Raw genomic sequence first — 1,153,433 nt, 5'->3', positions numbered from 1 at the left:
AATAAGTCTTTCCCTATTAGTAATTACTTTAAATGTAAATGAATTGAACTCATTAATCAAAAGATATAGAGATGTTAAATGAACAAAATGCATGATTAAGTTATAACTTTCTACAAAAGATTCATTTTAGATTTAAGGACACACATAGGCCAAAAGTGAAAGCATAGAAAAAGACATTCCTTGCAAATAGTAACAAAAGTGAGCAGGAACAGTCTAATCTATAACAGACAAAATAGGCTTTAAGTCAAAAAGTTTCACAAAATTTCACAAGAGACAAAGAAGTACATTGTGTAATTAGAAAGGGTCAATTCAACGTAAAGATACAACAATTATAAATATATATCTACCAACATCAGAGTAGGCAAGAATATGAAGGAAACCCTGAGAAAACTGAAGGTTAGAAATAGACAGCAACACAATAATTATAGGTTTTGATATCCCACTTTCAATAGTGGATATAACATACAGACAGAAAGTAAAAAGCTGTCTTATACTACATTTAGATAAAATGAACCTAACAGATATATACAGAACATTCCACCTAACAGAGGCAGAATATACATTCTTCTCAAGTGCACACAGGACATTCTCCAGGATAGATCACATGATAGGTAATAAAATTGACAAATTGACAAAGAATTGACAAATTCTTGGCTAGACTAAGAGAAAATGAGAAAGGACTCAAATAAAACCAGAAAAGAAAGAGGAGAAATGCCAACTGGTACCACAGAAATAAAAAAGAAAAGTTTTAAGAGACTACTGTGAACAATTATATGCCAATAAATTGTATGACCTAGTAAAAAATTGATAAATTCCTAGAATCATACTACCTGCCTAGACTGAATCAAGAAGAAATAAAACATCTGAATAGATCTATAACTCATAAGAAGATTGGGTCACTAATCAGGGATAAAGATCAGCTTTCACTTAAGTATTCTATCAATATTTAAAGAATGAATACCAATGTTTTTCAAAATCTTACAAAAATTGAGGAAAGAACACTTGTAACTCATTTTATCAGGCCAACATTGCGCTGACACAAGTGACACAGACACAAGAAGAACACTATACATTAATATCCCTTATGAACAGAAATATAAAATTCCTCAACAAAACAACAGTGAACTGAATCAACAGCACATTAAAAAGATCATGTCGTGAGTAAGTGGGATTTATCCCTGGAATGCAAGGACGATTCCACATAGGAAAATCAGTGTGATACACCACATTAACAGAATGAAGGGTAAAAATCACCTGAGGATCTCAATAGATTCAGAAGAAACATTTGACAAAGTTGAACACCCTTTCATGATAAAAACACTCAACAAACAGGAATAGAAGGGTATTATCTCAATATAATAAAGTTCATATAAGAAAGCCCACAACTAACATCATACTCAATGGTAAACTAAAATCTTTTCTTCTGAGATCAAGAGCAACACAAGGAAGATAACAAAGGTACCATAAAGGAGGGAAAAGAAGACGACAGAGTAGGAAGATCCTGAGCTTACCCCTTCCCATGGACACGCCAAGGCAATAACTATATATTATTTTAGCTCACTCTGAAAACCATCTGAGATTGGCAAAGCAGATCTTCCACAGCTAAATTCATAAAGAATGCTGCACCAAAAAGGGTAGGAGGGGAAGGAACAGTTGGGAACCAAACCTCTGTCACTGCTATCTACAAGCAAGCAGGAGATCATAAGCATGGAGGAGTGAAGGGATCAAGCCCCACACTGGGCACCTCTGGTTCTGGGGTCCCAAACTAGGAAGGCAAGTCCTCATAATGTCTGCCTTTGAAAATCAGGGGTGCTTAACTGGGAGCTTTAAAAAGCAGTGGGGCTTAATTCTAGGAGAGCCAGAGGGCCATAGGAAATGAGGATTTACACTTAAAGAACCAGCACACTTTTTCACTAGGCCTGAAGCCCAGCACAGAAGTACTAATTTGAAAAGAAACTAGGTAGTACATGATGATTTATTGATTTAGGGCATGTGCTGGAGGGGCAGGTACCTGCAGGGACTTTTCCTGGAAATGGAAGTGTTGGTAGGCACCATTTCTTCTTGCATATTTTTTCCGTCTAGTTAGCCAGATGCTTGCAAGAGCCAGTTTTGAAACTTTCCATCTACCTTGCTAGCACCACTTTCCCTGCCTTAGAATTTCCCTGCAGACCCATCCCACTCAACCCACCCACCCAGCAAGTGTCCCTTCAAAGTGTTTTCTACCCTTCCACATATGGTAGCAATCTCTGTCAGGACTAACATCCCCCACAAGGTATCTACCATCCCATGACATCTGATGGGCAGTCCCAGCTGTGACAGGTATCCTTCCAAAGTGACTCCTGTGGAAGGGAGGAGCAAACCCTACACATTAGCATGCTTGTAGCAGTCACAGAAGGTCATTGTAGACAGCTGGGCTGAAGGCTGGATATACCCACCAGCAAAACAACAGTGGCTACAGCAAGGCTCAGCCAGCTATGCAAGGGACAAGCCCTTCCCACAAGTGCCACCACAGCAGGTGAGGCAGGTCACTGAAGCCATCTTGGCTGAGGGTCAACATCCCCCCACTAGCCTGCCCACATTAGTTCCTGCTCAAGAATACAGAGAAAGAAATCCAAGTATATCACTAAAGAAAGCCAACAAACTATGAAAGAGAGAAAGAGGAGAAAGGATCAAGAAAATTTATGGAAGCAATCACAAAAACCAGTTAACAAAATGGCCATAGATACATATCTATCAATAATTACTTTGAATGTAAATGGACTAAATGCTCTAATCAAAAGACACAAAGTGATAGAATGCATAAAAAAGGAAGACCCACCTATATGCTGCCTACAAAAGACTCAATTTCAAACCTGAAAACACCTGCAGATTAAAAGTGAGGAGACAGACAAACGTTTATTATGCAAATAGATGTCAAAAGAAAGCTGGTAGAGCAATACTTGTATCAGATGAAGTAGGCTTTAAAACAAAGACTGGGGTGCCTGGGTGGCTCAGTTTGTTAAGTGTCTGACTTCAGCTCAGGTCATGACCTTGTAGTTTGAGCCCCATGTCAGGCTCTGTGCTAACAGCTCAGAGCCTGGAGCCTGCTTTGGATTCTGTTTCTCCCTCTCTCTCTGCCTCTCCCCCACTCATGCTCTGTCTCTGTCTGTCTCTCTCTCAAAAATAAACAAACATTAAAAAATAAAATAAAATAAAATAAAATAAAATAAAATAAAATAAAATAAAATAAGATAAAATAAAATAAAACAAAGACTATAAAAAAAGACAAAGAAAGACACTATGTAATAATAAAGGGGACAAACCAACAAGAGGATATGAAAATTGTAAATATTTATGCACCCAACTTGAGAGCACTGAAATACATAAAACAGTTAATAACAAACAAAAAAAACCCAATAGTAATACAATAATAGTAGAGGACTTTAACATCCCACTTAAATTGATGGACAAATCATCCAAATAGAAAACCAACAAAGAAATGGTGACTTGAATCACATACCAGATGGATTTAACAGATATATTCATAACATTCCATCCTAAAACGCAGAATATATATTCTTTTCAAGTGCACATGAAACATTTTGCAGAACAGATCATATATTATACCACAAACCAAGTCTCAACAAATTTTAAAAAATTGAAGTCATACCATGCATCTTTCTGACCACAATGCTATGAAACTAGAAATTAACCACAAGAAAAATTCTGGAGGGAGCACAAATACATGGAGTTAAATAACATGCTATTACATAATGAATGGGTCAGCCAATAAATCAAAGAAGAAATAAAAAATTACATGAAAACAAATTAAAATTCCCACCAACAGTGCAAGAAGCATAAGAGACTCTTAAAAACTGAGAACAAACTGAGGGTTGATGGGGGGTGGGAGGGGGGGGAGGGTGGGTGATGGGTATTGAGGAGGGCACCTTTTGGGATGAGCACTGGGTGTTGTATGGAACCAATTTGACAATAAACTTCATATATTGGGAAAAAAAAGAAAACAAATGAAAATAAAAACATAATGGTCCAAAATCTTTGATATGCAGCAAAAGTAGGTCTAAGGCAAGTTTATAGCAATATAAGCCTACCTCAAAAGCAAGAAAAATCTCAAATAAGCAACCTAACCTTACACTTAAAGGAATTAGAAAAAGACCAACAAAAAAATCCAAAGCCAGCAAAAGGAAGGAAATAATAAAGATTAGAGCAGAAATAAATAATATAGAAACCAAAAAAATAAAATAAAAATAAAAACCCACAATATAACAGATCCATGAAACCAAGAGCTAATTCTTTGAAAAGATCAATGAAATGGATAAACCTTTAGCAAGACTCAAAGAAAAAGAAAGAAAGAAGGAGAGAGAAAGAGAGAGAGAGAAAGGGGACACAAACAAAATTACTAATGAAAGAGGAGAAATAACAACCAACCCCACAGAAATGCAAACAATTGTTATGCAATGTTATGAAAACCTAGATTCCAACAAATTGGACAACTTAAAAGAAACAAATAAATTCCTAGAATCATATAAGTTACCAAAAGTAAAGCAGGAAGAAATAGAAAATTTGAACAGACCAATCACCAGCAATGAAATTGAATCAGTAATAATAAAAAAAAAAAAAAACTTTCAAAAAACAAAAGCCCAGGGTCATATGGCTTCACAGGCAAATTCTACCAAACATTTAAAGAAGAGTTAATACTCATTCTTCTTAAACTATCCCCAAAAATAAAAGAGGAAAGAAACATCCAAATTCTTTCTATGATGCCAGTATCAACCTGATACCAAAACCAGATAAAGACACCACAAAAGAGAACTACAGGCCAATCTCTCATGAATATAGGTGCGAAATTCCTCAAAACAATACTAGCAAATTGAAAGTAGTAAGAGAAAGTATAAAAATCATATGTATAAAAAAGTAAGAGAAAGTATAAAAATCATATGATCATTTCAATAGATGCAGAAAAAGCATTTGACAAAGTACAACATCCATTCAAGATGAAAATCCTCTGGAAAATGGATCTAGAGGGAACATATCTCAATATAATAAAGACCTTACATGAAAAACCCACTGCAAACATCATACACAATGGTGAGAAACTGAGAGCATTTCCCCTAAAATCAGGAAAAAGACAAGTATGTCTACACTCACCACTTTTATTTAACATAATACTGGGAGTCCTAGCCACAGCAATTAGACAACATAAATAAAATATAAGACAGAAGTAAAATTCTCACTACTTGCAGATAACGTAATACTATATATAGAAAACCCTAAAGATATCACCAAATACAAAAAAACCTGCTAGATCTGATAAATAAATTCAGTAAAGTTGTAGTATACAAAATCAATGTACAGAGATCTGTTGCATTCTTAAACATCATTAATGAAGCAGCAGAAAGATAAATTAAGAAAAATAATACCATTTACAATTGCACCAAACCAATAAAATACCTAGGACTAAACATAACTAAAGAGGTAAAAATCTTGTACTCTGAAAATTATAAAATACTGATAAAAGAAATTGAAGATGACAAAGAAATGGAAAGACATTCCATGCTCTTGGATCAGAAGAACAATATTATTAAAATGTCTACAATGCCCAAAGCAATCTAAAGATTTAATGCAATCCCTATCAAAATACCAAACATTTTTTATAGAATTATAACGATCCTTAATTTTGTGTGGAACCACAAAAGACCTTGAATAGCCAAAGCAATCTTGAAAAGGCAAAACAAAACTGGAGGTATCACAATTCCATAGTTCAGGTTCTGTTATGAAGCAGTAGTAATTAAAAGAGTATGGACTGGCATAAAAATAGACACATAGGTCAATGGAATAGAGGCGAAACCCAGAAATAAACCCACAGTTATATGGCAAATTAATCATTGACAAAGGAGGAATGAATATACAATTGGAAAAAGTCTCTTCAACAAATGGTGTTGGGAAATGTGGACAGCTACATGCAGAACAATGAAATCGGACCACTTTCTCACACCATACACAAAATTAAACTTAAAATGGATTAAAGACCTAGATGTGAGACATGAAACAATGAAAATCTTCAAAGATAACACAGACAATATTGTCTGTGATGTTGGCATAGAAACATTTTTCTAGACATGCCTCCTGAGGCAAGGGAAATAAAAGCAAAAATAAACCACTGGCACTACATCAAAATAAAAAGTTTCTGCACAGCAATGGAAATAGTCAAAAAAACTAAAAGGCAACCTGTTGAATGGAAGAAGATACTTTCAAATGACATATCCAAAAAAGTGTTACTATCTAAAATATATAATATATAACTGATAAAACTCAATATCCAAAACACAAAACATCCAATTAAAAAATGGGCAGAAGACATGAACAGATATTTCTCCAAAGAAGACATACAGATGGCCAACAGACCCATGAAAAAATGTTCAACATCACTCATGATCAGTGAAATGCAAATCAAATATGAGATATCATCTCACACCTGTCAGGATGACTAAAATCAACAACACAGGAAACAACAGGTGTTAGGAAGGATGTAGAGAGAAAGGAACACTCCTGCACTATTGGTGGGAATGCAAATTGGTTCAGCTATTGGGGAAAAGAGTATGGAGGTTTCTTAAAAAATTAAATTAGAACTATCCCACAATCCAGTAATTGCACAACTGGGAATTTAGCCAAAAAACACAAAAACACTAATTTAAAGGGATACAGGAACCCCAATGTTTATTACAGCATTACTTCCAATAGCCAAATTATGGAAACAGCCTGTGTCCATTGATAGATGAATGGATAAAAAAGATGTGGCATATATACATATTGAAATATTATTCAGCAATAGAGAAGAATGAAATCTTCCCATTTGCAACAACATGAATAGAGCTAGAGAGTATAATGCTAAGTGAAATAAGTCAGTCATAAAAAGACAAATATCATATGATTTCATTCACATGTAGAATTTAAGAAACAAAACAAATGAGCAAAGGGAAATAAAGGGAGACAAACCAAGAAACAGACTCTTAACTATAGAGAACAAATTGTTGGTTACCAGAGGGGAGGTTGGGGGTGGAAATGGGAGAAATAGGCGATAGGGATTAAAGAGTATACTTATCATTATGAAAAAATAAAATAAAATATAAGTACATACTCATCAATAATTACTTTAAATAACTACTAATGCTCCAATTAAAAGACAAAGGGTAACTAAAGGATAAAAAATCAACATCCATCTATATGCTTCTTTCGGTGGACTCACTTCAGACTTAAAGATATACAGACAGAGATTGAAGGGATAGAAAAAGATATCCCATGCAATTAAAAGCCACAATAAAGTATTGAGGTAGCAATACTTGTACCTGACAAAATAGATTTTAAACCAAAGACTGTAAGCAGTAGGCAAAGAGGGCATTACATAATGATAATGAGATCAATCCAACAAGAGGATATAATAATTGTAAATATATATATGAACTCAACAAAGAAGCACCTAAATATATAAAGCAAATATTAATAGACATAAAGGGAGAAATTGACAATAATACAGTGATATGAGGGGACAATACTTACTTATCCAGACAGAAAATCAGTAAAGAAAGGTGTCTTTGAATGACACAGTAGACCAAATGGATTTCATGATATATACAGTACATTCCAACTGAAAACAGCAGAATAGCATTCTTTTCAAGTCTAAATGGAACTACCTATAGGACAGATTGCATATTAGACCACAAAAAAAATCCCAATAAATGTAAGACTGGAAGCCTATCTCACATCTTTTCTTTTGTCTTTTTGTTTTCTTTTTCTCTTTTAAAATAGTGAGTTAACATACAGTGCAATATTGGTTTCAGAGGTAGAATTCAGTGATTCATCACTTGCATACAACACCCTGTGCTCATCACAAGTACCCTCCTTAATGTCCATCATCCATCGAGCCCATCTCCCATCCACCTCCCTCCATCAACCCTCAGTTTGTTCTCTATCATTAAGACTTTTGTGGTTTGTTTATCTTTCTGTTCTCCCTACTCCTTCCCATACATTTATCTGTTTTGTTTCTTAAATTACACATATAAGTGAAATTGTATGATATTTTCTTCCTTTGATTGACTTATTTTGCTTAGCATAATACATTCTAGCTCCATCCATGTCATTGCAAATGGCAAGATTTCATTGTTTTGATGGCTGGATAATATTCCATTGTGTATATATACCACATCCTCTTTATCCATTCATCAGTTGATGAACATTTGGGCTCTCTCCACAGTTTAGCTATTGTTGATAATTCTATTATAAACATTGGGGTGAATGTACTCCTTTGAATCTGTATTTTTTATCCTTTGGATAAAGGCCTAATTGTGCAGTTTCTGGATCATGGGATAGTTCTATTTTTCGTTTTTTGAGGAACCTCTGTACTGTTTTCCAGAGTGGCTGCACCAGTTCATATTCCCACCAGCAGTGGAAGAGTGTTGCCCTTTCTCTACATCCTACCAAAACCTGTTGTTTTTGTGTTGTTAATTTTAGCCATTCTGACAGGTGTGAGATGGTATCTCATAATGGTTTTGATTTGTAGTTCCCTGATAATGAGTGATGTTGAGAATCTTTTCATGTGTCTGTTAGCCATCTGGATGTCTTTTTTAGAAAGGTGTCTATTCATGTCTTCTTCCAATTTCTTAGCAGGGTTATTTGTTTTTTGGGTGTTCAGTTTGTTAAGTTCTTTATAGATTTTGGATACTAACTCTTTATGAGATGTCATTTGCAAATTTTCTTTTTAATGTTTATTTATTTATTCTGAGAGAGAGAGAAAGAGGGTGAGCAAGAGACAGAAGAGAGAGAGGGAGAGAGAGAGAGAATCCCAAGCAGGATCCGTGCTCAGCATAGAGCCCAATGTGGGGCTCAATCTCACAACTGTGACATCATGACCTGAGACAAACTCAAGTGTTAGATACTTAATCAACTGAGCCACCCAGGTACCCCTCTAGCATCTTTTCTAACCACAATTGTATAAAGCTACAAATAGACTCCCACCAACCATCCCCCCAAATTGGAAGAAACAAGAACACATGGAGGCTAAACAATATGGTACTAAACAACCAATGGGCAAACAAATAACCAAAGATTACATCAAAGAATACCTGGAGAGAAATAAAAATGGAAGGACTACAGTTCAAAATCTTTGGGGTGAAGCAAAAGTAATTCTAAGAAGAAAGTTTATAGCATTACGGACCTGTCTCAACAAACAAGAAAAATCTCAAATAAACAATCTAAATGAACTAAAAGAAAGTTTTAAAGTTAGAAGTCCCAAAATAATAAAGATATGAAAGGAAATAAATGAAGCAAAGACTAAAAAAATTTGAAAAGATCAAGGAAACTAAGAGCTGGCTCTTTGAAAAGATAAACAAAACTGATGTGTTTAACCAGACTAGTCAAGAAAAAAAAAAAGCTCAAACAAATAAATCAGAAGTTAAAGAAAAGTTACAACTGATACCACAGAAATATAAAAAACTATGGGATTACAAACAAATTGGACAGCCTAAAGAAAATAGATAAATTCTTAGAAACACACAATCTTCCAAAACTGAATCAGGAAGACATAGAAAATCTGAACACACCAATTACCAGTAACAAAATTGAACTGGTATTCAAAATAGTCCACAAAGCACAAATGCCCAGGACCAGATAGCTTGACAGGGAAATTCTACCAAACTTAAAAGTTAATAACTATTCGTCTCAAACTATTCCAAAAAACAGAAAAGAAAGTAGTGTTTCCAAATTCATTCTATGAGACCAACATTACTTGATACCAAAGCCTGACAAAGACATTACAAAAAAAAAAAGAATATTACAGACCAATATCCTTGATGAAGATAGGTGCAGAAATGTCCAACAAAATACTAGCAAACCAAATTCAAAAAGACATTAAAAGGATCATTCACCATCCTAAATTGAAATTTATTTAAGGGACATAAGGATGGTTCAAAATATGCAAACCAATCGACATGACACCCCACATTAACAAAACAAAGAATAAAAATCATATGATCCTCTCAATAGCTGCACAAGTAGCATTTCACAAAAATAAGCATGTTATGATAAAAACTCTCAACCAAGTGGGTATAGAAGGAACATACCTCAACAAAATAAAGGCCATATATGACTAACCCATAGCTAATGTCAGACTCAAAAGTGAAAAACTGAGAGCTTTTCTCTCTAAGAATAGGAACAAGGACACCCACTCTCACCACTTTTATTCAACATTGTACTAGAAGTCCTAGATGCAGCAATCAGACAAGAAATTAAAGGCATCCAAATTGGTAAGGGAGAAGTAAAACTGTCAATATTTGTAGATGAATTCATACTATATAGAAAATTCTAAAGACTCCACACACACACACACACACACTATATATATATATATATATATATATATATATACATATATATATATATATATATATATATAAAATCCAGATCCAGGATGCAGAGAGCCCCCCAAAAAATCAACCAAAGCAGGTCCACACCAAGACACATAGAAATTAAAATGGCAAAAAGTAGTGACAAAGGAAAAAAAAACAGTGAGAGAAAAGAGACAGTGACAGACAAGAGAACCCACATAAAGCTGTAAGTAAATTTTTCAGCAGAAACTTTGTAAGCCAGAAGGGAGTGGCTTGACATATTTAAAAAATATGAGAACAGAAGAATCTGCAGCCAAGAGTACTCTGTCCAGCAAGGCTATCATTCAGAATACCAGGCAAGATAAAGAGTTTTCTCAGACAAAAACTAAACAATTTCATGACCACTAAACTAGCCCTACAAGAAATATTCTATATTCTATTCTTTGAGTAGAAGGAAAGACCATACGTGACAGTATGAAAGTAGGAAACACGAGAGCAGCAAAAATGAATATTTTGGTAAAAATCAGTTAAGGGATTCATAAAATTAGATGTAAAATATGATATCATACACCTAAAATGTGGGCAGGACAGGAGTAAAGAATGGGATAAAACTTAATTGACCATCAACTTAATATAGACTGCTATATGTAAAAGATATATACAAACCTAATGGTAATCACATTTCAAAAACCGCTAATAGATATGCAAAGAATACAAAGAAAGGAATCCAAATATATCACCAAGAAAAGCACTAAACCATGAAAGAGAGAAAGAGAAAGGATTAGAAAAAAAAAATAGAAAACCAACCACAATACAAGTAACAAAAAGGCAGAAGGCAATAAATACATGTCTATCAATAATTATTTTGAGAATAAATGGACTAAATGCTACAAAAAAAAGGTACAGGGTGAGAGAGTAGATAAAAAAACAAGTCTCATCTATATGTTGCCTACAAGAGACTCATTTCAGGCTTAAAACACCTGAAGATTGAAGGTGAGGGGATGGACAAACATTTATCATGCAAATGGATGTCAAAAGAAAGCTGTAATAGCAATATAAATGCTATTTAGCTTATATTGCTAAATAACAATATAAATGGAATGCTTATATCAGACAAAATAGACCTTAAAACAAAGACTGTAAAAAGAGACAAAGACACTGTATATTAATAAAGGGAACAATTCAGTAAAAGGATATCACAGTTGTAAATATTTATGCACCCAATATGAAAGCACCCAAATACATATAACAGGTAATAACAAACATAAAGGAATTAATCAATAATAATAGAATAATAGAAGGAAACTTTAACACTCCATCAATGGACAAATCATCCAAACAGAAAACCAACAAATAATCAGTGGCCTTGAATGACATATTGGATAAGATGGATTTAACGGATATATTAAAACATTCCATTCTAAAACAGAATATACTTTCTTTTCAAGTGTACATGGAACATTCTCTAGAATAGATCACATACAGGCCACAAAACAAGCCTCAGGACATTAAAAAGTATCAAAGTGATATCATGCTTCTTTTCTGACCAAAACACTATGGAACTAAAGATCAACCACTAGAAAAAAAAATCTAGAAAGAGCACAAATACATGGAGGTTAAATAACATGCTACTAAACAATAAATGGATCAACCAAGAAATGAAAGAAATAAAAAAATTACATGGAAACAAATGAAAATGCAAACACAATGGTCCAAAATGTTTAGGATGCAGCAAAAGCAGTTCCAAGAGGCAAGTTTATAGCAATATAAGTCTAAATGAAAAGCAAGAAAAATCTCAAATAAGCAACCTAATCTTACACCTGAAGGAGCTAGAAAAAGTACAATAATCAAAATCCAAAACCAGCAAAATAAATGAAATATAAAGATTAGAGCAGGAATAAATGATACAGAAACAATAAAACAGGTTAATGAAACCAGGAAATGTTTCTTTGAAAAGATCAACAATTTGGATAAACCTCTAACCAGACTCATCGAGAGAGAGAGAGAGAGAGAGAGAGAGAGAGAGAGAGAAAGGACTCAAACTCAGAAATGAAAGAGAAGAAATAACAACCAATACCACAGAAATGCAAACAATCTAAAAGAATAACATGAAAAACTATATGCCAACAAATTATACTACCAAATAGAAATGGATAAATTCCTAGAAACATATAACCTAACCAAACAGGACAAAATAGAAAACAAGACAAAAGAGAAAATTTGAACAGACTGGTTACCAGCAAGGAGATTGAATCAGTATTCAAAAAATCCCAACTAATAAAAGTCCGGGACCAGGTGGCTTCACAGGCAAATTCTACCAAACATTTAAAGAAGCACTAATACACATTCTCTCAAACTATTCCAAAACATATGAGGAAAAAATTCCAAATTTATTGTATGAGGCCAGTAATACCTAATACCAAAACCAGGTAAAGACACGACAAAAAAAGAGAACAAAGGCCAATATCTCTGATGAATAGATGCAAAAATCATCAACAAAATATTAGCAAACTGAATCCAACAATACATTTAAAATATCATTAATCACAACTAAGTGGGGCTTATTCCTGGGATGTAATGGTAGTTTAATCTTCACAAATCAATCAGCATGTTACATCACATCAACAAGAGAAAGGATAAAAACCATATGATCATTTCAATAGATGTGGAAAAAGTATTTGACAAAGTGCAACATCCATTCATGATAAAAACCCTTAATAAAGTAGGTTTAGAGGGAACATACCTCAACATAATAAAGGCCATATATGAAAACCCACAGCTAACATAACACTCAATGGTGAAAAGCTAAGAGCATTTCCCCTAAGATCAGGAAAAGACAAGGATGTCCACTTTCACCACTTTTATTCAACATAATACTGGGAGTCCTAGCCACAGCAGTCAGTGAAGAAATAAAATGCATCCAAATTGGTAAGAAGTAACACTGTCATTATTTGCTGATGACATGATACTATATATAGAAAACCCTAGAAACACCACTAGAAAACTACTAGAACTGATAAAAATTCAGTATTGTTGCAGAAGAAAAAATCAATATACATCAATCTGTTGCATTTTTATACACTAATAATGAAGTAGCAGAAAGAGAAATAAAGAAAATAGTCCCATTTATAATTATACCAAAAAGTACAAAATACCTAAAAATAAAGTTAACAAAGGAGGTTAAAGACCTTTACTCTGAAAACTGTAAAACATAGATGAAAGAAATTGAAGATGACACAAAAATAGAAGGATATTCCCTGCTCAGGGATCAGAAGAACGAGTAGCATTAAAATATCCATACTACCTAAAGGAATCTACAGATTTAATGCAATCTCCATAAAAATACAAAAAGCAGTGTTTACAGAGCTAGAACAAACAATCCTAAAATGTATGTGGAACCGCTAAAGACTTTGAATAGCCAAAGCAACCTTGGAAAAGAAAAATAAAACTGGAGGTATCACAACCCAGATTTCAAGATATACTACAAAGTTGTAGTAATTAAGATAGCATGGTACAGGCACAAAAAGACACACATAGTTCAACAGAACAGTATGAAAACCCAAAAATAAACTCAGAATTATGTGGTTAATTAATTAACCTTTGTCAAAGGAGGAATGAATATGCAATGGGAAAAAGATGGTCTCTTCAACAAATGGTGTCGTGAAAACTGGACAGCTACATGAAAAAGAATGAAATTGGACCACTTTCTTACACCATACACAAATAAAAACTCAAATAGATTAAGGACCTATGTAAGACTTGAAACTATCAAACTCCTGCACAGGAAGCTGTCTCTGACAGTGACCATAGCAATATTTTTCTAGGTATGTCTCCAGAGACAATAGAAACAAAAGCAAAAATAAACTATTGGGACTACATAAAAATAAAAGGTTTCTGAGCAGCAAAGGAAACAATCCATAAAACTAAAAGACAGCCTACTGAATGGGAGAAGATATTTGAAAATGACATATCCAATAAAGTGTTAGTATCCAAAATATATAAAGGACTGACAAAACTCAACACACATTAACAGATATTTCTCCAAAAAAAGACATATAGATGGCCAAGAGACACGTGAAAATCTGCTAAATATCACTAAGCATCAGGGAAATGCAAATCAAAATCAATGAGATACCTCCTCACACCTGTCAGAATGTCTAAAATCACAAACACAAGAAAACGAGTGTTGGCAAGAATGTGGAATGTTGGTGGGAATGCAGACTGGTGCAGTCTTTGTAGAAAATAGTATAGAGATTTTTCAAAAAATTAAAAATAGAACTACTATATGATCCAATAATTCCACTATCGGGTATTTTCCCAAAGAATACAAAAACACTAATTCAAAAAGATATATGCACCTCTATGTTTACTGCAGCATTATTTACAATAGCCAAGATATGGTAGCAACCAAAATATTCATCTATCAATGAATGGACAAAGGAGACACACACACACACACACACACACACACACACACACACACACACACACAGTAAAACCTTGGTTTGCGAGCATAATTCGTTCCAGAAACATGCTTGTAATCCAAAGCACTTGTATATCAAAGTGAATTTCCCCTTAAGAAATAATGGAAACTCAGATTATTTGCTCCACAACCCAAAAATATTCATATAAAAATGATTACAATACTGTAATATATTACAAAATAATAAAGAAAATACAAAATATAAAGAAAAATAAACAAATTAACCTGCACTTACTTTGAAAACCTTTGTGACTGGTGTGAAGGAGGTGAGAGAGGAGGGTTATTGTGTAGGACAACTTTCACTATCACTAATGGAATCACTGCTATCTATTGGCTCACTGGAATTTTTTTCGTGCAACTTTAACAAGGAACCTATCCAATGACCTTGCTTTTGCCTCTTTTGAGGATTTTGCAGAAATGTGACATTGCATTGTTTTTAAACAGATTCATTGCTCACAGTGCTATAGCCTTATGTGAGTGGTGCTTTTCTACAAAATTTTGCACTGTTCCCCACAGTTTACAAATTTTCCTAATTTCATTTGAAGTGAGGGATTCCTTCGCCTTTTTCTCCTTCTCTTCTGTAGACGACATCTCCTCCATAACCTCTTGCTGTTGCTCATGATGCAGATCCATCAGTTTGTCAGTGGGCATCCTCCTGCCCTTGTTTCTCCACCAGCTCTTGAATGTCATCCTCATTCACCTCCAGTCCTGTGGTCTTCCCCAAGGACACAATTTCATGGACAACTGGCGGCTTCTGTTCATGAGCAAGCCCCTCGAGTCATGTCTAAGAACACAATCAGGCCACAGCTTTCTCCAAGCAGAATTGAGGGTTCTTTTGGTGACCCCATCCCAGGCTTTATTGATGGTGTTGAGGCAGTTCACGATGTGGAAATAATTTTCCAAGACTCTCAGAGGATAAGGTTTGTTCCTTAGGTCACTCGAGGCATCACTGAAATAGTACTTTGGCGTAAAGCTTTTTGAAGTTTGAAATGACCTGCTGATCTATGGGCTGGAAGATTGAAGTGTTGGGAGGAAGGAACTTGACCTTAGTGAACTCAAATTCCTCCAGTAAGTTTTCCTCAAAGCCTGAAGGATGAGTAGGAGCATTATCCATAACCAGCAAGGCTTTGAGTAGCAGATTCTTTACTAAAAGGTATTTCTTCACTGGAGGACTAAAGACCTTGCTGATCCACTCAATGAGCAAGATACAAGTGTCCCAAGCCTTGCGGTTGGACTTCCACCTAACATTTATCTGGCTCTTCTGCACCTTGCATTTCTTGAAGGCTTGTGGATTCTTGGAATGATACATGAGCACCAGGCTTGACTTTGAAATCCCCATTTGCATTAGCACAAAACAAGAGGGTGAGATGGTCTTTAATGGGCTTGTGATTGGGCACTGCATTCTCTTCTTCTGTAATGTAGGTCCTCTTTGGCATCCTTTTCCAAAAAAGCCCCGTCTAAGTTGAAAACTTGCTCCAGAAGGTAACACTCAAAAACCATGACCTTGTGGAACTCAGTAACAAATGCCTCAGCTGCCTTAGCATCTGAACTTGCAGCCTCTCCATGACTCACAATAATATTGATGCCACTTCTCCTCTTTAAGTTATCAAACCATCCCCTGCTTTCCTTGAAGCCTTCTTTGTTTTCTTCTGATATATCTGGCAGTTTACTTATGAGGTTGGTGTACAAGGCCTTTGCCTTCCTGCAGATAAAGTTCTTGGTCACAGTATCACCTACCAGTTGCTTCTCATTTAACCAAGCTAGAAGCAACTTTTCTACATCTTCCATAATACTCAACCATTGCTTTGATATTCTCATGACTACTTTTGCTGCATGTAGCCCCCTTATTTTGTCTTTCTTCTTTAATATTGTGCAAATGGTCAATGTAGACTTCTTATAAAATCTTGCAATATCAGCCACTTGCACACCTCATTTGTACGTTTTGATGATTTCCTCTTTACCTTTCACCATAATTGTCTCCTTCTTACTGACTTTCTTTTCAACCTTTTTCTGCATGGGGGGGTCATTGTATATGCTCTCCAGATGTTGACTATAGTACGGTATTAATAAACTCTTGTCATACACTGTATTTAATGTAACTGGCAATAAGGCAGCAGCAGAAAGGGTCTGTATCTGCAGGCAGCCTGACCTAGAATGAAGCAAAGCATTCCTAAGCTTACTCTTGTATGGAAAAGCAAAGGACTGTCCATAGGTGCTTTGAAGTGACAAAAAAAAAAAAAAATACACTGGTGTCAGTTGTGGGCACATTTCAACATCCTGAAAAATCATGGATTTATGTCAAAAACCATGTTCTGAGATTGAGAATCTGAGCATGGGAGACAATCACCCCACCCACAATCCTGCAGCGAGAGAAGAACCATTGGCTCAGTTGTGATCATGTGATGTTTGGCATCATGTACTACTTGTATTGCAAAACATTACTCATTTATCAAGTTAAAATTTATTAGAAATGTTTGCCTGTCTTGCAGAACACTCACAGAACAAGTTACCTGCAACCCAAGGTTTTATACACACACACACACACACACACACACACACACACACACACACACACACGTAATGGAATATTACTCAACCATAAAAAAGAATGCCATCTTGTATTTTCAACAATGTGGATGGATCTAGATAGTATAATGCCAAGTGAAATAAGTCATTCAGAGAAAGACAAATACCATGTGATTTCACTCATAATTGGAATTTAAGAAACAAAATAAATGAACAAATTAAAAAGGAGTTAAGCCAAAAAGACTTAACTATAGTGGAAAAACTAATGGTTACTAGAGGGATGGTGAATTGGGGGATTGGTGAAATAGGTGAATGAGATTTAAGATGACACTTATGATGAGTACTGAATAATATTAAATCTATTCAATCACTCTATTGTACACATGAAACTAATGTAACACTGTATGTTGACTATACTGGAATAAAAATTTTAAAAAAGAATAAACACGTTAAACCCTTTAAAAATGGATTAAAGGCCTAAATGGGAGACCTGAAACCATAAAACTCTTTAAAGTCCAAGATCTTTTGGATGTGTTTTCTGGACATGTTTTGTCAGGCATAGGAAACAAAAGCAAAAATAGACAATCAGGACTACATCAAACTAATCAGCTTTTTTAAAACAAAGGAAACCATCAACAAAGAGTGGGAGAAGCTATTTGCAAATGATATGTACCATAAGGGCTTAATATCCAATATGTATAAAGAACTTATACATTTTAATCCCCAAAAAATCCCACTCTGATTGAAAAAGGATAGAGGAGTACCAATTCATAGGGGCACATGTACTCTAATGTTTATAGCCGAGCTTTCAACAATAACCAAATTATGGAAAGAGCCCAAATGTCCATCAACTGATGAATGGATAAAGAAGATGTGGTTTATATATATAGTGGAATACTACTAGGCAATGAGAAAGAATGAAATCTTGTCATTTGCAACAATGTGGATGGAAATGGAGGGTATTATGCAACGTGAAATAAGGCAGTCAGAGAAAGACAAATATCACATGTTTTCATTCATATATGGAATTTGAGAAACTTAACAGAAGACCATGGGGGGAGGGAAGGGGAAAAATAGTGTCAAACAGAGAGGGAGGCAAACCATAAGAAACTCTCAAATACAGAGAACAAACTGAGGGTTGATGGTGAGGGCAGGGGAAAGGGGAAAATGGGTGATGGGCACTGAGGAGGGCCCTTGTTGGGATGAGCACTGGGTGTTGTATGTAAGCGATGAATCATGGGAATCTACTCCTGAATCCAAGAGCACACTGTATACACTATGTTAGCTAAGCTGACAATAAATTATATTTAAAAAGAAGAAAAAAATGGTTTGAAGACCTGAATAGACATTTTACCAAAGAAGACAAACAGCCAACAGATACATGAAAAGATGCTCAACATCATTAATTATCAGGGAAATGCAAATCAAAACCACAATGAGATATCATTCATATCAGTCAGAATAGCTAGTATCAAAAAAGACCAGAAGTAACAAGTATTGGTGAGAAGGTGGAGAAAAAAGAACATTTGTGCTCTTTTGCTGAGAATGTAAATTGGTGCAAATACTGAAAAACAGTATGGAGGATTCTCAAAAATTAAGAATAAAAATGCCATGTACTCTGGTAATTCTAATACTGGGTATTTACTCATAATAAAGGAAAACTAATTCAAAAAGAGATATGAACCCCAAATTGTAGCATTATTTACAATAGCCAAGATATGGAATCAACCCAAAGTGTCTATTAATAGATGAATAGATAAGATCTGGTGTGTGTGTTTATATATATCCACATGCAAAGGAATGAAATTGGGCCCTTATCTCACATTACGCACAAAAATCAACTCAAAATGGATTAAATGCTTAAATACAAGACTTAAAACTGTGAAACTTGAGGAAAACATAATGGGAAAGCTTTGTGACATGGGACTTGACAATGATTTTTAGATATAATACAAAAGCACAGGCAACAAGTCAAAAAACAAGTAAGTGGGACTGTATCAAACTGAAAAGCTTCAACTGAAAAGAAACAATCAACAGAGTTGAAAGCAGTATGTGAAATGGGAAATATATTTGCAAACCATATATATGATAAGAGGTTAATATCCAAAATATATAAGAAACTCCTACAAATCAATAGCTTAAAAAAAAGTAACCCGATTTAAAAATGGGCAAAGCACTCGGATAGACTTCTCCTAAAGACATACAAATAGCCAATAGGGACATGAAAAGATACTCAACACTACTAATCATCAGGGAAATGCAAATCAAAACCACAGTGAGATATTCTCTCACACTTGTCAGAATGGTTACCATCAAAGAGACAAGAAATAAATATGTGTGAGGAGCAGGGAAAAGGGAGCCCTTGTGTACTGTTGGTGGAAATGTAAATTGGTGCAGTCACTATGGAAAAGAGTATGGAGGTTCCTCAAAAAATTAAAAATAGGACTACAATGTGATTCAGCAATTTCACTTCAGTATATATATATCAATATATATATTGATCTCTTGATTTGACATTCCCATATTGATTGCAGCATTATTCACAATAGTCAAGAAGTAGAAACAACATGAATGCTCATTGATACATAAAGAAAATGTAATATAAACATACAATTAATTGCGTTCTTTCCATTTCTTCATTTAATCATTATTATTTAGCTTTTAAAAAAGGAGGAAATTTCCTCATATGCTACAACATTGATGAATCTTGAGGACATTATTTTAAGCAAAAGAATTCAGTTATAGAAAGACAAATACTGCATGATTCCATTTATATGAGATATCTAGAGTAGTCATACTTGTAAATCAGAGTGGAATGTGGTTTGCCAGGTACTGGGAGGAAAGAGAAATGGGGAGTTGCTATGCAATGGACTTAAAGTTTCAGTTCCGCAGGATGAGAAAGTTCTAGGGATGTGTTGTACAATGCAGTGAACACTGTGCTACACACTTACAAAAGCGTTGATGGGATAGATTTCAGGTTATATTATTAATACAATAAAAAATATTGCTATACTTGAATCTTGTTGGGTTTTTTAATAGTTTTAATGTGTATGCAGTGCTCTATAGGAATGTTTTATGAATGTTTGAGAACTTATATTTATTATTTAGAAAAATCTTATTACCTAATAAAACCTATTAATTATATTATTTGAACATGTAAGCCACAATTCTGGCAACTGTATCTTCCACGGATTGACAATGACTTGTGAAGTTCTACAATTATACCTCTGTCAATTTCTCCTAAAATTTTCAAAAAAACTTTTCTTTTTATGTCTTTATATATCTATTCAATTTAATGCTTTTTCACTTCACCTTCTCTTTTGTTTCATAGTTATACTGTACCATCTTCTTTCCTCCTCCTATCCTTCCTTTCTATTTTTCAGTCTTTTGATAAATGTATTTTTTCTTCAATAATGTGGCAACTACACATTCTGTTCTAAATTCTACCTCTGGCTGCTTATAGTTTATCAAATACATAATTCCTATTTCTCCATTAATATCAAGAATTAAGCAGAGATGATATTGCTGATGTGCTGAGGAATTTATCATCATTCTTTTTCTCCTCCCTAGTGAGATCTTTGAAGGCCACAGGATATAGAAGTATTGTGCGTGTGTCCATATAAATATTGTAAATGCATTTGCAGCAGTTGTACTAATTAGTTTTAATGCAACTTTCCATTCTTGATCTCTTGATTTTGAGTATCTCATAGCAAGCAAGAACATCTTTAAGTATTTTTTTTTCTAGAGAGATTTGTAAGTGGCATAATTTGAGAATGTCATTCTGCCTCATTGTCTTCAGGTGTTTAACATTGTAAGAAAAGTTGGAAGTTATGATTATTGTTCTGAGTCAGAAGCTGTGATATTTGTAGGGTTTTTTTCATTATCTTATAATTAGTTTTAATAACCTGCATATAGCCTGGTGTCTACCTTTTTATTAAACACAACTAGAATATAGTGAGCTCTTTCAATTTACACCCCACAGGTTTTCTTTTATACTTCAGGAAAATTCTCTTAAAACACATCTTTGACTATTGTGTTTAATGATGGTGATGGTATTAAGTTATTCATTGGGTGTTTAAACTGCTGATATTAAACAAATGCCATGCATTATCTAATTTAATCCTAGCAATAGCTAGTGTTATCCTCATGTTAAAGATAAGCAAACTGAAGCTCAGGGATGTTCATCAACTTTCCCAAGCCCTCACAATTAGTAAATAGGAGGAAATTTGAGCCCCAAATACCTCATTCTAAATTCTACACCCTCAGCCACTAATCCACACTGCCTCCTCAAGGGTTTTAAGTTTCAAATTTCTTTTCTTCAGGTCATTCACATGAATTAGCTTGCATCTCAGTGCTTTATCCTATATCTTTATTATATTCACTCTTTTTGTATTCTAGGAGAGCATTATAAGTTGGACCAGGTCATCAAAGATTTAATTTTATGCAATGTCAACTTTGTTTTTTATTGCCTAATTTAAAAATTTTGAATTACATTTTAGGACTCATTAAAACCCTTTCTCCTTTTATTCACTATTATTTTTGTCTTTATTTCACTGTATTTACATTATGCTTTTGTCATCTATGTCATGAGAGCCTTGTTGTCTTGCATCTATTTGAGAGCACTAAATAGATGCTTTTCTAAAATAGTCTGTTTTCTGCATGCCTTTTTATGAGTTTTCAACATATTCCTTTCTCAGGCATTGCTTTTTGTCATCTGCTCTTTCTTGGAGGGGAGGAAAGCTCTCTAGGTCTCATGTTTGTCTGTAGACATGGGAAATAGGTTTCCTAAAACCCTCTCTGTCTAGCAGTTGTTGGGAAATTCCACCTCTCAGATTTAGGTCCAACAGGTAAAGTGATTATATATATTATATATTATATAATCAAAGTGATATATATATATAATATATATCATTATACATACATTATATAATCAAAGTGATATATATATAATATATATCATTATACATACATTATATAATCAAAGTGATATATATATATAATATATATCATTATACATACATTATATAATCAAAGTGATATATATAATATATATCATATGTATTATATAATCAAAGTGATATATATATATCATTATATATATTATATAATCAAAGTGATATATATATATCATTATATATATTATATAATCAAAGTGATATATATCATTATATATATTATATAATCAAAGTGATATATATATATCATTATACATATTATATAATCAAAGTGATTATATATATAAAAAAATTTATATATATAAAATATATATATATAATATATAAATATATATATATATAGTCCCTACATTCAGTTTCTAGCAACTGTGTCATCCAGGATGGGTCTGGTTGGCCAAGATGGATATTTTTCTGTAGTCAGGCTCTCTGCCCATGCTTGTGATTCAAAGTAATCCATAGTAATTCTTAGCACAAGTTTAGAATGAGGAAGACTGCTTTCTACCAGCATGTACTTCTCCCATCCCACTTCATGTCCCATCACTGTAAATAAGTATTTTTTTTCAGGCACTTATGCATCCTAAGATGCTGTACACAATTCAGTGTACTCATCTCTTTCTGGTGATATTTATTGCCTTTTGCAGTTTCTGAATATGGAGACAGAGACGTGTGTAAGGAAGCAGGAAGAAAAGCATTATTTTGGTCAGTTGTTTTTGGGAAGATTGTGTATCCCACAACAAAGGGCAAAGTGTGTTCTACTTCTTCTTATAGTGGTTTTGGTCTTCTGTTTTACTCTTGGTTGGCCCACAGTATATATTTAAACTAAGAACATGTTTATTAATGCATAAATTTCAGTGATAGATTTAGTAGAAAAAATCCCCAGACTTTAATATATGTTCTCTTAGAAGTTTTGTTTAATTCTTCTTTTGCTAGTTTTTGACTCCTCCTCTCCCCTGGGATTTTTTAAAACATTTTTTTAAATGTTTATTTTTGAGATGGGGGGTGAGGGGCAGAGAGAGAGAGCGGGACAGAGGATACAAAACAGGCTCAGTGCTGACAGCAGGAAGCCTGATGTGGAGCTTGAACACATGAACAGTGAGATCATGACATGAGCTGAAATTGGATGTTTCACTGACTGAGCCAGGCATCCCCATCATGGGATATTTTAACTGCAGTTTGCAAAAATGCAATTTTCAACTGGGTTCCCTGGAATGAGCAGCCTGGGACTTATGATTCATCTGAAATGTGACTCCAGGGAGCAGAGTCTGAAGCAAGGAAGCAGAGAATGCCATTCTGATGATGTGGTATGGAGTTAGTCTCCACTCTGGGGAACTCGTTGATCAATCTTGTCAGACATCTGAGAAACAACTTGAAATGTGTCTCAGTACCTAATGTTAGTGATAGTATCCATTAGTTCCTGTCTCTCCTTACTCAAAGGTTTCACCCATGGGCGGATTGACCCTCAAATTATACATGTGTCTGTACTAAACAAGTTCTTACAATTGACCCAGGAACCCCAGAGTAGGAGGCCAGGACTGAAGCCAGGTGCTATTGAAATGTTTCTCCTTAAAGCTGATTGGGGTCCATGTAGAGCCAATTCCTGAGACACTGATGGAGAAATGTACAAATGAGGCTGAGAGATTCTGGAGTGTTGGGTAAGAGGGTCCTACCAGGGACATACTAGGCTCTTAGTAAATATATGAAGAAGCTTCACATGCAATAATCTAGATAGAATATAATTGTTTTCAACTACACGTAGCATTACCCTAAATTCTAATAAAATTGTAATAGCTAACATTACTCAGAAGTGTACTAATGTTCTAAGATTTTTCATTTCCAGATATTGTGAGAATTAGAGAATCAACATCACATCTCTTAACTCCCCTGGTGTGAGCCCATATACCTCACCCCTCCAACGACTGACTAGAGGCCCCCATCTTATTTTCAATGTGAAATACATTTTGTCTTCATGAAATCTATTAAATGAATAGAGATGACCCAGAAACTCTATTCAAGGACATTTAAATGTAACTTAAGCAAAAGTCTGGCAGGTAGGAAGTGAGGACACTGGGCTCTTGGGAAAGAGAAGCAGAAAGACTGAAGATCCCTGGAGGCCCCCTTCAAATGTCTATACCACCCTGTTGCCTGCATTTTCACAACAATAAATTAATCCCAACGATAAGAGAGCTGTTTTACATCTGGTTTTCAGAGATATGTGAGGAGACAGATAGGTTAGTGACAATGAAATATTGAAATATATTTGTGTACTGTTTGCTGCTTAACCATCAACATTCAGCTATTTCTCATTGGCTCTGATACTTGAAAGTGTCAATATATCCCAGATATAATTTTATGGTTGTCACTATTGTGTGAAGTAGACCAAAGGATTGGTAAGATTCTACACTATTGTAAACCCATACTCATAATGTGTTATAAAAGTGATTTAAAAAATTTTTCATATTGAATTTATTTTAGATTTATAAAAAAACTTGCAGAGATAGTACAGAGAGTACCTGTATATCCCTTGCCTCTCTTCCCTTAATGTTAATACCTCAAGTAACCATTGTCCAATTATCAAAGGCAGGAAACTGTCATGGTTTAATACTAGTACCTAAACTCCATACCGTATTTTATACTATATACTGTATTTTAACTTCACACAATTTTCCCAATAATATCATTATTCTGTTCAAGGATCCCACATTGTACTTCGTTGCACTGTTTCCTTAGTCCCCACCAGTCTGTGGCAGTTCCTCAGTCTTTCTTCCATGACTTTGACACTTTTAAAGAGTACTGATCCGTTATTTTGTACAATGTCTCTCAGTATGTGTTCATCTGATGTTTTCTCATCTCTGGAATAAATTTATGCCTTTTGACAATACCAAAGAAGTGATATTGTGTCCTTTTGAATGCATAAAGGTGACCTGTAATCATCCCTATGTCTAGCTACAATTCATAAAGTTGAGTTCTTATTTACAGAAGTATTCAAACTGGGAATAGACGGTCAATGCTCAGAGATGTTGAATGTAGGATTCTTGGCTTTGGATGTGAAATTGAGGTAGATGACTTCTAAGATCCTTATTTATCATATTCTCTGATTCCACTTCATCTAGCTGGCCAGTAAATATTTATTAAGAACCTACTATGTGCCAGGCATTGGAATATAGAAAAATACTTGTAATTCAAAAAATAATTCAATATTCTAGGAATATACCTAAATGGATACATATATAGCAAAATAAGTCTATTAATAGAGGGATGACTAAATTTCATGGGAAACTCAGAAGAGTTTGGGATTAAGAAAATAAAGATGAGAAATTATAGTGTGTTTTTTTCCATACCACCAAATAATCCTCCTATACCAGCTAGGTGTCTTATAATTCATCTCAATTCTGATATTAACTGGAGTTAGTGCCACAGAATAGGGATTCAGTCCTACTTCTCCTTCAGATGCCAGCTGCAATTCCAGGTTGTTATCTCTGCTTCTGATTTACCAACTGGCTATGGATAGGTTCCCAGGATCCCCTTCTTCAGTTTAATTTGCTAGAGCAGCTCACAGACTCGAACATTTGCTTATGTTTACAAGCTTATTGTAAGAAGATGTAACTTAGCAGCACCTGGGTGAAAGAGATGGATAGGACAAAGTATGTGGGAAGGAAGCACTACTCTCCCCAAACCTCCACATGCTCACCAACATAGAAGCTCTATGAACCCTGTCCTTTGGGGGCTTTTTAATGGAGGCTCATTCCATAGGCATGAATGATTAAATCTTTGGCCATTGGTGACCGAACTGAATCCCCAGCCATGCTCTGCTCTCAGGAAGTCAGGGGTAAGACTGAAAGTCCCAACCCTCTAATCACATGGTTGGTTCCTCTGGCAACCAGCCCCCTTCCCTAGGTTACCTAGAGGCTTTCCAAAAGTCACTTTATCAATTTAACAAAAGACACATTTACAGGTCTAATCCAGAAGATTCCAAGGGTTTTAGGAGCCTTGACTATGAATGGATTCAAAGATCAAATAATAAATTTCTTATTATAAATAACAGTATCACGGGAATATAAGGGGAGACAATTCTTCTTTTCCTAATTTCCATCTTTACCTATGCAGGAAGGAATGACCTCTCATACTTAAGGGCTCTTGAAGAAGTTGTGGGGACAGAGTTTCTTCCTTCTTCTCCACCTTAACTCTTGGTAAGAGTTAGCTCTTGGTGAGATTGATAAGAGCCTGACATTCACTAGGTCTCACTTTCTATTAGTGATTATTTATTATCAATTATTTATTATTGATTAGGCATTTATTAGGCATTGCTCCTTTTGTTCATATATGATCCACCTGATTTCCAGGACAGTTGTCTTTGGAAGCAACAGGTTTTGTTTTCAGTTTTCATAAGATCAGTCTCTCACTGGACAGAGTTCTGAGCAAGGATGAGGGAGTTCACTTCTCTATTTATTAGTGACTGGTGTGTATACTTAAGTGTGTTTTTGTAGGGGGTAGTTGTAAGAGACAATGTTGAATTTTCCAAATGAGTTTTACTACTAACAACTCGGATACTTTTGTTTTTATTTTGACTCAATTTGTCTAAAATATTTTGTTTTTAATCCAAAGGCAGAAAGGTAAGTACATAACACTACTAAACTCTAATGCCTTTGATTGACAGGACAGGCTTTACAGAAGTGGAGATATTTGAACTAGGTGTTGAAGGTAAGACAGGGAATGTCAAGGATGGAAGACAGGTACACATTTGCACACAAGTGTTGGAGCATTTGGAAAAATGGCCAATCACTGCATCTCTGTTCTCTGTCTTGGGTTTGGAACAAATTGTCAAATAAGACAATGGAGTAGCAGATGGAGAACCAAATATCATTTTTACTACTGATATATGCCAAGTTGGAGAATATAGCTTAGTGTATACCTGCTGAGTGTGAAATAATTTTCATCTAAAATGGAACTGGATAACATGAAATGGAAAATATCACACATGCATGGTCTGAAAACAGAACTTAACTGAAAGACTGATTTCTCATAAATGCCTGATATACAGAAGGCTGAGACTTATCTCCCGACCAATAAACATATGCCAAAATCCTCCTGATCCTCAAGCCAATGAACTTATTGCTTGGACTCTGGCTAGATATTCCCCTTTGTACTCCCTTCCCATAAATACAGCCCACCCCAAACCCTCAATGGACTTGCCTATATCTTACTATAGGTTGGATTTTCCAAATTGCAATTCCTCTGCTATTCCTGAATAAACTGGTAACTTGAACTTGCCTCCATTTACCTTTTTCATTAGGTTTATAAGAACAATCCCCAGAATTACCCTGATTTACCCCCATAGTAAGGGGCAGTGTTGAACTGGGACAAGTATCCTGACCAGGGTGTATGCATGTCAACAGTGGTGTGTGTGTGTGTGTGTGTGTGTGTGTGTGTGTGTGTACTGGGATGGTAGAAAGTAATAAAACATGAGGCTGGAAAGAAAAATTGGAATACATTTAGTACTTTGTTAAAGGGATGTAGTTTGTATCATATTAGATCATCATTCTAGTTACAGTATAAAAGATGTATTCACAGGAGTGATGAGAGAAGGCAGGCATCAAGATCAGCTCCCCATTTATTGAACTAATCTAGGAGTGAAATAATTAGCTTATAAACCAAGACAATGGAAGTGAGGGTAGAGTAAACAAGATAGATTCAAGACAGGGATGCCTGGGTGTCTCAGTCAGCTAACTTCGGCTCAGATCATGATCTTGTGGTTCATGTGTTTGAGCCCCACATTAGGCTCTGTGCTGACAGCTCAGAGCCTGGAGCCTGCTTCAGATTCTGTGTCTGCCTCTCTCTCTCTCTCTCTCTCTCTCTCTCTCTCTCTCTCTCTCTCTGTCCCAACCCTCCTCACACTCTGTCTCTCCATCTCAAAAATAAATAAACTTTTAAAAAAAGATAGATTCAAGACAAATCAGTACAGTATAATAAACCACTTGGTGAACAGTTAGATGTAGAAATGAGGGAGAAGAAGACCTGAAAGTCAACCAAGTCTTTGGTTTGAGGGTCTGGAGTAGAGAATGAGGGCAGCAGCATCAGATACTTATAGAGAAAGTACATTGATGCTTTTTGAGCTCCTCATGTGTGCCAGAATGTTTTGGGCACTTTCCATACTGGTGGGGTTTAGTAAGCCAAGAAATAGCATTCTTATTTCTCTTCCAAATTTGGATAATTGTAGATATTTACCACAGGCTGGGAACAGATGAAGAACTCTTTCTAAAGGGAGAGGTTCTAAAAGACAACCTAGAAGTCACAGACCTGAGTAGCTTCAAGTCCTTCCGAATTCACCAGAGTGGTTCTTCTCCTGTTTTGGAGAAGGCATAAGTGAAAGGTGGAGAAATGGAGGAAGTGGGCCTCATTTTTATTTTTCTTTCTAGGAAGAGACACTGGAATTACACACATATATGGAAATGAGAGTAGAAAGTAAACATTAGCCCTAGTACTTATAGAGCTCTTTTAAATACTTTCAATGGTACTTTAAAATAGGTATTTTTATCTCCATTGTATAGAAAACAAACCTGAGGCACAGAGAAGTTAAATAACTCGATAAATTTACACAGCTATTGAGTGGTAGGGGTGAGATTTAAATCTAGGTTTGCTTGAATTAAAATACTGCATCTTTTGGTACTTTCATATCATGTTTCTTAGGGGCTGAGTTAGGAAATGTTGAATTTTTGATGCTGACAAAGTCATCCAGGTGGAGAGGTACAGTGGAAACACATATCTGGGGTCCAAAAAGGATCTTGGGCTGGAGTTACAAATTTAGCAGGCAGAAGAAAATATATGGAAGTTGAGACTTTTGAATAAGATAAAATTACATCAAAAGCATTATTTAGTAAGGAGGAATCTGTGAAGAAGAACATTATGGAAAAGAGAATGCTTAAAATAATCAACAGTATTAGGAGTTGGTGGCAATGCACATGCACACACACAATATACATACATACACACTGAAATTTTACTTGAATATTTTTCCTTAAAATCTATGACATATTTTCAAGGAAAGATATTTTTTTTCATAATTATGTTGATCAGCCTTCTAGCATAGGAGACAATTGTGTTCTGTGATTGCTATACCTTCTCTGCTTAACAGCAGTATTGATCTTGGAATTGGAATGATAAACTCAGAAGACACCATAGGTTTCACCTAGCATTTTTAGGTTTAGGAAAGGCTACTGGATATAATAACAGCAGAGATGAATCAGGAGGATAAAGGTCCCATGACTCCCAGGAACAGCTTCTGAGGTTCTGCTCATTCTGCATTTGGAATGAGTAGGTGTAAACAATTTCAGCTTGGGGAAGCCATTGGTTCTGAGTCTTTCTAGCTTTTATGACTAACTAGTTACTTAGACTCCTCAGACTTATAATTCTGGTATATAGAAGCATACTCCTAAAATTTCTTCCACTAGTGTTATAGGAGGACTTGCAGGATCATGTCACCAAATGTCTCTGAGACTAGATAAAAGGCCACAGAACCATTTCACTCCAGTAATAAAGAGATAAAAACCAAGGGAAGTCTATAAATACTTACTATAGCAACTATGTAACCTACTTATAAAATAATTGTTAGTGCATTCAAATGATCAATGATGAATTACAAGTGAACAACAACAAACCCCAAAACTTCAAGCTGATTTAAATAAATAGAAACAGTTGAATAAAAATCTAAAACCAGGATATATCTTCTGATACATGTTGATCCAGAATCTTAGCATCTCTCATTTTAAAAAATGTTTAAATGTTTATTTGTTATTTTGAGAGAGAGACAGAGCATGAGCAGGGGAGGGGCAGAAAGATAGGGAGGCACAGAATCTGAAGCAGGCTCCAGGCTCTGAGCTGTCAGAACAGAGCCCAACATGGGGTTCAAACTCACAGACTCATGACCTGAGCCGAAGTTGGACACTTAACTGACTGAGCCACCGAGGTGCCTCTAGGGTCTTAGGATCTCAAATGAGACATTAGTATTCTCTCTCTCTCTCTCTCTCTCTCTCTCTCTCACCATTTATTCACTCTACTTTCGGACTTACTGGCTTAATAATTAGACCTACCATGGTAGTCCCTGTAAACTCAATGCTCCCTTCCTCCCATGTTCATATCCAGTAAAGAATAGGTTGTGTCTTGTTTTCAAAATTCTCATTCTGCCTCATTGGCTTTGATTGGGGCACATTCTCATTCTTGAACCAATCACTGTGGTTCAAAGGAATTTGATGCTCTAGGTGGACACGCCTGTGGCTGTAGTTGGAGTCCTACCTGAAACACCATGACTAAAAAATGGAAACAGGGTGTTTTCCCAGGTAAATTTGAGCTAGCGTTATTGAAAAAAGGGTGAGTGGATGCTGGAAAAGCTATCTATATTTAGGATTCTTTATCTCTTTCAACTAATAGGAACCTAGCTCAAAATACCTTAAGGATAAAAGAACATTCACTGGCTCACATCCATGGGAAGTCCAGAGAGGTTAACTGACTTCGTTCGAGCCAGTGGCCAGGAGCCTAAATGATGTTGGCATGACTCTCTTGCATTCTCTTTCTATTTGGTGTTATTTTAGTAATTAGACCTTTGCACAAGGTGGGCAAAGTGGCAACTGGAAGTTTCATACTTGCTGTGAAGCTGGAAACACTGACTACTTCAGCATATCTAGTGGATAACATTTGTTTCTCCTGTTAGCTCCAGAACATTTGGAACAGAATTTCTGGTCTTGATTGAGTCAGGTTCCTATCCCTATGTTAATGATTAGACTCCAAGGCTCATGAGTACTTTGGCAAGGTTTAGACCCCTGTTGACCAGGTGAGGGCAGGTCACTGGGATTAATAACCCCAAGTGGGATTAGAAAACATTAATTCACAAAGGAAAGTGGGTATATACCAGAAGAAGCAGACAAAAGCATAGACCTTGCAGTCTACTATGGCTAGTTAGTGGCCTCTAAGGGATTTTAATATTGTACCCATATTAATATTGTTCATATACTGCGTCACCCCTCTAAAAGAAAATCACCATGCAGAAACGTTTTAAAAATGAAAAAGAGAAAGATCACATATGATTTCCTCTTTAGCAGAACATAAAACCTCAAATCTACTCATTGAAATTCATAGTCTTGCAACCAGATTTGGAAGAAGTTCAGGAAGGGATCATGAGATTCCTTGTAATAGACCTGCTATTTTCCTCTGTAGAGTTACATTCATCAACTCAAAGGAAATAAACCTACTGCAATCACTGAAAGGAGTTTAATGGTGAGTTTTGTTTGGTTATTGCTAATATTATTTATTAAGTTAACTATCAGAATAACAATAAAGATCTCTCCTTTGCACTTTGACAGTGACTTTGGCAAAATTCTTATAGTTGTAATTCTCTTACATGTAAATCCTTTGGAGATTAGCTTTCAGAAGGGGAGATCAATTGGTGGGTTTCTTCTAAATTTATACAACTTTATGATTAGGCCCCAGACTAAGTGGGGTGTCTTTAGTGAGGTAGATTAGAGGTAATTCGCTTTATTTGTTCACTGTGTACTACACATTTCTCTATGTGTGAGCAAAGCTTTCTTCACTTTTATCTCTAGAAATGAGTCCACCCAAGCTGATTAACTCACACCAAGGGTTTAAATGGAATGGAATAAGATGGCTTATTTAAATCACACGCTTTTTGAGGATCATTAGAACTCTGTGTCCTATGAATAAGGACGATTAAAATTCAGCAGAGTTTTGTGTATTCTTAATATGCATTTAGTTTACACCACAACATCTTTTTTAACATACCATTATGCGGTATGCTGTGACTGCTATTCATAATGGCACACACTTGGTAATATGCATGATGATACAGAATAAGTTTAAGTGTCTTTACATTATTCTTAATATAATAATGGTTCCTAGGGCTGTATGCAGCTGTGAGTGCATATTAACAGGGGTAGCCCACTGTGAATTATGAATCTATAACACAAAATTTTCAGAAAAAGTACTTACTATGTATGTAAAATAGCTGCCTTTTAAAGCCTGAAACTTGGGCTGGTTAAAATTGCTCCTAGTAATATTTTTAAAAGAAAATATTCCAGAGGTAATAAGTGAACTGAATGGATTTATGAGTGATTGCTGTAAAGTCTTCTTTTTAAGGTAATAACTCACAAAACTGCAAAAAGAATAGAAAAGTATCTTTTTATGCATGTGTAATATGAAATAAATTCAAATGAATTTCAGTGACAAATGTCCTTGATGTTTTTGCCAGCTTAATGGATCTCACTATTTATCTTTTATTCTTGTTGACTGAATGATATGGAGACATAGAGGATCCTATTTCTTTGTTAATATGAACTAAATGTCTATAGAGGTAGACATTTTAAAGAATTTTTAAATTGCCATTTTGACCTTATTTTGGTAATATCCCCATAGCAACTCCTCCCTAAATCCCTCTCATCTTTATGAACTAGTCCAAAAGCTAGCCTCATACATGGAACTCTGAACTATCCACTACACTCTTCCAGCCTCATCTTCCTTTTACCTCCCACCCCCTCAGACAGTATACATCAGCATTTTGCAAACATTCATTATTTCTTTGCTTCATACACACTCTTGCTTCATCCTAGAATGTTTGCATTGCCCCTCTGGATACTTTTCAGTTTCAAGGGATAGATAAACCTCATTATCTCTGTAACATAGCCCTTGACCCTTGTGTTGTACGTTTTTGCCCAGCCCCTCCAATGATACACTTAGTTATGTCCTCTACAGTGCTATTGCTGAACTTGTGTAGACTGACTTCCATTAGTATACTCACTGGGCAACATGATAGAATAGGCAAAATATTACTGATCTCATAGGATTGACATAAGCCTGAAAATATATCTAACTCACAGCATCTAGGACACAGTATATACAGTATATATCAGCTATATTCTCATTGTTTAATAAACTGAATTTTAATTGTTTTTAACTAGGGGTCTGTCTTACTAACCTATACACTCTATGAGGGCAGCAATTATGTCTTATTCTCAGGACCAAGAAAATATTAAGCATAAATGAAGTGACTAATGAATGCATGTTGTAAAATGGGTCGGATATTTCATTAAAGCACTCATGAAGTGTAAGATTATTTTACATGTGAATTATTGTTATGGTATTTCATTAATTCTAAGATTCACATTCTTTGCACAATTTAGCACCTCTGAAATTGGGAAGGGTTTTCATAGTTGATTGGCAGTCTTCATTCTTTCTTAATAGAACAAAATAATGAGGCGTCTTACATTCGATGATGTTTTACATTCAAAGAAATATAGCATTAGTACTTCTAGCCAGAGTTAGTAAAATCAGTTAAAAAAATATCTAATATGTATGTTGGTTAGGGTAGGCTGAGGGCCATAATAAATAACCACAAAACTCAGTTCTTATCAAAGTTTAGTCTTTACTCATATTCCAGTCTAATGTGGGTCAGAGAAGGGATGAGAGAAGCCTGTTGTCTCGTCTTTCAAGGGCCTAAGCTTGTTTCATTTGGTGGCTTCCACATCCACTGGGTTAGTACCTTTGCTGACTTTCTAAATGAAGGGAAGAGTGAGAGCACAGAGGACCTGCTTGAGGCTTAGAAAGCTGTTCTAGAAGTGGTATACATCACTTGCATTCACATTCTACCAACAAAACTCAGTCACAATGCCCAATGTAACTATAATGAAAACGAGAACATAGTTTAAATATATGCTAGGAGGGAGGAAAAATGAGGTTTGATAGGCACATAAAAATCTCTGTCATCTATCTAATGTTGCACAAGGCAATGTTGAAAGCACACACACAAGTTTTCACAACTCCTATGTACAAGGAGGTTGCAATTCAACTTTTGTTTATTTAGCCAATAAATGTTTATTGAATATTTACTACAAACCACACCATATGTTAAACAGTGTGAGGCACACAGGATCAATGAGATTTGGATCCTTATGTTGAGGACTTTATTATTTAAGAGAGGAGATAAAATAGACCCAAAAATAGCTGTAACATAAAGAATGCAAAGTACCAGAAAATAGGGGATTGTATTTAGAAAGGCTTTGTGAGACAGAATAATCAAAGAAGGGTTTTAGAAGACTAAAACAAGGAAGACTTTGGGCATGGATATGGGCAGAAAGGATTCCAGGAAGAGGGACAGACAAACTCAAACTGTGGAAGAGGAATAGGGTACAGGCTTGATGTGAGTGCTCCAGAAATTAGCCTGGAACACATATATGGTCCTAAAGACCAGAAGAAAATCCTACTGAATAGAAACAGCTAGAAAGGGGTTTTAGCAATTTTGTTAGGTAATCCTCAGGGAGGAGAGAGTGCAAAGAGAAATGCACAGTGGCAAAGTCTCCGTATTGCCTTTGGCTTTATCATTTCAGTAGCTGTATGAGTACATCTTCCCTTCTGTCTCCCCACCTCCCAAGCTAAATAATATGTGGTAGGTCATGTTCCATGGGTGAGCTGCAAAGTGCTCAAGGTCCTTTCTGTCTGGATGTCCTCAGTGCAGAAAGGGTTATTCCTAATAATCCTGTGGCTTTGGTACCCAGTGCCATATCCTTACAACCACCTCTGATTTCAGTCACAGTCAGCATAGATGGTTTCATGGGACCTCGGACCCTCCTTACTCTGGCAGCTTCCCTCCCATCTCAATGGCACTGTGCAGAGCCTGTCAGTCTTGAAGTGGGGGAGTAACTAGTACCTTTGAGGGCAACCTCAACTCAATGAGGGAGGGTATTTAGTGAATAAATGCTTATATTTCTACTCAGATGTTTAAAAAACCTTTGAAAAAATCACAAATTTTACTTGTTGATTGCTAGCAAAGGGAGAGTGATATTGAAAGTGTTCCAAGAACTAAGGAAATATCCTCCGGGATCATGGGTTAAGAAACTCGTTTTCATAGAACTTGTATCCTTCTGGAGCTTTAGAAAGGTCACATATCTTCTAGAGAGTGTCACATTTCATTTTTCATTAGGTTAGTGTTCTTTAATAAATTCTGTCTCTGTAAGTCTCCTTTTAAATATAAGAGATATCCCCTCTTTGTCTATTATAAAAGCTTATCAACACCTTAGTAACCTTTATAGGTTTATTTCTATTTAAACCACTTAATCTGATTTACATTAGTCATTAGAAAAGAAGCAATATTTTCTTGCAATGGACACTCTTTGAAATTGATATGGTTTATTTTTTAAATGATTATTTATTTATTTTGAGAGAGAGAAAGGGAGAGAGATAGGGACACAGAGAGAGAGAGAGAGAGAGAGAGAGAGAGGGAGAGGGGCAGAGAGAGAGGGAGACAGAGATCTCACCAATTGTGAGATCAGGACCTGAGCCAAAATCAAGAGTCAGACACTTAACTGCTGAGCCACCCAGGCACCCCTGAAATTGATATGGTTCAAATATTTCCACACAGACGTCTCTGAGCAGGGACTTACTGTTTTCCTTAGTTGCCAACAGACTGAAAAGATACCAATAAAAACAAAAGAAAACACAGGGTTCCCTGCCTCTAAGTCACCTTAAAATCTCATAACTCTGAGTGGCTAAAATAAGAAAATATGGTAGGGAGACCATGTAGGTTTTTTTTATAGAAGTTAACTACATAAAAAAATTCCTTAGATGTATTCACCTCTATATTGACTTCTGCTTAGAGGTGTCCTCATAGCTTTCATGCTGGGTGATAGAATTCAGTTCATAACATCTTTATAGTTCTAGAATTCTTTCAAATGCCACATTTGAAATGGATAACAGGAACAGAATGACAGCAAGAATGCCAACAAGTGATAAACATTCAATAGATGTTCTATCTACTCTGAAGTGTAATATATACTTTATATGTAATTCATTTATTCTTCAAATCAACCCAATGAGATAGGTACTATTATTCTAATTTTGCAAATGCAAAATTAAAACTCAGAAAGGTTAAGAAATTTTCCTCAAAGTTACACACTATTAAATGCATACCCCATTCAAGGCAGCCTTATTTGACTTAGACCATATTGATCTCACTTGGTTGAAATGAAGTGGGTACTTTCTCTCCCTCCTTATTTATCCTTCCTTCTGTCTATCAACTCATAGTATTTCACTTATTCTTTGTGAAGACTCATATTGAATACCTTTTATGTACTAGATTCTGGCTTACAGGCTTTCATAGGGTCATAAAATGCAGCTATTGGATAAGCCACAGAGTTTCAATGAAACTAAAAAGTTATCTAAGTAGTTCAGCTTTCCTCCAGATATAAGAGGGGGAAAAGCTGTAACATTTCAAACAGTTTTAGTCCCACTTGAAAACTTTCTGGGATCAGGAATTTACATTTTTTCAAAGCAACCCATTCTTCAAATCTTCAGCTTTAATCCTTTTTTTAAGTGTCTGTTGTAACTAGACTTTATCAGGCCTGCTCTGCTAGAGTTGCTTCCAGGGGGAAAGCCAACTTTTCTCTAAAGAGTTGATTTGGCTCCTGCCCAAGTGGATAGAATGGGTTGGGAAAGGTCAGTTCTGGTTGCCTTGATCAATTTCCAAATACAGACAGTTTGTGCCTCCTTTTTCAAATTGAGAACTGTTATTTAAAAATTCTAATCTTCTAATAGATTTCCCAAATCAGTTGGAAAGATATTTCTCCCTCCCTCTCTCTTTCTTTTCCTTACCTCCTCCCTCATTTTCTCTTAATTATTATCAGAAACCAACATAAATTTCCTATCCAACTTTTGCCTCTCTATTTTATCTACTGTTCCTTTTAGAGATTTTTTATCTGATAATTCCTTTGTTAGTTGCTCTTAGAGCCCATACTTCAGCACCACCTCCACTAAAGAGAACTCTGTGCATTCTGATTTATTCAAATCCAATCAGCAAGAGTTAATGAATTCCTAAGGGCAGGAGATCAATCATGTTCTATTTATATTTAATTAATTTCATGTTGCCTCACTTGTCTCTTATAACTACTTGAAAGCATATTTGTGATACATTCATATCTCAGAATTTTGTGTGTATTTTACTACACTAAATCATAAAATCTTAGTTTCCTCAGGACTTTTAGTATATCCACAGGAAGATTTTTATTAGCAAAACAAGTTTCTTCACAGATTTTGTTCCTCACACATTTCCTCATTTCCTTAAGGTAGACTTGATCCCATACTCTTTTTTCTTCCCAAATGAAACCCAATTGTAATAGTCTATCACATGTTTATAGTTTAAAAATTTTTTAATGTTTCTCTTTTTTTGAGAGAGAGAGACAGAGAGACAGTGTGAGCAGGGGAGGGGCAGAGAGAGAGAGAGAGAGACAGAATCTAAAGCAGGCCCTAGGCTCTGCGCTGTCAGCACGGAGCCTGATGTGGGGGGCTCAACCTTGGAAACCGTGAGATCATGACCTGAGCCCAAGTTGGACGCTTAACCGACTGAGCCACACAGGTGCCCCTATTGTTTATAGTTTATCACCTGTTTGCCTCTTTTTTTGGTCTTCTTTCTGTCTGTGCTCCTTTGTCTCCCTGTGCTTGCCAGTATACGTGGTGCACACAGTAGATGCTGCAGAAACATGTTGTACTGTTTGAAAGAATGGATGAATGAGTGAATTTAAGAAGCTGTGACACTAGAGAAATACAGTAAGTGTAAGACATATCAGAGGGAGACTGGCTAGCTGCACATGAAGCAAAGGTATGTGGCAGATGAAAGATGTTAGAGCACAATGCAATTACATGTTGAATAAAAGGAAAGCATGATATAATGTATCCAACTGGACATAAGATTTTGGTATGGAGGAAAAAAGGAGATGGTTGGAGGAAGAAAAAGAGTTTGGCAGGGAAGTAGGTATGCACTTATAGAGAGGGAAGGTTGGGAAACCAGAAATAGGGCAGGTTAGACCCATAACTTTCAGAAGCTGGTATAAAATGAACATAAGTTCTTCTATGGAAGACACTCAGACCTCCCTTTGGTGGCTAGGTCAGTTACTAATTTTTCTCCTCAACAAAGTAGGGAAACCATCTAGTGTGGGGTCAGTAGACTTTTTCCATAAAGAACTATATAGTCATTATTTTCAGCTTTGCAGGCCATACAGTCTCTGTAGAAAATTCTCAACTCTGCTGCTGTGAAAACAGCCATAGACTATATGTAAATGACACAATTAAACTTTATATACAAAATCAGACATTGGGCTCCCTTTGACCAGCAAGCATGATTTTGACTCCTGATCTAGGGTATCCAGTTCATAGTCTGTGCCTTCTTTGTCCTCCCTCTATCATGCTTTCATGGTTTATCCAATAAATTGGTCTAATGTGACATTAAGGGCTTCCCGCCCTGAATGAACAAACAACAGCTTTATTTGCTTACTAACTAAAATTCCTTAAAAGAATACAAAATCTTTGATCTTCCATTAGCTACAAACTGTTCACTATTCAAGTTAACATAATGTCTGAATGCACTCATTAAAATATGCCTCATCAATTGGTCAAAAGGTTCAAATTACTGATCCTAAACCTATTCCAGTTTTCCAAGGGGAAGAGACAAAGAGAAGATAATAGCTTAGAATATCTGAGCTGGGGAATAGTGGACATGGAAGTGGTAGGTGAAGAAAAGTGGCATAAAAACAAATTGGATGAAAAGAAAATGAATTTTTCTATCTTTATCATTCAAATTAAAGTTGGCCTACTTTGTCTTAAGCTAGACATTGACAAATTATGATTCAGTGGGAGATATTTTTGGTAGCAATGACTCTTAACACTCTATAGTTTGCAAGATTTCTGAAAAATATTTCGTGTAAACATGGTTGGCCACACACACAAAAAGGAATTAATTCTCTGAGGATTCTAATTGTGGTGCCACTCCCATTTCTTGGAATAAAAGTTCAGATTACTAGACAGGTAGTATGCTGACCAAAATTGGGTTGTAAGCTTTTATATAAAACTACCTCTCTGGGGATGTCTGCGTGGCTCAAATGGTTAAGAGTCTGACTTTGGCTCAGGTCATGATCTCACAGTTTGTGAGTTCAAGCTCCATGTCAGGTTCTGTGCTGACAGCTCAGAGCCTAGAGCCTGCTTAGATTCTGTGTCTCCCTCTCTCTCTACCCCTCACCCGCTTATGCTCTGTCTCTCTCTCCCTCAAACATAAATAAACATTAAAAAATTAAAAAATAAAACTATCTTCTACCAACTATAAAAATATAGCAATAATATCTATAAGTTATATTTATAGAGTAATTGTTGAACTGGAAAAAAAGATAAACATCTCTTATGAACCAACAACTGATAAGAAACAAACAGCAATGAGCTGGAGATTGACTATACCACAAGATGAAAACACAAAGAAATAACTAAGAGCTCAATCTCTTTGGGAAATGGGACCTAAGCTTTCCATATTCAAGTCAGGAGCTAAAGTAGGGAAAAAACTTAAAAATCCAAAATCATTGTTGGTGGTCATAACCTATAGTGTACTGCTGGGTAGCATGGCAGGAAGAAGCAGGAACAGCTGGATATAGTTCAAGTCATATACTGTCTTGGATACTTGATTGGTTGTAATTCTCAGAATGGTCATTCTGAACTGCCAAAACAAGACCTGTTTCTGACTGAGGACTTGGATAACTAAAGAGGCAACTATTAAAAAAGAAATGGAGCAGTGAGTAGAATAGAAAGGAAAATGGCACAATAAATACAAGAAAAATTTCATTTGATCTTGCAACTAAAATTTCATAAATGAAAACTAAATTCATAATATGTGACAAATTCAATAAGTGATAAAAATTTATTACCAAGAGTATAAACTTCTGAATGAGACATTAAAAGATATATGGTCAAAATTCTCAAAGGAATAGAGAAAAAAATACATCCATAAAGCAAGAACAAGATAACATGAACAAAAATAGATAAGTATAAGTCAAGGAAAGAGATGATTTTTTTTTAATATAGAGATTTAGGAAATAAAACATGTAATAACTAAAATAAACTCAGCAGATTGAGCTCAGCCAAGAAGGAATTAGTGAACTTGAGAAAAGCTCTGAGACACAGAATTTGACACAGAATTCAGGACAGATAAAGAGATGGAATATGTAAAAGTTAAGAGACACAGAGGACATGAGAAGCTCAATCTTCTATCTAATATAGGAGCTCCAAAAGTAGAAAAGAAAAAGAATAGTAGAAAGGTAATATTTTAAGAGATTCTGGCTTAGTGTTTTTTTCTGAATTGAAGATAAAAATTCACCATAAAAGGCCCAGAAACTGAAACACAAGAATAAAAATAAATCCACAGTTACACAAAAATAAAAATAAAGAAAATTAAAAAAATTGGAAAGGAAAAAAGGACATATTACCTACAAAGTGGTGAAAATTAAGTTCATAGCAAACTTAGAAGCAATTATATCATAAGTTGACAGAAAGAGAAAATAAATTTTAACATGGAACTCTATTACTAGATAAACTATCATTCATAGTAAAGGTAAAATACCATTTTGAAGTTCTAGAATTGAGTTAGTTTATCCCATATATAATTGCTTAATGAAGAACCAATGGACTTGTGAACTTGCAAATCTCAGGAAAGATATATGAAATATAAAAGCAATCTAATTAACTATGAGCTCTAAAATTAATATTAATAATCACTATCTTAAAAATAGCAGAAATAACAATGCCCTAAACAAATAAAGGGGCAGTGTTTGGAGACTAAATCACACTGATATTGTAGGAGTAAGAGAGAGATACTGATAATTTCAGGCTTTGTTAGAAAAGTATAAAATTAAGTCAGATTTACACTTATTTACACATATTTACACTTAAGGAATAGAAATACAAGCTATAATATCTAAGTTAGGAGTGAGGGGGGCAGGAAAGAGAAAAATAAAGAGAGAGATAGACAGAAAGAGAGAGAGAACGCAAATAAATGTTGTCAATGAAACCACAGGCTACCAAAGGGGGAAAAAAAGGACAAAGGGACAAATATGGAAAAGAGAAAACACAAAAGAAGGTAACACAAATAAATATATATAACATCAGTAATCACAATAAGTTTAAGTAGACTAAATACGCCAATTAAACAGATAATCTAACTGCATATTAAAAATATGTGAAAAGCCATGGTTGAAAAGAACAACTAGAATATAAATGATCCACCTCTGGAACTCTGCCAAATGATAGGTTGCTGCTAGAATTCTCTCCAGGTCAGAAGAGCTGGTGAATGCTATAGTTTATGTTCCCCCTCCACCTTCATAGGGTAGCCAGGAGCACTGGATGCCCTAGCCAACCTACCACCTCAGTGAGCTCTGGGTCCCTAGGCTACACCAGCCTCAGCTATCCCACCTAGGCAAACAATAGGACACACCTGGTCCATGCTTAAGCTGTCTACTCAGCTGGTCTACAGTACATACTGTCTCACCAAGATGACACAGGCACAAAGCACCCCCCAGGTCTGTAACACTGGCTGCAGATGATTTGGCAGGTCATCTCTGGTGCAGAGTACTCTGAAACTTCTTGGTTCACAGCCATTTTGACTGCAGCAGCTCTCCCAGGAGTCCCCTGCATGGATTACCCTGAAACATACCAGCTTCTCCCCACTTCAGCTTCAGCTGTTCTGCCACAGTACCCTCTGTGTGAAAAGATCTGGGACTGCTCCTACTTATGATGACTTCAGCTCCACCATCCCATCAGAGAGTCTCCGGCGTGGGACCCCCAGGCCATGCAAGTGACAGCTTCAGCCAGTCAGCCAAAGCCACCATGCACATAGAGTCAACACAGGGAACAACCATGCACAAAACCATTTCTTCAAATTTAGAAGTAGTTGTTCCATCTAATTTATAGGAACACAGAAAATCAAACAAAATGAGAGAGGAATAGGCTCCAAATGAAAGAACAAGACAAAACTTCAGGAAACAAAAGAGAACTAAATAATGGATATAAGCAATCAGTCTGATAAAGATTTCAAAGCAATGGTCATAAAAATGCTCACTGGAGTAGAGAGAAGGGTAGTAAGAACTTCAACAAAGAGATATAAAAGATAAAAAAAGAACCATTCAGAGTTAAATAATACAATAACTGAAATTAAAAATACACTAGAGGAAATGAACAGTAGATTAGAGGATGCGGACAAATGGATCAGCAATCGAGAAGACAGGATAATAATGGAAAGAAACTAAGCTGGACAGAAAAAAAAATTAATGAGGATAGGTGAAGGAAGCTTTTAAACTTCAAGCTAACAAACATTCATATTGTGAGTTCCTAGAAGAAGGAGAGAGAGAGAGAGAAAGGTGCAAAAAACTATTTGAAGAATTAATAACTGAAAAATTTCCTAATCTGGGGAAAGAAACAGACATCCAGTTTCAGGAAGCACTGAAAGATCCAAACAAGATGAACCCAAGGAGGTCCACATCACAACACATAATAATTAAAATGCCAAAGATTAAAAATGAAGAGAATTTTTAAAGCAGAAACAGAGAAGTAACTAGTTACAAGGGAAACCCCATAAGGCTAGCTGATTTTTTAGCAGAAACTGCAGACCACAAGGGAATGACATGATATATTCAGGTGCTGAAAGAGAAAAGCCTACAACCAAGAATGCTCTATGTGACAAGTTATTCAGAATTAAAAGAGAGATAAAAGTTCCCCAGACCAAAAAACAAAACAAAACAAAAAACAACAACAAAAAAACCAACTGTTAAATGAGTTCAACAGCACTAAACTGGCATTATAAGAAATGTTGAAGAAACTTCTCATAGTGGAAAAGGCCATAATTAGAATATTAGGAAGGGGAAAAATTCATGAGTAAAAAAAACCTATATAGTAAAATTATTAGAAACATCACCTCTAAAGCTAGTGTGAAGGCTAGGAGACAAAAGTAGTAAATTCAATTATATCCAAAGCATTAGTTAAGAGGACTCACAAAATAAAAACATCTAAAACATGAAAACATACACAAAACATGGCAGGGGCAGTAAAAATGAAGTTCTCTTACAATGTGTTCAAACTTAAGTGATCATCAACTGAACGTAAACTGCTCTACACTTATGATGTTATATATGAACCTCATGGTAGCCACAACGTAAAAAACCTATAATAAATGTACAAAAATAAATAAATAAAAAGAAAGCCAAGAACAACACTAAAGAAAATCATCAATCACAAGGAAAGAGAGCAAGAGAAGAAGAAAGGAACAGAGAAGACCTACAAAAATCAATCAGGTAACAGTGAACAAAATGGCAGTAAGTCCACATTTATTATTAATTTAAATGTAAATGGTCTAAGTTCTCCAATCAAAAACAGAGTGACTGAATGGATAAAAAAAATGAGAACTATCTATATGATGCCTACAGAAGACTCGCTTCAGATTGAAAGACACATGCAGACTGAAAGTAAAGTGATGGAAAAAGATATTGCATGCAAATGGTAGTGAAAAAAACCAGGAAAGCAATACTTTACCAGACAAAATAGCTTTAAAACAGAGAATGTAACAGGAGACAAAAAAGGGCATTGCATAGTGATAAAGGGATCAATCCAACAAGAGAGAATAACAACTGCAAATATCTATGCACCCAGCGTAGGAATACCTAAGCACATAAAGCAAATTTTAAAGACATAAAGGGAGAAATAGACAGTAATACATAAAAGTAGGGGACCTTCACATGGAAGTGGTAGGTGAAGAAAAGTGGCATAAAAAACTAATTGGATGAAAAAAATGAATTTTTCTATCTTTATCATTCGAATTAAAGTTGGCCTACTTTGTCTTAAGCTAGACATTGACAAATTATGATTCAGTGGGAGATATTTTTGGTAGCAATGACTCTTAACACTCTATAGTTTTAAAGTAATACATAAAAGTAGGGGACCTTAACACCTCACTTAAATCAATGGATAGATCATCCAAGCAGATAACCAATAAGGAAACAGCATCTTGGAATGACACATCACACCAGATGGACTTATACACACAACACTCCATCCTAAAACAGAATACAGATTATCTTCAAATGTACATAGAACATTCTCCAGAATATATCACGTTAGTCCATAAAGCAAGTCTCAAAAATTTAGAGCACCTTTTCTGAGCATCATGCATCTTTTCTGAGCACAAGTGTTTAAAACTAGAAATCAATTTCAAGGCAAAAAACCTGGAGAATCACAAACACATGGAGACTAAACAATACACTACTAAACAACCAATGGATCAATGAAGAAAAAAAGACACATGGAGACAATTGAAAATGAAAACACAATGGTCCAAAGTCTTTGGGATGCAACAAAAGCAGTTCTAAGAGAGAAGTTCTAAGAGGCAATACAGGCCTATCTCAAGAAACAAGAATAATTTCAAATAAACAACCAAACTGTACACCTAAAGGAACTAGAAAAAGAAGAACAAAATCCAAAGTTAGTAGAAGGAAGGAAATAATAAAATTTGAGCAGAAATAAATGGAGGCTTAAAAAAAAATAGATAAGATCAATGAAACCAAGAGGTAGTTCTTTCACAAAATAGACAAAATGATACTTTTAGCCAGACTCATAAAAAAAGAGAGAGAGAGGACTCAAATAAATAAAATCAGAAGTTAAAGAAGAGAAGCAATAGACAACAACACAGAGATATAAAGGATGATAAGATACTACGATGAAAAATTATATGCTGGGGCTCCTGGCTGGCTCAGTCAGTAGAGCATTTGACTCTTGATCTTGGGGTCGTGACTTCAAGCCTCACATTAGTTGTAGAGATTATAAGAAAAGAAAGAAAAAAGAAAAGAAAAGGAAAAGAAATTATATGACAATTAGTTGGACAACTTAGAAGAAATAGATTCCTACATCTGAATCAGTAAGAAATAGAAAATATGAACAGACTGGATTTTAATAACAAAATTGAACTGGTAATCAAATCTCCCAACAAACAAAAGTCTAGGACACAGGTGAATCCTACAAAACATTTAAAGAAGAGTTCAAGTGTTGGCGAGGATGTGGAGAAAAATAAACACTCGTGCAGTGTTCTTGGGAATGCAAACTGGTGCATCCACTGTGGAAAACAGTATAGAGGTTCCTCAAAAAATTAAAAATAGTATTATCTTCCGATCCAGTAATCACATTACTGGATATTTACACAAAAAATACAAGAACACTAATTCATAGGGATACATGTATCCCCATGTTTATAGCAGCACTATTTACAATAGCTAAACTATGGAAGCAGCCCAAGTGTCCATCGACAAATGAATGAATAAAGATGTAGTATATACATGCAATGGAATATTATTCAGCCATAAAGAAGGATTAAGTCTTGCTATTTGCAATGACATGGATGGAGCTAGAGAGTATTATGCTAAGTGAAATAAGTCAGTCAGAGAAAGACAAATACCATATGATTTCACTCATATGTGGAATTTAAGAAACAAAACAAATGAGCAAAGAAAAGGAGAAAGAGAGAGAGGGAGAAACCAAGAAACAGACTCTTAACTGTAGAGAACAAACTAAGCTGATGGTTACCAGAGGGAAGGTGGGTGGGAGGGATGGGTGAAATAGGTGTTGGGGATTAAAGAGTACACTTCACATAATGAAAAAGAAAAGAAAAAAAATGAAAAAGCATATGCCAACAAATAGGACAACCTAGAAGAAAGGATAAATTTCTAGAAATATATAAACTCCCCAAACTGAATCAGGAAGAAATAGAAAATATGAACAGACTGATCACCAGCAATGAAATCAAATCAGCAATCAAAAACTCCCAACAAACAAAAGTTCAGGACCAGTCAGCTTCACATATAGAGTTTATCAAACATTTAAAGAAAACGTAACACCTATTATTCTCAAACTATTCCAAAAAAATAGAAGAGGAAAGAAAATTTACAAATTAATTATATGAGGCTAGTATTACCCTGATACCAAAACCAGATAAAGACATGACAAAAGAGAAAGAAAGTGAGAGAGGGAGAGAAATAGAGAAAACTATAGGTCAATACATCTGATAAACAAGATGCAAGAGAGAGAGAGAGAGAGAGAGAGAGAGAGAACTATAGGTCATTATCTTTGATGAACAAGATGCAAAAATCCTCGACAAAATACTGATGAACTGAATCCAACAATACACTTAAAAAATCATTCACCATGATCAAGTGGGATTAATTCCCAGGATGCAAGGGTGGTTCAATATTTACAAGTCAATCAATTTGATATATCACATCAACAACAGAAAGGATGAAAACCATATGATAATTTCAATAGATGCAGAAAAAGCATTTGACGAAGTACAATATCCATTTATGTTAAAAAAAAACCTCAACAAAGTAGGTTTAGAAAGAACATACCTCAACTTTATAAAGGCTATATATGAAAACCCACAGCTAACATCATACTCAGTGAGGAAAAATTAAAAGGTTTTTCTCTAAGATCAGGAACATGTCCACTCTCACCACTTTTATGCAACTTAGTACTGGAAGTCCTAGGCATAACAATCAGAAGAATAAATAAAATGAAGGGTGAACTAAATGATGGAGATTAAGATACACTTATCATGATGAGCACTGAACAATGTATAGAATTTTTGAATCACTGTATTGCACACCTGAAACTAATATAACACTGTATGTTAACTATACTGGAATTAAAATTAAAAACTTAAAAAAAATTTTAGCAAGAATCTGAAGTGGTAAACAAGAAGTAAAACTTTTACTATTTGCAAAATTATATGATACTCTATGTGGAAAACCCTAAAGACTACTAAAAAACTACTTGAACTGAAAAATAAATTCAGTAAGGTCACAGGACACAAAGTCAGTATACAGAAATCAGTTGAATTTCTGTACACTAATAAGGAAAGAGAAGAAAGAGAAATTAAAAGATAGTATGATTTACAATTACACAAAAGGTAATAATATACCCAAGGAAATAAAAGGCCTGTACTCTGAAAACTAAAACATTGATGAAAGAAATTGAAGATGACACAAATGGAAAGATATTCCATGCTTATGTTGAATCTAATGGGAGTTCTCTGTGCTTCTTGGATTTTGATGTCTGTGTTCTTCCTCAGATTAGGAAAGTTTTAGCTATAATTTGCTCACATAAAACTTCTGCCCCTTTTTCTCTGTCTTCACCTTCTGGGACTTCTATGATACAAGTGTTATTCCTCTTTAATAAGTCGCTGAGTTCTCTAAGTCTTGTCACATGATATTTTGCCTTTGTTTCCTTCTTTTTTCCTGCTTCACTATTTTCCATAATTTTATCTTCTATATCATTGATTTGCTGCTCTGCTTTGTCCATCCTTGCCTTCACAGCATCCATTCAAAATTGCATCTCGGTTATAGCATTTTTAATTTAGGCCTAACTAGATTTTAGTTCTTTTATCTCTACAGAAAGGGATTCTGGTATCTTCTACGCTTTTTTCAACCTCAGCCAGTATTCTTATAATCATGGTTTTAAATTCTATTTCAGACATCTTAGTTACAAATATTAAAATGTCCATACTACTCAAAGTAATCTACAGATCTAGTGCAATCCTTATCAAAATACCAACAGTATTTTTCACAGATATAGAACAAGCAATCCTAAAATTTGTATAGAACCTCAAATACAAAACAATGAAATTGGACCACTTTCTTAGACCACACACAAATAAATTCAAAGTGGAATAAACACCCAAATGTGAGATACAAAATCATCAAACTCATAGAATCAAAGGTGGGCAGTAATTTCTTTGAAATTGGCTTTAGCAACAGATTTATGGATGGGTGTCCTCAGACAAGGGAAACAAAAGCAAAAGTAAACTATTAGGACTGTGGCCAAATACAAAGCTTTTGCACAGTCAAGGAAACCATTAACAACAACAAAAAAGGCAACCTATTGAATAGGAGAAGATACTTGCAAATGATACATTTGGAAAGGGGTTAATATCCAAAATATAAAAAGATCTTATACAACTCACCAGCAAAAAGAAAACAAACAAACAAACCAAAGAATCCAATTAAATGAGCAGAGAACCTGAATATACATTTTCCCAAAGAAGACATACAGATGGCCAACAGACACGTGAAAATGTGCTCAACCTTACTATCATCAGGGAAATGCAAATGAAACCCACAATGATATGTCACTTTACACCTGTCAAAACTGCCAAACTCAAAAGACAAATAACAAACAAAGATGTAGAGAAAAAGGAACCCTCATATACTGTTGGTAGGGATGTAAATTGGTGTGGCCCTCTGGGAAACAGTATGTAGGTTCCTCAAAATATTAAAGATAGAAATACCATATTATCCAGTGACTAAAATGAAAACACTAATTCAAAAGGATATATGCACCCCTATAAACATTATGTACAAGAGCTAAGATATGGAAGCAATCTAAGTCCATTCAATAGATAAATGGATCAAGAAATGTAGTATATGTATACACACAATGGAATATTACTCAGCCATAGTAAAGAATGAGATCTTGTCATTTGGACAACGTGGATGGACCTAGAGGGTATTATGTTAAGTGAAACAAAGACAAAACCATAAGATGTCACTTATATGTGGAATCTAAAAAAATACAGACAAACAAAAAAACCAAGACTCTTAAATATAGAGAACAAATTGGTGGTTGCCAGAGGGAAGGCATTTGGGGTGAATGGGCAAAATAAGTCAATGTGAGTGGGAGGTACGGACTTCCATTTATGGAATGAATTAGTCACAGGGATGAAATGTACAGCATAGGAAATATAATCAATGATATTGTAACGGCATTGTATGATGACAGATGGTAGCTACATTTGTGCTGAGCATAGCATAACGTTTAGAAAAGTTGAAACACTATGTTGTACACTAGAAACTAATGTAACATAGTGTGTCAACTATACTTCAGTAAAAAAATATATGCAAAATCTAGAATTATCAATGTATCATTAGAGAGTGTGATTTGGAGGAAGGCAAGCAAAGTAGATATGTAATATTGGTGTCATTTTTGTCATTTGGAATTTACAAGACTTCAATATGAGTTACAAACCAGAAATAATAAAAGCAGTTAATACTACTGAATTTGTCAGCACATTCCAACCCTGCTTTTCATGGAATTTGGAATGAGAGACCCTTAAGTTTATATCCTGATTGTGACACTTGACTTGGTACCCAGGACAAGTTATCCAAGACTTTTGAGACTGTTTTCTCATCTCTAACACAGTTTACAGAATATACCTCATAGGGCTATGGGTAGGAATAAATTAGATTATGAATTTAAAGGGTTTATTAAGGTTCAATGTGTGTTAGTGTCTCTCTTTTCCTTTCCCCTTTATTCTTTAATGTGATCTATTTTGGGGTAAGATAAAACTAAACATTTGGCTTGATTTGTATCTATGAAGTAAACTTAGATGAAGCAAATGTTCATTTACTCTCAGTCTGCATATGTATGTAGATGGTGTTGGGTTTGGAAGCTCTACAGGAAATGAAGAGGATGCCCAAGAAAGGAAGTTTTCTAGCTCACATTTGCTGTAAATCATAAATTGAGGAGAGACCTTCGTGACTAGTCAGTCTATTTCATTTACCAAGGAAAATGTAACACAGAAAGAATTAGTGTGCTGAAATTATATGGAACAATTCCTCTCACACTTTGATGTATACATGCATATGTGGGGATCTAGTTAAAATGCAGATTCTGATTGATTCTGTTGATCTGGGTGGAACCTGCAATTTTGCATTTCTCACAAGCTTTCATGTGAGGTCAATACTGCTGCTCTGTGGACCACACTGGGAGTTCCAAGGACATAAATGCTGGTGGCAAAACAAACTCTAGAACCTGAATTTCTACTAGATATTAAATGTGTTTTCTATGCCACACATTAGGTAGCTTTGCATGGAAGCAAACAAGAGGTTGTTTCTGGAATAAAATAAGGCATGCAATGATGTGGTTTATGGTGCAGAGAAGAATATAATTTATATCGATGTATATTACTATTAGTTTGTTATTAGAAGTCAGATGGCAACTCTATCTATATAAATCCAAATTAAATTCATCAAAACACTCATTAGTGGGGAGAGGATTCTGAATTACACTACCTCAAAGTTCCCCCTTTGTGCCTTTCTGCCAACCTCACTGCCAAACTTGGAAATTTATCTCTAAATGTTTCAATTGAAAAAATAATGGGTTTCAAAGCACCTTCCTCTTACTATGACTATCACTGGGATTTAGAACACATTTATAGGAGGCAAAATCCAAACCAAAAACCCCTGAAAATAAGGCATTCATTTGTTAGGTTTGGCTTCAGAGATTTTAGTCAATTTTATTAGACAATATTCTTTTCCCAAATACTTCTTGCTTCTGGGATTTGAATAAGGCTCTTACACCCTTGGGCTCAATTGCCCTGTCTCTTCTCACACTAATTATTTAAAAAATAAACACTTAAAATTGTTCTTTAAGTGCTAAATTCTTAGATTTATGGATTCAATAAAAAACAGTGCCTCTTCAATTTTTCAGGACTTGTGCTGATTTATATGGGCTTGCTGGCACAAAAATTAGATTAAAATTTTTTATTGAATCTTGTCTGAAATGTTTAAACTTGAAGGGAGACTTCAAGAGAGAATTCATTCTCCCAATTCTCTCATTGGATTTGGTTTTAGCAACAAAATATGTAAGCATCGACAAGGCCACTGGTTTATCTTTGGATGTACCCCAGTCTACCCAGCCCATTAGGGGAAGAGATTTCTTATTCCATACATAATCTCACTAGAATTGAGTGTTCTGTTTGGTGTTTCAAGATGTTGCAGCCTGATTACCATCTATGAAGACAGGGGGTTAATTCTCCAGGATCCTACTGATTGAGCCAAACTCTTTCTGACTTAGTCATCAATAAAAGAATTATTGGCTCAATATCAAAAACTGCCACAAACAATCCAATTAAAAATGAGCAGAGGACCAGATAGGCATTTTTCCAACAAAGACAAACAGATGGTCAATAGACACATGAAAAAAATGCTCAGCATCACAAATCATCAGGGAAATGCAAATCAAAACCACAATGAGATATCACCTTAGACCTGTCAGAATGGCTAAAATTAAAAAGACAACTAACAAGTGTTGGTGAAGATGTGGAGAAAAAGGGACTCCTGTGCACTGTTGGTAGGAGTGTGAATTAGTACAGCCACTGTGGAAAACAAGACAGAGTTTCTTCAAAAAATTAAAATTAAAAATACCATATGATCCAATAACTCCACTACTGAGTATTTACCCAAAGAAAACAAAAACACCAATTCAAAAAGATATATGAACTTTTATGTTAATTGCATTATTTACAATAGCCAAGAAATTGAAGCAAATTATATCCATTGATAGACAAATGGATAAGGAAGATGTGATACACACACACACACACACACACACACACAAACACACACAGGAATATTATGTAGTCATAAAAAAGGATGAGATCTTGCCACTGGAAACAACATAGATAGATCTAGAGGATATTATGCTAAGTGAAATAAGTCAGACTGAGAAAGACAAATACCTTATTATATCACTCATATATAGAATCTAAAAACAAAACAAAACAAATGAATAAACAAGCAAACAAAAAGCAGAATCAGACCTATAAATACAGAGAACTGGTGGTCGTCAAAGAGGAGGGGGTGGAGGATGAATGGGCAAAATGAGTGAAGGGGAGTGAGAGATACAGACTTCAAGTTTTGGAATGAATAAATCATGGGAATAAAAAACAGCCTGGGGAATATAGTCATTGATGCTATAATAGTGTTACATGGTGACAGATGGTAGCTACACTTGTGGTGAGCACAGCATAATGTATAGAGCAGTTGAATCACTATGTTGTACACCTGCAACTAATATAATATTACATGTCAACTATACTCAAAAATTTTAAAAAGAGTCACTGAGAGGCTTCTTTAGTGGATTTGGAATAACTTGTTTGTCAAAGTTTAAAATTCAAATTTCTGGGTTGCAGCTTCCTGCAGCTTTAATCATATCCTTTATCTTTTTGGCCATGATTTTCTTCAGTTGAGCTCAGTTTGGTCTCCAGAAGTCCAGTAGTGTTTCATGCACCTGGATGAACATTGAATCAGGAGGACAATTAAATAGCTGAGAACAACGAAGTCAAGGAACTCTGCCTTTCTTCTTTGTTTCAATTCAGGAATTCTTCTAGGCTTTACTTTCAGGATGATCAAACCCTTTGGTTTTTACCCCCCAGTTGCAGGCTACCAGCAAAGTGTGGAATTGGTTTCATTACCTTGTGAGATTGCTGGTGATGGTGACTCATGCAGGGATAGTTATTTGCTTCCTGTGATTTTCCTGCCATGCAGGTGGTTGGTTATATATAAAAAAAATTTTTTTAAGAAGTTATTTTCAGATCTGTCTTGAAATAATATCACCTCTGTTGGGTTGCCTAAGGTAATAGGACACTGAAGGATGAGGAGCAGGGGGCTTGGTCTTGCATCAGTGGCAGTAAAAAGGTGTTAAAATGACAGTGTGTATGTTAGAAGAGCTATGTATAGAATATAACACTATGATTGCTTATGGCTAAAAAATTTAAACACTGAAATAGCATAATTATCTAGTTGGGTGAATTGATAGATGGTAGTGGTTTTATTAATGTGATTTTGAATAATATTTTAACAGTAAAGAAATGTTTACCACAAAAATTAAGCAGAAATATTGATACCTATTCCACACACCCTCACTTCCAGTCTTCTCTCATCCATTAGAGTGAAGACTAGATTTCTGGAAAACTTATTTTTTACAGGTAAATTGTACATAGTACTTTTGAGGTATAGGTGTTGAATGGATTTTGAATATTAAAACATTGCCAGAACACTTGTTGTATCCATACTACTAGGGAGTCAGAAGTTTTTTTAAATCCACTCCCACTTGTCAAATGCATAGGTTTTTCATCCTGGCACAAGTTAAATGCCTCATTTCCTAATTTCTGAACTTGTTAATTTAGGAAATGCACACTGAGCTCAGTTGTCCCTGTAAATTTAATCAATCAACAAATGATCCCTTTGAGTCACGCTTCCTTAAAATTACCAGTGAGGCAATGTGGGGATGCTAGCTTCTGGAGAGGACAAGCTCTTTAGATCTTGTTCTGCTAGCATCTCTCTCTCCACCCAACCTTGAAGCATTGGCAGCTACTGGGGTTCGATGTGAAGGACTGAGATGCCATTAAGAATCAGGCAACATCTTCTTCATTGGCATGGTCCTGGAGATCTTCTGAGGAACAACAAGGCAAGGACGGTGCCTGCTTCAACAGCCTGTCTGCTGCCCTGAACTTGCTGCTTTTCCTTTCAAATTCATTTTTATGCTTAGATTTGTTCCCATGTAAAAACTACAACTATCAGAAGAAGCACACATTTACTCTGAGAGGATATTACTGAGTTAATCTCATGAGATATTACAACTCCGGTACACTTATTTTTCAGCTGTTATCAATTGGATATTTCATACCAAGGAGGATAGGACTGTGCTGGAGATCCAATTGGTGCTGTTGTCAGTATTTCCTACATATGATTCTATTATCTTTTTTAATTTGATGGTAGGAATGACTCGGAATAAGATGTAGGAAGAAGGGACATGATCTATATTCTTAATTTAATAACCTGGTTCTAATGGTCAATATCTGCATCAAAGGTGTAGTTTTATTCTTTCACTTTAAATATAGATCTGGCAGCATTTCTAAGTCGCAATCTTTTCCATTAAGTATTTAATTGTGCTTTTTATTTAAAGCTTGAAACGAATGACCTATTAGTTTATAGAAGAAAATACACATTTTTGACTAAATTTGAAAGCTGTTGGGAGGTGGCAGCACATTGAGAGCTAAAGTTTGTATGCTTCAGTGGATTTTAGGTAAATGATAAGGTATACAAGGTCTTTTAAATAACTGATGGATTAGATCTCCAAAGAACATCTTACCTATAATGAGATGATTATTTCACGATGGTAAAAACAGGGAAGGGAGTTTTAGCACTCAGTGAAAGTTGCAAATCTATGCTCATTTGGGGGACATATAAGACCCACCCTACAGACTGAGTTAAGACAAATGATTTATGTTCATTTTTTCCGTATGAATTTGAAGAAGGTTGCTACCCACCATATAGATGATAAAAAAATTTAAAGGAGAAACAAGAAGGATGCCTTTATTAATTCCCCAATTAACATTTATTAAGCACTCTCTACACCCCAGGCACTGTACTAAGTGAATATGCTGTAGCTCATTTTATTTACTGTCCAATACCATCTAACATTATCCTAACCTTTCTCTTCACTGCTGTTCTATAGGCTGTGGGCCCCTGAAAAAGTTCTCTTGGACTAGTTCATATTTCCTCGTTTTGACCATTGATGAGATTTTTGTTTGCACTGGCCCTCAGCCTTCCTATTCCTCTTTCTAGTTGACTATCCATGGAACCTGAATATTACCTGCATAAATGGTACTGGTAATGCATGTGCCTATTCCTTTTGGGAAGATTTTATACATTTCTGGTGTGACTGTTGTACTGCCACAGAAAAAAAAATGGGACCTATGATTCACTGGAACTATCATCATAATCAACTAACAATGGATTGTCTCTAGACCTCTATACATGTTAAACAAAGTAAGTTTTTTTCTGAAACAAGTACTCTGTACTTGTTAAATGACACTTTTAGTCTCATTGAACTGTCTAAATGAAATGGACTATGGATGAAGGCTTACTTCATTGCATTTATTAGCAGATGGAAGGTGTTTCTTTTGAAGCCACTTTCTTTTCAGCGTTGCCAGTGAATATCTGTCTTGGACAACGCTAAGTAAAAGTGGGCACCTAGCAGGAAAAAATTATCTAAGATTTTCTTGTATGTTCCTAATTTGTTTGACTATTTGTGCTTAGAGCATAATGAGCTCTCTAAATTGTCAAAATGATTTTTTTCTTTTTAACATTTTTTTGAGGATTCCTGGAACTTCTTATGTCTTTGGTTAGATTAACAGACAAGACTATAACTCAAGACGTTTTCAAGTATTCATGATGATCTGTGAATATTGAAGAGAATTTGAAAAGTATAATCTCTCAGTTATTTGTATCTGATGATAGCCTGAGTTCAGAAGAAAAAGAGCTCTTGGCAACTGTGAAGCTGGGGAGATCCTGGCAGTGTGGAGGACATCATATCTCATTGTCCTCCTACCCTTTTACCTTTCTCCAAAGCCCCTCAATAAAATGGTTTGAGCCCACCCCCACCAAAAAAAAAAAAAAAGAAAAGAAAAGAAAGAAAAAGAAAAAGAAAAAAAAATAATTGCCATACTCTAGTAAGCTAACAGCTTGTGTGTTACAGAAAGAATTTAAAACAAGATCTTCCAGCCCAGAAAAAGTTCCCCATAAAAGGTAATAATGAAAGAAAATAATTTTATTATTAGAAGCACTAAACTACAATGTGATGAATATCACAATCTGATTAAGAGATTGCAAAGATAAAGAAATCGTGTCCCCTTACATAGCCAAGCAGAAATACATAATGGGTTATATGTTTCAAGATAAATAATAACTATCGTAAGTAAAAGACCCCACTATTTGTCATACACAGTTCATCTTCACTTTACCCGGTTGTTGGAGTGACTATATATGTTAGCTAATTGGTTTAATCTGGAGAATAAACTCATTTCTTTATGACAAGTTAGTTTTCACTTGGAACAGTTACCCACTGAAGTTAGACTCCCGCTCTAACACTGGATAGGAAGATAGGGGTGTTACATTCCTTGGTGTTTATATTTCAAAGAGATGACTCCCAGTTTCTTCAGAAAGCTATTCCTAAATCAGAAGGCTGACAACAGACCAGCTGACCAAAGGGCTGTCTAGTACTCAAATGGATTATATACATTTCAAAAGAGATGAGAAAGTACTAACAAGGATGAATTTTCTAAAGTAAATACACTAAGAAAAGGGAGGGGAGGAAAATTTCTTATTTTCAACATGGAGAATTAAACCTCTTATTTTTAATTTGATTTTGCTTGTACATGAGCAACTCTGCAGAAAAAAATCATTTGGTTTCACAATTATCTGCTAATATGACCTCCTGTGTAAATGTTTATCTCTGGGTATTGAGAGTATGTGCAATATTATATAACTTTAACTCTGATGAACGTATCCTATGGGTTGAGTTCCCTGGAAAGTTGTGATCCCTCCTGTAGCAGTCTTCCTCTGCATGCTGTAAGGGAATAAAGTTGCTTGGGAGACAAGGGATCTGGCTTATATATTTATGTAGGTGCTATGGCCTTTGGTTATAACTCAGTGGCATGCCCAAATTTTGGTACCTTTAATTAAGTTATATAGTTAATAACTTTTCCTTTGGCCTTCCTCTCAATTTAGTTACTATTAATGTCAATATTTTCACAGTCCCCATAAAACTCTTCTTGCTTTTATCTACAACACTGGCTTTAGCACAAGCTACATATTATACTCACCCATGGATCTTTTATAAAGAAATAGTGTCCGAGAATCCATCTTCAGATATACCAATTCAGTTGGTCTGTGGTGGGACTCAGGCATCAACATTTTTAAAATTCTCTATTGTGCAGCTGGGATTTAGAGCCACTGATCCATGAACAATGAGGAGTCTAATAAGCCAACCACCAACAATAATAATTACCTTCTGTCTGCAATTTGGCCCCATGCTCATCTATTTAAAATGGTAGAGACTTCCACTCTATTGGACCCTTCATATAATGGAGGAACACCTTTTCTGAGTAAACCATGTTATCACTTTCACCATCATCACCATCACCAGTGACCGTCAGCTACACTTTTGAATCCTTGGTACCTTGCACAGAACCTGGCATGCACTAGCATTTGATAAATCTTTACTGCACGAATGGAAAATACCTATTATTGAGCAGTATGCTAGGCTCAAAGAGGCAGAACATGCAGTTATTCCATGTAGAGAAAGGTTTTTTTCTCAAATTCCAATTCCAACTCCAGGGACATAGGATCATAGTAATATTCAAGTACATGATTATTTGCTGTTGAGAATAATTAAGGTGTGATCATACTAAGCTTTTAGGCTTTAGGAAAGGGGGAAAAACTCAAAGCCAAAAGAAACTTGAGTGGTAATTAATTCCTGGATTTTTCAAACATTTTAGTTATGAGATATCAACAAAACCTTTTCTGCTATAGCCTATTCATCTCTCCACTGAGGGGGGAAAAAAAACACCCAGATGCTCTGAATTATCACAATTTCTCAACTGGGTAGGAGGATAATAGAGAGGAAAATAGATAAAGTAGAAAAATTGAGGAAAGATCATGTCTTTAGGGGTGAGGAGGAGAAAGGAAAAGCAAGTGTAGGAGGACAGAAGGAAATTGATTGAGTGAGCTTTTCCCCTCCAGACAAGGAGAGTTAGAATAGGAATTGTTTCTTTATATACAAGCATGATATTGTGTTATCTTAAAAGACATTTAACAATAATTTTGGAGCTTACTATCCTCTTTGACATATATCTTTTGCCTTTGGTAAATGTGCTTCCTGGGGTTCCCCTCCCTGCAGCCTAGAGAAGCCCAACCTTCTATAAACAGCAATCTTTTTTACTTTGGAGGACAGACATTTAACTACAAGTTTACCTAAGGATGATCCAAAGAATTATAGTTTTCAAAATATTCCACATTCAAAAAAGACCTTATGATCAGGTAAGCCTAAAATGCTGTGTACTATAGCCCCATGCATATTAGCATATTAAATACCCTAATTAATCTGTAGTAAGGAGATCTGTTGAAACTTAACTTAGCATTCTCCAAATTTATGAAAGCAAGGAATGCTTTACATTAACTTACTAACAGCCCGATGAGCTACAGATCAGTATTATATGTTTTAGGTAATACTGTGCTAACTTACTTTACATGCATTGCATTTCCCATGCTGTTATTTTAGTTTAATTACCATAGACCTTTATTCATTTGTGTTACTGAAGACCTGAGAAGGAGAGGTAAGAAGGTGAATTCAGGTAAATAGGTGGGAAAAAGAAGGTGAGGCTTGTAAGGGTCAAGAGAGATCTGGAACCAAGATGGTGTTAAAGCAGAAATGCAACTAAGTACATTATAGCTGGTCAGGGACTTTTCACATACCTCATCTCATTCAGAGAAAAGGAGGAACATAATGGAGTAGGAAGATCCTGAGCTCACTTCATCCCACAGGCACACCAAGATAACAGTATCTATGCAACTAACTCTGAAAATGACATGAACACTGACAGAACAGACCTTCCATGGTGAATTGTGGAGAGAAGCCCACAGTGGAAAGAAGGCCACACTGAAAAGGGTAGGAGGGGCAGAGATGCAGTTAGGAACCAATGCCCTGGCAAAAACTAACCACAAATGGGGTTGGGGGTGGGATACCACAAACATGGAGAAGTGAAAGGATTAGACTCCACTCCAGGCACCACTGGCACTGGGGATCCACACTGGGAGAATGAGTCCCTAGAACATCTGGTTTTGAAAATCAGTGGGGCTTAACTCCAGAGTGATAGGAAACTGAGTCCCCACCCTGAAAGAGCCAGCATATGTATAATACATAACTTGGCCTGAGTTACACAGCACAGAAGCAGAAGTTTGAAAAATACCTGGGGTGTATGTGAAGATTTATTGACTAATCTTAGAACATGTGCTTCAGGGGAAGGGATCTCTAGGAAATTTCACCAGGAACAAAAGTGTTGTCAGGTGCCATTTCTCTTCCCCTCCTCCAGCCAACATAGCTGGACCCTTGTGGAAGCTAATACTAATACTCTCCATCTACTGCAAGCCCCACCTTGGCATTCCCCTACAGACCAGCCCCATCCAACTCACTCACTTTGGCAAGCATCCTCTAAAGCTGCTCCTGTTTCTCCACACCTTGCAAGAAAACTTGACATGGGCTGGTGGCACTCCAAAGGGACTCCTGCCCTGGGGAGCGTGGGGAAATTAACCCCACACACCAGAGTGCCTGCAGTTCCAGCAATCTGGCTGCTTAGCTGGCTACTCAAGGGAACAAGCCCTGCCCTCTGGTGAACCCACAACTATGGAAGAGAGGCTATTTGCAAACAGCTAGGCTGACTGCCTGCATACCTACTAAAAAGCCCATGGCAGCTTCAGACAGACCTCTCAACAGTGCAGGGCCACAAACCCTGCACAGTGTACTCACAGCAGGCAAAGTGGGTCACTGTAGGGAGATGGGCTGAAGGCTATCATGCTTTAGTTACAACAGTGAGGTGCATGCAGCCCACACAAGGGATACCCCTGGAGTGCCTGGTTCTGGTGACTAGGGGAGATGATGCCACAGGGCAACACAGGACTTCTTCTATACAAGGCCACTACTTTTAAGACCAGGAGACACAGTGGATCTACCCAATACATAGAAACAAAGAGACAGAAAGAGGATATGGAGGAATATGTCTCAAATGAAAGAACAAGACAAAAACCAGAAAAAGACCTAGATGTAACAAGAATAAACAATATGTCTGAAAAAGATTTTAAAGGACTTGTCATAAAGATACTCACTGGACTTGAGAAAAGAGTGGGTGACCATAGTCAGAGAGAACTTCACAAAGAGATAGAAAATATAAAGAACACGTCAAAGCCAAGGAATTCAATAACTGAAATGCAATATACACTAGAGGGAATCAACTGTAGATTAGAGTATGCAGAAGAATAGATTAGCAATCTGGAAGACAGTAATGGAAAGCAACCAAGCTGAATAGCAAAAATAATAAAATATTAGAGTAGATTAAGAGAACTCATCAACATCATCAAACATAACATTGACATTTTAGGGATCCCAGAAGGAGAAGAGGGATGGGGGTAGAAAACTTATTTGAAGAAATAATAGTTGAGAACTTTCTAATCTGGGAAAGGAAACAGACCTCCAGGTACAGGAAGCACACAGAGCTCCAAACAAGATGAATCTAAGGAGGTCCATACCACAATATATAATAATAGTAATGGCAGTAATAATAATAGAGAATTTAAAGAGCAGCAAAAGAAAACAACTACATACAAGTGAAACTCTAGAAGGCTGTCAGCTGATTTTTCAGCAGAAACTTCGAAGGCCAGAAGGGAATGGCATGACTTTCCTTTCAAAGTGCTGAAAGGGAAAAAAAAATCCTAAAACAAAGAGTACTCTACCCAGCAAGATTATCATTCACAATAGAAGGAAAGATAAAGACTGTCACAGACTAACAGGAGTTAAAAGAGTTCATCCCTACTAGACCAGGTTTATAGAAATGTTAAAGGGCATTCTTTAGGTGGAAAGAAAAGGACATAAGTAGAAGAAAAGTGTGAAAGGAAAATATTTCAAGTAAAAGCAAACATAATGAAAAGGTAGTAGATTAATATCTTTTAAAGCCAGTATGGAGGTTAACACACAAAAGTAGTAAAGTCAATTATATCAACAAAAATTAGTCAAGGGATATACAAAATAAAAAGATGTAAAATATGACATGCTATACCTAAAAAACAGAGGAGGGAGTAAAAATTTAATGCTTTTAGAATGTGTTCAAACTTAGCAACCATCAATTTAATATAGAAAGCTATACACATAAGATGTTATATATGGGCCCAATGGTAACCACACATGCATATACAAGACCCAGTTGTGATAACACTCACACTAAAATATAAAACATAAAACAAAAAATATAATAGATACACAAAAAATAAAAAAGAATCCAAGCAGAGCACTAAAGAAAACCATTAAAACAGAAGAGAAGATAGCAAGAGAAGAAGTAAGGAATAGAGAACAACTACAAAAACAACCAAAAAACAATGAACAAAATGGTAATAAATACATAATTGCCAATAATTACTTTCAGTGTATATTGACTAAATGCTCCAATCAAAAGGCATAGTGAAAGAATGTATATTAAAAAAAAAAAGCAAGACCCATTTATATGCTGCCTACACGATAGTCACTACAGATTTAAAGACACATACAAACTGAAAGTAAAGGGATAGAAAACATACCATGTAAATGGAAGTGGGGTGGGTGTGGCAGTGGGGGAAGCCAAGGTAGCAATACTTATATCAGATAAAATAGACTTTAAAACAAACATTGTAATAAGAGACAAAGAAGGTATTACATCATGATAAAGGGATCTATACACTTAAAGCAACAAAAACAAAGCAAATATTAACAGATACAGAGTAAGAAACGGACAATAATATAATAGTAAGGGATTTTATCACCCCACTTACATTAGTGGATAAATCATCCAGACAGGAAGTCAGCAAGGAAGCAGTGGCTTTGAGGACATAGCAGACCAGTGGACCTAACAGATATATACACAACAGTCCATCCAAAACAGCAGAATACAAATTCTTTAAGGGCACATGGAACATTCCTCAGGACAGATTACATGTTAGCAAGCAAAACATCTCAATAAATTTAACAAGATTGAAATCCTATCAAGCATCTTTCCACCTACAATAATATGAAACTAGAAATCAATTACAATAAAAAATCTATAAATAACACAAACACACGGAAGCTAAACAACCTGTTACTAAACAATGAATGTGTCAACAAAGAAATGAAAGAGGAAATAGTAAAAATACATGGGGACAAATGAGAATGAAAACATAACAATCCAAAATTTTTGCAACACAGCAAAAGCAATTTTAAGAGGGAAATTCATAGCAATACAGGTCTACCTCAAGAAACAAGACAAATATCAAATAAACAACTTAAACTTACACTTACAGGAGCTACAAAAAGAACAAAATTCAAAGCTAGAGGAAGGGAATAATAAAGATTACAACAAAAATAAATAAAATAGAGACAAAAGAAGTAGGAATAAAACTTCAATGAAACAAAGAGCTAGTTCTTTGAAAAGAGAAACAAAATTAATAAACCTTTAGGCAGACTATTAAAAAACTCAAAATCAGAAATGGAGGAGAAATAACAGCCAACGCCAGAAATACAAAGGATTATAAAAGAATATTATGAAATATATGCCAACAAATTAATTTAGAATAAAGGGATAATTCCAAGAAACATACAGTCTTCCAAAACTGAATCAGAACAAACAGATCTTCTGAATAGACTGATTACTAGTATTAAACTGGAATCATTAATCAAAAAACTTCAGACAACACAAGTTGAGGACCAGATAGCTTCACAGGTGCATTGTACCAAACTTTTTTTTTAAATTTTTTTTTAACGTTTATTTTTGAGACAGAGAGAGACAGAGCATGAACGGGGGAGGGTCAGAGAGAGGGAGACACAGAATCTGAAACAGGCTCCAGGCTCTGAGCTGTCAGCACAGAGCCTGACGCGGGGCTCGAACTCACGGACCGTGAGATCATGACCTGAGCCAAAGTTGGCCGCTTAACCGACTGAGCCACCCAGGTGCCCCAAGTACCAAACTTTTAAAGTTAATGCATATTGTCAAACTATCCCAAGAAGTAGAAGGAAACCTTTCAAATTCATTCCATGAAGTCAGCATTACCCTACTGCCAAAACCAGATAGAGACACTACAAAAAACAGAAACTGTATCTTTGATAAACATGGATGCAAAAGTCCTCAACAATATACTGGCAAACTGAATTCATTAATACATTTTAAAAAATCATTCACCACAATCAAATGGGATTTATTCCAGGGATGCAAATGTGGTTCAATATTTGCAAGTCAATGAGATACATTACATTAACAAAAGAAAGGATAAAAACTACATGATCAGCTCAATAAGTGCAGAAAAAGCATTGAAAAAGTTCAACATCCATTCATCATAAAAATTCAACAACATGGGTTTAGAGGAAACATACCTCAACATAATAAAGGCCATAGATGAAAAAAGCAAAACAAATCAAAACAAAAAAACCTCACAGGTATCTTCATAGCCAACGGTGTAAAACTGAAAGCTCTTCCTACCAGAATAAAAACAGGATAAGAATGTCCATGCTCACCACTTTTAGTCAACATAGTACTGGAAGTCCTAGTCACAGCAATCACACAAGAAAAAGAAAAGGCATCTAAATTGGTAAGGAAGAAGTGCAGATGACATGACACTATATACAGAAAACCAGAAAAACAACCAAAAAACTATTAGAATTGATAAATTCAGCAAAGTTGCAAGATAAAAAACCAATATCCAGAAATTTGTCACATTTGTATGCACTAAAAAGTAGCATAAAGGAAAATTAAGGAAACAATCCTATTTATAATTGCACTAAAGAGAATAAAATTCCTAGGAATATATTTAACCAAGGAGATGAAAGACCTATACTCTGAAAATTGTTTGAAAGACACCGCTGAAAGAAATTGATGACGCAAAAATGAGAAAGATATACCTTGTTCGTGAATTAAAAGAATATTGTTAAAATGTCCATACCACCCAAAGCAATCTTCAAATTTAGTGCAAGGCTTATTAAGATACCAATAGAATTTTTCAAAGAATTAGAACAAATAATCCTAAGATTTACATGGACCCACAAAGATCCTGAATAGCCAAAGCAATCCCGAGAAAGAGGAACAAAGCTTAAGGTATCATAATCCCAGATTTCATGATATATTACAAAGTTATAGTAATCAAAATACTATGCTACTAGCACAAAAACAGATGCATAGATCAATAGAACAGAATAGAGAGTCCAGAAATAAACCTATACCTGTATGGTAAATTAATCCATGACAAAGGAGGCAATAATATGCAATGAAGAAAAGACCGTATTTTCAAATAAATTTTGTTGAGAAAACTGGACAGCTACATAGAAAAAAATAGCACTGGGCCACTTTTTTCTATCATACACAAACTCAAAATGGATTAAAGACCTAAATATGAAAACTGAAACCATAGCACTCCTAAAACATAGGCAATAATACCTTGGACATCAACCTTAGCAATAGTTTTCTAAATATGTCTCTTCAGGCAGGGGAAACAAAGCAAAATTAAACTATTAGGACTATATCAAAATAAAAAGCTTTTGTACAGCAAAGAAAACCAACAAAATTAAAAGGCAACCTACTGAATTGGAGAAGATATTTTTAAATGATATAACTGATAAGGGATTAATATGCAAAATACATAAAGAACTTGTACAACTCAATACAAAACGATTCCTAAATAATTCAATTAAAAAACAGTCGTATGTCCCGAATAGATGTTTTTCAAAAGAAGACAAGTAGTTGGCCACATGAAAAGATGCTCAACATCACTCATCATCAGGGAAATGCAAAACAAAACTACAAGGAGCTATCACTTCACACCAGTCAGAATGGCTAGTATTAAAAATACAAGATAGGAGGAAGAAGTGGGGGGTGGATATGGAGGTTATGGGGCAGAGGCAGAGGGGCACCCTCACCCACAGTTGGTGGGAATGTAAATTGGTGAAGCCACTGTGCAAAAACACTACAGAGGCTTCTCAAAAAATTAAAAAAAGAAATACCGTATGCTCCCGTAATTCCACTATTGGGTATTTACCCAAAGAAAACAAAAACACCATTTTGAAAAGATCTATGCATCCCTGTTTATTGCAGCATTATCTACAACAGCTAAGATATGGAAGCAACCTAAGTGTCCACCAGTATATGGATAATGACGATGTGGTACACACACACACACACACACACACACACACACTAGAATATTAGCCATAAAAAGGAATAAGATCTTGCCATTTGAGACCACATGGATGGACCTAGAGCGTGTAATGCTAAATGAAACAAGTCAGAGAAAGACAAATACCATAGGATTTCACTTGAACAAAACAAATGAACAAACAAAAACCCAAACAGATTCTTAAATACAGAGAACAAACTAGTGGTTGCCAAATGGGAGGGGGGGGGGAATGGGTGAAACAGACAAAGGGGGGATTAAGAAGTACAAACTTTCAGTCATAAAATAAATACGTTATAGAGATAAAAAGTATAGCATAAAGAATATAGTCAATAGTATTGTTGGGAATGCAAGCTGGTGCAGTCACTCTGGAAAACAGTATGGAGGTTCCTCAAAAAACTAAAATAGAACTACCTTATGACCCAGTAATTGCACTACTAGGCATTTATCCAAGGGATACAGGTGTGCTGTTTCGAAGGGACACATGCACCCCCATGTTTATAGCAGCACTATCAGCAATAGCCAAAGTATAGAAAGAGCCCAAATGTCCATCGATGGATGAAAGGATAAAGATATATATATTATATACATATATAATATATATGTGTGGATATATGTGTGGATATATGTGTGGATATATGTGTGGATATATGTGTGGATATATGTGTGGATATATGTGTGGATATATGTGTGGATATATGTGTGGATATATGTATATATAATGGAATATATATATATATATATATATATATATATATATATATATAATTGAATATTACATTCAATCAAAAAGAATGAAATCTTGCCATTTGCAACTACGTGGATGGAACTGGAGGGTATTATGCTAAGTGAAATTAGTCAGTCAGCGAAAGACAAAAATCATATGACTTCACTCATATGAGGACTTTAAAAGACAAAACAGATGAACATAAGGGAAGGGAAACAAAAATAATATAAAAACAAGGAGGGGGACAAAACAGAAGAGACTCATAAATATGGAGAACAAACTGAGGGTTACTGGAGGGGTTGTGGGAGGGGGGATGGGCTAAATGGGTAAGGGGCACTAAGGAATCTACTCCTGAAATCATTGTTGCACTATATACTAATCTGGACTTAAACTTAAAAAAATGAAAAATAAAATTAAAAAAAAAAACAAAGTGAACATATGCACACATGTATTTATAAATATCTGGATACTTCTAGAACATTCATTTTTTTCTAAAATTAGTAAATTTGATGAAGTAATGACTTAATGGCCTAAGAATTTTCTTCTCTGTAAAGAAACAAAGGAAATAGCATTAACAATTGGTAGTTTGAAAATATTACTGTAAGCAAAGAAAAATTGGTCACTAACACTGAAGAACCAGGAGATATTGACCAGCTTTTGTACTAGTTATCATAGTTATCAAATTAAGTTCTTCACATTGGATAGTCTAAGGAAGTGATGATGATAACAACTTACAACAAAACATCTTGAGAGGAAAGAAGAAGATCCCGCCAATGTCAATAAAATATTCAAGGTGATTCAAAGTTGTAATAAATCAAAAACAACACAATTTATTACAATCGATCATCAAAAAAGGAATGAAAATCATTTTCTAAAAGAAAGAAAGAAAATAATCGGTATCTAATCTCTAAACATTCAGAGATCTTGGATTGGCAAGAATCTGTAAAATAAGATGAGGCTTTGAGCTTCAGCTACCCAGAATATAAACGGTCTCCAATACTTTCTGAATGTCTAAAAGTTAAATTTGTTGTAGTGTCCCGGGAGTATAGAGCCTAGGTGTCAGTCTTAAGCGTCACAATACATTGAGGCAAGTAGACAATTCAACTGCAGTAATTTATACAGAGTCTTGTTAAGCATTATTTTCAGAGACCAAATTTGTTTTTAAAAAAAACTGAAATCACAACACAAGATATAGCTTGTTTTTGAGAAATGGTAAAACATTTGGTATATTTATTATGGATAAAAGATGATTAATGGGAATAATTATAGATTCTTAATGGTTTAAATTCAAAAAAATAGTATTGTAATAATGTTATATGGTGACAGAGACTACACTTACTATGGTAAGCATTGATTAACACAGAATTGTCAAATCAACATGTGTACAACTGAAACTAATATAAATTATATGTTAATTATACTTTCATCAAAAAATTAAAAAATAAAGTAATTTAGGGAGAATGAAAGGCTGCCAGGATCACTGTGAGTTTCTGATTTCAGGTTCTTATTCTGTACATGACCAGCTGCAATCTAGTCTTTAGATAAAAGAATTGGGATGAATGTGAGTTGAGCTTGATAGAAGAAGTTTTCAAGAAGATTTAGTACAGAAAAAGAAATGTCAAGTTCTTTATGACAATTTTAGAAAATTGTTCTGATTCCTCTCTAGAACATGGCTATGACCCACATTTCATTTTTTAAATTCCTGTTTGGATATTATTGTTATCTTTCTCAGCTTCCTTCAGCTAATGAGATCTCTCTGGTTTTCATCACTTTCATGTGATGAAAACCAGAGAGATCTCATTTCATCACTGAAGTAGTGATGAAATATCAACAAAAGAAGTGGATGGGGAGGATTTATGAGACATACAATAATTCCAGTAGCATGAATATGATTTCCAAAGTGTTTTCATATTGATTAACAATCTAATTTGGTACAGTTTGGGTAACTATAATTATCTTAGTTTCCAGATAAAGGAAGTTAAATGATTTGCCCAAGATCACACTGCTAGGAGAACATGAAGTTTATCTCAATTTTTCTGACTCCAAATTGTATCTTTATTCCAATCCATGTTCAGCTTACTTTACTAGTACTTTGACTTCTAAAATTAAATTCATATTTAAAATTTATAGAAAAATAATCAGCTAACATCTAACATCTGATGATTATTGAGAATGAATGGTGTTGCAGGCCTTGTTTTAAGTCTTCATACAAACTGTCTCATTCCATCCTCACAATAGTCCTATGGAGAAAACACTATTGTTATCCTTATTTTAGGATGAGGAACCAAGGTTTGGAGAAATTGGCAGGTCTGGAATTGGGATTTGGATCTATTTTTTCCTGGAAGCATGTATGGCCACAAAACCACTTATATTAAGTTTCTATCACTCCTGTAACAAATACCACAATTTCAGTGGCTTAAAACAACACAAATATCTTTTAAATTTTATTTTTGAAAGAGAACAAGCAGGAGTGGGGTAGGGGCAGAGAGAGAGAGAGAGAGAGAGCACGCAAGTAGGAGAATCCCAAGCAGTCTCCACTCTCAGAGCCAAGCCTGAGGAGGGACTCAATCTTACGACCTGAGCTGATATCAAGAGTTGGACACTTAAATGACTGAGCCACCAAAGCACCCCAAAACAACACAAATTTTTATCTTACCGTTCTAATGGTCAGAAGTCCAACATGAGTATCAGTGAGCTGAAATTAAGGTGTCGGCAGAGTTGTGTTCCTTCTGAAGGGTCTAGGGGAGAATCTACTCTTTTGCCTTTTTCAGCTTTGAGAGTCTGATCACATTTATTGGATCATGGTTGCCTTCCATCTTCAAAGCCTGCAACATTCTCTAGTTCTCACATTCCTCTCTCTGCTGGGTTTCTCCAGCTTCCTCTTTTAAGGAGGCTTGTAATTACATTGAGAACACCTGGATAACCTAGAGACTCACCTTGTTTTAAAGGTCTGTTAATTAACAATATTAACTCCATCTGCAACCTTAATTTCTCTTTACCTTGTAACTTAACATATTCACTGGTTGCAGGAATTAGGATGTGGACATCTTTGGAGGACATTAATCTTCTTGCCACTGTGTCTGTTTATGAAATGGAAGATTCAGTGAGATTTAGAATTCAGTCCTACATTTACTTAGGTAGAAACTGTTACTGGAATGTTTTAGAAAGACTTTCAAAAAATAAATGTACAAACAAAAATAACTTGGTTAACCATGAAGAAACCAGGAAATATGATTTTAATAGAACAACTGGATTTTCACTGTGCTGTGCACTTTGCAAAGTATTTCCACACATCTGGTTCTCACTGACCAGCTGTGAGGTAACTAAGTCCTGACAGTTAATTAACCCTCCTCCTGCCCTACTTTTCTTGCTTTCTTTCATTTTTTTATCTTCCCTTGTTTCACAAATGTTTTTCCTAAAATAAATCATACTGTGTAGGCCTACTAAAAATTATAATTTTAACCTAAAATAAGTACATTAAAATTTTCCACAGCTTCCTATTACTTTTTAGTTTAGTTTTCAAGGAACTCTGACTGTGGAGGATTCTGAGTGTCATTTGCAGATGGCAGGCCTTGAGGAGGTTTATGTCAACAATAAGAAGAAAATGAGAAGGTAGATATTGTTAGGAGAAGTAATAGTAAAGTTGGCAGAAAGTAGGCATTTATTAATTGAAAATACATATTGAACACTTATATGCCAAACACTGTTCTAGGCTTTAGGCATACAGCAATGAATAAAACAGTCAAGAATTCCTGTTTAGGGAGCTCAGATATCAATTTCTAAAAAAAGATGTAGATAATGGATAAATTAATATGTACAATTATAATATTTGGAAAAGATTAAGTGCTGGGAAGTTTGGGTAAAACGGAGTAGCAGTTGCTATTTTCTATGGGGTGGCTAAGGAAGAGCTCTCTGAAAAGGTGCCATGTGAACAGAAACCTACAGGAAGTAAGAGACAGAGCCATATGAATATATGGGTAACAGTGTTTCAGACAGAAGGAGTAGCAAGTCCAAAGACCATGAAGTGGAAATTTTCTTGGCATGTTGGAAGAAGAGCAAATAAATTATTCTAATTTTTCCAGATTTATTGAGATATAATTGACATCTAACACTGTATATATAAGTTTAAGTAAGGTGTTTAAGGTACATAGTGTGTTGATTTGACATACTTACTATATTGAAAAAGGATCACCACCATAGCGTTAGCTAATGCCTGAATCATGTCATATAATTACTATTTCTTTTTTGTTGTGGGAACATTAAGGTTTACTCCCATAGCAGCTTTCAAGTATATAATATAGACTTATTAATTATAATCGCCAAGCTGTATATTAGACCTCAAGAACTTACTCATCTTCTAACCAGAGGTTTGTACCCTTTAACCAACATCTCTCCCTTTCTCTCACTTCTCAGCCCCTCGTAACCAGCATTCTAGTCTGTTTCTATGAATTTGGAATTTCTCTTTCTCTTAATATTTGTCTTTCTCTGACTTCTTTCACTTAGCATAATTCCCTCATGATCCATCCATGCTATCACAAATGGTAAAATGCCCTTCTTTCTCATGAAAGAATAATATTTTATTGTATATATATATAACACATCTTCTTTGTCCATTCATCCATTGATAAACACTTAAGTTGTCTCCATGTCTTGGCCATTTTGAATAATGATGCAATGAACATGGGAGTGCAAATATTTCTTCAATATCATGTTTTTATTTCCTTTGGATATATACCCAGAAGTAGAATTGCTGGGAGGAATTATTCTAAATGGAGCAGAGGGAGGAAACTGGAGATAAAGGAAAATAAATTCAGAGAGATGGTGTGGACCAAACTAGTCTAGAAAGGTTCATTCTGGCTTATGGGGATGAGAAAGGGAATAAGGGAGGGGGAAGACAGATCAGTCAGGATGCTATGAAAATCATTGTAATGAGAGATGATGACAGCAGAAGAGGTGGGGAAGGGGCCAGATTGTGAATATTTTTTTAGGGTAAATCTGTGGAGATTGCTGATGAAGGGAGATGTAGTGTGAGAGAAAGGGAGGAGTCAGAGATAACACCAAGTATTTTAGCGTTTATTTATTTTTGAGACAGAGAGAGACAAAGCATGAACGGGGGAGGGTCAGAGAGAGGGAGACACAGAATCTGAAACAGGCTCCAGGCTCTTAGCACAGAGCCCGACGCGGGGCTCAAACTCACGGACCGCGAGATCACGACCTGGGCCAAAGTCGGCGGCTTAACCGACTGAGCCACCCAGGCGCCCCGACACCAAGTATTTTAATCTGAGCAACTAAAAGAATGGAATTTATATTTATCTAGATGAATAAATCCAGGGACAGAGTAGGTTTGGAGAAGAGAACAAGGATTGTAGTTTTGTACATGATGAGATTTAATTGTCTATAGGATACTCAAGTGGCAATATTAAATAGGCAGTTAGATATGCCAATATGGACTCCAAAGCTGGAAATGCAAGTTGGCAGTCATCATAATTCTGGTTCCTGTTATGTGTCAATGTTTAAAAGATGGAGAAAGGAGGAAAGAAATCAGTAAAAGAGACTGAGGGGAGGCCAGTGAGATAGGAAGAGAATCAGAAGAGAATAATGAGCTGTGAGTCAAGTGAAGAAAGTATTTCCAGAAGGAGACAGTGGAGCGGCAGCTTATGGGGAAAACATAAGACTGCAAATTGATCATTTGATTTAGCAATGTAGAGAATTCTATGATGATGACAAGAATTTGTACAGTGAAATAGGATAAAACTGGTTGGAGTGAACTCAAGAATGATAGGGGTCAAGGAATAGAGACAGCAAGTATAAACACCATATAAAAATGGTATCTATAAAAACATAGACCATATTCTTTGACATAAGCAATAGAAACCATTTTCTAGATATGTCTCCTCAGACAAGGGAAACAAAAACAAAATTAAACTATTGGGACTATACCAAAATAAAAAAAGCTTTTGTACAGCAAAGGAAATTATCAAAAAAACTAAAGGGTAACCTATTGAATGAGAGAATATATTTGCAAATTATATATATGATAAGGGGTTAATATCCAAAATATATAAAGAACTTATATAGCTCAACAGCAAAAAAAAAAAAAAAAAAAAAATCCAATTTAAAAATGGGCAGAGGACCTGAATAGACATTTTCCCAAAGAAGACATGCCAGTGGCCAACAGACACATTCATTAACATCAGGGTAAGCATGCCACTTAACTGCTCTGGAATAAGGGAAAAATAGGAAGAAGGAAAGGTTTAAGGGGGTAGGATGGTTGTAAATCTTCTTGGTTACTGTTCTGTGGTTGTCTTTTAAAGCTATGATTTATTTCCTGGTGTTTTCACCAGAGCAAATGGTAAGCATCACAAAGATTCCCAAATTTTCTCTTTGTAGTTCTTTGGCCCATTTTTAGGATACTAAATTTAAACACCTTTGGAAAATAAGAGCATAGTGGTGTCCTCATAATGCAAGATGCTAACTCTAGTAATCCCTTCCATTTAATAAAGACAAGGGAGATGTCTTTCTCTCTCTTAAGTGGCAGAGCTAACCTTATAATCTGTCATAAGTCTGATAAAGCAAGAAAATACTGTGAAAAATTTTCTGACACATTTTTCTAGACTTCTGGAAAAGCAGTATATAAAGAATCAAGAGAGCCTGACATAAAACGAAGACAGCTTACTCTTCTTTTTTCTTAATTGGAAATGCTGTTTTATAAGAAGCTCTGTTTTATTTTCACATACTTCAAATATTAGGTTAGTTCAATTCAACTAGAAAAACCTTCATTTGTGCTTTAACATTATTGTTTTATTTCAGAGCCCATGGTGTGGAAGTAGAGGTCCAAAGAGAGGCTGAGGCCCTTGATAGTGCTTTCTGATCCAGGTTACAAAGAGAATTTTGAATTCTAAGTGGATTGTCCCCAAACAGAAACACAAAGATAAATAGCAGAAAAAAGAATGTAATACCCAAGTGCCATTTACTTTTATTTTTCATTTGCAATTAATTGGTTTTTCATCACTAAGAATCGTTGTCTAGTTTGTTACTTAGTCATCTACCTACCCTATTAGGCAAACATCTATTAAGTATCTACATGGCACTGACTTCATGCTAGGTGGTGAGAATATAGAAATTAGTCAGTGATGGTCTTTGACCTCCTGTAGCACATAATCTAATCTTCCAGCCTAGTCCACAGTACTGGGGTGAATAGAGTCCCACCTTCAAGTGTGGCTTACTAAACCTCAGAGTGTGACCTTATTTGGAAATAGGGTTTTGTAAATGTAATTAAGTCAAGATAAGAGCACACTACATTAGGGTGGACCTAATCCAATGACTGGTGTCCTTATAAAAGAGGGGTCGGGGGAGGGAGGTATTTGAACACAGACACACATAAGGGAAGACAGCCATGTGAATACAGAGGCATCAGTTGAAATTTTTTATCGTTCCACAAACTGAGGAATGCCAAGGATTACTAACAACCACCAGAAACTAGGAGGACGTAAGGAAGGATAATCTCCTAGAGCTTTCAGAGAGCATGGCCCTGCCCATACCTTGATTTCAGCCTTCTAGTTTCCTGAACTTTAGGACAATAAATTTCTGTTATTTTAACCTACCTGGTTTGCAGTAATTTGTTAATCTCAGCCCTTGCAAACCAATACAGATAGTTACCCATTTTAATAGATCTACACTAACCCCAAGTAATTCTCTCCTTCTCTCTTTTGTTTTGTAAAACCATAATGTTTAAATTTAAAAAAAAAGCCCTTTCAAATGGATGATTTGGTATGAGTTGATCTATGTAGACCAATTTTTTTTTTTTTCACTTCTCAAGTGCTTTTATCTTCACTCAGGGTTGATGTTTTCTTTCTAAAATACCTCTATGAGACAATTTGTTTTCACAGTGAAAGTATTTTGTGGTGTAAATAAAGGCTACTAGTAGAGTATTAGAAGCAGAAGGCTTTTATACCAAACTGTAGCTGATTGGTTTATAATTCCTTCCTGAATTTCAGATACTTTTTGTAGGAAGCAAAGATGGAAGGAAAATTATATCAGGTCTTCTTAAAGTTAAATGAAATTTCTACTTGGCCACGTCTTGATAAACAGAAGCCAGCTAAGCCATATTTCTTTTATCTTCACAAAATGAATGGCATTTCAATCAATAGATCCAACAGCAAAGAGCAAGCCGTGGTAGTACAGCTGCCAATGTCAAATATAGTAAGTACTCAAGAATACATTGGCAGGGACAAGTTTTGTGCAAATGTTGTTTCATGAAAAGCAAATTCTCATGGTAATTGTTGGTGACCATGGAGATCATGTTCTAAATTAACATTGTACGATTATTGATTTGGAGGTAGGAAATGCATTTATTCTGAAAGCTCATTACCTAGCAACCACTGAGGCACAATCACCCAATCAGAAATAGCCTCTTTCATGGAACTATGGAGGTCAAATTACATCTACTGTTTTGTGTTGTTAGGGTTTTTTTTTTTTGTATGCAAAAATAGGTCTGCATAAAATAGAATATTCATAGCTATTACTTTTCAAACCTGTTCAAACTAGTTTCTTTTATAAATGATAGGATAGAGCATAAAAAGACCTCTTAGGGTACTTAAGAAATAGAAAAACATCTGAATTACTTGCATAAGTTATTTTTTCTTCAGGGTAGACTTCTTCCTTACTTCCCTACATTCTCTCTCATTCTCTCTCTTGCTTTCTCTCAGGACTAACCATGTATAAAATCTCAGGATGTATATATACAGAACTATCCAACCAACACAACCTACTCTTATTTGGCATTTATTATAAAATATTTTTTTCTGAAATATTTTCCTAAGGTAATTATGATCAAGATAATCAGAATCCCAACTTAGATGTGAAACAAGATGTAACTGGTCTCCCTTTGGGTGAATAGTCTCTTGAGAGACCACTGTTCTGAGATGCCAGTCTAAGTGTACTTGTTCAATTCATGGAGTTACATAGTAATTCACAGGGAGATAATGTTTTTCAACGACAATAAATTTTGTGCATCTACTTTTAGATTTCACTACTTTTATCTCACCTTTTTTATTACACTTTTACAAAGGAAGAAATTTTTTGGAGGTAGTAATGACACATATCTTTGAAAACTTGTTATAATAGCCTATTATAAGCAAACCCTGGTCAGTTTTTCTGAATATATGCTACAATGTAAGAATAAACTGAACTTTCACATTAAAATTAGAAGCGTAAAATAATCAAAGATCCTGACCTTCTTTACATAGTATGCCTATATAATTCTTGATAATGTTGAACTAGTTTTTGACTGCATTTCAGAGGAGGAAGTGATTACTCACTAGAAAAACACAAGTCTACCCTAATGCTTTGCAGGGAATATTTATGTGAGTGACATATGTAACTATATCCCAAATTCGTAGAAAATGGTCATAAATCTCTTAAAAAGTTTAATTTTTAATCTGGGTAGATTTGCTTCATACAGCTTTTATCGTGCTTAAAGTTAAAATCTCCTAAGTACCTGTTGAGTGCCTGTATGAAGTGCTTAGAGATTTTGCCATGACAATTTTAGCCATTAGGTATTAGGCTGGTAAAATTCATTTATAACCAAGTAACCAATGAATGAATGCTGTACTTAACAGTTCCTATCTCTTGTCTGTTAGGCACACCACAGTATAAGAGACTCTGCTGAGCTGAATTGTAAATAATATATCTATACATAACTAGAAACATGATGATGTATATAACTGAGGTTAAGATTCTAAGCTGGCACTAGCAATGTGTTCCATGACTCATTCATTAAAAAATATTTATCGAGGGGCTCCTGGGTGGCTCAGTCGGTTTGGCGTCTGACTTCAGCTCAGGTCACAATCTCGCGGTCCGTGAGTTCGAGCCCCACGTCGGGCTCTGGGCTGATGGCTCAGAGCCTGGAGCCTGCTTCAGATTCTGTGTCTCCCTCTCTCTCTGCCCCTCCCCCGTTCATGCTCTGTCTCTCCCTGTCTCAAAAATAAATAAACGTTAAAAAAAAAAAAATTTATCGAATACCTACTAAGGGTCAGGCTTTGGCGATTTAGCAGTAAACAAAACAAACAAAATTCTTCCCTTTGTGGGGGCATTAATTCTATGATGACTTTAATTATGTTATGAATTAAATATTTAATGAAAATTATGCATAAAATTGAACAATATAACTAGATTTTTTATTGAAGTAAAATTTATATACCATGTAATGTATAGTTAGGAAGTGAACAATTTAATGAATTTTGATAATTATACCTGGGTAGTCACAACTGTAGTCAAAGTATAGAATATTTATATGACCCAGATAGTTCCTTTATGCTCTTTTCTAATGAGTCCATACCTCGCATAAGGAATCACTGTTCTGATTTCTACAGATTATTTTTTCTTGTTCTTAAAGTTTACATAAATGGAATTGTAGAGTAGGCATTCTTGTGTCGTGCTTCTTTCACTCAGCATAAGGGTTTTGAGATTTATTCATGTTGTTTGTTATACCAGAGGTACATTCTTTTTTGTTGCTGAGTATGATTTCATTGCACGAACATACCATGATTTGTCTATCTGTTCAAAAGTTGGTGGACATTTGGGTTGTTTCCAGTTTTAGGTTCTTCTGAATAAAGATACTGAAATCAGATATAATCCCTTTCTATATAAGTCTGTTGTCAGATATATATTTTGTGAATATTTTCTACCAGACTGTAGCTTGCATTTTTTATTTTTAACCATATCTTTTGGTAAGCAGAATTTTTAAATTTTGATGGATCAATGTGTCAATTTTTTTTTCTTTTATGATCAGTGCTTTTGGTCTCATTGTTACAAAAGTTTTGCCTCCTCCAGACTCACAAAGATCTTCTATGTTTTCCTCAAGAAGCTTTAAAGTTTTAGTTTTTGGTTTTAGGTCTATGACCCATTTCAGGTTACTTTTTCTACAAGGTAGAGGCTGAGTTTTATTTATTCTTCCTGTATATATCTAGTAATTACTATATCATTTTCTTTTTTGAAAAGACTGTTCTTCTCCCATTGAGTTGCTTTGGGGCATTTGTCAAAAATCCATTAACTGTATGTTTCTGGACTATTTCTGGATTCCCTATTATGTTCCAATGATCTATTTTTTAAATCTTTACATAATATCATTTTATTTTAGTAAATTTTGAAGTCAAACAGTGTGAGTCCAAATTGTTTTCTACTTTTGTCAAGGTGGCTTTAGCTATCTTAAGCTCTTTCCGTGTATATTGCTCAGGATTCTCTCTCTCCCACTCTCTTTGCCACTCCTCCATTTGCATACTCTCTCTTTCTCTTTCAAAATAAATAAATAAAACAAAAATAAAAACTTTAAAAGTTTACTGGGGTTTTGTTGAACTTGTGTTGAATCAATTTTGCACAATTGAATTGTGTGATCAACTTAAGGAGAATTGCTGTCTTTATAACATACAGTCTTCCAATCCATAAACATGGTATGTTCCCCCATTTATTTAGGTTCTGTATCTCTCAGAAATGATGTGTAGTCTTGCACATTTTTTGCTAAAATTTTCTCCAAGTATTTTATATTACTTGATGCTATTTCATGTAGAATCATTTTAAATTTCATTTTTATTTATTTGCTGTTGATATATGAAAATGTAATTGAATTTGGATAATGACTTTTTATCCTGAGAAATTGCTCACCTGCTCGTGTGTGCTCTCTCTCCCCCCTCCACCTTTTAAAATAAATAAATAAATAAACATTTTAAAAAATAAAATAAAAACTGTGAGGTATTTTATAGTCTTATTTTTGGCACTCAGTCTTTAAAATCCAGTGTGTATTTTGTGCAGATAGCACATCTCAGTTTGGATTAGCTACACTTCAAGTGCTCAAAAGTCACATGAGATTGATAGCTTTCATACTGAATAGTGCAAATCTAGAAAATAAAAAGTATATAAATAAGTAACTTGTAGCTGAATAATATATTTTGTCCTACAAAGACATGGAAACAAATATCACGTTGAAAATGTATTTTTTAATGCACATACTGCAATATCTAGCACACTTTTCATTACAAGTAATATTTTAGGAAGGCAACCACAAATGTTAAGAGCCCAAACTCTGATTCTGGACTGCCTGCTTTCCTAATCTTGCCTCCATCACTTACTGTGTGACCTTGGACAGAATCCTTATTATTTGTCTTAGTTGCTTCATCTGTAAAATAAGGACAATAATATTTCCTATCACATGGGATTGTTGAATGTTAAGTAAGATAAAACTTAGAAGGGTAAGTTAATAGGGCTCTAGACAGCAAAATACATAGAATGAGATCAAACAGTGCCAGGCACATTGTACACACTTAAAAAATGTTAGCTATCAGTATTTCATTCTGTGTATGTGTGTGTGTTTGGAAAACCCTTATGTATGACCAAGGTAAAAATGGACCAGTAGTAAGTTGGGCTCATTTATGTCTCTCTTAATTGGTCTTATGGTAAAAACTGAGCCACATATATCAGTTGATATATTAAAGTGGAATAATTTGGAAGCGTGACACTAAAGAAGAAAAATTATGAGGAAAGTGTCTGTGGAACTAACCAAAGATACAGCTGTGTAGCCTGGTCAGCCAAGAGAGAGTCCACATAGGGATCTCAAAATCACTCTGTATTTGGAGATGAATGGATTTTTCAGACATTTTCTATAGATATATTTGCTCTAATTTCTATTTCTGGTCCCAAGCTGCCAGTAACCTCTGCTGGCTCTGTTGACATCTGGCAGCTCTCTGGCTCAGTAACTTAAGTCAAATTACCTTTTTCTCTTTGTTTTAATAACTATTCTCTTCTATTCTTCTCCCTGGAAGCCAGAGAAAGGACAGAAGAAAAAGAAGAATCCCCTCTGAGGCAAAGTCTTAGATTTTTGAAAGAATCTATTTTGGACTCACTTTAAAATCCATTCATTTTGATGAATATAATCTAGTGTGTGTCTGGAGCCAGCCCAGTAAATTTGTGAAGATTCTCGGCTTCATCTCAGTACTCTCAGAGAGACAATAATTCTGTACTTCGGCAGCATAATGAGATTTATTTGCACAACTTCCATGAGTGTATCTATAGAATGTGTTTGTGGGGGAGAAGGGCTATTCAAGTGCTATCATCCGACTTTCTGCTTTCAGTAAATGTTTGCTATTTGAGATATTTTTCTATGTATGTGTCTCTTAGAGTTTCTTTGCTTTGTGATGTGTTCTTCTCTTGGGAGGCTGGCAGTGTAAGTGGTTGGCAAAAAAAAAGCTAATAAATCTGAGGTTAATAGGGCTCTAGACAGCAAAGTACATAGAATAAGGAGTCTCACTAGCTGCAGAGTATTGTTGAAGAAGGAACTGTCAACAGAAAGTCTGATTATTGCAAAGGGCAGGACAAAGCTCAGAAAAATTCCAGATCTGTTTTCAATTCATTGAAGTAATATCTCACATCAGCATATACCTCTCCCCTGGGATTTGAAGATGCAGAGAAAGGAATCAAGGAAGGATACAACTTAGTTTGGATTTGAAGGTAGTTCAGGTAGAATACTTTGGTGGGGGTGGCAAAGGGTATAGGAATGGAGACTCATATACATAATGCACCTGAAATATTTGCATCTGACATAGGGATACAATTATCAAATAAACTAAATGCTCTCTGATTTATAACACAGACAAAGGTTTCTCTCAAAATCAAGTGAACCACCACTTAAAATGTATACACTTCTTAAATTGAAGAAAGAAAAAATCCCATTTAAAAATAATTTGCCAGGAATTAGAATAAACTGAGGTTCCCATATAAATTGTAAGTCTCTCAATATTTATTGAGTAGGCAATTTGTGCCAAGTTCATTTCTAGGTATAAAGGGTGGTCTGAACAACTAAGGGTCAAATCTTTTAGCAATCCCATCCAGTGGCAACTCATTGACTCCTACTAGATGCTCAGTTTTATAATTTTTTTAAATGTTTATTTATTTCTGAGACAGAGAGAGACAAAGCATGAGTGAGGGAAGGGCGGAGAGAGAGTGGGAGACACAGAATCAGAAGCAGGGTCTAGGCTCTGAGCTTTCAGCACAGAGCCCGACGCAGGGCTCCAACTCACAAACCATGAGATCGTGACCTGAGCCGAAGTCGGTTGCTCAACCGATTGAGCCACCCAGGCACCCCTAGATGTTCAGTTTTATATGAGGCACTGGTCCATGTGGGTAGGAACCAGCAGAGGGAAAGGTATTATAGAATCCTTGGAGGTATCTGCCAAATCCACATTCACCTTCTCTTGAGACAACCATGTAACCCTGAGCAAGAGAGAGAAAGGGAGAGTATCACTGAGAAAGTACGTAAACACTCTAGCTCCTGATGGCTCTACCCTCTCTTGTAACCTGTCAGGGGCTTCTTGCCCTAGAGTTCATTAGAATACAACTGTTTTCTTAGAATCAATTTCCTTTCCTGGCTTATAGTAGTTTGAATGAATATGTGCTATTTTTGAGGGAGGGCAGACATACTTATAAACAAAGGAAAATTAATAAGTATTAAAGTAGAAATAATCCTTCCTATTCTAATTTCTATCTTTCTGCCTTGTAAGTGTATGTTTTTCTTGATACTCATTTTTCTTTCTGAGCTGTTCAATGTACCCCTTCTCTTCTCTCTATTCTCTTCTTTGCAATTTTATCTGATTTCCTGGTTCTTATGATAATGTCAGTATAAATGAGTCCCAATCTTTTCTCTGATTTCGACCTTTTATGCACATTATGCTCTGATAAAATTGAACTCTATACTATATGACAGAAATCTATTCCCCACATGGTTAGTGTAGTAGTTATTTCGGAAATAAAACAGTGTTTTCCATATGAACCATAGTCTTTTCTATCTCAATCTCTATATGGCCAAGTCCTACCCATCTGAGTTTATTTAAATGTTTCATCTTTCTGATTCCCCTTGTTCACATCATCCTTCTTATCCTCTTTCCTTTTAAACCTACCCACCATGGAGAGTAAAGTCTTCTTGAACTTCTCACACTATTCTAAGTACTTTACATATGTTAACTCATTCAATAATAACCATCATTACCCTATGATGTATATCACTCTATAATCACCACTATTTTACAGATGAGGGAATTAAGGCATAGCAATCACATGGCTTTCTTAAATTCATGCTCCTAATAGGTAACAGATTCAGGATTCAAACCTAGACAGTCTCGTTCTAGATTCCATGTTTTTAACCCTTATTCTATAATGCCTAAACATCATTGATGCTTTATATCTAGTGTTAAAGATGTTAATGAAGCCTTCCTTTTGTGCTATACTCTAATCTTCTTGAGCGTTCTTCAAGCAGCTGTTTGACTTTCTTTGGCTCCTGTACAATTGCATAGCAGGGTGTCTCATACATTCCAGAAACTCAATGAATACTGGGTGAAGGATTGATTCTCTTATTTTGTTACTACATCACTTTCTGTGGTTTGGTTGTTCCTAAATTTAACCAAACAACATATTAGTTGATGGTCAATATGTTGATTTATCAAAAGCCTTATTAAGAACAGAGTAAGCCTTTACATCTTTCATGCCACCTCTTACCTCCTCCTGGCTGAAGAAGAAAGTGGAATTGGTTTGACATGACAAATTTTGTGGGCTGCTTTTAAACAACTTAATAACCTCCAGGATTTCACAAATTGATCCTTTTCTTAATGAATTGCCCCAGAAACTTTCAAGTTTGAGAGTCAGACCAACTGCTCCATAATTCATGAGTTAGTCCTTGTGTTCTTCTTGTAGTGCAGGATGAACTGATTAATTTTTTGGACAGTTTGGCAAATCTGATCTGGATGACTAAGTCCCTGACCTGTTTTAAATCCTGTTTCTTAAGTCCTCTGGTAGGAATTGTATTATGTTTCTGACAATAGTAGCCTTTGTAATGAGAACTGAAACAAAACAGGCATTAAACATGCCTATGTTAACCAACCATTATTCATTTCTCTTCTTACTGCAATGAGTGTCTACCCTTTGTTTGGACTACATTTGAAATATGTTTCTTTGTTGCTAAATGTTACATCCCTCCTGCTAAGTTGATTTTGTGTATCAGAAGTGTATGCTTAGTTTGAGGCTCTGGGTAATACAATTTGGATTCATTTAGTTTTTGAAGGCTAAAGTTTGAGGGTTATTTATTACAGCAGCACACCCCATGCAAGCATGACCTTTACCTTACTCATGAAGAAGGGCTGGCCACACAGACAACAATCTACTTAATCTTGCTGTATTATGTCAGGCAAGTGCCTAGGAAAAATTCTGAAGCTCATGATGTAGTCAAAATAAACTAATCTGTAATAGTTGAAGATGTTTCTCCTTTGCTTGAAGATTGTAGTTCCAACTTTAAAGTGAGATATTTTATTTCTTATTTATTTTCTTGTTTATATCTTGTTTCTTCTAATTTTTGAAGAAAATATTTATTGACATTCTATCGTGTTCCTGGCCAGGTACTAGGTCAGGAGAAACAATATAAAGATGAATAACTGATCCCTGCCCTGCAGGAGTTCATCTGGTGGGAGGACATAGTCAAGTCATGTATCAACAAAAATATTGAATGTTTACAGAGGGAAGAGTGACTAACTTCCCAGAAGGGCTTAGCAAAGGTGAATTCTGAACCAGATCTGGATGGCTAAAAAGGAGTATACAAAACAGAGAGGAGGGAAAGGGGAAAAGATTGGGTATGAAAGAGAGATAGAGGGTGAAGATGAAAAGGAGAGGTGGGCTCTGATGGGGAAGGGCATGGTGTGATTTTCTAAAAGGATCTGATTATATTCAGAATGTTATAAAGTATGAAGGTTTTGAAACATGAGAATGACATGTTTGTGTTTTTGTAGAAAGATCACCTTGGTGTCAGTGAGGGATAATTTGGAGGGAAAATAATAAGTAGCTGCCTATAAATACTGAATAATATTGTTTAGAAGATATCTACATAAAAAACTCAACTCTAGTGAAGAGAAGTATTTTGTTGTTAATGATCATGTACTGATGATTGTTAATGATTTATTTGCCCTATAACAAAATAATTAACTATGGCATTCCTTTGCTGCTCTCTGAGTACAGAATCACTGCCATTTCCCCAACCCACTACCCATATCTGAAATTCAACCAAACTCTTGACATTTAAGGAGTTCATGCCCATTTGTGCACTATTTGTGCAGCAGGACTTGAACAAACCTGTAATGCACATTTGGCAGGAAAATGGCCTTAAAATTAATGTGGAGCCCACACTTTCTCTGCTGATTAATTCTAGAATCAATCACTTATTTAATTGATGGTGATGACGATGATTGTGATGCAGTAATGCAAACGACAGTTGGAACAATTAGCTCTCTTGTCCTTGTCCATGGAAACAAATGTCTTCTCTAATTATGAAGAATTATATTGTTTTATACAAGGGGTCTAACATCCTATATCCATAAAAGGAGAATCTTGCCATTCAGGGTATATTTGAATAGCCTACTGGGTTCATGTGACAACTGGGATATATTATGGGGTGAGGAAAATAATAAAATGTACTGAAGAAAAAGTAGACATGGAATCCACCATTAAGGTCTTTTGTACTAATAAGCATTTTAAAATGTAAAACAATATAATGATCTAGTGCAGCAGAAACACAAATGTGTCCACAGTGAATTACAACTTTAGAAACATATCATGATGTCATGATATTTGGCTTGATCAGACTCAGCTCAGGTGGAAGTGAAAAGAATTTTGCAAATAGAAGCTAATGATCATTTTGATGTCAAGGGGTCACGGTGGAAGTAATGACAAGTCAAGGCCAGAGCTACCACTGATGTGACAAAGCATAAGTCCATCTTCTGTTTCATATCCAAAGTCCTAAGTTCAAGACCTGGCCCTGCTGCATATTGGCTCTGGGACTGTGGGGAGTTCGTTGAAGCAATAAGTGCCTTTTTTTAAAATCTGTAAAATGAACAAATTCAATTATATGCCCTCTGAGATGCTTCCTACTTCTAACATTCTTTAACTCCGTGACCTGACAAGACTGACCAAGACTCTTGATGGGTTGCTGGGGCTGTGGTGCTAAGCAGCACTGCAGATGAAGCAGTGTGGGGAGGACTTTCTCTGTGTTCCCTTTTGGATGGAGCTGATCTCCATCTGTGCCTTAGTTTCCACAAACGAATTATGAGTTTGGAGTTTCTGAAGCAAGTCTATAGCTACTCATAGGACTGAATCTACCAAAAGTAAAGGAAAAAGAAAAGGAAACGGATTGGATACTCTGGCATTTCTTTGCCATAAGGGCAATGTAGTGTGGTGGTTAAAACATTGACCAGCTCCGTGATTTAGGTAAATTAGTCAGTCTCTCCAGGACACATTTTCTCATTGGTAAAATTGGGCTAAGGTTAGCATCTATCTCATAGTGTAGCCTTGATTCTCTTGGATTCAGAGGAATAATTTAAAAAATAGTATTTATTGAAGGGCATCAAAGCCAGGCACTTTGTGTGAGCTTTAACCTTTTGGTCTTGTTTATTTCTCAAAAGAAGTAACAGGATATAGAGTAGAAAGTCTAGGGTGGCAGACAGGGAGGAAAGAGGGACGCCAGAAACAACATTTTTGAAGTTTTGTAGCTTTGCCTGGGGCTGGACTCATCCCACATACTTGCTTTGGTTTTCTCATAATTCATAAGCATACTGCTATTGTAGGCATGACTTTTGAATTTCCAGAAAAACAATAAAGAAGAAGAGAAAGTTAGTGAAAGTGGATTAGTAGCTAAACATAAATGTGGCTTTTGCATTTTATGTTCACACCAGCGTATTCTACTTTAAATTTCTCTAATTTTGTTTTTCCCACATTTCAACTTGGTGGAAACCGTTTGCTATCCTTATGTTCAGTTAGTGGATTTCTTTTGTGGGGAAAAGAGCTTTAAAAAATCTACTGTAATGACCACAGCACAAGTGAATCCTTTCTATAAATTCACTTGGATTTTTCCCTTGAATATTGTAAATGAACTGTAAGACTATAGTTAACATCCCCGAGAGAAGCAATGGGTTCCTCTTCTATTACTTTTAGGTCTACACCTAAAATTAATTTGTTTTTGCTTTCCATAGAGGGCAGTCTAAGACAAACTGCATTTAAAGTAAAACAGGAATGATTTGGAAGACATAGGGAAGAACTGGCTACGATGAAGAATTTTCAAACACTGTGGTATATTATCCAGAACGACTGTGAAAATGTCTTCCCTTGAGAACTTGCTAAGTAGACTGGCTTCCTCCCTGTTTATATTATTTTCAGTGCAGTGGTAGCTGATTGTGTGTGTGTGTGTGTGTGTGTGTGTGTGTGTGTAAGTGATGTATTCAAAGCCCCTTCCAGTCCAATCTTTCAGAGCCTAATACCAAAGGGAAAGGAACCTTCACAAAGAGCCTTTATCATTAGAGCCAACTTAATGACAAAGAGCAATTAAGCATTTCTATGGCGGGTAGTATTCTGTGTCTGTTAGCTATTATTAAACTTATTGAGTTTTTGAAGGGATTTATCTCTTGTTGCCTCTCTTTGCCTTTGGCTCAATAGGGCAATGAAATCAGAATTGCATGCCTGTGACAACATGGGGCGTTGCCACAGGATGAAAGATGTTACCAATTTAGCCTGCCGACCACTTCAAAATCAAGAGGAGGAGCAGATGGGCTGGCGCTGGAAAATTCTCCTACTTGCTAAACGGAAATAACTCATAAAATACTAAAGATGGAAAAATGATTTAAAAATTAAGCAAATACAATTCTTTTGTTTGTTTTTTTTTTCTGTTGGTTTGTTTCCTAGACAATGAAGTCATGTCTGATCTAGGATCAATCAGAAAGGATTTGTGGGGGCATACTATCTATCTTGTTATGAACTGTGGAGTACAAATTAATGATTCTTTAAAGATATGGACTGCTTCTAAGGAGAGTACATGTGAATACCAGAACAAGCTGCACACACACGCGTGTGTGTGTATGTGTGTGTGTGTGGCTATTTATATCTATCTGTGGAATTATATTAGCAGCAAATCTTGCATTAGTATTATATGCATATCACATATAGATAACACTAAATGTTAAATTGCTAGATACTGGCTGTGAAGAACCGTAAATTATGCAATATACAATACATATACTGTAAAGGAGAATTTTTAAAGGAGATGAATATGAATGGAGGCATCAGGGTTGACTTGATTTGGACATTCAAGTGCATAGATAGATAGGAGAAACAAGACAATCAGTTTTGACAAATAGTTCAAGCCAAGGTAGAGGCTAGAGTCAGAGAGGCAATAATAAAAAGGCCGCCTAATGGGGGTTAATTATTTCTTGATTTGGAATTATAGGAGATAAAACAAGGTAGGCAAATAGGCTAAGAGACCTAGCCAGAGTTGGAATTCATGTGGTACCCATTATAGGATCCTAAATTGGAGATGGAGAAGGATGAGTAAAATTTAGCTGGGAATCGGACAAGAGTGCTTCAAGTATGCAAAGGCAAAAAGGAGGAAGGGCACTCCCCTGAAGAGCTGAATGGAGCTGAATTTGGGTACAAAGCAGCCTGGACCAGGAGAAACACAAGAATGTGGAATAAGATGCAATAGTGCACCAGTGTATTATGCAGACCACATTATTCAAGCTTGGTGGACTACGTTAGAGGTTTGGGATTTTAACCCCAGTGCAAGGTAGCTACCAAAGGATTTTAGCCTGTGGTTGCCAATTTGTGATGATGGAAACTCCAGAGAGCAAAATATGTAATGATAATAGCTATAGTAGCATTTATTAAATGCTTCCTTGGCATCAGAGGCTTTATATGTTGTTATTTAATCTTCCCAACACCTGGCGAGGTAATAATTGCTACTCTTTATTGGGCGCCGACAATATTCCAGGCACCATATCAAACACTTTACAAATATGTCTGTAATCTCACAACAAATTTGTCAGGAGGTATTATTATCTCCTTATTTTAAATAGTAGAATACAGGCAGAGAATGCATGCTCAGAATGATTAACTGATGATTAAGGTAAGTGGCAAGAGCTGCTGTGCAAGCGTAAAGTGATATAATCCCAGCATTCTGCAGTCTCAGGCATGCAGTGTACGTAAATGGAGAAACAACTGAAATGTGTCAACAGTACCCAAAGCAAGATAAACAAAGAAGAAGTCAAGGAAGGCCTTTAAACACTCCAGAACCTCCCATTTTGACTGACTTTAGGACAAATCCACACAATCTGTTTGTCACTGTACCTAATTCACCAGCAACCCATTAAGTCATCTGGTGTTCATGCTATACGTATTAACTTCCTAGGGTTTCCATAACAAATAACCACAAACCCAGTGGCTTAAAAGAGTAGACATTTATTAAGTTCAGACCACAAGTCTGAAATCAAGATGTTGGCTGGACTATGTCCCCTCTGGAGGTTCCAGGGGGACTCCTTCCTTGCCTCTCCCTTTGGTGGTTCCAGGCATTCTGTGGTTTGTGTCTATATAGCTCCAATCTCTGCTTCTGTCTTCACATGGCCTTCTCCTTTCCCTTGTGTGTAGCTTTGCAGTGTGTCTCCTATAGGATACTTGTCATTGTATTTGGCCCACCTGGATAATCTATGATGATCTCATCTTGAGTTCAATTTAATTACGTCTACAAATTCCTTTTTCCAAATAAGTTCATATTCACCAGTTCCAGAACATGGACACTATCTTTCTCCCATTTTACCATGTATTCCATTTCAAGAAGCTCCCCCTATGAACACATCCAGAAAAACAAAGAAACAAAAACAGGTTATTACCAATCTGGTTGTGATCTCTGCTCCTAGAGCAAAGACTTCTTTCCTCTAGGTTCAGTTCTCTTCCTGTGATTAAGGCTTCTGATCAAGTAAGGACAAACTGAAGGTCCACAGCAGCCTGTGGATTTTTTTCCATTCTGTAATTGGAGGTTCTGTGATATTGCACATTTGACCAAAATCATACAATTTCCCCTTTCTTCTTTGGTAGGGAGATACACAACTGTTCCTATTTGTACATATGGCATTAGACTGTGTATTGTTATTGTACCTAAGAAGAAAAAAGTCTGTCTGGGATATAAATAATAGTTAAGACTTGAAGATCATTTCTTCCTTCTTTTTTAATTTGTCAGTGTTAGTCCAACAAACCAAAGTGAAAAAGATCTTCACATGGCCCTGAGTTAACATACTCTGCTCTACTCATTTGTACATCCAGACATAAATGATAAGGCATAGTATGTGTTTGGAATGGGGCCCTGGAATCTGACCTGCAGATCAAAAAAGTGCTAATAAGTGGCAATCAATCCATCAGCCAACAAATGGTTTTATTTTCACTCAGTGAGGGTTTCACGCTTAAAGGGGAGATGGATAATTAAGACTTCATGTTTCAAAATATTAAATATTGATTTGTAGACATTTAGCAGCAGGCATAAAGCTCTCCTGAGGGATGACAACAACTGTCTAAAAGATTATAAAAGATTTTATTTCTCTTGGTAGAATTTAGCATTTATTTCTTATTTAAAAGATGTGAAATGAGAGTTAGTAAAATATGATATCAAGGAGATAGCTCGGAGCTCTGCAAATGGATGTCATGTCGGTGGTGTGGGGCTAGCCAGAGTTAAAATAAAACCGTTTTGCTAGTTTCATATCGGCTTTTGGTTTATTGAAGTGTCAGAAGGTTTATAAGCTCTTCAACTCAAGTTTTGATTGTTTTATCCAACTACTGTCACTTCTTATCAGTATTAAAGGCAGAAATCAAAGAAAAGGCCCAGGGGAGGAGGACTTCCAAATGTTGCTTTTTGCTGTCACAGTTTTAACGCTGAGACGCTCTTGACAGGCCCTTTTTCTTGCCACCACGGAGTAATTAGGGGGATTTTTATAATAGGCTTCACCAATTAGTTAATACAATTTCTGATTAAACACTCCTTTGTCTCAGCCTTGGAGAAACTGCCTAAATGAGTGGGAGCTAGAGATGGGACCTATAGGGGCTAGAAGGGAGATGCCATAGTGAGGGCAAAGGGTCACCAGAGCTTTGATTTTCCCAAGACCTTGATTCAGGAATACTTGTCAGTACAGGCAACTGGGATAACATTAGGGCCAGACATAATATGAAGACCTCATAGAATAATTTGCAATCAATAGCTCCTATATAATGCGTGGTTTTCTAGCACTTCAACAAAATTTAGTGTCTTTCAAAAGGTTTTCTCTACCAATAAGTTTGTTTGGTTGAGGGACTGTGCAAGGTACAGAAAAAGACATCAAGTTGAATGGGTGTGGGGAGACCCACAAAACACTCTAATGGTTCTGGAAATATACAACATGTAAGATTTATAAAAATTGCAAAATTCCCCAGGCTTGCCACAGAATTCTCATAGATGCAATTGGAGTTGCATCTTTATTTATACTACTTAATATGCTTCAATACAACAAGCATGCTATCAAAAATCAAAAGCAAGGTTTATTGAAGCAAGTTCTTAGTTGATAAAAGTAAAAACTGCAGTTCCAAGTCAGAATTCTTTTAGCAATGTAATGCTTGAGGTTTTCAGGTGGTGTGGAGGGCTGGTGGATCTTGGGGTCTGCTCTTCCCCTGGGGTGGAGGGTCGAGTTTACAACCCTTGAAATGCCCAGGGTGGGTGTACCTGGAGGGATTTTGGTTCTGTGGTCTCTTCTGCCCTTCCCCTATTTAGCTCAAAGAATGGCTACCTATTTCTAAGCAGCTTCTCAAATTTCCTCCTTTTGCAGCATTCACCCTGGGTTTTGTTTTTTATTTCTCGTTTTAGTACTGGGGAAAAGTGACAGCTGTTGGATTTTATTTTATTTTATTTTATTTATTTTTTTAAATTTTTTTAACGTTTATTTATTTTTGAGACAGAGAGAGACAGAGCATGAACGGGGGAGGGTCAGAGAGAGAGGGAGACACAGACTCTGAAACAGGCTCCAGGCTCTGAGCAGTCAGCACAGAGCCCAATGCGGGGCTCGAACTCATAGGCCGCGAGATCATGATCTGAGCTGAAGTCGGACGCTTAACCGACTCAGCCACCCAGGCCCCCCAGCTGTTGGATTTTAAAAATCAGAATTTGGATTGAAGTTCTCATACACTTTCTTCCCACTGAAGATAATATAGCATTTAGGCATTTGCTTTTGGCAGCTCCTGTAACTTTTAAGGATTGAGGTAGGTAACACACACTCTAGGCATAAACTGTGAAGAGAAATGAGCAAGACCCCAAGGCTCCCAAATGTAGCCGTGATTCCCCAATGGATGATCTTGAATGTCCACACCTGGTGATCTGCTTCCTATTGACTTTTTTTTAATCAATTGCACCAAGGGGCTTTAGAATTACTCATTAAGGAGATTGAAAAAGAAACAAATTTGGTTCAAGATTTTGTACTGAAAATTTGCACTTTCTGAATCTGAAGTGCCCAGCATTAGGGCTGTGTAGCTCTTACCTCATGCTTTGATGGCTCCATTGCACATGTTCCATGGCAAAGTGGAAAAGATTTAATGAATTGCCTTGTGGTATAGGAAATTGATTTCTTTAGCAAATATTAGTTTGGGAGTTCCGTATGTGAAACTGACATGCAGTGTCACACCTCATTTTATTTTGTTTATTGTACAGGTATATTCAATTTTAGAATAAAAATATTTTTGTGCTTCCCATTGAAGTTCATGTGATTTATTTCAGAGCTATCTTTTGCTTATAATGGAACACATAGAATTAAAAATGCATACTTTTAAAGGCATATCCTTTTGTTATCAGGCATCTGAATGCATCACACCGTTTTATCAGCAGTAGTAAGTACAGACTAGAATAGGGAAGTGACAGAAAATCCATTTGACAGAGAAAATAGGCTCTCCTCCTATGGGTATGTGATTGCATGTGTGTAAGTAACATTATGGCAATCGTAATATGAGGACAGACATCTTTTGGCATCATAATGGCAAATCATAAGATAAAATACAATTTTTAAAGTGTGGTCTGTTTTGGTCACTTGATTATTTCATACTTGCAGCAAATAGAAAATAGACTATGACAAGAGAATCTACTACATGAGACTCAAAATTAAGTCCTAGGTTATATCTCTTTTATAAGTGAAAGGAAATTTACAAGGCAGGTCATCTATTTGGAAAAAAAGGAGGAGACACTATAGTTAGAAATAAACACTCGTATTTTGTTTTAAACATATATTTTATAAAACAAAGAAGCAGCTGTGGTTTCCATAAGAGAATCATTGGGAGTGCATTAAATGGAGTATTTAAAGCTGTGATGTGGAAGTGGGAATTCATACCAATTATCATTGCTTCTAATAATTTAGATAGTATTTCCTAGTGTGCAAGAAAATCTCTAAAGTATATGCTCATGTTCATATCTATATTTAGGTTTGGAAACACAAAACAAAACAAAGAAAAAAAATTTTTTCTTTCTGAGGCCTTCCAGGAAAGTCTTATTAGACATGCAAATCCTTTCCGATTATCAGGTGATCAAGGAAGTATTTGCCATTTCTAAAATACTGAACATTAGATTCTGAAGAGAATGCACCCCGAAGAGGGGAAACCTGGTGCATTTAATAATGTATACTTCATTTACAGTTCCGAGTAGGGTTTGTTCTTCTGGCTACGACATTTCCCCCAGTCATAGTTCTGATGTATGCAGATCTCTAAGTACATTTTAAATAGAACAACAGCTGAACGATACACTCAACAGAATTCATGAAGAGGAAATAGACATATTTCGGCATGGGAGAATATTTATGCATTATTTAACAGCAATAATGTTTGAATTCATACATTATGCAAATGCAGTTATAATCAGGAAAATGAAAGAACTTGGACTGTGCAACATCCTTAAACCCACCATTAGGTACCTATTTGTGCATAGCATTTAATACTGCACAATGCCTTACAATGCTACAGTGTGTCACTCGAAGAGAAAAGTTATCAGAGACTAACTGGGTATAAAATGAAAAGTTGATGAACCCCTGATTGCTACCTTGATATTGACTTTTATAAATTTATCCTCAAACAAGTGTAAGCATGTTAATGATAATTAAAATGATATTGGAATAAAATGCGCTTCGCTCAGTTGTTGCCCCCCATTAAAGCTTTTTCATACCGAGTCAGATATGGATAACTTCATCCTCTCTACCTAGAGAGCCCCACCTCTGTGCAGGCACTGTTCTCAGCACTTTACAAGACTTACCTCATTTAATCTTTTAGCAATTATCGCATAACAATGCCTTGAGGTAGACACTATTGTTATTCCTATATTACAGATGAGGAAACTGAACCCCAGAGAGGATGAGTAGCTTGCCCAAGGTCACTCAGTATTAAGTGGTAGAACCTTGGCTTTGAAAACTAGAAGTCTGAATCCAAGGTCCATGCTCTTACCCACTATGTCGTATTATTTATGTTACCATGAGAGTTACTCATATTCTATTTCCTTCTTTCAGACATAAACTGACTGCATTAAAAATGATAACAATTGAGCATTTGTTATATCCCAGGCACCATGCCAGCATCAGTGGATGCAAAGCTAAGTAGGCATAGGCTATGATCTCCAGAGGCTCACAGTCTAGCAGGGGAGGTAACCATGAAACCACACTGCTTTATAGGAGGTTCAGAGATGTGCGTGTAGAGAAGGAATTAGACAAGCAATTGGAAGGGCATCTAACCCATCTTGAGGAATAGGAGTAGGAAAGTGAAGGAAATCAAGGGAAGAGATATCTGTTATTGGAGCTATATCCTACTCACTTTGTCCTTTCCTTACCTCTAGCTCCTGGCATGGGATTCTGCACAGAAAGAATAAGTAGATCAATTCAATGTTTAATTGGTTGAAGTAGGTTCCTCATTCCCAATACCGGGGACCCAGTGACTTTCATGCTTGCGATTCTGGGTGCCACAGTGTCTGGGCGAAGCTTAGAGAAGACATGTTCCCTGAGTTAACTGAAAGCAGTGCTTGGTGACTTATAGAGAATATTATAAGATCCATGACCTTTGCCCTAGGGGAAACAGTACACCACCTATGTGAAGTTCTGTGAAATGTCAAGGTGAATTCTAAAACCCCCTCTGGACCCCAGGATAGGGATCACTGATCTAAAGCTGGGTAAGTAATAAGCCTACCAGTATATAATGGCAATGAGTAAGTATTGATCAGCTGTTCTCTAACTTTCTGGTCTCAGGACCTCTTTACACTTTTAAAACTTATTGAGGAACCCTCCCCTCCCCCACCGAGTTTTTTGTTTATGTGGATTATATTAATTTTCATTTTTCATATTCGAAATTAAAACTGAGTAATTAAAGAACATTGCCTATTAATTTAAAAAATATAATAACAAGCCCCATTACATGCTAACATAAAAGTTGTTACAAAGCATAAGTATATTTTTAAAGCAAAAAATAAACATGAATGGCATTATATATGCTTTTGTAAATTTCTTTAATGTCTGGTTCAATAGAAGACAGCTGGACTCTCAGGTCTGTTTCTGTTTTTAATCTGTTGGGATATGTTATCTTGGTTGAAGCATATAAAGAGAATCTGTTCTCACATAGACATGTAGTAGAAAAGGGAGAAAGACTTTAATACAGTCTCTTAAGATCATTGTGGACATTCTTCTCTGATACCACACCCAAACTTGGCAAGTAGTTGTTTCCTAAAGGTTACTTGAAATGGCAAACCTGAAACCGTATAATGAGCTTTTTGTACTCTGTTACATGAAATCCATTGGCTTTCTTTGCATTTGGGTGGATCTTTTGTCCTTGCATGATTTTTATAAAACATTGCAATGGTCTTTTGGAAATATAAGTTCACTGAGTTACGCAGATCTTCCAAATGTTGACGTACTTCATTACATGGTATTAAAAAATTGCATTCATTAATAGCATCATCAGTCCCATCCAAAAGTCTTTAAGCATTAGGGAGCTGTCGAGCTTATCATTGTGGATACAACTTTTCCCAAATTCCAATTTTCACATGAAATCTTTAGTTTTTCAATGGCAACAAACATTGCCAGTTGTTTTCTCTGAAATGTTCACTTCATATGATTTTGAGAAAATGTCCTCCAAATACACAAGATGGAGTAATCACAGTCAGTCATTCTTTCAATTAAAAACAGTGTTGTACAAAGTGGCTTGTTCAGCTCACAACCCAAACAATTGCAAAAGTTCTTCCTCTTGAGATAAAACGTGTACTTCTATATGCAGCCAAAGTGCCTTGTATCTTCTTCCCATTTTATTATCTGGATTATTAAAAACTATGTTCAAGAGTCAAGTGCCAATGGAGTTAATTTTTACTGTTTCATAACAGGCATTACTAATGAACCTGGCAGTTTTTACAGAACTGTGACTGTGTGACAGTTGAATAACATGATTATATTTTACTGTTGAATGTTATCGCCTCGATTTTGCTAAGGCACCAGAAGTCTTTCCCACCATTGCTTTTGCACCATTATTGCAACCCGTCAACACAATAAAAAAATCAAATATCTTAAGTATGATTATGGAGGTAGTCTTTACCTTGCAGATGCCCCCCAAAACTCTTAAGGATCCTAGTGTTCTGCATTCCACACTTTGAGAGCCACTGGTGTAGAGGACACAAAGAAAAAAAATCTATGGAGGAAGGTTGAAAAGAGTTTTGAGGAAAGCTGAAAGGTTCGGAGTAAAGAACTTTTCAGGAAGAGGAGTTAACTAATAAAAGTAATAATATATGCCTACAAGCGTTTACAGTAGGCTGCACACTTCGTGGATGTACAACATATCAATTTTAACATTGGATTATTCCGGATAAGAATGTGAGCCTTTTGAAAAGGCCTACAACTGCAATTTTTGACCTTAGCGTCTTAAACACACTAATATGTATTTCTCTGGGTAGAATTTAAAGAAGTGAATGGGAATGGTAGAAGGGAATTGCACTCATCTGGCTGAAAATAGAAATTAAAAAAAAAAATCTCACAAAACAAAGGCTTTCTAGAGTGAACTTAAATTGTGAACACGTGAGCTTCAAAGAGTCCAGGTTCCGGGTGGAGTGTTGACAGAGGCAGGACTGGAGAAGCAGGAGAAGGCTGTTCCGTAGTAATTAAAACCAAACTGAAGAAGCCGGAAGATGCTTGTTATTCTGTGTTTTCTTAGCAGTGTGTTCAAGCTGCCACGGAGGAGGCTCCATTAGCATTTACTTTACAAATCTCATTTCTTCAGAGGTCATAGCTCAAGCTGAAAATTCACTTCTGGTAGAAATTCCTTACCTTTCCTTTGGCCCATGTCACAAATGCAATGCTTCCTAAGTTTGTTTTAGTTGTCTAAATATTGTAGGGTAGCCTGGTAATAAATCAACTTTATGCAATATTTTTCTACTCTTTATCTCTAGTCATCTTGAAACACTAAGGGTTTCTTGCATTAGGGTAGAATCCTGTACAATACATAGATCACTGATAAAAAGATAATTTTGTGTTGTGAAACAGGTTAATAAGAAAGAATATTACTAGCCATTCATCTTTCTGCCTCCAAGGCAAAGAATATCTTCCAGAGAGATAGCAGTCGATGTCTTTTTAAAAATACAGTGATAATTTTGCCACCAAGATTACTGCCATATGGATGGAAACTTGAGGTAGAAAGTTATCCTAAGCTTCAAATTTCATTCATACTTTGTGATTTCCTTGACATCACCGTTTCTTTAAGCACAGTTAAGGTATATCATGTAGAATCTTTCATATAGTCCAATATGCAGTTATTTCTGGGACTAGGTTGGCATTTGGTGGTGTTTCCTGCCAAGGTATTTTGCAAAGGAAATCACTGTGCTTTGGTATTCCATGCATGATGTAATCTGCTGGGACATTGAGTACCTACCACACACACACACACACACACACACACAAAAAAAAAAACAAAAACCAAAAACCTAGAATAAACAAAATCTACACTGGTCTTCTGACCTTTGTGGGTCATAGTCACCCCAAAAAGAGGACTAGTAAGTTCACAGCTTTGGAGATAAAAGTAAATGAGATCAGGTGGTAGTCTTCTGTTTCTACCCAGTTGGAAGAAAATGCTTTTTTGGTCTGGAATGTTCTAACATCCATACTTGGCTTTGTAACTAATGTAGTGATTGAACACATGTAAGTAATTCTAGACTAGGCATAGATGGTAGATGAATGGAAGAACTTTCTGTTTGTGCAATCTGTTACACTACGCAAATGGGCTTTCAAAGATCTTTTTGGGAGGTATCTTTTTTGGAAGTTTACATAAGAATCACAGATTTCAAAAAAATCATAGCGATAAAGGAGACTTTGGAGATGGTCTATTACTAACCATTCATTTTTTAGGTAAAATATATTTCCAGCTCTTTAGGGTCATATCAAACGAGGGTCAACCTCTAGATGGGAAATAGGCCAGACAACGCCTTGAATTCCTTTCAAAACCTAAGTTTTCATGATTTAAAGACAGATATGAAAATACTTGCATTGAAATAAAAGCCCTCCACACATTCTAGCTATTATTATTATCCTAACTATTGGTTAGGTCCTGAAGAGTAAAACAGTAACAATAAATCCAGGTCTGAGAAAAAGGCTGCGTCTCTACAGAGCCTTTCAGGGGAAGTGAAAGCAGCGTTAGCCTGCTGAATGGTCTTAATGGGGAGCAGTTGAAAAGAGCTTAGAATTTCCCAATCGACGGAAAAATGGCACAGGCGTCATTTCAATCTCATAGAACCCTAAAACAACAACAACTAAAAACTTTGTTCCCTTTGTGAGTCAGAATAAATATGGTCTAAAAAGAGGCCACTGGAAGGAAGGATGGTGTTTGTTTATTCCCAATGAATACTGTAACTGTGATATATTTATAATATGGATGCTTTTGTTTTTTAAGGTAGAATACACCTCCCCCACTGCACATACACGTTCTGAGCTGAAATGTGGCACCAGGAGCTTTATCCTGCACAGTTTCATCATTAATAGTGTTATCATTAATGCAAATGTTGACACATTATCTACACAACCATTTTCTAGTAAGGAAATCCACAAATAATACTTGACATCTTGTTTGCATAGCAGCTACACAGTGTATTTTTCACTGTTCTTTATATCTTTACTGCATCTTGGAGCTCCACATCATTTTGGCCTAGTTCAAATTTTTTAATATTCAAACCTGAGTCAACATCAAAATACAAATCAGTTTCAAAATGATTTTCCACGCTAACACTCTTATGGATCTCTACAAATATTATCACGTTGATTACTAAACAGTTTTAAGATTCAATGATTTCATGCTAATTTTTTTTGCCCACTAATATGATTTGTGGACCTTCATAGTACCCTTTTTTGGGTATGATTTTTTATTTCTCATTTTCTTTTTAGAAATACATTCTTCATTAAATGTGTAATTTTTAATACTGCTCAAGGTTTTCTAGGATCCTTGATGTAATGATACTTCAATTATTTTAAACTATTGTTTGCAATGCAGTTAAGCAAGATACTGTGAATCTTGAGCACTAGAATTTCATCTGTGTGACTAGAACCATTACATAACTATTGCATACTTGCTATCAATTCTGTAGGATTTAAATCAGAAACAATCTTTTAAGGGCTGTACTTCATCATAGGATGCAAACATCTCAGCTCCTAAGAAAAACATTGTAGAGAGGGTTTGCTAATTGATTTTTCCTTAAGAACAATCTGTTTCTCTTCCAGTTTATTATAGAAAACACTGGCATGTGTCATTTTTCCAATATTTGGAGCTCGCTGCCCTAATAAATGCACATATCAGATGATGCTCTCTCCCTGTCTGATGGGAGGATGGTGTTGGGCAGAAGAAGGTCACAATGATGTTAAATTTGCTGCTGAGCAAAGGATCAAAGTGTAAATGGAATCTTGAAGCTGGGAAATGTGAGTGTGCCAGTGTAAATAATCTATTAATTATTGACAGCTAAGGGACTGAAAATTCCTATTTAGTCATGACATCTTCATTTTCACACTGACTGAACCATTTCCGGCATTTTTAAAATTAAAGTTTTCTTTTACTATAGACATAAAATACTTCAATTTGTACTAAGTCTCTGCTGGTGCTTTCTTATTTTGACATTTTTCTCTGATTTCTGAATATTAAAGCAATATCAGATATGACAAAAAGCAAGAAAGGAGCCAAGTATGAGAACAATGGTATTAGGATTGCCCACACATTACACATTTAAAAGATTCTGTCCCTACACAAAGGAAAACAAACCCCGGGGAAAAATGTAAGTGATGTTTGAGAAGCTTCAGGCATGTTAGCTATTTATAGAAGCCACATGGCATTGAAGGTGCTGACACTTAGGAGACCATTTAGCAGATATGGCAGGACTGTAGGTCATTTTCAAACGTTTTGAAATGTATCCAAAAAAAGTACAATGCAAATATAAAACATTTTAGTGTCTTTGCTCTATGTTTTTAACATTATTATTAAAAAGTGGGCAACGACATGATACCTTGATATGTTCAGTTTCCATATTTCTATGCATCATCAGGATTTATTTCCAGCATTAGCTATTTAGTTAACTGAAGTAACTGATACTCTGTTCATCGCATTTTCACCCGAGAGAGTGAGAATGTAGCCTAACGAAAAGGTTGGCACCGTACGAGAACATCCTGGGACATCTGAGGCACAGTGGGTTGGTGCCCCTGCCATGTGGGGGAATAGCTTTTATTAATAGCGCACTTCCATTGATGAGGTAATGTGCAGACCTTTGATGACTATAAAGACCACCTCTTCTGGGTTTCTTAACAAAATAAAAGGTTGAATCAGGTTCCCTGAAGTTTATGAACCCCTTTTTTGTACATTTGGGTCAAGTTTGAAGCCCAAATGGGCCAATTTATGTTTTCAGGTTAGTTTTGCTTTGAGTGGAGGAGATACATTTGAACCTTCCATTCAACAATCCAGCTCAGGGGATGTGAATAACAGCAACTGTTCACACGAGCCCTGGCGCCCCTCCACCGCTGGGTTTCCTACTGCTGGACTGCTGGTCCGAACTGGCTTTAAAGGAATTGACACCAGGAGGAGGTCTTTCATGTCTCTCTAACTTTGATTTCACACTCCCTGTTACTGATCATTTATGATAAACTGGAGCCTTTTGAGGTGAGCAATGTCATAGTACTGTCTACATTTGAAATGACACAATTTTGATGCATTTTACAACCAATATATATGTAAAATATATGATTAAAATTTTTTTATTACATTTATTTATTTTTGAGAGACAGAGAGAGACAAAGCACAAGTGGGGGAGGGGCAGAGAGAGAAGGAGACACAGAATCCGAAGCAGGCTCCAGGCTCTGAGCTGTCAGCACAGAGCCAGTCGCGGGGCTTGAACCCACACACCGTGAGATCATGACCTGAACCGAAGTCATTCGACTGACTGGGCCACCAAGGCACCCCTAAAATGTATGATTTTTAAAGAAATGTTTTAGATAATATGCCAGATAGGGAAAGAAAGCAAGAGGGAAAGTTACCATGCGACACATTTAAGAGTAAGGAATTTAATGATATCATTTGTTTAAAAGAAGAAAGAAGGTAGGAGGGTCAGTAGAGAAGAAATCAATCAGAAGTTAAGCCATTATTCCTATTAGAAACACATAGTAGGGGTGAGTCTCTGTATCCTGTCTTCAGTTTGGAAAGATATTTTTCTTTCTTGCGGCGATGCTATGCATCATGTGTTCCAAACATCAACAGCGTCTGAAATGGAAGAAATATGGATCCAACCTTATTACTTAAGACAAGGGAGATACTAGCTCAGCCATAGCCCGGGTGGTACACGAAATGCTCATTCTTCCCAGCAGAGGGCGCTAGTAACCAGTGCACACCAGCAACACATGATGGTATTTCCCCTAAGACAAATAACCATATTTCCAATACATCACAAGCCACAGTAATGAGAAGCACCAGTTGTTAGTTTTGTTGTTGTATCATGACATAATATCTTTTATTTATCCCAGCGAACATTTCCAATCCCTATAGCTTCAATGGAAATATCAATATGGCGTTCAAAGCCCTCTCTGTGTCCGGAATGGGTCTATTAAAACAAATCCACACAGGTGCTTTCACACTTCTGAATAAAAGGAACTTTTCTGACTTTCTCACACTAACACTTCTGCTCACTTAAGCAGGATTTCAAAACAAGACAGCAGCAATCATAAACACCTGAAATCTTTGAATGGCTAAAATGGTGTTTTTAAGAAGTGTGGGTCTGCTGCCCCTGTAGGAACTTTTTACTCAGGAAACACAAAGTTGAGCAAATATTGATTGCACAGATATACTCCAAAAATTCTAAGTAGCAATCTCCTTACATATTTAGATGTTATTTATGAAACCATCTTTTTACATATTTAAATATTAACGTTAACTTGGCAGCCTGCTGTTACTGAAGTTTAATTCCTTACACAGTGACAAGTGTTTCAAACATAATTTCTCGGAAAGTGACAAATATTTCAACCATATTACCAAAATGTTATTCTCAAACTTTAACTAAAGAACTTTGGTCCTTTTTAGCACCTTGTACCTGAAGTACAAAAGGGAGAAGCAATGGAACTTTATATATCTTGACTATTCTTCAATAAAGTTACCTATAAAAACCAATAGTAAACATCTCTAAGTCACTGACAAGAAAGAGTTCCTTGGAATGTTTCCATATAGTAGCAATCTGAAAACATTATTATTGAGTGATGGTTATCTAAATATAAATTCTAAGTATGTTCTTATTGAAAAGACATTTTATGGAACGTTTTTTAATAATTTTTTTAATGTTTATTTTGAAAGAGAGAGAGTGCACACGTGCAAGTGTGGGGAGGGGCAGGGAGTGGGAGAGGGAGAGAGAATCCCAAGCAGGCTCCACACTGTCAGTGCAGAGCTCCATGCAGGGCATCTCACGAACCTTGAGATCATGATCTAAGCCAAAATCAAGAGTCTGACGCTTAACCAGCTGAGCCACCCAGGTGCCCCTAGAGCATTTTAAATTAAATTAATGTGTTTTAAACTTCCCATGTATCTGTATATACACATGTGCTTAACTTTGGATCTTTGTGAATCTCATTTGGGGACCCACACTATACGAAAATATTTGGCAATAAAAACTATGAATGTACATTGTGCATCATTGAAACGACACATTTTACTCTTTATGGCTTTCACTGAAAATATAGACTAAAACACTGGTCAATCGGAGTTTTGAATTTTGCTCCTCATATTTTCTTATCATTGGCTTATAGATAGCATCTGTCCTGCTTTCCATCACAGTCATGCCCACATGAGTGTAGAAAGAATTATATTCTGGAATATGGTAAGATTTATGCCATTTTGAATGGATTATATCAGGTTGCCTGAATTTTTAATACCCCTTTCTTGTCACGGAATAGAGAACTTGGTTATTTTTGGCTTTCATTAGAGTTCTCACTTCAGAGTTGGTTAGTATGAGTTTCTGCTTTCAAAGCTGACATCTCTTTTCTTTTTAGCATCTGTTACATAAACAGGGTGAATAGCTACAGGGCTCCAAAATTGTGAAGGAAGCAGCCAGCCCGCTTATTCTTCGCTAGCCGGTGTAACTGACAGCACTTAGCTCTCTCCATCCTGCTGGCTCAGTTCTGCAGGGAAGCACTGTTGTGCTGCCTTCCTGACACCGAGGTGCTGACAACACACAGATCCGAGGCAAAGAGTGTTGTTGGGAGGAGAGCAGAGGAAGGAAGTCTGGTGGTGAGAATGAAGATAATAAAGGAAATTGTTAGTACTTCTGTAGTGGTATTTTGCATATGCATCTCACCAATTGCCATACCATCCTTCTGAGCAATCTATAATTATTATGACATCTTCTTTTAAAAAAATCTATATACATATTTGTATGTATACATATATAATTGTATATATATACATATATATGTATATATATAATTTTTAAGTGAAAAGGAAGATTCATAATCTAGATAGAAAAATTTATTTTCTTTTCTGTTCTCTAAACTAATGTTAAGGCAGGGACTGGGCAAATCAAAATGCCTGAAACAGCAAAGGAAATACCTCGCACAACAAGAAGCTTCAGTGTAGAGTGGCTTCAGGGCAGAACGATGGCCTCAAGGACTGAACATTTGCCATGGACTTTCTGCTCTGCTGTTCTCTGAGCACACCAGATTCATGATCGGCTTGTGTGTTCATGGTCATGAGGTGGCTGCCACAGCCCCAGGAGTCATAGTTCACATTGTCAAACAACACAGGGGTCTTAAAGAGAGCAAAGTCTGGTGCCTCAAATTGTAACATTTCACCTTGGAGCTCCAATGATGGCTTAATTCTCAAGCTCCATGGGAAAGCAAAATGGCTCCATTTGGTGGCCCTGCCTCTTAGATTCAAGTACATCACAAAAACCAAAACAAAAACCTTAAGATCAGAGAATTTAAATAATTTGTTGCAGGATCTTGAGGCACCTACAGAACATGGTGCCCATTGCTCTAAGTCCAGTGCTCCGCCCTGAAAGGTGTTTGGGTTTAGAGAAGACAGCCATCGCACACATCGATTTATTTTTGTGTACTTCTTTGTACATGGTGGGCACTCAATCAGCATCAGTTGATTTGATTTTAGGTTTAAAAATAAAATTAAGATGAAGCTTCCTTTGGCTCTTTGACTATGCTCTCTTTCTGGCATTTCCCTGTGTTAAGTTTAATTGAATTTGAACCCCATCAACTGTGAGAAATGTCCAGAACCCAGCTATCTTTTCTTTGTGTTTACTTTGTGCCAATATCAGCATATATGGGGATCATCGGAATTAGTGAGCTCATTCTGCAGCGTTAGGATCCTAGTCCCACTCTCAATCAGTGATCAGCCCATTAATCAACAGCAGTTTTTGAACACCTCCACTAGTACTCCATTCTAACTGCTCTGAAATATGTAAGATGTAGTGCTTTTGGCAAGAAGCTTGGAATATATTTGGAGGGACATATCAAGTCCATGTAAAAGCCTGGCTAATGATTTTAAGGTGTTTTGTATGCATCAAATAAATAAGCTCTCTGGGTATCCAGTACACAGGTAAGAATAAGATGTGATCTGGCCCTTGGCAGGTGAACTGGCCTCAAGGGAACAGAATAATAACTCTGATGGAGAAGCTCTGCTTGAATTTTATGAACATGAGTTTTCTCAGATATCTGCAGTTGTACCACCTGGTGAGGTTAGAACTTAACATGTCTCAGAGGCGTAAGCAGGACCTGGAAAACTGGGGCAATTGCTTAGGGCTGTGAACTCTGTGCAGTGAAAACAGTGATTCAGAGAGTCAGCCTTTGGGGGGCAAAGGAGGATGTTTTTGTTTAGGTAGCTTTAATTAAGATGCAGAGTTTGATCTATCCAAGCAAAGAATCAGCCAATATATGTGCCCATCATCCCCAACACAGAGTCCACCAATCCACACATCCCCTTTTATGACTTATTTAATATAGTTTTCATTTAAACCTAATTTCACTAACATTATCAAGAGTATGTGCTCAGCAGACTTGATAGCAAGAGTTCTCTGATTGGTTGCTTCTTTCCACAGAGCCTCTGAAGCTTGGATCAAGAATAGAGGTGCAGATTTGGAAGCCAACAATAGGAGACGATTTTTGACACTGGGAGGGAGGATGAGCTATCTAGTAAAAAATTGCACAAAGGAAAGCCAGAAAAGGGTCTCGAGGATTGCTCATAAAGTCAATCCTAACCCCAATTGCCTCTGGGCTTTGATGCCTCTTTTGTAAAAGGAAAAAAAAAAAAAGGATCATAATAGCATCCACCCCAGAGGGTTTTGTGAAGTTTTAGTGAGTTAACAGATGCAAAGCACTGAAAGTTTCTTGGTAGATGAAGTGTTCTCTACTGTTATCAAGACTAGTCACCTCATGCCCCCTTTCTCATTCTTCTCCCTCTACACATCTCTCCTGCCATTGCTAAGCTGCCCCAGGGTCCGCACACCCTCCCTGGGTGTTTGCCACCCTCTGCCAAGCCTCTCTTGAGGGATATGTGGACCTCCAGACCTTGCTACTTGCCACAGTCAAAACTTAACTGTTCCATTTTAAGCCCCACTAACTCCACCACGGGCGTTTGCATTTTAACCAGACAATGCCTTAATGTGAATGAATGTCTCTACTACTGAGATCCCAGACGGGGACAGTGATTTCCGGATACAGGGCTCTCTCTGTGCCCTCCTCACAACACATTTGTAAGCAGCATCCTACTCACGTGATAACTTGAAAGCAGGAGAGATGGCAAAATGGTGGTGAAGAAATAGGGACAGCCAAATGAGCAGTGATGAAAGCCATCAAGTTATTGCCACAGAAACCGAGAACCGATTAAAAGAGAGAAGTGAACAAATTTGTTGTCATTTAAAGCCTGAAGACACATTTAATAACATTTCTTAATTTCTTTAAGTTTCTGTCTTTTTCCCACTATGGAAGAAATCTGCCCGATATAACATAAACCACTAATATTGTGCTCTAGGCAGAACATGGCTCTGTGAGCCAATGCAGGCTGGTTTCAGGGAAACTAACAACATTATTGATTTTAGTCAAGCTCATTAGAATCAGTGTTACATGCCCTCTTCCTCTACCAGATTGTATTTGGACTTCATTATGAAATCTCATTACATTAAAAGGAGGCAGCAGCAAGTTCTGTAAATAAAAAATTTCCAAAGATGGATTTGTTAAAATTAGTATATCTGTGAAACCTGCTTTGGGTATCAATCTGTCAAGAAACAGAATCATATATTTTCTGATTCTACCATGCTTTTTTTTTTTTTTTTTTTTGTATTGGGAATATTCACCAAATCTAGCAGCATACAGAATCTCCACTTGTTTTCCTGTTAGCAACCTCTGTGCAACATATTGTTATACAACCTGGGTAAGACATCACATCACATAATGACTACAGACAGCTTGAAGGGATGAACATGCATTTTTTTCCCTTTCCATACAGCTTGGTTACACAATAGACTCGTGAATCCCAAACAAGAGCTATGGAAATGGAGTTCAGTCTACAGCCGGCCTGGCCTGGGTTTTTGGAGTGCAGGGATATGGAGGACTTGAGTTACTTGAAGTAACTCCCATTTCTGCTTCAATATGTGGCATATCATTTGGGTGAGGCGGTTTAAGTGAATTGATAAAATTGATGGAAATGAACCGATAGAGGAAATTACTTTTCCGAAACAAACAGTTACAATATGTACTTTTCTCCCAGACACTTGCTCCCGTGTCTGTTTATTCAGCACCAGCAAGCACAGTCTTGTAAAAACTGGAGAAAATGATGAACACCATGTATCCAGAAATCTCAGTATCAGTACTCTTTCACCCAAAATTATAATTATAAACTCAACAGCAAACCACAAGCGTGGCTTCAGTTGGCACCGAGGAGCAATCCTGGGGTTGCCATTGGGGAAGTCGGGATGGGTTAGCAGTCAGATGGGTAAGCAGTCAGATGAAGAAGCAATCTGTAGAGGTTCCTGTAGTAAACTGCTTGCCTGCATTTCTCTATCTGCATTACACCCAGCCACCCAATGTAAACTTGCCCTCCCTTTGTCCCAGGATGCTGCCCTCCTTCCCACTCAGCTGACATTTAGGATCTCTATAGTTCTGGGCATTGATCTAATCTCTTGTGTTAATTCTGACATGGGGAGAAAGATGTAAATACCAAGATATTGAAGATACTGAACAGAACGTGACCATGTAGGGAAAGCCATGCAAAGAAGTTAAGAGCAGAACTCCCAGGACTCAAGTCTCCTGGAAAAGGCTGACAGTTGAAGTCACAGGCTGGTTTCTCCCATCTCTTTGGACATGGTTTGCCCCATTCACCATACCCTATAGATTAGTAGTGGGGTCACAGATTTACTCAAACCACAAACAAGAAAAAGTAGCGGCTTTATATTCCATAATTGATCTAAGTCTTCTTTATGAAGACTCTCCTCTCCCCTGGACACTTTGAGTTGCCGACTAACAGGATATCTGTCTCCTCTGCTTTGAATGTTCACATTTTGGCCATTGGTTCATCCAGCTGGCCTCCTCCCAGGACTGCCTGTGTGTCATTGCTCCTGTACCATGGGCACTTGGCTTGGTCCCAAACGCTGGGGATGTCCTAGAGATCTGAGGGCTGGAACGCTGCTCCCAGTGCTCCTGAGTTCCCCTATAACTGTATGTATTTTATTAACACCTCCTCTTGGGATATGACTCCATGATGGGGGCCAGAGGTGACAGGAGGAGGAGGCGGATTATATGCATATCTAAATGCATATTCTTCCCTTTACATCTGCTTCTTTTCTTCCTGCCATTCCTCGGGGCTGGCAAGATTCTGTTTTACTTCCTTTTCCTATCTAATCAGGACTTGTGCATCCTACATTCTCTTTGCAAATCCCAGTGTTATTAACTCATTCCCATTCATCATTGAAGTTTACAGAAAGAAACCAATTCACCAAAAAAGGATTACAATTCAGAAAGTGTTTCAAAAACATTATACTCATCACCCACTGTTATATTGGTGGAGGTAAAATTTGAGTGGAATTATAAAATATTGGGATTTTCTCTCTCCCATACAATCTTTTTTCACAGTGTCCGTTTTCAGAGACAAAACCAGAGATGTGTATTTTCCTAGCTTCATGTTCAGCTAGATACCTTAGCATCGTTAGAATCACCTAAAATTATTTAAAGCACATAGGTATTTACTTTCTTTTTAGTCACCACAGGATACTTGGAAAAGTTGTGTGGAACTGGTAGCATAAACTATGAAGGGTTGTGTATCAGTCTGGTTATTATCTGCCTGCAGTTATATTTACAAAATCCCCTTGCAATGACTTCATTATAGCCCTTCAAACCAAAGAGTCTCTCACTCCTAGTTTGTAGCATTGTGTATACAGAGGCATTAGGTTATGAAATTAGTTTTCTAAGCCTCAGCAGAGGGGGGAAATGATCTCATTGTAGTCAACATTAGTCAGTAGTTCCCTGGGAGTATATTATGCAACTCTGGATAGAAGATATCACAAAGTTACAGTACATTTCTTGGGAGGCAACTGGGACTCAATCATTTAATATATATTTATTCAGCAGTATCTCTCGGACTGTACATGCCAGCTCATGTTTTTAGGTGCTGGAGACAAAATGGTAAAGTGTTAAATAGGGTTGATAAAGTCTCTTTCCTGAAGGAGCTTGCGTGCCAGCAAATAAAATAAGAGAGAGGGATATAGGCAAGTATGAAGAATATCTCAGTACCTTCAAGAGTGTATCCATCAGAAGCAGCGAAACCTTAGGGAAGGGAGGTGATGCGATTTGTTGACTATAAATAGTAGAAGGACTGAATTTTAGAAAAAGGAGGAACTTGCATTTCTGTTGGGTGTTGTTCCATAGAACAGGACTAGGATCAATGGGAAGAATTGGTGGGGTGGGTCTCGCTCAGTATAAGAAAGAATTTGCTAGCAATTGGAATTTTACTACATGTGTCTCTATACAACCTCTATGCACTGCTGATTGAAATCTAAATGGTGAGGCTGCTATGGAAAACAGTCTAGCAGTTCTTCAAATGATTAAATGTACATTTACCATATGACCCAACAATTCCACTACTAGGTATATATATAAGAGAAATGAAAAGAGAAATGTAACATGCCAATACAAAAAGTTGTACGTGAATGTTTACAGCATTATTATTCAAAATAGAGAAAAGGGGGAGACAGTCCAAATGTCCAATAAAAGATAATGCAATATTAACTGGTTGTAAAAAAGAATGAAGCACTGATACATGCTACCACATAGATGAACCTTGAAAACATTATTCTAAGTGAAAGAAGCCAGTCACAGAAGACCACACTGTTATGTGACTCCGTTCATGTTAAAGTACAGAATAGGAGATATCTGTAGAGACAAAAATTATATTAATGATTGTTTAGGGCTTGGAGTAAGAGGGATTAGAATAAGAGCTGAAAGGGATTCAGTTTCTTTTTAAGGTGATAAAAATGTTCTGAAATTGACAGAGATGATAGGTGCACATATCTGAGACTATACTAACATTGTATGCTTTAAGCAAACTGTATGGCATATGAGCTATAGCTCAATAAAGCTGTTAAAAAAGAAGTAATATTTGAATCTGTGATTTGAAAATGGTCTCAAATGTAACACTTGACCTCTCTAATCAGATTATAGACACCCCAAATTATAGCTTCTACACAAAGGAAAAGAGAGGGTCTATTTCAGACTCCATTTGAGCCTTTAAATTCGTTATTTTAGCAGGTATGCAAATCATAAATTCAGTCTTTGATGATTTGAAAGATAATCCCTTCCTTTTTTAGGGCTTTCTGTGTCTTTTGTTCTAGGTCCTCATTCCTAGAGGAGGTGCAAAAAACTATGAGGTGCAGAAGACTGAGGACCTGGGAGAAATCCTCCAACCAGCTGCCACTCTCCATCTCCCAGTGAATACTTATCAAAAAGGGTAATTATAAAAATGAATATATAATGAAAGGGGGATATTCTGTTCATTGAAATATTCTTAAAATGGATAATAAGGAAAAATATTAAATAATTTCAAAGTTTTATTATCTCGTTATATGACATGATGCAAATTTTGCTTATTGCCACATATGAAGTATGTGCCTCAGTAATAGTCCTATTTAGAGTTAAAGAAACAAAGTTCAGACAGACTGTAACTTGCCTCAAATCACATCATTTTTGGCTAGTGGCAGAGGCAGTATTTGAATCTGTGTCTTTCCCATCAGAGTCTGTTGGTACAAAAGTTGCCTCTGAAAAACGTGGACCGAGACTGTAGCTTGGGTCTTTTAACTGCTAAGGAGTACAAAACAACACAGGTGTAAAAGGGAAATCTGGGTCCCTCGGCAAAGTGACGATGAGTGAGACCACCTCCACAAGTGAGTTCTCCCACTATTTCTTAACTGCTCAAGGTCCTCAAAATCAAAATTTCCTTATTTCATGACTACTGTATTTGCATGATCACATCCTGTCTCCCTTGTCTTTTTCTCTTACTTTCACCCCACACAAATTACTAGCCGTTGAGCTGCCAACAAACCAGAGCTCGCCCGGTGCTTCTCACACATCTCCAGGAACGATGTCAGACCGGCTCGGCTCATGTTCATATTCTCCTTGGCTGATGAAATATTTAAACGGTGCTGATAGCCTCAGATGACATTTTAGATGCTGAATACACCACCCTGTGGGTCTCCTTCCAGAGGAATGGTGGGCTGCAGTGCCCTGCCTCCATTTCTTTCCCGTCTTTATGCTAAAAGTGACACTTCCCCTTCATGCTTTTTAATCAAAAGCAGCTCATCACCAGCATTAAAAAAAAAAAGCCGTTTCTAGTAGGCTTGACTGGCCAAGTGCACACAATTAGTAAGACCTTTTGGAGGAAGAATTTACAGAAAATGCTCCATTCGTTGACTTTCAATTAAAATGATAAGAGCAACAGATCAAGTGATAGGAAACCTGTTGCCTTTCTGTCAACCCTGTGGCTGGTGCGTGGTGGGAGAGTGAGGTTCTCTTTGCAAGCACAGGTGAGCAGGTCATTTCGAGTGCAGCTTTTACACCCAAGCTAATTGATGAAGACATTTTCATTTTGACCTGATCCCATAGAAAACAGACAAACAAACCCAAAACACTTGTCAAAGAGCTCTGCTAACACAGGTAAGGTTAATAGGTGTGAGGGACTAGACTTTCCTTAATATTAATCAAAAATAATTTGAGCCTTAACACGATGGCCTTGCTCCTTAATTTTGATGGTAAAAATCAGAACATTTCCCTTCAATGCTGTTAATGGGGTCAGTCTCTGAGTCTGAGCTGGTTGCCATGCCGTCAGTCCTGTGGAATCCTAAAAACCATCATCATTTGTTTCTAAACAGATCAAGAGCTATTTACCATCTCAGTGTTTTGTGCACAGCTGGGTGTCTGGCAAATGTCCAATATCCATTAACATTTAAAAATTAGTCCCATAATGCATCTTTTCTAGAGCTTGAGAAGTACACACAGTGACACATGTTGGGAACCAATTACACTTGCGCTACCATTAGTCTGGCTGCATTCAACTTCCCAGTAAATGCAGGCTAATTTAGTTTCCAGAATAGTGTGTCTAAATTCATACAATGACCTTAGAGAAGGCTGAGTATCTAAAGATTTAAAGTGGAACAAACCGCTTAGCAAGAATATTACTTCCCATAGTGAAACATGAGAATACATTATGTGACGATTCGCTAAATTTCTGCAAGTTTCCTTTTAATTCATCCTTTTTAAAACTTCCAGGCAGAATGAGTCAGGAGGACACAGACCACCAGATTTCAATAACCATTTCTATTCCCTTGGTCTGCAAAGCTAATGTCACTTTGTATGTTAGCAAATAATTTGAAATGTGTCTATTCTTTCTCACTTCTGGGGATATAACTGGGTTACTTTATTCTATTTGTTTAATGAATGAACAAATTTTGTCTTCAGAGTAGAACACTTCAAATTCTATTTGAGAGTCATATTACCTGATTGCTTAAGATGAGTGTAGCAAACTCTATAATTGGTGTGTTAGTAAAAGGTTGACAACAGAGGAGTTCAGAAATAAATACTTTCTGAAAAGTGTTCTTTAAACTTACACTGTCTAGAAAAATTCCTCTAATAATATCCAAGGTGAAATAGGGAGTGGAATCTATCTGGGGAGCAGCCAGTAGAATCTCCCTGCTCCGTCTCAGGTGTCCATTCAGCTTTCTGTAATCAGGATGGAAAATGATTGGCTTCTCTGGCTGACGATTCTGGGGCATGTATTGTACCAAGCTTATCTTAGCTCACTTAGTCTATGTCATGCTGTTTAATAAAGCTAAATTGCTCACATAAACAGAATACTGTGCCATGGGCTTTTAGGATTCAGAGGTGGTTTAAAAATATAATTTTTCACTAACATTCAACAGAACAATTTAGCAATAGCTTACAGAAAATTGCAGGAAAGCAGTAATTTTCCAAATGTGCACAAACTGATTCAGCAATTTACAAATTAGAGACTTTGGGGGTGGTTAGGGATGTGCAGTGAGCTAGCAGAGTTGTCTTCTTCTAGGGGAGATTTCCCATGCCTCAGGCCATGCTGAGGAACATTGTTCCATTATTTCCCAAGCATCTTGAAATATTGCCTGGCAAAGCTCCTTTTGGAGGTTATAATTGTTAAGTTAAAAATTACATTGGCTGAATTGATTTAAATTGCATTGATTTTTCTAGGAAATGCCATGGCCTCTGTAATTTAACAGTAATTTTAGTGATTTGGAAGCATATATTAGGATCTCCTTTGGTATGCTCTTATTTTGAAAAGACTATATTATTATAATGTTTTGGGTTGAGGTTCTTTTAAACATCATAGGAAACACAACTGTCTCATCAGGGCTGATTTGTACTCTCAACTGAATTAGGAGTTTGGGGTTAGAATTTTTTCTATTGTTTGGGGAGTGTGAGTCATAGTTACTGCTGAAAATTTATAGAATAAGCAGATTGGCATACTAGATTAAAATAATAAAGAATAAGTGTGCCAGTTGGGGAAAACATTCAAACCTATCATTTTACAAAGCTGTCTACATTGTATGTTTCCAGGTCATTCTTTTAGTGTAGAGATTCACCCAATGGGTGTAGAAGAATTTGATTTATTGGATGAAGAGAGGTTGAGAATACTTCATTTTAACAACCTCAAAGGTAAAGATTTTATCTATAACAGTAATTTGAATGTGTGTCCTGCGTAAAATAACAAGTTTAAAACAGGCTGGGGGAAAAGGTGCATTTATCTTTTGTATAAAAGGCATGCAGGGTTATAATCTCATCACACGTACAAAAAAAAATCCCCTTTACCATTGGAATCGTGAACAAGAAATGTATTTCCTTCAACTTAATTATTTAGTTTCCTACTAAGAAGTTGCTCTGCAGAGGTCAATTATCCTTCAGGGATATCCTGGAAGAAATGAACAATTAGCTTGATTTTCTGTTGAATTTGGAGCTTGAGACTCAGTATGTGATCTATTAAAAACAGGAGATAATTCCTCTTAAACCATGTCCTAATCTACATGGGAGTCTTACACTGCAGGTAAGAAATCAGCAAAGTAATCCAATCCACCACCATGGGGCCGAGACTGAGTATCTTGATACACAACAATCATGGCTTCAAAACATTAAAAGAAAAATCTCTCATGGGGAGCAATGAAGGATAACAGAATTCACTCTTCTTATGAAGTGAAAAAACCTTATGAAAGAGAAATGCCATTTGATTTTTTTTTAACTAAACAGAATTGCTCAAATCTGATTAAAGGGAGTAGTGGCAAACATTGTAATTTGGGGTAATCAGAAGAGTGTACGATTTTACGAAGAGACGAAAGGCAAGAGTAAGACTTTCATAAGCTTCAGACTATCCAGGAGGCTATTACCTAGCTCTGCTCTAAAAAAAGCTTTCTTGCCCCAAGAAACAGAATTTAAAGTGGAGACTAAATTGAGTTAAAAAGCATCCTGCACAAAGCTTTTCAGAAAAGCACTGAATTCACTTATGTGATGAATCTAGGAAAAAAATTATTTCCTCTCTGGAAATGTCATTCTCTTTTTGAGTTATTTTAACATGGGAGTTGTAAATACAACATTCTCTGTCTCTGTCTCTGTCTCTGACTCTGTCTCTGTCCTCTCCTTCTCTTAATTTGAGAATGCTAGTTTCAGCTGGCTCTATTTCCTTAAAAGTCAGGGCTATGCTTTAAGCTTAATAATATTGGATGCCCCTCAAGACCTTTAAATCACCTTTACGTCACTGATTTAACACTTCCCCTGAGGACACATTCATTTGTTCGCAGACCTAAGGATATGGCTTTTAAACACACACACACACACACGAGATATGAGAATATGCAGAGAGTTCAAAGAAGAACTCAAAAGTATATTATGGAGTGGGAACTTGCTGGAATTGTGTCGTTTCAACTATAAGCCCAAGAAAATAGTTTTATAGTCAGTTGCTGGTTTTCTTCACAAGAGAAAGAGCAGTTTTATCAAAAACCACAGAGTGGGTAGCAGAAATAAGTCTCTGCATGGAGAGAGAGTAGAGCTGTCTTGAATAGCTGCTACTTAGGATACCAATGATAATTTGTAATAATACATAAAGAGAGACCTGGAATTCATTTAACCCGTTTCAATGAGATTTAGGCATTTTCGACACATTTTCATTTACTTTTACAGCATTCAGGTGAGGCAGACTGGGCAGATCTTATTTCTTCCTCTGCAGTTAAGAGATGGCTGTGAGAATATGTGGGGCAGCATCTGGTGATACAAGATTAGGTGTTTCCTGTTGAACTCCTTTAAAGTTATTTTTTTCCGGTATGTTTCCCTTTCGATATTTTTCAGTGCCCAGTTTCACACTGCTTCCAGTCTGGACTGTGGGGAGGAGGAAGGTCCTAGGACTTTGAACCAATTGGAAAAATGTGTTTTTTTTTTTATTTTAGTCCTACTTTTCCCTTAGACTCTATTTCTTCTGACAGCTTCAGTGTGACCTAGTAACTTTGAGCCATCAGACTGGCATCAGGGGCCTGATGAGGAAATGTGTGGTCCACCTACTCCATCTAGACCTGTATCTCCAAAACCAAGCCCTAGCCTCATTGGCAGCTTGATGTGTCCTGAAGGATCGGGCAGAGGCAGCCCTCATAGCTTTTGGTGTCAAGAAGTACCTGGGTTTAAGCCCTCACTCTGATATTTAGTCCGACTCTTCACTGTCATCTGTAAAATGAACGTAATATTGATAACCACCTCACAGGATTATTTTTTTATTGATTGATAAGAATGAATGAGACAATGTGAGCAAACATAGCTATGATGAGTAGCATGCTGTCATTACAAATCCATCCTGAAGCAGGCAGCACGTATCTCCATGATGTATTTTAGCCTTGGACTCAGAATTTTCTTGTGCTTTCTTGGTGAAAGCCCCCAAAGCCAGATTTCTCTGTTATGTTCATGTTGGAACCATACAAAAAACTTTTCTGAGTGTACTTTTTATATTAAAAATGTATTACAGAACTCTTGACATAAGAAAATTTGCTTGGTCTATATTGCTTCTGAGGTTTTCTGCCCAATTGCCCTCTAGAATGTAGGGGTTGAATTAGATCAAGATGACTGAGGAACATCACAAGGAAACAAACTTTTAACTATGTGCAGTGATGGACATTAAATAGATTACTGCGGGGATCATTTTGCAATATACACATATTTCAAATAAATCATGTTGTACACCTGAAATTAACATAGTGCTCTGTGTCAATTATAGCTCAAAATAACCTAATACATTAAAAAAACAAAAACAACAACAACAAGCGTGACTGAGGAATCCATAAACTAACCTGAGTTCTAATGAGTAGTAAATTTTGTCATAAGAAGGCCTCACATCTCCTAAAATTCCCTCTATAGGAAGTTTCCAGGTGCATTTCTGTGCTTTGCTACCAGAATGAAAGAATCAGACACTGTTTCGTCCAATAGTACCCTGGAGAGCACCACACTCACTGCTTGGCCCAATCTGCAGATGAGAAAATTGACACATAAAATGGTCACATAGCTCTTCAGTTTCCAAGGAGCATAAGAATCCCGGACTCCTTACTCCTAGTATAGTGCCTTTCACGTATCACAGAATAAAACATAATCTTTAATAAATATCTGTGAATACAAGTTTGAAGGCAATGGCTTGCCTGTTCATAAAACAACTGATCTGGCAAAACAACTTTGGGCCAACTTACTGTGTAGGCCAGTTACTTACCCAACTAATTCCTTGGCAGGTGAAGGGAGGGTGTGTTGCTGATGGGGAAGGGACCCCTAAATTGGCTGTTTGGCTAATAGTTTGATGAAGCCACCCTCAGTTTGGTCTAATGAAGCCAATAGGCTTCTAGATAAAAATCAGATCAGGAAAAAAAAAGGGACAGCCCTTTCACTGCTGTGCTGAATGAATGAGAGGCGATGGTTATAGCAATAGGATATTCAGCTGCACAGAAAGAGATGGCTTCCATTCCTGGGGATTTACAGGATGCATAACTATGGCTAGTTGTCAATGTTGTCTTATTCAAAAGGAGGTTAGTTCTAGGTGAGCCATCACACATTTTTTTCCATCTACGTTGATTTATTTCCTCTATGCATTTTCCTTCAATGGTGCATTTATTTTACACAAGGCCTAACAAAAGATGGACACCAAACTCAAGTACAGAATTAAATCATTCAGAAGCCTTTCTCTGGGAATTAAGGGGATGTTTGAGCAACCACCAGATAACAGGTGAAATCCACACAAGGCAGTTTTAGTGTTTTCTTTTCCTATTTGCTCTTAGAATTATGCATTTTGCTTAATGAAGAGTTGGTGAGACTTCTTCTCTAATAGTGAGTTTTAAAATACCCAGCAACACGAGATGGATTTGACTCTCATCTCTGATTTCATCCCTGCATTTTCCAGACTATTTTATTCTCATACATCTCTGAGAGTTAGAAAACATTTTAAAGGCTATGGCATCTGTTCCATACATATTAGTTGTCCCCAAAAGAGCTCTGTAGAACCACCTTCACTAAGTAGAGCCAGCACAGAGCTCTGCCTAGGCACCACACATCTGGATGCCTAACTACTGTGTAATCTGAAGACCTAGGTCTTATAAATGATGGGACATAAGCATTACTATCTGAACTTCACCAGCTCAGAGCCCCTACTTTCTCACTTTGGAATTCTAGTCCCTCTCCCACTGGACTCACTAATTATGCATGCAGGCTCACCCTGGCGGACATTCACTTAGGATTAAAAGTCTCCCATGCTCTTTGCAAGGTGTTTCACCAGCCTTGGCAGAGTCCTTAGAATGAAGGCTCAGCTTGGCACAGCAGTTGTCTAGTAGCAGCCCCATGAGGCTTTAGGGGGATTAAGCTACACTATAATGGTGGTTGTTGTGGGATCAAGACCCACCAGAGGGACTAAAAAAGGCCTTCTCCCCAGCTCTGTGCTGTACTTTGTGGCCTGGATTCCGAAGTAGAATAACTTGGACCCAAAATTTTACATCTTCTATAAATTCAGCTCTATATGCCCTAACCCCTCCCTTCCTTTGTATCGTAGACTACTTCCTATCAGATTGGTGATGGGGAGGAAAGTGGTCGGGTAAACGGAGGACAGCATGCCGCACCCTCCATTCTCTCCTTCCACCTCAGCACTCTTATATACGAGCAGAGCAACACTGCTAACCCCCAAAATATCTCCTTCGGTTAAAACCCAAGCCTCTTTGAAAATTAACTCATGGGAATGGATGTACATGTGTGTTGTGGGTAGGAAGGAGAGGGAGTTAGACAGGAAAGTTCTTACCCCGAAACCTCTGAACTGAGCAGTGTGGGCATGCTGCAGACACTCGGGTGGCAATCCCTTTCCTCTCACGTTGTGAGTGCGTCCAGCTGCATCTGGCCAAGCAGCCAGATTGTTCCTTCAGCAAGGTGGTTGTCAGAGACAGATCCTCCTCTCCATGTGGGAGCTCACAGTGTGGCTGACTGTAATGTCTGTTTCAGCTGGCTTCCAGGAGAACAGATTATGTTGATGAATGTTTTCAGCAGCTTTTACTGAAGAGTTCATATATTGGCCCTCAAGCTACAGAGGCAGGGGATAAGGGTGGGGAATTGCATAACACATAGGAGCAAGGCCTCCGTATTACCTTGGCCTTGAGAGCGTTCCAAGTGAGTGCTCTCTTGTTGACTAATTTTCCCTATTCTTTCCTCTCGTCCCTTTGAAGCCCTTTCTCATGTGTGTTCCCAGTACCATTGCTATTCCCTTAACACTCCCACTAACGCTCCCAGAAATTCAACACTCTAGTCAGAACAACAGAGTCCCCATATTCCTCTTGTGTCAGGAAAATTCCTCAATGTGGGGCCTTAGGTATCTTATACATGCCATGGTTTTTTCCTTCTATCTGTGTGTTTGTTTGTTTGTTTTCTTTTTTTCTGGCCCACCAGAGGGCTCTCACTTAGAGCTTACTGGCTGTGGGGAAAACATGCTCTCTCGTCACCCTCCTTCAAGGATGCTTTCCTTTGGAAGACATGGTGCCTAATTTTTGGTACAGGTTCATATTTATTTTTATTAACATACTTTTGAGCTTGTTTCTTGAGAATAATCCTGACCCATAAGTTAAAGACACACCTGATCCCTTACGTTACATTCCTTACATTAATTGGTTTGAATGGCACCAAATCTAAACTTCCTCTTTCTCATCCCCAAATTCTCCCTGTTCACAGACATTTGAGTATAGGTACGGATGTGAGGCCTAACAGGCCAGTCTTCCACTGTACGCCAGCACAGACTGCATCACAGGGTGGGGCATGCCTTATGAGTGCCCAGTTTTCATATAAATTCTTCAGTCTTTGGGGCGTCTGGGTGGCTCAGTCAGTTGAGCTTCTGACTTCGGCTCACGTCATGATCTCACACTCCGTGAGTTCGAGCCCCGCATCGGGCTCCTTGCGGACAGCTCGGAGCCTGGAGCCTGCTTCGGATTCTGTGTCTTCCTCTCTCTCTGACCCTCCCCTGTTCATGCTCTGTCTCTCTCTGTCTCAAAAATAAATAAACATTAAAAAATTAAAAAAAAATAAATTCTTTAGTCTTTGTCTTAGATTGGGTCCCCCAGAAACAGACCCTGAGACAAAGATTTTTAAGTATAATTACAGATACCATATGTTTTCACTCTTATTTGGATCCTGAGAAACTTAACAGGAACCCATGGGGGAGGGGAAGGAAAAAAAAAAAGAGAGATTAGAGTGGGAGAGAGCCAAAGCATAAGAGACTCTTAAAAACTGAGAACAAACTGAGGGTTGATGGGGGGTGGGAGGGAGGGGAGGGTGGGTGATGGGTATTGAGGAGGGCACCTTTTGGGATGAGCACTGGGTGTTGTATGGAAACCAGTTTGACAATAAATTTCATATATTTAAAAAAAAAGATTATGGAAGAACACCAACAGTGGAGTGAGACAGGAAAGGGAATGAAGGAAGCTAATAATATGTGTGCAGTAGACTCCCAGAGCTCACTCCCCTCCCAACCTCTGAAAGACTGAAGAACTGACCTCAGCAGTGTTCCTCCCAAGGGATGGGAAAGATGGGCATTTATTCTCCTTTATTATTAATGAATGCTATTACAGGAGGGATTAACTCCCCCAGCATTTCGGGTGGGCCCTGCCCTCTGTTAGAAAGTAGAGAGCCCTCTACAGATTCATAGAGGCTTGCAGTTAGAAACCAATAATAGATGGTGGTGGGACAGTTAGATTCAAGGGGAATGAGCAAGCCACTCACTTATCCATCCACTACTGCTCTGTTCAAAGACAAGAGTAGAAACACTTTTACACTTTACTGGTCTGTGACCCAGAATTGAAGAGACTCCACCTTTCCCTTGGTCAGAAACTACTCCATGAAGTCTGCTAGTAGAGTTTTTGAAATGAAAGCCCTCCCTGTCTCCCACTGCACACAGAAGGATCTGGCAAGGAGGAGGGAAGTCTGACTCAGATGTTAAGCTATCTACAGATAATCATTGGTCTTTATTTTGGCAGCATATAAAAAAGTGACTAGTATCTATTTAATGAAAGTAAATAGATTTTATTAAGTAGAAGAATAAATATTTAAAAATTGGAATTTGAATCAAGAACACCTGATCTTAAGAATTGTGTTCTTTTCATTTTGTTCAGTCTTTACTTCATCAGGGAGCCCCTGAGCTGAGAGGAAACAGTAGCTGCCGCCAATGGTGGCAATGAAAGGGTTCCCTCATTGGGAATTCTCTGCCCTGGCTGATAATGGCTTTTGTGTGTCTAGACCAGGACCTGTAAATTGGCCTGCCAACCTAGCCAGAATGCAAAAACCCCACTCCATTAAGGGCCATTCAAATCAGCCAAAATGTCAACACTCTTAAAAACAGATCTATTAATAATTCAAATGCTTTAGTAACAATACAAGCATTTTCTCACATTATATTAGAAAATTTGACAATGTTTTCCCATATTTATAATTGTGATGGCTTTATTTTTCAGAAATAGTATGATTGTTAAGCACTGATGCATTTGTTTCTGCACTGAATAGCCTGGCTTGATGAAAATTTGTTTAGGAAAACTGACAGGAAAAAGAAAGCTATATTTAGCATAGGACTAGTGATATTGAAGTGTTTTTGTTTCTTCTAATTCTTTGATAATTGGGTATGGATGGTAACTTTCTAGTCAGGACTCATTCTGTTCCACCAGTTGTAACAGGTGATAACAGAGGTTCTGTAACATAAATCTGCACATACATTATGTACACATGTACTTGCATTTACACATTTACTATATTCATTCATCCATGGAAAATAGTTATTTGTTGATCAATGAATTTGTCATGACACATATAAACTTATTTGAAGTTTAGAATATGTATAAAGTTATTTGAAGTTTTGAACTGCCCTGTTAAGAACATAGACTTTGTCTTAAGACCTAGTTCAAATCCTACTAGCTACCTAGCATTGAGCAAGTGACTTAAACCCTCCAAGTTTCAGTTTCTAAATGTGTCAGATTGTGATAAATAATACTTATCTCATGATTGATGAGGGTTAAATTAGATAAGACATGTGAGTAAATTAATATTTAATTCTATGGATGACTCTATGAGGTTGCTATTACTATGCACATTTTTGTAGAGGAGAGGCAATCAGATTCTTCCAAATATGATTTCCCTCAGTTGCACAGAATGGCATCTAAGGAACTATCTCATGAGGACACATTCTGATTTATATACCTGACATCTCACTCTAAAGTTTTCAGGGTTTTACAGAAGTAGAAAGAAGCTTCCTCTTATCTCAGGTGACACTACAATTGTTCTTATCAGGTAAGAGACATAGAATCTGTTTTTTATCAATTAGATACTCATTAAGGTTAGCAAACTTTTATTGATTGGTAAAGGAGTGAGCAGCTAGTCAAAGGAGTAGTAGCAACTTAACTGCAAAGTCGAGGATTCCTGACAACTCCCTTGCAAGTATTTTCATTAACTTCCATTGGGTTTTATTAAACATCCAGTATCACCCCTTAGGAAGGCTGTTTAAATATTTGAGGGGGAATTGATTGTGTATTTTAACATAGTTGTGCTTTTGCAGAAGTATCAATGATCATATGGATTGGTTGTCCATTTGATGAACTTCTTGCATGAGTGGTGTTGACAGTCAGACTATTCATCCAAGTGCATGTTTGGCTTCAGCATCATTTTGTAATATATTGGGGCAAATATTTTTCTTTTGTGTGTGTGGGAACACATTTTTAAAATCACAAAGGATGGCAGAGTGAATATATGATTTTCATATACAAATATTTATTTTATAGACAAGTTTTCAGGAACATTTAGCACATAAAGCCAAGTGAATCCATATATCGATTAGGCTGGCTGGTTTCCAAGGTAGGAGAACTTGATTCATCTCTCTCGTAAATTCACTATTCTCTTTACAGTTTCAGGATTTTCCCGGGCAGCATTTCTCCCAGGGTTATATAAGGCCTTTGCCACCTACTTGGGCATGGGCAAAGAAGAAAAAAAACAATAAGGGAAGGCAGAAGCATGTACAGAATATCTTGAAGATAAAATTACAAAGCATAAAAATGTTTATCTTTGATATCTTTTTTATAAGAAACTGAGAAAAGCCTAGAAATCATCTTTACATTTTTTTCTTCAAACTTTTGACCTACTTTTGGCAAAGACGGAGGATGAGGCAATAATGAAATGGGGTTTGGGGTCTGGCCCACCTGGGCTCTCCTCTACCCTTTACTGTGTGGCTTTGTAGGAAGTCCCCTGAAGTCCTGAGTCTCAGGTTTCCCACCTCAAGAATAAGTACAATTATAAACACCATGTAGGGTTGTCATTAAGATGAAAAAAGATGTATGCTAAGTACTCAGAAAACAGTAAGTAATTAATAATTGTCAGCTATTTTTATTTTTAACAAGGTTATTATAGCCCCCAGGAAAGCAGAATATCTAGCAGTTAGAATATAGTGTTTGAAGTGGGCAAGGTGCTAAATTCTCTTTTTAGCTTTACTATTGACTCACTGTGTACTTGGCATTAGTAATGTACCTACTTATTTGTGCCATTTAATTTTAAATTACATGGAAAATATGATGTTGGAGTTTGATGATAATAACAGAGCCTTGAAGTGTTTTCAGAAAAGAATTAGAGATAATGGGGGAGGGAACAATCATGCAGAGACTTCTTGACCATTGTGAGGAGTTTGCCTTCGACTTTTACTACTTCAGGGTTTTAAGTAGAGGCATACAATTACCTGAATTATGCTTTTACTTGACTGCTGTGGTTGCTGTGCTGACAGTAGTCTATAGGGTGGGGCTTATGGGGAAAGGTAAGGAAGGAAGCAGAAAGACCTACTGGGTGGATATTGCAGTAAAAATCCAGATAGGAGTTAATGGTGTCTCTAATTAGGATGGTTGCAGTGGAACTTTTGAGAAGTAATCATATTATTCATGTATAACATGAAGACAACAACATTGTAGATGGATTGGATGTAGACTGCAAGAGAAAGAGAGGGATTAAGAGTCACTTCAAAGTTTTTGGTCTGCATAACTGGAAGGGTACAGTTGCCATCAACTGGAATGAGGACAACTGAAGCAGAGCAGGTTTGGGGGGGGGCAGTCAGGAATTTGTCTTGGGACATGCTGCATGTTAACATGTTGATTTAATTCTAGGCAGAGATGTCAACTATGCAGTTAGACATATCAAGCCAGAGCTAGAAATATGAATCTGGGGATCAGCCTGGAGATATAAATTTGGAGATCATTTGCATAGAGATGGTGTTTAAAGCCATAGACTGAATGAGATCACCAAAGAAATAAGTGTAATAGAGAGAACCAAGGGCTGAGTCCTGGATGGTTTACTTCACTAAATGATGTCTCCCCAAAATTAAAGGAAGAGCAGCATTATTCAAAAGAGCCCTGGGGTGCCTGGGTGGCTCAGTCAGTTGAGCATCCGACTTCAGCTCCGGTCATGATCTCACGGTTCGTGAGTTCAAGCCCCGCGTCGGGCTCTGTGCTGACAGCTCGGAGCCTGAAGCCTGCTTCAGATTCTGTGTCTCCCTCTCTCTGCCGCTTCCCTGCTCATTCTCTGTCTCTCTCTGTCTCTCAAAAATGAATAAACGTTAAAAAAAATTTTCTAAAAAAGAGCCCATATTTACATTTGATTACTTTCATGACTTATAACTGCAAAAAAGTGTAAGTCCTCCTGCTTTTACTAGGCTTCTGCCAAAGAGAAGCCATAGTAAACACCAGGTGAAATTTGATCTTTTTGAAGGTATTTGCATCTAGGATATATAAAGATTGTTGAAAATTCAATAATAAGTAAACCGACTCTCAACTAAAATATGGGCAAAATATTTGAACTAAAACTTTACCAAAGAAGATATAAAAATGGCAATAACCACATGAAAAGGTGCAAATTATCACTAGTCTTTATGGAAATGCAAGTTACAATCACAATGAGATATCACCAACTAAAATGGCTAAAAAAACAAAAAGGAAGAAACAATAAACTGATAGCACCAAGTGCAAAGGGGATACAGAGCAACTAGGACTCAAACATTACTGGCTGGGAAAGCAAAATGGTGCAGCCACTTTGGAAGACAGTTTCTTATAAAATTAAACGCATATTCACCATATACCCAGCAATCCATATTCACCCAGAAGAAATAAAAACCTATGGTCACACAAAAACCTGTACAAGAATGTTTATAGTGGATTTATTCATAATTGCCAAAAACTGGCAATGACCCAACGGTCCTTCAACAGGTGAGTGGGTAAACTTTGGCACATCTTTATAATGGGATACTCTTCTGAAATAAAGAGGAACAAAATTCTGATACACACCAGCATGGCTGAATCTCAAATACAATATGGTAAGTTTAAAAAGCCATATTCAGAATATTACATATTACTTAAATCTATACAGATGATCTATAAAGGTAAAGAATGGCCCAGTGGTTGTGATGGACTGGAGTTGTAGAGAGGGATCGCTGACAAGGAGCACCTAGAAATATTTTGAGAGGAGGGAACAGCTCTGTGTCTCAGCTGTGGTGATGGTCACGATATTGTATCCATTTATCAAAACTCATTGAACTGTCCACCAAAAAGGGTGAATTCTACTGTATGTAAATTATATCTCAATCGCCCAGATTATTAAAAAACAATAGTGTTTGGGGTGTCTGGGTGGCTCAGTCAGTTAAGAGACCGACTCTTGGTTTTGGCTCAGGTCATGATCTCATGGTTCGTGAGACTGATCCTTGCATGCAGGCTCCTGCATCAGACTCCATGTTGTCAGCATGCCGACAACATGGAGACTGCTTGGGATTCTCTCTCTCTCTCTCTCTCTCTCTCTCTCTCTCTCCCTCTGTGTGCCCCTCCCCCACTCGTGTTTTCTCTCTTTCCCCCCTCTCAAAATAAATAAATGAACTTTAAAAAACAGTGTTCCTTTATACTAACAATCAGCAGCTAGAAAAAAAAATCAGAACAAACAAAAAGCCACATGGCTTCAGTGTTTTTGAACTATTGGGTAACTACCTCAGAAGTCAAGAGAAAGCCAGTTACCATACTGAAGCCTTTCCCAAGGGCTAGGCAGGAGGTGGAGAGTCGATGAGGTCCCCTTTGATTTGCTGCATCCAGAAGCACTTTGAACAAAGCCAGTGATACGCTTGGTGTAGTCTGTTGGACAGCACATTCGCCTCAGTGAAAGATGACCCAGCCTAATGTACTATAAAGTGTCAGCATACAACAAGCTTGTTGTATTTTCAGATCCCAGGCTCCGAGACACCATGTATGGTATTTTCACCCGGGGTGAGGTTGACCTAAAACACCACAGGCAGATTCTCTGGAGTAAAAGATTTTTTAACTACATGTCAGCAATGATTAGTTACAAAGGAAAAGAGAACTTGCCCATTTGACACTAAATGACAGAACAATGTGACAAAGCTAAAAACAGAAAAAAAAATCAGTCTTTAAGACAAGAGGCTGATCCCCAGTAGTGTTAGGGACAAGTCTTTGATTACATCTTTTGTCCCACGAATAATAAATCCCTACCCTCCAAAGGCTTTCTAGGCTGGTCTCCTAGATTTTGGCCTGATGACCTCCAAAGTACAATTTGCAGAGTTGAAGGAATCTGACCTGCATTTAATATTTAGTCTCTATCTATCTCTGTAAAGTGAATTCTGGAGAGGAAGCCATAGAATCTTGTTATCCCCTGATAAATCAGGCATAGCATGGACAACATGTTCCTATAGCTTTTTGAAGACCTGAGTAATGGGTTAAAACCCTGATTAGTAAAGATGCTCTTTTAAACCTCTTGACTTAGGCTTCTAGCCAGACTATTAATTGTAGTGTTGTATTTCTGTGAAACTTCAACCACAGTAACGATGTGCTGTGCAAGGCTTTGCTGCAGCTAAGATGTGGAGACACCAGACAGGGTCCCTGCCGTAAGGGCTGTCATTAGGGTAGAAGAAACAATAATGATAAAATAATGGCGATGCTGCTGCTGCTGGCAATTCAAAGTGGCATATGCTAAATCACGAGTGTGTAGAACAAAGAGTAAACACAAGTAGAGAAGCAGCATAGTATAAATAGAGGCTTGAGAATCCAACACTTGTGCCTTTTAGTCCAAATTCGATCCCTTGGCAATTGTGAAACACTGGGCAACACATGTAATCTCTATAAGTCTCAGTTTCTTTATCCATAAAAAAAGGAGATAATTGCAGATTCTACTGCTTAGACTCGTTAGACTAAAGGGGATCGGGCCTATAAATGTTTAAGTACCGTACGTAGCACAGAAAGCATTCAATAGATGTTAGGTATTGGCGGTAGAGGTGGTGGAAATAGTAGCAGGATTGGAAAAAAGCAGCTCTTTCTGCAACCTTTCGTCAAATGTGCTCTCAGAGGGAGGTCCTTGCTGGAGCTATAAATTTGGGAGTATAAATAGTACTTAAAATCATGGGGGTGGAGTGCAATTAGCCAAGGAGAGAACATAGATAGGAAAGAGGCCTCTCTTGGAGTCTTCTAGCACTCCAAAGTTTAGAAGTTGGATGGAGAAGGGGCTAATAGGATTGGAATTGTTTTTTTCTTTTTCTTTTTCTTTCTCTCTTCTTCTTCTTTTTTTTTTTTTTTTTTTTTTTTTTTGCTTTTCATTCATTTTAGGATTAACCCTTATAACATCTTACACATTCCCCACAAACATCACAGAGATGGAATTAGGCCTCTACATATCCTGACAAGTATCTCCATTTACATTAATTTCTGTCATTCTTAATGGAATGTTTAAAAAAACAGTTAAATAAACTTCTGATGGCTTACATAATTTTAACCCAGGTCTCCATTGTCAAAGTAAAGGGTTGAAGGAATTATCTGGATAATTCACGCAGAACCTACCAGGCCCTTGGGACCCCTCTCTCCTTCTGCTACTTTTGCCTAAGTAACCAGGGAATCACTTCAATTCTTTCCCTGCTCATGTAATTCTGGCCTTAGTATGTCTTTAACCACTGGACCCTGTCACCAAAATAAATATGTCATATTGGAAACAAATGCCAGTGAGGGAAGGCAATTTTCATTTCACATGTGGATATATTTTGTTTCCATATGGACAATGCTGAGAACCAGTGAAAAGGCAGATCCAAAGTGTAAAGGATGAATGAAGGCAGACAGTCAGGAACTGAGTCCTTGTCAGTTGGAAAGGAAATCAAGCTCACTATAGGTGAAGGAGCTGAATTTTCCCGGCAAGAGCCTGTATTATCATTTATTGTTATTTATGGCTCATTGGGAGAGCAGCGAGAAAACTAAAAGAACATTTTGACCCATGTCACGAAACACCATATGAATTTATAGCCTCCTCATTAGAGATATTTTTCTAATCAAGAAGCAGCATTTTAGCCTCATGAAAAGGGGTATGAAGGGGATGAGATGTTTTTGGCTTAAAAAAAAAAAAGCCCTGGAAAATGTTACTTGCTTAAATGTCCAGGTTAGGATAAATAACAGCAGAGGCAATGAAAACCTCACCAGCAAAGGACACCCTCCCTTTTGTGTGACTGAATATAAGTCCATGGAACTTGCAGTTGTGCCCAAATAAAGAGAAGCCACCAGCTCTAACTCAGCATTGACCGAGGCTGTCAGATCTTATCTTAATGAGGCACAGATCCTAGGACAGGAGAGGAACAAAACGAAGCAGTGTGATAAGGTACACAGTGCGGTAATTGGATCAAGCTGAGGCAGTGGTGGTCCTTAACAGCAGCTGTGGATACAAATGAAAGGGCTGTCACTTGCGAATAATTTGCTATGTTTCAGTTTTCACTTTTGTCCATACAGTTGTGTGTCAGAAGAAAAGTCTAAAAGCATAAATTTTCCTTCTACATTTGCCTCCCAGAATATTCATCTCTAACCACACTGCAGCAAATTTAACATGGCAAGTCTTAGGATGTTTGAAATCCTTTATTTACACGAACATAATATACTTTCTCACATCTTACGGCGTTATTCTATATCCAACATATTTCCTATGTTGTCAGCATAGTGTTGCAATTTGCACTGCATTTTTCATGATTTTCCAGTGTTCCCAAGAAATGCTAGGTAAATAATGACATTGAATGCTGTGAAATAAGGCCTACAGAATAAACTGAGGTCTTGTTACAATTTAAAAAGCACGAGGTCCCGGGGATCCACCACAAGGTTGTAACAGTTCTTTGGATATTGTTAGGTAATCTATTGCTTTGTAACAAAATACTCCGAAACTTAGTGGCTTAAGACAATTTATCTTCTCTCTTCATTTGGGTTGGGCTCAGTAATGTGGTTCTTCTGCTCCACCTGGTGTCTGTTTGGGCTGGAGATTGGGAGATGTCTTCTTTATTCACATGCCTGGGCCTCCTCTAGGATATCTGGACTGGCTGGGAGCTGGTCTGGCATCTCTCTCCACATGGCCTCTTCATGTGGTAAGCTTGAGCCTCCTAGTGACATCATGGTCTCAGAGAAGTCTGATGTCTTACCTGGTAACTGGCTTCCAAGAAACAGGCAGAGGCTTACGGTCTTCTTAAGACCAAGACTTGTCCCATACCATCACTCCTGCTGCATTGTACTGATTAAAGCAAATGACAAGGCCAGCCCAGATTCAAGGGAAATAGTTTCACCTCCTAGGAAATGAACAAGAACCATGTGTATACAAGAGGGAAGGATTTGATGGTGGACATCTTTAGGGGCCTTAGAAATGCTTCCTGACTGCTCTGGTGGGGACCGAGGACCATTGTACGTTGGATTCATTGCTTGTAGATGGTTTATTTCTAGTTTAGAGCATATTATTTCAGAGAAATGAGGAACCTTAGATATCATTTATTTTTTAGACATCATTTAAAATAGTGTTTCTCAAACAATTTTACAGTTATCCATAGTAGAAAACATCTTATATCATGGTCCATTATACAAAACTAAAGTTACATAAATATGTATATATACACACAAATATATATAAATATCTAAGTATATATTTATATATATCTCTATTTAAACATATACATAACAATCATTTCATGAAACAATGTTGATCTTTAATATGTGCACTGAACTGTGCTATTTTTTTATTTTGCTTCATCTTAAGGAAAGTTGGTCTTGACCCATGAAATTGATTTCATGACCCACCAATGGTCAACCTAGCATTGTGATTTGAAAAATAGCCATCTAATCCTATCTACTCATTTCATAGATGATCTTGCTGAGGATTCACTGGGCTACATGTTAGGCAGACGCAGAACTAGAATGCAGGTCGCCTGACTCAGAAGCTAACGATGTTCTACCGCTTGCCACACTGCGGTTACACATACAGAATAGCGGTGATCTAACGTGAGTTATTAATTTTGCTTAGTTTATACTTTCACATTCAGGTCTCTACAAAGGTGCAAATGGGAGATTTTTTTAAAAACACTTTCTCATTTTTCTACAATGTAACCATGCTTAATATAGCTATTTAAGTGTGAGCATTAACTCACAGCACTTTCAAGCAAGCACATAAAGCATAACCTAATCTCTGCCCTCAGACATTTTTTTCTTTTGGTATTTCGCCTCCTTCACAGGTCTAGGACATGTAAAGAAATAAATAAAAACCATAAACTCATCATATTTACTTATTTATACAAAGAGGAAACATCTCTCAACTTTAATGCTGCAAAGAGCCAGGGCAGTTTCCTAAGGGAGGTAGTGGAGATGTCCACAGGAGATTTTGAGGAATAGGGCTGCCTTCCAGGAAGAGTGTTAGTGTATTTCTGCCTGGAATCATAGATTGACTAGATGACCTATCAATCCAAATCATTCTTCACCTTGGTTTAGTGGTGTTATGGGGCTGCCTTAACTTATAGCCCAATTAGCTCTCCAACAGTAAAACTGCTTATTAAGTGAACTGAACTATCTCTAAACACTGCAATTGATAGTGCAGAGCTGGAGAGATGTTCCTTTGGTTCTCCCCGTAGCTTGATGCTCTACTGTAGCACTGTCCAACAGAAATAGGATGTGAGCCACGTAGGTGGCACTCTTCAATTTTCTAGAAGTCACATTGAAAAAGTAGAAAGAAACAGATAGCAACTAATTTTTAGACTTTATATTTTGAAATGGATTTAGACTTATAAACAGTAACAAAAACATTGCATCATTCCATACCTCTTTTACTCAGCTTCTCTTAATGTTATCATCCTGCATAAATCATGGTAATGTTATCAAAACTGAGAAATTCACATTGGTGCAATACTAGTAACTAAATTCCAACTTCATTTAGATGGTTGAAATTAATGAGCTCAACATATCCAAAATATTATTGTTTTGACGTATAATCAATATAAGAGCTCTTTAACAAGATATTTTATATTCTCTGTTTTGTACTAAACCTTCGAAATCTGATGTGGATTTTTACCCTTACAGCGCATCTCAGTTGGGACCAGCCACACTTCAAGGACTCGGTCGCCATGTGGCTGCTGGCTACCATGGTGAACAGTAACAACAACTCAGAAAAGAGCTGTCGTCAACCATCGGCTTTATCTTGTGTGAATTATATGTAGAGTGCTTGAGTCCATGAAGCACTGATGGGAAAGGCCAAATAGCCTGCTGTTAAGAGTAGTGACTTAGGGGTCAGGCAGAATGGAGTTCCAAGTCTGCAACTTATTATTAGCTGTGTGACCTTGACATACAACTCAAATTTTCTGGGCCTTTTTTTCTTCATCTGTGAAAAAAAATGAAGAGAAAAACAACTCATGGGGTTATCAGATGTATCGAATGAGAGAACACGTGTTAAATGCTACCACGGTGCCTTACCTGTAATTGTTACACAGCAAATGTAAGCTTTCAGCGGTCATCTGTGTCACTACCCAAGACCAAACGAATGTGTGCTTTCTTCAGGGTTGAGTGATAGCAAAAGTCAGGTTAAAGCCCTAGGTCAATATTTTAAAGAAGCTCAACAAGTCTTTAAAAAAATTTTTTTAATGTTTATTATTTGAGAGAGAGAGACAGAGAGCAAGCAGGGGAGGGGAAGAGAGACAGAGAGGGAGCCACAGAATTGGAAGCACGCTCCAGGCTCTGAGCTGCCAGCACAGAGCCCGACGTGGGGCTCGAACCCACAGACCGTGAGATCATGACCTGAGCTGAAGTTGGCCACCCAACAGACTGAAACACCCAGGCACCCCTTCAACAAGTCTTCATTGCATACCTAATATTTTTCAGGCATTGTGCTGAGTGCTAGGGGTAGAAAGATGCTTAAAGGCCCTTATGGAGTTTACTATTTACTAAGAGACAGATAGCATTTAAATAAGAAGACTGCATTTTCTGTGTTTATGTGTGTTGCTTGTGTGTCTGTGGCAGAGGTGGAGAGAGAAATTGTTGTGGCTATTTATTTTTTAAATGCCAAAATAATTATCTTTTAATGTTATGGAAAGTAACCTAAAAATTGATCATTAGCAACATTCCTATCATCCACACAATAAACTCTCTCTCTCTGCCTCTCTTTTGGTATTTATTTTAGGGTTCTGTCATTTGCTTGGTTTTGTGTATTTGTAATCATAGTGAAAGTACAATCTCTTGACTTATTCCTTATTGTTAAGTATTTGCTATAGAATCTGAAAGACTATGTGAAAGGTATATCTACCTAAGGTGTTTTTTAAATCAATGGATCAGGCTGAATTTATTAGTTGGAATACAATTTACTTATGCCTTGTTATATGATGAGGTGGCAAGCTAATGAAGATGGTTAGATGTATTAAAAATTATCAGTGGTAATAATAGCAACAAGAGCTAACACTTCCTGAGCACTTATGCACAATCATTGTGTGAACACAGCAATATGACTCCAGAGCTCTGTCTTAACTAACACTTGACTTCTGTCTCTCGTGAAGCTTTTTGTTTTTTAAATCTCTGAGTGTAGTGTGAGTCAATTCTTAAAATCCTGACATGTACAGAAATCAGGAAATCACAATAGTGACTCTACCAAACTTGTAATTGTCTTAGGGAAGCTGTACTATGGACGACCCTCCCATGCTCCCTTCCTTCCTTCCTCTTGTCTTACTTTCTCGTATTTGCACTTACCTTGTATCAGGTGATCATTTTGTTCAAATTATCTAATTTTTGTTGTTATTAGAGGGATGCACTACCTTGAACTTTCAAAATGAAGACTAATAGCCCATTGGTGCATTAAAAAATATTCTATTCTTAGTGCAGTGGTCAAAAGACAGACTGAATTTTGGCTCCTACATTTTCTAGATACTTTCCTTTTGGGCAATTCAAACTCTTTGAGTCCCAGTTTCCTTGTTTGTAAAATGAGATAAGAAAAATGCCTTCCTTCCAGCATTATTTTGAGAATTAAAAAAGATGAGATATATATAAAGCTGGTACCACAGCACATCCTTTATGCACACTGACTTCAGAATAAGTGTTCAATACATGGTTCACAGTCGGTCCAAGATGTCAGCCTTCTTGGGACTGGGTTGGGCTGAGAAATAAGGACTAGTATAGCAAGAATGAAAAAAGAAATAGCACTTTAGCCTTTAATTAGTTAAATGTGATCTTTATGTTAAGATGATAATTTTGAAATCCAGACTTAAGAAAATTTTTTTTTTAATGTTTATTTATTTTTGAGAGAGAGAGAGCGCGAGCGTGAATGGAGAAGGGATAGAGAAAGAGGGCGACAGAATCTGAAGCAGGCTGCAGGCTCCGAGCTATCGGCACAGAACCTGATGCGGGGCTCGAACTCACGAACCGCAAGATCATGACCTGAGCTGAAGTTGGATGCTTAACTGACTGAGCCACCCAGGTGCCCCTGAAATCCAGACTTTTTAAGCAAGATACAGCTTTTCCCCATTCTTTAATCTCTCATTTAACTTTTCAAGAACCAAATCTAGAAGATTTAAAACTTGGTATTTCTTTTATTATATTAAGAGGACTGTCCTCCTACCTCTGCTGACTAGGCCATGAGACTTGCTGCCCTGGCATAGAAGAAGGCCATGGGGAAGAGGAAATGAGAAGCCAGAAGTTGATCCCTTCTGTTCCAGGAGGATTTGTTGAAGGGTAGGTTGAGGTACAGTGAGAAGGTCTTCCTGCCCCTTGGTTGGGTCCACATCTCGTTGGCACAGGGGTGCTCAAGAATCATCCAAATAGTTTTGAGATCTTGAGAGTGTGAGTGATAATGGTGTGATGTTGGGCGGGGTCTGCAGGCTCTTATAATGATCCTAACCTTTACAATGGATCTCTACCCACCTTGGTCTAGAAGTGATGGTGCCATCACTCTTGGGGATGAGGCTAGAAGAGCATCACTAGCTCCCCTGGGCCATTGTAAAGTTTAGAGACGTTTTCCTGTGTGGGCATGTGGAGCACTGAGAGGCCAGAAGACTGTTGAGGTAAGGGTGAAGGGCAGGAGACTCCAACATGGGCAGGAGGGGAACAGATCTAAATGGTTCAACCACGGACTCTGGCAAAGAATACCAGAATGTCATTTTCTAAAAGATGTGAGATGGAAGCCTTATACCTCTGTAGCTTGAGTTAATGGAGCAGAACCTACCATTCATAGAAGAGGACAATGGGTCATGTATAGATTCTCTCCCTAGCACCAGCACTAGGTCACACTGGCTACATTCGTCCATATACTCTGACAATACTTCTACAAGTCACAGGTGGAGGATAAAATAGTTTGAGATACGAAAAGGGACTGTTAGACCAGAAGAGACTGAGTATTCCTAAGGGAATAATTAATCTTTTAGATCTAAATTCACCAGATTAAAATTTACTTTCTCCTCTATTAACTCTTGGTGTGAAGGTACATGTTTGCGTGTGTTGAGAAGAATGGGAGTTGCCTTTCAAAGAGATGGGTAAGATTGGGGGAAGAGTACATTTTTGGAGCAGAAGATCAAAAGTTCCATTTTGGAGATACTAAATTTGAGATGCCTGTTAGACATCTCAACGGAAAGGATGAGAAAGATTGTACTGTACTTAGCAGCGTACAAAATTCTTAGACATATGCGTGGTTGCCCATAAGGAAGGGAGCAAGGCAAACCTTCCATGCTCCCTATAAGCTTAATGGGAGAAATAGTGAGGCTATTATTTGCATGTCATCTGGGTCAATATTTTGAAAAGGCAAGTCCTATCCTCTTGTGGCCTTCTGGCTTAATACAAAGGCGGAAGATGGGAAGACAGAAGCTCCTCTATCTCTGATCATGAACAGAAGCCACTTGCCTCCCACTGTTTCTACCTCTTTACCTTCTTCCTTTTTTAAAAAACATTTATTTATTTTTGAGAGACAGACAGAGAGAGAGAGCCAAGCAGGGGAGGGGCAGAAAGAAAGGGAGACACAGAATCTGAAGCAGGCTCCAGGCTCTGAGCCGTCAGCATAGAGCCCGATGCAGGGCTCGAACCCACGAATGGTGAGATCATGAACTGGGCTGCAGTCGGACGCTTAACCAACTGAGCCACCCAGGCTCCCTACCTCTTTACTTTCTTAAAATAACGCCTGCGAGAGGTGGGGCTGAATGTCCATCTATCTATGGGGGTTTCCACCACCCTTGTGTCACATTCATGCTTTATCAAGAGGAGACATGCAAGGCATGTAACTCACATTCCCTCCCTTCCATTTGTACTCACCTCGCCTCCACACATCCATCTTCCCCGAGTGTGTTCAGACATGACAGTGGAAGTAAATGCTCTATTTCACGACACTGGAGATGGATGCCATCTTCCCAAGTGGATGCATGTGAAGCAATCTTCTCTGCATCGCTGACATAATATAAAACTCCCACTCTGCTGAGGTGTCGGCAGGTCCATTATCATACCTGACTTGTTTTCAGTTGCTGATGCTGCAGAGTCTATCTTGTTCTGGAATCAAATGTAGTCTCCTTTTCTGAGAAGCCCAAGCAAACTCTGGGAGAAAGGTTAATAAGAGTAGTGGTAGTGACGATATTAAATATGCTAATATTTAATTTAAATGATAGCTATCATTTATTCAACAATTTCTGATGTGCAAAGGCACTCTGTTAATTTCTTTGCCTGCATTATCTCAGACACATGGGAAGTGGGGTTTGGGAAGCCAGATATAGTGGTTAGGGCCCAAGATCTGAGGTCAACCTGTCTGGGTTGAAATTTTGACAGCATCGCTCATCACTGTGTGTCATCTGGGACTTTTGCCTTGAATTTTTTCATCTGAAAATAATGATAATAATAATAATGAGAATAAGAGTACCTACTGTATGCTTCACAGACTAAATTTCATAATGTAAAGAAACTAATTTTAACATACAAGGAATTAGAAAAATACTTGGCACATGCTAAGTGATCCATAAATATCAGCTTTATAAATATCAGTATAACATGTGCCTTCCTGCCAAAAATGAGAAAAAGAAATCAAACAGAAGGAACCTACGCTGCACCATGATAGGTAGAAAGTCTGGACTTAAGGTCAGTTTGGCTTAAGACTATATACCTCATCCAGTGTCCAGCGGCCAAAATAGCCCCCTAAAACATTTCTGACATTTGTATGTAACTAGAATTTCATTCTAATATAAGAGGTCGTGGTAAAGACATTGTGTGCTGTATCACACGAGTACATGTTACATCACTCTCAAGAGAAGGCCACCGTATTCCCATTTCACTGGATTTTTGTGAGAGTTCAGATCCATGTGCAAACAAAAGCAACCACAATAAAAACCCCAGCAGCTGTGTGAGAAGGTCAGTACACCTGACCACAACCACATTGCACCTGGGTGGCAGAATCCTGACTTCACGCCGATCCTATATATGTAAAAGTACTTTGTAAATTTTAAAGCTCTAACCATTATTATCCTGGGATGCCTGTTGTGTGAGTACCAATACCTAGGAATATTTGTGCCATCTGGGTAGAAATAAAAAGTCCCAAAAGTTGATGCTGTAACTCTCAATGCATTTTTCCTCTCGATTTTTCTTGTTTCTAATGTTGACAACCGCCCACATGGTATTCGCTGGTTCTCAGTGTAGCCCACAGAAATGCCAGCTGGCCGCGTGCCAGTGTCAGGAGGACGAGATTGTTGAGAGCTTCCTCACAGCAAAACCTTGTCAATGACAAGCATTGTTTCTGAATCTGAAATCTATTTCTTTTTCCGTCCCTTTGGTTTTTCTTCCCACCTGGGAATGGGACCCGGAATGGGTTACTAATTATATTGTGGTAGCTGTGATTCCTAACAACACCAGTGCTCATATTTATGCAGCATCACTCACTTAGCTGTAGCAGCTAATATGTGGAGATGGGATGGGGCTGTCAGCATGCACACACAGCATCGCGGGAAGTCTGCTGTGCCACCTCGTTGTTCCACGCTGGCTTTTTAAAATATGATTTGTTTTCTCCAAACCTGTCCAAGGCATAACATCCAGAGAGAAACATGATAAAAACGCAAAATCTGCACCCTGCCTATTTTTGACAATTATAACGATCTTTGTTTCGAGTTAATAGAAATGCCAAATTTTCCTGCTGGAGAATCAAATCAGTGACCACCAAAATTCAAACGTAAGCATTTCAAAACCCAGGACCTTTCTTCTGTCCTAATAACAACTTCCAAGGTAGCAACACTGACTCTAGAGAATATTCTCTAGTTTGAAATCTGGTCTTATGTACATTGGATTGCTGATTAGAGCAATAAGTGAAGGGAGCTTGCAGAGTGCACAGTTACTTCCTAGACTGGATAAAAACATGTTATCTTTTACTCAACAGGCATAATTCTTTCAAACCGATCCTCCCTGGCCTGAGTGCCTATTTTGGCCTCCAGAATCTCGCAGCCAAAATCTAAGGGATTCTAACTGAATGCTTTTGCAGAATAAAAATACACAGTGAACCTTCAACCTATGTGTGAGGTGTGCATGCCACTACGGTATCTTATGCGTTACTATGCTTATATTCATCTGCCAAGGATAAGAGCAGTTCACTGACTGAAGATTTCTTTAGAGAACGATAGAGTTAGGATTCCTAGGCTTGTTATTCAAGATGTTTTGGCTCATATTACGTGCTGTGATTGCTCAGAATACTGTACAAGCACATGTGGATCAGAGTCTCCTACCAAGGTTCCCAGAGGTTTCCAGGAAGGAACCCCAGTTCCTCTGGATCTGGGCCCAACAATAGAAGAGAGAGATTGGTTGGTTCCCCCTCTTCTACCCTAGACTTGAGGTTTCCCTGTGTCTGCAACTCCTGACCAAGGGCTATCCAGTCATTATTTACAATGCAGCTGTGGTTTGGAATACATTAGTAGCTCTCACTCTGGACATATTGTGAATTTCTTAGTAAAAAAAAAAAAAGGTGGGTTATTATTTACTTAGTATTATGTTCTAAGAATGGTTTAAGGGCTTTTCATATGTTAGTCCACTTAATCATCCAAAAGTCCCATGAGGTGGCATTACTATTGTCCCAGTTTTCAGATGAGGACACTAAAACACAGCAAGGTTAAGTGATTTTCCTGCGGTCACACAGTTAGTAGTAGAGGGAAAATAGGCCCAAGACTTCACACACCAGGCAGAGCGCTATTAACCACAATGGCCACAGGTTTTGAGAGACAGCTTTTTTTGTGGAAGGAGCAGTAAGGGAACTTTCCAATATCAGGTTAATCCAGAGGACAAGCAAGGAACCTCTGATTTATAGCACATAACTTCCTGGTTTTTTAGGCTACTTCGTCCTGTTAGCAACAGCCTCTTGATTCTTTAATTTGGGGAAAATTCTAAATCTCGTGTAGCCACACATTTTCTCCTTTGCAACAAAAATATTCTGAATGTATAACATACTGTGAGCACATGAAGAAATTCCAAATAGTAAAAAGTATGAGTGTAAAGATTCCTTCAACACTTGTGGTGGTAATAGAATATAGGTGTTTATAAAATTTGTAACCATCCCCAATTTTAAGCCTTACCTAAGAAAGGGTTTCACTTCAGAGACACATAGTTTTTTCTAGAGTCAAATCATTTGGCAGTGAACGTAGGTTAAGGAACACTGCTGTGCCGTCCAACCAGAGGGAGTTTGGGCATCAAATTTGTTGGCTTCATACACAATTATAGGACATCCGTAAATGCACGGTGTGGTGCGTTTGATGAAGGACTACATGTTTCCCAATACCTTTGGGTAGAATATTTTGCTATGTTCTTATTAGACCTACCCCAGCCTCACAGTGATGTAATGAATCTTGGGTCGCCTGCGTTCTGAGCTGTGGCAGGCAGTTAAGGTATTAGTGAGTGATTGTGATGCCCAAGGAACCTAAGAAATGAGGGCCAATTCAAACTCTACCTTTGGAGATGTGCATATAGGCCCGACCTTGGATAGGACTAAGAGGGAGATGAGCCATTGGTTCATTTATTTCAATCCATTCCATATAGTTCTATATCACCCAACCTGTATCACTCTGGAGGAATGTCAATAGCATTTGCTTCATGGCCTCACCCAGACAGTGAGTCCTTTAGTCGTCCTTTGTTACAACCTGATTATTTTCATTGTTGCTCCACAAAAACACTTGTTAGCAGCACTTGCACGTGATTTGGTTGTGTCTCCTGCTTGTTCTTCTACATTCAGAATCCTAGAGCAGCTCTGCAAATGAAAGAGGGTGTCCACGTAAAGACTCTACATGTTAGGATAATTCACTAACCAGTGGTTGCACTGCTAATTTGATTTTGCTGCTGATCAGAGATAGGAAGAGAATTGTAATTGAAATGCATTGCAACCAATTTGTAAATGTTAGTACACATTATCAATCATTGTTATGCTATTATGCTATTAACATAAATTATCACATAGAGGTAATTTAAAACTGTTAACTGACACAGGTATATCTTATTCTTGGTGACAATTACACATAAAAAGGAGGTCAGGGTAAATGTTGCATGGTGATACTGCTTGGACTATTGATGGACAGCAGTGATTAAGTGATGTTACCATTGAAGAATTACTTTGTTCCTACTATTTTTTTTAAAAAAAATTTCTGTTATACATGACTTTAAGATATCATATTCATATTCTTTTTAAAAATTATTTTTAATGTTTATTTTTTTGAGAAAGAGAGACAAAACGTGAACAGGGGAGGGGCAGAGAAAGAGGGAGACACAGAATCTGAAGCAGACTCCAGGCTCTGAGCTGTCAGCACAGAGCCCGACATGCAGCCTGACATGGGGCCCAACATGGAGCCCAAGCTCATAAACTGCGAGATCATGACCTGAGCCAAATTCGGAGACTTAACCAACTGAGCCCTCCGGGCACCCCATCATATTCATATTCTTAAGAACACACTTTTGGGGCTATCCTCTCAAAACTCACTATACGTCTTCATACTAATTTAATATCGATTTCTAATGAGTTTTTTTCATTTTTTTAGCTTCATACTCAGTGTTAGGATATTATCTTTAAAAGGTTAGAAAACACTAACTCATTAGTACGGAATTCTTGGTTGATTGTACATGAATTTCCAATTCATTTGTATATTGATGAATTATGTTTTTTATTTTTAAGCAAATTAAGGTCAAAAAATAATAAGTTTATGTTTCAGGAGGTGAGTATTCACTTGGAATAAGGGACCTGGATATGTGAGCAGATTCAGTGTTGAGGCTACAATATGGTGAATATGTTGTTTTTCTGTGGAGTTTATCAGATTACGTATTGCATGTGGCCTTTGGGGTATAATAATGATAGGTAAACTAAGATACATTATACGATGAAAGATAAAGCCAGATGACAAACGTTGGATTTCGTAGGTTTAAGCTTTGAAAATCTTAAATACTTGAAGCTTCGAAGCCAGAGGTTATGTTGTCAATGGATATCACAATGAAAATACTGGACAAGTCTCACGCCTGGAAATGTTATATGATATCTTACTGCAACTGGATGTCAAGGACAACATGTAAAATGACAAATGGGCCCTTAAGAGAATAATATGCTATCACTTCATTTCATCCCAAAGAGTTCCATCAATTCTAAGACTGTTGAGTCTATGAAGGTCATATGTTACAAGTATTTATGAGATGGAGATGATACAGCATATGTGACATTCTGAAGCTATGAATTGGGATGGCTAGACTGATCCCTTGGTGCTCAGGTCAGAAAATAATTACACATAAACATATAGAGAACATGCTATAATAATTCTTTGTTATTTTTAAATGTGGAGTGCTACATGCCAAGTCAGGCCATAGTGAAGCTGTTTCTAAGTGATAAGTTCAAATAATCATGAGGGATGAAAGATGCTGGATATCATCAAAATTACTCTGGAAAATCTCGGGAAGTTGCTATATGAAAGACAGAGACACTCTCAATGAATCTAGCATTAGCCCGAGGCATGGGTAGTAGATACCTTCTATTTTGGGCCATAATGCAAGAGAAGTACATTATTTATAAACATCAGAATCCAAGTCAATGTAACATGGAAATTCGTATGAGGGGCATGTAAGAACTGGGACTGGTTGAGGAACAGAGTTTCATACTCTCGTATTGCATCCACAATCCTCCTTGGGATATACATGCACTGACTGAACTGCTAAAATTGTTAGCTTAATTGCATTATTTAAATGGTAATCTTTCACATTCTTACTCTCTTTTCTCTTCCTCTTTCCTTTCCTTCCCTTCTTTCCCTCCCCTCTTCTACTAACTCTCAACAGTTAGCATTATTTATATCACCCTGTCTCTTTCAGGTGGTATAGATACATTAAGACTTTTTTTTTAAAGAAAAACTTCTATATGACCTATTGTCATCTCCAAGATCTCCAATTTTTCAAATTTCCATATCTTACTTTCTGTAGGCAGAGATTCTTAAATTTTGTGTAAGTTAGCCCTTTTGAGTAGATAATGAAAGCTAAGGACAATTCTCCAGAAAAATCCATTAGATACCTTTAAAATCAAGGTAAAAAAAAAATCAAGATCTATGCATGGTTCTATAATTCTCAACTGACATTCTCTAGGCAACCACTGATTTCTCCTTCAACCAGCAGGTGGTCCACATTCTTATGGTCTAACATTCTATTGTGTATCATCACTTTAGAGGGGGACTGTAGTGACCGTAATGACAGTACTGATGATGAAGAGCTAACATTCATTAAGTGTTTAAATCTATATAGACACTTATCTAAGTTCACCTATTTACCATCTGGCACAACCTGAAGGCAAATGTGCTGTTACCCTCACTTGACAATGGTCCTTTCTAATCAGGAGTGCTCTCCTCCTTAGAAGATAGGAAGTGCTGCCTGCTTTTAGGGTTTGAAGCTGGCTGTTGATATACAGCGACACCTGGCTAGTCTTCCCATCAATCTTTTTGGTAAGCATTTGAATTGATTTCTAGCAATTTTATAATTTGATTCTGGATTTTTAAAAGGGGTATCCCTACCTTCCAGAACAGTTTAATTTTATATTACTATTTGTTTTAAAATCAAAATATAATTTCAAAGAGTATTCAATTTTAAAATGGTATTATTTAGGACTTTTGGTGGCAACTATCAGGAATCTAATTTGAAGTAATCTAAGGAAAAAAGAAATATTTATTGGATCATGATCTACAAAGAACTAGTGAACAGTGGAAGTCATGGAAGGAGCAGAGAGGCCATGGGCCTCAGGAAAAACTCAGGCAGAGAAGCTAATGCTGATGGATATATCTGGTTTTCATCTGCTTCTCTCTTTATTCAATTGGCTTTCTTCAAATGGCAGGAAACATGAGCCACCATAGCTTACAAGTTTTATATTTTATATCTTATCATAAGGAGACTGTTTTATCATTTTCTTAATGTCAAGTTCAATAATCTCAGACAATATATTTTATTGACTCAACATGGGCTAATTTGTCACCCTTGGAACAAATCAAATGTTACTTGGAGTAGAGGGATTGGATTATGTGAAAATATACCAGTGCCATAGAGGTATGTGGATAGAATAGGAAGGAAGATATTCCCAGGAAAAAGGACAGAGTAATAAGCACACAATACTTACTGGTTCACTACAAAAGAAAACTCAATTTATTTGTTTGAGGTTTAAATTACAGATGACCATTGGACACGGGGTTTGAACACTTACTTCTTGCTTTACAAAATTAGATTAATACATTGGGAAAAAATGGTGTGCAAATTAAATTTGTGTTAATTCAATAAATAGGTGACTAATTGGAAAAAAATTTATAATAAATATTTCCCCAGAGGGGATGTTATTAAAGTAAATAATATTATCCTTAATGTAGGTTTTTACATCAGTTTATAGTGAGATAAACTTATAATGAGAATCCAGTGGGAATAAAAGAAGAAAAGCTGTCACTTTTTGCTGAATGCCTTCTGGATGAGTCTGGGACTGTGATTAAGAGGACTTTAAGGAGTAGCTCAGTTGGTTAAGCATCCAACTCTTAGTTTTGGCTCAGATCATGATCTCACAGTTCATGAGTTCAAGCCCCACATTGGGATCTGTGCTGACAATGCAAAGCCTGTTTGGGATTCTCTCTCTCTGCCCCTCCCCTGCTCGCTGTCTCTTAAAATAAATAAACAAACAAACAAACAAACACTTTTTAAAAAGAGAGAACTTTAAGCTAAGCATGAAAGTAAACATGCAAAGTTTACTGGTTTACTTGTTAAAGTTTTCTGATAGTGTAACTGCCACCTGGTGCTTCTAATGAAATAAGGAAAATAGAATTAGCAAGCACAGTGCTTTGAATAACATGATTCTGAGACATGGACCCGGACCAACTTTTAGGAGAATCTAAAGTTTGCGACAGGGAAATTTCACCTCCATGTATTCTGTCACTATGCTGAGTAAAAAGTGGTTCTGGACAAGAGTGTACTTAGAAATTATGTCAGTAAAAAAAGTGTGCATCTTGTGGAGGTTGCATTTTCAGCATTGAACCAGAATCAGGACGTGAAAGACAAATTTCTTTCTCATTTTTTCTCATACCATTAAGTGGGAAAAAAATTACATGTGGAACTTTATGTATTGAAAATACATGTGGTAGTCAGATTGAAGCTTTTCTCCTTGGTCAACTCAAGCAACTTTGAGAAATAGAATGGGTGATGGATGGGGACATGAAGCTCTGAATGCCATCATTTGGAAAAACGAATATCAAAATTTTAGCTTTAATACTTTTTTAAAAGGTGCTTTATATTTATATTTATAATTGATATTCAAAAATCTCTTTTATCTACCATTAACTCTTGAGAACATGATGATTTGGGAATGTCAATTTGTAGCAAAGTTTTTATGCCTGGGAATAAATGTGCATTTGGGCAAGAAATTCAAAAGACAATTTAAGATTGAACAAATATAACCCCTAGTTTATGGTTGAAGGTGAAGTAGCTTCAAAGGACAAGCTGTTAGAAACTCATGGGGGAGGGGAAAGAAAAAAAAAAAAAGGTTAGACTGGGAAAGAGCCAAAGCATAAGGAGACTCTTAAAAACTGAGAACAAACTGAGGGTTGATGGGGGGGGGGGTGGTGGAAGGGTGGGGAGGGTAGGTGATGGGTATTGAAGAGGACATCTTTTGGGATGAGCACTGGGTGTTGTATTGAAACCAACTTGACAATAAATTTCATATATTAAAAAAAAAACAAAAACAGAAACAAAGGACAAGCTATTAGCTGGTGTATATGAAGGAAAGAGGGAACAGAGGGATGAGATATGGTGGGGAGAATGCAAAACGGGTATAAAACTGGTAAGACACAAAGTGTGTTTAGAAAGACTGTCATTGTACCTAAATTATAACTATTGATTCCAGGGGAAATAGAAAATAAGATACTAGAAAGATAACTCGTAAGAAAGAAAATCCACCATGATTTTTGGTCATTTAGAATTATGAATCATTAACCATTATGCTATTAGAAGGCCTTATACAGTTGGTCAAGAGTGTGGGCTCTAAAACCTGAGTACAAAACCTTTCTTATTGGTTGTGTGACTTTGAACAACTTAATCTCTTAGATTTCAGATCTCCCATCTTCAGAATGTAGACAATAATAAAACTTACTTGAGAAGGTTGTTGTTTGATTGAATGAGCAAATCCATATAATGTTATCACCACAGTGTCTGCTATAGAGCAAATGCCTTAATGAAGTTTTCTAATATTTATGGCTCAATCTTAAAAGTTAACCATCAATACCTATAGACAGAAAAATCTGTCCCGTTATGCAACATGCCACATCCTAGTCATATTCCTGACTTCAGTACTCTATGGAATGTTCTTAACATTGCCTGGTTATGGATAACTCCGATCAGGAAACAGTAACAGACTACTCAAGACAGAAGGGACAAAATCTTAATTGCCATGCTTACTGATGAGGAAGCTGATTTAAAGAATACATAAGTGTCCTTTACAAGGCTACCCAAGTAACTGGTGATAGATTAATGATTTTGTCCACTAACTTAAGCTTTTCCCATTACATCATTTGTTCTTAAGATTCTTTGGGAGCCACAAACCTCTTTGAGCATCTGAGAAAAGCCACAGGCTTTATTCTTACCCAATGTATGTCTGCGGCACACATAAAAAAACTTTCTGCATACAATATCAGGAATCCCTTCTGCCTCATGCCTAGTGGGGTCTTGGTTATGGACCTTAGCTGTCAACACCATCCTGATGCTGCCGCCTTGAAAAAAGAACTTTTGGTGCTTTTTGCATCTTTATTCCCCAAGTCCTTCATGCAGCCTTTCATTCTTCCCTCTCTCTGTTCTCTAGACCAGAAAGATAGGAGCAGGAGATCTAGAAGCAATGACTTCTATGTTATAGTTTAGAACTGGTTTGAACCTGAAGTCTTGCCCCATGCATCTTTCGCAAATGTTTCAAGAAATACACAACCAGCTCCAAGAAAAACACTTTTCTGCCAAATCCCTCAGGAATGGGGCAAAGAATAAACTTTAGGAAAAATATAAATGTAAAAGTATGTCCTTACATGTGACAGTTCTAATTTTTATTATATCAAGACCATATGAAATGAGATAGTACCTCCAGATTGTGCTCACAGCACAGAGAAAAATTGCCAAAACTCATTGCTTCCTTTACCTCCTGCAAATGATGACTTGTGATTCAGCTGGAAACATATATCCAAACTAAAATGTTCTCATCAATTGTGGAATGAGTGTGTGTGTGTGTGAAAAGTTGCAAACTCTCTGGATGCAAAAAAGTGCACAGTGGTAGATATAAGAGGATGAAAGATAAGGAGCATTGGATCTTCAAAATAACAAACCGTTATTAGAATATTAGTGAAGGGGTAAGAGGAGGAGGCAAAGGGTCAGAGTGGAGTAAGGAGAGAGAGGAGAGAGAAGCATATGGAGATCAGATGGTCTGCTGTTCATCCACCCCCTGCAATTCTGTCGGTGGCCCAGAGAGGAGGCCTACTGTCCCCTCCAACCTAGCCTAAAGCCTCCAGATAAAACAGCAGGTGTACTGTTATGCTAGGAATGTCATAACAAAATACCACAGACAGGGTGGCTTAAACAACTGAAATTTATTTTCTCACAGTTCTGGAGGTTGGGAAATCCCAGATTAATGTGTCAGCCAGGTTGGCCTCTGCTGAGGCTTCTTTCCATGGCTTCCAGATGGCCACTTTCTTGCTGTGTCTTCACATGGTCTTTCCTCTGTGTGCACACATCCTTGGTGTCACTTTTGTGTGTCCAACTTTCCTCTTACAAGGACACCAGGCAGACTGGATTTAGGACCCACCTCAACATAGCCTCATTTTAACTTAGGTACCTCTATAAAGGCCCTATTTCCAAATGTAGTCACTTAGATACTGGGGATTAGGGCTTCTACACATGATTTGGGGGAGACACAATTCAGCCCACAACAGCAGCATAGCTTATTATCCCACCAGACTCATAAATGGCATTTACAAAGGTGAGCAGAAGTTTTTGTGGTTTTTATTGGCATAATATTTCTGTAAGGTGAGTCATACAAGGTATGCTCGCCACTTGCCTTTTCAGCTATCAGGACTTGGAAGGTGTAAGATGCACAGTGACTAAATTGGCTCTTTGACCAAGATAGGTACCAAATCTTGCACCAGCTCTCTCTACAAAAAAAAAAAAAAAAAAAAAAAAAGAAAGAAAGAAAAAAGAAAAAACAAAGCAAAACAAAACAAAAACCAAAAACAACAAAAACAAAACAAAACAAAAAAACCCTGAAGCGTTTGGGACAAAAGGTTTTCTGTAAACCTGAGAATGGATTTCCAAGAAAGCTGCCAACACTAATATAAAGGCTTTGCTACCATCCAGCTCTCATTGCTGTGTTTACTCACCATGGTGGAACATTTCCAATCCTGTCAGCTTGTCTTTGATTTTACATTTTTTATAGTAACTTTCTAGCCAAATATCAATGCTGCTCACTATCTTTTAGATGTGCAAAATCAAAAGTTGCACAGTGGTTATGTTTTTATTTTATTTAAGGATTATTTCTATTTTTGGCAATCTTTGACAGCTCTTTTCAGCATGGGGGCTGCAATAAACCCATCGAAACGTTGGCTTTTATGGAGAGCAAAACAAGCCGGAGAATTATTTCACCCAACTAACTTGGGAGATAGATTCTTGTTCCCTTCAGCCTCTATAAATGCTATGTATCTCCATTACAGGGTTACCTCAGGAATGGAATTTTGTGTCTGGCTTGCATTTTATAAATTTTGTCTCTAGTATTTCACATAAAACAGAGAAGTATTTTTCATATCTTTTATTTAAAGTCAGGACATCTTCTGGGCCAAAGAGGTGGCTTTTAGAAATGGGGCTGGAACATGATAGTCTGCCCAAAATGGGAGACAAATCTAAAGTGTGCTGAGCTAAGAAACCAGACAGGTTTCAAAAACCTCTTACCATATTTATTTTTATATGTATACTTCATTTTGTGTCCGTTCCCATATGATCTGCCATCAATTACACAGCGGTAATGAAAACCTCCATGTGTTTTACAAGACAGAGGCACAATACAAGCAACTGGGGCCAGTGAAGCTGCCACTTTAGCTTTTTTTTCTTATTGCCTGCCCCTGCACACCACTGACTCCTTCCTCTGCCCTGCATTTAAAATGCTTCCATTTGTATATCTCCTCCTTTTCATCTTTTAAAGTTTGCTGGAGAAATGATAGTGTTACGTTTCAAAGTACTTTGGAATCAGACCAGGAATTGAAACCCTGGCTCTGTACTTGGTATGAACTTTCTTGCCTTTTCTCTGCATTAGTTTCCTCAACTTTCAATGAGTGCTAATATGAAGAAAAATGAGTGTATATTTATAAAACAGTTGGTCTAGCGCATGGCTACATCGTATAAGCACTCCATAATTGAAAGCTATTTTTATCTTTCTTATTCTCTCTCTTTTTATTGTTCTTCTTAATTTTGGTTCCCCCTCCTCACCACTGCCTCATCTCCTTTCTGGTCTTTATTACCTAGCCCTCTCTTTCCTCCCCAGTGAGGCAGTTAGTGTATGTATGCCTTTGCCTGTGACCTAATCCAGTGAGTGTCAAACAAGGGGCTGTATTGAGAAGGATTTTTAACTATTCAACTAGTTTACTCAAAAACCGGAAGGAAGCCTTACATTGATCTGTAATAACACTTCCTTGTTTCTTTTCTTTCGGCTCCAATTAAGTCAACTCAGTATAAAGACACTGATTCATGCTTATCAGAAGCTCTAATGAGGAGTTATAAATGTCTTACATTACAAACAGAGAGAACGAGGGGCACCTGGGTGGCTCCGTCGGTTAAGTGTCCGACTCTTGGTTTCTGCTCAGGTCATGATCTCACGGTTCATGAGTTCAAACCCTGCATCTGGCTCTGCACTGGCAGCGCAGAGCCTTCTTGGGATTCCCTCTGTTTCCCTCTCTCACTGCCTCTCCACTGCTCATGCTGTCTTTGTCTCTCTCAAAATAAATAAACTTAACAAAATTTTTTTTTTAAAAAAAGAATGATTAACTTACAAATACACATTTTCTGGGAGTAACATCTTTCAACGTGTAGAGTCCATGTGGATTGGGGGAGAGAATAAATAAATTAAAGGCTTTGTATTTCTCTATTCTCTAACACCAAAGAGGTGGGCTAGATACTTTCACCTGTTCTAAATAATAGTGATATGGACCATGTTAGCATAACTCTTTAATTGAAAGATGCTTTGGTGTTGAGGCTCTCAGCCCTTTCATTGAGGGATACTATAAGAAATCGGCCTATGAATCACATAATTGTATTAATTGTTCAGGAATATTATTGAGGACATTATCTAGTATGTTGTTCAGTATGGCTTCTGTATGAAACCCATTTTACTATTTCATATTAAGATCTAAAAAACTTACAGTCAAATTCAAGTGTCAATTCTATGCACTGAAGTAGTCTTTATAGGCTTGCTAACCATATTATCCATAATCCTGGGGTTTAAAAAGTATTCATATTTTTCTATTTTATAATATTTACCTTAAATCCTCTCTAGAAAAACTAAGAGAATACATTAATAAATAATTCTCATCTCTTCCACTGACTTTTCTAACTTCTTAGCACTCACAGATACCATTTCCTTCAGATGCCATTTCATTCACACACCTTCCTAGGCTCTGTTTATCTCTTGTGTGAGATCAATGACAATAATTTGGGGACATGTATAAAAGTATGGGAGCTTGTTCTTTCTTCTCTCCTGAGCCCTAGCATTTTGCTTGGCTTGCAGATGTTACTCAATGTTATTTGGTAAGAGGAAATCTATAGTAGTAACTGGTACCCTCTATATCATACATGACTTTCCCTTGTGATCTTAACTTTGCTAGTGGGGACCCTATTTTTTTCTCTTTTCTATATTTCTATTTCATTTTTTAAGGAATATGGCATATTTTATTTTGGAATAAATGTTGTATGTCACCTTGAGAACATGGACTCCAGACAAAATTCATCCTGAATTGCTTAGTTTGTACCCTACCTGAAAACAGCTGATTATTGTAAGCCAAATTATGCGCAGAATGTAGTTGGCTTATGCCACTTCTTAGTTTAGTAATTTACTGTAGGTTATTGAAGCTATGTGGTATTTTAATTTTGCAAATTGCTTCAAGGGGATTTTGGTCATTTACCCCTAGCCTTTATTAGGTAAGATGCACATGTAACATCATTTTGCAAAGGAGAGTTAAGATATTGATAAAAGATAGCATGTGGCTTAGCACACTTTGAAGGTCACGGATCTGGGATAGGACTTCTTGGGTTTGAACTCTAAATTCTTTACTTGTTTGTCACGTGATTTTGAACAAGTAACTTAGTTTTTCGGTACTTTGTTGTTTTTGTTTTTTAGTCTGCATAGTGGGCTTAATAATGGCATTTTTAGTTTAGTTCAGAGCCTGGTGCATAAACAGTATTATTTTGTTGGTGATTTTTAATTTTCAGGATAAAACTGTCAAAACTGGTCTGCCATGAACTGAAACATAATTATACTTAATTGCCCAATTTCCATGTCTCAGGGCCCTTTGTTATCGGGTTCCTCTTTTCCAGAGAAATCTGTCCTTTACTCCAGTATTATACTTGGACATTGGGCAATAAGAAGAAATAGTATATGTATAAAACGAACCTGAAAAAGAAGTTGATGATTTAAATAAATGAGCATTGTTTCTTATAAAACCCAGGAAAGATAAAGAGCCCCACTCAGTTCATTAACCAGTTACTAAATGGTGTTTGTGTTATCCCCATGAATACTAAATGAATTCATTATGATATGTGCTATTACAGTGAATAGCAAATGAATTCATAACGATGGGCTCCATAAAAATATTCCTAATGGGGAAGTTATGCATTATCAAGCTGGTTTCTAGAGTAACTGAGGCTTACATTTAAATGGGGGACATAAATAATACCAGGCACAACATTGGTTAGTTGGAGTTATTTGAGTAGGTTCTACAGAACCGAAAACACAGTTCATGTCTTGGTGATGTGTCCATAGCCTCACATGACTCTCAGTTTTTGGTTTCTGTCCTTTATTACTGGTGGCTGATGCCTAATTTTGTCTTGGATTCAAAGAGAAGGATGCGATTATATGCAGCTGGTCAACAGTAAACCTAAGTTTTGTGATGACACAGATCAGGTGAGAAAGTTTTACAGGGTTTTCAACCTTTCCTGCCCAGAGGCTATCTGAAGGAATGGCTGCCAGACTTGACCAATCTGCAGCTCAGTTGCTGGCCGTAAACTCCAGTGAACCCCCTCATCTGCCCACTTTTTCTCAGCAGAAGAATAAAATAAATTTTAGAATTAATGGCATGAATGGTGTACCCTTGAAGTAATATTTGAATTTTATTGACCATCGTAAATAGATTATGAAGTCATAGCAGCAACAAAAGCACAGATGGTGTCTTATTATAAACCTGCAAACTACGAGCGATGAGCCTGAAGACCACTCAGAGGGCACTTGTGGGCCATCAGTGGTCTAGAAATCATACGATAGCCTCTCATCTAAAGGTATAATTAATTTCTTAGGAAAAAAATGACACAGCTTCTTGGTTCATAATAAAATTAAAATACTTCCAGGGCTTAATTTTCAAGAACCAGCAGTTTTACATGTCACCCTAATTTATGATTACATTTGAGCTTATGAGAGTAAAAATTTAGCAAGAAGTGTAAAAAGTAGAAGAAATAGAAAGTAGAACTTTTCTAATGTAAGCAGTTTAACAATTCAATTAAGTAACATTACTTGCAGCCTACAGTGTGCAAAGCATTGTGTGAGATACATAAATAAGACATTGTTGGTCTTCAAGAAAGTTTCCATATAGTCCATCATGTACACATTTTGGGGCACGGAGATAAACATTTTAATCTAATGCTAGCACAGAGTACTGTATGAGGAGCACTCCCAGCTCCAAGAGTTCCCCTCCAGATTATAAGGAAATTCTTAAAAATAACTGGATTTGCTAGTGCCTGGGCCCCCTGCCCATGCGAGGGAGAGGAAATGGAGTGAGCACAGCACGTGTGTTCTCACTCAGAAATCGATACAATTCTGAGCACAGCTCTTGTAATCCACCAGCTCCTCAGGTTGAAACTACAAGCCAATCTCCTTCTCTTCACTCTCCACAGAATCACTGCCTTGGATAATGTTTCTGCCAACTTGGATGAAGATGTCCTCATGGATGGTCCCAGTCTTGGAGTCCTCAGGGGTGGTCTCCCTGAAGCTCGCTGGACCTGTCTTCACCACTCCCAGAGCATGGCAACCACAGGTCCTGATTGCACGTACTTCACCAGGCTGGCAAAGAGTGGATGGTCTTTCAGATCAATGTATTGTTCCTTGAGAAGGTCTTGAATTAATTTCAGAAGTCTGAATTAATTTCATAGCAATGAAGCAGGATCCCTTTTGCTCAAAACACTTGATGACCTCTCTCCCATGAGGCTGCGCTGGACCCCATCAGGCTTGATGGCAATGAAGGTGTGTTCACTGTTGGCCATGGTGCTGGGGATAGAAAGCCCTCCATCTGCTTGGGTTGCAACTCCATCTGGGGCCACCCCATCAGGTACATATTGAAGGATGATACAAGTTAGACTAGGATAAGACTTAGAACCAACACACATTCATTATGGAACATGAATAGTAGCAAAACGACAGCAAACATTTCTATAGAACTTGCTAGGTGCCATGAACTTTTCTAAACACTTCACATAAATTAACCCATTAGGCCTTGTAACAAGCCTGTGATGTAGGCACTATTGTTATCCCCAATTTAAATGTGAGGAAACTGAGCCACAGATGGTTAAGTAACTCAGAGATACCTAACTGACCAAGACCTTTTCTTGCTTTCCTTCCATGATAGAGGGTTGTTGCTGAGAAGCAACTGCTCCCTGTGGAGAATTTAGAGGTTGTAGTAGAGCATGGAGCCCCAAGATGGAACATGGATTCCTGATACCATGAGAAAGATCAGACTTTACAAAAAAAGAGTGTGGTGTCAAATGCAGAGAGATATAAAATAGAACAATTGGTGAGAAAAACACAGAAAGATACTTGATAATTAGAACACCAATGGTATTCTTAAGTAAGTGGTTCATTGAAGCAGTAACACATGGAAGTGTTTTCCAAATTATACCCAATTAAAGAAAGAATAGGACACCAAAAGCTGCTCTGCTCCTCTGAGGAGTTTGGCATTGATGGCCTGGTGAGTGAGGGTAAGATTAATTGTAGGGTATATTTTAAAAGGAAAGCATGACAAAATAAGCATGGAGTAAGGTGAAGACTGATTGTTGGAGAGGAAGAGTCAATGGAGACAGTCTGAAGATGCAATCACCTTTACATGATATACTTTGTACACTGTTAGCAGCATAGGAGATTGGTCAAAAATGCAGCTTTTTTGTTAGCTATAGTGATTGGACACCACTGTGTGAGGAAACATGGCTTCATAGTGATCTCCACTCTCTATTTTTTGTTTAATTTTCTTGTAATTAATTAGTTTTTATTTATTTAATTCAATTTATTTATTTAATTCTTTAAGTATCTTCGTTCTTCATTGAAAGTCCAGGGGAAAATGCCAAGAATTTCATCAGGAGACTCTGAAGTGACATTGAAATGGGCCAAACATTGAAAAATTTAAACACTTTCTCCTGGCCTCCCTGAAGGGACTCTCTGGGTTCACTTCCGTCTGTGTCCTGGTCGTGAGTTCATTTCCTTCCCTCTTTGGATCACAATCACAAATGAAGTAGATCCCTTGGTTAATGAAGAGCTTGAGCTAATTGTTCAATCTTTGACCCATTTCAATATCACTTCAGGGTCTCCCGATGAAATTTTTGGCAATCTTTTAGGCTCTGTGCCTTCTGTGTAGAAAGTATTAAAACACACACGCACACATGCACACACTCCTCCAGTCAATATAATTATAATACACAAAAGTCACAGTTTTGAGCAATTTCCCTTATTACCTTTATATATAATATATATTATGGTTCAAGTAACTTTGGTTATCTCAACTTTATTAAAACAATGGCATTAGTGCTTGACTCGCTTGTTATTGGCACGTACACTTTCAGAAATGAGAGTACTTCTCACATAGCACCAGCAAAATGTTAAATGAATTAGATGTAATTAAACATGAGTTTCAACCTACCTCATCTCATTCATGTGAAACAGGTATTATTATGCTGTTTTACAGTTGAAGAAACATGTTAAGTGACTTACCTGAGGTCACATGGCATGGAGAGGAAAACAAGGTCTTTAATGGACTCCAGATGTCTGACTAGGGCTTCCCCCTGCCTTATATTTGTTTCATTTGTACTTGAAAATTTGAAAGTAGAAGGCAAGTATAAACTTAAACTCCACTATGCTATTCAAAAATAATGTTTTTCAGGGGCGTCTGGGTGGCTCAGTCTGTTAAGCATCTGACTTTGGCTCAGGTCATGATCTCACAGCTCGTGAGTTCGAGCCCTGCATCAGGCTCTGTGCTGACAGCTCAGAGCCTGGAGCCTGCTTTGTATTCTGTATCTCCCTCTCTCTCTACCCCTCCTTGGCTCACTCTCTGTCTTTCTCTGTCTCTCAAAAGTAAATAAATGTTAAAAAAAATTTTAAATAAAAAAATAATAACGTTTTTTAGTGTAATGACTCCTAAAAACTGTTCACAATCTTGTAATGTGGCTTATGCCTCAGCAGAAATAGCTCTTGGCACTTTGAAGGAGGGACCATTTTATACAGCCTAAAAATGCCCCGAAATAAGGCTACTTAGTAACAACTTTATTGATAACTTCTTGAATATAAAATACAAACAGAGTCTAAATGGGAAGGAATAATTTTGTGGGGGGAGAATGGTATTATTAGCATCCTTAGAGTCAACATGTACTTAGCATGAAAAAGCAATGTTCCTGAAGAAAAATGATGTGGATTTATTGATATTGGTCTCTAGAACCCACTGGAGGTAATTGATAACCAATTGCTTAACTGTCCTCAATATCTTTTCTATATCTACCATAACAACTATAATAATAGCACAAATGAAATAATGCAATCATTTATTCCTTCAAGCAACTGTTTTTAAGTAATTATTTGGTGCCAGGTCCTGGGATTAGCATTTTGGATACAAAGGTGAATGGAGTGTTTAATCTATTCCCTTGGGGCTCTTGTTCTCTAGTGTGTGTGTTTTGGGTACTTATTTATATGTACATATGTATGTGGTATAATACACAGGAACTTTAAAATGCATTGTAAAAGAAATCATATTAAAGATAACCTGGCATCATGCTCCAAACTAACAGTTGTCCCACATGACTCCAATTCTAAACTTTTCCAGGGTGGGGCGTCTGGGTGGCACAGTTGGTTAAGCATCAGACTTTGGCTCCAGAGCCTGGAGCCTGCTTTGGACTATGTGTCTCCCTCACTCTCTACCCCTCCCTGACTCGTGTTCTGTTCTCTCTCTCTCTCTCTCTCTCTCAAAAATAAATAAACATTAAAAAAAATTAAACTTTTCTAGGGAAGAAGCAGCCTTATGTAGCACTTTTCTCACCACGCTTCCACCTCTCTTCCCTACCAGCTGGTTCAATGCCTTGGGCTAGTGAGTGGCCAAAAATTACTAATTCAATGATTTCTTGATTGGCTTATGGTGATCTTTATTTTTGAAGATACATATTTAGCATTTTTCTGGATGGCAATAATGATTTTTAATGATTGGTTAGCTTTTTTCTTTCATCAAACATTGATGAATGCAACTAGATGTCCTGGGTAGTTTGTGGATAGTTGTCATTGAGTTCAATTTACATCTAAACAAGATCTTGATTCTCCAGGATTGCTAAAGATGATTTGGTGTGCTGTCAAAATTATTTCCTAAGGTCAGTAAATCAGGCAGTGTCAACATAATACCAGCACCAGTAAGTGATCTAACTTTTAAATCCACAGGGTGCTTTACGTTTGCCGGTCCAAAGAAGGAGAAAAAGCTTGAAGAACCCCAAACTTGCTTGGGCCTCGATGGCAAATCACTCAGTCACTTGTCTTACCTCTCTAGGAAGCTCTGCCTGAAAAACAAATCAAGCATATCTAACGCTGATAAAGCTTCAAATGCAAAACAAAGCCCAGAACCTGATAAATCCCTTTGCTTAAAAACAAAACCGAAGGAAGTTAAGTGACTTTAAGAGAAAAGCTTTTGTTTAGCAGCCACGGATATGCATGCCGTGTAGTCTTTTGGGAGATTGGGGATGAGAATTTAGCTTGCATAAATGATCCTACTGTTTTAATGAATGATTATGAAATGACCAGAAAAAAGCATATTGTTGTTTCATTTCGATCAGGGATTAAGGTAATACAGTGGAACAAGTTTGATAATTAAACAGCTCCAAGAAAACTGATGTTTACTTAAAGAAATTTAAAACTAAGCCATTCTTTGCATCATATAATCTAGGAAACAACATTTTTTGTTTGTTTATTGTCATGAAAGCCACTTTGTTCTTAATCAGCTAGGGCTCACTCTTTCCTGAGAGGTTGAAATTACGTGCCCCAAAGTTGATGACGTACAATGCAATGCAATAAAATTGTCTTGAAGAGGTCAAGGTCCTTTCATAAGTAATTAGATTTTGAATTAGCTCTCCTTTGGAGGATACTCTATGGTAAATTTCACCATATTTGGTGTTCGTGTGTGTGTGTGTGTGTGTGTGTGTGTGTGTGTCCGTCCTTTCTGAAATATTTAGCGCTGTGGACCCCTCCTTACTTTTTTAAATACTGTCTACTTACTGTTGGATGCCATGATAGCTAACTCTCTGAATATTTTCCCCCATCCTTTTACTTCTTAGTCTCATTTCTGGGAGGTTTTCTCCTTTACCCCATCCTTTTAAAATGAATCCTTCTCAGCTTTCTGCCCAGGTTCCTTCTGTATCACGCTCCACCTGCTTCTTGAGTGATCTGGGTAATGACTCCAGATCTTCTGTTCAAATCCTTCTCTTAAGCTCTCTTTAACCGCCTTTATGGACTTCTCTACTTTGCTATTTCCCAGACACCTAAATTTCAGTGTGTTAAAAACTAAAGTTGTTATTTCCTCTTCACACTTGTCTCCTTTTCTTTGTTCACTATTATTGTTAAATACTAGCTTCCCAAATATCATCAGCCTAGCACAACCTGTTGAGATAAAATTTAGTTGATTATGTTAAATTAATTAAACAAGAAGGTCATTAGACTGAAGTGGCTTTAATGACTTAGTAACCTATGTAAGCAAACCAGAAACTTGAACTTGTAAGTGCCTCAAGGTCAAGAAACCAAGACCTAAGGACAACCAATCACAAACAGCCAACTAGGCTTTCCCAAATAATGCAAGGACTTAAGGTGTAGCCTATCACGTAATTTCCTTGCTTTGTTTCTACCCCTTCTCTATAAAGTCTTGCCCCTAGCTCCTGTTGGTGGAGTATTTCTAGTCACTAATCACTTCTGGTTTGATCACCGTCTGATTTGAATCGATTTTTGCTCAAATAAACTTAAAAATTTTAATATGATTCCATTTATCTTTATTACTTCTTTACTAGGGTAAGAGAGAACATACCTTCTCAGTAGAACTTTGATAGTGTTCAGGGATGGACACAGGGACAGAAAGCCAGGTTTGAATTTATTTAGAGTTGAAACTTTTGTTTAAGATGTGTTTCAATGTGGGGACTTGATAGGATTAAGTAAGGATCCCCATGCAACCATTCAGGATTGGTGGAAATAGCAAGGTGAGAATTTTTTGAAGGAAGGAATTGAAAGACTCTTAAGGCACAAACTACTGATGCTTTCTAAGGAAAATTTGGTATGTGTTTCCAGAAGTTTCTATAATGAAAAATCAAGCTATTTGCCTGAGGTAGAGTCTTCAGGAAGGGTAAAGTTTTACTAATGAAGAAAATAGAAGAGTAAGTCAACAATAAATTACACGTGTGTGCAAGGAATGGGTAGTTTCCATCCTCAGTATCCAATCTGTGTTCAGAGGTGGGTGGGCTGGTTCTCATTATACACAAACCTGTTTGGGACAACTGGGCAGCTGATGGCAATGAGAACATACAGCTGCTTCACATATTCATATAGATCTCTCTCACACTTTCTCTGAAAAATCTATTCACAAATGATCATTGCTAATAAAAATTCCTTTTAATACATATTTAATTTGATAGCTTGCACATCTAAGAGAATGAATTTTAGCCCCATTCGTGATCACTCTGGACAGTTCTTTAGTCCCCAGTATATATCAGGTACATAACTCTGTTATACTGCCCATGACACCAGGGCACTTTGTAACCTAATTTTGCATGTATGCTTTCCCGATTCATTGAAAAACCTTTGAAGGCAGTTTCCTAGAGCAATACCTTAAGAAACAGATAATAGGAGTTCAGTAAATACATGTTAAAAGAATCCAGTTTGGTGGTTGTGTGGTTATTCTTCAAACGAGATCTTTTTTTTTTTTTTTTTTTTTGGTAAAAAACATGGGGAGTGAGCTGTTTCATTAATATTAGTTGCTTATGTGTTTCAAAGTCATGAACTCCTCATGTCATATTATGGAATTCTAATTTAGATAACTGTCTGAAGGCCTGAAGGCATTGTAACATATGGTGAAGCACGTAAGGCTTTGTGTCAGCCTGATTTGGGACCCTCAATAACGACGGGATTTTGAGACAGTGTTTCGGATTTCTAGGCCTCCTTTTTCCTCTGTAATATGCCAAGACAGTTTGCATCTGACGGTATTTGGTTCCTGGGACTGCCATTACAAACTGAGTGCATTAAAATAACAAATTTATTATCTCATGGTTTGGGGAGCCAGAAGTATGAAATGCTCTTTCCAAAACCTGTGGGTCTCTAGTATGACCTCATTTTAAATTAACTAATCACATCTGCAATGACCCTATTTCCAAATAAATTCACATGCTGAGTCACTGGAGGTCAGGACTTTAATATATCTCTTTGGGGGAAACAATTTCAATCCATAACACTGATGTATGGAATTCTTTGAACTGGAATGAGAAAGCAGTTGGTTGGCATCTGGGAGGTGCCACAAAATTAGATTCTTTTCCTTCCTCCCTTCGTGCTGGGTTATAATTACAATGACTGTTCGTGACTGATTTTCATCTGTCCTGATGCCCTTATGCTTGTCAGAAAATGTGCACCACATCTGGGGAAAGTTGGGTCATCATGGTGATTCCTGTTGATCCTCATCCTCATGCTGTTTTCTGAGGACATGGGCCAATTCATGTTATTTGGTGTTTTTGTTTAAAGAATCATTTACTTGCCTTCATTCAGTGTTCATCCATCGTTGGCTTCTTTCTTGTCATTTTGTTCGGTCTTGTTGCTGTTCCCTTCCACACCACAATATGTTTTTGTGCAGGAATTCAGCTCACTCCAGGGAGAGGGTTGGTGCACGCCACCCCCCCACCCCCTACCCTGACCAGGGGACCCTTCCAGCACCAGCTCTCACAGGAGAGGCAAGATGGCTCTGGGAGATGCAAACTGTCCTAAGTCACGGCTGCTCATAGAAGGGTGGTTGGTTTTAAATTGTAATACTTTACTTTTGGCTATGCTTACCTCCTGCCAGATTTCTAATTCTCTTAACATTTAAGATTGCCAAATCAGGCCATCTGTAAACATGAAAAGTTGTAAAACTGGGGTCTCTCACCAAAACGATAGTTTTAATATTTTGAGTAGAAGAAAGGTTGATTTTCCCAGCCCTGAAAGTCCTGGACTGTATAGTTTGGAGTGGGTATAGTATCTCCATTCTTCACCCTCAGCACTTCCTAGGGACTTCTGGGTGTGGGTGGAATTTGGTTTGATGAGCATCTTTTAAAATTTTCCCTTTTTTTTCTGTCAAGAATGTGCCTTGGCAACCGTTGTGGAGAAGCCCAGCACAGCCTTTCATGAGCCAGAAAGGTTAAAACTGGGCCGACAGGACAACCCCAGTCTCTGCTGTTGGTGAGTTATTCTGTTTATTCTACATATGTTTCCTTTTAATTAAAATGTCATTTTTAATTAAAAATGAAATGTCAGGAAGGAAAAAAATTGGCAAAGTCTGGACTATTGCAATGAATGCAAGTGGAAAAAGTCGGTAGAGAGAAAAAAACTTTGAAAGGATGAGAACAGTATCTTATTCACCATTTTGGTAGGAAAAAGAATCCAGAAGAGGTTTGGAGAGGTTAGAATGCCCTTTGTTGTTCATGGCACATGTGCACATCTTTATAGCATGTTCCCATAATTAAAAAATATATATTTGATGTGTGGGCACATGCTTTAAGTTAATGAGTGATGCTGATAGGTGCCACATTTTTCATGAGTGACAGAGCCACTAATGAGATGTAGCACTGACTGCAGAGGGCACCAATAAATTGTGTAAAACACCCCTGCTGGCCGTTTATTTAATTTATTTTACAGAAGTATAATGCCTTATAGTTTAATATGGAGCTTTTATTTTGTTATAAAGACCCAAGTCTACGATGGGCTTTTCAAGAATTATGCACCATTTATGCCTCCTATTTCAGCATTGCCCTGATAGAGAATGTTCCACATTATGATTAAATCCTCAAAGGGATGCTTCCATAGGCAAGTAAATTCCATAAAAACAACTGCACTGGAGTATACATCCCCTTTACTGGTGAGCAAGAGCTGACAAGTGGCTAGGAAGGTGGTGGGCATATGGAAATATGCTGTGGAGGAATGATAAGCATAGTGCTGGTACTGAAAAGGGAGAGACCAAGGGGAGTCAGTCTCTCCCCAGCAGGTAGTACCTCAGTATGACCTTTCATCACTTTTTTTTTTTTTGATGCCTTGTTTGTTCTTTTGATTGGGCTCAGAAACTTCCCCTCCTTCTCCATATTTTTCCACTTTGCCTTTATTTTCTTCCTTCTGTGGTGCCATGCTTTTCCCTGACTTAGGTCTTTGCATATCCCCTTCCACCCTGCCTGAAATACAACTTTCCCTCAATACTGTCCCCTAATTCCCCATCTGGCTACTCTTTCTCATCCTTTGGATCTCAGTTTATAAAATCAATTCTCAGGGGGCTCCTGGGTGTCTCAGTTGATTAACCATCTGACTCTTGATTCTAGCTCAGATCACGATCTCATGGTTTGTGAGTTCAAGCCCTGCATTGGGCTCTGCTCTGGCAGTGCAGAGCCTGCTTGGGACTCTCTCTGCCCCTCCTCTGCTCATGTTCACTCTGTCTAAACAAACAAACAAACAAACTTAAAAAAAATAAAGTCAATTCTCAATATCAACCCAATCTATCCTGTAACCATTTTCTGCTACTGTTAACAGGTTCTGAGATCACCCTTGACCCCAACCGTTATGTTCTTCCCTAACACCCTGGACTTCTTTGTAGCACTTATAGAAACAATAATTAAATGTTTCACTGCCAACTTAACAGCTTACATTTTCTAGAGTGTAAGCTCCAGGAGGGCAGGAACTGTGCCTACCCTGTTTGAGGCTATGTCTCCAGCACCTGGCACAGTGTCCAGCACATAGTAAATGTTAGACAAATATTTGTGGCCAAATGAAGTTTACTCTCAGTAGAGTAAGACTCTGTAAGTATTTGGTTAGTACGGTGTGCTAAGGAGCAAGTTAAAAGTAGTTACAGGTTTATATAGATTATGAAAGGGCTTTGCAAACAGTCGAGCTGCTTAGCTTGAGCTCTGTCTCTAGTTCTGCCGTGATCTAGGGAAATTAAGAGCGCTTTGAGTTTGATTCTCTAATGGAACAGAAAAAAAAATTCAATTTATGGAGTCATAATTCAGTAAACCTACGCTGAGATCCTACTGTGTGCCAGGCAGTGTGCGTGCCGTCTGCCATCCCTACATTTTAGGAGCTCTCAATTTAATAAAATTTGTTGAGCAAATGAGGCTAAAAGCACATCTTTATGTTGGCTGTCTTTTTTATCCCTCTCCTACCTTCCCCAAGTCAATGTGATCTAGAGGAAAAGGCAAGTCCGGTGTTTGTCGAATTCTTAACTGGGTTTGTAAGGAAATATGCTTGTTTGTATTTATAAAACTAAACCTGATGGACATTGAAATGCTGTTCCTTGTTTACTATTAGCTGATTAACTAGTATGAAATGACTACTTCTGTTTAAAAACAAATAAAATGGTGGAAATAGTGTTAGGTTTATATTAATTTCCCTGTCTGGTCCTCAATTTTATTAATATAAGTAATAAAAGTAAAGACATCTCCTATCCATTTCGCTGGCTGTTTTTTGACAGTTATCTTTGAAAAATTATTGAAAAGGTTTCCCCAATTTTTCTTTATCACCATGATAGTCAAGAAGTTCTGCCTTGTGTCCAATTGAAATCTCTCCTGCTATATTAAACCAATTTCTGCTTGTTTGCTTCTCTGTATCCATGGAGAACAACTGATCAGCATCCTTCATATAAAAACCCTTTATATTCTTGGAGACAGTAATTTCCTGTGAAATATTTAGTTGAAAGTTCCATAAACTTTAAGAGAAAAAAAGGGGGACTGTGGTTAGTTTATACTCATGAAAATATTATTGCAAAGCTTTGGACATAAAGATGGTTACATTTACCTTTCTGTGTGACAAATTGACTTTAGCCCTGTTTTTAAATAGCATTCTGAATGCCATCATAATACATTTAAATCATGTATTTCCTGTCAAGCGTGGTTAATTATTTTGAAAGTGTGTGCATTATAGCAACTTTTTTGGGGGGGTTTCTCTTAATTTCTTGGTAAATCTTTTCAACTGTGTTCTATAATTTAAATTTATAATTGCCCCAATATGAATTATTACTCACTTCGAATTGATTTTGGCAATTTGATTCTAAAACCTTAAAATCTGATTAGGGATAACCAATAAAAAAAATCCATGTGAGATATAAGAAAAAAAATACCCTCTTTTAAGGTTGAGCAATTTGATTTCAGGAGCAATTTGATTTCATTGATTTTTTTTAAAAAATACCTTATCCCTAGCATTATTTTCAGAAGTTTATACTTGTCCACCGCAGTTTAAGAAATTCAAACATTTATGTAACAATAAAGAAAAATTTCACTGAAGCCGCAAACATTTGTATGGTGATCTAGATGGGCAGATGTCTTCTGGGATTGACAGCGCATGTTATTAACTATCTCATAACTTCTTCATTCTTTGCACTACAGGCCCCTTCCCCTTGGAAGTTCTAGGATTGGAAGGGTCTCTATACAAATTAACAAAATGTCCTGCCCAAGTGTTTCCTTGGTTTTGGTGAAAGGCTGCCCTCTTGTGCAGAGATGAGAAGCGACTATTAAAAACCTCATTTACCTTATTAGCTGATGCAATTTCTGTTGGATTCTGAAATGGATGTTAACACTATGCTCAGGATCCACAAAAGTCATCATTTAGAAATACCAAGAATTCACTCTTAACCTTCCTTTGGATTCCTTGTATTTTAGAAAAGGATTATGATTTTCATGGTTCTTTATACAACTCGGACAAAAGATAAACTCTGCTGTTCATTCCATATAAGAAAATAGCCCACCAATAGGAGAAACCCACAGGGTTTCCCTTTCAGAAAATAAGTTATGTGCTTATTTCTAATTTCAAAACCTTCTGAGCTTTTAATGAACAGAAGCATATAACTAAATGAAAAAGAAGTCAGAGCCACTCTCTTTGGTCTGTTAAAGGTTAGGTCTTGACTTTGTCAGCAGTGGGAGAGAAGGAAGTTAGACAATCCTTCTCAAGATCAGCACTTAAAAGTGAAAAATAGGCACACACGCTCTTCCCTCCTTTTCCTTCTCCTTTTTTCTCTTCTTCTTCTTCTTCTTCTTCTTCTTCTTCTTCTCCCTCTCCCTCTCCTCCTCCTCCTCCTCCTTCTTCTTCTTCTTCTTCTTCTTCTTCTTCTTCTTCTTCTTGTCTTACATTCCCAAGTATTTAGTTCCATTGAAAAAGTAGTGTTTCCAAAATGCATATTTGATAAGAAGATAAGACATACAGATTATTACTATCTGAGAATTTAATAATAAATTTTATTTTATGCAAATGTTTTCATGTGTTTTTTAAATTTAGTGTTTTAAATAACTTAGCAAATAATCATTGTCACTTGGAAAAGAATCAGTTGACTATCTTTGTGAAAGTTATGAGTGGCTAAGAATCCTGACTAATGTTATCTGAACTAATTACTCTGTCTCTAATCTATAACTCATAGAAAGTAGAAGTAAAGCATTGATATGGATTATAGTTTAGAATTCCGTGAGGTCTTTAGTCATCAGAAGATGTTTGAATTCCATCTTTCTGAAAGATAAGAATGACTTAAAAGCAAATAAAGCCTCAAAAAAAAAAAAAAAGAAAACGTACATCCACACAAAAAAAGTACACAAATATTCACAGCAGTATCATTCATAATCGCCACAATAGCAGAAAGGTGGAAACAACCCAATGTTCATCAGTGGACAAAATGTGGTTTATCCATACTATGGAATATTATTCGGCTATAAAAAGAAACCAAGTACTGATACCTGTTATAACATGGATGAACCTTGAAAACATTATGTTGAGTGAAAGAAGTCAGACACAAAAAGCTTCATAATATATGATTCCAATTCTATAAAATGCTCAGAATAGGCAAATATTTAAAGATAAAAGTATGTTAGTGGTTTCCTAGGGCTAAGGGTGATGGGGGAAAGGGAGGGGTGGAGGAAAAAGGGAGTGACTGTTAGTGGGTACAATGTTTCCTTGGTGTTGCACAGATTGGTGGACATGTTAAAAATTATTGAATTGTACATTTTAGATGAATTTTATAGTATTGGAATTATAGCTCAATAAAGCTGTGATATAAAAAAGGGGAAATTCAAGAAAGTTTTAAAAAAACGAAAAAAATCATTGTGTTCTGTAAGAATTTTTTTCTTTATTACAGTGGCTGCTATTCAGCATTCAAGACTCTTCGTATGTGTGCAGTTAGTCTCACAGAACCTTCCTTGGTTTTTAAAGATTTTATGTCACTGGTTCAAATCTGCCTTCTTGTTTTATGAGCTTAATTATTACGAATAATATTCCTTCAGACTCTTTTCCCTCTTCCAGGACAAAATGCCTTGGAGGGAAGGTAAATATTTTAAGTGTTGTTACAATATTTATATGAGCAGAAATGAAGAGCTAAGGGCGTCACTTTGCCCTAATGGATACTAGTACAGGCTTGGAGGTCCCACAGATTAAGATTCAAATCTTAGGAGCTGTAAAGTTTTACACAAGTTTTCTTTGAGTCTCAGTTTCCATAGCTATGAAATGGGGATAGTGGTACCTTCTTCACACAGCTGTTGGCTCATGTTATTTATTAGATGAGCTAACGCATTTTAAACACTTTGCAAAGTGGCTTAATGAATAGTAGATGTTTAAAAAAGGTAGAAATTAATAACAGTAATCGTTCTGGAGGAAGTAATTCTACTTATTTAACTAAGGTGAATGAATAGAAAACAGAGTTAACGGCTTCCTCAAGCTGCTTTAATGTTAATTAGGGAGTTTCTGTGCTGGTCTTTAAAAATAGGAATATTTGCAAAAAGTTCAATATTAGGACACATTTTTTTTTTCCTTTAAAAGAAAAGGTAGATGGAAACATATAAGGAATCATCATACCTTTAGGGGTAATGGTCAGAGTTATTCTCTTCAGGTCTTATTTTCAAAATGATGGATTTTACTTGTTTTAGGAAAATTTTTCCTGCCTTTTCATCACAATTGCAATCAGCACACGACCTGCTTTTAGCAGCAACAGAAACAGCTGGATCACCCATTCTGATGAGGGATTACTCCTCAGTATTTATAGTAACACCCATTTCACCAAGTGGAGTCCAAAAGAAGGAAAAAACAAACAAGTGACTTTCCTTATAACAGGTAACTGTTTTCTTTTGTATTAAATTTCCTTTCCCATTGCTTTCACTGGCTTCAGATTCTGAAGCTTGTTTCACCACTCAGGGGACATTTGAAAGCAGCCAAACCAATGTAGCCAATAGAAATTTAAGTCTAAAAATATAAAGCTCTGCTTTAAATATCCTGTAGAAGCATTAAGCAAAATATTGGAGGATAAAAGCAAGCATGTAAACACGTCAAAGACCTTGAGATCTGAACAGAGACTACGTTCCAAGTCAGACATGCATAAATGTGTCTTTTCTCAGGGATATTAATGAAATGGTTAATTCTGTTGTCATGGCAACAAAGAACAGCTGTGATAAAAAAGCTAAAGGTCTATACATAATGCCCAATACAAGGTCTCTCTAGTTCTAAAGCTGATTTTCTTAGCTACAATAGAAGTGAGGTGTTTTCAATATCATCCTAAGCTTTCACATCAAATCCGTCTAGTTAATCCAATAAATAGACCAGTAGCATAAAAAGGAATATATGTTTGCACATTATAAACCTTATGAAAGAAGTTTACCTGTGCTCAATCTTAAGAGGGGATCTGGAAAGTAAATATACGTTCCTGAAAAAAAAAAAAACCCATACTGAGTAGAAATTGTAAAAATAAAATATGTTCAAATGGGATATCAGAGTAATTATCAAACACATTATTACCTAGCCAGTCAGTAGGAATGTATCATATTTGAGATAACAGTATCACCGTGCACAACCACAGCAATGCAACAACAGAAAATAATTCAATTTTTAAAACTCACCAGAACATAGTAATATAAGTGAAAGGGCTTGTTTTTCAGGCCCATCAGTGTTGCCTGTATCCAAGTGAGTTCACCACAATTTGCTGAATGTATCATACCAATGAATCCACCCCAGATTGTAGATGGATTTCAGAGTCTGAAAAAGACCCCTATAATATTTTGTCTTTCTTGATAAACCTCTTCTCTCCACCTTCTGGTTCCTGGGAGATGTCCTAGATGACCAAGAATTTCTTGGTCTTCCTTACCCCATCTCCTCCTATGTCTCCATGAGAACTATCCTCTTCGCAGCCCTTCATGGTACCTGTGGTTTCTCCCCTGAATTGCTGTAATAATTGAATGAGTCACCAATTTACCCTCCACCCAGATGTCAAAGTGAACTTTCTAAAACACAAATCAAATTGTGTCACTTGTCTGAAAATCGGATATTCTCCCTTTACTTTTGGAGAAATCAAAACTTCTTTCTTTTTTTTATTATTTATTATTTATTTTTTTAAGTTTCTTTCTTCAAATTCAAGTTAGTTAACTTACTGTGTAGTATTGGTTTCAGGAGTAGAACCCAGTGATTCATCACTTACATATAACACCCAGTGCTCATCCCAACAAGTGCCCTCCTCCCTGCCCATGACCCATTTAGCCCATCTCCCCACGCAACACCCCTCCAGCAACCCTCAGTTTATTCTCTGTATTTAAGAGTCTCTTATGGTTTGCCTCCCTCTCTGGTTTTTATCTTATCCTTCCTTCCCTTCCCCTATGTTCATCTGTTAAGTTTCTCAAATTCCACGTATGAGTGAAATCATGTGATATCTGTCTTTCTCTGACTGACTTTTTTCGCTTAGCCTAGTATTTCCCTTAGTATTCCATATTCCACATCTTCTTTATCCAGTCATCAGTCAATGTACACTTGGGCTCTTTCCATAGTTTGGCTATCGTTGATAGTGCTGCTATAAACATGGGGGTTCATGTGCCCCTTCGGATCAGCATTTTTGTATCCTTTGGACAACTATCTAGCAGTGCAATTGCTGCGTTGTGGGGTAGTTCTATTTTCAAAGTACCTTATTTTAAAAAAACTCATCTATTTTTAATTTAAAAACGAAAACTATATATATTTGAGATGTACAACATGATGTCTTGGTGTACATACATATAGTGAAATGATTACTACAGTCAAGCTAATTAACATATCCATCTCCACACATAGTTACCATCTTATTTTTGTAGTGAGAGCACCTGAAATCTACTCCTAGCAAATTTTCTGTATATAATACAGTATTATTAACTATAGCCATTCTGTACATTAGATTCCTACACTTATTCATCCCACAAAACTGCAACTCTCTATCTTTTGACCAACATCTCCCTGTTTCTCCCAGCTCCTGTCCCTGGTAAAACACCGTCTTATTCTCTGCTTCTATGTATTCCACTTTTTTTTAATGTTTATTTATTTTTGACTGAGAGAGAGAGAGAGACAGAGCATGAGCGGGGGAGGGGCAGAGGGAGAGGGAGACACAGAATCTGAAACAGGCTCCAGGCTCTGAGCTGTCAGCACAGAGCCGGACGCGGGGCTCCAACTCACAGACTGCGAGATCATGACCTGAGCCAAAGTCGGACGTTCAACTCACTGAGCCACCCAGGGGCCCCTATGTATTCCACTTTTTAAGATTCAACATATAAGTAAGATCATGAAGTATTTTTCTGTCTGACTTATTTTGCTTAGTACAATGTCCTCTGGGTTCATCCATGTTGTTGCAAATGGCAATATCTCCTTCTTAGAAGGCACTTCATGATCTGAATCTTAGCAACTTCACCCTCATCACCTTTGATTGCCTGCATCTTACACTCTCTGGTCAAAAAGACCTTTTGAAGCTCTCCAAGTGGGCAGTGTTCTCAGTGTCTGTGGTCATTTTATGACTGTTTCTTCCTTTGATTGGGAGGCCTCATTTTGTTTCACTATCTAATGCTCCTCAATTTGTAACTTAAAATTTAACACTTACTTTGAAAGATGAACAACATAGTGTTACATGTAATGGTAAAAAAAAAAAAAAATGGTTAAAATACAATTGCCCTACAGTTAAATCATTTAATTAAATAAATTGTGGCATAGCCACCATATGGAATATTTTGAAGCCATCATAAACCATGGCAGAGATATCCATGTGTTGATACAGAAGGTAGTTGTTGCTATCTTTTTTAGGTTACTATCAGGTGAAAAAGCAGTATGCTCAATGCTATTCAATTTTTTAAAATTCACTTTATTGACATATAATCTATATAACATCAAATGGACACAATTGAGGTGTACAGTGTGATTTTTTTAAATATATACTACCATGTAACCATCTTCAGAGTCAAGATATAGAACATTCCATCACCATCGATTTCCCTTGCTCCTTTTTCTAGTCAATGCCACTGTCAGCACTGGTTTCAGGTAACTACTGATTTGCCTCCAATCCCTATATATTAGCTTTTTTTTTCCCTAGAGTACCATATGAATGAAGCCATACAGCATGCAATTTTTGGGTCTGGCTTTTCTGCAGCACAGTGATTTTGAGATTCCCCTATATTGTATAGATAGTCATTTTTACTGCTGAGTCATACTCTACTTTGATAGTCAGTACTTTCTCTATCCAGGTGTTGCTGGACATTTGGGTGATTTCCAGTTTTTGCAGGTTGTGAATAAAGCTGCTGTGAACATTCAAATATAAGTCTTTGCATGAGTTTTCATTTCTCTTGGGTAAACCTCTAGGAGTAGAATTGCTCAGTGTATCACTAAGTATACATTTAACTTCACAGGAAGCTGCCAAATTGTTTCCCAAATTTGTTGAACAATTTTACATATCCATCAGCGATGCATGAGAATTCTGATTGCTCTATACTCTTACGAGTTTAATATTACCACTCTTTTTAATTTTGGCCATTCTAAGGTGGGGTGTAGTGATGCCTCACTGTGGTTTTAATTCATATTTACCTGTTGGTTGATGACATTGAGCCTCTTTTCATGTGCTTGTTGGCCATGTGTATATCTTTTTGGTGAATGTCCATTCAAATCTTTTGCTTATTTTTTAATTCGCCTTTTCTTGAGTTGTAAGAATTTTTAAATTTTTTTCTGGAAACAAGTTCTCTGTTTTATATGAATATTATACATAAAATATATGTACATTACATAATAATACATAATGCTTTCTATAACATTTACATAATGTTACATAATATTTTCTCCCTGTCTGTGGCTTGACTTTTCATTTTCTTAATGGTTTCTTTGAAAGAGTAGAAGACTTTATGTGATTACATTTGGTAAAAATAAAACATATAAACACATCTATCAAGCGCAGAAAAGAACATGGAAAAATATACACCAAAATGTTCACAGTTAGTTCCTGTGGTGGATAGAATTATTAATGATTTTTCTTTTCTTCTTTTTTTCTTCTAACTTTTCCATAATAAATATGAGTTACTTTTATAACTCAAAAAATTATATAAATAAGAAAACTAACTTATCCCAGTTATCATGTTTCCCCTTGGAGATCTTCACAGACACTTTTCTAGCTCCTGGGTGAGCTTAGGTGACACTTTCTTCCTGTTAAACTGTTGATTGTGTCTTTTATCCTTACATTCCTAGAGCGTGGATCAGTGTCTGGCCTAGTCAGTGCACAATAAAATTTGACTGAATTCACTCAGCAAAGATTTATTGAGCACCCAGTATGTGTCAGGCAGGAACTGTGCCTGGCACTGGGAATCCACATTGTGTATGAAATACAGATCTTGCAAATAAGTAGCTTATAGTTGAATAAACAAAAGAAGAAATACTGGATGTGGATAAATCTCTATATTGCCTGTGACTAGCATGATTCTCTGCACTTACCAGGTACTTGAAATAAGTGTGTTGATGAAGTGATAACTATGGGGCCTATGTTTTTTAGTACCATTGTTTCAGATATACTATCCATTTATTTGACAGCGTTTTGTTTGTTCTACTTTTTTAATAGGTAGCAGTGCAGACAATTCAAAAAAAATTAGGATTTGCTAAAAGACTGAGAAAAGCCGGTAGCTCAGAGTTTTGTTTGGAGTGACCAAACTAACTTGAATTTTACTCTGGGGCCTCTGCTAAGCCAGTGACTTATAAAAGGAGAGCTGTACGGAGAGATCAAGCAAATAAAACTTTTTTATTCTTTATTTTTTTCCTAAGAGAGTTCGTCTTTAAATAAAGATGGAGCCCCAGACATCTGCCTAGAACTGTCTCCTTTTATTCTTTATTAGAAGTGGTAAGATCAGATCTCAAGTCAGTTAATATTGCCTTAATTATTAACAAGAAGGACTGTGATCATTCTTTACAAAGATGTTGTCTATGTATTCTCAGTCATTAGAACCAGGGCACCAATGTCATTATCTGTATAATCAAATTGGATGATTTCATCCTCAGGCCCTCTAATCTGCATGGTACTACTAACTCATTTCCTGTGAAACATTAACTCCCAGATATTAGATATATCATCATTGGTTACTATGTGTGAACCTTTTTCTAATAAGGGCAAATAGAAATGGTGATTGCAAGAAGTCTCAAGAACATATGAATAAAGAAAATGCTCTCTCAGCAAATGTAAATTCTAGTGACCTAGTCATAGGTACATAGAAAAGACAATTGAAGTGTGTGCGTTTGGGGAAGGGAAGGGGTCTGGGAAAACTGAACATTGACTACTACTTTAGTGTGGATGTATTTTTTTCTCTTTAAGGTAATATTTGGCAAGCAGGTTTTTTGAGGGTCAGACATTTAGGACTGGCAGTTAAAGCACTGTTGTTTTACTTTTATGGTAGCATTCCACAGAACGGGAGTTTTTACAAAACATTTAGTTGTACTGTGAATTTTGCTTCTGACCCCTGCTTTGAAGGTGAATCACTACCTGTAAATCACTATCATTAATTTGGTAATGCTTTGGAGACAGAAAAATAAAACTTTTTTGAGAGAAAATAATAGAGAAAATATGCACGTCTTATAATCTTTAGCTTTTCCAGACAGGAACACATTTCTAGGGAACACAAGGCGATTGTCTAATTATTGGTGAATTCTGAACTAACTTGTTAAATTAAACTGGGATCATCCCTCACTCTGGCCAGTGCATTTCCCTATTGCATTTACTAAACCTTACTGGCTGGCTCAGATCACTCCCATAGTCCTTTTACAGGAAAACTGATATAGAGTTCTTTAAGCAGCAAGACTTACTTCAAGGTTTCTGATTTCTACTAGTAGTTGATAGGAATTACAATAGAAAGTTTTGGAGGCAGCAGTGGACTTGGTCTGGTTTAGATTGTGTGTGAGAAAACTTGGAAAGGGAGAGCAACATTTTTCACAGTCAGAAAGCCCTGGAAGAAATCAATTATCCACTTGGGGGGAAAAGTGGCTTCTACTCTTCTGTCATAATTGTCTCTAAAATCCTAATGATTGAAGAAGAGGGTTCTTGGAGGGAAGAAGGAATGATGTACAATCTATCCACAATTAAAAACCAACATACTGAGACCCAGAATCTAACTCAGTTGTAATATTACCATATCATCAATAAAGTTAGGAATTTTTTAAGTTTGCAAATTAACCTATCACTGCATCAGTAACCTTATCTATAAAATGTAGATAATCCAGGTACCTATGTTATTGACTTACTTTGAAGTTAAATCAAATAATTTAAACAAGCCATTAGGGTAATGGATAAGACATAGTAAGGGCTCAGTAAATACTAACAATTATTATTACTGTTAGTACTATTGTTAATGCTATTATTTTCCACTACTCCTCTCTGTTCTCTGTAATGTTTAGCAGTAAAGAGTGTAAAATGAGAAATGCTGAACATTCATCTTTGGGAGTGATCAGGAAGTGACATTGCCCTTCTGGAGAGAAGCATCTTCCAACATTAGAGATCTGTGTGTCCCACATGACAAACGGAAGGAAGCAAGCAGTCTCAGCCTTTCAGGCCTACAGCCAGCAGGGAAAGAATGCCAAGAGAGACTGCCTGAGCCTGAGCCTGAGCCAGGGTCCTGGGGCATGACATTGTTTCCCATTGTGCTGAGATAACACTAAAGATAAGTCAAGAGTTGGTGGTAATCAATTCATAGTTTTATTTGGCTCTACAGGTCCATGATCTTTTTCCCACAACTGTGCCATCTAAAAAGCTTCAAAAACCAAGAAGGTTTTGTTGTGGTGGTTTTATTGTTGTTGTTTGTTTGTTTCTTGTTTTGTTTTGGTAACATCATTTGTCAGCAAAACTGACTTGACCTGACTCATTTGGGGGCGAAATCTGAACTGCTGATGATGTGAGTCTATTGCAGCATTTTCATTGCCCTTAGAGTGAATACAGCGATCCGGAAACATTAATGATTTTGTATATGGAGTGTTGCCTTGACTTTTGGGAAAGTACATGATATACAGGATATGCATATGCAGTTTTTTCCTAATGTGTAAAAATCCTGAAATATGAACCATGTGTGGCAATGAGGTTTGTGGATAAGGGATTAAGAAACTATACTCACAGATTCACTTTGATCTAGTAAGTGAAGCGACCTGGTGTAACCCATCATTTCCTGACTGCACTCCACCTCCTCCTTGGGAGGTTGTCTCTCATTTTCACATGTCCCTGGCAGGCTCCCAGAAAGAAGGGACGGCATTAGGATTGAGGTCACAGCCATGGCCGACTGTGCTGGATTCTTGCCTTAGAGAAAACAGCTCTTCCCCACTTTTTTGAAACCAAGAATCAAAATTTAGGGACTAATTGGATAATCCGAATTCAATCTGAGGAGTGACTGCCTCAGTAAGATTCGAGTATGGCCTTGAGGGCCTAACATTTCTGGTTCCTAACATTTCTGTTCCAACAACATTCTGGTTCTGTGTATATTGGAGATTTGAGTTCTTACTGACTTTTGGCATTCAGGTTGGTGTTGGCAACCTACAGTACCCACCTTCAGTCATGCAGCTGGTACTTGGGACAACTCTGGGGTGATGCCTTCCCTTTTCTCTCCACTCATCTTGAGAATAAGACACTACCTCTGAGATTCAGGCTGAAAGACCAATATGTAATACTGAATCAAGGCCCTGTTAAAGAGGCCTTAGGCTCCCACCCCTGGGCAAGACATGGATGCTAGTACTGATATATTTTAGAAAAGAAATATGTAGATTGGAAGGGTGTTTGTTTAGTAATGAAATATTAGAAATAATACCACAGACAGAAATCACTGAGGCACCGTGGAAGGAAGGGGACTGAGGCCAGTGGAGGTGGCTGACCAGCCCAGGTACTCTGGACTACTAAAAAGGGATGTCAGCGAATGTTCCAGCCATCTAACCAGCTTTTTTTTTCTCCCTATGCTTTCCTTACCTGGAGAGAAAAAAATAATATTCCAACCCCAAGGCTGGAGAGGCCATGCTCCTTGGTTGTTCTAGTTCTGGGTGCACATTCTGTTTTATATAACTTATATAATTATATAACATGAAGTGAGGTAATAGGAACTTGCCCCCAGACATGGAGCTAGGCGCTTTTGTGTACGAACAAACCCTCAAAACCCAGCCACAGAGGCCACCACCCTAGGAGCACTTCTTGCAGGGGGGCGTGGGCAGCACCCTCTCTTGAGACCCCCTCCCACTCCCACTCCCACCCCCCCACCCTCCGGCCTGGTGTGCGGAGAGCAGCCAGGTGATTAGATGAAGTTGGCACAGGTAACTTTTCTAGTTGTCAGATGGGAAATGTGCATCTTCCCCTCCAGGTTTTTTTCTTGAAGCAAAACATCTATTTTAGTATTCTTTATTCTTTTGTAAGGTTAGGGTACCTCAGGTTGACAATTAGTCAAATAAAAATATTAACTAAGCATCTCCTGTTTTATCCACGTACTGTCAAGCCTTAGGGGCATGCAAAAGAAATGAAAATATGTTCCTGCCCTGCGGAGACAAAACTAACAAACTTGCAACAGGAAGGATACATTTCTGCAACTAACCCAGGGCAAGTTAATGTGGCTGGTTTGATTGACAACGGCAGAAGCGAGTACTGACTTGGTTAAAGGAAAGGGAGAGGTATGAGCCCATGTGGTGAGAGGTTCTAAAACCCCATAAACAGGGAAGAAATTTGCATGTTTGCAGGGGTCAGGTGGGCAATGTGAGGGATGAAGCCCGGGTGTCTGTCCACCGGGAGAGCCCTGCCTTAAAGGGCGGTTGCTTTGAATTTTAGCTCAGGGGTCAGCAAACTTTCCCTGTAAAGCGCCACATAATAAATATTATAGGCTTCACGGGCCACACTGTCTGTGACAACTTGACTATGAAACTCTGTTGCAGCTCCGCTATGCAACTCTTACCCATGAAAGCAGCTCTAGACAATTTGGTCAGTGACTGGGGGTGGCTTTGTTCTGGTAACACTTCCTTTACAAAAACACACACTGTCTCAGCATGGCCACTTGAAGTATACCATCTCCTCTAGAACTGATGGTTGCTGGGTTGGTGGATTTCAAAGGGATTTAGAAATCAGGAGTGTAATGCGAAATCTTTGTATTTAAAATGTTGACTTAAAAAAATGTAATGCCATCTTATCCAAGCAAAACCATTTCTTATGACCCCATTGCGATAATTTGCACACTCTCAGTAAGATTTGATGTAGGTTTTAAGGATACATGGGATTTGATAACTGAAGAGGAGAAAGGAGGGCTTTCTAATAAGAAGAATAGCTGGAAAAGGATGATTATTGGATGAAAGGTGCGTGAGGTGGGCGCAGGGTGGGGTGGTTAGGAGTCCAGATCCTGGAGCCAGACTGGTGGGATTAGAACCCGGCTCTGCCATGTAGTAGCCATGAGAACTTGGACAAATGACCTTACCTCTCAGGCCCTGGTGTCCCCATATTTGCACTATAAAGGTTAAATGAGTTATTATTCACAAAACACTTAGTTCCTAGCAAAGAGAAATTACCAATTGCCTGTCCGGTTAATAATAAGAAAAAAAAAGACCTGTTAGGAGGAGAGGTAAATAACAAGATAGATGTTTATGCCAGCTTATTATTAGGAATAAGTGCCAATTATGTCACTCACTGTACATTTCCCATCAATATATGTGTTTTATCATTTGTAGCACAGATTGATGAATACTGGACCCCCCAAACAACTACCATTTGGTCCAGAGTCAAACTCCACTCCTGACTGGTCATTCACCCTGCATATGTGTCTCTTGGTCTTAAGGGGGACCAGATAGACTGGGAAAAGACATATAAACACCAACTGGGGAGAAAGAAGAGAGAAAGAACATATAAGAAAGTCAATTACATGCTAATTGCTTCCTGAGTTATCACAGTTCTTACCACAATCCTGTGAAGTAAATATTACAGCCTTACTTAATCTTGAGTCCAGTAGGTCACTGCTCCTCAGTGGTAGAAACTCAGACCAGATCTAATGTCGGGGCCCAAGTTCTTTCTTCTTCTATATTTGGGGTTTCAAAATGTGTCCCTTGAAACTCTAGGGTTTGGAAAAGTGACTGTAAACTCCTTGCGAGGAGAGATTTTGTCTATCTTTGTATTAAAATAACCAAGCCTAGAACACATGCTGGGTAGTTGTTAAATGAATGCATGAATACATGAGAGAGAAGGAAGGAAGGAAGGAGGGAAAGAAAGGAGGAAGAAGGGAAGGAAGGCAGGCACATAGGACTTCCACTCTTGGCCCCCTTCAACCACAGAAATTCCACTTTCATCTGTTTCATCCTTTAAGACCATGGAGAGAACCTCATGTGAGACCAAAAAAAAAAAAAAAAAGGAAGCTACTGCTGTGCGTATCACTGCCTCCCAACCAATGCACATTTCTGACAGCAGTCATTATCTTGAATGTTACATTTGCAGCAAAGCTCGGCAAATGATTAAGCACCATTGCTCTGTTACTGTGAAAGGGTGTCCCCTCTAGGCTGAGATTAGAATCTTGTAGGAAGGAGAGATCCTTGAAACTGTGATTCAGAAACACAGAATTTCCAGCAGCTCAACAGCACTTCTAAGGCTTGTGCAGGCCTGTTCACAGGCCATCTTCCTAAAGGTGGACCCCACCATGCGATATGCCCACTCCTAGGCAGAGGGGCAAGCTCTTTGGAGGAAGGGAAGTTTCTTTTTTCTCCCCTGACCTGAACATTTGTGCTGAGGTGCCTATAGGTATGCGTCAGAGGCCACTTACAGAGGGCCAGAGGCGGTCAGAGAGAAAGGTTTGGTTGGGGCTAGGGGCCTTCCATTTATACTTTTGCCCCAGACTCCATAAATATTAGGATCACTTTATTGGACCCTTTTAACAGAAAGCGATACACGGAGTTTGGGCAGCTTTTATTCTTTTTACCCCAAAGCAGTGCTGATGTAGCACTAAGAGGATTAAAAGACTTGGTGGCTCTGTGTACTGGCACAATGTGAACAAGGTGTGGTATAAAGTGAATCCAGGTTTCCAGTGGTAGTGCACTGGTGTCCCCAGGCCCCATGCTGGCACACAGCCCCTTGGAGACTTCTGCTAATCCTTTCCTTGTTGTTGGAAGTTGGGGGAGGGGTGTGCTCTCTCACAAAATGACTGACACAGGTAGGCTTGCAGGTAAGGGTTAATTAAGCATTGACATCTATTTCATGATATTAATGTGACCTCTTTGGTCCACACAGGCTAGTGAGGCCTGAGGATATCCAAATTAGGTTGGCATTGATCCCAGCCCGGTTTGATTAGCCCAGCACCTATAGTTGAGCATGTCTGCCCATCAGAGCGGACATCGCCAAAATTCAGTCCCCTTTGAGTACTTTTGTGATTCTTTGGATGAGGTTTTCTAAGAATCTATTCTATTAAGGAGCCCCAAATCTGTAATTTCCTTCTAACGAGACCCGTTAATTTGATGACAGCATTATCAAATATAAACACCTCCCTCCTTCGGTCTGTGGGGCATTTCATAATGAGATGGATGCAGGGGACAGAGAGCTGCCGGACATATTAAAGAAGTTAGTGTCCCAGAGAGAGAAAGAACTTATTAATGATTTTAGTCCCAAAAGGAAGAGACGCACAGAAATTCTTCAGATTGAAAGAAATGGCGACGGTGAAATCAAAGCAACCCAGATGGCCTATGAACAGGCTAATTATGTGGAAGACCCAGAAGCAACACTGAAGTTTCTTCCCCAGCTGCTTATGGGGTCTGCCAGATAGCCAGGTGCTGGCAGGGTCAACACAGCTTCCACGGGTCGTCAGCAAAGTGATGTTACACATTGAAGCAAATGGTAGTAGCCCCTTAGGATGGTTCTTTATTTAACAAAAGAATATTTTACATCTTTATGGGTAAAATTCTGTGTTTATAAACCTCCATGCTAATCAATGAATACTAATTATTTTTTTCATATTTATTTATTTTTGAGAGAGAGAGAGGAGACAGAGCGTGAGTAGGGGAGAGGCAGAGAGAGAGGGAGACACAGAATCCAAAGCAGCCCCCAGGCTCTGAGCTGTCAGCACAGAGCCCGATGTGGGGTTTGAACTCACGAACCGCGAGATTATGACCTGAGCCGAAGTTGGACACTTAACTGACTGAGCCAACAGGCCCATGAATACCAATTATTACACAGATTGCTTCTGTTACTGGAAAGGCATAGTTACAGAACACAGCATATTTGTACTTGTGCACATCCATAAACATAGTGTCAGATTAAGGGAAGAAAATAATTCTACGTGCATTATTAGCTTATTGTAATTGAGAGATAAATGGCAAAATGTTGACGAATGCTGTCATTTCATGTCAAAGTTTTCTTCACCATCTTAGAAATACCAAGTCCAAAGTTTGGCTCAAACTCTGAAATAGGAGGCTGTGATTGAAAAGCCTGCTCAATCTCCAGACCTTCACCGCAGCCTTTGTGACACCCCCGGACAGACATCCAAGGGCAGGTACTGCAGCCCTTCTGGCTAATTGAGTTTGGTGATTTCAGCCATATCTGCAGAGAAGCCAGGCGCCCAGATTCAGAATGAAAAACAAGACAGAAGGCAGGGAAAGGCAATGTGGTGACTCTCTGTTTAAAACTAATGGGCTGATTTAACCCAGGCCAGGACGGTGTCCCTAAAGGCAATGGGAGCTGTTCTCTAGGGGAGACCTGCCTTAGATCCTTGGGTATTTTTATCCTACTTAAGATTTTCTTTTTTAAAAAACTGAGGAATATCCACCTTTTTTCTGGGCTTTTATTCCTGGTGATTACTAATTGCTGGGAAATGCATATGCGTGGAAAGACTAGTTAGTACCTTCCAGAAATTCAGGAATTATGCAGGTGCCACTTTTTTTTTTTAAATTAAGTTTATTTATTTATTTTAAGAGAGGCAGAGACAGTGTAAGTAGAGGAGGGGCAGGGAGAGAGAGAGACAGAGAGAGAGAGAGAGAGAGAGAGAGAGAGAGAGAGAGAGATTGAGAATCCCAAGTAGGCTTTACACCATCAGTGCAGGGACAAGTTTCACTTTTAACTATATCTCATAGGAAGAGAGAACTGTTGCTTGTGGTAACTCTATGTTCAATATCAGGGCTCAGTCCAGACACCTAGGAGAAGAAGAGATTCCTAGCTAAGTCTTGTACTTTTCTAGGCTCACACGTTGTTATGTTGCACTGTGATTTTTCTGGTGTACCTACCAGTCTCCATCGTCAGACTATGAGATCCCTGAAGCAGGAGCCAGGTAGGATGCCATTTAAGTAAAAAATGTTATTACAGGGTAAAGAACGGTCTTTTCAAGAAACAGCTCCGGGATTAAAGGACATCCACGTGAAACAGAATGAAGCTGGAACCCTGCTTTACATTATTCTAAAAAATTTAACTTGGATGGCTAAAAAACCTAGATGTAAAAGCCAAAAATATAAAAATCTTAGAAGAAAACATAGGTGTAAGTTTTGTCACCTTGCATTACATAGTTTCTTAGATATTACACAAAAAGTATAAGAAACAAAATTAAAAAGTAGATAAGTTGGACATCAGCCAAATTTTAAAAATTTTGTGTTTCAGAGGACACTATAAAGAAAGTAAAAAGGCACATAGAGAATGGGAAGAAACTATATATCTAATAAGGGACTTGTATTAGGATATATAAAGACCTTTTACAACTCAATTTAAATAAGACAACCTAATTAAAAATAAGCAAAACATGAATAGATACTTCTCCAAAGAAGATATAAACATAACAAATAAACACATGAAAAGATGTGCAACTTCATAAGCTATCAGCAAAATGCAAGTCAAAACCATAATGAGATACCATCTTCACATTGTTGGGATAGCTATCTGATCAGAATAATAGGATAGATATTAACAGATGTTGGTGAGGATGTGAAGAAATTGCCCTTCGATACATTGCTGGTGGGAGTGTGAAATGGTGCAGCCACTTTGGAAAAACAATCTGGTAGTTCCTTGAGGTTAAGCATAGTTCCCATGTGACCTAGCAATTCCACTCTTGGACATATACCCAGGAGAAATGAAAACATGTCCACGTCGTATATGAGTGTTTGTAGAAGGTTTATGAATAACAGCCAAAAAAGTGAAAGCAGTCTAAAAATTCATCGACTGATGAATGGGTAAACACTGATATATTATGCAGCCATAAAAAGAAATGAAGCATTGGTACGTGTTACAACATGGATGAACCTTGAAAACATTATGTTAAATGAGAAAAGGCAGTCACAGAGGATCACATATTATGTGGTTCCATTATGAAATATCCAGAATAGGCAAATCCATAGGCAGTAAGTAGATTAATATTTTCCCAGTGGGGGATGGGGGGAAAGGAATGCGGAGTGACTGCTGGTGGGTATGAAGTTTCTTTCTGAAAGTGAAGAAATTAATTGTGACGATTGATGGTTGCATAACTCAGTGAATATACTAAAAACTGGTGAATTGTACATGTTAAGTAGCTGAATTTTATGTTATGTGAATTATATCTTAATAAAGCTGTTATAATAAATAATCTACAATAGGCCAGCCTACACTAGGCCAGCCCTGCACCTGGCCCTGGGAAATCTTGCAACCTGTGCGCCAATAGGCAGATACAGAAGGAGCAGAGACATGACCAGGAGGGAATGAGTACCTGTCCTGTCCGCAGGTGCCCTCAGAGAGGAGGCCCCGACTTCTTGAGGGTAGCTTTTGAAGAAAGAAATGAAATTTACTCCTTGTGCGAGATAATGAAGCGCAAAACAGAACAAGGAAAAGCACACGCTAAGGCATTGTGGTGTTTTATGTATTATATTTCACTATAAATATTTTTTAAAATTCTATGCCACAAGAGAGGAAAATAAAGAGTTGGAAAGCACTTCATGGGTGTAACTGCTCTAGTACAGATGAGAAATTCAGGCTGGCAGTGTGGGGTGGGACAGCGTGGAGGGGGCACTGAGCAAAGCTCATGACTATGGACTTGGTGTATCAGCCCTTTTCGTCTGCACACAGCCCAACGAGGTCTGTTTCCTACAAGGGAAGTGATATAGAGAGGGATTAGGTAACTTGTCCCAAGTCTAAAGCTGCTAAGTGGCAGTGCTGGGATTCGAACCCAGAAAATCTGTCTCCAGAACCTGAACTCTCAGCCGCTATTTTGTTCAGTTTTACATCCCATGAGAAACCTGGCACAAGGCTTGGCTGATCCTTGGTCCTTGGAAAATGTCGATGGGATGACTCCAGCTCTCCTGCCTGTCAGGCCCAAAGAGCCTGTGCCAGGAAGCTGGTCCTGGGCAGAACAACTGCTACCACTTACCACCAGGGAAGTTGGAAATGGAGGTTCTGGTCTCCCACCTGAGGACAGCTGCCTAGCTCCTTCCTCTGTACTCCTTATAAAGTCCAGCCAGCAGATCTTACCATGCAGCGGCACCGTTCCAAATAGCTAATGTTTATTACTGTTTGATATTATATTATGATCAATATTATCAAACTAGTATTTATTAGTTCTATAATAAAACTAATAAATAATATAATAGTATTTACTAATATATATTATATATAAGTAATATAATAAACTACTATAACTATAATATTATGTATTATATATAAATAACATAATAAATTACTATAATAAAAACTAATATTTATTAAACATCTTCAATATGCAGGCATTGTGCTAATCACTTTGCATGCATTATCTCCTTTTGACCTCATACTAATGCAGAGAAGTTGATTGTTGCGAGTGTTATATTGGCTAATGGCCTGGGTTCAGGAACTAGAACGTGTGTGTTCAAATCTTAGCTCTGCCATTCACCAACAGTGGGGCTTGTACAAATTGTTTCACAGCTCAGTACCCAGTGCCTCAGTTTCCTCATCTCTAAATTGGTAAGAATACTAGTACCTACTTCCTAGGATTGTGGTGACGGGTAAAAGGAGTACAGGAGGCAGTGTTTGGAATAGGACCTGACATGTACTGACAGCTTTAAGTGTTAGTTGTTATCAGCAGTCTCCCTTCTACTTCTGTTTACAACTGAGAAAACAGGTTTGGATTATTAAGTACCTTCCACAAGGAGACAGAGCTGAGAGGAGAGAACCAGGATTCAAACACAGGGATTTTGATTCCAGAATTGGCATTCTAAGCCAGTACATCGTACCACCTCTCTGCAAGATTCAGTTCACCTGGTATATATTCTCTGTGAAGCATCCTTTGTCTTCCCCAGATGGATTCAAGGATGCCTCCATTGGGATTTCCATAACTGTTTGTTCAACATTTTATTAGAAGTATATAATACCGTGTCTTCCTAGTGTTTTCTCATTACTCTACACGGTGGCTAGTATCTACTGATTCTTAATAAATATATGTTGTTCTCAACTCTATTGCTAAATATATTGATAGACCATTCCCTCCTCCCTAACCCCACTATTGCTGCCTTATTAGTTTAAGTTCTTGAACTTTCTTGCTTGAGTGAATGTTGGCAACACCTAATTAGACTCTGTGCTACCATATCCCTCACCATACTCTGTGGTATGAGATATTTTTAGTAGGACTCTGTTCTGTGCAACTAAAAGAATATCCAGTTTCCCATCTGACAAAATTGATCCAAAACTTAAATGTATATACATTTAGGACGAATAATTTCATGATAATTTGGGCATCCCTGATACCTGAAAGTTTTTAATAATTATTATTTGATAAATATGGAACTGCCTCTACTATTTAAAGTGTAGTGATTAAGAGTGTTGATTTCTAAACACCTCTTGGCTAAATGTAAAAATGGTTGATTTAATAGTAATATGCCAAGTATGGTTTTCTTTACAGTACCAGGCAAGCCATCTAAAAATTTTAACTGCCTGACAAATTCCAGGTGGGTCTGTTTATGATCATGAACATCTTCTTTAAGGAAGGTATCTTCTAAACTCTGAAATTGACAGTCATTCATTCATTAAAACATTGCTTGATGCAGAAATTAATAAACTTCCTCTCCTAAGTAAATAAATCTTTTATAATGCATGAAGATTAAGAGTACTTCATTTCTCATTTTGCCTCAGCATGGAACTTGTAGGCTAAATTTTATTAACTGCTCAATTACACAATCTGGTTAGGGGCCAGGCAGCTTCAGAATTTTCTATTTGTTATGATTCTTTCAGATTTTTTTTCTATCCTGTGGGTTGCATCTTATTCAAGATTTGGCTTCTGAAATCGTAGTGTTTTGGTTTTCAACACCTTGATGACTAATGAAGTTAGGCACCATTTTATACATGTATTTGCCATTGGGATATCCTCTTTCTGTGTAGTGTCTATTCATGTCTTTTACCCATTTGCTCTGTTGGTGGTCTTTTCTTATGGATTTGTGGGAGTTGTTTTTATGTTTTGTACATGAGTCCTTTGTCAGTTACATGTATTGCAAATGTATTTTCTCACTCTGTGATTTGTTCATTCTCTTAATGATCTTTTGACGAAAAGAAACTTCTGATTTTAATGTAGTTCTTATCAGCTTTTCCTTCGTGGGTAGTGTTTTTGTTTCTGGTTATGAAATGTTTGCAGTATACAAGGTGAAGTTATTGTACACAAAGAAGGGAAAGAAGATATGAGCTAAGGAGGACACAGGGCTGACTTTAAGCACGATGGGTTTTAGGGTTTGTATTTGAAAACCCACTGTCCAATAAACACTCCGATATATACATTTGAGATTCAGAGAAGTGGGGGTGGCACACATAGATTTTGGAGGCTCTGATCTTTTCCCTCCTCTCTTTCATGTAGATGCTTTATCTACATTTTGCTTTGCTAGGTCCTTGGACTCCTATACTGCAATGTTTTTTTTTTTAATTTTTTTTAATGTTTATTTATTTTTTACAGAGAGACATAGAACATGAGTGAGTGAGGGGCATAGAGAGAGGGAGACACAGAATCTGAAGCAGGCTCCAGGCTCCGAGCTGTCAGCACAGAGCCTGACACGGGGCTCGAACTCACAGAATGCGAGATCATGACCTGAGCCGAAGTCAGACGCTCAACTGACTGAGCCACCCAGGCGCCCGTATACTGCTATCTTCAGTGGAAAAGAATATGAAACTACCACATTCTTGTCTTTAGGAAACTTTCAAAGGTTTTATATAAAGGGTTAGCTCAGAATCGTATTACGGTAGAAGGCATTGTCATTGGCCATAACTGTTGGCAGGACTTTGCAGTCTGATAAAAATTACTCATACCATAGTCTCAGAAGAAAAAATGAACTTTCATTATTAAATGTTCCATGCCCCCACTGCAGCCATGTACGTTGGTGAAGCCCCATCGAAACATCACAGCCTATAAGAAGGAGGAGCAAGATGCAGTCTCCCAAATATTGCAAAACAGAAATGGAATATTTAAAAATTCATGATTAACTTCCCATAGTCCTGTGCCAAATCCCTAAGCTCTCCCTCCCCCTTCCACTCAAAAGAGGTTCTTTTAAAAGAGACTAAATAAGAAGTTTTGAGTTTCTTACCTAAAGACATAAATTGAATTGAAAGGTTCTTATCTTACACTCAGGTTCTTACAACTCCATGAAAAATATGCAGATGGAACCTTTTCAGTAATCTTAAATCGCTATGCACACGTGTGTGTGTGTGTGTGTGTGTTTGGTGTTTTATCTTGGCTCAAATACCTAGATCCATGCAGATGGATACCACTGAAGGCCAGGAAAGATGAAGAAACCAGCACTATTGATAGGGAGGTAGATCTTATTTTCAATAGAAACACATAAAAAATATATTGGGAAGCAAGGAGGTCTTCACCCATATGTTGACTAATGCAAGTCTTTAAAAACTGCCAGCAGTATATACACATGAATTTATCAATGGTAGTGGAATAAAGAAGTCATGGAAGTAGAAAGACAAAGGAGTACACAGAAGGCTGTTGGCGTTTGCAGAACACAGCATATGGAAAAGCACTATATAAATTCTATAAATAAATACCTGCAGATACATAAATCAATATGACTCACTACTATACACTATTTACCATTGGCAAAATGACTTGGCTTGCTTATGGCACAGCAGTTTATAGTGCACATTAGGAGAACGGTAAGTATGAAAACAATGATAGCCAATATCAGTTGATAAATGCTCTGCATCAGTTGATGAAAGGCTAACACAAAGGGACAATCAGCTGTGCATGTTTCCAACCCAAATGTGACTATTCAATTTAAAGATGTCATCTGTAATTTTAAGAATTTAAGCAGAAAATCTATATTAATAAATGAGGTACCATATTAATTAATGTTACCATATTAATTAATAAAAGCGAGAGCTAGACTACATGAACCTTACAGAATCATTAAGGATCTGGTCCAAATTTTCACTCTGCAGGCTGTTTGCTGAATTGTGTGCATCTGTGGGTAAGAGGAAAAGTTACAGCTCTGGGTAGATAATAGTGTGTCTAATGGCTTTCCTGTTAATTGAATTAACTTCATAGGACAGAAGTAAATCAGATCCTGCCAGGTAATAAGCTCCTTTCTAAGGGCAGTATCTTAACCCTTTCAGACAACAGTTAGTGCTTGATTTCTTTAGGCCATTTACTGGTATCCTAAGACCACCCAAAGTGAATAATGTATCTCCAAATATCCATATTGGAGAAAAATAAAGGATACTCGCTTGGCAAAGTGAAGTGGGAGAGAGAGCACTGTCTGAAAATCTAGTTGGCTGAGCTTCATTTCTAAATATGATACCAACTAAACATATCAATTTATGTAAGTCACTTGTCTGCTTTGTCTTTAAATTTCCTCTTTTAAAAAAAATAAATACTTCTTTATACAGCTTAAAGAATTGAGAAAGTAAAATTAGACACTTATACATTTAAGGAGATAATAATATATATAATTAATAATATATATAAATATATATACAATGAGATAATTTTATATATTTTAAAATTTTATTCCTGGGTCTTTCATTTTTCTCAGAATTGATTATTCTACTTTTTGTAACGTTTATTTATCTTTTAGAGAGAGAGAGAGAGTGAGGGGGAAACAGAGAGAGAGGGAGACACAGAATCAGAAGCAGGCTCCAGGCTCTGAGCTGTCAGCCCAGAAGCTGAGACGGGGCTTGAACTCACGAACTGTGAGATCATGACCTGAGCTGAAGTCAGATTCCCAACCAACTGAGCCACCCAGGCACCCCTCTACTTTTTTTTTTTTTTAGTCTTGATCTTCCAACTGCATGGGATATCTTTTTCTAGATTGCTACAGATGATGAATGTTAGCTTAGGAAGTCACACTACCAGTCACTACTATGACAGTCTGATTTTGAGTCTAGCAAATATCGATTTTTGTTAGTAGACTTTTATTTCTTTAAACTGTATTTGAAATGTTTATGTCCATAAATAACAGCAGCAAGAATTATGATTATATGTAACTTATTAAATTCAACACCATTATCTTCTCCATTTTACAGATAAGGAAATTGAGGTTAATCTCCTATGCTTCTAGTCCACAGTTCCTATGTATTTTGGGCATTGTCTTCTATTACCCTTCTTTGATTTAGTAATTTGAATAACTCAGGCTATTTTCAACCTTAGGGCCTTTGCACCAGTGGTTTCTACTTCTAGAACATGAACGCATTCTTTTTTATTTTTTTTAAGTTTATTTATTTATTTTGAGAGAGAGGGAGAGAGAGAGAGAGAGAGAGGAAGCTAGGGAGGGGCAGAGAGGTGAGACAAACTCTCAAGCAGGCTCCACACCATCAATGCAGAGCCCGTTATGGGGCTCGAACTCACAAACCGTAAGATCATGACCTGAGCCGAGGTCAAGAGTCAGCCGCTTAACCGACTGTGCCACCAGGGCACCCCCCTGAACAATTCTTCTCTGTTCTTCCTGTGGCTAGCTCCTTCCCATCTATTAGGAGTTCTCTGACCCGCTTTATGAAGAGTAAGTGCATGCCCACTTTGTCTCTACCCCAGGCCGTAGCTGTCATTGCCACGCACCTACCACAATTTGCAGTGTATTTATTTACTTGCTTTTTTCTATTCTCCACTAAGATATAAGCTCAGTAAAGAAGGAATCATGTCTGTCTTGTTCATAGTAGAAACAGCATGAACTAGCAAGTGCTTGGCATAAGGGAAGTATGGAATGTTTTTTGAATACATACATTAACAAAATGCTGATTCTGATTCCCTGAGGGATTCTAAGGTGATTCAAACCTCTCTCTCTCTGCTTTACATCCCACATGTTCCTTTTGTTCTGGCTAATTCCAAGCTTTCACAGTTTTCTAGACATTCCAGACTTTACATACCTCTGTGCTTTCCTTTTCCTTGTTTCCTATTTAGAAAAGTCTTTTATGGAGCTAAAAACTTGGCTTAACTTATTATCTTGTCAAAGGGGTAGGTTTTCGATGTCCCTTCTCTCAATACTGTTTTCTGAGCACCGACTACACTTTCTGTAACAACTGTTACATGCCCATTTCCTCTGTAGGTTTTAAGTGGCTGGCATTTAGGGAACCTTCGTCATTTCAGTTCCCACCCTCAGCCCTTAGTCCAGTGCCTGGTACATCGTAGTTATTTGATAAATATTGGTTAAATGAATGAATGGCTGGATGAACAAAAGAGAAAACAGAGGGCATATTAGACATCACCAACATACTCAGAAACATACCTAATTAGCTATGTGACCCGTAACATGTTCCTTAGACTCCTTAAGCATCCATGTCCTCATTTGTTAAATAAGAAAAAAAACACAATAGAACCTACCTTTGATCATTTTAAAATTCAAATAAGATAACATATGTTGTATTAATGAGGGTTCTTTAGAGAAACAAAGCCAATACAGGGTGTGTGTGTGTGTGTGTGTGTATAAAGAGATTTACTTTAAGGAATTGGCTTAAGTGATTGTGGAGGCTTAATGAGTCCAAAATCTGATAGAAGAGACTGGCCAGCTGGAGATTCAGGAATTATAGTTCAAATCCAAAGACAGTTTGCTATAAAACCAGGAAGAGTTGATATTGCAAAGGATGTCCAAAGCCCAAACACTGGATGATTCCCTCTTGCTGGGGAGGTGGGGTGGAACCAACCTTTTGTTTATTTGGGCCTTCAACTGCTTGAATGAAGCCCACCTACATTACGGAGAGCAATCTGCTTAGCTCAGAGTCTACCAATTTAAATGTTGTAAACCTCATCCAAAAACACCTCATAGAAACATCCAGAATAATGCTTGACCAAGTATCTGGGTACTGGGTACCAGCCAAGATAAAATTAACTATCACATATTTAGATCATTTAGTACAATTTCTTAGATATAGGAAACACTCAGAATCAGTCTCCTTAGTCTAATCCTATGTCTTCACTCATGTCTGAAGGTCTGGTGTCATGAGAACATGTGTGTCAGGGCCAAGGGCTTGAGGTCTCTTGCTGGATGGGATGACATGACTTTCATTCTTCCTCTGCTCTGGAGTCTCTCTGCAATTGTCTACATGTCTTATAAACAGTCTATATAAATTACACATCTTATAAACAGCATGGATAAGACATACTTCTTGGTGTACAGTAGAAAGGGGACAGAACAGAAATGTGTATGGGGAACATACCGGTGTAAAATCATACATCGCCATGGCCTAGCTCAAAGGCCTGGTCATGTGCAGTCCCCCAAAGCGGTTCAAGAAAAGAGCTATAGTGCCACGTTCATTCTTTCTCAGAGGAGGAGGCTAAAGTCATAAAATACTTTTTTCTTTAATCTCTATTAAGGGAATTTCTGCCTGGCAGTCAGTGTCTTGAAGAGGACTCAGGCATATATGCATGGAATGGACTTTCATAAAACTCCCAGAGCAAAAAGCTCTCATCAGATTGAGGTGGGGGTAATACATTACGATGGCATCCACATAGCCCCAGTAAATTTATTTCCTGGACAAGTTGAACCCTTCACTAAGCTGTGACCAAGTCCAAAAGGTAAGATGGCCCCACCATGACAGGACCATAAAAGGGAGTCCATTGATATAAGTCTTTAATATTTCACATCCAACTAAGGGATACTATTAAGTGACACTGATTTTTGTTACAGTGAAGATGCTAGGTTGCCATTTCTCATTTATCTCTGCCCATGAACCACTGCAAGAACCCTGACCTGTGCCCAGTGAAAGATGCCTTTTGGCAGAGTGGAATTAAACTCAGTAGGAAAACCTGGATCAAGAGGACTGGAAATGAAACACTTAAATAACTGTATTGTCATTACCCTCATTAGCTTTGAACTAGCATTATATACACACTTGGATGGAATTCACTGTAGGATTAATCAAAAACTTCACCTCAAAATCTAAATAGTTGACATGATGTTGTACTTGCAAATGAGGCAGCAAAAGACCATGTTGTTTAAGATGCTTTATGATATTTTATTTGATATTACTCAATCATGTAGATTTTGTGGTAAATGTGCATTTCTAAAAGTGCATAATCAAACATTTATTTTTCTAGGTCTTACATTTTCCATAGAAATATACCACAGATTGTTACTTAAAGATATGTTACTTATGGATTCATATTGAAATATACCACAAAAAAGAGATAAATGAATTTATATGATGCTATTTGTTGATTATGAAAATAGAGAAATACAAAAATTTTGGCAATAACAGAAAATATATATTTCTTTTTATTTGATTACCTTTTAAAAAATTAAACACTAAAATAGAGAGTAGTCAAATAGGCTTTGCCCACTTAATATATATTACCAATACTATATTTTTCACTCTTGAATAATGAAGCACATGGCCCACTGCTGTATAATTTGGTCTTTGTTCAAACATTAATTGCTATAATCATGAAGGCTACTATTAGAAGCAGACAGAGCAGATCTGTGCACAGCAAAAGAGTAGCTTTAACCAGAATTCCATCCTAATATCTTGTTTTGTTAGGAACATAGTTTAAATATTTAAAGAAGAATATCATGTTGATTCATTGGTAGAGTTTGAACACCCACCTCAGGCTTGAATGGTGACTAGCAGAGTGATTTGAATGATTACTAAATACTATCACTTTGAGGTTCTAGCCCCCCACAAAGAAGCTATTTTTAACAAAGGGGACTTAAAAAAGTTTTGCAAATCCTCTTTGGCTTTCTTCTCCTGCCACGGTAAATAATCATTTGACTTTCTTCATTTGTGCTTTATGGAGCTAATTACATTTGCTTAGAAACAGGGTTAAAATTAAATGTAATTTTTAATTATAAAATGTTTCCTTGGAAACATTTTCTTGTAAGTTAAATGGTACTTTGTTCTAAAATACTTAATTTCACTTACAATTAGAAATCAAAGACAGAGCACAGCACCAGGCTATTTGGAAATACTGCATTAATTGCCACAAAAAAGTTACTATTTTTCAAAATGGACAACTGATGGTGAATGTCCAATTAACTGCTATGCAGTTATTTAGCAAGTATTCTCACAGGAGAATTATTCCATTTTATGGCCATTAATTGCATGGCCACTGGCAGTAGACATTTTTCAAAATTTGGAAATTTATTTAGAAATTACATTATTCACTCAGAAATTTTTTTTTTGAAATTATGTACTTGTTTCAATTTAGAAAGAGCTGAACATAATGATCACAGTTAAAAAGATCAGCATACTAGGTGACCTCAAAGTTCCCAGCAACTGTTTCACAAATCACCTTAACACACCAGATTATTCACAGCTAAGGGCAAGCCTCTCTTTGGTTCATAAGGTGTTGTCCTGGAAACCATTTTGATGCAGTCGATAATAGGGCAGACGCTGAGACACAGGGTACAGCCCGTACAGGAGTCAGTAATGGTGGGCAGGTGGGTTTCAGGATCAAACTGTATAGCCTGCAAATGGAAATAAAGAGTATTGCTGTCACTGACCAAAAAGGTCAAGAACGCCCCCCTTTTGGCATCAACGTTTTTCTCCACCGCAGTAGAGCGGAGCTTGGAGACAACGACGCCCAGCACTGCGTGCAACTATAGCAACAGTTGAGGTGCCAGAGGGAAAACAACAACAACAACAACAACAACAACAACAACAGCAACGGCACAATAGAAAAGAAATCCTTTTAAATTAGAAATACATTGTTTAAAATTCCTTGGAGACATTTTTCTTGTGTTGCGTGAGGGAACTATTTCATACCAGTAAGTCTCTAGTTTCCTTTGTTCTGAGCAGAGCTCGGGTCCTTCCAGTCCTATCAGGATGGGGTGTCTGCTACCTGAGGACGGTGGGGTGCTTTCTCTCCTCATGCTCCTCGCTCTCGACAGGGAAAAACGGTCACTGTCAGATGGAGCAATGAATGTATTTGTTTGGATTTCAAATTATGCATGTAGTTTTTAGAAGAAAATAGGAGTTAAAAAAAAAAGTTAGCTTAAGAGCCAGTTTTGAGGTTTGAGGATTTCCAAGTAAACAATTCCTTGATTCTGACTTTTGTCCTGTTTCATATAAAACGTGTTATCATCCAATTCAAAATAACTTTTTTTTGTTAAAAAAAAAATTTCCTTCCCCCAATTGAAGCTACTTGTAACTGTAATTATTTCCTCTTTTATGCACATAAAAGACAAATGGTTTCATTAGAGTAAATTATGTCAGACTGCTTAATATAAAAAAAAAAGGCTGATCTTTAAGGAAACAACCATATTATATCTGAAGAAGTGACAAACCATAAGAAACTTTGTTCACATAAATTGTTGTCATTTTTAAAAATAAAACAACATCTTGGATGACTGTGTGAATGAGTAAAAACTATTTCTCCTCCTTATGTACCCTTTTATAAATAGAAACTCAAGAAGCAATTGAAAATAAAATAATGCTTATCTTAAAATTTTCATACTTAAAAATTTGCAGACATAAAACTTTATAATCAGTTGAAGACTTTTTCTGTTTTTTTTTTAAAATCTTCTTGAGACAGAAGAGTCAAAGGAGTACTTAAAAAACTTTTTAAAGCAAAACTGTGATTTTTTGCTCATTAATAAGGGGTTGGGGGGGGGGTTGGTTTTATTTTTGACATTGGACCAAGGCTAGAATTTTACGGTAGGAGTCATAACTTCTTTTCTTTTTAAATTTTTTTAAAGTTCATTTATTTTTTTTTGAGAGAGAGACACAGACAGAGAGAGAAAGAGAGAGAGAGAGAGAGAGAGACAGAGAGAGCATGAACAGGGGAGGGGCAGAGAGAGAGGGAGAGAGAGAGAATCCCAAGCAGGCCCTGCACTATCAGCATTGAGCCCAACTTGGGGCTCAAACCCACTAACCGTGAAATAGTGACCTGAGCTGAAATCAAGAGTCAGACACTTACCTAAGCCACCCACGTGCCCCTGTAACTTCTAAGAATGGAGATACTAGAGAACTGCTATGATTTTGGTGACAGGACTTATTAACTCATCTCTGATTGGTTAATTAGAGGAAAGCCAAGATGAAAGTCAGTGTGATAGGATTAGCATTTCCAAAATAACTGTTAGAGACACCTTTCAGCTATATTAAAAAAAGTGATATGTTGAGTAAAAATTTGGCATAGAGCTAATGTCAAATTAAAGAGGAAGATTTTTTAAAAATTTCAATATGTCTGTTATATCTCTTAATTAGGTGGTCAGAAGAATATGCACAATCCCACCACGAGCAACATGGGATCTTCCTCCAGGCTGAGAAGTTTAATAAACTTCAATTTTTAAAAATAGTCCATTTTATCTATCTTCAAAATTCCATTAATCATCTTTAAATGTATTATTTTACTTTACTTCTTCATAGCTTGAAAAGCGTAATTAAAACAATATTATTCTGTAGTTGTGAGACTGAAGACAGCTGAATCCCTACTTTTCCTGTGTCACCCCCTGGCAGCTTCTCAGATGAAGGGTGAGGAACTGGGGTGAATCCATGGCTACCGCATGTGATAAGAATACAACTTGCTGGCTTCTCCAGCCACAAAGGAATTCCCAGTCCCAACGCCTGGCCTGATGGGAAAGTGCTCTTTCTTTCTTACGGTAGTAGAAGCCCAGTCAATACTGGACAGAAGAGAATTCTCTTTTGGTAGAAAGAATCAAGTCCTTTCAGGGTGATGGCAATAAATGGTAATTCCTTTCCCTTCCCTCTGTATTAAAGCACAATGCTTCCTAATGTGCGTGATTGTGTGGATTTCTCTTTGGGTTGGATTTTTCCATCCAGTTTTATGGGTAATAAAATATTTAAAAAAAAACACTGTACATTGAATGGTGGCACAGTTAGTATAAGTTATGGCTTTCCTTTGAAAAAAATTACTATGCCCAGAGGGCGAGGGGACAGACATACCATTGCTGAGGAACAGTATCGGGCACGTCTGGTCTGAATTGCACACCTAGCAACAGAAGATGCTTTCCGCTAAAAAACCAGAAGAAACATGCCTCACAGCATCCTAATTACAGTAGAATTCTTACCTGGTAGCCAGAGTCATTACAGGTCATGTAGCATTTGCCACAGTTGATACACATTTCTTCATCGATCATGGCCACAACTTGCTCGAGGTGGCTCAGTTCCCCAAAAGTTCCAAGGTACTGCAGTGCTTTTCCAATTACATCCTAAAACATAGGCACTGAATTACTTACAGTGTTTATTGTAAAACATTGCCATGTAATAATTACTATCAGTCCAGAGTTCTCTGTTGTTGGGTTTTTTTAATGTTTATTTTATTTTTGAGAGAGACAGAACATGAGCAGGGGAGACGCAGAGAGAGAGGGAGACACAGAATCTGAAGCAGGCTCCAGGCTCTGAGCTGTCAGCACAGAGCCCGACACAGGGCTCGAACTCACAAACCGTGAGATCATGACCTGAGCCAAGATCAGATGCTTAACCAACGGAGCCACCAGATACCCCAGTTTTTTTTTTTTTTTAATATATAATGTTGCATTATGTAACTTAGGAGGCTTTCAGTAGTATAGTTCTTGTAGTTAATGCTTTTCATAATGGTAGCTTAAAAATTTTTGTCTTCTGAAAGATAGACAAAATGTGTGTGTGTGTGTGTGTGTGTGTGTGTGTGTGTGTGTGTGTGTGTATCCAGCTTAGAAACACAAGACCTAATTGGCTGCTTTCCATAGGATTTCTACCAGATGATCTAAAACAGTGTTTCTGCGGACAGAAGAAATGACACCCTTTTCAGTGTTTGTAGCTTACCTTTTTCCAATTTTGAACTTTGAAGGATGCAGAAGTAATAAAAAGCGCAACAGGGTAACACACTTAAACTAGAAAACTTTAGATTGGTAGGAATGAGGGGAATAAAAATGTGAATGCTATGCATTTGTATCACTGCATTTGGATTCCAGATTTTCATTTAGAAAAGTGCTTTGATAGCATACCCACCTGTCATGTCTTGAAGAGTATATTTCATTATTTAAAAATTCTAATTTATGTTAATTAATTAGATGCATCTAATAGCTAAATAAGATGCTGCTCTTTTACTTTTAAAGAACTAGGATTTTCTTCATTCACCGCTGACGATTTTTCATGTGGTTACACATTGCTTTGTTCTTCATATTAATTGGAAGTGTGCTTAATATGTGAAGCACAGAAGATGTTTCATCAACAATAAGAAATACTTTCTTTCATAAAACAAAAACAGAAGGATGTAACAATGTTTGTCAAATTAGTATGCTGTTAACATTTTCTGCTTTTGTCTTTAACTTTTTACCAAGAGAATATTTTGTTCGAATTCAAGGTCCACATTCAAGGAGGTCTGACTCTTAAAGCAATCTTCCTATATTCTCTTTGGCATTTTATTTTCTGTTCTTCTCTTTATGACCCTGGTTACCCTCATTTTACTTTTTTCTCCATTTCAAGCTCTAAATGACAATATGCACATGACTTGGAGTTTTCAAACCGAAACAAGGTTTACATTATAATATGTACTTCATTTGTTCATCTCTCTAGGAGTAAGATGATAGAAAATTTACAAGACTCTTCACTATTTTCTTTTCAATGTGTTGAAGATATAATTTCAACTGTACTGCAGTCTGTCTGTAGGTGGGCACTTGATGTCCAAATCAATATCTCTATTCAGAATCACTCTCACAAACTCAAGATCTACATTTGTCAGCTTCACGACAGGCATTGTTACTAGAAATTGGTAACACAGATTCTCCACTCACTAAACTTATCATCAACACTGCAAAACTGGGTCTTCCTTCTGACTTCCTTCATTTAAAAAAAACAATTTTTTTAATGTTTATTTTTGACAGAGAAAGAGAGACAGAGCATGAGTGGGGGAGGGGCAGAGAGAGAGGGAGACACAGAATCTGAAGCAGGCTCCAGGCTCTGAGCTGTCAGCACAGAGCCCGACGTGGCGCTCGAACTCACAAACCGTGAGATCATGACCTGGGCCGAAGTCGGACACTCAACCAACTGAGCCATATAGGCGCCCCGTGACTTCCTTCATTTTGTCAACAGTGGTAGGATTTTCCCAATCACGGAGGCTTGAAATTTGAGGGTGCGATCTACTCCAACTTCTCCTTCCTCCAGCATCTCATCTGTGGTCAAGTCTTGTGAGTTCTGGATCTGCAATATCTTTTGAATCTTCTTTCCAAGTCGGCTACAATCTGGAACCATTGCTCATTAGTTTCCTGTTACCTCTAATGCAGTTAAGAGCCTATGTGATGAGTCTCATGCTCATAGTCTTCCGTTGCCATTCCACCCTATGCAATGTTGTCATCTTAATCCAGGCTGTACAGCATGGACTCAATTTCTCACTACCTTACTCAAAAATCTGTTATGTTAAATACAGTCTCACATTTAAGTCTGGCATTTAAGGCTTTCTAACAATGTCTTTTTTGGTCTTATTTATCGCTTCCAAATACCACGTGTTTCAGCTACACTGAATACACTTGTCAATGGACTCCTCTGGAACCTAATTTTATGTTGAGGGTATCTGTCTAGGATACCCTTCCTTCTCATCTCCATTTTGAAAACTCCTATCCATCCTCCAAAGACATCTGACATTCCACTACTTCATGAAGATTTCCTCAATCTTTCTTTTGCCTTTCCCAACCAAATTGAAGATGTAATCTCTTTGTCTCTTCCTCTTTTTCCTTCATCTCCTCCTTTCCCCCTGACCTCTCTTTCTCCCCTCCCCATCTTTATATTTCCCCTAGTGACCTATAGCATTTTATCTATTATATGGGACCAATGATAGCAGACAACTTTTGAGTTCTTTCTATGTATCAGACCAATGCCATGATTTTTTTTTTAATTTTTTTTTTAACGTTTATTTATTTTTGAGACAGAGACAGAGCATGAATGGGGGAGGGTCAGAGAGAGGGAGACACAGAATCTGAAACAGGCTCCAGGCTCTGAGCTGTCAGCACAGAGCCCGACGCGGGGCTCGAACTCACGGACCGTGAGATCATGACCTGAGCCAAAGTCGGCCGCTTAACTGACTGAGCCACCCAGGCGCCCCTACCAATGCCATGATTTTAAAGCACTGTCTCATTTAAACCTCATTTTATACGTGATGCAGTGAATCAGATTTAAGGTACAAAATTAAGTAAATAATGAAGCAGGGATTCAGAACAGTGCTGCATGACTTCAAATTCTATGGTCATAAGCACTGCTATGCTGACTCATCCGCTATTTCTCTATTTAGCAAATTCTACTTCATGTTGTAGATAGTTTCTATATTTAGCTTCCTATATGCAATCTCTTAGCAGGCTTTAATTCATCTTTGTGTCTCCTGTGGCATATCTTGCTCCTGCAGATCACTGAAACATAATGGGTACTCAAATATCTGTTAAAATAAATATAGCTTTCATTTATTTATGTGCTAAATATACAGTGTAATATTAGGCACATAGTTGTATGGGTTAATAGATACTTGTTGATTTACTAAACATTTTTATTAGCATGAGAATCAAAATAGATTTGAGCACTTATTTTAAAAAAGTATTTTTTTAAATGTCTATTTATTTTTGTGAGAGAGACACAGTGCAAGTGGAGGAGGGGGACAGAGAGAGGGAGACACAGAATCAGAAGCAGGCTCCAGGCTCTGATCTGTTAGCACAGAGCCCAATGTGGGGCTCGAACCCACCAACCGTGAGATCATGACCTGAGCCAAAGTTGGACACTTAAGCTACTGAGCCACCCAGGTGCCCCTGAGCACTTCTTTAAATGCAAAATAATCATAGTCAAAGTATCTGGACATGTTGAATATTTTCTAATAATGTTTTAAGGTAATGAGTACATAAGGTCACTCGCCAGCTATAAAGCTATTTACATGTGATAGAAAATAATTTTTTCAATCTAGGAAATAAATCAAAAATTTCTTTGTTTCATTGAATCAGATCACAGCTTGACTGAAATCACCAAAAAATATTCAAACAATGATTAAACAGGAAATTCCCTAGACAGTCATCAAAACCTTGAAAGCTTATTCAAAAGAAACAATGTATATTTTAAAAGATTTTATTTTAAGAGGCAAGTTCACATTCTGTGTATAGTAAATATACCTTCTTCTCTACATTGGAGATTTGCTGTTGTGATTTATTAAAACCTTATGCTTAATGTAAAACTAAATAAAATAAGGTCCTTGGAGCCTCTAAATTTTATCAGCACATGGTGTTATGTAGTCTTCATAGTTCTTAAGACATTGTATATAGTTTTTTAATCTGGAAGAGGTTAGAACAATGATAACTATCATAAATTATTTTGGAAAGAATAGCAAAGAAAATGAATTACCATACCATGTGCCTGAAAATGTGGACATTGTTTAAAACCCAAAGCTTCCATTTAGTACTGCCAGCTTATGAGTATCTTTGAATACACATCTGGAATTTGGAGTTCACTGAAAGACACATATAATCAGTAAAGGACATATGGCTGTTCTACTCCTCCCTGGACACACACCTACATTCATTATTCCAAGCAGGGTATGCATATACAAAGGTCAAGCAATCTGCTATAGCCATCCCTGATTAGTGGATATGTTTATGTGTGAATGTGCATATGGAGAAAGTGATGCCAAATTCTTTAAAGTATAGATGACACGTTTGATTTAAATTAAGTGTTCCCAAAATTAACATTGTGAAGGATTATAGAATTCCAGAATCACGTCTTTGTCAGTTAATTATTTCTTTGGGATCATCAAAAGTATTTTTAAAAACTGGATCAGTCTGGGGGTGCCTGGGTGGCTCAGTCGGTTAGGAGTTTGACTCTTGATTTCCCCGAGTCGGGCTCCGCATTGACAGTGCAGAGACTGCTTGGGATTCCCTCTCACCCTCTCTCTCTGCCTGCCCCTCTCCTACTCACATACTGTCTCAAAATAAATAAATAAACATTTAAAAAAGCCTAAATCAGTCAATATTTCTGTTTGATATAAATTTTAGGACCAAAGGGTGAGGAACTAGAAGCCCCCAATCCTATCCTTGCTGTATCATCCTCAATTTATTATGCTTGGCATAAATCTGTTAGTTTTCCCCTAGTTCTTATTGGTGATTGAAGTACTTTCAAGTTGCGATTGTTATCTGGCCTGTTAACTGTTTTTCCTAGCTTTAAGTCTTCTACACATCTGATTAACATACTTTCTCCAAACCTGTCAAGAGTGCCATTCAAAGGCCAGGACCAGGACAACAGTGTTGTGGACAATCCTATGGCTTCAGTCTGAAAGGGATCCAATATTTAAATTATTTGGGTGTAGCTGTTTAATCATCTTATCCTTATCTGTACCATAACCAATGTCACAGGTTCTTATCTTTTACTCCAAGTTCACACTACTTGCCTAATAAAGCTATCAAAATAGGAAATGAGATGGTATGGTACATTCTCAATGAATTTATGCTGATTCTTAATAACTTCTTTCTTTACTAACTCTCTCAAGTTGAAAGTTTAATGATCTTTGGAGACTTTCACTGGAGTCAGACCTCCAGCATTCTCGTCTACTTCTACCTTTTCCCTACCACATCCACCTTTTCCTTTTCTAAAGAACCTGAGGCAACATTTATTTTTCAGCAGTGTGATACAGCAATATCATACAAAGATGCTTTCAAACATAGAGCATGCAATTTATTTTTGATACCCTCTGAGCTGGGAAGCAGGGAGGGGGTCTGTGCAGTGAGAAAAGGAAATCTTGAGTTTATATTCAGCAGAACTCTGATAACTGAGGGCTTAGCATGAATATGCTGAGATGGGAGGTCAGAGACAGAGCATAAGCTTGGAAATAAAGTTGTAGATTGGTGGGGAAGGTGAGTGAAAAAAGTAATCGAGAGATGAGACAGAAGCAAGCGAGAATCCGGGAACTGAAATGGGGCAAAGAAGGAGTGGGAGGGGCTCGTGAGTGGGAGAGACAGATGAGTGAGGCTTGGGTGTAACCATGGTTGGCTTAGTACAGAAGGGTACTCTAATCACTGTATTCTTTTTATGTAGGTAGCTCAGGCTTTAAAGTAGCAAGTTCATGCCAGACATTTTGGGTTTAAATTCCATGAAGCTAATGTGATGTGCTTTTACTATATCCTTTCCTATCTTGGGCTTCACCTCAGATATATTTTCCCTACCTTTTCAGTTCTAAGAGCATTCTCTATGGGGATGCTAGAAAGATAATAGGAATTGAACACTTCTCACTAATTGTAAGTTAACAGTATACCATCTGCTCTAAGTAGTGGGTGTATTTTCTTTTCCTTTCTCAAAAACTTTTAATAGACCAAATACATTTTCTTTTTTCCTAATACTTTTTTTGAAATTCAGATAATTTGAGGCTTTGGTACTTCTGAAACATCCTTAATCCTTGATGCCACTGTTTTATGATCATCATTGGTAATGTGATCTTTATTTTCTCATACGACCATTCGCTATTGAATTATCTAAATGCTTGACTCTTTTCTTACTCGTTGGGAAACTGAGTGATTATGTCGTCAACTTTCTATTTGACAGCTTCTCATTCTTCTTGATCCATCCTCAAGTTAGAGTCACCAACTGTGGGATTGTTTTCTATTGTTTTGTCTGAACTTCCTGAAATGGGATGTACTAAAGGTGGGACATACATGTATGTCCAAGCTGAGTTCCTCTCTGTGGCCTAATGAACTCTAGGATGATATGGGATGGTTACTTTCCTTCAAGACTCTTTTAGCTGCCACTTTCCCCAAATGGATTTTTATAAGGAGCCAGAAATAAGCCAATGCAGCAAGACCCCTCATGGCTTCTCTCCCTTCTGTGGGATTAAATTTCCAACAAGGCAATTCAATAATTTTTCAGATGTTTTGCCTTTAGTGGAGTGGGATTTTCATCTGAAGTCTGTAAAGGCTTACATCGCTCCTCTATCTTGCCTGTCCATATTAACCATCTGGTTATGAGGTCTCTGATGTAGTCCCAGGATAACATTTCTGTTTTCCTTTCATTTCACTCTCCTGCAGCTGCTTCCTCCATGCTTCACTTTCAGGTTTGTGGATTTCAATGCACGTGTATATCTTTTTGACATACACTGCTCCTGCCCCAGCCCTTCAATTAGACCTATTTATTCCAAACACGATACACCTTTCCATAGTCATATTCCACCCAGGAAGCACATTGCAAAACATCCCCATAAGATGTAAGAGATGATATTTACCAAATAAGGTCCATTTCTCTTAAAGTTCAGTTCAATAATTTTCCACCGGCTATTTGTTGGTATAGAGACAACCGAGAAGGTTAATGCTACCCCATCGCATTTTTATGGTATCTTCTGACAATTGCTGGGATAGTCCTCCACTATTTCTCTTCCTGCGCCATCTCTTTTATGCTCTGTAGTATCTAATACAGTCTTACAGTTTTATCTGAGTACTTTTCTCCTTTCTCTCACAATTCAATTGAAATAATAAACCACTCGATCAGGCTGACTGGTCTCCTGCCAACACTGTCTTGCCAGTCTTATGAGATGCAGTCCATCTCTTACTAGAAGCAGCAGGAAGAAGAGATGAAAACATCGCTAGTGCCCCTAAACCATTCATTTTCCTACCCAGAAATTCAAAGACGTTAGAGATACATTCCTGGCTTCATAAGGAGAATGAGAATTCATTCTCATATATATCAACAGAAGTGGGAAGCATTCGGGGGACTTTATAAGTCTTGGCAGACTCTCAAATCTCTGTTATATGCTGCCTGGGAATAAAGCACGTTTCTCATTTAGCTGGGCCAAATGTGCACACTGTCGCTTTGGTTCTCGGTGAGGAGACAAAACTGTCTCCTATTCGGTTTCCTTTCTCTGGCACAAGTGAACCTGTGGAACGTGTCAGGAGCTTCTTCGGAAAGTCCTGGTTCACCTTTTAGAAGGAGACCTTTATACCTGCTGCAGGAGGCCAGCTCTTTTTCTTAATTTATCTCCGATTCTTCTCCTTCAATCTTCCAGCACTATTTCTGACTACCCTCTTCTTCAGAATCCTTTCATTTCTGTTTCTTTCATAAAATTGGCAGCTCTATAATGTGGTGAGATATATATATATATATATATATATATATATATATGTATATATATGGTAAATGCTGTGTCATTATGAAATGGAAGTCGAAATGTGGGGTTGCTAAAAAGGAAATCAACTGGATGCCAGCCAGGTCGACCTTAGGGCCTCAGACCACTCCCTGGTATAGGACTGAGGGCCTTTGAGGCTATTTTTAGCTTCTGAGGGGGGCAAGGAGAAGCTGGATAGCATGTTGCTAGCGAACACTTTGGGTTCTCAAGAACCCCGTAGTCACAGTGTAACACTGGGAATAACCAACTGATGCTCTAGTTGACATTGTCAGCAGCTTAATCAGTACATCCCTTTGCCCTTTTATATCATGCTAAGACTGATCAAGAAAACTGGATTATTTTACTCAGTATTGCCTCTCAGTTTGGTCCTTTCTATGAATTCCTACTGAAAAAAAGAATGGGTTTACCAGTCAGACCCTACTACCTGGTTGATTCAGGGATTGTGTATTGGATTTAAGGTCCCATGGCTGTATTTTATTCCCAACATGTATAGATACTATACTTTTCAAACGCACTGATTTGCTAGAAATACCGCCTTCCTTCTTTTTTTTTTTTCTTTTGTGAGAGACACAGAAGACAGTGTTTAAGGGCCAGATTCTAGAGCCAGACTTCAGAATCACATCTTGGTTTTGATGTCTTCCTAGCTGTTTGACCTTTATTATTGCGCAAGTTATTTAACCTGCTTATCAGTTACTTAATCAGTAAAATGGGAAAAACAGGGAACCTGATAGGGTTACTGTGAGAATTAAATGAGTCAATTCTCAAGCATGTAGAACCGTGCCTGAAACCTCATAAGTACTCAATAAATATTAGCTTTTATTATTAATTCTCTGCTTAATTAACACTAATTTATTAAACTCCATGTTAAATATCACCATCTCTGTGAAGCTTTCCACAATTACCCGAGGCAGAACTAATCCCTTTCACTCCTCTGTGTTCCCAGAGCATTTTGTACATATTTGATTGAACTGTAAATAATTTTTAACATGTGTCTTTTTCCCTTGTTAGACTATGAGCTCCATAAGGATAGATGTCTTTCTTTTTAAAATTCATGTTGTATTCCTAGTTTCTAGCACAATTCCTGGATTGCAATGAGTGCATAGCAAATACATGTTAGTGCTACATCTCCACCGAGATTGGGGAAATTCCTGTGCCTTGGACCGTGCTTTTTACAGCTTTGGATATAAACTCGGCCCATAGCACACTGCTGGTCACATAGCAAATACTCAATAAATACTTACTGATGGACTGATATTGAAACCGCCTACCTCTGAGGCAACAGACCATTAAATCTTATCTGAGGCATTTGAAGGAAAAAAGAACAAAAGATGAGATCTATTGAGCATGGCTTGCTTAGAAATAATATTGTCACACTCATAACCAGGGAAGATGGGGTAGATTAGAAACTTGAATGCATGACTGAAAAACTTGTTCAGACAAGAGGGGCTTAGTTAACTTTGTGGGGCACTGGGGCTCTTTCTGTAGCAGATGGGGAATAATATACTATGCTAGCTGAGAGGATAAACAAAGCAGTGTCATGGAGTTTAAACTATTGAACAGAGGAATCTATAAAGAGGCCAGCAGACAGGAGGGAAGAAACAAGCTAAAATAAACAGATGGGTGGACAGAGAAAACATTAAGCATGATAACAGATAGCCCAGTCCCTCCAGGAAAAAGGGAAGAAGGAAAAAATGGTATGTCAAGAACAGAGGAAGCACCTTAGGGAAAATGTAAGAGCAATGAAAGCAACAGAGGGAAGTATACAGCGTGCCTGGGTATGTGTGGTAGTATAAAACAATAAAAACACAAGAAGCAATGTCTGATTCACATTCACAGAGATGGCTCTTAAAGGGAACGTGGCTGTTAATTTCAATGAGGACTGAATAAGCACACAGCTACACCATCCAGATGGGGTCTGAAATAATGGGCAAAGGGGTGGGGGACTCATAAGAAAATAACAATAACCATGGCCCCTTACATTTGAATAGAACTATGCTTTGTACAATACTTTCACACACATCATTTCATTTGAAACAAGGGCGTTGAGGCCTTCTGACACTATCTCGTATTTGTTCTCCCTCCTGCCAATCTCTCGCCTGAGTTGTTACAATGGCCTTCTAACCAGTCTCCCTGCTTCTGCCCTTGCCCGTCTAGGATCTTGTATCAACATCACAGCTAAAAGGATCCTTTGAAAAATTACGTCAGATCATGTCTTTCTTCCTTTTAAAAAGCCTCCATGGTTTCCTGCCAAAGACTTTCCTATTTTAGGGTCTTTGCACTTTCTGTTCCTTCCGAATGGGATGTACTCCCCAAAGATATCTATCCATGTCGTCGTTCATCCTTTCACTCTTTAAAGTGTTTACTCAAATGCCATTTAATCAGGCAGGCCTCTCCCGACCAACATCTCCAGCAATTCCTATTCTCTTAATCCTGATATATTTTCTTCACAGCACTGTGACCATCTGACACAGCACGCATTCACTTGTTTGTCTGTTTCTCCTTAGTAAAATGTAAGAGCCATGAGAGCTGGGCTGTTGTTTTGTTCACTACTGAATTTCTAGTGATTGCATCAGTGCCAGTACATGGTGGCATTAATGATGTACATTAATAATTGTTGGATGAAGGACAGAATGAATGTATGGGTGAATATATAATTTTTGCAAACCAGAGGTTGGAATCTCAGTGATTATGTGTGAAAGATAAAATGAAACAATACAAGGTCCTGTTGCCAAGATGAGCAGTGCTTTCAGACCTGTGGACACTTCCACATTCTTAAGACTTCATCTTTGGTTCCCACGCCTCCATACCATCATTAGCTTCTGGTTATTTTCCCGTTTCTTTTCTGCTCAGTTGTTCTCTTCTGCTTCCCCAGAGCTTACTTCTCTCTCATAGGGTATTAGGTTTAGTAATATTTACAAAAATATAGGTGAAGTTTCTATCTTGGTATAGCACACAGTATGTAGTCAATATGTCAGTTCTTTTTACTTTGTATCTTCCAGCACAGGTCCCTAATTTGCTTGAATTCATTACTTTCAATACGCTCAAATCTAAGTTTTCATTCCACATCAAAAAAGCCCATTAAAACACTAAGAATAAATCTCTGATACATTATCTTTTCTTTATCTCAGTGACTGGGACCATAAAAAACCCTAATCATCTTGGTCCACTTATTCTTAACTCATTACTAGCCCTTATCCTTTAATATATGAGAAGCACTAAATTTTTTTAAGTTTAAAAAAAATGTTTATTTATTTATTTTTGAGAGAGGTGGGGAGGGGCAGAGAGAGAGGGAGAGAGCACCCCAAGCTCCATGCTGTCAGTGCAGAGCCTGATGCAGGGCTCGATCTGACAGACCCTGAAATTATGACCTGAGCTGTAATTAAGATTTGGACAATTAACTACTGAGCCACCTAGGAACCCCAAGAATCACTATGTTTTAAAAGGAGAATTAACATGACTTCATCATTTTTGTCTCTTCTTCTGTTTCTATAACCATGGCCATTCACCAAATTCAGGATCACATTATGGATCTCCTGAAATATCCTTTTCCTCTTACCCTTCTAATCCATACCCAGCTTATAGGGGTCTTTAACTGCCAGTTCCTCAGAGAGACTTCCTCTGCTCCTTCAGTCTAAATAGGAGTCTTCCTATGAAAAAGACTCCATACATTCTGTATTTTTTTCTACAGTTTGTATCACAAATATGATTTTATATTATTAGTGGGATTCTTTGCTTACTATCTGTTTGTATGCTTCATGAGGACAGAGGCTGGGTCTGCTTTATGTATGGTACTATGGTTGCCCAATTCTTAGCATGTTGCTTGTCTCATGGTAGGTGTGCAATAAAGATTTCCTGGAAAATATATGGGCTTCTTCTAAACTTCCAACTTGACTGGCCTCAGAGCCTTATGTATTCTTACTTTCATTTTTGAGTTAATTTTATTGAACAAAATGGGAATGGAGAGTCACCTTAATCTATTATCTCCTTCAACCTGTCCATTCCTAACATAATAACTAATAGTAGGTAATACTTATTTAGGATATATTTGATACAGGCTAAAAGCAATTCACACATTACCTAATTTATAGCCCCATGAAACACACTCTTATTTTCTCTTGTCTCACAGATTAGCTAACTGAGGCAAATTCATGCAGCTATGAAATGGTAGTGCCACAATTTGAACCCAGGCAGTGTGACAGAATAGTTCCATGCTTGGAAATTCAGAAAACTCTTCTTCCATAAATGTACTCTATTAAAATCTTATGAACTTTTCTATGTATTTCAATGAAAGAGAATAGGTTAAGACTTGACATGGTCACTTTAAACATGGCTATAGGGGTGCCTGGGTGGCTCAGTCAGTTGAGCATCTGACTTCCGCTCAGGTCATGATCTCGCAGTCTGTGAGTTTGAGCCCTGCGTCTGGCTCTGTGCTGACAGCTCAGAGCCTGGAGCCTGCTTCAGATTCTGTGTCTCTCTTTCTCTCTGCCCCATCCCCGCTCATGCTCTGTCTCTCTCTGTCAAAAATAAATAAACATTAAAAAAAAATTAAAAAAACATGGCTACATACTAAAATAATACTGGTAAGCCTAAATTCAGTATCATTAAATGCACATAGCATGTAGTAGGCAGAAAATCATGACATGTCCTTTCTCTAATGCAAGATAACTTAATGTATTGTCTGAACTCCATCCCCAACCTTCTTGCCAAAGATCTAGCTTCCATAACCCCACCCTTTCTGGTAGCCTTAGCTGTTCTCTCATAGCATATAAACTCATGCAAGCCTCGATTATCCTAACATATAAACAAACCAACCTTTCCCTTTACCCTATTTTCCCTTCTTATCACTTTTCTTCTGATCTTTCTCAAGTTCAGAAGAGTATTCCATACACCTTGTTCGTACTTTCTCAACCTTTCTTAATTCCTCCATTTACCACCTCCTGGGCTCTACTTTTCAACACTCCACTGAAGCTGCTCAGGCCAAGACAAGCTAAAATATGAAGGGTGTGAAGATTATGCTAAGTTTACCTTAAGGTGTGGGAATCTTAAGTAAGGAGTAAAAAAAAAATCAGATTTGCATTTTTAAAAGAATACTCCGTAATAGCTGGGGGTGCATTAGGTAAGAATGACAAAAGAAGGTGGGAGACCAGTTAGTAAAATATTTCAAAATTCCAGTGAAGAATGTATAAGAACGGTATTATGGTGTCTTCAGTAGGAAATAACAGAAAAGGAGGGAGACATGAGAGATTAAAATGATCGACATTGATAAGCGTCCCATGATCCCATTCACTAAAGCGATGATTAATAGGATAGAACCTAGGCTGATTTTTACAAAAATTGAGTGGCTCTCAATGCTGTTCATTGAGACATAGGACTCAGGAAGAAGAGCATTTTTGAAGGAATGATAATCAGTTTAGTTTTAAGTGTGATGGCCCCTGTGCTCCTTGTGTAGACTGTCTAGGTGGAGGTATCCAGAGACAGTGGGCAGCACAAGTCTGAAGCATAGAAAAGAGAAAGCGATGGAGAATAGTTGAGTCAATATATAGGAAAAGTCTAGATTGATGATAAAGGGAGATGATACAGAAATTAGGAAACAGAGAGATAGACATCATTATCAGCAAATTTTGAGGTAGGAAACTTGAACGTAAAGCAATTTATGATACATTTTGTCACTGAGTCATAATTTGGGAGATGTAAGGGGCCACTTAAAAAATTTTTTTACCTTTATTTATTCTTGAGAGAGAGACAGAGTGTGAGCAGGGGAGGAGCAGAGAGAGAGGGAAACACAGAATCCGAAGCAGGCTCCAGGCTCTGAGCTGTCAGCACAGAGCCCAATGCGGGGCTTGAATCCACAAACCGTGAGATCATGACCTGAGCTGAAGTCAGATGCTCAACCAACTGAGCCACCCATGTGCCCCTGTAAAGAGCCACTTTAAAATGCAGATATTGAGATCATGGGATGATTGTCTATTTGGGAAAAAAATAAAGTTTTAACCATAGTTGATAATTTAAGGCAACAAAAATTTTAATTATTCAAATGCAAATATTAAATTTATAAAAGAACTAGATGGGGTGAGTATTTATGATCTTATGGTATGAAAAACTAAACCAGTGAAGCAAACTGTAAAAGACTCTTAACGATAGAGAACAGAGGGTTGATGGAGGGAGGTGGGTGGGGGATGGATTAAATGGGTGATGGGTATTAAGGAGGGCACTTGTGATGAGCACTGGGTGTTATACATAAGTGATGAATAACTAAGTTCTACACCTTAAATGAACAAAAACTTGAAAAGAAAAAAGGGGAAAAAAGCTACACTGAGCAAATAAAGAGATAAATCACAAAATAAGCTTTTGCCAGATATAATTTCATAAAGTTAAAGCTGCTGTATGTATATATAAAAACACTATAATACAAATTAGGAGACAAATGGCAATATACAAAATTTTATAAAAAATCTGTAAGACAAAGATAATTACTCTTGCAGAAAATTGGTCAAAAATGAGTAGTAAGTTCACAAAAGAAGACATGGCCCCAAAATATATAAAAACATGCTGATCTCATTACTACTTAGACATTCAAAATTAAAGAAAAAATGAAGCACTTTTTTGACTATTATGTTGGCTAAAATTAAAAATAAATTCATTGTTGATGGGTGTCTAAAAAATGAGCCCTCTTATATTTTTTGGTGGAATGTAAATTTGCACACTCTTCCCAGAGAGCAAGTTGGCAATATGTATCAAAAGCCCTAAAATTTCACCTGTAATTTCTCTGGAGAAAACAATAAGACATCTACACAAAGATTTTTATACAATGATAATTATAATAGCATTATTTCTATGAAATTCTGGAAACAACCTAAAGGTTCAGCAATAGGTTACTTTTTTTTTCTCTAGTTTTTATTTAAATTTAACATTAACAGTGTAAAATTAACAGTGCAATATTAGTTTCAGGTGTAAATTTTAGTGATTAAACACTTCCATACACCACCAGGTACTCATCAAAACAAGTGCTCTCCTTACTCCCCATCACCTATTTCACCCATCCCCCCTGCCCGGCTCCCCTCTGGTAACCATCAGTTTGTTCTCTATAGTTAAAAATCTGTTTCTTGGTTTGCCTCTCTTTTTTCCCTCCTATAATCATTTGTTTTATTTCTTAAATTCCACATATGAGTGAAATTATATGGTATTTGTCTTTTTCTGACTGCCTTATTTCAATTAGTAGGATACTCTCTAGCTCCATCCACGTTGTTGCAAATGTCAAGACTTCATTCTTTTTTATGTGTGTGTGTGTGTGTGTGTGTGTGTAAACACACACACACACACACACACACACACACACACACACGGTAAATACCTAGTAGCATAATTGCTGGATTATAGGGTAGTTCTATTTTTAACTTTTGGAGGAACCCCTATACTGTTTTCCTGAGTGGCTGCACCAGTTTGTATTTCCACCAACAGTGTAAGCAGGTCCCCCTTTCTCTACATCCTTGCCAACACCTGTTGTTTCCTGTGTTGTTAATTTTAGCCATTCTGACTGGTGTGAAGTGATACTTCATTGTAGTTTTGACTTGTATTTCCTTGATGATGAGTGATGTTGAGCATATTTTCATGTGTCTTTTGGTCATCTTTAGGTCTTCTATGGAAAAATGTCTATTCATGTCTTCTGCCCCTTTTTTAACTGGGTTATTCGTTTTTTGGGTGTTGAGTTTGGTAAGTTCTTTATAGATTTTGGATACTAACTCTTTATCAGATATGTCATTTCCAAATATCTTCTCCCATTCCAGAGGTTGCCTTTTAGTTTTGTTAATGGTTTCCTTTGCTGTGTAGAAGCTTTATATATTGAAGACGTCCCGATAGTTTGTTTTTGCTTTTGTTTCCCTTGCCTACGGAAACATATCTAGTAAGAAGCTGCTATGGCCCATGTCGAAGAAGTTACTGCCTATGTTCTCTTCCAGGATTTTGATGGTTTCACATTTAGGTCTCTAATTCATTTTGAATTTATTTTTTTGGGTATGGTGAAAGAAAGTGTGCAGTTTCATTCTTTTGCACATTGCTGTTCAGTTTTCCCCACACCAATTGTTGAAGAGACTGTCTCTTTTTCCATTGGATATTCTTTCCTGCTTTGTCAAATATTAATTGGCCATATAGTTGTAGGTCCACTTCTGGGTTTCCTATTCTGTTTTATTGTTCTATGTGTCTGTCTTTGTGCCAGCACCATACTGTCTTGATAACTACAGCTTTGTAATATAGCTTGAAGTCTGGAATCATGATGCCTCCAGCTTTGCTTTTCTTTTTCAAGATTGCTTTGGCTATTTGGGGTCTTCTGTGATTCCGTACAAATTAGGATTGTTTGCTCTAGCTCTGAGAAAAATTCTGGTGGTATTTTGATAGGGATTACATTAAATGTGTAGATTGCTTTGGGTAATACAGACATTTTAATAATATTTGTTCTTTCAATCCATAGCCATGGAATGTTTTTCCATTTCTTTGTGTCATCTCAATTTCTTTCATCGGTGTTTTAGAGTTTTCATAGTAAAGATCTTTCACCTCTTTGGTTAGGTTTATTCTTAGGGATCTATAGTTTTTGGTGCAATTGCAAATGGGATTTATTCCTTGATTTCTCTTTCTGCTGCTTCATTATTGGTGTATAGAATTGCAACAGATTTCTGTACACTGATTTAATATCCTGTGACTTTACTGAATTTGTGTATCAGTTCTTGTAATTTTTTGTGGAATCTTTTGGGTTTTCTATATAGAGTATCATGTCATCTGCAAATAGTGAAGGTTTGACTTCTTCCTTGATGATTTGGATGGCTTTTATGTCTTTTTGTTGTCTTATTGCTGAGGTGAGGACTTCTGGTACTCTGTTAAATAACAGTGGTGAGAGTGAACATCCCTGTCTTGTTCCTGACCATAGAGGAAAAGCTCTCAGTTTTTCCCCACTGAGGATATTAGCTGTGGGTTTCTCATATATGCCCTTTATTATGTTGAGATATTTTCACTTTAACCCTACTATGTTGAAGGTTTTTATCATGAATGTTTTACTTTGTCAAATGCTTTTTGAATCTATTGAAAGAATCATATGGCTCCTATCCTTTATTAATGTGGTATATCATGTTGATTCATTTGTGAATATTGGACCAGCCTTGCAGCCTAGGAATAAATCCCACTTGATCATGGTAAATGATTCTTTTAATGTACTGTTGGATTCAATTTGCTAGTATTTTATTGAGAATATTTGCATCCATGTTCATAAGGGATATTGGCCTATAGTTCTCTTTTTTTAGTGGAGTCTTTATCTGGTTTTCATGAGGGTGATGCTGGCCTCATAGAATGAATTTGCAAGCTTTCCTTCCATTTCTATTTTTTTGGAGTAGTTTGAGAAGAATAGGTATTAACTATTCTTTAATTCACCTGTGAAGCCATCTGGACATAGACTTTTGTTTGTTGGGAGATATTTGGTTACTGATTCAATTTCTTTGCTGGTTATTGATGTATTCAAGTTTTCTATTTATTCATATTTCAGTTTTGGTAGTTTTTATGATTTTAGAAATGTATCCATTTCTTCCAGGCTATCCAATTTGTTGGCATGGTTTTTCATAATATTCTGTTTTAAGTGTTTGTATTTCTGGGGTATTGTTTGTTATCTCTCCTCTCTCATTTGTGATTTTATTTATTTTGGTCCTTTCTCTTTTCTTTTTGATAAGCCTGGCTTAGGCGGTTTATCACTTTCAAAGAACCAGCTCCTGGTTTCATTGATATGTTCTATTGGTTTTTTTTTTTTTTACTTTCTATATAATTTATTTGTTCTAATGTTTATTATTTCTCTCCTTGTCATGGATTTAAGCTTCATTTGTTGTTCTATTTCTACCTCTTTTAGGTATAAGGTTAGGTTGTTTATTTGAGATTTTTCTTGCCTCTTGATGCATTGCTTGAATATTGCTACATACATACTTCCCTCTTAGGACCACTTTTGCTGCATCCCAATGGTTTTGGATTATCATGTTTTCATTTTTATTTGTTTCCATGTATTTTTTAATTTCTTCTTTGATTTCCTGGTTGACCCATTCATTGTTTAGTAGGATGTCATTTAACCTCCATGTATTTGAAGGCTTTCCAATTTTTTTCTTGTGGTTTTTTCATAGTGTTGTGCTCAGAAAATATGTATGGTATGATTTCAATCTTTTTGTACTTGTTGAGGCCTGATTTGTGACCTAGTACGTGATATATTCTGGAGAATGTCCCATGTACACTTGAAAAGAATGTGCATTCTGCTTTTAGGAGGAAATGTTCTGAATATAGCTGTTTGGTCCATCTGGTCCAGTGTGTCATTCAAAGCCATGGTTTCCTTGTTGATTTCCTGCTTAGATGATATGTTCATTGATGTTACTTAGGTGTTAAAATCCTCTACTATTATTGTATTATTATCAATGAGTTCCTTTATATTTGCTATTAATTGGTTTATATATTTGGGTACTCCTAAGTTGGGAGCACAAATATTTACAATTGTTAGATTTTCTTGTTGGGTAGTTCCCTTCTTCATCTGTTGTTACAATCATTGGTTTAAAATCTAGTTTGTCTGAAAGAAGTATTGCGACTCTGACTTTCTTTTGACATCCATTTGCAAGATAAATGTTTCTCCATCCCCTCGCTTTCAATCTGCTGGTGTCTTTAGGTGTAAAATGAGTCTCTGAAGGCAGCAGACACCCTATCTATTCTGACACCCTATGTCTTTTGATTGGAGTGTTTAGTCCATTAGTACATTCAGAGTGATTACTGATAGATATGTATTAAGTGCCATTTTATTACCTGTTTTTGTTATTGTTTCTGGAGACTTCCTCTGCTCCTTTCTTGTCTTTGCACTTTTGGTTTCTCCTTTGCACTCAAAGAGTCCCCTTTAATATTTCTTGCAGGGCTGGTTTAGTGGTCACAAGCTCCTTTAGTTTTTGTTTGTCAGGGAAACTCTTTCTCTTATTCTGAATGATAACCTTACTAGATAGAGTATTCTTGGCTGCAGATTTGTCTCATTCAACATGTTGAATATATCATGCAACTCCCTTCTGGTCTGCCAAGTTTCTATGGAGAGATCTGCTTTTAACCTTATTTGTCTTCCCTTGTAAGTTAGGGACTTCTTTTGTCTTGCTTCCTCAGGATTCTTTCTTTATTGCTATATTTTGCAAATTTAATTACAATATGTCTTGGTGTTTCCTGCTTTTGTTGCTTTTGATGATAGTTCTCTGTGCCTCTTGGAACTGGAAGTCTGTTTCCTTCGTCAGGTTAGGGAAGTCTGCAGCTATTATTTCCTCAAATACATTTTCTGCCCCCTTTTCTCTCTCTTCTTCTGGGACTCCTATGACATGAATGTTACTATGTTTCATGGAGTCACTGAGTTCCCCATGTCTGGTCTTGTGTTCCATAGTTGTTCTTTCTCTCTTTTGTTCAGCTTCATTATATTTCATTATCTTATCTCCCATATCATTTATTTGTTCCTCTGCTTCTTCTATTCTTGTGTTCATTGCATTGAGTCTATTTTGAATCTGTTATTGCATTTTTCATTTCTAATTGTTTTTTAACTCTTTTATCTGTGTGGTAAGGGCCTTCCTGATGTCTTCTTCTATTCTTTGCTCAAGCCCAGTGAGTATCCTTATGATTGTTTCTTTAAATTCTCCATCAGGCATATATATCTATTTTGATTAGATCCCTTGCCATGACCTTTTCTTGTTCTTTCTTTTGGGATGAGTTCCTCCACCTTGGCATTTTGTCTAAGTCTCTGCCTTCTTCTCTGTGTTAGAAAAGCCTGCTATGTTTCCTGCTTCTGAGAGTAATGGCTTTATGAAGAAGAGGTCATGAAGTGTCCAGGGCCTGGCGCTTCAACAAGTGTCTCGTGTGTGCTCTATTGTTGTGTTTTGGCTGTTCTATCCTTCAGATCAGTCATCTGCCGAGGTTCTCCTTGCCTGAAGTGGGCAGTGTTTGGTTCTTGACCAGAGTGTGGTGTGTTTTAACTGGGTACACTCTGGTCTGCTTGTTAAATGAAACCTGATACTACTTCCACTAGAACTGAAACTCTGCAGAACTCTTTGGTTGGGAGACATGGTGTGGCCAGGGGTTTCTGCTGGGCCCACCGCACTGGGACTAAGATGAACTTGACCAAGAAGGGCGGTACTTGCAGAGCACGGGGGAGTGGGACCTGATGTAAGCAATTTAGGCAGCCAATGTTGGCACTGTGCTGTGTACTGCAGGTGGTTCTGTGTTTATACTGAGGGGCAGGGGAGGGAAATGGCACCAGCCAGCTCTTTTGTCCCCAGAGAGGAGTCTCCGTGCTTGCTGCTCTCAGGGAAATACTCTGAGAGGAGCAAGTGATCTCCCCCTCTGTGTGTCCCAGGTGTTTTTCAGATCACTGTTTCCATGATGTCTGCTTCCAGGTTGTTAACCTGCCTTCTCTCCAGGAGCAGCATGGTGCCCTCTAGGCTCTAACAGGTTACTTCCAAAAATTTGACAGTAAATTTATATTATAAAATACTATTGGGGCGCCTGGGTGGATCAGTCAGTTAAGCGTCCGACTTCAGCTCAGGTCATGATCTCGCAGTTCGTGAGTTCAAGCCCTGCGTCGGGCTCTGTGCTGATAGCTCAGAGCCTGGGGCCTGCTTCAGATTCTGTGTCTCCCTCTCTCTCTGCCCCCCCCCACTCATGCTCTGTCTCTCTCTGTCTCTCAATAATAAATAAATGTTAAAAAAATTGTAAAATACTATTAAAACATTATTTTGATATAAAAGTGATATAGAAATTATTGTGAAGTTTTTATGTAAAATATAAGAACATTCCATGTTTATTTTAATATATTATATTTAGATATAAGAAGGACTAGAATTTTATAAATCTAAATTTTAATAATGATTAAGTAGGCTTGGAGGTAATTTTTATATTCATCTTTGTGATGTAACATTAGAAAAAACTAAACAAATGAAACTACAGAGTGTTGGGGAGAGGAATTTAACTTCTTTGCCCAGTAGTCTAATTTTATAGGTCTCCTATTTCATATTTTCCCTCAATCAAGTGATTAGTAATACAACTATGACAAAATGCATGTGCTTAAAATTCCTTTACTAAATGTTCTCATTATTCCATGTTGATGTTCATCTTTCATGATCTAAATCTAGGAATATTCCATACATTTTCTAGAATGGATCCAAACTTTTATAGTTCCTATTATAAGTCAATCTTTTGAATATCCTAACCCAGCTATTCTCAATTTCATTTCCATCACCCATTCTACCAATAATTACTATGTGACTTGGCAAAATTATTTAATTTTTCATTGTTCCTCAATTTTATTATCTGTAAAATGAATATAGAGATAGTATCTATCCCAGGTATTGTGAAGATTAAATGAGGTAAAACATGTATAGCATTTGGAACATTATAGGCACATTAGAGCTACTCGTTGCCACATGCTTCCATGGATGCTTCCAGGAGATAAACTTTCTGTCCTACATTAGTAAACCATACTAGAATATTGGAGGATGAATGATATAACTAAAAATACAGTCATAGATTCACATACACACACAATATCATGACTCTAGAAGTCAGGAGTCATCTGAAACGGGGGATCTCTCTGGGGACAGGAACAGATCTCTGTATCTTCCTTCTTCCTGTAAAACGTATGCTCCCCCTACAGTATAGGAAGACTTATAGAAAACAAGATAAAGTGAGAAGTCATTATTTTAACAAATGTAATTCCTCACTTTCCAAAAAGATAGTTGCTTTTATAACTAATGAAAATGCTATCCTCAACAAAACAAACAAAAAAGACCAACCCACAATTATCAGCTACCATTATGGTTTTTGAAAAATGTTTATTCATTAATTCTGAGAGAGAGAGAGAGAGAGAGAGAGAGAGCAGGGGAGGGGCAGAGAGAGAGGTAGAGAGAATCCCAAGCAGGCTCCATAATGAGCTTGGAGCCCAACGCGGGCTCAATCTCACAACTGTGAGATCATGACTTGAGCCAACATCATGAGTTGGCCACTTAACCGAATGAACCACTCAGGCACTCCACCATTGTGTTATTTGAAAGGTCACACCATCTTCCTAGAAATGACAACAGGGAGAATGGGTATGATACCCTGAGGAGAAGCCAAGGTAGTGGAAAATGCATTGGACATTGGGAAAATCTACCATGGCAGTCCTTTATTACACGAGCACTATTATGGTCTTAGATGCTGGGAAGATGGTATCTACCATGTCTTAAAGCTTATGCAATGAACACCAGGGATACTTTAATTTGAATAACCTAAAATAAATAAACTTAGGAGAGGAATATAAACCTGTACTGTTTTTAATAATAGTCCTTATCCCTCCTGGATACTAAAAAAATGTTTACTTACTTTCCTGACTTCCCATTTCTTTGGTTTATTTAATTCTGCTGAGTTTGATATTTTATTTGGATTAGTGATTGATCAGCTTGAATTCAACTATAATAAGTTTTTTTCTTTGTTCTGTTTTTGTCTTGCTTCTAGGTTATCACTATATTCCCTGAAGGAATAGAAGGCTAGAAAAGGTCAAAATGTTTTCATAATCACCTTGCACTTCTTTTCTCTCAAATATAAATAATATATTTCTTTTGATTTTTTATACATAAGGAAGAGATGATTTCTTACATTTAATTCAAATTAATTTAGAAGAGAGACAGAAGTGGGACAATTCTCACTTAACCCCAAATCATATAATAATCATAGCCAAACACAGGGAGGGGGAAGCTTGTGAAGAGCTGAAGGATCTGGTCTTCTCTCTATCATCAGTGTCCAGTTCATTCTTTTAGTAGCACACAAATAATGCAAAGGAAACAGCTTAAGGAGTATATGGGGATATTCTGCTGTTAAATGTCCCAAGCATTCACTTTATTTGGAATTATGGTATTGAAGTGCTGGTAGAATTTGTGTTCGTGTACTTCTGTATTTCCTTTCAGAACTTTGAATCACCTAAATTTTGTAAGAGCGAGTGTAAACCCCACTGTGTTTGACATAGGACATATTTCTCTCTCTCTCTGTCTTTCTGAGGTAGAGGGAATTTTTAAGTGTTCCAATTCCCAGCTGACAACTAAAGATGAATTTCTGGGAGGTTCCCCTGAGAGGTCCTGAGAAAAAGCTTTCCAGCTGATGCCTCAAACAGAAAATGGAAATGTAGGAGTATATTGTCATTAAATATGGAAGAAAAGTTTCAGTAACTGAAGCCACATTCAGTGATGGTGATTTCAGAGGGAATGTGGTCCTGTAACTCCTATAACACTCCTTTTTCTTTCATTAAGACAATTCCATCTTGGGCAAGGTGGGCAGGAAGGAAGTAGGTGTGGTATGACAGGGCAATCTCTGTAGTGATGGACATCTTGTATCTGAACCGTGGTGGTTGAAAGAGGAATCTACACGTGTGGTGGAATTACACAGAAGTAAACACACTGATGCACACATACAGACATGCACACACAAATAAGGAATTAAAAAAATCGGAATAAGATCAGTAGATTGTATCTGCGTCATTATCCTGGTTGTGATATCCGCAACGTTACCATTGGGGAAACTGAGTAAAGGTTAAACAAGACCCTTCTGTATTATTTCATGTGACTATAGTATGTGAATCTGCCTCTCTCTCAAAATAAGAAGTTCAAAGCTACATTTTGTTCTTTCTGTCTAATCTTGTTCTCTGCTATGAATTCCTTGTGCTGCTCAAGATAAGGTCCAAAACTTGGGCAGTTTCTAAAAGGAAAACATGCAAATACACCCACAATTCTACTTTAATGATAATTCTTGCTGTTACTCAGAAACTAATCTCTTGAGACCCCATTTGTACAGGCTTTCCAGAGATTGAACTAGACAAAATTTGTCCAAATTGATATTACATTGCATATTAATCATTCAGTTGTATTATATGGCTAACATATCTCTTGGATTTAATTGTAGATGAAGATAATTTTAAAATGACTATGAGAAGACAAAGAATTCACCTTAATATTTCCTGGCCTATTTAATACATATAGAAATACCCACGAAACACATATGTGATGATAGTACTCTAAAAAGTATAAAATGTACAAACAAAAGAGGCTCTCCTATCACCATAGGTAGATTTTTGAAAACTTTCAGCGTATTTTTAAAAAAATAAGTGAAACATTTAAACAGCAAATAAACACCTGAGCTGTATTGTATATTTAATTAGTATATATGTAGCTTAATTTTTACCTTGATGGTAGGAATAGGCTTTCGGGGGATAAAAGGCTTTCTCTCAAGTGGCGGAAAAGCTGCATTTTGTTCTTTCTGTCTAATCTTGTTCTCTGCTATGATTTCCTTGCGCCGCTCAAGATAAGGTCCAAAACTTGGCAGTTTCTAAAAGGAATACATGCAAATAAGAAAGCATATTAGCTCATGGAAGAGAAAACTGCGAGGATATTAACATATAAATATTATCAACAACCAAATGTGTGTTTGGAGATTGTTTCTTATATACTGTAACGAGGTCTTCATTTATTCAAGAATCACTAGTCTTCTAGGTTTCAGATTCCATTAATTATTAAAAAGAACTCAAGAGCAGAACACCTCTACCAAGTATATATGTATTAAATATACAAATGTTAATTAAAATACATTGCTAAATGGCATAAAGTTCACAATGGTAAGCCAAATTCATTCACTTTAAACAATAGCTATTAGTTAGACCATTTGTTTGGTTCATATAGACAGAAGGTAAAACCTATTGATGCTTTTTTCCTCTTCATCAGGTTTTTAGCACAATATAGACACAGCCATAGTCCCTGACAAATGCTTTTGTCAATAGCAAAGGTACTTTGCCAAAGTTCTAATCTGTATCTCTATTTTATTGTGTTCAAATTCTTACTACATTCTCTTTAAAGGCTGTAACTAATGTTGATTGCAATTTACTGGAATAGCTGAAAAACAAAATGGTGAAAGTATTGATTTCTCTGTACAGAAAATAAATTTTATTTTGCATGAAGAGGGCAAAAAATAGAAATGAAAAGCAGAGGAAATATCATAGTGCTTAAACAAACTCCATCAGTATTCAAAATCACATCATGGAGCTTTAAAATCTCAAGGTTATTCAACTGTACTTTACCAAGTTCATTTAGAAAGATACCTGGGTGTCATGAAAAAATGCTAAGTGGTTTCAAGTTATCACGAATATGCCCTCATACTATTCATTATCCCACAATTATTTCCTCTCCACTTTTGTCCTTCTCCTCTTCTAGAACCTTTGATCTTCACTTTTACAGACACATAATGCTGGTGATAGACACCACTGAATCCCAAATGTTCCGTGTCTGCCTGTAACCTGGAATTGCTAGGTCTCTTTTCTAAGACTGTAAAAACACCCTTTCTCCTCTCTCTCTCTCTCTCTCTTACAAAATAAAGCCCATTTATCTAGCTGATAGAGGCTTGGAAAACTACAGCACTCCAAGGTCATCCTGATTTCTGACCTAGAAAATACTTTGGTGAAAATTCACACTTGTTTTGAAACACTGGCCTCCACTTGCCAGGTTGCATAATGCCCCTGGAAAATGAGTTCTCCAGTCCTTTAGAGATGTTAGTAGGGTAGGTAAACAACTTAACCCATGTTTCAATTCAGCCAAACTGCCACTGAAAATTTATATTAGCAGAACATATTTATGTGGAAATATCTAAGATTGTTACTTCCATTATCAATTTGCTATAATATGTCAACAAGTCAAGCAAATGGAAGTAATGCTATGAATGCCAAATTAATATATACAATTAAGCTAGAACTATATACTTCATCTCTATACCTCAATGCTTTCTTAAATTACAATATTTAATTATTTCATAAATATGAAATAATATGATGAAGGGACAGAATATACTGTATCTATTTTACTATAAAATATGTGATGCCATCTTGTTAGCACAAAATAAAAGACGATAAATCCACAGCATTTATCACATATGTAAGCCCTTTTAATGTAGAAAAGATAATGCTTGTTTGAAATGTCCTCTTATGAAATAACCTTTTCCTGGGGCAGATGAGGTGTTAGGGATTATACTTGATGCCAAAGAAATGCCCCTGGGGTTCTGGTAACACCGCATAAGGTGGTAAACGCATGTCCACATGACATAGTTTTGTTGGTTTTTTTTTTTTCAGTATTTCATGTTTATTTTTGAGGGAGGGGGAGAGAGAGAGAGACAAAGTGCTAGTGGGGGAGAGGCAGACAGAGAGGGAGACACAGAATCCGAAGCAGGAACCAGGCTATGAGCTGTCAGCACAGAGCCGGATGTGAGGCTCGAATTCACAGACTGCAAGATCATGACCTGAGCTGAAGTCAGATGCCTAACCGACTGAGCCACCCAGGCACCCCATATGACATAGTTCTTGTTGGACTATCACTCTCTCCACACTTCTCTTACATACCAAGGGCACCGAAATCCTAATCTTGTATTCTTGAAGATTATCAAAAATCCTTAAATGTTGAAACAAGTGACCTCTGTTTCTAGCAGGTCTCTTGTGGTGGCAAGCTCAATGAAACTCTGAACCATTATTCCGATTTCCTGATTGGGTCTTACCTTACTCAACCGTATCTAACTCCATCTAAGAGTTCTATACATGTTATTCAAAAGAAATAATTCCTGGAACCTTTTTGATCTATCTTCTTTTAACCATAAACCAGAGGAGATTTTTTTCTTCCATTTATATTATTCTTTATCCAAAGGGAGAGAAATAAAGTAGTTAACTTTAAACTGTGATACTTTCAAATTGTTCCAATGATGGTAATAATAATAACAACAATAATAATATTTAAAAATCCCTTGGTGCTGAGCAGAATACAGCCTAAGTAAACATCTACCAGCATGATATTTTCTATAATTTTTTTTTTGCAGTGGTTGGCCACATGTTTAAATTATGTTGCCTTTCTATAGCTAACAGGGCTATCATTATAACATTCTGTTCTTTTATAATTAGTCCTAAGGAGAGGCTCTCAATATAACATAAAGTTTCCTATAGGATTTTCTTTGTGTGTTAGTTAGAAGAATCAATGGAAAAGAAGGAAAACTGTTGCCAATTCTTTCTTTAAATTGAAAGCACACCCACACACGATATCAGTGACGGCCCCCTCAACCTTCCACCATTCATCTCCAAGTCAAATTGGTCCATTTGTGTGTAGCTTCTCACTGCCATATGGAAATCCTAGAAGTGAGGTGTAGTACCAACTTCCAAAACATCAAAGCTGCCATAGTGATTTTGCTTTCTGGAAATCAGTATGAGAAAGTTTAGCGCTTTTTACAAAAATTACTCTGTGATGTATTATGATGCCTCTACCATATCTGGGTCCTGAGCATTTTAAAAGTTAAACTTTCTGAAAATACAAAAGATCCATTCTCTCCTGTACCAGATGACCACCTTTACATATTCTACATTTAGGCATACATTTCTGTTCTGATCTTGCCAAAAAAACCAACCAAATAAACAAAAACCAGCAAAAAGCAAAATAAAACTAAGAAATAGTGAAGGTGAATGCATAGTTGGCCGCTGTGTATGTGCGTAATCAGTGATGATTAATAAAGCATTTAGTTCAAATCTCTGCCTGAACATATAGTTAATTGATTTCCTATTGCAGGAGGAGAGGCAGCAGAGCCTGACAGAGCCAGCAGCAGGAGCTTTTCCTCTTCATTCATTATTTTCTTACAGAAAAAGTTGTAGCCCGCAGTAACCCAAAGTGAGAGGTTTTGAGCATCATGCTATATTTCTTAAACAAAGAAAAAACTTCTTTAGGACTATCAAAAGCTGCTTTGTAACTGATGAACTGAACAAAGCTCAGAAATGGTATGATTTTTGTTTCAATACTTTCTCCAGGGATTCATCACTGATGAATTTGTTCTCACCAGAAAAGCTAAATCCTACTCATTTAAAGATAACAGTATCTCACATGAAAACTGTCTCTATCCAGATATAAAAAGCATTACATTGCCGATAGAAAAGTGACAACATAATGAATCAACAATGGTATCTTAAGCCAGCAAAGCTTTAAGGTAAAGAAGTCTATTTGGATTATAATTTATTCATGGATCAATCTAAAGGTAATTGAGCATATTATGAAGTAGAAAAGGGTTCTTGTTTCTAATAGAAGCAGGTACTGGTATCTTCCAGTTTAAATTGCATAATTTTTATGAGAACGGCAGCAAGTTGGCTAATAGCACTGGTGGATAGTACTATAATGGATCAACTCTATTTTCCTAATCATAGTGTCTTATCTGATGGGAAACAATAACAGCACAATAAGTAGTCACTTTGATATCCAAATGGTAATAAGTTAAAAGATAAAAGGATTTCAGGTTTATACTGGGCGCAATATACATATATATGTATATATACATACACATATATATAAACACACACACCATATACTAAGTACAATATATGTATCACACTCAGCATAAACCTGAAATCCAAATATATATGTGTATACATACATAATATATACAGCATATATGTAAAATTGTTTGTGCATGTGTGCAAATGTATACACTGACGGACCAAGAAATAAGTTAAGTGTAAAGGATATATGTTTCACAACTATCTAAGAATTGACTTTTTTTTTTTTTACAAAAAACATGTTCACATATGACTTGGTTACACTATTATTTTTCCATTTATTCAACAAATACAATATCAAATGCCAGCTCTGGACCAGGAACTGTCCTGTACTACATTAAAGGTTCAAGGTTCAATAATTTCCATATGTACACTCATCATTGTTATTAATTTCATAAGTACCTCTTGCCATTCATGACAGTCTAGTGTCATACCTAATTATTTATTAAGTGTTCATGGTTATTGTGGTTATCTAAAGGAATGATATACCTAATGGTTTTTCATGGAAAACCGTTTGATCTCAATCAAATGACCATTAATTGGAGAGAAAAAGGAAAATAAAACTTCAGAGTTAATCTTAAAAAAAAAAAAAAACTCCAGAAGGCAATGGGATACTTTTTAGATACTTAAAATATGAAATTTGGTGAACAACTGCTAGGAGCATGGGTTCTCTGAGTGTGTTTCTAAAATACCTTAATTTCAACCACTGTGAGCTCAGCATGATGTAAGATGGGAGACTAGGTGAGAGGTCTCTGTTTTGTTCTGTCTGAATTCAGCTACTTTTCTTCTTCCCCTCTCTCAATTTCAAGAGTAAGCAATTGCTTACATTTGACCCTGATTTCTATTTCAAAAATTTGTTTTAGCATGGCTTAAAGTCAGAAACTCAGATTTTTCCCATGAGTAACTGGCATGTAATACTTAATCGCTGATATAACAGTAAACAATTTTTCATGATATTATCAAATGTGGACAGTGGAAAACAATAAGCAGGCAAAGAGAAAAGGACCATCTACGGATTATCATAATACTACATGGTGCCCAATGGTGTAAACGGGGACACTGGAATTGGATATGCAAAGCATATGAAATTAATGAAGTATAACTATTAGTTTGATCTGATAAATTTAAGAGTGCAACTTTTGATAAACTATCTGATGTCTGAATCAGCCAAAAGCAATAATAGTTCATGCTTCTTAGCGAAAGAAGAAAGCCAACATTTGCATAGTGGTTAGGGAAGTGGTTTAGAAGTCAAATTTGCATAAAAATCACAGTTTTACACTTACTGGCTGTGTGACTATGAGCCAATTACTTAACCATTCTGCTACTAACTTTCCTTATCAATGAAATGAGAATGACAGTATCTAACACACGATGTTGGTAGAAGCATTAGATGGAATAACATTTGTAAAGTGCATGCCTGCCAATTTATTCCCATAAGCCTTAGCTGCTTATATTGCATTGCGTACCATGCTCTGTATTTCCATGTTGGCTCATACATCCCCTCTGCTGGGGAAGCCCCTGCCAGTCTTTTTCATCGGGTACAGGACTATTTGGCATTGTAGCCTCAGCTTGGGTTTCATAGCATCTAAGTATCTTCTTAACTGACTCCCTTCCCTACAGTGTTAGGGGCCCCTCACAGTGCTCCAGAATACTCTGGGCATACTTTAATTTCTGCACCTGCTGCATTTTCTGCCTTATCGCTATTAGCCTATGCCTCCATCGTCCCCGCTTGAGGTCCTAGAGAGTTAGTTTTTGATCCAGCACATAATAGGTGTACAATATGTTTTGAAACTTAACCAATCAATGAATGAATATCTTGAATGTATTTTAACAATTCTGCTGGTTATTTGAAATGTCAGACAACCTGAAACAATTACTTTCAGAAAGAAATTATATAAATAGGTCCATTTAATATTAAAATTATATGAAGTAAAACATACCTTACTTATTCAACAGCTGTGATTCATAAATTCAAAGACATTTATAAAGTGCCAGCCAGGCCTTGAAAGGTATTTATAAAAGACAATCTGTGACCTTAAAGAACCTATAGTTAATAACAATCACAGTACCCTGAGACAAGGGCTGAGGCAGAGGGGACACAGGATGCTAGATGTGCAATGACAGTGTGTACCTAACCCAGGCTGATGGGTCAGAGCTTTTCTAGAAGAGGTGACATCTGAGCTAAGTTTTGAAGGATAGGTTGGCAAATGGTGAAGATGGAGGTGTGAGGGTCAGGAAGCGGGAAGAGAATCCTCCAGGTGGGAGAAACACCAGAGGGAGAAGGGTCCCACTTTGGAAGAGGTCTTGGAGAGCCAGCCGACTGCTAACCCTGTGCTCTCTGTTTAGTAAGATACAGGAGAGTGAGGAGTTTCCTCTGTGAAGGGGAAGCAGAGCACATTTTGTTGTGAGGAGATAACATCAGAATGTATGTTAAGGAGAATGTCAATCAAGAGAAGAAAATCTAACATTAATGGAATGCTAACAAAGGATGAAGGAGGTAAGACCTGCTTTTGGCCACAGAGTGCAGGTGCTGGGGCCACAGAGACAAGTAGGAGGTGCTTCGTTTTAAAAGCAGTTTATGGCCTTGAGAGGAAGACTGACTCATGGTCTTTGAAAGTGAGGTGAGAAAATTATTATTTTCTGCTGAAATATTTAAATGATGCCTATCAGCTTCCTCTAAAGAAACAAACTTCACTGTTTAAAGTGGTAAGTTGATTTTTTTTTCATGTTTATTCATTTTTGAGAGAGAGACAGACAGAGAGGAAGCAGGGGAGGGGCAGAGAGAGAGGGAGACACAGAATCTGAAGCAGGCTCCAGGCTCTGAGCTGTTAGCAGAGAGCCTGATGTGGGACTCAAACCCACAAACTGCAAGATCATGACCTGGGCCGAAGTTGGACACTTAGCTGCTTCATTGACTGAGCCACCTGGCGCCCCAAAGCGGTAACTTTTAAAATAGTACCTTTAGCTTGGAGCTTGGGAGATTATGCCCTGTGGCATGATTTAGGAGAAACAAAAACAAAGAAATGGCCAAACCAATATGCAGGAGGAATGCAGAATTCTGAAGCAGGGGTAGAAGAGAGATCGGGGAGAGGGTGGGGGGAAAGAGAAAAAGAGAAGGAAGAGGGAGGGACAGAAAGGAAGCAGAGCCTGATGGTATGAGGGCTGGAGGACTTTTATAAAGAGGAAGAGCTAATATTCAGTGTCAAGCTATCTGTGTTGCTGCAATTGAAATCCTCCTCTCCGACCCTTAAAACTTAAATAAGTCTCCTACATACTTATATGACTTAGAGAGAAATTTGGAAGAAAATCAGCAAAATAGGCTTGAGTTTCATGGTTGGGTTGGCATATAGCTCAAAGAATAGGAACCAACAAGAAGTAAGATTGAGGGAGATGCAGAATTCAATGAGAGAGGAAATTTATAGCCGGAAGTGACCTAGAGAACATAATCTCCAGGGATTTTGTAGCAATTTCCAGAAGGACGGGACTGAGTGATTTCAGCTTACATCTGGGTTCTCTAGGTAGTTTTAAGGGAGAATACAATAAGTAGAGAAACAGATGCGCAAACGGTTTGATGTAACCCTGATCCAAATGAGCAATTAATTCCAGCTAAGAGATTAAGGAAGACTTTCTAGTGAAGGAGGAATTTAAACTGTGATGAAAGATTATAAAAGGAAGAAATAGTATGTGTTCCTGGAAAGAGATGAGAAAGATAAACGAATGGATGAGTAAAGGCATGAAAATTAAAAAAAAAAAAACACAGGATGAACTCATTCTTATAAAGCTAAAATATGGCATATGACTGGGGGAGTAGCAGTGGATACAGCTGGGAAATCTATGCAGGGCTCTGAATTCTGGGCACAGCAGTTTGGATTTTTGTTCTTTAGGGTGTAGGGAGACACCGGATCTTTGACAATATGTGTAGATCCCTATGGTGGCAGAATGTAGATCCCTATGGTGGTTTACGGGAGGGTACTTGTGGTAGAAAGAAGATAATGATCCAGAAGGTTGAGAGATGGGATTCTGGTAGAAGCCGGAAAGTGAATAGATGATCTATAATTTTTTTGTTTTGTTTTGTTTTAAGAGTCTATGGCACTCTGGAAAGTAAAGAACAAATAATGACCATGAACCCCGACCCCAACAGTCCAACACCGATCTTCACTCCCACAATGCCCTCTGACTGCTTCATCCCTACTCTGACAGTGACTTCTGCCCGAAACCACCCAGCTGTCATTCTTTATGACACAGAACACTTCTCTAACAGACCTCTCTCTCTCTACCTCTTTTCAGCTCTTCTTTCTGCAAATGACCCCTCCTCTCTCACCATCCCTTGCTCAGTCAGAATCTCAAACACTTTCAAAATCACATAAGGACTTGTGGTGGCTGCATAAGCTGTGAGCTGCAAAAGAGTTACTTCTCAGTCAAAATGAACATGAAACAATGTTGGTGGGAAACTGGGCAAGGGTTAAATAGTCACGCTGCAGGATGCTTGTTTGTATTCTGTAGAAATGAAGTGGGGAGAAACCTTGGGGAAAATCAACTTCCTCAACAACAGCTGTAATGAGAGGTGATTAGAAGTTCTATGAAGAAAGGACTTGCATTGCCATCACTATCTTCATCAAAATCAGCACATTTATTGAACATTGCTATACATCAGGCCCTTTGCAAAGCACATGAGTACATTATCTGTTCTATATTGCAACCCTGTGGGGTGGGTATTGTTCTTGTCCCATTTTACAGATGAGAAGACAGTTACAGAAAGGCTAAGCAACTTGTTTCAATTCTCACTATTAATAAATGGCAGTGCCTGGGTGGCTCGTTCAGTTGAACAACCCTGGATTTTTGGCTTAGGTCATGATCTTAGGGTCGTGGAATAGAGCCCTGCGTTGGGCTCCATGCTAAGTGTGAGCTCTCTCCCTCTGCCGTTCTCCCAGTTTCTCTCTCTAAAAATAAATAAACTGAGAAAAAAAAATGACAGAGCCAGGATTCAAATCTCTGTCAGCCAGATGCCTAGACCCTCTGCTGTGCTGTCACTCACGTTTCTTTATAATCCTTACAAAGCTTTGTATAAAATGAGTATTTAATATATCTTTGATTGATATAAGGAGGCATACTACACATATAATCCATTCCTTGAAATCTGTGCTTCCTGTTTTTTCCCATTCCATAAACCATGAAGGGAAAAATGTTTCATACGGTAGACACCATTTAAAAAAAATGCTGAACACATACCATGCAAAATATCTGTGTTAGTTCAGTCCTGTTTATTATTGGCCTCAAGTTTAATGAGCTCAAGTTAATACAGGTGAAAGGCCAGAGTGTTACATGCGGCAGTTAATGAAATACCATAGAGCTGCTGAGAAAATGATTAGCAGCCAAATGTGAATTTAATATACTTCATTCTCCAGAAGCAATGCCCCATGGGAGGCATCTTTCTGGGGGAGGTAATGCTGGAAATAGCACTTTAGAGTTAGAAGGTGGAGCTCTGATCCTAGCTCGAATATCCGCTCGTTTTGTGACCTGTGGGAGCTATGATTCCTCTGAGCCTCAGTTTCCTCATCTGTAAAATGATGGGGTTGGACCAGATAATTTATAAGGTTCCTTCCAGTGATATGTTTTGTTTTGTTTTCAAATTCACAGTTAGAAATCCTCAGGGTTTATGACCAGGTGGCAGCGCATCCACAGCCTGTGGATGAAATATTGGACTGAGTCACAAATTATAACTCTTTCCCTCCTATTTACAGAACATGCTGAGTCCTTTTAAGCTGTAAAATATGAATAATGTTTTCAAACTTCCAAGGTTGGGTGAGTTCATGAACTGTTTCAGGCTTTACTGGTGGAAGGTACAACCACAAATATCTTGGCTACTTCTCATTGTGAAATAATAATAAATGTATAGACAATTAAAATAAATAAAATATTTGTTAAATGAAGGTTATTATAATCTGCATAAATTGAGGAGTCTATACAGATCACAACCAATGCTTCACTGTAATTATCTTTACAGAATTTGGTTTGGTTACAAGTCACTGAAGACACTATCTATACAAAATCAACCACATGCATATTAGAAGTGGAGATTAGTGAGGTCAGACACGAAATTGCCAAGTCAGTAAGAATAAAACATAAGCACATGTATGGTATTATTTGGTGTGGAAAGTTACAGGACGTTGGAAGAAAATGACTCTTTCTACTAAAGTACTGCAATATACAGAATGATCCCTGGTCTTTGGGTGCAGAGATGAACACACTTGGGCTCTAAGACAAGTCACTTCCCTATGTGGGCCTCAGTTTTCATCTGTGTACAATGGGGACAGCAATGACCATTCTGCCTACTTGCTCTTCGTAACAACTGTTTGAAATAGGAAGGCACTAATAGATTATTAAAATACAACTTTTACTCTTTTGAAAACTACAAAGCAATACAGAACCTAAGTGTTACTTTATTATAGTGAACATAATTTGTATTTATGTACAGTTATTTTACATCTTTACAATATAAAGATAAAATGAGTATTCTGCATTATAAAAATGTCACAGAATACTAGCCTCACATGAAGAAAGACTTCCTAAGCTATAGTCCTTCCAATGCCTTAGGAAGACTTGGATGAAATAATTTGCCTTGGAAATTCGCCTTCAAAATGCTACTGCTTTCATGGCTAAATATTGCATAAAATGTCAAGGGCAAAAGCCAATGAGGGAAAATGGAATAAAAATTACTTCATACAATGGGATGAAAGCAAAGGAAAACAGAAAAGTAGGGTGATGAGGAAAATGGGCCTGCTATAAATATGAAAAATGTATTCAGGATTCAGGCTCTATTTGGAGCAAGAGTAGGAGATTAATCAGTCTTTTCCATATTTATTCAATATGATACTTGAGATTTTCCTACACAGAAACACCGGGATGACTGCTTTAAGCCTTTTTACCTGAAAGTGTGGCATAGGGCATAAAATATCACATTTTGATCCAATCAAAAACCCTATTTGGAGTTACTGTACAGGACACATTGGAAAAAATGATGATCATTTTAAAAGCCAAGTTTTAGGGTTTCAATGCTAAGCAGGAGATTTATATTGGAGAGAAAAGAAAAGTACAAGTTTTAAGTTGAAAAGAAAGAATTTTCTAAGATAATTAATTACCATACTAGTAGGGAGTATTTAACATGGGAAAGAATCTTTTATATGTGTGGCAAAGTGCTCCATAAACAATAGCTTCTGCATGCTCACATGGAAACACTAGCAAACATCCATAAGATAAAATTCATATCTGTACCTAGGTCGCTACTGAAGGCAGTCACTGCCTCACAAATTTTGGATTTTCCTCTCTGTTTCTTCTTTTACTTTCTAAACTATAGTAGCATTACTTATGCATTCTTTTATTTTGCTGAGTATATCATAAACATTCTGAGGACAGGATACTTTTCGAACCTGTTTTATCATCCCCTTAGTTCTTTGCATACAGTTGGCCTTAATTAAATATTTGATGAATGAATGAAGGATTAACATCAACCAAAAAGCTACACTGACAAGAAATTTCTGCTAACCTCATTGGGGTCACAGCTTAATGCTGACACTTTTCATATAAAATGTTCAGAAAGGTTCTCTCTAGGGGCATCTGGGTGGCTCAGCTGGTTAAGTGTCTGACTCTTGATTTTGGTTCAAGTCACGATCTCACAGTTGTAAGATCGAGCCCCACATCGGGCTCTGTGCTAAGAGTGAAACCTTGGGATTCTCTCTCTCTCTCTCTCTCTTTCTCTCTCTCTCTCTCTGTCCCTCCTCTGCTCGCATGCTCTCTTTCTCTCAAAATAAATAAATAAATACTAAAAAAATAAAAAAAGAAACTTTATTTCTATGCACAATGCTTGGCAAGAATGAGATTCATCTAATGCTTAATGACCAAACAGGTAATATTTGGCCTCATCCATAATATTACATAAACCAAATCCCGATAATAACAGTGACTTTAAATTTTAACAACATCCTACAGCCTAATAGCATTTGTAGTAGTAGGGTATTTTAAGGTACAGTCTCAACAATTACCTTATATTCAAAGGTTTAGAGCACAACACAAATAATTTCTTTGTATTTTCTTGGTTCTTTGTTTAAAGTTTTCTACAAAGAAAACAATAACAACCATTTCACTCTCCTATTCATAAAAATCAAACAACAAAATCAAACAAAAACCAAAAAATCAAACGACCAAAAAATTTATAGGCTATAGATCTTAAAAAAAATATCATTTTATTAAAAATATCATTTGTTGAACAAGTGTGAACCTAGGCAATTACTGCAGTAGATCAAACGTTAAGCTTTGGGAAACAATAATTCACTTGGGCTTTATGGGCTTTATGTAGGCCCTAGGGCCGGTCGTCTATGCTACCGGTCTTTAGACCCTCCTGCTCTTGACTGCCGTAGCCTATTACAGAGATAAGCCTCCTGTTTGGCAATGGCTAATACAAAATGAAAACAGTAGTCAAAGAAACCAGCCATTGGGCTTGGAGCAGAATAATCGGTACATAGTTTTCTGAGCATCATCAAACATCAACCAGTTGCTGAATATCACATGTCCTGAGAGGCATCAGGACCAAACTCTAAAACTAAATAACGTAGTTTTGTACTTATACTTTTAGAAATTATTTTTGCATATTATGTTATTTAATTTCCACAATAACAGAATTATTATAATATTGATGAAACCTGAGGCCCACAGATGTGGCAAGCACACAAGGCCCAGTGCCATGTAACAGTTAATGGCAGAGCAAACTCAAACCTAGACCTGTCACCTCCGGGCCTAGCACCTTCTCCTCTATATTGAGTGGCCATGTCCTTTCTGAGCTGTTTGGCTGCTGTTTCACCTAAAATTACCATGTGTCTTTTGGTACTTTAAGGGAAGATACCAAGGAAAAGATCTAATAAAATGTGTTCTTAAGAAAGACTCATTCTACGTGGTAAGCATTGAAGACATAATAGGGGGCAAAACAGATATGATCCCTATCCTCAGGGAGTTCACAGTAGTTTATAAAGTAATGGGACTAAACATAAAGAAATAATTCTATAAACATATTCAACATTTATCACAATTCTCATTGATACATATATATCTGACCATTTAAGGTCAAATCCTCTCAGATGACAACCTCTAACCTTTTCTTGCACTTATCAGGCTAAATCTTTGCCCATATTTAACCCAATCATTCAGTCGTTCCATATTTACACTTGAAAACTGAAGGTGGCTGCAGAATATGACTGCTCCCCGCCCCAACTTCGTAACTATAACCTCAAGTGAGCACTCAATAGTGCCAACAAGCCTTGCTATGTTACTGCTGTCACTCTTCAGCTTTCTCACTTTACCGAGTGACATTTTTATATCTTCTTCTTGCTCCTAAAATCTAAACTGCCACTCCTTTTCATTCTCAGTTGAGGCTCTTGCCTCACATTATCGGTTTAAAATACTGAAGTAATTTTTCTATTCTAAATTTTATAAATCCCCCTCATCTGTGCTGTCATCCATCTTTTCTTCTGTTATGATGGGAAGTGTCCTGGTTCTTTCAAAGGAGCCACTGAGGGCTCTGTCTTGCATATATCTGATCATTCTTTAATTTTCATCTCTGACCATCCCATGATTCACTCTCATTTTCTTATTATTTCTGTTAACACACAAACATGCTCCAATCCCGCTCATCCTAAAAACAAATACACAAAACAAATAAAAGAACTCTTTGTCTCTGCAGCCACTTCCAGGCATTTTCATTTACCTATTTCCCTTCCAATCTCTCTTAGGTACTGATAATAGTGTCTATTCTTCCACCCTTACCTCCCATTCACTCCTCAGTTATTCTTTCTGGAAATCCGTCCTCTTTTCCCAGCCACACAAAGGCTGTGGTGATGGGGCCAACAACCTTTATTTTGCAAATCATATGGCCACACTTTTGCGCTCATTTTACTTTATCTCTCAGTAGCATTCAACATGGACCCTTCCCTCTTTCTTAAAATACTATCCTACTCTTTTTCCTACATCACTTCTATGTCTCCCTTACCGGGTAAATCTTTCTCTCTGAAACCTATAGGTTGGAATATCCAAGATTGAGTCGTAGACACTCTTTCTTTCCCTCTGTCAGGATACCCTTTGCAAATGATTTGATCTTGTCTTATGACTTTAAATATCATTTAAGCTATGGCTTTCAAGTTTATAGCTCCAGTTCTGTTCTTTATACTGAGCTCCCGACTCTTACATCCAGTGACTTAATTAACACATTTAATTAATTGTTGAAAAGCAATCTCAAACTTAATATGTCTCAAGTAGATCCCTTGTTATTTCACTCCAAGTATTCTTTCCCCAGTCTTCCCTATTTTAGTTAATGGAATGACTGCTGACCCATTTGCTCAGGCCAAAAACCTAGGGCTATTCTGGATTCATTTTTTCCCCTTATCTTCACCTCTAGATCCAATCCTTCAGCAAAACTACGCTCCACCCTCAACATATGACTTAAATCTCTCCACTTCCCACCATCTCCATTGATATGGCTCCAGTCTAAGGCTCCACTGTCTTTCACCAGGAATACTCCTAACTGATCTGACTACTTTCTCTTTTGACTTGCTATAATGTACTCTCCATACAGTAGCCAGAGCAATTATCTTAAATAGAAATGAGAACATGTCTCTCCTCTACTTAAAATTCTCCAAATGATTTCCCAATTTACTTAAAATAAAGCCTAAAAGCTTTGCAATGACTACAGGCTTATGTGGCTCCTGCCTATCCCTTTAATTTTATTTTTTGCCACTCTCCTCTTAATTTACTACACTGCAACCATACTGGTGTTTTTGCTGTTCCCAATAAGTCTTAGGGCCTTTATATGGAAAGTAGGTCCTCCAGATCATACTCTGTGAATCTCCCCTTTGATAATCATCATATTCTTTATTCATTTATTTTGTATCTCATCCTTTCTAGAAGATATGAGCTACCAGAATAGGATGTTCATAAGTTTTGTTCACTGATGTTTCCCGAGAACTTTGAACAATATCTGGCCTGCTGTACATTCTCAAATGAATGAATGTATGAGAAGCAGAATATTTAGGATAAAGAGTTCAGTCTTTGACGTTGGCTTTCAATCTTAGTTCCATTATTTACTAGGTTTTTGACCTGGTCAAATTTTGTTTTATCTTTATAAGGTCTCAGTTGCCTCATTCATAAAATGTGAATAACATTTCACAGGGTTGTAGTAAGGATTATATAATTTATATAAAGTATATAAAATGAAGCCAGAGCTTGGTAAACAGTAGGCACTTATTAAATGTTAGTCCTTATCATCAACATCATTATTACAGAAATCCTCACGATGTGCTATAGTTTTCTATTATTAACTTACATATGCTTTAGCACATTTGCTATGTGCTTAATATGCTAGAGAAAACATTCCCCCTCCCTCCAGGAAACCATTTTTCCCCCAGCTTTTATAAGGGAAGTCAATGGATTAAGCATGTTTTACATGATAGAGAATTTGCTTATTTCACATTTAGACTACATACACCCTATACAGTAAGGATTGCTCACATAGTTATATAATTTTATGTTTCACATGTTGAAATAAGTAAAATTAAGAAAATGAAGATTTGATAGTTGAGAAGTAAGCGTAAACACTAGTTCTTAAAGAATGAAGGCAAGGCCATTCTGTAGCCTGAAGTAAATGCTGTCATCTGTGGGGGTTGGGGAAAGATGCTAAGATCTGAGCCCATTACTGTGCTACTTCATGAACATCTGGCAGTCTGTCACTTCACAGGCAACAACATCTTCTCTAAACAGAATAGACTTGAATTCATCAGGGATTCCCATAGTACAGTATATGCTTAACTTAAGTACCTGCTTTCCGTGATTTCCATAGATTATCATATTCATGACACTGTGGAGTGAAAGCATTCTTCTCACTCTCTAACCAGAACATGAAAAAGAAATTAAAACATTGGCAGGCACTTTGTCTCCAGTTTGTTGGACAAGTAAGAAAAGGATTTTCCACCCATTTATGTAAATGAAATTCTGTCAACTTCGAGCATTTTAACAAAGATGACAGCCGTCTGTCTATTAATAAATACCTGACAGGATAACAATTACAATTGTAGTTGACTGGTTTTCTTTCAATTAATGTAGGTCAGTGGGTATTTAAAAAAATTCTTTAGAATAAATTTGCAAACCCCAATAACTTTTCCCCTCATCTCTACTAGCCCAGGAAGAAATTTCAGTATGTTCATTTTTGCCTTCTTAAGTGGTTTTAGAACATTATGACCAAAGCCTTGTAAATACATAGAGCTATGCAATTAAATATGTGTGTGCTTACTGTGTGTATACACACATAAATATAAATACATGTAAGACATCCATATTTGAGTCTAATATTTGAATTCTATAGAAAGACTTAAAGCATAGTAGGCCCTCTGTTATTTAGAAGTAGTTATTCAGATTAGGGATTATCTTTGTGCTACTTCTTTCTGACTTTGGATTTTATTCATTGTTGACTCTAAGAAAAGAAGGGTAAGGATATGTAACAAATTAATTAATCTGGTTACCCAGCAATCTTTGGGAACATGTTTAGTAGAGAAAGAAGTGAATTCAATGAATAAATTGAGTTTTGAGGGATTATCTATGGAATTCATTAATCCACCCTGGCCCAATGTCCCATTAGTTAGATTTTAGAAAGTGACCTTCTAAACAGAATGCGGATGAGATTTTGAATTTTTTTGTGAACCATCTTTCCAAGAGAATGTGTTTTCCTCTATCTAGTGGAGTTTGAGAGAGAATCTATGTTGATGTATTAGAATACCAGTTACAAGTACTCCCCAATGAGTAATTTTATGTGTTTCTACTACAAATTGAAAACACAACATTGTATTTCATCCCATTTAAGATGTTACTTTGTTTTGTGTATATGATAAGAGGAAAATAATAAGCAAAATGATTTTTTTAAATTTTACTAAAACTTTTAAGCATTCACAGTCTGCTAATTTAAAGATAAATTAATTGCAAGACATCCTGGAAAAAATGAATGTCTTAGAATGGATGAAATGCATTGTGTTCCTCAAATACTTACTGGCTCATTTTTAACTTTCTTTCTCATAGTAGCCATAATATGGTATCTCAATTTTCTGAGAGCCATGCTATGTGGAAATTACATCATCATTCCTAAAATCCTATTTGTAAATAAGAGTCCAAATTTTAGGAATATGAAACAACAGCAACGAAATTATCATCAGACGAAAGCAGGGAACAAACACTGTTCTATTTCCAGCTTTACGCCAGAAAACAATGTGAGTAACTGAAAGAAAAAGGCAGAGAGGAGTAGTCACTGGATGCTTCTGATTTGGGTTGAGTCCAGAGCTGAATGCCTCTGACATAGGTGTCTGTTGTTTCTTGAATTCCATTCCACCCCTCCCCCGACACCCCATCTCTCCTCTACAAGTTAGGTAATGCCAATTTTTTAAACTGAAGAATATGTAAAATATGTATTTGTATTTATGTCTTCTAAGGTGGTTTCTAGGGGCAAATATCACAAATAACCTCGTTCCTTCAAAGAAAACCATAATGTCTGAATGTTTTTTAAGAGCACAATTCACCTCTTGAATTTCTGTATGAACATCTTTGCATGAGCTAAATACCTGGGCAGTTGACAGACTTAGTTATTTCTAGGAAAAATTTCTGTTGATCAGCATGCAGGGATTAATTCAAGCACTGTTCCTTAGAGATACTTTTTCTAGGACAGAATGAGCCACAGGGAGAAAGATACACAAGACAATGTCAAAAGATACAGCATCATTATGCCATTTAATGGTTGATGTGGGTTACGTCAGCCAAGTCCTAGGAAAGTAGGTTTTCCCTGAATAAGAATGACTCAAAAAGATAATGTCATATTTTATTAGAATCTATAAAATCATAAGCAAATACCATGTATTCCTATTAGTCATCCAATGATAGAAGCGTGTATATGATGGTACTAATGGATTCCTTAAATGCAAATTACTGCTAAATTCCTAAGTAAACTGCCCCCCACTTCAGAGACATTGTAATCCATCTCTTATGTCAGATGAACTGGGGGACTTATCCTTCTGAATCCATAGGCTTTACTGCTTTTCTTCATTTATCTCTCATACTCAGTAATCCTTTTACCTCTCCTTTCTAAGTTTATAATTTAAATGCAATCTATTCACTACTGAAAAAAAGACCCTAGTATAAATGGGATGTCTTTGAGTTATGGCTAAAGAAGCCATTACTGGTTACACAGTGGTCTGGATTCTATTACACATTTGACAATCTGGGGAGACTCACTGTCCACTTGCCTTCAAAAATGTTTTGTGTCAACACACAGAATTAAGGCTGGGTGCTGCCTTTGGGTCTTCTCTTGCTCTGACTTTCATATGATCTTGCATTTCATGTTTGAAGGGAAAGTCCTTGAGGACCAGAACTGGCTGCAGTAAGTTCTCTCTTTTTCATCATAATGGATTTTGATTTTATTATTTAAAAATTTCAAAGCAACAGACTGCCTAAATTGTCATTTATTTGGCAAAATCTTAGATGGTCATTAAAAAGAAAATCGTATTTAGAAGGATTATAAGAAGTATATAAAATTCTTACATAATATATTTTTAGGAGAAATAAAAAGAATTAGAGCAGTATATGAAGTGCTATAATTTAAGAAATTATTGTTTCCATACGTATACAGTTACCTGCATAACAGTTGGGATTTCTAAGTAGTGAGATTAGAGGTGATCTTTTTTACAGTTATGTCTTTTGCTAATTTTCTATAGTGAGTACATTTACTTGTATACCATTATTTAAACAAAATATTGACTTAAATGGCACACTAATGGGAAGTATTACAAAAAATTTGTGGGAATAAAATTATAATTATTATTATGGCCCAAATCATTATCCTATTGTTGTTGTTTTTTAATATGAGCTTCAAATCATAATTTAGAATGGTAGCTATCAAGCAAACCTAAGCTGTGAGAGAATGCATATTTAATGGCTAAACTGACAGAAATTTGTTAAGCACACACTTCAGGCCTAATTCTAAAATATGTTTAAATATATATCAAATCAGAAATGTTCAGTCACTCTAGCAAAGCACTCTATATATTTGAGGTTATAGATTTTTATTTCTGAATATATGACAAAATGCCCATCCTTATGGGGTGTTGGTATATTAACATACCTCAAAGAATTAAACTGTAATGTGAACTTTCCAAGAATTAAAACTCTAGTGCTAGCTTTTAGGAGAGTGAGTTATTTTTCATTTATATTTCTCAAGGAAGATATACATTTAGATAGATATGCATATGAAAATATTTATACACAAATAAACAAAATAAAACTTTGTCCCTGCAATGTTGAGCTATCCAAACAACTGTAGTTTTCTGAATATCCCTGAGCCTAAAAACACTGCATCACTAGAGCACTATTTGGTGGCAAGTACTATTGGCAAGTATCCTCTGTACTTCCAGACAGAATGAACAGAGCAGAACAGAGCTATAGAGCTAAGTGTTACCCTCACACTAAGTTCCGATTGGTTCATGTGTGGATTAAATAAGAAGAACATTTTTTTCAATTTGAAAAAAAAAATTATTTATTTTGAGAGAGAGAGACAGACAGAGCACAAGTAGGGGAAGGGCAGAGAGAGGGAGACACAGAATCTGAAACAGGCTCCAGGCTCCGACCTGTCATTACAGAGCCTAATCTGGGGCTCGAACCACGAGCCATGCGATCAGGACACTTAACCGACTCAGCCACCCAAGCACCCCAAGAAGAGCATTTTTGATTGGCTACTGATGTCTTTCGTAGCCCAGTCCTTATAAGTCAGTGAGAATGGGAGAAGTTTCACAAAGATAATGAAACCAATTTGTAAAAATATGAAACAAAGACTATATATAGATTAGAGGTGGTAGCAGCAAATATGCTGACGTTGGAAAAATAAGGTATCTGTAAGGGAGTTAGAAGATCTGTAAACAACAATTGGTGAGAGAGAGTGAAAGGTGGGATTTTATACATTTTTAAGACCCATAAAGGTAACATCTACTTCATAAGCATTTAAAAATGGGCTTTCGTATGAGTGATTTGTATTATCTCACCTCCTCATCCTGACAGTCTCTCAAGGCCAGAGTCATTAGCCCCTGTTTAGCAGAAAGGAAACCAAGCATGGGGAGCAGTAAAGTGAATCCCGAGGACAGGAGACTTTGATGACACAGATCACTGAATGTCTTTGTTTGAAGTTCATGTTATGAACCCTTTCTGGAGCATGTCTGCAAGCTCCGTATGGAAATGGTCTGATGGTAAAGAGAAGACATTAATAGGGGATGTGATAACTAATCCTCTACACACTGCTCCAAAGAAACAGCTGCCTTCTATTCCCCAGAATGCTTTGCTCATAGCTAAGCGGACATCTCCTGCCCCAGCAATAGACAACAAATAGTACACGTGCTTCCTATGGACCCTTCTAGCTGGAATACACTTTTGCAGAATTTATCTTGGTTGTGAAGCATAAGTTACCAGGTATCTATCTATGTGCAGTCACCTTACTGCTCTGCATTAATGTGATTTGGAGTAGTATTCATATAGCTTGGACTTTATCAAGACAGTGTATTTAAGTTCACATCCCTGATAACTACCCAGATAGTGAAAGTCCATGCTTGGTTTCTGATATTCCCATCTTTCACCTGCTAGTTGATCCCACTTCAGATGAACTAGATGTGAAGGGAGTATTTGCAAACTAGAAGGAGAACCATAATCATATTTGGCAAGTATTAATGTATGCAAGGAATGCTTTCTACAAGATTGATATGTAAGGCCCCTAAACCCAGAGGCTGTAGTACTATATGAAAAAGATGCTCAGCTTTTTATGTATTTTTTTCTAATGTTTATTCATTTTTGACAGAGAGAGAGAGAGAGAGACAGAGCATGAGTGGGGGAGGGGCAGAGAGAGAGGGAGACATAGAATCTGAAACAGGCTCCAGGCTCTGAGCTGTCAGCATAGAGCCCGACGCGGGGCTCGAACTCACAGACTATGAGATCATGACCTGAGCCCAAGTCAGATGCTCAACTGACTGAGCCACCCAGGCGCCCCCACAGGTTTTTAAAAGTAAAGTGGTTGACAATGTTAAAATGTGCACTGCTTGTTTGTTTGACAACCTAAAATAGAAGGCCTTTATGCATTAAATTAACTTTTCTCCGTAGAATATTTCTGTACATGATGAAGCCAGAGAGAAGATGCTGACTCAGAAAAAGAAGCCTGAAATACAGCACAAATAAAATTTCTTATTGCTGGCCTGTCATGGGTAAAGCTTGGTTCAGGACAAGGTTTCAGTAGAGAAGGGAGAAGAGTAGCAACTTAAAGCCCCGGTGAATCTGGTGTGCCATGCAGTTTCCTGCTGGACCTGGGTCTAGTTAGCGCTGATCAAAGACAAAGGGCTGTTTGAAGGGTAAAACCGTGTGAATAAGGACCACTATCAGTGTTGTCCATGGATGCTTAGTTCTAACAGCAAGTTTTGGAAACCTCCTGTTAGGTAATTAATGCATTACTTCTGTCAGAGTGCCTCTAGGGTGGTTATCTAGTTTAGTACTCTAAATTATTGGGGACCTTGAGGTTTAACTATTTTTCTGAAGACAGTCCTAAAGGTGAGGTACATTCATTTAAACTAATAGAGTAGACAGAGCTCAGCACTATGTAATGATTTTTAAATCAGTGGTTTCAGTTGTACACATGTTAGTATATGGAGAGGAGAAGTAAAGTGATTTGAGAGCCTGGATAATCTTCCGTCTGAATGATCCAATTAAGTTAAACCAATGTTTATGAGCACCCACAATTCTTTAGGCATTGATCTCTCTAGCTGACTCACTATTCAGTGAGGAGACCCAAACTGAGTGTATCTTGGATACCTTCTAAAGGGAAGCTATGATGTGTCTTACTGAGACACTAATTTAGGAGGCCTGGCTATATCCAGCCGGTGTGAAATGAGAGAAATGGGTAACTTTTCTCACAGAATTCATTTCTGTATACAATCTCTTTCCTGAAATGTTTTGTAGTGGAGATGAATTACTGAATTGGGTTATTTTCTTCTAATATCCACCCTAGCAGATGCTTGAACAAGAAACTTAAGTCCCCCAAGATAAAAAGCAGCATAATGACAGGTTCAATGTGCTAACACTACAGGTTTCCTGTATAAAACCTTTATTGGTTGCCTTATCATCATCAAGAGTCACTCATTTATTTGATGCTTTCAAGTACTATATATATGAATGTATGGATGAACAAAGACTTTTTTCCTGAACAGTCTTCACTAAAGGATTACTTCGGAATCATAGGTGAAAGCTTTATTATTGCTATATAATTGCAGGGGACACCTAGAGGAAGCCAGGTCATGCACTGTTATCATCTTTCTCATGCTGATTCAACCTAGAATATACTGGGGTTTATCCACATTCTACCAAGTTAATAAAGAGAAAATTAGAAGACAAAATTAATCCATTATCTGGATCTATTACATGGAACTTTAGTTTCATTATAATATCAAAGATTCAATTTTAATATTATTTGGTTTACAATTTTGCACCTTTATTCTTAAGTGGAAAATGGTCTCTCTCTCTCTCTCTCTCTCTCTCTCTCTCTCTCTCTCTCTATATATATATATATATATATATATATATATATATATTATTGCAGTATTATCTGGTTTTGGTAGTAAAGTTGATCAAGTTTCATAAATTGATTAGGGAGTTTTTTATATCTTTTTAAAAGCTGGAATTTTTTAAATAACAGAAACTCCGACAAAATTATCAGCTATTCAGCTGTGAAACTACTTGTTCCTATTATCTTTTGAATGGTGAATTTTAAAATCTGCTTTCCAGTTCTTTAGGTGATTATTGGTTATATATTTTCAAAATTTGGTAGTTTATAATTGGTAAGAAATTACCTCCTCCCTCTACACTTTATTGCCAAAGAGTCATGCATAACAATTCATTCTTTAATTCTCTTCTCTATCTGAGGTTACAGTTCTGTTTTCATTCTTACACAGAATAGATTCTTACTTTTCCTTTTTTGAACTATAATGATAATTTTATCTATTCATTGGCCTTTTCTTTTCACATGTCTCTTTTTGTTTTCTTCTTCTTTTTTCCTTTTTTGGTTATTTCTAAATAGACCTTGCTGATACTCAGGAAAAGGAGATGTTCTTGGTAGATCCACTGCCTCCCCTCCCAGTCCAGGCTAACCTTCCCTTCTCGGGCATCCTGAGCTTTCTTTATAATCTTCAGGCTCCATTGTGAAAACACCTTCTTTCTTTTCCCTTCTATATCCCCCCTGCCCTTAACCTTTTGCCTAGATGCTTTTTCCATGTCTCTTTGTTTCTTTTTTAAAACTTTTAATTTAATTTATTTGTTAAATGTACATCCAAGTTAGTTAGCATATAGTGCAACAATGATTCCAGGAGTAGATTCCTTAGTGCCCATTTAGCCCACCCCCCTCCCACAACCCCTCCAGCAACCCTTTGTTTGTTCTCCATATTTAAGAGTCTCTTATGTTTTTGTCCCTCTCCCTGTTTTTATATTATTTTTGCTTCCCTTCCCTTGTGTTCATCTGTTTTGTATCTTAAAGATCTCCTATGAGTAAAGTCCTATGATATTTGTCTTTCTCTGACTAATTTCGCTTAGCATAATACCCTCTAGTTCCATCCATGTCTCTCTTAAAAAAATTTTTTTTTAATGTTTTATTTATTTTTGAGACAGAGAGAGACAGAGCGTGAGCAGGGCAGGGGCAGAGAGAGAGCGAGACACAGAATCCGAAGCAGGCTCCAGGCTCTGAGCTGTCCGCACAGAGCCCGACATGGGGCTCGAACTCACAAACCAGGAGATCATGACCTAAGCTGAAGTTGGATGCTTAACCCACTGAGCCACCCAGGCGTCCCCCATGTCTCTCTTTTTTAACATTCTTTTCAAGTCAGAAACTTCCCAGCATATAGACCATTTAAATATACATGTGTCTATGTATATAAAATACAATATATATATATATATATATATATACACACACACATACATACATAATATATTTTAATAATAGATGTTTATAAAATTGGTTCCATGGCTTCTAAAAAGGGGCAGGGATGGGGAGGACATCAAAAATTAGGTCCAGCAATAATGAGCTACTTTTATGAAGTTTCTGTGTTTGCTTAAGTACTGGGAAATGGCTGTGTCTACTGAAAAGAGTACCAAGTCTGGAAACAGGAGATCAGGAGATTAAGGTTCTGGGTCTTTGTTTACATTATTTTTTTCCTGCCAGATTCGAAAATTAAGTCTTTTCCAAGGTATCTTTCACCAAAATTTCCTCTTATTTCTTGCTCAAAAGATTAGAGAAATACATAGATCCAAACTGGGGGAAAAAAACCCTAATTTTAAGTTTTGTAGTCACTTGAATTTGCTTCAAAACTTTTAAAAAGCTTGTTTGTTTTTAATGATTTACATTTCAGTGGTTTAGACCAGGTCACCAGAGGACTGAAGTATAGTGAGAAAATGACTGGGTTGGTTGTGAGTGGGAAAGAAGTTCCTAAATTTAGGTGTGTGACTTTGGAATCCCGGGTCCCAGGATGAACCCGGTATCTGCATGATGCCGTGAGCGAGGAGCGGAGATCCCATAACGGACACCTCATATTGTAAGATAAACTCTATCATCATTTAAGACATTTTTAATGGGAAGATGAATAATATAGTATTATTTAGTGATGAAGGTAGAAAACCCTCATTGTTTTTCCCAGACTTTGGAGATAAAAGGTCTTTGCCTTCAGATACTGGCAATTTTGAACAAAACGTCTTCAGTACAAAGCACACTAGGTGCACTGCTTTTGGTGACTTCTGGTGACGTAATAGAGGCCAGACAGAACAGTATCTGAAAAGAAAGCCTTATGCTGTGCAGTCTATAACTCTGGCTCACAAACATTAGGAAGTGGATTTTATGCCATGATAACACATCTCGGCCCTTCAGCGTGTCCCCAAAAGCCAGGTGAGAGTTCTGGGTAACAGCTCTGCGCTAGAACACCATTCAAGGCAATGACATGGAAATTAGCACACCCAGTGTCCCGCTCTGCTGCTGAATCCCTCGATTTCCATGATTTGACAGGAAGATGATATCAAAGGCTGCAGAAAGGTGTTAAGGGAGAGCTCAGATGCTAGTGTGTATGCCAGAGCAGGTGAGCAGTTAGGATCGCGTGTCACAGGCTGACAGGAGAGGGAGTGTCAGGCTACCCTGTGAGTGAAGCGTTGAACATGGGCCCAATCATAGAAAATATGCTTTTTGTTCAAACTCTCAATATCTGGAGGGAGGGGCAGCCTTTCTGGCATGAATGCTCTACTGCTGTGAGGACGCAGTGAAAGGTCGTCTCAGGGTTTGTTTAAAAAGGTCAGCTCAGGAACTACTGACCCCCATGACTCCATCCTGACAGTTTCAGCCCTCTCTCAGAATCGCTCTTGTCACTTCTAGCCTCCTGTGCTTTTCTGAAAACAAAACCCTCTACCACCTGCCGTCCATTATTCCATCAGTGAGCAACATGCGCTCTCTTCGGCTGATATTTCAATTTATTTGTGGTTAGATGTGCAATAATCCTATGACTGAAGCTGAGGGAACAGTTTAAAGATTTAAAACAAAACAAAGCCAGTGCTTCAAACATCTCTTCATGCAAAGCTTACCAGCCACAAAAATGTGGCTAATTCTCATCCATACAAAAGCAAAACTAAGACACGCAGATGGTCAGTGCCCGCCCTCTGCAGAGGGAGAAGCAGGGTTGGCTCCAAGTAACAAATAATTATCCAGGTCCTTTGTAAATCAAGTTGTACCACTTCTCCTGTGAGCATCCACAAAGGCGGCTGCATATATTTGCTATTAGCTTCTTCTTTGTCTGGGGATTTTGTTAATGCCCTTTCTTCATATAAGTTTGCGTCGCCTTGTTCTCACATTTGACACCGACTGAAATAGCCTCGCAGAACCTTTGTTTCTATTTTCTTCAAAATGTGTATTCCTCAATGAGGTTTCATCTTAATCTCTTCTTTTCAAAAGGATATGAATTGAACATGCAGAGAATCAGCCTAACAGGACCGATTATCAATTTCCATTTCCTTTCAGTGCCTTTGCCACCCGTGGGCCTCCTAGACAGCTTTCCTTGGAGACAAAGGGTGTCTGAAATGGACAACTTTATTTTATACACTGGTCTATCTTAGTGGACGACAGAGACTCATCGCCCATAATAAATCCTGCCTCTGACCCTTTTATATAATGCACAGCTGAGCTAAAAAGGAAATCAATGTTGCAATTTTAATTTAGCACTTTCATTCTGTTAATTTATCTAAAAAATCCTATGCCATGACTTTCCCTTGTCAAAACAGCCAATTCCTGTCAATGTGAAAATGCTTAGAGTTTCGTCCCTTTTTTTTTTAATAGTGTGGCTGCAAAAACCATGGGTCACATATTAAGCCCTCCGTGTTTTTCTTGTGAGTGCAAAGCTCCTTTTGAAATCAATGTGCACACAGCAAGTTGGAGAGATGTGTAGCGTCTCTAGGGAGAAAGCAATCCAGGCCTACATTGTTAGCTTTGCTAAAGATGCTCGTGAAACACTACAAAAATGGGATGCCAACTGTCTGACGTGTGTATTTGGTAGTGAAGCCCTATCATTTTAGTAAACTGGGGCTATTTAATCACGCTTAAACCCTGGGGAGAGTTCTAAGTAATGAACATCACTGTGTTTTCTGTCAGTGCACCAAAAAAGGACTCTTTGGCTTCACTCTTTTCTCCCTATATTTCAGAACTTGAGAATAACCTGCAGACAGAACCTTAACACTGCTCTGGGCACTATGCTCTCACTGGAGACAGAAGCCAGATCAATATCACATAGCAAACAGCACTATGGTAGGAAGGGTGCAGAAAATCCCACAAGGAGGGTGAAATCTGCTGCATTTTCAACAGGAATCTCATGTCAAAGGAATTGTTTCTTAAAGTCTTCATTCAAATATCACATTTCCTAGCCATCTTATTTAAATTAAAATTTTTTCTGCCTCCTGCCACTCCCCTAGCTGTGTCTGTCTATACTCCTTCTGTGCCTTTTTTCCCGCTTAGCTAGCACTTAGAATTTTCACCTTTACTTTATAACTTATTTATTTTGTTTATTGTCCATCTCCATCCCAAGTACAATGTAAATGACTATGTGTTCACTAAATTATCCTTAGAACATGGCACAGTGTTTGACACATGGTAGGTGCTTAATAAATATGTTTCCCAAAGAAATGTTATGAGGCCACATCTGCCAGGTTGTCTGTCCCTTGAGAGTGGGAATTGCACCTTGATTGTCACCCCAGAACTGAGGCCCCACATAGAGGGGTTACTGCAGGCTGCTCTGCATACTGATTGTGTTTGGGAAGAAAACCACCTGTTGCTCTTAGAATTTTCTGGACCTCCGCAAGAAGTTTCGTATAAGAGAGGAAGCCCAACTCCAAACCCAGGACGAGAAATTAGCTGAAGTATGGGCTTGTAAATAGTCAGATTTGGGGACTTGTGTGTTACAGATGCGAACCTAGCTGGTCTGAGTGTGACACAAGACTTTAGCTATTGGTCCAGCATACTTTAAGTAAAGTAGTTCGGTGAGGGCCATTATGGCATAATTACCATGCCAGACACTGCAGGGGAGACAGCCTATGTCTACAGGTAGATTATGATCTAGGCAGGTTAGTTTATATGTTCCAAGTCCAGAGCAGGACATGGCACATACTGTCTTGAAGGACAGTGCTTTCAACAGCAGAGATGAGATAAATGGCATTAAAAGCATTGGCAATGGTGGCAAGAGAAGCAGAACGCATTTGAGAAATAGCAATTAGCCTCAGGTAGTCAGTCCACTTACCTTGTAGACATGCTTACTAGAATGAAAGTTAAAAAGTTAAAATCATAGGTGGTTAATTATACTGGAGATTGGGTATTAAATGTTGTATTATTTTACTGGGGAAACACATAGCTATTAAAGAGAGGGTAGACTCCTTCAGAAATCTATGTTTTAGGAAATATGTTTTGTTTTATTTTGTTTCTGTGGGAGTAATGGGGAATGTTGGCAAATATAATTAGTCAAGTAAATAAATATTTATAAGTACTTTATAAGTATAAACCTTAAGAACTATGGAATTTATCCAACTTCTAATTATTAAGAGATAAAATTAGAATATTCCAGAATGGAGTCATGTACTTGCTTTTCAAAGACTTCCTAGACAGAGATTTTGCAACTTTGCTCATCAACCTTTCTAGTATTCTGACTGGTTAAGAAATTCTTCCTTCTTTGCAAACCAAACTATTTAACCTTCAGGAGAATCAATCTTATCTGATTTTATCCTCCATGTGCCTAGAGAATTATCATATGGCATTACCAAAAGTCAGCCTGCTATATATGCCTGAAGAGAGTAAGCAAGTAAATTTTGTTGAAATTCTGTTCTCTAAAAACCCCATTGCTTTCATCTTTCCTAATTTCACTCATTTAATCTTTAGTTTTAAAAAAGTAGTAGCTCTTAACCATCTTTGCTATCTTTACATTTCTTCCTGAAAATTGACAATGAAAACTGCACTTTGACCTAAAAGGAGTGTGACTTTTGCAGAGACTAGTGGATGATCATTTTGTGACTCTTTCATGCCATTGATTGACATTTTCGTTCTTGATTGTACTGCTCTGATTAGTCAAATTAAGTATAAGGTTGCGTTTTCCCTCAGATAATTTTCTTCTATACTTAGATCTGGTTAGACTGTCCTCTGTTATCTTGAAAGTCAAGGTTCACTACCATGTGGCCAGGGAATAGTGAAACGTGGTCTTTCTTGACACATTTATTTAAAATTTAAAGGTAAAACCTCCATTTTCAGGGGCGCCTGGGTGGCTCAGTCGGTTTAGTGCTGACTTCGGCTCAGGTCATGATCTTGCGCTTTGTGGGTTCAAGCCCCACATCAGGCTCTGTGCTGACAGCTCAGAGCCTGGAGCCTGCTTTGGATTCTGTACCTCTCTCTCTGTCCCTCCCCTGCTCACACGCTGTCTCTCAAAAATAAACAAACATTAAAAAAAACTTTTAAAAAAAGCCTCCATTTTCAGTTGATGAACTAGAGACTGAAAATTTTAATATTAACAATAACATTGTAGGTCCTCATATGAATTCTGAAAATTGGGTATTTTTCCGTATTAGAAACCTATGCTTTGTATATCAGTCAGTACTAAGATATACACATAAAGAGTTTACCACACTTCCTATAGTTAAAATTTATTTTTCTAATAAATTCTGCTTCTAATATTAAGGCTGGGGTTTGACCAGTTCATTGAGACTTGGTCCTTTATTATCCTCTGAAATTGGTACTTTCCCGATGAATTTAAGAAAACCAGTAAAAATTCAATTGAATAGGGTTTGAAATATAGTACCTTCAATAGCCCAGAGGACTCTCTTATTTTCTAAATCTGATAAGCAAGGTAAATATATGAAGAAAAATATATATACTCCTTGACATCACATTTATAAACTAGCTTATTTATAAAATTTTTCTTTATTGGTCCTTTGAATGTAAGCGAATCAACAATCTAGATGATTTAAAAATGGATGAGAGCATTTATTAATCAAGAAAACATAGATGAAGGCATATCAACATTTACTTTTGTGTTTTAATTCCTTCATTCATCTTTCTCTAATTTTTATATTTTCTACCTAATCTTTATGAGATTTTTTAAAGCTTCATTACAATATCCTTTTTCTCCTTTAGCCTCTGCTGTGCTTAGACAGACATCTTTACTGAGTTGTCAGGACAGTGCAGGTTCTGAGCCTCACAGCATATAGGAGTAGCCCGGGTGATTTGGATCAATGTGCTATAACAAATCTGGGTCCCTGCCAAATTCGGTTTGCCATTGTGAAGTTCCATTCCTGCACTTTAAATCATGATGGAGTTTCTTGAATTCCACTTTTGCTTGAATTTTATCTCATTTAAACAACTTTGGAAGAAGTATTTTGCACCCTCGATTTCTGTGTGAAAGTCACTGATCAACTGGTGGATTTATGGTTTGGAATGACACAATGTCTGATGTGTAGGAACCAGAGGAAATCTTCATAATGAACTTCTTCTTTGTCACTTTGCCAAAGCAGATGGCTCCCCTGCCCTGCTCCATATAGCACAGATTTCTGGAATTTTAACGTATCATTAGTTTGACCAGCTTTCAGCCCTTAATAAAATAATTCTCCTAGCCCTTAGGTTATTTATTTTTCTTAATACTTTGTTATGAGAAAAGTCAAATAGTCAATGTTAACTGGGTCATGATGCTTTAACACGGTAATTTTAGTAACTTTTCTGAGTATTTTAAAAACATGGAGAGACACAGTTTCCCAAGAGATAGTTCAGGGAAACCGAGAACTATGTTTATTCCAAGCACAGATTCAACAGGTCAGTGTCCACATAAGATCTTGTGTTTTGCATTTTTTATTATTTCCTTAAACATGTTTAAGTATCTGCCAAGGATGAAAAAATACAGCCTTCGTGGTCTATTTGGAATTTATCCCTCCTATTTGAACAGATAGTAGGGACAAAATATTTGGTTTCAATGGCTATCAGTTCACTGAGAAAAGTCAGATGCTACTAAAATTTGTCTGCATCTTTGAACACTGGGGTAATCCACTCCCACTCTCCTCCCACCTCAAATATCTGTGCTTCCACATGGAGAATTGTTTATCTGATCATCTCTTAATGACTTGTGGGGTGGCCCTTGCTTTGTGAATTTAGAAAAGCCCCTTACTCCTTTTATCTGCTGAATGTGGGGGCCATATATTTTCTCTAAAACCCACGGGGCCTAATACAGGAAGTTGGAGAGTTTAACTTTTTCCAGTGTGCGTGAAAGAGAAACTCTAGTTTCACCAGAATAACATTTGGTGGAAATGGATTAGTAATGTAAAACCACAGCTTGTATAATTTTGTTGTAACCTTAATTTTGAAATCTTTAAAAAAAATTTTTAATGTTTATTTATTTTTGAGAGAGAGAGAGAGAGAGAAAGAGAGAGAGACAGAGGACAAGCAACAGGAGGGCGAGAGACAGAGAAAGAGAGAGAGAGACAGAGGACAAGCAAGGGGAGGGCCAGAGAGAGAGGAAGAGACAGAAGCCGAAGCAGGCTCCAGGCTCTGAGCTGTCAGCACAGAGCCTGACGCGGGGCTCAAACTCACAAACCGTAAGATCATGCCCCGAGCCGAAGTCGGATGCTTTAACGGACTGAGGCACCCAGGTGCCCCAAATTTGAAATCTTTAAAAAGGATTCTTTTACAATACATTAACTAATGAGAAAGAAAGAAGCTGCTTGTTTTTGTTTTCCTGTGTAAAGTGAATGGAAATTGACCTTGCATGATCATGCCTCCTATTCTGTGTGGATGAACCTCCTTTTTAAAAGACTATCTTGGTTCCATGACATAATATTGTTTTAACAAACAAACCAAAAGTGTATTGCATCGTTGACATTCTGATTCTCCCCAATCATGCAGATGAAGCATCTCATTTGTTGTAGAAAATTAAGATTTCAATAAAACCTCAGGCCATCTACATAGGTGTGAAAGAGAAATTCTAATTTTATAACTTTCTAGTAGGTAGAATTGTTAGAACTATGCTGAATCTTTGCATAGGCCTGGGCTTTAAGGGACTCAATTTACTAAACAGGCCAGAATAAACTGATAAGCAACAACTTATTTTTACATTAAATAGGTGCCTTTAAGATGCTTAGAAATAGTTAATTCTGTTTAGCAAATAAATAATTTATATGATTCCTTTATTTTGGGACTATTAATGGTTTATCAATCCTTTTGAGGACATAATAGTACAATGACCAATTTTAGCCTTACTCTTGTCTGACTTGTCACAGATCCCCAATATTCAGGATAAAAATGAGTGAAGTTTACTGTACATGTGCAACTGTAGAACTGCTTTTTTGACCGTCATCTAAACAGATGTGGTATTAAGTGATAAACGGCTGGAAAAATTGAGAGGCAGTGGCCATTTCTCCACTTCAGCACCAAGTTCCCACTTGATTTAGTTTGGGATATCTTCTTGTCTCTAGACTGTAAACTTTGAATATGAGTATATGAAAAATATCCTTCAGTAAACCTTTGACAATCTTGATTCCATCCTAATAATTTTTTTATTATCTACAGATTATAAAACATTTCTATATAAATGTCTTGTCGAAAGCTCTCGAGCACTTGCTTTGACTTGCCTCCCTGGCCCCTTCTTCCTCTTGTTCACACTTCATCTCCAATCAAACTAAACTCCCTATAGTCCCTAAATGCTCCATAATATCTCATGCTTCACAGTCTATGCACATGTTGTTCTCTGGACCTTATTTACCTTCCCTCTATTCTTAATCTGGTATATTCCTACTATTTCTCTAGGTCTCAGCTTTGATATTGTCTCCTCTGGGAAGCACTCCCTGCTAACATTTACTTTCATAACACATGGGATTAACCCATTCATAGCATTTACTCCATAATGCTCAGTCCCTGAACTTTCCCCTAAGATATTTGGTGCTTAAATATATTTGTTAAGTAAATCAATGAATGAATGGGTAGTAAAAACTACATCTTTTCTTTCATGTGCTTTCTGCATATGATTTTCCCATTTCAGTTCTTTTTTAATCCCCTAAAAATAGTACCTTGGAATTTTTTCAAATCCTAGGTTTTCTTTGGGACTTTTCTGCCTTGCTCTGCCTGGACAGTCATTCATTCATTCAACAAATATTTCTGAGTTTTGTTTATGTACAAGGCACTCTGCAAGGCTGTGGAAAGAACTCCTGGGTGTCACTGTTGAGGGGTTTATAGTCTACCAGAAAATGGAAGAGAGGCTTAAAGAATACTAATCGAGTGGAAAATGGTGTCATGGGAGGGAAATAATATATTCAATTGGAGAGACAGGACAGGTCTTAAACAGGTACAAGGCCTTAAATCATGTACAGAGTCTGGACAGTATGGCATAAAGAGAAAAGACACTCTAAGCCACAAGATAAAGTGTGAAAAGAAGAAAGAGGGAAACAGAGAACATATAACTCACAGACAAAAGCCTGATGGGAGCTCAGGGTTTCTGACAAATTGTGGCATTGTTGAAGGTGGGTTGAAAAGGAGCCTGGGTCCCAGTAGTGGAGATCCTTGAATGCTAGGCTACAGCATTAGATTTTGGTAGACAAAGGGTACCACCAATGCTTATGAGCAGAGTTGTAAACCTCTCACTGGCTGGCTAAGTCTTTCTTCATCTTCTGACACAATATTTCTCCATTTAACTTTTTTTTTTCCTACAAAACTATAAAAACACCTCTCATCCCAATCTAGTTTCCTTTTTAAAAATATTATTGTATGACATACTCAATGATTCTTCTAAAAAGCTCAACTTGAAAGCCGCTAGAAAGGTCATTGTCAGATCATTTTCCCCATCCTCATTAAGGTTTATTAGTCACATCAGGTTCAAAATCCCAATAATTAGCCTCTACCGTACTTTTCTACTGGCATCCTTCCAATTTCAATTTACCTGCTACACATTTTTCTAGTCCTTTTGAGACCTGTGGCCTCATATTTTCATTTTTGGAGCCATTTCCTTATCTTATATGCCTCTGTGTTGGCTCTATTTTTTGAAACATCAACTCATGACCAAGTTCCCTTAGACATCTTCTTGGATGATGGAAAAAGTGTATAAGACAGAACACCCCCCTGCCCCGCCCCATACACACACGTGCTATTATATATTGCAATACTAAATCTTGTATGTATTGCTGATCTTGCATGAACCAAGTACACAGTAGTATGTAGTTAGTAATGCTGAATGAATAAATGAATGAATGAATGAAGGCTGGTTCATGTTGGAATACATGTTCCTCAGTAATTTATTTTTATTTTATTTTATTTTAATTTTTAAATTATCGTTTTTAGTCTACATCCTCAACCACTCTCACTGACACAGACACTCAATAAATGCTAATGAAATGAATGTAATTAATCCCTTCAGAAAAAGGAATGCCTGTGGACAAATCCCAAGGAAGTGCAAAAAAATAAAAAATAAATTTTCTCACCTCAAAAAACACAGAGCTTCATATATGGTATTTAAGATAATAAGAAACATACTCTTTACCTCTCATTTAATGATGCCTGGGCTATAAGCTTCGAATAAAGTATAGTCATTGTTGATTTCTTTTTTAAAACCCAACTCAAAGCCTTCATATCTTTGAACTAAACAAGAGTTCTGGGCTTTATGACTTGCACAAACAAACAGAAGCTGAATGTGCTTAGAGTTATCCGTGCCTAATATTTTAATTCCATTGTTCAATAATTCCCATTCCTTTGCATTATTTTTGCTTTATTATACTCTTATAATACTCTCAAATATATCTATAAAACTTTACAACCCTTTTCCAATGGCATATGGTGTGTGTTCTGAAGAGAAACATGTTTATGAGCTGAAAGATGGGAAGAAAATGTAAAGTGCTCTTACGGGACCTAGGGAGGGATTGCTGTCTGCCTGTGTGGCAGGAACACGGCAGTATATCAGGCTCTCACAACCTGCATCTGAGCCCTTCTGCTTCAGCAATAGATACAAGTCTGGGAATGTACTATGCCAACTTGGACGCTTTTAGGTGTTTTTTTTTTTCCCTTGCTGAAGATTAAAGTCAATAGTTCCTGAAACAATACTTTGATTCTGTATGCTGTAGAATAATATCTGTTAGGAAGAAGAGAATTTAGACTGTGGACAAAGGTGTGATGCCAAATACAACTATACTGTCCTCTCCCATTGGAGCCATCCAGACTTTGCCCAGGCCAGAGTTACCAAACAGTGCTCCTTGGGGAACTTGTCCTTCCACAAGCATTCTCTCTCTCCCTCTTTCTTTTTTAGTTTATTTATTTATTTTTAGAGAGACAGAGACAGCACAAATGGGGAGGGGCAGAGAGAGAGGGAGACAGAATCCCAAGAAGGCTCCGTGCTGCCAGCTCAGAGCTCGACACAGGGCTAGAACTTACAAAACCGTGAGATCATGACCTGAGCCAAAACAAAGAGTTGGACACTTAACTGACTGAGCCACCCAGGCACGCCTTTCCATAAGCATTCTTGAAAGCTTACAGAACCTGGTTCCAAAATATCTTGCTATGTTCTTAAAATGCTTCAGTTGTTGAGTTCTAGATTGAAATTTTCCACTGCCTCCTTATTTGTCTTCCTTGTCACAATCATGGATCAAGTCACATAGACAAAGACCGGTAACATTAGCATGATGTCTAACCTTTCCCTTTTTGCTCCCTAGTTGATCATCAACTTCAGGCATTTCTCCTCTCTGTTCTGTCCCAACCATGTCCACCCTTCCTCTTCATTGCTGTTTCCCAGTTTCGGCCTTGACCTTATCTCATGTGGCCTATTTCAATCATTTATTTTTTAATGTTTATTTATTTATTTATTCTGAGACAGAAAGAGAGAGGGAGAGCACAAGTGGGGGAGGGTCAGAGAGAGAGGGAGACAGAGAATCCCAAGCAGGCTCCACTCTGTCAGAGCAGAGTCTGACAAGGGGCCCAATCTCATGAACCGTGGGATCATGACTTGAGCTGAAATCAAGAGTCTAATGCTTAACTGACTGAGCCACCCAGGTGCCCTTATTTCAATAATTTCTTAATCATTCTCTTCTGACTATAGCCTTTCTCACTCAAATTACCCTCCAACATGCCACCCACAAGATCATCATTACTTTAAAAAAGACTTAAGTAGCCCATTAAATAAACAACCCCTTTCTGTCCTATCTACTAAGTCCTAGCTTGTTTGCTTATAATTAAATCTCTTTACCATCTCAACCTAGTTCACCTTTGCAGCCTCATCCCCCTCTGCACTGCTTTGTGTCAGCAGTGCTGACACACCCTTTGTGTCAGAAGCATTGGATGAGCTTATGGTCTTTTCTGCACATTCTGCTCAACCTTAAATCCTCTTGAACTTCTTCACTTTCTGATATATGGCTCTTCTGTCAAATTGTGGCTCAAAGGCTCTTTTATGTATTCCTGGATTTCCCCACGTGGAAACAATCCCCCTTTCTCTGCTCTGTGACACTCCTTTAACTGCATCTCCATTGTACCATTTTTATTCAGCTTTTTACTATAGTTTGCAATTTTAGTTTCTGTAGCACCCAGCGACTGTAAGTTGCATTTTTAAGGCTTCTTCAGCATCTGCATTACTCATTTGACAGTGTGTTTTAAGCGGACCCAGAATTATCTTTGCACAAAATACTGACTCTACTCATGAGCATTCTTCTGGTATTCCTCACATTTCTAAATGTGCAGCATTTCCTGTAGATATTCTATTAAAAGGAAAAATAAAAAGCATGGATCTGCCTTAGTCAGCAACATGGGGAAACTTCACTGGAGGTCATAGAGGGTACTCTCATGCTGTCTGTCACTCAGTGATGATCAAACATAGATTTGAAAATAAAACATTGAAGGAGAATGGTCTGAAGATTCCATTTTTCTGGATTCTCTAAATTTTATTTCTAGGTGCTCTAAATGTAAGCTTTAGAGATCTGCTTAACTAGATGGTCACTTGTAAAATTCTTGTCACTGTCAATGATGAAGGACAGTATAAAGTGCTGCACTATGAAACCAACTACTGCCTTGTATCAGAGATGTGGTTCTGGAACATATCTTCTTTGTAAATATATAATAGACATTTCTTGAGGGGTTCCTACCAGAAAAATCTGTGATTATCTTTTGTTGGTTTATACCTGTAGGTCTTGTGAGTTGCATATATGATTTCTCTACTCTTTTGTATTAGTTGTTAGGCAGCTCAGTCTTATTTTCAATCTTCCTATATTAGAGTGTATAGAACCACTGATACATACTTGGCTACTAACTCCATTCCATCTCTATTTTATTCTCACTTTAATATCTACTCGCTGATTGATTTTCCTGTCTATCTATCTAGCCAGTTATTATACATTTATTGAAAATTGTTTTAAACAATTTTTTGTTTAAAAATTGTTTGAAAAAAAAATTGTTTGAAAAAGTTTTAAACAAGAACAGGGTTTGGGTATAAATGTTCTAGTAATAATATCTATTTCCTGTAAAGTACATAAAATGGCCCTTTATACATAGAAGGTACTCAGGGTTTCCTGATTAAATGCAAATAATTTTAAAATACTGAAAAGTCCCAGAGAAAAAGGCTATAGGCCAGATATAATTAGTCACTTGAAGGAACCCACATAGGCTTTTGGTCAAAGTTGAACACAATAATATAGTATTCAGCATTATTGGCTCTCACTGATTCTTAGGGACTAATAATTAATAACTTCAGGTAAAGGGACTGAGGCAACATGTGCAATATTTTTCCCTACTGTAATTCTCATACGGAAGATCTGAAAGAGAATGGTACTTTTTATGCATGCAGTGAAATCCAGGCACCACTATATAAACTAACTCTGTTAGACAATGGTCACAAAAAGAACATCAATACCTCTCTTAGCTCCACCTGAGAAAGGTTAGTGTTATGGGATGTGCACAAGATGAAGGGCAAGGAGCATGGATTGCTGGTACCTTCTATATGTCAGAGCAAGACAAGTGAAATACAGTGAGAAGGTCAAGAGCAGTGGAAGCTGAAGAGACAACTATTTGTGTGTGTGTGAATGTTCATAGGATCTGAAGAAACCTGAGTATAAATGTCAGTCTTCATGACCTGATCACAGATGACTCAATACAGAGGTGAAATCAAGATGCCCCTACTGAGAAGGTCAAAGTACACACTCCTGAAGAATGAGACCACAACAAGCCAAGAGATCCAGGCCTAAGAGGAAGGAAATCCATGAACATACTTTTCATATTATGCTCAGATGGACTAGAAATGAGGACAGATCATTGAAAATGGAACAGTTTTAGTTTCTAGGGTTATCTTGTTGCACTTTTTACATATGAATTTTTTTGTCATTTTTTTTCCTTTGCTTAACTGCCTTTTAAATGAAGATATATGGTTGCTAAGGTGTCCACAATATAAAATACATTTGGAAATGTTTCTGTGACCTTCACAATTACTGTGCTATTAAAAGCGAACACAACTAAAATCAGGAGGGACATGTTGAAAGAAGCCGAGGAAAAAATATTTTTGAAAAAAATATTTTTAAAGACACACAAAAATATAATCCCTTCATTATCCTCATCAGACTTCCTTACATCTCAGCATTCTTAGGTCAGTTAGTCAAATCGCTGCTAAATGCTTTCATTAATGAGGACTTGAAGATTGAGGGTCAATACTTCAGTGCAAAAACTGTTAATAATAATAAAAACTGAGGGGCACCTGGGTGGCTCAGTTAGTTAGGCGACTGACTTCAGCTCAGGTCATGATCTTGCAGTTTGTGGGTTGGAGCCCTGTGTCGAGCTCTGTGCTGACAGCTCAGAGCCTAGAGCCTGCTTCGGATTCTGTGTCTCCCCCTCTCTCTACCCCTCCCACGCTCATGCTCTGTGTCTCTCTGTCTCTCAATAATAAATAAACCTTAAAAAATTAAAATAATAATAATAATAAAAACTTATATGTTAAGAAATTTTTCCCTTAATGCCTCTATAGATAAATAAAATACTAGAGCATTCCTCCAATCTATTCCACATTCATTTACTTGACTGCAGTACAGAGTTTACTGGGCTAGGAAATGAGTAAGATGGTGGTAATCTTTACAGCTTTATATTTCTTATTTCATAAATCCCATATAGAATTTTGTCTTATAAAGGTAGAATAATAATGTAGGAAAATCTGACAACGAAGGAAAGTAAGAGAAAAGCACACATAAACCTACCACGCTCATAATTCTTGTCATTCTTATAGGTCCTTCCTTCTTTTCCACATGTAAGTCATCATGATGTAAAATGACTCTTAAAAGATGTTTGCTCATTTTGCCTTTTATCATGTGGGGTGTGCCAGATAGCTGCCTGGAAATTGAAATACTCCATCCAATAATGTGCCATAATTGAATCAACTTCTCTCTCTATTGCTTCCAAGTTTTTAGTTAGTTCTGTTTGATTATTAAATAATGACGAAGTGAACTTTGGTGTGCACATTTAAAAAATATATTTTGGAATAGTTCCTTAGAATTAATTTTAAGGCTTTAAGTTATAGGATTTCTTTTCCAAAGAGTTAAAAGCATTTCCAGAGTCATCAGTATGTATGAGCTCACCAGTTTCAAACCAATACTTAATTCTGTCTTACTATACATTAATAAATTTTTTCTTGTTTATTTAGTATGTGATATAAAATGAGACTATTTTTCCTTTAAATTTTTCCAAAAACCAGTGAGCTTAAAAATTTATTCTGTTCTTAATATTAACTGTATTTCTTGTTTGTGAGCTGTCTGATTATAGAGATGTCAAGATATTTTTCTTAAAATTTTAATTTAAGCTTCTATCAAGTAAAAAACATTAACTCTGATACATTTATTAAACTTTTCAAATTTGGGATATATATTACACACATGGTTATAAAACTTAGGCAGCTAAATCTGTAAATTATAATTTATATTTGTATAAATAAATAGATTCTGTAATTCTTGGTCTTCATTTTTAAATGGATTTTTGTCAGTAATAACCTATAGTGATATTATAGTTTTAATTTTTCTATATGTATTTGAAGTTTATATCTAACTTATGCAAAGAGATCTATTTGTTGGTGTCATTTTCCTTTTTGTTGCTTTTTAAAATTGCTTACCTACTGAAGTTTGATAAATACTCAGTTTTAATTTCTTCTACTTATTCTTTGGTTTCTTTTTATATTTAACTATTTCTTCCTTTTGGAATTTGTTTTGGTGTATGATATGAGGCAAATTCAATTTTTCTCTGTAACTGCTATACAGTATCATATGCTATATTTTAATTTAAAGGTCCTTTCAGAGGTAGTGTCACCAAGATGGTGACATATGTTGTTCCTGACATTGCTCCCCCTCACCAGGACAACTGACACTTATGCCAGAACAAGACCCCACTGAGAGAGTCCTAGAGCACAAGGCTAAGGCGGACTCTGTACAATATAGGCCAAGACAGATAGTATTAGAAGGGTAGGAGAAGCAGCTGCACATTGACTTCATTGGCCCTTCCCCAGATCAGCACAGTACCATGTGGGGAGGTCTCCCTTGAGCCTCCAGGTCCTCCACTGGGAAAAGAGAACCCAGAAAGGACAACCAATACTTCTAGCTTTATGGGTTGTTCTGTGGGGGTCTCTATTCTGATCTCACCCCATGGGGGTTGCAGGGAATCTATGGGGCTGAACCACTGGGAATCTGCCTGTGATGGAGAAGGGAGGTGCTTGCAACAACCAGCACATGGATCTTTGCAGACAAAATTCATACCTGCAGTGCCCAAGTAGTAATCCGAATCAATACTTTGGCTCATCTGTGGAACTAAGTGGGTGATACTCTCTGACCAGGGAACTTGGCAGGGTGCAGATCTGCTTGATTCAAATCCTCAAACAAGGAGTTATTCCAGCCCTCAAGCTTGGTTTGCCCACACCCAGGCAGGGAGTTGAGTCACAGCTCCACCTGCTATGGAGACTGTTTTTCTGGCTACATCTTACCAGAGGGGATAGAGAGGACCCCTAGAAGCTGTGTAGCCCAGCAACACTTGAGCTGAGAGATGGGTAAACAGACCTGATTGTTGCCAAAGCAAAGTCAATTCAGGACATGGAGTGCTCCCGTGCTACACACAGGCAGGAGAATTAATTTATAGCCAAAGCTGAGGGTAGCTCTAAGCCCCTCCAAACCAGACAGCATGTCTGGGAAATTAAGAGTTGTGTGGAGCAGCCCCTCCCCTTCCCTCCCAGACAAGGGAGCTGAGACAAAGATCTATGCATTCATTGTGACTCCTGGTTTCATCTGACCAGAAGGGCTGGCAAGAACACCTGGAAGCTGTGTGGCCCAGTGGTACTTTGAGTAGAGAGGAGGACAGCCGATAGTTGGCAGAGCAAAGCCACAGTTAAGACAACAAACAAAGACCTTTATCAGCTTTAGAGCTATTTCTTCCAGTACACCTGGTTGGGAAACTGATTCTTAGCCCTGCTCATCCATACCTAATGATAAATACAGCTTCCATCCTGCCTGACCAGATAACTGAACCAGAATACCCAACACTGGAGTACCTGAATATATAAAGTAAAAACTAATAGAGCTAAAAGGAGAAATAAATAGCAATACAATAATAGCTGAGGACTTTAATATCCATTCTCAGCAATGGACAGACAGTCCAGACAGAGAATCAATAAGGAAATAGCAGATTTGAACAACACTGTAGACCAAATTGACCTAACAGACATATACAGAACATTCTATCCAACCAGAAGAATACCCATTCTTTTCAAATCCACATGGAACATTTTCTAGGATAGACCTTATGTTAGGGTACAAAACAAGTCTTAGCAAATTTAAGAAGACTGAAATCTGGTATACCAAGTCTCTTCTTTGATCACAATGGCATTAAAATAGAAATCAGTAACAGAAAGAAACTGGAAAATTCACAAATACATGGAAATTAAGCAACACTCTCCTCAACAACCAATAGATCAAGGAAGAAATTAAATTAAATTAAATTAAATTAAATTAAGGGAAATAAAGAAGCATTTTGAGACATATGAAAATGGAAACACAAAATAGCAAAATTTGTGAAATTCAGTAAAGCAGTTCTAAGAGGGAAGTTCTTAGCAGTAAACACCTTCATTAAGAAACAAGAAAGATCTCAAATAAACAGCCTAACACTATACCTTAAGGAACCAGAAAAAGGAGAAAAAAATGAGCCCAAAGTTAGCAGAAGGAAATTAACAATAAAGATTATAGCAGAAATAAACAGAATAGAAATCAGGAAAACAACAGAAAACATTAACTAAACTAAAAATTGGTTCTTTGAAAAGATAACATAGATAAACCTTTAGCTATATGAACCAAGGAAAAAAAAGGGAAGACCCAAATAAACAAAATTATAAATGAGAAAGGAGACATTATAACCAATACAATAAAAATACAAAGGATTATAAGAGCTTACTATGAACACCAACAAATTGGACAACCCAGAAAAAAACAGAAAAATTCTTAGGAAAACACAACCTACCAAAACAGAATCATAAAATAATAGAAAATCTGGGCAGACCATTTGCTTGTAAGGAGACAGAATCGGTAATCAAAAATTTTTCAATGAAGAAAAGCCCAGAACCTCTTAGCTTTACTAATGAATTTTATCAAAACATTTAAAGAATTAATGCCAATCTTTCTCAAACTCTTCCAAAAATCTGAAGAGGAAGGAATGCTTCCAAACTTATTTTACAAGGCCAACAGTACTGATATCAAAGCCAGAAAAAGATATTATTACAAGGAAAGAAAACCACAGGCCAATATCCCAGATGAATATCTATGCAGAACTTCTCAGTAAAATACTATCAAGTCAAATTCAGCAGCACATTGCAAGGATCATTCACTATGATCAAGTGATATTTATCCCTGGGATGCAAAGACAGTTCAATATATGCAAATCAATCAATGTGATACATGACATTAACAGAATGAAAGAAAAAATCATATGATGACCTCAGTGGATGCAGAAAAAGCATTTGGTAAAATCAACATTTGTTCCTGGTGAAAACTTAATAAATTAAGTATAGAAGAAATGGACCTCAGAATAACAAAGGCTATATATGACAGGCCTACAACTAACTTACTCAAGAGAAAAAGGTTGAATATCTTTCGTTAGTAACACGACGAGGGTGCCCACTCTCAAAACTCCTTTTCAACATAGTACTGGAAGTCCTAGCCAGAGCAATCAGGTGAGAAAAAGAAATAGCAGACATCAGAATTGGGAAGGAAGATGTACAATTGCCTTGACTGGCAGATGACATGGAAATAGGAAATCCTAAAGACTGCTATTAGAATCCAGGAGAATGTAAATAACCAAACCAAAACAAAAAAACCTGTTAGATCTAATGAAGGAATTCAGTAAAGTTGCAGGAAACAAAATCAACATACAAAAACCAGTGGTACTTCTATTCACTAATAATGAGTTATCTAAAAAAAGAAATTAAAAAAAAGATCCAATTTACAATAGCATCATAAACAATAAAATACTTAGGAATAAATTGAGCCAATTGAACCAAGGTGGTATAAGATTCCCACTCTGAAAATTACAAGACATTGATGAAAGAAACTGAAGATTCAAATAAATGGAAAGATGTCATCTGTTCACAGGTTGGAAGACTCAATATTGTTAAAAAGTTAATACTTCTAAAAGCCATCCATAGATTCAACGCAATCCTTATCAACACTGCAATGGTAATTTTTACAGACCTAGGAAAAATGATCTTAAACTTTATATAGAACCACAAAAGACTCTGAAATAGCCAAAGCAATTCTGAGAAAGATCAACAAAGCTGAAGGCATCACACTTCCTGATTTCAAGCTATTCTATAAAGCTATAGTAATCAAAACAATATGGTATCAACATAAAAAGAGACACATGAACAAATGGAACATAATCAAGGGCCCATAAATAAACCCTAGCATATGTGGTTAACTAATATTTGACAAAGAAGCCAATGGAAAAAAATGGAAATTTTTTCAATGGAAAAAAAGACATTCTCTTCAATAAATGATCCTGGGAAAATTGGATATCTGTATATAAAAAAATGAAACTAGCCCTTTATCTTACTCCACTCACAAAAATTAACTCAAAAATCAAATAAAGACTTAAATGTCAGACTGGAAACATAAGACTTCTAGAAGAAAACATAGGAATAAATCTCTTTCACATTGGCTTTTGTAATGATTTTTTGGATAGGACACCTAAAGAGCAACAAACAACAATAACAAATATATGAATGGGACTACATCAAACTAAAAAAAAAAAAAAACTTCTGTAAAGTAAAAGGACCATCAACAAAATGAGACGACAACCTAAAGAATGGGAAAAAATATCTGCAAACCACGTATCCAATACAGGGTTACTATCTAAAATATATGAAGAACTCCAAAACTCAATAGCAAAACCACAAATACCCAAATAAAAAATGGGCAAAGGACCTGAATAGACATTTTTCCAAATAAGATATACAAAAGGTCAGAAGGTACATGAAAAGATGCTCAGCATCACTAGTCATTATAGAAATGCAAATCAAAACTACAATGAGCTATCACCTCACACCTGTTAGAAGGGCTATCATCAAAAAGGCAAGAGATAACAATAGCTGGAGCGAAGTTGGAGAAAAGGGATCCCTTGTGCACTGCTGGTAGGATTGTAAATTGGTACAGCTACTATAGAAAACAGTATGAAGTTTCCTCAAAAAAATAAAAAACAGAACCAACATGTGATCCAGAAACTCCACTTCTGGAAATATATCCAAAGGAAAACAGTAACTCGAAAAGATATTCGTACCCCATGTTCATAATAGCATTATTTACAATAGCCAAGACATGGAAATAGTCTAAGTGTTTATCAATAGATGAATGGGCAAAGAAATTTGGTATACATATGTACAATGGAATATTATTCAGCATTAAAAAAATGAGAAGATCCTACCATTTACAACAACATGAATGGACCTTGAAAGCATTATGCTAAGTGAAATGAGTCAGACAGAAAAAGACAAATACTGTTTAGTCTTACTTAAAGATCAAAAGAGCAAAAAACAACAAATCCCCCAAACCAACGAAACCAAACTCATAAGAAAAAGAAATCAGATCAGACATATGGTTAACAGAGGCAGAGGGTGGGGGGGAGGCTGAATTGGGTGAAAGTGGTCGAAAGATGCAAACTTCCAGGTAGAAGATAAGTAAGTTTGGTGGATGTGATGTACAACATGATGACTATAGATTAAGACTGCTGCATGATATACAGGAAAGTTGTGAAGAGAGTAAATCCTCAAAATTCTCATCACAAGGAGAAGATGTTTTTCCTTTATTTTTCTCTTCTTTCCTTTTTAAAAATATCATATCAATATGAGACAATGGATGTTAGTTGAGTCAATTGCAATAATCACTTCATAATACATGTAAATTAAACCATCATACTGTACATCTTAAATTTATACAGTGATGTATATCAATTATTTCTCAATAAAACTGGAAAAAGAATCATTTCCTCACTGTTGTATGAAATCTTTTATGATATATATTGAATTATTATACATATTAAGTTCTATTTTTATTTAAAATTATATTCTGATGATATTGGATGAAGACTTTGTTAAGGGCTAATTCCACTGATAATGTATGATAATTATGGGAACTAACATTACACTGATAATAACTTCTTTATCTTCTAGGTAATAACTCCTGGCCTAGCTGGGACTTCATAGAACGGGCTCTGAGCTGATCCCGTTTTCAAGAAATAGGAAGAATATCACTCTCAATTGTTAAACTAAGTTATTCTATCTGCAAAATGAAAATAATGCTTTTCATTAAGTCTGAGTATAAATGTTTGTTTTCCTTTGGTAAATAATCGGTTTAAAATAAAATTGATTTTCATACCATCACATAGTGTTTGTGAGCCTGGATTCTGAAGCCAGACTGCCCGGGGAACAATTCTCTGGTCTGCTATTAACAGGCTGGAGAGTTTGGATATCCTAGGCTGGACAGGGCAATTACTTAACCTTTCCATGCACTACTTTCCTCATATACCAAATGGCAATGATAAGACATTCTCTCCTGGGGTCATTACAAGGGTTAAATGAATATTTATATTATTCAACCTAGTTTTGGAGGAAGAGTGTGAGGTGTGTCAACAAAGGCTTCCTAGAGAAGGTTACCTTTAGGCTATATCTTGACAATATAAGTAGATGTTCGCTATTTGAATCTCCCAGTTTGACAGGAATTTCTGAAGTTAGTGGTTGGCTATTCAGTAGAGAAGTTTTACTGTGTAATTTCAGAAGGCTCCACCCACCTCTGTTAGGGCATGTAGGATGTTGTTTGTTTTAAGAAGTCCTAAGCCTAATGATGAAGTATGTCAATATTGCCTTTGCCACTTTTCTCCTCTTAAGGGAAGCACCATGCTGCTGACAGTACCTCGGTGTTGACAGTATAAATGGTAAAGGATCTATCTGATAGAGCAATTTACACAGAGGTGAACAGTATCAGCTGGGTTTTTCCTTCTAGGCAGGATCTTACATACTTTTTAATTTAAAAAGTGTCTCTGAGATAATTGATACATTTTTAAAAGGTTTGTTTTCATGTTTGAGAGAGAGTGAGTGCAAGCGGGGGAGGGGCAGCGAGAGAGGGTGACAGAGGATCTGAAGCAGGTTCCGTGCTGACAGCAGCCAGCCTGATACGGGGCTCGAACTCATGAACCAAACTGTGAAATCATGACCTGAGCCGAAGTCAGATGTTCAACCCACTGAACTACCCAGGTGTCCCAGAGATAATTGACTATTTTTTAAAAAATGAGCCTAAAGGGTAACCTTATCCATCATTCTTTGGGGTTTCTATAAGCATTAAGTTTGGTTACTATGAAGCAAGTTCCTAGAATTTATTTGCTTAGTTTTGCTCAGACATATTTCTATTGAGTTGATTTAGCTAATTCCCGGTTCCATTAAGAACTGATAAGCTATAGCTATTTGAAGGACTCTTTTGTGTCTTTTGTAAAACAATAACTACAGGTATTACACATTATGTTTCTTAAAGGTTTCTTACATACAGATCCAAGCAATATCATTTTCCTAATATTTAGGACCGAGAACAAATGTCTCTTAAGACAAACCTAGACTTCAACCTTTTATTAGAACACAAGGGCTGTAAAGCCCATGAGCTTCTTTAGTTTTTTCACTACCAGTACGTTTAAAGCTAAACTTGGTGTCCTGTTTTCGTAGTATGGTTTATCTTTGGTTTCTGATACAAGTATTTCTTACTTCCTAAGTGATTTCTGATCTGTTTTAAATTTTAAAAAGTGTAATGTCTTAAATATTTTAAATCTGTAATCTGCTTTAAAAGGCATATATGTACATGAAGAAATAGCTATTGTCTGTGTTTCCCATTTGACCCTTACTAAATGTTAATTTTAAAAAAGTGATAAATTTTTTTTCTTTCCAAGTGAATTTCAAGGTCTTACAGCAAGATGGGATTTCTTGTTTTATACATTCTATGCTCCTCATTCATAGGTACCCAGTGAAAAACTTGATGGATTAACAGCTGCCCTCTAAAAGATGCCTAGAGCAGATTTTTAGTGGTACGTTTTCATTAAAATTATGGGCTAAGAGCAGGAATATTGAGCTGAGAAAGGCTTTCTGTTATTTTCAAATTACTGCACAATGGACTGTGGCTACTTTCTATATGTAAGGGAGAAAACACTCATGATCACCATTTTAACTTGGAAGGGAATTTGTTAGAGCCCAGTTCCCTCATTTCAGAGATTAGGGAAATAAGGCCCAGAGAGTTAACACCATTTGCAAAGGTAACAATGCTAAGTCATTAAAAAGTCAAGACTGGAACTAAGGTTTCCCATTATCCAGTCATGGCATTGGAGGCCAATCCATTTACTCACTTTCTGTATCCACACAATAAGAATGACCTGCATAATTTTTAAGGCTGGAAATCCAGTATGACTCTAATCAGAATCTCCTTTCATAAAACCCTGTTTTAAAAGTGCTCAGAATCGTGATACAAATAAAATCTTGAGCACTCACTGTTTCAGGCCCTGTGCAAAAACAGGTTTCATTATTTCATATAATCTTCACAGTAACCCACTGAGGCAAGTATTATTATTTTCCCTGCTTTACAGACAACAAAACGAGCAGCAGGCCTCATGCTTAGCACCAGGATTCAGTTGAGCTCTTATTTACTGTGAGTACTGCCTTATAGATCCATTAGTGTATAAACATTGACGTGCTTTCCTTGTTGGACACACAAGGCAATTTTTTCCCCAAGCCAAACCGGTTTACCCTAATAATTTCTCTAACACAAATCTTAATTGCTATCCACTTAGATGTTTTTCTTGGAAACTTCCTGACTTCAGATCAGGAAATCATATGTGGTGCTTCGGGGCTGGAAAGTCACACATAGTGCCAGAATCCAAGAGAACACCACGTATTTGGACAAATCAGGGAAGAAGAGTCTGAATCTCCCCCAAAAGAATGTCAGTGAAAATAAGACACCACAACCAATGAATACCTTGGAAACAATGTAGGAATGCAAATTTATGATGGGAAGAAGGGAAATGTAAGCCAAAAGCAACTATATCCTTTCTTTATCTTTCTTTCTTTTTTTTTTTTTTTTTGCCATCCTCAACACTGGTAAAGAACCGCATGCTAGATTATACTGGATTAGAAAGGATAGCTAAAATAGACAACCAATACTGTAATCTTTTAAAGTGACACAAATTAGAGAAAGTCTCAGCTAACAAATCTCTTCTTTCCATAACTGTGATATTTGCTAAAGGTAGCAACGTATTATTTTTTTCTCATGAAGACTAAGGGATAATATGGCAAATGTCAAATAAATAGTTCAATTTGAATCAGATTCTTTGTTGAGTTGTGGGTACCGTGGTACTGTGTATTGCTTATGAGTCTTTTGTAGCTGTAGACCAGCAGACCTTCTGAAAATGCTGAGGATAGTGTCCCCCAGAGCTGATTATTCTGGATACCAGCCTCACTGACACATGTCCCAGCTAAAACTGTGCCACACGGCCACACAATGCTTTCAGCATGCTCAGTCATCTGCTTTGGAGAGACTGAAAACATTACTATTGATTCAGTTTGGTATTTACTGTGGTTGTTAAATTTTAAATCACTGTACAATGACCAATACTTTGGGTAGTAATGTAATTCTTACAGATTTATCATTTCTCTTGAAGCTTGACTCTTCAGTACATTGTGTAGCATTAAAATCCAGACAGGGGAGTGGGTTTTAATAACACAAACACTTACTAAAACAACTTTTTTTTTTTTTTTTTTTTTTGGGACAGAGAGAGACAGAGCATGAACGGGGGAGGGACAGAGAGAGAGGGAGACACAGAATCGGAAACAGGCTCCAGGCTCCGAGCCATCAGCCCAGAGCCCGACGCGGGGCTCGAACTCACGGACCGTGAGATCGTGACCTGGCTGAAGTCGGACGCTTAACCGACTGCGCCACCCAGGCGCCCCCTAAAACAACTTTTCTATAAGCTTTCTCACATGGCATTAACAGGAAGAGGCAATTTCTTTCATTTTGCTTCTCTGCAGACATTTAGTGCGCTATGTATCTCTATCAGTTTTTCCATAGTGTGCTCTTGGAACCCTTACTTTAGTATTGCTGGTTTGAGACCATGTTTTTTTTATCCTTGTCACCAAATGTGAGATTATGAGCACTCAAGATATGGTACGAGTAGGGATAAACTGACTTATATTGAGACTACAATGGCAGAGCACAAAGGATCACCTACCTCTTTGAAATTAGCCTTTAGGAAATGACTTCATCTTGGGCAGATGCCTGGTTGTCCTATTTTTTAAAGGGCTAATAATTAATGTACCAGGTAATGCTTCTTTTATATTGACTGACTACAATCAGAGTGGTCTTGATGGGTGCACACCTTCACTGAAGGAGGTAACACCTACGTCTTGCCTTTGCCATAGAGAGAATGATGACTCCACTGTGTACACATCCTTGATCCAAAATGTTAGTGGAACACATTTCTTACTGGAAGTGGGGCTTTGAAAGTTTTTTGTTTTTTTTTTTAAGTGTCCAACAACCACTTTCCAGTCTGGATAAAGGATGTTAGCTAGGTTCAGGACTGAGCACAGATGCAATCTGGATATTCATGCTGACCCTACTGGTAGATGTTGGCTGCACACTGAATGTGGCCTGGCTGAAACCTGTTCCTATGTGAGTGTGGCATGTGGAAATTGAGACAGATGGCAGGGTCAGTAATAAGGAACTTGTTTGTTGTTGCTGATTGGAGGCCATTTCTCCTGCCAGCATGACTCCACAGATTTATCCTGGCATTGGTGACCAAGGGGAGACAAACAACGTTGTTCAACAAGCATTCTGAAAGATAGCATATGGCCAGAAATAAATCTCTAGAGAATACCAGGATGTGTTGTGTTGTGCTACACTGTGGTAGTATTGCTCCTGAGCAGTAGGGGGCATGGTGAGTTCATCCGGTTGGAAGTATAAATAGAAGTAACTGAAAACAGCAGGAAATATCATCTGGTGAGCTTGTGAGCAATTGGGTTGTGTGTTGCTTTTAAGGTTATTTACATTATTTTTACCCTTTCATATTTTACTCCCAGAAAATATTCATATAGTTTGGTTTTAGGGTGACAAAGTGTTGAGAATTTTGTTGATTATATATGTATCTCTCTCTCTATATGTGTGTGTGTGTATATATATATATAGAGAGAGAGAGATACACACTAATAACAGAAGTATTAATGATGCTATTCTAGAAGCTTAGTTAATTGGGAGTCTCTGGGGGAGTCACTCAAGTTGGTGTCTGCTAATTAAGGCAATGCATTTTCCAGGGATTTGGAGAACCAAGAGCTCGTCTGGCTTTATGACCGCTTGTAGGTTATTATGCAGTAGCAGTGACCAGCTTTCACTGATTCGAGTCACATGGCTGACTTGTCACACATGGCATATTCCACTCTCATAACAAAGACTTGTGATCAGTAATATAACATTAATCATTGACTAAAACACCAAGGTGATTCCATTTAACTAATTTTTAGGAGTCTGGAACTCTTTCATTGAGTTCGGTCCTTTTAAAGAATAAGAAATCGGCCACAGCTACATATTTCTCCTTAAGCTTTGTGGATTCACCAATATTATTCAAAATGTAGATTAATTTCCTGGGATAGCTCCGAATTAGAAATCTTGGAATTCTGTTGGTCCTGTTCTGATCCATTCTGGTCCTGGTTCCTCAGAGACTTCCCCCCACATTCCTGATGCTACAATAGGATCATCCCTATTACAACTGGATCAAGTACATGGGATTGTCAGAAAACTGCAAACTACTTTTCATTCTTTTGAGATACAAGTCATCAAAATAAAAATATTTATTCTCAAAGTGGTTTCACAGGTGAATCTTTTAAAGAAAAATCAAAGCATTATGAAAAACCTGAAAATATAACTTCCAGGTATGCAATAGAATAATGAAACAGTGCCAAACCCAAAGACTTGGTTATATTCATGGATTTTAAACAATCTTGGACTTCTAGTATTTAAAACTTCTCTCCCTATAATTTGGGTGTAACCAACTCAAGCATCACTATATCTTTAGTTTATTGTTATTGTAAATACCTGGTATTTCTAGTCTAAAAGGATTTTTTTTTTTTTACAAACAATAGATTAAAAGCAAAGGCAGAGATTGAAAACAAACTTAATACTACTATTGTAATAGGATATAATGAGATGTTTCTTAGTCTCATGTGAGGCCCCAAATATGAAAGAAATATTGGCAGATTTCCTTCTTTCTAAAGATGATTGGGTAGGACATGGTAAGATGTGATTCAAACTTGTTCTGTGGGTCTGAGATCTTCCCCCATCACCTACATCTAGCCTAGCTCTAATCAGGGACTGAGAGAAGAAACTGTAGAAAAGATATTTTATTATAGGCCTAGAAAAAAATGCTGTACTTCTCTCTCTCCTCTCTTGCAGAATCTGTGTGATCTCAAGCCAAGTGACAGGGCCTCTGGAAAACCAATCAAGAGCGAGGTGCTTGCCCAAAGAGGCAACTGACATTTTTGACTCTGGGGTATATGTTTGCCACCTGCAAAAATCTGCCTTCATGGGACAGCTGCTGATTATTAAAGTGATTTTGGCAGACAGGACATCGATATGCCCCTTGGTTTTTGGGTAGATAGCTGCAGGAGGGTGAAAATAAGGAGGCTGTTTACTGACTCCTGCCTAGAAAGATCTATATGTTAGCATTTGACTATTAGGGTTCCCTGCTAGTAGGGGGTCTACACAAGAGCAAGCTCTGATGCCACAGTGGCAGAGGACGGGAACTCATTTTGGGGACATCAAGGAAGGCTGCTGTGATCAAATTGTCTTAAAAGTCCTGCCAAGGAGAAGTGATCTCAGTAGAGAGTGGCTGTGAGCTGAAAATGCTAAGCACAGGGCATCATAATGGGCAGAGGGAGAGGTTATCACCAGGGCTATGGAATGCAAGGGGAATCTCTGAAGATCCCACAAAGGTATCCGATAAGAACAAGAGCCAGTATTTGGGGTATCTGCCCCACTGGATTGGCATCAATACCACTCCAGTATCTTTTAGCCTGGGACGTCCCTCCTGTCCCAGCATACTGCAGCAGTCGGAGTTGATATTAAGGAGAGAAGAGGTGAGATGCAAGAAGAAGGTGGTAACATCATAGAAGACCTGAGCATCCTAACCTCTCCCTACTGCTGACATAGATTTCAAGGGTCTAGTGCAGAGAATGTGTAGATAGGAGGAGAGCTAGAAGTTTCCTGGCTGGACTCTTAACTACCTGAGAGTGTGCAACATCTGAAGGTGACAAGAAAAGCCCTGGGATCTGCCCAGGGTTTTAAACAAAAGGAAGAAAAGGAACCTAGTAGGTCTGAGAGAAGATAAGATGTTTCTGGCTTACTCTGAAAGTGAAGCTCATTCAGTAACCTGTAGTATACTTTTTTCTAAAAATCAAATAATTCAGTTTTGTGTTATACTACAAAGCTGAGTGTTAAGTATGAGCTGAGAATGGGTCTTAAGTCTTACAGGTTTGCAAACAGGAAGAGGGTAGGAAAAGTTTTGAGTACACAATACACCTTCAAACCTTGTCATAATCCAAAATAAGGCAGAACGGGAAGTACTACCATGGTGATTTGGTTTCATCCCAGATGGGACCTGCACTTTCTGGCAATCTCTGGTTCATAATGGGAGATTGTTAATTCATGTCAGACTTAACAGGGAAGCTTGGAAGAAACTGGATAGAGGTACACAGGAAATGGCTGACAGGTTCTTGAGTAAGAAGGGAGCTAAGTTAGGATGGACACCCTTGCTCCACCCTGCCTTACCTCCTTGACTTCATTACTATCACTTCCCCTACCCATTATACTCCAGCACACTGGTCCTTGTTCCTTAGGGCTTTTGTGCTGGCTGTTCCTTGTGCCAGGAAATATCTTCTCACAGATATTCACATGGCTTATTCCTCATTCTCTTCATATCTGTGCTCAAATATTGCCTTCTTAATTGAGTTTACACTCACTGCCCCCCAACACTTAAATGGCAACCTGTCTCCTGGCCCCTATACATTTGATTCCTCTGCTCTGCTTCACTTTTCCATTTTACATAGCCCTGTCATCTAACATACTGTCATTCTTTGTCATTATTATTTATTTTTAAGTTCCATCACTTGATATAAGTTCCATGAGAGTGGGATTTTTTTTTAAATTGATGTATCCCAAGTGTCTAGAACAGTGTCTGGCAAAGAGTAGGATGTAACAGTTATTTTAGTCAAATGAAAAATGACTATAGATGACCACAGGCTTCTGTGCCACGTAAACTGAATTCCCTTTCAGGTACCACAGAACATATGCTGGGGGAAAATGAGAATCATTGACTCTTTTGCCAAGTAGTTACAATACATATGCTCTAGTTCCTACCAAACCCAGCATCCTGGGGATTCTAAAAACACATTCAAGAAGTACTTAGGGGCACTTGAACAGATACTGGTACCACCATGTTCATTGCTGCATTATTCACAATAGCCAAAATATGAAAAACTTAAAAGCCCATCAATAGATCAAGATACATAATATGCCATTAATATTAGCCTTAGAAAAGAAGAAAATCCTGTCACTAGTGACTGCATAGATGAAAGACAAATACTGCACAGTATCACTTATTTGTGGAATTAAAGAAAGAAAGAAAAGAAATATAAAAAAAAAAAGAAAAAAACCCCTGAACTTATAGAAAAATAACAAAAAAATGGCCATGAGGGGCTGGGGGGGGGGGGGTGGGAAATAGAGAGAGGTTGGTAAAAGGATACAGACTTTCGATTATAAGGTAAATAAGGTCTTAGGATCTAATGTATAACACAGTGACTAAGGTTGATAACACTATACTGTCAAAACATTATATTGAAATTTGCTAAGAAAATAGAACTTAAATGTTTTCACAAAAATAAAAAGGTAAATATGTGAGGTGATACATGCATTAATTAACTCAATGGTGGGAACCATTTATAATGTACACATATATCAAATCATTACATTATACACTTTAAATATCTTATAATTTTGTCAGCTATATTGCAATAAAGCTGAAAAAAATTACTCAGGACCTCTCAAGCCAAATGGCAGGTCAGAGAATTCTTTCAAGACTTTCTGGTTGTTTGGAAGCAGAAAATTACATTTGGAGATCTTACTGTTTTATATCTTGAGAGCTATCCTTATATAATGCAGAGGGGATAGGAATTTAGATATTAATGGAAATTAAAATAAATCAAAATGCGATTAATTCAGATTAGCTAGTTTTTCAAATCAACTTGTGCTTCAAGAACACTAGGCCATTTTGGCTAAAAACAATCATAGTCCACTCGGAGGATACATAAATATAAATCTATCTTCAGTATGATTTCACCAAATAGTTCCTTCCAGTGTCTCTCTGAAGAACTAACTTGAGAATTCTGATAAATGCATTTTATTTATTTATTTATTTTTAATTTTTTTAACGTTTATTTATTTTTGAGACAGAGAGAGACAGAGCATGAACGGGGGAGGGTCAGAGAGAGAGAGGGAGACACAGAATCTGAAACAGGCTCCAGGCTCTGAGCTGTCAGCACAGAGCCCGACACGGGGCTCGAACTCACGGACCGCGAGATCATGACCTGAGCCGAAGTCGGACGCTTAACCGACTGAGCCACCCAGGCGCCCCGATAAATGCATTTTAAAGGAAACTTCATGTGTCATTCAGGAAGGAAAAGAAACTAGCTTCCTTCCTGTAATTCAGAATTATAGATACATGAGAATCTTTCTTTTCTCAAAGACCTAAGAAATGAAGATAAAAGAAACAAAAATTAAACAAAACAACAACAACAACAACAAAAAAGAATCCAGAGATTTCTTTACAGCCCCCTTCAGTTAGCTCATACTCAGGAAAGCATACCTTTCGTCAGGTTTAATTTCTTTATGTTGGTTTAATTTCCCATCCTCAGTAGTGGACTTAGGAAATTGTTACTCCTTCTTAAAGTTTTACATAGGGTGCCTGGGCGGCTCAGTGGGTTAAGGATCTGACCCTTGATTTTGGCTCAGGTCATGGTCTCACTCCCCACATCAGGCTCTGTGCTGACAGCATGAACCTCGCTTGGGATTCTGTCTCTCTCTCTCTCTCTCTCTGCCCCTCCCCTGTTCTCTCTAAATAAATATACAAGCTTTAAAAAAATAAAGTTTTACATAATGCTGTTTTTAAAAGTGTAAGTAGCAACTTTTTTTCTCAGCCTTTCATTGTTGGCTAATTTTAATGTATTCTACAAACTAAACAACGCCAGTTCCTTACGCACTTCTTGGCTTTGCTATTTGACACTTGAGTAGTTTTGACTCTTAAATTTGGCTCTACCAAGACTATTTTGATGAAATATTTTTATCAATATTCTTTAGAGACTCATACAAAACTTTCTAAAGCTACTACTTTCATTTTTAGTCTTTCTCACTATATAAAAATATATGTTCATTATAGGAAATTGAGGAAATACAGAAAAGAAGGAAACCAAAACCATCCAGAACGTCTGCTTTCAGAAATGAGTGGGGTTTTTTTTAAATTTTTTTTTTAACATTTTTATTTATTTTTGAGACAGGGAGAGACAGAGCATGAACAGGGGAGGGTCAGAGAGAGGGAGACACAGAATCTGAAACAGGTTCCAGGCTCTGAGCCGTCAGCACAGAGCCCGACGCGGGGCTCGAACTCACGGACTGTGAGATCATGACCTGAGCCGAAGTCGGCCGCTTAACCGACTGAGCCACCCAGGCGCCCCAGGCGCCCCAGAAATGCCTGTTTTTTTAATGTTTATTTATTTTTTATTTTTGAGAGAAAGAGGGGAGAGAGAGAGAGAGAGAGAGAGAGAGAGAGAGAGAGAGAAGAGAGAGAGAGAGCATGAGCTTGCATGCAAGCCGGGGGAGGTGCAGGCAGAGAGGGAGACAAAGGATCTGAAGAGGTCTCTACGTTGACAGCAAAGAGCCCCATGCAGGGCTGGAACTCACAAACCATGAGATCATGACCTGAGCTGAAGTTGGACACTTAACCAACTGAGCCACCCAGGTGCCCCAAAATGCCTGTTAATATATGGATGCATCATAGTTGTTTTTTTTTTTTTTTTGGTCCACATATACATATTTCTTAACAAAACTGGAATTATATTTATATATAATTTGGTCTTTTGCTTTCTTTCTTACTTAATAATTTGAGTACTTCCTAGGCCTATATATATTATTTTTGAAGTGTTAGGTTTATTTAAAAAATTAGTTACTTTCCTTCTACCACGTATGTTTGCAAAAAAGTATATTTTTGAAATCTTCCTTGTTAGAACAGTTATATAAGAATTAGAGTGTCTCAGCATCTGCTTTAGATACATTGAAATGTCTAATGACCAGAGTATTTGGGACTGAGAACTCTTGACCAGTTAGAGTAAATTCTTTAAGTGAATAAACCCAGAAGAGTGACTGGATAGCCGCTAACCACTACTATTTGAACCCCTTGTCCATGGGTGGAAATAAACCTCAGAGATGAATGGAGATTCCTAAGGAATTTTAGTATTATCGAGTGACTGTACCAATTAAGTAGACACTTTGATCCAGTGACTCAGTGTCAACATGTATAAAATAGTGAACACAATCTTCATCTATATTCCACAAGGGCTGTCTTAGAATTTAAGTGCCAAGAATTTACAGATTAAAATATAGTTCTTTTCAATCATAGGAAAGTTTTACCATACCATATTACCAGGCTACTTAGCTATTTATTACCTCACAGTTTTAGTTTCTGTGATGAGTAAAATTTTAAACCAAAAAAGCATTCTAAAAATGAATCTTTTTTTTTTTTTTAATTTTTTTTTTTTTAACGTTTATTTATTTTTGAGACAGAGAGAGACAGAGCATGAACGGGGGAGGGGCAGAGAGAGAGGGAGACACAGAATTGGAAACAGGCTCCAGGCTCTGAGCCATCCGCCCAGAGCCTGACGCGGGGCTCGAACCCACGGACCGCGAGATCGTGATCTGAGCCGAAGTCGGACGCTTAACCGACTGAGCCACCCAGGCGCCCCCTAAAAATGAATCTTACAACCCATCTTTGTAAGGCCATTTTTCATATGTTCTCTTGTATATTTCACTTTACCAGAGGTTAGGCAAAAGAATTGTTCTTTTTTTATTTAATTTTTTAAACATTTGTTTATTTTTTGAGAGACAGAGAGAGAGCATGAACAAGGGAGGAGCAGAGAGAGAGAGGGAATCACAGAATATGAAGCAGGCTCCAGGTTCTGAGCTGTCAGCACAGAGCCGGATGTGGGGCTTGAACCCACGAACCGTGAAACCATGACCTGAGTTGAAATAGGATGCTTAACCAACTGAGCCACCCAGGTACCCCCCATTTTTTAATGTTTATTTATTATTGAGAGACAGACAGAGTACGAGTGGGGGAGGAGCAGAGAGAGGGGACACAGTATCCAAAGCAGGCTCCAGGCTCTGAGCTGTCAGCACAGAGCTCGACACGGGACTTGAACTCATGAACCATGAGATCACGACCCTAGCCAAAGTCGGACACCAACTGACTGAGCTACCCAGGCACCCTGAGAATTATTCTTAATAAATGTGTAAAGGCTGCTTTTCTGTGTTATCAAGAAAAGTTATCCACCAGGAAGTGCTGACTGATTCCTCTTGTGAATGCTTTTCCCCCAGTTACAGATCTTCCTTACATGGTATTATTATTCCTTCCATGATTCTCTGGTTATCATGTATTTCATGGATTGCCACAAAACAAATGTCCAATAAAACCCTGTCTCCGGATAACCCCAGACCTAACTTTTGACTCTCAGACCACAGAAAAATATTCTCTGACTTTGAAGCCTTTGCTAATTCACATGACTTTTTAAAACAAAAGGACAAGAAGTAGGTGTGTTTCCTTAATGCAGACACATAGGCAAATGCTTTTCTTTCTGCTTTACACAAAGATAGTAAAAGAATTTTTACATTCTGGGCAACCAACTGGAACTCTATGAACTGGTAGATGAAGTAAACTAAACTATATGTTCCAGATGTAACGGGAACAATTACACTCAATCAATGAAAAGTAAAGTCACCGTCCCCCCCTCCCCACCCCGACAGAAAGAACTAAAAGTTATCAGGTCATTCTACATGAAAAGTCCATTTTGACATTTCTGTTGTACTAACAATCTGTTCTTGCTCTGGTGGCCTTGGAAGAATGAAAAGCAATATTCATAACCTCTACTATTGGCTTTGCTAATTTTTTTGAAGGCCACTGGATATTTATTACCTTACAACTTTCACTCTTCCAATGGTCTTGTTTCTGTAACAAGTAATTAAAATCAATGGAGAAAAGTTCCAAAGAGTGACAGGATTATTAGGGAATTGCTGTGATTACTTCTTTTCAAATGACACAGGTCATTTGAGTATTTGAGTCATACTGAGATAACTATTCAGAGTCAGATTCTGTGCTTTATGTTTTTGGTAGATCAGAAAGACAGAGAACTTGGGTCCATCACTCTAGTCTGACATAGCAAGGAGGGGTGACAACTGATGTGTTCTTAGAGGAGTTATCAACTTCTTAAATCCACATTCTTATTCATTCCACTGACATACCAAAATAGCATTAGTTATCTCACTACATTTAACAAATAATAACACAGGATACCCTTCAACGTGGTGGCTAAGATTGGGTGATCTCAAGGAGAGGATGATATGTAGAGAGATGTTAGCATGGCACAGGGTGTCGGTGGTGGTGGGGGGCAAGTGTGCACCATTAATAGGAGAAGATGTCAAAAAAATGAAGCATAATAATAGTGCAACTTATCCTTGCTAAACGTACTGCAGTGTGCTATAATTAAATATGAAAACCTAAATTTATCTCTATGTTCGGTTGTCATTAATTTAACAGGGAGTGCACATGTTCTAATCTAATGGCTGATTTTTTTTTCTCCATGTGCAGCATATTAAAATGTATATTAGCCTCAAGGTGCATAAACACAAAATAATAGACCAAAGGTTTTGGCCTGTGGAGAAAAAAATCCATGCTCAAAGGCCGTCAAGTAGCTGTGATGCAGGAGAGACACTCACTTAGCCTCATTAAGCCAAAGCTCTCTTTTGCTTGTCTTTTGTTCTGCATGACAGCAGCCTCTTTGTTGTATAATAATTCATTCCAAGTTCGTTCCAAGCTACCGAAACTGGTGAACTGTGGCCATTTTAATGAGAAGTATTGGTGGTATGCATAATCTGGAAGCCACGTGGGCCAGACAATCACAGAGCACTGCAGCCAGCAAAATGAGATATTGTCGAAATCACAAATTTGTCAAGTTGTTTTTGGACAGGGTATTATAATAAGCACTAAAATATGCATCCTATTACTCTGCATCTGCCAGTCAAAGATCACTGTAATGAATGCGTGCTGCAGGGTAAAACCAGGCCGTTTTCCTAAGTAAAACAAACCACAGAGTACAGAAAAGAATTATGTGGGGTTCTTTTTTTTTGTTGTTTGTTTTTTGTTTTTGTTTTTGGCATTGCTTGACTTTTTTTTTTTTTTTTTAATCCTTTTGCACCAGGAGTCAGGTTCTCCTGGCATGATGTCCACTGCTAGCGGTGAATACACAGAGCCTGCTGGTGCCAGGGAGTTAATGTGAATACATTGCTTTTTAATAGGTGTGCTTACCAACTGAGAATACAAAACCTCAACCTCAAGGCTTAAATTGAGTCTAATGAAGAATTCCTTGGAGACAAAAGAAAAAAAGAAGAAGAAAATCTCTCCCAATGATACTGAGCCTTATGTTTTATCCTTTCCTACTTCAAATGGCTTAGCCTTTGGGACTTGTTTTTGTTTTTTGTTTTTTCTTTTCTTGCTTTTTTATCTGTCAGTTGGATGGTTTGCTTTTTAGATTAACCTGAAGCTTTGACAAGAAATAGATGGGATGGTAACCTATCTTACTTCTATACCATTTTAAGAAAACTAATACAATAATGATGTGTAAAGGTGAGTCATTTCACCTGTCAATGAAAATGGTCCTTAGGGAGAGTGAACTTATAATTTATCATCTAAACCAGAACTCTTTTGAGAATGAAAGGGAGAAAGGGATATCAGAAATTACAGGCATAAAAACCAGGTCTGTCACAGGCAAACTGGCCTATGTGATTATCCCAATCATTGGTTCTCAGATTGGCAAATAAGAAAGAAACTCACCGTGACCCAAAGCAGGACAATACATTCTATTATTTTAGGCAGTCTGTATTAAGCAGTTGGGTGGGTTTTGTTTGTTTGTTTTGTGGGGTTTTTTTTTGTTTTATTTGGGTTTTTTGTTTTTTGTTTTTGTTATTGTTGTTGTTGTTGTTGTTGTTGTTTTGCCTTTAGTCAACAGACTCTCCATAAGGTCTGGCTAGAAGTATAATGATTGTGGAGGACAATCTCAGAATAGGGAGAACCCACTTCTCCATTCTTTTCTAGGTGCTCATTTAAATAAATCTTCTGAACCTTTGTTCACTATGAGGGACAGAGAGATATAAAAGTGTGGTCCTTAAGGTGTTTATAATCAGGGCTGGGGGTGGAAAGATAGTTAGACAGTACCACAATGACTCAAACAAATAGGAACACATATAGTGTATGTTAACATGAGTGTAAACTGGATGATCTCTTAGTTCAGAGAAGAGAAATATCCTATCTGACAGGGAAACATAAAACTTCTCGGAGTAGGTAATGACGCCTTGAAGAATTAGTAGAATTTCATTAGGCAGGGAGAATAGAGTCAGAAGAATTAATTGTATGTCATAAGCCAAGGTGTTGAGGTTGTGATAAGAAAGAGCAGGGCACATTTAGGGACCATTTTACTCAGAGATAATGTATGTGCAGAAGACTAACAAAAGTAAGATTGGGAAAATAGGCTCCAGTGGGATCACAAAGAGCCTTGAATGCCAGATGAAAGAATTCCTTACATTTGTTGATCAAGTAGTGTCCCTGAAGGCTCTGAATAGGAAAACGAGTTTTGGAAAGTAAACTGGCAGTGATACATAAGAGGGCTGGAGAGGGAGAAGTGGGAAGAGAAAGTCTATAGTTACAGAGCAAGAGAGAGGTCCTAAAAGCTGAAACTACGATACTGATACTTGAGTGGAGAAACAGGGTTGCTCAAAGTGTTTTACTCTTTCCTGAAATATTCCTACTGGAAGACTTATACATATTTCCCAAATTATAGCATATCTTCTCAGTGTCTTCCATGTCTTCAGCCCACCAGGTCATCCTGTTTTCATACTGAATTCTTCTGTGTATCATCTCAGGCTCAATGACTGAAGAGCGGGTGAAAGTCCCAGAGCTCTACATTGAGAATGTACAGGACCAAGAGCACGAGTCTATCTGCATGACCTGGTATGGCCTGTGCCAGGCATTTGCTTTTGCCTTAATGTTTAAAAGTGTGATCACTCTGCAGGCATAACTATTTTATTCTATAGGTGCCGGTTTGAAAAGGAAGGTACGTGCAAGGCAAACCACAGCCCTGAGTTTGTCTCAGGAGATACAAGCTGGAAGCTCTGCCCACAGTCAAATCATGGAAGTCTGAAAGTGTAACAAGTGTCCTGGGATGTAATGTCTAGAGTCTTGAGGCTGTGATGCATGACAAGTGAAGCTCTTCAGTGCCAGAGGTCTCTGTCTCTGGGGCACTGGTACAACCCTCCATTGCTCAAGTGTCTTCTGTTTGCGGGGGGCGGGGGGTATATATGTATATGTGTTCTCCTCTGGGACATTTGTTTTGAACTCTGGTCATCAAACTCAGCTTTTCCCTGGTGAGAGCTCCATACTATACAACAAACCTCCACATTTGCCTGCAGTTTGTGCAACTTAAGACAGATCTGCTGTACGGTAACCAGAATGCTTTCACTTACCTCTTAATTTCATTAGCTTTCCATCCACTGGTCAAAATTCTGGTTTTATTTTTCAACTCCAATGATGAATACTAAGAACTATTTTACTTATAGTTCTGTCTCTATTTTGTAGGGAATAAGGTGAGGTGTTTTGAATTTTTTTCTTTAAAGATCTCAGTAATATTTATCTTTTAAATGGAATCTTCAAATATACCAGGGCAATCTTATGGCTTACTACCTGTTGGGAGATATGTCCTATGAAATCTCTGGAATTACCTGGTTTTAATTAAAATGAAACGTCACAATAATGTCACTCCACATTCTGATGTCACGACAAAAGGCGCTGAACTCCCGTTAAATAAGCAGAACACTTGACAAAAAACTTCTAATGATCCTTCTGAACACATGGACTCCCTCACAGTGCAGTGTTTTTATCTCCTTTGTGTTCTCCCTGTATATTCTCCCTTGTAGCATAGCTATTGAGTCTCACCTTTCAGCTAAATTACAAATTCTTAATCGATAACACCTGCATTACTCTAAGTTCACAGCACCAAGTCTTTCGTGGGCTTTGGGCTCAAGAGATTATTAGTGAAATGGAAAGATAAATCTAAATGTTTCACACTCTTCAGAGTTCATCTCTATTTAGATACCAGATATGCAGCTGTACTAACAGAGGATGACAAAAAATAGCAATCTTTTGAAAATTAGTATTTCACCCTAAGTTAATGTTGCACGAACAATTAGAATGCTCTACCTGGACCAAACAAAAAGCCCATATTGGTGGCAATCTGACATTGGTTCTAATTGTATTTCACCTGCAAATGAGAGGTCACATTTCTCCAACCTCAGCAGCATCATCCTAGTGTATGGCAGCATTATCTTGCAACTAGATGTCTATAACAGCCCGTACCAGTTAATAATTTGGGAGCCCCATACAAAATAAAAATCTAAGGCCCCTTGTTTAAAAATTATTAACAACTTCAAGATGGAGTCAGCAGAGCATTAAACCAAGAGCAGAACACTTCTGGAGAAGGGAGTCTTGTGAGACTTCACAGGTCACGCACCTGTGAAGCCGGGCCAGCTAAGAAACTCTTAATGATCCCTCTGGTTTTGATTTTGCACATTTCATGTCTGTTTCCACATAGCAGCATAATGATATATCTAAAATGAAATTTGGATAATATCATTGTTTCTATGCAAAACCATTTGACAGCTTCCCTTTGCATGTTTAATATAATCCAAATTCTTTATCATGGCCCATAAGCTCTACATGATGTGGACACTGTCAACCTCTCTAATGTTTTAGCTTTTTTTTTCTAACTTTGGCCATATAGGCCTTCTTTCAGTTTATTGAACACATTCACAGATTCTGTTCTCTCTCAGTAGAATGCTGTTCCTGGCTTCTTCCCATGCTTCAGATCTCATTTCAAATGTCACTCCCTTGGAGAACCCTTCCCCGATACCCAAACTAAAGTAGCTACACATTCCACCTTATTATCCTAAGCACACCTTTTTCTCCATCAGGATAGTTATCAGAAACTGTAACTTTAAAAAAAATTAAGTTTCTTTCCATTGTCACCTCTAAGAACCCAGTCTATCTTATTCGCCACAGTGTAGCAAGGTTTAGCATAGTGCCCAGCTTACAATAGGTGCTTAATGATAGACATTTGTTGAATGGTTGGATTTGTTGAATGAATGAATGAATGAATGAATGAATGAAAGGGCCACTCAAATGCTCAATGACATTTTTCTCATTATTATTATTTTCATGAAATTAAGATATAATTTGCTTAGGCAACCAAAATACAACATTCTCACTTGGGAATTTTGGGGAGATACTGGGCCCTGTTCTGTATGCATGAAGAAGCTATTTTCTCAGGATAATGACGATTTATTAATATTTATTTCTCTTATACAAAACAGGACCCAAGAACTAAGTACATTCCCACATCACCTGCTTTCATGACTTCTGTATGAGTTGAAATATAATAACTTTTTCTAGGGCCTTCTCTTTCCCATTTTCTATTCTGTTTCAGAAGAATGAACTATTAGCTATTTTTCACTAGCCACCTTGTTCCTTGGCTTCAAATAGAACTAAGGCTATTTGTTTCTTCACAGAGCTAGAACAAATAATCCTAAAATTTGTATGGAACCAGAAAAGACCCTGAATAGCCAAAGCGATCTTGAAAAAGAAAACCAAAGCAGGAGACATCACAATCCCAGACTTCAAGCTATACTACAAAGATGTAATCATCAAGACAGTATGGTACTGGCACAAGAGCAGACACTCAGATCAATGGAACAGAATAGAGAACCAAGAAATGGACCCACAAACATATGGCCAACTAATCTTTGACAAAGCAGGAAAGAATATCCAATGGAATAAAGAGTCTCTTCAGCAAGTGGTGCTGGGAAAACTAGACAGCTACATGCAGAAGAATGAACGTGGACCACTTTCTTGCACCATACACAAAAATAAACTCAAAATGGATGAAAGACTTAAATGTAAGACAGGAAGCCATCAAAATCCTCGAGGAGAAAGCAGGCAAAAACCTCTTTGATCTTGGCCGCACCAACTTCTTACTCAACACGTCTCTGAAGGCAAGGGAAACAAAAACAAAAATGAACTACTGGGACCTCATCAAAATACAAAAGCTTCTGCACAGCGAAGGAAACAATCAGCAAAACTAAAAGGCAACCGACAGAATGGGAGAAGCTATTTGCAAACGACATATCAGATAAAGGGCTCGTATCCAAAATCTATAAAGTACTTATCAAACTCAACACCCAAAAAACAAGTAATCCAGTGAAGCAATGGGCAAAAGACATGAATGGACACTTCTCTAAAGAAGACATCCAGATGGCCAACCGACACATAAAAAAATGTTCAACATCACTCATCATCAGGGAAATACAAATCCAAACCACAATGAGATACCACCTTACTCCTGTCAGAACAGCTAACATGAACAACTCAGGCAACAACAGATGTTGGCAAGGATGCAGAGAAAGAGGATCTCTTTTGCACTGCTGGTGGGAATGCAAGCTGGTGCAGCCACTCTGGAAAACAGTATGGAGGTTCCTCAAAAAAGTAAAAATAGAACTACCCTAGGACCCAGCAATTGCACTACTAGGCAATTTATCCACGGGATACACGTGTGCTGTTTCGAAGGGACACATGCACCCCAATGTTTATAGCAGCACTATCAGCAATATCCAAAGTATGGAAAGAGCCCAAATGTCCATTGATGGATGAATGGATAAAGAAGATGTGGTACATATATACAATGGAGTACTACTCGGCAATCAAAAAGAATGAAATCTTGCCATTTGCAACCACATGGATGGAACTAGAGGGTATTATGCTAAGCGAAATTAGTCAGAGAAAGACAAATATCACATGACTTCACTCATATGAGGACTTTAAGAGACAAAACAGATGAACATAAGGGAAGGGAAACAAAAGTAATATAAAAACAGGAAGGGGGACAAAACATAAGAGATTCTTAAATATGGAGAACAAATCGAGGGTTACCAGAGGAGTTGTGGGAGGAGGAATGGACTAGATGGGTAAGGGGCATTAAGGAATCTACTCCTGAAATCATTGTTGCACTATATGCTAACTAATTTGGATGTAAATTAAAAAAATAAAATAAAATAAAAATACTGAAAAAAGAAAAAGAACTAAGGCTATTCATAAGAAACTACACACAAAGTATATTGCATCTTCCTGGGATTCTAGTACATTATTATGACAAATGTTTTTCATAGCAATATTCATTGTATTATGTTCAACTGTTTTTGTTGTTGGTCTGGAAACACTAGAAGTATAATTACTAGCTTTGATAAAGTAATAAAGTCAATGGAATAAAACTATATTAGGATTAAGGCCTTTTGTTATAAGATAATCAGCAAAGCTAAGTCAGTACAAATAAGGAAAATTAATATTGATATCAAATCCAGCTATCTTATGCTCAAAATAAAAACTCAATACATTCTTATAATATTCTTCTATGAAATGTATCCCTTTTATAACTTGAACACTACTGCAAATATTAAAATACTTTAAATATATTTTTATAACACCTTACTTCATTTAGGAGCTTTTTATTATATATATATTTATATATATATATATATACACACATGTATATATACACACACACATATATATACATATATAGTGTATATGTCATTATTATTATTATATATACACACATATATAGTGTATTTTATATACCTATATATATGTATACACACATATATATACACATATATAGGTATATAAAATAATTTTGATTCTCGATAATAGCTCTCTGAAATCAGCAGAGGAAGATTTAATTACCTACACTCTCTAGATGAGAAAACTGAGGCTCAGAAACATTATCTGTGACCACGCGAGCATCTAATAGTAGAGTCAGCATTCAGATCTTCAGATTCCTGTTCTTTCTATTTTACTGTTTTACGTGTAACAAACACTAGAGATATAAAATGCATTTTAGATTAAAAACATTCTAGCAAACATATTATACTATTCCATGAAAGAACTTAATAGCAAAAAGTTAATTCATTAAAAAACTTTATAATAGTACATTATCTGATTCTGTCCAGTATTATTTACTAAGCCCTCTTCAGCCTTTCACTATCAAAAAGAAGTGATTAAATTAATATTATAGTTACTTAAAAACGTTTTCTAGACCAATTTAATTTTATGCATATAGTATTAATTATCATGACCTCTTGGTTTCCCATCAAAATGCAGTTGAGATAAAACTCCTTCTGCTAACTTTGGAAAGCACTTGCTATATAGGGAGCATTTTAAACACTTCAGGTGGAAAAATACACTATGTGATTTCGGCCAAAGGTTCCAGGGATGTGACTGATTTATTTCCTGGCCTAAACCATCTCCAAATGAGATTTAAGAGTTTAGAAGCGGGGAGTGAATGTATGGTTGGGTTACATTACATTCAGAAGAATGAGATTTTTCAAGGTCAGCGTCAGTATCAAATTTAGGTGTAAAGTGCAAAGGTAGGAAGTTTGAACAAGGTTTCCACTTTGTTAGGTGATGACTGACTCACAAATAAGTATACATACACACACATACGTGGATGCACACTTAATTTATTGTCTATTAATATATCTATTCAATGATGGTGTGATACCACATTACACACACAGACACCTATATTTAATAGGTATCTATACATTATATAATATATAAGCCCACAGGCACACATATGAGATACTGACATATATATTATGTATTAATATATGTAACTATCTATATGGTCTTAACACTATCTTTTTTGTCATGATAGTACTCTCTCAGGTATAGCATGTCTGAGAAATAGGTACTTTTTCAACTTTATATTTTGGGGATTTTTGTTATTTTCCCACTGATAAAACAGAATTTTAAATATAACTTGTCTTATATTTATCTGTCCTCAATTTGAGTGCTTCCTAGTTCATTAAATTTAGAAACCCCTTCTCATTGCCCCTCTGCCATGTACTTAATAATCTGTAAAACACTTAAAAACACTAGAGGAGTCCATTTTTTTTAGAGAAACCCAATGGAGAAGCCTTCTGAAATGTGAGAAAATCTGTTGTAATAAGTCATTTATTTATTTGTGCTCTAAACCACTTATTTCCATACAGTAGAGGTACTCTTGCTGAGGAAACCTGAAGTGTGCTCTGTAGCTTAATCTGATGATAGCTGATAACAACCCTAATTTTTCATTTTCTGGGGGTTTTGCACTTCTGTTGTAATAAAACTATTTTAGAGACTAATGAGAAGAACTGCTATCCAGAACAGGATTTACATTCAGATGTGGGAAAAGAGGATGATAGCTACACTACATCCACACTCCTCTCCCATTACTCTTACATCCATGGACAATATGGTGATGTAGAATGACATGTGAGTTTAGGCCTGGCTGTATGTTTCAGGACATGGTGAGGACAGTATTAAGAGCATCTGTCTAGGTAATTTACACAGAAGGTAGCCTTGTGGTAGGTAAGTTAGTGCTTTGCCTGTGCCATTGAAGAACAGGAGCAAGCCGGAGTTGTATTAGACTCAGCTTTTCTCAAGACCTGCTGAGGGAGTGGGGAGTTAGCAGCAACTGGTTATCTTCTCTTCGGGGGAATGCTTGTCTGGCTTGAAGAGGTGAACACACAGACTTGGGCTGGGTACTATTAAATATGTGGGAGGTGTATTAATACTGGGGACATATTTTTCTGTTTGATGTCACTACTGTACTGTTCATGCTTCCTGAAAGCAAAGGCTTTTCACATTTCACATTTCCATGTGTTGTCGTATGTATGACCTTGGAATCCTCATTTTCATAGTTCATATTCATAGTTATTTTCTGCTATCAAACTTTATAACCTGTTGTTCTCTGGATCCTGCATGAAGCCTGAGCTTTTCTGCTTTGGGGCCCAAATATTCTCTTTGAATTTTCACCTGAGTCATTAAAAAAGAAACATTATCTGCCCCTTCCATGATTTGTCTTTGGGTAGGAGGCCCCAAATTGCATTAGTTGTTTTTATTATCCTAATACACTGAAAACCTGATTTTACTCTAATTTGTTCTTCACTTTCATCCCAGCTCTAGGTCTGTTGATAATACTGCTTTCTAAATTGTGTCTATTAAATGTCTTATTTGGCACTATTATTTCACAGATTCATATCTTACATCTGCCCAGGTTTCATTCCATTCCTTCTTTCTTATTTGTAACCTCTTTAGATTCTTTTGTGGGAGCTATCTTTTTCCAAGAAGTAAAAGGATCTCCTAAATTATAACCATCTACACACTTCCTTAATGTCCTTTTGACCTCACTTTCCAATGATATCACTAAAATAAGACATGTGTGGTGCTACTTGCATGGAGATTTTACTGATTTTATATATTCCAGAACTGCTCAAACTTTAACATATGTATCAGTCCCCTGGAAATCTTGTTGAAATGCCGAAAGTAACGCAACAGATGTGGGGTTGTGCACTTCACACAAGCTGTAGGGGATGCTAATATTGCCGATTCAGATAACCATGCTTCAAGTAGCATTTATCTAGACAATTCCAGTTCATGCAAATGACACACATAACCTAATTGGTTTCAAATAAAGTTTTAAGGAAAATGTCCATGTTTTTATATATGGAAATGTTGTGAAATGACGGTTATTTGAAATGAATGAATTTCTTTGACTTTGGATTAGGGAAAGGATCTCACTTCTAAATATGACCTAAGAGAGAGATTATAACTTGGTTTTCCCTTCTTCAAACTCCAGGATTCTTTCTTGGGTAAGAAAAATGCTTAATGGTTCTTTTCAAATCCTTCTTGGTAGCAATCTATATTACCTAGTGTTTGCTCACATTCAAACACATGTCACCTTCTGCCCACTCATACACCTTCAGAGACCCCTTTTCAGTGTATTGCCATCATCTTGCCTTTTTGCTTATTGGGAAGACTTATCTACTTACGTGGACTTTTATTCCTCAAATAAGATAGGTTTTATTACTTACCCCTGAGTAACACAAAGGCCTGGTTATCCCTATCTGTAGTTTTCTATTATTAAGTGAGTTCTCTATAGAGGACAACAAAGTCCCTCTCATTTCCATGGTGACTGAAGAAGCAATGATTATAAAGAGTCAGCCATGGCATATGAGACAGAAAAAAGGAGGCTTGGAATTTCTCTAGACTCAGGAAATACGTATTCCACGGCACAGGATGGAGTAACACTTCTGAAATATTTCACTTTCTGTGAAAACTGCCCACACCTCTTGATGGATATATTTTCAAGTTGTACAAGCATTCCCATACCTGTAATATGTGTATAAGCTCTCCTTTACTTTTGACACTTTTATTCACCCTTAATGGTACATGGAGCTAAAAGTGATATATTTTCTAGACATGGCTTGATTTCAGGTGATGTATATCTGCAACTGGAGAATAAGATTCTTTACAATGAGCAGGGTTGAATAGGTGCTTCTATAATAATCAGACATCACGTATTTGGACTTGACTGGTCAGGGTAACCGTATACATTCTTATTGAAGTCCCGGGTGCTTAAAAATGTTTTACTTCATTCTGCAGTTAACAAAAATGACCCTGAAAAGTACACTGATAGCAAGCAGTATTGCACCAATTATACCCTTCACTGCATTTGATTGTAGGGTTTTCTCTTTATTAGCTTAAAAGTGAGCAATACCAAGTCCAATTCCCCAGGGCCTTTTGTGCTCCTACAAATCATGTCAAGTTGCTCACAACCCCTGAATTCATTGCTCTGATTTAGAGATGGCAGTGCATAGGATGAGAATTTAAAAACAACAGCAGAAAACAGTTAAGACTTCAAATTGCACAAATCTGCAATTGCAGAGAGTTTTATATGTAGGCGAATGCTCTTTCTATGTGGATTCTTCATGTTCCTCATTTACTGCAGGTGATTTGTAGAGAGTTACACCTCTGGTAATGGCAGAGTACCTTGCTTTGGACTTCTGCAGACAACTCAGCACACACACAGATAAAACCCATCCGAAGGCGCTAAAGAACTGCAGGAGAGTTGACACTTTGAAGAAGGGAAAGATACCATCCTTTTTGTCTGACAACAGGCCCAGGTGGTGCCAAGCAGGGAGGTTAAAATTCAGAGAGAAATGCAGTCTTACTGGTTGAGAAATCAGAGTTTAGTGCCATCAAAGCATCTACAAACTGGGGGGAATATCTAGGAAAGGGGAAAACTACAGTGAAAGAGGATCGGATTCAGCATAGGTACTCGATCCAAATCGCTGGCTGACTTCTGAGCTATGCTGGTGTTTGGCAAATTCCAAGCAGCCCAGATGAGGCTGAAATGTCTGAAAAGATATTTCAGTTGCTGCTAAGTGCAGAGAGGATAGAGGTTGAGGGTTTGTACTCAGAGAAGTTAACTGTTTGCTAAAACAAACAAAAATCAGTACTCTTAGGTAGCAGAGAATAGAGTCCAGAATCTTGCTACCAGGTATTACTCACACAGGTGAGATACAATAAAAAATTACCAGACATATGAAAAAGCAGGAAATTGTGATGATTCACAAGAGAAAGAGCAATCAATAGAGATCAATCCTGAGATGGTCCAGACATTGGAACTAGAGGTCACAGATTTTAAGGCAGCTATGCTCGGGATAGAAGGAAAAATACAGCTGATAATGAATGATAAGAAACCTTGCAAGAAAGAAAGTTTTAAAAGTGAACCAGAAATTCTAGAAGTGTAAATGTGATTAGCTGATATAAAAAATTCACCAAGTAGGCTTAATAGCACAACGAAGATGGTATAAGAAGAAAGATTCACTGACTTTGAAGGGAGATGAATAGAAATCTGAAAAATAAACAATCAAAAAAAAAAAAAAAGTAAAAGAGTCTCAGAGACCTGTGGAACAATATCAAAAAGTCTAACATTCATTTAATTGAGTTCCCAGTAAAGAGAAAAGAAAGAAAGGATCACCCACGAAAATTAAAGAAAAATTAACTAACTATTGTCCACAGTTGGTAAGATATATACATTTACAGATTCAAAAAAGCCCAAGAAGCTTAAGCTGAATAAAAACTATAGGTGAATTTTGAAGGTTCATAACATTTTAATATTATGTAGAGGGCAAGAAGAGAAAAAGATTTGGGATTCTAAATTTGTAATATGTTTAGAGAAAACTATAGCAAAAGGGATACGGAAACATGTGAAAATAACAAAAATGAGTTTGAAATGCACTGTCTTCCTTTTAAATCTATGGTTAGAATGTTGAACAGAAGCATTACAGAATGAACTTATCTTTTAGGTAATTAAACAGAAATAATATTATTCGGTTGCTATCCCACTTCAATAAATTCTAAGATTTCCTTTCATTTCCTTCCCCCCTCCCCCTTGCCCTGACTTTTGCCCTGGAGGAAGGCAAAGGATGCAATTTCTAACTGGTACCATTAGATGGAGAAGAAATGACCTTTCATGATTTAGGTCAAGAGTTATTGTGATAACCAGTAATTTAATATTCATAATGTTGCATATTCAACTCACTTCACCACAATTACTCAACGGTAGGGTGATGGGCTTTCGAAGATGATTTAGAACAATTTCTATTTAAAAGATATGAAATTAGGGGCTCGTAGGTGGCTCAGTCGGTTGAGTTGACCACTTCGGCTCAGGTCACGATCTCATGTTTTGTGGGTTCGAGCTCTGTGCTGGCTCTATGCTGACAGCTCACAGCCTGGAGCCTGCTTTGGATTCTGTGTCTTCCTCTCTCTCTGCCCCTCCCCCACTTGCACTCTGTCTCTGTCTCTCTCTCTCAAAAATAAATAAATATTTAAAAAAGATATGAAATTAAACAGAACTTATTTTACAAAAATAAAGAAAAAAAAACAATAAAGAAAAAAACAAAATAAAGAAATAAAGAAAATAAAGGCAATAAAGAAAAAATAACAATTTTTCTCCTTTATCCATTCAAAATACTAGAATAGGGTGACTGGGAAGTCACACTGGTGATGTAAGATAGAAGGTTCTCTCTAAGCTACTCATCATAGAATGTTAGTTATACATACTCAACCAAACTAACACTCTGTATCTTCTCTGTAATATTGATAAGAGAGTTAAAAACGGATGCCTCTTTAATATACTACCTGACAAATGCGAGATTATAGTCTGGCAGAACTTTGAAGGCTAAGTATTGGGGTGTATAATTCTGAGAGATAAGCTCTTTAACTAGAATAGAAAGACTGTGTGAGATTTACCCCTTCCTGTAAGGCCCCCTCTACTTCCTAAAATTTAAACTCAATTATGATTTCATTGGTACTTGAATTTTCCCTTATTGTTACACACTGAATATGTGAAATTCAAAGAGAACACGTCAGCCTTACACATAGAATCAGTAAGAGCTGGAACAGTACCACCCAAATTGTTCACTGTATCCACAAGAGACTATAGTATTACTAGGATTCAGTAATGTGATATCTGAATAAAAGCCTTACTTTAATTACTGCTTTCATTTTTTTTTCAAAGCCCAGTTCCTAACAAATTTTGAAAACAGAAATTTGGACCTGGTCACTGTTTGTTTTCCAGTTAATTCTTCAAATAGCTTCAGGATAGCTTTAGTTAATTTGGCAAAATGCCCTCAAGAGTAAATTAGCATGTTTAACAACTTGGCCAATCTCTCCCTCACCCCCACCCCAAGCAAAGCATGCTTAATTTCAAGCAGGCATTTTAACATATAGTGGTCTAAATTCCATCCTGTGTTCAAATCTTGAATTGGCTGATTTGGAAGCAGGCAGACTTCCTTCTGTATCTCACACAATTTAGAAACAACAGCAGATTAGTGATTAAATTGGCTGAACAACTTCTGGCTCATATCAATTAATTTCTCTAAGGATTTTTCCTTAAATAAAGCATCTTTTCTACACAGCTGCAGGGAATGTCTCAAACAGCTAGACTATATAATACACCACTATCTTTGAATACTTTAATTTTTAATGTTAAAAGCTCTGTCACAGAAAACAGCCTGGAAACTTGTGGGGGCAACCCACCATTATTCTACCACATTAATACTAGTATAAGAAATACAAGTGTCAATGTTGCAACAAATTAAGATTCTTTATAAAGAAGAACTCTCACCTTGTGAAAGTACCTGCAATCATGAAGGATCTGAGGGCCAATAAAGAACAGTCAAGACAGAATAGCCAAGAAAGAACAATATATTTGGAATCTATAAAAGGTATCCTCCTTCATTTTTAATTCAGCATAAAGTCTACACCACGTGAAAAGTGATTTTCCAAATGGAAAGAAAACAACTAAACATTCACAGCCACACACTGATCTGGTGAACAATATCAGAAGCAAATCGGATAACCCTATTTTGAAAACAGGGGTGAAAGGACAAAATTATGATACTCACTTGCTTCTGGTACATAGAGTTCACTTCTTAAGAAAAACTGGCAGATTACAAAGCTGTATGCTAAAACTAAGGCTTCATTGAAATGGGAAAAAGTTCACTTTCCGTTGAGAGTTTCCTTAAGGTGACTGGTGGTTTACCTGTATTATACCCTCAACTTTCAGCAGCTGCTCAACCCAGTTACCTGCTCCTTCCAAACTTCCTTCTCTCAATTCAAAGGTACCAGAAATTACCTTCCAGGAATTACATTTTGTGTTGAAAGGTCTCCAGAAAAAAGCAAGAATCCAGATATTTGCCATATGGGCCAAAACTTGTGCTTCAAAGTTAAAAAAAATCAGAATTTAATGCAGGTACATGAATATCATTAAATACTGTATTATTTGAGCATTTTGGAAAATTTCCTTGTATTTTATTTTTAGTAGTTTTTATTACCACAAATGTTTTCAATCACTTTATAGGGTATATTAATGCTAAATTGGGAAATGGGAAATGTTTCTGATAGCAAAAGTTTGGATTTATAAAAATATGGAATTATGCTTTAGATGATGCTATTTATGAATAGATTTATATATCAAGGTCTTACAGTGGAAAATCTTTTTTTTTTAATTTCAGAAAACATGCAATGGAAAGTCTATTTTTAACAAAAGTTTTAGTGCAGATTAAAAGTCCAAATAATTTTGGTCACAGGAAGAACACAATATATACTTCTGTGTATTGATTGATATTTATATACTCCCTGGGTTTATTTAGTATCCTAGTATTTTATTAAAAAAATTAAAGTACCTATCACTCCATTTCCTGTAAGTTACCACTTCTTGACATTGCACAATTCTTGGACATAATTACTTTGAGCCTCTAGAATATGATCAGCAAGCAACTAATGAAAGATTCCTGGTAGTAGATAGAATGAGACAATGACTACATAACTGAGATAAAATTATATCCACAGGGAATATGGTGTTCTCTCTATTCCATAAAAGTCTACAGTAAAAGCTCACTAATTTGGATGAATTATGTGAAGAGTTCTTTTGAATTGGTGAAAAGTCTGAATTACAGATTCTTAGGAAAGAAACCCATTTTCAGGTACATCCATTGGAAGGAATCACTAACAAATGCTTTTTTAAAATAGCATATTCATTGTTGCTTTTTATATGAATTTCAATAGCGTACTTGAAAGCTGTTAATTATCTTAAGTAGGTTAAACAGTTTCTTGAAATGTGGATCTACTAATAATTTGTTTAGCAAAGCAGGCCTTTTAATATTAAGGTATAAAGGTATATTATAGCTTCTAATGACTAAACATCCTGAATTTTAAATAAGCTATACCTAAAATTTACAAGTTTGTAGTTTTTCATTACTAGTCTCTAGAAAAATTCTAGGCCTTTCTTTCTTTTCTTTCTTTCTTTCTTTCTTTCTTTCTTTCTTTCTTTCTTTCTTTTTTCTTTCCTCTCATTCAATTTTCATAAATATATTGCTTTAATTAAATATGATCAGATCCTGATAGAGTAATGTTTTCGTTTGGATGACAGGTTTCTATAGTACATGTCATATATTCAGTTTCCAGTCATAAATCTGAGGAACTCTGAGAGTATGAACTCTTTTTATAAGTATGGTATTTTCCAAACAGCAAGTAAAGCTTTTCATAGGGAAATAAGAATATATTATGAGTCTTAGCTAATATCTATATAGCTCTGTGACAGTCTTCTCCACAGTATCCAACAGGCTATACCAGTCAGCTGTCAAACGCCTTCCGGAAATCAAGGTACACGTCAGCAATTCCTCACACTTTTGAGAGGGATATAGAATGGTTTGGGTTTGGGTTCTGATTTGCCATTATCTGGGTCCAAATCCCAGCTCAACGATCTACTAGCCTTGCCTGTTTTCTCACCTGTAAAGTAGGGTTATCAGTAGACTTCACAGGTTGCTCTAAGGGTTACATGAAATAACTTAGCTCAGTAGGTGGTATTTAGTAAGAGCCAAGAGAAAGTTAACAATTATTACCTGTTACCTAGAAATACATCAGAATGAAATTAGGTATGTTTGGCATGAATTGCTCAGATTGAGTTTTCATTTCCCTCCTTACCTGTTCATGCACATTGGTTCAGACAAACAAATCCGGCTTCCAAAGGAACACTGTTTACTTTTCTGTTTTTACAATAATATATATATACATGTATATATATATATATATATATAAAATTATGAGTTTAATATTTTCTAGGGGACCACATTCAACTCTGACATTCAGAAGTTTTCACACGTCACACTTCTCTTTGGTAAAATCAATGCATTTTCAAGGTTTTGCCATTTCCGCTGGGTGTGATGGTTTCTCAGAGATGACCAGTAGCTGTATTTTGATCACATTTCTCAGGATGCCATTTGTCTGGGGCTGGAGACTTGAATTTGAAGTGGCTAAGTACCACCTGACTAAACTAATTTATAAAGAGCTAGAGCTTCAATTCTCATGTAGTGATTTTTGTTTTCTCTCTCCAGATTGAGATTATTCATTTTAGTGGAGAAAATGGAAACAAAAGAGGAGTTGAGTAGCTCTGCCAACTTTGTTGTCACCTGTAAACATTTTAAAATTGCAAATTAACTTTTGTAAGAAATGGCCTAATTACCACAACTTTCATTTGGTAGCTCTAAAGAGTCAATATTTACTGATGAGATCGATATCATCCATAATTTACTGTTCTTTCCAACTCGAAATGTGTACATATTGGCATCTTCCTTACATTCTATGTCAGATGAAGCATCCATTTCTTTCCAAGGCAACACATTTGGGAGAAAATGCCCTTCATATAAAGATGTGCTTCCAGATGCCTGTAGTAGTGATCAGATATATACCTTTTTTTTTTTTTTTTAATGAATTGGGTTGTCTTTTTTTTTTTTTTTTATGTTTATTTATTTATTTTTGAGAGAGAGAATACAAGGAGGGTAGGGGCAGAAAGACAGAGGGAGACACAGAATCTGAAGCAGGCTCCAGGCTCTGAGCTATCAGCACAGAGCTTGATGCAGGGCTCAAACTCACAAACTGTGAGATCATGACCTGAGTTGAAGTTGGAGGCTTAACTGGCTAAGCCACCCAGGTGCCCCATTGATGATTTGGGTTAAGTCTTGAAATACTGCCACACTTTCCTCTTCTAATGCACTATTCGCAACTTACAGCAATTAATTACCACTCAGGTTATATTGTTTCAACCCATATTCTAAACATATTTGGCATAACAAATGAAAACTTCAAAATACATTCTGATGTTGACTGGTGGTATAATTCTTGTCTGCACAATTGTGTTCTGCCTTGGATGGTCGTCTGACTTTATATACTCACTACACTGAACTCTCTTCTAAGACAAACGTCGGGGCTCTCCACACCACACCCAACCCCTGCCACTTCCTTACCTCATCCTACCATAGCTCTGGCATTTTACATTTGTGACACTCAATAAAAAGTAAACAGTGAATAAAATTGAAATCACTTTTCTGGACATTTTTCTTTGGCTCAAGAATGTGAGGTCAGGAATGCTCCAGGAACTTCCAGAAAGAAACATATAGGAGTACATACAGGAAATATACAAGCATTGTAAGCTGGGGGAGGGTCCCCACATACAGAGCTAGGGTACTTTCAGATACCACTTGTAGGTTTGCTTTTGGTTCTATACAGACCCTCAAACACCAAAGCTTGCATAAGGACTGTTTGAACAGAAGCTTTGCCTGGATAGTAATGAAGATGCTCTAACATCCTTGGTAGGTATATCTAGGGATTTGCTTGCCATTAAGTACAAATCAATCATTGCCTGGTACCCTGAACAGTAATGGCCACTAGAAGCCAATAGATCACTTGACATAGAAGAATCTAGAGTTGATTCAAATACCTAGCTTCTGCATAGATGTCTGCTTTTATATGAAATTGAGGTGACTTAAGAGAGGAAGAAAGCATCAAAAGTTTGGCTGGGCACAGAGCCAGACATCCACACACATCTAGACAGACACTGCAGCTGCTAAAGGGGAGGCCCAACGCAGGGAAAACAAAGCAGTCTGCGGGAGACCAATGGAGACCTTGGGATCCAGGCTTCTCCCCATGCTCTTCTCCATTACTCTCTGGCTCTCTTTATCTCAAAAACTTTCAAAGACATAAATCAGCAGACCAGAAGGACTGAGCTCATTAAGGCAATTGGTGGGGGAAATTTATGCATATAAATAAATACATGAATTCATAACCCAAACTGGATTTGTTGTATAGGTGCTGAAAGTCAAGTAATCCAAACTAAAGGGATGGAAAAAAGGAAGAAGAGATGAGCCCATGACCTTTGTCAGTAAACAGAGAGTGCTGTATGTGGTGAGGATCAGCTCAGTTGCCAGTATAGCAATGCATCTAACACTCTTGATGCTGGTGGTGAAGGGCTTGAGGAAAGGGGATGATATGCTTGCAAAAACATTGATTTATCCTAAGTCCACTGAATACAAGTGAACAAGCAGGTGTCATGTTATTCCTAGTACAATCGACTGCCACAGGTCATTGCAAGGGAGGTGGAAAGTTCAACATTCTTGCCCAAAGATTAATAGAATCTTAATCTACTATCTGTCAACTCGGAACCAAATCTAAAGCCTTAGAACCAATGATCCTCTGCACCAGATAATAAGTGGAACCAGTGAAGTGTAGTAGGCAAATGTGCAAGTTTTGTGAACACACAGACCTGGGCTAGAATGTGGCCTCTGCTAGCATGGCTTACTAGCATGGGAACTTAAACAACTTTCCTAACCTGCCTAAGTCTTACTTTTCTCAACAGGAAAAAGAAACAAATGATTCAAACCCTATATGAACTGTTGAAAGAATTAAAGCCTTCAAAACAGTATTACGCAACAGCCAGCTGAAAGTAGCTTGCTTTTATTATCATCATCTTAGTTATTAATTCTACATTTCTTTGGGCAAGTCAAGAACCGACCCTAACAGTTCTCTCTGTTTTACAAGATGAGCACACACATCATTGAATGGTAGAAGCAGAACTCAGCCTGGCTGTGCATTCAGTGGGTGCAGTTTAGGGATATCACGACCACCCCCTGCCCCGCCCCCGGGATACTAGACTGATCCCAATGCCAAGACATGGGATGATTCTGTAAGATAAAGTTCACTGGAACAAAGGAATTCTTGAAGTGGAAATGTATAAGAAAGCTTTTAAACTAAGCAATCATTTTTATGACCATGGCACAGAGTTAAATAATGAGAAAGTAGATTCTGTGTCCCACAGAATTTGAAGCACCCTCATTGGCACAATTGTACGTGGATGATGTTATTTTTCTTCATAGCCATTAGAGTCTGGTAAGGGCAGGAGAAGGGGATTCATATTTTATAAACTTCAGAGTATGTATATTAATGAGTAATAAGTGTTTCTTAGTCCGGTTAACAGGTTTTTACATTCTTCAAGTAAAAAAATACTTGAAATTCACTGTATTAAGTTCTGCTGAGCCTAGAAATGCTAAAAGAAGAGGGAAAGAAGTGATTTGGTACAGAGTTATAGATCTGATTTCGGTGTGTGGAAATTTATATATATTTGGTTTTTTGTGCTGATTCTGATAACCTGCCATAAAACTTTTGTTAATGCTAAGAGGAAAGACATAGCTAATGCTATAAATTCACTTAGATATCTCTGCCTTACATATTTTGGTAGCAAATTAAATTTATCACTTCATTATCCCTTCCTGGCAGTTGGAAGTTGTAGACTTTAATGGAAGGTGCCAGGGTTGTTAATAGAATCTTCTCGTCACAGATGAAGGAAATGTAAAAGCAAAACTCACAAAGATTTGATGGGATTTATGCTAAAAGACAACAGCTCCCAAAAGCACAAAGAATGAAGCCTATGCCCTATCAGGGAATGGAATTATCTAGCAGATTCTGTAACTCTTTTACCACCATAAATAAAAATGTAGCAATTTTCACAAGTGATCACTTGGCCACAGCCATTGCCTATAGATTGGAATTAATGAGGACATTAACATAAAACTTATACTGTTTTCATCCCTCCAGACACAGTTCATCTGTCCCTTTCTAGTTGCTCCTGATCCGCCAGGTTGAGATGGACACTTGTTCCTTTCTGTTTCTTTGAGTCTGATATCATAACAGCAGTTATGTTGAGATAAGGTATAGTTAAGTGGTTAAAGGCACAGTTTTTGCAATAAACCGAATGGGGTTTGCATGCTGTTTCCAGTACAATAACTACAATAAATCTCATTAAGCCTCAGTTTCTACCTTTGTAAAATGGGGATATAAATATACATATACACATACACATATATACACACATACGTATAAGCATAAATAATTATGTAAGGCATTAAAAAAGTTTAGTAATATTATTTTTTCAATTGACCTTCCCTCAATGATGAAGGTATTATCTCTATCTCAATCTCAATTATCTATTATCTATTATCTATCACAATGTCTGGGCACTCAACAGATACTCCTTATTTGATGAATGAATACATGTACATTTAAATGAATAAAATTCAAACTCAAAAGTTTTTGAGCTAGGCATAGATATGTAAAATAAATTCTAATTAGAACCAAAAATCAAATCTGTCACAAAAATTATGTGAGTTTGGAAAAGACATGTGATATTTGTTTCCAGCCATAATTTTATAGAGATGCATCTTAGGTAAGCAGAAACTTGAAGGAGAAAAACACCAGAATCAAAATATAGTTTTAAACTCTTTACAACTTTGCAACAGTAATGCCTCATAAAATGAACAAAATTCATTCCTAGTGAAAGGAAATTCAACCTCAAGAGTTTTGTCTTTATTTCTATAAATGTAAATTTGTTATCCAATAATAATAGAGCTATTGCAGGACAAAATGTCAATGAATATAATATATTAAAGCATTCCAAATGTATTTGACTTAAGATTTCCAGACAAATGCCCCACTGGGTTTGTTTGTGTAAGGGTGGGTAGGACAGTAGGGCAAAAGAGCCCAGCCCTGCATGTAACACCCTATCAGCAATCAATTTAAGGTTCTGTTCTGGGAGCTGTGGCCTCAGGCAAGGCTAGCTTTTGTTAACAGAGGCTGCAGGCACTGGCTGATCTTACAAAGCAAAGAGAATTGAAGTCCCACCAAAGGACCTAATCAAATTTTCCCTCTAAGAAGCAGCTTCTCATTTACATTGTGCTGCCTCATCCCTTACCTATGCCACTCCTCAAGAAGCCAGATGTTTCCCTTCTTCATTCTAGGCTCCAGCCAGTCTCCCTGATGAGCAAGGCCTAAACTATTCCAATTCCACACCTAGCTGCTGGCAAGTTGGCAGAGGAAAATACATTTGTTTATGCCCCCAGCCATCCATTTTCTTTAAGCTGGTTTCCAGCCAAGATTTGTATCAAGGTACCAGTTATTCTTTTCTAGTGGTTAAATTCATAAGGTTTTTAGTTCCCAAAGGCTACCTGATTAAAAGTAATTTGGACGTAAAAAATGTCTTTAGTATTTCTTATATATTGTCTTACTTTGTCCCTAAAAGTACTGCTGAATGCTTATCCTCTCCTTTCTGTCAGTTAGTTGTTTGTTTTAAAAGCAATTAATTTAATTGATTTATGTGGGTATACATACACAGTACAATGCACAGATTGTAAGCATACAGTTGGAGGAATTTGGACAAATAAATTTATCCATGAAACCATCACTCACTCAAGGTATAGGACATTTCTACCACTTGAGAAAATGCTCTTGTGCCTTCTTCCAATCCATTTCTACTTATTACTGTTGTGATTTCTAATGATATAGATTTTTTTTTCTCTTACACTTAAACTCCACATAAATGGCATGATTTAGTAAGTATTCTTTTGTGTCTGGCACCCTTCCCTTAACATACTGTTTTTAAAATTCATCTATCTCAAATGTTATGGAAATGTGTTCTTATTTCTCTTGGATAAATACCTGAGAATGGAATTGTTGGGTTTTATAAGAAAATGAAGAGTTTTTCCAAGTGCTGGTAGCGTTTTATACTCCCACTGGCAAAGTACAAGCGTTCTAGTTGCTCCATATTCTTGCCAGCATTTGATGCTGTCAATCTTTTTATTTTTAGCCATATAGAGGCTGAGGTGGTATCTCACTATGGTCTCTTGCTGTACTTCCTCATGTCACTTAAGCCTTTTTCTCTGTTTTTCCTTACTCAAGTTTGTCAGTTCTTATCTTATGCTACCCTTCACTTAGGAGAATATTGTTCCTAGTCAAATGCCAGGATACCCATAAACTATGATGATGTGCAAGGCCACCTGTGTGATGGAATGTAAGTTGGGGACTACAAAAGATGCATCTATCAAAACATTTCCTTGACCCACTCCTGCTAAGCTTCCTTCAGGTTTCCCAGAAGGGACAGAATGGATCACCATCAACACAGCACCACAGTTAGGCTTATCAGAATCTCGGTGAATTAAGTAAACAGTTGTTTGCTCAATTTTGGTGCCAGAGGGATAAAGGAGAGATAAAGGGGAGAAAGTGGGGCTATATAATGTCAATCCCTGGACTCTACTCTGTTTCCCTTATTCAACTGCCACCTTCTCTAGGCTTTGACTCCTACCTAACCAGTTAATGCACTCCTCTTAGTGCAAGGAAATTATCCTTGAAGCTCATTAGGATCAAGTGCATCTCTCATTAATTGATTCAAAGTGAAAAAAAGCCACCACATTTCATGTAATTTAGGCTAAATAAAATTTTAAAACAGTGCAAATCAATTGAACTGTCCTTTCATGTTGCATCCTTCAACCGCTGAATATTCTATATGGCATTTCACAGAAATATGATTTGATTTGAGAACATCTGCAGCAGTCTGGAACACATTTTCCCCTGTACTTGACTTTTAGCTCATTATAGCTCTCAGATGTTCTCTCAGCAATCCTGTGACATATTGGAGTGTTGCTGAACAAACATCAGTGAAGCCGATGTCTTGAGTAGTGTCAATCTCAGTTGAAAATGTTTCAGCTTTCATAGCATCAACACTAGAAGAATTTAATTAACCCACTGAAACTTTCAAAATGATAGTTAATGCATGTAAGAAATAAGAAATCAGAAAAGTGGGAGAGAGGGGATAAGCGCTTAACCTCCCACAAGCTGATGCCTGCCACCTTCAGCCTGTGCTCAGGCAGCTCATGATGAGCCTGGTTGCTCTGTGCAGCCTCCCACATTTTGCCATGAAACCTCTGACTTGCTCTATTGCCCCTATGGAGATGGAGAAGGTGGAGGTGGCACCTGCTGCTGCCATACTCCCCTGGTCCCCAAACAAGGTCAGCTTCCAGCCTCTAATCAGCTCCCATCCAGCTGCTCTCATGTTTTTAGTAGGTGGGGCTGGGAGACCAAGGTCAGAAAAGCGCTGTTGGCAGTGACATGGTTTTTTGCCCACTGCTGCTATTACATTAAGGAAGCAGCTGGTGAGATAATGTATGCCAAAGTGCTTTGTAAATTATAAAGTGCTTATATAATTGTCATGGATAATCACTACTGTTGTTTTATTCCTAGGTTGCAGGAAGAGCACCGAGCAGGGCTATTGCATGGCAAAGTCTACCAGAAAGCTGAATAGATGGGTGTGTAATGTCCAGGGGGAGATCTTTGGTGACAGTACAAATCTGGAAGATGACAACAAGGAGAGTAAAATTGGCTTCACGGGTCTGATGAGCATATATTGTACCATGACAGCCATGAATAGGGTAAATACTAGTATTTAAGGGCCATAAAAATAGGAGGGGGTCCTAAAAATCAAGTCCAAGAATGTTCTCTCCACACACAGAAATGTTATCTACCCCCAGGACTTTGCCGTGTTATCTCCCTTAGCCTGAGGTATTCTTCCTACACTTACTAGATCTTAACTTTCAGATTAGTCTGGAAACCATTCTTAAACACCCCATCATCCCTGCTATTCTGTGCATATCTCTCTATCACTATAATTATCACTACATTATAAATAACTCTTTAATTGTCTAATTCCACACTAGTCTGCGATCCTTTTGAGGGAGGGCAGTTATGTTATTATTAATATTTGCCTCTATAATGCCTGGTGCCTATTAGGTGCTAACAATTGTTTGCTTGATAAAAGGTAAAGGAGAAACCAGGAGAAAAGAGTATTCAAAAAACCAAACAAGAAATTTCAAATATGAAGGAGTAGTCAATTGCTGAATAAAATAAGACCTAATAAAGACTGGGAAATTACTGGAGTTGGTGATAACCAAAGCACTAATAACTTCAGCAAGAGCAGTTTTAGTGATGTGGGGAATGGGGATGGGTAGATATCTAATTTTGATGGGTTGAAAATAAAGCAACTAAGGAATGAGAAACAGTGAGCGGAAATGATGCCTTCTAGGACCCAACCTTCTTTTCAGAAGAAATTTTTACTCTGTTGCTTATTTTTCTCTACAATCCAATGAGATATATATTATTACCCCAAGTTTTGGGATGAGGAAATGGTGGCTAAGAGAAAGTATGTAAGTTGCCCAAGTTCCTTACTACTAACAAGAAAGAAGTTATGGGTAAGGTACACACTATGCTCTGTCTCTTCAGTTGGATTAGGCCAACTTCATTTAAAATGAGGTACAATGCAAGAATAAATGTTTTCACCGTATGGTTTAGAAAGAAAGTTCTCCGGTGTCATCAGGCACTTTGCCGAGAAACTGGATGCAGAGTGATGATATGGAAAACGGCATTATGGAATTAGCTGTCTGCATGTGGGACCACGTGCAGAAAAGGAAGTGAAAATCACTAAAGATGAACATTTCCATTTTACAACTTTTCAGAGGATTAACTCTGTAGCCATCAGTCCCTCTGGTGGCAGGTACAAGTCATTTGGAACTCTGTGTAATCCTTACCAGCTGATAGTACTGCAGTGATAACCAACTCCCAAATCTCAGAGACTGCACACAATCAAAGTTGGTCTCTCACTCACAAAAAGTCTGCTATCTCTGGATGTCCTACATGGTATCTCAGCAATCTACCCGTCCATTTTATCCGTTTACATTGCCACCTTCTCAACATAACACCTCAGCATTCACTGTGGCAAAGTAAGGGAATATTGGGGAATCGAATGCCAGCTTAAATGTTTCTACCCAGAATCACATACTATACTTCACTCACATTGTCTTGACTAAAGCAAGTCATCTAGTCACATGGAACATCCAAGAGGCAAGGAGATTTGCTTCTCCTATGGAGCCATTAGTGAACACCACTAATGCCCACCACCAACACGAAACACATGAACAGAGTAGGACAATATAAGGCAGGATTTTTCTATATCTCAATAAAGACTGTATTTGACAGTACTGAAATGCTCTTTCCCTAGGATGTCTGGATTACTACAAATGCTATATGTTTTCTTTCATTAGTTTCACTTAGGATCTACATTAAATGGAAAGAAAGACTCGGTAATATTCAGGTTCTGAAAGATGGCTAGCCTGATGGGTGACATTCTACAGCTCAGTTGGACTGGGTGCATGCAGAAACTAACTGCCAGAAGAGGATCTAGAGAAGGTTCTATAGTTTGAGGTGAAATGGGATAAAATGGATAAGCAGGTAAGATAAGCAAAATGTTTTAAGGATGTATGGCAACAAATCTTCAAAAGGCACAATCTTGACTGGGTTTTCTGTGAACAATCTATAGCACACCAGCTAGCAGGTAAGAGGGGCTGGGAATGAGGTCTTCAGGGCATTACCATCAATGAGGCAACACCACAAATAGCGCCTGAAGCTGAAATCCAAAGGGTTTTTTGAGTAGCGTTATCACGTTTCTCCTTGCAAGCTGTAGTCACATCTCAAACACATTTCTAGGGGTCACCTGTGACCATGAAGTGCAGACTATTAAAGGGTATGAATTTGAGACACATATAAGATCACTTTCTGATATCTATACAGCAAAAAATGTTAAAAAATTTAGAAATAAAGTGATTAACTAGATCAATATGGGCAACCTAACAGTGATCACATTTCTAAGAAAAAGAGGGACGGGATGGAGATTTCATCTACGTCTATAAACTGATTTGGCTAAGCATGAGACTGGCAATTATTCAGTGCAATTAAAGATATCTTGGCCTATCCTTCCTAGGCTTCTAGGGTGTTGGTAAAGCTGTTCAATAGCAGTTATGATCCATATAATTTGAAAGCTAAAAAAGCAAACTAATCATGGTTTGTTTTATTTAAAATTTTTTTTGGTAAGCAGATCCTTTTTTTTTTTAATTTCAAAAAGTAGGCATTTAATTTTTTTTCCTCAAGTCTTAGATTAGGACATATTGGCATAAAGCCGAACATAATTAGAATTTCTGTTGACTCTTTACCTTATCAAAATGACTCCTTGACCCCTTTAATTAGCAGAAAATTATATCTTTTATCTAATGCTTCCTTTATTCAAGTGGGCAGATGAGCTTAAACAGAGATAGAACAAACATATATATTTTTTCCCTCAGGGAGAATCTCAAGGGCAGAGCTCAGAATTACAGAGAGATATTTTGCCTCACTCCATAAAACCAGGATTAGGAACAAAGCTAACTGGTTTGCAATAAATGGACACTGTTTTTCTAGAGTTCTTAGGAGGGAGGGTAGGTAGGCAGTTCAAGGAGTATTTGAATTCAAATTTTATCTTACATGCTTACAGTAATGCTTTCTTTATAAATCCTCAATCCCCCACCTAGAACAAGAAAAATCCTAATTTTTTTTTTCCTGGCTTACCAGTAACATCAAAATTAATGTGGGTAGGTCGTGTTGAAGGATGAAAAGTAATTTTACAGAAGTTTTACGTGTAAAATTAATATTGATAAGGTGCATTCTGATTTAAGTAGTATATTTGGTGCAGTGTGAGAAATTATACTTAACCGCTTACTTTCATGAAAGTGACAAAAGGAATAATTACATTTGTGCCTGGCAATTAGATATCTGTTTATGAATAAGGAGAAATAGGAAATCATACTTTTAAAAAGCATGATGGGTGAAGGCAAAGCTTGGAGGGATGCTAGCAAAACAGTAATTTTTTAAATTTGCATTTTATTTCAGGCATACAATGGTGTATTTCAATGAGGCAGCAGCAGTGGTTACAAAAATTGTAAAGTTCAAGGCTACCCAAATTCCTAGACCAGGGAAGGTGTCAATGCTCTACACTTGGGAAGTGGGAAGCCATATTGTGCAACAATCTTGTCCTGTGTCCATGCTGATGCAGGCATTGCCACTTGATCACACACCTCTGCTGGACTTGGCTTTGGACCATAATCTTTTTCTACATATTGCTGCTGGGAACTACTACCAACTGTTTAAAGATGTCCTGTGATATAGACCCACTTACCCTTGAGATGGGAGAGAGACCAAGCTGGGAAGGCTTATAGTGGCACAAACTATTTTGGTTATAAGCAATGCAAAACTACCTCATTGTATAACATGAGACAGTCCTACCAGCACCTCCCCTAATGCCTCATTTAAAATGTTGGCATTGTTACTCTGGTTTGACAACAGTTAATAGGCTCCTCCCTTCTACCTATTTTAGGACCAAGGATGGACCACTCATGCCAGTTTACTGGTCAAACCCCAAATTAACAAATTCATTTCCATTCTACCTAGAAAGTGAACACTTCTGAATTATTTAGAAGGTTTTTTTTTTTTTTTTTTTTTTTTTTTGCAAAAAGAGTGCTTCAAAGGATAAAGGTGCTAGCTTTTTACCAGCTCAACCAAAACTAAGCTAGTAAAATCACATTATCAGTAGCAGGTCGAGAGAAAGTATAAAAACAACGTGTTAAGTATCACATATACAAATTACCCTAATACTTCTATATCTCTACCTATGTTCTATCTATGTATCTATGTGTCTATGCATTTATCCATCATCTAGTTTAGAATTAACTAAAACACTGAGTAGCATGTGCTGAATGTCTGCTTTCTACGTGCTATAAACTTTACATATGATTTCTAATCCTCACAAAGCATCCTGAAATTGATATCATTATCTTAACTTTGCCATACAGGAATAGAAGATTGTGTGATCATGTAGCTGGCACCAGTTTACCCAGTAGTAAGACGTTGAGCCTGGATTCAAACCTAGACCTGCTAAACTCTAACACATTGCTTTTACAATAGCATGCTGACTTCTTTGTGGGATCATTAAACCTTAATGAGATGATTAGACACTCAGAACTACAAGATCTTATTCAAGATTTTTTGCTTCTAAGTAGGAATAATCACCATTTATAAACAGGGGTCTACCCTATTTTTTTTTTTTTTTAGTTTATTTGTTTATTTTTTGAGGTGGGGGGAGGAATGGCAGAGCCAGAGGGAGACAGAGAGGATACCAAGCAGGCTCCACACTGTCAGTGCAGAGCCTGATGTTAGGCTCAAACCCACGAACCCTGAGATCATGATCTGAGCTAAAATCCAGAGTTGGAAACTTAACTGACTGAACCACCCAGGCTCCCCTGTCTGCCCTATTCTTAAAGTATACTTGGCATTTCAGCATTTTATTTAAGATACTATTCAAACTATCTGATGATATTTAGAGATGTAGATAAGTTCTCATAATACCTACACAGTAGATTCTGATTTGGTAATTTAGGAAAATTTGAACTTTCAGGAACTGGTGCTTTGTTTTTTTGTTTTTGTTTTTTTGCCATGTGCTATGAAGTGAGCTGAATCAGTAAAAACATTTAGCCTCATGCAATCTTGCTACAATCATAGAAAGTGATCTCAATAATACTGCTTCCTATTTCAATCATTACCCAAGCAACTGACAGAAATGTAAAATGTCATCTGGAACTTTTCTAACAATATGAAGTACCCACTGGCAGCCTCAAAAGGAATAACCACAGGGACAAAGCTGCAATGGGAGAAAATAACATGGGCAAGAACCACAGGGCCATAAGACAAACTTGAAGGAAAATGACTTTCTTCTCCCTCACTCCTTTTCTGGGCTAGCTCTAAAGTGATATTAGAGAAAAGAGCAAACAGACAAACAAACAAAAAACAAAAAACAAACAAAAAAACCCAGTTATCATAGATGGATGAGAGTTAGTTGCAAGAGCCTACAGATAGGTCCTCACCATGGACTTTTTATTTTAAGATTTCCATACAGTTGTTGATGAAATTAAATTATTTCATGTTATTCTGGCTTACATTTTTAAAGTAGTACATACATTTATTCTCGTCACAAGTTGTTTATGAAATATAAATGAAATATAAATATCATGAATATGCTCTCTCATTCTGTGACTTGAATTTCCATTTACTTAATTGTGTCTTTTGATGACCAGAAGTTGATTTTGATGAACTTTAAGTTGTCAATTTTTTTTTGTTGGTTAGTGCTTTTTGCATTCTATCGAAGAAATCTTTCCTTATCCCAAGGTTATGAGCAAATTTACTTGTGTTTTCTTTAACATTTTTATACTTCTATATCTATGATATATTTAAAATTACTTTTGTGTCCTGTGTGAGAAAAATATGAGGTTCCATTAATTTTAGCACCATTTATTAAAAGGACTTTCCTTTCTCCATTGAATTGTTTGGCACCTTTGTGAAAAGTCAGTTGAGTATATATGTGTGGGTCTATTTCTGGATTTTCTGTCTGTTCCATCAATCTATTTATCTATCCTGACACTCAAACATGCTTGTTTGATTACTGTAGATTTATAGAAAAACTTGAAGACAGTTCAAATCCTCCAAATTTGTTCTTTTTCTACACTGTTGTGGTTATTCTAGCTCCTTTAAATACAATGTAAATTTTAGAAACAACTTCTAAAATTTAATTAGTCTATAAAAACATGTGTTGGGATTTTGATTGGGATTGTGATATATCTACAGATTAATTTGGAGAAAACATTATCTCTCCATTGATTTTTTTCATTAATTTCTCTCAGGACTCCCTTATAGTTCTCAGTGTATGGATACTGCATACATTTTAATTTGTTGCTAAGTATTTTGTGGTTTTAAATGCTATTGTAAATGAAATTTTAAAATTTAATTTTCTGATTTTTCATTATTTTAATTGTTCATCTATAAATACAAATCACTTTTGTATACTATATTTGTATCATGAAAATTTCCTAAGTTCATTTATTGATTTTAATAGTGTTTTTATATATTTGTTGGGATTTTTGATGTATACAATATTACCATCTGCAAATGACAATTTTAGTAGGTTTCCAATCTGGATGCCATTTATTTGTTTTTATATCTTTAGACATTAGTTCGGACCTCTGGTACAATACTGGGTAGAAGTGTGAGAACATGCCTGGTTCTGGATCTTAGAAGAAAAATTTATTTAGTCACAATTTAAATATGACATGTATTGTAGGATTTTTTGTACATTCCCTTTATCAGACTGAGGACAGACATTTCCTTCTATTATTAGGTTGCTTAGGGCTTTTAGTATGAGTGGATGCTGGATTTTGTCAAATGCTTTTTTGCACCTATGGACCTGTACCCCAAATATATACAGAACTCCTAAAATTCAGTTAAAAATAAACCCAATTTTTAAACAGGCAAAAGATTTGAATAGGTACTTTGCAGAAAAGATATATGGATGGCCAGCAAGAACATGGAGAAGTGTTTAATATCATTAGTTTTCAGGGAGATGGAAATTCAAATCACAAGGAAATCCCAATCAATGTACATGTACTAAAAGGCTCCAACTAAAAAGATGGAGCATACCCAATGTTGGCTGGAATGTGAAGGAACTGAAACACCCATCCACAGTTGGCAGGAGTATAAAATGGTAGAACCACTTTGAAATCTGTTGGCAAGTTTCTTACAAAGCTTATACATCACTTTATAACCCAGGTACTACACTCCTACATATCAGTCAAGGGAAATGAGAACAGTTATGCCTGAATGCTTATTTTAGACATATTTATAATACTGGAAAAGTGGAAACAGCTCAACTGTAAATTTGAATGAATAACCAAATTATGATATATTTATTCAATAGAATATTATTCACCAATAAAAAGAGATGAGTTACTTAACACCCACAACAACATGGATGATTTTCCAAACCACTGTGCTGGAAATAACCACACACACAAAAACACGTATTCTTAGGAATTCGAATTATATGATGCTACAGGATAGGAACCAACTAATCTATGATGATATAAACTAAATTGTGTTTACTTCTCTTAGGAGAGGATGGAGAGATAATGATTGGGAAGGGGCAGAAGGGACTCTTCTGAGATGCTGGCAGTGTTCAATATCTTGACAGAAGTGAGGATTCTGTGGATGTGTGCACTTGTCAAAACTCATCAAATGGTTCATTTAAGACCGGTGCATTTTTCTTTATGCAAATTATATCTCAAAGCATGAAAGAGTAAACAGCATGGAAGACATAAAACTTTTAAAGTTGTAAGTAGGAGATACTGCTCTCCTCTTCCAAGACTGTTGTTATTAGGCCTTTTGTAATGGTCATGCTCATGACATCATACGTTCCTTTTGAACACTTCTTTGTTCTCTGTGTTGAATAGCATGGCAGAAACAAATAAACAGATAGTTAGATATTTACATATAAACACTACAACCAGATAGCAGTAGTTTTATAAAATCATATCACGTGTGACTTTAAAATAACATGAGAATGATATATCTGGTCATATGGATGCACATATTTTGATTTCTTTCATCAAAATAAAGCCTTGTTTTAGGAGATGCTATGCAAGCACATTGACAGTTTTTCTGATTTAACCCTAATGAAAGCTTTTTAATGTGAACATATTATGTTTAATTATTAACATCACATGATAATATCATGTTTTAATACCTACTGAAAGTAATTTGGCACTTTACAGTTTCCTTCTAAAATCACTGCTATTCTTGAAAGGGACTGGCTGGAATTTTGATTATAAATTTGCTTTCTTTTTTCCTTCCAAATAAGGACACTGCAGATAGTTTGTGCAAATTAATTCTATAAGCATGTAGCACTGTGCTAGGTTCTTGAAAATTCACGTATAAATATGACATGATCTCCGTTTTCAAGACGCTCACAATGACCTCAGTGATTGACAAGAAGACAATATAATAAATGCAATACCAGTTACACAAACAAGAACAGAGAAATGAGGGACTCAATTTTCCCAGAGAGAGAAGAAGAGGGTCATAGATGACTTCAAAAGGAAGTGATATTTAAGATACATCTTAAAATAAATGTGTGATTGATCAATATACTCTTTCAGCAGTCCAGCTACCATGCCATCACTCCCACATGGTAGATGTTGTGTCAGTCACTGGCACACAGTGTGTGATTTAAGCCCTCAAGAAGCTTTGAGTCTAGGTACATTTTGCTATGCCAAGAAGGAATAAAATTTGCTCACCTGCCTACCTCGTTCCTCTCTGATTTCTTCCATCTCATTTTACGAAACTGGACTCATACACGAAATAGAACTTTAAGTTCAAAGTTACTTTTTACAAATTCATTTCATTTCTGATGTGATGGGAAAAGCAGTGGCTCAGTAAGTCAAATGACTACTAATTTTTAATGCTACCACTTAGCTGTTTTCTTACAGCATTCATTTATCATTCATTTACTTATTCAAGCAGCATTTACAGAGCCCTTACTGTGTATCAGTGGGTGTCCAAGGAATTGGGAAGTGAGCTTGCTGTCTACTAGAGGAAAAAGACATTCGAACATTCACATGCTGGGTGATACTTGTTGCAACTAAGGATGAAGAAGAGAAGGAGAAATTAATTCTGATGTAAAGATCAAAGAATAACTCAAAGAGAAGGGGTGCTTGAGAATTTCTCTTCACTGAATGGGAAAGAAATTCCAGGTGTAGGGAACAGAAAGTAAAAATGCATGCAGACCCCAATCAGTCAGTAGTTTTGGCCTGTGCTAGTCCCTTTCAAGGGCTCTTGCATAGGAATCCTGTTCCCATCCCAAGCATAAAACAGTAAAGACATTTCCTTCCATGCTTTTTGGTTGCAAAACTTTCTGTTCTAATATTGGGGCATCCAATTTCTCTTATATTTCCCAAGCAAATAATCTCAAAATAACTGTGATTTGCCACACCTAAAAATTCTAAATACTAATAATTTATTTTCTGCTATCACTAAAATATATATACTTTGCTCCAATTATAAAGAAAAATTGTGAATAAAGTTATAATTGCAGTTATATTCTCAATTAAATACTCTTCACAATCCCTTAACTAAAATCCTTGGGGCCAAATATATCTCAGAATTTAGAACTGGTTTTCTGGGGGCTTCAGCAAAGTAAAACGTGTGATACCCCAAGCATTATGTGGGGTAGCAACTTGGAATCAAACACATTGGTCTCCCTGTAGTAAACATTTAAATGTTCACTCTAAGAGGAATAAATAAAAATTATAAATAGCCTCACATCAGTTTAGGTCATGTTTGCTGCCAAATGAGTTGTGTGAAACATTTGGTTTCAGCACTTTTTGGATTTCAGAATTGCTAATGAGGGACTGTGGACTTACATTGTGGTTATCTTCATTTCATAGTTTTAGAAAGAGTTTGGAAGAGCTTAATTAACTTGTCCAAGTTGCCTACCTAGCTAAGTAACAAAACATCATGTAAACCTATCAGTCTCACTCTGGACTCTGCTAGTAACCTCTGCCCTGTGGGTGGCAAACATTCACTTCACTTTTACTGAGCTGCCTAGGTTTTCACCAGGGAGAAGAAGGCATTAAGATAACTGAGAATAAATAACCGGATACTCTGCTGCCGAGACCCTTCCTTTCTGATGTCCCTGTGAATAGTCTCTGCCTCCTTATCCTCACAGATTTCCTCATTGTTGATCGTCTGCACGGACTGGGAATGTTATGTCTTTGTTGGCAAAGTATCTCTATCCTCACAATTCTTCTTGCTTCCTTACATGTCTTTGGCCTACCTGCTGCACTAATTCCCTGCCCCCGTCTCCGCATCAAGGTACTTTCCACCACCAGCCACTCAGAGCTCAGTGTACCGCTTCTCTGGATTTCGTCATCTATTTCACTTCTCTTCCAGCTCAAAATCATTTATTCCTGGCTTTCTCCATCAACAGCAGCTTGCATTGCACTCACTGCTAACCTCTCCATCTCTAAGGATATTCTGTTGCTATTCTCTCCTTTATTAGTTTTGGCAGTGTGGATCCTTAGGTCCCTCCATCAGAATCACAACATCACAATGCAGGTTCCTTCCTGGACCCACTTCTGACTGACTGAATCAGCATCTCTGGGAGCAGGGCCAGAGAATGTACATTTTTCCTAAGTATGCCCCATGGTTTTTAAGCCCCAGCAGCTTGAGATCAACTGCTCTGTGGTGCGGCAGAGCCAGTGGCTGCTCTTTGTATGGGGTTTGTTCTCACGTTTGCAGGTACAGGTTTATACAAGTGGCACCATAAGACCAGAGCAAACTATAAATGCCTGACTTTTTGCCTTTCCAAAGCCACCCGAAGAAACATTGCTTGGGAAGTTTAATAAATTAATAAGTGAGGTATGCAAAGGGAGAGTATATTAAATATACTAATTACTTAAAAGATAACATGGCTAATTTGGCCAAATCCTTGTTTCCATAGCTAACGTCTCATTTTCTCTCCATCTTCAAACACTGTATTGTAATTGGTTTCTTCTAAATTTCTACTCTAATTTATTCTAGCCTGACCTCCGAGTGAAAGATTAAGTAGAGTAACAATTGTACTTTCCAAACAAATCTTTCCTGTAAGAAGCCAGCTCTTTCTAACAGGCCCTTCTCAAAAGGGTCTACATCATCTCTGGTTGTCCCTGTAACATGAAAACACTATAAGGAGCAGCATGCTATTCTTCAGCTAGTGAGAGAGCAATATGAGTTGTTTTCAAAGACACACACACACACACACACACCAGAAACACTACGAGGAACAATTAGGAAGCCACCTGTACCTTGGATCTAGCGCACTTTGATGCACTGTTAGGGACGTTACGTTAAAGGACCATCACCTATTGTTTTAGTCATGTCAGCACACATAGGGGAATCCAGGAGCAAAGATCTATTGCCAGACCAACTGCTAGTTCTTCAACTTAGAGTTGAGAAATGAATCACTAATATAATCACACAAGCAAAATCTATGTGAAAAAAATCTTATTTTAAATGATAATGCTGAAAATTATACTTACGATTTTGATGAAGGCTGGGCTTACCAAAATAAAGTCGGAATCTAGTTTCAAACTGTCAGAAAATCAATTTCCACTTATGTCATTGACACAAGTGTCTCCATCATTATTCATCTTTTATTTGAATATGTAAGTTTTGAAATGAGTGTGGAAGTCCCTTCAAGACAAAACGGCCCGGTGCAATATAATTGCTAACATTTCAACTCACATAGTGACCATTCAAATTTGAGGCAATGCTTTTATGAATGGTCATAAACTATCAAAATTATCATGTCAGAGCCAATTTATTTGAGATATTTACATTGAATGAGTGTAAACTTATTTGTGAAAAAAAAAAGGTTTTTTCGCTATGAACAACCTTCAGACGTTGATGGTCACTGATAAAGCAAGAACACTCACTGTCTAAATACTGCAGACTCAGTTTATGATAATATGATTAGCTACATTAATAATGATGCTTAGGCACAGTCTTGCTAATTACAATATTATAAATATTAATGTCACCCACCCTTTTTTCTGTTTGATTGCCACTCATGAAGTCATTCATCATGATATTTTCCAGGAATCTACACTGTAAGATTTTATTTCTTTCTCCCTTTTGTTTTTCATTACTGGACTTGTAATCATGCACATTATTTTTTAAGAAGTCCTTATTTTTAGCTACCTTGGAGGACAGTGATATTTTCTATTAAAACTAGCCAAATGTAAGTCAGTTATATGATGTTTCTCTTATTCTTTCAGAGCCCCTAACCCTGCCACCCAAGGCAGAGTACCCAGGGTTTTTGTTTTCCATTCTTTTTCATGTGACCTGTTTCAAGTTAAGATTCATTTGAATTATTAAATGCTTCCTTAAAGAATCTTTTTATACTTGCCTTTCTTTTTTTTTTTAAGTTAATTATTGATGTAGTGACAAGCTGAAAAGACTAAGAATTAAAATTTTTTCCTCCCCTCATTCAGGACTCAAGAAATGTCTTCTGACAATGATTGTCTATTTAGAATAATACAAAGGAAATACAAAGGCAAAATGCTGAATGTTGTTTTAGAAAAGATTTGCTAAAATCACTGTATTATACAAAATGTAAATGTAGTATATATTTCTCTGAAAATAACAGTTAGTGAGAAAGTTGGGACATAACCTTTTGAGCCCAGGTTTAACCACATAGCAGAAGCAGTTACAAAAGATACTGATTAGATTTTAATTTTAAAAACTTCATCATATTATTCAGGGCTCCAGTGATTTGATTTGTCTTGAAAATAGAAAGGTAACGTTATAATTTCCAGAGCTTGTTAAAGAATAAAGAAATCTCCAGCTTCCCACTGCAAAGAATGCCAGTCATCACCACAGTAAGCAAGAATTTGGAGGCACTTTACACTACAAACTTCAATCTTTTCCCTTTACATGACCTTGTGTTATGTTGGTTTTATAAAAATGTAACTCACGGACCTGTCATATAGCTGTAATCAAGCCTCCTTCAGAATGATTCTACTACAGAAATTACATCCAAAAGGCACTATGTTTCCTGTTCCTGAGACAGTGGGAAAGAAAACAAGACCTGAAATAGAAAGTGACTGAGGTAGAGTTCTTGAGGACAACAGGAAAAGTTGAGCACATACCTTTCCCATGAGTTCAGCAATACGTGGAACCGGTTTCCCTTTCTGATGACTCATGGTAGCCGGACTCTGCCCGTCCCAGTCTTGCAGTTCTTCAATGCTTTTCAGATAAAGCAGGGCTTTGAGGCCAGTGCAGTAGTCTTGGATAACAGTGAAGTCCTGATTCTGAATGGCACTGCATACCTGGAAAAGATGAAGCAATCAACCCAATGTCAAACCAAGAGCTAATTCTCCACATGGACTCACTTTTCATTTATTCAAGAAAACTTATTTATGTTCTAGGCACTGTTCCAAGCATGGCATGTCAATCATTGCATGGGGATGGGAGTGCTGGGTGGGAGGGGCACCCCTCCCTGTGAAGGGGCACAAGGAAGCTTTCAGGACAACGAATACTTTCATAGACTCGGTGTGGTGATGGCCTCACAGACGTATACGTATTTCAAAACTTAACCTGATTGTACCCTTTAAATATGTGCAGTTTACTGTATGTCAGGCAAACCTCAGTACAGCTGTTAAAAATTAGATCCAGTTGGTTGGATTTACAAGGAATCAAATTTAGTACAGCATAAGAAATGACACTTTAACTCTCTCATTTTCCCTTCATTGATTCCGATGTACTGCCTGGAGGTAGTTCTCATGTCCAGAGGTGGTCATGCTGAGGTTGGAGTGCTGTTCATCAGTTAACTCAACCACCTTTGAGCCCTGTCTACCTCTTCAGCCTTATCTACTGTGGTTCTTTTTGCTCACTATGTTCCAATCACCCAGGTCTTTGCTCTTTTCTTCACATTTGCCACATTCTTTCTTTGCCTTAAGACTTTTTCATAAGATCTGGCAGCCTAGAAAATCCTTCCCTTCTATCCATGGCTGAGTACTGGCCCCTTCTTATCTCATGGTAAATATTACTTCTTCAAGAAGGCTCCAAGAATTCAGAATAGGTTAAGGCCTTCTTTTACTAATATGCTTTTTACTCATAACTATTGCATTTGATTTACAGCTCACTTCCCATACTGAAGTTTCAGGCAGGAAGAACCTGTTGATCTTGGTGACATTTATCCACAGTGTTTGTCACTTATTCTGCTCTCGATAAATATATGTCTTTGGGATGTCTGGGTGGCTCAGTTGGTTGAGCATCCTACTTTGGCTCAGGTCGTGATCTCACTGTTAGTGGGTTTGAGCCCTGCATTGGGATCTCTGCTGTCAGCGAGGAGCCTGCTTCGGATACTCTGTTTCTCTGTCCCTCCCCCGCTCATTCTCTCTCTCTCTCTCTCTGTCTCTCTCTTTCTGACAAAAATAAACATTAGAAAAATAGATGTCGAATGTATGGATAATTTGGAAGAGATATTTTGAGCGACCATATGTCAGACGATAAAGAAAAAAATTCTAGAGTAAAGGAAGGTTGGTTCTGAGAATTTAAGATCCTTCCAATAAAAATAAACCTGAAAGTCTGTATTGGGATTTGAGTTACAGCTTGAATTTAATGGATTTAGGTAAACACTTCTAGATTAATTATTACCAAAGACACCTCAAAAAGCAGAAACAAAAATCTTTCATTTCCTATTCTTAAGTGCTGTATGTTACTACAATGTAGAGAAGAGAATTGAAAAACCACTAAACACAAAGAATATTTTCCATGAAGCCCATTACATTATGTTAAAAAAAAACTGTTTCTCAGGAAGAATAATTTGAGCATTAATTAGGCCTCTTGTAACTTTCTTAGAGTTGATTTTTTTGAGAACAATTATAAAAAACATCATTATAATTTCCTCCACAGAATTTTTCTAAACTGTAAGTCAACTGATGCCTTACTTTACCCTCTTTGTTCACTGTGAGATTCCTTTTTTTTTTATAGTATATGCTTATGGGTATAATTTTACTCTAGTCTTAAAGTAGTTCACCATATGACCATAAGAAATCAGATTTTCAAAAGAACATCATGTCATGTTCTTTATGTGATGTTCATGATTGTTATAAATACCTGCAGCTAAAAGGAATCTAGATACTTTGTAACATATGAATAGTAAAGCTGTATCTCATTTATCCGTGATTTGTCCAGTGAGAAGATGTAAAAGTCACTAATTTTCTTAATCCACAAAAATGGCACCATTTGTGTATGGTAGATTTAGCCCCGCGGCACTGGAGTGATCAAGAGCAGACTTGGTGTATTGTATTGTATTGTAATTATTTTTTTAATTGAAGTAAATTACATAGAGTTGGTGTATTTTAACTATGGAAGAACATGGTGGGCCCTATGGCTAGGAAGACTACCTCTTTCCCACCTTCTCCTACGCTCCTATTCTGTAGCGCTAGTGTGTCACATAGTGGGGAGCTATACTGAGTGTGTGAAGGGAACATGAAACCTCAAGAGGGAGGAGAGACTACAAGACAGCGACGGAACGTGGCTGGAATGGTCTGCTATGCTGGAAACACCGGAAGGCACCACGAAACATGGGTGTTTGAGGGAATCGTTTCAGATGTGTTTCATCATAAGGCAAACATCACACTACGTATATACCTTCCAAAAATGAGTAATTTAATTTCTACTTTCCGGTAAGATGAAACTTATTAATTTTCCTGATGGGAATGTCTGATCATAGGAACTTTGTACATGATATTTTCTCTTAAACTTTTAATATACATATAAATTATCTGAGGATCTTATTAAAATTCATATTCTGTTTGTAGGTTTGGAATGAGACCCAAGATCCTGCATTTGTGACAAGCTCCCAAGTGGTGTTAACGCTGCTGGGCCACACTTAGAATAACAAGATCTTAAGCTCTGGTAGGGATGAATCTCAACCTGAAATGCTATCTGCAAAGTGAATTTCTTACAGATAAACAAATTTCTTGATTTTTACTATTATATTATAGCCACATTTTCATAGCCCTTTAAAGAAGCACTACTTACAATAATAAGTCACATCTGAAGAAACAAGTAATTTGCTGATTAAATAGTAATAAGACCCAAAATAAATCTTAGGACGCAAGCACACCATTGGGAACAGCTTTGGCCATGGGATTTGATGCTTAGAAAACGGGTTTGCTCAGAAAGGTGCCTTGTTCCTGCCTAACCTTTACACTCCACTGAGGGTTTTATCTCTATCTCAGAGGTAAATGGTTCCTTTTATAACACCAAACATGTAGCTGCTATTCCTAAATGGGTGTGTTTTATATGACATCTCTTTGTTTGTTTAACAGCTCTGATTAGGACTCTTAATAGGTGTTAACATGTTTGCTTAGTATAATTTGTAAGTTCTTTATGGTGAAGGCTGGTTTATCTTTCTTCGCAGCAGGACATCAGGTGCCATTATAAGCATCATTGCCACTATTAATTATTTCCATAAGCATGAATATCCCTATAGCAAGCTGTTTTAAATAGGGGCCCCTGGATTCTCAGCAGGATCAGCCCTGTGCAAGGGCTGAGTCGGTGGCAGCTCCCTGTGCAGCAGGATTTGAGGAGTGTCATAAAGTTCCCACTGCCCTCGAACAGTCTCCTCCAGGGGTCTGACACAGTGCCCTGAATTTTTGCTTTAGGTGCAGGCACATTTAGTCAAAGCCTATCTATGCAAAGTGAGTGTACAAATACCTGCAAGTAAACAGAGGTTTGCAGAGTGCTATTCTTGTCTCATTATTGCTCATTAAGTGAGATTAAGCACATTAATTGTAAATTACCTATTTATGGTTATTTACATCTTAAAAATCTCCTTTACATACATTATTTCTTTCAATACTCAAAATAAACCTAAAAGTTAGGCAGGAGACAGGGTAATGTTTTTACATTAAAAATGGAAAGAACCTGGGAAGCCTGGATGGCTCAGTCAGTTGGGCATCTGACTTCAGCTCAGGTCATGATCTTGAGGTTTGTGGGTTCGAGCCCCACGTCGGGCTCTGTGATGAAAGATCAGAGCCTGGAGCCTGCTTCAGATTCTGTCTCCTTCTCTCTCTGCCCCTACCCTGCTAGCACTCTCTCTCTCTCTCAAAAGTAAATAAACATTAATAATAATAATAATAATAATAATAATAAAATAAATAAAAATGGAAAGAACTTGAATTTGAGAAACCATTTCTTAAAGTCAAATCTGGTGGTTTTATGCCATATCGAATGGTACAGCCTCGAGGCTAAGAGCATGCACATAGAAGTCCAGAAGAATCAGATTGAAACTACATCATAGCTGTGTAAGTATGAGCAACTTTCTTCACTTCAAAATGGAGATTAAATACTTAATATATAGGAAACTAAAAGGCAACATATTTAAGTCTTAAAATAGTGGCTAGTACTTAGTAAGTTAGATTGGCACCAAAAATAAATTTCATAATATGAATAAATCATTAGAGCATAAATTAGGCAAGACATAATTTTTTAAATCTAATACTTTTTTGGCCTAATGCAGTAAAAGAAGGTCTAGGACATTATTTTTTATTTGCATTAAGTAGTGATCTCGAAAAAAGCATTTGGCCTTGTTGCCAAAAGATATGTCTGAGACCCAGTTCTGTATTTCAGCAGCTGTGTGACTGGGGTTAGTCATTTAGCACGTTGAGTCCTCTCCCACTTCCCGATGTGAAAAAAGAAAAAAAAAAAGGATGATATATCTAATTTATTGTTGTGAGGATTAAATTACATCATGTAGGTGGCAGTGCTGTGGAAATTACAACGCCCAGAAGGACAGAATGGTACTAAACCTCATTGCTATTATCAGATAATTTAAAGTTGAAAGTGCCTATGAGGTCAAAATGGAAAGTTTTGCCTGTAAAGAAAGAGTCAACTTCCTTGAAACGTAAAAGACAATTTACTAGGAAGCTAGCAAATAGAATCCAAATGGTATTAAAAGTACTAATCCCAGGTAAATAATTTGGCAGAGAAGAGTTCCACAGAATCAGAACACCGTGGGCTGGCACATGTTTTTGTGTAATAGAGCAGCAATCTTTCAAATGATATTTCAGAATGTGACAGTTATTAAACAGGGATCTTAAACTACCAGACACAATGCACGTAAACCCACAATCATAATTATCCCTTTTCACTTCATGTCACATAGGGGGACAAACTCCACTCCAGGTCTTAGAAATGTGCGCCACCGGGCTGTATGCAAGTAAAACATATGTTTACACTTGAATCCAAAGTAGTCTTAAAGTTGCTGTAAATTCTTTAGTAAAAGGAATACTGGAGGGTACCTACATTTAAGTAAACAGTGGAAATTCTTCTGCAATGCTTATCAGATTCCAAAAAACACTAATAACAGAATCTTAGATAGCTGGAAGAAGTTCAAGAGTATTCCTATGAACACAGTCCAGAGATAAAGCACTGAATAAGGAAGAATATCTATGGACTTCTTAAAGATTTTCCAGAAAAAGGAAAAAAAAATCCTATGATCTCCCCTTAGTAATTTATTTTGATAAAGTGTTAAACTGTTTAAAACAACATAAAACACCTGCAATGTTTTACATGGTGCTTTGCAGTTTTCAACGCACATTATCAAAAAGTCAGAAATATTTATATAGTCATTTAGAGTTTTCAAAGCACGCCAACAGATAAAGGAAAAGGGAATTCAGAAAATTTTCAGACCAGCCTCCTTCTGTCACAAGATTAGGAGTCCAGAATGGCTAAATGACCTATCTGTGTCTGTGGTCACCTAGCTAGCTGGAGGCAGTACTCGTCTCCCCAGCTGGCCTGACGCTCTCTCCAGTATAGCACTGCCTCTCCAGTACCTTTTTCCTTGGTCTGTACACCAATTCTGACAGTAAGATGGAGAAAGTGCCATCAAGTTCTTAGTTAAGTGAGGAAATCGAAACTAAACATTGAATGCTCTGCCCCAACTCAAAAGATTAGTAGGTGGCAGAGCCAATAGTCAGATTAAGACATTCTGACCTCTGCTCTTATTCCTGGAAACTTCAAAAATTTGAGAAGTCTCATGTAATTAAATAAGCACATACTTGTAATTCTCATAAGAAGAAGCACATTGTTGTAAAATGATTTCAAGTTTATAATTGAACGAATAATGTCAGAAATCCACAGATTTTTTTAAATGTAGGATCTTAATAATTGGATAACCACTTGAAAGTTTATGACTAAAACTGGAGAACAGACCTCTGCTGTTGTTGGATGGAGATGCAGTTTCCACATCCACTGATTAAAAGCATCAGATTTTCTAAAGGCATGGAATCAGTAATTCTTCATTGAGTTCTGCCCAGTACTTATCAACAGATACATAAAACTACATTATACTTTTGAAACTGGTGTACAAACACCGCATATTGTTAAGGTAATAATTCAGAATAACAATATCTCCGTATGAGTTTTTGGTACTACATAAACATGGCACTGCTTACTAGAATTCATGAATAAAACACCAAAATTATCATTTTATAAGGCTATAGGGGAAAGACGGCCCCTGGAGATACATAGTACATAAGGGGCTAGACGGGTATATATTTGTATATCCACATAAAACCACAAATCTTAGTTGTTCTATCGTATTAGTTTCCATTTGTTAAAGCTGTACAACATCAAAGTCGTGATGTCCCTATATATTGTATTTAGCAGTAATGTAACGGACTATGTGAAGAAATCAAAGTGAGAGTTTCTAAGTAGTTTCCTGGCAATTGAGACAGCAGGCTCTTTCATCTGCTCTGTAACTGTGGCAGTGCATTGATTTAAACTCCTTCTGAGATCTCAAATGCTTTCATACTCTTAGGTTTCTCAAGCAGCTTTTTTTTTTCCCCCTCAAAGTGATAAAATTCTAGCATTCAGCAAAATACCATCTTGTTTCCCCCAAAAGGAGTGGGTTTATTTCAGGTTTGCTACTAACCTGTACAGGATCATGAAGTAAAATAGCTGTCCAAATGCCATGCTATCACAAAATCTATCTTTCAGTTCAAGTTTTCTGTGTTCTGACCACAGCAAATTGGGTTGGGGGGGGGAAGAACAACAAATAGCCCCACAGATGTTGTTTTTTAAAGGTTCAGGTAAAAAAAAAAAAAAAAAAAAGCAAAAACAAAAATAAAAACTCAGGGCATAAGCACTTTTGCTTATTAATTACATTTTCAAAGTTGTTCTTTAATTGCTTCTCATTGATAAATGTTAAAGGTACAGAAATCATTCAGCTTGTTTTGTGTATCATATCTTTCATTGTTATTCACTTATCCTTTTATCCAGCCTTTTAAATTATTTAGTCTCTGACAATTTCTAAGTATATAAATACCCACCCCTTGTCCCCAGTCAGGAAGGAATTTTAAGGAGTTTGAAAGGCTATTTCTTTAAATGTCCACCTGTGGTCATCCTCTATCTGATTAATTTCTTAACCCAAATTCAGCTGAAGACCAGCTGAAAGAGAATAAAGTATTTCCAAGGTATTTTACACTGGGATCCAGACCACATTTTGCCAATTGGAATATGGAATATAAGTATCAATTCTCCAAGTATTTTCTCAAAGGTGGCATGGATGATGGGCCACCCACTTGACTGTTATTCAGAACAGCACTGGGGGACCATCTTCTCTATTCACTTTGCTCATGATACAACTTGACTGAGGAGGGCGTGGGTTGATTAGTCAAAGGGATATGATGTGCCCTGCAGGCGAGATCACCTCTGTCCCTTTCCTTGTATCTGTCCTTTACAAAGTCAGCTTCAACTGGATTCCGATCTCAATGATGACCTGAACCAAGGACTAATAATGAAAAAAGAACCACACAGAGACACAGCCCCTCTATCTGCCTTTTATGAGAGGTTAGAGATAAAATGGGTGAGTCTGGCACAACATGTAGGGCCAAAGAGTGGGGACCGCTGTCCTGCCTCTTCAAAGATGTCACTCTTGATGGCCCTGCTTCCCCACAGACACAAATAGAAGTCTGAAAAGACTGCGACAGTACATGGAGTCCTCTGCACACCAGGCTCTCCTATACAGCCCATTCTTTGGGTAGGGGCTGTGGCTACAGTTTGAGGAAGCATGGCCACTTTGCCTCAGAGGCAGAAGGATTTTCTACTAAAACAAACTCTCCCCACCCTAGGCTAATGCTGTGGTGTGATATCAGTTACCACAGTAATTTTCAATTATTCTGCAGTGACACAGGTGGTATACAGGTTCGCAGGTAGCCTCGTGCAAACTCAGCACCTCCCATGATAAAAGTGGGGCAAGAGAAGGAAACTGAATATCCAAATAATGGCTGTCAGATGACTCACATCCATAATTTTCGGCAATCTCTCTTTTTCAGCAGTGTCAACACAGCTGGGAGAATTTGACTTACAATACCATTTACTAAAATACCACATGGGGTTTGGATGTGGTATTTGGGTCGTAATGCCTAGAGAGGAAAGGTCTACTGAGCAAATTCACCCAGGGAAATTTTTCTGGGCTTGAAGATAGATAAAGGTATGTGGTTACTCAACAACAGAGCCAGACATTCAATATTCCAAGAAAAGCGGACTGTGTGAAATGAGAAGAATGTTGTTCAACAAGAAAACAGCACCTCAAATAACACTGTCCACCTCTTAACTCAAAGTACTCACAGTTCAGGAGTTGATGCTTTGGCTCATCTATTATTGATAAAAACACAAATTTGTGAGAGTAGTGGGTGGCTATTAACAGTGAGTCAACAATCTTGACTAAGTTGCCAATATACTCTGGGACACAAAAGTTAGACAAAGTTCAGTTGACTAAGAGTGGATAATCTATTTAAGAGTTAAATGCTACAGAAAAAGCAACAACAACAACAAACCCAAAACAAACTTAGCAGTGTTCAAGTTAATATACTGAAAGCACAGTGCATACACTGGATAACTGGAGAAGCAAAGCCAAAAAGTTAGTATTTTTAAAAATTATTTTAATGTCTATTTATTTATTTATTTTGAGAGAGAGAGAGAGAGGGTGAGTGAGCATGAGTGGGGGAGGAGCAGTGAGAGGGAGAGCGAGATTCCCAAGGCTCTCCGCTGTCAGCACAGAGCCTGATGCAGAGCTCAGTCTCAGAACCGTGAGATCATGACCTGAGCCGAGATCAAGAGCTGGCCACTTAACCTACTAAGCCCCTGGGCACCCCTAAAAGGTTTGTAGTTTTTAAAAGGGGCTTTAAAAATATATATTAAACACTTGTTCTTAATTTCTTTACCATACAGGTAGAAAATAGGCTTACAAAATTTGTGATTTTGTGGAAAACCTGGGGAAGTAAACTATATACTAGGTTTTGTTTTTTGGCTTTTTGTGTTTTGTTTGTTTGGTTTGCTTTTTAATTAATGAAAACCAAGAGCCTAAAAATAAAATGCCTGGCCTTTAGGCTCCAAAGATGGATTGCTGGAAAATGGTTAGAGATGAATGAATGCAATGATCAAAGAAGCGGTTTTATTTGCACTTCTCACTAGAAGGGTAAATATTTTATGATTTGTGGCTGTGACAATTAACCTGAAGAAAGATTACGAAGACCGGCAAAAATTCTAGGCTCAGGGTTTTAGGAGGATACCTAGAAGTGACCCATATAATTTATCATCCAGACACTTGAGAGTACACAGGGAAACTAATAATGAAAATACCAGGACAATCAGCCTAAACTAAAACTGTCCTGAACAAATCTAGATCTATGATTCCCTTACTTATTGGAAGGTTTTCCCATCTTCAGATTGGAGGGAGATTTTCATTTACCCTCATGGAACACATTCTAAAATGCTCTATCACGTTTTGTTTGGTTTACCATTCAGGTCCTTCAGGTACTTACCCCGGCCTCAGAACATTAACATCGGGTTGAAGTCATAGGGCTTTTATTGCTTACATGGGCATTTGGAATTTCAGAGACCTAACCTGATCCAGAGAACCCCAGTTTTAAGGGTCCCTCTTGACCTCCAAGGATCTTTTGGCATAAGAAAAACTCAAGAAGGACAGGAAGGGTAAAGGGCAGACCAAAATCTGAATCCTGTAAGCTGGACAGAAACACCCTTAAGGGTGGCAAGTTTTTATGTACTTCACATAGTTTAAAAAGTCTATTTTTTTTTTGTAACTGCCATTTCTTTATGCTTTACCCAAATTCCTCTAGGCTTACTGCACTTTGACTGAAATTCACTTAGTGGTGATTACTTTCCAAGCACTGTGCTAAATACGTTCAATGTAGCATCACATTTAAACCTCACAATAACACCACAAAGTATTACTATTTTATTCAATTAGCAGATGGGTAGACAGAGGGTCAGAGATTAAGGACTTTGACTACAATCATACAACTAATGAAGAGCAGAGCAAGGGTTCAAGTGCTGGATCAATATGTCCCAGAACCCTCTCTCATAACAACTGTGCAATCTTGTTTTTCTTTTGTAACCACTACAAAGGCACCTGCTTCTCAGATGAAAACAGGAATAAATATATTTACATATATATGTATATATATAATATATACACATATCACATGATACACATATACATATACACATACACACATGTGTCTGTCTGTCTATATCTATCCATCCATCCAAAATAAAATCATTGTGAGGAATATATCAAATAAAAAGATATGTTTGTATCTAGGACAATATCTAAAATACATGTAAGTATGAATTACAATTTAAAGATTTTTTTTTAGTGTTTATTCATTTTTGAGAGACAGAGAGAGACAGAGCATGAGTGGGGTAGGGGCAGAGAGAGAGGGAGACACAGAATCCAAAGCAGGCTCCAGGCTCTGAGCTGTCAGCACAGAGCCTGATGCGGGGCTCAAACCCACAGACCATGAGATCATGACCTGAGCTGAAGTCGGATGCTTAACTGCCTAAGCCACCCAGGTGCCCCTTGAGTCCATCTTCTCTGTGAAAATTCATTAGCCCACATGAACAAGTTTCTCACCAAGGGATAGAACTCCAGAGCCTCCTTTAACCAGATCCCAGCCCATCTGGCATGCATGTCCAAGAGAGTAGTCACTAAACACATGCAACTATTTAAAGGGCACCAAGGCACCCCTGTACAAATTACAACCTAGATCACATTCTCCAGCTTTCAGAGACACAGTAAAAGGGCAGAGACTATATCTGTTTTGTTCATCACAGCACACTCAGTGTTTAGTACATAAATATCTGTGCCTGCCATATGATTTGTTCAATAAATGAGTAAATGAATGAATGAAGCAAGTTGATGATATCATATTAAGACCCATCCAATGACAAGCAAAATTCTCTTCAATTTCCTGTCAATAACATATTTTTATCTCCCTCTACTTATACAAATTTATCATAATTCAGAAGTCACACCAACCCACAGAGTGGTGTTTAAAGTCTGTGCCACTCATTGTACCATTAAACATTATTATCTTTGCGTTATTACTTGGTTATTCTTTGGGTGTACCCAGGTCTTTCCAGGATGCAAAGAAGCAGCTCTACTTTAGCGCTCTTCCTGATACTCAGAGTACTATTTATTACAGCTAAACTTCACAGAGCTTACATATGGATTACTACTTATCTGGTATTCCCAGTCTGGATAACCGAATCCTGACAGCAGCTACCATTTGATTCTTTCTCTTCCAGTAGTTCCCTTTAATAACAACTGAAGGAATATGTAATTCAGAATCCCACAAAGACATGTGTTTAACAAAGACTGAACTCGCAGTACCGTGTCCAATATATGCAGTGTTCTAAACTACTAATTTTCGCACATATACGTACATATATTGAAGTATTCATTTGTAGCAGTCTAGATTCTAGCTCCCCTGAAGGACTGATAAATTAGAGCCAGGAGAAGCTAAGGGAAAGGTCTCTATTCTGTTTTGTGTCTGGATTTTCTCATCTAATTGTTTAGTTTCTGCATCACATACCCAGGTCAGTGCAGTTGTCTCCTTGGATCAGGCCTGATATTTTCATTTTATTTATTTATTTTTTTAATGTTTATTTATTATTGAGAGGCAGAGAGAGACAGAGCATGAGCAGGGGAGGGGAAGAAAGAGCGGGGAGACACAGAATCCAAAGCAGGCTCCAGGCTCTGAGCTGTCAGCACAGAGCCTGATGCGGGGCTTGAACTCACGAACCGTGAGATCATGACGTGAACCAAAGTCAGATGTTTAACCGACCGAGCCACCCAGGCGCCCCCTAATATTTTCATTTTAAAGAATTCTTTCTCTATCTTTAATTATTTCAAATTTGTAATTTAAATTTAAAGTTCAGAACTTCATCAACTTACCCTAAATAGTTCAAGGTAAATAATCAAATTTGCTACTGAACAGAGTCGTGCAAATACTGGCATTTAAAATAATTTGCTCTCCTCTAATACATGTCCTGCAAAATTTCTGCCTCTTCCTTTCCAGAAAGGCCTTCTCCCTCTATTTGCTGGAGATGTGTAGCCAGAAGTATTTAATAGATCACTCTGGATTTTGATCATAAGAAAGCAATTTTAAGACATCATCTCTTCAAAAAAGTCTTTCTCTATTACTCAAAAATTACCCACTCACTCATTTATTCTCTCATTCCACAGACACTAATTTATAAACTAGTCCCTTGGTTTCTTTTCAAATTCTATTATCAAACAAAACTTCTGAATGCGGCTGCCTCGGGTTATGCTGTTCATTTTTATCTGTCAGAATAAACCTTCCTTGAAAAGCTGTTGTGAGGACCAAATGAGATAAGAATTATGAAGTGCTATTTACCAAGAAGTAAGTCTTCCTCAGTCCATATGTGACACAGTGGGTCTCATTCAGAGGTAAAAATAAGTATTCAAGTTCTTAATTGTATGTCTTACTGTGAAACTAGTGCCTTTTGAGTTTTCTTCCCATATTAACCAATTTCTCAGATAAGTTACTATGTTGAGTCCCTGGACTAAAACTATCACGTCTATGTTGTCAACAACTGCCTTATCACATACAGAGGAACACATAAGATAGAATGTTAAGACCAAAACATGACTGAATATCACCTGTCATACTTTGACAGCATAAACTGAAATCTGACTACCACCCCCTCCCCACAAATCAATATACTATAGGTTCTAAATCAATTATTGAATATGAATTAGAATATGAATATGAATGAAAGAAAAGAACAAGGTAAATGCAGGTAAGTGAATTTTATATGTTTTATATTTCAGTCTTGTCTATAAAATGTCACACTGTAAATTAAACTATTGCTTGTATTCTGAGATTGTTATAGGGAACATTACCTAATTTTACAATGCTTTAAAAATGCCATGAACTGATTATGTTTATTAATTCTGCAATACTCATATTTATTTTGTGTATTTGAGAGACATCAGGCCCTATGAATATGCAACATTATACTTAATTTAGTTCTGTAAGACCAGGCATGCACAATGCATGCTGTATTTGGCCATACTGAATTCCCAAGTGATTAAGTTGATTTTTTTAGCTTGCATCATTGTTTTCAGGCCCAATGATGAATCATAGAACTCTTCTCTCACCTCATATACATTACTGCATCTGGTGTCATTAGGACTGAGTTAATATCCAGAATGTAGTGATTGATTTAGGGAGACGATAATGAGATTATGGCTCATGCCCTTAAAGCATGACAACTGAAATCCTATCATTTTCCACATGAGGAAATATGCTAAATATTATAATATCTGATGTGTCTATCACCGTAGGATTAAGCCAGCTATCTGAAACAGAGGTTTCATATTTTGATCCTTAGACATATTTTCTTTTGTCTTACAAACACAGCATACATTTTTTGAGGATAGTGAAGGTTTATATTTGCATGCCCAAATTTTTAATTCCAAGAAGTTCTTAGGTCCTCTTGGTTCAGATCTGTCAGCTTAAATAAAAGAAGCCAACAGCAATCATTGTCTTTCTTTCCTCTGATTTTGTGGGTGGGATCAGTGAACAGGGTAAGGAGGTGTTTAACTAGAAATATGTATATTTCAAGCCAAAAGAATCTGGTTTGTATTTTCAGAGACCCATAGGTCATAAAAACATAGAATGTGTGGGAAATCTGACCATAGCAGAGATGCAATATTTCCTGGTATCTGAAGATGAGTTAGGGAAATGGATAAATATGTTTTTAAGGACTAACAAATTTAGGATTTTTTTTTCCTTTGGAGGGATATGTTTTCTAGACTTTTTATTTACTTTATTTAAAAATATACATTTGATGTAAATTGTATTTCTTGTAATCTTTTCCTTTAACACTCATGATCCTCTTAAGCTTGGCTTTAGGAATATATATCTGAGAATGATAAGAGATAAATGAAACTGGCCTCTGAAATATTCAATACCCAGATGCTTACTGCTTATTTCTAAATATTCACTGATCTACACATCAACCCAGTCATTCATCTCTCAGCATCCATCCACAAGCACGTATCCACGTATCTACTTTGTGCCCGATTCCTCTAATCACCGTGAGGCATTCATAAGAAGCAGAAAGGAATGTGTATCCTAGCTGGGGGAGAAGACATACACTCATTTATCAGTATTAGGTTATATATGCATTTGAAGGCTTGGTACATCTCTGGAAAATCAGATAGAAAAAAAGGAGAGACAACTGTCCATCTTGACATCTCCACTGGTGTCTCCTGGGCATCCTGACTATGGCCAGAACAGCATTCTTGATTTTCCCACTCCCTGCAACCTACTTTTCCAATAGTCCAAAAGCTAAAAATCATTCTGCATTCCTTTATTTTCTGGCTCACAAAATTATAATCTCTCAGCAAGCCTTATTGCACTACTTCAAGTATATATTGTGAATCTGTCCATTCTCTCCACATTCATTGCTTTTTGTTATTCAAATCCATCATCATCGCTCACCTGGACTACTGCAATAGTTTCCACCTTCTACTATTGAAATTAATTACCCCCAAATTAATTATCTATATAATAGCTAGAATGATTATTTTAAAATATAAATTAGATCATATCTTACCGCTGCTTAAAACCAACAATGTCCTACCTTGCTTCGAAATAATACGGACACCTGCTTTAAAGCACTGTATGATCTGGTCCCTGCTCACCTCTCTTATTCATGCCCACTATGCTGTAGCCACAATGGCCTTTTCTGAGCAGGCAAAGAAAAAAAGAAAAAGAAAAAAAAATCTTGCCATTTATGTTTTCATTTTTACATTTGGGGTTTTCCCCTGTCTACCTGTAATGCTCTTCTCCATATTTTCACATGTTTGGGTAAATCTAATTGCGTTCTCTTCTTTAAGTATCACCTCTCTAAAGGACCTCCCCACTCAGACCATCCAGGCTCCCAGGCACTAGCACATTTACTGATTTAAATTCTCTACATAGCATTTATCACTATTTGACTTTTTTCTTATATGTTTGTTTCTTATTATTGTGCCTGGTATCTATTAGACACTCAGTAACTCTTAATAGAATAAATGGACATTATGACCAATACATAATACAGTTTGATGACACGAACCTCTTGAATGAAGTTCTCAACAGATGTTAGTTGTTGATACCTCAAAGCCAATCTCTCATCTCTTTAACATTTCCTAAATAATAGATAATTTTAAAAATTAAAATACTTAAATCAGACAGAAGCATATATACCAACTATGATTAGTGTTTATTTGTAAGAAAATAGTCTAATTTTAGTACTTTAATGCATAGAACACATTAAGAAATCTAGGAAGGCCTCTACCAAGGATGCCTTAATCAGGCAGGCCTATTTGAATGCACTTACTTTTAAATTAGGCAGGGTTCATAAACGTTAATTTAATTTGATTACATCTGAGATATCAATACTATAAATGTTAACGGATCCTTATAAAAGGCATTTTGTCATTTTTCTAGTAAGATGAAAGAAACAGAACTTTTAAGCATTATTGATATCCTCATGTTTACCCTAAAGATTTTTCACCATGAATCCTTCAATCCAGATTTCAAACTTTTGCATTTAATAATTTTGTTACATATAGTACTTAATCAATCTCTAATTATGTGGGTTTCTTAAAGCAACATTATTAAGGCATAATTTAATACCATAACATTTATTTATTATAAGTATGCAAGTCAATGACTTCTAGTAAATTTACAGAGTTGTGAAACTATCACCACAACCCACTTTTAAAATATTTCCATCAGCTAAAAGTTCCCTGTGCCTTTTACAGCCACTCTCCCACTACTGATCTGTTTTCTGTCTTCCTAGATTTGCCACTTCTAATAGTTTCTTATAAGTGGAATTATACAATACAAATATTATAGTATTTTGTGTCTGTCTTCACTGAGCATAATATTACACATGCTAAAACAATCTATGTTGTTATGGTATCAGCCCATTCTATTGCTGAATACTATTCCATTGTGTGCATGTACCACGTTTTGTTTATCGGCTCATCAACTGATGGCAATCTGGACTGTCTTCAGTTTTGGGGTTTTAGGAGCAATGCTGCCATGACTGTGTATGCAAGTCTTTTTGTGGATATATGTTTTTACTATTCTTGGGTAGACACCTGGGAATGAAATTTCTGGATTGTATGGTAAATTTATGTTGAACTTTCTAAGACACTGCCAAACTGTTTTCCAAAGTAGTTGCACCACTTTACATTTCCACAAGCAATACATGAGTGTTCCAGTTTCTCCCCATCCCCGCCAGCACTTATTACTGTCTATCTTTTGACAACAGTCATTCTAGTAGGCAAAAATGCCAATATAATGTGGTGGTTGAAAATCAGATGCTAGGTCAAATTGTTTGAATTTAGATCACAGCTTTGCCACCTATCATCTTGTAATTTAACATTCTTGGCTATAAAACATGGACAATGCTAATATCTATCTCTCCCAGGATTACTAGAGGATAAATGAACTAATATAACTATTAGCTTACAAAGTATCTGGCACATAATAAATTCTGTATAAGCATTACCCATCATAATAGTTTTGCTATTATCATTTGCAAAGTTAAAATGTACTTATACCCTGTGGATTATAGGTAAGCTGTGGATTATAGGTAAGCTTTGAGAAGCTGTTTATGTTCTCTTAATTATCAGTTCCCTATAGGTGTTGGCCTATTATGATAGGTACAAAGTCCAGGCACTAGAATGCCAGGTGCTATAAAAATCTACAAAATCTATAAAAATCTACTATTGAAAAAAAAAACACTACAGATCTCACACATAATTAGAATGGGTAATACTCCAAACAGCCAGAATGACCTACCAGGCAACTTTTTTTTTCATTGATAGTCATGCTTTTTATTTATTTTTTAAATTTTTTTATAAGGCAACTTTAGATAAAGATAGGAATTAGACTGTCTGATTTAAAGAGTGCCTATCATTTATTTCTAAAAATTTTTTTTTCAATTTTTTTTAACGTTTATTTTTGAGACAGAGAGAGACAGAGCATGAACGGGGGAGGGGCAGAGAAAGAGGGAGACACAGAATCGGAAGCAGGCTCCAGGCTCTGAGCCACCAGCCCAGAGCCCGACGCGGGGCTCGAACTCACAGACCGCGAGATTGTGACCTGAGCTGAAGTCGGACACTTAACCGACTGCGCCACCCAGGCGCCCCTCTAAAATTTTTAAAAAATGTTTTATTTATTTTTAAGACAAAGAGAGATGGAACATGAGTGGGGATGGGGCAGAGAGAGAGGGAGACACAGAATTTGAAGCAGGTTCCAGGCTCTGAGCTATCAGCACAGAGCCCGACATGGGGCTCGAACTCACTAACTGTGAGATCATGACCTGAGCCAAAGTCGGACTCAAATGACTCAACTGACTGAGCCACCCAGGCGCCCCCTATCATTTATTAATAAAATATATAAAATAATTTATTTATTAATAAAATGTGCCTATCCATGGAAAAAGTTGAAAGCTGGTATAAACAAGTTGTTATCCCTTACAAAGTTGCATTCAGTTCTCAATTACTTGGCAGTAAGGACCTTCTTCCTCCCTTTTCTTTACTCCATCTATTTGTCTCTTTTTTTGGTTTGCTTGACTATTTGCATGATTCATGGATCACTGCTGCTTCTGACCAAGGAATGAGTGGAGAGCCAGGCAAACGATAACATTCCCCCTTCTCAAATCACTGTTATGACCATTTTAGACACTTTTGCAGAGAGGTACAAGTCCCAACTGTTTGTGAAATATATTTCTGATTAATAGCTTTAGAAGATGTTTTGCATACATGTTACTCAGTCTTAAAAGAACATCATGAAAGCCTTCCAGATTACTTTTTCTGAATTTCCAGATATAAGCAGCATGCATTTCCATATGCTTAGGTCATTGCTGTCCTAAGTTCTCCAGGTTTCAGGAAGTCTTTGGGTACCCATTTAATTCCCTAACAGTGATTTTTGAGAACACTCAACTTCTTAGCTTTCTCTGTCTCATTCTGGGACAGAATGTAGGTTATAGTATAGTAAAAATATTATTATCACTTATTATCACTATTTTCACTTACCTGTGTTACTATCAATAGTCATAAACAAAGATAATAAGGACAATATAAATATAATGTTTAGCTGTCTCTGCACTGACAAGTTTTTATCCATTTCTGAAATTCTAGGCTTTTATAAAAATAGCATGGATGTATTCTGTCTAGTTTTAGAAAGATATATGGAGGTAGGTTTTCCACAGTATGAAGGCAGAATTTGCTTATAATTTTAACTGGATAACTTATAAGATAATAAGTTATCTGTCACTATGAATATGCAGGCTGGATAACCAGACATACAGAAGAGGTCAGTATCCTGGATGAAGTGCCAGAATGGGACATGTGACCCTCCAGAAGGATGAACTTCAACCAATGGGAGAAAGAAGTCTGGAAGGAATGGCAGATAAATTTTCTCTCACTTTTCCCTGAGATGGATTGTCCCAAGGCACTATTTTCTATCTAGTCTATCTGGAGATGTTCCATGTGGCCAATTGACTGTATCGCTTGCAGCTTGTGAAGCAGTGGACTACTCAGTAATGCATTACCTTGTATTCAGATCCCAATTTTCTCTTTCTTCTATTCCCTTTTTCTCTAGCTACTCTAGATTTTACTTTCCAAACCTTAGCACTCGGCCTTTTCTTCAGGTGCTGTTTCCAATCAGCCTAAGCTAAGATACATGCTAGTGAAAAGTTAGAATAGAGGGGTGTAAATTTTGTTTTAAAATTCTTTATCGATGCATAAAAATAGTAGCAGGGGGTGATGATGATAATGGTGACATAATTAATATCCAACATCTGTGGGCACTGTGTTGTAGGTACTGTTTGAAATGCTTTCCACGTGATAATATTTAATCCTCATAACCATCCTATGAAGTAGGTATTATTATCATCAACCCGACTTCTCAGATAACAAACTTGAAGTATAAAATGTTCACAGATCCAATAAAGCCAAAGTCATATAGCTAGTGAGCAGCAGAGCTAGGATTTCACTCCAAGCTATTTGATGCATTTTCATTTGTGCTGAAGCATGCATCAGTAAGATGTAGTCTTATTGGGCTTCCTGTGCCTGGCTGGCAATTCTGAGGTTGATATTACTGTCTGTGTCGCAAACTCCAGACAAGGCCGTGTGGGTCCTTTCCATACTGTTTATGTATAGGGAATGGAGGTCTCTTTCTTTCTTGCTTGCTTTCAAGAACGTGCCATTGTCCCAGATGCCCTACCTACAAGGCTACTCAGCTTGCATCAAACAGAAGCACTGCAAAACACCTACTTGGTTGAACCAAAGTCTCTCGTATCTTCCCTTATCATAGAGGTTTATCAAAGGTCTACTTTATGTTATACTTAATTCAGGGCATTTGTAGTTTCACCTTGAATCATACTTACCACCATCATCCCAGTGTATGTTACATCCACCCTGTATGCAAACAGACATGCCCATGCTCAGGCTCATTACACTCCATCATGTGACTGTTTGGGGCTAAACTACAATGGTTCCCACTTTGTGTGATGTAAGATACTTATGACTGAAAGTGACCTATACTTTCCTTTTGCCTTTCTGTTGCTCTATTTAAAATAATGACTACAGAATCTCTTTCAACAAAAGGTCATTTGTGTCAATGGACAGAACACAGAGGATCAGATCACCTGTGGTAATTGCAAATTAATGCTCTCTTGGCAATGCATTAACTACACACTATTGATCTACAACTGAATCATAGAAGCTACTGCGAAGTGATTTTACTTTCCTATTTTTTGTGCTTTTATTGCTTTTTCCATAATGCATTTTTCTTTCAACTGGAATTTTCCCTAATTGTCTCCATTTTTAATTTCCTACAGTGACATGACTTCTAACTTGTAAATAGAATCTGTAAAAATTCATGTCTCTGTCTCAAAAGCCTTTTAGAAATCTACTGAACTATAACTTTGATGCCATAAAATACATACATGATACATAGATACATTGCTAGAGAGCCAAATTCTTGAATGATTTTTTTGTTCACTTAGGTAAAACAGAAAAATATTTGGTTCTCTACCTGAAATTACAATTTGTTGAGTAGTCTGCAGTAAAACATTCAAAAGTTTCCCTTAAACGCATTTTCTTTGGGAACATTAATGATGAAATTTTCTTTTCTAGAACAAACTTTTAACATAGAAGTAAACAGTTCATTTTAGAGATGAATTTTTTTAAGTATAATGTGAGAGGAAGATACAATAATCCAGTCAATATTATATATATCTGCATAAGATGTTACTGACAAAGTCCACAGTTCCTCATGTTTGTGCCAAACTCTTAACCAATAATTATTCTATCTGGGGGAACCAATTATAAGCTTGTATTTCAATGGTGAACTTGATAATGCTCCTACGCTAGACAGGTCATCTGGCCTAAGCCTGGTTTCTGAAATGTGAGTTAGGAGTCACTGAACTAAAGAAATACCCTGACAGCAATTCCCTTTAGAAGTTCTCATAAACCGAAACATAACAGAAACCCATGGGGGAGGGGAAGAAAAAAAAAAAAAAAAAGAGGTTAGAGTGGGAGAGAGCCAAAGCATTAGAGACTGTTAAAAACTGAGAACAAACTGAGGGTTGATGGGGGGTGGGAGGGAGGGCAGGGTGGGTGATGGGTATTGAGGAGGGCACCTTTTGGGATGAGCACTGGGTGTTGTATGGAAACCAATTTGACAGTAAATTTCATATATTAAAAAAAAAAAAAAAAAGAAGTTCTCATAAACCTTAAACTTATCATTGATTTTCTAAACTTCTAAATGGGAGACATAGATGTGATTTCCACTAAAGGTCTTCCTAAAATGTTTTTAGGCCTGTAAGAATTTTAATATTTTACTACATTTTTTCATAATCATTATTTGCATCAATACTCACAATTAATACTGCAAAAATAAATGTGCACTCAAATTGTTTGCCTGTTCTTTATTTCTCAGTAAATCGTTATCATCTGTTCCAAAAAAGCCCTTAATAAATGTCAATTGCACTACTGGAATTACATAATCCAGTTATTCTTTTTTCTAGGAGTTTTAAATTAGAGACAGATACAATCAAAGTTGATATTCATTAATCTTAGGGCTGGACCGGGGTGCTGAAGTCTCCCTGATGTGCCAGGCTTTGCTGGGTGGCAAGAAGAGTAGCTGAACCAGGGTGGCTGGAGCAAGAAAGAGCCACTCCAGGGACTGGGACTCTGATTTGTGATATTCCCTTCAACATATTAAATATCACTTCTTCCTTACAATGACCCAATGAGATAGGTCCTATAAACTTCCATTTTATAGGTGAATACACCAAAGTGTACAGAAGTTAAATAAGCTCAAATTTATTCAGCCATTAAATGGTGAAACTCGTGGTTGAGCAAAGGCGGTAGAACCTCAGAGCTCCTTCTTTCAACTACCATACTATACATGGCAATACAACCACCTCTGGATATCTAACAATGGCACACAATACTATTAAGGATCTTCAAGGACAGAATGAACTGAAGTTTTCAAAAACATGCTAGCAACCAATAATAGGGTTTATTAAATAAATGCATTAAGAACATGATGTTGAAAACATCAGTTTGCAAGATAAAAACCAAACCCGTGTATTAGGCAATGATATGGAGGCATAAGGCAGAACTACTGAGCTTCAATTTTACCTTGGGAAGAAGAGATACCACTAGCCTTTCTAAAGCAGGTCTCAGAGCTCGGTTCCAGTTTTGATTCAGAGCCCTATGTGTTCTGTGGTGCAGCTACTGTCTGCAAGGGTCTTCTTTCCTTCTCCTCTTTTCTACTCTCTCTCAGCCTTAGACACATCCTATATCAAGATCAGAAAGCAAGCAAATGAATCTTAACATTGTCTAATCTTTGAAGATGATTAGAAATCAGACCAAAATCTGCTCCATTAAATATGGGCTAGGAAGAAAATCACGAGTATCTGAACAGAAAAAAAAAGAAAAGAAAAACACATTTCAGTAAATTCAGAATGCACCACCATTAAAATGATGACTGGATCTTTTGAGAAGAAAGTAACTCCAGGGAGTCTAGTTTGCTGTGAATATATTGTGGGGGTGATGGCCAAAAGTGAGGCTTTACTACAAGACTTACATGAGGCTTGTACACATGTGTGTAGGTGTCAGGAGGATAAAGTTTCTAAGGTTTGGTTTGTTATAATTGCAAAAAGAAACCGCTGCCCCTAAACATAAAAATGTATTTAAAAAAAATCAAAGGATCTGGTCTTAAAATAGCATGTAAAAATATCGAAACCTGTTTTTTTATCCATCAGAAGAAGGATAGTAAGCATAAGAAGACAGAAGCCATTTAAAAAGAAGATAGGCCATAACCCAGGAACATCATTATTATCATAAGCTAATAATTCAGTGTCATTTCAAAACTGTAACTAAGAAAAGTGATAAAGAATTGGGACAGCACATGCAAAGCAAAATAGTGGGGTACAAAACTGAATGTCATTATTAGAAACTCTTAGGGAGGTAGGCATTTATGAGGAATCAACTGTGAAATGTCCTTTTGGTCTATGTTTTCATTCTTTTCTTGTGAGAAAAAAAAAAAAAAACTTAGAATGGCACAAACAATCTATTCTAATCTGAACCCTTGGGGGAAAAATTCAAATATATTATGTACATGATAGTACTAAATGGTTCTGGAAAGAGACTTATGTTAGTCTGACTTTTGGGTTAATATTTAATAATATCTTTTTTGTGTAGAAAGTTGATGTCGACATTCTACTGTTAACAAAACATCCACTTAGAGATATGTTTCCGCTAGAAGTGATGTCCTTATGTTGATAAAGTCACATTTGGGGGACCATTGTCCTTGGGAATAATCAAAAAATTATCTGCAAGGCAACTAACCAAGGATGAAGGAGGCTGTCAGTATCCTTAGAAGAGGAGGGAATTGAAATCTTAGAGGATAAAAACATTAATTAAAAAGGGAACAAAATGCCATGAAAGTACAAAGTAGACAGGGCCAACTGGGCATTTATTTGTTCTTGAATCTGAGAAGAGAGAAGGGGTGTGGTGTCAGCCTGTGAAAACATAAAGACGGTCACTCTTCAATACTTTTCCATTAAACATAAATAACATCAAAATCCACCCTCAAAGTATGAAGAGTAGTTATTGATAGTATTCAAAATACATTACCTCCCAAAGTGACTATTTCTAACAGTCATTTGGATGGACAAATTATGGGATGGTTATTAAAAAATCAGTTATGCCCAATCACAACTCATTTCAAATGATACTGATAAATTCAAAAGCTTGAGAGAAAAGCAACAAAGAAAACACAATATTTGGAAAACAATATGTGACATGAAAATATCTAAGCAACTGGGTTTTTTTTTTAATTGAATAATAAGAGGATAAATAGTAATTTAAAACTTTGGTCAGGAATATGAAGATTTTTTGACAAAGCAGTTTAACTAGTAGTTAACCATATCTCTGCATACAATGCGAAAAGAAGCAGACAAAATAAAGGATTTGGTAAGAGTCAGGGAAAAAAAAAAACTTTGGCCAAAGTTTATGCAAGATCAGATATTTCAAATGGCTGTATCTACAAAGATCTTTGCTAACTCATGGTTATTTAGTCACTATGTGATACTTATGGTAAAACTGTCTTTCAAAAAGATTAGACTTAATTTCAATTAATTTCCTTTGAATTTAGATGTTAATCTTCCTACCAAGTGGAGAGTGTGTAATCATTTGAAGGCCTAACAGGTTTCTATTTAATTTCCTCTATTATAAACAACACTGTTGCACTGGAATCACAATGCTTTTCAAAAATTAAAACCTCTTCTGTTAAAAGTAACCATCCATTAAACTAATTTAAAATAATGTAATAATTGACACGATAATTGTAATTTCATTGAATGGATACTAAGAGCATATTTTTTTCTCATATATTATCCTAAGAATATAGGATTTCTATTTTTTTCAATACCCACTTGCAAATTGTTCTTAAAATTGTAAATGAAGCACTCATTAAAGCTAGGAAACAAGAAACTGCATAGTGGAAAGAAAAATATGTCTATTTTAACTAGCTATGTGAAACAGTTCAGATGCCATTTAAAATAACTGAATGGTATTGACTATTCTTCATTCCTATATCATAGGCTTACTTTAAAGTGAATGAAGATGGGAAAAAACCTAAGAAACCATTGAATAACTACTTCCCACCTACCCAATAAAAATTGAGAATATAGTGTGCAAAATTTTTATCCTCTCAAGACCCCCATCAATAGAGCTGAAGCACTGACATCTTCCTGCGTGCTATGACCAAGAGAAAATGTCGGTAAAGCATCTGCACTCAGGTGGAAACAGTGTCATCGTCTGCTTCAATTACTTCTTTTTCACTGGTTTTAATAAAATAATACATCTCCTGATCACATTAAAATATTCCATTTAGCTTGAACTAGCTCCATTAGAACAGCTTTGATTATTGTTAAAAATTGATTTGGTTATCTAAGTTTAGTGAGTGTCCATCACATGACCATGATTCTTCACAGCAAATACCCACTATGCTCCCTCGTTCTGTTGTATTTCAGGATTTTCTATTAACTTCAGTGACAAACCCTAACAAAAGAAATGGGATTAAAAAAAAATCCACCCATACAATCTCAATGAAGGCACAGGTCATAATTGTACATGAATGAACTGATGGCTTCCTATAATTTCCGATGTCCTGAGTCAAAGTCCTTAATAGATTAAATTGTAATGGGCAATATCATTAAATTAAATTATAGAAACCCAGAGTCATTCAGGGAAAAAAAAGGTAGTATAGTACTTATATTCTCTATCTATATACAATAGAGAAGAGTGAACATTTTGTAATGAAACTTATCACTAAAAGCAACTGACTTAGTCTGGATTTTAGCTGCAACAGAAATCTCTAAATAGTTTTTTATTATAAGAAACTGTAAACTAGTACTAAATCAGAGGAAAGGGATATAGGACTCAGCAGGAAGGCTAGGTCTGGGAGTAAAAAACTAAAAGTAAAAGCATAACAACAACAACAAAACCCCAGTTTTAATTTATTGAAGTCCTCTCTTCAAACTATGTTAAAGGGGAATTATTCAAGTTATTTATTTACTATCCTCTTCATGAATAACTAATTGGCAGACAGAAGCAAACTTCTATTCTTCAGAGTAACCCCACAGAAGATTTTAAGACCTCAAGAGTTTATGAAGAGTTTGAGAATATAATTTAACAAGGAAGTACTTACAAATTTTAGTATCTGAAATTGACCAATAATTTTCACCTGTCCTTTTTAGAGCCCTAATTTGCATATTCTAATTAATGAAAACCTATCAAGTAAGAAGAAAAATCCATATTTCGAACACACTGGAGTTTATACAAATAAATTAGAAATCCATTTAGCTGACAAAGTTATAAGAGCAGATACCCAAGAACACAAACACATAATTGGTTTTGAACCTTATTTCTTGGCCACAGTCTTGTATATGGGTTCTTTTGTAATAGTCATTTTCACTCCAAAGATGTACTAGGGAAATGATCTGGAACCCAAATTACTCTCTAGCTAATTCCTTAGTTTTTATATTCAACATTCACTGAAGCATTCTGAAGGTAGAATTATTGGATGCTTCACCACTGAGAAGTTAACATCCTTGTCAAAGCAAGTTGCAGAATAAGATAATAGAAATAAACAGTGCCACTGAGAAATGATACATTCCTAGAAATGGTAAGAAGACTTCAAAAATTACCCATTAAAATGCAACCTGAAACTCTAAAAGGCATTTCTGTTTATGAACTGCAAAGTGATCTACAATATTTTGTAATTTTTATATTTCAGTTAACCCTCAAATAAAAATTTAAGCAAGTGATGCTCCAACATTAAGTATTTCCCTTGATAACATTTCCCTGAAATTTACCTTTTCAGTGAGGCCTCTTTTTTTTTCATAGCACTTGTGACCTTACATACAAGATAATATACTCATCTTTCATATTTATTATATGTTATGTGTCTCCCCTCACTAAACTGTAAGCCCTGGAGGTAATGAACTGTTGCCTGTTATATTCACAGAATAATTTCAAATCCCTATAACAGTGCTAGGTATGTAGTAGGTTCTTAATAAATATTTATTGAATGAACAAATGTATGAATGATTCTCTGTGATGCATAATGATTAATAAGGGACGCATGTTTTATCACACTTATCCAACTTATGAAACAATTTTGGCTTTCCAGTTTGAAATGTCAGTACTTTTTCTAAAGTCACATAGAAGGGCACAGCTGTTGAATTCATTTAAATCTGAATTTGAAATTACTAAATCCTTATTCCAGTAGTGAACTCACCTACCATATACCTACATAGTCTATGTATATGTATCAAGATTAGAATCAAAATATTTATTTGTGTCACTATTTGTACCTATTCCTTCTCTTTCTATACCCCAGTGTATCAGCACCACCACCCTGATACTTAAATGCATTTTATTTGATGACATCATGTAAAAAATGCATTTTGTCAGTATGTACTTCACTTCTGAGTAGAAAAAACTGGAAAGGTAGATTTGACAGTATGCCATCTAAAGATATATAAGGGGATGAGCTCTTCAAGAGAACTGTTATAGAATCAGACAAAGGGACAGAGTTAGGTAAAAAGAGCCAATGAACAAATGGCATCAGAGAAATACAGGGTGTTGATGGAGGGTTTAGGGCCTTGAGGTACATGAAAAAGACATGAACTAACTGCTGGAGAGAATTTGATGTTTGTTTTTTTTTTTAAAGGCAAAAACGGATGCTGATTAGCACCCACGGCCCAGCTGACATTAAACACTATGAATTTGAAGTAAATCTAGTTGGCAGAGTTACTTGAACTTTTCTAATAATATTCAGCAGCCCAGAAGTATAGAAAATTAAAGGTTAGATTAACCCAGGATTAGGGAGCTGAACAGGGTGAAATTCAGTTACAATGAAAGAGACACAGAAATATTGCACATTCTCCACCCCCTTCAAATGTCAAGTCAAAATTCTAAATGCAAGGGTTTTCCCTCTCACAACTGTATTAAGTATATCTAATAACAGTATTAAGTATCTCTTAATACTGATTTTAGTTCGTACTTTAGCTAAAATTGGTTTAAAAATGTGTTCTAGCTAACTAAAACTAAAGCTAATGGTAGAATTGGTGCATAATCTATAATCTTCTACCAGTTAAAGCCTATGTGTAGAACTTTGCATTTTTAACAAAGTCATTTGGGAACGAACAGTTTACGTAGCTGGAAAGTCTCCCTGCAGATCCCAGACAGAGCTGAAAGGGAAGTCCTTTGGCAACCACTTTTTACACCGTGTTAACACCTCATCACCTCTTCACAAGCTGGTTAAAAAAAATCACAACTCCAACACATTTATTTAACAAATTCACTCAACAAATACTGAGTATGTTTCTGCTGTATACCAAGCAGTCAACACATTGGGTGACCAATGTTTTAGGACGAGGCCTGGTGCAAGAAGATTAATTGAGCAAAATGAATTTCCTCTTTTGAAATCTGAGCCAAGAGGTATTAAGCTAGTGAGGCATTTCATGTAGAAGTTAGAGCTGAAAAACTACCATGTAGAGTGGGCCCAAGTGTCATGTGGCAGGTAGAAGTCCAGGGGAGGCAGAAACAAGGAGTAAGCTCTGGAGACAGAGTGAGAACTATAGATTCCTCTGAGGGAGAAATCACATGGACCATAGAAGAGAGATGGAGAAGATCTCTCCTGAGAACTGACCCATTGCTTCTTAGAGTTCTAGTCCTAGGCTCCACTGATGCATAGACTATAATAGGCTCCATTTTCTTAAGGTACTTTGAGTGATTCTCTGCTTCTTGATTCAAGAGGAGCCTAAGCAGAAACCACAATTTGAATGATTATTTCACCATACAGTTTTGTGAGGACATATAGTATTCTACATATGCTGACATACTATGGTCCACACACTTAAGTACACCTCTACTCGGCACATTTGTTGATTAATTTTTCTATGTTTTCACATTTCTTCTCTTCTTAGCATCCGTACTCTAAGGAATAAGCTGTAGCCTGAATATGTGAGCCTTGAGTAGGTGGGGAAGACCTGCCTATTACTGATACTCGCATCTTAGAGGTTCTAGGAGGGGGTCGGCAATGTGAGCAGTTGGAAGAGCATTGGCTTTACAGTTGTAAAACCTGATGTCTGTCCCGAGCACTAGTCATGTGACTTTGGCTACATTACTTTCATCCTTCAAGCTTCAATTGGTGTCAAAGTACAGGCACACGTCAAAGATATTGTGGGTTCAGTTCCAGCTCATCACAATAAAGCAAATAATGCACTAAAGTAAGTGAAATGAAATTGTTTTGGTTTCTCAGTGCATATAAAACTTGTGTTTATACAACACTATAGTCTATTAAGTGTGCAATAGCATTATGTCTAAAAATGTACATCCTTTGATTAAAAAATACTTTATTTCTAAAAATGCCAACCATCATCTAAGCTTTTAGTGAGTCATAATCACTGATCATATATCATCAAAACAGATACAGTAACAATTTTAAAAGCATGAAATATTGTGAGAATTGCCAACATGTGATACAAAGACACAAAGTGAGCAAATGCTGTTTGAAAAAAATGATGCCAGTGGACTTGTCAGATGCAGGATTGCCACAAATCTTCAATTTGTAAAAAAATGTAGTATTTAAAGTGCAATAAAATGAAGCACAATAAAACAATTTCACTCTTGGGTAGGTGTGGAAATACTGTATGCAGCAGCAGCTAGAACCAGCACATGGAAGAATGTCAACAATCTTCACCCTCATGTGTGACTTGCCTAAGACTACATGTTTGGAAATAAGGAAGCATCTTTTCTGGGACCCTCTCATAACCCACTTGCATCCTCCAGTCCATACATTTCTCCATGTTCATGAAAGTAAATTCAGGTGATATTCAATCCTAGACATACATTATCCTCATATTTTTCCTGAAGATGGTGTTCCTTCTTCCTATATCTTTCCTTCCTTCCTTTCTTCCTCCCTTCCTTCCTTTCTTCCTTCTTACCCTTCCCCCTTCCTTCCTTCCTGATGTCCCAAGATACTTTCTTTAATATTTCCTTTCTTTTTAAGGAATTTCCTTTAGCCATTCTTTTAGTTATGGTCTCCTGTCAAAAAATTCTCTTAGTTTTTCCTCAGCCAAGAATGTGTTGATTTATCCTTTGTTCCTGAAGGATATAGGATTTTAGGTTGGTAGTTCTTTTCCTTCAACAACTGAAAAATATTGTTCCACCTCCTGGAGTTCATGCTTTATGATGAGAAGTCTATTTTGATTAAATTTTTTTCTCCCTCTAGGTGAAATTTTTTTTTTATTGTTTCCAAGGTCCTTTTTTTCCAAGGTCTAGTTTTCAGAAGTTTGACTATAATGGGTTTTCGTATGGATTTCTTTAGATCTATCATATTTGAGGTTCATTCACCTTCATGAATCTACAGGATTTTGCCCTTTTAAAAAATTGGGAAGTTTTCAAACATTATTTCTTTGTCATCTCGTCCTTCTGTGATCTCTTCTCTGAATGTTAGATCTTTTGTTATAGTCTCACAGTTCCACGAAGTGCTGTTCATTTGTTTTTTTCAGTCTTTTTTCTCTGTGTTTTCCAGAGAGGTTAATTTCTATTGCTCTGTCTTCCATGTCACTGGTTCTTTCTTCTGTTGTCTCCATTCTGCTGTTGAGCCCATTAACTGTTTTAAATTCTAGTTACTACAATTTTCAGTCTTGAAATTTGGTTCTTCTTTATATCTTCTATTAGCATTCTGATATATATTATTTCTACCTTAGATTGTATTTTGTAAGAGGATGTTAACTCTGATTGTCAAATTAGCAACATGAGATATTTGTTCTCCACTTTCTTACCAGAGAATATAAGTGAAGCTAAACTCTATGCTTTCTGATTTCATTCAATGCTAGGTAGTAAGAATCCATATTAATGGAGTATGATCTGAGAGGTCACAGTCTAGTAATCATATGAAAAATTTTATCCCTGGGTCAAGTTAGACCATCTAAACCTGCATATCTGGCCTCAGGGCCAGATATTTTGCTATAATGCACTGAGGCACTGTATTGAGCCTTTGCTCAGCAACATTATAACAAGCAAGTGTATAAGTAATAAGTAATAGATTATATGTAGGAGTGCTATTAAGAGTATAATGTACTACATCTCAAAGTATTGCATTATGACAATAATAGAATAATTTCTCACAGCTCTATATCACAAGAAGCTGATCAATTTATATTTATATTTGGAAAGTTTTGTGAAACTAATAATTTCCTTGCTTTAGCTGCCAGGAAATTCAGAGTTAAATTTGGTAGATTTTGTGTATTGGTCTTACCCTTGACTTCATTTCTTTTTCTTTATTTTTTTCCCCAACATTTTATTTATTTTTGAGAGAGAGAGAGAGAGAGAGAGTGCAAGCAGGGGAGGAGCAGAGAGAGAGGGAGGCACAGAATGAAGGAGGCTCCAGGCTCTGAGCTGTCAGTATGAAGCCTGATGCAGGGTTTGAACCCATGAACTGTGAGATCATGACCTGAGCCAAAGTTGGACTCCTAACCGACTGAGCCACCCAGGTGCCCCTCATTTTATTTTTCAATCAAAATTTTACTTTTACCCAGATTTCTTCAAATATTTATTTTTTTTCCCAGTTCTACAGTGTGCATTTTGGTACCTGGTTTCATTTATTTTGGCAACAGAGAGGAAAAAAAATATATTTTTCAAAGATAGAGTGTTCATAAGTCCTTAATAGGTCAGGAAATAAATCTCAGGTTTGTTCTCTACTCACAACAGTAACTTAATGAGTGATGCCATTTTAATCACACACTGTCTCTTTCTCAGGAGACCTTATACACATATATTTGTTATCACATAATTTACAGTGGATGTGTTCGATGGAGCTCTTTGAAGGGGCAGACAAACACAAGTATTACCTGGAGGACTGAGGCTCCACTGTGGAGAAACTGAAGACCACTTTCAGCCGAGTCAATTCCACCAGTGGCCAAAATGGGAAATCCAGGCAAAGCACGAGCAATGGAGGTCACAGCTCTCAAAGCAATAGGTCTGATGGCTGTGCCTACAGAAAATGAGAATAATCAATGGTTAGCATATTGACTAGTTGAAAATACTGCCTTATAATTATTATTATGTAATGGTAGTATTGTCCTAAACAAAAGTCAAATTTCTTTATCTGTATTTAAGATATATATATATGTAATACATATACATTGCCATGTTTTATAGTATGCTAATTTGATGGATGTGTATTTACTTTAAAATTTTTGATGCTATTATTGCAAGCAAACGTGTTATGCAAGTGGATATAGCAACTGTAGAACTCCTGCATAAATTACATGCATAATACAATTTGATATACAGTAATGTGTAAAAGATTATATGGAATGTTCAAGCATCTGTTTTAAAAAGAACAAGGAACAGCAGATTTTGAAAAAGAAAAACAATCGCATACAGTGCATAAATAGACATACAGCTCTGTTATGTATAAAGCAGCTGGTGTGAATAGAGATACTGTGAAAACAAGCAAGGTGTTGATGAACTTACAGATTCCATATTGCTTTTTACATGTATTACTCATAATTTGATGAAATTTAGTGAGCCTAATATAATTTTTCAGACATTAGAAAGTTTCAACCAAGGTATGGACAATTGCTAGAATTTAGTAATTAAAGAGTATGTGCTTAATTTTTTATACTTAGCCAGACATTACCAATATATTATTCCCTGATCATAATGAAAGCCTCATGGATGGACAGAACACTTGGGGGACATTTTTAAAATGATTAACTGCACTAAAGCTGCTTTCAACTCTCAAGGGTTAACACACTCTGAAGTAAATTAATGCTTTCATCATATTGGGATGTAATTTGATATTTCTGGTGTGGACTCATAATATGTCAATGTTCTATAAAGGTATTTTCTGAACTAAAAATAGCTCTATCTGTGCAAGAATTTGACATTACCTCAAACCAGGGTTCCATACACACACCAAAAAACCCCACAAACAAGCAACTGGTAAAATCACCTCATGTGGTGGGTACTTTATCATCACCTCCACCACCACAAGCATCTCCACTGGCATTTTCAATATGTGTTTATGGGAGCATTCTCTTTGAGGAAGCGCAAAGAATTTTCCTTAAAATTAGTGCATTTTTTTAATCTTGTTCATAGGCATCTCAGATGATATTGAATTTATCTGTAACTGATGCTTTTGCATTAACACCAAAAATGTGTATGGAAATGTCTGTTCTTATTGCTCCCACACCTTAAAAAGCTTCCACTAGATATTAATGTCTCTCAGTCAAGAGTGTTCCATGTTGACACTTCAGAGTTCCATAACGGACACTGAAATTATAAGGCAGGAAAAATGAGGGCAAATTAGAAACTGAACACCAAGATCCTATTTCTACCTCAAAATGTTTATCAGTGATTTCTCAGTCTGTCTGGTTTAACCATAGAGGAGGTAACATAGTAGACAGGAGAATGCATAGCAAGAATACATACCCACACTGACACTCGCATACATATTTATATATACAAATCTTTAGCTGTACTAAAAAAGATATCGAAGTAAGAATAAAACTTAAATGAAAGCATTATAAAGGAAATCTGTAACTTAAATAAATATTTTAGGTAGAGATATATCTATGTGCTCCTTATATCTGATATGTTCAGGACATATTAAGCTGATGGCTTTTACATACATGTTACTTTGAAATGATAAACACTGGGATTCTTTTTTTTTTTTTTTCTCATTTAGTTGACCCTAGAGAGTAAAGGAAATTTGAGCTAAGCAGATAAATAATTTATTTGTAACTGCACTGTTAGAAGACTATCATTAACACTAAGGGATAAAATTTCAAAGTGGTACACAGGGATTTGGCCAAATACTCCAATTGATATTAATGGACATCAAATGGCAAAATCCCAGAACACAGCTTTGAAAATTTAACCAGTTACGTTTAAAGGGCAACATTATTACACAGGTGTTAAAAAACACCAGCAAATCCTCAGTGGCATTTGAAGATGTTCAATTAGGTCAATAAGACATTTTCTATTTCATGTTTTTCTTTCTTTTCTAAAACTTTCTAATCTACCTAATGAACACGAAAACCTTTCAAACCAGTAAAGGTATATTCTTAAAAATTAAGAGTAATTATGTTCTCTGAGGAAATGTGATCCAAAAATGAAGAAATGGATCCCTCTGTTACTGGCTAATAGTAAATTCAGTTTTTATTTCCATTATAAATTCCATTTGATTAGTTTTCTTTGTAACTCAACTGATTTAATATGAAATATAATCTACCTGTTCTCAGAGAGCATTTTTATGGGGAATAGGTTTTAAAAATGACTTTTATCTACCATGAAAGGTTTCTGGGAGGAAATCTTTTGAAAGTATATAAAAGGATCTTTCTAAATTGTTATATAGAAATTTCTTTTCAGTTTTAAAATGATAGGTATAAAGAAATAAGGTTCAAGATAAAAATATAAGTTTCAGTGTAAGGGAAAAATACATATAAATATTATACAGAATGGTACATATGTCAATTAAAACACATAAATATTTCCAGGGTCATAGGTATTCAGATAAGGATTTTTACAACTTTGTCATTGCTACAGTAATTAATGATTTTAGACCAAAGACCAGGGAGGAAGAAGCCAGTTTGAGAGGCTTAAGGAATTGAATGTGGAGTCCATCCTTAAGAAAATGAAAAGGTTTAAATCAAGAAATTGAAATCCTTTAAGCTTAAATGAACTCATAGGCAACATGCAATTTAAATTAAGCCCTCATCCACATGGAGTTGCCAGATGAACCTCATGCCTAATGGGAAATATCAAGCCATCCTGTTCCAACTGCGTGGAATGCTCCAATCAAGGTCAAGACATTCTGAATTTCCAAATTTTGAAACAAGCTGTAGGTTTAAACAAACAAACAAACAAACAAAACAACAAATGAACTGGAGTCCCAACACTGCTGCCAAAAGCTCTGATTCGTTCTAAAGCCGCCCTCTGGAAAAGCTGGTGGACTAGACATGAACTGTAACTTTTGACATCTAATCAGTCTAGGCCTTCCTTATAGTCACATCTTAGAATGCAAATCAATGTGCTGAGGTCATGGGTCTTCTTTGGGACACTTCAAAGAATATTTTTGGATTGATTCATGTTCTAGAAAAACATTTTAATAAGCCAGAGATTTTTTTAAATGTTTATTTATTTTTCAGGGAGTGCAAGTGGGGAGGGGCAGAGAGAGGGCGTGGGTTTGAAGTGGGCTCTGCACCGACAGGCTGACAGCAGCGAGCCTGATGTAGGGCTGGAACTCACAAACCGTGATCATGAGCCAAGTGGGAGGCTAAACCGATTGAGCCATCCAGGTGCCCCACCAGAGATTTTTTAAATAAAAGTTAATCAATCTGATTAATTAAAAGTTAATCTGGGTGCTTGGGTGGTTCAGTCGGTTAAGCGCCGGACTTCGGCTCAGGTCATGATCTCACGGTCTATGAGTCCGAGCCCCGCGTCGGGCTCTGTGCTGACAGCTCAGATCCTGGAGCCTGCTTCCGATTCTGTGTCTCCCTCTCTCTCTGACCCTTCCCCTGCTTGAGCTCTGTCTCTCTCTCTCTCAAAAATAAAACAAACATTAAAAAAAAATAAAAGTTAATCAATCAATCATTAAGAAAATAATACTATCTCTAGTCAATATCATTTTAAGTGCAATTTAAAAAATACTAACGTTGGGGCCCGGGTGGCTCAGTCAGTTAAGTGTCCCACTGTTGATTTCAGCTCAGGTCATGATCTCACAGTTCCTGGAATCAAGCCCCGCATCAAGATCCATGCTGACAATGTAGAGTCTGCTTGGGATTCTCTCTCTCCCACTCTCTCTCTGCCCCTCACACACTCTCTCTCTCTCTCAAAAATAAACACTCTCTCAAAAATAAATAAACATTTAAAAAATGCTACCATTAACTATAGTATTATATACTGATATGTAAGTCTTAAGATATTATGACTTAATCAGTTTCCTTACTCAGACCTCATTTATCCATTCATCTGTCCATCTGTCTATCCAAAAAATGTTTATTAAGCACCTATGCAATTTTTAAGAATTGCACTAAATCTGAAAAGCTTTCAAGAACGATCCCAATTAATCAGTTTGTGTCCTAACCATACTGTCACCAAGGATAGGTACCCACAACACTAGTCCCAGTGACTTTAGGAGGTAGTTTTAAGGCAAATAATATGAATCCAACTATTCATTCTGTACACATGTTCCATTAGGAAAAATTCACATTCATTTAAACATCATACATTTTATAAATACTATTAATATGAATTTCAGAAAGAAGGTAATTTGAGGATGAACTAGTTACAGCATCAGACAGACAACAGGGCCACTTAGGTTCAAATTCTAGCTCCACTACTTGTAAGCTGTGTGACTTTGTGAAAATTTCTTAGTCTCATTGTACCCCTGTTTTTTCATTTATGAAATAATAAAATTACAAAATTAATAAAATTATTAATAAAATTTTATTAACAATAAAATTAGAGTTGTTTTGAGGATTAAATGATTTAAGCACAGAAGTAAAATTGCACAGGTATTTGCTATTCTAATCTGTGCTACCCACAAGAACAATTGATTTCGGGGGAGCATTTATTCAGTTTACTTTGACAGTGCCAGTTATGTTTTTGGTGCGTATTTAGTAATGTAATGAAACCAATTTTTCTTTTATTAGAGACAAAAGCATGATGCCTATTATGGTAGAATTTGACATCCCCTGAAACCTTAGGAGGACCACAATCCACCCCCTTTGCCCCCTCTCCTAAGGGCTCTCATCCAGCAGTGCCATAATATTGGTAAGATTACTATAACTGACTCCAAAGTCAAAAATCTCAAAGGCAGTCACCAATATATTTAAGTGTTTGTTTTTTGTTTTTTTTTTAGAATCCAAAGTGCATGCATTAAACTAATATACAAGGATTTTAATGACAACATCAGAACTCAAGTTTATTGGTGAAAGGGATGTAGAGATTTACTTTGCATGACTAAATCCTTGAAGAGAAAGGAATTTTTAATGGGCAAGATAGTGTGGAACATATGCTAATTTTGGATAACTGGAATTTTGAATAATTGAGTTTAATTCTGTTTGTTTTTTCCCTAATCATTTGACTCCTAGGACAGCTACTGTTGCACAATTAATTCTTAGAGCTAAGTCCACAATAAACTCCCTGATAATAGCCCTCGCTGGCAATAAAAAAGAACGTGAGTTATAATACTCACTCGTGCTCACTGTGTATACAAAAAGAAAATGTAGTTTTAATTTGCTTACATTAATTAAAATACAATGAATTAAGTAGATAATAAATTCATTAGAAGTTGAACTTTGACTGTCTAATTGTTAATAATTTTAATATCATATAGAAGAAAGAAAATATTAGCAAATCAAGAATTTCAAGGATTTAGCAGTTGAAAGATTGATTTTTATAAAATACACATAAGTCAAGCACCAAAAAATTTATGCTTTACTAAAACAAGTTTAAAATGTTAATGACCCTAATATACTGATAAATATGTGAAGCACAGCTATTTAAAAATACATCTTTACACATGGATTAAAGTCCTCTGAGAAAATTAGCATAATTCAACCAGAAACTGAAGTACTAAAAGGATCCAGGGTTATATGTAGGTAGAGCTATGAAATTTAAAAAGGAGAAATGAGAGAAAGAATTGGTTTATGATGTTATTTTACTTTTATTGAAAAAATGAAAATTTTCTTATGAAAATGTTTTAATTTTAGTTGAATATTTCAAGAATCTTTTCCTAAGTCTTCATATCTTTATGACTATGCTTATTTGCTTCATAATATATTCAATATGTTCATAGTCAATTCATATTCAATAACTTGGTACCTAGCCATGTGCCGGGCATTTTATTTTAAAGCGAAAGAATTTAGACTATTCATCAAAGAGGGGGCTGTTTTCCTTTCTGAAAATATTAGCTGCTGGTAGTGGAAGGATTAAGAGTGACTGTTCATGAAGTGATTTCCATACGCCAGACCTAAGGCTGAGGCTTCATACAGATCGTGCAATGTAACCCTCACAGTGCTGTGAGGGTAGATGCTGTCATCTCTATTTCGTACATGAAGAAAGGGAAGCTCAAGCTGAATAAATAACCTGTTTGATGTCACGCAGTTTAAAAGGGATAGACTGGAATCAAACACCAAGTCTCTGTGACATGAAAGTCTGTACTTTTCAGCTGTTACTATGAAATGACAGTGCAGCCTTTATGAAGAGAATCATCTTCAGATTGTCTTTGCCTAAGAAAACCAGTATCAGTATGGCCTATGGACTCATGCTAAGAGCATAGGTTCTAAAGTCCAACCAACAAGGTATGTCTCAGCTCAGTTACTTAATATGAGTGTGACTTTGAGCAAGGTCCTTAACTCTCTCAAACAGTTTTCCCTATCTGTGAAATAGGGACATTAATGACAATATCAGAGCAATCTGGGAGGATTATTTAATCCATGATGTAATTCATGAAAAGCATTTGGCATAGTGCCTGGTTCTTAGTATCCATGGTCTAATATCACTGTCAAAGCCAGAGAAAACTAATCAGAAAAATAAACATTCAACCATAAGTCTGTGGGGATAAATACTTAATACTTCAGGGAGGTTAATTAACCCCTTAGATATCAAATTTGGAGATTGTTTGTAGTTCATATGTCATTTCATTTCTAAAAAAGATATACTTTGGTACATGATTATAAATGCATATATTTGTATAAATAAATATTTATAAGATTTACAATGCAATTGGAATATCTAAATGTATACATCTTTTCATCTAGAAACTCCACTTTGAGGAATCCATTCCATTAGTACCTAGACACAAAGTTACATGTACAAAGATGTTCCTTGAAGTATTATTTTTTATAGCAAAATAGTGAAAACAACACAAATTACTACCAATAGTTATGCTATTAAATAAATTATAGTTCACCCATATACACTACCTTAGAACATTTTTAAAACTAATGGAAATATCTCTAGATATGATATAATGTTGAAGTAGCAGAACAATATGTATGATGTGGTTCCATTTTCAGTTAAAAACAAAAAGTATGATTACATTTAGTATCTGGGCATGTAAATGCATAGAATTTTGAGTTTTATACTTTTAATAGTTATTATCTCTGGGGATGATACTGAAGAGGAACTTTCAGGTTTGATATCTACACTTCCATATTGTTTTATTCCTTTAGATAAAAAGCGTTTATAATCTACTTCTGCAATAAAAAGTGACTATTTTTTACAATGCTCTGAAAACTTAAAATACAGAAATAGGCACCATCAGATTTTCTGTTGTGCAACTTTTACAGATGGGATATGTGATGATTCTATACTCATCTTTAGAAAAGCACATTTGGTCCCTCATCCAATATTTTAAGTACAATATTAACAAACTCAGAATATGTCTAGAACATAATGATCTCTCCCTGCCTGTGTGTAAACACACACACACACACACCACCATAGTGTATGAAATGGCTGAAAGGAATCCAATAGTTGTCTTCAAATATTAAAGGGTAACCATAGAGAAAGGCTTCAATTATGTTTTCCTTAAAAGACAACTGGCACTAATAGTTAAGCATACACTATTGGTTTTGTTATTATTATTATTATTATTATTTTATCAATTTGTTGTAAATTCAGCAGCACAAGTAGCTACACTGGGACATTCCTATCCCTTGAACCTAGATGGATACAGAGCAGGTAGCATGCAATAGAAATGACCTTTCTACTATTGGAAATATTATAATAGATGGTATCTTCCAATCCAAAATTCAAGGACACCATGAACTTTGTCATGGTAATTTAAGAAGAAATTTTACATGCTCTGTGCTTTCCAACAGTTACCAGTGATTAAGTTAACTTAGAAAAGAAACAAATAGGAGTTAAAATAAAATTTTAACATTAAACGAACTCACACTCAATATAGACACTCCTCATTTGAGTGTTTCTAATTGCCAGGTATTTTCCTATGTGTTTTTGCATACATTGTCCCAATAGCATTACCACAGATATCTTTTTGTCCCTGTTTTTATAGATGTGTAAACAGGACTCAGTAGAGGTAAATACCTCACTCTCAATATCACTCAGTTAGAAAGCATGGGTTCAGTATTTGAATCCAGGTCTACCTAACTGCCAATATCATGCTCTTAACCATAATGTTATACTTCCTTATTTTAAATGTTTGGATATAAATTAAGTTACAGAGAGAGGAGCCAATAATTTTGTAACTAATAAAGATACACTGTCCATGTATGAGAGAACCAAGAATATTAGCATTATATAAATGTTGGCTAGGAATTAGCTTAAAGGTTTGGAAGTAAGTAATTGTTAGAACTAGAGTGATCATGTAAGCTAGTTTGCCCAGAAGAGTCCCAGTTTATTATACCCATATTTATTTGTAATTACATGATGTAATTACAAGTAGCATCCTCTTTCACTCTAAAAGTCTCCCAGTTTGGATGATTAAATTATAGCAATAATTATTTGCATGAATTATAGCACAGAGATAATTGTGAAAGCTAAGTAAAATTGATTTAGAATAAAACCATAATCTATGAAGAACTCAGAAACTAACTACACTGTCCAAGACTAAAAAAATGGCATGGAGAGATAAATGTCTTTAAATCTGTTACTAGAGGGAAAAATATGTGGCGTTTATATGGGATTTCTAAGCATAATTAGTCTATATGTTCTTTCTATTTTCAACCTGTAGGTGGCCACCACAAGCTACACTTATTAAACAACTCATTAGGAGCATTTTCAATACTGTCATCTTCAGATAATTAGCAATTTATTTAAATAACCAATTTCTGTAGAAATAATTGCCATGAAATGCCCTGAACCTACTTTTTTATAAACTATAATAAAAGTGTTAAGATAATCCCTGACATTTGCAAATGCCATTAGTTCACCTTTCCTTTTGATAGTCCTATGGCATTATGTTTAAACAATTACCCGATAACACAGCAGTTTAATGAAACAGTACAGTAAGCACATTCTTCAATATGGCCAGTGAGGACATTCAGATCTAGAAGGAAATCCAGTGTGCAGACACGTTTACACAGAGAAAAGGCACACAGCCAAGAGAAAAAACATTAATGAAATAAGTACATTATTGTTATTTCCAACTTGGTTTAGTTTTCACAGTAGATGCTCCAACATATGTATTCTCTTTGGAAATAAGAATGGAGAGTTCTGTAAATTGACTTATGTAATTGGCTCGTGAAAATTAAAAACATATGAATATATGAATATGTAAAATATACTCATCATATTATTTGTTCAGTAACCTCCGCACAAGAGAAAACAAGCAGGGAATTTTTCTTTCATTTTTAAATATTTAAGTATGTTTTTACTTACAGAATGGTGCAAATTTTCAAAGTAGACATATCAAGCAAAACTAGAAATGGTTTTTAGATCTCAGCTGGTATTTAACATTTAAAATGGACGAGTTTTTACTTTTGGGTTCTTCCTTGCTATTCAGCTCTCTACTCCACTAAAAGGGCTCAGGCAATATTTCTGAGTTGCCAGTAATAAAATTCTTAGAGGCTTTCATAATTTGTAAGCTGTTGCCTTTCATATGATAGAACAGAATTAGCATTTGAAGCTAATGGTGATATTATTTTATGGTTAAAATGAAATAATTTGAGATTCCACTGAGTACTAGTTGCTTTGCTAAATTATTCATACCTTGTGTAGATCCTCACAATAGATTGCATACGCATTATCCCCATTGTACAGATAAGGAAATTCAGGCTCAAAGAGGTTAAATGGTATGTGCACATAAGAAAGGCAGGGTGTGTGGTAAAATGATGTATTACAACAATAAACCAATTAGTATACAATATGACATTTTAATTTGAGGGTCTTCCTTTATTTCCAAATTACCATATGCCTCAGCCCTCCCAAATAAGTACCTCTGGCAATGCTTTTAGCTTATAACTATAATGAGTTTACCTATAAATACAAATAAATGGGCTATTCTTAAGAACACACGTATTTCCTTAGCCAAGAAATTCAGAACCATGACAGACTCAGTGGACGTGGTGTATAAACATTTCTCATGGAATTCTGCTTAAGGAATGTGTAGGGCAAATTGTTATCCTACCAGATAAAAATCTCCCCTGTCTATGTCTATTCAAATGGTTATTTGAGAAGGAGAAAAAGGAAGATTATAATGACAATAATGCTGATGACCAGAACTACATTTTACCCATGGAGAACCCAGAATAATTGAGAAGTGAGCATTTTTCTGAAGATAGCAGGAAAAAAAAAAAAAAACTAACAAAAAGAGTACCTGAATCCACTAGGATCATGTTATTTCTTTTTTTGGAAAACCATGATTTCTTTTCTCTCTGAAATTCTGTACTCTTTTCACTCTGTGGGTGGTTCCATGGTCAGGGTGCCCGTGGAAGCACTTGTCGTACTCTAAAACCTTTGCTTTCATTCTCAGGAATACATTTTCTTTTCACTTTACAATGAATTACATGTGTAAATCTCTGTGCCCTGTGATCAGACTGCATTCCTCAGAGTCTGCTGAAACCCAGGCTGTACAGCAGGCAATAAGGTTTTGTTCTCTTCAAAGACAGTACTGTGGACAAAGATATCTCCAGCTGGACCCTATCTGAACCCAGAGAACCAATGTTTTCTATAAATTGACTAGGCACTTTGGAAAGGAGGGGGTCTACTGATTAGTATTTGCCCTACAGATTTGTATTTGCCCCCTTAAATATTTGACAACAAAATTTCATGCTAAATTTCAATAGGGCAAAAAATGAGAAATCATTTTCAATGAAATTTATTTGCTGTACCCAGCATCATGTCAGTTGCTAAAAGGCAGCAATAGAGGTGCCTCCTCTTAGTGAGTTTAGAAGGAGAGAAAAGTATGGGCAATGCATCCACATCCTGCTTGTGGGGGGCAGAAGAATTAGAGGACAGTATGAGCAAAGAACACTGAAGAGGTCCAGGAAGGCTTGATGGCAGGTGCAGGACTTCAACTGGGCTCCTGAAAGATGGTCTGGGTTGAGAACTAGGATATTTTTAAAAAATTTTTTAATGTTTATTTTTAAGAGAGAGAAAAAGCGAGTCTGAGTAGGAGAGGGGCAGAGAGAGAGGGAGACACAGAATCTGAAGCAGGCTCTGCACTGACAGAGGAGCCTAATGTGGGGCTTGAACTCAGGAACTGTGAGATCATAACCTGAGCTGCAGTCGGACATTTAACCAACTGAGCCATTCAGGCACCTCGAGGACTAGGATATTTCAAAGCTGGCAAGTGTTGGGGAGAAGGTTAGCAAAACTATAGACGTAGTCATGAACAAATCATGTTTATGAAGCACTTATGTTAATAGCAAAACTAAAGTGGCCTCACAGGTTGGGAAATGGTATACAAAGCATTTAGACGGGGAGAGGTGTTCCCCAGTGAACAGAGGAACAGCCCTTCCCTCATTCCCCCAGTAACCACTATGATATTTTATTTTTAAAAATGCCTTTTAAAATAGGCAGATCTGGCGAAGAATAAACAGGTTTGAATTTCAACAGTGTCTGAACAAAAGGTATTATAATATGAAGTAAATCTGGATTTATTTTATTGTTAATAAAAAAACTTTTAGAGAAAACTAAAAAGAATATATACTGAATGTACATGTCCCTGGCTACAGCCTTTCTATAGATTTTAAGGGTCTTTCCAGTTTGATTATAAAAGTAATGGGCTTTTTATCTCTCAGAAGAGACAAGGGTTATAACTAAAATAGTTAAAATTCCCTTTTCACAATGTAGAGATCTCATGTAATGAAAGAGAATACAAGTTTTACTCCACTCAACATTCAATAACTGCTGCCAGTAATGTAATTTTCATTTTCATAGATGCATTTATACTTTTAATAAACATAAAAAATATTGCAGGAATCTGTAGCATGTATAAAATAGACTGCATGACCAAGCAATTAGGAAAGGGAAAAGAATTTAACACTACATTACTTCAGATAAGTTCTCCTAGAGTACTACCCAGATGGCTTCACTCTCATACTACCCTACATAATGGGGATATGCATCAGTCTTGCAACCTCCTCTATCATACCATGGGCCAGCTACAGGCCCAAACTGGCCATCTATTCTCAACCTGCGCAAATCAGTGTGGCTTCTGGGGCCCTTGATATTCTGGGGCTTTGAACTCTGAGTTGGAATGCTCCTCAGGCAAATGAGTGGTTACAAATGAGTAGCTACTTGGATAACCATGGAGTGAGAAAGGACTAATGGGTCTAATGGATCTACATGGATCTAAATAAAACCAGGTAAAATCAAATAATCTATGTAAAGCAGATACCACGATGATAAGCACATACCAAGTGCTTAATAGAGATTCTAAAAACAATAAAAATAGAATAAGGGAATCATATGAACAACTTTATGTAATAAATTCAACAACTGAAATGGAATGGACAAATTCCAAGCAAAATACAACTAACCAACTGACAACAAAAAACAGAAAATCAAAATAAAAAATAGCCCCATAACTATTACAGAAATTGAATTCATAATAAAAAAAGCATTTTTATCAGGCAAACTACAGGCCCAGACGGCTTCACTGGTATATTTTATCAAACTCAAGGAAGAAATAACACCAGTCTTCTATTAACTCTTGCAGAAGATAGAAGAAACAAATCCCAACTCATTTTATGAGGCCAGCATAATCCTGATACTGAAACCTGAAAAATATACTAAAAGAAAATAACATTATTGGCTAATATCCTTCACTAACATAGACCCAAATATCTGTAATAAAATATAAGAAAAACTAATTCAGCAACATATAAAAGAAGTAAAACATCGTAGTCAAATGAAGTTTATCCCAGGAATGTGAGGACAGCTAAACATTTGGAAATCAACTAATTTGTAATTTTTAATTTACCACATTAACATAAAATAAAAGTATGAAACAGAAAAAGAATGCAGGAAGTACATTTAAGAAAATTCAAAATCCAGCCAGGATCAAAACTCTCAGCAAACAGGAATAAGAGAGATCAGTCTCTGACAAAGGGCATCTAATGAAAAGCATAGGATAAAACATTATCTTTCTTTAAATACTTTGTATATTTCTTTGTATCTTTTTCTATACATATACTAGCAATAAACAATCAGCAAATTAAAATTTAACATTACAATAGCACAAAAAAGTAACAAACATGAATAAAGTTGTGGAAGATATGTATGATCTCTACACTGAAAACAACAAAATATTTCTGTGAAAATATTTCTGTGAAAAATCAGAGAAGCTTAAGAAAAAGAAGAGATATACTATATTCATAGGCTGAAAGGTTCAATACCGTTAAGATATTAAATCTCTCCAAATTGATCAATAGATTCAATAAAAGCCAAGTCAAATTTCTAGTAAGCTTTATATGAAGAAACTAAGCTGATTCTAAGATTTATATGGAAATACAAACAATCTAGAATAAACTGAAACAATCATGAAAAAGAAAACAATTCAAGGACACTTTCTCACATCAGGACTTGCTATAAATCTACAGTATCAAGACAATAGTTGAAGAATATAGAACAAGATGAAGTTCAGAAATAGTCTACACATATAAGGTCAATTGATTTTTGACCACGTTACCACATCAGTTCAGTGGGGGAAAGAAAAGTCATTTTAACAAATAGTACTAGAATAAATGGATGTTTTTAAGAAGAAAAAAAAAATCTTGACTGCTACCTCACTTCATAGAATAATTTTTTTTTAAGATTCAAGCTGGATTGAAAATCTAAATATAAAACTTGAAACTATAAGGTTCTTAGGGAACAAAAATAGGACACTATCTTTGTGATCTTGAGTTAAGCAACGATTTCTTGGAAAGGACATTAAAAGCCCTAACTAAAATTTTTTAAAAAATTGATAATCTCAATAAAGAAGCCAAAGTCTAGGAAAAATATATTTATACTCATATATTTGAGAAAGAACTCATACCTAAAATGTATAAAGAACTCCTAGAAAACAATTACAAGATGAATAACTCAATTAAAATGGGCTAAACTTGAGCAGATATTTCAAAAAAGACAACATACAAATGAGCAATTAGTACATGAAAAGTTACACCATCTCAAGGTATTAGAATAACCAAGAAGACTGATAAAACCAAACACTGACAAGGATGTGGGACAAGTGGAGCTTTCATACATTGCTGGTAAGAGTACAAATTATAAAAATCACTTTGAATAATTGTTTGAAAATTTCTTTAAAACTTCTGCATATATCTATCCTATGATTCAACAATTTCATTCCTAGACTATCACCCAGGAGAAATGAAAACAAGGCTACAAAAGTGTATATTCAAAAATGTTCACAGCATCCTTATTTATAGTAGTCCCAAACTGGAAACCATCCAAAGGCCCATCAAGAAGAGAATGGAAATACAACTTGTGGTCAGTTAATTTAATGAAAACTATCAGCAATAAAAAAGACTCACTGATGGTACATGCAACAACATAGATGGATATGAAAATACCATGTTGAGTGAATGTAGCCAAATGTCTAACACACACACACACACACACACACACACACACACACACACATAGAGGTATGAGAGACAGAATGAATATTATTTCATTTATATGAAGTTTAAGAGCAGTCAAAAAGAAGATATGGTGGTGATATAAGTGTCAGCTGGGAATGGAAGAATTGATTGTCAAGCAATACAAGGAGATTTTCTGGTGTGAAGGAAATATTCTCTATCTTCTTTCAGACTGTAGTTACTACATATGTATACAATTTTTAAAGCTAATTTAGCCAAAAACACAGTACCTATGCATTGTATTGTATGTAAAATATATTTAATTCAAAAAAGATATAAATACATACAAGAAGTCGCAAAAAAGTCCATGACAAAAGTGAGCATTTCCCATTTGGATCCACTTGTAAGAAATCTTTTAATGATCAGATCATTCAAAGACTTCATCTTAAAAAATATGAGAGCACCTTCCCATCTGTAGCTATAAGCTAAATTTGTGAGAAACTGAATCTTCCATTCTAAAGATAAATAGAACTAAAGATCATCATCTGCAGTACATCATGAAAGATAAATCTGGAGATTAGGATGACCTATTGGGAACACTTTTTTTTTAATGTTTATCAACTTCTGAGAGAGAGAGAGAGAGAGAGAGAGAGAGCACATGAGCAGGGGAGGAGCCGAGAGAGAGGGAGACCCAGGAGACCCAGAATCCAAAGCAGGCACCAGGCTCCAAGCTGTCACCACGGAGCCCCACGTGGGGCTCAAACTCACAAACTGAGATCATGACCCAAGCCGGAGTTGGACGCCTAACCAACTGAACCACCCAGGTGCCCCAAAGGGGAATACTTTTTATGACAGTGTTGGCCTTCTTAATGTTTGTAATTTCCATGAGATTTTCATGAAAACAATGTTTCTAAAGAAATCACATATATCACTTATAAGGATGTACATGTACACACACACACACACACATACACACACACAGAGTCAGTGATAAATCACTAATTGTTAAGAGTAGGACACAGGAAGTACAAAAATGATGAAAATATAAAGACAAGAATTCTGGCTGGACCACAGATCTAAATCACAACCCCTGAATTAGGCAAGCATGCTAAGCACCACTCTGTGTAGAAAGGCACAGCTCCAGCAAGCCACGAAGGCAGTTTGGCCCTTTGCTGACTATTGTACTAAGTAAGACCCCAGAGCCAAATTTCAAAAATGTCATCAAGTGATCACAAATATTGTTAACATAATGGGAGTTTCTGTTTCTGCACTTTATGCCCAAATTGCTATTTGAGTATATCTTTACCTCTCGAAAACAAGAAAAGCAAACACTCAAGGGTGTTACTCCTATTAAAACCTTGTAATCATAAATGTACCTTCCCAGCTGAATCTTTAAGAAGTATTTGGCTTATAGTTTATGTCAAATCTGTGATGGGTTTGCATGCAATATCCTCTCTCTATTTGTTACTTTTCCAGTCTTTTATCTTTTCTGATGAAATTTCAAGCTCTTGTCAAATTGAGGTCGTTACTTTGTCGATTGGCATGGATATTTAGGCTGCATTGGCAAGACTGCAACCCTGGATGATTCAGCTCCTTGCCAAATGGCATTTAGCTAACTTCTGCGTGCATGAAAAGGAGACAGCCTATTATCAGGACCAACTTGGTGGAAAAAGGATATATAGTCAGTATGTAATGTACATATCTAAGTAGAAATGTGATGCATATGTTTTTCCTCATTCATAGATGCTCATTCAATTTATATTGTTGCCATAAGTGTTTCATCATCCAAATGCTTAAATTGTGCATAATGTTTCCAAATAGCATTGGGCCATTCAGAATTGAACACTGGGCTTCACAGATGTGCTAAATCCAGTTACAGAGGCATGACTAGAACATGGTTTCAATGCCTCAAGGGGATAGACTTTTTTAGTAACCTTTGCCAGAACTGCTATATATTCTTTTCTCAACAGAGCTCAGAGACTCTTTGTAATTGTGTAGAAGCTGACAGAAATCATATTAGACTATACCAGTCTTTCAAATCTTTTCAAGTATATCTGCAATGGGTGTAAATAGGGCCAGCAGTCACAATGTATATCTTTTTTCTAACATTAATATTTGTGTTACCCTAGGCAATAAGAAAGAAGGTGTGAGAAATGGCATGCTCAGAGGCAGTAAGTAGCTTAAAAAAGGTCTCCTGTTTACATTCTAGAAGATCATTTATTTATAAACTCCAGAATACAAATCCTGAGACTCCCAGAGTTCTTATTTGTTAGATGCTAAATTGTTATAGGGCAGCTCTTGAAATTTGAAATTTAAAAATGGCAAAGTATTAAAAAGTTTCAGGAAAAATGAAACGTGTCCCATAACTAGCACAAACTGAACCAGAGAAACATGTTTGTGATTGCCAAAAAGGGCTAGCACTCTAAAGACTGTAGGCAAACAAAATGCTAACAAGTTTAATTATTCACAATGGCACATTTATGGAGAGTATAATGTTGCAATCAATAATTACAAGCCCACACAAACAGCACTGTGATACTTCTATAAGGAGTGTTCAGAAGTGAAATAATTTGGAATTTGAAACCAATAGCATTTATAGACATTGGAAAATGTCAAAAGGAAAATGGATGCCCGTATTGGTATCCTTTCTGGAATATTCTTACTACCCAGAGTTTCATAATTTCTTAAAAGATTTCTGAGTACCTGAAAGCAATAGCTAATATTTGCCCATTCAGTTCTCAATTAATTCTTTCAACAGGTTTAGATTTGTCAGGGAGCTGCTTTATTTATTTATTTATTTATTTATTTATTTATTTATTTCAGTTGCAAGTTTGTATTTAAATTCCAGTTGGTTAACATATAGTGTAATATTAGTTTCAGGAGCAGAATTTAGTGATTCATCACTTACATACAACACTCAGTAGGGAGTTGCTTTACATACAGGAAGTGACAAGTCTTCATGTGAACTAAGGTTTTTCCAGGCTCTGCTCTTTAGTCGATGTCCCTTCCTCTGGCTTCTCCCCTTCACACGTTTCTTGGCCTCCTACCTGACACGTTCATTTCCTTCACTTCCCATCAGTCTTCATTAGCCTTCAAAGTTAAAGGCTTTGGCACAAATACTTTCTACCACAAGATACTACTTTGGTAAATTCTTAAATTAAAATACTTCTTATAATTAAAAACAGAAGAAACTGGGTGAGGGGTATATGGAAACTCTATGTACTAACCTTTCAACTTTTTTATACATCTAAAATCATTCCCAAAACAAAAAGTTTATTTAAAAAAAATTTTACCCCTATACAATACTTGGATTCTTTCTGCTTTTATAAAAATGTCCATTTCCTATATTATTTGGTGAAAACAATAACACAAACTTGTGAGTATTAAAAATAGTTTTTAACATAGTTGTTTCTATTAATTGCCATTTCTTACTATGAAATAACAGAAATATAATAGCATATTTTTATCAAACTGCCTGAATGTGCAAAGCACTCTATTAAGGCTTCTACTGATTTTGTTTAAATCTCACAAAATCCTTACAGCTATTACTTTTGATGCTGAAAATAGCAAAATATCTTGCCCTTGTAATAGTAACAGGAAGACCTTAGATTCCACCCAAATCTGTTGATGCCCAAATGAGTGCTGTTTTTCACATTGCCTTGCTTCAAAAAGTTAGTATATATATTCACACCAATATGGTTCCAGGCACTGGACTAAGTTTTGTATTTGTCAGAGCAGTCAAAAATAACCCTGCAAACAAGTTATTAGCCCTAAAAACCAAAGAAAAAATCCTGCTATTTTCTAGTGAAAGTTGTTCTAGTTATGAAAGTTTATTTCACTGTCAACCCTAGTCTTTGCTGACATTTCTTCAGGTTTCTGGAAAAAAAAAGATGTATTTAACCATTTCTCTATTAATGGAATGATGTCCACTCATCTTATGTATCACCAAATTACCTATCAACTGAAAAAGAAAGAGCATAAAATTTAATTTCAGGTTACTCCAGAAACTATGGCAACCAGGCTGTTTGGCAGTCAAAGGGTTTAAAATCTAGATTAGATAGATGGATATATTTACATATTCACTTTTACATTAAACAGAGTGGATGACACATCCCTGTATAAAACCTATTATTTAAACACTTCAAGTGCAAAGTGTTAAAATAAATGGCTCATGACTTATGAAGTGTTAAAATAAACGTTTATTTCAACACTATACATGTCATAAGCCATTTATTTCAACACTTTCTACTTCAGAAGACGCACTCAGACAAAAAGGAAAGATTTCATTTGCTGTAACTATGTCAAGAGGGCAAGACACAGAGAATAAAATGAAAGTTTTGATGCTAGAGCACTTGGTTTGGAGTGGCTGGATCAGAAGGTATGATGGGGAGGTTGAGGGTTCACACCCAGTAAAAGCTCTGTGGCTATGGTAAGCTCTTCATCAACACCACCCACACTGGCTTCATTTAGGCATCACAATTATCTTACCCAATTTTGAGGCTTCAGGGCATGCCTGAGCATTAAGTTGCAAATGAAACGTACTGGTTGGGGTATTTCTACAAAGAAAACATACGCTTTGTCTCATGTCTCCATTTATTAGTAGAACCTGATGTAACTCATTAGGAAACAAAGCTTCTAAGAATAAAGTTAGAGCTTCATAAGTACATTAAGTGCACTTCTTATACACTTATCTCTGTCCTAAGTGCTGTATAAATATTAATTAGTTCAATCCTCACAACAATTTGGGGAGGTAGGTATGCTTATTTTTGCCATTTTTTTTTTCAGATGAGAAAACTGAGGTATAGGATGGCTGAGTAACCCAGGCAAGGGAAACTAGTAAGTGGTGGCACCAGGATTTTAACCCAAGCAGTTAGCTCCAGAGTCTCCACATTTCATCCCTGCACTAGGCTGCACCCTTTTAGAGACAGAATAACAGACTGTTTTGTCGCATGGTCTGGAAGTTATGTCCACTTGAGAAGTTGCCAAATTCCTCACTTCATTTGCAGGGCTAGCCCAAATGGATGAAAATTTCTTTCCTTTGTCTATAAGATCTCCACATAAAAGGAATTAGTGATGTTTCTACATGAAATTAGTAATGACCAATTACAAATGATAGCTGATTATGCATTCTTTCAATTTTGCTTATTTTAAGATTTTATTTTCTTAAAAATTGTTGAATGTCTATGGTTAAAAGGAGAATGTCTGATAGTAACTCAATTATTTCCTTCCAGGATGTCTGTCTCTATGGCCTCCTGATAAAAATTCTAGTAAATGTTTCCATTTTCAAGTAAACCCAGTAACCGTATACTTCATATTCCAAAGCTCTCTCTGGGATCTCTTTCATGAGGCCACTAATTCCATCCACCAGGGCTCCACCCTCATGACCTTATCACTTCTGAAAGGCCCCAACTCCAAATATCATCACACTGGGGGTTGGGATCTCAATATATGAATTTGGGGAGGACACAAACATTCAGTCCAATAACACCAGCCATTCCCTTTGGCAATATGAAGGCCAAAAATTGGTAAAAAGAAGTTAGGAGTCTGAGACATATGAAAAACATATGTTTAATATATCATAATGAAAAGAAAAATTCTGAGATAATTCATTATAGGGATATTTGGCATTTCAAAAGAAGAAACTATACTGTAGCAAAATTGTTAAATGTACTAAACAAAAAAGAGGCATAGAGGCATAAATATCTTGTTATTTGAATATAAGTTACTTCAAATAATATAATTTTGATAATTATTTATCATATACCACATATACTAAAAAATTGAGATCTATCTTTTTATAAATGACACCTGATATTTAAGGATTATTATTGAGAGAAAATTTTGATTTTTACTACTAGAACTAAAATAAGGACTTTGTGTGTGTGTGTGTGTGTGTGTGTATACATATATATATGTCTGAGTGTGAAAATTTTACACTTTCTCTTCAATGTAGGGACAGTTCTATACCATCAACTGGAAAGCAAAATTTGAATTAAAAATAAATTTAAACTATACATTTAAAGTATTCAAGTATTTTCATCTATTAAATCAATAGACACTTATCAAATGCTAACTATAAAGCAGCTACTATAATAGCATTCATTTTTGCTCACCTTAAAAGCCAACAAGAATTTTAATTCAGTTTTTCTGTCCTCGTCCTTTGCTCATATCTGTTCAAAGTAGGCTAGCCAGACTAAAATAAGGAAATGATATGGACCCCGGCACATTTAATTCAAAGCAAAATTTGAACTAGAAATAAATTTCAACTATACATTTAAAGTATTCAAGTATTTTCATCTATTAAATCAATAGACACTTATCAAATGCTAACTATAAAGCAGCTACTATGTTTAGAGGTGATGATATAATTTATTGTAACACATGGTAATGTCTGCAATAAAACCTGAGTAAGTGACCATCATAGCTCAGAGGAAGTTGAGTACACTTTGGTTGGACCATCTTTAACTGAAGATGATATGAGCTAAGTCTTAAAGGACAAATAGCATTTTAGAAGGCACAGAAGGCAGACATAGGAATCACAGAACTACATAAGCAAAAGAATAAAGATCTAGAAATGACTGGAAAATCAGGTGTGTAATAAGGCCTAGAGTAAAGAATAGATTAGGAAGGACAAGAAGGGGACGAGTCTGGATGGAAAGTATGGCAGGAAACTTTGTGAGCCGCATCTCATTCTACTTTCTGTCCCAAAATGTCTGCTGTTGCAGCAAGAGCCTACCAGACCTATGCAAACATAAAGGCTTGGACTAAGTCAAGGTCACAGAGACAGGAAATTAAAAAGTTCAGATTAAAAAATTCAATCACATTCAAAGGTGGACTATACAGAACCTGTGACTAATTAGATGTGCAGAGTAAGAGCACTGGAGGTACTAAGAAGACTCAGAGGTTAATATCATTAACTATAGTGATTTTTAAGGTTTGTAGAGGATAATACACTTGAATTTGGGTAAGTACCTGAGATTATCTAGGTGGAAATATCTGAGCTACGTAAGAACATGAAATATAGCCCATTATTTATATTTAGGTTTGCTGTGCATAGAGTCCTGTATAACTGGTATTCTGTAAGTGTCTTATTTACATACAGTAACCTAGATCTGAAAAAGCTTGAGACAGTGTTGACTACTGGAAAGTATCTGCTAAAATGTTGTCCAACTGAAAAACCATGTGTGATCTTTAGAGTCATAAAACTTTGGTATAAATTCTGCTTTCCTCTTAATAACAACTGTAAGCTGGATATTAATCACTCTAAAAATACCTATCTCATAAGGTTGTTGTAAGAATCAAATAAAATATTGAAAATTCTTTGAAATAGTAAAAGGGTTACACAAACATTAGCTACCACATCATTTTAAAAGTAGTTTTGGAAATTGATGGATATATAGCAACATGGATTCTGAAGTTTCTGATGATGAGGATGATGGTAGTGATGGAAGTTAATATTTACTGCCTTATTATGTGTCAGTTAGATTTTTAATTATTTCTGCAATTTGTATCTCTTAATGATGATGGCAGAAGTTGAGTAATAGACCAGGGAACTGAGGACCAAAGCATTCAATCAAAGTGGGGTAGTGACTTAAGGCCAGTAGATGAGATCAGGTGGCATAAATTGAGGCAAAGTCAGTGCAAAAAGCCACGGTAGTAAAATGAAGGCAAGAACTTCAAAGAACGGTGATTGATGACTGTATAATCACAATTTGGAAGAAGTAGTAAAATAGTAAAACAATTATATTAATAGCATTCATTTTTGCTCACCTTAAAAGCCAACAAGAATTTTAATTCAGTTTTTCTGTCCTCATCCTTTGCTCATATCTGTTCAAAGTAGGCTAGCCAGACTAAAATAAGGAAATGATATGGACCCCGGCACATATAGATAGATAGGTATGTACACATATTTCTACATATATATAAAGTTACCTTTCACCACTGTCATTCTTGGCAAATAAAACACTATAATCATTTTATAGTTGAATGGCATATAATGCAATGAAAGTTCTTCATAGGAAAAAAATATTATGTTTTCACCCTTTTACTTTCTTTAGCAGTGATTAGTTCCAGAAATATAAGGTATCATCACTTCTCAAAAAGCGCTGTAGGTTATAAGATTGCTTTTCTGAAGCTGGCAACATGTAATAAATGTGCTTTATTCCTAAACATCAATCAGTTTCAAGAATGGCAGTTGCTTGCAGAATGGTAATAATAGAAATAGTCAGCTAATAAGTACTATAGGCATTAAAACACTGGATGACAGATGTGAAGACTTCTTGTTATAAAAGAACATTCTCTTATATAATTATGGTTTTATAACTAGTTACATCAGTTTCTAAATATTTGGTTTTTAAGATTTCTGTATCTTTCTTGTGACGAACTTATATGGCAGTGTTCTCTACTGACATAGGAAATAAGATATAGAGGGGCATCTGAGTGCCTTAGTTGGTTGGGCGTCTGACTTCAGCTCAGGTCATGATCTTATGGTTTGTGAGTTTGAGCCCTGCGTTGGGCTCTGTGCTGATAGCTCAAAGCCTTAGGTCTGCTTCAGATTCTGTGTCTTCCTCTGTCTCTCTGCACTTTCCATGCTCACGCTATGTCTCTTTCTCTCTCTCTCACTCTCTCTCTCTCACACACACACACATAAAGAAACACTAAAAAATTTTAAAAATAATATATAGAAATCTATTTCAAAAAACTATATGAAAGTATTTTGGATAGGTGTGGATAGTCGGTTATTTAATGTGAAGAGCACCTCCATTTAAATAATTACCAAAAGTGTGGTTTAGAGCATTTTAATTTAATTGCATTTAGTTTAATTTGCAAAATCCTGGACTGGAAGTAAAAATATTTGTGATACATCTTACAATTACCCTAAAGTTAAAATATTTAAGCAACTTATGAAATAGCTATGTGAATATATAGAAGCACCCCATTAGTTCCCCTTCCTTTTGTGCATGTACACACACACACACACACACACACACACACACACACACACTTTATTGTGTGTGCAATTGGGCTTTAAAAAATGTTTTTCATTTTCAAAAGCAAAACTTCATTTTGTGTCAAATACATAGAGAAATTAGCTCCCTAACCTAAATGGAGTTATATTTTGCTGGAGAGAGAGTTTGTAGACTGCACATAACTATATCATGTAACACATCTAAAAGTCCAAGAAACATAGTGGACACTTTCAGAGCAGTTCAGGGAGTGGGTGAGTTTCAGGATGTACTTGAAGAAGGTGATCATCAAAAGAACAAAATCAGATAAGTGAACCTCAGGCATTCCCAACTTCAGAGTGTTTTGAAAGAAGGTATGTAAGCGAGAACATATATACTGATTTTATGGAACAAGGAGAAAAGGCTTCACCTTGCGTAAAGAACCTGTAAAACAGTCACTGAGATGTAGAATGGAATGTATGCAGATGGTGGAGACTTAGTCTAGAATCACTAAGACGTGTGACAAACAGGCCCTTGGCAAAATGCACAGCATTTTCTTTTTGTGTAGCACTGAGTAGATTTTGAAGGGGATTTTAATATAATGGCAAAGGGAGAGAAAGGGAACGGGAACTAATGGGGTGCTTCTAGATGCTGGGCACTGTGATGGACAACTTTGACTCTATGTATGTCATCCTTATGATTATACTTTATTATTAATGTATGTATTTGAAATCATATCAGTTTAAGAGTATTTTAGAAATCCAACTGCACAAAAATGGAAAGATTTAATACCAAATGACACTTGTCAGTGAGGATCAAGTTATGACAACATTCTTTTAGAAAGAGATAGAAAAAGAACATATGTACCATCAAAGAGCCAGTTTTCATCTCTCACCTATCTTGCCATAGGAAGGAGGAAAATGAGAAGTGAAATTGTGCCAAATGGCTATTTTATTTGAAGAAATAAGCTCCATTAGGTAGTTCCAGAGTTACTTCTGAAGGTCACAGTGGGTATGAATTTACTGGAGAAGATAAAATGGTGTTCTTAGAATTGAGAAGCAAGACCAGATGGGGCATTTGGCATACACTCTATCCTTTATCCCTCATAATCTCTCTAGGAGGCCTGATTTGGGGTATTATCTTTAGTTCACAGTGAAGATACAGAGGTCATCAGCTGGTAAGTATGGTTCTAACCTTCAAACTCAATAAATTCTTTGCATCATTTGTGTGGCTTCCACCCAGCAACTCTTGAAACACTGAACTAATTTGCAGTTTCTTGAGATCACATTTATTTATACCTCTGTGTCATTTCTCTTCTTATCCCCACTGTCTGAAATGTTATTCACCTTCTTCTATTCATCCCTTAAGTCCCACTCAAAATATTATATCATTTGGGGGCCTTTCTGGATTATCCTCAATACCACATTACTTCCTTTTTGTTCCCTCTAGCACTGGGAGAACATCACCTTGAATGATAACAATACACCCATGAATCTTCTATTGTGGTTTGAGCTCTGTACAGGTATAGGAAATACCTAGTTACTACCGTGACTGTGGGTATAGCTATGGGAAAGGAAGTAAGAGTAGGCATGGCCAGAGTTTCTAAAGCGTCCTTGAGTCAGTTTCTTTATAGGTTAAACAGGGACAGTGAAAGTACCTACCTCACAGAGTTAAACAACAAACTACAGGTAAAATGCCCACATAGAGTCTGTAAGCCCTTAATGAGTGCTACTTTCTAACTACCACTACCAATACCGTCTTTATTCCCAGTTACTTATAAAATTTATTTCTCAACTTCCTGAAAGATTGAAAAGGTTATATTTTCCTCTAAAACTTGAAGACAATTTTACGTTCTATAAATACTATTATCATCGGAAGATTGCCATTTGAGTTTTAGGAATCATGATGAAAAATAATATGTATTTCTTTTATGACTAATATTTTGTCTTAACTTTTGTCAAAGCCTTTAAAGAACTAGCAATTTGGGATGCGTTTACTTTTCCCTGGAAAATACAGAAAGGACAATATCATTCTTTGTATTTCTCTTTGCCTTTCAGGAGGTGGGAATTATAAGACATTTTCTGGTAGAAAAGATAATATCAGACTTAGGTATACAGTCAGTTTTATTCTTGATCCATGCTGGGAAAGAAAACAATGAATGTTACACTTCATTTATAATTTCCACTGTGAACATGATAAGGACTGGTATATTCTGAAATCAAATTAATCCACAGTTGCAGCATTTAAGATACAGTGAAAATCCCTAATTCAAGTGTACAGTATCACCTATAAAGCCAAAATAAATGGGGTAAGATAAGAGTTCTCAATATTGGGTTATAGTGTCAATGCAAGACTTGAGCTGTGTTAATTCAACAAGCTTGATCTTGATTGCCAAAGCATGCTTGTCAATATTTAGCTCCCAGGGGGCATGTCAGGGGCCTTTACAGAAACTAGCTTAAATACAAAATACCATAGCAGGATTTGTGATCCTTTTCCTAACACTCAGATTAAACTGCTGATTTTTTTTCTTTTAGCTCTTTAAAGTAGGAACGTGTTTTCCATACTTCTGCAGTAAAAAGAGGAAGAGAAATTGCATAGAAGAATTGTAAATGCTGTTATTAGGATTTCTTGAAACCCAGATAAAATTCTGTCACATGAAATCACTGTACAGCTTTACCTGAGGTTTGAAATAACCGTTTCCCTACCATGATCATAATATTGAAAAAAAGTTGTAAAAAATGTTAATCTATATTCAGAAACAAATCTAATGCAGATAAGATGATGGATACTGACTCTCATAAACTTAAAAACAAACAGTTCACAATTTTATTAACTCTACACTTAGAATCTTCTGCTACAACAATGCTGTGACGTTTCATTAAAAGTTTCTGGAACCACTGTTCTTTACACTTAAGAAACTACAGTGAGGATCATTCTTATAATGAAGAAAACCTACACCCTCAATAGTGATTAAGAACAAAGTGATATGAAAAATAATTATTTTTTCTAAATTAATACCTTTCTCTTTGCTTGCCTGACTTTTCTGGCTTAATAGATAATGGATTAGAAATGTACATTTTCCTTTCTATTTGGCCTGACAAAGCATTCTATAACACTGGGTATAATGAAGATTATGACAAAAATAAAAATAAAAACAAAATGTCAAACACTTATCTCAAATAATTGAAAAATTAACCTTTTCATTTGGTGACCAAAATTTTTATAATCTTAAAGCTTTATAACATGACTGAACATGACTTTGATATTACCAGCTTGGTTTTTTATCCAAAATAATGGCTAAACATGCAATCAGACTGACACTAAAACAATGAGTTCAGGCTGAAACAACCAGAAGAACCAGACCATGATCCAGCTATTTTTGGTTAGCTATAGATTGCTCTGACTGGCAATTCTGATTTTTAATACATCAGTGGCAAATTTCTCAGTCTATACATTTCTGAATTGAAAACACCAATGATTTCATTGAAACAATACCAGTTTTGATTTATCATCTTGTTTTACTAAAGTAAGACAAATGTACAAGGTATGTTCTTAAATTCTATTTGAACTTTTATGTGGTGATAAATTTTCCTGTCATTGTCCCTAACTTAAGCTTCCTAAATGTCAGCTGACCCTTACAACTATTATCATATTTTATGTATAAGAAACAAGGTTCAGAAGGATCAAGCAAGCACAATCCAATACCATAAAGCCAACAAATATTTAAACCAGGACTTGAACCTGGGTCTACTGATAACAACCTTGGTGCTCCGTTTCTAGCAACACATCAGAGATTTCTCGATCAAGGCAAAACATGCTGACCCTTCTGGACCTAAAAATGTTTCTATTTTTAGAGAAATGTTATTCTCTAGCATATGTCAAAGATTTAGTAATGGGAAAGACAAAATCATAGTTTTCAGTTATATTTTGTCCTGTCTATTCTAAGAAAACCATGTCAATCTCCCCCCAATGGATAATAATGGGGAAGTCAGTTTTTATTCATTATCCCTTTTACCCCTGGACACTGTCTTATTGGTTGCTGGGACTCCTACTTATGAATTACATCATCCTACTCTTATTGTTCACCACACTCTTGCCTCACTAGAATTTAAAGTTTGGAAAATTCCTAAAATCATGGTAGTAGGTCTTTTGCATGCCCTTTTCCCTCTGCCTGGTTCCCTAAGTACCCATAGTATTGAATGACTCCCACCTTTTTATCATACAAGTCGCAGCTCAACTGTCATTTCTCAGAAACGCCTCCCCTGAGCCCCAATCGAAAGCTCCACCCCTTTCTTCCTCTATCACAATTATATCACTTAGTTTCACTATTTTCATAGTAGTTAGAAGTATCTGAAATTATTATCTATTGTTTTTCTCCTCTCCCTGCCCTTACCACCTGTCCTGCTGATTGCTCTATGCTCAAAGTCTAGAACAGTACCTAGCATATGGTAGGCACTCTTATGTGTATATTTTTAATGGATAAATAATTGAATCAGGGTCTCTTTAATATCCAGAATCAACACATTGTTTTAAGAATAACATTTGCCTTTATAAACCCTATCTCTGGGGATTTGAATGCGGCAGAATTTGTGTCACTGCGATGCATAAATATTGTCTATTTTCTATTATGTAGAGGGAGAAAGAGTGGGCATGTGCACATGAGAATGAGTGGGGGAGGGGCAGAGGGAGAGACTCTTAAACAGGCTCCAAGTTCAGTGTGGAGCCCAATGCCTGGCTCCATGTAGGGCTCCATCTCATGACTGTGAGATCATGACCTGAGCCGAAACTGACTGAGCAACCCAGGTGCCCCTATGGTGTAGGTTTTTTATATCAATACTGATTATGAGATAAACCTGATATTTAACCTTGTCATCAAACTTTCAAACATATTTTTTCTTTAATTATTCTATGTCTCCTACTGACTTGCTCAGTTTCAAACGTGGAACCCATCAACTCAGAAGTCAGAACATTTTGTTAATCTCCACTTAAATGATCAATTTTCTAAGAAAACTCCATTTCTTTATTGTAGCATAAGTTAGATTCCTCTCTTCAGAATTTTATAAATTAAACATTCCATATCAAATGTATTCTACAACATTTTTATTGAGGAAAAGTAATATATTGTGCTTCTAGTAAAAGTAAAAATTACTTTTAAGTCATACGAATTTAGACAAATAGTACTATTGAATGAAGTTATTACCAATTACCAGATTTTTTAGATAAAAAGATGGAGATATCCAGAACTAAAGAACTTAATCTAAGTTTCCCAAGTATTAGCTCATAATAATTTTAATAGAATATGAATTTCAGAGAAATACTGTGCTATAAAATCTGTATGATTCGTCCCTCTGAGTTCAGAAGGGCATTAATAAATGTCCCTAGGCAGCAACATCCACTTGGCTTAGCATGTCACAGGAGAATATCAGCCAGGGAATGAAAAACAGTGCAGTTGTGCTCAGAATGCTCAGCTGTCAGGAGAAGAACACTCTGCACATCGACAGAGTGCACAGGGAGCATGAAGGCAGAATCTAGGAGTGCTACCCAATACCCAAATAAATAATATAACTGTAGCCTGCAGTTAAGGATCTTGGATAGTTGGTCTTCCCTGAAATTTAGTTTGATACTCCAGTATACCTTGTCAAGTGACCTCTGGTGGATTTGTAATTTTCTTTATATCTTATGTGAATATTTCAAATGAGTGCTACATCATCTAGTCCTGTCCCTCCCTTTAGCAGACTAGTAAGAAACAAGAATCTTATTTAGGTCAGAGTAATTTATCTGACCCACAGCAGAAAGTTCCTGAAGAGCTCAGCATCTTAGCCCAAATGCTGATTTAAAAAGAGAGTATGGGAGTTGGGAACACAATCTTTTCTCTTTGATCTGGGATAAGCCTTCAAGGCAGCCTGAAGTTGTAGGTTGCAGAGGATTATATTCCAGATCATTCTTCAATTTTGGTGAGGATAAGAAGGCTTAAGATCTGATTTCATGTCTGTCAGTTTTGAGGAAGTGTAGAGTTAGAATCCAACTTCACAAAACTCCATAGCCAGTCTGAAAGATCAGGTGGCATATCCTTTTTTCAGCTATGTGCTTTCTGCTAAGCCACTAAGGAGAAGCTCTATTGTTAGTGAGAGAGTATTGTACTTAACATCACACCAGAATCCTTTTATTCTGACCCTCATTAAATGAACATACGTAGACAATCATCTCCCTTCTCTGAATCTTGGTTCTCTTATCTTGAAATGTTCACCATGATTCTTTAGAGGATTAAATGAGAGGAGAAACATGAAAGCAAAGGAGCTCAGAGTACCACATGGCGGCACATCATTTGGCTTTTCTGTCAGTGTAGTTAGCAGAGCACAGGATCCCTACTTACTTGTTGGGGGAGCTCAAAATTTGTTCTTGGGGCAAAGATGACACCAAGCAGAGACTTGACTCAGCAGTCAGCTTTCCCTGGGAATAGCCGCCATTAGCCCCTCAAGAAGAATATATTTGTCAACAGCTCCAGCTGGCCCCACCCCACTTGCTCCAAAGGCTAGATCTCTCAGTGCCTAATGATAAATTTTAACTTGTGAGCTTTTTTTTTTTAATCTAGGAAACCTAGGCATATTATGTAACTATTACAAATGACAACCATGAAGAATTTCTAATGGCATGACAAAATACTTATGATGGTATAATTTTAAGTGAAAAAGAATGAGAATAAAACTGAATATACAGTGTTTTTCTATGATGATAAAATTGAAATTGTTTGTGTGTACATGCACACACATATACTAAAGGTGAATAGTGACTAGATCCATATGTTAGAATAACTGGTGATTCTTATCTTCCTTTTTATGTTTATTATCCCTATAAAAATTTTCTATAACTTCTTTGTTGGTAATAATTTAGATGTGATAAGTCCATTGAGTTTGAGATTATTACAATGTGGGATAATATGGTATGAGGGCTACTCGTATATTACTGGTGGCCTTGTCACTCACTGCCTAAGTCTCTTCCGTTTTCCTAGCCCAGTTGGGACCAATGTGTGGATGCAATTTCTGCCATCCAAGGGTACTACACCTCCTGCAGAGAAAGGAGAAGCATTTTAGGTCTTTCCTCTGATTGTTGCCTTTTACCATTATGCTTGCCTGCTGTAATGTGTATTTATTCACTGCATTAAGCAGCTTGGGCTGCCATAACAAAATACCATAGACTGGATGGCCTAAACAATACAAATTTATTTTTATAGCTCTGGAGTCTGGGAAGTTCAAGATAAAAGTGCCAGCTGATTCAGCTCACTCCTTGGGAGGCCTCTCTTTTTGGCTTTTAGTCAGAAATCTTTAACTATGTCCTAACATGGAAGAGAGAGAGCTCTAGTGTCTCTTCTTCTTCTTAGGGGGGCATCACCCTTATGACCTCATTTAACTTTTATTACCTCCTCACAGGCCCTATCTCCAAATGTATTGGGGGTCATGGCTTCATCATATGAATTGGGGTGGGGGGGATATAATTCAGTCCAAAGCTGAATAATTTACTTCAAACTGAGCCATAAATACTCAAATGTAAGATGAACTGTACCTCCTAAAACTTATCCCTCTGAACAGAGAGTTACCTTATATTCAACATCTTAAAGTCTTTCAATTATGTAGTACTCTCTGAATAAACTTATATCTTATTTTATTTTTTTAATTAAAAAAAATTTTAATGTTTATTTATTTTTGAGAGAAAGAGAGACAGAATGTGAGCAGGGGAGGAGCAGAGAGAGAGAGAGAGAGGGAATACAGAACAGGCTCCAGGCTCTGAGCTGTCAGCACAGAGCCCAATGTGGGGCTCAAACTCATGGACTATGAGATCATGACCTGAGCTGAAGTCAGAAGCTTAACCGACTGAGCCACCCAGTCACTCCCTGAATAAACTTATATTTTAAATATATTACTTCATATGATGTTTTGGATATTTAGGTATTTATCTGATAGAATTATTTTAAATAATCAGGAAAATAAAGATAACACTGATTTAATTGTTATTCCAGCATAATGGGGAAGGACCTCACAACTAAATAGGCTGGATATTAGAATAAAAGTCAATTTAAAATTTAAAAGTTGTCAAAATCATAAATATATCTTTATATGATTAATAAGAAAAAAAGTCCAAAATCGAAGTGAATTGGCATTTGTAGCTTGATATAAAATTTTCACTCACAAAATCATATATGATTTCACAAACTATTTTATCTCAAATAACTTAGATGAAAATAAATATGTCTTTGGGAAAACTGTATTGGAAAACTATAAAAGAAGTTTCATTACTGAGAAGTCAGTTATTGATGATATGTATATAAGAGCTTGAATAAAACTGTTCATGAAATGAACAGGGAAAAAGATGATCTCCAAATTAACATTATTTTGTACACAATGCAATTTTATGTATGTATGGATAAAGAAATTAAGATATTAAATATTATTAATAGGTATTTGAAAATTATCTTCACATTCATAAAATTTATTCATTCAAATTGGCCGAAAACTGTGTTTTTTTCCTCAATTTTCTCACTGGAAAATGAAGATTGTCTTATAATCATAGGTACCTTGTATTTGGACATTCAAATTACCTGACACTCAATCCACAAAAATTGCAGTGTGTGAACTATATATATAGTAGTGCTTAACACTAACTTTGTGGGTATTTATATTGAAATATTGGAGATATATGCTCATCTAATGGGTAGTTTTCTTCATACCACTTAGCACAATTGCTATTACCTACTAAATGTTTAAGAGTTATTCCTTTACTAGATTACAAGCACCTTCAAGGCCTGGGGCCATAGATGCTTCCTTCACCTCTGCATTCCAGCAGACTGCCTGGCATACATACTTGGACACTCAATGTTTGTTAAAGCAAAGCAGCAGGGGAGAAAAGGAGGCAGGAAGACAACAGAATCCCTAAGAAACCTAACAATCTCCTATTAGGAGTGTGAGCCTCATAAACAATGAGAGAAGGTCTAGCTTTCCTGATGAAAGGATTTGCATCACTGTGGTGCTGAAAGCCATCAGCACTGCACTATAATGTCGGTAGACTCTGTAATCCTTGATCCTTCTTCTTCCTCAAATCTGCCTTCTTGCATATCTGAACCAAATGCTGACATTCCTCATATTCGAGATACTCCTTGGGGTTACATCATGGAGCTCCAGAAGAATCTAATTAAAATATATAATGCATTACCTGTGGAAGTTAATTAGCTAAGCCCTTTACACCACTTCTCTTTCACATGGACTTAAACTATGAGGCTGTGAAGGGATAAAACATAGAACAGGCAAATGCTGCTGTGAGACTGAAGCCAGAAAATAGTTGGAATATAAGCAATCACCACCTTAAGGTGGGGCTCGGTCAATAAATATCTGGTTCAACCGAGGAAAGGCAATAGGACCCTTGGAATCCATCTGCTAAAAGAGGAAATAAAAGTGCAAGGGACAAAGAAAGAAATTTTGTCCAGTCAAGTTCTTCAAGACCCAGCCCAACCTATGCTGAACATTTTAAAAGCAAGTTAGTTATGTAAGTCCTGTCATAAACTCTTTCATGTATTTTGAGCAATTTTAGTCAGGAAGATTTCTGTTCTTTCTCTTGTGTTGATTCCCCAAGCATTTATTAAGCACCTACTACTACATACCAGGGACTTGCTAATGGGGTATTATTACTATTTTTTAACGACTAACAGCATTTCTGTGCTGAAAGAACTTTCAGACTAGTCAGAGAGAGATATAAACAAATAATAACCACACAAATGGCAGGTCCTTTGACAGGAGCACACAGGGAGTATGTGGAAGCCCTTGAAGGGAACATCTAATTTAGCTAGAGAGTTCACAGAGAAGATTTGTTTGCACACTGAAGGAAAACTGGGATTTCCCCAGACATGGGAAAAGCAAGAAATAAGAAACCCGGGGCAGAGCAGAGTGGTTCCCTGAGATTGGAACACAGCTGGCTCTGCAGAAGGGGAGCAGGCAGGCAAAATTCCAGCTGGAGAGGGGCTTAGGGGTGAATCTGTGTGCATAAGGAGTTTGAAAATTAAAGAAAATTAGGTGTAGGGTAGAGAATATACAGGATATGGGAGAGAAATGAAGTAAAACCAGGTAGGAGTTTATTTCAGAGTTCCCAGTCAGAACTAAAATGGGGTGTTAGAAGAAAAAGACCAGCTCAGAAAAACTTTAAATAAGTAGGTTTTTTTAGGTTTTAGAGATCAGTCACATCTGGTAATACTTATCATAGCCTCCCTTTATAATCTTAGAAGAGGCAGTGTGTGTTGAAGGTTGAATTGTAATACAAATCAAAGAGACTGTCATTTTAAATTCAATGTTTTTCAAGAAATCTGCATATTATCCACACTTAGCTGAATTATATTTTGAAAGCCCTGCAAAGCATCAATTATATTAGTTCAGATTAAAACAATGCAGAGAACTAATTACTAGGGCATAAATACACAGACCATTTTCAATTTATTGTCCACTCTCCACATCCCAAAATAGCTGTATTCTCCATTCTCCCACTGGGTGAACCACTGAATCACAGTATTTGAATGGAAAGACTTCCACACTTTGAATAACTGATCTCTAGCGTGCTCCCTTATGATTTAATATTCACTGTGTTCTGTTTCTGAAGTATATTTATATCAATAACCTTAGTTTCATTTGCCCTTATACCACAGTGTTCCTTTTTAAGAGCAAACTAGTATCCCGACATAATTGTGAGCATCTTTAAAAGTGATAAATATTTTTTTCCCTGCAATTTGAACTGAGGGCAACAGATTTCATCAAAGGCAAACAAGCACATTTTTCTTTTAAAAAACCCAAGTTTTGAACACCTATGAAAGGTCTCCATTCGATTTGACATTCAGCCAAGTCCTAGGAAATCACAACCCACAGTCATCTTTACCTCTTTCACTACTTTTTCTCCAACTTTCTACATTTTAAAATTATCTCCTGTCTAAATTAGTAAAACAGATAAAAACATGGCTGTGAGTACAGGCAAGGAAGCTTATTTTTTTGAGAGGGATACATTTAGCTAGAAGCTATTCTGTTGCTTCTAGCTGGAATCTTTATTTACACAACAATTAATCAGCCATGGTATGTCTTTTATCTGAGCAAATGATCAACAACTCTTTCTAAATATGTTAAGGAGTTCATTTCCATCTGAATTCTCCTGACAAATACTAAAATAGATAACCTTAATAAGGCACTAATGAGATCATTATAACTAGTTTTGTCTGTATTTAAAGCACAGATTTAAGATCTTCATTAATGATTAATTACTGGGAAACTTTGTTCGATCCCTTGAGTTATTTTTAAATCTCCATATACTATAATTACATATATTCAATCATAAAACTTTCCATGGTGCTGAACACAGTTGAGCTTTGAAGAAGAGCAAGCATGTTACAAATCTTGGCTGTTTAAAAGGTTAATCTTTAAGTAGATTAATGACATAGTGATCTTTACCCATTTCAACCTTTTTTTGACTGAGGAAAAGATACTACAAGCTATCTCTCTGACCAGACTTACGGGGATAATTTCTCTAAAATATTTAACAACGAGCACCTTGAACTTTCTGATTATAAAGTGTCTATGAAATCAAATAAGTAGCTTGTGGCTTATCACTGGCCTTTATTTTCTGTTGTGTTAAAATAAATAAACTGCACTTTTCCTCATAGGTTTTAGAGGAGAATGGCAATTAATTGAAAAATTATATTTGAGTTGAGATCAATGTGCAAAACTTTCAACCCCAAAGTTACTTGGGAGAACAGGAAATAAAGGGCACTTTGCATGTGGTATCACAAAATCAAAGACAGAAATGTGGGAGCATTTCCTTTCAATAAATATAAAATACGTATTTCAAAAGACAACTTGTAGGTGACTATATTTTAAATTCATGATGTATAATTTTCAGAATTAAATTCCTTTTTATGGCAAATTAGCTAACAGTCTCCAGCAAAGAGATGACTTTTAGAAATGGAATATTCTAACCTGTTGAAGGCTTTCAAAATACAGTTTGCCATGGGCCCAACAAGGCCAGAGGTAAAACTCTATCTTCTGACCCCTGAAATCTTTGAAAAAAAAAAAAAAAAAAAAAGGAATGCAGAAATTTAGAAACTATGCTAAAGGGACAACACTGATATTCATCTATAACTGAATTATCCCCCTCACAAGTTATCAATTTCAATACAGTACAACCACCTACACTATGACTGCAAAATGGCAGTTAAACCTTTAAAGTGTACATCTTTGCTTTTGTGTGTTTACGTCATGGCTTTCAAAAGTGTCGGACAGGGCTGGGGAAAGGTGGTAAGCTATTTACAAATTGGGAAGTCTTCTGCATTTATCTAGGAATATAGATATCGTGGGTATGTGATTAAATCACTTCACCAGTTTTCCTGGAGGATTTCTGTGTTTATTGCTTTTTTGTAAGACATTTATCCAGCTCTCTCAATCCCATTCTCTTTCTTGCATGAATTCACACGTATTAAAATGCAGGTGTCTTGCTTGTCTGATATATGTCATTTGCATTATTTGAAACCCTGCAGCCCCAAAATTTCTTGGTATCTGTATAACTCAGGAACAAAATCATTTAGTAATAATATTCTGGGGATAAGATGATGCCTAATGAAACATATACACAGTAACAAGTTCACAAGCCATCTTTTCAATTTTCCTGTTGAATTTTAGGGGTAAAGTTGGAGAAAATATCTATTTGAAGGAAACACATCAACATAGGCTATAAATTATTATTTGATGCCCATTCTGCTCAAAGCATACTTTATACACCATAAAGTTAAGGTCATCTTTACTTTAGAAGCTTCTACTTTAAAGAATAATATAGAGTAAAATAAACTTTAAGTGAAATAAACATTAGCTCAGATACATGTATCTAAGTACAAGGAATTTAGAAAAATATGAACCAAAGCACATATACTCATTAACAATGATGGTAATAATAATAATAGCAGAAAGATCCATTGAGCATTTATTAAGTGCTGCTACACTGGAAAGCTCCATGCGGGCAAGGAGTGATCTTGTGACCACAGTATCCTAGTACGTGGCAATAGCACCAATTAATTATATGCCAGGCAAGTCCCTTCTTTCCTGAAGCTCACAGTCTAAGGAAGACAGACAAGAGATTAGAAGTAGAATACCACATAAGCATGACAAAGAAAGGTACAAACTGCATGGACTCAGGCGGATGGTCTTCCAAAGTGGTTGGGGGAATGTAAGGAAAACACAGATCTGCATTTTGAAGAATACATGAAAGAGCCGTTCTAATCGTAGGCAGTTTTGTAGGTAAGGCAACAAGAGAGAGCTTGAGAGGATATAGAGTGTGAGCAGCCCAGCATGGTGGATCATGGCCCAGGATAGCTGTGAGGAAGAACAGGCTAGGACAAAATCATCCAGGGCCCTGGATGCCAGGATGAGACAACTTTTATTCTGGAATTCTATCCCTTCTTCAAATTCTCATTATAATGCCACATTGCCCACAAAGCCTTCCTTGATCCTTCCAGTGAGAAGTGATTGCTCCCTCCCCTCCTTCTATGGAAGCTTCTTTGAGTTCTTCTTTTGGCATTCATCACATTTTCTATTGCAATAGGTGGTGGAGTAAAAAAAATAGGGGACTAAGATTCAGAAGCCAAGGGATCTACCCTCAATTTTCTCACTGAGCAGTAGTCTATTTGCCCTTAGATCCATTAACCTTATTTCCTTATCTATAAATTCTGGGTAATAATAATAGTTATATAAACACTTGCCACACAGAGTTCATCAAGTATGTGAGAGTCAGAACATACTCAGAAGAATACTGGGAAATTTGGAAGTATTACTTGGGCTATTTGAGTATATATCACATATCTCCTACAAGAATGTAACAAGATTTAGACTCTGTGAGAGGTGGGTAGTATAGTTTTCCAATCATTTATAAGCCTGAAACCTTGAAGATGCAACTCAATCATTTCTTCTTTCAGAAAACCTTCCTTTAGTCTCCATGGTGAGTTAGTTTCTCATCTTCTCAGTTCACAGAAATCTGCATTGCTAGTATTGTGCTTTCCATATTATGCTTTCTCCTGATCCTCCTCAGCTTCCTTTGCTGGATCCTCCTGCTCTTCCTGATCATAAAATGTCGAAATAATCTTTGGATCCTTTCTTTTCCTTATCTGTATGTAATTTCTAGTTTATCTCATCAGGTCCCAACTTGCTACTGTGTGTATGTTTCATTAGGCATCATCTTATCCCCAGAATATTATTATTAAATAATTTTGTTCCCGGATTATACGTATCCCATGACTTTTAAATATCATGCACTGTTTACAGTACAGATGCTCAATTTATGCATTAAGCAATTCCTTTCTCCTAAGTTTCAGAAGCAAATATCCAGCCAGTGACTGCACAACTTCACTTCTAAGTCTAAGAGACAGAGAACGTAATACATCTAAAAATGAACTACTTATCTTGCCCAGACTCCCCTGCCCCAAAGCTCTTCTTCTCCAGGGTTCCTCATCACTTTAAAGGGCACCATTATTCATTCAGATGCTTTGCCCAAACTCCTTGCAGTCATCTATAATTTCTCTTCCTCTCATTTTCAACATTCAATCCATCAGCCAATCCCACTGACTCATCTACAAAACACATTCTGTATACAACATTCACACCCCTCCACTACCTTCATGCTACAACGCTGCCAAAGTCACCATGGTTTTTTGCCAGGACCCTACATTAGCCTTCAAAGTTATCTCCCTGCCTCTATTCTCATGCCTTATGATCCATCTGCTACATAATAGGCATTGTGACCTTTTATTTAAAAACAGAGGTCAGATCATATAGCTACCCTAAAATTAGCATAAAATCCAAAATCTATACAGGGTCTACATGATCTCTGGTTACCCTTCTAATCTCATGATCACTCTCTTTTCTGTTCATCTTACTTCAAATCACACATCCTCACTGCAGTTCCTGAACATCCTGCCATCTCAGGGCCTGCGAGGTGCTTTCTTCTGCAGGTATAGACATGACTTATGGTCAAGAAAATCCTGAATGAAGTGTGGGCACATTTTCTAAAACAGTGATCACATTTCTCCCTTGTCCCTTATCCAACTTTTTCTTTATAGAATTTATTATTCTATTGTATTAGGTACCTATTTATTTCATTCCTATCTCCTCAATTAGAACATTTCCCTCCATAATGGCAAAGTGTTTATCTACCTTGTTTAGTCTTGTATTCTCGAGCAATTTAAAATAGCAAAGAATTAATACTTATTAGATACATATTCAATGAAAGAGGAAATATAAATACGTTTGAATAACTGATTTCAAGTAATGGATCAATTTAGCATCCAGATGCATTTTGATCAAGATCATGCTCAATTTGTCTCCAATCCACTAATCTTTTCTTCATAATTTAACTGAACATTCATGGGTAATAAGCTTGTCTTCTCGGTTTCCATGGTAAGGCACTTTCTTTAACCCATTTTCTTTGGCAATGCTGATCTATGTATTTAGTTTGCGGTCACCTAGCTCACCTTATGTAGCTCTAATGTGCCATATAAGTGCTTATTTTCACTCATCTCATGATTCAGCCGGGTCCAGGAAATGCAAAGATCAAGATTAAAGAAACTAAAAACACTATTAATTTCTCTTTGGTTGTGGCTTAGCATTTTTCATATTCAGAGGTGTTTCCTTTTTTGTCTTGAACAATTACCTAATGACCAGTAATATCAATAAGAGTTTGCCTACTTCGGGACTTCATGTCAGATAAGAATGTACCAGAAAAGCCAAGAATAATGTCTCAGTCTATAACAGAGCAGTGTTCTTTGAAGTTCCAAATTTAAAAAGTTGCATTTACTACCTAACTGTCCTTTATCATATTATAATTTAGAGCAGGACAGCCAGAAACTCCAGAAGGTGAGTGGACAGGGAAAGAGATGTGCAATTGTTCTTAATAATATTCTAGCCCATGACTAAGCTGTGCTATTAAATGTTCCTCAGTGTTCTTACCTCAATGCCTAGATTTAGAAAGTCACAGAGCAATGCTCCAATTATGCTGAATTATCTAGTGGTATTACTAACCCCCAAGCAAACTTCCTGCTGTTGCTCCCTTCAAAAAGTTTCAAAACTATGTAGAGAAAAATGAGGACAACAAAATGAGGTTAATCTGATGTGTATAATTGGCAAAAAGGCATCATTTAAGAAAGAAACAATGTTTCCTGTCATTTAGCAATGATGCAAAGTGCTAGAGAAATCTAAAATCTGGAATTCTGATAATGCAGAATATATTTTTCTTGTACAAGAAAATGTACTATTAGTTTTTCAATTTTAATTGTGTGCACATGTATACACACAGACATACAAACACACACACGTATACATACATATATATTAAACTCTTACTAAGGCAATGGTATTTCAGAAAAATAGTTTTTCCATAGCTCTTGGTAGACAATGAACTTGAGTTTACGCATGGCAAGAATTTACTTTAAACATAGTATGTGATATATTGAGTCTCTAAAATATCAAGGGTCTTATACTGAAATGTTTCAAAGTATTGTTTTTTATTTATATTAAATGTTACACATACTTTGGTTAAATACTGCAGACTTACCATACCAATATACTCCTTCCTGAAAACTCCACCTAAATGACAGTCAGTAAATCTTAAAAGAAAATAAGCATAAATTAATGAAGACAAAGGGAATGAGGAAGGCATCCGCAGCAGATGAGAAATTTTGGAAGATGAAAAGTAGATTGGGAAGAAGTAACCAATTTAGCAGAAACCTACAACCAGTTACCATGCAGAACTCCCAGAAAGGTAAAGGATCCTGGAACACAGCAGGATGGTGGGAGGCAGGGATCACAAAGGGTTGAAAATGGCAAATTGTTTGAGGATGTGTATGTGGAGTCAACTGGACCCCAGGTCCCCTCTCCTACCCTGAGCAATCAGGTTTCCACTGGTCCACTGAAAACCAGAGATTTATCTTCATGGAGGAAGTGTACCAGAGATCCACCAGATAGCAAAACCAGTGGAAGGTTGTGTTTGAAATGACAATGAAAAGTAGGGACATGAAATAAAAGTCTGCATATTAAACACTGAGACTACCACTCACACTCCTTCCCTTTTACATAGGAAAATATGTGCTTGCATGATAGGAGCCTTGACAAGTCTTCTGCTGAGAGACTACTTATTCCCAGAGAAAAGATTTCAAGGTATTTAAATTTGTGAGCCTGGGAAAAAGTATAGTTTACCATTTAATCATTCTATGTTTAAACTCTTTAGCTGATAAACTTCACTCATATACTCAGAACTTCCAATCAATTTTTTAGTGCTTCACATTTATTTGTTTGTTTGTTTGTTTGTTTAGAGGGAGTGAGAGTGCAATCATGGGAGGGACAGAGGGAGAAGTAGAGAGAATCTTGAGCAGGCTCCACACCCAGAGTGGAGCCCAATGAGGGGTTTGATCTCATAACCATGATCTCATGAGATCATGACCTGAGATGAAATCAAGAATCAGATGCTCAACTGACTGAGCCACCCAGGTGCCCCCTTCTTTTTTAGCTCTGACATTTAAAACTGAATCCAGAAAGAGGGTCCTAAATCTCCAGACATTTCAGAAGGTCTCTTACATGAAGAAGAGAAACCAAACTAAATCATCAAAATAAATAAGTAAATCAGAGCAACCAGAGGTCAAGTAAGAATGAAGGAAAAGTGAAAGAACAAAACCAGTCAATATCCTTACAAAGTGAAAGAGAAGGTTCTGCATTTAAAAGATCATCATGATCATCATGAAAGAAAAAAGAAACTGTTGGAAAAAAAGAAAGAACTGGAAGAAAATATAACAACCAATAAAAAGTTAGAGGGTTGAAGATGATATAAAAACAATCTCTCAAAAGAAATAACGATAAAAAGTAAAAGACAATAAGATTCAGATAGGAAACAGAGACAGTGAGAGAGAGAGAGAGAGAGAGAGAGAGAGAGAGAGAGAGAGAGAATATGACTTTTAAAAAGAATGGAAAAAAATGAACAAGAAGACAAATTATACCAGACAAAATAACACTAGAAAATTTCTTAAACCTAAAGGTATAAAGTTCCAGATAGAAAAGGGCTAGAGCTCAACAATAAATTAAAGGAAAATCCTTGTTAAAACCAGATCACAAAGAATAGAGTAGATACTACTAAAAGGATCTGAGAGGGGAAAAATATGGGTGTATATCTCTTTAGCAATACCAATTTAGCAGATACCAATATACCAACTGATAGAATAAATTGGAAAATGACCTAAAATGTTTTTCAAAAATAATTGTAATGTAGAATTTTACACTCAAATTATTAAGTATAAAGATAGAATAAAGGTATTTTCAAATATGCATGAACTGAAAAGTTTACTGCAATTTCTCAGAATGCTTAGAATTCCCAGCATGTTCACAAGCTAGGACCAGAAAGATATGCTAAGAATGAGGAATATATGGGATCCAGAAATAGAGAATCCAGCAAAGGCAGTAAGTCAAGGAACATCACTAAATGACAACAGTTAGGTATTCAGGGCATAATTTTTTTTTTTTTTTAATGTAGATCAAATTCCAATTCTACCAATTGAGTGTAAAAATCTACTTCACTACCATCTTTTGAATAAAACATTACTTTTAAATTTTTTATCAATTTGATACTCAAAACAAAACTTACTTCTGCTTATTTTACATGTCTCTGCAAACTGAGTTTTAAGAGTTTTTTCCCTTTTAGTTATTGTTCATTTTCCGTTTAGAAATCTACCTCTAGTTTAAGCCAGACCAGCAAAGAGATGCTTTAACTGATGTAAACCTTGACACTGCGGGATGTCATAAGAGTGGGATGTCATAGCAAAGCAAACTCAGGGGGCGCCTGGGTAGCTCAGTAAGTTATACATCCAACTCTTGGTTTGGGCTCAGGTCATGATTTTACAGTTTGTGAGTTTGAGCCCCACATCGGGCTCCATGGGGACAATGTGGTATTCTCCCTTTCACTCTCTCTCTGCCCCTCCCCTGCTTGTTCTGTCTCTATCTCAAAAATAAATAAATAAACTTAAAAAAAAAAAAAGAAAGAAAGCAAACTCAGTGGTGTTAGTGTGTGATTCTGAATCTTTTGTTGAGGATATAAGTAGTGTATTTTGCGGTATTCTCTGAGAAGACATGTACTTTAGTTTGAAGTAACTGCATTATTATCTAATGAAAACTGTTTTATATTCACCTTTTAATTTGTTCATTTTTTATACATAGAAATTTTAAAGTTACATGTAGATCCATTTAACATCTTCACTGTGATTTTTTTTCTTTTCTTTCAACTTTCCATTTTCAAATAGGATAATTACCCATTTTTCTTTTTTTTAATAGCTTAGTGCATTAGTTCTTTTAAGTTTTTAATGTATATTTTGTTGTATATTATAGAGAAAGGCTACACTTAGATTTTTTTCCAAATAGCTAATATATCTATTGATTCATAAAACAACTTTTGTCAGTTGACTAGAGTCTTCTTTTATAATATGTTATATTCTTTGCAGTACAAAGTCTTTCAGGGTTCTCTGTCTGTTGCTTTGGTTGGTCTGTTGATTTTTGTACCAGCAAATATGTTTTAATTATCATAAATTAGAAATTGCTTTGAATTATTGGTTATATGTATTTTTTCACTTTCTTCTGGTTGAAAAAATTACTTAGTACATTTGTTTTCCCATTTTTCTCTTGCTTCTAACTTTTTGTATGTCTTGAAGAAAAAAAGCTCATTGTAATTTTGTAATTGCATTAAATCTATAACTTAATTTGAGGGGCTCCTGGATGGCACAGGTGGTTAAGCCTCTGACTCTTCATTTTGGCTCAGGTGATGATCTCATGGTTCATGAGATCAAGCCCCACATGGAGCTCTGTGCTGACAGTGCGGAGCCTGCTTGGGATTCCCTGTCTCCCTCTCTGTCCCTTCCCCACTCACACTGTCTGTGTCTCTCGCAAAATAAATAAACTTAAAAAATGAAATAAATATCATATTTATAATAATGAGTCTTTAAATATAAGAACATACTATGTTTTGTCATTTATTCAAATTTGCTTTCCTATGCTGTAGTTAGGTTGCTTCTTTAAGCCCATGCATTCTTTATTAAGGATGGATATTTGTGGGTTTTTGGTTTTTTTTTTTTTTTTGTGTGTGTGTGTGTGTGTGTTTTTGTGCTAGTGGGAGTGCTGGTGTATAGGCAAGTAACTTATGTTTATATGTCTTCTGTACAGTGAAGACACTGCTGCCTGAAGAGCACTGTACAATTTTCCTCATTTACAAAATGATTCTTATAAAGGTTGCTTAGCTCAGTGCCTGCTACTCACGGGCCCTTTGACAAGAAGTAGCTGTTATGATACTTTAGTGCCACTATTGCCATTACACTATCCTATACTTTTATTAATTCTGAGATTTAATATTTTGTTTTGCATTTCTTAGGTATATGAGCAGAGCATATCCAGATAACTAAGTATATTTTCCAAAAACTTCGATATTTTCTTTCATGTTACATATTACTTCCAGAACAATATTAAATAACAATGCTGATGATATTATATAAATAATATTCATAATATTAAGTCATCCTCGAAATCCTGGAATACACTTCTTTGGTCAAGTTGGACAATGATTTTTTATATATTATTGAATTTAGTTTCTTAGCAATTAATATGTATTCAGATTCATAAGTGAAATTGATCCCAAACTTTTATTTGGTGTTTTATCAAACGTCAACTTTTAGTCAGCTAGCTTCATAATGACTTTTCTATTACAGAAATATTCTGAGACTATTTTTGTAGCATTGGCAAGGAAGAAGCACGACATAACTGTTACCCATTATTTTATATGTATCATTTGGCTTAAGTATCACAAAGACCCTTAAAGTAGGTATAAATCTTATTCCTTTTATACAGATGAGAAAACTCAGGCAGATGGTGCTGTTTTCCAGTCTCAAAAATGTATGAAGTCACAAGTCTATGCATTTGACCACCATGCTGCTTACCACAACTTTCAGAGAGATTATTTTCTAATTGTATTATGACACAACCATTCTTTGTTTGAGGCCTGAATTTGAAAATTTACTCTATCAACATCATCTACTGAACACTTCTTATGTGCCAGCTGTTCTAGCAACAGATGATACAACAGTGAGTAAAAGAGCAAAACAACGCTGTTTTTGGGAAGTTTACATTTTATTGTGTAGTAGCAGATCATAAACATAATAAATAAGTAATTGATTTGTCAGATGTGCTTAAAGTAATTCTCAGAGGGAATTTATAGCTATATGTTTATATTAAAAAAAGGAAAAAGGCCTAAGTTAATTATCTATATGTCCACTTTCTACCCTGAGAATCTAGAAAGAGGAGCAAATAAAATCCAAAACAGGGAGAAATAAAGGAAACAAATGAAAGGTAAGAAATGAAACAAGAAAGTGAACAAAGGCCAGAGAAAATCAGAAAGCCAAAGATAGTTCTTTGAAAAGATCAATAAAATTAATAACTTCTAACCAGACCAATCAAGAAAAAGAAAAACAAATGCACAAATTATCAGAAATGAAAGGGTAATAATTATAGATCTCAAGACATTAAAAAGATAGAGAATCATAAATAAGTATATAGTATATATATCCTTTTACAATTTTTACTTTTTCAAATAATAGTTATCCTTAAGTTCTTCAAAAGGCTGTCTCAACCTACATTTTTATTTTTATTTTTTTTTAATTTTTTTCAACGTTTATTCATTTTTGAGAGACAGACAGAGACAGATCATGAGCAGGGAAGGGGCAGAGAGAGAGGGAGACACAGAATTGAAACAGGCTCCAGGCTCCGAGCCAACAGCACAGAGCCCAACGCGGGGCTGGAACCCACAAACCGTGAGATCATGACCTGAGCCGAAGTCGGATGCTCAACCGACTGAGCCACCCAGGCGCCCCTCAACCTACATTTTTAAAAATTATCTAAGTCAACAGTGAAACTAAAAAAAATCTATTTAGAGTAAGAAATTTTGCACACCTGAATTCCCTGCCTACTTACTTTTGTTGTTTCTCATAAATTGCTCTTTATTAAAAGAATCTAGGATTTAAATCTAAGTTATTCCATTTTAAAATTTTGTTAATATTTGTGGCTTTTTTTCAGGATTGATTTTTGACACAGGCATTCCGTTTTAAAACTAAATTTCTAATAATTATTTAAACCTAAATATAAGGTTAGTTTTTTTAAAAAGCTTAAAATTTATGGAATGCCTTCTAATTCTTGAATTCATTAATTTAATTCAATGGTTCTCATACTTTAGCATGCATCAGAATCACCTGGAGGGCTTGTTAAAACAGACTGCTGGGCCCCACACTACAGAGCTTCTGATTTAGTAAGTCTGGGGTTGTCCCTGAAAAATTTGTGCTTCTAATAAGTTCCCAAGTGATGCTTGCTGCTGGTCCAGAAACCGTAATTTGAAAACCACTGTTGTAATATATTACTCCGTTATTTAGTACATATATCTTCAATAATATTTTTAAAGAATGATATGTCGTATTCTCTGAGCCCCTGTGTATCTGAGAATTTTCCTCCTGAACTGACACACTAATTATCAACTTGGATGTGTGATTACCCTTTCTCCTAAAAATATATACCACTCTGTTTCCTTCTGGAATTTAGTCTTACTGAGACTATACCTGTGGCTAGCCTAATTTTACCTACACAATCTTGTAATTCGAAATATTTTATAAATTGTTCTAGGTAAAGGTCTCTGTGCTGTTCTGGTAATCAGTGAATTCTTTCCAACTGAATTTCATTTTAATTTAGGAAAGTTAAAAAAATGTTCTAAAATGTACATTTTTCATTATGAATTTACATATGAAAAGTGCCTACTAAAAGAGTTAAATCAGGAAGTGAGCTAGAATAGTGACTGATACATAACAAGTACTCATGGCAAGTACCTAGCAAGGCTAGGTATTATCATTTTTTTTTCTTTTATTATCTGCTGCCCACTCCCATCCTGCTACCTTCATCAGGAATTCCTTTTTGGGTTGTTGGTATGTCCATCACCTTCCCTTTCACGATTTTAATTGTTCTGTTCTGTTTCTCTGTGTTTTTGGAGAAATTCCTAAGGCTTTCCTTCACAACACTGATTCAAGTTTCCAAGGTTTTCATTTTGCTCTGTCATTATAGCTATGTGGATTTTATTTGTGCTACTGCATTTTTCCTTCTTTACTGTTTTTCTTTTCTCTCTCTCTCTTTTTTTTTTTTTTTTTTTTTTTGACTATTTCCTTATGTATTCTGTATCTTCTCCTCTCAGCCCAATGTGAACTGCCCCCTGTTTTATGGTCTGCTTGGTTGGGCAAATTCCCTCTTCAGGACTAAAGGTAGACATAACATTCATGTTCACATTTCAAAGCCAAATTGGCAGAATCTAGCAGACCATGGGACTTTGTGAGATTAAAGTGGGAAAGTTTTATCTTTTTCTCCTTGCTTTGATCTGACACTCTGTACAGATGGAATACATGTAAAACTACATAATTTCCAGGGAACAGATATGAGAAAACTTGGAGTCTCTAATTCTACTTGAGAATCTTAGTTTATAAGGATTAGAGCTCTTAAACATTAGGTATTGCCTCTAGTGACCCCTTGCTAACCCTCACAGAGAGAAAGATATGAAGTCTTCATTCATTCAAGAGTCTCTCCTATTGAACAACAACAATCCTGCTTGCCTTAAAACAGGTATAAAAGTGCTTCAATGCTTTTTGACTGTTTTTATCTATTCTTGGTTTAGGAAAAAAACAAAACTGGACTACTTATGAAAAATATTCTTATAATAACAGCTCTTTTGATACATCTAATCACAAACACATTCTCAGAAATACCTGGTCCAGAACTAGGAGTGGCAAAGAAGGGCTTTTAATGATATACCCCATCACCCAGAGTTTAATACCCATCAATAAAGGTCACCAAACAGAATGTTAGTGAAAATTGCTTGACAATTATGACAACTAAGGGTCAAGTTTTTGTTGTTCCTTTGAATTTTTGTCACTCTTTATATCTTCATATATTTTAGTGACAATTTTAGAGTCCACCTGAGGGTCTACTTATTTAAAATCTAAGTTTCTGAATTTAAATTACTAAAATAAGAATGATCATTGACTACATTTAATCTATAAAAGGTAAATTAGTTCATTCCATTCTCCCTAAACAAACATCTCAAACTTTATTATACGAAATTATTATATCTTATAATGGTGGAATTCCCCATATTAAGGTTTTCTCCTCCACCACCCCTTTTAAGACAGGAACTGAAGATTAAAGATAAATGGGTATCAGAATCCACTGAGATTCTTGATGAAAAAAAAAAATCATATATATTCCTGGTCTCATCTCAGATCTACTGAATTAGATATCCTTTGAGCCCAGGATCACCTTATTTAATAATCTCCTAAGGTGACTATTATCACGCTGAAGACCTTGGTGGTCCCTACTATTTTATAACCCCATATAAAAATGGTAAAACTAGGGGCACCTGAGGGCTCAGTCACTTGAGTGTCTGACTCTTGATTTCGGCTCAGGTCATGATCCCAGGGTCATGGGATCCCAAGCCCCGTGCTGGGCTCTGTGCTGAGTGTGGAGTATGCTTGAGATTCTCTCTCTTTCTGCCCCTCTCTCCCACTCATGCTCTCATTCTCTCTAAAATTTAAAAAAAAAGGTAAAACTAAAGAAAATCCTTTGGGAATGATTTAGAATAATGTAAAAGGAACAAACAGATACACACACACATATACATTATTTCTACAAAAAAGTTACCATATTCTCACCGAGTCTAACTTACTGTTAAAACAAGGGTTTAGGGAGCTAGAAAAGCTAAGGCAGAAACATATTTTAACCACTCAAGTTATTATTGTTAGCCCAATTCATTTCTATTATGTTTTTATTTTATACTACTTAATAGAGAAATTTATAATTCCATTTAATACTGGACTAAAGTAAAAGACCAAACATTTGGAACTCATGAATAAAAATCCAGTGCAGAAATAATTTGATCCATTAAACCTTTGGCATCTGCCTTGAAAAGTACATATGTTTCTTTGTGTTATTTCTCAGTATATTAATATGAGAAATGCATGAAGCACAGAGGTTAATAGGAATACTGAGAGGTTTACTAGACCACTTACAGTGTAATTGTGACCTGTCATTCCTGTGAGTTTTTTTTTAAACAGTGATTAATCTTAGTGCTATATTTATAGATTGTTTTCAGTCTAATTTTTTTTTTTGCTTAAGAAATACAAAAGTGGGTCTCTAGATATTTCCATCCTACAAAATGTTAAGAATTTACAAAAACTAATAGAGTAAATTAATACAGAATGAACAGGGGTGGGGGAGCAACTGTAACACAGTGATTAAATTCATAATATCAAAAGTCAGATAGAATGAATCCCAATACACCTGGATATGAGCTATGTGTCATTACAGAATTTACTTGACTTCAGTTTCTTTTTCACTAATACAGGTCAATAAATGTGACCATCTGACCAGGTTATTGTAATGATTAAATGACATAATACATGAAAAACTCTTAGCATCTAGTACCTAGTAAAATGGCCTATATTCTTTTTTTTATTATTTAATTTTAATTCTAGTACATCATTGTTATATTAGTTTTAGGTGTACAATATAGCAAGTCAACAATCCTATACAATATTCAGTGGTCCCTTTGTCTATTTCACCCATCCCCATCCCCACCTCCCCTCTGCTAACCATCAGTTTGTTCTCTACAGTTAAGAGTCTGTTTTTGGTTTGTCTCTTTTTTCCCCTTTGTTTGTTTTATTTCTTAAATTCTGAAGAAGTTAAATCATATGGCATTTGTCTTTCTTTGACTTATTTTGCTTAGCATTATACTCTCTAGCTCTATCCACATTGTTGCAAATGGCAAGATTTCATTATTTTTATGGCTGAATAATATTCCACTGTAAATATATACGGCATCTTCTGTATCCATTCACCTATCAATGGACACTTGGTTGCTTCCCTAGTTTGGTTATTGTAAATAATGCTGCAGTACACATAGGCGTGCATGTATCCCTTTGAATTTGTGTTTTCGTATTCTTTGGGTAAACACCCAGTAGTGTGATTACTGAATCATAAGGTAGATTTAGTTTTAATTTTTTGAGGAACTTCTATACTGTTTTCTACAATGGCTGCACCAGTTTTCATTCCCACCAACAGTGCAAGAGGGTGCCTTTTTCTCCACATCTTCGCCAACACTTGTTTCTTGTGTTTTTTATTATAGCCATTCTGCCAGGTGTGAGGTGATATCTCATTGTAGTTTTTTGATTACCATTTCCCTGATGATGAGTGATGTTAAGCATCTTTTCATGTGTTTGTTGACATGTATTTGTGTATGTCTTTGAAGAAATGTCTGTTGATATCTTCTGCCTATTTTTTAATTGTTTTGTTTTTTGGGTGTTGAGCTGTATACGTTCTTTATATATTTTGGATGCTAACCTTTAATCAGATTTGTCCTTTGCAAATATTTTCTCCCATTCGGTAGGTTGTCTTTTAGTTTTGTTGATTGTTTCTTTCACTGTGAAAAGCCTTTTATTTTAATATAGTCCCAATAGTTTATTTTTATTTTATTTACCTTGCCTCAGGAGACATACCTAAAAAAAAAGATGCTATGGCCAATGTCAGAGACATTGATGCCTGGGTTCTGTTCAAGGACTTTTATGGTTTCAGGTTTCACATGTAGGTCTTTAATCCATTTTGAGTTTATTTTTGTGTATGCTATAAGAAAGTGGTCCATTTCATTCTTTTGTATGTAACTGGCCAGTTTTCCCAGCACCATTTGTTGAAGAGTCTGTATTTTTCCCACTACATATTCTTGCTTCTTTGGACAAAGATTAATTGACCATATAATTGTGCAACTGTTTCTGGGCTTTCTATATGGTTCTTTTCATCTATGTGTCTATTTTTGTGCAAGTACCATATTGTTTTGATTACTATAGCTTTCTAATACAACTTGAAATCTGGAATTGTGATACCTCCAGCTTTGTTTTTATTTTTCAACATTGTTTTGACTCGTCAGGTATTTTGTAGTTCCATATAAATTTTAGGATTGTTTGTTATAGTTCTGTGAAAAATGCTGTTAGTATTCAAATAAGGATTTCATTATGTCTGTAGATAGCTTTGGTAGTATGAACATTTTAACAATATTTGCTCTTCCAATCCATGAACATGGAATGTATTTCCATTTGTAGGCATTGTCTTTAATTTCTTTCATCATTGTTTTATAATTTTCAGAGTACAGGTCTTTTGCCTCTTTGGTTAGGTTTATTCTTAGGTATTTTATTATTTTTGGTGCAATTATAAATGAGATTGCTTTCTTAATATCTCTTTTTGTTGCTTTATTATTAGTGTATACAAATGCAATGGATTTCTGTATATTGATTTTGTATCCTGTAACCTTCCTAATTCATTTATCAGTTCTAGTAGGTTTTTGAAGGAGTCTTGAGGGTTTTCTATGTATAGTATCATGCCATCCGCAAATAGTGAAAGTTTTACTTTTTCCTTGCCAATGTGGATTCCTTTTTCTTGTCTGATTGCTGTGGCAAGGACTTCCAGTACTATGTTGAATAAAAGTGGTGAGAGTGGACATCCTTGTCTTGTTCCTGACATTTGAATATGATGTCAGTGGTGGGTTTTTGACAAATGACCTTTATTATGTTGAGGTATGTTTTCTCCAAACCTACTTTGTTGAGGGTTTTTATTCATGAAAGAAGGGTGTACTTTCAAATGCTTTTTCTGTGTCTATTGAAATGATCATATGAAATTATCATTCTTATCCTTTCTGTTATTAATGTGGTGTATCACATTGATTTGTGAATATCGAAAGACCCTTACATCCCAGGAATAAATCCCACTTGGTCGTACTGAATGGTGTTTTTAATGTATTGTTCGATTCAATTTGCAAATTTTTTTTAGGATTTTTTGCATCTATGTTCATAAAAGATATTGGCCTGTAGTTCTCTTTGCTGTGGCTTCTTTATTTCATTTGGTATCAGAGTAATGCTGGCCTTGTAGAATGAATTTGGGTTTTTCTTCTTCTTTTACCTTTTGGAATACTTTGAGAAGGATAGGCATTAATTCTTCTTTAAATGTTTGGCAGAATTCACCTGTGAAGCCACTGCTCCTGGACTTTTATTTGTTGGAAGTTTTTTTATTACTAAATCAATTTCATTTCTGGTAACTGATCTGTTAAAATTTTATATTTCTTCCTAACTCAGTTTTGGGAGGTTATACATTTCTGGGAATGTATCCATTTCTTCTAGGTAGTTCAATGTTTTGGCATTTAATTTTTCATAATATTCTCTTATAATTGTTTGTATTTCTGGGGTGTTGGTCATTATCTCTCCTCCTTCATTTCTGATTTTGTTTGAGTCCTCTGTCTCTCTCTCTCTCTTTATTTTGTTGATCTTTTCAGAGAACCAGCTCCTGATTCCATTGATCTGTTTTACTGGGTTTTGTTTTTTTTTAGTTTCTATTTCATTTATTTCTGCTCTAATATTTATTATTTCCTTCCTTCTACTGATTTGGAGTTTTGTTTGTTCTTTTTTAGCTCCTGTAGGTGTAGGGTTAGATTTCTCTCTTTTTGAGATTTTTCTTACTTCTTGAGGTAGACCTGTGCTGCTATAAATTTTCCTCTTCAAACTGCTTTTGCTGCATAACAAAGATTTTCATTTTCACTTTAATTTTCATTTATCTCCAGGTATTTTTTCTGTGTTTTCAGTTTCATTTGTCTCCATGTATTTTTCTGATTTCCTCTTTGATTTCCTGGTTGATCCATTCATTGTTTACTAGCATGTTACTTAACCTCCATATATTTGTGCTCTTTCCATATTTTTTCTTATGGTTGATTTCTAGTTTCATAGTATTGTGGTCAGAAAAGATGCAAGATATGAGTTTGATATTTTTGAATTTGCTGAGACTTCTTTTGTGGTATAATATGGGATCTATTCTGGAGAATGTTCCATGTGCACTTGAAAAGAACGTATATTCTGCTGTTTTTGGATGGAATGTTCTGAATATATATGTTAAATCTATCTGTTCCAGTGTGACATTCAACACAAACTGTTTACTTGCTGATATTGTTTGGATGACTTGCACATCGGTGTGAGCTGGGTGTTAAAGTCCCCTACTATTATTGTATTACTATTGATTATTTCCTTTATGTTTGTTATTAACTGCTTTAAATATTTGGGTTCTCTCATGTTGGGTGTGTAAATATTTACAGTTATTATATTTTCTTGTTGGATTGTCCCAAGAATGATTAGATAGTGTCCTTTGTCTCTTGTTACAATCTTTGTTTTGTTTTGTTTTTTAATTTCTTAATGTTTATTTATTTATTTATTTATTTATTTATTTTTAATTTTTTTTTCAACGTTTTTTATTTATTTTTGGGACAGAGAGAGACAGAGCATGAATGGGGGAGGGACAGAGAGAGAGGGAAACACAGAATCGGAAACAGGCTCCAGGCTCCGAGCCATCAGCTCAGAGCCCAACGCGGGGCTCGAACTCACGGACCGCGAGATCGTGACCTGGCTGAAGTCGGACGCTTAACCGACTGCGCCACCCAGGCGCCCCAATGTTTATTTATTTTTGAGAAAGAGAGCGAGCACATGAGTGGAGGAGGGCAGACAGAGAGGAAGACATAGAATCCAAAGCAGGCTCAAGGCTCTGAGCTGTCAGCAAAGAGCCCAATGCAGGTCTCTAACTCAGGACCAGTGAGATCATGACCTGAGACAAAACTGGATGCTTAAACATACAGTCTTTGTTTTAAAGTCTTTGTTTTAATGGTTACCAAATGGTAACCATTTGGTTTATATATGATATCTTCTGTATATAGCAGTCTAAACTAAGTTACTGGCTGCTTACATTTGAACCCATTCTTTACTCTTCTCACACTGATGATTTAGGTCCATGGTATCATACTTTAGATCGTTTTATTCTGTGAGTCCCTTGGCTCACTTTTACAGATATACTTATTTTAACTGCTTTTATGCTTCTTCCTTTCCTTACTCTTGCTCATGGTCTTTTTCTTTCCGATCAAGGAGTCTTCTGAATCATAGCCTTGCTGGATAGAGTATTCTTGACTGCAGATTTTTTCCTTTTAGCACTTCGAATGTATCATAAGATGGCTTATATTCTATTAGTTAAAATTTCTTACTCAGTTACCAAAAGTTCATTAGCAAGTCAAGATGGATTTTAAAGATTAAGAGGCAGTCTCATCCCCAAAACCTTCTCAATTGTACACAGCTGAATATTATGTACCAAATGGTGTTTTTTTTTTTTTCATGTCTACAATGTGCCTATGCTTTTCCTAGGCTTTGGAGGAGATCACGAAGAAACAGCAATGGTGTCTGCTTTTAAGAAGCTTATAATCCAAACAGGTCTGTCATTAACCAGATGTGCTAAGTGAACTGAGAGCAATTTAGAAACATTCCTTCAACTCTTGACTTCTGATCTATACACTTTTCAAATTAATTTATACTGATTAAAATTTCTCATATCATATCATACCAGATGTGTGCTAAAAGAGGTTCATCTTCTTATTTTATTTAATTTATATTTTATCTTGCTTTGTTTTAAACAGGGAAAGTGAGAAATGGTGCAGTTTCCTTTTTTTCCTTTTCAGAAGGGGCTTAGCTAGGTTTTTTGGTCTAGTTTCTTCCTCACCTCACCACCTTCAAAATGTCCTTCTCTCTCTCCCCACCTAATGAAAAAGTAGCATCTCTGAATTAGTTAGTGGTTCTTTTTGCAAGCTCAGCTGAAATTATAAAGGAGATGATACTGCTGCTGGGGAAAAAGATGGATCTGTCCAAAAAGAAGGTGAGACAGTTGCAGGAACACATGGTCATTTGTAACTGACTGAAGATTAGAAAGAAGAAATTAAAAAGGACACCCAAAGTTTTTTCTCAGCATCACAGCTGGACCAAGGCCTCATACAGTTTATCTAAGTCAGTAAGAAATAAGGTTATTTATTGCTATATTGATGACAGCTTCATTTCAAGCAAACACTGCATGTTTACACTATAAGAAAAATGTCTGAATGCTTCCTGTCATTTTTTTGTTCTCTGGAATGAATTCAAGAATTTTTCCCCAATGCACCTTTTTGACTCAGTTTTTCAATATAGAGATGGAATGATATAGTTAATAGGCCATGATTTTGACAACGGTCACAGAAGAGTACACCCACAGAATTTTCAAATCCAGATACAATAAATGTTAGATTAGTTAATGATATTTGTAGCCTATGAGAATTTAATGTGTATATATATGTAGACAGAGACTTATCATGGCAGATATTGGATTAAGACATTGATAAAAATGCCTAGCAGTTCATCTTTGGAGACAGATCTGAGTTTGAATCAAAACTATGACATATCCTGGCTATGTAAACTTTGGCAAGTTGCTTAACCATCTGGAGTTTGAGTTTCTAAGGCTTTAAAATGAGGCCCGTGATATCTGCATCATAGGATCATTTAAATAAGAATGCATATAAAGTGTTCAGTACAGTGTGGGCAAATAAAGATCATATTATTCAGAGGCCTTGATATTCTCATATTGCTGCTATTCATTGCTTGAATAGCCAGTGCGGACGAGTGCAGAAATGCTGACCGATTTTACCAGTAACAAATGTCTGGCAATATGAATTTTCAAATATTTCTACTAGCACATATTAACTTACATACTGAGATTTGTTAGCGCATGCGTGAAATTCTCCTTAAAGTTGTTGGTGCTATTTTAACAAGCATAGTCAAATTGATATAAAAAGAAAAACCAAGGTATTGCTTTGTTGTCATAAAGTTGTGTGAAGATTCAATGAAATATGCTAGTGATCTCTTCAGAAAAGGTAAACTAAACTTAAGGGAATCATTTTCTAGATCCTCAATTTCCATATGTAATACATCGTAAATATTATATGTCTGACAAGGAGTACAGTCAAAATATCTACATGCTGGTTCTTCTGTTCCCAACTCCTATGTCTTAACAGTCCTTTCTACCTTGGAAAAAAGCTTATTTCTCAATAATTTCAAATATTATAATGGCACATTACCCAACAGTAAGAATTCTGTGGTATCAAACAAAATGATAATTCAAAAATATTGGTATTGGTTTTAAAGAAGTGATTTATGATCGGGTAGCCAATATTCTTGAAAGCCAGGTGACTTCCAAGTTACTTCTTCAGCAAAAGTGGAAGAGGAGCTCATCAAATTGCCTAACTATGTTTGGCAAAGATTACTAAGTAATTTTTAGCTTGTAATGTGGACGGTGTTCAAAGATTTAAGTTAAATGACTATAATAAAACTCCTTGCGGTTGCCTTTAATGATTTGGATGAACAAGGATTTTGAAAATTCGTATCTAAAAAATAATAGTAGAATAGAATAATGCCAGCCCTGACATTTTTAGGAAAAATAGGCATCAATAATAAATATATAATAAAATTGTTTTAAAAAAACCATATTTTCCTAATTAAGAAGAGCATTTCCAATAAAATTTACTTTTCTGTTGACTAATTATCACTATGTATAATATATTTATATTATGATAAAGTATGAGTATAAGATATAAGATATACTTTATACAAGGTAAAATATAAGTTGTAAATTATAACAATACAGAAGAAAAAATTATCATTAAAGCCTTAATCCAGAAATTTAAAAAATATAAGTGTCAATTCATAGGCATATATTTTGTTAAAGAGAAATTCTATAAGGTGATCCATAAAAGATGTCCAAGCTTAAAAATAAAAGAAAATAGGATAAAATTTGGTTAGGAAGTTGACTGGAAATACTAATTCAAGGGAGAAATCATGTAAAACTTTCAACTATTATTTCAAAACTTATATATTTTTAAAGGGGTTATGATGAGTATAAAATCACTGAGCTATTTCAACTCTACTAGGTTTATTTAAAAGAGTAATGCAGCAATTTTATTTTAAGAATTAATATTTTCAGAATGTGGGAAACTGTATTTTTTATTATCACTTAAACTTATGGCTAAAATTTATAAGGTTGACTTAAAACGTATAAGGGGTACATAGTATTTTTTTAATGTGGCATATTTGTGAGCATAAAAATCTGAAGAACATTGAAATAATGAGTGTACACACATTGAATTAAAGTGTTAGACTTTACAAAAACATAGCAAGTGAAGTTAACTGGCCTGATCAGATTCATTTTTTTTTCTCTATTATGACCCTTCCTTTATCATCAGTCCTGTATCATCTTGGCAGTCTGTACCTTCAAGCATCAGATACTGCATGGATCTCTTGAGGATTCACTATGCCCCACATTGAAGAACCTTTTGGAATTTTGGGTGCAATTTGCTATAAGGTATTCACATGGTATTAAATTGTTGGGGCTGCACATCAGGACACTCATCATCCAGGAAAGCTGCAGGCAGCTTCCATTATTGACAAACAGTATCACCAACAGGCTATAAACATGACTCTGGAAACTCTCAGTACATAGTATAACTATGTTAATGGCAGGAACACAGCATTGAAACAGCTTCCTCCCTTCCCCCCACAACATGTTATCTCTTACCTTCTATTGATAAAAGGATGCTGTTGTATGGGGATGACAGGAAAAAAAGAAGAGAGAAAAGCAGGAAGCTACCAATACTATTGTTTCCTACAGTTAAGGGTCTGAGAAAATAACTAGATTCATTGATATGTAAGTGCTTGTCTTGAGAGAGAACTGTTATTATTCAATGTGTTGGTATCTGCACAAAGTCAAAAAGAAAACACGTTTCACAATCATGAGCTTAATTTTACCCTTGTCTCCCTCTGACACCTGTTTCCTATTCAGAGGACTATTAAATGGCACTTAGAATGGGTTCTCTTCGCATAAAAATTAATCTTTAAATTTTTCTATTATTGAGCTGTAGTTGACATACACTGTAATCTTAGTTTCAGGTGTCCAACACAGTGATTGGACATTTCTATGCATTACTCAATGCTCACCACCGTAAGTGTAGTCACCATCTGTCACCATACAATATTATTACAATATTATCGACTATATTCCCTATAGTGTACTTTTCATCCCCATGACTTATTTATTTTATAACTAGAAACACTTAATCTTAAATGGAGTGCCACATTCTTTCTATTATGAGACCTCAAATACTGTTTTCCACTACTTTTCTTAAGAGCGAATTCCAATCCTATTCACTACAATTTGTTTCAGATATGTAGCGGTGGGCAGAGATTCTATATTTATTTATGGAATGCCATGATTCTTTAATTTTACCACTAATAAAAGCCTTTGGCACTATTTTGGAAATAAGAATTTCAAATTAAAATGACTCTAACCTTTCTTCATCTACTGTTCAATGCAGATTCTCGGGCCCTCCTAAATCTCTTAGGGAGGGGCCCAGCAATCTGTATTCTAATGAGTCCTCTAGGTTCTGGGGCACATTAAGTTTGAGAACCATTGATCTACTGGAATCTCACCTCATAACAGGGCTTCCATAAGTAAAAATTGGCTCCAGGTTATAAGTTAAATAAGAATATTTCCCTTACCGACATACATAAATCCTTATACATAACATAATTATACATATAAACCTTAAGTCTAAAAATTAAGGGTTAATCTCATTTTTATTATGTAATCAGGCATTTGCTTCCAGCAGGTTTTGAGATCTTCAGCTACTGAGAGCCAATGACATTTTGATAGTTCTCTCGATGTTAGGGATAAATGTGTTGGCTTTATAGTCGGAGCAATGCTGGAGAGTTTGGTCTAATGCTTAGGGATTTAAACCGACGAATGGATAAGGATGGGAAGGAATCTCATTCTAGTCATGCCCTCCTTTCCTAATTTCCCTTTTCACTGTTTGGTCTTCTTCCCCTTTTCCTTAGGGAGCAGAGTGATTGATAGCCTAATCCAATGACTGTATTACAGCTGCCTCAACCAGGACTCTTTTCCTTATCATTAGCAGTTAGCCTATGGTTAAATTCACAGCTCACTGCTTGGTACAGCCCCTGAGATTTAAGGGTCTGGCCTTTAGAAAATATTTAACATAAAACTGAAATCTTGACATACTGAGAACTCAGTTCTCTGCAAGGCTTCTTTAATTAATCCAATGTACTATACCATTGTTCTGTATGAGACTGTGACATGGTGAACTGTTTCTGAAGCTTACAGAGATGTGTAGTTCTAAATTAAACAGTCAGTGACGTGTACCTACACTGATTTTTTAGTACAGTAGATATGCATGAATCTGTGAATATTTAAATTCAAGCTTAAACAGTGACACAATACTCTCTAGTTTTACTTTCATAATAGAACATTTTTTGATTAATTTCAAGCTTGAACTCATTCTTTATAGAAAACACACACACACACACACACACACACACACACACACACACACAGGAAAGAAATTAAATAATTCATTACCACTGCTGCAAAGGTAAGTTTTCTTAATATGTTTGTCAGAGTCCTTTGGTTTACAAAGTCTATCGAATATTTTCTTAAAAGCTGATACAGACATTAATTTATTTTCCTAATTTTGAACAACAGAAAACATATATAATATCCACATGGCCATGAATTTGTTGGCTCTTAAATACTTTTTGATTTTATCATTTATCTGCAGGACAACAGTTATTTTAAAATACCTAAGGAAAGAATGGAGACCTTGATCTATGCTTTAAACCTTTGCCCTTGCTCCAGTCCGTCGATGAGCTGTAAGCGTCTATGAATATGGCAGCTGAGTCCCAGATGAAAAATTATGCATCTCATAAACTGCTATTCTGCTGAAATGTCAAGCCAAGGCAAGGCTGTACCTCAAACTCAGCACTTGGCATTTTCCTTCTGTCTGCTTTGTTGCCATGAAGCAAACATGAACAGTGAGGATTTGTGTAGGGCAGGTAGCAGGCGAGCTCACCGTCAAAAATCTATTATTAGGGCTCTGATCTCCTGCACAGACCAACGACAGCCAAACACTGTGAAATTCGGGCTCCAGGAAAGGCAATATAATGCAAAAGGGGATTCTTTGTCAATCTGTACATAAATATATTCAAATGAGCATGATTTAAATGAGAATAGTTCTAATGGTGAGCTTCTCTCAAACAAACTGATAATTTATAATGAAAATTATAATTCAGCATCTTTATTTGATATGCCTACTTCAACTGTTCTGCAAATATAGTACATATATTTATATAATAAGGTCTTTAATAATTCGATCAGTTAAACTTGTGATGGCCTAAGAATATTTATGTGAATAATAGAGTACATTTTTTGCATTATTTTGTACACACACATACACACACACACACAAGAGATGAGTGAGTATAAAGTGAAAGGTTCTCCTTTTCATTATTCTTTTTGGAATAATTTATCAGTGCATTTTTTTTTTTACTCATTTAAATGTTACCTTTATCTATCAGGGTGTTTTAGACATTTCAGTATTAAAATCTAAGTTTTTATTGATAAAGATGGTTACAATAGATAGTTGAGATTTTATGACAGTGAGTAGGTGTGTTTTTCTAGAAAGATTTTATGCATGATTAATTATGTGATTGACAAGAAAAAAACTCCAGGCCATTAACAACTACTTCCTATAAAAAATACCAATGCTGCACTTCATGATGTATAGTGTAAGAACTTAAAGAAATCTTGCCAAAATCTTTAGTTGCTTGCATGTGTGTAAATAGATATTTAAAGCAAAATGTAACTTGTGGGTTTTCAATCTACTATATGTTTTGTCATCTTCATTTTTCAACAATATACTAATAAATACATCAAAATAAGTTTAAGTTTATGATTGGAATGGGTTATATTGGATTTTCATTTATATATTTCCCAGTAGCTGAGTTCAATGCTGCTAAGTCACTGTACGGTCCCAACAATTCATGACTAAGTAACTTTGTTAGGCACAAACATCAAATATGAGGCATAGAGTTAAGATTCCTTTTTAAGCTATTATACTGATTCATATTTGTGCAAGTTTTCTGAGCTAAATACTTTTGTACTCACTTCCAGCCCTATACTAGCACAGAGTTACAAATTACTAGCAAATTTCTAACTTGTACCTTCTTTTATTGGTATTTCCCTTGTTGGTTTTACAATGAAAACACCTTTAGGAGGCTTGTAACTATAAGAACTCAAGAGTTCGGTGTCCAATAGCCCACATAGCTGGATTTCAAATCGTTCATTATTTATTTGAGAATGTAAGGGCATTTATGGAGTATGCCATTGTCGTTTGTTAAGAAATACACAATCATTTCTTAAATCTGTAATATCCTATAGGTAATTAGTGAATTTGGATTCCTGAAGTAGAGAGCAAATCTTGAAGGCCACCCTTGATGAATTATTCAGAAATCAGTAGTAAAGTTTATAAGTATTACTATCAAATAAAATGTGTCCTATTGTTTTAACTGAATAAGTTGGCATAGACAATAATTTCAAAAAGCCTTCCAAAATTGAAACTGAGAACAAGAATTTCCTTTTTTTGGCTACACAGAACAAATGTAGCAAATAAAATAATGTAAAACAATGAGTTAATTTCTTAAGCTTGTAGGAAGTGAATTTAATTAAGCCTAAAGCATCTATCATTGTTTCAAAGTGCCTTCTGCAGAGAAATTTCAGATCTTTTCCCTATGTGTGGGTATTTGTGTGTGTTTATATGTATTAAAAAATCAAAATATATATAGGACAATGGAATAATATTAAGAAACCCAAAAATATGCCCATTCCCCATTAATAGAAAGAAGCACCTAAAACACAAGGAATAACTCCTTCAAACGAGTTTACCCCATTGAAATAGATTACTACCTCTCCTAATGCAGCTGTAAATTAATAAATACTGTCCTCATGAAATCAGTTGCAAGAAATATGTATCTTTAGTTATGTCACGCAGGACTCATTCTTAACCATGCCTCAAAGAATCTTAACCACAGGGAAGACTAACTGTGAAAATGTCACACCACAGCTGGATGACACCATTTACATAGGTGATAGTAATCACTGAGTTAGGAGCTATCTTAAGATGACTTCACCATTTGCGGACAAGGCCAGGGAAAAGGTCAAAATTTGAAACTTAAACAAGAAAAAATAACTAAACTAAAACTAGGAAAAATAATCAGTAATCCACTCAGGGATTGGAGTTTATAATGTTACTGATGGATCAGTGGTTCTCACAATGAAATAAAGAAAACCAAGGAATCCCCCCTGCCAGAAAACAAAACAAAACAAAACAAAACAATAATCTACTCAAAAAGTTTTTTTCACGGATTCCAGAAGAAGGACAGTTAGGTGGTAACAACTTGCACTGTAAAGTCTCTACTGCCCAAAGAGAGATAGAGAATATTGATTCTTAAAAGGTAGTAATTTAGACAGAAATAATTGTCCGGTAAAGAACTTAATTAGCCATCTTGGTTTCATGAAAATATCCCTTATAAATACTGAATAAGCTTTCTTTTGATACTGTTCTCACTATGAAATCACTTTTAATTCTATAATTCAACATTTAATGGACTCACAGACCATGAATCTTGCCAGGTATTTCTCCAATTGAAATTCAGGTTTATAAATCATTCCATTATGAATTTGGTTCATATGTTTTGCCCCCTATGCCACCCACTCACCTATAGATGAGTTGTAAAAAAGCATTTTCTAAAATAACAAAGCTAAGGACGAGATCTTAGAATGAGATCCTAACTCTCCCTCTTGATAAAAATTTTAAACTGCAACAAGTAACCTTGTTTAATGACTTCTAGAGGCTTAATGACTTCTTTTATTAAATAAAGAGAACATCCTCTAATCAGTAGCTTTCCAACTTTTTTGAAATTAAACATAATAAAATACGAATTATACATCATAACCTAGTATAGAAATATACATATATACATGTGTGTATATATGTACAGTATAGAAATATGTATATATAAATACAATATAAAAAATATACATATACTGAACAAGAGGTTTGAGCAATGTTTATACCATCTGTGTGCAAAGCACTATGACATTGTTTTTTATTCTATTTGATTTATTTTATTTTTTTAAGGTTATTTATTTGTTTATTTACTTAGAAAGAGAGACAGCCAGAGCATGAGCGGGAGAGGGGCAAAGAGAGGGAGACAGAGAATCCCAAGCAGGCTCTGCACGGTCAGCACAGAGCCCGATGTGGGGCTCAGACCCACAAACCATGATATCATGACCTGAGCCAAAATCAAGAGTTGGACACTTAACTGACTCAGCCACCCAGGCGCCCCTTTATTTGACTTTTTTAAAATGTTGATTACAGTTAATTAAACTTCCACTCATGAGTTGGAAACCAAAGGTTGAAAAGCATTGCTTTAAAAGTACTCTTTGGGCACCTGGATGGCTCAGTCAGTTGAGCATCCAACTCTTGATTTCAGCTCTAGTCATGATCTCACATTTTTGGAGACTGAGCCCTGTGTTGGATTCTGTGCTGATAGCATGGAGCCTGCTTAGGATTCTCTCTCTTCCACCTTCTCTCTCTGCTCCTCCTCTGCTCTCTCCTTCTCTCTCAAAATGAATAAACATTTTTAAAAAAATAAATTACTCTAGAATCCAAACTAATCATATTTGAAGTAATTCAACTGACATTTCTTAGCTGAGCCTCTGTCTTCCCAATGCTAGTCACTGCCCCTTATTAGCTAATGTTTTAACAGGACATTACAGAAATGTGACCATTTTTCTATAGCATGTGCAATACCTCAAGTACCTGATTATTTTCCCATTTAGACAAAACAAAACCTTCATGTCAAACAGCAGCAGTCTTATTTTGAGAAAAAAATAATAAAGACAGAATAGAAAGCTAGAGAATATTGAAGGGGAAAAATATTCCTCCCTGGCAATGGTAAGTATGAGTTGTATTTCAGGTGGCGATCCAAAATTTAATACTTTTTAGCTTTCACTTAAAACAAATCTGTGATTCAAGCTGCTCTTCTAAAAGTAGACATTCTAGCGCTGTGAGAGAATACTTGGGAAAGTATTAGCGCTGTGCTGTGGTAATTTTTTTAATCATACAAAAATATCTGGCATATTTTATATGATATTCTATATTGAAGCAGACTTTGAAGTCTTGACAGCTATATTTGATAAAACTAGGAATGGTGTTTAGCCATTTAGATATTTCCCTCATTCCTAAAATTTGAAGCCATTAATATTTAACACAGTTTTGCTAGGCTAGGTTTTGTTATAACTCATTCTGAAGGTACTCTGTTATAGAACTTGCTTCTGTACTAAAATATATTATTATTGCCTGTTTGAACCGCTTTTCAGATTCTATTACCTTTAAATTAAAGCAAACATTGCTTTAAAGGAGAAAATTCTATCAATTTTGTCCATATGAAGAAAGGCTGTTTTCAAAACAGATTGTTTAATGTGAAGGGACTTAATATAAAACCTATTAGAAATGAGGTACAAGTCCTTAAAAATGTTAGGGACTTTTTGTTGTTTAAAATTAAAGTTCCACCCAGGCTTAGCTGAGCTTATAGCCCAAGTGAATATTTATATATGAATTTATAAATCTTAGAAATAGAGTTTCATGGAAACGTTAACAGGCCCTGAGGTATAGCTGAACTTGTTTTCAGGTAATGCTATAATTTCCAGTATGTGTATGCTTAAAGACTACAACACAAAAGACTTTTTCTAATGCTGTAATTTTGTAGTTTTATTAGACTGAGTTATAGTATGGGAGAATATTCAGAAATTGCAGCTTAAATGAGAAAACATGAACGGTGTTACTTATATAAAATACTACTGCAATAGTTCTTTTATTAATTTTTAATGTTCAGCACCCTCTGTGACCTCCTTTATTCTCTTGCTGTCAACATGGCAGGCTGGAAAAATTGAAATGGGCTGACAGAAAACATAGTGCACGTTACAGCCCAACTCTGGAGTCTCTTGACTCTCTTTCTGCTGCACATGCTAACGCAGTCCACGTTATTCTGCATTACAATAATATTTAAGGCTCTGTTTGATAGCTCCTGATAAAAGAGAGTTGTGTCTGGACCCTGAGCAGGAGCTTCTCGTCAGCTCTCCTCTTTCTGACACTATGGGAATGGGAATGGCATTCAATTAAAAACAGAATATAATTTTTAAAAATCATGGCTCATAGACATACTTCATGCTTTCAAAACATAATACCTCAGCATGGATAGTGCTTTATTTGTGTCTATCTAGCCTCTTCGAAAAGGATATTTTGGTCTGATTCAGCAATGCTTTTCTCGAACAGTGGGACACTGCTATATTATGTATATTTACCACTGTCTCTATCACCAAGGAGACTAATCCCCATACCAGTACAGTCAAGAACCTTACAGCATTGTCTTTGCAAGACCAAGTTCATGTTGTCACAGCAACAGAGTGCACAGGGCAAATTTACTGAGCGACACACTGGGATTAAAACTTCTGTTTCTGTTTTAAACGCAAGTGTTTGAGGATGAGAAAAGATATGCAAAGGTGTGAGGTCTGCAAATGTCTTCTTACCTAAAGCGACAAATGCAGTTTCAATAATTTTTGGGGGACAGTTATGAAAGCAAATTTTTTGAAGATAGGAGATTTCAAAATTCTAGGAAAAGTGGGGAAAAATTCAGACTATGAAAAAGATATAATCAGGTGCTTATGTTTTTTTTTCTCTTAGCTGGTCCCAGTGTTAGCCTTTACTAATAAGTGACAAGACAATTGTGACAATGAGAAGTTCTGAGGAAAGCGTAGAATACAAGAGAATAGAATTCACACACGACCCTATCTTGATATTCTCTTATCTTCTGCTATCAGTCACTTGAGCCTTCACACTCGATCTGTAACATCTGTCATAACTATTAGGAATTTTGACCAGCAATGAGTAATAAGAATTTGGGATCGTAAAAGACATGCTACACTTGCTTGCAACATGACCTCTGATTTTTCGGCAACCTTCAAGGAAGCAAAATGCAAGCAGAGGGCAACACCTACCAGATACTCCTCCATATGTAGTCCGCTTCCCAATGCCCACTGCTGGCCAGGGTGTGCCGTCGCCTTTTAATCCCATTAGACCTGAGACAGTGTTGGTGGCTGTAACGCCATCTGCACCACCTATGAAAAACACTTCATCATTTACCTGCAGTTTTGAAAGGGACAATGGTCAAAACCCATTCAAACCCACACAACCCAGGAAAATGCACACTCTACTTTCTCTTAAGAACGTTTCCTCCCCTCAGATATCTTCACTAATTTCACTCCTACCATTATGCTTAAAATACTAGAAACACAAATTTTTAATTACCACCTATTCATTTTTCCATTTCTTATACAGATTTATAGATGCCAAATGTTTTGTGTTTGGTGTTATTTTCCAGGTAGTTCGCAATACCTTTGCAAATCAAGATGCAACTTCCATTGGATAGGGCACAGCACATATGATTTATAAAATCATTCACTGCATGATTTATGTGTTCAATCGGTATTTATTGAACATATGTTTAAGGCAGTGTACTAGGCCCTATCACATAGAAAGGGAACGTATAAGAAATTTGATATTGTGAAAGCTGGTATCTTTTTTTTTTTTAACTTCATTGAATGTTCAAACGCTATTGCTGGATTGTTACATTACATGGTCATTTATTTGGAGTGGTTTGCTGTGACCATGGTCTTGTTTCATAATTTTTTTGTGTGTGGAGCAGGTGTTTATCAAGAAAGATTATAAATGTTCTTGTTTTCCCTGGCCAAAGTCTGGAGTACAGTTACTAGCGTGAGTCCAGGTGTGAATCTACTGCATTTGTGAGATGAAGTGCTCAATTTAGTATTTTTCTTAAACTCTAGACAAAGATATACACATATATTTGTGGATGGTGATATACTTTAGTCTGGCTACATACTTCAGGCCCATACTTCCATAACTAGACAACTGATGCAAGTCTAGTTCTTACCTTCCTTTGCAGCTCTTGCGATGCTTACGATATCAGTGACATTTGGGGTCAACTTGGCAAAAAAAGGAATCTGAACAGCTTGCCTAACCCAGCGACAGATGTTCCGTACCAGCTCTGGATCCTGTTCAAATAGGTCAGTTAAATATAGAACATAATTAAAAAATTGTGATCAAAATGTGTACTGGAACAACAGCAAAGTGGATACGTGCAAGACAAATCCAACTTGACAATGAGCTACATGATATATTTCTCAATTCTGCCTCAGTATTACACCTAGACTCATTAGGGAACTAAGGTTAACACACTTGCAGTGAACTGCAAATTCATCACATAAAGGTTAAATTCCTCAAGGGAGCCTTTGGAAAATAAAATTACAAAGAACCAAATGGAAAAAAGTGTTTTCCACTACCAGTTAAATAATATCAGGAGTAAAACATCAACTTCTGGTGGTAATTTCAGTAAATATTACAGAATTTCCAGCGACCTCATTGGCCTAAACCTAATAAAAAATACTTAAGCTGCTGATTCCCAGATGAATGACATTACATCTGAAGCTTATTGTTTTCATTATTAGAAGACTTAGTCTTGAAATATATTCAAAAGAAAATCTGTGACTTCCTAATCAATCTAATTATGATATATAGTATATGCTAATACAGAATAATTCAGCCTTGGATTATACATGAGCTGATAAGGAACTTAGTTTACTTTTGTAAATGTTACCAAGATCTGTGAAGCACTCTTCAACATTGATCTACTTGAAAGAATTGATCAATGACAAAAATGAAATAAAATATCAAATGCTCATTTTTAAAAGCACGGAATAGACATTTTCCTGTGCCTGTTTCCTGTGATTTTTCAGGCTTCTATTTTCTCATGGGACAAGTATCATTTAGAGGGCAATCACCTATCCTTTCCATTGAAAATAACTTAGCTGTGGCAATGTTCTTTGATTTCAACACACACAATAGTCCTTTTTTTATTACTTTTAGTGCAAAATTTATTCTGACAGGTACTGATAATGCACTTTGATAAATTACCTTAAAATATGCAATAGCAATTCATTATTGAGCTTGGTAATATTATCTTAGCAAGTTAAAATGTTTTTTGAATAAAAGAAAAACCCAGAAAAACACAGACATATATTTAAAGTATGAAACAGCAGGCAAGTATATCATTTGTAATTAGTATTTTTATATGTAAGAAAGTTGCTCTTTGCATTTTAACCTTTCAAATTCTTTTAAGATGAGATTTCTAATGTTATAACCTTTAGAAAGAACCTTTTCACTTACGTTAATGTGTCTTGATTTGTCATTTTGTATTACTCTAAAAGTTATGCGTTTATGTGCTAAGTAACATACAGCAATGAGGTAATTTCTGTTGATTGTTACTGTCTCTATTCAGCAAAACTCATAATTTTAACAAAAAAATCTGTGATTTGGTTTGTTCCCTTTCAGAACAGTAATTTCTTCATTAAACATAAATATTAAAAAAGCACTATATGGAATGCTCTACAGGGCATACTGTGCATTATGAATAGTAAAATCTGGAGACTTAGCTGTACAAATTCTAACTCATGAAAATGGAGATCTGCCCCTGCCCATGCAATGTTCATGAAATATTTATAACCGCTGCATTGGCATTATGAAGGCAGTTGCATCTTTGTGACTTTCATTTTTAAGTTATGAATTTCCATGGGACTTAGCCTAGAAATGACAGTAACTCTAGATGATATGAATTGCATGTCCTTTGTGAAAGCTCTTTTTAAGATAGAATTTGACAATAATTTAAAGATCACTTGAATTTCATAATACATGGAAAGTAGCCTGATAAGAATTACAGAAACAAATACAAAATATTATTTGGTTCCAACAGCGTAAACACTAATAATCTGGTACAGACTTCTAAGTGGCTTTCGATACTATTGACCACCATGTCTTTATAATTTACTTTCAGCATCTGTCATACTTCTTTTTCTGTTCGTTCTTACTAGTTGAATACTTTAAGTGAATACGTGGAATGTCTTTTACACATTGTTTATTAACAATTTGGAATTTTTTCAAAGTTTTTCAGTGTTTTTTTTTTTTTAAACATATGGTCCGCTGGTACCATTATTTACTTAAATCATCTGTTTTGAGATACCATTATTTGACCCTCCTATACTTCTATGAGCAAGGTTCATGGCGTTAAGATACTTCTTGTGTTCTTACTCAGCCAAGCCAGCTGCTAAGTAATTCTCATACCCAACTAAAACACAATTTGATTACCTGGAAATTTTAAAAACAACTTCTGCCTTATATTATTGTAAAAAGTAATGACTGTCAGTAAATTGAAGTTTTGGCTTGACAGGTGTAACAGGGAATGTTCTAATAAAACTACAAGTGTGGTGAGGCTAATAATATGATAAAATGAACCTGCACACTTTGGGGAATTAAAGGACACATTGTAACTATTCACACTTTCCTGGTTTCCTCACAATTTGATATTAAATATTTGAAATCTAAAAGCATAAATTAATAGTGTTTCTGCATCTTGACCTTCTCATTTTCTAGTGACAACATCAGATGGTGTCATCAATTAAAGGCAGTTCTAAAAATCTTAATTTAGGGGCGCCTGGGTGGCTCAGTCGGTTAAGCATCCGACTTCGGCTCAGGTCACGATCTTGCAGTTTGTGAGTTCAAGCCCTGCGTCGGGCTCTGTGCTGACAGCTCAGAGCCTGGAGCCTACTTCAGATTCTGTGTCTGTCCATCTCTTGGCCCCTCCCCTGGCTAAGCTCTGTGTCTCTCTATCAATAATAAATAAATGTTTAAAAAAAATTAAAAAAATAAATAAAAATCTCAAATGCATAAATTTTAGACAATTTCTCATGCCGTCCCCCCAAATCTTCAGGATAGGAAATACACAAAGGCATTATTATTTCAGACAATTTGGGACATTAACATTATCCACACCAACACAAGGAAAGAAAATCAAACAATTCTGCACTTCTTTTCTATTTCTAGGCACAAAACATTGCAGACAAAAGATAGTTGGGTCAATGAAAGAAGAATGAATAAAAACTCAGTACATTTTCCAATGATTTCTTTATATAGCCATCAAAATATAGACTATGTCTAGGTTGAAGAAAAACCTGAGTACATTTTCTGATAGATAATACCTAAAAGTGTGAGATCCAAGACTTCCTTGCAAATCTGGGATAATTCTGAAGAAAAATAATGGATAATGATACAAAAAAAGAACAGCTTAACTTTTAAAACTGCCTGATCCATAAAAAGTCTACCTAGATCCTCAGGACTTCATTGGTTCTTCATATTGATATGAATGATACCCATCCCTGACCACGATTTGCAATCTCTCCCACAGCAACTGTGTGTGTTTGCATGTATACTTCCTCAACCCCTATCAACACCTTTGTTATTCATGTGATCACAGAGAAAACTCTGAGGCAACAGAAGGAATTTGTCTGTGATGGAAGTGTGTGATAAGAGAAGAAATCACTGAAGCCCTTAAAGGAATGAGTGATGAGCCCAGGGAAGCACATGGTGTTCTTGAGGGGACTGCATGAGGTGAGAAGCTACCAGCCCAAACCTGTGAAGTGCTGAAGAGAGGAAGAAAGTATGCTAGAGACAATTTTGGCCTCTTTGACAACATGAATGGGGAGCGGCCCTGTGTCTGCCGGCAATTGATACAGTCTGGAATAGGGTCTTATGAAAACCAAACAACAACAACTGCAACTGGAAAATGTAGCGCTGAGTAGACTGTTTGCTGCGGTTGTTTCCGCTTACATCAAAAACTGTTTGTAAAGCTTAATTTTCTTTTTTTTTTTTAATTTTTTAAAAGTTTACCTATTTATTTTGAGGGGGGAAGAGGGAGAGAGAGCACACGGGCACATATTTGTGCGAGGGGGAGGGGCAGGGAGAGAAGGAGACAGAGAATCTCAAGCAGACTCAGTACTGTCAGCGGAGAGCCCCAGGTGTGGCTCAATGTGGGGCTTCATCTCAATAACTGCAAGATCACGATCTGAGCCGAAATCAAGAGTTGGACGCTTAACCGACTGAGCCCCCCTGGCGAACCTAGAGCTTAATTTTCTATCTGGGCCATAAGATAGCAATTTCTAATTCTTGTGACTTTAAAGCTTAAAATTTTTTTAAAGCTTACTTTTCTATCTGGGCTGTAAGATAATACTTTTTAATCTAGTAACTAGCATGTCTCTAGTTAAATATAAAAGGAGTTCTATAAATGATATACCCTGCTGTGTTTGAGACCCCTAAGATGACCTCTCCATTGTAGGACAGGCATTTCCACCAATTTCCTAGGGCATCAAATCTCATTGGTTTCATGCCCTGTACAAAAGAACAAGCATTAGAGAATGAGATTGTGAGAATGTCTTGATAAGCTAAATTACAAGTGAAATTTTTGACTTTGAGAAACATTTCTCTCCAATTTACCTGGTAATTTTAACTCTGTACAATTCTTGTCAAAGTGGCTTTCTTAGAAGGTGGTGTTTCAATGAATTCACTGAAAAATTTTACCAGTTATAAATGCTTTCCACTAAGGAACTCCTAAGTCTTAATTCACATGAATGCTAGGAAGTAGCTAGCATTTTTATTATGTCCACTTCTCTGACAGAGAGAACTAGGGCCCAGAAGATCAATCTGAGTATCTATTTCACCTTCTTAATTTTCTTTCCCATTATCATGTCCTAAACCATCATCTTCTTTAACAAAATTGCTCCCTAAAGTGAAATTCAGCCATCAATTGTAAACCAGAACTATAAAAGGCTTCTACTTCATTTATACTTATAAGAGTAAATGTAGCTTCAGAGTAATAGGCAAACATGATGTATTTATCCTTCTATGTCAATAAAATAGAACAGAAAGAGTTAACTACTCCAGGTAGAATTATTACTAAATGCAAAGATTGTGCACGGGAATGGGATGTTTTAAATGAACGTATGGTTTAGTATGTCTTCTCTTTGAACTGGTTTTCCTGACTTAAGAATTCTAACAATGATACAATCGCCTTGAAAATCATTTGGTAATTTCCTAAAAAAAGCAAGCATGCACATACAATCCACCCACTAAATTCCACTCTTAATTATATATCCAAGAGACATGACAGCAGGTCCACACAAAGATTTGCACATGACTGTTCATAGCAACTCTTTCAAAAAAGCTCCAAATTGGTAACAACCCAATATTCATTAAAATGTGAATGGATACACAAATAGTTATATATCCACATGTTAGAATATTATTCAGTGATAAAAAGAAATTAATCTACTGAATCCTGGAACAATTTATAGTTAATTAAAACAAATTATGTTCAGTTAGAGAAGTACCCAAGAGTTTAAATGCTGTATGCTTACATTTCTATGAAATCACACACACACACACACACACACACACACACACACACACACACAAAGTAAGCTAATAGAAATCAGAGCAATGGTTGCTGGGATTAGGGTTAGGGTGCAGGGGAGGGATTAAGTGGGAAGAGGCATAAGAAATTTTTGGAGGGTAATAGAAACTTTCTATAACTTGACTATAATGTTTACACAGGTGTAGACATCTGCCGAAACACATCAAACCCTACACCTAAATGTGTTCTTTTTATTATAGGTAAATTATACAGCCACAAATTTCTTGTAAAATTAAAAAACAAAAAACAGAAAACAACTCTAGGGGCGCCTGGGTGGCTCAATGGGTTAAGCGTCAAACTTGTGTTCCGGTCTTGATCTCGCGGTTCCTGATTTCAAGCCCCATGTTGGGTTCTGTGCTGACAGCTCAGAGCCTGAAGCTTGTTTCGGATTCTTTGTCTCCTTCTCTTTCTGCCCCTCCCCTTCTCTGTGTCTCTCAAAAATAACTAAACATTAAAAAAATTCTAAGGGCATTTAAATATAAATTAAATAAAAGAAACGCTGGTGGTATTCTAGGCAATGTGGGTTCTATTTTTTCAACAAATATTCATTGACCACAAGGCATTGAACTGGTTTGTGCTGGAGAATAAGATGAATGGAACATGGAAAGCAGAGTCTAGTAGGAAAAAAAAGGCAGACATATAAATGAAATACAAGCTGGATATAAGTATAAAAAAGGAGATATTAATGCTTTCTCATTTCAGATTATTTCAGAGCCTGTAGCACAGGGTTTGGCACATAATAGGCTCTCAACAAATACTGTTGAATCCATAGAGCTCACACTGCATGAATTAACACTGACTTTCTTATTGCTACTTACTGAGAAGAAAATGGAATATAAATTTATTGGGTCCAGGATAACCTAATAAACAAATGCATTATACCTCATGTTAGACAATGGTGATCCAAAATGTATAATATACTATCCCTATTCTTTTTTTTTTTAATGTTTATTTATTTTTGAGACAGAGAGAGACAAAGCATGAACGGGGGAGGGTCAGAGAGAGGGAGATACAGAATCTGAAACAGGCTCCAGGCTCTGAGCTGTCAGCACAGAGCCCGACGCGGGGCTCGAACTCACGGACCGCGAGAGCATGACCTGAGCCGAAGTCGGCCGCTTAACCGACTGAGCCACCCAGGCGCCCCTACTATCCCTATTCTTAAAAACAAAACAAAAAATACTTCATAACCTAGGGGGGGAAATACATAAAACAAACAAATAATGTGAATATAAAATGTGAGTATATATACAGGCACTGTATGTGTGTATAAAACATTTCATATGTAACATACATTCTTTCTTCTCTATTTGTGCCTTAAGCTGAAGATGACATAGAGCTGCTTGTGTGTTCTCTCCTCCCCAGACACATAAAGCCTTCTCCATTCTGTTTCTCACTTCAGGCCTCTCTTTCTTGTTATCTTTTTATGCAGAATGTTTCACCTCTTGTCCCTTGGATAGACACCCCAGGGCAGCCCTCCATGACCAATCCTCCCATCCTACCTCAGTACAGGACAGATGAGTAAATGACTCCCTTTTAAATACTTTCATAACATTCTTTACTCCTTCATTTATCACAATATTTAACCATCATCCATTTATGTTTTTTTTCTTTCTAATAGACTATTAGTCTTTTAAGGGGTGTATCCTACTCTTGTATCTGATCCCCTAACATAGAGTCTGAGACACTAAAGACCATAAACACTGTGTTGAATTAAAATATGAAGAATTAGGGGTGGCTCAGCCAGTTGAGCCTCCAACTCTTGATTTTGGCTCAGGTCATGATCTCATGACTCGTGACATGGAGCCCTGCGCTGACAGCACAGAGCCCTGCTTGGGTCCCATGAATCGTGAGATCGTGAACTGAGCGGCAATCAAGAGTCAGATGCTTAACCAACTGAGCCATCCAGGCGCCTCTCTTTTTTTAGTCCTTTAAATGCCATTTCCTGTGACAGTGTTTATGCTGTTTCTCTTCCTTTCAGACAGCATTTCTTTCATGTCCCATTCCTTTAATGTTCCTAGTATAAGAGTTCCTATTACCACAAACTTAGTCTCAGAAGCTTGAATTTTTAACAAATGGACAAGAATTGCCATATACTGCTTGATAATTCCCAATGGCCAAATATTCTTTGAGTCTTTCTTTTTATCCTCTGATGACCCGCTGATTCTCTGGCTACCTCTCCACCAGCTCACTTCTTTACTCCCAGTTGGCAGTGCTAATGGAGATCAGCTCTTAAAACTTCTAAAATTTCAAATCTTCCCCTCCACAATTTGTCCCCAGGGAGTCAGATTCAGATTTCCTAGGATTATCTTGGTCTTACTAGCTAATCTAAATTAGAAACCCACCACATTACATCACCATGGTAATGAAGCTGGAAAAGATGTACTTGCCCAAAAAATGGGTCAATGAACATCTCCTGCCCACAGTTCCATGTGCTATTCTATCAGTGAGTGTCTTAGGGAGACTCTTCCTCACAATACTATTGTTATCTTATTGTGTAAATGCCTCATATCTCTATTCCAGGAATCCCATATGATACCAAAATGCCAAAAAAGGAGAATAAGGAGGGGGATGAGGACATTGGGAAGGGGAAGGGGAAGGGCAGGAAAAGGGGAAGAGGAAGAAGAAGAAGGTGAGAAGGAGGACAAAAAAGGGGAAGAAGAAGAGCTCAGATTAATTTAAGGGGTTAACTTTTTGAATTACTGAATAATCATATAACCTTTCACCAAAACTGATGTGTGGATATGCTCAGGTGACTTAACTAGGATCTGAAGTGTTCTTACCAAATACATGCTGAAGCAGGCATACACCACTTATATCCTCTTCAGGAAAAGACTCAAGCCCAGTTGCCAACAGTGTAGTGAGCTGACATCCTCTAACTGCTTACACCTTCAGGTTGGCTGCAGGTTTGAAGCTGAGGTCACGCTCCTCGTGAGGAGTCCCCAGCCAACAACAGCAAAGTCGTGGTACAAGGGCTCAGCCATTTCTATCCAAGGCAAGATTCTTCTAGTGCCAATCTTTGCACTTGAGCTCCCCATTGGGCTAGCAAAGATTTTTCTCATACTTCTGTTGGGGTGTGGCTGCTCCCCCTACCCAGTCCTACTTCCTCCCCTTTTCTTTCATAGGCATTGTTCCTCATTAGGCGTTTCATACTCCTAATTCCCTCTATGTCTCTGGTTCCTGGAGGCCTCAACTGATACACCAACTCCCTACTTGGATTTGGAAATCTCCCTGTGATAGGATTAGGCTATATTCTGAGGAAGTGGAAGAAGAAAACTAATTTGACCATATACCCCAGGGTATCTCATTGAGAGATACTCAAGAAAACTAAGCTAAACCCAAATAAATCTCTTAACTCCAATTTTCCTGGATGGTCTTTGAAAGAGTCAAGCCTAGTCCAGACAACAATGGCCAATACATGCTTCCAAGTAAAAAAGTACCCTATATGAAGAAGCATGGCTAATTTTTTTTTTCTAGAAAAAGACTGCTTTAAGGGACATCATAGGGCATAATGATGGGTATCCTCTGTCTAGACAGTTCAGAATATTCTTAAAGATTAGTTTAAATACCTACTTTCCAAACCTGCTGAGTTACCACTGTGATGTGGAACATTGAGAATGTGCAGAAGTCCATGGATAAAGGAGATTACACCATGCGTCTGAAAGCCAGGTCTACCCATCAAGGCAGTATGGCCAGGTAAATCCGTGTATAGACTAATTCCTACCCTAGTTCCATGTCTCTTGTTGATAAAGCCAATTAATGACAACCCACTTAATAACAACATGAAGAGGTCATCTGGAAACTTCTTCCGGATGTGTTGAGTCTCCAATACCCTATTCTAAAGTCTGCTTTTGTTTTCATAATCCATTCTGTTTGTCTGAATTATTGCATTTCTGCATTTTATCCCTTGCCCACTTCTTTCTGGATTAGACCTCTTTGAGTCTTGACAGCTGCCTGAATTGACCTGTGGTTGCCCTGTTTGCATCCATAATTGATCCAGGACTTGTTGATCACTTATGGGATTCACAATGATTTTCCTTTGTTTAGGCTGGATATTTCCATTTCATTTTCTCTTGTATTAGCTTCTATCATCCTCTTTTTCTCCCAAATCTAGATTGACACAGGCTCCATATGTCTGTCTTCTCAGGCACACAAATGCTTTACGAGAACAATACGTTGGCCATAGTACACAGAAAATAAGATACTTTACAATCTTCTTTATTAAAGATTATTTACTAAAAACCTTAGAATATTTTTGAAAATAGATTTTTTTAGAATTATTTATACTGACCTCCCCCCCCCGCCAAAGACCTTGATCTTTCCTTATATATGAGTTGCTATTTTTCTGTGAATTCAAAGGCTAGTATTATCTATCATGCAAAAAGTGATTGTTCATAGTTTGTTTATTAATGAGGTTATACAGTGTAACCTGGAAAATCTTAATATATAGAGAAATAGGCTATGCACATGCTTTGCTGATACCACCAGTAGGGGTTGAAAATTGTGGACCAGCTGAGCCAAACTGAAACTCAGCAGGCTTCCCAATCACTGCTCAGAACACACTAAAAAGACTTCAGTGGGTAATGAAGTGCAGGCAGTTGCCTGCACTACTGTGTATGGATTCATTTTAGATAAGGGCAAGTGAGTATTTAAGTGTATAATAAGGAGTTTTTATTCTTTGCAGACTTCAGGCAGCTTGTCATTTGTTTTCTTAATGCAAAGCATTAGTGTAAACAGTGTAACAATTGATATTTTATACATCTGTTGGTCTATTCACTTAGCCTATGTTTTCCAGTGCTACAGTTAGAAAACAACCACAAGCACAAAACTTCACTATCTTTATAATCCCACATTGGTGTGAATGATTAAGTGACACAGGGAGGAGACTAGTGTAAAACAGCCTTCTGCCCTGAAGCACCCACAATGCTGATACATTTAGGATGAAGAGAGTCTAGGGAAGTCATGCTTCTGTCCTGGGAACTTTATGAAATCTAAGCAAGAAGGAATTACTGCTGAGGCAATTTTAAATAATGTAGCGGAGAAAACCTCAATCCCTTGGCAATGAATGGTTTCAGCTAAGGGGAACTCATCCATAACAAGTTGGTACAGTTCCTTAAGGGATTTCTTCCTACGGCTGCTGCAAGAGCTAGAAAGAAATATCTAGGCCTTTGTTTGTTTTCCCAGCTCTGTGGACTAATTTCCCACTTTGAGCTGCAAAGGATTTGGAGATAACTAAAAGTGGGGTACTTCATTGAAAAGTCTTTGTGTGAAAATAGGGGATGAGGAAGATATTAAACATGACCTCTGAAGTGTGATATTTACAAATTCTTGATATAAAATTCAGGGATGCTAGATTTTACCCCAAATTTTGAGCAATCAGAACCTAGCTTAATCATTACCAATTTATTTATTTATAAGAGTACATGGCTTATAAGAATATATTATCATAAGATGTGTGTATGTTTGTGTGTGTGTGTCTGTGTGTGTGTTCTCTGTTTTAAAGTCTTTCTGGTGTTGAGAAAAGGAACCATGCCAAGGTTCCCACCATTGTCAGGGGGTTATAACTAGTGTACATGGAGATATAAGACAGTAAGTGAAATGTTTTTGGTAGAGGAAGAGCCAGTCTTCTAGGGTCTGGGATGCCTTCACTCTCTTGTAGCATACACAGTAGCTCTGGTGACTCACCAGAGAAGCCAGTGACAAAGAGCAGCTCTTACTTTCTTGTTCCTTTAAGAGTTGCCGTCTATTGCTTTAAGGATTAGAAACTCCTTAGTACCAATAAATCTGCTCTTATTTCTCAGCATTTTTCCATTTCTACTTCAACTTACTTTCTCATTTTTTACATGTTGCCTTTTTGGTCCTCCGATTCAATTTTTCTAACACCTACTATAAAATCTGTATGTTTCAAAATCAAGCACACAGAACAGAAGATGCAATACAAACAGAAAAATTCTTTTTTTTTTTGGCTGTCCTTCCTATGTCATACCCTTTCTATTTTGTGGTAAATTCCCACTGTATGAAGTACAGTAGGACACAGAAGCTGTCCCCACTACGTAATCCACTGAAGAGAGTTTTCCTCTCTTTACTCCCTGGCAACTAAAAATAAGGAAGTGATCTAGGCATGGCCAAATAAAGCTCCAGGCAAAACTGTAATCTCACAACCAGAAAAGGGGTTAAGGTTTATTTGTAGTGGCGTAGGGTATAGTGTCTCCTGACAGTATCCAACAATGGCAGTAGTGGGAGATACCAGCACTGGTAGAGGCTGCATTTAAGCTGGACAATTCTTGCTGCCCCTTCTCTGCACCCCTTTCATTTTTGCCCCCTTTCAAAGCCTATGTTCCTGCCTTCCCTGATTACGTAAGACATCTTGTAGCTGCTGATAAATCATCTTTTCACTTCTGACAGCCAGAATTGTTTCTGTTGCTTGTATTAAGAGTGCTTAATTAGGGGCATCTGGGTGGCTCAGTCCATTAAGCATTTCACTCTTGATTTCAGCTCAGGTCATGATTAACCTCATGCTTTGTGGATTTGAGTTCCATGAAGGGCTCGTGCTGACAGTGCAGAGCCTGCTTGGGATTCTTTCTCTCCCTCTCTCTTCTCCTCCGCTCATGTGCTCTCTCTCTCTCTCTCTCTCTCTCTGTCCCTCTCTCAAAATAAATAAAAACAACCCCCCCCAAAAAAAAAAAGATTGTTAAATTATGCAGTTAGCCACTATCCACTATATAGTGACTTTATTGCCTGAGTTATATCACCATACTTCCTGACAGCTGCTGACCTCTTTTTATTTAGTCTAGGTGGCCATTTTTTTTTTTTTTTTTGCTCAGGATACAATATCTGGTCCGATGAATTGTGGTCAAGGTAGCCAGGACACATGCTTTTGTGGCAACTTGTATACAATATATTGCCACTGGCCATCTTCCTTTAGAAAGGTATGACAAGTCCTTAAATTCATGGACTTTCTAGTAAGAAAATGTCAGTTTTTCTTTAGTACCTAAGAATTAACCTGAAACTTTCCATGAAATGTGGGAATTACAAAAGAGTAAGGCTGCAACTTTGTCCTCAAAGAACTTACAATCAAGTTATAACCACTTAGGGCACTAAAATTTGTCCGATTCAATAGAATATATAAACGACTTTGGGATTACAATATATCTCTATCCCTCTACAAATCATTTAGCATTTGAGTGTGTCACAATGAGAAAGCTCTCATATAATTCAAGACACTCTTGCAGAAAGAAGTGAGATATATCACCCAGATCCTGGAAAGCTTGATTTGAAATGTATTAAGAGTAGCTATGATTTCTTAAAAGATGGATATGTAAACAGAGAATGGTAATAAAGCCCATAAGGAAAAATATCTTGAGGCACTGAAATTAAATTAAAATATGATCTCCCTTTCACTCTGAATACTTTCATGATTACCAATTTGACAAGGATCTTTCATTTATCCCAACTCAACTTTACGAAAGTGCCTGGAGCCTACACTGTTGATAAAACAGCTGATGAAGCTTGCATGGGGGAAAAATCTTCAAACTGCTTGATATACAAAATCATATTAGCACTAAAAACAGATGGGTGTTTACTTTTGCAATATTCAACAAATGTAAAAGTACCCAAAGGACTGCTAAATTTAGACAGTTTAAAATTTTGCCCTTTTTTCTTCACTTAAAAACCAGCATACCGCAGTGAACTTTACTGGGTTATGTAATTAACAACTAGATGCAGCAGCACCTAATTAGGTATTTGGATGGTTGGGCAAAAGCAAAGTCCAACATTACAAAGATGACTTTATTCATACCTTTTCAGTTGCTAATATTCCCAGATTTTACCATGCAATAGTTGACAGCACAAAGGTGACATAAATAATTCTATTCCTTATTACTTTATCCTTTTTCTGACAAGGGATTTGTGGGACTACCAAAAGCTACTGAATCTTAACCAATGTCTTTTATTGAACATTTGCAATCACCCTGCAACTAAACATGAAGAAGGCTTTATAAATAGTTTCTTCTCTCTCTCTCTCTTCTTTTCTTTCCTTTTTTCTTTTCTTTTCTCTCTCTCTCTCTCTTTCTTTCTTTCTTTTTTTCTTTGAGAGAGAGTGTGTAAGCAGGGGAGAGGAGCAGAGTTGGGGGGGGTAGGAAGAAAGAAAGAGAAAGAGAGAGAGAATCATAAGCAGACTCCATGCTCAGTGCAGAACCCGACAGGGGCTCAATCCCACAGCTCTGGGATCATGACCTGAGCCGAAATCAAGAATCAGACGCTCAACCAACTCAGCCACCCAGGCGCACCTTAATAGTTTCATTTTGGGATAATAAGCAGACATAAAAACAACCTCAAACAATGTGCTTTAACCTGAAGTGTGTACAAGTGAATGGGAACTTAATGGTGGAGTGATTACTTTAATTTACTTCTCACATGTGTGTGTGTGTGTGTGTGTGTGTGTGTGTGTGTGTGTGCATGGGTGTGTGTCTGTGTAGGAAGGGGGAGACAATAGTGAAGATGATTATAGTTTGAAATCTTGAAGGATTCTCAAAATGACACAGGGTGGAGTAAGTCTGTGAAGTAATATGTGAATGAGGAATATATAGGAACAGACTCTAAAAATGGGAATTCATGGCATGATGGGAATAGGAAAAAGAAATATGACCTATGAAGGGAGCAGGCAGGAGACATGGCTGAATAGTTCAGATAAAGTTTTGGGTCAGCTTCCTAAAGATTCTGTGCCTTATCCTTTAGGCAACAGAAAACATGAAAGGTTGTATGTTTAGATCCATGTTTTAGAAACATAATTCCATATATGTCTGTGGAGGTAAGTAGGATAAGGCAGTGAAAGCTAGGAGACCAATCTGAAAGAGAGGAAAGGCCTAAAGTAAAGGAGTGCAAGTGTAAATCTAGAACTTCAAGTTCATTTTAAGGAAGAATATTAAAAATTTTCAAGAAATTGGAGTTGGGGAATGAAAATCAAGAATAATTCTGTGTTTTGCCATTGGTGGGGGATAGCAATTTGATGAACCAAGTGAGGAAATACAAGAGAAGCAGGTTTTTGGAGAAAATAATAAATGAGCTTCAGATACATTGAGTTTGAAGTTCCTTTAGGACATCTAGCTGAAAGAATCTGGTTGAGAGATAACAGGAATCTGGATCTTAAGAGAAATTTTAGAAGTGTAGCTAAGGAGTTGTTCACATGCTGATGGTGGTTGGAGTCTTGTGAATGGATGAGAAGACAGAAGGAAAAAGACTTAAACCTTGAGATCATTAATATTAAGGTGTAGAAATCCTTGAAATGATCAGAGAGAGAAGAGAACAACCAGGAAAAATACAGAGGAAAAGAGAAATTCGAATAAAGGAGATGTGGATGTACATCTTGATACAAAATACTACAGAGAAATCAAGTAGGATGAGAACTAAAATGTAGGCAATAGACTATACAACTTAGAGTCATTGGCAATTTATGAGTAAATATGGCTAGACATCATAGGGATGGAAGGCAGATTGTAATGGATTAAGAAGTTAGTATCTGCAGACACATAGGGTCAAAGAAAATAAACAGTAAAATTAAACGAAACTACTAGATCTTAGAACTCTGCTTGACATAAAAGGTGTATGTAACAAATATGTGTCAATTATCATTTTATAGATAATTTATACAATTAGAACTAATTGACAGTGAAAGACATTATGTCTTTTTTATGAGGACATACATGTCTGTGAGGGTGAAGAGACTGACATTTTTAAAGAAATAAGATGTATTTTATTTAAAAGAATTTTTTAAAAATGTTTATTTATTATTGAGAGACAGAGAGAGACAGAGCATGAGCATGGGAGGGATAGAGAGAGGGGGAGACACAGAATCTGAAGCAGGAGGCTCCAGGCTCTGAACTGTCAGCACAGAGTCTGAGGAGGGACTCGAATTCACAAACCACAAGATCATGACCTGAGTCGAAGTCGGATGCTTAACTGACTGAGCCACCCAGGTGCCCTGGTTGTATTTCTTTTTTTAAAAATTTTAATGTTTATTTATTTTTGGGAGAGAGAGAGAGAGAGAGAGAGAGAGAGAGAGAGAGAGAGAAGCAGACGTGAGTGGGGGAGGGGAAGAGAGAGAGGGAGACATAGAATCTGAAACAGGCTCCAGACTCTGAGATGTTAGTACAGAGCCCGACATGGGGCTCAAACTCATGAAGCATGTTATCATGCCCTGGACCGAAGTCGGATGCTTAATCAACTGAGGCACCCAGATGCCCTGAAATAGGTTGTATTTTAAACAGTGTCTCTGAATTCTTACAAGGTGGAGTCAATGATGATCTGAGATCTAAAGAATGAACTTTATTAATTACATATATAATTGAAATTACAAGCATAGATAGGAATCAAAGAAGTTATTTAGATCATACAAGCATACTAATAAATACTTAATGATTTACCAAGTGCTCTCACACATACTAACTTAATTGTGCTTAAATCATTCTAGGTTTTTCTTTTATGTCAAATTATCCCTAGTGAGAGATACAGTAGACCCCACTTCTCACAGTATTTGGAATCAACATATTCATACAAATTTTGTTTCCATCTTGCTATAGATTAAAATCAGATATTTTTGCCTTACACTGAAAGAGAAAAACTATGTTATACAATTTATATAATATCTTGCATTAAATCTTTAAATGTTATTTTTTAAGAATTTTTCCTGATTATACAAAGATGTCATAATTATTATAGAATAATTTGTAATAATTATGAAAAATTACTGAATAAAGAAGAAAAATTAAAATTACTCATAATAAAGCAATCAAACAACAGCAAAATTAAAAAGGTACATTTCTGGGGCACCTGGGTGGCTCAGTCAGTTAAGTGTTGACTTTGGCTCAGGTCATGACCTCATGGTTTGTGAGTTTGAGTCTCGCATTGGACTGTGCTGACAGCTCAGAGCCAGGAGCCTGCTTCAAATTTTGTGTCTCCCTCTCTCTCTGCCCCTCCCTCACTGTGCTCTGTCTCTTCTCTCTCAAAAATAAATAAACATTACAAAAAAATTTTATAAAGGTATATTTCCTTCTGTTTTCTTTGAGTAAGAATACACTTTCCTTAAAATTTAATTCTTAGCATTTTTACAGTTTTATATTCTTTTGTACCTTATATCATGTGCCTTCCCTAGGTTATTAAACTTCTTTAGAAATGTCATTTTAATATTTATAAAATATTTCATCATATAGATATGTACTGTTTTACTTTCTCAACTTTTTCACTTTGAAATTATTTCCAGGTTTTATTATAAATAATGTTGGGCTAAATCCCGTATGATGATAATCCCCTTGCTTTTGTTGCTAGGTACTATGTTTATAGGTAAAATGTAAATTTTTTTTAAAGCAAACCAACAAAAATAGGCATTTAGAAGATACAACTATCTCAGTAGTCAATAGCCCTTGGCCTGGCACTAGTAAAAACTTATGATGCTGTATGTTGTTATAGGAGCAATTGGCGAAAGAGACAGGATTGTCAGTTGATGTAAAATAGACCAGAGCCCATTTACAATCCAACAGTCAGCCTTTAACATCCCCTCCTCTCCCTCCACACCATACAGCTTCCATGCCTCACTCATGGATGGATCTTTCCTCAGATAGCACACGTATAACTTGATTCCTCCACAATGTTTAATTTAAGCCAATATTATTGATAATGGAATTTTCCTGAACCTTAAATTCTACAGAGATCCCAAATAAGGGATAAAATGATAATGCTATTACACTGTAGCCACACAGGTGTTTTAAAATGGTTACAAAATAGACAATAACCTATTTTATACATATAAACCATGATACGCAGCCAAAATCTGTCACTATCGAATGCTAAGACAGTCCTATAAGCCCACTTCTGTGTAACTATTATACCTGAATTTATTAATATTGTTCCCTCCATCCACAATATCATTCCCCATTCAAATCACACACACTTGCTCCAGCCCTTGAGAGAACTGATTTGTTCACTTAACTTTCCTTAAGATTTTATATATATTTTGATTTTCATTGTTCCATAGAAACCTACTAAATAGATTAAGAAGTGGATATAATTTGTTATATAACTGGATCATAGGATAAAAATTTTTGAAAAAATATAGGTAGGGTTATAAATTTCCAAAGATACGTTAGTTAGAAAAGTTAACAGAACTACATACTACTAAGTAGAAAAAAAATGGTCAGACTACATAAAATACAGGTTTGCTTTTGTAAAGCATCCTTAATGTAATCTCTTATCAATCATCTGAGAATTATATATTTATTTTATACATTTACATTTACTTGAAATTTGCTGAAATTTTACTGAACAACATTGTGATTATGTCACAGTGAATCATTGTAAAAAAAAGTTATCATTTATGAATTTTAATTTAATGTTATTGCATTTGTTCTTCATGCCAAGGGGCTTTTTAATGGATGTCTTTGTTTTATTTCACATTTAGTTAAAGCTAACAATTTGTTTAAAGTGTGATAAATTAAAGAAATTGTTTCCCAACTGAATAAAAGACAACTTCTAAGTGTTATTTCCTAGGTTTGGGGCAATTTGATAGGATGAACTTAATAGCTTAAAACAGCTATTAAAGAAAAAGGGAAAAGTAGAATAGTTGTAAATGTGAATTTTGTGAAGACTGCATGAATAGCAAATAGCATTAACAAAAATATGTTTTAGGATATGGAATTGCTACCAATTTGAATCCTGCATAAGTTCACTTTTATGATTATGTCATAATTTGAATTATCCATATTAGAATGGTAAGAGCCATTTATATTTACACCAAAATCACGTATATTTCTCTTTTGGATGTAATCATGGTTACAAATGTACACTCCTAACCTTGTTTATTTCTAGTATTTAATCCTGGATTAAAGCAATGCTTGGTGAGCATTCGGCTGGCAACTAACATATCTTTAAGTCACCATGCATGAATGGCACACTAGATAAATATCTTACTCTACATTTAAAACACAAATAACACACACATAAAATAATTCCCAGGATATCTTATACAGAATATCTTATACCATATTTGTGAGTTTTGATAATTGATATTTTCATTTTTATATTTCCCATAACTTCTGCAATACCAAAAACATACAATGTATTTTTACTTTTGGAAAATTTCAAACGCAAACTTTAAGCATAATTTTTATTATTATTAATTATGAATATAAGATATTAAAATACAAAGAACATTTTACTTATATTTCTTCCTTTTTTTCTTAAACCTTATTTATTTATTTTGAGAGAAAGAGATAGAGCATGAGCAGGGGAGGGGCAGAGAGAGAAGGAGGGAGAGAGAATCTCGGACGCAAACTCATGAACCGTGAGATCATGATCTGAGCTGAAACCAAGAGTTGGATGTTTTCTTCTTTTTTAAGTTTATTTACTTAGAGAGAAAGAGAGGGAGAGAGAGAGAGAGAGAGAGAGAGAATCCCAAGCAGGCTCCACGCCATCAGTGCAGAGCCCGATGTGGGGCCCAAACTCAGAAACCGTGAGATCATGACCTGAGCTGAAATCAGGAGTCAGACTCTTAAACAACTGAGCCACCTAGGCGTTCCTGCGTTTCTTAATTCTTAATCAGGGAATGGATAACTATTTGAGCATTAGATGTCCTGTAATTCATCCTGATGCAATATAAAACAAAACCATAAAAATTCACTGATTTTCCTAGCTGTAAATCAGGGTGAGTTCCACATCAATAAGTTAGGAGTAGCTCTGAAAAACTTATAAAAATGATCAGTCTATTCAATATAATTTTTTGTTGTTCATTGATATAGTTCTTGCTTAATAAAGATCTGAACTTGTATAATTAAAATCTGTGCCATGGTACATGATGAGGCATCATCAGCCGAATTTAATTTATTTGCATAGTAGTGGGCCGCATGTTGTATAACCTGGCCTCAATGTTCTTTTCCTTATTTGATGATACTCACTTATTCATTCATTCATTCGTCAAATATTTATTCACCTACTCTCTTAGTTGCTGGAGTTTTACAAGTAAATAAGAAAAAGTTACTGTTCTCATGGAGTTTTCATTCAAGTGGAAAATACAATAAGGAAACATGAATAAATATGTAATATGATATCAAATAGGTAATAAAAAATACACAACAGGATGAGAGGATAAAGAAAGAAAGGGTGACTGGTACACTGGAGATGGGTTGCTTAAGTTAACCCTGAAGAAGTCACATTTAACTCTATGTATATTCTTTGACCAACACAAATCCTTTGCTTTCATAGTGGCTTAAAATTATTTTCATTTCATGTAGTTAAATTTTTTCTTTGCTTACAGATTTTGAGTTGTTCAAAGTCAGGGGCCATATACATATTTTTTCATCATGCAATATCATCAGTAGAGGCAACCATAATACTGGTACAAGATAGGCACTGTAGAGGTACTAATCATTGACTAAATATTTATTGCCTTAGATGAGATGTGACTCCAAAGAAAATACTTTGATGATATATTTTCTATGATCATTACCTATTTCTATTACCCAGTTTTATATATAGCATAATAACAAGAAACAGATGCAGGAAATTGGTAGAAAGCTTATAAAAGTTAGGCTAATTCTTAACCAAGAAATTCACTTACACCAACCACATTGCATGATTCAAATGTCCTGCAAAACCATGTATTGCTACATTTTATATGAGGCCATTCACTAAGAGTTAAAGCTGTAAATGTTTGCTCTTATGTTCAAATAGGTTTTGGCTAGATAGTCAGATTTTCTTCACACAAGAGGGAAGGAAGGAAGAAAGGAAGAAAAGAAGGCAGGCAGGCTAAAGAAGCCTAGACTAAAGAAATCGAATTAACTCCTCCAAAGCACTATGGCATTTGGTTTTTGTTACAAATTAAATAATAGTGCCATCTGTTTAGAGTGGCTTAAGAATAATGGGTAGTTTTTCTCTTTCAGACAGAGATATAGGATAATATAAGATTAATTGAATGTCTGTGCTTTCATTAAGAAAATAACTTTGATTAAATTTCTACTTAAAGCTATAAAATGCTTACGCTAGAGCAAGAATTCAGAGAAATACAACTCCACAGTACTAATGGACTATTCTTGTTACTATCTATCTATTATCTAGGAACTTTTACATTAGCAAAAAGAATGCTTTATTTCTCTCATCTTCAAGTTTTATATTTCCAGGTCCTTTTTATTCCATCTGAGATGCTTCTGAGATAATCACTGTTAATTATCTTCTTTCTGTGTACCTAGGAACACTGAGAACACGGTTGGTGTTTCTGGGCCTACATCAGCTGTCTAGAGACATACACTTCTCTTGCCTAGCTCTGCTATTTGGAGCTCTGAGGTCTGAGCTGCTCCTTAAAATGATGGCACATCATGTCTATACAGGAGGTCTTTGAGACAGTTCTGTGTCTATTTTACAACTTACTTTAAAGGGCCAAATTGTTTCCAAAAAAATTGAAACAGCTAGATAAAAATGTGCATATATAAAATAAAATTCTGTAACATTTCTCATACATGCATTTAGTTTTGACTGACTTAATATATTAATGGTAGTAGTAATATCAAAGTAAGACTAAATAGCACCATTATAGGCACATTTTGAACCAGGAATTCTGTCTTTGATGGTCTGACCATTTTGTTCAGTTCTCTTTCATAAAGGCAGCTCCATTTGCTCCAAGTCAAGTACTGTGTCTTCATGCTTGAGCACGAACACAATTCAGAATAGTCATTAACCAATGATGGTAGTGCTGCACCATGTGACAGAGACTAAATAATTATCATTTATTGGGCTCTTTGCATCTCATAAGCAACAACATAAACTACAAATTCTGAGAAAATAAACTGTAAATACACAGTCAATAAATAAGTAAATTCCTTATTATTGATGGATACACTAAAAAGCACAAAAGAAGAATTAAAGAAGACAACCACATATTACAGTAAGTTTCTCATATTTAGTTTCAACAATTTGTGAATGATCCCATAGGACATATATTAATTAATATCTAATTTTATAAGAAATGTGGATCACGTAGTAAGAGTGGTATGAATGAATCACTTGGCTAGGAATAAGCTGAGCTTTCAAGAGCTTTTCTAGCTAACACCTACCTTGAAGTGCAACCTTGACCTTCTTTTTCTTTTTTCTTTAGTTAGATGTACAAAATAATTTTTTAACTGATCAAAAAACTTTTGCGGAAAGTGACCCCTGAAGAAACCTAATGGCTAACTCTCACGATGGACATTAAGAAAAAGTGAAATAGCTTTTAAAAACTGATGCATCTTAGAAAATAGAAGTCCTGGATAAATTTGGTGGTGACTCAGACAAAAATGAGTACACCATATGCTCTATACGGGAAACAAGAAAAAGTGATGTTTGAAAATGTTTCAGCCAGTGCTCAATTCAGAATTTATGTTAATAGCATTATAAATGACTTTGGTTCCATTTCTATAGAATCATTAGGGGTCTACAGGGATCATTTAAATATTTCAGTTATACTTTACTGCTTTTTATGAGGAAAATTATATATTATAGTGATACTTAGGGATTTGAGAAGGTCTTGGGACATATCCCTCATTAATATCTAAGTCTCAGCGCTTGTAGATTTACTTTCCCCCTACAATTTCTTGTTAATTCTTTGGTAATTGCTAAAATTGGCTTATTCAGCTTATTATGGAACTCTCTCTCTCTCTCTCTCTCTCTCTGTCTGTCTTTGAAGATGCAGACTTTTCCTACAAGTTATTGCTAAATTTGACTGTATAATGACTAGAAACTTAGGACTTAAGATGCTTTAAGAACTGGAACCTCTCCAGATGTCTGAGTGCTAATATGAGCCATGGTTGAAGTTATATCCCCAGCTGCTGCTAATTCCTGCTGTTTGGTCATTGTTTGACTCATTTTTAAAAACTTTGGCAGACATTATGGGATTTCTAACATGCATATAATATGTTCTGTGGCCATAAGCTACTTATGGAATCCAGGAGGGAAGCCAAGGCCCAAGTAATCATAGTACAGGGCAGAATGGGGTGGGGGAGGCATGCATAGCATAGCATAATGAAAAGAATGTGGGATTGGGATTCGCTAAACCTCTGCTTTCCTGGCTCTGTCACTTACCAGCTATTACAGGTACCTAGCACATAGTAGGAGCTCAATACATTATAACTGAAGATAAGCAGCAGCTTGTGCAAAGGGCAAGGTCACTTTGGGCAGCAGTGATCAGTAGAGAGATTTGAACCTGTCCTTAGAGAACAAAGAGGCTTAACTGGGCAGATGTTAGAAGGAAATCTGTGCCATGAGCAAAGGTACTGCAGAGAACAAGAAAGCCTGGCGCATACTGGGGAAAGCAAGGGTATGTAAATGTCATAACATGAAGATTCTGTGCAGGAGTGGGAAGAAATCAGACCCAAACTGTAGGTTTTTAAAGAAAGACAGGTTGCCTGCCTCTGTGATAAGCTTCTAGAGAGGGTAGTTCCTTTGTTTTTCATCAGGCTTTCCTTTGCAGCATGTGGAGGAAGCTCTGCTGTCAGCTTTCATAGAGGCTGCTTCCTAAATTTAATTAGAAGATGCTTCCTAACAAGGAAGCAGAGTCTCTCCTCTTCTTTCCATGGTTGCAGTTTATCTAATCAAGCTCAGCTCATCATATTTCCAGTGTAATTCTCAACACTGGTTGTGCATCAGAATCACTTATGGAGTTACATACACACACACACACACACACACACACACACACACACACAGAAGCACGCACACATGCACACAAATGCCTATGTCCCCAAATTCCTGAGGAATCTCAGGGAAAAGTAGTCCATGTATCCCTTTAAAAAACCTTCACACATGATTCCAATCTTCAGAAATGATTGAAGGAGAAATTTTAGCAATTCTCTTCAGCATATATTTAAAATATGGGTTGGGGGCACCTGGGTGGCTCAAGTCGGTTAAGCGTCTGACTTCAGTTCAGGTCATGATCTCGTGGTTCATGAGTTCAAGCCCCGTGTTGGGATCTGTGCGGATAAGCTCAGAGCCTGGAGCCTACTTCGGATTCTCTGCCTCCCTCTCTCTCTGCCCCTCCCCTGCTTGCGCTCTATCTCTCTTGCTCCTGAAAATAAAATAAAAATTAAAAATAAATTTAAAAAAATAAATAAAATATGGGTTGAAGATAGCCACCTATTTAGATATAATAGCACCCTTATTTCTCCTAGGGGTAACTGTACCTTAAATTAATGGAATATGTTACCACATGGTATTACTTGTAGAAATGTCAATACCCAGGAGCCTGCTCCATCTACCATAGCTCTCCCTGATTCCATGGGTCCCCACAGTCCTCTGCATTGCCTCCTCCACTAGGCCAAGTCAACAGGCAGGACCAAGGATAACTCTAAATTCCTTACATTTAAAATAACATCAGAGAATACAAGAGTACAATTGTTGCACTCCTAAAAGTAGTCCACATGCCTTTTCGAGATAAAGACATAGCTCAGTTTATTCTTTCTAACTTTCTTTATGCTTCCATTTGTCCACCTTCATCACAGTAATCTGACACTACCCAGACCTCCTTAAATACCCATGGGCTAATTTCTTTTATCAGTGCCATTATGTCCCGTCCTATATCTCATTCACTCTAATTTTTCAAGGAAACTGGTTTCATAATTTAAGCCATGATGTTATAAACAGCTTAATGATTTTTTTCTACACAGAACATTCACATTTTAAGAGACCTCCAGAAAAAAAAATGTAACAATGCCTCCACCTCATAGAATGACTCAATAATGGTGGATATTTCAGACATCATGGCACATAGCAGAAAAGATATATTTGAGCAATTTAGCCTTTATAAAGTGCCTCTTGAATCACATCTTGTAGACTATTCAAAGTCTGACAGTGAACAGGTAGAAGTAGTGTCAATGAGTCAAAATCAAATTTTGAAAAATTTGCAGCAGTATTTAAAAATAATTGCAGAAATTATTTAAAGAGCCACGTATAGTAAAGCCACCAGTAATTAAATCTGATGGTGTGTATACCTTGTGGTGCTCAATAAGTGTTTGCAGAATGAATGAGTTTTCTGACATATTTAGATAATGTCAAAAACAGAGAATTTAACCAGGGGCCAGGAAATGTGAATTCTAGTCCCAACTTAGGAGAAAGATAAAAACAGACCACAAAAATGGGGGGGAAAGAAGTGTTCAGAGAAATGGGAAATGAAGCAGAAGAGTACAATTATAAAGACATGGGAAATAATTTCAAGGAGAGGTTGTAAATAAGTCAAATTCTGTGCAGAAGATGAGAAGACAGAAGATTGTAAAGATGTTATTGGTAACATTTCAGATAGCATTTTGACTAGACTGGGAGAAAAGTAGGCATAAAAAGTTTGCACAGAATGAATGGTGAAGAAATGAAGACTGTTTTCTACATGACTGGAAATGAAGGGGTGAAGAAAAATGGACAGGTGTCCTGAGAGAGTGGTAGGACTGGAGCAGGGTGTCTTACAGGATTTTTATCACGTGTATAGGAGGGCAGAAAAGGACCATGTGAGACAGAAATGAAAAATACAGAAGATGGAAAGGAGAGTAAGACATTGAAGAAGTAGACGCAGCTGGGACTAAGCACATGAGCAGAAAGAGTTGTCTTGGGAAGGAGGAGGAACTCTTCTGATAACTGAGGTTAAAAGAGAGTGCTGACTAGAAAGAGATATTCCTAGGAGTGTTGGAGCACTGAGGATGCAGAATTCCTCATGGCTCTACCACGAGGAATGTACTCCTTGTACTCCTTGCTCAAAGTAAAGCGCTAGTTGCCCCAACCCCAATCACCACATACAGACTTAACTCTGTAGTATAATGTATGCATTCATTTAGGACTCCCAGGACAGATCTCTACTGTCTCCCACTGCTCTAAGACAAAGACCTTCAAATGACATCTTAGATGATGGGCTGAACTCCTAGGCTTTTTGCTAAGAGACAACTAAGGCAGGCTTAAATTGAAGAATCATGACTCACACATTTTTTGTAATTGGTTTCCAGCTAAGAGAGTACCCAAATGAAATTAGCAAGAAGCTCAGTAGGATTTAAAGAAGCTACATTGCCAAAGAACTCTAAGTCTGGCAGAATGGCATGGAATTGTTCAATATGTAAACACTACTTAACTGTGTTAACACTGGGCAAAAGCTGGCCCCCAGCAGCAGAAGCTGAACCTATGGCAGCCAGACTGGTTAAATAAAGCATTTGGTTAACTTCATGGGAAGTGAGTAACCACTAAACCCACAAGCAGCATGTGGTCTATGCTTAGTACCATTGGCAACTATATCTTGATTCTTTCTCTTTTTTTTAAAAAAAATTTATGTTTATTTATCTTTGAGAGAGAGAGGGAGAGAGCAGGGGAGGGGTAGAGAGAGCAGGAGACACAGAATTCGAAGCTGGCTCCAGGCTCCAAGCTGTCAGCACAGAGCCTGATGCAGGGCTCGAACTCACCAACCATGAGATCATGACCTGAGCCGAAGTCTGAAGCTCAAGTGACTGAGACACCCAGGCGCCCCTCTTTCTCCTTTCCAAAATGGGTGGTTCCTTCATTATTGTTTATTAAGTATGTCTATTATTATGTAGTCCCCACGTTACAGAATTTTGTAGATGAAGTTGTAGGAGACTATAATCCCTTTGTTTTGACCTGCTATTTTTAACCCTAAAGATATTCTGAATGAGACACTGGGAAAATTAGATTTGATAGAAATAACCCAAACAAAATAAAGGTGAAAATGAAAAACTGTGTAAGGTTAAACCTTTACACTTGATGACAATATTTTAAATTGTGTAAATGGATTCAGGGAAGATAGAAAGTTGATAGAATAACTCATATCTAAATAAGTCAGCTAGTACCTCTGAAGCTTTGAGTTCCCCAGAGAAAAGAACAAGTGTGAGGCTTCATTAACCTTGGGGCAGAGAGAAGAGCAGAGGTCTCAGCAGGCCTGAAGTTAATACAGCAGGCACCTTGGCCACTGGAGAGGGCTCGGCCAACATATGCCAGTGGTGTTCCAATCATGCAAAAGGAGCACATCTGCCAATGTTTCACATGATCCACTTGGAGGTTACCTGATCCTGCTGGGGCAGACCGCCTGGAAGGGTTGGAAGGTAGTGAATGGATGGCATAAATTGTTCCAAGTATTAATATTTTGGGAGGAATTGACTTTCTTCCGCTTGTACCTACTGAGTCTTAGCAGTCGGTCTCATACCCTTCTCAATGAAGTGGTTCAGGGGGTGTGTAATCACTAGCTTACTAGAGGAAACTGCCATATCATCCACAACCTTCCACTGTACCTTAGCCGAAGAGAACCTCAAATCCTAACCTGTTCTTGTGTGGCAAAACCTACATTACAGGGAAATCAAAGAAAAATTACTACCTATTTCATGGACTCTGTAAGTTGTGGGAAGGACGTCAAGCTGAACAGGTGGCTACTATTAAGGAAGAGCTAATGAAGGAGATAGAAGAGACTGTTAATTTAAATGTAAAGAGTATTCGCAAGGAGATGTAATTAGAAAATAAAAATAATAATTACTTGAATGGACAACAGTGATTTTTAGAGTTCTAAAATCAAATAGAGGAACGGAAAAAGATAGTAGCCACTGCTGAGAACTGAATTAGTTGTCTGGATGATCAAATGAAAGGGGAAAAAAAGAAGAAAATTAGCAATAAAATAAGAGATTTAGAGGAAGATTTAGGTGACATAATATGCAAAAAAGAAGAGTTCCAGATGGGGAAAAATTGATCATGGAATAGAAGTGATAATCAAGGAAATAATAGAATAAAAATTCTCTGAGTTAAAGAAAGACTTCTGCTTTTGGACTGAATGGGCTCACTAAGACTCAGACAGGATTAATTTTATAAAAAAGCCACACACCTAGACATAATCAGAGGAAATGTCTGACCTCCAATGCTAATGAAAAAATTCTTTCTTCTACCAGAACAAAAAATAGTTTTCTTACAAAAGAAAGATTATCTGACTATGCTATTAAAAGAAAAGGACTATGATCCAAGAATCTTTATACCAGCCAATATAATACTCAAATGTTAAGGGAAAAGCACAATAGTTTTCAACATTCAAGGATTCAGAAAATATGCCACCCATGTACTGATATCTTATCTGAAGAAAATACTCAAGGAAGTACTCCCAACCTCATGAAAATTCAATCAGAAGCAAATCTCTTCTTTCTGAGAAGGGGGAAGAAGAATAGTACAATAAACAGTATTAAGCAACTTGTTTCAATTTATATGATGACAACTCTATAACTAAGACTCAGAATATAAATTTTAATACGAGGTCTTAAAATTAAATACATATATTTTAACATGGTATTTTTCTCATATGCCATGTGAATACACTGGACATACAATTGGCTACAAGAATACCTCAGCGGTTCCCCCCCTGCCCAAATAGTGGTTTTATTCAGTAGGTTCTTAATTAATACAAGTTTAATAAAAACCTATAACCAAAATTTTTCACCTACTCGGTAAAACTCAGGAATTGTGGAGGGAAGAAAGTAGAGGGAACATGGCAGTAATTTGTCTAAAAGTCTCTAAAAGAAGTAGAGAAAGGAGGGGTTCAGGAGTAAAATGGGCAAGTAGGCTGTCCTATTACGGCCTTATCATTATTGACTTTGAAATATTAACTGAGAACTATTACTTTATATATCATTGTGAGCAGAAGAATAAAAGTCCCATGTTGGAGTAAAAACGAACGAAAACAAAAACAAAAACAGGAAATAAGGGGAAAAACCCAACAAAGTAAATAAATAGTAAACACAAAATAATATGAAATGATGACTCAAACAGATCGATTACCACTGTATGTGTGAATAGGCTGAATTCCCTATCAAAATAAAAAATATCTAGATTGAGTTAAAAAATCAAATAGCTAAAATAGAGAAAAAAAGAATTCAGGAATAGCATTTTAATGTTAAGTATGAAAATCTAGACAAGGTAAAGAATGATATTACATAATGATAACATGTATGATTCCCAAAACTATATGCATAAACTATATTGCAAGCAATATAAGGCAGATAATAGAACTTTAAGGCTTAGCCTAAGACATAACTCTAGGAAACAAATAAGAAAATATATGAAAACAATGATAATATGACATTTTAATAGATCGCTTTTAGATTCTGACCAATTGACCAAACTGAAAAATGAGCAAGGATATAGATAATTTGAATGATACAATTAAAAAGCTTGATTTAACAGATAATGTGAACTATGAAACACACATAGAACATGTATTTTTCTCATATACCATGTGAATACACTGGACATACAATTGGCCACAAGAATACCTCAGCAGTTTCCCCCCAAATAATTGTTTTATTCAGTAGGTTCTTTGACTAGAATCCAATAAATCTATGCATTAACCACAATGGATGACCTAGCATACCCTTTCATCCACTACTGATATTTGCAGGACAGTGACAATAAAGCTGAGTCACAGAGGAAATTGGTTCAATAGATAGAGAAGGTATTGAGGTATCAGGTTGTCTTCACCTTTCCTGAGTCAGCTGTACTACCATTCCTGTGATTTGGCTCAAGTCAACAATTTCTCTCATTTGGCATAAGCTAGTTGGTCTTCCTTTTATGTTTTCATCCAAATAAAAGGGCCAACTAACTCAACATCCTGTTTCACTCTTTGTCTCTATATATTTATGCAGACATGTATATTGAATTTATATAAACACCTTCAATTATCTCATGTTGAATTACAAAGATTTCAAATTAATGCTGATAACCTGAGATTCACATAGCTATGTGCAAGCCTTTACAAATTAGATTGTTCTCATTAACCCTTCTTTTTTTTCCAGAAGTGAACAATTTAAGAAAAAAGATCTGTTGAGTACAGGATATACTTAGGAACCCAGAGAATTTTTGAATTTCTAACTTCTTTCACTGAACATAGACCACCCCATTAAAGATGATCATCTTTAATGAACATCTGGCTTAGCATTTAAAAAAGTGAAATTTACCTTAAAAATGTTTTAGTTTTACCTACAAAGTTACTGGTTCTTATTCCCTTTATCTCAAAGCAGATGAGTGTGATGATCTAATATGAACAGCTGGTGTTTGGGTCAGCCATTTTATTACTTTACGTTTCTCTCCTTCATGAAGACTTACGCCATTTTCTATCCTCAGTGTTCTAGCAGTGCTAAGAGTGGCTGCAGAAGTAAGTTTCCACAGGTGAAGCCTAACTATTCCAGCGGTGGGCTGAGGCAGGCTCTACATTCAATGACATCAGGTTGTACCTTAAAATTGCTTGTGGTGGAGCATTTATACCATAGAAACCAGCAAATGCTACAAATCAGGGGTTTGTTTTCCTATGGAGCCAGTTTACTGGCTGATTTTTTCCCAGATAGTTGATTTGACAGAGTTTGGAATCTCATTGTCTTGTGGGAGGAAATAAAGTAGAAAAAAGGCCCATTAGACACTGATTATGTTCCTCTTGAATAAATGAATTTATTGCTGAGAAGTAGAATTTTTTTTAGGTCATGCATGGAGTCCTTAAACTAATAATTTTGGTGAATGTTAAGTCTAAAATATTGTCTTATAAAATTATAAGCGGAGGAAAAAAATAGTACTTTTGCTTAAGGCAAGTTAAAAACATGATCTTGTCTACTTTCCTCTTTTTAATCTCCTATATTCTTGTAGTATTGAATCTTTCTAGTTTCTACTTCCAAGAACAACTAATTTAATTTTTCAAAGGATGGCTGGAATGGCATTTCAGTGAATAAGAATTTTTCATATTATGCCTTAATAAAACTTGGAGGCCTGTTATTATATAGGGAAAAAAATTACCAAAGCTTTTTCTTTCTGACAAAGCACTGAAACATTATTATTACTTCATTCAACATAACAACACTAAGCAGAAGTGGACTTATGTTCTTAATGTAATTGATCAATGTACAGATGATTATAACCAATTTCAGGTTCGGAGTCATATATGGGAACATGAATGGGAATCTCTTTTAATTTGCATCCACCAAATGTCCAGAAAAATAAGAAAGGTATAATGACAAAGTCAAACCCGAGCACAGAAAGTGTAACACTGATGAATGTACAGAAGTCTCAAAGATGGATTTGAGTTGGGAGTTGAAGTCTGGATAAGAGAGTTGTCAGAAGCATGCAGAACTCTGGCACTCAGGGTTTTGAGCTGTTTTTATTTGGTGGCCTTTGCAATTTCTGCTCATGAAGGGGCTTATCATCAGTACCCCCCTACCACTCACTATCGCCACCACACTAAGAGAGACAATTCGATTTATTTTTATGACAGAGGCCAGGTTTTGAGGTCTAGATGAAGTCTACTAACTGTCCTATATTTGACTTACAGTTTCAGGTACAGTATTTTTAAAAACATTATTAAAACAAACACGCAAAGGAAAAAAAACCAACCTTATACAAATACTGAGATTCGGTACATTTCCTCTATGTTATAAAGGTCTTCTAAGATTCCTGTGTGTGTTTGTGTGTTTAATTGTCTCAGCTATCTTCTATGAACTGAGAAAGGCCTTCCTTTGTTTGAATGTGACAGATCAGTTAGAACTGTGGCAACTACCATTTACAGCTATTGATTTCAATGTGACATTAAAGGCCCTAAATTCAACCATTATTCTCTTCAATTGTCACAAACAAAGGTTAATAATAGTTGAGTTTGGACTGAAGGAATCAAGTAAAGATTGCCAACTGAAATTAGCACATTGTTTCTCTGTGAGTCACAAGTCAGTAAGAGGGTCTGTGTTCCTCAGATTACATGTATATTATCATTGTTTTAAAAATGTGTTTTTCTCCCAGAAGTAATATTTGAAATACAGAAGAGGAAAATGTAATTTCGTAAGAAATCATGCCATTTAAAATAATAAATAATTTAAAAATATATTTCTCCTTGCACAGAGTAAAAACATTTTGTTTTGTTGCTTCTACTGCAGCAAAATAATGTTTCTCATAACTGTAAAAAGTAGTATGTAGCATGATTAAACAATATTTCAACCCTTTAGTTCATGCAGAGGTTACCAGCTAGAGGGGAGAAAGGTTTGATTAGGTTTATGTCTTCCATGAAAAATTTTAAAAGAAAGCATACAACTTCTTTAATATATGAGTGCTGAAGCTACAAATGGCTTTCTCTCATGGGCAGGTGTGAAAGAACAAAATCCCTTTACTATAATAAATAGGTAGATAATAGCTAGTAAGATATTATAAATCTTCACAAACTCAATGGCAAATTTAAAAACTCTACAAGTCTTTACAATTTCCACTTGGTTATGTTTATATCATGATTTACTACCTATTTATTCTTTTGGTAAGTGGTAAATAACACTCCATGTGCTGTGGCCACCACTGTTAATGTTTTTTAAGAAGCATCTTATTTTAAAAATTACTCTAATAATTTTAATTAGAGCATTGCCAAATTACACTTCTAATTAGATGGAAATTAGCCATTTTTGGACAATTTCATGGAAAGGAATCCTAGATCAAGTAAAATGAGTTTAGGACAATTTATTTTTAGTCATTATTTCTAAAAAACAAAGAGACTGTTCCCCAAAGTTAACCTGTTCTTGTTAATAACTATTTTAAGCAATTTTGGAAATGGAGAGTACAATTTCAAATACACTTTGTTTATTCTTTGAGTAGACAGACCAATATTTCAGCCTGAGTTAATGGCACATAATAGCAATTCCTAGCTTAGTAACAATAATGGTAGTGAAATTGTTTTAACTACAGAGTCACATCCTGTGCACTCAAATATAAAAAATCCTGACTTATTGAAATAGTTATATTTAAAATTTTTTTTTTCAACATTTTTTATTTATTTTTGGGACAGAGAGAGACAGAGCATGAACGGGGGAGGGTCAGAGAGAGAGAGAGATACAGAATCGGAAACAGGCTCCAGGCTCCGAGCCATCAGCCCAGAGCCTGACGCGGGGCTCGAACTCACGGACCGCGAGATCGTGACCTGGCTGAAGTCGGACGCTTAACCGACTGCGCCACCCAGGCGCCCCTGAAATAGTTATATTTTAAAACATAATAGTTAACAATTGTTCCTATTTAGACAATTGTATAAAGTAAATAAAATTTCCCCCTTCCCAATCTTAGAGTTTCTATCCACTAGGAGCAATAATGTGTATCCCTTTCATTCTTTACCCTATGTTCATATAGGTATATCTCTATATAGTTACATACTGTCATTGAATAAAACTTCAACTTTTTGCTTCGCTGTATGTATATATATGCATATGTATATACATATATCTGTATATACACACACAACACACATTGATTACATGTGAAACTTGTGTTTCACTTATTTCTCTGGATTAAGACATAGATCTACCTGTTTATGTAATGATTTACATTAATTTATCGGGGGGCGGGTGTTTAAACCAACCTTGCTTTATTGAAGTAAGACCACATAGTTCACCTTTTTTATGCATTGCTGGACTCAACATATTAATATTTTTGTTTGGTGTTTTGTATCAATGTTTATGAGAGTAGCCTGCAATTTCCTTTCTAACGTAGGGTTTCAATACTAAGGTTGTGCCTGCCTCATACTATGAGTTGAGAGAGTATTCCTTTTTTTGGTGATAGTTCATAATAGTTTAAAATCTTTCCTCTGAGCACTTTTCACTTTTTAAGCCAGTATTGAAAGGCCTGCTTTTTTCCCGTGCACTAATGACCAATCTGACTGGAATGCTGGTCAGCCATCCTAGAGTTAAAATGGAAATTAGGAATCTTTTTGACTAATTAGGTTTCAAACAGCTTTTGCTGTACAGTATATTCACGGACATTAAGAAGGCATTGTCACAATTAAGGTTTTTGAAAAAATCCTTTCCAAGAGGATGTTTTCCATCAACAAACAGAAGCAAAATTAAATGCCCGATTAACAAACATAATGTCCTCTTTAATAATTCTCAGCACTCTGGTAATTCTGCTAATATTACTGTGCTATCTACAATTCTTTCCTTTTGTTTCATGTTTTGAATAATTCAATTAAAAGTCTGACAAAGCAATAACAAGGGATTAAATGTTGTTGAATTGTAATTCAAAATAAAAACATAAGCTCTTTCGGAGTATTTATTAAAAATTCTACAAAACCTTTTCAAGTATATGTGATTGTTGGATTCCAAAAAATAAACAGTTAACTGCTTAGCCAAGCTGCCCTGCTTCTTCTTCTGTACTCTGCATTCACTGAAATGAGGAAAATAAAAATGTATAAAACTGAACAAAGTTCTTCAAAACAGACCACTTGGGAAGGGCTCTGGGATGTCTCTATCTGACCTACATCAAAGAAGAGTGATGCCTTGACTTTGCCTTTTTTTCTCCTGCAGTATGAGGAAAACACGAGCACTGCACAGCAGAAGTGCCTGAGAATGCTCATTTGCCAGGGTTTATAATTGTGGTCCTTTATCTGGAAACTATTGACATACAAGGCAATGTGAAGGATGTGAAAAAGAAAACGACACGGACTTTGCCCTTAGAAAGGGTTTCCTCTAGTAATAGAGGTAAACAAGAGTTACATTCATGTGTAAACTTATCTCACATGGTGGTGGGCAGAAGGAAGCCAAGAAGGTGTGTAGGGCAAGGAGAATATGGACCAAAATAACACTCTAAGATCCAATACCCCCATTATAGTTGTAACTCAGCTCTCATCAGAATCCATGATGAAGAAAGATAAGGTAGGGAAATCGCCCATTCTTACATACAGATCCAAAGCAAATTAATACAGCTCAGCATCCTTTTACAAGAGGAGCTATGAAGTAAAAGCGTGCAAGCCTGCAGTCAGAAACTCTGACCTTGCGTCCTGGCTTGGCCATTTCCTGACTGCAGGATTTTGAACAAATTGCTTAACCTTTCTATGCTTTGGTTTCTTTATCTCAAAAACAGGGATAATGTTAGTGGTGGCTCAGAGGGTTGGTTGAGAATTAAATAATATGATCTACCTAAAATGTTAACCCATTTCCTGGCATAGAATAAACTCTCAAAAATGAGAGTTATTAATTGTTAGCAATGTAAGCCAATCCCACAAATTCTTATTAAAAAACTAGTGATTCTAAGAGAATCAGAAACCATAAGGCAGATTCAAACAAGAAAAATGCCAAGTAAACAAAAAAGAGAAAAAATATATATAATTAAAGAAAAAGAAAGATAAAGTTAAATACGAGAAGAAACATGAAAATTCAGTGAGATAAAAGTAGTCTCAGACCTGAGCACCACCCATATTGAGGGCTGGGAGAGAGAGAGGTAAGAATGAGGAGGGGAGGGTGACCAAAGAAAAAGAAAGTCATGAGGACAGTGAAACCTTTTTAACTAAAATTAAACTCTATTATAATACTGGCGGTGGTGAGCTATTGGAAAGAATTAAATACTCAAGCCATTAGACTTAGTGCGAAATGCCATACTTAAAAGCTCCCTAATTTGAAGATTAACACTGTATATGCCCGGATTTTTTGAATAATCTAGTCCTCCAAATGGATCTGTTTTCTTTCTTATGCTGACAATTTATACTAGAATGTGGGTTGCCCATAACATTTTTATATTTAGTCATTTAGTCATTTTATATGTAGTCATAGTTAGCCCAAGACTGGGCTACTTTTGTAGGCAACTATCCCATCTGACAAATCCAAGGTTAACTAAAAATTTGGGGTAGAGGGTCTGTGAAATAAATTAACTGATAAAGCTTATTTTTAAAGAGTGACAGTTTTGCTTTAAAATTGGCTGTATTCAAGGCACAGGAAGAACTGAGCTTCAGTTATTCGTGATGCTAGAGGTCACAAAATCAGAATAAAGAAATATGACATAATTTTTCCATGTTGTTTCATATACTGAGCTTAAAATATTATCACTTACTCAAGTGTTTATGTCATATGTGGAATCTGGCTGATAAAAATGCAATAGCAGATTCAAAAGAGACTAGTATTGCTAACTTTTAAAAATTAGGGCACCATGTCAAAGACATGAAAAATAGGAACAGTGCCTTGTCAAGGCAGAGCCATTTAGTAATGACATGGGTGAAATTCTGTAGGGTGAACCAGATATATTTATGCCAAAGACAGTGTTGTTTGGTGGAATCAGCTATAAAAACCTTGACCCACAGGAACAAATCTGTGAGAGGTTCCTGATGTTCTTATCGTCTATCCTGTCACCAAGAATATTTTCCCTATAGCCCCCTTTATGGGTGTAAGTGTTCTCAATATCAAATTTACTTACTTACTTTTAGTGCATTACCTCCCTTTCACTTTTACAACTATTTCATAGCTCTTTATATCTATCCTTCCCTCTATTTTCTTCCAACACAGAAGGAAATAATTAAAAATTGGAAATGTGAAACACATAAGACTCTAAAATGAGCATTTCACTGCTTCTGGAAGCTGACAGGACAACTGACTTGTTGTAAGTGCATAAAATGAGCTATAGTACACGTTTGGGAGTTTGTTCTGAAAGGCCAATTAGTAAAAATAAAAAGAGAAGTCATCCACATGCATTTGCAAAATGATATTCAAGGGTCTAGTGTTTCTTTAAAAAAAACTGATGTAGGAAAAAATTAAGGGGTGCAATTCAATGTGCCAAGAAAAGAGAGAGAAATTACAGAATGAAGAAAACACTTAGCTGGAAATTTGGAAACATGAGAAGGGTGGAGAGATTAAAAATATAAAGGAAACCAGTACAGATAGAAGAAATCATTTAATATTTTCTGTAGAAAACAGTAAGCTAACTTTCTTGAGCTATCATAGCAGTGTCTAAAATAACAACTACAACAAAAATTAAAATAGCAATAACCCTGGAATAAAATAAATCTAAAAAGTAGAGAAAGGAAACAGAGGTAGAAACTAAAAATCAAAGGTGATTCAGGAGAAATGGATTAGAAGACAGGAAGTTTATAAAATGAGAAAATAAGCAAATAAAAGCAAATAGAGATAAAAAACATTTAAAAGAAACAAGGAACTAAATACTGTAAAAGGAAGAGTTTAATTGTAGATGTTTACTTAATTCATTGCTACTTAATAAGTATACATATTGATATAATTAAATTCAGCTACTGCAAATATTATAGAAATCCATAGCTACACCAGAGATCAGGTTACCATTTCTGTGGGTTTTTGTTTTTTGTTTTTTTGGGGGGGGGAGTTTTTTTTTTTGTTTGTTTGTTTTGTTTGTAATTGCAACACAAAAGTGGGTTTGAAGAATCTGGCACATTCTCAGGTGTTCACTGCCAACAAGATTTGAGCTTTCTAATCCAATGCAGTGAATTTAGGCAGAAAAATCACAAGTTCTTTGTAAATAAATCTGAGTAAAAACGGGAATGCTAGGTCCAAAGGAGTCAAGGTAGAGAGAGTGGAGAAGGCAGAATGACAAATAATATGTGGTGTGGCCACAGAAAGAAGAAAGAAGTTAGGGATAAGGGACATGAACAGGTAAAGAATGCAAAAACAACAAAAACAACAACAACAACAACAACAACAAACAAAAAACAAAACTCACGGTGACCAATGTTTAGAGCACCTGCACAATTCCTGACACATTATAGTTGCTCAGTTAATAACTGGTGGATTAACTGAATCAGTGGATGTTCCAACTACCAGAACCATCTTTTCAGGCTGTATTCATCAATGGAAAAACAATTATGGAAACAGCAGATAGATTTGAGAGGAAAAGCGTTAAAAAAATTGCGACTTTGGAATAGACCTAGTCTTGGAGAAAAGAGAAAGGTATTGAATCTAAAATTAGGAACAAAAACTTACAGATTCTATGTGAATTGATCCACAGGGAAGAAATAGGTCTGCACTGTTCCCAAAGAACTATTCTACTGGTTGCTTTGATTGTTTTTTATTGCCATCAGCCTTGGCACTCCTCTGGACATGTGTTTTGGATTCTTGGAGCCAAAATGAATAGTACATACAGTAAAGTGCATCTATCCTGAAGGGAAAATGACAACCACATAACACCATGTAAAAGAATGCCGACAAAAAGAGAATTTGTTTTTCTGCATTATATGAGACAATAAGGCAGAAAGAGAAAGAAAAGTAAAGCAAATGACTGCATGACAGAAAAGGAGAACGAGGCTCACAACACACAAGACCAAGGAAGGGAGGTAGGGGGAGAGCCCACGAAGGCAGAAACAAGGTAACAAAAAGGACAAAACCAGCAGCAGAAAAGAACTGTCAGACACAAAACCCTCAAAACAATAGATAGGAAAAAAAGGAACAAGATGACAGGAAAAGAACAGCATGGAATCTAGTAAGAAAAAGAAACAAAAATTTCAAATAATGGATTTTCTAACACCCCTGCTGTTCCGCCAGTGCATTGTGTCACAGTCTCACAGAGCAGTGCATAATTTATTATGGTCACTCACTGCCAGGCTGCTATAAAGGGCAACAGCTATATGAAAATACTCCCCACCGCTGGATGGCTTAATGATCTACCTTTTGTAGAGGGGCATGGCTGTGGAATGGCAGGCGAGGGCGGCACCACTTCTGGGGCTGGATGGCGCTCTGCATATTTAGTGCTCTCCACCAGCTGAAAAAGGGGTGAATTCCCTCGTGGGTACTTCTGTGGGGGTTCTTCACCCCTCTTCAGCTTCTGCCGAATAATCACCAACTAGCACAAGTTGTTTCTTAACCACACATTGCCTCCTTTATGGGAGGGGTGATGTCAAATTTAAGCAACAACAACAACAACAACAAATGAATTTTTAAAATGGAAACAGACCTTGACAATTAACATTCATTATTGTAAAACTACACAACGTTTTAATCATGTCTGGAGATTACAAAAAACCAAAAACAACCTGTTAGGTTTCTCTATCAAATTTGGATACGGAAAAAAAAAAATTGATAACACATAAAAATAAAGATCGTTCAAATCTTTTTTTGCCAATTATTTTGAGGCAACTGGCCTTTTCCAGAGCATTTATGCAGAGGAACTTTCATTGCTTCCACAAATAGCACTATTTTCAAAGAGAGATGCATCGTTAAGATAAATAGCAATAATTTCTACCCTTAGTAAGTCAGGGTTTTCTTGTTTGAGAGGCAGCAGTGCCTGAGGCTAGGAGCATAGGCTGTGGAACCAGACATCAGCATTTGAATCCTGAGGCTGTCGTTTACTTGCCACCTGACCCTGCCACACTTCTTACACTTTCTAGGTTCTCACAGCTGTAAAATGGGAATAATAATAGTCACTACATCATACAGTTGCAGTGAGGATTTCATGAATTAGACTTACATCAGGTATCATAACTGCTCTCAAATAATGGAAGAAGTGACATTCAGGGAGCATTTGTAATCCAGAACTGGTTGCCATTAGGTGGTGGGCATGGAAACAGGTGAAAATAATGTCCTTAATTTCCTGGAGGCCAGGCTGAGGCAGATTATTTTCTGTCTCTCCCTTCATTCCTGGATAGTGGCCTTGTTTACATAGAATAGCAAGTTTGCAAAAGGAACAGAGAGTCAGCCATTCTGATGTCTTTCATCCTCCAAACTCCTACAGTAACAAGTAAAACTGCTCATTCTTATTTTTTTTTTAATTTATTCTTGAGAGAGAGAGAGAGCATTTGAAAAGGAGAGGGGCAGAGAGAGAGGAAGAGAGAGAATCCCAAGCAGGCCCAGCACTGGCAACATGGAGTCCGATGCAAGGCTCAAACTCACAAACCATGAAATCATGACCTGAGCTAAAATCAAGAGTCAGACACTTAACTGACTGAGCTACCCAGGCTCCCCACAAAAACACTCACTCTTAACAACAACAACAACGACAACAAAATATTATTGGGTTCCAAAGACAGAATATTTGAAAAGGAGATGGACTCTTGTCCAGGGCACAGGGAATAGTGAATAATATGCATATGTTAATAGTATGTACCTGTGGAAAAAAACAGAATGGATTCAAGACACAAATTGGAGAAATCAGACACATGAAACAACATGGTTGAGGTGGAAAGATAACAAACCAGAACAATACACTGAGACTGGTTTTAGAAAGAAGTAAAATGATTTCAGATATAAGTTCTTAACTTACAAAAAATCAAGAATGGCTATACTCAGTCCTATTCATAAAGCACTCTGCTCAAGATCTCATTGCCAATGGCACACACACACACACGCACACACACACACCATTTTGTATGAAGACTCAATTCAATTATTCATTCATTCAAACTTTCTGTCCAAAAATTATTTATGGAAACTACCATGTACCAGAATAACCTTAATCCCTGGGTATTTAATATGGAGCAAGTCACTGTAGCCTCAGTCCCTTTGTCTATAATGTGTTCCATCTTCCTCCTCAAAGTTGACTGAGGAGTAAGTGTGATCCCATGTGTAGAAATACCTAGCACAATACCTAGAATACAAGGCACACTCATTGAATAAACTCAGTTTTTATTCTCCATATTCACTTTATTCTCTCCTTCTCTTTTATTAATTTCTTCTCTTGGGATATATCTATATCATAGTAACTATACTTGCATTGCAGTGATCTCAAAAATATAAATCTGTATTTACTATATATATTGGGAAAATCATATTTCACTTTATTTATCCTAAATCCATCATCTCTATGAGAGAGTAAATATCAAAATATGTTTAATATTCAAAATGTTTCATGGATAATCTTTTAATTGCTTAAAATAAAGATGGTTCCATTTATTTTTTAAAAAATTTTTTAATGTTTATTTTTGAGAGAGAGAGAGGGAGAGAGAGAGTGGGGGAGGTGCAGAAAGAGAGGGAGTTACAGAATCTGAAGCAGGCTCCAGGCTCTCAGCTGTCAGCACAGAGCCTGATGCAGGGCTCAAATTCATGAGCTGGGAGATCACGACCTGATCCAAAGCTGGACACCCAGGTGCCCCTAGGATGGTTCCATTTAAAAAAAATTTTTTGCAAAGAGCTTAGTTGTGGGGACTGGAGAGAGTATACTGAAAATACCAGAATCACAGATATCAGTAAATGGCCTAGGGTTTGAAAGGTGGAGGTCCCCTGGGAGCTGGGATTAGGAACCATAGATTTATCTGACGCTAGGTCATTAGATGGATTTAAAATGCTTATCTGTCATGGGTAAGAATGAGTCATCCACTACACCATGTAGCAAAGAAGACAAAGTAAGAGAGAGTAAAAATGCTGAAGACATCATCTGCTTTCCTGGATCCAGATACTCATGAAGTCAACTTCAACCTTATACGACATCTGTCTTAATTTATAATACCAGAATTCCTCCATCAGCACACAACAGAAAGCTGAGAACTACCCTGTCACTTGTTTTTTCCTCAAAACACATATCCAACCCATCCTCAAATGCTGCTGGACATACTCCTTATCTCTGGTATATCCATTTCTCCATCTCTATAATCGCTTCCCTAATCTAAGCCGTAAATCACCACTATTTTTTACAATAACAACTGCAAGGCTATTTCAGACAGCCTTCTTAGGTCCAATCTCATGTTCTTCTAGTTCTCTTCTCTCCAAATGAAAATACAATCATATCATCCCACAATTGTTACCATCCCACCCACCAAGAAGATGCACAGGCCCATGCACACACATGTGTATGCATATGCACACACACACACACAACAAACCTTTTTAATAACTTTCTGCTGCTGTTTGGATAAGATCAAAAGGCTCTACAACATGCAACTTATGGGCTCTTAAATAGTCTAACTTGTATTTTTTTTTCCTTTCCAGTATCATCTTGTGCTACATGTGTCTGCTTTAAGCACCCCGTTCTTCTTTCTTGCCCTTCAACTTGCCTTGTTTCAACCACAAGGTTTATGTGCATGCTGTTTCCACTGCCTGGAATGCTCTAACCCACCCCAATCATTTCACTTAGTTAAAAATGCTCTAAAGATTTCAGTTATCAGATCTAACATCACTTCCTTATATAATCCTTCCCTGACCCTTCAAGTATCATAGACCACTACTTCATGGTTACTATGCCATTTATACTTTATTGTTTGTGGGGTTATTTGTCCAATATATGTCTACTCTACATAATGGAAATCTCCATGAGAAAAGAGAACCTGTCTGGTTTTCCTCATTATTATATTATCAGCATTTCACACAATTCTTGGTACATGATGGATATCCTAAATATTTGTTGAATGAATAAAAGTAGAGATGGTTTTGGGAGTGCAATAAATACTATAGGGTCTCTACAATCTATTTCTCCTAAATGAAAAGGCTGTTCTCTAAAAGTTTGAGACTGAGGTGATAAAAGGTAGGAGAACGAAGAGTGAACATGGGATAGAAGAATAGAGAAAGGACAGTATAAGTGAAGGGATCTGATTATTCCTTCATGTACCAAGCTCTCCCATATTAGGCAAAACATGATTATAGGAAAAACAGGAATGACATGCCTATTGTGTTGCCATATGAATTTTGGTGTAGTCAAGAAAAGAAAAATGCTGATAAAAGAAAGCTGGCAATAGAGATCTCCATCCATTTGATAGAGGGCTAAAAGTTTCACAAATAAGAAAAAAAACTGTATGCTATTTTCTGATGCATCATTAACATGCATTAAAGTAATAAATGATTTTGCAACTTGATCTATGAAAACTATTAAAGCTGAATAAACCCAGTAACAACAGATAGAGAAAGAAAGCACTCAAACTAGAAAACATAAATAGTAAATACCATGAGGAAAGAAAGATATTCAAAACATCTCAAAGTGTCTATAATTGATATTCATGCTTTAAATTGATACCTCCTTAGACAATACTTTTTTGTAGTGTATATATTTATTAATCATACCGCTACTTAATAAAGTGATTTTTTTGGTGAAAGAAAACAAAGTTAGTTACAAAACATGGCTGTCATTAAAATTTCTGCAATGTAATCAACATCAAGACAGACTTCCTATTTGTAGAAAATCTGTTGTTCTCAGTAAGCATCACCTCATGTGTATCTGGCGGGGGTGGGGATGGGGGGGTGGGTCGTAATAGTTCTCTGGGAATGAGGCTGCTAAGTGATAGTTAACAAAAGCCATAGAGTCTTTGATCTTGAATCAATACTCCTGGGCTATAAAAATGCCATGATTATAATAAATCTATTTTCCTTGACTTACTTTTTTTGGGGTGGGGTTAGCAATATTTCCTTCAGTAGTCAGGCAAATCCACATGCTTCCTTCCTGACAGTGCTCACCTGCTCCCAGCTGGAAGCCATAAATTGATTGCACTCTAAAAGGCTGCTTCTACCCCAGATGGAAATGTATAAAAACTTTATCTCTGAGGTACAAGTTGCCTTAATTTTAAGGTCTTCTTGACAATGGTGGCTCTTATGCCTTCTTTTGATTTGTCTTACTCATTATCCTCTCTCTTGCCTTATTGTAAACTCTGCTGCCTCTGACTCTCTTAGCTCCTGAGTGCTTAACAGGTTTTGGTCCAATCTTGCTTTTTTAGCCTAATATGTAGTGTCTTTTACTCCTGAGTCTTTTGTGGCTTTTAATAAATGACTCAGTCTTGCTTGACAGTTCCTCCAAATATTCTAGGCTAGTTGGATCTGTGACCGGATCTTTCATCTCATTGCCAGTAATTTTGCTTTCTAATTTTGTTTCTACTCTGTACTGCTTATGCCTGTTATTCTGGCATGGCATTATGCTACCATGATACCACTGATTAAGATCATAGCCTCTCCCCAGCCCACTCCCATGTCTCTCGCTTTGGGTCAAAGACATTTTCAGTTTATCTTTATGCTGTAAGTCAGCAGGCATATAGAAAACTCTGCTATCCTTCTCAAACTTACTTGTAATGTGATCATTTGAGGGTGATTAGAAAAAAAAAAAATGTGAAATGCTATTGCTGCTTTATTTTGGGAATATAACAAATGATGAGTACAATAAAGACCATACTAATATATATTTAGATGCCTCGCCTACAACCATTCAACAGTGGTCTACCTATCTGTACTACATATAATTTTTTTAACTGCCGCATGATTGTTGTCATAGACATAAACAATGATACCCCCTGACCTACAACTGGTATTTCAGTTAGATTTAAATGGTACTGTTTTCTGCTAAAAAATTATAATTTTTAAGAGAAAGCAATCATTTTTATATCATTAACCAACATTAATATTAAAACTGAAAAACTCAAAGAGAATCAGCTTAAGGCAAAATATTGGCAGTTATAGAAATGCCTCTTACAGATCTCCTGTAGTTTTGTACTTATCCAAGCACCCATGTCTATGCAATTTGTTGAGAATTAAACTCAAATAAAAAGTTGGGCAACATAATATAGTATAAAGCAAATATTTCTTTTTGATCAGAGATACTTTTTCTCATAAACAAGTTGATTATTTATTTTAAAGCACTTCTAAAATTACAATGTCACAAGGAAAATAAAACAGAACAAGATAAGTCAAATGTATATGGGTAATATTAGACTTCAGTCACTTTTGCAGAAGCTTATATCATGCATCCATTTCTCATAGCTCTCCATGGAATGATGTCAATTCACGATGTAATGATTTTCAAACCTGTGAATGTGATGTTTCAGGGACTCAATCCACTGAAGCCATCCTAGACTATCCCATATTTATCCATTCAACTCACAGACCTCTAGTTCCAACTCTCTAGCCCGAATTTACATTTGTCTATGCTAATTAGGGCAAGATTAAACATCACATTCAGGACAATGTGGCACTTTCTCACACATGTATTTTATAGGGGCTAGAGTTAGAAGGAGTGAGAGGAATCAAGAACCTGAAACAGAGGACATCTCATGGGCCCATACCAGACCAGTATTAAAAAGTAATTCTAACTCAGCAGTTATCCTCACCTTAGATCCCCAAGAAGAGGTCAGGGACGTCACTGTTGATTCACTTATATTTTACCACTGGTAAGACTCCCATATTCTTCCCATATCATTCCCTTTGGGATGTCTCATACTCCTGAGTTCCTGAATTTCATGCCTCTGGGAATATAGGTAGTACTACGACTTGTCAGTTGTGTTGGCTTTAAAACCAGTATCTTTATATTGTTCCTCCACAAACACCTGATAGGGACCTGATCCAGGCAGGATGTGGTCATTGCTCCCTGGACCCTGTACTACATATGATGAGATAAAGGGTCTGTTAACCCAGCTGCTGGAGGAAGGTTTTATTTCCCAATGGAAATGCTAGCACATCTGGGGCAATGTGGTCCTCACACTTAGTTTTGGATTCTATTCCTGGTGACAGACGTCTGCTCTCTGGCAAGGGTAAGAGTAATAATCTGTGGTTAATGTTTTATGAAAAATGTTGGCATATTGTAACAGAAACAAAGCCTTTCTCTCTTTTTTTTCACGGGCGTACAGAGTTTGTGTAAATTAAATTGGACATAGAACAGATCATGAGGGAAATATCAAAGTATTGTTTGGGTGATCTTAATTTAAGTCAATAATTATTTAACATCAGTAAACATTTTAAGATTTGCCACTTTTAAATCTGTTTGCTCTTACTTAGCTAAATCAGCATGAAAGCAGGACTGCATATCTATTTCCTGACGATAAAATTAATGTTAAGACTGTTTGAATTAAACATTTCAGTGTTTAGAAATTCTAGGCAGAAGATGTGTGTAAATAAATGGAGGGAGCTGTGAGATAACAAGAAGTAGCAGGTAATGACAATGGCGTTGCCATCTTTATTAAGAACATTATTTTAACTGTGAAGCTACAGTGGTCTTCCCTCTAATTATACTATCATTTTGGACTTTTCTGTCCAAAGGAGTCATTATTGAAATAGGTGTGCACTATTTAGCAATCACACCTCCAAGGAAGACATTCAAACGACTGAAAAATGGGAATCCTATAAGGGCCAGGGAAATACCATCTTTGTAACCTCTTAGAATTATTGGGTAAAGAAATTCAAATTCATTAACGGGGATTCAATCTCTAGGTTAGCACAGATTCAAATGAGAGTATGCATCTAGTTTCCACCTTTAAACCTGTTCACATAAGCCATACAGAGAAAGACAGATACCATATGGTTTCACTCTTATGTGGATCCTGAGAAACGTAACAGAAACCCATGGGGGAGGGGAAGGAAAAAAAAAAAAAAAAAAGAAAGAGGTTAGAGTGGGAGAGAGCCAAAGCATAAGAGACTGTTAAAAACTGAGAACAAACTGAGGGTTGATGGGGGGTGGGAGGGAGGGGAGGGTGGGTGATGGGTATTGAGGAGGGCACCTTTTGGGATGAGCACTGGGTGTTGTATGGAAACCAATTTGACAATAAATTTCATATATTAAAAAAAATAAAAATAAATAAACCTGTTCACATATAATATATTCTTTTTTCTTTCTCTTGGAAACCTTAGTTGACTGAGAAGATATACTCAGTTAATAGATTAGATGTCACTTAAAATAGAATTAGACAGGTGATTTCTATTTAGATAATTTCAGTTGAAAAGATATGAATTCCAGGCAGAGAAAATAATAGTATGCAGAAAGGTACGGAGTCAGGAGTTCCCAGGGCACTATACGGGCTTATTCAGTTTAACTAGAGATTTGGATACACCCAAATGACCCATATGAAATACTGGACAGAACACCAGATGTGGGTCAGTGACAAGGGCACCAAAGGCCCTGGGCCCTGCTAGTTTGGTTACCTCAGGAAAAGGCAAATTATGTATCTTCCCAGGCCCCAATATTTTCCTATAAATAATGGGGTCATACTGGAAAATCTTTAGGGTTCCTCTCAGTTCTAGAAGTCTGTGCTTTACTATGTCACATCATTGACACAAAGAAGGCAAAGAAGTAAATGGCTCATGTGAAAAATAACCCAAGAAAAAGCTTTATAAATTAGCGTTTTCTGATGGCAGGAGAAAATCATTTCAAGAGGACCATACAACTAGTACTGAGAAGTCCTGTGAAGCATGCTGCCTTTTGCTCTTCCTTTTTACCTTGTGGAAGATAAAATAGGAAGGTAGGAAGGCAAGGCATCTTATCCCATGCCTTCTATCCACAACCCCCATCAACTGTTTCTTCTTTTGATAGCTGATGGAGGGCCTAAGAATTAAAGGTACCTCTGGCTAAAGAAGGCAGCTTAGAGACTGTTCAATGTCAGGAACACAGAAGATAAGCAAACATCTTGGGAAGGGTTGGTTTTGATATTTAAAGGTTGAACTGGAGAAGCACATACTGATCAAACCCATGTTTGGGAACGAACACCTATCCTTGGTGAAATGTTTGCTGCTATTTACATGAACCACATACAGTGTTAAAAGAGAGCAGTAAAGGAGAGCAATCCTCGTTGCTGCATGGCCATGCAGGCCATCTGTGGCCATATCTTACTTCAAGAGAAGTAACAGAATGTTTCTCTCAAATCCACCTATTTTTCAAATGTTGGTAACGATTACAGAAACAAAATAAACAACAACAGAAAGCTATTCACATTTCTTCAGCTCTTGTCTGAATTTACATTAGAAGGTTCTGTAGGATGGAATTAAAAATACTCAATATAATTATTCAAGGACAAAAGAGGGGTATTCACCCAATGCCATAAGAACACTTTGTATTTAGGAAAAGGTGAAGACCTCAAAGAGATGCCATTTTATCTACATTTTATAGAATTTATTAGAGTACCATTATATTTATAAAGTAATATGCTGGCACAGGAAATTAGTTTACCCAGACTGCACATAGACAGCTTTAAATCTGAATGTTAAGACATCAGGGAGGCTCTCTTACTCCTGGGAGATGCAACATTTAAATAGTAGATTCAGGTTTGCTTCTGTTTTCATATATTTAGAGAAATGGGAATTTAGAACTATAAAGACTTTAGAGGTAACTTAGTCCTGCATTGAGCTTTCAGTTAATATTAATAATATTTAATGCTGACACTGGAATACCAATTTACTAGGAATTGCTCTTGGCGACTTGCCTATTTCAGGCTTATATGCTAATCAAAGCTCAGGCCTTGGCAACCACTGACCAGATTTGTGACCTGGGAAGCCTGGAGGCTTCAGTTTTTTGTTGTTGTTTTGTTTTTGTGTTTATTTTACTCTTGTTGTTCTTGCTGTACAATGGAATACAAACTCAACCTATTCAGAGGGTTATGGTGAGGAGAAGAAGAAAGCTGAAAATATTTTTTCATGTTTGTAATATAACTCTGACTCTTTGGAGTACATACAACCAAAGCGGGAGCATGTTTTCACTTTTGCTTGAGCATCAATGTTATTGGGGGGTTCCATTTACTAAAATGGAAAATGTGATAGAAGATCACAGGCTGACATACAGGGTACAAAGACCAAGGGTTCTATTTTAGCCACAAGTACAAATTACAAAGTATTATTAAGCCAGAGCTTTTTAAAACAAAGGCTACTTAGATATTCATTCATCAAATACAGGAAAATATACCAAAATCTGAGCAGCACTGATCAATGTAAATATAATTAAGAATCGCATATGTAACACAGTGACTTTTATGCAGGCCAGGGAAAATGTTAAATTGGTTTTAAAAAGAACACTATAATATGCATTCATTTATTTCTTTATTGTTTTTTGTTTTATCAATGCTTTTATGGGTAGTTTAAAAATAACATATTCACCTGCTACCTACAATGTTAGTGTTCACAGAATAGTAAAGCTGGAAGGCAGTTGGAGATCATCTGGTTCAAACCCCATAGTTTAGAGATGGGAGCTGATGTTTCAGAGGAGTGAGTGGCTTGATCAAGGTAATGGAGGTTGTTGACAGAAAGAATAAAGAATGAGACTGCCTTTAAACACACAGCAAGCGTTAAGTGTTTAGGATTTCATATGAAGTTTCACTTTGCAGGGAATATACAATTCAAATTCCCAAGGTCAGTTTGAGATTTTTTTTTATTTCTACAAATTCCATTAATAAATATGATTTTTGTATGTTGTGGAGTAGAGGTTATAGCCTTCTCTGTTCAAAAATTTCACAATATTTAGTCCCTTATAGGAACATTTATAAAGAGTTTAAAATATAGGTATATGTTTAAATATATACATACATAGTTAATATAAAATCACTTAGATACAAAGGCAGTGTTTTTCACTTATTGCATACTTGTGAGAAAATATATGAGACAATGGAAGAAAAATATGTTTAGAAAGGAAAATGTACTATACTGATACTCTGTCTCTTCTTAAGGGGCTAAAATTATGATTTCTGGAAACACCAGAAGTGGAAAAAGTGCAATAGAGTCTTTCCAATAGATAAATATTCTAGGCATGGAACTAATGTCAGCTTGTTTCATTCATGAAGCAAACACTTATCAGACTCTAGCAATGCACACAGCTCTGTGTTTTGCACACACAGAGCTTCCAAAAGATGGAACGGAATACAGGATCACGCTACTATGGGGAAGAGAAATTAGAACAGCTTCTCAGTTCCCCAACACTGAGTACAAATTTCCCATCCCACCAACTTACAAGTGTTCAAGACCAGGAATCTCAAAGAGAAAGGAAGAGGCAATAGGAACAGGAGTTAGAGAAAGAAAAAGAAAAGGAAATAAAGGAAAACATGAATAAGCTCTAGACATGCTTGTGCCCACCCTAAAGAGTCACAGTAAAGTTTTTTTAATGCACTAATATTCTTCCTTCCCTCCATTTAAAATATCGAACTTTCATGTGTCCCGAGGCAGAGCAACCATTTAAAATATATTGGATCAGAAATAATTAAATTAGTTGTATTTTTTAATGATATGATACAAAAAGAATATAATTCAAAAGAAAATTTCTAAATGTGGCTAATAGGAAGAACTGGCTTCGTTTTAGAGATTATAATTAACAAGTGAAATGGCAATGTTCCCAAGTTTCCTTCAGCCTAAGGTGTCATGGTTTTTGGAACATGTTTTCCAAGAGTTTTAGAAATCTTAATATTAACTCTGCAAAATTTTAACGCTTGGCATCCTCATTCAGTCAAAGGCTGTGCAAAAATTTATGTGTCTAAATAACTCACTGGAGAGGATACACCTAAGACACTTAACAGCTGGGTAAGTTCAGATGTGTTCACAGAGCAAAAGCCCACTCTAAAAATTAAGCCCAAGGTTGGGCAACATTTTCAAAATAATTGCAGTTTCTGTAGCAAGAAATATATATTAAAACATACCGTCCTTTAAAACATTAGTCAACAGATTTAAATTTTCCATAGCTGTTCTTCTCCATGTAACTAAAAAAATTCAGAAACTGTGGAAGGGATGGATAAAGAACCTTGACTATCTCAGGCCCTGTTCCAGGTGTCCTTTTTAAAAGCCTCCCTCATTTCAACCAAGTTACACATCTTGACACGCTAACTGTCACCCAATCATTGCCTCACAGAAGTCATGATTTAATATAATGATATTTTTCCTGTACTAATTCTGTAGCCACACTGACTGATCTTCTGGGTAACCTATTGTGAATGGAACACAGGATATACTTGAAAAACATTTGACTAGACCCTCCTCTCCTGCTGCTGCAAGAGAATGGTTTCTTCCTAAGTCACAAATCTATTCCAAATGTTAATTAAATATTTACAAGGTACTTTAAAATCCTTCCTGAATGCTAATATGAAAATAGCAACCTAGGTTCATTTGAATAGGCAGAAATTTTTGCCCTTCCAAATTAAGGGCCTCTGGCCTCTAAGTTTAATTCAAATAATCCAAGGATTTGAAAAAAAAAAAAAAAGAATTGAGCACCTACTATGTACAAGGCCCTGTGCCAGATGTAAAGACAAAAGTAAACTTTCCGGGACTAGAAAATTTGTCATAAATGACAACATTGCATATTATTTAATTCACACCATTTCCCTCTGGGCTTAAAGGCCAAATTAGATGCAAAACACTCACCTTTTTAGCATTAAGCTTTTACCTTGCTCCTTAACATACAACACTGTATCTAGTTACATAAAAATGTGGTATTTTCTACATATTAACATATATTTCCACATTTTATTCATTAGGTTTTTGAAAGTATTTTAGCATGAAGTTTCCATTTATTGTATCCCAAAATAAAAATAGCATCAAAGTCCTTTTGCAACTCCCAAAACACAGTTAGGGAATAATGATCATATGCTAAAAAATGTAAAATGCAATTTGTGCTGTGCCCCATTTACTACAAAATCACTACGAACAATGCATTTTGTACAGTATATTGCTCCAGGGAAACTGGATCAGCATCAGGAATGAATAAAGAACACTGCATCTGAAATCAGCTAATTCTGCTTCAGTGCTTTTAAAAACTATTTGTTATGATATTGCTTCCTGTCAAGCACATAATGTGATATTTTCCTCAATAAAACTAAACAGTTGCTGTAATTTCAGTTTCCCTCATTTTCCACTTTTTAAGCACTAAATATTTAAACAATGCAGACCTGGAAGTCTCAAACCAGTCATCTGATCCACACATCTTCTTGCCTAAGGTACAGTTACTACCTAGACAGGGGGCTATTCTGTCACACAGAAATACGTGAAGGCAGCTGTTGAGGTCCTTACCTGCCCGCAGGCCAGGCCCATTCCTCTTTCTCCCATGCCATGTGGACATGATAAATTTAACTCCAGGGCATCTGCTCCAGAAGCCTTTACAACGGGGAAGGAAAATGAAAGAAAAGGCAAAGCTTTATTTGCGTCCCGATGTGCTTTCACCATTCATAACATAGGTCACATTTGTCAAATTTAAACTCTTCTGTTTTCTGCATTATAGCTATCTTGTGAGGTATATTCTGACTCTCAAATTAGAATTTCTGTAACAACAGCAATAATAGCAACAGCAAATATTTTTTAAGTGCTTATAAGAGGACACTCACTGTTCTATGTGCTTTATATTCGGTGTCTTTAATTCTCATAATCCTTGGATTAGCAGGACACCAAATTCACAGACAAGGAAACTGAAACACAGGGGAGTTAATGACAAGCCTCATATATTAAGTGACACAGCAGAGATTTTAACTCAGGTCTGTTTGACGTCACATTTATTCTTCCCTACACAGCTTTTACTTTTATAGAAACAAATCTTACTAATTCTGGATACTTGGTCCAGGAAGTAGCAGTGCAAAGAAAAATACAGTAGGCTACCGGGAATGCATACAAGTAAAAATTTAAATGTTTTTAACTGAAAATCAATTGTATTGTATTGAAAATAAGTCCATGATAAGAAACATGAAGTGCAGATAGTTTTGTCTTTAATAATTAAATAGGATTCCAATTTAACTCATTAATTCATGAGTATACAAAATGGGTCCTGTGAAAATGAACACAATAGTTCCCTCCTAGTGTTCTTAGACTACTTGAAGAATCGTAGAATTCTTGAGAAGTCTTCTGTAAAAAATTCTAAGAACAAGCAAAACACTTTTTTAAATAGTTTAATATGGTAATTTGAGGGATGGGGGATAAACTATTCAAGTTTACATATTATTTTACCTAACTTCTAGAATTTCTCCAACACCACAACTAGGTCAACTAGAAGCCTGAGTCAGTTTCCATAACATTATAGCATGTCTCTTACATCATGCAAAGGCTTTAAAAATACAGTTCACTACTTTCTAAGTGTATCAACAGACCTAGCTGTTTCTTCAAGGGCTCACTTTTCTTCCTAATTGTTCAAGACTTTAGCCTATTTTTTTCTGCTTTGAAAATTGTAACTAGGACCTCAACAAACTGAAGAATTCTAGCTAGCCATTTCTTGGTCAACCTTCTTAACCACCTTTGTTCATGAGTGAATCTGCTCTTTCTTCTACACATTTGTGAAAGTTCATTTGATCATTCAGCTTGTTTTCTAATACTGTTTCATTATGGTTTCTGATTCCCTAATTCAGTTTTAAAATGCTTCATATTATCTGAAAATTACCATGAATCATACTGTTTTTTTTTTTTTTTCCTGCTGGTTTGGTGATGAGCATGAACAAAGCACAGCCTAAATTCTGAGTTCTAATCCTAGGTTTGCTAAGGAATCGGGGATACTTTAGGAAGTCAGTTGATCTTTGTCCCCATCTACTCAAGTATTAACTGTAGATAATAGGACCTATCTCAAAATCATGCCATGTGGGAATTACCAGCTTAATTAAAAGATTGTGCATTGCAATTATATACAGTATTGCATTTTTCTTAGTCTTAGTTATTTCAAATAGTTCCTTTAGACTTCTTTATTTAGTTGAAATGCAGCAATTAATAGCAAATCAGTTCCACAACATTTTGGATTAGATAAACTTTAGGTGGTATTTGTATATATTTACATTATACGTATTTCCTAAATTGTAAGTGAAAGCTAAGGTTACAATTAGACGATAATAACTAATATTCATTGAGTACTTACTTGCAATATGCCAGATACTTTACTAGGCTCTTTGTCATGAGATATATCATTAGCCCCATTTTACAAATGATAAAGCAGAGGTTACAAAGAGTTCAAGTGACTTGCTTAATATCTCTAATCTTGTAAAACCAAGTGTTTGAGTCCAGAGCCTATGTTTTTACTCACTATCATAACTTATTAGAAATCATTAATTCCAAGGCTGGAGCTGATACAGTGGGTTAAGAAGATGTAACATTTAACATCCTTAAAGCTTCTAAACTTGAAGTAAAATTAAAATCTTGTAAAACCACCTGTCCAATTTAAAGGCTTTTCAGTGACTAATTAATAAAGATTTCCCCAGTATTATACACAAATACAAACATTGACCCACCAAACACATCTGAAAAGGCCTTTGATTATCTCAAAACTGAGATAATTCTTCTCAAGGTGACACCAAGAGACAGGGAACATTCATTTGGCCTCTGCTTGAATATTCTTATCACAGGATGTACACCCCCTTAAAAGGCAGTTAATTCCATTTCCAAGCAACTATATGCATTCAAAAAGCCTTAATTGCTGAATTAGCATGAAATGTTAAATTAACTGAAACTGGGCTTGCATTCTGACTCTTGTTAGTTACAAGCATTTCGGTTTACTCATTTAGCCCAGAGTTTATGCTACCTAACCTAAATGATTACACAATAAAGTAATCTAGTGAAGGCCATGACATAGAAAATTTGCTGTTTCTAATTTCATACATTATCTGCTTATCACCCATTTATTTACATGAAGTAGAATGTATATGTTAATAGCCTAAACTCTGGAGGCAGATTTCGTGGGTTTGAATCCCACTTTTACTATATACTATATCTATAGTCTTGGGCATATTATTTAACTATCTTTTGCTTTAGTTTCCTCATCTACAAAAAAATGGAAAGCAATGGAAGTAACTCATAGGTTGCTTTTGGAAGATATATATAAATTTAATAAAAGTGAATGAGTTAAAACAGTGCCTGGACTATAGTAAATATTATGCAAGGGTAAGCAATTGCTGTCTATCTATCTGTTTCTTTGTCTGTCTATCCATCCATATATTCATCTATCCATCCATCCATCATCCAGGCATCCAATTAGAATCTCCAACTTGCCCTTCTCCAGTCTTGACTTGTAAAAGGATTTAAAGTAACTATCTACACTTCGTGGGGAGGGGGAAGAAAAGAAAAAAAAATATTGTAAGTAATTATCAGAATAGTGGGAGCAGTGTAGTTTCTAAAATTCTCTGAATCACTTTAAAAACTCTCAGAGAAACCAGAGTAGCAAAAACATAAATCTTTGCACAGTATATACAACAAAATCAGATACAAACTTCTTCCTCTTCTCCCTTTCTTACCCCTCCCTTCCCTCCTGATTGATGTAGTTTTAAAGTCATTGGGTGGGACAGAGCAAGGTAGCTGACCTAGAGGATTTAGAAGGATCCAGGAGAGCCCAGTGTGGCTTATCAGAGCCCAAGAACAATGAGACGGATGTCCATGTGGAGGGTGGTTTGATGTAGTATATCAGAGCCCAAGTGGGAAGGAAAGGCTTCCATGGGTGGTGGGGCTGGCAAAAAGCATCAGAGCCCAAGCAGGGTGAGGATGGTGTTTCTTTGGGGGGATGAAAGGTACACTTCTTGAATTTTCTCTTAATTTCATCTCTTAAAAGAAAATACAATGCCCATTGTTGACTTCGTATGTATCAACACTGTCATCTAGTCTAATCTGTTCAAAACTGGAGGCATAAGTTCTCCAGGATCTTAAACTACTTTTAAGTGGATTTGGTACAGGTAAACACTGAACTGGCTTGGGCCTTACTGGACACTAAGTCAGTGACTGTCTCTTGTCTGCAAGCTGGCGTCCACCTTTCCTGACTGCATTCAGTGTGCTAAAGATCACTCTTCACAGACATATCTACCTGCTCCTACACATTTCTATGGTTCACCTTTGCTTTCTGCCCCAGCCTATTTGAGATCTCCTAATTCTAACATCTATTTAGTTTAACGACACACTGCTAGCCCAAATTCAGGTTAAAAAAAATGGTAAGAACCCAGCTTTTCTGTAGTTTGTTTGGACTCCCTGCTAGGAATAGTGTGGCCACCTGGTCTTGACACCTGAGCATTTTCCCTGGACCTTTCTCAGTAGGTGACATCCTACCAATCGTGGTCAGAACTTTGGCAATCCCTCATCAGGTCCCTGGCTTAAAACTTTCTACTTTGTATCTTAATCACCTCAAGTTCATTGGTGCCAAATAAAGTGCCACTCTTCCCATTTATTCTGTAATTGTTTGCTCTTTGTTTGTCACATGTCAGTATACCAGCTCTGTATCCCTATTTTGCTTCAACAAATATTTGAGGGATAACCACGGGTGGGCAAAGCCCTGTGCTTGGGATTGGAGATTAAGTGGTGAACCAGCCAGGAGTCTCCACCCCCAGGAGCTTGCTGTGTAATAAGCAGGACAGAGGTTAATGAGCGAATGACACCACTGTGATTACCACTGTATTAAATGCCACAAAGGAAAAGCACAGGCAGAAGTACACCTAGATTTTGGGGAGCCTGAAGCGTAAACACATCAGGGAAACTTCATTAAGAAAAAAAAAATAAGTAAAAATTACAAATCCAAAATTAGGTACAGGGGTTTAGAAGTAAACTTGGGCAAGTAAGCCCTGAAGCATATGTTTCATTAGTTTTATGGTAAACTGGCTTCTGAAGACAGGATCTTAGGAGTTAGGCAGAGGGTTTAACCTACCAGTCAGGGGACTCAGAGTTGAGAACAAGAGAGCATTGTATGAGTAAGAGAGAATGTTCCAGGCCAAGGGAATAGCAAAGGCCGTCAGTTCAGAGTGTGTCGGAGGAGTAAGAGGAGACCAGCAGGTGCTGGGATGTGGATACCAAACTGAGGATGATGCTGGGGAAGCAGGCAGGGTCCAGAACATGGTGGGGGGGCTTACAGGTTAAGGTAAGGATTTTGCATCTTAAGAAGGAGAATGGGAAGGTTTCGGATTGCCTGAGGGCAAGCTGTCTCATAAACTTGGATTAGGGTGGTAGCAATGCATATTGAGCCATGTTCAATTTATCTGCTGGTTCAAATCTGATGGCCTTACTTGCCACTCAAGCTTTTGCCACTAGCTTGAAAAGAGACCTCAGTCCCTGATGCTGTTCTCACAACTGCTACCCCTGCCAGTTCTCACAGCTCCCTCAGCATGGGAGCTGGGCTTTGCCACAGCTGCCACTGTATCTATCAAAGTGACAGCCCCAGAAGTACCCATGTGCACACCTGACCAAGAGGCTCTAGCTTTTTCCTAGGTTCTGGGTTTAGATGTCACAACATCTCACAAGACACATCAAACAAGAAACAAGAAATGTCTCACAACATGCTGTGGGATTTGGCTTCCTTATTGGCAGCTGCCCTAAAGTGGGCAGGATACACAACCCAGGAGTGCAGAGGAAGGCAGAACCCCGGGTGTGAAATTTGACCAGTGAGAGACAGTAGACAGAAAGGAACCAGTAGGTACATCTCTCACCCTTCTCCTCTGAACTGTTGTGAGGCAGGATGATTTCACAAAGCACTCTCCATCCCACAGGACAGAGCAATTAGCTCCATTTCCTTGTGAAGCGGGAGCCAGCCTGGAATGTACCACACAGGATCTGCTTTCCCTTCTTCCTATCTAATTTCCCTTTTGCTCCCACCCTTCCTGCTCTGGGCTTGTATCCTTCATTAAGCATCTTCACATTACCTTTGACCCAGGCTCTGTTTTCTAAGCTAATACGCATTAAGAAAGAAATGGATTCAAGATCTATTAAAATCAGTTCAAGATCTGTTTAAGACCTGATATTGTCAGCGTTCCATATGGTTCAGTTTGGTGTATTTCTGATCTTTCTGACTGGGGTATCTTTCTAGTATGATGGGTGCTATATCTTATTCACCTCTGTTTTGGCTGGCAAGAGACTTTGCACATAGTAGGTGTTCCATAGATCTTCCTTTGCATGGAATTGGAGTAGGTTATCCATGTCCCAGAAAAGTAGGAAAGGCTGTGATCAGATACAGAAAACTTGAGCAGACCCTAACAATGCTACTGATTTGACACCAAACTGTGAAAACTTTTCTAAAGGCTGCTTCTTTTCTATGGTGTTCACAAAACAACAAATTCAAACCAGGTTGAAGAATGCATAAAAGATGACAATAAAAGCATGTGTATTCTTGGGTTAAACTGAAAAGGAAGGTTTGGTTCAGTATGGTTCTATTTCCAGGAGGAAACAAAGCTTTCTAAAAAAAATATGCACATGATAGGACCACATGGGTGGCTTAGTCGGTTAAGTGTCTGACTCTTGACTTTGGCTCAGGCCATGATCTCGCAGTTTGTACAATCAAGCTCTGCATAGGGTTCTGTGCTGACAGCACAAAGCCTGCTTGGGATTCTCTCTTTCCCTCTCTCTACCCCTTCCCTACACACACATGCTTGCTTTCTCTCTCTCAAAATAAACAAATGAACTTAAAAGAATATATTTAAAAAGTATGTACATGGTAGGGGTGCCTGGGTGGCTCAGTTGGTTAAGAAGTCGACTTCAGCTCAGGTCATGATCTCACAGTTCATGAGTTAGAGCTCCATGTTGGGCTCTGTGCTGACAGTTCAGAGCCTGGAGCCTGCTTCAGATTCTGTGTCTCCCTCTCTCTCTCTGCCCCTCCCCCATTCTCTCTCTCTCAAAAATAAATAAACATTAAAAAAATAAAATAAAAAATATGTACATGGTAAAGATGATATACTGGATATATATTAATTTTTAAAAATGTCATTTAGTTGAATTCAGCATATTTTAAGAATGTACCTAGGTTCTATTTTTTTTAACCATCCATATGGTCTTAAATGTTTATTTAGAATAGTAAAATACTGGGGCACCTGGGTGGCTCAGGTGGTTAAGCATCCTACTCTTGATCTCGGCTCAGGTCATGATCTCACAGTTTGTGAGTTCAAGCCCTGCATCAGGCTTTGCCCTGACAGCACACAGCCTGCTTCAGATTCTGTCTCTCTCTCTCTCTGCCCCTCCCCCACTTGCTCTCTCTCTCTGTCTCTCTAAATAAATAAATAAAGTTAAAAAAATAGAATAGGAAAACACAGTTGTAGCCTCTGGTGAAACAAATAATAATGATCCTTCCTCGTGCAAATTTTCATTCTGACACAGTTTCTCACTCTTTGCTTTTTCATGTTCTTGTACAAGTTGATCTGTCCTGCTGTTACACACGTGTCATTTCTGTTTTCAGATATAATAGTAAAGAGCTCATAACAGATTTCCTTGGTTCCCTATTGCGTAATTCGAAAATTAATGTACTATAAGGAGAGGAACTTCATGAATTTAAAGTATATTCATCATCACATTAAGTCATCTGCTGAACTTAAAACTCGTGCTAGAACAGCTGGTGTTATAGTTCAGATTTCTTACCGCCCATTATCAACACCCCCCAAAGAAATGTACACTGTAAGTGGTATAGTAAGTTTGGTTTGAATGGGTTTTTTTTGTTTGTTTGTTTGTTTGTTTTTGTTTGTTTGTTTGAATGTGGGATCTTCTACTGTAAAAAAAAGAAAATCTGTTTTAATCTCTTTTGAAGCATGCATTCATAAAAACAAAACTGACTCTACAAAGCGTTATTGGGTACCTATCAATGAGCTATGATGAATCATGCTGCCTAATGCGGCCCTCCAGGGGGATGTCCCCTCCAGGGGATAGCTCCTTCATGCGATATGCCCTGGGACGGTCCATATTTTAAGATTATAGAAAAGATTTTTTTTTTTAATTGACAGCATCTATAGATTGACCTTCTTGTTATGTAGATGGCTTTCCTGGGGAGAGATTCTATAGACTGGTTTGACCCAATGGAAAGCATAACTTTTTCTTTCTAATTTTTTTCTCTTCTTTTTATCCTCTCTTCCTTCCTTTCCTTTGTTGTTGCTGTTCTTTTTTTTTTTTTTTTGCTATGAGTACTTATGATATTAAATAAAACTGCTATTAAATAAATAGATACAGAATGTGAGAAATGTGAAAAATATCTTTAACTTGGTTGGTATGTTACTAATAGGAAGGCTTTGGACTTTTTAAAAGTAAAATTTGTTTATTTAAAAGTTAATGCTCATTACTGAAGAATATATTTATTTTAAAGTATTTTATTCTACAGAAAGGCAGAGAAGCAAGCAGCGTGATAAAGCCATTCATCATAGTCAGCTTAAAATTGGCAAAGCTCATGCCAAGCACAGGTTCTGTGGAAGATTTCATGGTCAATTAGGTAAATACACGTATAAAGTGGACCCAGCACTAAAGATCACGAAACCAATTACTGATCATGTTTAATTTCACCCCTTTAAGTCCCAGAAGTAATTTTTCCCTCGCAGTTTTAAGATATCCAAATAAAATGTACAATTTTTGAACACGATAGAAGGCTTTATAATATTTTATAATGCACAGTCATTAGTATATAAGCGTTGTTAGATTTAGCCTTCTACATTTCTGAGAGGTTTTCAAGAAACCCCAGCTGAAGCTATCTAGATTATTTTTCATGACAGCATGACGGACATAAGTATACAATTTTAAGTATGTATTTTTCTATTTGAAATACAAATTGGAGGCACATGGTTAGTTGTTTGCATTTGTGCAAGATTCAATTTATATTATAGAAAACCTGCTGACTAGTGTTCAATTCAGGAGCATTCTGTCCTACCATTTTATGCATGTCTGTATTCAAACTAGAATAGTATTAAACGAACCTTTTATATTTTAAATATTCAAGAGTTTTATATTCAAAATTTCTTCTCGCTGTCAAACTAGTTTGCCTAAAGGCAAGGTAAGATCCTGTTACACTCTCAAAGGTAGAATTAAATTTTATCATGGCATCCATCATAATATACAGTTTGCTTAATATGCAAATAAAGAGTATATGGATTCAAAGAATAAAGGATTTTTTAGGTACTGTGTGAAATCCAAGGGACCACTTTCATAGAACAGATTCCTTTTAAATTTACATTTCCATCATTTTAATGAAAACACAGGGTAAACAAATTATAATAGAAATGTTTTAAGTTACCATTTTCCATTCAATTTTACTTCTACTGTGTTATTTTTCATGGCAGCTCTTTATTTAAAACTAATAAAAATGGAAGAGGAGAAATAAAATAAATATATACTAAAGAAATCATTACCTCAGCCATTTTGGAGAGCTCCATCCAGTCATTTTTGCTGTAACTGCACATGATGCTAGCAATCACAATCTTTAAAACGAAAAGAGGGAAAGAATGTCAGTTCAAATGGTTATGCTTTTGTACACAAGGGTATATTGATATTTACATATATATGTTTACAATGGCAAACTATAGTCTAAAAATTAGTTTTGATCCACTGAAAGAAAAATTATTAAAAAACAACAGAGTCTTACAGTGAGGCAAAGAATGAGATTCTGGGCTTCGGACTTATGTTAGAGATTTTCTCATTTACTACCTCTGAATTCTTAATGTAAGTTACTTAACTTTTCTGGTCCTCCACATTCTTATTTTTAAAATGGAGAGAACAATGTGGACTTTGTCCACCTCAGAAAGTGATAGTGGGACTTACATACATTTGTGCATGTGAGAGGGTTGTCTATATCACACAATGACATAGAAATGTTTATTAATATAATTTCTGCTGTAGCTAAAAGTTTCAAGATACAGAAAAGAAATAAATTAGTGTTTTCTTCAATCATATCTTATTACAGCATGGATAATAATACCTTACATATTCACAGTGCACTATAAGTTTAAACTTTGTTAAATGCTGATTATTTGACTATTTACAATAATCCTATAATAGAGGGTACATAGAATGATAGCTACTAATATCTGCTCTGAAGCCAGAATATCCGCATTAGAACTCTGACTCTATCACTGACTGTGTGGCCCCAGGCAAGTTATTTAGTTTCTTCACTGGTTAAACATGGATAATAGTATGACTTACTTAGGAAAGAAATAATGGAAGTTGCTAAAACTTACATAGCTCTTATGATGCTGTAGGTACTGTTTAAATGGTTTTTACTTCATTCACTTAATTAATTGTTCCCAACGCTATTTTCCCCATTTTATAGAAGATGCTGAAGTACTGAGATGCACAAGTAGCACAGATAAGAGGGAGCAGAGCCAGGACTCAGACCCAGGCAGTTTGACTGGGAATCTGTGCTTTTAACCACTAGATTTTGCTGGCCCAAAGCAAGCATTCAATACATGTCATTAGTTTTTTTATTATTAACATTTAAAGACTGAGATTGAACCACAAAGAGTTTGTGCCAAGCCTAAAGTTGCAGAATCTAGAGGAAGAGTCCACTAAAACCACTAACTATGCTCTCACCACACTCAGCTTTCTTGTGTATGTCTAGAAAACAAAACAAAACAAAACAAATATATGTTGTAAATGCTTTCAACATTGACAGAAAGAGAAAATAAGTTGGGATCATACACCATGAAAACCACGGAGACAACAAGCCTGACTGTAACGCTGGGTTAATTTTTTTTCTCTCCTGATAGACTATAATCTCCATGGGAGCTGGGCCTGCTCTGTATCATTCATCATTTCACCTACAATAATCAGCATGGTGTTTGGCACACAATAAGACTGAGTGAATAAATGAATGAGGTCACCAAAAGTTTAGGAGCAGGGAGTTGCTTTATCAGCTCTTCCTTTTTTTTATTTGTTTTTTAAAATGTTTGCTTGTTTATTTTGAGAGAGAGAACAAGAGCTGCAGTGGAGGAGGGACAGAGAGAGAGACACAGAATCTGAAGCAGGCCCCAGGCTCCGAGCTGTCAGCACGGAGCCCAATGTGGGGCTTGAACCCATGAACCATGAGATCATCACCTGAGCTGAAGTCGGATGCTTAACAGACTGAGCCACCCAGGTGCCGCTATCAGTTTATCCCTTTAAGATTAAGCAGAAATGAGTATCTTGAGTCAGAGAAGGGAAAAAATAAACAACAGATGAAAAGTGTTGGCAAATAATTATCATGAGTCAGAGTGAAGAGTGAGCAAGGCTGATCTGGGTGTTGGTCTTGGTGATAGAAAAAAGGGTCAGATGTTGAAATGCACAGAACTTGTGAACTAGACAGAGCAATTGAGAAACAGGGATCAGAAGATCTGAGAGTTTGAATCAGATAAAGGTGGGACAATGATGAGAAATAAGATTGATTCCTCTTTAGAGAGAGAACAAAAGGAAGAAAGTAAATGATGAACAGAAGAGAAAAGTTAAGAATGCCTAATTATTTTGGGGTGAGTTCAGGAGTCAACATTTGTGTCCAGTGAGAATGCAGCTTTTAAGAATTTGGAGAAACAAATGTTAAGAATGACACATGGCCTTTTCTCTAGGGCTAAAAGAAAGGGAAAAGTCACATTCCATGCTTGCCCATTTGCTAGCTAAAAAAGGATCACCAGCATAACTTATGAACCTTCAGTAAGAGATGCTTTTTCTGCCCTTTTCATGTGATCTAAGATCAGCGATATTCTGCCCCCCTCCCTATTTTGAAAACTAACCAGTGAGAAATACCACAGTGTACACCTGATCTTCTAGGACGAGACTAATACCTCCTGGTGAGTATCCTCTGCATGAAAAAAAAAGGAGCCCATCTAAAAGGAAAATCAAATGGGCGCAGGTCAGACAGATTCCTATTGTCCTCGGTGGCTTCAAGGTAAGAAAAAAAAAAACCAAATTTTAAAAACAAAACAGTTAATAAAAAGAGTTTGGAAATGGGCAGAGCCCCCAGGCTTGTTGCTAAAACTTTAAAGGCAGGGTGAGATCCAAAGTTCAAAATGAAAAACAGATTTTAGCATTAGATACGAGTGCTTCTATGGTGAAAGTAATAAACAGTATACTAAGGTTTTTAGGGAGTTTTATTATTTAAATCAAGACAAGCAAAAAAAAAACCCAAAAAAACAAAAGCCAAACATGCCTCTAATTATGAAAAGTAATCCTCAGGTTCACATTCCTATAGAAATATGAAGCAGGTGCTAAATCAGCACAACATCCTCCTCTCCCATGGCCCTCCTAGGCAGCCGTGGAGGACAACAGGGAAGACCCTTATAGTGGGCAGGACTCAGCTAAGCAGATAGCCTGACCAAAGAAATCTGCTGCCAGGAAAATAATGTTTACCAGCACTGACTAGTAAATGACTAGTAAATAACCATGTTTACTAGCATTGACTAGTTATGCTCTCAACTAGTGTCTAACCTGGTTCCACTTTACTAAATGGCCATTTTAATTTTGACAAAGCTGTTATTGCTTCAAATATATATTGATTGTGTTGGGGTTGGTTAAAGTCATTTTTGCCCTATAGGTCCTGAGGATCATGAGAAGCCATGGTTGGGCTTGATGGAGAGAAATAAATATTACCCAGATAATTGTCCTGAACATCAAGAGCCCTGGTGCCACCAAATGCCTGGGGATGCAGTGACTTGGTATGATTTGGCATGGGCTGTCACTGGGGAAGGGTGACCACAGGTGGGAGAGAAACATTATGTTAAGCAGAGGTAGATTTTTGTGTGTGTGCTCTAAGCAGTCAAGCACTACCTTGTTCTTCTTTCCTCACTTTCTGAAACAGACTCTACGTTCTTGCCCAAAAAACAAAAATTATCTCTAACAGGGCTGATCATAGCAATCAGCCACTCTATTCCTGTGGAAGTCCTACACTGGAGCTGGGAAGATAACAATTCTTTTTCTCATTGGTCCCTAAACTGGAATGAAGTGTGTTGAGAGCTGCTGGTGACCCCCAACTGACTCTTCACTTAACCGATCTTGCCACCTCCACCCAAAGCTAGTTATGCTAGGGAAAAATAAAGCAGAGACAGGGAAGTAGAAAATGTGTAATGGGAAGAGACCTATGCTAGCCACTTTTAAGCTAGGTGTACCACTAACACATCTGTATGTGTGAACTAACACCACTTTATCTTAAGAAAATTCAAGTTGTATCCTGATATCTTTCACTTAGAGTCTTGACAATTATTACATTTAAAACTAAAATTGGCACTTTTGAAATAACTTCCTAAGCAATTTTTTAACAGTCAAGTAAATGTAAGGGAAAAAAATCTACATTATTTTTAAAATGCCAAATTGTCTTCATAGTCTAAATATTCTTAATCTAAAACCAACTGATATTTTGGGAAAATATGTGATGACATTCTACTTCAGGGGAATAAAAATGACCCAAAAATCATTTTATTCTTTATTAAAACATATTAGGATTTTTCAAAGAGTCTGGCTAAAAGATATTAACATTAAAAGGACACTGGGCATAATTTAATCTTTCTTTGATGATTAGAAAGCCTTTCCGTATTTTAGTGTGCTTGGTTTTTAGGCAAGCAAGAAAGGACAGGGCTTTGTTTTCTTCCCATGAAAAAAGAGAATTGATGGATATTTTATATTGTGAAACATCATGCTATATTACTAGAAATAAATATTCAGTGAAACATTTTCTTAAAGCCAGGGTAACTTTTGCCTATATTTCACTTAAATTAGGCCATTTCTAGTGCTCCATTTTTATAACTCATATTTTAAAAATCATTGGATAAATTTATACATAGGCAAATTTATACATAGCCAAATGCTATGTAGTGTTTGAACTACATCCTACATTTTATGACACACAGGCTAGTGGGAGAGTCAATGTCAGTCCATTAATAAGCAAATTGAGCATGTACTGTGTGCTTGCTACCAAATGACATAGAAAGGAGTTTAAGACATTGACTTAGAGTCTTTTCCATTGAACACTCAACTAATATTTATTTTTCTTTAAGTTTATTTATTTTGAGAGAGAGAGAGAGGGAGAGAGAGAGACAGAGAGAGAGAGAGAGAGAGAGAGAGAGAGAGAAAGCAAGGGGCAGAGAGAGAGAGGGAGAGAAAGAGAATCCTAAGCAGGCTCCTCACTGTTACTGCAAAGCCTGATGCAGGGCTCAAACCTACAAACCATGAGATGACCTGAGGCAAAGTCAGATGCCTAAATGACAGAGCCACCTAGGTATCCCCAACTGATATTTCTTGAGCACATACTATGTACCAGTAACTGTTCTAACTCAGAAGTGATTTAAAAAATGAAAGAAGTCCTTGCCTTCCTGTAGCTTACATTTTAGGGAGAGAAAATTATAACAAGTTAAAAAAATTATTAGGACTATTTACACATCAAGATTATTGTTAGAAAGGCATAATAGAGGACAGTAATGGAGAATCAGTGGGGTGCACAGTGCCTCCATCAGATGATGGTCAGTAAAAGGCTGTGTGAGTTGAGACATGATAGATAAGAAGGCCCCTTACACTGAAGAATGGGATGGGGAACTGGAAGACAACTGGCATTCTAAGTAGAAGAAAATACATGTGCAAAGACACTGAGGTGGGAATGAGCATGACATATTTAAGAAAAAGAGAAGGCCATGTGGATGGAGTTTCAGGATAGGGCAAGACGAATTTAAGAGAAAATGAGACAAACAGTCAGTGGCCATATCTCTATGAGCCGATCCCTGTGGGAATTGGGTTTTATTATAGGTGCAATGGAGACTAGTGAAAGGTTTAAAGGAGGGTGATAAAATAATCTGATCTGCATTTTAAAAAGATGTGTTTCACTAATTTATAGGGAAGGGAATGAAGGTGTTTCAGGATGAAAGCAGAGTCCAGTTAGATTGAAATAATGTGGCTTGCATATTACCCATGGGGATTCAGTGAAGTGGACAGTTCTGAGCTAGAACCAACAAGACTGGTCAGTAGTTAGATTCAGGAGATGAGAAAAAAGGAGAGATTGAGGCTGATCCCTAGATTATTGGCTTGAGCTACTAAGTGGAATGTAGACAGTTTACTGAGATGCAACAAGGCCTAGTCAAATAACTAGTGTGGGGTGGGGGGAGGTACTAAGAGGTTCCGTTTTCATATCTTACACATAAAATGTCTATTAAGCCTCTCTCATTAATGAGAACATAAACCACGTCACTGTATACATGAGTCTAGAACTCACTAAAGAGGTTAGAGATGAAGGCGTACATATTAGAAACTTTGAAATATAACAGTATTTAAAGCCACCTGGATAGGTGTCTTCAAAGGGAAGAGAATAAAATACAGAAAAAGGAAGGGCCTGGGATGCCATCTGAGAATGTGAGGTCACAAATGCTGAGAGGAAAGTGTTCCAGAAAGTAAAGACCAATCCACTCTGGTGAATACAACTAAGGGTTTGTGTAAGAGAATACAGAATTGTCCATGAGGTTTGGCAATACAGCAACCATTGGTAACCTTTACAAAAAATGGTTTCAGTAAAGCAGCAAGGACAGTAGTCAGACTGGAATAGTCTGAGTGAATAGAATATACAGAAGTGGAGAGAAGTGACACACAAATCTCTCCCAAGGTTTTGGTGAGCTAGCTAAAAGATAAATGGGGCAGCACATAAATGATTATGGGAGGTCTAAGGAGAGATGTTTTTTCTTAATGGGCCATATTTGAGTATTTTTTTATGCTGGTGGAAATAATCTGGAAAGGAGGAAAAAGCTATTGAGAAGGCAAGAGGTGATGACGAATCTTTCGCATAAGTAGAAGTAAACTTTGATAGGAGCAGAGGTACTGTTTCCAGTTTAATGGGGTGGAAGAAAAGAGTAGAGAGAGAAAAAATAGGTATGGATGCAATTGCATTTATAGACTTGGTGTGAAAAAGGTAAAATTATCCTTTCTGGTATGCACATTTTTCTTAAGTAGTAGATGAGGTCTTCCGACATGAAAGAATGGGGGACAGAGGCTTAGAAATATGAGGGAGAGGTGCACCTGGGCGGCTCAGTTGTTAAGCGTCCAACTTTGGCTCAGGTCATAATCTCACGGTTCATGAGTTCAAGCCCTGGGTCAGCCTTTGTGCTGACAGAACTTATTCCAAACAACAAAACAAAACAAAACAAAACAAAACAAAACAAAACAAAACAAAACAAAAAAACAGTGTTAAATGGCTTCTATTGTCATCCTCCCTAACTTTTAAATGAAAGAATCAAAATTCATGATTAAATTATTTTTTAAAATTACATTTCCTTTATGGAAAAACAAAAATGATTTTATTTAGCATTTTTTTTCAAACTGATTTACCATAAAGTTTGTACATTAGAAATTAAGGTGAAGAACAACTTAAAACATCTAATTGGTTACAAGCTGGCTATATTCCCAAATTCCCTTTAACTTAAAGTGTATGCTTAAAACACATGTCAGCAACACTGTTTTGGTATTCTGTAACTATATTATGAACTACATTGGAAATTCAGTCAACAATTCAGCTGCAAGACAACTTAAATTTTTTAGTAGGGAAAAACTGAAAAGTGACAAAGGTGAACAACTGTAAATTACAAGTAGCTGAGTTAGGTTTTGTCAAACAATTTAACAAAATTATCCCTAACACTACTGGGATTATATCAAGGAGGAAAAATAGCATGGGACATGTGATTTTCAAAGACATTTAAACCAAGAAAATACGTTTATTAAATATTAATTAACTGTACAGCATTCAAATTTTAAATGCTCTTTGTACTGTAGTAGAAATAAAGTGGAAGTGAGATTGGTACAATTTTCCTTAAATGTACACATTGAGAATAGCACATTAACAGTGAAACTTTCCTCATATTTTATATGATTATTGCTTATTTGATGTTTGCAGATGAGAATAATATTCTTAAAGTTGTCTTTTTATATTGTTTAAAAATTCATCATTTTCTTTGTTTATTTTGGGACTAACAAATGTGCTGTTTACACAACTATTCCTAACATAGAAAAGTCATATTGCAAGTTAAACAATATGCACATAGTTTCCATAGAAAATCAGACATTTTCCACTAAAACAGGAAAAAAATAAAACACTGCATACTATTCAGAAACTATAGTAATGGCTGCTTTTTCCTCTCCTTTTGATCACTTCTTTAAATATTTTATCTAGTTTCTGTCCCTATTCTGTCTAGGAAGTCATCTCCCCAAGGTCATCAGTGACCTTGGCAAATATATCAGATACTTTTCAGCCCGAATCTTTACCGGAACTCTCTTCAGCACTTAGACAGTGAGCTATCTCCAGCTTACTGAAACCCTCTTCCATATGAGCTTTGGAGGTACCTCTTTTTGTTACTTTCATTTTCATTGTTCCTTCTCAGGCTTTTCTACCTCTGACCACCTTTTACATGTTGATGTCCCCAGGGTCTACTCATGGTCCTCTTGGTATCACTTCATACAGATTTCCTTGGATATCACATTCACAACAATTTCAGATCATATCCGTATGTAGAAAAGTTATAAAGTGTATACCTCCAACCTATATCTTTCTCCTAAGTTCAAGAACAACATGTCCAACTGCCTTCTACCCCCTAGATTCAATTTGCTCAAGATCAAACTCTGCCCTGAATTTGTTCATTTCATGTTAAATACACTCCACCCTTTCATCCCAAGTTAGGAAACTAGATTTCCTTTCTTCCTTTCTCTCTCATCACCTACACCCAGTTATTCACCAAGTACTCTCTAGTCCACTGGTTCTTTGACTTGGCTAAGCATTGAAATCCCCTGAAGAGTAAGGAAAAAAAATAACCCTAAGGATTCTAGGATAATTTGTATGTAGTTAGGCCCAGGCATCAGGGTTTTTCAAAGATCTCCAGGTAATTCTAATGCACAGGAAAATTTGAAAAGCACTGTTCTAGTTTACTTCCTAATGATCCCTTCTAAGTATTCCTGATTATTCATCATGACTGTCTTAGTTAAGATCCTCACCACTGTTACCCTGGATTACTGGAGTAGCTTTCTTATTAGTCTCCCTCTCTCTCTTTGCAGCCTATGCCATCTGGCAGATCCTTCTAAAGAAACAAACCTGATCATACCACACTTCTTTTTCAAATCCAACTTCAGGATAAAATCTAATTCTGTAATAAGCTGTACAAGATCACAATGCTACTTTTGCTCCAACCACATTGAATTACTTTGCTTCCTGAATGTAACATGTATTCTGCATTCTCCTGGCCATATGTCTATTCCTTTTGTCTGAATGAATAAGGAATGGTCCCTGTGCTCTAGGAGCATATGGTATAATAAAGCAGACATATGTAAATTGATAGAAAAATAATTATAGTGTATGAACCAGGAAAAAATGACAGAAGAAAGGGAAGGGTGATTATTTGTACCTGTGTGAATCAGGGAAGATATCCTAGAAAAGCAACTCCTACTAGACTCTGAAGTCATGCTTGGGTGTTTATTAGACACTGATTAGAAATAAAAGAGGCAAGAGCACTCCAGGTGGAGTGAGCAGCAGAAGCAAAGGCACAGGATGCTGTGTTTGAGAAATATGCTCTGTTTAAGAAATCTCACGTAGTTCAGTTTAGTGTTGGGGAGAAATGAATGGATACATATCATGGGCAATGAAGCTGGGAGCATTGGTAGAAATCACGTTCATCCAGGCAGGGTCTGAAACTATGGTCCCTAACCAGTTGGGCAGTTGGATTAGAATTTTGGATTACTCTGTCCAGTAAATTCCTGCTCCTCATTTGGGCATTACCTTCACTAGGAACCCCTTCCTGTGTACTCTTCTCCCCTTGACTGGGTCAGGCACCCCTCTTCGGAGATCCTATGGCATCCTTTGCATTTCTCTGTTATAACATTATATTGTATTAAGCTGTTGTTTGTGTGTTTTTCAAAAGATGACTGAAGTTTGGGGGACAGGGCTTTTTTTCATAGGTATATCTCCAGTACCTAATATTATACCTTATACATAATTGGGATTCAATAATATTTGCTTCAAAGGAATGCTGGGACAGGTAGCTGAGGAAAGAAATTCCCAGTAATGTGCATTTTTATTACCAATCCCAGTATTTAAATGTAAGCAAATTTCTACATTCTAGAGAGAGAATTAGAAGGACAGATAGGTGGTATAAAGTAAGAGGTTCGAAAACCTCTCAGAATTTATTAAGTATACTTTATATCAAAGAACAGTAATCCATTAAATTTATGCATATATTTAAACTTACTGCACATTTTCACATGCACTATCTCATTTATTCCTTGTAATAATTATGAATTTGGAAAACTTTATACTGAGAATAATGAGTGTAGATCATTCATTTTACCAGGGTCAAGCTAATCAATAGCAGAAGCAAGGATTAAGTTCAGGTCTTTTGCCTCCAAGTTCCTCTCTACTACATTAAGATTTACCATATTGATTTCCTATCCTTTCAATTTACATTAGAGATTCCAACTGATTTTGCATCCTCAATCTTCTTGTGGTAGAGTGTTCGGGGAGTGGGGTGGGGGAAGTGTTCTTCTCCCTGTATTCATGCCCCTTTGCAATGTAAATGTGCAGCTACTCCCATCACATGGGGGATTTATTTACCCGCTACTGGAATGTGGACTGACTTTGTGACTTGTTTTCATCAACAGAACATGGCAAAAGGGATATTGTGCCAGTGTCCAACCAAGGCTTGAAGAAGTCTTGTCCTTTTTTGCCCACTCTGTTGAAATCCTGCCTGGCCATGTGATCAAGTTGGCATAGTCTGCTGTAGGATCAGAGCACATGGGATAAGGATGAGCCATCTAGGTGAAGCTACCTGAGACTAGCCAGCCCCAGCCCACCTGGAAATTGACTACAGAAAAAGTGGGATGAGCTGAGACAAGAAGAACCACCCAGCTTATCCCAGCCCAAATTGCTAACACGCAGAATTCTGAAATAAATTAATAGTTGTTCAAATCCACTAAATTCGGGGTGAAGCACATGCTGTGTACTTATGTGTGCCAAGCATTGTGCTAAGTATTTCACGTGTATATCTCTAATCTTTAGGACAACATAACAAAATAGAAATTACCAGCCCCATTCACAGATAGGGGAAAAACTTATTTTAAGAGGTTAAATAACTATTCATGGTTTTTCAGCTAATAAGAGTAAATACAAATCTTGAATTGTCTGGTTATAATATTTTTTTTCTCTGAATCATTTTTCTGTGTTCCTTAATCATACATTTATATAAGACTTTGTGGGTTTATTCCTATACATGGTAGATTTTATTCAATCCATGACAATTTTTATTACTTTCCTTCTCAGAGGTTAATGTCATTTTTATGTTCTTGGCCAATGGGTTATTTCACTGCAACTCCAAAACTACCATCTAAGCTAGAAAGGAAGATGGAAGTGCCTAAGAAATCAAAAAGTGAGGGAAGACCAAGTGAGCAAGACCTAATGAGTGTTCCACTGTTTTCTAACCACTTAAACATGTTAAGAAATGAAGATAGGGTAGTACAGGCTCTTTATAACCTGGCCCCAAATCCATTTTTTTTCCTGTATCTTGACACACCATAATGAACACCCTATCTATACTGCCCACCAGATATCCTTTTAGATTTCCATTCTTTTTCCCATGCTGGTCTCTCTTCTTAAGAGTACCACCCTATTCCTCTGACAGTATATCTCTTATTCACGCTTCAAGGTCTAACTCAGAGCTCATTCCTATCATACCACCCTCAATAAACTCAGAGATAGGATCACTGTTTTTATTGGGTATTAGGGTGTAGTTTACCTACTTCTATTTCAGTTCCTGTCACAGTGCATCACAGATGTGTATTTATTGATAATTACCACTGACTTCTCTTACTCCATTCCATGGGAAAATATAATTTTGATTCACTTTTGTTTTCTTTTTTGTAGGTTTATTTATTTATTTTGAGGCAGGAGAGGGAGTGAGAGGATCCCAAGCAGGCTCCGTGCTGTCAGCACAGAGCCTGACACAGGGCTCGAACCCATGAACCACAAAATCATGACCTGAGCCAAAATCAAGAGTAGGATGCGTAACCAACTGAGCGACCCAGGCACCCTTCACCTTTGTTTTCTTATCATTTGGTTCAGCATTGCATAGCACCTAATACACTTTAAAGTATCTATAGAAGGCAGTATGGTCTCATTATTTGATTATTAATTTTTAAAAACTTTCTGGTTCAGGGGCACCTGGGTGGTTCAGTCGGTTAAGCATCTGACTTTGGCTCGGGTCATGATCTCCCAGTTCATGGGTTCAAGCTCTGCATCAGGCTCTGTGATGAGAGCTCAGAGCCTGGAGACTGCTTTAGATTCTCTATCTCCCTATCTCTCTCTCTCTCTACCCCTCCCCTGCTCATGCTCTGTCTCTCTCTATCTCTCAAAAATAAATAAATGTTAAATTTAAAAAAAAAATTTCTGGTGCATCCCTATAAAGATTATTGTACTTGCTGTAATCATGGAGAAAAAGCACATATATGAAATTACCATGTCTACCATGTAATTTTATAACTATAAGCCATTTACTGTCTTCATAGCATGACTTTGGCACTACTTTAATCTAAGATGATTAGCTGGATTTAAGTTGTTCTATCACTGTTTACCCTTCACTGAGGTTGCAGTAAGTCAACTGAAACCATGAGATTTGAATTCATTGTACACAAAAAAAGGCATGTTTCTTACACAAAACCTGTGTATGAGATTTGATTTTGCTTTTACTTAAAGATCATGATACGTTGCCTATTTTAATGTGGTTCATTCAGAAATATTGCCTTTCAAACGCACATAACAGAGTTGACTTGAAAAATGTTATGAAGCATCTATATTCCAATTTTAAACTTTTTCTATTTAGAGGCTATAACAAACATGCATTTAATGAACTGCTTTTATAAATTAATAAGACTAATAACTAACACAGTGCTAATATGTGATACAGGAATGAAAAAAAAGGAGGTTAAAAAGAAAGTAATGAAAACTCTCATTATAATCACATGGAATGATGCACTGCATTAAATAGTCTGGGCACTCCTTCCAGTACCATACATATAGCACACGGGTGTTGTAAAGATTATTGAAACATTTTCTGTAAAGACTAAATTCCCAAATGAAAATTTTATGTAAATACTAAGTGTTATTGTAATTATTTTATGAGATGTAGCTCTTTTGCTCTCATTAACTATGATTGCATGTTTAATGCACATTCAATTAGATAATTCTGTTGTGTGAGTTAGTGGTATTGTGTCTTAAGTACTGGATGGTAAGCTTCTGGAGGACACAGGCTGTGTCTTCTGTCTCAGCATATATCCCTGTGGGGTGGGACTGCCTGTTGTGTTTACCAAAGTACTTGACACATGTCAGGGACTCACAAGATATTTGTTGAATAAGAAATACATAAGTGTTGATGTGCAATATACGTTAGATGCAATGCTTTTAAGAAGTCAAGGACTTCTAAAAACACACAACTTAGTCTTTTCCAAATACATGTTATTACTTCACAGAAATTGTATAGGATGGCTTAAATTCAATTCACCATGGGATATGCCACACAGTGTTGGAAGACTGTGCCCTGGCTGCTTCCTCAACATTACACATTCTTTCCCAGACATCACCAGGCACTTTCCCACACTTCCTTCCAGTCTTTGCTCAAATGTTGTTGCCTCAGTGACACTCTATTGAAGATTGCATACCATCCCCTCCCAGTCCTACTATCTTTTCCATAGAATATTCTATTATATCATTTTCTTATTTACTATATTTGATGTCTTTCCCCCCATCAGCTGGAATGTAAACTCCACCAGAGTAAGAATTGCTGTTTTGGACACAAAACAGTGCTGGCATGTAGGAGATGCCCCATACTTGTTAAATGAATGATCAAATACTAACATATTATTTAATTGTCTTTCTGCATGAACTACCTATCTATAAAATGGGAATGATTTGGTTTGCCACACTTATTTCATAGTGATTATTCTGAGAATTACACGGTATTATGTATCTGACATTAAATACTTTTCAATGAAATTCAATGATAATTTTTATTACTAAGAGAATAATGTCATATTCAGATTTGCCATTTTCTACAATTTAGAGTGCAAACAATGACATTTTGAAACGGTGCAATACTTGGGTTTTAAACATCCACAGATAAGACTTTAAAAAATATGTCATTGGAAAGGGTAGAAAGCGTTATCTTTATATGCTTCTGTGATCTTTCTATAGTGTCACGTTGTGGGCATTTTATATTTGTAAGTTAATAAATTTTTTAAATGAGTGGATCCACAGAATAATATTTTGTGTATAGATTCACATTTTATAGATATTTAAGAAATTTTTTAGATTTCACTAAAATGGCAGGAAATTCACTAATATCTATGATACCTTTCATTAAATTATGTTTCTTGGCTCACACTGCTTTATCAGAATTGAGATTAAATTTTTTTTCCTGTTTACCCAGAAAAAATTCTAAGAACTCTGAGCCCAAACATGTGTATTTCCCTGATTTGATGACCCAAAGAGGGCCACTATTCTAAACAGATGCCATGTGAAGGACAGAGCAGCATACTGGGACCAGCTACAATGTTGTGTGAGGAAGGGTTGGGGAATGGGGTGGGAGTCAGGAATCATACCCTTTACCTAAAAGGTCTAAAGGCATACACTCTCAAAGCTCTAAAGCTTTAAGCTTTCCTTATGACCAATGTTCTGCATTGGAAATACCTAAGTATTTCCATTGCACCTGTCTTTCTCTCGTGCAACTCTATAAATACTCATCACCTTTCTCCCCCTGAGCCCACCTCCTTCAACAGAGAAGGAGCTGAGGGAAAACTGGCTGAATGTATAAACTAACAATCCTGCGTCCTCTTCTTACACAAATGATCCCATTTTCCCTTTTTTTCCGGTCTCCTTCTTTCTCTTCAACATGTCCCATCCCCACCAATTTCTTCATCTCAATCTGACCTTTCTGTACAGGGAGCAAAGTATGGACTCAGGTGCTTCCACCTCTATTTCAAGCTGCCACATCTGCCAACAATGGGCACCTTGGTAAACAGCAATAGAAACAAAACCTCTAATGTGTTTTGCTTTTTAGGATAAAGATTAATGACACTCAATTAATAAAACATTCATTGTATCACTGAATATTGATAAACGATTCCCTTGCCTTAATATGCTGTTGACACTTAAGAATCAACCAAATATGTTTCACACACTTTGTAAACATCTTAAGATTTCATCTATATTCCATATTTCAGTTCAAAATGTTCCTTCTCAGAAGCTTGGCATACTGATTTACAATAGAAATAATGACAGGACCTTTTTCAAAGTGATTGGAACCTTTCTGGTATAAACTTTATACAGCATAATGAATGGGTTGGCATTTGGTCCTTATTTGCATACTATAAAAATAAAACAGAGTGTACAACAAAGTCCCTGTTAAATTCACATTACCTGCTAAATGAAGATACTCAAAAGGCATTGTAATCTAATTAAAATCAAGAAATGGTATTCAAGCCTACTTATATACTTCCAAAATAATACATATGCACTAATATTTGCAACGCATGCTAAGGGTATACACCTAATTAATCACCTTGGAAAAAAAATCCCCAAATTTCTTTGCTCTAATTAGTCATTTCATAAAATTTTTCTAATACTAATATTAGCTATTTCAAATGCTGGGCTAAAGTCACTTTCATCTATAATCAATGCATTAGCAATTCTAATCCAGAGCAAATTCTGAAGGATCTTTGTGGAGTTTAAAATATGATATTTTTCCCAATAACATATTGAAAGTTTGAAAATGAGGAAGTACTTTTTCTCTTAAATGTTCCTTTTTTGCATTGTTCATACTTTTCAGCTTGCTCACAAATGCACAGATGTTGGTATCAATGCTGCTTTTAAGGAACAACAATGAGGTGTTTGTTTTGTAATCTTTTCGTCCTATATCCCACATGTAATTACATGATCTTCGAAACTTCCAAAACACATAGGAGAAAAGTAGCCTTTTAAAACGAAATAATTGCATGGCTGGGTTTGTAGTTTTCTAAATTAAGGGTAGGTTATACATTTTTCCTACTATATAAGATTTGCCAATTTGAAAGTTTCTTTAAAAGCATATATTTATAAGCATACCTTTGTCTTAGGAATCACCGTATAAACATATACCAAAGAGTCGGGAAGAAGGTATAAGACTGCAATTTTGGCTCACCCAATGCTTTTATGTTTTAATAATTTCTCTATATTTTCAAAACGTATTATAAAAACAATAGCAGTGATTGTTTTAATTACTTACAATAAGGCAAGGAACAGCCTCTAGAACAATTCAATTTAAAAGACAAAGTCTGGTTCAGAACCTTTTGAATTATTTACAACCACCACTGATTGTTCTACCATTTAATGAAGGCAAAGAGAGGTATCCTTCCCTCCCCCACCAAACAAGTCCTCATGGTAGAATACTATAAAAGCTTGTGAGGAGGATTTTAGTCTCAGATGCAGCCCGTGTCCCCACATGTCTCATAAATTCTTCTAATGCATTTTCACATGCATGATCGTGAATGCCTATTCAGTGAAAAGGTTTACCATATGCTACATTTTTCAGCTACCAAGAACAAAGGGCAAATGGTTCCTGGCCTTGTTTTTGGAACAAAAAAGTATAAAAGCAAAACAAAAACCTCTTACATTTTTACTAAATAAAAGAATGAATGCAGATTGTAAAGACCCAGTGGAAGCTTCTTTTGGCACCATGCTGTTCATTCTTGTGACAAAAAGTATTCAATGAGGGACAGATAGGAAGAAAGAGAGATACAAATGTAGTAGTCTTTCTGCATCACCTAATCCATCTTCTTAGTAAAAAACTTTTTGTTGCAGTATAACATAAAGCGTTTCCTTCAGTATACTTTCAGAGTGATATGGATTTCTGCCATTTCTTTAGGAAGAATTCACAATATAGTAGGTAGTTATTGTCAGGTGTTTTTTTTTCCTTCCCCCCGCCACCCCGCCCCAAGATATTCTGAGGTATGCCTCTTGAATCAAGCTAAGCAATTCCTTTCCTTTTTTCTTTAAATATATTCTAATAAATTGAAGTATTATTTCTTTGTAGAAATTATTCAGCCAAGCCAGAGAGATTTATTGCATTCGCTAAATGTATAATATATTCCTCTAAATTATTTATGTAAATAATACATACATATATAGAGAAAACATAGATATGAAAAACATATGTAGATTATACACAAACACATACACTTTCCCCTCAATTATCTATCCCAATAACACTATGATGAAACAGTCACCTATAAGCCCAAATTACTCAGTCAAACACACACACACACACACACACACACACACACACACACACACACATTCTATAAATTGGAAGAAAAAAATCCTAATATACAAATTTAACCTTAAATTTTTGTCCTCTCTAGGCAAGGTCCTTCTTTTCAAATTGTAATGTATTACAATTAGTCTTTCTATCAGTTGGTTACCAGCCTTGGTTGAGTGCACAAGCAATTTCTGGTAAAAGACTCACTATATCAAAATTCCATAGCAAATATGCTGTAGGTGCTGAGAAGCTCATTATATGGGATGTTATCTCTACCTTATACTTACAGTCTCTAAGAAATGCCAAGAAAAATTCACTCAAAGTAAATTAGTGACCACATTTCATGTATTAAATGACATGTATAGTTTTGGCCTGGTGTTGGTTTCATAGCACATTTTCCTGATGTGTATCAGAAGGGACCCATAGTGGAAAATTAACTTCACTTTCTAACTAGCAGCACAAGATGCGCATCTAAAAATACTTGTGCCTTAATAGTGTTTTTCTTTTCATACAGAATTACTCTGCCTCGCTCCATTTGTTACTGCCCAATATGTTGTAACTATAAAATTTCTAAGAGTCAAGTCTTTCTAGGTGCAAAGCATTTTAGTTCACAGCCTGTATCTTTTAAGCTTGCTAACAAAAAGCTGCACTGAATCATTTCTATTGCCTGCCTTGGCTTTCGGTCTGGTTTAAACGGTCAGCTTCTTCATCTGGTCAATTCCTCTTAAATAATTTTGTCAATGAATCTTTTTCAGGCCACTCTAAAGAATCATTATTAAACTAGGTATCTCATTCTTTTTTTAAAAAAAAAAAAAAACCTCATCAACCTTCAGTACTCTTTTGCTAAATTTTCCTTTAACATGTCGGAATTTCTGTGCTAGGAGCATGAATGTTTTTACTTCATATGAAGCAACGCTTCCTGTAGCTACAGGGAAGAAGGAAAAACATTCCTTAAGGGAAAAGACAAGCTCTACGAGGCTTGTAGGATGAAAAGATGGGAAAACTACTACCAATCTACACATTTTTCAAGGACTTCCTTAGTAAAGCAAGTGTCATAGTAGTCATTGATCCTAACTAATTTAATCAGTTGATTTTTTTACCATACTCTCCATCCTAGAAATACCTCATTTACAATAATAAAAACTAATCAGCTTCCTGAGTTGTCCCTATACTTACCAGTAATAGGGTATCATCCGTTCCTCTTTAATGACGATGTTTTTCCTGTATCCCTGTATCCTTATATCCTTTCTCTGTGATATAGTTATATTAGCAAGTGTGTGTGCATGTGTGTGTGCGTGTGTGTGTGTGTGTTTACTCCTGTAGCATGTAGTGCTTGTAAAGATATGGATGTTAGGAAGTAGGGTCTTTTTTAATTAATTGTTATTTTGTACATGTTTTTCCTGTCTGCCCAGCAAGTTCATACCCCTTTGATGGTAGGGACTCTTTCTTATATACTTTATTTTCCCATGTATAGTGTCTGATATATTTAGCTACACTCCTGATTAGTAGATATGGCAGCTATTCAATATCATCTTACTATAAAAAAGATGAAGAAAATGATTAGTATAGCAAGAACAATCCAATAATACTGATGCTTAAGTACCATTGACTTTTTCAGTTCTCATTTTGCCAGACTTTGGTATTAAATCAGTTTTTGTTGAGAACCCGAAAAACATGTCACAATATAGGATGCTTAACAAAGAGGGCAATCCAATTCCTTACAGCTTTGAAAGGATTTCAAACTGTGTCATTCCATTTACCTCCAAGGACTAAATTCATACGAATTAGCCTCTCACTCATGTAATGTGGTATAGAAACCTTATTGTCTTGTCAATGGTTCATGTAGAGCTATTATTGGAATAGGTAAAGGAAATGTATCCAGTGACTGTGGTAGACAGTGACAGTGCTAGATCCTTCCACAATCATTGACTGAGTAAATGCTTTGCTCTCTGATTTGCCTTATCCCATAAGTCTGATCCATAATCAAACATTTGGACTTGTCTCACTTTTAACTTTGAAAATACTATTTTGTTTTAGTTCATTGGTATATTGCAACATATTTCCATTTGAAATGGATCCTAGACTACTTTGAAGGCACCGGCATAGCACTTCTCTTGAAGTACATATGATAGGTAGCAATTGTCAAAATGTCACATTATTGTTGGTAAAACAGAAAAAAAAAACACCTCTATCTGGAAATTATTAGGGATTTATGCCCATAAAAATATCTGCAAACACAACATAATTTTAAACTAATATGAAAGTGTTGTTCCACTCATTACTGGGATGATAGGACTAATCCAAACCCTCTGGGATACCCTTAACCTGGAGGTGCCTGCCAAATTCCCCTTCAGTTAAACCCTGAGTTCATCTCCAAACTAAATGATTTCTTATTGACTCATATTTTCATACCACTGGTTCTCAATATATACCCTGAAATATATTAATTAATAATGTTTCATTTTCTAAGGAGTGTATGAAAGGATCATGACTACTATCCCTCCTGCTTGCTAGCTGTTTGGCTACTGACAAGAAATATACTTCTCTAAACTCTACAAGGGAAGTCATGTGATATAGCGGAAGGAATGCAGGCTTCTACACTCATTAGTGGTGGACCTTAGGTAAGCTTCATAATCTCTTGAATAAATATTAATGTCTGTGATCCTCAGTCTCCTTATCTGTACATGGGGTTAATAATGCTGCCTTAGTGAACTGTTGAGCTATTCTTTAAAGCATTTCTATTTATATAAAGAAACAGATTGCTATCTCTCTGTCTATTGCTATTTCTAACCCTATCTCCATCTCTAGTTCTATAACTGTATGTCTAAGAAATAAATATAAAGTACTCACCAAGTTATTAGCTAGTTCCTCTGCCTCTGTAATTATCTAAAATTAGCTATTATTTCTTACATACAAATACTGAACCAGATATGTAAATTTCAATTTCAACAAATAACATATTATAAAAAATGTCTCGAAACAGCATAATTGTGTTAGGAAGGAAGTATAATTGTGCTGAAGGAAGTATAAGGACATTTCTTTTAAATAAAGCTACATGTTAGTAAGCAGAATATTCTTTAAATAGATCTATTGCCTGGTCCATCTGATTTTGATTTTATTTTACTATGTTGTTTTTTACCTCATTTTTATATTATTGAAATACAAACATGTTACTTATTAAAAAATACCTAGAACATCAAATCCCATGCAATAAGAGTGTTAACCATTGTAAACCCTGTCATGTCTCTGAGAAGCAGAGGAATTATCTTGTTATCAATTTAATAATGGAACATTGAAGTAAATGATGCCATCCACTGACACCAGTAACACTGTCTCTCTGGGGAAATTCATGTCTGTGAGAACTGTCAATCTAGATGGATACGGACATATTAAACACACTCCCTTCAATCCATAAATCTACCCTTTCTGGGATGCCTTAATAAAAAGATTCCTTATTTTGATAAAGACAAGCTATGCAGAATATCTTGACATTACTGATCTATAATCTCTTTATTAAAAAAAATCTTTTTGGAATATGTTAGTAAATAATTTAACATTATCTTCTTTTTTCTTCTTTAGCATAACCTGTACGTAAATATTTCCAGGGTTTTAGATGAATAAACTATTAATAATTACACAGAGATGTAGGGAGTAGAAAAAAGGTATTGTTTCAGCTATTTGTTCCAGCAAGCTTTCTATGAAATATAGTTTACTTTTGTTGTTTTGCATTGAAATTGCCTCTAGTTCTAATTCCTTATATTATAAATGTCATACATTTTCCCATGAGAAAATATGACAAGAAAAGTAAAAATTATAAATATAAATATATCAATCAAATATACAGTAGTAGAAAAGAATGAAAATCTTCTCAGTATAAAAACACATGTAACAATAAATGGAAAGAAAGAAATCAGTTCAGCTGCATGATTCAATTACCAAGATGTTTTGGTATCTAAGATTGCTGGTGCAGATTAAATTGCATTAGTGGACACAGGTTTTAGCTGAAGCCAAGAAGCAATGACATCCTCAACTCCTAAGTACTGAAAAAGGAACAGTAGATATTGGTAAGGAGAAAAGAATTTCAAGGTGGAATTAGGGACTCTAGAAAAGGCTCCTGAAACCACCAACTAATTTTGAATTTATTCCCCTCTCCTCAACCCCAGATGATGCTATTCCAGAGTGAAGAAAGGGCCAATTTGTCATGAGATCATTTGATCTGCTCTTGTCCCAATGCCTTCTGGGGAACCCAATTAGATATTCCACAGGCACCAAAACGCTTTTTACCCAAAACCAAATCCATCATCTCCCTCCCCAAATCTTTCTCCTGCTGCATTCTATCTTTACTAAATGAGGCCATGGAACAGGCAGTTGCTTGAATGAGCACTGAGAACCATTTAATAAGACTTTGCTACCCTTGCTGTTTGAATAGTCACCATCTCTGGAAATTCGAATTCCTATACCCCTCTAAAACTCATCACCTCTTCCATGTCCACTACCCTTGCTCAGGTTGTTCTTTTTTATCACTTGCACTAGGTCCTACTCTACCCCTGGTAAAAATAGCTACTTAATATATATTATGACTTTAATTCTCACAACAGTTTTTATAAGATAGGCATCAATATTCCCACTTTAAATTTCAAAAAAATTTAAATAAACTTTATTAAAGGTTAGAGAATGGAAAGTTTAGAAAAATGCAATATGAAAAATAAAAATACCTAGCTCCAACTCTACCATTTAACTCTAGGCCCTTTTCACAAATGTGACCTCTATTAATGTAGTTTATCTATATAAAATATACACATTTATACCAAGTAGACCATATTATGAACAACTGTTCTGCAATTTAATTTCAAAATTTAACTTGGATATTCATCAAATCAGCCTCTATGGATACATTTTTTTCTGAGTTTTTTTTTTCAAATCATTAAATGGTATCACAATAAACATTTTTCTACACATATGTTAGAGATTAGATCCATGGAGTAAAATTCTTAGAGATTTCTGTGTCAAATGGCACATGCATTCACACATTTTATTGCTCTGGTAAAACTGTTTTGTAGAAAGGGTACAGATAATCCCAGTAACAGTATATGAAAATGCCTATTTTCTCATATTCTATTATATTAATCAGAGCCCTAGCAAGAAACAGATGGTACATTTAATTTGGGTAATTTGAGTAAAGATTAATGAAGGGGCTATTTGCAAAGGTGTGAGCTTGTGTAGGAAAACCACTAAGGACAGTGCAGGATATGAGAGGAGCCATTCAGGAGCCCTTATCACCCCAAGACCTGAAGGTTGATGAAGAGGGCCACCAGACAGGGGCTGACACTTCAATAACATGCACAGTGATTCTGCAGGGAAACCTTCCCTTTCCCCTCAGCCTCTCTGGTCTCCCCTGACTGAGCCATCTGAAAGCAAGAGAAAAACGTGGCCTGTTGTTGCAGGTCAACCTCCCAGATAAAGACACTGTGTGGAAGGGAGGAGAGCAGACCCGTGCAGCAAACTGAAAATGTCAACTATACGTTGTAATTTTCCATAGTTGGAAATTAAAAACAGTCTGTTTTAAAAAAAAAGTCTGTGTATAATGCTAAAGGATGTAGATATTTTTATTCTGTCATCTTGGTTTCTTAACTATTATATCTCCTTTGCTCACTGGTTGTGTTGTTTCCATTCTTACTCTGCTTTCATGGAGTTTCTGCAGAGCCATTCGGGGGTCATTCCAACATGCAAGTGAGATCCCATCAGTTTTCTGCATAAAATCTCTCTCTCAGTAGCTCTCTATCTTTCCAGGATAAAGTTGAAACTTCTGGGAAAGAATAAATGACCCTTCATAACTGGGCCCCTGTGGTGTGGGGGTGTTTCTCCAACTATCATGCATGCTCCCCATGCCTGCTACCCCAAATTGCCTGTTCGTATTCAGCACTCAAGCAGTACTAAGCTGTTCTCACTTGTAAAACATTGTGCGACTGCATTGCTCTGCTCACAGTGCCAGTTCCTCCTCTGCACACATGGTGACCTCCTAGTCATTCTTCAAGATACCACTCAAGAGTCCCCTTCTCTAGAAGGCTTTTCCTAACCAACTCTCCTTTGACAGAGTTAGGCACTCAGTACTCTCAATCTCTAAGGGCATTGTGTGTTTCTCATCTGAACATAGTTTTCGAACCTGTTTACTTGCTTATCTCCCTCTTGAGGCTGTGAACAACTTGAGAAAAAGCCTTTGTTGCTTGCTCATACTATTCCTCTCTCTCTTCGGTATCCAGCACAAACTCGATGTCTGATGGCCTAGGTGTGAGTTCTGGAGCCTTCACTAATTGGCTGTGTGTACACATGGCAGTCTCTTAATTTCTCCACATTTCTTAGCTATAAAATGGATAATCACAGTGCCTTCTCCCTAGGATTGTTGTGAGAGTTAGAAGAGTTTCAACTCTGCCAAGCCCTTAACACTACATCTAGTATAGAAACTCTCAGTAAATGTTGAGTCATCACTTTTGTTAGCTCAAGCATGTTTATGTATCATCTCAAGCCACAAAGGATCCTATTTCCAAGAGATTCAGAGTGACTATTTCATGAAAACCCACTAGATTTCCCTAGAGAAATTTGAAAAGGTTTTGGGCTTAACACTAAAACTCTTGAGGATGTCAAGTTTAAGGTTTCTGAGCAAAGAAAAGAAACAAGGGGCTGCCCAAATCTCTGGGTAACCAAGAAACATGGGGGTAGTTACTGTCATTGTCCAGTTACTGTTCATTGTATAATCCATAACACATAAGAGTGCCTAGCACATAACAAGTGGTAATAAATATTTGTTGAAAGAATATCTACGCCCTAGTTTGGGACATAAACTGCTTACCAGTATGGACCACTGCTGTGGCCTGAGGTGACACGCAAGCCCTTTATCTCAGTGCCAGGGGAAATAACTGTAATTCCTCACAGGTAAAGAAACACACCATTCAAAGAGCATGGTGACTGGATGATCTGAAAACTGTTACTTCTGGTGGGAGATTCCCCCTCAGCTTTGAAGATCCCAGGATAGTAGCGACAGAAGGCAGAGACAAGAAGAATTTCTATATGAGGTGAGGTTCTGAAATACTAAGAGTGAAAGCATAAGATACGTGAAGTACTAGCTTCCAAGGACAGGGATAAGGAGAAACAGAATAGGAAAAACAGGGATTGGAATTCTGTATTAATACCGAGTGCTGCTTCTTAGTCAAATACTCCTGAAATTGTGATTCATTTCTACTCTTTGTTTTTTCCTCTGGGAAAAGCAAGAGATGTAGAATTATCCTCACCATAAATTGTAAGTGGCTCTACAAATAAGTTTATAAAAAGCAAAAATCTAAATTTTACATTACTGCATTATGTTAATAAAAGTACCAATATTTGGATATGGAACTATTCGGAGTTTAGAAAAATGCACATTTGAAACAAATAATACGTTCATTAGGAATAGGCATACAATTAAAGAGAAGAGAGCTTTCACAATTTGATTGTTTAGTCCTTGCCAAGGGACCATGAAAACAACTGGATAGAGCCTAAAAGGGCAAATAACTTTGAGTGAGGGGGTTGATATATACACTGGCAGACTTCCTCTGATAATATTTCCACTGCTGACCAGGGATTGTGCTTGGCTGACCTTGGAGAAGACTATGAGGGCAGCAAACTGAAGGGGAGGTGAAATACAGTAAACTTTACTTAAATTTACCTTTCTAGTCTGGGTCTGAGATTTCTCATTTCCAATTCTATGGTGTTGTTGGGTCAGTAGCATTTCCCTCAGATGCTACAGGTCAATAGAGACCTTGAACCTGTGACAGGGTGGTGAGCTCTAGAGTTTCATTCACTGAACATCTACTATGTGCCAGAAATTGTTCCAGGTCCTAGGAGTATAATAGGTAACAAAACAGATGTGATACCAGCATACCTACCTCAAGATTATGGTCTAGTGGGGAACAGAAACATTCAAAGAATAAAACAAAATGGTGTAGGACTACAAAGTGTGATTAGTGCTGCAAACAGGTTGCTATGCTAAATAAGTAGGCATATAAATAAATAAATAATAAATAAAATAATGGAGACTTAATATAGATCACCCTTTCAGGTAGTACTTCCCCACGGAAGTGACCTGCAAGTGGGAATCTGACATATTGGTTGGAATTTGTTGGGTCATGAACAGCCAGTTTTAAGTAAGGGGTATATCATGTGTGAAGACCCAGATGCAGTGAGAAACAGGCATGTTTAAATACATAAAAAGACTAGCTTTGATGGATGGTAGTAACTAAGGAGGGAATGAAATGAGATGCTATCAGAGAAGTGGACAGTAGCCACAGTAAAATGTTGGTCCTAGCAAGAGAAACCATATTGAGATGGTGTTACTGGGGACAACTGGAAAACTCTCTAGCTCTCCTATGCTGGCTGTATGTCCATTTTCTTTGATTCAAGGATGGAGTTAAACAGAACTGAATTCTTGATTTTATTTAAGTGTGTAGGTAACCACACATCCATCCTGTAAGCTCATTTTCTGTCTGGTTCGTAGTCTGGCCAAGTGGGAGGAGGGGTATGATTATGGCTAAGCGGAGTGGGTGGAAGGAAAGCAGCAACTTCTTTTGTTCCTTTCCTTTCAGACCTGATATTATCCTAAAGAAGAGAGTACAAAATGACATTGCATCCCTCCTGCTGGGGAGAGTGCAGAATTGGTCATGGGCAATTGTGAGCACTGAGCTGACATAGTACCCTGGTGACCTGAACGAGTTAATGCATTGTCCAGAAGAGCTAATTTACAACCAGGAAGAATTTGGAGCATTGAGACGCAGATTGAATAGGTCCATTTTTACCCATTGTGATTTTAGTGACAGGTCTGGTTTGCTCTAGTCTAAACTGACTCGCCAAATCATGCATTCAGACAATTAAATCACCGACCCTTTGACATATTGTAGAATCTCTGCGATGTAACACAGCACTGTCACTGCAGGTTCCAGTTTAATGTGCCCTTTACTTTCCAGTCCTCTTCTCTTTTCAGGCATACTGCACTAAAAATCTCTGACATTCACTTTGAAATAAGATATTAATATTGTTTCTTATCTTTCTATTAGCCTATGAATGCAATATCTAGCCTATACACCCACAATGAAACCAGATATACAAACAGAAATACAACTAATCCTTTTGATTCTAGGATTTGCACCTTTTTAACACACCAACACTATGTCATATCTGTTTGGCTTTTTGTGTAGAACTTTCTTAGTGTCTAATAATTATTGCATTTATTTTTCTCTGCTGATGATAAAACACAACTCCAATAAAACATATAGCCAAAAACAGTTAAAAGAAAACACTTCTAGAGCAGTTCAGAAAACTAATAAAAATATCTGGAAAACACTTAGTACTCTTTCAATCAAAGGACATGTGGAAAGCAGTCCCTATAGTAATAGTTGTTCAGTGGTTACATGGGGAAGCTCCAGAACTTCTGTGAGGGTGGTTCATACAGAAACAGCCATGACACAGCTGGATGGAAACAGAATGGAAATGTGTTTTTATCACATGAGCAAAGATAACAACTGAGAATAATAGAACAGAATAGAATACTATTGGTAAAGAAAAGACACAGACATGCTACAGATAAGAAAGAGAAACATCGTTTGGAAACAAGGACTACTAGGCTGTGAGGGAAGGATCCTTTGGCCCCACTGGTTAAACTGTATCACCAGAACCATAGCATGGAGAAAATAGAGATTGATTGTAGTACTAACTATACATCTTTTATTATTTGTTATGCAAATAATTATAGTGAAATTCTCTATAACACTCATCACAGAGTCTGGGCTCATAATTCTGACAGGATCCTTATGCCACTTTCATAAGATCAATTCTAAAGAGCCTTCTTTCCCTTATCCAGATGCCAATATTAGTATATGATCTAGAGGGCCCACGTTCTAGACTCTTATGCCCATGGTACACAAAATCCTTTTCCAAATGCTGTTTCATTGAAGGTTAAATTTTCCTTAGAGTTTTCTACAACATATGAACCTAAACAATTAAGAGTTCCTAGACTGGCCATTGAAGTTCCCACGTGATCTTTATTCTAATATATGTTCTAAATTTATAGGCTAACCAATTCAGTTTTTCAGATTTGAATTTTTTTGTATTTAAAAAACATAAGGTTATGGCAACAGAATTATATTTATTAAATATAAATTACACAGATAATAAGTCTACCTTGGAAATTTAGGGCATATGATCACTATGTTTATGGTAGTATATTATAAAAATTTGGTAAAATTTTTGGAGAATGCATTCATTAATTTAAAATACCTAGACAATAAATATATGTATTTGGCATACATAATTAATTTTGTTTTATTAAGTATAGATTAAAATCAGCAGGATAACTCGATGTTACCAACACAGTTCAACTTAAGAAAAATAAGTACAAAATATCTGGTCTCCTACTTATAACAATAAAATACAATAGATTATTAAGCTGATCTCTTTATTAAACTGATGATTTACCTATTTAGAACCTTTTGGTAGAACACAATTGGGCAAATCAAGATATTTCAGTGTAACATGAGAATTCTATAAAAGCAACAATTATCAAAGTAGAGAGTAGAATTATTGCATTGTCTTATTAATTAAATATTAGCCAGGAATATTTTATTACTAAAACTATAAAGATATCAGAAGAAAAGAAAAAAAATTAGAGATATCTACTCTTCTTTTATGACCACAACTTTCTGAAGACTGTAATCCTCTGTAATGATCCAGCTCTTTGTTACTCCAGAGGAAAATTTAGAAGAGACATTTTATAGAAACAGATGTCTATGATTAGTAACTTTTCATAGCTTCTACATTACAGATAAACTTCAATGTAGATAAAAGTATATCTGACATTTTACACAACAGACTTCATCCAAGCATGCTATGGCTTTATTCCAATCCCCTCACTTTGGTCAAATCCTTCTGCATAAGATCCTAAAAATGTTCTCACTTGAACCTTTGACAGAATTCTTTTAATTATTCCTTTTTTCACAAGTTTCATTCCTTGCTTGCATTTTAACTGCACAATTTCATATATATTATACATACTGGCTTCAGTTAGCTGAAAAATAAATCTATATCTTCTGAATTATTTACAACTACAATCAAAGAACCTAGTAAAGCAAACATAAAAAATTATAACATGTGTTATTTATGAGTGGTACATACAGATGTTTGTTATGCTGTTTCTATAATTTTCATTATTTTCTGTTTTTACAAAATTAAAAGCATTAATTTAAATTAGTATTTATTGAATATAGGCTTGAAAAGAAGGGTTATAGAACTCGGAGTGGACTCAGTGTTAGAGAGAACAGAGAGGAAATAAGAGGCAAGAACTCATGGAGATGTCAAAAAGCACACGTGGTGGGGGATACAGAACGCAGGGGCTTTAATTCAGATAACAAGATCTCAGCTTTCAAGATGGTAGAGGTGGGACAGTTCCTTGGGAAAACAAGACCAGGAGCTGTCTATGGAAGAAAACTAGTGGGATATGATGGCAAAGGTAGCCAGGGGATGAAAAGTCAAGACATGGTAACAGAGACTGTAAACACTGATGTTAAAGTTGCCGATAACTTTAACTGCCGATAAAGTGGCAGATAAAGATTAAAACTCATATAATAAAATTCTCATGAATATTTGGAGTTGAGAAGGAAGAAAAGAAGGCAATGCAGAGCAAGGACCCATGAGGCTGTAGGACAGGAAGAGAGTGGCTTACTTTGATGGCATATGACTCGATGACAAGGCATAGTTGACTATATATACTTAGAAGTGTTAGTGGGAAGCCAGAGGGTACTGCATACAACTAATGACTTAAGAACAGAGATGTGGATGTGAAGTGGTGGGGAGAAGGGTAGGCAGGGAGAATGGAAAAAAAGTGACTTGTATTTGAGAGAGTTTTGAAGAATGCTCCCCTTTTATCAGTAAAATAGATATTTTACTTAAGGCAACAAGGTAGATATTAAGAGTCCAGGAAAATATTAAGGTTATCAGGAGATGTCAAAAAGACATGGGTTTCAGAGGGAAAAATAAATAGAAGGAAGTTCTAGGAAAGATCAAAGTTAAGTCTTTTTTGGTGATAACTGATTAGAGGGAATTCTGCAATGTTCAGGCCTCTTGTGACAACATAAGGAAAGAAATAAATCAATACCTGTCCATGTTTAGGCCATTTAGATTATTTAGAATTTTTTTAATATAATATTCTTGCAGATTCCTATGACATGGGACATTTCACATTCAGAGTTAGTAGAAGGACTTCGTCATTTATGCAGTATATAATATGTAAATTTAGTTCTTTTGGTCCTGAATTATTTCATATTTAACCTTCAAATAGGTTCTCTGGGAAAATTCTTATTAACAACCACTGACTTTGGATACTATGTCACAAAAGGAGAGGCATAGAGTCAAGGATATGCTCTGTATTTGCTTGTTTGTTTTTGAAATTAATTATCTATTTGTTGGTATATCTATCTGAAAGATATGCTCTCTGATATCGGAAGTGTTGAAAATTAGACAAAAATGACCTTTTTTCTCCTCATTATTGTCTCAAGACCCAACATAAACCAACTCCTATTTCTGCTTGGCCAAATGACTGACATTTCTGTGTGCCCAAAGATCTATACCTTCATCACAGACAAGTGATAATACAAAACTCCTGTTTGTCTATTCTAGGAAATTACTAAGAAAACATAACCTCAATCCTTCACTCTACACTAGGTACCAAAATAATTTCACAGCTGATTTAAAACTCTTACCCTCATCTTCATGCCCGAAGTGCAATGTGACCTGTCTAGCCAGGAAACTAACAGAGCATTCTCTCCCTTCCTCTTTCTGCCGTGTGTTCCCCAGCTCCCAGCAGTGGTCTGTTCCCATAGTTAACCTCACAGACAAGATAAAGCTTTCTTGCCCAATGAAGCAAGAAGAAAAAAATCTCTCTCTGAAAATGTACCTCTGTCTCAAAATTTTTTTCCAGAAATAGATATTAATCCTGCCCCTTTGCCCATTCAGCCAATAGTCAAAGAACCTCAGAATATAAAAATTCTCAGTAATTTTCTATGTTGCTCCCATCAAACCATTTCATTACATATGACTAAAATGGAGTAGGGAATAGAAAATAGTATGTATTCACCTCTGGAATGATCTCATATATTTTCTGAGCAAGAGATCCCACTGGCTTCTCTTATGTGCAATTCAAAGATGCCTAAAAAAATGACTAAGTATTTATGGTTCAGTTAAAATGTAAAAGCTTTTTCTTCTACTATTCAATACCTAGTGCAAAAATACTACTGCAATGTAAGTTACATATTACAAAAGTGATTTCTCAGCCTCAGGAAGAGATCCATTTAATTGAATAATTGTCAGAAATGTAGAATCTTCAGGACAGTGATAAAATTGCCCAACCTCTTTGTTTATGGACGGGACTGTGACTTTCACATGTTCATATAGTTGGCAACAGAGCTGTGAAAGACTGTTGTTCTCCCAGACCGTGGCCTAGCATTAATTCATTGATTCCCTTACCTCCATGATTTTCCCCCATATCCATCCTTCCCATCCTCCCTGCCAAACCAGGCTCCCTAATTTATGAACCAGTTGCTTGAAATTACTTTGGAAAGAAAGGCAGTTCTTCAAATTCTAAACATGAAAAACAAGTAAACAAAAGAGCCCAAAAGGTTAATAGTCAACAAATATTTATGTATGTGATTAAAATGTACCAGACGCCATAGAACAAAACTAATAAGATGGAAGCAGCGGAGGTAGGAAGGCAGCAGATTTTGTTCACACAGGGAAGTTTCAGAGTTAGAGCTCATTACTTATAAGTAACAAGGGGAGTATGTGCTAATTCGCAGCTAAGACTGAAAAGTCCAATGGACCAGCCAAGAAACAACTAACGCAAAACAACAAAATCTACCTGACATCTTCAAAAAAAATAAATAACTTGATAACATCTCTTACACAAATAGATGATTCCTATAATTTGAAAATAAACATGTTCAAATCTAACAAGACCTTACATTTTTTCCAGTGTGTGTACATAAAAACACCTACACAAGTTTGTTCATGTGAGAACCAGTAAGAAAGGCTTCTTTTCAAAATGTGCATATGGTGATGACTAAACTGCACTATTAATTTGAATTCAGAAAATGGCTTGCTTTGTTAATAGAATATTGGGTAAATAGGTATTGCAGTTTTTAAAGGATTTAGAAAATTTTGTAAGGATGCAAATAATAACAAAATGTCAGCTCAGGAAAATTTAGCATTATAAGTAGTAAAATAGTAAGCATTTTTAGAAGTGGACATGAGATATAACTTAGGCTTTTGGTAGAATTCAGACAAATTATTATGCAGCTTTTAGAACTGTACAAAGAAATGCTAAATGTTTAGTTCAAACTATTAATCAGTGGAAGATGGTGGCGTAGGAGGATGCTGGCCTTACCGCATCCTGCTGATCACTTAAGATTCCACCTACCCCGGCCTAAATAACCCAGAAAACCGCCAGAAGACTAGCAGAATGGAGTCTTCGGAGCCAAGCACAGACAGGAGGCCCATGGAAGAGGGTAGGAAGGGCGGCAAGGTGGTGTGCGCTCCATGGACTGGCGGGAGGGAGCTGGGGTGGAGGGGCGGCCCGCCAGCCAAGCAGAGCCCCCGAGTCTGGCTGGCAAAAGAGGAGGGGCCAGATGGAGCGTGTTTGGACAGCAAGCGGCACTTAGCATCTGGGAGGTCATAAGTTAACAGCTCTGCTCGGAGAGCGGGAAGGCTGGAGGACAAGGGGAGGGAGAATTGTTGAGCCCCGGACGACAGAGCTCAGCTTGGTGGGGAACAAAGGCGCTCGCCAGAGCCATCTCCCTCGCCCATCCCCCAGCCAAAATCCCAAAGGGAACCAGTTCCTGCCAGGGAACTTGCTTGCACCATTGAAACACCCAACTCTGTCCTTCTGCGGATCCATCCCTCCGGCGGATCCGGTGCTGCAGGGCCCCTCCCAAGCAAATCTCCCAAGGAAAAGTGAGCTGAGCCTGCCCCTCCCACCCCTGTACACCTTGCCGATTCACCCCAGCTAATACGCCAGATTCCCAGCACCACAAGCCTGGCAGGGTGCAAGTAGCCCAGACGGGCCACACCACCCCACAGTGAATCTGGCCCCTAGGAGAGGGAAAGAGAAGGCACACACCAGTCTGACTGTGGCCCCAGTGGTGGGCTGGGGGCATACATCAGGTCTGACTGCGGCCCCGCCCACCAACGCAAGTTATTCAAGACAGCACAGGGGAAATGCCCTGCAGTTCCGCACCACTCCAGGGACTATCCAAAAATGATAAAACAGAAGATTTCCCCTCAAAAGAATCTCCAGGAAATAACAATAGCTAACGAACTGATCAAAAAGGATTTAAACAATATAACAGAAAGTGAATTTAGAATAATAGTCATAAAATTAATCGCTGGGCTTGAAAATAGTATAGAGGAGAGCAGAGAATCTATTGCTACAGAGATCAAGGGACTAAGGAACAGTCAGGAGGAACTAAAAAATGCTATAAACGAGCTGCAAAATAAAACGGAAACAACCACGGCTCGAATTGAAGAGGCAGAGGAGAGAATAGGTGAACTAGAAGATAAAATTATGGGAGAAGAGGAAGCTGAGAAAAAGAGAGATAAAAAAAATCCAGGAGTATGAGGGGAAAATTAGAGAACTAAGTGATGCACTTAGAGAGAGCTGGAGTAGCCATACTTATATCAGACAAACTACACTTTAAATTAAAGGCTGTAACAAGAGATGAAGAAGGGCATTATATAATAATTACAGGGTCTATCCATCAGGAAGAGCTAACAATTATAAATTATAATTATATAATATTGTATATATAATTATATAATATATATTATAATATATATTACATATAATATATATTATATAATGTATATATTGTATTATATATATTATAATAATTATATATAATTATATAATATCATATATAATATAATAAATATAATAAATTATAAATGTCTATGCACCGAATACAAGCCCCCAAATATATAAAACAATTACTCACAAACATAAGCAACCTTATTGATAAGAATGTGGTAATTGCAGGGACTTTAACACTCCACTTACAGAAATGGATAGATCATCTAGACACACAGTCAATAAAGAAACAAGGGCCCTGAATGATACATTGGATCAGATGGACTTGACAGATATATTTAGAACTCTGCATCCCAAAGCAACAGAATATACTTTCTTCTCGAGTGCACATGAAACATTCTCCAAGATAGATCACATACTGGGTCACAAAACAGCCCTTCATAAGTATACAAGAATTGAAATCGTACCATGCATACTTTCAGACCACAATGCTATGAAGCTTGAAATCAACCACAGGAAAAAGTCTGGAAAACCTCCAAAAGCATGGAGGTTAAAGAATACCCTACTAAAAAATGAGTGGGTCAACCACGCAATTAGAGAAGAAATTAAAAAATATATGGAAACAAACAAAAATGAAAATACAACAATCCACACACTTTGGGATGCGGTGAAGGCAGTCCTGAGAGGAAAATACATTGCAATCCAGGCCTAGCTCAAGAAACAAGAAAAATCCCAAATACAAAATCTAACAGCACACCTAAAGGAAATAGAAGCAGAACAGCAAAGACAGCCTAACCCAGCAGAAGAAGAGAAATAATAAAGATCAGAGCAGAAATAAACAATATAGAATCTAAAAAAACTTTAGAGCAGATCAGTGAAACCAAGAGTTGGTTTTTTGAAAAAATAAACAAAATGGATAAACCTCTAGCCAGGCTTCTCAAAAAGAAAAGGGAGATGACCCAAATAGATAAAATCATGAATGAAAATGAGATTTTTACTACCAATCCCTCAGAGATACAAGCAATTATCAGGGAATACTATGAAAAATTATATGCCAACAAATTGGACAACCTGGAAGAAATGGACAAATTCCTAAACACCCACACACTTCCAGAACTCAATCAGGAGGAAATAGAAAGCTTGAACAGACCCATAACCAGCGAAGAAATTGAATCAGTTATCAAAAATCTCCCAACAAATAAGAGTCCAGGACCAGATGGCTTCCCAGGGGAGTTCTACCAGACGTTTAAAGCAGAGATAATACCTATCCTTCTCAAGCTATTCCAAAAAATAGAAAGGGAAGGAAAACTTCCAGACTCATTCTATGAAGCCAGTATTACTTTGGTTCCTAAACCAGACAGAGACCCAGTAAAAAAAGAGAACTATAGGCCAATATCCCTGATGAATATGGATGCAAAAATTCTCAATAAGATACTAGCAAATCGAATTCAACAGCTTATACAAAGAATTATTCACCATGATCAAGTGGGATTCATTCCTGGGATGCAGGGCTGGTTCAACATTCGCAAATCAATCAACGTGATACATCACATTAATAAAAGAAAAGATAAGAAACTTATGATCCTATCAATCGAAGCAGAAAAGGCATTTGACAAAATTCAGCAATCTTAATAAAAACCCTCGAGAAAGTCGGGATAGAAGGAACATACTTAAACATCATAAAAGCCATTTATGAAAAGCCCACAGCTAACATCATGCTCAATGGGGAAAAACTGAGAGCTTTTTCCCTGAGATCAGGAACATGACAGGGATGTCCACTCTCACCACTGTTGTTTAACATAGTGTTGGAAGTTCTAGCATCAGCAATCAGACAACAAAAGGAAATCAAAGGCATCAAAATTGGCAAAGATGAAGTTAAGCTTTCAATTTTTGCAGATGACATGATATTATACATGGAAAATCCAATAGGTTCCATCAAAAGTCTGTTAGAACTGATACATGAATTTAGCAAAGTTCCAGGATACAAAATCAATGTACAGAAATCAGTTGCATTCTTATACACTAGTAATGAAGCAACAGAAAGACAAATAAAGACACCGATCCCATTCACAATTGCACCAAGAAGCATAAAATACCTAGGGATAAATAACCAAAGATGTAAAAGATCTGTATGCTGAAAACTATAGAAAGCTTATGAAGGAAATTGAAGAAGATATAAAGAAATGGAAAAACATTCCATGCTCATGGATTGGAAGAATAAATATTGTCAAAATGTCAATACTACCCAAAGCTATCTACACATTCAATGCAATCCCAATCAAAATTGCACCAGCATTATTCTCAAAGCTAGAACAAGCAATCCTAAAATTCATCTGGAACCACAAAAGGCCCCGAATAGCCAAAGTAATTTTGAAGAAGAAGACCAAAGCAGGAGGCATCACAATCCCAGACTTTAGCCTCTACTACAAAGCTGTCATCATCAAGACAGCATGGTATTGGCACAAAAACAGACACATAGACCAATGGAATAGAATAGAAACCCCAGAACTAGACCCACAAACGTATGGCCAACTAATCTTTGACAAAGCAGGAAAGAACATCCAATGGAAAAAAGACAGTCTCTTTAACAATGGTGCTGGGAGAACTGGACAGCAACATGCAGAAGATTGAAACTAGACCACTTTCTCACACCATTCACAAAAATAAACTCAAAATGGATAAAGGACCTGAATGTGAGACAGGAAACCATCAAAACCCTAGAGGAGAAAGCAGGAAAAGACCTCTCTGACCTCAGTTGTAGCAATTTCTTACTTGACACATCCCCAAAGGCAAGGGAATTAAAAGCAAAAATGAACTACTGGGACCTTATGAAGTAAAAAAGCTTCTGCACAGCAAAGGAAACAACCAAAACCAATGGAATAGGAAAAGGTATTTGCAAATGACATATCAGACAAAGGACTAGTATCCAAAATCTATAAAGAGTGCACCAAACTCCACACCTGAGAAACAAATAATCCAGTGAAGAAATGGGCAGAAAACATGAATAGACCCTTCTCTAAAGAAGACATCCGGATGGCCATCAGGCACATGAAAAGATGCTCAATGTCACTCCTCATCAGGGAAATACAAATCAAAACCACACTCAGATATCACCTCACACCAAAATGAGTGGCCAAAATGAACAAGTCAGGAGACTACAGATGCTGGAGAGGATGTGGAGAAATGGGAACCCTCTTGCACTGTTGGTGGGAATGCAAACTGGTGCAGCCACTCTGGAAAACAGTGTGGAGGTTCCTCAAAAAATTAAAAATAGACCTACCCTATGACCCAGCAATAGCACTGCTAGGAATTTACCCAAGGGATACAGGAGTACTGATGCATAGGCGCACTTGTACCCCAATGTTTATAGCAGCACTCTCAACAATAGCCAGATTATGGAAAGAGCCTAAATGCCCATCAACTGATGAATGGATAAAGAAATTGTGGTTTATACACACAATGGAGCACTACGTGGCAACGAGAAAGAATGAAATATGGCCCTTTGTAGCAATGTGGATGGAACTGGAGAGTGTTATGCTAAGTGAAATAAGCCATACAGAGAAAGACAGATACCATATGTTTTCACTCTTATGTGGATCCTGAGAAACTTAACAGAAACCCATGGGGGAGGGGAAGGGAAAAAAAAAGGTTAGAGTGGGAGAGAGCCAAAGCATAAAAACTGAGAACAAACTGAGGGTTGATGGGGGAGGGAGGGCGGGGAGGGTGGGTGATGGGCATTGAGGAGGTCACCTGTTGGGATGAGCACTGGGTGTTGTATGGAAACCAATTTAACAATAAATTTCATATATTGAAAAAAAACCTATTAATCAGTATAACCTGATATACATCTTAGCAAATTTGAGTTTATGAAGACAATAAAACTGTCCTAGGAGTATTATTAGAAAGATGAGTATACTTTATAATTTTTAATTACATATAATTTCATATTATATTTTACCTGATCAACTTGCATGCTTCTTAAATGTTTAGTAAATCAGTAATATATTGGTAAAATATCTTTAAGTAAGAAATAAAGTTAGCATAAATTCATCTGCATTAATCCTAAATAGAAAAAAAATATCTACCATAGTCTGTAATTTATTCCTTTTTTTCTTTTTATTCATCTTTCTTTTTTTTCTTTTTTGGTCAGAAGGTATGATTAGGTAGATACTGTCACAGGTGACTGTGTTGTCTATTGGAGAGACTGAAAACTTTGGAGTTTGATTCCTAGCTTTGTCCCATTCTACCATTTTTATTTTGGGTGAGGTACTTTTTTGTTTTTAGGATTAGTTTCTACATTTGTAAAGTGAGGAAAATAATACCTCCTGTTTAAAATTGTGAAGAGCATTAGTGATCAAGTGTGTCTATTACTCAGCATAGCAAGTGGCACATGATGGATATTACTAATGAATTTAGTCATCATTAATTATTATACCCTGGCTAATAGATATTTGCAACATATAATTCTAAAGGATGTGCACCTGGGCATTAATACTGTTCTCTTTAGTGTGTTTTATTTGATGGGGGGGAGAGGGAAAAAGAGGTTAGCAATTACCAAAAACATGTATTTAGAAAAAGAGGCATGGTATGCTTAATAAATGTGGACAAACTCAATGCTAATTTACATAACTTTGGGACCAGTATCTCTAAGCTTCATTTTTTTTCCTTAGTAGGCAAACCCCTTGAGCCACTTGATGCTTGATAATTAATAACTCAAAGATTCTTTGGCATTCAGTCCTTTTCAGAAGGTAGAAAAAGTGGAGCCTGGGGCTCTGAGAAAAAAGAAAGAGAAATGATACATAACTGAAAAAGCTTACAAGTTTGTGCCAGATAGTCTTGGGAGAGACAATATAAAACGGGGCTTAGAACTGACTCCTAGAAAAATTCACTTATTCATTTTTCCTAATAAATACTAATTGAGTCCCTACCATGCACTAGCTATAATTCTAGGAGGTTGAGATTCAGGAATAAATGAGAAAAAATTAAACAGATATCTACCTTTATGAAACTTATACTCCAGAGAAGGAATACATTTCATGAGACAGGAGATCCTGTCTTTCTAGTTCAGTACTATGTTCTGAAAATAGTGTCCAATAGTTAGTACATATTGTAAAAATATATAGGTAGAATACAATAAAAATAAAGAGATACTTTCAATAGTAGTGAGTATTATTGGGGTTTGGGATGGGGACTACTTTCCACAAGATGTTCAAGGAAGGCCACTGTAAGATGGCACCATTTGGGTTATGCTCAAATTTCTCTTTTATTTCTTTATAAGATTGAATTACATCAATGCCAGAGCATTTGAAATTATCACACACATCTCAACTACTGTGATATGTTTGTTTTGTTTTGTTTCAGTTTGGGTAACTTCTATTACTCTGTCTTTCAACTTCACTGATTCTTCCCTCTGCTATATTCAGTCTCCTGCAAGCCTATCCCATTAATTCTTTATTTCTAACACAGTATTCTTCATTTATTTCCATTGGGATATTTTTAAATACTTTACAACTCTCTGATAAAATTCTACATCTTTTCATGAATGTTTTTCCACTGGATTTTTATTTCACATTCATTACGGTAATTTTAAAGTATCTAATCCCAATTTTATCTCTGGATCTGCTTCTACTGACAACTTGAACGAAAACTCTCTTGACACTGGGTCACATTTTTTCTTCTCATGTCATAATTTTTTATTGTATTCCAGATAGTTTGTATAAAGGAATAGTAGAGACTTATATAAATAATAATTACCCCCAGACAATGATACACCTTTTCTATTATGAGGTTGACAATGTAGGAAGGAGACTGAGTTAATGAAGTGTGTTGTTGAGTCTGGGCTTTGTTGTGGTTAGATTCAGCTTCCCATTGGCTTCAAATGTTTTGATGGCTGAATCAGAACTTTTCTGGGGCACTTGGGTGGCTCAGTCGGTTAAGCATCTGACTTCACCCCAGGTCATGATCTCAGGGTTTGTGAGTTTGAACCCTGCATCGGGCTCCGTGCTGACAGCTTGAAGCCTGGAGCCTCTATAGGCTTCTGTGTCTCCCTCTCTCTCTGCCCCTCCTCTGCTCACACTCTGTCTCTGTCTCTCTCTCTCTAAATAAACATTAAAAAATAATAATAATAATAGATATAGATAGATAGATAGATAGATAGATAGATAGATAGATAGATAGATAGAGCTTTTCTCTTAAGGAGGACTTGGGAATTGGGCCCCAGAAAGACTGCAGAGTCTCTGTATTATGATTAGGCCAGCCACCAACTTCCCAAACCATGGGATATCTTTTGCTGCTTATAGACCGGCTGCTAGCTTTTTGTGCTGCTAGGGAATTTCTTTGCTCTTTTGTCCTCTGTGCTAGCTTTCTGTGCTTCAGAATATCTTTCTGATGAGCTTCCCCTCCTCAAACCTTCAAAAGAGCCACTGCAGTACAACTGGCAAAGGCCTAGAATGCTTTGCAGCCCAAGCATTCAGCATGGTGCTGCCCTATAATGGGAGACAGTTGTGCTTCCCTTGGAGAGGATCTCTCTCAGGCTGCCTCAGCCCCTATCTGGTAGGCTCCTCAATGAAATAACATGGGAAAGAGTTGGTTGCTAAAGGCTGACAAGGTCTGTGTCTGGGTTCCTTGTATTCTCACCTATCAGACCACTCCAAACACATCTATTAAATATTCTTTAAAACTTTCCTACTTTGTCTATGATCACTTCCCTTCCCTCTCACCATTCCTGCAGGGAGCAAAGCAGTCATGTGTTTCTTCTCTCCTAAAAGGAGCTTATCTTTTACGTTCTGGAATTTAGTTCATTTAGGTTAATTTGTATCCTCAGATATCTGGTAGGTTTTTAAAAGCCCAATTTTGCAGTTTATTGGACTTGTCCTGGTTGTTAGGGTAGGAGTGGTGATTTCTCTGGTTTTCTACATCTGAAGGAGAAACAGAAGTCCTGCCTGAATTTCAAAGTAACCATCAACCATATTGCAACGATCCTGGCTGAGTCTGAGTTGGGAAGGTTTTGGAAGGTGTTAAGCAGAGACAAAGGCAACACATCTGAGTCAAAATATGACATAAAACCCTGCAGTTAAATAGTAGGTATGAAAGTATATGAAATGTGAAGTATTTCATGCACAATTACAGTCTAGGTAATGATAAGAATTATTGTTATGTAGTGTTATATGTCATTGTGTTGATTTCCACCCTGTTTCCAACAATTCATTAAAAAACTGATCACACACATAGCTTTTCCTATTTGTAAATGTGCTCACTTCCTATATTAAGGCACCATCCTCCATACCTTGTAACCCAACAGCCATAACTAAATTTACAATTTAAACTAAATCAAACAGAAACAGTCACTGATAATTTTAATATTGGGGGTTTAAAGGACACATTATGAAAAAATTAAAATGCAAAAGGCAGCACAAAGTTAAATTAAATTATTTATTATGGAAAGATTAGTCAATCTAGTTATTTCCCTAAATTTTGCATGAATAAATTATGACACAAAATTTCCTTTTGGGTGATCAGTATATAGATCAGAAACTCCCCAAAGAAGCTGTATTAATAAAGTTAACTCATTCCTTATTAATGCTCCAGGCATTTTAACAACATGCAAAGTGAAATATCCACCTCAAAAATGACTTTAATGGTAAGTTATTTCTTTGCTTCATGTACACAATGGATAATTAGTTCAGGAAAAAAATCTCAAAGGAAGAAAAAATAGCCAACTGTGAAATTCACAAATACTTTTCTTGGATTGGGTACAAATGCTATTCAGGCCGATACCAGGGATGCATAAATTCTTTCTATCCTATTTACAATCCAGTCTTGATTAGTTAGGAGCTCATTTTCCAGTTTGTGAATTATCTAGGTCTTTGATTCTTCTCTTCCCTCTGGCTGATTACCTTTCCTATTTCTCTGCTCATTAGCACCTCCACTAGAAGGGGATGAAAACCCAGGTGAAAAGAAAAAGTGAATCACACATGAACATTTTTAAGTACTCTGAAGCTTGACTTTTTAAAAAAAAATAATTTTCCTATTGTAAATGTATGTCAGATGTTCTGTTATCAATTTAAAATTCTACCACTTATAGTCTGAAACAAAATTCCTCGAGAAATTACTTCTCTTCATCTGGCTATCAGAATCTAGTATAAAATGAGGATGATATTCATACCTTCCTTTCAAAGTCATTCTGAGATCAACTCAGAGAAATAGAAGTTCGTGTCCTATAAATAGCTATACAAAAGTTATTATGTTTTGAATTCCTAAAATCCCTTTTTCAATTCTTGCTTCTTGTACTTCCCTTAAGATTTGGGGCTTGCCTAGGGAAAAGGCTCATTACCAAAAGATGTTTTTCTTTTTCTTTTTCTTCTGTTCTTTTTTTTTAACCTTCCCTTTTAACTCTAACATGATTATGAAATGTACTCTTGATACAAAACTAGAAGATACTGGTAAAAATATCATTGTATCCTTATTGATGAAATCCATTAATTGGTTCTTCATCATCTGCTATTGAAATGGATAACCACAAGTTGCCTATATATATATATATATCCGTACTAAAATGGTGCTCATTCTAATGTATATTTTCATAACTTTAGTTTGTAAAATGAAGACAAATCCCACAGAATACAATTTTCAGTAATTTGGAGGGTTCATTGTACATATTTATTCTATCAAAGTTTACCTCATTTGTGATATTTTAAAAATGGTTTCCCTGGTGATTAAGTTAGTTGTCCAAGGCCTCTGTGACTATTCTCCTTTTATATGGTTTACAATTAATTAGATCTTATTTGTGGGTCTCAGATACAACCTTAAATTCTGCTTAAATGGAATCAATTATCCAAACATAAATAATGGTTACAAAAATAAAAACAGTCATTAAAGTACAGTATACAAACCTTTAAAAACAAAACTAAATTAGTGTGTGTGTGTGTGTGTGTGTGTGAGCGCATGTGTGTGTGTTTGAACTATCTTAAAGAATAAAGAATGCTTTCAAGTAAATGTCTACAAGACCTAAGGGGAAAATATGAAAATAGTTCCTTGTGAATAATAAACCTCTAGAATATGCCTTGTAGGGTACAATGTAAAAGAATAAGATGCCTAGTGGTAAAAAAAAAGAAGCTGGGGGGGAAATGTTGTCTATGAGTAAGCTCCCATCTGCCCAAAAGTCAACTAGGATAAGTAGTTTGTAACAAAGCAAATGAAAAAACAATTGTAGTATCTTATATTAAATAAAAACCTTTATATTACCTTCTATTTTTAAGCTCTCATAAAACAGTTGTGCTTTTTTCTGTTTTTAAATGGACCCTTTAAGTTAAAAACAGACATATTTCAGAGACTTACAGGGATGGGTGGAGGGGAAGTAGAAGGTTTTACCCTATCCTTTCTCTTTCCTGGTTTCCCAAGTATTTTAAAAGAAGAATGCATCAGAGTTGAGTTCTCCACAAAAACATTATATTGACTGATGAAAGATTACTAAATTGATATTAAGAAAGTAAGTGAACCCACTGAACAGAACTCTTCACCTATCTGAGTATGGACTTGGTTTAATTTTATGGTTATATAGCAAACATATACAATTTATAAATTGTTCCCATTGCCTCTCTAATGAACAAGTCATAATAATAAGAGCCTAATTCAGTGCACCATCACCATCCCCAGGGTCTCTTTCAACATGGTTCAGTGTGTTTCCTGCCATACTTCCAAATGGAGAAGACAGTATTGTTATCCAAAAGGCAGCCTGACAACTTACAAAGTAAAGGCGAGTTTGAGAAAAAAGTATGTTGTAGGCAATTAATGCCTGTATATTGTGACTATTTAAAAAGCTTTGATAAATTTTATTATCCCACAAAACAACAGCTTAAAAATCAATCCAATATTTCTTTTTTTTCTTAATATGATATAAGGTCACTTTTAACCTGTTAATTCCTGTGATTCAATATCAAAGTGAATGCGACCAAAATGCGAGACACTTTTGTAAAGGGTAATAATTGACTGATGGCTCTGGCAATGGGGTAGAGATTGAAGCTCTCAGTGACAAGGGTTTAGCCATTCAGCTAAACCTTGAATTAATTTCCAGGACACATTCCATGAAAAGTGCCATATAATTTTAAACTGAACCTATTTTTTAAACAGATTTATTGAAGTATAATTTTATATATGATATATATATTCTATATAGGTTATATATATTATTTGTGCTATATTCTATATAATTATATGCTATATATATACATAAATTATGTGTTATATATGTATAATTTATTATATGTTATATAAAGTATAACAAAATATTGTACACATTTAAAGCATATGATTTTATGAGATTTAACATGTGTATGCATACTGGTTTTTTAAAAATTTTTTTGACGTTTTTATTTATTTTTGAGAGAAAGAGAAAGAGAGAGAGAGAGAGCATGTAAGCAGGGAAGGGGCAGAGAAAAAGGGAGACACAGAATCTGAAGTAGGCTCCAGGCTCTGAGCTGTCAGCACAGAGCTTGATGTGGGGCTCGAACCCATGAATTGTGAGATCATGACCTGAGCTGAAATTGGACGCTTAACCAACTGAGCCACGTAGGCACCCCATCATATGTATGTACTTTGAAACCATCATCACAATCAAGATAATGAACATGTTTATTATGTTTATTCACGCCTCAGGTATAGGAGTTCCTGTACCTCCAAATCCTTGCTAACATTCGGTATGATCAGTCTTTTAAATTTTAGACATTCTAATAGGTGTATATCTCATTATGATTTTAATTTGCATTTCTATAATGACTAATGATGTTGAGCACATTTTCATGTGCTTATTTATCATTCATAATCTTTTTTGTTGAAGTACCTGCTCGAGGGGTGCCTTGGTGGCTCAGTCAGTTAAGCGTCCGACTTCAGCTCAGGTCACGATCTCGCGGTCCGTGAGTTCGAGCCCTGCCTCGGGCTCTGGGCTGATGGCTCAGAGCCTGGAGGCTGCTTCCTATTCTGTGTCTTCCTCTCTCTCTGCCCCTCCCCCATTCATGCTCTGTCTCTCTCTGTCTCAAAAATAAATAAAACGTTAAAAAAAATTTGAAGTATCTGCTCAAATTTTTTTGGTCAAAGTGCAGAGGGTTGTTTGCTTTTTTACTGTTGGGTTTTGAAAGTTCTTTAAACATCGTGGATATAAACAAATATTCTGGATATAAGCACTTCAACAGATATGTGATTTGTAAATATTTTCTTACATTCTGGTTTGTATTTTCACTTTCTTAACAATAGGTTTAGAAGCGCAAAACTTTCTAATTTGGGTAAATCACATCATTTTTTTTTCTTTGAAGCACCGTGCTTTTGGTATATATCTAAGAAATATTTGCCTAACCTAAGATCACAAGAACTTTCACCTATGTTTTCTTTAAGAAGTTTTATAGTTTTAGGTTTTTCATTTAGGCCTATGACTATTTTGAATTAATTTTTATATATCATGTCAGATATGAGTGAACACTTACTTTTTTGAATATGGATACCAATTTTACTAGCATCATTTGTTATATATCGTTATATTTTGTCCACTGAATTTCTTTTTTGCAACTTTGACAAAGTCAGTTGTTCACACAACTGACGTGTGAGTTGTTTTCGGGCTTGCTATCCTCCTTTAATCTATTGGTATATTTATCTTTATGCCAGTATCTTGATTCTTGCAATTTTAAAATAAGCCTTGAAATCAGAAAGTGTTAGACTTCTAAATTGGTTCTTTTTGAATGATTTTGGCTACTGTAAGTCCTTTGCACTTACACAGGGATTTCAGAATCAGCTTGTCAAATTCTACCAAAAAAAGTAATGCTAACATTTTGATTACGACTGCATTTTATCTTTACACCAGTATGGCACACTTGACATCTTAACAATGCTAACTCTTCCAATCATTGTAGAGCCTCCCATTTATTTAGGTCTTCTTTAATTTCTATTAGCAGGATTTTGTAGTTTTCAGGATGCATGTCTTTCACATCTTTGTCAGATTTATCCCAATTTCATGTGTTTGCTGCTTAATTTTAATACAATATGATATATTTACTTCAGTTTCCAGTTGTCTATTGCCAGCATATAAAAAGTATAATTGACTTTTATAAGTTGATCTTGTATCTTGCAACTCTGCTAATAAATTCATTTATTATTAAAAAAATTTTTTTAGTATTTATTTTTGAAGGAAAGAGAGACAGAGTGTGAGCAGGGAAAGGGCAAAGAGAGAGGGAGACACAGGCTCCAGGCTCCGAGCTGTCAGCGCAGAGCCCGACACATGGCTTGAACTCACATACCATGAGATCATGACCCAGGCGCCCCTAAACTCATTTATTATTTAAAGTAGAATTTTGACAGGCCATGACCAGGATTAGGTGAATTAGGCAATCTCCAGAGGTGCATAATTTAAGGGATTACAAGAAAAGTTGGTAATGAAGATAAACACTATTTTAATGCATATTTTAAGAAAAATATGAAAACAACAGCCTATAAGGTAGCTTCCTGGTTTTGTAAATAAAGTGGTTTTTATTGGCACATTTAATCATATTTTCTACATAAACAATCATATCCTCTGTGAATAAAGTTTCACTTTTTCCTTTGAAATCTGTATATCTTTTTGTTGTTTTCACTCTTTTATTTAAACAAATAAACTCTAGCAGAAATGTGGAATAGAAGTGGAGAGAGCAGATATCCTTATCTTATTTCTCTTGGGAAGAAAATATTCAGTCTTTCACCATTAACTAGGATGTTAGCTGTAGGTTTTTGTTTGTTTTGTTTAATGGTTCTCACCAGGTTAAGGAATTACCTCTCTATTCTTAGTTTGCTGAAATTTCTTTTAAATTAAAAACAGATTTTTGGATTTCTTCAAATGTTTTTTGTTTGGTTTATGGAGATAATTATATAATTTATGTTGTTCTCATTGTTATTATTTAGTTTGTAATTTATGTGAATTACAATATTCTCAAATGTTAAACCTACTTAGAATTCTTGGAATAAACCTCAATTGGTCATGATGAGGTCATTATATTCTTTATATATTATTGAATTCTATTTGTTAAAATTTGTTTAGAACTTTTGCATCTATGTTCATGAAGGACAACGGTCTATACTCTTCTTTTCTTGTCCTGTCCTTGTGTAATTGTAATAAGGTGTTGGCACCATAGATTTAGTTGGGAAGTATTCCCCCTGTCTTACTTTTCTGAAAGTGTGTGTGTAGAACTGGCATTATTCTTTCTTTTTTTTTAACTAACAATCAATTTATTAAAAAGGTCGATTTAAGCATCTGCTATGGTGACTTCCACCTCAACTCCTGGCTCAATACTGATGGAAGTAATCTGTCTAACAATCTCAGAAGGACTGTGCAAATCAATGAGTAGATCGTTGATCCTCATCTTTAAAACGATCCCAAGTCTTAGAACTTTTACCACAAGGAGTTTTCTTGTAGTGATTCTCAGTCTTGGCAGGCATCCGAAATGGTCCTTTCACTTTGAGATTCTTTTCCTTTGTGCCTCTGATCAAGTCAGCACATACATTCTCCAAAGATTTCACATTGCGGCTGGTTAGAGTAATTCTAATCTGGTGAATGGCCACCTCTGATTCCCCTGGTGTCTTCGGGCCATGGCTTCCTGACTGACTTATTCCTCAGCAAGAGAGAACAGCAGTGAGTTGGGAGCAGGGGCAGAGCCTGCAAAGCTCCGCTCTAGCTGTGACCATGTCTTCCTCAAAGAGCTGGAATCATTCTTTCTTAAAGGGTTGGTGGAATCTACTCAGGAAGCCATCTGGGTCTGTAGTTTTCTTCATGGAAATGTTTTGACCTATAAATTCAATTTCTTTAACATTATTGCTTCTTGACTAAGCTTTGATAGTTTTCATCTTTCAAAAGATCTGTCCAGTTTATTTGCATAAAATCATTTATAATATTCTATAATTTTTCTTTAATATCCATAGAATCTGCAGTGGTGCTACTTCTTTCATTCCCTATATTGATAATTTGTGTTTCTTGTCTCCTTTTTCTTCAGTCTGTCTGTTTTATTAATTTTGGCTGTCTTCTTAAGCAATCAGCTTTACTTTCCTTGATATTCTCTATTTTGAGAGAGAATACTGTTTTCTAACTTACCAATTTCCTCCACTGATCTTCATTATATCCCTTATTTGAGTTTAGTTTATTCTTCTTTTTCTACATACCTTGAATGAACTGAATTCTTTAAAATTATTGATACTTCTTTTGTGGCACAGAATACGGTCTATTTTAATAAATGTTATGGACATATTTGAAAAGATAGTGTATTCTGTTACCACTGGATGGCATGTCCTATTAATGTCAGTCAGATAGGTTGATAGCATTTTTCAAATCTTGAATGACCTCCCTTCATTGTTTTATTAATGATTTATAGGTAGGTATAGAAATAAACTGTGATTCTGAGTTTTTCTATTGCTCCTTGCTGTTCTATTAGTTTTTGCTTCATGTTATCTTAAAATTTTGTTACTAGGTGCATAAACTTAAGGATTGCTATCACCTGTGGATGAACTGACCATTTCATTATAATAAAATGCTCCCTTTTTGTCCCTGGCAATATTCTTTGCTTTGACATCTACTTTGTTTTTTTTATTAATATTATAAGATTTTATTTGATTAGAGTTAGCATGGTACATCTTTTTCCATTGCTTCAATTTTCTCCTTTTTGTGTCTTTATATTTAAAATTATTTTTCTTGTAAGCAGTATATACACAGTAGAGTCATGCTTTTTCTTCCAATCCGAAAATCTCTGTCTTTTAATTGGGAATGTTTCAACCACTTACATTTCGTATGATTATTGATATGGTTAGGTTTTACTCTATCATCTTACTACATGGTTTCTATTTGTGTCATCTCTTCTTTAGTATGTTTCTCTTTTTCTGCCTTCTTTTGGCTTAAGTACTCTGTATGATTCTATTTTATAACTCTACTGTTGCTTTTTAGCTATAATTCAGATGCATTATTTTATTAGTTGTTTAGAGCTTCAATTGTACATAGTTATCACAGTCTACCTTCAAGTGATATAAAACTTTACATAATTTGTTAGAAGCTTACATTAGTATAATTCATTTTCTTCCTCACAACTCTTGTACTTTATTGTCATTTTTACCTTTATATATTTTATAAACCACACAGTCTTATATTTTTGTTTAAACAAACAATTCTCTTCTAAAGTGAATTAAATAAGAAGAAACAAAATCATATATTTACATATGTAGTTACAAATCCTGGTATTCTTCCTTTCTTTGTGTAGATCCATATTTCAACCTAGCAGCATTTTACATTCTGTCTAAAACAGTTTTTAAACATTTCTTGTGGTGCTGATCTCCTGATGATGATTTTATTTTGGCTTTTCGTGTTTGAAAAAGTATTTATTTCACCTGTATTTTTGAAAGATATATTGTTGAATTTTGCAGTCTACATTAACAGTTGTTGACCTTTTATTTTCTTTCAGCACTTGAAAGTTGTTGTCTTCTAGCATGCATTGTTTCTGACAACAAATCAAAACAGTGACTTTTATATTTGTTCTTCTGTAAAGAATATGCTTTTTTCTCTGATTTCAAAATTGTTTCTTTATCATTGGCTCAACTAATTTAATTATGATGTACTCCTTGGTATAATTTTCTTCATGTTTCTTATGCCTGGAGTTCAAGTTTCTTGTTTTTTACTTGTTTGTTTTGCAGGTGGAAAGGCTTATAGCTTTATGCAAAACTGGGAATTGGAGCCATTTTGTTTCTTCAAACTTTGAAAACTCCAGTATATATCAAGCCACATGAAGTTGTCCCTAGCTCACAAATGGTATATTTACTCCCCACTCTCCAACCACCCCCCATGCATTTTAATTTGGATAGTTTTTACTGCTATTATCTTCAAGGTGACTAATCATTTCTTCTGCAGTGCCTAATACGGTGTTATTAGTTACCAGTGTATTTTTCATCTTATTCATTGTAGTTTTCATTCTGGAAGTCTGATTGCATTTTTTGTTTTGTTTTGATTTTTATTTTTAAAAATTTTTTAATGTTTACTTATTTTTGAGAGAGAGAGGTGGGGGGGAGGGGCAGAGAGAGAGGGAAATACAGAATCCAAAGCAAGCTCCAGGCTCCAAGCTATCAGCACAGAGCCGACAAGGGGCTCAAATCCACAAACTGTGAGATCATGACCTGAGCTGAAGTTGGATGCTTAACCGACTGAGCCACCCAGGTGTCCCACATGATAGGTAATTTTTAGTTGAATGCCAGACACTGTGAATTTTATCTTATTTGGTCCTAGATATTTTTGTATACCTATATTCTTGAGGTTTGTTCTGAGTTTCAGGTTACTTGGAAATATTTTGATCCTTTCAGATCTGGCTTTTAAGGGTTGTTGGGCATGACTAAAGCAGTGCTAAGCCTATGGCTAATTGTGAATCATGGGGTTTTCCAGTCTGGCTGGCAGGAAGAGTCATTATTCCCAGATCCTTTTATGAATTGAGTACTAGTTCCTCTAATCCATTCAGAAAGTTCTTTCTGCAGTCTCTTGTAATTTACTCATATGCATGAGCTGATGTACTCTGTTGAACACTCAAGAGGGACCTTCTGCAGGTCGCTGGAGTACTCCCTGCATGCAGCTCTCTGCTTTCTGGTGTTCTATCTTGTGAATTCTAGCCACCTTGGTTTCTCTGGACTTTCAGCTTTGTCTCCTCAACTCAGAGAGACTTCTGGGTTCTTCTTCCTGTAATGTGGCCTGGAAACATTCTAGAGCATTGGCAGAGCTCATTCCTTTGTTTTCCATCTCTCAGTGACCACTATCTTTATCGACTGTTGTTCCAGGTCTTAAACACTGCTGTTTCATATATTTTATACCTTATTTTATGTTGCTGTTTCAGGTGGGATGGTAAATCCAGTCCCCATTACTCCATCTAAACTGTAGCTAATGTTTTCTTTTAAGGAACTAGGAACATCCTATTCAAAAAAAAAGAAAAAAAAATACTTGGCTACATGAAGCCAGAAACTAATCACAGAACTATGAGCTTCATTATGCATTCTGATTCATTTTGGCTACTCTTGTTTGTAGAATTAAACACATTTTAATTTTTCTCTTTCTATGCTGATACTAATAACTGCCATTATTTAAGTCTTGTTTTAATTGGAAACTAAGTCAAAAGAATGAGTGATATTAAAGCACAGAAGTATAACAAATAAAACACTGAATAAAGATCAGAAGACTTTACATTCTATATTACATATAATAAATTCAAGATTATAAGTATCACTAAAAAGCATATTTAGTGAGCTAGTTTTTAATTTTTTAGTTGGTAATTATTTCTAAAATAGTGACTTGTATATGCACTGTTAGTTCACAAATGCTTTGCAAATCAACTGGCAATATACTTCAAGAGCTATAAATAGGCTGTTACCTTTGACTTGCCAAATCCCCCTCTCAGAATATTTCATGAAAACTAATTATTACTTTAAAAAGGAATAAAAGCTAAATGCATAAAGGTATCCTATGCAATATTATTTACAGTGGTGAATAACTTCAATGTGCCAAACAAGATACATATAATATCTCATTTAATCTTTACAACAACCTCTGGGAATAGTTCTTGTTATCACACAGATGAGGAAGCAGACTCTGAGAGCATCAATAAACAGCAAGTCAGAGTTGATGCTGAGATTCAAATCTATTCTGACTTTAAACCTCATACCATTAGCTCTTAGACTCTATCAACTCTAGAAAGTGAAAACAGAGATTTGTTAGGATAACTAGACATGGACTGTTTTACATCAATCCACCCTAACTTTTTAAATTTCCACTATTATTATGATTAATTTTTATTTTACTTTTTTGTACACTAGATAGATCTTTTAAAAAATCAATAAAGTAATGTCAGCAGGTAACTGTCCTGGATTTTAGTAAAAGAGGGAGGTTGGGAAGTATCTGTATTCTCTAGAATTCATGAACGATGTTAGAAAATCACTACTTAAGGTCTGGTGTAAAGAAAGAAGGAGTTTCCTGGGGATATACTAGACTTCCCTTCAATATTTGCTCCAGCAGTTTCCTAATTTATTTAAAATAAATCAACATGGGAATGTGTAGAAATTGACAGAAACAGAGAATTGACAAGTTCAAAAAATTCCAGAGGGAACAAAGAAGGAATCCCTCCAGTGCAGGGATGCTTACATTTCTGTTGGTGAATATCCTTTTCAGAACATGAGGGGGAAAGAGCAAAGGTGATGTTTATGCTTTATAAGCTCTGTATTAAGAAAGCAATGGTTTAATAAAAAATGAAAGCAAAAGTTAACAACCCTATACTGGTCATCATTGGCCTGAAACATATATATTGTAGTTTTATCTGTTACTAAATTTTATTCTTCTAAACAGATTGAGAGGGGATAACAAAATCCTCATATTTCTAATGAGTAAGACTTAGTTATAAATAATCCAAAGAAAAGAAAGCCTGCTTCTGCTGAGTCAGCCTTTGTGGTGCCTATAGGAAGACTGCAGCAGTTATGGGGTGATGAATACCCACTGAATAAGCAGTAAGCATCCTCCTTGTTTAGAGGACACCTAGATCTGACTCAATCCCTTGACTCCCTATTTTCAAATACAGAACTTAAGATGGGACCAGGTAACAGTTCAAACCAAGGTCCACATTGAGTCACCGACATTGTACTCTAAAGTCAGCTATAAAATGTCTTGAGCTGGGACTAATGACAAAATAATGGTTGGCTGATAACAGACTTCTTTCTTTGTCTAATAAAAAGATTTTGCTTTCCTTTTTGAGAGTCTGTGGTTAAGAGAGCTCAATATAATTGACCTATCTGAGTGGGTGGGTAAAGGAGAACTGAAATGACATATTACTCTTAATTCCTCAGGTTCTTTAGTGCCAAGTGAAATACCTCTTCAAGGTGTAATGGAAAGATTTCCAGCCCCAATGACTTCACTTACTAGCCGTGTGACACAGTGCCCTGTGCAATGCCATATTTATAAAAGTCAGTCTCCTCATCTATAAAATGAGGAAAAACTCTGCTTCACAGATATATAAAGCCCTAAGTACAGGCCCTGGCACATATAAAAGGCTCTTGAGCTCTGATACAGGACTTTTATAAATATGTAATGATATATGTCAATGGTCATGAATGATACTGGTTTTATATGCAGTAGGATTAATTGAACTTTATAAAAAATATGCACACACACCACATACATATATACATATGTATACACACACATACACACACACACACACACATTCACACTCACACAAATGGATATTCACTGTATCCATCCCAGAATTTCTGAAATGACTAAACTAGGACAGAGCCTAACCATAAATACCTTTTCTGAAGTTCCACAAGAGATTCTAATATGCAACCAGAGCTGAGAAGCACTGGGCAAAGGTTCTTAATCTGAGGTCCATAGAATTCTTGATAGAATACAGGAAATTCGTGAACTAGGATGGAGAAAAACTTAGACCTTTATTTTTATTTTCTTTATTTTCACTAACCTCCTGCTGTAATTTAGCATTTCCTCAGGAATGCAACAAACCATAGTAGGGCTATCGATAACCTGGGACTTTGCACCAACAGAAGCCACAGAAAATCACCTTCAAGTTGCTTCAGATATCTCAAGGTGTCACTGATGGTCACCATTATGTTAAAATTCCAGTAGTTACTACATCCGCCACTAGATTGTGTTTTAGTGACTTATTAAAGAGTAACGTGCATTACTATACTGTATTTGTAAAAATATATTGAGCATTCATTTTCATACAATAGGAATCCTTTGCAAACTGTTGAATTGGGTTTTACACATTCAAAAACATTCTGAAGAAAGGCTGTTAGGCTTTGGTAGGGTGTGTAAGGAGTCCAGGACACACACACGGGGTTCAGAATTCTGTATTTAGAGGCTAATTGGTCAGGAAAGCACTTTCAGGAATGCTGATGAAGAGCAACTTGTTTGGAATCATTTTGAACTTAATGTGTGCAATGCTGATTTCTCAGTAATGAACTGAGGAAGGGTTTCAGTAGAGTGAGGTGTATTGTAATTGAAGTATATTTACATATCAATTGTTCTTCCTTTATTAATTTCTCTAACAAAGCCATCACTCCCTTTTCTATCTTCACCAGCTAATTCGCTGCTGAATCCCTATCTTTTGCCTAACTCTTACTTTAGCTGCCACAAATGATAGAAAATGTCAGTCTTTGTTTGCTAATTCAGTGCATTCAGACAAAATGCAGCATGTATTTTTTTGGTTAAAAAAAATTGCGAAGCTTAAAATATATGGTTTCTAAGGCTTTTGCAGTGAGAATGAAAGGATTCACTTAAAATTGATTTCTGTAAGCCCTAATTATACAGTACATTTCATAATAAGCATTGCAAAATCTCAGCTTAGGAACAAAAAAACTCTTAGTAATAAACTGTCACTACAATCATCAGTGTGCCAAATTTAATTCACAGATAAATAAAAAGGAACCTTGAAAGCCGGGCAGAAGTCTAGTATAAAGTGTAGGCTTTGGTATAACTCTGTGCTAGTTAAGGAACAAGCCTTTACAATATATTTCAGGGGTCTCAATGCCTTTCTAGTCAAGGTGTTCTTCCAGCTGTCTCCTCCAGTTCATGGTCAACTGGTGTCTACTCTCTCTGGAAAGAAAGATACTAGCTGCTGCTACTATCAGCTGACCTACATCCCTTCTCCACAACCCTCAGGACAATTTCTTTTTCAGAAAAGTTACCTCTTGCTTAGAAGCTGCCACACTGGGTTGAATTACCCGATCCCTGTCATCAAAGGTGGCAGCCACGCACTTGAGAATGATGTGGGAAAACTCCAGTGAGAGTGATAATTAAACTTGGAAAATGAAGGGTCACCTTCTTTCGTTCAGCTCATTGGGTTTGGCATCAGAGTAATTCCAAAACAGTGGGGGATATTCTACTCGCAGCATGGCAATATCTAGGTGCAACACATTATTTCTCTGGGTTCAAATGGGAATGCCATTTTAATTGTATTTAAAATGTTATCGTTGATATGGAGGATAAAAGTGTTAGAAATTAGTTCTAAGGATATAGAAAAGAATAATGAGTATAATCTCAATGGTGAAAGAATTAGAAACAAGAAAAGCAGGCATTGTTTTCTCAGAAGGAAAAAGCATATAGGAGGAGAAAATTGTTTCCAGGGAAATTTTGAAAAGAACATTTAAATGTGCTTCTTCTTTCTACTTGACTGTGGAATCACAAAGCAAGAGTTTCATCTCAGCTTTCTCGTCTACTTACTGTCATTTCTTGGAGGCCACTGTATAATATCTCACTCCTGCCCAAAAGAGAGTAGAGTTTGAGACAAGCCAATGGCAGGAGTTCTCTTCCAGGAAAAGGGATTTTTTTTTCAGATACTATGGCTTATCTAAATACTATAGAAGCAATGTCTGGGGAAATTATATTTCATCCTCTTATGTTGCATTAAAAAGTAATACTGAAATTTTAAAGGCCTGAAATGATACTGCACTTTGTGCACTAGAGAACACTATAATTAGACAGGAGCACAGATGCTAAAAGCAAGTTTCAAGTTCAAATTTTGGCTTCACCATGTAGAATAGTCCCCCTTTATCTATGAGGGATACATTGCAAGACCTCCAGTGGTTACCTGAAACCATGGATAGCACTGAACCCTTTATAAACCACGCTTTTTCCTATATATACATACCTATGATAAAGTTTAGTTTTTAAATTAGGCACAATAAGAAATTAGCAACAAAAGCTAAGAATAAAATAGAACAGTTATAACAACACACTGTAATAAAAGTTATGTGCATATGGCCTCTCTCTCTCTCTCAATATTATACTGTATTCACTCTCCTTCTCATGATGATGTGAGATGATAAAATGCCTATGTGATGAGATAAAGTGAGGTGAATAACATAAGCACTGTGACAAAGCTTAAAACAACTACTGACCTTCCAACATCAGAAGGAGGATCATCTGCTTTCAGACTGGGTTGACTCCTGGTAACTAAAACCATGGAAACTGAAAGGGGAACCAAGGAATAGCTGTGCAACCCTGGGCATGTAATGTTACTTCTTTGTTTCCTATCAGTTTCCTCTCTGTGAAATGGGGAAAGTAATAGTACCTATCTTATAAGATTATTTAAAGATTGAGTATTAAAATACATAAGGCATTTATAACAATACCAACCACAGTTTAATATTATAAGAGCTCACACTTATTATTTTTGCTATTATTTTACGGTTGTTCAGTACCTAGTATAATACTTAAAATCTGTAGATGGTGTTTAAAAACACATTAATAATTCTTCTTATACTTGACCCACTTTTTGTACCTGTCTTTCTGAGAAAAGATTCCCACAAGATTTTGGCCCTTTGAAAAAACAAATAGCTCAACATAATTGTTTACTAGAGTTAATTGCATAATGTGAACATAGAGTATTTGCAACATCAATTTCAGAAAGTGAAAAATTCCTAAAGAACAGAATCTACAGATATCATATGGGTATTGATAGTTCCCTTTATATATGAAGGTTTGACTTGAGGATGATTAATTTTATTCTATGTGTGTATATTTTGTTTCAAGGTAAGAGAGCTTTGAACCAATCAGAATACTCTAAAACAACAACAACTTAATGGGTTAGGCAAGAGAATGAAATAGAAAGTCCCTTTATAAGATTTTCGAATTTATCAGTTTGCGGGAAAACATCCACAAATTTCATTAGATTTTAAAATATCTATCATTAGAGTACTTAAAACATTCCAATTCATCTTTGAATCTTTTCTACAACACAAAGACACACATTGTCCAAACCTCAACTTCCATTCATCACCAGCTCTGAGACAGAAAATGATGAGGGGCAGGGAGGCAGAAAATTGTGTGTGTGTGTGTGTGTGTGTGTGTGTGTGTGTGTGTGTGTTGTGTGTATGCATATGTGTATCAGAGTGAGAGAGGGGGAAAAAGAATAAATGAATTAAGAACAACTCTAACCATCTACTGAAGAGAAAATACTACCTATAGGTTAAAAAACTATTGGCGACATATAAAAATCCATAAAGAAATGAAATACATGTAATCTTTGTGCACAGTACTTTTAAAGAAAGGGCTTTATAAAAGATAGTGACTCATTTAGTATAAAGGTATTAAAATTATTTGGTAAATTATTTCCCACTGAAAAAACATAAATAAACTATATAAGAAGATATTCTGCTTCTGCCTCAGGTTTATATTTAAAATGATTTATAGCCTGCAATTTCTTCCTAAGGTCATCACCTTCATAAATACTAGCTACATACAGTGAAAACCAAGTCAATAAAATGAGGATTTCATTTCTCTTCCTCTGCTTATGTAGATACTTCTTCCATCTGCATGGCACCCATTTATAACAAAGCCTCACATTGTGTGGATTTTTATGAGTTCTTGAGCTTTTCTTTCTTTTTTATCTTTCTATGCATCAGCAAAGCAACTGGCAGATTCTTTAATAAAATATATTATACACATTAATATTTATAAGCCTATGAATTGGATGTTTAAATAAACATTCACCAACTTATGCCAATTCTTTTGTTTTAGACGTTAAATCACACTTACATTGTCTGGAAAGTCAGCTTTTAGTTCGGTGACACTTTGACACCAATATGCAGCCGTTTTTTCACTGATGAGCTCAATATTCAGGAAGGAGCTTTGTCCAGGGCCATACATGGGGCCAGAGGTAGTCCCCCGGATGATTCTAGGCGAAACATTTGTCACGATGTCCTGATAAAAGAGTAAAGATATTGGGTCTCCTTTTGACCAAGAAAAACTACAATCTTTATTCGATGCTCATTTCTATATGACAATATTTTACCAAGTCCTTTCTCACATTTTTAGAGAAGAATTTTAAAAATATATTTTAAATTACATGTGAATATAAACTACTTCCAAATGAAAGAGTAAACAAAGTATTTGTCAGCTTTATTTAAATTACTTTCTGTAATTGTAAGGTTAGCATCTTAAAAAATATGTAAATTCATTTTATTGGTTTTGGGCATACATATTTTAATTTGTTTGCAATTAAATAATAAATAAAAACCTGATAAGTAAAATGTAAGAATATCGTTTCAGTCTAGTTAATCCAAATACCTTCAATGACATTTTAATTCCAATAAAAGCTAATGTTTTGTAAAGAAAAAAACCCACTATTTTTCTTAAAAAGCAATTCCAATGTAAATCAGCCAGGGAGTACATATTAGTACCATTGGCTCATCAAACTTTAACACATATTCTAACAAACTAACTGGGTCAACCTACCCATAGAATTCTAACTATAAATTCACATTCAATGAGAATTCAGTTCTTCCAAGAATGAAATGAGGATATCAATAACTTCCTGATAACTATAAACAGTAAACAGTCAAATTAACTTGCTTGTTAAGTGTAATTAACAATGTACAACTGCTTCTAAAGCTGTATTAACAAAGAAGAGTAACATTCTTACATTACTAAAAACTAAAAAGAAACAAAGAAGAAAAATGTTTCTTTAGCCAACTTCCAATTAAAATTAATTTTGAGTAAAGGTCATTTAGTTAAGGATTTATCAGAATTAGTCATTTAAGTACCCCTCCTCACCATCTTGTCACTTTTAGTGAGATAACATGAACCCCCATTAGTATATAGCAATTAAGGTCAATTTACATATTTTAATTAAGAACCACCCCATATAAAACAATTAGCGTAATAGGCATACTAACTGGATTTCATAACATTTGGACGTTTTTCCAACTAGATAGACAGGAAACCTTAATTAGCATTAATTAGTGCTGATCTGCATATGTTTGATAAGGCATACCCTTGCCACAAAAGATTATTTATTCCTGAATCTGCCAAATGCTACAGTTGCAGAGGATAAAAGGACTTTTCTTCACATTGCATGTTAATTTCTGGTAATTTACATTCACTTTTACATTCGAATTAGTATATTATAAAATAAATGGTATAAATGTTACAATAAGCCTCCTTAAATATGTACATTTTTACTTATAGGAATCCTGCCAGTTAATGTTTTACTAATTAAGCCATTCCACTTCTATTGTAATTATGGGCAACACCACCAGCCTTACTTTGATTTGCCATTGTAAAACAGTGTTCCACAATCTTATAATGGGTAAAATGACATTCAAGTCACTCCAGAATGCTCAGGTTTAATGGGTCAAATTTCTGTCTTGGCAAAGGCTTAAATGTATGCTGTACATCCCTGCAGGTGGCTTCTGTGCAGCTTACCCAGGTAGGTAACTCAAGTGCTGCCATGGTCTGAGAACACGATGCTAGGAATGTTTCTATCAAATAAGGCTTATTTTCTTCTATTTTTAAAAAACTTTTGTTTAAGGTTTATTTATTTTTGAGACAGAGAGAGACAGAGCATGAATGGGGGAGGGTCAGAGAGAGAGGGAGACACAGAATCCAAAGCAGGCTTCAGGCTCTGAGCTGTCAGCACAGAGCCCGACGCGGGGCTCAAACTCACGGACCGGACCGCGAGATCATGACCCGAGCCGAAGTCAGCCGCTCAACCGACTGAGCCACCCAGGTGCCCCAGGCTAATTTTCTTCTATATTCCAACTTTCAAAAGCCATTCACTTTAAGCCTTGAAGTCTTCATTTCCTCTGCTCTACTCCCTAGTCTAAAAGCCTTTCACCTAGATAAATCCAATCTAGGCCACAGGTTTTGCCCTATATAAAACTTGGCCAAGGAAGTGAATACAGTCCTTACTCAGTTCACCAACTCATGTGCCCTGGCACTGAAGAGTCCCACAAATGAAGGGGCACCCATTTAAAGGACCACTTTATAATTTAGCAGCACCTCCTGCTTATTCAACAAAACTGACTAATGTTAGCAGCATCCCTCTTCCTATCCATTCTTCAGGTCTTAACTTAGACTTCAGTCCCTTTGAGAAACCTTTCCATGTCTCCAACATCATCAAGTCTTAATAAGCTGCTCTGACTTATGCCACCATAGCAATATATCCTTCCCCAATTGGCATTCTTAACATCCTGTAGTGTAACTGTCTATATTCTTGTCTGAACCTTCCACTAGAGTATAAGGATTGGAAAAGAAACTATCTCATTTGCTAACACATGTGCAGCTTCTAGCCTGGCCTTTAACAGGTGCTCAAATAATGTTTTTTGAAGAAGCCTAAAGCAAAACCCTAGGCACTAGAATGGGTCTTGTCCTGAGGCAGGGGAAGGATAGAGGATTTATTGCTGGCCTTATTCTGTTGCTGAACAGACATTATATTCAATTTTCAGGTACTGGTTCTTTGCTTTAGATCCTTTCCTACTAGTCTGTTACTCTAGAATTGGGGACTTTCCTTGCTTCCCCTGATACCTCAGTGACCCCTGAATACAGCTCCCTGTCCCCAACTACAGTTGGTAACACTGTGCTTGACACAGATTGCCCACCTCTCCCCATCTCAGCCTACAGCAGAGCCTCAGTGACAGGAAGCATATTTCAACTTCCTCACACTGTAGCTTTTAAGATCTCCCGGATTGTTGGCTCTAACTTCCTGGGTTTATCTGATCTCAAGGAACCAAATACAATGGTTTTATTCAGATACAATCTGACTCTAAGGCTTTCTGGGTCAGGTGGATGCGAATTCCTAAACTGGTCATTGGCTACCTAGAGGATTTCTTGGCTGATGAATGTATTACGATCTTAACCAACTATAGTTGCTTCTTGTGTCTGTGCCCTAGGCTGGGACCACATCTTCATAGTATGTTTAGGCTTTTTTTTTTTTAATATCATAAAATAAAGAAGACACAGCATAGAAGAATTGCACCTATACTGAGTAAGGAAAACCGCAATGGTCCAGTAATTCTAAGCCATATACTATTTTACAGTAACCTGCCTAATAACAATTAGGCCAACAACCCACAGTGGCCAAATGGCCAAATTAACAAGATTTAAATGGAGGACAGTCAGGAGTGTCTGGGTGGCTTAGTCAGCTAAGGGTCCGACTTTGGCTCAGGTCATGCTCTCATAGATTTGTGAGTTCAAGTCCAGTGTCTGACTCTGTGCTGACAGCTCAGAGCCTGGAGCCTGTTTCATTTTCTGTGTCTCCCTCTCTCTCTGCTCCTCTCCCACTCATGCTCTGTCTCTCTATCACCCAAGAATAAACATTAAAAAAAATTTTTTAATAAAAAAATAGAGGACAGTCAAGCAAATGCTCCATTCTTAAAATGCCCCACTTCAGTGGTACCTTAAAACCTAAAATTCTGACATTAGAGATTTTTCTTTTGAATACTGTGAGTTAAATTTATTTTTAATGTTGGGGGTGTTTTATTTTTCTCTTTTATAATCTGGTATTAAACTCTAAATATACAATGGGAGAATTATCAATGATCTCCTTAACCAAGATCAAACAGTAAGTGCAAGCAAATCAGAGGGAAATTTTATCTACTTCATAATCAGGGTTGCTAATTCCTTTATGTTGATTTATAACAGGCAGTGTTTCTCTGAACAGGTTAGTGTTCTCTTTCTTTAACTCAAGCCAAGAAAAAAGATCCTTAACAACCGCCCAAATTGCATATGCCTAATGTGTAGAGCTTGTCAACTATCAGTGAGTCAACTGTTGCCATTGTAGCAATTTAAAAATTCAGTGTATTCCAAATTCAGTGAAAGTGCCGAGATTCCAAGATTCCAAGATTGTCACCTAGTGATAAATTGATAATAGAAGTTTTATTCTAGGTTTTCTTTCCCAAATTCATTCATATTTGCTATTATTACCTTATCAAAAAAAAAAAAAAAAACCCTTCTCTACTAACTCAAGACTTCTTGGAATTAAGTGAAAGGTGAATGAAAACTTGGATACAACCAATTACCCTTGGTTATATGATTATAGAGTTAAAGCTTCAATAATTGGGCAATAACTTACTAAAGCTTTTGACCTGGGAATACTAGAATTTGAGCATGATTTCATAAGATAATATTTTGCTTTAATATTTAATAGCTAAATTATATTAGCATTGCTTAAGGGAATTAATATAACAAACATATTCAGAATATTTAGAACAAACAAGCTTATTCTCTATAACAAAGAAGAGGAATTACCATAGTTCTAGTCTTCAGTGCATTAACAATATACTGATTTTTTAAAATTGATGTTTATAGATAAGAAAATGTTAGGTGATATCTCTGCTTTGTGTGATATTGTAACTACCATTATATAATCGAATGTTAGTGACCCCTTAACATTTGAAGTGATGCTAGTGATTTTCAGCATTAGTAAAGAGATTTAAATGGTAAACAGGCTGATTATATTTGCTTGTTTAAGTTCATTTACTTGACCTCTCTTATCCTAAAGAAAAAAAAAAAAAACTATAGTGTTTCCATGGTTACCACTGGATCAAGATAGTCACGATGGCCTCAATGAACAGAAAAAGAAACTTTGCAGAGATGTCTTGTTAAGAGGCTAGGAAAAGAAACAGGGTCCAAAAACGTTGAATTAAAATGAAAAATAAAATTTGCAGAATGAACCAGAGCTACTCTACCACAACAGATTAATTTAGAAATCTGTTGAGTGAAAAGAGCAAGCTGTGGAAAAATATATAGAATATGATACCTAAAACAAAACAAAACAAAAAACATAACATACTGTTTAGTGAAACACATTTATGTGACCAAATGTAAGTATAAGAAAATAATTAAAATAATTCAGAGGAGTGGTTACCTCTTACAATAGGTAGATGCTGGGGGAGAAATTGGGGATGGTGGAGCAACGATGACTTTCTAAAAGTATTAGTGATATAGAATTTTAAAGAAGTTTCACTCTTGAACTGCAGAAACACATGGTAAAATGAGAAATCTGTTTTATGCGTTTTGTGGTATCATAGTGCATATTGTTATACACTATAGGTAAAGTTTCATTGGTTTACCTGAAAACCTGTAATTTAAATCTTAGGGGTAAGTCATTCCTTTCTTAATTTCCAAAATTCTGCCATAAACTGGCTCTTCATGTCAAACAAATCTTTTAATTAGTTTTAAAACCTAGAATTTTAAAAATTAAATGCACTGCATGACAAATTGTCTTCTAAAATATACCACTTTCTGTATGAGTGGGCTTTATCTATACATTATTCCATAAAAGAGGAGAATCACTTTGCAAATAAATCTAACAACAAATATCCTGTTATGTAATATGGTTCTATCATTATAAATCTGGCATACTGCTTCCCTGGGAATAGCAAAAAAGTAAAATAAAATTCAACAGTGGCCCAGTTTCCAGTGCAACTCCACTATTATGAAAGAAGTACCTAACATTTTATTTTCTTCATGAGCTAAGTATATTAATATTTGATCACTCCTCAAAATAAATGTTATAATGGTCAGAATAATCTGTTCGTGGTTGTTTTGGAGGGGTGGAATGGGTAGGATGAAAATTTGTTCTTAATACATCAATTTTCCATCCTAGTGTCTTATATAAAGATAGCGCTCAAAAACCTGAAATTGTGACCAAATTTACCCATTTGTCATCAGGAACTTTGAACTGGTCTACCCACATGGAAAACACAGTGAACAAGAATAACAGTGTTATCTACAAACACAAGATAAATTATCAGAGAATTTGTCTACTGCTGCCCAGCTCTAGTGAGCATTAGAGATGAGACTAGAATTCAGGCACATTTAGGTGATATGAATAATATTAGTGACCACTTAACATTTGATGCAGGTGATACTAATCAGCACTAATTTTAGTTGCAAGAAAAACAAATCAATTTAAACAAGTTAGACTTTTTTAAGAAGTAGGGATGTGGCATTTACTTTAAGGAAAAGGGAAAAAATCCCGTAACAGGAAGGAAGGAAGGAAATTCATTTTGAAATGTTTCTCTGTCTCTTCTCTCTGCTTCTATTTGCATAGCTCTTCATCCTTCCCTCTTTCTGTGGAGGGCTTCCTCTGTTACAGTTCATATGATAGAACCATAGGCCCCTGACAGGTTCCAAATTATAAGGTATAGGTAGAGTCATATTCAAATCTTGTAATCTCTCAAGTCCATGATTCATATATATGGTCATATAAACAAAAATGGAGTAATTGAGAGCTAAGCAAGTAATTTTAAAGGAGTCTTAAAGAATCTACTACACAGGACTGGTCTCTGCAAGGTTCACCTTAGAAGGCTTACAAGAAAATATCATATGGACACTAATGAAGTATAATTATTAATTAGGAAAGTGGATGTAAAACAGACAAAATTATTATCATGTAATGAAATGAAAATTTCCATAGTCTTGAATAAACCATAACAATCCATTTCCTATTCCTGTAGCCCCAAACCTTGCAAGATCAAAGTTGCAAGAACTCTTTAAAATCCTCTCATGTTTTAGGTTGCATCGAGAATTCTGTGACTCCAATGTGTTGATGTGCTGAAGACAGTCAACACAGACAGCCTGGGGTACACTCAATCTCAGTCTTGCAGCAGGACTGAATTGATGCAATGGATAGTCTATTAAGAAGGGTAAGACAGTACAAGTAAAAGGAAAAACAAACAACACATTGTGTTCTAGAATGAACAGGGAAACAATTTACAACCTGATTAGGCTAAAGGAGGGGAACAAGGAATAGAAACTGAATATTCTGAATGTCTACTATGTGTCAGGGAAGGAATTTTACTCACACACTCTCTAGTGCTCACTTTGGATCAAACATCCCTGACCTCTTAGACAGTGACAAACGTCTAAAGGATTTGGTATCTCACACTGTCCAAGTATGGAGATTAATTTTTTGAATTTTATTTATGTCATACTAGTAAAATGTTCAATCACAGACTCGTGTAGCCTTTTGTCTTTCCTCTTGCCCTTTTTCAAAGAGCTTATAACTTTGTAAATAGGACACCAAAAAGTAATTTGTTTTGCTCTTTGACTTTCTCATCTGTCAAACTGGCTTCACTACATGCTTTGCTATATGACAGAGAGGTTGCAGGATTTTAAGTGAAATATTATAGCACATGTCCGATGTGGTGTTTGATTAAATACATATTTATTCGCTCATCAACATGAGCTTTAGAAACAGTCAAAACAGAAGAGTTCAGGCACCTGGCCTTAACTAGTACATGGGCTGAAGTTGAGAAAGCAACAGGAAATGAGGATGTGAAGATTGTAGAGTTGGGTCAGATTACAGAGTCCTGAATGACTGTTTTAAGGAGTTCAAACTTTTTTCTGCAGGCTTTGAGAATCCATTGTGTTCTGTCTCCTATTCAAGTTATTAATACCAATAGCTCACAGCAGCTGTGCATTCACAGAGATAAGTTTTACAAGGAACAGATGAAGAGCTTTTTCAGAGCTGATATCAGATGGATTAGAACGTGATTAATCAACAGACAGACTGATTAAATTATTGGGTTCACTGTTCAGATAAGAGGTTTTGGATACACTCTGCCAAACTGTAATTAACTTAGAAATTTCTGCTGGCCTGCTTATAAGATGATCATGTGATATGCTTTGAAGAAATCTTTTAAGGCCCAGAACAGCAGCTGTGAAGGTGTAAGCATGAGTCAGTTTTAATAATTATTAATCATCTCCAAGTATTAAAGCAGAATTTTCATTGAAAATGATAAATATTTTTTAAGAAACTTCACTTTTTATAAAACTTGTATATAAATCCTCTGGTTTTACTCTAGAAGCCACTGTAAACGAATAGCCATCATTTAAGGAAGGAAGCATCTAAAGAATTAGTTTTCCATTTCTGCAGTAAGGTTAACAAGATGCACAACTGAACTGGTGTCAAAATAAAATTTCTCAGGGATCAAAAATGACGACAAAGCAGAGATTCCTAAGGACAAACTACCTGCAGGGTGGTGTCTTCTCTCAAGGTTTCTGCTGGTCCCTGATGGCCTACAGCCTGATTTCTAATGGCTCAGACATACCTTAGAGAGAGAAAAAGTCAGGGCTTAACCATAAGAAAGGACAAACAAAAAGCAATGCTCTCAATTTGTGAACTAGGAAACACCCAGAGGGCAATGGTGGTGTAAATGTCCATTTTAGCCTTAATTATGGATGAAAAAGAAAATAAATCTCCCTTAGGATTGCACACTTGTGTGGACTGCAAAACTTCAAGTTGAAAATTTGGTTTAAAGGTGACCCCTAGTCATGGTGTCCACAGGTAACTAGGAGACGCAGTCTCCAACTCTGTCTGGAGGGATTTTTTACACCAGGTATCAAAAAATTCCCATAAATAAATTTCCATGGAAAGTGAACTCCTAACAGAATAATTCTGCTAAACAAATGAGAAAAAAAATATTGGAAGTGAGAGTCAGGAGGCAGAAAAAGCTACAAAACCAGACTTACAAGGGAATACAGATAACTGAGATTATCAGATTTAGAATCAAATGTTTATTATGTTTGAAAAATAAAAGAGGGATGTATAATCAAAGAATAAGAAACTCAAAACTTATCACAGAAACTTAAAATATAAGCAAAAGAAGGAATATCTAGAAATTTAAATACACACACACACACACACACACACACACACACATATATAACAAATTGGGAAAACAGAATTTTAAGAGTTTGGGGTAAACAAGAGATTAGACATAGCTGAAGAGAATTAGTCAAGTTGATACATGGGAAGACTACCTGAAAGGCAGCAAAGTCAAATGGGATGCAAAACATGATGCAGAGTTGAGAGGCATAGAAAATGAGTAAGAATGAAAGGAGAAATCTAAGTGGGGCTCCCAAGAATATAATGGGGAGTCTTGAGAGAGGCATCAGTTCAATAGAGATTGTTAAAGATTCAAAAGAATCAATGAGGGACAGCAGTCTTCAAATTCAGGGACAATAACAAACTCAAGGAAAGTTTTTATTTATTTTTTAACTGCCACCTTGTAGTAAATAAAACACCAAAAAACAAAGAGAAGATTTAAAAAGCAGCCAGAGAAAAAAGAAGACTCTCTACAAAGGAAAAGCAGATTGACAGTGAACTTCCTGGCAGTGCCAATGGAAGTCAGAAGAGAGTAAAATATTTTCTATAAAGAAGGAATGTTAACTGAGAAGTGCATAATTTCAAAATTATAACTCAAGGATAAGGGTGAAATAATGACATTTTGAACAAAAGAAACGATGAGCAAATGGCATACAACAGAGAAAATGAATGGGCTAATGCTAATTGGACTGGGATAGATGTGAAAAACAAAGTATTGAACAATAACAAGAATAAAGCAAGTTGCATAAAAATGTAAACTCTATGATTATATTAAATGAAATAGAGAAACAGGCAAAACTAAACAGCATACTGTTCAGACATACATATGTGGTAAAACATATACAAAAGGAAGAAAATGATAATTATAAAATCTACGTCATTCCCTCTAGAGGGAAGACAAAGGGATATATCTGAGTAGGCAACACAGAGTCAAAGGTATAGGAATATCTTCTGTTTCTCTTTCAGTGTGAAATGTGAAAAAAAGGTATTCATTTTATTATTTCTTAAAATGCATATCTAAATTATATACATTCTTTTATATGCATGCTATATTTCCTAGTGAAAATTAAAAAAAAAATAGGATGTACACCTGAAGATGGTATTATTCTAGAAGCAGCTAGCTAATAAGACTTTAAGATTGGCAAGGTCTTTCTCAGCATTACCACCTGTGTCTATATATGGCCCTGAACAATGTCTTAGAAGGAGTATTCCTTCTGGTCATTCCTCTAACAAAATGATGAGATTGTATGACATGATCCCTTATACCACTTTTGGCCGATACTCCTTAGGACAGTAAAAAGTTATTTATCTATAAAACATACAAATTGGAAATATTTCAGATTGGGCGTGTTGCTATCTGAAACCTTTTTTGGCCTAGGACACAAATTTATGATTTAGGGGTAATCGTGAACTCATTAAAAATCACTTCAGGTAACAATACACAAGCTTTGGCTATCTTAGGTAATCCTCCCCACCAGTATCCTACTGACAAATGGGAAAATGCAGTATGAGGGAGAAAAAGAAAGTTTATTTCTGACAAGATCTGCAAAAACATTGTTAACAAAAAAATCATTCATTTGAGCAAATACACAAAGTCAAACTCCTCTAAATGTAAGTTCAGCAGCCATGAGATTTAACACTTGAAATAATAAAATTTTAAGTCTGCTTTCTCATAATTCTAGCACCCTTACCCAATAGCATTCTTTCATATATTAGGCCATAAAGATGCTTGTATTATAATTACAAAACACCATTTAAAGAATGTATTATGTCCTATAGCACTTAGCCTTGACAAACAATTACTGGATATCACATTCAACTGAATAAAAAAAGCAATCTTTATTACAGGTTAAAATTAGCCTTGGAACAATAAATGCTTTCAAAGCTATTGTAAACTCCAAACTGCTTCCCACCAGTCTCTTTAGAGGAAATGCAAACAAGTAAACTGAAGGACATTTGAAAAACTTCCTTTCTGTGTCCTCTGAAGTTTTGTCAAGTTTTTTTTTTTCTTTTTAGTTTCATAGGGATAATCATGTTATACCTAAAAGATGATCAGTATGGCTTCACAGGGAAGGATTTTACACGTTAGACTCAAAACAAAACAAAACGAATAACCAAACAAAGAAACTCTGAGAATTCTGGGCTTTATAATGTGTTATTCATAACAGGACTTTATTTTAATTATTAGGACCACTTTTTAGGTTTTATGATAGAAAAGAAAATTAAATGGCAAGGTCTATTCATTGATGCAGTTCAGAGGTATGCTACCCCCAAATAAGGCATCTTGGTGCACTACAGATCTTCAACTGAAGGAATTTTAAAAAGGTGGCAGAAGGAAAGTCACTCTGACCTCACACCTCTGGCCCTAATTCTCTGGCACAGGTCTTAAAACTCCCATGTGAAAGATCCCCTCTCTGTATCAGGAGGAGGGAAGACATTCTTAATCACCAGAGACCTGGAGTTTAGGGCCAAGAAATCCATACAGACAGCCCTTGTTAAACTCATCCTTATCTTCCTAGTTAACTTCTTTACCACTTGCTACCCCTAACCCAAACCCCTCTGTCCTGTCACTTCTTCACAAACGTTATTATTTCTTTGTCTAAAAGGTATAACAGCTTCCTGCTCTGGTCACTTTGGCTCTTCACTCTCTCTGGAAGACTTCCATGTACATGTAAAAATTCAATATAATGTGTATGCTTTTCTCCTGTTAATCTGTCTTTGTCAGTTTAATTTTCAGACCCAGCCAGGATCTGAAGAGGGTTGAGAAACGCTTTTTCCACCCCTGTATTTACATTTGTCAGTTGGTTCAAACCCAGTCTTCAGAGATAATGTACTCTCTTATCTCCTCATCCTTCAGAAGACAGTATAAAATGTAGAATTCCACCATTTAAATTATTTAACCAATTATTTTACTCATGATAGTTATTAATTCTGAAAGTATAATCATAATCATAATGAAAAAGAGGTGGGCAGATGGAAATGCTGGATATAACCCTAAAATAAATATTATTAGAGTTAACCTAAAAATAAACTGGATGTTGGTAAAGATGCAGTTCAGAGGTATGCTACCCCCAAATAAGGCATCTTGGTGCATTACAGATCTTCAACTTCAAAATCTGATCATTTTGCTTAAAATACTGATCTGAGACTCTAACCACCAACTTCTTAGGTCATTAGGTAGTTAGAAGAAACAATGCGTGGTCAGTTTTCTTTTGGGCTGTAATCACATTCTGACTTTAAGTGTATTTAAATTAATTTATAAATTAAATAGCAATAACAACAACAATAAATACCTTTAAGTAGCAATTAATTGAGTCACTTAAATTCTTGTCTGGGTGTCAAGATTGATAAAAGCATCTCCAAATGACAGCTTTTATTTATATAGTGGTCTACAATTATCATCTGTGTTTCTACATATACAATGAAAGTTAACCTTCTTGAACATCCTATGGAAGGAAAGAACACTTTCCAAGAGTATTTACTGAGATATTTGGAGATGAATGGGGGATTCTGTGATCAGATCACCTTGGGAAACCATCAAGAAGATAGCTTCTCTTGGTGATGCATACAGTATCTAAGCATAGTAAAGGCCTTGAGATATCCGGGACTAAAACTACTTGTCTATAACCCATTTTATCACAAACCTGTTAATTCTTTTTTTCATGTATTACCAATTAATATCCTGTAGCACATTTACATTTTATAGAAAACATTATGACATATATATATAAGGCAGTGGTCTCCAGAATTTTCTGATCATGTATCCATCAATAAAAGCAACCTTTTGACCATGCATCTCTAAATAAAACATTTACAAAAAAAGAAATCAGAAAAAAGAGATAAGCATAATGTTAACAGTTATTTTCACACATTCTTACCATATCTTAGTGCTTTAGAGACCTCTGGACAGGAGGATATTTAAAAAGATCTGTCTCCCAAGGGGCCTGGGAGGCCAGTCGGTTAAGCGTCCCACTCTTTATTTCAGCTCAGGTCATGATCTCATGGTTTGTGAGATCAGACTCTGTGATGAGAGTGGAGCCTGCTTGAGATTTACTCTCTCCCTCGCTCTCTACCCCTCCCCCATTTGCGTGTGTGTGTGTGTGTGTGTGTGTGTGTGTGTGTGTACACACACACGCACGTGTGACTGCACTCTCTCTCTCTCATAAATAAAAAAAGATCTGTCTGGAGTTTAAAAAGAAGAGGTATCTATCCATAGAGGAAACTAAAATTCTAACTTAAGAAGATTAGTAATTTTGTCTAGAGCAGAGGTCAGTAAAATTAAACTTCTATTATAAACAGTCAGGTAATAAATATTTTAGGGTTTGCAGGTAGTATGATCTCTATCACTCCACTTAACTACTGAACTCTGCCACTGTTACAAGAAAGCAATCATAGCAAAATGTAACAAATAAGAATGTCTATGTTTCAGTGAAAATTTATTTATGGACACTAAAATCTGAATTTCATAAATTATGTATTAAACAGCTGTTTATTTCTTATTGCTACTTATATGAATTTCACATAACTTTCACAAGTCACATATATTATTCTTTTGATTTTTTTCCCAACGATTTAAAAAAAGTAAAAATCATTGTTAGCTCATAGGCTATACAAGAACAGGCCAGGGACCAGATTTGGCCAGTGGGCCATATTCATAGACCCTTGTCCCAAGTGTGTAGGGTCAAATTAAAGAGGAAAGCCAAGGATGACTAAGGAGGATGAGGTAAAGCATCATACTGATTGTCTTACCAAGCTCTAAGGGTGAAACGTGAATAGTCATGTTTCTTTTTTTTTAACGTTTATTTATTTTTGAGACAGAGCATGAATGGGGGAGGATCAGAGAGAGAGGGAGTCACAGAATCTGAAACATGCTCCAGGCTCTGAGCTGTCAGCACAGAGCCCAACGTGGGGCTTAAACTCACAGACCGCAAGATCACGATCTGAGCCGAAGTCAGACGCTTAACCGACTGAGCCACCCAGGCGCCCCGTGAATAGTCTCGTATTTTAAGGTGTAGTAGGGTTTAAAACATTTAAGCTGCTCGACAAGACGTAGCAATAAAAAAATAAACAGCTGGGCAATATACAACAACTGATTACAAATAAAATTTAAAGAGGAAGACAGATCAAAATATTTTTTTAAATGGGTGGTATTTTTTGGCAAGTTTTCAGAAATCTCCAAAATTAGTCAAAGCTGGTTCCATGGTCCTTACAGCCCTCTGTGGACAGTCAGAGAGGATAGTCTGACTGACTCTGGGGATAGTCAAATACTAATGTTTATCAGCAGGAATTGTTTTTGTGAAAATGGTAGAAGTGAATTGCCTTTTAATAGATCAACCTCATTAGAAAGAAAATGTAGTACTAATATCTGTAATGTTTCATAGCACTATATAAAATTATTTTCAAGTTTAGGTGAGGGTTACACAAACATCATAGATCTCCAGAAGCCTTTTATGTGATAAATTTAAATGTAATAAAACCTCATGGTTCTGATTACCAAAGGCTAAAGAATGAGTAATTTATACACTGCAGGCCTACAGAAGTACAACTTGTCTGCTAAAATAGCCCTAGGGGAAGATAAAATTGAAAAGACAAAGGACAGATAAATAAAATGCCACTATTTTCTCACTAAGCTTTTTGGCTGTGGTTGATTAAAAAAAAAAGTATTATTACTGATTTTATAGTAGTGAAAATAAAACAATAGTTACAAGCACCACTGTTTAATACTAGCTATAGAGAAGAGAATTTTGAAATTTATTCATTAGCATATTGATAAGTTTGTTTCTATAACAAAATTAAATTATGCTGAAGGTTCACAACTTAGACTGGAGATACTAACTATAGCACTAGATTATGATCTTATAATTGAATTATAATGTCTTGGATCGATTTTACAATGGGAGTAATTTCAAAATCTTACTTTTAAAAAGTGGTTACAAACCGAATATAGAGAGAAATGTGGAAGATCCCAGGTTCCTGAACCATAATAAGCAAGGGATCTCTGATTGCTTCCTTAGATAAGACAGAGGATATAAGCTAGAAAAAGTATTTAAATAACTGCTGATTCATATGGAAAAGGATTTCTAATATTATAAAAAAGGGTTCTATCCCCAGCCAGATCATGTCCATCATTTTCACAAATAATTGATAGATAGCTATATTTAGACCTGAATGTAGACACAGAGAGGTCATATTTATTGAATGTGCTGACGGTGTTGAGGGGAATTAGAATAAAGTAATTTAATGGAGTAAGAGACCAGTTTAAGAGACTTAGGCAATACTGCTTACCCCAAACTTACTTCACCCATTTCACCTACATTTTTGGAAACTTTTTTTTTGATATAAAGAGGCAACAAGGTGTAATAGTTACAAAGAATAGGAGCAACTGCCAGCAACCTGGCACTCAGAGGAGTGCACAACTGTTGATTTTGGGTCATGAGTTCGAGCCCCAAGTTGGGTGTAGAAATTACTTAAACAAACAAGCAAACAATCAAACAGACTTAAAATAAAAGAATAAAGTCAAACTACTTGAGTTCACATCTAATTATTTAATCATATTAGCTGGGCCACTTAGACAAATAACAACCTTTTTACTTCATTTTCTTTGTTGGTAAAATGTGATAGAGATAACATCTCAAAAAATTATCTTGGATAAGCTCAAAGGAGGCACATGAAATGTGCTTAAAACAGTATGTGATACAATACAAATAATTCAAAGAATAATTATTATAATTGCATGGTCTTCTTCTGTGCATTAACATTCTTTGCCCTCATATACTTCTAATATATGCAATATAATGTGGCTGTCTACCTTACCAATGGTGAATTGGTGCTGGGTATTCAGGAGGCTATGCATGGCTCTGAGTAGTACACCTGGATCCAGAAAATGGAAGAACACTGGTCTTGGGGGTGAGGGTTCTAAGTGCTAACTTAATGCAGCTGCATATGTTAGTGATACATGGCCCCCTAACAGATTATAACATTTCTGAATTAGTTCCCCTGATGACATGCCACACTGCTTATTCTGGAAAAGGGAAAGGATTTGAGCCAGAGATTGTGAGTGCTACAATGTAGAAAAGATCCAGGCCATATATATCCTTTTAAAAAGCCATTGAATAAGCCTGAGATGCTTACTACACTGATGCAAGTGTGTATAATGAGATCAATAAAGTTTCCTCAAAAGTAGCAAATTGCACTACCTCTATCTTCAATATGTTTGCAAGGAGATCATAAACCAAGGTATAGATCTCAGAATAGGGGAAAAAATGCTAGAGTCAGAGAGGGAGACCAAAGTGTAGGATACAGAATCAAATTCCAAAAAGATGGTGATGGGCCAGAATGGTGGATTTTATTTAATAACATGTAATAAGTGATTATACTTTGGGTCCAGCACTCCAATACACATGTACAAGATAGAGAAGGCATAGTTTATCAGCTGAAAAGATTAATAAGTAGTAAATTAGTATTAGAAAAAGGAATGTGATTCACACACTTTTCAAAGCTCTTCAGAGTTCTATCTCCAGTTTTGGGCAAATGAGAACACTTTCAGTGGAAAACAACAGCAGAAGAAAAGGTTAAGAGATAGAGTTGTATCATATCAAGAATAGTTAAAGGAAATAAGCATAGTTAGCTTGAATAAACTAAAAAAGGGATAAAAGCTTTTATCACTTATCTGAAGGACAGTCATTCAGAGGAAATTTAGACTTTTTCTGAATCACCTTAAGATGGGATAACCGGCACAATAATTAGAAACTATTCAACAGCATTTCAGTACTCTCTAACATCCAAAGCTATTTAAAGAGTCAATTACTTGTCTCTAGAGAGTTCTTCTTAACTAAAGTATTTGAGAATAGCGTAGTAGATACCTACTGGATTATCTATGTAGCACATCTTTTCCAAGAATTGCCTTTTCTCTCCTTCATCCACTTGGTTGCAGGAGCCATACATATAGGTTTAGACTGATTCAGAGGCAATAATTTTAGACATGGTTCCAGTTTCTTATTATACTTTATTCCTTAGGCAACTTTATTCATGTCAGTAGGATACCCCCTTATATTTTTCACTTCAGTCTAAGATGTTGCAACCAAAACAAGACTAACATACATATTAACCAGGGTAGTAATTAACAGTGATGGAACAGGCAGATAACTGCAAATAAGCCTGTAAGTCCCATTCCAGGTGATATTTTGTATTTGTGTGATATCCTATTTTTAATAAATATCTATTTTTAAGGGGAGGGTTTAGAAATGTTATGACAAACCCCAACCCTCACCCAAATCTTATTAGCCCAAAAACCCTTAAAAAGAGAAGAAAATAGGAGAAAAAGTTCTCCACTAACATACTGAATTTTTGAAAAACAATTCTCTGTTTTCCCCTTCCCCAGACCCTGGCAACCACTATTCTGTACTCTCCTTCTATGAGTTTGACTATTTTAGACATGTTACGTAAGTGGAATTATGCAGTATTTATCCTCCTATGACTGGCTTATTTCACTTAGCATAATGTTCCCTAGGTTCATCCATGTTGTCACAAATGGCATGAGTTCCTTCTTTTTTTTAAGGCTGAATAATTTTACTATACGTATAGAACACATTTTCTTTATCCATTTATCTGTCAGTGGATCTATGAATAATGCTGCAATAAACATGGGGGTGCAGATATCCTCATTTCAAACTTTGAGATCTTTGTTTCAACTCTTTTGTTTATATACCCAGACGTGGGATTGCTGGATCACATGGTAGCTCTATTTTTTGAGAAACCTCCATAATATTTCTCTTTATAGCTGCATCATTCTATATTTCTACCAGGAGAATACAAGGGTTCCAGTTTCTCCACAACCTCACCAACACTTATGGGTTTTGTATGTATGTGTGTGCATATGTGTTTTATAGTCAACCTATCAGGTATGAGGTGATATTTAATGGTGGTTTTGATCTGAATTTTCTTGATTATTAGTGATGGGTATGAAGTTTTTGTTATGCAAGATAAGTACATTTTAGAGATCTGCTGTACAAAATTTTACCTATAGTTATAATGATATGGTATTGTGCAATTCAAAATATGTTAAGAGGCTAGATGTCATGTTAAGTGTTCTTACCAAAAAAATCCACAAAAGAACACAAGGAAATTCTGGGGGAGATAAAGAATATCTTTAGTATCTTGGTTGTGGTGACAGAATGGGTGTATGCATATGCCCAAATTAAGATGTATATATTAAATGTGTGCAAATTTTTTGTATGTCAATTATGTCTCATTAAAACTTAAAACGTGATACTGAATTTTTGAACAGATACTAATTATTGGGTATACTACTACTACTACTATTACTACTAATACTAATACTAATACTAATCATGGGTCACTGACCTAAAAAATTCCAAGCTACAATGAAATCTTCTAATGATGAACACTGCAGTTTAGGGTAAAGAACGGAAACATAACCATTTCATTTTCTGAGTAAATATGAACGTTAACACAGTGAAGTACAAATGCTAATACAGCCCAGTTATACATACTCTCAATGTTTGACTAAATATATGAAAACATACCAAATATATATTTAGAATTAGATATAGATGAGGAGTACTGGCAGACATATTTCACATTTTAAATTTCAAGGGACTATCTCTAATAACTTCTAGGATTTGGTATTTTCTGATTAGTGCTTAGGTATTAAGACAACTATCCTTAAAGCAATGTACAGATTAATATTACTTCTACTAATTTTATATTAGAAATTTTTAATGTACTTATTATTCATTCATTTAGCAATAACTTAGAGAACAATTAGTCTGTACCAGTTACTATCCATTAAAATTAATAAATAACCTATGGGGGTGCCTGGGTAACTCAGTTGGATAAGTGTCTAACTTTGGTTGAGGTCATGATTTCATGGTTCCTGAGTTCAAGCCCCCACTTCGGGCTCTGTGCTGACAGTGCAGAGCCTGCTTGGGATTCTCTCTTTCCATTTCTCTTTGTCCCCCACATCCGACTTGTATGCACACTCTCTCTCACACTCTCTCTTAAAAATAAACTTAAAATCAAATTAAATTAATAAACAACATAAAAATGAATGAAAAACATGAAACATGTGTTACTCATATTTAGGTACAAAGTGTCATGGTAGTATATAACATAGAAATGCATACAGACATGTAATTTTATTATTATGAATATCCTTCCTAATTTTTTATTTAATTTGAATGATATATAATACTCTTATAACAAATTTTTGTCTTTTTCTTATACAGAATTCTATAAATTATGAATAAAATGAAATTCTATTGAAGATTCTTATGATAGATTTGGAATTATAAAAAAAGGACTCAAAACTATACCTATAGAAATAAATTAATAAGAATACCTTAAGAATATGTTCTAAAAAGAGGAAAGGGGTGATAATATATATTAGTAAAAACAGCACACATAGTAAAAATCAGTAATTTAAACAGTATGGCTTTGTCACAAGAAGAAACAGAAAGATCAATGGAACATGGGAGAAGACCAATGTATGTGGGCATGAGAGTGAATATGGTGTATAGTTATACTATAACATTTAATTAATGGAAGAATATGAGTCATCAATTGTCCTAGGACAGTTGATAAATATTTACACGAAAATAAACTCTGGATGATTGGGAAACTAAGTATAAAAGTGATGAAAATAAACAGGAAGTAAGGAAGGAAGGAGGAAGGAGGGAAGGAAGGAAGGAAGGAAGGAAGGAAGGAAGGAAGGAAGGAACATCTATACTTACAAATAATAAGAAAAAATGCAAATGGAGGAACATCTATAGTTACAAATAATTAGAAAAAATGCAAATGAAAAGCTTGGAAACTATTTGCAACATGGCTAGCATGGATTAAAATTCTTGATATACTGGGAAAAAAAAGAATTAATAGCTGAGTTCTGGCCTTTGTTCTAGCTCAGGGGTCAGCAAACTTTTCTGTGAAGAGCCATTTAGTAAATATTTTAGTCTTTGTGGGTTAATCAGTCATTGCCATAACTACTTCCAACTGTACCATGTAAACCACCATAGACAATCTAAGCGAATAGATGTGGCTGTGCTCCAATAAAACTTTATTTACAAAACTAGGCAGGAGGCCATATCTGGCCTAGGGACCTTAAGTTTGCTGACCTCTAATCTAGCCTTACAGATAGCTAAAGACTTGGATTCTGGTCAAATCCTCCTTGCAACAGTAACTCAAAGAATGTATATTCCATTCAGGATAATTAGGAGTCCTGCTGAAGATATGCTTTATTCATTGGATGCCAGCACCTTGTTGAATTTGGTCATTAAGTAATCTGTAATTGATGTGATACAGGTACATCAAAGGATGGGAGCCATGGACTAACAGAGTAAAAACAAAACAAAACAAAACAAAACAAAACAACACATAAGTGGATCCTAGAGCTCTGAACTGAGTTCTTACCTGGTCAGCTTCTTTTCTAGGGACATGCAAGTCCACAGTACAGAATGAACTGTGGATACAGAAGTTGCATCAGAGACCGAAGGTAGTTGCTCTTTGCTGTTTCTGTAAGGGCTACACAGACATGTCTCAGATCCTTTTCACAGCTAAGTAAACTTGATGGTGAGTGTGAATTTGACTATCAATCCAAAGCCAAAGAAAACTCTGGCCAGGAGGCATAAATTATGTAAGTATGACTATACAGGTTTTAAATCAGCAAAAAGATGAGCCCTCTAATAGAAAAAAACTGGCCAAAAGATATAAATAAACAGAAAACAAAATTTAAAAATTCCATATAAAATTTAAAAAATGAAATAATAAAGAATGTTTTACCTCATTAATAATGAAAGAAGTAAATATTAAAGTGGCATCCTATTATATACCTATCAAATCAGGATTTATTTTAATGATAAAACTGTCTGATAGAAGCTTGAGGAAATAAGGAACTTCATGGACAGTTAGTGAATTTTATGCTGGAAAACTTGAAAGAATTAGGAAACAGAAATGTACAATTTGAACTACAATCTCGCTACTAAGAATTTATTTAAAATCTAAGTATAGCATTATTTATAGTAGCAAAAGAAAATTAAAATATCCTAAATATCAAATAATAAATTCTTAGCCATATAGATTATAGTGAAACCAAAGTCAGCCAACATTGTTCACTGCCTACCCAACAGCCATTTCTATTTTTGCTCTTTCTGACAGAATCTTGGTATTTTTTTAGGGGACAATGTACCCAACTTAAGGCTTGCCTCTCTAAATTCTCTTCCACCAAGGGGAAGTCATCATCTGGCCAGTGAAACATAATCTCAGAATTTCTGAAAAAGCTTTGCTTTTCTGGTATCATTGCAATGTCCTGCTTTTCTTCTATTTCTTTCTGCCTGAAAAACATTTCTCAATGACAGCAATAAATACTAGAAAACAAAAAATCATGCCTTCAAATTTTTAAAGAGAAACTATTTTTAAGCTAGAAATTTTAAATCTGCAAAAATTCTAAAAAATGTACCTACTAAACACTCTTTCTGACAAGATTTCTGGATGCTTGGTTTTAGGAAAATAAGAGATCAAAACAAGAAAAGAAGAAATGGGATTCAGGAAACATGGAGAGTAGCATACAGTAATCTGAAGACAGAGAAATATAAATCTAGATTACAACAGGAGAGGCTGGTCTCCAGAAGATAGAATAAAACTGACTCAATTTTTGGAACTGTGTATAGAAAAAGTACTTATACATATGTAACAAATCAGGTAAAATATATTTAAAAAAATAATGATAGTTTTATAAAAAAAAAAAAACCCTTCTTTAATGTGCAATTAAGTCCACATAAAAACTTTTGTAAGACAAAGGAAACATAATCATTGCACATCCCTTGGGTCAAAAAGGAAAAATATTTACATGGACTTAGTAGGATAAACATTAATAACAGAGAACTAAATCCTGAAGAACTACAACAGGAAGTCAATAGAAAATGTCTAACTTAAAAAAATTGCAGTGTAAGAATCTTATTTAGAAGCATGGATTTAAAAAAAACCTAAAAAATGGTCAGAGTTGAAAGCAGTTGCTTTGCAAGAGCAAGAAAAGAACATGTGAAAAGGTGGGGCAGAAGGCAAATGAATTTTATATATACATTTTTAGTATTATTTGCTGTTTAACCTTGTGTGCATATTACTTTGCTAAAGGCAAACTTTAGTATTTATTTAAAAAAAGTTTAATGTTTATTTATTTTTGAGAAAGAGAGACAGACAGACAGGCAAAGCATGAGCAGGGAGGTGCAGAGAGAGAGGGAGGCACAGAATCCTAAGAGGGCTCCAGATTCTGAGCTGTCAGCACAGAGCCTAATGTGGGGCTTGAATTCAGGAGCCATGAGATCATGACTTGAGCCAAATCGGATGCTTAACTTACTGAGCCACCCAGGCACCCCAGGGCAAACTTTATTTTTAAAAAAAGTTATAAAAAGTAGGCTAAGAGAAACTGTGATATGAAAACCAGTATGTTAAAGATTACTGTCCCCTATGTACAAAAATGTTCCTCAAATATTATAGGCAATTGACTCAATAGAAAAATAGTCAATATTTGTCAATTATTCCTCAATAAGGTTGGAGAAAGACAAAGGATGTGTAGTCATTTCATAGAAGAAGAAAAGTAAATACCAATGATGTGAAGAAGTGTTCAACTTTACTAGTAGTCAGGAAAATGCATGTGAGAACCAGGGGATACCATTTATCGCTCACAGGACTTTGCATTATGGAAAAACTTTAAGACATTAACAACAAATGGTGCTGCAGGTGGTAGTGAGGATAGATGCTCTTACATTATTGAATATATAAACTGCTAGTATATTTTTGGAAATCAATCTTCAGTGTTTCTCAAATTAAATAATATATACACAGTGGACCCTTGGAAAACATGGGTTTGAACAGTGCAGATCCACTTACATGTGAATGTTTTTCAATAAGAATACATACAGCACTGTAAGTGTACTTTTTCTTCCTGATGATTTTCTTTTTTTTTTTTTTCTTTTTTTTTAACGTTTATTTATTTTTGGGACAGAGAGAGACAGAGCGTGAACAGGGGAGGGGCAGAGAGAGCGGGAGACACAGAATCTGAAACAGGCTCCAGGCTCTGAGCATTCAGCACAGAGCCCGACGCGGGGCTCGAACTCACGGACCATGAGATCATGACCTGAGCCGAAGTTGGACGCTCAACCGACTGAGCCACCCAGGCGCCCACCTGATGATTTTCTTAATAACATTTCTTTTCTCCAGTTTACTCTACTGTAATAATACAGAATATAATACATATAGAAAATATGTGTTAATGAGTTGTTTTATGTTATCAGTAAGGTTTCCCATCAACAATTGGCTATTAGTTAAATTTTGGGGGGGGTCAAAAGTTAAACATGGATTTTGTACTGTGTAAGTTGGTGCCCTAGCCCCTTGAATTGTTCAAGGATCAACTATACTTCTGAAACAGCATTCCCTTTTTAAATATCTAGTATAGAGATTGCAAATATGCACATTTTATAGTGACAAAAATCCAAATGTGCATAAAGAAAGAAAGCATTGGGTAAATTATGCTACATCCAATTCATACTATAAGAATTATGCAGCTATTAAAAAATGAGTGAATAATATCAATGAGATACTTGCTTTCATGGAATTTATATTCTACTATGAGAGACAGACAATAAACAAATAAAACCATGTGTGCAAATATAACTATTTTATTGGAACATTAAAAGCTTGATGAAGTTAAAACCGTATCATAAAATAAAGAGCCATGGTTCCTGTTATAGTTTCATTTGACTAATTGATACCTGCATTGACATATATTTTCATCTAACAAATAAATATTTTAAATTACCAGTTACTCTTAGAAAATTATATGAGTTCTACTTTATCCTTCTCTGTATATATTTTCATTCATACACAGAGATATGTTTAGACACACACACACACACACACACACACACACACACACGAGAAGGATATAGAACACTGAGGGTAGATTATAAATCATCACTGCATTCAAAGTTTTTTTTTTCATATTGCATTTACTAAAGCAGAAGCATTTGCTTTGCCTATGAGAGCAGGATGAATAAAAGGTCTATCACATTAAAAGTTATAAAAGGTATATTACATGTCAACTTGGCAACAACTGAAGAAGCGCAGTACCATTGTTGAGAGAGGGGTCCAAGGGAATATATACTACAGATATAAAGATTTACTGTCAATCGGTGAACTATACAGTTATTGAATATGTGGATGTATCCAGTACTTCCCATTGCATTAAACTGTCTTATTCCCCCTTTAAAGTGGTGTTATCCACCTGAACACATATTCAATTACATTTTCCACTAAGGATGAACTGCTAAAATCAATGCACACATCACAGACACCTATATTTTTCTTTCACCATTACAGTTTAAGATTGCTACAATTCTATAAGTATTGACTGACATCATTAGATTATTTAGGGTGAAGAACTTGAGGCAAAGATACTGTTTCCATGTGAGTACTCTAATAGAAAGTATTCAATTCCAGTGGGTTTTTTTTTTCAAGTAAGGGTTGAACCAGATTTAGGCACACATGGCTAAAAATACTGGACTGGGTAAATAAAGGATATATGCAGTCCAGTTGCACTAGTGATAACAAGGAAGAATTTTATTATTAATATTGGGAATAAAAGATAGTAAGTTCCATTCTCATAATATGAGTAGCAACTGAAGGAAAAGTCCACATTTCTGCCTTGATTGGTATCACAGAGAAAGCCACCCTCTTGCAGCCACTCTGGAAAACAGTGTGGAGGTTCCTCAAAAAATTAAAAATAGACCTACCCTATGACCCAGCAATAGCACTGCTAGGAATTTACCCAAGGGATACAGGAGTACTGATGCATAGGGGCACTTGCACACCAATGTTTATAGCAGCACTCTACAATAGCCAAATTATGGAAAGAGCCTAAATGTCCATCAACTGATGAATGGATAAAGACATTGTGGTTTATATACACAATGGAGTACTACGTGGCAATGAGAAAGAATGAAATATGGCCCTTTGTAGCAACATGGATGGAACTGGAGAGTGTGATGCTAAGTGAAATAAGCCATACAGAGAAAGACAGATACCATATGTTTTCACTCTTATGTGGATCCTGAGAAACTTAACAGAAACCCACGGGGGAGGGGAAGGAAAAAAAAAAGGAGGTTAGAATGGGAGAGAGCCAAAGCATAAGAGACTGTTAAAAACTGAGAACAAACTGAGAGTTGATGGGGGGTGGGAGGGAGGGGAGGGTGGGTGATGGGTATTGAGGAGGGCACCTTTTGGGATGAGCACTGGGTGTTGTATGGAAACCAATTTGACAATAAACTTCATATATTGAAAAAAAAATGAAATTAAAAAAAAAAGAAAGCCACCCTGTCTACCTCTGCCTTCATCTCTTAATTCCTATTTTGGAAGTTAAGATTTTAGTCTTTTTGTATTACCTCTCCCACAAATGTATTGTCCACCAATCTCCCACATATCTGAAGACATTTTCAGTTAAATCTGCAATCAATATTTTTTATCTTTGTAGGTATGTAAATACCGGTCACTGCAGTAACTGTGGTCTATAATCCCCTTTCTTTTCCTGTACCATTCTCCCCTCCCACTCCCACACAGGTTAAATGTTCTTCATTTATTTGGCTTTTCCTGAATCACAGGCTGAGTCACTCCACACACCATGGTAATTCCATAAAAGGGTTCATAATCTGATTTCCCACAAAGATAAACCTCTCAGATAACTGAGCAGTTTCATCACTTTCCTAAAAAATTCTTCCAACAGGCTCTTAACTGCCTGATCCCAGAATGCTCTCAAAGTATGCTGCACACCTCTCACCCTGCAATTTTGACCAGTGGTCCTACCAGAAATTCCTTCCAACTCAGTCCAATGTTGGCTCCCTTCATTTATTTCCTTGTGTTTTTTTTAAGTATTTTTCTTTTGTTTTTAAGTTTATTTATTTAAGAGAGACAGACACGGCATGAGCGGGGAAGGGGCAGAGAAAGAAGGAGAAAGAGAGGATCCCAAGCAGGCTCTGAGCCACCAGCTGCAGAGCCTGACATGGGGCTCAAATTCATGAACCCTGAGATCATGACCTAAGCCAAAACCAAGAGTCAGTCGCTTTGACTAGGCCATCCAGGCACCCCTATTTTCTTGTTTGGTGTAACATATTCTCCAGTAGTTTTCTAAGAAAGTGCTTATGGGAAGTAAGTGTAGTTGTCTTCCCTTCATATGTTTAATATTTTGGTTAGTACAGAACTCAATATTAAAAGCAATACTCCTTAGATTTTTGTTTTATTTTATTTTTTAAGTTTATTTATTTATTTTGAGAGAAAGAGAGAGAGCAAGCAAGGGAGGGGCAGAGAGAGAGAGAGAGAGAGAGAGAGAGACAGAGAGAGAATATCTCAAGCAGACTCCACGCTGTCCACACAGAACTCAATGCAGGGCTCAAACTTCATGAACTGTGAGATCATGACTTGAGCCAAAACCATTTGGGGCACCTGAGTGGCTCAGTCAGTTGAGCATCTGACTTCAGCTCAGTTCATGATCTCCATGGGTTCAAGTCCTGAATAAGGCTCTGCACTGACAGTTCAGTCTGGAGCCTGCTTTAGATTATGTGTCTCCCTCTCTCTCTTCCCTGCCCCTGCTTATGCTCTCTCTCTCTCAAATTAAAATAAATAAACATTTTTAACAAATAATAAAATAAAATAAAATAAATAATAAAAAAGATCAATGATACTAAGAGTTGGTTCTTTGAAAAGATAAACAAACTTTATATACCATTAGTCAGACATCAAGAAAAAAAAAGGGAGGGGAGCTCAAATAAATACAATCAGAAATGGAAGAGGAGAAGTTACAATTTGTAGAACAGAAATACAAAAAAACTATGAGATTGCTATTAAAAAATATATGCCAATAAGTAGGGATAACTGAGAAGAAATGGATAAATTCCTAAAAACATGTAACCTTCCAACAGTGAATCAGGAAGAAATAAAAACTTTGAGCAGACCAATTACTAGCAATGAAATTGAAGCAGTCATCAAAAAACTCCAACAAATAAAAGTCCAGGACCAGATGGTTTCACAGGTGAATTCTATCAAACATTTACTTTTTTAAAAAAATTTATTTATTTTGAGAGAGAGAGAGAGAGAGACCCTACATTACCAAAATGAAGGATAAAAATCATATGATCATCTCAATAGATGTAGAAAATACATGTGACAAAATGCAATATGCGTTCATGGTAAAAATTATCAACAAAGTGTGTATAGAGGGAACATACATCAACATAATAAAAACTATCTATGACAAACCCACAAATAATTCCCCTAAGATTATGAACAAGAAAAGGACATCCACAGTCACCACTACTATTCAACATAGTAGTGGAAATCCTAGCCATAGCAATCACACAAGAAAAAGAAAAAGAAAATGTATCTGAATTGGTAAGGAAGTAAAATTATCACTCTTTTGAGATGATATGATACTATATGCAGATACTCCTAAAGACTCCACCAAAACACTGTAAGAACTAATAAATAAATTCAGTAAAGCTATGAGATCAAAACCACTATACAGGTATCTGTTGTGTTTCTGGGCACTAATAATTAAATATCAGAATAAGGAATGAAGAAAACAACCCCATTTACAATTGCATCAAAAAGAATAAAATACCTAGAAATAAGTTTAACCAAACAAGTAAAAGAAATATATGCTGAAAACTATACAACATTGATAAAAGAAATCAAAGATGACACAAATGGAAATAAATAACTTGCTTGTGGACTGGAAGAATCAGTATTGGTAAAATGTCTATATACCCAAAACAATGTACATAGTTAGTGAAATCTCAGTTGAAACACCAACAGTATATTTCACAGAACAAATATTTGGTTGGATAAACAAAAGACCTTGACTAATAAAAGCAATCTTCAGAAAGAATAAAAAAGCTGGAGATATCACAATCCCTGATTTCAAATTATACTACAAATATATAGGAATCAAAACAGTATGGTATTGGCACAAAACCAGACACACAGATCAACGGAACAGAATTGAGAGCCCAGAAGTAAACCCATGCTTATACGGTCAATTAATTTATGACATAACAGGCAAAAATATACTATGGGGAAAAGATAGTCTCCTCAATAAATAGTGTTGGGAAAACTGGACAGCTACATGCAAAAGAATGAAACTGGATCAATATCTTACACCACAAACAAAAATAAACTCAAAATCGATTAAAGATGTAAGTGTAAGAACTAAAATCATAAAACTCTTTTAAAAAAATGTAGGGGGCACCTTGGGTGGCTCAGTTGGTGGAGCATCCGACTCTTGATTTGGCTTATGTCATAATCCCAGGGATATGGAATCAAGCCCCACATCTGGCTCTGTGCTGAGCATGGAGCCTGCTTAATATTCTCTCTCTCTCTTTCTCTCTCTCTCTCTCTCTCTCTCTCTCTCTCTCTCTGTCTGCCTCTGCCCCTCTCCCCCACTTGTTTTCTCTCTAAAAAGAAAGAAAGAAAGAAAGAAAGAAAGAAAGAAAGAAAGAAAGACAGAAAAAGAAAAAGAAAATGCAGGCAGCAATCTCTTGGGCATCAACTTCAGCAATAATTTGTGGATATGTCTCCCCAGGTAAGGGAAACAAAGTAAAAAAAAAAATAATAGAAACTACATCAAAACTTTTGCAAAACACAAGAAACCAAATGGGCTAAAGACTTACACGTGACACCTGAAACTGTAAAAATCCTAAAATACAGGCAGTAATTTCTCTAATGTTGACAGTAGCAACAATTTTCTACATTTGACTCCAAAGGCAAGGAAAATAAAAGCAAAAATAAAATATTGGGACTATACCAAATATCAATAGATTTTGCACAGCAAAGGAAACCATCAACAAAACAAAAAAGCAACTGCTGAATGGGAAAAGATACTTGCAAATATCTGATAAGGAGTTAATATCCAAAATATACAAAGATTTTATACAACTGAATACCAAAAATACTCCAGAAATAATCCAATTGAAAATGAGCAGAGGACTTGAATAGACATTTTTCCAAAGAAGTCATACAGACGGTCAACAGACACATGAAAAAGATGCTCAACATCACTCATCATCAGGGAAATACAAATAAAAACAACAATGGAGATACCTCACACCATTCAGAATGGCTAGAAGCAGGAATACAAGAAATGACAAGTGTTATTAAGGATACAGAGAAAAGGAAAGCCTTATGCACTGTTTGTGGGAACATAAATTGGTGCAGCCACTCTGGAAAGCATGATGGAAGTTCCTCAAAAAGCTAAAAACTACAAGTGCCATATAATCCAGTAATCTTAATTTTTGGGTATTTACCCAAGGAAAACAAAAACACTAACTCCAAAAGATACATACACCCCTATGTTTATTGCAGCATTATTTACACTAGTCAAGATATGGAAGCAACCTAAATGTTCATCGATAGATGGATGGATAAGGAATATGCAGTATATGTACACAAAGTAATATTAGCCATAAAAGAATGAAATCTTGCCATTTGTGTATTATGCTAAGTAAAATAAGTCAGACAGAGAAAGACAAATACCATGTGATTTCATTTGTATGTGAATCTAAAACACAAAACAAACAAACAATAACAACAAATCAAAAAAGAGAAATAGATCATAAATACAGAGACCAAACTGGTTGATGCTAAAAGAGTAGGGAGGGGGAAATAGGCAAAACAGGTGAAGAGGAATAAGGGTTAAAACTTCCAGCTATAAAATAAATATGTCACAGGGATGAAAAGAACAACATAGAGAACACAGTCAAAAATACTGTAATAACCTTGTGTGGTGCATACAGTAACGACCCTTAATGTAGTGAGCATTTTGTAATGTACATAATTATTGAAACTGAAACTAATATTATATATCAACTATACTTCAATTAAAAATTTTAAAATGTGAGAAAAAACTTAAAAGAGATGAAAAATTTTTAAGAGATTTAAGGGTCAGTCAATTGATATATAGGGATCTTATTTGAACACACTAATTCAAATAAACAAACTATAAAAAAATTAAAAGCAAATATAAAAGCTGACTAGATATTTTATGATATTAAGGAATTATTTTTAATTATTGCTAGGTATTATTCTAGTATTGTTTTCATTTTAAAAGAGTCTCTTCTTAGGTATGTTGAAATATGTACCAATTAAATCATACAAGAACTGGTTTTTACATCAAAATAATCTGAAGTGGGAGGAGTGTGTAAGGTCACAATGAAAGAAGGTTGACTATGACATAATTATTGAAGCTTGGGGATGGATATGTTCTCATATTTTCAAATTTTCTATATGTAAAAATTTTAATATGCATAAATACTAAGTTCCATTATCTTTTTCAGATGTTTACAACAAGTTCTATAAAATATCTGTATCCACTATCACAATCTGTGTCTGCATGTTAGGTGATTATATACATCAAGATATTATTTGTGCCCTTTATAAATTTAATCTTTACTTCGTAAGCTAGCCAATAAATTGGCATGAACTTACAGGTGTAAGTCTGAAAACTGTGGCTGTGACTGAATGATACTACTGTTTAAGCACCTAAAACTTAGCTGAAGAGACAATCTATAGCTTTGTTAAACTACTTATATTCACTGAAATCAGGAACCCTATTTTTAGAAGTAATTGTGAGGAAGAAATGTATTTTCAAGGAACTAATTAGTTTTTGGCATATGCTATATGAAGTATACTGGGCTTGAGATGTGGGTTCATGTTCTTTTCCTGAAATCATGGCAGAAGTCAAGTTCTAAAACCTTGATGAATTCAGCACAACAAAGGTAGAGGAATGCTGATTCGGCAATAGTGAGACTATCCAGGAACACTCTGTCCCCTTGACAACCACATATAGTAAAATTTACTCCAGATATATCACAAGTCTTGACCTGAGCCTCGTGTGCTAGTTAACTCTCTCTTACTATAATGATGATGACAGAATACATTAATAATGTTAGCCTTTGTTGAGCACTTACTATGCCCTAAACACTTGCTTAGATTTTACTTGTATCACACGTTATGAGAGTACCTGCACATGGGCAAACTCACTAAATTACAGTTAATTGACATTTTATTACAACAACTTTACAAATAGAGACTACAACTTAGATTTGAATAACTTGCACAAAATTCCCTACCAAGTTGCACAACTGGGCTGTATTGAGTAGTTCATCATTCAAGAAGTGTTTGATTCTTGCTCTCAACATGTACCTTAGTAACTTACTAGATACCAAGAAGTATATCTAGTACTTCATCCATCATGCCAAATTGACCACTGTGTGATATTGGTTGGGCAAGTCACTAACCCTTCTGTGACTCAGTTTCCTTCCTATAAAGTATTGATAATTGTAAGTGCCCTTCACTACCTCATTGACTATGCACAACAATTCCTTACAGTACATATTTCATCCGCTTTACCGCTTACTTATTAATAGTTTCTCTAGAGCAACCTTTCAGTGTCTCATGTCCTCATCTACTGCATGAGACTAATATTAATAGGATTGTTGTGGAGATTTAGTGAGTTAATTCACCTACAGTATCTGAGACTTAAACACACAGGAATTGTTTTCAATTAGGTAAACACCAAATGAATGGGAAAAGGGAGCAGACACAAGTGGCTTTACCCCTGAAACAAACAAACAAACAAACAAACAAACAAGACCTAAATACCACATATACTGTGTCACTATAGGGCTCACTGCTCTTCTGTGTCTTGATTTTCTTTTTTAACGGCTTTTGATGCCATTTTTAAAGAATAAAGACAGACAGGTATTATGCAGTAGAAAAGCATTGCTTTTGGAGTTATATAAACCCAAGCAAGAACACTGGCTTCCCTATTTAATAGTCATGTGACCCTGAGTAATCTACTTAGTTTTCTGGGAGTCTGTTTCCTTAATTCTGATATAATGAAACAATATGAAAAGATATAAAATCTTTATTTCTAAGTGCTGTCTTGAAGATTAAATCAGATGATCTATGTCATAATAACATATAAATTATTTCAGTCATATTTTCCTCTGTATACAGTTTTTAGAAGAAGGAAGTTCTACAAAAGGATTTGATCTCAGGCTTTTACACCCGCAGATTAAGCATTTCTGCCCACCCCCACACCCCCATCCCCAGAAAGTAGCAACATCAGCATATTCTCCAACCAACTTTCAAGGTAGTACTTCCACTGGGAAGGCATTTTCAAACTGGTTTAATCATACATGTTTATGGACATATCATTATGGATACATCTCATATATTTAGTAGCATATTTCCCCTTTATGTCCCAATGCCTCAAAAAGATACCGTGTTTTTAATTCATTGACACCTGTCAAAGAGAGAATATCAGGCTTTATTTCAAATTTGTGACATCCCATTGCTGTGTGATACTTGACATCACAAGATATCATGCAATTCTCCACGTATTAAGCTCGATACAGTCCTAAATTTGCACTCCAAGCCCTCATTGACTTCAACAAGGCTTCAACTTGTAGAATGATTGCAGATCAAGTCATTTTGATATAATGTAATTTTTTTAAGTAGCTTTTTTCCATAAGTAGAAACATGCTGCGAATAGCAAACTACCTGCACAGCATACACACAGCAGTCAGTAATCCTGCTCCTTGTCAAAACATTTTCTGTTCATATGTGAGTGTTGACTGTGGTGAGAGACTTAAAAAGATTTTAAGGAAAATCGCTGCAGCCACACTCTACTCCCTTATTACCATAATATAATTTGAGGAGCTTCATTAAAATCCATTCTTATAGAACCACACCTTGCATGCTTTATTACAATAAATTAGCTATCAATTGGACTATTGACCTTCTATGCATGTAAATCATAGCATGTTTTCCTTCATTTTAAGATCAGCTTTTGTTTCCAAATGAAGATTTATTTTGCCACTTGATCACAGACTGAACATATACCATAAATCGTGAAGAACATAGTCTGCGGATATATGTTTCAAGTTCAAGCAGCAATGATCTGCTACTTATAATCCTGAAGACAATAAACATTTTTATCCAATCAACCAGACTCTAAAGAAATTCAAAGAATGGAAAGTCTTTGAAATATACAGGCTTTTGGATATCAAATTACCTTTGAAACCCTCCACCCAGAAGTATCTCTAACAAAATCCATTTGAAATACTGCTTCAATATTCTAAAAAATCAATAATTTAAACCACAGGTTGAACATTTTTACTGCTTCCACGGCAGACTGTCATTTTTCGAAATGAAAATGCTAATGATACCAAAGGGGAAAGCACTAAGCAGAAGAGATGCATGAATGAAACCTTGGATTGGCTAGACCTGCTGGTTTGATCTCTTTCTCCCTCACTCATCTGTGACAAAATGTCTTTTAAAATCAACAACTTTCATTTCAGTGTTTCTAAAAAATGCACTTCTCTGTTGTACATTACATCCTTCTCTATAGGAAGTTAAGGAATGTGCTGTAGTGAGACATTTTATAGTAAATATGAATACAGAATGTAATACCAAGTAGGCTGTATTATTTCAGCATAATCTATAATGTCGGGACACATTTAAAATATTGCACAGAACACTGGGGAGAAGATAATCCCCTGGTACCAACGATTTTCATATTCATACCACTGTACTAAAATACGAGTAGTAAAGGAAACCATGGAAATCCAGGGCCCAGAGGAGTTCAATTCAGAAGAAACTTTTTCATTGCCTCTCAAATTATTTATAGTGCTTAAAATTTTTAAGAAATCAGGGTGTGAGTTCAGGGTGATCTCCTTCTCTATGGGGGTCCTGGATTTGGATCTGGTCTACCTGACATAACAATCTTACTAATACAGTGGGTGAATACTGAAGTAAAATCACTTTTGTTCAAAAACATGTAAGTGTCATTCATGGAATATGAGACATTCTTACTGGAACACAGGCCAGGGAAATAAAGCCAACAAAACAATGATTATTAATGAACAGTCAAACACGATCCCAAGAGCTGTGGACTTAGGAGGGAGAAATCTTGACCCATAAAATAAGGTGGTTTTAAGAGGCCCACAGTAAATCTTTTAACAAGATTCTCATTTTCGTTCCTAAAAAACCTGTAGCAACTTAAATTCAACCTGCAGCCAAATGGTGGCAAAAGAACACTACTGATCGGTTTCTGTCATATGATAAATCACATCACATTTCCATCTGGAAGAATGAAAAATCCTAATATGAAATAGAAGAGAGGAATTCAGCCTTTGCTGAATGGCTGCTGTGTTTGTGGCACTGAACTATGACTGATGACTACAGGGACATAAAAAGCAAGGGGATTCAGAATTTGTTAAGCCTCAGTTTATCCATGCAGTGGGGATTATGACATCTAACATAGCAAGTTGCTAGTAGTGAAAGAGAAAATGTACATTATGCGGGTTTCAGAATGCCTGATATGTAATATATACACCATAAATACCCAATGCTAGTTTCTCAGAGGAAGATGGACACTGCTCAAATAACTCTAAAGAAAAACAAAGATATTCTAATTAAACATGTAGAACAGAATATAGAACAGAAAGGAGCTGAGAGTAGGCTTGCCCATCCTCTTTAAGAAGGGTACACAACATGTTAGTGGCAGAGTTGCAATTTTTGTCTTCTTCCTATGACAGCAGGAAGTTCTTCCAAAGGTTGATGGGGACACAGTTTTAAGGGAAGAGAAAGTCTCCAAGGAGAGTCACACCTAAACTGGCTCCTGAGGGCAAATTAAGTGTCCTGTAGGCCAGATATTGGGCGGGCTCTTCAGATAGGAGCACACTGCATAAACAAGTGCTATTGGAAGGCAGAATCGAGCATCTTCAGGGAACATGCAGGGCACCCTCAAGTCGGTTTTTCTTGAACAGTGAGCGGTCTCCAACTCCATGTGTACAAGCATGGTCTGTAGACCAGATAATAAAAAGAACATGTGGGGTCTGAGACATTATATAAGGCTACAAAGGGGGCACTTATATTTTGAAAATCTTAGCCTTCTGTTTCTTAAACCTTTTTGTGAAAAGGCATAGATGAAATAAGGCTAAGAAAATACTGGGTTGCAACAAGAGGGCCTTGTATGACCCACTAAGGAGTGTGAATTTTCTCCTATGAGTAGAAAGCAGAGAGACATGTCCACATATACTTTAGGGAGGTAAGTTTGGTTGCAAATAAGTACATTGATATCTGTCAGGAGACACCAGGGAAATCAGACCTTTTAAGAGGTCCAAGTGATGTTCTAAGTGAGGACAAATGAGGCCTTGAAGAATGAAAGTCAGTGTGGGGACAGAACATACATATTTAAGTATGGTTCTGGATTTGCTAATGGATTCTATGGAAATGATCAATATGCCCTTTGAGAAAGAAGGGGAGGGAGAAAGAAAGAGAAAGGGAGAGGAAGAGGGAGAGGGAAGGGACAGAAGGAGGCAGGGAGAAGGGGAGGAAGGGAGGAGAGATCGAAAGAGAGAGAGTTCACATGTGAACTCAAAGTTTTAATAAATTTGCCTTTCTAAGAAGCTGCATCAAAATTATTTGTTCCATTGTTGATTTTATTATTATTGATTATGTTGTTATTACATTAGCATTTGAATCTGTGAAGTACTGTAAGACAGTTTGTTAACAATTTGTCAGAACACCTCTGCTGAGTGGGAGGATGACACACATCATTATCATTATTATTAAGATTTTCTTTTACAGCTGGTATCATGATAAATGATTTACAGATAAACAGAGCAATACTCAAGTTATTTATATCAAGTTAATTAATCATATTGATTTAACATCCTGTTCTGTTAACTTTTCCCCTTTAGATGTTAGTTTTAGATCTAATTTTAGAATAATTAAATTGAGTTCAAACTTTAGAACTCTACATTAGTACTTCTATCTCATCTGAGAAATTATTAACATTTTCAGTTCAATTTTAATAACTGCAGTTCCTCTATTAGAGTGACCTTTTCCTTCCAAATATTTGAAGTAATTATAGTGGGAGAATAAAAGTACCCATTGACAGTTTTCTTTCGATATTGAAAAGTTCTGCTTCAGCGAGTGGCACAGGACACAAAAGCCATGTTTTTCTCCTCCTATATTCACCTCCTTTGTGAATGGACCAACCACAAACAGCTGCCAAGTCAGAGATCCTGGAGCCATTCTTGCCTTTTCCCTCCCCAGACACAAAGCTGCTACTTTAATCTCCTTTAAACGTTTTAAACAGGTCCACTTTACTCTAGCCTCAACCATTTCTTCCCTAGTATATTGCATCTGTACACGCCATGAAGTTAGGGCTTTGCTAAGTTCCTCACCACTCTATCCTCAGGGACCAAGAACAGTGTGTAGACATAGAGTCATTTGTTGTGAAATACTTGTGGAATGAATATATGCATCTTCTCCCACTCTTGCATAGCTATTTTCTAAACACTTTATACACTACTATCAGAGAAACCTTTCTAAAATCCATATCCAATCCTGTCTTGTCATTCTTGGCATAACATCCATTTGTCATCCTTGAAGATAAAGTCTAAACTCTTCTCAAACTACAAACAAAGCTCTTTGTTATCTGGTTCTAGTCTAACTTTCCCTATTCTCATTACATCATCTTTCTAGTGAAACTAAACTCCCACTTATACTGGGCTTCTCTCTCTGCTTGACTTTGCACATGCTACTCACTCACACTGTGTCCCTCCTCTTCTGACAGGCACTGTTCAGGACTCCTCTCAGACTCATCTATTTTCCAGTGACAGCCCTTATCTCCAGCTTGGTCTGGTGCCGCCTATGGATTTTTACAGCTCTTGTTTCTTCCTCTCCTACATGTTTTACAAAGTATGTGAGTTGGCTCCCGGTGCATGTTACCACAAGATTTCAAGGTCCTCTGAGAGTAAGGACAGAGTCCTTCATTGTTCTATACTACAGGAACCATAAAAATGAACAGAGAACTACAGTGACTATAAAATACTGTAACAATATAATATTAAGAGTGCCAAGTACATGGTATGAAAGTGTCCAATCACCATCTATATGAACTTTAATTCAGACTAACTCTCCTCATCTACATATGGGAGCTCTTAGGTTAGAGCAAGAGCTAAGGTAAATCTTTTTAAGTCACACGATCTGTGCATTTGGATCCAGAATGATAAAAACACCAAGTAGGAGAGCAGAGAACAGGGAAGAACACCTGATTCAGACTCCTAGAGTAATTAACAGTCCTTATCCTTGCTATCTAGAGTATATTACATGTTTCTCCCAGGCATTAATTCAGTATGTCATGCTCAAAATTTAGCTTAGAACATTTATTTATATCCTTGAAGTACATAAATTGCCAAACAGTAAGAGACTACTCTTTGAATATATGCCACCTTATAACATTTTCTCTCACAGTCCAGGAACCCAAATAAACTGGCTATTCTCCAGAGGTTGCCTATACCTCCACACTCCAAAGCCAATTTTCAGACTTGCTCTTATGTCATGCCTCCAATGGAAGTGGGTCAGCCTCTCCCGATAACCACACTTTCTGGAACAAGAGAGAAGAATGAAAAATGGTAGCTGCTTTCACTGTTGGTTCTACCGGCTAGCTGTCATGGTGATATGCTATTAAGAATATTAAGGCAATTATTAGGCCTTCCTAGTTTTACTATTCCAGTTACCACTTATGCTAGGAGTCAATGTTACAATGAGAAACAACTTCACACTCTTTCTGATGGCAATAATAAAAAGCATTGCTGGTGAGTATGTGAAGAAATTAGAGCTCTCATACTTTGCCAGTGAAGAGTGAACTGGTGCAGCCACTTTGGAGGACAGTTTGGCAGGTCATCGAAAAGTCAAACCTGTAGTTACCACATGACCCAGTCATTCTGCTCCCAGGCATACCTGAAAGAGACTTGGATACATATATCCACTCAAATACTACTTATAACGGGCAATAAGTAGGAAAAACAACCCCAAATATATAAAAAAATGTAGTTTATCCACAAAAACAAATGAAGTTTTGATATGTGATACAACATGGAAGCTCTCTAAAAATATTATGCTAAGTGAAAGCAACCAGACACAGAAGGTCACATATTGTATGCTTTCATTTATACAAAATGTCCAGAATAGGCAAATCCGTGGAGACAGAATACACATTAGCCGTCTCCAGGGGCTAGGCAGTGTGGGGAGTGAGGAGTGACTGCTACCAGGTATGGGTTTCTTTTCTGGAGTGACAGAAATACTCTAAAATCAATTAGAAAGCAGTGAAGGTTATTTATTTTTAAAACAGTAAAGTTTATGATACCTAAATTATAAAAGAAAGAAGTTTAGAATGAGATTGATGGCTAATGTTGCTAAATATTGTTATTTCTTACTCTGAATTTTTTAAATTGTAGGGATGAAACTTTGTAAGGCATTAAAAAAGAAATTGTGGTTACATAACACACATACACAAAAGCACACATGTTAGGTATATGTGTGCATACAAATATAAATAAATATATATATGCCAACTTAAAGTATTACAAGAAGTTCTCAACAGATGATTACATGATCTTATGACATACGGAACTTAATTCTTTTGATAGCTGCCTATTGATGGAAACCATTTAGATTTTGACTTAATATAAAAAAAACACTGAAATTTATATGTAAACATAGAGGAGGAATTTTTCCTGAAGGTTGTGTTTTGTAAAATTTCTTCCTTAAAAGTTTAATTACAATGATAGATAAATCTACTTGATTTCTTTTTATGCAAACTTTTATCACTTACAATAAATAGATTTTGTAGATCATCTCTCTGAAGAATAAAATGAAAAACTGAGTAGATCAAAATATAGAATGAAGTTGCAGCAATGACCTCCATCTGATTTTTCTCCCTCAGGAGATATATCTTTAAATAAGCAATTTCAATGTTTAGCCTTGTATTCCCTTTGGTAAATTCACTTTTCTTCTCTCTTGCATAATTTCTTTATAAAGACTTCATAACCTAAGACTCTGCACAGAATGAATATGATTTTTCTTTACTCTTGAAATAAAGAATATTTTATATATTATATCTTTTTTATGTTTGTGATTTAATATTTTAGAGCATTGCTTTAAACAGGTTGAAAACACCTTTTGTGCTAAAATAGTAAATATTTTCATTTACCATGCATATATATCCAAGGTTAATGCTAATTCAAAGACATTTTAGAGAGCACATAATGTGTATTTCTCTTTTTCTATTTAGAAACATATAGTAGATACAGAATCTCAAATGGAAAACAGTGAGAAAAAAAAATACACATATCCATCCAATCAGAGGCAGATATAGATTTTATTTGCTAAAGAGGCAGAAGAAAATGTTGACATCATAATTGCATTAAGGCCTTCTTATGTTTTAGAAATCTAGCTTTGGAATGTTTAGAATTTTCTCTGGCTTTCTTAACCATACATAAAAATCCAAGATTTATTGTGCACCTGTGACCTTTTGTCTCAACTGCAACTTATATTCCATTTAAAATCCTCAAAACTATTGGAATCTGGACAGTAAATGCTAATAGAAGTGATTATTTGTATTGGGTCTCTTGCAAAGAGGTGATGTATACGTGTACCTAATTTCATTTATTAGGGCCTATATTCTTCAATTGATTAATTTATTTACAGAGAGAATTCTCATGTATTTCAATCACACATAACTTTTTGAAAAAAAGTTAAACTTCCTTAGCTATAAAGTACAATAGCAGCAAAACAAACCCCTGGTGCTTTTATTTTTAAAGGCACTCAGATTTTTCAGGTAATTCATCAAATTCATTCAGCAATGAAAAACATTTAATTAAGTATTGAAATATTCTATTATTACATTTTACTAAATTATAAGCAAAAGCTAGTTGCATGATAAAATGATATCAATGATAAAAATGCAATTCTCTCATTACAACTAAAATGTCTTGTTTCTTTAAAGTATTATCCAAACATATCTGTATTACGTCTAATATTTTATGGTTCATGGTAATGCATAAATTAAAAATAAATAATGAACTCAAGTTCTTATTTCAGATGTCTTTTAATCAGTCTTATTTGTCATCACATATTTTCACTAAAGAGGCAATTTTTTCCTTAGATAGATGGGATTTTCATAATTTTTTTTGTACATGAACAGCAAATAACATATGTTAAAAAGAGGAACTGTAAAAATGCAATGTGTATATGAATATAATGTGATATAGTGTATCAGAGCTGATACATGGCAAGCAAGCAGCCTATTTTACATGTTGAAGCACATTTTAAGCCCTCCTTTGCTCATGTAATTTAGGCTTCAGATGTATTTGTCAATTGCTCACTGCAGAATAGCTGCAGAACTGAAACAAAACCTTCAGTATAAAAATGACAACCCTTTTGTTTCCACTAAATCCTTATTCTGTCATCCACTGGCAGTGAGCTTTCCAGTCATGTTCTCTGCCAGTCCTTACCAGTTTGCCAATTACACAAGCTGCTTCCCAGACATCAGACACAAATTCCACAAGACTGCTGTGCAAGCGTACCCTAATTAACCATCAGCTTAATTAGACAATTTACTGTGTAATTAGCAGGCAATTAGTCAACACCTCTCAGATCTTATTGACTGCTGTGACAGCCTTTCCGTCTCTCCACATTCCAATACACAACAGCGACCATGTTTCTAGCACTCTTCAACCCGGTACGACATGGCTCTAGATGGAGAAGTGGGTAATATTATATAACAAAGGAAAAAATCAATATGTAGCCTGTCCAATTATTGAACTCTTTATAAACATGCCTTTTATTTAATACTGGAATTCCAATATTAAAGATATCTTAAGTATCTGCTCTAAATACGGCTTGATAGCCAACTTCTAAATATGTTTTATTTCATGTTTTAATGCAAAACGATTTCAGTTGTATGTACTGTGAATTATGCTCCATGACCAGCTATGCCTATAATAATTTGAGTGAATTTTTTGATATGTGTGTATCAGCCCTACTCAATTAAATACCATTAATGTTAATTGCAGTTATAGACACAAATCCCACAAAAACTGATGGAACATATTCTAGAGTTGGGCAGCACTTTCTAGTTTTCTTTCAGTGCACTATGAACAGGTTCAGAAACAGAGAGTCACAACTTGGTGTTTTAACATTTACAATAACACTTATCAATTTTACATGAAAAAGCATTTTTAAACATAGTTTTCTCTGAGCCCATGTGTATGTTGCATAACATCCACTTGCTCTTTGCATTGAAATTTCTGACCCCTATAAAAATACTTCCCATTTTCTGAAGATTTTATGACTGGTAACTAATGAGATCCCAACAGCTATAAGGAAGAACAATTCTTTATTTTTTTTCTTTTCAGAAATATTAAAGAAGATGAATTTTACTGAGTGACTTGAAAGTCATAAAATCTCCTGTTAATGGAAAGGAACAGAAAGGAAGGATATGTGACCATCCCTTCATAGTTTAATTGGTTAGTTGTCATCTACATTGCCTGATAGCTGATAAACTAAAATAAGTATAAAGTACTTACTACAACAGAATTATTCCTATACTATTTACAAGTTTCCTTTACCAACAACTTTCTCTGTTTTCTTTTTGAATATAAGGGTCCAAAAATTCTAGGCAAGGAGAACAGTCAGTGAAGGGCCATAGGTGAGAATGAGGTTGGCTTATTGGAGCAACCCAGAAAAGGCCATTATGGCTCTCGCTTAATTGGCACAAGGTGAAATCAAATGAGATGAGGTCTGAGAGACAGGCAGGAGCCAGATGATAAAGTGATTGTATAAGGATTTTGGATCTTATTCAAGGGCTATGGGAAGTCATTGGAATATTTTAAGCAAGGGAGGGACATCATATGATTTCTTTTGTAAGACACCATTTAGGCTATGTTATGGAGGCTGGAATGTAGGACAGATGAGAGTGGAAACAGGGAGGCTCTTGTACAGGGCTAGTAGAGTATTCAGTGAGAAATCATGGGGACTTGGATGTGGGTGGTACTGGTGAAGATGAGTCCTTAAATGAGAAGAGCAAAATTACAGTGATTTTATGCTTTAATAAATGATTACATAACAACTAATGTTTTAGTTTGGTATGCAAATTGTGGTAAGAATAACAATAACTTTTACTGATACAGTGTTTTACATGTTACAAATCATTTTTACACCTTTTTTTTTTAGAAAGGGAGAATGTGAGCAGGGGAGAGGGGTGGGGGTGGGGAGAGAGAGAGAGAGAGAGAGAGAGAGAGAGAGAGAGAGAGAAACTTAAGCAGGCTCCATGTTCAGTGTGGAGCCTGACATAGGGCTCGATCTCATGGTCCTGTGATCATAACCTGAGCCAAAATCAAGAGTGGGATGCTCAACCGACTGAACCACCCAGGTGCCCCATCTTTACATCTTCTATTTTTCAAAAATTCAAACTGAGTATCCCTAGAATACTATAAGAAAAGGAAAGCAGGTATTATGTTATTAGTGAGCATGCTGAGGTTTACAGAAGTTAAGTAATTTATTATTGACAGTCACATTACCTAGGAAAGAGATAGCCCTCAACACTTTCTTCCAAATAAAGGGAAACAGTTGTAATACTTGAATAATAACTATTATGGTTTGCTGTGAAAACCATGATTGAAAACTTAAGTTAAAATAAATCCTCTAGACTTCTGCATGCAATCTCATTTTTTTCTTTCAATACATATTTTTCTTTATATAATTTGTTTTTACCTTTGGTGCCATAACATTTCTCTTCATATTGATCAAGAGAAGATTTCAAAATACAATGTAATGTTTGTTTATTCATTCACTGAAAAACTGTTTATATGCTAAGTGGCTGCTTACCTTATGCTGGCTATTGCAGAAAATCCAAGTATCCTTGTGGCAACCTCAGAATTCCAGCTACAGTGAACCAAACTGAACAATGACCCCAGCTCTTGTGCTGTGAAATCCATCCCTGCATTGTACTGCATTCCTACAACTCAGCTAATGATTGAACAGAACACAGAGACTAACTCATGCTCTTTCCTGAGAACTGAGGACTTTGTAAAGGCTTTGCTGAAATTTACTTAGATGCAAGACATTCTAGGCAGGATGCTTACGCTCAACCTTCCTTCCTCTCTCCTTCACCTGGAGGCAGGCTTACACTGTGGTCTTATGGCTCTCCCAGCCATATGCTCCACCTTCCTCCCTATTTTCTTTCACAGGTATTTCACCTAATAAAATTCTTGCATGTTTAATCCCATCTTGGCAACTTGTTAGTGGAAGACCTGGACTAAAACAATTGTGATGTCATGTTAAATGACACTTAAATGATCAATTACATGATATCCACATGGGCGCCTGAGAGGCTCAGTTGGTTAAGTGTCCAACTTTGGCTCAGGTAATGATCTCATGGCTTGTGGGTTTGAGCCTCACATCAGGCTCTGCATGGATTTGTGGTCGACTTGGGATTCTCTCTATCTCCCTCTCTCTCTGCCGCTCCCAACTTGCCCTCTCTCTCTCACTCAAATAAGTAAACTTTAAAAAAATGATACCCACAAAATCTAGAAAAAAATCTCAGTATGAGAGACATTTTATAAAATTTAAGAAACTTTTATAATGTGCTTTCATGTAATTAATGTCAATAGTTAAAGTTTGACATAGTCTTTAGCAATATAACAGAGTTTCAAAATGTGGATTTTGGCTAAGATCTTAAGAGGAATTGAAATAAACTACAAAAATAAAATTTCCCCTTGCAGAATTATTCAAGTACATGACAAGAATCTGCTTAGAGAACTTTTATACCCTTTTCCCTTAGTAAGAATACAAAAGGTAGGGATGTTGGAGGTTATAAAATTATTTCTTTGGATCATACTAATTGTGCGTTCAGAGTCTCACTGCTATCCCCAAGACCCAAGAGAGGGGCTGAAAGAAACCCTGAGAATATTCAATATGTGTTCCCTGCAATTTCTTTTTCCTTTCGGAGGGGAAGGCACAGTGTGTAGGGTGCCAGCTCTGTTTGATATGTCTAAATAGTAACATCTGGGTTGTCTGCTGCTGAAAAATGAGCTAAAAGAGATGCAACTGTACCTTGACCAGCCTGCATTCCTAGTATTTGTCAGGGAAAAGGAAATATAAGATTTTCCTGTGGGCCATTTAAGGGTCCCATATACAATAAGGTAGTGTGAGGTCACTCTAAGGTCTACTCAGTAGGGACCCCTGAATAGGCAAAGAAGTCTCAGCAAAGAAATGTTACATAACTCAAGGGCTCCTACGAGTTGTGTAGGGAGTAAGTTATAACCAAAGATTCAAAAGAACCATAGCATAAAGTTCCCCAATGATGGAAGCAAGTTTTGAAGAACGCATGATAGCACTCAAGAAAAAAAGCCTAAAATATGTCCTCTACAGAAGACAATTATAGCTGTACAAAATTACATTTATCCAAAAAAGCGAAATTGTTCATCATGAAATGGTGATATTTATCAATTTAATAATCACAATATTACTAAACAATGTGCCACACTCCAAAATACATCTGTCCTACTGATTAGGCTAGGGAAATAGTCAACATGTACTTTTAAGTCCCTTCATATGCAAAGTCTGAAGGTTACAGGACCTGCCTTCCGAGGGCTTACACTCAGGAAAGAAAAAACAGAAACAAACACATAAAAAATCCATTCTATCTTATTTCAATTGAGAAAAACTTTATAAAAGCTCAGAGACTCAGGAGAAGATAACCATTGGTCAACAGCCACAGAGGACTTGAATGGCTTTTTAATATTTGAATAGAAGAAGAAATCATCTTTCTTTTTTCTTTAAAATTTTATTATGAAAATGTTCAAACTACAGAAAAGTTGAAAGAATTTTACAGTGAACGCTTATGTACATTTAAATTCTATAATCAGTGATTTGCTGATTATCACATGCCCATCTCAATATACCCATCAATTCACCTCTTTATTTTTTTGATGCATTTCAGAGTAAGTTGCAAACATACATATTCTTCAATCCTAAATGTGTCACTACTCATATTATTAACTAGAATTCAATATTTATTTGCTTTCATTCTGTAAAATGTACATGCAGTGAAATGCACTGATCTTAAGTACACCATGAAGAACAAATCATCTTAAGGAAGAAAAAGGGTAAAATTAAGGTATAGATGACATAAACACAGTAAGTCTAGTGATTAGATTGGTTTAATCAGAAAAGAGAGACTCTGTGAGAAAGAGTTGAAGATATTACTAAAAGTGGTGAATGCGAGGGGTGCCTGGGTGTCGCAGTAGGTTAAGGAACTCACTTTTGGTTTCAGCTCAGGTCATGATCTCATGGTTTTGTGAGTTCGAGCTCCACATCAGGCTCTACACACAGATGGAGTGTGGAGCCTGCTTTAGATTCTTTCTCTCCCCCTCACTGTCTGCCCCTCCCTCTCATGCACACACACTCTCTCTCAAAATAAATAAGTAAACTTTAAAAAAAATTAAAAAAATAAATGAAAATGGTGAATGGGAGATACATTATGATTAATAGCAAATTCCAAATTGAATTATCTAATTCCTCTGCTTAAAACCTCCACAGGTTCCCTGAGGTCTATATAATCACATTTAAATTCCTGGCCTAAAAGGCCTTTCCCATAGTCTTTCCAGCTACTTACACCACCTCATGATACATATGCTGAATCTTACTTAAGATTTAGCTGCTGAATCTTAAATATGCTTGGCACTCTTATGACCATGAATGTCCATGTGCTATCCTTCTGCCTAGAATAAAGATGAAGCTCCAATGTGAAGTCATTTTTCTTTTTAAAAATGGAGGAAAATACTGTTTATTACGTACATATTTAGTCCAAGAATCTTTGTTGCCTTATGTCAACATTCAGTCAGTCCTACTGGGTCTTTTAACATATACTCTGAACTAGAATTTAAGTTTTATAGAGCAAAGACCATTTACACACATACACACACACACACACACACACACACACACACACACACACATATATATATATATATATATATATATGATTGTGTCATATATAATGATTGTGTCTAATAAATGTTTGTTGGGTGAATGAGATCAAAAAGAGGGCATACAAAGGACATTAGCAACAGCTCTCAGGATACATCTAGTCTAGACCATATACCTAAAAGCAATGCTTTCCTTGATGATACTTTTAGATAAATTTTAACTTTGAGGGTGAATTGGCAGAAGAGGAATGATAAGTTGTTTCAAACATGTGGGATACTATGGAAAAACTTGCAAATGAGTAAGCAGAACAGGATAAAAAGAGCAGCAGACTTAGCTGAAGTAAAAGTAGTAGATGAAGAAGTGGAGTAAGGTAACTGGCATATGAAAAGGAAGTTGGCTGAACATTTCTCTAGGAAAGCAGTCACTTCCTTCTGTAAGCATCTAATGACACCTCATTTCAGAAACAGTGGTGATTGGATATGAAACCAATTGCAAGTCATGTAAGAAAAAGGAGCATAGAGGGAACCGCAATTTAAAACTGAGTATATCTTACAACAAAATGGCCAATGTAGGTACATCTCCAATAAAAAAAACTTGGCAGTGAGGTAATCACTGGGTTTTATATTTAAAGTATTTTAACAATGGATATTGTTAAACAATGTATGCCTACATAGTAATGACTAGAATCTTGTTAAAAATCAATAAAGAAAATACAAAGCCAAGGAGTATATTACGGAATTCAAGTCATGTTAATTTCAACCAAGGCTGTATCATCCAAACATAGCCAGAATATGGATATTTTTGACCAGTTAAATTTAAATTCTGCAAAAGAATTATGTGAGACAGGATAAGAGTAAAATTAGTTTCTCAAACAGCAGAACTGTACTTTATGAAAATTTCCATTAGCCATGTTTATGAGAATTTTCCATTAACCTTGACACCAGTTACTTTAAAAACAAAACAAAACAAAAACTCCAAAGCTGAAAGAAGTATTTTCCAGTACTAGTTAGGTTCTTCTAACTGCTAAACCAAATCAAAATTGTGCATGTCAATTTATATTATTAAAAAGTCTATTTGAGTCTCACCTTGTCCACCCTACCAAAATGATTAACTAATTAACAAGTGTGAAATCACAGCCTGAAATGGAAGAGGGGAAGATGTAATTATATTGGAAAATTGATTGGTCTGCTTTATAGTCAACTAGCCCAATTGTGAAATAAAAGGTAAAAAAGATTGGGAGCAATTTAAATATCTTTAATAATGTACCTGGTTAAAAATATTATTTTGGCTACAATTAAAGGATTTATAGTTAATATTAGAAGTACTTACATTAACCTATGTTTGGAAACATCTTAATCTATATTTTCTATTGAACAGACTAAGTCTGGCACATGTGGCATGGTGGAAAACAATGATTAGAACCTTGGAGAAAGATGTGGAATATTTTTTGTTAAATTCTAATTTGCCAGACTTAGCTTCAGTATTCAAAGTGTACACACAAATGGGCATATAGGAATACACATTTTCCTTTGTTGTTGAAAAGATCAGGGTTGCTTTATAGAAAAGCTTGCTAGATAGTTATAAAGTGAGCATTTGGTTGAAATCTCCCATAGGACGATTACATGTGAACTGTAACCTTTTAATCAACCCATTCTTTATAATTTGAGGATGAGTCAATTTTAACAATTTCAATACAATAAATCTAAATAACAAAGAACCTAATCAGGTGAAAATCAAACTATGAGTAGACAGAAATCACTTATGGTTTTAGCATGTTAAAAGTCTCCCAGACAAGAAGTTTCCATTGAATTTGTTTAAATAATTATAACTCCTTAGTGCATAAATACATATCATGAGAACAATGCTGCACGATAAATAGAAATTAATTATGTACCAAATTTGAAGCTAGAACTATATCAAGGAAAATAATGCACTGGACAGCTGTTCATTTATTGTTTCATAGACTTTCATGATAATGTTATGTAGAAACTCAATAACAATAAAAGAAATCAGTTTGACTTAATGTTTAAAAAATTCAGATCTTTATTTCCAATAAGGCCTTTTAAAGTAAGTTAGAAGAACAAAGTGTAGTCTTTTGTTGTAATCCAAAGAGAATTACCCAAGCTCTAAAATATTATTACATAACATATTTGTGAAATTTTTCTTAACAGCTCTAAATATTATTTTTAGCATTTATAGTCCTGACAGTGTTATTCCTGAATCCTTGTCTGGTTGATAGGTGCTAGCAATTTGTGCAAATGTAGGCAACTTCCTCTCAATTAAGATAATGTGGATCGAAACAAGTTTCTTGAAATCCACATGGGAGAACAGACAACCTACATGGTAAAAAGTCTGCAAACCTTATTATAGAAAGGAAAACAGGACTATTTAGAAAGGAAAAAGAAAAGGCTTGTTGATAGGACATGAGAGCTGTCTCCAAGTAACTGAAGAGCTGTCATGTGGAATTGTGGTTCAAATTAGAATCCTATAATTATTCATTCATCTAACAAGTATGCATTGCATCCTTCCTATCTGCCAGACCTGGTTCTTGGCACTGGGCATACAGTAGTGAGCAAGAAAGACAACATCCCTCTTCTTATTAATCTTACTTCATATGGCTAAAACAGAAAAATAAACAAGTAAACAAAAACATGATCAAGAGAATGGTAATTCCACATCATGGTAAGCGCAGTGAAAGAAAAAAACAAAAACAGGGAAATGTGGCACAGGAAGAGAGTTTTGAGTGGTCAGTAAAGGCTTCTCTGATGAGGTAATTTCTCACCTGAGAACTGAATGAGAAGCAAGAGCTCTATGTACAAAGAGGGCAAAGCATTCTAGGCAGAGCAAACACTAGCAAAATGGCCTAAGAGAAGGAGAACCCTGCCATGTTGGAGGGCTAGAAAGAGGGACAGTGTGGCTGGAAAAAAACTGGCACAGGAGACTGGCTTTTGACAATGGATTAACAGTGGATTTCCAGAAGGTTTTATTTTATTTTTTTTCTTTGTCAAGCTTTCATTAAATTCTACTTAGTTAACATATAGTGCAATATTTAGTGTTTCATCACCCTCAGCCACCCAGGTGCCCGTATCAGAAGATTTTTAAATCAAAATTCTCTCTCCATGAAACTATACATAAAACCAAGACAGAAATAAAATCATAGGTGCTGCTCTGCTTGAGGCAGGGGATACACAGCCCTCAGTGTTCCTGCTCAGCTGAACTCCAGGTCCCTGCCAAACACTGATGGAGTCAAACTGCCTTCAGTTTAGACATAAAATAATGAGATTCAGAGAGGATAAAGTAGAAAATATGATATAGAGGAAAGCATCTGGATTTGTATCAAATAGACCTTGGTTCAATTCTGGTGCGGTGGATTTAAGTCTTGGATGGGAGGAACTATTTCCATGCTCCTAAATCCTGGTCTGGCCTTGTGACCTGCTCTAACCAACAGAATAAGGGTGGAAATGACACTCTGTAACATCTGAGCCTCAGAGTCACAATTTCCACTCTTGCATTTTTAGAATACAGCCACCTTGTGAACAAGCCCAGTACAGTCTTTTTGAAGATGAGACCATATGGAGACCCAGGCCCAGTTATGCCAGCTGAGGGCCCAAGCATGTGCATAAAGCCATCAAGGACCAGCAGCCACCAAGTCTGTCAACTAACTGCAAACACATGAGAGAAAACAACTCATGTCACATGGGCAGAGTCAAGCCCACCCAGCTGTGCCCTGACCAAATTGCTGAATTCTAGAACCAACAGCAGATTAGTTGTTTTAAGCTACTAAATTGTGAGGTGCTTTGATGTGCAGCAATAGATAAGTAATACAGAAATTGGTTATGTTTGCTAGCCATAACAGAATCTAAATCGTGTGGCATTGGCTTTCAAAATGAGAGGGGGGCAGAGACCTCTCTTGGAAAATTAAAAGTAGGCTGCTAGCAAAAGCTGGAAAAACGGTGAACAAACTGCTAGTGGAGGCTGGAAATGCAGTGTGAAAATTGTTAGTGGAGACTGGGAAAAGGGTGGCCTGTGTTATGTAGTGGCAGAACAACTGGCAAGAATTTCACTGGTGATAATTCAGAAGATAGAAATGTACATAATGCATGTGTAGATCCGACTAAAGAAATCGCTAGACAGAACACTCAAAGTGTCAGTTGAATGTTTCTACCCAAGAATAATAAGGTATTGTAAGAGAGAAAATATCTAAATAAGGATATATGTAATTTGATAAGCAAATTTAGAGCAAAGCCAAGAATTGCTTGTGTTAGAAAATAAAACAATTTTGTGTACTTCGTCTACCCCAGAAGGAAAAGATTTTCAAAGTAAGAAATGACCTTAGGGTAAAGATCCCATCAAGAGTTGCTATGTGATACTTTGTTAAGATTTTAGAAAGATTTAAAGCAGGTCCTAGTAGATTCTCTCAGGTAGACAATATTGATTCTAAGAATCTAAAGGATATTGTGCCACAGCAGAAAGATACGTCCAAAATAGAGAGAAATATGTCTCAAAAAGAATTATGAATGTGGGTTTAGGGCATGTAGTCAGCTCTTGATAGATTCAGAAAGTTTTTCACAAAGTTTTCTGATGACATCACTAAGAACTAGGACTAAAAGGGACAACTAAAATAAAGAGAATAGGGGTTCTTAACTTTCTGTGGGCAGAAACAGGTTGAAAAAGTTATTCAACTGCCAAGAATGGCCATCATTGGCCATTTCTAAACAAAACAAAACACAACTCAGAGGATAGAATCAAGAGTCCAAAGGACACAGCCGGTAGCAGACAGGAACAATGGATTAGGAAACCATTACCAGGGAGAAGAACAGGGTCCTACTCTAGGAATATCCCCTATTCACAGAGCAAGAGACCCTGACAACACGTGACCAACTGAATTTTATAATTGCTGCAGACATGGAGTGCCTGGGTGGCTCAGTTAGTTAAGCGTCTGACTTCAGCTCAGGTCATGATCTTGCAGTTCTTGAGTTCGAGCCTGCATTGGGCTCTGTGCTGACAGCATGGAGTCTAGAGCCTGACTCAGATTCTGTTTCTCTCTCTCTCTCTCTCTCTCTTTCTCTTTCTCTTTCTTTTTCTCTTTCTCTCTCTCTCTGCCCCTCTCCTGCTTGTGCTCTCTCTCTCTCAAAAATAAACATTAAAAAAAATTTATAAAAAAAATTGCTGCAGACAGTGATTTCTAAATCCCAGACATTTATTTTATTTGTGAATGAGAGTATCTACTAAGGTTCTCTTGACTGTATAACTTTATTTTAGGTGTATAGAGGATAGTCAACTTGTCTTTCTATTTCATTAGTATCCTGGATAAAGCAAGCTGAACCCAACCAGCCTCATTTGCATTTGAACTTAATATAGATCATAAGATCATAGACTTTGAGACTAATGCCATAACTGGATGACATTTTTTGGTATCTTGGAAAGGGGTGGATGCATTTTGCAGGTGGGAGGGATTTGAACTACTGGGACCAGAGGGCAAATAAGTACTGTTGGCAATGATGGCTGCCATCCACTTTCCATGCTATAAACATGGCCATTTGTGATTTGATTTTGCTGTTCTTCCCATAAATAAGCAGATGGTATTTACCTACTTCTTGAATATAACATGTATAGCATATCTCGTAATTTGCTTTAAACAAGAAAGTATGGTGGAAGTGACAGCGTGTGACTTTTGAGGGTTTATTTCAACAGGCTTTGCAGCTTCCACGCTTGCCCTCTTGGAGCACTGCCACCTTGCAAACAAGCCCAACCTAGCCTCCTTGATGAGCCACCATTAGGCAAGAGGGAGAATAAAGAGACAGAGAAAGAGTCTAAGCTGTCTCAGCAATTACGCAACTCCAGGTGAGGGTCCATATACACGAATAAGGCTCTCTTGCCAGTCCCCAGGCATCCCTCTAACTGACTGAAAATGCATAAATGAACCCTAAAGATACCTTGTGAAGCAGAAGAACTGCCCACATGAACTCAGCCAAATTGCCAATATACATGATTCTGAGCAAATAAATAACTGTTGTTCTAAGTCCTGGGCAACTGGTTTAACTTTCTCACTGAATTATTTCACATGAAAAAAAACTTAAAAAATACTATCTATCTTATAGGCATATTATGACGATTCAGAGAATAACTTATGAAAAATATTTGGCAATGTCCATACTTTCAAAGCAGTCAATAAATGGTAGTTAATTATGTGTATGATAAATTCTAACAAAACAATGTACAATGTTCAACAATTTGTGCAAGGTAGTGATTTAGAAGGAGCTTTGGACAGAGACTGGAGTCTCCCAGGCCAAATTTATTTTCCCTAGATGTCACTGCCTGTCTATACTTATTAGCCTTTCTCTAGGGTATTTATTTACTGGGGAAAAAACCCCACCATATTTAAAAATCAACAATTCATTTATGTTAGTAAGTTAGACTAATTTATTCCAAGATATCTCTGAAGGCAGAACTATAAAACATGGATGGAACATATGAGAAAGGCCAATTTGGGGTCAATAAAAGGAAGGTATTTCTTTTTTTTTTTTTTTTTACTGTTTATTTATTTTGAGGGAGAGAGAGACAGAGTGCCAGCAGGGGAGGGGCAGAGACAGAGGGAGACACAGGATCTGAAGCAGGTTCCAAGCTCCAAGCTGTCAGCACAGAGCCCGACGTGGGGCTCGAGCCCATGGAACCGCGAGATCGTGAGCTAAGCCGAAGTCAGATGTTTAACCAACTGAGCCACCCAGGTGCCTCAAAAGGAAGATATTTCTAAAATAGGTTTTTTCATAGCTATAAAAGGCTGCATTGCCTTAAAGATCTAGCATATTCCTTGTCACTAAAAGCACTCAGAAACAAGTTACATTTATTCTGTTATAACTATTGACACATGAGCTTAAATAGCTGGTCAGATGATTTTTATTTCCCTTCCTAAAATTGTGCAATACATATTATTTTTTCTCAAAAATTCTCAATATTTTAAAGACTCTTAAGTCTTAAAACACTACCCATGCATTAAAAAACCCCACTGACATTTTCATTTTTAGACATGTATATATGCACTACAGAAAGCAACATGGGATATGAAAATTTTAAATTGGCCTTTTCTCCTTTGAGATCAATACTCAGAACAGTCAATTTTTTAATGTGGTAACTGTCTGTTCATATGGCTGAAAAAAAAAGAAAATATGCTTTTGCCAAAAATCTATTTATTCATTTATTGATTCATTTATCCAACAAATATTTATGAAACATTTATCAAACTCTTCTTGTACACTAAGCATTGTGTTATGTGGTATAAGTTTGTATTTTATGGAAAAAAGCTACTATCAATATTTGATTCCAAATAAATAATAAAGAATCTTAACTATTTCTCAGTTTTTGGTTTTTGGTATTTTTTGTTGACTCATTATGTGTGCATGTATTTATCTCATCATCTGATACTTATTAAAGCATATGCATTCAAGACATTTTCTCACTAAAATTCCATCACAAGTTTATTCTAATATCTATGCTACATAGTTTATAAATGAAGTGAACTTTTGCTTAGGTTTGAATTCTATTTGGAATAGTAATAAACACTTCTGGGTTTATTTATCTATGTAGTGAGAAAGATACATGCAGCATGTACTTACAGATTACATATTTGTAGTATATAATATGTGTATGTCTGATAAAATAAAATTTATGATATGATTCTCCCAAATATTTTTATCTATTTTATCTATTATCAGTATAATGTGGACACGAGTCAGGAGGTTCTTTTATGTGAAGTCTAAACAATTTTTAATATTACCAGTTAAACAGAGCATTTCTCTGGTTTGTCATGATAGTTTAGCTTTAATTGAGCTTGACATCGATTTCTCTTCCACCTTTGTTTAGTTAAACAGGAACACAATATATATTTATTTATGAAAAGAATTTATAATTGTATTTTAAATATTGTATTTTAAATATTTTATGTTATAAACATAAACAGAATCTCAAGAAAGGCAATCTACATATTTTGGGACATTCTAGAAAGGGTGATTTGGGAAGGAAGAACGTAGTTAATAAAAGCCATCTTTCATGTTATTTAACACAAAAGCAAACACAGATCTTTTTATATTTGACATTAAAAATCTGATCATTTGCCTCCCTAAAGAAACCACGTACAGCTTTTATACAGACTGCACAGTAAAGAATAATAATATTTCTGTTTACTGAGATATCAACTGGCATTTCACTGTAAGTCAATGGTCTATCGTTGCTACAGCGTATTAGACCTCAATCTGGCATCTACAAATGTCAAGAGTATAAAAAAAGGTATAGGATGAAAATCAAAAGCATGTTCCAAACTCCCCAAAAAAATAAAAAAAAAGGGAAACAAAGTTCACCTAAACATATTTGCTGCAGAAATCAGTGCAATATTCAGCTGTCAATCTACAAAAACAACGAGGGAGCCACCCTGTCAGTAGGACAGGATAATAAAATTTCCAGCAGATGTTCAGGCAGGGCTCTAATTTTTACTGAACTCCCTTGGTAAGCATTTAATTTCTTTATCATATGCAGGCTCGGCAAATTGTACTTCATCAAAACTGTATTGTGAAATATTAATATTTCATATGATAACAAAACTCCATAGAATAACCTTTGTCATATTAAGAGCATCCAAATTTCAAATGTCAAGATTCTGCATTTTAATACATTTTAAGTAGATTCTTGAAATGGCATAATAAATTATAATAAGGCTAATCTAAACTGGTATGCTATAATGTCACACAAATGTATAGTCATATAATATTTTAATAGATTTCTTTAGTAAGAAACTGTGGGAAAAAAATGTTTATACCAACTGAGTTGTGTGCTACAACATTTTATCAATAAGAAAGCACAGATGTTCATAAGACAATTTTACATTCACAATAGGTATAATCACTAATTAGGGACAATATAAGAAAATTAAGAAAAACCCTACATCTCTATGAAGCAAACTGACTACTTCAGAAAACCATGTATGGCCATTATATAAGCCCACGGTGGCATCATTATTTATGTCATTATAATCAGCAAAAACACATCTGAAATAGCCTTTGCACAAATATTGTGTTGTACCTGCCATTAAAGTAACAGAGAGCTTCCCAAAACCCCCAACATTGTGTTTTATATGCCAAATTTAATTTGCATTTGTTCCTTACTCTCACTTTGAACCAGCATCACAGACTTGTGAATTGATAGATTAAATTCAAATTGGAGGTTTAGAAGGAAGTTAGCTTCCACATTTATTTCTGCTGCTGATCCTAATAAAGGCAACCGCTCCTAGGTTACCGAAAGAGACAGCATCACAAATCAATGCATGTCACCAACAGAGTAAAGACAGATGTCTCTGATTAATCAGAATTCAATTTTTTGCAAGCAAACAGCAAATTCAAAGCAAACATTTTTTTCTACAATTCTTCGCCTGTACATGATTAGCCATCTATTGCTGTTTACATATAAAATTTTTAAAACAGTGTAACTAATGTAGTCATTAAATGGTATCAGAGACTCAGTTTTCCTCAGTGGATTAAACATTTGACTACAGCTTTTGAGTTATTCTTAAAAGGATGAATTGAAACAAAGACGAATATACTATCAATATTCTACAAAGCTGTAAACAATTGATTAATGATATTCTAAAGCTGAATCCAGTAAGTTGTTTATTCTTATACTTTGTTTAACCAAAGTATTTCTATGTATTCAACCAATTTATCTGAAAAAGAATCTTCCTTTAGTTATTTAAACATAAAAACATTTATAATATTTTTTATGCCCTGGTTTTTCTAACTTTTGAGGAATCTCTAGATTTTCTTCATCACACCTACACATAGCACCTTGTAAAGCTGTCAGAATAAGACAGCTGTAATGTTTTAGCCATACTAATGCTGGCTATTGATCCTAGTAAGAGGAGAAAGAAGGAAAGAATGTGCTTAATGGGGCATATTTGTTCTCTATTATTTTCTTTGCCTACGGATAAGGCTGATTTAAATAATGATACACTTTTCTTGGTCACTAGATTCACACATTCTTATACATTAATTATTACTAACTACCAGTTAGTACTAAATACATAGACTCAGCATTTAAAATTTTATCAATAAAAGGTCTAATAATGTTAAATTCTGTGCTTTTCTACTTCAAAACCATATAAGGATGCAACCTTCTATTGTATAAATCATACTACTTTAAAAACATGTATTTATATGCTTTCTGTATTTTAAAGAATTCATCTCAACTGTAATATGTACTTTATTTTCTTCTAAGTATGTCCACTTACAGCGTGGGTACAAAGTCATAATGGCAAATTAAACTCAGGCATATATACTTTGAAAAGTTTCTGTATTTAAAAATTCAAGAAGAATCTTATTACCAGCACAAATGAGCTACACTGAATGATTCTTTTTGACATGAACTGGATCCCAGGATTATGTACAAACCATATCCATAGTCTCTCTCACTTTGAGTTCAGGCATATGTCCTCATCCACACACATTCACAAATCACGAAAGAATTAATAATGCCAAAATAAAATTCATGAGTTTGTGATTATTAAATGAAATAGGTACTTTTGTAATATAGATGTTTTTGATGCTTCCTAGACAAACAAATGAGAAACAGATGCCCTTCCAAGGGACAGAAAGATTGGAAAGAAAATAAAAACTATTTTGCAACCATAGGTCTTGCCCAGTAGTTGAATAACTACTATTTCTTGGTCAGGCAAATCTTGCCATTATAATATTTATGCCCTAATTAAAATACATGATAGACATTTAAACATGACTTCAAAAATATATTCTTACCTTATCAAGAGAGAAAGTTTTGGTCAGGGCAAAACCCCATCCAGCTTCAAAAGCTCTTCGAATCATTGATGTACTGGTAGCTGGAGTTGCACTAGCAAGACCAAAAGGATTTATAAACTTCAGTCCAGCCATTTCCACACTAATGTCCACCAGATCAATAGGGGTGTAAAAGAGGGGCAGTTCAGGCTTGGCAGAAACAGAAGCTCCATATTGTGACTGCAAAAAACAAAGAGTCAATAGTTGTTCTTGTATCATATCTGATTTTTCCATACAATCTTTTACAAAAATCACTTCAACACAGCATTTGAATTAATACAGATTACACTGGTCTGTTTACCATGATGAAAACTGGCAAAAAGTCAGTTAGCAGTGAACCAAATTTACATAACATCATCTTTTTCTAATTTAAAAGGCATTATAGAGGGTATTAACAGAAATAAAATCAATTAAATAAACAAACAAAAAAACTCTACTTAAAACATACAGAGATTCAAACACAAAAGGGAATAATTTCAGAATTTATTTCCCTGGTCCCATAAAGCCGCCTTTTTGTCTTAATTTGTGGAAATGTTTTTACTGCTCAGAGATATGGGCGACAGCAAGTCAGGGGGCCTAAATTCAATTTCCAGTACTCTCACTTCTGTTTATGAGATTTTAGGAAAGCCACCTAATATGTCCATGTCTTTTTCTCCTCCACCGTTTTCAGTACAGCAGCAGGAATGTTGGTTGCCTAATTTCCTACCTCATAGGGGTATTGGAAAATGCAGGAGATCATAAGCCACAGGAAGACAACTAATTTGGAAAGTGGGAAATGTACTCATGTGCATGAGGAGAGTTTCTTTTTTCAGAAACCAAACCGGCATCTAACAGTTAAGACCGAAACCTTCAACTGGCTCTCAACACTGTAAAATTACCTTTCTTAAAGGGACATTGTAGTCATGTTACCTTGCAGTATGAAAACGCTTATGCAAAGTGCATGGCACAGTGAAGGAGAGTAGGTATTTGCTAATTGTTGTCTCTTCCTGAATGGGGACGTTATTAAAGATCTCATCTGGCCTTTGGTTTAATAAGTGTCTCTGTCTCTGTCTCCTTCCTTGTCTCCCTCCTTCCCTTTCTATTTATCTCTGAAAGACAAATAATACGGGCAAATATAAAAAGGGTGAGTTTTCTAAGCTAAAGTGGTTACTGAATGGATAGAGCTAGTTAATTCCAAAGTAAGAATCCCTTTCTCTTGTGAACCATCACTCAAAGGAAAAGTTGTTTGAGCATAACTTTAATTTTACAGGAGTGTGTCTTATGTAGATAAAAATTGCTATGACTTGCATACAAATTATTTCTGGACCTCCACCATTTATAATGCAAAGGAAAGTTCACTTAATATGTAAAAAGGCATCAAACTTGTCAATTGAAAGACTAATGTGTCTCGTGCACCTACAGAGAGGTGCCTGATCACATCAAAGCTTCAAGTATGGCAGGCATCTTCTGCCAGGAATGTTCTGGCACATTTCTGAATATCAGTCAGTCCTGTTGTGAACATTAATTTCTCCTGTCCTCATGTGGAATTGTAATGCTATTAAAAAGATTATTAGCAAAGACAAAAGGTATAATGTAGAATATACGGAATTAATATATGTCAGTTTGATGTGTGTGTGCGTGTGTGTCTGTGTGAATTTGTACACGGGTGTATGAGGGGGGGAAAAGACCTTGATGTGATTTTCTCAACTGCAAAATCGTAGTTTAAATTGAATCAAGCAAATTTAGGCTAGACTTAGGAAGACTTTCCTAACACCACATATTGGTTAATACTGGGAAAAATTTAGATGCACTTTTCGTATATGAGGAATCTCAGAAATTTCAGGCAACTTTGTGTCTGAGGCTAACAGCAGAAATGCATATGGCTCTATATTCTTTATTAGGTGAGGTGAATGATACTATGAGTTTTCTTTTCTTTTTAAGGTTTTGTAATGAAATATCTAATCTCTTTAATCTTACAGATGAACTTCTTAATAATCATAGCTATATGACACTAGGCAATGGCCCAAGGAGCAGATATGTATGTATAGTTCAACTTGCATTTCTTAGTTTATGTAGCTTACAATAAATAAGGCATTGCCCTGAAATTCTTAAGAAGGTTTCTGCCTTAATCTAAAAAGGAAATTATGTAGAAAAACTTTGCAAGATTTTCCTTAAGCTTCAAAACAAAAATATAAAACAAACCAAAGCAAACAACAACTAACAAAATATAAACATACACATAAAACTCTTTCAACTGAGAACTACAGCTTCTTATAAACTATGTATTTTCTTTTATTGACAAAATACTATTGATGTGTATGCATATATGATAGAATCTCAAATCTTTAATAGGCGGTTATTTTTCATACTGTGCCTACAGGGTTTTTGTTTTGTTTTGTCTTTGAGACTTTTTTACCACAGTGTGGTGCTACAGCAACCTATTCTGTGCAATCTCAGGATTTACTCATGCCCAATGTATGCTTCCTTTTCTGAAGTTTAAAAGCCTGTTCCCCTCTCTACCCTTGCTCAATCAGCTTAAGCATTTCAAATTTCAGCTCTCACCATGAGGCTAATTCCTCCCAAATCCCATTCATAACCTCCAAACTCAGATTTCCAAGAGACTTCAAGACCTTTGGATATGGATGTTGTGCTGTTAATTAAAACTCAACTGTTTCAAAGAGTATCCCATATTCTCTTCTAAAGAATATGTGAGCCAGATTTTCAATTTCAGACAATACTATTTTCCAGTTATCCAACAGTATTAGTAAATAACAGATGTAAGGAACAACCTAGATTATGTTAACTATACTGGAATTAAAACTAAAACTTAATAAAATAAAAAAAAATACTTAATTTAAAAAAAGAAAGAAAGAAACAACCTACATGGTGAGCTATGAAAATTAGTTCCCCAATAATACCACTGTGAAAAGGAATATTATACTGGCATCAGACTGATACAGAAACTGATACAGAAAAAAAAAAAACTGTATTGACATGAATGACTTTTTATCCTGTACTAAGTGAAAAAACAATGGGTTAACATTATATGTAAATCCAAAAGTTTTCAGTAAAAAATAAGTAAACAAATAAATATTTAATATGTTTGCTATATATTATTATATGTATTGCTATGCATCTCTCTGTTTATCCATCTATCATAAAGAGTAAATATAAATATCTTAACCAGCACTATCTGAACTGTAAGATGACTGTTAATTTTTAAATTTTGCCTTATTTTATTTTTTATACTTTCAATACTGACCATAAATTAATTTATATGCAACAAATAGAATTAAAGGTATAGTAAACCACTTTTCTAAAAGAACAAATGAAAAACCAGTAAGTGAAGATCAAGGTAAATAGACTACCCCTTAGCTTCCTCCTCAGATTGTCCCAAATCAATCCTTTCAGCTATATTTATTATTATACATAAACTTAAAAATATTTAGAAGTATTAAAAGCTTTATTTTATAAAGAGAAAACTAAAGGTAAAGGAGATTAAGTGAGTACCTCTAAGTTATTCAGTTAATGACAAAGGCAGAACAAAATGTGTGTGTTTTTTTTTTCTATTTTGTTGGTCAGTTTTCCTTCCACTATCCTAAGCTGTCTCTCAGAAATATAATGGTTCAGTCATTGTTCCCCCAAAATAGTCCATGCCACTCTGCCTCTGCACCCTTTCACATTCGGTATCTCTCTTTTGTACCCACTATAAAATTTCCTGATCTGAAGCACTCCCTGGCCACTATAGATAAATAATTTTATCTGGATTGCTCCTAGGGCATAAAAAAATAACATTCTTTCAATTTGTTAATTACATTGAAAATATTTTGTTATATGTTTTAATCACTAATATGCTAAAACTTATCCATATCTTCAGGAAACCAAATTTCTTTTCATAGCATATATTGATTGCTTCTATAAGGTAATGCCCATGTACTTAGATACAATTCTTAACATTCATATAAAACTACTTTTGTTCATGTATTTACTCAGCAGGTACTTATTAAGAACTTGCAGTTCTAGAGATGAACAAAACAGACAGGTCCCTGGAGTTCACAAATAGAAAAACACAAATAAATCTACCAACCAACCAACCACACACAAAATTAAAACCCCAGATACTTCATCACACTGCTACATGTCTCCATGCGTTATCATGTATTTCCACTAGCCTAAAATATAAACCAAGTCTTTCTTCACCCATCAAATGATTACTCATCTTTCCAAATTCAATTCATTTATGCAAGTACATGCTTCCTGGGGCATTTCCTTAATACATTTCATACCCTAGTCTCATATATCTAATTGTCATCTCTGCTATTGTGCAATTTAAAATATGTTCCTACCTCAGTAGTCATCACACTGTGCTGTACATGTTGATTTTCTCTTCAAATAGAACATAAGCTCCTTGAGGGAAGTGAGCATATCTTACTCAAATTAATATCTCCATTATAATTAGAAATATATGTAATATATATGTATGTATTAGGTATCATATATATAATTCTTACTCTTAAAGGCAACTCTGCCCTCTTAGAGACAAAGATAAGTAAAAGCACTTTTTCACATGGCAATCCTCAGGTATGTTTTAAAGAACTATCATATTCTTTCCAAATTGCCTTTTCCCCCAGGCTAAGCATTTAGATCTTCATAATTATTTTTATGCTTTTTGATATTCTTGTCATCCTTTGTTGGATATCTCATTTACCATTTTTTTTTAACATTTATTCATTATTGAGAGACAGAGAGAGACATTGGGAGGGGCAGAGAGAGGGGGAGACACAGAATCCAAAGCAGGCTCCAGGCTCTGAGCTGTCAGCACAGAGCCCGACACGGGGCTTGAACTCACGAACTGTGAGATCATGACCTGGGCCGAAGTCGGTCGCCCAACCAACTGAGCCACCCAGGTGCCCCTCATTTACCTTTTATGTTCTGAAATTGAGAATTTTGCTAACATAGTTAATTCCCAAATTTATATGGGTCACACTTAAATTTTCTCACTTCACTTCCACCTACAAAATCCTTCAAGGCTCTTCACTACCTGCAGAATCCAGCCTCAGCTCTTTAGCATTATATAACCCTAGTTGTGACCTGGGCTCCTCCCTGCTCCCCACACTTTCTAATCTCATCTTTCACTCTTTCTAATCTCATCTAGTACCATGCCCTCACAACATTTTATGCTTCCATTTATTAAATAACTTTATCATTTCTCAAATAAAACAATATCATTAGTGTACCTATGCATTTTGACTTTTTTTCCCTTAAATGTCCTTTCCTGTCTGGCTTTTCTGCTTTGAAAATTCCAAGCAATCTTTCAAAAGTTAGTCCTGGGGCACCTGGGTGGCTCAGTCGGTTAAGCGTCCGACTTCAGCTCAGGTCATGATCTCACGGTCCGTGAGTTCAAGCCCCGCATCGGGCTCTGTGCTGACCACTCAGAGCCTGGAGCCTGTTTCAGATTCTGTGTCTCCCTCTCTCTCTGACCCTCCCCCATTCATGCTCTGTCTCTCTCTGCCTCAAAAATAAATAAATGTTAAAAAAAAAAAAAGTTAGTCCTGTTGTCATCTTCACTAGGAAACTTGCCCGGCTGTCCGCAAGCAAAGTTGTTCCCTCATCATATTCTGTACTTGTTTGCTTATATGTATGTGCCTCCAACCTAATTTAATTTAAGCACCTGGCATAAGACTTGGCAGAAAGATGCTCGAAATATTTGTTGAATACATCAGACTAGTGACCTTGGGTATTTAGTCTCATTTTTACATCAGTTCCCAGTAAAATGATAATCAATTTAGGTGAAATAATCGTGAAATGCATTCCCGATACATATCCCATTATTCTATGATTCTAATCTGAATAAAATTCAACTTTTACCACTGGAAGACTGTTGAATTTAGCAAAGGCACTAAAAAGAGTTATTTAGTGCAATGGTAAATAACTACTCTGGGCAATTAAGTTACTATGTAAATGTATGCATTCTATGTCAGACACATACAGTGACATAAACATTCACTGATTTCACAATTTTGCTAGGAGCCAACTTAAAATGAAACATTTTTCTGCCCCACATGATTTTTAACTTCTGCCTTAGAATGGATTTGTTTGGTTGCAAGTAGTGGAAACTAGCCTCAGATGGCTGTTTAAGAGCGAGGGTACAGAAGCATCTTGTGAAACTCATGAACACAGCTAAACGTCAAGGAATGGCTCTCCTCAGGGAAAGCCAGATTATCTGTCTTTCCTTCACTCCTCTTCTTGTGCATCTAGTTTATTCTTCTGTCTCTGCCAATTGGCTTCCTCTGACTCTTTATGCAGAATGGTTGCTATTCCATAGGTCTAGCCCAGTAATTTTTAACTTTACATATTAAAAACATTTGAAAGGTTTTAAAAATTCTGATGTCCTGGCCAGATAGGCTCCGTACTAATCACATCAGAATCATTCAGAAGAAGACTCGAGCACTAGTAGTTTTTTAATACTCTCCAAGGAGTTGAATTATGCATCCAAGGCTGAGAATCACTTCTTTAGCCATGTCAATGCTCTCCCTAATTCCTAATTCTCAAATGAGACATTCAAGTTTGGCCACAAATGTGTTACATGTCTACCTTATTAAAATAAATGGCTACCAGGGGCCTGTTCAAGAGAATAAAGTATTATTATAAGGTGAGCAGATACTCTAAGAAGTGCCCATATGGGGACCTTTATCTGCTTCTAAGGTATCAATTCTGACAACCATCATTACGCCACCCAAATGTTGAGACCTACTATAAAAATAGGACATTTGTTTACTCTCACAATCCATAAAATACTTGTCTACTTGCAAATAATACTTATGCCAGACCCAGTGATAAGTGTTTTGTACTTATTCTCTCCTTATGATCACGACTATTCAAATTAGGCATTATTCTTCTATTGAAAATGAGGAAAATGAAGCTCAAAGTAAACAGCAATGTCTCCAAAGATAAGAAGCTAATAATAGAGCAAGACCTGAATTCAAAGCTTACACTTTCTACATTACATCGAGCTGTTCCTGTTTCCATAAACATTAATTTTCTAAAGCATTAATGTCCTCAAAGTTGGAAAATGATCTGAGTATTTTTCATGATGCTTTGATTGAACATACAAACACAACACATGTACACACAAATTGAAAAACTATTATCAAAAATTTTTAAAAAGTATATTCCATTCAGATATTAATAAAATAATCAATCATAATACCTTTCATTTTGGAATGAAAATAAAAATAAATATAATCTTAAATTATAATGGCCTATTATTTCCTTATTGCATTATTATTTTTTATCACTGGTATTCTCCAAATATACCTGGCTGGGTCATGGAATTATACACAGAGAAATTTGCATGTATAATGGTTATGTTGTGGAGAAAAAGCAAATCACATCATAATTATGTATCCCAATTGCATTTTTCCCTAATTTGTTTTACTAGAATGAAAATTAAAAAAAAAAAAAGCACTGTTAAAAGCAAGACTATTGGTAGTGTTATATTTGATTGAAGAAGGGAAAATAACTACTAACTATGTTCCATCCAATTTAAAATCATCAAACAGCTTGCACTTACTCATTTTATTTATATTTCATTGTGATGTAACTACAATGGTCCCTATCTTGGGGTACAGCTGCTCTAGAAGCATCCATTCTGAGATTATTTTAAGGCAAAGAATAAATAACATTGTATAGCTACTTATGACTAGATTAATTCATAGGCAGGATTTATGCATTAATTAACTCCAGGTCAGTTACTTTGCCCTTTGAAGAAATATCTATTGAGAGGAAAAACTTGCAAAGCAGAAATTCATTTGGATTAGCTGCTTCCATGGTGGAAAGGCCTAGGTAGAGTGACTACAATTATAACATAAAATCAGATTTCAATTCTCCATTTTGAGAAATTACTATTTGTAATGAAAATTTTAGAAAAGATATGAGGCTATGGAAAAGTTTCTAAAAAATAATGATCCCATTTTATTCACTTCTTTAAAGGATTATATTCACATCGCTCTTAATAAAATATTTGTAACCTGAGTGTAGAGAAAGGCCACAAAATTAAACATTAAGTCAAATCAATGTGTTCTTTTTCTTCATCTAAACATTACCTCCATCCCCAATTACCAGATCTTAAGCAACTTAAAGTAGCATCATGCAAAAATTCCTTCCTCTTCAACAAAAAAACTATTCCTCCCCCAGTTCTCCCCATTTACTTTATGACATGACCATTCATTCATTCAGCTTAAGCCCAAAATATATAAATCATTCTTGATTCTTCTCTTTCATTACCCATTTCTCTTCTACCATCAAACCTAATGACTCTATCTTCAAAATATATGAATCCATGTACTTCTATCTATAGTCATTGCCATCATTATCTCTTACTGGGACTATTTCTTACTGCTCTTTACATTTTCCTTGCCTCCTACTAGAATCTACTCTCTACTTTGTACCAGGACCTTTTAAAAACACAAATTTGATTATTTAAAACTTTTCATTCATTCAACATTGCATTTCATTAATATTGAGACTATTATAGCTTACAAGATCATTCATAAGCTGGTCCTGTCCCCCTCTCCAAATTTACCTTATGCCACCCTCTATGTTAATACACCTATCAGTCACACAGGACTTCCACTAAACTCTATCTTTCGCTGGGTGTCTACAATTGCTATCCTCTCTTCCTAGCATGCTCTTTTGTATTCTTTCATTTCCATTTAAACTTTACTCCTACTGCCAGGTACCAGCTCTTTTAGCAACTGCTATGGACCTATTTGTATTCCCTCAGAATTCATATATTGAAGCCATAACCCCAAAGTGATATCATTTTGAGGTTAGGCTTTGGGGAGCAACTTAAGTTTAGATGAGGTCATGGAGGTGAGGTCCTCATTTTGGGATTAATGCCTTTATAAGAAGAGACACATGTGAAGACACAGTGAGATGGGAACCACCTACAGCTAAGAAGAGAACCCTCATGAGAACCCCACCATGTTGGCACCCTGATCTCAGACTTTCAGCCTCTGGAACTAAAAGAAAATAAATTTCTAGTGTTTAAGTCACCTAGTTTATGGTATTTTGTTATGGCAGCCCAAGCTGAGTAATATAGCAATCTAAAACAGAATCACCAATGAGTCAAGTGACCTTGTAAAATGTGCTTCCTAAATCTCATGTGCCCCATGATCTAAAATATTTCATAGCCATTTTTAATCTTTAAATGATATTTATGGAGTACTTACTATATAGTAGGCGTTGTGACCAGGTGGTAAAACACAGGAGTAAAAAAGGAACATTTTTCTGGTCTCATGGATTTTACATTACAGAGTGATGGAGGGAGAGGGATCAAAAACATAGATGAGAGGGTGTGTGTGTGTGCATGCCTGTGTGCATGTGTGATGTTGTGATTTATAATAAGAAATATATATGGGGGGGCACGTGGGTAGCTCAGTCAGTTAAGTGTCTGACTCTTGATTTCAGCTCAGGTCATCATCTCACAGTTCATGAGATTAAGCCCCACGTTGAGCTCTGGGCTGACAGCAGGGAACCTGCTTAGGACTCTCTCTCTCTCTCTCTCTCTCTCTCTCTCTCTCAAAATAAATAAATAAAACTTAAAAAAAAAGAAATGTATATTTGGTATTAATCCCGCTTCTAGTTCCTAAAACCATTGGAATTTCTGAAGTGATGAGAGCAATGAAGGTCTTTTTTATGTTAATTAATGGATGAAAGCATCTAAGGATGGGGGCTGGTTGCCAGGAGAATCAACCACTTGATTAGAGGGTTGGAACTTTCTGTCCCATCCCCTTGACCCCCTGACCTGCAGGGAGGTGAGAGGGGCTGGAGGTTGAATCAAGATTTAATCAATCCTGACTATGTAGTAAACCTTCCATAAAAAACCAAAAGGACAGGGTTCAGAGAGCTTCTAGGTTGGCATATGAAGTGGAGATTTGGGGAACTGGAAGTTCTGCCATACCTTGCTTTGTGACATCTCTTCCACTGGCTGCTCCTGAGTAATATCCTTTTTGATAAACCAGTGATCTAGTAAGTAAAATGTTTCTCTGAGTTCTGTGAGCCAATCTAGCAAATTAATTGAACCCAAAGAGGCGGTCATAGGAACCGCTGATCTATAAACAGCTGGTCAGAAGTACAAGTAGTAAACTGGACTTACAATTGGCATCCTGAGTTGGAAGGGGTCATAGGAACCCCTATCTGTATATAGCTGGTTGGTGAAAAACACAAGTGGTAACCTGGGCTTGCGAATGGGGTCTGAAGTGGCAGAGGAGGGCAGAAGGTGGGATAGTTTTACAGAAGAACTGTGCTTACTTGTGGGATCTGATGCTATCTCAGTGTAGACAGTGATGGAATTGAGTTAAACTGTAGAATAACCAACTGGTGTCCAAGCATTGCTTTGTGGTATGGGGAACCCCTACCCCCTCATACACAAACATTGCAGTTGGGTTCAGGAACGCAAAATAGTGTGTTTTCAAGTGGCTTCTCCTCAGAAACAGAATGCAGAGTATGTGTGAGTTAGGGAGTAGTGTGGCTAGGGGCAAGGGAAGGTTTCCATTTGGTGCCCATGGAGGCTTCTTTAATAAATAATATCTGAGCAATACGAGGAGGTGAGCAGAGTCATGCATATGCCAACAGTTTTGGTACACTCTCTGACTTTAAAATGAATGGTTCAATTTATCACCTGAGCTACTGTAATAAAATTGGTTTCTTTCACCTTCTACTAATTATAATATCATTCATTAAGAAAATAGCACACAGACTTTTACACAGAAGCTCTATGTCATACAACCCAAAGGGTTTGTTAAAAGGATAAACCAGTGAATTAACTTTAAGAAGTGGTTTGTAAGTTATCCAAAGGTCCCCCCCAAATAATACATAACATGTTGACAAATTTTCAAAAGTGTCAATCAGTAGGGTAACAATTGCCATATTCACAGGCCCAGGGGCAAAGGTGGTGACGCTGCTGACAAGATGTCAATGTCTAGTGTAAGAAAAGCCTGGTGACCAGCACAGGGTGGTGCCTGACAGCAAATCCATGTAGCACAAAGAAGTCAGCATGATCAAGGTGAGAGTGATGAAGGTAAATAAAAGAGGCTGACATTTAAGAAAGGTGACAGCAGCAATGTTAAATATTAAGACTTGGAATAAAAAGCTCAAAATTGTAAGTCAACAACCTACCAGGCAATACCTGCTTTTGTGTTAACCTATTAACCCCTGTATTTCTGGGAGAAGTCTCTGAAACAGGCTAAGGTGGGGATAGGATGCAGGGAAAAACTAATATAGTCGTTCAGGGGTCACTTCTGTGCCCAAATCAGGTTAGTAAGGCCACTTGAAAACTCATATGTCTCCTCTTTAAAACACCTATTATAAAGGATGGCTGTGAGGATCACACGAGAAAAATTATAATGCACTGGTATGCTCATTTTCATCCTTCTGTTTCCAGGATCACTGTACCCCACCACCTGTTTTGTCAGCCTAAGTAGTTATTTATCATCAATGAGCCACATGAATTTGTGAAATGTGCTTCCTAAACCTCATGTGCCCCATATTCTAAAGCATTTCCTCGGCATATTCAATTTTTCAATCATAGTTATCAAGTGCCTACCATATGGTAGGCATTTTATTGGACAACCATCTACTATGAGGTAGGCATTGTTCTAGGCACTGAGGATACCACAGAGAACAAAACTGACAAACACTCACTTTGAAGGCTATGCTCCCATGAGATGTTGTCTGGCATATGGTGACTATGCAATGCAAGAGAAGTGATCCAAAAATGAAATAAGATCATTCTGAGGATTAGTTGCATGGATTATAAAAGCTCAGTGCCATTTTTCTCATCCCTACTCCGGCACAGAGTTCTCTGATGATTGGCAGGGGCTTACGTATGTGTTCTGCCTTGCATATTCTCACCTGAAGCTCAACCAAAGGACACCATGAAGATGGGGCAGGATGAACACTGAAAAGAATACTAGGGCTGAGAATGGAAAAACTTGGGCTCTAGCCCCTGAATGCCATTACCATCAACACCTTAAGAAAGGCATTACAGGGGCGCCTGGGTGGCTCAGTCGGTTGAGCATCCGACTTCGGCTCAGGTCATGATCTCAGAGTTTGTGTGTTCGAGCCCTGCATTGGGCTCTGTGCTGACAGCTTGCTCAGAGCCTACAGCCTGCTTCAGATTCTGTGTCTCCTTCTCTCTCTCTGCCCCTCCCCTGCTCATGCTCTGTCCCTCTCTCTCAAAAATAAATAAATGTTAAAAAAATTTAAAAAAAAAGAAAGGCATTACATTTCTTCTGTTCTTTTCTATGGATGTTGTTGCTGTCTTTATCTCTTTGGGGATCTTTAACATATTTATTTTAAATCCCTTTCATACAGTTCTATTATTGTTCTTTTCTCCTGAGTGAATTTTCCTATGACTTGAGTTGACTCTGTTAAAATCTGTTCCTCAGTTTTCTGACCCATATATTAAATGGCTGAATCAAATATTTCCAGGGCCATATCCATCTCAGCAAAATTCAGCATATGTTTTCTAATTTTTAAAATGGGGTGGGGGAGGAAAGTAGTTACTCTGGTAGGTGTAATTTTGAGTATAATGTGAATGTTAAGCCTCTAAAAAAATAATCAGCATATAATGGGTATTCCATAAATTAGATTCTTTATTTTTAACATACATAGCTTGGGTTTCAGAACCATAAAAAACTATAATCTTGTCTTTTTTTTTATGGATAAAGATAGTGAGGCTCAAGATAATGCATGTGAGATTTTAACAGCTTTAAGTCCTTGGGGCACCTGGGTGGCTCAGTTGGTTAAGCGTACGACTTCAGCCTAGGTCATGGTCTCACCATTCCCCGAGTTCGAGCTCTGCATCAGGATCTAGGCTGACAGCTCAGAGCCTGGATCCTTTTTTGGATTCTGTCTCTCTCTCTCTCTCTCTCTCTCTCTCTCTCTCTCTCTGTCTCTCTCTCTGCCCCTCCCCTGCTCACGCTCTCTCTCTATCAAAAATAAATAAATATTAAAAAAATTTTTTTTAAAGCTTTAAGTACTAGAGCTGAGAATTCCACCTCTGTGCTCCGAATTATAAGTGAGATAATCAAAAGGCAAGGTAACATTCCCAAAGATCCAAAGGCAGAATTAATGAGCAACTAAGTTAGGATTTTAACCCAGCTCTCTTGACTTTTAGGTTTTCATTATACCATTTGTATCTAGATATTTTTCAATCTGATCTTTTACAACTTGTATATGGACTTTCCTAAAACACTGAACACAGAGGAACACAGTTCTGATTAAGTTTTGCATCTGAATTTTCCCCAGCAAGCTAAAGGTTTCCAGTGCTTTGTTCTATTGTGATATTCCCTCCCCCCACCCACCCCCCAGTGCTACACAGCCCCAGGCAACAAGGTTTTGGAGATTTGGCCTTGAATTCTTAACACCTATAGCCCATTTGGACCCAACGACTTTGCAGTGGCTAATTTCTTTCATACTCCCTCAGCACATACTGAGGTCAGGTTCAGTATGGCATAGATCAGATTTTTCAGATTTTTTCTAACCATTCTAATCTTGAGTTATCTGCCTGAACTAGCAATCTACTGCTGTATTGGTAAGGATATATTCTGCCTTTATGGAGACAATTTCATTTTAAATTACTTTTCAGGTCAAACGTTGCCATTTAATAAAGGTTTGGAACCCTATATAAAGTCAATAAAAGGCATTAAAATTACTTATTAGTCATGGTATTTTCTTTCCCTATCACCAACTAGATAATTTTGTTTTCATAGCTCCATTAGATAAAGGCTCATTCCTCATTTTTTTTCCCTTGATTTCCTTTTATAACATATAGATGTTATAAAAAAGTAAATTCCCCTTCATACACAAAAAGCTATGCATTATTACAAATAGAAATTTTAACAGAAATAAGTGTCAAGCTTCCGATTCTTAATAATTATTTTAAAATATTAGCTAGGGACTACAGCAAAAATGAACATGACTCGACCATCAAAAAGGCAAACCCTATAGACCATCTATAGGGTTTAATGTATGCTTACTTATAAACAAAATAACTTCATTTTTCAATGACTATAAGCAAATTTAACTTTACTATTTCTCACTGGAAGGGATAAAAATGAGAACACATGCACTTTCGATTCTAGTTCTGTCTAAAGGCATAGTTTCCCAACAAGAAATTGGGCTGAAGTCATTTCAATAGAGTGATCCTGACCAAGTGGAAAAGCTTAGCATGGAAACAGCATTTAGCCATGACATATTTCAATATTATTTTTTGGAGTCTATCACTATCTCAAATTGAATCCATTATGATTTAAAACTGCCTTTTTATTGATATTCATTGTTTTTCAACCTGACAATGACCAATGATTCATATCAATCTTCTTTTAACACAGGAATTAAAGAGTTTGCAATATATCTTAAACTGAAGGACACTTTTTCAATAGGTCTCAAGATTTTAATACAGTTGTCATTTGAAAAGCCTTACGTCCTCTCAGTTGGAGAAGGGTTTAGGGAAGAAGCCAGCTCCGTCGATAAGATTGTTTTTATCTGAAGCAGTGAAGGATTCAAAAATTAGTATGACATATTGATGATGCCTCTTTTTTTTTAAGGCATTTTTTTATTCTCTAAGTGCAGGAACACTGCAGTTGGCTGTCAATCATTAAACCACAAAATGAAGTCCTTTGCCTGGCAAGGAGATCTGCAACTATACCAATACTGGTAAACTAACCACCAAATTATAGCCTTTTCTCTTGCCTCACCCAGATTTCACAGGGGCTGCACACCCAAATAAATGCCTCTTGGCTACCCATTCATCTAACAGCTGGAAAGATGACACTTGACATTTGGAAACTTTCCTGTGAAGATTGCTGCAAGGCTTTCCCATTAGCTTCCTGGTGAGACTGTAAGGTCGAATAAGCTGCCTCAAAACCTGCAAAGGGTAACGGAAATACTCTAATATTCAGCCTGCGCAATTTAAATTTCTAATTCTCAAATCATAGTTCTTCAGATATTGTAGAAACCACTGGTATATTTCAGGGCAAAAGAATGCCTTTGAAGATGTGAAATTAAAATGATATTTTAAGCAATGATAATGATAACAAGTGTCTTCAAAGTTGGCACTGAAGTTCTTCTAAGCAAGAGACTTGGGCATAGAAAAGTTATTCTAAGTTTGTTTTCTAAAATCCCAGACTGTCATATTTTTAGCAACTGCTCACCTTTGTAGAGAACAGTAATCTTTAATATGAGCCACAGTAGCTATCATCCTTTAGACTTTATTTTCACATCATAAAAATTATCAGAGATAGCTTTAAAATTCTTACAATCCAACAGTGCAGGTTCTTTTTGAAAGTCAGTGAGTCCAATATAAAATAAAAATGTAAATATTCCATTATGAAGAAAATACTGTGATCTTATAAATCTTTCAGGTATAAACATTTGCCTTTGTCCTCTTTAGAAAGGTAATTCCTTTAAAAGAGATCCCCAAATCAAATAGTTTTAATAACCTGACTGTTCACTGAAGATATTAGAAAGACAAAATCCCTCACATAATCTCCAACCCTAAAAGTGGCAGAAGGTGAAAGATTTCATTTATTGATAAGAATACACATAATTCAATTAGCTTTATAGCAATGATCCTTTCGTACTGCACTCAATTTTTAATTCCCCATCTTCAAAGTGTCCTTACAATTTTCTATTCTTGTTTGTTAACTCAGTATTTTTCATGTGAAAGATTGACAAGAATGAATAGGCCTCTCTAAATGTTCAGTCATATGTCCAAAGGTAGATAAAATTAATAATATGATTAAAAAGGAAAATGAAACATTTAAAAAAATATATGCAGAAGGGCATTGAAGAAATAGGAGACATGAATGATGTAACTTTCAATCTTGAATGAATCACCATCTGGGACTGAAATCACTTTTTAAAAGTCAATTTAGTAATGCTGAATTGTACCTCATTAGCAACAATGACAGATAGGGATTCCTATGGATGTGCATCTCATGGCCTCAAATCACAAACCAACACTAGGGCAAGCCTAGTTTTCCCATGCCATTCATTCCATCAACAAATCCACCGAAAGAAGTCACAGCTCAAAGAAAGAAATGGAATAGTTAGCAATGACTGGACTCCTCCTTTCTCTTCAAACTAAAATCACAACTACCAGTTTGTACTTACTCGCTCTATGGTGGGATTTTGGCATGGATCTCTCTCCATTAGGTACTGAAATCACAAATTCATTTCACATAGCCTATTGAACTGCCATCAGATGGTAATGACTTTCTGTCACTCTTGACCTGAGGCAAATTTGAACTAGTGACCAAGAGGTTAAAGGCTCTGTATCTCATTACTAATCCCCTGAGACACCTAGTTCCCTCAACAACTACTGATTCTTTTACACCTCAATCAAACCAAAAGAAAATACACAAAAACCTCGAGCAGTAGAAAAGTAGGTCATCAACGCAAGGAATTTATGATAGTTTTGAAGAATTTTACAAACATCTATTTTAAAATGTACCCATATACTATATACAACTGAGTAGAATCACATTAACTGCTACAGAACTTCATTATAATCTTCATTAAAATATCATATAAGCCTCACTGTAGAGCTGGAAAACACTGTAGAAAGGTAAAACTTAAAAGACACCTGTGCTCTGTGATTTTATAGGTTACAAAAGACATTTTAGTCCTAGTATGAAGCCAGAATATTTGTGTCTATCTTCTAAGATTATTCTGCCACAAGAATTAGTTTCAAGGGGAATTGACAAGCTGGAAGGAATAACATAGATTCATAAATAAAATCAAAACAGTATCAGGCACCTTAACACAGATTCTTATTATAGGAATACAGCATATTAAATAAAGGATAAAGTTTGAGGAAGAAAAAAAGACTATCATTTGGGAGGATGCACATAGACAAACTCATATATGTAGTTGAACCATTGAAACTAAACCAAAATTAACTTTTTGTTGTTGATGAAAGCTGACCTCAAATGGTGGCAGTGTATAAATAATATTCTGTAACCATTCAACTTCAATTCAGTGACTCCCAAAGTCATTTGTAAACACAGCAACCAGAAGGTTTTTTTGTTTTGTTTTGTTTTGTTTTGTTTTTAATGCTTAATGTCCCAATGCCTCCTTTCTTATTCTCTGCAGTTCTTCATAGTCTTTGAATTTCACAGAAAGAATTCTACCTGGAAGAAACCAGGTCTTCTTTTCCTTTTCATTATTTACCTATATTTGAAGAATCTCTATATAATTTCTTTCCTTTATTTGAATTTCTATCCCTTCTTCTATGCTTTCCATATTTATTCTTCCACTAATAACGCTTGTCTTTTGTCACTCAATATTTATCTTTTTACCACTACAAGTGCTTTCCTTGCAGCAACATGTATATTTAGTTGATCCCTTCCACTACTAGTAATAAATATTGTGGTGTTTTAATGTTGTATCTAAGGGATAGTAAATTTAAATTAATAACATGGCTAAGGATTGCTCTAATGATGTAATCAAACCAGTAGGTTTTGAGATGATGGTTTCCATATATTTGGAACAATTTTATTTAACAAAATGTCCTATGTTGGTAAGATCATCTTCTCAGAACTACCAGGACTACTTCAGGGAAAACAAGCCTCTTATCTAGGATTAGAATTTAGAAGAATTTAACCTGTATTCTATTTCCACGTTTGTTCTTAGTAGGGGATGTACCATGACGAGATACACTCGATGTACCTCTACTTTTTGTAATAAAATTTGTTTATATGTTAATACTAAAACAAAGTAAATTCCCAACCTTCTAAACAATCGTATTTTGGTAAATTAGTAACATTTTTGTAAATTAATAATGACACTTTGTAAATACTTTTGGTAAAGAAGGACCTTAGACACTTTATAGGTTCCCTTAACAAGTTGGTTGCATCTAACAGACTTACTGGATTAATTTCTTCTCTCCATTCCCTATGTGAGACATACAAAGGGAAGACAAGGAGTGTTGAATCTTTGTAATGGGTAGAGTACCCTGTGTGCCTATGGACTTCTTATTCCACCACTGAGTTGTGTATTTATTGAGTCAGTGTTATGTTCCTCACCCCATTTGTGTTGGTTATAAATGTAAAATAAAATCATATAAATTGAAGAGCTATAGGAATGTGAAAAGAAAGGGGCTAATTCTGTGAAAAATAAGTTGAATGCTTTCAAAAGATATAATAAAGGGGAGTTGATGAAAAAAGAAGTCATTGCATCAAATAAGATGTGGGTTAAACAAATGAAATGACAAAAGACAACCATACAAAAATCCAGAAAATTGCTTGGTATGTTTCTTGAAGGTAATGCTCTCCACTTTAAAAAACAAAACTAGAAGTTGTAGGTGGTATATTATGTATAGGTTTACACAAGAAACATGATAGAACTGTAACCCTTGGCTACAAAAGAATTCAACCCTGCTTTTTTTTTTTAAAGAAAAATGAAAAGGAGAAAATATCTATGTTTTAAAATAAAATGATATGTTTAACAATGTATATATCCTTTTTACAATTTCCACTTTGACTTTTTCAAATTTATCAACTAATTATTGATTTTTGTTTCATAGAATAAGAGACCTTTTTTATATTCCTATGTTTGTTTTTTAAAGGAATGTATTTGATTTAGCCAATTCATTGTTAATGAATGTTTTGGATTTACCTATATAATTAAATGCTGCATCTTTATCCTCAATTAACAATTAGATTTACATGTTTAATTATATTAATTGAGCTAACTGTCCCTCTTTTATTTCTCTGGAAGTCAGGAGATGTGGAATATTAATAATCTTAGAACTTTTCTAGCCACTTATTCTGGTTAAGGTATATATACACTTTTTAAATGGTTATTTATTTTTGAGAGAGAGAGAGAGACAGAGAGAGAAAGAAAGCATGTGCACATGGGAACAGGGAAGAGGAAGGGGCAGAGAGAGAGAGGGAGAGAGAGAATCCCAAGCAGGCTCCACGCTGCCAGTGTAGAGCTTGATGTGGGGCTCAAACCCATGAATTATGAGATCATGACCTGAGTCATGACCTGGGTCATGGTAACCAAAAAATGTACAATGTGTAATAGAGGCTAAACAAATAGTAGTAATTATTACAACTAACAAGTAAATATAACAGTTCGTTCCAAGGAGGATAAAAACCAAGGACCACTTCTTTCGTGAGTCTTCTCTAATAACTCTAGCTAACATTGATCTCTGTCTTTGACTACTTTAGTACTTATTGGTTTCACTAAATTTAGCTTTCCTTCATGTATATCATATATTTGTTTTCTATTTCACATTGGTAATCCTTGAATTCACATTGTTGTAAGCACCTTTAGAGAAGAAAGGTCATAGTTTATGCAGCTAATTTCCTTTTTTCCCAGTACAGAACTTTTATCTATCCACCTGTCCACATACATGTGCCCATACACACAGATACATACACACAGACCCCCACACGTGCACACTGGTTAAATAAACAAATCCACTGGAAAGACTCAAGTGAAAGTGCAAATGAATTTTAAAACACATTTTTTTTGTGTCGCTATAGTCACTCTTTCAGTTACATACTCTTTCTTTGGGTACACTACCAAAATTATCTCAGATATTCAGTAATTCTTATTTAAGCAGAAGAAAAAAACAAATAAGCCTGGACTCCTAACATCATAATATTATAAACAACAAAGTTGAAGTCATATTGGATCATTTATTGGTACCACTAAATAAAGACAAGTAAGTTTCATATTAAAATAATGACTTTTAAAGAGAGAAATGTTGACAAATTGGAAAATGTTTTTCTCTGTATTAATACAAGATCTGACACTCTCACTTTTTATGCAAACAACTCCTACCACATTCCTGCCTCATTACATACCCCTGATTAAAATCCTAAACTGGGCATTCTTATCATGTTCTAACCCCAGTATAATTATAGATCTTTTCTCTCATTTTTCCTACGTATTGTCTATGTTTAGGGACTCCACTAACCCAGAATGCCTTTTGGTGAAATTAAAAGAAGCCATTGCACAGGTGCAAGGCTTAAAGAAGCAGAAAGCACCTTTGTGAAAATTCAAGGAAGGCACTCCTCACTCTGAATAGAAGCAGCACAAAAGATACCATTGTTAGGTGAGTGGAGCTTGGTCAGATTTCAGTCGAGTGCCCGTTCTGTGAGTACCCCTGGGCAGTGAGTAGGATCTATAGTCTTATCTGGCAGCCCCTTTAAGTTCCAGTAGTTCAAATCACTCAGGTTTTCTTATCCTCCTTCTTTATTTGTATCTTGATTTTTGCGAAGCCTTTGCTGACTCCACATTCTATACCCACATCCAGAGAGAATCAATCATTATCTCTTCTATGTCATCCTGTGCCATTACATTTTTTATTAGTGCATTTATTATATTGTATTAGATGTATGTTTACACAACTGTCTTCCCTACCAGACTGTGAGATTTTTAATGGCAAGCTTCATGTTTTAATTCACATTTATAAATCTACTGATGAGTACTATCTAAAGAAGATAGCACTATTTTTTTAATGTTTATTGAATGAATGAATTAATTAATTAATTAATGATTCCACGCATGAATGACTATGTGGATAGGCAGCTGGATGTATATGGATGAATAAATAAATGGCTAGATAAAATGCTTTTATAATTACCTGAAATAGCTTCTTTAAATCTTCATCTGTTAAAATCTTATACTATTTTTCTATTCAAAATCTCCTATTATATATTTCTTCTCTAATACCATTTTAACAACTCTAATTATCATTACTCATTTATTAATAAATAGTTTATTTTTCCCTGAAAAGACCATGCCCTGAAGTGATGAAGTAACTTGCCTGAGGTCACATGGTTCAAAACTGTTAGAACTGGGTTTGAAATCAGGTCTGTTTAATTCAGAGTCTAAATTTCCAGCTGCTGTATTTGTTACCTCTCTTCATTTATTCACTTTGGTACTCTCCCAAAGCCAAGTGCCTTGAGTCCAGCAGCTGGTACTCAATAAGTGGTAACTGGTCAAATTAACTAAAAAAATTTAAGTGGAGCTCTCTTCAGACAACTATGGGAATTACTGAAATCCCAACAAGGATATCTTTAAATAATCGCATGTGTCTGAAAAAGCATATTACAAATAAATCCAAAGTATCCAATCGCAATAAATGTATGCGTGAATTAATACTATAATGTGGGTATTAAATCATTTTTAAAGTATACTATCTAATGTTACATTTCCTCCCAAACTAACACAAAACATAAGACAAGCAGTGATAAACCTTCATTCATGAATACATTAAGGCATTATAAAATTTTTCTTAACGAATGTTGCACTTGAAGGAAACATTATTTATTTACAGTGTTAATGAACTTATATAACAAACTCATTAGTTTTCTTAACTCCTCTTTCAATTCCTTTAAAATGAATTATCTCACTCTATGCATTTCTCCTATTTAATAGATGAATACGCTCTTTATTTTGAGGGCATAACAATACACAAGCATGGTCACTGGCTTGTGCAGAGACAGATCAGTAGGCAGGCTTCCCTCAGGAAACAGCGCTACAGAACACAAAGGAGCAACGTGTTTCTGAAAGCAGAGGAGGACTCAAAGGCTGAAGGACAGGTAGGATCTAGACAGATGACATGAGTGGAGTAGGGGAAAGGCCCAGATTCAGGAGAAATCTTGGTGTGCTGGGGAAAATTCAAGTTGGCATCATAAGTTAAGGAGTTTGGGCTTTATCTTGACTGCAAAAAGGAGCTTCTGAAGGGTTTTAAATGAGGAAATTAGGATCAAACTTATACTCTAGAAAGATGACCCTGGTGGCAGCATAGGCTCATCGGATTTGACAAGGGAAGAAGTGGAGGCAATTTGAAGAGGTGATAGAGGCCAGAACTAAGTTAATGACAGTGTGGAGAAATAAAAATCTCACTTTGTCTATATGTTCCTTTTTAGTCTTATCACTGCTTAGCACTTTGCAACCAACAGGCAGGAAGGTGGAAGTGTTGATTTTACTTGACAGAGATTTTACCTGCCTTCCATTTCTACTCCATCTTTAAAATGCAATTCAACACTTTGTTTGACAAGTCTAAAGCCTTTAGCCAAATCCAAAACTCTTACCGGTCACGAATTTTTTATTTTATATTTCAAACACTATCGTTCCTAGCAATATGTATTTTTAAAGCACGTGCACTTTTCTTTTTCATCATACCTCAAAGTCTGTTTCTTTTATGGGTAAGAAGAAGCTAAGTAAAATGACTGCTCATTTTTTTCAGTACACATTTATTATATTCAGGGAAGTAAAAAGATAAAAGTAAAGTCAAAAGAAAAACATCTTTAGAAATCCTTTCGAATGAAAATTGTGAAGTAGTACAAAACCACCACAATCACAAAGATAGTAAATATTCTCTATGTACTTTAATTTAAAATCTATAAATAGATTTAAATATTTAGAAAAAAATTAACACATGCCCTTTGCACTGTCCTTCATTCAATTTTACCTTTCAATTCTCTTTAGCATCTCTGCCTTCCCATCATTTTTAGTTCTGCGAACTGAATTCATGCATTCACTAGGTTGAAACCTAGCATAAGAGCCTTCTCTCTCATCTCCTGACTCTCTTTTCATTTCTTCAAGAAGTTAACAGATCGGTCAGTGAGATGTCTGGTCAACCAAAAATTGTATTCGGCCCCAAAAACAGGCAAATTAAAATAATCATATGAAAGAGTCATTACAGAGATAGAATTGACCAGATATACAAGAGAGAGAAGAGGAAAATAAAATTTGATAAAAAGTTCCTAAGTAAAGATGTACACAACAGTGTTATTTTATATTAAGAAAAAGGTGTGTGTGTAAACACACTAGTGTAAATCTTCCAACCTTATTTTCTTTAGAAGTATCTCTTATTCTGAGACTGTGTTGTTTCCTACTTCTCTCATAAACTTCCTTACTAATATATTTCTTGTATATGTAATATAGTAAATGTTATAACATGTTTAAGGGCTTACTTTAACGCCATTACACAGTGAAATAAGAAGCTGTCAGCCCTATTTTGGTTTTGAAATTGATTTGAAAACTGTATTAGTCTGAGTAATCTAGAAATCAGTAATCTAGAAGTCTGAACAGGGGTACCTGGGTGGCTCAGTCAGTGAAGCAACCGGCTTCCGCTCAGGTCATAATATCATGGTCTGTAAGTTCGAGCCCTGCATTGGGCTCTGTGCTGACAGCTCAGAGCCTGGAGCCTGCTTCGGATTCTGTGTCTCCCTCTCCCTCCACCCCTCCCCTACACATACATATTCTCTCTCTCTCTCTCTCTCTCTCTCTCTCTCACACACACACACACACAAACAAATAAACATTAAAAAAAAAATAGAAATCTGAGGAACACTGATGTAGAGGATTTGAAGCTGGGTACCAGAAACGTTAAATACTGGAGGTGGAACAGGTTCGGGAGCACATATTTAGTTTAAAGCAGCGAATGAGAAGTGTAGGTAACCAAGTGGAGATGTCCAGTGAGTCTGAAATATACATCAGCACACAAGTAAAGATTTCCAGTGGACAGCTGAACATGGAAGAACACAGATGGAAACACAGATGAGAGAGTTATGCAGGAGAAGGTGCAATGGGGATCCTTGAGAGTACTGTGACAATAAATAAAATGAGGAAGTAGAACTACAGGGTGATAAGTTTTATGACGGAAAGAGCAAAAGGAGCCAATTTAGGAGTCCATCCTAGCCTGTCAAACAGCTCCTCTGTGTACGTCTGAGGCCATGGGGACTCTCCAAAGTACAGGTGCTCCAGAGACTGGAGCTGGAGCCACAACCAGCTTTTCTGCTTTGGGTTTCCAGGTTTCTGCCTGTTAAATTGCATTCCTTTTCCTTTTTTTTTTTTTTTTTTCCTAGCCTAGTTCCTTCTGACTTATACTGATTTGGAGAGCATTATTAATTTTACATTTGTCATCTCCACAACACATTGTTTCCTAAATCACACTTTTGTCTCTATGCATGACCCAGAGGCTGGTTACACTCGTTCTTAGAGCCCTGTATTTCTGTGATGCCACATTATGCCCAGACCACAACATCCCAAGCCCCACTACTCAGAGACGCTGGGCTGAGGTGGGAATAGGTCAGTGAATTGAGCCTAAAAAGCATGATATAATCAGTACTGGGTCCAGGCTCTACCTAGTAGATAAGTAGTTCCTGCCCAGATTACAGAAAAAGCAGGGGGACAACCAGAAAAGACTAAATGGTCATGGCAAAGTGGAAGAAAACTATTCAAGGAAACATTAAAGACAAAGTAAATTTTATTACCATGTGAGAAACAAACAAAAGAAACTGAAAGAAGAGAGGCAGACAGCATGTTATGAATAGGGGGTCTTTCCTGAATAGGAAAAAAAGAAGAATTTTATTAACAAGAGCAAATTTTTCCAGAAACATTTTATATAAAGGAGATCACTATATCTGTGTTTAATTAAATTATAGAGCAAGAAGAAAACAAAGCATTTTGTCAAAAAGTAAGACAACTGATATCTAGTAATTATGGCTTTTTTCCCCCACGACCCTCTAGTTACTGTAAGAGTATGTTTGACTTTATATTTTATCATTTTTACATTCTGCATTTGTATCATGAACCTAAATAGTGAAAAATTACAATTGAAATTTATAAAATACTTGTTTTCTTTTCAATTAGGTACATAATTGGTACACAATTAGGTACATAATTTGGGAAGTGGATAGGAACTCATCTGATTCAAATGGACAGACAACATGGTATTCTGGACTGTGTAAGATCATTAGGAATATAGATCTTATCTGCTATCATCTTGTGTACCACCCAGATTTGATAAATGTATTATCTATGTCTTTAAGCCATTAATAAATATTTTGAAAACAGAAGAACTAGTAACTTCATGGCATTTCCCTGTAGAAATGCACACTGAACTCTCAATCAATTAAACAGTTCTGCTATCTAGTCCATGTTAAAAAAATTCTATCCAACTTAATATACGTATATAATGTATTTCATATACGGTTATTATATGTCATATATAAATGCTGTCATGAATGAGTAGCAAAAATAAATGAGGAAGTATGTAACCATTGGGAAAAAAAATGGCTGAAAGTGATGGCAAATGCCTACCTGTATATATTTGTGAATGTACCAAGAAGCCTGCTTTCCATCATTCACTGATTCCACTGTAGTGTTAGCCACACCAACAATATCACCACCTGCGAACACCCATGGTTCACTGGTTTGCATAGTTTCTGGATCTACTTCTGGGAGATTCCATCTGTTAAATTTTAGAGGGCTCAAGGCTTCTTTTACTGTAAGAAAAAAAAAGTGAAAGATAAGAGGCAATGACTGATTTGTGCATCACATAACAATAATTTGAAAATTAAAAAAATTATGACTTAATTATTGTTCTAGGGACTCAAACAACTGGTTTTAATGAACCATAAAAATGGAAAGTTAATGAAATATCTGAGTTAATAATATATTCAAGGCATACTGATTTAACCAATTCAAAGTATACATCACAGGTAGGTATTAAAGACTACATATTTGGGCAATACTTCAGCTCTGGTATTTATGTATAAGAAGTACAGATCCATGAAGAAGGAAAGTACAGCCTTTCACATGTTTGAATGTGCATATAATCCATTTAAATCCCTTTAAATGAATATAAAATGAATTTTCTAAAATTTTGTTTGTCTATACCATTATTTTCACAAATATGATATCACTCATAAGATCCTAAATTTGTTCCTGTGTGTCACAGATGTAAGTTATATTGTGAATTTGGGTGAATGGCCAGTCTCCTTTCACAACAAGAAATTTTATAAACAAAACAAAGCCTTCTACATTTTCACCAAATTATTCGCACCTAATGCTAAGCAATTTGATGGACCCACAATATAGCTACATAAGCCATCAATTTCTTTTAAAATTTTTTTTTAATGTTTTATTTATATTTAAGAGAGAGAGACAGAGCACGAGCACGGAAGGGGCAGAGAGAGAGATAGAGACAGAATCTCCATCAGTGCAGAGCCCAAAGTGGGGCTGGAACCCACCAACCATCAGATCATGACCTGAGCTGAAGTCGGATGCTTAACCGACTGAGCCACCCAGGTGCCCCTCAATTTCTTTTTATTTTATAGAAATCAACAAATGCAAACACTACCATTGGTTCCTTGTGGAAACTGCTCTTTAAAGAATTTTAAGTTATTTGCTGTGCTCCAGTAAATCTAAAAGTGTCATGGAAAAGGAAGACTTTGAGTTCCTTTAAGAAAAATATCTAACGTGGGGCGCCTGTGTGCCTCAGTCCATGTAGCGTCCCACTTGGCTCAGGTCATGATCTCACCATCCATGAGTTCGAGACCCGTGTCTGGCTTTCTGCTGACAGCTCGGAGCCTGGAGCCTGCTTTGGATTCTGTGTCTCCCTCTTTCTCAGCCACTCCCCCGCTCATTGTCTGTCTCTTTCTGTCTCAAAAATAAACATTAAAAACAAATTAAAAAAAAGAAGAAAAATATGTAAAGGAATCTTTGAGTAGACACATAATCCAGATATTTGGAAGAGATCATGGAAGAGAATGTAAGTTATAGAAAGGGTTCAACAAGAGAAGGGCATAAAGGTTGATAGCACCGTATATAATGGAGCAAACTGAGCCAGTGTTTAGGATTAAATGTTCTCTCCAGGTTTTCCTGTCATGGATTTTAAGTACAGCATCTCAAGACAGACTTGTGGAGCTAGTCTTTAATTCAAAAGAGAATATAACAACTTAAACTAAAGAGACTGTAAGATTTTGGAACACAAAAGTTAGTTGTTTAACAAATTAATGAGTTAGTTTAAAGGAAAATAAGCAAATGTTAAAAAAAATGTTATTCTGATATCTAAAACCATTTCTTCTCAATAAAAATGGAAAAATAAGACACAAAAATAAACCTTTGTAGTTTTTCTACTTGAAAAATATTAGAATTTTAGAAAACTATTGAGGAATTACTTTGTGTGTTCCCTACAAGACTGTAGGTTCCATGAGAATAGCAATGTGTCCATGCTATTGGGTACTGTACCACAAAGCCTAGTACAGTACTTGTAGCATAAGAGACACGCAATTCAGTAGATGAGTGAATGAATGAACGAATGAACGAGCAGCTGGATTAGTGCTATTGTGCTCAGGTTTTTATTCAAAAATCTAATACTGTTTATATCTCTGATGTGATTTCACCTTTCATCGAGAGTAAAATTAAATATTCATGTAATTATTTTCAATGCAGAATGGCATTTTGAGAAGATTTTTCTAATGTCTTTAAAGGTCACATGAAAAGACACCTTTATCATTTGTTCCCCACATCATAACAGATCATCACTACCATCTGTTGATAGTTATCTGAGTTGCAAAAAAGTCAATGGTGAGTATGGCTTGTCAGTTCAACCTGTTGTAATAATGGTAACTGGAACATACCATCATTGAATGGTGTATGTAATGGGAAATAGAGTAAAATATAATTCTCCTGTATAAGAAATGACCTTATTTGTCCAAGACTTTGGTACAACTTTGCTCTATATAGAGAACTGAAATAAAGATTTTTAAATGAGAAGGAATTCAAAATTATTTCACCAGGAGATCAAAGCCCTTTTATACATTTTTCTCATTTTTTTACAGAAGTATCCTTGAAGGTTAGCACAGATTTCACTCTAAGCTTGAGCAAGGTAGGGATTATGCCTTAGTTATCTTTGATTTCCCATAGCAGCTATTAGAGTCAAAGACATATATACTGTGAAGTTATTGAAGCTTAAGCTTCAGGCTCTCTCACTTGCATGGTCCTTTTTTAAGGCCCTGTGCCTAAATTTGAATTTGTAATTTTTTTCTTTTAGATAAAAGAATCTTCAAATTATATAAGCTTCAGGCCTCATAAAAGTTAAACTTACCATTAAATACAGTGCATTATACACAATAGGTGCTGAATAAATGCTCATTGAATTAAACTGAAGTTTAATTTTATAATGCATTTTATAATTTCTTATGACTTAAAAATGTAAATAGTATGATTTACTTTACTATTAGATCTCTATCACTGACTCAGTCAATAAGTAGTTAGGAGATGTTACTGTAAGTTTAATAAGTAAATCTTGCAATTCTTAAAATATTTAGCACCAACACCATAAGCCACCTAGGATCATTTATTTGTGAATTCAAAAGCACAATTCTATTCATGGGTCTTTCCATTATGTATGTATTATTTTATGTCCCTACACACTCATACATACTCATGTTTACTCTTGAAACATGCTATTTCCTCAATATTTGATTCATTTATACCTTGAAGACTTGGGCCTGAATATTAACTGTTTTAATTGTTTTATTATTTGTGATATCCAACTAACCTCACTAATGATCAAACAACTCTCTGATACCGTGTGCCAAAATAGAAAGGATTTTTCTTTTGTATTGAAAATTATTTCAGCCCACTTTTAAAAACTATGTACTCAATTTTCCCCCTAATCTTTTTAGAGGCCTTAAAGTTTAGCATCTCCATAGTTTGATTTAAAAAATAAATAGAAAAAAAATGAGGCTAAGCAGTTGGTTGTGATGTTATTAAATATTACAGCAAAGCTTACATCAGTCAAAATAGAGATCATTTGTTTCCACTTTAATACCTAATCTTTTGACTTATTGATACCTACAAAGGATCTTTGGAAAAACAAAGCATGGACAAATTTATATGAATATAAAATTCTACAGTAGGTAAAAAAAAATGTTTTCTATCAGTAGCACTAAGCAGCTAATGCAAGAATGAGTATTCATTACAACTTGAACATCAAATGATTAGGATCATTTCCCTGTTGGCACAGTGGACTCTATATTTAAGTAGATGATCTATATCTGTGTATGTATGTATATGTGTATTTCAGCATTTACAATAAAATAGAGGGAAAGCAATGGAGGGAGATGATCCATCAATTTATTGAAACTTTGACTCAGTTTATGGATCCAAATAATACCTTTTATGACTTCAATGACTCTTCTGAGATATAGCAGTTATTCCCATTATTTAACCATATTTTGTAAGCTCCAAAGTATTCAATTTAGAACTGAAATCAAGGATTCAGTGAAAAAAATCCATGTGCATATTATGCATAATTTGTCAGAAAGAAGTTCTTTTATTTAGCTGTTTCTTACGAGGAAGACTTTCATCCTCCTCATCATTGTAACTATCCTTCTATGAACTCCTCACACACAGCTCACTTACATCTCTGCTGATACATTTAAGTTGAAATACAATGAAAATAAATCTCAGAAGCACATCTTCTGTTCTGCCTTTATCTAGCTTGGAAGGAGTGAAAGCATAAGTGGATGAAAAATGTATATTTACATTTGCAAACCAAATAACTACTTGCTATTTCCTATGAAGTGTTAAATGAATATTAATAGAAGGACTGTATTTTTTTTCTTCCTTGTTTATAAAATAACGGGAGTGAGGGAAGAGGGATTTTCTGTTATGATATGAGCACTTTTACCACGGATTTCCATGAGATTGCATCTTGATGGAGACTGCAGCATATGTCCCAATAGCTCCATAGTTGAACAGAAAAAGAACTTGAAAAAGAACCCTAAAACATGCTTATTCACAGTCTATATTATTCTGCAAATGGGAGAGAAATGTGTTAAGTGATATGGTGCCTGGAATTTTATGCAGTCTTTAAAAAGAACGAAAACATCCTTAATTCATACCAAACATTCAAGATTTATGTTAATTTTCTGCTTTAATTACTACTATGTTCGAATGAGCTTATTTAAAAAACAAAGACACTCCGAGGTAGCTTTAAAACAAGAAATGGTTTTGAAATAGGAACTTTTAGTCAATTTAATGTTATGCATGAAATGATTTTTTTATATAGACTTAATTGTATTGTGACACACAAGTTCTTCAATAAGCCACAGCTTAAAATTGCAGAAACCGTCCCTCAGGGACACATCACTAGCAGATGCAGATTGCCAAGGTCAATTAAACTGATGTAGCTGTGCTGTCATATACGTAGAAGAGAAACCCACAAGCATATGACAAGTATATTTCTCAGTATTTATAAAAAGATGTCAAGAATGTTATATTTTAGTACATAAATATAAATTAATTCTGCATAAACAATAAAACAATACAACAGGAATCATAATGAAGAAGGATTATTAGTATTCTTTGAAGTGTTTGATATGCTATAAAACAATAGGGGGATAAAAAATTTCAACATTTATAATAAAATGATATTTTGAAAACATGGATGAATTCATCTATATGCTTGTTGTTTAATTTTGCATAACCTATTAGCCAATAGGACCAAAGCACATGAAACAAAAAGGTGAGCTGAGGCAATAATCTCAGTGATTCAAAGCTGAAAGCAAAATCTCTCCAAGAGCAAATGAATTCTAATTACAGGGCCAGGATATCAGAGTTCTGTTTCAATAGAATAATCTGGGGTAAGGAAGGGAAAGAACCAGAGAATGCCTTCCACTAAAAATATCAATTCCTGGGGCGCCTGGGTGGCTCAATCGGTTGAGCATCCAACTTCAGCTCAGGTCATAAATCTCACAGTTCATGGGTTCGAGCCCCACATCAGGCTCTGTGCTGACAGCTCAGAGCTTAGAGCCTGCTTCAGATTCTGTGTCTCCCTCACTCTCTGCCCCTCCCATGCTCATGCTCTGTCTCTCTCTCTCTCTCAAAAATAACATTAAAAATTTTTTTTTAATGTTTAAAAAAATATTAACTCTGGATGGCATGAGCTTTTCTTCACATCCCCCTTCTGCCTCTAAGTATTTGAATCAATATGCAATCCATTCACAAACACAATGGAACTCACAGTGAAGATTCATCATTGTCCTTCTGTAAACCCCACAAAAGTTAACCTTTATTGTGCACGTTCCCATTTCTTCAGGACCTCAAATATCATCTCTTACTCTCCTTAGGATACTGTATTTCTCATATTTCTCCTCTCTTCTCAAATCCTATTTTGAAAAACTTTAGTTTTGGAATGGTTCTCTTTTCTCACTCTAACTTCTTCCTTTACCTAATTTTAGGGTAATTTATACTGACTGCCTTCTTTCTTCACCACCCAATTATTCCTTCCAGTCTGTCCCTTTAATAAAAACATGGTCTCCATGGTCCCTAAATTCTGTGACCTCAGTCCTCCCTTCTGCCTTCCTGTAGCATCCAATACTTATATCACATTAATGTTAATCTCTTTCTTTGACTTGCAGAATGCTACAGTATTCAGGCTCTCCTTATCTTTAAACTTTCCTTCTTGGGGTCTGGCACCTCCTCATCTCCTCTTCCTCTTCCCAGTCATGTGCCTTTAACTTCATCTCTATGAAAATGACTTCAAACACAACCTTGAGCTCTTTTATTCTGGCACTTGTAGTTGCCTGTTAGAGATTCCAGTGTGGATGTTGTACTGTCCCTTCCAAATCATCACTTCTAAAACCCAGTTCACAAGCTTCTCCTGGGCCTTTCACCATCTCTCGATTGACATTAGTAAGTTTGCTCTTTCAAGTCTTTTACTCATTGTGACCGCTATTTCTTTCCTCTTCTCCTCAAACTTTTGATGGATGAAGCTCTTTTTTCTTGTCCCTGCTGTCAGGAGAAGACCTTGTCTCATATTTCATAAAGAACGCAGAGGTTATTATATGGGAACTCCCCGGTCTTCCCATTGTCCACACTACAAACTTACTGAATCTGTATCCATTCTCTCTCTCTCTTCCTTCTTGTTTATAACAATTACTAAACTCTCCTTATCAAAGGCCAGTACCTCCACATGAGTCCTAGAATCTGATCCTCTCGTCTTTCTTAGGTAACCTAGGGATTTTCTCCCTAGATTGCATATTCTATTATCATCCACCCCCTCTGAATTGTTTCTTATAAGCATGTATCTACATGTACAGTATCTCCCGTTTTAAAACCATTCCAGATCTGCATTTGCCTCCCAAAGCTTCACTAAAACTTTTCTCACTAAAATGATTAATTAGCTCTAGGTTGCCACATCCAATGACTCTTCTCAGTGATTACCTTGCTTCAGGAAAACTAGGGGTAAGGTGGGTGAGGCACCCAAAGAAAAAAACTTAAGAAGATCTTTATGTTCAGAACCTTAGGCTCAAGTGCAGGTAGGTACCTCACTTGTCTCACCTTAATTGTGGCACTGCCTTTTCCATTTTGCAGCAGCATTTAACAGATGACCACTTCTTCCTCATAAATGTCCCTTAGCTTGCCTTCAATGACACGACACTTTCTGATTTTCCACCTGCCTCCATGATCACTCTTTAATCTCCACTTCTGCTTTTTCCTAGTCTCCTTTGTCAAAGTACCTAGAAATAAATCCTAAAAATCTTAGCATAATCTTTGAATCTTCTCTCTTCAATAAACTCGACATCCAATCAGTTACCATGTTCTGGCAATTCATCTAAAGGCAACTCTCCTAGTTACTTCTTACATCTCATATCATCTTCACTTAATGAAGAACATTAAGAAAAACAATCAATATTTACTGATCCCCTGTTTGAGGCAGGTATAATACTGTACAATTCTATATAATAATCTCATTTAGACCACAAAACAACTCTTTAAGGTACATATTACCATCTTAAATAGAGCCAAGGGGTGGCAGAGCTGGTATTCAAATCCAGTTAGTTCTGACTCCAAAGCCCTCCTTGCCACTGACCTTTGGTGTGGGGGCAAGGAAAAGCCAGGAATGGTCCAACAAGGGTCTCTTAAAGCTTCACAACTGGGAAGGAACTAAAATGAAGCAGAAGGGATTGGAAAAACCACAGCAAATTCTAATCTCGACCAGCTTTACAGATAAATACCCTTTAGGTCAACTCTTCCAGTGGAAACTTTTCTTTTCCCTTTTTGGTAAATTAACCACAACCACTTTCTGTTAACCTAGTCACTATGTGACTTCATTTTAGTTATTTGCTTTGCCTCCACCACTCCTTGAGTTTAAGGACCATACCTGAGTCAGCTTCTTCCCCAGCATCTAGCACAAACTGGTACATAAAAGGAACTTGATGAATGCTTTTTGGTTGAAAAAATGTAATATCTGTCCATTCTATTTATTTGGCACTCATATTATCCTGTCTTGATTATTCTTCCTGTGTATCATACTTCCACAATTAGAGAAAGCTCATTGCGGGAGGAAATCCAAATATTTTCCTTTTATTTAAAAAAAAAAAGCTTCTAAAAAAAAACTTCTATAGTGACAAACACACTGACTAGGAAAGAATATCCACTTGGTTAATTTGATTGATTTAACTATTCCAATTTTCCTATTGTTATGGTTAAATAATGTTCAGTTTATATACGCTTGTAGAATTCAGGCAGTGGGAAAATACAGATTTAATTCTCCTCCCTTCCATGCTTAGAACAAGTTTAAGCTCCCCAAGTTAAATACAAAAAAAAAAAAAAGGAAAAGAAAAAAGAAAATGGATGTCAATACTAGCCTGTAGCAACTCCTTTTACTTGTATTCTACAGGGAGTGCCATTCTCATTTCCTAAACTGACCAACTAATCAATTAAGAATTAAAATTGTCCAAGCACTTCACCTTGATTTGCTTATTTTCTCTGCAATAATTTCATCTATTTAAAACCCTAAACTCCTTGAAGATTTGATTTCATTTTAACTGGAAGAGATCTCCTCAAGGAGGTCAATGTCCTTGAAGGAAATATATGGGGATTGTTTTCAAATTCTCTGTTGGATTCCCAAATGCTGTACTTTGATTTACTTATTTATATTCAATGATACCATCTACTTAAGACTACAAACTCCTGGAAGGAATAGATCATTCTTTAATCTGATTTGGACCATAATCATCATAATTCTATGCACATTTGGGTGCTTAATACTTCTTGATAATTAGGAGACAGTGAAAAAAGAAAGGCTACTGAAATATTCTATATATACTTCTCAGTGAAAGAACCTTTTAAAATGCTGAATGATATCATCAAGTGATATAAATAATTAAAGAAAGGGATTAAGAAAAATGTTTAATATAAGTCCCTATTTGCTACATTTAAGGCATAAATAAAAACAAATAGAAAGCTAGTAGTAAATTATACTACTGGTGAAAACAATATTATTAAAATATAAGTGAATCCTGAAAAATATTTTAATTAACAAAATAAATCAAATGGAAAAGATTCCCTAAATAGAGCTTTAAAAGTAAGTCTATGTGTGTTTGACTGCCATGACTAATTATGTATCCATGTAATGTGTGTTCAATTTGGGCTTATTTAAATAGCAGAAATGCTCATTAGCTTCAGTATATCTGTGAAGCTTCAGTAAACAGTTTAATGGTTTTTATGTTTAACCAATTTCATAAGTTCCTGTAATTTTAGCTTTAGCAGCTCATTAATGTTATTTTTTGATATCCATCTTATGCCTGTTTTTTTCCCTGTCAATCGTTTGTAGGCATACTTCAATGCAAACTTAAAACATACAGTAGAATATATTTTAAATAATTTTAGTACATCAGTAAATGCATAATTCAAAAATACAGCTTCTTTATATAGAGCATGGGTTTATTACGATGCAGTTAAGAAATACTTTGGTATTGGCAAAGGTTATTGTGTTCATAATGATAATAATGACATTTATTGAGAATGCCTCCATGAACTCATGGTTGATTCTGATCTAGGCAACATACATATTGTCTCTTTGAATCCTCACAAAATAGATGTTATTTCAATTGTACGGTTGAGGAAACTGAGAGTGAGGTAAGTTATGCAAGTCACACTCTTAGGATTTGAACCTAACTACAGATCACTTACAGATGTACCAACTGGAAAAGCCCAGAGGTCTTTAGGGGTATTTGGAGATATATACCTAGAATTCAGGAGAGAGTCCTATGCCTTGGGATAAGATATAGTCATAAAGATGGATAAAGTTCATCAAAAACATAAATCCAGGTAAGAGTCAACCAGTTATTTTTTACAGTGGCAGCAAGCACAACCTGAACTAAAGTCAGAGGGGGAATTATCAGCATCTCATGAGATTCAAGGTATTTCTGAGCCATGCAAACCAAGAAGAGATAATTTCAAGAAGTGTAAAATACAAGAGAAATGTAAGGTAGGTACCTAACTTGGTGATGTCAAGGTCAATGAGCAGTAAAAAGATGACATTTGCAGGTAAATGATGAGAGTGAAAGGCAGAAAAAAAAGGGGTTAAGGACAAAGGATCTGACAAAGATGGCAAGGCAGTGCATACAGGATACCCTTTCCAGGAGTTTAATAATGACTGCATAGGAAAAAACTTAAGGCACTGGCTTGCATTCATTCATTCAATTAGCAAATATTTATTGTCTACTATGTACTAAATCCTGCTGTAGGCACTAGAGTAAACTGTAGATAAGAGACCTGTCCTTGTGGGCTATGCATTTCACTTGGCAGAAGATTCAAGAAACAGAAAGTAAACAAGTAAGTGAATTTTATGATAGTGAAAATGGTTATGAAGAGGATTACATTGAAGGGGGTGTTATAAGCTAAAGGAAGTGAAAAGGGGGACAGGTGCTTTAGATCTAGGGAGATGGAGGGTCACAGAGGGCTCTTTGATGAGATGACATCTGAGGGAAAATATTCTTAAGGGTAAGAATAAGCCAGCATGTGATGACCTCGAGGCAGATCACTGCAGGCAGAGGGAAGCACCACAGAGGCATTAAGGTGAGGTGAGGTTGATGCACTTGAAGAGTAGAGGGAAGTGGGAGAAAGAAAGGATACAAGGTAAAGTGGGGTGTGGAGGGGAAAGTAGGGACTTCATCAAGGAGGACTTTATAAGCTATGAGAAGAATTTTATTCTAAATAAAGTAGGAAATGACTGGAGGGTTTGGAATAGAGGAATGACATGATATAATTTCTGTTTATAAGGGCTGATTCTGGTAGGGTTATATAGAAGCAAGAGAAAAAGCAAGATGACCAGTAAGGAGACTATCTTCTTTATGCAACTGAGAGTGTCCAGCATCTGACTGTTCCCTCGACAGAATGAAGATTTGCTGCCTTATATATGACACTGTACATAAATACCACTTCCATATGCTTCTGTTTTTACTGTGGATTTTCATTTTGAATAAAGCAGTCATCCATTGTATTCTGTTCATCCCAACATCCATCTAACTCTTCATTCATCCCTTTATTCAGTTAATCCTTGGGACTGTTCCAGGGGTACTTTGGATTAAAATATGAATACCCTACAGTCCTATTGTCAATATAATTTAGACCAGATAAGATATACAGAGAGAAGTAGGGGGAAGAGCAGGAGCCAAAATGGACACACATATTTAAATCTTTCCTCTGTGTATGAGGAAAACATATTTAATAAGCATGTTCCCTTAGATTTCTAGTACCCACCAACTTTGGAATAAAATTCAGATACCTTAGCCTGACAGTGAAAATGTTTTGTGGATTAGCAATGATATGTTTTTCCACCTTTACAGTTTCTCACTGTGTACCTTATGATCTAGCCAAAGCAACTACTCCATCCACATATCTACCTGTTCACTGTGATGAAACGTGCTTTCCTGGTCTCTGCTCTCTCAAGTCCCACCTGTCTTCATCTCTACTACAAATGCCACTACTTCCAAAAAACCTTTGATTCTTACAGCTGGAAGTCATCTCTCTGCCCAGAGTGTTACACTAACAGTTTATCTGCTTCTCCTTGCATCACTTTTGACCTAATGGTGTTTTTATTTAGGTGAATTTTTCTCTGTCTATTGGACTGCAAGCTCCTATAGACAAGAACAATGTGTTCATTTTTGTGTACCCAGGAGAACCTAACACAGAACCCTATATACTTAACAAATACAGAATGAAAGAATGGGAAATAAGATCCCACAGCATGTAGGAAGGCAGAATAAATAGGGTATCAAAATTATTGGGGTGCCTGGATGGCTCAGTTGGGTTAGTGTCCGACTCTTGATTTCAACTCAGGTCATGATCTCACAGTTTGTGAGTCTGAGCCCCATGTCAAGCTCAGTGCTGGCAGGGCAGAGCCTGTTTGAGATTCTTTGTCACTCTCCCTCTCTCTGCCCCTCCCCTGTTCATGCGCTCTCTCTCTCAAAATAAATAACCTTTTTTTTAAATTTAAAAAAAGGGTATCAAAATTAAATTGAGGTTTTTTTTTCAATCCCACTATAAGTGTGGGGGGGGATATTTTAGATTCTAACATATGAGAATAATGCCATGATACTGGGGATGTAGAAGTTCATTTGGCAGCAGTGTGCAAATATGGGGGGAAATATTGGGTCATATTAAGCCAAGTGAATTGTCAATACACTTTTCAGAGGACTTGGAAAATCACTGGGTATTTGTCAAGCATGTAGTGTATAACATGGCTAGGAAATAAAGGTTCTTTGAAAAAACTTAAAAGAGATTCATAATTACAAAATATAAGTATGGTTAGCATGAAAATAAGGTTGGCCCTGAATAGCATTAGTCCGTATAATGGCTGGGTGGGACCTCTGAATGGATGTTAAAATTAATGCCGGCTTTCTCCTCCTGCAATGCCAGCACAGTTGGAACACCTAATAAATTACATGTATATATTCCATTTGAATTAAGTAGTTTCCACATTTGGGAGATAGATATTAGATATGATTCAATGTAATTTTCCAATTTATACAATTAAAACTTACATTTTTTCAGGTCAATGTCTCACCTAACTAAAGTCTATCTTAAATAGGTATATTGTTATTTTTATATTGTGTTTTGAGCCAAGAACACAAATGCAAAGTAATTAACAACAAAATAATCTCCAATACAAAATACATATTACTAAGAACAATAGTATAAAATATGCATCATGGCTTTATAATTTAACTAAACTTTACATCTTGGCTTTACATTGCATAGGAGCCTAGCATAGTTTAATATTTCATAAGAATATTAGGTTTCAGAATAAACTTTTAGTATACCATGGCTAACTAGTATTTAAGAGACAAATATAATACGCCATGGTCAGTAAAACTCCAGACATCTATTATATTCACTATATATTGAATAACACTGGCTATGTTTTATGATTTCTGTTCTCTGAAACAATTATGTTATTTTTCCATTTTCTACCTTCTTTCTCCAGCCAAAGTTGTTTAATGTCACTGCTCTACCTCTTGAATGTAATCTTTGATTTGATGGAAAACTACTGATTTATCCACTGTCTCCATGTAAGAATGCATATGATAGCAACCACTAGTGAAACCTGGAAAATAAAGATAAGAGAAGGCTCTGAACAGAGCTATTCACTGGGGAAACAAACCTATTCCTATGCAGTTAGTAGAGGTAAGTAAAATAATTACAGAAATATCATGGTGTACTTCAAATGGATGTCTAAGGCAGTTGTTAGTGATGTGATGTTGATTCCAAATCACTTTTAACACTGTTATCAGTCTGACCTCCTTCCTCATCACCTCCACCCTTTTAAAATAATTCCAAAGAAAAACTGTGCAAAGATTCCATTATTTTCATTGGTTATTTTGCAGAAATGTCAGTACTTCATCCCCACTTACGGAAAAAAAAAACCTGATAATTAGGGCAATTTTTAAGAAAACATGTACAGTTTTACTATTGGGCTCCTAAGAAAGCTTCTTGACCAAAATATAATTGAAAGCAAGACAGTGTATAGGGAAGACTAAAAAGAATTCATTCTCATCATGGGGCCAAGCATTACAAAGGACATATTAATGTTTTATTACTCAGGCATTATAAAATGAAATGGTAGCATAAGGAACCAAACACATTAGTAAAGGACCAAAGGTACAGAATAATGGAATAAAACTGTCTTGACACCATGTCTTCCTTAAGATATTTACCATCTGAAAAGCAGCGGTAACTTACGTTGACTTTTCCTCTTCATAATGTGATAAGTGAGATGTTTCTGGAATTTCAGAAGAAATACCACATATCCTCTTTTATCATACTTTTAAAGTGTTATCTAAACTATAGGCTATGACAGCTTTCCTTCTTTAACTCAATCAATAAGCAGTACTGCTGTAGGTACTGAGCTATGATAATGAAAAGGCAAGATAAATCATATGTAATGATTCCCAATGTCTGTTTTCAATCATTCTTTCTTTTCTGAGTTCGAATCCCATTTCCAGTTGAATGAATGAGCAAATCCAAATACAACAAATCACAATTTCCCTCAGATCTGTTCTATCTGCTGTATTCCCAAATGCTATCAGCATTATGAACATCTGATCGAACTACCACACTAGATACTCCACATTCAACCTTTTCATCAAACAGATGACCAAATCCTGACTCTTCTATTTCAGAAATAGTCATGATTCTGAATGCCCTTCTGTAGTTCTACCTCTTTTACCTTAATCTGGACCTTAATAAGTAGCCACTTAAACTAACAAAAATAGTTGAATTTATTTCACTAATACTATTCTGTCTTGATTCCAGGCCATCTTTTTTTCAGTATTACTGCCCCTGTAAAGCAACATGCTTATTTCATACTTCTCATGCCTTCTTCCATGTGTTGAAATGTTCATGATTATAACACTCATGGTGTCTCTCCGTATCTTACCAGTCTTCAAAAAGCTGAAATTCATAATTATAATTCATGAATCTGGAGGAAGAAATTAGGCATGCATAACTCCCTTCTGTCATGCCTACAGCTTGGGAACTGACTATTTGGGCAAAGGTTCTCTCCATTCTTTAATACTAACAATCCTACTGGGGCAGCTTCCCATTAGGGGACCTACATTGTTGGATCATACCCATGACTGTGTAAATAAATTTGCCTAATTCAGGTGTTCAACACTAGAAAACACACTTGCCTTCTTATATGAACCACCTCAGAGGTGATTTCATGGTTTCTAATTCCCAACTATTTGAAGAATATATAACTGGTACAAAATCCAAGCACTTATCAGAATTATATCATTAACAATAAAGACCTATCCCATATTTAAACCTTCCATTTGTCACCTGGATGTATATAGGATAAAATCCAGAATCCGTAGATTGTCATATAACTCTCTTGATTCCAAATAAGTTTGTAGCCAAACTTCCTGCCATCTTATCCCTATGCATGTCCCACCCTTATTTTACTACACATTACCTGCTCCAGCTAAACAGAATTTCCCAACATTGTCTAGTCAAATGAAACCATTTGTCAGCTTAAACTTTTGTGTATGATATTCCCTCTAACAGAGAAACTCCTACTGAAGCTCTAAAACCCAATCCAAATGCAATCTCAAAATTAGCACATCGTTTGCAATGTATGTATTTACATGTCCATTTCTCCCATTAGCATATGAATGCCTGAAGGGCAAAGACATTCTTTTACTCTTATTTGTATTCCTAGCACCAGGACAGTAGATATAACATAGTTGGATGTTAAGAAACATTTGCTACATGATGAATAATGAGAGAATGAATGGCAAAAATCATAAAATAAAAAGTTCAATTTTAGAAAGAAAAATGGAAAATTCAGACCTTCATTTATAAAGAGGAGAACATGCATGAAATAAGTAGGCTGATGACAACTTTCTAAAGACATGGGTTTTTTTATATATAGCTTTTTTTGTAACGTTTATTTATTTTTGAGAAAGAGAGAGACAGAGCATGAACAGGGGAGGGTCAGAGAGAGAGAGGGACACACAGAATCTAAAACAGGCTCCAGGCTCTGAGCTGTCAGCACAGAGCCCGACACAGGGCTTGAACTCACCAAACACGAGATCATGACCTGAGCCGAAGTCGGACGCTTAACCGACTGAGCCACCCAGGCGCCCCTATATATAGCTTTTTAAGATGACGGTAAAGTGCTTAATCTAACGGTGTGGTGTTGAGCAAGTTGCATAATCTCCCTGTGGCTCCCTCCTTTCCACCCCCATTCCACCTGGAAACTCCCACATACACCTCAAAGTTCAATTTACAACCCACTTCCTCTAGGAAGCTTCCCTGGACCCTTAGATTATTTCCCGTGCTTCTCTTGCAGTGCAATTTATCGTAATTGTGAGTCTCCCTGTTAAACTGCATTCCTGGAGACAAGGTTTGGCATTGGCCTTTTCACCACTTCATCCTTAGAACTTAAGCTCAGTGCCTGGAATAGCAGGCAATCAGAGGTTATTAGTTAAACAAATAAGCCTGTGAAATGAGGGGACTGCAATATTTGATTTAAGTCCCTTACAGCACATTTGGAAATAAAAACAAAAGTCCCATGCAAGTTATTATACAATAACATACCCAGTAAATTACACTGGATGACAACTTTGGTTTTCAATTCTATCTCATCCATTTTCAGTTATAGTAATCATTAGTAGGCCCCTTCCTCTAACATTTGTGCCATCAACCAAAAAGTTTTCATCTCCCATAAAGTTCAGTATTCCATAATCTGTTCCCTTGAAACTTCATTGCAAGTATTTGTGTTTATTTAAAAAAAAATGCATACAATGGTGAAAATACGACTGATTAAGTCATAGTTTGAATTCAGTACCCATTCCATCCCCTTCCTCTTCATTTTTGGTAAAAGAGATAAGGAAATATGCATGCCTGGCAATTTCTAAATCTGACTTAGGCCACAATAAGGCACATTATCCCATGGCCTGCACTTTTTCCTCAGTATGGGAGCAGGTGAATCAAAGCTACACTCGAAGCTGGTATTGGCAGAATCTTTGATTTACCCCATGAGGTTTTAAAAAACTTTTCTGAGGGCTTCCAATAAAAGGAACTAGAAAGTGATTTTAAAATCTTTTCCCCCCAAAACACTCCCTTCATGAAACTAGTTGCGGTTAATGCTATCAAGGGAGTTGATTCAGAAGGAATTGGGCTTTGTGTTTCCTTGTTATTTCTAGTGAGATGAATAGAAAGAAAATGTAGGCACTGGGTGACATGTAGAAACTCCTTTCCTAGAAGAAGGGCCACACGTACCATGGTATATTTATAGTTCAGTCACTTTGTCACTTACTCTCCTGAGCAGTGCCTTGCAGCATTATGCTGAGTCAGGTTTATTGGCACCATTCATCCTTTCTCTTTTTTCCAAAAACATAGTGTTTTCTTTAAGTTTACTTATTTATTTTCAGAGAGAGAGAGAGAGAGAGAGCATGCACACACATGAGCGGGGGAGGGTGAGAGACAGAGAGAGAGAGAGAGAGAGAGGAAGAATCCCAAGCAGGCCCTTTAAAGTCAGCTCAGCAAGGAGCCCTGAGCAGGCTTGATCTCATGAACTGTGGGATCATGACCTGAATTGAAATCAAGAGTTTGGATGCTTAACTGACTGAGCCACCCAGGTGCCATGAGGTGTTTATTCTTTATTTTTTTTAATTTTTTTAATGTTTATTTATTATTGAGAGACAGAGAGACACAGAGCGTGAGCAGGGGAGGGGTAGAGAGAGGGGAAGACACAGAATCCGAAGCAGGCTCCAGGCTCTGAGCTGTCAGCACAGAGCCCAACGCGAGGCTTGAACTCACAGACTGCGAGATCATGACCTATGCCGAAGTCGGTCGCTCAACCAACTGAGCCACCCAGGCGCCCCATATTCTTAATTATATCATCCCATAACTTTCAAACATTTAAAAACTCAAACAGTATCCTCAAAAATACTTCTCTCTTTCCTTCTTAAAAGTAACAGTGATTGGGGCACCTGGGTGCCTACCTGAAGTAAACGTTCAACTCTTGATTTTAGCTCAGGTCATGGTCTCACAGTTGGGAGCTGGGCCTGGGCATTAGGCTCTGCGCTGAAAGTGTGGAGCCTGCTTGGGATTCTCTCTCCCTCTCTCTCAGGTCTCCCCACTTGTGTGTGTGCATGCATGCGTGCGTTTGCTCTCTCTCTCAAAATAAATAAATAAACATTTTTGTAAAAAGTAACTGATCAAAAACTGGCCCAATTTCACCATTTTTAAGAGGAAAAAAGTTACTAAAAATCCTTTGATTTTTAAATACTTGATTTGCAGAAACTCAAAGTGGAGATTTCTAACTGCTAAATATTAGTTGAGAGAAAATTTCAATCCTTTTGATTATATGAAAAACATCAGAATTGATAATAAAACATTTTTAAAATGTATGATACAGTTACAAACCATATAATATTTTTTCTGCAAAAAAACTAACCAAATATAGGAAACATTTCACATTTAAAAAATCATAAATGTAAGAGCATGTGCTTTACTTATTTACAAAGACATGTTCACAGAACCTGCAAAGTTCCAGATGAAGTCCTGATTTTCAAATGCTTTTATTTCTATACAACATTCATATTATCACAAGGATGCAATATAACTCAACTTACTTGTTAAACTATGTTTTGTTTCATAAGGATAGTAGCATCTAAAACTTAAGAGATGCTTACTATGGGCCAGACATATATTGAAGTGCCTTATATATTTTATTAATTTATTCTTAAAATAACTCAAGATGGTAGATACTATAATCACTCCACTTAAAAGATCAGGACCTTGAAGTACAAAGAGACTAAGGGAGCCAGGTTTCCAGCTGGGCAGCCTGGCTCCAGAACCCCTGCTCGAAGCTGCTATACCAGATAGACTCTAATTAGTGTAATATTTATTGGATTATAAAGAATGCAACAATTTATGCCAAAATAGGGGGGAAAATTAATAGCAATAGAAAAAAAGAAGTATTTTTTTAAATATTTTCTAAAAAAAAAGCAAATAAACGAAACTGGACCCATAGCAGGACAAAATAGGTATAATAAAATTAATATGCTAACATGAATCAACTCAAATCAAATATGCAATGATATATTATTATCCATCTAGTATAGGCACATTAATGTGTAGACTGCTATTGGAACTACAACTTACTATAAAGGTACAATCTTTGTGCTTTTGGGATTTACAATCTAATTGGAAGACAAATTACAGTATGTTCTGGAAGATCAAAGCACATGGCTCTTTTTAAAGTCAACATTTCTCAAAAGAATGGGAGGATGGCTGTGGCGCAGTGTATAGAAGAGGCACAGAGGTCATGGCATGGGCTAGAGTGCCTTCCTTCAGTCGTCTGGAAGCATATTCAAAGACACATAAAATTATGTCATCTGGATCTGCTGGGAATATGTGAGGACAGGGCCAACTGTTACTACCTCTATCAGAAAAATAAAGCTGTGAGGTTGGTAGAAATGGTAACAATTCTCATCAATTCCAAATTAACAGAAAAGATATGCACACTTTTCACAACTGACAATGTGGTTCTAAACAGAAAGGGAAGGGAGGATAAACTTAAAATAAGCAAGGAGTCTCTTAAACCTGAGACTGTCCAAATAAACAAAAAATTAGAGTATTCAATTCAATAAACATTGACTTTGGTGTTTAGCAGAAGAGGAGACATATTGTTAAAATAAATAAATGTTTTAAAATTTCCAGTGAAGGGCAATGCTTGTGGACTAGAAATGCCAGTAGAGGCAGCTTGTGCTTAATTTACTGAAAGCCTTTAAAATCAGTCTCGAACAATAAAATCCCAATTTAAAGTGATTTGGATTCTTACATTCTTTAGAGGGAATGGATGAGAATTTTTTTAAAGGCGCAAGCACTTGTAGTTTCTCACAGAAAGACACCAAATAAGGCTAAGACTTTATTATCTCCATCAAATTAGAAATCAAACACCACACTGCCTTTAGAATTTGGGACAGTACTTAATGAAGGATTCAATTAAATTTTGCTCTTAATAAGCACACGTATATTCCATGCACATAGATGTGGGATATGTAGTCTTTGTTCCTATTTTCCACTCACTGCTACAACTCAAAAAATGAAATAGAAATAAAGTAGAATTAGAGAAAATAATGATTATCACTTATAAATATTATCAGCCTTGGCAGTAATTAAGTAATTAGCAACTAGAATCCAAGGATATTACCCAAATTTGTTTTATATATTTGATATTCTTATCTTTTCTATAAGCTGTTGAGGCATTCGCCATTTTTATAACAAGAAATATTTATCACAGATACATTAAGTGCTTAATGCTAAAATTATTTTATGTTCTTTGTGCAACATACAAATCAAAGGACCTGTAGAAGTAATGCAGTACATGAGAGAAAAAATGAGATTAAAAACTTAATTTCCCAATTTAGGTTACCTTTATAAATACATGTTATTGATATAACTAAGATGCTACAGGTGTTTTCATTTAAACAATTATAATCAGAGAATGCTGAAAATATGTTATCACCATCCTTTATAGGTACTCTGTCAAGTTTATTTCATTCCTTGAATTGTTTCAAATATATTTATATAATGTATTCACCAAGGACTTTTTGAATTACCACTATGGAATCCACCTGTGCTAAGATACTGGGAGGTATAATTCTATAGGGAAGAGTGGGAAATAAAGCTATATACATAGTATATATAAAGCCATTTCATGAAGTTCTCAAGTGCTAAGGAATAGGACCTTCATCCTATAGTACAGAGTAACATTGGTGAATTTAATGAAAAGAAAAACTGGAGTTAGATATTTGAATCTGGGATAACATTTTGAACTTTAGTAATAGGTGAACTACAGTACCATTTAAACAACAGCAAAGTTGAGAAGCGACATGCTTTAGGGAGACCTCATGAGATGATCCTTCCTTACTTTGCGCATATCTCTCTAAATGTATCTTCACTTGGTAAAATAATTATTTGTTTAAAGGTCTCTCTCCAGCCCCAGTTTGTGAGGTTTTTAAGTAGAAGGAATACTTCATTCATCTTTGCACTCTCCAAAATACATCTTGGTACCTGGCATTCATTAGACACTAAATGTTTGTTACATGCATGGGCATATAATAAAGGATGAAATGTCTTCTATGGCATGGAATGGAGAAAGAGATTTGGGATCCAGTCACACAGAAGTGCAATAGTGTCTACTGTAAGTCTAGCCTCAACCTGCACATAGAAATTGTTTAAGTATTTCTTACAAGAAGGAATGTGTGTATGAATAAATAAATGAATTAATGATACAATCAGTTCAATGAAGGAATAAATACATTAAGAGAAAATGGATAAAGTCTGAACTTTGGAAAAGTACTAAAAAGTAATAAGCTAGAGAAAGAAAAGCACTCAATGATAGGCTCAGAAGAGGAATAGTTAAAAGAAAAAAAAACAAGAAAATGGGGTGTCCATAAACAATAATAATGTGCTACATTTCTACAGCACTTTCACATTATTTTAATTCTGATAACAGTCCGGAAAGATAGGGGGATAAGGTTTTATTATGCTTGTCTTTTTAATAGAGGAAGAAACTGAAGCCCAGAAAGGTTAGGTGACTTAGAGGATTTCAAATAGAAAGAAATATTTAACATTGTCAAATGCAGGAAATAGGATGATAATGCAGAAAAAAATGTCATAGATTTGGCATGTAGTCCATTGAAGCCTGTGCAAAGTGAAGTGAGGTTGGGAAGGAAGGAAGAAGAGGGGTGGGAAGGCAGGTCAATGTTTTAAGTGTTAGAAATAAATATATTAAATCACATAGTATCACATATGTGATAATCACAAAAATGTCACACATAAATCATCACATAGGTATCAGAATGGAACAAGATTTAGGGTAGAAGAGGGAGACATGAATAGCTTCTTTTTTTAGCTAAGATTTCTTAAATAATGAAAGTAAATTCCTCATTGTCCACAAATAACTCAAAGGATATTTCACTTAACACATGACTTTACTTACCTTGAATTCTCATTTTCCTAATATTTCCCTGTTCACTGAGATCTCAAAAAGAAAAAAAAAAGTCTTATCATCTTGGGTAAGATCTTGGTAAATTTTTTAATATTTTTCTTGGTAAAATTCTGACAATTACTGATGCCCTTTCCCCCTTTCTTTAATGTTTTCCATTCAAAAAAACAGTTCTGAAAACGTTTTGATGGGAAGAGAGGCATGAATGCTATCTAACCTTCTAGCTCTTCCATCTTCCCTCTCACTTGGAAAGTAGCTTCTTATTCACGTAAACATTGAAAGGCCCTGAAAGCACAGGTAATTCTATTTAAGGATTAATTTATTTCTATTTATTTCATGTCAGGAGAAGGGAGGGGGCAGAAAGGAAAGCGAAAGACCATTTTTTTCCTTGATTTCTCTAATGTATATGGGTAGTATATGTAAAATACGGGAAGAAACATACAAGTAAATTCTGGAATAAAATACATAAATAAATTAATACATAAATAAATTCTGGAATGGTTTTGCAAATAAAAATCACTAGACTCAAACTTTCTTACACTTCATATTTTAAATACTAAATTAAGGGGCACCTGGGTGGCTCAGTCAATTAAGCGTCCGACTTTGGCTAAGGTCATCATCTTGTGGTTCATGGATTCAAGCCCCGTGTTAGGCTCTGCGCTGACAGCTCAGAGCCTGGAGCCTGCTTCGGATTCTGTGTCTCCCTCTCTCTCTGCCCCTACCCAACTCACATTCTGTCTCTCTGTCTCTGTCTCTCTCAAAAATAAATAAACACTAAAAAAATTAAATACTAAATTAAGCAAAAGCTATTTTCTATGATCTTGTGAGTCATATCTACTTATGTTTGTTTAGGAAAAAATACATTTTTCTTAATGTTAGTTAGAGATGTCAGTTGTGAAACATAAATTTAGATGGGTAAGATAAATTAGTTTTTGATAAGTGAATCATCAACAGAATTGCTAGTTAAATATGACTCAACTTTTTACTCAGTTTTTGGTGATGTGCCGAGTAGTAAGAACAGTATGATTTTTTAGATGATAGAATATAATTTATGCGTTTTTCTTTTTTCTCTTTTCCTGAACGCAGTTAATGATAAACAAACCACACTATGACTGTGTCTACATATCACATAAACATCTAGATGAAAAGTGACAAATTCGGGCCATCATCCAGCTATTTGAAAACATTTATCTTGATGACATTAAACATCTGGATGTTTCCAAATACCAAGATGTTTGATGTCCTGCAGATAAAATATCCTGATGACTGGTTGAATTTTTTACTTATCTGCTGCATAAAAATGCACATTTGCTTGCATATATCTCTTCCTATTTCAGACACAAAATGTAATTTTAGCATGGATATAGTAGGGAGTCATAGGATCTGTCAGGTTTAGATTTTTTTTGCGCTGTTATTGTTATTTATAATGAATGTCTGTCTTAGAAAAACATCTTTTATTTTACTTTCAGTAAATAAAAGAGTTAATCATTTAAACAGTGTGTATTAAAAGGTAAAGAATTTGCAAAATAAAGGAACATAGGTACCTATGCTTTCATCTACAATGAGCCTCCAAAACACTGAGTTTGGGGGAAATATAACACAAAATACTCTTAATTGATTAACTTATTACTCACTTGGAATATTATATAAGACATTTCCCTTTCTTATCTTTCTGTTAAAAGCATTTTTTTCTTCCTTAGCATGTCCATTTATGCCATCCAGATGAGGTGACAGAAATTCAAACTTTCTAATTTGATAATTTTGATGTTTCTAGCGATGGCTTGGCACGAGGACAGTAGTACACATGGATTCTATTTTTGCCTATTCATTAGGTCTTAATTTGTCTGAATCATTGAAGATTGGCTGTTACAACTTCTCTGTCACATTTTCTTACTCTAGGTCTAATTGAAGAAAAGCCATTCTTACGGAGGAAACAGGCAACGTTTATTACAAAACGGACTATGTATTTTGATTATCAGCTTAAAAGAAAGATTAATGTTATTTTCAATCCCCACCACTTTAAAAATAATTCTGTATAAGCATTAAATGCCATTTCTAAGCCTTTTAAATCAAGATTGCTTGGATTTCATACTAGAAGAAGAAAATGAATGTTAAAGTGGAAAACAATTCCCTGAAAGGTGGAAACTCTTATGGCACTGAAATAACAGACAATTGAATAATGCATTTCAGCTCCCGAGAACTCTACCTGTAGGATCACTCAGAACTGAACCAAAGGCACTGATGACCACATCGGCTCTCAGATGGACTAGCTCATCTTCATGTTCATTCCAGTTTCCCATTTCATCTTGCTCTGTCCGAACAAACTGCATAGCAACAATTCTCCCTCCTTTTACTATAACCTTCCGTGGGGACAGGAAAGGCAAAAATTCACACCTTTTTTCCTTAGCAAGCTCCACCTAAAACAAAACAGAACAGAGAAGAAGTTGACAATGTTTCTTCTCCATTTAATACTTGGTTTTAAATTCAATTATACATGCTACAGCTTCCGATGCTTAAATCAACATAAAGCTTTTTCTTTCACCAAAGCTGATGTACAGTTATCAGCTATTTACATTTTGCAAATCACTGACTCAAGGGAGTCTTAAATAGACTGGAGTTGTCATGTGGAAGTTTACAGAGAATGGCATCACAAGATATTTCTCAAGTTTTAGGGACACCATACCCTATGGTTGGTGGCATATAAAGTTTTTGCCTGTAGCAAAAGTCTGGTTTTCCATATGCTTTCATTTATGTAGGCTTAACTTCTCTTTTCAATCATGCCACATATGAAATTAAATACTTCTGATCATTACCAGGTTGCATATATCTAAACTGGAAAAAAGTCAATCAAGTGGGTGAGCCAATCTCTGCAAGTGCATGATTTAAATGGTAGGTAGAGGAAAGAAGACTGAGAAACTGTGGGATCAAGAAACAAATAACATTTAATCTTACTTTTGTAAAAATGCAAATGAAAAATTTAAGAAAGAGAAACAAGTATGTTCTTCTTGACAAATTCCCAGTTAATCCACATCTATTACCTCATTTATTCTGCTATAAAATGGGACACCCTGGTTTTTGTTTTCATGCCCCTAATGGGATGCCTATCAAGACAGAATGTAAATATTTACTTATTTTTTATTTTTCCATTTACTGTTTTTTTTTGGGGGGGGGGGAATCCAGGCCTTTGTCAATGTAACCCTAACTAGTATATTGAGTGTATTTTTCAAAAATTGTACTACTGAAGTGGATGAGGGATTGTCAAATCTCATTCCTTCCCTCCCTCATGGAAGACAGGTGGGTTCTTAGTAGGACCCCTGACAAGTGAGATTAAGAAGGTTGTTTGTGTGAGGTTCCATACAAGGAGTTGTCTGGCACCAACAAGATGGAAAAACTGAGACATAAAGTGACTTGCCTTATGTTGTGATCAAATCATAGACCCACTTCTGGGCACTCTGTCCATAATTAGTGGTTCCAAACTTTGGCATGCATCAGTGGTTCCAGAACTTTGGCAAGCTGGGGGGCTTGTTAAAACTAATTGCATGGACCCACCCTCAGAACTTTTAGCTCTATAGGATTAGATGAGGCCTGAGGATCTGCATTTCTAACAAAGTCCTAAGTGATGCTATGCTGCTGGTCTAGAAATGACAATTTGTGGACTTATCAGATTATATCTGACTGGCTCTGAACTTAGTTGGTCTATACCATGCATTCTTTTTGAGAGTAATATCATCCATAAGGGATCAAACATTAATTCTTGAAAAAGGAAAAAATCTTAGATGTCAAAATTGAATTTGTGACAACTCCCCCCCATAAGAGCAATAATATATAAACAAATATACAGGATATCTATATTATTAAAATTACAGTGTGTTTGTGTGTGTATTGGGGAGGGTTAATTAGGAATAAAGGTTTATGAAGACTCACTAAAGGGATAACTTAAAAAAACAAAAACAAAATTGAGAAACACTGGTCATTCCTGTATGTTGGCACAAAGCTATTCAGCCTATGTCTTCTTTATGCTTTGAATATTGGCTTTAAAGCCTTAAAAATTGGACCACATAAATTATTATTGCAAAACATTTCCTTTTTCTTTATAAATTAAGAGATTATCAATATGAAAAATACTAGATATTAGGTATATTGTGGGTAGTAAGTATCAAAACAATGGATCTTAAACTGCACACTGTTTAGACAGGAAAATTAGGAGTAAGTGGAATTGAATCAGGTTTGAAACCGGCTTCTAATGCTTACTTGGGATAGTCACTAAATAAATCTCTTTGATCTTCAGCCTTCATATATGTAAAATGGAAATAAAACCTAATTAGTTAGTATGTGGTGTTATTTAAAGCAATTTAGAAATGTAAAACACCTAAAACAAAACTTAACATATAGAAAGTGCAAGTAAATACTATTTATTTGTAGTTGCAATTTTTTGTATTTTTTTTAATGTTTATTTATTTTTGAGAGAGAGACAGAGACCAAATACAAGCTGGGGAGGGGCAGAGAGAGAAGGAGACACAGAATGCAAAGAAGGCTTCAGGCTCCTAGCTGTCAGCAAAGAGCCCAAAGTGGGGATTGAACCCATGGACCATGAGATCATGACCTAAGCCAAAGTTGGATGCTTTACCCACTCAGCCACCCAGGTGCTCTTGTAGTAAATTTTCTGAATTCACTTTTCCCCTGAAAATCATTCTTCAAACTATTCAATACCACTTAGCAATAGGATTATGAATGCAATAGAAAGGTGACCCAAGAGCAAAGGTAAAAAAAAAAAAAAAAAAAAAAGGAAAAGAAAAAGCCAAAGAATTTAGACTCTGTTTTAATTTTCAACAAAATAAAATGTATGATTTCTAGAAGGCAAAGTATTTCTTGAATAGTTCTAATTACAAAACAAATCTGGCTCCATACAGAAGATAGGTTTCCTGTGTCACTTTTGTCACACTTACATTATGTAGCACCTTATAACTCATCGATATAAACCAGTTTATTGTGCTTCAAAACTGCCAAGTGATGCTAAATTTTAATGATAATTCCAAACTTGATTGAATAACAATGACAAGTGTTTATGGTTTCAATAAATCAGTACATGATACATATTTAAAATAGTACTTTATTCTGCAAAGGGCAGAAATAAAATCCTGAACTATGCTGCACGTATTGTGAGCATGTCTCAGACTGATTTAGGATCTATTTTGTCCCATTCTACTTTTTATGTCTCTTAATACTTAGATAGTATCTATTATTTTCTGTAGATAATCTCATATAATTTTTGGAAAATTTGGCATCAAATTTAAAAACAAAATTGGGATTATTTATTTTCTGTTTAAAGAAATTCCTCCATATTTGGAGGGGCTAAGATGGTGGAACAGCACGGAAGGTTTTTTTGCATCTCTTGTCCCTGAAATGGAGCCAGATCAACATGAAACCATCCTGCACACCTAAAAAACTGATTTGAGAATTAACACAACAATCTGACAAACTGAACCACAGAACTCAGCAGGTATGCAGCATGGAGAGGTGAACTTGGGGAGAGAGGAGCCATGGAGGGTAGGGAGCTGTTTTTGCTTGCAAAGAGAGGAAGGAGATGGGGGGAGAGAATGGGATAAGCAACCCCCCACCAAAAGCAGCTACAAAGAAAGTGGAAAAGTGGGAACAGTTGCAGGGACTGAAAAAAAAAGGGAGAAAGGAGAAGAGAGACGGTTAAATTCCATTAAGACTCTATAAACAGGGGGAATACAGAGTCTGAAACTCCACAGTTCGATATCTGGCAGAGCTCTGGTGGGAAGTGGAATACCAAGGAGCAGAGAGCGAGCTCCAAGGGTCCTTGGGGCACACAGGAAGAGGCAGTTCCCCTGCTGAGAGGACATTTGGTAGAGACTGTGCAGCCTGTCCACAGACAAAGGTCCCAGAGGACCCCAGAGAACAACCACATTCACTGGTGTTGGAACAAGGACCTTAAGTGGGAAGCCAGGCACTAGATGTGTATTGTGATTTTCCATAACCCCTGAAGCACTAGTGCTACAAGATTGTGTGAACTTTTTCTGGGGTGGGCTGCCACCCAGCCACAGTCTCTGGTCATCGGCAGCAGCATGGTCTTGAGAACATTCCTGGGAGTGGGTTGGCACCCAGCCATTGCTCAGCAAGACCCACTCCCAGAAGATCTAAGCAGGTCAAAGCTGAAGTTCCTCAGAAGTGAGGGGTTGGGAAACAGAACCACATCTGAGATAAAACTCAGGATGGAGGTGCCGCCTGGCAGCCTGACAGCTTGGTCACAGACAGTGTAGAAGCAGGGAGTGGATGGAAGCTGGAGACAAAGGAGGGGTGCTTGATTGCCAGACATGGAGAGCACAGAGTTCTGATACTAGAGACTGGGTAGCTGGTCACCCCTCCCACACATGCGCATACACACATACACATGCCACAGCAATCCATCCAGGTAAGCTAAGCAGCACCATCCAGTGGAGAAGGAAGGTGTTACACTAAGCCCTGCCCAACTTGACTAGGGTTTGTCAAGGCCTCTTGAAAAACACAAGTCTCTCCACCTGCTTAGTATATGGACTATAAAGTGCTTTATAGCTTGACTTCTATGGGAAAACAGATGTACTTTCAATCGTACTTCATTCTGTCTGTTGGTCATTTCATTCAATTCTTTTTAATTTTTCTTTTCCTATTTTTGAATACAGAAAAAGAAAAAAACTTATTTTCCACTTTTATTTAAGAGATTTTTCTTTATTTTTTTTCTAATCTATGTTTTACATTTTTGTAAATTTTTAAAATTCTATTTTACTTTCATCATTTCATTTTATTCTATTTTACTGTATTAATTTTTTCCTATTTTGAAAAGTCTTCCTTTTTTAATTCTTTTTTCTTTTTTCTCTTTTTTTCTTTTCTTATCTTTCCATTTTTTTATCTAATCTATCAAGCTTCTTTCAACAACCAGAGCAAAACACACCTAGGATCTAGCATCCTTTATTTTATTTCCTTGTGTTGCTTTTAATTTTTTAATTTTAATTTTTTTTCTTTATTAATTCCTTTTCTTCCTACAAAATGATGAAATGAAGGAATTCACCCTAAAAGAAAGAACAGGAAGAATTGACAGCCAGGGACTTAATCAACACAGATACAAGCAAGATGTCTGAACCAGAATTTAGAATAATGATAATAATACTAGTTGGGGTTGAAAATAGATTAGAATCCCCTTCTGAGAAGTAAAAGCTAGTCAGGATGAAATAAAAAATGCTAAAACTGAGCGGCAATCTCAAATGGATGCCATGGTGGCAAGGATGGATGAGTCAGAGCAGCAAATCAGCAACACAGAGGACAAATTTATGGAGAATAATGAAGCAGAAAAAAACAGGGGGACTAAGGCAAAAGAGCAAGAAATAAAAATTATAGAACTCAGTGACTCATTAAAAAGGAATAACATCAGAATCACAGGTGTCCGAGAAGGTGAAGAGTGAAAAAAAGGTAGAAAATTTATGTGAGCAAATCATAGTGGAAAATTTTCCTAACCTGGGGAAAGACATAGACATCAAAATCCAGGAAGCACAGAGGACACTCATTAGATTCAAAAAAACCAACCATCAACAGGGCATATCATAGTGAAATTCACAAAATACTCAGGCAAGGAAAGAATCATGAAAGCAACAAGGGAAAAAAAAAGTCTTAACATACAAGGGAAAACGGATCAGGTTCACAGCAGACCTATCCACAGAAATGTGGCAGGCAAGAAAGGAGTGGCAGGATATATTCAATGTGTTGAATTGGAAAAATATGCAGCCAAGAATTCTTTATCCACCAAGGTTCTCATTCAAAACAGAAGGTGAGATAAAAAGTTTCCCAGACAAACAAAAATTAAAGGAATTTGTGACCACTAAACCAGCCCTGCAAGAAATTTTAAGGGGGACTCTCTGAGGGGAGAAAAGATGAAAAAAAAAAAAAGACCAAAAGCAACAAAGACTAGAAAGGACCAGAGAACACTACCAGAAACTCCAACTATTACTATGGCAATAAATTCATATCTTTCAGTACTCACTCTAAACATCAATGGTCTAAAAACTCCAATCAAAAGACACAGGGTAACAGAATAGATTAGAAAACAAGATCCATCTATATGCTGTTTACAAGAGACCCATTTTAGACCTAAAGGCACCTTCGGATTGAAAATAAGGGGATGGAGAACCATCTATCATGCTAATGGTTGCCAAAAGAAGCCGGAGTAGCCATACTTATATCAGACAATCTAGATTTTAAAATAAAGACTGTAACAAGAGCTGAAGAAGGGCATTATATCATAATTAAGGGGTCTATCTACCAAGAAGACCTAACAATTATAAACATTTATGTTCCAAATGTGAGAGCACCCAAATATATAAATCAATTAACCGAAACTTAAATAAACTCATTGATAATAATACCATAATAGTAGGGGACTTCAACACCCCACTTGCAGCAATGGACAGATCATCTAAACAGAAAATCAACAAGGAAACATTGGCTTTGAATGACACACTGGACCAGATGGACTTAACAGACACATTCAGAACATTTCATGCTAAAGCAGCAGAATACACATTCTTCTCAAGTGCACATGGAACAACTATAGAATGGATCACATACTAGGACACAAATCAGCCCTCAACAAGTACAAAAAGATTGAGATCATATTGTGCATATTTTCAGACCACGACACTATGAAACTCAAAGTCAGCCACAAGAAAAAATTTGGAAAGATAACAAATACTTGGAGACTAAAGAACACCCTAATAAAGAATGAATGGGCTAACCAAGAAATTAAAGAGGAAATTAAAAATTACATGGAAACCAATGAAAACGATAACACCACAGCCTAAAACCTTTGGGATGCAGCAAAAGTGGTCATAAGAGGGGACTATATAGCAAACCAAGCCTTCCTAAAGAAGGAAGAAAGGTCTCAGATACACAACCTGACCTTGCAACTCAAAGAGCTGGAAAAAGAACAGCAAATAAAACCCAAAACCACCAGAATACAGGAAATAATAAAGATTAGAGCAGAAATCAATGCTATTAAAACCAAAAAAAGCAGTAGAACAGATCAATGAAAACAGGAGCTGGTTCTTTGAAAGAATTAACAAATTTGGTAAACCCCTAGCCAGTTTGATCAAAAAGAAAAAGGAAAGGACCCAAATAAATAAAATCGAGAATGAAAGAGGAGAGATCACAACCAACACTGCAGATACACAAACAATAATAACAGAATATTATGAGCTATTATATGCCAATAAAATGGGCAATCTGGAAGAAATGGACAAACTCCTAGAAACATATAAACTACCAAAACTGAAACAGGAAGAAATAGAAAATTTAAACAGACCCATAACCCATAAATAAATAGAATTAGTAATCAAAAATCTCCCAAAAAATAAGAGTTCAGGGTCAGATGGCTTTCAAGGGGAATTCTATCAAACATTTAAAGAAGAGTTAACACCTATTCTCTTGAAGCTGTTCCAAAAAATAGAAATGGAAGGAAAACTTCCAAACTCTTTCTATGAAGCCAGAATTACCTTGATTCCAAAACCAGACAAAGACCCCACTAAAAAGGAGAACTATAGTCCAATTTCCCTGATGGGCATGGATGCAAAAATCCTCAACAAGATACTGGCTAACCAGATCCAACAATACATTAAAAGAATTATTCACCAAGGCCAAGTGGGATTTATATCTGGGATGCAGGACTGGTTCAATATCTGCAAAACAATCAATGTGATACTTCACATCATTAAAGAAAGGACAAGAACCATATGATCCTCTCAATAGATGCAGAGAAAGCATCTAACAAAATACAGTATCCTTTCCTTGATAAAAAACCCTCAAGAAAGTAGGGATAGAAGGATCATACATCGAGATCATAAAAGCCATATATTAAAGATGCACTGCTAATATCATCCTCAATGGGGAAAAACTAAGAGCTTTCCCCCTAAGGTCAGGAACACGACAGGGATGTCCACTCTTGCCACTGTAATTCAAGTATCGGAAGTCTTAGCCTCTGCAATCAGACAACACAAAGAAATAAAAGGCATCCAAATCGGCCAGGAGGAGGCCAAACTTTCACTCTTCGCAGATGACATGATATTCTATTTGGAAAACCCAAAAGATTCCACCAAAAAACTGCTAAAACTAATTCATGAATTCAGCAAAGTTGCAGGATATAAAATCAACGCACAGAAATCAGTTGCATTCCTATACACCCACAATGAAGCAACAGAAAGAAAATCAAGGAATCGATCCCATTTACAGTTGCACCAAAACCCAAAAAATACCTAGGCATAAATCTAACCAAAGAGGTGAAACATCTATACACTGAAAACTATAGAAAGATTATGAAAGAAATTGAAGAAGACACCAAAAAATGGAAAAAGATTCCATGCTCCTGGATAGGAAGAAAAAATATTGTTAGAATGTTGATACTACCCAAAGCAATCTACATATTCAGTGCAATCCTTATCAAAATAAAACCAGCAATCTTCACAGAGTTGAACAAATAATCCTAACATTTTTATGGAACCAGAAAAGACCCCAAATAGCCAAAGCAATCCTGAAAAAGAAAATTAAGCAGGAGGCATCACAATCCCAGACTTCAAGCTATACTACAAAGCTGTAATCATCCATACACTATGATATTGGCACAAGAACAGACACGCAGATCAATGGAACAGAATAGATAACCCAGAAATGGACCCACAAATGTATGGCCAACTAATTTTTGACAAAGCAGGAAAGAATATCCAATGGAATAAAGTCTCTTCAGCAAGTGGTGCTAGGAAAACTGGACAGTGACATGCAGAAGAATGAACCTGGACCACTTTCTTACACCATACACAAAAATAAACTCAAAATTGAATAAAGACCTAACTGTGAGACAAGAAGCCATCAAAATCCTAGAGGAAAAAGCAGGTAAAAACCTCTTTGACCTTGGCTGCAGCAACTTCTTACTCAAGACATCTCCAGAGGCAAGGGAAACAAAAGCAAACATGAAGTATTTGGGACCTCATCAAAATAAAAAGCTTCTGCATAGTGAAGGAAACAATCAGCAAAACTAAAAGGCAACCAGTGGAATGGGAGAAGATATTCACAAACGACATATCAGATAAAGGGTTAGTATCCAAAATCTATAAAGCACTTATCAAACTCAACACCCAAGAAACAAATAATCCAGTGAAGAAATGGGCAAAAGACATGAAACAAATAGACACTTCTCCAAAAAAGATATCCAGATTGCCAACTGACACATGAAAAAATGCTCAAAATAACTCATCATTGGGGAAATACAAATCAAATCCACAATGAGATACCACCTAACACCTGTCAGAATGGCTAACATTAACAACTCAGGCAACCACAGATGTTGGTGAGGATGTGGAGAAAGAGGATATCTTTTGCACTGCTGGTGGGGAATGCAAACTGGTACAGTCACTCTGGAAAACAGTATGGAGATTCCTCAAAAAATTAAAAGTAGAACTACCCTACAACCCAGCAATTGCACTACCAGGTATTCATTCAAGGGAAACAAGTGTGCTGTTTTGAAGGGGCACATTCACCCCAATGTTTATAGCAGTGCTATTGACAATAGCCAAAGTATGGAAAGAGCCCAAATGCCCATCGATAGGAATGGATAAAGAAGGTGTGGTATATATATACACAATGGAGTATTACTTCACAATCAAAAAGAATTAAATCTTTCGTTTACAACTACATGGATGGATCTGGAGTGTATTATGTTAAGAAAAATTTGTCAGTCCGAAAAAGATAAACCTATGAGTTCACTCATATGAAGCATTTAAGATATGAAACAGATGAACTAGGGAAGAGAGAAGGGAAGCAAAAATAATATAAAAACAGGAAGGGAGACAAAACATAAAAGTCTCTTAAATATAGAGAACAAAGAGATGGTTTCTGGAAGGGTTGTGGGAGGGGAGATAGTCTAAATGGGTAAGGGGCATTAAGGAATCTACTTCTGACATCATTGTTGCACCATATGTTTACTAATTTGAATGTAAATTAAACAATAAATAAATTAAAAATAAATAAAATGAAAATAAAAATAAAAACAAAATTGGACACTGCGAACAAATCAAAATTAAAAAAAAATGACTACCAATGACTTAATGCTTGAACATGCTTTAGTAGTATTCTTACCATGGTTTTGACTTCTGAGGGATTAAAAGCTATATACAGTTATGATCACAAAGAAACTGTATTTTAATATATCCTCAGCTCACATCATAATTTCCCATATGCACTAGCGTTGATAGCTGGTATTTAAATATTCAGTATTTGTGACAGATATCTAACAGTGCACAGAAGTTGAGGATTATTAACACTGGCCCCCACAAAAGATTACTCTGAAATTTTGCTTTTGAACTTTGACATGTTTTATATTCTCTAAAATATGTAAGAGTATACTACTGGGCAGCAGACATAAATCATACCATTTCTTGCCATTTTGTTATTAAGCAGCTAGATTTTTCATTTTATGCAAGAAATGGAAAAACTTTTATGTTTAATTAAAATTTTTTTAACATTTATTTATTTTTGAGAGAGAGAGAAAGAGAGACAGTGCAAGTGGGGGAAGGAGAGAGAGAGAGAGACAGAATCTGAAGCAGGCTTCAGGTTCTGAGCTGTCAGCACAGAGACAAACGCGATGCTTGAACTCATGAACTGCAAGATCATGACCTAAGCTGAAGTCGGACACTCAATCAATTGAGCCACCCAGGCACCCCAGAGACGGAAAAACTTTTAAAGGAAAGATAGGAAAGGGGCGCCTGGGTGGCTCAGTCGGTTAAGCGTCCGACTTCAGCTCAGGTCAGGATCTCACAGTCCGTGAGTTCGAGCCCCGCGTCGGGCTCTGGGCTGATGATGGCCCAGAGCCTGGAGCCTGCTTCCGATTCTGTGTCTCCCTCTCTCTCTGACCCTCCCCCATTCATGCTCTGTCTCTCTCTGTCTCAAAAATAAATAAACGTTAAAAAAAAAATTAAAAAAATAAAATAAAATAAAATAAAGGAAAGATAGGAAGATATCGCTTTAACATATGTATTTATTTGGAAAGTACTGATATTGGGAAAAGAAAAGCTAAGATGGTAACATTTTTTTGAGATGATAAGATTTATCTCAGTCAACAGGGAAGTATTAGGAAAATGAGAATTCAAAGTACGTAAAGTCATGTGTCAAGTGATATATCCTTTGAATTATTTCTGGGCAACAGAGGAATTTACTTTCACTATTTAAGAAATCTGTCTAGCCAGATAATAAATAAATAAATACTTATAGAGCAGATATTCTTTTAAGTGCTTTACATATGGCTCATTTTAATTTTCACACAGGAGATATGTTTATGACACATATATCAGTTATTATTTTTTAAGTATTAAGTTTCAAGCCAAGTTTTTCTCCTTACTGTGGCTCAAAAAGCCAATAACACATGAATGGGTATCAATCATGATTTACAGCCTTAGCACCCAACCTCAGGCACTCTGCTGTTTGCTGCACTCACAACTAATCCTATGTGAGAAGAAGCATTATTTCCTTGCTAAGAAGAAAACCTGAGGTTCAGAGAAACCAAACATATACTGAGGAATAATAAAACCTGGTTAAAATCCTGATATGGCTGAACAAAATCCTGGGTGATATTCATTAATCTACAAAGACAGCAATTGTGGCATATTTGAAAGAATGAGCTTTGGATGGTTCTAGTTGTTCAATCTCAAAACAAGGTTAATTAGAACAGGAAAGGATCTACTCAAAAGCAAATTAATGGTCAAGGAGTTGGCCTGATAAAGGCTGCCTTCAGTGGGAAGAAGAGAATCAAGCTTCCTATTCTAAGTAAGTTTTGAAGTACAATAAAATTATGACATATAGAAACCAAGTGATGGACTTAGGGACTCAATATTGTAAATGAACTAATGGCAACTCCTTGAATCCAGAGAAAGTTTAAGTTTAGAACAAAGAAGTATTACTTCATAAAGTGGATAGTAGAGACACAGAACACATAATCTCAAGATTTAAAAATGGAAAATTAAGATAGAATTTAAAATAAATTTATTTGCTAGTAAGTAAAATCCTTTAAAAAACTCGTTGAACACAGAAAGAATATTTTATTTAACTTCCTATCCCCAGGGTCAGGAGTGATATTAAAGTATTTAACAAATGACAAATACAAGCAGATGAATGTCAAACAGATGCCTGGCAAATCAGAATATACTCTAGCCAATACTCCACATGGAAGGACATCAAGTGAATTTCAGCCCCATCAAAATGGCTAGCACATAGTAGACTTTGAATAACATTTTGTTTACCAAGAATGACTACTATGAAAACCCGGAGAACATTCAAGTTAAAGAATGGACAACCGACTGGTAGTATATGGACTCAGTGGCCTCTAAACACCCATCCTGAAGCAAGTATAACACTGGGCATGCAGTAGACATGCTACCTGGCCACAGCATCGTATGTTGTGAGGTTGAAATAAAAAGTAAATGATGTTCTTTCTCAGCTGTCAGTTACACTGCCATGAGAAAATGAGGGGCCAGAGTGACCAAACTCATGCAGTGGGTCTTAATATTTTATTGTCCAAATTAATCAGCCTTCTGTGCTAAGTAGTTCACAGATGTCAGTGTTAGTGCTTTTTAATACCTAATGTTAATGATCATTAATAATCAGCAACTCTGTAGTTTTGGTATATGAACACTTTTGTTCACGGCACACATATTTATCTATTTGTTCAATGGTGCCTGTTCTCATGAGGGATAATTGGTACCTCAAACAAACATATAAACCTCTCTTGTTCTTATCTCCACCAATAATTACCCAAGGGAATGAAGGAGGAAACACCTGTAAGGTTTCATTTTTGAGGTTCAATAAAACAAACTGTTACTTTCTTTTCCCATGATATTAGGAAAATAAGAAAAACCTTCTTGGCTTTGATTTTTACCTCCATATTCAGGGAGGATACATGGTTGATGCTGAGTGAAATAAAAATAGAGTGCTATAGCATGCAGTAATGATGATCATTTGAATGATTAACTTTATGTAATGTGATGATTTGGTCTGATTAATATTACAGGTATCATACTGTGGAAATTATGAAACAACTTAATTTACTACAATTAAAAGTATGATATCAACTCATTTTTAGATTGCGTATAGGCAAAGTAAGTATAGGTTATAAACTATAATGAGAACTCAAACCCAGCATACATTATATTCTAATATATAAAGTTTGAGAAACACTATGAAGAAATAATATTCTTTGTAAAGATTACCCTTGAATAGCTAGATATTTAACAAGTTATCAATTCTATATGAACATGAGGACCTAGAGAAGGAATTTCAAATCAAAATGCTTTTGGTGGTCTGCTCTGGTCAGTGATAATCCTGAAAAAATATTCTTTTATTTCATCACTGTTCAAGTATTGGATACACCAGAAATGTTCATAACCACACAATGAGAGTTCCATTCATCCATAAATTTACCAAACATTATTGAGTACCTATTTTGTAAAAAAAAAAAAAAAAAAAAAAAAAAATGGTGCTAGGTGTTATAGCTAATAAAATAACCCCTGCTTTCAAGACTCTCACAGATGCAGACAAATCAGCAATCCTATTCAGTGTGATAACACATATAAATACAGTGTACAGTAATGGCAGATAAAATGGCATTCTGCACAGCAGTGGTGCACAACAAGAAAGGGAAGCCTGGAAAAGATACTCTAGGAACTAATCTTGAAGAATGAGTAGGAAGCAGTTACTGGAAAAGGATTAGCTACGGGGAGATCGTAGTATATGATAGATTATCTCCCTTGGGTGAGGAAAGATGTAGGGAGGTAAAGAAGCTTATTTGAAGAAAGAAAGGAGGAAAGAGACCTGGTTAAATGCCTCTGTAAACATGCTACTGGGAAACAAAGGATCGGTCAGCATTCTCGAGTGGGAGAGCCCTTACCTGTAGAATGCTTTTGGCAAGATCTACCTGCTAATCTAGGATAGCTATAATAAAACAAACAAACACAAAAACCTGGGAACTGGATTTTTGGGGCATGGATCTCTGTGAAGAGTCATATAAACTATGTAACTGAGTATAAACTGGAGATGTTTTATAGTTGAATCAGCGTCCTTTTGTGTAAGTGATGGAGCTACTGATGTTGTTTAGAGACCCCACATTAATCTGGGTTGAAATACATCTTGATATACCAAGATGGGGCCTGGAAAATTGTGTTTGGTGGTCTTGAAGCTCTCCTTGTTTACCCCACACTTCTTTGTTTATTTAGATCTTTGAACTTGTTAAGAAAGCTTGATGCAGGTTATATCTCTCATTGGTGTGAGTCTGATTTCACAATCCAATCTTCTGGTCAATTTGGTTACTGAGGTCATGAAGAAAGATAGAGGCAGTAAATTCTGTCTACCCTTTCTTGATCTCATCTTCCTTAATTTACTAAACAGTTTTTTTTTTAATGTTTATTCATTTTTTGGAGAGAGAGAGAGTGAGCAAGCAGGGAAGGGGCAGAGAGAGAGGGAGACACAGAAACCAACGCAGGCTCCAGGCTCTGCGCCAACAGCACAGAGCCTGATGTGGGGCTCAAACTCACAAACCATGAGATCATGACCTGAGCTGAACTTGATGTTTAACTGACTGAGCCACCCAGGTACCCCTTACTAAACAGTTCTTAACATATTTTGCACTTTTTAGTTTATATAGGTTCACAGTCAGTGGTGGAAAGTGGAACAATTCTGATAGGCTTACTACTCTTAGAATTCTGCAATTATTCTTTTCTTTGGCAAGAATAGTTTGCTGAAACCACAAGGTGAGGTTCCTTTTAGTACCTACTATGATGTTACAGTCTTTTGGGTTTTTTTCACTTTAAGCTTTTAAAATTGAAGAATCTTGAACAGAGAGAAACATTTTTCCATGTGAGAGTTATACTACACAATTACCCCTTAACTATTTTATTGTGACACTATTGAGCTGCAAAAGCCAGAAATGCAATGCATGGGATAATTTAGAGTCTTTAATGCTTTTGCACAGAGATCATAAAATACATCCTTTCTTACAAGAAGAGAGTATTTTTAAATACCATTCATGACTGACGAGATTTTCTTCACTCTAACTAGCTCTTATTACTCCTTGTCTTACTTTTTGCTGTAGTCAAGCATGTCTGGCTGCTGTCACAGTATCTCACAAAATTATCTTCTGCGTAACTTTGGTGCCTTTGCAGTATCCTCTTCAATTGTGAAATCCCTCTTTATGTAAATTCTGTTCAAACAAGGATCCTCTCTCATCTTCTAATCATCTCTGATTTCATAAATTTTTATTCATTTTTACCTCTTATATTACTTGGTTATGATTTCTTCCTTTTTTTTTTTTTTTTTTTTGAATTCTTAGCTATCTTTTTTTTTTTTTTTTTTTTAAATTTTTTTTTCAACGTTTTTTATTTATTTTTGGGACAGAGAGAGACAGAGCATGAACGGGGGAGGGGCAGAGAGAGAGGGAGACACAGAATCGGAAACAGGCTCCAGGCTCCGAGCCATCAGCCCAGAGCCTGACGCGGGGCTCGAACTCACGGACCATGAGATCGTGACCTGGCTGAAGTCGGACGCTTAACCGACTGCGCCACCCAGGCGCCCCTCTTAGCTATCTTTTAAAAGACTGAAGACCAGGAACAAATAACTTTTTTTTCAATCTACTTTTAATGTTAGGTTGATACTGTAATGTGAGATATTTTAAACCTTTAAAAGTAAAATACTTCTTTAAAAGCCATCAGTAGTAATTTTGAGGTGTATGTATGTATGTATGTATAAATTATATATTTTGAGTATTTCATTTTCATTTAAAGTCTTCCTATAAGATTTTTAATGCCACGAAAGTATTTATTTATTCATCACAATTCCCTGATATGACACCTTGGATCAAGCATTGTTCTATACTTTGACTTAGATACAAATTGAATGAACCAATCCATCTGAAGGAGCTTGCATTTTAATTTGTGAGATGGGTATAAAGTAATAACTATTCTATGTGACAAGTGCTGTAATATAGGAAGCATAAAGAGTTGTAAGATCTCACAGGAAGAAGAGGTTAATTAAAAAGAAACTAAGGAAGCTTGCAAAGAAGAAAAATGACATTTGGAGCAGATCTTGGAGGATGAGTTCACCTTTTAAAAAAAATGTTTATTTATTTATTTTGAGAGAAAGAGTACACATGCATGAGTGGGAGAAGGGGCAGAGAGAGAAGAGGGAGAGAATCCCAAGCAGGCTTGACTCTGTATGCAAAGGCCTGATGTGGAGTTTGATCTCACAAACTGAGATTATGACCAGAGCTGAAATCAAGAATTGGACACTTAACCTAGTGAGTCACCCAGGCACCCGTGAGTTCACCTTTTTATAAGAAAAAAAAATTACTTTAAAAAATGACAATTATTAGCTTTTATATATTTTTTAAAAATTTTAATGCTGATTTTTTGAGACATAGAATGTGAGCGGGGGAAGGGCAGAAAGAGAGAGAGACAGAATCCAAAGCAGGCTCCAGGCTTTGAGCTGTGAGCACAGAGCCCAATGCTGGGGTGGAACTCACAGACCGTGAGATCATGACCTGAGCCAAAGTTGGTTGCTCAACCGACTGAGTCACTTAGGCGCCCCTATTTGCTTTTATATTAATTCAGGAATGTTATTCATTTATTTTTCTGTTTTGAATTTTGTGCCTGACCAACATGCATATTTTTTAAATTATGCAAATTACTTTTTAATATTTCCAATGGATAAGACAAGAAAAGAAGACAGTGGAAATTGAGAGGAATATTATTAGTGGGAGAAGGGCTTCTAACTTTTACATGAAAGTTAATAGAGTAACAACACATTACTATGTAATAAAGCTTAAGAGTGATCTGATAACATACATACATATATGCATACCAATCCTAAATGATTGTTAAACCTTTTCAAAAGATATACAGTTTTCAGCTCTCAGATATTCCTAGTCAATATAATGTAGTCATCATCCTCCCCTTGGAATTACTGAAAATAGTTAAGCTTGGGGCGCCTGGGTGGCTCAGTCAGTTGAGCGTCTGACTTCGGCTCAGGTCATGATCTCCGGTTGAGGATTTCAAGCCCCGCATCAGGCTCTGTGCTGACAGCTCAGAGCCTGGAGCCTGCTTTGGATTCTGTGTCTCCCTGTCTCTCTGCCTCTCCCCAACTCAAGCTCTGTCTCTCTGTGTCTCAAAAATAAACATTTAAAAAAATGAAAAAAAAAAGAAAGAAAATAGTTAAGATTTTCAAGCATGTAATCTTGATGAGCACAGGCTTCTGTTGTCTCCTGGCCTATTTACAGTCTTTTTTTTTTTTTTTTTTCCCCACTCAGCATCTGAATTCTCACATGTAGTGTAGAATTCTGACAATTTCACCTGCAGGCTTCTTTGATATCCATGTCTTGAATGTAGCAGATTTTACCTTTCCAACTAACGGGGGATACATTAATTGCAACTTGTTTCAAGTATAATATTTATAGAGATGGCCAAGATTTTCAGTATAGAGCTGCTGTCATTTCATGAGGAGATACAGCCTTCCTGTCCAGATTCCACATCATTCAGACATCTTTGTCTGAATGTTCCAAATACAGAAGTTGGGGGATATAAAAAGCTTTAAGGAGCATATAAATTACAACAGTAATTTTACAGATGGGCACTCTCAGACTAGGATATGTAACCTAGAACAAAGTTCTCCAGCCTTTAGCCACTTCCTTGTCAACTGTTCCATTCTACTTTCTCACGTGACACTAAATTTTCACGCTTTTCAAAAATGTAAACACACACAGATCCTTAGAATGTCATTCCCATGCCATCATTAAAGTAAAGTACGAGGGAGCCCCTAGCTGCCACTAATTGTGTGTTGGGGCTAATTGGGTGTGTTTATTTATTTGTTTGTTTGCAGATATCTTCATATTAGCAATCATGCTAACAGGTCTCTGATTACTTTCCATGAAGAACACCAGCTCAAATGACATGCAGGTGCCAAATATTGAAGAGTTGCTATAAGCATCACCTTAGTAAGTAAAATTAAATTTGTCAGCTTATAGAGGTTATTTTCTAAAAACAGTCCCAGGTTCATATTTCTTAAAATTAAATAAAAACTAGAAAGCATTAGTTATTTCTAGGAAAATGCGTAGTCAGCAAGATGTAGACAATGAAAGTGTCAATGAATGTAGCACAAACGTCATCATTTGATATTCAAAATGTCTGAGGAGAGGCTCACAGATCATGCCACATAAAGGATCTATTATGGGGTATGCTATGCATACCCAGGAGTCAACTAAAAAGTGCATTCTTTCACATGAAAATGTATTATTTCAAAAAAAAAGAAAATGCATTATTTCAGAGTTGCAGTAACAGATTTTGACTAACAGACTAGGTAATCTGGCACTGTTATTTTTATTATTAAAAAAATAATAAAGTAGCATTAATTACCAAAGAGTTGACCTCCAGAATAGCTAAAATATATGGAGACAGGCATATCAAAGGTAAATCAGTTAACATTTTCGCAAATGAATGGGGGGAAGCCAAGGGGCACTGGCGAGTGCTATAGAGGAGAGCCCATTTTAAATATAACAGAATTAAAGATCTATCATGTTTTCCTGATATTAAAAAACTGAATACGTGAACAATAGATTCTTAAAATTGGTGGGTAGCATCATACTAGTAAAATAATTTTGTACCAGTAATAATTAATAAGTGATACTTCTCAGTAATAATAAGAACTACAAAGTTCTTCCCGAACCTTATCCTTTAAATTTATCTACTCAAGCAGGTCTGCTGAGTCCTGACCTTCATGCCTCCTTTTAGGGATTCCCAACTGCCTAAAGCATTCTTGCAGTTTTATCTGATCTGTCAACAGCTTTTAATACCAGCATTTTGGGGGATTCTGTTATCCTGTGAAATTTAATCTCACCTATTTAAGCTTGCAGAAAGTACTGGAGGGAATTATTAACAGATTTTCCCTCATCTTCTTAGAGGATAGTGCTGAGTGATTGGCTGGTTTCCCTAAGGACGCACAGCTAAGAAGTGCTAGTTTGTCAGTAGCATCCTATTTAGCATGTGTGTGAGGCCACAAGGGAGACTGAAAGACATTTGGAATCAGAATTCCATCAATATGCTGATGATGCCTCCATATCTTCGTTTCATCAAACCTATATTCTGTAGCATTAATGCTTTCTTAACTAAGATGGAAAGCGCCCCAAAACAACACACTGCCGATGGCTCTAATTAGACAGCTGGAAACTACATGGATGATACATGAGAGCAGTGGATCGCAGTCTCAGCATCACCAAGAAACTTGTTAAAAATGCAAATTCTCAGGCCCCTCCCAGACGTCTGGAATCAGAACCTCTGGAACCAGGGCCCAGCAAGCTATGTATGACCAGCCCTCCAGGTGATTCTGATGCATACGGAAATTTGAGAACATCTGCATTTGAAAACTGGGATATGGCTATCACTGCTGAATCTATTGGGTGTTGCCTCCCACTTTAGGAGATTAAAACATTTCTGGATCCAATCACACTGTTCTTTGTTACTAACAATGTAATGTTAAATGTAACTGGCCTTATAATAATAATTCATATTTGTCACTAAAGGATGAGAGCACTATTGCTCTGTATTGTCCTCTCTCTATGACCATCTGAGAATTAGACTGAAGCTTAGAATATATGCATGCTGACATGCTTAATGATGAGGACCTTAACCAACAAAAATACATGTAATTCCCAAATTCCATCCAAGAGCCCAAACCCATTAAACGATACTCATATTTGAGAGAAACTCTAAATATCCATTTTTCTCATTCTTTGCTGACTTTCAAGAATCCAAGTGTGGTTGCAGATTGAGGGCATTAGGGGTAGAAAGCATAAGAGAAAGAGGAGAAATACAAAGAAATTGGGTATGCTATTAAATTTTTCTTGTTGGTTAACATTTTTTCCTAGAACATATTCTCTGAGGACCTTGTCTTGGAGTGTTGAACTTCCTCCTGACTTTCCAGTTTCATAAGTGCTAGCGCTGGCCATGCAAGGGCCCTCTTTTGACATAACAAAACCAAGTAATGGACAGGAGGGATTAATATCAGGACCTCTGGAAATGCTAAATCCTAAAACCCCCAATCCTAAAAAAGCATGAGCACTGGCCAATAACCCAACCCTAAAATCTATGCATGTTCTGAAAATATGTTACATGTTATTCCTTCTCTCATGTTGAGGAATTTCACTTAAAATTACCAAATGAACCTTCAAAGGCCTATTACTATAACACGAATCCAACCTGGAAAGTACTAGCTCTTTTGATGCCAGGAGCCCTGGATGCCAATTCCCCCCAGGAAATACTAATTTCCCAATTCTTTGTTGAAGACTTTATATGTGGCACCACTGTGCTAGGCAGGGGGAAGAAACAAAGGAACCAGGAGAGCTGACCATGGCTCCTGTTCTTATGGAGCTCACAGTCAAGAAGGTTTTTTTTTTGTTTTGTTTTTAGGGTTTTTAAATTTATTTTTGAGAGACAGAGCACAGGCAGGGAGGAACAGAGAGAGAGGGAGACACAGAATCTGAAGCAGGCTCCAGGCTCTGAGCTGTCAGCACAGATCCTGACACGGGGCTCTAACCCACAAACCGTGAGATCGTGACCTGAGCCGAAGTCAAAAGCTTAACTAACTGAGCCACCCAGGTGCCCCATGAAGAAGTTCTTAGATCATATAAAAAATGTGATTTCTTGTAAGCCAATAATATACATCCAAACATCTGTTTTTATAGTTTTAATTAGAACCTAGAGCCACTTGAGTTCTACTGAGCTGTACTGCAGTTACAGTACTGTACTGCAGTGTTACCTGTTATTCCACAGACCTATTGCTTTTCAACAGTTTGGAAACCATGGTTCAGCCCAGTAAACTCTGGCCTGACAACCAAACTATGCCTGGACTCATCCTTTCTGTCCCAAAATGTGGTCCCATTGACTAATAGCCTACTCTTTCAATTAGCCTCTAACAGCCTCCGTGCTACTGACACGAACATTGTTAATCAATTTTCAACAGGGCGGTCTTTTTAAAATTTATTTATTAATTGATTGATTTTTAAATGTTTATTTTTGAGAGAGAGAGAGAGAGAGAGAGAATGCAAGCAGGGAGGGGCAGAGAGAGAAGGAGACAGAATCCAAAGCAGTTCCAGGCTCTGAGCTGTCAGCATGGAGACCAACACGGGGCTCAAACTCATGAACGGTGAGATCATGACCTGAGTTGAAGTCAGATGCTTAACCAACTGAGCCACCCAGGTGCCCCTGAAATTTAACTCAGATCTTGGTGCTTCTCTGCTCAAAGCAGTCCAATGGTTTCCTCTTTCACACAAAATAAAAACTAAAGGCCTTATGAATGCCTATAAGACCTCACCCAGTGTACCACATAATGTCCTCCCTTACTCTGTTCCAGTCATACTGACTTACTTTATTTATTTATTTATTTATTTATTTATTTATTTATTTATTTATATTCTCAGAAGTTTAAGGGCCTTTTTCAATCAAAGGTGGATGCCTTTGCCTTCCCTGGAATGTTTTGTTCCCAGATGTCTACATTCCCTCAGTCTTCATTTCTATGCCCTAAAGTCATCTTCTTAGAGAGGCCTTCCTGGACTACCCTATTTAAAATGGCAAATTCTGCCACCTGTTCCACTGTAGCCTCTCCCCAAATACACACTCCTTATACTTCTATATTAATTAACTTTTCTCCATAGCACTAATCACCTTTCAAAATACTATTTATGTGACAGTTAATTTGTTTGCTTATCAAGTGTCTTCTGTCACTAGGTACAAGCTGTATTACAATTGTATTAAAATTGCCTAGAACAATGCCTGGTACACAAATGGATGTTCAATAAATGTAGGTCGATTGATTGATTAAATAGATAAATAAATTATTTCTACTTCTACCCTCTCAAGTAATTACCTGGTCTCATTTTTTGTGTACATTCTCCTGAAGGTGGAAGAAACAGCCACCACTCATTTCTAGTTACCTTTGTTAATGGAAGATGACTATAAGATAAAGTATAAAGTACACTGGCCTTTCTGTCCAGGGTCATCTTCCCTTCCAACTCTAAGGGTGCAGCCTTTCTAATGAAAACTTATTTGACATTGGAATCAGAAGAAAAATATTTAAAATATTTAGTTCAAAACATATGTGTCAAGTACTTATTCTTTGTGGAGGTTCTGTGCTATGCATGGAGACACAAAGATGAATAAAATTAGCTCCCATCCTCTTTTATCTTAGGCAAGTCACTTCATCCCACTATCGCTGTTCCAGTATGGCTGTTTTCTTTTTATTTGTAACATAATGGAATTGTATTAATTGACGCTGTAGATAGTGCTCCAGAAAAAAACAAAACAAAACAAAAAACTCCCAAGATTATAAGACCATCTCTACCTCGGATTTTGTAAAAAAAGCTTGAATGGGTAAAATGATAAAAGAAAGCCCAGAGAATAAAGTTGACGTCTGAAACCCAGCCATGAACCAGTGGGGACTCTGATATCTTAGTGAGATTAATCTGGATTGTGGTTAATCTACATGTGACAAATCACCTATTGACTACAGTTATAATTCTTACCTGGTATAGAGACTCCAAATATAGTAAGGCATTCAAAAGCAAATTACATTCATCATACTGATCTGGATAAAATGAGTAATTTATATTTCTACAAATATGTTTTGTTTTTGTTCTCAGAACTAATATCCTTTAAAAGGCATTATCTTTACCTAATAGCATTAAAATTTGAGAAGACCATGGTAAATGTACCCAGCTGATGCCTCACCCAAGATTAGTCACCAGTCACTTGTAAGGATGAAATCATTTTAAATCTGTCATTTTTAGTAAGTTAACCAATTATTAATTCTAAATAATGCTTACAACAGAGCTCTTAAGAAAATAATAAATGGCAATCTCTTTGTTCTATTGGCTTCCCAGCATAATGAATTGACCGTATGACCAAGACATATAACTTTGAATGGAGCTTATAAACTTGGCTTATATAGAATTCCAAAGGTCTCTAATTACCACATTCTCCAACTATCCCTACATTTTGTGATGAGTGCCTGTTGTTCAGGAAATGAAGACTTAGCATATTCCACTGTTACTAGTTACATACTATACATTTCAAAAGATACTAACACTAACAATAAGAAGCACTTATGTACTGACAAAGATGAATTTTTCATTTTATCCAAATCAGTATTATAAAATAATTTTCTTTTACTTTGAATGTCTGAATTAGAAAAAAAAAAAAAAACAAAAAAAACTATGGGTAGCCCAGATTTTTTTAATTTGCATTTCACAATTTCAAGAACATTCTAATAATTTAACTAGGAGACTGAACATTAACAGTTTCGTCTCCTAAAATCTGTTACATTACAACTCCATATTTTCTGATGGTTCCATTTTACCTCCTCGGGGACAGCTCTTATATTAACAAAGCCTTTTCTGAAGACGATGAACACGCGGCGGGCTCCACAACATAAAGCGGATGTTGCACAGTCAAAAGCAGTGTCTCCAGCTCCGAGTACAATCACGACTCCCCGTATCGACGGCAATGGAGAGTGACAGGCGCACATCCCTGAATGATGAAAGGAAAACCCCATTTTCAAGTAGAGAAACCATTTCTGCATGACAGCTCAAAAGATACTTGTACTCAAAGCAGTGTAAAATTGCATCTTGCAGTTTTCGAGGATGGAGTGTCACTATCAAATTATTCTGCTTCATTGAAAGACAGTTTTATTCCCATTTTAAAAATATGCTCATATATGTAATTTCATAGTCACTACCTTTAACTTCCTTTTTCCTTCTAGAAGGATAGCTGCTACAAATTTTGGAGAGTTTAGGTCATAACAAACTGGAATCAATCAATTAAAACACTCTGTCAAAATCATGACATGTATTTTTAACTTGGTATCATTACATTTCTGCTTATCAGTAGGAAAAGTGATCTTTACCATCTGGGATAACATAATTCACAGCACTTCGTGAAAATACTTCATTTAGATATTATCTGATAAGATTTCTAACATATAGCCCTGCTATATATTATATTTAGGAAACTCTGAAAATTTATGTGCTGATAAGTGCTTTCTATCTAACTGAAGAATTTTTAACAACTATTTTCTTGAAACAGTTAAAATGAACTTTTTTATCCTTTAAGGTTTTCCCCTGGTTTTGTTTGAAAAATAGAACTATGAAAGAAATATGACTTTGTAAGTGTCCATTTTTTAAGGACATGTCTATGAAGATTTGATGTCCATATGAAGATTCTTGTAAAGAAGTAAAATGCAGGTTTCCCTATATGTTAGGTATCATGTGTTATCAGATTAAATAAGACTGTTGATAAGATAAATTACTATAATTTTTGAAATGGCTCCACGGATAGCATAGGCCTATAATCTCGGAAACTGTAATCATTTTGCTTGGAAGAGTTTGCATTTGGGATTACATAATGGCCCTCTATAATTCTCAAATATAGGCTATATGTAATATGATCTTCCTTAGAAAGGGTTGCAGGTACAGAAGGATCCCCTTCTCCTGGGACGATGAAGGTGCAGATGGTACACATGTTTAGCTAGAAACTTCTGCAGAATGACCTTATAAGAGAAGTTTCTTGTCTTTTTAAATTGTGGATAAAAATGTAAGTTTTTATCTTTTCACATGTAATTAGATGTTGGAATAGCTGAAGTTCAAGACTTTGAAAAGGTATGTTTAAAGGATTTAGATGATCTGGTTTTGGAGAATATATTGTAGCTTCTTTCCCACTAAGACAATGACTCATCCAAGCAAAGTATCGGACTGGTTGCTTTAGTTTCTGGTTGCTTCTCTTGGGCTGTATGAAATGGTATTACACAGAGACTAAATACTAGGGTGTTTATCAAAGTGTTTTCATTTAACTTCATAAAATTGCTGTTCAGCAAGAGACTGGGTCTTTCTGCCTCTTTAGACACAAATGATGCTTTATGTGAAAATTTGGCCTATTTTAAAATTTAAAAATATATGTATTTTATAAATATAATATATAACATATATAGTTATAATATAATATATAATACAAAATAGCTCCCAAATGTAAGTTTCTGCCTTTTCTTTTTTTTTTCTTTTTTTTTTTTTAGTTCCTGCCTTTTCTTTTAAGAACATCTTCCAATGTTTGTTTAAGACTCTTACAGAGAAGCAATTTTACATGATGCAGTTTAGACCTATATACGATAGAGTGAAAATTCCTTATGATGATGTTTGATTGGAAGAATAAACAAATAGATGATCCTGAAAAACTATTATATCATACTTTCTTTAAATTTATGTTGGTGTTAACAAAAGTGATTTGAGCTCTGAACAATGACCTCCTGTGTCAAGATTTAATATAGATTTATAATACACAAACGACATAGGTAATAGGCAACATCAAGAATACAAAATAACACTATACCTGCTTTACTGCTCTTGGCTACAAGTGGCAAAAAGTCTTTGGATGTGTAAAATCCATTGTCCTGTGTCAGGTCTTTGAAGATGTGGTTTTTATTGGGGTCTGGCAAACCTAAGTAATAAAAATTTATAAAATCTTATTAGCAGAAGAAGGGACTTTTCCTATTGTATATTTAAAAAAAAGTAGAGAGCTGAAATCATTAAAATAATGTGGTTCTGAGATGAAAAAAATCTATAAGCAAATCAACATAAAAATGTATATAACAAATTATAATGAACCTTAATGTATACCTTTTTTATATAACTAAGCACAAATCATAAACCACACATCCAAGCACACCTATGAGTATACAGAAACATGGATACACACACATACAAGTCCATCTAGTGTTAAAGGGAAAATCAGGTACTATTATTTCCTACTGTCATAAATAAAAATAAGTTTCCAGTGTATTAAAGTAACACATATTAAAAAAATCATCACAAAACTAAAATACAATATGGATACATATATTTCTAATTCTTGAATATGAGAGATTGTTCTAAGCAAAAAACAAAAAAAAACTTTAAAGAAAAAGATGTATTTTACCACAAAAAATCAGCTATTTCCATAATACAAAAATATTACAAATAAATGAAAGGCAAATGATTAACCAAGGTAATATTTTAACAAATAAAAGGTCTTACTATATAAAGAAGTTTCTCAACTCAATAAGGAACAGATTGACTTTTCAATAGAAGCATAAACAATGGATAACAAAATTGGGAAAATGAAAAATATAAATAGCTTGTAAGCACCAAAATGTTAACTATATTAGTAATCTAAGAACTGTAAATTAAAACAACGACATATGATTTCCTATCTATTAAGAAGTAAAAGATTTAAGAAAATTAGACTATGTGGCAAGGGTAAAGATGGGACTTGTAGTGATATTTTGATAGAAATACACATTGGGGGCACCTGGGTGGCTTAGTTGGTTAAGCGACTGAGTTCAGCTCAGGTCATGATCTTAGAGTTTGTTGAGTTCGAGCCCCACATTGGGCTCTGTGCTGACAGCTCAGAGCCTGGAGCCTGCTTCAGATTCTGCGTCTCCCCCTCTCTCTGTCCATCCCCCACTTATGATCTGTGTTTTTTTCTCAAAATAAATAAACATTAAAAAAAATTTTAAAAAAAGCAATACACATTGGTGGATGCTCAATTTCTGGAAAAATAGTTTTGAATCTATACTAAGGAAACACTAAGACATGCAAATGAAGATTTAATGTACAGGTGCACCTGGGTGACTAAGTTGGCTAAGTGTCCAACTTCAGCTGAGGTTATGATCTCACCACTTATGAGTATGAGCCCCATGTCGGGCTCTGTGCTGACAGCTCAGAGCCTGGAGCCTGCTTCAGATTCTGTGTCTCTGGTTCTCTGTGCTCCTGTGCTGCTTGCACTCTCTCTCCCTCTCTCTCTCTCTCTCTCAAAAATAAGTAAACATTGGGGCGCCTGGGTGGCTCAGTCGGTTGGGCGGCCGACTTCGGCTCAGGTCGTGATCTCGCGGTCCGTGAGTTCGAGCCCCGCGTGGGGCTCTGTGCTGACAGCTCAGAGCCTGGAGCCTGTTTCAGATTCTGTGTCTCCCTCTCTCTGACCCTCCCCTGTTCATGCTCTCTCTCTGTCTCAAAAGTAAATAAACGTTAAAAAAAATTAATTAAAAAAATAAGTAAACATTAAAAAAGTAAGATTTAATATACAAAAACAGTCAATGCAAAGAGAGAGAGAGAGAGAGAATGAGGGAACACCAAAATGCCAATAAAATGGATAAATGAGTTTTACTTTAGAAAAGACAACACAATGCAGCCATTAAAATAAATATTTGAAAAATATGGTATTGGACTGTAATCAAAATAGTGTTATATGAACTATCAGGATACAAAACTGTGTATAGTATGATTCAATTTTTATAAAATCTCAACAGTGATCATTCCTGGTGGTAGGACTGTGGATATTCTATTTTTTCATTATTTATTTTCTAAAATTTCTACAACATGCATGTACAACCATATAATTAGGAAAGAACCGCCAAATTTTTGAAAAGAAAATGAATAACAGACTAATGTTTTTCAAAGTATAAACAATGCAAAGTGAGGAATTAAGTCATCTCAATTCCATAAACAGAGGGGAAAATTTACAGTGTAATTTTATTTACTTCCCCAAACTCTGGGTTATTCTGGAGAGGTAAGATTTCATTTTATAGTTAAATGAAGAGCAATGAGTATTTCTTGGTGGATACACAGAGTAATAAGCATGGCTCAAGAATGACTTTTGTCATGTGTGATAAGGTAGGTACTTATCTGATTTGAAAGCTGAAGGTGCTTGTAGATTGAGTGAGTGTGTAACCAGGAATAGACCACTGTTGTCCCTTCAAATTAAATCAAACATTTTTCTTCCCTGTCCAGCATTCTTTCCTCCTGAAGTTTTGCCCTTTGCTCACAGATTAGTTTAAGATCATTCGTCATTAAAATTATTTTATTTATCTAGGAAGGTTAGGCAAGTCATTTGACTTACCTTTGCTTTGGCCTCTTTTTTCTTTCTTAAGTTTCTATTTAAATTCCAGTTAGTTAACATACAGTGCTTTGGCTTTATAAATGAAATGGGATAGGACTGTTTCTTCATTTTCTGACATAAAAGATTACTCCTGAGGTATATTTATAATGTGGAAACTATTACACAAATGTGTGGTTATTCATGTAATTCTTTTAGAAAGACTGGGGTAGGGAATGGTTATGGTTACATGAGAATAGCTGAATATTACTTGAAGACTCTAATGGCAAAACAATTTTTCTTGAAAGCTATTAAAAGATGACTACAGTTTAAGCTACACTTGATTCATCTAATATATATATATATATATATATATATATATATATATATACACATATACACACACACACAGATAGATAGATAGATAGATATAGATATAGATATGCCACATATCAAACTTTAAATAAGGACTCATCCCCCTTCTTATACCACTATATTAGATAGCATCTGTTCTGTAGCACTTCATTTTTCTATTAAAAAGACACAGGAAAAACAACCTGAAGTGCTATGCAATTTCAAGGAGATATGATAAACCAAAATCTTTAAAGCAGATCAAAAACAAAGCACAGAAAATGTATGTGGCGGATAAGAGTTCCACATCTATTGTCAATAAGGTCTAAAATCCTCCCTTTACTAACTCCTAATCTGAGCTTTTTTACTACTTACCATGGTTAAGGCAGAGAAGGAACTTTACATCTGTGATTATTTTCCATAGATCCATTGCTAAAATAACTTATCTAAAGAAATGCAAGGCATTTTTATTGAACACACCACTGGATCCATGGAAATGACTTTTCCTATCCTGCAAGGCTTATTATTTCACAAGAAAAAACCTTTGGCAAAATTTAAATTTCATTTTTTCCCTTGGATCAAGACACTGACAAGGACAACTGAGTTCCCTGTGCTTTTAACCCATTCTGCATTTATCATTCTAATGAATTTAGCATTTACTGGATCAGATTCTCTCTATAAATGTTCAAGAGGGCACTGGTTAGATGTTCTGACTTATGGATATTGGCTTCAGGAGAGAAAAAATGAGCCAAAAATGGTACAGGACTGTTATGTTATTCCGGCAGCCTGTTTAACCACATTCCAGGGCATACATACTTTTGAAGTCCCAAGGTCCATGGAGCTCTTATCCCCAACCTGGGTGACAGGTCACCCCTTATGTCCTAGGACAGTGCATCTGGAGCTTATCCCTTATGTCCTAGGACAGTGCATCTGGAGCTTTCCTTCAGACTGTTTGGTAGTCTGGCCCAACTGGCAAAAGTACCCTAGCATCTGCTAACCATGATGCTGTGGGGTAATTAAGAGCAGGACTTTTGTCATTAGACAAACTTCCGTGTGAGTTCTTCCTCTCCCATTTACCAGCTCTGTGATCTTGCATGAGTGCTTGTGATGGTCAGTTTTAAATTTTTTAAAAAAATATTTACTTATTTTTGGACAGAGAGAGACAGAGTGTGAGTGGGGCAGAGAGAAAGGGAGACACAGAATCCGAAGCAGGCTCCAGGCTCTGAGCTGTCAGCACAGAGCCCGATGTGGGGCTTGAACCCACGAACTGTGAGATCATGACCTGGGCTGAAGTCGGACGCTTAACCAACTGAGCCACCCAGGCACCCCTGATGGCCAGTTTTATATGTAATTAGCTAGGCCATCAAATGATATGATCAAACACTAATCTAGGTATTGCTATGAAGGCATTTTGTAAATATGGTTACCATCTACAATCAGTTTACTTTAAGTAAAGGAGATTACGTTGATAAATCTGAGTAGGTCTCATCCAGTTAGTGGAAAGGCCTTAAAAATAAAACTGAATTTTCCCTGAGAAAAAAGAAATTCTGCCTTCTGGCCCAGCCCACAGGTTTTGAATTTGCTAGCTCCCACAATTACATAAGCCAATTCCATGAGATAAATTATATAATATATCTACATCTATATATCTCCTAATGATTCTACTACTAATACTTCTCTCATTGATGTGAGATTTAAAGGAATCTATCTATCTATCCATCCATCCATCCATCCATCCATCCATCCATCCATCCATCTATCTATCTTAAGCATTGAGCCCTAAAACATAGTGAATGCTCACTAAACATTAGCTATTAATAATATAATAGGCTTATTATTCCATAGTTTATCAATTCTTTCAAATTTTACATATTATGGCGAGGAAAGAATAGAGCTTAAAGTAAAGTATTAAACCTTAGCAAATTTAAACAAAGTGCTACAAAAAAAAAAAAAGAAAAATGAAGCAATCTTAAGTGAAATATGAAAGATAATGAAACTTGCAAATACCCATCTATCAAAAGAAGATTTCCATGAGAGTAGGTGGCATATTAATAAATAAGGTATGTGTCTCTATCAGAATGAGTTCAAAATGACACTGAAATGACTTTTTAATTCACCTTTCAGTGGGGAGAAGGGTTATGAATAAAGAAGAATTGACAAAGATTTGACAAACAAAACAACTTAGCTTAGTAGATGTACAGTGTTCTCTGTCTTTCAAGAAGACCAGATTGTTTCTTTGTTCCCCTAGAATAGTTACTAAAGTTTTGGTGTTTCACAGCATATATTTATACAAAAGAACACCTCCTTAAGACCTATTGCAAAATAATAATTTTCAGGTTCTCCTAAAATAAATAAATAAAATTCTGCTGATATTTACATAAAGTCTAACTTATTGATTACTTACATTACAATCGCTGTTCTAAATCCTGGCATATAAGTGATTTTTATATATTAACTCATTCCATTTTCACTACAATTCTCTGAGACAACTAACATTTTCTGCATTTTAGATATGAGGAAACTAAGACACATATATGTTAAGTAACTTTGCCAACAGTCACAGAACAAGTAAGTAGCAGTGTCAATTTCTAACTGGGACAGTCTGGTTATAGAGTCTATGCTTCAGCATTGACTAAAATGCTGCCTTTTTCTTATAAAATGTTGCAATTAAGCCCTGTTATAACGTGAAGCTGCATAACAAGTGATGTCTAAATCATTTAACATGTATGCATTAAATGCTTCACTGTAAGGCTACAGATATGCACACAACACACAATGTGTCTGTGGCCAGGTTCCAGTCTAGTGGTAGAGAAGACAGTCTGCTTGTATAGGCTGTATCTTTGTTTTGTGATTATTTTCTCTAGTACAACTCCTTTTTGAATTGTTTCCCTTCTTAAGTGCATTCCTCTTGGGTATCTGCTGGCTATTTTTCAATATTTGATATTCTTTGAAATATGTATCTCTGTTGTGTTTCGAAAGCACCTCTCTCTAGAACAGCTACAGAATAAATACCAGTAGTGTATAGAATAAATTTTTGTGCTTATATTAAGTTCTGCACAACTTAAATTAACATTAATAGGATATTAAATATTCTGCTTCATGTTATCATCTAGTAAGTAATAGAGGAGAAATAAGCTTTTAAGGCTAGGTCTTCATAGGATGGTAGGACATGTTTAGGAATTCTTCAGATTTTATAATGTCTGTCTGTGTGACTTCGCTGGCTCACTTTTTTGGTGTTAATTGAATGGAGCAAGCATTCGTGTGATTCCTCTCATTCTTGAAGGCATCCACTTGAATGACAGACAAGCTGGCATGGGAAAGACGGTGATCAGATAAACCTGTCACAGGAGATAGCCTCACAAATCCCACAGATGTAAAGACAGAACACTGAGAGACTGCCTCAGGTTCCTGGCAAAAGACTGTGGTTTACAGAAATGGGTAATGCTCTAGAATACCAAACTTTATGCAGGTATATCAATTCTGGTTATTCCATACAAGTGCTTTTTCAATAAGATGTTAGTAGATAAAATCCCACTGATTATGTCACTATTCACAAGTGGCTGAAAATAGCAAAATGCACCTGATGGCAAATGTCTTAAGTTTTCCACTTTTCCAAGTACTTTTGTACCTGATATTTCACTCTCTTCTCCAAGAAGATATCATGTTGTGTGCTCTCAGTCCTCATTTCCTGAGCCTACTTTGGGGAATGGTGCTACATGAGGAAGAACATTCAAATGTGCAGATTACACATGGATTCATTAAACAAACTCTCACTGAGGGAAACCAGGCTATCTACCACAGCCATTCACCCATGTCTTTGTAAAAGAAATGTCCCTGAATAAACATTGCTTTTATTTTTTATTAAACCTTTCTTTAAAAAATCTTAATTCCAATAGACTTACTTCTATCATTATTTGTAAACAGAGTATATTGAATAAGAGCAAAACTCTAAAGTCAAACTTTCTATATTAAAATTCTAGTTTTAGCACTTACTAGCTATTATGACCTTGGGCAAGTATATTACTCTTCCTGGGCAGCAGCAGCAGCAGCCTCATATATTGTTAGGAGAATAAAATGAAAACAAATGTAAAGCTTTTTGCATAGATGTGAAATGCTTCCTTTTATTTGCATTCCCTCCGTAAAAAAATTATTTAATAAAATGATACATTTGGAGAGACATAAATTAAGTGTCCATCTAGTCCATGATATATACAATTAATATTGTTACACATTTAAGTGGTCAGTGTTAGGCAGATTGGTATTAGAGTCCATAAAACTTAGTAACCTTGGCTAGAATAAAAGACTATAGCCAAACCAGGGTATTCTAACCTCATTCATTACACAGACTACAATGGACTCAAACGACATGTGCATCAGAACCAGGAAAGTAGCAAGATTAAGACCCTCTAAGGTTTAATTTGGTATTCGAATGGGAGCAGTTAGAGTAACATCATGCCTCAAAGACGACTGACCTAAGAGTCTGGAGAACTGGGTTCCAGTTTCACCATTTCCCCTTTCCAGCTGTACTGGGTAAAATTAGTCAATACTATAACCAAATTCTTTGATTTTAGAATGAAAATAGTCCTGCCTGATGTAGAGTTGAGCTGAAAATTACATAGAAAAGTGCACATAAAAGTACCCTGGTAAATTGAGAACACCACTCAAATGTAAGCCATTATTATTGTCTTGGGTAAAATATAAAAACCATGGAAAATAAAGGCTCACATGATAAAAAAGACACAGTAAAACTTCCAAAAAGAGAAGCTATTGCAATTAATTGAAAAAACCCATTTAAATGGTTGTATATAAGATATGAGGATTTAAGAATAAAACAGTAAATATATGTATTTATGGATATATATATGTATCTATATGTGGTTCTATACTTATTAGAAAAGGCAAACTAGTCTTATACCAAGCCCAAACAGTTGGGATTACAATATAGAAGTAAAATATTCTTTTCAAGGACCTAAGCATTCCAGAATTCCACAGTGGAATATAAAGTTTTTCATCTGCACTTACAGACCACTTATATGATTCAAAGGATTTATAGCTTATTTCCAAGGGACAACAGTGCCATATGGGTTATCATTCTAGGATCTATATATTGATTAGAAAGAGAACAGATCAATGATGCCCTATTGTGCTTCCTTTCTCAATATAACTCCCCATCTTTTCCCCAATGCCCCACTGTAAATACGTTTAGTTCAGACTGAATTCAGAAAGAATGGAGTGATTCAATATAACACATATGAAATCATATCACCATGCATCACAATAGTGTTCATTTCATTGATTTTTCAAATCCCCATTAAACATCTGTTTCATGTAACTGCTGTCTAGTTTCTCTCCCAATGTGACTACATGCATTAATCGTGTATATCACACAATCAGTTAGAGCATAACAAGATGAAGACTTTAAAAAAAATGTTATGAATGGAGTCACCATCTCAAATCATATTTTTTCCCATTACATATGGTATTTTTCCATACAGAAACATGTAACAATAATGAAATCCAGAAGCAAGAGAAGTACTGAGCGCTCATACAACTTTGAAAATCTGATAAATGCTGAATTAAGGTCTTTTGTATTTAATTTATAAAACAGTAATTTTTAAAGAGCATTGGAGAAGAGAATGAAATAACCAAAGATGACACTTCCTACAATGTTAAATTACAAATGTACTTCAGCTCTTTTTTATCACTTTGTATAGAAGATACACACAAGTTCTATCACACTAATGAGATCAGTTCATATCACTTCATATTAGAACTGAATACCAGGCTCCAACTTAGAGTAGAATGTATGGGAGAAAACAATATAAATATATTAAGAAAGCAGTGTACTTGCAAGTGCAATATCTATAAGCTGATTCTAAAAAATCTTCTGGAGAACCTTTTAATCTGTCATAAAATATCCAGCAATTTCATATAACAAAATGGGACTATGGTTCACTATGCATTTTGGTCTCATATTTTTGTTCCCTTTATACATTTGCAACAAAATAGAGACTATTTTAATTGATAAAATAATGCCCAAGAATTAAGAAAATGGACAAAATATCTTTGGATGTATTTTACTTTCCTGACAAATAATTCCTGTACTCAGGATCTATCTTATCTATTGCTTTTCATATAAAGGGACATATGAAACAACCAAAACAACAAAATATTGGACAAAAAAGGTATTTTTCTTCATACTTTTGTAACATTCTAATTTTCTTATAATTAGCAGAAGTTATTTTAATAATTAAAATTTAATTTTCATATAAACATAAGATCTCATTAAACCCTCTCTTCTAGAAAAGATATATGAATGCAATTTCCTATTTCTGTCACAAAATTCTACCTATCACTTTGATTTTTGGTATTATTTATTAAAGTGTGCTTTACCTCTTGGGCCTCTTTCTCTGTTTCTCATTTTCATTTGGCTTTTGCTATAAAACAATTTCCTTAAATTTTAATCCTCACATCATGAAGTGAGGGTAAGCAAAAAACTCAAACAATACGCCTCAGGCAAAGGTTTTTTTCCTTAATGATTGGAATTCTTAGATGTGTTAGGAAATTACTATTTAGGACTATGTAAGTATACTATATTCCAAAGTAAAGAAATCATTAATAATAAAATACTAAAAAGGAACAGTTATATTACAAAATAAATCTACCAGGCTTACAAAGAAAACAAATTTGCAACAGCCACCTGCTGTGGAGATGAGGCAGTAATCTCAACAGCAGGAAATAAAAGGGAAGAGAGGAGAAAAATACAAAAGCACAGACATTAAAAAAGTAATTAAAACACTTATCTCCATCGACATACATAACGAAAAAAACCCTCTACCAACCACCTAAAAACATACTCTATTGAACTGCACAGCAGGAAATAGCATTAAAGCTGCCACCATAAACACACATTCTGTAGAAGGCAGAAGACCCCTTTAAAATGTAATCTCAGAAGTATTACTAATGTGTTAATCACCAGCAAAGGTACCACACATTCATTGTATTGTCTTAGTTACTTTCTCAAAGGTATTTATAAAAATTGTCCTTCTACATTTTTTATTCAAATACATTCTTAAATACAGGCACTGGTAGCCTCTCTACTTGTAATGGCTCTAATGAATTTTACAACTATATTGTGAGGCCAGGGTATTCTGTATATCAAAAGCTTTAATAATTTTTAATATAGCATGCATTTAGATGATGCAGTTAAACTGTTTTCTTTAAAGCCAGACCAATCTTCGCTATATTACTGGCAAAAAAAAAAAAAAAAAAAAAAATGAAGTGAAACATAATGCAAGAGCTAGGGTCATGGATTAAAACTGAAATGAAAGCTAAGAATCATTTTGAATTACCCAAGTATGCTCTGGCCTTCAGAGCTCTACAAAGTAAAACAGTGCAAGCCTGAGGAAGCAAGTGTCAGGCTTTAAAATAAAGCACACACTAAATGTGCATGGTGACTCTCTCAGTTGCTAGAACTTGGTTTCTGTGTCTATGTGATTCTCCCTCGGCATGTCTGTGAAACAAAGGAAAGCTGTTTGGTTCCGAATCAGAAGACCAGTAATGGACTCCTGACTGTTACTTTTCGCCTTTTGGCTCTAAGTTCATGCCCAAGTCATTAAACTTTAAACGTCAGCTTCTTCACCTCTAAAATAAGAAGAGTTACAAAAATGTTTTTCTTTATAGAACTATTATGAGGACAAGTAAGCAAGCATAATATAGTTTTATATTATTGAAACAACAATTTTACAAGTAGAAAATGCAATTCAGAATCATAGATATTGGTTATGCTACTATATAATTTTTTTTTTAATTTGAGAGAGAGAGGGGTGGGGAGGGAGAGCAAATGCCCATGCAGCAGAGGGCCGGGGAAGGGGTAGGGGAAGAGAGAGAGAGACAGAGAGACAAAGAGAGAGAGAATATCTCAAGCAGGCTCTATGCTTAGTGCAGAGCCCAAAGTGAGGCTTGATCCCACAACCCTGGGATCATGACCTGAGCTGAAATCAAGAGTTGGACATTCCACCAACTGAACCAACCAGGTGTCCCTGCTACTATATAATTCTTTTATCTTGTGATAACACTGATACTTCAGGGTTATTTCACTCTAATTATGTATTTTCCTCTTATACATAAATGGTACATTTCTGTGCAAATTTATCTTACCCTGAATTTTGTAATTTTCTAAATTTTACAAGAAAATACTTAGCTCAATACACTTTTTTCAAGAAATGTGTATAAGAAAAATATTAAATTATACCCATACTTAAATATACTTGTAACATATTTAGTATTACTAACATGTTGCTGAATAAAAGTCTCAAAATTAGAATACTTTCGTAGGAATTCAGGAAATTCCACAAAATAATTACTCTTTGAAAGACATTCTCTATGTATAGAAATGGTCAACAATTTCAGAAACATACGATCGACTTTGAGCATCAGTTTGTTCATCCACAAAACACGTTGATGATCTAAAAATGGACTTCTGAACACTGCCTGAGTATATCAAGAAAACCAAGATTCAGAAAAGTACATTTCTATACATGTATTATAGGGGAGGAAGAATTTTTCTTTTACTTGTCTAGGTTCTTCTGGCTGGTCTATTAAGCAAATTGACATAACAGATTAACAGGAGAAAAACAAACTTAATCACATACATACAGGAACCCCATAAGAATATGAAGCCCACAGGAAGTTAGGCAACTGAGGCTTATATGACATCCCGAACTAACTGTGAAGGGAACAGGGGTCTGAGACTTCAAGGGGGAGAAAGATAATTTATAGGAAGATGGGAATAGCAAATGTTTGGTAAACAAATGTTTGCCAAGTCCTATTATACAGAGACAATGGGACACAGAGAGAAATTTGATCTCCGAAGTCCCACTGAGCTTACCCCCAACAGCTAGCCCAAATCCTTTGTAGTTAATCTCTGGTGATAGTTCTTTTCCTGGACTAGGCACTCTAATTTCTTTTAGGTAGTTAAGCAGGAGGTAAAAGCTCCTCCTCAGTTTTTTGGGCCTTGACTGACTTCAGCTCAAAATAATCTACATGCCAAAGTAACACATTTTGGGGAGGCTTGTTCTCAACCCCTTCAGTGTCATTTTACCGTGTATGTGTACAGAGGGTCTGTATCTTTCATTACATTCTCTAAATGACTCAAAAATGGCTAAAGAATCACATTCATCAAGATTAAATCAATTACACTATACTATTCATCCAAATGTCATTCCAAGTGCCCAGAGTGTGGGTGTAAATGCCAAAATGCAATGTAATTATCCACACTTGACAATCACTACATACCATGAATGAATATCATTGTATACAAGAATTTATAGGTATGCTAAGCATGATATAAGGGAAAGTAATGGTTTTGACATCTGAGATAACTATATTCATGTCATTACTACTTTATGTATTAGCTATGTAACCTTGCAAAATCAGTTAAGTCTCAATTTCCTTATCTATAGAACCTGCCTTACAGGGAGATTAAGTGAGATAATATATCTCAATAATATGATAATCGCTTAGCACAGTGACTGGCATATGGCAAATGTTAATAAACACATTGGATTTTATGTATTTTAAACCTTAAAATCCTATTATTTTCATACTTGGCACCATCCTTGATATTTTTCTTCCTTGATATTTAACACAATTTTAGTATATAACTCCATAAAAACAACCAAACAGGAACAAAACTACACATACTTTCTTTAACTCAGTGCCAACTGAAATTTTCTTAAATATTGGTAATTAACAATGTAAAACTTGGCAGGTTCAATACATACTTGTTGCATATCTAGTTCTAAAATTTTTGTTACATAAAAAAGCCAAACAAACATACAGTCTCTTATGGTCAACTTTAAGATTTGGATATCACCTGTGATTTTTAATTGTGATTGAGATCAGTAGAAATAGAAATCTCAGATGTTTCATTTACTACTTATTCATTAATATAGCCTACTATGTGCCAGCTAACATATGAGGTGCTAGGGATACATACATAGATGAACAGTTTCCAATCTAGTGGGAGAAGAACATGTAATCAGAAACAGAATAAAACAGGGTCACCTGGGTGGCTTAGTTGGTTAAGCATCTGACTTCGGCTCAGGTCCTGATCTTGTGGTCCGCTGTCCGTGGGTTCGAGCCCCACGTCGGGCTCTGTGCTGACAGCTCAGAGCCTGGAGCTTGATTCTGATTCTGTGTCTCCCTCTCTCTCTGCCCCTCCCCTGCTCACGCTCTCTCTCTCTCTCTCTCTCAAAAGTAAATAAAAACATTAATAAAAAAAAGAAACCTAGAACAAATCAAGATAAGTGCCATGATAGAAGGATGCAGAGGTCAGGGCACAGGAGCACCTACAAAGCACACTTCACCTGGACTAAAGACAAGGATGCTCACACTGAAGATTTCCAGGGCTAAAAAAGGGTAATAATGAGCAACATATACAAAGGCATAAAGGGGTAAGACTCCCATCTGACTAGACTAGGGTTTAGGAGAGCAGATAGGAGGAGACAGGGAATAGCAAAATTTAAAATCTGACAGAGAGAACGAGACCATAAAGTCACACCAATGAGTTTGGATTTTACCCTGAGAAGATACTGCAGAGAAACTACATAATCAGTTTTGTGTATCAAGAAGGACAAATTGGTAGCAGTGTGTGGAACGGATTTACAGGTAGTGAGAATGATGGGAGAAGATCATATAAGGGGATCCTGCATAAATCCAGGTAAGAAAAGAACACTTACCTTATACTCCTCAACCTGGATTACTAGTATCCTCCAATAGCATGACATTTCAGGGAGGGTCCACAGCCTCCGTATAAACACAGCCACCCTCCTGGAGCAAGAATTTCACTCCAAAGATAAGCAACTCAAATGATGGTGTTTATATCAGAACAAATATGGAGATAATGAATAATGAAATGCAAATATTGAATGAAATTTTAATGCTTCAAAGAAATTCTGTATATAGCATTTGAAACTGTCCCTTTGGATTCCCTAGAGGTATGTTTTTACTCTCTTCTCCTATCACAGTAACTTTAACGGGGAAAAAAGAGGGACTCACACTAAAATACTGACAGTAGAGACACAGGAGAATAAAAACCTACCCCAGAGATACTTAGGAGTTAATTTCACGAAATTTGATCCCTATTAGTTGTAGGGAATAGAGGGAAAGACAGGATCAAAGTTCTGTCTTATTTTCTGTTTTGGAGGGTGTGCTTGACACCTCAAGAGTGGTGTGCTTGACTAATACAGTATAGTGGAAGAGGAGAGCAGGTCCTAGGGGAACAATGTTGTTCCATTTGGATCTATGTAATGGAGTGTGGGACATCCAAGAGAATTGTCCTCTAGGTAATAAACAGGTAAAAATTCATGCCTGAATCTCATGAGAGGAATCTTGTCTGGACAAACAGATTTGAAAATTATGAGCAAAAGGATTGTACTAGAAGTCATAAATGCCAATGAGCTAATCCTAGAGTGAGTGTATACAGTAAACAGAAAAGAAGACTAAGGGTAGAGCCCTAGATAACATACCAACATTTAAAGGAGGAAAGAGGAAAGGGAACCCAAATAGAGATTAAGGATGGATCAGTCAGGTAAGAGATGCAGGAGAAAGTGGTATACTGGAAGCCAGGAGAAGAGAGATATGAGTTCAAACTTTCTTGTCTACAAATAGATACAACTTTTATTTTTATTTTTTTAATGTTTTTTTAAATTTATTTTTGAGAGAGAGAGAGAGAGAGATTGAGAGAGAGAGAGAGAGAGAGAGCAAGGGAAGGGCAGAGAGAGATGGAAACACAGAATCTGAAGCAGGCTCTAGGCTGAGCTGTCAGCACAGAGCCCAACACGGGACCTGAACTCATGAACCTTGAGATCATGACCTGAACCAAAGTTGGCAGCTTAACCGACTGAGCCACCCAGGCACCCCTAGACACAATTTAAAAAAAATTATCTAGTATAGTGTATAGAAATATACACTATAAAGCACAAAGAAACAGGTGTTCAAAAGAGTACTTTTGATTTTAGGATTCATCTTTGAATTTTAAGTATAATACAAGGCCATTGACCTACAATTACTTTTAGAAATAATATAACTAAAGGAGATTTATTGAGAGGCAATATAAAACAGAACAAAAACAAGAAAATACAAATACATGTATTGCAACTATAGGAATCAATTTAATTAGATTAGGCAAGTCAGAAGAGGCAACAGGATAAATCCTCTGCTGATACCCACACTGCAAGGTATTCTAGTAATGCAGTCCAAGTATAGAAAGAAAGATTTTGCTAGAGGAGGAACATACCACAGACCCTTTTAGGAATCAGTATTAATGGAGAATATATTCAAATGTTTTCAAGAAGAAATAGTCAATAATGACAACTCCATATTAATTAAGTTGTGAGTGGATAATACAAAATGGATATAACTTAGCTTATATAAATATTTTATTTAAAACATTTTTAGGAAGGCTTCTCTGAAAACTGAAGGTTTGAATGTGGTGTTCTCCCTCTATTGGGTTTGGAAATTCTACAAAAGGGCACATTCGTGGGTGGTTCACTCTGAAACAAATTTTCTGACCTGTGAAGCAAATACTCCCAAGCAGCTGAAATGCATGGCCAAGGTAGGAATACCTAGGTTTGTTCTCAGTTCCCTCACCTGCTAGTTGTATGATATAGAGCAAATTAGCCTACCACCCTATGCCTTAGTTTCCTCTTCGGTAAAATTAAACTTTTAGCACCACCTCCCTTGTTTAAGCTGTTTCAAGGACTCTTGAATCATGAAGTATTATACAGACATGAGAAATTTAATTGATAATAATTGAAATTATTTTCATTATAACTGGAGCCCATTATATAGGCAAATGGTCTTGTCTTCTCTTTTCCTACTACTAGATGAAGAAAATATAGTAAGAGTGGATGGTGGATTAATCAGGGGGATCAAACTAACACTCTGTGTTGCTCTTTGGAAATTATTTAAATTCCCTATGAGCTACACACTATATACAAATTCAAAAATTAAATTATATTCAAAAGCACCTGTACCACTCTAACCATAGTATATAGAGCATATATCTTGATACTATCTGTAAAAATTTCACACTTTTAAAAATCAACATAATTGATGAATTCTATCTCAAACAACTCTGGTTTAATGGACTAAGAAGTCAATGCTTTGGTGTGTGTGTGTGTATAATGTATATATTTATTAATAAATAATAATTTCATAATTGATTAAAATTAAGAATATTAATTATATGTTAATTAACATACTAATAAATACAATACACATAATTCTGCATTATATTATATTAATAATTATATCTTAATATACATTATGCATATTAGTAAATATCATATATATCATACGTATATTATATATGATCTATATATATGTATATATTTCAGTTTATGAACACGTGATTTCTATTTTGATGTATGGGTTTAGGGTCATTTCTTGTAACTATCAACATTTTCATATTTTTAAGAAGTCATATATATTCTAATGCTAACCTGTTTGAATTCTGCTTCTTAGAGCATAGTGCATGTAAAGCCCATGTCATTAATTTAATATTGTCCAATAAATTTTACATTTTAGCCCCAATGGACTCTTTTATAACTTGCTGTCTTTTTGTAACTTGCTATCTATCTAACTTGTTATCTTCCAATGTGTTCTACAGATTATGAAGAAAAAGAGAGAAAATGTATTTCAGCAGAACTTTCCACCACTAACTGTCTTAAGTGCAGGCTTAGTGATACTAAATATTTTAAGAGTTTACATTTGTAGAGTGCTTTACTACTTAAAAATATTTCTTGTCTATTTGAGCCTCACAACAACTCGATCAGCTAGACACCTTTCTGACCATTTAAAGATGGGCAAGATCTGTGCTGGCAACGTGGGACCTTTTTGGGATTCTCTCTCTCCCTCTCTCTCTGCCCCTTCCCTGCTTGCTCACTCTTTCTCTCAAAACAAATAAATAAACATTAAAAAAATAAAAGAAAAAAAAAGATGAGCAAACTGAGGTTGAAGGCAGTCAAATAAGCTTTCTAAAATCTCACAGCTAGTAAGCGCTTAAGCCAAATTTAATCTAATAAAAACTCTTAAGCATTGTGATTCTTCCAACATTACATAAAATATATATTCAGGATAGCATATAATCTTTATTATCAGAGACAAATAGAAGAAGCTTGAAAATTTAGTCTTTGAAAATTTAGCATACGATGATCTGTGGCACCTTTAATTTTCTGAATGTTAACACAGTAGTTTTATTCACCAGGAAGAAAAAAAAAAAAACATGCTTTAAAGATTAGTAGGTAATTATTCACATATCATCCCACCTACATTACATTTCCAAATGATTTTAAGTAAACTATGTCTACTTAAATTTAACTGATGTCTTGTAAAAGGATCTTCTAAAGCACTATTCATTTGTTTAAAGCACAGATCTACAATGAGAAACCTATCATCAATTCATTTTGGTGAAAGGGTAATAATTAAAGCGTTATTTTCCTTCTTTCACTGCAAGTCATTTGACCTATGTTAAATCAACTATCAAATTTTCATTCATTATTTCTACATGAAGGACTTTGCCAGCTCAAAAAGTATAAATCTTCATTTGTCAAATTTAAACTATACCTGTCCCAGTTGCTATCAGGGCTCATAGCTCTTATCCCTTAAAAAACAGCAAAATATTGTCAAGTCATACAACCTCCCCACAGCCTCAGATGACCCCTGAAATCAATAATATTTGTAACATGTAAGCGCACGGTTAAGAAGAACAGAAGGCAAGCGCTGTCCTCGTTAACCACATTGAGCTGTGATACTACAGCTGACTCCCTTGTGTGACCTGTGATCAATTTTAATCTCCTGACCAAGAATAAAAGAATGCAGACTCCTGATTCTGGATTCATCTTGAAAGGAGATTATAGATTTGTATGTCTGCGGTGGGAATGAAAGATTTAATTCAACTGGCATTCCAGGAAAGAATACATCTAAACTATCATTCCTCTTCATTACCCTCCCTGTTTCCAGGGTCTTCTACTGACAGAACTAAGTACTGAAGAATGTGTACACAATGGGTTAAAAAGTAAAACTATCTTTGTGGACTTAGGATCAACTGACTACAAGACTACATGATTTAAGGTGATGTTATCTTTTCTATCTCAAATTTCTTTATAAAGAGCATAATTTTGTGCCAAACTTCTTCATGTGAAAATCCTTATTTCTAAGCAATTAAAGAATACATCAATAATAAAATCATAATTAGTTGTTTCCAAAGCATATATCCAGTTACATTGGTACATTTGGGGGGATTTAAAATGCAAATGAACTCTGATGTGAGAAAGAGAAGACAAACCAGTTTAAGTATTAGTTTTGTATCTCTATCTACAACTATATTATACCTATCTTTATCCCTCTCCCTCCTTCCATCTCTCTATATGTATATATATGATAATGTCTATGTGTATGTGTATTATACACACACACACACACACACACACACACACACACATAATACATTTACACCTAAGTGCATATATACTCTTATTTTTCTATCAAGATAAAAAAAATAAGACATTTTGTTGTTAAAAGAATGAATATATTGGGGCACCTGGTTGGCTCAGTTGGTTAAACATCCAACTTCAGCTCAGGTCATTATCTCATGGTTGTGCATTCAAGCCCCACATCGGGCTCTGTGCTGACAGCTCAGAGTCTGGAGCCTGCTTCAGATTCTGTGTCTTCCTCACTAACACTCTGTCTCTCTCTCAAAAATAAGCAATAATTAAATTCTTTTTTAATTTGCAAGTTTTGTAATTACTATAAAATAGGAAAAAATAGTTTTTTCAACACATCAGAAAAAATCTCCCATTCCACATCATCACCATCATCATTGCAGCAATTCTGGAGCATTTGCAATGAATCATGTACAGTGACAAACAAACAAACAAACAAACAAACAAACAAACAAAAAGATGGTGAAAGTCATGGACTCCAAAGCCACAGTCTAAATTCATGATTCTGCAACTTTCCTGCTGTATGATCTTGAGAACATTAATTAACAACTTTTTCAACAGGCTCCTCATCTATAAAACAAATATATGATCATTAATAGCATCAAGCTTACTGGGGCTTTTGTAGTGAGTAAATGAGAGTATATAGGAAAGCTTGGAAATGTTTCCGGTACTTAATGGGCACTAAATAGATGTTAGCTATAGTAAAATGTATTCTATTTCACTTATTCATTCAATTATAAGCATTAAGTCCTCTCTCTGTTGCAAGGACTATGCTAAAAATCAAAGATGAGCAGAACACTTTATTTTTTTTTAACTTACATCCAAGTTTGTTAGCATATAGAGAAATAATGATTTCAGGAGTAGATTCCAGTGATTCATTCCCTATGTATAACATCCAGTGCTCATCCCAACAAGTGTCTTCCTTAATGCCTCTTACCCATTTAGCCCATCCCCCTTCCCACAACCCCTCCAGAAACCCTAAGTTTGTTCTCTAAATTTGAGACTCTCTTATGCTTTGTCCCTCTCCCTATTTTTATATTATGTTTGCTTCATTTCCCGTATGTTCATCTGTTTTGTATCTTAAATTCCACATACGAGTGAACTCAAATGATATCTTTCTCTGAATGACTAATTTGGCTTAACATAATACCCTCTAGTTCCACCCATATTGTTGCAAATGGCAAGGTTTCATTCTTTTTAACTGTCAAGTAATACTCCATTGTTTATGTATACCACACCTTCTTTATCCATTCAACTATCGGTGGACATTTGGGTTTTTTTCATATGTTGGCTATAGTTGATAGCAATGCTATGAACATTGGGGTGAATGTGCCCCTTCAAAACAGCACACTTGTATCCCTTGGATGAATACCTGCTAGTACTGCAACTGCTGGGTCATAGGGTAGTTCCATTTTTAACTGTTTGAGGAACCTCCATACTGTTTTCCAGAGTGGCTGCACCGGTTTGCATTCCCTCCGGTAGTGCAAAAGAGATCCTCTTTCTTGGCATCCTCACCAACATCTGTTGTTGCCTGAATTGTTAATTTAAGCCATTCTGACTGGCATGAGGTGGTATCTCATTGTGGTTTTGATTTGTATTTCTCTGATGATGAGTAATGTTGAGCAGTGTTTCATGTGTCTGTTAGCCATCTGGATGTCTTCTTTGGAAAAATGTCTATTTATGTCTTTTGCCCATTTCTTCACTGGATTATTTGTTTTTTGGGTGTTGAGTTTGAGAAGTGCTTTACAGATTTTCAATTCTAACCCTTTATCTGATATGTCATTTGCAAATATTTTCTCCCATTCCGTCAGTTACCTTTTAGTTTTGCTGATTGGTTCCTTTACTGTGCAGAAGCTTTTTATTTTGATGAGGTCCCAATAGTTAATTTTTGCTTTCACTTCCCTTGCCTCCTGAGACGTGTTGAGTAAGAAGTTCCTGCAGCCAAGGTCAAAGAGGTTTTTGTCTGCTTTCTCCTCTAGGATTTTGATGGCTTCCTTACGTTTAGGTCTTTCATCAATTTTGAGTTTATTTTTGTGTATGGTGTCAGAAAGTGGTCCAGGTTCATTTTTCTGCATGTCGTTATCCAGTTGTCCCAACACCATTTGCCGAATTATCTTTATTCCATTGGATATTCTTTCCTGCTTTGTAGAAGATTAGTTGGTCATACATTTGTGGGTCCATTTCTGGGTTATCTATTCTGTTCCATTGATTTGAGTGTCTGTTTTTGTGCCAGTACCATACCATCTTGATGATTACAGCTTTGTGATACATTTTGAAGTCTGGGATTGTGATGCCTCCTGCTTTGTTTTTCTTTTTCAAGATTGCTTTGGCTATTCAGGGTCTTTTCTGGTTACATACAAATTTTAGGATTGTTTGTTCTAGCTCTGTGAAGAATGCTGGTGTTATTTTGATAGGGATTGCATTCAATATGTAGATTGCTTTGGGTAGTATCAATGAAAAGAACACTCTTAATATGATGTTGGCAAGTTGTTTAACTTTTGTGTATCAGCCTTTTTAAAAATTTATTTTAGAGGGGCACCTGGGTGACTCTGTTGGTTAAGCGTCGGACTTCAGCTCAGGTCATGATCTCATGGCTTGTGAGTTCAAGCCCTGCATTGGGCTCTGTGTTGACAGCTCAGACCCTGGAGCCTGCTTTGGATTCTGTGTACACCTTCCTTTCTCTCTGCTCCTCACCCTGCTGTGCTCTGTCTCTCAAAACTAAATAAACATTAGGGTGCCTGGGTGGCTCAGTCAATTGAGCATCAGACTTCGGCTCAAGTCATGATCTCATGTTCGAGGGTTTGAGCTACGCCTCAAGCTCTGGGCCTACAGCTTGGAGCTTGGAGCCTGCTTTGGATTCTGTGTCTCCCTCTCTCTCTCTGCCTTTCTCCTGCTCACACTCTGTCTCTCTCCCTCTCAAAACTAAATAATAAAACATTTAAAAATTTAACAAAAATAAACATTAAAATTTTTTTAAATGTATTTTAGAGAGAGAGAAAGAGTGAGTGGGGAAGAGGGGCAGAAGGGGAGAGAGAGATTGAGAGAGAGAGAATCTTAAACAGGCTCCATGCTCAGCATGCAGCTGGATACAGGGCTGTATCCCACGACCCTGGGATCATGACCTGAGCCAAAACCAAGAGTCAGACACATGGTCTAAGCCACCCAGGCTCCCCTGGGCATTAGCCTTCTTAGTTGCAAAATTAAAATACTAATATTTGTCTTGGAAAACTGCTGTGTGAAATTATATACAGTGTCAATCATAATACCGGCCATATATAAGGGATGGTCAACAAATGTACTAAATGAAGGATCAAAGAACTAGATGGATGGATGTATGCATACATGCATGGATGGATATATGCTGTGTTTCAGGTCAGAGAAACAAATAAGAGTAGATAAATCAGGCATAATCTCAGAACACACATTTATAAGTAAAATTAAAATAATACTAGACTAAAAAATGAAATATTAACATATATATTAGGGTTTTACATGAACACCTGGCAAAAAGTACATTTGTCTTGTTTCCTCCAACACAGAAATCAATATCCAGTATGTGTGTGTGTGTGTGTGGGGGGGATATATATATATATATATATATACATATATATATATTCCTTTCACAGGGGTTGTGTTAGCTCTGTTTATTAACTATGTAACAGATTCACAATTTGAAAGCCAAAATTTGGTAGTGGTAGTCAACTGATATTCTAAACCAATATAGGAGAGTATGATGTTGTTTACCAGGCAGGGGTGATTTATTTTATCATTTGATTTGTAAATATTTAATGTAGTCCATGAAAATTTGATTGGTTTAAAAAGTCTCTGAAAAGAAAGCAAGAAAACACAGCAGTGGGACTCATTTTGACATTTTTATTTTAATGACTTTGGCAATGACTTTGTCTCTGCCAACAGAAATAAATTAGTAATGGAATCTGTTTCTCTATGAATTTTAGTAATGGAAATTTATATATTCTGTCTCTTAAAATGAACATTAATCAAATTGTTAAAACATATATTGATGTGAAAAGATAATAACATTTAAACCTATCCAGTGTGCCAATCCAGTCCAATCCTAGTCCATGTACACTCAAAGTTGATCAGTTTTAATGAGCTGTTCTATGAGGGTAATACCACTAGTCATTCATTTATTTTCCATAGCTAATGCCATGAAAATTTTAGGGGTATAATGAGATAGAAATCAAGATTGTGCCAACATCTTAAATGATAAAGAAATTGGTGAATATCAGACCTAGCCAAGTGGTAAGCAAACAGATAAATCTAGTCACTGTGTTCAAGTAAAAGACACTAGAGCCAAGTGGAATAGCATGAGATTTAGAGTCCAGAACTGGCACCCATCAACAAGGGGGCAGGAAAGAGGGAGACAGACTGGAATTCAGAGCAAAATACAGCAGTTTTTCTTGAACACTAACTGGTTCAGGGAAGTTTTTATGGAGCTAAAAACATTTTTTTTAAGATATCTTAAAAGTACAATACTATCTGATGAAAAAATTGCAATAAATTTACTACTGTAAATGCCTCTCTCTCTCTCTCTCTCTATATATATATATATATATATACATATATATATATATATATATATATACACATCTACAGTAGCAAATTTATTTTTCTCATATATATATGAGAGAGAGAGAGAACTTTGGGAGACCCAACTCATGTGCTAACCAAGGACAGACTTTATGTGTATATGTGTATATGTGTATATGTATATTACATATGCACACACACATGTTCACCAATTTAAATTACAGGTACTTACGTAAGATCCATATGTAAACTATGTATCATTATGATATGTGTGTATTTTATTTGTTAATAATAAAGTAGTGTACTTTTATGAAAAGTAAGACAATTAATTGACTTATCTGGGTCCCTTTAACAGCTGAAAAACCACTCACAAGAATCAGCAGGTACAGCTACCTTAGGTAGAATGGTCTCTCTCCTTACCAACCTTTCTAATCTCCTACTCTGTCCTAATTTCCTTTTAGGATAGAAATCACTAAGAATCCATTGGCTGCCATTATCCAAGATGGTTTAAGATATCTAGATAAGTTAGGGATAAGCTAACCACCCTGCCAGGCTAACTTTTAGCCAAACAGTCAAGTCATTCACCACTAAGTCATTGATGGTCATTTATGGCTGATGTACCTCCTGATTAGTCTGTGCCTATGCTCTGCTGATTAGTCAATATTTGAATGTCACCCCTGGGATCCAGCCAAATTAAAGTGAACATGAGGATGAGAGGCCAGGACATATTTTCTAAGCTAACATGGGGTGGGGTGGTGTCTATTTTTCACTGAATCCCTAATCACCCCTTCTAACAAACATGGGTAAACATTCCCAGAGCTTTGTTAACATGTCTTTCTGACTAGAAAAAGCATGGATGGCTTATCATTATTTGGGCCATCATGCCAAATATTTAGGGTGTATCCCATCTCCACAGATGTGCCCTTAAAATCTGCATTTATAGTAAGTGGTATTACAGAGTAAAATAGACCAATTTAATCTAGTGTTGCATTGTTTAAATTCAGCATATTAATGCAATATGATATTGTGTCTGCAGAGTTTCATTTCACATGATAAAAGAAACAAGAAGCATCTGATCAATAAACAGAAAATCAAGTTATATGTTCCCGCTAGGTTTCTCTAACAAGGATTAATCTCAGAAATGTTGGTGCATGCCTAATGCTGTGGCTTTTAATCCTCTCACACCAGTGGGTCTAAAATACTTGCTATTAGCACTGATGTAAAAAGAATTAATACTTTACATATGGCTATCCACTCTACTCAAATGAAGGGGTTAATGGTAAAATAAGCCTTTAAGGATGTAAATGATTCCTCCCATGTGGCTGGAAAATAGCTCAAGTGTTTTTCATTTAAAATTATTAACATATAGAAACATTATTATCTCTGCAGTTAATATGCACCTCTCTGAAAACCTCATGGTCTACAAAAATTAAGGAAGGTAGCAACCTTAATGAAATTATAAAATGTATATCATTTATTAAGCAGCAATTTATATCTTTAATTTTGGCTTTAATATATCTTTAATTTTAACTTTAATGGCTATATGGAAAACATCTTCCAAAACCCCAGGACAAATCATGCGATGTCAATAGGGTATTTTTCTTCTACACACCACCATCCACCCACCCCCAGTGCTAAACAAGGTTGCAATTAACCTCCAGCTACCCTTCTGTGAGCATGTACTTCTCTGAAATACTGAGACAATCAAAAGCAAGACAACACTATATGAATGTTTTTCCATTAAGAGTTTTGTATCCAATTTTGACACATTCTTATTGATTAATGTAGAATATTGAACAATCTAGTGAATGTTATGAATCAGATTTCCAGTGCTACTTTAAAATGTGAAATGTTAAAATCAAAAGGTTGAAGCCAAGTTAGACAGATATTTTTCCTCTCTCCCTCCCTCTCCCCCTCCTTTTTTCCTTCTCCCTTTGATTCCTCCCTCCCTTCAATAAATATTTATTAAGAAGCACTGATATTATAGGGACTGTTCTCTTGTGGAGAACACTAATTTAATGTAAAGCCTATTTGCACAATCAAAGCATGATTTCAGTTGTCAATAGTTGATAGACTTTAAGTCTGAAAACTCTCTTTCCTAAGAAAAAATATTTTATGTCTTGGTAATTCAAAGAGACAAACTTCTGGTTCAGTGTGCTTAGAGAAATCAATCAAACCTCTCTGAAAATGATTAGGAAAGAGTAGGCATATCACTAAAATCTTGAATAAATCCTTTATAATTATTCATCTTCTGCTAACACAATGCTCATCACCTGTTTTACATAAGCTATTAGGTAGTTTCAATCACAAAAAGATAAGACAGCATTTAGATTCTATATCTAGAAATCTGAATAACCTAAGACAAATATGATCAATGTTTCTCACTGTGTAGCAGATCAAGGTAAGGGATGAGTCAGCTGGAGGAGGAGAGATCCCATGATATTGGAGGTGGGTGGGAAAGCAATAGAGAACAAAGGAGAAGACATGATGATATGCCTAAATGCCAATATATGACTAAATCTGTCCATTTATCTAATATGTATCTACTAATTAAAATTGCAACTAGAAAGAGTCAGGGTATGAACATAAACACATGCAGTGAATGAATTTTATGCACAAAAGACATGATACAGAAATGTGATAATAAGCAACAATGGGTATCATTACATGTCAATAAACACCACTATTGAGTAAAGGAACAAGTGTAGGAAAGAGAAAGAAACTAGATTCTTTGAACATACAAAGGATAATATCACAAAGCCAGGAACTAAAAGCACCATAAAAGAGGTAGCTACACTACATTATTTGTGTATACATACAACATAATAATTGTCTTTGAATTTTAGTTACTAGGTAATCCTTTTCTCTTTCTGTCTCATGAAGAGCCAGAGAGGGCTAGATCTTACTTATTATCTCTCATGGGGTTGATATTCAAATAACAGACAAATGGAAATTTTATACAGCACCTACATAGTTCCACTCATGGTACCAGACACAGTGATTTAGAACTTAATAAGTGTTTTTAAATGAGCCAAATCTTTAAGATCGAAAAATTTACAAAGTTTTATAATAAGATGTATCAAACAAGAAACAGATTTCATACTTAAATTGGGATACCTCCAGGAGATTTTATTGACAAAAAAAGAAAATTACAAAGGTGTGAGTAAAGTGTTAGGGAATTAGGAGGGATAGAGGCTTGGATCTAGAGGAATTACTCTAACATCAGTGTTTCTGCCAGATAATCTAAGTACATTTATTCTATATTTCCAGTAGCTCAACAGTCACTAAGGTAGATATTATAGTATTTTACATTTGAACACAGCGAGATGGTTTTCTCTGTGTATATGACTGAGTTAAATCAAACACAGAAACTTGTAATTTCCTATGATAACAGAACTAGGAGCATCTTTTGTACTAATGCTTAGTCTTTGGCTCCTAAAACCCTTGTAATTTCCTCAGTGATATTAGTGTCTTTTGTTTTAATGAGATAATTCTAGGTGGGCTCCTGGATGGAGGCTGGTCACCAGAAAGACCAAACCATGATTAGAAGGTTGGAATTTTCAGCCTTGCCCCCCATTCTCTTGAGAAAGGAGAAGGGCTAAAAATGGAGTTAATAATCCATCATGGCTACATGATGAAGCCTTCATTAAAATCCCAATAATACAGGGATTAACAGATACAGGGATCCATTAGATTAATAGACACAGGAATTAATAGATTAAAAGATACAGAGACAAAAATCCCAAAGACACAGAGAACTTCTAGGTGGGTGAATGCATCCACATACCAGGATTGTGATACATCCCAACTTCACAGAGTAGGTGACCACATCCACATACCAAGATGGTGGTATACCTCAAGTCCACGGAGACAGAAGCTCCTGCACTTGGGACTTTGTCCTATGTATCTCTTCATCTTACTGCTGATCTGTATCCTTTACTATATCCTTGAATACACTGGTAAATGCAAGTAAGTGTTCCCCTCAAAGGTTTCCACAATCAGAACTGCCTCTCATTTCTACCTCATTATATATTTTTAAGCAGGCTTTGATTTACTTATTTTCCCCAGCTTTATTGAGATATTAGTGACAAATAAAAAATTTCATATATTTCATGTGTACAATGTGATTATTTACTATACATATTATTCTGTGAAATGATTACCATAGTCAAGTTGCTCAACATAACCATCACTATACATAGTCACCTTCTGTGTGTGTGTGGTAAGCACACTTACCTACTGCCTTAGCAAATTTCAGGTATACATTATTACTAATTATAAACACCAAGCTATACATTAGTTTCCCAGAACTCATTCATCCTATAACTGAAGGTTTGTACTCTTTGATCAATATCTCCCCATTTCCCCTATCCCTAGTAATCACTTGCTACTCTCTGGTTCTAGGAGTTCGACTTTTTTTGGATTCCACATACAGGCGGTCCCTGACTTACAACGCTTCAACTTAGAATTTTTCCACTTTACAATATTCCAAAAGTGATATGCCTTCAGTAGAAACTGCACTTCAAATTTTGAATTTCATTGTTATTGTTGTTTTCTCCTAGGCTAGTGATATGCTGTATGATACTCTTTCATGATACTGGGCAGCAGCCCACAGCTCCCAGTCAGCCACAAGAACACAAGGGTAAAAACTGATATACTTACAATCATTCTATACCCATATAGCCATTCTGTTTTTCACTTTCAGTAAGGTATTCAGTAAATTACATGAGATATCCAACACTTTATTATAAAATTATAATAATTTTAATATTATTAAATTATAATTATATAATTATATGTTATATAATTTGGGCAATATATTGCCCAAATGCAGGGTAATGTAAGTGTTGTGAGCGTGTTTAAGGTAGGCTAGGCTAAACCATGATGTTCAGTAGGTTAGATGTATTAAATGCAATTTTTACTTAACAGTATTTTCAACTTATGATGAGTCTGTTTGGATATAACCCCATCATAAGTCAAGGAAGATCTGTATAAGTAAAATCATACAGTATTTGTCTTTCTGTGTCTGGCTTATTTGATTTAACATAATGTCCCTCAGGCTCATCCATGTTGTTGCAAATGAAAGGATCTCCTTCTTTTTTATGGCTGAATAATATTCTATTATATATAATATATAACATTTTCTTTGGTAATCCTTGCATGCTACTAATACCAATGTAAATTGATATAGCCATTATGTAAAACAGTATGGAGGTTCCTAAAAAAAAAAGAACTACATATGATCTAGCAATCTCACTTCTAGGTATATATCCAACAAAAATGAAATCATTATCATGAAGAAATATCTCCATCCTCATGTTCATTGTAGCATTATTCACAATAGACAATATATGGAAACACCTTGAATGTCCATTAATGAATAAATGGTTAAGATTCCAGGTTTCTAAAAATATACAGCCATTTCTCATTTTTCGCATATGCCTAAACCAGCTAGGTTAGATTGCCAAATTCTGAAATACTATTTGAATATTGCTGCTTACTATGATTCAAGTTAACATACATTTAGAGACTTATATAATACTGCTCTGGTAGATTTAAATAAAAATGACTAAGCCATGGTTCCTGTTAAACTTTTTATTTTATAAATCCATATACCCAAACAATCCAACTACTTACTGAACATTTCCCACCAGCTGGGAACACATCAGATTCAACATGTCCAAAATTTTACCCATTGTCTTCCTTCCTAAATGTACTCTTGATCTTATACTTCCTTTTTTATGAATAGTAAGATTATCATTCATTCAAAATATATTTATAGAGCATCTACTATGAGCCAGATACTGTGCTGAGTGCTGAGACTCTATGGTGACCACTGCTGAATTGAATCTGGCCTTCATATAAGAAAAAAAAATGTTTAGGGTGACATACACACCAACTATTCAGCTTATCAGATAAGTAGAAAACTAGGAATCATCCATCTACACATGTCCTTCTTCATCAAACCTAATTCCCACCAAATCACAAAATTTCTATTCTTTTCACTTAATTTCTAAAGTTAACATTGTTAATCTCACTACCACAGTTCAAGACCTTATCATTTCTATCCTGGTTGACAAAAATACCCTTGCAAAATGATCTTCCTGCTTTTGGAATATCTAGAATCATTCCTCCCACCATACCTGCAGAGACATTTTTCTGAAATGGGAAATTCACCATTATCACTGATCAGGGACTCCCAAGCGTTGAACTCCTTAGCATGGAATGAACATAAGGCTCTTTGTTATCTGAACTCAAGTCTTCTCTCTGTCATTCTTTTAACACTTACGCTTCACTTCTGATAGACCAATTTGAATTTTACTGTATAGTGCCCCAAATACCAGATTCCCTCTCTGGAATGGCCCTCCTTCCTCCTTTGCCTGGCTATCTCTTAACTTGCCTTTAAGAAGCAAATGATAAATCAACTCCTCTGAGATAAATCAACTCCCCTACCCCAAACTGAAATATCAGATTCCTACTCTGTGTTCTTCCCTTTATTATTATATCTGGTGTTCCAGTATATCAGTCTTTACACTGCACTCTAATTAATCTCTTATTTTTTAATCTGTAAATTCTGTAAGCCAAGTCCCTGCTCTTTTCTCTATATTCTTTCTGCCTAGGACAAGGTAGGTAGTCAATCAATATTATCCCAATGTAGAACTGGTAAATTTAGCTATTTTCTCATTTTCCAATTTTTCTCACCATCATAAAAGAAAGGTTCCTACATATGTGAATGAATCATCCTCTTTTTTTTTTTCTTTTTAATATCCAAGGATCAAAATGTAATGATAATGATAGTGATATTAAAATGATAATGATAATGATGTTGAAAATTATTCTAAGAAGAAAATTCTTATTCAAAATATTATCTTTTTGAAACAAGATAGGATTACCATGGACAATAAAGAGATGATGGATACTTATCTATTATTCACTTACTTATTCATACAAACAACTTGAATGTTGTCCTAAAATAAAAGTTTCCAAGCATGGTAATATTATAAATCGATGAATCACAAATATGAATAACTGTATCTACCTGCATATCAGCTCAAGTTACTTGAGTGCTTAGGTCACTGAAGACAAAGTTAGTAGAGAACTAATTCATACACACAAAAAAGGAATAATACATATGTATATAACTTAGGTGAATGATTTGAACAATGCTAAATAATAATTATAATTTTTCATTTCAATTTGTAATGCTATGGACAAAAAGAAAGCCCAAAGAATGAATATTCTACTGTTGCATTAAAATTCCTAAGTTTTGGGATGCTTGGGTGGTTAAGTTGGTTTAGGGCCCGACTCTTGATTTCAGCTCAGGTCATTATCTCCAGAACATGAGATGGAGCCCTACTATAGGCTCCCATGCTGGGCACGGAGCCTGCTTAAGATTCTCTCCCTCCCTCTGCCCCTCCCAGGCTCATGTGCACATGCACACGCTCTCTCACCCTCTCTCTCAAAAAAACAACAACAACAAAAAAAAAAACTTAAAAAAAAATTCCAAAGTTTATTAAAGCAGAGATTTGTTTTCAAGTTAAGGCTATGAAAGTAGTCTTTCTTCCTTCCTCCTCTCTGTCTCTCATCCTTTTTCTTCCCTCTTCCTTCCTTCCTTCCTTCCTTCCTTCCTTCCTTCCTTTCCCTCCTTCCATCCTCTACCTTCTTTTCCCTCCTTCCTTCCTTTCATAAATGGTCCAAAGACCCAATTCATACATATTAATATGGGATTTAGGAATGAAGGAAAAAAATCAGACAGTGTACAAGTTTAAAACACCACATTTTCTTCACCAGAACCACAAGACCAAGACTCCAAAGAAGTCAGTTTTGGAAACTACGTTATTGAAGAACACTAAACCAATCCATACTAAAATAAAGTTAATTGGCAATGGGCTAATGACTTTAGGCAATTATAGTTTTGCCAGGATGATAGACAACTAAGGTAATCAAGATTGTATCAGACCAATCAACTTATCACATTTGTAAGTTAGCATTAAAAACAAAAAAAAAAACCCAAAAAACAAAAAACCCTTAGTTTAATTGAAGTTAGGTTTACAGTGGATTTCTTAGACCCTTAGCTTTGCAGGCAGGATCCTTGGCTTTGGGCTATCTCCATGACCACTGAAAAATACCATTATTGAAGAAAAGGCTAGGCTGAGGATAAAATGTGTCCTGTGACCTCGGGAAAACTACAGAGTATTGGCAGGAAGATTTTCTTTGAGTGTTTCTGCTGCCAGGCACTAGGTGAGAGGATGTACCTGAGAAAAAAAGGCCTGTAAAACCCTCGCTTCTCTGCAGCATCTGCATCATGCAGGAGATACTGAGAAATGCAAAACCTCAGACCCCAATACCATACCCACTGAGTTACGTCTGGAAGCAGAGCTCCTGGTGATTAAAGTTTGGAAAGCACTATTAAATCTTGAGGTAAGAATAAACTGTATGAAAAGAAAGAAAAAGTCTCAAGATGCCTTCTCTTGAAAAACTCTCTCAGATTGCTGCTTGGTCCACCTGAAACATAAGTCATACATACCATGGTAAGACCTGTCAAAGGTCTGATAACTACATAAAAAACAAACAAACAGGTAAGTATATAGAAAAAGAATTTTTGAAATGGTATAGCTGACCCTTTGGAATGCTATCATTTGAATGGTATAAATGTCATTATCCTGTTCTACTTTCTATCCCATTTTCCTGATGAGGAAATTAAAGCATTGTCTTAGCACTATTCTAAATCAGTGTTTCTCAAACTCTCCGTGGTAAGAGACATTCTTCTTCAATTCCAATCCATTTCAAAAGATATTTATGTAAAACTCAATTACTAGAACAATGAATTGAAAAAAAAGCAAGCATACATATAAAATACATGCCCTGATATTTTATTATTTGATTCATCAGACATGAAATTACTCTGTCAAGTTGCTATAAAGGTTTCTAAACACTTACTCTTAGTGTGTGGGCTTATGTCACTAGGAATAGTGACAACCAGTTCAGGGACTGGCACCAATCTATGGCTATACTACCAGTGGTACTACTATAGAAAATTGAACCCAGGTAGCCATATGCTTCAGAAATATAAGATTTGAATGTAGATGGTCAAGCTTCAGAACCACCGCTTTCAACTACGGCACCATCACTGTGAGGAGCACAGCTCAGCCTGGCACAGGATTCCTTGCTTATAGACCTATACTTAGGTTTTGTCAATAAGCCAGATCAAATCATAAGGCAGTGCAACATAGAAGAAATAACAACGGACTGGAAACATCAGATGATGTAGTTCTGTATCTCAGTTTTGCAATACTAGCAAATATTCTCCATGAAGATGTTTTTATCATCATTATTTTTTTTTATTTTTTTTATTTTTTAATATATGAAATTTACTGTCAAATTGGTTTCCATACAACACCCAGTGCTCATCCCAACAGGTGACCTCCTCAATACCCATCACCCACCCTGCCCTCCCTCCCACCCCCCATCAACCCTCAGTTTGTTCTCAGTTTTTAACAGTCTCTTATGCTTTGGCTCTCTCCCACTCTAACCTCTTTTTTTTTTTTTTTTCCTTCCCCTCCCCCATGGGTTTCTGTTATGTTTCTCAGGATCCACATAAGAGTGAAACCATATGGTATCTGTCTTTCTCTGTATGGCTTATTTCACTTAGCATCACACTCTCCAGTTCCATCCATGTTGCTACAAAAGGCCATATTTCATTTTTTCTCATTGCCACGTAGTATTCCATTGTGTATATAAACCACAATTTCTTTATCCATTTATCAGTTGATGGACATTTAGGCTCTTTCCATAATTTGGCTATTGTTGAGAGTGCCGCTATAAACATTGGGGTACAGGTGCCCCTATGCATCAGTACTCCTGTATCCCTTGGGTAAATTCCTAGCAGTGCTATTGCTGGGTCATAGGGTAGGTCTATTTTTAATTTTCTGAGGAACCTCCACACTGCTTTCCAGAGCGGCTGCACCAATTTGCATTCCCACCAACAGTGCAAGAGGGTTCCTGTTTCTCCACATCCTCTCCAGCATCTATAGTCTCCTGATTTCTTCATTTTGGCCACTCTGACTGGCGTGAGGTGGTATCTGAGTGTGGTTTTGATTTGTATTTCCCTGATAAGGAGCGACGTTGAACATCTTTTCATGTGCCTGTTGGCCATCCGGATGTCTTCTTTAGAGAAGTGTCTATTCATGTTTTCTGCCCATTTCTTCACTGGGTTATTTGTTTTTCGGGTGTGGAGTTTGATGAGCTCTTTATAGATTTTGGATACTAGCCCTTTGTCCGATGTGTCATTTGCAAATATCTTTTCCCATTCCGTTGGTTGCCTTTTAGTTTTGTTGGTTGTTTCCTTTGCTGTGCAGAAGCTTTTTATCTTCATAAGGTCCCAGTAATTCACTTTTGCTTTTAATTCCCTTGCCTTTGGGGATGTGCCAAGTAAGAGATTGCTACAGCTGAGGTCAGAGAGGTCTTTTCCTGCTTTCTCCTCTAGGGTTTTGATGGTTTCCTGTCTCACATTCAGGTCCTTTATCCATTTTGAGTTTATTTTTGTGAATGGTGTGAGAAAGTGGTCTAGTTTCAACCTTCTGCATGTTGCTGTCCAGTTCTCCCAGCACCATTTGTTAAAGAGACTGTCTTTTTTCCATTGGATGTTCTTTCCTGCTTTGTCAAAGATGAGTTGGCCATACGTTTGTGGGTCTAGTTCTGGGGTTTCTATTCTATTCCATTGGTCTATGTGTCTGTTTTTATGCCAATACCATGCTGTCTTGATGATGACAGCTTTGTAGTAGAGGCTAAAGTCTGGGATTGTGATGCCTCCTGCTTTGGTCTTCTTCTTCAAAATTACTTTGGCTATTCGGGACCTTTTGTGGTTCCAGATGAATTTTAGGATTGCTTGTTCTAGTTTCGAGAAGAATGCTGGTGCAATTTTGATTGGGATTGCATTGAATGTGTAGATAGCTTTGGGTAGTATTGACATTTTGACAATATTTATTCTTCCAATCGATGAGCAGGGAATGTCTTTCCATTTCTTTATATCTTCTTCAATTACCTGCATAAGCTTTCTATAGTTTTCAGCATACAGATCTTTTACATCTTTGGTTAGATTTATTCCTAGGTATTTTATGCTTCTTGGTGCAATTGTGAATGGGATCAGTTTCTTCATTTGTCTTTCTGTTGCTTCATTGTTAGTGTATAAGAATGCAACTGATTTCTGCACATTGATTTTGTATCCTGCAACTTTGCTGAATTCATGTATCAGTTCTAGCAGACTTTTGGTGGAGTCTATCGGATTTTCCATGTATAATATCATGTCATCTGCAAAAAGCGAAAGCTTGACTTCATCTTTGCCAATTTTGATGCCTTTGATTTCCTTTTATTGTCTGATTGCTGATGCTAGAACTTCCAGCACTATATTGAACAACAGCGGTGACAGTGGGCATCCCTGTCATGTTCCTGATCTCAGGGAAAAAGCTCTCAGTTTTTCCCCGTTGAGGATGATGTTAGCTGTGGGCTTTTCATAAATGGCCTTTATGATCTTTAAGTATGTTCCTTCTATCCCGACTTTCTCAAGGGTTTTTATTAAGAAAGGGTGCTGGATTTTGTCAAAGGCCTTTTCTGCATCGATTGACAGGATCATATGGTTCTTCTCTTTTTTTTTGTTAATGTGATGTATCACGTTGATCGATTTGCGAATGTTGAACCAGCCCTGCATCCCAGGAATGAATCCCACTTGATCATGGTGAATAATTCTTTTTATATGCTGTTGAATTCGATTTGCTAGTATCTTATTAAGAATTTTTGCATCAAAAATATGGAACGCTTCACGAATTTGCGTGTCATCCTTGCGCAGGGGCCATGCTAATCTTCTCTGTATCGTTCCAATTTTAGTATATGTGCTGCCGAAGCGAGCACTATCATCATTTTTATTTCATTTATATTTGTGTATGATATACTTTAGACTGTAACTAGGGATAATATATCACATCACTGGGTTGTTATAAGTATTACATACTTTGACAAAGGTTTATTATTTTATTTCATACATATTGGTAATTTATAAAATCTAATGTTCTACAGAAATATAATCATTTGTGTGGTTTAAAATTAAGTGAGTAGTCTTAACACATTTTCATTTATTTTAGAATTGTTAGAGATGCTCCCCAAAATCATTCATACTTAAGACAATTTGTACTAAGTTATATTCAAGCATCTTGTTTATGTCAAGCTGACAACGACTGGTTTATGATCAAAATTGATATGCTGGTTGAAGGATAAAACACAGTGTTCTGTGTGATTCAGTTGTCTTTAGCATTTGGTAGTATGTAAAGATAACAAGTTTACTACTTCCATGAAATTGGAATAAAGCATAATTTTATACTTAATTGTTTAGACTGTCACATGAGAATCCTAAAAGAATAATTTCCTTTTTTTTCAAATGTACTGCATATATTCAGTGCCTACCCATGTTTTGATCAATGCAAGAGAAGCTAACTAATGTTAATGTTAGAACCATCAGTTCTATTTTTGTAATACTGACTAGCATCAACAATTCAGCAGTACGTTTCTTACCCCTTTGAAAAGTTTTGGTGTCCTTTCTTAGTCTTGGTATTTTCTATATTTTTACCATGTACAAAGTCTCTAATTTCACTTAGTTTGTAGGAAATCTGGAGGTAACTTTTTAAAATACGTATTTTTAATATGGCAACATTACTTTCCGGGCTTAAAGTCTTCTGAAGTATTGCCAGTGGCATTTGTGCCTATTCTGTTTGACAACTTTTTCTCATGTTGAAAAATAGACTTGAGGAAGTTAAATCAAATTCAAACATCTGTGATTGCCATGACTGATTCTAAATACAAAAAAAAAAAATGCTGAATGCTATGAGAACTGTTTTTAGCCATCCTTTTTTATTTAATTTTACAGTTTGGCAGAATCCCCTAGTACAAGTGGAAAAAACATAAGAACTCTGGAATTATTACCTTGGATCTCAGATTCCAGGGAGAGTTGGTTATATCACTATCTCAAGGGATTCATCAGACATGAATCTTAAAGTTCTGCTGTGTATTGGTATTTCCTTACCCATTTAGAATACATTTAGATTTCTTAGTAGCCAATATTTATCTCCAAGATTATTGAAAACCATTTGCATATTACCCTCTTAAAATTAATTAAACTGGGGCACCTGCGTGGCTCAGTCAGTTAAGTGGCCGACTTTGGCTCAGGTCATTATCTCACAGCCCGTGAGTTTGTGCCCCACATCGGGCTCTGTGCTGGCAGCTTGGAGCCCGGAGCCTGCTTTGGATTCTATGTCTCCCTCTCTCTTTGCCTCCCTCCCCACTCTCTCTCTCTCAAAAATAAATAAACATTAAAAAATATAATTAAACTTAGTTGGCCAAAGCTTCTTTCACTTAAACTTCAAATAACTTATAATTTAATAATTAGATCAGAAATCCACAATTATCTTTTATGCTGTTTAAGACTGTATGACTTATATTAGTATAAGCTCTTTCATTGTTCACTGTCCCAACCTATGGAGGTACAATCTTTTTAGCCTTCCTACATACTTCCACCCTCATTTAATCATTTTGAGTTTTCAGTTCCATTATGGTTTTCATTTTTTAATTAAAAAACAGTCTCCTACTTGTAAATGTATTATAGCTTTACATAAAAATTGAAAAATTAGATGTTTTTATCCCATTAAAAGGCCTATAGTATTTACTTTAAACTCTACTATCTGATGATTGACATATTTGTACATCTACACATCAGTCTACCTAAATTCATAATCATGGCCATGGCAGGATTGCAAAAAGCTGTGATGTCTTTTGGATATCAAACCTAATTTGAATTTGATTGAGTATACTACAAATATTAGCTATTTTGGAAATCCATCAATAGTATAAACATTGAGGACCTACTATAAATTTATCATTCTTCTAGATCCTTGGAGTAATACTGCAATATAATAACTACCTGGTACTTATATATTATTTTAAACATAATAGGTTAGGATAGGGGTATGAGTTAATTTGAATACCACTACATATGTACACTGGAATTAAACAAATCAATAGTGGACGATGGGAGTCAGGTTTCTCACTGTCAGGGAAACTGAGTAGAATGATCTGTGTGGTAATGGATTAAACTTGGAGACAGTAGTGTGTATTCAGGTTTAGCTTAAGATAGACACAGATGTCTATACTTAGAAATATTTATAGTAGTACACATATACATAGGTGAGTATACACATATGTATTTCCTTACTCTGTCAGCTGAAAGATCCTAGAAGAAACAACTGCAGTAGCAATGAGTATACTTAGTTCTTAGATGTTGGTTTTAAATAACATTACCCAATAACAGAAATCAGGGCTCCTTGAAGAAAATAGCTGATTCTAGGACTATGACAAGAAATATACACCATATGCTTGAAACTTCTTTGTAGTGCTAGAAATTTAGTGCTTACAACACACACACACACACACACACACACACACACACACACACACACACACACAGAGATGGAGATGAATCAAAGGAACACAGGAGCCAACTGAAAGAACTCCTAATGGCCACAGCTGGAACAGTTTGAACAGCAAAATGAATAAGATAATATTAGGTTATGATCCAAAGTATAAAATAAATACCCATGAAGCCATACTTATATGAATAAATAAATGGACAACTCTCCATACAGAATAATTCCAAGTAATGTACATAGATACTACACCCTCAAGGAAGTGGAGCATAATTCCCCACTCCTCAAGTATGTCTGCTCGCTGTACCTTCCTTCCATAGAGTATGAAAAGGTCTGAAAAGAGTGGGAGAAAGGGTGAAGAATATGGCATACGCTATAGTGAAGAAACTTTATAGTGAAGAAATTTGGCATATGCTACTTTAGCAAAGTAGACTAATGAAAGCTGTTAAAGGTGGTCTATTATAGAAAGTGAAAAGAACATCAGTCTACAGTGGAGATGATTCCCTAAAAAATAACTGGAGATAAATTTGGAACCAGAGTGTTCAGTTGTTACCAAGACCTCATAAAGTCAGCCTTGGGCAACAGAGGCATTTTGCTGAGGAGGTTGTGATCAGGGCTATAATACAATGGAAAGAACTATTAAGGAAGACAATTCTAGTTGGAAGGATGAAATAAAATAAGAAATTCTGATACAGTGTGGCTATCTATAAGGGAAAATACTGTTGTTTATTAAGCATCTGGATTAGAATAATAGTTGACATGATAGAAGTAAAGAAGTGTATAAAATGATGACAAATGTAGATGATATACGGGATGATAAATGTTATGGGGTGAGGCGTGTTCCCTCAAATTCACATGTTGAAATCCTAACCTCCAATACCTCAGAATGTGACTATATTTGGAGACAGGGCCTTAAAAGAGATCACTGAGTTAAGTTAACGTCATTGGGTTGGGCCTTAATCCATGACAACTAGCATCCTTGTACGAAGAGAAAATTAAGACACAAAGGCACACAGAGGAAAGACCATGTGAAGACATAGGGAGAAGACAGCCATCTACAAGCTAAGGAGAGAGGCCTCAGAAGAAACCAGTACTGCTGACACCTTGATCTCAGACTCCTAGCCTCCAAAACTGTGAGAAAATGAACTTCTGTTCTTTTAGCCAGTGGTCTGTGATAACTATGTAAAGGCAACCCTGGCTACCTTAAACAGCGATAAAACAATTCTCAGTTTTGAAGTTTTGTAACCTTGTATGATAACTGTGACATCACTAAAGGTAACTGAGAAAATGAAGAATGGAGTTCATGTGGCAGATGATGCTATGGCAAATGATGAATCCCTCAACACAAATAAACCAGTACCCTCTCTTTAGGTCATTAAAAAATATCAATGATAAGAAAGTTTGGCCTCTTGACTCCTACACTACTAGTCGATGCACAAAAGCAGGTATGAGACCATTTCTTAGTCATCACTCTATGTGTGATCCTGAAATGTAGCAGAAAAGATATAAATATTTGTTAAATAAATGAATTCCCACAGTGCCAAGCCCAGAGTCTCTTGCATTGTCGGTGCTTTATTAATGTGTGTTGAAACAAATCAACAGGAAAAAACATTTTAAGCTCTAGTCGAAGTTGTAATGATTTTTAAATGTCAATGATAGCAACATAACTTAAATGAGAAAACAATTATTAAAGTAATGGGGAAACTCACACAAATATTCAGATACTTCTAGCGCTTTAAAGATGATCTTAATTTAATTTGGAAGTGAATACTTCCAATGCCTACAATTGTTTACTCCAAAGGACAGTAAAAGCAATATGCAAAGACTTACAAGCTCCTTCAAAAGCCTGTGCCTAACCAAAAATGGGTTCATATTCTCTCTTGTATTTCTACTTGGTCTAGTTTCTAAATGTGAGGTACAGATTTCCCAACATAAACAATAGTCTTGTAAAACAATGTTAAATTGATATTGTTACTATTCTCCTAACTCTACAGGTGAAAAGTGCCAAGTCTTAGCATATAATCCTTCCGTATTATTTTAACAATTGTCAAAAGGAAAAGACAGAGAGAAAAGAGAGACTGGGGCGGAGAACTGTAACTTTTGAGATACATATTATGTGCCAGGTATTTTCTTTTTTTTTTTTTTTTTAATTTTTTTAAATTTTTTTTTTCAACGTTTTTTATTTATTTTTGGGACAGAGAGAGACAGAGCACGAACGGGGGAGGGGCAGAGAGAGAGGGAGACACAGAATGGGAAACAGGCTCCAGGCTCCGAGCCATCAGCCCAGAGCCTGACGCGGGGCTCGAACTCACGGACTGTGAGATCGTGACTGTGCCAGGTATTTTCTAGGTGACTTAATATTCAATTCCTACAGCATCTTGGTAAAAAAGTATTATTATTTTTGGTTTATTTATGAAGAAACTGAAGCTTAAATGGGTTGAAACACCTTTCCAAGGTAAAACATCTTACTAAGTGGCAGATTCAGGATTTGGATTTAAAGCCTACATGCTTTAATTTCCAACATAATCCTTTCAGGATTAATGACACTTTTATACATAAATTTAACAACAATAGTTTAATAAACATCACCACTTCTAGAAACATAAAGTGTCAATTATTTCTTCCAAGTAAGTCAATTGCTGTTACCTGCCTAATTACTCCTGTTCTAAAGTGAACTGAGAGCATGAGGATCCAGCCTGTGGCAACTCACATTGCTTCAGTCATTTTCTCGCATCTCCCTCCTGCTCTTCAATTTCTCATTTCTGGGTACCAAAGAAGTTATGCTTCTTTTGACTTCCTAGTTATGACACTGCACTTGGGTGCCTCTATCTTACCCACTTATGCTTTTGTCTACTACAGGACCAAATACTTTGTAAGTTCCCCTAAAGCCCACCTTGCCTTGGATAGAAAATCCTGCTCTGAATAACACTCATACTCATTCCCTACTCTCTAGTAGTATATCTTGGAACACTTTTCCACCTTGGATGACCTAGGGGGATTGAATATTATCAACAGTTTATCATCTGACATGTCATTGCTAATAGCATTATATTATAAAAACATACTTCATGTATATACATAGTGTAAATAATATATGCAAATAGAATATATTATTATAGGGGCACCTAGGTGGCTCAGTCGGTTAAGCATCCAACTTTGGCTCAGGTCATGATCTCACAGTTTCTGAGTCCAAGCCTCACATCAGGATCCTTGCTATCAGTGTGGAGCCTGCTTGGGATTTTCTCTCTCTTCCTCTCTCTGCCCTTCCCCCACTTGTCCTCTCTAAATAAATACATACATACATACATACATACATACTTAAAAATAAAATCAAATATATAATTTTAATTACAATACTATTAGATTCAAGAAAGCAAAATTATAGAGAGCCTTTTAAGCTATGCTAAAGATTTCAAATGTTAACCTGAAAAATCTTTTTGCAAGTGGAGTTGTAACTACCTAGCAGCCAAGAGACAAATACCTGGATTAAGGAATGAAAAGAAAGAGACCCATTTCAGAGCCATTTAGAAGTAAACCATTCTGCCTATGGATATGAAAACTGCCTGGATGTGGAAGGAAAAGGAAAGAAAGAGTCTTGAAACCTTGGTCACTTTCATGGACCAAATATCCATGACATCTTATTTCCTGGGTTTACCCATCTGACTACCCCAGCAATCCTAATACACATCTATACTCCAGGTCCAGGTGGGCTTTTGCCTTAAGAACCTATTTCTAGGGGTGCCCGGGTGGCTTAGTCAGTTAAGCCCAGTTGGTTTCGGCCCAGGTCATGAGTTCACGACAGCTCATGTCAGCACAGAGCCTGCTTCAGATTCTGTCTCTCCCTGTCTCTCTGCTCCTCCCCAACTAGTGCTCTCTGTCTCTCTCTAAATAAATAAACTTAAAAAAATAATAAAAATAGGGACACCTGGGTGGCTCAGTTGGTTAAGCAACCTACTCTTGATTTTAGCACAGGGCATGATCCCACGGTTCAGGAGTTCAAGCCCTGCCTCAGGCTCTGCGCTGGCTTAGAATTTTCTCTCCTTCTCTCTTTGCCCTTTCCCCACTCATGCACACACACATACACTCTCTCTCTCTCGAACTAAAACTAAAACTAAAACTAAAACTAAAACTAAAACTAAAACTAAATAAATGGCACAAAATAAAAGAACCTATTCCCACATTCTCCTTTAGCTTACTCCCTGCACATACTCATCACTCCTCCCTATATGTTCATTTTAAAGCAACTAAAACCTTGAGTAATGCCTATTCCATCCCTATATATCAGCCAGTAAACACAGTGATTCTCATTGTGTATGCCAAAGAGAAAACATTCTCAGACATTAATAAAGTGTCATTTGAAAATCAGCAACTAATAAGAGAAAATGCCTTTGGCATCATATATGTTTTGCCTGCTGTTTTAGGTCCTGTAATCAAGCACATAGCAATATTCTCAAACAATTGTATCAAATAACAGTTAATTATAGGAAATGCAGTACCACTTAGAAATTTTGCCAATAATAACAATAATGATAATAATAATACCTCTTCATAATTTTTATGAAATGAGAAGGGCTATGATTTGTGAAATGAAAGCCAAATCCTACTTAGACTTACAAAATGCTTTAGGTTCGGGGGAAAAAAGCTTAGAAGAAGAAAAATTCTGAACTATCATTTCATTGTATGCAAAGAGACTTAGTAAATCTGTTTTACTTGAGCTGTTTTAAGGCTCAAGTACTGTCTGTGCAAAAGACCATAGTCGTTTTGTGCTCAGACTTTGAAACTAGACACCTGGGTTCAAATCCCAGCCTATCTGGAAGACCAGGAATGAATTTTCAACTGGGAATCACAATGATGTGGATATAGGTATTATTCTTTGGGCTTAATATGCGAATAGGATTAGAAGAGTGACTGGAGATTAGTACGCTCTCACACACATTACATATTATAATGTTCCTTTTTTTTTTTTTTTTAACGTTTAATGGTTATTTATTTTTGAAGGAGAGAGAGACAGAGCGTGAGCAGGGACAGGGCAGAGAGAGAGACGGAGACACAGAATCCAAAGCAGGCCCCAGGCTCCGAGCTGTCAGCACAGAGCCAGATGCGGAGCTTGAACTCACAAGCTGTGAGATCATGACCCGAGCCAAAGTCAGATGCTTAACCAACTGAGCCACCCAGTTGCCCCTGTAACATCCCTTTTAAGTTAATGGTTATCTTTTTTAAAAAAAGAGCAAATCATTGATATACTTAATGTTCTGTTTTCCTCCCACCCCATAACTCATCTAGCAATAATGTTATCAGCCCCACCTCTGAATTCCATACTGGATCTGACAAGTTCTTACCACTTACATTGCTATCACTGTCTCAGTTTGGGATCTCCTAGAAGCAGAGCCTGAGACAAGAAATCCACTGCAAGTAGTCTACTTGGGAGAAGATTCCAGGAAACCACCATTTTAGAAATGAGGACATGAGACAGGGAAGGGAAGAAAGCAAAGAGTGTTTAGAAACAAGTTAACAACATGAGTAATGAGCTCAGACCTCCTAGGGATTCTGGGAGTCAATGGAGGACACATGCCTCAGAGCCCCCCAGAGGTAAGGTAACTGGGGCACTTATGGGGGCATCATTCATAGTTTGAAGGCTGCTCAAGGAAGCATTAGTTCTTTTGGCACATCCTGCCTTTCCACTGTCATCTCATACTCTCCCTGTACTTCATTTTGATACAGCCATATTTTACCAAATGCAATAAAGCCAGCATGACTGCCACCCTCACATAATTCAATTACTCAAATGACTGTCCTCAGAGAGGCCATTTCTGCTAATCCTATTTAAAATAGTGCCCCATTCCCCTGAAAAGACAAAAGTTTATTTAAAATGTTAGCAATCCTTGCCCTGGATGAATATATTCAGCAAATTCTATGAATGGTTTTAGAAATTAGGATCTAGACACTATGATTTCTACAAATCTTTTAAATTTTTATTCACCTGTAAAATGGGGATAATTAAACCTATATCCTAGGGCTGTGAAAAGTGAATAAAATAAGACAAATATGCTACAAATGTAAAACAAATGTAATGTCCTTATATTTACTTAATATTAAAAAAATAGTTTGTTCTCAGATTCTCCACAGTTTTGTTTCATTCCGTTTCCCATTTTCCCTCTTTGACCATTTACTTTTGTTGTTTCCTTATTTACTTCTTGTTCCTTCAAATACTTTATATGCCTTACCATCTCTTATGTGTCTAATTTGGTGCTGCTCTATTTCTCCATGACTTCTCAGTCATTCTATTTCTAGCTCTCTTCACATGCTCCTCTTGGGGGGCTCACTCCTTCCTCTGAGCATTCTGCCAGAATTGTCTCTCCTGCAGCTCGAAGCTAACAAGACCCTGAACTGCTGCTTCTCTAGGACCTTGGAGCTTAGTGTTTTGTCAGCTTCAAGCTGTTTTGGAGAAAGTGTTGGCTTATTTCTCAGCTGTAGCATTGACTTAGCAAGTCTTTCTTCTAAACTTGTAAATAATTCATTTCAGGTCAAGTTTTTGCTACCAGAAACTTTCCCCAGTAAATAACAAGTTTCTTTATCTCCAGTAAGAAAGTATGGTTTGGTGGTAATAGTGGTAAGCAACTTATTAATAAAAGATAAGGTCTATAATAGGAAGGCATAAGCCTTCCACTTTGGTACAACACTGATTTTGCTACTGTTTTTTCGATGGGAGCAAAGTAAAGAATTACAGTGGTTCTACAACTTCCTGCCCTTTACAAAGCCTGTCAATATGCAGTATGGTCAAAACCTTCAGGAAATAAGCCCAACCTCAATGGAACACTAATACTCCTGTTGTTTCAATGTGTTTCATTCTAGGTTCTCTAACAACTGAAATAATTGAAGAAATAGAGGTGGTTGAGACAGCCCCCCCAAAATTAAGTATGTAACAGGCCTCGGAGCACAGCTTACCAATTCTCATTTAGCTGATACAACACCTAATGGGGGTTATGGTGATCCCAGAAGAATTCCCCAGTAGCTTCAAACTATCATTGTCTGAGACACTCCAATGATGGGATTGGGTTCCGGGAGTCTGGGGCATTCTCCTGGTCTCTCCAAGCCTGCAGGAGTACCAGCGGCAAGGCACAAGAGGGCACACATCCTCTTCTCACCAGCAGAATTGAAAGCTCAGCCAGCCACAATCAAACCAGCTCAAAGCATAGTTTATTTTCTCTTGTCAATCTCAGCAAACCCTATTTGTTGCTGGCATTTCAACAAGCGAGATTTATTAAGGGTGAAATGTCAGTCTTGGGCCTTGCTCCACCTTGTCCCAGGTCAGTAGGCAACCAAAGTGGTCATTTTAGCAAGTGGCATTTTGTAATCATAAGCACTTATGTGCAACCAATCTGAGAAATGATTTATGTTGACAAAGAGTAAGAGAGCAAATGCATAAAGCAATAAAGAGATGGGCAGAAAAAAAAAGGTGCTTGAAAGGAACATTCTATTCAGAACTAAGTCAAAAGAATTTCAGGAATGAAAGTAGACACAAATTAATATTTTTTCTATGTTTTGTTCAAGAAAAAGGGCACACATACACCAAACACTAAAAGGTAAGAAGAACTGAAAACAGGATTTTCTTGAAATAGATTTTGCAGTTTTGGACAAATGTCTGCTCTTTAAAGTTATGAGAGTAAGAAGAGAAATTTGTGAAGCGATCTTTATAACACAGGGGATAAAAGAGCCAGAAAAACCATAACATTAAAAAGATGCAAAATAAGAGTATTAGAGCATTTTATGGATAACACGGTTAGAGTTTTTAAAAATTATTTTTAAAGACTCCTTTGAAAATGAGATTTGAATTATACATAAATATAGCCACGGGGTTGGGACTTCTAAAATTCTATATTGCCAGTCAGTTGTAACCTAAAAGTGATGCCAAGAGTGCGTAAGCACAAGCCCATGTAACTTCTTCCACAGTAAAAATAACTAATATAACAGGGAGGGAATGAAAAGAGCTGGCAATGCATTTCCCCCCCAGCATATCAAGCAGGTTTTCATAAGGAAGCTGTGGTCATCAATCACTACCTCATTACCAGCCCGTCATCTGGGCTTAGGCTAAATGTATTCTGGCTGGCTGCCATACTAAATGTTCAATGAAACATCCTTAAGGCTCTCTACAAGTTCAGCTGAAGTCACACATGCTATACATCAAAGAGGAACATTAGCGTTATCATAGCTTAATAAATAGTACCATTCTGGCAAAGTAATCCTGTGTTCTAGAGCTATCTACTATCCTTAGTATTACACTGCTTAAATAAACAATCTTGCTGTCTCCTGTGAGGTTTACTTAATGATAAATGCATGTAGAGATAATTAGTCATACTACTATAGATACACAGATAAACTGCCAAACATGCTCACAACCTGGACATGAATGAGATTAACAAAATATTTTAAGAGACACAATATGTAAAATTAAAAAAAAAAAATCTCTCTTGGAATAATAGCCATATATATCCACTGCTATTTATTACTGATGTTTGACTCTCACTGGAAAACTTTTAAGTCAAATAATGGCCCCAATCCTACTTATGACTTCCACAAGTTCCACTGGTAAAAATGTTGGGTGGTGTGGTCTTTATTAAAATGGCTGTTCACTGTCCTTAGTCAAAAACAATAGTCCTGGAATTTTTAATATATGTATAAGTATCTTTATTGTCATAAAATATATAACTAGGTTTGAGGATGGGCTATTTATTTATTTTCAGGTAAAATGTACAAAATACTTTCAGAGAAGTCAACATTTTTGCAACTGCTGGTTAATCTTAGTTTGGTCTTTAAAGCCTAAAGATATAGATATTAGTAAGAAAAATGTCCCTGGTTTCTTTCCAGGTTTCAAAAAGACAAGTGATTTTAACACAAAATGGCAGGTATGCTTTTTTAACACTACCAAATTTGCTCAAGCCATACAGCCTTCTTTGGTTTACTTGCTAATTACATGCTTTTGAATAGGAGCCTCCAAAAAATTTTTAAAAAATTAATAATAATAATAATAATAATAATTGAGAGATCTAAAAGGTAAATCTAAAATGTGAGGTAAAACATGTTTATAACAATTTTGGATCAAAATGGAATATATTAACAATAAGTTACATTAAAAAAGAAAAAGAACAAGAAAAGACTTATAAATATAAGATAAAGATCAAATATAAAGATCATTTTGGACAGGAAAATGAGACAGAAATGCCAAATAGTAAGTAATATTAAGCCCCCTATAAAGAAAAGGGGACTAAAATTGAGATGAGAATCTGCAACCAAGTTTCCCCTGAAAACCTGAGTCTGGAGTAGGGCTAACCTGCCAGGGAAAAGTGGCCACATCTGTTGCCGACCCCCTGACTGGAACTATGACGTTTTAAAATGTGGGCCAAGCGAAGATAGTTGGGCATAGACAAACGTCTTCACTATTAACCAAACTGAGACATCAGCCATATGGGGCATTAGATCATTACGGGAAGAAGCCCTCAAACATATTAAGATGTTGAGGAGGAAAAGCTTTTCTTCTATCCTCTTAGGTTTGGTACTTAGGGGACCGTGAGTTAAACTAACAAAAGATGAATTAACAAGGCACAGAATTTTTATTAACATTTACATGCACAGGAGTTCACAGAAAAAAGTGAAACTCAAGGAAGTAGTTAGACTTGAGGCCTTATGTACTCTTTCAACAAAGGAAAGGGGGTTTGATCTTCAAGGGAAGATAAATTGTGGAAAAGGGACAAGTGAGCATATGGTGGTGGGGGAGGGTGGGGAAGGAAGATAAGGGTTATTTTAGTAAGGTCTATTTGTGTGATGAATTCCTTTCTGGTGTAAGTGTTATGCTTCCTGGTTGGTGGGTGGAGGGGCAGTGGGATAGGAGAGGCATCTATGGAAAATCTATGCCCTGCTATTAAGCCAGATGAAGGGAGAGCAGAGAACGCTTCCTGCAACTATGATTCTCAATTGTTTTCAATACAAAATAATCAATATGCCAAAGTGGCATATTTTGGAGTGACATATTCTGATATGTCCTGATTCAAGACTAGAGAACTAGAGGAACAAGTGAGGAAACTGCAAAACAACTAGAGAGGGGAGACTACAGAGGAGGCGAAAGAGGAAAGTAAAACCAATACACATTTTTAAAATCTACTTAAAATAAGCCTGAAAAAACAACCTTAAATGATGTAAAGGATTCCAATGCTATGAAAGAAAACCAATTAAATTAATACATGAGGCATGAATTCAGAAAAATTAATTTTAAAAATTTTAATGAAAACATTATAATAAATGTGTAAGATGCTAAAAATGGAAAATGACACATAGGCTTTTTGTTTTAAAAAAAACAATTTTTTAATGTTTACTTATTTTGAGAGAGAGGGAGAGAGAGAGAGAGAGAGAGAGAGTGTGCACAAGTGGGGGAGGGGCAGAGAGAGAGGGAGACACAGAATCTGAAATAGGCTCCAGGCTCTGAGCTATCAGCACAGAGCCTGATGTGGGGCTCGAACCCATGAACTGCAAGATCATGACCTGAGCTAAAGCTGGAGGCTCAACCAACTGAGCCACCCAAGCACCCCAACACATTGCTTTTCTTGAAACAAGTGATTAATTTATGATACAAAAAGAGAGAAGTTAGATATAAATGAACAGATTTGGGGAGAAAATGATGTAAAATAATGGAAATAGAATATAATCAATAAAATTTAAAAAAAAATAAGTAAAAAGATAACTCTTGCTGGTAAGATGCCAAAGAGATAATTGATTATGATACTAAAGAACTTCACCCATCAGGCGGAAAAAAGGAAAAAACAAACATGAGCAAGCAGGTAGAAGATAGGAAAGATACCAAGAATAAAATAGAGAGTCAGAGAAGCACTATTTGAAAACACAGTAAGTAAGCATTTTACCCTATTTAATACTGGTGGCCAAAGTGGGCACATGTGTTTCCACAAGGCTTATAGAATAGTGTCAGAACAAAGCCTGTTCATGTCTGGTTGTAGAACAACTGACAATAGGAGGATTTTTAGGGACAAAGAGAAGCCCCTCAGGAGCAAATCTAATCTCCTCCATCTTTTTGCAATAGCCTGAAATTCCTTTAACTGGAGACAAAGCCTTTCAATCTATAGCTAGAGATAAAGGGCTTAAAATGCAAATAACCAGGGAGAAAGAATGTGTTCCCTCCATGCTCTGTTTACTTAGATGGAGTGTTCAAAAAGAGGCACAAAGCCCCAGAAGAGATGCTGGTGAGGAGAGCAATGCTTTGAAGAGGGTTGAATGGCACTGCCTGCAGGCCCAGACTACCTAGGCACCTGGCTCCAGACTTCAAAGGGCATGGACTTCAGAAGACACTGACATAGCAATTATTTGGCTCTATTCCACAGGGTAAAGAGTTCTCTGGAGGTTAGCTGTTGGCTCACCTGGAACCTACACCTCTTCTCCTCCCATTTAGGAGCCTAAACTTCCTTTCCCAAAGACCTGAGACTGCTTCTTGGGCCTGCAACATCTTCCTTGGTTAGTGTTCCATCCCTTGGATGATAAGTCTGCACACTAAGATTAGGGACAGCCAGGGTGCATCTATTGGGGTGGGAGGGGGTATACTGCTTACTTCTTCAGCTCCTCCTTCATGGGATATGTGTGAGCCATATAATTGCCAACTGAAGTTTAAGACCACCAGTGTAGGTCCTGCCCAAGAAATGGATTTGCTTACAAATTCTTGAAGTTATCTCTAGCTCTTATGTGTTTCTTAATCACTAGCTTGGGATTCCTCAAGGACAAGGAATATGTATCCTCAGGGTATATACTGTATAAATAGAGTATGTTAAAAAATAAAAGTCAAAGAATTAAAAGGAAAGATACTGACATTACCATTAACTCAATTCAACATGCCTAATGTTGAAATTGTTGCCTTTCCCATAAATTAGATTCTCTTCTGAGTCCTTCATTTTCTGTCAAAAAAATAGTAAGTCAGGCTCCTTTAGAATCATTCTTGGCTTTATTCCCACCTCCTCACTCCAAGCATTAGGTAGTTGCTAAGCCAATCATCAAAGTAATAATATCAATGTATATAATATTAATAACATAAAAGTAATAATATCAATCAACCAAGTTGTAATATTGATCCCTTTCATCCTTTCTTTCCATGTTCCTCACTCCTGGCATGGATTATAATCAAGTAGACATGGGTTGAATTTTGGTTCTACCACTTACAGTTATGTGACAATGGGTAAGTCACTTGACCTTTCTGATTTCATGTTCTCTTTAAAATAAAATATAGATTAAAAAAAAAAACCTACCAAACTCTGTGACACTTTAGGAATAATTTATTGAAGGTTTTTGGTGCCTGACAATAATACTTTTAGGATTACTTATATTGTTTTTATATGAAAGGGGATATGGACAAGTGGAGATATATAAATTATATTTTTTATCATTATTATTTTTATCAACAACAAAGTTCTGCTTCTTCTAGTCCAAACCTTCCTCTGCTGTCAGGTAAATAACCATTGCTTTCTAAATGTTATTTTTCTACTCAAAAGACTTTAATGACCCCCCTAGTAAAGCTTGAATTCTTTGGTTTCAAGTGGAATTTTCAGATTCTCATTATCTTTAGACCAGGCATGAGAGCTCTTCTTGATTAGGGCATTGTCTGTCCTGTGAAATATCTTGACAAACCTACTCAGAGTCAGTAAGAAACCCCATGTGTATGGACAGACAGCCCACCATACCGCAAAATGCCAATGAGTACCATTCACACTGTGTGGAGCCTCTTGGAACCCCAAAATTAATATACAGATTGCTTTAAGCTGAAGACATTTGAGATTCAGCAGATAAAGTAGTCCTCTCTGAGTTTTCCCTAGCTGACAAAATACAAAAACTTCTGGGAAATGAGGCGGCCACAGGAAAAAAAAAAGAGCATAAAACTATCATAAATACTTTTCGTGGCCATAAATAAATCAGAAAGACCACCCACACCTGCAAAAACAAACATTATTACAAACTTTCTTACCTCTGGTCTATTTTCCTAAAACCCTATTTATTTCCTAAAGAAATATGCTTATTTTTCCCAGAATATCTTTTCTCTTCCCCTCCTTTTCCCCTATTAAGTTAGACATAAAAGCTTCTAACTATAGCCATTTATTGAGCTAGCTGCTTCTTTTGCTGGCTCCTGTGTGTTTACAAATAAACCTTTTTCTCCCATGAATCTGTCTTTTGTCAGTTTAATTCACAGGCACCCAGTCACAAACCTAAGAAGGTAAAGGAAATAAATGTTCTTCCTTTCTAACACCAACTGTTGTCCTGAATTTGGCAAGTATACAGAAAACGAGGCAAACGGCTTTGCCTGAGACCAGGTGAGGATTTGCTTTTTTTTTGAGACAGGAAGAGGAAGAGGAGGGAGAGGGGGAGAAGGAGGAGATGGAGGGGGACAAGGAAGGAGGAAGAGGACAAGGGGGACAAAAGAAGAAAAAAGGTCAATAGAGAGAACAGAGAGGTAAGCTTCTGTCTATAGTCAACAAAACAGTAGCTAAGACTTGGTTCCATGAAGGTTCTTGGCCAGACAGCCAAAAGAAATTTTAAGAAGATTATGTCTACTATGCTTTTCATTAATTTTTCTTTGCTTTGGTATATATTTATTTTCCATATTCTATTCAAATATCTCAAGGAAATACTAACCTCACTGATGGAATTTGTGAAATTCCATGATAAAAATTTATTTGAAAGCATGGTATAAAACAGAGAAAGCAAGCAGCTTTGCTAAGAAGGTCTCTGTATTTGGAATGTACTCTATCTAAACATAATACTTTTTTAGTGCATAGCATCATCTCTCTGAACTTGCCTCATGAGCCCTTGGTGTTCACCCTAAGCACATGTATCTCACATAACACTAAATAATAACGGTGTTCCAGAAAAAGGGCTGCTTGCTCTCTTGCTTGGTCTAAACATCTAGGACAGTGGTTTTCATGTGGAAGGCAGAGTCAGAGATAAGAATTACATGGATACCTTTTTCCCAAATGCACACACTTTCTCCTGACCTCTCAGCCCAGCACATCACGATTTGGGGAAGAGAGGAACATAGATGTGATACATCACCATGTCCCTTTAAATTATACTCCCACTTTCCCTTCATTGAGAACTATGTCCTAGGAAGCTATGCATGACAGAGTAAGACAGGCATGTTTTTGTACGTGTGGGTACTTGTTACAGATTGCTAAATCACCTGGGAGAAGCTGCTTTCTAATAAAAGGCCATCTGCTGGGGCGCCTGGGTGGCTCAGTCGGTTAAGCGGCCGGCTTCGCCCAGGTCATGATCTCGCGGTCCGTGGGTTCGAGCCCCGCGTCGGGCTCTGTGCTGACAGCTCAGAGCCTGGAGCCTGTTTCAGATTCTGTGTCTCCCTCTCTCTGACCCTCCCCCGTTCATGCTTTGTCTCTCTCTGTCTCAAAAATAAATAAACGCTAAAAAAAAAAAAAAAAAAGGCCATCTGCATGCTTACCAAATATTTATTATTGATGATATAGGCTAAGCAGCTGAGAAAATTCAAGAATTAAGTATAAAGCTCTTGACACTGTGAGGGATAACCCTCATATTGGGAGATGATATCATAACAGATTCAATATATACTTTTGAAGTGTTAAGCACATATTTTTCTCCAGAGAATAGCTCTTGGATTATGTTATTCAATTGCCAATGTAGTACTGCAAATCTTATCTGCAGGCAGTGAATGAGGCTGAAAGAATATGGATACTGGATTGCTATGGACCAGGTTTCTCCATTTAATTATGTAACTTAAAGTTTTAAAATAATTTAATCTTCTCCCCATTTATAAGGAGGATAAGACTATTCTCAAGATTGTTATGATTTAAAAAGATATTATATACTACATATATAATAAACATTTAATAAATGCTCATGACTCACCCCTTATTGATGCCATTATCATAAAATAAAGGTGTATGTGCTAAATTAAAAATACTCTTCTGTTACCTTCTGTTGTCTACTGCCCCATGGCTCAGACACTAAACAAAATTATTGTACTCTACAATAATTATTGTATTGTTATTTTGTGCATGTATATTTGGTTGCTTCCTCCCATTCTGTCTTTTCTTACCTATTATATAAATTTTGGAAAAAAGAAATTGCAAGCATTGTGCATTTTAAAAAGTATAAATGAGAAACAGCTGAATTTTCTGAAAGTTTTTTTAAAAATCTCCCTTTTTAAGGAACATAAGAGTGATGTGCTATATCAAATAGTCAATGGTCTCATTAAAAATAAGACAACAGTCTGACAAATAGTCTGTGAAGCTGGGTCCTCAAGTTTCAGTGGTGTATGTGTGTGTATTTAATTTCATATAATTAGTAAGTAAACAAAGAAATAAGATTTTCAGCTATGACATTGATTCCAATTATCTCATTGTTAATTTAAGAAGCCCACAGGAGGCTTAAGATCCATTAAAAAAATGACCAAATTAGATCCTTAAACACACATACGCATCACTAGACAATGCTTCAAATTCCTATGCAAGTCAAAGTGATTTCTGAGTGACACTGATAACGTCAATAGTCATGTGAAAGCTGGTTCTTATGCTACTCAAACTAATTGAAATATAGAGGTGGAACCTATATTTTTACATCACAAATAAGGAGTTAACTATCAAAACAAAGGCAACCAAAGGCTATCAGTTATCAGAGAATAAATCCCTTTATCTAGTCTGCATATTCAACTGACAACTCATCAAAATATTTAAGTATATATAAATGAAGTCCGAATACACAGTTACTTGCAGAATTTAAAGAGTACAAATGCTCTGATTTGTTTTTAAGAAAAAAATTCCTAAGCAAGAACAGGCCATTTTCTAAGTCCCCTTGTCACAATTAAATTTTCTTAGGTATTACTTTCAGCCTTTTGCAGAGACATTTTTATTTACATATTTATTTTCTGTTACTCAGTTGATCTGCGTCTCTAATTGCACCAGCTGCATAACAGGGACTAACCAGTGTGAGAGGTTTCCTGGTAGACTTGAAGTTAGGATAAAGCCTGCATTTGCAATAACTGCCACTGCCATGTGGCTTCTGACCCTTCACATTAAGCCATGCATCATGAAAATTTTCCCTGGGTGAATAAAATAAGTCACTTTTACAGAAAAGTCACAGAGGCCAATACAATGACAGCAGAAAAGTGTGACTCATACTTGATTCTGTTGCTCTAGCTATAAGGTCTAAAATTAGTTTAAATATCTTGTTGATTATTGCCTGCTTTGACTTTAAGGGGTCAATCCCCTTAAAGCCATAGATCCCAGCAATGGGCCTCCTAACATAAAATGCTTATCATAAACCCCATGCTTCACTTTTCCTTTTCAATTTGAAAACTGAATTTTAGCTTTCCTGTCTTTCTTAGATGAAGGGTATGACTGCCTGGCTGACACACGAATGGAATGTAAAAGATATAGGGCACTGCTTAGCCTGTCCCCAGTCTCACTCTGGGGACAAAACAAATGATCTTTCCTTTGGACACAACTGATTGGATGGGGGATGAATGCCTAATCAGGCCTAAACCACTGACCAATCAGCCAGATCCTTTATGCAGTCAGTAGTGGGAAATTTGTATTGCAGAGGGTTAAACACTCCTTTTGGAGACATGTACAATAAATACACGTAAAGGTGCAGGAAATGGCAGGCAATGGAGACAGCAAAACCAAAAGGAGAAAGTTCAAATATAAAAGTGTTTTTGGCCACCAAGGAATAAAGAACTTTACTTCTATGTCTGAAGCTTTCCAGTTCCAACAAAGCCTGGCAGAATTACATTTCCTGTATTCTGTATAAATCACCTTTTACTTGAGCTAGCTATGGTGACTTTCTGCAAAGAAGGCTACCACTGAGAATAGCAGTAGATGTACTTATAGAGTATTTACTGATCCTTTATATTATCTATGAGGGAAATTTAACTAGAACATGCCAAGCACCTCCTTCTCTAACAAAAGAAAGAAAGAAAGAAAGAAAGAAAGAAAGAAAGAAAGAAAGAGAGAGAGAGAGAGAGAGAGAGAGAGAGAGAGAGAGAGAAAGAAAGAAAGAAAGAAAGAAAGAAAGAAAGAAAGAAAGAAAGAAAGGAAAAAGGAATTTTATATAACTACCAAAAGGTCATGTTAAAAATTCTTCTCATTGCCGAGTGGCTCAATAGGTTGAGCATCTGCTTCCTGATTTTTTGGCTCAGGTCATGATCTCAGCTCAGGTCATAATCTCACAGTTCCTAGGTTTGAGGCCTGCCTCCAGCTCTGGGCTGACAGCACTGGAGCATCCTTGAGATTCTCTCTCCCTCTCTCTCTGCCCTTCCTCCACTCACACGGCCTCTCTCTCTCAAAAATAACTAACCAAAAAAGACTTCTTGGGGTACCTGGTTGGCTCAGACAGTTAAACGTCTGACTTCAGCTCAGGTCACGATCTCGGCGTTTGTGAGTTCAAGCCCCACATCTGGCTCTGTGCTGACAGCTCAGAGCCTGGAGCCTGCTTCAGATTCTGTGTCTCCCTCTCTCTCTGCCCCCTCCCACTCGTGCGTGATCTCTCTCACTCTCTCAAAAATAAACAAACATTAAAAAAATAAAAAAAAATTCTTCCCATTGCTTTCTACACTTAGTTATCAGGACTCTACATGTTGCAAATATTTTTGTATGTATATTGGATAGTAATGCACTATAAAGTGAAACCACATATTTTTAAAGGAAAATATCTCTAAATTACATTTTGGAGTATGTAATATATTCACATATTCAAATATAAAATATAAAAAGATATATTGTGAAAAGTCTCCCTTCATTGTTGTCTCCCCTGTTTTAAATTTTCTGGATAGTATTATATGTATGATTTTTTCTGCATACACAAATATTCATATTGCCCCCTTTTTTATACAAATGGCAGCATATACTGTTTTATACTCTTTTCACTTTTTTCATCCATCTCAAGATTTTTTTCTCATCACTATACAAAGATCTTCAATATTTTTAAAAACTTCATAGTGTTCTACTGTGTAAATATACCATAATTCATCTGTCAACTACTAGCTAGTCTCTTCTGATGAGCATTTATGTTGTTTCCATTACTTTGCTACTACAAACAATGCTGCAGTTAATAAGCTAGTAGACACATGATTTCATGTGTGTAAAATAATTTCCCAGAAGTGGACTTGATGGTTTTACATAAGCATTGTATGAGAGTGTCTGTTTCCTTACAGCCTCATCAACAATCTGCCAGTCTGAGAGATAAAATGGTAACTTAGCAGAGTGTTATTTTGCATTTCTTTTATTATGAGTGAAGCTTAGCATTTTTTCAACTCTTCAAGGGTCATTTTTATTTCCTTTCCTGTGAAATGTGCTATTCTACCTTAGTGTAGGATGTGAAACATGGATCCAACTTTATTGAAGAGGATATATAACAATTATATCATACTATGTAATGAATAATTTGTTTTTCCACAATCCTTCGGAATGCCAAATATACTACATTTCGGTGTGCATTTGTGTCTATTAATGGGTTTTTCTAATCTGTTCTATTCATCTATCTATTTATGCATTAATACCATAGTATTTTAATTGATAAAGCTTACTGATATTTTAGGTTTATTCCAAGATATTTTAATTTTTGCCTCTCTTATAAATATGTTCTTTCCTTCTGCTCCATCTTCAAATGAGTTATTGTTTACATAGATATAATCTATTGGGGGCAACTGGGTGGGTCAGTCAGTTAAGTTTCCGACTTCAGATCACATCATGCTCTCACAGTTTGTAAGTTTGGGCACCGCATCAGGCTCTCTGCTGTCAGTGCAAAGCCCACTTGAGATCCTCCGTCCCCTAGCTCTCTGCCCCTCCCCCACTGGGTCTCTTTCTCTCTCAAAATAAATAAACATAAAAACTTTTGAAAAATCAATAAGTAAAAATCTATTGATCTCAGTATACTAATTGGGAGCCCCAATCTTACTGAATTTTTTTGTTTGTGGAAGCTTATCAAATGATTTTCTTTAACATTCATCTACAATTAAATACTGTTTCTCAACTAATACAATTCTTAAACTTTTTTTTAATGCCTGTTTATTTTTGAGAGAGACAGAGACAGAGCACAAGTGGGGGAGGTACAGAAAAAGAAGGAGACACAGAATCTCCAGGCTCTGAGCTATCAGCACAAAGCCCAACAAGGGGCTCAAACCCACCAGCTGTGAGATCATGACCTGAGCTGAAGCTTGACCTACTGAGCCACCCAGCCACCACTCAACTAATACAATTCTTATACTGTTAGCTTCTTCCTTTTCCCTAAGTGCTCTGACTATTCCTTCCAAAAATGTGAAGTAATAATGATGATAATGGACACCTTTGCCTTGGTCCTAAGTTTACTGTAAGAATACCGTTTCTCCACAGTATACACACATATACATATATACACATATTTGTATTAAGAATATATCCATCTTATCCTACTTACAGTGTTTATCTTTGAAAATCAGTAATAACTCCTGAACTTTGCCAATCACTTCCCAATATTGATGGAAATGATCATATATTCTCCTTAGGCTTATAATATGGTATATCACTAGTTTTCCTAATGTTGAACCACCCTTATATTCTGTAATAAACCTCCCTTTTCCTATTGTATTTTTCTTTAATGTGTTGGTGGAGTCTGCATGTTGAATTTTACTTAGTATTTTTGCATTAATATTTAGAAGTGAGATTGGTAAGACTGGTACATAGGGTTGTTTTTTTCTTTCTTTTTTGAGCAAAATTGGGTGACTTTCTTCATGTTTTGCATAAAAGTTATGAACACTGTAAGAAAAACTTTAGAAGTGTTTCTTATTTTCTAAGCAGTTTAAATAGCACTGGAATTGTTTGCTCTCATGAGAATTTTTGGACCTGGTAATTTGAGGAGGGAAACTCTGAAGGTATTTTCATGTTTCTATGTGGAAATAAATCACCCCCCCCCCCCCCACCAAACCCCAAGAGCAAGCCCAAGCCGGGCAAAGGGCAGAGGGAGAAAAGGAATCCATGCCCAGCACAGAGCTCGATGCGGGCTCAATCTCACAACCATGTGATCATGACCTGGGCTGAAATCAAGAGTCAGATGCTCAACTGACTGAGACACCCAGGTACCCCCAGTCCACTCTCTTTTTGAGGTAGGTTTTTTTAAACATTATTTTACTAAAGAATTAACCATTTCAGGGGCACCTGGGTGGCTCAGGTGGTTAAGCGTCCAACTTGGGCTCAGGTCATGACCTCACGGTTCTTGAGTTCGAGTTGCGCTCTGGCTCTCTGCTGTCACCCCAGAACCTATTTCACATCCTCTGTCCCCCTCTCTCTCTGCCCCTCCTCTTCTCATGCAAACACATACGTGTGTTTTCTCTCTGTCTCTCAAAAATAAACATTAAAAAAAATATATATCCATTTCAAATGTATTTGCCCTGAGTTTTATAAATAATTGTTTTATGATTCACTTAATCTTTTTTTGTTGTTTATGGTTACTTAGTTCATATTTTGTGTAGTTGCATTTGTTCACGTTTTCCTCTTTTCCTAATTTCTTATTTGGTTCTACATTCAAGGTTAGCTATTAGATTTATTTTTTTAATTCGGTTTTTCTGTTTTCAAACTCATTAATGAGTTTATCTTTATTAATTACTTTCTAGGGTTCCTGGACCCAGTTCCAACATTGGCAAAGAGGGAAGGTTATTCCCTATCTACAACACTAAACAATTTTCAGACACCCAACTTAATTCTGACACTATCTTCCCAGAGATCAGACTCCAGATTCCATATGTTAAGGGTTCAGGCCTACAAACTACCTTCTATCCCCCACTTTGGCTGTTACCTGTGCTTCTGACAGACTACAGATTGGAAGTTCCAACAACCCCCCCTCCCCTCCTTTGGTTTCAGACACCAGTCACAAGTCTAAGCTGTCACTTATACTTCTGACCAACCAGCTATAAATTAGAGGTTCCTGGGACCCCTTCCTGAGATTCAATTAATTTGCTAGAACAGCTCACAGAATTCAGAGATAATATTTTACCTGCTAGATCACCAGCTTATTATAAAGAGACAGAACTCAAGAACACACAAATGAAGAGACACATAGGGTAAGCATGGGTGGGAAGGGTGCAGGGCTTCCATGCCTTCTCCATGTGGCCACTTTCCCTACATCTCCACATGTTTACCAACCCCAAAGCTCTCTGGACCAGTTCTTTGGGTTTTTATGGAGACTTCATTACATAGACATGACTGACTTAAGTCATTGGCATTGGCTGATTCAACCTCTAGCCCTTCTCCCCTTCCAGAGGTCACAGGGTAGGACTGAAATTTCCAACCTTCAAATCTCAAGGTTGATTCTTCTGGTAACCAGCCCCCATTCAGGTTATCTATGGGCTTTCCAAAAGTCACTTCATTAACATAACAAAAGATACCTTCATCACCCTCATCACAGGAAATTCCAAGGGTTATAGGACTGTTAGCCAGGAACAATGGTTGTTCTGACTGTTAGCCCGGCCCAATATATATGAAATACACTTTGGCCATCTTAATGACCAAATATATATTTGTTACAAATCACAAAATTGAAAATTACTTATTTTTTCTCAAATTAAATTACTCCTTTTGACTTAAATTTCTGGGTCAGATGTTTAAATCTTTGTTTTTTACTCTTTCTTTTTGTTGATAAAGGTATTTAAAGTAATTTTTCCATTTCATCCCTGATTTAATTGTATCCCACAAAATTTTATCTCATTTTATTTTTTAAAATTTTTATTTTTTTTAAAGTTTATTTATTTATTTTGAGAGAGAGAGGGAGAGAAAGAATCTCAAGCAGGCTCTGCACTGACAAAGCCTGATGTGGGGCTTGAACTCACAAACCACAAGATCATTACCTGAGCTGCAGTTGGACGCTTAACCAACTGAGCCACCCAGGTGCCCCTAAAATGTTTATTTTTGAGAGAGAGAAAGCACACACGGGAGGGGTAGGGGTGGGTGGGTGTAAAGGATCTGAAGAAGCAGTCTCTGTGCTGACAGCAGTGAGCTCTATGCGGGGCTCAAATTCACCAATCGTGAGATCACAACCTGAACCTTTAGAAATAAGCCCAAAACCCAATCAAAGGAGGGACTCAGAGACTCAGAGCATAGTGAATTGAGGTTTTCATCAACGTTGTTGCAAGAGCAGGTGTCTGATGGCCGGGCACATTGGGAGCAGGTATAGCAGACAACTTATTTCCTAGCCTGCAAGTCCCTCCCCTGGTTCCTCATTGACTGCGTACTACAGAGGTTACAGCATTACCAGAAATTCACCTATGCCCATGCAAGGCAAAAACTAGTCTGATTGGAACAAATGTACATTCCCTGAGGTGATGCAGAGACTTTTAGTCTGTCCTCCCTTTGTTCTTTGATGCATGCTCACTGCAAAGCCCACGAAAATAAGCCCTGTGAAAGGGACAGGGGAAGAAGAACCAGGAAGTGAAGTGTCTAAGGGTTTGGGACTCCATTGCTGGGCAGGGGGTGGGGGTTAATACATATTTCCAATAGGCTGTTGGAGTTTTCAGATAAGCAAGGAAAGGAGGCTAGATCAACCCATGTCATAATGGATTAACCTATTATTGTTAACTAGATAGCACAGCTTTGCTTTGCTATCTCTAAAAATGAATTATTTTCCTTAGTTCTCACAAACCAAAGTTAGACACTCAACTGACTTGGTCGGTCACACCAGGAACCTCCACAAAATTTTACATGTAGAGTTTTGATGTCTCCCTTTTTCTACCGATACAGTTATTTTGGTTTGTATTTCTGTTTGATCCCAAAGTATATAGTTTAAAGTAATTTCTTCCTCTATATTTCCCATTTGGAGGGTTTTGTTGTTGTTGCTTGGTGATTTTATTTTATTTTTTTACTTTATTGTGATCAGACAATCAACACCAACATATTGGTATTGATTGGTATTATGTTTACTTTTGAAAATGTATTGAGACTTTTTGGCTTAATAATGCTTACATATAACAATATGTACTTACATATAATGCTATGTATAAATTATAAAATATAAAAATATATAGGATTATATATAAAATATGCAAAAATAATGTATGGGTGCTGTAAAGGAATATATGGTTTCAATTTCAGGGTACAGAGTTTTGCTTACACATTTTAGCAACTGATTTTTAAATTATTTAAGTCTATCTCACTTTTTGTCAACTTCTGCTTGGAATGAGTGTGTTGTTTTAAGTTTCCAATAGTACTGTGTCTATTGGATATTTGCTGCTATCAGTGCATAGATTTTCAGCACTACTACATCTTCATTGTGATTTTCAAGCATTTAGTGTTAAAAAGTACCCCCCCCCCTTTTTTTTCTAAATTGCTTCTGAACTTGGGGTGCCTGCGTGGCTCAGTTGGTTAAGTGTCTGACTTTGGCTCAGGTCATGATCTCCCGGTTCATGAGTTGGAACTCTGCCACTCCTGTTCATGAGTTGGAGTTCAGAGCCTGCTTCAGAGTCTGTGTCTCCCTTGGTCCCTACCCCTCCCCTGCTTTTGCTTTCTCTCTCTCTCTCTCTCAAAAACAAATAAACATTAAAAAAAAATTAATTGATTTTGAAATGAAGTTTACCTTACCTGTTACTAACATCATGACCCTTGTTCTACTTTTGCTTTAATTTACCTGGTACAACATTACCATCCTTTTATTTCAACCTGTCTAAACCACTTTGCTTGAGATGTATCTATTGAATATAACATAGAATTGGGTTTGAGATGAAATCTCAAGGATTTGTTTTTGTTTTGTGCTTTTAATGATAAGTCAATATTGTTGGTCAGGTCATTCATACTATTTCATGCTCTTTTATCTAGTTTTTTCATATTTTCCCACTTGGTCTAATGCTTTTTAAAAACGTTAAATGGGTATTTCTTTTGTTATTTTTATAAGAATAATATAATACCCTCAATGTGCTAATTCTTTAGATAGCATATAAAAAAACCCAAACGTGATAATATTTCTCCCTTCAACACTCTTTCTCTACCACTGGCTTTTAGTCAATATTATTTTCATTCTTATGTTTTTTCCGTTACATTATTCAAAGTGCTTATACTTCTATTGAGTGACTTGGTCAGCTTTAAATGATTACCTAGTTATTCAAAATAAAGCTCCACATTCTTTCTACTTCCTCGTTTCTGCTGTTATTATCATTTTGGCATTATCAAAGCATGCACCATATTGCATTGTATTTTGTCACCATAATCCCCACATTTGCTTTAGACTTAATTTTTCAGCTATATATGTGTAGTGCTCACTAACACTTTTGGTAGGGATTCTAGCATCTTCTCTAATTGGTGGAAGTTTGTTCCTGACTTCTTGAATGTCAAAAATTGTTTGTCTGTAGACCTTATACCTGAGATACAGTTTAGCTGAATATAAAATACTGGCTCACACTTTCTTTCCTGCTGCTGAGAAGTATGGAGCCAGTCTAATATTTTCTGTGGCCTGATCTTTGCCCCTATATGTCCAAAGAAATTTTTATTCTTTAAAATCTAGTAATTTTCCTAGGATATTTCAGGACATTTCCTAGGGCATTCCAGGGCAATTTTTCCTGGAAGAACTTTCAAAATATAATTTCCAATCTTTTATTTCATGCACAGATTTTGTCTTAAAATATTTGCTTCAAATATTTGTTCTGTTCCATAGAAGGGAGAGACTTTCCTTCCAAGAGACTCCAATTATATGTATGCTAGATCTCATTTTGAGTGTTCCCTATAGTTATTATTTTCTCTTTCTACTTTTTCCCTTTATCTGAGTCATTTTTTTCACTCCCTAATCTCTGTATTAAATGTCCCTTACAGTGTTTTTAAATCTTTATTCATTTTCATGCTTCTTCCATTTTGTCTTTATTTTAATAATTATGTTGTTTTTTGTTTACATCTTTCTTATATTCTGCCAACTCATTTTCCAGCTCCTATTTTTCTATCTTGGTTCTGGCATTTATGCTTTATGGGTTTTACTCATATAGATGATACTATGCTAAATTTTCTTGTTTTAAATAAATATCAAAATGTTTATTCATTATTTTTATATGTTTGATAGCAATATTTTTTCTGGGGAATGTAATTCATCTGTTGGTAAATTTAGTTGCTTTTCTCCACAGTTTTTCTTATAGTATTTTTGTTTTAATGCCACAATAATATCATATTATTCATTACCTAATGAGTTGACTTTAGCTAGATTGGTTATTTATAGGTTGTCCCTGAAGAGCTGGTTATAATGAGGGACAGACAAGAGAAGACAGCCTTCTAAGATTACTAACCCAAAGTTTCTTTCCTTTTTGGCTGCCAGATAGGCTGTTTCCTACAAATATGGCTCATTTTGTGTTGGATTCTTTGAATAGTTTCATCCGCTTTGTTTTTCTGAATAAAATCTGGTACAGGAAAGTTTTTGTTTCCCTTTTCTACTTGTTTATTCCAGTTTCCACACTTATTAATGCCAAGAAGGGCAAAGTACTATGCCACCTGAGATTTACCATTTATGGGCTTCTTAAGACTCTATAATACTTGTTTTCATTTTCTCCCCTACACTTTTTGTCTGATTGAAGCAGCTCTTGGCAGCTCCTAATTTACTTTGGAATATACCAGTTATGTTTCCTTTCTGATTTTACTGGAAGAAATGAGTTTGAATGATTTTGCTATTATTGTTGTCTTTAAGGAAAAGTAAGAACTAACTTCCTAGAAAATATACATTTAAAAAAATTTTTTTAACGTTTATTTATTTTTGAGACAGGGAGAGACAGAGCATGAACAGGGGAGGGTCAGAGAGAGGGAGACACAGAATATGAAGCAGGCTCCAGGCTCTGAGCTGTCAGCACAGAGCCCGATGCGGGGCTAGAACTCACGGACCGCAAGATCATGACCTGAGCCGAAGTCGGCTGCCTAACCGACTGAGCCACCCAGGCGCCCCAGAAAATATACATTTAAACATTTTGGTGTCCTTTTCACAAAAAGAAAATTAAATTTACATATATTATTCCTAAATTTTAGCATATTTTATACATTTCATGTTAAGTAAATGTTTTATTTGGTATCCCAAAATGATGGGAAATAAATACAGAGCCCAAATATTTATCTGATTAGAAATGAAAGACAAATTTTCTGGAGCTGAGATACCATGTAGATGACCATGAAGAAAACTGTATAATATACAGTTTTTATTCTAATATAATATATACCTATATACATTGGTATCTTAAAGGTGTATAACTTTAAATCCAGTATTACACAGGTTCAAAGATAAAAATTTACATATTAAAATACTAAACAGAACACTGAGCATAACTGCATTCAACATTTATAATTTCTCTGAATGAGTCAAAGAAAGATTATTTTAAACTACTTGTTACCAGACCATATTATATCTGCATAGTAAAATTTGTATAAGTATATAACTTCCTAGAATACATATATATAAATTAACTTTGTATTTGAGGTTTCTTCTAATAAAATATTAAAATCATTACATTGCAAAGTATTACATCATAGCCAAAATTATGTCCAGTAAGGAATTACCAAAACAAAAATCTCCTTTGAATCTCCTCTATTTTTTTCTAACTCATGCATTTGATTTTTGCTGATTAGTGATGATTCAACTATGTCCTTTCTTTTTCATTCATCTTCTCATCTTCATTCCTGCTGCTACTACCAAATAAAATTTTCATTATCTTTCACCTTGACTATGGCCTTATAGAAACATAGAGTTATTGTTAAAAGGAACTTTGCAATCATAACTAGACTACTGAATATCAAGTCTGGATTTAAGTGCAGGTGTTACTAGGTGATAGTTTGAGACTATCAAGGTTTTTCTGGTTTTGCAGTAATAGACATAAGGAATCTAGGTGGAGGGATTCATTATGGAATCAATCAAGTTATAGCCATCATTCAAAAACCCAGCCTTTGGATAGGGCCATAGAAATCAGTCTGGCATTTAGAGTGAATGTCTGAGGCACTGTAGGCAAACTGATCTAAAACTAACGTAAAAGTGGGTCAGGACTATGTTAAAATAATAAAAAGAGAAATTAGGGAGCTCGTATTTAAAAGTTATTTGGTGTCTGTGTATCATCTCAACAGTTATTATGTCTTGTGTTTAACAGGAAACCAGATACTTGGGGAATAAACTTTTATTTTCTGTTATATGATTATGGTTAACATTAGTGTTTTGAGAATGAAGTTCAGAACATAATTACTGAAAGTACTCATATAAAGAGAAAGCAGCTAGAAGTAGAATTAGAACAAGAGATTATGTTGATTTATATCATAAAGATGCATAGTTTTATTCACTATTAAAGACCAGGAATAAGATATAGTAATAGCTAACACATGTTAAGGATTTTTTTTTATGCCAGGCCAAGTACTATTCTAAGCATTTTACCTGTATCAAATCATTTAATCTTCTCTATGAGCCAATTAGATAATTGCATTATTTTTCAGACTTGAAGTTAGGTAGACTGAAACAGTCATTGAGTAACGTGCTTAATAAAAAACTGGTTTTAAACCCAGGAACAACAGCTCTGGAATCTTCAATCATAATCATTTGGAATATAAGATTGTTTGAAACTATGTGTAAGTATATACCTTCTGTAGGAATGCTGACTAGTGACTCTCTCTTTGGCTCTCCACCTTTTTCACGTCCATGCAATGATCTCCCAAGGAGCCATCTCTTTCAGGCCCCTTGGAGGTTGATGTATGCCCTGAAGGAAGGCTTGTTCTGATCTTCCCTAAAGTTGTTTAGATAACTAGAAGAGATAACACAGTTTCTTCCCCTCTCTCCCCTCTGGCACACAGATAGCACCAGGAAGTCTCTTAAATGTTAAAACCCTAACCTGACCACAATGACCTATGCACATCCCCTCACTCTATAAAATCTGTGCATTAAGGTTTGGACTTTGTGGAAAATAGATACACAGAGCTTCGACTGTTGTCCACCTGATCTCCTCTGTCAGCAAGTTACCCTGTGTAAATAGTATGGAGTGGCTTGCTTCACTTTTTGGTCTCAAAGTGCCTTCTCAGTTTGGAGGATTCTTTACTGCCCCTCCTCTATCTTCTAACATTTCTGCTATCCATTTCGGTCAGATAAGAATCATTATAGAACAATTTTCCAGTAAGAAAATTTCAAGGTCATAAGAATCTATCCCATCCTTGTATACATGCCCCTTTCCAGATGACTTTGCCATTCCTCTCCTCAAGATTTAAGGGGAGTCTATTACTCTGTCTTTCTTGAATCTGGGATTATTTTGTGAATTGCCATTAGCAACATAACGGGGTGTGAAAGTAGCACTAAGCTACTAAGCTTTGGCTTCTAAGCTTCTAAGCTTTGGCTTGAAGAGGCTTGAAGCTTGTACGCTCTTGGTTTAAGGCCACCTTGTGAACAAGCATAGGCTAGCCTCCTTGAGGATGAGACACATGTTAAAAGAGACACCACAGGTGTCTTTTTCCAAAGATCCAGTTTTCCCAACTGAGGCCTGAGATCCTGGGTCTCCAGCCCCTAAGCAACTCCCAACTGATTCTGATGCACGTAAGAACATCTGACACCAGGGGTAGCAGGACTTCCAGCTCAGCCCAGAACAAATTGTCAACCTGCAGAATCATGAGCAAATAATTTAATATTTACTGCCTACCATCTAAACTGTCTCCTTCAAGTGTTATGCTAAGTGAAATAAGTCATACAGAGAAAGACAGATACCATATGTTTTCACTCTTATGTGGATCCTGAGAAACTTAACAGAAGACCATGGGGGAGGGAAAGGAAAAAAAAAAAGGTTAGAGAGGGAGGGATCCAAAACATAAGAGACTCTTAAAAACTGAGAACAAGCTGAGGGTTGATGGGGGTGGGAGGGAGGGGAGGATAGGTGATGGGTATTGAGGAGGGCACCTGTTGGGATGAGCACTGGGTGTTGTATGGAGACCAATTTGACAATAAATTTCATACTTACAAAAGAAAAAAAAATAAATTTTAAGCAAAAGAAAAAAAAAAGAGGAAAAAAACCTGTCTCCTTCAAAAGCACATAGGTATCCTTTTGCATATATTAATTTTTCTCATACTTTTATTACAAAATAACATAAATTATGTCTCTGTCCTTTGTTACCCTGAGATTCTTTCCTAGGACAAGTATAGGAAAGCGTCAACTTTCAAATTTTCATCCACTATGAGTGGTTCTCAATATTGACAATTAGCTTCTAGTTGTATAAATCACCAAGTGCCACCTTCTATCCCCACAGATAGCCTAAAAAAATGTCCCCACAATCCTAAATTCAAGGTACAAAATCTAGGAGAAAAGTAATCAATCTTAAGGAGTTATTGGTCGGTGTTCAAATTTTCTCATGAAAACCTCAAGTAAGGACATGGAGTCTACTTATAGCTCTGGGTCTGAAGCTGCACTCAATTTTATGGGAGGTGAACACGCCAGTCAGAGTGGCCAAAATGAACAAATCAGGAGACTAGAGATGTTGGAGAGGATGTGGAGAAACGGGAACCCTCTTGCACTGTTGGTGGGAAACTGGTGCAGCTGCTCTGGAAAACAGTGTGGAGGTTCCTCAGAAAATTAGAAATAGACCTACCCTATGACCCAGCAATAGCACTGTTAGGAATTTACCCAAGGGATACAGGAGTGCTGATGCATAGGGGCACTTGTATCCCAATGTTTATAGCAGCACTCTCAACAATAGCCAAATTATGGAAAGAGCCTAAATGTCCATCAACTGATAAATGGATAAAGAAATTGTGGTTTATATACACAATGGAGTACTACGTGGCAATGAGAAAGAATGAAATATGGCCTTTTGTAGCAACGTGGATGGAACTGGAGAGTGTTATGCTAAGTGAAATAAGCCATACAGAGAAAGACAGATACCATATGTTTTCACTCTTATGCGGATCCTGAGAAACTTAACAGAAACCCATGGGGAAGGGGAAGGAAAAAAAAAAAAAAAAGAGCTTAGAGTGGGAGAGAGTCAAAGCATAAGAGAGTCTTAAAAACTGAGAACAAGCTCAGGGTTGATGGGGGGTGGGAGGGAGGGGAGGGAGGGTGATGGGTATTGAGGAGGGCACCTTTTGGGATGAGCACTGGGTGTTGTATGGAAACCAATTTGACAATAAATTTCAAAAAAAAATAATAAAAAAATAAAAAAAAAATTATGGGAGGTGAAAACTGAGAATCAATTTCAGCTCCAACAATTAATATTTATAAGGTTATAGATTGGTGCATAATTATCAAAGTTCTCACATGTGCCATTTCTTTTCACCCTCTATCAACAACCTTGCGTTTGGAACCTGGGAAGAGTGGCACCTGTCCAGGTTTGCAGATTCAGTTTAAAGACAGAGAGAACCAGAAACCAGTGTCCTATCTTCTGAATTCTTATTAGGTTCCTATTAAATATGCCCTGGATCTTAATTTTGTTTTACATATGTTATATCTACATAATTAGGAAGAAGAACATATCTCTATATGTTCTTTGATGTTAAGGAGGTTAGGCTATATTAATATTTGACATCTTAGCAAGGAGTTCTAAGAAAACTTCTAAATCTAGAAGGTTTATATTTTCATATGTTTGCCTACATATTTCAGTTTAATTGAGGAAGCAATTTTTAGTCTTTAATTAATTGGAACTGTAATTATTCAGCCCGAAGAAGTCAATTTAATGAAGATTTTCAGCTACATAAGGAGCTCTCAAGATGATCATGCCTATTTCCACTTAAAAACTGATTTATAAGATAGCAAAAAAAGATGAGGAAAATATTCCTGACAGTGAAGGTTAGCAAATTTTGGAAAATAGAAAGGTTATAGAAATCCTTTCAATGAATGTTATTAAATCTTCTTCATATTTCTAATTCTAGTTATAATCTTCTCTGCATATGAATAAATTACTTAAAATATGTTTCTTTTCCTATTTGAATGATTCTGTCACTAGAAATAACAAAATGTTTAAATCCGATCACATGTAATTAATCATGTATACCATTTGATAATAAAACAATGGTATTAAAATTTTTTGACATTTCAGTGGAGACAAAATTCTGACAATAAACTAAACATATAAGAAATCCTATTGGAACCATCTTATTGCCTGACAAGTGCCATTGTGTCTAATTTAAATGGTAGTTATGATTTAATAAATAATTCTGAGTTAAATATAAAAGGGGGAGTAGGGAGTATCAAAAAGCAATGATGAAAGACCCCTTATTTTTAGGTCATGACCACTCTCAGGGAACTGAGAAAATAAGATGGGGGTGGGGGGTGGTAGAAATGAGAGACCATAATAGGCAGAGATTTGTATTCTTGGGAAGAGTAGAATCAGTCACCATTTCCTGTTCTTATTACTAAAGCCTCTTAAATGATTTTCTCACCTCTACTCTTCCCTCCACATGTCTGACAAAGTGATTCCTTTAAAATGCAAATCTCATTTCACTCCCCAGTCTAATTATCTACCTGTCTCCTGCCACTTGCCTCCTTTATTCTCTCCAAGCTCAGCTAGCGTGATCCCTTCCTTGTCTCCCATTCAGGAGAGATCCCCTTGGAATGTAGCCTCCAAGACCCTTATATTTTTTTGTATTGCTTTTCAAAATGTTTCACTATGTGATATGTGATGTATTTAATATCTGTCTCCCACGGCCTAGGAGCTCCTTGAGAGTAGGGACTATGCCTGTTCTCTCCAACATTTTATTTCCAGACCCAGCCCGTTGCCTGGCACAAAGCAAGTTCCTCAGAACTCTGTTAAATGAGTGAGTAAAATTGCTGTGGATAATTATTCCTTTACTAATCCTTTCATTTATTCAATCATTCAACAAAACATTTAATAAAGATTTAGTTTATGCTGAATCCTAAAGCTAGCATGGTCAAAAAGGATGCAGAAATCTTGATGCAATTCAGTTTCTAACTTAAATATTACATATGCAATTTTAAAGTTCCATAATATTCTCAAAAAAAAAAAAACCCAACATGTTTTTTTCTTCATAGAATTTAGTTTGCTTATGATGGTATTTTTTTTTTTTTAAATCTTGTTGACTGAAGAGTAAGTTCATAGTTACAACACCCAACTTTGGAGAAGTGCCTTTTAGGAGTTAACAAACAAGGAGATGCATCTCATACACTACAAAAGAAGGAATTAGTAGTCTCGATGGCATAACTCTGCTACAGACTGTTCCGGTTTCATTTTCACATTATTTTTTGTTACGTATAACCCATTATGACTATTATCAGGTTACTAGCACCTTGAAAGAATTTTGAATCTTATTTTCTATAAATAGTTATCAGGTATATGTGAAATATGATGTAACTACATTTAGAGAAAAGGTATGATTTTTAACTAAACAGTGAATGATTCAAGGTATGTGTATATACACACACATGCGCACGCGCGCACACACACACACACACACACACACACACACACACACACACACAGACTAATTACAGTTCCAGTAGCAAGACTTAAAACAGTACCCATCCTTTCACTGCATTCTATTATTTGTCATATAACATGTCACCTAACTAAAAAATTGTTCAATCATAAAATGATAGATTATTCAAACGTCTAGCCATAATAGTTGCAGTGGAAATCCTGAACTCTGAGTATTTGATGAGCATTCAATTAAGACCTCAAGACTTTAAACCTTGTTTCTGTTTGGGGACCACTGTTTTTAAGTACCCACAATTTATTCATCTTTATACATAAAACATGTGTGCAATTTTAATAGTTGTATATGATGCAAAATTTGAACATTTAGGGGATGTTACACCACATTAAGTTTAACCCTCATTTATGTCTTGGATGATAGATGCAAGAATTCCAACTGAGGCGATTTTATGAACCAGTTAAATGATTTGTATTCAGAACAGCATTAAAAGTCCCCATGACAAAGTGTACTTGAACAAAAATACCCTGCTTGTGACACATCCTTTACAAGTAATGTGTTTTCATTTTTCACATGTTGCATCTCATTTATTTTATTCAGGCACACATACTTAAATCTGCAAGATACCGCAAGCTCCCAATACCTTTGAAATAATAAATCACTTTTTGCAGATGTTTTCACCCGCTGCAAGGCTGCCGTTCATTAATCAAACATTATCAGTTTCTATCAGTGCCCAATGTTAAACAGAAAAGACACTTCATTTTGAGTTCTGACTTTCATTCACTGGTTAGTCCCTGACCCGATAGCATTTACTGCTTGCATTTTGGAAATGTACAACCTCCTACAGTGTGATAGATTTTACAACAAAAGTCCTAAATGGCATTATATATATTTTTTGAGTTCCACATTGTTTAATCCTGAACTAAATCAAACTGTATATCTAAAATGGCAAATAAATGCAGTAATAACACCCATTTAAAATTAGGTCCACAAGACTAATAAATCTATAATGTAAGCTGTGTTTCTATGAATATATCTAACACATCAAATTCTAGAACACAGATGAAGGGATATACTTTTTTAAAATTTAGCTTAAGCTATTTAAATCATTTCAGAAGACAATAAAGGACAATTGTCTACCTACATTAAAAAGAAACGAGCAAAGTTAGAGACTTTAATTTTTCCCCTCTAAGGAAATGAATGAATTGTAATACAAGATATCACAGATGATCTTATGTTTCATTAGTCACTAGAGGCACCCTAGAACATTTTATGACCTAAAGAAAACTGATGTAAACTGCATTTCTTCATTGCCTTAAAAATAGCCCAATAATACAATACTACAAAAAAGAATTTAAGCACTTTCATTTGCTCTCTGGAAACACAGTTTCAGTATGATGAACATAGTTGTGATGGTCATGCATATCCACGAGTACACCAAAAATCACTGAAATAGACACTCTAAATGGATGAATTACATGGTATGTCAATTACAAATCAATAAATCTATTTAAAATAAAACAACAACAACAACAACAACAACAACAAAACAACAGTTTCATGTTATTCATCCTCTTTGACAGGCAAGTCCTGAACAGTAAAAACTCAAAGCCAATAATCACTTCAAATCTGATCTTATAATGAATTAAAGAACTGGAGATTACCATGCAATTAAACATAAAGGAAATGCTTTATAAATATTTCATTTCATCATTATGAATTGGTATCATTAGTGATTATTCACAAATCCTTTCCCATTAAGGTATGGTGCTGAAAGCTGTAAATGTTGATATGGCCCCTTGTCGGTTAATTTATAATACAAATTATGTGAATTTTTGCAAGTTCATTTTCCAAATCAACATCTGAGGGATTCCAAGTTGATAAGAAAAGCTATGTGAAAAGTATGTTACCATGATTTCACTCAGATCTCAGCTAACTTTACAGAATATTAGTTTGAGGGCAGAGAGGAGATGAACAGTACCACTGCAATTTTTTGTATGTTGACACTCCTGAGTATGGAGGCCAAGGCAGTACTTTGATGACATCAATCCAGAAATTCAGATGCCCACCCACCGCCTCTGGGATAAATCCAAACTCCACAGATATCATAACTTTATATAAGTGACCTGTAATAATTTACTCATACCCTGTCCTCATGCCCTATCTGCTGTCATTTATTCTCTTACCCATCAGCATATATTTCAGGAATAGGTCATGCCATATTTGTCAATTTTCAAATTCAGTCTGTTCCCTTGTATCTCTTTGCTAGGGTGGACACTAACTTATCTGCCAATAATGGACTTGTCTCAACTTTTCTAACAAACTCCCAACCAACCAGGTTAAAGTCTCAGCCTTCAAGATGGTCATTAGATTATCTTCTCTGTCCTCCTTTTGTACTTTATACAGTAATATGTTTTCCTTAAAAATTGATGAGTTTCTCTGGTAAGAAAATATACCTAAGTTAATCACTGAATCCCCAGTGACTAGCATAGTGCCAGGACCAATAATAATAGTTAAGAATATGGCAAATAATTGAATAAAATAATGGAAATGAATATTTTTAGTGCTAAGAATTTCATTTTCTTATTTGTACCTTGATATCTATTTTCTTGTCCTTATATTTTCATAAGATCATTGCCTACCTCCCTTTATAGGAAAGGATCTGAAATACGTTTGTATGAGGTTTTAAATAAGTGATGATGCTAAAATTTTATTCTCTCCAGACACATGCCTTTAACTAAGGATAAGCATAATGTGTTGTCCTTATGTTAAATAATAAGTTTAAAGTTGTGCAATTGCAGGTTGGGCTTAAAGAGTCTGAGAAAAATCAGAATCAGACTTCTGTTTAAGTCTCAACTTGATATCCAGCAGTAATCAATATGGTGTATGTGCTCTAGATATATATGTATACAATAACTTATCAAGGTGTTGTTTACAATCATAACCTCCATCTTACCTCAACTAACCAAATATCTCAAAAATTAATGGAGTAAGTAGAGATGTCATTCACAAATTTGTGTAGGGCCAAATAGGTCAATCAATATATAAAATTTACTAATATAATAGACAAATTCTTCAGTAATTTTATAAAACATATTTCTTTATGTGGTCTTTTAATATTTCTAAAAGTTGAGAAATTATAATAAAATAACTATATTTCCATATAATTTTCAAAATTATGTGAGATAACTTACTACATATAATCTTTTTGTACAGAATCTCTAATATGTATTATTTGACCTGAACAGCAAATGTATATCTTTAGAACAATAATCTGATGACTACCTTGTCCTACTTATCAAAAACATCTTTTATTTAAAAACATGAAAGCATACTATTAAAAGGCAAACAATTTTAAAAACCTTGAAAAATAATCAAAACCAAATATGGAATACCATAAAAGGAGTATGTTTCTACGTTTTATGACCTACTTGAATATACACAAATATATTTGAACATGTGTATTTCCTTAAAAAAATCTTGACAATTTTGCAAGGATGTATTTTGAAAATAAACAAAATCATATGTGGTTCCACAGTGAAGTGTCATGGGTTTCATTTTTAAAATTACTAAACAGCTTTTTTACACACACACACACACACACACACACACAAAATATGTGGCTTTTTTTCCTCAGAGACTAAGACATGGTTCTCTGAAACTTAGCTCCACTACTTTGTTAAGCCTCAGAGCAAGACACATTTGTGACTGCTGTTTCAGCTCTCAGAAGATGCTTTGTGTGAGTTACTTTGAGCGTTGCCTGATGAAACTCACCTAGCCATCCCAGTTCCAAACTAACAGAGGTTATCTGATGGAGTTTCATAGTTTTGTTTTTGCTTAAACAAGTTAATATCCAAAATTCAGCTTGGCCACGGAAAATAAAACTTTTGGAACTTAATAATAAAAGTTAAAATACTTAAAAACAGTGTTTGTAGAGGAGGAATAATCAAAGGAGTATAACACAACATGAATACACAAAGTAGTGGTATTTTCCCTGACCTGAGGGAAAAAAAAAACTCTAAAAATTATACACATTTAATATAAATTTGAGTGAACTTGTGTTACCTTGAATGAACTTGTTGTAAGCCAATTAGTAGAAATGTTTGTTTTACAGTATTTCTTTTGAATCACTAACTTTCATTGTTTGGGGGGAATAGGCTACAAAGGGATTTGCATGGCTAAGAAACTCAAAATGAAGACATGTTTCTCTTTTACTTTTAATGAAATATAATTGCTTAAAATACCACTATTTCTTCTTTAAGAATGAGAGCTTAGAGGATTGTATGGACTTTTCAAAGTAGCAACATCTCTTGGGCTCTTTCTTGTATTTCCATTTTTCTGTAATTCTAAGTGTACCATTTTGCAATAGCTATTGATCTCCTTACAAGTCATAATAACACATCTTATGCAACAAACAGCCATGCCCAACTGTCATATTCTACCTACAAAGCAGCTGCTGTGCCAGCCAGGTGAGACAAGGGAGGATAAGGTTCTCAACTTGTAGCATACAGAAATTCACTGAATCCCCTTCTTTTCACCATGGTATCCTCTGCCTTGTGTCCTCCAGGCTAAGCACTGGGTTTTCTCTCCTGACTAAACAAATGGGGTTCTTGATCTGTTCAAAGTGGAGAAGGGAATCAAGGGATACATACAGCTGCTTTGTAACAGACTTTTGACAAACCCTCTCCTTCACTCCTGCTCCCACAGCTCCCTGGTATTACTTATCTTGAAACTTTAAGTAGATTCAGTAGTGCAAATCACACTACTTCTTGCGTCCATTTCAGAATTCAGTTTTTCAAGGGTCCGCTCAGTCAGTCTAATACAGCCATCTGCTTTTCAGCTTCCCATGTTTTACTGTTTCCTCTCTTATTCTCTTTTTTCTCTTAAGCTTACGACATTTGAAAAATCCTGCTGCTTTCCTTTCAGTGGTAATTCAGGATAGAAGGATATACTTACACTCAATCTGACATTTTCAAATGGAAGTCTGACTGAACTAATTATAAAAATAAGAATTCCCATATCTTCTTTAGTGTTAATACTTAGGAACTTTTCTATTTTCTTTTCAAAAGCCTGAATAGAACTAGAAAATTTATTTGTAGGTGTGACGTAGCTTTCTCATGTCTACACTGCAGAAGTGAACTTGAGCTTGATTTCAAGTTCAATTGTAATTCTTTAAGTCTGTTGCATAAATGTATTCTTTAGCACCTTCACTGTTCAATTAGCACACCAGTAAGCAAGATATAGGGCAAAAAAATCAGCTATGGCTTTCTGAGGATATTTATTTACTAAACATTCTAGAGAGTATTAAAATTTGCATTTTTAAATTAAATTTATAAATTCTAACATGCAGTCTTGCCCATGAGTTGCCTTACTCTTATGACTTAAACTTGTTAGTATTTTATGTAGGCAAATGTAATATGAAACCAAATTATTTTTTGACAGTGTTGGGGCTCCTGTCAATACATGATATCACACCTGATTGCCATTACTAAGAAACTGGTTTTATTTTTAATATATTGTGTATAAATCAACAACTACTCTTCTTTCTTTGTGATCACAGATAATATCACAATATTAACATAAAAGATGGTTCCCTAACAAAGGAACAATGAGTGTCCAGAAAAATTTTTAGTCTTAATAGTGGCAGCAGAAAACTGGTAAGTTGATATCAATAATATATTTCAATTAGAAACATATTTATTATACAATTAATGGGGAATATTGAAGACTAGTTACTTCCTAAATTCTTCTCAGAGACCTTTCTCCAGATCATCTAACTGAAAAAATTGATTATAATTATTCCTGAATAATTGTTAAAAGAGATACAGCTTATGCTTTTGAATTTCACATGAATGCCAAAAAAACCATTAAGGCCAACTAATTGTTGAAATATACCTATAGAACCACACTTAAAAGTTATGCAGTGGCCCGTTTCTAGTCACAAGATTCTATTAGTTTTATTCTACAGCTTGTGCCTGCATTTTGCATCAAATAAGCTGCAAGAACAAATCACGTAAACATTTTGTTTGGTTATACCAGAAGTCAATTCTTGTTAATGCTCTATTAAGCATTTCAATTAGTTGTTATGTTTACTTTTAGTTTTATAAATTAATCTTCTATACATATCTAAACATACATTTCCTAATGAGCTTCAATATTCAAGGAGATAAATACGAGAAAATGCTTGGAAACTAATTATAGGAATAATCTTATGTAATCTGCAAATGCTGATCAAAGTATATTACTTAAGTAAGGCCAATGCCAGGACAATATAGCTTTATTTCATTGAAAATAATGATTTTGACTTTATGATAATGTTAGGTTTTATCCTACACACATAGAGATTAATACAACATTGAAAATCCTAAGCTACAGGAATTTAGGAGTAAAATACTGTGTAATTCCAATAGCTACTTATTAAGTGGCTATTTATTTTCCAATTTCTGATTAAGCTCTGATTTTAAATCATAAGGAAAAAGACCTAAGCATTTCGACTTAAATATTATTTATTTAATTCATTCTTTGCCCAAGTTCAAGTACTAATCATCTCCTACCTTCATTATGTAACAGCTGCCCACCTTGCCTCAACATGTCCAGTTTTGTTACTCTCAAATTCATACTCTATCCAGTGAGACTATGTGGCTTAAAACTTTTCAATCAGTTTTCGTATTCAACAGAATAACAGCCCAAGTTCCTTAGCATCCTAAGTAGGAGCTCCACGATCTCCTTCTTGACTAACTCTCCAGCCCAGAGACTCAATAGAAATTCATGCACTACAGAAACATTAAACAACTCAGGAGTTATCATATGCAAGTTCACTGAAAACTGTTCTCTTAAGCCCTCCAACCAGTAATAACCTCCTCCCTCCCTCCAATTTCTCTTTTCCTGCTAACTCCTAATGATCATTCAACTCTCCAGAGGTGCCAATCTCTCTATAAATTTCTGTGACTCCCTTCCCCTACACTAGTAAGTATTTTTACACTTATATTTATTAGGGTCATGGTTAACATTGGGTATCCCTATTGTGCATCCACAAAACTCTGGGTGTTTCTCAGACTATATACATTACCATACTGTGTTGTAATTATGTTACTTTGCACCCAGGAGCCTTTAGTCTTCATGAAGTCAAGGGAAATGTTGTCCCCATTACCAAATGCTTAAAAAGCAGTACATGTGACTTCTTTTGTTCAAAACAACATCTGTGAGGATTCATCCATGTTGTTTCATATCTCAGTAGTTCATTCCCTTCTGTTGCTGAGTGGTATTCTATTGAGTGGATATGCCAGAATGTGTTTAATCCTTTCACCTGTTGATGGACATTTGTTTGTTGTTTGTTTTCCCAGTTGTTGGCTAATATGAATATTCATGTGGGAGTCTTTACAGACATATGTTTTTATTTCTCTTGGTTAAACACCTAGAAGTGGTATTAAAGAATTGCTGTGTAGGTATATGTTTAACGATACAAGACGTTACTGTTTTCCAAAGTACATTTGACACTTTGACCATCAATGTATGAAAGTTCCCATTATTTCATACCCTTGCCAACCTTTGTTATTATTAGTCTTTTTAACACTACTCATTCTAGTGGGTGTGAAGTGATCTCACTTTGTGGTTTTATTTACATTTCTCTAATGACTAATGATGCTGACATCTTGTCAAGTGCTTATTGATTGCTCCTGCATATTCATCGGACTGTTCAAACCTTTTGCCCCATTTTAAAACCTGAGTTGTTTATCTTATATACTGTAAAAAAATTCTTTGAATATTCTGAAAATACACAAATACCTTTGTTAGGGGTGTGTGTGTGTGTGTGTGTGTGTGTGTGTATGTGTGTGTATATTTCCCACCCAGTCTATGACTTGTCATTTCATTTAAACATCAGAAGTATTTAATTTTGATGAAGTACAATTTATTTCTCAAATTTTAATTTTTTTGTTTTGTTTTCTTCTCTAAAAGGATTTTCTTTAACCTACTTAGTAATCACAAGGATTTCTTCTAAGGGAAATCCATAATTTTAATGATAATTATACTAACAACCACCAAGCCCCTGGCACCAAGAAGTGTGCTAAATTAACTTAATCATCACAGTGACCCCCATGATACTTTTGAGTATCATCTCTACTTAAAAGATAAGGAAACCTAAACAGTGAAAGTTTAAATTACTTACTGAAGGGCACAGATCTGCTAAGGGACAGAGTTGGGATTAAATTCAGGTCTATATAACTTGGAACTCCCTATTCCTAACCTTTACTGCCTCTATAATTTTAAACTCACATGGTGGATAGACTGGAAATTCTAAAGATCACTGGGAATTTTAAAGATCTAGAACGCTTTTATTTTTTTTTATTTATTTAAAAAAATTTTTTTTAACGTTTATTTACTTTTGAGACAGAGAGAGACAGAGCATGAACGGGGGAGGGGCAGAGAGAGAGAGGGAGACACAGAATCAGAAGCAGGCTCCAGGCTCTGAGCCATCAGCCCAGAGCCCGACACGGGGCTTGAACTCACGGACTACAAGATCGTGACCTGAGCCGAAGTTGGACACTCAACCGACTGAGCCACCCAGGTGCCCCTAGAAGGCTTTTATTCCTAGTACAGATCATGGTAAATGTTTATACAATAAACATAATTTTGATATAATTATATATGTCCAAACTGGCTGCTTATAAATTTGTACTCCAGAAATTTGGAAGAAAGAGTCCAATGATCATTTTTATATTACAAAATAGAGTTTGTGCATGGGTATGTGGGTGGTATCTGCTCCACATATTCAGTGATGGAAATTCTTTGGTTTTATATATTGTTCTTAATAGTTATAGTTTAAAAAGATAAATCCATAATGAGAAGTATTTTCCACACTATGTATATAGTGAACCATTGTTCTTTAACATATGGCTAATTAAGTCTGGCAGAAATCAGAATTCACGTTTCTCCTTTGACAGAAGTCTTGGCCTAAAGGCGTAGCTCAAAATATATTACCTCATTCTTTAAATCAGGAAATAAGATTTCTCAACTTGCTATTTTTTTCAATCATATAATGCTATGTAGTTGACCTAGAATACTTAAAAGTGAAGTATATGTATAGTGAAGTATAGTATATGAATGCTAAATTAGGTTGTCCTTTATTGAATTTGATATGTGTTTATTATGCTCTCTTGTGTCCTTCTCCTTGCTTACCTTCATTTCTTCCATTTTCATGTCACCATACATGAATATTGTATTACAAATGCTCATCCGGTTTCCACATATGCCCAGGGTACAAAGCTCTGGTAACATAGCATAACATGCTTAAAGATGAATTTATCTTCAATCTTCAACTTATAAAATGCCCTACATTTTTCCAAATAGTAATATTCTCTAATGGCATGGTGACTGATCCCATCACTATACTTAAGCAAAACATGAGTGGTTGCTAAGGACTAATAATTTGTGAAAATGCTACTGATCCTGTATTTTTTGCAAATAATACTTTTGTCATGATAATCTACTAATAGGGTTATTTAATTACCTAATAAAATTAACTGCTTTTCAAAGTAATTAATTACAACCTGAGTATAAGTTATAGCTGGACAACCTGGCTCATACCAACCTTGTGTGTTGGTTTTATTTTTATATCCTTAAAAGGAAAATAATTTTGTAGGTCTCCTAGAATACCCATTAAATAAATAATCACTAATTTCATTGTAAGAAGTTCAAGAACTATTTCTTTTATCTTAATTATTAATAAAAAATATAACATCCAATAAAAGTATCATCCCTTCTTCCCTCCATTATAATAAAATGTTTTATTTTATTCCTTCCACCCCATAAAAAAAACTGGTATTAAGACCTACTATAAATGTAAAATTAGTTAAATAACAATTTAATGTTCATTGTCTATATTTTTCACTTTGCTATGCAGTTTCTTCTTCCTACTTAACATTTGCTGTTGTGTGTATTCCTGGAGAGGAGTTACTGTTCTCCCTTTATCTCTCTCTGGCCTCTTCCCTGAAAAGCAAAGTGAACTCACTTGTCTGACATGTTCCACCTACGAATTCTTTCCATCTTCACCATATTGTTTCTCTATCAATGAGGAAAAAAGTATCTTAATAACTTTCAACACCTAATACATCTGCCTCTATTCTTCTTTTCTAGTTTCTTCTTGCATTTCCCATTTCTCCCCTTAAATATCATTTCAAACTGTTATTTTCCATTTACTTTTATGCCTTGCCATAAAATGTATTCATAGTTCTCTATAAAACCAACAACTTTCCCACCTCTCCTCATCCCTTAAGCCATTATACCACCCTTTATTTCCCGTGATTATTGTATTAGGTGCTGTGGAATGATGAAAAATCACAAGGTTTAGATTTCTTGAGAACTTTGCTAGCTTTTGGCAAGCGATTTACCTACTCTAGGTATATCTTCTCCAGCATTAAAATGGATGTAATTAATACCAATTTCCTGGGATTGTGTGGTTTGAATGAGATTCAGTGAGGTCAGGTGTGCAAAGCCCCTAACACATAGTAGGCATTCAAAAAATGTTGGCAAAACTCTCAGACATTGATGGCTAATGCCAAATTTGACATTTGCAATGTAACAAATGTTGAAGCAAGTGTGATTTATTTGCATTAGATGAGAAAAACTCTTAGAAACACCAAGTGTGCTTGCCAGAATAATTGTATCTTCTTACTTTTCTCAAGTTTATCAAGGTAGTGATAGAGCTTCTAATGCTCTTTCAAAAGGCTCAACAAAGGTACCTCCCACAAATTAAATTCAAGACCCTGAAATAAAGCTGCATTTCAAAATAATCCTTGCAAAGTAATCATGAAACATTCACTAGCCTGATTAATAGACATTTACAATCTCCTGAATGGTTGGCTCAGGATTTTAGTTATTTCCACTGTAACCATGTAAGGAAAGCTCACATCTCTGATGATTAAACCTGTGTTTAAGTTCAGTGTCATGCCACTCATCTACACTGATGGGCAAAATGATCAGAACACAGTAAGAATTCCCACCAGATCCCAGATTCCTTTAGTATCCCATTGTAAATAAAAGGGAACTCTCCACAAAAGCCAATTCAACAACAAAAGTATGTATCACTTTTCAGCTGAAAGGTAGGTGGCCATAATAGCAAGTTTGAGCATTTTTAGAAAATTATTTTTTAGTAGAAATAAAATCAGCATAATTTTTAAAAATTGAGCACATTTAATGAATGCCATTGGTTAATAATATTACATATTGTTACCAGAATTCTATAAAGTTACAATGTTGGGGGTGGAGAATTCAGTATAACAATTGCCAATGTTTAAAAATATCTGTTTATTTGATCTAACATACATTGTATATGTAGTAATAAGTATTAAGGAGAATTTAATACAACTCACTATTATAAATTCATTTGTTAAGAAGAGAAACACAAACTCTAAAATCAAATACTTGCTTAAAATTTTCCACTATCCCCCTTTTTATTTTCTGTGCCAATCAACCTACATAGTTAGTACAGACTATATATTCAGTTATTCTGCACTATGGAAACTTATAGAATCTGTAAGGACTAATTTTTATGTTTCCCTAATGCATAACACATACTTTCTTTCCAGATGACAAGGGAATAAAATATTTAACTCTGATGGTGGCAAAAAGTTACTTTTAGAGACCTATGTATTTAATAGTTGTAAAATTAAGAGAATTTCTAAATGTGTTGTCATAAACTAAGGTGATAAAATATAAATTTAGAAAGCTAGCAACAATACTCTAAGGAAGAAACAAAATTAAAAAGAAAGAAATTGTGACAAAGTTGATTATTATTATTTTTTTTCTTGCAGAAGAATTTCATTGGTTACTGAGGAAAAGAAATAAATTTGTATCTCACTTTATATGATATCCATATCTCCATGAAAAAAAACAATCAATTTTATAAACTATATGTCATGTTAATTTTTATTAAGGAAATTTGCCTTTTTAAGGGCCCCAATATAATATTTTTTAAAGTAAAACATTTTCTTCTGCAAATTATCCCTTCTAAATATACATTATGCTAAATTTTCCTTTAAAAGGTTTATTTTCGTGTGCTTATTTAGTTTTCCAAACTTTCTTAACACAAATACCTAGTATTTCCAATTCCACTCCTTAGTAAGTAATAACTAGATTCAATGGTATTCAAGAATATTGACTGCACATGAACAGTTGATATTAAAACACTGCGCTAAACAACTAAAGAAGTTCAGTCCCTCATACAGGCTAACTTTACTTTTTCTGTGTTACTACAAAAGATCTCTGAACACAAAGTTATCTAACTCATAGGTACTATGGTACTAATATGTACTATGGTAACACAAAAAAAATCCTAAATAAATGAGGTAAGATCAGAATTCATAATCATTCTATTGGCAAACTGTCATTGCCATCCATCCAATTGGTAAAAAGGAATGCTGAAGACATCCTTGCCTTGCAGCTATTCCTTAAATTCTCAACCCTGCCTTGCTACTTCTTACTTCTAATCTTCACCAACCATATCTAATCAGGTGCTAAGACCTACTTATTGTATTTCCCTATATTTGTTTTCTGTTCTCAGTTCTCAGCCCTATTTCAGATCCTCAATTTTCTTTTTCTGAACTAGTCCAATTGCCACCCATAAAATCTCCCAAGAACTGGTCTTGTCCTACCCCAATGCATTTCCTTTGTGCCACCAAACCAATCTCTGAACTCTCATGCCAAAATCCTACATACTCCACAGTAAAAAGGGAACACACTAACTCAACTAAATTCTTGTGTATACCAGGCAGTATCTGAAGAATCTGTCTCTGTTACATCTGTTTGGTCCTACTTACTAGCACACATCTATGGCAGTGAAAGCTTCAGCGACACTATGGATCTATCACATACAATATTCCCTATATCTGAGTGTACTCTTCATCTTCTGCCCCCTATATGTCCTCAGATTTGAATTTTTCCTACAAAGGCTGAGAGTCTAGGATCAGTAAAGAGAGGGCATATAAGTAAGTGAATACAATGTTTAGATGCTATCCCACTGTGTTACATACTGTGAGAAAGAAAGAGTTTACCCAGGGGACAATTAGGAAATGTTTGTATGTCTATGTCCCCTCAAAATTGTAAGCTTCTTGATAGCAGGTACATATTAATCACCTACCAGGAACTTGATATTTACTGAGTGAGTTGAGTACATAAACAATAATGAAAGTAAAAGCCTTAGCATTGTAAAAAATTATGAGAATGAAGGTCATTTACTGTTAGTACCTTAAGCATATGTCTGTTGACATTTTGTCAGTGATGCTGGAGTTGAATTCTAAATATAACTTACAAATATTAGATTTTTCAAAAATCATTTTAAGGTTATGTGGGCACAATTAAGTAAAAAAATATGTAGCTATGGGTGCTAAACTAATGAAAACTAATTTTTTAATAAGATATTGAGGCAAATTTTTTTTAAACCTCTACCTCATTTTGTGTATTGTTCTGAGAGGTCTTGGCATTTAGAAAACTTTAAAAAATACAATGAGGTTTCTGACTTTCTACCAAAAAAAAAAAAAAAAAGACCATGGAACAAAAATAACTGTAAGATTATGTTGCCTTTACAAATTTTACTCTTTCCTCACTTTATCTCCCTCAAGCTTCCACTTCTCAGAAAGATGACTGTAAGTTGCAAAAGGTTGGAAGGTGAGAATTAAAACAAAACAACCCCCCCTCAAACTCCAAGAACCAAGAGGGATGGTTTTATAACACATATATGTATGCGTAAGTGTAATATGTGTACACACTCCCACACAAATACACAAATATAAGGGGAAAAGAACATGTTAAATGTAATGGAAAAACAGTTTTAGAGGACTATAAGATGATTTTAGGGCCAAACCTGTTACAGTATGTACTGCTCTAGTAGGAAACCTCACTGTTGGACCAATGGCTAGAGATTTAATCACTCTTCTCTAGTCCCCATATGATCCCATATTATAGTCCAGAATATTCTCACCAGAAATTCTGGTTAATAGCTACCAAAAAATGCATTAGAAGGGGAAAAAAGACACATAAAAATGATTCAACTTTCCCTGGAGTACTCTATTAACCAAACATGTCTATAGACAGTAGCAGAAGAATATATACATACAAACAATTCCAAAAATTTATATGATTGTGACAGAGTGGTATTCTTTGCAAAATAACTTTTGTTTATGTATGTAAAAAGTTCTTATTTTGGTAAAGTTGACCCATGAACAACATGGGTTTGAACTGCATGGGTCACTTGTACATGGATTTTATCCAATAAATACAGTACAGTGCTATAAATGCATTTTCTTTTCCTTATGGTTTTCTTTAATAAATTTTTCTTTTTTCTAGTTTACTATATTGTAAGAATATAGTATATATATATATATATATATATATATATATATATATATATATATATAAAATATGTATTAAACCACTGTTTTTGTTATTGGTAAGGCTTCTGGTCAACAGTAGGCTATTAGTAGTTAAGTTTCAGGGGAGTCAAAAGTTATACTTGGAATTTTGACAGCACAAAGGGAAGCACCCCTAACCTGCATGTTGCTGAGGGATCAACTGTAATTAATATCATAACTAATTACACCTTATCCCAAAAATGAAAATATTATTTTTCCTTATCAATCTTGGTTAGCTTTCTGATTTTTATTTTTACTTTTTTTTTTTTTTGCGTTTTTCAAAGTAGCATAAAGGCAAGCTTGAATCCAGTTTAAGTCAGAAATAACAAAAATTGAACTAATCAGTCCTAAATTCTATATATTTTTATAGTAGTCAAACAGATACTGCTTTAGTTCAATTTAGTTTTGCCCCACCACTTGGCACAGAACATTGCATTTCTACCTGATCTCACTCACTACCTCTAAAATTCAGAAAATCAAAAATTCTAAACACTATTCAGATTTTTCCCAATATTTAGTTGAATGTATCTAATTCATTTGTCAGTAATGATTTTTCTCCATAATGAACTTTTTCACTGGTCTTTAATAAACTTTGCTACATAAGAAACATTTATCTTTTACATTGAAATAATGGATATGCTTGCATACAAATAACGGATATAGTCCAAAATAATGCCCAATTTATTTCCCTAAGCACCAGAAATAAGAGGAACTATGGTCTGAATGACTCTTTGATTCTTCTTGGCTAAACTGGTGGGTGCTACTTGTTAGAATTTATAATAAAGCCTTGAAAGAGAGAACAATAAAGCAACAATGAAAGGTGCAAATATTTTACAGATCAAGACTAGCCTAGAAGCAAAGAAGATTTTTATTGTGTATGCTTCCATTTTTCTTAATATATCAAAACTTATAAGAAGCCACAAAACTAAACCTTCATCACAATTTTTAAGATGACACCTTTGGAATTGTCAATCACTTCACAGAAATCTAATTTCAGTTCTCACTTAATTTCTTCTACAATTTTAATCTGTGGATGTGCTTTTGTTTTTTCTTTGATTGTGAAATTAAGTATGTACTTATTTACTAAAGTAAATAAATAAATATTTTATTTTAAAAGGAGAAAACACTACACCTAAGAACTAAACAAAAATAGCAGGTTTACCTATGCTGGTAATGTTTTGAAAAATTAATATCGGCATGACATCAGGAAGAAAAATATTTTTTTATTAATGAAAGAATATTTTATTTTTTTTATTATTTTATTTTGTTTAAAGTTTTATTTCAATTCTAGTTAGTTAACATATAGTGTAATATTAGTTTCAGAAGTAGAATTTAGTGATTCATCACTTACATATAATACCCAGTACTCATCACAAGTGCCCTCATTAATACACATCCCCCATTTAGCCCATCCCACACCCACTTCCACTCTAGCAACTCCGTTCTCTATAGTTAATGGTTTTTTATGGTTTGCCTCCCTCTCTTCTTGTCCCCCTTTCCATATGTTCATCTGTTTTATTTCCTAAATTCCACATGAGTGAAACCATAGGGTGTCTTTCACTGACTGACTTATTTCTCTTAGCATAATTAATACACTCTAGCTCCATCCAAGTCCTTGCAAATGGCAAGATTTCATTCATTTTGATGGCAGAGTAATATTCCATTGTATATATATACCACATCTCTTTTATCCATTCATCTGTTGATGGACATTTGGGCTCTTTCCATAATTTGGCTATTGTTGATAATCCTGCTATAAACATTGGGGTGCATTTACCCCTTTAAATCAGTATTTTTACATCCTTTGAGTAAATACCTAGTAGTACAATTTCTGGGTCATAGAGTAGCGCTATTTTTAACTTTTTGAGGAAATTTCATACTGATTTCCAGAGTGGCTGTACTAGTTTGCATTCCAACAGACAGGGTAAGAGGGTTCCCCTTTCTCCACATCCTTGCCAACCTCTGTTGTTTCATGTGTTGTTAATTTTAGCCACTCTGATAAGTGTGAGGTAGAATCTCATTGTAGTTTTGATTTGTATTTCCCTGATGATGAGTGATATTGAGCATCTTTTCATGTGTCTGTTACTCATCTAGATGTCTTCTTTGGAATGTCTATTCATGTCTTAGCCCATTTCTTAACTGGATTATTTCTTTGGAGGGTGTTGAGTTTGATAAGTTCTTTATAGATTTTAGATACCACCCCTTTATCAGATATGTCATTTGCAAATATCTTCTCCCATACACAGGCTGCCTTTTAGTTTTGTTGATTGCTTCCTTAAATGTACAGAAGCTTTTTATCTTGATGAAGTCCCAATAGTTCATTTCAGCTTTGTTCCCTTGCCTCCAGAGATGTGTCTAGGAAGAAGTTGCTATGGCCAAGGTTAAAGAGGTTGCTACCTGTGTTCTCCTCTAGGACTTTGATGATTTCCTGTCTCAGATTTAGGTCTTTTATCCACTTTGAATTTATTTTGTGTATGGTGTAAGAAGGTGGTGCAGTTTCATTCTTCTGCATGTTGCTGTCCAGTTTTTCCAACATAATTTTTTAGAGACTGTTTTTTTTCCATTCGATATTCTTTCCTGTTTTGTCAAACATTAGTTGACCACATAGTTGTGGGTCCATTTCTGGGCTTTGTATTCTGTTCCATTCATCTATGGGTCTGTTTTTGTGCCAGTACCATATTGCCTTGAAAATACAAGTTTGTAATATAGCTTGAAGTCCAGAATTGTGATGTGTCTTTTTCAAGATTGGTTTGGCTGTTTGGGATCTTTTATTATCCCATACAAATTTTGGGATTGTTTGTTCCAGCTCTGTGAAAAATGCTGGTGGTATTTTGATACGGATTGCATTAAATGTGCAGATTGCTTTGGGTATTATAGACATTTAACACTATTTGTTCTTGCAATCCATGAGCATGGAATGTTTTTTCCATTTCTTTGTGTCCTCTTCAATTTATTTCATCAGTGGTTTATAGTTTTCAGAGTAGCGATGTTTACCTCTTTGGTTAGGTTTATTCCTACGTATCTTATGCTTTTGGTGGAATTATAAATGGGATCAATTCCTTGATTTCTCTTTCTGCTACTTCATTATTGGTGTATAGAAATGCAACAGATTTCAGTACATTGATTTTGTATCTTGTGACTTTACTGAACTCATGTATCAGTTCTAGCAATTTTTTGGTGGAGTCTTTCAGGTTTTCTACATAGACTATCATATCACCTGTGAATAGTGACAGTTGGACCTTTTCCTTACTGATTTGGATGCCTTTTACTTCTTTTTATTGTCCAACTGCTGAGGCTAGGACTTCCAGTACTATGTTACATAACAGTGGTGAGAATGGACATCCTTGCCTTGTTCCAGACCATGGAGGAAAACCTCTCAATTTTTCCCCATTGAATATATTAGCTGTAGTTATTTTGTGTATGGCATTTATGATGTTGAAGTATGTTGCCTCTAATCTACTCTGTTGAGGGTTTTTATGAAGAGTGGATGCTGTACTTTGTCAAATGCTTTTTCTGCATCTCATGAGAAGATTACATGGTTTTTATCATTTCTTTTACTAATGTGGTATATCATGTTGATTAATTTGCAGCCCAGATAAAATCCCGCTTGATCATGGTGAAGAATTCTTCGGACAATTTGCCAGTATTTTGATGAGAATTTTTGCATCCATGTTCATCAAAAATATTGATCTCTAACTTTCCTTTCTTTTCTTTAAATTTATTTTATTTATTTACTTTTTTTTGGCGGGGGGAAGAGAGAAAGGGTACAAGTGAGTGAGGGGCAGAGAGAGAGAGAGAGAGAGAGAGAGAGAGAGAGAGAATATCCCAGAAGGGGCAGAGAGAAAAAGAAGCAGGGCTCACTCAGAGTGGGGCACAGCTCATCCAAAGTGGGGCTCAAGCTCACCTGAAGCAGGGATTAAACTCACCTGAAGCAGGGCTCCAGCTCACCCAATGTGGTACTCGAACTCAAGAACCATGAGATCATGACCTGAGCCTAAGTTAGATGTTTAACAACTGAGCCACCCAGGAGACCCTCTAACTTTCCTTTTTAGAATGAGTTTGGAAGTTTTCCTTCCATTTCTATTCTTTGGAACAGTTTGAGAAGAATAGGTATTAACTCTTCTTTAAATGTCTGGTAGAATTCCCCTGGGAAACCATCTGGCCCTGGACTTACGTTTGGAGATTTTTGATTATTGATTCAATTTCTTTGCTTATTATGGGTCTGTTCAAATTTTCTATTTCTTGTTTCTGTTTTGGTAGTTTGTGTGCTTCTAGGAATTTATCCATTTTTTCAAGCTTGCCCAGTTTGCTGGCATATACTTTTTCATAATATTCTGTCAAAATTGTTTGTATTTCTCTCGTGTTGGTTGTGACCTCTCCTCTCTTGTTTGTGATTTTACTTATTTGGGTCCTTTCTCTCTCTCTCTCTCTCTCTCTCTCTCTCTCTCTCTCTCTCTCTAAGTCTGGCTAGGGGGTTATCAATTTTACTAACTCTTTCAAAGAACCAGCTCCTGCTTTCATTGACCTGTTCTGATTTTTTGTTTTGTTTTTTTTATTTAAAAAAATTTTTTTTAACGTTTATTTATTTTTGAGACAGAGAGAGACTGAGCATGAATGGGGGAGGGTCAGAGAGAGGGAGACACAGAATCTGAAACAGGCTCCAGGCTCTGAGCTGTCAGCACAGAGCCCGACGCGGGGCTTGAACTCACGGACCAAGAGATCATGACCTGAGCCAAAGTCGGCCGCTTAACTGACTGAGCCACCCAGGCACCCCTGATTTTTTGTTTTTTGTTTGTTTCTGTCATTTATTTCTGCTCTAATCTTTATTACTTCCTTTTGCTGGCTTTAGGCTTCGTTTGTTGTTCCTTTTCTAGTTCCTTTAAGTGTAAGGTTAGGTTATATTTGAGCTTTTTCTTGCTTCTTGGGGTAGACCTGTATTGCTGTATACTTCCTTCTTATGACTGCTTTTGTTCCATCCCAAAGGTTTTACACCATTGCGTTTTCATTTTCATTTTTTTCCATGTATTTTCTTATTTCTTCTTTGATTTCCTAGTTAAATCATATATTCTTTAGTAGCATGTTGTTTAACCTCTACGTATTTGTGGTCTTTCCAAATTTTTTCTCATGGTTGACTTCAATTTTTATAGCATTGGGTCAGAAAATGTGCATAGTATGCACAATCATTTTGTATTTGTTGAGGCCTGATTTGTGACCCAGTATGTAATCTATTCTGGAGACTGTTCCATGTGCACTTGAAAAGAATGTGTCTTCTGCTTCTTTAGAATGAAAGGTTCTGACTAGCCAGTGTATCATTCAGAGCTATGTTTCCTTCTGGATTTTCTGTTTAGATAATCTGTCCATTGATGTAAGTGAGGTGTTAATGTCCCCGACTATTATATTATTATCAATGATTCTTTATGTTTTTACTAATTGACTTATGCATTTGGGTGTTTCCAAGTTGGAGGCATAAATATAATGGTTAGATCTTCTTTTCCAATGGATCCCTTTATTATGATATAGCCCTTTTTCATCTCTTGTTACAGTCTTTGGTTTAAAATCTAGTTTGTCTGATATAAGTATTGCTACTCCAGCTTTCTTTTCATGTACATTAGTATGATAAATAGTTCTCCATCCCCTAATTTTCAATCTGAAGGTGTTTTTAAGTCTGAAATGATCTCTCATAGGCAGCATATAAATGGGTCTTGTGTTTTTCATCCACTCTGATACCCTATGTATTTTGATTGGAACATTTAGTCTATTTCTGAATTGTATTCAGAGTGATTATCTTTAGATATGAATTTAGTGCCATTGTATTACCTGTAAAGTCATTGTTTCTAGAGATGTTCCCTGTCCCTTTATAGACTTTGTTGCTTTTGGCCTTTCTTTCCCACTCAAAGAGTCTCCTTTAATAGTTCTTGCAGAGCTGGTTTAGTGTTCACAATCTCCTTTAGTTGTTACTTGTCTGGGAAACTCTTTATCTCCCTTTCTATTCAGAATGACAGCCTTGCTGGATAAAGTATTCTTAGCTACATATTTTTCCCATTCGGCACACTGAATATACCATGCCACTTCCTTCTGATCTGCTAAGTTTCTGTGGAGAGGTCTTCTGCTAACCTTATTTGTCTTCCCTGGTAAGTTAGGGATTTCTTTTCCCTTGCTACTTTTAGGAGTTTTTTTCCTTATCTACATATTTGCAAATTTTACTATGATATGTCTTGGTGTTGGCCTACTTTTGTTGATTTTGATGGCAGTTCTCTGTATCTCTTGGATTTGGATGTCTGTGTCCTTCCCCAGTTTAGGGAAGTTTTCAGCTATAATATGCTCAATCTTTCTGCCTCCTTTTCCTCTCTTCTTCTGGAACTATGTTTGAATGTTATTATGCTTTATGGAGTCACTGAGTTCCCCAATCTATATTCATGATCCACTATTTTTCTTTCCCTCTTTTTATACAGTTCATTATCTTCCATAATTTTATCATATATACCACTTTTTCATTCCTCTGCCTCTTCCATCCTTGTGGTCATTACATTCACTCAATTTTGCATCTCAGTTATAACATTTTTTATTTCAGCCTGACTAGTTTTTAGATCTTCTACCTCTGTGGTAAGGGACTCCCTGGTGTCTTCTATGCTTTTCTCTAGCCCAGCTAGTATCCTTATGATTATTTTAAATTCTGGATCGGGAACATTGCCTGTTTCAATTAGATCCCTGGCCATAACCTTTTCTTATTCTTTCTTTTGGGATTAATTCCTCCATCTTGACATTTTGTCTAGGTCTCTTAGTCTATGTGTTAGGAAAGCCTGTTGTGTTTCCTGCTCCTGAGAAAAATGGACTTATTAATAAGAAATCATATACTGTCCAGGGCCTGGAGCTTTAGGAAGTGTTTCTGGTGTATGCTGTGTGCACTATGATGTTGTGTTTTGGCTGCTCTTTCCCTTAGGTCAGTCTTCTGCAGAGTTTCTCCTTGCCTGCAATGGGGACTGTTTGGCCCTTGTCCAGTGTATAGTGAGTTTTAACTAGATGTGCTTTGCTCTGCTTGTTAAAAGAAGCCAGATCCAATTTCCACTATACCTGAAGCTTTGTAGCATGCTATGGTCAGTGCACTTGGTCAGGGGTGCTTGTCTTCTGGGTGAAGGGCCCACTGCTGATCTGGCTCCCCGACACACTTTCTCTCATAAAAGAGCACCTCCAGAGCACAGGAGAGCAGGGTTTGATGTCAAGGGGTCAATCCTCCACTGTGGGTGCTGTGCTGTTCACTGAAGTCCATCTGTGCTAGTGGGAGAGGGATTTAAAAAATTGCATCAGCCCACTCTCTCATCCTTGGAGAGGGGAGTTCGTGCATGCCACTGTCCAGGAAGCCCTCTTAAATGAGGAACAATCTCTCTTGTGTGTTCCAGGCTTCACCTGCCTTCACCCTGTGTCTGGGCTGTCTGCCCATCCCAAGGCACAGTGCTCCTGTGCTTTATCTCAAGCATATAGGTTGAGTTTTAAAACTCCAAATTTTAGGGACCTGGCATGTTGTGGACCCGCACTGATCCTCTAGGGGAGGGTCTCACTGCGCTGTGGCTGGTGCAGGTTTGTCCTAGAAGAACAGTTGCACAAATGCACAGGGGCTTGAAGTTTATAATAAAGCTCAGCAAAAAGTCGGTGTCCAGGTTAGGTGCCCTCACTAGGTGTCTCTGTCCCTATGCTAATGAATGGGGCAGCATAATGACACCCGTTGGTTCTTTTGTCCCCTGAAAGGCAGTGCCACACCTTCCAAATGTACTCCAAGAAGGGGAACTGTCTCTCTCAGTGCAACCCAGGGAATCCTCAGACCATGCTCTCTGCTCCCAGTCCTCTGCCCTCCTTCTCCACAGGAGCACAGCTATGTCTGCCAGGCTCCACACGTGCCACGCGCAGTCTTCTAAAATCTCAGTCTTTGAACTCCACTGCTGGTAAAAACTCACAATAATCAGCCCCTCTCCTTTTCCCAGTCAATGGTTTCAGGGAAGTATTTTTCCTGTGAAATCCCTTGTGTATTGATCGCTCATACTCTCTCTGATAAGGGCTCCCTCCCCCTCTGCAGCACCTGTGAATTTTTTCTCCCCGAAATCAAAACTCCATACCTCTTACCTTCCATGATGTGGCCTCTTTTCTTCTGCTAGGTGTGCAGTTTGTTCTCTAAGTCCTCAGATCAACTTCTTGGGTTATCAGTATGATTTGATAATTATCTCGATGTGTTAAAGGGATGAGGCAAGCATAGGGTCCCTCTACTACTGTGCCATCTTATCGCCCCCCGCTAAGAAAAATATTCTTGAATACACATTATAGATAAGCTATTTGCTAAAATAGTAACTAAGATGAGAGGATGTCAGGTGTTTCAGTGAACACTAAAATGTGGGGACCCAGCTAAATCTAGCTATTTTAAAATGGTAATATAAAATAATCAGTTATGGATTTATCTTTTGCTTCAAAGACAGGTCCTATATGTTCTTAAAGGATTTTATAAACAGGTCCATACTCTCAAGTTATGTCATATTAGACAAAAATTAACTTGATTTATATTGCACATGGATTTCCACTTAAAGGTTTTTCTTGTCTCAAAACTATAAAAAAATATAAAGCAGTTAATGCTCTTCAATAATTTCTCAGTCTACCGTCTACTTGCCAAATCTGGCCCCCCACTTACAATACAGTTTTATTAACACACAACAATGCTCATTTATTTACACATAATCTATTCTATGGCTGCTTTGCCCTACAAAAGCAGAGAGGTGAGTAGTTGTAGCACAGACCAGATGGCCCACAAAACCTAGAATATTTACCACCTATTTATTTATCGAAAAATTCTGCCAACTCTTCATTTAATTCTTTTATTTTACTAGTTAGAATCTCAAAAAGGAGATATTTAAGTTCTGTCTCTTAATATTCCCCTATACAATTTGCTCCTTGCTGAACATGGCCTTCTCTCCATATCCTTTCGCATATACTCCAAGTAAGTCCCTCAATCTCATAAAAGATAAATTCGATTTCTTTTTACTGAGAGTTTCTCATTTGTTAATCTACCTGTTGATTAATTTTCTTAAAATTTATTATCTCTATATTACCAGTGCAAGGTTCTGTTTGTAATAGGCAGGATGCAAATAAAAGTATTACAAATCACTCGGGGCGCCTGGGTGGCGCAGTCGGTTAAGCGTCCGACTTCAGCCAGGTCACGATCTCGCGGTCCGTGAGTTCGAGCCCCGCGTCAGGCTCTGGGCTGATGGCTCGGAGCCTGGAGCCTGTTTCCGATTCTGTGTCTCCCTCTCTCTCTGCCCCTCCCCCGTTCATGCTCTGTCTCTCTCTGTCCCAAAAATAAATAAAAAACGTTGAAAAAAAAAAAAAGTATTACAAATCACTATATAACACCTCATACACATTAGAAAAGCTATTATAAAAAAAGAAAGAAAACACCACCACCACCACCACCAATGGAAAATCCACGTGTTGACAAGGAGGTAAGGAAATTGAAACCTTTGTACTGTTGGTGGGAATGTAAAATGGTGCAGCCGATATAGAAACAGTATGGTGGTTCTTCAAAAAATTGAAAATTAGCATTAGTATATAAACCACTAATTCCACTTTCAGGTATATACAGGAAACAGACCAACAAAAAAACCCCCAAAAAACAAAAAAACCAGAGACTTAAAGAAATATTTGTATGCCTATGTTTATAGCAGCATTATTTACAGTAGCCAAATAGTGGGAAGCAACCCAAGTGTCCACTAATAGATGAAAAGATAAAACAAAATGTGGTATATACATACCATAGGAAATTATTCAGCCTTAAAAATAAAGGAAATTCTTACACATACTACCACACATGTGACCCTTGAGGACATTATGTTAAGTGAAATAAGCTAGCACAAGAAAAAAAAATATTGTATGATTCCATTTATATGAGATAAGAGTAGACAAATTCGCAGACAGAAAGTAGAATAGTGGTTGCAGGGGCTGAACTTTGGAGAAAAGGGGGACTTGTTTAAGGGTACAGAGTTCCAGTTTTGCAAGATGAAACAGCTCTGTATATGAATAATGGTGATGGTAGGACAAAAATTTGAATGTACTTAACACCAATGAACTATACAGTTAAAAAATGGTTAAGATGGTAAATTTTATGCTTTGTGTATTTACCACGATTTTTAAAAATGAATTTAAAAGGGAAATTTATAAATTAAAAAAAAAATCATTATTTACCAATGACACCAACTTAGAGGATTGGTTAAGAGTATGACTTTGGTTTCAAATGGACTTCAGTTTGAATCCAGGTTGTAATACTGAGAAAATTACTTAACATCTCTTACCACAGTTTATACATATGTGAAATGGAGGTATCAGCAATATCAATCCAAAATTACTTTGTGAGAATTAATTTATTCAAAGAACTTAGCCAATTCTCTAAAAAATTAAGCCACTACATGTATTATTTCATATATACAAAATTCTTATTTTGTATCAAAATAAGATACAAAATCAAAATTTTGTATGCAATTATTTGCATTAAAGTATTTTATTGTTTTTCTAAATAAATAACAACCTTTTAAATTTATTTTGCAAACTATTATTCCTAGCACACAGATACACATATGGTAGAATATAACAACATACTTTAAATTATGATCAGCCGATGATAAGATTAAAAGGATAAGAATAGTAGAAAAGCACCTGAATACAGTATGGTCTTCATAAAATACAAAAGAAAGGCTATTTTATCCCAGTAAGAAGGAAACAACCACAGAGATGTGAAATAGCAGTCAATTTCAAATCATGCTATTCTAGCACTGATTAATCTATCAGTGAAATGTAGATATTAAGCCTCAACAAACAAAATACTGTGTACATACAAAAGTAAAGAGTAGAAACACAAAATAAGAACTTAAAGATCCAAGGAAGCAATTTTTCAGTTAAATATGTCTTTCTTCCACTAAACTGGATGCATTCACATAATCTTTGACTGATTAACTGAGGTACCAATATCTTCTCCAAATTTAATTTATGAATTAAGAGCTGTATGCACAATTTATCTCCGTAACACAAGCAAAGTGAACATCTGTTAACTTTCTGCTATATAAATTTGTGTATGGGGGGTGGGTGTGAACACAGCCTCTGATGTGTAATATTCTTTCCATCTGCACACCAGGTGGCACTGCATGGTTAATCAGAAGATGATAACACACATCAAGATTTCTTACGTATTTGGAGGTAAGGAAATAAATAAATCAAAATTTTGTTTAAAAATTTTTTTCTTAAATGTCCACAGTAAATATAATTAATAATTTACTTTTAAAGGGTTATGTTATTTGAGTTAATAATGTAAATTAATCATCATTACAGTAGTGTTCTTCCCATATATTAATTTCTTATATAACTTAAATAATATTACCAAGAAATACAAGTTTAAGAAATTGAGAAAGAGTAATGTAACCAAACTAGGTTCTATCCCACTGATTTCTATTTATTCATTTAAGTAAATTTGTGTCACACAATAGAGCCTTGGGGAATTTAGAACAACATGAATTCACTAGCTGTCCCTTAAACAATTCAAAGGCAGGGTCCAGAGAAAAACTGATGTGATATAAATTTCAACTGAATTTCTTCTGAAACAGATTTACACTTAAAATACTATGTCTTAATGAAGTCTCCTCTTAAAAGCAACTATCTTGCTTTAGAACATACTGCTTTTAAGTATTTCATGTCAAAGAAGGTGTTGTTTACATGCCAGTGAAAATAATATTATTCCATATGATCTAATACTGCTTAACCAAAGATGGTATAGCGTAATGTGCATAAATGCAAAATAAGTGATAAATAAGACACAAAAATTAACCTGCACAGTTTCTCCCTCCTATTCTTTGGAAAGATTATTTCTAGAAAGAAATCTGAAGCATATGTAGAAATATACCTAATTTCTTCTAATTTGCATCAACTTCTGCTATTTCCATATCATTTCTCATGCCTATCTTATTAATCCCTCATTCCTTGTGTGTAATGGGGGCCCTTATTTTACCAAGTTTTGCATACAGTGATTTGCAAAAGTGTAAGATAAGCAGGTCTGTGCAGTGTGTAGTGTGAATAAAGCTATCTAGTAGTATGTCTCCTAGCTCTAATTAGAAACCACTGATGCATCATACATACGTATTTAATGTCATGAATTCCAGATTCAATTTCTTGAATTGGGGGGTAGGGGAAAGAGGTTGTATACTGTGATGTTCCTTAATTCTTCTATGGCAATACCCACTACCTCAGTGATTTCTGGTTAATTATCCTAAGTTTATTCTCCAACATAAACATTTACTTCCAGAGGACAACCCAGATCTACAGGATGATTACAGCATTTTTCAAAAAACCATCATGATGTCCATAGTGTATGTTCAATAATATCCCCTTCCAAGTGCAACTAATAATTTTTACTCACAAAAAAAGGTAACCAGGAGCCATGAGCAGCAGTTGAAAGAAAACATTTGGGTTAGTCCAATAATTTCCCAACCCCTTTTCAGTTACTTTTGAAGAGTTAATTAAGTATTGGAAGTTATTGGAACTTCTTAAGTTCCAATACTTAAGTTATTGGAACTACTTAAAACAAGTGTTTGAACAATGAAATTGACAAAACATGGTTTTTTTCTCCTTCTTTAAGTAACTAGTGTAAGTGAAATATATTTTCATTCCATGAAATACATATGTAGAAATATAATAATAATTCCTCCATGTCTCCATAAAAAGAAATCTAGAGAAGATAAAGTGTTCAATATTTTAAAATGTAATTTATACTAGTAAAAATGTTTAATAGAAAACATGGCATATAGAATATTTTGAAATAAACTTCTCGCTAAATTAATTATTTCCTTTTTTGCTGTAATATGGGAGAAATAGGTTATTTTAATTCATTAAATCAACAATACAATTGATTTTTATGGAGAAACTACAATATTCCAGAAATTCTACCAGCAGAAAAAAAAAAGGATTTTCTTATATCACCATCTTCATCATAAAATGCTTATTGAACACCCTCAGGCAAATAACATTACCTTTACCAAAATGCTCAAAGGCAACACCTAATATTTAACACAGCAGTGTTAATACTTCATGTAGGGGCGTCTGGATGGCTCAGTCAGTTAAGTGTCTGACTTTGGCTCAGGTCATGATCTTGAGGTCTACAAGTTTGAGCTATGCATTGGGCTCTATGCTGACAGCCCAGAGCCTGGAGCCTGCTTCGGATTCCGTGTCTCCCCAATCTCTCCGCCCCTCCCCCACTTGTGCTCTGTGTCTCCCTCTCAAAAATAAACATTTAAAAAAACTAAAAAAATTACTTCACATAAAGTATAAATGTAGAATATCATGAACTGTAACATTTAGAATTTAATTCGTTGTCTTTGATTAAATAATCAAAACCACAAAATGTCTTTGCATTTTGTAAAAAAAAAAAAAAAAAAAAAAAGACAAAGCTATAAGATGCGTGTAAAGATCCACAAATTTAAAAGAAGCTAAATGATCATATAGTTTCAAACTTCTTCTCAAGAAGTTATTACATTGTTTTTCATTTATTCCTTTGTTTCTCTTTTCTTTTTATTCTTCTATTTTACAACAAAAAGTGTTATTGATGTTATACTATATTCATGTTACAAAATGTGCTAACCTGTAAAATACAATAATTTAAAAAACTAATCCCTACTCTCATAGGTTTTTAATATAGTGTGTTTGTGTGGGGGGCAAGGGAATAGATACATGCATACAACCAAAAATAATAAAAGGAAAACTATATTTAGTTCTATAAATGACATATAAAACATTTTGCTATGTATGAACACAGAATAAACATTTATTTCAGCAGGATGAGTATGAATGTCTTATGTAAGAAGTGGCATTTCAGATGAATACTGTAAGTACTGACTTTACCACATGGAGACAGACTAAAACATTTTCTTAGTAAAGGCAAGACTATAAGGCAAGACTATAAGCCAAGACATAATGATGGAAGAGTTCAGGTTACTTTTGAGGGATGGCTAAGACAGATCTATGAAGTGGTAGCTTTAAGGTTGAAGGGGCAGATTTGGACAGCTGTTGTAGCCTGTTGAAAGTCATACAAAGGATCTTGACTTATTCTGAATGCAGCAACAACAACTAAAAGTAACAGACATTTACACCTTGTTTTTAAGAAGTGTTACCTGAGGTGGAGAGTTCTTCATATTAGAGCACCATATTACTAAGAGAAGCAGAGTGGGGCAACAAGGATAGCCATCATAGGGACCAGGGTTACTCTTATTGACATGATTAGCACTGTCTCCTAATACAATCAAACTACTCAGGAATTAGTGCTAGCTTACTGAACTTGGAATCAGAACAAGGACATTTTAAAGAAAATAAACCTATCTGTATATCTTCATGATATGGGCTCAAAGAACTCCAGGCCCATTTATTCACGTGTCTTTAAAGAGATACCACCAATATTTTCTCAGATTATTATTTTTTTCCTTTCTATAGTTGTAAAGTTGACCAGTCCCTATCACCTGCTTCTGCAGATTAAGATGCACTTTCTATACATATGTTAATATGATCAAAGAATAATTGCCCTACATCTATTTTATCTCCTTCTGGGGGCTTTGCTTGAACTCATTAAATGATGATTTAATGAACTCTCAGCTGGAATTGTATCTCTCTCATTTCTGAATTCTGGGGAGCCATCTCACAATTATACCCAAGTACTTACAAGTGACACTAGATTAGGCAATATTACAAATTTTTTAAAAAGTGGATTGTCAAAATATTCTTAACTTTTTTTTTTTTGCTTAAAATTAAGTCAGGTTTATTATTTTAAAGTAATCTACTCATAACTGTGCACAATTCCTAAACAACTTCAGTTTTTATCTGTGGACATAAGAGGGTGGTCTAAAAACCTTATTCCATTTTCTGCTAAATAAATAGAAAGTATACATAATTATGTACAATTTAGAAACTCCTGATTAAGAAGCTAATTAAGAATAGCTTTTACAGAGAAGAACTCTGGCTCTAAGAAGGCACAAGAGATTTAACTAAAGGCCACATTGTATTAAATTTGTTAACAAATTTAATACCACAATTTCTCAATAGACTTTCTTAATTGTAATTATCTTTTCTTCAGCTGTTAAAATATTTGAGAATCATATTTAAAAAAATATTTTCTTATGGTAACTGGGAAAAAAAAGTCAATGGGTGATAATAGTGAGAAAAGTACAGTGAGGCTAAGTGCATGAAATAATTCTTCCAGAGTATAAGGTCACATGTTCAAGATCCTTAAATTGGACAATTCAATGTAGGCAGGTGTCATCAGATAACTTGTTGGCTTTCAGCCACTGTGTCTCTTAACAGTTTTGAAAAATGGATGTTTGCATTTGTTACATTTTTCCTACCTTCTCTATAAAATCCACTTTCCACTGTTCAGTTGTACTTACTAGTTTTCTTTAATCTTTTTTAATCTTTATTTTCTTATCCATAAAATAAAGTTAATAATAACTACCTCAAGGGACATTTTAAAAGTTGTGGTATAGACTCTATTAAAAATTGAAGGGGAAAAAAAGAATTGAGCATAGAATAGTTTAGCTATTACTGCTACTACCAATATCAGTACCATCAATATCACTAATCCTACTTATTTCATTTATGGTATAATACCAATTTTAATCTAATACCCCCTAGGTTTGGTCAATGCTATAATACCCACTAAATTGCCAACATGTTTCAATATCCTATCAGTTTATTTTGGCAAATAATTAAAACAGTTGCACTAAAAATCCATAGAGTTGTTACAGAGTTCGTACTTTGCACCAGGCACTTTTCTAGGCACTGCAGCAAGGCAGACAGAATATACAGACTGCAAGAATTTGAATCCTGGTAGCTGAAACAAATATGCACCTAATCAATTATAATACAGGGAAGTAAGTGCTAGAGTAAAGTACAAAGTCTAGTCTGTACATCCTGAAAGGGAACAAGAACCCAATGGTGTGGGATTGGGGTAAGGAAGCAGCTTCATTTATCCAGACTAAAGAGTGAAGGTAGGAAGTGGATCGTTAGAAAACTACTACATGAAGTGGAAAAAAAGACATGTAGGTTAACAACTTAAATATGAAAATAATGACAGTTGTAGGTCCAGCCAATACCATGTATTCTCCAAATACTGAGGAGAAAAAAAAAAAAAATTAGATGAGGTAAAACTGAAACAGTTCAAAATGGCCGAAACACACAATTTAAGAAATAAAGTGACTGGAGACGTAAACTGTTGACCAAATCATAAAGAGCCTTGAAAGTCTTATTTTAAGGAGTTTTTTCTCTATCCTGAAGGATATAGGGAGCTATGGCAAAGCAGAGAGTGTTTAATGAGGAAACTGCATCATGAGATCTAATTTTAGAAAGATCACTACTGTTGTAGAGATAATGATGCCCGGGGAAACTGGTTTGAAGGCTACAGCAGTGGTCCAGTATAGTTAGTGGCGGGGAATGGTATAGCAAGAAATGAATTCAAGAGAAATCCTTGAGGTAGACACAAATTAAGCATCTGGTGGTGAGACAGTGACTATTTATCTCTATAATATCTTCCTGCAGTTCCTGCTCCCTTTGTGTCTATTATGACTGCAATAATGGATTTTACTGCTATTTCCTCTGCAATCCCTTCTCTCTCCAAAGTATTTAAAACAAAAATTCAGGAAAAAAGAAAACTCTCATCAGAAGAATATACAAAGTTTACCCATTTATTTGAGGGTGCCTTATTGGATGTTCTTTCCCTTACATGTTTGTTTAATCTTTTTTTATCACTGCTATGTTTTGTGAGACTACCACAGGAAAATTACCGCAAAAGGGAAAGCAAATGGGCTCTTCTGAAGCAAAGGATAAAGGTTCAACTCTTCAGTCTTCTAAAACAGTTGTTTTTAAACCTGACTCTAGAATATAATCAGCCAAAGAACTTAAAAACAACAATAATAAAAAAAATTATGTTCATGTCCAGCCCACTCTGACCACATCTCACTCCTCAAATTATATGATACTATTGTTTTTTTAATCTCTTATAACTTTCCTGATTGAAATTAAAATCAAGCTAAAAACAGAATTTGATTTTGTTTTTATTTATGTACTTTTTTAATATTTATTTTTGAGAGAGATAGTAAGAGCACGAGTGGGTAAGGAACAGAGAGACAGAGACGGAGACACAGAATCTGAAGCAGCCTGCAGGCTCTGAGCTGTCAGCACAGAGCCCCACACAGGGCTGGAACTCACGAACTGCCAGATCATGACCTGAGTCGAAGTTGGACACTCAACTGACTAAGCCACCCAGGCACCCCTCTTTGCATTTTTAATTCCTTAGCACAGTGCCTAGAACATTGCAGTCATTAAATATTTATTTAATTCACTCATCAGTTATTTATTGATAGGTGCTGGTCATGCTATAGGAATAGTATTTCAGGGTCTTTACAACATACAACAGTGGATTTCAAATAATGACTATTAAGCCACATTTTAAAAATACAGAATCTGAAGCAGGCTCCAGCTCTGAACTGTCAGCACAGAGCCCGACATGCGGGGCTTGAACTCACGAACCATGAGACCATGACCTGAGCTGAAGTTGGACACTTAACCAACCGAGCCACCCAGATGCCCCCCAAATACATTTTTTTTTAATAATATGCAGGGTGCATGTGCAAGTATGCAAACCAAAAACAAATACACACAAAACTGAAAATATTTTTCACAAAATAACATTTACCCTAACCATGAGCAACACACTTTGATATTTTCTATTCTTTTGTGTTCAATTTTGTAAAATAAAAAAAAAATGATGGCTGTAATCCATTATATTGATTTTAATACCAACCAAAGAGAATCACCAATACTTGGAAAAACACTTGCATAGTGGATGTTCTAACTCTTTCTGAACATTGATAGTAACACACTCTGCAAGTGCTTTTATTTAAAAAAAATAGCAAAATTTTAGAGTCTTTTAAAAAATCCCAATTGTCTCAAAATAATTCAATACAGTTGGATAAAGGCACAGAGCTTTAAATCACTTATCTTTATTTCACTTAGAAGAAACTAAATCTGCCATGGGTAAAAAGATATGTGTCACAATAATGTACATTCACTGTGATGTTTTCTTTAATGGACTCTGTTAACATTAGTTAGGGAAAAACCTAAAAGTGAGCAACTTTTCAACAGCAATATCATACGTATTGTTAAAAATCAGGAAACATGAGAATATACTTTTGTTAATGCATTGGATTTACTAAGCTTTCCTGATGAGTCATATTTAATACAAAGTAAGACTTTTTTTTTCTTTTAGACAAACTAATATAGAATGGATAGTATTTATAATAATAGAAGATCTATACATAGTATTCCCAACTACAGAAAGAGAATATACTCCATCTTCATTAATGACCTATGTAAGCAATATGTAAGCAGTAAGTTCAAAGAGTGAATGCTTTGCTATTCACTGCTTTACTAATCTCTCTCAGTAAGGTATCCATGTGTCAAATACCAATGATGATGCACACCTATGGCCGAGAGACCATTATTTCTCTTCCCTCCATATATTTATCACCCCCCCCCTTGTCTGTAGTAATAGAAATTTAATGGGGGCTTATGTCCGCCCAACTAGAGGCTATATTTCCCAGCATCCTCTGCTGTTAAGTCTGTTAAAAAAATTTTTTTAATGTTTTTTTTAATTTTTGAGAGAGACACAGTGCATGAGTGGGGGAGGAGCAGAGAGAGAGAGGGAGACACAAAATCCAAAGCAGGCTCCAGGCTCTGAGCTGTCAGCACAGAGCCCAATGCAGGCCTCGAACCCATGAACCGTGAAATCATGACCTGAGCCAAAGTTGGACACTTAACTGACTGAGCCACCCAGGTGCCCCTGCTGTTAAGTATGTTTATGTGACCAGGTTGTGGACAACGAAGTAAAAACAAAAGTGCTATGTGCAATTGCTGGGTCATAAACTTCAAAGGAAAGGAGTTCCCTTCCTTCCCATTTTTGTTAGCAGGAATGTGGGCAGAGTGTATACCAACTGATGAAAGATGGAAGTCAAATGTTGAGGATGGTTCAAACTGTTAGATGAGGGAGGATAAACATGTACCTAGTTTAAGTCTCATTTTCCCTTCTTAAAGTGGCCAAACCTATATTCTAAATAATACAGAAGTCCTATTCCAAAATTGACTTCTCCAAACTGAGTGGGAAAAGGTAAAGTAAGTGAATGAAGTTTAATTACAATATAGAAGCATGGTTAATGAACAAAAGCATGTAAGGATGTGAGGCTGTCCAAGTAACAGGCAGTTATATGGTAATAGAAAGGTCATAAATTCCCAACTTGGCAATCAAAAGTGTCAAATAAACAACTCCTGGAGGTAACGCTACTTGTCTTCTATAGACAGAAGCTTTTTTTTTTTTTTTGACAAGATGAAACTTCCTTGTATATATTTCGTATAAAATACTGAAATAGAACATAACTGCATTCTACACATCACTACACCAAAATGTCAAAAGATTCACTTCCCAGCATGAAAATGCACAGCAACATAAATATGAAAGGACTCCACATTTTAAATTCAGTATTCACACCTCGGTGCGGAGTGAAATGGAGTATTGTGAACGGATGTGGCATTATCAAATAACATATGTAAGGGGATTTAATGGAATGAAATTTAAAAAAACTAAAACACATTATTGATTCTAACAGATGGAAGATACTGCTCTGGCTAAACTACTCAGAGTGATAAACCATTTAATTATTCCAAAGTTTTGTTATAATTTGTTTATTATGCAATTAATTTGGAGATATTTCAATGTATTAGTTATTTATTTGGCCCATCTCTCCAATACAGAGATTCTTTGTAGACAACATTCGTAGAGATACACAAAACTGCAATAGCATATACTACTCCATTAATGGGAAACCCATCTTTTATGCACACCTGCTGTAGGAAGCTGCAATGGTGAATTTCAAATAATTATTTGAAAACATCACCAATATTTCATACCTTTTGCCTTACTAAATTTTCCATTTATTATTCACCAAGCATTTTTGAACCTGTACTTGTTGAAAGTAACAACTTGCTGATCCAAATTGTTGGTATTAGAGTGTACTTCATAAACGCTTGACTTATTTCTTTATGTTATTTCTTGTATGTTAATTTAACATACAAATGTAATGTTGAAAGTAAAACCAAAGTTGGTTTAGTGCCTCTCAAGAGGAAACCTATGAAAATATCAGACATCTTCTCCTTCCTGTTCTTGATCCACACAGTGATTATTGTACTTATGAAGATAATATAGAGAAATAGCGATGACAGTTGAACTCAAGTTTCTGAAAGGAAGGAGGTTCAAGACACTTAGAAGCTAGAAATGATGGCAAAAATTTATTTTCCTCTCCATAGGTTTTATTCTAAATAAAGGGAGTGACAGAGATGGTCTTAGACTTGGTGGCAATTACCTAGTAAGAGAATACATGGCATCCTGATAAGAAAAATGTAGTAGGCTAAGAAGCATTCCTGATAATTTCACTCCAGAAACACTATGAATAAGGACAGCTCCAAAACAAAAGTAATCCAATGTGTGATCACTTAAAGAGGAGGAACAGTTTTCATCTCATATAGATTTATTTCTTAGCTATTCACATTTAAGGACTGGGAACTGCAGGAAAGACAAACTGAAAGACAGGAATATGGAGTTACTCAGTTTGTATGCTGTAACTGTCCCCAGTATGATCATATGAGAGAATGAACACAGTTTATGAGACAAAGACTAAGTTAAATCAACTCTTTGTTCTCTCTGGTCTCTCAGTAAAATAAAAGTGGATGGAAAAAAATGTTAGAAAACAATCTCCATGGAATATGTACACAAATTATACAACCATGATACACATGAAATACCTTAGCAGGTATGTGACTTCCAGATGTATCATTAAACATGTTTAAACTTTCAGCTAAATATGAAAATTCTTTAGGAAATTTTCAAAAAAAAATTAATAGAACAAACAAAACCTGAGCCAATTCTGTCCTTTATTATCTATTTAGCCAATTTATTTTATCTTGAGAAGAAAGCCACAGCATCTAGACAACTTTTAGCCCAAATTCTGAGCTTCCATGGCATGACTGAAAGATATTTTGTGTCTTAGAGATGTTCACTGATGAGGATGACATAGGGAGAGAAACAGGAAATTTAAAAATGGTCTTGCCAAAGTCTATCCATAATAAAGGTGAGACAACACAGTTAGTTATAAATAGAAAACTTTCTTCAGCCACTCATTCCTGTCTGCTCTCTGAACAGATATAACTTCTATCATGGAAATGTCTGCAGGCAGTTACTCTGAACATTGTCAGGATTTTTTTTTAAATTACAAAGAAAAATATTTAAAAGCAAACTACTCACCTATTCCAATGAAAGCAGCTTTGTACCCTTCTTCTTTCAAAGTACTAAGAGTCATTTCATCCACTGACAGGCTTTTGCCACAAATTATCTATAAGAAACAATATTTCAATAATGATGTTTTGGCATTTGGTTAATTAAAACCTTAACTTTAATATCAAAAGGAACAGAAAATCGATATATAAAATTTCATATACATGTAGACATATTTTTGTCTTTTAGTATATAGGCTTACATGTACAAAACAGTATATAAATAGAACACTAACATGTCTTACTTAAAAGGACTAAATGCAAAAGTCTTTCAATGAAGTAGCAGAAGAAACACTAGTGTATTTAAAATCACATCAGTAAACTTTCATAGCTTGATTAATATGTTCAAGGCACTATGTGAGGCACTTTAAAGAATAAAATGATAAATGAACACAGTTCCTGCCTCAATGTATAATCAGGATCTGTGCAGAAGATATACATAAATAAATGTAACATAAAACAGAGTGTGATTAGCACATGTTTACAGGAATTTGGAGGATAGAGAGATTCACTCTGGCTAAGTTAGCAGGATGAGAATACAGGTAACAGAATTTTAATAGAGCTTTTTAAAATAATAGATAGAATTTTGATAGGGGACATGGTCCAGGGAAGGTGAATAAATCTGGGAGGCAGAGGGTAGTCATCCCTATTAAAAGTCACAATAACCCGTTCAGTACCCAGTCATGAGCCAATTTTCAGATCCGGAACCTACTGACTGCAGAAGGTGGCCAAGTCCCTAGGAAGAAGGACCTGTAACATCCCGCCAAATTAATACTATAATGATTCCCTTAGTCCTTCTCTAAAGGGAGCTATGGCCATTTACACAAGTACTGTACACTGGGGAAAGGGGAATAATCACACATTTCAAGGACACTGGACACAGATCTTTCACTGACCTTGATAGCTAGGGATACAAGAGTACGGACTACAGGGACAAGGTAAAAGACGGAGCCTGGTAGAATTCTGGCTCACAGACCACTGAGATCACAGCCCCAGGTAGTGATTATTCTCCTAGTCTTCAGCTGCATAAGCAAAACTGCTATACTTGTTAGTTGAAGTTATCCCCACATTGGGTCACTGGTCTGTGAAGTAAGAGCTACAATGGGGCGCCTGGGTGGCTCAGTCGGTTGGGCGTCCGGCTTCGGCTCAGGTCATGATCTCGCGGTCCGTGAGTTCGAGCCCCGCGTTGGGCTCTGTGCTGACAGCTCAGAGCCTGGAGCCTGTTTCAGATTCTGTGTCTCCCTCTCTCTCTGACCCTCCCCCGTTCATGCTCTGTCTCTCTCTGTCTCAAAAATAAATAAACGTTAAAAAAAAAATTAAAAAAAAAAAAAAAAAGAGCTACAATAATTGGGAAGGACAGAGAACTTCCGAAACCCCAGTCGAGAGCAAATCAAACACACTACCATATACTGGGGGTGGGTAGGATGGGGAGAGATGGTGGTGATCCATGTCATATTTCTGTGTAATTCACCAGTCTGGTCTCAGCAGAGGCCAGATGATTCCTAGAGAATAACTGTAAACTACTGGAGGCTCAACCAAAGAGTACCCCTGAATACAGTTTCTGTGATAGGTGTGGTATTATTGCTAAAGCAGACTAACAAGGCCACAGGTACCCTGCATGTGGTATACGTTTCCATCCTGCTGCTGAGAAAAAGGAATCAGAAACAGTTCACATTCACAGAGGAAAGATAAGAATATTCATTTACAGTTTTGCCTCCGGAACATGTCGACTCTCTACTGTAATAATATATGTAATCTGAAACTATCTGGTCACCCCACAGAACATCACAGTGATCCATTACATTAAGAACACCATGCAGATTGGACAGCATGAGTAACAGGTGGCTACTATGCTGGAGACTTTGTTAAGACACATGCCCTGCAGAGGGCTGACAATGAACCCTAAGAAGATCAAGGACTAGCCACTTGAGTGAAGTTTAGAGGTCTTGTCAGGTATGTGGCAGTATATCCTCCCTAAAATAAAATATTTTACTGCAATTTTGCTTTCATTTACCACCATAGAGATGGAAGCACCATTCCTGGTAGGCTTCTTTGGGTTCTGAAGATAGCATGTTCCTAAAAACAAAAGCCTCTAAACTGAGTGGTGGAGGGAGAACAAATTTTGTGTATGAAACAGTACTTGAAAATAACCTGCACAGAATACTTAACTAAGTGCAAGGCTCTCTTCTAAACACTGCATATATGGACTCATTTAATCCTCACAAGAACCCCTATGAAGTGGTATCAGTATCCTCATTTTACAGATGATGAAACCAAGGAATAAGAGGGCTCAGACAACCTTCATCAAAGTTACATCTATAGTCCAACTGCAGAGCCAGCAGGAGTAACAGTTATGCCCTGATGATTCTGAAGTAAAAGGAGAATGAAGGGTAGAACTGGCACCATCTTCAAAGGCACAGAACAACACATCGCATGTGAAGACCTACTGAAATGTAGTGTTTCTGGAATACAAAGGGTAAAACATAAAAAAGAAAGAGAAAGTAGGGGGAGAAGATGTCTGAGATTGTATCATAAAGGATCATTTTTGTTTTCCTAAAATACTAATTCTATTTTTATATTGGGAGATGGAATAACTGAAAGTTTCTAAGCCGAGAACAGCCAAAGTGAGATTAAAAACGAACATTCAGAACTCTGGAAGATATCAAATACCACAGAAAGAATCAAAACATCAAGTAAATATATAATATTAAAGATGCTTATAGTATCTAATAGTGTTAACTAGCATTAGAATTAGTAGCATTACATACTACTCAATGTATCCAATAGTAAGATTTCCAAATTTTAATTTATGCTAATTTTTAAAGAATAGATTTTTTATTTTATTAAACTATTTCTGATCATAAAGAAAGTTCTACTGTTTATTTTATGAAATACATAACCTTAATACCGGTATATAATAAAGGCTAGACATAAAAGAAATCTATAGGTCCAAACATTCTAAATTGAGTTTTAGCAAATAGAATGAGAATGCAGTTTCCAAAGTTGAGCAGTGGAATACCCTGCCAATGGGTTAATTAGTGGAAGTGATCCTCAGAATACCTGACTTTAAGTTTAGTTTATCCACTGCCTCAGCAAAAGATTCAAGAAATACCCCCATCCCTCCTGAGGTGGTGCGTGTATGGGCACAGCAATTTAGTTTAGTAATGTTACTACATGCTTTATCAAATGATAATAAAGACATCCCAATCCTTCCACTCTAGTAGAGTGAACATGTCTGAGTTTATAATGTACAGGAAAGATGTAAAGACATTTCATATTTCTACAGTCTGTTTCCAGCTTAGCAGGCAATGTATGCAACTGGGGAAGAAAAAAAAAATTGAATTATACGTTTGTGTATTGAAAACTGGAAAGACAAGTAGCTTGATTCTTGGTATTAATACACTAGAACTGGGACCAGGAAGACTTTACTATACTGTGGACAGACATTGTGAGAAAGATGGATAATAGCCATCATTAGGAAGTAGCTCCATGATGGAAATGAGACAAAGCAATAATGGCAACATTGAGTGGAGTGTCAGGCACCAGGACTCTTCTCTGTCTGTGCTGGGAACTCCAGCCAAATTTCCCTTTTCTAAAAGCCTTAGACTCCCAAACATTTGTTATCCAATCAATAATTAACTCTGTAAGAAAGAACAAGGAGAAGGACTCTGACAAAAAAAGGTTAAAATTTTGTTTATGTTATGCATTAGGAAATTGGGCTCAGAGATATAACACATAGCTAAAACTAGTTATTATGAGACAACTACAAACATCAAAAACGTTCCTATGGCTGATAAACTATGAAATCCTAACATTATTTGTTAAATAGATATGATGCTAGAACAAAAATCACATGGTGAGCATTTTGCTTGTGTTTTTGTTCCTTTAGTCCTCTGTACTTCTGTATATGTAATATTTTTTCATCTTAATTTTCTTAACATGAATTACAACACATATTGTACCTTCCTCTAGTGGCTTTGGTAATTTAGGACTAAGTACTCAAGCTTCTTAGTTAAAATCAGAAGAAAATTTACTCCACTACAAGCTCAGCATAAGAATTATTACTATTCCAATATATGGGCTAAATATAAGCCATGAGCCAAAGTTCCATCTAATATCCCCTTTGGGACTTCATGAAACTTTCTTTACATCTATAATACATCTTCATATATAATAATATTTGTAATGTAAATAGGTTTACAACTTTTTTCTGGAGTGGAACTCTTTCTTCAAATGAAATATATGATACCCATTATTAAAAAATACAGATTACAACATACACGCTCTTCACATTTCTGATAGAATATTTGGCTAAATAGATAAAATATTTCCAGAATCCCTAAGACAGGAGATCAGATGGAAGAATTTAAAAATAATATTTAGCTTTCTTCAGACACAAAAACTATTTTGTCAGCTATTAATAAATATATTTCTCTCCTCCAGTAGTGTTACGATATGTTTTTATATTAGTTTTCCAATAACATTCTATAATAATGGAAATGCTTCAAATAACTATAATAAAAAAGAAGATGATGTAGAGAGGTTATCAAAAATGAGATCTTAGGTATTTTTACTCAAATTATGAAGCAGAAGACATGCCTAATAAGTACAAGTTAAGTTTAATCAATAAATAATTCTATCAAAATATTTTGAGAAATAGCATATAAAGATATTTAGAAAAATATAAGATTTCATGCAGATTTACATTTTTGCTTTTAAAAATGAAGTCATTAGAAATATTATGAAGACTGAAACAAAAATATTTATATCCACCTAATCTCAATTGCAAAACAAAGAGTATTTAAAAAGTTAGTGACATTGACACAAATATCATGAGACTGTTAAAGTCTCCCTAGGGTTAAAAATAATTTGCTGTGGTCTAAGTAAATTTCTTATTATAAAATAAAGAGATTTTTTTATTAACTTGTTTTATTTATTTTTTTAAATTTACATCCAAATTAGTTAGCATATAGTGCAACAATGATTTCAGGAGTAGATTCCTTAGTGCCCCTTACCCATTTAGCCCATCCCCACCCCCACAACTAAAAACAGACGAACAGGGAAGGGAAATAAAATAAAGAGATTTTATAAAAATATCACAGCTAAAAGGCTACTTCTTCTTTTAAATTTTTTTTTTTAATGTGTATTTATTTTTGAGACAGGGAGAGAGAGACACAAGCAGGAGCAGCGGAGGGGCAGAGAGAAGGAGACACAGAATCCAAAGCAAGCTCCAGGCTCTGAGCTGTTAGCATAAAGCCTGACGCAGGGCTCCAACTCATGAACTGTGAGATCATGACCTGAGCCGAAGTTGGACACTTAACCAACTGACCCACCTGGGCACCCCTAAAAGGCTACTTCTTCTAAGGAATGAATAATTTTATTATAATAGAAGGATCCTTTGATGTGAAATCAACTGAATATATTTAAGAAATTAAAAACTATATATTCTGCTGATAAGTAAAGTGAAAAACAAAAACTTGAATTCTATCACAAGAATACATGAGCAAATAAAAATATTATCCTAAACAATTCTATGAAAAGGAAAAAACAATCAAAACTATAACTACTGAAGAAAAATAACACTAGTAATACTAATGAAAACATACAGATTCTGACAAGAGTTTATTCAAAGAGAAATTAATAATTTAAAATGGTTTCAGTATTCATCCTAGAAAAAAGAAAAGTATACAACTCAAGACATTAAAAAAGAATAATAAGTATAAGAATAGCATGAGGAAAGAATAAAGTCAGCAATTAGATAATAAGAAAATATAAAACTAAGAGCTGGTTCCTGTAAAGAATACATTAACTGGAAAACCACTACTCACTTTTATCATTAAAAATGTTAAGAAAATACAATGTATAATCCCAGGTACAGATGAGATATTTTTTGTTGTATAGGGGATAACATGTTTAAATGTATGGTAATTAATTCAAAAGTCTCAATGAAATAAATTTTTCTAGGAAAATATATATTGGCCAAATTGACAGAGAATGAAATAGGTGAAAAGACTGATAACTATTAAAAAAAAAAAAAAAAAAAGCCAAAGTTCTATCTCTCATAAAAAGGCTTGAGGTCAGAATGGTAAAATTTTCAAATTCAGTAAAATACTTGTCTCAAGACAATACTCTTAGCAACAAGAAAATAATGAAATGCTAGGAAATTTATTTTTATAAGTCTACCATAACTCTATTACCAAAAACTCACAAAGATAACAAACACAAATAAGTAAAGCAAAACATAAACAGGCTTTCAGTAGATTTGAAACTCTGCAAGGACAGCAACGGTATTTGACTATTCCCTGCTCTATTTCCAGTTTTAGTGTTGATTACATAAATAAATGCAGGAAAAAGGAAAAAGACTAACAGAGCAAATGTAGACGTACACATATAATAAAACAATGCAAAACTGGATATCATCCAGATTTATAAAGGTTTATATAATTCAATATGTTAACTGAGCATAAGTTTTTTAAAGGGGCATTTTGAAAATTTAACACACCCTCCCCATTAAAATAAAAAAAATAACATTTTAATATTCTAAATCTAGAAAAATGTGCTCAATATGATTAAAAATGTTATCTCAAAGATAAAAAACAATGCATGTATTATCACTCTTTTATAACATACTAGAGATTCCAGCCAATGAAACAGTGGAAGAAAAATATATAATGTATAAATAGAGAGCAGACAAAAAGTCTCTTTATTTTCTTGTGACAATGTCTGGCTGCAAAATTTTTTAAATTGAAATTTTTTCAATTTAAAATTAAGAAGAACCAATCTATCAAGCTATTAGATATAAAATAAATTAAAATTATTCAACAGGAAATTGAACTAAGAATGTAGTTGGGAGTAAAGATGAATTAAACTTGGTTTTGGGTATGATGAGTATGCTATTTGGATGATAGATATATTTATTGAACTACTAAGAATATAGGTGTGGAGTTTGAAAGGATGGTTCTAGACTAGTATTTATCATACTACTTGGCAAAAGTAAATTCTCAATAATTATTTGTTGAATAAATGAAACAAATCTATTAGAAAGAAAAAAAAAAGAAAAACTGAATAATAACCAAGATAATGCTAGATCATGAAAGCTAAAAATACATACATACATACACATCATACACACAGACACACACACATACATGAGTGCTGGATAGGAGTTCAAACAGTATGAACTTAGAGCAAAATTCATTTCATTGCCAGGAAATTATTGTTGACTTTAAAATATAAAATGTTAGTTGAGAAGTACAAACAGAAGGCAGGTTAATAAGAATCTGGCAATCTGGCGAGGAGAAAAAAGAGGTAACAAGTGTAGAGCACTTTTTAAAAAATGTATCCTCTTATGGCTAAAGTTGATAAGCTAGAAAAGTTGCAAGCATCCTATCAGTGGATATAAGTCCTGAAAGCTGAAAAAGAATCTCATTGCTGTGTGTCCTCAGAATTATACATACAATTTACTGTTTACAAAGAAAGTTTGAATATTTGAAATGTCTCATTTTAAAACAACCCGAGAGGTGGACAAGACAGTATTAACTTCTTGTTTCATTTAGCCTTTAATTTTTTATTGATATATAATAAAGTCACAGAGTTTAAAATTCAAACCTACAAAATGGTAATAAATACTTCCCATACCTTTCCAAAGCAACCTTACGCTATCAGAATCTTCTATTTTTCCAGAGATATCCTCTGTATAGATGGCCTGATAAGTTTGTATCTTACACAAATGGTAGTACACACTTTTACCTTTCAACAGATATTGACCAAATCTAGGGATGTTAATTGACTTTGTCAAAGTTATCTGACTATAAAAGTAGAAAGTTGCAGGACTATTGCTAAAATATATATTTTTCTGGCACTCAGTACATTCACTGCTACTATGTCCTTGATGGGTTTCCTAATGAGAGTAATGGGTATGCTCTAATTTATGCAATATATCTGGTACTGCAAACACTGAATGGAATTTTGCAATTACTTATAAGATAAATTTAGAAGCGCTTTAAATTGATTTCTGATTCATCTTCAATTGCTACTAACACCTAATATATTAGTTTACACCTGATACATTAGTTTGAAGTCCCAATAAATAATATTTTCCTTATTTAATGAGATTTAGCTAAGAGCCTATATTCAGAATGAAAGACATTTAAAGAACTATTCAGAATACATTTTTAAAAAACAAATAATCATCTTTAAATGATCTATTTTGAACACTAGTTTTGAACGCTGAGCTTTCATAAACTTGTGCACATCTGTTATGTGTACTTGCTATAAGATTTCTTGTTCAGTGATTATGTATAAATGCTTTCTGCCAAATAAAGTGTAAAAGCACAAAATATTGTTTTGAGTATTTCCCCTTTTGATTACTTTAATTTTTATTTCTAAATGCAAGAGCTACGAATAGTTTCTTAATCATTTTTCAAAATATCTTTTGCATGCACTTACAGAATGTTTTACGTAAATCTCAATACTTTATTAATATATTGTGTACATCTATTATGTAAAATTAATAGTTTGAAACAGAAAATAGCAATATGTTCCAGTGAAGAGCCAGAGTATAATACTCCTAATTAATAGAAAAGAACAGGAATATCTAAAGCCAAATTCTGAAAGTACAAATATGTTAACTTTTGACCATCTTTAAAAGAACAAGGTTTATCTCACAAAACAATGAAAAATACAAAGCTGTTGCTTTCTACACCACTGATTTGCTGCTTATGATAAGAGAGGATTATCACATTAACACTACTGACACGATGCATATAATAAATTAAATAAACCTCTGTAAGATTATGTTCCAAATTGTGAAATACAAATGTTTCAGAGTGCACACAACTTGCATGAAAAAAATGTGATTAAAGAAACCAAATCCTTCTATTAGCTGCAGTGAACCCCTAAAGCAATTTAGGAATTTGTTTCTTACAGACAATTAATCACATGCAGGCGTGCCAGATGAGAACTATTGATTGCCCTTTTCCAGGCTAGTGGCATTCAGACAGTAGACAGACAAATGCCCTAAGCAAGGAGAAGCATCTTTCTGCTTCTGCCTGGTGTAGCTTTTAATTGTTCTTTCCTAAAATGTGTGACATTTTGCTGTTAATCTTTAGTGTAGAGCTTACTCCTTACTCTTTGAGCAATACACATGTGTTATGTTTTTCATTTACCTTTACACCAAGGTCCTTCATAAGCTCAATCTCAAAATGCACTGCATCATATGGTAGCCGGAACTGAGGGATTTCAGAAGTACTGGAAAAAAAAAAAAAAGAAGAAGAAGAAGAAGAAGAAGAAGAAGAAGCAGCAGCATTTGTGGAAAAATTATTAATCTTTAAAAAATGCAACATGTCTATATTGATCAGTATTAAAGGAATAAGCACTTTTTCTAAGAGTATTTTCATATTATATGGGTGTGAGAACATCCAACTTTTACATGTATGATACAATATTAAATGGATAGCAGTAGAAATAGTTGCAAGTGGTGTGAAAATAAATATACACATTGGAAAACAAATAGATAATTGGTTAAAAGCAATTCCAACACTTTTAAGTTTGTTAGAGTACTTAGCTGAATTATCTAACAATCCAATGAATTCCTAAGGAAAAAAAAATCTTAAGGGGAACCTGGGTGGCTCAGTTGGTTAAGCTTCCGACTTCAGCTCAGGTCATGATCTTGCTATTAGTGAGTTTAAGCCCTGTGTTGGGCTCTGTGCTGAGAGTTCAGAGCCTGGAGCCTGCTTCAGAGTCTGTGTCTCCCTCTCTCTCTACCCTTCCTGTATTCGTGTTCTGTGTCTCTCTCTCAAAAATAAATAAACATTAAGAGAGTATTTTTTAAAAAAGAAAAAAGTCTTAAAAACATGAAAATTAAAACTATTTTTAGTATTTAATATATATATATATATATATATACGTATATATATATATATACGTATATATATATATATATATATATATATACATATATATTCCACAAATATACAACTAGCTTGTTCAAATTCAAATCTGTAACTTTGAATTACTATGCTGTTTAGAATATTATTGGGTTGGTTCCAGACGATCTATAAAATATTTTTTTATAGTAAACCAATCTTCTATGAAAGCAGTAAGTGTCCCAAAAGGATAGAGTCATTAAAAAGTAATCCTATTTAATATGAGTGCTCACTATTTGCACTTAAAAAACAAAAATGAGCACTAAAATATAATAATTTAAATAGTATAATAGTTTATGGAGTATCAAAGGTAAGGACAAATAAGTCTTCAATGTTTTATAGCAATAAAAAGGCTATAAACATTCATGAATATATACTAATTCATTTATTCAGTTATCTATTTATTCAATAAGCATTTACAAAGTACCAGACACAGCATTAGCTGCAGTGATTTGATGGTGAATTTTACCAAATTCCCGTTTTCAGTATATTCTCATTCTGGTGGGGAAGGTTACATACACAGATAACTACAATAGAATGTAGTACATGCAATGAATGAGGTATATCCAGGCATTATAGCAATACATTTATAAAATAAATAAATAATAGTTGAAGATGAACCTACTGGATCATTCAATACCAAGTCTTTCAAAGTGCACACACAGATTTTTCATTCTTTGGAGACTTAAGAACATAACTATTCAATTAATTTCCATACATAAAACAATTAGCAAGATATGCTCAGTGCTATAGAAAATGCAAAGTATTAAACAGTATAAAATTAATTCCCTATACTACAGGGGCTTTCCATCTAGTTAGCACGTAAGATTATACGTGAGAGTAAATTTGGGCCTAAGTCAGAGATAAAAATCATTTAAGCTGACTTGTGGACTCTAGTCATACTACCTGGGAAGTCATGATAATACTCTGCACCAAGGAGGGCCCTTGGAGGGTATTAGAATACTCCACCCCCCAAAAAAATGTCACTTTGGTATAAGGATTACTTTGAGCAGAAGGCAACTGAGAAGGAGATATAAGAAAAGCTCTCTGCCCCCCTAATATCTGCCTAAAAGCAGGACATAAATTTACAAAGGTGTATCTCTATTTCCCTACCACTAAGGGCAGAACTCTTAATCACCAGGAGATAATTCTAGACCCTTTTTCGCCCCAAAACAGGCTAATAAGACTAAAAAGAATCTACATTACAAACCTTACTAAATAACCCTTATATTCCATGAATTTTCCTCATATATCTACCTTCCCACCCCTAAAAAGTTTGTTGCCTCTAAAAGCCTAAAGCCTTTTCCTTTGTCTTGCCATTTCGCAAATTTATTGCTCTTCGTTAAGAAGCTATATAAACCTCAAGTTCTATCTTTTTGATAGAACCTCAAGTTCTATCATCACTATGTTCTTCTATTTGTATGAATGATACATGTATTAGTGAACTGTTTTTCTTATTAATCTGTCTCTTGTCTGCTTATTTCACAGGCCCCGCCAAAGAACCCAAAAGGGTTGGGTATATTTTTTCCTACTCTATGGCCCGAAAGGCTACACAGAAAGATTCTTAAATATTAAGAATTGTATGTGGACACAGACACCTAGCCTTGGTAGGCATGGGGCTCTGTGTGAGAGAAACTGGAAATGGACTAAAGTTGGGTCTGATGAAGTTTCTCAAAAGGCTGGACAAGAGAACAAAACGATGAGCTGTGAATAAAGAACTCCAGCCAAATAAACCAACCATAGCAAGGCAACATCCAGATACATTGTGAGGCATAGTACCTTCCCTTGACTAAGCCCTAACCTAAAATTTTTATGGTATTTCAGTAAGTGTATGGTACAAAAGAAGAAAAACTTATGCTAGTGAAGGCAAATGGTTGTTATTTAAGAAATAGCTTTGAAAGAAAGGCTACAACTTTTCTGTTGATCAGAAAGAAAGAAAGGATGACATTACCCAACCCAGCAGGAGGAAACACAAGCAAAAAAGAAATATAACTTTGAAAGCTAAAGTAGGCATTGGAGTAAATGGAATGCCAGGCTGCTGTGGCTTCAGCAACTTTGGTTAGATCCTCATACTGCCCTGAAAGCATTGTAGCCAATATTTACCACAGTGCTTAGCAAAATCATTAAGCAAATAATTGTGTAGGATATCTCCAAGGATATCCTACAGGAAGTAAGTGGAAGGTGAGATACTCAAAAAAAAGTTGGTTAGATTTGGTTATTAATGAGTAGACAGGGGATAGGGAGGTGATTATGGATAGTTATAAATGTGACATATTTATATACACCAATGGATAAGATCAGCAGACAGATGGGAGATACATACACATACACAGTACAATGTGACAAATGTAAAATATCACTGTGAACAAGAGTGTTTCAAAAGAGGGGAGGCTTATTGTGGGATGAGATAATCAGGTAGATGAAATGTGACAAATGATCAGCTTTCAGTTAAGTGAAGAAGAGGGAAGGCATCAGGGGACAAAGAAAATGGCAAGGAGGAGGAACAGAAAGGGGAGGAGGAAAAAAGTACACATGCTGTGATCAGGGAATGACAATGGAGCAGAGGGGTTTCAGGAGGCTTTAGCAGAAACACCACAGCCCTGTAATCAGGTATTTTGAGTATTAGATGAATTCCTCCTTGTTTCGGAGCTTTAAATGTCATCTACATGTATGTAATGAATCTCATATTCTTATCCTCAGACCATAATTCCAGCCTTTTATGTTCACTTGAATGTCTAACAGGTATCTCAGGTTCATCAGGCCCCAAATTAAACTTTGGGTCTTCCACCCCAACACTGGATCTCAGACAACTCCATTTTATGAATTGCTCAAGCCCCAAATTCCATCATCTCTATTCCCTAGCCCAGGTGCAGGCCATAAGGGGGTGTAATGATTTAGACTAAACAGTTACATACTGATTAAAATAAGCCTGCTTTGTATTTTCTTTTTTTTTTAATTTTTTTTAATGTTCATTTATTTTTGACAGAGATAGAAAGAGCATGAGCAGGGGAGGGGCAGAGAGAGAGGGAGACACAGAATCCGAAGCAGGCTCCAGGCTCTGAGCTGTCAGCACAGAGCCCGACACGGGGCTCGAACTCACAGAATGTGAGATCATGACCTGAGCCAAAGTCGGACGCTTAACCGACTGAGCCACCCAGGAACCCCAAAATAAACCTGCTTTGTATTTTCACTATGAGCTGCTTTCAACAGTGTCACTGATATCCTAAACACAGTCTCCCTGTCCCTACCCCCCCAAAATCTCTGGTAGATCTAAATTCTAAATAATTGCTATGGTTGCTGTAGAGTTCTAGTAATATGTGAATAAGCTTTAAATTGCCCCATTTTTATTACCCATTCTTAGTAAACATTGAGTTCTATAAGGAAGTTCATGTGAGAAATCCCAGTTAAACAGTGGCCACTGGCACATACTGATTTAGCTGAAAGCATTCCTTGTTCCAACTACCACAGGCAGCATGTGTCTCCACCCCTTACTAGGACATATGCTAATGTTTAAACAGTCGGTTTGGAACTGATAAAATGATAGCACATGAAGCAATATGATTTACATCAACTCTAATTTTGGGCAACTATGAGGCTTTTGTGCTTCAAATTAAAATAGTGAGGGGCGCCTGGGTGGTTCAGTCAGTTAAGTGACCGACTTCAGCTCACGTCATGATCTCGTGGTTTGTGTGTTCCAGCCCTGTGTTGGACTCTGTGCTGACAGCTCAGAGCCTGGAGCCTGCTTCAGATTCTGTGTTCTCCCTCTCTCTGTGCTCCTTCCCCACTCACGCTCCCTCTCAAAAATAAATAAACATTGGAAATAAAATTTTTTAATTAAAAAAAATAGTGAAACAGTGTAAGCTGTATCTTTAATATTGAAATTACTTCAATTGTTAATGTTTTTTATAGGAATGAATCAAAATAGTTTTTATTACTGATTATTATGATTTTTATTGAAAATTACTTTATTGCATAGACTAGAGAATAAGCATATTAAAAAAAAAATCTACTCCAGGCATTAAATATGCCACCATACCACTAAACTGCCAGTTAAAAAACAAACAAACAAACCTTAATGCATTTATCATCACCTGACATATTCTATATTTGGTTTATTGTTTGTTTATTGTCTGCCTTCCCATTACTAGAGTGTAATAATCCCCATGAGAAGAGGTACTTTGCTTTGTCCACTTCCGAGCTCTAGTGCCTGAGATTATGACCAGCGCGTAGGAGATCAATAGATATTGAAGGCAGGAAGGAAGAGAGGAAGGAAAGGAGAGAGGGAGGGAGTGAGAGAGGGAGGAAAGGTAACATCACGTCATGGCTTTCAATACCAAGCCAGAATCATTGTCTCAGATTATGGGGAGCTACTGAGAGATTACAAGTAGAAGGGTGACATAACCAGTTTTGGAAACTGTTAGAAAAATGAATTTGAAAAATACAAATCAGGAAGCAAAGAGACCCATTTGGAGGCTATACAGGTACAGCAAGTGAGATGTTAGGGGCATAGAGGTGGAGAGGTGAGAGGATATTTTAAAAGTATTCACAAAATACAAATTGCCAGGACACTTAAGAGTAGTGCAGATAATTCCCATTTGTTTTGGTGATGCCCTCCACTGAGGGACCAAACTCAGGAAGAGGCGTATTATTGATTGGTATGGTGAAATTTATAAGAGATGTCCAGGATTTTGAATGTATGACCAGGACAGAGAGAGAGGTTAGGACAAGTACAGATTTTAAAATAATTTTTCTGTAAGTGGTAACTGACCATGAAAGTAAATGAGATCACTGGCAAGACCACATGGTAAGACAGGGGATAAAAGAAAGGAAGACAGAATTTGATTGGAAGGATTATTTCCTAAGTTTGTTTTGCTTAAGAAAACAAACTTTTATTCCTCCACTTGTACTCTTTTAACCATCTAAAGTGTTGACAGAAAATTTCCTTATGGGAACCATAAATTCTTGGGGCGCCTGGGTGGCTCAGCCGGTTGAGTGTCCAACTTCGGCTCAGGTCATGATCTTACAGCTTGTGAGTTCAAGCCCCGCATCGGGCTCTGGTGCTGACAGCTCGGAACCTGGAGCCTGCTTCAGATTCTGTGTCTCCCTCTCTCTCTGTCCCTAATCCACTCGCATTCTGTCTCTGTCTCTCTCAAAAATAAATAAACATTAAAAAAATTTTTTTTAATAAATTCTTTAGTACCATCAATGGAGTATCAGAAACCTAAACAAACAAACAAACAAACAAAATCGTTCTTCTATGTTCATGCTGCTTTCAAGTAAATGGAATTTACCTATAACAACTCCCACTCTTTTCATAATACTATTTATTATGATAAAGGTACCACACTGTAAATTTGTGTTACATCACACTTGTACTCAAAATAATTCCTATTGCTATAACCATTTCACCTAAACCCCATTTTTCTTTACTGTCAATCAATATGAAATGCAATAAACATGGTGAAAATGTGTGAAATAACTAAAATTGCTCTGGCTATACAACACCTAGCAAAAATGTTAGAATTCATGTGTACTAATTTTTAAAGGGAAAAGACAAAATCAAAAGGATACACATGCATGCACACTTACAGTCTGTTAATACCATCTTTATTTATCTTTGTTACCATAATATGAAGCCCTTTAACCTTTTTAAACCCAAGTCCTGAAAAAAGAAACCACAAGGAGAGGAAAGCAAAACTACTGATTATTTTAATATTGTTGCCACATCAAAAAAAAAAAAAAATCAATCAATTGTGTTCAATGGAATAGGGATTAAGTCCTTGCTATCTTTCACCAACTCTAGTGATTTTTTAAAAAGTGGTTGTGATACTAATTCACCAGGGATAAAAGAATCTGTTTGGATGCAAAGGAGAAGGAAAGATAAAACTTGACACCATCTCTTTAAGCAATTGATTTCAAATACAAAGCTAATTTAATCTTTTTAGCCACTTTGAAGGTATAAGAGAATGAGAGGCATCTGTAAGTGAAAAAATAAATTAACAGGAAAGGGTTGTGGTTGTAATGCTGGCTAAATTCCAATGTCAGTTTTTATAATCCTGTAACAGTGGCACATAATGCCTCTTCCATGGGATGGTCCAAATAAGACTGATTAAACATTTTATATTGTCCCTAGATACTGGGAACATTCAAAGGCAAAGGAAAGAAAATAAATCAAAAAAGAATTAAAAAAAACAAAGATCATTAATCCAGGAGAATCTGTCCCATTAGAAAATGTTCAGCAAATATGTAAAAGCACAAGTTTAGTGCTAGTTTATATGATTTAGAAATTCCTACTCTGCATTTGAGTTACAAAGAGATGGAGATGCTAGCTACCATAATAATATACCAAAATTGCCGACACAGAATAATTCACAAACCAGGCCTGTTCCATGTGAAATGCAATTAAGGCGCAAAAAGATTTTTCCTAGCCTATTAGGGTATACAACAATTAAGTTCATATTTTTTAAATTAGCTCACATATTCATTGATGTGTATAATTGAAAAAAATGTACAATGCTTATACATATGTTGCTAATAGATTACGTTTTTCCTAATTAATAAAGCTGTGGTAAAACACCATTAAAAAGATAGTCTAAATCATTCCAGCAAAATAATATATTAGGTATTTTACATTCCAGGAGTAAATAAAAAACTTTACAAACTATGTGTAATCCCTTAAAACTCATAGTGGTGAAACATCAATACAGAAAAAATAATTATTTCTTGACAATCAGGTTATTTTTTTCTTCAGTTTATGCTTCATATCCTCTTTAATAGGTTTTCCTATTATATGATACCTTGGCTTGATGATTCAGTCAAATAGTTTTATATTAATGCAAGCTTATTTTGGGTTCATATAGTCATTTGACCAATATGAAATTTTACAATTATTGACATATTTATAGGTGTCATAAAATATAAAAAAAACATAAGCACAAATTTTAGCCATAATTTGATTAAATGTATTCTGTGATTATTAAATATGATAAATTTACTTTAAAAGTAGCTATTAAGTAGCTATTAAATTTAAATGTTAATACAACAACAGATATGCCAAATGACAGTATTTTATGTCATAACTTTCTAATGCAAGATGACACATTTATGAAAAATAACAAATTGAGTAATATTAACTTTCCATCCAAATTCTTTCTCATTTTTATATCAAATGTTTTAAGTAATTTGCATTTCCTACTTATAATAAATTTTATTTCATTCTAATCACAAATGTAATGTATGTCCACTATAGAGTTCTATCTACTTTAAATGAAGCAAACTTCCCCACCCAATTTCTAAGTGTGCTTTGAATATATGAAAGTCATTGATACAAAGTAAATATTTTCCCATTTCAATGAATGAATCCTCATGGGAATAAAAGGCTGTGAGTCCTGATTTATAATCATGATGCTGATTAATATTAAATATTAGTAAGGTATTTTTGAAATAAAACTGCATATATGTACATTAAAATGGAACAATTTTAGTAGACTCTGACATGATTTTAATCAAATGCAAATCTAAAGAGATTTCAAATTAAAAATATGTGAGCAGGCAAACATGACTACGTATACAACAAAATGAATTATCCAGGTATTCTACAGACCTACGTTTTTCCCATCTTTAATTTCTATAATTTTCAGACATATCTCCATTAAAGGACAGATTTACAGGGATGAAATAAGTTTTCATATGACAGCTTCTTCTATCCATAAAATATTTTGCTGAGATTTATCTTAAATTCACAGAAACTAGACAGAGAAATTTTTAAATAAATACTGCTTAAAGCCAACTAAAGTGAATAATGAAATCAAAATCAAGCATTTGGAAAAAGAACATTTAAAATACCATCTGTGAGCCTGAAGTTCCTATATAATTATGAATCAACAATATTCATAATTTTTACCTCATCATTTTTAATACTTTAAACATGAAAAAAATATAGGCATTACCTTAAACCACCGACATATTCTTGTTTTTCAAAGATAGTGATGTCAGAGTAGCCTAATCGAGCCAAAAAGGAAGCACAACTTATACTTGCAGGCCCAGCACCAAAAAGAGCAATTTTTGCAGAATAGGCTTCAGGCATGTTTTCGGGGTGAGGCAGAGAAGGATCTCGAATTTGTGTGATATTCATTGTTTTGAAAACCTATGGAGAAATCAAATGCCATGATTAAAAATTATAAACTAACTTTTACAACTTCAAATATGCTTTAATGTTTCAAACACACTAGTGTTTTAAATAAAAACAGGAAGTATATTTTCAGTATTAATACAGTATCATTAGAAGTTTTACTGGGTCAAGTAGATGACATCCTATGCTTGACTCTTTCTCAATCTTTGGAATTCCTTTCCTGGTCACACATCCTATAGGAAGCATTTTGGCTCACTTTCTTTACACCCACTTCTAGGCCAAGTTAAGTGCTCCTCCTCTGAAGTCCTATAGTATATGTTGCATGCCTCTAACATAACTCCTTACAAATGTATCTATTTATGTGTCATGTTTCCATGTTAGTCAGTAGAACATTTTTGTTCCTTGAGTTAGAGACCATATCCTTCATAAACACACACACATATAACTTACTATGTTAAATGGAATGTTATATGTTGTATGTTTTAGGTATTTTTAAAAACATGTTACCATTGTACTACCAGCAGTTAGTACTAATCTGGCACATAGAAAACATTCAGTAAATAATTTGCTGATGCCTGCTTCTGATTATAATAGATTAGCCTCTGAAGGATAACTTTTTAAAATATTTTGAAAGCATTAGAGAGCTATACCTGAAGCTAACCAGACTAGAGGGGTCAGTCAAGATCTCAAGAGAAAACAGAGAAGAAGAGAAGTGAGATGACAGTTCAGGAGTTACTTTTACCCTGGGGATAAAACCACCTCATAGCAGAAAGAGGAAAGCTCTGAATCTAGGAGAGGACAACAGCTCAGAAAAGACAGCAAGAGAGACTGTGGGAATATCCTAGGACTAGAGAAATACAAGGTTTGGGGAATGTAAGAGGCCAGAAACCAGAAGCAGAAGAAAGTGAAGAAAAATAAGCTTCTTAAACTGCACAGGATAAAAGGCTAAGAATCTACACAGAAAATCTCTGCAAAGAAGAGGGGAACTTTCTATACTCTGATGGCCCAGAGGAAATAAAAATGAGTGTAGTAGCAGCTAAAGAAGGAAGATCCCTAGTAAACAGTCAGCTAGAATTCTTGGAGAGCTCTACTCTACAAGTGGCACAAACCAGACGTAGACAAGCAGCCTGAATCAACTCAGCTCTTGTGAATGAGGGTGATTAGTCCTCACTGTATTTGTTTACTAAATGATAGGATAGACCTTCTGTGGAGGGTAATAAGCCAATCACAGCATTTACAAATTTTCATACACACTACCTCGTTTTGGTAAAATAGCCTAGGCTTGTCAACAACTAATAACTAAAAACTTCCTAGAAATAAGAAAATAGAGATGCATATAAAATCCAGGTAAGTGTAGTTATCACAGATTTTAGAATAACCAGAATTAATGTTAAAAAATACATAATAAGAATGTGAACTTTACCAGGAAACTGGAGTTAAAAAAAAAAGAAATACGAGAAGAAAAAAAGTGAACATTAAAAAAAAAAAACAACTAAACACACGTATTTGACAGCAGATTGAACAGGTGAGCAAAAAGGGCAAGAGGACTAAAGATGGGACTGTAATAACTATCTACACCAAAGCATGGAAAAATAGGAAGGAAAATACAGAAAGAAAACTGTAACAACAACAAAAACCAAACATGAAAGAAAAAGAACATATACAGAGCTAATATACACATAATTGGGATCAGAGGACATACACATAATTGGGAGAGGACAGAAAATGAGACAGTAGTAATATTTCAAGAGAAATAGACCAAGAACTTCCCCAAAATAATGAAAGACGTGAAAGCAAGAAGTTCTAAAACCTTTAAAAAGGTAGAAATAAGGAAACTCATGCAGATCACAGTAAAATTGCTGTGGACCAAGGTGAGAAAAATAAAGCATTGAAAGCAACAAAAAAACAAAGACACCGTACTGTCAACAAGCAACAAAAAGGGCTGAAAGTTTTTCTCTCAAAAGAATTGATGGAAGTCAGAAGACAATAAAATGGTATTTTTTGAACAGTGAAAGAAAATATCTTCTACCAGGAATTGTATTCAGAAGGAAAATATCCTTCAAATGTGAAAGTAACATAAAGACACTTGCAGGGAATATTTATTGGCAACAATAAAAGATTTGCTGAAGAATATTAGATGAAGTTCTTCAGAAAGAAAGCATATCACAGATGGAAACTCAGAAATTCAGGAAGGCATAAAGGGCACTGAAAATTATAAATATGTGGGTAAATGTAAATGACATTGACTGTTTAAATTAATAAAGTCACATGGGGTTTATGATAATTGAAAACTGAAATACATGATAAAAAGTATGAGAGATTGAATGAAAGTACACTAGTGTGTAGGAAGTAGTAAAAATATCAACATTTATTAGGCTGCAATTGATTAAGGATGCATATTGTACAACTATAGTAACTACTAAAAGAATACTATTACTAATAGGTAAATTGTTGAGGGGAAAGTAGAATTTTAAAAATATTTTATTAATAAAAGAAATAAATGAGAGAAAATTCATGTAATAGAAGGGCAGAGTGGGAGAGGAGAAAGCAGAAAACAAGTAGTAAGAAAGTGAATATAAATACATACATATGAATAATTACATTAAATGTAAATGGGTCAAAATTATAATTAAAATATTAAGGTTATATATATATATATATATATATATATATATATATATATATATAAAATAGATATACATCATAAGTACAAAGACACAAAAAGGTATAGAAGATGAAAAAAGTTATTCTATGCAAACACTAACCAGAAGAAAGCTGGTATAGGTATATCATTATCCGACATATTAGACTTTCATTACTAAAGTTAAATAATAATAAAAAGTCAATCGCCCAGCCAGAGTTTTCAATACTAAATCCATAGGTACCTGATAACAACTTCAGAATGTGTATGTTAAATAACTGAAATTAAAATAAAAAACTTTTAAAAATAACAAAATTTACTAGCATTTATAAGCTAACATTACATGCTAACAAAGTTTAGAAGCAGAAAACATGATTTTTTTTAAAAGAATCATTTATTGCTGATATCTTAAACAGAATATAGTCTAATATGATTACCTAGGCCAAAAAGTTTATACTTTGAAGTTCAGCTGTGATAAACAGAATAGAATTTTTGAGATGTCTTTCTTGTCTCACCCAGAAGCAAGAGATAGTTTAGTTTTGAGACACTGAATATATGCGACACAAGTTTTACCCAATGGTACGCAAATAAAGTAGTAATTATCCAATAATATACAATACATATCAAATTTCACCTAAGGACATTTTAATCATTTTTCAATTAACCTTTAAGTGTTCTTTAAAAAAAACTCCCAAATATTAAACCAAATAAATGTATCTATTCAAACTGTATCCGTGCCCAACAAAAAGTTGGAAGCTCTTAGGGGGTTTGAAGAAATGAAAGCAACCATATTCCTCAATACATAGAACACCAAAGACATGTACAAGAATGCGAATCATTAGCCTCTGAACTAGGCACCCCAAGGCTCTGCAGCTCATGAACTAGTTAATACATAATCAATATCCTACCTTGCTCAATACACTAATTTATGAATTAATATTATTCTTTTTCCTGCTTTTTTTATTATAATTGTTTATTGCACTGATTTTCTCCCTTGGTTTCATAGCAGGTTGCATTGAAAACTTGATAGTTTTCTAATGAAGTGGATATTTGAATGAAATTTTGTGAATTTTATCACAAATAATAGTAGTATGTTTTAAGAGGTCTGACTTTAAAATTAGACTGCTTGGGGTTGAGTCTTGATTTCCATCATTCTCATGGTTTATGGTATTGAACAAGTCACTTAACATATTTATGCCTGTCTCCTCAAATTGTAAAGTGAGGTTAGTAATATCTATCTTGGAGAGCTACTATGAGGATTAAGTGAGTTAATTCATGTAAAGCACTTTAGAAAAGTGCCTGGCCACTTAGCAAACGTTATTTCCTAATTCACCTAGTGTTCAAACTTTGTGAGATAGAACTGTCCAATATGGTAGCCAGTAGCCACAAGTGACTATTCAAATTTATATTAAATTCATCATAATTAAATAAAATTTAGAATTTAGTTCCTCAGTAACAGTAGCCATATTTCAAGTGTTCAATAAATACATGTGGCTAGTTGACTAATGTATTAAAGAACATTTTCATCATTGTAGAAACTTGAATATACAACATACAGTGTAAGAGAAATAATCTCAAGAACATCATTAAGATAAAAATGAACTAAAAAATTATGATTCAAGGAGTTTTTAGTATTTGTTACATTTGTTTTTGACATAATTTATATGATTATACGGTTATAAAACTTAATTTTTCATAATAGTTGTATTTAACAACCAGTTCATGAAATTCCTGAAAATTTAATCACCCTCTTAAGTTCTGGTCCAATCTGGCTTAAGCCCATTATTGTACTCAGGAAATATGTGAAGGTTCATGTTTTGTTTTTTTGTTTTTTTTAACTTCTGACATGATTGCATCAGCATCATGCCCAAACTTTGAGATATATCAGCTACACTTTTCAACTTCCTCAAGACTGGAAGGAATAAGTGGACCTCTACACTTCTAAAACAGTGATGTTCAACTTCTTTTCAACTAAAATACACAAAATGAACCGTTTCATATGTACACAATATACTTCCATGAAGTAGCCTGATTGTGACACAATGTTTTAAAAAATTGGCTAGGAAGTTAAGTAAACAGATCCATACACATGGGGGGGGGGGGTGTTGATATACAACAAAATACTTTAGAAACCTAAGTAATGTGAATCATTTATATATCCAAAATTGTCATTTTATAAAAGAAAGTAATTAACATATCTAATAAAGTAAATGCTAAACTATGTTTACAATAACAAATCTTGTGATATTTCTTTTAAATTTTTTTTTAACGTTTATTTATTTTTGAGACAGAGAGAGACAGAGCATGAAGGGGCGAGGGGCAGAGAGAGAGGGAGACACAGAATCGGAAGCAGGCTCCAGGCTCTGAGCCATCAGCCCAGAGCCCGACGCGGGGCTTGAACTCACGGACCGTGAGATCGTGACCTGAGCTGAAGTCGGAGGCTTAACCGACTGAGCCACCCAGGCGCCCCTACAATAACAAATCTTGCGATATTTTTTAAGATTACTAATCCGTAGATAGTATGGGTGGAAAAAATAATTCATGCTATTGATTAAATAGCATAAATTAATCTTGTCCTGAAACTTAGTCAATTAAAACAAATTTAGAAAATTTAAGAATGTTAATAAATAAATAGTAATAAGGCACATTTTTCATTTCCTTTTTTAAAACTAGTTCAGTCTTCAAATAAATGTAACTAAAATTATAAATAATTCATAAATAAATGCTATATTAAGTCCACTTATTTACAATATCAAAAGAACATTTCCTAATAGATTTCTTGAAGTGTAATTCCCATTGTTTCATAATACAACAAAAACTTAATCCAAGACAACTGAGCCCTTTAAGTGAGAAAGATAACTTTTTTAAAACAAACTTCAGCTGTCATTCCTTTTATTAATTTTCTAACATTGAATTATCTAAGCAAAAGATTCAGGTGTCTAAGGAAGTTAATAATACAAACAAATAGGTTAATCAATGTCACAAGGAAGTAAATTAAGTATTTAAAGATGCATAGAAAGTATGCCCAATACGTATTTCCCTACACTAATAAAAAGGCCAATATTCACTCAGCATATACTGTGTGCCGGGCTTTATACTAAATCTCTATACAGATGTTCTCATTTAGTCTTCAACAATTCTGTCATGGTGGTACAGTTATGATTTCCATTTCCCAAATGGAAATTCCATTTCACAAAGTAAGGATTTTATGCTGAGACTAATCTACTCCATTGGCCTGAACTCTTCTTACACACTGTCATTGTCAAATTTTTATAGTGGTTTTCCATAAGAAATCATTATGTTTCATATATATATAATCATATATTTCAGTATGAAATGCATAACTCAAAAAAAATAACTATTACATGAATTTATCTCTCCTAAGTCTTACAATAGCCAGCAACAAAAGTTGGCTATACTTAATAAGTTAAATTGAACTTACAAGCCAACAACTGCTAATGAAGTGTTTGAAAACACGGGACTACGTATGCCATTTGGTTCCCTATCATGCTATTCTGAGACAAGAAACTAAGGCAGTCAGCTGCATCAAGAGGAACGTGATTTTATTTATACTCAATCAAATATTTTATATTTATATCCTTTTAAAAGTGTTCCTTTTCCTACCAATGCACTTAGAGTATTTTAAGATTATTTTACTTTTCATCAGGAGTACATAACAAACATTTATAGAGCCCTAAAATATAACAAGCACTGTGTTATAGAAAACAATAAAAAGGTTTTCAAATAGCCCTAAAGGAGCTGGTTGGGGGCTGATTACTGGGTTTATGGCTGTTAAAATTATTTTTATTATTTTTTAATGTTGTATATAGTTTTTGAGAGAGAGACAGAGACAGAGACAGAATATGAGTGCGGGAAGGGCACAGACAGAATGAGACACAGAATCTGCAGCAGGTTCCAGGCTCTGAGCTGTCAGCACAGAGCCCAACACAGGGCTCGAACTCACAAACCCCAAAATCATGACCTGAGCAGAAGTCGGTTGCTTAACCAAATAAGCCACCCAGGTGACCCTAAAATTATGCTTTGGCTATCTCCTGGGTGCTTTGCTATGAACTTTACATAATTTTTTTTTCACTTAGCATAGCTTACAATCTGACTTTCCCTATAGATTATGAAGTAATCAGAAGGTTTTCCCCTCCCATCTGTAATCCCAAGGCATAGTAAAATTCTACCACATAGTAAGCATCCAACAAGATTTGGGTGAATTTCAAAATTCCTGAACTCCTGTGACAGACTCCAACAAATGAGTAATAGTAACCAAGGAAATACAGTTCTCTCTCAGTGATACAGAAGGACAGTTATTTATAAACAGATATCTTTCTTGAGAAACATTTTAAAGTAGATTTCTGTTCATAAATCACCCTGTGATTTCTGACCTTTCACTCATCTGGAAAGTGTGTATTTCTTTCATCATTCCAAGTTGATTTTACTTTACTAGCATTTTGTCCAGAATTTCCACATTATTTTGAGGCAATGGAGAGATTATCCTGATTTTAAAAAGGAGAACATTGAGACAGAGAGACGATAGGATTTCTTCCTAAGTCTCCTCACATACTGGAGACAGAAACAGCTTAATTTTCTAATCATTATATAACAGTGCTCTCTAAATGAAAAAGAACGTAACATGGCAAATGCAAGGATATTTACCAATTCTGATTAGAGGATAACTCTCATTTGAATACTTCTTACTTTCTAAAATGGCACATAATGAAAATCACCATAAATGTTTGGTAGCTATAATTCTTCCTCAATTACTCTATTTATTATTATTAACCAAGCAATAGCAAAAATAAACTCTGGTAAAATGTAGACAAATAAAATATCCTTGGAAATTCTGGAATACCTCTACTAGTTGAAGGATGAATTACATACGGGTGGTTGTATTCTGTGCCCCTCTTAAGTTTATATTTTTGTGAGTATTTAACTTGATTTCACTATAAAATAAAACATAATTTCTCATAGTTCCAAAAAGGATATTATGTCATCAGTTGAGGTCTAAAAAATCTTAATAAAAGTAATAGATTTTTATTTGGCTGATTTCAGTTTCCTTGAGTTTTTTAACAGTATTACAGCCTGGTTACCTTTTGAAATGAAGAGATTACTATTTTTGCAACCAAAGTAAGTTACCTCAAATTACATGCCTTCTAGGAGATGCTTCTATATAATTTGCTTTGTAACTTGCTTCCTTTTGTAAAAGAAGTCAAAAGAAATACTGAGTACATACTATTCATTTTAGCCATCCCTTGAGAAGAAAATTCTTAGGCTACATCAGAGTTTTCTTCACCACATTAAACAAGGGACACCAAAAGTAGAAACTTTGTTTCAAATGTATGAGGAAAAAAGAAAAACTCCATGCCACAGAAAATTTTCAGTTATTAAAATTATTAATAAATTAGTAATTCTTAAGAATTTTATTTCATTATCTTCTTACTACTAAAATGAACGTTATTGTGAGATATTTCTGGTATGGTAAAAATACTATGTGATTTGAGATCAGACTATTCTATCCCATTCAATTTCGACTTTAATTCAGCAAATATTTTACTTACCCTCTATGTACGCTATAGAAAGTAGCATGAATGAGACATAGATCCTCTAGTGAGTAGCTCTCTGGGTAACAGAGTATTCATATGTCTTAAATATAGAAAAATTATTACAATCAATCTGACACATGTATGATTCATTTTTACATATGATGCTCTTGGAGCTCATGAGAAGGAAAATTCACTTAGATGAAAGGAAAGATAATACCTGAGCCAAATCTCTAAAAAAAAAAAAAAAAAAAAAAAAGGTCACATGTTATCTTAGAGACTTCATCTCTCTAAATGTCAGCTCTAAAATTAAGGGAGGAATAATTACCTCAGCAATTTATTGTGAAGACTGAATGAATCAATGATGATAACCTCCTGAAATTAATGCCTTCTCTTTATCTCTTCTAGGTGTTTAACATTTATATCTCCAGTCCTAACAGTTTTCAAAGCTAGGTAAGATTGCTCATTTTACAGACAATGGAACTCACACCTAAGTCATTATTCTTACATTATACTTCATATTTTATTATAAGTAAACTGTATGTTATATTTGAGATTTGAGGCTGCAATTGAATTAAATGGTTGAAGTTGACCAAATACAATTTGAACTAAACATAGGTGTTTAGTTCAGTTATGAGCAACTTTACTGATCCAAAATCTTATGCAGGTTCAGATTAACCAGTACACGCACTATTTTGCCTTTAGGATTTGCTAATGATATTCTCTGTGCCTTGAATGTTTACCCACTCTTGACTTTGCTGCATTTGATAAACACCTTTCAGGACCCAGTTTAAATTTCACTTCTCAGCTCAAGTTCCTCTCCCTGCTAGGCTACCTATTAGGTTTCCTAGCTACTGGCTCCCATAGTACAGTCTCACTGCTCCCTCTCAGCACTTCATTGTAATTTGCTTGTTTAATTGTCTTTCTTTCTCACCAGGCATAAGTTCCCCAAAGGCTAGTATCATTCCTATCTTCTTCATCACTGTATCCTTTGAACCCAGACACTGCTTAGTACCTAGTTAGTCACTACAAATGTTGGTGTTGGAAAGTAAAGCTGCCAGGGGCCAAGCAATCCATGTTACTGCTTACTGGGGACAAGAGGATAGCAGAGAGGCAAAAGAAAGGGGTGATGAAATGGTGGACGAGAGGGATCCTCCCCAGTGCTATCTGCTTCAGTTGATTATTTTGTATGTATATGATTTTGGGGGGTAACAGCAGTAATGATTAACTATGGAGCCAATGCTACTTGTAAGCAAATGAATAATAGAATAAAAGAATAGTAATTAGAAGGCAGTCATAATTAAAACTGCCTTGTTTTAACAAATTGATTGTTACATGATATGCCATACAAGCATTTACTAAACGATTTTCAAAGAGCCAGATTTTGTTTTGTAGATCATCTTTTTTTTTCCTTTTATGTCCTATTTCATTATTTTTCTATTATTTCCATTTCCTTTCTCCTATTTTTTTTAGAATTTACCACCGCCTCTACCACCACACCCATCCCCACTCCAATTTGCTCTCCTTCTAGCTCCTTAAGATAGACATTGCCTTCAATTTTCCTGTTATACACACTTAACACAATGTATTTTCATATAAAAAAAAGATTTCTCTGCACTTAATAGGTTGTCAGTGAAAGTTTTCATTCAAGTCTAAATATTGTATAATTTCTATTGTGATGAATTCTTTAACCCATAAATCATTTATGAATGTGTTTTTGAAATTTCCAGACAAAAATTTGTTATTGTTTCATTTTTATAATATTTTTATTTTTTATTTCTAATTTAGTTATGTTATAGAAAAAATACAATCCATACATACTTATTTGGAAATATATACATAATTCTTCTGACCTAGTGCATGGTCAATTTTGAAAAATTTTACACAAGTATGTGAAAAGGTTGTAATCACTATATTAGAACAGGGGGTACAGGAACCTTTTAAATCAATGTAATAAGCCTTATTCAAATAAACCTTATTAATTTGGGGTGAGGTAATAAACTTTATTAATTTGTCATGTGTATACAGTTCATGAATGTCACATATTTTAAGCCATTCTTTTTTCATTTTCTACTTTTGTTACATATTAATATCAGTACACTAGCTTTCTTTTTTTTAATGCTTATTTCTGAGAGACAGAGACAGAGAGAGTGGCAGAGGGACAGAGAGAGAGGAAGACATAGAATCCGAAGCAGGCTCCAGGCTCTGAGCTGTCAGGACAAAGCCTGACACGGGGCTCGAACCCCCAAACCGTGAGATCGAGACCTAAGCTGAAGTCGGACGCTTAACCAACTGAGCCACGCAGGCACCCCAGTACACTGCTTTCTTATGGTTAGTGTTTGCATAGTATATCTTTTTTCAACCATGTTATTTTCAAGCTTATTGCTAAGATCTTTCTCTTCTAAGATATCACATAATTGCTTAGTATTTATTTTCGATTTATAGTAGTCCCTTATGTTTTAATACACAAACTTAATAAATATAAGTTATTGTGGCTAATTATATATTTGGATGTATTTCTACTATCCATTTTATGTTTCCTATTTATCATGCTTTTTCTTTGCTTCTCTCTCTTTTGTGTTCTATTTTTGCTATCTGGTCTCTGGCTAAACTGTGTTCTACCCACCTACCTCTTTTTGTTTCTATGATTGCTTGAAAGTTACAGATTCTATTTCCATATTTTTTTGTGATTAGCTTTAAATTTTTAACATATATATTTCAATGTTTTTAAAAACATATTCTCAAGTTGTGAAGTACTCCCTTCTCCTCCCAACATAAAAGACAGTTAACTACCCACTATACTCTCCCACATGCCCCTCACACACCTTCCTTGTCAATACTGTATAAAATTTTATTGCTATTTTTATTTTACCATGCTAAAATAAGTTTTATTATTACTTTACACTATTTAATTAAATTTGCCACATTTTGCTGCTTTCTTTGCTCATTATTGTTGTTGCATCTCTCTTTCATTCCTAGTTCCTTTCATTCAAACTGAGGAATAGCTCATTTTTAGTAGTTCTTATAACAAGGTAAATAATAAGCAACCTTAGATTTAAAATGCCTGAAAAGTATTTTTATTAATGTTCTTTGTTAAAGAAGTAATAAGGTTCTTTATCTTAGGCCATTAAAAATACTGTATTCTGTGTTTCTCACATCTATTAATACTGATAGAAAAGTCTGGGGTCCGTTTAATTGTTACTTGGTTTTAAAGCAATCTTTTTTATTGTTTTATGGAAGCTCTGATTCTTTTGTGATCCTCACTATTATACTTTTCCTTTCTTTATATCTCTTTACTATACTCTGGTTGAATTTCGCAGACCTGCTTTTTTTTTTTTTAGTTCCCCAATTATATCTGTGTCTATACCCACTTCTAAATTTAACTTTTTATTGGTATTTATGTTTCAACAAATATTTTCAATAAATTATTTTTCATATCAAACTTGTTGTTTTTTATAATTGTATCTTATTTTCATGGCTATTGTTTTATGCTTTCTTAAAAGGCCGGATTATGTTATTATTTGTGGTTCATCAGGATACAGTCAGCATCTCTGGGTTGAGTCTTGATTATCACTGGTAGTATTAGCCCTTCTAATGTAGTTTTTTTCCTATTTTTTTAAGTCTCGACATGGGGCTGGAACTCATGACCCCAAGATCAAGACCAGAGCTGAGATCAAGAGTCTGATGTTAAACTGACCGAGCCACTCAGGCATCCCTCTTCTAATGTAGCTTTGAACTTTTTGTTTTACTTATTTTAAGTGGGATTTTCTGTTGCTGCATTTTCTCTCTTATATCAAATGTGTGGTGATTCCCACCTAGCAATACCCCTTCTTTTCCTTCAAACTAAAGAACCAGGTTTCTTACTGGTAGCCCAGAGCTCCAGTCCCCAGGCAATACTTAGAGATATCATAGAAGCAAGTTACTGTGCCAATAGGCACATAATTAAGCCACTGGGGAATGATTTCTAACTCGACACATCTCCAAAGGCAATAGAATTAAAAGCAAAAATGAACTATTGGGACCTCATGAAGATAAAAAGCTTCGGCACAGAAAGGAAATAATCAACAAAACTAAAAGGCAACTGACGGAATGGGAAAAGATATTTGCAAATGACATATCAGATAAAGGGCTAGTATCCAAAATCTATAAATAACTCACCAAACTCCACACCCGAAAAACAAAATAATCCAGTAAAGAAATGGGCAGAAGACATGAACAGACACTTTTCTAAAGAAGACATCCAGATGGGGGCACCTGGGTGGCTCAGTTGGTTAAGTGTTTGACTTTGGCTCAAGTCATGATCTCATGGTTTTTGAGTTCAAGCCCCGCATCAGGCTCTGTGCTAACAGTTCAGAGCCTGGAGCCTGCTTTGGATTCTGTGTCTCCCTTTCTCTCTGCCCCTCCCCTGTTCTCTCTCTCTCTTTCTCTCTCAAAAATAAATAAATATTTTTTAAAAAAGACATCAGATGGCCAACAGACACTTGAAAAGATGCTCAACATCACTCCTCATCAGGCAAATACAAATCAAAACCACAATGAGATACCACCTCACACCTGTCAGAATGGATAACTTTAACAACTCAGGAGACTATAGATGCTGGAGAGGATGTGGAGAAATGGGAACCCTCTTTCACTGTTGCTGGGAATGCAAAATGGTGCAGCCACTCTGGAAAACAGTGTGGGGTTCCTCAAAAAATTAAAAATAGATCTACCCTATGACCCAGCAATAGCACTGCTAGGAATTTATCCAAGGGATACAGGAGTGCTGATGCATAGGGGCACTTGTATCCCAATGTTTATAGTAGCACTTTCAAAAATGGCCAAATTATGGAAAGAGCCTAAATGTCCATCAACTGACGAATGGATAAAGAAATTGTGGTTTGGGGCGCCTGGGTGGCTCAGTCGGTTGGGCGTCCGACTTCGGCTCAGGTCACGATCTCGCAGTCCGTGAGTTCAAGCCCCGCGTCGGGCTCTGGGCTGATGGCTCAGAGCCTGGAGCCTGCTTCAGATTCTGTGTCTCCCTCTCTCTCTGCCCCTCGCCCGTTCATGCTCTGTCTCTCTCTGTCTCAAAAATAAATAAAACATTAAAAAACATTTTTAAAAAAAAAGAAAAAAAAAAAGAAATTGTGGTTTTCATATACAATGGAATACTACCTGGCAATGAGAAAGAAAAATCTGGCCATTTGTAGCAATTTGGATGGAAATGGAGGGCATTATGCTAAGTGAAATAAGTTAGGCAGAGAAAGACAGATACTATATGATTTTACTCATATGCGGATCCTGAGAAACTTAATGGAGGACCATGCGGGAGTGGAAGGGGGAAAAAGTTACAGACAGGGAGGGAGGCAAACCAATAGAGACTCTTGAATGCTGAGAACAAACTGAGGGTTGATGGGGGGCGGGGTGGGGAAGAGGGGAAAGTGGGTGATGGGCATTGAGAAGGGCACCTGTTGGGATGAGCACTGGGTGTTGTATGGAAACCAATTTGACAATAAACTATATTTAATGTATATAAAAAAATGCCTCTGGGGCACAGCTGTCTTCGCTTCTCTTTAGGCTTTCTATAAGGCCCAGCCTTACAAAGTACTTGCACCTACTTTTTTAAACTTTCTTCCAGGGGTAGGTGAGTCTAGTTTTCTACCTTGAATAATATTTTTGGTACTTAGTATCCTACACCAGTAAAATTCCCCAGCACTTCCTGATTGTTTTTACAGAGCCTAGCAGATAGAGGCCCAAAGCTTGATGATATGCTGAAAATTCCTACAACACTTCAGGTCCCCAAAGGTATCTACAGTCCTTTTTACTTCAGCTATTAACTTTGTGTGTTTATAATATTTCATTTATCATCACACTTTAGAGAAAAATGTGTTGTTTAAATATTTTTATTTTTATTTTTTAATCAAAATATGTATATTCTTCAGGTATAGAATTTGGTGATTCATCACTTACATATAACACCCAGTGCTTATCCCAACCAGTGCCCTCCTTAATGTCCTTCACCCCTTCAGTCCTTCCCCGCTACCCAACACCCCACCAGCAACCCTCAGTTTGTTTCCTGTATTTAGAAGTCTCTCATGGTTTCTCTCTCTCTCTGACTCTATATTATTTTTGCTTCCTTTCCCTTATATTGATCTCTTTTGTATCTTAAATTGCACTTATAAGTGAAATCATATGACATTTGTCTTTCTCTGACTGACATTTTGCTTAGAATAATACACTCTCATTCCATCCATGTTGTTGGAAGTGACAAGATTTCATTCTTTTTCATTGCTTGGTAATATTCCATCAAATCTATATACATCTTATTTATCCATTCATCTGTTGATGGACATTTGGGCTCTTTCCATATTTTGGCTATTGTTGATAGTGCTGCTACAAACATTGGGGTGCATGGACCTCTTCATACTTTTTAATTTTTTTAATGTTTATTTATTTTTGAGAGAGACAGAGACAGAATGTGAGTGGCTTAGGGGCAGAGAGACAGAGGGAGACACAGAATCTGAAGCAGGATCCAGGCTCCAAGCTGTCAGCATAGAACCCAACATGGGGCTCGAATTCACAAGCTGTGAGATCATGACCTGAGCTAAAGTCAGTTGCTCAACTGACTGAGCCACCCAGGCGCCCCTTCATGGACCTCTTCAATTCAGCATTTTTTAATCCTTTGGATAAATACCTAGTAGTTCAATTGCTGGATCGTAGGGTAGCTATATTTTTAGTTTCTTGAATAAACTCCATACCATTTTCCAGAGTGGTTACACCAGTTTGCATTCCCACCACCAGTGCAAATGGGTTCCCCTTTCTCCACATCCTCGCCAACATCTGTTGTTGCCTGAGTTGTTAAGTTTAGCCATTATTACAGGTGTGAGTTAGTATCTCATTGTGGTTTTGATTTGTATTTTCCTGATGATGAGTGATGCTGAGCATTTTTTTCATGTGTCTGTTAGCCATCCGGATGTCTTCTTTGGAAAAGTGTCTTTTGCCCATTTCTTCAAACTGGATTATTTGCTTTTTGAGTAATGAGTTTGATAACTTCTTTAGAGATTTTGGATACTAACCCTTTATCTGATATGTCATTTGCAAATATCTTCTCCCATTCCATCAGAGCCTTTAGTTTTGCTGACTGTTTCCTTTGATGTGCAGAAGCTTTTTATCTTGATGAGGTCCCAACAGTTCATTTTTTTTGCTTCCCTTGCCTCCAGAGACATGTCAAGCAAGAAGTTGCTGAAGCCAAGGTCAAAGAGGTTGTTGCTTGTTTTCTCCTCTAGGATTTTGATGGCTTCCTGTCTTATATTTGGGTCTTTCATCCATTTTGAGTTGATTTTTGTGTACAGTATAAGAAAGTGGTCCAGGTTCATTCTTCTGCATGTCGTTGCCCAGCTTTCCCAACACCATTTGCTGATGAGACTGTCTTTTTTTCCATTGTATATTCTTTTCTGCTTTTTCAAAAATTAGTTGGCCATACGTTTGTGGACCCATTTCTGGGTTCTCTATTCTGTTACATTGATCTATGTGTGTGTTTTTGTGGCAGTATCATACTGTCTTGATGACTACAGCTTTGTAATACAGCTTTAAGTCCAGAATTGTGATGCCTCCAGCTTTGGTTTTCTTTTTCAGGATTGCTTTGGCTACATAGGGTCTTTTCTGGTGCCATACAAATTTTAGGATTATTTGTTCAAGCTCTGTGAAGAATGCTGGTGTCATTTTGATAGGCATTGCATTGAATATGTAGATTGCTTTGGGTAGTATTGACGTTTTAACAATGACTGTTCTTCCAATCCATGAGTATGGAATGTTTTTCCATTTTTTGTGTCCTCTTCAATTTGTTTCATAAGCTTTCTATAATTTTAAGTGTATAGATTTTCCATCTCTTTGGTTAGGTTTATTCCTAGGTAATTTATGTTTTTTGGTGCAATTGTGAATGGGATCAATTCCTTGATTTCTCTTTTTGATGTTTCATTACTGTATAGAAATGCAACAGGTTTCTGTACATTGATTTTTTATACTGCAATGTTGCTGAATTCATGTATCAGTTATAGCAGTTTTTTGATGGAGTCTTTTTTGTTTTCCATATAGAGTATCATGTCATCTGCAAAGAGTGAAAGTCTGACTTCTTCCTTGCCAATTTGGATGCCTTTTAATTTCTTTGTGTTGTCTGATTGCTGAAGCTAGAACTTCAAACACTGTTGCATAACAGTGGTGAGAATGGCTATTCTTGTCGTGTTCCTGGCCTAAGGAGGAAAGCGTTCAATTTTTCCATGTTGAGGATGATATTAGCAGTGGTTCTTTCATATATGGTCTTTATGATCTTGAGGTATGATCCTTCTATCCCTACTTTCTTGAGGGTTTTTATCAAGAAAGGATGCTGTATTTTGTCAAATGATTTTTCAGCATCCATTGAGAGGATCAAGTCATTCTTATCCTTTATTAATATAATGTATCACATCGATTAATTTGTGGATATTGAACCAGTCCTGCATCCCAGGAATAAATGCCACTTGATCATGGTGAATAATTCTTTTAAAGAATTGTTGCATCCGGTTGGCTAGTACCTTACTGAGAATTTTTGCACCCAGTTGATCAGGGAAATTGGTCTATAGTTCTCTTTTAGTGAGGTCTTCGTCTGGTTTTGGAATCAAGGTAATGCTGGCCTTGTAGTATGAGTTCAGGAGTTTTCCTCCCATTTCTATTTTCTGAAACAGCTTCAAAAGAATAGGTGTTAACTCTTCTTTAAATGTTTGGTAGAATTCCCCCTTGAAAGCCATCCAGCCCTAGATTCTTATTTGCTGGGAGATTTTTGATTACTGATTCAGTTTCTTTACTGTTTATAGGTCTGTTCAAATTTTCTATTTCTTCCTTTTCCAGTTTTGGTAGTTTTTATATTTCTAGGAATCTGTCCATTTCTTCCAGATTGCCCAGTGTGTTGGCATATAATTGCTCCTAATATTCTCTTATTGTTTCTATATCTGTGGTATTGGTTGTGATCTCTCTTCTTTCATTTGTGATTTTAATTATTTGGGTCCTTTCCTTTTTCTTTTTGATCAATATGGCTAAGTTTTTATCAATTTTGTAAACTGTTTCAAAGAATCAGCTCTTGGTTTCATTGAGTTGTTCTACTTTTTTTTTTAATATCATTGATTTCTGCTCTAATCTTTACTATTTCCCTTCTTCTGATGGTTTTGGGCTTTATTTGCTGTTCTTTTTTCCGCCCCATAGGTATAAGTTTAGGTTCATCATTTGGAACCTTTCTTCCTTCTTTCAGAATGCCTGGATTGCTATATACTTCCCTCTTATAACTGCCTTTGCTCTATCCCAGAGGTTTGGGGTTGTCGTGTTTTCATTTTCCTTGGCTTCCAAGTACTTTTTAATTTCCTCTTTATTGTCTTGGTTAACCCATTAATTTTTTAGCAGGATGTTCTTTAATCTCCAAGTATTCATGGTCTTTTCAAATTTCCAAATTTACAATGTCCCTACTATCATGGTAATGTTACCAATGAGTTTCTTCATGTTTGTGATTAATTGATTTATATATTTGAATTCTTTCACAATGGGGGCATAAATATGTACAATTGTTAGATCCTCTTGGTGGCAGACCCCTTAAGTATGATTTATTGTCCTTCTTCATTTCTTGTTCCTGTCTTTAGTTCAAAATCTAGTCTGTCCGATTTAAGTATGGCTACACCAGCTTTCTTTGGATGACCATTAGCATGATAGATGGTTCTCCATCCACTTACTTTCAATTTACAGGTGTCTTTAGGTCTAAAATGAGTCTCTTATAAGCAGCATATAGATGGGTCTTCTTTTCTTATCCATTCTGATACCCTATGTGTTTTTATTGGAGCATTGAGCCCACTGACATTTAGAGTGAGTACTGAGAGATATGTATTTAGTGCCATTGTGTTGTCTGTTGAGTTGATGTTTCTGATGATGCTATCTGGTCCTTTCCAATCTTTGTTGCTTTTGGTCTTTTCATTTTGTTTCATCTTTTCTCCACCAAAAGGGTCCCCCTTAAAATATCTTTCAGGACCGTTTTAGTGGTCATGAACTCCTTTAGTTTTTGTTTGTCTGGGGATCTCTTTATCTCTTATTCTATTTTGTTGTTTTTTTTTTTAATTTTTTTTTAACGTTTATTTATTTTTGAGACAGAGAGAGACAGAGCATGAACGGGGGAGGGGCAGAGAGAGAGGGAGACACAGAATCGGAAGCAGGCTCCAGGCTCTGAGCCATCAGCCCAGAGCCCGATGCGGGGCTCGAACTCACGGACCGTGAGATCGTGACCTGAGCTGAAGTCAGACGCTTAACCGACTGAGCCACCCAGGCGCCCCTCTCTTATTCTATTTTGAATGAGAACCTTGCTGGATAAAGAATTCTTGGCTGTATATTTTTTCCGATTTAGCCATTGAATATATCCTGCCACTCCTTTCTGGCCTGCCAAGTTTCTCTGCAAAACCTGATCTGTCTTCCGTTATAGGTTAAGGACTTTTTTTTGCCCCTTGGCACTTTCATAATTCTTTCCTTATCTGTGTATTTTGTGAATTTGACTATGATATGCCTTGGTGGTGGTCAGTTTTTGTTGTACTCTAATGGGAGTTCTCTGTGATTCTTGGATTTTGATGTCTGTGTCTTTCCCCCAAGTAGGACAGTTTTCCACTATAAACCTTCTGTACTTTTTTCTCCCTTCATCTTCCGGGATTCCTATGATTCAGATTTTTTGTTTGTTTTTGTTTTTTTTTTTTTTAATGGTTATTTATTTACTTGGAGAGAATGAGAAAGCAAGCAGGGAGGGTCAGAGAGAGAGGAAGTGAGAAAGAATCCTAAGCAGGCTCCACACTGGCAATGCAGAGCCTGATGTGGGGCTTACACTCACAAACCATGAGATCATAACCTGAGTTGAAACCAAGGGTCGAACACTTAGCCATCCAGGTGCCCCTAGGATGTTATTTCTTTTTAATTAGTCATTGAGTTCTCTAAGTCTTGTATTGTACTCTTTTGCCTTTGTTTCCCTTGTTTTTCTGCTTCATTATTCTCCAGAATTTTGTCATCTAAATCGCTGATGCGCTGCTCTGCTTCATCCATCCTCTCTGTTGTGGTATCCTTTTCAAGATTTTATCTTGGTTATAGCATTTTAACTTCATCCTGATGAGATTTTATTTCTTTTATCTCCACAGAAAGGGATTCTGTGAGTTTTTTCAACCCCAACTAGTATTTTTATTATCATGATTCTAACTTCTAGTTCAGAAATCTTGCTTATATCTGTGTTGATTAAGGCCCTGGCTGTCATTTTTCCTCCTCTTTCTTTTGGGGTGAATTCCTTCCTTTTGTCATTTTGGAAGAAGACAAAAATGAATAAAGTAATAAATAAAAACTTTAAAAAATAATTTAAAAAATAAATAAAAATTAAAAAATTAAAATCAAAACAAAAAATGAAATAAAGGAAGCTAGATCCTAGGTGTGGTTTAGTCTGCATATTGAAAGAAGCTTAATAGAGAAAAAAGGGAAAGAAAAAAGGTAAGAAAAAATTTAAAAATAAAAACAAAATTTATATACTAAAATAGCTCAGAGGGCACAGTTGGGCATGACTTGGTGCAATGGCTCCATTCTCCACTAGGCGGCACCGATTAGGTTATTGCGGTGGATCAGTGTGGTGTGCATGTGCGAGTGGGAGAGGTGGAAATGGCTTCACCCGGGTCCTTAGTCTCTGACACAGGAATTTTACACTCTCACCAACCCGCGATCAAGCACCCCTCATTTGTCTTATGCCTCTGTCCACTCCCTGCCTCTGCCCTGTCCATGTCTAGGTGGACATGGACATGCCAGGTGGCATCTCTCTCCAGAGTTTCATCTCAGATGGGGTTGTGTTTCAAAATCCCATACTTCAGAGATCCCCATGGCTTGGACCCATGCGGACTCTCTGCAGAAGGTTCTTGTTGAGCAATGGCCGGTGCCGGCTTGCCCAGAGAATGTTTGTGTTATTGTGCAGTGTGCAGCAGTAGAGGTTCAGAGATGATGGCAACCACAACACACAGCTGGTGCTAGTTTTCACCACACTCTGGTGTCTTTGTCCCAATGCCAGCAAATGTGGCTGCTCTCCAGGGTCTGCTGGGATCTTTGCCTGTGGGGAGGCTATATTGCCTCTACCAAATGCTCTCCAAGCAAAGGAACTGCTTCTCCTCGTGTGGCAAACGGACCCCTCAGACCACACTGCCTGCTCCTGGTGATTCACCTTATTTCCTCAGCAGAGCACCACCAGGCACTGAGCTCTAGAATTTCTGCTGTGCTCCACTGTTTATAGAATCTTAATGGTATCAAAACCCTCAACTTTCTTCCTATCAATGGTTTTGGGGAACAGATTTCTTGTTCAGTCCCCTGAGACTGTTTTCACTCTTTCTCTGTCTTTCTCTCTAAAAGCTACTTTTAGAGAACTGCTTTTCTTGCATGATCCCAGCACACCACTCTCCCCCTTTCTCTTTGTCTGTTCTCTCTGCAAAAACAGCTCCCTACCCTCTACAGCTTTCCTCTCCCCCAGTTAACCTTTCCACACCATGTACCTGCTGAGTTATGTGCCTGAAGTTATGCAGATTGTTGTGTTTATCCTCAGATCAATTTCCTAGGTGTGCAAAATGGTTTGATGCTGATCTGGCTGCATTTCAGGAATGAGAAGAGTTCAGGGTCTCCATGCTGCTCCACCATCTTGAATTCTCTTTGGGTTATTTACATCTTAACTCATGCCTCTTACAAGTGATCCATATTATTATAATATCACTGTTTTCTACTTTTTTATACTTCTAGTCATCAAACATATTTATGAAAATATGTATTTTTAAGTTGTTAAAAGTAAAACCAATAAAAATACATCATTCTAAACTGTAAGCTGCCCGCAAGAGTATGTATTTGGACTTAAGAAAAAAAAAATTCAGGGGAAAAAAGTCATAGAAAATAATCTTAACAAGTATATAATTCTGGTACATTTCAAAGTTATTGCCCAAATCTTGGAAACTTATTTTTATGTCTTAAAGGTCTAGATAGTGATAAGTAGTTTTAAAATAAACTAAAATATTGTGATAAAATCATCTAGCAATATATCTAGTCCTACAGTTTTATTATCAATCATTGTGCCAGCACTGAGTAGTCTTAATAGATTTCTAAAGTATTTTGGAGAGGAATGTCAGATATGTAGTGACATCTATCAAGACATTGTTCTTTTCTATTAACCACTGCATAAAGAACAAAAGGAGAGACACAAATCAAGCCTTAACAGATATTACTTGTATTTGCATCCACAAGAGCTACATTTCACTATGGTACAAATTATTGATGTTATTACTGTTCAGTGTACATTTTTCATGTACATCTTATTTCTACCGGAAATAATTATTTTTTTGTACAAACTGTATTCACAAAATACCAGTAATTCTGGCAATAAATAGGAGTAGAATTTGAGAAATTTTATTCAAAGATGATTCAAGTTTGGGACAATAAGGCAAGATTGAGATGTAATTAATCTAAAAGTTATTCTCTAATCCATATTCTATTTATAAATGACCTGCAAAAGGGATTAGCCATAAATATTGTTTATTATTCATTATCATGGTAGTTTATCTTCGTTTTAGATTAGGTACCTGAACTAACAGATTTTATTGACCACTTTGTCAATCTGTATCATAAATGTGCTAGGCTCATTCCTAAATTTACTTATAGACCAGCTATCATCAAATCAGGCTGAGGCTTTCCAAATAAAATAAAACTTAAGATATAATCCTAAGCTTCATGGCCCCTCATAGCCTGGGCCCCTTTCAAAGCACTGTATCTAAATGTTATAGTAGTGTTTTTTTGTAATTTTTTATTATAGAAGGAACCCCAAGTTTATCATCTTATGCCCCAAAAACCTGGGCCCTGTATATACAATAATTCATAACTGGCCAGAAAATAATAAATAAAATAAAGGCTTTCTAGTAACATTCATAAACAAAAGAAACAACTAAGCTACATGCATTCATCTTAACAATCTATTTTAATATAGCTGCTTCATACAGAAGCACAGAACCTTCTTCACACAGAACCTCATTTTGTGAGTTGTGAGGTACAGTGACTGAGATAAATGTTGCTAAACTAAGAAAGTCCAATACTCTGAACTTGCAGCCAGAAAACCTCCATTTACAATGGGTTTGTATTGATGACAACATTATCTGGGGCATGTGAGAGTCTGAGAAATGATGGAAATTAAAGCACTAGCATTGTATTCTACATCTACCTTTATTAAATGTGAGTTTGAGGAAGTTACTAATTTCATGGAGCCCTGGGTTGCAAAGAATAGACAGGATAACATCTACCTGAAGTGTTATTTTGCAGATTAGTTAAATTCTAAGTGAAGTACCTAACACTGTCCAGGGCAACAGAAGTTTGCTTAATGTTAACTATTTTTCAATCACTTTGACCCTTAGTTTCCTTATGTCTGAAATGGGGAAAATATTGCCTAGTTTACATGTCTCCAGGGTGGTTTGTCAAAATTTTACAGTGAAATATTACAAAAATGCACTGAAATGCTATGCAAGTATGGTATACTTTTGTAACTCCACATTTCCCCCTGCCTGATCCTTTCCTTTGTACTAAGGTCTAATCACCTCTAAAACCAGAAACTAATGAAGATTGAATTATCAGTCCAAAGACCCTAATGGAAATGCAATATGTCTTATTAAGTTTGCTACAAAATTTTAGTTGTTGGCTTGTGTTATTTCCTGAGAAACACTGCAGGTTCTCAGGCCCTGCAGTTCAGAAGTAGCCTATAACAACACTTAATTCTAATCAATGCTCAACCAATGTTTGTTTCATTAACTGAATCCTTACCTAGTGGGAACTTACTACACTGAATTTTCATACAACCCAGTTTTCCTGGGATAATCCTGGTTTGTGCCTGATGCACTGAATTAATTATTAATAATGTCCTTGCTCACTCTTTATAGTATATCAGTCATTTGATTATCTTACTTATAAAACAATCAACATACACAGAGTATATCCAATCTCACCTTTCAGTTTATGTATTTTTTTTTGATAATGGTTTTAATTTGAGAATAATACTTACTCTTTTTCTTTGTCTCTACTCTTCTACTTGACAATTGAAATGTACCTCAAAAATATATTATTTGAGAGAACATGCAATACTCTATTTTATATTATAAACATGTTTCTATATTTTCCCCTACATGCTTGTAGAAGGCAAAACTTTAAGCTTTTAGTGACCTCCACATTCAAAATGAAGTTATGATGGAAACAAGATTTGTCTTATTAAATCACAATTAACTCAAGTAAGCATTGTTCCTCCTTCATTTCCAATTTTCCAACACATATACTGTAGTATTCAAGCAAAATATAAATGTTGATGTAATTTACATAATTATAAAATGTCTCTTAATGTAGGCTTATAATACCTGGCTATTGGAATTCCATTATTGTATTTTTATTGTACTTTAGACACTGATCGATTTGATATGAATTGTGTCTAACCAGTAAAATATAGAAATAAAAGTAGTGTATGATGATGGATACAGTATGATGGTAAGACAAGAACTGGGTTATATCAAATGAAAGGTGATATAAAAAACCTACTGGGAAATACAATTTAAAAAAATCTAAAGAGTAGTTTGGTTCTCAGTGAGTCATCTGATTTACTCTGGAATTCCATTTGAGTCCCATTCTTAACTAAAAGTATAAAAACAAAATTAAACATGCAATCCCAAGAAGTATATGCCACATAAAACAGTATATTTGATACATATTAAAATGAATAATCTCATAGAATGTTTATTGTGAAAACCAAACAATGTTTTCAGATAACAATTCCATAATTGTTATATATTCTAACAGTTCTAATATATTTCCAAAAATTCATAATTTTCTGGACCAGCAATATTAAGGGCTACATTTGTTTGGAAAAATTTTAAAACCCTCATGAGATTGAAAAGAAAATCCACACCAAACTATTATTTCCATGTTATTTTATTGAGGTAATATTGTTATATCTAATTGAACTAGGAAAAACTGCTTCATAGGGAGTCAGAATCACCCACAGCCTATTTGTCCCACAGGCACACAAAAGTGTCTGAAGCAAGGTGACTGCAAATGTGGGGATAGGAAGGTATTGAATAATAATGACAAGACAGAACAACAACAAAAAAGCAGGTGGTCTCCTGATTCTACTGCAGGCTATCCTTTGTGTGATTTATTTCTTTTCTATTACATTCTCTAGGTTCCATATGCCCATGTTCAAATAGAAAAGTATAAGGTATGGATTTAACCAATAATGGCAGACTACAAAGTTGATATTTTCAAAATCACTTATAAATTATAGGAAAAACAAATTTGAAAAGTATCATACTATTTTAGTCTGCTTTCCTAACCTTTCGTTAATTTGGTTGAAAAATAGATCCATATTTCTTTAAAGGTCAAAAATCAATTACTGTTTTATCAAACTAAAATAAATAAAAGTATTTACATCATGTTCTACTTCAACTTAAGTACTCATATCAATAGTTTAGTAGTTTTAAAGAATAGCATTTTTCACATTATACTTTTTCTTTTCATTGGCAGTCAATTAATACGTTGTTTGTGTTTTGCTTATCTTCATAACAACACTGACAGTTGGGTAATTTCAAGTAAACCATCCACTGACTTATGAATACAAAATTTTATAAAGCATCTTGCACTGAGGCCAACTTAAAAAAAAAAAGAGAAAGAGCTTTTCTTCGTAGTTCCATTACAAGACTAATTTATGATTTGACAGATATATTTGAAGCCATTATTTTGTAAAGTATAATTGAAGTATAAAAGATACATTCCTTTTTTAAACTCCACAAATCACTTAAAATGCATTTGATGCCATTCTAATCTACGCTATGTCTTAAAACAAAACAAAACAAAACAAAACACACAAGCAAAACCCACCAAACAAACAATTTTACTTTGGGAAGAGGAGGAAGGAACTTCATTAAAAACAAATGAGGGTTGAAAAGGGGGATTTCTGCAAGATGGTGGAATAGGAAGATTCTGAACTCACCCCCTCCCATGGACAGACAAAGTCTAAAGTTATATATGAATCATTTCCCTCTGAAAAATATCGAAATACTAGATGATGTTATTCTCCACAAACAAAGGGTAAAAAGACCATATTGAGGCAGGCAGGAGAGCAGATATGGTCTCAACAAAAAAACCTACCCCTGTTGCAGCAACATATAAAAGTGAGGCTTCTCACCAGTTCAGTGCTTTCCCTAAATGAGTGAAGGGCTGGTGTCCCACATCAAGCACCTCAACTCCTGGGATCCACACCACTGAGATGAACCCCTAAAACATCTAATTTAGAAAAACAGAGTGTCTGAAGTCCAAGGGACCCAAAATGATATCAAAAATTGAGATTTCCTCTTTAAAGGAATGCAGTCCCACTCATCCTGAAACCCAAAGAAAAAAAATAGCAATTTGAACACTTCTCTCATAGGTGAAGAGATTTATTTACTAATCTAAAAGCAACTGCCAGAGAGGAAGGGGATAGTGGTAACTCTCTCTGGAGATGAAGGCATTGGCAGAGGAGAAAAGAAAAAGGGGAAGAAGATATAAAGTTCCCTAAAAGACACCTAGGTCCAAGAAGCTGAGAGATTTCCAATTTAGATGAACCCAAGAAGAGCCGCACCAAGACACATTATAATTAAAATTATAATTATAATTAAAATATACTTAAAGATTGGGGCGCCTCAGTGGCTCAGTCAGTTAAGTGTCTGACTTTGGCTCAGGTCATGATCTTGCAGTCAGTGAGTTTAAGCCCTGCGTCAGGCTCTGTGTTGACAGCTCAGAGCCTGAAGCCTGCTTCAGATTCTGTGTCTCCCTTTCTCTCTGCCCCCCCCTCAAAAATAAGTAAACATTAAGAAAATAAAAAATATATACTTAAAGATAAATAGAGAATCTTAAAAGTAGCAAGAGAAAAAAGCAAATTGCTACATACAAAGGAAATCCCATGAGAATATCAGGAAATTTCTCAGGAGAAACTGTAAGACAAAAAGAAGCGACATGACATATTCAAAGTGCTAGGAGAAAAACTTCCAACTAAGAAAAGTCTACCCAGCAAGGTTATCATTCAGAATTGAGAGAGAGAAAAAGAGCTTTCAATACAAACAAAAGCCAAAAATGTTCAGCATTACTAAACTGGTCTTACAAAAAATATTAAAGGAACTTCTCAAGCTGAAAATAAATGACACTGTTTAATAAAAGGAAAACGTACAAAGGTAAAAATCTTACTGGAAAAGGTAAATATATTAAAGGTAGTGGACTGACCAAAGCTAAAGTACTAAAATTTGAAAAAAATAATAGCTAATACACAAAATAAAAAGATATAAAATGTGACATTAAAAATATAAAGTTTGCTGGGGAGAGTAAAAAGGTAGAGATTTAGAATGCATTTAAACTTACTTCGCTACAACTTAAAAAAGTGTAATACACATAGGATGATATACATGAACCTTAAAATAACCACAAATCAAAAACATAGAGTAAATACAACAAAGAAAATGAGGAAGCAATCTAAACATAACATTAAAGGAAGCCAACAAACCACAAAAGAGGAGAGAAAGAGTAGAAAAGAGACTCAGGGGGGAAATACTTAAACAACTTGAAAAAAGCAATAAATCAGTAGCAGTAAGTACATACCTATCATAATTACTTTAAATATAAGTAGATTAATTTCTCCAATCAAAAGACATAGAGTAGATGAATGGGTAAAAAATAAGATGCATCTTTATACTGCCTATGAGAGATTCACTTCAGAAGTAAGGACATATGGATTGAAAGTGAAGGTATAAAAAAAGATATCGCATGGGGGGCACCTGGGTGGCTCAGTCTGTTAAGTGTCCAACTCTTGATTTAGGCTCAGGTTATGATCTCCCAGTTGGTGTGTTCAAGCCCCGCATCAGGCTCTATGCTCTCAGCACTCTCAGTGCAGAGCCTGCTTGGGATTCTCTCTCTCTCCTCTCTCTCTCTCTCCCTCTCTCTCTGTTCCTCCCTGCTTGCATTCTCTCTCTCTCTCTCAAAAATAAATAAACTTAAAATAAAAATAAAGCTGGCATAGCTACAGTCATATATATATAAAAAAAGAAGCATTAGAACAAAGACTGTAATACAAGACAAAGAGGGGCACTATCCAATAATAAAGAAGTCAACTCAGCAAAAGGATATAACATTTATAAAGAAGAAATCTACAGCAATAAAATAATAGTAGAATACTTTAACACCCCACTTATATCATTGGATAGATTAATTAAACAAAAAAAACCAACAAGGAAATATTGGTCTTAAATGACATATTAGACCAGATGAACTTAATAGATATATACAAAACATTCCATCCAAAAGCAGCAATATACACATTTTTGTCAAATGTACATGGGATATTCTCCAGGATACATAATGTTAGGCCACAAACAAGTCTCAATAAATTAAAGAAGACTGAAATCTTATCAAGCATTTTTTTGAACCACAAAGCTAAAAAACTAGAAATAAATTACAAGAAGAAAATGGAAAAAAATATAAAAGAATGGAAATTAAACAACATGATACTGAAAAAACTACTGGGTCATAGAAAAAACAAAGGAGAAATAAAAACAAAATTCCTGGAGCAAATGAAGACAGAAATATGACATATCAAAATTTATGAGATGCCTTACAAGTGGTTCTAAGATTGAAGTTCATGGCAATACAGGGCTACCTCAAGAAACAAGAAAAATCCCTAGTAGACAGTTTAATATCACCCCTAAAGAAATTACAAAAATAAGAACATAAAAAATCACAAGTTATTAGAAGTTCTATAAGAGAATAATAGAGTTCGAAGCGGAAATAAATGAAATAGACTAAAAAAAGGAAATAGAAAGAAGAGAGAGACAGCTCAAATAAATGAATCATAAATAAAAGAGAAGTTTCAACTGATTCCATAGAAATAGCAAAAGATCATAAGAATACTATGAACAACTGTATGCCAACAAAATGGACAAGCTAGAAGAAATGGATGAATTAACAGAGACTCATAATTTTCTAACACTGAATCCTGGAAAAATAGAAAATCTGAGCAGACTATCTACTAGTAAGGACACTGAGTCAGTAATCAGAAAACTCCCCATAAACAAAAGTCCAAGATGAGATGGCTTCACTGGTTAATTCTACCAACCACTGAAAACTTTGATACATATCATTCCCAAACTCTTCCAAAAAAATCGATGAGAAGGAACGTCTCCAAACTCATTTCAGGAGGTGACCATTACCCTGTTACCTGAACCACACAAGGATACACACAAAGAAAACATTACAGGTTGATATCTATGATGAACATAGATGCAAATATCCTTAACAAAATATTGGCAAATTGAATTCAACTGTACATTAAAAGGATCATTCATCATGATCAAATGGCATTTATCCCACAAATGCAAGGATTTTTTCAACATCTACAAATCAATGAAATACACCACATTAACAAACTGAAAAATAAAAATTATATGATCATCTCAATAAATGCAAAGTATTCCATAAAGTTCTCTACCTTTTGATGATAAAAACTCTAAAAAAATGCATATAGAAGGAATGTATCTCAACGTAATACAGGTCTCATTGACAAGCCCACAGCTAACATCATACTGAATAGTGTAAAGTTCAAAGCTTTTGCTCTAAGACCAGTAACAGACAAGAATGCTCACTCTTCCCACCTTTATCCAACTTAGTATTGGAAATCCTATCCACAGCAATCAGGCAAGAGAACTAAAAAGCATCTAAACTGGAAAGAAAGAAGTACAACTGTTACTATCTGCAGAAGACACAATACTATATAGAAAACCCTAAGGACTCCAACAAAAAACTGTTAGAACTAATAAATGAACTCAGTAAGGTTTCAGGATTTAAAATTAATATAGAAAAATACATTGTTTAGGGGCGCCTGATTGGCTCAGTCAGTTAAGTGTTCGACTTCAGCTCAGGTCATGATCTCACAGTTCGTGTGTTCGAGCCCCATGTTAGGGCTCTGTGCTGATAGCTCAGAGCATAGAGCCTCCTCCAGATTCTGTGTTTTCTTCTCTCTCTGCCCCTCCCCTGCTCACACTCTGTCTCTCAAAAATAAACATTAAAAAATTAAAAAAGAAAAATTGTTGTTTATATTCACTAATAACAAATTACCAGAGAAAGAAATGAAGAAAACAATCCCATCCAAATCCCATCAAAAGAATAAAATACCTAAAACCAAATTTAACAAAGGAGGGGAAACACCTGTACATTGAAAATTATAAGACATTAATGAAACAAACTGAAGAAGACACAAACAGAAAGATATTAATGTTCATGGACTGAAAGAATTAGTATTGTTAAAATGCCTATATTACCCAAAGCAATCTAAAGATTCAATGCAATCTCTATTAAAACTCCAATGGTATTTTTCACAAAACTAGACGAAATAATTGTGAAATTAATACAAAACCACAAAAGACCCCCAATAGCCAAAACAAGCTTGAGAAGTAAATAAAAAGTTGGAGGTATCACACTCTCTGATTTCAAACTATACTACAAAGCTATAGTAATCTAAACAAAATGGTACTGGCATAAAAACAGACACATATATCAACAGAACAGAATGGAGAGCCCCAAAATAAAACCACAGACAGCCTCTTCAATAAAAGGTGTTGGAAAAACTGGACAGCTACATGCAAAGGAATGAAACTGGACCATTTTCTTACACCATATATAAAAAGTAAACTCAAAATGGATTAAATACTTGAATGTAAGACCAAAAGCATAAAACTGCTACAAGAAAACATAGGTTGCAAACTCACTGACATTGGCCTGGATGATTTTATTTTCAGATGTGAATCAAAAGACAAAGGAAACAAAAGCAAAAATAAATGAATGAGCAAAAGAGACTATGTCAAACTAGAAAGCTTCTGCATAGCAAAAAAAAAATATATCAACAAAATGAAAAGACAATCTACTGAGTGGGAGAAGATGTTTGTAAATCATATATCCAATAAGGGATTAATATCCAAAATATATAAAGCATACATTTTGAATTATATAACAAAAAAACCCAAACAATTCAATTAAAAAATAAGCAGGGGTGCCTGGGTGGCTCAGTCAGTTAAGCATCCAACTCTTGGTTTCAGCCTAGGTCATGGTCTCACAGTTCATAAGTTCAAGCCCCATGGTGGTCTCTGCACTGACAGTGCAGAGCCTGCTTGGGATTCTCTCTCTCCCTCTCTCTCTGTCTCTCCCCTGCTCGTGCTCTCTCTCTCTCTCTCTTAAAATAAATAAACTTTATAAAAAATACAAAAAAATAAGCAGTGGATCCAAATAGACATTTTCCCAAAAAAATGCAGATGGCCAACAGGCATATAAAAAGATGTTCAATATCACTAGTCATCAATGAAATGAAAATCAAACCACAATGAGATACCACCTTACACACGTCAGAAAGGCCATTATCAAAAGGAGAAAAAAAATAACAAGTGTTGGCAAGGATGTGTGGAAAAGGTAATCCTTGTGCACTGTTAGTGAGAACATAAATTGGTGTAGCCATTATGAAAAATATTATAGAGGTTCATCAAAAAACTAAAGACAGAGCTACCATATGATCAAACAATTCTACTACTAGGTACTATTCAAAGAAAAATAAAATACTAATTCATAAATATATGCACCTTATGTGCATTGCATTATTACTCATAACGGCCAAGATATGGAAACAACCTACATCTCCGTCAACAAATCAGTGGATAAAGAAACTGTAATATGTATATACAATGGAATATTACTGGCATATAAAAGAATGAAATCTTGTCGTTTGCTATAAGATGGATGGATATTGAGAGTATTATGCCAAGTTAAATAAGTCAGATGGAAAAAGACATATACCACATGATTTCACTAACACATGGAATCTAAAACAAAACAAAACAAACAGAACAAAACCTAGACTTACAGATACAGAAAAGAGATTGGTGGTTACCAGAGCAAACTGGTGCTGAGAGCAAGAAATAGGTGAAGGGGATCAAGAAGTACAAACTTCCAGTTATAAAATAAGTAAGTCATGGGAAGTGATGTATAGCATGGGGAATATAGTCAATAACATTGCATTAACTTTGTATGGTGACAGATGGTACTAGATTTACTGTAATTATCATTTCACAATGTATACAAATGTTGAATCACTATGTTGTACACCTGAAACTGTTATAATAATGCACGTCAATTATACCTCAATGGAAAAAAACAAGTGAGAGTTCTCAGGAATGCTGTCTCTCTATCATCCAGGTCACCAACAAAGTAACCATATTATTTTAACACATTTTGTTTTGAAATGCAGTGTTAGTTCATATACATACTGTGTAACTTTTCACTTATGACATCCTTGCAAGCTTGCCCTGCTATAATGAAGAAACAACGAGTTCTCAAAGAAAGATGTAGATGAATTCAAGTTAATCTTCTCCATCAACTAAGGATTTTCTTCTGTTGTAAAGATCATACCACACAATGGTAAGATAAGCCTAATACAATTTTGAGTTTGGTAAGAAAAGAAATTAAGTCCAATAATTTATTGCAACAACTCACAACAAACTGTTTCTATTTTCTCATTCCCAAGAGCCCTTGATTAGAATTGACTTGTCAGAAAGCAGAGAAGGAGTAACCTTGATTTATTACTAAAAGCAAAGTGAGACTTAAGCTGGAAAGATATTATGTGAAGGGTCCAAAAAGGAGAGAATATGTTGGGTTGAAATTGACAAAACCAGATAGGAAAGTCATTAACTAACAATCTAGTGTTGAAGGCATTTAATTTGGCCTTCTAGCTAATGGACCACAAGGATTATACAATCTTACTGTAACCTTGATGTAAGTTGGTCATTTAAATGATACATGGAAAATGATCTGGTAGTTGACTCCGAACGGAAGACACCGGAAAGCATAAGGTATCCCAGAGAATCAGTTGTTTTCAAAGGATTCATAAAAGGGAAAGCTAGGACTCAAACTTGTGTGATGGTGAAAAATACTTTCATTTTATTTCCTTATAAATTAGTATCCAAATAACACACCTGCTTCTATTCTAAAAGTCTATAAAATTTAATTTTAAAGAATATTATTCAGTGTCAGGGTTTTTGAAAATTCCCCAACCTCTATTACTAAAAAAAATCACAAAATAATACTGACATATTATTTCAAGCTATAAGGATTCAAGAGAGTTTCAGGAAAAAGAGTCAGGCAAAATAGCCTTTTTATAATGGGGTGTCCCTGCCACATTCCAAAGTAAAGTTAATGAATAAATTTTACTTTCAGATCCTCTTATTTATATAACTTTCAGTCAGAGTATTTTAATAACCTTCTGGAATTATAATTAATTTGACATATGGTTTTACGAAGTTTAATTTATGTAGTCATTGTTGAATAACAATATTATTTATGGTATAAAACACACTGTAGCTGTGTATCACATTAAAAATGTTGCATTCTTATACACTAATAATGAAGCAACAGAAAGACAAATAAAGAAACTGATCCCCTTCACAATTGCACCAAGAAGCATAAAATACCTAGGAATAAACCTAACCAAAGATGTAATAGATCTGTAGGCTGAAAACTGCAGAAAGCTTATGATGAAAATTGAAGAAGATATAAAGAAATGGAAAAACATTCTCTGCTCATGGATTGGAAGAACAAATATTGTTAAAATGTCAATACTACCCAAAACTATCTACACATTCAATGCAATCTCAATCAAAATTGCACCAGCATTCTTCTTGAAGCTAGAACAAGCAATCCTAAAATTTGTATGGAACCAAAAAAGACCCCAAATAGCCAAAGTAATTTCGAAGAAGACCAAAGCAGGAGGCATCACAATCTCAGACTGTAGCCTCTACTACAAAGCTGTAATCATCAAGACAGCATAGTATTGGCACAAAAACAGACACATAGACCAATGGAATATAATAGAAACCCCAGAACTAGACCCACAAAAGTATGGCCAACTAATCTTTGACAAAGCAAGAAAGAACATCCAATGGATAAAAGAGTCTCTTTAACAAATGGTGCTGGGATAACTGGACAGCAACATGCAGAAGGATGACACTAGACAACTTTCTTACACCATTCACAAAAACAAACTCCAAATGGATAAAGGACCTGAATGTGAAACAGGAAACCATTAAAACCCTAGAGGAGAAAGCAGGGAAAAATCTCTCTGACCTCAGCCGCAGCAATTTCTTACTTGACACATCCCCAAAGGCAAGGAAATTAAAAGCAAAAATGAACTATTGGGACCTCATGAAGATAAAAACCTTCTGCACTGCAAAGGAAACAATCAACAAAACTAAAAGGCAACTGATGAAATGGGAAAAGATATTTGCAAATGACATATCAGACAAAGGGCTAGTACCCAAAATCTATAAAGAACTCACCGAACTCCACACCCAAAAAACAAATAATCCAGTGAAGAAATGGGCAGAAAACATGAATAGATACTTCTCTAAAGAAGACATCCAGACGGCCAACAGGCACATGAAAAGATGCTCAACGTCACTCCTCATCAGGGAAATACAAATCAAAACCACACTCAGATATCACTTCACGCCAGTCAGAGTGGCCAAAATGAACAAATCAGGAGACTATAGATGCTGGCGAGGATGTGGAGAAACGGGAACCCTCTTGCACTGTTGGTGGGAATGCAAACTGGTGCAGCCGCTCTGGAAAACAGTGTGGAGGTTCCCAGAAAATTAGAAATAGATCTACCCTATGACCCAGCAATAGCACTGCTAGGAATTGACCCAAGGGATACGAGTGCTGATGCATAGGGGCACTTGTACCCCAATGTTTATAGCAGCACTCTCAACAATAGCCAAATTATGGAAAGAGCCTAAATGTCCATCAACTGATGAATGGATAAAGAAATTATGGTTTATATATACAACGGAGTACTACGTGGCAATGAGAAAGAATGAAATATGGCCTTTTGTAGCAATGTGGATGGAACTGGAGAGTGTTACGCTAAGTGAAATAAGTCATACAGAGAAAGACAGATACCATATGTTTTCACTCTTATGTGGATCCTGAAAAAATTAACAGAAGACCATGAGGGAAGGGAAGGAAAAAAAATGTTAGAGAGGGAGGGAGCCAAACTATAAGAGACTCTTAAAAACTGAGAACAAACTGAGGGTTGATGGGGGGTGGGAGGGAGGGGAGGGTGGGTGATGGGTATTGAGGAGGGCACCTGTTGGGATGAGCACTGGGTGTTGTATGGAAACCAATTTGACAATAAATTTCATATTAAAACAAATATTGGATACCAATAAATCACCAAGGATTAAAGTTATTTTAAGATTTTTGTGCTTTAGGGGTGGGTGAAAAGAAAAACAATATGTACAGCATACATACCTCAGTGGCAAACTGCTGCAATCCACCAATATTAATTGGTCCCTCTTCAGTGGCATATAAATTGCATCCACCCACACAAAGATCAGAGGTTGGACATACCATTCCACAGGTCAGACCAAGTGGGTTGTCAGAAAAAATCATCTTAGCAGCTCCATAATAGTTCTACAAAAATAAAATAAAATAAAATTTTATTATTTAACAGTGCACATTAAACACCTTGGAAATATGACCTAATTTTTATTAGGTAATTGTAGTGAAGATTAAGACATATATAAGATACAGAGGTTCCAATACTCTATACCATGAAGAAATATCAGGTAATCACTAGTAGAGTACCTAACATATGGGAGTATTCAATATATGGTGTATTAATAAATGCAAAATTAATCAATTTTTGAAAACTGAAATTTAAATTATAAATGTTCTGTAGGGATACCTAAGGTGGTTCAGCCAGTTAAGCATTGGACTCTTGATTTTGGTTCAGGTCATGATCTCACAACTCGTGAGGTCACACCCTGTGGGGCATGTGGGGAGCTCTAATATTTCAGAGTCTGCTTGCGATTCTCTTCCCATCTCTCTGCCACCCCCCATCTGTCTCTTCCCTCACTCCTCAAAATATATAAATAACCATTTTTTAAAAATAAATAAATGTTCTGTAAATAGTTTTCTTTCACAAGGCACCTAGCCCTACTCTGACAAGAATAATTTTTTCATGTTTAACAAAGGTAAGTTTGGTAGATTGTTTGAACAAACTTAAAGCCTAAATCTTAAAACTTTAAAAAACAAAGAAACAAAAAGGTTATCCTCAATTTAACTAAATTAAAAGCATCTAAGCCCTCTTTCACTCTTTCATCTGGCTTGTCCAGAGAGACTCTGTGTTATGACTCTCTATAGTGACTATCATCCTTTAATTACATACTATTAACCAAAGATGCAGATAAAACTCATTAAACAGGCACTCCTGGACCAGACCTTGACATGGCCATCTCTCATTACTCCCTTCTACACATTTGACTATTATAGAATAACTTAGAACCCTATTCATTTTATGAAGAGTTTTTAGAACCCAACTTTTCATAAATTGTACAACTATATCATTATTTACTAAGAATGAATAATTGAATATTTTGGAAGTATTTTTTTCTCTAATCAAAAGTAAGAATTGGACCTGACCAGTATTCCTCAAAATTGTCAAGTACGTCAAAAATAAGGATAATTTGGGGGCACCTGGGTGGCTCAGTCGGTTGAGCTTCTGACTTTGGCTCAGGTCATCATCTCAAGGTGAGTTCGAGCCCCACATTGGGCTCTGTGCTGACAGCTCAGAGCCTGGAGCCTGCTTCAGACTCTGTCTCCCTCTCTCTCTGTCCCTCCCCCCGTTCATGCTCTCTCTCTGTCTCTAAAATAAACAAACATTAAAAAAATTTAAAAAAATAAGGATAATTTTAAGAAAATATAAAACTCAAGATAATGCTAAGGAAACATGACAACTAATTGTCGTATGTATGTATTCTGGACAGGGCCCTGGATCCCTCCCAAAAAGGCACTAGGTAAAAACTAAGGAAATCCAAACAAAGCATAGATTTTAGATAGCAATAACATATAAACAATGTTTCATTAATTGTAATAAATGTGCTATCCTAATATCAGATATTAATAATCGAGAAAATAATAGGCAGGTCCATATGGGAATTCTCTGTACTATCTATCTTCACAACTTTTCTGTAAATATAAAACTTCTGTAAAAATATGGTTTAAAAGAAGATATGGTATAATGCATTTAACTACATGGAGCGAATGTGTTTATTTCTCCTTTTGCTTTATTTAAAATATTTTTGAAAGTCTTTGAAAACACACACATTGCTTCCATGTCCAACCTTCGTCATAAATATAAATTCCTAGAGGCTATAAAATACTGACGATAATAAACAACAAGAATAACCTTAACTACTTCTTGACTCCTCAGTACATTACCAGCAAGTTGCCAGCCCTTTATTTAATCTTTATCATCAATCATCTTATATAAGGTGTCCAACACTCAATCAAAAATTTCTAAGCATGAGATGAGACAGGATTAAATACCTGATAATCAGTGTAAAAATAAATCAATCAAGCAGACCCACACATCTGATACAGAAACTGGAGTTTGAAGAAAAAGACTTTAAATAATCTTGATGAAAATTCAGACAAAGAATAGACAAACAAAATAGAAGAAACAAGTAAAAATATAACCAGAATACTGTGATCTATTTAAAAAGAATCAAACTGACATTCCATAACTAAATAAAACATTTAAAAATAGGTCTTAATGCATGGTTTTAATAGTGTTCATGGCAGTTTAACAGTATTTGTCTTACTCAATGTGTCTCCTTAGCAACCAACAGCAATGTCTAACACATAAGAAGTGTTCTTCAATACACTTTTTCTGAATACATAATAAGAATGTGTAATAAAATTCAAATTATAAATAAGGAAACTGAGGTAGGAAAGGTAAATAATATGCCAAAGGATCATAGATCATACAAATTGACAGAGGCAGGATTCAAAGTCATATATATGGCCACATATTCCTAAGGACCAAGACATACTCTAATACTAAAGAATACTGGTGATTACCTAATAGATTATAAAATATAGTTGCAGTATTATTTTTCAGATATAGTATGCATCTTTATGTAAAACACAAAAAGCTGTTTTCAGTATAAATTGAAGGGCATGTAGCTAGCTCACTAATTATGCTTTATAATTTATTAGATGACTTTTAAAAATATTTCCCTTAGTTTTTATGTTTCCATCAATTCAATGAAAAGTTGTTATAAGGTGAGAGTCTTTTTGTCTTAAATCAAGAGATTAATCTGTTTCTTCCTCCAATTTGGTCATATTTAACACTGTCTTTGTGAAATCCTTTGCTGGTGTCACTGATAGAGGCTAATAGTAAAACACTATCTCAACAAAGTATAATTTTCAAAAGTTAACACAGGATACCCTTTCACATTCAGAAGGTACATGTCTCAAAAATTTTACTTCACTCAATAAATAAGGAATCATTAAGATGGTAAAGGTGATTCAAAGAGCATTTGAGGCTGACAGGGCTTAAATGCTAAACTCACAAAATATTTAACAATTCATACCAATTCTTCACAAATGGTTCCGAAATATATACATGGAATATATCTCAGGAATGCAGGGTTGGTTTATCACCTCCCAAATTGATTAATATAATATACTGCATCAATAGAATAAAGGACAAAAATCACATAATCATCTCCAAAAATGCAGAAAAACCATTTGACAAAATCCAATATTCCTCATGATAAAAACTCACAACAGACCTTAAAAAGAAAGCCACTAATTCAGTTTAGAGGTGAATAAAGGATATCTATTTAAACACCATAGCTAACATCTCTCTTTATGCTGAAAACTGAAAGCTTTCTTCTTAGGATTAGGAACAATACAAGGATGTGCTTCTATCCAGCACAGTAACAGAGGTTTTATCAAATAATTTGGCAAGTAAAGGAAGTAAAAGCTATTCAGATTGGAAAGTAATAAGTAAAACTATTTCTACTTGTAGATGAAGTGATCACGTAAATAGAAAATCCTAAATTCCACTAAAGAATTATTAGCAATGTGATGCTTAATTTTGTGTCAATCTGACTTTGTTATGGGATGCCCACATTAAACATTAATTTGGGGTGAAGGCATTCCATATGAGATTAGGATTTCCATATAAACACTGTGAAGGCATTTCCATATGAGATTAGGATTTATATTGGTAAACTCTGTAAAGTAAACTGCTCTCCCTAATTGTCACTCAACTGAGTGGACATGAACAAGAAGACTTGAATAGCACAAAAAAGGTGAGAGCAAGAATATGTATATGTTCATTCTGTTTCCAAGGAGAACCCTGACCAATACAGCACTAATAGTGACTATAACCAGTTTATAGGGCATAAGATCCATACACAATAATCAACTGTATTTCTACACACAACATATAAAACAATTAATAAAAATGAAATCAAGAAAATAATTCTATTTAATAAGAGAATCAAAATACAAATTAGACTTTATTTGCCAAAAATGTGTGAAACATATGTTCTGAAAATAGAACAATGATGAAAGAAACTAAAGAAAACCTAAATAAATTGAAAGACAGCCCATGACCCACGATTATGAGTTAGAAGACTTATTATTAGGATAACGATACTCTTCAAATTGACCTACAGCTTAGAGCAATCTTGTCAAAATCCTAGCAGATTTCTTTGCAAAAATTGGCATATTGACCTCAAATTTGTATGAAAATCCAAGGGAACCAGAATAGGCAAAACAGCCCTGAAAAATAAGAACAAACATGGAAGGACTGCATTTCCTGATTTTCAAAATTTATTATGAAGCTGTGGTAAAGAAGATATTGTGGCATTGGCATAATAATACACATACAAACCAATAGAACAGAATTGACAGTCTAGATAGAGCCTTAATATTTATGTACAGCTGATTTTTTTGACAAGGGTTCTAAGACAATTCCATAGAGAAAGAATATTCTCCTCAAAAAATGATGTGATAACTGAATATCAATATGCAAAAGGATGAAGTTGATCTCTAGTCCACCATACATAAAAATTAACTAACAATAGATTATAGATCTAGATGTTAGAGATGAATCTATAAAACTCTTAGAAGACAATATACGAATAAATCTTTAAGACTTTGGATTAGGCCATTGTTTTTAGATATGACAACAAAAGCACAAGCAACAAAAGAAAAACAGATAAATTGCATTTCATCAGAATTTACAACTTCTATACTACCAAGAACACCATCAAGAAAGTTAAAAGGCAACCCACAGAAGAGGGAAAAATCATATATGATAAGAAATTTTCATCTAGAATATATAAAGAACATTTATAACTCACTAATAAAAAGATATTCAATTAAAAAATGAACAAGGGTTTAAAAAAAGAACAATAGTTTAGTATAAACAATTCTCCAAAAATATACAAATGTCCAATAAGCACAAGTGTTGCTAAACATCACTGGCTTTAAGAGAAATGCTTGTCAAAATAATGAGATACCACTTAGTACCTACTTGGATGGCTACAGTCAAAAAGACATACAATAAAAAATGTTGACATGGATGTGGAGAAATTGCAACAATCATACAATGTTGTCAGGATTGAAAAATGGTGTCTCTGCTTTGAAAAATAGTTTGACAGTTCCTCGCAAGATTAAAAATAGAGTTACCATATGATTCAGCAATTCCATTCTTTGGTGTACGCTCAAGAAAATTTATAACATCTGTCCATATAAAATTTCATACATTAATGTTCAAAGTAGTGTTATTCCTAATACCTAAAATATGGAAGCAACCTAAATGCCCATGACTGATGAAGGGCTAAAAAATGTGATATATCCATATAATCAGATATTATTTAGAAATAAAAAGAAATGAAGTAATGATATATTCTAAAATATAGCCGAACCTTGAAAATATTATGCTAAGTTAAAGATGCCATTCACAAAAGATCACAAATTATGTTTTCATTTATTGTAAATGTCCAGAATAGGCAAAACTAAAGAGACAGAAGGCAGACTGGTAGTTGCCTAGGGCTAGGGATCTGAGAAAAAATGTAAAATATCTACTGGGATATTTGGGATTATAAAAATATGCTCAATTTGACTGGGATTATAGTTACATTTCTGAACATATACTCAGTATCATTGAATAATAGTTCACTTTACATTGGCAAATTGTATGAGCTATGAATTTATCTCAATAAAGTGTTATATTTTTAAAAGTACACTTACATGACTGGAAATTATATAGGGGATTTAATAAAGAAATAAATCTGATTTATAATTTAAAATTAGAAGTAAATAATTTAAATTACAAATAAAAATCATAAATAAAATTGCTAGATTAGATACAAAACCATGCAGTATCCTGGAGAGCAATAAAACATAACTCTTGGAATTATCTTTTATACTGAACAGAAAAAATTTGCATTTCTACTCCACACAAATCTAAAAGTTAAGATGTTTGAACTTTTATTTAAACTTTATTTATTTTTTTAAGCAATCTCTACATCCAATGGAGGGTTCAAACTCATGACCCTGAGACCAAGAGTCACACACTGCTCGGACTGACCCAGTCAGGCACCCCTTAGATTTTTTATTATTCTTAATTTTAATTCCAGTATAGTTAACAGTGTTATATTAGTTTCAGGCATACAATTTAGTGATTCAACAATTTAAGATATTACTCAATGCTCATCAAGATAAGTGTACTCTTAATCACCTTCACCTATTTCACCAATGCTCCCCCCACCTTCCCTCTGATAGCCATCTGTTTATTCTCTATAGTTGGACTCTATTTTTTGTTTTTTCTGTTTTTTTTTTCTTTGGTCACTTGTTTACTTTCTTAAATTACACACACAAGTGTAATCATATAGCATTTGTGTTTCTCTAACTGGCTTAATTCACTTAGCATTATACTCTCTAGATGCATCCATTGCAAATGGCAAGATTTCACTATTTTTTATGGTTGAATAATATTCCATTGTGTGTGTGTGTGTGTGTGCGTGTGTGTGTGTGTGTGTGTACATACCAAATGTTCATCTGTAGATGGACAATTGGGCTGTTTATAAAGCTGCAATAGGGGTGCCTGGGTGGCTCAGTCGGTTAAGCATCTGACTTTGGCTCAGGTCATGATCTCATGGTTCGTGGGTTCGAGCCCCGCGTCAGGCTCTGTGCTGACAGCTCAGAGCCTAGAGCCTGCTTGGGATTCTGTGTCTCCCTCTCTCTCTGCTCCTCTTCCACTCATGCTCTCTCTCTCAAAAATAAATAAACATTAAAAAATTTTTTTAAAGCTGCAGTAAATATAGGGGTACATATATCTCTTCGAATTAGTGTTTCAGTGTTCTTTGGATAAATACCCAGAAGTGTGATTACTGGATCAAATGATAGTTCTTTTTTTTTAACAGTGTAAGATGATTCCCCTTTTCCCACATCCTTGCCAATACCTGTTGTTTCTTGTGTTGTTAATTTTAGCCATTCTGACAGGTGTGAGGTGGCATCTCATTGTAGTTTTGATTTGTATTTTCCTGATGATGAGTGATGCTGAGAATCTTTTCATGTGTCTGTTAGCCATTTGTATGTCTTCTTTGGAAAAATATCTACTCATGTCTTCTGCCCATTTTTTTAATTTATTAATTTTTGGGGTGTTGAGTTTGATAAGCTCTTTAATGGCTGACTGTCTAAAAAAATCCTATTGCATAATTAGAAGTGTCCTAGTAATATAAAAACACTATCATGAGAAAAAAATGTCAATTGTAGATTACTTTTAAGGATATTGGAGGGGAGGACACAGAAAGAACAGATCCTAATTAAATGACTAAGGATCCTCCACAACAATACTGATTATCTTATGATCCTCAAATTGAATTTTAATACTGAATGTAAAACAATGATCCAAGAAGAAAAAAAAGATATGTTTGAAAAAATACAACAAATAAAACACTTAAAATTACACTTATGGCTCATGATTTGCTATAGTTGTCAAAGCACGAGGCTTGATCTATCACAGCATATCACTGACAATAAAACTGTCTAGTATTTCTTCAACCATCTCATGATCCCAAGTACAGCTCTTACACCAAAATAAAACTGTAGGAGATTATGACATTTAAAAAAATACTAAGAATCATTGAATATTTCTTAAATAATAGGCACAATGGGATTTGAAAAAAGAAAAGGGAAACAAAGAAAAAGAAGCATATGCTCCATGACATCGAGATGTTTTGGTAGCAGAGTGAAAAGTCACTTCAGGATGAGGTTTAGAATCTGCTTTAAGTGGGTGGCAATCAAAGTGATTCTGAAGTGACAGGACTAAGAGATGAGAGGGAGTGGCATACAAGTTATGCTGGACTGACATGAGTGAATAATTTTAAAAGTTCAGAATATGTCTTGGCATAATGATTTAGACAGTTGGCTAGAGTTGTTCATTGACTCATGTGAAATGATTAGAAGATATATTTTGGATGTATTTGGACCAAATTGTGGAAAATTTTGATGTCCAATCTAAGGGTTTAGTATTTCATTGAGGCTTTTTAATAGAAGGGTGCTGGCATTAAAAGAATAATTGGGAAGATATTGTATAGATGCTGTGAAAACTCTCAGAAAGGAGAAAGAGGGAAAGTGAAGAAGAAAACATAATACCTAAACAAACAAAAAAACAAACAAAAAAACCCAAATGCACTGTATCACCGAATACACAAACATGGTTTTGAAAACAGGCTGAGCCAACATCAAGCAATGATTCAGAAGTCACCTTTGCACTCTACCTCTCACAAATAACTTTGAAGAAATGGTAGAGAACTCTGCAGTGTAGGAAGCTGGGTACTCTGAGTCAAAGACATTCAGAAACCTGTTAGAAAGGGAACACCTCCTCAATTCTTCCCATCAAGAACACAAGATCAATAACAATTTTTTTCTCTCATAGTAAGTGGGAAGATTTCTTCAGTTCTCTTTCTAAACAAGAGGTTTGACTCCTATTCTGTGAGCTCTTAAACCTTTCTAAAAGCAAAGGCTGTAAGATTTAAATTTAGAAGGGTACTTTAAAGATACCCCAGCAGTCTCCTTCTAGAAAATACACAATCACTTCAACTGTTTTCTTCATGTTGTTCGATCATTCACAAGCATTTTAGTCTTCAATTGTGTGAAGAAAAATGTACGGGGTTATGTTAGGAGGTATAAAAACTAAATATCTGATCTTTTGTGCACAGATTTGTTTTATATATAAAGCATGAGGACTTTTACTCCTTGTTTAAGCAAAAGTCTAAAACACAAATGATGTTTGACATGTTTGTTGCTTTTATATCAACACAAAAGTATAGGCATTGAATGTTCTCTAGTCCATTAACTTACACATATTTTGCAGGTGTTGAATTTTCTATTACTCATTGGAGTTTTTAAAGCTTGTTCAAAGATACAACATGTGCCATTTTCATGTGAGTTAATTTTAAGACAAGTTAAGTTTTATTCTTTGCTTTTTATTTTAAAGTTATAGCTTGAAATTGCATTAGCATCATCTTTCTACAATTTAATGGTTTAAAGTCATTATCAAGAAACATGAGAAACTCACAAGCCAGCTATCGTCTCATATGTTATAACAAATTTAACCAATAGTCCTATCATATTTGGGCCTTTATATCATCACAACATTATCAAAACAGCTGGTGGATTTATTTTAAAGTGTTCTTGCTTTTTCCAATGAGAATTTTCACAGATGGAAGCACCCTTCCAAGATAAACTCCAATCTGTTGTATTTAAAAACTACTTGGGGAACTTCAATAAGTTTGCATGTGTGAGAAGGGTGAATTAACATTACTTATACTTCTAGATTGAGCTGTCTAATAGCAAGTGTGCTAATGTACATTAATTTAATACAAAATGTCCCTAATAGCACATACAGAAAGTACAGGCACAGGGAACACTGTCAAGTTGTCACCATCTCTCAGTAAACAACCCATGGGTATTCACACATTTGGCAAAGGAGAGTGGGAACCTGTCATTAGCAGAACACACAAAAACTCCTGCCCTCACAGTATTCACCCTCTTCTGGAGACAAATGTGGACAGAATAGGTTTGGTGGTTTTACTCTGAAAACCCTCTCTTCATATCTCAGGCATACTAAATTTTAGGAAAGTTTTTCACAATATGATTAGACTTTAGAAATATGAATTAACTTTAGTCCTATGCAAACTGAATGTGTAAGGGAAGAATTAGTCTTGTAGAAAAGAAAATTTTTTATCTGACCTTGAGATGCTAAACTAGGAAATACATGTGAATGTGCACACAGGTGCACATGCAGGCTTTGAAGCCATGCACTTCTGGATTTAAATCCTGCTTATATCCTACTGGGGTGGGGGGGGGAATGTAGTATCTCTTAACCTCAGTTTCATCACTTGAAAAATGCAGATCAAAATTCCTTCTTAATTAATCATGTATACACTTTTTTTTTTTTAATTCGACACATCACATGCCTAGTGCATTATGTAACATAGATCTAGCAAAAAGGTTTCCTTAAAAAGTTAATCCTAAGGGTTTAAGATTTTAAAGTTTATTAAATAAAATTCATGTTAGGAAGTAGAAGAAAGACAACAGGAAAGAAGTAAAAACTATACAAAGAAAAACTATAATCAACATATTAAGCCATAGAAAGAAATGGTATGGACACATGTAGACAGAGGGAGGATTCTTTATATACCTTATAGAAATTGTAAAAATACCACCTCTACTTCTCCTCTTTTCTGGATCGTATCCACTCTTAACTGTTTAACTGACTTGAAAAGCTATTAACTTTCCCCATTAGTTAAGAAAACTGAGTGCATATGTGTACAATTATTCCATTTATGAATCATCAAGTGTTTATTGAACATCTACTACATGACACTATTGGTAACCACTAGATATTCATAAAGAATCAGTATTTGTGTCTCTAGACTCTTCCCATTAAATTAAATAAATTTTTTCATCTATACCAAAAATCTACCCTTTTCATACTTTCTATCATTGCTCAAATGATAATTCCTTTAAAAAGCTTTATTAATATTTCAGCCATTTTCTAATTAGAAGCATAAGGCCAGAATGTTCTTTGAACTACACCCTTTTGATCATTGTATTTGTTAATATACATTTACAGTAGTTGTATATTTTTTCTGACATGTATCTTTTATTATATTTTTAAAATTTTCTTGAGGTCAAAGATGATCTCTAATCTATATTCCTTGCCTATAAGCAGGTAGTGGAATATAAGACTAGAAACTCAATTGATTACTGTTTATATTTTAATATAAGAAATAAACATTTCTATAAAATTAAAAAAATAAAATGCTTCACTTGGAGTTAGCAATTTAAACTACATAATGTAAATATCTGCTATAGAAATTTAAAAGCCCACTTTATCCATAGAAAATAAAATGTGCAATAGATTTTGTAAAAATTTACAGAGGTATTTTTTTCTTTCCAATAGGTTATTAATAAATATTAAAATAATAGGATGCAAGATTTTATTTAGTTGAATGCTATAGTTTGTGTATAATAATAGATCATAATTCAGATATAATTTCTTCAAGAAGATAGGATACTTTCTATATCTAAACTTAAATTCAAATATAGAAATATTTGTTAAGAGTTAATGACCATTAAAACTTAAAAAAAAGGCAAGTAGAAATCTACACATATCATTTATATAGATCATTTAACTTGAAAGCAAATGAAAATCTTTTAATATGAGAAATTACTGAAGGTGAAATAAAATTAATATTGTTAGAACATCCAATACGTATATAGTACTCCCCTATAATCTGTGGAGGATACATTCTAAGACCTGCAGTGGATGCCTGAAATCATGGATAGTACTGAACCCTATATATGATTTGTTTTTTCCCATACATACATACTTATAATAAAGTTTAATTTATAAATTAGGCACAGTATGAGATTAATAATAAAATAGAACAATTATAGCAATATACTGCAAAAAAGTTATGTTAATGTGATCTCTCTCTCAAAATATTTTATTGTATTATACTCACCCTTCTCTTCTGATAACGTGAGATGATAAAATGTCTGTATGTTGAGATGAAGTGAGTAACACAGGCATTGTGATGTAGCATTAGGCTACTATCGACCCTCTGATGATTTATCAAGAGGAACATATGCTTCCCAACACTGGTTGACCATGGATAACTAAAACCATGGAAAGTGAAGCTGATGACAAGGGGTGGGGGACTACTATATAATATAAAATATTTTTCTCTAATTTTATATTCTAACACCTCACTGAGATGAATTTTCCTTAAAACCCAACTAGACTGTATATATTTTCAAAGATAACCAGAATTATGGCTTAAATATGATTCTTTTTACTTGGACAGTTAAGAATATACACACATTGGGGCGCCTGGGTGGCGCAGTCGGTTAAGCGTCCGACTTCAGCCAGGTCACGATCTCGCGGTCCGTGAGTTCGAGCCCAGCGTCAGGCTCTGGGCTGATGGACGGCTCGGAGCCTGGAGCCTGTTTCCGATTCTGTGTCTCCCTCTCCCTCTGCCCCTCCCCCGATCATGGTATGTCTCTCTCTGTCCCAAAAATAAATTAAAAAAACATTGAAAAAAAAATAAAAAAAAAATAAAAGAATATACACACATTGTATTCTAAAAGGGCACTGGATGTCTAGGAGTTTGAAGTAGAAATTTAAGTATCTGGTTGTATCATTTCACTTCATAGATCTTCCTCTTCTGAAAGATGTTATACTATCAACAAAGTTACAACATACATGTTACTGACTACTCAGAAAATATAATTGAGAATTACTCCATCTCAATTTAAAATATAAGTGACTACTACTTGGCAACAGAGAGAAAAACTATGGAGGTTTTTGTTGTTCTTTCTGTTTGTTTGTTTGTTTGTTTGTTTAAAAAAATAGTTATTTTGGGGCACCTGGGTGGCTCAGTCGGTTGAGCGTCCAACTTCAGCTCAGGTCATGATCTCATGGTTCATGAGTTTGAGCCCCGCATCGGGCTCTGTGCTGACAGCTCAGAGCCTGGAGCCTGCTTTGGATTCTGTGTCTCCCTCTATCTCTCTGCCCCTCCCCCGTTCATGCTCTGTCTCTGTCTCTCTCTCTCAAAAATAAATAAAAATTCAAAAAAATTTAAAAATAGTTATTTTAAAACACAAAAAAGATTCAAGTCAATCAAACTGCTTGCAAAGTTTAAATACATTTACAAGCATACCTTGTAGACATTGCAGTTTCTGTTCCAACCTACCGCAATAAAGCAAATACCTCACAATAAAGTGAATCAAATGAATTTTCTGGTTTACCAGTGCATATAAAGATAATGCCTACAGTATATACTGTAGTCTATTAAGTATGCAATAGTATTATGTCTAAAACAACAATGCACATATCTTAATGTAAAAAAAAAACTTCATTGGTAATAAATGTTAACCATTACTCCAGTAATAACTGATCACAGATCACCATAACAAATATAATAATTTAAAGGTTTGAAATATTGTAAGAATTACAAAATATGACAGAGACACAAAGTGAGCAAATGCTGTTGGAAAATGGTGCCAACAGACTTGTTCAGTGCAGCGTTCTCACAAAATTTCAATTTGTACAAAAGCACATTATCTGCGAAGCACAATAAAGTCAAGTGCCATAAAAGAAAGTGTGACTGTATATTCTGAATAACAATAATATGCAATAGGAAAATTATAAACTGAAGGTGGGAGAGCACAAATTATCTCACCCTAAATAATCTTATCCAAAATAAGATTTAAAACAAATTCAGTGACTGTTGTAGAACATTATATGTATAATTACTAATAAAGACAAAATTTCATTATTCACGATATTAGAAATAGACTTAACAGAAACCCATGGGGGACGGGAAGGAAAAAAAAAAAAAAGAGGTTAGAGTGGGAGAGAGCCAAAGCATAAGAGACTGTTAAAAACTGAGAACAAACTGAGGGTTGATGGGGGGTGGGAGGGAGGGGAGGGTTGGTGATGGGTATTGAGGAGGGCACCTTTTGGGATGAGCACTGGGTGTTGTATGGAAACCAATTTGACAATAAACTTCATATACTGAAAAAAAAAAGAAATAGACTATAACACTCCTATCTTCATCTTTTCAAGCAAAATAAAGTCAGATTATTTTGTGAGAGTTTGCTCTTCATTGACAAGAATATGAGATCCCTTAATTGACAGGGTATTGCAGTGTCTACCATACTGTATTATTATATTGTGGCTCATAAAACCAGCTGTCAGTCACTATTTGTACAGTGAGTACAAATAAATTTACCAGAAAAGTCTCTACTCCATTAATTTAAACCCACTACGACTTTCAAAGTTAAAACTAGTTTTGATTATAATAATTTACTTATATTTTTCAATTTACCAGTTTTCTGAAAACTAAAACCAAATTTCTTTAAGATGAAGTCTACTGTGTTATACATTTTACCCACCATTCAAGATGTTAATAGCACCTACTAAACTGTCATGATAGAAATATGTTGCTTATATGTATATATAAATATAATATCCTCTATATTTTATACCCTATATTTTACATTTATATTTTATACAGTTTATTTTTAATTTTTATTTTATTTACTTTTTGTTTCAATTTTTTATTTAAATACTAGTTAACAAATAGTGTAATATTAGTTTCAGGAGTAGAATTTCGTGATTCATCACTTTCATATAATATCTAGTATTCATCACAACAAATGCCCTCCTTAATGCCCATCACCCATTTAGCCCATCTCCCCGCCCACCTCTCCTCCAGCAACCCACAGTTTGTTGTCCACAATTAAGAGTCCGTTTTATGGTTTGCCTCTTTTCTTTCCCCTATGTTCATCTGTTTCATTTCTTAAGTTCCACATATGAGTGAAATGATATGGTATTTGTTTTTCTCTGATTTATTTCGCTTAGCATAATATACTCTAGCTCCATCCACATTGTTGCAAATGGCAAAATGTCATTCATTTTTACGGCTGAATAATATTCCCCTGTATATATACACCACGCCTTCTTTCACCATTCATCAATCAATGGACATTTGGGCTCTTTCCATAAGAATCTGAATGCATCACTTTGCATTCTCATCAACAGTGTAAGAGGGTTCTCCTTTCTCTGCATCCTCACCAACTTCTGTTGTATCCTGTGTTGTTAATTTTACCCATTCTGACAGGTGTGAGGTATATCTCATTGTAGGTTTTGATTTGTATTTCCCTAATGATGACTGATACTAAACACCTTTCCATGTGTCTGTGAGCCATCTGTATGTCTTCTTTGGAAAAGTGTCTATTCATGTTTTCTGCCCATTTTGTAACTGGATTATTGGTTTTTTGGATATTGAGTTGGTAAGTTCTTTACAGATTCTGTATACTATCTATCAGATATGTCATTTGCAAATATATTTTATATTTTAATAATGACTAATAACAAACACACTTTATATGGTGTAGTGTGATGCAGACCTAAAACACACTGGTGAAAAAATGAAAAAATAAGGAAAATTCAGTTATTCTATCAAGTAGTCATGGGATCTGGGATAAGTCACTTAGCCTTGCTTGGTTTCAGATTTCTTTTCTATACAATGAGATAGCAAGACAGATTAAAATTCCATTTGTCTAGATTCTGTTACATTGATTTTGACCTATTACTATTAAAATTATTCTAACTAGTATCTTATGTGTTCACACAGATTTTCCATAGTCCTAATTATACTATAGAAAAAAGTTGTGATGCCAGTTTAATTTACATATACATACATAAGACTAGATATCACTGTTCTATTTTTAAAATAATTGAAGTTTTTAAAAATATTTACTGAGGCTTATGTTTAAATGTGTCCCATATATAACATACAACCGCAAACAATGTGGTATTACTTGTTTCATATAAAATTGGCTTAAGTTGTATAATGGAAATCTTTTCTCATTTAGTTATAGTGACATAACTTTTACATTTTATATCACTTACATTTTGTAACAGATTGACTTGACTAACAGGGCTTTGAGTTACAGAAGGTTTTTCAGAAATAAATGTTCATCTTTTGAAATAAATATGAAGAAAAGGAGTTACTATTACACACTGTATTAGCTGTGATTAAAAGTAAAAATGTAACCTTTTAAAGGTCCAAAGACAGATATTACAAAACAGAAACAAGATAGATTTTGCATGAGCATTAATGACTCAATAGACAATGTAATATCCATTTATCTTTTTCAGCACAAGAAAGAAGATGGGACATTTTGAAAATAATATTCCAGTCTTTTAACACATGTAAATTCAGTGTCCTATCATTTTCCAGATTCAATATTGGGAAGTTATATATTAAAATTAAAGACTGAATTCTGGAATACACAGTTAATGTTATAGCAACGGATAAATGAATGAGGCAAAATGGGCATACATTTGCATTAATAATTTTAAATTAATGTTTTAGTATACTCTGAACACAATGTTCAATAATTATTTTTAGAGCCTTTTTATTTTATAAAATTAGTTTTATATGCAGAAAAGAGTTAGGATATTCTGAAAATAAATGTAATATCAGGAAAATGGCTTTAGTTAATGATAAGGTGTATAACTCATTATAGTAATTAAAATACCTTGGTCCTGTCAAAGATAGATTGCTAAGACAAATAGAGGGTTTGAAAACATACCTAAATAAATATGGAATTAAATATATGATAAATGTGGCATTTCAGGACATTGGGAGAATATATTATTCAAGGAATTTTGAATTATTACTTATTTAGAGGGAAAAAAGTTTGGATCTTTTTCTGTTTACACTAAAATAAAAACTTAGAATAGGGCTTGTCACATTTTACTCTGTATCCTCTCAGCTTGATTATATTTTATTTTACTAGTGAATTTTATTATTTTTTTAAGAGAGAGGGAGAGAGAGAGGGAGTGGAGGAGGGACACCGGGAGAGGGAGAGAATCTTAGGCAGGCTCCATGCTCAGCACTTGACATAGGGCTTGACCTCTTAACCATGAGATCATGGCCTCAGCCAAAATCAAGAGTCAGACACTTAAGTGAGCCACCGAGGTGCCCCTACTTTATTATTTTTATTTAAAAATATACATATTCATTGTAAAATAACATGGAGGTTTGTAAAAAAAAAGTTAATTAACTTCTCTTCACCTCTCCTTCAACCTCAATCAACTCAGGAAACTAGTTTAAATTATATGTCTATGCCATATTTTGTTTATAACTGGGTTTTATTTCTAAACATAATATTATGTTATCCATATTAGTATGCAACTTACTTTTTTTCACTTAATAGAGATACCCTTCTATGTCAATAAATACAATAATAACATATTTTAAGAATAGCCTCATAACATTCCATAATATGAATATAAAAATATAGTAAATAATATATAATATGTAATAAATAATATAGAGTTAGCAATTTTTATAATGATGGACACGATATCATCTCAAGTTTTTGCTACTTCAAATGATGCTACAATTTCTATAAAATAGAGTGTACACGTGCCATGATATGGTGGTACCTTCATTTCTCTAGGAAGAGCACATAATACAGCATTCTTAGCACAATGGTATATATATTTATAATTTAGAAACATATTTCTACTGCATGAGGTTTCTTGTTTCCTTTCAGCTAAATAGCATAGGAGGTTATTAAACTTTTTTTTTTTTTAATTTTAGAGTGAGACATAGAGTGTATACATGTGAGCAGAGGAGAGAGACAAAAAGAGAGAGAATCCCAAGCAGGCTCCATGCTCAGCACAGATCCCAAAGCAGGGCTCTATCTCATGACCCAGGGATCATGACCTGAGCTGAAATTAAGAGTTGGTCACTTGGAGCTCCTGGGTAACTCAGTTGGTTAAGTGTCTGACTTCGGCTCAGGTCATGATCTCACGGTTCATGGGTTCGAGCCCTGTGTCAGGCTCTGTGCTGACAGCCCAGAGCCCGGAGTCTGCTTCAGATTCTGTGTCTCCCTCTCTCTCTCTGCCCCTCCTCTACTCGCGCTCTGTCTCTGTCTCTCAAAAATGAATAAACAATAGGAAAAAAAAGTCACTCAAGTGACTGAGCCACCCAGGTGCCCAGAGGTTATTAAACTTTTTAACTTCAATAATCTGATGAGAGAAAGTGGTGTCTCATCCTTTGATTTATATATTTCTGGCTAATATAGAAGTAAGAAATCTTTAATACGGCTATTAATCATTTGCACTACCTCTTTGTAATGTTTACGACCTTCTGCCCATGTGTATACTGGGTTAGGCTATTATTCTCATTTAAATACCAAGGAAATTTTTGATAACAGAGAAGTTAATACATGGTACAAAAAAAGAAAACTCACTTGGTCTCAAGTTTGGTTAATTTTTCTTTTAAAATGTGCATAGTAAAATTTGTTCTCACATAATTTATGACTTCCAAATTATTTTTAAAACATTTTAATATTTAAAAGTTAGTCCATTTAAAGTTTATGTTACATGGATTAATGAAGGGTTTTAAAAGTAAATTCAAAACTGTGCTGAACTATTTTTCAAAGAACCCATCATTTTCCACTGAACTGAAATACATTCTTCATTACACATTATCTTCTCATATTTACTTGGTTCTCTTTACAGACTTTCATCTGCCTAAGAAATGTATTCCTGTACCAACACTGCATGGCGATTTTAGAAGATGTATAGTTAGTTTCAAGATCTGATGTGGCAAATCTTTTTGTCTTATTTTTCCAAAGGTTTCTTTCTTCCTATAGCTTCCCAATTACTATTTAAGTATTTGTTAATAAAAATCTGTGTTTCAATAGCTCTAGACTACCCATTAGGTCTTAAATTATTGTACTTTTCCACCTGTATTGAGAAATAGTTATTTGTTATTAGATTTAAAAAGTTAGAATTATAGGTAAAATATTTTTAAAAAGTGATCATGAATGTACTCATGATCTGTCATGTCCAAGGACTGAAAATGACAAGGCAATAAGACAGAAAAATAAGTGGAATCATCTTAAAGGCATTTGCTAAACCAGGTGAACACTGGATCCCATTTCCAGGTCCTCTGAGAACATAGCAAATATAAATCCCTGGTAAATAAAATGTATTCATTGTGATCCTCACAGAATTTCCACAGATAAAGCTTCAAAGAAAATCAGCAAAGTAAAAAAAAAATAAATAAACATATGAAGAAACAAAGCATGATGAGTGGAACCAGCAGAACTACAAACAGTATAATCAGACTGATAGAAACTTTAGTGGAACTCCCAGAGTATGAAAAATGAGTATTTTTATATATTTAAAGAAATGACAGGCTTAGAAAATGATTTAAAAGCTAGCAGAGTTTTTAAAAATGCAAAATAAAGAGGATAAGTTAACCGTCATGGAGAACAGAGTAAGAAGGTTTAACATGTATCTAATAAGAGTTCCATAAGGAAATGATGGTCAAAGAGAAAATCCCCCAAATGAGGAAAGTCATCAATGCATAGATTCAAGAACACCAGCGCAAACCAGGCAGGATAAATAAAAAGAAATCCAACTTAGATAAATCACTGTTTAGTTGAACAATGAAAATAAAAAGATCTTTAAAGCACCAAATGAGCAATAATTAAGGTTCAAAGACAGATATTACAAAAGACATGTAATATCAAATGAGAAATAATTAAGTTTCTATTAATTTTTCAATAGCATCAGTGTAAGCAAAGGTAAACTACTTTCCAATGGAAATTCCAATATGGAAAATAAAAAGATTAGAAAAAGAAAAAAAATGAAGAAAATTAGGAAAAATGTGAATAAAGCTAATCAAACATTGACTAATAAAGCATTAACAATACTATGTCTTGGAGTTGTAAAAGGATAAAATTGATATACAGAAAACATTGTTTTATGACTTAGGGACAAGCTTATTTGAAGTATAGTATTTTGTGCTGGAAGACCCACTCAGATGAGTACCCTAAATGATACAGACCCATGCCATAAAGTAGTCATAAAAATTTGAATATATTCAGTCCTAGAAAAATACATTTTTCACATTATTCAAATATTGGCATCTTAACTGTAAAGGAAATGGACACATGAATTCAGAACTATTTATTTCAACCAAATGGCATATCCAACTCTACAGGATAGTGGCTTGCTTACTCTCTAGAGCATAACAGAGTTTTTAAAAGCTGTGTTCTCTTGAGTGTCATTTTATGGCAGCAGGCAGGTAAGTTTCTGACAGTCCTCTTAGAATGAACAGAGGTGCTCACAGTTATCATCTAGCAAAACAAGTGAGGGAACTAACCTTGGGTACTGAAGGAAACCTTATCTCTACCTTTTTATTTTACACATCTAAAATATTCATATTTTCAAACACTATTGCATATTAAGTTATGGACTTCCTAATATTTTTTCATCTCCTTATTTCTCTGTCATAATAGTGGGAGAAAGCCTAATGGTCTTACATAATAAGTTATGTGTTTGGACATTAGTTTCTAAGACCTAGGAAGCCACTACTGTTTTTTTTTTTTTTTTTTTTTTTTGAACAAGAGAGTAATATAATTAGAGCTATGCTTTTAGAAGATTATTCTGGAAGTGATCAACATTTTACTTGATAAAGGTATTAAACCACTTAGCCACTGAAATTGAAAAGCAAACTCAAAAGGAGGATGAAGTAAATCTACTGACTGCACTTCTGTTTTGTAACACTTGCATCAGGTACATGCATGTGTGTGTATATGTGAGTATACACACACACACACATACACGCACATATATCAGTATTTTAAATTAAAATATTGTTGTCAATAGCATTTATCAAATGAATTCTGCTGGTTAAATTTCGTTGCTCCTCTGACTTCTAGTTACTTTCAGTAGAGTTCTATGATAAATAAGAGATTTTTATTTTACATCGATTCATTTAGTCAGCTTTTCTGTAATATGTGTTATTAAATTTTTTTATCTAGGTATAAAAGCCACACAAATCTGGGCACACAGACTCCATAAAATATGCAAATAGGTGGAAAAATCAATGCTTTACAATTGTATTGAAAATTTTGAAAAGAGAAAGTATCTCTATTATTTAAAATAAAGCATCATGAAACAAAAGAACATTTTTAAAAACAGTGATTCTTTTTCATTACATTTATAGATTGGCCTCATGCATTCTGATATAAAGTGCTGTTTGTTTTTTTTTTTTTTTTCCAAAGGGAAGCTATCAAGAAATATAACCCAGTATTCACAGTTTGATGACTCTGAAACGTGTACTTCCGATTGAGAGATACAATTGAGAACAACAGCCTGCATGAATGAAACAGAGAAAAACTGACTGAGGAGGTACAATGGAATTGACTGTACCTTTGAAAACTAGAGCTGTAATCCAGTTTGTAAGAAAATAAAGAATGGAAGTATTGGCCTAAACTCCACTGAATCACAGAAACCTAACACAATACAATACAAGTGACATCCTTTTCTCAAAGAGGCACAAGGCTCATTGAGTCTGGCGATTCAATTACCCTCTCAACCTGGAAAGAACCCCCCTCCTGAGTTGAGGTCCACTGGCAGAGCAGTGTGGGACAGCCTACATTGTACACAGCTGGTAAATACCTAAAAAGCGGAAGGCTTTAAAGAACAAGAATCTCTGACCTTTTATGATTACTACAGTGATTCTTCAACAAAACACTACTTAACGATAGAATTCCCTAAATGTCTATAGAAAAATCACATTTTCAATTAAACGTCTCCAAATATTTTCTCTTCATATAAAATCTGTTTAAATAAATAGCTAAGTATAACACTTCATTAGGAAATAAAGAAAACAAATTAATGAAACAGAAAGTTTTTCTAAAATAGGCTTCTGATCTTACTTAGACATTTTATAAACTTCTCAAAGAATACCATTATTCCATTTGTCTTTTTTTTTTCCTATAAAATTGTATAAACCTTGAATGAATGGAGAATATGCTAATGAGAATCACAATATCAATAATGAATTTTGGAATATCTAGGGAACATCCAGCCAGCATGGATCATAATTGTAATACTGTCTCATGCTTAAAGTCAAGGCTGGTACCTTGGAAATATTTTTAGCCAAAACACATTAGACTTCAAACTCTGGACATTTTGTTTCACTCCTTTTCTGTGAAGTCATTATTAAACAAAGAAGGTTTCACATATAAGTTTCACATAAATTATTTATTTTCACATATAAGACAAAGGTCTTGTGATGATAGATGTGTGGTATACCATGAAGTTAATAAATGAGATCACTTCCTAGAATTCTTCTTCCTAATTACAAAACAAATATAAAGCATTGATAATTTCCTCTATGTCTAGGATTAAGTCTCAAATATTGAGCATAGAATTAATATATTTTCACAAGTGAATCCCAATCTAATTGCCTTGTCTCTTTCCCATCACTCTTTTTTATGTAATCTAGGCCCTTTTACAGCCACAATGAATTTATTACATCTGCCTAAACTTACCACATATATACATTCCTGCTTTTTTGCATGCTGAATACACTTTCTAGATTGCATAGGTTGCAGCACTAACCACATTCAGTTATAGTTAGAGTGTTTTTTTTTAATTTTTTATGTACCTGCTTTTGCGTATAAATTATGAACTTCTAAAAGGCTGGGCCGTAGCAGGGATGCAATACCTGTCACTGTGTTTGGTACATAGCAGCTACTCAATAAATATAACAACTATAAAAATAGTAATCCCTTGTATACCATTTACCATATTGAATGAATAGGATAATTAATAATTCCATATCAACAAAATATTTTTAAATAATAAAAAATTATTATTTTCTAAAAAATAGTATGTTTGAGATTTTCACATACAAGTATTTAGTTTACACCACAACCTTGTAGGACAGATGCTGTCTTTCTTCCATAAATAAGTGATTTTTCCTGGGTTCACAATAAGTGGTCAATCTAAAATTTAACCTAGACTTAAAATCCTAATAAAGATGACCATGTAGATTAATATCATACTGTATACCTAAGTTTTAACCTTTCTTTTGAAATCTTAAAACTATATAAATGTACCATTTTTCTCTTGAAATACTTTTTTAAAATAATTGACATTGAGAAATGATGTTTATAAAAAAGGTACCTGGTTGTTGAAGGAGCATTTATTGGATTTTTACAGCATTTTAGAACATAAATGTCAAACCTTGTGAAAAAAAGAATTCTCTACATCCTTATAGGAAGACCTCCTTCATCTCCTGCTCATTTGATAAAGCATCAGACACTTGGCGAAGAGCTCACAAATACTCATTTCACAAAGAAAAGATACTATTAATTAATCATTTAATTAATCAAAAATTCACTAAGTGAATGAAAAACTGTGCTTAGTCTTACACTGGTTTAAAAAAAAAGGTTAAAACTCCTTTTGTTCTACTTATGCTCACAAAAGCCTGGTTTCTATTTTTTGGTGTTGGGGTTTTTTGGTTATAAGTCTATCTAGTGTGTATGAATTATTCCGAATCTTAAATAAAATTATTTGAATTTTAGCCCCAGGGAAAAGTCCAATTCCTTGACGTGTCTCAGTGTGTGAGGCTTCATACCAAAACATATTTTAGAGCAGATATTTAATAAATTTGAAATGTGTTTTGATAATCAATGACAGTTCCTATCTATAAGCATTTACCAAGCTTAAGCTAGAGTCAATCTATTCAGTGAGTGCCTTGGATGAAAAAATCATTATTTTCAACACAAACTAATCTTTTAAATCAATAAACAATAAACATGCATTTTTACAATAATTATATCAAAACTTGGAAGAGGCTAATTAATAAAATGTGCTACATTTTCACATGCCTATAGAAATCACATTTCTAATACTTTAACCCAATTTACCAAGACAGGTCATAGTAGACAGACATCAAGATCAAATGCTGTTAATTTTATTTGCAGAGCTAAATATGAATTTACCTTGTTTGCAATACTTGTGATGAATGATTTGATATCTAGATTAGTTGGACAGCTCTTCTGACAGGGGGCATCAGCACATTTCAGGCACCTAAGAAATAATATAACCAGATTAAAGAAACTATAAGGTAAGTGAGATAATATTATATATATATATATATATTCTCTACCCTACACCCATTCAGAGTTAGTGTCTAGTAAGAACAAATAAAATTGTGCTATTTTTAGGTACAAAATCTTTTTTTAAGCAGTAAACATAGAGTATCTGGGTTTCATTTTTTGTACACCTTCTGAGATGTATAAAATAGCACCACTCAGGTTAACTGCCCCTTCTCTCCATGTTCCTCCTAGAGATTAAAAGGATCATATTTATTTAAGATACATCATTCACTCATTTACTAAATCAGTCTTTTTTGACCTCTCACTAAACTGACAATGCTCAGAGAATGCAGTCTTTAATGATAAAAGTTTTGTATGCCTTGAAGCCCGCAATTATTATACACACACAAAAGCAAAGTCTCTGTCATTTTACTGCTTATAACGTCCTTTCTTCCACCCTTCGTCCCTCCCACTTTGTCTCCCACATTTCTTCTATCCCTCCTTCTTTCCCTCCCATCATCTCTCTCTCCCTCCAATTTTCTGATGTTCTTTAACCTCTAAACTATTCACAAGGCAACTGGCCTTTGTAGTACATGCTTCAATGCATAGCCCAGATCCACCCCCTTCCAGAATGAAGCATTTATTCCCCTGCTGCTGTGCCCTTAGTCAAAGAGAACAGGCTCAACCAAGGTCATGTCCCCTTTCTAGTAGCAGCCTGCTTCCAATTACAGGTCAATGAAGAGGTTAGAGCCCAGTCCCCTTGCCCAGACTTGGGGAACAAGTCTGCAGAAATCCATTGCAGCCTTTATTATGGCTGTCTGTCCAATCCTGATTCCTTCACTGTTGCACAAATGTTGATCTTCTAATAAATTTCCTGCATACTAATCCCATCTCAGAATCTGCTTCCTGGAGAACTGACCAGAGACATGTTAAAACTTTAGTGTACCTAAGGACCAGCTTGGTAAATGTCACAGTTTCCACAGAGGAGCCCCTCCTGAGTCTGAGTTATTGGCTTGGGAAACTATTTTGAAAAAAAAACTAAAAAGCCTTTGAGGTGATTCTGCTATACATGGTTCGATCCATACAGCAAGAATCATGATTGTATGATTACTACTTCAGGACTGAAACCACGGGCTAGAATGGTCCTTAATTTGCACATTATGTGTGTTATTCATTCATTTATTCATTCACTTAATAAAAAATCTAATCAGTCTCTGTTACATGGCAGAACCTTGGATATAAAATTGATGACCACCATGGTCCTACTCTCATGCACCTTGAGATTTGGAGGAAGTTCACACATATAAAAGGCAACTGTAGTTGTCAATGTGAATTTGGGTGAAAATAGCATGCTCAGGGAGGATATCAGAGGAACTGTAGTACTGGAGGCGGAGAGTCAGGGAAAGCTGATTGGGAGGAGTAACACTCAAAAGGAAGAGTGAAGAATGAGTGGGCATTAGGGAAGAGGAAAATGGTGGGATTTGGAGTGTAAGGTCACTCAAGAGAATAAGTCAGTATGTGCCCAGGTATGGAGAAAAGTACAAGGTACATAAACTAATGCAGTCTGGTCTGTCACACAGGGAGAACAGGAGTAGAGAAGAATCAGGCTGGAAATCTGAAACTTAAGATACACCACTGTCACTCCTGTAAGAAGTCCAGAATTCTCCAAGAATTTCATTGAGAATGAATCCTACACTGCTTGGTGACAAAGGTGACTAGCCAGCTCATTTTCTATCTACTTACATGTGTAAAGACCTTGGTTCATTTCCTTTGAGAAAACAATACTGGTCTCCTTGTCATTCTTTTGTGAGTAGGAGAGTTCTCTTCATTGTCTGAACCAATTTCTCAGCACCTAATTAATATCTTGTTTTTAAATCTGATCTCTTTTCTCTGGTTTGTGCCCTTAGCCTTCTCTCTAAATTAAATTTTACACAATGAGTACCGAAGGCTTTTCATAATCAATTGTCTTCTCTGAAATGTAGTCATTAAACCTCTCCCCTATCATTTCTCTAAATGCCATTGTTAGATTCACATTTATCATTTAGTTGAATTCCTATCTTCTCATACTTATGATTTTTTCCCTAAAACACTGTCACTGAGTTCAAAAAGAACTTCTTGAAAGTGTAATCAGCAGCATACATTGCAAAACAATGCAAACAGAGCATAATACATGGTCTATTTGGTCTATGATGTTGAAATGAGGTGATACTTTATGTGTTATCTTCACATGGATAAATATGTTGAGCATTATTAGTGGTTTGAAAGGATCTCCTATTATGTAGTAAAATAAAATAGCTAGAAATTTGGCAAATAATATGCCATCTTAAGTATCTTCTAATTTATAAAAAAAAGTCATTTCAACGGTTTTAAAAATATCTGGCAATTCACAGGAATAAAGCAACAAATGTACTTATTTGTTTCATATGTGTATATGTGTGTATATATATATATGTCTGTGTACATGTGTATACATATCACTTATGTCATATAGATTCTGCTTATCCCTAATGAACTCACAAGTTTCCTACCTTTCTTTTTTCTAATACCCAACCTGAATAATAAGGCAATTAAAATATAAAGTTATAATGTCAGCAGGTATGAATGAGCCAAATTAATGCAGAGTGTATTGTCCTGTTCTTCTAGAGAAATCTTAAATTCAACATAAACAGATTCACTTAACAGCACTGACAATGTAAGGATTTTTAGTTGTGGTTATTAAGCCTCTTTACCAAATAATTCCCTTTTTATTATTGAGCTAGTTCACAAATAACAGCTGTTGGAAATGTCAGATGTTAATGAGGCAGGGCAATGCAAACCTGAATTGTAGCATTCTTTTTTTCTTTGGTGCCATGAATATGCCAGAATGGGCAGACTCTGATAATAATACCATCTTGCAATTCTCTAAGCGCTCTGCAGACTAAAGTGCATCGGGCTGCCATTAATCCCACTTATCACTCTGACAGCTCAGTAATTACACTACTGCTATAGCCAGGTAGTCCTAATAAAATATCAACCACTGCACTGGAATGCATACTGGTGAGATGTTTTATTAAACTTGGGGGGGGGGGAGGGTTGATCATCAAGTGACATTAGTGTTGACCTATTTTTCTATTTGACAATAAATTATCCTTTGACCATGCCATAATAGATATTACAGAGTGCATTTACTGTACCAAATCAGAAAGGTACTGCATTACAATGATGTAGGCAAATGGTGTAAATAAAATAGCAGAAATGCATGTCAGAATGTTATTACCTAAATTGCTTTAAATGATTGATACCATGAAAAATCACAGACACAGTACTTAGGGGAATATGTCAACAATTATTGTAAACCACCATTCTACATAAATTTTTCCTAAGAAGTAACATTTAAATTACACTTGTTTTTATCTTCATTCATTTAATTCCCCTTTTATGTTTCAAAGTTACTCTGTTATAATGCAATTTATTTTTAAATGCACTATAAGAGCCAAAAGTTAATTCAGATAAACAATCATGTAATATTTTTAATCCCCAAATAATTATATTTATACCAAAAGGAGTATTTTAGATTTTTTAAAGCAATGAAACATCTTAGATTTTTTACTAGTGATAAACTTTTTTCAATTCCACATTTAATAGAGGGCATAACAATGGATTTCATTAAAAGCAAAATATAGAATCCTTAATAATGTTAATCCTTCATGATTCAACATGACCATAAAAAATGTATGAAAACTTTAATACTGCTACTTAAGGGACAAAAACTATTAAAGATATAAAGATCTTTCTCCAGGGAAAGGGAGCCATGATTCCTCTCCCCAAATATTAGTGAGCTTGGACAGTTTTACTCTATAGAATAACACCAAAAAAAATTATACTAAGTAAAGGAATGAACATTTCATTCTTTACACATCTGAGAACAGATGCCTGCTTCTTTTATTGTTAAGCATCCATAGCAGATGGAATTGTGACCTATGCTTGTTAAAGAATTTTCTAATCTATGAGTTTAAATAACAGTTTCTTCCTCAATTTAAAAAAAATAAATCAGAGGCACATGGGTGGCTCAGTCAGTTAAGTGTCCAACTCCTGATTTCATTTCAGGTTACGATCTCACAGTTGTGAGATGTAGCCTCACATCGGACTTGGTGCTGGGTGTAGGCTTGCTTAGGATTCTCTTTCTGCTTCTCTGCCCTTTCCCCACTCATATTGCATTGTCTTTGTTTTTTTGCTAGACTGGATTCAATCAAGTTAGCACTGTTTGATCAGGCTATGTATAATCTATACTAGTCTATATGTAATCAAACTGAGCAAGTTAATATTTACCTAGAAAAATTTTAAGATATTTTCCTAACATTGATGTCGTGTTACCTCAGATCTTTGGAAGATCTACCTTGATTTGGAAGGTCTAACTAAGTGAAATGTAGTGGATAGGTATAGGATCTAACCTCCATACCCTATAATCACCAGTATAGGCAAATAGGTAGTCTAATATCCTACCCCAATTTGGCAATATTTCTACTGAAATGGCACATAATTGAATGGAAGGAATGTAAATCAAGGAATATAAATCAACCCCCGGGGGGGGGGGGGGTTGGAAGTGTTTAATATATATCTGAGTTCCACAGCTTGCAATCCTTGTACCAGATCCCATCACAATGAAAAGACCCAAGAAAGATGGTTGATATCTTTAAAACATAATGAGACCAATTCAATGTTCTGATATATGAAACAGTCAAGAGCAATTCTCAGATTCCAAATATTCTCTTTACATCTCTCAATATTCAATTAATAGCCTCTCCTATATGTTTCCTAACTCTGCTTCTCTAATTACACAACAGATTCTTACTAGCTCAGGGATATTTGGAACTAACTTTGAATATTCCTAATATATATCTTGGCCCAGCTTCTACAGTCAGCTGGCTGGGAAGGTATAGCAACATTGTTAAAGGTAACTGAACTTTTTAAGTTGTGCACCAATCTGTCTTGGTGATGCTGAACCAGTGATATTCATGTTTTAGACTTTTAATAATTACATAATTTGTAGGTAATATTAAAACATAATTTTTAACTAGAGCTATTTATCCTCTAGAAATTACCATTCATTTATAGGTGTTTTAAGACAGTTCAAAACAAGCAAGATTTAGAACAGAACACAATTCATAGGACCGATACTCAAAATATCTTGTTGGATTATCATGATCATGAGTCTAGTGATAAAACATAGTTAAAAACTCTTCTACAATCTTTCTGTAGTCTATATCAGAGAATTACTGGTTTTCTCAGATATGAGTGGCTAAAAAATGTCTTTTACATTTTTTGTATATTTTTAATTAAAAGGAAGGCCTTCAGTTAAATTTTGATACTCATTTTTGATCTTCATATATGACTGATTCTTAAAAATTAATAAGATGGCTTTTATTTCCACTTCATAGATGAGAGTATTGAGGCTCCAGAAATCTCCCAGAAGCATAAGGAAACCAGTGGCCAAGGCAGTTGAGGAAACTACTAAAATGCATTTACCATCTTACACTCAGGACTATCCCATTCACGTATGAAGACAGGTTAGAATTTTAAAAGATGATGTTCTACTGACCTTATCTCTTTGCAACATCACTGCCTCCTTGCCAGAGTAATTTGAAGACAGAAAAAAGCAGTTAAGATGTCACAGCTAGAAAAAGGCTACAGTATCCTCTCTCTTGGAGTCCAATTTTAGTTTAAGGAAAAAAAAGTAAAAGGTTTCAAGAAGTTTCTCAAGTCAAGAGGAAAACATTAGGGTTTTACAATCTCACATGGTTTCAAAGGCTTATATAACCTTAGTAGTCATTGAGGCACTAATTCCTAAATTTAGGAAGCTAATTTTATTAAATTTTAATAACTTTGGTATAGCCACTTCTATTAGAAAGATACTTTTCGAACATATTTTTTTTTTTAATTCAGTATGCTAAAAAACCTCAAGAGCAGAAGAAGCCACAAATTCATGTATATCTTATCCTACAAGCAAATAAAATAGTTCCATAAAAACTTAGTGCATACAACCTTCTGAAAAATTTTTAAACACATTTTCCTATTTTACTACACAAAGAGAGTATCATCATAAGTCTTTGAGGATGCTGCTCTTAAGAGCAGTTTAAACTTAGATTTTTCTCTTTCTTACAAGAGAAGATGGAAATTGAAAATCAGTTTTTGTGTCACACACAGGTGGAAAAAAGGATGGGGTGGAATCAGTGTACCTGAATAACTGTAGGAAGAGTCGCTGAAAGAAAATAAACACACCACTGCTACATACAGAAGATAAAACCAAGTGGGTATGAAAAGAGAAACAAGTCTAACTAAAGGAAGGGGAGTCAGTCCTCAAGGCTTTCAGAATCTACTGGGGCTTTAAAATATTAGAAATAGAAATACTAAACAATAAGACAAGATTTAAATAACATTACCAAACAACAGTATCATAATGTGTAAAGAAAACAAAATGTATTTGCCAAATGTATGGTACTGATGATAATTACGCTAAGAATTACGGGGGAGAATGGGATCACTAAAGGTTGTAGTAGCACGGGAAGAGCACCCCCATTTCCAATTTCTCTCTGTTACCAATTTATTCAAAGAGTAGAGCATCATACCTACCAACTATTGTTGAAATTGTTGAAATGGAATAAAATATAAGTTACTGCAACTATTAATTAATATTACACATTCATGTTTTTTATATATCAATAATATAGAAACAGTTAAAGTTGAATATAAAACAAACATAAAAATATTTATTTAATGTTTTTCTGCCTAGGAGACATCTAGATATTAAAATCTCTAATATAATTTGATCCCAGTCACTTGCAGTCTATAGAGGCAGACTTTAATAATTAAGAAAAACAGAGAATATCATTGATAAAAGCTCTGCTTTATGTCCTGAAGGGATGGTCTTCTTGGCAACACTCTCTTAGGAAACCATTCTTTATCCATCTTAAAGATGGTGGGGATTGAGAATACTTAAGGAGACTAAGGAAGATGCTATATTCAAGAAGAAGATAAAGAGCTTTCTCTGTCTTGCAGTAATGACATAGTGATAAGCCATGTACCTAGGTTAGAGTTCCTTGTAAAATGTGGCTATTCTAAAAACAGCCAGCAAAAATAAGACTGAATATGTATATGTGTATACACACACACACACACACACACACACACACACACACACACACAGACTTATGTAAATTGTAATGTTAACTAAGTGCTCAAATGTGCTTGCTTCTCCAAAGCCTTTAAATGTACTCACTGAGAAAGCATAGCACACAGGTGAAGAGAGAAGGCTCTGGTGCTTGAGTGCCCATATTTAATTACTGACTTCACTTTATTGGTTTTAAGACTTTAGGCAAATGACTTAAATTCTCTGGGCATCAGCTTTCTCACATGCAAACGCAGAGAATAATTTGTACTTCAGAAATTTATTATAAATTTTTAAATTATATATTCACATTAATAATATGTACTTCTTTAGTTACTTAACAGGCTTTCTTATAATCATTAAAATGCTCTGAAAGTTATATGGTACTTTCTCTAAAGTGGAAGGAGTTGCTTAAGAATCACAGCACAATGTTTTACTGCTATTTATAGACAGTAAACAGAATGGATATCTGACAAACATAAATATATGCTTAAAGTCTTCATTTTCTCATGAGTTTTCAAAAGGAAGAGAAATTATTTCTATCTCAGGAGAATCAGAGAAGCCTTCTTTGACAGAGATACTTATGCTAGAGTAGGAGCACAACTGGGATTTTACCATGTGTAGATATGAGTATACCAGAGCTTACTATCAAAAGCAAGTTCTGGATGCATATTTGTTGTTCTCTGTAAGACACACAGCAGCTACCATGGATCATATACATTTTAAGTACCAATAATGTGGAGTGAGAGAATGAATGAAAGGAATGAGGGGAAAAGAAACTTCTACCTAATGCAATCCAAAAACAAGACAAAATAAAACAAAAAGACTACAGATTCATCCAGGGCAGAGACTATAATTCATCTTTGGTTCTCAGTATCTATGCTAGCAGTTGGCCCATATGGAGTTGCTCCTACATGTTTATGGAAAACTCGTTATTCACTGCACTTCTTCAGGAATCAAATCCCTAAAACACATGTCAATCTCATCAGTGATCCGAGGCTATTTATACTGAATCCGTTCTTCTTAGGGCTTTGGTTTGTTGTTCCATGCTAATAGTATGAGGTAAAAAATAATCTCCTCTTAAAAATTAGTTAAATTCTAAGATGACAGGTTGGACTACACAATATACTGTGAAGTTTGTGCTTTTGAAAATGCCTATATCCTTACTAAAAATGTAACTTATCTTTATTATGGATGTATAGCCAAGCATTTATCTAAGGAATGCAAATTGTAAATATGAGAATCTATGTGATAAAAGAGGCTTTTCTTTATTCCTGCTCCACAGATCATCTCCTAGTACCTCCATATTTTCATGCCTATGTTAGGCATATTTCTCCCTTCCTGGTTTTTTGTTTTTTTTTTTTTGGCTGTCAAATGATCCTTTATTGAAATATTTTCCATTGTGGTTCTTAAGTAGCTGGGCATTGTGCAGCACCACTAATGACATCATCTATGATGTCGTGAGGGTGGCTGCCATCAACCTTGCAGCCCACAGGATCTCTTTAATGGTTCCGGAGAGTATTCTGGCTAAAGACTGGTGCTGCATCTGTGGGGCAATGTTGACAATATCATCAAAAGTGATATTTCCACTGTGCTTAATGTTTTTCTGCTTCTTTCTGTCTCTTGGCAGTTCCTCGATGGCTTTGAAATTCAGGGCAGAGGCAGAAGGTACCACCTCAATCTGGTCCTTTCTGTTCTAAATGTTCAGTTTCACTGTAATCCTCAGATCCTCCAAATCACCAGTTGCCTTGGCAATGTCATCACTAACCTTTTTTGGAGACAGACCATGGAGCAGATCTTCGGGGCAAGGGCAGACCTGGCACTGACTTCCCCACAAGTGTACCTCAGGTATATGACTTTGACCTCACTGGGAATGGACTTAGGCAGCATGGTAGAGGCAGCTGGTGTCTGATGAAAGCGGATTTGGGATGACAAAAGACAATTGCACATTTCCTTCTTCTGAGCCCAAGGCCAAAAGCACTCCCTTCCTCTTCTCAATTGCTGCCACATGGTAAGGTAGCAATAAAGAACTTCTTACCCTCCATGGAAGGGTAGCACTTTCCTATATACTATCTATGTACAAATATGGTCTTTCCCTAGGTAACTATTTATAATTAATAAAATACCTGTATTTATATGCCATTTTAATTTGAATAAGTTTATATACATGTGAATACATATACCCATAATAAAATCAGTTACATGTTTAGTTAGCAGGTAGCCATTTTCAAAAAATCAAGCCTCACAATACATTTTATAATCCTACCTACCATTTTCAACTTAACTACAAGTTATGTGTATTTTTTCCAACCCAGCATACTGTTGCTCATCACAATTGTGGTTCCCCTCACATTCTAGGCAGCTGTTAGATGATGCTCAATATACTTTTGATCCTTTACAGACCTTAGAGGGAACTGGGTGACAGTACTGACAGTTTTTATTATAGCTTTCCTACTACTCAATAATCTTATTTCACCTGGACTATATCCCCAGTAGTGTCATAAACTCTTTGATTTATATTGAGGATCTTTCCAGGCTTCTTAGAAAAAAGACATAATTTTTTATAGCATATCCATATGCTGTGCAAATTATCTTCTCAAATTTTGAACCACCTGTTGTATGTTTAACTTAATGTCAATGAAGCCTCTATATGAAGGTAACAAAAAAGTGATATATATTAGTCATAGATGCCCTAAAAGTCAACTTATCAGTAAGTTTCAAAACTGAAAAAGCTGTATATTTTGTGACTTATGTGAAGGCAATTTCAGAAATAACAATAATAGTAATACTAACAGACTGTTATTTGGTTTCTAATAATAAAGACATAAAATAGAAAAAAAAGTCAAAGAGTTTAATCAGCAAATAAAATAGGCTATTTATTATGATACAATTCCTGGATTTACGTGACACATTAACTATGAAAAAATAATATCTGTAAATATGTAAACCTACTTAAGGGCAGTGGGCTAGTATTTTAGATTTAACATTTATACAATGTTATACGGCTTGAGTTCTTTTTTTTGTAATGAGCAAGTATAACATGTAATTTAAAATTTAACATACTTTGACACTGGCAACTAAAATCACAATATCCTGTGTAATTTTAATTTTTTTACTTTGGTCATTTGAATTGACCAAGGAAAAACTAACCAATGATGCTGCCATAGTCTCTTTTCCTTTCCCTGAAAACTCCAAAAGTCTTCTGAAAGATTCAGTCAAGAGTTTTTAAAAAGAGTTTTAACAATGGAATATACTTCTGAGTAGCTGGTGGTTCACAAAAGCTAACAGAACAAAGGGTTAGGTCTCCTCAAATAAACAGTGAGTGAGTGATAGCACAAGTACTGAAGGGACTCATTAAGTTAAGACAACAGTGGAAGAAACTATTTGGCCTTAAAATAATACTATATCATTCACCAATAATAGAATTCAGAAACAAATTTATCCACATGTTACCTATCTAGGTATTATAGCACAGTAGGAATAATTCAACTTAAAGTTATGAGAAAACCACAATGTTCTAAGATCTGTGCTGGTGAAGGGGAGGATTTACTGAAGCTTACTTGAAGACGGTTAAAAATAAACTGGACTTACTTCATGTAAAAGAGATTTGTCTAGTTTTTTTTTTTTTTTCTTTCTAAGTGCAACAGCGACTATATTTCAGGTGCTGAAAGAACAGATTTGGAGAGCAATAGCCAGATCTGGATTTTCTTCCTGTTGGAACTATTCAGTTTCATGAGTGCAACCTACACAATTTATCTACAAGTTTTCCTCCATAAAAAGGATGTCATTTCCCCCTTTCAAAAAGTAAACACCTGCCTGCACACAATTAATTTAAATTAAATTTAAATTTAAATATTCATTCCTAATTGGAATCTATGTTGATTATCCTAAGTAAAAGAAGAATGTATTCAGCACAATTTTTTTAAAGATCATGACATTCTTCTGCTTACAGGAGAATTTTTCACAAAATGACCTTTAAGCCTTGGCTCCTACCTGATTCATTCCTACAGTTCCAGCTATACCACTTGTCCTACTCTAGAGCCCTCTGATTCTATGAGCACAAGTCATTTTTCAGCCTCTAAGCATTCCAGTATGTTCTCTGCCTCAAAAGCCACACTTGAAGCCTGCTTCAGAATTCAGTTTAGGTGTTTCTCATGGAGCTCCCTGGTTCTTGCCATTCCAATCTCCCAAAATACCCTGTGGGTTCCTTTATCAAAGCAATTATCACATTGGAATGCAACAGCTGGTTCACTTTCCTGATGTCTCTTCTATTTCCTCTTTCAGTGAGAAATGGTTGTGTTCCTTTGTCTTTGTTGTTGGTTTTCTTGGAAATAGATTAATTTGAAACTGGATAAAAAAAGGCAGCCAGAATTTTAGTAATAACTCCAGTTACTGCTGTTAATGTTTGGAAAAAAATATATCTTTTAATAATTTTTCTTCACACTTATGTAAATAATACACACATATAATGGAAAAGGTTTATATTTTGTTTAATTTATTGAGTAAATATTTATTTAAAGCTAGTACTATATGCTAGTGCTATGCCATGTTTTAAAAGTATTATCTCATTTAATCTTCATATTCACTCGATGAGGCAGATATAAATATTAACTCACTATATCTTTACAAGAACCTGATGGGATAGGTACTGTTGCAATTCTCACTTTAAAGATAAAGACAATAAGGTACACAATTTCCTTCTCTGTTTTAGGTTTGAAATATTTTATTTCCTATTTCTGTGATCCTGGTGATCATTAAGAAGTTAATAAAAATACCCTAAGGGTCTGTGATTGACAGTTTTCTCTTCTATTTCATTCTAAAATTTTAATAGCATATGATAATGTCAGAGCTTGCCTCACAGTTTGTGAAATCCAGATTCAGGACTCTTATCCAGGTCTGACTTTCTCCAAAGCCCAGCCTGTAGGCATCATCATTTCATTTCTCTAGTAGTTCTCCTTGTAATGATAGCCAGTAGCCCCAGAGAACCTGAGAAAGATTTTCTGATATAACAGATAAAAGCCACGCATGTTATAGCATTATTATGCTATATATTCCATAAATGGTTGCCTTAAAAAACAATCTAACAAAACTCCTCATTTACTTCACAAAGTACTCAGCAATAATACTTGCAGATCCTGATATCTTTACAAAGCATTTCCTTATATGTAAATTACCCATCAAGAAATTAGGAAGATCAGTCTTTCCAACAGAAATACCAGACAGACAAAATAAAAGCAATTAGAAACATTCTATAATATCACAAATAGAATCATAACAGATAAAATAAAAACATATTTGATGTCTATAATCATGACCAAGCCCAAAATAATTACGTCACTATGCAACATTTGGAACATTATATACTGCAGCAAAAAAAAAGTAAAGGCCAAAATGTCCCCATTAAAGTTGCTGTGCAGACCACTATTACTTCCTATGAGGTTCTCTCTGAAATAACTTAGACATTATTCCAGTCCTTAGGAGTTTACGCCTAAGAGTTGATGCTGACATTGCACATGAAGAATATGCAGAACTTTCAGGAAATTAATGAATATGGGAAAAAAACAGATAAGAATATAAATGCTTAATCTTCTCAATTTAATTCACATCTTAAGGTGGACCAAAATTTCAGGCAATGGCACTGCTTGGTAAAGGAACTAATGTGAAAATGGCCTGATCATTATCAGAACATTCTTACAAAAAATTACTCTAAAAAAATTAGCTTACAAGCTAAAGGACACAAATTCAGAAATAATACCTTGAACATAGTCATCAAAATTAGCTGCCTAAAGCTTGATACAATTTAAACTGTAAAAATAGGAAAATAAAAAAGCTAAGGGCAAATAATATATATTTTTGTAAAAATGGAAAATTCCATTGACTATGCTTCTCATTATAACACTGACAATACTGTCATAGTATGTTACATGCACCATTAAATTTAAGAAAGCTGAATGAAGAATTCCAGTGAAGGTAATAGAACTTAAATGTGTTCATGGTATGTGGAATCTTAACATATTATTTCCTTCGTTCTTTTGTTCTTTCCTTCCTTCCCTACTTCCTCAATCAACAAATACGTACAGTACATTTGTTATTTGCTAGGTATTTAGGTAGATGGTAAAGATACCAATATGAACAAGACATGGGCTCTGCCTTCAAGAAGCTCACAGTGAAGAAGTCAGACTCATGAATATACATTCTCATGATGCGAAGATATGGTAATGAGAGGTGAGAGATACACAGACTTGCCCCAAGTTTAGAGGTACCCCCATCTGTTCACTCCTCTAGCTTCAACACCAATATAATGCTAAAAATACAATAAGTGAATTTTTTTTTCTTCAGACTCTGTGTGTGTGTGTGTGTGTGTGTGTGTGTGCGTGCGTGTGTCTGTGTCTCTTATGGGCAGGCCAAGAAATATAGAACTTGAGGAAGATATGTGAAAGACTAGAAGTATTTACTACCATCTACTGAAAGTGGCACAGAGCTCTCTGTCCAACTACTTCTGGATTCACCTCAGTCGCAAACAGATCATCTCTTAACTGATCTCTCTTCTTTTACCCATATACAATCCATTAAGTACTTATCACAAAACACCATAAAAGAAAATGTAGTGTGATGGATTCTGGATTTAAACCCAGCTCTATCCTTATTAGCTTTGTGATGCCAGAACAATTATTTAAATTCTTTGTGCCCCCAACTTCTTCCTATATCTTGCTAATTATAGGCTAGACATCATACCATTATAGGGATGATTTAAAAAAATTCACATATGTAAAACATTTAGTGCCTGCCTTATAAGTGCTTAATAACATAAATCATTGTAAATTGTATGTATGATTACGAACAATGGAGAATACAATGGAATAAATGAGCACTGTTTTTCAGTAGCTACTGGGAAACACAGTTTTATGGTGAAATTGTAAAATAATAATTACCACGTGGTTCCTGTGAAAATTAAATGAGATAATTATGAAGAGCACCAACAACAATGTCATGCTCATAGTAGCTGCTCAATAAATGAAAAACATAAATGAAAAATATCTTCCAAGCCAATTCAAGGGAGCTTGTAGAATACAGAAGTGAAGTGGTATAATTTTGAAAAAAGAAAGTATAACCAGGAGAGATCATGAGGAATAAAATATGTGATATAAGTGCTAGTGTATCCATAAGGTTTATAATGAAATTAGCAGTCACACCACAGAGCCAAGCATGTCCACAGATACACAGCATGATGAATTACACTTAGCAATGACTTGGTACTCATTATTTCATTTCTCCAAGTGATCTCTTCTTTACTTCATCAATAACAGTTTTGATGAGACTGCTTCAGTAACCAATTCCACATTTGGGTAGTCAGTGTAGGCAAACCTAATTTGTCAACAATGAAAAGACGTATTAGAACCTAGGATGGTGGGAGTAGTCAGGGAGGCAAATGAATCTCCCTTTGTCAAGGGAAACTCTGTGATAGAGGTATACTTCTTTTTGACTCCTTTATTTCCCACACCTAAAATGGATATTCTTCCAATACATGAATTTCATATGATGAGACACCTAAGTTTTCAACTTTAAGTATACAGAAAGAGAAAGAGAAACTTGTTTAAAAAATAACTTTGGAGAATACATTTTTCTTATGTACCACATTTTCATTCAAGCTGTGAAATGTCCCACCTCTTCCCATCTTGCCATTTTTTTAAGGTGAACTTCTCAGAACAAACCCACTGAGAAGAAATTGGTTTGCAAGCTAGTCAGATATTAATCTATTCTCCCAGCATAGTGGGTGCATAAATCTTTTTTATTGAAGAGGTGCTGTTAAAGTTCTATATATAAGGCGACAGTACAATATTGATTTTGGTAATGCTAATACAAAAGCAGTATTTTTAGTTAAACATACTATATTCTTTCCGTTTTCCTGTCTTTGTTTTTGCTTTTTCCCTTAATACAAAATGCATAATTCCTCACTCATACACCTCATCTGACAAATTCCTGGGTATCCTCCAAGATATAACACAGGTATCATTTCCTCTTGAGAAGCCTTCCTCAATTACCTCCTCACTTCTTAAAGGTTATTAATTTACTTCTTCATATCCCCACATTTTCACATTTTTATATAATTATTTTTTTTAATTAACTGCATCCACAAATAGCTGACAGGTCTCAGGAGGACATTCATTCATTCAACAAATATTGTTTGAGTGCCTGTTAGGTGCAAGGCCAGGGGAAAATAATAGCTACTAAAACAGACACAGATACTTCCTTTTTGTAGCTAGGAGTTAAACAAACAAACAAACAAACAAACAAACATTTCTCTGCAAACAAAGATGAATTGTGATAGCATAAAGCAATGGGATTAAGGGATCCTGGAAGTTCTTCCTGCCATCTCGAGGATGAGTAGAAATCAACTAGATTGAGAAGAGAAAAGGAGGAGGCAGAGGAAACAGATGTGCAAATGCCATGAGATGGCAGGAGGCTCAGCAGGTTGGAGGGTTTGAAGGAAGATCCTGGTGTCTGGAGCAGGAGAGTGAGGGGGAGGGTGTCTGACAAGGGCAGAGAGACTGCTGATTTAGTCCGGTACTTCCAGCAGCTAGCCATACCAGCTGCTCAACAAATGTCAGCTGAATAAATAAATGAGTAATAATAATAATAAAAAGAGGACTATGCACAAGCTTGAATTTTGAGGGTTTGTATTATTCTTACCTTGGGAAAATTAAAATTTTTACAAGGTAATTTACTTCCCATTACTACAAACAGAAATATTTTTGCCTTGTTAAGACTTTCCTCTTTTCATATATTTAAAAGTAATTTAGAGAGCTATAATTCAGTACTAAATACAGTATATAAAGTATTTATGATCAGCTAATTTGAAAAACAAGCATATTACATACATCTGCTTCCAAAAGAAATATTTGTAGTATTTTCAAAGTTTCACTGTGGATTCCAAAGGGATATAAATTCTGTAATCTCTTTAGGGGGAAAAATGATCATCATTTTCCACATACCCTTATCAAATGAAGGAAGTTTGGACCTCAACATTTTGTTGTCTGCATTACTAAATTCCCATAATGCACACTGCCCAAGTAAAAGGAACACCTGCCCCTGATTATATCATTTATAGACATCTCCCATCACACAGTGATTCAGTCATGAAGCAAATATACTTAAAAATAAACTCTCAGAGGAAAACACATTCAAGAATCTAATTCATAACTGCCTTTCTACATTGAAAAAGCACTGAGCAAAGGGTGCTTTCTGGGTCCTATTCTGTTACTGACAAATTATACAACTCTGATCAAAGCATTAACCTGATTTAGTCTCAGTTTTCTTATCTTTCAGGAATGGGTATGCAATTAGGTGCCTTCTAGTACAAAAAGACCATGATCTGATGTTCTCTTAATATGTTTCTCAAATGTTAAGATATTATGACAGCAAAAATCTTTCAAAAAACAATAATAAGGACCACTTTCAGTTTTCAGTTGGGGGGAAGTTCGATAAAGAATCACCAAAATTTGGGGGCACCTGGGTGGCTCAGTCGGTTAAGCATTCGACTTTAGCTCAAGTCATGATCTCGCGGCTTGTGGGTTAAAGCCCATGGCTTTGGGCTCTGTGCAGACAGGTCAGAGCCTAGAGCCGGCTTCAGAATCTGTGTCTTCTTCTCTCTCTGCTCCTTCCCTCCTGGTGCTCTGTCTCTCTCTCTCTCTCCCCGTCTCTCAAAAATGAATAAACATTAAATTTTTTTTTAAAGAAGAATCACCAAAATTTTAAACTCTGAACATTTTCTTTTGAATGAGAAAAAATATTTCAACAAATGGAACATAGTTTGAAACTTACAGTGATACCTCTCCTAAAATTTCATTAGCAGTGTGGAAATTGTTACTTTAAAAGGAAAATGAAGAATTTGAAAAAAATCCAATCCACAGCAATAAAAATGGTAAAGTATCTGACAACTGTGTTCGGGTCCAAAATGTTCAGCTACATTAAGTGATGAGGATCACTTTTCTCCACTCTGTATTTCTTGGCAGTCTGACTTAATTTTGGATTAAGTCCTTAAAAAAGCTATTTAATTCCATTTTTAGGTGTAAGGAACTGATCTCCTCTACCTATACTACAATAAGAAATTTCTATTTATTTCTATCTACATCATGACATTTTAGCACCCAGCAAAGGAAACATCAAGCTCCTTTTCTAGAAAGTGTACCACAAAATAATCAAAAGAATACTGAGTGGGCCAGAAAATAGGGATTTATATCCTGTCACTGCCACTAGGAGGTTATGGGGATTGGATAAGCCATCTAATCTTTCTTTGTCTAACTTTTTCCATTTGCGAAATGAGATAATACTTATTTTAGAATCATTAGAAATACATAAAGTGTTGAAACACAAGTAGCTATTCAAAACACACTTATTCACTTGTACATTCTGTCTGCTAGTGTCCATACCTACCCCACAAATGTGTAGCATGCCTCCCTGGAGCTAAGTCTTACGGATTATGTTATGTTTACTTACTACCCTACCTATAAACCAGCATTACTAAATCCCACAGACACAAACCTTTCCTAAGGACCTAAAATTCCAAAGTATATGCTGACTACTCGTTAGGCAAGATTTTTTATTCCTTGTCCTGCCTCTCCATGTTTCTAATCTATGCTTCTTAAAATTGCTACAATCCTGGCTTCTGAATCTTCAATGCCCATTTGGCTTCTAATGTTATACTTATTAACTCTTAAGTAATATAACAAATTTATCCATATGGCTTCTTCTTAACCTTATAGCTGTCTGATATTTTCTTTCCCTCTAGCCATCAAGTAATGTCAGAGTAGAAATTTGCATTTATCCACACTAACCTTGGTATATTTAGAAGAAAAGTAATGAATTATGTTTTTAATACTATGTAGAAACCACTACATACTGATTTTTTTTAATTTTTTTTTAACGTTTATTTATTTTTGAGATAGAGAGAGACAGAGCATGAACAGGGGAGGGTCAGAGAGAGAGGGAGACACAGAATCCGAAACAGGCTCCAGGATCTGAGCTGTCAGCACAGAGCCCGACGCGGGGCTCAAACTCACGGACCGCGAGATCATGACCTGAGCCGAAGTCGGCCGCTCAACTGACTGAGCCACCCAGGCGCCCCCATACTGATTTTTAAAAATGTTCTGTTTTAGATTAATACTTGTAAGACACAAAATCTTATACTGTCTTGCCACCTTCCACAATCTTTTGCATATATAAATTGGTAGTAAGCTCATAATGCTAAACTGAGATGATATTAAGAAAAGAAATGACTGGGGCACCTGGGTGGCTCAGTTAAGCATCCAACTTCAGCTCAGGTCATGATCTCACGGCTCGTGAGTTCGAGCCCTGTGCTGGGCTCTGTGCTGACAGCTCAGAGCCTGGAGCCTGCTTCAGATTCTGTGTCTCCCTCATTCTCTGCCCCTCCCCTGCTCGCATTCTCTTTCAAAAATGAATAAACGTTAAAAAAAATTAATATGAAATTTATTGTCAAATTGGTTTCCATACAACACCCAGTGCTCATCCCAACAGGTGACCTCCTCAATACCCATCACCCTCCCTCCTCTCCCTCCCACCACCCATCAACCCTCAGTTTGTTCTCAGTTTTTAAGAGTCTCTTACGCTTTGGCTCTCTCCCTCTCTAACCTCTTTTTTTACCCCTCCCCCATGGTCTTCTGTTAAGTTTCTCAGGATCCACATAAGAGTGAAAACATATGGTATCTGTCTTTCTCTGTATGACATTTCACATAGCGTAACACTCTCCAGTTCCATCCACATTGCTACAAAAAGCCATATTTCATTCTTTATCATTGCCACATAGCATTCCATTGTGTATATAAACCACAATTTCTTTATCCATTTGTCAGTTGATGGACATTTAGGCTCTTTCCATAATTTGGCTATTGTTGAGAGTGCTGCTATAAACATTGGGGTACAAGTGCCCCTATGCATCAGTACTCCTGTATCCCATGGGTAAATTCCTAGCAGTGCTATAGCTGGGTCATAGGGTAGGTCTATTTTTAATTTTCTGAGGAACCTCCACACTGCTTTCCAGAGTGGCTGCACCAATTTGCATTCCCACCAACAGTGCAAGAGGGTTCCTGTTTCTCCACATCCTCTCCAGCATCTATAGTCTCCTGATTTCTTCATTTTGGCCACTCTGACTGGCGTGAGTTGATATCTGAGTGTGGTTTTGATTTGTATTTCCCTGATGAGGAGCGACGTTGAGCATCTTTTCATGTGCCTGTTGGCCATCTGGATGTCTTCTTTAGAGAAGTGTCTATTCATGTTTTCTGCCCATTTCTTCAATGGATTATTAGTTGTTCGGGTGTGGAGTTTGGTGCGCTCTTTATAGATTTTGGATACTAGCCCTTTGTCTGATATGTCATTTGCAAATATCTTTTCCCATTCCATCAGTTGCCTTTTAGTTTTGTTGATTGTTTCCTTTGTAGTTGCCTTTTAGTTTTGTTGATTGTTTCCTTTGTAGTGCAGAAGATTTTTATCTTCATGAGGTCCCAATAGTTCATTTTTGCTTTTAATTCCCTTGCCTTTGGGGATGTGTTAAGTAACAAATTGCTGCGGCTGAGGTCAAAGAGGTTTTTCCTGCTTTCTCCTCTAGGGTTTTGATGGTTTCCTGTCTCACATTCAGGTCCTTTATCCATTTGGAGTTTGTTTTTGTGAATGGTGTAAGAAAGTGGTCTAGTTTCATCCTTCTGCATGTTGCTCTGCACTTCTCCAACACCATTTGTTAAAGAGACTGTCTTTTTTCCATTGGATGTTCTTTCCTGCTTTGTCAAAGATGAGTTGGCCATACGTTTGTGGGTCTAGTTCTGGGGTTTCTATTCTATTCCATTGGTCTATGTGTCTGTTTTTGTGCCAATACCATACTGTGTTGATGATTACAGCTTTGTAGTAGAGTCTAAAGTCTGGGATTGTGACGCCTCCCACTTTGGTCTTCTTCTTCAAAATTACTTTGGCTATTCGGGGCCTTTTGTGTTTCCATATGAATTTTAGAATTGCTTGTTCTAGCTTCGAGAAGAATGCTGGTGCAATTTTGATTGGGATTGCATTGACTGTGTAGATAGCTTTGGGTAGTATTGACATTTTAACAATATTTATTCTTCCAATCCATGAGCAGGGAATGTCTTCCCATTTCTTTATATCTTCTTCAATTTCCTTCATTAGCTTTTTATAGTTTTCAGCATACATATCTTTTACATCTTTGGTTAGGTTTATTCCTAGGTATTTTAAGCTTCTTGGTGCAATTGTGAATGGGATCACTTTCTTTATTTGTCTTTCTGTTGCTTCATTATTAGTGTATAAGAATGCAAGTGATTTCTGTACATTAAAAAAATTTTCTTAAAAGAAATGACTAATTCATTTGTTTTAGTAGTAACAATGTGTTTATTTATCAGGGATTTTCTAAGTAACTACCATGTGACAAAAACCATACTAAACACCAAGATTTCATAGATGAACAGAATGTGACCTATAATTTCACACAATTACCATATTGTTGGGCATCAGATATTTAAACACCCAACTATTGGGTGTATACAATATGATAAAAAAAATGTACAAAATGCTTCACAAGCATAAAGGAAGGAATAACTTCATATTGGGGAGAATCAAGGCAATTAAGTATTTCATGAAAAATGGCTTTTGAATCGGGTCTTAAAGAATAATGACTTTGACAGAATACAAGTGTGTATTCAGGTGGAAGGCATGGAACCAAAGGCATGGAACAAAAAGTATCTGATATGGGGCACCTGGGTGGCTCAGGTGGTTGAGTGTCCAACTCTTGATTTCGTCTCAGGTCATGATCCTAGGGTCATGAGATCAAGCCCCACATCGGAGTCCAGACTGAGCATGGAGCCTGCTTAAGATTCTCTTTCCCTTGCCCCCCTCCCCCCTGCCCTTTTCCCCTATCCTCTCTCTCTTTCTCCCAAGAAGAAAAATTAAAAAAATAAATTACATGATGTATTCAGATATATTCATGGAATATCTCAAGTCTTCAGAAGAGTTAGAGTAACAGGTACCTGACAGACAGTAGCTGGAAGAAAAGTGGGGTGGGGGGGAGGCATAGAAATCTAGTCTGAATTAAAAGTAACTTTAACTACTCCTTTAAGAATTTTTAATAAAATGATATTGTAAAATTTTGATTGGAAGCTCATCTTCATTTTTAAAACATATAGCTATATTACATACACACACACCCATATTACACACACACACACATGCACACACACACACACACACACACATACACACATAACTGAGATAGCTCAGTGGATAAGAAAAGAAATAAAAACACAGTATCAAGCAGAACTGAAGCAACAGGCCTGATGGTCTCCAGGTTCCAAAGAAAGCATACATAGTCTAGAATGAACTATTTTGGTGTAATTGAGACCAAGTGTCCCACCTTAAATAGGGGGCTGGAATAAGACTCCCTGCTTAAAATCATGGGCTGGATGGATGGCACTGCATTTCACATGGAAGGGGCTAGGAAAACATTAATGTGCTAACTTATAGAGACTTATATAAAGCTCTATGACAAAGAGAATCAAGAGGAAGACAACACATGTTTGAATCTAAGACATGGGTCAAGCCATCCCTCATGGTGATTCCCACAGATACATCAACACAATATTACTATGAGATTACTCCAAGATCCACTGATCTAAGACATTATTCTAGATCAAGCACATTGAGATCTATATTGAGGCAACCATGGAGTTGCTAGATGAGACAGGGAGAGGTCATCAAGAGAAAAGCAAATGAAGACAACAATCACTCAAGATGCACAAATACATAAAATTTCTAAAAACAGACAAAGAAAAAGTCACATTAAGACCTCTAGTAATTAGAACTGAATTTATTACAAAGTGAAAACAATAATCTGAAAAATTTCCTTAAGGCTACTATGTTTATAAACTTATAATGAGATAAAATAAAATAAAATAAAATAATAAAAAAAGAGTGGATACCATCACTTAAAAAGAAAATAAAAACGTATGAATCAAATAGAAGTAAAAATAAAAGAAAAATGAGAATATAATAAAAGAACCAAATAGAAATTTTGGAAATATAAAATTTTGTCTTTGAAATGAAAATGTCATTGATTCTAGACAGGATAGACAGGCGTAGATTCTAGACAGGATGTACTGAAAAGAAATTTAGTAAATTATAACACAGCACTGGGAATTCATATAAAATGCAGCACAGAGTGACAGAGACTAAAACATTTATGTTCTTGGATAAGGACTTTACACATCATTGTATAATGGATAATGGTGTGTCATCCAAGGTTACTATCCAGGTGATTCTTTAGAAACTCAATTCTGGTGGCAGTATAAAGAATGAACAACAAGTTATTTTCATATTCCTGTCAAGGAATGATGAGGTTATGAACAAATAAGTAATAGAAGGAATGGAGAAATCCATTTTTCCCTAGCTCTTCTCTGACTTCATTACTTTTCATATTTTCAATATCATAGGTTCAAAACAAAACTTCTTTAGTTTTTTCTCTGAATTGTCTCTCCTCAGATTCTTTCTCCATATTTATACCTATCTACAACCTTTCCTTCCAATCTACCTAATAGAGAGCCTCGTTATTATTTATTCCCCAGAGTATTACCCCTTTTCAAAATGAGTGTATATCCCCATTTGTTTTAAGCATGACTGTTATACTATCTTTTAATAATTGTCAAATCAAGCACAGACTCCTGAAATATAATAACAGCAATAGTACTATCTTAAAGATCAAATGAATCTGGATTCAAATCCTGTCTCTTCTACTTACTATGTGATAAGTTACAACTACTATAAGCCTCACTTTCCTAATCTGTAAGAATGAAAAGAGTTATGTAAGGACTAAAGGACATCAGATATCCAGAGTCTAGCAGAGTGTCTTGTAATAGAGTAAGTGCTCAATAAATGTTATTTCCTCATCTACGTTAACAACTCCCAAAAAAGGTCATTCTCTAACTTTCCTAACCAAGGAAGAAAAGGCCAGTTCTTTCATTGTGCCTTACCTTTGTCTGTTTCTATATTTGGTTAGATTAGTTTATTTGCAAAACTGTCTCTCTTAGTCTGTAAAATCCTTTCAGAGAAGTGCTCACTTTTCTTCATTTCTATATCACTCTATATCCAGCACAGTGCCCAACTAGTAGTAGAGGGTTAATGAATGTTAGGTGAACAAACAGTCTAATTTATCTTCTACTCACTGCCCCTAAATGCAACCATTGCTTCTTCATCCTATGTAATTTGGACTTCTCAAAGAATATCTATATTTATTTTCCTCTTTTGTTCTTCTATCATTCCCTTCAGGTTTCTTCTTTCTGGCAAAAACACATTCAATCTACTTCTTCCACTGGTATTCTTCATTACCTTATTCAGAGCTAACCTATCCCTTCTCTGAACTCAATCAAAAGAAGAAAGAGGAAGGCACTTCGCCATGATATCCAATAATATATTCCTTTCCCTAGCCTAGTTTCTCACATAGAGTAAGAGCTCAGGTTTGCTGAACAGACTTGAATAATCTTGCCTATTAAGGTTTCTGCATAGTAGTAGGAAGTGCATATTTTATTACGATTTATTAATTTGGTTATGCTTATTTATTCCAGGGAACTTGGAATGAGAACTTTCAAATCCAAATAGCATATTAAGATTCTCAATATTCATCCAAATATCTATTATGAATCTTATTTTTTCCTGGAAATAAAGATTCATACCAGCTTAATTAGCATGCATTTTTCATGTGTGAAAACATCCTCAACAATTTTACTTTTTTCCAGTCAGTTTATAATTGTACTAATACGTATTACATATTTCATCAATTTACAATGAACACAAAGTAAGATATAATCATTATGTTAAAAAATACAAGGAGAACACTGCTGACAATCTTTTCAGGTAAGGTGGAAAGCATGAGAAAAGGGTGGAGGAAGGAGAATAGGAAACTGGAAGGAAGAGGTCATAAAACTGATGAGAAAAAAAGAAACAAAAAGAACAGAATAATAAAAAAGAAAAAAAGGTGAATATAAAATAAAAAGTAACAGTGAACCAAGAAAGAAGAGTACAGAAAGAAGGAAGAGAAAAACAAAGATGAGAAAATTAGAGAATAGAGAAAGGGAAAATAAAATCTTACATGCATAGGGTATATATTTTACACTTAGATATATAAAAAATCTAGCATCACATGAAACCAAGAGCTGATTCTTTGCAAAGATAAACAAAATTGATAAACTCTGAGCCAGATTCATCATGAAAAACTCAATGAATAAAATAAATAAAATCAGAAACAAAAAGGAAGTAACAACACCACAGAAGTACAAAGGATTGTAAGAGAGTATTACTAAAAAATATATGCCACAAAATTGAGCAACCTAGAGGAAATAAATGCATTTCTAAAAAAACATACAATCTTCCAAAACTGAATCAGGAAGAAACAGAAAATCTTAACAGACTGATTACAGGTAACAAAATTGAATCTGTAATCAAAAACTACCAAAGACTAAAACTGTAGGACCAGATGGACTCACAGGTGATTTTACAAACTTTTAAAGAAAACTACTCCAAAAAATAGAAGAGGGAGAAAAGATTCCAGAAACATTGTACTAGGCCAGCATTACCCTGATACCAAAACAAAACACACACTGAAAAAAGAAAGCTATAGGTCAATATCCTTATGAACATAGACTCAAAAACCCTCAACAAAATACTAGCAAATCACATTCAACAATACAGTAAAAGGATCATTTACCATGATCAAGTCAGATTTATTCCAGGGATGCAAGGATGGTCCAATATTTGCAAATCAACATGATACAACATATCAACAAAACAAAGGATGAAAATCATATGGCCATCTAAATAGATACAGAAAAACCATTTGACAGAATTTAACATTTGTTCATGATAACAACTCTCAACAAACTGGGTTGAAAGAAAATATACCTCAACATAAGGGCCATATATGAAAAACCACAGCTAACGTCATATTCAATGATGAAAAACATAGCTTTTCCTCTAAGATTAGGATAAGACAGGGATGTCCACTGTCACCACTTTTATTCAACATAATACTGGAAGTCCGAGGCATTGCAACCAGACAAAAAAAAAAAAAAAAAAAAAAAAAAAAAAAAGAAAGAAAGAAGAGGAATCCATATTGGTAAAAAATAAGTTAAACTGTCACTATTTGCAAACAACATGATATTATACATAGATAACCCTAATGACTCCATAAAAAACCTGCCAGAAGTATTAAATGAATTCAATAAAGTTGCAGGATACAAAATTAATACCCAGAAATTGGTAGTTTCTATACACTAATAATGAAGTAGCAGAACAAGAAATTATGAAAACAATCCCATTTGTGCACCAAAAAGAATAAAATACCTAGGAATAAACTGAACCAGGAGGGTGAAAGATCTCTACTCTGAAAACTGTGAAACACCAATAAAACAAACTGAAGACAAAAGAAACAAATGGAAAGCTATTCCATGCTCATGGATTAGAAGAATTAATATTGTTAAAATGCCCATACTACCCAAAGCAATCTACAAAGTCAATGCAATCTTTATCAAAACAGCAACAGCATTTTTCACAGGACTAGAACAAGTAATCCTAAAATTTGTGTGGAACCACAAAAGACCCCAAATAGCTAAAGCAATCCTAGAAAGAAAAAGCTGGAGGTATCACAGCTCTAGATTTCAAGATATCTTATAAAGCTGTAATAACTGGGTGAGACAAAACTAGACAAAGAGATCTAGTTGGAAAAAAATAAAGAGTCCAGAAAACAAACAAACAAAACCCTCATGCTTATATTAATTGACCAATTAATATATGACAAAGGAGGAAAGAATATACGATGGGAAAAGGACTGGCTCTTTAATAAATGGGGTTGGGAAGACTGGGCAGCTACATGCAAAAGAATGAAAGGGGACTACTTTTTAACACCATACACAAAATAAACTCAAAAAGGATTAAAGACCTAATTGTGACACCTAAAACCATAAAAAATCCTAGAAGAGAGCACAGGCAGTAATTTCTTTGACATTGGCCATTGTAACATTTTTCTAGGTCTGACTCCAAAGGCAAAGGAAACAAAGGCAAACTAAAATCTTGGGACTAGATCAAAATAAAAAAGGTTTTCACAGCAAAGAAAATGATCAATAAAACAAAAAGGCAACCTAGTGAATGGGAGAAGATATTTGCAAATCATATACCTTATAAGGGTGTTTTTGTTTGTTTGTTTTTGTTTTTAATATTAACTAGGCTCCATGCCCAATGTGGGGCTTAAAACCCATGGCCCTGAGATTAAGAGTTGCATGCTCTACTGACTAAGCCAGTCAGGCATTCCTTCATAAGGGGTTACTATCCAAAATATATAAAGAACTTTTACAACTCAGCAACAACAACAAAAAAAAACCCACAAATAATCTGATTAAACTCTAGGCAGAGGACTTGAATAGAAATTTTTCCGAAGAAGAAATACAGAAAACCATCGGACACATGATAGGATGCTCAACATCACTGATCATCAGGGAAATGCATATCAAAACCACAATGAGATATCACCTCACATAAGTTAAAATGGCTAAAATAAAAGAGACAAGAAATAACAAGTGTTGGTGAGGATGCAAAGAAAAAGGAACCCTTGTGCACTGCTGGTAGGAATGCAAACTAGTACAGCCACCATGGAAAACAGGATGGAGTTTCCTCGAAAAATTAAAAACAAATACCATATGATCCAATAATTCCACTATTGGGTATTTACCCAGGGAAAACAAAACACTAAGTTGAAAAGATATATGCACCCCTATGTTTACTGCAGCATTATTTACAATAGCCAATACAGGGAAGCAACCTAAGTGTCAATCAATAGATAAACTGAATTTTAAAAATGAGATGTATAAACACACACACATGGAAATATTACACATCCATAAAAGAGGATGAGATGGCATGCCACTTGAGAGAACATGGATGGACCTAGAGGGTATTAACACTAATTTAAATAATAGAGACTGAGAAAGACAAATATCATATGATTCCACTCATAAATGGAATCTAAAAAAAATGAATAAACAAACAAAAGCCAGATTCAGAACTATACATAAAGAGAACAAAATGATGGATGCCAGAGGAAGAAGGGTGGGGATTGAGAAAAATGGGTAAAGGGGAGAGAAAGATACAAGCCTCCAGTTATGGAGTGAGGAAACCATGGGAATAAAAAGCAAAGCATAAGGAATACAGTCAATGATACTGGAATAGCGATGTAAGAGACAGTAGCTACACTTGTGGTGAACATAGTGTAATTTATAAACTTTCAAATCACTGTTGTACACCTGAAACTAACGTGACATTGTATATCAACTATACTTGAAAGAAAAAGAAAGAAAGAAAGAAAGAAAGAAAGAAAGAAAGAAAGAAAGAAAGAAAAATGGAAAGAGAAAAAGAAAAGAGAAATAAAAGAAAAAAGAAGAGAAAAAAGAAAAGAAAAAGAAAGAAATCCTGTTTTCCTAAGAATAACTACTTATACTACTTTACTTTGACCTACAATGCTGGCTTATGAATGTCTTCTCATATTTTATGTGTAAGATTTATTTCACAGATTTATTATACAGTGTCTATTCTTATAGCCTAAATTTTTTTTTTAAATTTTTTTAATGTTTATTTATTTTTGAAGGAGAGAGTGACAGAGTGTTAGTGGGGGAGCAGAGACAGAGGGAGACACAGAATCTGAAGCAGCCTAAAAAATTTTTGAAAGCAGTATTAATTCTATTCATTATAGCTCACATTTTTGCACAGTGCCCAACAGTTTATTCATTCAACAAACAGTTGTTGAATGAATGAATGAATGAATGAATGAATGAAAAAATGAAAAATCAATGAGATATCATGACTTAATTATACCTTTAATTTCTATGTGAACTAACTTTCTCATGTTTGACAATTTTGTATCTACTACTTCCCTTTAATCTACTACCACCACCAAGCTAATCTTTACACATTCATTTTATAATGATATTCCCCTGTCCAAAAATATTACAGGGAGTCATCCTTTCTAAAGTTTAAAAGTTTAAATGTTTTAAGCTTCCTTCCATTCAGTCATAGATTTAAATGTTCTCTAACACTTAACTTTCACTCTGATGAGATCCTTTGCTTTTTTTTTTTTCACCGTCATTAAACTTGGTGTGGGTGTTCTTTATAGAGTTTGCGAAAAGAAAATGATTTCCCAGTTTACGTTTCATTGCTTGAGTATTTAATATATGCCAGCAAAATGTTTTCAGAAACTTGTGTTTAATACATTTCCATGGACTATGGCTACAGACAGGCCATTGGACCACTTCAGGGCCACTATAATCATGGCCCATTACACTAAGGCAGGACATCTGAGTGATTTAGGTGCAAGCCCAGGGGACACAGAACCAGCTGTGGAGGACAAGCAGCTGTAGCAGTCAATATCATGTATTTGCCTGAAGAATTCCAAATTCCATCTCTATTCAACATCTCACACCTCTCAGGTGGGCTTGGGGCATGAACAGAAGTTGGAGAGCCTGATCCTTGGGGAAGTATTGACAACTGGTGAGAAAACTGGATGCAAGTAATTAACATATGTTCTAAACCAATGAGCTAATTGTCCTGGAAAAAATGGTGACCTGTGTTATGTAGCAGCAAATGTAAAACAGTTTTTTACAGTAAATGTAAAACAAAATAATATACTAATGAATTTATGGACCTTGACAAGATAGTTTTTCAGGTGATACATTCAGAATGTCTGTTGGTTTTACTACATATGGTCAGGTATATTGATAGGGAGAGAGTCAAAAAAAGCCCTTATCCATTTGGCAAGCTTAGAAAGTATAGAGAGAAGGCAAGGAAAGCTAAGTTGGAAAACAAAAATTGTTTCTCATCACTAGTCTTCCCAGTTGGCAAAAGATTTTCAAAGTAATATGATATACTATAATTAATATATCAAAAACTATAATCAAATCAAGGCTGTGGCTGTAAGACCTTTTGCTGAGAGCTCTAAAAGAATTAAGTGGTGTCCAGTGGAGGAAGAAAAGAGGAGGATTGGAGCTTCTGAAAATCTTTAAGGTGTGGTCTCAAGGATGTCAAATCCAAACATAGCAGTGGCCAAATATTTAAAGAGAAACATTTCTCAAAAACAACTGTGATTTGGCTTTTGTAGCAGATTAGGCTATATCCAGACAGAGAAAGCCCACAAAGTTTTACGTAAGTTTCATAGGCAAAAGAGCCACCAACCTGTAACAAAAGTGGCTTAAATTGTTCAAACTGAAAAGCATCCTCTGGGCCTCTCACTTTCTATGGGCAGGAATAAGTCCAAGAAAACTATATACATGCAAAATGGACCATTTCTTCAGCGAGAGCCAAGAAAAGCAACAGACTAGGAAAGACATCACAGAAGGCAGAGCAAAGAATGCAGAGAGGTCATGGGAAACAATGAATTAGAAAGTAACTCCAGGGAAAAGAACCAAGAGCCAATCAAGGAACATTCCCTATTTTTGGAATTGAGGGACTTGGTAATATTTTTCCAGCATAATTTTAGAATTACTATGGACCAGTGACTGCTTGGAGCATTTCAAAACTTACTAGTTTCTGAAACCCTGGAATGAACATGATGCTGGCACTGGATGAGACTTCTGGCAGTGCTGGGTTAGAAGTTACCATTATTTTGCTTTTGAGACATATATGTAACTGAGGCCATAAGTGGTCTGTAATAGACTGGTGACATAATGGGTCCATTTCTTTACCCCTTCCTGTATCCACACCCTTCACAATGTGACTCTGAAGTTCTCTCATCAAAAAGTAAAATAATAATAAAATAAAATAAAATAAAATAAAATAAAATAAAATAAAATAAAAGTAAAGTAAAATAAAATAAAATAAAATAAAATAAAATAAAATAAAATAAAAGTGAGTCTATTTCCCTATTCTTTTAATTTAAGCTAATGTTGTGAATCGATGTGTCCAAGAGAATGTGGCAAATGATGTATCAGTTGTGAACCTAGGGCTTCAAAAGACCCTGCATGCTTATGCTCCATCTCTTGGAAACTTGCCATTCCTATTTGAACAACTCCTCATTAGCCTGATGGAGCTAGCGCGAGAGTAACCACCAGGGAGGAGATCTCAGTTGTAAAAGTCAAGGCTTACCCTAGACGACTCTACAGGCAGCCAACCTCAAGCATATGAAAGAGTTTAGTTAAGATCCACAGAACTATCTGCACAACTTAGCCCTAACATGATACATAAGTATATTCATGAACAATAATAAATGCTATTGTTTTAAGTCACTGAGTTTGGGAATAGATTGTTATGCAGTAATAGCGAACTGATACACATATCAATCCTCTACAAATCTCAGCTGCAAGCTAAATAACAACCAAATCTTCAATAATTCTAGAATTAATTTCAACAGTCTTCTCATTAAGTAGGGACAGAATTAGATGATTGTTTTAGGTTCTTTCAACTTAAGACTTTGATTTTCTTGCCAATGCACCAAGGAGAAGATGAGATTTGGCAGAGTTAAGAGAAAACCCACCAAGTTTTTCTGATTTTTTACTTAAATGTTCCATGCATAAGTTCATAATGGCTCATTTCAAAAAGAAGATAACCCAGAGAAAGAGCGATCGGTTCCTTTTAAGTCTGGGGAGTGTGAAAAGTACTCTCTCAAATACATACATATGTCTCTAACCATGGAATTATTTGAAAAAATAGCCTCCTATGTTTAAAAAGAATATAGATTTTTTAATTCAAGGAGACATATAATCTATAGTGTTCTAAAATTTGCTATGTGTCTATGTGTGTATTCAACATAATAATAAAAAAATTACTATAATGAAACTATGATCTTGGGAATCAGAAAACATGTAGGTTTGTCCTGAATGTGTTGCTCTTATCAGCATTTATTTCAATTTAACTGATTCTAAATGTTCCTCTTGTGTAAGCATTGCCAAATGTATTTCTATACGCAAGAATTTATACAAATACAGATTGACAGTAAAAGAAACGCATTCATCCTTTTTATTGGTATTTTAGAAGACACATGTTAAGATCTGTGATGATAATATAAAAATTTCAAGTATCCTTTTACATTCTAAACTTAGTCATTTTCTTTGTAGTTTAGATAGTTGAGCAGTTATTGTCATATAAAAATTGGAATAATTCAATCACAAAAGCTAAATTCCTGTTACAAGAGAAATAAATACTCAACATTTTTTGCTGTAAGCAAAACCATTTTTTATGCATGTAGGACTTCTAAAATCACAAATATTTATTTCAAAATGCATATTTTCTTAGTAAGAAAACTCCGTATAAGTCTACCACTTAAGAGGAGGTTAAATGAGAGCTCTTATAGCCAAGTCAATTTCACAAATACAACCTTAAGAAACAATTAATATTTTTTATATTATAGCAATAAAAGACATGAGAAATAAAATATTTATAAAATTAACCATGACATACCACATAATCCCCCTAAATAAAAAATAGCAATAATTTTAAAAAATGAAAACTCTATTCAGTTTTCATATGAAATTACAAAAAAAAATTACTAAGGTATAACTTATAAGAGGCCTTTCTATAGCTATTCATCTCTCTATTGACAGAATGTCCCAGATTCTTACAAATGATCTAGAAATTGCTGGTCTCACCTTGATTTCCATTTACCAGCACAATTCTGCAGGAAGGAAAAGAATTTTTTGGAAGGAATGAAGTACTCTCTGGTATAACAATTTTCATGCTCAAAGAATACAAGAGCTCGATACAATTATACACATTTTTCTAAAGCAAGGGAACAGCAATTTTCAACTAAGTTGTAATAGGTTTCTTTACCTTAAAAGAAACTGTCAATTTTTTGAACATTCTTCAAGCATAGAATAATCTCCATCATATATCTGGGCTATAAAAGAACATTTAACAAGCCATGTGTAAAACATCTGTTATTAAGTAGTGATGTGTTAACTTTAAACAATTATGAGACTATTTGTGAATGTAAAAACCATTCCTTTTTTAGATTGGAAAAACCTGTTTTTTTAAAAAACACATTTTCAAAGTATGGGACAAGATCTCAAAACTAGTTCTTAAAATATTTTGTGGAAAACATTTCAAAATCAAATGTGGACTTAATTCAGAAATACTTCTTAGCCATTAAAATATGAATACATGTATTCTCAAATTTCTGCAACATATTAACTGCTTATTCCAAATGGGACAGTGCTTAAAAATATGCAAACATTATTTTTCTCCATAACTTATAAAGGACACATAATCTGGGGAAATAAAACAGAAAATAGGAGACATTAGGAAGAACTTATCATCCTTCTACTTCGGAGCTTCCATTTGGGGTGAGAGTGGAGGTTGGGAAGGACATAGGAATATATCAGTAAGCAACTTAGTGATCAATATGATTTTAGCTCCTGATAAGTGGTTTATAATAAACAAACAAGAAACACAGTGATTGATTAATAGGGGTGAGTATCATTTAGATTAGGTAGTTGGGACTTCCCTTAGGAGGAAATATTTGAACTAAGCCTGAATGATATTAAAAAGCCAGACATTGGAAGACCTGGTGGGGCAAAACATTTTGACAGGAGGAACTGCAAGTGCAAAGGGTCACTGCTCGTTAACACATTCATACTGCACTTCTATAACTAAACTGCAAGCAAGCTGTCTGAGTTCAGAGATCACATGCCCTATTTATTTTACATGAACATTATTACCAGTATGACTCTACATTCCCAACAGTTGATTAATAAAAGTGCATTAGTTAATGAAAACATACATTTGTTTTATAGGACTATGATACAGGAGTATGTATATTGATTTTAGCTATTAAGAAACGATAAAATGTTATGACTTAAGTTATGTAAACAAGTAAATACCTGGTGTATTTAATAAACTAATTCAATAACAAAACTCAGCCTTAAAAAAGCAAACAAAACTTTTGCATGTGTTTTTTTCTATGAGTATGAAAATTTCCAAGTTAGGATATAAAAACATACATACGTGCATAATTAATGTTGTACATATGAATGAGAACACAATGACTGGAATATGAAGATAATTGTAGTGGCTAACACCTTACATGAGAAAATACTGTTTTGAGTAACTAAGAAATACACTGTGTTTGCATGAGAGCTTCCTGACACAGGTTCTGTCTAGGCTGACTGGATAATACAACAAACAATTCTATTTTATTAAACTTGGAAACTTCATAATACTCTTGCAAATAAATCTCTACAAATGTGAGATCATGCCTAGGAAAAACATGAAATATATTGCATATGATATCCATAATCTCAGTGTATCACTTTATTTGTTATACAAGTCCCCTTCAGATACACTTACATTTATTAGGTCTTTAAGATATATCTTAAATCATTATGATCTAAAACATAATAAATACATATGTACAAACACATATACATCTATATATAGGATCTATTTGTGTGTATTTAGATAAAATAGACAATAACACTATAATATAAATATTATAAATCAGCAATTAAGACAAAATACACATGGCCACCCATTTTTAATATTTAAAAATGCTTAAACTAATGAGTTATCAAAGAAATTAAATTTAAATCAAAACGTGACTTTTCCCACATCACACAGGCAAATATCAAAAAGAAAAACGTCCAATGTTGTTAGGTAAGTGACACGTAGGCACTTTAATAATCTATTAGTGACTATCAACTTTAAAAGGCTGTGTGACACTTATATATAAAAAAATACTCCTGTTATTTTACCCAGAAGTTTACCTCTAGTAATATGTCCTATAGAGACACTCATATATGTACACAAAGACAAATGTACACCAAATGTATTTCAAGTGAGTGAAGGAGAATGAATTAATTAATCCAATAAGCATATTTTTTGTGTGTGTATAAAGCACTACTTTTACTCAACAGTACAAGTTCGAACACAAGAAAACTAAAATTATGGTATGGCTTTGGAAAGAAATATTTTATGTGACATCATATTCCCTTATAACTGAATGAAAACAGATAAATGCATCAGTCTCCATTAAAACTAGTCATAGGTACTACATCTGGAGATTTAGAATGCCTCCAATTTCCCATACCAATATGATAAGCAGGCAGTCAATTAGCACTAAAGATTTTCTACATAATAAAAATAATGAATGAGTAAATAAGGAATAATAAGTGAATAATAGTGAATAAGGAAAAGAAAATAATAGCTGATTTAAATTGGATAACCTGTGTACCTGATGATGCAGTCTAACCATTTTAAGCACCATACTTTTATTTTGTTTCACAAAATACTTTCTGATATTATAAAGTATTAACTGCTAAATAATCCTTTCTTACCCTTAATTTATTCGCACTTATTAATAAGAGGAAAGCTTATAAATCAAATAAATAGAAAAATAAGTAAAAGATAACTATTTTTGGTATATTCTTTCTTGTATTCTTCATAGTACTATAACAAATATAAATGATAAATATTTATTTACCAATATTCTCTACTCTTTCTGCCCAATCATGTCCTTTAAAATTGTTTCACCTCTCTCTATACCACCCTCACACTTGTTCATTCACATCAGTGAAGATAAAGAAATGGGGGAAAAAAAGAGAAGACTTTCTCAAGAGCCATCCATATACAATAAGTATTGTAAATTGACATATCTACACCACGTTCCCAGGCACTGTATAAAGTCCTGGTGATACAGCAGTGGACAAGATGAATCCACATCTGACCTAATGGAACCTAGAAATTGTACCCTTGTCTCTCATTAGAAGATAAAAGTTAGTTATCTAGCCTGCTCACAGTTAACACCAAAAACGTTCTACCTTTTATCCCATCTTGTCTCTACAGAGAACTATAAAGAAGTTACTTGAATTTGGAGAATTCTATGGTGATCTTCCAAGGAATAATTTCAATAGAGTGTATTAAAAGTGTATGTAAGATTTCAGTGCTAAGAAGTATTTGATGAAGAATTAGAGGCAGAGTTTCCACACGCAGATTTGTTCAAAACAGTCTGACATGTGAAGGACACATCAGATGGTAACTAGGAAGGACAGCAATGTCAAGCTAGAACACTTCCTATATAGAGTATATCACACATACTTGTAAATGGAGGAAAAGTGGCAAGCAGAGAAAGGGGAATTGCTAGATAACAACAAAAAGCGTACATCTGAGGATCAAGATCCTGGGGGAGGTAAAACTAAGAATGCAAGGTTTAAAAAGTAAACAGGATAGAAGTATTTCTTCTACTACAGGTATAGGAAAAGATGAGAGGACAGTTTTTCTGAAGACAATAGAAGGTCTCTGAATAAAGGAGCTGTGCAAAGATGATTTTTCATGACTCAGAGGGTAAACTTCCTTCTCCTGAGAGAACAGAAAATCAGTAACCTAATTAACTAGTTAAAAAGTTTAAATTCAGTTTTAAATTACCTTTTTAAATTCCAAAGCAATAAATTGAAAGGTTTTATTCTATCTCTAACAGTCGCTGTAGAACATACACTTGAGTTTTTACCATGTGCCCAACACCTGCTATGTTTTTCTTTATTTAATTTTTTCTTAAGTTTATTTTTGAGAGATAGAGACAGAGCACCAGGAGAGGAGGGGCAGAGAGAGAGAGGGAGACACAGAATCTGAAGCAGGCTCCAGACTCCACTCTGTCAGCACACAGTCCAACAAGGGGCTGGAACTCACAAACCATGAGATCATGACCTGAGCCAGTCAGATGCTTAACTGACTGAGCCACCCAGGCATCCCTTAACTTTTTTAATGTTTACTATTTACTTGTGAGAGCAAGAGAGACAGAGCAGGAATGGGGGAGGGGCAGAGAGAGAGGGAGACACAGAATCTGAAGCAGGAACCAGGTTCTGAGCTGTCAGCACAGAGCCTGACACAGGGCTCGAACCCACAAGCTGTGAGATCATGACCTGAGCTGAAATCAAGAGTTGGATGCTTAACTAACTATACCACCCAGGCACCCTGTCTTTTACATTTTCTTGTATAAAAAAAAAAATTTTTTTTGAGAAAAAAATTGTAATTTTTTTTTTGAGAGAGAGAGAGACAGAGTGTGAGTGGGCAAGGACCCAGAATTGGAAGCAGGCTCCAGGCTCTGAGCTGTCAGCACAGAGCCTGATGCTGGGCTCAAACTCATGAACAGCAAGATCATGACCTGAGCCAAAGTCAAACGTCTACCCAACTGAGCCACCCAGGCACCCCTGTACAAAAGGTATTTTAAATCTCATTTTTGATATCTCAATTTTTTCATTCAGTTGAGAAATATTTTCCAATTTTTTTCCTAATAGGTGAGATATATGGTATATTTTCTGAACACTTGAATGTCTATGGAAATCTTTCTATCCCTTCTATACATAAACATTTTGGCTGTATATAATATTACTAGAACATAATATATTTTTTCCTTAAAATTCTTTAGATAGAATTTCTCCATTGTCTTCTGACACATGGAACTGAAAAGATGTATGAAGCCAACTAATTTAAAATCAATTTATTTCTTTGGTCCAGATTATTGTTAAAACTTTTCTTAATTATTTAGAACAAAAATGTGACTAGATAATAGTAAAACAAAAAGAAATTTCTTCAAGCTACACATTTTAGGTAAAGAAAATATTCTTCTATCATGTCTTTCTTTATTGTTTCAGTCCACTTATTTTATTTTCTTTTTGGGGTAAGTTTATTTCTGTCTCCCTACTCTCTACTCCCTTACTCTTTCTTTTTATTCAAAGTGTTTATCATCCTCTTACATATTACATATTCCTATGTTCCTGTCTTTATTCTCCATCCACAGGCTGTCAACTGTGTGGAAATAAGTACAATTTTTACTTTGTTAATTGCTGTATCTCTAGAGAACTGAATTAAATCTAGTATAGACAGAATATAAACGTGTTCTGAGTAAATCACTGAAATCATATAATAGGCCATCATTTTGATCTTAATATTGATTTATCTCACATTATTTTACACTTTATCATATTCATCTGTAGTTAAGAGCTGATCAAATTTCTTTTGATCACTTGTTTTCTTTAGCCATAATTCTACTCATTATTGCCTCCAAAGTGGAGTTTATTTGTTTTTAGATTCTTAGCAATTCTTACTTCTTTCCGTTGTCTTATTTCTGCCAGTATTCTGTTCTTTTTTCATAGAAGTCATGCTTTCATGACTGTGTTGAGGTCCTAAAACTCTGTTAAGGTAAGTGCATGTCTATGTACTTACTGTAAAGGTTAATTTTTTTTTCTTAGTATGCTCCAGGATATCAGAAGATAATGGGTAACTGTTATAAGCACTGCTACCAGGGTTCATCTGTTTCACATAACCAAACCTTTATTCTTGGGGCTATCTTTCAAGGAAGGTTCTAAGACTTGATTCATTTTTCCAGACTTATAATTTGATTTCCCTAAGATTTTCAAGACCTGTCTGTGTGTAGAAAGAGTAGGAAGAGTGGTGGAATTAGGAACAAGAGTAGACTCTCTTTCATAGCAGTTAAATAAAGGTACGAATGAAATGACATTCAGCTTCCTCGTTAACACAGATGTAAGGTCATTAACAAACATGTATGAGCAGCAAAGCATCTTCTTCCCTAATATGATATAAACTTGAGGCACAACAAAAGATGAAACCTGATGAAACTTTTCTTAGAAGAATTCCTTTTGATGCATACATACTTGGTACACATTTCTTCAAGACTACTAGATCGTCCATCAGATTTAGTTGCCATTGTTTTTGTAAGATTCAACATTTTTTGGTGTATCTCCCTAAGAATTCACATGGGCTAGAAAAAGCTACATATGTAAATTTTAAATAAATTTATACTTGAATACTTGAATACTTGAAGTATTCAATACTTGAATCAATACTTCAATACTTGAAGTATTCAAATACTTGAATCCTGTATTCAAGTTTTTTGACAGATATATACTTTTAATGAAATTATCTAAATTATCTATATAAAGTGTGGACACTATTTACCATGATTAAACCACTAATAATTGCAATTAATAATTACTTATTTGTATGTCTTTCTTCCCTAGGTACTCATTATTTGCTACCTACCAGCTGCTCATGAAATCCAAAATGATTAATTTACTCAGATTATTTAAAACATTAATAATATTTTAAAATTAAAATATACCAGGCTTTTTAATGTTATATGTTTCTGTTATTTTACTTATGGGATAGAAAAAATGATTATGTCATGAAAATGGCTTTCCTTTTGCTTATGAGCATCTGTATGTATGTCCTTTGAAAACAATGTCAAAGATATTCCAGGGAAACAAGCCCACACTAATTTGTCCTCTCCTTAAGTATCTTTTGCATGTTCACTAACATGCAATTTGTTGCTTAATTATTTGCAGATTCATAGTATGAAATATTCTTAGGACAGAAGTGCCAGATGGACCTTACAGATTATCAAGTTCAATTAACCAATAACAAAACAGGGCTGTAGAGACTTAATCAAGACTGCAAAGCTAGCTAATGGCAGAACTGAGGCTAAAACATAGGACTTCCTTTCTTTTCCAGTTTTATTTTACTAGCCAAACAGGATGGTTTAAGGAGAGAGATCATGTCTTCTATGTCCTAGTAACACTCATAATCCTTCACACTCATAATGCAGGTAAGGATTGACAAATGCTTAAGCACTGATATGTAACGGATGATGAGCAAGACAGGCTTTTGTTTTTCTGTTGTTCTAGCCTGGCTGCATGGTTAAGCAGCAATTATCTACCACATCATAATAATGTGACAAAAAATGTGACAAACTTCAAAATTTTATCACAAAGTAAGGTCACATCTGAAAGTATTTAGAAATAAAAAGGAATCATTTCTGCAGGTGTAATAATAATTAACAAAATATCTCAAAGTTTAGTAAGTACATCAATAACATCATCTAACTTAAACTTTCAATGGCATTATTTAGTAACCATTATTACTATCTCGAAATTCCTAATAAGAAAAATCTCAGAGGCAAAGTAACAAGCTCAGTGTCTCAAAGCTAATGAGTGGGAAGGCAGGAAATTAAACTTAGTCCATTTCATTAAAAAGCTTAAATTCTTTCTATCACTTCTCCACAGACAAATATCATTTATTAAACCATGTACAAAAAATCCTGTATTCAATATCACCAAAATGAAAATTATAATTATTATATACTTAACATACAAAATGATTACAACCTAAAATATATTTTTTAGAACATGTAAATTTCCTTATCATTTATCACTAAAACATGTCAATGATCATAACAGAAAGCATTCATTTTCACTGCTATGCTAATGTATACAGGCATAGATGGGATGAAGAAAAGGTTTCCCTTTAAGTAGCATTGAATAATTACTAAATCTATTTTCTAATAATCTTTGGAGTTAGTAATAGTAAAATTTAAGAGTAGGATCTTTGATAAGTTTCCACATATTTTCTAAGAAATAGCTGCTCAATTTTCCTAAAAGAAAAGAACAACTTAGGTACAGTGAACTTCTATGCACAGCTCAACATTGGCTAAGGAACCACTTGGTACAAGCATCCCTTCTATACTGATGGTTATCATTGAAACATACTGCCACCTTATGACAATTCTTTTTATATCTTAATTTTCAGAAAACTGTTTTAAACATAAACTCTTGCCAGGAATATGACCATGAAGTAATGAAATTATCTGACTTAAATAAAAAAAAGAAATAAAATTGCTAGTTCTACTGAAAGCAGCCTGAGAGAAAAGTAGTGTGTTTAAGAGAATATTTTTCCAAATTTGAATAACACAATGATTTTTACGACATGATGTAATAAGCATTTTAAAATCCAAGAGGCCAGGATATAACTGATTACATGTTGTCTATGAAACTAAAATTTTGAGTCATCTTCCAATTGTTATATAGTGTTGCCCCTCTTGGATCTACAATATTGCATACACATACCTAAAAGATATAAAACTCACAATGGTTTAGGTTGGAAGAAAGTATAGGGAAAAGAGACACTAAAATTAAGAAAAGATTATATGCCTGAATAAATTCATTATTGTGTGAAATTTACAACATGCCCAAATAAATACCGTAAAAAACTACTACTTTACTAGTACTACAAAATAAAGTACCTATTTACATAGAACCCTCTTTCTGAATGTCCACATTAGAAATTTTTATTGTACCAGAAAACATGAAGCTTTTACCTAGTAGCTGGTTTATTTTTCTCAATGGGTCCAGTGATTCATGCTTGTGTTCTGTTTCCCTTTTTGTATTAGCTGCTAAAGTACTTATAGATGAATTTATGGTTCGTGTTTATCAAGTATATAAGAAGTCATTGCATGTATTTTGCATTCTGCTATCACTGCTGGCTACATCTTGTTCTTCTGCATTATTTTCACTTTGACGTGAAAGCACCATTTACTTTCATTTTTATGTATATACTTGGCATTGTGGAAAGAATATGCATTTTGGAAGCTGAACAACCAGCACCAACTCTAACTTTTACTAGTTGTAGAGCCCTGAGTAATTGTTTCAGTTCTGGGATAAACTATAGATTTACCATTTATAAACAGGGGCTAAAGATACCTTCCTTGCATAATTAATCTAGTGATTACAGAAAAGGATTAGAGATACCTCATACTTATTGAGTGCTTGATATATAGAGCTACTTGTATCACTTAATTTCTACATTTTTATTTCAATACAGCTTCTGAAATCAAGTTCTATTTTATAATTATACTTAATGCAGTAGTGTTCTGCCAAGAAAAGCAGGTTTTAAATCAGTGATGTCTTAGAATCAAAGAAAAACAATATTAGCTTATTGTGCTGTACTTTTGTAATCACCCTCTTACTCTTTTTGAACTGAGCAGAATTATCAACAAAAATATTTCAATGAAATGCTCAATTAAGTTAAATCATGAACGGAGAAAAACTAGAAACTAGTGAACAAACATGGATGTAATAAAGACTTAAGCACTATAGTTTTAAAAAGTTGATAATTCACTAAAGTTTTCCATTTTTGTTTAAACTTTATGAGCAAAGGAATAAAAATATAAAAAGAATTCATGCACAATAACATATTGCTTCGTTTAATTACTGATTTGCTGTTCGCCCAAAGTTTTAATCAAGAGAGTTCTTACATGTGGATAACAATGAAGACATCTGTAAAAGTTAGTGCGACGTTTAACTCCTCTAGGCACTGCAGCACCTGGTGACGCCACAGGGAAGAAATCATGGATACTTCTTGAACATACTGCAACAGCTGTCAGCTCAGAAGGAGGTATATTCTAAGTTCTACCAAGCAAGTAGTACTCCACAAAACCTCATTCTGTCCCTTCTCTTAACTGAAAAGAAGCCAGATGGAAACATGCAACTTGTCAAATTGCAAATGAAGAATTATTACAAATCGTATTGCATAGATCTCTGTTATGTTCAGCTTTAAATACGTGGATGCTCAATTTTCAGAATAATTTCACTGACATTTTAAGAAAACTAAAGACGCTTGGTGCTATTTCAGGTAAAGACAATAGCACATCTTTAAGAGAATACAATAAAGGTGAAGACAATGGGAATATGATTATGTCTTCAACATAATATCAGAGTGAAGAAATAAAAGGCATCGTTCTAGGAGCTTAATGATGTCCAGAATGACTATGACTGCAGCATGACTAGCCATCTCTCACTACAGTTAATGGTTCTCTGTTTGGAGTACACAGCCTCAGAAAACTAGAAAACAGGCTGTATTATTTATAACACAGCAGTCCTAGCTGTGCTGGTATGGCTAAACCTCTACCTGTTAACCTCTATCATAGACTTCTATTTCTATCCTTTATATGAAATTACCATAACAGTTTTAAATACAGCACAGCTTTAAGGGTGAATATACACAATTAAAGATTAGAAACTAGTGATTTTGCTTTGCACTTTTGCTACCCAAAATTACTTATGATTTTAAGACTACAAGGGGTTTTTCATAAAATTGGACATATACAATTATTTCATATTAGAGTTCAAGCTTTACTCTTTCTGAGGTGCCATGAGAATGTGTTAATTTGTTCACCCATTCTTGTACTGTCGACCTAAAAACATTTGTTGAGCACTTGCTATATAACATATACCATGCATTTTTATTTATATGGTGCCATCACTTCAACATCCCTAAATATTTCTTTTACAGCTGGAGTCTTGTTTAGGGCAGGAAAAATACTCTATAAATTCTGAAAGAGAATGATTTATATCAAGAACCTGAACCATGTCATAAACAGCCTCCTTTGGGTATAAGATCCTAATGACGGTGTGGTAGAGATCACTGAGTTCCTGTGAGCATTCATAACATTTCTCCTCCCAAAATTCTGGTACAAACAATTAACAGCTTCATAGTGGCAAAACTGTTTGCTTCTCTTCTAAATAACGTCTAAGAGTCACATAAATTAACAGGTCAACTCTCATTTTTCTATACTGATAATAACACATCTAATGTGGTTAATAAATGCTAAATATTTTACTAATAATAGTATCCACTTTACAAATGCTTATAATCTTATATTATTATTTTAATTCATCAACCACCTCATCCATGAGAACTAGGCATCTTCTATCCCCACACTACATATAAAAAAGCTGAGTCTCACAGAGGTTGAAAGAGCTGCCTAAGATCATACAGCAAGTGAGAGTACTGTGGTTCTATTTCATGTTTCTGTCTAAACATGTTTCATTCTAGTCTCTTATTCCCTGATAAAGCTTTTAGGCAGAAAAGCTAAATACTGAAAGGTGTGGTGTGAGGGAATCATGAAAGGACAGAAAGATCGAATTCAGGTTGTTGAGGTTCAAAACTCAGCCACTATTTTGTGCTCTCTCTTGCTTATCCTCTCACACTAAAATGTGGACAATCAAGCCACTGGAAACAAAGAAGGTCCATGTAGGAGGCACTGTTCCTACCACCTAGTGTCTGTGAGTTACATAACTCACTGTGGGAGATGTACTCACAACTCTGCTACTTCTGTGATCACCACTTCTTCTTTTTTGTTAAGTTTATTTATTTATTTTGAGAGAGACAGAGACAGTGCAAGTAGGGGAGGGGCAAAGAGAGGGAGAAACAGAGAATGCCAAGCAGGCTCTGCACTGTCAGCATAGAGCCCAACATGGGGCTTGAACTCATGAAACCATAAGATCCTGACCTGAGCTGAAACCAAGAGTTGGAGGCTTAACCAACTGAGCCACCCAGGTGTCCCTGTGATCTCCACTTCTTTACAGGTCTTTTGACCTCCCTTTCTTTGCAAACAACCATCCCATTTTCTTCTGTGGCACCAGAGAGCTGCTGTGGTTAACAACACAATGGATGGCAGTCACCGCAGCTTTCCTTGGCACATGCACAATGGGAGGTCCTCATCTCCAGCAGCCACCTCCTTCTTGGAGAAAGGAAGCCTACCACACAGAGCTCTTAATTGTCTGTAGGTAGAATATCTGCACTGGGAACTACTCATTTGCTGAGGACACTGCAGACACACTCACTTTTCTTTCCACCCTACCAAGCTGCACTCTAATTTTATTCCACTTTTGATTTACATTTTAAACTGCCAACAAAAGCACAGAAAGTAAAAATGCTGCAGAGGCAAGACCAGTAGAGGAAAAGGGCCCACTCAGAAATAGGTCACAGAATCATAGCTACTACTATACCTTCTCTATCTTAATAGGATTAATCAACTGCCTTCATTTATAAAGAGTAAACTATTACTCTTTGCTACATTTGTAAAACAGAATAAATGATCATAAATCCTTTTCTGCATTTGTCCCTATGAATCAAGGTTGAGAAAATAGTACCTGAACTGGCAATACCATCAAGGTGTTGCTGTGGGTCTTTGTAACTTAAAAGCATAAAATATGAGACAACATAATGAAGGCACAATCCTACAGAAAAATGCAATAATGTGGCAGGCACTGGAGAATGCTAAGAATGTGGGGGAGGGGAAGGTTAGAGGAGAAGCACAAAATGTTAATTTTTATAGTTCTTGTGCTACCCATCTCTCAAATGTTCTCTTCTTAGTTCTTATAGAATCAAGGCTGTTGAACATGAAATACAATAGAAAACCTTGATTTTGAAAAAATAATTTTTGAATAGTCATAACTATAAATGTTTGGTCTCTTCTATAATATAAATAACTCCATGACCCAATTTTGTATGGATATGTATTGATCATCTTATTTAAAAATAATATTTTCATATGAGTTGCCTCAGACCATAGGAAGTCAGATGTTTTTTCTTCACTGGGTTGGGGGGGGGGAGGGGCTGTTACCCTAGAGATGATCTTTATAAGTGAGGGAAGAATCTACACTATTTTACTTTCAGGCAAGAATAACAAGGCATCATTTATTGGGAGTCACGGAGCTGGGGAAGAGAGAAAGGAATAGATTCAAATGACAACTTGTTCAGTGGAAGGCTTTCTTAAGATCAGTACTTCATCCTAAATCCCAAGCCTGACCCCATATTATAGTAATACGAAGCATCAGCTTTGACACACAATCCCTCATACTTCTAATAAAATTATGTTTCCTATGGCAACAGATGGTATCTCAGGAGAAGCAAGTTCAGAGTTTACAATACACATATTGTGGTTTAAGTAGTAGGAATGACACTACAATGACATAATTAGCCTTTCACATTTTTGTTGTTGTTGTTAGTAATAGTAACAAGAGTTTGCAAGAGACAAGGGTCACATTAAGGTATAACCAATTTGATATGCAATACTTGATCTCATTTGAATTTCTATTCCCAAGAGATTTAAAATGTTTAATATAGGAGGAATAGTAAATATAAGCAAAACTATAGAAATCACAATTCCCAGTGATCATTATTTCTCCAAGCAGCAAGGTTTCCTTCAGTACCAGCTTTGCTTTTCCTTTTTTTTTTTAATTACTCTTACGATGTAAATAAAACCAATTTGTCAGCTCTTCATACCAACAGTTGAAAGATATCTATTTAGTAATGAAGACTCCCTAGCAAAGAGCTCCAGAGAACATATTAAGTAGCTCCATACAGGAGAAGGACATACAGAGTAAGACAATATACTTAAGTTTCTCAGTGTTTTAAGAAAAATGTAAATATAGACAATTTTGCAAGCCTGAAACACTGTCTTCAAGTAATGGAGTAAAATATGTGTTCTGGGTGGTTCTCATGTAATATAATAGGCTGTTCATTCACTAATTCACTAAGGAAGAACAAAGCACATCACATTTCCTATTACTGATAAGGACACAAGGGAACCACTCTTTCTCATAGATGGTCTATGTTCAAGTACTGCCACTCCCTCTGTTTCCCTTTTAGAATGTCCTTTCTAACTATTTCTGTGAAAAAATATCTGAGGGATTCATTATAACCAACTGACTATACTGACACATGCTATCTACAGTGGCAATGCTAAAAGACCGTGATTTTGATGGCTTTTTTAATCAACTTAATTGTCCCCAATTTTTGTAGTGTTAAATGCACACCAACAAAGGTAGCCAATACATAAAAAACATGTGCCCAAAGGAATTTTAATAACAAACAGAAGCTGGGAAAATAATCCCTGTCCTGGTAACCTTTATGTCAGGAAAAATTGTACAACTATGCTTAAAAGTAAGAAAGGCAAGAGCTATTTGTAAAAGATATTTTATAATTTCATGGTGTTCTGACTTTAGTAAACACAAATATAATTATTAAATTTCCATTGTTTAATGAGAATGAGATTTATATCTTGTTTAGTAAAATCATTAAATGAGGATGTAGCTAACTCAGACTTTAATTTGTAGAAAGAAGGAAAAAGATATAGCAGCACAATAAAAATGTATTTGCCTTTCCAGAAAACTTCACACACCATGAAGTCCATTAAACATTTAATTTACTTAATATGCCTATTTCATTGGTCATTTTGATAACATTTACCATATTTTAAAAGGCTTTTACTAAATTTAACAAAGGTCAAATAAATGTATATTTTTGCCTGTATAACACAGAACACACATTTCCTCTACAGGCATCACATGAAGCAGTGTGGACCATTGTTTTATGCTATGCATATTATTCAATTTGAATATATATTTAGAGTAGTATTTTACAAATGGAAGAAAATAACTACTTACACACACATTTGTGATTCAAAGCTTTCATTTAGGCAATGACACCCATCCATCAACAGGCTTTGATGCCATATGTTTTTGTAGCAGTTCTCTAAACATGAAGAGAACCTAAATATGCAATAAGTTGCAAGCACATCTGATACCTCCGTGTTTATTAATAGATCATTATGCTAATTGAAAGAGAAAGATAACCTTTCCTTATAGGTCACTGCCTCCTGACTAATGTGTGCCCAATTTGGCCTTTAAATCTTAGGTCAACAATATGCCTGAACCAAATTAAAAAAAAAAAAAAAAAAAGACACAGGATTTCTCCCAAAACACTCAATTTAAGACAATCCTAGAACACAACTGGCATTTATTTTTTACTACTTTAAAAAGAACAAAGGCAATTTTAAAAAGGCATTTCCTTCTGTTTTTAAAACATGTTTGTTAGTAACCACTACTTTACCAAACCTATGAAACGTGATGGTTGGTGATTACAAAGAAGTCCATGCCTTCTTCTAAAATGCGGATGAAAAAAACAGGGTGATATATGAAAATACGTACATTTGTGCATTGTAATTAGCATTAATTCCTACACAAAAGACATCACCCTTGTAAATGATTTTTTTAAATAAGGCATAAAGATAAAAGTGCCCAGTCCACTCTGAATTATTGTAATGTGCTCATTTAAACCCACCATCTGTCAGAGATTATCTTATTTTATACCAAGGGAACATCCATTAAATATTCATCCTCCTCATCCTAGAAATGCGCTCACACAAGATCAGGGCCCTACCTGAGAAGATATTAGCACTAGTCATTTTATTAGCTCTTCTCTGAATGAAACTTAGAATAGACACTTGAAGTTTACACCTAAAGAGTAGCACTCTTTTTAGACTGAAGAGTGTGATTTCTGAGGACTGCTATTAATTTACACATTCTGAGGCCAATGAGTTAATTTACGCTATCTTGGCAACAAGCAGTTATTACTTATTTTGCTTGGTTTAAAAATAGAAAAAATTTGCATAGGTAAAGTTTGTTAAAATATAGCATTTACCTGAAAGAACTAGGGAGGAAATAAAAAGCATAACTGCTGAGGGGTAAAATTGTATAAATTGTCCTCTTTTTGCATGGAAGTTCCTAACTTCTAGACTACTTAATCACAGCTTCATATTTTATGCTTTATTTCCCTGGCTTTGGGGGAAAAATACACAGGTCACTGTGAACCAAGAACAGCCCTTAAAATATTCATGCTGCCTTCTATTCTCCATACAATAGTAATGAGAAAATTGAACACTGGGTTCAATTACAGAAAAGACTACCAAAAATTTCAAGTTCTATATGCACACAAATAATACCTAAATTCAGGAAGAAAATCAATCCTTCCCTATCATTTCACAGATCTCCCAGTAGGATACTTTGTATAGGCAGTGAACATATTTGAAAGCATTACTTAATAAGTCATAATTGCAACTTTATCTAATGTAAAATGGAATAAGTGAGACTTTTATCCTAAATAATGAAACAGATCATAATGACAACACTTTGGGAAAAAAGAAGTTTCAAGATGCTATATCATAACTGCTAACTTAAATTGTCATCCTGCATTTCCAGTCTTCATTTAGAATAGTATTCCATGGCAAGGTTCCCCTGCTAGTCTATAATACATGAAGAAGAAGAAACAGGTCTATTTACAAGATTCAACCTACCCTTAGGCAGAGAAGTAGAAAACACTTTAAAGAACAACTCTTGCCAAAGAGTACAAGTCTAAGATACAAAATTCAAAATAATGATCCTTCTGTAATTTTTATGATGTCTTCCATTTAAAAAAACAAAACAAAACAAAAAACACTAAGCCTTAGGGGAAATTCTAAACCAATAGAATTCTGTTAAGTAAAGCTACAGTAAGAAGAGTACTTTTAAATATAGAGTTAATGATTCTCAAAAGTTTTTTTTTTCTGAAAATAGAAGATATTTATATGTAAATGTTAAACTACAAGTGTGTGTTAATATCGATGTTACCATTATCAATAGTGTTTGCATAAAGTCCACTCTGCCACTGACCACTATTGGTCACCTGTGAACACACCTGAGATACAAAGTTTAATAATAAATCTCCCTCTAGGAAAATTACACTGTAGTGGGTAAACAGACAATAACAGGTTGAAATAATAATCATAATACAATGTAACAACTACTGTATTGGTAACACGTTATAAATATTCTTCAGAGGATACCAACAGTTCCTCTCATCCCTACATGTGCATGCTTCTTCTCTTATTAAGAGATGGAATCTGTTTTCACTTAAATCTGGACTCCTTATGTGACTGAGTGAGCAGCAAAATGGTGGCAGAAATGATGCTGAGCCCAGGCTTTAAAACACTTAGCACTTTCACTTTTGCTCTTTCAGAATCCATTAAGCTATGAGATACTAGTTTAGCCCACTGGAAGATGAGAGGTGTTGTGGAGAACAAAGGCACCTCAAACAATAGCTAGCACCAACCATCAGCCATATGAGTGAGACCATCTTGGTCATTCCAACACTTGTCTGAGCTCCCACATGACTGCATATGAGTGAGCCCAACCATATCAGTGAGCCCAAGCAAGACTTTCAGAACTATCCAGCTGAGTCCAATCAAATTAAATGTAAGAAACAGTAAACTGTTGTTGTTTTAGATCACTAAATTTTGGAGTGGTTTGCTATGCAGCCCTGAATAATTGATATAAAGTAAGAAAAAAGTGATCGCAAGGCACATAGGCCTATAGAATCTAACATGATTTTCCCAAGAGTAATCAGCTAAAGAAGGACAAAAAGCCAACTCCCCCTGAATTCTCATCGAGGACTGAAGCAGAGTGCAAAGGCAAAAACACTCTGAGTGCAAAATCCTGTGGCTGAATAGGACTCAACTTAATCAATACAAGAGATGACCTAAGTTGGTGGTACACATTAGTCCTCTCATTCAGTAATAAATCCACAGTGATCCAGAATGTGCAAAGGTTCATGTAACAGCCCCAATTTGAGATATTCAAATCAATTTGCTAATTTTTCAGTATTAAATTTTTGAAAATACTATCTGTATATTACATTTCAGAAACCAATACAATGGGGATATAGAAGCTGAGCCTCCCTTAGAAATGCTTCACCTGAGATATAGTTTAATGATACAGCTTCTGACTATACTGGGAGCATCAATCATTGAACAGCATTTCTTTCTTTTGTCAAACTGAATGATAAGCAATTATTCGTGTGGTTACTATTGATCAGTAGAATATACAAACTTGCAGGGTAAATTCTAATGATTTAATTTCTGAAAAAAAAATGGTTTATGAATATGAATTTTAGGCTTTTCTTCCCAGAAAATAAATCATATTTTTAAGATGTTACAAAATTTTAAATAGCCCCATTTCTTTTTCTCTACTTTACTCTCACCTCCCACATTTTTTCTCAGCCCATGGGATCTCATGCTGGCCTGAGTTCCTTTTGCTATTTCACAATTTTCTCAATTCCCCAGAAAAGCAATATTTGAATAACAAAACGAATAACGCAAGTATGTCTTCTCAGATATACCCCCCGAAGGATTCCATGTCCCCAAATCACTCAACTCCTTTCCCAAATCAACACGCTCACTCTGAATACAGCTGATCAGCTAGTTATTAGAAAGAAAGCTTAAACATAAAATGATTAACTTACATACAACTTTAAATCTCTGACAGACATAGAGATGGATGGTTTTGAAAAAGAAGAGAGGAAGGCCTTCAAGCTGGGAAGGAAGAGGATCAAGGCGAAGATCAGAGAACCACACTGGCAACACAGAAGGGTGTGTGTAGGAGTCAGGGGCAGCTCCTGAGAAGGGACAAGGCTACTCAAGGTTCACATTAACAGGAATGGGACCTATGCTGTAAATCTTTCATCCACCTTTCTCTGGAAACCTTCAGTAATTTCTGCACTGCTAACTAAAATTCCTAAGAGCAACTCTTTCTGGTGATGGAAAAAGTGATAAATCTGTCTCAAAGTTGATCGAGGCTCAAAATAAACGCTACTCCTAAACTCAGCTGACTTTGGGATTATACTCTTTTTACACAGAAAAGTTGCCGCTAGAAGAGGTCACCCTTCTTGCATAAGAGGGAGAGCAGTGATACTAACATTTTTGTCTCTGAAAGCTCTTTCTTAAACATACTGAGAAGGATGGTACAATGCCCAGAGGGATTCTGCATCAGGGTACCCTGGAGAGAATGGATTTTCAACAGAATCTATACATTTCAAACAACAATACAATGTTTCCATGGAGGGCACAGAATATTCTGCAACAATGTGATTTATGCGCCTCTCTTACTTTTTTGACATTTGTTTCAGAGAAATTGCCTGAATACATTCTATTTTTCTGCAAAATGTGGATAACATATGTTGGAAAAGTAAAAAACAGTGTGATTATTTTCTGTGTTCTCCTATCATTTGGATATTATTTATTAGTCTCTTTACATCTTTTCTTTACTGTTCTTTAGAATTCTTCAAACGACTAGGCTCATATAAGGTTGCTTAACTTGGAAAAAGCAGAATTACTCCAGAGGACATTCTGCTGAGTTCAAAATATTCAATTAGAAAAAGAAAAGCATCAGATAAATTTAATCCCATCTACAATTATTACAGTAAATAATTTAGTAAAAGCTGCTATCAAACAGTTTCCACCTATCAAATTATTGTAATATATTTTATAAATAAGTAAGTTACTCCCCTGAACTTTTAGCTTCTTTATTAATGTCTATACATTCAGACAGGAAACAGGCAGTTGGGTCATCCAAAGTGTGTCTAAATAAGAGTTTAATATGTAGTATAAAAAATATTCAATACAACAGATAAGTTGTAGTCATAGTTTCTCAAGAGGCATCATTCACATTTTGTAAGGAACAGCTCTTCCTTTTTGTGGGACATCCGATATCTCTGATCCCCTCCTATTAAATGCCAAAGCATCAACCTATTATTGTGACAACCAAAAACGCTTCCTCACACTTCCAAATGTCCCCTGAGGAGTAATAACACCCAGTCCCCCGGTTAAGAACTACTAGATTCACTTTATGATTCAGGAAAGAAAGCATCTTTTATAAAACTAAAACCACTGAAACCTCTACTTAACTTGGAAACCATAATAATCTGCTTTGGCGACTGTAGCTTTAGCAGTACTATAATAAGTTTTATGGTCTAGTGTGTATTTATAGTATAGCTGTGCTAAACGCTTTTGAAGTAGTGAGAAATTTGCATTTGCGATAATGCAGAAAGCTTACAGAAAAAACATGCTTAAGTCTAGTACCTACATCATGGTCTGCACATGAATCAATTGGCCCCAGGTACAGTTCTTTTTTACACTGCAAAATCCCCTTTCTTTTTAGAAAAAGAATATTTAAATGATAGTGAACAGACTAAGCTAATTCATCCCACTCGGTACACCACATTTGTGGACAAGAGAAAAACAAATATTTTAATAGATTTGTCTAAAGCTATTCTTATCACTAAAATCTGTACACTTGAATACTTAGCTACACCAATATTTTATTAGATATTTCCTTTTTGTTAAATTGTGGGGAAAGAAAGAAATGGGAATACAGAGGAGTTAGTAATGGGATAAGAGGGAAAAAAAATCTTCTCAATGCTCAGTTACTCTAGAAAACAGTGTTCATAATATTTGGGGTTTAAGAATCTGATTTCAAAAAATATTTTTTTTATTTTTTTTAACGTTTATTTATTTTTGAGACAGAGAGAGACAGAGCATGAATGGGGGAGGGTCAGAGAGAGGGAGACACAGAATCTGAAACAGGCTCCAGGCTCTGAGCTGTCAGCACAGAGCCCGACGCGGGGCTCGAACTCATGGACCGCGAGATCATGACCCGAGCCGAAGTCAGCCGCTCAACCGACTGAGCCACCCAGGCGCCCCTCAAAAAAAATATTTTTTAAATGAGGGAACAGATGGGGGGCACCAGGGTGGCTCAGTCAGTTGAGCATCTGGCTTTGGCTCAGGTCATGATCTCATGGTTTGTGGGTTCGACCCCCACATCGGGCTCTGTGCTGAAGGCTCAGAGCCTGGAGCCTGCTTTGGATTCTGGGTCTCCCTCTCTTGCTGCCCCTCTCCCTGCCTCTCTCTCTCAAATAGATAAACATTAAAAAAAAACTGTTTTTAAAAATGAGGGAACAGATGCATGCTTTTTAATAGCTCTGAGTCAAAGAGAACCTTCCTCTGTGAACCTTAGGGTCATAATGCAGAATAAAGTAAAGATGCTTCAATTAACAACTGTTTGTCATATGCCCATTAAATGCAAGGAAGGACTATATTGTAAGAAGACCTTAATCATAGGTACTTCCCTGACACCAGTTTAATCATATGACCCTGTCATTCTCCCAGAGAGGGAAAGAGAAAAATACTGCTACTGAAGTCTGTAGACTGCATTAGACCTTTCTTGTACGAAATACTTTACATATATATTTCCTAACCTAGGTGTTACAACATTTCAGCATCATCTCCACTTCACCAATGATAAAACTGGGTCTTAATAATGTCAGGCTATCCATAAGTGTCATTAAAACAATATAAAAAAACGATGATTAATGAGATATACAGAAAGGTCAGTTAAACTCATGCTTCTTTCAAATTCTTTAGAATTCGAAGGTACTATTGTTGGGTAACTTCAAAATGGGTAGCAGAAAAACATAAGGGAGAAAATATGTTCTATTTGTCATTTCCTATCTTCTCCAAAAAGACATTCAGCACCTGGAGGCAGCTTACTACATACTCATCATCACTCTCATTCATTCATTCATTCATTCATTCATTCATTCATTCAATAATGTATCTAAGAGGGTGCCTGGGTGGCTCAGTCAGTTAAGCATCCAAGTTCAGCTCAGGTCAGGATATCACAGTTCATGGGTTTGAGCTCTGCATCGGGTTCTGTGCTGACAGCTCAGAGCCTGGAGCCTGTTTCAGATTCTGTGTCTTCTTCTCTCTCTGCCCCTTCCCCACTGACACTCTGTCTCTCAAAAATAAACATTAAAAAATTTTAAAACAAAATAAATGTATCTCTACCTACAACAAATTTCATCAAGTTATTTTGTTCTATCACACATCAATTTTCAAAATGGTAGAGGTATATAATTTACAGTGTTGGAATAACAAATATATAGCAACATTTAGTGAAAAAATATTAACTCTACATCATATGTGTATCCTACTAATATGAAATATAAAATTTTAGAAAGTAAATTAAGTAGAATAAAAAATAAAATCCATATTGTGAATTACAGCAAACAATCACAATAGATATTCCTACATAAATTTGACTTTCATTTATACAGATGAATCCTTGTCTTAGCAACTTCAATTTTTGACATAGTGAACAATTATAATTTCACATACATTCAACATTCAACACTGTTGGGGCTTTTTATTTTTATTTTTTTGTTTGTTTGAGAGAGAGAGAGAGAGAGAGAGAGAGAGGGAGAGACTGATACCCAAGCAGGATCCACACTTAGCACGGAGCCCAATGCAGGGACTGGATCCCAGGACCCTGGGATCATGACCTGAGTCGGATGTTCAACCAACTGAGGCATCCAGGCGCCCCTTTTTTAAAAAAAATTTAAATGTTTATTTTTGAGAGAGAGAGAGAGAGCGCATGAGCAGAGGAGGGGCAGAGAGAGGGAGACACAGAATCCAAAGCAGGCTCCAGGCTCTGCACTGTCAGCACAGAGCTCCAAGTGGGGCTCAAACTCACAAAGGGCAAGATTACGATATGAGCCAAACTCAGAGACTTAACCAGCATGGACCCTCTTTTTTAAATAATGAGCATGTTATACACATTACTGTCATTATTTTATGTTTCAATGCTTAACTTTTATTTAACACATATATGATATTCAATATAGTATAAAATATGAATTTCATACTCTGAGGAATTTAGTTACTAAAAATTATTGTTATGATATTATACTGATTACATGTCTCATTTTCTTGTACCATAGATATAATGAAATAGTATTTCTTATTCTAATAAAATACAATAAAAACTGATCCTTCTTTGTGTCACTATTGTTTTTTGAAGTCTCCTTATAAACTTACCCTATGAACAAGAATAATATGTCATCAAGACATGCTCCAATAAAGATATGGCAATTCTGGTAACATCTAAAACTTTTATTGTACTGCACAGATTAAAATTCACTCCCACACATATCTCTTTTAATATACATACCAATTGTTACATAGATATTATTAACATCCCCATTTTATAGGTGAAAGTATGGAGGCTTAAGGAAGTTGTCTGCCTTGTGTCAAATCATGTCACTAATTAAGGAAGTTAGATACTATTCATTTTTCTTCAGTGCTTTTAATCACATTAAATGGATACCTCTATTCAACATATGGACTTAATTTTCTATGAAAATAAGATTCTAATTTCTCATCCCACACTCATCACAAATTGAATATATCCTTTCAATATACCAGGAAAAATCTATGTTTTAGTCTGTATATATTCATGATGTACATAGTAAACATCCTAATTATGAACATGACTTCCATAAATGGTAAGTCCTCACCTCAAGTCACTATAATCCTTTCTTAATGCCAATATAAAAAATTACTCTATACTATAAATTATGAAAAAGGTGTCAGAGAGATTCCAAACCAACAATGAGAGAAATATTAGAAGGAAAAGGGAAAGGTAGAAGGGAGAGGCAGAGAAACAGAAAACAAACATCCATCAGTAGTCATATGAATTATTTGCTTAGTTACTACAAAAGTAATAATTACACTGTAACTCCATGGGAACAATGGTAATTTCACAGTAGCCCACGTTACTGTTATCGTCCTATATCCTGATAACTGTGAAATTAATTTGTGGCACTACTGCAAGTGTCGGCCATAAGCTGTTCCCTTGGTAACAGTATTATGCTATCATAGAGAAGGAATGTTTGGCAGTAAAATGGGCAGCAGCAAGCTGATTATACAGGGAAAAGCTTCCATCTAAATACACATAGCATAGCAATCACACTTGGAAAAACTACATGGCTTACCAAAAGAGTTCTCTCTGTTCACTGTCCATTATATGTTGACTGTAGTAGTTCAAGTGAATAACAAGTAATGATCAAATTACCAGCTTATATTTAGCCACAGGGCCTTCTTATCTTTTAAAAAAAAATGCAAGGAGAGAGTACAAAAATGTAATACATTTATTTTGCTCTCTTTCTCGCTTCCTCCCCTGAAATTATTACTATGCCATTAGAAGTCACACACACACATACACACATGCACGCACGCAGGTGCGTGCGCGCACGCACACAGACACACACACACACACCCACACACACACTCACGCTTCATTGAAAACCATGCATGTAGCCAATAGCTAGGCAACCTGTAGGTATAAACAAAGATATCAGGCATATTTTTAAAACAATTTTGCTTAAGGAAATTGCTTAAGAAGGAAGATGTTACATCTGCAGGCTACTACCTTCAAAGTCACAGAAGGAAAAGTTGAACATTTGGCCAAAAGGATAGTAGCTCAGCTTTCTACTTGTTCTTTTTTAGCATGAAATATTCAAGATAGCATACACCAAACGGAAGAGCATAACTATATGACATCATAAGAAACCCTGAATTAGAAGTGTGTATTTATATTTAAAAAACCATGTATTCCCAGGCTTTCTATGGTTTAACAACCTAGAGGCAGAGACCAGCTTCTCCCCCTCACCCCTTCTTTCATGACATCAGCCGGGCTGAGTATCATTCCAGGATGATCATGAATTGGCTGGGCATACTGTTTAGATTAGCTAGTATTTATGTGTTTATGTTAAACCAGGCATCATAAGACTGGCACTATTTTGTCATATTTCAGATAGAAAATTCAGATATGAACTCTTCAGAATTCAGTAAATCTTTGCTTTTAAATCTATTTTTGCTTTTGAAATGATCAAACCACAGAGTAATAATTGCATCTTAAGATTTATGATAAGCTTTTTATGTAAGTAATAATTTTGTTATACATTCAATGCAAAGTTAATAGTTACTTGAAGGTTTTTTATTTGGCACCAATTCCTGTCGACCAAAACAACTAACCTCAGGGACTATTTAATAGGTTCTGACAAGTTTAGAAGAGTTAAATCACAGCCAGATATTTATTGATCTTACCTGGCTCCTATCCATCAATCCATTTTCCCCCAAGTACCTGGCACATAGTAGGTTTTTAATATTTGCTGAATAATTGAATAAATATTTTCAAAATTCTTATTTGAGCATATTCCCAGTAAGGACATAGTCCTAACCTCTATTTAGAGTCCTACTCTGACATCGACTTCTTCAGGATTATTTTCCTAACTTAGATTTCTGGATATTCTCTCTTCAATGGTCTTGGAAAAGACCACTAAGAATGTGATTTACAGGATATTATTTTCTTTTATTTCTATGACTAAACCACACACAGACTAACCAGAAACTAAGCTTTTAAAAAACCATGATTTAAGAGAATTCTCTATGACAATAAGATGCATGGTTAAATAATTTTGCTATTATGAATTTATTGCTTACTTGGTGTATGACCATGAACAAGTTTGTTAACCAATTTGAATCTCAGCATCTTCATACATAAAATGGTTATAACAACAGTACCTGTCTCACGGGATTGTTATTGGAAAGAAACAAGATAATCCGTTCAAAGTATTTGCTTTTGCAAAGTATTGGAAAAAAAGATATCATTAGTTAACAATATTTGTTACTGCTATAATTTATTAAATAAATAGATTAAATGTACTTAAGACTTATTTACTTCAGTGATTAAATTTTTTACCTGCCATATAATGTAGGTTACATATGTTCAAAAACCTCTGCTAAATCATTTATGTACTAGGAAGTAAAGGAGATATTTTTAAAGGATAGACTTTGCTGTCAGAGAAAAGTATAAGTTTCAGCTTTGTCATTTAAGAGAGTTTCCATCTACAAATTATTAAAAATTCTGAATCTTAATTTTCCATCTGTAAAAAACAACAGAGATTAACAGTGTCTATTTGCTTTTATTATCATTAATATGAAATTCATATTCCTTCCCATGACCAACAGACCCTATCTTGCCTCAGAACTCATCTTCCTCCATGAAGCTTCACCCATGTTGCCTTCATCAGAGTCCTCAAACATGCCCAGCTTGTTCCCCTGTCAAGGTAGGCCTGAAACTCCATGCACTTTACCACAGTGGTATACTTCCCCTCACCCACGGAAAGAAAGCAACATGGAAGCGCAGAGGATTTATACAATGATTAGTCAAACACATTTCATCAACTAAGAATAACAGGTTAACATGAAGTTTGTAACTTTGAATAACTTGAGTCTTTCTTAGGTAACTCTAATGATTATCCTAGCCTTGCAATATAATGTGGCCCTGATCTGTGTAACCAATCAGCAAATTCTCAAGGAAGTTACTGAGTATATGACAAGTAATTTCTAAAGGCACATTTATATGCACATGAATAAGATCTCAACCTAAAAAAAAGAAAAAAAAATCACCTTCTCAAAGTCCATGTTAGTTATCTGAAATAACAAAGGTGAAGCACAAACTATGTCATCCATCATAACATGAAATAAACATGTGTTGCTACACTGTGATTTTGGTCTTTATCCCGGTGTGACCCATTTCTTGAGATTGTTACCTCAAGATGCTCTCCCATGGAGTTTGCACTGAGTATACTTTAATCCAGTTTCTTAAAAATCCATCACAAATTACTAGGGTCTCAATGACTTATCAAAACTCATGTTTCAAAAATGATACCTAAGAAACATAATATTCAGTAAGTGAGAATAAAGTATTTTATACCTGCAGTGTAGAATTGTTCCATTGGAGGAAAGCAAGAAAAAAAGAAATAAATAAAAGTCCACATGCCAAGACCAGAACCTTGTGGTCAACCTAAAGTGTATTCCTTCTTAATTTACTAATTCAAACATCCCATGCTTCCAATGTGGATTTCTTAGCCACCCATTTTGCTTGCTCAGTTCCCCCATTAGTACTGGTCTTCATGCTCTTCAAGACCTCTGCTATATTCTGTGTTCCAAAGTAGTTAAATTGAATACACAAGAACTAGACTATCTAATGGTTCAAATTGCTGATCTGTTATTTATTATCTGTATAATCTTATGCATGGTTCTGTGTTAAGAATAACACCTGATATTTAAGTAATAATAAAGCCTACATCATAGGACTGTCACAAGAATTAAGTGAGTAAACAAATGAGAAGTATTTAGAAGAGTTCTTGGCATATGATAAGTAATAAATTATAGCCATTATTATTATTACTATTATTATTATTTCTTCCAATTTTTCTTTATCCATTCAGCCATCCCTGTTTTTACTTGGCTTAAACTCTATTTTTAATCATTTCAAAAAACTTTTTGTAAAAATGCCTAGACCCTTGTTACTTAGATCTTCCATCATGCCTCTCTTAGAAAATTCATACTCTGGATGAAAACACCCATGTTCACAGAGAAAACCCTACATACACACACACACACAAAAAAAAAGCCCAGCATAATGATATAGCCAGTGTTACTGATCAGGTGAGCTGTCATGACTCCACATCAAGGAAACATATTTCTTTAGTTAACCTTCTACTATTCCATTCCATTCCAGCAGTATTAAATCTTCATCTTTCCTTATGATTTCCAAGCTATTCCTGTTCCATTCATTTATCTTCAGCAGTTTGCCTTCTTTCTTATTTTTGTGAAAAATAACAACCTTTAGGTGGTGTTCCCTAACAGTGCTGTTACCACTTCTCTAAACCTATTTCTAATGATCGATCACTGTCTTTTCTTCTGTGCTTCTGACCCTATTCTTATCAAAATGGAATTCCCACAAATGGAACTGGATTCCACTTCCTACCATCTCTAAAGTCATATGCTTTCAATATTTACTTCTTTTATTTCCTGGAACCTCCTTATTAGCATCTAATTATTTTAGGTTATTCCAATCTGATAACATTGCTCCCTGAATCTTCCCTCTCCTTCCTCCCGTGGATAGCCAAAAAATCAAAAGAAGTTTGTTGTCTATACTCATTGTGCCTATTTCCTTCCTGTCCATTGATTTATTCATATATTGCACAATCTAGCTTCAGCTCCTACTTCTCCATGGATATGGCTCATGTCAATTATGTCCATGTCATTGAATCCAGAGAATATTTGTTCAAATCTCTTATTTGATCTCTCAGAAGAACTCAATAAAGTTGGTTCCTCCCCATCTTAAAACATTCTTTTCTTTCACTTTAAAAACTTTCTATTTTTAGATAGAACGGTGGGTGGGGAGATGGGTGAAATAAAGAGGATTAAGAGTACACTTATACCGATGAGCACTGAGAAATGTACAGAATTGTATAGAATTGTCGAATCATTATATTGTTGTTATCATTATATTATATTGTACACCTGAAATATGAGTATTAATTTATGAGTATTAGCATACTCTATATGCTAATTATACTTGAATTTTTAAAAATCTATTTTCCCAATGCTTATTTGTCCATTCCCCAGTCACCACTGTTTTTACTTGTGTTTTCCCATTCTTTTCCTAAATGATTGTTAAATATTGGAGCATGCTCTTTTCATTTACTGTGCTCTTTTCTTTGTTCCATTTCACAGTCATTTTCATGCCTTCAATTACATCTCCATACCTATCTAATTGGTCCAGCATTCTCAGATTTCCACACCACAGCCCATCTCTGTCCTTATCTTTGGGCTTGTGTGTCAAATATAATTATTAAATCTATTCATCCATGCAGCATTCAACAAATGCTTACTAAACTCGTGCCATGTCCCAGGAACGGTTCTATATCCTAGAGATATACAGTGAGCAAACACACAACTTTCTGCTTTCATAGAGCTTTATTCTATTGAGAGAGATGCATTAAAGATTATAAACAAAAAATATATAGCAAATTAGATAGATATGAGTTCTCAGGAGAAAAAATAAATTAGGAAAGATGGATAAGAAATACTGATGATGCTGGGGTGCCTGGGTCTGACTCCTGATTTCAGCTCAGGTCATGATCTCACAGTTCATGGGATTTGAGCCCTGTGTTGGGCTCCATGCTGATGCTTAGAGCCTGTTGGGATTCTCTTTTTCTCTGTCTTTGCCTCTCCCCTCCTCAAAACAAACATTTTTAAAAATTTTAAAAATATTTCAAACAAAAAAATGTTGATGATAAAAGTTAGGTGACTTTTACATAGTAACCAAGGAAGGCCTCTCTAGGAGGTAACATTTGCAAGAACTGAAGATGGAGAGGAAGCAATGCATGTCGATATATAGGGGTAAAGGGAACAACAAATACAAAGGACACTTTTTTCTCAGATTCCCCCTTTTTCTCGTGTTCTGTGAAATTTGTTTTTATGGTTTGCCTCTTATTGAATTTTCAGTCATGTACAGGAACTATTCGCTGCATAGTAGGTTTTTTTTTTCTTACTCCTTTTCTTAATTGTTTACTTTCTAATAAGTGACAAACATGATTTATTTTATTATTTGACTAGTAGTATCTCATCGTCATGCAAGCAGATTCTCTTTTAATTTCTTTGAGAAGCAGGATATAAATGATAAATAATAAATCAGATTAAAATACATCAGTATGTCAGTTGAGCTTTTACTTCGTTAAGGGTACTATGCCTAATAGAAAAAGAGATGCAAAGAAGCCAGATTGTGGTGGGTTGAGGTATGACTGGGAGGTAAAGGCATGGAATTATACTGTTTAGACTACACACTCCAAAAGCTTGGCAGTGAAACGCTTTCCAGATAAATTTGTAGTTGGATACTGCACAATTATATCCATTGGCTTTTAGTGAATTTTTTCTGGCTTTTAAAACTCTTTAATTATGAACATATGAACATAAGCCTTAATTAAGACAAATCTTTCTTTTGCCTGAATAAGAACTACCAATAGGGCAAGACTAAAAGTTTCTGTCAGAACCATTTTAGTCTCCCCATTTAGCGACTATACACTGTGCCATGCTATCAGGAACTGTTAAGCATGTTCTCACACGTTAGAGCTGTTGCTGCTCAAATAAGAACTTAGGCCTTGTACAAGAAATACACAAGGAACCACTGAGTCAGAAGCAATCTCTGCCACTCAAAGTACCATTTGTCCTTTGGATGTCCCACTTATATTACCTCAGAAATTTCTGTTATCAAAAATCCTGACTGTATTGTTTCAAGACTCACTTTCTGAGTGAGTCCTAGCTTCTGGAATCTTCTCTTTGGTGTAGTTGTCTGAGCTCCCCTACTTATCCTTTTTATCTTGGCCAAACTTTCTAAAACCTAGACCTCTTACCATTAAAAATATAGATGTTTTAAATTTCTACAAATCCATATAATGAACATATTTTCCCTCTTATGTTGCAGTCCAAGGTATGGTCCCCAAATGATTTCAGGTTATTTTTCAAAAGTTCTACTAGATCCTATATCGGTTTGTGTTACAGTTGTTGTTGTTGTTGTTAATTTATAACACCAGTAACATTTTTTCCTCAAATTGAACTGAACTGGCTCATCAAAGACAGTCAAGTAAATAGACATCTATAAAAATCTCAGACAGGCAAAAGAAGCATTTAAATGATTCAAAGTTTTGTTCTTACATGTCTTCAACATACAAGTTTATTAATCTTTTCAAATAAACACATTATTTTCTCAAACTGCAGATATGAAATTATTGCAATAAAAGCAATTAAATATATTAAATGTTGTATAATTGTCTCATTTATATGGCTAAGGTTATTAGCTTATATATGATGTCTTTAAAATAACTCCCATTTGCAGTTACATTTCAAACTGCAGATTTGACGCGCCAGCCAGGAGGAATGCCACAATCCCTGCTGTGCTAAACTTACTGAAACAAATAGAAAAAAATACTTTATTGTGTTTTGTTCCTGTTTTACTATTTTGTAATTGGACTACCCTACAGGAAATACTCTTCTTTATAATATATCACTGAGTTACTATAATAATCTTGTTTCATGCTCTTCCTTTATAGATAACATAAGAATTTCTGAATTATTATTTTACATTCAGGCTAAAAATAGTAGGACAAAAACAACTTAAAAGACATTAATCAAAAAGGTGTTTTGTAACTGCTTATAATGGCAACTGCTCCTAATAACATGATTGAATATACATTTTTGACAATGGAAATATGGGCTCACATACTTATACCAAAATATCTACAAAACTACACAAAAATGGAGAGATGAAAAGCATTTTGAAAAAAATGTGTTTAATTTCTTTTAAATGATAGCAACATATATCCTACTATTTAAAGATGATCAAGTTGTTGGGTTTTTTTTTCTTTTAATTATTAAATAAAATGTGTCTTAAAAACGAAGTCTTCTTCTACACAAAGTAGCCTTGAAATTTATATATGGAGACTATCATTTAGGGTTATACGTAACACTGTTTATATATTATCATGTGTTCCATGGTTAATTTTGCCAAGATTAAAAAAAACCTTTATGAAAGTGCTAATATTTTCACTGAAGAATTAAAAGTGATCTTTAGAAAATACTTGAAAAGCCCACCCCACCTCTCCCTGGATGCCACATGTTAAGATCATCTTTAAAGTGAAAATAACTTTCAATGAAGTTTGTCACTGCAGTAATAAAATTCATTTAAATGGTTTTTAAGCTGGAGTAGCTTTATGAACAATTGTGCTAAGTAGCAATAAAAGTTCATTTCTAGTGAGTAATGAAAAGTCTTATCACATTTTATTTAGAAAAAGAAAATTTGTTAATGTTAAATGTCATTTTCTTAATCTTAATTCTCATTTAATGCAGACATCTTTTGGAGGGAAGTATATATAATGGGATGTAAGATCCAATTTGGAACTTCATATAAATAACACCTGTTAAGTACTATCAGCATTAACTGAGATCAGCTTAGAAGGATACCAAAAGATTTTATTTCACATGAAGACACATACAATTTCTTTAGAAATAGGCACACTTGTGAATATTACTATAACCAAAAGTGGAAAGAAATTAAACAATTTTGTAAATTATATCCTATGGTATGATATCCTAAAACTCATTATTTGTGAGAATTTTAACACCCTATACAAATTCATTAGGAAAAATACATAAATGCATTTATTTCATAAAACTTTAATTAGACACATCCTAAATGTATCTTTGATATTATCTATCCCTACAGAATCTCATTGATATTTATTTTCCTACACCAAAGTCTAAGTCATTTGATTGGGTTCACCCAGGTATAGCATACTCCATGATACAGAACTCTCTCCTGAGAAAAGAAGAGGGAATTAAAGAAATTAAAAGACAACAGGTTGCATATTTTAGTTGTAAAAAACCAACACATTAGGAAAAGTAAGCACTTAAGTGGTCATATAAAAGGCCCAATTAAAACTAATTTAGCTTTGTCTCTTAGGATTTTTAAACCTATACTTCTGAGCATTGAACTGAGTCGACAAGACCAAGTTATCCTTAATTATTCGTTGTTTGACTTGACCAATTAATTCCTATCAAAGCAGTGAATTATTTCACTTACACGTGAGGTAACCTGAACATATACTATTTTGGTTTTGAAAAAGACAAATACTAATTAGACATTTGATAAAATATTTTGTTAAAACAAGCAATGACCTTGTTCTATTTCTATTCATTTAAATAAAATATAAAGTTTTTTTGAAAAATAACACTCATAGAGGCTAAGGAGCTTATTACTAAAAATTACAGACAGTCCTAGTGATAGAGTCAAAACTGGAACCCTGGGAATGTAGGAGACCTACTGAAAGGTGAAGCAATATATTTTGATTTTGAGCAGATGAGTTTCAGGTTCCTGATGAACATTCAAATGTCAATTAAGCCTTAGAACCACGGCTCTGGGGTTCAAGAGAGTGATGTGGCAGATTACACAGATTTAAGGAGACAGTAATATGCAGACTGTGAATAAAGGCAAAGAAAGTAGATTATATCACTAAAGGCATAAATGGAGTGAGAAGAGGAACAGGGATGAAAGTTTCTTCATATTTTAGAGAAAATAATGGAGACAGTGGATTAAATATTCTACTTGAAATGAACCAAATAAAAATCAATTATTCAAAAAACAGATTTGTTTTCTTTAAAGTTACAATGACATGTAATTGCTTATATTTACTCAGGATATAACTCATTACCAAAACAATGTGTTAAGGCAGACAGAGAACCTGAACTTCTAAGCAGAATGTAGGTCACAGAAGGCCAATCAAAGCTCCCATTGCCAAAAATTAGAAAAAGCTAGATAAGCCATAAGTATTGTATTTTTAGAGGCATCAGAGATCTGAGAAAGAAAAACAACAACAAAAAAAATTACACAGCCTAAAGTTCCTGAGAAGTGAGAATATTCTCAAAATGAGTTGAGGAGAAATTATCAGTTTGGTTTTCTAAGAAACTGCCAACCTACCTCCCATGTGGCTGTATTATTTCACAGTCTCATCAGTAATGAATGAGAGATCCTTTTGTTCCACATCTTTAACAGCATTTAGTGTTGTCAGTGTCTTCAGTTTTTGAAACATATATATTCTAACAGGTGTCATGGTATTTAATATTATTAATTTGCCATTTGCTAATTATGTATGATATTGAGCATCTTTCTACATCCTTATTTTCCATTTGTGCATCTTCTTTGGTGAGTTGTATATTCAGATCTTTTGCCAATTTTTTAGTAAGGTTATTTTCTTATCATTGAGCTTTAAGAGAAAATTGTATGTTTTGAATAACAGTCCTTCATCAAATATGTCTTTTGAAAAATTCTTTTTTCCTAATATGTGGCTTGTCTTCTCATCCTGTTGATAGTGTCCTTCATAGAGCAGAAGTTTTTAATGTTAATATGGTGCAGATTATCAATTTTTATTTCAGGAACCATGCCTTTTGATTGTATCTAAAATTCACTGCTAACTCAAGATCATGCAGGTTTTCTCCTATATTGTCTTCTGGGAATTTTCTAGTTTTGCTTTGACATTTAAGTCTATGATCTATTTTGAGTTAATTTTTGTGAAAGGTGTAAGGTCTATGTTTAGATTTTTTTTTTTTTTGCATGTGGGTGTCCAGTTGTTTCAGCCCCATTTCATGAAAGATTATCGCTTCTCTACTGTATTGCCTTTACTCCTCTGTCAAAGATCAATTTACTATATTTGTGTGGGTCTATATCTGAACAAACTGTTCTGCCCCGTTGATTTGTCTATTCTTTAGCCAATATACCACCCTGATTATTATATCTTTATAAAATGTCTTAAGGTGGGGTAGTGTCATTTCTCTGACATACTGTACTGCCTATTCTGACTCTTTTACCTCTCCATATTAGTTGTAGAATCAGTTTGTGGATAACCAAAAATATCTTCCTGGGCTTTTGATCAGGATTGTGTTGAATATAAAGATCAAGTTGGAACGAAATGACATCTGAACAATATTGAGTCTTCCTACCTAGTAAAATGGAATATCTATGTATTTATTTATTTTCATTAGTTTTATAGTTTTCCTGTACATATTTTGTTAGATTTATACCCACATATTTCAGTTTTTGGATGCTATTGTAAATGGTAATTTTTTTAAATTTCAAATCCTAATCATTCATTGCTGATATTAGGAAAACAACAGATTTTTACACATTAACCTTGTATCTTACAACCTTAATATAATTGCCTATTAATTTCAGCAGGAGCTTTTTAATCTTTTTTTTTCATATTTTCTATAAACAATCATGCCATCTGTAAACAAATACAGTTTTATTTCTCCTTTCTTAACCAGTATACCTTTTATTTCCTTTCATGATCTTATTGCATTAGCTAGGATTCTAGTAGGATATTAAAATGGAACATTAAGGGGCACCTGGGTGGCTCAGTCAGCTAAGCATCCGACTCCGGCTCAGGTCATGATCTCCTGGTTCACGAGTTCAAGCCCAGTGTCAGGCTCTCTGCTGACAGCTCAGAGCCTGGAGCCTGCCTCGGATTCTGTGTCTCCCTCTCTCTCTCTGTCCCTTCCTCACTCATGCTCTGCTTCTCTCTCTCTCTCTCTCAAAAATAAATTAAAACATTAAAAAAAAAATTAAATGTAATGTTAAGACTGAACAGCCTTTCCTTATTCCTGATCCTGTTAAAACATTTTTTTAATTAGGGCTTTTAATCTTTTTATTATTTAAAATGATGATTTATACATCCAAAATCATTTTTCAATTATGGTAAAAATGGTAAGGGCAATTAGTCTTATGATAAACTGCGAAACTGTCTTCTAAAGTGGCTGTAAACTTTCCTCTAAATTATGCTATACTTGCATCTGTATAATTTTGATGTTTTTATTTAAAATAAAATTAAATACTAAGTTAAATATTAAATATTTAATATTACTTTTTAAATTAAATATTAAATTTAATATTAAATTAAAATTTTTATTTTATTGATGTATTATTCAGTTCAAAATTTTTTTTTTAATATCCCTGTGATTTCTTCTCTGACCAATGGTTATTTTGAAATTTATTGTTTAATTTCTTTTTTTTTTTTTAAGTAGGCTTCATGCCTAGCATGGAGCCCAATGCAGGGCTTGAACTCATGACCCTGAGATCAAGACCTGACTGAGATCAAGAGTCAGACACTCAACCAAAACAGCCACCCAGGCGTCTCAGAAATTTATTGTTTAATTTCTAATTATTTAGGCCACTGTGGCTTAATGTAAGTAAGAGAAAAATTGAGTCATAAAATATAAGGTCAAGGAGATAGTGGAGAAGATCTGGATTATATACAGCTTGGAGGAATTTTTCCCTTTTACTGCAAGGAAGGTAGGAGCTCACTGAGGGGGTATGAGTGGAGGAGAAACATGGAATCATTAATAAAACGATTCTGGCTGCTGTCTGCAGAACAGACTTCATGGAAACCAACTGGAACTGCAATCCTCAACCTTGGTTGCATTCTGGAATCACCCAAGATGCTTTAAAAATACTGGTGCTGACTGTAATCCCACCACCCCAACACACAAGCAATTTCATTTAATTACTCTGGAGTTGGGCTTAGGTATTGCATCATCACAAGATGATTCCAATATGCATTCAAGGTTCTAGGTACCATCACATTTAAACTACATTTCTTGTTATATATAATCAGACAAAATGATAATATAAGTAATAAAAATAATAAATAATAAAAGACATGCAATAATTTAGATATATCTAGTAAATCCTAGTTTGTTCATACAATTACAGGTTACAAACAGCATTTATTAGTATTGATATAAACAAGATCTCTTTCTGAAATAACTATATCATCTATAGGAACATTATTGTGACAAATATATTTGTCATGACCCTTAAATAATGCAGATTTTTGGTGGAAGTACTGAAAGAACAATCAAGTTTCTAAAAATTTCAGATGAACAGAATAATCCTGAATAAATATGAACTACAGTATAAGTCTTATAATAATACCAAAACACATCAGACTTTCATTTTTAATGAAATGACCCAACTCAAGGAATGATCCTCAGATTTCAATTAATGGTAGTGACTGGCTACCCAATGCTTTTTTTTTTTTTAATTTTTTTTTTAACATTTATTTATTTTTGAGACAGAGAGAGACACAGCACGAACGGCGAGGGGCAGAGAGAGGGAGACACAGATTCAGAAACAGGCTCCAAGCCATCAGCCCAGAGCCCGACGTGGGGCTCCAACTCACAGACCACGAGATGGTGACCTGAGTAGAAGTCGGACGTTTAACCGACTGAGCCACCCAGGCGCCCCTACCCAATGCTTTTTAAGTTATAGGTTGCCTCTCTCTTCCCCCAACCCCCATGTAGCAAACCATAAAACAGATTCTTAAGTATAGAAAACAAACTGAGCATTGTTGGAGGGAAGGTGGGTGGGGGATGGGCTAAATGAGTGATGGGGATTAAGGAGGGCACTTGTGATGAGCACTGGGTGTTGTATGCAAGTGAAGAATCACTAAATTCTACACCTGAAACTAATATTACACTGTATTTTAACTAACCAGAATTTAAATAACTTAAAAAAGAAAAAATAAATTACTTAATATACTCTATTCATATTTAGTCATTTAATAATAATTATGTGTCAAAACCAGTAACCTTTTTCTTAACATTGAAAAAAATCTTATACTTGTTTCTCTATTTTGAAAAGAAGAAATGCGATCTCCAAAACAGCTTTTTCATCCAAACTGTTTAAATTTCAACACAATTCTTACCCCTGGGTGAGAAATGTCTCAAGCAATATTCTCTCACAGAATATGAAATTATAAACAACTTCTAAGGGGATGAAGGAAGAAATGAAATATGGAGGGGAAATATGACAATGACAAATATAATACCAGTAAGTAATTTAACCTTATTGTAAATCATTTTTCTTTCCCATCTTAAGAAAAATAAAAATAAAAAAAGATTTTTCTAAAGTCTCCTGAAAGATAGAGGAAGATATTGGCAAGATTCGTCTGTAAACATAGCACAGATATCCATTAAAAGTATTACCTCTGTGGTCCAATGACAAACACCCATTTCCACTAAAACTTGATGAAAGTTGATATGATGGAAGATTTCAAAATTAAATGACTACTATTATTCCTTCTATTTGCCAGCCAAAATAATGGTTCTTAAAATGGGGAAAAAAAACTATAGGGCTAAAAGTTAGGAAATGTATTAAATTAAACTCATTTTCATAGGAAGCTCTTTGGAAAATATTAAGACTGAACTTAAAACATCAAGAACATTTTTTAAAAAGGGCTCAGAATATCCCATATGGAATCTCACTTAATATTAAAAAAACTTCTTTGTATACTAGAAGATAATTATTTATTTATAATTCACAGATTTATTAAACATCAATTGATTACATTTTTGAAATGAAGGCAATTCCTTACATAGCCCCTTAAAGTATAAAACTTTGCAAAGGAGTTAAAATAACAGACCATGCAACACATCACACTATTTTCAAATCAGTATCAGACATCATGTATGTACTTCAGTAGATACCATGAGTCTTCCATATTTATAAGAATAATTAACAAAGTCAGGTATCACAATGTATATTTTTATAAGTACCATATTGTGGTAAGCTAGTGCTAAAATGAAGAGTAACATTATACTGTTTCATAATGTAGATGGTTCTTCAGTGGTTAGTCCACATTTTAACTCTAAACCATAATTATAATGAATTAATGCTAATTGATCCAGTGCCATTGATACCAAGACCTCATGTTGGTTGCACATTGGTGATTTTACAATTGCAATTGGTGAGTTTTCTCTGATTTATGCTTATTTACTTGAATGAGTAATCTAGGAAGTGTCACTTACTCAATTTCAAAGAACAGCCCAGAAATTGGGAAATAAGGACACCTCAGTAAATGTTGTATAGTCATCTTTGTAAATAAAACTGGGAGAACTTCACAGTATTTTTTAGTATTAATTTATTAAAGATAACAAATTCATAATATATTTACCAATAATTTTTTGAAATTTAATTGATTTATGTCAAGTCTGCTCTTAACCAGAGGTCAATAAACTATGACCCATGGGATAAATCCACCTGGTTGCTTGCTTCTATAACAGTTTATTAGAACATAGCCATACCAATGAAGCCACACATATTTGTTCACAAAATGTCTATGTGGCTGCTTTTGCACTACATCAGCATAATTAAATAACTATAACAGAGACTGCAGGAACCAGAAAGCTGAAAGTATTTATTGTCTGGACTTTACATAAAAGTTTGCCTATTTCTGCCTTAGACTATCAAATTGCCATGCTTTGTCTTTGTCAACTGAAGCAACAAATTCAGAAAAAGTAAATCTTACTTACTAGCTATCTTCACCAATTATCAGAATAGGACACTTTTTTCCCCCAAATAAACACAAACCCTCCCAATGGATGTAACTCAGTGTATATCATAATAACCTGTAGAAATACTAGATAAGAAAAGGTATTAATTTTCTAAAAGTAATGTGATGATATATGAGAAATGAGAAGTAGTGTAACTAAACTACAATGTGTACCTTCCAGAAGACTATTACAGAAAAAGAAACAGAATCAGTTATTATTTTATAGTATATGTATAATAAAACCAAAGTAATTAGAATGGGCAATAACAAAATATGCCAATGAACAATAATGTATTATCTATAAACCTATTCTATTATTCTTCTTAAGTTGTAGAAAATGACAAGCATAATTACAAAATATGTATTCAAAACATGTAAACCACTAATTTTCCACTTGTAAAAGCCTGATTCAAAAAGCAATTTACTTTATGGTTTACTTAAGCTTTGCAACTACATTAAAATATGATAGTATATACACAACAGCTTGTTAACAAGATTATCATAACATTAAAATCATAATGTGGCACTTCAATTATGGATACTTAAAATTAAAGCTAATCCTCACAGTACCAATTTTTATCTCCTAAATAATTTTAGCTATTAGCTGCTCATTCAAAGTCTGTATCTAAAATGATAAGCATTCTAGAGTAAGACTTAGCTCTGCACTTTTCTTTCGTAGCAAAACAAAAGCTGTATCCCTTCCTTTCTAGTCTTTAATATACAATCTTAAACTACTAATGGGAAAATACAATTTTTTTTTATTTTTTAAGTTTATTTATTTTGAGAGCAAGTGAGAGAGCACGAGTGTGGGAGGGGCAAGAGAGAGGGAGAGAGAATTTCAAGCAGGCTTCTCGCTGACACAGAGCAGGGCTCAAACCCACAAACCATGAGATCATGACCCAAGCCAAAATAAAAAATCAGATGCTTAACTGACTGAGCCACCCAGGTGCACCAAAATCTAATTATTTTTTATCATGGTTAAATTCTATTTATGTATATTGCTGCTAATTTGTTGTTTTAAATATAAACATCCAATATACCAATGATTCATATTTTCTTTTCTAGTTTTATCATTCTAAAGTTACCGAGTAGTCATAAAATGGTAATTATAATTTTATTTTCTTCTACAAATACTCCTTTTAAATAGTGTCTAGCACATAGTAGGCACCAAGTTGAATGAACACATGCTTAGATTAAGGTATAGGCTAACGCATTTTATACATATATAATTTAATTAACCTATGCCTGATTTCATTTGCTGCTGTTTTAAAAAATTTATCATTAAAGATAATTCAGTGTGGTCACCAAATCCATATGTTAGGTGATCAAATGCAGGAACCTACTGTGGGCATAGTAGAATATGTGCCTCTTTATAATAGAAATGACACAGACAAGGTACTCTCCTCTGCATAGAAGAAAAGAGGATACTCTTATAATTTGCTGACTTGTGGGGTACTTTTTAGAGAGATACCTGCTGATCCCTTTAGTGAAAGACAACTTGGAGAAATATAATTATGAAGGATCAAGACATTTGGTTAAAATGAAAAGTTAACACATTGCCTCTGAACCCAATATTGCAGGTCAAACTTTTCATATAGTTAAAGAACAAACACAGATACACACATATACATGGGCATTTATGATTATAAAAATAATGTGTTTATTTTTGAAAACTTTGAAAGCAAAAAAAATGTTACAAATGTTAAATCATCTGTAATTGTTGATATCATTATATACCATACCCAGAATTTTTAAAAAATTGTATTTACTTTCCATACTATTTAATAATTTGATGATTTTACTAGAAGTATCTTGTTAATGCTTTCTCATTTTATCTTTTATTTTACTACAATGCAAGTTCAATTTTTTTCATACCTTACATTCATCTTTTACATTACTCAAACTCACTATTCATAAATATTTAGGTTGTCTTCCTATCCCCTTTCCCTTTTTTTACTATTATAAAAAAAATTCATTGAATCTTCTTGTACATAAATCTTTGTAATCCTAATAGATATGTCTAAAAAGCATAGAGATCTCCAAATTCAAAGATTTCCTTGACTGGGATGGGAAGATTTAGATAGAAATAGAAATATAGAAAGTATACATTTACATATACAAACATACACATTTACACATATTTAATATATACATACACACAAAAACTTACCTACAAAAATGATTAAATAGAATAATACTATCTTACCTTCAAGTCTTAATCAGATAGACAAAACTACTCATAGAGACGATTTTTTATTCCAGTACATGTAGAAGTACCACTTAAAGAAATAGTGTAGTTTAACCATTATGCTCAGCACAAGCTGCAAATTAATATAACTAAAACATTAATATAACAATAAGCAGCTAAAACAATATCTAGGTACCAGGAGTAACATAACCCTTAGATCAGTTGGTAAACAGTCCCTTTTACCACTGGATATTAACAGAGAAGTGAAATTAAAGATGAACTTTCTAGACTAATACATCTAGAAGAGGAAAACTGGAAAAGACCTCTTTTAAATGTCTCTGAATCTCTTCTTAGACCTGAGTCTTTAATGAAAAATTTAGATTGTTATTTATATATATACCTTCTACCTATCAAAGTCTAATGATTCTAAAGTAAAAACACAAACACATTAAAACAATATTAACCTTTTGACTTAAATAATACTTAGAATGTATTTATACCTCTTAAAACTATTTTCCAAGTTCATATAGTTACATTTTGTTTAACTCTGTATAAATGGCTGTGCTTATGGCACAGCTATAATTACAATTACACACACCAGAAAAAAAGCCAGAAACATAAAGTGTGCAACTCAATATCACCATCTAGTGACAGAATTCCCAACACGTGATGAAGCCAAGCAAAAATGAAAAAGAAATTTCATGTTTGTCCTGGAAGTTCATCTCCATAACAATAATCTAAATATAACAGGTGTCACTGAATAGGTTTGGCTCTGCAAATAAAATACTAACCTCTAATTAGCAATGTTTGTATTCCAAATATGTAATTTATATTTTCACGATAGAAGTATAACCACTAATCTGACCAATCTATATTTTTGTGTATTGTCATTTTCTAAAACCTTCAGACCACATTGTTACCTTTTCTTCTTTATGAACTATATGTACCCATTTCTTTTTCACAATTTGACACTCCCGTTTCTCAAGTTATTCAATTCAAATACCTTCCAATTTCACATATCTATTCAACATGTCCCACTACTGCCTCTGGAACTGAAAGGGGGATAGAGAGACACAATGTTAAAAAGGTTCCACTTTTCCCCTTGATGTTTAGAATTTATTACAGGGTCTAAGACAGGTGCAAAATATGATAATACAGAAATCAAATCACTTTGGCATGATAAGAAGGTTGAATTGGCAGTGATAAGGAGAAAATATGATGAAAAGAAGTTGTGAATTTTACCTCTAAACTCACTATTATCATACTATAGACAGAGATTTAACCTAGAGATGCATTTTTCCTGTCTTTAAAATGTTTTTTTCTTATGTCATCATTTTTAGAAATCATGTACAATATCTCCACATAGCCATAGAACTACAATGAGCTCTGTATAAGTGAGAGACAAGAAATATTCACTCTGGTATGTTACATTCTAAGGCTACACTATAGTTTTCCAGTCAATTCCATTATGTATGACATATGTAAATTCTTTGAAATAATCACTGAAACACCATTAAATGCAAATAACATATACAAACATTGTAATACTTTGTATCATCCTTTTATTGTTTCATAAATTACAAAGCTTTCTCTCCTACATTATTGTTGTTCATCATATCAATCCTATTAAGTTTTTAATCCTATTTTACAAAAAAATAAGACAAAAAAAGATTAATTTACCTAAAATCACAGTTGGAGTCTAAAATCTGATTTTTACCACTTATCCTAGTATTCATATCATATTTTATTCTTTCCATTTTTCCATTTCTTACTTCATTATTTTTTGAATCATTCATGATGTGCTCCTATTATAGAAAATTTAGAACAGAAAATTATAAGCCTGAAAAAAGTATCTGTTCGCCTAGCACCTAAATATAATAGCTATTTTAGTATATTTTAATCTCATCTTCTTTCTCTGCATTCTTTATATTCAGTGGAGATAATGTCCTACATGCAATTTTGTTTCCTGGTATTTTTCAGTGAACATTTTAACACGAGGACTCTTGTGTCACTAAAAACACTGTGGTGAAGATAATTTTAGTATCCAGATAGGGTTAAAGATACCACAATTCACCATTACATGTGTGTGTATATAATATCACATATGTTACACAAATATATGTTTTATAAATATATTTAAGTTTATATATCTATATAAAATCATATATGTGTATATAAATATACACCAAATGCATTATATATATAATATTCATTTCCTTACTTGTTTCCTTAACAGTAGACGATTGGGTTCTATTCAGTTTGTTTACTGTTATATTCTAATAGTTTGAGAAACACATTGAGATTGCCCATAATTTCTAAGTCTTCTGAAATAGATTTATTTCAGGAAGTTAAATTAATATGTAAAAGGTATGTTTGCTTTAAAGCTTTTCATACTTATTGGAGTGATCCTATCCTTAAATGCAGCAGTAACTTCCACCCCTATTGAGCTCTGGGAGTGAGAAATGGCTGTCTTGCCATTCCATTGCTAACACTCAAAAATTTCCTCCCTGCTGAACTGCAGTAATATCAGTAATCAAGAAATTAATACATTTTTTAATGTAACTTAAATTTTGTTGGCCATTACAGTTGAATATTTTCAAAGATTTCTTAATCATACTTTGCCAATTATCCATTGAGCTCCTAATCTTTCTGAATCTCTTAAACACACAGCAATGTAATACGCTGATGTTGTCTTTTAATTTCATGATTTCTTTCCACGAACAGAAGCTTTTTTAATGCAGGCAAAGCTTAGTGATTTCTTCTTCTACTCTTTAGCTTATCATCTCTTTCCCTGTACAAACCTCAAAATAAATAAATAAATAAATAAATAAATAAATAAATAAATAGATAAATAAATAAATAAATAAAACTGTTGCTTCCCATAATCTAGTGGACATTGGCTATTTCATTTATTTCATTTAGTTCTTTGATATACATGAAACATCCTTCAGCACCTGTGTAAATATAAAGTGATTTTTTTTCCAAATAACTAAATAGCTGCCTCTTATACCACTTATTGTGTGATTCAACATGTCCTGGATGATTTGGGGTACCTTATAATATAATAAATTCATAGGATTGTCATAGGAACTACTATCAATACAACCACTAATTAGTTATGGGTAATACATAGAAATGCTAATAAATTTCCATTTTTATCTTAAATCTGACCACATTACTAAATTATTTTATTAATTCCTAGCGTGTTATTGTTGTTAATTCTCTTGAGCTTTTTACATATAAGTCATGCCTTTAGACAGTAATAGTCATTTACCTCCTCCATATCAAGTCCTATTTGTTCATTTTGGTTTTACATCCATTACTGTTATGAAACTAACTTTTACTCTTCATTTTTTGAGAGAGCAGCGTGTGATGTATATGTGATGTGTGTGAACCTGGTTTAGCTTTACCCTAGCCACTCCATTTGATGAAAATTCCATTCATGAGAGACAGACAAATGTCACGTTAGCAACTCAAATATATACCTGTAGGGTGATGCTGTCCAAAGAATAGCCTGTAACTACATACAACCATTTACATTTAGATTAATGAAAGTTAAATACAATTAAATATTCACCTCTTCAGTTACAAGAGCCATAATTCAGGTGCTTAGTATCCACATGTGGCCACTGGCAATCATACTAAACAACACAAACATAGAACATTTCTACTAGAGAGTTTTACTGCAGTTCACAGAAAGTTCTACTGGGCAGCACTTCTCTAGATATCTCCAGGAGCCACAGAACACTGGCCAGGAATGCCGCCCACCCTTCTCTTCTCAGGCACACCACTTTACAGTTCCAACTTACTCTGCTGGAGAAAGTTATTTATAATTTTTAAATCTCAAAATATGTTTCTTTGTGACACACATTTTCCTAAGCCCAATATTTTTTCTTAGGCATCTGGTTAGACTCTCCTCCTTTCTGATTTGATGCACTATTCTTAGAAATCACATCCTTTCCAATGGCTACAAGTATCAAAATACTTAACAAGTCCAAATGTGCACATCAACCCCCAGTATTTTCCTGAGTTGTAGAATTATATTTTCCTTCTGCTTATTGCAAATTTATACGAGTTTGCCACAGCTATCTCAAATTAATCTGAAAACGAAAATATTCTTCCTTAACCCTTTTTTTCTCTCCCTATCCCAATTAATATATATCCAAATATTCAAAATAAAAACATTTGACTTAACTTTAATAAACCTCCTTATTACTTTTATCTTTAGCAACAATTCAACAGATAATTATTGAGTACCTACTATATGATAATACTATGGTAAGACTAAGAATACACAAGAGGGCAAAAGAGCAATCCTAGTTTCATGGAAGTTACTATCTAGTAGGACACACAAATAAATTATAATTTATTCAAAAAGGATAAGAATAATTTAAAACAGAGCAGCACAGATTAAATCAAGGTTATGATTTATTGAGGCTAAGCCACAAAGTCTTATCAGATCTACATTTTAAATACTTCCATATTTCCCAAACACACTCCCCTCTGTTGGGCCTTTATCTTAGTGATGTCACTGATTTCTCTAGCTCTCTCATCCCCTCAACTGCCCCCTCTATTTTCTGCCAAAACAAATTTTAAATCATTTTTTCCCCTTTCTTGGTATTAGCTAAAACCTGATTTATTTAGATCAAATACCTGATTTACTTAGCCTGTACATCCCAGATTAGTTCATAGCTCCTTGTGTTTTTAACATAGCTGGCTACAGGTCCTCACATCTGGGGTAGGAAGGATGTATGGGAGGGGTCTAAAATGACTTACGAGCTGGGAATACATGACAAAAGAATGTGTTCAAGACTACATGGCAAAGACCAGCCATGAAGAGGGATTGGATGAGATGACAGAAAATTGAGCAAGGACAGAATCCTCTTTCCTATTCTAAGAACTTTAATAAACCAAGTTGGAGGTATATCCAACTTGGTGACAGCCCCCAAACACAGCACTCACAAAATGTCAATCTTCAGATTCCATCCATTTCTGCTCCAGCTTCTCCAGGCTAGACACGCTCAGAATGAGAGCACCACTGCGGGTGTCCAGGGTCACCTGAGGACTGCTGTGGAGGTTAAGCCACTGAGAGAAAAGAATGTTCCCACAGCTGAGCTAGGCCATGTCCAAGGACCAAGAGAAAAGCTACCATGGAATACTGCATCTATCCCTATATTGTATCTTCTTCCCCTCTAACAATTCTACAAAATTCTAATTTTTACATTTAATCCTATCACCCCTTCCTTAAAAATAATGACTTCCTTGGGGCGCCTGGGTGGCTCAGTCGGTTAAGTGTCCGACTTCGGCTCAGGTCATGATCTCACGGTCCGTGAGTTCGAGCCCCGCGTCGGGCTCTGTGCTGATGGCTCAGAGCCTGGAGCCTGTTTCGGATTCTGTGTCTCCCTCTCTCTCTCTGACCCTCCCCTGTTCATGCTCTGTCTCTCTCTGTATCAAAAAATAAATAAACGTTAAAAAATAAAATAAAATAAATTTAAAAAAAAATAATGACTTCCTGAAATAATTTACACTCTTTATCATGGCAAGCTAGACTCTATCTAACTAGCCTCCAGAATATGGTAACAAACACATTTCCAGCCAGCCTCTTAAGGCCAGTCCCTATGGTCACCAAAGTTTTCAGCAAATTATTCATACCTGTCTCCCACTGCCCCTTCTCACACTCTGAGATTCTGAAATGCTTACATCATCCTTGCCAACTTCATACTGCTTCATTTCCACCCAAGGATTCTTGACATGGAAGGAGAGATGTTACTGACTCAAAAATTCTGCCTATGTGAGTTTTGTGGGAAAACATATTCAAAAAAAGCTTGAAAAATTTGCTTTACATCAGACTACTTACTGTTCCTGAAATACATCTTGCACCTGCAGGCCTCCATGACTTTGCTCAATTCTATTCCCTCTACCTGCAAAATTGGCCCTCTTTCAAGGCCTAAATCAAATATCTTACCCTCCCATAGTTTCTTTTTATCGAGACACCCTTCATGTAAGGCAAACATTGATCACAGATTAAAGAACAATTAATTTTTGCCCCTCCATGTTTCTCCTCTTATTCTTAGTAACATAGCATCACAACTTTTTTCCAATGCTTCTATAATCTCACATATAAAAGAATGAGCTACTGCTACATTTCCTAAAGGCAAAAAACAACAGCAAACACAAAAGTGGTGGGCCCACAGTGTACTAAATTGCTGAATGCTTTGGTTACTAAATTATTTAATTGTGTTTAGTGAATCCAAACATTATGAATATGTGTGTGCATGTGCATGTGTAAAATATGCAGCTTATGTAAACAAAGTACATTAAACAGCCATATAATTAAAAGCTGATTTAAATTATCTAGAATACTGCTTTATCTGATAGCATGAGTGATTGAGAGGTTATTCTAACCAGGTAATACTTGTTTTTCTTATTAGTTCATCTCTACTTTTTTAAAAGCAGAATATCCTAGTATTTTCTAAAAAGTAAGTATTACAAAATTTGGCAGAATAATCTCTTCATACACAGTTCTCCCATAATTCAGTTTGATTTTCCTTGATGACAAATTTTCTACACTAATTACATGTCCTTTCCTTGTTCATTATATTTCCCTCAGTCACATCCATTTTCATTCACATTGCCCCTTTGTAATTCTTTCTATGTTTTAGGCCTTCAGTTCTTTTATTCAAAGCTTCAGAGCTGGCATTCTCTTTGTCTTCCTGTGTGTCTATGTGTTTACTTCAAACTGAGTAGATATAAAAATACAGGGAATAACTGTAGCTTTCTAAATACATATTGGTGTACACACTTAATATATTCAAATTTATTATCATTAGCATGTGCAAAAACAATGCCTTCAACTTATAAATGTGGTAGTTTTAGACACAAGATAAAGACTGTATTGAAAATAGGAGTTCATTCATAATTTCTGCATTGGCTTTTTCCACAATATGTTTTATACTTTCTTTTTAATTTATTACTATTTTTCAAAAACTAACTTTCTGTGAATGTCTGATTGCATTTTATAGGTGCAAATTCTCTATTGTATATTCAGTTCTATTTTTCCCTCTTTTTTTATTAGTGAAGACATTAACAATAAAATAGGCTCACTTGCTCCAGCTGGTAATTTCTCAGTACTAGTAATATATTATTCCTCTTTTTGTGACATCATAATCATCTATACAGAAGTACCATGTATCTTTGTGTAGAAGCTACTGTTTCCATTAAATTTAATTACCTCCCCCTGTGGTTTTAAATAGAAGTGGCTTCAAAATGAGGGCAGCTTCTATTAAATTTAATTACTTTCCCCTGCTGCTTGCATGGTAAAAGGAAGGTTACTAAATGAGAGCAGCTTCTAAACTAAAGTATATGGTAACTGTGTGCTAGCAATAACAAAATTGTACCCACGTTCCCTTCTAGAAAGCCTCATAGGTTTATCCTTTCTCTTATTTTAAATTATTTTTAGCCTTACAATCCTGAAAAAAAAAAATGAGAACTGCATTTTAAAAATCAATTGTAGTTTCATAGGCTAAATAAAGGTAAATATACTACTTCTGTACGAATATATTGGAAATTATCCGACTCAAATGGGGAGATGAAGCTCAGAACTTTTAAAATTAATTTCATTTATTGTTTTCTAGCCCTAAGGATGATGAGTTTTATTCCTTACACATTCTTAATGTCTACTAAAATATGGATTTAAAGACTGATTCTTAAAAGTTATTAAAAAGGTATCAAGTCTGGCGGAGATTTCAGAGAAATATTTAGAAACAGAAATGTCAAAAGTGAAAAAAGCAAAAAAAAAAACAAAAAACAAAAAACAAAAACAAAAATCAGGCTCATTATAGACTACTGTATTTGAAAAAAAGTGAATCTATAAGCTTTAAAATAGTGTGTAAATCAGTTTAAAAATACTATGATATAATCCTATAAAATCTAATAGAATATGAAATTTTAAGTACCTCTTTTTAAATTAAATATTAATTAGGAGAAAATACTACTCAGTTTAACCACCATTGTTCTGTTTATTTTTTTATATTCAGGCAGAATTTAGATGAACAATATTTCCATTCAATCACACAGTTTAGTATAAATATAAAACAAGACACCCCTTAAGCATTTTAAGTAACAAATTAAACATTTACATTTTTTACTGTGCACTGAGGCTTAACATTTATGCAGCTTCAAAACCAAAGTACAGCCTCAAGGGAAGTCTCTCCACTGACAAATTAATACCTTAGAGAACAGAGCTGAATGGTGGCAATGAACTCATTTGTTCCCCCAATAATGAAGAATGACTTTTTCTTTACCACATCTGTGACTGTTGCTATGGTGACCCAGACTTACCTCATTGCTTCTCGGAGAGCTCCTCGCTCACCAAGAGTCGTGTGCTTGATGTCATCAAAATTATTCTCCAGCTTCTCGCATTTCTGCAACATTTTAAAAAATGTATTAATCCTCCAACATCCTGAGATAAAATTGTATCTATGCAATTATGTAAAAATATAATTGATTATATTGATTATGGACTCATGAAAAATATGCACACAACTTTAATTGGGTAGGATTCATTAAAATTGACAGTGTGAATTCAACAGTAACAAAATAAAAATGTCATGATACAGCTATCACAGAAGTCTTTTTACCAATTTTTCAAAATGGAGTAAACAGATTAAATCAATTTTCTATAAACATAGCACAACTTTTAGAGCTTTGAGGTTTGAAAATTACTTCACTAAAATAATCTCAAATATAGCAAAACCAATTTGAATTCAAAAGAGAAAGTCAATAAAAGTAAGTTTGAAATTATAATAAACTGTATAGGATAAATATCTAGTTCTAAAAATATTAACAATTACTTACATGGAACGATACAGCTCAGCATAAGATAATTATACAACTTCCAACATTTTGGAAACAAAATTTTAGAATAAGATCTTTAAATAACAATTGTGTATATATTTATAAATAGATGTATACATATAGATATGTTTAAAATAAATAAGTCCAATTCTTAAAATTAAGTGACATTATATCATGTTCTTAGCATTACTGAATTGCTTTTTCTAAGTTTTTATTTTTTTAATTATAATTCTGAATATATTTTTAAATGTAAAATTAACTTAATCTTACATGAGACTAATAAGTTTTGAGAAGATTTATGCAGTATAGAATTAAATTTTTGACTAAAAACACATCCATGAATCTTTTGGCATATTAGATTTTATATATAAGTTAGGTAATAAAATAATTAGATTTAGCATTTTAGCTAATCTAACAAACGAAAACTAAATAACAATGTGTTCTTTCCATTTTAAATTACACATACAATGCTGGATTTTAGAAAATTACAGAATTTAGATTAATAATTTTCAATGTGTAAGAATTTAAAAACTATTGATATATATGTGTATATGTATATATATGTGTATATATGCATATATATACACATATATATACTATTTTTACCTTGATTTAAGTCAGCAAAATTGGGCCAAAGATCGTTTTAACAGATAGTTATATGCTTTTATAGTGAAAATCTTGAAAATTATGTATACATATGTACTGTGTATATATATATACACACAATACATATACATATATACCTAATACATATCCATATATACTGTATATACTGTATATACTATATATATATATATATATATATATACTATTTATACCTTGATTTTTTTTAAGTCAGCAAAATTAGGGCAAAGATTCTTTCAACAGATAGTTATATGCTTTTATAGTGAAAATCTTGAAAATTATGAAATATATCTAAAACACTTTGAATTCTGAACAACAGTCCTTTTTTGGATATATAAATTGCAAATATCATCTCCTGCTCTATGTCTTGTCTTTTCATTTTTTAGCAGTGTCTTTTCATGAAGAAAATTTCTTATTTGTAATGAGGCCCGATTTATTATTTTTTATGGCTAATAGTTATTGCCTTTTGTGTCCTCTTTCAGAAATCTTTGGCTTCCTCAAGGTTATGAATATATATTCCTATATTTTTTCAGTAAACTTTATTATTCTGCATTGCACATTTAGATGTTCAATCTTTTGGGATTGACATTTGCATAAGATGTGAGATAGGAAATCACATGATATAAGTAATTAATTAAATCAATAGTAATTATTGAAAGGACCATCATCCCCACTATAGTTAATCTTTTCCATAAAGTAAATCACAGTATATATTTGGTCTGTTTCTGGAGTCCATTATGACCCCCTACTCAATTTCCTATACTTGTGCCAGTTTCACATTATTTTAATTACTTACACCTATAATAAATAAAAAACTCCTACAGATAAATATAAAAAGGACAAAAAGCTCAATGACAATAAGCAAAAAACTTATACAAACACTGTATAAAAGAGAATATCCAAAACTGCTAATTAAAAAAACAATATGCTGAATATTACTACTCGTGAGAAAGATGCAAATACCATTACACACTGTGAAAATGTCTACAACGTAGATTATATAGAGCACTTTTTGAGTATAAAAAGCAACTGAAGCACTGCTGATGGAACTAAATTGTTACAATCACCTTGTAAAGCTTTTTGAAGTACTTTCATAAGCTGAAATCATGCCTAAGAATACACCCAGAACAAATTTATAATAGGTTCACCTAAATCCATGTACAAAAATGCTAATAGCACCATTATTCAAGATAGCCCAAAACCAGAAACAAGTCAAATGTCCATCAAGGTAGAATATATAAATAGGCCATTATATACAATGGAAAACTACACAGCAATAAGTATGAACAAACTACATGGGGCACGTGGGTGACTCGGTCAGTTAAACCTCTGATTTAGGCTCAAGTCATGATCTCAGAGTTCTTGAGTTCAAGCTGCACGTTGGGCTCTGTGCTGAGAGCTCAGAGCCTGGAGCCTGCTTCAGATTCTGTGTCTCCCTCTCTCTCTTCCTCTCTCCCCTCTCAAAAATAAATAAAGGTTTTAAATTTTTTTTAAAAAAAGAATGAACTATAGCTACATGCAGTGACATGGATACATTTCATAGATACAATATTGAGCAAAGATGTGACACACAAAGGAACAAATAGCAAAATTATTTCACTTATGTAAAGTTCAAAAATAATTAACCTACAGGTGCCTGGGTGGCTCAGTCAGTTAAGCATCTGATTTTGGCTCAGGTCATCGTGAGTTCAAGCCCCACATTGGGCTCTGTGCTGATAGGTTGGAGCCTGGAGCCTGCTTCAGATTCTGTGTCTCCCTCTCTGCCCCTCCCCCATTCGTGCTCTGTCTCTCAAAAATAAACAAAATTTTAAAGAAATTTAAACATTAAAAAATAGGCAAAGCTACAGTGAATAATCCAAAAATGAAAAAAAGAAAACCATCCATTTACATAGCAAAAAATAAAAATATTTCTGAATAAATTTAACAAAAGTAGCATATGATTTGTGCACTGGAAAGCACACCTCAAGATAAAAATTAAAGAAGACAAAAATAAATAGAAAGACATCCCCTGTTCATGGATTAGAAGACTTAATAGTGTTAAGATGGTACTACTCCCTAAGTTGATCTAAAGATTCTATTCAATTCCTGTCAAAATCCCAGCTGACATTTTTTTTGCAGATTTTGACAAGCTGATCTTCAAATTCATACAATAACAAAAAGGACAAGGGTAGTCAAAACATTCTTAAAAACAGAAGTGAAAAATTGAAGGACTTACATTTCCTGATTTCAAAACTGACACTAAAACTAAAGTAATCAAGACACTGTGGTACTGGTGTAAGAACAGAAACACAGAGCAACATACATCCACAAAAATATTTGTATACAAATGTTCATAGCAGCATTATTCGTAACATACAAAAAGCAGAAAAAAATTCAAAAGTCAAAAAGTCAATAAAATCATAAATGTAGCATATTGATACAACAGAATATTATTTGGCCATAAAAAGAGAAGTTCTGATACATGCTACAATATAAATGAATCTTAAAAATATTATGCTAAGTGAAAAAGCCAAATAGAAAAGGCCATGTTGTATATGTATTTCCATTTTTATAAAATGTCCAGTATAGCAAATCCACAGAGACAGTAAGGAGATCAGAGGTTGCCAAAGACTGGAAAGAGTGGGGGAATGAGTGATGATGGTAATGGGGTTGCTTCTGGGGGAGATGAAAGTGTTCTGAAAGAGTGGTGATACATGCACAACTCTGTGAATATTCTAAAAACTACTGAATTATACACTTCAAAAATAGTGAACTTTATGGCCTGTGAATATTATCTCAATAAAGCTCTTATTTTAAAAACATGTAAAACTAATCAAGATGTTAGAAGCTGGTGTATAGTACTACAGGAGACAAAAGAGGGTCTTCTAGGGAACTGTTTAATTCATTTTGTGAAAATTATGGAATTGCATATTTAAGATCTATTTTTCCGTTGTATAATTATAGTGCAATAAAAGTTTTTAGTAGAGAGTTTGAATTCTGGTTAAGAAATCATAATGCCTCTGTGTGTGTGTGTGTGTGTGTGTGTGTGTCTCAAAATAAATTAATTAAAAAAAAAAAAAAAGGGAGGGTGCTTGGATGGCTCAGTCGTTAAGTGCCCCAACTCTTGATTTTGGCTTAGGTCATGATCTTATGATTTGTAAGATCGAGCCCTGTGTCAGGCTCTATGCTGATATTAAGGAGTCTGCCTGGGATTCTCTTTCTCCCTCTCCCTGACCCTCCCTTGCTCGCACTCTCTCTTTCTGTTTCAAAATAAACAAACCTTTAAAAATAAAATTTTAAAAATGATAAAGAAAACAAATCATAATGCAATCACATAACACTACAGTTAAAATTTTAAAAGGCATATACAAAAGTTCAAAGTATCTACCAGTAAATATTAGCTACCAACTAATAATCATGAAATAACATTTTATAATTTATTAAAATTCTGTATGAAAAAGCCAATCCTGTAATGAAGTCTAACATCCTTATTGAAATGAAATAGTAACTCAGATTATAATAAAATGTTGAATAAAATAAAATGCAAAAAAATGTTAAATAAATGTTCTTTCATGTTACAGTTTTCAGTATTTTCCAAAGTTTGTTATGGGTTTATATTTCTTTTGACTTAAAAATAATTAATTAATAAAGACACTTTTAAAGTTTTGGAAATATTTTTATATTTTATTTTGAATATGCTGGGGTTTTTTAATGTTTGTTTGTTTACTTATTTATTTATTTTAGAACAGATCATGAGCAGAGAGAGGGGCAAGAGAGAGAGAATCCCAAGCAGTCTCCCGCCCTGTCAGCACAAAGCCAGATGCAGGGCTCAAACCCACCCATGAGTTTATAACCTGAGTCAAAATCGAGTCAGTCACTTAATCAACTGAGCCACCCAGGCACCCCAAATATGCCATTTTCTTAATAGAATACAATAAAATAAGTGCTAGGAATAAAAGAAATTTAAATATAAAACAGGATTTTTTCAATACTTCTTAAATTTTTCTATTAATTATGCACTGAATTAAGATTTTTCCTCCTAAAATTGTTTGCCAGTAAGCTCATGAAACTTTTCACATTTCAAATTATCCAGAACATTTCCCATCATCTTTATTTTTTTAATTTAAATTTTATTTTTTTTAATTTACATCCAAATTAGTTAGCATATAGTGCAACAATGATTTCAGGAGTAGATTCCTTAATACCCCCTACCCATTTAGCCCATCCCCCCTCCCAGAATCCCTCCAGTAACCCTCTATTTGTTCTCCATATTTAAGAATCTCTTATGTTTTGTCCCCCTCCCTGTTTTTATATTATTTTTGCTTCCCTTCCCTTGTGTTCATCTGTCTGTGTCTTAAATTCCTCATGTGAGTGAAGTCATATGATATTTGTCTTTCTCTAATTTCGCTTAGCATAATACCCTCTAGTTCCATCCTTGTAGTTGTAAATGGCAAGATTTCATTATTTTTGATTGTGGAGTAATACTCCATTGTATATAGATAGATACCACATCTTCTTTATCCATTCATCTATTGATGGACATTTGGGCTCTTTCCATACTTTGGCTATTGTTGATAGTGCTGCTATAAACATTGGGGGTGCATGTGTCCCTTCAAAACACCATAGCTGTATCCCTTGGATAAACACCTAGTAGTGCCACTGTGGAAAGAATATCCAATGGAATAAAGACAGTCTCTTTGGTAAGTGGTGCTGGGAAAACTGGACAGGTTTCTTTACTTTTGCATACCCAAGGAGAAGTATAACAATTTACACAAAGTAATAAAAAAATAAAGCCATGTGGTAAATTCAATTATATCCATTTGCTACATTCAACCTATAACAGCTTAATGTTAACAACTGCTACTCAAATAATGCCTTTTGGGGCAAATGAATACCTAAAAAGATCCAAACAAAACTACTAGGTATATGATCTTTGGAATATACCATTTTTAACCTTAATATAATTAAAGACTTAATAATATGTGACTAGTATCTATCCATAATTCTAAACACATCTCACAATACAATTTTTAAAATTGGTTAATATTCCCATGCATCCATGTGCTACTATTTATTTAGCCAATTTCTTTTTGGTTTGCTAATGGTATTATTAAACATAGGATAGAAATGGATGGTTGAAAATTAATTAAAAGCTTAAAAATTATTTTAAAAAGAAAAATAAATGTTCATTTATAGAGATTATTCTGATGTATCTCAAATTGTTTTCACCTAAAATGCATTCGAAGTATGTGACTACCGTATTCTATGGTACAATCACTACTCAAATTCAAGGTTTCTGATTCTAATTTCATTCATTTTTTTCCCCCATGTTAACCATTAATAGAAAACAATGTATATTTTCTCTTTGGTCATATAATTTTACTTACTTTCCTCTGCAACTAGATTTGCTATCAACCCAACTCCATCAATATAGATGAATACAGATGAATATAGATGAATATAGGTGAATCACTACTAAGAGTTATGTTTAAATCTTAAAATGGAAGAAAGTTTCGTAAACTTTTTCTTTCGAACTTTACTTGATTCTTGATATGAAAAATAGCACTTATCTTTTAATTCGATGCTTCTCCACAGATGGTTTATAAATCAGATGTGGGAATAGATATTTCTATTTAATTGCTATGGGCATATTTGTGAAATCTCTAATTTTAAATATATACACATATACATATATACACATACATATATACATGTTTTTGCTAAATGGAGTCATTTCATAGAAATAAATCTGTCCCTTGACAGGATAATTTTGTTTTTTTATGGTTGAAAATCTTCGAAACTTTGCATTTACTGACAGGGATTAACAAAATCAAACACTACATCTGAATCTCTTTATTTAACAACAAATGTTTTGAATTAGGGTACTGTCTTTAAGGCCCACAATGCTATAGGAAATGTGAGATTTAATTGTTAAAATCCATGAAAGAGCCTGATAATTGCACTACTGTAATTAAGACAGAATTTTAAGATCTCAGTTTAGCCATTTAAAGTCACTCCCTAGACTAGAGGAATAATGCTCATGGCAAAAGAAAGTCACAGATAACAAATATTTAAGGCAGCCTGTACAACAGTGTGATAGTAGCTTAGACTCAAAAGCAAACACAAAAGCCTCTTGTTATCCCAATATCCATGTCTGAAGTACCTTGGGAACAGGTGTATAATACAATGCAATTTAAAAAAATAGCTTCTTACTATTTCTTATGATTTATAAATACCTCCCCAAAAAAGTTAATCTGATCAATTTTTGGAAAAGGTTATTTTACAGTAAAATCCATGTGTAGACAGCCTTCTAAAAACAGAATTCTTATGGAAAGTTTTCTTTTTCAAATTTATATTTTTAAAAATATGTGTTTTCAAAATCTCCCCACAGGTCCAGATATTACAACAAATGCATTGCCTCCTTTTCTATTTATTTTTGAGAGACAAAGAGACAGAGCAAGGGAAGGGCAGAGAGAGAGGGGGACACGGAATCCAAGGCAGGCTTCAGGCTCCCAGCTATCAGCACAGAGACCTACACAGGCTTGAACTGACGAGCTGTGAGGTCATGACCTGAGCCGAAGTTGGACACTCAACTGATTGAGCCACCCAGGTGCCCCCTCTCATTGAAATTTTAAACTTTATCTTGGCCTCCACAGTTGCAAAAGAACAAGTTCATGAAAGACATTAAAAAAGAAACAAAATTACTGGATTTTGAATTCTTAAGCGTTCATCCCTAGCATAAGCCATAGAGTTGAAAGACCATTTGACTAGTTTTTCTGCCACAGGAATAGATGAAAACATTCTCACGAAATCCGAAGAAAGAGGAAAATTGGATACAGAAGCCTGAAGTAGCCCCACTAAGCTCACTGTGGCTCCAGGAATTGAGGACAGGTTCTCAGCATTAGTAAGAGACAGTGTTCCAGAGCACTTATAGTTATTTCCTCATTTTAATGATAAGAAGACGTTAGTAGTGATTTTATCTGGAAGTGGTTAAAATTACATATTGGAATGGGAACTCAAAATGAATATTAGGTTGACTAAAAAAAATAATACTCTGTTTCTCACTTCCTGGGTCTGCACAAAGCTTATTGTGCCCAATAGAATAATAAAGAAAAAAAGTAAAACTCTGTAAGCATTTAAATAGTCTGTTACCTTCACCAAAAATACTTCCATGTCCTGAAATGGAAATCAAATCCAATATTTTTTTTTCAAAAACAGTATTTCAAAGAAGAGATATGAGATTAATTATAATTCAGACAAATGTTATTCTTTTACCATAATGAGAGAAACATCTCCAGCAGCTAGTACACTTATCTGCTCATCCTATCTATAAATAAAATTAAGCCATCAGATCCACTGGGTGAGAGGCAAACAGACTTACTGTTATATCCACCATTAAGAACATGTCCATAGCATTAGGGACAACTATAAATAAAGTATAGCCAGTGTCCTATCAAAATCTGTTCTTGGGGCACCTGGGTGGCTCAGTTGGTTAAGCATCCAACTTCAGCTCAGGTTGTGATTTCAGGGTTGGTGGCTTGAGACCCTCATCAGGTTCTGTGCAGACAGCTCAGAGTCTGGAGCCTGTTTCAGATTCTGTGTCTCCCTCTCTCTCTGCCCCTCCCCCACTCATGCTCTGTTTCTCTGTATCAAAAATAAACATTAAAAAAATAAAATCTATTCTTGTCCTAGTTCACATGAGTATGAATCTCAGAAAAATTATAAACGTATTTTTATGTAACCAAATGTCTTACTCTGTTGTTCATTCTTGGGAATTCTATATTGTAGTGTAGGACTATCCCAGAAGACAATTTCAGGTGTAAGTAAAACATAGGGAACTTAATTTCCAGGGTACAAAAAACTTCCAAATAATTCTAAAAAACTACCTTGTCCATGTTGATGACTTACATTTCCTTCTTTTCACGTGCCTAATAATTTCCTTTGATCAAGGTTATTTCATGAGAAAGCTGCAAGCATCACAGCAGAAGCAAGGTGGTGCAAGTATTTGTAGGAAGGATAAAAGGGACAGCAAAGGGTGAATAAAAGGGAAAAGGGGACACAGAGAAAATGAATAAACAAACCACTACTCAGATTAGCAAACACAAGAACAAGAAAAATCGGTGATTAGTAATGAAACACTGGAACAAGAGGCAGGCTATGAGCCTACAACTATGGAACAAGCAAGTGGGAACACACAGGAAAAATGGAAGGACAGTAAAGGCAGTGGATTCAGTGCTGACCAAATATGTTATTTACTATAGCAGGCAAAGGTTATCCTTACTTAATTAGTAGGAAACTGGAAATTCAAATTAGCAACCATGGGAAACTTTTTGGCATATAAAGATGAATTACAGTAAACTAGCAAACCTTGAGGACCTTCTCTGTGTTAGACACTTTTCTAGAAGCTTTGCCCATTTAGTCTTCACAATAACAAAGATATCTATACTTTACAAATGAGGAAACAGGCATAGAGAAATTAAGATAACTCGTTCAAATCATACAGTCAGGAAGGGATTCTGAGATTCGAACCCAAGTAGTCTGTCCTCAGAGCCAGACTCAAATCCCTTAGAGACTGCTTCAAAAAAGTAAGCTGAATAAAGTGAATATAATAAATTTCTGAACAGGTCCCCCACCCCCCAGGTGTTAGTTGTGAAATTCAGATACTAGACTAGATGGATAATAATAGTTTACTAGGAAGGTGGACCTAAGTTCTTAAAGAATTCTTATTTCTGTCTAGATGTGCTATACTTTAAAATGTAGAAAAATAAGGAATCTAAATACACATGTTTAGGCCAAATTAATACCCATAAATATTTTTCATGTAACAGTCTTTATTTGGGTCTGTGACACCACTGTGACAAATATAATGAGCAATTAAATCCCCAAGTGCTCAGATTTTGGCAGCAATTAAAGTAGAAACTAGAAACTAAGCATCAAAAAGAACTGGTTTTGCTGGCCTTCTGCCAAATAAATCCCCATGGGTTGAGGGAAGGTCTAGTTTCAAATGTGATAGATTTTACAGTATTTTATATCTCATCTGTGTTAAGGATTATATAAAAGTACAATAAAACAAATAGAATATCAGTAGCAACATGGAAACAAAATAACACACAAGGAGATCTCTAAATGCTAAAAAATTTAAATGATATTACTGGGTTATCTTTGTTTAAGCTATAACAAATTCAACCAAGTATCTACTGATTCATATGCTAGATGGAGCTGGAAATAGGCAACAAAGTTAGCAAATCATATTACTAAATTTAAAAAAAAATCAGGATATTATCATATGACTTAATTTCCACAGGACTGCATTTCCTTTATGAAATAATCATAACTAAAACTAAATAGGTTGGATCTAAAATTTATATATTAACCTAAATTGTAAAAATTAGAAAACTACTTTTAATAAATGAAGAAACTTAGCTCTGTATTATTAAGGTCCCAGAGAGTTGATGACATAGCTCCTGAAATTAAGTCTTGGAATTACCAAATCATAAAACCTCAAGTTAATCAATTAAATTTCAATTCAGAATAAATTCTTGAAAATTCTACTGTATGTTAGGCATCATACAAAGCACCAGGTATATAAAGATAAATAAGTCCCCACCTTAATCACAATCTAATGAGAATATAGAGAAGAGAGAGGAATTCATTCTCCTGGAACAGAGATTTTTATAAAGTTTATTACTTCTGACTCCTTAGCATGTCTTTTAAAAGAGTCAAATTTTTCCAGATTAAGAAAAAAAAGAAAAAAAGGCTAAGGTAGAAGTGACTTCAGCCTCAGACTGCAGTGTTACTGCCTGCCTACTAGCTACTTGATCTTAGGCAGGCTACTTAACTCAGTTATTTACCTTCTAGGGCTGTAGGGATATCTCTACGTCCCTATTCAGTAGAAAGAAGTTACAGAAGATAAGACCTTCCACCCTCAGCAACCTTAAAGATTTAAGGGTCAAAGTTGTTCAGTGGAGAAAATGATGGGAGAAAAAAAAAACAAAGGCAGGACTTTGCTGCAGCTAGTAGTCTTTCCTGACAGGATCCTGAGGCATACAGATTTAACATTCCTACAGCTTCCTCAAGGACTTCCTTTAATGTTTTACCACTCTAGCTTTGCTCTGGTTGATGTACTTCTTTCTGATGACTGTAAACATCACCCCCCTCCCAAACAATCATCCTTCAAACATATACATATGATATATATTTGAATGGTCTCATGACTAATGTCTTACTTGACAATAGAATATAACCTTATCTTAACAATAACTAGTCCCTCAAGGTCCTTGCTTTCAAATTCATTAAAGATTTATAGTATCCCTAACTTCCACTAACTAAAAAGTATATAATCAGTCACTCCTCACGATCCCAGTGTAGCTCTTTCTGCACATGGGTCTTGTCCCCATGCTATAATAAAAGCACTTTTTTGCATGGAAAACAAAAAAATTAAATGAGATAATATATGCAAATCATTTGATACATTGAGTAGAAGCTTTTAAATAAACAATGGAAGAGGAGGAAAAGAATAAAGAGGAGGAAGAGGAAGAGCATCCATTACCCAGCATAATCCTAAGGGATAAGATTTTATAAAGTGAAGTAGAAAAATGTGCATTTTCATGTTTTCCAGGTGATTCCTAGGAATAGTAGAGTAAAAAAAATACAGTCTTTATGGAAAAAAAAAGAGTTTTCAACTTTTTTTTTTTTTTTTTTTTTAATTTATTTTTGGGACAGAGAGAGACAGAGCATGAACAGGGGAGGGGCAGAGAGAGAGGGAGACACAGAATCGGAAACAGGCTCCGAGCCATCAGCCCAGAGCCTGACGCGGGGCTCGAACTCACGGACCGTGAGATCGTGACCTGGCTGAAGTCGGACGCTTAACCGACTGCGCCACACAGGCGCCCTGAAAAAAAAAGAGTTTTAACTTTTTGGTCATAAGATACCTGTGAGAATATAATAAAAATCATGATCCTTTCCTCTTAAAAAATTAAATTTTTACACACACATCCCATATTCAAAAAATACAATTTCAATTCAATAAGGTAACTGTTATCCAGCAAGTATGTTTCATGTGCAGTGGGAGGATCATTCCTATATATCAATCATGCATTAATGATCATTACAAATCTCGGATGGTTGGAAGCCTGCAGCATACTATATTTTGAAGGACCCACAGGGAATTATCACAGGGGAGGGCACAAGTCTTATGGCACATTTTAAAATCTGAAGAATTTAAATAGCATACTCCAAGTCACTACTACAACTCTAAGGTGATTTAACATTGATTAATTTAATGGTTTTCTTTGGACAATAAGGCAAATCAGGAAAAGATAATACTAGTGCCTATGTGTCTCAAGTAGTTATAATTCCTAAGGTCTAGGTTCCTATAAAGAATGAATAAATTAGGTTAACTTACTGTTCTAGTAAAATGTTATATTTGAATTTTGGCACTCAACAAAACTAGCTCAAATGAAATTGTTTATAAGTCCAGTAAGAAATAATGATTATATTCATATCTTTTAAAATTCTAGATGAACATTCTAATACCAATATACCAGTTCTAATCATGAGATTCATATTTCAATAGATAATTACTTTTCCCTTTGGTATGTCTTAACTAGTCTAATCCTTTCAGGGAACATTAAGACATAATCATATTTAGCTAATGTCATTTCACTAATGGTGGCCAGCTTACAGTCAGGCCCTGTCTAGGAGAATCTTGAATCACAGTGAAATGGAATATAATATGGTAGGAGAGGTACGAGCTGTGGAGACAGTAAATCTGTTTTTAAGTTCTAGTTTTGCAATTAAATTGCTTATGTGTTCTTAAGAAAATGCTTAACATCTCAATCTGCAAATACTCCCTCATAGAATGAAGATATCAATGAAGATGATAAAAGTAATGACACCACATTAAAGTACTGTTGTGAGAATAAATTAAGAGATCATACATGTGAAAATATATTCTAAACAAGAAATGCCTTTTTAAATGGACAGAATAAATCTCATTCCCAGGTTCATATTCTCAATCAAAATGTTTTTACTTATATTTTAACTTTCATTCATGGTAAGAATTAAGTAACCTTTTAGTACTTTTCTAAGGTAGCAAAAATAAAAGCAGTTCTGCTGCAGAAGGCTATCTGTTGATCATTCATTGTTTGTATCTAAGGGAGGTCAACAAAATTCTAGATTAAGAGTTTTTTATAATTACCACACAGTTCTTTACATAATGCATGGTTATGTTTTGATTCTCACATGGTTTATAGGATAATCAAGTGAAACAAGTATCATTCTTTCAACAAATAATGTGGAGTACTGTGTAGTAAACACTGCCAGTCTCAAATCACCACAAAAATCGCCTTAATATTTGCTTTTTGGAAGTAAATATTATTATTTACTTGCACACTTAATTTTGACAAGGGGAAGGCTTTCAAACAGCGATTAAAATTTTTTAAATATTTATTTATTTATTTATTTATTTATTTATTTATTTATTTTAGATAGCATGAGCAGGGGAGAGGGGCAAGGGGAGGGCAGAAGAGAGGGAGGGAGAGAGGGGAAGAGAGAGAGAGAGAGAGAGAGAGAGAGAGAGAGAGAGAGAGAGAGAGAGAGAGAATCTCATGCAGGCTCCACACCTAGTGCAGAGCACAACCCTGGGATCATGATCTGAGCTGAAACCAAGAGTGAGACACTGAACTGACTGAGCCACCCAGGCAACCCTCAAAGAGCAATTTAAATAATGAAAATCTACAGTTTCAACAAAGAAAGTCTGCCCACTTTCAAGTTCTTAATGACCCAACCAATCTCATTTCCTACCAGGCTTCCCATGCTCAACTTGCTTCAGTCACAGTGCCTCCTTGCTGTTCCTTCTACACAAAGGCACCCTTTCTCCTCAGGGCCTTTACCCTCTGCCTGAAATGGTCTCCCCTCCCTCCCCTGCCCCCCACCCCAGAATTCACATGGCTTAATCTCTCATCTCATTCAGGTCTCTGTTTAAATGTCACTTCTTTAGAAACATCTTCCCTGACCACTGTCTAAAAATGAACTCACCTTCACTCTCTGCCCCTTTGTCCTACTTTATTATTATTCTTCATAACACTTACTATACTTAACATATTATGTTACAGTATTTTTGAAATACTGTATACTCCATGAAAACAAAGAGGCATTTGTTTGCTTGTTAATTTACTACTGCACTTCCACATAGTAATTAACCATTAAAGGTTTGTTGAATGGAAGTTCTAGGAGCTTCTACATGCATTTAGTCACACACGGATCGGATGCTACCTTCAATTAAAAGAAAGTGGGGGCACTTGGGTAGCTGAGTTGGTTAAGCTTCCGACATCGGCCAGGTCATGATCTCACAGTTTGTGAGTTCGAGCCCCGCACTGGGCTCTGTGCTGACAGCTTGGAGCCTGCTTAAGATTCTGTGTCTCCCTCTCTGTCTCTGCCCCTCCCCAGCTCATGCTCACACTCTGTCTCTGTCAAAAGTAAATAAACTTAAAAATAAATAAATAAATAAATAAATAAATAAATAAATAAATAAAAAGAAGAAAGTGAAGTCAGTGAAGGCAGCTAACTATTCCTCCTCCAAGAGACCTTCCACTGTAGCCTTATCTTGATGACTATATCATGGCCTGAGAGGTTCTTAGTCTTACAAACTAAAACGGTTAATTTCCTCAGTCCCTGACAATGAGTCTGCCTTTCATATTCTGTCTCCCACTAACCAAGTTAACAGAAACAGATATATAAAACGAGAGTGCAAATGCACTCAATTATTACATGAAACTGTTACAAGGATCAGGCATTGTGATAACATGATCAGTGAAATTTAACTTTTAGGAAATTCAGTATGGAATGACAAGTAAAAATCAAATGTTGCCTAGTGAGCATAGATTCTAATCAAAAGAAATCAGAAGCTTTTAAAAGTTTTTTTTCAAGAAGATTGCATTGAGTATTCTTGCATTCCACAAAGGGATCTATACCAGTGACAATACTTGGCTTAACCAGACACAGCCCTTGTTAAGATTTACATATGTATGCGTGTATGTATGTATTGCCTGTGTTTAGATTTGTAACTCATCATCTCCTATCATTCTAGAGTTAATCCCTTTTAATGCAAACTTTGGCAGAATCCCAAACAAATCTTGATCTGCCACTGAATCTCCCAAACCCTTTAAGATAGTTTTTCCTATATATACTCACAAGTCACACTCAAGTGTAGTTTCTGATAAAAAATAATCATAATCATAATCAAAATCAAAAAGAAAATTATTTGCAAGTCAAATATACCAAGAAAACAAGGACTTCCAAATAAGTATTTTACAAGTTGCTAATATAGTGAGAAACAGAGAACAAAAAAACCTGAAAATTCCAGAAACTGTTGGTATCTATAGACTCTGATAAAAATAAGAAAAGTGGGGGGAAAAGGTTGTATTGTAAATCAATCTATATTTGTATCATTTTCTCCAGATTTAGCTTCAATTCCCAGTTCATTTCCAGCAGCCCCCCATTACATTTCAGCTTTATGATCCCTACAAAATAGTATTTTTGTGTATATTTTCTAGATGAATGGCAAAAACCTACTGGCCAAACTCACCTTGCTATGTTCAGTGATGCAATGGAAGATGGACAGAAAGCTACAGAAGGAATGGATGTTTTGATCATCTTATCTGTCTCCTAAGCTCGTCTATGTGCTCTCACATTTAAACACTTCTTTAGGACCAGGGTGGGTACAGACCAGAGTTAGCAGTACAGGTTAGCTCCCTGCAGGCATTTCCTTGTTATGATCTTCAAATGAATGAGAGGACTTCATGTACTTTCAAATGCCCTTCTGGTGGATATTCTGTGCCCTGCTATGTTAAATTAGGCTACTATGAGAAAACTAATTCCAAGAAGATCAAAACTTTCCCAAAAGATAAGTCTTCAGGTATGATATATTTATGAATTAGCTTCTATAAAATGTCTTCTTACCAAAACAGAATATTAAGTTCATTTTTTAATACTAATAAATTCACAGTACCAAATGCTTCATGTACTGGCTGATTTGTTATCACATGGAAGAACTGATGCCAGCATTGAGCAATCTATATTAAAATGACCATCAACCACCATGATCCAATAGCTATTTGATGTATGGAAACTTAAAAGGAAAATATTTACTAATAGTTTTTACTAACATCAGTATTAATTAGCACATCATTGAATTAATTATCACCACCAGAAAACCATAGGTTTTTCTAGTTCTGTAGGATCTTAAACTTATTCTAGATTTAAAGTTTGATGTAATCTGGAGGTTTTAAATTTAAAACAATTCCTTGTCCTTGGGGAGTCTCCTTCCAAGGTAGCAGGCAATCCTGGAATAGGTGCCATCTAAACAGATGAAGAGAACTTTGGGGGCAAGGATGAAGGGTCACAAAGGAAAAACAATTCCAATATTATTACCCAGGACATCTGTGGTATTTCTCTGTATCTCAAAAACAATTTTAGATAGTTAAATTTTTCATATAAAGGATTATTGTTAGGAATATTACACAAGACTGCTACACAAATATCTCATTTACTGAATCCAATGTATTTGTTCATGCATTTATTAACTATTTAGAAAACACATCATTCCCTGTGTTTAACAATTAATTTATACTATGCTTAATTTAGTCAAAATCTACAAAAGTCAATTTATACCACAGAATTTTGTAAATGCAATGCATTATGTATTATAACAATACCATACAGAGTGTGTAAGATGTAAAGTTAGGCACTAGGTATATTCACAGATATGAACTTTTCTCTATACCGAGAAGGACCACTTATTTCAATATTCTATTTTAAACATAATAATTAATAGCTGCCTATGTATCACTTTATCTATCTCAATTCCCTTATCTGTAAAAAAAAAAAAAACCCTTTGAGATGGGAGCAAAGTGAGTCAATTCAAACAGAGAGGCGGCATTTGCTAGATTGGGATACTGACATTTAACAATCTTCAGTGCATCACAAATTTTAAATTAAATCACAAAGAAAAATATGCAAACCAATTCAACATAAACCTCCATTAACAGTACCTAAATTGATAAGCTGATTTTTGTTTAAAAAGGAAAAATATGCCAAAGGTTTCCCTATATACAGTATGGGATGCTTGGTATTAGATAAATATCAAACAAATAAGAAAACCTAAAAGAGTATTTCTAATTATTTATCTTTCAAATCACTGGTATATGTTAAATTTGTGAGGAAAGAGTAATAGAACCATTTAAATTCTTGCATTAACGTAAAGTTCAGGAAAGCAATCACTTTTAAGTAGCAAAACATAAAGCCTTGCAACATCCTTTTGGTTTTGAAAAATTAAAGGCTTTTACTTAACACTTACATAAATTTGTATGAAAAAGCGAAGTTGGCAGAGACTTCTAAATTCATAACAATTGTCTATTAGTCTGTTTTTAATAATTTTTCTTTGGCATGTAATCCTCTTTAATTAGATTCCACTCTCTGTTGTTTCAAGATTCCATAAACTGGTGTCTTACATACCAGCTGCTAAAGCAGGAGTTACTGTCTAAATGATATTCACAATGAGTATTTAGAAGGTTTACAATTATACCCTTGCTAATAAATTGTGCTATTTTCCCCAACAATTTTAAGTGCTAATCTTCAGAAGGCATTTTAAAATTAGCAAAAATTCTGTCAAGAGATTTACAAAAATTGTTAGCATGAAGATAATTATGTCACAGTCCTTGGACTCCATCTCTGATTGTGTGCATAAATCAGAAAATGTCAGCTGTGTTTTCCCTTAATAATTATCCTTACAGCAATATATTATAGTCTAAACTCCTATTATAATTTCTGTTTCTGGTTTCTAAAACACCAGTTATTTCAAAAGTTTGGAACTGATTAAATATTCATATTCTCAAGAATAATAAGTAATTTCAATTCTAAAATCTTAAGTATCAGCGATAAGTAGATCAATACGGAAGGTATAAATTCAGTGTTCATGAACCATCTATCCTAAGAAACTAAACACTTGAATGTAACATTAATTTTTTTTTAAATATTGATTAGGTAAAAATCTAACATGGCAGATAGGAGGCATACAGAGGTATAGATTTGAGTATAAATTCTAAGATATATTTACTATGTATTTCAATGCCAGAGGCACATGAAACAGTATCTGTGTATCTGAAATATGTATCAAGTTATTTAGCATCTGTCAATATATGTTTTTCTTTCTGATAAAAATATGACTTTCATTTCAAAAGGTATGAAATAAAAAATAAATTATCTCCTTTTATTGAGATAATCACAAATTATAGCTGTATTTTGATTTACTCTGACTAAACAGAATGGACCAAAAGAAATTCTGATAAAAGCTCAGTAATCAGGATAAAAATCAAAGTCTTAGACATTGGTTTATATTTAATTAGCTATACCAGGAAGCATTTTGTTTGGTGTGCTTCTCACTATATCAAACACTTTAGAATTAGCAAAGATAAAAATTCCAGTTCTCTATACTTTCACACTGTAATTTACCAAAATGGCTGGATGTAACAGTTAAAAAAAGTATGAGCGTATTCAAAAACAATGAAAACAAATGAGAAAACAAATGAAAAAAGGGTGACTTTTCCAGGAACATTAGCTTAATGAAAAATATTTTGTGAAAAAAGTTTTGAAATATCGCCTGCCATCAAAGTCACATTAATAGAGTCACATTTTCCATGTTACCCAATATAGTGTCCTTTCCATGAAATCTCAGAGTAGAAAAAAATGTATATATGTGCATTAAGCAATTGATAAATAATGGAAACTGAGCATTATTATTAAATTTAACATTATAAATCCTGAAGTCATATTAGGTTAACAGAACCCAGTGCTAGCCCAAAAAAGAGTATAGAAGCTAGAATCAGTGATTTCAGCAGATCCTTGTAAACCAATTTTCTGCAAAATAAGTTTGTAGCCTTAGAAACCAGACTTCTTTCTTTTTTGATTAAACCAACCAACAGACAAAACTCTCTCCTACAAAATACATCAACAGTTTCCACAACTTCCTTAAAAATATTTTACTAATAAATATATCAAGTTTTACTCTTTTTACAGTATACTCCCAGTAAAAATCTCATGCTGAAAGTTCTGCATGTTATAAACAAATTACATTTTTTAAATATATTTTTTTAATATTTTTTAATGTTTATTTATTTTTGAGACAGAGAGAGACAGAGCATGAATGGGGGAGGGGCAGGGAGAGAGGGAGACACAGAATCTGAAACAGGCTCCAGGCTCTGAGCTGTCAGCACATAGCCCGACGCGGGGCTCAGACTCACGGACCGTGAGATCATGACCTGAGCCGAAGTCGGACGCTTAACCGACTGAGCCACCCAGGCGCCCCTAAATATTTATTTTTAAGTAAGTTCTATAACCAATGTGGGGCTTGTATTCATGATCCCAAGATTAAGAGTCCTATGTTCTACCCACTGAGTCAGCCAGGCCCCCCAAATTAGCATTTTTAAGTTTAGTTTTTCTTTAATTTCAAATTTTATTTAACAATTAGATGCTCAATTATGAAATATATGTCCTTATAAAATTGGAAAAAATACAATTATATACAAATTTATCATCTCCTACCCCAATTTCTAATTCCACTCCTCTGTGCGAGCCATTTTAACCATAATTACTATCTTTCTATAGAGGTTTCCATGCTCACATAAACATATGTTTTTTGGGGGCGCCTGGGTGGCTTGGTCGGTTAAGCGGCCGACTTCGGCTCAGGTCATGATCTCACGGTCCGTGAGTCTGAGCCCCACGTCGGGCTCTGTGCTGACCGCTAAGAGCCTGCAGCCTGTTTCAGATTCTGTGTCTCCCTCTCTCTCTGCCCCTCCCCTGTTCATGCTCTGTCTCTCTCTGTCTCAAAAATAAATAAACATAAAAAAAAATTTAAAAAAAAAACATATGTTTTATGTTGTGGTTTCTCTCTTTCTGTGTGTGTGTGTGTGTGTGTGTGTGTGTGTGTGTGTGTGTGCATGTGCATGTTTCAGTGGGGTCCAACTTTACAAAAAGTCGGCAATTTTTTTTTCCAAATAAAATAAATATATGGATATCTTACCAATTAAGAAATATGTCTAAAATTCTAAAAACAGCTCAAATTCCATATTTTGTTTAACAATTTTATTAATGATAAAAATATACTTTAATCATGGCATTTTATTCTTATGAGTAATAATACAGACTATTGGACATGGGTGATGGTAATTTCTCCTAATGTGGGATAAATTCTTCATAGCAGAAATATTAAGATCTTTTTTTTTCATTGTGGCATACATTATCAGCATATTCACCAAGTTTGTGCCATTCCAAAACACAGTAGCAAAGTATGAAAGTGCTTAGTGACCTGAAACTGTTAATGCTGGATATTATTAATCTCCTAAATGTTTACAAATTGAGACTAAAAGACATTTTATAGTTCTCTGGCTACTAATGAGAGTGAACATATTTTCATGTGTTTATTGCCTGCTTATCTTTTCTCTTTTAGATATTTCCTATTCATACCCTTTGACATTTTATTTATCATTTACATTATAAATGTACTCCCAGACAGTCGTTTATATTTAACAAGTTTAGGGCACATTTTGCCACAAAATCATTCCTTTTTTGAAGTATACTAAGAATAATAACAATAATTGAAAAATGAAAAAAATAACAATCTCTGAGATGGAGTTAAATGGATTTTTACTGGAAAACTTATATCATTAAAATATATAACTTAAGAAAGTATTAAAAATTATAAAGTGTTTAAAATAACTTACAACAAAGAAAAAATAAAGAGAATACCTCCCCACATGTCTAATGAAATAACAATAAATGTTTGAAGTCCAATGTTGTAGCATTTTGGTTGAATATGCTTTGGACATAAAAGAAGCATCCAAGCAGAAAATGGGTTGCTATCAGGGCGCCTGGGTGGTTCAAGTTGGTTAAGTGTCTGACTCTTGATTTTAGCTCAGGTCGGGTTCTCACGGTTTGTGAGTTCCAGCCCTGCACTGTGCTCTGTGCTGATAGCGTGGAGCCTGCTTGGGATTCTCTCTCTTTCTCTCAAAACAAACAAACAAACGACTTAAAAAAAAAGAAAATGGTTATTTATATATGTCCAAACCATAAAATGTAATACATTCAAATGACATCTGAATAACTGGTTGAAAACAGGAGGTAGCCAGATACTGTATTTTTCTTGTATGAATATAACTAATTTTCCCTATTTTTCCATATTTACCATTTTATTCTACTGTGATGATGTGTGCATTTCCCAAATATTTAAAGTTAAAAATTTCAGTAGGCTTTTTGAGTTTTTTTTCCTGTTATATAACTTTTTATTATTAAGCAGAATTGCATGATTAGAAAAACAAAATGAATGGAGTTATGTGCACCATGATGTCAAATTCATCAAAGGCAGAAGTACAAAAACCTGCATCTGGGCCATGCCACCTTCCAAACGTTCCAAGCCCCATTCTCAAATTATAAATTATCTCTAAGAATTTGCCTTTTTTTCTCGATAGGTTTGAGTGGTAAAACAGTCAAGTTTTACTTTTTTTAAAGGTTGAAGTATCAATAACTGTATTTTTAGTGAATATTTAACGAAATAGACAGGAATGTGCATAGATTTTTCTGCTGTACTTCACTGAAGGAAACTGTCAGTCAAGAGTTTTTCTTCATGAAGGAAAAATGATGCTCTGTCAGAGGTGAGAAACTAAAAGAAGGTAAATCAACTTAAATTCATTGCTCAACCTAATGTAGAGTTGTAAATCAAACCTACTTAAATATTATTACAAAGTTTTGGACATGATTCAAACAAAATTATAAGGAAAACGTGTATTTATGGTACATAACCAAAATGCTGCAACAAAAACGAAATTCGAAAACTGAATGAAGACAGTTGATTATGTAGATTGCAAGGCTGAGATAATTTACATGTGATGGAAATTACAGTATCAGTTTTTAAATTAATAGCGTTATCAGTCATCATTATTCTATGAACTGGTCCTTTTATGAGATTATCACAGAGACAAGAGAAGACTGACCAAGAGATTAGTGACCCTTTCACCCCATCATAAACCACAAGTGGCTTAACTTGTCATCAAAAAATATACTGATCCAAATTTCCATCAACGCAGCCTAGAAACATTGCACCGCACTGCCTCTTTGACTTGATTCTGGTTATCTCTTATTAGTGATTATCTGGATGAACTTAGAAAGCAGTGTAAAAGGACACATGGTATCCCTCCCCACATGACTATGTGCAGACTCGAATATAAAAGGCTAAACAAAGAAAAATAATCACCACATAGCTGAAATGAATATGTAACATAAGTACTTCTTAATTTAAACCAGTTTCCTGACACTGATAAGATCATTGAAACAGCACCCTTCCAGCTACTCAAAAGGAGCAGCTGGGGAGAAAAAATTATTTGTTCCTCAGCATAAGCAATTCAAATATTTTAACAAATGAATAGATCTTAAACGAATTTGGTACACTATATATTTTACTTATTTGTTTGTTACTAATGTTATCAAGCTAGAATGCAATCTCCATAAGAGAAGCAACTTCCCTCTATTTTGTCCATGGTTGTGTCCCCAGGGCATTAAAGAGTGCCTGACCCATACTAGGTGTTCAATGAGTGAATAAAAACCATACAAAATACAAAATTTTCATGAATATTAAAATTAAACAAAGGAAAGACTTCATAGACATTTTCCACTGTGGGCTTAAGTCCCAGAACTTCTCTGGTAGGTAGTAGCTCTGTTGATAAGCACTGCTTTATTGATTGTTCTTAACTGACCTTCTTCATGGGAGAAGATGGTAAGTATATCTTAATTTTATTTTTTAATGGCCACTAGTAATACATAAATACTTCTATTAAACATATTAAATATTTTAATTTGATAAATTGAGCAGCTTCTTGATATCCTTGTTAGACTAATTACATATTGGCTATAATCATTAGTAGAATAACAGACATATAAAGTTAAATTGTTAATGAGTACGTTAAAATTACAAAGAAGAAAAATTCTTATAGAGCTTAATTTTCAAATGGACATTTTTAAGAAAAATCACATTAAGCTGCAATTCAAGATGATTTCTTCTCTCACTAATATTTATTTCTATCAGAAGACATCTAATGTATTTGAATAATTTGAATATCTTACTACATCAATTAAGCATTACATACATATTAAATATACATATATACATATATATATATATACATATTCTACAATATAGGTATTTATTTTGTATAACGATTCTCTACTAAATGCTACTATTAATACCTTTTAATTCTACTTTTCTACTAATTACATTAAATTATTATAATTATAATTAACATAATTATCATTATTCTGTTTTTAAGTTAAATTATTTTAATTGGGGAGGGAGAGAGAAGGAGAGAGAGAGAGAGAGAGAGAGAGAGAGAGAGAGAATGAATCCCAAGCAGGCTCCACACTGGCAGGGTGTAGCCCAATGTGGGATTGGAACTCACAAGCTGTGAGAGCACGACCTGTGCAGAAACCACGAGTCTGACACTTAACCCAATAAGCCATCCAAGCGTCCCATTATTATTATTATTTTAAATAGCTTAAATGTTGGCTAGTCCTACAAAGATCTGCTCAGCATTCTATTCATTGACAGATTGCTAAGATCACTGAACTGGAGGGGGCTTTAAGAATGCAATAAGTGTTTGTTGAATTGACACTACTGTCTACTGGTAGAGTTATGAAGTGAAAATCTATACTGTTTAAGAGACTTCCAAAAAACAAAATTCACAACCTCTCAAGGAATTAAAATCTTCACTCTTAGGATATTCTTCAGTTCTAATCTAAAGCCCTTATGCCTCCCATCCTCTTGTTCTGCACTCAGTGGAGATGTTCAATAAATATTTGTTAAATCCCATCCTCTTGTTCTGTACTCACTAGAGAAGAAAAACAGCTAGTCATCTTTCTTTTGTAAGAACCCTTCATCCTTAAAGACTGTTATTAACTCCCCACTCTTCTAGTCTCAAGCCTGAACAATCCAATCCTTTAGCCTTGCTTCATCATTCTGATTTGTTTTTAACTCTCAATTTATACATGTGCTTATCTCAGGAATCCACTTCAGGTTCCCCACTTCCTTTTTTATTAATGGAGCTCAAAACTGGACAACTTGTCCTATGCATTTAACCAGTTTTGAACATAATCAACAAAATATTGCTTTACAGCTTCTCACTATAGCAATAACTCCCTCTTCAACCCCCAATCTAGATGTTCTGAGGAATTACAATGACACTTTTAATCACTAGAACATAAAGATTTAGTGGCAGAAGCTATTTTCCTCATAGCAAATTATGTTTCCCTTCAGCATATTCATCAGGATTTTGTCATAATTTTCCTTATCACAATTTGATTACATGTAACTTGACTATAATTTTAAGACAAAATAAAACAGAGTAAAAAATACCCATATACCATTATATTATGGCTTAGAATAATTCCATTGTCTGGCCCATATCCACTGTCCATGGGGCTTTCTCACAATCCCCAATGAACAATATGATACTGGCTGTATGAGTATTTTCATTTCCCCCAGCCAAGTTGAAAATGTAAATTTGATTTTTTTTGAACACTTATTACAGCACACAATCAGGCTGATCTTGTTTAGCAATAATCCAGTAAAAAGATTTAATAATAAACACATTTCTTTATTAATTGAGGAGCACTACACTGTGATACTCTGTAACATATGCATTAATAAATCATTTCTATGAATTTAACTTGTATAGATTTAGTAGAAATAAATTAACAGAACTTACAGAGCTAATTCTAAATATTATAGTTCTCTGTCTTCTTATGACAGAAGGATCCCTTCTTATGGAGGGAAAGAGATAGTATAAAGATATACTTAAAATATCTATTTGAAATATAGTAAACATACACACTTCAAATGTAAATATTTAACACTGATATCTTCAGATAGTTAAAATCTTGGGGGAAAGAAAGGAAGATAATGTGATAGTGAGAAAGATAGGCCTAGAACGAACAGAATGGTCAGAGAAGGCCTTTCTAAGATCATAATAGACCTTGACTAATTCTAAGGTAAGTAAGAAGGCCACTGTGCCTAAAGCATGATAAATAGAGTATATCATAGCAGAAAGTAAAACAGGAGAGGTGGACAGGATCCAAATCACATAGAATCTTACTAAATCATGAGAAAAAGTCTGTAGTTATTCAAATTACATGAAACCTTTACAGGGAAATATTTAGCATCAGTCTTAAAAACATAGAAAAAATAATCACAGACTTTTTATTTTCTTTTTTATTCGCTTGTTTACTAATTTTTTAATTTCTTAAAATATTACTTCATCATGTGTTTCTATAATAGACAAAGTCATTAAGAAGTGATTTTTTTAAAATAACACAAAGAAAAAACAAAACAAAAAGCAGTACATGAAATAAACTGCTTTTTGGTTTATGGAACTAAATAAGAACAATAAAGGGAAAGTAGAGGAAATAACTGCCCCAGCTATCAATTTTAGTTTTTCACCCTAAAATCTAACTTGCTCTGCTGACCTCCACTTAAAATCACTCTTCTGTTTCCACCTAACTGCTAGGAATTTAGAACTATGCTATGTCACACAATGTGTCGTTGAACTAACTATAAATTTTTCTTCAAAATAACAAAATACTTTTGGGATACAGTCATTACTGAAAACTAAGAATATAATTTTTACAAAAGAAAAACTCAAATAATTATTCAAAAAGAACTCCATTAAGTAAAGAAAACATGTAATATAAAAAAAAGATAAATGAGGAATAAAATTATTTTCAAAACTTAGAAATCTGCAGCAATATAATTGTCCTTAACATATGTATGAAGCTTAGTGACAATATTTAAAATTATTCTTAAAAGAGAAGTTTCATAGCACCTAAAACATAAAACATACTGTAACTGTAAACACAAGCTTATCCTAACAAAACAACAGAAGTGACTGTTAGGAAATGAAAGCATGCTAAATGTATCAATTTAAATGAAGGGACTCAAAAAAGCCCAACTCCCATTTACCGACCCTGGTATTTACTGACTATGGTAGAGAATTCAATTAATTCAAGTAGGTTAAAATTTTAATATCACACACTTACAGAATCAAAAAGAGTTTATGGTTTGTTAATCTACAGAAAAAAATGAAAAGTTCAGCAAAAAAAAAAAATATCATAGACATAATAAAGGTGGGGAGGGCCTAAGATACAGCATTCAAATACAAGTACTAATAGACCAATTAAACACACAAAGATTCTTATAATCAAAAAAAAAAAACCCAAAATGACAAGCTACATCTCTATACCAAATGACTTTTAAAAAATAAATGGATGGGCCAGGAAAATGCAAAACACAAGATTATTTATATAGATAAATGGTAAAATCCACAGAGAAGATACAATAATAAGAAATGAAACAAGATGAAAATAACATTTAAAATATTTTTTGAAATACTCATATCAATGGAAAGCTTTAAAACATCTATTTATTTAACATGAGAAATTATCATTTGTTATGAACTTTTTAGAGATTATAAGTGGCCATTCTCCTGAAGTGTCATATTGACTAGATCAAATAAACCCAAAACGGTTCTTTTAGATGATGTAAAAAGTGGGGCATCTAGGTGGCTCAGTTGCTTAAGTGTCTGACTCTTGATTTCAGTTCAGGTCATGAACTCATTGTTTGTGAGTTCAAGCCCCGCATCAGGCTCTTCACTGATGGTGTGGAGCCTGCTTGGGATTCCCTCTCTCTCTGCCCCTCCCCTGCCTCAAAAATAAATAAATAAACTTAAATTTTAAAAAAAGATGATGTAAAATTGTCACTGCAGAGGAGATGGGAAGTTGAGCTGTAATATGCAATTATATGTTATTTATGTTACGTTACATTACATTATGTTATGTTATGTTATGTTATGTTATGTTATGTTATGTGGGCAGCAGAAACACTAAAAGGTTTCCTTTTACATGTATATACCACATAAATACCATTTTTACACGAACACTCAGAATATACATGTACATAATATAGATTTAGATTTAAATTACCTATTTTTAGAATACTAATGTAAATCTCTAATATATAAAGTGACTAATTTGTACAATTCTGATTAAATATGATTCAGTGTTATTTTATAAAAGAACAACTGTGTTGTGTAATTAACAGCAAGTAGTATCCCCCTCTGTATGTCACCATTGGTCAGCATCTTGAGTGTTAAGTTTGTTCTGGAGAAGCTCCCATGAACATCAAAGAGTTTTCAGAGGAAAACAATAAGGAAATATTAAGAAATTTTTTCCGTGTATCTCTATGAGATTATGAGTCGTATGTTCCCAAACATTTGAAATGGGATCAGTTTTAGTTTGCTCTGAGGTATAACTAAGAACTGAAGGTTAAAAATGAAAGGAAATGTTTTACATATCTTAAGAAAATAATCTTAAATATGTAAATACATAAAATGATAGCCATTATAACAATATCAACAACTGAGGCATTGTTGATGGTAGCTAAATCAATCAATCATCAATCCTGTATGAAAACTTCATGTTCAGCTCTGGGACACTGGATACATAATTACCACGTCACTGTGATAATGAAGACATTTAAATAATATGTAGTATAATATGTGATTAAATGGAAATTTTATGTATTATTTTAAATGAACTACATGAGATTATAAACTAAGATGTATGCCATAACTCCATTTTTCATAAAAATATAGAGGTGCAGACTAAGACTGAAACACTTCAGAATGTTAGTCACTTATTTCTCAGTGGTAGGATTTCAAATAATTCCATTTTTCTCTGTTCTATCTGTATATACTGCCTAAAATTCCCTACACTATCAAAAATCCTTCAATAGCTAACATTAACTGAATTCTTGCTCTTGACCAGGAATTGTTCTAAGTGTTTCACGTCTCAATTCTTTTAAACCCTACATCAGGCCAAAAGAGAACCATTACTATATTCTTTTTTTTTTTTTTTTTTCAGGTAAGGAAACCGAATCACAGAGTTTAAATAATTTGCCTACAGGTTCCTCCGTAGAAACTGACAGAGTCCAGATTTGAACCTTGTAAGTTTGATATGAGGATCTGCACCACAATCTATGCAGTCCACAAATAGGAACTGAATTATCTTTCATAATTCCTAAAACACTATAATAGTTATAGTAAAAATGTAAAAAACAGTGGTGCCTGGGTGGCTTAGTTGGTTAAGCCTCTGACTCTTGATTGCAGCTCAGGTTGTGATCTTACAGTTTTGTGAGTTTGAGTCCCACATCAGGCTCTGCACTGACCGTGCAGAACTTACTTGGAGTTCTCTCTCTCCCCCTCTGTATCTGTCTCTCTCTCTCTCTCTCTCTCTCTCTCTCTCTCCTTTCTCTCAAAATAAAAAATAAAAAACTTTTTAAAAAAAGAAAGAAAAAAACTTGATGAATTTAAGGATTACTATGCCCAGCATTTATCACTTAGGTCACTCACTGTATCTCCTTTATGTATATTTACAGGAAAAAACATGGGCAAATATTCTACAGCAATGTTTGAATAAAGCTTTTCTTAAAGACATGAGTCTCTTCCAAACTTTTTAATTATGTGACTTTCCTTTAACAAAAACAAATCACGTGTTATTGTTGTCCTCAGGAGCACTGAGAAATTTCCTGCCTGAGAAGTAAATGACTGAGGGGGAAAAATTATAGACCATTATGGCATGCTAATAATCCAAATTAGATAAACAAACACAAGCAATGGAAAGGAAGAAAGAGCAAACGCATTCAGCAGAGAATGGTGATAAAGAGTAATGGACAGCTCATTCTCCACAGCTAAAATTGCACAAGCTGAGCTGTCTAAGGGAAATGAGTCATCTGGTTCTCAAGTTATAAGGGAATCTTACACAATATTTTCAGTTTGAATAGCTAACACTGCAGGCAATTGAAATAGGTCTCCAAATATCTGATTAAAGTCATGCACGATTACAACTTGTATAGAATATTTTTGCACCGTTTTACAAATAGTAAAATGCAGGTTAAATTTCCAGCTTTCTCTTACTTAACTTACAAAGTAGGTATTAATTAAGGAAATAAATTAAGATATGCTTAACTAAATTCTTAGTTATGAAAATGAAGTCTAAAACTATTTATTAGGACATTATTCACTTCTATAATACATCTTAATGAACTACTTTGTGCTTTGATTCAATAGTCCTTTTATTTCATATGAATTCTTTAACATAAATGGATTTTCACACGAGAATCTGGTTTTAAATCTCTAAAAAATTAGCCTCAGAATACTAGACTGACTGAATAGGAGGAAAAATGAAAAGAGGAATAATATGAGGTGCTATGCAATCATGAGAGATAAGAAATACATAAGATCAGAAGGAAAATAAAACTACCAATAATGTCATCGATAGAATTAAGTTTCCCATTTTTTTCTAACTTAATTTGATAATGCAAATTGCCTCCTAAAACCATCAAGGTAGGTGATTTTTATATTTCATTGCTTATAACTAGAACTCTACCATCTGTTCTTCTATAAATGATATATTAAAAATCAAATTGATAATGATTTTTTCAATACATGTCCTTTTGTACAATATATCTCCCATGATTCTTTACCAATTTGCTAATGGAAGAGAAAATCTATTATCTTCTTTTTTTTAATTGTTCATGGAATAAAATAAAACAGTACATTTTATGGAAATCACAGAGTAGAATCTTTCCTAAGTTTATATAACTTAAATTAGTTGACAAAGCAATGATGCTAAAAAAGATAATATTTGACAATGGAAGTAGCCATGTCTATAGTAATATAAAATATATTTTAGAAGAACATTTTAATTCATATTTAAAAATTAATATATCTCTAACAAATTATACTTTTGGAATATAAATTATTTGTCTAATTTCCATATATATGTCATTTCTGATGCCCTTTATTTTTATTATTCAAAACAAAGTACAGGCATACCTCATTTTATTGTTCTTTGCTTTACTGAACTTTGCAGATATTGCATTAAAAATTATTACAAATCGAGGTTTGTGGCAACCATGCATTAAGTCTATTGGCTCCATTTTTCCAAATGCATTTGCTCACTTTGTATCTCTGTACCACATTTTGAAAATTCTTGCAACATTTCAGACTTTTTCATCATTATCATATTTGTTTGGTAATCTGTGACCAGTGGTCTTCGATGTTACTATTGATAACTGTTTGGGGGGATCATGAACTATACCCATATAAGGGAGGGCACTTAATCCATAAATGCTGTGAATGCTCTGACTGTTCCATCTCACCAACCATTCTTCCCATCTCTCACCTTCTCCTCAGGCCTCTATATTCCCTGAGACACAACAATATTGAAATTAGGTCAAATGATAACCCTACAATGGCCTCCAAGTGTTCAAGTGAAAAGAAGTGTCATATGTCATTCATTTTAAATGAAAAGCTAGAAATGATTAAGCTTAATGCGAAAAATATGTCAAAAGCCAAGATAGGCCGAAAGCTGGGCCTCTTAAGCTTTTTCTCCACATCCTTTCCAGCTTTTGTTATCTCTTATCTTTTTGAGAGTACAAATTATTGTGGGTGGAGGCGATATCTCATTGTGGTTCTGATTTGCATTTCCCTGATAATTAGTGACTTTGAACACTTTTCATGTATGTGTTGGCCATTTATATACTTTTGGAAAAATCTCTAAATTCATTGCCCATTTTTAAATTGGGTTATTTAGGGTTTTTTGCTACAAAGTTGTATGAGTTCTCTGTATATTTTCGATATTAACCCCTTATTGGATAAGTGGTTTGCAAATATTTTCTACCATTCCCTAGGTTGAGCCTTTTCATTTTGCTGATGGTTTCCTTTGCTGTGCAGAAGCCTCCCTTTGACTAGATCTCGCTTGAGATTTTTTACTCTCAGACTTGTCCACAAGAAGCCTCAAGCAATTTGTCAATTACAGATCAGGTTTCCTTCTTTGGCACTAGTTCCTGTGGAAGTTTATTTTCATGAGTCTCTACTCCAGTAAGCTGTGATTCCCTGTATGTACTTGTCTGTCTCTCCAATCCTGGGGAAAGCCATTTGCTCTGGGTCCCTTTTCTCTCTTACTAATCCAAAAAGAGTTGTTGATTTTTCAGCCTGTTCATTTAGTCTTTTACTTGTTAAGAAGAGTGGCAACAAACTAGAAGTCCAGGCTCCTTGATTTTTCATAAACACATTCCATATCTTCTCATGGCATTTGCACTTTTTTTGTCTGAAATACTTCCTCCCAGATTTCTGTTAAAGCACACTCTTACTTCATTCAGATCTCTGTTCAGATGTTATCTAACTGGTAAGATCTTTCTTGACATCCAAAGTCATATAACATCTCCCACCCCAGCATTCCTTATTATCCTTACCTACACTTATTTTTTTTTTCTCTACAGCATTTACCATCTATATGTTTGATAGTTTATTTTTTTATTGCCTTTATCCCTTTCTAGAATGCAAGTTTCTTGAGAGCAGTAGCTCAGTTGGTTTTGTTCACAACTATATCCTCAGTTCTGAGACAAATGCTTGGCAATAACAGGTAAGCAAATTAATGTAACAAAGATTCTGGAGACTATACCATGCTACTATCTCACATCTATTAAAAAAAAAATACAATCACACATGTATCAAAACTGAAGCTCACATTTAATGTTTTTTTGTAATTCACTTGCTTCTTTGAACACCATTAATTTCATGTTGTATCAATACTGAGGCACATTAAAATGAGAAATGTTTAGCCCCCAGTGGCCTCAATAGAAAAGACTGTAGTAGAATGCCTGATTTTCTCCTTCTGGATACCACCTACCAGTATCTTTTAGTGATGAAATGATCTCAAATTCTGTAAGTAAATATTAAGATACAGTTGCCATATATTTTTTTTTTTAAATACAGCTGCCATCAAGGGTTTTGACCAAAAAGACTGTTTTAGGTCATAAGAAGAAAAATATCAGCCAGCTTATATCTCTGGACTGTTATGATGAGAAGTTTTATGTGTATTCTATAAAGGACTTGAAAAGGAGCATACTATGCTTTTTCTATGGAGCATAAATGAAATCAGTAATAATGTTTCTTACCCAGATATACTTAAAACTTGGACATTTTATAAAATCCTGAGATTCATGGGCCATACTTTGTAATATTATTTATGGGTTAAAATTTCACAATGTAATAATCTAGCTGATGAGAGTACCACTGATCTTACTACAAAGATATACCTGCTTTCCTATCATCACAAATTGAGAAGACACCCAATGAAGCACTTCCTACCCTTTTGCTTTTCTTTCTTCTGTTTTAGAACACCATGGCACAGATATTGATATTTGCCACACTGAAGTACCAACGAGGATCTGGAGGATCCAACAAGGATCTATATGGGGCTTGGTGAATGAGTCAATTATACTTCCTTACATTATAGAAGTAAATTTATATAAACAAAAATGTTCATAATAAGTAAATATATAACATAAATGTATCATTATATATAAAAACATAATGGTAAAAATGACATACAGAAGGAAGATATTAAGTATTTATAATTTATAACTAAAAGCTTAAAAATGGTATATTTTTGGGGGCATCTGGGTGGCTCAGTCAGTTAAGTGTCTAAGTCTTGATTTCGAATCAGGTCATGATCTCGCAGTTGATGAGTTCGAGCCCTACATCAGGCTCCACACTGTTAGTGTGGAGCCTGCTTGGGATTCTCACTCCCTCCGCCCTCCCTTACTCACCATCTCTCTCTCTCTCAAAATTAATAAAAAAAATTTTTTAAATAATATATTTTTCAAATTATTAAGAACAGGATATAAGCAGAAGGGTCCTTATAAACAGTGTTCAAATATATTTACAAGTGATGCAAATTTTGAATGTGTACAAATGACTCAATTTTTATCACTACAAAACATGTTATCACTTTACATCTACCAACATGTGCTGTCACACTCTAAGACACTAGTAGAAACCCAATTAAGAACTCCACTGTGTTGGGGCTCCTGGGTGGTTCAGTTGGTTGAGTGTCCCACTCTTGATTTCAGCTCAGGTCATGATCTCACGGTTTGTGGGTTTGAGCCCAGCATCGGGCTCTGTGCTGACAGTGTGGAACCTGCTTGGGATTCTCTGCCTTCCTGTCTCTCTGCCCCTCCCCTGTTTGTGCTCTATCTCTCTTTCAAAAATAAATAAATAAACATTCAAAAACAAAAAAACAAAAAAAACTCCACTGTCAAAGTCATAGTGAGAAGCCACAACATGTGTGATTACTTTACATTTGCCCTCCTTGGGCATCTCTCAGTTTTAGCAAGGCTTTCATGCCAAAAACTGTGACTAGATAGGAGAGTGAATGGAAGATAAAGACTTATTTTATATGCACTTTTTGGAATTCTCCTTGAGGATTCATCCTAGTTTTAAGAAAGGAGGTTTTCTATCTGTGGCCATAAAAATGCATGAATTCCCATCTCTTCTATTCTAACATTAGAAATGATTTGAGCTACTTGATAACAGGGATTGTGTCTTAGCCATCTTTGTTTCACCTACATATGTCTATATAACCACATACAGATCAGTAATTTAATGAATAACAAAAATAATGGAAGTGGTCCTATGTATGCCAATTTAAAATGTGTGTCGGTACTGATATTTAAAATTATTTTAGATACATATTTGTATTAGACTTCTTTTTAAAACACGGGTATTAGGCAGAGACATTTGGGGCATGGTGTGACCAGAACAGCTGTTGCTCCAAAGAAAGCTTGTCGGTTTGCCCATATACAATTCTTCCAATTTCATATTCCCAAATATTGGCACTTAATTGTAAAACAAGCTTAAAAACAAATGTGTCAATTACCACATTGTAATACTGTGAGATAGGTCACAATTTTAAAACTAATTTTAAAAGTAAAGACAAGATACTTATATTTATATGGTATAGGTGAATATTTCTGAGTTAATTTCACAGTAAGTTTAAATATAACAAAACACATGTAATGTTATTGACTCTTATGCTCATTTGAAATCTATCCTTTAATACTAGAACATACACAAAATATACTATTAACTTTCAACAAATATTTACTGATAACAATTTGTGGAGAGAATGAAGGAATGCAGACAATAAGAGAGTGAAGGAGGATGGTAAGAAAGAAACAGAAAAAAGTGTAAGAAAATGGTAGAGATGGAAATTCTATGGTAATTTTCCATTGTATAAACAGATGAGTACACAGTAATCAATAAATCATGAGTTTCAGGTCTCAATACTTCATATTCTTTGAAATAAATGATTTTCAAATATCCCCAGAAGTACTTTCATATCTTCACTAATAGTGCCCTAAAACAATCAGAAGTACAAGCTTATACACCTGTGGTGAGAAAAATTAAATGCATTTTATGTGGTCTGGTGAACAAGATTATTCTGCTTGTTAATGAAAGCTGTTTATTTTTCTTTTCCTTTCACATACAAATAATAGACAGGCAAATCTTCCCCCCTGCCAATCAATGTCAGGTTATATTTATACTGTTGGATTCTCAAAGCTCCTAGTGAAAATATCCACAAGCTTACGGAAGAAGTTTACCCACAGTGTAGTGCAGTGTACACATTTTTTTTCCTCTACTTCCGCAGCAATATTTCCTCTCCCGCAGGCAAACACAGCTTAGGTTTGTTTGTTACTTCACGCACACACACACACAAAAAACTGAAGTGCAAATGACAACTACAGACATTCACAGATGTAACCAGCTAGACTCCTGCACTCACCAAGATCAGATCTCACAAACACTGCCCATGTTCTGGAAATGCCAAGTGCTCATCTCTCTTTTACTCCTAAACCCACCACAAACTAGTTTCCACTCCCTCTGCTTCAATGAAATTGCTTTCATTAAGGTCACAAATGGCCTCTGCATTGCTAAATCCAGTGAACACATTTCTGGTTATTTTTCTTACTAGGAAATATATAGAGAACATGTATATATATTCTGTCCATCTATGCATCCATATATCCATCCATTATCTATTTATCTATCTATCTATCTCTCTCTATCTATCTACTGGACATCTTCACCTTGTATAGACCACAGGAACATTAATTGCAAACTAAAACAATATTTTCACAGAAATCATTTCTATTTACCGTTAGGCTGTCTTCCATTTGACCTAGGAACAAAACAATCTCACACAATCCAGTACATTCACTAAATCCAATCTTGTGTCAGGTCTCAGCCAAGGTTTTATATCTTCTAGAAAACATCTGATTATTCTTCCACCTCCAGTACCCTGAACCTACATCTGATGTAGCCCACCCTATCGCCTTTCTACTTTCCCTTCTTCTCTCTCCCTTTCTCCATCTAATCAAATAATCTGTATTGAGGTCTTATTAATTCTCTGTCACAGCTATAAGCTTTTGGAATAAAACTAAATGGAAAAAAATCTTTTCTCCATGGAACTTTCACTGTAGTCAAGGGAGGAGGACAAAACAACTTACAAATAATAAATTATATGACACTAAAATAGTTACATTGTATCAACATTGCTTGTTTACTTAGCGCTCTTCCCAACCAATATATGAATTCCTCTACTTAGTATGTTCCTATCATTTTATTAGGTGCTTCAAAATTTTTAATGAATCTAGAATCTGCCTTTCCCATTAATTGCTGCATGCTTTTCCCAGATTAGCCTATTCCCATATTCCAAGGCTTTATACAAATTAAGTTTAGACTAATGCCACCTTAATGCTTTACTAGGACCCTAAACAGAAGTTCCTTCTGAACAGATCTAGATTACTGTGTTACATTCATTAGTTATTTCCCTTTTATTCCAATTTGGGAATTTACTTTATTGATTGCTCTCCAGAAACTTAGTATTATAAATAATTATATGTAACGCTGTAACTTAATGTTATATTGGATTGCTCATCAGGTTATAGACTTTTAGAACTGTTAGTTGCTACATATAAAACAGGAATTAACTGCTTCTTGGACAGCACACATTGATGTACTTCATTAATTTTAATAGCTGTATAATATTCTATTACATACATATGCAATTATATATTTAATCATCCTTCTTTTTAGGACTTTTAGTACTTCCCAGCTCACTGTCATTACAGACCTTTCTTCAGTGAAGCTCCTAATATCTACCTTCAGATGTGCCTATCTGAATGTTTCTATAGGTTAGCTTCCTCAAAGTGGAAATGCTAGTTCAAACAATGAATGCTCACAAATTACCCTTTAGGGAGGGTTTGTCAACTCATACTCCCTAAAACAGTATAACTGCTGTTTGTTTTCCTTCCTTCTTTACAGGTCCTATTTAGATATGAATGTGTATATTTAATTTTCTCATATTCTGATGATCGTTATAGCAATTTCTTGTGAAAGGAAAGGAAAATTGTCCCTAAATCTGTAGCCTAGCTCATATCTCTCTACTAGATGTCCTCACAACATACCACATCACGTTTCATCCTAATTACTAACAACGCTATTATACATTTCAGTTTTTTACTATCATTCTTGCTTTTTAAAATCATAACCTCTTGAGTTAAATACATCAAGATGAAAAAATATTAATTATAAACTGGATGGGTCTTTAAGTACAAAGTGTTCTCATTTTATGTATTTTTAATAGTTTTTTTATTACACTTTACCTAATAAATGCTCAAGAAAATGGTTGGTACTTTTATCCAAATGATATTTTTCCTGTTGTTATGTTATCATTTTCTCATTAGGCTGCATTGTAGTGAGAATCCCTATAGAATAAATTCTTTTTTGGATTGACTATAAAATATTGTATTTAATTGGTGACATACTGAGTTGTTACTTTTTAATGTCCTAAGAACAATCGAAAGTAAAGTATGTCCCCTAATTGTGGGATATCATGTTAGCATATATCACATTTAAACTGTTAGTTATATTCTTTAAATAATACCATCAATCTCTGTTTAAACAGGATTGGTCACATTGTATATGCAACCTAGTTAGGGAGGATAAACAATAAACAGGTAGTTACAATTTTAGGTACTGTAAAAATAATATGGTGAACATAAAATAGAAGGAATGAGAGGAGGTGACTGGACAGGAAATTTAGGTCAGATGGTCCCTGAAGAGGTAGCATTTAAGTTAAGATGCTGTATTTTATCATGTATTGAAACTCAATTTAATCTTTTGCTTTGTATTTTACTTTATTAATTAGCATATTATTGTGGTTATGGTATTTTTATTTGCTTATTTAATATATATTTGTTCATGCATTTATCTTTAAATACAGTTCTGAGTTTGTTTCTACTTTGTTTCTCCAAAATTTTGTTTCAGTTTAATTATAATAAAGGGTAAAAAATGTTATTATTGATGAGTGCAAACCATTTAAATTTGTGATCATAAATGATAAATTTGTTTTCCCTCAAGTGTTAAGTGCCTTCTATGTGTTTGCTTTAAAATATCTTCATTATTTTCTAGTGTTTATTGCATTTATTATGCTATATTTTCATCTGTTACCTGAAATGATTTGGTAGGAAAATTTCCTTTATTGTAAAAAAAAAAAAGTATCTTTAATACTTTAATAGCTATACTTAAACTGACATTGTTCAGATTTAAAAGTCAATAATTTAATAGTAGTAAGAATATTAGCACCTATTTTTTATTCTATCCATGAACACTTATATTGTTTTGAATTATTTACTATCATGGCATCACTGTTTCATTTATTTTTAGACATTTCTCCTGATACACATGTGCATAAGATTCTCCAGAAGTATATACCAGGTCATAGGTGCTCCAACAGTACACCATTGGAAAATAATGTCAAATTGTAAATGCCATTTATACTTGCTGAGCAGTATTTTACAAGTCCTATAAATCCATATGGTTTCCAACAGTTATATTGTCAGTCTTTTAATTTTAGTCCATATAATGGTGTAAAATTACATCTTGATACATTTTTTTTTAAATGTTTATTTTGGAAGAGAGACAACACGACTGGTGAAGAGGCAGAGAGAAAGGAGGACAGAAAATCCCAAACAGGCTCCACACTGTCAGTGTGGAGCCCCATGCAGGGCTCGAGCTCATGAACTGTGAGATCATGATCTGAGCCAAAATCAAGAGTCAGATGCTCAACAGACTGAGCCACCCAGTCACCCCTATCTTGATACATTCTTAATTTGCCTTTTTCTTTGTTATTTATGAGGGAAGAATCTTACGAGTTTGACCATCTTTTTATGCATAAGACCATTCATGTTTCCTTTTCTGTCCATGAACTTCTTGTCTTTTGCCTATTGTTCTGTTGGATTGTCTTTTTCTTACTAATAAAGAGTCTTTTGTACGCCACAAATGAAATAATTTGTTGGTTATATTCGTTGCAAATATCTTCTTTCAATTTGTGGTTTAAATTTTCATTCTTTTTATGTCTTGTTGAACAGATGTTCTTAATTTTAATTAGGTTGAATTTATCACACCTTTATTTTACAGTTGATTTCATTTATTTAAAATTCTATGAAATTATGGCTATGAAATTTTCCCACTAATTTTGCATAAAAAATCATGTCTACTCAACTATAGGAAATGTCTTTTTCTCCCCCGAACTGAGAAGCAGTTTCTTTTACTATATTTTTAGTATACTTCTTTTTATATTATATTTACGTAATATATACTATTATATAAATTATATAAATTATTATGTAAATTATTATATAATTATATAAATAATATATATAAATTATATAATATGTAGTATAATATAAATATATTATATAATATATTTAATATAGTTTCTTTTACTATATTTCCTTACTGCTTCTGCATCATTTGTTGTGTTTCACTCTTCCCAGATCTTCATTGTGCATAGATTGGATTTCCCTTCCTAAAACATAATATATATTATTTCAACTACTTTACTTTACATGTATTTCTTTGCAGTATATTTTCAGAAATAATGTCAAATTGATCTTTGATATTAGTAAATTTGTTTTTCTTTCTGTATTGTCCAGTCCTGTTGTCTAATGCATTCAAAGGAGATTTTTATTTCTATGATTGGATTTTACTTTTCTTTTTAATTTTTAATTTAATTTATTTATTTTTAAATTTACATCCAAATTAGCATAGTACAACAATGATTTCAGGAGTAGATTCCTTAGTGCCTCTTACCCATTTAGCCCATCCCCCCTCCCACACCGCCTCCTGTAACCTGTTTGTTCTCCATATTTATGAGTCTCTTATTTTTGTACCCCTTCCTGTTTTTATATTCTTTTTACTTCCCTTCCCTTATGTTCATCTATTTTGTCTCATATGAGTGAAGTCCTCATATGAGTGAAGTCATACGATATTTGTCTTTCTCTAATTTCCCTTAGCATAATACCCTCTAGTTCCATCCACGTAGTTGCAAATGGCAAATTTCATTCTTTTTTATTGCAAATAATACTCCGTTGTCTGTCTATATATATATATATATATACACCACATCTTCTTTATCCATTCATCCATCGATGGCCACTTGGGCTTCTTCTATACTTTGGCTATTGTTGATAGTGCTGCTATAAACGTTGGCGTGCATGTTTCCCTTCAAACCATCATACCTGTATCCCTTGGATAAATACCTTGTAGTGAAATTTCTGGGACATAGGGTAATTCTATTTTTAGTTTTTTGAGAAACTTCCACACTGTTTTCCACAGTGGCTGCACCAGCTTGCATTCCCACCAACAATACAAAAAGAGATCCTCTTTCTCCACATCCTCACCAACATCTGTTGTTGCTTAAGTTGTTCATGTTAGCCATTCTGACAGGTGTGAAGTGGTATCTCATTACGGTTTTGATTTGTAATTCTCTGATGAGTGAAGTTGAGCATTTTTTCATGTGTCGGTTGGCCATCTGGATGTCTTCTTTGGAGAAGTGTCTATTCATGTCTTTTGCCCATTCCTTCACTGAATTATTTTTTTGGGTGCTGAGTTTGATAAGTGCTTTATAGATTTTGGATACTAACCCTTTATCTGATATGTCGTTTGCAAATACCTTCTCCCATTCTGTCGGTTGCCTTATACTTTTGCTGATTGTTTCCTTTGCTGTGCAGAAGCTTTTTATTTTGATGAGGTCTCAGTAGTTCATTTTTGCTTTTGTTTCCCGCATTTTACTTTTCTGTAAGTACCTTCTCCATTATCCTTCCCCTCTCTCCACCCTCATCTTATTTAGCTCTATTTTATCTCAAAAAACATCTCAGCTTTTTAAAAAGTATATATTATTCATATGTATTTTGGGGGGGAGTTGAATTTTTGCCTTTATTTTTTTTTAAATATGACATTTATTGTCAAATTGGTTTCCATACAACACCCAGTGCTCATCCCAACAGGTGACCTCCTCAATATCCATCACCCACCCCCCCAATCAACCCTCAGTTTGTTCTCAGTTTTTAAGAGCCTCTTATGTTTGGGCTCCCTCCCTCTCTAACCTTTTTTTTTTTCTTCCCCTCCCCCATGGTCTTCTGGTAAGTTTCTCAGGATCCACATAGGAGTGAAAACATATGGTATCTGTCTTTCTCTGTATGCCTTATGTCACTTGGCATAACACTCTCCAGTTCCATCCACGTTGCTACAAAAGGCCATATTTCATTCTTTCTCATTGCCAAGTAGTATTCCATTGTGTATATAAACCACAATTTCTTTATCCATTCATCAGTAGATGTACATTTAGGCTCTTTCCATAATTTGGCTATTGTTGAAAGTGCTGCTATAAACATTGGGGTACAAGTGCCCCTATGCATCAGTACTCCTGTATCCCTTGGGTAAATTCCTAGCAGTGCTATTGCTGGGTCATAGGGTAGATCTATTTTTCATTTTTTGAGAAACCTCCACACTGTTTTCCAGAGTGGCTGCACCAGTTTGCATTCCCACCAACGGTGCAAGAGGGTTCCCGTTTCTCCACATCTTCACCAGCATCTATAGTCTCCTGATTTGTTCATTTTAGCCACTTGGACTGGCGTGAGTTGATATCTAAGTGTGGTTTTGATTTGTATTTCCCTGATGAGAAGCAACGTTGAGCATCTTTTCATGTGCCTGTTGGCCATCTGGATGTCTTCTTTAGAGAAGTGTCTATTCATGTTTTCTGCCCATTTCTTCACTGGATTATTTGTTTTTCCAGTGTGGAGTTTGGTGAGCTCTTTATAGATTTTGGATGCTAGCCCTTTGTCTGATATGTCATTTGCAAATATCTTTTCCCATTCCGTCGGTTGCCTTTTACTTTTGTTGATTGTTTCCTTGGCAGTGTAGAAGCTTTTTATCTTCATGAGGTCTCAACAGTTCATTTTTGCTTTTAATTCCCTTGCCTTTGGGGATGTGTCAAGTAACAAATTGCTGCCGCTGAGGTCAGAGAGGTTTTTTCCTGCTTTCTCCTCTAGGGTTTTGATGGTTTCCTGTCTCACATTCAGGTCCTTTATCCATTTTGAGTTTACTTTTGTGAATGGTGTGAGAAAGTGGTCTAGTTTCATCCTTCTGCATGTGGCTGTCCAGTTCTCCCAGCACCATTTGTTAAAGAGACTGTCTTTTTTCAATTGGAAATTCGTTCCTGCTTTGTCAAAGATTAGTTGGCCATACTTTTGGGGGTCCAATTCTGGAGTCTCTATTCTATTCCATTGTTCTATGTGTCTGTGTCTGTTTTTGTGCCAATACCATGCTGTCTTAATGATTACAGCTTAGTAGTAGAGGATAAAGTCTGGGATTGTGATGCCTCCTGCTTTGGTCTTCTTCTTCAAAATTACTTTGGCTATTCAAGGTCTTTTGTGATTCCATACAAATTTTAGGATTGCTTGTTCTAGCTTTGAGAAGAATGCTGGTGCAATTTTGATTGGGATTGCTTTGAATGTGTAGACAGCTTTGGGTAGTATTAACTTTTTAACAATATTTATTCTTCCAATACATGAGCATGGAATGTTTTTCCATTTCTTTATATCTTCTTCAATTTCCTTCCTAAGTTTCTATAGTTTTCAGCATACAGATCTTTTACATCTTTGGTTAGATTTATCCCTAGGTATTTTATGCTTCTTGGTGCAGTTGTGAATGGGATCAGTTTCTTTATTTGTCTTTCTGTTGCTTCATTATTAGTGTATAAGAATGCAACTGATTCCTGTATATTAATTTGGTATCCTGCAACTTTGCTGAATTCATGTACCAGTTCTAGCAGACTTTTGGTGGAGTCTATTGTGTTTTCCATGTATTATACCATGTCATCTGCAAAAAGTGAAAGCTTGACTTCATCTTTGCCAATTGTGATGCCTTTGATTTCCTTTTGTTGTCTGATTGCTGATGCTCGAACTTCCAACACTATGTTAAACAACAGCAGTGAGAGTGGACATCCCTGTCGTGTTCCTGATCTCAGGGGGAAAGCTCTCATTTTTCCCCATTGAGGATGATATTAGCTGTGGGCTTTTCACAAATGGCTTTTATGATGTTTAAGTATGTTCCTTCTATCCCGACTTCCTTGAGGGTTTTTATTAAGAAAGGATGCTGAATTTTGTCAAATGCTTTTTCTGCATCGATTGACAGGATCATATGGTTCTTATCTTTCCTTTTATTAATGTGATGTATCACATGGATTGATTTGCAAATGTTGAACCAGCCCTGCAGTCCAGGAATAAATCCCACTTGATCATGGTGAATAATTCTTTTTATATGCTGTTGAATTCGATTTGCTAGTATCTTATTGAGAATTTCTGCATCTATATTCATCAGGGATATTGGCCTGTAGTTCTCTTTTTTTGCTGGGTCTCTGTCTGGTTTGGGAATCAAAGTAATACTGGCTTCATAGAATGAATCTGGAAGGTTTCCTTCCTTTTCTATTTTTTGGAATAGCTTGAGAAGCATAGGTATTATCTCTGCTTTAAATGTCTGGTAGAATTCCCCTGTGAAACCATCTGGTCCTGGACTCTTATTTGTTGGGAGATTTTTGATGACTGATTCAATTTCTTCGCTGGTTATGGGTCTGTTCAAGTTTTCTATTTCTTCCTGTTTGAGTTTTGGAAGTGTGTGGGTACTTAGGAATTTGTCCATTTCTTCCAGGTTGTCCAGTTTGTTGGCATATAATTTTTTATAGTATTCCCTGATAATTGCTTGTATTTCTGAGGGATTGGTTGTAATAATTCCATTTTCATTCATGATTTTATCTATTTGGTCATCTCCCTTTTCTTTTTGAGAAGCCTGGCTAGAGGTTTATCAATTTTGTTTATTTTTTCAAAAAACCAACTCTTGGTTTCATTGATCTGCTCTACTGTTTTTTTTTTTTTTTAGATTCTATATTGTTTATTTCTGCTCTGATCTTTATTATTTCTCTTCTTCTGCTGGGTTTAGGCTGTCTTTGCTGTTCTGCTTCTATTTCCTTTGGGTGTGCTGTTAGATTTTATATTTGGGATTCTTCCTGTTTCTTTGGATAGGCCTGGATTGCAATGTATTTTCCTCTCAGGACTACCTTTGCTGTATCCCAAAGCATTTGGATTGTTATATTTTAATTTTCATTTGTTTCCATATATTTTTTAATTTCTTCTCTAATTGCCTGGTTGACCCATTCATTCTTTAGTAGGGTGTTCTTTAATCTCCATGCTTTTGGAAGCTTTCCAGACTTTCTCCTGTGGTTGATTTCAAGCTTCATAGCATTGTGGTCTGAAAGTATGCATGGTATGATCTCAATTCTTTTATACTTATTAAGGGCTGTTTTGTGACCCAGTGTGTGATCTATCTTGGAGAATGTTCTATGTGCACTCAAGAATAAAGTATATTCTTTTGCTTTGGGATGCAGAGATCTAAATATAATTGTCAAGTCCATCTGATCCAGTTTATCAATAAGGGACCTTGTTTCTTTATTGATCCTGTGTCTAGATTATCTATCCATTGTTGTAAGTGGAGTTTTAAAGTCCCCTGCAATTGCCACATTCTTATCAATAAGGTTGTTTATGTTTGTGATTAATTGCTTTATACATTCGGGGGCTCCCATATTCGATGCATAGACACTTATAATTGTTAGCTCTTCCTGATTGATGGACCCTCTAATTATTATATAATGCTCTTCTTCATCTCTTGTTACAGCCTTTAATTTAAAGTCTAGTTTGTCTGATATAAGTCTGGCTACCCCAGCTTTCTTTTGACTTCCAGTAGCATGATGGATAGTTCTCCATCCCTTCACTTTCAATCTCAAGGTGTCCTCAGGTCTAAAATGAGTCTCTTGTAGACAGCAAATAGATGGGTCTTGTTTTTTTTTTTTTTTTTTTTTTTTATCCATTCTGATACCCTATGTCTTTTGGCTGGAGCAGTTAGTCCATTTACATTCAGTGTTATTATGGAAATATATGGGGATAGAGTCATTGTGATGTCTGTAGGTTGTATGCTTGTAGTGATGTCTCTGGTACTTTGTGGTCCTTGCAACATTTCACTCACAGAATCCCCCTTAGGATCTCTTGTAGCGCTGGTTTGGTGGTGATGAATTCCTTCAGTTTTTGTTTGTTTGGGAAGACCTTTATGTTTCCTTCTATTCTGAATGACAGACTTGCTGGATAAAGAATTCTCGGCTGTGTATTTTTTTTCTGTTCATCACATTGAAGATTTCCTGCCATTCCTTTCTGGCCTGCCAAGTTTCAGTAGATAGGTCTGTCACTAGTCTTACTGGTCTCCCTTTATATGATAGAGCATGTTTATTCCTAGCTGCTTTCAGAATTCTCTCTTTATCCTTGTATTTTGCCAGTTTCACTATGATATGCCATGCAGAAGATCAATTCAAGTTACGTCTGAAGGGAGTTCTCTGCCTCTTGGATTTCAATGCCTTTTTCCTTCCCAAGATCAGGGAATTTGTCAGCTATGATTTGTTCAAGTACACCTTCAGCCCCTTTCTCTCTCTCTTCCTCTTCTGGAATTCCTATTATATGGATATTGTTCTGTTTGATTGCATCACTTAGTTCTCTAATTCTCCCCTCATACTCCTGGATTTTTTTTATCTCTTTTTCTCAGCTTCCTCTTTTGCCATAATTTTATCTTCTAATTCACCTATTCTCTCCTCTGCCTCTTCAATCTGAGCTGTGGTCACCTCCATTTTATTGTGCACCTCATTTATAGCATTTTTTAGCTCCTCATGACTATTTCTTAGTCCCTTGATCGTTGTAGCAATAGATTCTCTGCCATCCTCTATACTTTTTTCAAGCCCAGCAATTAATTTTATGACTATTATTCTAAATTCTTGTTCCGTTATATTGCTTAAATCATTTTTGATCAATTCGCTAGCTGTCGCTACTTCCTGGAGTTTCTTTTGAGGAGAATTCGGTTTCGTCATTTTGGATAATACCTGGGGTGGTGCGAAACTGCAGGGCACTTCCCCTGTGCTGCCTGGAGTAACTTGTGTTGGTGGGTGGGGCCGTAGTCAGACCTGATGTCTGTCCCCACCTCACCACTGGGGGCCACAGTCAGACTTGTGTGTACCTTATCTTCCCCTCTCCCAGGGGCAGGACTCACTGTGGAGTGGTATGGCCCCTGTCTGGGCTGCTTGCACACTGCCAGGCTTGTGGTGCTGCTTTGACGGCTCTGGTGTATTCCCCAGGGTGGATCTGCAAAGTGCACAGGGGTGGGAGGGGCAGGCTTAGCTAGCTTTGCCATCGGTGGTCCCCTGCGGAAGGGCCCTGCAGCACTGGGAGGGAAGCAGACCCGTTGGAGGGATGGATCCACAGAAGCACAGCATTGGGTGTTTGCGTGGTGCAAGCAAGTTCAGTGATAGGAACTGGTTCCCTTTGGGATTTTGGCTGTGGGATGGGAGAGGGAGATGGCACTGGCCAGAGCCTTTGTTCGCCATGGAGCTGAGCTCTGTCTTCCAGGGCTCAACACCTCTCCCTCCCAGTGTCCTCTCGCCCTCCCACTCTCCAAGCAGAGCTGCTGACTTTTAATATCCCGATGTTAAGTCCCGCTGGCTGTCAGAACTCACGCAGTCAGGCCCCTCTGCTTTTGCAAGCCAGACTCAGGGGCTCTGCCTTGCAGGGTAGGCTGCCCCTTCCCCCACCTCCCGCCAGTCCGTGTATTGAGCACCACCTCTCCGCCCTTCCTACCGTCTTCCGTGGGCCTCTTGTCTCCGCTTGGCTCCGGAGAGTCCGTTCTGCTAGTCTTCTGGCGGTTTTCTGGGTTATTTAGGCAGATGTGGGTGGAATATAAGTGATCAGCAGGACGTGGTGAGCCCAGCGTCCTCCTACGCTGCCATCTTTTCCACCTATTCTTATCTATTTTTGAAGTACTTTTCTTTTACATTGTAGTTTTTGTTTGAAAAGACCAAACATTTTCTTTTCTATCATTAAATATTTTTAGAGTAGTGCTTTCTTTCCAATGATCCATATAGTGTGATTGTTGGGGGGGGGGTGGCTATAATTTTGTTATCTGTCTCTTGGTTTAAATGTCTTAGAGTAAATATACTTTTACAAAAAATAATCTACTCATGCCCAATTTTGTTAACTAACTTTATGTCTGTTGTTTCAGTTGTGAAATTCAGGTCTTAAATGGTTTGCCATTTGTGTTACTGTTGTGCATTGATGATGTCAGTGGTTATAAAGTAACATACTCCATGTTTAATGGAACTTACATAAACATTTTTATTTATTTTGTGTATAATTTTGTTCATATATTAGTTTATAATATAGATATGTGGTTTTGTTTTTTTTTTTGTTTGTTTGTTTGAGAAAAGTTCTTACTGTCTTATGTCCCACATTAGGTTTATTTTTGTTGTTTTTTATGTTGTTTTCTTTCACAGTTTTGACTGAACTTACTTGTACATCTCCTTATACTTATTTTCTAGCGGTAAATAAGATATTTTAAAGTGTGACTCATTAAATATTTAGAATTTCTACTATCTCCCATAGTTATGAAAATCTAAGGCTATGTCATTTAATCTACCAGAGAAAAACTGGGGAGAAAAAGGTTAAATCATCACAAACACTAGTATTAATAGTGGAACAGGGGCACCTGGGTGGTTTGGTCTGTTGAACACCCAACTTAAGCTCAGGTCATGATCTCATGGCTCATGAGTTTGAGCCCCACATCAGGCTCAGTGCTGACAGCTCAGAGCCTGGAGCCTAGTTTGGATTTTGTGTCTCACTCTCTCTCTACCCCTCCCCTGCTCAAGCTCTGTCTCTCTCTCTCTCTCAAAATAAATAAACATTAAAAAAATTTTTAAATAATGGAACATATTTTTGTCATTTATATCTTTGTTAGTGTTTACCAATGAGTAGATACACATAAAAGAAAAGGGAACAAAATAGACAGAAAGGGAAGGAACTCACATTAGTCCCTGATGTTAAAAAGGTTATGAATAGTATTACTACACAGCACAACACTGTCATAAACAGTATTTGCTTTTAACATTTTGTTTGTTTGTTTGTTTTAGAAAGTACTGCTTAGAGTCATGTGGGTAATAGTAAGCAGATATAAAGCTGAATAATAAAACAAAGATAAAAATTTTACTCAATATTTTCAAAGACAAATAAATTTTTCAAAAGGGGGGAATAAGAGGTACCTGGGTGGTTCAGTCAGTTAAGCATCTGACTCTTGATTTCAGTGCAGGTCATGATCTCACAGTTTGTGAGTCTGAGCCCCACATAGGGCTGTGAGCTGACAGCATGGAGCCTGCTTAGGATTCTCTCTCACCCTTTCTCTCTGCCCCTCCCCCATTCGTGCTGGCACACGCTCTCTCCCCACCCACCTCAAAATTAAATAAGTAAAACTTTAAAAAGGGGGAGAATTATTAAAATTGCTAGTAAAAAATGGATGTAATAGAAAAAAAGTAAAAATTAGAAAAATAGAAATAAAATCAAACATTAGATGTAGACCATTGTAAATTCATAGAACTATATAACATGGCATATTATGTTGAACCAAAATTAAGAATGATTGTTACATAATATTTGTCAAATATATTCTGCATTTGCGATAAAGATTTCATGTATATATTCATTAAGCATATATTATGACTAACATCAAAATTGTTTTGAGAGTAGTGTAGATTTGATAATTGAAACTAGACACTGATGTCTATTTTTCTTTTCCAAAGGCCTGCATGTTTAGGTAGTTTAATTTTTTTTTAACCAAAGTTTATTTTGGTAAGCATACTCATTTTAACCAATAGATTAATCATTGGTTACAGAAATACAGTTTGAGTTTCAAATGTCTCAACTGCAAGACTTCCCTTATAAAGCTCTTACTACAGCTAATTTGGGAGGAGGGGCTTATGAAATGGCAAAACAAAAGTACCATCTTTATGCTATCTATAAACAGAAGAAAATAAGCAATTTATTCATGAAATTCACTTTTTAATAAGCTCCATTTGTAAAATACTATCTTAAGAATTACAATGCTATCAAGTTTCCATAATCACTTAATAGCCATAAAGCAAACAAAAAAAAAAAGGTAAAAATTCACAATTCTTCTTGAAAACAGAAAGTATTTGCAGTATTTCTAGATTGTTTTAGTGGATTTAACAACAAAAATACCGTAATTACACTATCGACATATTCAATAATATAGAAGTAATTTACTTATAAGATTTACATTAAAAAATTGTTTTACATTTATTTATTTCTGAGAGACGGAGCACGAGCACAGGAGGGACAGAGAAAGAGGGAGACACAGAATATGAAGCAGGCTCCAGCTCTGAACTGTCAGCACAGAGCCTGATGTGGGGTTCGAACCCACGAGAACTGTGAGATCATGACCTGAGCTGAAGTTGAACGTTTAACCGACTGAGCCACCCAGGTGCCCCTATAAGATTCACATTTAAATAATATACAGGTATGAAACATTTTCCTGTAGATTGTAATCCTACCAAACTTTCATTTCAGCCATTGTATAATATCTTAATAGTAAAAGGAATAAAAGGAAAAAAAATAAAAATTCCTTTAGTAAAGAGTAAGGAGCATCTTGCTATGGTTCTGGATCTTTAAAAGCAAACTCGTTGGAAAGTGGTATCAACTAGGAAATTGGGTTATTTCTATTTTTAGGCTGTGTGATCAGAACAATACCCAGTAATTGGTATTGCAACCTTTCAGGGGAGGATGCACTGGGTGAGGGAAGTCCTTCAGGGGAGTGGATTCTTCAGGAGGTTCATCTTTACTTTACAGAACTGGGGGAAGTCAAAGGTTCCTCCACTTAGTACATATACCTGGGGATGCCTCTCTAACATCTGACTTCCAACCAAAGGACAGGATAGACTCAAAGCACCAGAATCTGGACCAGCAACTCTACGTTAGGTGGGAGAGTGGAGTCAAAAAAAGTCTGAGGTATCTGCCAGCATAAGGAACACAAAGTCAAGCTCACCTCATGTTTGTGGAAACATGCTGTGTGAGGAGGAAGCTGGACTGATGGAAGAACCCTGTTCATGTAGCTCTAACCTGAGGGCGGGTGGTATTTGCTCCCTACTGGACATAAGATTGCATCTGCACATCATACCTTAATGTTCCTCTTTCCCCAGAGATTTGTTCGTCCAGAGCATTCCGGGTAGTCTCCTGTGTCTCAAATAAATGACCTCCTTGGAACATCTAAAATGTCAGCATAGATCAGGCATACAATTTTATGTGCCCATCTCTTCATATACCTGGCTGATCTTTCCAGCTATATTGGAAAGATCCTCCTCTATTTCTTTTCATGGAGTAAATTCACTTTAAACTGCATATTTTGTGAAGTGGATTTTTTTGATTCAGTTCTGAAAGGATCTGAAGTTTCCACTAGAACTATCCCCCCTCCCTTCCTGTGTGCATGAGTGTGTTTTCTAACTGCAATGAAATTTTGTCAGTTTGGAGACTTTTGATATGATCTTTAAGTATATAAGTTCTTTCACCATCAGTTAATTTAGTAAGCATTCAGGGGTTATTTTTCATTAAGAGTTTTTAAATGAGTAACTCAGCTGCATCAATTAATTTCTTCAAAATGACTTTTGATTCATCTTCTAAGAAGTCTCCATTTCCAATGCATTCTTTATATACAACTCCAAGTTCCCACTATTCATGTGATCTTCTCCAAGAGCCACAGCTAAGTCTCTCATCATTAGCTTGTGTTCACCTAAAAGCTTGATCTTTCCTTAACTTTTAGAATTTGTTTCATACACACTTTAGAGTTTTCTAACATTTTTATCCAGTTTAATAAGTTTGCTCCCTTTTCCTTTTCTATTCTCTGGCTTCTTGTGAAAGCAACCTTGTCTTTCCCTAAAGATCACAACTTATACAATGCATTGTTGAGTGCCATCTGAAGTTGTTCTTCATTCTTCTGATATATTCTGAAGGCTGTTTTAGTTGAAGCTCCATGAAATTGGTTGTGTTTCGATGTATTTTCTAAAGATTGAAACTTTTTTAAAGACTCCGCAACCAGTTTAACTTACTTTAAACATTTAGATTTTTCTTCTTTTGGTCTGTCTCTAAAAAGCTCTATTACAAGCCCGATGAAAAAGTTAGATCTCTCCAGCTTTTTTAAAAATTTTTTTTAACATTTATTTATTTTTTGAGACATAGAGACAGAGTGTGAGCAGAGGATGGGCAGAGAGAGAGGGAGTCAGATTCTGAAGAAGGCTCCAGGCTCTGAGCTGTCAGCACAGAGCCCAACATGGGGCTCAAACTCATGAACTGCAAGATCATGAGTTGAGCAAAAGTTGGACACTTAACCGACTAAGCCACCCAGATGCCCCTCTCCAGCTCTTTCTTAAAGATTTCTAATTTGCATTTTTCTAATAGTTTGTTCTTGAATCTTGTTTCTCTTAAATTTGGTTCAAGTCTTACAGGTGCTTTTTGAATCAGATTAATTTTCTCATAAGTTTGTTGTCTTCTATAATGCCTGCCCAGAACCAAACACGGTAAAAATATGTCTTTCATCTTTAGTATTTCTCATATATTATCCTTTTTCAACTTTTTTTTGGGGGGGGTAGGGTACAGGGATAAGATAATTTGTTTCCATGTCTTCATGTGGACTGGTTTATTATACTGTTTTTTTTTAAAGAGTTTCATAAAGCAAAACAATATTGGAAAATGGAAGAAAACTCTAATTATGCTAATTACTGAATGTTAGACAAGTCCCTTCACTACTGTACATTATCTGATAATCTCTTCTTATATGATGATATCCTTCATGTCTACCATCTAATAAAATTGTATTATGAAGATAACTGAAGATGTGTAAACCATTCTAAAAGAAAAATGTTAAATAAATTATGGCTATTTACACAGTTTAGAACATTTACTAAATACTTTTATTCAGATAATACTCTAATCTAGACTTTAGGCCAGGCGTAGTGAAATACATATCAAAAGAGGATAAGATAAGAATCAGCCTTGAGGTAGTACTCAACAACTTCATTAAGGTTGCTGCTCATCATATATGCCCACTCTTGGCAACAGAATATTAATTACTTTCAGACTGATTCTCCTAGTTAAGAAACTTAGGTATGACAACACCCAACAAGTTCACTGACTCAAGATTTTTTTAAGACTGTACATAACAGCATGCAAGTTCCTGAAGGGTTGATTTAAGTATAAATCAATCATTAATTAAATCAGTAGATGGAGATCGACCACCTACTATACTATAGATCAAGCTCTGGGTTATGCACCAAGAATTTATTTACAGAGAAATTTTTAGTCTAGTGAGGGAGACCTGTCAATGGAGGACTGTAATACAAGAGAAATAACCTGATAGACAGATGCCCAAGTGCTAGCGAGCACTTCTAGGGAATCATTAACTCAGAATGAGATTAATGAATTTAAGGGAGACTTGTGTCTAAAAATGATACACAGATACAAAGACTTCACTGTGGAGTTTGGGTACTGATAGTCAACTGGTTATCACTAATAAATTGGTGAAGTATTTCTGAAGAAAATATATCTAACTCGTTCTTGCTAGAATAGGTTTCAATGTACCACTTTATTAATTTATAATGAGGAAAATAACACTTCTATGTACCAGAATACTTTAATTCCTATGAACATCATTTTCTGCCTATGTTTGAGCTACATGGGATATCAAATAATCGTCAGATATATGTTCTTGATTTAACGTGAGAAATCACCAAGACTGGGAAAGGAAATCTACTGAAAGCCAAACCATAATCAGATGGTTACTATGTAAGCATCAGATCAGTTGAATATGGGTGGAATGAATAGAAAGTCAGTATTATATACAAAGCAATTTCACAATAATATTTTTAAAAATTAATATGTTCACTGCTCACTGGCTATAACTCCATTTTTATAATTTGGATATTATTAATAAAATAATACTTATTTTTATAATAAATTACACATATTATACTGTATGTTCCATTTTAAAGATGGGGAAGGTAAGGTTGAGAAAATTACTAGCTCTGTGATATTAGGAAGATTTTTTCAACTCTCTGAGGTCTATTTTCTAAATCTATAACATGAAAATGATACTAATATTTACTAATATTAATAATACTAATATATAATGACATTGTTAACAAATGTGACACCCTATTATTATAAGGGAAAAAAAAGAAAATTGAAACAGATTTGAAGAATTAGTGTTTTTTGTTTTTTATTTTGAGGGGTTTTTTTGTTTTGTTTTTGAGAGAGAGCACGTGCACAAGCAGGTGAGAGGCAGAGAGAGAGAGAGAGAGAGAGAGAGAGAGAGAGAGAAAACCTTAAGTAGTCTCCACACCCAGGCATGGAGCCCCATGCGGGGCTCAATCTCATGACCCTGAGATCATGACCTGAGCCGCAATCAACAGTTGAACACTTCACTAACTGAGCCACCCAGTCACCCTAAGAATTAGTTTTTCATGTGGGGAATTTTAAGATTTTAAGAATTTAGGTAATAAAAGTATAATCCCTAAAAGTGGTCCTTGAGTATTTCTCAAAAGTGGCCTAGTTTTTATTTAATCTTTACATTCCTTTGTTTTCTTCAGTTATCATATAACTACACTTCTTCACTCATTCAAAGATACAAATTTTAACAACTCAATTTCTAGATTATAGTCCTGGTTCACCTAAATTAAGCATAAACATGCACATACACACACATACAGACATAAAACTCTTATTTATTGTGCTTTACAATTAAAGCTTTCATATTTATTTTTCAGAGTATAACTCCTTTACATACTGCAGAAATTACAAAAATAGGCATGGTCTGGTTTGGTATTTGCAGAGTTCTTGCGATTAGGGCTGAATATCTAGTTTTGACGTAGGGTCAGAAACTTTCTGTAAAATAGTGTAAATATATGGATATCTGAAAAAGACTACATAAGGGAGCTCCAAATGGCCCTGCATATTTAAATAATAATTACTCTCCTTTAAATTTCCATGATGGCTGGGGCGCCTGGGTGGCGCAGTCGGTTAAGCGTCCGACTTCAGCCAGGTCATGATCTCGCGGTCCGTGAGTTCGAGCCCCGCGTCAGGCTCTGGGCTGATGGCTCGGAGCCTGGAGCCTGTTTCTGATTCTGTGTCTCCCTCTCTCTCTGCCCCTCCCCCGTTCATGCTCTGTCTCTCTCTGTCCCAAAAATAAATAAAAAAAATAAAAAAAAAAAAAAAAAAAAAAAAAAAACGTTGAAAAAAAAAATAAATTTCCATGATGGTATATATCTTTTAAGTGTCTTACCTTTATATGACCTTGGCCTTATATGTATATGTAACATATCTTATATGTAATAGGTACATTTATGTGATTTAATACATCATATTTTAGGTGAAGGGATTAATGAGTGAGGTGATAAATTACACTAACTTAAAAATAAGGAGGATCCTAACCAGTCCTCAATATAATCAATACTTTCCACTATATATACATGAAAAAAAAAAAAAACTGATAAGCTAGACTTCACTAAAATTAAAGACTTTTGGTCTGTGAAAGATAATGTTAAGAGAATGAGAAGGGAAGACACACACAGGGAGAAAATATCTGTAAAAGATATACCTGATTAACAGCTATTATCCAAAATATACAAGGAATTCTTAAAATTCAACAAATAAGTAATCACCTGATTAAAAAATGGCCCAAAAACTTTGACAGATACTTCACCAAACAAATATATAAATGAAAAATAAGCATATGAAAAGATGCTCCATACCATATGTCATTGGGGAAATGGAAATTAAAACAAAATACCACAACACACCTATATTTAGAATGGCCAAAATCGAATAGAATACTAACAAAATAGAATACTAAAACATCAAATGCTGCTAAGGATGTGGAGCACTAGGAACTCTCATTCATTGCTGGTGGGAATGCAAAATGGTACAACCACTTTGGGAAACAGTTTGGCAATTTCTTAAAAAAACTAAACATGCTCTTACCATTTGATTGGGCAATCACTTTTATACCCCTGGTATTTACCCAAAGGAGTTGAAAACTTATGTCCACACAAAACTACACATAGATGTTTATAGGAGCTTTATCATAGCTATCAAAACTTAAAAGGAACCAAGATGTCCTTTAGTAGATAAATGGATGAAGAAACTAAGATACATCCAGACAATGAAATATTATTTAGCATTAAAAAGAAATGACCTATAGAGCCAAGAAAAGCCACAGAGGAAACTTAAATGAATATTACTAAGTGAAAGAAGCCAAAATCAAAAGACTATATGCTACATTCTGGAAAACACAAAACTATGGACACCATAAAAAAAAAAAAATCAGTGGTTGTCAGTGGTTTAGGGAAGAGGAAGGATGAACAGGTAGAGCACAGAAAATTTCAAAGGCAATGAAACCATTCTGAATGATATCATAATGGTGGATATTGGCATATATTTGTCCAAACCAACGGAATATGCAATACCAAGAGTAAACCATAATGTAAACTACAGAGTTTGGGTGATAACATCAATATAGTTCACCCATTTTTAATTAATGTACCATTCTGGTGGGAGATGTTGATGATTGGAGAGGCTATGCATGTTTGGGGAACAGGATGTATATGGGGAACAGGATGTACAAAGCTCTGTGCCTTCCTCCCAATTTTGCTGTGAACCTAAAACTGCTTTAAAAAAAATAATGTCTTAATTACAAAAAATCAAAGGGGTCAGAAAGAGTAAGTCACTGGGGAAACAACAGAGGTTGGAGTAAGAAGGATAGCAGGAGGTTATGTAAGAAACTGCAGGCTGTGTAAGGAATGAATTGTATTCAGAGTGAGATGGGAGGACATCCTCTGTTTTATGCTTCAAAATAATAATAATACTTTTTTTTTAATATCTGAGGACAAGGGGAGAAGCAAAAAGATCAGACAGGAGAATACTTAAGTTCAATACTGCCCTTAGATCTGTGCAAGAGAGGGTCAATTTGGAGAACCCTCATATCTGAAATATATATACACACATGATATATTTATTGAAAAACAAATACCTGCTTCTGTCATTCTGAAATTGGTAGTAAGAGCTGACACAGTTCTAAACTCTATCATAACTCAAGACATCATTCTCATAGACAACCATTCAGGTTACCAAGAATACTTCTCTATATCTTCCATCCTATGTCCTTGAAAAAAAAAAAAGAAAAACATGAAAAACTGTGGGCTATTCCACTTCTGACAAATGGAGATGAAAGCTATTTTTGAATGAAGAGAAGACCTGAGTTTCATGATCGAGCTCCACGTTGGGTTATGCACTGTCAGTGCTGTGGGCACTGTCTGTGCTTGGGATTCTCTCTCTCCCTCTCTCTTTGTCCCTCCCCCACTTGCATGCACAACCAAACAATATAGCAATCTTGATGATCACAACATAATCTGTGATTCTGCTGAAATAAAGGAAAGAAAACATAAATTTTATAATATAATATATATATTAATTTATAAACTGTTTATAAACATGTTTATTACTTATCCAGGTACCACCAGCCCACCAACAGAACAATCCAAAAGCCACACTTTTCAACTTTGTCATTACGAATACATATTTGTTAAAGGTGAGTGGTAGAATATACTTTATTTTTGTTTTGCTTTATAGATTATAAATATTTAGACATATGATATCTGGGCCTCTATTTGTACTCTTGCCTGAGCCAGACAAATATCTACACAAGGGTAGTAGTCAGTATGACCAGGTATGGTTGTACAGGTTGTGCACATAACTCTAAGAGAAACCACTCACACAGATCATAATATAAAACCTCTCAGAGAGTTTATTATATAAATGAAGAGCCCTTAAAGTGGAGAAGGTGCAAGGCTGTCTTATTCTGTATATATTTTGAAGGTACAGCTAATTTATTAACTGACTGGATACGATATATAAGAGAAAGTGAGAAAGCAAGGATCCAGTGCTTTTGGCCAAAAGAGTTAAATGGATAACGCTGCCATTTACGCAGACTCATCTGGCTAAAAAAAATTTTGTAAAAGTTTAGGTAACCTTAGAAAATATCTGCTGATGCTTTTCTGGTCCTTTTTTTTTTTAACGTTTATTTCTTTATTTGGAGGGAGAGAGAGAGAGAGAGAGAGAGAGCGAGCATGAGCATGAGTGGGGTAGGGGCAGAGGGACAGAGAAAATCCCAAGCCGTCTCTGCACTGTCAGCCCAATGAAGAGCTCAATCCTACCAACCCTGAGATCATGACCTGAGCAGAAATCAAGAGTTAACCAGCTGAGCCACCCACGCACCCCTGCTGATGCTTTTCAATGTATTTTCTCCTAAGGATAATGACAGAACAAGAGTATCTACCACAGAAATAGTTACTTCACCAATGTGATAAGATGAATGTCAAGTGTTTTGAGTTTCTTGGAAAAAGACTTTCCATAAACACAAACTAGAATTGCTATCTCCATATTACATTTATGAACTTTTCAAATGATTTCTTAGCATACACGTTTTGTCTAGGTCCTTTCGTGATACAACATTGTGTTAGACAGAATGTTAGAGCTAAAGGGCCAGTGAAACATAAATGCAATGCCAGTCTTAGTAGGAAAAACATTTTCCTTCATCAACATTACCATTTTAAGCATTTCAGCACTCTTCAGTACTACCGAATTTTACTGATTTTTAAATGTAGCTTTCTAGATGTTGATTCCTATTATTAAAATATCTTTGTTTCTAGTTTTAATTAATAACTCAATATTTTTATTTTTCAAATTATTGCCCTTGTGATGATGCAGTAACATTATTGCTTTGAGACGTTTTTCTGCCAGATACATCAAGTTGCATTTAATGTATTCAGATTGCTCAGTTGAAAATAAGTTTCTTTGGAAAAACTTCATTTGAATTTCAGGTAAACCCAGTAAAACTTGCCAGATAATACCTTGGTAATGAACACAGAACACATCAACTAACAAAACAAAACAAAAAAGTAAATGCAGCAACTGTTCTTGCCTTATTGCAGTGTAGCACAAAAATATTCCAAATGTTTAATTTCTTCTTGTAAAAATATAAATATATTTTTATATATTCTGAATTATGCTAGGGCTTGCAGATGTCCAATTTCATCCACAGATGTTAATATATTTTTTTTACTAGCTGCATGACTTGGACAAGGAATTAACTCTAATCCTCTGCTCCCACATTTTAAAATAGGGATAACTTTGGTACTTACATCATTGAATTACTGTGAAAATTAAATAAGTATTGTTTCATTTCTTCTTTCAAGAGGGTGGATAGTATCATGTATTCTTTCATAAGCTGGTCCTTATTATCCTGTCTATTCTACTGATACCATAATATGCACAGTGTGTTGAACATATGACACTGCTTTATAAATCTGTGAGGCTGTGCACGCCATTCTGCCTGGTGATGCCTCCTTTTCCCCTTCTCTTTCCCACTCTTTTAAGTCCTGCTGCATCTTCAAGATTCAAATTTCCCCTCATCTTCTCAGGAAATCCATTCCATTCTCTCTTGGCAAAGGTGACTGTTCTATAATTATCCAGTTATTTATTTAACAAATATTTATAGGATGTCCACGATTACCCATGTTTTAGAATTCATCTCTCCAAGACTTATCATTAGAATCTTATGTTTATATTTTGATTTTCTATACTCTTCATCTTTTTATCATCAGGTCCATGTCCAGTTTGTTGAATGAATGAAAGGAAGACTGAGATGCCACCATTTCCACGTTTCCATTCATTTCTCTCTTTGGGGGATTAAATATTTGTTCAATTGACTCCTAACATTTCCCACCCAAATGATTAAAACCAGCGTACCTACAATAGCATTCATTACAAAGCAAGCAATGTTTCAGTGCCTGAGAAAGTGTACTATGAACTATTTCCTATGAAGGTATAAGATGAATGCATCAAAAAGAAATAACGTTGTTTTACAGAAGATATGTAGGAGTGTTCAAAAGAATACTAGCTGTGAAAAAATTGTAAGAAAGGGTAAGATATTTAACATAAAAAAAAAAGCTTAGTGCATCTGATAAAACCTAAACATAGCAAGCAGATAACTTGTCCAATGTATATCCAAAAGTTTGAGGACTGGGGTAAGTTCTTTCAGCTTATTTCTGGATTGGGGTGAAGTTACCTTCTCGTCCACTTGCTTTCTTTTTAATACCTGTCTAGAGGCAATTCTGGTGCAGTGAAAAGCACAGAAGGTATGAAATTGTCAATAATCAGGAAAAAAGTACTCTATCACTAAATGTCTAAACAAGAACAATAACAGCAAAAATAGCAACTATAATAACAAAATCAATCAAGAACAAAAATAATAGCCACCAATCTTTGAGTGCTTACTGTGTGCCAGAAACTATGCCAGCTGGGAAAACAATGGGCCAACACAGCACCCATAGCTGTTGTTTTCCAGACTTTTAAATAATTTTCACGATGTCTGAAGAAACCTCAAACTTAAACATTCTCTCGATTCCCACATCTTCTACTTTTATTGATGTCCCAAACAAACAAGCAGATTCCAAATTAATATTCTAAAGATTACTCATTAATTTTAAAATATTACTTTTATGATGGTAAAATCCTAGTCAAAATCATGAATTTATTGCCCTAAGAAAAAGATCCCAAATCTCTAAAGTGTATTTAATTTTTTAATACTCTGGATCCCATCTTATTTTATAGACAATTCCATCTCCACCTTTCCTTCTAAAACTCTTTTTACTGCTCTCAGACAGGAATCCCTCCTTAAACCTGAATTATCTATTTGCTCTCTGCCTCCCCAAAATACCAAGCATATTCTACATTCAAACCTCTGTTCTCCTTGCTGGACCCATAGGCCCTCTTCCTTTCATTCCCTTTTTATAAATCCTCCTCTATTAAATCAAAATGTAACGAGAGTTTAGAAAATTTATTCTAAATATGTGCAAGAAAACAGCAACACTGCCAAACTTTCTTAGGCAGTTCCATGGAGGAAATAATTTGGGCAGATTGCTTGTTGATTGTAGTTTACAAAACGGCTAGCTGTAAAGCCAGAAAGGACCACAGAGAAAAAGAAGGCATGTAAATTAAGACCTGGAGATAAGGATAAAAAGATAGATAGGTAAAGATAGTAGTATAAATTTCAATTCTCAAAAACGTGAGAAATAATTTTTTGACTATTACAAAATTTTATTTAACGAAAAAGCTTTTTATGAAAATGTACGACCTAAGTTTTATATTATAGCAAAACAGGTGGTATGGAGAAGGGACACGTGGAAGCAGTTGATTTCTTCCGATGAACACACCCATTGTTTATACTCATTCCAAGGCTTCTAATGATACTATTTCCTCAAGTTACCACCACTCAAATATTGTTCTGTTGCCCACTAGTTGCCATCTCCCCACATTCATCTATCACCAGATTCATAAAGGGATTGAACTCCCGCAATATTCCTTGGACATGTCTGCTACTATTTAATTTCAATGATAATTTCTTGTCCATAAATCTTTTCAACTTGGGAGGATAAGCTTTGCTCATGGTGTCTACTCAGAGAGCTCAAAGATGCCTCCCAATGTGAGAGATAATTTAAAAGAAAATATAATAAACCTAAAAACAAACTGATAAAAACAAGTAAACCAATAGACCATAAGGGCAAAGTCATACCATAAATACTATCTGTATTCCTACTGGAGTCAGAGAGAAAAGAAAATGGAAAGAATCCAAAGTAACCAACTAGACTTATTACGTGTAACATGCAAACAAACTAAAATTACTGTATCTGAGTTCTGTCTTTTACAGAATAAAAAAAAAAAAAAAAACTAAGAGACCCTATGATAAAGACTCCACTTAATCATGAAAGTCACATAGATATATGAACCTGGATTTGTTTACCAAATACTAAAAGTAAAAGTATACAGCATTTGAAAAAATAGAATAAATAGTATTACTTTAATTAATATTTAATATTTGTAAATTATTACTAAATGATGTAAAATTCTTCAAAGAAATCCTAGACAAATGCTTTATCATCTGAACCATGAGACATTCCCCACATTCAAGGAAAAATTTAATAAAATTATACCATTTCGTGAGCATTTACCATGTGCGAAGACTTGTATTATGCCCTCTCTAAATGCATTAGTGAATTTAATCCTCAAAATAATTTAATTATATTGCCATGATTACTACTATATCCATTTTCATTGAAGGAAATTGGAGCTACCTGACAGAGGTAAAGAACTGTACCCAAGGTGAAGTTAGTAAATGCAGAGACATGATTTGCACCCAGGCAGCCGGTCTCTAAGCAGGAGCTGATTACATTATACTCTACTGTCTCTCACCATATAAAATTTAACTATTCTTATTCCTTAGTCCATTCTCCTTTTCCTACTTAATTATATTTTACCATATTCCCTAAAAATAATTATAATTTTACCATAGTCCCTAAAAATAAACATCTTTTTTTTTCTTTCTAAGTCATTAGAATTTGAAATATGCCACTGTGCTTCTTAGGATTTTTTGGTTGTTTATATCTAAAACCTGTTTTAGATAGTTTAAGCCAAAAAAAGGGAGACTATATCTGGATATAAGAGTATCTCACAAAAGTTGCAGAACTCTCCTTATAAAAAACCATGTGTAACCCAGGCAGTCTTTTGTCTACATCTATCTCTCTCTTCTCTTTCTTCAAACTGGCTTTTTCTTTTATTTTTATTATACATGGCAGGTAGAAGATGGCCACCCTGCCAACACCCAGGTTTCAATTTTTTTTTGTTTCCTGCTAAAACAGCTCAGAATGAAATAAAATCTTTTATCCCAGACTTCTAGGACAGAATCTGCTTCTCCTGGCTGTGGTCAGTTTTCTCAATTAGATTCAGGTCACCAGATTTGAGGTCTGAGTCAGGTGGTACAAATGGAGCTTCACGAGCCCATACCTACACACCTGTGAATCTGAAGGGGCAGATACCCTCAAAAGTATACACCACTGTCATTATTTATCCCAGAATTTATAATAAAACCTTTGTTTATTGTAGTAAAGAATCTTAAATCTAAGGAACATAAAAAATACAGAGAACTCAATCCTAACAGGTTGCACATGAAGGGAATGAGAATATGCTTACCCTAAAATATACCACTTCAGTATAAATATCATTTTGAGCTGAAGGTGATTAGGAAAAGGCAAACACAGAGTTCTTTGCCCTCTCCCCAGCTATCTGCCTAAAAGCAGGGCATGAATATTCCTTTGTGAAAATGTTACTCCTTCCCTCTCCTGTACCAGAAAAACCATGATCACTGGAGACAGAAAGTCAGTACTGAGATGCACAAAAACCTTACTAAAATAACTCTTATTTTCTATTAGTTTCCCCCCATATAGTCACCTTTCCACAATTAACCACCCTGAGATACCCAAACCCCTTTTTCTTTGCCTTGCCACTTCTCCACAATTTATCATCCACTGTTAAAATGGCATATAGGGCCGATAAGTCTAACTGCTTCTTCGGGTCTCCACTTCTTTTCTATGAAGGTCTCCATGCACATAAAAATAAAATATCAATGTTAACCAAAATGTATATGCCTTTTCTTCTATTCATGGCTTTTGCCAGTTTAATTCATAAATCTCATTAGCTAAACTAAGGGGTAGAGGAAAAGTTTTTTTTTCCTCCTATGTACTATACATTATAAAGATAAATAGAGACAAACAAATATTTGGAGCTATACATTCAAATGCTGATGTTGAAATTTTAAGCACTGAGTCAATCTGTAAATGTTACATAGATTAATTAATGTTTTCAGGATATTCTCATGAAATGTTCTGGAGAACAGGTTAGTAATATCTAAATTGATATTAAAAATTCTGAGAGAAAAAAAAGAGAAAAATTTCATCCTGTATTATTAAAAAATACTGAATCCAAAGCATGATCACACCCTCTTCATGGTACATTTTTTTTGGTTGTTAATGCAACTCTAGAGACATAACACTAAAAATACTCTGGTTTAAAGAAAATAAAAAATGCAATGCAGTTAGGATGTGCTGAGCTTGATTGGGTTATATGAAAATCCACATATTTTTAAATTCATAAACTTCCATAATTGAGGACTATGAGAGCAGAGTTCCATATTTTCCATTCATACTCAATTTTAAGTGTGTGACTATAAGAGAGTCTTTTTCATGCTATTTTTCTACGGTCCCTGATATTCAGAGTAATATATGAAACATTAATGTTCTGAGTTTTGTGAGTATACAGCATACACCAAATCCTTACAGAAAGAAAAGCTCCTCAATTCCTAATCATTCCAATAGGCTCTAATGTAATATTTCCCACATTGCAAATCACAGCACTTTATATAAGGAAATCAAGTCTGGCCAAGTGAGCTCTATGGAGTACAGCCTGCAAAGACATCAGTTCAAAGGATCAGATGTCAAAGTGCTCCCTCTAATGTCCCTTAATCATCACTCCGATTAGTGACTGAATAGAACTGTGATTAAAAACGCTGCTGCCATTGTCTACCTATTCAGTCGTCTAGCATTCTACGTAGGTTCCACCGATTAGTGTTTGAATAGGGGAACGATTAGAACGACAGCTGCCATTGTATGCCCATTCGGAAAACAGCAAAACTCGCATATTTATTTGCTATGAGCACCAAATAAATGTTTTGCAAAGGTAAAATATACTATTAGGCTCTAAAGACAATTTAGTTGATTTCTTTTGTTCAGAGCACTCTATTTTCCCATATGCAAAGATATTTCTTATTTGCAAATACAGTAATATGCTTCATTAATATCTTTTAAAATATACATATTCTGTTTTTATAGACATAGTCTTAACACACATCTGCTTTATTATATAGTACTTATTGACCTACAATACATCATACAATTCCAGTTTAATATTATGACTATCCAAAGAATTTCTGTGTAAACAAATCAGTTTGGTTCCAGATCTTTTGGATCCCTTCTCAATATTCTTAGATTAATATGCAATTCATATGAACAACTTCTCAAAAAAGAAACTTCCTTGTCAAACACTGAGAGAAAACATTTCATTTTCAAGCCATTCTAAGAGAGGGGGTGTTTTTTTAGGTTAGCACTTAGTACCCTACAGGGGCTCACCTAAGGGAGAATCAGACAGGGTAAAGGCCCCAAGTCAATGCAGACCGGCAGACTGTGATGAAAGTGGGCAGGGACAAGGCATCATGTTGAAGGCTTTTTGGAAAAGGGAAAATGTGGCAAAAAAAATTCACAGGAAGATAATTCATTCTTACTTCATGCATATATTAGTCAGTGTCCAAAATAGCTGGCGTCTCTTTCTGTTTCTCCCTATCTCTTTCTATGTGTCTTTCTCTCACACTCCCACCTCCCGCAACACACACAAAATATGCTGCCAGGAAATTTCTGGGCAATACAGGAAATGCTCTGTTTTTCATTACTGTTCTTAATATCTTCCTGTTCATTATCTCTCCATGTTCTTTCCATATTTAGTTATGCTGTTCTGCATCCACTGTCATGATGGACCTACATGTGTAGTAGCAGAAACAGACCAGGGAGCATCAACGCTTCAATGTTAATAATGATAATCAATAACACTTGTTGAGGAATATATATGCCAGGTACTGTTGTACTGTACTATGCAAATTGACTCATTTAATCCCAACAGCAAGTATATCGGGTATTTTCTATTATTATCCTCATTTGACAGAAGAGGAAATGGAGGCAGGAAGAAATCAAGGAATTTACTTAAGGTCATACAGCTAGTAAATGGCAGAATAACTGAAACCAATTAGTTTGTCTCTGCAGCTCACTCTTAACCAACCTTTCTGCTGATAGGTCATCCCTTCTGGTTCCACTGTCTTCTCATAAGAAAAAAAGAACCCTCAATGATAAGGAAGCTAACTTTCAAGACAAAGTTTTCTTTCTTTTTGCTAACAAAGCTAAAGAAACACACCTTATATTCAGGGAAGTGTTTTTTTCCAATTCAACTTAAACCCTGACTAGATAACTACATTCCACTCTAATTAACAATAAAATTGGTATTTAAAAAAATGCCACTTAACCATTATAAAATTTCAAGCTAAAGAGCAAAATAAAAGAGGGCTGATGGCTGACAATTACAAATGAGTTTAATTTGTGTGTCACGTGGACATGGAGAAAGCTGTGATCAGTCTGAAATAAATAATTAAAGCAAAACTCTGCTGTTACAGCCTAAGGAAATCAAAAGTTAACACTTTTCTTCTTTTTAGTCAATTAACATTTTATTACATATTTCTGCCTGGAGACTAAATCTCTGGCAATACTGGTCTATGTGTGGAATGCAACACCAAGAAAACACATACACACAGAGAGAGAACCCAATATGTGATAAAACTCAACATGATGCCTTGGCCCTGCCCACTTTCATCACAGTAGATTACAGCATGTAGTAAAGACTGCTTTCTTAATGAGATGACATGCACTTCTCTTAATGAAATAACCAGATTATAGAACTTTGCAAGACATGTAATCATTAATATCCTCTTCAACATTATCAGTGCTATTGTTACTTGTACCAGTCCTTGCTGACCTCTTCTGTCTCATCACTTCACACTTAGCCTCACATTCTATGCTTCAGCCCTGCAGACTCAAACTGTTTCAGTACCTGAGGTTCAGGTACTCAAGTCTTCCCAATATGTGTTTTCCATTCTGGTGGGAACCCTCTTCTTTGTCTTTCCCTCCTCCATCTGTATTTTCAACTTCCATTCTGCTTCCTCAGGGAGGCCAAGCTTGAATCCTGATACTGAATTCTATACTTTAGCTATAACTCCCATGGTTGCCTGCACAGGCAACACCTGATTGTGAATGACTTTAATGCCTGTGAGAAAGACTGTAAGTTGTCAGGACAAGAAAAGGGTTTCTCCCTCTCCCCACCACTTTTCACAGTGGCAGACACATAGTAGGTCTGCCATTAATACTTCATAATCAATGAAACCATACAAGGCAGATTCCAAGAAATACTTATACTATGTGACTCTTAAAATTAGGCAGAATAACTGATCTCCTGTATTGTAGTACAGATATAGAAAATGTGACACATTAATTCTTCTTTTAATGTTTATTTATTTTAATGTTTAATGTCAGTGCAGAGTCTGACATGGGGCTTGATCCCAAAGACCATGAGATCATGACCTGAGCCCAAATCAAGAGTCAGATGCTCAACTGACTGAGCCACCCAGGTGCCCCACATTAATTCTTTAAGAGGGTTCACCTATGAAAAGTAACTTTTTTCCAACCATTGGATTAATGTCTAACAATGTTCAGGAGATACTTTTCATAGTACATAGTTCATATATAGACAATGAAAATTAATCAATGATCATATTTTAATTACTGATTCAGGGTATACTTTGTATTCTTAAAGAAACTGAGATTGCCCAAAAATCTTTTTAAATCCATAACTAGATTTTAACACTTACAGCAAAAATGCCTTCCTATAAGCAACAGGCTACTATTTTAAAATAATTACTGGTTATGTGTCAGAAGAACCCACCCCAATTCCAAAATTACAAGGTCTACATATGTCTAAATTACCACAAAGCAAGATTTTAGGCTCAGAATCCCTATTCTACTTAAATTTTTTATACTTTGACAAAGGATTTTCAATCAAATGTCACAGTATATTTTTCCCTCTATAAAATTTTTCCTTCTGCTGAACTTTAAACTTACATTTTTTAAAGGATCAGTTTCTTCAAATCAATGTCTATTCTAACATATACACACAAAATTAATTACTAAACTTATACAGTGATGTCTTCTAATCTTTGTTAGAGATATGGAAGAGACTTTCCAATAAAGACCACTTAAAATATTCTTATTTTAAAACAAACTTATTTTTTCTAATTCATTACAATGTGCTCAATACATTTAGCAGGGTAATTGTCCTTAAAATATAAACAATAAAACAGTATCAGATTAATGATTCCAAATCTCCAGTAATACATGTGTGGTAGCATTACTAGGAAGTTAATGTAATGACCAGAGAAACCTACTCAGTCAGCTAGCCTGGAGTTCTGGGACCATCAGTGCCATCCAAATCCATGAGTCCCTATGGCAGGTTGCCAATTGCTACCCAAGTTTAAACATTCATAAGGACATCTACAGGTCCTGACAGGCTGGTATCCCCAGGACAGTATAAGCCCTTTGATTGGCAGCTGTTATCGGGGCCAGTACAACAGTGAGGTAAGTGAGGCATCCATGGCACAAAATTTAAGGAGGTACTCATTTTCAAGGTCTTGCAAGTACTATCTCAGTTTCCCAAGATGGAGTTCTAACTGGCCTTGCCTGTCTTAACCCTTCTTCCTTACTTTCTCTGACCCAAAATAGAAACTTACTCCACCTTCTCTCCCCACTTCCAACACACCTCATTTGAGAACCTGCTGGATGGAGGAGACGATCATGAATTCTGTTAGATCCAAATTCAAAATCAGACTTTATGGGATGGGGAAGTTTTACTATAATTCCTTCCTTCTCCTTCCTCCTAAAATGTGCACATGTTAAGCAGAGAGGCCACTAGTTTTGATTTCTTGAAGAAAAAGATGTAACAACAGAAAGCAATAAGACCAAGAGAGCTTCTGTGAGACTTAAGATTTCAGAAGTCAGATTTTCAAGGAATCTGAAAGAACTTGAGTGATTGACAATGGATTTAAGAGGAAATGAGTAATGAGTTAAAAGTAAATTTTCTTCTCCACTCCTACCTTCCTATCTAAACTATATAAATATTTTAAGAATGGAAAGATAAGATGAGGATACATAAAAAAAGGAGGGGCCCAGAAATATTGGTAGATTCACAGAAAAAAAGATCATTGCCAAGCTACTCAGGCTGGCAAATACTAGTCATGCACACGGAAATCATGAGCTCGAGAACCTATCAGATGAAGCCCCAGGAAGAGGTGACTGAACTATGGAAGTTTCCTGAGCCCCAATGCTGAATGACTGTCATGTATTCACGAGTGGCTTAAAAGTAGTACAGAGGCAGGGAACAAAAAGGGATCTCATGAAAGGGAATGAGGGATAAATTCTACATCCCCCATGATGGTTAGTAAAGGAAACATATAATGAAGAATCAGCTGGGCTCACCACATCTACCACACTTGTCACCAAATCCCAGGGAAGTCAGATGTTAGCCCAGAGAAATAAGGAGGGGCAGGGGGAGCAGAGGGGTAAAAATTCTAAAAGTGACAATGACTAAGTTTCTACTCTTAGAAAAGCTCAAAATAGAATTTAAGTTTGGTCACAGAAAAATAAAGGAGGTTATATTTCCTGTATGCCTGAGTTTCTAGTGTGATACTTGTGTTCTCTATACAATGCGTTTTTCACTTATTGAAGAAGGCATTAAGTTGCAAAGAATCTTGGTTTGGGTTATTTTATTTTTATTTTTTTTATTTCAGAAACCCCTTCAGGCACTGAGTCTATTTTCAGAAGAATGCTATTGTCAGCAATCAGGAAAGCAAGCTCAAGCTTGAGAAGTTGTTTTAAAATATGGTGTAAGAAGAGGAGAGAGTAGAACAGGAATTACTTTCTTACTGTGAATGTGGTCAAAAATTCATTTAACTTTGGAGCTTAAAAAAAGGAATTCATATTGTGAATTTGCTATATATCAACATTGGGACCTGCATTCTATGTCAAGTTAACAGAATCAGGTAGCTGGGTTATCAAAGCAAGAATAATTCCACCTTCCTTTTCTGAATGAGGTTGAGCGATTATTAACTATGTGGATTTTATTTCTTAATAGTCATGTAAGCTTGAGAAGGAAAAATGGACCCCAGCACATAAAGCAAATCATAAGGATAATTTCCAAAGTACAAAAAATAACCACATTTGGAAATCAAGTATTAGAAGAAAAGCACAATGACCTGTCCTTCCTTGTAGGAACTCTCTCACTTCTTTCATGGCTCTCATCTCACCCCACATGGTGTTTCTTAGATAAATTCTCATCTCTGCCTGCCCTTGCCATGCTGGTATTCAGTGTCATGCTAAGCCACACTGTGGCCTGAGGCAAAAGGAAAGAGGTATGGTTTTATATACATGTTTTACATATTCTTGGATTATTTATCTTGTTTACTGAGTCTTTCAGTGTCCCTTACGTTTTGTACCTCAAGCCAGTACCTCACTTATCTCTCCTAATCCCACCCACAGTTCTCAAAGATCTAAGCTCCAAACTCTTCCCACTCTCTATACTTCCTGGGAAACTCTATCTACAGGCTTTATACCCACATATACTCTGATGACTCAAAACTTTTCATCTTCATTCCTGACTCCTTTACTGAGCTACAACTTTTGAACTAAATAGGATATACCCAGGTACAAGAAACAAAAGATCACAAACTGAATTCACTATTCTCCTCAGTTTTATCTTATAAACAACTAAATGTACACATAAACTCTCAAGTCATATTTATTTTACCTCCTGTTATGGACTGAATATTTGTGTCCCCTCAAAATTCATATATTGGAATCCTAACACCCAATGTGATGATATTATGAGATAGGAGGTGATTAGGTCATGAAAGCTGAGTCCTCATGAATGGGATTAGTGCCTTTATAAAAGGGACCCAGGAACGCTCTCATCTCTTCTGCTATTTGAAGACACAGCAAGAAAACGGCCATTCACGAAGCTGGCAGCAGGCCCTCACCAGATACCAAATCTGCCAATGCCCTGATCTTGGACCTCCCAGCCCACAGAAGCATGAGAAATAAATGTTTGTTGTTTAAGCCATCCAGTCTATGGTATTTTTTGCTATAGTAGCCCAAGCAAACTGAGATAATCCTAAATACATTCAAATGTATCTTCTCTCCTACATACCCACTGCCCCATATTCTATTGTCTTCTAGCCTTCTACACAAGTCTGAACTTTACCTCCCATTTTCCTTATTAAATCCATCTTCCCCTATGAAAGTTAGACTAATTCAGCCAAAGGCAAATTTGACTGAATTACACTGATAATTAAAACTCCTTAATAGTTCTTCCTTTGAAAGAGTACTATTGTTATTTATTGATATTTCTGTCTTCTTCAAAAGAATGTGAGACCTTCTTGGCAAGGCCTATGCCAATCAAATTCATCTTCATTCTACTGTAGTAAGTGGCACAATGGCTGGCCCATTTTATAAACAGGCAATGAATGCAAAAACAAACAAAAAGTAGTGACTAAAACTGGGAACCTCATCCAGGAAAAAAATAATGATTTATCAAAACCTACACATTACTGTAGTCATTTCCTAGAATGAAAAAAAAAGTCAATGATTTATTTTTATTTACTTATTCAAACAATTTTACTTAAAAATATCTGGTGCCAGATTACATGAGTGCAACCTCTGGTTCCACCATGCAGTAGTGGAATCCTGGACAGGTTTCTTAAATTTCCCTGTGCTTCAGTTCCCTTATCTATGAATGGAAATAAAATACAGTACCCTCCTCATAGGATGGCTCTGAGGATTAAATGAGCTAGTTCATTAAAAGCACTTTAGACAGATTTGCAATTAGCAAATTCTTACTATATACTATGGCTTATTATTATTTTTTTACTGTGAGCACTTACTATGAGTCATATGTTTAAAACAAAGTAGCTAAAGTTCTTAAAAATGTCTAATAATTGGATGTCTTCAACTACCTTCTCTTTTTATTTTCACCCAGTTTTCTGATTTGTAACATTTTCAGGTCTTCAAATATTGCTAATGGAAAATGAGTGCAAAATATTTATGCAATTACGACAGTTCAGCATTTTCAAAAATGGCAAAAATAAACAGCAGTTATGGAACACCTGCTTAAAAGATACTGGAAATAACTGCTTCGTGCTTCATTAACCAGTATAAACACATTTGCCAGTTTAAATCCCCTACTGAATTCAGAATTTCCAATTAGTACTAGAATGGTATCAAACTGCCAAGGGAAGAAATTCCTGGGGAAAAAATTTCAGAACTGCCATTCGCAGAGCACTTTTACAGGTCAAACAAATGCCTATCTTCTAAGAAGCCTATAAATTTGTTGGTTAAAACTAAATTTGCACCTATTTTAATAAACAATTTAGACTGGAATTTATAATTTATTCATCTTTGAATGGCATTCAATACAGTGCCTGAAATATGGTTGTTTCCAGAACCAAAATGGACAAAGATAACCAGATATGAACAGAAGGTAATACAATGGCTCAAGAGAAACTTCTTCCCTGGGAATTCAAAGAGACCCAACCCACAACCCTAATGCACATATGCAAAGAGTGGTAAGTCAGTGATTATCTGAACTAAATCAAAACAGAAAATTATAAAGCCAAAGCAAAATAGTTAATAAATAAAAAAAAGCATAAATAAATAAAACCTTTGTATTTGGTGGTCGGGAAGTTAGCTGAAAATGATCTCTTTGGCTATCTTCAGAAATGATATTAAGATTACTGGTAAAAAAAATGTGACAACCAATACAATCCATCTTTTCCTTAATTCTGATGATTCTACTTTCTAATAATCTTACTTGTCTTTTCTTTTTTTTTTTTTTTTTTTAATTTTTTTTTTCAACGTTTTTTATTTTTATTTTTGGGACAGAGAGAGACAGAGCATGAACGGGGGAGGGGCAGAGAGAGAGGGAGACACAGAATCGGAAACAGGCTCCAGGCTCCGAGCCATCAGCCCAGAGCCTGACGTGGGGCTCGAACTCACGGACCGCGAGATCGTGACCTGGCTGAAGTCAGACGCTTAACCGACTGCGCCACCCAGGCGCCCCCCTTGTCTTTTCTAAGGAAGCCAGGTGATATACTAAAAAGGATGTACTAGACCCAGATGACCTGATTTCTAGATCTGACTGCAACACTGAGTAATTTTAATATGCTTAAGTAAATCATTTAACATTTTCAGCATAGTCCTCATCAGTAAAACAAGGAGACAAATCTGAATTGTCTATTTACATTATGGTAAAAACCAAATGTAATATGCAAAGGTACTCTGGAAACTGTATAGCACTGTATAAGAAAATATGTAATCCTTATGTCCAGTATATAAATAATATGTGACAAAAGGATCCTATTCATTCATGCATTCATTCGGCAGATATTTACTGAGCACCAACTCTTCTAGAAGCTGGGAACACAGCTTATGCAACGGAACACATGATGAACAAAACACAAAAATCCCTGCCCTCCTACACTTTATATTCCAGCAGAAAAGGGCAGAAAATAAACAAAATTAGCAAGTAAAAAGTGATGAGTGCTAGAAGAAAAATTAAGCAGAGAAGTCTAAGGGGAGCTCAAAAGGGGGGCAGGTTAGAGTTTTAAATAGAGTGGCCGGAGAAGGCCTTGCTGAAGTGGCAATTGTACAAAGGAAATTGTGAAAACTCCAAGTGAGCTGTAAAACCACTGAAAGATTCTGAACACAGGAATTTTAAACAGGTTTGTGTATATTAATTAAAGATTCTACCAGGAAAGGCATAAGCATGGAAACTATTTCAAGGCTATTGAAATAAACCAGATGAGAGATGAGAGATAATGGTGCTGGCTTAGAAAGGTTGATAGTGGTGAAGGAGGTAAGAGGTAATAAGATTTGGATACAGACAGAAATTAAAGTGAGGAGAGAAAAATGAGACCACCAACATAATAAGCCTTATGGAGAGACAGAAAGATCTAAGCTCTGAGCATTCTAATATTTAGGGGTGAGAAGATGAGGAATAACCAACAATGAAGCCAAGGAGATGCTAATAATGAAAGAAGAAAACCAAGGAGTTTGATGTTCTATACGCCAAGTGAAAAAAATATTTTAGGAACAAGAGAGTGACGCTGTATCAAGTGCTGCTGATGCGAGCCAAGATTTCACCCTTTGTTTACCAATTTCAATTCATTTTTCCTAAAAGCAAATTTGAAACAGGGATTTGGGTGCAGGTGATTTATGGAGTGAGGGCTATTCAGGAAAAGTACAAGAGGCATAAAGCAGGGTAGGAAGGAGGGAAACTTTCAAAGCAAGGACGCAGTCAGTGGTACCTTCTAGTCATAGCCAAAGCAATAGAGCAAGGCTTAGGAGCATAACAGCCCACGAGAGTTGTCCCTGCCTTGAAGCAAGTGGGCTAGCTTCCTTCAGGATCCTGTCTTCGTCTTTAGTTTTCAGAAATTCAATTATGACATATCTTACTATGGTTTTCTTTGGGTTTCACACAGGTTTTTTGAATTTGTAGGTTTATGTCTCTTTCCCAATTTGGAAAGTTTTTAGTCATTATTTCCTTTTTGAGTATTTTTCAGCCCTGCCCTCTTTCTTTTCTTCCTCTGGATAGTGAGAGAAGTCATTGACATCACAGAGGGTAAGTGGGGATGTGGGCCCTTTCAGTTACTGGCTAGCTAATGGGGATGAAAGTACTGGCTCCCTATTCTTTCACCCAGCAGAGGTGTGTGGGCATCTCATTATCTCATTACAGAATGGAAGTCTAGGCTCTCTTCTCAGCCTTTACGCAATACATAGGGATAGGGCCACAGTTTTTCTTGATGTGTTTGGGTAGAGTAGACAACTTACGGTCTGAAGGTTTTCTGTCTTGCTAGGCTGTTTTTTCCCTGGTATTTTGGCTAGAGAGAGCAGACTTTTGTTAGGATGTGTGTGTGTGTGTGTGTGTGTGTGTGTGTGTGTGTGTGTGTGCACCTGTGTGTGTGAAGTTAGTGTTGCCAGTTCTCTAAATTCTTTAGTCCCAAGACTGAGATATTTCTTCATTTTCTTCATTTATTTTAGGATTTCTAGTTTTTCCAAGACACATGTTTTTTATTTAGTTTTATTTTTAATTATTTAATTAATTTAAGTAAGCTCTATACCCAATATGGGGCTTGAACTCATGACCTCAAGATCAAGATTCTCATGCCAGCCAGGTGCTCCCCCAAGACTGGGAAAAATGCAGAAAAAGAAAAACCCTAGGAACTCACCACCATTTCATTCTTTAGGTTCCATTTCTCTAGCTACTTGGTCTTCTCTCTACCTTTCAAAGTCTTATGTTTGTTTATATACATATAAGGCTTTTGAATTTAGAGGAGTGACTATAAAACACAAATATGAAAATTTGTAAAGTAAAAAATAAATCAGGGGCGCCTGGGTGGCTCAGTCAGTTGAGCATCTGACTCTTGGTTTTGGCTTAGGGTCATGGGACCTCAGGGTCATGGGAACTCAGGGTCATGGGATGGAGCCCCATGTTGAACTCCACACTGAGCATGAAGTCTGCTTAAGATTCTCTCTCTCTCTTTCTGTCCCTCTCCCCCCTCACTCTCTCTCTCTAAAATAATAAAAAAAGAAAAGAAAAGAAGAAAAGAAAAGAATCTTTTGGTTATACTTTTAATCAATTCTTCATGCAAACACATAAGAACAATAATGAAAAGGAAAGGAGCCACATTCTTTAACTGCACTGAGAATAACTTTCAAACCTTCGCTCCATATTTCCACTTTGGGAATGAATTTCACTGTGTTTTGTTAATATAGGTGTGTCAAATAGAATTTTCAAAATGGTATACATCCAGAGCAATAAATCTGATCTTATAGATTAAGATTATTTTAACATGAATTTAAAGCTTTCATTTTTCTACTAATACTTGATTATATAAAACTTGAAATATACAAAAGTGCAAAGAAAACAAAGGTAATCACTATTAACATTCCATTATATTTTCTTTTTTTCTTTGTGAATATATGTCTAGGTGAATATGTGTGTATAAGTGCACACAATCATTCTTAAATATAATGTTTCATGCCTTTTCCTTATAATATATATTGTAAGTATTTTTCCAGATAATTATTTTAAAAATAATTTCCATGATTGCACAACTTACTGCTGAATGGATCTGCCCTGATTTATTTAACCACAACTCAATGCTTGGAATTCAGTGGGTTTTCCCCACATTTTTCTCTACCAAATAAATAATGTTGGAAAAGCTTCTTTCTACTTAATTCTTTATCTACATTCCTAATTCTTTGTTTAGGATAGTTTACTACAAGATAAATTATTGGATGTAAGTGTTTGATAATTTAAAAATATTGTTATGGACTGAACCACATCCCCCACAAATTTATATGCTAGAGTCCTAACCCCTAGTACCTGAGAATGTAATTGTATTTGAAGACAGTCTTTACAGAGATGACTGAATTAAAATGAGGTCATTAAGAGGGGGCCCTAATCTAGTATTAGTGTCATTATAAGAGGAAATTTGGATACAGGCACACACAGAGGGAAGACTATAACAAAGACACAAGGGAAAACCAAGAGAGAGGACTCAGAAGAAAACAACCCTGCTGACACCTTGATCTCAGATTCCTAGCCTCCAGAACATTAAGAATTTCTGTTCTTTAGGCCACCCAGTCAGTGGTACTTGGTTATGGCAGCCCTAGCAAACTAAGACAGGTGTTGATGAATATTGCCAAAGATACTGTCAAATTGCTTCTCTCAGAATTTGTGCCAATACATTTAATGGAGAAGACCCACCTCACTGAATCTTTACCAATTATTAAAAAATCTGATAAAATGAGACACTCAATTTACAGGATAACATTTTGGAATAAAATGCTAATTTCATAAAATAATAATAAAATGATAAGAAAGCCTCTCTTTCTAAATAAAACTCTGACCATAAATAGTTTAATAATATATAAATGAGACCCTAGAGAAGTCATTTAACTTATCAGGGTCAAAGTTCTCATACCTTTAAAATGATTTAGACTTGATAATCTTTAAGGGCTTTCTACATTTGAAATTTACATGACTCTTTTTTCAGTGCCCTGCAATTATTCATACTGTAATATAAGATCTTAGAGTCAGTCTATCCTTTGATATAATTTAGACCACACTAGTCTTCTTCCAGAGACCTTATGATATTAGAAAGCAAATTCACCAAACTGGTACAAGGAAAACTGAACTCCAACCCAGCTTTGCTATTAAGTGGCTACATAATCATCTTAAGTCACATCATTTCTTTGTATTTCTATTTCTTCTTTTCATTCAAAAACCTTTCCTGGATGTCCAATGACAAAAATTTTTAAATCAGATGTATACATACACAATGAGCACATGCCCTCAATTTCCATCATCAAAGAGTTCATATGTAAGGAAGAAAGAAGTACATAAACTAAAATCGTTATATTAGACAGTATAAGCAAAGCACCAAAGAAGCCAATGTTAAATAAGCTAATACAAATAATTGTTTAAATAAATGATTTGAGAAAACTCATTTGGGGGAAACTAATTTTGGGAAATTGGGTAAAAAGGAAATTGATTTCCAATTTTAAAAATGTATGCCTCCTAAAGTCGTATTTTAAATATTGCCTTAGAGTTTGTACTTAATCCCCATTTATGGCCTCAAAGTGCCAGCCCTGTGATAACCTCATAGAATCAGTTAAATAACATTTCAGCAATCAGTAATCTCAGACATTTTTCTCCTGTACCTCACTTGGAAATATTAAATGTTTATAGTATTCCCCAAATATTGCTCATATGTTCCCCAAAACCACATTATACAATAGCTTGTATATGCCAGTGTACTCTTCTTCAGCTAAATTATATCTGTAATATGGAAACTCTTCTGTATCATTTTATTGTTACACAAAACAATTTTCAAGGATTTTAATTTAATTTTTTTCATCATAATAATTGTACTCTTAAATCCCCAACACCTATTTCATCCATTCCCCTCACCCACTTCCTCTGTGGTAACCATCAATTTGTTCTCTATAGTTAAGAATCTGTTTTTTAATGTGCTTCTTTCTTCTTCTTTTGATTATTTGTTTTCTTAAATTCCACATATGAGTGAGATCACATGGCCTTTGTCTTTCTCTGACTGACTTATTGCTTAGCATTATACTCTCTATATTCCATTGTGTGTGTGTGTGTATGTGTATATATATATATATATATATATATATATATATACTACATCATCTTTATCCACTCCTCTATCAGTGGACACCTGGGGAGGGGGGCTTCCATAGTTTGACTATTGTAAATAATACAGCAACAAACATAGGGGTGCATGTGTCTTTTCAAATTAGTGTTTTTGTATTCTTTGGGTAAATACCCAGTAGTGGAATTACTGGATCATATAGTAATTTTATTTTTAATTTTTTGAGAAACCTCCATACTATTTTCCACAGTGGCTGCACCAGTTTGCATTCCACCAATAGTGTAAGAGAGTTCCTTTTTCTCCACGGCCTCACCAACACTTATTGTTCCTTGTGTTTTTGATTTTCCAAAAGAATTTTAAGAGAAGGTTTACGGATTTTTAAGAAAATAAATTTTGGCACCACACTAAACATATAATTTCTTAGTTGTTTCAATAGATTTTCAAGCAGTAAAATTAAAAACATTTTTGAGATTATTCAAATAAAAAATATCTAAAGTATGAAAAAATTACAGCTGTACTTTACACATATTTAATTGTATTTCTAAGTATATGTAAAATCTTGTTCTACAATGTATAGGATGAGATTATTTTCCATGTGAAACAATCTATCAGTGGTACTTACAGAGCAGTTTTTATCAGTATTTCTTTTCCAATGTTTCTTGTCTACTTTCTTGGCTGAAGTGGAACGCAGCGCTGCATGAGTTTGTGTTCGAGGATTTAGAGCCAGGATACTCTGAAGACAGTATAAACAACATATAAACATCTATGTTGGCATATAAAAAAAATCAAAATTTTATTTTAAGATTACTCACCACTCACTCCAAAGACTTATACTGAACATGTTGTTTTCTCCTTCTACTATTGTAATTCCACCATAAGCTTATCTAAAGTAATCATTTGCTAGGTGATATACTCACTGATTTTATAAGAATACTTATTGATCACAATATGAAGGATTTAAAAATCACATAAACCATACTGAAGACTCTTTAAGATAAATTTTATACATAGTATTTTTAGATGAGAATGAAATCATAAAAGATGCAGATTTTATTTGAGCGTGTAATAACAACACTCCCCATTTTAAGTTTTTAGAATTTACAAATTGCTTTCACATGCATTACCTAATTTAATTTAATAATAGCTACTATTATTTCAAAATTTTGGATAAGCAAATACATTCAAGGTGCTTAAGTAACCTATTTGAGATCTCACAATTAATATACTAAAGGGACTGAATTAGAACTGAGTTCTTCTCTATATTAAGCTTACATTCAAATTTACCCAAAAAAAGACTATGTTTTACCGTGACTTTGTGATATACAAAAGCAGAAGAGAAAACCTTTTTAACTATGTATGCAAATAAATTAAATGTCACCTGAAAAACTCAATAAAGAATTAATTTCAAAGTACTGTCTTAAGAGAGTATTTAAAAGAAAACCACCAGAGGTCTTCCAAAATGATAGCACGAAGACTTCTTTAGATCAATTCCCCAACAAAATGTAACTGATAAAAATTAGTAAAAATAAAAACCCTTCAAAGTCTCCAGAAATCATCTGAAAGTCAAATAGCAAATGAAGAAACATTTGCTCAAGAAAAATCTACTAAGAATTGGTAAAAACAGTGAAGGTCTATGGCATTTGAAGAATGGCCTGCCCACCCCTCCACCATGCCACAGCTCAGTAAACAGAAATTCTACCTCAGGTGAGTGCAACCAAGAACACAAAGGTCCATCTGCCCCCAGCTTCCAGTTGAGTGTATGGTATTTCCCAGAGAAGGGCAGACTATTAGCATTTCTCATTCCCCCACCACCCCCCCCCAACCCACTATGCAGCAACTAAACTCCAGAGAGTGCAGCTGAGAAGGCAGGAGCTCCCTTGCTTCACCTAGTCCCCACTCATAGAGCAGAGGTTCTACCTCACATGCAGCAAACATGCCAATTACATGGAGAACTAATCACCCTCACCTTAATTTATTCAAGGTTTGGAGTTAATATACCAGGAGAAGCAAACTGAGATCAGAAGGTACTGCCTACACCAGTGCTCTGCTCACAACACAGGAGTGTCAATCTGGGAAGAGCAAGCCACTAAACCACCCCTAGCTCTGTAGCTGTGGCTCAGGGATTTTTTTTGCAGGGGAAGAGGCAAGTCATAAGAACAGGCAGCTCCCCCTAAAACAACTGACTTTATTAGAATTAGTACGTGGGGAAGTTCAAGCCTATGGCTATTCTCAAAAACAGTAAATAGTTTGATGGCAAACAATTAAGAGGAGGGTGATAGCTTCATGAGAGCAATAAACTAAATCATAAGGCAGACAGTTTACCAGAGAGAACCAGGGAAAGAAATAGCTAAGAACAGCTCCCCTAGGATCACAAGAAACCTCAAAGACTCACTTCAAAAACTATTCCTGCAAGGCACCCAAATTTAATTGACTCATACTGTGCAGTAATTTACATTCCAGGACATTGTCAAAAATAATAGAGCAATCAGACAGCAATCAGTAGAAACCAAGAGCTGGGTGTAATACCAACAGAGGTGGGCAGTTTTAAAAAAAAATAGGGGAAAAGGCAAATAAAGCCCTGATAAAACCATTAGCATCCCAGAGTTATTGTGCATACGCCCAAGACTTCACTTTATGCAAATACAATCAGAGGTTCACGTCTTGGGAGAAATAGAGTTCCCTAAAATAGTGCATCAAGTCACTAAACAAATAAGCAAACATCAATAAGCCCCATTTTAGGGGAGAAAGGCTACTATCCAGAATTGCTACAATATTTTATCTAAAATGTTCAATTTTTAATAAATAAAAAAAGTTATAAGATGTTAAAAAAACAGGATTGTGTGACCCACACAAGAAAAAAAGTAAACAGAATCTGCCTTCCAAAGGGCACAGGTATCAGATTCAACACAAAGACAAAGCTTTATCTGTGGTATACTCTACCCAAGAACAGCAGAATCCACACTCTTCTCAGATGTACCCAAAACATTCTCTAGGACAGATCATATGCTAAACCATAAAAGAAGCCTCAATAAATTTTAAAATCATATGAAGTAGTTCTTCAAGCATAATGGAATTTTTATCAATAACAGAAAAAATTGGGGAAATTCACAAACAACATAGATGAACATAAATATTATGCTGAAAGAAGCCAGTTACAAAATATCACATATCATATGATTTCATTTATATATAATGTCCAGAATAGGCAAATATATAGAGACAGAAAGTAGGCTGTGCTTACCAGGGGTTGGAGGATTAAGGAGAAATGGAATGACTGCCAAAGGGTACATGGTTTCTTTCTGGGCTGATGAAATTGGCAGTGGTGATAGAAACACAACTATCAATACACTAACAGCTTTTGAATTCTATACTTTGTATGAGTGAATTGTGTGGTATGTGAATTATACCTCAATAAAGCTGCTATCAAGTAAGTAAATAAATAATCACCAAATACTACATTCAGCAGGTTTCACTGTGTGCTGTATTCACTCTATTAAACATCCCTGGGACTTACTTTATTAGCCCAAAATAAGTGAAAATTATTTTTAGTAATTCCTATACATGATGAACATGAGATTTCTTCAAAATTTACCAATTTAGATGTCTCTGTCTTCTGGATAACAAACACCAAATAGAGCTATGAGTTTTAAATGGTTTATTCCTTATTATGAAATAATGCCAAAACAACATATTAATAAGAGCCAACATTTAAAAATATAACCTCATTTCTATACAAAAAAAGTTGAAAATACTTTCCTATTATACAATAAATGTGGTTTTTTGTGTAGTTATTCAAGCTTGAACCATTACTAATCTCATACATTAATTCAAACTGATAAATAAGAAGATGACATTTTTTAAAGGTAGTTATTGTGACCAACATTTAAAGAAAAAAAAAACACTGGGTAACAGGCAATATGGGTCCATTTATTTTAGTTTTTATTTCACAATCCATATTGTGATAAATGATTATGTTTATCTATGTCAGCATAGTAATGTAATTTTTAAGAATAAACATTCTGAATGCAATTTATTGGCTGCTTATCACAGTAACTTTTCTTTTATATAGCATGAGTAGAAAGTATAACATAACATGACATATTGGGTTAACCTTTTACAGAAAGGCAGTGAGCTGAATTCAATGGATCTTGGGTAAAAATAAATTGGATTGTGGAGAATGGTTACCAAGAATTTGACTTAATGTCCCAAATGAAAAGTGATACAACATAAAAATTCAAAATATAAGTGGTTGAAGGCTGTTAAAAACAATTTTCCAAAGCAAAGACATTTTAAAACTAAAAGTCAATATCATCAACAACTGAATAGCTGGCAGAATAATCCAGGAGAGTTCTAAATTGCATTCATCCTAAGAAATGATCAAAAACAGATCCTAACAAGGTCACAGGGCTCCCTCTCCCATAAATTCAGAATTTTAAGAGGCCTACTATGCCTTTCAGATATGGGGTATATTACTTATAAGGGGGATTTTCTCCCACACAAAGGATCTGACCTTTGGTTTTTCCAATCATTTTTAGTAACACAATAAAACTGTACTAGTGATTCTAAAGGCAAAAAACAAAACAAGACAAAAAAAAAACTAAAAACAAAAAAAACAGAATTTAAGAAAATTTCACTATACTATTTCATTTAGTTTAAGAAATGATAGAATATGATCCAAAGACAGATTTACATGTGAGATCAAAGCAAGGTTATGTGTTGTCACTGTGTTGTCTATCAACACTATGCTGGGAAGCGTTGCATACAAACTAGAATTATGCATCTGAAGAGACTTTTTCTTTACTCCTATAGAGGCCACAAAGAGGAGCCCAGATGGACTACAGTCACAGGCCCTCACTTCACAAATAAAAGTATTAAGTCTTAGCTTAAAAATATCAAAACAGCAGTATTATTTGAGCTTGAATTACAACTGTAAGAAGCCACTTGGCCAACACGTCCTCTTTCTAAAAATGTGGCTTTGTTTTATATCACAGTATCAGTTATCTAAACATAATGCATCATTAAGCTTCCCTCACACTTTGCATTTTAAATTATAAACAAATGTTTCCTCTTCAATCCTGGTCATTACTATAATTTTGAGCCATTAACATGTTACACACATACTGACATTTCAGATTTACAGGCTGAACTTGGTAAATTAGATTTTATCTTATTTAAACTATGCTTAAATTTTGTCTTTGATGGCTTTTCCTGAGTCTTCCATAAGTTGTCTCCTACTGCCCATTGCATCAGATAAAAATAAAAAATAAATATAAATAAAAGTAAAAAAATCACGCTTTTCTCTTTTTCATAACTGGCATAAATATCTTCATTTCAATAAAACATTGTATTGTGCTTCCTTTTTTTCCCCAGTAAATATTCTCAACTAACAGGAAAACAGAATTATCTATTGATTAATGCTTTTGTTGAGCATTTGTTGCTTCGTCTAGACACAATCTAACAAATGTTGCTCAATGAAGATCTGAACTTTTCATTACTTACTTGCTTACCAGTCTCTTGCTTATAAGCCCCAATCTCAACCAATTATCTCACCCTTTCCAATGTCCATAATTAGTCATGGTGTAGGGTGAGTTTAAGTAAGTATCTTTAGGAATTTACAAAGGTGTCCTTGGTTCTTGGATAAGCTTAAAACTGCTATGATCAGTCTCATCCTGGGTTGGGAGCAGAAGAGGAGTGAATGCAGCTTCATTCTGCATCCTGTTCCCACACTCAAGATTACTCTGAAGTCTTCTGAAAACCTCAGAAATTCATGCTAAGCAGGCCTAGTAAAGGACTCTCATATTTTTATTATTATTATTATTTTTTTTAATGCACTCTGCTCTTTGGCCAACCTTGACATTTCTTTTAGGTTGGAATATCTTTCCAAGTAACTTTTTTTGTTGTTCATTTTACTAGCTCTACACAAAGGCCAATTTTCCTTTTATATACAATGTCTAAGTCACTGCAGTTAATAATCAATGAAGAAAGGAGTCTATGACAGTCCTAAAACTTACAACTTTCATTCCATTAAGTATTCGCTGAGCAATATGCATAGTGTTTGAGGTTAAATTTGGGCTTAGGCCTTAGTTCTACTATTTTTGCTGGTTATTTAACTCTCAATCCCTCTACTTCTTCAACAATAAAATGGTGATTAGTAATGTACCTTCTTCACAGGGTTGTTTTGAGAGTCAAATAAGACGATACATAAAACAGTCTAGAAGGTGCATGCTGTGTTTACTACCTGTCATCAGTATATGACAGAACTAGATTTTAGGCTCCACTCAACCAATGTATATGCATGCTCTTGTACTGCCAATTTTGAATATATAAAAGGGAATCATTTTTTTAAGTACAGGAATATAGAAAAAGATGAAGGCAACAGGTGAAAAGGTAACTATAAATGAGAGAGTAAGAAAAAAATAAGAGCTGTATCCAGGTGAAACCAAATCATTGGTCCTGAACTTATCTGTTCCCTAAGCTCACAATTTCAAAGACAGACTGCCTGAAAATGCAATATGCTCTTCACAAATTAAAATGGCAGCATGGAAGGGTCATGAAATTCAAATACAGATGTTTTAAATCCATTACATATAAACAGAAATGCAGATATCATTTTATAATACACACAACAGTATATAACTCATGGACCTTTGTCCCAATATGTTTATAGGTGAATTCCCATTACATTTCCTTCCAGAGAAAGGTTGAACCAAAAGTGATAAATTTATAACATCAAAAAACTCATCAACTAGAAATGAATGAACCTCTTCAGGATGCTAGTCATATTGCCTGGGAAATTTGATTCATTTATACTGAGCAAATAGTTAACTCAAATAAAATAGTTTACACATCTTAAAACATCCCATTCATCATGTCACTCTTACTCAACAAAGGAAGGTCAGCCACATGAAGTTCTTGTCTGACTTTGCAAGGCCCAGTATGTGACTCTCCTTTACTTATACACACCACACACGAGGCACCTCAGTGTTCTCTAAATGGAATAAATGTCTTTTTACTGTCTTTCAGAAAAGACTGAGAACTCAAACACAGAACCATTACTTACACATCTGATATTAATCTCACAATTCCTAATATAAAACAGAACATACCAAAGGTGGTGACTAATTCTGACATAGACATTGTATTCTACAAGTCAGCTTGGGCTGCTATAAAACATTCTCATAGACTGAGTAGCTTGAACAACAGATATTTCTTTTTCACAGTTCTAGTGGCTGGGAGTTCCAAGAAAATGCTGACCTATTCTGTTACTAGTGAAAGACCACTTCCTGGCTCACCTACTCTCTTTGTCTTCATAGGACATAGAGAAACAGAGATCTCTCTTGGGTCTCTGCTTACAAATGTACTAATCCCATTATGAGGGCCCCACCCTCATGACCCCATCTAACCTAATTACATCCTAAAGACCCTATCTCCAAATAATATCAACTGAAAGTTAGGGCTTCAACACACAAAATTTAAGGGGGACACAAACATTTAGTCCATAATTGTCATGGAAAAAATTCTACTGTCTGTGGAACTGTGCAAATGTTGTAAATACTGGGCATTAACTTAAAAAATAGCTTTATGTTAAGATTGCAAATGGTACCACATTGAGTTTCCATTTTTATTTAGTCAAGAAGAAACCTTGGGGGTGGGCGGTTGATAGGCAAAATGGATGAAGGAGAGTGGGAGGCACAGGCTCCCAGTTATGAAGTAATTAAGCCACCGGGATGAAAGGTACAGCATAGGGAATAGAGTCAATGGTATTGTAATAGTGTTGTATGGTGACAGATGATGTGCTCACTTATGTTGAGCATAGCATAACATATAGAATTGTGGAATCACTGTTGTACACTTGAAACTAATGTAACATTATATGTCAACTATACTTCAATTAAAAAATGGAAGAAACTTCAGAATAAACAAAAGCAGAATATTATGGCTTGCTTAAATTTTAAAGATAAAATAAAAACAATATTAACAAAGAAATTAACAATAGCCATAGGAATATCAAAGCATTAATAATATATATACTAATTTATATACTCCATATATTTTCATTATAAAAACAGAAAATAAGGTATCATATGCAAACACCTTGTGATATCAAACATATTTTGAAAAATCAGAACCTACATGATCTCACTGTTCACAAGTTCAAGCACTGCACCAGGCTCTGTGCTGACAGCTCAGAGCCTGGAGCCCGCTTCAGATTCTATGTCTCCCTCACTCTCTGCCCCTCCCCCACTCATACTCATACTCTGTCTCTGTCTCTCTCTCAAAAACAAACACCTAAAAAAATTTTTTTTAAATCAGAACCTATACTACAGTGATTTTCTTTAAAAATTTCACTACTTTATTCATAAACTGTTTACTTAATATAATGTTACAAAATATCCATCCACTACATATTTAAATAAAAGCCAATACAGTATTTCGAAAAGACATAACTATGAAAATCCATGCTAAAATACCATTTTGTGCTGGCAAGAGCTGAATATATATATGAATCTACATATATAAATCCAAGAAAATATTAAGAAGGGACAAAATTGATAAGGATTATTACATTACCATAAAAGAAAAAAAATTCACCAGTTCATTGGGTACTTATGAAAATTCATATTTTAGAATTTATGCTTTTTCATTCAAGAATAATTATTTATCCCCAAACTTGCTTTACAGAAAATGGTCTCAAGGTAAAATAAGCTTTAGAGAGTCTTTTTAATTAATATGAAAACTACTATGACTTACCTTTAATCTACTAACATTTATGGATAAGATACACTTGCTTTCAAAAGAGCTGTGTTTACAAGACCAAGGGTCATTTTAGTTCAAGAGATGTTAAGTGTATACCTGCATGCCAAAGATAAGCAATACTGGCCAGCAAACAGAAAAGCTGGAAAACAAAATTTAAGAAGAAAGAAGGAAATAGAGTCTTGGCTAACTGAGTTTTGATTTTTTTTTTTAATTAACTAAATTGAATAAGTACCATGATTTTCATGTTCACAAAAAAGTAATAAATCAAAGATTGACTAGTTGCCCTTCATCCACGTGAATAAGAGCAAAAAGAGAACATATGGACTACCAAGTGACTTATATCAAAAATAAGAACTAAAATTATTTTTTAAATGATCTATGAATTTTTTGGATTTCTTAGAATGAAGGATCATCATAAGATACATTTTCTTTTGAGAAGGGTAAGAATGGAACAGAGTGTATGGCGAGTTAGGAAGTTGAAATATAACCAAGAAAATGAAACATGTGAAAACACTTATTATTATGCTAAAGGTCTTGGTTTAAATTTTTTTTTTTAACGTTTATTTATTTTGGAGACAGGGAGAGACAGAGCATGAACAGGGGAGGGTCAGAGAGAGGGAGACACAGAATATGAAGCAGGCTCCAGGCTCTGAGCTGTGAGCACAGAGCCCGACGTGGGGCTAGAACTCACGGAGTGCAAGATCATGGCCTGAGCCGAAGTCGGATGCTTAACCGACTGAGCCACCCAGGTGCCCCTAAAGGTCTTGGTTTAATTCTTAATTCTCCATTATTTTTACAGAGTATTCAGTACTATGTTAATTCACTTTTCTATCCAGAAACTCATCTGCTTTAGTCCCTGACATCATGGTATGAATACCACTCTTTCTATTCACTATTTTTTACTTTTGTAACTTCCATTTCCCCTCCTGACAACAATTAAGGGTTCTTGAACCTCTACTAAATGCCTTCCACTAATGATTACTTTTCTAGAGCTGAATTTTATATCTATATTCCAAACCCTGAGATCTCTGCCTTGATCTACAGTCATCCACTTCACTGGATGCCAAATAGTCCACTTGTATGTTCTATCATTATCTCAATTCCTTAATACCACAAATAATGCACTGTCTACCCCCTCAACTTTTTAACTCCATTTGACTCCTGCCAATACCACCACTTCTCTAGTAAAATAGTCTTCATACTGTGTCAGTCAATAACAACTACTTCTTTTGTTCCTTAAACCCACATAATGCCAGTCAGTGTTAGTCACATCTGGGCTGCCTTTGTATTTCCTATTTCTCCAACCTACTGCAGATCCTTACTGCAGAATGCTTGGATTGTAATAGAACAGTACTCTCCTTATTGAACTATTCACCTCAAGTCTGTGCTTTCTTCTCTTTCCTATATGACAGTCCCCATATACACATATAAATGCATGTGTGTGTGCACACACACACAAAGTTTAAATGGCTCCCCATTACATACATAATACAAATAAAAACTATCGCCTTACTATTACAGCCTCATGCCCACCTATTACTTGAACATATCTTCACCTCACCTATGCATTGTTTATTGAGTGTATGTACATCCATACCTCTGCTGGCATCACTCTCTAGATGTAGGATACACCCACTTTATGTTAGTTTAAGTGATAACTTTTAAGTTATAACTATGAAATATTTCCTCCAAAATTAAAGAAGCACTGTCCCTCTCTCCATTTAGATTGTATCCACAAACTTGTAGAGAAACTAATGTCATTCATTTGCTACACATGATATATTAAGTAATCGTTCATATATATATATATATATATATATATATATATATATATATATATATATGCATATATGCCCTCTCCCATCAAACTGGCTACTAAAACCCTCAAAAGCAAGGATATATTTTATATATCCCCCTGTCCTCAAAACCAAGCATACTTCATCAGTGAAAATTTGCCAATAAAAACACTGTTAATGGAAAATTTTTCTAGCAGAACAATAACACCAAAAAGCAGCAAGAAACTTCCACTGGAGAATAAAATGACTTTAATGCTGCCAAATCAAATAGAATTCTGTTTTCTTCTTAGTGTTCATTCTATTGCAGAGGACAAAGAGAACACCATTTAGTACTTGTCAGCAGTTATACAAATTTTAAGCCATATAATCATTAACTTCTCCAAAATGGGAAGTCAGTGTTTTCCTCACTTTCACTGAAGGGTTTAATCATGCAACTCACTTGCTGAAGCAGCAGTGAAACACTTTGGACTGAACCTTGAAATCTGCGGTAATATAAAGTCAGCAACAAGTTCTGACAAGAAAACAAATGAATTACTTGTTTTCTGCTCTTCAAATGTTCTCAGGACAAAATTTTGGATTTTATTATACAACACAGACACTTCCAACATGTGAAAGACATGGTCCCTACAACAAAGAAGCTGCAGACCACTGGAGACAGCAGACACACCAAAATAAAAATAAAGTGGTTTGAGTACGTTCGTGCTGCAAGGTGCTCAACCCAGAAGGTGAGTCTAGGAAAGGCTATATTTGGAAGACTTATGTTTTTAAAAATTTATATGTAGTGGGGCACCCTGGATGGCTAGGCAGTTAAGCATCCGACTCTTGATTTCGGCCCAGGTTATGATCTCACAGTCATGAGACAGAGCCCTGTACTGGGCTCCATCTGAGCATGGACGTTGCTTGGGATTCTCTCTCTCCCTCTTCCTCTGTCTCCCCCCTCAAAAAAGTGTATCTAGTAATCTTTAAAATAAAAAGGAGATCCTTGAAGCAATCTCCATTAAGAGAAAGTATGATCTTTTTTTTGCAACAATAAAAAGCCAGAAAATACCTAGCAGAAAAAGTTAAATTACAGTCTGTCTACAGTCAAGTATACCTATACCTACAGTGTCTGTATATAGCTTGACATACATACCTACCAAAAATCATGTTTGAAAGGATTTTTAATGATATGTAAAAAATACTGTTTTTATAATGCAAAGTTTTTAAAAGAAGGAGAAATTGAATCTATATCTGAAATAAAAACAGTTCTATTAGACACAATTTTGCATATTAAATAATATTTTTAAATAATATAAAATTCATGTACATAATTACTATTTAAGCCACTTTTGTTCTCTAAATTAACAAGTGATATCTTATATTCTTAATTAATGCCCTTTGAGTGCCTACAGAGAATGGTCTCCATTTAAAAAGCAGTATTAGGTACTGGAAAATATTCAGTATGAAGTCAGATCAAGATACTGTATTTCAATTCTTTAACAAAAATGACCTAGGAGCATTCCAACTTATAGGCATTAATATCTCACTTTAAATAATTTAAATTTAAACCTAAAGCAAGATATAAAGAAATGATGCCTCTTGTACTAATCTTCATTTATAATTAAATACTACTTGACCTAAACTGGTTTCCTTCCAAGGATAAATAAAATTAACTCTTTGCATCTACTTTGGGGCTTCTGGATTTAGTATATTTGAGTTGGAATGGACTTTAAATATTAACATTTGACTGCCTATCCTAATTCAGAAATCCAATTCCAAACACTCATTGAACTGTATCACTCAAATTTATCAAAGAAATACAACAAAGTTTTAGTCTCTTTAGTATATATAAGGCTTACATAAATTAATAAGAAAACAAAAAAAAATGCTAATAAATAAGAAAAGGGCAAAAACACTTCACAGAGGAATGCATGCATATTTCTAATCTAAGAGGAACAAAGAGAGAAATGTTCAGCCACCCATTGTGTCTTCATTGCAAGTAAGTCTCTGTTTCTGTCACCACTGGAAATGCTCTTGCCAAGTCTCTGATGATGATCACACTGCCCAGTACTTCTCTTTGTGCTTATGTCCTTACACATTTTATTTTTTTTCATGTTTACTGCCTTTTTTCAATTTTTATACCTTTATTGAGATATAATTCACCACACAATTTACCCATTTAAAGTGTTCAATTCGATGGCTTTTAGTATATTCAGAGTTGTGCCACAGTCATCATTATAAATTTTCATCAATGCCCCCACAAAATTCATAGCCATTAGCAGTCACTTTCCACTTTCCCCAAACTCCCAGCTTCAAGGAAACCATTAATCTACTTTTGACACTACAGATCTGTCTATTCCCTTTTTCCAGGTTTACTGAGATATAATTGATAAATAAAAATTATATTTTTAAGATGTACAATGTGGTGTTTTATATACATGTATATCATTAAATGAGTACCACAATCAAGCTAATTAACATAACCAACACGTCACAGCTACTGTGCTTGTTTATTGTTGTTTTGTTTCATTTTTGTTGGGAGAACATTTATAAATCTATTCAGAGTAAATTTTAAGTATACAATAGAGTATTAACCAACTAAAATCACCATGCTGTACATATTAGATCTCCAGAACTTGTTCATACTGTATAAATGAAGGTTTGTACTCTTTGACCATCATCTCTCCATTTTCTCCACCCCAACCCCTGTAAATCACCATTCTACTCTCCACTTCCATGAGTTTGACTTTTCTGGATCCAAGGTATAAGTGACATCATGTATTATTTGTCTTTCTATGCCTGGATTATTTCACTTAGTATAATGTCCTCCAGATTCATCCATGTTGTCTCAGATGATAGCATTTCCTTCTTTTTATGGCTAAATATTCCTCTGTGTGTGTGTGTGTGTGTGTGTGTGTGTGTGTGTGTGTGTGTGTGTCTTTCTTTATCCATTCATCCACTGATGGAACTTGGATTGTTTCTATATCTTGGCTGTTACAAATAGTGCTGCAATGAATGTGGGTGTGCAGGTATCTCTTCAGATGCTGATTTCTATCCTTTAGAAATATACCCAGATCTAGGGTCTCTCAGTCATATGGCAGTTCTATTTTTAATTTTTTGAGGAACATCCATAATCTTTCATAATGGCTGTACCAGTTTACATTCCCACCAACAGTGTGCAAAGTTTCCCTTTTCTCCACGTGTTTGCCATCATTTGTTACCTTGTCTTTTTGATAATAGCCATCCTAATAGGTGTGAGGTGATATCTCAATGTGGTTTGATTTGCATTTCACTAGTGATTAGAGATGTTGAGCATATATATCTTCTTTTGAGAAATGTCTATTTGGGTACTTTTCCCACTATTTAATTGGGTGTTTTCTTGCTATGGATTCGCTTATTCCAGACATGACACATAAACAGAATTACACTATGTGGCCTTTCTTATTTCTCCACTTAGCACAATGTTTTCAAGTTTTATCCATGTTTCATTTTACTTTTACATACGTTAAAATTCCACACTACATGTATTTTTTGTTTAAATAGTCAATTGGCTTCTAATGAGATTTAAAAAATAAGTAAAAATCATACATTCATCCATGTAGTTACCATTTTTGCAGTTTCGTATTCCTTGATGTAAACTCATATTTCTACCTGGTATCATTTTCCTCCCGTCTGAAGGACATGGCTTCCTTTAACATTTCTTACATTTCAGGTCTGATGTTGGTAACGTCTTTCAAATTCTGAAAGTCTTTCTTCACCTCTATTTTTGAACACTAATTTCATTGGTATAGAATTCTAGGTTGAGAGTTTTTGCTTTTGTTTTTTCTAGTACATCAAATATGTTACTCTGTTATCTTCTCACTTGCATTGTTTCCAAAAAGGAATTCATTTTTGTCCTTCTGTACCTAGTGTGCCTTTTTTTTCCCCCTCTGGTTGTTCTGAAGATTAAAAAAAAATTTTTTTTAATGTTTATTTATTTTTGAGAGACAGAGAAATAGAGTGTAAGTGGGGGAGGGGCAGGGAGAGAGGGAGACACAGAATCCAAAGCAGGTTCCAGGCTCTGAGCTGTCTGCACAGAGCCTGACGCTGGGCTCGAACTCACCTAACGTGAGATTATGACCTGAGCCAAAGTCAGAAGCCCAACCAACTGAGCCACCCAGGTGCCCCAAAATATTTTTTACTTTACCACTGGCTTGGAGCGATTTGATTGTGATGTGCTTTAATGTAGTCTTCTTCATGTTTCTTCTGTTTTGGCTTCATTGGTCTTCTTGGACCTATGGATTTATTTTTCAAATGTGTCTTCTGTCTTCCCACCCCTCTACCTCTCCTCTCCTTGGGTGATTCCATTTATATGTATATTAGACCACTTGAAGTTGTTCCACAGCTCACGAAAACTCTTTTCTTTTTTCTCTCTGTGTTTCATTTTAGATGGCTACTATTTCTGTGTCTTCAACTTAATTATCTTTTCTCCTATAATATCTAATCCATTTAGAATCTTATCCAGTGTATTTTCAATCTTAGACATTGTAGTTGCCATTTCTAAAAGTTCAGTTTGACTCTTCTACCTTCTGTGTCTCTATTTAACTTTTTAAATGTACAGAATACAATCACAATAACTTTTTTAACGTCCCCTGATAATTCTAACATCTGTGTCAATTTTGTCAGTTCTGAATTTGTTTCAGTTCATTGATTTTTATCCTGATTATGGGTTTTATTGTGTACTTCTTTTCAAAGATAGCTGGTAATCTTTAATTGGATGTCAAGTATTGTGGATTTCACTTTCGTGGGTGGGGGATGTTTTTGTAGTCCTAAAAATACTCTTGAATTTTGTCTAATATATTTCATTTATTTTGTTTTACTGTTTCGGGTAGAAATGTGTGCAGGAAAGGGTTAAGGCAGTAGGCCTGAGTTGCTCAAATTCTGCACATTCCCAAAAGAGGCCTATTTCAGAAGTGGCTCTTGACCCATTCTTAGCAACACTCTGTCTGACAAAAGTGTTGGTATGCCTGAAGCCTTGAACCACGCTATACCAGCTAACTAGAAAGTTTAAGCTAACAGTGTGGTTGATGATGAATATCTGATTTTTCTCTGGTGGTCTAAAGCTTGAAGCACTATGCCTACATAACTAACACCAAATAAAAACCCTAGACACTAAGGCTTGGGTCAGCTGTCCTGGCTGGAATACTCCATCCATGGTGTCATACATTGTTGCTGAGAGAACTAAGCATGTCTCATATAATTCCATCGAGAGAGAATACCTGGAAGTTTGTGTCTGATTCCCTCCAGACTTTGACCTGTGCCTTTTCTCTTTGTTGACTTTGACTTTAATCTATCCTTTCACTGTAATAAATTGTAACCATGAATATAAAACCTTCTGAGTTCTTTGAGTACTTCTAGTGAGCCAGTGAGCCTGAGACTGGTCCTGGGAACCCCAGAAACAAAATGTAAAACAATTCCCTATTAATTCACCTTGAGCAGAAGTGGAAGCAGAGACAGGAGTACTTTATTTTAATGGCCACTCCTTCCCACACAGCTTAACTTTGTAAAAAAGTTAAGTTTGACAAAAACTATAGAAAAGTTCTCAAAATGGCAACAAAGTGATATCTCCACTCACTTTTATATTCAACTAAGGGCCAGCCAGTAAGATATATTTGGACATCTGGGTCTTTTGGGAAGTCTTATTAAAAGGAAGGATCACACTTCTTTTTCCCTTCCTCCCTTCTTTTGGAGCTCTGACTTCCAACTTGAATAATGGGGTACACTTGAGGATATCAGCACAGAAAGACAGAGACCTGTTGAAAAGTGGTGCCTGGGTGGCTCAGTCAGTTAAGTGACCAACTCTTGACTTCAGCTCAGGTCATGACCTCATGGTTTGTGGGATCAAGCCCCATGCCAGGCTCCATGCCAATAGCACAGAGCCTGCTGGGGAATTTCTCTCTCTCCCTCTCTCTGTCCCTCTCCCATTTGTGTGTGCTCTCTTCCTCTCTCAAAATAAATAAAAATAAACATTAAAAGAAACCTGTTGACAAGAAAAGGTGTCACATGCCCTATACTACATCTCTCTAGACTTTACATGAGCGAGAAATAAATTACTGCCTTGTTTAAGCCACTTCCATTACTACTTTCCCTATAATACACCTCATATTCTGGTTCTTACAGTGTCCAAGGTGATTCTAGTAGCCAACTAGGTATGGGAAGCCCTGATAGTCCAATCAACAAGGGAAAATATTCCGAGCCAGAGTGTATGTAAATGTCATAAAGAAAGCATTTGGCTTATGTACTTAAAAGACAAATGGGAAATCACATCAGCATAAGTTAGTATTTTTCTTGAAATCCATCAAAATGTCAAAAATCCTAAACCAAAAATTACTCATTTCAAAAAATGATCAATGGAAATTTTGTTGTGCCAGCATAGAAAAAAAATGATTCATTTTAATCTCCATTGATTGACTGCTAATAGCTTTCTCCACTTTAACTGACATGAATTTTTTACAATGTGGCACAATGATGTGAATAAAAATTTACCTGATGTTCCTTTATTAACTGTTTTCTGGAAACTTTCCATAACTATCCCCTGTATACAACTCTCTCCCTTCAATCCACACTCCCAAAGAGACTGTGTTAAACCCCTTCTACCAGGCTGTAGCAGATAACACACTTCTGTACTCTCAAGATATACCTATCTCTATCAATATTCTCTGACTTAACTTCAGGATTTGTTCTCAGCCTTATACATATTTCAAATAGGAATACAGTTTAACTCCTTTTTCTCAAAATTGTATAATGTCTCATTTAAAAAACCAAAAATACTTAGATGCATTTTTCTAATGTTTTTGCACTGGATGATTGTTTATAATAGCTGATGTTGAACAAGGGCTTCCAGTATGCCAGACACCTTTCTGAGTGTTTTTCAAGTTGATCATCACAAGAATCCTATGACGTCATTAGTATTATTATTGGCAGTTTACAGGTGAAACCAAATCATGAAAAGGTTAAAGAAGATCCTAACCCACTATGTTGGCTTCAGATTCTATACTGTTAATCACTACTCTGCACTTCCTCTAAGGATTTACAATCCATTGTATTATCTACAATAATAATACCTTCATATTTATTTTAATGTATAGAACTTAAGGACTGCTGTATATTCAGTGTAAATACTGAAAAAAGCTTTTCATTGGGCAGATACAATGTAAACAAGAGCTGAATTAAATCAGACTTAAAGACAAGTCTATCATCTACCCATTAGCCACAGCATCTAACAAATTTCCTGATACACAATACTTATGTGTTGTTGATTTAAATGAAAAAAAAAACAAGCAAATCTTAGAAATGTTGTTAAGAAAGCTCTAGCAGGACTCGATGACGATAAATACAGGCTGTGAATAGACAGAAAAATAAATGTACCTCCCGGGTCAACAATTTGGAGATTACAAGAAAAACTGATGACTATAAACGGTAATCACAGAAAATAAAATTTGGGATAGAGAACTAGCTTAGTTCTCTTGAACTAGAATTGAAAAAAAAGGTTCAATTCTTTTTGGCACATTACTTAAATATTGATGGCATTTACAAATGATATATAAGCTAAAAAAAATTGACAGTGAAATATAGCATGTTTCAGTGTCTTTCAATTGTTGGATTTGATTTAAGTCCAGACATCTTATCAGAAAAGCTTCCTTAATTGTGAAGGAATCACAGATGCTCTAGTCCCAAAAATACAGTTTATATCTCAGAAATGCCAAGTAACACTACTGCCATTATAATAGAAATTATATGCTTGACACTTTCAATGTACAAAATGTTTTCACATACGTTATTAGATCATGTATTCCAAATGAAATCCACACCGTCTAAAATTTTCTGTATGTGTGCCTGTCTGCCCCACTAGACTTTGAGTATATAGTGACTGGCTATGACTCATCTCAGTATCTTCAGCACCTTGTATGAGGCACAGTGTAAAGAATGCTTGCAATTAATTGAATTGCACCTCCTTAGAGTGTTAGAACCATAAGGGACCATAAGGGACCTCCTTTTATGGAAAGACCTAGTACAGTGGAAAACACAACCCAAATAAAGGGCAATAAAAATCAGGACAGACTCCAGGGTGCCTGGGTGGCTCAGTCGGTTAAGCGGCCGACTTCGGCTCAGGTCACGATCTCACGGTCCGTGAGTTTGAGCCCCGGTCCGTGAGTTTGAGCCCCGGTCCGTGAGTTTGAGCCCCGCGTCGGGCTCTGTGCTGACAGCTCAGAGCCTGGAGCCTGTTTCAGATTCTGTGTCTCCCTCTCTCTGACCCTCCCCTGTTCATGCTCTGTCTCTGTCTCAAAAATAAATAAAAACGTTAAAAAAAAAGTTTTGAAAAAAAAATCAGGACAGACTCTTTACTCCATTACATCACCACACTCATACAAATGCTACTATGAAGGTACTCTCAAATATTTTGAATTATCCACTAGTTCACATCACCTCTGACCCTACTTCTGGTTGGAAACCATATCTAAAAGAGGCATAACAGTTCAGAAGTTCAGTGTTTCAGATTTATTGAATAAAGCTAGATTTCTTTTATTTCCACAGGAAAGATTACATAATCCCTATATTTGAAATAATTCTGTAAGCATTAAAAGTTTTCCATTGCATTAAAATACTCTTAATCTCAAGATGAGTAAATTATCACCATCACTTTCAATACAAAGCTTCTTACACTTCAGCTGTCCTTTTACAGATTCATACTGAAAATAAATTTTAAGCAGAATTACATTGCTGTGCAATGAGTAATAATTTCATTAAATTAGTAGCATTCACCTTCTAGTGAGATTTCTTTATTACTTTATTCATAGAATATTTTGTAAAAGAAGCATACTAAACAGAACCATTTACCTTTTAATACTATCCTTAAATAGGGCATACCACTAGGAAACAATCAGCTATTATTCCCTATTTCAATCTAAATAACTGTAATAACTTCCAGGTGTTTGATAAAAGGCACTTCCCATCACTATATAGATCCATACTTTCTATAAGCCTTACTGGCACTTAAACTTGTTCAAAGGTATAAACATTTTTCTCGAGGATGATAGATATTAGGCTGTAATTAAGGTTATTGTGCTGGCATAGAAGATAATTTGACTTAATGGAAGACATTCTGTGATGGAAATTAACAAGTTTGCTACATAATTACATAACAGGATTGATTTTGAGCAACATTTGTGCTATTTACACACTAAGATTTAAGGAAGCAAAGGCTAGATGATTAACAGATCTCTTGTAGTATTTACTATGAAGTGAAATAAAAACTCAAAGGACTAGATATAATTTGTTTAATGATATCACAAAGAATGCAGTATCTCAGATTTCTTTTACCTTAAAATTTGTTACAATGAACATCACATATTTTTATGGGAAAGAATAAAAAAAATTTTTTTAATTAAAGCTTAATTTAACCATCCTAAAAATACAGATTATGGAACTGGATGAACCATTTGATAACTTAAAAAAATATTTAAATGGTGTTTCTTAGAATTTGTGCATCAATTCCAAAGTAAAGCTTCCATTACAACCAGAAGCTTGAAACAGGCAAAATATATTAGTCTAGTAAAATAATATCTAACATAGGCAAGGCTGTGGAAATGTCTCATGTTTATTAAACTAATTCTATCATTAACATAGCAATATGTTTAGGATCAATTATATCTTTTTAAAAATATTCCTTGGTAAACTTTTCTTAGTAGTAGCTTACAATTCATTGTTTTCACTTTCAAGCACATTATTAGGTCATTTAAATTAAACTACAAGAGAGGAAACCAGAAATCCACTTAGTGCGTTAAAATTTAAACCTCAAGTGTCCTTTTAAAAATAAGTGTACTTTTCCAAAACTGCTAGGCAAATTGCCAAACACAAAAAGGAAAATATCCAAAAATCTGATAAATACAAAGTGAAATTGCACTAGTAGAGGAATTAAAAACAGAAATAGCTACAAGTGTTGCCTCTAAAAAAAAAAAAAAAGAGCTGGGAGAAGATGGGGAGGGGTGCAGAGAAGTCAAAGGTGTGCTAGAGCCAGCTCGAATGGGCTCTGGGGAGCTGAGAGTTAATATCTCTTTCAAACTCCACATTTTCAGGGCTTAAAATCTGCCACAGAGGAGATATTTACCCCATGGTAATTAGCAAACACTATGAATCAGGGCTTTCCTACTCTTCACTCCCAATTAGTTGTTTACCAGTGTGTCACTGGTAAGAATAGTAAAGGGCACCATTGCTTTTCCTTAAAAGCTCTTCTTAATTTATTTTTTTCTTTTTATTTTGCGTATTACACTGATTTATAATGCAGTAAACTGCATTATACTGACAAAAATTAAACAACATTTAAAGATGCCATTATTAAAACAATGGGATAATTCAGAGATCCACAAGATTCACCGGGCAGGTAAGCTAATCATAATGTTTCAGTGATAACACCTTAATAATAATGGAAGGAATTCAAAACTCCTTATCAATCTAAAGTAGTTTCCATGAATATTAAAAGACACTGGTGAGCTTCAGTAAGAACATATGAACTTTTATAACTAGTCAATGTAATTTAATTTTCCCCCAGAAAAATTGACCCAAAAAGTAAGTTATCAAACTATCAAATATACTTAAGCCATAGGTTTTTACACAGGTATACTATTTTAAAATTGATAAACTACATAATTACACAGATTCTTGATTTATTTCATTTTCAGATTAACTGAGAACTAGACAAACTGCTTTGTATTGAACACTGCACTGCAAATTATGATTCTACAATGTGCACCTCTAAGTATTTGCCATGACATAATTAATTCAAAATTGTATGGCACTAAAAATGTAAAAGGGGCAAGGTTTAATTTAAGTTAATATGAATTAGTCATAGATATACCCTTTAATTACATTTTTAATCCTCGAATATGAACTGGTTGTCTTGACAGTGATATTATTGTTACACAGTAGAATGTAAAATGTCCTCAGTGAATCAGGTTTATAACACATACCTAAATGTACAGAAACTATAGAAGGAAATATATATATATATATATATATATATATATATATATATATATATAGATATATACCCCAAACCAACTCTAGCCTTTTAGCCCATTGTGCCTATTTCTTTTTCCTAATTTTTCCAACAAATAATATGTCCTGTCAGAGGTCAAAGTAGCCTGGAAAAGGTCAAAACTGGTCAGTTGACATCATATTGAGAAGTGATTGATGATATCTCATCAGCTCCCTCCACTGCAACCATCTGGTTTGTGGATTAGAAGCCATTCATACCTTAGTTCATTTACACATGTGAAGGACTCCTTGAAGAATCCATTATAAAATATCTTATTGAGAAATTTTGTGAATGCATACAGTGGGAAAAAATGAGGTAACATTTGAAGGACTTCCATTCCCATACTTCTTTGATTCCTCATTTTCTTGTCATGTATTTTAATGTCTGAATAAACAGCAATGTAAAATTGGGTTCATATTCACAGTTTTTAGTTTCCAATTCACTACTACTCTAATCAAACCGTTTAACCTTTCTATGCCCTTGGTTTCAACATTTCTGAAACTGATGCATTTTTGTAAGGCTGGAAACATGTTCACAAGTAAAGCAAAAGAGGAAAAAAATGTTGTGAGTGCACAGACTCACATTCATCCCTCTTTAACCTAACTCTACGAGCCCCTATACTTACACCTATCTTACACCTGACCCATTTCAGCCAGAGCAGCCCTCCTCCTCCTGTCTCTAAAGAGAGACACCTAACTCATTTTTGGTCCTTGAATTACTAGAGATCAAAGTGAAGGTGGGAGGAGACTGCAACAAAAGTTACATGAGTTTCTTTATTATTTATTAAATAATATCAAAATAACACTGTAAAAGTAAATCATTAAGCTTCATGAATCTGAATTTACAACATGTAGACTTTAATTCTAACACCATAATTCTGAACCATCACCCCAAAGCACTCTTTACTTTCTATCTTGATATATAGTTATTTGTGAATTTGCCTCATCTTCCATCCTGATATCATAAGCTCATTCAGGAGAGACACATTTATCTTTCTAGCCAGTCCCCACATATACTTAATGTAGTGCCTAGGATACAGTAAGTACTTAATAATTACTTACAAAATTAAATGGTAACCTAAGCTTTGGAAAAAATATATTCAATGTTATTGTGGATTTTAAAAATTATCTATGTAGTTCTTTGCCATATTTGATAATAAACATCTTTTCCTTTCAAATAAGAACCATACATGTCTATAAGTTAAACAACTTTATGATAATACCAGCTTACATTTGCATTTATTCTCAATTCATTTGTTCCAAACAAAGCACTATGAGGTAGATAGGAAAAGAATCATGATCTCTATTTCATTGATGGGGAAATCAACTTAAGTTCACAAAACTAAAAAGTGCCAGAACTAGGACTTAAAAAGCATATTTAGAACTCTTTAAAATATGACATTTAACCCTAATTACTTCCTTAAACTATGAATTTGAACGTAATAAAGGTCTCTTCTCTTACAAATGTTAGATATCACCAGCCTTACTATCCTTACATCTGAACTATCTTCCCTCCTTTCCTCTCTTCCCTTCCACAAATATTACAGCTTCTTTGCAATTGAAAACCAAAATCTGTATTTGCTTACTAGGGCTGCCATAAAAAAAAAGTATCACAAATCGGGTACCTTAAAACAACAGAAATATATTATCTTACAGTTCTGGAAGATAGACGTATGAAATCAAGGTGTCAACCAAGCCATATGCCTTCTAAAACCCATAGGGGAAAATCCTTCATTGTCACTTCAAGGTTCCAGTGTTTGCTGGAAATCCCCAGCATTCATTCCTTGGCTTAGAGAGACATTATTCTAACCTCTCCCTTTGTAATCACATAGCTGTCTTTCCTCATATATCTTCACATCATCTTTCCTCTGTGCTCTATTCCTTATACCTGTGCTCTTGTTATCCATCAATTCCTTGGTCACCACACCACCCTCTATCCAAACTCAGAATTTAAATCAAGTTCTCTGTTTCACACCCCACTGTTCTTTACAGCAATCTTGGTGACTTCAGCAGCCACCTGGACCATCCAGCATCTGCTCCTTACTCAACCATCTCACCACCAATATTTTTTTTCCTTCCACACCACCACAGACACCCTCTCTCCTGGTTATATTCTTGACCTTTTTATTATTCGTTATCACACCATCTCCAAAAGCTTTATTTCAAACACACCACTCTAATCTTCACCTCTTCCACCTTCATACTCTCCCACCTTCCAACAACTCTTTGACTTTATTGAGGCCACGAACCCATTGAGCACATCACATCTGGCATTCTCACTACTCATTTTCCTGTCCTGAGTTCCTTCACATTAGATTCCATGATCCACCACTATGACTTCTTCACAACACCTTAATTCTATTCCTTCTCTCACACCAACGTTATTGCCCAAGTAAATCTTAACCCAATTAACTACTCTTTGTCTGAACCCAAGCAGTTAAAAGTGGCTAGAAGAGGGGAGCTTGGGTGGCTCAATTGGTTAAGCAGCCGACTTAAGCTCAGGCCATTTGTTATCTCATGGTTTGAGAGTTCAAACCTCACATCAGGCTCTCTGCTGTAAGCACAGAGCCTGCTTTGGATCCTCTGTCCCCTTCTCTCTCTGCCCCTCACCTGCTCGCTTGTTCTCTCTCTCTCTCTCTCTCTCTAAAATAAATAAACATTTTTTTAAAAATGGCTAGAAGAATCCACAATCACATTCATGTTAATTTCTTAACAAATTTCAATTGGAAAACAAACTTGCCTAACAATCCTACTATAATTTCTTTTTACTTTCATTCTCCCACTTTCCAGAAAGTTTATTCATACTTTCATCCGTTCTTAAAATTTATATCCTGTTTTCCTCTTACCCTCTGTTAATGCTATTGCCTCACACTCTTATTGAGAAACTAAAAACTGTCAGATGGGAACTCCCTCTTCTTCCTACCACCCACTATAGCACGCCTCTGCCATACATCTGACTCTAATGCTTATATTATCAATCCTATTCCCCTTCACCAAAAGAATCTCTTTATACAGGTAATTATCCCTTCTATGTCCTTCAACAGTGGTGTCTCTTTCTATTGGATCTCTTTCCATTAGTATATGCCCATGCTCTATTCTCCCTCTCCAGCTACTTCCCAATTTCTGTGTTCCTCTTTAGAGTGAAACTTTACCCCAGAAATTTCTAGTGTCACTGTCTCACTTCTCTATCTCCTGTTCCTTTCTCAATCCATCCAAATTGGGCCTCTTTCTCCAATAGTTATTATTAAATTCATAATTTCTCCACGTTACTGAATTAAAAGGAAACTTTCATGCCCTCATTTTACCCTCTCAACAGCAATGTAGAGAGTTGACTATACCACCTCTTTCCTCCTTCCTTGGTTTCTGTGATACCATGGCCTCCTGGCTACTTTTCCTTCTTCTAACCTCCTAAATCTCCAACTCCTTGTCTAGCTACACTGTCTCTTAGTGATTTTACTCAGCCCCAGGATTTTACACATCATTTTTGTATCACTAATTCCCCAATTTCCATCTCTAGCTATGATTTCTTTATTAACCTCAGATACTTATTTCCAGTTGACTACTTGATATCTTTACTTTGGTATCTAATAGGGATTTCAAACTTAATGTCATTAAACAACACTTGTATCTCATACATCTGTTATTTCTTTTTGCCCCTCAGATAAAGTTCAATCCCACCTCTTTATTTTTTTTTTAATTTGTTTTTAATGTTTATTTATTTTTGAGACAGAGAGAGACAAAGCATGAATGGGGGAGGGTCAGAGAGAGAGGGAGACACAGAATCGGAAGCAGGCTCCAGGCTCTGAGCCATCAGCCCAGAGCCTGACGCGGGGCTCGAACTCACGAACCGTGAGATCGTGACCTGAGCTGAAGTCGGATGCTCAACCGACTGAGCCACCCAGGCGCCCCCAATCCCACCTCTTTAATTTTCATTCTTTGTTCTCAAAAGCTATGGCAGACTCCTTCTGGTACTTCAGGTTTAAGTACAAATGTCACCTCCACGAGGAGGCCTTCTCTGACTGGCCAAATAAGGGGGGCCCCACCAGTCATTCTGCATCAGATTATTCTGATTTACTTTTACCAAAGCTCATGATACTACTGAAATTACCATACAGTTTGAAATTTTTACTGCCTTTTATTTCTATACTGCAATGTAATTTTACTGAGAGCAGAAATCTTTTGTCTTGTTTGTAGGCATATTTCTAAAATCTAGACTAGTGTCTAGCACATAGTAAGAAATTAATATGCATTTTTGAATATACAAAAAAGTTAAACTTCTGTGTTTAAAACATCAAAATAGAAGGTAATCAAAGAGATAGCCCATTGGAGTCAAAAAGGTAATTGCAGCCATTATTAGTATTAGAGGCAGTTAGACTCTAACAGGATGTATGGAGGCCAGCAAAGAGGAAGTAATGGCCAGCTACGGGGAAAGTCAGAAGCCTATCCTGGTAGCACTCCAAAACAAAGGCACAAGAAGCTGGATCAAAGGAAACAGGCCCAAGATGGCTGACAAAGTAGGCCAGAAAGCCAGGACCAAGCAAGGTAGGAAAGGCACGAAACCCTACTTCCAAGAAATCCCCACCTCCTTGTTAACAACCATCAATGAAAGATAGAAACCCAAACCCCAGCACCCACAGCACTCTCTGTCTCACTCTATCTCAAGAGTGTACCTTCATTTTAATAAACTTTCCTGAACATGTTGCTATCCTCTATGTTTTGTCTGCCCCTAAATTCTTTCTCGTGAGGAGACCAAGAGCCTTCAGCGACATCTTTGGAGTAGACTGGGTCAAAGCCTCGAGGCATGGGGTCTCCCCAGTTCACCCAGCAACATTAGCATTTTAATATTTAGTGTTAATTGCGTATTTGCTGAGCCTATTAAAAATGATGAGTATGTAGTATTTCCTTCAATCATACAACAATCCTATGATATAGGTAATTTTACTGTCCCCATTGTACAGATGAGGAAATAAAAACACGGAAAATTGGAGTTACTTGCCAATGTCAAAAACTAGGATGTGGCACAGCTAGGATATGATGGACATTAGCACTTTAATTCCAGAGTCTACACTCTTTTTTAAGTTTATTTGTTCATTTTGGGGGAGGTGGGAGAGGAAAGGAGAAGAGAGAGGGGGAGAAAGAACCCCAAGCAGGTTCTGCACTGACAGTGCAGAGCCTGATGGAGGGCTCAAACCCACAAACTGTGAGATCGTGACCTGAGCCAATATCAAGAGTCAGACGTTTAACGGACTGAGCCATCCAGGAGCCCCCAGAGTGTACATTCTTAATCACTAATCTGTGCTACACTTTAATTTTAATTGAAACAAACAATAATGATCCATTATATACTACACTATAATAAATACCATAATAGATCAAGTCTACTAGTCCATTGCTGCTTCTGAATTTGCCTGAAGTTAGTTTAAGTGGATGTTTCCAAAAGAGTATTGATTTTGTGATTTTATAATTCATTAGCATCTAAGTTTCTTAAAATCTGTGATATTTCTACTTTTCTTTTGTATGTGCGTGTACTTTATTACTGAAATATAATTGACTTACCATATTATATAATTTCAGATGTACAAAATAGTGATTCAATAATTATGTACATTATGAAATGCTCACCATGAAAGTATACTTATCATTTATCATCATATAACATTATTACCATATTATTGACTGTATTCCCATGCTGTAGTTTTCTTCCCCATGAATAATTTATTTTGTAACTGGAAGTTTGTACCTCTTAATCCCCTTCACCTATCTTGCCTATCCCCTCTCCACCCCACCCTGGAAGCCACCAGTTTTTTCTCTGTATTTATAAGTCTGTTTTTTGTTTGTTCATTAGTTTTGTTTTCTTGGATCTACATATAAAGTGAAATGATATGGTGCTTGTATTTTTCAGTCTGACTTACTTCTTTCACTTAGCATAATACCCTCTAGGTCCATCCACATTGTTGCAAATGGCAAGATTTAGTTCTTTTCCGTGGGTAAGTAATATTCCATTATGTGTATATACACCGCATTTTCATGATCCATTTATCTGTCAACAGACACTTGGATTGCTTCCATAATTTTCTATTGTAAATAATGCTGCAATGAACATAGGGGTTCATATATATTTTCATGTTAGTGTTTTCATTTTCTTTGGATAAATACTCAGAAGTGGAATTATTGGATCATATGGGATTTCTATTTTTAATTTTTTGAGGCTAGACCAATTCACAGTCCCACCAACAGTGCACATCCATTCTTTTCTCCACGTCCTCACCAACGCTTTTTTGTCTTTTTGGTACTAGTTATTCTGACTGTGTGTTATTCTAGTTATTCTGATAGCTCACTGTGGTTTTGACTTGCATTTCCCCAATGATTAGTAATGCTGAGTATCTTTTCAGGTATCTGTTGGCCATTTGTATTTTTTCTTTGGGGAAATGAATATTCAGGTCCTCTCCCCATTTTTAAATTGATTATTTGTATTTCTGGTGTCCAATTATATGAGTATGTATATTTTGGATATTAATCTCTTATCAAGTATATCATTTGCAAATACCTCTTCCATTTAGTGGGTTGCCTTCTCATTTTGTTGATGGTTTCCTTTGCTGTGCAAAAGCTTTTTTTAGTTTGATGTAGTCCCCAATTGTTTATTTTTACTTTTGTTTTGTTTCCTGAAGAGACAGATCCAGAAAAATATTGCTAAGGCCAATGTCCAAGAGATAACTGCCTATGTTTTCTTTTAAGAATTTTATGGCTTCAGGTCCTACATTTAGGTCTTTAACAATTTTGATGTTATTTTTGTGTATGGTAGTAGAAAACTGTATGGTCCAGTTTATAGAGTCCAGGTATCTCATCACCATTTATTGAAGAGATTGTCTTTTCCCCATTTTGTATTCTTGCCTCTTTTTGTCATAGATTAATTGACCATACAATTGTGGTTTTTTATTTCTGGGTACTCTGTTTCATTGATCTAAATGTCTATTTTTGTGCCAGCAGCATACTGTTTTTGTCACTACAGCTTTGAAATATAGCTTGAACACTAGAATTGTGATACCTCCAGCTTTATTTTACTTTTTCTTAAGATTGCTTCAGGATCTTTTGTGTTTCCATACAAATTTTATGATTATTTGTTCTATTTCTGTGGAAAATATTATTGGTATCTTGAAAGAGCTGAATCTGTAGATGGCTTATGGTAATAAAGACATTTCAGCAATATTCTTCTAATCCATGAGCATGGTCTATCTTTCTATTTATTTGTCTCATCTTCAATTTATTTCATAAATGCCTTATAGTTTTCAGAATGCAGATTGTTCATCTCCTTGGTTAAATTTATTTCTAGGTATTTTATTCTTTTTGATGTTATTTTTAAATGGGGTTGTTTTCTTAATTTCCCCACCTGCTACTTCATTATTAGTATATTGAAAACAACAGATTTCTGTGTATTAATTTTGTATCTTGCACTTTCACTGAATTCATTTGTTCTAAGAGTTTTTTGGTGTAGTCTTTAGAGTTTTCCATATTTAGCATCACACCATCTGCATATAATGACAGTTTTACTTCTTACCAATTTAGATTCCTTCCCTTTCTTTCTTTCTTCTCTGATTACTGCAGGTAGGACTTCCAGTACTATCAAATAAAAGTGGTCAGAAGGGACCATTTTGTCTTGTTCCTCATCTTTAAAAAAAGTTTTCAGCTCTTCACCATGGACTATGATGTCAGCTGAGGGTTTTTCATACAAGGCTCTTATTATGTTGAAGTGTGTTCCCTCTAAACTCACTTTGTTGGAAGATATTTCTACTTTTCTTATTTGTATTTCTATTTATATTTTTCTCTTATTTTACTCTTACACTAAAATTCCGTTAAAGCACATTGTTTAAAAGAAACTCCAGGAGACCTGGGGAAATGGCAGCATAGGAGGACACTGGGCTCACCGCGTCCTGCTGATCACTTAGATTCCACCTACACCTGCCTAAATAACCCAGAAAACTGCCAGAAGACTACAGCTAGGCTTGTCTCCGGAGCCAAGCACAGACGAGAGGCCCACAGAAGAGGGTAGGAAGGGCGGAGGAGCGGTGCGCACTATTGGTGGGAGGGAGCGGGAGGGAGCGGGGGCAGAGGGGCAGCCCACCGGCCAAGCAGAGCCCCCAAGTCTGGCTTGCAAAAGCGGAGGGGCTGGACGGAGTGTGTTCTGACAGCAAGCGGGACTTAACATCTGGGAGGTTATAAGCTAACAGCTCTGCTCGGAGAGCGGGAAGGCTGGAGGACAAGGGGAGGGAGAGTTGTTGAGCCCCAGACTACAGAGCACAGCTTGGCGGGGAACAAAGGTGCTCACCAGCTCCATCTCCCTCGCCCATCCCCCAGCCAAAATCCCAAAGGGAATGGTTCCTGTCAGGGAACTTGCTTGCACCACAAACACCCAACGCTGTGCTTCTGCAGATCCACCCCTCCGGCGGCAGGGGTCTGACTCCCTCCCAGTGCCACAGGGCCCCTCCCGAAGTGGATCTCCAGATCCGAAGGAAAAGTGAGCGGTGCCTTCCCCTCCTGCCCCTGTGCACCTTGCCGATCCACCCCAGCTAATACACCAGATCCCCAGCACCACAAGCCTGGCAGGGTGCAAGTAGCCCAGAAGGGCCATGCCACCCCACAGTGAATCCCACCCCTACGAGAGGGAATGAGACGACACACACCAGTCTGACTGTGGCCCCAGCGGTGGGCTAGGAAAGACATCAGGTCTGACTGCAGCCCCGCCCACCAACGTAAGTTATTCAAGACAGCACAGGGGAAGTGCCCGGAAGTTCCCCACCACTCCAGGGACTATCCAAAATGACCAAACGGAAGAATTCCCCTCAAAAAAAACGTCCAGGAAATAATAACAGCTAAAGAACTGATCAAAAAGGATTTAAGCAATATAACAGAAAGTGAATTTAGAATAATAGTCATAAAATTAATCACTGGGCTTGAAAACAGTATAAAGGACAGCAGAGAATCTATTGCTACAGAGATCAAGGGACTAAGGAACAGCCAGGAGGAGCTAAAAATGCTATTAATGAGCTGCAAAATAAAATGGAGACAACCACGGCTCGAATTGAAGAGGCAGAGGAGACAATAGGTGAACTAGAAGATAAAATTATGGAAAAAGAAGAAGCTGAGAAAAAGAGAGATAAAAAAATCCAGGAGTATGAGGGGAAAATTAGAGAACTAAGTGATGCACTAAAGAGAAATAATCTATGCATAATTGGTATTCCAGAGGAGGAAGAGAGAGGGAAAGGTGCTGAAGGTGTACTTGAAGAAATAATAGCTGAGAACTTCCCTGATCTGGGGAAGGAAAAAGGCATTGAAATCCAAGAAGCACAGGGAACTCCCTTCAGACGTAACTTGAATCGATCTTCTGCACAACATATCATAGTGAAACAGGATCTTATGTGGATCCTGAGAAACTTAACAGAAACCCATGGGGAAGGGGAAGGAAAAAAAAAAGAGGTTAGAGTGGGAGAGAGCCAAAGCATAAGAGACTCTTAAAAACTGAGAACAAACTGAGGGTTGATGGGGGGTAGGAGGGAGGGGAGGATGGGTGACAGGTATTGAGGAGGGCACCTTTTGGGATGAGCACTGGGTGTTGTATGGAAACCAATCTGACAATAAATTGCATATATTGAAAAAAATAAAAAAGTAAATAAAGTAAAATAAAAAACAAATAAGTAAATGAATAAATAAATAAAAGAAACTCCAAGCCCCTTTAAAATGTGGGAAAGATATTCAAATTAACGAATATTCAAACAAATACGAAATAAAATCAGATAGTTTTCACACAACTGTCCACTAAGTAATTAAAAATAATTTTAATGTTGAAAAGGATACCATTTCATATACATTAATACACTGATAACAGATGTATAAATAGGTATACAACTCAAAAATATTTCAAATCCTTAAAATAGTCACACGTAACAATTGATAATTTCCCTCTTGAATCCTTTAACAATGTGATCTTAAACATGTATAAAGAATAAACATTTATTACTGTCTAGCCTGGGATGGAGGTGTCATAGGCGGTGATTTTCATGGATCATGTAAGAAACTTCTGCATATGTTTTTATCTCTTTCAAAAAAGAGACTTAAACATACCAATGTTCAGAGCTCAGGTTACTAGCAAATTTTAGCTTTAAAATGTAGCATGAATCAAAGCTAGTTTGGTTAACATACCTTAGAAGAATGTTTTGCTTTATTAAATTTGTCTCTGTGAGAAAAATGTGTTGAGTGTAAATAGTTACATTCACCACTCTCTTCTTCGTGAGAACCATAAGAAAAAGGAGAAAAAATTGCACACACACACACAAGCTTCTGTATATGTGTATGTATACACATACATACACACACACACACACACACACACACACACACACACACACACACACACACTTCTGATATAGTATAGAGGTCTAGGGTGAAAGAATCCACTGAGAACCTGGTCTGCTAGAGTGGTTTGAAGAGAGGGAGAGGTACAGGGTGGAAGGTACAATACAAAAGTTTCCATTTGTGGTCACACATTGGAACATCTGCAGTTGGTGTTACATATATTTATTCATTCAAGATAAAAACCTGAGATTTACCTATTTAAAATAACCTGAAACCCAACCTCACTCTTGGCAGAAAAAATAAAGTATCAGGCAGTCAAGCCATGATCTAGAATAAAGCATCAAATCAGCACTGAGTGCAAATGAAGTCATATCCACATCAAGGGAAACTATGCTCACATGCCTATATGTTCTCTAACCTTGAATGTGGTGGAGGGATGAGGCAAATTAGTAATTGGTTCCAATTCCACTTTTTCCGTTCTGTCTTTGCACCCAATAATGGGACATTTTTCCTTTTAAAAATGCTTTAAAACACACACACACACACACACACACACACGCACACACACACACACACACACACACAATTCAGTTCAATCATGTAGGTAGGTGGAAAAGGCAAACTGAAATGCACTACATATCAATGAAGCCAACCCTTTCAAGTGTATTCTAGGCAAAATGTCTTAAGGAAAAAAGTTATTGAAGCATTATAAATAACTATTACTAAAAACAAAGTAATTATCTGATAATAAAGGAGAGGCTTGAATAAATTTTGGTATCTCCACTGCGTGGAATCTTACAGTGCTATTTAAAACTTATTTTATTTTATTTTATTTATTTCATTTTATTTCATTTTATTTCATTTTATTTTATTAAATATAATTTATAGTCAAATTGGTTTCCATACAATACCCAGTGCTCATCCCAACAAGTGCTCTCCTCAATGCCCATCAACCACTTTCCCCTCTCCCTCACCCCCCATCTACCCTTAGTTTGTTCTCAGTCCTTAAGAGTCTCTTATGGTTTGCCTCCCTCCATTTCTTTAACTTTTTCCCCCCTACCCCTCCCCAATGGTCTTCTGTTAAGTTTCTCAAGATCCACAAAGGAGTGAAAACATATAGTATCTGTCTTTCTGTGCTTGGCTTATTTCACTTAGCATAATACCCTCCACTTCAATCCACATTGCTGCAAATGGCCAGATTTCATTCTTTCTCATTGCCAAGTAATATTCCATTACATATATAAAACACATCTTCTTTATCCATTCGTCCATTGATGGACATTTAGGCTCTTTCCAAAGAACTGCGAGGAATCCACCCAAAGTATACAGGAGTGGTGATGCATAGGGGCATTTGTACCCCAATGTTTATAGCAGCACTTTCAACAATAGCCAAATTATGGAAAGAGTATTTAAAACTATTTTAAAAGTTAGTATGAACGTGAGGAAATAGTTCTGAATGGAGAAGAAAACAAATATAAACTGAATATGATTAAAACTGTTTAGGAAAAAATTCCTTACGCATAGAAAAGAAAAGTATTAAATCATTGAGCAGGGCTATTTTAGGTGGTGTGACTATGTATGTTTGAGGGCTTCAATTCACTCTTTTTGGCATTTTTCTTTCTGTAATGATCATGCAAAATAATTCTAAAAATCAAATCACAGTATGGGTGCCTGGGTGGCTCATTCAGTTGACTCCAACTCTTGATTTCGGCTCAGGTTATGATCCTTAGGGCATGGGATCAAGCCCCACATTGGGCTCCGTGCTGAGTGTGGAGCCTGCTTAAGATGCTCTCTTTCCCTCTACCCCCTCCCCCACTCTCTCTCTCTCTCTCTCAAATAAATTTAAATACATAAATAAATAAAATTTAATCAGAGGAATGAAAAAAAAATTAATAAAAGTTAACCCCCAAAAAAGCATCTTGCTGTGAAAGCTGTTATGCTATTATTTAACTCCTGCAATCTGTGAGAACTAAATAGCTTTCTTTGAAGTATGAGCATTTTAATCAAGCATTCTACTCTGTACTCCCCAATATTTATCATGAAAACATAACTGAAAGAAAAGTTCTCAAAGCTTTGAGGTCACTGTGGAACAGGTACAAGGAGTCAGAGGAAGGTAACTTACATTCCCTATGGGCTAGAAACCCCAAAATTTATACTCTGATTTCCACTGACAGTTATCAATCAACAAACACACTGGAGAAACTAAGAGAGTCTCAACTCCTTATTTGGAATCTCTAGCTGCAATTTCTAGTTAAGGATAACACCATCCAAGAGACACAAAATATGAATTTATAAATTCCATATCACCCTGACAAAACTCCACCAATATATAGAAGGATTGGACTTTGTGTGCTCAGGACAGATTTAGATTTAACTCATTTGTTTGATTGAAAAAGAAAAGGAAGCAGGCAAGCATGAAGAAAGTTTAAAAATCATTAAGTATATCAATTCCATAGAGTCGGTATAAATGGTATACTTAATCCTGCCTAGCATGTAAAATACAGTAGCTATGACAACACCACGTCTGCATTTCCTCAACGTGATCACTCAGCAGGTCACATTTCCAAACAATTTCACCATTGCCGTATTTTATTACAAACCATCCTTAAAAGACTGATCAATAGCAAACTCATTGAGAAGTCAGCAAACTCTTTCAAAGTGGTTGAATGATTTCCACAAGGTCAGAGAGCAAGGGGCCCAACATGTAGAGCAAACATATCTGCAGGCCTGTCCCGTATTCCAGAACACTTATATTAATTAACATACAGTAAATACACATTCTCTTCTATTGTTTTGAAGATTTTCACATGGCTTTTACATCAAACTAACATTTTTAAAGTTTTAACATGCTGCTATAGTCAATTTTTAATACCATTCAGAGGATTTCACAAAGATTCAACAAAAAAAATCTAGTTAGGTAAATCCATTGTGGGCAGGTAAAACAAGTTGAAAATTAGGGGATGAAGTTTGGAGAGAGAAGTGTGTGGGGGAAGGGCAGTGGAGAGGATTCGCAGGGTGGTGGGTAATAAAATATGGGAGAAGAGGAGGTGCAGTCAGGGCTCCATCCAGGAGCACCATCTGTATAAATCAGGCCTGGAGTTGACATGTAATTTTGTGTGGGTCCCCTGAGAAGTGGCCCTCAGGGCTTCATTATTGATGAAGAGATTTTTCTTCAAAGTGGCCCAGTCAGCAGTGCCTCAAGGGGACATTCATAAGCACTCATAATATCAATTTCCAAGCACCTGGGAGGTAAGGACACAGATTGTCTCTTTAATTATTATGATAAAGGTAGAGGATAGTGAGAATGCTTTTACACAACCAAGCTGAAATTCTCAATGAAATAAAATTATCATAACCTAATATTAAAAAGTTTAATATTTGAGTCATCTTTCAGAAAGAGCACATTTTACATTTTCCTGGTGCAAAATAGGTTGATCTCCAATTCTTTCTTTCCTAGTAGTCAAAAAAGTTTTAATGAACAAATACAGGGATGCTCAGAAGTCTAGAAAAAAAACTTTCTTTGAAGCTAATATACTTGCTTAGAGACATTATAAGCTTAGTCCAGTTTGTACAAACAGATATGACTTGGGCTTTTTTAAAAAATAATTGTGTAGAGATTTCTTTTCAGAAAAGGATAATACTAAATCCCTTCTATATATCGTTCAGAATACCAAGAAATAATTTTCACCAATACATTGGTCCTGAGAGAGTCTAAAAATGCTCGGAAAAACACTGAAAAATCAATCCATATGTACACTGCAGTAAAATAATAAGGGTTGGGGAGGTCAGCCTTGGATTTGAGTCTTAGTCCCTAGTGGAGTAGATGTAGATAATCCCATATAGACAAAACCGATGCCACATACTTCCTTTGAATCTCCTTCAATTTACACCAGAGGGCTAGCAATGCAGAGGGTGTTAAACATATTTTTAAAATAGAAGTAAAAAGCAAAATGAACTGGGTCTCTTTAATTTGATCTGAATTTCAGAAACTCCCCCTTCTCACCGGTAATATTGACAAAATTAAGGAACTTTCTTATAAAATATATCTGCAAAATATATCCTCATAATTCTTTTAACTTCATTAACTCCCCCCTCTTTCACATATTTTAACAGGCTTCAATATCACTTGTTAATTTTTGGAGTTGAACAAAATTCCAGCCAAATGACATTTACATAAGACACATGATATATGCAATAATGATGTTTGAAAGAAGTACCTGGTATTTTTTTTTAATATTTATTTTTGAGAGACAGAGAGACAGAGTACGAGTTGGGGAGGGGCAGAGACAGCAGGGGACACAGAATCAGAAGCAGGCTCCAAGCTCTGAGCTGTCAGCACAGAGTCCAACGCAGGGCTTGAACTCACAGACTGCAAAATTATGACCTGAGCCGAAATCAGACGCTCAACCGACCAGAGCCACCCAGGCACCCCAGAACTACTAATATTTTAAAAATACATATTTTATGTGAAAGATGCTATCTGAGGCATTATATGTATATGACACCAGTTAATCATTACAACTATTGCATGAAATAATGAAGCATAAATCCAATTGACAGAAAAAGAAATGATAGTTCAGGAAAGAACTGATCACAATCACAAAAATTAAAAAAAAAAAAAAATGAGAGAATCAGGATTAGAACCCAGGCCTGTTTAATACAATGTTTTCTTTTTTACCATGAATTGAGGTTTGATTTTGTGAAATACAAAATAAATAACTTTAAATAAACGTACTGAGTTCCTATATCAATAAGTAGATATCTGTAGTGAACATTCTAAAAGAAAAGTAATACAATGAGTTCACACCTACTAGCATAACATTTTAATTACAAGCAATGGAAGAAGAAATAATTATAAACCATAGGAAATATACAATCCTATTAAGAGTTATCTTAGTGGTATTCCTGGCTCCAGGTTATCTGTGAATGACCACACTATTGATGTTTGAGGCCAAAAAACACTTTCTGTTTTGATATAGAGGATTAAGAGCAAATGAAGTCCTGAAGGTAAACATGTCACATTTGAAAATCAAAATCTTGACTATATATAAATTTATAATCTTAGAATGCCTTATAAAATATTTTTAAATTAAGGCAGGGTATAAATGATGTTGAAATTTTCTTACAGTTTTAAGGACTGCAGGTTTCTATTCCTATTTGTCATTGTAGACAGCTAAGAGGGAGAAAAATAAGTTGGCCAATCCTACTTTTCAATATCCTCGTTAGCTTCACTTAAAGCCTGGACCATAACAAATCTCATCATATTTTCTTTGTCATATTATTTTATAACTTTATTTATTTCAGTCTCATTGTCTTTAATTTTAGTGTTTTTAATTTTATAACAAATTTATGCTCATTAAAAATTCTCCCACAATGATCAGATAGGTTTACCTTTACAGTAAGGTCTATTTTTCAGCTCTTGCATTCTTGCCTGTTTATATACAGAGTTTGGTAAAATGCTGTATTCAAATAGTTAAGGAAAGATGATTGCTTAAAGATATCCAGTTTTCTCAGGATTTTGGCCCTAGATCTTTTTCATATTCTTATCAATTCCTTATTGCAAATGTTCAGCTTTCCAAAACTGAATTTTTCTTCCAGAATGTAAGAAAGAAGGCTACTGAATTCCAACATATTTTTACAACACTATCTGCTATGATTAAGATTAAGCAGATCCAACGTAAAAAATTCCCTAGTGATAGAGTCGTCATTAGTCATTAATCTCACAGTTTTTAATTAAACTGCTAAATTGGTCACTGAATTCATGTGCAGGAGGTATAATTTCTTTTAAAAAACTATACTGAAGTATATACATCTGGCCATGCTTAACTCTAGAAATACACCTTAAAACTACAAAGAGCTGAGAGCCAAAGCATAAGAGACTCTTAAAAACTGAGAACACACTGAGGGTTGATGGGGGGTGGGAGGGAGGGGAGGGGAGGGTATTGAAGGTGATGGGCATTGAAGAGAGCATCTTTTGGGATGAGCACTGGGTGTTGTATGGAAACCAATTTGACAATAAATTTCATATAATAATAATAATAATAATAATAAATTTATTCTCTCCTTTAAAAAAAAAACTACAAGGAGCTATCATTTGGAATGAAGTATCTTCCCAAATCACACAATCAAACACATTTTTACTGCCCAGCTTAATTTCTTAGAAAGGAGAAATACTTTGAGTACGGTCGACAGGACAGTTTAAAATAGGGAGGACAAGCATATTTTTAACAATTCAAACTCACAGAACAGGTTTAAAATTTAAAAACTTTAAAAAAAATTAAAAGCTTTAGCAAGTCGAGATAGCATTTCCTTAGATTGGTGGTGCCTAATCAATAAAAGAAAGGAGACAAGAAAGAACTGTCATTTATACACTGAATAAAAAAAACATAAAAGTTTAAATAAATAAATAAATAATCCATAGCTTCTGCAAAGTTGAATCTTTATTCTCTCCTTTGGATCCATAACCCTTCCCCTTCCCAGGGACAAAAACAGTTATGATAGAGGGTATTCCGAAATATTTTCTCCCACCTCTACCAATTAATTCATAACCCCTGCCTTCCCTTTTTTCAAAATGCTTCTTAAAAATGTACTTTTCTCCCAGTTGTTTCCTTTATCCTCCCATTTTCCAAGTCCATGATTTTAGTAACTTATTTTCTTAATTAATAAGCATAGAAAATTCTCAAATGAATGGAAGCTAGAGTATAAGTAATTCAGAAACTATTTCTGTTTGACTTGAAATGCACTATGATTCTGTACACAATGGACTGAAATCCCTTCTGATTCAGGGTAAATGTGAAACACTCACTAACTGATAATTCAAGGAATGGACCTTGACTTGTGATTGTGAAAGCATTAGAGTGGTAGGTAGCATTTGAGTTTGGCTGTAAATATTTACCAAAATTACTATTATTCAAAAAGTTAAAGGTTTCCTGTAGCTGCATACATTTTCTTTTAATTATACTTCTATAGTCTACTCTTAATTATCCATGTCAGTGGAGAGGAACAGGACACTGAACAAAATTACATTTTTCTAAAATTATTCTTACTTGCTTTTAAATGAACAGATATTGGCATTATACTGGTTATCAATTCAAACTAAATGAAGTACTGTGAAGGTACCGCTGAAGTCAGGGTAAGTGACCAGTATTGGGTATTCACCTTCTCTGAAACCTTCCCAGGAGAATTTGTATTCAAAAGTCATCCTTGACAAAATTCAGCTTTGTTCAAAATGTAATCCCATAAAGTAAGATGACTTTCAAAAGCACATAGCTACCGTTAATGATTTTAGAATACTAATTATTTCATTGGCAGGGATTTTCCTAAGATATTTGTTCATACTTTTATTTGTTAATATTTGTCCTTTTTCCTAACAAGAATATGTCAACTTGTGACATTTGTTTATTATATTTCCTATTATAATTTTCTTTATTTAACAGGTTATGAAAATATGACTCAGAGAAGCCAAGTAACCCTCCTAAAGTCACAGTTTAAAAGAACTAAACTAGACCTCAACCCAGTTAGCTCCAGATCCCAGGGTCTGAATCACATTTATGTATCAGGGAAAACAAAACAAAACAAAACAACTTCACTTCTCATGCTGCTTCTACAATTACCATAGTGACAACAATTTTTGAGTATATGAGCTAGGTTCTATTGCCTAATATCTATTACTTACTAATGCATCATTGTTGTGCTTTATCTTTCAGCCTGAAATATTCCATTTTTGGGGTTTGGTGACATTCTGATTGTTTTCCATGCTCCCAATCCTTCAAACCCTGATGTGATACTTAATTAAGGCTAGACATTATGGAGTGAACACACAAGGCAACTTTACCTCAGTAACTTTTTTTCTTCAGAAATAGAGATATTTCTTGGCTGCCTCACTGAAACCTGAGATTCTGTAGGTAGCTTATGGTGAAAGTTAAATCACTATTATAGTGGGTTGTCACCATCACCTTCTGTTCTTTTCACATTTATCAAGTGAACCTGTATTTTGTTCCATACTGATTTTTTTTAAGATTACTCCATGTACTTGAGACTAAAGCAATGGTCACAGTCAGATCAGTCTCTAGACAATGGTCTTAATGAATTCATTCAAGGAAAGGAAACCCAATGTACGCATTCAAATTTGATAGAAAACTGAGCTTTCATAATTCATTCTGATTCTTCAAACAAAAATGAACTTTGGTGAATCAACAGGATCAACTGAGACATCTATGCTTAAATGTGTTCCTTTAGGCTTAATGTATTTTTCTTCACTGCATTATATTTTAATGATTAATTTCATGCTCTCTGGTGGTACTATAACTCATGAATCACAGGTATTACTTTGAGAGAAAAGGAAGATACTATGTATAATGGAAGTGGTTACTGATTAAAATGTGCTGCATATATGAACTACATAAAACCTGAAAAGCCTTGAATACCACTGTTCTAAATTGTAAGTAATATCAGGCAGATTAACCCCACAGACTAAGGTTAGACTGAGGTGAGTGTAAGGGCGTGGATTTCTCAAACGGGTCTTAGTTCAAACAACATATGAGATTAAGCTAGTAATTTAATGTTTCACTGGCATCTTTTCCTTAGTGTTCTGTGGTTAAGAACTGATTTCCAAGACAATTGCAAGAGAAATACAGAGAAAGAAATCAGTTAAGCAAATAACATACCATTCTAAAAGCCAAAGGCCACCTGCCCCCTGACACTCTCCTCTCTAAAATCAGTACTGCCTGAATGCTGTCAAAAGTTTGCTACTTAGCTTAGTTTAAAAAAAATGATTTGGTTAAATCAAAGTAATAAGGACCAAAAAGGGCTTTGACAGTGACATAAATCGAGTATCCTTCACCTTGTGCACACATGAATAAATATTGGGTTAAATATATCTTACTGATCAATATGAAATAGTAAACTATCCACAAGAGAAACCACAAGTAAATTAACCAGAGAGGTCACTACAATATAATTTGACTCTTATTACTAAAATGGATTTTTCCCAAACCAATGTATGGAGTTGGAAGAAAACATTACTACCATCTCCCAACAGAACACAAAGTTACTTCAATGACAGAGGAAAAATGTGGCATCAGCAGCTATTCTGCAAACAGGTGGTTTTAAACTTTTATTTAAGCCACTGAAAAGGACTGAGGAAAGAAAAATTTGTCATTTATAAAAAAAAAAAGAGAGAGAAAACATACACGTACACACATATACACACATTTTATGGGACAGGGAGACTCAAATAAAGAAAAGCCTTAAAACACAACAAAATACTAAAAAGCAGTTTATCTTAGCTCACAAACGCTGAATTGGGTATGTCTAAAAATCACTGTTTAAAATTAAATCCTTCTCATGTCAAACACAAAGGTCTTTGGAAGAATTTAAAGGAAACGGTCATGTCATTTCAGGTAGGACCTTATTCACAGGAAGAAAGATGAAATTGTTACAGAAACAGAGTGGAAAAGAGAATCAAAAACTCTTGAGAGGAGAGAAAAATACAGCTTGTTTATGTTTTTCTGATAGCACTGCATTTTTCGTGTTCTCAACAGTTTGTTCCATTCCTCCCTATGTTAAATAATTTCATAAGCATTGAAGCATTACTATGGCTAGCAGGGACTGCTAGAATAGCTGACACACAGACCTTCTTTATTTCTATAGCCCACCTTTGCATATATTTAGGATTCAGCAATTGGGAGGTGGGGGCAGCAAACAGGTGCCCTGAAATGCATAGGGGTGGAGAAAGGGGAAAGTGCCTGGGTAGACTGGGTGGGAAATGGGAGCTCCTATCCTCCAGAGTCCACCTCACTGGAACTCTTGTGCTTCTTAGTCACACCATTCAGGGCAAGACAAGACAGGCTTCCTTAATCCCCTCCGAAGTAAACAGCCAGGTCCCAACCCAAAAGGCACCCCCTCCAGTCGCGGGACCCTTCCACTTCTGTCCCCCGCTGCCCGTGCCCGTGTTCTGGCTCCCTGCTCCTCTACCTCCCCCGCAGGCCTCCCACGGAGGCAAAGTTTCCCCGGTCTCCCACTCTTTCCCGAGCGACTGCCGCGGCCTCCCCAGCACCCACCGGCTGGGCCCCCCACCTCCCGCCCTTGGCGACCCGGCGCGCAGTCGGTACCTCGATGTCCGCCGAGTCCTTGCTAAGCACAGGGGCCATGGCAGTGTTTACAGCCTGAAGTCTCCTAGTGACAGACCCTCCTAGCGTCCTCAAGCTCCAGTCAGAAAGCGAAGTGACGGGAAGCCGGAGCTACCGAGTAAATAGGAAGCGGAGGGTCCGCGGCGAGGGGGCGGGGCTGGCGCTGGGAGGCCACGCCCCTGGGGCGGGGCTGCGGGCTCGGCCTCGCGGCTCCAGGCGCCCCGCACTGCCCGTGGAACGACGGGGAAAGCAGCCCGGCCCATCCCCCACGCTGGAGGCTTGTTTTCTTCCACAGGCGGAAGGAAGGGAGGGAGCGAGCACTCGCACCCGGGACTGACCTTTGCTCTGTAAACTGTTAAAGCCTGAGCTTGGTAGGCTGGGCCAGATGTTAGAGACCCACAGGATTAAAGGTAAAGGCAATTGGCGCTCTAAGTAACAAATTGCTCCTTTTCTTTTGCTTCCTCACGAATCCCGCAAGGTGCAGAAACGTTAGCTTATGGGCAGCTGCATCTTCTGGAACTCCTCAGGGATGAGGTAGTAAACGTTCCTCTATTCATCTATCAGAAGGCGGGAGGAGGCAAGGGCGCGGGTCTTCCGACAGTGGACAAAACCCGGGAGTACGAGCGGAGACATGGTTATCAGAGGACCCAGGGAGGGAGAGGTGCAAAATTTCTACAGCCAGAAGTGGCAAGTAATAAGTGCTGTAAGTGCTGTAGGTGGTACAAAATCAAGGTTGTATCTTTGCAGGACAATCCATTCTAACGACTCCTTAAATATATGTAGATATATATTTCTAAAATGTGAAGCTCCTTTGAAGAGTGCTTTATGTTTTGTTATAGAGCTTGCTGGAGAGAGGGGAGTGATTTCCATTGAGAGATGGTCTCAATCCAGAAAACATTCATCTTTGAGTATATCTGTCTCCAGACCTCCCTCTGTTCTCCCGGTTAGATAAATACATCCTCCTCCTCTCTTCTCCCATAACTCTACCTGCTTACTTCTAGTAAGGTTTTTACCATCCTTCTTAATCCTCTTGGCTAGATTGTGAGCACCTTGGATTCAAGTATTTCCTCCATATCGTTATTCTTTCATTAGTTCATTCATCATTTCATTCAACAAATATTTATTGAACAGTTCCAATGTACCCATTGTTAGGTACTCTGGATATAATCCGTCTTCTAGATTATATTTCTAGAGTGAGAAATACCTCACTCTCACGAAGATTATACTCCTAGTAAGCAAGTAGCAAAATAGTAAGAAACAGTGATGTCTGCTTAGAAGATAAGAGAAATGGAAAAGGGTAACTGGGGTGTAAATGCTCACTACCTTGAGTGATTTGGGAAGACTTCTTTAAACAAACCATTAGATTACCTTCCAGAGCCTGGAATTTACTAGACAGAGAATGGATACATTTTCTTGAATCAAATTGTACTGCTAAGAAAAACTAGAAAGTTACATAGAAACCGTAAAATCATGTTTTCTCAAACATTTTATTCATCCCCAAGCTCTCAAACTTCGACCTCCTAAAGGATCTTGGAATGTGTCTTCATTTCTCCACCTTCACTCCATCCACCAAGGTCCAGTGGTATTCCACTCTTCTACTCATACCTTACCCCTCTCCACTCTAGACTGAGTTTTAAAAAGTATTGACTCATCACACACACGCACACACAAACAGAATGAATAAATCCTTCAGTGGTTTGCATTGCACTCAGTAAATACAAACTTCCTAGTGACATCTTAATAACCCGCCCTGCCCTGCTCCAACCTCACCTATAGCCATTTTTGCCATGACTCTTTATGTACCATTCACGAAGTAATCTTCCCTTCTTCCAACCATTTCTCCTCCCTTTACACACGTCCTCCACTTGGGGGACTCTTCCCATTCTAAGCATCCTTTAGGTCTCAGAGAGGGCTTCCCTGAACTATCCCAATGAACAAGATTAGACCCACCCTGTCTCTTTTATGACATCCTACTTTTTTGTCATAGCCTGATCAAATTTTATTTGCATATTTATTTAAGTGTGACTTGTTTAATATCAGTCTTCCATTTAGAATGTAAGCTTCAGGAAAAGAAACCTTGTTGTCTAGTGGATAGTCAGCTCCTAGACCAGGACTGAAGCATAAGAGACCAAGAATAATTGGTGAGTGAGTGAACATAGTAGATCCTGAAGTTGGTTTATGCATTAAACAGTTCATTTCAGAAACTTCAGTTTCACTTTACCATGTATTCTTCTCAATGTCCCACTTACTCCTGAGAAGTAAATCACAATATATATCAATGAATTTCTACTTAAAATATGTCAAACTACTTTGCTTTTCATGAAATAATGTTCCAAAGTCAGATGTTCCTGAATCTTCCTACAGCCATACCTTAGCTACCTCCAAAGTCATCTGTGTCCTCCTGGGGATATCATATAATATACATAAATTATAATATATGAATAATATATATATTATGTATAATGATAGTATTACAATGTATGTAACATTTATATGTGTCTGTACATACAGACACATATGTTTAAGAAAGAAAAAAGGTAAATGCATGCATACATAGGTAACATATTTATAATATGAATGAGATATATATATATGCATATATATAATTATACCATATATAATCCCTTCTCCAATTTAACCTGAGAGCTTCAATAGTCAATTTCTAACCACCAGAGACAGACACTTATATGCTTTTTTAGATTGCACTCTACTGCAAGTCTTATCAGTTAGCAATCCATATTTTAGTTGTTTTATGGGTATAAGTATTCAAGTTATCCTTACGAGTTAGACACTTTATTTCCATATTTGCTTTTTATAATTATTATTCTCTTAACCCACCATAGGATAAGTTCAAAATAGCTGTCTTTCCAAGGGTGAGAGCTTCTTCAGTGACACTCAGTAATCAAATACAAAATTCAAAGTTCAAATGCTTTTTTATCACACCCCAACCTCCCCAAACAGATGTACCCTGTTCTAAGATATTTAATTAAACCAGTTAATAATATTGCTCACATGCCACACCTATATTCTGTGATCAGTGATTGATCTAATAATATTTTAAATCCATTGAAATTCCACATTAAACACAGTTGTACCTGTAAATAATCCAAGCTGTTTAAAGCTTACTGCAAATGCATTCACACCACACTTTTTAAAAGTTGTAAATTATGATGGCATTTGTCAAGCTGTCCCTCCATCTGGAAGCACAGTCAAATATCAGGTGTTCCACATTAATTTTTTTGTAGGCTTTGGAGAAATAGCTCATCTAATAGTGTACAAATTCACGAAAATGCATTTCAGCCTAATAGTTTATATTACATGAATGAATATTATTATGATGATTATTATTACTATAATCAGAAGGAAAACTTATGAGTCATCTTTCATTGCTGAAAAGTTATACAGTACCACAAATTTAGAAACACAATAAAAATGCAGATTTCCATATGCTTTCTTTTTCCCCTTGTAGCGTAGCATTAAGCTTTTTTTTTTTTTTTTTCCAGATATTCCTTGGAAGGTGCTTTTCTCCCAAAAAGTGAGACTTTAATCGTGAGACTTATTTTACCCCATCTGACTTTCTAAGGCCAGATTAACTCCTATCCAAACTGACCAAGAGGATAATGACTAAAAATCAGTTGGGTCCAAAAACCTCTAGTATTCCTACTCAAAAAGACCCTAAAGTATATATTAGTTCATATTATATGTAATAAACCTGGTATAATTTATTCAACTACATATACTATGTGTCCTTTATAAGCACACACTCACATACACGTGCTACATATATATTATATATGTGCATATATATAATGCCATAAAAAAGCACAGGTAGCACCGAAACTACTAATTCCTCTCAGAAGTTTATTCAATAGTTATTTATTGAGTGCTATTGCTTCAAGCACCATGATAGGCATTTAGTGATACCTCAGCACATATTAAAGACATTGCCCTTATTATCACAAACCTTAAGCCACTAGCTTAAAACACACACTGTCATGTACTGATTTTGAGTAAGTGGTTTAAACATGAATGGGGTTATGAGAGTTAAATGTCAAGATGTATGTGATTTTGTAAATTGTAAAATGCCATGTAATGTTAGTTAAATATTAAAAATTTAAAGATATGCCCTCTGGTGCTCATATTCTACAAAAAAGTTATTGGTCTGTGATTGACTATGAATGATTTTAGGTAAAATGTAGTGTGAATAGGAGGTTGATAGCATTATCTGACTTAAAGTGGGGGAAAATATATCCTCTAGAATGAATAATTACCTCATTACCTCGAAGCCTTTTCTTTGGACTTGTTTTTCTCTCATCAAAAGTCACCGTAATTCTAGCAACTGTCATTTAAGTTTTCAATTTGTTTTCTTGCTGAAATTGTATTATTTCATAGTTTCAAGTATATTTGTATTGGGGATTGAGACAGAACCTTGCTTTAAATTACTCACTATTGTTCCTTTTGGTCATCTGTAGTGGATACCAGTGATGTGCCTCACAGATCTCATCCTTCCTCCCAATCCACTCAGGACTCAGATACTAATTCCCACAGCTGCTAGGAGTGTTGGTGGCCGACAGATCTCTGCTGGGTCCCTCTTTGGAAATTGCCCCTGACTAAAGAGCCATTCACCTGCAGATTATGCCTCTGCACAGGGTAGTAGATATCCAATGAGGACTGATGTGGGCCGATAAAGGCCTGGCACTTGCTTCTATTCAAGACATCTTTGCGGGCCATCCTAACTTTAGAGATCCCTTGAGGGATCCTCTGAGACATCTGTTGGGATTGCAATAAAGTTCAATTTCTCCTTCTGTCCACCTTGCTTCATCTCCTACCTCCCAAAGTCTTCATCCAGACAGTGCTTCCTAATAAACTTCCTGCATGTACATTGCTATCTCAGAGTCCACTACTGAGAGGACTAAGCTGTATTTTCACCACTGTAAGTTACTTAACAGATAGAATATATTGCATGTAAAATGTACTTAATTATCCACATGTCTGAACATAAAAAATTGACTCATATAATAAAGTCTTATTTATTTCAGTGTGCTGAAATATTTCTGTATTTGTTCATACATTTATTCATATCACAAATAACTGTGTTCCCCATATGCACTAGTTATAACAACAACAACAACAACAACAACAACAACAAAACATCAGAGACACTATGGTAAGCTAATTAGAAGTGAGCTCTGTGCTCAGGCAGCTTTCAGATGATTTAGGGAGGTGAACATTTGTCAAGTAATCATACAATAATATAATATCTACTGTCAGTAACAATATCAAGGAAAAATAGACGACTGTTCTAGAAGACAGACCTGGGAAATCAGTGAAGGACTTCTTGAGGAAATGCCCTTGCTGCTAAGATCTAAGAGACAAAGTTAAGAAGGCAAAAAGGAAGAGATCGAAAGAATTCCAGGCAAGAAAGTAACCTGTGCAAAGGCTTCTAGGCCAGAGGTGTCCTGATAGAAGGGAAAAGAAGCTCTGATAGGTGGAGCTGAGGCAGTGAATACTTGCTGTGCTTGACCCAAAATGTTGCCATACAGTGTTTAAGCCTTAGTTTAGGATTTTGGATTTTATCCTATAAGTATTGGGAAGCCATGGAAGTTTTTTTTTTTTAAAGCAGAGGAATGACATGATAAAATATGTATTTTTGAAGTATCACTCTGATTGCAGTGTGTGTGTAATGCATATTCATATATTCACTTGGGTGAATGTTTTAAAATCCACCAAGGCAAGCGATTTCTGGGGATGGGCTCCATTATTTCCTCCACATGCTAGCCAGGGTAGTAATCATTCTTGTCATTGGAAACCAAAATAGTGAATTTTCTACTATAGATCAATGACATTGTTATTTAATATTTTGTTACATTTACGAAGCAGAGCCCTCTGTTTTTAATCAATCTGGAAAGAAAAACCTGCACCCCAAAAAGACTTCTTTCTTGATCAGTGTCGTGTCTCTATTTCTGTTTTCCAACATAAAACTATAATGATACATTTTTAATCATCTGAATAATAAATGACATGCTGTTCTTGTAGTTTGTTTTCATGATCACCACCTTCCCTAGACTGTAAGGTCCTTGGTGATTTTGAGTGTGCCTTATCCTTTTATGCTCCATGCCTAACACAGTACCTAGTAATAGTAGGTACATAAATATGTAGGAAGCAAGTATTTATTATTATTCTAACTATGACACAGGGTATAGAAAGACTAAAAGCAAAAAAATTTTTTTATAAAGAAGCTTAATGGGCAATTCCTTTCCCCTTCAGAGTACAAGTGGTTTAAATAAATAAATAAATAAATAAATAAATAAATAAATAAGTAAATTTTTATCAACCAAAGTAGTAGTCAAAGAAATGCCAATTAAGTGAGATATGCTTTTTCACCTATTAGACTGGCAAAAATATTTTAAGGAGTAATTAAGGTGTAATAAAATTAACAGATTCATAATATTCAAAATGAGTAAACACTTGGTACAGTATATAGGTAGAGCAGTTCAGCAATATATAGCCAAACTTTAAACGTGTGCATTTCCTTTGACCTAAGAACTTCATTTCTGATACTGTCATCTTAAGAGAACAACTATGCTATATGCAAAAGTAACCTAAGATATGGCTCATTCCAAAGTTCTTTGTGAAAAAATAAAAAGGTACTAACATAGATTTCCTACAAAAGGTGACTGATTAACAACTGTAATGAATCGATACAATTCAGTTTCATTCAATTTTATGCAGTGTTTAGAAATAAGGTAGTAGAATATTAACATCAAAGATACTGACAATCTATCCAACAGCATATGAGATTATAGGGTTTAAAAATACATGGATGAGTAACAAACATGTATTAGTTAATTGTAAAGAAAAGTAAAAGTTATTTTTAAAACTCCATTGTATTATGAGCAAATACAGAAGCACATTTACCTTTTATAAATTTAAATGTGTATATATGCACGTAAGACCCTTATTATTCATGCTATGGTGTTTGGCACATGTTAGGCACTCTATAATTTATATATGAAGTATTTTATATGAAAAACTGAACCCAAAATTATCTATAATGTTCTATAATCCATTATATGAAAATAATCATTAATATCATCACATTCCTGGTTGAAAAGTTTTAAGCATTATGGGACCTGGCAAATAGAATTATGAACACCATCATAGTCCTGGGTAAAATTTTTTAAGATATAGAAGCTGGCAAATAGTGAGAACTACTTAAGCATTATCTAACTAGACAAAGTAATCTGAGTGTTTGAATAATGTCCTATCACAAAATAGTCATTTCCGTGATTTAATTTCCAAAACAATAACCCTGTCAGTCTTTTGCTCCAAACCCATTATATGGCTTGCCATTTCACTCAGTAGAAAAAAATTCCATATAGTGGCCTGTAAGATATAAATAATATAGCTGCTTATTTTCTCTTTCTAATTCCTCTACTTTTGTTTACTCTAACTCCATTCACACAGGCTTTTCCGCTTCTTGCTTCCTCTGCCTCCAGTGACATTCTACCAGATATTTTGATGGCTACCTTGTCATCAGCTTCGAGGATTTACATAAAATTCGCCTTTTTGGTAAGTTCTTCTATGACCACCACTTTTAAAATTGGAGCTTGCATTTCTTACATTCACTATCCCCACATTCCTGATTTATTTTTCTTCATAGTACTTCGTAAAAACTGACATTCTATTTGTTTTAATTATGTGATTATTCACTGTCTACATTTTCCTACCTAAATGTAAATTTTGTAGGGGTTTTTTATTCACTGCTGTATCCCCACTCTGGACCAATGGCTAGCACATTGTATATGCTCAACAAATATTTGGATGAATGCTACTAGGTTATAATACCTTAACATCTTTTATACTTCCATACAAGCATTTAATATTGAACATTATGCATTTGTGTGTCTGTCTCCCCACTAAAAGGAATTGTTCAAGTGCAAGGACTATATCTTATTGATCTTTGAACCCTTCAGTTTATATAATATCTGGAAATAGGTAAGTGTGCTCTAATACATGTTGATGGAGCAAACAAATGAACTAAAACTCAGCCGTCTGTGTACTTTTCAAGTAGCACTTGCTTCAGTGCATCTTCTGATGTTTAAAAATTGAAATTTATTATGTATGCCAATCAGAGAAACTCTAAGCTAGAGGCTTACTCTGAAACATATTTTCTGTTCTCATTCTTGTCTTAGCAACTCACTTGGCAGTATTTGGTAAGTATAATTACCCATGTAAAATACTTAGAATATTTTCAATAAATTTGAAAATATTTTACATTTCCTTATTTCATGTCTTAAACATATGCAAAGAGTTTCATTAAATTTTAATTTTTTCAAGTATTCTGAGCATTATCTTCTCCATCTATTGAAAATGTTCTTTGTCTTTTTTTTTAATATTTGCATTCAATTTGCAGAGTGCAAGGGAATGATTGGTAGTTTGTATCTTAGGCAAAATAACCAATCATAAAATATTTTAACATTCTTTTAGAAACTAATATATTACATGTTTATACCATTGGATGTTATGTGTGTGTCTACGTGTATGTATATACATATACATGTACATATGCATATGCATATACATACACATACATATACAGCATATACGTATACATCCGCCCAGCATACTTTTCAGTCTATTCCTCTGTTTATTGTCATCACTGAACTCATAAATTTCAACAGTCTTCTTTTAGGCTTCAATTGAAAGAACTCCCACTCTTTTTTTTTTTCTTCTTCTTTTCCTTTTTTTGGAAGGTGGGGTAGGGTGGAGGGGTGGGGGATGCTGATTAGTATGACTCTTCCAAGTAGCGCAAATACATTTCACAATGTGATCTTTGATAAATGTCCAAATGGATTTTAAAACTAAATTGAACTGCTTTTTATTGAGCCCATAATTTATTCCAGCCATCTGTGTCACACACACAAAAGTTTGTTTCTTAAGGGCTTTCTGATATTTTTTGTCCCCCTCAGCAACACCATTAGGATATAACAACATTAACATATTTCAGGATTGACTTTGGCCCCCTAAAGAATATAATACCTCTTTCAGTCAATAAACATTTTCAACACAACTATTTGCAATTTGGAGATTAAAAAATATGGAACCAAAATCATTCTTTTGGCATCATACTTTCTATTTAAAGGCCACCAAATGTTTCTTTCTGAGAGATTGTATTGAGCGGTTAGGATCTTGGCATCCACTATTGTTTTAGGGAAAGATTTTCCTGGCCCACACTTGTTGTTGCTGGATAATGAATGACTAGAGTATATGGACAGAGCCACCTTCCCATCTGTACTAGTCTTAACTACCATTGATTGCTGTGTTGCGTCCTCTGTTGAACCATGCATACTTAATCATTAATTTTACTTAGAGCTAATAAAAATACCTCTCTTCGTTGATCATCTATTGTGTACCTAGGACATCACAAATATTTCTGATTTAATCATCACAATAATCTGAATTTAAACATAGAGAAATTCATTCTTATATATTTTATTGGAATTTCTGATGACTAGTTTTTTGTAGGAATTACTAAAACAATACTAGAAATTTGTGGATTTAGTTTAAGTGCATTGTAATTTATAAAGTGCATTTTTAGTTTTCTTCATAGAGAATGATACTTTTAAAGTTCCTACTTTGCTAAACAGTGCATTAGACTTGATGTTAATTATCACAGTGTAAGGAAGACAGGCTTAGTAAGATTAACCATAGTTTCACAAGATTTGTAGGTAACTGAGCCTGCCCAGGACTCTTTCACTCAATATACCTTCTATATTGTTATTCGGCCTTAAATATAGTAGTAGCCTGTGATCCCCCACAGAATCTGTCTATCTAGCTAGCTAGCTATCTTCTATTCTATTCTATTCTATTCTATTCTATTCTATTCTATTCTATTCTATCCTATTCTATTCTGTCTGTGACCTATAATAATCCTGATGTATGGGAAATCATATTATCTCTATCATGGCTTTTCTGTGCTATAATATGAAACATTTCATATATATGACTACATATAAGAAACAGATATGACTGTATCAACTATATCCTAAGTAAATACATATATTTGTGGTTGGTACATACAGTAAATCCATGCCTAGGTGATGAGCTCTATTAGAAACTTTCATGCTAATATAATGTGTTAAATACTGTGTCATCTTTCTCCCATCATTTGAACTTAGCTAAATTGCTAAACATATAACATGAATTTCTAAAAAGCTCGTATCATGCATTGATGCAAGAAGTAAATTCTACTTGAAAATAGATTGTTCTGAGAATAAGAAAAGTGTGGCTAAGGTGATAAAAATAGAGATAGATGAAAGAATTTGAGATCATTTAATGTAGAGAAGATAAAGCTAGTTCAGTTTATTTTTTCATATTTATATAAGCTTTTTTTGATAGTAACAGCAAGCAATTGTTTTCTACTTTGACATCAGATCAGGAAATAGGCTTAATAAATTATGAGACAGTTTAATTGGAGATAAGAAAGACAACCTCTATACCAAAGTAATAAAACATTAGCATTGACTACTAAGTAAGATATTAAGCATTTATACCTGGAAATCTGCAAAAAGGACATAAACAACCATGTATCCCTGCCAGAGAGAGGCAAGCTTCTGGACAATAGGATCTCAAGTTGTCTTTCCTAGTTTTTTGTTTTATAGATATCACTCTTTCCTTACTTTTCTTCCAGTTTTCTCTGCTACTTATAACAATACATTAAGCAGTAACAATTTCTGGCTTTTACTTTTAAACACATCTGATTATAAGAATATTAACTGCAGTTTCTCTTTTACCTTCCATTGTCAAGAAGTGAAAACAGGGGCACTTGGCTCAGTTGGTTAAGCATCCAGATTCAGCTCAGGTCATTATCTCAGAGGTTCCTGGGTTCAAGGCTCACATCAGGCTCTGTGCTGATAGCTCAGAGCCTGGAGCCTGCTTTGGATTCTGTGACTCCTCTCTCTATGTCCCTCCCCTGCTCATGCTCTGTCTCTGTCTGTCTCAAAATTAAATAAAACATTAAAAAAAAATTTTTAAAGAGGTGAAAACGGTGATACATCAGCCAGTTTTTCAGGAAGAATACATATTCCAAGGTAGATCACATTTATAATGTATCCTTTAACATACATATAGCAACTAGATGGGTGGTTAAAATCTATCTAAATAATAATACTCCCTTGTTCAAAGCCTATCAAGGGGTACCTAGATGACTCGGTTAAGCAGTGACTTCTGCTTGGGTCAAGATCTCCTTGTTTGTGGGTTCGAGCCCTGCATTCAGGCTCTCTGCTGTCAGCAGAGAGCCTGCTTTAGATCCTCTGTCCCCTCTCGTGCTCTCTCCCTCTCTGTTTCTCAAAACTAAAATAAAAATAAAAAAAAAAATATCAAGGCTTCTCATTGAAACTTAAGTAAATTCCACATTCCTTAGAATGGTCTATAAGGCTGACCTTTCTGAATATCCCTATATCTCTGATTTCATTCCCTCCCTTTCTTTTCCAGTTCATGCCACTTCAACCACTCTGGACTTAACCATTTGTCCAATATACCAAATTCTCAGCTCTTTCTATTCTTTGTCCTTGGATTAACACCAACGTGATACAGAACAGGTGACCATTCAGCAATGTTGCATCAGGATATTCTACACATAGGGAATAGCAAGTATAAAGCTGTAAATTCTCTCTTTCTGTCATTTTCTCCTGAACATGCATAGACAAACATACATATCAATGTCATTCTCTTTCTTCTGAATATTTTTCTTTGCTGCATACACAGTGACATTATATCTGTATTTGTATACTTGCTTATTGTCAGCTTCTCCTTCCATATCATGAGTACTGTGATCAAGGACTGTTGACTTTTTTATTCTCTACTGTATTGCCCGTACCTAGAATAGTGTCTGGCACATGATAGACATTTAATAAATCAACCTTTCACTTCACTTTCAATTTGAAAGTAGACATTATTTCTGCAATGGCAAAATCTGATGAAAAAAATATTGTTTATAGTTGCAACTATAGCCAAAGTCAGTGTATTTGTGACTGAATATTATGCTTCCCATCCTTATAGGTTACCGTCATGGAAAGAGAACTGTAGTCTGGAGGTATAGTGGGAAGTACAATTTGCAGAAATCATATCATTTATTCTTTCTAAAACGAATCAAGGCTTATTGTCTTGGATAAAAATATATTATAAAAAAACTTATAGGTGAGCCTCCTTTCTTCATATAAGAAAATACTTTATGCTTAAAGAATGTGATTCACTCTCTGATGTGAGAAGAATTTATTCCATTCCCTGTCTGAGAATTTCATTGCCATTTGCATGTTGCCTGGAATACAAATTGTACTTAGTAATCAATCAGTGTTTAATTGCGCTCAAGTAAACCCTTGTAATCAGACTTGCTGTAAAAATGTTAAGGTGTGCAAAAAGCATAAGGTGGCATTTTCCCCTCCTTCTTATTATGGCTGTGTAACTTCCATTAATACTAATAGGAGGCACAGCTGGTCGTCAACAGGAGATTACAGGTTGCTGCTTAAATCGTATTTTATTTTTATACCTTGGCAAGATTTATGTATTGAAATCAGGTGGCCAGATTTTTGCTGTTGTTAAGAAAGCTTTTACTCTGAAAGAATGAGATTGGGGGAGGGAAATTGAGTTTCAAATTTTTTATTTTAGGAATATAAAGACTCAAAATCCAAGCAGCAGCTTGTCCTTATACAGCAAGTCTGTCTTATTCTTTAGCACCAGCTGGAGTCCCATTTCTAATTTGCTGTGAAGAATTAAGTGATTTGAGACCCATACCCTGGAGTATTTGACCTCCAATGTCAACCAGCTAGCTTGCAATTCCCTTGGCTGGAAAGTTTCTCCAGAATTGATTTGAACTAACATCAGTTAAAATACTCTGCAATTTGGTAGTAAATATCACAGCAAATCTGAGTACAACTTTATAGCCATGAAAATAAACACACTATAGAATATTAAGGAAAAGAGTTTAGGAAACATGAAAAGCCTTGGTGATCAGAAATGTGACAAAGAACCTTTCACCTCACAATCATTAGTTTGAGTTTTGCACAATTGGGTGGCTTACTGGCTGAAGACAGTTGTTTGTAGCATATGTGAGCTATGTCGGTGCTCTCATACTCATTTCTTTTTGGTCAGATCCATTTGTCATAAAACAGCTATTCCTGTCATTCTCAAATGCCATGGTGTTGACAATCCTGAAGGAGAATAGAAATACTAATAAGGACAGAGTTAGGGCAGTATCCTCATTACTCCAAATGCAAGTCGAAGCCTCCTTTCATCTCAGTCTTGTTTTTCTTATATTGTTGTCCTCATCTGGATTGTTGTCCATTTTTCTCAACACCAAATCTAGTCTTTCAAATCATTTAACTCATTTATTCTCCCTCTCCATGATACTTCTCTCAATAATTCATGTGATTAGTACATTTTTCTCATCCCTGACCTTGTTTGGTTTCTAGTTACCTGATAGTAGATAGATTACCAGTGTGAGTAATGCTATTGTAGATGGGAGAAAAAAATGTCACCATCTCCATAACTCTTGTTCAACAACTCTATTCTTATTCTCTCTCTTCATTTTCTACTTCCATGGAGCCATGTCCTGCTTCTTACTGCAAAATCTCACCTGGCTTCTTACCCTAGAAATACTTTCCCTGACCATCTGTAGTTCTAGTGTCCTTATTTTGCCACTGCCTACCATAATTTGCTGTACTATCTACCCTAAACCATGAAAGGTACAACAAAAGCTTACAACCAGAGAAATTTCCATTCATTTGACATGATAAAGTGGATCAAAAAGGAAGTGACTGACTAGTATGAAACAGAAAGTGAAATCAAAAGGTATAGGAACATTCTGAGAATCTCTGGTTGGAAAATTAAATAATGATTACCTTTCATAGTCTATTTTCCCATATATGTTAATTCTATATGTTTGCTGGGGCACTTAGTACATTGAATACTATTTTTCAAGTATATTAAGAGTTAATTTAGACTTTGTTCAATTCCCCAAACCTTGAACTTGTGTTTTTTTTTTCATGAGTAAAACTACATGGTTGGCCTGAGTAATAAAAAGAGCTACCATTTATTGAGAAATTACTGTACTGCATTAAGTGTATTTATTCACTATCTCATTCAATACTTTATCTGGGGGGCTATTATGTTGCTTGTTTTACAATAGAGAAAATTGGGCCTTCGGGAGTTTAAGTCCCTTGACAAAAGTCACACTGCCAGAATTATCAAGGTTTCAGGCTGAACCTAGATATTTCCAACTCCACAGCCTATTTTTTTTTAATTAATGTTACATGAAATCTCTTTAAATCCCAGTATACTGTGATTTGGTCATCCTGTTTAAGCACCTAAAGATCCAGCCTGAGATTCTACCACAATATATCAAATTTGCTGTGAGAAATTACTATGCTTATACTTTCAACTCTGTACTTTACTTAACATGTATAGTAGAATGAAGAAGGAGAGTTGTGTTTCTGTGCCATTGTATACCAATCCTTGCTTGTTTAAGTCTTTGTCACCAGGTAGAATTTCTAATGTAATAATCCATTAACTGATTATTTCTTTCTTATCTTTAAGAACATACAATACACATTGTAGAAGACTGAATAAATGCTCAACAAATGCTTGTAGCTTCAAATTGACATTTTAATAAAGTTATCAAGTCATGGAAATTCAGAGATTGTGCCCCTGAAAACCTTAGCTTTAATATGAAAGAAAAAAATTTACCCTACCTCCTATTAAATACCCAAGACTACATATAATACATATCTTGTTTTTCTACTAGTTAGGTTTTGAGGGATAGATGATCATTTAAAAAAATTAACGTTTATTCATTTTTGAGAGATGGTGAAAGAGCATGAGTGGGGGAGGGGGAGGGAGAGAGGGAGACACAGAATCCGAAGCAGGCTCCAGGCTCTAAGCTGTCAGCACAGAGCCCAACATGGGGCTTGAACCCTCAGACCGCAAGATCATGACCTGAGCCAAAGTTGGACGCTTAACCGACTGAGCCACCCAGGCGCCCCAGGTGATCATTTTTTTATCACATTTTTATTTTTTTCTCTAAATGTGTGATAAGAAAAATGAAAACAAAAAAGTAAGAGAGGAAATATAAAGTACTAGTAATTCTGCCGTCAGTGTTTTTATCTGTGTCAATTTATACAATTGTTTTACACAACTGGTATTATTTTAATAACCTTAATTTATAATCTGATTTTCTTTTATTTAACACAAAATATGACATTTAGTAGATTCATGTTATTCTAAATGTTGAGTATTCAATGATATATTTGTAAGTATAGGCTAGGCTATGCTGCAATAACAAATTACTACAGAAACTTCAGAGACTTAATACTACAAAGGTTTATGTCTTGCTCATACTACATATCCTATTTGAGTGGGCAGGGACAATCTGCTCTATATAGAATGTAGGTCCTAGATTTCCAGAAGCTCCACTTTCTTTTGATTGCAGAACCTATGACCTCCTCAGTCACTGCAGCACATTATGAAGATGCAGGGAGTTTTTACCTGAGCAATGACCCACTTAAACCAGAAATGACACATGTCGTTTTCACACATAGTCCAATGGCCAGAACAAGTTACAGCACTCTGCCTAATTGCAAGCGTTTTAGAAATGTAAAGAAACACGTGGGATATTTTATATAACTAATCTTTCTCAACTTCTTCCTTTAATATAATTCTTCTGGCTTTATACTTAACAGAGGTTTCTCAAAGTTAGGATTATCAAGAAAGGCATCCTCTTCCCTTTTCTCAAGTGTTGATAAAAATGTGATAGTTACTAACCTTGGACTTCAGACTTAGGTTCACCAGAAATACAACTTTATTTTATAATTTGAACCTAATTTTTCTTTTAAATCCTTAATTAACCAAATGGAGAAGTCAAAATCTCATCAAATTTAAAGCTACTTCTCCCTTTCTCCCAGAGTTGCTTCTAAATTCTAGGGGGTTAATAAAGTGCCAAAGTCTCAGGAAAGTAGACACCTGGTCTTTGGTCATTTTCATTTTTCTGTGCAATGAATGATTATGTGGCCATGATCTTTTCTGCTCACTGGTCCATATATGTAAGTACATTCTGCTTCTCTTTCCTGAAGACAAGGCCTCCAGAGCATCCTGCTCTTTCTTCTATGGGGCATAGAGAACACATTATTCTGCTCTTCTGGCCACAGTGGGAATTTGTCAGGGCTGGGATGAGGGTGAGGGATTGTAAAACACGCAGGGATCATGTTCTTTTCTCAGAAACCTACAAGTGACTAATTTTTCATCCTTGATAGGAAGGATGAGGAGTGAAGAACTTGACGGATCACATTTGCTCCCAAATCTTATGATGTAGCATAACCTTGTTCTTGGACCTTAGATTTTGAAATTAAAAAGCTAAAATTCAACTTTTTACTCATGTTTTATTTACCAACCTTCATCTTAGGCTATAATCACACTGAATGAATACAGGAAAGGCAAAAACAAATGAGGAAAGGAGAAGAAAAATATACTCCAATTTATCAAAATATTATTGGGTAACCTGCTGACCAAGTCCTCATGAGTGGTTTCTTCTGTATAAGGTAGTCATATTCAACACCATGTAACTATGTTATCTAATACTGCCTGACTGTCCAGTGTTTATTTGGGATCATGAAGCAAAAATTCTCCTGTAATAATATGTGATCCAATCATATTCTCAACCTTAGAGTCTCACTTAGAGGTTCTGATGTTCCCAGGAATAAAATTTAATTATGTGTTTTTAGATATGGTGGTGGTAGGACAGGGAATTGTTATTTGTTCATTTGTTGTTTGGTTATTGCTTTTGAAGAAACACCTTATCAATTATTGGGGGAAGGTGACTCATTAATTGTGAATGTCATTTCTACGTTCCCTTCATCTGTTTCCTGGAAGCCCTATCATTGTGTTTCTAAAGAGTTATTTTCCAGTCCTCCTGCCCATCAAACAAAAATAGATAAATAGATTATGATGTCATTCTGGTAGAAGGCTTTTTAAATGAATAAGCGCTTCTTGAGATATGAATCCATATTTTCTGAGAGAAAGGGGCAGTGATAGTGGAAACCTTACGTTTTGGAGGTGGGATGAGAGTGAGAGTTGGTCCTCAGTTCTGAGTGGGAAATGGGAAGGAGTGGTGGCGAAAAAAGTGAGTGCAGCTTCCATAGGGTGGAGTATATAGACTCTTAGAAGGAGAAGCCTCCATGGGTTCCTAAGAAGACTGAGCACTAATTTCCACTGTTTTAAGGATCTTGGTAAATGCCCCTCACAGCTAAGTCAGGCAAAAGGAAGGTTAACTTACATTGGAGCCACAGCCATCGAAGGGTTTATGCAGTCAGGACAGGAATTCTAAGAAAAATAATAGAGCATACAGTGGAAGATCAGTCTAATGATGGTATGATACAAGCTTGGCCTTTTCTTTTATGTTATAAACTTTTTTATAAACTTTTTATTTTAGAATAGTTTTTGATATACAGAAGTTCCAAAGATAGTTCAGAGAGTTACCATATATCTTACATCCAGTTTCCATTATTTTTTTTTTAATTTTTTTAATGTTTATTTATTTTTGAGACAGAGACAGAGCATGAACAGGGGAGGGGCAGAGAGAGAGGGAGACACAGAATCTGGAACAGGCTCCAGACTCTGAGCTGTCAGCACAGAGCCCAATGCGGGGCTCAAACCCATGAACTGTGAGATCATGACCTGAGCCAAAGTTGGACGCCCAACTGACTGAGCCACCCAGGCACCCCTGTTTCCATTATTATTAGCATCTTATATTAGTATGGTACATATGCCAAATTGTTGAATCAATATTGGTCCACTATGATTGACTAAAGGTCCTACTTCATTCATCTTTCCTTAGTTTTTACCTAATGGTTTTTATTATTGCAGAATTCCATCAAGCATGCCATACTACATTTAGCTGGCATATCTCCATAGATTCTTCTTGGCTCTGGTAGTTTCTCAGATTGTCTTTATTTTTGTTGATCTTAACAATTTTGAGGAGCGCTTGCCAGATATTTTGTAGCATGTCCCTTAATTAAGACTTGTCTGATGTTTTTCTCATGATTACGCTGGGTTAAGAGTTTTGGGTAAGTAGACCACAAAGGTAAAGTGCCATTCTCATAGCATCATATCAGAGTATCTGCTATCCACCATGTGACTTATCACTTTTGATATTAAACTTGATCACATGGCTGAGATAGTGTTTGTCAGGTTTCTTCACTATAAAGTTACTCTTTTTTTTCTTTCTCTCTTTCCATACCATGTGTGTTGTTGTTGTTGCTGTTGTTGTTGTTGTTGTTGTTGTTGTTGTTGTTTGCTTATTCTTTTGGAAAGAAATCACTATGAGAAATTCACACTTGCTTGAAAAAGGGAAAGATCAATGGTTGTATGGAGGAGTGAACAGGTAGAGAATTATATAAAAGAAGGTTGGATTTGATCTATACTTTGAAATAAAGAGACAGGATTTGGATAGGAGGAAAGGAACAGAGGATAGGGAGTTATGCTCCCCCTCCTTGAAAGTTGAAAATCTATATAAATTATTTGGAATTTTTCTGCATGGGAACTCTTTTTTTAATTCTCCCCCATGTATTTACTTCTTCAATCATTTACTTATATTATGGATATAATGGATATTTATTTTGTATTTTGGGTTATAGTCCACTACTACTTTATATATTTTGTTGCTCAAATTGCTCCAGCATTAGAGATTGGGAACTTTTTCAGGATTGCTTTGAAATACCATTTGTGTGTGTGTGTGTGTGTGTGTGTGTGTGTGTGTGTGCACGCGCGCACGCGTGCATTGGTCCACTCAGGCTGCTATAACAGAATACCATAGACTGGTTGGCTTAACGAACAGGAATTTATTTCTCGTGTTTCTAGAGACTTGGAAGTCCAAGATCAAAATTCCAGCTCATTCAGTTTTTCAGTGAAGGCTCTCTCCTGGCTTACAAATGACTGCCTTCTCACTATATTTTCATATGGTGGAGAGAGAAAGAGATTAAGAGAATGAGAGATTGAGAGATTCAGAGAGAGAGGGAGAGAGCACACACAAGCTTGTAAAATACTAATCCCATCATGGGGCCCCACCATCATCTAAACCTAATTATCTCTCAAAGGCTCCATCTGCAAATATTATCACATTGAGGATTAGGAATTCAATATATGAATTTTGGGGAGACACAAACATTCAGTTAATAACAATGTATGTGTATGTGTTCTAGCACTTTCTCACTTTCTGGCACTACAAGATGTTCCAAACTCTATTCCCTGCACCAATTCTGGAAGCAATCATTTCTCCAAGGATCCCTAGTTCCTTTTATTGGAAAATGGTATTAGAGACCAAGATTTGTATACTAGGTGTACTTATTGCTAGTAGAGTGTCATTATTTCTAGGCCTTCTCAGCAGATAGAACAAGAAAATATATGTGTGCATGCTAACCCTTACATATGTAAATGTCTACAAATATTTTCATATGTATTCATCTGTGACTATATAAAATTAAATGAGTTCCTACTAATGTTTCTATCTCTAATCCATTACAATATTGATCATTCTAACCTTCTCTCCTTCCTTTTCTGTAACCTCCTATGCCAATAGTAAGAAATCTGGTTCCCACAATCCTTACTTACTTATTCAGTTTCAGTGTACATGTATGGCAGTACCAGAATTGTTACCCCAAAACTGTATGGGAAGCAATTTTACCAATTATACTACAATGCTTATATACAGTTACTTTCGCCTTTAGTGTTATAGACTACGAATTTCCACTTTTGCTTTGGTCAGCACCTGTCCCCCTACTCCCTTCAGTGAGGTTATTTCATGTATTTGTAATACAATTAGATTCTTTTGTCATAGTTTGCATTGCCTCCTGGAATTTATTAATTTCCTAAATTATTTCTTTTTAATTTGTATATATTAAAGTTTGCTATTTATGCTATAAAGTTCTATGGGTTTTAACAATTTCATTATGTAGTGTACCTACTATTAGTATACAGAAGAGTTTAATTGCCCTAAAATATCTCCTGTAGTTTGTCTATTGAAACTTTTCTTCTTCTAGAACCCATAACTGCTGGCATGTTTACCAACTCTATAGTTTTGCCTTTTCCAGAATGTCATATAAATGGAATCATATAGTATGTAGCCTTTTCAGCCTGGCATCTTTCACTTAGTAATATGCGTGTAAGATTCATAAATATTTTTATATGGCTTGTAGCTCACTTATTTTTATCACTGAATCGTATTCTGTTACTTAGATATACCACAGTTTGTTTAACCTTTCTCCTACTGAAAGGCGTCTTGATTGCTTCCAGCTTTGGTGATTATGAAGCTTGTATAAACATTTATGTGCAATATTTATTTTGGGCTTTATCTTAAAATTTTTATTTAGATATAATTCATACACCGTAAAATTTATCCTTTCGTGTGTGTGTGTGTGTGTGTGTGTGTGCGCGTGTGTGTGTGTGTGTGTGTGTGTGTGTATTTTTAAGTACATTCACAATGTTGGACAACCATCACCACTAATTCCTGAATAATTTTAGTGTAACCATTGACACCTAGTCCCTATTCTCTCTTACTCCCAACCCTGGCAACCACTAATCTACTTTCTGTCTCTATGTCTTTGCCTATCTTGACATTTCATATGAATGTAATCATACATGTTACCTTTTGTCTGACTACTTTAACCTATAATGTTTTCATAATTCATTCATGTTGTAGCATGTATGAATACTAATTCCTCTTTTTGTCTGAATAATATTCCATTATATCAGTATAGCACACTTGGTTCATTCCTTCATCTATTAATGGACACCTGGGTTGTTTCCACTTTTTGGTTATTAAGAATAGTTCTGCTATAAACATTTATGTGCAGTTTTTGTATGAATGAATGTTTTCATTCATCTTGAGTATATACCTAGGACCGGAATTTCTGGATCATATGGTAACTCTATGTTTGACTCATTGAAGAGCTGCCAAACTCTTATTCCAAAACAGTTGTGCCATTTTAAATTCCCACCAGCAATGAAAGTTTTGATTTCTCCACATCCTCACCAATACTTTAAATGTCCATTTTTTAATTAATGTACACACACATGTTAATGGATATAAAGTGATATCTTATCAGGGTTTTGATTTGCATTTCTTTAGTAACTAATGATATTGAGCATCTTTTCGTGTCCTTCATGTGAAGATTTTTTTATACAAACATAGTTTTCAAGTCGATTTGGTGAATACCTAGGAACACTATTGTTAGATTATGTATTAAGGCTTTGGTCTCTTTATTTTTATTTAATCAAAGAAATGTGATGTGAATTGTAACCGATATTTGTAGAACAACTCCTATTTGTTCCATATTATGACAGCTAGCCATTTGTTAGCCAGAGAAGAGGCAGAAAGCTCATATTGCCCTGTGTAGTTCTTTCTGGAGTGTGGGGAGGAGAGATATCGCCCTCTAGGGGAGTTTGACAAAGTGTTGGGGGTACTTTGGTTGTCACGATAACCAGTGTGTGTATAGGCATGTAGTGGCTGCGGTCCAATCAATATTGTGCAATGTGTGAAAGAGGTTGCACAATTAAGAAATTCCCTGTTTCAAGTGTTACTGAACATCTCAGATGGAAATAATTTCCAGATGTATGAATCAGCAGAAACCAAGTGATAGAAAAAGTAAAGGGTAGAGTTCAAAATTTGCACATGATAAAAGTCAGTTTGGAAAGGAAATATTGGTTAACTGACAACTTTCTGGGGCTGACAGGTGATAAGATCTTCTTTCTAATATTGTCTTGAGCCTTAAATCATCTCTGGTACCTCAATATGATGAGCTCTGGGTTCCTTGAAATTGTCATTTTCCTTATTTATATTTTGTATCTTCATCCTGACTACCAAATATTATTTAGATTACCTAAAGGAGTGTCTTATTTTTGCAATCAAAAGATACTAACTAGCATACCTTTCCTCCCATCAAGATATGGAGAGGGTGGCATTTAGCGAGCAGAGTTCAAGTTCCCACTTTACTGTGAAGTTTTTCATTATAAGCTATTAGGACTAATATTTGCACTGTGGTTAAAACATTACAAATAATTGTAGCACCTTTAAGTATTAACCTGGCAGGCTCATTGTTTGGGATACTCTGGGTAGTTGTGTTTTCCTCTGTGTTGCTAATAAATTGGGTCTCAGAACACTCCAAACTGCAAAATTGAAGCCAGCTTTAAACCAAATACATGGATAGGGGAAAAAGCCAGTACTTTGCAAGATTATTCAAACTATGTAATACATTATTTTTAGAGGGATTAATAGTTTGCTAATATATTCAACATTATAAACCAGGAATAATACTTTTCAATTTAACTCCCTTTGACAGGAATTATAGCTTAAGTTGTAGTGAGGTAGAACTTTGTCAAAAGAATAACCAAGTCATATTCTGTACATACTATAGAATTTAATTTACATATACTTGAATTTTGCATGTTACTAAAATGTTAAATTCATTTTTTCCTGGTGATTAGAGACTAGAGTATCATATTCTAAATTAGTAGCAGCCAACTGAATAAGTAGCAATTAAGCCATGTGGTAGTCTGATCCATTGGTGGCCCCTGATGAGTCAGTCTCCTGGTGTTCGTCCTCTTGTGCAATCCTCTCTCCTTGAATGCAGGATGGAGCAATGCTGTGCTTAACCAAAAAAATATGTCTAATATGGCACTGTGCCAGTTCCTGGCCTAAACCTTAAATGGTTTGGCAGCTTCCATATTTGCACTGATAGGAGCCTTGAGGCTCCATACAAGAAATTCATTAGGGCACCTGGGTGGCTCGGTCGGTTAAGTGTCCAACTTCAGCTCAGGTCATGATCTCACCGCTCGTGAGTTTTAGTTCTGCTTCAGGCTCTGCGCTAGCATTGCAGAACCTGCTTGGGATTCTCTCTCTCCCTCTCTTTCTGCCCCCTGTCCACTTTCGCTCACTCTCTCAAAATAAATAAATAACATTTAAAAAAAGAAAGAAAGAAATTCAGCCATACTTCTAGAAAGATCACATGAAGAAGCACCATGGAGAGTGAGAAGCTCTGAGACTACGTGGAAAGAGAGCGATGCCTAGCCCTTTCCTCTCCCTCACTGCCCACAGCTGACTTGAGAGCTGAATTTACCCATGAAAGTGACCAGCAGTAGGACCAGCAGAAGAATCAGAAGCTGAGCCCAGCTCAGAATGCAAACTTGTAAGCAAATAAAATAATTGTTTCAAGCCAGTAAATTTTGGGGTGTTTATTTTTAAAGCAATGAATAACCAGAAAAAGTGCCTACTGAATATCCAGGACTGCATAGTTTGACAAGGAGGTACAAAGAATAGATGATGGAGTGATGCATGTTTGACTTCTATTTTTCTTATTTTATTTTTAAAATTCATTTTATTTTATTTTATTTTAATTTAATTTTATTTTATTTTTTAATTTTATTTTACTGTGGTAAGAACACTTAACCTGGGATCTAGTCTCTCAACAAGTTATTAAGTGTACAATACAGTATTGTTGGCCATAGGTACAATGCCATACAACAGATCCCTAGAACTTATTAATCTTGATTAATTGAAACTCCATACCTATTGATTACTAATTCCCCATTTCACCCTCCCCCTAGTCCTTGATAACCACCGTTCGATTCTGATTCTATGAATTTGCCTTTTTCAGATACCTCATATTATTGATTTCCAGTTTTTGAGCTGGAATATGGCATACATCTTTTCACTGAAATTTTTTAAAAATTATATTTTAGTCAGTAATATATTTAAGCTACATTTTTGATTACCTAAAATATAGCATGGGATATTAATTATACTTAGCAATTTTGTGGGCAAGTAATTTTCAACTTCTAGTGTCAACTATACTTCAATAGTTTTTTTTTTTTTAATTTTCAACTTCTAATAAATAACTTATAGATGAATATTTGGAACACATTAATTTACTGGGTGTTACCTGTATCATCACATGCAGTCCTTCAGGGTATAATTTCCAATTATTGAAGTAATTCAGGCAAGGGAGAAATTTGGACCTGCCTGAGTGATTCAAGAAAGATGCAAACCACTTTGGTATCAGGAACCGATAGGAAGGAAAGACTTGGAATGAGCCAGGCATAGAAGGACAAGACAGACATTCTAAATGAGGTGTGACATGCTCAGAGGCACAGCAGCAGGGGAGAAGCTGCCATGTTAGAAAGGTACAGAAGGATTTGGTCTATAATCACAATGAATGGGTGAAGAGGATTTTTTAAAAATTATCCCAAGGTAACTCAGCAAGGAAATTACTTGATTGGGCTGTGATTTAGACTTACGAATTTGGCAACAGTTCCCAGGACAGAGCCGAATAGGGAAAGATTTGACAAAATCATGAAAAACCTTACTGGAATCCAGGATTTTCAGCAACTTTCTCTTGTATTCAAAAGAGGTGGTTCTGTACTATTTGGTTGTTCATTTGTTTTTAAACAGAAATATAAAATACTTGCAACAAATGACATTAAGTACTTTCATTTTGCAGTTTTGTCAAATACTTTCATGTAATGTCATCATAACAGTAATTAGAATATCCTGTCATCCTTTCTTCTTCTTCTTCTTCTTCTTCTTCTTCTTCTTCTTCTTCTTCTTCTTCTTTTTCAGAGAGAGAGAGATAGGAGAAAGAGAGAGAGAGAATCTCAAGCAGACTCCATGCCTAGCACAGAGCCTGAAGTGGGGCTCGATCTAATGACAGTGAGATCATTACCTGAGCCAAAATCGGCACTTAATCATCTGAGCCATCCAAGCATCCTGACTATCTTATCTCTTGACCAAAAAGTCAGGTCTTTATCAGATCATGTAATTTTGATTATCATCCTGGGCTGTGCTATGATACCTTAAATAAAGAGATACGTAGTTTTTGCAAGCATAACCTTTGATATCTTGGAACATTTTTGTTTATATTAACTTTCCTTAACAAATTTTATTGTTCATGGATATGTATATATGTACTTTTCTCTTTTCAGTGTCTTACTCTGGACAAGATTTTTCATATTTTGGCTGGACATTAAACAACAGAACATTTTCCTACATATTTAAATGTCACTACAGTAAATGTGAATTTGTCTCTTTGTGATGAGAAAATATGTTCAAGAAAAAAAATAATGAGCTAGGCACTAAAGGAATAATGGAGTCAGGATGAAAAATGAAATGAAAAATATCCCCCCGTAATTCTCAGTTTAGTCCAAAATACTTCAGAGCATCCTATACCATTGTACTCCATATTTTATACATATTGTTACTTGGAATTGCATAGAGAGTATCACAGGAACTGAGAAACAAATATCTTGTTGGAATTTATTACCTTTATAAACTTTATTACCAAAGAATTTGTTTATACACAAATACTTTTCTATGGGTAGGCCTCATGCTTAATATCCAGAATGACCAGAGTTAATGCTAGAAAAGCAGGTCCATTAGATCTGTCCAATTTGTATTCCTAGGAGGATGAGCTGGATTACTATTTCTCTAACAAACAACCTGTATATTCTGTTCTATTCTATCCTATTCTATTCTATTGTATCATATTATATTATACACAACTTCGTAGAAGTTGGTGGAAGTCTTTCCAAACTGGGCAAAGCTTTTTAGAAGGCTTTGTATTTAGCAAAATTTCCTGGATTGGCCTCAAAGCTAATTTAGGCTTTTTAGTGACTTGAAAAACAACATGAGGCAGGGCACCTGGTGGCTCAGTCAGTTAAGCATCCAACTGTTGGTTTCTGCTCACATCACAATCTCATGGTTTGTGAGTTCAAGCCCCACATCGGTCTCTGCACTGTTAGTGCAGACTGGGATTCTGGGGATTCTTTCTCTCTCCTTCTCTATCTCTCTGTCCCTCCCTGCTTGTGCGTGCTCTCTCTCTCTTCTCAAAATAAATAAACTTAAAAAAAATAGAATTAAAAAAAAGCCATGAGGCATTCACTTATGACCAGAATTGATGTGATATTTGATTCTGGATTTAGAGCGTTATGTCACATCACTGAATTATAGAGAATCTCTTTCCCATTGAAATATGTAGCCACAAACTTTAACTGAATAAAGATTGAATCAGATAAAAAGCATGGCAAATGTTTCTAAAATACAAAGTTTACATATATTTTTAGGATTGTCTACTTTAGAATCCATACTATAAAATATGGAAATTCTTTTAAAATCTGGTAATGCTGCATGTTTCTGGAAAACATAACTCTAAATGGATCTAATTTAAGTTTTAAGTATTGTTTGTGATAAAATATTAAAGGTAGTTCTTTTATTTAAAATATTTAAATTAGAGATGCCTGTAGATTAATTTCAGAAATTAAAACTCGTAATCATATGTTAATTCTAATTCTTTTTACTGTCATATAAGTGTAAAAGTATATTTTTATCTCTAAGGTAACATAATGAGCCATGAATCTAAGATTTGAAAAACTGTATACTAATGAACTTATAATTCCCTTGTGCATATGTTGGGAGGTTTTTTTTTTTCCCAAAGCATATCTGAAAGTACAAAGAATCCCTTTTTAGTATTTGATGAGCAGCAAAATTAGTGAGCTAGAAACATTATTCATAATACAATAGAAATGTAGGAAAGTTGGAAACTCTCCAATTGGGTATTTGGAAACAGAGACAACTTAATTGTTCTGAGGTTGATAGACAAATTATTGATTACACTTTCCCACTAAAGTATTCTCTTTAAAATGGATCTGAAATTGTTGATATCTTTTGCTAAGAAAACACTCATCCTCTACTGCATAATGCTTGGCACATAGTAGATACTCAATAAATACTTAAAAAAATACTAGATGCAAATAGGTCCCCCATTTATACATTTTTTGAACATGTTCCTTATTTGAATTTAATGGAAATTGTGGTTTATTTTTCTATCTTATGGATTATATACATTAAAGAGATATGAATGTTAATGTCATGTTTAACGATTTTATGAAACAAATTTGTGATCTCATATTTTGACCCAATATTTCTCTTTATAGTATACAAATATCTGATTCCTAGAAAGTATTACCCTTTTTGTGTGTGTTCAAATGCTTTGATCTTTTCAATGGTGCCTCTTACACATGTATTTTAAAAATGTACAACTGAGCAATAAAAGAAAAAGTATCTAGATTAAAAAAATTGTGCATGGATTTTAAATGAAATATTTAGAAGAGTATTTTTTTAAGCTATACGCACTCAAATTGAAGGTCAAAATTTTGTAGGCAGCATAAGAAGCTAGGCTAAAATGAGTTGCCTCTGTGTGTATAAGTAGGTTTATGTTTAGGTTAGTATTGTGCATGTTTTACCATAAATGGAAAAATAAATGACATTTCTTGTGGCTGAGTGAGAGTTTCAGTGTCCCAAGTTGTGTATGTATTAGATGAGAAATGTTCTTAAATATTCAAATATTGAAAAATATTCAAAATCAGTATTATGGTTATATACATTAAGAAAGTTCTTCCACTGTATGGGGGAGGCAGTGCTTACAGCAAGCTTTGAGTAGGGTGAGGAGAAAGAGAATCAAAGATGAATAGGAATATAAGGAAGGATAGCCATGAACTAACCAAAAATGAGAAAATACTTTTATTATTCATTGGACAAGAAAATTACAGAATCAGAGATGCAGAAAATCCACACATTTTGACATGTGTGATTTAGTTTCAGTTTAAAAGATGCTGCTAAATAGAAGCAGGGAAACAAGTTCAGATATTTCCAAATGAGGCTGGCATCTGAAAGAAGGAACAGGCATTTCAGGCTTCATTCTCATCTACCACTAAATCTATCAGATACCATCATCAATTATTTACTAATAATCTAATGTTTATGTGTGTACAATACTATGTTAAATGACAAGAAGACAGAGAATTAGTAGACACGGTTTCTTACATTTTCTAGTCTAATTAGAAGGCCAGGAATCACCCAGAGAAAGAAAATAAGACCTGATATCATCTATGTTCCAAATATGTCTAATAAATAGTAAATGCTACATATGTAAGGTGGGATGTCGTAAGTGTTAAAAACAAGTAGCATGGGAGCATAAAAGGTGGAGAGATTAAAACTAGACAAGAAGAAGGGCACCTGGGTGGCTCAGTTGGTTAAGCGTCTGACTTTGGCTTAGGTCATTATCCCCCATCTCATGGGTTCAAGCCCCATATTGGGCTCTGTGCTAACAACTCAGAGCCTGGAACCTGCTTCAGATTTTGTGTTGCCCTCTCTATCTGCCCCTCCCGTGCTCACACTCTGTTTCTCTCTCTCAAAAATAAATAAACATTTTTTAAAAACTGGGGAAGAAATAAGATTTTAATAGGCTGAGTTCAGATAGAAGGAACAGTATAGCAAAGGTATTAGCGTTAAAAAAAATGGGGCAAGATTACATACAATGTATATAATGAACATATGAACATACAACGTGTATAGTGGTATAAAAGTCTAAAAAAGCAGATTGACCATAGTAATGGATAATTTCAAATGTTGGGACAAGAAGTATTTAATTGTATTACGTAAACCTGTGAAACTATTGAAACTATTTCAACTCTCAAATCCTAGGGTTGCATGATGAGACGTTGGGTTTAGAAAGAAAACTGGTGGAGGGCAGTGAAAATGAAGTGAAGGTAGGGAGACAAATTGGAAAGTTACTGTAATAATCCAGATGATAGGCATTAAGAATATGAAATACAAGGAGGGCATCTGGGTGGCTCAGTCAGTTAAGCATCCAACTCTTGATTACAGCTCAGGTCATTATCTTACATATTTGTGGGTTTGAGCCTCACATTTGGCTCCATGCTGACAGCGTGGGGCCTGCTTGGGATTCTCTCTCTCTCCCTCTCTCTCTGCTCCTCCCCTACTCATGCTCTCTCTATATAAAAAATAAAATAAATAAAGTTTAAAAAATATGAAATAGGACAGTAAGAGAAAGAATGGAAAGCAGGAGGTAGATGATATTGCAGAAGTAGAAATAAAAATACTGTGCAATCAAATAGATATTAGGATAGATAAAAACAATAAAAAATGTTAGTAATTATTATTTGTTACAGATCTTACATCTATATTCATGAAGAATATTGTCTAAATTTTTTTCAAATAACTGAATATTTTATTTTATTTTGTTTGTGTGTGTATGAGAATAAATAGAAATTTATTTAAAGAAGTTGGCACACAAGACTATGGAAGCTAGCAAGTTCAAAATCTGCAGGGCAAGCCAGCAAGCTGGAGACCTAGGGGAGAGTTGATTTTTCAACTTCAGTCAGAATTCTTTCCTCTTTGGGGGACCTCAGTCTTTTTCTGTTAAGGCCTTCAACTGATTGGGTGGGGCCTACCCACATTAGGGAGGATAATTTGCTTTACTCAAAGTCTACTGATTTATTTACTTTTTTATTTGAGTATAGTTGGCACACCAATGTTACATTAGTTTCAGATGTCCAATTCAGTGATTTCATGAGATTATATATTATGCTATATTCACCACAAGTGTAGCACCATCTGTCTCATTACATTGCAATTACAATATCATTAACTGTATTCCTTATGCTGTGACTTTTTGCCCTGTGACTTATTCATTCCATAACAGGAAGCCTGTGTCTCCCTCTCCCCTTCACCCATTTTGCCCAACCCCCACCATCCTCCCCTCTGGGAACCATTAGTTTATTCTCTATTTATAGCTCTGATTCTACTTTTTGTTTGTTTATTCATTGATCTTGTTGTTGCTGCTGTTTAGATTCCACTTAATGAGTGGAATCATATGGTATTTGTCTTTCTCAGTCTGACTTATTTCATTTAGGATCATACTCTCTAGGTCCATCCATGTTGTCTCAAATGGCACAATCTCATTTTTATACAGCTGTGTAATATTTGTGTGTGTGTGCACATGCGCACACGTGTGTGTGTGTGTGTGTGTGTGTGTGTATGTGTGTGTGTGTGTGTATGTACTACATTTTCCTTATACATTTATCTACTGATGGACACTAAGGTTGCTTTCATATCTTGGCTATTGTAATAATGCTTTAATAAACATAGCGGTGCACATATCTTTTCAAATTAGTGTTTTCTTTGGGTGAATACCTGTAGTGGAATTATTGAATCATGTGGTAAATCTATCTTTAATTTTTTGAGGAAACTCATCCTGTTTTCTACAGTGGCTGTACCAATTTACATTCTCACCAAGACTGCATGAGGATTCCTTTTTCTCTACATTCTCACCAACACTTGTTATTTCTTGTCATTTTGATTTTAGCTATTCTGATATAAAATAATATCTCATTGTGGTATTGATTTGCATTTCCCTGATGATTAGTGATGTTGAGTATCTTGTCCTGTGTCCATTGGTCATTTGTATGTCTTCTTTGGAAAAATGTCTATTCAGGCTTTCTGCCCATCTTTTAATCAGATTGTTTGTGCTTTCTTTATGTCTGTCTGTTTGGTGTTGAGTTGTATAAGTTTTTTTAATATATTTTGCATATTAACCCCTGATGAAAGAAATTGAAAATGACACAGACAAATGGAAATACACTCCATGCTCATGGAATAGAAGTATTATTATTGTTTGAATGTCCATACTACCCAAAGCAATCTACAGATTCAATCTATCCCCCATCAAAATACCAATAGCACCTTTCACAGAAGTAGAACAAATAACACTAAAGTTTATATGGAACCATATAATCTATGACAAAGGAGGCAAGCAGATACACTGGGGAAAAGACAGTCTCTTCAATAAATGGTGCTGGGAAAACTGGACAGCTACATGCAAAAGAATGAAACTGAACCATTGTCTTACATCATACACAAAAATAAACTCAAAATGGATTAAAGATCTACATGTGAGACCTGAAACCATAAATATCCTAGAAAAGAGCCAAGGCAGTAATCTCTCTGACATTGGGTGTGGCAACAGTTTTCTACATATGTCTCCTAAGGCAGGAGAAACAAAAACAAAAATAAACTATTGGAACTACATCAAAATAAAAAAATGCTGTTGCACAGCAAAGGAAACCATCAACAAAATAAACAAACAAAAAAACCATGCCACTGAATGGGAGAAGATATTTGCAAATGATATCCAATGAGCTTTTATTTCCTTTAATGTCATTGTCCAATATGTGTATTGGAGTAATGTCAACCTAGTAAGCTGAGTTATTTTATTATATTTTATGCAAAGATATTTGCACTAGTGTGAGGTATTAGAGTATCAGCTGTGGGAATAAAAAGATTTTCTTTCAAGTAAGAGAGGAATAATAGGCAAATAGAAAAATCTGCTAAAAATTGTGAAATGTATCCAAAAAATCACTGTTGGAAAACATGCTGGAACAAGAAAGTTTACTCACCATCTAAACCGACTCATTTATCCTGGAGTTAGATATTATCTTGTCTAAGAATGAGAAAAACAAATAAAATAATAACCAAACCTGAATGTATAACATTTCAAAAAAGTATAAAGGGAACAGCGTCTAGATGCCCTGGTATAAAAGCTTTGTTTCTGAAAATGATTTGCTGTGGGACCCAAAAGAAAATATTAGAAAACAATTAGCATTCAATACAATTATGTAAGAATCATTGCTTTTTATAAAACAGGAGAAAGTTATTTAGAGAGAAAATGTTCAGATGCAAAGGTAAAGGAGTGACTTAAGGGCCACCTGGGTGGCTCAATTGGTTAGGCATTCAACTTCAGTTCAGGTTATGATATCACAATTTGTGAGTTCAAGTCCTGCCTGGGGCTCTGTGCTGACAGCCTGGAGCCTGCTTCGGATTCTGTGCCTCACTTTGTCTCTCTGCCCCTCCCCCACTCACACTCTGTCTCTCTCAAAAATAAATAAATATTTAAAAAATTGTTTTAATAAACAAAAAGGAATGACAAAATAAGAAAATTATAAAGAAATTAAAAATTATTTTAAAGGAATAAAAATCCATTGATACTTCAAAAAGTTTAACAATGATGAAGATAAACTTGGGAAAGTCAACAAGAAAGAGCAGAACAATAAGACAGTAGAAGGCGACTTCTACTATTTTTAATCTAATGTTTCAATGGACAATAAAATGCAGATGGAGAATTTGGGAATAAGAATAACTCTCCTTATGGATCTGTCCCGGATATATATATATATGTGTGTGTGTGTATATATATATATATATATATATATATATATATATATATATACGTAAGTATATAGAATATGTATGCATTTATACTTAAAGCCCATATCAATTTCAAGAGGTTCACAGACCTCTCAAATTACATTCATGTACCCCATGGTAAGATGAAGAATTTGCAATATGCATTGGCTCTGAATAATCTAGTTCAGTATTTCCAAAACAAGTATTCCACGGAACACATTTTCTTCCCCTGGCTATACCCAAAGTATTCCACAGTCAAGATTCAAAATGCTAGAATAAGCAATATTAAACAGATTCCATAACTCTATTACCTCACAGGGCCTTTTATATGCAATGTAGCAATACCTAGCTGTTTTTAAAAATGCTTACTCTGTTAGACACTGTTCTAAGTGTTTAGTATATTTTCATCCTACAATACTCATAATAATCTTATGAGATAAGTACTATTATTTTCCAAACTTTACTAACATGGAAACTGGAAAAATGAGATTATATTACTTGCCCAAATTCACACAGCCTATCAACTGGGGGAGCTAGAATTCGGACAACCTAGTCCAGAGTCTGTATTACTAACCTCTATAATAAAGACACGAAGCAAGGCATATAGGGACCTTGAAACGTTTTATTTTGAGGTGAACCTATTAACATTCCATAGCGGTAGTATTTATAGAGCGTAATATGGAAATAACATGATTAATGAGGTAGATTGAATAATATATAAATATAAATATATGCAAAGCTTATACATATGTACATAGCTATTTATCTTTGAAAACTAACAAAATACAGGAATATTTACAGAACTTGATCATTTATTAGGCAACCAAAAATATCTCAACACATTCCAGGCAGAAACTGTGCATTCTATATTCTTTGATAATGATGGTGTTATTAACTGTATTAATTATAATATAATTACACCCATTGATGCAGAGCCTTAAAATAATAGTTCCTGAATTAGATAGAAGTTGTTTTTTTTTTGGTTATTTCTGTTTTTGTCTCATAAGCATTTCTGTCATAAGCCATCAGGGTACATATAGCAGCTCCTTGGTGTCCAGGACCCAGGCATCTTCTATTTGTTTATTCTACACACCCCAACCTGTGGCTTCTATACTATTCCAGCTCCTCTCTCCTTTGTGTGTGTATTCCAGGCATTGAGAAGAAGGCACACTCATTTTCAGAGTAAAAGTTTGCATCATCAAAAGTTTGCCTGGTATAAGTCACATGGCAACAGCTAAAACTACTAGTATTTAGATTAAAGACCATGTGCTCAGCTAAACAATATATTATTGTATAAGAGAATAAGAGATGTTTTGTTTCTGGGGTAGCTAGCAGCTTTGGCCACTCTAAAAGGAAAAATTCTTTTAACTCAGCTAAATGATGGAATCAAAACTATAATTACAGAAGGTTTAAAACTGGTGGGATGCTGCCAAATCTTTACTCAGAAGAAAATTTAATGCTTAAATAAAATGATTTTATATTAAACAAGAAAGAATGAAAATTTGTGAATTAATCATTGAAGCAGAGAAGCTAGAAATAATTCTTTGAAGTGAGTATAAGAAAATCATAGAAGAATTAATAAAATGATAGATTAATAATTTATAAATGAGAAAAACAGAATGATAAATGTAAATGCTGGCTTTTCAAAAGATCATTAAGAGAGATAAACTGCAGAGAATGCTAGTCAATAGAAAAAATGCAAGTCCTTTATATTATGTGTGAGAGAGAGACTGTAACCATAGATATACAGGGAGATTAGTAATCATAAGTATATATTGCAGTGTCTGGCTAACTCAGTTGGTAAAGCATGTGACACTTGATCTCAGAGTCGTGAGTTGGAGCCACATGTTAGGTGTAGAGATTATTTAAAAACATAAAATCTTAAAAAAAATCCATGTCTCATCATATCATCACTTAGTGCAGTGCCTAGCAGAGCACCTGACACAAGTACCAGAATCTTAATTTTAATTAGTTAATAGACCCTGGTGTCTACACACACACACAAAAAAACTCTTATCTATAAATTAATTAACATATAAACCTGTTATAATAACAAAATCAATCTAAGAAGATGTTGGAAATATGAATCACCAAAAGCAGAGAAGGAAGGAAATCATTTTTTTGTAGGACATTCTATGTACCAGGTGTTTCACATACTTTTTCTCATTTATTTAAGCTTTATAATCCTTTAAGGAAGGATTACTATATTTCAAAGGTAAGGAAACTGAGATTCAAAGACATTAGTGGTTTGCTCAGTCTCATGATGTAAATGATTGAGCTGGTGTCTCTCCTAGTCTGCCTCACTTGGAAGATGTTCTTTTGTTTTTATTCTTCCTAAGATTTTCTTTGCCAGGGAAATTTTATCAAGTTCCTTTTATCTGAGCAGATACATTTAATCTAGTTTACTGCTTTAAATATTGGGAACTGGTATAAAACTTCTTTTGAAAAAAAAAACAGTCGCCTGCTCAAAATATTTTAAAAAATTATTTCATGTAGGTGAGAAGGAACTTACCTAAGGCAGAAATTCCTCTCAGGTCTCAGGATCATATTGCTCCTAATCAACTGTTTTCTTTGTTTTGGGTTTTTTTCTGGGGGGGGGGGCGGAGGTTGTTTGTTTGTGTTTTTTAATCTTTCAAACACTTGTGAGTACCATAATCAACTCTTTTCTTCGGCTGATAGGAACCTCAAAGAGCAGAGGTTAATTTTTCTTCAAAACCCTATAAAACCCATGCATGTTTTGCAACTAATCTTATCTCTGATTTTAATTTCTCTAAACATTTAAATTTTTCTTTGCCTTTTTATGTATTTATTTTACCCATGACATTCCAAATATATATTTTTTAAGCCATTTAAAATAGTATGTGCACTGGGGCGCCTGGGTGTCTCAGTTGGTTAAGCGTTCAATTTCAGCTCAGGCCATGATCTTGTGGTTTGTGGGTTCGAGCCTCGCATCAGGCTCTGTGCTGACAGCTCAGAGCCTGCAGCCTGCTTTGGATTCTGTGTCTCCCTCTCTGTCTGCCTCTCTCTGACTCATTCTCTGTCTCTCAGTCTGTCTCAAAAATAAACATTCAAAAAAAATAAATAAATAAAAATAAAATACTATGTGCACTAAGGTGTTGATTGTTTAAAAATACACAAATTGATAATTTCCCCAACGATTTTCTTATTTTTGAACATTTAGTTGCTTTCATTATATTTTTCTGCTTTCTTAACATAGCCTAAAACCTTGTTCTGACACTAATGATGTTTAAAATTAACAGTTTTACCACTACCACATAAATGGTGGATATCATTATAACCCACATATACTTTAATATTAGGAGTAATTGGACTTTGGCATGGAAAGGGAAGACAGGAATGGGAAGGGGAAGAATAAGGAGATTCTTCTGATAATAGCATAAATACCAACGAGGGTGGTAAGCAAATCAAATCATGGTTGAAAAGGATTGGCAGACTCAGGCTTGATTTGGTCTGAGATTATAATTTCTAAGTGTAAGCTAGTGGATTGGAGCAAAGTGGCAGGAATTTCAAGATGGTGTTAATTCTTGTGGTAAGACCAAGGGTAGCACCAGGATTTGATGACATCATTTTTCAGTTTACAGCAAAATCCAGCTAACAGCTAGCATTAAGGATCAGGATCTAAGACCTAGGAAATCATATCTAGCAGTTATTTGAACTGACTTAATAAGCAAAATATCCTTATTTTTATTTGCATTTTTTGATAAATAAGTTAGCAAAGTCTTAAGTGTGAATCAACTAAATCTACCTTCACGTTAAAACTTTTATAAACTTTATCCATCTAGCTATTGAGGTATTATTCCAAAATCAACTTCTATAAACTCTTTATATAATAAAGTCTTTTTATATATGCTGAAAATGTTTTTCCAATCTTGTTATTTAAATATGTAAGTATATTATTTACAACTTAGAGAGCTTATACGTAGATGTCAAGTTAATGTTCCTTTACTAATATATTGATCCTTTCAACAAGTACCACTTAAGAGGTACATCCACTTGTTGGTATGATAGAGTATCTTGCAGTAGACCTGTTGAGAACAACAATAAAAGGAGATTAAAATATGCATAAGAGTCTGTGCGCTCTCTGACCAAGTTTTCTTAAACCTAAAATTGCTCTAAAAATAACATCTATGATTTTTTTTTTAAATGCACATGTCTAAAGGCACTGGAGAACTGCAGAAGCAGGACTAGGGAGACATAAGATTTTGGACAGAGGGAAAGTTAAGAGCGGTAAGCTCATAGACTGATGATATATATATATTTTTCCCCCTGAAGATATTTGCCAATGCTGCACTCAGGAAAAAGATATGAAAATCCAGGCTTTCCTTGCTCATAATGAACTTAGGAACAGAAAAAACAAACAAACAAACAAACAAACAAACAAAAAACAACCAGGAGAGCTTTCGCAGGCTTCCAGGATAATAAAGATGAAATTTGGAACCTGTGAGGCTAAGATCCTACTGAAAAGGGAGGCGTAGAAAACTGCCTTTTGCACATGGCAAATTTTCCCACAGGATACTTGCCAATTTTTGAAGGTACACAGATGATAATATCATATGTTGGCATTCAATTATAAATTACTAGACATGCAAAAAGACAAGACTATATGAATTTTAAAAAACAGGATTAAAAACAGAAAAAAAATAAAGAGGCTAACAGATGATAATAGCAGGCAAGCACTTTTAAATAAATATTCTTAATATATTAACATAAGTAGAGGAAAAGGTGAAGAAAATAAGTAAAAATATTGAGAATTTCACCAACAAATTATAATACCTAAAAATAAATGTAAATTTTAGAATTGAAAAATAAAATAGCAAATTGAGAACTTCAGAGAGAGGTCATTAGCAGATTAGACACAGCAGCATAGAGGATAACAAACTGCAAAATGTGTTAATGAAATCATACAAACTGAGCAAAATGAGTTAACGAAGTCATTCAAACTGAAGCACAGAAAAAAAATGGAAATCTGGAAAAACATAAGAGAAAAATGAATGACATAGTGGAAAGATGTAATATACATGTACTTGGGTCTTATAAAATGAACAGAGAGAGAATGAAGCAGAATTATTTGAATATACAGTGGCCAAAATTATCAGAAAAATGAAGAAGACATCTAGTATCCAGTTCAGAAGTTCTTCCAAACCTGAGTAGGCTCTATACAACCCAATCTACACCTAGGCACACCATAGTAAAGCTGATAAAATCTAAAAACAAAAATAAAAGTATAACAATAGTAAAGGTATAAGAAATACTGCCTTGAATGAGCAACAAGATTGATGGTACTATCTTAAAAGAAACAATAAAAGAACAGTAAAACCAGAAAACAAGAAATGATACCCCAGGTACTGGAAAAGAATCCTATTTCTAGAGAAAATATTCTCCAAAAACTAAGATGAATACACATTTTCAGACATATATATACTGAGAGAATTGCTGCTAGTGGAGTTAAACTAAGACAAACAAACCAAAAGTCTTCGGAGGTCTTCAGACAGAGGGCAAATAATCTTAGAAGGGAACAATAATTAAGAAAGGAAGAGGTAGGTGTATGAGTAAATATATATGAATATTTATATTACATAATAATACTAATGTCTTGAAGGCTTTACAATGTATATATAATTAAATGCATAGTAATAACACAATAATTAACTCAATGAGGATAACCTTTTTACAACATATATAAAATTATAGTGTTGAATACTTTAAATATCTTACAATTTTATTTGTCAAACATACCTCAATAAAGCTGAGCACAAATAATAACACAAAAGGGGAGAGTGGAATAAAACAAGAGAAACCATTCTAAGATCTTTGCATTGCCTCATCAGTGAAAAAGTAATAATTTTTAGTCAAGGATGCACATTTTAATAACTTTGGCAGTCATAAAAAAGAAGGAAGAAAAGAGTGTATAACTAATAGTGGTGAAGTAGAATAGTAAAAAATAGTTGATCCAAAAGAAGGTAACAAAAGACATAAAATTATAAAACAGATGGGTTATCTAAACAACAAATGATATAATAATACTTATCAACCCCTATCAATAACTATACTAAATATAAAAGGATTAAATATTCTGACAGAATGGTCAAAAAATAAAACTTAACTATGTTGCTCATTAGAAGTACACCTTAAGTCTAAGAACAGAGAGAGAGTGACTGTAAAAGGGTATGAAAAGATGAACCATAAAAAACATTATTCAAAAGGAAGCTAGGTATTACATTAAAATAAGAAACTAGATTTTAAGATAGAAGAATTCCTACAGAAAAAGAAATATTTCATGCTGGTAAAAGGTCAAGCCAACAACAAAATATACAACTGAAATTTGCATATGCTCAGTAACATAACATATATATGTTACCAGTGATATAGATGGTTGGCTGGCTGGCTGGCTGGCTGGATGGAAGGAAGGAAGTATGAATGGAAAGAAAGAAGGAAAGAAAGAAAGAAAGAAAGAAAGAAAGAAAGAAAGAAAGAAAGAAAGAAAGAAAGAAAGAGAAAGAAAAGAAGGAGGGAGGGATGAGGAAGCAAAAGAAAAAGAAAAGAAAAGAAAAAAGAAAAGAAAAGAGAGGAGCAAAGATTGACATAAGTAAAAAAGAGAAGTAAACAAAGCACATGAGAGTTTAATTCATCATTATTCATAGCTAATAGAATAGACAACAAATTATAAGAAGATATAGACAACACAAGAAACAATTTGTTGGCATAAATTGAATAGTGCATACAATTATGATAGAATATACATTATCTTTAAACACCTATTGAATATGTACCCAAAACCAATCTTAACAAGTTCCATAAAAGTACAAAGTATTCATAAAAATAAGTTTTAAATAATTGAATCATAGACTCAGAGTATAGGCTCCAGGCCACTGTTGAATTAAGCTATAAAACAATAGTATAGATGACTAGAAGATCTCCAACTTTTGGAAATTAAGCAATGTGTTTTTCAGTAATGCATGATTGGAAGATAAAGCCACAATGAAAATTAGAAAATCTTAGGGACTAAATAACAACAATACAGCATATGAAAACTTTTGGAATGTAGCTGTAGGAATGTTCCCTAGAGACAATTTATAGCTTTAAAATCATATATTAGAAAAAGAAAAAGGGCTAATCATCTCTCTCTAAGTTTCCATCTCAAGAAGCTAGAAAAGTTACAAAAAAGTAGATTGAAGGAAATAATAAAGATAAAAGCAGAAATAATTGAAATAGAAAGCAAACACAGAACAGTGAAATTCAACAAAGTGTGAAGTTGTTTTTTGTTTTTGAATAGTAAAATTGATAACCCCCCTCAGGCCTGATTAAGTTAAAAGAGAGAGAGAATTAACTTACCAATATCAGGAACAGAGATGGAGACATCACATTAGGACCTACTGATATTAAAAAAAAATAGTCATGGACATTCTGAATGACTTTATACAAATGTCTTTGACAATTTAGATAAACGGGACGAATACCTTGAGAAACAAAACTTGTCAAAGTTGTCAGGCTAATAAATAGAATATTGAATAATTCTGTATATATTTTAAAAATTGAACCCATTATTTAAAATTTACACAAAGTAACATCCTATCAAGTTGACTTCACAAGTGAATTCTTCCAAATATTTATGAATAAATAACACAAATTTTACACACACACACACACACACTTCTAAAGGATTAAAACAATAATAAAATAAATAAAACAAAATAAATAAAACAGAGGGAACAATTCCCATACATTTTATGAAGTCTACATAGCTTTGATACCAAAATCTGAAAATAGTACAAAAATCAAAATCATACAAAATCTCTTTAATGAGCACAGAAGAAAAAAATCCTGCATCAAACAATGCAATATATTAAAATAGGGCCATTTTATTCCATGAATTATAATGGTACTTTAGCAATCAAAAACGAATCAATATATTGATGGACACTGGGCTACTTCCATATCTTGGCTATTGAAAATAATGCTGTAATAAACATAGGGGTTCATATATCTTTTTGAATTAGTGTTTTTGTTTTCTTTGGGTAAATACCTAGTAGTGGAATTATTGGATCATGTGGTATTTTTATTTTTAATTTTTGAGGAGCCTCTATACTGTTTACTACAGTGGCTATACCAGTTTGCATTCCCACCAACAGTGCACAAGCATCCTTTTTGTCTACATCCCTGGCAACACTTGTCATTTCCCACCATTTTGATTTTAGCCATTCTGACAAGTTTAAGGTGATATCTCATTATGGTTTTGATTTGAATTTTGAATTTCTCTGATGATTAGTAGATAAAGAAGATTTGGGGGATATTTATATATTATGTAGCCATAAAAAAGGATGACATCTTGCTATTTGTGACAACATGGATGGACCTACAGTGTATTATGATAAGTGAAATATGTCAGAGAAATACCACATTATTTCACTTATATGTAGAATATAAAAATATTAATAAACATAAAGCAGAATCAGACTTGTATATATGGAGAGCAAACTGATGGTTGCCAGAGGGATATAGGGGTTGCAGTGGGTAAAATGGATGAAGGGGAGTGGGATATACAGGCTTCCAGTTATCGAATGAATAAGTCATGGGAATAAAAGATACAGCATAGCAAATATAGTCACTGGTATTGTAATACCTGTTGTATGGTGACAAATGGTATCTATACTTGTGGTGAGCATAGCATAACATATAGAGTTGTGGAATCACTATGTTGTACATCTGAAACTAATGTAACATTGTGTGTCAAACATACTCAAATTAAAAAGAAACAAAAAATCAATATAATTGACATTAATGGAAAAAAAGGAGAAAACATGCATCATATCAATAGATAAAGAAAAATTAAATACCATTCATGGAAGAAAACTATTAGCAAGCAAGAAACAGATGGGATCTTCTGTTCTTAGGAAATTCTGGTACAGTATCTACAAATATCATAGTTAATAGTGAATTATTAAAAGCTTCCCTCAAAGATTTTGGAAATCCAAAGATTTTGGATTTAGGAACAAGCATGTCTGGAGGTCCCAATCAGTGCAAAAACACATGAAGAAATAAATGAAAGGTATAAGGATATTATAGGAAGAAAGAAAACTGTCATTATTTACAAGCAATATGATTTTATATGTAGTAAATCCAAAAGAATATGTAGACAAATTATTAAATTTATGAGTTAATTTAGCAAGATCACTAAATGCAAGGTCAATATACCAAAAATCAATTATATAACTATATACAAGTAACAAAAAAGATACAAAATAAAAATTTTAAAGATAACTTTTATAATAGCATAAAACATAAACTAGTAATAAATCTAACAAAATATGTGTAAACTCTGTATCTTGAAAACTGCAAAACTTTGTTGAGAGGAAGTAAATATCTAAATAAATGAAAGTATATAACATGCTTAGGAATTGGAAGAAATAATAATGTATAATATGGCCATTCTCCCAAACTGATCTGTAGATTCAATACATTCCCAGTCAAAATCCCAGAAGAGTTTTCTGTTTTGTTTAGGTCTTGTTTTGTTTTGTTTGTTTGTTTTTGGTGGAAACTGATTAGCTGATTCTAAAGTCTGTTATACAAAGATCCAAGAAAAATTAACGCAATCTTATGGAAGAATAAAATGGAAGAACTTAAGTACCAGTTATGTCTTATTTTCAAGCTGCAGAAATGAAGACAGGATGGCCAAATAATAAATAAATACACCAAGGAAAAATACGAGAATCCAGAAACAGACCCACTGTAATTGGCCAATTAATTTTACATAGCAAAGATGACACTGCAGGGCAGTGGGAGATGAGGGATACTGGTTGCATTGAATATCCATATTGAAAAAGGATAGGTACCTCACCCCCACCTATAATGAGTTATAATAGACACACAATTCTGTGTAAGTTTAGGGGCACCTGGGTGGCTCAGTCAGTTAAGTGTCTGACGTCAGCTCAGGTCGTGATCTCAGGGTTCATGAATTTGAGCCCAGCATCAGGCTCTGTGCTGACAGCTCAGAGCCTGGAGCCTGCTCCAGATTCTGTGTCTCCCTCTCTCTGCTCCTCTTCCACTTACATTCTGTCTCTCTCTCTCAAACTAAATAAACATTAACTTTTTTTTTTAATTCTGTGTAACTTGAAGGTATGCAGTGTGTTGATTTGATATACTTATATATTGAAAGATGATTACCACCATAGTGTTAGCTAATGTTTCTATCATGTCACATAAGTACCTTGTGTGTGTGTGTGTGTGTGTGTGTGAGAGAGAGAGAGAGAGAGAGAGAGAGAGAGAGAGAGAGGATATTTATGATCTTCTTTTAGCAAGTGATCTCTCTTAATTTTCGAGTATATAATACAATATTAACTATAGTCATAATGCTGTATATTAGACCCCCTTAACTCATTCGTCTTATAACTGGAAGTTTATACCCTTTGACCAACATCTCACCATTTCTCCCACCTCCCACCCCTTGGTAACCACCACTCTACTCTCTGGTTTTGAGTTCAGCTTTTTTAGAGTCCACATTTAAGTGATATCATACAGTATTTGACTTTCTCTGTCTGACTTATTTCATTTATCTCATGCCTTTAAGGTCCATTCATGTCCAAATGACAGGATTTTCTTCATTCTTGTGGCTTAGTAATATCCCATGGTGTGTGTGCATGTGTAAGTATGTGTGTGTGTTATATTCCATTGTGTGTTAATGTGTGTATTCCACATCTTTTTTTATCGATTTATCTGTTTACAGACACTTAGGTTGTTTCCATATCTTGGCATCTGTAAATAATGCTCTGATTAACATGAGAGTATCGACCTATATCTCTTCAAGAACCTGTTTTCATTTCCTTTGGATATATACCCAGAAGTGTAATTGCTGGATCATCTGGTAACTCTTATTTTTAATTTTTTGAAGAACATCCATACTTTTTTTTCTGTTGTGGCTGTACCAGTTTATACTCTCACCAACAGTGCACAGAGTTTTAATTTCTCCACATCCTGGACAACACTTTTGTCCTGTCTTTTCGATGATACCCATTCTAACAGGTGTGAGGTGATACCTCACTGTGTTTTTGATTTGCATTTCCCTGATGATTAGTGATGTTGAGTACCTTTTCATGTACCTGCTGGCCATTTGTATGTTCTCTTTGGAAAAAAAAATTCAGTTCCTATGTCCGTTTAAAAATTCAGATTGTTTTTTGCTATCTAGTTGTGTGAGCTCTTTATGTATTTTGGATATTAACCTCTTATCACATATATGATGTGCAAATACATTGTCCCATTCTGTAGGTTGTCTTTTCATTTTGTAATTCTTTCTTCTACTTTGCAGAAGCTTTTTGGTTTGATGTACTATGACTCATTAATTTTTGTTTTGTTGCTTGTGGTTTGGGTATCATATCCATGAAATCATTGCCAAGGATCAATGCCATGGAGCTTTTTTTTCTATTTCGTTTTCAGGAGTTTTCCAGTTTCAAGTCTTATGTTTAAATCTTAACCATTTTGAGGTTTTGTGTGTGTGTGTGTGTGTGTGTGTGTGTGTGTGGTGTAAGATAGGGATCCAGGTTCATTATTTTGCATGCAGTTATCCAATTTACCCAGCACCATTTATTGAAGAGGCTATCCTTTCTCTGCTGAGTATTCTTTGTTCCCATGTCCAGTATTAGTCGACTGTATATGTAAGTGTTTATTTCTGAGCTCTTGACTCCATTCCCTTGACCTATAATATGTTTATTTTTATGCCAGTACTATACTGTCTTGATTACTATTGTCTTGCAGGATAGTTTGAAATCAGAGGTGTGATGCCTTCAGCTTTGTTCTTCTTTCTTTGTTCTTCTTTTCCTTTGGCTATTTGAAGTCTTTTGTGGTTCCAAACAAATTTTAGAGTCGTTTTTTTCTTTTTCTGTGGAAAACACCATTGTATTTTGATAGGGATTGTGTAGAATCTATAGATGGCTTTGGGTAGTATGAACGTTTAACAATAGTAATTCTTCCAATGCATTAACATGGGATATCTTTTCAATTTTGTGTTTTCTTCATTTTTTTTCATGAAAGTCTTATAGTTTTCACTGTACATTATCTTTCAACTCCTTGGTTAAATTTTTTCCTAAGTATTTTACTGGTTGATGCTATTGTGAATGGGAGTGTTTTCTTTATTTCTTTGTCACGTTTTACTGTTAGTATATAAAAACAACAACAACCTTATAACATACAGAAAAGTAAATTTCATAAGGATTGTAGATTAAATTACTGAAGTTAAAAAAATAAACATTAAGAAAAAATATATAACGGATGTTTTGTTGGAAGAAGCAAAGGTTTATTAATCAGGACACTGCATTAATTTAATAAAGGGAAAATGATTAATTGTATAATACTTGAGTTAAATATGTAAGTTTTACTACAGAGAATTAAGAATGTCGATAGATCAAAAAAAAAACATTAATAAGATCAAAAACAAGATACACTAGTAGAAGATATATGACAAAAGATTTTTATCTAGAATATACTGACCACCTTCAAATCAATAAGAAAAAAGCATACAGTCCAGTAGAAACACAGGCAAATGACTTAAATAGACAGTTCACAAAAGAGGACATCCAAATGGCCAAAGAATATGCTAATGGTGTTCAATTTCACTGATTATCAACTTTGTGAAAATTAAAACAAGACTGAGATACCACTATTTACCCGCTAGAATGAATACAATGAAAAATACAGATAATGCTAGTATTGTTGAGGACGTGGTGCCCCACGAAAACTAGGACACAACCCAAATGTTCATCAGTAGCAGAATGGGTAAATCAGTTATGGTATATTTATACAATTCATATAATTTAAAACTATCCATGCTTTTTGAATGATTCTTTACCGTCAGTTATCCTACAGGGAGGAAATGATAACTCCTCAAGGCAAAATTTTATCCAATCATGTTGGTATTATAGAAGGAAAACTCTGATATGGATACTGGCTTGGAGGGAAGAAAGGTAAGTGTGGAGACAAATTTTAATATTAAAGACAAAATGGGGGTGGTGAGGTGCCTCAGTTTGTTAAGCATCTGACTCTTGTTTTAGGCTCAGGTCATGATCTCATGTTCGTGAGATGGAGCCCCTCATCAGGCTCTGCACTGACAGCATGGAGCCTGCTTGGGATTTTCTCTCTCCTTTCTGTCTCTGTCCCTCCCTTGCCCTCTCCTCCTCTCCTTCTCAAAATAAATAAATAAACATTTTTTAAAAAAGACAAAGTGTGACTAGGAGTTGAGATAAGACTGAAAGCTGCACTAATAAAAAAGTAGTAAAGGCCTAGAGGTGTTCATGAAGTATAACTGGTGATCAGCTAAATATAGGGACCATGAAAGTAAGGAAATAGTGAAGGATAGTTCTACCTTGGAATATTTGGTATATGGTAATATTAAAAGCTTCAGATTTTAAGTAAAAAGAGGAATAAGTTTGGACTCTAAGATAACTTAGAATTACTGGTAAGATGCCCAAATGGAAATATGATGTGGAGTTCAGAGGAGAGGATGAGGCTACCGGAAAAGATCTGAGAGTTGTCAGGATGTACAGATTAGAAAAATCATTGGAATGACTCTTTTTTTCTTTTTTTCACAATAAGAGAAGAGGAAGATAAGAAAATCCTAAAAAAATGAAATAAAATTTAAGGGTTGGGTCATGTTTGAAGGGCTGCTCCCTGTAGTGCTAAAGCAAATTCTCCCATCTCAGTGACTTCAGGCATGCTCTCAAAAGCCTCTCCATCTAGGGCATAGGTTCCTAGTCTATCGCCTTGGCACACCTTCAGCATCTCAGTGCATTTTCCTCAAATGGAGATATTAATAGAGTGTTTTAGTTAATCCCAGGTTTACCCTTTGTTCTTGACTTTCTAATCTTCCTCTACTCCATAATCTACAATCTGTAAGTGATTTTCACCTTACCCCAGTGACATATCTCACAGAACCCAGGAATTTCCCTCCTTAGCTGGAAAGGGAATCTGTAAGATGTCAGTGAAGCAGGCAGAAAACTAGTAAACAGAGAAGAGAACCATACTGATTGCACGGCCACCATTTTTTTTAATTGCCCTAACACTTTTGAACCACCAACATGTTTTTCCACATTGGTGAAAATTAAGTCTAGATATTCTAACTCTTGTTGCTTTCCTGGCATCCTTCTGGACATACGTTTATTATCAATATAATTAACATGTTTTCAGATACTCTGCTTTGGTAGAAAGTGTAGGTAGTTGACGTCCCTCTTTAACAAACACTGTGCCTTGCCTTTATGATAGCCTTACAGCGTTTATGAGAGTGTTGTGGAAATTCTTTACAAAATTTTCCAATGGCTTTATTTCTTTTGTCCTCTTCTTTTATTTTATTATTCTCTGTTCCTTCTAAAGCTTTATTTCCATATCTATGTGGAGTATATTCTTATCATAAAATGCCATTCCCATCCCCTTTCCACTAAGCCTATTTTAAAATATAGTTATCCTTATTTTCTGTATTACAATATTGAGTAATATCCCAAAAACTTTCTTGGTTGACATTTCAAAGGAATTTTTGTATTAAATATATACTCTATACAGAGTCTAGAACAATCAACTTTCTGTTTTGTTTTTACATTTTTTTAATGTTTACTTATTTTTGAGAGAGAGAGTGAGAGAGAGAGAGACAGAATGTGAGCAGGGAAGGGGCAGAGAGAGAGGGAGACACAGAATCTAAAGCAGGCTCCAGGCTCTGAGCTGTCAGCACAGAGCCTGATGCGGGGCTTGAATTCACAAACTGTGAGATCATGACCTGAGCCAAAGTCAGACATTTAACCAACCAAGCCACCCGGGCACCCTGTTTTTACATTTTTTTTTTTTACAGTGGCTTAACTTCAGAACCCTTTCAGAGTTTCAGGTACAAGTGTGAGAAACTTCATTTTCTAATTGACATTTTGCTGCATGATAGACCACTCATAAGTACAACCAATTTTAGAAATTAAACAACGAACATATTCTGCATTTACGAGAGGTTGAAGATATACTTTTAATTTTAAAAGTATTTATTAAGGAGTAAATGTTTAAAAAGATTAATCCCATAATGAGCAGGAAATGTTTGATATCTGGTTAGTAGGAGGGGGGATGAAAACAAGAAAAAAAAACTAGAGATCATACAATGTCTGAATTCTTACAGGTTTTAAATATTCTAAACCTAGCATAATACCATTTTTTCTCCTCTCTGAACTTCTATTACTTTCTCTCTGCACTTTTTATTCCTTAAATCCTTTAATTATATCACTGGAACAGTGAAGCAGTGAGGACTATAACTATGATCTGCTAAAACTCTATAAGTCTTTCAGTTTCCTACAATTCACTACCTCCTAAAGAGATTGGACTTGCATTTCAGCTTTCAGAGAAAAAGTATGGTCACATATCATATGAGATTGACCGCAAGCAGATCAAAATATTGCAGAGATGGACTATACTGGGCTCAGTTTATGCATTACCTGAGTTCTGCATAAAACCACCTATGTCTTTGGGTCTCAGCTACTTGCCTTTCTGTGATGGAGTTGAAGGAGAGAGGCTCTAGCAAATACTCACACCTTCCACGGTTAGGAAGCCCTGGATACCTCCACTTTCATCACCACAAATTTAGGAGCTTCCATAACACTGTACCAACTGACATAAAAACATTGGCTGCATTAGAAGCCTGGAGGCTCTGGCTTTACTGGCACATATCTGGGGGGGCCATCAAATACAACTCAGAAATCTGGGAAGTTAACTGTATAGAGCAGACTATAACCAATAAAAGATAGTAATCAGAAGGAGTCAACAAATAAATTGTTGGCCTTTTTTGTCCCTCCACAGACTATTCCAAGTTGCAATATTTCCATATAGCCTTCTGGAAATTTTCTGCAACAATTAACAGCCAACTGTAATACAGGGCTGTGACCAGCTCAGGATATAGTCCTTATTAGCCTCATGTTTCTTTGACTCCTGCTTCTCTGGGACTGTACCCCCAAGAAAGTTATAACACATGAGCTTTTGCCTCAAGGTCTGTTTTCTAGGCAAGCATATTTAAGACATGGACTACATATCAGCAAAAAAAAATATTTTATTTTTTATTTAATTTTTTTAACATTTATTCATTTTTGAGAGAGAGAACAGAGCCTGAGCAGAGGAGGGGCAGAGAGAGAGGGACACAGAATCCAAAGCAGTCTCCAGGCTCTGAGCTGTCAGCACAGAGCCCGATGCGGGGCTCAAACTCACTGATCATGAAATCATGACCTGAGCCGAAGTTGGACACTGAACCGACTAAGCCATCAGGGGCTGCAAGAAAGACCTTTTTAGATCCCCTCCTCTCAGTCCCCACAAATATAATATCATGGGAAAATTTAAAGAAGTATAGAAAAATATATAGCAGGCAAATATTAATTTTAAAAATCTATTAAAAATTGATAAAATAAACTTCAACGAATAAAACAGCATAATTAGGAAAAATGACAAAATACATAATGACAAAAAATAAATTCATCAGAAAAATTTAATAACTCTTAAGTTGTGTACACCAAATAAATCATTTTCAAAATACATACAGCAAAAATGATTAAAACAATAAAGTGACAAATCCACAATCATAGTGAGAGACTTCCATTCACCTCTTAATTGTTGATACATTAAGTGGAAAGAAATTTAAAAATAGAATTTGAACACAGAAGTAAGACATTACTAATAGCAAGTTTAAAAAACTGGAAGAAGCAAAATATTTTTTGAAAGTGACTGAATTAAAACATTATTAGTCATATTACGTAGCCATGAAATTGAACAGATTATAGCTATGTGCAACATCATGAATCTAAGAAACATAGCCTTGACTGAGAAAATAAGTTGCAGACTACACAAAGACATAATATAAAGCTCCTATTATATGAGTTCAAAAATATGAAGCTTATATTGTAAAGATAGATACATTTACGATAGAAATTATTTGAAAAAGCAAAGTAACAATGAACCCACAATTCAGGGGACTGGTTACTTTTGGGGGTTGGCAAGGGTATCTAGGAGTTATAGGAAAGCATAGGTACTGCTTCAGTGAAGGGTGTAATGGTCTACTCCTATGCTGGCTAGAGGTTTCATGCTGCATGATTTTTATGTATCAAATATTGTTATCGATACATATAAAATTTCATATATCAATTTTGTATATCAAATATTATGTAACAAAATAATAGATAAAATTTTTAAATTAGTTTCATAGATCATGTCTATTTGGTAGAGCATTAGTTATTGATAAAATTATTCAGGAAAATGAATTGTAACAACTTCATTACCTAATTTTATTTATTGTAAATCTTGAGTATTAGTCTACTCAAAAAATGCCATGCTTTATTATTCTGAGCCTTCTATATTCTCAAAATAAAGACAATAGTAATTTTTAAAATATTAAATTTGATTGATGGTTCATTTTAATTCATTTTTTTTCCCAATATAGAAAGGCTATATATAGTATATCCAGGGAAATTTGGCATGTTTTATCTAATTGTGTTAAAGTGATGTGTCTATAACTTTAAAACCACCAGTGAACATGTAAAATTTTCTTAATGTAGAGGAGTATCAGTCTTGCTCGATGTCATTTAAATGTTCTTTTAATTACATATGCTATATATACATTGCTGTATCCCTCCCTCATACTTGCAAACCTACATGCTGCAGAAAGTCCGTATATAGCCTGAATCTTAAATACACACATGCGTTAAAGAGGTAGCATAATGATTACTAGTTCATTCCAGTCAGACCTTGATTTTATTCGTTTATTAGCTGTGGGATCTTGGCAGGTTACTTATAATACCTTTGCCATGTATTCTACATTTTGAAAGTAGAGATAATGTTATTCCCCAATTTAGGGATTTGTTGTGAAGATTAATAGCACACTGCCCTTTTTATTCATTGAAAGCATTCACAAACTGTGAGCTGTTGCCATTATTATTATTATTATTATTATTATTATTATTATTATTATATAATTGGGGTAGTGCTTACACTGGTGACCAGTTTCTTTCTCAAAGAAAACAGTGGTGGTGTATTATTTCACTCTTTTCTAAGATGTCACACGAGGTAATCTCTATAAGAAGATGGTGCTTGTATATGATTGGAAATAAACTATGAGTTACCATGCACACTTTCAGATCACAATGCTATGAAACTTGAAATCAACCAGAGGAAAAAGTCTGGAAAACCTCCAAAAGCATGGAAGTTAAGGAACATCCTACTAAAGAATGAATTGGTCGACCAGGCAAATAGAGAAGAAATTTAAAAATATATGGAAACAAATGAAAATGAAAAGACAACAATCCAAATGCTTTGGGATGCAGCGAAAGCAGTCCTGAGAGGAAAATACATTGCAATCCAGGCCTAGCTCAAGAAACAAGAAAAATCCCAAATATAAAACCTAACAGCACACCTAAAGGAAATAGAAGGAGAACAGCAAAGACACCCCAAACCCAGCAGAAGAAGAGAAATAATAAAGATCACAGCAGAAATGAACAATATAGAATCTAAAAAAAACCATAGAGCAGTTCAATGAAACCAAGAGTTGGTTTTTTGAAAAAATAAAATTGATAAACCTCTAGCCAGGCTTCTCAAAAAGAAAAGGGAGAGGACCCAAATAGGTAAAATCACGAATGAAAATGGAGTTATTATAACCAGTCCCTCAGAAATACAAGCAGTTATCAGGGAATACTATGAAAAATTATATGCCAACAAACTGGACAACCTGGAAGAAATGGACAAATTCCTAAACACCCAAACACATCCAAAACTCGAACAGGAAGAAATAGAAAATTTGAACAGACCCATAACTAGTAAAGAAATTGAATTAGTTATCAAAAATCTCCCAAAAAATAAAAGTCCAGAATCAGATGGCTTCCCTGGGGAATTCTACCGGATATTTAAAGCAGAGATAATACCTATCCTTCTCAAGCTGTTCCAAAAAATAGAAAGGGAAGGAAAACTTCCAGACACATTCTATGAAGCCAGCATTACTTTGATTCCCAAACCAGACAGAGACCCAGCAAAAAAAGAGAACTACAGGCCAATATCCCTGATGAATATGGATGCAAAAATTCTCAACAAGATACTAGCAAATCGAATTCAACAGCATATAAAAAGAATTATTCACCATGATCAAGTGGGATTCATTCCTGGGCTGCAGGGCTGGTTCAACATTCGCAAATCAATCCATGTGATACATCACATTAATAAAAGAAAAGATAGCCATATGATCCCGTGAATAGATGCAGAAAAAGCATTTGACAAAATTCAGCAATCTTTCTTAATAAAAACCCTTAAGAAAGTCAGGATAGAAGGAACATACTTAAATATCATAAAAGCCATTTATTAAAAGCCCACTGCTAATATCATCCTCAAGGGGGAAGAACTGAGAGCTTCCCCCCTGAGATCAGGAACACGACAGGGATGTCCACTCTCACCGCTGTTGTTTAACATAGTGTTGGAAGTTCTAGCTTCAGCGATCAGACAACAAAAGGAAATTAAAGGCATCAAAATTGGCAAAGATGAAGTCAAGCTTTCACTTTTTGCAGATGACATGATATTATACATGGAAAACCTGATAGACTCCACCGAAATTCTGCTAGAACTGATACATGAATTCAGCAAAGTCGCAGGATACAAAATCAATGTACAGAAATCAGTTGCATTCTTATACACTAATAATGAAGCAACAGAAAGACAAATAAAGAAACTGATCCCATTCACAATTGCACCAAGAATCATAAAATACCTAGGAATAAATCTAACCAAAGATGTAAAAGATCTGTATGCTGAAAATTATAGAAAGCTTATGAAGGAAATTGAAGAAGATGCAAAGAAATGGAAAAACATTCATGCTCATGGATTAAAGAATAAATATTGTTAAAATGTCAATACTACCCAAAGCAATCTACACATTCAATGCAATCCCAATCAAAACTGCACCAGCATTCTTCTCGAAGCTAGACAAGCAATCCTAAAATTTGTATGGAACCAAAAAAGACCCCAAATAGCCAAAGTAATATTGAAGAAGAAGACCAAAGCGGGAGGCATCACTATCCCAGACTTTGGCCTCTACTACAAAGCTGTAATCATTAAGACAGTATGGTATTGGCACAAAAACAGATACATAGACCAATGGAATAGAATAGAGACTCCAGAATTGGACCCACAAAAGTATGGCCAACTCATCTTTGACAAAGCAGGAAAGAATATCCAATGGAAAAAAGACAATCTCTTTAACAAATGGTGCTGGGAGAACAGGACAGCAACATGCAGAAGAATGAAACTAGACCACTTTCTTACACCATTCACAAAAATAAACTCCAAATGGATGAAGGACCTGAATGTGAGACAGGAAACCATCAAAACCCTAGAGGAGAAAGGAGGAAAAAAACCTCTCTGACCTCAGCCGCAGCAATTTCTTAGTCGACACATCTCCAAAGGCAAGGGAATTCAAAGCAAAAATGAACTATTGGGACCTCATCAAGACAAAAAGCTTCCTCACTGCAAAGGAAACAATCAACAAAACTAAAAGGCAACCAACGGCATGGAAAAAGATATTTGCAAATGACATATTGGACAAAGGAATAGTATCCAAAATCTATAAAGAACTCACCAAACTCCACACCTGAAAAACAAATAATCTAGTGAAGAGATGGGCAGAAGATATGAATAGACACTTTTCTAAAGAAGATATCCAGATGGCCAACAGGCACACGAAAAGATGCTCAGCATCACTTCTCATCAGGGAAATACAAATCAAAACCACACTGATATACGTTGGTCAGAGTGGCTAAAATGAACAAATCAGGAAACTACAGATGCTGGAGAGGATGTGGAGAAACGGGAACCCTCTTGCACTGTTGGTGGGATTGCAAACTGGTGCAGCCACTCTGGAAAACAGTGTGGAGGTTCCTCAGAAAATTAAAAATAGATCTACCCTATGACCCAGCAATAGCACTGCTAGGAATTTACCCAAGGGATGCAGGAGTGCTGATGCATAGGGGCACTTGTACCCCAATGTTTATAGCAGAGCTTTCAACAATAGCCAAATTATGGAAAGAGCCTAAATGTCCATCTACTGATGAATGGATAAAGAAATTGTGGTTTATATACACAATGGAATACTACGTGGCAATGAGAAAGAATGAAATATGGCCTTTTGTAGCAACATGGATGGAACTGAAGAGTGTTATGCTAAGTGAAATAAGTCATACAGAGAAAGACAGATACCATATGGTTTCACTCTTATGTGGATCCTGAGAAAATTAACAGAAGACCATGGGGGAGGGAAGGGGGAAAAGTTACAGAGAGGGAAGGAGGCAAACCATAAGAGATTCTTAAATACTGAGAATAAACTGAGGGTTGATGGGAGGTGGGAGGGAGGGGAAAGTGGGTGATGGGCATTGAGGAGGTCACCTGTTAGGATGAGCACTGGGGGCTATATGGAAAACAATTTGACAATAAATTATATTAAAAAAAAGAAATAAACTGTGAGTGTATAAGTTTCAGCTTCAAGAAACAGAAGACCCAAGTGAAAGTGGCTTAAAAAATAAGGAAAATTTGTCATGTCACATATCAAGAATTTTTTATAGAGATAGAGTGGTACAGGATTGGTTCAGAGACTCTCTTTTCTGTCTTCCTTAGCATGTCTGTTGCTCTCTCCAGCCTTAAAATATGACTACAACAGCTTCAAATAGCTTCTCCTAAGACTGTTTAAATGTTGGATGAAAGGCATCTCTTCCTTTTGTCTAAAGTGTAGAAAATCTTTCTAGAAGATGTTGCCTTGTGTCTCATTGGCCACAGTTGCATCACATGCCGCTAGAAGTGGGGGTGGAAGGCTGTTAAGGAGCATGACAGTTTTTGTCACATTGAGGATGGGAAGGAGATGCTGTTCACTGCACTGGAAAGGTTAATCAATCAAGAAATATTTACTGCATAACATCTAGTACAGAGAACTACTGTATGAATATTTAAGGAGTATTAATGGAAAATACAAAAAAGATGGCATATGTCACGAAGAAGAAAAATAAAGGATAATTTTTTATCAACAAAAGAAAAATACTAGCAGGCACATAGAATTCAATAAAACAAGAAAAATGTACAAAATTATAAAGTAATATTAGCATGTTATTTATGTATAAGCAAATGTGTATCTATCTATCTATCTATCTATCATCTATCTATCTATCTCCTTTTTATCTTTAAAAACATTTTCCTCAAGGGAAATAACTCATTTTGTTTTCAGTATTAGCATACCACAGGGTTTGAAGAAGTTCCTTTTTTTGTTGTTACCTGGATACTAAAATTTGTAAAATAAATGAGGGAATCCCAGAGAAGTTATGCAATTTGCAATTCAAGTGGGAAATTATAATGATAAACTAAGCACCTAGCAGGTATATATAATATTGTACTTAGACTCGTGGGCTTACTGACAAATGATAAGCATAAAAACACTTACACAAACAAGAAAGTATATTATACTTTAGTTCAAAGCCATCACAGAAGCTAAAAAATTCCTTCCTGGACATTTTTGAATTTTGAAAATATCGATGATTTATACATACCATGTATTGAATCAAAATGGTCATCAAGAGAGTAAGCAGTAAATATTTAATGGATCTGTGAACATTAGGCCTATTATTTTTAACTTGTTTCCATTATAGGTAAAAGGGAATATTGAAAAAAAATTGCAGTGGTGTTTTTTGCTGAGGACACCATGTTTTTAAAGGCTCTGAACTCATAAAAATTTTAGAGCTAATAGCAACCTTATAAATTATTTCATACTACATCCTAATTTTACTAATGAGATCCAGGTAGAGGAGAGGTTAAATGACTTTTCCCAGTCCATGCTGCTGGCCAGCTGCTAGCTGGTACTGGCTCGCACCCTTCTCGGCCTGCATTTGTACATTTTTCACAAGCTCTTTCCATTTTCTGCTCTAATGTATTAATGTCCTTCTTTTTTTTCTCTCTCTTTAACTCTTGGAGTACACAGTACCCTAAAACCTGAGTCTTAAAGCAGGAAAATAATATATTTTACTTACATTTTAAACAATTGTGTCAGAAACATAATCTGGAGAGATAGATTATGTTTCAAGTCAGTTGGATTCCCCACTCCAGTTTTCTTAAGGTATAATTTGACAAATAAATATTTCATATATTTAAGGTATATAATGTGATGATTTGACATACATATACCTTGAGAAATGATTACTATAATCAAGCTAATTAACACATCTATCACCTCACATAGTTCTAGTTTATGTTGTTGTTGTTGTTTGTGGTGAGAACATTCAAGATCTACCCTATCAGCAAATTTCAAGTATACAATATGGTATTATTAACTATAGTCACCATGCTGTTGATGATATCCCTAGAACTTACTCAACTTCTAACTTAAATTTTGTACCTGTTGACCAACGTCCCCATTTCCTCCACTGGGGACAACCACCTTGGGCAACCACCTTGGGTGACCACCATTCTACTCTGTGTTTCAATGAGTTTGACTTTTATGGATTCCATATTTCAGTTGTGCTTCTATTTAGTCAAGTTTGGATTCTAATATCTGAGATATCACTTATCTGAAAGTTGGGAAATCAAAATACCAACTCCATTTCTCACAAGCACACTATCCTCAATGTTATCTAAAAGAATATTTAATAAAATAAAAGAATAACCACAGTAATTATAGACGAATAACAGAACAGAAAATCAAAGTGCTTCAAGGTCTCTTCTACAAAGCTATGTATAGTCCTTGAAAGGAGATCGGTCTGAATAAGTGTTTTTATCTCCAGTCCTTGGCTCTGCACTAAAATCTACTCCTTCCTCCAAAATAGAATGCCCTCAAGGAGACATAACCCAACATTATCTTCTGTTGAGTCTATATTGCTTAAGTCATTATCTGTTTGATATAAGCACATTTTTAAGGCAATTTTCACCTGGTCTCATTACTGCTCATGTCCATTTCCTCTATTGGTAAAATCAACCAGCTATTTTCCATTCAGAGATTTAGTCCCTTAATAAATATTAGTTAAGTCTTGTGCATATTCTTGGCATTCTAATAAGCTGTGGGGATACTCTTGTGAGCAAAAAAGAAACAATTTCTTTCCTTATAGAGCATTTAATCCAGCAGGGAAGACATGTAATTAGATAACTAAACTTAATATGCTACTTCCCCTGATCCAGAAATTATGGAGTATGATGAAAGCACTTAATATACATTCCAAGAGAAGTTTAACTTTGAGAGTGGACACTGAACACTGAATAGGAAGTTCATAGGGAAAATGGGCCGCTTTCATTTCTACTATTGTATTTGGTAATTCTTCCTTATTAGTTTTTCAAGAAAATCATTCATAAAATATTTTAAAATCTAGAAGCTTTTCTGTTGTAAACCTTGATTTAACTCTTTTTTTCTAGAATTTATTTGCCACATCTACATATCTGTAATTCCTGGAACTGAGTCTTAACATCTGAATTTGATTTCTGCTCTGGCTCTGGTCTCTCAAAGAGTAACTGACCCCCTGTCTTAGAATCACTCAGGGTAGTATATAAATATGGAGATGGTAGATATTCACCACTAATCCTACTATAACATAATCTCTGGGAGAATGAAAGGAAGAGAGCTAATTCAAATCTGTATGCTTAACCTGTTTCCCTCATACACACGAAAGCTTGAAACTTACCTCCTGCCATCATTGGGTATATATTTGGAATGTAATTAAAATCTTCTTCCTCAATTTTCTTCTAATTGTCTCAAAATGGAGTATAGTATCTTTTCAAGGGAAAACTGCCCTTAACTGTCCAAGTGCCAAAAACTCACCTTGATTATTTCCCATTAGATTACCTAAGGCACTATGTTGGTATATAAGCATTTCTTGGGACTAAAATGACACATGCCTAGGGCAATCACCAGTTATTGTGGCCCTCTTCCTTGGTAGAAGTAGAAATTAGAAAGGTCAGTTTTCAAAACTCCTGCTTAGCCTATCTGGAGTTGTATATTTTTATCTAGGGAAACAAAATCACAGTTACTATAAGTGACTAGCCTCTGGCCAATTCAGAAAATTGGAGCAAAGTCTTTTAAAGTATCCTAGAGTTTTTGACCCAAGGTCCACTGTTTACCAACTAAATCATTCTGGTGCCAAGTATATCGTATAAGAGTATTGTATTAAGTATCGTATAAGAATATTTCAATGGCTTAAGGAATTTTCAAGTTTATTTCTCTCTCATGTTAATAGTCTAAAATGAGTGGTCCAAGTTGGAGGATGGTTCTACTCCACACGGTTTTTAAGTCACTAAGATTCTTTTCATTGTGTACTCCTCTATTCTCTAGGCCATTCTACCTGTCTGCATAATAAATTAGGTTGCTATGAGTTCCAGTTAGTGGGAAGGAGAATGAGAACATAAAGAAAGCCCACAAAATGCATACGTCATTTCCATTCATAGTCTGCAAGAGAAAACCTCGGCCCGTGGTCACACATAACTGACAATGGAACTCATAAGTGTAATCTCTGACTGGGTGGCTACATTCCCAGCTCCAATTGTATTACAATGAAGAAAAAGGAAGAGCAGATATTGGTGTACAACTAGCAGACTTCATAACTGTACTTTAGAATGCAAACTGAATGGTATTTCTTTTGCCATAAGATTATTAACCCCCCAAAAATGCATATATTTTTTCATGAACATAGAACTTTATTAATCTAATAAGAAATGAAGCATATCCCTTTTTTGAAAATAAGTCTGTGCTCCTTTTCTATTATTACTTAACAAACCACCCCAAAACTTAGTGGCTTAAAACAAGGATCAGCAAACTTTTTCTATGAAGGGGAAGGTAGCAAATATTTTAGGCTTTGCCAGCCATGCAGTTTCTATTGCAACTACTCAACTTTGTCATTACACTATGAATGTAGCAGTAGACAATACATAAGCAAATGAGTTTGGCCATGTTCCAATAAAACTTTATTTTCAAAAACATGTGATGTACTGGATTTGGCCCAAGGCTATAGATTGGTTGAACCCTCGCTTAAAACAACAACTATTCTATTTTTGCTTATAATTATATGGGAAGATAAGTTGGTTGTCCAGTTATCAGACAGGTCATATGAGCCTGAATCATCTAGAATAGCCTTGTTCATGTGTCTGATGTTTGGTAGCTTAGTTGGTCTAGGTCACTTCAGCCAGTATGGTTCATCTCTACTCCATGTGGTCTTTCATTCTCTAGGAAGCTTGTTCAAGCTGCTTCCTAGTGGCCTCAGGGCAGCAGAGATAGCAAGCTCTAATGTGCAAGTGCTTTTCAAACATCTGCTTTTATCACCTTTGCTTTGACCAAAGGAAGCCACTTGGCACAGCCTAGACTGGAGGGGTAGAGAAACTGTAGTTCTTGGTGAGACGAACAACAAATTCATACTGCAAAGGTGTGTGTATACAGAGATAGGAGGAATTATCTTGTCATCTTTGTAAACAATTTACCACTACTAAGTAGTCAAGGACATTAGAATTGAATTCAATTTCAATTGTTTCTTTTCCTACTACAAAATTACTTAAATGAAATTTAAAATATTTTAAATAACATAAGCTTCATGCTTTGTGAAGTTAGTTGAAAATATGTATGTATAACTTATTTAAAAATATTTAGGGGCACCTGGCTGTCTCAGTCAGTAGAATATGTGACTCTTGATTTCAGAGTTGTGAGTTCAAGTTCTACATTGGGCATGGAGCCTACTTAATTAGTTAATTAATGTAAATTAAAACATTATGAATAATTATATTCCAAGGCCAGAGAAATGAAACCAAGTTCTTAAGAATAAATAATCCACATCCAAGACTGCCTAGATGAGAGAATTGTTTGCTAAGCAAATAAGCAGGGTTATCTGAAGACTGGTTAATCCTTTCTTAAATTCCCTTTTTCCTGCAGTGCCTACCTTTAAAGCTTCAAGGTATACATACTGCCTATCATCTTGATAGATATAGTGGCCTCCTGCTAAGAATTTTGTTTGAGCTTTCCAAACAGTGGGGTGTACAGCCAGAAACAGTCTTTGTATTAACTTAACCAAGAAGTTTTGAATAACTGAAGCCATGCATTTAATCTCACTCAGGGGGCTGTGGGTTAAAACCCAAGAGATGCCCTTTAGCTTCTATATATGAATCACTATAAGAAACATAAATTTTCTAAACTAACCATACAGAAGAAATTACTCTGCAAGTATTAGTGATTGTTTATCTTCTTTACAAAAATCTTACATAAGAGAAACCATTTCATCTGTAAAGTCAGTAAAATAACTTTACACATCCTTCTCTCCTAGAATTTTAATGAACTAATTGAAATGCTTTCTAGTGTGTTGGAAAAGCAAAATTGTTTGATATTCTGGGTGATAAGCTGAATTAAATTATTCGAGCGCTACTGTTATTGATGTTTACTAGGTATCAGGCACCATATGAAATATATCATCCATTGGAAGGTCTGCAGAATCCTAAGAAGACCTGTCATATCTATTTTTTTTTCTTTTCAGATGAAAAAAACCTAAAGCTCAGGAAGGTTAGGAAATTTGCCGAAGGTCCAGTGCTGTGCTAGTAAGCTGGCACATGGGGGATAAAGCCTAGATCTATAGTGTTTGCCAATTTTGAGGATATAAATAATTTCAACTTGGCTGATTTTAAACTACCAGTGTGATGTCACTGAACATGATGTTAGGAAGAGATGCACATCATCAATCATGAGCCTATAGGAGGTGACTCTCGTATACCACTGCCAAGATCAAAATCATAATAAGTTAGAGAGCCAGGATTTCGGCTCCTGGTCATCTACAAAGTCCATCCTCTAAACCCTCATACAATAATGCCTTCCAGAGTAATAAACTATTCACCTGATAAATCACAAAAATCATGGATGTCTGTAACATCTTTAATCCTAGAAATATATATTCTTCTCTATTCTCTTTTAGAAATGAACACAGGGAATATTCTCTCACAATTATTCAATAAGCATATGTTAGAGGCCAGGAAAAACTATGCTTGTTCTATTACTATTTTCATTATTCTTCCATTTTATGCTCATCCTAAGCTTTCATAATGTTTCCTAGTGTTGCCTTTTTTATTCGTATTCCTTTGCTACTTTTTATCTTAAAATCTTTATGCTTGGTTCCCAGAAAATTCCTTTGCTGTTTCAGAGTACTTCTTTTTATTTTATATATATATTTTTAATTTTCATAGGTTTTTCTTCTTACCTTATGGCATAACTTTCACACTTCTGCTTTTTATTTCTTCAACATTCTGGCATTCCTTATTTGAGCAAGTAAGTAGATGGATAGAGGTCTAATTACTAAAATAAGGTGGGTTCACATTGTAAAAATTATTTAACCTCTCTGTACCAGAGTATCTTTATCTATAAATCAGAAGAATGATACTACTTACCTTGTGCTGTATGAGCAGTTAATCAATTAAAAAAAAACTATAGGAGAAACAAATACAGAGAGTCTGAGATGGGGGTGTGAATGATGCCTTGAGAATGGGTGAGACCCAATATTTTGCTGATGAAAAACATAATTTTCTGTTTGATAGAAATACATCTTAAAAATTTGGAAACAATAGAGCTTTTAGAAATAATAGCAATTTGTTCACAACATGAAATGAAATTGTACTGGGATATTTTACTCACATAACAGATTTTATACTAAGAATTTTGATCCTTTGTTAAAATAATTAAGGCCATGGAGTTTTCCTAACTCATGAATACCATTTATCATTACCATGGATTGAAAAAGTGACAAATGAGAAAAAATTATTGTTCCCAAGTAATCTTATATGTGTTGAGCTTTAAAAACATAAAGAAAACAATTTTGAAAATTGGTATGAATTTATATTTGATTGATATGAGGAAATTATGAAAGCATACCTGTGATGATAGATCAAAGCATGTTTGTACTATGAGTTTTAAAACTCATCAGAATTTTCATAATTTCTCCAAATGGCTGAATTGAAGTAAATGTATACCCAGCAAAATTTTTCTCATATATATTTCTGTAGAAAAATAAAAGTAAAAATTAAGTTGATTTTTCTTTTCATAAAATGAGCCCCAATGTATATTTTCTTTCATATATGCTGTGAAAGAACTAACTGAAAATGGATAATTCTTACTGTGTCAAGAAGTAAAACAAAAATCTTACCTTCTGTGTGATGTATTATTCTTGTGGCTCTATGGAAAAATTCAGTGATATCTTGACTTTCTGTTGAAATTATTATTTTTATTGTGTAGTATATCCTAGAGTTTTGAAGAGTTATATAGAATGGTAAATAAGGATTTTTTTTTTTGGCCTGAATCATTTTCAAGTGCATCCACGTAAATGAGAGTAAATAGATAGTAAAATGAGCTAACTTAGAAGATTGAGGTTCAAGTGAAATAAAACTGGAAATTAGAACAACATTGAACTCAATCAAGAAATAAAGCCATTAATTAATTTGACTTTAAATAATAGTTAATTGTAATTAAACTTTAAACATAATTTGTAAATCATGCATCAGACCATTAAGTGGAACAGATAAGAGTTTACACTTTGTATCTTTTTAAATTTACCTTTCCTTCCTCAACTCCTACTCTACCAATGCTGTTACGCCACGGGAAGCCAAGTTTGATATTAGCAATAGAAGATAGTTTAAGGAGCGTGTTGGTGGCTCAGTTGGTTAAGCATCTGACTCAGGTAATGATCTCAAGGATTCATGGGATCGAGCTCTGCATTGGGCTCTGTGCTGACAGCATAGAGCCTTCTTGGGATTCTCTCTCTCTCTTTGCCCCAACCCTTCTCTCTTGCTCTCTTTCTCTTTCACTCTTAAATAAACATTTTTTTTAAATTTTTTTTTTAGCGTTTATTTATTTTTGAGACAGAGAGAGACAGAGCATGAACAGGGGAGGGTCAGAGAGAGGGAGACACAGAATCTGAAACAGGCTCCAGGCTCTGAGCTGTCAGCACAGAGCCCGACGCGGAGCTCGAACTCACGGACCGCGAGATCATGACCTGAGCGGAAGTCGGATGCTTAACCAACTGAGCCACCCAGGCGCCCCTAAATAAACATTTTTTAAAAAGATTGTTTAAGATGTAATGATGACCGGGACTAGAAGGGAATTCTGGGGAGAAGAATCATTGACTTAAACCATAACCAATATCTTTTTAATAAATGGAACATACTGCTGGCATAAACACTGCTTCAACATAAAGAAAATAAATCTATTGAACATAATACCTCTGTTCTTTCCAGAGCCAGATGAGTCTCTTTCCTATTCCAGTGGCTTTATTTGTTAAATTTCATCACTTAGCATACAGGATGTGCGACTTGGCAATAACATAGTCATATTGGCATTTTCCCTCCTACAATGAAGGAACTTGAATTTTTCCTCTGCATAGCATATTATACTGTAGACTTACATGTTGTTTCTCTTCAAATGTTGGTATTGCCATAAGGTGTGAGTTTTACTTACTAAAACATGATAATTGAAAAACTTGAACTTTATTCAGGGAAAAATATGGGAGGGGGTCAGTTTTTGCATAAAGCTTTAATAAATCTGATTTTATTCATAATTCTGGGTTAGGCTTTTACTGGCCAGTAAAATAACATTTAAAAAGTTTATGGCTATGATTAAAAAGTTATAATTATTTTATCTGTAAAAAAGTATCACTGATGAATGTTAAATATAAACATAATCTAGTTTAAACAGATTGTAAAGCAGAAGTAGTGAGAAAGCTAAATAAATAATAAATAAATTAAAGAGGAGTCAGGATTAGTCACAAAGTGAAAATGAAAGCTCTAATAATGACAAGGTTGTGAACAAACATTTAAAGAAAATGCAAGACATATATTAGATTTCTAAATTTCTATTTCCTTATAATTTTTCTGGGCTTCATTTTATTATTAGATTATGAAATCTAACCTAATGAATATAAAGCATGCTGAATTTTCAAGGAATGCTACCAAAATTATCTGGCAAATTAAACATTGATTTTGTAGGTCCTTAATATAATTGCTACATTGTGAAGATGTTATATTTAATGGTTTTAATCCTTCAATGCAGACTACTATAATTCTTCAAACCTTTACTTATTTATATAAACAAACCATTTCATTATTAAATCTTGCTTTTTGTCTTGAACATTTTATTTTTATATTAATTCTAATTTCTAGTGAACAGTGGAGAATGTTTAAATTGACCATTTTTTTTGGAATACATGATTTGTCATGAGCAATATAAATAAATACATTAATTGCTTATCATACTTATATCTGACAGATGGGTCCCCAGGCACAGAGCCTAACCTTTTATTTTGACACCTGCCACATTTGCCAGTCCTGACCCTTTTTCTTTGCCAGAGTGTTGCTGTGCTTGCTGTTCACCATGGTTGCACTAATCTCCAGCTTTTAAAAGGCATAATATTGGAACCCTTCTGAGAATCGCTGCTATCAATCAGCTGATACTACAACATAAAGTACTTCACAGAACTATCCAACATCTCTTCTCTCCTGTGATTCAAACACATTTTCTCTTATTTTTGTGACCTACTGGCTAAATAAGATTACATGGGGCTTGTTTTAATCTAAGACCCCATATTGTTAACCTCTGACATAAACCATTTAATTTAGCAGTCATTTAAAATTTGGAATATACTGGAGAGTAATAAAAGAAGTTATGCTTTCATTTTTATACTAAAAGATACTTCTTTACTACAAAGCAAGTAATATATTTTGATATAGCTAAGTTAAAAATAATCTTAACATGTTCATCAAACAAACAAACAAGAAAAACCCCAAGCATCGGGGCAATAAAACATGTTTTGAGAATCACTATGCACTCAATCTCAAACCTGCACCTTTGATTTCTGGGATAATTCCAGAAACCACTAACACATAATATTTGTCTGGATTCATACACACTAAAAGCACATGTCTGGTCCATTAGACCAGTGGTCTGGTTCTAAAAAGCTCTGTAAGCTGGAGTACACACAGAGGGCAGGTAAGCTGTGGAGCTTCATTACTGAAATAATTTGATATAAATTTGAAGGGATTCCCTTCCTGAGCAAAATCAGGCGATAATTAACTATGGAAAATGTTGTAATTGATATTTTTCAAGAGTATGTTGGAAACAAAGAAATTGAAAAGTAGATGTATAGGTAGGAAGGGACAGTTATTTGGTACCAGAGTTCCACCAGGTCAACCCAGTTTTGCTCACAGTCTCATTGCAGACTGAAACTCAGAGATGTATACACCAACAACTTGTCTTTCAAATATGGCATTTATTTTCCTGACATAAGCTTATTTGGTATAATGGAAAAAGCCTTGGACTATGTCTTAGATAAACTAAGTTTATTGAATAATTCAGAGACCCATTTATGCCAGTTAGGATATATATGTACATTGCAAGAAGTATGGGATATGTATCTTAGGACATTCAAAGAAAATGCTATTTAAAGCCTGGGGCTAAAGGATATTGGAGTTGAAAGGTAATTCTAGAGTTATAGCAGCTTTTTGTGCCTCGGCATCAGCAGTTTTTGAACCTTTAGTGAGCCGCTATTAATATGACTCAGCTGTAATTCATATCTTTCTCTTTCTTCTCTGCCCCAATCCACCTGGCACAGCTTACTCAGAGTTTCTACTAGCTCATATTTTTAGCATGTAAAAAATTTTGGACTGTCACAGAAAATCCTTTCTTTACTTATTAGGCCTAAATACAGAGACCAAAAAATAAACAAACAAACAAACAAACAAACAAACAAAACTCATGGGTCCAGCTCATCTTTTCAAGCCTGGCCACAGTTCATCGTTTTCTGGCCAGCCATTCTTTGCTCTCAGTCCAATCAGCTGTAAAATGGTGAATGGCAGAGATCACTTCTGAGTAAACATGGCCGCTTAGGTGGCAGATGTTCTGGATGAGGATGATTCTTTTAGAAGGGATATGTCATGTTGGACACAGACAATCCTCGAAGTGTGGTTCAGAGACTGGAGATGGTCCATGTGCTGTTTGTTAACCATCCAAAATGATAAGCACATTCAGGATAACCATTTCACAACTTAAAGCTGTTTGTTTTAAGTCTTTTGATGGTTGTTGGATCTAAAAAAAATTGGATTTGTGTTTTGTATATCTTTGCTTTCTGATAATTCATCTTATATTAAAAAAATAATAGTGACTTATTGGGAGTGAATGGGAAACTGATCTTTCACTAAACATATTTTTAGTGGCCTTGGATTAGAAGTCTAGATCCTAGACTAGATTTTTTATGTCATATTTGCTAGTTTTTGCAAGAGACAATTAGAGGTAAAATTGATAAAGATTTACTCAGGAAGCACCCTGTCCTTAATAATTTTATAATTTAGGGATACCTGGCTGGCTCAGTTGGTACAACATGAAACTCTTGATCTCGGGGTTGTGAGTTCGAGCCCCATGTTGGGTGTGGAGATACTTAAAAATAAAATATTTTAAAAATAATAATAATTTTACAATTCAGTTGATTGTATATAGAAGTTAAATAAAAATATTTACGCAGTGTAACATTGTAAGAACTTTGAAGAGGAAGCACATATTTAATAAAAAAACAATACAAATGTTAAAGACAAGATATTCAAAGGAAGGACAGAGGATTTCATGCTGTGATTATCAGAGAAAATTTATAAAATAGGTAGGATTTGTACAGTATCTGTAATTTGAATGAGATTTGGAAATTTAAAAAGGGAGGCTTTGGTTATTCTAGACAGAACAAAACTTTCAAGCAGACGTATGGAGTCAAAATATCTATGTATATGTTTGTACATATGTGTGGGTATTGCAATAGGTAGATAGATAGATATATAGATAGATAGATGATAGATACATATGAAAATAAATGAAAAAAGAAATAGAAAGTAAATAAAAGACCCTGAAAATTAAATTGTACTATTCAATCTTAATTTTTTGTAGTCTCCCCTATATAATACATGATATTAACTTATTAAAAAGGGGACTCTTGAGGGGCGCATGGGTGGCTCAGTTGGTTTCTTGATTTCTGCTCAGGCCCTGATTTCGGCTCTTGATTTCGGCTCAGGTCTTGATCTCATGGTTTCTGTGCTACCAGCACAGAGCCTGCTTGGAATTCTCTCTTTCTCTCTCTCTATCTGCCCCTCCCCCATTCACACACACAGGCCTGCATGCTCTTTCTCTCTTTCTCTCAAAATAAATAAATAAACATTAAAAAAGGGGAAACTCTTGAAATAGATTTGCTTTTACATTTATGTCATTTACTGTCATGTTAAATGCAAATGTTGCAAATGCAAAATAACAAATCATTTTCTCCAAGTAAAATAACACTTTAAATTGTAATTTATTTTAAATCTCATAATCAATTCAAAGAATAAAAACACAATTATTAAAATATTAGTATACTTTCCTGTGGACATCTGGCATCTCAGTCTAATGCCAAGAACAAAAACAAAACAAAACAATCTAAATGGCAAGAGAATCTCTTCTAAAGAACAACTTTATAACCTTAGCAATTTTATTACTTTATAGGAGGGTCATAATAATTAAATTACAGAATATTGCAGAGCATTATGTCAGTTTGAACCACTTAACATATAGTGCCTCACTTACAAAAGCTGACCTTGTTGGATGCCATTATTTTAAGATCTAAGAACTATGATATTGTTAGAAATGGAATTTAGTGATTTCAACACGAGTTTTTGATGTTTCAGAATTCACCTGTATGACACCAATTTAAAGTACCAAGGTACTGGTAATTTTGTTTGTATAAGATTTTTATTTTAAGTTTACTTATTTTGAGAGAGAGAGAGAGAGAGAAGCATCAGCCAGGGAAAGGCAGAGAGAGAGGGAGAAAGAATCCTAAGCTGGCTCCATGCTCTGCACTGAGCCTGATGTGGGGCTGGATCTCATGACCATGAGATCATGACTTGACCCGAAATCAAGAGTTGGACGCTTAACCGACTGAGTCACCCAGGTGCCCCAATATTATTTTATTTTTTATCCTCAAATTTCTTACACTGTAAGACTAAAACTAATAATTTAATTGTTCAAGTTATACAAAAAGGATTAAGCAAAAAAGTAGTCTACAATTTTCACATGGTCAGTGCCTAACATAATAAGCAAACACATCATGGTCTTGCAAATTTGTACTGCAAGAATAATCCTACACTGGTATCTTATAAATGAGACACTATTGAAAGTGAGAGAGGTAACTGTATAAAAATCTCCAGGTACATAAAATAAAATTAAAGGTCATAAAGATAAACTAGAAATGTTTAAACAGAAGAAAAAGAAACTACAGCTCTATTTTAACTTTAAAAACAGCAATTCCTGAAAGAAAAGTATAAAGGTTTTTAAATTATCAAGCAAGAAGTAGAATTATTTGAAGATGAATCACAGGAAAATGTGTAGAAATGGTTTGTAACTTCTTCTGCAGCATAGCCCTGACCATGCAAATGTAGAGAGAGCTTATCAATTAGAAAATTTAAAACAAAATGGATTGAAGGAAGCTTTGTCTCTTAAGGTTACAAATTTATAAAACCAAATAATATTTTTTTGCTTTCAATTTGTCTTTGAAAATTAAATTTTCTTCCTTTTTTCTAATATTTTGTTTATTTTAATAATATTTTGCTTTTAATTGAGTCTATAGTAATGTTAAAATGACATTTAATATTTATACATTCTAAATTTACATTTTTTTGTTTTTTGCATTTTGCTTTGTAATGTGCTCATAAATATCAATATTCGAAATGCATTGAGTATTTAATTTTGATTTTTTTCATTACTTTTTAACAATGTGCAACCTGCAGGCAGCAGCCTTATCATTTTATCTTACTATTAATCACCTGTCCAATTGAACTTCAATATTAATTAAGCCATACCAGTTGATTTCACCCAAGGACTCTTGTAAGAAAAAGATGTGGTGAGAAGATCATGGTTCTTTGTCTTTCTTTGTTCTTGAAAAATTTTTATTTATTTATTTTTTATGAATGTAATTTATTGGCAAATTGGCTTACATACAACACCCAGTGCTCATCCCAGCAAGTGCCCTTCTCAGTGCCCATCACCCATTTCCCCCTCTCCCGCACTCCCTATTCACCCTCAGTTTGTTCTCTGTATTTAAGAGTCTCTTCGGCTTGCCTCCCTCCCTCTCTTGAGAAACTTAACAGAAGGCAATGGGGGAAGGGAAGGGGGAAATAAATGGTTCTCAAATGAGTTTTTAGTCAGCTAGCTAGCTTTTCCTACTTTTATTCTTTTCACTTATAGTCTCTCCTTTCTATCAACTCCTCTGCAGAGAAACAATTAGACTTATTCCTACAATTAAAAAATATATATTATATCCTTACAATAAGTAATATAAAGGAAAGGTCATATTTTTCTTTTAAAGATTAGGTTTCTTCAAAGGATAATCAGTGTTCCTTGCCTTGCCACACATGTACTGCTCAGTGACTTTCAGGTTGGCTTCCTGTGTCCAAACTATTTTGTTAGCAAGACTTTGGTTATCAAACTTACAGCCTTTTGTCAGAATAAATTCTGAATCACCTTTTGAGTTGCTATCAATCATCCTCATCTTAACAATTATTTCTCTTGGCCTCCTTCACTTCTCTTACTTAGCTCAGTGTCCTGACTTCAACCCTTTCTTGTCCTAGAATCCAGGTATTCCTAAGGCGCAGCTTTCTTTCTTCCCTTTACTTTCCCAACCTTCTCTCAAATGCAGCTCTTACCTCCCCCTACTTTAATCTCTGTGAGGCTTTCCCCCAAACCGTTATCTCTTATTCCATGTTGCCTGCTGGACATCAACATAACATCCCACTAGCTCTTCAAATCTAACATGTCAAAAAAGCATCTCTCTCCTCCCTCCACATACCTGCCCATTTCTTGGGTAGCAGGACCTTCATCCTAGAAAATCGGGCTTGAATATTGGACTCAGGTCTGATTTTCCCCAACCCCACCCTCCTCACCACATGTCTTGAGCCTACGAATTGTGTGGATTTTGCCTCCATAATGTTCCAAACATCTGTTCCTTCTTCTGGATTCTCATTTTTGCCATTAATCTCTCATTTAACTTTGATCTAAAATATCAAATTAATTGTATGACTCAACTCTCTGTATCTGCTTTCTTCTTGCAAAACATAACTCCAATCATGTTCAGAGTCCTCCAATGATTTTTTTTGATTTTTTTAAATGTTTATTTAATTTTGAAAAAGAGAGAGAGAGAGAGAGAGAGAGAGAGAGAGAGAGAGAGAAGGAGTGGAGGAGGGGCAGAGAGAGAGGGAGACACAGAATCTGAAGCAGGCTCCAGGCTCTGAGCTGTCAGCACAGAGCCCGAAGCAGGGCTCAAACCCACGAACTGTGAGATCATGACCTGAGTCAAAGTCAGCCACTCAACCAACTGAGCCACACAGGCACCCCAATCCTCCAATGATTTTTTTAATGAGAATTCTAAATTACTTTTTCTTTTTCTTTTAATAACCTCCACTATTAGACAAAACATACTTGTCTAGCCTTATTTTTTTATTCTGTATCTTTTAAGATACACCCCCCAATTCCCATCTTTTCTTCTTATAATAGACCATAAGTTGCTTGAGAACTAGGGCTTTGTGTTATTTGTATTTGTGTTCCCCAGACCGTCACATAATAATTTATTCCAAAATCTCAATATGTATTTTCATGGTGAATGAATAAACATATGAAGTAACTTTTGCCCACCATTTCCTCATCCCAGAAAATCTAACATTCCAGACAAGCAATAGAATTATCTTAAAATTATAAAGCTAATAAAAAAGACTAGAATGGTAGCTTTTCAGCCTTGGATGCACACGGGAATCACTGAGAAGATTTTGAGAAACACTAATGCTCCACCTCCAGAGATTCTGATTTAATTTTCCTGGGTGGGATTGAGTAAATGGTATTTTTAAACATTCCCCAGGCAATTTGAAGTACACCCAAAGTTAAAAACTTTTGAGCTAGAAAGTAAGTGTAGGCTGGGGAAAATTGAATTTTGAATATAGTTTCAGATTAATTTTCAGATACTGTATTTACCCCAACAATCAAATCCACCTAAATGAATCCTTTCACTATCTCTAGCATCAGAATTTGATACTTAAAAGCTAATGGGAAATACACATTTAAAAAAACCACTCATTTTAACAGAAAATTAGTCTTTTAAAATCTATATGTAATCATCTGAGATTAAACTATTCAAAAAGAGTATAAGACCAGAAAGCAAACCATCATGATTTATGCTGGACCTTTTATTCTATTCATGCACTTATCTATTCATTTAACCAATTTTAATATTCAATTATGTTTTGGTGTTTATAAATGCAATCTTAATTCATACAGAAATGATTCCACCTCAGGCTATTTTAAATTATAGAGTTTATTGATCCTTAATGTACCTTATGTGATCATTAATAGTATCGATTATCTTTGGAGTCATTGGGGCTCTGGTAAGACCTTCAAGCTCATTAGGGGTTTTGAATCATTTAATCCTTAAAGAGAGAAAGGGTGTAAGTGACAATGACTTCTGAGTTTTCAATGTGCCCATTATTTCATCTTGCTCTATTTTTAAATACAGATATAACACTATTTGGAAATTTTTTTTAAGTTTTATATATCACCAAACAGCAAGCCAATATTATTTAACAAACATTTCTTATTTTAGAAAGTAATTGTTTTTAATTACCAACATTGATGATTCAGTAATTCATTAACTAGTTTTGAAGTACTAACCAATTTTTTTCTTAATAAGTTACTCCTTTACCCTTCCTCCTCCCTTCCTTCTCCCTTCCTCCTTTACCCTAAATCTGCTCCAAAACTGTCAATATTTCAGGATAATATTATTATAAAAGGTAAAAGCAGAAAAAATACTTAGTTTGTTTTTCTTTTCTCTTCTTTTCTTTTTTCTTTTCTTTTCTTTTCTTTTTTCTGTAACTGGTTGCAAAAAAAGCATGAAGCCCTCAGGGAAATGGAGAGGATTCAGAGTATATATATATATATATATATATATATATATATATATATATATTTGAGAAAAAAGTTCCTCAAAAACTAAAACTGTGCCACTCCTCTACCCCTATCCAGACTTGTTTGGCATGGAAGAGGTGGAGGGAAAATGATATAAAGAGGATATCTCTCTTCAAAAACATAGAAGGGATGTAAAAAAGTGAGTCTCCTGAAATAGTAAAGCAGATGGGAATAAGGGGGAGGTGCCTGACTGGCTCAGTTGGTAGAGCGTGAGACTCTTGATCTTGGGGTCATGAGCTCAGTCCCCAAGTTGGGTGCAGAGATTTCTTAAACAACAACAACAACAAAATGGAAACCAGATGGAAATAAGGAATGTGTAACAGATGATTGCAAGCATGGACTTGAGCCAGACTGCCTGGGTTCAAAAGCCAGCTCTGGCATTCACACTAGCTAGACAAAGGTATTGGTAATTGTTGTTGCCTAATTTTTCTAAACTATAAAAAAATGGGGATAAATAGAGTACCTCCCTCATGAAACTGTTGCAGGGATTATTTGAGTTGGGGATGCTAGAGAGAATGCAGTCTCACCCAAACCTCCCAGTTCCCCATGTACTTCATAATACCTTTGTCCTCTCTTGGTTCTGTGATGCTGCCTCATCCTCATTTCTTCCTACTATCTTGGCTATTCTCTCCAAACACAGCTCAAGAAAGCCTCCTAACTTTTAGAGCTGTCTTCTGGCCAACCATCCAGGTCATAGGCATCCTAGAAAGCCCCAGCCACCTGCTTAAGAAACTTCTCGAAACTTTACCTCCTAACCATCTAAACTGACTCTTCATTTTTCTTTGCTCAATCCCTCTACATGGACCTTATACTTGGATAGAATGCCAGCCTTTTCATTTCATATCTCTCTTCCCATTTTGTCCTCTTAGCACCAGGCAGTGCTTTCTGTGGAGAAGTGTAACACACACACATACCCACACCCACCCTGGGTTAGGCTTCCAGATTCTGCCCAGGCCCAGGTCTGGAAGACTTACTTTTTTTCCTTGGGATGATCACAGAGCCTCAGACTTCTCTCTATGTAACCACCCCTTAAAGGACCAAAGGTCTTTTTGTTTTCCCATTCTCCACATCCATGTAGGCAATCTCCTTTTCCTCCATAGTGTCAACATTCATTGACAGGCTAATAAAAATAATGACTTAGCATTCACTAAATGCTACTATAAACTAAGCACTCTCTGGAGACAGCTAGTATTGTTATCTCTCATTGTGCAAATGAGGAAACTAGGGCAGAGGATGGGTAGGTAACATAACCATAGTCACACAGGTCATAGATGGGAAAGCACAGACTGCAAGTCTCGGTGCCCGTATTGTTTTATACTGAATGTTGGTTTAGAAGCAGACTATCTGGGTTTGAATCCTGTCAGCTAGGAGGCATTTGACCTGAGGCAAACCATTTCTAAACTGAGGTTTAGAAACCTCAGTTTCTAATTTATAAAATGGAGATAATTATGCCTGTCTCCCAGGGTTTATATGGGTTTTACATGGGATAGTATATATAGGACACTTGGAACAATACCAGCACTTTGAAAATGCTTTAATGGTTTATTATTATTATTTTTATTATTACTACTACTACTACTACTACTACTACTACTACTACTACTACCACTCTGTATTTCCTGTCCTGATGGTTAAAGGCTAAATCTCTGTCTCTGTTCCCAATTTCTGGAGCTCCAGACCAACTCTACTAGATGTCTGGGTGTTCCATAGATGGCTCAACTCATTAGTATATCCTCAACCTATTATTCTCGAATATTTTACCTTGGTGAAGGCTGTCATCACACCAGACACAGGAGTAACTCTGAACTCCTCTTTTTTAATCAGTTAATACTAACAATTAGTTTCCCCTCACTATATATATTGTTCCATCTGCCTTCTCTCACTCCTACTTATAAGACTTATTTCCAGTATATTGAAATACTTTATGTTAGTTCATTATAAAAAACAAACAAACCAGGAACTGTATTATGTGCCTGTTAAAGATGAACAGAATCTCATCTCTGTCTTCTTCTGTGAAAGCAAATGTAATTTATTTTTTAAACTTGATTATTTGCATAGTAATCTTTCTCTCAACCTATTATCAAGTGAGACATCTAGCTATGTGAGGAGTTTGGCACCATAAAGACCTCAACTTTCTTATAGTAATCCACTGAATCATCAAATACTCTTTCCAGTTAATAGCAGATTGTACTTGGTGACTTCAGAAATTTACCATGATTGAAAATTAGAGTTAAGTATAAAACTTACATTTAACCAAGGTGTTCATTAATGCAAATAGTACAAATGGGCATAAATTATCTTCAGGGCATTACTTTACTATATTATTAAAGCAGTCATATTCCACTTAAGACTCTTTTTTTCTATTCAGGCTAATAAAAATAATGACTTAACATTATGCTACTATTACCAAGCATTTTTTTGGAGATAGGTAGTACTATTAGCCTTCATTGTGTAAATGAGGAATACTTGTAATATTATACATACTCAGCGAAGTCTAGTTATCATTGTTGTTAAATCCCTTGTTACTCAAGTTATCTGCATTGAACATGAGTTTTTCCCCACTGTTTTCTATGTTCCAGGCACTGGACAATCTGACCTAACAGTCCTGCCAGCCACTAATTGATATAGCATTATTGTGCAATTTGAAAAAGGAGCCCTTCCCCAAGATACTTCATGTCCATCTATAGGCAATTTTGTCACAATAAGCTAATTTTATTAGAACATGGCACTAAACTGCCTGCAGAAAATTGTAATACTTAAATTGGCAAAGTCTACAATGTGAACGGTTCCTCTAGAGTTGTGAAGTGAGCAACCTGCACAATCATTCAGTGCGGTCCAGCTTACTCTATTCTTGTCCTCAATAGAGAATTTTACATAAGATAAGAAGAATGAATGGTTCAATAATAAACTAAATCAGAAATCAGAATTTATCTAACTAAACAATTTACTACAAAATTATTACAAAAAAAGACCATATTAATGGGTAATAAATATCATGTATGCTGATTATGAGACTTAGAAGTTAGGCTATAGGGGCACCTGGGTGGCTCAATCGGTTAAGCGGCCGACTTTGGCTCAGGTCATGATCTCGCGGTCCGTGAGTTCGAGCCCCGCGTCAGGCTCTGTGCTGACAGCTCAGAGCCTGGAGCCTGTTTCAGATTCTGTGTCTCCCTCTCTCTGACCCTCCCCCGTTCATGCTCTGTCTCTCTCTGTCTCAAAAATAAATAAACGTTAAAAAAAAAAAAAAGAAGTTAGGCTATAAAGAGCAAAGCACTTTTGTGAGTTTGACTACTGTCATTCTTTAGAAAATCAGTTATTTATTTATTGAAAATCTGTTATTTAATAAAAGCATCTGAGAACCTGTCAGATGCAGAATTATTAGGTTGAGATTAACCTGAATAAACTCACATACTCAAAATCCTGTTTTCAGAAGGACTATCCTTAAATCACCTAAAATAAATCACCTAAAATAAAATAAATATCTATCTCTTTAAAATAAAGATTAACAATTCAGATAAGAAACTCTTCCTTATCATTAAATCCATAGTGCTTAAGATTTAATCTCTTTTCTCTTGTTCTCTCAATATGAGAGTAAGTAATACAACAAATGTAAAGTGCTTAGGTGTGGAAAGCACTCTATAGGCAGTAAAATTCTGAAATTCATGCAAAGTCCTTCTTAGTAATGCATTTAGAATACTTTTCAGGGTTTCTTTATAATGCCAAGTTACACTATTAATTTCTTGCAAGCAAATATGAGTGAATAATCAACTAGTTGATTATAGTATCTGAAATTTTCTTTGTAAAATATGGATATGGCAGTCCATGATCTTAAGTTCATATTTTAATATATGATGCACAAGTACATGATTTAACAAGGAGATATATCATCGTAAGCAACATTGCAAATCTGAAGAAAATGACTTTTTAAGATTTATGCCAATTATTATTTTTTAAAAATTGTGAATTCTGGGGTACCTGGGTGGCTCAGGTTGTTAAGCATCCAACTCTTGATTTCAGCTCAGGTCATGATCTCATGGTTCATGAGATTGAGCCCCATTTCAGACTCTGTGCTGACAGCACCGAGCCTGCTTGGGATTCTCTCTCTCCCTCTCTCACTGCCCCTCCCCCACTCACATGGACATTGTCTCTCTCTCTCTCAAATAATAAATAAATTTTTTTAATTAAAAAAATGTGAAAGCCTAGGTTTGATAAATTGACACAATACAAAGATGATAGATAGATAGATAGATAGATAGATAGATGATAGATAGACAAAACTGAACTGTGCATATTCATCGCCATGAATTCCCTTTACCAATTCTCTTTTTGTTAACTATTTCTTCTTGTTCTCTTTCTTCTAATATTTATCAATTCTTTTTTCATTCAGCTTCTTACTTCCACATAAAACTATAACACATTAAAATCTCACACAATTTATTTTCTTTCTTTAGATTCTTTCTTTTATCATTGATCATCTTAGATATGTTAGAGTACTTAATGTGTTTGGATTACTGCAAGAGTGATTCCATTTGGTCCTAATATCTATATTGACCTGTTTTCTTCAGATTTATGTATTAAAAGCAGATTTTTTATTCTGTTTTTGAACATTTATGTGTAGAATGTTTGTACTTGTCATAGTAGTTTTTCTTTTCCTTGTGTTGGCACTTTTGGTGTATTTCTATCCTTCTAATTGTACAGAAAAAAAATCCTCAAATGCTGCAGCATGAGAGATAAAAAGGACACTTCTATCTTCATGTTTCATAATTACAACCTGCACTCAGGAATGGAAGTCATGGTTGCACCACCAGAGAGCTGTTCATAAGGCACACGAGATTAGGAAGTCTGAGAGAAGAATGTACCCATTAATTGTAGAGAAAGAAATAATAGATCATTTTCTTAATTATATGGAAATGTAGTAAGGACAAAAAACTAGAAAAAAAAGACTAAAAATTGTGTTTCTGTAGCAATTAGCAGAAAAAAAAGAAAACTTTAATCAATCAATAGTTTATTTTCATGCCTCCTATACAAAAAGATTCAAAGAATATTATCTACACCATGATTTGATTAATTATTTCTTTCAGTGAATTGAGTAACTATTTTCTTCCCTGACTGAGCAAATTGATTAAATGATTGATAACTTCTCATGGACATTGACAATATGTGATGTCAGTAATGCTAATAATTTTTTTTTATTAAATACTGGACTTAGAGCATCCTTTGATTTTCTCATTAAATATGAAAGTTCATATTTATTTCCTGGGTATGCTCTTGAAGATACTCTTGTAAACAAAGACAAACATCTCTTAAAGAGGAAAAAAACAAATTTACTTCTTTGACTTCACCAAGAGCTGTTATTCAAAATTTTATTTTCATTATTATTGTTTTTAATTTAGGGGAAAACTCTACATTACTAAGTAGTGAAAAAATTGAAATATATATATATGTACATATATATATATATATATTTTTTAAGTGTAACTACAGTATAAATGAGAGCACACCAATCTAGCTCCATAAGAAATCACCTAAATTACATAATAAGCAAGTTGCTCTTTTTCTGCCACAAATGGTCACTTATTCTTTGTCCAGGCAGGCACACCTCATAGATATTGATGGTTTGGTTTCAGATCAACTCAATAGAGTGAATGTCACAATAAAGGAAAGTCAAGTGAAATTTTTGGTTTCCCAATGCACACAAAAGGTATGGGTTTTTTAAAAATGTTTATTTATTTATTTTGAGAGAGAGAGAAAGAGTGAACAGGGGCAGAGAATGAGGGAGAGAACCCCAAGCAGATTCCATGCTCAGCACTGAGCCCAATGAGTGTTTCCATCTCACGAACTGTGAAATCATGACCTGAGCCAAAACCAAGAGTCAGATGCTTAACCAACTGAGCCACACTGGTGCCCCACAAAAGTTATGTGTTTTTTTTTTATGTTTATACTCTACTGTGGTCTATTAAGTATGCAGTAGCATTCTATCTTAAAAAAATAATGTATGCACCTTAATTAAAAAATACTTTCTTGCTAAAAAGTGTTAACCATCATCTGCACTTTCAGTGAGTCATAATCTTTTTGCTGGTGGAGGGTCTTGCCTCCATGTTGACTGCTGCTGACTGATCAGGGGTGGTGGTTGCTGAAGACTGGGTTGTCTGTGGCAATTTCTTAAAACAAAACAATGAAGTTTGATGCACCAATTGACTATTCCTTTCACAAACAATTTCTCTGTAGCATATGATGCTGTTTGATAATATTTTACCCACAGCAGAAATTCTTTTAAAATTTGAGTCAGTCCTCTCAAACTCTGCTGCTGCTTTAGCAACTAAGTTGATGTCATATGCTCAATCCTTTGTCATCATTTCAGCAATCTTCACAGCATCTTCACCAGAAGTAGAGTCCGTCTCAAGAAACCACTCTCTTTGCTCATCCATAAAAAGCAACTCTTCATCTGTGAAAGTTTTACCATGAGATTGCAGCCATTCAGTCACATGTTCAGTCTCCACTTCTAGTTTTCTTGCTGTTTCCACCACATCTGCAGTTACTTCCTCCACTGAAGACTTGAACCCCTCCATGTCATTCATGGTTTAAAATCAGCTTCTTCCAAACTCTTGGTAATGTTGATATTGTGACCTGTTCCCATGAATCATGAATGTTCTTGAATGACATCCAGAATGGTGAACCCTTTCCAGAAGGTTTTCAGTTGACTTTGCCACCAGATCCATCAAAGGAATCATTATATATGGCAGTGGTAGCCTTACAAAATATGTTTCTTAAATAAGAAGACTTGAAAGTAGAAATTATTCCTTGATCCATGGGCTGCAGAATAAATGTTGTGTTAGGAAGCATGAAAATGATATTAATCCCATTGTACATCTCCATCAGAGCTCTTGGATGATCAGGTGCCAAATATGAATATTTTGGAAGGAATCTTTTTTTTTTTTTTCCTGAGCAGGAGTTCTCAACAGTGGACTTAAAATATTCAGTAAACCATGTTGTAAACAGATGTGCTGCTATCCAGGCTTCATTGTTCTATTTACAGAGCACAGGCAGAATGGATTTAGCATAATTCTTGAGGGCCCTAGGATTTTTGGAGTAGTCAATGAGCATCGGTTTCAGTTTAAAGTTACCAGCTGCATTAGCCCTGAACAAGACAATCAGCCTGTCCTTTGAAGCTTTGAAGCCAGACATTGACTTCTCTCTAGCAATTACAATCCTAACTGGCATCTTCTTCCACCAGAAGGCTGTTTTATCTACATTGAAATTCTGTTGTTGAGTGTAGCCACCTTCATGAATTATCTTAACTACGTCTTCTGAATAACTTGCTGCAATTTATCCATCAGCACTTGCTGTTTCACCTTGCACTTTTATTTGATGGAGACTGCTTCTTCCCTTAAATATCACAAACCAACCTTGGCTGGCTTCAAACTTTTCTTTTGCAGCTTCCTCACCTCTCTCAGCCTTGACAGAACTACAGAGAGTTAGGGCCTTGCTGTGGATTAGGCTTTGGCTTAACGTAATATTGTGGGTGGTTGGATCTTCTATCCAGATCACTAAAACTTTCTCCATATCAGCAATAGGACTGTTTTGCTTTCTTAGCATGTGAGTGTTCACCAAAGTAACACTTTTAATTTCCTACAAGAACTTTTCTTTTGCATTCACAACTTGACTAACTGACATAAGAAGCTTATCTCTTGGTCTAGCTCAGATTTCAATATGCTTTCCTCACTAAGCTTAATCATTTCTAGCTTTTGATTTGAGATACATGCAATTCTTCCTCTCATTTGAATGCTTAGAGGCATTCATTGTAGGGTTATCATCTGGCCTAATTTCAATATTGTGTGTCTCAGGGAATAGGGAGGCCCAAGCTAAAAGAGATGGGGGGCCAGCTGGTCAGGTGGAGTAGTCAGAGCACACACAACGATTTTTGAGTAAATTCTGCCTTATATGGGCACAGTTAGTGGTGCCCCCAAACAATGACAACGGTAACATCAAAGATCACTGACCAACTATCACCAAAAAGTTTTTTTTTTTAATTTTAAAAAAATTTTTTAGTCTTTATTCATTTTTGAGAGACTGAGAGAGACAGAGTGCAAGCAGGGAAGGGGCAGAGAGAGAGGGAAGACACAGAATCCCAAGCAGGCTCCAGGATCTGAGCTGTCAGCATAGAGCACAACACGGAGCTCAAATCCACAAACTGTGAGATAATGACCTGAGCCGAAGTCGGACACGTAACTACCTGAGCCACTCAGTCACCTTAAGGAAAGTTTGAAATACTGCAAGAATTACTAAATTGTGACCTAGAAATGCAAAGTGAACAAATGTTTTTAGGAAAATGGTGCCACTAAGCTTGCTCATCACAGGGTTGCCACAGACCTTCAAATTGTAAAAACTGTGATACCTGCAAAGCACAATAAAAGCAAGGTATTCCTGTAATACTATGACAGTAGCTGATGTGTATAACCTAGAAAAATAAACTCTCTATGGTAAGTACTTTTTTAAACAGGGTACTTCATTTTTTGTAAAGAGTTAATCATTTTTCAATCACATGTTTGACATATTTCACATATTCAAAACTATATAACAAAATTGACTATTGCTTAAAACAAAACAATCCATTTAGGGGAAACCATTTTAAAAAGAATAGAGTTTAAGTTGCTATGAAATTGATAATATAAAAGAAAATAAACTGATTTTAATTACACATTTAGTTAATTCAAGTGTCTCTTGATATCTCCTCATATTAATTTAAGCTATAAAATTGCCTGTTGACAATCCATTTTTATAAACCTCTTGTCAAGAGAGATTTGCATTATCCATAATTTAGTTCTAGTTCTTTTTTTAAACAATAAAAAATTGTATTTATAATATGATTGTCATTTCTTATTAGACTTAGCAGTATATATTAGTGAATTGTTTGCACACTGTTTCTTCCTCAATCATACTCCTTCTTTATGGATTTACTTATTTATTAATGAAGTATGTCTTTCAGTATTTCTTCCAAGTGAGGGTCAGAAACTATGTGTCATTGTATTCTTTTTTTATTCCACCCTCTCTCTTAAATGTTTCACTTTACTAATTGAATGTTATTTGCTTAGCACTTGATGTTTTAGCCTATTCTCTTCCAGCCTCTACTAATTCTGATGAGGTCAGTCTGACTGTTCCTTTGTAAACAAAGAGGTTATTTCTCTCTTATCTCTATTCAATTCCAAGATTTCTCTTTAGTCCCCTGATGTTCTGCAATCCCACTGCAAAACAACTAGGTATAATTTATTTTTACCTAACTTTTTTATATGAGGACTCATCACTGCCTTCAGTTCAAGAAAATTTTCAGCCATCATTTCAAATATTTCTCCTTCCCTATGAACACTATTATTTGTTACTAAAAGTCTTATTCAACATATGTCAGAGCTTTTTGATTTTGTTTACTCCATGTCTCTTAAATGATCTTTTATATTTTTATTCTCTCTCTCTCTCTCGCTCTCTCTCTCTCTCTCTCTGTGCTGCATTTTGCATGCTTCAATCTTCCTATTCACTCATTTTTTTTCTTCTATGTGTAGTCTGCTTTACATACTTTCCGTTATTTTATCTCATGATTACATTATTTTATTTAAAAGCCCATTTTGGCTTATACTCATGGAACTCAAGATTCTATACTAAATCTTAAAGAAATAATTCTATAATATTGAGATTGTAATTCCCCAAGGGAAAATCCTATGATTAAGCTACAAGATGCATGAGAGAAAACATGTGTCATTATCTTGGTAGCCCTACTACCTAGCAAACATCCTGGAAAATTGCATTTTTTCAGTAAATGTTTTCAGTAATGAATTAAATGTAAAGCAACTGAGTGTTCAACTTAATAGTAGTATATCTTAGTATGAATGGGTTGTCTTTACTGATTGTCAGTAGTTCAAATACAGAGATTTGCAGTCCAGAGATATGTATAAACACCTCAGGTGAACATGAAAATGCATATTCATAGGCCTCACCACAGAGTTTCTGATCCAGTAGGTCTTGGAAAATATCCTGCAATCAGATTTAGAAATGGTACTGATAGGTGAACCAAAGATTCCTTTATGTGATTTAGTCAGCAGAGGGGACAGTGGAGACTGAAAGGAAACACCTTGGAATGAAGAAGCAAAAGCCAAATAATAGGAGAAAAGTTTGAGAAAAGCTGATTCTGGCTTAATCAAGAATCATATCAAAGCTTGATCATTTAAAAAATATGTACATGATGAATGCTTTGTCTTTTGCTCTGGGAAGAAGCATCATTTTATAGCATACCTGTTTTTTGTTTTAATTCTTCACATGGGTTCCTTTATTAAAACAATTTTGAATAGGTAGGAAAGGTTAATATTGGGTCTGTTTTCTTGTGGATTTATTTTTTTAAAGGCTTTGCATTGAATTTTGTAGCATGATAGAATGATAATGTAATGTAATTTAGCTTAATATCTATTTTGTGTTAGATGACAGTTTTATTAAGCAGAACCAATAATCATCGTTATTCAGAGTCATAATGACCCATTATAAATGGTCTCATTTTTTTAACTTTAATTTTACCTCTTAGAGTATGCCTTTGTAGAATTGCTAAAATGGTTACACTTAGTTTCTTTTATAAATATAATTTTAACAATCACTATGGAAACATAAGTCATCTAGTAGTTAAGTACCACTATTCTATATATTTGATACAAAACTATTTTAGTGTCTTGGTTTCTGTTAATTAAACTTTCAGGCAAGCACATTTCAGGAAATTAAATTACCATCCTTCATGTTTTGGAGGCTTAAATTGAGATGAATAGCCTTTTCTTTCTGGGATGCCACCTTTCTGACCCCCGTGTTTATTAGGGTAGGAATTAGTAGTCAGATTAGACAAAAAAGGACTCATCTCCAACAGTCTCTAGAATAACTGGATTTACAATACCCTCTTTAAAAATATCAACAAACTAAGGTAGTTTCATGTCTATTACACATTTTATCTTAAAGCAAATAAATTTAGGCAACTCTCAGATTGTTTTCTGTCCCAAAAATTGTACCAAGAGATTGGAATTTGGAGAGAAGAGAGAATGAAGTTATTTAGGTCATGGATACTTCAGAGCAAAGAGGACATTAGAAATTCTTCAATTTGAAGGATGTTTTATATAACATTAAACATCTACTTAATGTTTTATAGTTTGCAGAGCATTCTCACTTGCATCTTTTCACATAGGCCTAAACCCTTTCTCTCAGAGGAAGAGCATTATTAGTCTGAATTTACACTGCGGGTACTAAGTGTCAGAAAAATTAACTCACACCCAAGCCAGTTACCTAGTTCGACTGAAGGCGAAGCTTATGCTTTTTTCCACAACATCAGAGTCTTGATAGTCAGAGCACATCCCAAAGGCTCTGGATGTCTGGGAACAGAGGCAAAAGGTCAAAAAAGTTCAAAAAATGAAGGGTGAAGGTCATCTTAAATACAAACTTTACTAGCTTTATATTATTGTCCAGGGACCAGCATGCAACAATTGCTTAGAATTCAAGGAAAGTCAACCTCTTTCAGTTTCTGTCATGGGCACTATAGGTGGCTCCTGTTGCTTTTGAGTAATAATTCTATTTCATCTATACATGATTAAATATAACTTTCTTCTATAAAATTTGTGCCTGGATGAACTAAAGATGTATTTTCAAGCATTCAAGAATGTGTAGGAAGAAATCAGATCCATTCATGGAGGCAAACATGGATGATAACTTGTGATGCCGTTATGCAATTTAATATTTTACTTTATATTATTTATTTATTTATTCAGTAAGTAATCGGCGAATGCCAGAACCGCATTTATACACTGAGCTCATAGAGAAAAAGACACAGCCTCTGACCTTACAAAGCTCACACTCTGGTTGGGGGAAAAGGCATTAACAATACAACATGATAAGTAATATAATAGAATTCATTGCAGGTCATGGCAATACATAAGAAACTTTAAACCAACCTTCCAGTAATTTTTTTAAATGTTTGTTCCACCGTAATTCATTACACACATGCATACCAATGACTGAAGGTTGCATGTATGCATATATGTATGTAGTATATAGCTTTACTCATGCTAAGTTGCCACTTAATTTGTAAATAAAATAATGTTCTCAAATTTGTTCAAACAGAAAACCTCACATAGAATGGTAAATTAGAATTGCTTTGATTGAGCTTGGAGCATGTGGTTTAATATAAGAGATATTGGGCTGTCTATATTAATCGGGGTCTTGATAAGCCACACTGATAGTAGCATTTTAGAAAGCCTTGGATAAATTAATGAAAGAAATGCTGTTATTTTTAGCCTCACAGATGTTTAGTTTCTGGGTTATAATCATCTCTTAAAATATTAGAATCACTGGAATCCTGTAACTACCCAGGAATTCTGCCAGTCTAGCAAAGTCTTTAAGATAAAGCTAAAAAAAGAAAAGAAAAAGAAAAAAGAAAACCCCCCACAAAATCTTGAGAAAATAGGGCATTTCTGTCAGTATGTCTTGTGTCTATGAAGCTCTTGGTCATAAATTATAGTCTTCTGAAATCGATGTTTTCTCTGCTGGAGTCTTTAGGTCAATTAGTTATATTCATTGAATAGTATAAATAATGCAAGTTACATGAGTCCTATCAAGTTGGTTGGTCAAATTTGTATTACCTTTAAGTGAAAACAATCATGGAGTTTGGAGTAAGTCTTTATAGCCCAATTCTGAAGCCTTTACTGTTGTGTTGTTGTTTTTTTAACATTTATTCATTTTTGGGAGACAGAGACAGAGCGTAGTCGGGGAGGGGCTGAGAGAGAGAGGGAGACACAGAATCCGAAGCAGGATCCAGGCTCTGAGCTGTCAGCACAGAGCCCTACATGGGGTTCAAATCCACGAATGGTGAGATCATGACCTGAACTGAAGTCGAATGCTTAACCGACTGAGACACCCAGATGCCCCAAGCCTTCACTATTTTTGACCCTGGACAAGTTTTTTACCCAAGGTTTAGTTTCTTATCTAGAAAATGAGGATAATACCTACCACATAATTCTGTTATTCGGATCACACAATATATTACATAAAGAAATGATATAGCACCTGGCACAGGGTAGTTTTTGAGTCATCAATGCTTGTCTGTCTTCATGCTTGGCTACAAAACCTGTCCTGGATTATGCTTTTATTGTTTACACACACCTTCTTACAACATTCTGCTTTTTTTTTTCTTTTTAATTTTGTTGGGCCTTCAAACTCACCAGCAAGTAATTGGCATCGCCCATATGAGCCAACCAATCAAAATATTACTTGAGTTGCATTTTCCCACCAAAAAAGATTGACACATTACCAATATTTTTCCTCTTACTTTCTCGTAGTTCTAATGTTAAGTGATGCCTGGAACTCTACTATAATACCCATACTGAAGTATGTACAGTAAAGAATTGGGGATACTTTCTGAAATTCATCAGGGTTTAACAATACCATTTTATTTTAAAGACCGGATTAAATATAGATGCATTATTTGACACCCTACGGATAATTAAGCTTAGCTGATCAGAACTTGGTGCTAATATGTCAGGTTAGGGTTTTCAATCTCCTCCATGCACTAATTATAATCTGATTGATTTTTCACTCACTGGGTTTTTGTTTTGTTTTGTTTTGTTCTGGGCTCACTGACTGCAGCTGTAACTTCAACTTGCCAATATACACCATTGCTCACAAGAGGACCAGATGAGAGAGTGTGAATGAATTTATTGCCAACCCTTTCCTACTCCAAAAAACAAAACAATTTTGTAGATTTGTTGCTGATGGGTCATAGCACCATCTTCATATACAAATAACAGCATTTCATATGGCACTATTTTCAGTGTATACGATAAGGGAGATCATGAGGAGACAGTACAAATTATCTTGGGCCATTGTTATTTATAGATTAAAGTACAATTATGTTTTCCACTGATTTACATTCTGACATCTCAGTTAATTATGTTATTTGCTTCTTCCATGCTCATTCTCCCCTTAGATCTGGTTTGACTATTCTTTTCTTTAGTATTTGTTCCCTTGTTAGATTGTTTATATTCTCTGAGTGGCAGGATACCTTTTTTTAAATTATTATTATGAAAATGCTAAGTATTTACCTAATTACCCTTTAGAGAACATTGGAAGACAAGGCATTTGAACAAATGGATGAATACTGAAAGGAGAATAATTGTATTATTTCTGGAAGTCTCAGTGACTGTTATTTTTCTTACCTTCAATATTTTTCCTCTAGGTTACTATTTTTTTTTCATGATAGTTTTCAAGCTTATAGTTGGTAACTTTTTTCCTGTTTGAAGAAATATCTCAGGAACATGAAAGTGCTCAGATAAATATTATCTATTTAAAAATGCAATAATTTGAGGACCTATATGTTCATTTATTTAGAATAGAAAATCATCTAATGCAGTATTTAATTTTATATTATGGATTTCAGTTCATATAGAAGTTGAAAGAATTTCAAATAAAATCTTACATCAACCCAAATGTTGAATAACTGATATAAAAAAGAAAGCATAGGCCCAACACAAATAATCAGAGAAGAATCTAATTAATTCATTTAGGGAATCAACTAGCCATCCATTATACAGTTATTGAGAGCCTAACTTTGTGCCAGGGATTTCTGTGGATACAAAGGTGAAAACATATAGCAAATCTCAACCAAACACACACACTTTTTTTATCAGTAAGGTAGATAATGTGAATGTGTATACAAATTAACATCAATATAATGTAGTCAGATCTCACAGAGATATAAAAAGTCACTGAGAGACCACCTAGCCCAGTGGATAATCCAGTCTGGCAGACAATGTATGTTATTTCTGCTTCAATTTGGAATGCATTCTGATTGTTGCCAAGGAATTTTTAAATTATTATTATTAACTTTTGTGTTGGATTGGTAATCTTTAAATTGGTTTAATTCCTTATGTACACATCACCCAGAAGTAGGATGAATAAGAGAATTTGATGAATGATAAAGGGTCACGTGGGATTACACATTTGTGAAAAAATAATTTGAAATGTGGAATTCATTCCTAAAATGGAGAAGTGACTGCAAAATTCGGAACATGTTCGTGGAAACTCAATAGCACAAGCCCGGCATTGACAATCAGATTCACGGCTCTCTTCCTATCTATTCACATTGTTCCTTTAGGGGAAATTTGACAATGATGTCTCGCAAATGTGTTGCCACTTTTCAAAGCTTCTTGCTAGCATTTTAGCAAAGTGGAAAGCAGTTCTGGCGTTTTGGATAAATGTTCCCCAAATCTTCCCTGCCAGACATCTCATTAAGTAGAAAGTCTCAATAGAGTAATATGGAAAAGCAATTTTAAATAGAAGTTTGATTCACAACATGGTGATTTTTGTAAATAATATACTGGGAAGTCTTCTGTGCTTTTTATGGATTTAATTTTACCTTTGGAGGTATATGCCTCTTCTTGTCATTGTGACCAGTAATATTACCCAGCCACCTATCATTCCTTTTCAAAGAGAATGGACTGTAAATAAGTGTTTAAAACTATTCCATAATTGACAAAAGACTATGCAAGAAATGACTATTTCTGAAAGGAGTATTTACTTATTATGTTCTCACATACATATTCACTGAAACATCAAATGCACCCCCTACTCCCTAATGTGATGATGCTTTTTCGTAGTATCATTATAGTCCTTCTTTTAAATACTATGTTATTTGTAACTAAAATTCTTTAACTAAAAGTTGATACCGGAGAGCAGGGATTTTATTGTATTCATTGTATACACCTTTGTATCTCCAGCCTGGCCACAAACATATATAAGTACTTAACATTTTGGAAGGATGAATGACATCATTTATCAATGTTTGATACTTGCTAATATCTACTTATTTTTTTAATAAATATGGCTTTAAATGTGATTGTCTTAGTCTAATATTTTTGTTTGCTAAAATTGGATGAAACAATGCTGTGCAATCATTCTCTCTTATCTAGATTGCCTTTGTCCTAGTGTGTATTCTCATCCTCTCTAGATTGGCTACAGAAATAGCTTTCCTACTACTTACTTGACATAAGTCAAATGTCACCATGCCTTTCTATGTCTAACTTCACTCCCAGAGTGATATTTTCAGCACTTAAATCTGATTATGTCACACTCATGCTTCAGAACCCTTCAGTCCCTGCCCTTCACTCCACACTGACTCTAGATTCTGATGTTATTTTACCTAGACTTAGTTCCAGGGCTATAGGTAAAGTCCTGCCTTTTCTTTTTTTCTCCCCCAAGTGCCTCACATATGACATTCACTAAATATTGTTGAATAAACACTGCATGATTGAATAAATGAAGATGGCTTTTATAGTCCACTTGTGCTAAAATTAGGCAGGTGAGTTAGTTCATACAAGATCTAACAGAGCTGTCTGAAAATGGAGATGGATGCTTTAAACAAGCATTTCATACACTTGCCTATTCATAAAAGTTATCTGAGGTGTGTTTTAAAGATAAATATTTCTGGTGTCTGAATTTCCAAAGGAAACTTGAGAATCTTTATTATTATTTTTTTAAGTAACTGCTCTAAATGATTCTCATGTTCAGATAGGTTTGGGAGAGATCTCTTAGAGTACCAGTTAATAGCTGGAGACTCGATGGCTACTCAATGTGGAAAGCTGGACTATGTGACCCTAATTCATTCACTTCCACAAAGTTTGGGGTACTGTGATTCTAGTGGAGGTCACAGTTTATACATGTGTAGATGTAGGTGATTGACTTGGGATTTACCTGAATGCAGATAGGAGGCATTTGGATCAAAAGACTACATCCAAGTGTTACCAGATCTAGAGAGTTTTGACCACTTTTCAAGGACTCCAAGGGAAATTCTTCCCTAATTCCAAGTTTGTTGATTCATTTAACAACTATTAATTGAATAGTTACCTACACACCCAATATGTATGAGTTCCAGTTCCAGGTGTTGGCAATATAGCAGTAACAACACACACTATCTCAGTGTTCTTTCAGCTTACATGTCACAACTCACCATGCTTGTCTCTAGAACTCTCCAGTCAAGTATTAGTTTTACAGCCACTTGGTTCTTAGGCAAATTGAAAATGATCATCCCCAAAGATCAATCATTATCCTTGTTAAAAATAAGTGTCCAGGTGTTTTGGTCTGACTGAAAACTCCAAATGGGTTCCCGTGTTCTCTGAAGGTATAACAGTTGAGCTGAGATTATAGGACACCACTTCTCCCCTTTTGGGACCCATTTATAACCTGTTGAGGAGTTTATTCTAGGCCTACTTCTGAGTCTATAGGACATAGATATTTACATTTTATATATGTTACAGGAAGCACAAAAAAAATCTTTTATCTAGGGCTATCATATTTTACTAGAAAATAGTTGGTAAAGGGTTAAACTAAATACTCAGTTTTCTACCTCTGGGACTCTTACAGGATGACAAGAACTATTGGGATTGTGTGGGAAATGATGAATCAGCTTACAATGTATTCCACAAACACTGATTATAGCAGTCATGTTAGATCTATTTTCACATACTGCAATCTCCATGCCAGGTGTAATGTACAGAATGTAGATAGTATATGGAATAATTATGAATATTTTGCTTAAAACCCAGTACTTTAACCATGGGTATTCATCACTATGGATTTTAAAACTTGACATTTACATCTACTATAATAATTTCTATGGTGATAGAGTTGGGACCCTTGAGATCTCAATAATTAGGATTTTCCCTTTCCTCTGAGAGAAATCTTTTAAGAAAGTTGAATTTTATGAACATTCTCTTGAAAGAACATTGGCTCTTGTCTCTTTAGATTTCAGCCACTTGCCAAGACACTCATTTTAATTAGGGATAGAACACAAGCAGAAATAGAATTGTAACTAGCCCTCTTCTACATAGAAAACTATGTTACTTATATTAAGAATATAATTCAATATACCGACTCTATTGTCTTTGGGGCAATGGATTATTCCATTGTTTCTTAACTCATTTTATTTTTTTTAATCTTTAAAAAATATTTATTTATTTATTTATTTATTTATTTATTTATTTATTTTAGAAAAAGAGAGAAAGGTTGCATGTGTGAGCAAGGGAGAGGGGCAACAAGAGACAGAGAGAGAGAGAGAGAGAGAGAGAGAGAGAGAGAGAGAGAGAGAGAATCTCAGGCAGGCTCCATGCTCAGCACAGAGCCTGACTCAGGCCCGATCCCATGACACTGGGATCAGATGCTTAACCAACTGAGCCACCCAGGTGCCCCTTAACTAATTTTATTTATTTTATTTTTATTTATTTTATTTATTTTTGAGAGAGAGACAGAGAGTGAGTGGCGGAGGGCCAGAGAGAGAGGGAGACAGAATCCAAAGCAGGCTCCAGGCTCTAAGCTGTCAGTGCAGAGCCCGATGCAGGACTTGAACTCACAGACTGTGAGATCATGACTTGAGCTGAAGTTGGACACTTAACTGACTGAGCCACCCAGGCACCCCTTAAATATGATTTTATCTTTGAACTTGGCATTTTTCTGCTCACTTTGATAATCCTACTCATATTTCAAGCTGTAGTGGTAGCACAGTGAAGTAAGGAAAATAGTTCCTACTTCACAAGCTGTGAAATTAAATGAGATATAAAATACAGTAATATAGTGACTGACTCTTAATATCTATACATTAAAATTACTGTGTGATTTATCTGCATTTTATGGGATGTTAAAAAATTGAGGTTTGAAATAGCTATGACTTGTAAATTTATACCTGTTCTAATAGAAGTGTTTTCAAACACTCTTGGCTTGTCATATCTAATGTTTATATGAAATGTGGTGGGTTAAAATGATGGACCTGAGACACGTGATGTTTTCTACTCTATAGTTTTGGGCCTCTTTCTTTCTTTTTCTTTTCCTTTTTTTTAAAGTTTATTTATTTATTTCGAGAGAGACAAAGAAAGAGAGTGTGTGGATGTGCATGAGGAGGGACAGAGAGAGGGAGAGAATCTCAAGCAGACTACAAGATGTCAGTGCAGAACCCAATGCCAGACTTGATCTCACAGAATGTGAGATCATGACCTGAGCGAAAAGCAACAGTTGGAGGCTTAACTGAGCCACCCACGTGCCCCTACATTTTTGTTTTTAATTCTATGTGGTAGTCAAGGCTTAGATTTTTTTGGTATTTCATTTCTCTATCGTATTATTTCCATTTCAAAAAAAAACCAGATTACAGCACATACATACAATCAAATTGCTACATTTTCACAAGGAAATTCTTCTAAAGGCAAAGTCTGCTAAGGGCAATAAAAGACCATATTAAAACAAATTCAATTGAAAATAGAACTCGGCACCCACAGAAACTAAAAATAATAAGCATCAGTTTTGTTTGTTTGATTGTTGTGTTTGAGTGAAACAGTTGTATAGGTGTGGATGTTTTGGAAAATGGAAGAATTTTTCAAGAGCCAAGAATGTTATGCTGATTTCTGTGGGTGTATTTCCAAAGATCAGAAGAAAATGTACAGGTCACTAAATGGGGATTAAGAAACATAAACTCTTAATAGCTGACAGACCCACAGAAAAGCAAATGAACTACTTTATCTTTGAGATTTTCCTAAAATTTCATTTATAGTTGTAAAAATAAGATATGGAAAAAATGGGCTTTCTCAGCAGTGGTCTATATGTCCATGGAGTGGTGCAATTGACTTATGAAAATAGAAAGCCAGGATATCAAAATAAATACCCCTTTTTGTTTTATTTATCAGAATGAAGGAGATTTTTACTAATCCCTATGCTGTAAATATAAGAGAGTTAAACCTTTTCATAGTTTCCTTTACTGTTCATATTTCCCTGGGATCTTTTGAAGGCAACTGCATCAAACACAAAAACACAAACATATTTTTAAAACTGGTAAATTAAAAGAAGAAGAAGAAGAAGAAGAAGAAGAAGAAGAAGAAGAAGAAGAAGAAGAAGAAGGTATCTCTCTTCCTTCCATTGGTTTTACAAGCCCACATTTATGTATTTATCATTGTAATTACAGTAGTTCCCAATACTACCACTGACATCACTATCTGCCATGTATATTGTACAGCAGGTTTCTTAAATTTTTCTACATTATGGCACTCATTGAAAATAGCATTTGTATAGCACACTGGGGCGGGGAAAAAAAAAAAAAAGGCTTCTTCCAGCAGAGACTGAAGGCTAGGGAAGGTCTGGGCCCCAAGCCCAACCCAGAAGCCCTGAGGGTTGTAAGCATCCGCTATCCTGGCACACCCACAGCCCATTTGCACACATCAGGGTGTATCAGCATACCAGTTGGGAAGCTCTGTGTTTGATTTGAAAGAAGTGATAACATTTTAAACAACTGCATGCTCCTTTGTTTGTGTGTTTGCTTGAGCCTAAATTTTAGCAAGAGATATTTCTGTATATTGTATCTCAGCTTTCTACTGGAATAGATTGTTTCCAGTGTCCCCAGTGATGAAGATGATGATAACCAAAGATTTGAGCTTTATGTCTCAAGTAAATGCAATTAGCAAATGTGACTCTTTTTTTCATAGTGACTTGGTTTTTTTTTTTTTTTTTTTTTTTTTTCTCCTGAAACTTTTAACAAAACATTGGGGGTTCAAAGTAGTAAATTGAATTTCTGAGCAGTTGTTCCTGAGGTAATTATTAATGGTTTGGGGGAAACAGTAAGGTGACATACCTAACTCAACTTATTTTATTTTAAACCTCTTTTATTTTTTAGTTTAAAATATAATGTTTCTCATCTAACTTGGATATAATAATCACAGTCTCTAAAACAGAATGAAGCATGCCAAGCTTTTTAGCGTTAGAGAGAAATGTCTAAAATGATTAGAGAGGTAAGAGGGAGAGATGGGAGGAAAAGAGAGAGGGTTGTGGGAGAGGGGGACATAGACTTATCAGTTTCTCTTACTGTGTTCAAAATTTAACAATTCTTTCTGTCTAGAAATTGTTATATGTAGCTTTAATCTCTTCTACTACAAAGCAACTTCATTTTCTTTTTATGTCTTGGAGGGCAGGGGTTCCCAAGAGTGTAAGAGAAGTTAAAGAATAACCAGCTGTACAACCACGATTGGGTAATGTTGACACAACTATAAAATAAAAGCTATTCCGCTTGTTCTATAGCCCTTAAACTTTGGAAGAGTGTCCAATAGTGGAAAATTAAAAAAAAAAAAAAAAAGTCTGTCTTGTTTTGCAGAGGAAAAGGATCATGAGTCTGTCTATCCATGATAGATTAGGTCAATTGTATTTCTTTCCAAAGCTTTTAAAAACACAAGTGAAGGCTGAAAGAAGTTGTATGTCATCATTATGATGTCAGTAACCTGTGACACTTAAGTAATTGATTCCTATGTTCATTGCGCTTTATTAATAATCCTTTGTATATTTCCTGACATATTATCCTGCCCCTACTTCCATAACAATCTCTTCAATTTTGAAGATAGTCTCATTGCAACATGTACTCATGAAGGCTGGTCTCATCTGTTGTAGATTGAGATCATGTATCAGGAATACCCTTTGAGCTTTTGTGACCTTAAAGCCAGTGTGAAATTGGATCACAATTACAGAAAAATACCCAATCTGTAACTATTTGTCTCAGACTTCTTAATGGAAGCTCTTGTACTTGAAATGACTTAAGAAGACTGTTCAACATCAAATCCTTTTCGAGGAACTTACTGAAGTACATTTGAAGTTTATCATACTGCTAGGAAGTTTTGGAGAACCTGTTGGTTTCAACATATGTGTCCCATGATTTTACCTTTTGTGCTTCAAATGGACTAACAATGGATTTTTCTCATCATTATAGGACATGACAGATCCATTTTCTCGTTTTGAAGTTCAGATCACATGAAACTATACCAACTATCTCTAATATAGTTTAGAGATATACTCTAACTATATATATATATATATATATATATATATATATATATATATATGATGTTCCTTAACACACATAATGCATTAAATTTACCCAATATATACACTGTTTATTAGCTTTATTACAAATATTGAATTGATACAAACATAGTAAAAATGTCTAGAAATTATTAAACACATAAAAAATGTACATTATCATTATAGCATTAAAGGAACAAATAAGGTGAGTTTGTGCTATGTCACTTATTATCTAGAAATAGTTCTCCCTCTCAGATTTTTTCCAAATTGATAATTAAATAAGTCCTGAGTACTAGTAGTTCAGAGAAAAGATTTCCAGATGACCACACAAGAAAACTTTCACTTGTGAATAAATTTCTATGATAGCTAAATTTATTTCTAGAACACTATCAACTAATGGTTCCTATTAAGCCATTTTACAACTTTGAGTTTCTATAAATTATGCCATTTGTGAGTTATGATTCTTATAACAGTCTCTTACCAAGTACTAATTGAACGTATTTTCTGTCAAATAAACTTTACTATTTTTTTTAGATTCTTGATTGAACTATTAGCTGATTAGAATACTACTTTTCCTATGAAATTGGCAGGTCTAAGGTTTTCTCAATAGTTCAATGACTAATTTGAGTGAATTTGTTTGGCATCCTATGGAATTAGTCTAAATGATCTTTTGTTAAGGGAAATTCAGTTTAAATAACAAAATTTAATTTGAGAAATGTAGCTCCATTCACCCATATAATTGATTCTGATACCCCAAAATATAGACTAAATATAATTAGTGAACTATATTTATTAGAAAGTAGAAAAGTAAAAATAATTTCCTGATTTGATTGTCAGTGATACTGTTACATGCTCTTGCCAGTTTTGGTATATAAAGCTATATAAAACAACATAAGGTTATAGATAAAGCATTGTTTTTAGACAATCACATGAGATTCCTTCTAAATCATTCAGCAGCTACTGAGAAAATGGCTATTTTGATTGAATACCATTTTGCAAAGATAATTAACACTATTACATTTAAAAATTATTGCTACAGTATGAATGGATAGATTATGTCTCTAGTTGCCTACTGAAGAATTTTATTCATCTATAAATTTATGAGAATATTTTAACACGAAGCCCATATTTTAAAAGTATAAAGACAAAGAGGGTGCTATCCTGATTTATGGTTTTAGAAAAGTCTTTTCTTTCTGCCCCAAGAGAGGTTATTTGTTTACAGGTCAAGTACAAAGGCTGCCCTGTGTAAAATTTCCATAGTGGTCTTATTTGTGAGAAATTCTAGCCAGGGAAGATCACCTGCAGGACCCCACTATTGCTGTGAGCCCATATCTTTAACGCAGTCTGGCTTCCTCTTTAGCTGATAGACGACACACACAACATGTGACACCACTTCCAATTGCCAAATTAGTAACGTTTTACTGAGATGAAAAACACAAATGATATAAATACAATGAGATCACCACTTTAAGCACATGGCTAGTGGGAATGACATGATAACCCCTCTAAAAATCTATTTTGCAAAATGCATCAAGAAGCTTAAAATATTGCTATCATTTAAGGCAGTGAATTCTATTTCTGGAAATCTGTCATAAGGAAAAACTAGAATACCTACCGAAAGTTGTATTGAAAGGTGTTTATGACAGTGACATTTGTAACACCAAAATACATGTTTCATTGAAATTAAACATCCATCCAAATTGAATTGGGTAAATAAATTATAATACACTATATGAGAAAGAGAGATTACAAATAATTAAATTATTTAAGATTGTCCACAATATGGAAAATGCCTTTAAATAATGAAAACTGACATTGGAAAAACAACTGTAAAACAGGATTACATAAATTTATGAGTAATCCTATGTGCATGTGTGTGCATATCTGTATTTGTACCTATTTCTGCATCCTTCTATCAAAATACATTTAAAGTGCATAAAAACCTTTAGAAAAAATGAAACTATTCCTCTGTTCTTTTAATTTTCTTTACACTTTTATGAATTCTCAAAATTTCATAAAATTAAGGGGCATCTGATTGGCTCAGTTGGTTAAGCATCTGACTTTGGCTCAGGTCATGATCTCACAGCTCATGGGTTCAAGCCCCGTGTCGGGTTCCATGCTGACAGCTCGGAGCCTGGAGCCTGCTTCAGATTCTGTGTCTCCCTCTGTCTCTGCCCCTCACCCACTTGTGCTGTCTCTGTCTCTCAAAAATAAATAAAATGTTTTTAAAAATTCATAAAATTAGATGAAATTATTTTTATAATCACAAACAAATTAGTTAAAAAAATGGACTCAGCCCTTGGTAGTGGAGAAAAAGAATGCCCTTCATCAGCTGACATGTCCCTGTTTGACCACAAAAAAATGCTATCAGATCATCCCCATATATTGAAAAGTTCCATAACTTATCATGGGTGACAAAATGGCACACATTTGATAACTTGGTCTGTATACTTATTATCAATAATTGAAGCACTTGGCTTAATGTATGCTAAAATATCCAATACTTCCCTTTTGTCAAGTGTAAGACAATAAAACTAAATTGGATAAAGAATGGGTGGTATATATATATATATATACACATACAATGGAATACCACTTGGCAATCAAAAAAGAATGAAATCTTGCCATTTGCAACAAGGTGGATGGAACTGGAGTGTATGTTGCTAAACAAAATAAGTCAGTCAGAGAAAGATAAATATCCTGATTTCACTCATATGTGGAATTTAAGAAACACAATAGATGAACATGGGGGAAGAGAAGGAAAAATAAGTAAAAAGGAGAAGTGGGTGGGGGGGATGGGCTAAATGGGTGATAGGGATTAAGGAGGCCATTTGTTGGGATGAGCACTGGGTGTTATAAGTGATGAATCAGTTCTACTCCTCAAACCAATACTACACTGTCTGCTAACTAACTTGAATTTAAATAAATATATATATATATTTTTAATGTGAGATCCAAGCTGTGATGCGGGGCTCACTTTTATTTATTTATTTATTTAAAAAAAATTTTTAATGTTTATTTATTTTTGAGACAGAGAGAGACAGAGCATGAACGAGGGAGGGTCAGAGAGAGAGGGAGACACAGAATCCAAAGCAGGCTCCAGGCTCTGCGAGCCGTCAGCACAGAGCCCGACGCGGGGCTCGAACTCACAGACTGTGAGATCATGACCTGAGCCGAAGTCGGTAGCTTAACCGACTGAGCCACCCAGGCACCCCTAAATAAATAAATTTTAAAAAAAAAGAGTAAATTTTTCTAAAATCCCAAAGAAAGTGTGAAAATAGTGTCTAAGAAAAAATTATAAAACCATACAGAATGAGACTTTTATAACTCACCAAATATACTATAAAATTAACTTTTTTCCAGTGAAGATTATTTTAATGTATACCTTAAGTGCCTTTTTTGCAAATAACATTGACTTTGGAGAACCTGAAGCTGTAATATTTAGCAACTAATCAGAGTTTATTCATTTCACTTAGGGTATTTCAAAGCCAAATCTTAAAGTTACTAAAGGATCTTTGCCTTAGTATTAACAATTACTATGTGGTTTTTTTTTTTTTATATTGTCCCTAAGCTGGTAACTACAGATATGAAAGAATGATCTTAGGAAAAGAATAACTTGGATATAATGCATAACTTCTCATTCTCAAGTTTAATGGAAGAAAAATGGTGCTGTCGGCTGATTTTTATTCAGGGGAAACACCACAAGTAACCTTTGTTTTAGCACTTTTTTACTGAATAAATATAGGTATGGAAAATGTTTATGAATGAATTGCATTGAGGTAATGTGTACGAAGTTTGCTCAGTACCAGGCCCTCAGAAGCACAGTGTTCCGTGCATAATAGGAGCAAGTTGAAAAGCCTGTTGAATGAATGATAGGCATTTAATGAAGCCTGATTTCCTCCCGCTTCATCCCAATTTCTTCCTTAACTGACAGCTATGTCAAAAATTCAAATCTGCAAGGTGGACTGGAAGATTTCACATTAAAAACAATACAAACAAAACTGTATTTTCAGTATACAACCCAATAATATTGTTTATTTTGACTGACATAATTTAAAAATTTCCAGAGTAAAGTTAAGTTCAAATAGTTAGCAAAATGCTATGGTTTTTCGTCAAATTCAAGCCTCAGAAATGTGAAAATTGTTACATGTGCCTAAAATATAATGTTATATTTTTCCATGATTACAATAAAATTACTGATAGGCCCCTACAGTTGTATTACTGTATTGAAAGCTACAATCATAGTGAATTTGCATGAAAAATGCGAATTTTGTTTTTGCCATAGTGATGTGACTTTCATCACATGTGGCTATTACATTTTTAATGGATGCTTAGCAACTGAGTCTATAGCTTTTGTTTGATAATGTCTATTTTAGGAAAAGAATCACATTCAATAGAAGTTAGAAAAAAATCTGGTTTTTATATTGATTGATGCTCATTAATTGTTTACCAAGATATTTAAACATTCCCTAAACTCATCTTCTGAACAAATCATTTGCACAATCATAGGGAAATAAAGCATAATTGATGGGACTAGTGTTCAACAAATGCCTTGTGACTTGAATTTTATGTGTACTTTATATACATGGTTTTATGGATAGCAGGAACCGAATGATCTATTTATCTCTGGGTGGAATTTTCACCAGTGAGCTAAGAACTTTCATATCTTGCTTGGGCTAATTTGAAGATGATTTGTATTTGTTTGAAAATAATTTTAAAGTATTGAACTACCCAGTAATACAGAGTTTTTTAAAAACTACAAATGCAAAACAATTGCAGTGATGATCTTTAAAAAAAAGAGAGAGGGGGAAAAAGGAAGGAAATGAGAAATGGTTTTATTTTTCAGTCAATATGCCATTGCTGATTAAAGAAAAAGATGAGATTTCATTGTATGCTACAAAGGAGTATGACATCAAAGTGTCCTCTTAGTAGCAAGCTAGCTATATAAACCACAAAAAGAGAGCTGCATTAAAAATACAATATGTTGAAACAGTAATTTTTCAATGCTATGCAAATACTATGGATGTTTTAAATTCAAAGATAAGCAGAATCAGCAGATAGTGACAGTTTTAAATTTGCTAAAAATCAATAGAAGAGCAGTAAAATGCAATTTTCCTAAACCAGGCTGTAACTTCAAGTGAGCTGAACCATTCTTGATTCAACTGAGAGATTTTTTAATAGGACTTAAGAAAGTGGATTTAACATTGTTTCATTTTATTAGCAGTTGAGCAATACAAATGTGAAATGCTTTGAAGTAATCTACATTATATTTTTATTAGCTTTAGAGCTTCTCTATACATATTTTATGTTCTTTCGGAAGCTTAAATAATATTACATTCTAATTATTATTTGCAGATGGTATTTGTTTTTCTCATAATGACCAGTCAGAAATCAGTGCTCTGAGTTCCATGAAAAAGAATCATTTCATGTTGAGTGGTTACTCAGTATGCATTCTAGCTCTTGCTGTCTCCGAGGGAAAGATTTAAATAATGTATGGCGGGTTCCTTTGTAATGAGGCGTTCTTTTTTTATGTTTTGTTGTGATTTTGTCACTTTAGAGGAAATGTCGTTAGTTAAAGGGTCACAAATCATATCAAGGATTTCATCAATGCCATATCATTGATCTATACACCTTTTAATGGGGGGGGGGAGTGAGTGTCATTCAAGGCCCTTGGTATTTAATTCAAATGCTTAATTTAAGAACCATGAGCATATTGATGAGTTAGAAAAAAGATATAGAATTGTGTGCATAAAACAGGACTGGTGTGAATTTCTTTTTCTTTTCTTTTTTCTTTCTTTCTCATTAAAGATTGATCTAAAGATTTTTTTGAGGGAGAGTTATTTGATAGCCTATGTCACTTTTTTTGGTTCCCAGAGTGGTAATAAAAAAATCGTCCAATAAAACACAATTTCCCTTTTCTCTTGGGTCCGGTATTCCCTTCCTCTTCAAATGCAGCTGTTTTCTTAAAGCTTCCTTCAAAAGTGAAGACTATGAAAAAAAAAAAAAAAAAGAATTTCTAAAGAGCCAAGAAGCTTTTTCAACATCAGATTGAAGTCTTACTTCTGAGTGCGGCTTCTAAAACAGGCTATCTGGAAATAATAAAAATAACAAATCTCAGTAAATTTTGTTTAAACAAAAGGGTAGTCTTCCTAAAAAGGTATCCTTCATTATCCTGTCATCTCTTTTCATAAATGTTTCCTGCATGTGAAGTCACTTGTATCCTCTAGCACACTTGACTTGTTCAGGTATGGATATTTATTTTGTGCATTTCTTTTTATTGCCTACACATTTCACTATTACACCATGTCAGGCCCTTTGTCAACTGACAGTCTGTGAGGGCCTGCATTTGGGATACATATCTAGGAGGCATAATAAGTAACAACAACATATAGAACACAAATCAGCAACCTCATATGTGAGAGAAAATTATTTTTTTTTTACCAAAGTTCTGTAATATTCTCTCAACTTAAAACACTAGTATGTTAATTTTACCTGTTTTCCAAAGAGCATGTCATTATTATTGACACGCTGCTGGCTTTATGGTCCCAGGATGCATGAATTATTAGTGTTGCTTGACATTTTTAATTCCCTAACTCTGTTGCCTATAGCTATACTTCCCGTTAGCTATTGCGGGTTTTAAGAGGCCATGCTAGTTCTTGATCAATGATTGCTCGGTAACTCAGAGGTGTCAGATTCTCTTGTGGGCTTAAAAACAAACAAACAAAAAAACATGGTTGTTATTTTTGAACTTTATAAGACATTATCTAAATAAAATTGTAAAGCACTGTTATGTATGCAAAGCTTAGAGGACATCTATCCTGATTTTTGTAAAGAAACTACACTTGCTTTTCCTTTCTAACATTATTTTAATGACAAAACAATACTATTCAATGCAATTATTATTCAATTTTAGTGTCATTAGTCTCCAAATGCTCTAGTCTCTCAAGTATTCAATGAAATATTATAACAGCAGTATATCATATAATCCAATATATCTGAATATTTATTATCCAAAAAGTCCAGGAAGAACAGTGAAAATATTTGAGTCACAAAAATGTGTAGCATATTTATGAGTCATTAATTTTCCAGGAACAACATACTGATTCTTACTAGACTGAGTTTTTAAGTGGCTATTTGCTTGTTAGGTAAAGATGTAAACACTGAAAGCATGAAACAGAAAAACAGAAATATCAAAGACATCTGCTTTTTTTTCCCCAAAGAATTGTCATCCCTTTATTCATTTATATTTCCATTCTCATTGTGTTTTTCAGTATGAGATGTTAACTGACTCCCAAATTTTAAATCTGTAAGCAAATCAATGCATTATTGGGAGGATTTTTAATTGTTTAAGAATCACAGTGGAGATATATTTTATTTTATTTTTTCCCTTTAATATACACTTAGCTTCCCTTATCAGTAGTAAGCACTTTAAATTGGAACACTGTAATGCAACTCAGTACAATTAATTGTCTGCTAGTCTTTTACACTAGATCTATACTACCAGTTATGTTGCTAAATTGTGGGTTTGGAAACTTGCCTTATACAGATTGACTCCCAACTCATGAAAGGATATATTCCAAAATCCAGTGATTAGTTCCAGTGATAAGTTTAGAATAGGAAACACATTTTCCAGTGTTCTCCTATTCCCAAACCCAATGTCCTATTTTAAGTCCTTGTCCCAACTGATCACTTTGAAGCATTTCAAACTCTGGGACAAATCTATGTGTTTGTTGTTGTTGTTGTTGTTGTTGTTGTTGTTGTTGTTTTTACAAGCAGTGTATTACACAGAACTTAATTTAATATGTTTTCTATTTAATATATAAAATTTAATATGTTTTCTATTATTAATTTATTGTCGAAATGGTTTCCGTACAACACCCAGTGCTCATCCCAACAGGTGCCCTCCTTGATACCCATCACCCACTTTCCCCTCTTCCCTACCCGCCCCCCCCACTGTGTTTTGAAATACTCTTCTCATTTGGCTTGCATTCTTCTCTTTTCATCCTATCACCTAACCAATCTTTCTCAACTTCCTTTCTGGGCCCTTTCCTTTTCCCCATTCTTTAGTTTCTGTTTTTTGATGCTCTTTTCATATATTTACTCAAAGAAACTTCATGAACTATTTACTATGTGTACTGTAGTGTAAAAAATATCTGAGGGATTCAAAAGTGCAGGCATGAAGACACTGTCCTGAATACCTCGACCTTTAATTAGTGCAGAAAGCCTCTAAACCTGTCATTCCAACTGGATGGTATCAGTGCTTCCTTTCTCCTCCCCACATTCCATCTGAGTGATCTCCATCATCCCCAGGACTTCAACCACAGTATGTACTGGCCAGTCCTGACACTTATCTACAGCTCTATTTTCAACTCCTTATGGACCTCTCTCTTTGGATGTCCTATAGGCACCTAAAATCCCGTGGGCCACACTTTAAATTTTCTCTGTACCAATGCTCCTTTATATTACACACACACACACACACACACACACACACACACATCATTGCTCATCTACTAGATTCTTAGTCTTGAGTGTTTCCAGTTGTGTTAATGCTTTCCCATCTCATAATGTCTAAACTAGCCTTGACTGGTACTTTGTTTCCTCTTTTTTTTAATTTAATTATTTATTTTGAGAGAGAGAGAGAGAGAGAGAGAGAGAGCCCAAGTAGGGGAGGGCAGAGAGAGGGAGAGAATCCCAAGCAGGCTCTGAGCTGCCAGCACAGAGCCCATTGCGGGGCTCAAACTCATTAACTGTAAGATCATGACCTGAGTGAATTCAAACGCTTAACCAACTTAGCCGCCCAGGCATCCCTCTGTTTCCTCTTTTCATATTGATTTTTTTTCTTATGTCTCCTTGCTTTCTTCAGAAATAGCTTCTGAATATCAATCCTTATTGCCACTTTCTTATATGAGTCCTATATCACCTCTCATCTAGATGAATGGCAATAGTTTCATATCCTATTTCCCAACCACACAGACCAGTGGAAATATAAGGAGCTTTGGAATCTTTCAAAATGATTAAAAGCACAGCTGCATAATTGACTAGTTATGTGCTCTTGGATTGCTAACCATTTGAAGTTTCAGTTTTGTCACATATGACATGAAGTGATAATCTGAACATTTTAGGTTCACTGAGAAAATTATTGTTGTTTGTTTTATAACCATCCCTGGCATGCATTAAATGCATACAAATGTTAGTTACCTTTTTACTTGAATTTATCCTGGACAACACTGTAAGAATTATCTTCCTTTAAAAATTTGATCATATTCTCATTGAAAATCTTCATTGACTTCATAATGCTTACAAATCATACTCACCAGGATATTTTAATTCCAATTTACTTCTCCAACCCCATTTCCTGCCTCTCCACTCCTGGCTTCTATTGAGTAAGTTGCACAACCTTCTCACCACTCACTAAACTTTCCAATTCCTGCAAATACTCTATGTCTTAGCCATACTGTTCCTGCCCCCACTTTGGAAAGGTTTTCTCCCACTTTGTCTCTTGGTAAAACTCCTACTTATCTTCAAGACCCATGTCAAATGGCCCATCTTCTGGAAGTCTACACTGACTCATCCAAGGAGAAATAATTATTCAGTCCCCTCTGTTGTTTACAAATAGTATATTAATTTCTTGTGACTTTCCCTATGCGTTTGAGTTTGTTAAACAACAGTAACAAGGACAACAATAGGAATAATTGACATTTATGGAGTGCATACTATATGTAAGACATTGTGCTGTGTCCTTTATATTTGCTTATCTCATTTAGACTTCACTACAACACAGTGAGGCAGACGCTATTCTATTCCTATTTTACAGATGAACAAACTTAAGCTTAAAGAGTTTGCATTTAGTCCCAGATGAATCACTTATGTAACTCTAACTTCAGAATCCATACTTTTATTTATTTTTTCATAAATATTTAAATGTTTGTTTATTTTTGAGAGAGAGACAGAGCATGAGTGGGGAAGTGGCACAGAGAAAGGGAGACACAGAATCCAAAGCAAGCTCCAGGCTCCAAGATGACAGAGCCTGACATGGTGCTGGAACTCACAGACCACAAGATCATGACATGAGCCAAAGTCAGACACTTAACCTACTGAACCACCCAGGCACCACGAGAATCCATACTTTTAAATATTATTTATTGTAAATATCATATGTTGGTTCACAAACTCTTTTGAGAATATAATAAAAGTAATAAAAATGACATTTGTGGTCCATTTGCATGTCAGGTAGCTCATGGATCCTCTGAAAGACTTCTGTGGATCACAAGGAATCCTCTGATCTGAAGATAAGACCCCTTTCGTGGGAAGCCTGGTGACTCAGTCGGTTGAGCAGCTGACTCTTGATTTCAGCTCAGGTCATGATCTCATGGTTTGTGGGACTGAGCCCTTTGTCAGGCTCCACGCTGACAGCACGGAGCTTGCTTGGGATTTTGTCTTTCCCTTTCTGCTCTTCCCCTGTTTGCAGTCTTTCTCAAAATAAATAAAATAAACTTTACAAAAAGACCCCTTCAGATCAAATTTGAAATTCTTTAATCTGATGAACAAATATTCTCAAACTTTTTGTTTTCAAGTAAAATCCACATTTCCAATGACAGCCTTCAGTTACCTCTATAACGTGGCTTCTTAGCAACTCCAAACTCTTCAGGTTCCATGGAACGAAGTTTGAAAAACACTAGGTTAAGGTAATGACATGTACAATTCCTCAGATGTTTATTTCTCTGGCTCCTGGGTGGCTCAGTCGGTTAAGCATCCAATTTTGGCTCAGGCATGATCTCATGGTTCGTAAGTTTGAGCCCCGCCTCGGGCTCTGTGCTGACAGCTGAGCCCGGAGTCTGTTTTGGATTCTGTGTCTCCACTCTCTCTGACCTACCCACTCACACTCTGTTTCTCTCTCTCTCTCTCTCTCTCTCTCTCGCTCTCTCAAAATAAATATTAAAAATTAAAATAAAAACAAAATGTTTATTTCTCTTTATGTTGGAGAGCAAGCTTCTTATGAACCATACCTAACTTATCATTGTATCCCATCATCAGCTTCGTGAGGGGTTATTTACACAATTAAGATTTTATGTGAATATTTCAATAAGTTAGGATTTAAAAGAAAAGTAAAACATGTTTCCACAACCAAGGTAAGTGGGGCAAATTGCTTTTTATCCTGGAAACAGAGCAACATTGGCAAATGGCTGACAAAAATGGAAATGTGTTGATACAGATTATTGAGACCCCCCCCCCAGACACATTTGGATTAATGTTCAAACATGTGAATTATAAATTAATCAGTGGATAAAAAGAACAAAGTGGTGATTATATATGAGTGGCAGAGATTGCTAATTGACTGCCAATGGACTGACTTTGGCCCACAAATGTTTGTCCTGCATAATATTTTTTAAAAATTAAGCCAGTATTTAAACACTAGGGTATTTGTTTTTTTACATGAATCTCTGGGTTTTCAGCTTCTCTTGAATATTTGGAAGCTCTGACAATACTGGGCCCAGATTCTCACATGGTGACGATTGGCTAGAACTGAACAGCAGCTGTTCCCTCTACACAGGACTTGTACTTTCCAGGGCAGCACAGCCCCATTTCACACATTTACCATACCTGCCTGTCCCCTGTTGGCAGTTGTAACCCTAGAAGACTGGCCTGTAAATTTGAAGAGTTTACCACAAAACTGTTATTTTTAATAATGCATCATATGTTGCAATGCAAGACAAAAGTTACCTCTTCTAAAGTATATATGTTAAAGATATATACTATGAAATAGTCACTGAGCCTGCTAGGACTCCCAAAAAATGGAGTAAATAGAGATGTCCCACATTTAGTTTGAATCCATACCAGTTTGAGTATGGAGAAACAAAAGACTTTTTGAATTCTAGCCTACTGGTCAAAGACAAATCATTTCCACAGGTAGTAATGAAGCAGCATGGAATCCAGGTACTCTCTGGTGAGTATGAAATCAAATCCAGGAGCCCAATATTATTTCAGTGGATAAGGCATCCACAATTAAATGTATTTTTTAGTATTCATTGTCTATAAGGAAAACCAGAGGGAAGGGGAAGTGGTTGAGATGGAGATTGATGTTCTTTTTATTCTCTATATATTGGTTTTAAATTTGTATATCATCTTCTAATTAAAAACAATAATAAAAACCAAACATAAATGAACATTCTAGTTCATCACATTTTATAATTCTTTGTTTACTAGTCTTTTCTATGTGGTGATGATGATGATAGTATTATTAAAATTGTCTAGTAGGTTATAGTAGTTCCAGTTATTCTAAGTCCTTACAGTTCTATAGGGCTTTGAAGGAAGTTTTCTCTTGAGAAAAAAAGTAACCTATCAAGGTTCAATTGTTTGTGTTGGCTAATAAATATAACACTAAATTTCTATTCCTAGTGCTTTGTTGAAGCTTAGACCAGAGTATATATATTAGAGAACTGATTTGATTTAGGAGGACTTTGAGTCCCTTAAGTTATCATGGAAAAACCAGCTCAAATCTCTTTGATGTGTCACTCATCTTTCAGCAGCCCTGCTAATATTGGAGCACTTCATTTTTTTTTTCCAAAGCACTTCCACATACTGCAAACTTGCCTTCAGGTATTGCAATTAAGTCAATTTTAGGATATTTAGCTTAATGGAGGTACGGACAAGGGTAGCTCAGAAAGGAGGACAACTGACTGATTCAGGAGTTTTCTTTCTGCTTCAGCAGTCCTTAAGTCTGAGAGACTTAATAATTCCGATAAGTAGGTAAGAGAAACAACACCTAGGAAGACTCTGGAAATGTGAGAGTTGGTATTTATATTAGATCCTTACCATTTATTTACCATTTGAAATTTGACTATTCACAAACTACCCCAAAGTTTATGACATTTAAAAACTGTGATCATTTTTGAAGCTCAAAATTTGAATTATTTTGTCAGCTCTGGTAATTTGGAGAGAACCACTCAGCTAGAATGTGAGTCTAGTTGCTCACTGGGTATCAGTGCTGTTTGTTAGTTCTTTAACCATCTCTGTATACAAAGTGTTTCTCTTGGTATGGTTAAAACACATTGGGGCACCCGGGTGGCTCAGTCCATTGAGCATACAATTTCAGCTCAAGTCATGATCTCACAGTTTGTGGGTTAGAGTCCCACACCAGGCTCTCTGCTGTCAGCACAGATCCTGTTTCAGATCTTCTGCCCCCCTCTCTCCTCCTGTCCCCCACTCGTGCTCACTCTTTCTCTCTCTCTCTCTCTCTCAAAAATAAACATTTAAAATACACACACGCGTGCACACACGCGCGCGCGCGCACACAGGCCCCCCCCCCCCTCCCCACACAGCTTTTTGTGCAAATAAAATGGTCTTTTAGGAGACCATTTTAGGAGAGTGGCAGTTCTGGTGAAAGGGGCTTCTCCACTGAAATAGGCTAACATTCTATCAGTATTTCTATGTATGTTTGCATACTTGGAAACTTCAGATTTTAAAAGTTGAAAATCTCAACGGTCTACTACCCTTTTGGTATATCCTGTAACACTGAGTCTCTCATTTGTAACAGTGCACAGCCTTGAGTTTGCCAACATTTGCCAATTTAATCTTCATTTAGTCAAATAAAAACTCATTGAATGCCTATTTGCACAGATATGGGATTAGCAGAGATTAAAACAAAACATTGTTTCAAATGAGGTTCCTTCCAGAGATACTCCTTACCCTCAAGATTTAAAGACTTCTGTTTCTGGTCATATGGTCCACTAATTATTCACATTCCTTTCCACTTTGCTGTATCTTTACACATGCCTTTTCTTCTCCTTTAAATGATCTCTATGCCTAAATGCTATTTTCAGTCCAGATTCAGCTCAGGTGGTAATTTCTCCAGGAAACCTTGCCAAGGAGAGTTGAGCATCTTTCCCTGAGTTTACCTAGCGTTCTATACAGATTTCCCATGATGTTTTTTATTGTATTGACATTATCCATTTGTGTGCTTGTCCCCACTCATATCTCCCATCATCCCTAGATCCTTAGCTTGTTGGGGGTTAAGCCAGATTTGTTTGTTTGTTTTTCATTAGTGGGTATCCCTTGTGCATATCAAAGTGCCTAGAAGAGTAAACATTCACATAATTTCTGATAAAGTTCAAAGAACTGGATGGAGGAAAATGCCCATCAGGGGAGAATGGAATGAGGAGGTGAGGTGGACATTGTTCAGGATGAAAAAAAGCTGAGTCAGCAGTATTCAGTATATACAGAGCAAAAAGGTGCAGTTAATTGAGAGCTGACAGGACACTGCCATATGAGAAAAGAGCAACTACACTGGAGAATAAACTAGCAACAAATCCAAGAAATACGGTGGCCATTTGTTCAATGACCATATGATTGGGTTTGATTCTGGGCCTATCAGGCAGTACTTTGTCAAAATGATCCAACCAGATGTGTTTTATATCCAGAGGAAATAAAACATTTAGGATAACCAAATAATGTTTCAAACTTTTTAAAAATGCAAATGAACTATCTTTATAAGAAATGCATAAATTAACAAAATTCAACCATATATGTAATTTTAACTATGTCTAGGCAGTCAGAAAGAGAAATTGTAACTGTGTGCCACTGATTTATCTTTGTAATGAGCTTAATGCTCTTAACATGTTTTCTTATTATTACATTAAACAGTATAAATACAAGTTCCAGGTAAATTATTTCACAGTTTGATAATCACTCTAATTATGAAAATCTGATGAAGCAAGAATTCAACCTGGAATAGCTCTAGTCTTTTGATTCTCCTTTAAAACTTTACATTTATGCTTCCCTTACTTCAAGAAAAAATATGTGTATTTATGCCATTTAGTATCATTTACTGTCATTTGATATAAAACAATTAATATTTAATATATTATTTTATTTACAAAAGTTACTTAAATTTGTGTAAGGTCTTTTCAGAATTTTTACAAATCATATTCACAGAAAAGTGCTGATTTTTAATTTTAGGAATCTTTTGTAATGACAACATCTCCCCAAAATGGGCCTAGTTACTTGTTTTTGCCTGAGGATGTGACTTAAATCAAGATTTTCCAATTATAATCTGAGGAAAGGAAAACAGGTTATGTACAATTATTTTATAACCAAATATTTCCATCTCTTTTCATTGAGTTCTGTGATATCCTGAGCAGTACTAGGCCCTGGGACAATCAAAATTGATTAGAAAAAGCCCCTTCCTTTGAGGCACTAATGGTCAAGTAGGGCAGATAAATATAAGAAGAGAAAAAGGCAATGTTTGAAAAATAATTAGCTAGAGGTTTGGCTAAGTGCTATGGCAGCAGTGAAGGAAAGCATTTGGGCCAGTACGGAGGCCTCATGAATGTATAGTGGGGAAGATGCTGAGTCTTAAGGATGACTAATAGGAGGTGGAGAAGGGAAGAGAATTCCAAGCCAGGGAAAAAGCAAGTACCAGGACATAGGTTCAAAAAATAAAATACATGATGCATCGAATCCTTGAACACAGCAAGCATGTTCCTATCAAAGGGCCTTTGCACTTTCTAGTTTCCTTTCTGGAACACTTGTCCGCAGAAAGTCAAGTGGCTTATTCTCTCATTTCGGTCAGTTCTCTGATCAAATGTCATGTAGCACTCCTTAATCTATAATTTCTATCTCCTGACTGCTTTATTTTTTCCAGAGGAGTTATTACTATGTGCTTATTATTTATTAACCACATTAAAGCCTGCATGAGGGCATGAACTTTGTATGTGGTTGGGTCCAAAGTTCCTAGAACAGGGAATGGTCCCAGTAAGAACTTGTGAAATGAATGAGATAATGCACCTATAAGCTTTGATATCAAGTGAGTATACCTGAGATTCAACTTTGCTTCTGCTACTATTTCAACACGTACATGTCTTAGGGGGGTAAACATGTTAAACAACCATGAACTTGAGGATAGAAGCATGGGCTAGAGAGATGAATAAAACATACTCCATTCCTGGTCCTAAAACTGTCCCATCAGTTTCTTAAAGCTTTTCTGAGTAAGCCAGAAGCCTCATATATTTGTAGGATTAAGAATTAATCATACATGTTGAAAGGTAACTTTCAACCCCAGATGAACAATATTACAGAATCTAGATAAAAATATTTTTGAAGGAGTTTGTGTCATAAATTATCCTTGCAATATAGTCATGACTATAATCTCCTTAGCAAGATTTTCTGGACTAGAAGCCCAACTCTTATAAAAGTTCACATTTTTCCAGGACTTCTCAGTTCTGAGATAAATGAAAATACAAACCTCAATGTCACAAACCAAAACATTCATAATTATTTCTAACTTGGTGCAATTCTGCTTGAAATTGCCAAGAAATGCACATTTCTTTACCAATATAATGATATTGTATGACTTATATTTGCACATGACAAAATGCTTTAAATATGCTTAACTCAGAATGTGGGGAAATATTTGAATTATATTAATAGGAAAAGGGATCTGGTTGTTATAACTAGGCTGCTAATTACTAATATCACATACTATATATTAATATTTGTAGTTTCTCCAGGTTAATAAAAAAGGTAGCTATTTTATTTGATTATAAAATAATTGAAAAGATTGATTTTCCCAATTCTAGCAATATGTCATGCACTTTTAAAATATTTGAGAATATAATTTTATTTATTAAAAATTTTTTTAAATCTTATTTATTTTGAGAGAGAGACAGAGTGTGAGCAGGGGAGGGGCAGAGAGAGAGAGGAAGCCACAGAATCAGAAGTAGGCTCCAGACCCTGAGCTGTCAGCACAGAGCCCGACACAGGGCTCGAAGGGCTCGAATTCACGAACCATGAGATTATGACCTGAGCCGAAGCCACACACTTAACCAACTGAGCCACCCAGGCACCCTTAATTTTATATTATTTTAAATGCTTGCCAAACATCAAGCATGAATACAGTACTGATGTTCTATAACTCTAAGTTAAATTATATTTAAAAAATATAATTAGGAATATATATTTAAAAAATATGTTAGGAATATATAAATATATGTTAAGAATATATATGTGTGGGGGCGCCTGGACGGTTCAGCCGGTTAAGCATCCGGCTTCAGTTCAGGTCATGATCGCACAGTTCGTAGGTTCAAGCCCCGCATCAGACTCTGTGCTGACAACTCAGAGCCTGGAGTCTGCTTCAGATTCTGTGTCTCCCTCTCTCTCTCCCTGCCCCTCCCCCACTAGTGCTCTCTCTTTCTCTCTCTGTCTTTCAAAAATAAATACATTTTTAAAATTTAAAGAAAAGTATATGTGTGTGTGTATATACACATATATGAAGAATATACACATATACTTTGATATAGTCTATTTTTTTTCTTTTGTTGCCTGTGCTTTGGTGTCAAATCATGAAATCATTGCTAAGAACAACGTCATGAAGTTTTTCCTTGAAATTTTCTTGTAGGAGTTTTACAGTTAGAGGTCTTACATTTAAGTGTGTAGTGCATTTTGAGTTGATTTTTGTGTACAATGTAAGGTAAGGATACAATTTCCTTCTTGTGGATATGGATAACCATTTTTCCCAGCACCATTGTTAAAGATGATCCTCTTTCCATTATGTGTTCTTAGTACCCTTGTCAAAGATTAGTTGAATGTGGGGGCGCCTGGGTGGCGCAGTCGGTTGAGCGTCCGACTTCGGCCAGGTCATGATCTCACGGTCCGTGACTTCGAGCCCCGCGTCAGGCTCTGGGCTGATGGCTCGGAGCCTGGAGCCTGTTTCCGATTCTGTGTCTCCCTCTCTCTCTGCCCCTCCCCCGTTCATGCTCTGTCTCTCTCTGTCCCAAAAATAAATAAAAAACGTTGAAAAAAAATTAAAAAAAAAAAAAAAAAGATTAGTTGACTGTGTATGTGTGGATTTATTTCTGAGCTCTCTATTCTGTATCTTATGCAAGTACCATACTGTTTTAATATGCCAATACCATTCTGTAGCTTTATAATATGCTTTGAAATCAGGAAGCATGACGTGTCTGCCTTTGTTAATAATTCTCCAGATTGTTTTGTTTTCTTGGGTCCTTTTGGTTCCTTAGGAATTTTATAATTGTTTTCTCTATTTCTGTAAAAAAAAAATGCCATTCGGATTTTGATAGGGATTGCATTGACTCTACAGATAGCTTTGGGTAGTGTGAACATTTTAACAATATTAAGTCTTGCAATTCATGGACACAGGATATTTTTCCATCTGTTCATGTTTCCATTCTTTAATTTCTTCCATCTATGTTTATAGTTTTCAGTGTACATGTCTTCGATCTCCTTAGTATGTTTATTCTTAAATATTTTATTTTTATGCTATCATAAAGGGACTGTTTCCTTAATATAATTTACAAATAGTTTATTGTTATAGAAACACAAATGATTTTTTTTTAATTTTTTAACGTTTATTTATTTTTGAGAGAGAGACAGAGTGTGAGTGGGGGAGGGGCAGAGAGAAGGAGACACAGAATCTGAGGCAGTCTCCAGGCTCTGAGCTGTCAGCACAGAGCCCAACAAGGGCTCGAACCCACAAACTACAAGAGCATGACCTGAGAGGAAGTCGGACGTTTAACCTACTAAGCCATCCAGGTGCCCCAAAACACAACTGATTTGTATATGTTGATTTTTGTATCTTGAAACTTTACTAAATTTATTAGTGTTAATGGTTTTGATTATGTGTGTGTGTGTGTGTGTGTGTGTGTGTGTGTGTGTGTGTGTAAGTTAACAGAATGAACAAGCAACCTATGGAATGGAAAAAATATTTGTAAATCATACATCTGATTAGGGATTAATTTCCAAAATATGTAAGAAATGCCTATAATTCCATAGCCAAAAAAATCTAATGACTCAATTTTAAAAATTGAGGGGACTTGAACAAACAATTCTCCGACAAAGACATATAGGTAGCCAACAGGGATATGAAAAGAGGTTCAACATCAGTAATCATCAGAAAAATACAAATCAAAACCACCAATCACCTGTTAGAATGACTTTATCCAAAACAAAACCAAAAACAAAAACAGAAAAAACAAACCATGAGTGTGGGTGAGAATATGGAGAAATTGAAACACTTGTGCCCTGTTAGTGGGAATGCAAGCTGCTGCAGCTGCTATGGAAAACAGTATGGAGATTCCTCAAAAAATCAAAAATAGAACTACCATAGGATCCAGTAATCCCACTTCTGGGTATTTACACAAAGAACTGAAATCAAGATCTCAAGATCAATATCTTAACACATCCATGCTTATTCCAGCAATATTCACAATAGCAGTATGTGGAATAAAACCTAAATGTCCATGGATGGATGGGTGGATAAAGAAAATGTGACACACACACACACACACACACACACACACACACACTGGAATATTATTTAGTCTTTAAAAAGAAGGAACTCTTGCAATATGTAACAACATGAATATTATGTTAAGCAAAATAATCCAGTCACAGTCGCACAAGTACTGCATGATTCCACTTATATGAATTATCTAAAATAGTGGAACTCACATAGTAGAGAGTAGAATGGTGGCTTCCAGGAACTGGGGATAGGGAGCAATAAAGAGTTATTATTCAATGGCTATAAAGTGTCAGTTATGTGAGATAAATAAGTCCTAACAATCTGCTTTACAACATCCAATAGTTAACAGTATTGTATTTCACATTTACAAATCTGTTACTGTAGGTTCGTGCCAAGTGTTCTTGCCACAATTTTTTAAAAGAATATATATGTATATACACATAATTTTAAAATATGTAAGTTGCTTAAAAATACTGAAACTGTGTTTTCTTTTTGTTTTGAAAAAATAAGTTCCATTATTAGAAGTTATTGGTCATTTAGTTAAAATTAACATTATAGCAGAATGAGGGATTTTTTTAAACTAGAAAGCTGAAATAGTTACTGAATTTGAATTACTGAAACTAGGAAATATGAACTTATGAAAATTTGAGAATCCTTCAAAACGTGAGTATACGTTTCAGAGTTTTTCATGAAGCCAGCACATGTTGCCTGTGTATATTCATTATCTTTGTAAGTAGTAGCAAATATTTAACATTTATATGCCACCTGACAGAGCAAACACCACAAAGACATTTATTTGTTAATCATAAAGAAAATAGGCATTAAGAATAATTTAGAGCATGTTATTTATGTCCCCAACAGGCTAATCTTTACCTTACAATAGAGGAATGAAAGAAAAAATGCTCACAGGAAAGCAGTCTTTATTTTTCAGAGGTTAGAGAAATTGGACTTTTACTTACAATAAACACAGAACATGTTAAGAATTTTCTCCCCTATGTGATCTTGGGAAATAGTTTTCCATGCATAGTGGAAGCTTGAAAGAAGACACAAAGAGAGGGGAGGAAGAGGAAGGGAGGGAGGGTGGGAAGAAAGTAAGAAGGGAGAGAGAGGCAGAGAGGAAGGGAGAACGTGAGAGAGAGGGAGGCAGCAAGCACATAGACACATCCGTTATGTAACTTTACATGCTGCAAATGAGTTGGCTGTAAGGTTACAAGGTAGGTAGGGTCTAACACCTGTGCCTTCGTTGCTTTCATGAATGACAACTGCAGATATACACACAGTCACAAGTTGAGAAGTAGAGTGAGTATATCAGACTTTTGACATCTCCATATAAAATATTTAGATATGACACAAATGGTCTCCTATTTTTCAGTGTTTCAACTTAAGATAGATTCCATATGAAAAAAAAGTATACTCCTTCATGGTGTAGCTTATAAATTGATTTTTCAGTTCATCAGTGTAATAATATCTCACTAGCAAAAAAAATCAATTTTACCAGATCCCGTCTATTTCTGCCTTTTTCATTCATAGCTGAGATTTAGCTGTCCGGGTGAAAGGGAAGAGTTACTATTTGAATAAGTGATGTTGCCCATTTAAACATAGAGCAGTCAAGTGTTAATTTTTACATATTCATGATTGCCAGTATTTTGATTAATTCTCATGACATCAACTGGCGTCATGCTTGAATTAAGATTTCACGATCTTATGAGTTATTCATATATGTTATTCACATAGACCTAGGCATTATCAATATTTTCCCTACAAAGAAAGACCATATATATATATATATATGTATATATATATATATGTGTGTATACATATATATGTATGTACATATATATATATACACATATATATGTGTATATATATATATATGTACATACATATATATGTATACACACATATATATATATGAAGGATAAAATACCTTAGGAATGTATTGATCAGTTTGTAAGTAAAAATAACATTAAAGTTAAATTTTATTGAATTGGCAAAATGATTTACATATATCAAGAATTCTTGGAATATTAATTTTTACCAAACCCTAGGGAAAAAATCACCAGTATCAAATTTCATCTAGAAGTAACTAAATCTTAATGTTGCTTATGAAATAGAAATAAAGTTCCTTTTAAGTGTTGTAAGTTTTCTTCATCTCTGAAAATAATAAATTTATGACAACATGGATGGACCTTGAGGGTATCATGCTAAATGAACTAAGACAGGGAAAGGAAAATATATGATTTTACTTATATGTGTAATCTAAAAAATTAAAGCAAAAAAACCCAGACAAAACATCCACAAACTCATAAATACGGAGAACAAACCGATGGTTGCCAGAGGGAAGGGGCATGAGAAGATGGACAAAATAGAGGAAGGGGATAAAAGGGTAAAACTGCCAGGTGTAAAATAAAAATAAAAAGACATGGGGTACAATGTACAGTATAGAGAATATAGTTAATAATATGTAACAACTTTGTAAGGTTGACAGATGGTAGCTGGATTTATCCTGGTGATCACTTCTCAATGTATATAAATGTTGAATCACTATGTTGTACACCTGAAACTCACATAATATTGTATGCCAAATACAATTCAATAAAGAATGAATGAATGAATAAATGAATGAATGAATATTAAAAATAATGTTTTAGGTAGATTATTCCAAGGCAAGCAGCATAGCATGATGATTAAGTTCAGAAATGGCTTTTCAGGGGCGCCTGGGTAGCTCAGTCGGTTAAGTGTCCAGACTCTTGATTTCCACCCACGTCATGATCTCACTCTCACAGTTCATGAGATAGAGCTGACAAAACAGAGCCTGCTTTGGGATTCTCCCCCTGTCTCCCTCTCAAAATAAATTAATAAACTTAAAAAAATAAATGGCTATTCACTTGTATTGCTTTATTTTTTATTTTGTTTTTAAGTTTATTTTGAAAGAGAGAGCAAGTGCGAGCAGAGGAGGGGCAGAGAGAGACAGGAAGAGAGAGAGAGAACCCCAAGCAGGCTCCATGCTGTCAGCACAGAGCCCAACTTGGGGCTCCGTCTCATGAACCATGAGATCATGACCTGAGCCAAAATCAAGAGTCCCATGCTCAACCAACTGAGCCACCTATGCGCCCACGTGTTGCTTTTTTTAAAGCCTGCCCTGACATTGCTTAAGTTTTGTCTTGGGCAAATTGCTTAACCTATCTGTATCCATTTTCTACCCATAAAATGGGGGAAAATGTCTATCACACAGGGTGCTTGTGAGAATTAAATAAGACATTCCATTCAAACTAAGCACTGTGTGTGGGGCACAGAGAAAATGCTCCGTTTTCGATATAATAATAATAATAATAATAATAAAGTCATTAAAATTGAAGTAGCCTCTGTTTAAAAATAAATTAGTTAAATTTTATGACTATGTCATTTGAAATGTTTACTTACAATCAGTTTGGGAGTGTGGGTTTTAAGAATTTTGACAATTACGTTTGTGGGAGAACATATTTCTGAGTTCTTTCTTCCCTACAAACTTAGATGTGGAACTTCAGTTGTTTGCATATTATTTGAACTACCATTTATACAAGTTTCTAAGATACTATCTCTAAAATTACCTTTAGAAGCCTACTATCTGTTTCCTTGGCTTGTATTCTACAAGTGTAGATGAGATAAGTATAGCATTACGTGCTAAAATATTCTGCAAAAGTCAGCATGGGTTTAAACAGTTTCATTGGTTCAGTTATCAATGGAGTTATCTGTATTCATGTATCATTTACAGCAAACATCCAAGCAGCTTCATAATAAAATTCTTAGTTAGAAACAGTAACTAATATAAAATAAAATAAAAACATATATCTTCTCTTTATGGATACCTTTATTTCATACTTCAGGATTCTGTTTTTTGGCTGAACTTTCTGATATTTATGCTGGGTGTACAATTAGTGAACTTGGCATTGACACATGTTTAGAGGTCAAAACCATGCAAGAATATAGTCTCTTGCTTTGTCTGAGATTGCCCAAGACCTTCTGTGATAAGTGGCAAGTAAATCGTCTGCTATATTTTACATAAAGAAAGGAAAAAAAGCTTCATTATAGGCTTCTATTAGATTAAATATTTTTCAATGACAGGAGTGTGTGCAACCTAGTATTATAACCTAAATAAATTCTAAATATTAGGCCTTTAAATACTTTTTTTGTTTTAGGTTACTTTATTTCATTGAAATTTAAAATTTTTTTAAAAACTATGACCTCAAATATTATTAAGTTGTGCAATTCATATCATAAAGAAATAATAAATAACACCTAAGATTTGGAGTGTTTGCATTTTTATTAACTTTGATCTAAAAAAAATTCAGTTGAAATTAACTCAGTGTATTTCAACATATTCTCTAAAGTATTTTTATTCTGTTATTTCATAAATGCTACTTTGTGAAGTTCTAGGACATTGTTATAATTATAATATCCCAGAGTAAGTTATTTT

General features: G+C 35.5%; 1 protein-coding gene, 2 long non-coding RNA genes, 2 other non-coding genes and 5 pseudogenes across 6 annotated transcripts; 4 read left to right on the top strand and 6 right to left on the bottom strand.

Moving 5' to 3' along the window:
- Positions 1-148,807: 148,807 nt before the first annotated feature.
- Positions 148,808-149,287, bottom strand: LOC109271841 (nucleoside diphosphate kinase A-like; annotated as a pseudogene).
- Positions 149,288-186,077: 36,790 nt separating this feature from the next.
- DPYD (dihydropyrimidine dehydrogenase) lies at positions 186,078-1,036,809 on the bottom strand. The gene is made up of 23 exons (XM_019457587.2): positions 1,036,649-1,036,809; positions 995,207-995,317; positions 918,317-918,399; positions 837,603-837,690; positions 814,134-814,295; positions 779,335-779,531; positions 770,627-770,708; positions 761,431-761,518; positions 655,839-655,946; positions 653,818-653,987; positions 630,548-630,758; positions 606,831-607,015; positions 581,676-581,891; positions 525,114-525,278; positions 468,766-468,834; positions 459,752-459,835; positions 408,930-409,050; positions 407,977-408,096; positions 342,378-342,520; positions 311,165-311,344; positions 214,384-214,527; positions 190,112-190,252; positions 186,078-187,549 (listed from the first exon to the last, which is right to left on the bottom strand). The coding sequence occupies exons 1-23, from the start codon at positions 1,036,685-1,036,687 to the stop codon at positions 187,376-187,378; spliced, it is 3,081 nt and encodes a 1,026-aa protein (XP_019313132.1). The 5' UTR covers positions 1,036,688-1,036,809; the 3' UTR covers positions 186,078-187,375.
- LOC109271898 (AKT-interacting protein-like) lies at positions 234,798-235,988 on the top strand (annotated as a pseudogene).
- On the bottom strand, positions 514,772-521,179 carry LOC109271832 (40S ribosomal protein S20-like; annotated as a pseudogene).
- Positions 601,694-648,433, top strand: LOC109271899 (uncharacterized). 2 transcript variants are annotated; one of them, XR_002082160.2, is made up of 5 exons: positions 601,694-601,827; positions 609,005-609,101; positions 616,669-616,800; positions 619,801-620,000; positions 648,292-648,433. It is a non-coding gene; the product is annotated as an uncharacterized LOC109271899 (long non-coding RNA). The 2 variants fall into 2 exon arrangements; XR_008418419.1 differs by lacking the exon at positions 648,292-648,433 and adding an exon at positions 630,241-630,554.
- On the bottom strand, positions 690,570-690,676 carry LOC128775943 (U6 spliceosomal RNA). The gene has a single exon (XR_008420920.1). It is a non-coding gene; the product is annotated as a U6 spliceosomal RNA (small nuclear RNA).
- On the top strand, positions 820,793-820,877 carry TRNAQ-UUG (transfer RNA glutamine (anticodon UUG)). Its single transcript has one exon. It is a non-coding gene; the product is annotated as a tRNA-Gln (tRNA).
- LOC109271897 (60S ribosomal protein L12-like) lies at positions 845,869-846,924 on the bottom strand (annotated as a pseudogene).
- A 52-nt stretch (positions 1,036,810-1,036,861) lies between the features above and the next one.
- Positions 1,036,862-1,044,898, top strand: LOC109271900 (uncharacterized). Its single transcript, XR_008418420.1, has 4 exons — positions 1,036,862-1,037,076; positions 1,038,719-1,038,807; positions 1,044,134-1,044,238; positions 1,044,862-1,044,898. It is a non-coding gene; the product is annotated as an uncharacterized LOC109271900 (long non-coding RNA).
- Positions 1,044,899-1,113,868: 68,970 nt separating this feature from the next.
- On the bottom strand, positions 1,113,869-1,115,843 carry LOC128775928 (tigger transposable element-derived protein 1-like; annotated as a pseudogene).
- Between the last annotated feature and the right edge of the window lie 37,590 nt (positions 1,115,844-1,153,433).

The sequence above is a fragment of the Panthera pardus genome, unplaced genomic scaffold (genome assembly GCF_024362965.1).
Source record: "Panthera pardus isolate Hobbes unplaced genomic scaffold, ASM2436296v1 HiC_scaffold_11, whole genome shotgun sequence".
In the NCBI taxonomy this organism is placed as follows: domain Eukaryota; kingdom Metazoa; phylum Chordata; class Mammalia; order Carnivora; family Felidae; genus Panthera; species Panthera pardus.
The sequence above is the reverse complement of the archived record's forward strand: the minus strand, read 5'-3'. Positions and strand labels throughout refer to the sequence as shown.

Coding starts and splice junctions, on each gene's coding strand:
- DPYD (XM_019457587.2), bottom strand. CDS start 1,036,687: ATGGCCCCTGTGCTTAGCAAGGACTCGGCGGACATCGAG. Junction 770,709..779,334: donor GAATATGTCGGTGGTTTAAG/GTAATGCCTATA, acceptor TTTTTTTTCCAG/TACTTCTGAAATCCCTCAGT. Junction 187,550..190,111: donor GTAATGACTCTGGCTACCAG/GTAAGAATTCTA, acceptor TTCCATTTGCAG/GCTATACAGTTTGATCCTGA.